The sequence below is a fragment of the Sturnus vulgaris genome, chromosome 3, assembly GCF_052056855.1.
Source record: "Sturnus vulgaris isolate bStuVul1 chromosome 3, bStuVul1.hap1, whole genome shotgun sequence".
Lineage (NCBI taxonomy): Eukaryota > Metazoa > Chordata > Aves > Passeriformes > Sturnidae > Sturnus > Sturnus vulgaris.
Genome location: NC_142245.1, coordinates 94,425,666 through 95,579,098, shown reverse-complemented (window position 1 = coordinate 95,579,098; position 1,153,433 = coordinate 94,425,666). Strand labels below are relative to the sequence as shown.

Genomic DNA, 1,153,433 nt, shown 5'->3' with positions numbered 1-1,153,433 from the left:
GTTTTAGCTTTAGATTAGGTGAAAGGGTTTTTCTATGATCAAAACCAACTATACATGAGACTAGGCCAGCAGGAATTTACAGAGGAAAAGTGTGTGGATAAGTATGCTGATGGCTGCAGCAATGCTGCCTATAAAATTCATAAAGTATTTAAGAAGTGCCCTGACCCATCCCTGCATTGGGTGAAGTGACTGTGTATGTCCTGGGTTGGTTGGCAAAGGGTGTTGCCACTGAGAGGCAGTTTTAAAACTGCCAGCTATGACTGGGCCTATGGGGACCACTGTGAGAACAAGACAGGAGCAACAGTAAGAACCTTTTACTGAGTGCAAAGTTCATTTCGACACCTGTAACACATGTTCATTCATGAAGTATCTCAATTCAAACTTCAAGGAATCCGTTTCAGGATCAAACAGAGTTGTTCTGAGAGTTAAATAACTTACTTCCTTTACAGCATCATAGCTGAATCTTACTGTGAAAACTCTGGTTCTTCCCCTCCTTTCCAAATTACTCAGTGAATTTAATCTGACAGCATGATAAACATATCAGTCTTTTCATATCAAAATATTCAATCTCAATATTTTAACACACACTTAAATATGTTAGGCACCAAACCTGGGTTGGATTTTTTATTTTTACATTTTAGGCATGTGAGAGATGTATGAAAAAAGGAATTAGTGTAGGCTCAGATGCACTGCAGGGACAAGAAGGCATAAAAAGGGAAAGAAGCATGCTATGGCTAGCACCTTCCCCATTGCAACTGCCTGGTGTAATGCACATTGCATTTGTTCTCCCTTTCATCTCTTGTTTTCACTGTGATATTCCATCACTTTTCTTTTGCTGTTTGTTCTAATAAGGCTTCCCATATGTTGCCATGAATCACTGTGATGTAAATTGCACAGTCCCGTTGAGATCCATGATGGTTGTTCAACCTGGGAAGTGGTGCACCTGGGGTGAATTTCCAAAATTCTACTAAAAAATGAAGCCCACTAATGTCAATTTGAGCAAGATGGATTGACTTTAGGAGGAAGATGTTTTCTGATTAACATGCTAAGCTGTTTAATGAAGTAAAAACCCCAAAATCACAAGAGTGGAAAAGGATGCTAAGCAATCTGGCAGTGGTGGGAGAGGCTAAAAGAAGACATACAAGCGATATGGGTCTGCCTCTGTCATACAGCACTCAAACCCAGAGTCTTAAAATTCTGCCTGAAGATATACAGGCATGCCTATATCTTCTATTGTGTGAATCTGAGAGAATTGGGACAGTCACTGATTTCATGTTGAAAGGCCTAAAATTTCCCCACTGGAGACAGGTGTTTGGAAACTGTTCATGTTCTGTGTTATGTTGTGTACATCCCCCCAGTGCAGCAAACAGGACACGCAGTGGCACCACTCAGTGTCACAGCAGAAGTGAATCACCCCCTGATGTGGGCTGCAACACCTGCACTCAGCACTGAGAGCTGCTGGGGAAAATCCTCAGTCCTGGGTCACAGTTGTTCTGCTGGTCCCCAAAATGGGAGTGTCCTATTGGTTTTAGGGCTTGAGCTCCCCTTTCTCTTTCCTCCTTGCCTTTACCTCCCACTGCCACTTCATTTTTGCCCTTTGACCACTATAAATCAGACTGGCACTGACACTGGCAATGGGGTGGGAGCAGTGACAGCAATGATCTAAGCTTTGCACATATTGTACTGTTGCTTGCAGTGCCATTGTACCAGTCCTGTTTCTGGCTTTCCTCTGGCTCAGACTCTAGCAGTGCTCTGAAAACATCCCTTATTAATAAAAACTCAATGAGAAATGGTGTTTTTTACCCCACATAAAATTCAACTGCTTTGTTTTTCGTGATAACTTTAAATGCCAGCTGACTCAAAGGTGTTTTGTAGAACTCTCCTTCTGTGGGAAAACTCTTAGTGTCAGCTCAGGCTTACTGTGTGCAGAACTAGTCTCTCTTACCTTTGTGTAATGCCAGAAGGAGACTGAGGGCAACTGACAGGCTGCTGCACCCATTTTTATTTCCATTTTATTATCTGCAGGCCTGTTCTGGGTCAGGGGCAAAGGTGGTTTGCTTGGGATTCTCATAACACACTCTTTTCCTCTGCTTTCCAGAAGGAAGAAATGCAATGGCTCCCTCCTCTTTGAATACTGTAAGAGTGTATCCATAAATAAAAGAGCTAATTCCAAAAAATACAAATATAAGTATTTCAAATCAGAGAATCATATTTTAAACTGAAATGCACTTCAGTTTTAAGATACGTAACCTAAATACATTTAAAATATCACTTAACTGTGCAGCTGCTATATTGATGTACCTCATTAAAGGGAGGCAGGGTTACAAAATTTTGTTGCTTGCAATGTTTTCTGACCCTGGGAAGATTCTTCTTCCCCTTAAATGTTGTTGTCATCACCCAGAATTCTCAGGGAAAAGTATCTCACATATCTGGAAAGTCAGCTGGAAATTGCTGTTGCAATTTTTCATGAGAAATTTCTTGTGACATGCACTTCATGGACAATGAAAACTCACATCTACTTTTGTCAGTGAGATGAGGATGAAACTGGCTGAAAAATGAAAATATTCCATCAAAGGTCTTTCAGGTATGCATTTAAAGCCAAGGACATTTTAAGAGAAAAGAAAATATATACAATTTTTTTAACGTTTTAAACCGTGTTTTTCCATCAAAACCAATGTTTTTAAATTTGTTTTGTATATCAACTCTAAACACAAAGTTATTGTCCACTGAGAAAAACTATATAGTATTGCAGGGAGTGAATGAACAGCTTTGATAAAGAAATGAATTATAGTTGTTTAATAAGACCTCTCTTACTGATATTTGCATGTGTTCATTTTTTATTATTATTTCAAATGAATGCAAACTAATTTTTTTTTTTACTTTTTAAAGAACTTTTAAAGCAAGTTTTTAAAGCTTGTACAAGACACTAGAATTTGGAACAAACATAAATTAAAATTAATGGAGAAATGTGAATATGTGTTACTATGTTATTCAGTGCCATAGATCTCCATGGAAATTTTTGAAGAAAACGATGAAGGCAGATTTGTCAATATGGGAATGAAACCTTAGTATCTCATAACTGAATTCATTACATCTATCAGCTTATTGCTCAGATTAATTATCAGAAGACATCAGCCTTTTCTATATGCCCAACATCCCATGAAGAATTTCAATATGTAATGATATTAACTACACTCTTACATATCTGTGAATGAACCACTTTAACAGAAAATAGTTCCCTAGTAATAAACTGTGCTTAAACTTTTATTATTGTCTCTCAGTTTTCAAGAATATTGATTTTTAGGTAAGTTATTATGTGAACCAGCTCTATTTCTACTGTAAAAGGAAAAACAAAAGCTCTTTCTCTCAAAAAACGGTACCCATTCTACATATCAACAAGAATTTCACCGTAAGTGATCTCAAGGTATGTCACAAATTTCAGTCCTGATTCAGGCAAGCATTTTATCTGGGATCCTCGCTGTGAACAGGCAGTTCTATGTGTTATGGGGCTTCTGGAGTTCAGACCTACATGTCTAGAAACAAAGATGATGTAAAGTTAAGAGGAAATCCAGAAGTAGAACCATGTTGGCAAGAGAATATTTAAATTTTGTGTGTTTCTAAGAAGGTCTTCACTGAAGAGCTAGCCCAAGCTCTGACTCCACGGTTGCTTGTAATCTTTCTCTTGTCACAGTGAGAACCTTGCTGGTAGCAAAGCCTTGTACCCTGAAACTTTATAACGAGGATAAGGAGGCTCATCTCTTTCTTTCTAAACTTGTTAGCTACCATTTAGTGATTGTAAAGATGAAATATAAACCCATCACCACAAAAGCATTCTAGTATACCCCAGAAGTAACAGACAAACTAAAACGAAACCAAACAAATAAAAAATATGCATAAAAAAACTTGCAGATATAAACTGGCTTTTATTTCTTGTATTAGAACAAAAGTTATCTATCATTCAGTTATTACAGTGCATCTCACATGAGACCACGAGTTAAAGTTGGACTGCCCCAGGTGATTACCTATAACTTAAAAGTCTAATTTTTGAGAGTTTACATTACAGCCAATGGCTCTGTCCTGCCTGTTTAGAATTGCCAGCCGCAGATGGGAATTCTGCTCTATGTTTCTAAAGGGCAAAGATTTGCGACACGCAATTCAGACTGATGCCATTCCACCGCACTTTACACTTTACATGTGCACAGAAGCAGTGCAGCTGTGGGCCAGGGACAGACGTGTCCTGTCCCTGCTGGGCTGCGGCCACCGCCCCGGGAAGGGCAGGGTGCCGCCAACACAGCTGGGGCACAGCTGGAGGCACAGCTGGAGGCACAGCTGGGGCACACTGGGGGCACGGCGGGGGCACAGCTGGAGACACAGCGGGAGGCACAACTGGAGGCACAGATCTGCTGCTCGCCCGGCGTGTCCGGACTCCGCTCCGCCGCTGTGCTCGGGAAGCCCGTCCCGTCCTTTCCCGATCATGCCAAGGTTTCCCGCTGGAGCGCAGCGCACGGCACGGCCGGGCAGTGAGACCGCCGGGGGAGAACGCACCGCGAAAGGTGCTGTCCCCCGAAGGGCAAGATGCGCTGGGGTCTGCAGGGTCAGGCCCTGAAGCAAGAGCGGGAGAGGATGTTCCTGACGGGAGCGAACCCTCCGGGTCCCCGCCGCAGGAGCGGGCTCCCCGCGCCCACCGCAGCGCCGTGCCCCGGGAGCCCCGGCCAGCGGGAGCGGGGAGGCGGCGGGGCCGGGCCCGCCACCCCCGGGGCGGCTCCTGGCTCCTTCCCTGCCCTCCCTCCCTCCCTTCCTGCCGGCCGGGATTGGCTGTGCCTGCCTGCGGGCGGGCGGGACGCGCTGCGCCCCGACGGTGCGGGGAGCGGGGAGCAAGGCCCTCGGAGCGCCCGGGCTGTCCGACACCGCGATTTTCCTTTTATCTTTTTTTTTTTTTTTTTTTACTTTTTCCTTATCCCACTTCCCTCTCGGGACTGGAAGCAGGATCCTCGTCCCTGAGATTGCTATGCCAGCTGAACTCTCCCGGGCCGTGGGAATGCACGCCATCTCCGACCTGCACTCCTCCCTCCCCCTGCGGCTTCTCAACAAGGGGCCCGAGTACCTCCGCAGGCAGCTGGAGGCCGGCAAGCCGGGCAGGAAAAGTGCCGTGGAGAGACTGGCCGCCGACAAGGCCAAGTACGTGAAGAGCCAGCAGGTCATCAGCAGCAGGCAGGAGCCCGTCATCGCGCTCAGCTCAGCCTCGGAGAGCAGCAGCGAGACCTGCTCCGTGGAGAGCAAAGCGGCGAGCTGGGATCGGGGCAGAGGGACGGGCACAAAGCCCCTGGAGCTGGGCAAGGCCGTGAGCTCCTGCCGAGCCCCCCTGCAGCACGGCCCCCCCATCGCCCGCCGCAGCACCCGGAGGCAGATGCGGCCGGATTCCCTGGTGATCTACCGTCAGAAATGTGAGCTTGGCAGAGGTCAAAGCCAGGACAGCCCTCGGGGGAACTTGGTGAGGAGGATCTTCAATGGGTCCATAAAGGAGAAGCAGCTGGCTTCCCCTGAGTTGCCCAGAGTCGTGGAGGACATGGCAGCCACCGAGAGCAATGAGTCTCTCTTGGCAAAAGATGGTGACCGTGAGCCAAGCGACCATGGAGCGGTGCAGACTGTCCCTGTGAGCACTGAAGGGGCAGCGGTGTGTACAAAAGAGCGTGAGAGACCCTCAAAACTGAGTGCACCTCCTGAAGAGGTCAAGGAGGTGAAGAGGAGAGGTCTCCATCGCTCCCAGTCAGACATCAGCTCTCGCTACTCCAAGTGCTTTGCTGAGTTTGACACATTTTTCAAGTACTGTGGCCTGGAGCAGGAGGTCATTGAGGATCTCGGGAGAGAGAACTTCTCCGTGGTGTCTGACAATGTCTCCTTCAAGATCCGCAGCATCAGCGTGGCCACGTCGGAGAGCGAGTTCACGAGGCACAGCGGGGACGAGGGGCTGCTGGAGGACGAGCTCACAGAGCAGGTCCCCAGCAGCACCTCCGTGGTTGAGCGCAACGCTCGGATCATCAAATGGTTGTACACGTGTAAGAAAGCCAAGGAGACCAACAAGGTGATGCAGGAGCTGGCGTGATGATTCACTCAGCATGCGTTGGAGCTTGCTGAACTCAAGGTGTGTGCAAAGCCTTGCCCTGGCAATTTGTGTTTCTCTTTCCTTTTTAGAGAGCAGTTGACTTCTCATAATTTGTATTAGTCTTTTCAGGAAGGGCTGAAGGAAAATGTGTTTTGTTTACCACGTGTTCCATGTATGGCTTTTTTGCAACGCAGAAATCTGTGTTATTGCAAAAAATCAAAATACAAACAAGTAAATGCTTGCAGCTTGCCAGGTTTAGATCAGACCCCCCACAGGAAATTAAAGAGTCAGTGTCTGTGAAGGATGCCTGCACTTTGCAGATTCCTGCTTTGCAAATATCTTATTTCTTTCAATTTCTGCTATATTAAATGCTAGGAAAAAGCCTTAGAAAACTATTCAACCTTTAGTTACAGTTACTTGGATAACAGACTGAACAGTCTACTACTAATTAGGAGTACACTGTATTTATACTGTACTGCTGAAACTATTACTCCTCAGGACTGCACTGTATTTAAACTACACTTCTATACTTTTCCCCTTTTTACTTTCCTTCACTCTCTCTCTTTCCCCTTATACATATGCACCCCCAGGTATCAGGAAATCAAAACTGAATCAGTGCCCTGCTAGTGTTCTTATTTCCTCTGTGGCTTTTTGTTGGAGCCATAAAAGTTTGTTCCAGGTGACCTTCTAGCATTTCACAGAGTTTGGATTTTCCTCTGCAGTGGGTTTGCTGTGTGGTTTGGTGCTGGTAGTTGGGAATGGGTTGTGCGGTTTGCCTTGGTCAGAGGAGTACTCCACTGTTTTAAGCTAAAGATAATTAACACAGAAGTGTGGATCTAGGCTTAGAAATTAATTACTTCTCAGACAGAAGCAGAACAAATTTAGCTCTGGTAAAAGCCAATGTCCTGCGTTTAATAAAAGTGGTGTTTATTTTGCGTGTGTTCTCCTGAAAAAGAACTATATCCATGGAACCTGTGGTGTTGATAATCTATGAGATAAGGGTTTTTCTCCTTCCAGTACATAAAGCCCCTAGGATAACTACCACAGCTTACCGTGAGGTATTTAGGAATTGCATGAGTAGGTCATGATATGAAGGATTACATGTATATTTTCTGACAGTTCGTAACTGGTGCGTGAGAACATCATTTGGTGTAGATACAGCTGTTGGTGGAGCATGTGGGTCTTACGAATGTGGAGAATTGTAGTGCTTGAGCCTCATTCCTATGTGGATGTGGGGCTGTCACTCTAAATTCCTTTAAACCATAGTAGGCAATAATCCATTTACTTGAAACTGGTTTTAATGATGTGAAATTCGGCTCACCTTTAGAATTAGAATTTTTCTCAAAAGTCTGTTTTCTTCCTGCAAGAGGAGGAAGACAGGGAAAGAGCCATTCTACAAAAAGTTTTCAAGGCCATGCTGATAAGAATGTTCTCAGGTATCTGGCTGACAACTTAAAAGAAGTGTTGTTACGTAACAAATCCTTTCACAAATAATCTTAGAGAGAAGAAAGGGCTCTCCTGAACTAATCATTTCTCCTTGCTCATCCTTCTCTGATAAAAGGCCGGGGAGATACACAAAACAAGATGAGGAAAGGTGGTGGTTTTGTCTTGCAGCTGCCAACCTTGCTAAACAAGAGGATGGGAGGCGGATTCCAGCAAGCATGAACCACGCAAGAAAAACAACCAAATAAAAGCCTGTTTGCTCCTGAATACCCCTGATGGGGGTAGGGTCCAGATAATCAGCACAGAGCTGGCTCCAGAAGGAGCAGCTGGTCCTTTCCCCATCTGTTTGCAGGGTGCTAAGCGTGTCCAGCTGCAGCTGAGGCAGGAGATGCTGGTGAGCACCCCAGGGAACATGCAGTCTGCAGAGGAGGTGCTGCACCTGGACAAAGGCAAGGGCAGGAGCGTGGGAAGTACCAGGAGCTGAACCAGTGCAACTTCGCATGGGCTTGGTCAATGGCTTTTTTATTTTTACCATATAGGATAAAATGGTAGTACACAGCCTAACAAGGTGGTGAAAAGATCTCCATGAAATAAGCAGCAAGTTTATTCATGTAATCTTATGTTCATTCTGCAATAGCTTTAATACCTAGAGTAAGGGAGCACTTTGGTAGCAATTTCATTTGGCACCAAAATTTTTGACAGCCTAGGAAAGACTAATTCAGAGGGTCCTTATTTATAAACCTAATTTTAAGAATACTAGGGCTGACTCACAGCTGTTGGATCTCATCTATTGAGTAGTTTCTGAAAACTGAGAACGTACTTATCATTTAGGCCACAGAAGTGGGAAGTTCAGAAAGGTCAGCTAAAAATACCTGTACACAGCACCCTGAATAAAGGACAAGGGTCATCAAGAGTTACCATAAGTTAAATATTACATTTACTGGACAGAATTTAAGGAGAGTTGTTAACATCATATGATTGCAAGGTGAGTCTTTTAGTTCTGGTCTAAATTTTTATTCAGTTTTACACTTTATCTGACAATACAGCATCAAGATGGATATCTATATGTTTTCACAATATCCCAGTATTTGGCTCTGTTTAGTTTGCTTATTAAAGGGCAGTGGACTCTGCTGGGGAGCAATGTACTCTTCCTGATGTTCCCAGGCACATCCTTAGAAGTTCCTGGTTTTTTACAGGGGCTTGAAAATTGTTGCATCTTCTTTGGACAATGAGGCAGAAACCTCATTTCTGAAATCCCAACATTTGTTATGTATAAAACATCTTTCAAGAACTGCAGAGCTTTTATGGGCCAGTGATCATTCCATTCATATTTTATGTTCTCTGTTTAATTTTTCATGAGCTCTTTGGGACCTGGTAGAGCACCGTGTAAATAAAAGAGCTGTTTGATGTATCAGGTTCTTCAGCATGTTTTATCAGAGAGATGATTGCAGAGTGTGGGTTGTGAGCTTCAGAAAATTGAGGTCCTTGGCAAAACGGTCATTGCTGTTTCGTGGTAGAAAGGTGCATGGGATCACCAATGCAGTTCAGTTCCTCTTACTGTCAGTTCTGCTTGATTCTAGGAAGAGGGTTCACTCTGCATCCTCCTTCCTGAGCTGAATCAAGATTATTCAGCCTTGAGTTTCTCATAATTCTTAAATGGGTGGGCATTATTCAAGTGGAAATCTCCAGGGAGGGTAATTTACTATGTTGACAGTAGCCACAGGCAGGTAAATAAAAGTTTTAGAGTATCACCTTGTGCTTGTCTGATGTGATAAATAACAAATGACACTCTTTTTCTTCTTCTTCAGAATTGTTGACTTGGAAGTTGAACAAAACCAGACACAGGAAGAAACTGTTCCCTCATCTGGCTTATGAGTACTTTGTCCAAGTTTAGTATTTTGTTATTTCTTCCTACCTTCGCCCCCATCCCCTGGAAGCTTCACTTTTGTCAAACCCAAGAGTGTCCAAGACTGTGATTAAAAGTGGAGATTGTGAACTGTGCCCCAGCAAGACAGCAGGAAACAAAAGCACCTGGAAAAGTGAAGCTTGGCAGCAGCTGCCATCCACAATACTATTCAACATCAACTCACTGCCTCAGGATGTCATTCCAGGCTGTGACAGAAGGTCTGTTTTGTACACCCACCTCTTTCCAGCAATGAATTTGTCAGCAGTGATGGGGGGAGAAAGTGGGAATGAAGTGGCAGTGACCTCTGGGTCAGTTGCTCCCTTGCAGACAGACTCCACCTGGATGTTCAAAGGCTCTGCCTTACCAGGGCTGTTTGATCAGAGCTCATCCTGACATCATTCACCATCATTTGCTTGGCTGGTGAGGACTAACTGTGGCAGCCTTGTCTGAGATACTTGGCAAACGTTGTAAGCTAAATCCCTGCCAAACTTCTCTTTCTCTGAGAGCATGCAAGCCAAATTGGTGTGCCTTCTGTCCATCTAGTTTGCTCTTGCTAGTTTGTCACACAGCTTGCTCAGCCCTTGGGAAAAAATAGCACCAAATCCTTCTGGGAGCATGGTTCCAAGAAACAGGTATTGAGGGAGGTTTTGCATTCTTTCTGCCTTGCAGAACAGTACAGTTTGTTTGCAGTGTGTGCCTGACTCTGACATGGCAAACTTTGCAAACTTTGGCAGTTGTGATGTAACACCTTTAGTTTTAGGCAGTGCCACACTTCCCGAGTGTGAGTCTGCAGTAGGGCTGTGCAAGGCAGCATCCCTGCCCTGCAAGGCCAGGAGGCATGTTAGGGCACAGCCAGGCCAGGGAATGTCCTGGTGACACCCAGTGTAGACAACACCTTACTCAATATCATCAATGAAATGCTTCATTTGGGCTGCCTGAGCTAAACATGTTGTAAAAGGTGATACTTGGGTCATTAGTGCAGTGAATGAGGCCTCTGCAGTAATTCGTGGAATTTTCTCACTATGCTTCAAACACCCCAATCTGTCACTGCTTTCTAGAAAATAAAAGCATTTCTATGTGGACATTAGAAAACTGCAGAACAATTAAACAAAAGAAAATAAATTAAAAAGGAAAAAAGAGAAAAGCCAAAACTACTTTCCCTTTTATTTTTAGTGATACCCATTTGTGAAAGCTGCCTGACTGGCATAACGTTGACTTCAGCTGTTGTTCCTGCAGGAGTTAAAAGTTTACTTTGTGTTACCATGGTTGTGAAAGAGTTGCCCTTGAAGAGCTCCTCAGCATCAGCTAAATACCATCTGACTTGCACTTCCATGGGTTTTAAAGTGTTTGTCAGTCCTTGGATGGTTAGTTCTCAATTACAGCACCAGTTTGGAAATGCAGTGTCTTCTGTTTCTAGTGTTAGGTACTAAGGCCTAAATGTCTGAAGTTCTTAAGATAACTGGATAATAATTCCAGATAAAATAATTGTTGAACCTACTTTTCAACTGGGAGAAAACTGGTTTGTGTGAGCTCCTTCAAACTTAGAGAGAAGGTAGTATATGTGGATATTTTCTTACATAACAAAATCTTCATCTATATTTGTTACATTATTAGAAAAGGATGATTCTCAGAAAACTTCAAGATGCTGCTAATATGATAAGATTTGTACGCTGAAGGTGCAGGTTTTTAAGGATCATAGTCTAGGTTTATTAGTCAGGAACATAATCTGATGTATCTGTTCTGTTCGTGCTCCCACCAAGGTGCTGTACCACATACATATTTATATATCAGAGCTAAGGAATGCTTTTCTTCAAACACATGGATGACATTTAGACAGCTCAGAGTGCAGGAAAAATTTTTTGAGTTACAATCCAATGCCCTGATACAGGGGAAAATAATTAATTTGTTTTGTTTCCAAGGAAATTTTTTGTTTCATTTTCAAACTTCTGTTTGTTGTTCCTCTGTCAGTTGAGCAGCTTTCAAAAGTTAAGGTGAAAGGTGTATTGCTCATGAGTTTTCAATATTAGGAAGGATTATGTTTAATTTGCTTGAAAATACTGAACATCAGCCTTTCTGAAAATCGATGAGGGTTTTATGACAGAGGTTAGTGAAATCAGAACTGGACCCATTCAGAATACTTTCTTAATCATTCTTTTTGTCTTTGTGGATAGTTCAGTAGGGTTCAGATGACTTTCCATGCTGATGTGGCAGAATTTCTCTGTTCAAACTCTGTAGGAATCCCAAGCACTCCCATTTATTTCAGAAGTGATGTGGACCTGTCTAAGATCTTTGCCTGATAAGCTATAGATTTCTTTTATTTAATAATGCCTTCTGGGGGAGCTAATAATTTACATTTCCTATATGTTAGAACAAAAAAGGATGACAATCTTTCTTTCCCCGTATGTTTTGGGAATGGGTAATTCAGTGCTTTTTCCAAATGATGAGAGCTCTGGTGTTCGTTCTATTCATGTTACTGTTACATGTAAAGTGTTTCCCTTTCTTCTGCTGAGTCTTTCAGTCATATCCTTCAAAATGAGAAGAACTTGCTAATGTTAGCCGCTATCTATCTTTTTCTCAAAAAAAAAAAAATCATCATTTTTTGGTTTGTTTTGGGGTTTTTTACTGTCTGAGTATAAAAGATATCCTTTGGGATGGAATTTTCCTGCTTTGGTGTTAAACTGTGGAAAAGGGGGCTGATGCAGTTTGAACAAAAATTTTAGCAATGGAGTTGGTTTTCCAATTGTCTGGGGAGCCTAAAACAGTGCCTGATGACAAAGGCTAGTCATAAATTGAATTATTTTGTTTGACTAGAACTATGTAAACAAAATAGTCAAATGGGATGGAAGTGTGCAGACCAAATTGCTGTTTACACCCAAGTGTTTCGTGGTTCTCCAGTGCTGTGACAAGGGGCAATGTCCATAGATGTGGCATAACAGCAGAAAGGTACAAAGTCTGGGGTTTATGGCCTGGAATATGGAGATAAGACTGAAATCTTTGCAATATACTGTAAATACTACTGTACAGAAATCTATAAGAAATAGAGATTTTTCTATATGTATATTACTTTTCTAAAGGGTATAAGTGTACATATTTTATGAAATTGGCCAAGCATTACATTAGTGGGGATTAAGCAGAAACTTTCTTCTGGAGCAGGTTGTCCTGCCATTGCCTCCTGTGAAGTTTCTTGCATCTGCTTTTGAATCCTTTGAAATGGAATGCTGGTCAGATCTGATATGGATGTTTCACCATTGTTATGCTTATATTCCTGTGAGATAAACTGTGTGTGTATAAATAAAACTACCACTCTGAGGGGTAATGTTTGTTTTTTTATAGTATGCTTTTATTTTGCTGTCTCCATTAAAGTGCTATTATTTTAAAGCTGAAATCCCATTAAGAAATTAATTTCTCTGTGAGTGAGGCTGATACTCGACTGTGAACATCTGAAAGTGCAATGCATCCCTGAACCATACCCAGACCCCTGGCTGAGAGCTTAGGCACAGAATCTCACAAGAAGGTGGCACAATAACTAATAGCTCTCAATATCAGTAAATTTGAATTATATGAGGCTAAGGCTGTTCTACAACATTCTAATATTTTTTATTTCAGAATATGTCTGATAAGATAGAGTTTACTCCTGAAGGGTACTATTTTTTCCCAAATTTAATATTATATTTGGTCTTGCTCACTATCAAAAGCTATGATGTGCTGCAGACAATACCACATTCATCTTAGGCAGTGTCCACAGTGGGAGAGAGTTTGAAGTTCTGCTTGGAAAATATATTATCTCTAGAATCTTATAAAGAAACTTGTTTGACTGTTCTTTCTATAGAAAGAATTCAATATATTATGCTAAATCTCTGTTTATTTATTTTGTGAAGAAAGCAGCAGAAATAATAGTTGCATACAGTGAGCTTTTACCAGAAACCAATGCACTCCAGCTTCTTAGTTATCATTTTGGAATGGTCTAATCTGCTCAGACTCAAGTGTTTCACCAGCCAGCATTTGAAAGTAACTTGAGGTAGAACTAAAGGATGCTTGCTGTGCAGATTGGGATCTTCCACAAAAACCCAAGAGCAACTTTATCATTGCTGACATGCAACCTTCCTCTCACAAATCCTGGGTGACCTATGTCAGTGCAGGGTATGAAGCAAGTCTGGAAAGGGTGAATACATGCATCCCCCTTTCTGCAGAGGTTAATATCCCACAGCAGGCCTTTGCTCGTCTTGCTGCCTCAGAGAGGACAGAGCCATCGTAGTCAGAGTGACCCTCGGCTACAGCCCAGCTCAGCATTTAGGAACATTGCTCTTAAGTAGTTTTTCAGAAAACACCTTTATCCCATATTCTATGAAGTTCGGTGGATTTCTTCCAGAAGTAAGGTTTGGCAAGCTTCTCCTCTCGGACTGACTGGTGCAGGCAACCTCCAGAAGTCCACAGCTTATCCATCCACTGCTTTGCTTTTGATTCATCTCTGAGTAGTAAATAGGTGTTGGAAAGAAACCAGAAAAAAGGTCTTTCTGGGTGTATTGTAGATGTTGAGGCATTCTGAGCACACAACTGCAAAAGTACTTAGTATCTCCAAGAGCTTTTGCCAAAGCACAGCCTATGTTCAACATCAGGAAAACAGGAAATGCAAATACAAAGTCCAAATACAGGACTTGGCTTCACTCTACAAAGAGATGCCTTCAAATTGTGAGGACGTTTTGTGATTGGGCTGTATTTATCTTAGCTATGTCCCATGGTACTGAAGGGGACTGTCAATTCACTCAAGTATAATGTTGTAAAGAGAGGTGGTAGATGCCCCATCCTTGGAAATAAAATCGGCTTGGAAAGGACTACTCAGCTCATTTTCAGGCAATGATGTAACAGCAGTCTGTCAAGGTCTCCATGACAAAAGGTGTTGAGAATTTTGGTCAATTATACTTGCCAATAAAATTTGTGATGTAGCAGAAAAACAAATAGTATCACAGAAAAAGAAAACCCTCCAGGTTGAAGTCAGCTACATATATCCATCTCTAGGAATCAGTCTAGTTACTGAAAGAGCAGGAAATCCTGTAAAATTAGCTTGCACATTTGTACTGGACTTGAGTTGCCTCAGCAGTTATGATTAAAAATATCTAAGAGCTATGATTGTATGGGTTTCAGAGTTTGCCTCAATCATCAAGAGCTCAACAGGAGTACCAATTTTCATGTTTTTTTCATAGGCAGTAACAGGAACCAGAGGATAGCAATCATCCGCACAAAACCATGTGATTTTTGGTCAGTTATTGATTGGCATTAGAGCACTGAAGCAACAAGCACCGAGATGTAGAGTCACACACAAAGAGGCAGGCACAGCTGAGCACACAAGGGGAGAGCTGCTCCTGTTCCTTTTAGCCCAACCTCTTCTTGCATCACTGGTTTTGTCTTTGGTGACCAGGAAATCTTAACCACTTCCGCAATTACTCATCGGTCTGAGTTGCTCATCTTACACCCTCTCTGCCAGTCCCTTTCCGTGTTTACATTTCCAGTGAACTCATTCATGTGCCAGTCATTATGAATGCCACTGTTCTATTTATCCTCATTCTTGTAAACTCTTTTTTTTAATGAATAAAATGCTTTCAGTTAGGTTTTACACCCTTCTGCTCAATCTTTCTGTTTCTGCCCTAAGGAAACTAAGAACTAATCATGCAAAAAGTCAAGAAATGAATGTGTTGTGTAGTTAAGCAGAAACTTAGAAGATCAGAGACCAACTCTTGTCTTTTTTTCATCTATATAGCTCTTCCTGCATACTTTAGCATATATTTTTTCATTGTTTTCTTCTTTGATACCTGTTTGTAACACCTCATCTTTGGCTTGGGTTATGTCTTCTAGAGGGTAAGTTTTTCAGATCTGACACTCCTCAAAGAGCTCTGAGCACAGCTAATGCAAAATCAAATCCCAAATGACAAGTCTTTTCATGGTATATATAGTTTAGTTTAAACCTTCTAGGAAGTTTGGTGGGGCCAAAAAAGGAACATTAGGACAGTGAAAGCCAATTGGGTAAGCTTTGCAGAACTGGAAAAGAAAGACTGAAGCAGTTCTGTGTGGAACTCGGGACAGCAAGGTATCTCCTGAGCTTCTTGGAAAGTTTGCCACTCATTTCTTGGGAACACATCTTCACTCAACATTTATTTCCTGCAGGAAAGTAAATTTAAGAAGAACTTTATTACATGCAAGAGTCAACCAACACCAAACTATTGGGTTCACCTCCAAACACAAGCTCAAGTGGCTCTCCAGGCATCTATTGGATTTAAGAAGTGCCTCCATCTGCTCTGATAACATGAGAATAGGATTCCATTGTAAAAAAAATATTAAATTCCTTGATGTCAATTACTATAAAGAGGCTGAAAATTGTGTAACTTCTGAGAACAGGCCTTCAATGTAACATTCTAAAACACACTAATAGTCTGGAAACTCCAATTTTCCTAAATTTTCAGGTTTTTAGGTTGTATAATTTTATTACCCTACAGTTGGTAGAATGACCATCTTATTCCTGCAGAGTTTGAGACATTTGTAGATCATCTTATATTACTCTAAAATAATTGCAGAAACAAAGTGATAGGATGGTAGGAGGACTTCTCTGCCCACAGATCGTAGAATCATAGAATATGCTGAGTTGGAAGGGATCCACAAGGATCATTAAATCCAACTCCTGGCCCTGCACAGGACAATCCCAAGAATGACACCATGTGCCTGAGAGTCTTATCATGAACTGTCAAAGAGGATGATTTTCTTGCATGGCCACTTTGTCTAAAATCCCCATTTACCTGTGCTTGATTTCAAACTGCCACAAATAAATTCACCTATCTTCGAATATTTACAACATAAATCAGTGCGGTTTGTATTATGTTAGTATCTTGCTTTACCTGAGGACTGGGACCAATATTAACAACAGTCCTCATGTATCAAATGTCCTCATGTTTGTACAAAAGCAGGCATACATAAAAAAAAAAAAAATCTTAAGTCTGCTAATTACATCTCACTATATACGATAATCTGTACGATTTTTACAGTAAAAATTAATATGATGCAATAAAAAATCATGCCCTGCAAAATGCAGGGAGGTAAGGAAAACTGATTTGGAGGAGTGTTTAACTCCCAAAGTTACATAATTCGATGTATTTTTGTCTATCTTCAGAATGCCCTAAGAAAGGCATTTACAGCCTATCTAATGATTCAGCAGAGCTGGCAAGATCTAGGAAGGTTGCAGTAAATTGCAAAAGAGATGTTTCGTCACAGAATAGAACTCAGATTCTGCCTGCAGTTGGGAGGCACAGGTAACTGTTGTTTTAATTAGAAGTATGGATTTAAATCTATTTGTACTACTTTAACTATAAAATAAAATTGATTCAAAAGTGTTGCAAATGTCCATGTGCTCAATTGTCCTTCAGCAGCCCTCTCTGCTTAGTTTGAGTCAGCTTGCCACAGGGCTCACCTGAACAGAAACAAATGAAAATATTCGAAGCTCTGAAACACTCATTTAGCTGAGATGTGGCCCTGGAATGAGATCTGTGGAGCTAGTTATCCTCCCCAGCTACAAATCCAGCCTCCAAGGTGTGCTGAGTGCACAGGAGCAGAGCCTGGCCACCACCAGCCCTGCTTAGGTGCTGCAGCACATTGGGCATCTTCCCAAGAATTGTCCACCTGGCAGGAGCTGATGGAGGAGTGGGCACTGCTGGGATAGAGGCCTGCTAGGAAGAAAGGTGGTGGACCTGGACCCTAAAAGTGGTCACCAGGGATCATCCTCTCAACTATAGCTGTTCCAGCTTCAGGAGCCTTGCCTAATGTGTAAGTAGAATATGTACCAGTAAGTTAAAGCAAGACAACAGGGTTTCTTTTCATCTAAATGAATGCTCTACCACTTAAAAAATTCTATATTTGTCTCTCTAAATAGATGACAAATCTATATTTCCAGTTTAAGCCCAGCTTAAAATTATTTTGCTCATTCCTAAATTAAAACAAACACTGATCAAGGACTCCTGTATTTGTTGTTGATTTTATTCAATTCTTCTACATAGATATCTCTTCAAGATATATATAAGTACATTTCTTTTTAAATAAAAACTTTTCATAGTTCTATAAACACAGTCATGATCCAGATCTAAACCATCCAAACATTTAAGACTATTCAGGTACTGAATGTGAATAAGAAACGGAAGAACACCAGTTTTTCACTTTACATTTTCCTACAAAAATGCTGGTTTTCACCCAGATTGGCAGTTCAGTGGAGGAGGCAGGAGTGTCACGAGGAAGGCAGGGTATGCAACATGTCTGGTCATGGGAAAGTTCTGTGCTTTGTTGTAGGTGTACACATGTAGCAAGATAATGTCCTGGGAATGACTGCAAAGCATAAACATTGCCCAGTACAAATATTTCCAATACCAAGAACCCTCCAATGTCCATTTCCCTGCAGCCTTCCCAGCCTTTCCTAGTGCTTCTCTTCATTGTGACAAACCTCAAAGGTTTGTGTGGAGACACAACGATGTTTTCTGCACAGTCAGGATCACACCTTTGCCACTATGATCAAGGATGAAATGTAAACCAAAGGCAACAAATTCCATTCAAACAGGAAGTAAACGTGGGTGGTTCTGAGTGAAATTAAATGGGATGGTGCAATGGAAACACAAAATAGTCAATCATAAAATGGATGTGTTTCACACAAAGAACTGTGCCACATAGCAACAAATCCATCAGAAGTATGAGAAAAGCCAGTGTAGCTAAAAAAGGAGGTGAAAATGAAATTGCGTCAAGGAGGATTCTTAAAACATGAGGAATTAAGGTGAACTGGAAGGCTCCCAGACTGTAGAAAGAAAATGTAGCTGTGATGATGGTATTTTCCATTCTGAGAAGGCAAAAAATATTAATCAGAAATCAAGTGAAAAATATGTCAGCTATTTGATTTCCTCCTTAATTGTGTTGGACCCCCTATGCTGTTTGAGTCTGATGAGTTTCTAAGGTGTAAGTAAGCTGATGTGAGAATCATTTTAATGAAGTCATAGATTTTAGCTTTATAAAATGTTCTGGTTTTCAAGCTTAAGGTTCTCACTGTATTTAATTGAGTAATAATCAATTATTGATAGCAGTTATAGCTAGAAAGAGCCACGTGGTACTGCAGCCAAGAAGGAGTGCTAAGATACTGGGTCATAGCTTGAGCTGTTTGAAATGGTGTAATGTTTCAAAAGAACACACAACCTTTCCAAATCATAATTCTCTTTATCAGAAATATCTCAGAGCCAGTTTTGCAAACAGATGCTGGTACTAAGGGTTCAGCCACATGACTCAGCTCTGGCAGCCAAACCTGCCAGCACTTGTCCTGTGAGCGGCTGTGACTGTCCAGGTGTGTGCTCCTGGCCCACTCTGAACGGGAGCTGATGCAGCCTGCAGGTATTTTACAGCTGAGGCTGTTGCTGTGTTCTCTGGCCAGGCTAACAAACAGTGCCCAGCAGCACAGTACATCTCACATAACTGCAGGGCTATCTGCAGACAGTGAGTCATCCTGTCTTCAGATAGACCTGGAATGAATCACTTCTGCAGCTACCTACACTTCACTGCTGACTGCTGGGGGGAAATGGTGACTGATTTAGGCTACACTACTAACCTTTGGCCAGTTAAACTTAGACAAGAGCAATCCCACCCTCATCTGATGCTCATAAGCTGTACTATTGTGAAAGTGTTTGTCTGAAGTCATAAAGCCTACTGAGATTTTTAGAGAGCACCTGTCACTTTTTTGTGTGTCCTTTATTGAGGCAAAACATTTTGGTCATTGTTTTGGCCTATTGTTTCTGAAAATCCCCACCCAGGTGTGGCTGGAAGAAGCTTCAGCTTGGTAAATCCAAAATTTGTCAACACTGAGGTGCCCTGGAAGAAATGCTGCAGAGCCAACATGGTCATTGGCAGAAAGTCCCAGTAGGACAAAGAACGTTGTGTGCCTCCAGGCTAGGTGGGCTCAGGAAATGGGACACCACAGTGGTACCCTAGCATCGAGAGGAAGTGTAAGAGATGTCCTTACTTCTCTAGGAATAAGCAAGTTATTTAAGGATAAACTTAATGTCTGGCATATTAATTAACTTTTGTGGAGGGTGGCTGTCTATAACAAGTTCTTCATTTTCTCCTCCCTTAAATCTCTTTTTTGAAGGCTATTTCAATCTCACAACCAGCAGGTTAAAGTGGTACCGAGACATGGTAAGATTTGGTTTATCCTTATGATAGAGAGCAACACAGAAGGCAAATCTGAAAAATCAAGTGGTGTGCTCCTATTCCAGAAATGAGCTGTGTCTTTAGCCAAAAAGTGAAGCAGTTGCTGGAAAGGTAGTGAAAAATAGGCAAGGAATGATACAATGGTCTTTGTTTTATTTTCATAATGAATGAGGAAAGAGCAGTTTGTCAAAACAATAGCAAGGGTTCTGAAAATCAGTGGAGGAAGGAGAAGTGAGTCATTAGTGTGCATAAATCTAGATATCTAAATGGTAAGGCTGGTCAAAAAATTTCCAACAAAAATATTTTCATAATGGAACTTGACTTCAATGGAGTTCATGTTTTTACAGAATTGAATTAATATCCTCCCCCCTACCCCCCTACGCCCCCCCAGAAAAAAAAAAATTAGGCACCAACAAAATTAGAAATCTCTGCAAATGAATATATTTTTGCCAGGAAGAACAGTCTAGGTCAAAGCAAAACATCACATATACAGTAGAGGAAGCAGTTTGCTCAGAGCATCTGGTGTATTCAGAAATAGGCTCATTTGGGTGCTGGGTTCTTTTTGGTTCTGAGGTGGATCATGAAAAAGTTGAATACAATTAATTAATAATTGTTCAGCTAAACAATATTGATTTTTATAGGTAAAAGCCAAAACTACTGACATGAGTTTTAGCGAACTCTCATTATACCATTAATGCAAAACTGTACTGACTAGTACACTACCAGGTCTAGGCACTGTACCCCCTTCATCTTAAATTTCAATATATACATATACTTTCTCAAGTCTATTAATATTAAAGTTTAATATTCATTAGTATTCCAGTCAGACAAATATGTTCCAGGCCATTAGAGTGCAATATAAAGAGTCATTACTTTTTTCCAGTTAAAGTGCAGTGCAGTGAAAAGGAAGTTTTCATTTGAACTCTAAACTTGGATGATATCTTAATATGTGAATGTACAACTACTGAAGCTGTTAATGTGTAACTAACTGAAAGATTCTTTGGAACAATACCTTGACTCTCTGCAGTTTTCTTAGTCATGTTACTGTGAGAAACTTGTGATTTGTGTGTGTGTGATAAAATATTTTGCATATAACAAATATAGTTGTGTCAGAGAGAAAATTGAAGGCAATTTCGCTTCTAGCTGTATTTTTCTTTTCTCTAAAGGTCTCTGTACCCTCTCTAAATATTGCTTTATCCCTACTATTATGAAAAGCAAGCCTGTTGTGAAACACACTTAAATTGTCCAGGAAGTCTTGTTACACTCATTTCTGATTATTTCACAATGCTATTTTTTTTTCCGTGTGGAAAACTGAAGCAAAAATAAACGAAAATGAAAATTCCATCAAAATTGCGAAAACACATACTGATGCTAAAGGGAATTTTTTTTTATTTCTGAAAGAGAACAAGGAAGGAAGGAAGGAAGGAAGGAAGGAAGGAAGGAAGGAAGGAAGGAAGGAAGGAAGGAAGGAAGGAAGGAAGGAAGGAAGGAAGGAAGGAAGGAAGGAAGGAAGGAAGGAAGGAAGGAAGGAAGGAAGGAAGGAATCACAGGCAATTTCAGGCTGAAATAGAAGTGTCTAGGAAATAGAAATCAATGTAATGTTTTAAAACAAAGTCTATGACCTGTTGGTAGCTGAGCTGTCCTTCCTTAGAAATTGCACTCTTGTTAGAATCTTGCTTACATGCTTTTTATAATCTGTTTAGAAGTAATTATTTCACACATTGCTCCTAAATTTGTCCCCAGCAGTCTTCCCCCTCATATCTGGCCCTTTGATTTTTCATTCTGCTTATGAAAATAAGGCTGCTTGCAAGGTTACACAACACTTCCCAGGTCAGTGTAGGTGTACCTGAAAGTCATGCCCCATGTTTGCCTGAGGTATTGGCTGCTCCTCCCATAAAGGGGCACAGATTGCATTTGTTTGCAGATGAAATCTGTATTATTGATTTCTAGCCATCAAGGTTCAGGCAGCTGCTGTTTTCTGAAACCCTAAGGCAAACAATGAATTGCAGCACCAGAGAGACACGAGATAATTTTTCTTGCTTCTGCCATTTCCTTGCACTAGCTTTTATGTCTTTTATCCTGACTTTCTGCTTTGGAGACGTGTCTAAGTCATATTTCTTATAAATATGTTTTGTTTCTGGAGATTTTTCATGCTCTTCTAAATGCACTAGTCCTCCAGACTCTAGTAGTCTGTCAAAGGTGATCAAAGAAGGAGACGAGACAGTTTAACAGGGAATTGCTGATCAAAGGAATGCAAAAAACACTTTTACCAGAGATATGTGATATTATGTTATAGGAGAATTGGTATAGAGGGAATAATAGTCTGTTATATTATTAAAACAAAGGTTTGCAATAATAAGAGGTTCTTAAAAATACTGTAATATCTCTTATTATTATCTAATAAAAATAAAGCTGTGGCTTTTTGATAGTTTTCAGGTCCTTTCATCAGCTCTTCAGACCTAAGGGCTCTTTTCTTTTTGATATACAGTCATCTCTTTTGCTAATGTCCCTTGAACTGGTTAGTTTTGAAGCTACAATACAGTACTAAATGGATTGGTATTTATATTTTATTGGCTTGTTAAAACCAAGCATGTTCTGAGGAAGAAAATTGACAAACTGGCAAAGATTAAAAGCTGTGAAGGGCAAAACGTGTAACTGGGACAACTTTCAATATTTGTGTGAATCCATCAGGAAGCCACCTACTTTGCACCAGGCTTGTGGTATGGGAAATGCACCCACACAGCTCAGAATCCACCCAAAGCTGGAGGATGCTGCTCTCTGCACCAGCACAGGGTTGCCTTCAAACTCTGCATCCCCAAGTGCTTGACAAGGCACAAACACAAACCAATAATATATTTGCAACAAAAGCAGTTAACGTTCTAGATGTCAAGAAATGTCTGACAGCTACAGTAAAGAAAACAGATGCAAGTCAAAACAAAGCCAACATTTTCAAAATACTGCTAGTATCTAAATCTACACTTGGGCAATTAAATTACTCAATCACAGACCTCATTAAAGACATTAACAGTTGAGAAATTTCTGTAATTCTGAAAGGAAAGAGCTCCCATTTTGTTTGTCTGAACTCAATTTAGATCCAAGCTTTTCCTAAGAACACAGGAACTGATTCAGAAAGGCCATCTTCAGACATGCTTGACAGTCCAGCAGAAACACATGAGCACCCACCCCTTATTGGCCATGTGTCTCCTGCAGTTTGTAATTCAAAATTTTGAGAATTTTTTTGAGATTCCTGATTATAAATACAATAATTTAAAATACAGACTCAACAGGCACTGAATATTGAGATTTCAGAGTAGACTCTCATTGTTCTTTCAATACTTCGATATCAGCAGTGCTGGAGGGAAAGTACCACCAAATGATTGTATGGACTTGAACCTTGCTTTAAAAAAAATCAGTAAGAACACAGTTCACAATGACAAAGCCTTTCAGTCTCTTTTTTGATAAAGATTCATCATTCTAAAAAGCACAGGTACACAACAGAATTACGAAATACATCAACATTTCTCTTCTTTTATTGCCTTTTGTTTTGGGGGAGGGGGTTGGCAGGCCTATTTGTCAACATGCATCCCTCATCCAATTGCTGATCTATCAACCAATAAAAAGTAATATTTAAAAATACAGCAACCTGAAAGTAAAACAGAGCTGCATATGGACTCCTATCTTCTCCAGAATTAGAAACACTGTTCACTTTTTGGAGAGCAGGATGAATGAATAGATGAATGAGGAAAAAGAAAGGCAGACACATAAATAATTTTAAAACATGACTAATGTTCTAAACCATTAAATTAAGATTTTGTCATTTTATCATCTCTCTTTCCATTCAGTTGCATGATTCTCTCATTAGGAGCAATTTCTCTTCTGAATTCCTCAGTGTCTTTCCTAAGAGAGTTTCATCACTGTGAAAGAACCACCAACACACCACTTACAAAATAGTGGATTTCCCCTAATACAGTCTGGTTAGCAATGAAAATGAATATCACAACACAGACATTTCTGGAGTTTTCAGACATTCATGGTTTAATAATCACTGCAATATGTATAGCTATTTTCATGTGTGTTTACATAATAGAAGCACCAAAGCCTGTTGAACTGGAAGTTGATCAAAGTCATATTCCTAATTAGTCAGTAAGCCAAGAGAAAGGGCAAGTTGATAAACTCCCCACAGTATTCATATACCCTTCAATTGCTAACTAATCATGGGATAATTGATATGAAATACATCACATTGGCAAAAAAAGAATTGAGGCTGTTATCTTAGGACAATCAAAAAATAAAATTTTCATCTTAGAAAAAAAAATTTTACCACAGACATTCATGCAATCCTGAATATTAATGGATCTTGTTTTCCTTTTGTACAAAATCAAAAGCCTGGAACCACTGAAAATTTGTTTTCAATTATTTTGAAAGGCTTCAGTGGACAGTTTTGAGAGCTTTCTTCTGAAAAGAGCAGTACAGTCTATGACTACAGAGACTTCTAACCTCACTATCATTTCAGTGAAAGCAGAAATTAGGACTGCAATTTTATTTTTTCAAGAGAAATAGAAACAAATGTAAAACCTGTTCTCTTTAGGAGACAATGATGACTAGGGCTAAATGCCACAATATTGGATTTGGCATTGAAAGGATTTCTCAGAGTTTATGTAGAAAAATTGTCTTTACACACATAGCCTAGGATGCTGGAAACAAAATATTGAATGCTTTCTCTAGTCACGTAAGCCATAGACCTACCCAATAGTGCTGTTCTGAGGACAACTGGTTTTTCCATAATTGAGCTGCCATGATCTTGAGAACATGCAGCAACACAATTGTGTGCTACCTCAAACTCTTTTTTTTTTCTTTTATAGTTACTAATAAATGCACTATTTCAGTTAGTTCCCCCATTTTCTCCACAATTAGAGCAAATAAACAGTTTATCCAATATTTAGCCTTTGCTTAAGGCAGGAAATGTGAAATGAGAATATGGCCTTTAGCTCCACAGTTACACAGCTTCCCTGATAACTAGAACATGTCTTCAAATTTTTTTTCCCTTATAGAGGAACGTAGAGTTTGATTTGTCTTTATCACAGTAAAAAATCATAGTTTCCATGGAACAACAGAAAATTCATATAAATGTCTTTGGGGAGTTCGGTTTGATTTTCCCTGGAATATTCAAGAATTTTCCCCCAGAATATTGTGAAATGATGCTTTGAATAATCCCTTTACTCACAGGTACTTTACTTAACAAATTACCCACCTCAGATATATATATATTCATAGTAAATGAGAAAAACCAGAGCAGTGCCAAACCTAGGTGCAAAGCCCTGCTCTGCTAGTTCACTATGTCACAAGTAATATTTTGCTCCCTTTCTTTTCTAAAAGGTGATTTATCCTGATCTGACTGGAACCATCACTATTTGTTGTGTCCTTTTGATAGAGAAGACTTTCCTGAAAGCCTGAAATAAGCTGATCCTTCATGGTGTCAGTGAAAATTTAGAATACACAGCACTTTCCATGCTGGTCTTCCAATGCAGCTTCTCTGCTGGTTGTGCTGCTGCTGCAAGCCAGGGGCTGTTGGAGCTGCTGGGAATTGCTCATGGCACAGCAGGTGAGCTCTGCCTGCATGTACCTGCAGTGCTTTGTAATGGTTGTTGTAAACCCTCCAGCACTAAAGAGCTGAGAAAATGTCCATTGGCAGATGGCAAACACAAGTAGCAAATGTCAGTGAGAGGATGGAGTTCTTGCCCAATCTTCTTAACATTCAGCAAAGTAGCCCTTCAGAAAAGGATTTTCAAAATTCTGTTCCTGTGTGAAACTGCAAATATATGAGTTCACCACACCCCAAAGCAAACTTAGACCCACTTGTGTTTGACTGCAGCTGTTTTTAGCTCCACAAGAGAAAACATGATTTCATAATGCCATCCCATCACTTATGCACTCTCTCTTAGCAACCCCAGCTCATGAAGCAATTTAGGTCACACAGATGACTGCACTCCATCCCTACCAGCAAAGCTGGTGTTTAAGAACTCACCATTAATCATGCTATATAATATTCAGGTATGTGCATGTTACAGTGCAGTCAGTGCCATGCACAAACTTGTACATACTAACCATGGCTAATTTAGAAGGGGCATGTTAAATAATTAAGCAGTAAACCACAAGGCATTTCAAGGAGATCAGTGATGTTTGATTTTTGTAAAGTCTGGGAACAATGACAGAGCCTCGAACAACACACAGAGTGCAAAACTATTTAAAAATTGTACTATTAGCCATCTTTTATATATTGGATAAAGGTGCATAGGTACATATAAAAATATTACCATAGTTATATACCAGTTCTGATCTCTCAGCTTAGCTCTCACAAATGGCACTGGAGTACCCCACACAGACACTCCACATTGCTAGACCACCAGGTTAGGTGCACGTTGCACTTGGGTCCTCATGTAGAAAAACCCTAAAAATATGGTGTACATGGTGGATGAGAGGTTGGACATGACCTGGCAGTGTGCCCTTGCAGGTCAGAAATCCAGTCGTATCCTGGGCTGCAACCACAGCACCATGGGCAGCAGTGAGAGAGGGGATTCTGCCCCTCTGCTCTGCTCTGCTCTGGTGAGAGCCCACCTGCAGTGCTGCATCCTGCCCTGGGGTCCCCAGCACAGGAAGGACAGGGAGCTGTTGGACCTGTTGGAGTGAGTCCAGAGAAGGCCACCAAGATGATCAGAGGGATGGAGCACCTCTGCTGTGAGGAAAGGCTGAGAGAATTGGGATTGTTCAGCCTGGAAAAGAGAAGGCTTTGAGGTGACCTAACTGAGGCCTTCCAGTACCTAAAGGAAGAATATAAGTGAGATGGAGAAGGACTTTTTACAGGAGCATGTGGAGACATGACAAGAGGAATGGCTTCAAATTGAAAAAAGAATAAGCTTAGATACTAAAATGTTTTTAAAAATCCTTTACTGTGAGGATGGTGAGGCACTGGCACAGCTTCACCAGGGAGGCTGTGGATGTTCCATTCCTAGAGGTCTTCAAGGCCATGTTGGCTGGAGCTCTGAAAAACCTGCTCTAGTGAAAGGCATCCCTTCCCACTGCAGGGTTGTTGAAACTAGATGGTCTTTAATGTCCCTTCCAGCTAAAATCATTCTATGGTTCTATGAGTTATGATATATCTGTGAATCTGCAAGAAGCATGTGTCACCCAGCTCAGCAAGGAATAAAAACCTTTTCCTTCACATAATTTAAATCCTGAGGACAGGAAGGATCATCTTCCACTATTGGCCCAGTGACACACCAGTCTGCAGAAAGCCTGTCACCTTGTTGTTATGGCACATAGAGATGAATTCAGCCAGGGCACAGAGGACATCCCCCAGAGAGTGAGTCACTCAACAGGGCATATGAGGCTGCAACTGAGTGTGTCTGTGAGAAGTGTGAAAATCTAGTGAGAGCCAGTGCCCCATGAAGCCCTCATTTCAGCAGGATTGCTTCACCAAGCACCAGGTGCTTATGTACAGCTCAGGAATCTAGGTTAGGCAAACCATATGCAATCAGGAATTAATTTCCACATAGCATGGTGTTTTCAATGTAAAATAATATTAAGCAAAGACTGAAAAATATTACTACTGTGCTGTTATAGCATGAGATGAGAAAATCAAATATGAAGATATAAAATGAGAGACTTGTTAACAGTTGGCAGAAGTGTCTTGGAAGGACAGGAAAAAAGTGAGCTTCAAGACCAGGGAGAAGTCTAGTGTTAACAGTTTTTAACATGGCATATTTTATCTTGGACTATGAGGGAAGCATGGTGACTTTTGTGATAGATATCCAGATAGTGTTGGTCATACTTGGAACAGATCATTCTGTGTCCACTTCTTACAACATTCCGTCTCCAATGTCCTGAGAGAATTCCTCTCAATAGCACAGCATGATGCACTTACTTTGGACTAGGCAGTGAACCTGATGCAAATCTGCACCCTCTTGCTCAGACAGTCCCAGAACCCAGCATGGTTCTATTTGTGGAGAGTGGCCTTTTGCATCTTACAGTTCAGCAGCCCTCCACCTTTCCTCCAGCAGGTGCTCTTCCAAAGCACACATGAATCTACATGAAATTACTGAGCTGATCCCACAAATGAAAGCCTCCAGAATTTCAAAAGTGCTTTCCATGTATTAGTCTTGATTGCTGACATGAGCACTGTAAAGCTCCTGGGTTATCAGGTTCTTCTGTTCCTGTAGCTAAAGCTACTCAAGCAGGTGGCTTTGTCTCACCCTCTCTCAGCCTTGCCAGTTCCTGTTACATGGGCCAGTTTGTGAAGCAGGCACCTGGGGCACGGGGCCACTGCCAGAACAGCCTTGCTGTAGGTGCCTTTTGGGATAAGGTTTCATCCCATGCATTGGAAGCACAAATTATGCAAGATCATTTTGCATAGCTGTTCTGGACCAGTGAACCAAGAGCTGAGGCAGGGAATGAAGAATGTGGAGGAATCCACTCTGCATCTGCCATGCCTCTGTATCTGACTGGTGCCTGTAAGGTTTGTCTCATCATCCACCCCTGGGCTTTGCCAGCAGAGACCCAACTGTCTTCAGCTACTGAGGGCTATGCAGTTCAGAGACAAGAATCAATGAGGGAGGTGCTCTGATGGACTTCATGCTTACAAAGAAAGAGAATTTCACAGGAACACAAAGATGAGGGAGCAGTAGTTGACTGTGGCAACTGCAAACTGGTGGAGTTTAGAATTCTGAGAGGAGGAACCATGGCAAAAAGAAGTATCATAACCCTGGTCTCCAGGAGAGCAGAGTTTGGCCTGTTCAGATAGTTATGTCACAAATTTGTATGGGATACAGTTCTGGAGGGACTCTAAAGATTTCTTTTTAAAGGTCATCTTCTCTGAGTTAAAAAATGGTCTATCCTCATAAGTTGGTATAAAAGCAAAAGTGGCAGGAGGACTGCCACTGCTCTATAAACTCAAGCATAAAAAAGGGACAAAACAAAAGGTGGAAGCTGGGACAGGTAACCTCAGAGAAATGCAGATACACTGCCTGAACATGCAAGGATGGGCTTAGAAAAGGCAGAGCCCACCCAGAGTTAAATTTTCATGTGGGGGACATGATCAGCAACAAAGTCTTCAGTAGATATATCAACAACAAAAGGAAGACTGGAAGAAATGTGTCTGCTGCTGAATGAGGCATTGCACCTGGTGACAAAGGATAACGTAGGTAATGGGCTGAGAGACCATAGGCTGCCTTCAACTTGATCTTTACTGGTCTTGTCCTTCATCTGTCCCAAGGCCTTGAGACCAGTGGGAAAGACTGGAACAAAAAAGACTGCCTTCCTGGAGGAGAATCATTTAGGGAACTTGTGAATATACTGGATGAAGACAAGTTGGATGCACCCATGAGTGCTGAGATGAAAGTGATTAGCTTTTTACACTGAGGGAGCTGATCAATGTCACTGGAAAGCTACTTTCCATTCTCTTTCAAAAGTCATGGCAGCTGGGAAAGGTTCATGAGTTCTGGTAGAAGGCAAATATCACTGTCTTCAAGGAAGGTGAAGAAGAGGATATGGGGAACTACAGCCCAGGCCATCTCATCTCCATCCACAGGGAGGTAATGGAGCATATAATCCTGAAAATCCTTTCTAAACACAAGAGCAAGAAAGTGTGTGGGAATAGTCAGCTAGGATTTGCAAAGAGGAAAAAGGTGCTTGAGCTGATTGCCTTCTGCAGTGAAACTGAGGAACAGGGGATGTTTATCTTGACTTTAGCAGGGCTTTTAACACTGGGTCTCATAATATCATTAATGATCTAGATGTTGGGGCAGAGAGAACAGACAACAAAAGGTTGGAATGAGTGGTTGACACACCAGGGAGTTTTGTGGGCAGTCAAAGGGACATGACCTGACCAGGCTGGAGAAATGGGCTGGCAGGAGTCTCATGAAGTTCAGTGAGGGGAAGTGCGGAGTCTTGCACCTGGGGAGGAAAAGTTTCATGCACCAATAGGCTCTGGGAAACAGCCAGCTGAAAAGCAGATCTGCAGAGAAGGAGTGGGGGACCCTGGTGGAAAACATCTGACCATGACCCAACACTAAATAATTGTACTAAAGAAGGTCAAGAACCTGCTGAGCTGCATTAGAAGTGGTGTTGCCAGCAGGTCAAAGGATGTAACCTTGCCCTCTGCTCTACTTACAATTGTGCATAAACAACAGCAGAGCTGTAAAGAATATCTGGGGATCAGACAGATCTCTAGAAGTCCCTTTCAACTCATCTATTTTGTGATTCTGGCAAAACAAATGAGTAAGAAATCACAGTTTGTATTCTCTCCGTATGGAGTAGAAGAAATTGGTGTTCTGGTTCACATGGCAGTGTCTATCCTATTAGCTTATCCATTGCTTTTAACATGAAACTCAAAAAAATGTGCTTAGCCCATAGTGAAGTGACATAGTCACAGCTTTCCACTGCTGTGGTGGAAATGGCACCACTGAAGTGGATGTGACTATAAAATAACTGATGATGTGCTGCTTTGCATAGAGAAAAAAAAAACCTGTTTTCAAAACTAACATCACTGTGGTGGTAAGTTTGAAAATCCCTCTAGTAAGAAATATAATTGAAAAAAATGCCAAAACATAGCTAAGACTGCTTAATTAGATACATTCTGTCCCACTCTGGTATTTATTACCTTTGTCATCCAGCATATTATATAGATTCTGAAGGTCAGACTTCAAAGTCTTGCTTTAAATTCTTTCACTTGCTCAAATGGGCCTGGTCTCTATGTCCTCTGCCAAAATTCTTCCTGCAGAGGGTTTATCAAGCATTTATGAAATTTATATTTGGCCTATGATTTTTCTTTTCTAAAACTGGAGGAGATACGAAACTCATCCAATTTTAATTAGTTCCTTAAATGGGTCATTATCGTATCTGAAATATCTGAATGAGATTCCTGGAGCTGGCACATCATTTCAGATGCTTTCTGTAACACGGTTACAAGGCAAGAGAGAGCTCTATAATTTTTCCCAAAGTGGTGCAATGCAGAAGGATGTATCCTAGCTGAGAATTCCTTGGGGATACCCAATGCAAACAAGTGCCTATCATGTCCATATGTTTCAAGGACATTTTTGTTTCTTCGCTAAGTATAGAGGGTATTAACAAAAGAGGCAGAGGCTTGGACTCATGCCTCACTTCAGAGGCTAAGCCAAAGCTTCACTGTCTTCCTCTGCAGTCACTGGGGAAGGACGAGCAGGGTCTTCCCAGCCTGTGAGACAGCCCAAGTCTCAGCCACCTCGTTGCAAAAAGGACTTCTTGCCGGCCAATAAAAGCAGTGAAGAAAGCCTGAAGGAAACAGGCTTGACAGCCTTTTCATGCTCCTCCTGCATACATGCATGTGATTTTCCTCCACTGCTTTTGGTCTTCTCATGGTGTTTGATGGTATTTGGCCTTTCTTACCTTCCTGCTCTGGATACAGAAGTAACCTTCAGTGCCAACCTCTACTGCGGGTCAAATCACTTTTCAAAGTCCTTTTAAATGCCATCAGGTAGTAAGCAAGCTACATCAACTATGATGGCTTTACCACCATTTCCTATCCTTTGGGGGAGCTAGAGCCTGGCATTCTTATTTTCACCCATACTGGATTCTCAGCTATGCTGGCAGAAAGGATTGAAAATAAACAGGGAGAGTTTTGGTACAGACATGCATCCACATCTTGGCTCCTGCCTGCTCATTTGAGTAAACAAACAGTATGTGATCCCCTAATGATCTAAATACATCCTACAAAAGACAAGTAGGTTTTTTTTACTCACAACCATTTATCTCATGCTTCGTTGCTGGGTGGCAACCTCCAATATGAAATGCAAGGCTGCATACAGAGAAAAGTAAATAATCTGCCCAGAACGGTCCCCTGCAGCCCTCTGATAAAAGGAAATGTGAGCAGAGGTGCACCTTGACCAGCTGGAGTTTTGAATTGTGTTTGCAGAAGCTCAGGTTGCAGGCTGTGTAAAAGCTTTTCTTGCATAGTCGTTAGATCAAGCATTAGCAGCTGCTCTTCACTGGTGCATGAAGAATTAAAGCCAGTGACTGGTTTAAAAAAAAAACAAACCAAAAAAAAAAACCCCAAAACCCACCCCCCCCAAAAAAAAAAAAAAAAAAAAAAGAGAAAACACATGGGACAGTGTACTGAACAAGGGCTGGTTGACGTTATCACTCAGCTGCAAACAGCAGAGCAGGGGAGGGGAGGGAGGGCTGCTTATCCCAGTTAATCCATCTTGCTGTGGATTCAAAGCGTCTCTGTTTTCCTTTTAACTTCAGTTCTGAGAACAGTGAAGCAAGGAAGGAAATGAGTAGAAGGGACTTGGAGGTGGGCAAGGCAAGTAAAATACAGTAATGGCTGTGTCCTAAAGTAAGCTAGGAGAGGAAACTGTAAAATATGTTCTCATGCAAAACAGATGGTTAGCTTTCCACCTTGAACTGCAATTATCTGATTCTTCCAAAACAAGTTTAGTAGCATTCACATTAGGGGTGGTATCACCTTCTCTTTTATCCACACTTACCTGCATTAGAATACACAAAACTCTGTAGCAAGAAATATTTCAAACCTGAATCCAGTCAAGCACTTAAACATAGCCTGAAAATGAGGCTCATCATTAGTCCCACCAAAGTCAACAAGCTATTGATTTGATTAAATTTTAACAGGTACTTGAATGCTTTGCTAGACTGAGATCTTCCAGATGCTTTTACTTGCTAATTGCCCTGAGTGCTGAACAAACCATGCACCCAACCCTCCTCCTAGGCCAAGTCTGCCTGCCAGCTGTGCTCTGGCTTGGGAGGCTCCGTGCACACACATCCACTGTCACGTCACACCTGCTGCAGGTTCTCACCTGGGACTACCTGTGTGGGGCACTGCCTGCTCACCTCCTGCTCAGCCCAAGGGAGGTGAGCCAGGGTCCCAATACTCACTGGGCCTGGCTTTGAGTGATGGAGATCAAGGAGCCTCTGCTGAGCTAAAATGTTTCGGAGGACCTTCTGTCTTGCCAAGGACGCTGGAGATTGCAGCCTCCCCATCTCCATGGCTGAGGGAGGGGCACATTGCCTGTCAGGAAGGAAATGTCGTGCTTAGATGGTAATTTTTTCATGCAATAATCAAGGGAATTAAGCACAGTCCTTTCTTTTCCTTGGGGACATAATACACTTACTTGATTTCATATTCAGTTTGTGTCACAAATTGTCAATGACTCCTAAAACAGAAAGAGTAGATGTGGGCACCTCCTCTATGGGTATAAATTCTGGGCAGAGTCTCTGTCGTCAGAAGTGTCCGCTTCGAGATATGAAGTGGAGTCATTATTTATTATACTCTGAGATATTTAATGCTTTCCTGTACTTGAAAAAAGGATCACTTCTCAACCACAGAAAAATTATTGTAGGTGTGGACCAAAGCTGTAAGTTCCATTCAGTCACGCAGCTGCCTGTATAAAATGAAGAAGGTTGTACAGCTCCCTTAAGCTATACATGTCCTGGGCTTCAAAGCATGTACAGGAAACACACCTACATAAATACATGGATTTCTGAAGCCTCAGGTTAAAAATGTAATACAAGGCTTATTGACTTGGTGCATTATGCTCAGTCTAGTAATTCTGTACCATGCTATGCAATTAAAAATGTCAAGTTGCTAGGGGAAATTTAAACTATCCTTTTCAAAGTAATACCCACACCATGACTCAGAACTGGCTTTGGGCATAGACAAAGTAGAGAAGAAAGCTGCTGGAAGGCAAGTCTGTCATAGGCAGCAGTGCATATACCAGAGCTTTGAAAAATCCTTAAACATGTGTTAATTATAAATGCTTTAAGTTGGGGCAAATGGATTAAATCTTAGAGTAGATGCCCTAATTGCTTGTCTCCAGTGACTGCACATAAGGTTGGGGCCTGGCAGTCTGAGCAAATTTCTCACCCCACCACTGAACTCAGGCACCCTGAAGTTGCACTGCTTACATGTTTTGTAATGAGTGCAAAAAATAAGGTTGTCAGGGTGTGAGGGTGTGGTGACCCATTTTTTGTAACTTTTTCAAATAAGCAATCAAACAAAAAATTCCTCAATGCATTGTGGTTTATTTTAAAACTTCTTAGAAAATCTGGATCGTTTCTGTCTTTGGCTATTACACTTGATTAATATGGCCGAACAGGAGCAAATGCAGCAGTCAATGTTTGAAAAATACTCTTATCCTTCTCTCTGTTATTTTCCAATTTACTTTTTCCTTTCTGACTGTATCACTCCTTATTTCAGAGACCATTTATCCGGCTAAGTGCCCATGGCTCACTGGGAGAGCTGCAGCTTAGGAAGCACCCAGTGCTTCCTCACAGCCCCATTTGAGCAGAGATGAGGTGGGCATTCCGGGTGTAAGCACCTCCAGGGCTTCTCAGTGATAAAAATACACTTCTTGAAATGCTGATTGCAGTGTACAAGGCTTTCTGGCAGGGAAAAAAGGCAGTCTTGGAACTGCTATTCATTTTTCACAGCTGTTGCTTCTCGAATCAGCTGCTGTAAGGATTAAGAACAAGGTTGAAGAAAGCACAGTGGGGCTTCAGACCTACCTTTGCACATCAGCTCCATGATCTCTAACCTCAGTGTAGCTGGCTGCTGCTGAGCCATCATTCATCACAGTGCTTCCAGCCCCCTGCATCAGCAGGTGCCAGGCCAAGATCAAAAGAAATCACAGCAAGTACAGTTTTTCTGCACTTACTGTGAACATGAAGAGGCATCTGGGCTGTAAAGAAACATGAATAAAGACAGTTTCTTTACCTTTCTTCCTGTGAGTTATGTGGTGACTCAGGGTATTTTAGAGAAACACACAGAGAAAGAATAACCTCCAGCCGGACACAACTCAGCCTTTTGCTTGCAGAAAAAGATGCAACAAGGTGTTGCTTGGTGTTGTTTTCCTGTCCATACTCTGTCAAGACCTGTTTGGACTGCCTTGTGCTATTTAAAGAGCTGTGTGCTCTATAAAGCAAAAAATATTAATCTTCAGCACTACTAGAACGCTTAACATTTTACCAGGGCTTCACAAATATAAACAGAACTGTATTCATAACTTTGATATGTGAAGTAGTAAGCTGACAGCAAGGTAAGATAGCAAGCACTCTGCCCTTCCTGCAGGTTGATAATAGCCTCTCTCAGAAATAACAGTGTCAAAACAAGTGTCCATGATCACAAATCTGGACATTGGTCTGAATTCAGTGTACTGATGGTTTTTTTGTAAAAATCTCTTGGGAAAAGTAGAAATATTACTTTCCATGGGTAAAATGACCTTGAAAAGCAGAAGCCTGCCAGGTGTAGAGAAATATGCCTCCCAAAGAACTTGCAGGAACAAATCAGCCACAAATGAAACAGAACTGAAAGGCAAGGAGGATGATAAGGGTAGATCTATACTGAAAGGTTAGATCCTGCAAAGATATATGAACGTGGTGACCTCTGTGCACTGGGGCTGGGCTCTGAAAAGCATCCTGCAGCTGCTCCAGGGCATTACCTGACAGCCCAGCTGCTCAGATGCAGTTCTCACAGGGCAGGGGTGATGTCCACAAAAACTGGATTAATTACCTGCTGTGCAGCAAGCCAGTAATTAAACACTCAAGAGAGACATTGATTATTTATTTCAGAGTTGTGCAAGCCTGAGTGCTCGGTGGAATTCCACAAATCAAGCACACCAAGTATCAAAACTTATTACTATTTATACATTTTGTCAAACAATGGAGTTAGTGTTCATTGGATACAAGTTACACAGTTCTCTTATTAATTAGCATTCTATCTTTTATTGGTTAACGATTCTTTTGCCTCTTGTGTTAATTAGTCCCTGTACTCAGTGTTTCTCTTCTTTTGGGTCAGTGGGTTTCTTGTGTCAGTGGCCCCTGAGTTGGTGGTTGCAGGTCTCCCCCTGACAGAATTTCCTTTTACCCGGTTGGAGCTGATTTCAGCACAGTTGGTGAGTTGGGTTTATTAGTTTCTGCCTCATCTTGGAAGTTCTGCCAGTTGTTTTTGTGGCCCATAAATTCTGCATTCTTTGTGCCCACTATCAGTAGGCATCCTTCTTCCTGAGCTTTGTTACCATCCCCCTAGGTCTGAGATCATGTCCATCCTTAAACCTTAACAAGGCAATTCTACCAACAAGTAATTTGCTCTTCTAACACAACAACATCGCTTAGACCCTGTTAGCTGCTCTCTGTTTAATGGTTTAAGTCTCCCTTCTTATTGATTGGGTTTGAAAGTATACAAAGAGCAAGGATTAAAGAACATCTTTTCTTAAGAAAATTTCCCTATTTCACATTTTGCGACAATGCTGAAGACCAGGATGGAGGTTAGACCAACTGTACCCATGCATGACAAAGACTGACTCACTCATCTTGTGAGGGCAAATGCCCTTCTGGAGGGTGTTATTTTGGGCAAATATGATAATATACATTCTTCATCCCTCCCTCAGTTGATTCACACCCATACAAAAAGTAGGATTGACATTGGTAATGTTTGTTAATTAAGCTATCTAGTTAAATCTGTAAAGTTGAAAACTGACAGCTGTCTCAGGTGAGATGTTTCTACTTTCATGGCATAAGCCATAGTAGTGATGCTGATGAATAATCTGACAGAAGATGTAAAAAGAGCCTAAATTATGTGGCTTATTACTGGTTACAATAGCTATTTGATCATTGTCTTAAAACTGAATGTTTATTAAAGGCTTCTTCTCTCCCTAACTTTTGGGGTCTACAATTTTTAAAGCTTTGCTGTAAGGCCATTTGTGTCTCCAGTAGCTCTGAGGAAAGCTCTGAGGAAAACAGAACAGGGTGAATGTTAACATTACTGGAGTGTAGAGTTCAAATTGTTTTTCCTGTTTCTATAAGATTGAACTGCTGTAAGAGCAATGTAGCTTTTTGTTGTCAAGCATAAGGCAAGGCGTGCTGTTCAGTTAGCAGCCTGTCTGTCTAGCACAAAAAAAAGAGAAGGATAACATCTGCATTTTGCTAGGATCGGGGTTTAATCTAGCACCACTGAGAATGTCTAACTAACACTTTTTAAATTTGTTTGTTTGCATTGTGAATGGAATATTCTTGTGTTGACCCAATTAACATCTCTGAATGCAGGATTCCTCAAGCAGTCATCAGGATCTGGTAGACTTTAAGTCCTGTGCCAGGCTCCCCATGAAATTAATCCCCATTTCCTTAGGAGTTTCCAGGCTGTCTTCTCTCATAGCAGGGCTGGACTGGTAGGAAGTGAATGAGCAGCAGCTCTGAATCTGAATCTGAATCTGAATCTGAATCTGAATCTGAATCTCTGAGCTGCTGCACCAGCATGCAAGGGAATAGCCTTTGCTCAAATCAAACAAGCAGGCCAATTAAATTGGTAGATTTTCCTCTTTGGAGAAAAAAGGCTGTTACTAAAGCTCTAAGTCACAAGGCTGCACTCTATAAATGAGATAAGGCCATCATCAAGTCAGTGGGTTCGCCTTTCCTCTTGAGATATCACTGTGCTGCTGCTGTGAAAGCACAGGAAACCAGGTCATTTCTCAGCTAATTTCTCTCTTTGCTAGTTAAAACCTTCTCATGTAAGGCCACTTCAATTGACTTGCTGGAGCATGCAATTGCTCCCTGGCAGGTTTTGTGAAGGAAATAGTGTTATCTGATAACACGAGCTATATCGTAACATTAAATGCAGTGTTTAAAAAGCTAATCCTTAAGTTAAGTGATTATATGAAAATCTCTGCTTATTGAAATAACAAATATTAGCTTTGTCAGGCGTCACTGCTATGGAGAAAGGCTTGAAAATAAGTACCTCAAACATCACAAACCATAATAAACAAAACTAATTTTAAATAATTTGTACTTTAAAAAATAGAAAAAACAGATGAACAAACCCCCCCCCCAACCCCAAACCATATCAACCAATCAACCAAAAAAAAAAATAAGACCCAAATTTCCATAAATATTTCCTATTTTTATATCTGTGTTCTTTCATTTTTAGAGAAAATTCTCAAAAGGCGTTGGAGTTATGCCTAAAAATATTAAATTTTTTTTCTGTTAATTGACAACTAGTAAGTAAGTGTGTCACATGCTTTTTACACTGGTAGTGCTACTGTTTGTAAAAAGATGAGATGCAGCACTTTGGACAAATATACACCAAAATGTTTGAAGTTCAATTTTCTTCTACGTTTGTATACTTAAAATAACAGTGTCATTTCTGAATTTATTTAGGCTTTGTCCTCAAAACTTTAATGTGCACTTTCATTTCAGCTCAAATCCCTTTATTATCCTACAAAGGCTTTTTGCAATTTAAGACTGTTTCCCCTTTTGAAAACATTTATTCTTGCTATGCATTTGTACTTTTTTCAGTGAACACAGGAATATCTTTCTAGCACTGTTTCTTTTTGCTGGGAAGCCTGAATGAGGAGAAAATGACCATAATAAGAGGCAGGAGGGACACATCTGGGCTAAGTACAGCTTTTCTGGCAGCTGTTTACTCCTGCTCCCATTTGTCAGTTTAGCTGGTAGAGATTCTGCCTTCAGTTTCAAATCTTTTATCCACATAGAGAAGTATGACTGTAGAAACTAATTACAAACCTTTTCCTTTGCACTGCATTTTACTCTAGTCATTACCTGTCTTGAATGTGCAAATTTTAATGTTTTCCCTTTGTGTCTCCAGTCCTCTCCTGCAGCAGTTTTCACACATTAAACATCACCCAGCAGCAGCTGTCTACACACTTCAACGGGCCCATTAGGAGGCTTAATTTACTGTGGCCAAACCAACTTCTCTGTGACTCACATATCAGCCTTAGGAGCTCTCCTTCTGCTACCTGGCATACGTGGGAAAGGAGGTGGAAATTTTTCAATTGGTGTTAAACTGCTGGTTAGTAACTTAGCAGGTTATCTGTGTCTAACAAGTCTGAGATGTATACTGACAGCTGTTTTATACAACTGATATTTTGAGGAAAATACTTCTTATGGCTACTTTGAGAACAACCTATATTATAAGAACTCTAAAGATAAAAAAGTCATTACATTTGTTTTACGTGGGCATCATACCAAGGAGTTTTTTACAGCCATGCCGCCTCCAGCAATAGTTACCAAGAAAGATCATGAGAGATCGAAAGCGTATCACCAAGTGCAAAACAAGGTTAATGAATAATGGCATATGATTGTCTGAGGAGGACCTCTCACTCTCTCATAAAATCCTGTAAAATTTGAACATAAATGGCATGACATCAGCATCACTGACCTTCGGAGACAGTCACACTGGTGATGCTAATCTGTTCTAAGGATTTCTTGTTATTTTCCTCCCTTTCCCTTTGGTCTTTCATAAAGAAATTTGTCATGTGCAGGTCTCAATTACCTATAACAGGTGTTTTCATGATGTTAGTGGCAATCTTATAAGAAGAACTTGGAGAATTTAAGAGAGAATACTGCTTTCATAATGATAATTCATAGTATATTTGTGAATTATCTGTGCTGAAAACCTGCTGTGGTTTATAGTGAAAATTCAAGTAGGTATTCTGTTATCTCCTGCCCAGTTGTGCATATGTTGTCCTTGCAGCAGGCTGGGATATATCTGCTGAGCTCTTTGAAAGCAAAGGATTTACCATCCCTGAAAATGGAAGACTGTCCAAGTTAATTTGTTCAGGAAATTATCAAGACCAGCTTGAAATAACATGAAAAAAGGCCTCTTCCACAGAATTTCTTCTTAAGAACTACAGGAAGCCTCTCATGGCATTCCTTTGGATATCTCCTTCCTCTGTCTTCCAGTGATTCTTTCCAAAAGGGCTGCTTTTTTTACACTTTCTTCTATAGTTTGGAAGTGTCACCTGGGAAGAACGGGAGGATTTCCTGATTTTGTTTGGGACTTCTGGGTTGCTCAGCATCCAGAAACCACGGAGATGCTCCTTGGGGAGGAAGTCTACCCTTCAGCATCCATTCCAAAGTCTGATTCTTTGGGAGTGTTAAGGCGTTGATTTTGGTGTGTGGATTTCATAGGTGATCTGTGTTTCTGCTGCACACTTGATGTGCTCAGGATGTCTCACTCACTTTGCAGACCCAGTGCACACACAGTTACTCCCCAGATATATTAAGCCCATGAGGTGCACACTGCACTGAAACCTGCAAAAGTATTTCTGTCAAGAAAATCCATCTATCCTAGCGGGCCCTGAAGTGACCTTCCCCAGAGTCAGTGTCTAAAACTTAATTAAACTTTCAGTACTTTTCTAGGCCATATGAAACCAGACATCATACCCTTCACAAAACTCAAATTCATCCTCAATGATCCATCACACTCCTTTTTCCAGTGGGTATTCATTAATAGCAAGGGTGGTCTCTTCCCTGTCATACACCCAGCTCTGCTGCACAGTTTCTTCTATGTTGCCACTCTGAAAGAAAAGTGAATGAAGCTATTTTATTTTCTTTTTCAAGATCAGTCCTCCAGGATATAAAATAACTTTTCTTGCCAGTATTATCAGAAATGACAGTTTGCAAAAGTCAGCAAGGACATTTTTTCCAGCAGGTTGCCAATTGTTTCTAATTTGCAAAGCATCCAAAAATTTTTCAACTACTGAACCAAGTTCAAATTTTTACACTCAGACCCTGTCACTTTTATAGATTTTACAGGTAAATATCTGACAGGCTCAGGGCTAAAAGCTGATGTTGCCACATCCCAATTTACTTGTATTGGGCCCTTTCAGACGGTGCCAAGGGCTGGAATATGAACAACTGACTGACTCCATCCTCTTGGCACCCTTCCTTCAGATGCTTATATACATTGATAAGGTCCCTTCTCAGTTTTTTCTCCTGGAGGCTGAACAGGCTCAGCTCCCTCAGCCTTTCCTCATAACAGAGATGCTCCAGTCCCCTTCTTATCTTTGTTGTCTTCCACTGGACCTGCTCCAGGTGCTCCATGTCTCTCTTGTCCTGAGGAGCCCAGAATTGGACACAGCACTCCAGATGAGTGGAGAGACAGGATCATCTCCCTCAACCTGCTGACAATGCTATTCCTGATGCATCCCAGGAGACCTTTGGCTTTCTTAGTCACAGGACACACTGGTGGCTCATGGACAGCTTGTTGGCCACCAGGACCCCTCCTCCCTTCTCTGCAGAGTTGCTTCCCAGCAGATTGGCCCTCAGCCTGTGCTTGTGCATGGGGTTATTCTTCCCCAGGTGTAGGACCCTGCCCTGGCCTTTGTTGATTCCCTCATCATTATTTCACAGACACAAGGCTAAAGATCCCCTCTCCCACTCTGCAGTCCTGTGTATTTGATGAGCTGGGCAGGCTGGCTGCAATGCCAGCAGGACAGGAGCATCACAAGGATGCACGGGAACCAGGTGGGTACCATATTCGACCTATCCCTTCAAGAAAGCATATTCCCTGCCTGCCCCCACAGTCCCTCCATGGTGGCAACTGGGCCAAAGTAAAAAAGAGCTTTATGCAGATACTGTCCCACAGCTTCATGGGATGGTCTGCAATGTCATCTTCAGCTACTAAAAAAACCTGGTTAACCACAGTGAGGCCTCTGCAGAAACAAAACAGCAGGAAAATGTCCTGGATTCTGGAGAGGTGATTAAATTGCATGCCCTGTAAGTTCTCCTTATTATAATCACTTTTGATATGCACTATATAACATTCACCTGGCTTTCATCCCTACCTCTGTCTACTGTTTTGTGGTTGAAGAAAAAGTGACGTTTATTTTGAGCTGAAAGACAGTTTTGTTCCAGACCAGATGTCTCATTCACCATGCATATGTCAGCCCTGCAGGTGATATCTCAGACTCAAGAAACAGGAAGTTTTTCAAAAGACAATGCAATGTCAAGATATTACTTGGACAAAATAATAAAACACCTTCTCAGCTTCAGTCATAGCAAGTTTTGAGGTTTGGTTTTTGGTTTTTTCCCCATACAGTGAGTTATATATGCTTTCTCTTCCATCACTGTAACTGAGAATAACTCCACTGACTTCAGAGGAAGGCTTCACATCTATGCTATTAAGAATGAAATTTTAAACAACCACATGGATATTCTGCATATTTGAGGGACTTGGCTGGTTTAACACTTTAATTCTTCATGGACTGTCTTTAGATTTTCCTGTCTCTAATGCATTGAAAGAAAATCCAAGCTTTCAATGAGTCATTTAAGAATCTCAGCTTTTTGGGGAAAATTTTTACTTCAGCGTTTCACATGAGCATTATGTCACTTAGACGTAGCCAGCAGAAAGTATCCTTCCATATTTAATCCAGCTGCTACAGCACATAACATGCCAACTGATTTTCCCTTCCACCCCCCACTAAAGAACTGAAACATCTTTCTTCTTGCTTTTAAAACACCTGTTTTGGAAACCTGTTGATTTTTTTTTTTTGTGGTGACAGCTCACTGTCACTTCAAATATGTGTCCTTCTCAAATAACATTTGTAATTGATCCATTTGTGCTTCTTTTCAAGTGGGTAAAATTTAGATTTTAAGATATGAAGAGCAGATTGCCCCAGTGGCTACTAGTCACATACCTTTGCATCATCTTAAGATGTGTGACTGTCATAAGAGGTAAATGACTATGGTCCAGATCTACAAAAGTGCCTAAAGAAGAACCTACACAGAACCAGGTTTTTCATCACCAGAGTGACATACCCCAAAAAATTGCTTTATCCCACAAGCACTAGGAAAATTTTTGGTCTGCTATTTAGTTATAAATACATGCAAAGGATTGAATCTATCTTTAAAGGAAAACATTGTTTTTCATCCATGGGTGGCCAAATACACCATTCAAGCTTCCCTCTGGCAGATGGGAGCTCTGCACACTGCATCACTACCCCACTAAATATGCTTTGCTTGTGGGTAGTTAGGGACATCTTGGGCCAATTTCTGCCCCAGGTCCAAGAGGAAATCTCATCAACCCTGCACAAGCCAACACAGAGCTAGACCCTGCAAGGAGTGAGGAGAAAGACAGACAAGATGCCAGACTGCATTGTACAAAACTTTCCCTGTGCATCTGAGGCATAGTACAAACCACACTGCCCTTTTATAACTGTGTTGCTGGCCCTGTGTTACATGGAAATTAATCTCTCTTTTAAAGAGTTGCATATTCATAATTCACCCCAAGAGACTTATTAACAGGATCCTCAGTTATCCAGCCTCAGAGGTCAGTTGTACCAGCATGGCACCATTTTGTTTGGATGTAGCCTAGGTGGTTAAAAGGGCTTATATGCTTGGAAGGGAAATAAGTTATAATGTACTCTACATTGACACAATTCCACCAATGCTTGAATATGCTTTTTGTTACTAAATCAATCATCTACTTCTTCTAGTCACCAGGATGAGAAAGTCTTGCTGTGAGGTGGCAATCACTCATCCTTTGCCTATACTATAATAAAAATCTGAGAATCCAGATACAATAATCTTCTAGAGGTGCTTATTCTTCCTGGATAACTTTAAGGGATGCCTGCTCTTCCAGAGTAGATATTTCTCTGCACTGACAGCAAGTGGAGCTTAAACAAGTTGAGAGGGGGATGGCTGCAGCATGTGAAGTTTCATCTTTCCATGTGAGCCCTCAGAGCTGTGTGACTGTGTGACTGACCACAACAGCTCCCTGAGAATGACCTGATGACATCCTTCATCTAATGCCCAAGTCATTTACTGGAAATGTTACACCGTAGGGAAGTTTATTGGTATTTGCCCAAATGGCTTTTCTTGTGACTATTTTCAATGCTGATTGCCAGATATGGCCTTTCTGCTGCAATATCTAGCTACAAAACCAGTTATAGGAAAAAAAAGTTCCTGAAGTTTTCTCGCTGGGGAAGGGGTATGCCAGCTGTGGAATGTGGAAATGTCCACCATCTGGTCTCAGTGGCCACATCGAACTGAGTCGAGCTGCTGAGGACCTTTTTGTGTGCAAATCACCCTCTCTTTTGTACACTTTTGTTGTTAGTGCTGCTGTTACTGGTTCTTATCCCATTGCCGTTTGCCTTCAGGAAATTGTTATCTCGACCCATAGTCTCTGCCTTTGTCCCTCTCTTGGAGGGAGGGAGGGAGGGGCAGGGAAGGAGAGCAGTTATTTGGAGTCTAATTCCCACCTGGATCTAAACCACCACAGGGACATATCCAGGCTTGCAGTCATTTTAAGGCAGTTACCCTGCTCTTGCTAAAATCGCTCAAGGCGACAGTCTTTCCTGTTAGCAAGAGACTGAAGAGGTGATCAAACAATTTACAGTCAAATATTGGATTGTGCTTCAGTGCTGAAACTTTAAATAACTGGTCTTATAATTATTCTGCTTTTCCAGATCCAAAGTATTTTATAAATACATCCTTTCCAGGTCATATAAATCAGTGTCACACTCAGTGTGCTCAGTGGTGAGGAAGGAACATCTGTTCATTTGTTCAGTAGTCATCCAATCTGGCTTTTTATCTTTAAAATAGAAAAGCAGTAGTATCATGATCACAAATTTCATGCAATCTGTTCATATGTTGTTGCATTTACAGTTACATTTTCTTGACAAAAAAATCACCACCATACAACATACCTCAAAACTCCAGTCATCTCTGTAAAATAATCTGCACAATTACAGTTACATTGGACAGCAGCTGGCAATGAAGGAAATTTAGACTGCTTACCAAACAGAAAAATCCAATCAGTACAATAGTAGTTCAGCTCTCTCTTTCTGAAAAAACAATTAAAAAAATTTAAAAAGGCAAAACCAACAAAGCAACACCAACAAATCAGTTATAACTCCTATAAAGAGGATAAATGAGAGACAGCCTGCCCATGAGCTTTGTTTCCCTTTCTGTAGAGCCTTTTTACAGTCTGTTCACTGCAAGCAGGTATTGCCAGCATGTAAGGCCCAGCTTTGCCAAGTGCTGCCATCCTGGGTTTTCAACAGAATCAGGATGGAGCTCAGCGATCAGCGTGGCATCAAGCTCCCATTGACTGTTAACTTTACTTGCCGAGGAAAAGAGCCAAAATATATTTCATTCTTCAGTAGCCAAAGGGAATGGAAGATTATCTGATGGATTGTGCATTCATGGTCAAGGGGAGAAGCTGCAGCAGGACAAATTGCAAATCTTTCAGTTCAAAGACAGGACACGACAACAACAGAATGTGGAAATGTAGGTAAAATCCAGCTGGGCTGATGTATACAGCAGTGGCATCAAGAATCAGCACCATTTGAATTGCACTGACAGGAGTGAGGTGATGAGAGGCAAAGTGAAGTATTAATGTAATGATAATTTACCTTTCTGCCTAAAAGATCAAATGCAAGAGTCAGCTCCTTAATTTGTACATGGTGTAAAAACAAGCTATAGATTTTTGTCTTCTCATTCTTCTGCTGTTGTTCTTGATTATCAAAGGGATGCATGAACAGGTTTTAGCTAAGTTTAGGCTCTTTGAAACCTGTTCATTAGCTGGTTTGTCACTCACTGGGAATTCCCAAAGCATGGTGAAAATCTCTCTGCTAAACTTCAAAAGAATTAAAGGTAATCCAGTCAGCTTAAGAGCCATTTTCCCCCCCAGTTTATTAAACAATTCCTCATTACTTTTGTTGCTATGTAATTGATGGCAAAACTGCAGACTGACTGTGCAAGGATGGCTCAGGAAGGGTCCATGTTCCCCAGCAGCTATTGCTTTACCTGGCATTAGCCTTACCTGTGCTTCACAAAGCATGGCCTGCAGAGCCTTTGGAAGAAGGGGCATCAACCAGTTATGGCATAAAACTGCACATAGCTTAAGCATTTATGATGACAGAAATCTCTAAAGTCTCAGGCTACGAAATTTCCTGGGCAGTTTTGCCATTCAAGTACCAAATCCTAAGGATGCTCTTGCTTCTCAGACTCAGGAAAAAAGGTCAGATCTTTGTAATCTGTAGCTTTGTCTATACCACTGAGTAAAATAGTCCAGGGACCATGGGTCCTGAGGCTAACTGGCAGAACACACCTTGCAATCTGTGCATGACTTGCCCCCGTGCTTGCACTGATTTTTCAGGAGCAGTCCATGACAAACATTGTGATCCAAGCTGTGCCTGATCATGCTGTTGGGAGTGGGTAGTTTCAGAGATCTTGAGAACTCTGTGGGAAGGGACCAAACATCTGTGGATGCTGCAGATCATGTCACTGGTCAACACCAGACAGAGCCTATGGGTAGCAACAATCCCAGCTTTTGGGGATGGCTTGCATAGTCATCTCTGGGCAAGTGGCCTGGTGGCAGAGCCAGCAGCCCATTGCACAAACAGATTTCACTTGCCAGACAGCTGAGCAAGCACCAGGATGCAAGATCCAAAAGATCAGAAAAGCACTATTGCTCCAAAATCAGTAGCTAGAGAGAACTTCTTCTGAAAGGCAAAGGATCCCAACTCCCTTGAGAACAAGGAAAGATACGTGCTCTATCAATTTCAGGTTGCCCGTGACTGGCTTATCACATGCTTAATGTTGTCAGACCCCTGCTCTCAGCCATATACTTTATTCACCCACCAACCTGTCCAAGTCAGCTTCTTCAGGGCTGTGGGGTGGCCACACATACTTATCAAATCTAGAGTTCATCTTTTTAGATTAAAATTGCCCGTTGTGATAGCTGAACCCACACTCCTGAGTACCATCTGCATGTGGTGATACTGCCTTGTCAGCCCCATCCCTTGCTGGAGCCATTTCAAGCAGGTCATTATATCCATTTGGCTAGTGAAGTATTGCTGTCATACCTTTTCTGGCATGAAACAAGCATTTGGAGCTAGCCTAATAACGGAATAGCAATCAGTCTTTAGAAAATTCCACTGCTAACATTTCTGTATGCCTAATTTAAGTTGCTGAACCCATATATAGCCAGTAAAATGAAATGGCCTGATTTTCAGAGATGCACAGCTCTTCCACATAAGTGCCTTTGCAAGACAGATGATTTACTAGGCTGTGCTGTTAAGCCTGTTAGCTGCTGGCTCTGAAGTTTCAAAGCTAATCTAAACTGACAGAAATAGGCGTTTTGCAAAGGGATCATCATAGAGGAGAAATATTTTATAGGCGTACACTGAATCTATATATAGAGATTGGGCTATCAGCCAGGATGTGCAGTCCAATACATTGTCTCTACCAGAAACAACTGATAAAGACATTGACTGAAGATTTCACAAAGAAGTCATGTATATTTTATATGGAATCCCATTTATTTACAACAGCAATGAGAAAAATGCAAGGACTCATGTTTCCTTCCTGACATCGACAGAAGTGTGTAGACCTCTGGTCCTCTTTGCAGTAGCCCATTCTGTAAAACAACTCCTCCCTGCTGCTGGAGAGGAGGAACTGCTCCTCTTCCTCATCAAGACTACATCTGCTTTGGAGTCCCTTATCTGGAATCAAATAATGCAATGAAGTTTCTTTCTCCTTGGCACGAAGCCCTATTTTTGGCTTGCCTGAAAGCCTCAAGTCTCTCTTTTCTTTTTTAATATCATGCAACGTACACCTCTTGTCCTTTGTCTTTCCTTGCTAGCTGCTCTGCTTCTTTCTCACATAATCAAACATACCTCAGAATGTGCCTGTTTTCTGGAGGATGATGGTGGCTACTGCTGTGTCCCCTCAAGGTATAGTTACCTGTTGTCTGAGATGAGCAGTGAGTGTTCCAGTCTCCCCTGTGTGTGCACAGAAATCTTAAGAAGGGCTCTCACAGGCTTTTCTGTGCCTTGGATAAAGACTTCTCACCAGATTCTGCCTTTGTGTGGGATGTCCTCCTACCATGGAATTCACAGACAACATTCTGTATGTTCATGGACAGATGCAAAATCAATTCAGGATCCAAAATCAGTGAGAAAAAAAATTTGCAATGAGGCAAGAAATGGGGGGGGGGGGGGGGAGGGGGGGGAAATCATTCCAAAATCCCAGTTTGGACCCATTCTAAATCAGAGGGAAAGGAGGCAAAAATTATGGTTTGAGTAGGGCAATTATTTCTTCTTAATGACTAGGTGCAGACACTGATGTTCACTTTGTGAAAAGGAAAGTTTAGCAAAATTGCAAATGGATAGAAACTATTCAGGACTGTACTTGCATGCTCTTCAAAATTTCAATTATTCCAGTGAGGAGAGAAAATATAATTTATTCTTCTCATGAGACAGAAAATGAGCAAAAGACAGACAGCAGGGTCTGTTCTTTTAATTCATTAATCTAGTAATCTATATTCCCCATTTTTGCAAATCAGATTTATCCTGCATAGTAAATGCAGTTTGGCAAGACTTCACTTGAGTATATGTGATTTTGTTAATCTTTCAGTGTTCTTGACCACTCCATATTTTTGCAAACATCAAAGCAGAGATCACAGTAGGGTTTTAAATTTTTTTTTATTTTGCTAGGCAGGAAGTGAAATATCCCATGAGTACCTTCTGAGAAACAAAGATGCTGATTCGACAAATCTTTAGATCCCATAATCACTGGAAATCATGGGATTCACACAGAATCTGTATTGCAGATCTCTCCCAATAATTGTAAGCAATCCATACCAATTCTGTAATAATTTGGTCATTTTTTTTGCCTCCTTCAAGCCCCCATACAAACTATGTTTTCAATCACTTTTACTTAGGCTGCCAGACTTCTATATTTTCTAGTAATGCAAAAGTAAATGTTGCATGCATTCCATAGTGGTACATATTAAATAGCTCTTTCATATAATTTCTATAGGCAGTTTTTATTTTGCAAGAAGTTATTTTTTAAAAAAACATCTTAACTCTTGCAGAGTTATTAAAACAGACTGATTCAATTAGCTTCCATGCTGAGAGGGTCTAGGAAATTTTGATTTCTTGGTCTCTTTTCAGAAGCAAGCAAAGACAAGAATTTTATATTTCAACCAGGGTACAAATTTGATGTTCTTCTCATTTCTAGAGTCTTCCATACAGGACCTGAACTTGGATTCTTGTAATCATACATGATATAAGTAATTACATGCTTAGTACATCTAACATATTGTAGACATTGTATGTAAACTATATGGTCGAGCTATATTAGTATATTAAGTAAAGAAACAAATTGCAAAATTCAAGATCCATGCACTGACTTGTAGCTAAAGGTATCTTCTGGCATAACAACTTTTTACTAGGAAATGTATCAATCTTCCTATTTGTTCTTAACAATATTTCCTATTAAAATCCTATTAAAAAAAAAACCTTCCTTTTTTTGGTTGTTTTTTTTTTTTGGGGGGGGGGGGTTGGTGGGTTTTTTTTTTGGTTTTGTTTTGTTTTGTTTTGTTTTGTTTTGTTTTGTTTTGGTTGGTTGGTTGGTTTTTGGGTTTTTTTGTTTTCTTTTTTATAATTATTTGTATGCAGAAGTGTTAATTCTATCTGTATATTTTATCTCCTGGTCCATATTCAACTTCTTGCCAAATGTCCTAATCACATGTATGTAGGTTAAAAGGCTTAAATGGACTGACTTCTATTCAGACTGTACAGCCAGTGGGCCAAGGCAACAAATTAATGTAAGCATGTTAAGAATAATTCATATTGTAGCATACTTTGGTTATTCTGCCTAAATAATTCAACAGCATTCAGTCCAGTAGGGAACTTCTTGCCTGTGAAAAAGACATGATGTTCGTTGTATGAAACAATGGGAATTCACAGCAGCAGAATCTTCCTGTAGGTAAAATTGGATAAAAAACTGGGCTAGTTTAGACTTAAAAGATTAAACAAGGATAAGAAGAAAGATAGAGAAAATATTTAAAAAAAAAAAACAAAAAAGGAGACCACAGGAACTAGAGGAAGAGAGGTACCTGAGGTCATGGTCAAAATAAGTCTCATTTGATGTATCCTGCCAAATAATAATTCAGAGTTGGCAGAACATTTCAAAACTTAAAGAGATTAACATCCTAAAGGTCTGCCTATCTTTTCTATGATCTTGTCTGTTATTCCCCTCTTTTCTTTGACTTTTTTTCTCTTTCTTTCCCCATCATATTCAGCTTGAAGCATGTCCCATTTTAACTTCTGCTCATCAAATACAGTAAAGGTGCAAATATGCATTTTATTAGTCCTATTTGTATGAGGATAGTTCCATGATTTGAGTGTGATTTCCTCATGCAAGCAACTATAGTGGTATAAATCCATGCAAGGAAGAATTAGCATTAGTGATGTTGGTAGATGTGGTTTTAAATAGGCATGCCATTCTTTACATGGAGAGAATTATTATGGGATAACCTATTGATTTGAATGATATTGCTTATGTGAGTAAGCTGCTAGGTTGGGCAATCTGTTGTGCAAAAAACTCCCTCTTCCTCTTGACTATAAAGAGAACACTGACTGTGAGCCATAGAGTCATCATACTCATGAATGCAAAACATTAAGATTACAAAGAACTCAAGCTCACCAAGTTTGGGAATATAAAGCATCTTACATAAGCATCAATATCATATATGGGCACTTAATTTACAGGGATTCCATCCTGTTTATATTAGGCATCTGGTGTTTTGATTTGTCAGAGAAGATAATTCTAAGAAGGATGCAAAATCTTCCTACTATTTGTTCATATAATGTTTGTCCTTCTCATTTTCAAACCCTAGGATCATTATTTATAGGTAAAGGAAATCTGGATTATCGCACAAAAATGAGAGAGTTCTTCATTTGTTCATAATTTATTCTCACCCCGCTGCTAGTTTTGGCAGTTCAACCATTAGACACAGTCAGACAATAAAAGCTCACAGCATGATGCCTAGCTGTAGAGTTTTGCTTGGTTTTTGCAATCTAGGCAGCAATATTCTCTTGTTATGTAGGGGCAAAATTCTGTGTACCATGCAAACATGTTTTTAGGTCAGTTATGTGCATTATCTACAGCTGAAACAAATATAAGCCATATTTAACCAATGACAAAATCTGGTATTTTATCTCAAAATAGTTTATGCTCACTCAGCTTCAGAACCATGTTTGGATATGAGATAAGAACCAAAACAAAATCCACTTTTAAAAGATTAAGTGTGTAATAACTCATATATATTTTCTCCTTGTAGTCATAGTTACATTTCTGGATCCAAATGAAAATTAACTGTGTTACCTGACATGCTGACTAGAAGCTGACATAGTTATCACTCAGTTATCACTCAGCTATCAGTCAGCCAGTTGTGGTGTCTGCACAGAGGTAACCCTGCACTATTGTCCTGTTGATCAATCTGCTATTCCAGTTCCTTTTCTGGCAAAGGATTTATAGGGAAATTTTGACAGGTAGTTTGACAATGCAAATAAAACCAGGTTATTCTTATTTTACACCTCTAAAAAAAGAATACTTCATGGTTTTGATTTTGGCCCCTGGTCAGTTTCTTAAGTAATGGTGTATAGTGTGTAGGCAGCTTTCCTAATTCCCTTGTTGTGATATTAATCCCCCTCTTTTCCCTTTTTGCAGTCATTAAATGATTCCTGGTACTATCCACCCTGACAGGTATAAGAAGATGCTGGAATGCCTGACTCGTCCCAGTGAACTGAGGGATAGTGATGCACAACCTTATTTCGAGCACTGGTAACATAAGACCTTGCATTTGGATGCAGCCCACTATAACTAAAAGATCACAGAATCAGCTGAGTTGGAAGAGACCCACAAGGATCATCAAGTCCAACTCCCTGCCCTGCACAGGGCACTGTCCAAATGCTCCTTGATCTCTGTCAGGCTTGGTGCTGTGACCATTTCCCTGGGGAGCTGTTCCAGCGCCCAACCATCCTGTGTGTGAAGAATCACTTTCTAATATCCAGCCTAAATTTCCCCTGTCTCAGTTTCAGCCCCTTCCCTCAGGTCCTGTCACTGTCACCACAGAGCAGAGATCAGTGCCTGCCCCTCCTCTTCCCCTCATGAGGAGGCTGTAACTGCAATGTGTCCCCTAAGTCTCCTGTTCTCCAGGCTGAACAGAGCTTTTAGACACTAAATACAGAAGTACAACTTCTCTTGACTTTTTACATGTACTTCAAAATGCTTTGAAATGCAGAATGCACAGGCAGGCTTAGAGCATGCATTAAAGTTTCACACACAGTGTTTCCCAGGGAAAATAGTTAACATTTTTATTGAGACTTCTGCTGAGCAAGGCATCCCACTATGATGAATAGAGAAAAACCCAGGTTTGGTATTAGGGCAATTTTTTTTAATGGCAGGAATAATGAAAATCTAGAGGGATAGTCCAAGGACATTGTTGAATATTCATCCTCATAAATCTTTGAAAAAGAGAAAAACTGCAGTTACAGGTGATCCTGTCTAGGGGTAACCAGCTGAACTTCATGAATACTTGAGGTCACTTCCAGCTCTATTTTTGTATGCCATCCTATTCCATAACTTACCATGAGATGTATCAGCAGGACAAGCCCTTCAGCGTGGTGGAAGTGTGTATTGCGTCTGTCAGTGTGCTGTGTGTGGGGTCAGGAAATCCACTGCAGCAGTGGCTGAGATGATCCACGGGCATCTCAAGCAGCCACACAGGAGTTGCAAGCCACATCAGCCAGGATGCATTGCCCTTACTAGTGAATCACCATCCTAAGAAGCATGAGGCACAAGCCAGAAGGACAGACAAAATTAGACTTTAAACAGAACAATCACGTGAGACTCTTCTCTTTCACCGTATCAGAAGGGGGAGGAAAGGTTGCCAATAGATTTTCTAAGAAAGGCGCTGACATGATAGTAGCAGACACACTTATTCTGCACTTTCTGCACAGCTAGAGCGCAAGACAGAGCTAGACTTTGGCTTTTTCCATCAGTTTCTTGCAGGCTTTCTTCTAGTGGAAGAAACTGGAATTAGAAAATTGAAGAGGAGCAGCAAGGTTGGAGGCATTTATTAGGACTGAAGAGCAGTGATGATATTTTTCAGAGGAAGTGTGACAAATGCATCATAGGAGTGAACAGAAAGCCTTCACCATCCTGTAAGTTTCTTCAAAACAGTGTCCAGAAAGTACTTATTGCATAATTTTCTGTTGCAGTTAAATATAATGATGATGATTATATCAACAAAGTCCTTATTTTTAGCACAATTAGATAAAATGCAGGTGACAAGTGATCACTGTCAGGTTGAGAGCATTTAGTCTTCTTTATAAATTGAAACATTATGCATAAGTCCTATTGATGTTGTATTTATATCCTGAACAGATGGATTTCCTAGTCATCTTTGTCGCCATAGCAAAGATGTCAAGATTTGAGAAAACCCAGAAGAATTAAACACTGGGACAAATGAGTATCACTGGAGGAGTTTTGTAATTTCCCTTCAAAGTATGATATAATTTAAAAATTGTCCTCTGACTGCTGCAGAAGGAGACAGATAAGAAGAAATGTTAGGAAATTTACATTGCCAAGACAAAGACTTTAAGAAACCCTATAGTGCAGGGCAAAAGACTTATATCTTAAAACCAAAGGTGTTCTATATGAATATGGTATCTAATGTCTTAATGTTAAGGACTGGTTTGAATACGGTATTTGATTTATGGCAGGTACAGATGGGAATTTCTGTTTTCTTTACAAGGCAGGATTTCTGGTCTGGTCAGTGAGTGATCCTAGGATAAAGGACTGAATAGTTAAAGGATGACTAAAACTACATTTAATGAAAACTGAAGGAATTTCTCAATTAGAAATTAGCAGAATGCATCTTCAATGACCAAGACAGCAGTACAGCTCTGCCATGAAAGACCCATTAATCCATTGCAAGCCACAGAATGTGGCTTCTTCTCTGTCTCCTTGCTCTAATGGCCTTGATATCCGTACCAGTTATTAAACTTACAAAATGTATCTTAATAAAATGGAAGAAACACACATCTCAAAGTGTCCAATATTAACTTCCTGTGAAGTCAAGTTCAGCAGCCTCATTAACTTCGCAGTGTCTGAGCCTTAGTGAATAAGCCAAGTTCACTTAGCCCTCTAGAAATGCAGCTGGTTATAGTACTTCAACACTTCAAAAAAAGAATGAAAAAAAAGGTTGATCAATAATTACTATTCATACAGTGAGACAGCCATGAATTATTTTAGCCAGATTATCCACAACCTAAACATTTTGTTTCTTGCATTCCTTTTGAAGCATCTAGAAGTTGTGCTGTTGAACAGAATATTTTCCTTATTTTAGTCTGAAAAAAAGGCAAGAGTGAAAAAAAAGACAAGGAAGAATAATATATTATTTCTCATAGACTAACTGCTCTCCCAGTTGTCAAAATAAGAAATAAAGCCATGTAATTTTTAAAATTAAATTTAAGTTAAAATATTCTGTATGAACACGTGTACACTTGCCATATGATATTGACAATGAATAGAGATATATAACCATCAGAAATAATGTAAAACTAAATAAGTGAGCACAATCTGGTGTCAGATGAGGACATGACAAGGTACAGTTGGAAGTAAAAACATCAATTAAAATATGGAAGTAGACAGACACAGAAATCTGGCCTAATAGAGTAAAATCTGCTTTACATCTTGAACATGCTATAATTTCTGCACAGTGTTCTTGTAATCGATATGGGTATAAATTTCATCAGCATGCATCCATGTATTTTTGCTGAATGCTCTATTTTTTCAGGTAGAGTTTACACCACAGCTGTCTGTTACTTTGTCAATAAGTTCTGTATTTGTACCACAAACATCCCAGTTTTGCTCTCAAAATAATTTTCCACATTGGATCAAATTTTTATGTCCCTCCAAACAATAAGCATGCAAATTAAAGTCCTCTTTCTATGTTTTCTACTATTTTTTCCCCTCATTTAAGTCTGCCTCAAACATTCTGTCCCCCTGAGCTCCAGGTCTGTGACAGTGACAGGGAGGTGATGCCTTTCTCTGCAGAAACTGCACTGCTGACTCAGGGGAGATTTCTGTGTGGCTAGGCTGCAAGTTCTGAAATTCTGTATTAAGCAATAGTGTATATCACTTCACAGCAACGTTTTAGTAAGATTTTTAGAAATAGGGTACTAAACTCAAAGGACAAAACTGTAATATATAGAAGTTGTCTTTACATTTACTATTTCATTTTATACTCATTCAGTCATTAATCTGCTGCAATAATGTATTGAACCTCTTCTGTTAATTATGCATGCACTTTATCAATGACAGTGGTTATTGGCTGTTATTTTTCATGTGCATACAAATTAATAATAGAGAGATAGGAATCATCTTTTTTTTCAGTTTGACTTCTTAAGGCTTGTATAACTGTCAATTTTCTGAAGACTGAGCTTTCAACACTTTCAACAGTAAACATTATTATCAGAAAATGCTCAGAAAATGAGGGACCAAGTTATCTTTTAACATTACATCACTTTCTGTGGGTAAAAGAGGCTAGTCTAGGGTACAAGAAAGAATTATGGTGCAAAATCCACAAAGAAATATGTGCTCCAGCTTAGATTAACAAATGTATTTTCTTCATCAAGAAGAGGTAAAGGAATAATGTCATTACAGTCAAAGAGCCATTGGACAAGAGGCACCTGGGTATGCCTCACTAAAAGTGAGCTGCATTTTGTCTGGCCATATCTATGTGGCAGCCAGGAAAACTTTCATATCCTGCATGATTTCAAATTATTATGTACTGAACTTGGTATTGCATAACTTCAGTTCCATTTTCAAATCCTGTGAAAGAAAGCACAGTAATGTCCCTGAAACACGGGAATGGGGGTATAAAAATCAAGAAGTTCCTCCTGGCTGAGCCTCAGGGGTTTTGTGGAAAGAACAATCATACATGATAGGCAGAGCAAGAGCAGGAGTTCTTAAGATATTGGATTCACAAGAGCTTCTGCTATGACAAAAGTTTTACTTCTTTCCATCCTCCACCCTCTGCATATTAGCTCACAGGATGCATGGCACAGAATCCTGATAAAATCCCTTTGATTTATTATGCGTTACAGTTTGCTAAAAACTAACCCACAAACTTGGGATAGAATTAATTTCTTGTGCCAAAGCACTTAATCTAAATGTTGCAGCAATCTAATGAAGAAAATGTTGATTTGAAGGTTGCCTGGAAAAAGGATACACATAGATACTTATTCCATGAATTTAAGAATTAACAATATGACAAAGTTATTCCAGTAAAAAACTTGCCAGTTGTGTAAACATTTTTTACCCCAACATGGTGTCATGGAATCAGTAGAAAAATTCTTCCCACCCAATAACAGAACATGATGAAGAAATTAAAATAGGAAAGTAAGTAAGAAACTATGAAATCTTTAATTTAAAAATGCCTCCTTCAGCATTTTGCTGAAATTATTAAGGGATTTTTGTGAATTACAGTTATTTTCTTTGGCTTACAAGCTGAATCTGGAGGTTTTATACTCCCTAATAGAAGTGGCTGTTGAAAACAGGGCAGAAATGATGAGGACTAAAGCACGCAAGTTGTGACAGGCCTTTAATTATCTCGCTGAAAACTGAAAGGGGGAGGCAGGAAGTATTTTATGAGTAATGTGTTTCTTACATTTTGGAGGAAAAGAAATAATAGAAATATGGTGGGAAACACCATGATAGTTCACGTCAGAACTGAGAAAGACTGGGTGGACAGTTTCAGTTTCTGAATAATGACTGCTCTTTGGTCAGCCTTCTTCTTGTGATCAGAAGGCACTTGATCCAAGCTAGCAGCTCTGTTACCTGTGAACAATGGGTTTTGTCTGCAGGAAAAGCTCTCTGCTAGAAGCTGGGACAGCTCAGCCACATCAAGCAGACTGGCTGATAGCAGCAGCAGCCCTTTGAAGAGCATGTGGCAGAAAATCAGAAGACATCATTTCAGCTGCTTGGCTCTATGATACCTGTCTCCATGGAGAGGAGACCAGTCACTTGCTAAGATTAGAGCCACCTCTGACTAATATTCCCTGCACACCCTTTAATGATGTCACCCACGCAAGATGTCAAAATCCACATGCCGAGTTGACTCATCCCTGTTCAAAAGTAAGGATGCCATGAACTGGGTGCACATGCTTGTGGAGTTTGTGGAGAGCACTTATCACCCAGAGACTACTGGGATGTTCAGCAAGGCACATCCAGAAGAGCACCTGCCTGGGCAAGGCAGGGTTTAGTGCTTTGCAGCTCCTGGGACACTTTGCTTGCCAGGACTGGGAAGAGCACATGAGCAAAGGTTAAAGAGGCAGAGCAAAGCAGCCATGGATCCTGGTACTCTGTAAGGACGTCTAGAAATCTCAGTCTTCATTTGCTCTGGTGCTAGCTGGCACCAGAATCTCTCAGAAATGCAGTGCCAGCAGTCTTCATCAAGACTAAGTACAGCAACAGGAGACATGCTGCTCTGTGAACCTTCCCTGCTGTGAACATTCCATGCTGTTAGCTAAACCTGCATAGAGCTTAATTGCCATTTCTATGGAGCCTTGCAGAGTTGGGGGCTATCCACCTTGTGCAGAAAATGTCAGATCTTGCCCAAAACACTTCTCTTACTACTTTGCTCTTGCTACTTTAACTTAATGACCACTCTCATTTTCCCTTTACCAACTGCCCTTTTATTGACAAAAAAAGAAAACTCATTTTTAAGTGACAAGAGAGCTGTTTTCCTCCCATATATTTTAGTGTCAACCTGAAAAACTATTGATGTCAATAATGCTGAATCATGAGAGAGGAAAATCAGGCCCCACAGATTCACAGAGAATTTAAAGCGATCACTGCCTCAGAAAAGGTATAGCATATTTTTCATTGTCACCGACAATTCTACCATCCCATCAGCAAGGAAAGCTTCTCTTTCAAGAGCATTTTCCAAAGTGTCTTTAGGTCAGTATACTCTATGCTGAGCCCTCTTCTGGTGAGGACTAGTTAGCAGATACTTTAGATTAAACAAATAAGACAGGAATAACTGCTTAGTTTTCTCATCTCCAAGGCTGAGAAAGTCTGTTAAATAAAAGTCCAGGTACTTTCGAGGTACTGAGTCATCAGTGGACAACCACATTCTGAAACTTGCTTATTTGTAAAAAACCTTATGATGGATTTCATATACTTAAGCAAAAGCTGTTCACTGGAACATTGCTTAAAGTACTGTTCATACACTGAAGTATTCCATGAGAAGAAAGGGATTTTTCTGGTTCACAGAATGCATTTGAACTCTGTCCTGAACTGCAGAGTCAATAATACACAGTGCTGAGAAACACTGAAAAAACCCAAGAAATTCCAGCCTGAGTGAGACACTGAAATGCACTTAGACCTTCAAGAGCTGACATTAGTTATGTGTACTGTGAACAACTCTCACATAAATAATTCCAAATTTTTGGTCTTTCCTTCCACATTCTGTTCCTTTCTAGTTATTCTTTTCCCTCGTTGTTCAAATTCCCCATTAGAAAATCAAACAAACATCTTGTGTGAAATATTTCTTGGCCTTTTGCTCCATGTCTCAACTGCAATCTCACCACTTCATTTCACTTCACTGAGACAATCTATATAATGTAATAAGTCCATTATGTACTGGAAGCTAATTATGTATTATCTAATATAATGGTTTAAATGTTATAATTATTTAGCAAAACTATATAATAATACATTATACAACATATTATATAATTATTACATATTGTATAATATGTTGTATAATTACTACACTGTATCATATACAAATATAGTACATGCACTACATACCGTTACAAAATGTAATAACAGAATTATACCTAATGTGATATTTTAAGACATATTTATGTGTGTATAGGGATAATTAATCATACATTTTTGTTAATCTCACTGATTTTTAACAATCTATTCATTAGTTCATATCAAGCTTGAAGAAATGTTTCATTTCCACAATATTTGCCTTAAAAAAGAACAAAACTTAAAGAGCTGATTTATAAATCATCCACTATCAAGGCACTTTGGCTATTTATTAGATATTATTTATATTTACAAGATCATTTCCACAACATCATGTTCCAATTTTACTTGTCTCCTTGCCCGGCAAACTGGAATTCTTTTAGGGGTAATGGTATTAAATCTTCCAGTTGCATCACATCTCTACAGATAAACAGACCAAAAATATCTACAGAATGGGGAAGATACTCTGGATCTTCCCTGGAGTTTAGAACATAATTTCTTGACGTATCTTTTGGGGAATATTTTTAAGGTTGGTCATAATCAATGATCTGTTTATAGCACAGAGCTGTAAACCAAATGTGCAGCCCTTTCTAGCAAGCCGATTAACAATACTTGTTCTGTAAAAGAGGATATTCCAGCAGAATTTCTGTTTTATGTATGTTGAGGTCTACTTAAAGATCCCTTTGGTTTCTGCTTAATTAAGAACAGAATTGAGCTATTCATGCACAGAGAAAATAAAATACAAATGTTAAGAAGACGTCTTTTGTCTTTTAGGACAACATTTGTCCTGAAGTATACAAAAACTTGGAATACTAGATCATTACACCTAAACTATTTCAGTGGTTCTAGCTCTGCTAGACAAGTTGCAGCCTCACCTTGAATATTGTGTGCACTTTTAGTCACTGCATGATGAGAAAGATATTAAACTCTCAGGGAATGTCCAAAGGAGGGTGACAAAGATGGGGAAGGGCTTTGAGGTGAAATTGTATGAGGAGCTGTGGAGGGCACTTGGTCTGTTCAGCCTGGAGGAGACTGAGGGGAGACCTCAGTGCAGTTACAGCTTCTTGTGGGAGGAAGAGGAGGGACAGACCCTGATCTCTGCTCTGTGGTGACAGTGACAGGACCTGAGGGAATGGCCTGAAGTTGTGCCAAGGGAGGTTTAGGCTGAATATTAGGAAAAGGTTATTCACCCACAGGATGGTTGGGCACAGGAACAGCTCCCCAGGGAAGTGGTCACAGCACCAAACCTGACAGGGATCAAGAAGAGTTTGGAAAAAACTCTGAGGCCCCTGGTGTGACTCTTGGGGATGGTGCTGTGCAAGGACAGGAACTGGACTCCAATGATCTTTGTGGGTCCCTTCCAGCTCAGCTGATTCTGTGATTCTGTGATTCACACCTCAGACCCCATTACCCCTGTGAGAGCTCTAGTTTAGCCACTCCTCTCCATACATGCCTACATATATTGCCTCCTGCTCAGATAGGCAATGCTTAAGAGTAGCTCTTTTGAGCCTTAAAAAATATTTATGCTTAGGCAACTGAATTCTTCTTAAACTGGCTTGAGACAACCCATCCTTTGGCTTTGCATTAATTAGATCTCCTTTGACTGTAATGGAAACTAGATATTCTGTAAATTGGTACATACCTACAAGTATACATCTGTAATGCAAATGATTTTGACTTCTAATTTCAGTGGATATATTTAAATGCAAAGCTTTGAGACAAAGCAGTTACATCATGAGCATAAGTTATACTGCTGAGGCCATGGGAAAAAAGCAGAATTCAATTTTAATTACTTCAATTTTTTTAATGTGTTTTGAAGCATTTTGAAGGCAGAATAGTTCTTGCTGTTATTGTTCAGAAGCTAGCTGCAAAATTAAGAAAAGAAATGCAGAACCAGACCAAAAGTAAAGGGTTTGTAAAGCTGCTATATAAGGCAGCCATACTAAGAAAATAAACCACAGTATTTTGTGGATAAAGTACATCTGGCAGAAAATGGTGAGATTTCCCAGTCTTCCTGGTAAAAGTTGTAGTAGGACAGCTGTGAACATCCAAGCTCTTCCCTTGAAGGAAGAGTTTTGTTCCTCGCCCTTGCTTCAGCTGATTAAGGTACATTCAGAAAGCCAAAATATGAATGACCTGTGACCTCCTCCTGCTCTCCCTCCCAAATGCCATCTGGGATAGCACAGTCAGACTGAACCTTAGCAACCTTAGCAACTCCCTTAGTTCTTTCCTGATTAAGCCAATTGAAAGATCAAGCCCCAGCTTGTCAGTGAAACCCAAAGTAAAGGATTTGTCTCTGTTTGGGCAGGAGCTGCAGGTGCAGGGGGTTGGCCAAGAGAGCCTTTAGCCCTGGTGCCATTTCTGACTCCAGTGAAGCCCATCCTTGCCCACCATACACTCCCAGGGCCAGACATGTGAGTGCAGATCTGACCAGCCTGGCAGAAAGCTTCCCATGGCAGGACTGTTCTCTTCTGGGCCTTTTCATCTCCTTTCCTTACATAAGTTGGTCAAAGGAACCATGATTCACTTAAGATTTGTTCCACTGTAAATAAAGCCAAAGCCTTAACCACAAACACTTTATATGTTCTTGTTAGCAGTATGTAAGTTATATGCCAGTCCCTCCTGGCTGTTTGCAGCTAGCCAAGATTTATTTATTACCATTCTGTGTTGTCTAACACCATTCTGCTGATCTATAGGTAAAAAATGCATAGTAAGCAACAACTGAATATTATAAAAAGCTCCTAGTTTTGCTGCTTAATGCATTATCTAACTCATATATCTTTGCATTACCACAAAGTTTCTGAACATTAAAGTGTTAGAACATGACTTGCATGGTACTCAAGGTTTTCTGGTGGGTTTACAAGGTATCAGATGAACAGCTCAATTTTTTTCAAGATGTATGCCTAACAAGTGGAAAAATGGGTGTGTGGTTGTGCAACTGCTGATAGCCAGTGCAGGCATGCTCTCATTTCATAGACCAGCTCTTTATGTACTCCTGCCTCACTCAAGTAAATATTTCTCCATTGTCATTTGAGGGATTGTTTTAAAGTCAAATACCCAAACACATACTAAACAAAGAAAATTTATCACTTCAGGATTTCATATATGGGACTTATTTGTAAGCAGACCTTGAATTTCAGCCTCAAAAATCAAGGTGTGAAGCAGAAAACTGAGGCTCTAGCTCCACAGCACACAGCCACTGTCATCCACTGCTTCCACCTCTGCACATCATGCAGGAGCAGAAGGGCAGCACGTGTCAGATGTGCACAAGAGAGTTATGTGCACAGAAAAGTTGCACTAAGTCTTATAAAACCTCTGTGAATGAAGAGATAAACTAGGTTCCAGTGAGTTGCACTTTATTTTGGAAGCAGTTATTAACCTAAATAAAACACAGTGTTCAAAGGTAAAAGATTCATTGCACTGAAATTTGAAATGTTTGGAGAAAAAGCTCAAAAGAGGCTTTGAGCAATACAGTTTCCATCCTCATTTTTCTTTAGATTTTGTAGTTACAAATTACTTAGAAATAAGCAACATCAGAATTAGCCTATGTACCTCTTTATTAAAAAGATAAATTTAAGTAAAGTATTTACCATATCAATAAGAGCACCAGGGACTTGTCATACTGTGTCTTAAGTAAGTGCAGGATAGAGCAAAAATTTTCCTAAATGTGCAAGTCTGACAGACTGACATACGAGTGTACTCCACATGTAACTGGAGATCCTAAAATCACAACTTCCCATTTCCCAAGAGACTCCAGAACATCAAATAACTTCACTACAAACCTCCTTGTGACAAATAAAAAGAATATAGAGATTGGAATTGGGCACTTTGGAGGACCATTCTGACAAGTATATAAATTATTGCTTCCCCTCACAAAATTATAACCGAAGTTGACCTGCAAATCATGTTTTGAAAGAAAATCTTGAGTTTTTTCAATTGCAGGCTTAAATGATGGATTTGGGAAGCAGCAGAATAGTGGAGACATGAGGAACTGAAGAACTTTCTCCTCTTTTAGTTACTAGAGGTATCCATGAGGGACAAGCATTAAAATTTGCCAGCTTTGTAACTCCTCCCTAAAACCCTGAAGAACTTGCGTAAAGAAGTCTTGGCTTTTTGGATTGTATTCTTCAAGAAATTTTATGCCTCTAGAAAAATTCCAGACAGATGGATATCAACAGGAGTCAGGTATGAAAAAGGACTGATGAATAAAGATGATATGCAGACTACTGCTTCAGAGTAACACAGATAATTGTCATAGTGGCTCTTAATCAACACGTTAAAGCACATTGTTGAAGATTTTCAGGTAAATTTGAGCACTTCTAAAATTTGTTCATCTCCTTTTCCCATTCTCTCAGTATATGATCATCTTCAGACATGAAACAAGTTTTTTTTAAAGTTACTAAAAAAAAGCCTTATAAACAGGATTTTTTTCTCTTGACAATGATGGTGACAACATGCCAATTTAAGCCGTGGTTAATTAATTCACCCTGTCAAAGGGGAAAAAATTATGTGTCTGGTTTACCTATGTCATGTTGTCATGGTATCTCTACTCCCTGAAAACCAGTTCTGGGAAGAGTGCTCTCATCCCAAACATCCCATCTGTCCAAACATGCTTGGCTGTCATCACTTCCAGACTCTGTCAATACGTGGTAATAAGGTGCTTTCAAAATTCTCCTTTCCATATTTATATAAAACATATTTCTGATGCATATGATATAAGGGATTGTGCACTAAGGTTTATATCACTTAACGTTCTGCAATGAATGCTTAATTCTCAAGAGCTAAATGATCTGTTTATTGACAAGTATGAATCTACTCTCTAGATGTGGCCTCTAATGAATATTTTGTTTACTGTCTGGCCAAGTGCTAACTCTGCTCTGAGGACATCAGCATTTCTAAATATTTGGAATGTGGTTTTAAACTGTTGACTTTCTTACTAGAAGACAACCAGGTGAATGTATTTCATTTTGAATGGAGCTCCTACAGAAAAGTGTCAAAAAGCAGAGGTGTGTTTTCAGATGACACCCTGATCCTTCAAATGCAGTTGTGATGTTTTAAAATGCCTGGGTCCCAGCTGCCAGACCTGCATGACCATCAACAACTCTTTGGGCAGTGGTCCAAAGACACCTTGAGCTTATTAAGCAAGGCATCAGTAGCTAGAAACACCTGGGGTTCCTTGTGTACAGTTGCTGCAAATACGCTACTTTTCAAGTACATTTTAGAATAATAATCAGTTTCTTTTGCTTTTATTTATGGTTTTCCCATTCTGAAAAGAAGTGTCCAGGTCAGAGATTGCATTCACACAGGGGAACAGCCCTAAGCAGGGTGACTGGTTCCCCTCTGCCTTGTGCAGAATCCCAGGACAAGCTCAGGATGCCCTGGACAAGGCAACAAGGACTGTCAAATGGGAAGGAGCTTTCCCACAGGATATTTGCTAACCAGGGCACACTTTGCATTGGTAAAAATTTTAAGATCATCCATATAGATCTCCTTTAAATTTACAGACATTAAATCTTTATTTAGGCTGTTTATCTCCAGCTATTCAGTCATAAGAAGCATGATACTGTCCTCGGGTGGGTAGCTTAAAATCATGGTATTTTTGGCACAGTACTTTGTTTTTCCTATTGTGTTTCTTATTGTATTTCCTATCTGAATTTTGACATATGCTTGGGACATATATTTAAAAGTTTCTCCCTTCAATAACTTTTTTTATTGTCATGTAATCATGTGGTTACAAGTTTTGAGTTTGTATATTTAAGGATAAATCATTAAAATAGAAATAATGAGGAGGATTTTTTCTTTGGTTTGAAAGCTTTTTAGCAGATTCTAAGTGATAGATCTCCCTGCTCCAAATCCTATGATTCTGAATGAATGACTGCCAAAAACTCAAATTATTCAATGGTGCCATGAAAAATTGTGAAGAAGCTGTGGACTCCTAACCTGTCTTTCAGGGAATCCTTACATACAGTTTAAACCTAAGGAATATTAACGCAATTATATTTCCACCTCCAAATTACTCTTTTTTCTTTATGTTAATTTTTTTCTTTCTGTATTATGAATAAATGAGACATTTTTCTTATACCCTGCCATGGAATGTTTATTTTCTTTTCTTTCTTGTTGCTTTCCTTAATTGAAATTAAAGAAGCCATAGCCTGCAAGAGCATGATTTATTCCTTGAGCATGAAAACAAAATGTCCTTCTAGGTAATCTCAGTGTGGTGCACTGTGACTGCAGTGCACCAAAACCCCTCTGAAATTAAAAGCAAATAAACAAACTGCGTTTATGTTAAACAAAACAATAGAAAATTTCTATCAGTTTAAGAGAGCAAGGTTGCAGAAATGTTTCCTATTCTTTACCAAACTCTCCAGTTTCTTTCTGCTCAGTAAGAAAAGCAATACCATGCTGCATTTTGCTGACTGGTGACCATGTTATCAGAATGATTCTTTCTTTCCTATCACCATATAAACAAGTAACTTAGAAAATTGGTAATATTACAGCTGTTCATTGCAGTTACCCTCACACCAAGATGTGTAATTATCATTAACCAAGTAATTCAACTTCAGTGTTATTGTAAAAACAGCACTTGCGTGAAATCATTGCAAAAGTTTTCAGGGTAAAAGGGACATTTTCACCTGCCACAGCTAAAATCAGTGTGATCACTGACTGTGACCAATAAAATAATCATTTCAACTTCAGCTGTAAGACTTTGGTAACAGTATCACACAAGTCATCACAGAATCAGACATCACAGACATAAATCAAGGACCTTGTATAATACAGAATAAAAGTTATGGCCCTTGACTCTAAATTCCCTGTTCTAAGGACAGATATTACTCATGGATGACAAACGTCAGGTTGGCTTCCTGTGTGTTTTGCATGACACCCTCTAAAACACATAACTACACACCAGTGATTCCAAACCTGTCTGCCAAAGGAAGTCCCTGATGTAGGAAATTACTCACCTCCAGAATTTATTTGAGTCCCTACCAGCTCACTTGTACAGGTAAGGACTGCAAAGGACAAAGCTGAGCACTAGGAGAGCAATAACCAAGTCCTTCTGTAAATCTTACTGTGACTATGAAATTTATTTTAGCAGTTACATCACCTTTGGGTGATGTTTTGATGCTTGTCTTACTGGAAAAAATTCCATTTCTCCAGACAGAGAAATAATTTTTAATTAATCCAGACATAAGATAAACCTGCTCAAAACGAAGTCATTCCCCAGGTTTGCCAGTCTACTTCCCTGAATAGTGATTGAAATGTTTTTGAGAGGCAGAAGGCTGATGGATATAGGTAAAGTGCACCAAATAACTGAACGGGTTTAATGAGCCCACTATTCTGGTTCCACATGTTGAATACCTTTAGTGCAGGTACCTCAGTGTGCAGGCTGCACAGGATCCAGAGACCAGAGGCCAGGAACTGGCACTGATCTTTTGCACAAGAAAGGGCATGACCAGACTCTCAGAGGCACAGCAGGAGCCAAAGACCAAGGACTTTCACACACTTAGATTGTGAGGATATAAAATCCCAGGGTTTCCTTTGGGTTCCCTCCTTAGGGGCACCCAGTTTGAGCTGTCATTTAACTATTGCATAAAGATTAAATTATTTTAAGGATCCAGATTTTGGAAATCCATGGTTGAGCCAGTAAGGAAATCTGCTCTGTCTGTGTGAGAGTGGAGTGTGCAGGGAATCAAACAGGGACCTGTCAGTCACTGGAGCCACCTCCCAGCAAGGTGCCTCTGTCCCAGCTCAGGTGGTGTGAGTGTGACTGCCAGAGTGGCTCCTGGATGGTCAGACAGGAAAGCTCCCCTAACACAATCTGAAGTTCAGTGCCAGTTTTTCTTGCATGGTAGCTGAGAGCCCATGTGAGAAACTTAAATATGAATTAATATGCCTGAAACACAGGAAGGCATCTGTAAACAAAAAAATTTGTAAACAAAATAAGCCCAGAGACCACCATACAGCAAGCCTCACACATGGAGAACTTCTCTTCCAGTCCAAAACAGTGTCATAGATCCTGGAATGTGATGGGATGGCCTGTAATACTCCCTGAACTATACCCAAATGCTGTTTGGGAAAGAATTAGATAGGTCACCATGGAACTGTGTCCAGCCCTTTCAGAATTTACTAATGCATAGTTTATGTATCTACCTTCAGGAAGCCAACATTTTTAGCTTATCCATCTGCTGATAGTGTCTATACAGACTCATAGTTTAAGTTCAGGGCTTTGCTGTTTTAAGTGTTTTTATGCTGAGAAGCATGTCCAAGAGTCCTCTATGCCTCAGTACCTCTAGCCCATGATACCAAACGCTCTTACCCAGCAAAATTCAACATCCCAATATCAGTTTCTCATTCAGAATGACCTGTGCCAACTTAGAATGGGGCCCAGGAGTTGCCAAGTGCTTCTTGACATGGGATAAGTCTTGCCAAAACAATTCTAAGAATTTAACAATATGGAGAACTATTACCCAGGGGTATACTCTAATATGGCTCAATTTATGAATATAGATGTAGGAAAGACTGTTTTTATCCACATGTATCTGCCAGTCCAAGCTACAGGCAAACACTAGACAAGGCAGGCCTTCCTTCATTCCATTGTCCCTATCTTCAATTTCTACAGAACAACTCAATTCAAGAACTAATTACATTAAAACAAAACAAACTGCGAACATCATCTTTTTTCTGTACATGGAGAATTCTCTACCCAGGACTTAGTATTATCAACAGCAAAATTGCATAATTTGTATTTAAAGCTAAATATTTGCTTGTGCATTAAAAAAATAGATAGTGTACGTGACAACTTTCACAATAAAATATTTTTAATACACTAACATATAAAAAGAACATCTTTATGACTTGGAGGTTGCAAATCAAACTCTAATGGAATCTGTGGGAGGATTGCTACATACTTTAGTAAATGCAGGCACTGGCTCGCAGTTCCAGCAATGTTAGATTTCCAGTAACTATTAGCTAAGTGGGAATTCCTCCAGTAGAGCAGAAATTTATCTAAGAGCCAAATTCAGTCCAAAGTATTTTTTAAAATACTTTTATAATCACACTAAAATACTGTCATAACAAGGATCAAGATACAGGAATTCCTACTGTGGTTATTGACATTTGTTTAAAATATTATATACTCTGAGTATAAAATCAGTATACATTGTTTCTGGTTTTGACATATTCAATTTAGTCTTGAGTTTCTTAATTATTTTATTCTTAAAAATACACAGTTTTTAGGTCAATCTTTTTGTATACATCATGTCCTATCAGCCAAGGGGAAAAAATAAACATATAGAACAGAGATTCTTCTTTATACATTTAGAAATTATGTGTAATAAACATTGGAAACTGAGAATGGGTCCTGAAAGAGTAATTGGAACATCTTACACAGAGTAAAACAGGTGAGAATTCACAAAATTAGGAAATAAAGTTGCACTGCATAATGGCAGTATAGCAATGGTCAATCCTTTAATTTACTGTAAAGCAGATTATAATATAATATAGACTCTTCTTTCAAACACTTTGTAATCACTAAGGGGGTAGCAATCAGTATTTCACTTTCAAAATAAGAGGATCTATTGAGTAAAACTTTGAAGCAGATTTTTTCAGCTCTAGCTCTCTTCAAGGGACAGAATATACTCCCTACATATTCAAATTACATAAAGCTGAAGAATTTTATTACAAAACAGAACAATAATCCAAAACCAATTTGACACATGAGAGAAGTAGTCTCAAAACATAAGTACAAGTTTAGAAAATTATTTTTCAGAAGTAATAATAATCTACCAGAATACAAATATGGGGATAACTGAGTAGTACATATTCTTTCAAAAAAAAAAAGGTTTAGTATGGAGGCTAATATTCAGATGAAAAATCAGAAGTGCCATGCAGTGGAGGAAAGTCATAGTAGCACATTTGAAAAGAAATATGCCTCTAAAGACACGAGGGAGTAATATTTCTGCTCTGCTTTGGTAAGACTTCAGTTGAACAACTGTACCTAATTAGGATGGCAGCACTTCAGTAAAAGCAAAACAAAAGCATACAGTATAAAAGCTACCCACTAGAGTTTCTCCACTGGATGCTTTTTTGAGGTAATATTTAACTATTTTCATGAACTTAATTTCAGTGATGTTTGAAAGGAAGATGAAGAGGATGTGAAAACCACTCACTACACCAGTAATATCTTCTGGCCCCTGCTTCTCAAGAGTGAGACAAATTGTATGAACATATAAACCCTCCTCCCTGCCTTAAATACCTCTCTAGAGTTCACTGAGTAGCCAGGGTACTGCCTTCAATAGGATAAGGCTGGAGCTAAAAAGGAAGCAAACCTGGAAATTCCTTTTATTAACCCAGAACACCCAAATCCTCAAAAAACTCACTGGAAAAGCCAGTATTGACTAGGTTGCAAGCTTCTTTCCTCAGCTGAATTCCCAGATCAACTTAATTTATTTTTCATGATTATTTATTTTTAAAATAGTAATAAATAAATAGAATACTTCCTTCAAATCTTATTTCTGACATGGGTAGATTTATCATTCTGTTTGCCAATTGAACAGCTTTCTAATGGCTTTTTCTTTGCTCAGGGCTCTGAAGCACTCTAGATCCCTGGGGCAATAAGAAACTCCACATTTTTCCTTTTCGTAGGGCAGACTTTCGGCAGCCTGCAGAGGGAGGCAGCTGTAACGAGCATGTGTCAGACCCTGAGCATCTCCCCTTTGCCCTGACTCAAACCAGGTGTGTCTGCTCTCCGTGCTGCACTGAGCCCATTTGTACCAGGGACAGAGCCGTACTTTGCTCTTATACAGACACAATGGCTGTGGCTTCAAACCTCCAGAAATGTCATACAGTTCACTCAACAACAGCCAAGTACTGCAATAAAGGCTAGCTTAAGTACTGGAAAGGAGCACACATTCACTTTCTGTTTGAGATGTAAATACAGAGAAGGAGAAGTGTTAAATTCTCTTCAGGTGAAGAGGAAGATTATTTCCCTTGGCTGCTGTCTGCCTATTGGGAGTTTATGGATGCTTAGCATTTTTCAAGTTTTTGTCCAGTAATATCATGAAAATTGTAAGTACAGTTCAGGCACACATTTTCATTACTTTGCAGCTGAATATTACATACAGGGGAATTGGTGACCTCTGTAATGGCAGGCTATAGCAGAAATAAGTATTTTTTTATGTGTGCTCATTTTCCCTTTCTCTATTCCTTGGTATTTAAATCAGCATACTAAAGAAACACATTTTCCCTGCACTCTAGCACTTCTGCAAGTAGAATCAGACTCATAGAATCAATTAGGTTGGAAAAGATTTTTAAGATTGTCGAGTCCAACCTATGACCTAACACCACCTCGTCAACTAGATCAATGCACTTAGTGCCCTATCTGATCTTACCTTAAACACCCCCAGGGACAGTGACTCCACCACCTCCCTGGGCAGCCCATTCCATACCCAATCACTCCTGTGAAGAGCCAGACTAAACCTCCCCAGGTGCAGCTTAAGACTGCCCTCATTAGCACTCTGATTTTGTCTAGGCTAGTGATAATTTTATTCACAGTAGCTGGTACGGGGCTGTGTTTTGGATTTGTGCTGAAAACAGTGTTGGCAATAGTGGGATGTTTTCACTGTTGCTGAGCAGTGCTTTCACAGTGTCAAGGTGTTTCTGCTCCTGACCCCAGCCTACCAGAGGAGGGGGTGGGATTGCACAAGGAATTGAGAGGAGACACAGCCAGGACAGCTAATCCCAACTGAGCCAAGGGATACCCCACACCATATGGTGTCTTGTTTAGCATATGTGAAGCTGGAAGAACAAGGAGGAAGAGGTGGATCACATGGAATGATGACATTTGTCTTCCCAAGTCACTGTTTGGTGCGATAGAGCCCTGCTTTCCAGGGCATTGCTGAACACCTGCCTGCCCATGGGAAGTAGTGAATTAATTCCTTGTTTTCCTTTGCTTGTGGGTACAGTTTTTGCTTTACCTACTGGATCATCTTTATCTCAACCCAGGAGTTATCTCAGTTCTGTCTTTCTGACTCTCTCCCATCCTCTTGATAGGGGGACTGAGCAAGCAGCTGTGTTGCTTGGTTGCCAGCTGGGGTTAAAATATGACACAGACACACAACAGTAATTATTTCCTCTCCATACCTTTTAAAGCTAATCATCTGCAGACAAACATACCCATAGAAAAAGCAAATTCTGCCTTAAAATTCTCCAAACCACTCTAAACTATATGCCAAATATGAAGGCTAAAACTCTGGGATATTTTGGACCAAGTGGCTTTTCACAAGATGCCAACATATTTGGCAGTGCAAAGACCTGAATATTTCTGTTGGTATTGGCCAGACCCTCACCACTGTGATATGTTGTACAAAGCAGCACCTATATGCAACAATATGTAAACTGTTCTCACTGGAGTCAGAGGAAACTGTCGTAAAGCCTTGTTATAAAAAGCCCTAGCCAAGTGTAGGACTTCACAGCAAGATGATAATCCATCGAGCCTGCAAAATCCATGGAATGGCCATCATTAGCACATTTTTCAGAAGGACCAACATTTAGGGCAGAATTTCAAAGTAATAAGCAGAGCAGATCACTTATGTGTTTCCTATTTTGTGGATTAAAAAAAAAAATTAAAAAAGAAAGAATTAGGCAGCTGGATGGAGAAGCTGGCAAGCTGCAGTCTTACACACATATAGATGAGATCCCTGTTCAGTGCAGTCCAGCTTCAGTCAGAATGGGGAAACATGAAGATGCTTTGCAGCACCCTGAACCTACCTGTGGCCACAGTCAGACTTCCACTGCATATATAAATCAAATACAGCCACATATTGGACTGTACAACACAAGTACAGTCAGCAGATCAAAGGAAGTGGTTACTCTCCTGTTCTCAACACTTAATGTGGCTGCATCTGGAACAGTGTGGTTTCGCTTTTAGCCCCCAGCACAATAGCAAAACGAACAAATCAGAGCAAGCCCAGCAGCTGATAACTGCAGATTTAAACATCTGGATTTACAGATTTAAAGATCTGGAGCAAGTGATGTAAAAAGAGATGCTGAAGGAACTGCATTTGTTTAGCTTTAAGAAGAGAAGGCTGCAGGGGCACATAGGAACAGTCTATCATTTCTGAAAGGAGTTAATAGAGAAGATGGAGCAAGACTCTCCTCAGAGTAGAACAGCAAAAGAACAAGAGAGGATACAAGTGGCAAAAAGGGAAATTCTTATCAAACATGAGGAAAAAAATCCACAGTGAGGGTTAATCGAACAGACTGCCAGATAAATTATGTGATCTACATCCTTGGAGGCTCAGAATTCAGCTAAACACAGTCTTGAACAAGCCCCACCTGCCTTCAGAGATAGCTCTGTTTTGAGCAGAATTCTGAACTAGATAACCTTCAAACATCCCTTCTAAACTGTTTTTCCATGATTCTCTGATTTAAAGTATTTACCAGGAAAATAGGTACAGGTCTAACTCTCCTTTGTTTATTTGTTTGCAAAGCAACTCCAGAGGTACAGGATGAATGCCAATGCACACTGCAAAACTTCAGAGATAGGACCCTTCATGTGACTCAAGAAAAAAGAGTAAGGCCTTAATAGATACTAAAACTTGGTAATAATTATAACCATGTTAACTGATCTACTATGAAAAATTTCTGCTGTAAAAGCAGAAGCCCTTAAAGGTACTAGCACAAGACTGAAGAAAAAAAACCATCAAGCTTTGCAGAATACTCAAGTTTTACAGGCAGAGACATTTACAGGCAAACAGCAACAAGAGCTGGGGCCATTCCCTAAGGGAAGGTGAGCTGGGGGCTGCCAATCCAGCAGTGCCCTCACCCCTCTGGGCACAGCCCACAGCACCTGTGCTGCATACCTGGTAACACACAAGGGCAGCCCTGGGCACGGTGAGGACATGGGTCAGGTCCTTGGTCCACTCAGCTTCCATGAGGAAATTAAGGACGGAGACAGTGGAGAAATTCCCTAATTAGGCAATTACCAACAGGACTGGAGAAAAATCTGTAGCAAAGGTCCAGGATCCATCCTGCAGGCAGGACTGAAAACATGGATTGGCACAGGCCCATTGACAGCATAGCTAGGGCCAGGACTGAATGCCCAGCCCTGAGCTGAAATTAAGCCCCCAGCACAACAGTGGGGGTGGAGGCTCCAGGTTATTCTGGTCAGGGCCATTAAAGCCTATTAGTGCTCTCAGAACCCTGCCAAATTCAGGGTTTAAAGGTATATCTTGTCTAAACATGTAATTATCAAACTATGTTAAGAAAAAAATAGCTTGGTGGTGCTGAAAACCCTTTTCCACAATGCAGCAAAAGGTGAAACATAATTTATCAACAGAAAAATAATAACAAAGTGTGATCCCATTAGATAAATTTTCCTATTGCTTATTAATAAATCAAGCCATCACATCCAATTTTGACAAGGTTCCTAAATTCCTTACTATCATGAATACTACTTTTAGAGTGGTATCTCACAGCTTAGACCTATTCACTATATTATTAGAAACTGATTGACATCTTGACTTTTTTCTCCATTCCAGCTTGTCCATTGTGGTCACACTTTAAGAGAAATTGAAAATTCTGTCTGGGCCAGATTCATTTCAGTGAAGTACACATAAAATGAATTTGACCAGCTGTCACAGATTTCTCAACTTATTTTAGAATAACTTCAACAATGTTAAATAAGTTTCCCTAGAAATTGGAAATGCTCCATCAATCACTACATTTAATACCAATAGATTAAATGCTGAGCACCAGCTCTGGCAATGATTGGAATGTGATTCTTTATCTCCTACACATATCTTAGCAGCACCATTCTTAGAGGTAGGAAGTTCCTCCTGTCCTTCATACTGTTTATAGATTTTCCTAATAATCTGGTATGATAATGATAATAATAACAATAATATCTAATAATAATAATCTGAAATTGTCTTATAACATGCAAAGCACCTTCACATTTTATTGACATCCCTCAAAAATTTATGCATACTATGAATTTTCATGAAACAAGCCCAAACCTGTGTCTTTAGAGATGGTTCCTATATATTATGTAATCAGTGATAGTTGTGTCCTCCCCATACACCCTGAAAAATGAAGATTTGTTAGTTTGAGTCTAGGCACAACTCTTGCTGTGAAAATAAAGTAATGCTTCTCACAGTGAATTAAAATTATCACCAGGAAGGGTGAGCATATGGGCAATGAGCTCAGAACTGCTTTAGGTCTCTGCTGACAATTTAGGAGTAGATTTTGTACAATTTTCTTTTAGCAAAGCACAAAAACTGAACCAAGTAATTTTTTTTTTTCTTCAAATAGGAAAATTAGTGTGTCATTTCCTAGCTATTTAGAGCTCCACTCTCCTGATTGCTGTTGTTGTTGTTGTTGCCCCACAGAGCTGTATGGCATACAACCACTTTTCATCTTGAGGGTAGATGTGGTATTGATGAGGGGAGTGGAGATGTTTGTATTCACAGCACATGTCAGTGATCCTGATGAGATTCTTCAGGTCCCACTGGGTCAAGTCCCATCTGTCAGAACTGCACAAGACCATTCATCATCTGTCTGAGGTACTTTGCTTTCATGTCAAGCAGGATGTGTTGATAACTTTCCAACTCTGCTATGGATCTCAGTAGTCAGCTAAAACTGTGCCAGAAGTCCTCTCTCTACTGGGAACAATACTGCTGCTGCTGCTGCTTTTCCTTCTGGGCTTTCAATCCATAAACATGAAAGTCATTCACTAAAAGAAAGTTTGCAGCAATGCAATTAAAAGTTAGCTTTTAATTTTTAAGTTTCTTATCAACGTAAATCAACATCTCTTGTACAAAGCAATTTCTCACTCCTGCTTCCTCCAGGCCACTGTTTTTTCTCAGTGCAGTTTGTTATCTTTCTGTGGTACTGGTGTGCTGGAATCCTGATACCTACATTTATTTGGAAGAGCGTTTGGAGCTTCCTAAGCAAATGGCCAGGAGCCAGTGTATGACTCACCCTTCACTCTAACCTCCTTGAATTCAACAAGTTCCCCCTCAAAGGGATGCTTGCCCTTCTTCGTGTGGATAGCTGCCTTTCCTCTGTCCAGCCACTTACCCTTGCAGCCAAAGGCTGGAACTATTCTTCCTTTTCTTTCCCTACAAAAGAAATGCCCAAATCACCCAGCCTTCTGAGTTTCTCTCTTGGCTCCTTAGCAATGACTACATCAAATTTAAGGCTTTGCCAGCGCTATGAAAAGCTCTGCTTACCCCATTGGAGAATTTTGTGCTTTCAGCACTAGGGAGTGTCTGGAAAGAACAAGTTTACAAAAATGAAGCGAGTGCATTGTTATTCCTGCTAGTCTCAGAGTCACAGCAACTACAAAAGACCTTCATTTCCCATGTTTCAGCACTTTACAACAAAGCAGGAAGATCTATATGTGGATTATTCCTGGTAGACATACCTCTAATCTGTTTTCAAAGTTCTTCAAAGACAGAGATTCCATGACCTTCCCCAGTTAGCTTTTCCATCCCTTTACTACTTGAACTCTTTGAAAACTTCCTTGGTGTCTAACCTGAATTTTCTGATATAATTTAAGCCCTTGCATCCCATGGCATACATATGTCATGGACAAAGAGAACAAATTAATTCCTTGATCTTCACTGAAGACCTTTACTTATTTAAGGTTTGACACTTCTTTCCCTTGCTTTTTGTCCTTATAATCCTTTCTTATTTCAACTAAATAACCCTTGTTTGTTCAGTCTTTTAGGTCACGCTATCCAGTCTCTGGTCTTTTTTGTGGACCTCTTCCTGAATTTCTCTTTTTCTTCTCCCATGAACTGAAAGTCTCTGCTTCTGCAGAACCTTCATTAATGCTGTGTAAAGACTAAGGATTACTTCTTATGTCTTGCAAGCTATATTCCTCTTCATCTGGGCATCTTCATCTAAATAAGGTGTATTAAGCATGTGGGTATCATCTGTGTGTAAAAGAAGTAGCTGAATAATCAGTTGCTTCTGTTGGTTTTCTTTTATTAGATCTTTCTTAGCCTCAGGTTTGTCTAGCAATCCATCATTTGAATTATGAAAGAAAAGCAAAAAGTCCTGGACAAATTCCAGTAAAGGTGAGACAAATTGTAACACTCAACAGTGATGTGATTGTCAGAGGCTCTTTTAAAGCCAGTACTGAGGTAATACAGAGAGGTCTGTGTTAAAAAAACACATCTGGAACTGGATTTTTGGTTAAAAACATAGGGAACTGGAGTATAAAAGATAGATGTTCTCTTCTGGCTATGTGAGAGCTACATGTAGGCAATTTTGCTGGGAAAGTACTAATCATAGATTGGGTTGGGTTGAAGGGACCTTAAAGATTCTTTAGGTTCAGTGCCTCTGCCATGAGCAGCAACCTTCCACTTAACTGTGTGGCTCAAAGCCTCATCCAGCCTGGCCCTGAACATCCCTGACCTTCCAGGGATGGGGCATCCACAGCTTCTCTGGGCAACCTGTTCCAGTGCCTCACCACCCTCACTGTAAAGAATTTCTTACTAAAACCGAATCTTAACCTAGGCTCTCAGTTTGAAGCCATTCCCCCTTTTCCTATCCCTAGACCCTTATAATGTAAATGTTGCTCTCCAGATTTCTTTATAGCCTGCCCTTTAAGTATTGGAAGACTGGTCTAAAGGTCTCCCCGGAGCCTTCCCTTCTCCAGGCTGAACAGCCCTAACTCACTCAGACTGTCTTTATAGGAGAGGTGCTCCAGCCCCCAATCATCTTTCTGGTCCTCCTCTGGATTTGCTCCAGCAGGTCCATGTCCTTCTGTTGGGTGTTCCAGAGCTGGATGAAACACTCCAGGTAAGATCTCAGGAAAGCAGAGTAGAGGGGAAGAATCCCCTCCCTCAACTCTCTGGCCACAATCATTACAACTCCAAATGAAATGTGGTGCAGTACACACCTGGCTTAGGCCCTTTATTCCAGTTCATAACAAAGGGAGTTACCTGAACACAGCATTCTCATGTGGCTAGAAACATAAACCCTTACTATCTGCTAGACTGAAAGAAATACTGCTAATGGGACTAAATAACTGACAGTAATGACAGAAATTTTGGCAGCAGTTGAATACAATTTGCAAAATGAATGCTACAAAAAGACATGCCCTCTACTATCTTTTTGCCAATTTTTTAATTAAAAGAGTGAGTCAGACTTCATGTAAATATGTTTCCCAATTTTACTGATTCCCTGGAATTAGGAAGAAGAAAAAGAAACATGATACATGAAAAGTTCACAGACTTTCACACTCTAGTTTAAGGCCCATGGGATAGACCTGTTAAAGGAGGCTAGAATCTAAACATTTGGTAGTAAGTTCTGAAAATGAGAATCCACATTTTAAATTTGTAATCTCTATGCAGAGAGGTAAATGTTTATCAAGAGTATTTAAAATTAAATACACTTTCCTATAGCTCTTCAGCAGGACTCCATCACTGTAGATCTTTACTAAAGCATCCCTTTTTCTGGACCTGGATCCTTGATTGGGGGCCACAAGGATGTAGTACCTGAGATCAAAAGCACTGTCTCCTAAGCATAAGCCTAATTATTTTCCAAATACTGTGTACGAGTCATTCTTTTCATTCCAAACAAGGTCAAAGTAGGAATGGTACAGAAAGCAGGAAACCTGAATTAATTTCTTCTCTGAGAAAGTGCTGAAGGAAGGAGACTGCACTACCTACTATTTGCTGTTGAAGTTGATCCATTATTTAGCAAAGAGGACACTGAGGAAAATGCAGAATTAAAAACCAAGACACTGGAAGAACAGCTCATTCATATTTATATGACTAGGTAGAGACATTAGCAGGAAGATATAAAATGCATACCATATATAAGATAATATTTATTACAATGAATACAGCCTACATTCTGACTGAATTACTAAGGTCTAAAAAGCAACTCAGAGTTCAATTTTTAAGAGAGCAGGCAGAGTTCGTTCAGTAATGCTCCTACATGCAGTAGAGAACCAGCTCCAGCATGAAGAACTGAAGCACAGGACTCACACTAACTTATTCCCAGTGCCTTAACCACTGGATAAAGAATGTGTCCATGGTTATATAGCTAAGAAAGCAATTTCCATCTCTGGGGACAAAGATACTCTCCATGGTAAAAAAAAAATGAAAATATATATTTGTCATTAGTTTCACTCGGATGCATTAATTTAATGCAGGTCGAGTCTATGTTTCTCAAGCCAAACCATCCTAAAAGTTAATCCAAGATATTCCCGTGTTATATTGACACCTCATCAAAGGTGGAGGACGTCTCTTTGTGCTGGAGTCATGATATGTGTAGCTACATGGTAGCTTTCTACTCTTCCATGGTCCTTGCAGCTAATTATCATCTGCATATGTTAGTAATGAAAGCATTCAGCATACCAAACCTTAAACAGAATTTTGGAACTTCCACTGAGCTTAAAGCTGAGCACTGGGGAGAGTCCTATATTCTGCTATGCAGGAAAAAGGAACTGTTCTGTGATTGTCATGAGTGAAAGATGTCTTTGAAAGAAACCTCTGAGTGCCCTTCACAGACAGCATCTCTTTCACTGATCTATTGATGTGTTTTTTCCTGGAGCACTGAAGTTTGATGATCATTTGATTACATTGTATCTGTCACTCAGTGTTAAAATATCAATACTGAATATACTTTTTGTAGAAGGATAAGAAGATATTCAGTTTCCCTTAAATTATTTAAACAGAAATGCATAATGTGATATATATCTGTCTACCCCAACATGCTTTAAAGAAAAATCTTATGTCAGCTAAAAATAACATTTCCATACAGCATTGTTTTCCATTTTAATTTTAAGTTCTTGTTATAAATTATTATATTTTTTAAAAAAATTTATGATTGAGAACTAAATTATAAGCTAAAGAGCAACAACCAAAAATATCAGTTACAACTTCAGCAACTGTCTAAAATACAGAAGCTGTGAGAGAAGGAAAGAGGTTAGAGAAATAAAAATTATTTACAGGAAAGAGTACTCATTGTGAAGGAACTGGATTGAGACTCAGGAATTAAGAATTTTGAATTTGCTTCTGTTACTATCTTGATGTGGCTTTAAGCAAGTCACTTTATGTTTTCTAGTTACATTTTATTGGTGAAACAGAAATAAGAGTATTTCCTTACTTTATAAATTCATTAATAAGGATATGCATGTTGGTAAAAAACTACTATGACATTGATTGATGACACAAATTCTCCAATCAATTACAAGAGAATTTGCATTCTTTTTCTTCTTTCGACTAATGTTTAATAGCTCAGTTTTCAGCAACAGAATACTTGTCAAGTGAGATAACGACCTAGGAACCAGAGACTTAGAACAGCCTAAATTCCAGGTTCTGTCTCTGCATTCGTGCATTCAATACTTCACAGCAGCTTGGCCAAGGAAAAGTGACTGATACCATCAAAGGGAGAACTGATTTAGCGAAGTTCTTTCCTGCCTCTGAGGAAAGTATTAACTCTTTTCAGCTCTGAGTTTGCAGGAAGAACTGACCTGACATGGAATTTATTTGTCTGAGTTAACTTGACAATGGCAGGCAGTTGAGGGATGTTTCACTTCCCCCAGTGCCTGAGCTGCTGCATGAGTGAAGTGTAACCCAGCTCTACTTGTCAGAGGCTGAAACAGAACAAGTTGCAGCCCAGGCAGATGACATATACAGCCACCAAGAACCTGAAAAAGGTAACTCCATTGCTGCATCACTAGGGGACACTTATCATCTAGAACTCAGTGACAGCCTTTGGAAAGAGAAAATACAGAGCATAAAGGTAAAGATGAAAGATGTTGTGAAGATGCCTTTTTCCTTCACTAGGTCAGAACTACTGTAATGAATGCAGTTCTTAACATTCATCAGAGCATCCAAGAGATGATGAAACTAATGATTTCCTACTTTCACAGCCTTCAATAGATATGATACATGTAGCTGTGTACATTGTAAGAATGAGCCTTTTATTCCAGAAATAGCCTCCTCCCCTCTCCTCTGCTCTAACCTGGCAGCCACCAGGTAGAAAGTCCTGCACTGTGCATTACTTCACAGAATGACAGAATTGGTCTGGTTGGATGGCACCTCTGGAGATGCTCCAGTCCAGCACTCCTGCCAAGCAGGGTCACCTAGAGCAGGTTACACAGGAACGTGGCCAGGTGGGTTTGGAACATCCCTGGACAGGAAGACTCCATGACCTCCCTGGGCAGCTGTTCCAGTGCTCTGCCACCCTCATGTTGAGGTGAAACTTCTTGTGTTTTAATTTATGGCCATTGCTCTTCGTTCTGTCTCTGGACACCACTGAAGAGAGTCTGGCACCATCCTCTTGACTCCCAGTTTTGAGGTATTTTATGGATTAATGGATCCTGTTTATCTTTTCCCACTTTTTCCTCTTTCTATAAAATCGTTTGAAAAAAAGTTGAGGTATTGACCAGAATCAGTTTTTCAGTCTCTGAATTTTTGTACAGGCACATTCAAAAGGAATCATTCTCTTGGATTTATGATTTTAGAATTTAAAATTTCAGAAATTAAATTAATTATATTTAGTGGTTTGATGGGTAGTGGTGTAAAGTTTGGTTGATAACCTGCTTGCAACTATATAAAATCTTCATATTGTATGAATTTACTTTTAATTTTCATCAATTGCTTTCATATTAAAAAACCCTAAACAAACATGCAAAATATAGAAATTGTCACTAATAATGTAACACTTGCACTATCCTGTGTTCACACATCTCAGAACTAGGCAAAAAAACCATCCAGGCCTTAACCCTCTCACAGACATACTAACAGGATCAAAAAATTATATTAATTTTAAATTTAATTTAAAAATCAAGAAAAATCTTCTGAGTTTATGCAAGAAAATAGGATGAAGACTGTGAGAGTACACATTGAAAATTTAAGACTGGTAATTCATATATGCCATAGTCAATGTTATTTCAGGTCTCTTACTCTTTTCTACATTTGCTTTTAAGGTACAAGCCGATGGATTTTCACTGTGATATCTATAAATCACACTCACCAGAGACTTGGCTCCTGAATCATCACTTATTCTAAGAAATACTGCCTGAGTTTTGCTTTCCTCATATTTATTTGCAGTGCTAAGAAGCCTTTAGCAAACAGGTGGGTCTTGCAATGTGCTCCAAGGGAAATCTCACCATGTTGTGTGTAATCTCTTTTGGCTTTTCTGTTTGAATCAAATCACAGGTAGATTTAGAAAAATGCACTGAAAATACTCTCCTACATGCTGACAGTTACAGTAAGCAATAGTTCAGCACTGCCAATAGCACAAAGTAAACAACACATCCCCGTGTTTTTGTGACATACCTGAGGCAACAAAAGGAGTACAGCTTCTTTTAAAGGACATCTAAGATTTTTCTTAAATGGGAGAGTTCAGATGCATGAAGATCAAACCACAGCCTGAACATTGGAGAAATCTTGTTTATCAGAATTACAATAAAAATCCTGCAATAATCCAATTATTTTAGTCTTTGGACCCTCATTGAAAAGAGTGCTAGTAATAGCAAATATTGCCTAGAGTAAGAAAAACAGTACCAAGAGAGTGACATATCTGTCTCCACATCATATGGAAAACATCGAGCTCTCTTGTATGTCTGCTTTAGTGCAATGTTTAATTACATAGCACATACAGTTCTTTCCAACATGTCTAAGGATCAAATTAAGGCAGAATACTGAAGAAGACTCTTATCTGTAGCAGTCTCATTTCCTGAGGGAATGAGAAAGTCTCTAGTAAATAAGTGGAACAAAAAAGGCTGTATCTCAAGGTTAAGGCAATTGAATCTTTTGCTTATCCTTTTTGCTTCCAGCCTCCCAACCACAGTTTTCTGCTTTTGGGTTTTTTATTGTGTGATGCCAGTCTCCCTCTTAACTAAGTATTTTGCAGATTATCACTATGTTATAGTTTTCTCTCTTTCTTAATTGCTGAAGACTTGACAAAAATGCTAAGTGCCCCTTTGTCGCATCCCAAGCCAACCGGTTTGGAAGATCTACCTCAGAGGGATGAGAATTTTATACCTTTTCGGTAAAAAAATAAGGCTCTACGTGTGTTCTGCCCTGAGAAAACAACTGTATTTTTCTTTCACTTCATTTTTATTAAAATATCAGGGGGCTGGCGCTTAGGCTGTGACTATGTTAGTAAATCAGTCGCTGCAGAGGCAGTTCTGTAGCCTGAGAAGCCAAGTGTCACTACACAGTTTGCAGACATACCATTGAATTATCTTACATCTAAAAACAGAAGGGCCAGAGCCTGGCTGTCTCGCTGGTTTGTGCTTAGCAAACTATGCCAATAGTCAGGCTAACAATTAGTACAGCCAGTCAAGTGCTCTCATTCTGTTTTGCCTTATGATGCAAACACAGCCTCCAAGTTTCAGCTTGGATGAGTACAAGTGGTAGCACTATGAACAACTGAGATGAGCAAGTATTGATGATCCTTCCCTAAGCTACTTCTTCTTTGAGGTCTTTTTCAAGTGGCATTTACACACTCTTTTCATGAAGTTGCCATAGGAGTTTTATAGCTTTTAATTGAAGCACTCTATGATAAGGTCATTCATTATTTTTGTTTCATTATGTGTTCATTTGTTTGTTTGTTTGTTTATAAAAGAAACACCTACATGGATTAATTTAAGGAAAGTAGGTTGAAGTCTGCCTTCCTATGACAATGTTACCTAAAGTGCTATGCATCATTTACATTGATTCTGCATTTATAGTTCAGTACTAGTACAATTAGAATGATTTATTCCATGAAATGACAGGAAAGCTGTATAAATACCTGATTAAATCTCTTTCTGAAAATTTTGCTGTTTGGACATGGTAATAACATCAAAGCAGATTTAACATTGTTTAAGCATTGTAATTTCTGTGTTGCTGTTAATACACAAACTGTACAAACCTACCAAGATACAAACATAACACACCTAAACAGCACTTTTCTCTGTGAAGGATGCCTAAACATTTTACAAACTATTCATCATTCTTCACTACAGACATAAGGGTTTTCTGGAATTGCCTCTGGCATTTGATTAGTGGTAACAGTTCGAGTCAGTCTGAGTCAGGAAATAATATCATACAACTCAAAAAGGGCACCAGTTTATACATACAGGATAAAATTATCTGAATTAGTCTTGTAATGTTTATGGCTGGGGTAGAGTTCATTTTCTTCACAATGGCTGGTATGGGCCTACCTTCTAGATTTGTGCTGAAAACAGCGTTGCTAATACAGGGATGTTTTTTGGTGTTGCTGAGCAGCACTTGCACCTTTTCTGCTCTCAGCGGTGCCAGAGTGGTGAGGGGGCTGTGTGGGAAGTTGGGAGGAGAGGCTGCAGGGCCAGGGGACCCAAACTGACCACAGGGATATCTCAGACCATATGGTGACATGCCCAGGACACAAGAGTTGGGGTAAGAAGGAGGAAGAGGGGAACGTTTGGAGTGATGACATTTGTCTTCCCGAGTCACCATTACCTGGAGCTTTCCAGGGGAAGTCTGAACACCTGCATGCCTGCCCGTGGGAAGTGGTGAATTAATTTCTTGTTTTGCTTTGTACACATGTGTGGCTTTTTAAATTTTTTTACCTATTAATCTGCCTTTTTCTCAACCCATGAGTTTTCTAGCTTTTACTCTTCCAATTCTCTCCCTCATCCCACTGCTGGGGGTGTCAGTGAGTGGTTGTGTGTTGCTCTGTTGCTGATTGAGGTTACACCACAACAAGGCTCCAAGGCAGTGTCATGAAACAGTATCTCTGCACTTTCAGAAAAGGGTATGGATTATTCACACGTTTTTATCTGACATTTTTCTTTGCTGGTACAATAGCCTTCCTCTCATTTTGGGGTTCTCATTCATTGTGAATTTCTGGGCTACGAAATCACATCTGGATTGGATAATAGCCACACCTAAAAACTGAACAAATGGCTGCTGGAGTTGCACTCCTGTCTGATCCTTCTGCATGGCAGCTGGAACAGACTTGCACAATCTCCAGCACTATCTACAGTGCTCTGGTTTCTTCACAGTGTACTGCTTAGATGTAAACAGCTGGGTTACTGGCAGTTGTTAACAAGTCTGAAGTGACTTGTAGCAGCTACAAAACAAAGTTGCTGGAAAAAAACCCTAATATTTCTTTAGATAAGCCTATTTTAATTAGAATTTAAATTTTTTAATGACAATTCCTAAAGGGTATAACATTCTTGATGCCCTTATGCTAACCTGTTTATGGACAAATTTCATAATGCATATGGGATTCATTACTGAGGAAGGACAGATGAAAGTTATTCCAGAGAAAAAGCAGCTTTGAAGCAGAATACCTATGCTAAATCAAGCCATGCAATGGTGGCCCACTGAAGTTTAGGTAACTTAATCAAGGATAATCAGTGAGATAATAGCTACATGGAGAAGGAAATATGATGTTTTATATATAATAAATGCAAATAGTGATAGTTTCAAAGTGGCTAGTTATGCAGGTGGCTAAATACTACTAATTGATTAAGGCAAAAATGTTTTACATATCTCTCTGTTGTGAAAATAGGCCTTGAATGCAGCATTTAATTTTAGCTATATATCTGGCACTGTATTTAGGAACCAAAAAAAAATCACAATTAATTAAAAACTCTTTTCTGAGGACAGCAAGTTAATGAGCTATGATACTTGAATGTAAACAAGTATGTACAGATTTTCTTGCTAAGTATCTGCATGAGCTCATGTCTGCAAGTCAAGTGAAAACCCACTAAGGCTCATTTTTGGTTCCAGATGAGACAACATGGTGGGATCTTTGAGACATTAGACACCTCAGTTAACAGTGTGATTTCAGAGCTCACTGATGATTTCTTTTAGATCCATTTTATGCTTAATGCCTGCTTGTGAGTGAGGCTGTGTGCAATATCATATTGTTTCTCTCCTCAATTTTAGTGCATTTCACACTCAGGTATGCAAATCTCCCCCATCACATATAAAGCTTCAGGCCTTACACCTTTATAGCAATAATTCTCTTCATGACTCAGAGAGAATATCAAATCTCAGAGCTTTCTCTGTGCTAGGCCAGAGACTTAGATTTCTCCATGCCCTCTGAGCTGTCTGCTTTGACAGCTATGGAGATATGGATTACTTGAGGTTTACCATCATGTCTCATACACATTGGAAAATTGCCTTCTAATCTAGAATTGCCAACAGGGTTATTATGCTCAGAGGGAGATAGACATCCAAGAAATTCAGTAATCAGGTAAATAACTTTCACTACCTAGGAAGCCTCCCTCATGATATTTCTGTTCTGTTTCCTTCTCTCCCTCCATTGTGGCACCATTAAGTGGAATTAATGCTGATTTACTCCAGTGAGCAATCTAATGAAATGTGACTTTTAGTTCCAAATTCACCTGGTTCAGGAACTGTCAATCAAAGTGATCCAGCTGATCTTAACTGATGAGAAAGCAACTGAAGCAAAAGGAATTTCACAGGTTGAGGGAAGTGATCCTCAGCCTCTGCTCGACCCTAGTGAGGTCATATGGAGTATTGTGTTCAATTCTGGTCTATAGTTCCAGAAAGCTGGAGCTACTGGTGAGGAGACCACAAAGATGATTAGGAGTCTGGAGCATCTCTCATAAGAGGAGATTGCAGGAGCTGCCTCTGTTTCTCAGTCTGGAGAAGACTGAGAGGGGATCTCATCGATACACACAGATATCTCAAAGGCAAGTGCCAGACTCTTTTCAGCAGTTCCCAGTGACAGGAAGAGGAGCAATGGCCATAAAGTAAAACACAGGAAGTTCCACCTCAGCATGAGGAAGACCTTTTCTGCACTGAGGGTGTCAGAGCACTGAACTGCTGCCCAGGGAGGTTGTGGAATCTCCCTCTCTGGAGATATTCAAAACACATCTGGACATGTTCCTGTGTATCCTGGTCTGGGTGACCCTGCCTTGACAGGGGAGTTGGACTGGATGATCTCCAAAGGTCCCTTCTAACTCTAACTATTCTGTGATTCTGTGATTCCAAATCCTTACACCCCAAAAATATATTCTTTGGAAGCCAGTAATATCCTGCAAGGTTTGGCAACTGGAATATTCTCTACAAGCTGTAGCACAACAGCTCCATATTCAGACACTTTATTCACAAAATAGGGGGAATAAAATTGCTTATATCTGAAAGAGGACAGAAAATAAGCAGGTACTACCATTCAGAATCAAATGAAGATATATCCTGAAATACAAAGGCTCACATTTGGTTTTTTTTTCTCTGTGTGCACTGCTGTCACCAAGGAGCTTATAATATCATATAAATACCTCTTAAGGAAGGAAAATAAAAGCATTATCAAGAAGTGGATATGATTGCAAAGTCATTTTTACAGGCTTTGGAAACTGCATTTTTAACAACAACAACAACAATAATTATTATTGTTGTTGTTGTTGTTGTTATTATTATTATTATTATTATTATTATTATTATTATTATTATTATTATTATTTAGTCCTGGGAAGGTAAGGTTGCTGGATTTAGACTGTGAATGGTTTGAATATTTATAAATGTTTGTAAGAGTGAGGAATGATTATTACTGCACCTTGATAAAGAAGTCCCTTCTTCCTCAACAGGACTAATAGCATCTGCAGTGCTGAGACTCATAAAGCATTACTGTTGGCTTTTAAGATGATTCATAGGCCAATTTTAACAGAGAGAGGTATCTTAGCATAGCATTGGGAGTCAGCAGGTCCTCCCTTCTGATCTGGGCTCTGATACAAAATTTTCTTTATAGCCTTGAGCTGTTCACTTAATCTTTCTGCCTCATACTCCACATCTATGAAATATGGAGTTACCATATTCACCTTACAGTAAAGAAAGGTCATTGTTTCTCTTCTCCAAAAATATTTTCCTTAGGCCATACCTCACCTAAAAGTCACATGAGGACTGAAAGTTATCCTATGGATCTTGAACCTTTGAGACTGGGTTAAAAGTTTGTCTGTGCTTGATGCCACATAATTTCTCTCCACAGAAATATCTACTGGCAAACTCAGAACCTGAATCCTGGATACACAGGCTACCTGACCATAGCACAGGCCTGGATATAGATATTGTGGATGCTTAGTGAGCTTCTGCTTGAAGGTGGAAGGAAGAGTCCAATTAAAATATAGTATAAATGGAGCTCTTGCAGTTGGGAAGATAACTTTGTTGCCTGTGTTCCAAATATCTACTGCATGATTTTATACCAAAAAAATGTAAAAAAATTTAAAAATTTAAAAAAATAGGCAATTCTCATTTTGACCCACAAAGGGATGTTTTTATATGCTTTTATTGTGAAGCCATGACTGCGACTTTAGTACTACTGTGTACTACTGTGGCTTTAGTCCTGCAGAAAACTCTGCAGCATGCTAATTCAGACAATGTCCAATTTGCTTTACATCCATACACTAGAAACCTATTGTACAAAAGAAATAAATTTTTCTTTTCTTTCAAAATAGTAGCAATATTAAAAAGATGTATTCATGAATAGTCTAGGAACTTTTCTCAGTGTTTTTTAACCCTTAAATAGTCCATTCTATTGTTTGAACGTCTAGTGTTCTCATTTACTGTAGAAGTTGTATTATGGTACCACAGAATATTAGCTCTAGACTCCCCTTATGAAATGTTAAACACCACTGGGAACCTGGCAATGAGAGAGATATATCAAGAAAAATTATCTAAACCAACAAACTGTGAGGACAAGAGATGTTTCCCTGAGCAACTGGGAAGTCCTATCCATGCCATCTCCCAAACATGGATCTCAAGTACCTCAGGAAAGAAAGAGGAGTTACCAGAAAGTCACATCCTTCTCTTCCTCTGCACTGACTAGTAATACCAACCAAACCAAAAGATTTAGACCACTGTAAAAGGAGAAGCACAGCTGTGACCTCTCCTCCCAAATTAACACCACAATTTAATCTTGCTGCAGTGTTTCAGTATTTTTTTTCTAATTAAATGAGTCATGCACCATAATGTGGCTACAACTCAGTAGAAGAGCTGCAAATGAGAATTTGATTCTTATATTCTGCAAATGTGTTTCATGACAGAAGAAAATTGCTCTCAAACTCTGTGCATACAACAATCTGTTGAGGAAGCTGAGGAGCAAAGGAGGGGGCCTGTGACCATCAGACTTTCTGTAACCATCCACCCAGTAAAAGCAACATAAAACCTTTGTTTAGATTGATAAACATCTAATAAATTCTCTTTCATGGAAGGGCAGATTCTAAATCAGAGTAAATGCAAACTTTTCTAGTAGATTTAAATTAGTTTCTCTAGGTTTTATATCTTGGTAGAGGAAACGTGGTACTTTAAACACGCTTTATTTTGTTCTAATTTCATTCAAAATTTGTTCTAAAAATAATTTCTAGGATTGTCCTTCATTCATTTCCTTGAGTAAAGTTTACTTTAAGTGGTTGACAATCCAGTATTTCTAATGTATACTGTTGCCATCTAGTGTCAAAAACCCAACAGTGTTCTATTTCCCATTTTTTTTTGAGAATAAGCAGATATTTATCTGTCTCTACTAATCCTTAAATTAGTTTTATTTTCTTCTTTTCTCCTTATCAACTATTTGTGATAAGGGCCACCCAACCCCTACCATGTCTACTGCATGTTTTTTCCGAGGTCAGCTAGTAGGGATCTGTGCTTTAACTTCAATTCTATTGGACCACCTAGGCATGGTATTGTACTTGAGAACTATGGTGAGAACTGAAATTGTTCCCCAAAAGCTGCAAGGAATATGGGATGTCCTGCAGGAGGATGAAAGGTGACCCCAGAGGGAATGAATCTCATCTAACTAGACATATTTACAATGTAGACATTTATCTTTAAAGTTCCCTCTGCAGTCATTGGAAAGACACTGGTACTTCCAGGGAGGAATTAATCTCATCCTAAAGAAGAAGAATAAAACAGGTCAAATTACTGATGTGTTTTAAAACTGTCTGCTTCTCTGTGCTCCCCAACTATATAGCCAGCATCAGGGAGCAAACTCAGGTGAACACATCTGAACTAGAGATGGCTAAAGGCGGATGAGATAAATCTTACTGAATCTCACACTCATAAGGTCTGGAAAGAATTTACTAACTGTCTAAAATTGGACTTTAGCCTATCTCTTAAATAGCCCTGTTTGAATATTCCTTACAAGTAGTAATGAGATTTTCCACAAGTTATGTGCTTGCTGTCACTGATGGCAGCTAGTATCCTTTAAATCTTTTCTAATCATTTCAAGAGGTCGACAGAACACTGGAGAAAGAAGGACAATTTGATTACAAAATTGATTAAAGTGAAGATACAGCAAAGCTGCCAAGACAATCTCTTTAGACCTGGAAACCCAAAGCACAGTCCAACCCAATAATTCATCATAATGGCAAGTAACTGAAAAATGGGGATCCAGTTGTGGTATTTTTCTGTAATATTTAGAAAGACAGCGAGATGTTTTTTGGTTTTAGTTTTGTTTTAAAGCAACAGTTTTAATGGAATTGAACCTACATTAAAAGAGAAATTTTGGCTTGGCTAGTCCACTGGAGTCTTGCCACTGATTTCATTGAGATCAGGACTGCATTCTCAGTATTTCTGATGCATACTCTATCAAGTAGCTAAGAGCTATGGAGCACAGCAACTTGTGAAGGAGCATATGAGGTGAAAGCTTAAGTCAAAAGAGAGTCTTGGAAACAGTAAGATTCAAGAAATGTGCAACATTTTCCTCTCTTTTCTGTCAAATGTTCCTGTCTGACTATTAAATGTACACTCCCAGAACTCATAATTCCTGGGACTCTCCCCACATGTGTTTAAATTTCTGTTAATGCAGTTAGCTCTGCTTCCATATGGCACAGCAGTGGCACTTGGTTGCTGTGATTAACTCTAAGCATTGGCTGGGAAGGTAAATGAAAAGGCATGCTTTCTGCTGAAGCAATTTGCCAGTGAAGTACTGCAAGCCATATGTTTCTCTATCTTCTTCCAAATATTTGTGCTGATGTTGCTAGAAGGCGATGTCATCCAAGGAAAAGGAGATGCATGATAGATGGTGCTGTGATAGATTACTGAAAGCATACAGCACTTGCCTAATGCATTTTTAGCCTTTAAATCCAGTGCTTTAAAACCACTGATGCTGCTGCCACTAGAATTCATCAGATTATTCCTCCCACCAGCAGGGCTGCTGCTTTGTGGAGTCCATTACTTTCATGGTAGTGTTGGAAGCTGTGAAGGTTTTGCTCTCTATCTCCTGATGGACATTATGCTCAAAGCACGTACATGCTGCATAAAATTGTAAATAAATAAATAAATAAAGCAGATCAGTGGTCGGCACTGCATTGAATTAAATGCATGTCCTCATGTAAGGCTAAATAATTGTGAATTGGTTTTAATTCAGTAATTTTTTTGACATTAAAACAAAATTAATTTCCCAGACTGGCACAGATACCTGAAAAACAACAGCATCAGGGGGCCAGTCCTCACTCTGACACATTCTGGCTGAAATTACTGAGCCCAGTTCACCTCACAGCTGTAACCTCTGCAGCACCACTTTATTACTGCCATGGGATTAATATTCCCTAAACCAGGCAGCTTCCATAACAAGCATGGAAGTGACTACCAAAGGAATAAGCATTCAATGTGGTAGTTACACCCAGATGAAACTTCATCTGTCACTGTAGTAGCTCAACCTAGCCCAGCTTTAAGGGCTAAAAAAACACTTTTTCCTGATCCTCTTATCTCTACTATGCCAAAAACATTTTGTACAGATCCCAATTCTGCAGCTGAAAGATCTAGCATCAAAGTTATAAATTACTCTCATTTTTTATTTAATTAAATGAACAAAATGTAACCATGCTATAAAATACAGACACAAAAATAGTATATGCCATGAATTTATGTTTTAGAACTGTCAGCAAATTCAATTGGGAAATGATCTCCTCAATATAAATGAACACAGGAAAGCGATTAACTGCTTTTAATTTTGCAACAACAAATTGTAATATCTTTCAGACAGGTAAATCAGAATTAAGTCCTAACTTTAATAATCTATAGGCAGCTGCTCTGTCCTCCCAAAGTTGAAGAATTAATTTAAGGGTAGAGGTTAACAGCAGCAATTATTAGTACAATCATAAATATGTTCTTTTAAGCATATTGATTCAAATGAAATAGATGCCACAGAACAGAATTCTACAGGGTGCAATCCTGCTGCCATTACCTAGACAAAACTCCTTGCAGCATCAGCACTTTTCACAACTGGTGACATCACAGAACTGGACATTTTTAAAAACCATAGACTACAAAGGAAGCGACTGGGCCACCTTTAAACAAATTAGCTGCATCATTGAACAGACTGGCTACACATTTACTGTACTTTACAGAGTGGTAGAAATTCCAGTTTATCCCAAAGACCTACTGCTAGTGATGAGGAATGGCTGCTGACCTCCCCCATTTCATGGCAGTGTGGATGCACTCAACAGGTACCAATTTGTTTTCTCAAAGGATCTACAGGATGATCTAGATGTTAAACAGAGACTCATAGTGTGAGGAGACAACACCAGCCCATGGCACCCTTTCTGCCAGGTCAGAACTGTGCAGAACAGAAGCCATAAGGTAACAGCAGGAGATGGGCCCCCAGCCCACAGCTCTCGGGGCCAGCACAAGTCCCCGGTGTTTGCCAAGGGAGAGCAGCGTGGGACTTTAGTGCCTGAGACCTACAAAGCCAAGGTAGAAAGAAAGAAGCAGAAGAAATGGAATGGAAAAAGAGAGACACAATGAAATGTGGTTCCTGCTCTGTTCTCAGGGTTTTAAAGACATTTAGTCATCCTTTTGGTATGGACAGACAATCATTGTTGCAGCAAATGTTGTGTTTATTTAACCAGGGTGTTTTCAGGAGAAAAACATCTAAGTGAATCTAGCTCATGGGATAACTGTACACCTAGTTATGTAATGTCAGCCTAAATAGCATTTCCAATGCTATCAGCAAGACTATTCATATTGTTTATTGGTATTTGCTAGCATAAATTTCCAACATGTAAAGCACATTGATCACTTCCTGCTGTTTCTCTAGTCTAATGCGTGTTAATGAGGCAGTTTTATCTTAATAGGTTGCAAAAATGATTTCATTCTTTGCACATTGGTTGTGTTCAAATAATATAGGAATTAAATCTATGTGTCTTCCAGGCCTATGAGCTTCTGAAAATGCTGTTAAGTTTAATGGAATCATCCTTTTTCTATAAAATGCACCAGAAAAAAAATTCCAATCCACAAGGCCTTTGACTGTTTTGTAAAAATTCCTATCTATATCCATAAATTTTATATTTAAGATAGCATAAAATCACAATAAAAATTTCCAAACAGCATATGAAGAAATGTACACTCAGAATTAATGGCCCTAAAACTCTCTGAGAACTGGTTAGATGGACTGCCAAGGAGTTCTGCTCAGTGTAATAGAATGGTCCTAAGAACTATGCAGAAATCTATCTGTGAGTGAATAAAATGTTGCTTTTGTTTCCTCCTTATCAGAGAATAAACAAAACACCAAGAAAACAAACCTGAAATTTGCTCAGCTATCTTTCATGACTGTTTTTTGTACTAGACTGGCATTGAATTTAACTATGAAGTTTAGAATTGTAGTTGTATAATATGCAGTTGCTTTTCTTCCATATAAACAAGCCTGATTAATTTCCTGTGAAATAAAGGTCAAAATCCTCCTTGACTCTCTTGGGACTTGGGTGGCACTTCAGGCTGTCAAACAAAGTGGTGCTCATATTAATACAATAAGCAGAGATCAAATGCAGGAATTTCAAGTCATAAAGCTTACTGGACAAACTCACCATCTCCCCCCAAATGGATTCTTTAGTTGAAAATGTGAATTTAGGGATTATAATTACATGGTGAGCAAGGCTATGAATAATAATCATAAAAGTATATTGTGCTTCTATTTCACAAAATATATTACTTTCTAATGCTTCCCTCTGTTTAGTGCTTCCGAAGGGAACTCTTTACTACCACAGGTCACAGAGGATTAAAAATCATGAGGACTACTAATGATGAGATGTAGAATTACTGACCATGAACTAATCTCTGATAGACTTTTGAGTAGTTATATTAGTTGTAAATATACAGTATATGAAGCATACATTATATAGTAACCTCTGTAACAGTCAATCAACTAGTTTATGTTTTGTTCGTTAGAATCACCTATATTTGCATTTTTCCATGAAAAGGTAAAATTTTTCTGAACCCATCACTCCAATACCAACTTAGCAACTAAAGGTTCTGACAGCTTGCTTGCTGTTTCATCTCTGGGTCAGCCTGATAGTCCATTGATGCCACTCTCATTCAGCAGTACTGTAAATTACTCTATTGAAAACAAAGAGCATTATTTTATTTATAACCAAAATTTATTTCTCAAAAAAAAGTCTAATATGCAAGCTTACATGTACACAATACTAGATAAAAACACTAATTTCCAGTTGCTGGAGAAGGTGCATTTAAAATATGACAGCTAATCCCTCTGGCCAAAGCCATGGACAGCCTGAACTCAAGCTGAATTTCCAAGGGCTTTGAAGAGAAAACCATACTAACTTAGAACCTTCTGAGAAAAAGGAGTAGAAATGTGAGGTTTCAAAGTCCCTACAGGACACCTGCAAGGCATGAAAACATACAGTGCATGCAGCCACCTGTCTGTCACTATTGGTGGCAGATATATCACACCTCAAAGAAAGTAGCCATTAAACTCAGTCTAACATGCAAATGTCCACAATGGCTCAATGCCCCAAAGCTGCTAAAACATCACTTCTTGGCACAAAGTTGCACCATGAGGTAACAAACATAAGGTATGGTACTAACTACATTTGTCATAAAAGATGGGCATGAGAGTAAAACCTGCATCCCACAGAAGTAAACACACATGCCAGCAGAATTTACAATGCTCCAGAGTTCATCATGTGATTAACCCAAGACCCTTATTCTACTACCTACCTAGTAATTGTTTTTATTTCAGCATGTCCTCTTCCTCCTTGTGCCACTATCTCATTCTAGGCTTTCCCCCACCTTTACACTGTTGAAAATTGCTCAAATGTAATACATGGGAACTGAAACTTACGAAAACCTCAATAAACTAAATGTTCAGTTCAACGTGCACAAATCTACCAGAGAAAGACTTGTGGTAAGAGTGGAAGATTTTCCAGTTCTGAAAAATAACATAGGTCTAGGCATAGAATAAAAATTGTTGAAGTAAGAAATTGGTTAGCTTGTTTTAGAAATTTCTGTGGAGTCTGCTATGCTAGTGGAAAGACACTTTGACTTTAAGAGACTTTAATCACAATTTTTATTGTACAAGACTTTTGTTTTTCCTTACTATGCATTTGCAGTTTGCTTCAAAAAAAAAAACCCCAAACCTGAAACAGGACATTTTGTAAGTCAGAACCATAGTTCTCTGATGTCACTGAGCTAAAGTGCAGTAGCTGAGTGAAACTTGAATTATTAAAGTTGAGATTCTACATCCCATGTGGATAAAACAATGTCATGGTTTCAAGCCCATCTGAAGGTGAAACACCACAAAGCCACTCACTCAACCCCCTTTCCCTTCCCCCCACCCACCCTAGCTGAAACCAAGACAAGATTAAAATGTGTTTATTAGCTTCCATTAAAATTTTGGTTAATCAGAAAGCCTAATTCTGTTCTCCCACTTTCATAAACCACAACATAAATTGACTAACACAATTATTATTTATAGGTGCATCATTCAGTATAAGCAAAACCTAAGTAAACATCAGGGTTGGTTTTTTTTATTTCGATATGCTTTCTTTTTTATTTCCTCACTGGTCAGCTTTATCACAATAACACTGCTGTTATATCAATACAGATTCTGCTGCTGAGATAAAGAAGTTACTGATAGCACTAGTAATTATGTTTGGGTTTATGCTACTCCATTAAACCATATATATCATAAACATAGCTAAATGGGAGCAAATCACTCTATGGACAGATGTTTTAATTATGAGTATGTATACAAAAGAAGGTCTGAAGGGAATTTCATTCTGTTTCAGACCATTTCTCCAAGGTCATTTTTAATTCTTAGCATATCTTCCCACATTCTTAGAGATCTTGCCAATTTCCTACCATCTACCAATTTAACATGCATACACTTAATTATATATTCCAGCTCACTACAGAGGTCATATTAGTATTGGATTTTTCCACCAGAAGTTAAATTTACAAATTATAATTGGTAGGTTTTATTTTACATTTTTTAAGAATAGACACAGTATTTGCTCTTTTGCAGTTCTGTCACACTTCTCAATCCTCTGTATGTTTTCTATATAAATGTAGTATCTAGTATCTTTAAGATTGGTTACTGGCTATGTAACTCAATTTGTCAGGTCCAGCCAAACTAATAAACATCTAATTTCTCTAAACATTCTAGCTATCTTTCTCGTCAAACCCTATTTTTCTCTGTCTTTGTCTTTGAAAACTTACCCTTTTCAACTAGCAGTTCTGTTAGTCATCTCCTTCAGCACACACTTTTAGCTGAGCATTTTACAATATATCATTGTAGAATGGCAGACGAATAGTTTACTTCTTTTCTTGCCCTTCTAGCTACATCTACTAGTTTGCATTTGGTTCTCTGCAGTCAGATTCAACTATATCATATATACTGATTAAGCTTCCCTTCCTATACTGACGAAACTTCTCTGTAAAATTAGATTTTTTTCTTCCTTTTCTTCCTATGAGAAAAATTTCTATTCTTCCTATTTCTATTCTTCCTATGAGAAAAGCTGACAGAAACAAGAGGGAAAAAGAACCTCTCTCTTTCATCAGTTAGGTATCTTCTCATTTACACATTAATTGTATATCTATCTCAATTATTACACCCTTGTCTTCGGTTTTGATCCATTTTTTCCTTGAGTTCTATGTTCCCGGCTTTTGCTGCAGAAATCATTCTCCTAGGAACATATTTGAAACCACTAATCCAAACCAATTTACAGGTTCTATGGATACATACAAATATTGTGAAAACAGATGGTAAAGTACTAATATAGAAAGTCTGCATCTAAAAATTGTTGATTTTTTCTGATTAAAGGTTTCAAGAAGGTTGGAAACCTCTCGCCATCCTTCACTGCCATAAAAGCAATGAACCTTATTTTGAATGAGTAATTTCTTGTCAATTGCTATACCTTGGACTGCCATGAAATTCCACCCCACACTGCAAATTTCTAAACTAATTATTTTTCTTTCTTAGTTATCTTCTCTAAAATAGGCAAAGCACGAATTTCTTGAAAAATGAACATTTCTTTTCCAAACCTTAGTTTTGACCTCACATTTCCCCCCATCACAAATGAGTTAGCTTCAGTATCCAACCTGCCACTGATCAAATGATGCCATTTCTGTTTGTGTCCCAGGACTTTCAATTAAAGATTTGTCTCAAGATTATGGTACACGCTCTTTTTCAGATTGTTTCTCTGGACTTATCTAAAATCATGTTTTTTACTTCTACGCTGTAAGTTCTTCTGTTCCTCCCTTAATGTTATTTCCCAGCAGAGTGTTACTGATTTTTTCCACAGAGTAATTGCTAGTTTTCAAAATTCTTTTCCCTCTACTATATAGTGTTTGTTCCAATTAAAGTAAATCTGTTTTTACATTCAACAGTGAATTAGTATAAAATAGATCTTCCATATTAAAATACTGCAACCAACATTGATTTGCAAATCTGCTGAAGACAAATACTTTTCTGAGTGCAATCATTAATAACCTACTGTATATCTGTGAATCCTTTTATCCCTACAAAGCTCTAGTGTTTCTGTTCATCAGTTCTTTCCATTCCCCATGCTCTTTGGAGAGCAATCTGATGATATCACATCCCAGTGGGCTGGGCAGTTGAGACGGGTGCTGGGGTGACAAGGCAGGCACCTTGCCAGTCAGAGCCTCTCTGCATTGGGCAAGTAGATGGTGGCTAGGGGCAACCAAGAGTCCAGATCAAGGGGTAAGGCAGGTTCAGGCAGCTCCAAGGTCAGGCTGGGAAGCCAATCTGCAGGTCTAGGTAGGAGCCCAGCTCAGCAGGCTACGTGGACAGGTGTCTTACACGTTAGTCTGGTTCCTCAGCAGTGTCAGCAGCCTCTCTCTGACATTCCCAGGAGGAAAGGGGCTGCCCTGGGCTGCACCACTGCTGAGCTGGACCTGGTCCTTGGCAGCCAAGCCTTTGGGAATGGAGATGTTGTCCTATGCATCTTCAGTTTCTCTAATACACTTAATTATTTATCCTCTCACACTGACGAGAGTAATGAACCTAATGAAGGAAGAATCGTAGCATTACCTCTTTTTTTGGCTGTATCCATGGTAAGTATTTAAGAAAAAAATTATGCCAGCCATAAAAGAAATTTCTAAAGAACTGTGTAATACACTGAAAAACATACATTGTCTGGGATAATAAGGCCTTTCTCTAAGTTTTAATTATTTTTTTTTTTTACAGGTTGGTAGTTTTTTCCTGAAAAATGAAACTATAAGCAACTGACTCCTTGGACAAAGGCCAACTGCTTGAATTACGTGTTCTTTTCCATTTCTGTTTCACTTAAGAGTTTCGTCTTCATTATTCTCATGAGTTTCCTCCGCTTTCTAATGATTTTATTGCTCCTTCATCACTTTCCTGTTTCTTTTTGTTAGCATTAAATGTTGCTAAGTAACTGAATCAGGCTGCTGTATTATTTGCTAGAACTATCCTATTTTTTGAAATATGTATAGAGATTACTCAACACAATGAAAACTACTCTCTCAAAGGAAAGAAGGCCATTTGCATCTACCACAACCCTAATTTTTAGATGATTTCTAAGAAAAAATTGGAAGTGATTCCTTCAAACACATTATATAAAAGCATAAATACATATAAACATTCCTACAATGCATATTTCCAGACCAAACCGTTAAGGAAATATGACTCTTAATGAAAAGATGCTTTACATGTTCCATGAGGTTATCCTAAGCCTCACCAAATAACATTCGTTTTGCTTTTAATAATGTATCTTAGATCTTACAAGCAATAGTAATTTTAAAGTAAAATATCTTGGCTTCAATGTAACATCATTTAAAGAATTCACCTTCGCTCTGGATTATTAAAAAGAAATCACAATTTAAGCAATTTAATAGTAAAAAATGGGAAAGATGGAATTCACCATTTTATTGAGGTCTCCTAATTTCATGTTAATGTGGCAATGATCTAGTGTCTCATCTACATGGACCTGCAATCAGCAGCAATTGCAAAACCCATCTGGGTTTAATGAAATTTTCACTTTAAAATCTCTCTGAAACAATCAGAAGCACTAACAGCCACACTTCAGATCAGTTTGCTCAATTTCCACTGCAAAGGTTTAAACTGCTTTAGTATTCTATAAAACATAATAGAAGGCTGTGACACCAGAATGAGAAAATTACCATAGAACTTTATAAAGAATGTCTGAAATGGAATAATGTCAATCAATATTAAATTATTCAAGAACTATTCGAGCTGCTCCATGTTGATCAGAATAGTCTTGAAGGCTTCCACATTCCATTAATTTATTTTACATCTTGAAACCCCTCTAAAGTGAACAACGTGCTTTCTTTTGTATACTTTTAACACAGACATACACTACACATAAAAAAAACATTTAAAAAAAATTTCTCAGTCTTTGATGAATTTTTTACAGTTCAGAGCATGAACTCTCAAGATAGCAACTATTCTTAACATGGGAAATATCTCTAAATTTCTTCATTTGAGAATTTATTCTCTTTTATTACAAAAACCGTACATGGAAAGGTATTATGAACATTAAATAGTAGAATTACTTCACAAACGCTATATAGCAAAATTACTTTGGTTCTGAAGTACAGAGTGAGAAAATAGACTTGTAAGAGAGGATGGCTCAGTAGTAACTCTGGGCAATAACCCCTTTCCATCTGCTTGTTGAACAAGATTTTTAGACACTTGGAATGAAACCACATATACATAAAGTCTTGTAATAAGTGTCTCTTTACTAAAAAATAAATTTAAAATCACATTCTTCCAGCTCCCTCTATTGTATAATTAATATAAATATGCTGAAGCCAGCAGTTGAAATATTACAATAGCTGGGCATGAGTAGCAGCAAATATGCAGGAAGGAGAGTTGTCACAGAAAACCCAATTACTTATGTATCTCAGCTATTAATAACTTTATTAAATTTGAAGCACAAGTCAAAGAGTGTGACGGCTAAGCTGGGAAGACACACTTGTCCTTGTCCTTTTAGGACCTATACCAGAAAAAAATAAAAAAGCTAGAAGCACATGACTTCTTCTGTTTCTTCCTTCCCTAATGTTTCCTCCCTAAAGTGTGAGGTGCTCACCCAGCGGGGCTCGATAGCAGCAGGTGTGACCAGCAGGCTGAGGAGGTGACTGTGCCCCTCTCCTCTGCTCTCATGAAGCCCCTCCTGGCGTGCCGCACTCTTGGGACAGAGAGGGGCCAAGGAGATGCTCAGAGGGCTGGAGCACCTCTCTCTCCCACAAAGACTGGCTGAGACAGCTGGGGCTGCTCGGTTGAGAGAAGGCTCCAGGGAGACCTTCTACAGCCTCCAGTAAACGAAGAAGGCCTACAAAGAAAACACAGAGAGGCTTTACACAAGGGCATGTGTGGATAGGGAAATGGGGAATGGCTTTAAACTGAAAGAGAGCAGGTTTAGATTGGATACTAGGAAGCCATTCTTCCCTGTGAGGCTCGTGAGCCGCTGTCACAGGCTGCACAGGGAAGCTGTGGATCCCCCATCCCTGGAAGCCTTCAAGACCAGGCTGGATGAGGCTTGGAGCAACCTGGTCTAGTGGAAGGTGTCCCCGCCCATGGCAGGGGGATTGGAAACACATGACCTTCAAAGATTCTTTCCAACCCAAACCATTCTATAATATTAGGAAGTGTGGTGCCCACCCCTCTGCTCTCTCACTCCCTCTCTTCAGCAGGACAGGGGGGAAAAAATGAAAATGCTCATGAGTCTGGATAATGACAGAGAGATTATGCACCAATTACCATCATAGGTAAACCAGAATCAACTTGGGGAAGATTAATTTGCTGTGAGTTAAAAATTGGGTATTTTTAAAATAGCACTGTGAGAAACAGAAACAAAAACAAAAGCACCTTTTTGTCAACTCCCTTTTATTCCAGACACAACTCCACTTTTTGCTCTTAACTTTTCTGCCACCTCCTCTCCTCCACAAGTGTCACAGGGATATGGGAAACAGGCTGGAGTCTGTTCATAATGCTTTACTCAAGTCACTCCTTCCTTCTCATACTACTTCCCTGCTCCAGCATGGATTTACTCTCACTGGACAGAGTCCTCCACAAACTGCTCCAATGTGAGTCTTTCCCAAAATGTTGCACTTTTTCAAGAAGTAATCTCCTGCTTAATGTTTTTCAGGGTTTTAATGCTGCTTACTCCTCAGGTAAACACAACTGCAGCATATTTTCTGAACTGCATCATTTTGGATTTAATGTTTCACTCATGAAGCTCTGCTAGGAAAATCCAGTCTGCCCTAAAGGAACAACTCCACCAGAGTGATGAGGTAGCTGAGTACTCATTGCATGTCCACACACCGCAGGATACCTCAAAGACAGAAAATGTAGAAGGATCCTAGAGACAAAAGGATTTTTGCTACATTATGAAGGAATTTTGTAGATCCAGATGCCAAAGAGTAAAAAAAAAGGCCCTTTCATGGGCTGGACAAGGAGATTGGCATGTTCCTGGCAGAGTAGTGGTGTAGAACTTTTGATACTGACTCACATCATTTTCCAGTGTAGGGCTGGGAAACTTTTCAATCAGGCAATGGCAGAGAGAGTGGCCTACGGCCTCTGGCTGTGCAAAGGCAGCACTTTTGTCATGCCTGTATTTGTGTCAGGATAATAGGGTCTTGAAAAAGATTTGGGTATTCAACTTTTTTTTTCCCTATCTTCAAGAAAAGGAGTCCTATCTCTAGTTTAATTATTAAAAATAACATATTGAGAACACAATTAATCCCAGACCAAAAATAACTACTCATGTAAGTTTTTCAAGACCAAAGACAGAAAAGAAGCACTTCCAGTCTGAATCTTTGCTGAATTCTGTGCTGTCATGACACTGAAATTATTTCATAAACTCATAAACTCCATTTTCTTATGACTAGCAAAAAGATTAAGGATTGCTTCCATGTAGGGACAAATTGGGATTGTCAATCCCAAGCATTCAAATAATTAAAATAATAAAGCCTTTTTCTACAGCACAAAATTTAAGGTCAATTACAACGTCTGAAAATACTACTTTAATTTTACTATTAATGCCTTGGCCATTTTTTAAATAGTTTTCTCCACGTTCAAAGAGGAGAAAAAACTAATTTTAAGTGAAATCTGAAATGTTTATTCAATGATATATCAATGATTCAATGTTTTAAGAAATAAGGCTCTCCGTAAACTTGGTTTTCTAGGCACACTGCCACACACTGGGGCACACAGGAGGAGTCACACCGGGGCACACCGGGGATGCAGGGGCACACCGGGTCACGCTGGGCAGGTCCCGTGGAGGGGGGTGTCACACCCGGGAACATGGGGCACCCTGTGGCGGCACACCGGGAGGCACACCAGGGTACTCAGGGCACACCTGGGACACAGGGGCACACCGGGGCACGGGGAGCCATATCAGACACAGCGGTCATGCTGGGGAGTCACGCACGTCATAGAAGAGAGGGGCCACACTGGTCACATGGAGGGGTCACAGCGGCTGGGTCACACTGCTCACACCGGAGGGGGTCCCTAGGGGATCACACCGGGGGGAGTTCCCCAGGGGTCACACCAGGGGGGGTTCCCCAGGAGGTCACACGGGGTCACACCGGGAGGGGTCACATCAGTGGGGGGGGGTCCCCAGAGCGTCACACCTGGAGGCGTCACACCGGTATGGGGGGTCCACAGGGGGTCACACGAGATCACACCGGTGGGGGGGGGGGGGGGTCACACCGGTGGGGGGGGGTCCCCGGGGGGGTCCGCAGTGGGTTACGTCACGTCACGTCACGTCACGCCCCGCCCCGCACGCGCCGCACGCCCCGCCTCCGCCGACCAAAACATTGGCACGTGCGCCCCCGGGCGCCTGTCACGTGACGCGGCCGGGCGGAGACGGCCCCGCCCCTCTGCCCAATGGCGGCGCGCGCTGCCGGGTAGCAACAAGCGCGGCGGGCGGCGGCCAATCAGCGTGCTGGGGGCGTGGCCACCGCGGCCCATGGTACTTCCGGCAACAGCCCCGGGCTCGGGCCGAGAGCCGGGCGGGGAGCGGCGGGGACGGTACCGGGAGGTGAGCGCGGCCTGGCCCGGCAGTGGGGTCGGGAGGACGCCTGTGGGGCCGCGTGTGTGAGCCCCGCAGGCCGGGGCTGTTGGGGCTGAGCGTGGGCAACCGTGGTTTGAGGGGTTTGGGGTTGGCTCTTAAGGGCATATGGAGCTGAAGGAGTGTGGGACAGGGCGTTAAAAATCAGGGTGAGTAGATGGGTCTGGAGCGAGGAATGGCGGGCAGCACTGAGGGGTCTGGAGGGAGGTGTGTGGAGCCTGCCTGGACGAATGGGGTGTTGGGATCTCTGTGTGAGGATTGGAGCGAGCATAGCTTCACTGGGGGCAAGTCCTGCCTCACAAATCTGATGACTTTCTGTGGTGAGATTTCAGGGTTGGTGGATGAGGTCATACGGGGTCCCACTGTGACTGATGCAATTTGCCTGAATTTAAGAAAAGTATTTGACATTGTCCCACACAAAGTCCTTGTCACTAAATTGGAGAGACGTGTTTTTGACAGATGGACTGCTGTGTAGATAAGGACCTGGCTGGAGGGTCATTCTCAAAGAGCTGCAATCAACAGCTCTGTGTCCAAGTGGAGACGAGTGACAATGGACATTCTGGGGGGGGTGGAATTGGGACTGGGCCTGCTTAACATCTTTGCTGGGGACATGGACAGTGGGATTGAGTGTATCCTCTGCAAGTTTTTCGATGGCACCAAATTGTGTGGTGCAGTCAACAAGCTGGAGAGAAGGGATGCCATCCAGAGGGACCTTGACAGGACAGAAATGAGCGTGTGCAAACCTCATGAAATTCAGCAAGGCCAAGTGCTGGGTCCTGCAGCTGGGTCATGGCAGTCCCAAGCACAAGTACAGGATGGGTGAAGAATGGATTGGAAACAGCTTTGAGGAGAAGGACTCAGGGGTATTGGTTGACAAGGAGCTCAAGGAGTCAGCAGTGTGCACTTGCAGCCCATAAAGCCAAAAGTGTTCTGGGCTGCGCCAAGAGAAATGTGGCCAGCGGGTCAGGGGAGTTATTCTGCCCCTCTACTCTGCTCTCCTTATGTACCACCTGCAGGGTTGCATCCAGCTCTGGGATGCCCACCATAGAAAGGCTGTGAACGTGTTGGAGAAAGTCCAGAGGAGCTGGAGCACCTATCCTATGAACACAGGCTGAGAGAATTGGGATTGTTTAGCCAGGTGAAGAGAAGGCTTTGGGGAGACCATAAGAGCAGTCTTCCAGTAATTTAAAGGGAGGCTACAAGAGAGCTGGAGAAGGACTTACAAGGGCACATAGTGACAGAATAGGGTAGAATGGCATCAGACTGAAAGAATGCAGGTTTAGGTTAGGTTTCAGTAAGAAGCTCTTTATTGTGATGAGGCACTGGCACAGGTTGCCCAGAGGAGTGGTGGGTATCCCATCCTTTTTAGTGTTCAAGGCCAGATTGGATGGGGGTCTGAGCCACCTGGTTTAGTGGAAGGTGTCACCCAGACTGGGTGATCTTTAAGGTCCCTTCCAACCCAAACCATTCTGTGATAAAGACACCAGTATGAGAGAAGTACTAAACAACTTGTTGTGGTTCATATTATTCCTAGGAAGCAGTAAAAGGATTGGAAAGGCAGATAGGCATGAATAAAGTTTGTTGCAATTGGGGGAATGAATGTTGTAAATTTTAGAAAAGGTTCTTCTTAGGAGCAGAGGAAAGCTGAGTTATTAGTAGAAAGAGGACTTTAGTCAATCCTGAGATCCATGCAATGCACTTCGTTTTGCATGCTGTGCAGATTTTTAAATAAAGAAAAATCCAGCTGGCTCACTCAGCCTGTTTTTTTTCTGATATTTTATCCTGTTCTAACAAATACATTGAGCAAATGCTGGTCAGGAATGCAAGTGTTTAAATAAATTCATAGTTATGTTTACTGATGGGACCTAATATTTTTTTAAGTTGAAAAAATATTAGAAAATGCATATTTGTTAGGACCAAAGCTGTTACTGGTATATATTAACATGTGTTTCAAATATGATAATGTTATCTTCCCTCTATAGCTTGCATGTGAAATCTCTTGTTAAGCTAGGGAGCAGTCGGTTTGTGTGATGAATGGGAAGAAGAGGGCAAAAGCTGGCAAGGTTATAGTCTTTAGAGTGTAGAAAACTGCCTAGTTCAGATTCTTAATGTGTCAGAAGTGAATCTTACTTTTGAAAAATGGTAGCAGAACACTGTTTGAGCGATATACCTGTGAATATCCTGCATCTATTTGTAGGAATTTGTCCTGGTATCTGCTTAATAGGCTGGCATGGGAGGTGACCCTCAACAACAACCTAAAAAGATTTTTGGGAATGTTAAAATTCCTTTACTGAAACATCACTACACATTGTACTATAAACCCAGTATTTGTAAGGATTAGAAAAAACAAAAGGAGCAACATTGATTTTGTGAGCTGTCAATCTCTTTAAAACCATTTATTAGTCACATATAAAAATCAGTAATCTTTTTGATCGTGGCAAAGTAGATTACAAATTATGTAATTGATATAACTTTGCTTTTTTTAGTATCATTCCATTCTTTGACTACCAGGATTCTTTTCCTTGTTCTTTGGAGAACAAGGAAATCTACTTTGAGCTAATAAATGCTGAAAAACAAGAAGAACATGGTTAGAAAATAAAAAATCTGATAAATAAAATAATAATAAAGATAAAAACCACCGAATCTGTTTCTTAAAAGGATGCTCCACAGAGAAGTTTCCTCAAGGTGTGTATATATACATATATATATATATATATATATATATATATATATATGTATGTGTTTTATTAAGGCTAAAGAGAAAACTGAAATAATGACAGGAAGTTTTGAAACTTCTTAAAATAAATAATAGACAAAGAATCTCTTCTTGTTGCTTGTAGCGAAACCATGCCATTTTTGGGCCAAGACTGGAGATCCCCTGGATGGAGATGGGTTAAAACAGAAGATGGATGGAAAAGATGTGAACCCTTTAGTCCTGCACTTGAGGATGGGAGTAATCAGCTGAATGATATCAGCCACACTGTGTAAGTTTAAAAAAGAAAGTGAGTCTGCATGAATTAATCGCAGGTGGGAAGGAAAAATTGACTTAATTTCCATTCAGATTGCAATTGTTTGTGTAGCTGGTGTCATCTGTATACAAATGCAGTCATGTGTTTTGTTAGTTAGGCAGGCGGGAGATTCCTGTGGAGATTCTGTCTTTTTTCACTGCTTTGTGAGTTGTTTATTTAAGGCAGCCAGATCCCTTCTTACCCTTTATGTCTTTCAAAATAATAATACAATAAATACTTTTAAAAAAAACCAAAAAGCCCTGCTCCCCAATGCCTGTTGAGTAGTATTTAAAGGTAAATGTGACACTTGTAAATTGCAAGTACAGCAGGCATATTGAACTCTTATCTGGAAGTAGATGAAGTCTTTCTGCTGAGTGGGTGTTGGATTCATTTGTGGCAGCCATAAAATGCCTTTGCTCCAAATACACAATCGGTGGTAGCTTAATGCTCGTTCTCTAACACAATATATGAGTGTATGTGCTCCTGTAGGACAGGTGAGGAAGAGCTCAGATAAATAAAGTAATACTTGTGGCAAATGCTCACAGACTGGTGTGACATAAATCGCTTTGTCAAAACAAATTTCTCCACAAAGAAGTAATTATCAGGAATAGCATTCTTGGTCATAAATTCCAGCATAATGTGCTCATAATGAGGAAAGGGAACATTCAGTGTTTTGTTAGTCCAGTAAATGATAACTCATCTGGTTTAGAGAGGGAATTTACTGGGAAGCTAGGACTTGCTGTAGTCACACACCTGTTTTCTAAATTTGTGAAACAATCCTCAAGGGAGTTATCAAGCAGTGAAGCATTATTATTAAGCTTAACCTACTGTTTTCTTCATGCCTTTTTTGCTTTTGTGTTCATCTGTCACTGATCTCATTTGGACTTTTTTATCCACACAGTCTGGCCACCGTGGATACAAAACTTTGTCTGGAAGAAGGTTCAGTAAGCCTGCAATATAAAAGTTGCCTTAAATACATTTGGGAAAAAAAACCCACTTCTCTCTTTCATATATTTAATAATATACTTGACAAATTAAGGGAAATCTAATAATTATTTAGCAACTGTGAAAATTGCTTCAAAAATAAGTAACATGTAGATTGCTTAATTAATACTGTTTGGTAAGTATGAAAGGAATTATCAGTCTTTGTGAATACCATTAAAACTTCTGCTCATAATTGTATGTGTCTATAAATGTGTATATATATATCTTTTCCCCGAAGAGCAAGGTGAAGTGTTTTTATTTCTTCTTTGAGCAGAAATACTGGATTGATTTTTAATTTTTTTCCTCCTTAGTCTTGGACACCCTGGAATTGAAATCTTCTGGAGCCAAAAATTGTGGCTTTAATTTTTGATTCTTAATTTTGTTTCTGTCTAAAATTTATATTCAAACTCAGACTAGAGAATTCAAGTTGATATGTCTTGGCATAGTAGCACTACTTTGAAGTAATTTCACTACACTTTTAACTTTAGATCTCTGATTACAACTTGAACTTTTTATATGCCATTTAAGTTCTGCTGCTAAACTGCAATTAATGTCTATTTACACAACATTATGGAACAATTTAGTGTGGAAATGACCTCTGGGCATCATCTGGTTGAAACATGTACTCAAAGCAAGGCCAGCTGAGGTTGGGTTCTGCAGGGCCTTGCCCAGTTCAGCTTTGTGGTTTTCCAAGAATGGAAGTTCTTCTCTGGGCTCCTGTTTTAAGTTCTGTTACTGTCAATGTTATTTTGTTGTGTGTTGTTGTGTCATTTCTCCCTGCCCTCCTCAGTCTAGTAAGAATTTCTCTCATCACAGATTGTGTCCATTACCACTTGACTTACCACTGCCCACCTCCTCCAACCTTACAGTCTCACTCCATCTTATTTATAGCCTCATATTAGAAACTGACAGCAATCAGATCTCCCTCCACCACCAGCTCTCAACACTGAGCAAGGTCAGTTCTTTTACCCTTGTGACTCCCCACTGGAGTTGTTCCAGTATGACAATGTTTTGATTGTATTGGGGAGCCCCAAACAAGACACTGCAGATGAGTACTCATACCAAATAAAGATGGATGTTTGCTTCTTTCAGTCTGCAGGATACACTTTTGATAGCTCAAACCAGGGTGCAGTTGGTTTAACACAACACAAGGGCACACTGCTGACCTGTTTTCAGCTACTTATCCTCAAGACTCCTGGCTCCTTTCCTGCAAAACTGCTTCCTAGCTAGTCTGTACCCAGCATATACCCAGGCTTGGAGTTCTTCTATGTCATGGGCAGGGCTTCACATCGTGGTACAGCACAGTAAGATGGGTTGCTGGCTGGTTCTCTGTACCATCTTATGCTATTTGGAAATAATTATGGGGCATATTGAGGATAAATTGGCTTATGAAATTTGTTAACGTGATATAGCACTAAAAAAAGAATGAGTGTTTCTTTGTGGAAGAAACATACAGTAAACGGTACAAAAATACCTATTTGTCTCTCTTTAAGGTGCCTGGTGAATAGGGATGGTGGTATATGCCAGTCTGGCAGTTCTAGCAGGGTTTTGTTCATTTACATCCATTATAAGGAATAAACTTTTTCATTAAAATGTTCTGTAGGAATCTCTTCTGAAGGCAGTACTTTAGTATAGGGTTTTTAGGGAGCAGTTACAGCTGTTTTTCTCTATAAAGAAATAAATTTAAGCTGTGTAGTTGATTGAAACTCTGCTTTTGCTTCTATTCTCTTCTGTGAGAGATAATGTAAGTAGATTTGCTTGCCAAACTTTGTCCTTTACCCATTAAAAATTCTTTCTCTTCAGAAATTACAAAGATCTAATCACAAACAGATTCGGAAATAAACCTTAAAGACACATAAATTACTTGAAGAGTATGTTCTTATTAAAATAGAACTAACTTTGCTTAATTAGTCATCAAATGCCTTAGTGAATCCAGCTGCTGAATTAGTAAAATTGAGGGACCTAATGGTAACCATACTTGAACAGATATAATCACTTGTGCAGGAACAGTTTTAATTATTTGGCATAATGCCTGAATAGTTGCCCTTTAGATCTTTTGATGGAATCTAAGCTAGAAAAAAACTGAGACAATCACTTCTGTAGGTCTTAGTTATTTGCATAGGAGTGCCTTGTGTTGAAGGTATCTAGTAGCTGGAAATGTGGCTTGGGCTGTGTGTATTCTGTGGTGTGAATGCTGGCTATGACTGCCTATAAATTCAAGCAAAGATAGGCACTTCCAGTGCTGTGACACTGTGTTCTTGAAATTTGGTGGTGGAGAGAAGTTTGGAGGGGGTGGAACTGCCTTACAGAATTGTATGCAAGTGGCTTTCAGTGGCCTGCAACTTTGGAGTAAAGCTGTCTTATCCTTTTGAGGTAAAAGAAAGAGAATTAGACTAATAAGATTTTCATGATGGTGATATTTAATTTTTTTTGTGTTAGGTTCATATGAACTACTTGCTTGGGCTGGCAGGGTAGTCATTTCAGTCTGCAGTGTCTCTTGTCTAATTCTGTGAGGTACAGCGTTCACAAGAGTGATTTTTGGCACTGGATAGAAGTGCTTTGATTTGAATCTATTAATAGATAACATTGCAATATATCTGTCAAATGACAAAATCATTTAGCTCAGGATTCATGCCCTTAGCTTAGGTTTTTCCATGGTCAAGCTGCAAGAGTCACTTCTGAAATACTCAGTGTGTCTCTGTATATAATTGCATGGCTTGAGGGCCATATGAAAAGAAGCAAGGGGATGAGGGAAAATAGTTGGAGCTCAGATAGCCCTGTCACATTTTCCATCATTTTAAGTGTCATACCCAAGAGGTTATTTAAATACCACTATGAAATTACTTTTTTTGGAAAAACTGATATTGTTACGTGATTTATCTAAGATATTATAGTTCTAAGGACACCAGGTACTTTGCTTTTAAAAGCTTTAGAATAATTTTTTATGAAGTGCGTCATCAAGACAAGAGAGTAAGAATAGCTGTAAATTGGCAGTATTATGTATATATTTAAATCCTGTTAGGTGCACTCAAATGTCACGTGCAGTATTATAATAAAAAACATTAAATTGAGGCTTCTGTTACACCATATGGCACATGCAGCACTTGATTTGGTTTCTTCTATCTTAGCTTGGTGTTTGAGGGGGCAGGGGTTGCTTTTGGAACAGCAGAGCAGCTTTATGACTTGTCAAGCAGCTCTGCAGGTTTCTGAAAGGAATGGTAGCAGTCTCTGAGTAACTGTATTTCTGTCCCATTCTTCTAATGCCTATGGGACCCTTGCTTTCATTCATTGCTTTCAGACTAAAGGTTTGTCAAGAAGAGTGGTGGTGTTTACAGATGAGTAGGGAAAGGCTATGTGAAGTGGGACAGAACATGAGGAAATAAAGCCTCATATCAGAAGATCCTAAGAGGTAACAGTCCAATTTGGCTTTTCTCTAAAGAGACTTGAGGAGTTCAAGTTGTGTCACAGGCAAATTCGAATGCTAGACAAAAATGTTTGAAGTAAGTCTTCATCTTCAAAATTCCTTATGTTAATTGACTCCTTAAGCTGCCTTAGTTATTTGTATGATGCTTGAGGAAGTATATCATATGGGGTATCAGGAGTGGGCTTTCAAATCACTTCAGGTATGTTACTGGCCTAAATTACTTTCTAGGGAGACACTTTGATCCAGGACCAAAAGAAGGAATCTTTACATATTAACCTTCCTCTTCTAAGCAGGCCTTCAGGAACGTAGCCTCCCATCTTCTCCCCATTGCTTGTCCTGGGTTGAGGGGAATGAAAGAGTTTCTGTGCTGCTTAGGTTCTGATATTCTGCAACATAACCCATCTCCCTAGTCTTGTATCTGTTGTTAGGATGGTAAAGATCTGGGAGCTTTGGGCTCAATTTCTGTTTCTGTAGCAGCTCTTCAGCTTCTGCCATAGCTTCTGCCATGATGTGGTGATGCAGCCAATATGTTAAGTCATAATTAAATTAATTTTAGTGAGTTTAGAGATTTCTTCTTTGATAGCTTTAGGGGGGAAAACAGACAGCTCAAACTGATGGATTGGAATGTTACATAATCAAATAACTTGTGTTGATGTTTTGCTTTTGTCAGTTGCTTTGCTTTTGTCTCTTGCTGGTTTCTTCTCTCTGAACTCTTTTGCTGTTTGACCAGATGTGATATTTGGCACCAGTGCATAGAATATTTAAGGTATTGAGTCTTTATCCCTGGCTTTAAAAATATTAAAGACTGAACTAAGGCCATCACCTTAGATTGAGCACTGTCTGAATGCAGAGATATGTTAGGTTTAAATCATGAAAAAAAAAAGCTAAGATGAAACCAACTTTCTTTTTCTAAATCATCTTGTATATCTTTAAGCTGAGCTTGCATGTACTGATTAGGACAATTCAAAAGGCAAAAAAATTTTACAGTGTTGTTTAATAGGTGGTTCAAACCTGAAAATTTTAACTCTGTAAGCTGGTAGCAATAGACTAAAATAATTTGATTTTTGTCACTTAATGCCCAGAATACAGGTTATTTTGGAAAAAACAACTGTTCTTCAGTTTACAGTGCTCATTTGTTTTAATCTGAAGTTCAAACTGACAGTGATAAAAGCAATTTAGATTAAAAATGGTGATGAATCTGAGGAGTTTCATATACAACTTTGTTGCCAAAGAGCGGTAATGTAGAAATAAAAAAGTTCCCCAGTTAAACTTCATTACCATATATCCTTCATTATTCTTATCTGTGCAAGACCATGGCCTTCATATGAAGTATCTTCCTTCTCAGTGATAGAAAAGAGAACACCCATTCTTATCTTTGTTGCTGGCCCTTATTATCTGCAAAACTGGAAAGAAAATTTTATGAAGCTATGTAGATTTCCTGTAGCACAGACAGTTTTTAAATGCATATGCATCTTAAAAATGTTAGCTTATCAAATAATATTCTCAATAATTTTTGTGTCTTTTTTAGTATTCAAACTATATGTTCAGTACAGGTAAGTATTTGGTATATTCCTCAGTGCTGTGTTACATAGTTAACTGTCAGAAGTAACATAGGTAGAGTTGAGTCTCTCTGGCAGAGACAGACCACTTGGCTCTTGATGCTGTGCAAATCATGGGTAAAACAGTGCCATGACACCTGTAGTATGTACAGAATTGTGAATCAAGAGTTTCCTAAAAGAAGGACTTTCTTTGCCCCAAAGGTGTCAGTAATGAGAGATGTTGTCCTTTGGTGGCTTTCTGCCTATGCAAGGATGTGATGTGCAAAAGTTCTTCAGAGGCTTGTTACCTGTGTGCAGTTAAGGCTTGGTCCACTTCAAATAATGGGTTTTTGTACACCAGGACTTTGCAGAGTTTTGAAGTTGTCCAGCTAGTTCTGTCTCCTTTGCAGTCCTTCCTGAATGTCAGTAATGACTTAGAAGATACCTCTTAGATACTTTTGTGTATTTAATCACTTTGGCACAAAATTCAATCCCTTTGGGAAGAAAAGAAGACAGCTTCTCTCCAGATACATGTTGCTATAGACAATGAGGTAGAATATCTTAATTAAAAATATGATTTCTTTTTTTTCAGCTGATAGATTTTAATGCAGAAAATTGTAAGCTGTATGCATCTAAATATTTAATTACTGCTATTCTAATTAGGTGTTTTTATTTCAGTATCATAACTGGGGATGATGAGAATGAAGAAGTCTACAATACTGAAGACTGTGAGTTTGCAGCCAAGAAAAGGAAAAAAGATCATTTTAGGAATAACACAGATTCACAGTGTAAGGCTGAGTATTTTCATTTATTTTAGAAGACTCATGTAGGTTCAGAGAAATGTTCTAATAGGCATGTTATAGTCACCTATACAGTAGCCTTCCAAATTATGTCTATTTCTGTATTGGCAACAAATTCTGGTGTCAAAAGTGATATGTCTTAATTGAAACTGTGTTATCAATCACTTATTGTGTTGGTTTTTTTTTTCAAAGACCCAAAGGTAATTCATTTAAGAATAGTAATTCCTGAGTATTAGGTGTCTTCTGATACTAACCATGGTTATGTTTTGTGGACTTTTAGATTAAATTCTTCTGCATGCTTGTGGGAGCTTCTGCTTCCCAAAGCAAATGGTTTAATTTTGTTTAATTCAAGATCTAATTAGTCATACAACTCCAGAATAAGTTGTTAAATACATTTTGTCGTAATAACCATATCTCTTGATAAAGATTTTATCAGTAATTAATTTCTTGGCAAGAAGTCCGTTTTAAAAAATTAAAATATGAAAGTCATTTTATGAGTTCTCATTTGTAAATATCCCCAAAATTATTAGAGAGATGGTGTTGCAGAAAGCTGCAAGCTTCTCCAGGCTAGTCTGAGTTTCAGGAAGATTCAGAAGATTCAAGGGGCCGTGTGTCTCATTTGACAACATGGGAGACTTGTAAAAGCTGAAGGTCAGCCTGGTTGCCTTTATTAGTCTTGTATCTTTGACTTCCCTGCAGTCCTCTGCAGTTAGTTGAACCAAGTCAATGTAGAACAGGCACCTGTACAGAAGAAAATAGATTAAAGAGGTGAAGTGGTCAGGATCAAAAGCATTGTCTATATCTGCTGTACTTTCAAATGCTAAGGAGCCTGTTGTATAAAAAAAAAGTTAGGAATTATGTAGGACCACTGTTATGTCTGTGATTGGCCACAGCTGACAAAAGTTGTCATTCATCTGCCATTTGTGTGCCAACTCTTGTTTTAAAACAACGTTTATGTAACTTTTCTATTATTTTCATGAACTCCATAACTTGTGAAAATTTTTAGTTATTTTTCCAGCCTTTATAAACTTCTTTCATTAAAACTGTTCTGCTATCTTATGAAGCGTTTCATTGAAAATTGTATGTTTAGTTGAGTTTTTCTGGAAGGTATTAACTAATGTGGAACTCTAAAATGCTTATATTTTGATTTTATTTTAGGCTTTTATCGTGAAAAGTGGATTTATGTTCATAAAGAAAGCACCAAGGAAGTAAGTTTGCATGGTGTGGGTCAAGTCCTAAAATCTTCGTGGTTCTTAATTGATAGACAGTATATTGAAAAAAGTATTTTTGCCATGTGGTCTTAGGGGCTATACATAACTCTCTTCATTGGCAACACTGGACACCTGCACATGGTGAGGCACAGGCAGCTGGCAAAGTGAGTTATAGGTAGGTCTTTGTGGCACAGATGTGGGAACTTACAAGCACAGACATACAGTTCTCTGCTACTTATCCAAGCCCATCTATCTTTCTACTGTCTCTGAACTAAAATTGAAAGTATTTGCAAAACCAGAGAAATACCCCCAAAGAAGTTGCTTGCAGGCAGCCACCTGATATTTTGGGATCTTGGTGTAAATCTGAATGGAAGTAAGTAAAACATCAGTTTGAAACTTTACAAAGAGGATCTTTATTTTCAACAAAGTCCACATGCTTTCAGTTTGGGATATAATCTGTACCATGTACATGTAAAAGGAATATGAAAGCTCTTGGACTGACCTCTTGGAAAGTCAGGAGTCAAAATACATCCATTGTATGTAGAGATTAAACTGTCTTGAAGTGTGAGTTTCATTCCTATGCTGATTGCCATGGCTATCTAGGATGTGTGAGACTTGAGCACCAGTAAGGAGGTTTTACATCCACATGGTAATGACAGCCAGGAGAGGGGAAGGAGGTGAGGCTGATAACTGCAGTCATGCAGGCAAAAGTAGCTTTGCATTTTAGAGCTGAGAGAGACAGTACAGAGCTTTCTTCTCAGGAAGGGCATGCTATTGATGAGAGCTTTCATAAAAGGACATACTGCAAGACTTTGCAGACCTTGTAGACCAGTGACCCAGAGACTGCCTGCATCTGAAGGGTACTTTGAAGACTTTCACCAGATTGACAGCCCTCTTTCTGCTGTATCTTCTAGATGAGGTTACTTAGATTGGTCTGCAAAAGTCTCAAGATGCTTTTTCCCTTTGTGCCATCTCAAATTAGGGTGAGGAGGAGCAGGGGGCAGGAGACTAGTACCAGTCATTGTGGGGCTTTGAATGATTAGGGTAAGCTGAGGTTTCAAACTACATTGAGGCCAAAATACAAATAGCCTAAAATCATGCATTGGTGTCCACCATAACCCTTATATATATATACTCATGCAGAAGTTGATGTACTAGTGATGTGTGAATATTTGCTTTTGTTTCTTGTCCATTCAGACAGCGGACCAAATATTTTGGTTACTTTCTAATATTTGACCATTCATCTTTCAGGTTTGTTTGAGTTTTTTAATATAAAAAAGAAACCAGGGATGGTTAGAATTAAACACTAATCTTTCAAGTAATTCTCTGTATAAATTTAAAAGCTTAGAGTAGTAGGTTAAGAAAGTAGCAAGGAATAAGAATACGTGAATCAAGAAATTCAGAGCAACAATTTAAGCTAATCTAAAACATGATTTAGAGGCTCTAGTTTTTCTTACAGATTCTAATATTTCTTGATTTTCAAATAGCAGTCTCACAACTAGGAAACATTTTTCCCAAACTGGATACTGGTTTTAAGAGCAAAATTACAAGATAGGAAAGTCTTGATAAAAAACACGTGAAACATGCTGTGGGAGAGCATTGAAATAAAAGAAAACCAAACCAAGTGAATGCATGTGGGTGAAATGAAATTGGAGATTTTTTTGAATAATTTTGTCATGATGGTATACTGGGAAAGGCAAAGCTGTAGTTTCACAGAAATCTGTTCAGGGAAATGTCTTTTATGTTCATGTTTTAAGCGTGACGTAATGATAACTCTTTAGCCAGAGAACAGCCACAAATATTTAAATTTCAACGGAAATTTTGTTGATCATGTGTTAATTCACTCCTATTAGCTAAGCAAGGTGTGCATATTATGAAATGTGCAGTGTTTGGGTCTGAGGAATGTCAGTTGAATGAGCAAGCAGTACAATCCTGAATTTGGTCATTAACCAACAGGCAGTAATCACCACCACTCTGCAGTGATTTCTTAACTGTCTTATCCCACTGGGGTGCATGCCGGGAAAGCATTCACTGGGTTGCAAAAAGGAACATTATTTGTACTTCAGAATTTGTCACCATCCCATAATTGGCCAAGAAAGTCTGTCTAGGAATGAGCTTTAAATAATTATTTATCCCCCTCCTTCTTTGGGCTAATAAAACCATAGTAGCACACTGCTCTGCAAGACTCTATTTTACCTAGCCTCACTTTATTTGATCCTGGGTTTCAGTATGGCTTTGTGGCTGTAAATGCACTGAGCTAACATAATCCCATGTAATTTTGGGCTGCTGCTACTACCTTAAGTTGTTCTCAACAGCCTCTGAAACTTCCATTTTCACATTAGGATGTGGAGAAGTACCAAAAGAAAAAGCAATTGCTCTTGGTGCATAAAAAAAAAAGTGCCTAAGCTTCTAGCATCTGGAAAATAAATTTTAGATGTTGAGACTGTTTGTTCTTCTGATCCCAGAAGCAACTAGCTGTGTTCTCACCCTCAAGTGTGAATCGGATAATTCTCAGAATTGTAGGCTCAGACAGCTGTACAAGCAAGCTCTTGCTTGTGCATGGCAAATGGGGACTGTGATAGCCATGAGGGAGTGCCAGCATTATGGCCATGCAAGAGTGGATTAGATTCCCAAGGAAATCAAATACAAGTGATGCCAGATTACACATTTAGTATGAACTGAAAGGCCTTGCCTACATACCTGATAATTACAAATAGTGTATCTGGTTTCATTTAATTTCTTGTAGAATAAGTAACTCTTTGGTCCAGAGGCACTATATTTCCAGGGAGCATGGTATCTATTAGCATCAGCTGCGTGTCAGAGTGCTTTTCTGAATGTTTTACTCAATTTTGTCTTTGTTTCCTTCCATTTAAAGTGTATTTTTTTCGCCTTCTCAGAGACATGGCTACTGCACCTTGGGAGAAGCCTTTAACCGCTTAGACTTTTCAAGTGCGATTCAGGACATCAGGAGGTTCAATTACGTGGTCAAAGTAAGCTCTTTCTTTATATGCATATTTTAAAAATGCATTCACTGATGTGCCTGCATGTACAAAAGGCACTGAACAGATGATGATTTGTAATTGTATAAATACATTGATCGTATGCAATTTATAATGCAAGAAGCAACTTTAAACTGAGTAAATTTTATTTGGTGAAAATTCATTATATGGCTGTCTGAAAAGCCTGTAGCTTTCAGAGGATAGCCAGTGTGCTGTGTTATTTAGAGGGAAACATTTATGGTAGTTTCAATTTTTGTTCATCAGTTTGGGTAATGAACTCTCTTTAAAGGTAAAATAATTTCTATACAACCAAATACAGCAAAGTGTTATTAATCTTAAATGTAATTTGCTACATCTCAAATATATTTCAAATGACAATTTCCAGAATACTTGATATGTAAATTTTTTGCAGTTTCTGTATCTTCTGTTACTTCTTACCAGTCCTGTGATTCATTGCAGGTTTGGGTTTTTTGTTTTTTATTTTTAAATCAAGGACAAGATATCTATGCATTTATCTTTGTTAACATTCCTTAAAACTTGAGACTCCAGCCTTAATTACCTTAATGCCTCACCAGGTGCCCACTTGGAAATGCCTGTTTTGGGGATACTGATCTCTTTCTGGCCCTAGGTTTATTTTATTATATAACTTGACATAGTAAAGTGCATGTCTCAACTCCTATAGAAGCTCAAAATGTGAGTCATATCAGGACTATAGTTCTATTCAGTGATGAGGCTGTTCACAAGTATTGTATTTCTTGGAATGCATCCAGAACTTGAAAAGAAATAAAAATTAAATAAACATACTGGGAGAACACCCTGACCACTAGGCTGTGGACTATTTGGAGAGAAAACACATTCTATCCATCCCTGGGATGCTGAGCCAGTGTATTGTACTTTAAGAAAAACAAGAGATCTGGAAACAAAGCAAAAAGGATTTGCTTCAAGGCTAGTGGTTAGCGTCCTTGCCTGGTTTGCTCCCCTGGCAGGGTTTGGGGTTTTTCTGGTATATGTATGTGTTGTGGTTTAGAGCATTACTTTTTAATGCTGTTTTGGGAGCAGAATCAAGAGCCTTGGTCGTTCCCGAGACTCTGCAGCCTTAGAAAAGGTGATTTGGTATAAATGGTGTCAGCCTTGGGTGCCTCACTTAAACAGCAAGCAGGTAAAAGGAATACAGATCTAGAATTTTGCATTTGTTTTAGATGCTGCAGGGCCTAAACTGTGTTGCTCAAAACAGTTGATCAATTTAAAGTCCAGCATAAGCACCTTGACCAGTTTTTCTTCTGTTCACCAAGAAATATAAAATATTGATTTAGTCAGCTAGGCTTAAGATCATTGAGGACGGAGCAGTTTGCAATCCAAACCGAAACTACTAATAGCAGACCCTAAGAAATCTGGTTGAACTTAAAATATAAAATAGATAGACTTTCAAAGTCCTTTAAATGTTTCAGAATTTATTTGTAAATTTAAAATTGTTTTACAAATACAAAACTTTAATCATGTCTTTGCATCAGTTCCTCTGAAGTTCTGGCTGTTCGTTGATAGCAAAGTAAAATCAAGAATTCTATTTTAAAAAATCAAACCCTACTCTAGCTCTTCTTTGATCCCAGACCATCAAGGTGATTCTCCAACTAACAAAAAATATACCATTCGTTATTAATAGTTAATATTGATGTCTGTCCAGGACCCTTTTAGGATGGGCAGTGAGGGGAGAAGGTAGGATCAGTTAGTTATTTATATTTGTTGGTGCTGTAGTGTATTGATAACTTTGTAGCTGTTAAATTCTGATACATTGCATTTGATATGGGTGGATTTTGTCCAAACGCTTCTGAATAAACATGATCCATTCAAAGTTATAGTCTCTAGTAGAGGGCATATGCCATGGCTCTGCATACATCAGCGTGTGAGGTACTTGTACTCCCTGCTACCTTGCTTTTGCTAAAATTGTCTTAATCCTTGCATATTAACTTTCACTGAAGTTGGAATCTTCATTAAAATCTTGTCAGGTGGAATTTGTTTCTTTCATTTGATCTTTAGACTGAGTGACATAACTTTTTTTTTTATTATTTTTTTTTAAATTAATCAAGAGAAATGTACCTACTTTCTTGAACTGGCAGACTGCCAGAGACCTCTAGGTGTATTCTAAATTATTAATCAATTTAATAGGCTTTGAAAAAGCCAATAAAGAAATCCTGATATCTATTTATATAGTTTTTGAGACTAGATTGCTTGTATTTAAATACATCAGGACAATTATTTCTTTCTTTCATAGTACATAATGTTTTGTCAGAGATTGTGCAGAGAAGCCAGAAGTAACATTATTAAATCAGGGACAGAACAGGTGTGTTCTTTCTTCCTCCGGAGGAAAATTAATGTTGAGTGAAGTGTCAAGCTGGTGTTTTAGAATTGAAGATATAATATAATTTTTGACAAGCTTAGTCTTTTTCATCCTCTGTGCCAACACTTGATGCTACCCTACACCAGAGCACTCTGTAGGGAATGCTGTTTTCTGCTCTGTGCTTTCCCTTCCCAGTGTGTTGAGAATATTTGCTCTGAACTCATTGTTACAAAGTGCAATTGCCAAGCTCAGTGCCACACCTCTAAACATTGCTGTCAGTGGTGTCACAACATCAAAGTCCCTCATTATGAGGGACTTTTTTTTTTTTTTTTTTTGAGAGCTAATGGTTCTCATCAGTTACAAAACTTAATCTGAGATGTAAAAGCAAATGTGCCAGAATGGAGCAAGGGCTGCTTCTAGTAGCTATAGCTTGGCATTGCGTGGCAAGAATTTAAGCTGTTTTGATTATTTTGCCCCAAATAATTTCCATTGTTCTTGTCACTTTTTTGCTCACAGTTTTCAGAGACAGACGTGTGGACAACTAGGAGATTATTACTATAATAGTTAAGGGAAAGGTACTGATAGGGTTTGTACACAGCTCGTTATTAGATTGCTGTGGTTTATTCTACCAGAGACCTGAATGTAGGACTAATACAGAAATTTTTTTTCCCTAGTTTAGGAAAAACAGGATATTTCCTCTCCATGAGTAAATCCATCACATTTCAGTTTGACCAGTATGATACTTTCACTCAGAAGCTGTAATTCTGGTAGCTGGTATCAGTTTAGAACGATGTTCCCGGCCACCAAATCTGTCAAGGACTTGAGGACCCAGCCACATCTACACATCTACACACATTTGTATTTGTGAGCCCTCAAAACAGACTCTCTCTGTTGCTTCACTACAACTCATAAAATCTGTGTCATGTGCTTTGTCAGATATAAGCACCAGAGATAAGTATTTGTACAGTATTTTAAAAATGTAAGTCCTTCAGAAATTATTACTGGGATACCAGTGGGAATGCCTAAAGCTTTCCACGTCTTACTTTGTCTTTTGAACTCTGTAGTTATATTTTCACAAAACGCCAATGCAGGCTGTTGTAGGTGAATATGGGTGCATTAAGTGGGCATTTAAAACCATCCTTTTTTTCTGTCATTCTTCTGACTTTTGATTTTTTTGTCATAGCTTTTGCAGTTAATTGCAAAATCCCAGTTAACTTCACTGAGTGGTGCAGCACAGAAGAACTACTTTAACATTTTGGACAAAATTGTGCAGAAGGGTAAGACCTAAGGACTTGTAATCTGGCTGTTCAGATTTAATTGCTGTAACTAAGCTGCCAACTGATTTTTTTTTTTTTTTTTGTTAGTTTTATTACCATTTTTACATTGCAAGACATAACAATAGCATACTTAATTAGTGCCAGATTTCATACTTCCCATCCCATGACTGCAGTAAGTTATTTTCTCTTAGTTATTGAATAAAGTCTATTGAAACAGGTTGGTGAAATTAAGTGACCTTTAGATTCTATTAAACTATTGGTTACTGTTAAATTATACTCTTCACAAAATGTGAAAGCTTTTAGGTTAATGAAATGTTTGGGTTTAAGTTTTCATGATGTACTGAGACTCAAAAAACATAGATTTTGATTATTTTAAGAAAAAGCCATTACATTATATTGATTTTTATTTTTTTCTGCTAACCATAATAAATGGAGATGTTATACTGTCTGCTTTGAACTGAAAAAATTGGATTTATGGCTACCTGTTTAGCATTAACTTCATTAAATATATAGCATGAATTTCTGCATCAAATTTGCCTGTGAAATTGTTTATTATTGATCTTGTGCAGAAGGAATAACACCAATGAATGTCATGGTGGGAATTAGGGCAGTTATTTGTACACAAACAATTGAGTTCTAATTAACTCATCTTAAAAAACTGTTGATTAGCTTGGTTTAGTCTGTCAACCGAAATTGTATTTGGTTTGTTTTGTTTTCCAGTTATGGAAGACCAATATAATCCACGATTGATCAAAGATCTTCTACAGGATCTGAGTTCTACTCTCTGTATACTGATTAGAGGAGTAGGAAAATCTGTGTTGGTAGGCAACATCAATATTTGGATTTGCCGATTGGAAACTATCCTTCTGTGGCAACAACAATTAAAAAATCTTCAAATGAACAAGGTATATTATTAAGTCATATTAATTAATATTTGGGGGAGGGGAATTATGTTGAATATTGCATGAGGATTTGTAAGTGAACCAAGTTTCAAGTATGTTTTAAGCAGTTTTACTTGTTTTGTTTTATAAAGAAGTAATATGAAATTAACTCATTAGCATCAACTGAATTTTCTAATGTTTTAATAGCTTTTCTCTAAGGAAAACTGCTACAGTATCTGTACTGCTGATTTGTAATAGAGATGTATAGATAGAATTTGTTTTCCCTCTCAAATAAGTAAAAAAAAAATTATCTAGCTTTTCAGATAGACATGGGAAAAAGCCCTAGTTTTTAGTTCCAAAATAAATTTTCTAAAGCTGAAGAAATAAAAATCTAAAAGACACTTCGGAGATGTGTCAACTCAAGTAGCAATTCTACAGATTTATTCATTAGCACAGTTGCTTTTGTGAAAAAAAAGATAATTACTTCAGCATCTGGATTCTCCTCATGTGGCTGTGTTCAAAGCATGTGGTATGCACTGGTCCAGGTGGAAACTTGTGATGATAAGCAGACAATTTTTTTAAAAATCTGACTGGGATATTCCTGGAAGAAATGCTGTAAGATATTGCTCACTGTAAAGTCATACGAGCATTTTATCTATTGTCTTTCAGCTAGGAAAGTTTGAAATTGTCCTTTCTGTGTGAACTGGTTATCTGACTAAACCTCTCCATAGAGAGGAGAAATGAGAAACCTGGTTTAAGCAGTTTCCATGTGCCAGGCAGCTCCAGCGCAGACACTTCTGAGACAGTGCAGTTACTGCTGCGCTTGTTTCCTTCCAGTGTGACCCTTCCTTTGGAGCTGTTTTACAGTGGCTGAAGTAGCCCCTGAGAAATGTTGCATCTTTAGTGCTCACATGCTCATTCCTCAGCAGAGGACAGCCCCAGCAGCACTTGTACCAGGTGACTCTGTGGAAAGCCTGGCCTATAAGCAAAGGGAATGAAACAGACAGAAGTGTGAGCCTGCGGGTGCAGGGCTGCTGTGCTGCCACCACCTTGTAGCAGGGCAGCTCTGCTCCCTGGGGCTGGCAGCTGCCCATGCTGCCTCCCTGCCAGCTGGGACCCTGCCTCCAGCCTGCTGGGCCTCTGCCACCTGGCACTGTGGGCTCCAGCTTTAGTCGTGTAGGAGCTGTGCTGTAGCTTACCCCACGACAGTTCAGAGGTCTGTAGTCTTAATGGAAACTTTCTCAGTGCTCTCATCTGTCACCTCTGCAGATCTTCTCATTTATAACTGAGGGGGAGCTTTTTCTAGACTTCAGAAATTATCCTGCTGTCTTCTACCTTTGACATCCAAAATGCTTTCATTTTCTATCTCTGGTCTTCAGTGCTGTATTCTATTCTGTACTCTAGTTGTCTTAAGGCAAGTTGACATGTGTTTGGTTTGTTAATAAAAATTGAGAAACTGTAGTGATCCACCAAGTTAGAAATAATTGATTCATGCCTTTATTATAGTTAAGACTTTAGCACACTGGAGATGGAATTGACTATATTATAATTTTCAAGACTGCATAATATTATTGTGAGAGAACAGAAGTGTTTCAAAAATTATTTGAAATTTAAGAAATGAATTTAGGATATGTTTATTTTAACAGTAGGAAAGCTATGAATTATAAAGCTTGCAATTTGTTGCTTCTTCTGTGCCATTAGTCATTTAAATTTTCAGTTAGAGAATAATTGTAGTCAAGCATTAACTGTAGATTTTACTCAATGATCTGAAAAAACTAAACTAAGACCTAAAATGCCTCTAAATTAAATAATCTTGTTTGTACTTTGAGCTATCATGTTTTTGTAGCTAAAAGTTTTCAACTCTTATTTCCAGCAAGTCAACAATGGACTCACACTTAGCGATCTCCCTCTCCATATGCTGAATAACATCTTATACAGGTTCTCTGATGGCTGGGACATTATTACTCTGGGTCAAGTGACCCCAACTTTGTACATGCTTAGTGAAGACAGACAATTGTGGAAAAAGCTCTGCCAGTACCATTTTGCAGAAAAGCAGGTAATAAACTCTGTTGTATAAATGTAGACTTTTTGATGTCATATACTAATAATGGAGCATAAACTTGCCCTTTTTGAGATAAGTGTATCATTGTGCAGTAATCGTGAGTATTCTCTGTATCTGGGGCTTGATTCCTCCTGAATATTGCATTCAGTGTGTCTTTGAGTTTAGGGTAACTACTGAACTGTTTCCTTGCATTTGCTTTTAAAAATAATGCATTCACTTTTAAAAATAATATAAGGAAGCAGCCCAGTAGTTATACTGAGTTCACAGATATAATGAGTATATAACACAGAATGCAGTATTTAGGAGGAGTCAAGCCCCAAATACAGAGAATACTCACGATTACTGCACAATGATTGCAAGACAGGCTTTTTAAAAACTGCCTAACCAGTGTTGTAGAGGATACCTCTAAAGTGTTTTTCTGAAGTAGAGCTTACTTTATCAGCTAAGGTAGGCAGACAGGTTGCTCAAACTTTTAAGCTATATGAAAATTCTGGAGAAGCCAAATTGTCTTTTTGCTCAGAAGACTAGAACAAATGCTTTGAAATTAACAGAGAAACTGCTTTTCTGTCACTTCTTCATAAAGAGCATTAAATTAATCTAGGAATGACTCCAGAACTGTCTTCATTTTCTGACATTAATAACTGCTGGGGAAAGATCAGACTAGGTGAAAATAAACCTAAGAAAGTAGAAGATACCTGATCAGAGCTGGAGGAAGAACTTTTGAAACTTAGTACATTCTGTACTTGAGGAAGCTAAAGTGCCCATTCTTAAATCTGGCAGGTTGAATTTGCTTGGTGACTGCCAGATGAAGTATTATTGTAATGGGGAAGACAGAACTGAAGCTCAATTAACTCATGCACCATTGACCCGAATAAGAATTTTTTTTTTTAGTGAGATGAAAGGTTTTAGAATTAACTGTGGAAAAACTAAACAGAAAAAAGCAAACTGAAAACCCAGAAAAATTCAAGGTGGAGTTACAAAAATAACAAATTTAAGCTTATGTAGCAATTGAGTGGATTTTGAGGGTAGATGAGGTAAGCTCTGTTGAACAGTGACAAAACTGTTTAGAGAGGAACTTTTTATACTAGGGTAATGCAGGGAAAAAGATCCTTGAGGGTTTCAGTGAAATTAGCTGTCTCTGTGCTCCATAAAATACTCTTGTACACAGTGTTTCCAGTGTGTTCCTGAATGTTCACATTGAATTTCTTATTAAGTTATTATCTAATTATATTCCCATATCAAATTCTGCTTCTTCTCTTTAAAAGAGTACTGGCTTAATAAGCCACAGAATCATGTTAGGTTGTTTTTTTCTGTCCTCTGCAGTGTGTTTGTTGAGCCAACCATGAAAACAAAATTGATATCTGAAGAGCACTTTTGGAAAAAATGAGAACCATTATGAAACAAAGTGAAGTGTAGCTGAAATCAAAAAGGCAGTGCTATTCTCTCCCCATTCAGAAATTGTCTTCTGAATGAAGAAAGCCCTCAATGTATTAGCATTAATCCACACTGAGTGGAACAGAAGTCTTTTATAATGCATTCTTAATAAACCTTGTCTGCCTCTCAAACTGGGGAGAAATAGCTGTAGTGCAGCAGCTAATCTTTATATGCAAATTAGGTCCTCAAGAAGTGCATCAATCACTAATTATTGCTATCCTTCTAAAAAGATCACAACCAAATGTGAAAAATAAACGTTATATGCTTTTAAAATTAAAGAAAGATCTTTATTTAAATCCATAAGGCTTTAACAGAAAGCCACTATCCGTAATGCACAATCATGTTTTTAAATCTCATTCCTGAGTGGTTTGGGTTTTTTTAAAGGATAGAATTAATTGCTTACAGCTCTAAATACTGTTTTGTTTAACACTTCTTGACTATAATTAGAATAATTTTGAGACAGTGGAATTAGATCAGCTGTGTATAGCCTAGTTTTTCTTGGCAAATATGCATGCTCCTATTTTTAGTTTTTGCCTTCCATCTTTTTTGTGGTCTGATCTCTCTCACTGCTTTGCAGAGATGTATGATGTCATAATATTGACTTCAAAGAATTCTAGTTACAAAAGTTCAGTTTAACTATCTTCCCTCCACCTTCCCCTGTCCTTCACCTGAATTGACTACAACAGTTTTAAAGAAAGATATTAATTTTATGTCCAGTTTTGTAGGCATTTGATTCCATCAGAGAAAGGTCACATTGACTGGAAGCTGATGTACTTTGCACTTCAGAAATATTACCCAATAAAGGAACAGTATGGGGACACCTTGCATTTCTGTCGACACTGTAGTATTCTGTTTTGGAAGGTAAGAGCTTGGAAATGGATAATCAGAAATAAGTTCAAACAGCTACTGGTGATCATCTGCAAGGAAAAATATTAAGGTCATCTTATCAGCTTTCTCATGTGAAAGGTGATTGGGTAACTAATATCTAACTTAAAAATAATATATGAAACTTCCATATAAAATCTGTGTTAAATTCTAAAGTTGTTCTTAATCTTGCCTCCTGATATCTGATAACCTCAATACTTAGAATTGCAATGAAAAGTGCCGTGTGGAAAGAGTTATTCTCTCTACTTTCATTAATTTGATCTTATGGAAAGTCGTGAGGGACTAGTCTGAAGTAAGTATTTTTAATGATGCAATGGTAATCAATATATGTCTAATGAGAAATAATGACTACATTTTTTCCTACCACATTGGTGTAGAGCTCTGTATTTTTATATTTTTGCTTCTGTCCCATATGAAGCTTGGATAAATGTTTAAAACTTCATCCACAGTGTATTTTGCCCTGGTTTTGAGGTTTACTGTGAAGCATATGTTGTCTTATAGGATGATTTTAATTTCAGTAGGGCATTGTCTTCTTTAATGTGTATGATTACATAATCCTGCTTTTACTCTGTGTTGCACTACAACAGAGCCTTCTAGTTAGTGAGACTTTAATTTTACATCTGAAAGATCAGATATGGGTAGTATTAAGTGGACAGCAAAGACCAAATACTCATATTACTCATATTCTAATTAACATAAATTAGTTGGTCTTGTGACATCTTTCTGTGATTTTTAGGAGAAGTTGTATGTCAGTGTGAGCTTTTTTATTTTCCTTTTAAAAACCTAGGCTATTTAGCAGGATAAGCTAAGTCCTGCTGGAAATAGCATGTTTTCTTTAATCATGTTATCTTGAAGTTGAGTATTTTTGATATCACGGGAGCCCTTCCAGGTAGCAAGGTTTTGCAAAATTAATAATAGGAAAGCAGGTAGCCAGAATTGGCTTCTACTGTGAAAAGTCTGGGCATTTTATGAAGGATCTGTGTCAAGAACAACTAAGAATTTTCATTACAGTGGAATAAGTCTTTAGCATGTAGTTCAATATGCAGGATAAAGCCTCTGTTTGAAAGGGGAAATTTCCAAGTACACAGGTGCATTTAGATGGGCATTTGTGGTACCAGATTTCTCTGGATTGTCTGCCTCCACTGTGTAGAGTTAATGCTTTCTACACTAAATTTCTCTCATTTTGATCTTAGTATAATTGAAAGTACAAGTCTGTAATATTAAGAATTACTTTAAATGCGTTTGGAATTAAACATTTAACTTTAGAGATGGTGTGATAGTAAGAGACAGGTTACAGTAATATTCCAGTAGTAGATTGTAGTAGTCAAGGTGACAAGACATCTGTTCCAATCTACTGGAATAACAGGGCTTGTTTTAGACTTTTGAATTCTTTGAAACACAGCCCAGGAAGTTTTAAAGGTACTTAGGATTGATGAGCCATACCTCCTCGATCCCCATTCCAGTCCTGACTAACTCATCCTAGAGATTTGGGCAGGTCTTAGTGACAGTGCAGTTGTAGATTGGTTGTGTGCTTCTGCACAAAAATACTGGAACAGGTGTTTGGGATGGGCTGTTTTAACAAAAGCACAGTCAGCAGGTAGAGGAAAGCCATTATCCCTTTTCATGCAGCACTCATTAGACCATCTGGGATACTGCAGTCAGGCCACAGCACAACAAAGACTCTGATAAACTGGATGAAGTTCAGGTGAGGGTCATATGATGAGGGAGGCTGGAGGACTTGCCCTGTCAGGAGTGGCTGGAGAAGACTCCTGCAGGGGGACACAGGAGCCTGCCATGAAGACACCCAAGCAAGGGAACAGTTTGACCATAGAGCTGATGCACTTTCCATCCTTGGATTTGATCAGGAACTGACTGAATAAAGCTCAGAGCAGGCTGGTCTGATCTCACAGCTTAGTCTGCTTTGAGCAGGAGGCTGGGCTAGAGACCTCCTGAGGTGCTTCTAGCCTGATCTGTGAGCCTACATTGCAATATTCCCTCTCTAGTCTTGGCATCTAAGCCTTGTCTCTTCTTAAAATAAATGATGATCAGGCTGAAGTGGATTGTCAAATGAATTGATTTATGCATAATTGGCACTCTTATTGGCAGGGGCAAGTTAATTGTTCATCTGAAATGATGTCCCTCTTTTTACAGGGCAATGTGGGTCAAGTAGTGTTGTTCACTCAGCTATATGGGGAAAAAAATAGTGCATTTTTTTTTCTCAGACTCTTGTCTATATCCTTTCCCAAGCTTGCTAAGGAGAGGTGAGAAGTAAAGCAAGGATGGGGGGCAAAGGGACAGGAGGTACTTTATTAATTCTAGATAAATCCTGTACTAGGTGAAAATATTCCTTAATAAGAAAATTTTCAGGCTTAGACAATTTATTCAAGCTTCAGTATCATACTTGATTAGAAAGATTGTTAAATTAAATATGCATGAGTGCTTGACAGACAACTATATCTGTAATGCATAGCAAGAAAAACCCAAAATAAGCAAAGAAAAAAACATGAAAATACTACCACCAAATCCAAACTTTGAGAGAAATCAGTTACTTTACAGAAGAAAAGTAGCAAGTGTTTGAATCTTGGAACAAATGGAAGCACTGTATTCTTCAGATACCTGATAATATGTAAAAAATTTGTTTCTTCTTTTAATGGTATAATTCAGAAAGCAGGCAAATTTTTTTTCTAAGGTCATTCAGAAGAACTTCAGGCAGAGCTGGAGACTGCTTCATAAGGCATCTATTTTTATTTTTCTTTCTACATTAAAGAACAAAGTAAAATATTGGAATAGTTGCAGAGGAAAAAAGTGCTAAAGTGATCAGGGCATGAAGAAGACTAGGAATGAATAATTTCTCTTACTCAGCTGTGTTAAAGCTAACAAGGAATGTGACTGCTCTCCATAAATTGTTTTTGGAGACAGAGAAGTGGTGCATAAGCATTCTCAATTAGAGAAATTATTTACACTAAGGGACATGCTTGATGCAAGTAAATAATAATTTTGAGTAAGCGTGCTGAAAGTTAGGAGTTTCTAAGAACCAAAGCCAAAAGGATTGGAAATAGCCCAAAAGCACAGGCCTAGCTAGTGATGAGAAGAATTTTCAGCAATTTATGAAATTTATAATATAATGTAATTGCTTGACAACGTGAGAGGCTACACCCAGGAAATTCTTGGAGCCCTCTGTTTTTTGTTCATTTCAAAGGAGGCCTTGCAAAAGAAGGGACTGATGGCTGCTGAATTGAATTACCTATTGAACTGTTGAAGTAGGGAAATTACTTTTCACTTTTTCAGTATGCTATAATAAACATAGTGGGGTTTTAATAAGGCTTTAGGATTTTTTCAGGAAGAGGCATTTGTATTCCTGTACTCGTCTAAAATCTGTAACCCAAGTACATCTATATATAGCATGTAGGAGTTTCCCAAGTTCTTTGTTGGAAGTACAGTGGCTTTTGTACTCTTCTGTGTTAGGAGGGAGTTATAAGAAAATTTTCATATTGAATGTCTGTTTTCAAAGTGACTTCTTGCTGAAGGATTTGTCCACGATGAAACTGAAAAAAACCACATTATTTCAGTAGTGCAAAAGTAATGACCAAGTATTGTGTGATACCTTTGTGAGTGCTTTCGTGTATACTACTTTTTCTGTTCCACTAGGCACCATTGCAATTGTGGCACATTCTTTTATTTTCCTAAGCTTGCTTGGTAGCACTTTTCAGTTATCTCAGACACGGCCACAGAAGCTGAAGTACCTTTTCTTCTTTCTGTTTCCAGGGCTTTATGAAAACAGTGTAATCACTTCACATAACACTTGGTTTTAGTCTTCTTGTGATTTGTGCTGATTTTGGTTCTCATAAAGCTGCTTGTGATTCGCCACAAGAATAAAATACTTTTTCTAAATGGCTTATGAACCTTTGCTTAAACAAACCTTAACTCTGCTTCTTTTACTTTATGGCTCTCCTTCCTCCCTTCTTCACGATCTCAAAGGACTACCACCTTGCTTTGTTACTCCAGGTATTTCCTGTGCCTCCTCTGTTTTCATTGCTGACTGTTCTGTGATGTCAAAGTGAATAATGTGTTCCTTTCTAGTTGTCTGATGCTCTTTGTTTTGATTTTTTTGTTTGTTTCTGCACATCAGTTTAGCATAAGGAATAATTTTGTTTCTTGTTCCCTTTTAGATAAAGGTAGTGATTACTTCCTATCTCAGCTTTTCATCATTTTGTCTTTTATTATTGCCTTATTTTCTCTGAATGCCATTTAAACAAAGAGTTATAATTCAGTTTCTAATGAGCATAGGTGTCAGTGAGATCAGACAGATTTTGCTAAGAAATAGATTTCTCTGTACTCAGTCTTACTATAAACTGTTTTCTCCATTCCCTGATGTATTTAATTCAGTACTTAAATCTGAAGAGTAACATGTACCTCAGATAACTTTCATACAAAGGTACTAAAATTGATTTTATTGCACTTGGAATGCTGTAGTTGTATTTGCTTTTATGGAGAATTTCTCTGAAAAGAAATTCCCCAAAACCGGCTGCATGTGACTTGAGATAGTCAAGGGAAGCAATTATTTTGTTTCCCTCTGAATGAAGTAATAGTGAAAATACTTATACAGAGCTTCTTAATGTCTAGCTATGCTAAATTTTGAGGAAAACAACTACATTTGCCAGTAAATACTCCTCCTGGGGAATTATATTCTAACTTTGAAGGAAGTGTGCTTTAGCTTTGAAACATTGAAATCAAACTATTTTAACACTTTATTAAGTGAAAATTTATTTCTCTTGAAATGAGGAATACTCATAATTGCAAGAAAGTTATTCTTTTCAGTCCTCATCACTTCTTTCACTGTAAAATTTGTGGTGTTTTCAATAACTAAAAACACCAATAACTGATCTTTGAGATTTTTATTGCACTTGTAATTCCCAACTGGGTGGAATTTTGAAAAGTGTTTTTATAATGATGTGCAGAGAAATCAGCATGTTACAAACTCAGTCTAAAATATACAAGAGTACAAATAAGTACTAAAAGAGGAAAAACGCTGCCTTGTTTCCCAGAATTATAATTCTGATGGTGTTTTTTCCTGGAAACTAGGAAAGTAATGACATGACATTGACATGGCAATGGGTAGAGAAGATAATAATTCATTAGCCACTACCTTTAAGAGTGTTTTCTGATGTGGTGCAGCTCTTGCAGATGTCATCTCAAGATGAAGATGTTAAGTTTAATACTTCTGATTTTGGTCTTGGTCATCTGCTCTTTCTCATCTGCAGATTCCCCCAATAGGCAATTCTACCTGTGTCTCTTTTTTTGTGTGTGTTTGTCTTTCCTTCTGTGTCATGAATCTAACAACTGTTTCTCAGGTGATGTTACAGCAATTATTAAAAAGAGTGGGGGGATGATGAGGTGATACCACCTGGTGTATTCTTCTAGTCCTCCACAGACTTAGAGAAACACAGATAATAAATCTATCAAGTAACAATTTTCACTGCAAAAGTTGCACAGTATTTAGAATGTGTTTCACCTGGTGCACTTGGGTGCTGCAAAGACTTTGGGTGGGAATGTGGTAGTGAAAAAAAAATCACTTCGAGATTCTTTGCTTCTATTTAGTGAATTGCATATAATTTCATTTCCTATGGAAACCAAAGCAATGAAGACCATAGTAGTCTGTGTTCTATTTGCCATGTATTTATCTGGTTTTCTTGCCTTACATGGTGCATTTATCAACATTGGTGGAAAAGGGACAGAAACTCCTGAAAGTCTGGTGAGGACACTTCTGAGCCTTACAACAACACTGACAAATTGTTTAACTTCTCCATTGAACTGTCTGGGAATTTCTTGTCATGACACCTCTGCACTTCCCTCATTTAGGGGTTTTTAATAAGATGTAAAAAAAGAACTATTTTGTTCAAAGAGGAATTTGAATCTTAAATAATTAGACAGTTCTGCTGAGGTCAAATTTCTGTAAGAGGAAAGAAAGCAGTGCAGGCTTAGAGAATTTGTAATGACAAAGCCTTTCCACCCTGTCTAACTTCTGTATTCCTGCCTTGCCTAGGTGCCAACTTCTGTTTTTAAGGCAGTGCTTTCATTTCCCTTGTGGAAAAGGTAGGAGTGAAAGATGAAAGAAAGTTTGGGGAAAAAATGTAGCAAGGTAGAAAAGCTTTTAAGACTGGGAATTCAAACACACTGCTCAAGTTTTTTGAAGAAGTAACTGCTGCCCATCATTTTCAAAGCAAGGGACTAATTTTCTCCCAAAGAAATAGATTAATTCATGTTTTGATTAAACAGATAATTTAGACTCAACAAAGCAGGTGACTTTTTCCCTTTTGTAATGCTTATCAAAAAATAATGGATAAGGAAGATGATACTGTTTCAAGGACTCCAACTCAGGTTCTGGTTTTGGTAGAAGGAGAGAATTGTTCTTGGTTGTTTTTTTTTTTTGTTTGTTTGTTTTCTGTTTGGTTGGTTTTTTGTTGTTGTTTTAGGGTTTTTTGGGTTTTTTTGCCTAGATTGGGGGTGAAGGGAAAAGGGAAACTGGATATGGAAAGAGAACTTACTTATTTTTCTCCTTCATCTTTCAGGATACAGGACACCCCTGCACAGCCAGTGATCCAAACACCTGTCTCATGCCAGTATCTCCTCAGCATTTCATTGATCTCTTCAAATTTTGAGATGTTCAGTAGCTGTTCTCCTGTGTTTGTGGCCATTTTTGTGAAGAGTCAGGCAGGATGTGTAACGCTTTTTGTGCAATATATTTAAGTGTAATGTTTTACTGTAATTTAAAAAATATATAGGGGAGATTATCAGAGAGGTTCATTTGACATATTGCTTTTGTGCAGAATAAAGAGGAGGAAAGGAGAAACATTAAGAAAATTTCGTTGTCAGGAAATCTCCAGTGGACTTTTTTTCAAGTCCAAGAAAGGCCACTTAATCTCAACGTTAAATCCATGCTTTTGACGCCTTAATAGTTGGGTAAAATTATGTAGGGGAGTTTTGAAAATTTCATGGAAGAATTAAACTACTCTTGCAGGGACCAAAGGAGGGGTGTTTTTGTTAATCCTTCTTTCTATAAGCCATGGTTTTCAAAACACCTCTGTATAATTTGCACTATTATAAAGAATAGGCCAATATTATCTTAGACTCTTAAGAAGACGGCATTAATTATTATGAGCTAGTGAGTAAAATATGAGTGTGGTGATATCTGCTGTTGAACCTATATGAATGAAGGAAATCAACCAATTTTTGTACATACGTTATGCAAAAATATTTATTTTTCTTAAGGACTTTATTGAACATTTGACCTATCTTAGCACATCTTGCAGAACCCGTGAGACCAATCTGGGGCTACTGGAAATCTTTCTGATGGTAGCTACAGCCTTCATTTATACTGTTTGGAAAATCTACAAGTGCAACTGCATTAATTCATCTTCTAAGAAGAAGACGTTAAAATTTAATGAGGATGGAATTGCTTGTTTCTAGACTGGTACAGTGGCAGAACACTATGCTACTAACTGGGGTTCTAACCTGACAAGCTATGGGAAGCACTGAAAGTCAGTCTGAGCTGGAGCACCTTCTGCCAAGTTAATCAGATGATAAATTATCCAGGAAGCTATTTTGTTCTATCCCATAGAACAAAATAAATTGCTTGGTTTAAGCAGGTAAAGGAAAAATTATGGAAGTTTTGGATTTGCCAATGAAATTTAACAATATGTAATGTACAGAAAAAATAAATCACGTACAATATTCTGCACTTGCTTGTTCTGAATCCAGTTTTGTACAGTGTAATAAATCATGGTTTTATCTGTTATTCCTAGAAGCCTCTGGTGCATAGAGATGAATCAATTTGAATTTTGTAAGATCTTTCTGTAACCTGTTGTCTATAGTAATCGGTAATGGAATGAGAAGCATACAAGGACTTCTAGTGCTATTGCTTTACAGTAGTTTGTTGTATTAGCCCTTTTTGTAATAGCAGAGCAGTGACTGTTAATCGGCTGCACAAGAAGAGGAGAATATTTATGTCCTCAAAAATAGGTTTATGTTAACTTAAATCTTGGTAATTTAATTGCTAATTTTTGTGGATTTTTCAATACAGGGTTTTGTGGATTTTTTTTTTTCTTCCTTTCAATTCAGATGTTGGCTGTGGCAATAGTAATGGTCAAGGACCTCCCTTCTTATTCCTGTTCATTCAGAGCATTGCTGCAAGCCTTGCTTCCCCAGCCAAGCACTGCTGCAGCCACTGGATTTGTGGCTGCCCTTCTTTAACAACAGTTTGTACCCCATTTATTTAATTCCTGTAACAGCTGAGATGCTTTCCTATGTCTGTGACCTCAGTAACCCTGACAGTAGCTGGTGATGGCTGACATCTACAAATCACTCCCTTATCATGGTTACAGTTTTGCTACTCTGCATAAAACTTCCTGTAAATATATGGATGCTTTCTCTGAGAGCTTGAAAGAAAGGGTTTAAGGTCAGCATTTGGTTTAATGCTGCTGTGAGCTCTTGCCCCTCATGCTGAAGGCCTCTGCTGAGGGACTGTGCAGAACCATCTCTTCTGCAGACAGAGGGCAAAGCTCTTGCACTGTGACCTGAGAGCTGCCCAGCACTGAAAAGACAAATAAGGTGACAGCTGGGGAAAGGTATTAAGAGAGCTGAGAGGAAACCTCTGTCCTAGCCACTGAATTGAGGAGGGAGCAAAATTACTTTAAGGTCTTATAAGCTATTTTAAGACAGGTGTGGAAAGAAATCAGTATCTGTAATAACTAATTTTCTGTTCTCTTAGAAATGTCAGGTGACAACAGTCAGGCTTACTCTCCCTTTCACTACTTGTCTTGCTCTTTCTTCAGTAGCAAAAAACCTTAGACAGGCTGAAGGTTAAGTTCTGAGATCTGTTCCTGTGTGTGGGTACTCATTTAGTATTACCAGGGTGTCCCATTAGGCTGCAGGAGTGAAGATGACAAGAAGCAGGACTCTGCCTTAAGAGGCATCATTCTACTCTCACAGGTTGGTTGATGGTGGAAGGGACCCAGCTGAAGCAGGGTCAGCTAGAGCTGATTGTGTAGGAGTTTATCCAGAACTGTGTCCAAATGGCTTTTGACTATCTCCAAGGAAGGAGACTCCACAGCCTCTCTGGGAAACCTGTGCCAGTGTTTGGTTATCCTCACAGTAACAGAGCATTTCCTGATGTTCAGATAACACCTCCTCTGTTCCAATTTGTGCCTCTTGCCTCTGGTTCTTTCAGTGCCCACTGACAGGACCTGGCTCCCTTCTCCTTCCACTCTCCCTTCAGGTATTGCTAGATGGTTAGATCCCCATGAGCCTTGTCTTTTCCAGGTTGAACAGTTCCAGTTCAGCTTTTTCTCACAGGACAGATGCTCTAGTCATCTTTTCTTTACACCTTTAATCATCTTTATGACCCTTCATTTGACTCCCTGCAGTAGGTCCCTGTAGCCCACTAACCTTATTTGTGTCAAGGGCGCATTGCTTGGCTCATGTCCAGGTTGGTGCCCACCAGGACCCAGCTAACCCCCAGTCAGCTTTGTGAGCCAGCATCGTAGCTTTTTTTTTTTTCCAGAGGAAAAGAGGAAAGAGGTGGGAGAAGAGATGTGCACAGATGTGCAGAGAGGCATTTCAGTTAAGGACTTTAAGAAATCTTAAACACTTAATGCAAAAGCACATTGTCATGAGCAGTGTTAAAAGCTTTTAACACTGACAAAACTGAGCTTTGGGAACAGTTCCACAAACTCGTTAAGTATTTAGTAAATACATTGCTTAGACTAAGCAAATAAGAGCTTGATTAAGAGTGACTGTGTGAAGTCATCAGATGCATAAGAAGATACTTTTCAATTGTGTTATTTAAGCAAAAAAAAGCTAAGGCAGTGATTTTGGTTGTAGGGCTGGTGGTGGTTGGGTTTTTGTGTTGGTTTGTTGAGTTTTTTTTATTCAATCACATAAAGAGTGGGGGAAGGATTTCATCTTTAGGATAACAATCTTGTTAATACCTCACCTGAAGCACAGAACATATTTTGACGGTCTGAATTCATCTCCTTTTCCTTTATTCCAGCACTTTCTCGTGTAACCTAAAGCACTGTAACCATGAGAAGTGTTATGCCTTAACGTGAAACCTCTGCTCTTTAGGCTCCTGTGTGATGCTGTCCCAGGAGGAAAGGCAGGCACTCCCCTGCAGCAGAAAGGGTACCTTGAAATGTGTTCTAAATCTCTGCAGCAGAGGTTTCTTTTGCACCACAGCTTTTTTTTCCCACCTGGATCTCCTTATAAACAGATTTTGCAGTGGCAATTGTAGGAAATCATGTTTTAACTGTGGCCCCTCCCTGATCACTTCCCAATCCTGGGTGATTTGGCTTTTAGTGGATTTTAGTCCTGAGAATACCAGTTCAAAGGCAATCATGACATTCTCAGCCATTGTCCACAAGGAGCTTGAAATTACAGTTTTGTAAAACAAGATCTCCCAACTCCCCAGTCACTGCCTCCCAAACCTGTTTCTGAGAGATTCCTGGCTTTTTTTATTACATTCTCTCCCAACAGCTTTGTTCACCTATTTCTGGGGAAAAGACACTCTGCCATGGACGTTCTCCAAGAGCACTGTGTGAGCCTTTCTCCTTGGATGTCAGATAGGACTAGGCTCTTATCTGGAAAAAACAGAGGAGTGGGACCTTTTCCCCTGTTCCTCATCCCTGAGAAATGCATTAAGTAGCTTTAGGAGAAGGAAAAAGTTGAACTTCAAGAAAACACCAAGCTTAAACCAAGAGCTCTCCACTAGTATTAAAAGACTAGTGGCCCTTTTGCAGTCTAGAAGGCAGAAGCAACGAGGCCTAGCAGGAAGGAGCAGGTGAGATGGCGAACAGCAGCATGTTTTGGATTTCATGGTGCACAAATTAGCATATTTACAGCTCCATCATTTGCAAAGAACTTAGAGGAAGGCTAGACCCTTAATATCCAACTAAAGTTGCTTGAATTGGCAGATAGATAGATACCTGCATTAAATAAATCAGTATCAAGTGTTTGGAGACAGTTGTTAAATCAGAGTTTAGAACTGAAGCATTAGCTGATTATGCTATTTGCTTGTCTTGTTCTTATACTTCCATCTGCAAGGCTCAGGTCCAGCCCCTCAAGGACACTGGAACATAATTCCCAGCAAACATTCCTATAAAGTTTGGTAGGATGAGGGTTACCATTAATGCTTAAAATGTCTATTGAAGGACATGACAGATAAGTGGATCAGAACATGAGAGGTGAGAGTAAGGGTGGGTTCCTTTCTGTTGATTCCCATTGGCAATCCTCTGTGTCACACACAGACCTGTCCTTCTATCTGTCAGATATGATGGTAATGCTTATTTCCTGCAAGGTTATGTGTACGTTCTTCTACAACTATGAATAAAACATGTTCAGTTTTGGTATTTGTTGCACTTTATAGTCATTGTGCCTTCAGCTGAAAGTTTTTCTAACAATTTTCAGGGCCTACACCAACAGCCACCACTTAATTCTAAAATTTACTTACTTGATTTTTATATGCTCTTCCCACTTGAATGCTATTTTTCTATAGTATTTATAGAAAAACAATAATGGAAGAATAACTTGTTTGCTAAAGTCAGTTATCATTCCCACATAATGCTATAGAGATAGCATTCAAGATATAGAACAAAATTTTGGTCCCTATTATTCTCTTAGACACAGCCATTATTTTTAGCCCTATTCCTACTGGAAACCTTTAAAGCTGCAATCCTGCACTCCCTTCTGAACTCAATGGTATCCCCTTAGAACTTGGTGAATTTATAAATTTGATGAATAAAAATTTTGGCAACATTTTCACTAGAGCCAGATATGCTTGACCATAATGCAGCAGCTCCTGCAGTTGCATATCCCAGGCTGCAGCTCTGCTGTTTTTGCTTACACAGCTGCACAGTGAACAGCCTGATCCTGTGCCCTTCCCCTGCTCTTATACTGAAGCCTGACCATGTTTAAGCAGCCGTGGGCAGAAGCGAGACCACCACTAAGGATGGGTGTTGCTCCAGGGCCTAGTTCAGCCCCCTCACTGCAGTAAATTAATCCTACCACCACTTAAACTCTTGCTGCAAGCTGCCCATACGCTTTCTGCTGATCCTATGTTTCTTTGGCCACCTGCACTCACCTTCTACATTTTTTATCAACTTAGTCTAATTTATAGGCAGAGTAGTATGGAATAAATCTGGATAAGTGTTTGGTGGAAGTTGAAGAGCACTAATACTACAAACAAACAGAACTTGCTGTTTGTACCTTTGCTCAGGGGATGTTTCTTTCAGTTGCTCATCAAAAGCCAAAAGTCCTGGTCTTGAATAGGAACACCTGGCCTAATAGTAAATATTGGTACTAACAGCTGTAAGAACATTCCCAGATGTTCTGGACTTCTTATAGTGTGCTTCATTCCTCAGTGCCAGACCATCAACTCTTTCCCTGGTCTTGCAAGCCCTTTCCAGGGCATCCAGTCCTCACTGCACAGCTCAGGAGCTCAGATCCTGCACTGTGGCTGCAGCTGCTGCTCACCCTGGCCCACAATAGTCTGGCTCTCAGGCAGGGAGCACTGAGGCAGCCATGCTGTGCAAATGGGTTACTGCACTTAAGGATTAGTTTATAAAATGAAAAAAAGATCATGTCTATTTTTCATTAAGTGTCTAACTTTCAAAGTAACCCTGTGTGCAGATTTACTCTATCTGTAATATGACTCCTGGGAATCTTGTGCTTCATCCCATCAAACAATGGTTTACTTCCTAATGGGAAGTGATGCTTGACTTGTTTTCCTTTTTTTGTCCTATCAAATGTTGGTTGCCAAGTTTCTGTCCAAATGCTCAAAAGATAAACTGTTTACAGGCACTACCAAAACTGAAGGCATTTCAGCCTTAAAGGGAGGTGTTGGTCTTGAGAGAAACACCAAAGTGTGTCTTCATGTAATCAGGATGTCTTTGCATGTGTGACCCCTTCTAAAAAGTACAAAATAAAAGTACAAAAATACAAAAATAAATCAAAGAATAATTAACATTAATCATCTTGCATATTTAGAAAGCTTTAGAAAGTAAGCTTTAGCAGAAAAAAAATAATATGACAGGTACAGTACTTGGTGTCAGGATACATTGGTCTCCCTTCCTTTCTCCAGCACAAACACACACCACACAGTTTCCTCCATCCCTCAAATACCAGAAGAATTTAGCAGTGTAACCTTGTAGAGAATCCAAGAGTCCTGGACAAACAAGATGGTCAAGACCACAGCATTTAGGGGTTTTAAGGAAAAAGGTACAAGATAAAAAAGGCCAAAAGACATTGCTGATTCACAGGAATATTTCTGTATCAAATCTGATACATTTTACTATACAATCTCAATTAAACCAGCCAATTCTCTGAAAAATTACTTAAACTCATCTGTTCAGTCTCCTCAGTACAAAGAGCTAGAGCAAAAATCAGAGAAAGCAAAATATCACATGATTGTTTTCAGAAGTGGACAAACCAGTCTCAGAAAACACAGCTGTAAACTTTTCTATGCAAAGAATGATCATTTTTCTTTTCCAGTAGTCAACTCATAGTTCAAAATGTGTTACTAAGCTTCCAGTAGTGTTATTTGGGTCTCAAGAGCAAGAAAAATTTAAATGCCACCCAAGCTTTTACCAAATTGTTATGGCCTCAAAAAGAAGAGTCTCACTTTCTTGCATCTTTCAGTAATTGCTAGACACAGTATAGGAAAAATTTCTCCTCAAGTACAGAGCAGGTATTTTTTTAATTACCAGTGATAACAGTCATTAGAGACCATGTGAAAAACCATAATTTCCCTACACTTTGTTTACTATTATATATTTCATATAAATTCCTATTATTTATATTCTTTTTTTATTGTTTTCATATTCTTTATTTCTTTGTAACTATAGAAGCAGGATTATTTTTTGCTATGATGCTGATGGCACTTACAATAAATATAATTCTCTCCTTTTTATTTCTAAACTGGCTTTTTTTGCCTATACGTTTGATTCCCTGTCTTGTATTGTACAAACCAGTCATGCTACAAGAAATTTTTGAGACACATGATACACACCTTTGCCAACTGTCACTGATGATAAGCCTTTTAGGAAATTACTTTTCTTCTTCACAGTACTGGTTTTATTTCCCAGATACACCAGAAACAAAGTAGCAGGCACTCAGAGAAAAGGAATCAAACAAACCAACACAAATTAGCACAAATAGTTTGGATATGCAAGAAACAGCTAAATAACATGCACTTTCATGCTTTCAGACTGCACATGACCTACAGTTTTGTCATCCAAGATTCCCACATGATAACAAGCATTTTGAAAAGTTTCAGAAATTGAGATAGATGCCAGGCCAAATTCACCTGGGCTATAGGAACATCTATGCTCAAAATTCAACAGGGTCTTTGTCTGCTCAAGGTCTGGAAATGCAGGTCCTTCCACTTCCTTTCACCTGCCTAGCTGTGCATCTGACCCACCTGTGCATACTCAGAGGTGTGTCAATATAGTCTTTTATTTCCCCCCCTAAGAATATAACTTGCATGAATGAAATTTTAAGGTTTAGCTACTTCACACACTATGGCAAGAAACATCTTGCCTAAATGTTCCCTGCTGATTCTGTATAGACAACCACAAAGCCAGCAGACTGGAGTGAACGAATGAGAGACTAACAATAAACTTCCTTCTGCAGCTGCTCCACTGGAAGCAGCAGTGGCTGCTGCTCACATGTCACAGGCCAGGCCATGCAGGTCCCACCTTGTTAGGGGGCCAGTGTGTGCAAAAGTGTTTCAGGTCCTCCACTCTACACGTAGCTGGGAAATCTTCAGGGAAAAAATGCTGCTCTGCCCAACCTTTCACAACAGCCAGTAAGTTAAAAAAAAAAAAAAACCAAACAAACAGAAAACTCTCAAAAAAACCCCACAACATTTTAAACCAAAAAATACCAATACACCAAAATATTTTTAGTTTGTTGAAACCAATGAATTCTTGCCACTGCAAAAGCAGTGTCTGGTGCTTTAAATCTAGGATGCTGCAAATTCCAAGATGGCACGATTCACAGTTTGGGCAAACCCTGCTATCACTTTCTTGGCCATGCTCTACAATGATGCAAGGGATATCACAGAATCAGCTGGGTTGGAAGGGACCCACAAAGATCACTGAGTCCAGTTCCTGTCCCTGCACAGCACCATCCCCAAGAGTCACACCATGTGCCCAAGAGCACTGTCCAAATGCTCCTTGATCTCTGTCAGGCTGGTGCTGTGACCATTTCCCTGGGGAGCTGTTTCAGTGCCCAGCCACTCTCTGGATGAAGAACCTTTTCCTGATACCCAACCTAAACCTGCCCTGACACAGCTTCAGGCCATTCCCTCAGGTCCTGTCACTGTCACCACAGAGCAGAGATCAGGGTCTGTCCCTCCTCTTCCCCCCACGAGAAGCTGTAACTGCACTGAGGTCTCCCCTCAGTCTCCTCCAGGCTGAACAGACCCAGTGCCCTCCACAGCTCCTCATACAATTTCACCTCAAAGCCCTTCCCCATCTTTGTCACCCCCCTTTGAACATTTTCTAGTAGCTTAATTATCTTTCTTATATTGTGGTGGCCAAAACTGTCCAAGCAAATGTAAACATATTCACATGACAAATAAAGTGGGACCAAAAAAAGTCAAAGAATAAGGCATTTCAGTTCAAACTAAATCTTTATTCATATGGAAAATACTACTTTTCTTTTTGCAAATGATGCTAATAAATAAAAATACTCAGAAAGAACTTTGCTCAGAGCTAAGTGACTAGTAACAGCCACACAAAGCTTTTAATTCCCGTTAAAACCACGCCAACGATCATGCAGATTGGCTACGAGAAAGCAATATAAACTATATTTTATTTTGTGCAATCTTATCATACAATCTTAATGCTACCTTCTTCTAAAACATTTCACATAGATTGAAATGCAATTTCAAAACAAATATTAAGGGACATATTCTACACTTATTCCACATATGGAGCTGTGTATAGCTTAAGCTCATAACATTTAATGTAGTTAAGCATCTAACAAAGGTAAAAGATGAAAGGACCCCATTCTGAAAATTCAGACACATTTATAAACATGAGAGAAGGAAAGCTCACACCAGTGAGCTCTCAACAGACAAATACATTATTAAAGCATAACAATAAATTATATTAAATTTAATAATGTTCATCCTTAAAACGTTTTTTTTTTCTGAGGAAATATCACTTAAAAAGCGCACCAAAACTTTCATCACTAGGAGTGAAACTGGAATTTTACATATCTCAAATTCTCACTTTTGTTTTATAATAGGCTTCAGATTTGTGAGCATATTCTTTACCATACATCTAAAAACAAATTGAAAAAGGTTGCAGTTAAGCTGTGCATCAAACACATTATCAAGGTGAGAAACAGGCACTTGACAGTATAATGTGCAAGGCAAAACCCTTACTGGTCACAGTATAAAGTTTCTTCAGGAGTGAAATTAAAAGTTCTCAGTCCATCTTTGAGAGCAAAATATTAAGGGTTGCTAACAGATCTTTTTCTGTTCTTTCAGATCAGCATCAACAACCAAATTAAAAACTAGCTCATGCCTTAGAGGGTAATCCATAAACTATAAAATGCAGCATACTTTACCCAAGAATACTAATCCTTTCTATAATTAACCTCAGTATACATATTTGCCCAAGGCAAAACCAGAGTTTACTCACAGACTAAACAATGCAATATAAATGCTAACCTTTTTTTCCCCATTAATAATTTTTAATATCTAATGCAAATTTTACAAGTATATTCGCCAGTTGCAAGATTCTGTTTTGTAGCACAAAAAGCACTGTTCTTTTTTGTAAACTTAAGAACAATGTCTTTTAGCATCCTATCAATATTGGGAAAAAAACCTCAACCAACTAAAACTATTTTGCTACAGTTTCCCTCCAGGCACATCACAGCAGCAATCTCCAAAAAACAGCTATGCAGGAACTGCAAGCCAGAAAACTATACATGAATTGGAGGAGAGAGGAGAAGGAGAGAGCTAAGGGAGGAGTCATGTGGCAGTAACAGAAACAAGCTTAGAAAAAAATTGCATGCATCCCTTTTCATCAGCATAAGATTCTTGCAAAAATATGTTTACAAGACATCTGTTATATAAAGGTCTATGCTTTCTTGTAAAAATGCTGATTTTCATGCTAGCTTCATCTTCCAACTGCACTGGCCATATTGCTAGACAATTTCTGTTCTGTTCCACCAGTTCAACAATCGGGAAAGAAAAGGCCTACTGTTCATTTCTTATGAAACTTTTGGTTTGATTTTTATTCATGAATGTTACAGTAGTCTTTGTGTGGGTCATATCAACAAAACAGAAACTAACTTTGGATCTGACATCAGCTGCACCACTAGTGAGAGACAATATGCTAAAAAGAGGCACTTTTATTAGTCATATATACATTTCAAATCTCAAGTTTAACATTTCATCTTCTTTTACCAAAACAATCAAAGTATCAGTAGCTAATAAGATGGAACTTTTCAACAAAAATGCTTCAGAAGTTGTGTGCATGCACATACTTGCAATGGCTCAGTTACTCAGCTACCCTGAAAATGTCAGAATATAATCTGATCATTGCTTATGCCGTGGGAAGAAAGAAAAACAGTCAAAACCAAAAAAGTTGTTTGTAGTTGTAGAACAAGGATCAGATATTGTAGAGAAATAAAAACCTATGCCCTTCCATAAAAAGCAACTTATTCCAATATCCAGATTCAATATTCCCCCAGAATATCGAGACCATTTTACACTTTACTCAATGGTGTTTTCCAAATTTTCAATCATTTCTATTTTTGGCATAACATGCATCTTAAAAACTGAGAAACTTAGCTTTGTCAAAAAAGTTCAATATTAAAAAAACTCAAACCAACCAAATAAAATCAAAATAAAACAAAAAACAACAACCCAAATGAAAAAAAAAATTAAAAAAACACAGGAGAAAAAAAATCCAAAATGCAAGAACACCCCAAAAACTGGAAGCCCCATTTGACCCGACTATTGGTGACAATCCTGTACTGGAAGGAATTACATCAGAATAGTATCTCCCCATGTCACACAGAGTACAGAACAATGTGACAGTAAGCATCTTGTATGCACAAGCTGAAGCATATGCTGGGCTGAAGATTTGGAAAACAGTACCAAGTACAAGCACTCTCCCTGCCAGTGGCAGATTGGTATGCTTAGTTAAAAAGGGACAGCATCAAAACTAAAATTTTGAATGGCCCTCAAATACCAGAAAAGAAGCAGGACCTCAAGCTAGGAGAAGTTCCTTCATAAGGCAGTCAAATTTACAACCAGTGTATACATTCACTAAGGAATTACATTTTTTTTGGTAAAACCAACTATCTGGCATACTTCAGAGTCTAAATGTGAAATATAGGCACAAAATAGATTCTCTACTTCTTTTTCAGTGTGGAAAACATAGCTATAACAATGTAATAAGAAAATTTACTATCAGGTGAGCAAAAATCTGTAACAATCTTAAAACAAAGTACTGTATAAAGGTGCAATATTGAGCAGATTTTATTTTGGTTTAAACATGTGAATAAATCATGGAACTGTTCTCTTCTTATGTATAAAGTATTTCACATTACCAGTATCATTCTAGTTCTTCCCAGTTGTCAGTAAGGTTACCTTTGCTTTGACGTCTAATACTAACCAGCTTTCCAGCTGATTTGATACTCCACCTGGAACTGTTTCCTGAGCTGGCCAGGTTTGTGTATTTTGTGGAGCCTTTGGTTTCATCTTCCCAGCCTGACCAGGCTGTATAGTCACTTAAAGGAGTTGCTGCATCACTGGTAGAGTCAGCAGTGGTAATCTGTGGTGGTTCCCATCCCTCAATCTCATCTGGTTTCCTAGATGGAACATTCTGCTTTATCACCAGACTGTCCCAAAAACCTGGCTTCTTTTCAGACTTCATCTCTTCCTTTAATTTTAGGTTTGTTCTAGAAAATAACAATGATGTAATGATTAATTCCTTAATTTAACAATGTATGTAGTAGTTATTAATAAACATTCAATTAAATGATGTTCTACAGTAAGGAGTACTAATCATTGTCAGCCTGTGGCAGCACATCCATTGCTGTCAGCTTCAATAAAAGCACCCTCACAAACCTAAACACAGCAGAATCTTGCAGTGATAAATCAGAAGAGGATTAAGTATGATCATTTTCTATTATAAGAGAATTGACATATCACCATCCCCACCCCATTCCTGTGGGGTGAATTCCACCGAGCTGCCTTTGGAAATGTACAAAGTATTTTAGGATGTATTTGAACAATTTATGAGTTTAACCAAACAAAACAAACAAACAAAAACAAATTAAAAAAAACCTAGGGATACAATAGTAGAAGGAATATGAAAATGTTCTGACACCAGATTTAACACTCACTATGTTACTCAGTTTCATATACCTGTTATCATCTTGCCAGTTAAACCTTATTCCCTAAAATAGTTGATGTACACAGTATTAGGACTTTGAAGATACCAGGCTTTTTATTAACATTTTCATGAAGATCCACACAATAATGTGAAAACAGCTGTTTTGTATTTCTTGTATGAACTCTCAAAATCCCCCTCCCAAACCCAAAAGATAACTGTAACTTCTCTCTCAGACATTTGAAAAGCTACTCATATTATTACTTTTCTTATCCCATTAACAACATTCAACCTGAATAATTCTACAGCATGAAATATTTAAACTACAGAATGTCAAGTGTTTATCCATAACTTTATATGGATGATTATGTATATAATCATATAATGGGCCACAAGGAAAGGTTGAGCACCAGGGGTGAAAGACACAACCTTTAGGCATTAATGACCTAAAAAGCAAAATGAAAACATTATCTGTAGTGGCATATCAATTCCTTACGAACAACTAAACCCACCATTGGATCTCTTTAACACATTTGTATTAAAAAAAGCTTTGTTCCATTAATGAAAGCTTAGTTCTGTCATACTTAAACAGAAGCAACTCAACAAATACCCTTAAAAATCACTTTTCCTTTACTGGATTTTGAATTAATGATTTCTCAGAATTTTTATCTTCCTAAAACCAGCCACAGACTCCAAAGAATTTTCTTGTATCTTGTTAACAGCACACTTAAAACTTGCACGTGTCTTTAAAAACAAAGTAAAAATCGTGGTATATAATTAAAGTATCCCAAACTTGAAAAACAGGCAGTTCTCACAGTAATACCAAAACAGGTTTCTACATAGGTGGTAACTCTGTTACCATACTTCTGCTCTCTTCGCTGTATTACTTGATTCTTACATTCAGCATCAAAGCAAAGCACTGAAAAGCATTATTACAGGAGCCTAGCATCTTAATTACACCCATAAAATTGCACAAGGATAGTAGGTGGGAACTTTTGGGAAGTTTTATGGAACAAGCTCCAATGGAAATAAAATATATGGATTTATATTCTGAATTGTTTATTTATATACATACACCCCCTACATGCATATATATACACTTGCATTCTGAAACACATTTATTTCAAAGCAAACTGGAGACAAAGCCTGCTGCAGCAAGTCTTATCACAGCTAATACTTGGCAGGAACAGATCTACTGCTATGTGGTATATTTGGTTTGCAAACAAGGTAGTAAGGCAGCATGTGTAGGTAAAGCCTACAGACACTTGTAACAGGAAGATGGTTTGTCCTGGAAGCGTGTTCTGTCCAGGGAGCTGCTCTCACTGTACCAGCACACAACTGAGCCAAAACACAGCTCATTGCCAAGGGAACACTTGCAGACCCTAGTACAGCTAGTCCACTTAACCTTTCTAGGTGCAGTAAGACTTCAAAAGAGAGAGTAAGGTGTGTAAAAAAAAGGAATTTGTAAACTCAACCATAATTAATCCCTAAGAGGAAAGTGAAAGCGTGAGAATGACCCTTTTACTCACAAGCTTTTACTACTTTTCTACAGTAAAAAAATTACTATGCAGCTAAATTCCTTTTTCTTCCTGGCAAACCTAAAAACGTTAAAAACATCATCTCTCCTCTCCTAATACAGCAGGGCTTATTCATTGTAACCTTAATGTAAATACAGCTTTGCCCATAAACCTGTGTCAGTTTGACTTCCATCAGCTGGACACTGCTGTTTCTCAGCATCCAGCTCCATTACTTTGCACAGCTATTTTCTGTTCCAGTGACTGTATTTTAATAGCAGGTAGACCCAATGGTTTTACTCACCCTTTGGATTTTGGAGACTTGCATCCTGCTAGCAATTGTTGCTCATCATCTTTATTGAACATGGACGTCACTTCCTTCCAACCGCGGAAAGTTGCACCTTGAACCTGCACAGAGAAGAAATGCCCATCAGTGTGAGTGGCAGCCTCACAGGCACAGAGTGGGAGGTGGGACAGCCACGGCTGGCACTGGGGCTGACAGGATGTCATTGCTGTCTCCTGCACGTGGAGCTGCTGGCAGTGAGGGACTCCACACACTGCAGAGGATGGCTGTGCTTGGGAAAAGAGCTGGTCCAGTTACTGCAGCAAGAGCTCTTCCTCTGCTGAGCAAGACCTTGGCTTTGTGATGTCATTGAGTACAGCTCGGCTCCATTTTCATGTATCACAGTAAGAAGGGAATCCAGGCCTCTTTGGGAAGGAACCTTTGCTACCATAGGCAAAAACACAGCTACAAGTTGCACTTAAAAACTCTTTTCCCCTTTAAACTGGTTGATGCAATTCATAGATAAGCTGTCTTCTTTCAAAAATGATGTTCCATCAAGTCATTTCCACCTAATGAATTTCTGATTATAAAAAAACAGAACCACCTTGTTACTAGTTTTCAGATAGCAATTTAAGACATAGAACAGGCTTAACTGAATTTATATGTGCCTTTAAAGAAAAACATTGATGAAATGCTTGGAGAGAAGCATTTGTACAAACACACTCAATATAACAAAAAGGATATACCTGTACATACACCTTCTTTAATCTAGAACATCATACATAGTTTGCCAATGCAATCCCAACCTTTGCTGCACTGTCTGGATACCCAAGCAATCCTACAAACAAACAAACAAACAAGTACCTATATCTAGCCAGAAGCTTTCCATATTTTTTAACTTTAGATTTTTTTAAATTCCATTTCATTTGTCCAATTCTGATTCACAGATATCTTTAAGAATAACAATGACAAAAATTTTATTTATTGATAAGCAGATAGCATGTGCAGGTCTTCAGATAAACCTTTACAAGCTCTGCACTCTTTCTACCTGTATGTAAATCACTATCTATAAATCACTATCTACATACACATTGTACCATTCCTCCCATACTTTCATGTCCATGGCATTTGGTAGAATCTAACGATCAGATTGCAACTGATGTATTCTTCTCTCAACTAGTCCTTAGGAGAAATGTACACTAAACATTTAAGATACACTTCTCCTGTTTCCTTATTTGGGGTTTCTGAAGGAAACGCTCTCAGATAATCTGCATAAGAACACCAATGTCCAAGTAAACCATATTTTGCCAATATGTGATACAACTCATTCCACAAAGCCTACTACATATTAAACAATCTAAGCTGAAAGAAACCAGGAAATGCAAGAGTAAAACCAGAACCTCTGTCTACCACGCCTAGGTCTCCTCCTCTACACCTGCCTGCACTGGCACTGATTTCCTGAAATATCTTTTCATTCCACCGACCGGGAGCAAACAGCTCCCCCTTGATTGTCTTCTCAGTGGTAGCATACTCCAGAATTTAAACCTTAGTGAAGGAGGAGATCAAATACATACACACATACAAATACACACTTCCAGGTTTTTTGCAATGACTGAACTGTTTTCAAGACAACAATCTTGTTTTTTGACTACTGCTGTCATGTAGTGACACATAATAACAAAATTCCTCAGAAGCGCCTGCTGCATTTCCATGTTTCTTTTCAGAGTTTTTTAAACACTTGTAACCAACTGACAAGTGCAGCTGGAACAGCTACAGCTGTATCAGCTGGTAGGTACAGCTCTGGAAGATCTTGAAGTTACCATTTCCTGGAACTATTTGACATGCAGCAGCTGCATAGCCAAAAAGTGCTGAGAACCATCACAAGAAGAATTAGACACATTCAGACAAGAGATCCATAAATGAATACCTCCTATTTAAAGGGGTGCATCCTCTAATGACTCAAAACAATGATTCTTGATGTTAGAGGAAGAAGCCCTAGACACCAGCCATGTTCTCCCTGAACACCGTCTCCTGTTGCCACAGTCACAGATTGCCAGAATGTAAGTCAGCTGGGAATCACTTACAATCTTACAGAGCACCTGGAGAAAGACCCATATTCCAGAAAAATTAGTTTCCTTGCAATGGATAGCAAGGAAAGGTCAGTAAGTAAAGATGACACTTCAGTAAGCTGACTCCTCACCACACTGGAGACTTGTTTATGTAAAACTATTAAAGTTATGCAGAGTATGAAAACACAGTACTGATATGGTCTTAAAGCATCAATCTACCAGCAGAAGCTCCGTATTTCATTTTTATGATGTAACTCTCTACACAAAAGTACTACTCCTAAAATTTTCTAGAAGGTTTATAAATGCAACTGACCTGAGTATATTCTCAAATCTTTAAACTACTTTTCCCTATGGAAAAATAATTCAACATCCAGAATTCACATAATTACATAGCATTTACAGCTGGAAAGGACCTCTGGAGACCATCTAGTCCAACCCCACTGCTCAAAGCAGGGTCACCCTCAGCAGATTTCTAAGGATCATGGATAGTCAGGTTTTGAGTATCTCCACAGCTGGAGAATCCACAACCTCTCCAAAAACCTGTTCCAGGGCTTGACCACCCTCATGGTAAAAACCATTTTTCTTATTTTTAAATTATATTTTTTCTATTTCAGTTTGTACTCATTGCCTCTTGCCCATTCACTGAGCACCCTGAGAATAGTCAGGCTCCATCTTCACACTCTCTCTGCTGCTGGTGTACAAGCAGAACCCTTTCTTGCTGCTCAGCAGATTTCACTCTAGGTGGGTTTATTCCTTCCTAACCCCATCCCTGCATACCCAAAGAGTGTATCTATACTCCTCTCAGGTCACTTGACCCTGCTTCCACCTCTGGTATGCCTCCCTTTAATGCTTGAGATTTTTCAGGAATATCATGTTCATGCCTCCTGCCACCTTGCTTCTTTCTCTGCCTGAAGGGTTGGGCTCAAGCTTGGAGTAGGTGATCTTTGAAAATCCAAGTTGACTGACAGAACCAGTGTACACTCAAAACCAGGTTAAAAAAAAAAAAAATCAGTGAAATGCTAATGGGACAGCTAAAAAAAAAGGAGACCACTATTAAGGAAGAGAGCACTATTACTGACTACAACTGTAACATCAAATTAGAATTAGAGGACCACATTGGATGCTGCAATCTACTATTTTTCAAAAATGTCAATGAGAAACAAAGCAGAAACTTCTCAAGATGCCATTTCAGTATTCTCTGAAGTAGAAACACAGACTCGTCTCATAGCAGTTTGACTATGGCAGCAAAGAGTACACCTATCAGAGCAGTAATTAATGAATTTTATCCTGTATGTTCCTCTTTAGGTTGTGAAAACATGTGCAGCAATGCCCTGTGCAATCAACTAAAAGAATCAGTAAAAAGTGAAATTAAACATACATATCAATCCATCACCTGGCAAACTACTGAAAAGCCATCATGCTCTGTTCCAACTGGCATCTTAAGAGCTCAAGCCCAGAGCACAGATTGATTTCCTTTAGCTCCTTATAGCTTATGAAGTACTTATTTTTTCCACCATGAGAAAGCTGCCATTTAATTAGTGTATCTTCAGCAACTGGGAGTACAAGCAGTCCCTCCTAGAACATCATGCAAAGGATGTGATCTGTATCCCTGGTCAAGCTGTCTGCTGTTCCTCTTGCTCTCTCCTCTTCCCTCTGCTTTGCCAGTGCTTCAGTATGGGTGCCCATCTGTCAGACAGATCCCCAGAGAGAGGGGATCACAAGGTGGCAGCTCTGGTTTATCAGATCCTGCTGCTGAAAAAGGTCAGCCCAGTCCACTGCTTGCTCAGTGATACTGCCTTCCTTATGCTATGGCTTTGTACCTGTCTGATGCTGGGCAAAACTGGTTCAACTACTTAAGCCAGCAGAAATCTAACTCCCTCATTTTTTGCATTCTTTTAGGTTAGTGCTAAGAATCAATTCATTAAAGCATGTGAAATTTAGGGACAACATCACCTTTTCTGCAGCAGCAACTATTATAACATCTGAAGCACTCTCAGAAAATTGCAGTCATCTCTCAGCTTTCTTCCATAATCAGAGCTTTGTACATGCAAGATGGCTCCACCCAAACCCCTAAGCTTCACTCTAATCTCAACCTTCATAATAAGGCTTCAGCTGTTACCTGTATTGATTCAAGTGAATTAACTGTATATACATTGTACACGTTGACTGCAATTTTTCTTTCTTTAGATAAAACATGGAACAAATGCCTACTGATAATTAACTTTATAAAATTCCCCAGAATTTTATAAGGGGTCAAGACCCCTTAAATTGGAAGTCGCCTACAGAATTGATAGGTATTATTACCAAAAATTACTTTAATAACATCATTTTTCACCACATCGACAAACTCTGATGTTTACATGACTCCTATCTTCCCATAATAGGTAAACAGACAAAACCTAATAAATGAACAACCATAGAGTCTACTGGGAAACAGTAAAGCATCACTATGAAGATTTTTCATTTAATTTTACTGTCAAAGGTAAACAGTTGATAATCAGAGCTCTGCTAGAGGGCAAGAACTTTCATGAAATATTAGGGTAAAAGGGAACCAGGAATACTAACAGCTGGGTATAAACTAAATTAGTTCAGTCCAAAAAGCAAATTTCAAAAGTTTATTGCACACAAAAGAAGTATGCAGGTACAGGTGAGTATGCACTAAAGAGGAAGATGGTGTAAATGTAACTGAAAACAGCTAACCTTGTGCATTAGATGGAAGTGGTTAATACAAATTAACATCTTATAATGGGAGAGATATAAAAGTTATTATTCTTTGGCTTGATTGAATTCTGTACAAGATCTGAATCACTGAGTTAGAGGTACAAGACAAGCAGTTTACAAAGCAAGAGATTCAGGTAAGTTTGAGCTTTACCCTGACTGCATTAGCAGTGAGTACTGGTACTTTCAGGATATTCCTGTTAGACTCTTCTATTTCCCAACTGCCAGGCCAGCAGGGCTCTGGAACACAGAAATCGCTCTCTGTGGGCTAGAACAAGCCACATGACAGAGTCTTAGCAAGCAAAATGAGCAATTACAGGGCATTCTTGCTGTACACCTGCAGTGAGAACCAGCACTTTCAATACCATTGCGTAGTTAAGCAGATAATCCCTAAAAAAAAATCACTGCTCAGCATGTATGAAATGAGATTTCCATAAATTTATATTTGGACCATGTTTCAGCAGACCTTCACAAGTGTTTTCACGGAGGATTGACAACTGGTGAATCAAAATTCTCCAGCTAAGTAGAGGCAGTTCACAAAACACTTGCAGAAATTTTTTATATATATAAACAAAAAGAATGGATTTTCCTCTTGATGTTGACTGAGAAGAAATTATTGTTTTTCTGCAGTTTCCCTCACTCCTCCCCTAAAAAAATGAAGCTAAAATAAAAAAGCTAGAGATAGAATTTTCCATATATGTACCTTACAATTCAATACAGTTACAACTAAGTGTTTAACAGTTAAAAAAACACCAATCAGCTTTAATTAAAGAAGCTTTCTTCCCACATGACAGGAAATCTCTTCAAAACAAGCAAGAAGAAAGATAATCAAAATTCAAAAACCAACTCCCCTCCAACTTTGTATTACAGATACTACAGCATTGGTGGTGGTGGGGATTTTCTCAAGTCAGCCAGCCTCTGATGTGCAGATCAATGGTTCTCGTTGTGTACCAACACCCTCGAATCCTCAGCAGGGCTGTTCCCAATCCATTCCCCACACACTCTGTCCTTGTACTTGGGACTGCCATGACCCAGCTGCAGGACTCAGCACTTGGCCTTGTTGAGCTTCATGAGGTTCACACAGACCCATTTCTGTCCTGTCAAGGTCCCTCTGGATGGCATCCCTTCTCTCCAGCTTGTTGGCAGTATCACATCATTTTGTGCCATCCACAAGGGTGCACTCAATCCCACTGCCCATGTCCCCAGCAAAGATGGTTAAACAGGCCTGGTCCCAACCCCAATCTATCAGTCACTTGTCACTGGTTTCCACTTGGACATCAATGTAATTCTGCAATTCTTTGCATGTGACCATCCAGCCACTTCTTATCTACTGAACAATCCACCTGTCAAATCCACGTCTCTCCAGTTAAAGACATGGATATTGTGCAAATTCTTCACACAAGTCCACAGAGATGACATCAGTTGTTCTTCTCTCATTCATCAGTGCTGTAACACTGTCATAGAAGGTCATCAAATTTGTCAGGCATGATTTGCCCTTAGTGAAGCCATGTTGGCAGTCACCAATTTCCTCCTTATTTTTCATTAGCCTTACTATAGTTTCCAGGAGGATTGACTTCATGACCCTGCCTGGCACACCGATGAGACTGACCAGTCTGCAGTTCCCTGTTCTTCTTTATTTCCTTTTTTGAGAATGGGGGTCATGTTTTCCATTTTCCAGTCAGTGGGAACTCCACCAGATTACCATAACTTCTCAAGTATGCTGGACAGTGGCTTAGCCACTTCTACCAGCTTCCTCAGGACATACAAATGTATCTCATCAGGTTCCATGGATTTGTGTGCATTAAGGTTCTTGATATATTTTGTTTCTCAAAACTTTGTCTCTTTTCAAAATCTGGCCTAAAAACACCTGCAGATAAAGTTTTTACTGTACTTTTAATTCAAAAGCTGAGCATGGCAGTGAGATCCCTAAAGACTGAGGCTGAAACATAGAATTATTTAGGTTGAAAAAGACCTCAGAGATGATCAAGTCCAACCTGTGAATGAACACCAGGTGCTTAACCAGACCATGGCATTCAGTGTCACATTCAATTTTTCCTTGAACACCTCCAGGAATGGTGACTCCACCACCTCTCTGGCCAGCCCATTTCAATGCTTAACCACACATTTAGTGAATAAATTCCTCTTGATGTCCAACTTGAATCTCCCCTGGTGAAGTTTGAGGCCATTTTCTCTTGTCCTGTAGCTGGCTAATTGGCAGAAGAGGCCAACCATCACCTGGCTACAACCTCCATTCAAGTAGTTGTAAAAGGTCTCCCCTGAGCCTCCTTTTCTCCAAGCTAAACACCCCCAGCTCCCTCAGTCACTCCTTATAGGGCTTACCCTCTAATTCAGACATCTGGGAGAGTGTGAACACAGGATCCAGATTTCTGCATGTTGCAGATCACCACTGCAGCATTCATGGTTCCTCACTTTGAGATGTCACGAGGCTTTTTAACTACCTATACCTCCCTTTCAAGAGAGCAGTGGTAAGAGAACTGGAAAAATTCAGCACTGCAATCAGCCTGTCCTCAGTGCTCAGTAGGCAGCTTCCTGCAAGAGCAGGATCTAAGACCATTTTCCAAGCTCCACCTGCAGCCTTTAGGACTAGCTCCTACTTTTAGACCTCCAAACCCAGGTCAAAGGCTTTCCTCTGCAAATGGGCATCAACACTGTCTTAAAAGTCAGGCTTTACAGACCAGGAACACTGTCTCCCTAAGGAGCACACACACCACTCATCCACTACCTTCTTCTTCAAGAACTTTGTTGCTCCTCACCATATTGTTTCAACACTGAGACTGTTTTATTCACAACATGTGTGTACTGGAAAGGCCACACATGCAATTCATCAGCCTTTTATTAACATATTAAAATTTCAGAACTTCTAGAATATCACTGTACTGACAGACAAGAGAACAACCAAATAAAATAGAGAATTGTTTCTAGAAAGAGAAGATGAGAAGGATAAAGTGCTTTTTGAGAATACATTTTTATGACAAGAGGGTTTTAGTTTAAAAGACAAAAATTCTGCAGCTCAGCGGTATACCTGGTGACATTTCTGTTTTTTTAAGTCCGAACACACTTGGCAAGCCTTTCTGAATGACTAAGAAAGGGGCAAAAAACCGTTTCAATAGAAAATAGGTTTGTTTTAAGATTGTCTCCTTAAACATTTATCATCTGGTCTAAAATATATGGTAATTTATGTTTTCATAAAAAAGAATATATTTTTTCAAAAGGGTAGAAAAAGGTATAGTACAATCTGACTTCTATTTTCAAGAAAAATCATGCTGCATCTGAAGTAGAACAAAAAGAAGTAACAGAGACAGATGTTCAGTTTATACATATTAATGTAAAGTATCCTATTACACTAATGAACCTATTTTAAAATAGTTTTCTTTATACCTATGGAATTTCAAAACAAGCTCTAGCTTATCATAATAATTTCCACTTCTTTCATCTTCTATTAATGTATTTTAAGAACATTAAAGAAGATTCTTGGACACATATCAAGGCAAAAAAATTTAACTTGCATGTCTACTTCTCTTTCCTGAAAGAGATAAAAAATAAAATCCTTAACCTCTTGTGGTCAGAGAGACAGTGGAGCTACACATAATGGAATAAATAACCCCAAACTCTTCTACTTTTCATGTTTTTATTGCCAGTTGCAGCTAGAATTTAGTGCTTCTTTAGACTTCAGTTATTTCTGTGGCTTCTTATTTTCATCTTGCGCTTTAATAGCCATCATTGGGAGGGGAAAAAAAAAAAAAAACAAACAAGATACCTTCCCCCTCCCCATTAATGAGAGGAAATAAGGGAGCTTTCCACCTAATCCTGCACTACAAATATTGCTTCAATGAGAACCCCATGACAAAGGATCATACATAATTATAAAATCATCAGTGCCTTAATCAGCTGTCCATGAAAAACTGGCAATTTTCTAACATACATGGACTGAAATATATATGATATTAAATGTTACATTTCCAAAGAATAGATCTTTACCTTTGTTGCAAGATGTGACACTGAAGATGAAACTTCATCATGAAGAAACTGGTCTTTATTCTCAAAAGAAGGATAAAGATAAAAAAGGCCCACAGTCAGTTTTAGTTTGACAATTAGCACTAGCACATTTTAGACTATTCACAAATGCTTTTACTCTATTTGGCACATAATAAAAGAAAATTGACAAAACATGATTACAACACAAAACTAAGCGAACACCACTACTAAAATACAACTCTATACTTAGAATTATGAAAAATCAAACCCTTACAGAACCAAAAGCCTCATACCACAAAGGGAGAAACACTCTGACATCATAAAAAATTTAGTACAATTAGTTTGATTTTAACTTAATGGTAGTGTCTTAATTTTTTGGATCTGCATTGAGTTTCTAAAGACTCTACTAGATGATGGTTTATGCATTGTCTGTGCAGGAATGGGACAGGAATGTCCCAGGATTTTTTCCTCCTTCACATTAAAAAGCTCTACATTTCCTTAACTCAAAGAAAGATTTTCCTCCACATTCCTTTCCCCTCCATGCACAACTGTAGATTTCAGAAGAAAACTAGAGCACTAAAGATGCCTGTGAAGGTTATTCAGTAGGGAAGCATTTCTGTCCATCTCTGAATTCAACTGCTATGTTAGTATTGTCAGGCCCTCCTGTTACTGTCAGTGCACTCTTCAAGACATGGCAAGTAAGATCATTGCTGGCCAAACGATCTTTAGAGGCCAAAGATAAAGGAAGGGGGACACAAAATTCAGGAAATCTGCAATTTTCAATTTCTTCACTCTGTGTTTTAATGAGAAAAATGTTACCTTTTTTTTATCTCCTACATATGACTCCAAGTACAAAACCAGAACAACTACATATGACCAAAAATATTTAACCCCAGTTTCAGGAGAAAAACAGAATTAAAACAGAAAAGTGTAAGGTGTCTTTGAAGCAGCAGTTTCACAAAATCTCAAGTATTCATTCTGGTCCATATTTTTATTACATCAGCCACTTACTGTTATAAAAATAAAATTTATCAACTCCTTCCTTTTCAACTAAAGTAAATGCTAAGGAGTTTGTATGAACCCCACATGCACATATCCCAAGACACCTAAGTCACTCATTATCCTGGCTCCTATGCATTGCCAAAGGCCTCCTTCACTCTGCTAGCAGCATCAGAAAGAGGTGAGAAAATCAGCACACAAGTGTTATGTATTTCTAGTCATGTGGGGACCCAGATGTATCAGCTTCGTTTTGACAGATCAGCATTTTTTTAGATTATTTACTTATTTACATTTCTTTATATATCTTTATTTACATACTAATGCTTCCACTTACTTTACAGGCAATGCTTTCTATTCTACAAGGGACAAGGATAGAGCATTTCTAGAATAGAGTATGAAGACCATTGCTCTGTACTTCAATAGTATTTTGATGTTGGAATAGAATGAGCTGTAGATAGCCAGATTTATTTGCTGGGGTAGAACACAAAGTCAGGAACTCGTATTATCATTCAAAATGAGACTATTACTTCCTGCGGATTGCAACAAGTTATTTAACTTCCGAATTCAGTTAGCTGTCTAACACAGGAGGATTGTAGATGGGACATCAAAAATGAAAAGTTAAGACTTGTGTAGTTCTCTCAAATTAAATTCAACTACTTCCACCCCTTTTGGCTTTTTTATTTCTCTGCTTCTAAGAGAAACATTGGCAATGTTTTAAATGGAAACAGCTCACACATATTATTCAGAACTCTCCCTCTTTCCCCTCAACACTCAGCTCTCAAACTTTTGGATGAGGCTGCAAAGTCCTGAACTTAACATGATAGAGTCTCTGCTAGGACACAGTGTATGAGCTAGAGAATACATCACCTGTTTTATCTAAATTTTTCTCAAGAACAAAAAAAAATTAACAAGAAGTAGGAAAGCTCAAAGGGGAAATATGGTAAGAGGAGAAATTCTCAGACATCTAGAGCTGGCAGAACTATCAGTTTCAACAACCAACAATACTACCTCCAGAACAAACAAGTCACTGTTAGTACCTTCCAAAGAAATAACACTTCCCATTTTAATTCTTCCAGCTCTCCAAGTATCTTAGGAAGGAAAATAAAAATACGAAAATGCATAGAGACATCATGTTCTAGAAGGGAGAAAAGATGGATTGTGAAGGCATACAGCCTCTAGCAAGGCTGAGCACAAGGAAGCAAGAGTGCAAGGCATTTTCATAGTGAAAACCACTGTGCAAAGAGCACCTTATAGGGCTAGGGAATCAGCATTATAAAATATGAATAACATTGTCAACAAAAGAGGTAATTAACAATAAATAGCAGAGAAGAAGGGGTATTTATTTGCTTCTTTTAAAAAGGGACAACTAAGACTGTGTTGCTGTATTAATACAGTGTTACTACTCATGGTTATATGAGTGGTACCTCCCAAGGAATGAGACACATGTTTACAGCAACTACACTCATGCAACCCAGGCTGATGGTAAAACAAAGTTTAAAGAGATGAAATACGAAGACTGAAATGCATTAAACCCTGAAGAACATAAAACAAAACAAAACAAACAAAAAGAAAAAAAAACCAAAACAAAACAAAAAAAAAACAAAAAAAAAAAAAAAAAAAAAAAAAAAGAAAAGAAAGAAAGAAAAAAACCACAACTGGCGAGAATCCAATCTCTAAAATACATTTTTTTGGGGCAGAAGACCGATCAAGTGTTCATAGTATCCTTTTAAATAGACTGCTGAAGAAAAAGAAGACTTGGATAACGGCAGACTGTTTGTGATGTCCATCCATGTATCCCAAGCATTGTTTGAAAACAGTCTGTAGGTGTGAATTCAGCTGTCTCCAACAGCCTAGATTTGAAATGCTTTGTGGAAAATCCATCCTTAGGGAAAGCAGAGAGAAGAAGACTAATGCCACACAGCAAGAACAGAGTAGGAGAGGAGCAGGCATAGGGGTTCAGAGCCAGCCATGGTCCACGTGGCAGGGAGAGACCTGTGCACCCTGCAGGAGGGATGAGCTTTGTATAAAAAAAAAAATGCAGAGGGGAAGAGCAGAGGGAGGGAGGGGGCCTGTGAAGAAGAACTGAGAAGAACCCAGGAGGAAAGATGAGAGATCACTACAGCCCATCTTCCTTACCCACAGAATAATTGGTATTTTTAAGAGATACACATTAGTACACCCTTCTCCTGATACACATTCCTTACTTTTGTTACCATTCTGAGATGAGGGAGCCTATGATTTGGTTTATCAGTTTTATTTAGAGGGAAATCTACTGTGCAGCTACATGCAAAAAGAGCTTATCTTCACTCTTTATCATGCTGCACAACACATAGTGATGCTGAATGCTTATAAATTATTTCAGTATGTTTTAGTCTGGTCGGTTTACAGTTATGACAATTCACTGTTTTGCTTATTTGAAAGAAATTTAAAAGAAAAACCTGGGCTACATTACTGTATTTAGATATTTCTGAAAATGCTAACACTAGTGGGAAATGCTGAGCAGCCAATTGAATAGCCCTCCAGTTCTGGCAGGGAAAGGTTGGTATGCACAGCGTGTTTTCATAAGGAAACAAGTGCCCTTTTGTTGGACATACTGCAAACCATAAGGTACTCAAGGGACTAATTCAACTAGCACACAAACCTTTTTGTACAGAGATCAAAATTGTAATCTGCTTCCCTCAGCTTCCTTTGTGGTAAAGTAATTAATTAGTCTCTTTAGATCACTCACTTTCATAATTCAGGCCAAGATGAAGAATGCTGATCAAAGAGTTAAGGGAAATAATAGCATCATTTCGTCCTGCATGCCCTTCTTGTGCTCTAGTAAATAAAATGGTATATTATTGATTTTCTCTAGCCAGTTGTGGGAGCTTCCTATCGTACACACACATTAGCTGTGCTAACATAAGAGTAAACAAGCTATTGGAGTAGGTCCTTTTGGAACAAATTCTCACCCTTCTACTGACTTATTGCATCCCCTCCGCCTATCATGACATCTCATCAAGGACTGAGTGTAATATAAAGCCCAGGTTGTCATGCCTGAAAGTGCAATTCAGACTATGTACCACAAATGTATCATTTAAGTGGAAAAAAAAAAATCCCAAGACAAATAGCACCTGAAGAGATACACTCCAGGGAAGAATTTAACAAAATTTCTAGTAATCCACAAACTCTACTAAATAATTTCATGATAGGAAAGGGGAAGGTTAAAAAAAAAAATTAAAAAATCACTCAGGAAATCACAAACCTGAAAGTCAACCTCTGAAGCTGGAAAGATTCCCAAAACACTGATTACAAACCAAACAGTAGAACAACTACATATACACAGCCTGACCAGAAACAACACAGATTGGGAAGAGGAGATCAGACAGCCAGATCATCATCTTAAAATACAGCTAACAAAAGAAAATATTTTCTTGGGTTTGAGGAGGATCTTAATATAATGTAAAATGAAATAAACAAGACTAAAGATGATTATTAATGCAAAAGTCACTCTGCTTATCTGAGTTTAGAACTGAATCAAAACCAACACAAAATACACTCAAACACTGAGTAAGAAGAAAGTTATCAGTAGAAGATCAGTGGCTTTTGGCCTCATTTTGTTTCTGCACCTGTAATATATACCTGGAAAAATTCAGTGAATGGATATATGCTTTCTGAGTCAGGAAATTGATGCAACAGTGATCCAATGTAAACGAGCACTGAAATAACACTACTATTTTAAATATTCCTTTAACACAGCTGAAAAACAAAGCTGAACTGTACCTGAACACCCACATAAAACTGAACATGCCTTTAAGGAAAAACAAGGTTTTCAATTTTAACAAATAAAGGCTGCTTTACTCAGTCACACATGGCTTTCTTCTCGGACATGAGGCTATGTGCTCAGCAGAAAAAACTCCAGTGCTGAACTGTGAATTGTCCCTGCTCCCTTCTGGCAGAGATAGCCGAGACTGAGATCAAGATAATGTGATCAGCCTCGTCCATATTTTGTCTACTCCTAGATCTCAATCTTCCATTTGTATGTCCCTAAAGCAATGAGTGAATCAAACCAACCATCTGGGCAGGTGGTGTAAATTGAAAATTTCCTTTTAATGTCACCAATGAAAAGCATTAACCGAGGCATTTCTAAAGTCTTGCTGAAGAGTAATTTGGTATTTTAAATTCATTTTTTTCTCTTCTATAAACAATACTTTTCCACACCAGATTGCTCCCTACACTTAAAAAAAATCTTTATTATGACAATAAACTATCTAAATAGTGACAGTGACTCTTATGCTGCAAGTTTCCTCTGCCAGTCTTCAGCAAAACTGAAAAAACTTTTTTTGATAAAGAAAAAGAAAATGTAAAATATAAGTGTGTTGAAGAATATACTTGAATTTTGACATAAATTTCATAGACAACACTAATTTGGAAAGATTCTTCTAAAACGTAATTCATCAGATCATTTAAAAAAGAACTTACTTCATTCCACTAACTTTAAAAAGTCTGGGTGACTATGTCAGATACAGGAGAAAACAGACCCAACACAAATAAAAAATGCTTCCATCTTCTAGACTCCAGTCTCTCTTATCTGCCTACTATTCAACAGATCAGCTGAGAGGTGAAAACATAGGGAAACTGGTTTTCACCTTTCAAATAATTTTAATTTATTCAGTATTAATAATAAAGGTGATGGTCTTTACTTTAGTGTCCATAACTGCTAAGAACTTGCTTAGCATTATCAAACTCAGTTTCCACTGAGTAACCACTTCAGTTATTGTTTCACATTCCATTACACTTTAAAACAGAATATCTAAATTATTTCCATATTTTTACTGTCAATTGATATAAATGGCCAAGTGTACCAGAGAAGATTAATTTCAGAATGTAAGTATTTACATAAGAATACTTCTCTAGTTCTGAATTTTATTGGCATTACAAAGAGAAACATTGGAACACCAGATTCCTATGCTCTCTGTTTTTACATCAATACACAAGATTTCACTATTAAGTGTTCACATTACTGTGCATCTCTGCAGTAAGAGGTTATAATACATCTTACTCAGAATTTGCTTCTCTGAGGTATTTTTGGAAGAATATTAAACATTGATCACCTTGAAATATTTTAAAAGTTCATATGTCATTAAGAATTTAGTTTTACCAAATTTATAATATTTCAAATATGCTTCATTAAATGGAAACAGCTGTATTAAGATCAAAAAAACACTAGTGTCAAAGCTGAAACAAATAATGTCAGATAATCAATTTTAATTCAATTTCTGTAACAATTTAACTATTCCAGTGAAGTTTTTAATTTTGATGAAATTTCCAGCTGAAAACCTCTCAATTATTTTAATAAATTCACCATAGAAGAAATTAATATTTGCTCTTTCCTTATCCAGAAAACAAACCAATAAATGTTAATTCAAGAAACAGTAGCAGACATACAATTCTTATTCAGTCATGGAATTTGCCATTAAACTACGTCTCCAATAAAGGTCTTGGATGACTAATGGCCATATTTTCCTAGTACAGTTTCTGCAAAATGGGCTGAATGCATCATTTTTTTGTGTTCAGCAGCACACGTACAGCTTCCTTTTGATATGTGGCTTTTATCACACATGCAGTGATCGCACAGACATTTTCCTGGAGCTCCTCACAGAGAACCAACAGCAAAACTTGTTGTAAATGCACCTTTGATGATGACAGAGCTGAAAAAAGTCTACCTAGTAAAGTGTTCAGCAAATTCTAGTAACTCTCTTATGGATGTCCTCAATCTGGCAAATAGTTTCTATAAAAGCAAGGAAAACATTATAAACCTACTTAAACAGTAAAGAATTAAAATGATTCATTTGTTCTCAAAACCCATTCCATTTTACTTTGTATATTGATGGTGGAAGTCCAGCAGTGGAAGGAGAGTATGGCTCCAGAAACCTCACAAAACCCCAAGAAGTTGCAACAAATAACTTAGGGACAGCAGATGTCCAGCAAAGCTGTAGAGGGGAAGATGATGGTGGGATTGTGGATCAGTGGGAATGGATGATTCTGTGTTAGGCTGGAGGGGAGGAAGGCAGACAATCAGAGCCAGTAAGGCAGAACTGACTGGAGGAAAGATACAAGTGATAAAAGTGACAAACAGGGGAGAGGAAGGGGATGTACTAAGAAAAGCCTTTAAAGCAAGGACAGAGATTTAAATGCAAATTTCCTGAAACAAAGGGAGGCGAGCTGAAGAAATGGAATCTGAAGGATGAGGACTTAAACTTTATGCCATAAGCAACAACATTAATATCAGCAATGGAATTTGCAGGAACTAGGGGATGGGAAACCACAGAATAGGTATTAGAAGCTGCAGAGGAAGTAATCACCATCAGTATGGGAAGCGAGGGTCTACACAAGAATTTCAGCTGTCTAGACAGTAAGGGAAAAAAAAAAAGAGAGAGAGAGAAAGCAGACTTGACCTGGAATTCATGGAGGAAACAACAATGAAGTCTAGGACACAAATTCTCTTCTGCACAGTAAATAAAAAGCCACCGACAACCTGCAGGTTACAGGCTTGTCTGAAAGAAAAAAACATATACTGATGGTGTCTGTAATAGGAGACCAATCAGACAATATGTGCTTTGTCGACTTTAAAGAGACAGAATAAGCAACAGAGAGGGGATAAGAGGTGACAAACAGCTCTGATCCCAGTCAACTGTGTAAAAAATCACAGTATAAATTAAGAAGTGAAGCACCCCAAAAATGAAAAGTATTTAAAACTTAGAAAGAGTAAAGCCCCAAAAGACATTGTCAGTTCTGCAGAGCTCCAGAAAGACTGAGAAAGAAAGAGGACCCACTCAAGAAGCTGCTGAAAGATTGCATATGACAAGAAGGAGGAAAAGCAAGAAAGGCAGGCCAAGGAAGGCTCAGGGAAGTCTTCACTGACAGTACCACAATCTAATGTTCAAGACATTAGACAGAATATAGGTAATGGGTTTTAGCCAGGAAAATGCCACTGAAATGTCACAAGAACAACTCCAAAGAAGAGGAAAAAACCAGGCTAGCAGAGGAGAAGGTATGATGAGATTACTGGGATACTGAAGGCAAAGCCTGAGACACACAGAAATGGCTAGAAAATGAAGGAAAGGCATTAGCTGGATTAACATTTTCTACTTCATTTTTTTAAGTTAAAAATACCCTTATTCAACGTATTAGTAAAACATAAATGCTGCTCAGCTACCACCCATTTCTGCAGGGCTGGTTTGAGTTCAACTCATTCCAACATGAAAGCCGGTATTAAAATTGTACCAGACACTTACACATCTTCATTAAAAAAGATAACTAAAATTCTGTATAGCCAACCTTCAAACATCCTGAGCAAGTCTAAACAAAACTCAGCATAAAGCATGTTTTTGCACACATTCTCTTTGAACATAACAAAAAATACAACTGGGAAGAAGAGATCAAGGCTAGAGTTCTGAAATATTTTTACATGAAAGACAGTTTCATTAGATAATGTAGGTCAGCCTGACACCCATCCCCTCCCATAATATATAGATGTATTTTAATGCGGAGTGCCATTTTACATCAGAGTTACACGCAATATTGACACAGCATTGACATCTCTGAGAACTGATTAGACGGTTGGATGGCATCAAGAAGAACTTAGCACAACAGCCAAAACAATGCCTTCCAGAAATCAAAACCCAGCAGTTTTCCCTTTCCAAAATTACAACTCCAGTTTGAAACATAATGACCATATTCTGAACTGAACGCAATTTTTGGCATGCACCACTGTACATTTCTAGCATATTTTCAGAGAGACACACAAAAAGCACATTAATTTTATCTCATATGTGTGTACTATTTATGTATGTCAAGTTAACTGCATGCATTAATTATAACTTAAGTGAATAAAGCACCTTCATTGCATAAATTAAAAATACTTATGCTTCAAAGCATAAATTAAAATTAACTTCTATGAATCAGTCTAAAACTATCTGGTCTAAAAAATCCTCACAATAATGTACACATTTATTTACACAAGTACTGCTTCAAAATTTACTTGTCTTTCTTATCTCAGGAAACACCTTACTATTTTAAAAAAAGTGTTAACAATTCAAAGTACTTGAATGTATGCAGAAACTTTTGCTAAAAAGTGGCCAGAGGCTGACAGTTCCCTCCCTTGCAATTTTCATGTTCTAAAATTTGTTTTTGTTCTCCCCTGGAACAAAGTCAAACCATTCTGTATAACACAAAACCAGAACTTTTTTTTAAGATCAAACTAGGCTTTTCTATTTAAGAGCTACGAACGTCTACAAATTCAAATGTCTACTTAAGCCCAGATCAGGCTTCCATATCTAAATAGGATGATTAAAATTGCTCTAGAATTACAAAGGAGTTTTTTGTGTTGGGCTTTTTTTTTTTTTTTTTTACTTATAGTAGACTAATTCTTTGTTGCTGTCTGCTACTGCAATGTCCTAATTATTAGGTTGCACAGTAAGAACTCCTTCACTCTTTCTCAGCTTTGAAGAAACAATATACAGCACCAACATTCCATTATACTGGAATACTTTCAATGTGGTTTGCTTTAATGACATAGATGTGACTACCAATTTCTTTCCTTTGAAGTAAAAAGTTTCAGCCTTATTTATAGCATGAATGGTAGAAGCTTAAAGATTTTCTTCCCACTTGCTTATTAAAAATGAAAATAAAGACAAAAGGTGGTTGTTGGGAAAACAACATATCATAACGTCAAAACACAATGACTCTGGTTCATCCTCTCTTTTACCAGACGATGTATCAGAAGAGGAAATTAAATCTAATAGTCAACTTCTCAAATTCTGAGATCTAAAGCTGGGCTTCTTAATTTACTAAAAAGCACTCATACTAATTATCTGGGTTTTGGCTCTAATGATGAAAAAGTTACGGAGGTCTTGGATTATTTTAATCTTGATGAGGCAATCCTTCATTCACAGCAGGCTGTACCGTAACAACTTCCTGAGACATATTCATGCACAGCTAAGCTGCCACAAGAGCTGTCCCCATAACTCCTCCAAGCTCTCATGGTGCTACTGTCCTCCAAAGCCAGGGGCTTGGCTGATGCAGGTCAGGATGCAGCACCAGAGAGTGTAGATCATTATCAAAACCCTCTACACATTACTGAATTTCACTCCCTCACAATCATTTTACTGGGAGAAGAAAACAGGATCGGATGAAATATCAAAAATTTCAAATACTAAAAGCAAGGAAACATGGATGAGATCAGCTAGAACAAGCTGAACAAGTGCTTTAGGTTCCCTTGACACCTGTCCCAGCCATGGTTCAAATACATTGTACCTATGGCTGGCCTAAAAGTTGCCCTGATCATAACAATGTCTATCAAGTGGTCAGAGCTTTCTATAAAGTCTGTTCTTCCCTAAAGCGTACATAAACTCTAAAATGACTACTGCTAAATATTTTGGGCAGGGTGTTGCATTCCTTTCAAAAGATTTTAACAGGCAAAATAACTAATAGCTTATAATCTTCACTCCAGCCTCTGTGCCAAGCTACACTGCAGTTGTGCTAACTTTACTGAATCCTTTATCTTCAAGAATATTTCATTTAGTGACTTAGAATAATTTATTTTTCTCCTGCCACCCCCCAACACTAAAATCAGCAACCCAGTTCCACAGGGAGTTGAAAAGGAATTTTCTTAAAATTCATGAAAATGCAAGCCTTTTTCACAAGAAATCATTGTGATCACTATTATAACTTGAGACTTCAACTAATGGAACAGAGGCCCAGGATAGTAAAAGACAATTAGACTGGACAAAACAAAATAAACTCCAGCCTCTGTTGCTAAAGTAGAGGGCTGGGAGAATTGTCTGGACAGAAGTCTGAAGAATCCTCTCCTCACTGGGAGGCTACAGTCAGAAGCCTCAAAGAGGGCTTGGACCATTAGTGATAGAGAAGAGGAGCAGTGAAGAGTCAGTGAGATTTACTGGAAGCTTTTGGTGACCTGTGGTGTTCGAGGAGGGTTTCTGTTGTGAGCAAGTCTACAAGGGCTATGATGGTATAAGCCAGTAGCTTAGCAAAAACTGTGGAAGCTTACAGGCACCTGAGCATAGAACTGTAGGAGGCAGAGGTTAGGTGCTGTATGAGAGGTTGGAGGAGATACTTCAGGTCATCTCAAGCCCCACAGCTCTCCTTCCTCCGCTGAAGGGGGTCTCCAAAATGAGTGTCCATTCTTCTTCTGCAGGAGGAGATCCTAGTCATCCATGTGACTCCCCACAGCTGCTGCCAAAGAAATAGCAAGGGCTATGGCTACTGTTCATTGTGCAGGGGCAAGGCAAGGCTAAACTGGTGATTGTGGCTACTGGAATCTGAAGAGAATAACTGCTGTGACTGGGAGAGGCTGCTCTTCAGCAGTTGCCACACGTGTTGACAACCCACAGCACCTGTCAACCAGAAACTCAAGGTGAGAATAATTTATCCAGACACACTCCAGCTCTTTCAGTAAGATAGGCAAGATAAACATGGGGTAGAAAGCTGGGAAGGCTTTAGTACAGTCTTTTGAAAAGAAACCTCACTGGTTTGCAACCCGGGGCAACTGCTTACTTCAGAACCTCTTACTATCTGAAGTAAGTCTGTGGCAACAGAAGATCATCAAGGAAGATGTACTGGGCAGAGTAACAGGCTCCTGAGCTGGATGGATACCTAATTGCTACCCAAGTTTTTGAGAGCAAGTCAACAAACATTTTTTCTAAGTTGTTTTCCCTGATACTCAATTGATACCTTTCCTTTAGGGTTTTATTTGTTGAGAAAGTCACCGTTGGTATTTAAATTAACACATAAAAACAAAAGCTTTCAAACAAGACTGCAGCTATTTAAAGATCGTGAACTACCATTACTGAAGCCATAGAAAAAAGCAACCTGCCAAAACATCGCTGCTCTACACAAACACACAAATAAAGTTACGTTCTTAAACATCCTCGTTTAATATATTGCGCTTAACAGATGGGTTGCGGTGCCTCTGCCTAGGGTTGGGAGACAAAGTACCCTGCGGTACGAAGCCACTGGAATGAAGGACAGCAAGTCCCAGGAACGCCGGAGGCCGGCTGCTGGAAGGAAACAGGGGTGGGTAGGCCAGCCAGCACCCCAAAAACCCGGGTGACAGTCGCACGATCCGCTCGAACACTCCCAGCTCCGACCAGGGCCAGCCTGCCGGCACATCAGGGTGGGAAAAGTGATTACTCATGCCGCCGGAGAGCAGGGCAGCGGGAGCGGGGCCGAGCCTCACGACCCCTCCGAGCCGGGCTCCGCGCTCCTACCTGAGGGGCCGCGAAGGCGGCGGCGGGCGGCGGCCCGCGGGGACGCGTCTCCTCCTCCTCGGGCGAGTCGTCCAGCAGAACTTTGCTGCTCTTGTTGAGCTTCCACATGGCGGGCGCGGGGGCGGCCCCGCTGCGTCCCGGCAGCGAGCGGGCCGAGGCGGGAGCGGGCGCTGCTCCGCAACCCCGGCCGGGGCGGCTGCGCTCGGCAGGGCTGTCACCCCGCCGGGGTCTCCCGGCCGGCAGACAGGCAGGCAGGCAGGGAGGCAGGCAGGGAGAGAGGGAGGAGCTGCCTGGCGGCGCCGGGAGCCCGCCCCCCGCCACCGCCTCGCCCACCGGCCTGCGGATGGAGCCGAGGACGGGCGGCCCGCGGCGTGGGACGGGCAGGGCCGGGCCGAGAGCCGGGCGCGTCCCACCCTCCTCACCTGCGGCCGCGCCCCGGCGGAGCCGCCGCCGCTGCCATGTTAGCGGGGCGGGCACGGCAAGGGGGGCTGCCCGGCATCACCGCGGCAACAGCGCCGGGCCCGCCGGCAGCACTCCCCGCTCGGCCCGCAGGCACGGGAGGGGCTGCCCAGTGCCGGCCGATGCTGTGGAGGGTGCGGATGGCGCTGCCCGGCCAGCGGTGGCAGCGGGATGTCTGTGGGGGTACCGGAGGCGCTCGGAGGTGAAGCTGGACCCGTCTGGGTAGCGGGAGTAGCGGCACCCGCAGAGCGCCGTAGATGGCCCGACAACTCTGCCAATAGTCCTGGCAATGCACCCACCCGTGTACCTGCTGGTGGACTCACCAGCGTACCCACCTGTGCATCCATCCACCCGTGTGTCTGCAAGTGCCTCCACCCGTGTACCTGCTGCTTTACCCACCTGTGCACCCACCCGTGTACCCCTGAGGTTGCCGGGGTGGCTCTGAGGAAGGGCAGGCTGCACAGCCAGCCCCCCAGCCTGGGCCTGCTCCCCTGGACCCATGGAGCCCTGCAGAAAAAGCCTGGTGCATCCAGCTGGAGTCTAATGGGTGCCAGGAGCTCCCAGTTTGTTGGCTGAATGAGCCGGACTTAATGCCCTGTGTACCAGCTGGTATTTTCATTGATTCTTAGTTCTCAGACAGATTTTCTAAGATACTTTTCCATTAAAATCCACATCTAAGCACTCCTTTATACATTACTTTGATCTGTGTATTAGGGTCAGATGTCCCAAGAACTGGGAAACTACTCTAAAACGGACATTTTTGGTTGTTCTCTTGCTTATTGCTATGATTTCACTAGCGAAAGGCAGTAATACTCGAGGATCCCTCATGACAGACTTGCAAATCTTGCTGTGGCTGCCTGATGCCTTGGGGGCCGAGCAGCAGCACTCAGGGAGCAGCAGTGCTTTGCTGAGGGTGTTTCTGGCTGCAATGTGCACCTACCTGCTTAACCGGAGAGGGGCTCACCCCCGGGCAGAAACACAGCTCCGTGTGCTGCCTGCTGCCTTTAGCTCCCAGCAGTGGCAGAAGGACACCCACAGATTCGAGTTTTGCAAATCAATGAGAAAAGGACTTTTTCTGTCATAAAATGTCCTAGGTACTAAGCTAACCTCGGAGGCATCACAGGTTTAACTAAAAATTCTCTTTTGTACTGGTTCAGGATTTCTGTAATATGACTTAGGAATGCTGTGTAGCCAACATTTGAAGCTAACTCCACAAAAGATACATTCACTTCATTTGGACCTGTAACGACAGAATTTACACCAGCACAGTTTTAACCCTCTGTCTTGAAAATGAACTTCACAAAATTATAGCAATGAGCATAACGCAAGTGCACAAGTGTTTGAAAGATTCTAAAAGTCTTTAGTTTTGTAATAAGTTTTCAAACAAAGTCTTCTTTATCTCATTTTCCATCCCTTCTCTTGTGAGACTAAAAGTTACTATAAAGTGAAGCACAGAATTTCCTTTCACATCTTGCTTGCATTAATATTAACCAAATCTCAAGAGGGTAGGAGACAAAACACATTCGCGGTTATTAAAGACAGATCAGGTTCAGCATAGATTTCCTTTAGAAGGTCATGTCAATTTATAACTAGTTCTTTAACCTCACACTCCTTCAAATTTATAAACAAAATATTTCTAAGTTATATTGCCATATTTTTGCGTAACTCTAAGCAGAAAACAACCATTTTATTTGATTTGAATTCTATATTTAGACCTTGAAAAAATTAAATAAGTTATTTGTCACCACGTGACCCTACTATTTTAATCCAATGCCTTCCTTATGCTATTTTTCTTATGGCTGCCTGAAACACCAACTCTACCATTAGGCTTAAATCCTGCAAATACTTATGATTCTGCTCAGTTTTGGTCTCACTAAGAAATTCACAGAGCATTACCAATACACACAAAATTAACTACATGCCTTTGGTTTTTAAAATTTTTTTATTAATTTTGATTTTTTCCTCCTTAGGTTTTCTCCTAAGAGCTTGAACTTCAGTTTGAAAACTTGGCTTTACTTTGGTCACTGAAAATCAATCCAGTTGACTTCAGAGAGGTGAGAATTTCAGTTCACATTTTCTGTTTATCTTCAAGACCCCAGGGCATGGCTAAGCTCTATCTCATTTTCTTCTGAGAAGAACATTATTTTCTGCCAATGTGTTCTACAGATTTGGGCTTATACATTTATTATTTCCTTTTTAAATTAATTATATACAACTAATCAAATTTGTATTTCTGAAATAAGAAGCTGGCATCTGCCAACTGGATCTGCCTAGGGTGAAAAAGAATACAAAACACTTAAATACAAAGTTTCTTCCTCTAAGAAACGATATTGTCATGTGTCCCTAAGTTGTATTCAGGGGAAAGTTGTGGAATCCTGTTTGAGAAATTTCCTGCATGGTGTTTAAAATGCCATGAACATCTTTATAAATATCATTATGAGAAAAAATTGATGATTCCTCTTCTGAACTCTGATCCTGTCTCCCTTAAGGGAGCACAGATCTGGGGGCAAAAAAATGAGAGAAGGAACAGAAAATGCAGCCTTTGTCTCTGGCTCCCAAGGAGCACTGAGCTGTTTCAAAAGCGAAGCCAGACAACATGGTTTTAGCAGCCACTTCATGACCTGGCAAAACATTATGCTGCTGAAAAATATGTTTCTCCTTTCCTCTTTTACTCCAGGCTATGACCCAGGAGAGAAAAGGATGGAGTTCTTTTGCTGGCTTTAAACAGGCTCTCAGTAGACAGAGAACAAAAATGTGAAAAGTGGAGAACATAAAGGATGTTATCCCCTGTACCATACCAAGCAACTCCATGACACTTAGTGGCTTTAGTGTACTTCAGTGACTCCAGGCTGCAGGACCTTTGGATATTACCAGACTTTCAGATACATGCACAATGGTTTCAGGTACTGGATCCATCCCAACTGCTCTCAGCATTTGCCTTTCAAATCCCAGTTATTAGTCATGGCATCTCTTGCTCATCTGTGCCACAATCAGTATCTCATGTGAGATACTGACAGACTGAGCTTGCTGTGGCTGCCTGAGCATGTCTGCAGTGCTGCTGTTCCAAGCAAGGTCCAAAACCAAGCCCATGTTGTGCTAGAGATGACATATCCACCACTGCTACCACCACTGCCAACCTTCTCAGCTGCGCTTGGTACTTAGACCTTAGCCAGGCTGTTGGAGACCACTCCAGCAAGATGAAATTTGCCATTCCCAGCAGCATTAGGCACACACCACAGCATTAGGGAGACATCCCTCTCCCCCTGCACGGGCCCATTGTTAGCTATTTCATGGTGAAAACTGTCTTTACAACACTGTGTCAAAGTGCAGCATAGGCACTGGAGTATCTGTATATCCTTTCCTGGATTCCTACCCCCATGTGTTTTTCACTTGCTGGACACTGATAGTGCCAGAGTCCCAGCCTTGAATTTATCTCATGAAAGTTTAAATGACTAGATATTGTATCTTGGTTATTCTCCCTTTCTAACTTGTGAAGAGCAACGGTGTGTTGTTTTGCCTTTTTCATCTCAGCTTTCTGGAATGTTTACAGTAGACATCTACCTACAACTGTATCAAAGTTCATAAAAATAAACAATTCCAGGACTATATCTTTTGAACTGCAGAAAAGGAGGAAGGTTCAGCAACTAGTAATACCAGAGATCAGGGCAAAACTTTCTTCTTCATGTTTCCCCATGCTTCCTAGCAGTTCCCTAGCCAACTTCAAGCTAAAACATATGTGATATGTATGAGAAAATACATATTGAGTGATACAATACACAGTTTTTAGGAATGTGATTTCTGGGTGAATACAGTACATAACTTCTGCAAGTCATCACAAAGTCCAAGCTCATTCAAATGCAATACTTAAATTTCACTTATATGTACATAGGTGTGTAAGTCACATTTATTACAGAAAAGCTGTTCTAGACAATTTGAAAAAGATTGTGTTCTACTCTTTTGGGAATGTAGTATAAATATCATTTAAAACAAAACATAGATATAGCTGGTTTAGGAGCCAGAAAACACCTCAAGATTGTCTAACCTTCCTTTCTAAACTCTCAAGGCTTATCAATAGAAAGGTGAGGGCCAACCTCCAACAAGGGAAAGGAAATAATGTCTCTAGCCAAACTCCATTCTTATTGATAATGAACCCACTGATTTTAAATACTGACATGTGTAAGAAAGATGTTAGTGGCTTGGCATAAAAGTTAGTCAATGTAGACCTTTGTCCAAAGAAAATGTGTAAGAGAGAAAAGCAAAATACTTTTGTAAAATAGACTTTTTTTAAAATAGACTTTTTTTATTTTAAAAATTGACAGCTGGTTGAATCAACTGTAGGTCAGTTCAAGAAATACCAAGAGTCCTAGAGGAAGCAGATTATTGTGTGCAAATGCATGCTAAATTAATTTATACTTTGTCATTACGATTTATTATAGAGATTTTATGTCCCCAGGGATGACATAGCAAAAATAGAAGGCCAGAACTGATGACAAAGACTCTTAGACATGGAAATATACTGTTATGAAGATAGATGAACATTGTGCTTTAAACCAGAAATAAATACGAGGAAATGGAATAAATGTACACAGAAGAAGACTGGAAAGATGGATAGAACTAATAGAATTGCTTCTTCTCATAAGATATAAACAAGGAAGCATCCATTTAGACAAAAGATAATGCATTTATAACTAAAAAAGAAAACAGATGATTTTCAACAGTGTAATTGCACACTGTGCAAATTCATTTCTGAAGAATGTCATTGAAGTTGTATTCAAGAAACAGGAACTTCATGAGGATAACAAGAACATCAGGTAGCACAAGTAAGCCCCAAAATGCTAATAGTATTAGGCTTAGATTTCAAGTGTTATGCTAATTTTTCACAAGCTAGATTTTAATAAAATGAAAATATATTCTATTATTTTCCACGGCAGGATTTCTTGCTATAATGTGCATCAAATTTGCGGAAATAGAATATTACATAAAGCACACCACTACCTTACCTTTCTGATCTTACATCCATTTTCTTTTTCATAATATTTTCAATAATTTTTCATAGACACAAAAAAGTTAAAATAAAATGACCCGAAACAGTGCTGTTCTCTGCAATATCTACACTGGCTAGAAGTGCACTCAGAAGATTGTAAGTACTAAGATTTCATTGTCTGCAGGAAACAAATGTCATAATACAAAGTGGATGAAATTCTCCATTCTTTGAGGCATGCTGTATTTTGTATCATGTCAATCACAAACTGTTTTTCAAGAAATCTAGTGCATTTCCAACTTTTAATTACCAAAATCTAATGAAAATGAAAAATTGGGAAATTAGCTTTTGAATATTTAAGCCACAGAGTATGTGGTTCAACTCTTAAGAATACTCTCAGGGGTTTGTCCACACTCACTCAAGAAGAGTAAATGTAATCAAACATGGATCATCCTCTAGAATACTTGGTGATCTGTTTTGCAGTAATTAAGAGTTAAACCTAATGAAACCTCCCCAGCATTTTAAGTCAACAGTAAAACTTTGATTGCAGATTCAAGCCTTCTCTGCCTGGTGGTGATCTCAGCCTGAGATATTTTCATGGATATACCAGCACTCCAAACAGGCAAAGATCTCCAGGTGGGGCCTTTTGTTTTGTAGTTCCACAATTATCTAAGGAAAACAAGTTGTCCTGGAGGGAAAAAAGAGGTCTGATTTGCCCCCACACAGCTATCTACCAGAGCAGCAGCTCTGACCACAAGTCACATCTCTGGACTGCAGGAGTCTGCCAGGCTGTGGCAGACATGGCCTCAGTTTTCTTTGGAGATCCAATTTTTACCTGTAGTTTTGATCCAGATTTACAGCACAAGGACACTGGAAGCACAAGGCAAATCTCCAAGTTCTCTTCTTGCTCAGAGCATTGTGAGGCCATTAGTCATGAAAAAAAATCTAAAAAATGATGGACAGAAAAAGGAGATTTTTTTCTGAAAAAGAAAAATATGACAGAAACATTCCAGTTCAGTGCTTATTCTGCTGGTTAACATCAGCAGTGGGAAGATAACAAAGGAAACTACTCAGTGTGAAGGGGGAATCTCAAGGCACCGGCATATGACTCTCCTGGGACCAATTATTCCTCGAGTATTTCTCAGTGATGCAGTGAGCACATAAGCTCTCACTAGACCCTGCAGAAAGGAGCAAAAAAAATTTAATTAAGTCCTGTTTAAACCATGTTAGCTGTCTTTCTCCTTTTTAGAGCCAGGTGCTAGCCCAACTGTAACCAACCCTTCAAGGCCTTTGAGCACAAGGGGCTAGAGGGAAAAATGAAATATGAGAAGAAGTGATTCCAGAGGACAAAAAAAGATTAAAAGGAAAATGTGTGAATGTGTCAGACTCAAAAGTAGATTGATGGGCACTGGAGGAGGGCAGCCCCCAACATCAGTCACTCCTGGAATGTGTCCAGGGAAGCCGTGGTTGTTGCCCACCAGTGCTGTCTTTGTCAGCATGAGAAGATGAGGGACTGGAAGCAGATGATGCAGTTGGCAGGATACCCTCATTTGTGTCTCATGGTGGTGTGAAAGGCTACTTTGGCTGTAACCAAGAGGAGACTGATGAATAGGTCTTGTGTTTACTGCCCATTGTGTTATAAACATCTCAAGTGATCATTAATGAAAATGTGTTGGAAGAATAAATACTCTTTAATTTAGGCAAAAATGAAATACTGTACTGCAGTGAGCAAGCCTGCTTTTTTATATGTCATGTATGATTTAAGACAGAATTTTGTTTATTTGTAACTTCTATTCTTCCCTGACATTTAAAATGCTCTTTATTTGTTGTACTAATAATGGGCTTCAGATGTGAAAAAACAAATTACATACTTCCTTTGTAGTGCAACTTCAGTGCAATGATCTGAAAGTACTCACTTACATATTAGTGAATTAATCCTGACAACATATTAGTAAAAAAAAAATCTTCATAGCTGAAAACTCTAGCTTACCTCTTTTTTTTGCCTCTTTTTCAAAGTTTGCTATTACTGGAATAAAACAACAAATCAAGATTAATAATAAAGCAGTATATATGCTTGAAGCCAAAATACACAGACTTTCTAGCAAGCACTGTCAGATCTTTTACTAAACAAGCAGCAACATCCTGACTTCACGTTTTTGCTGTTTATCCACTAGCCCACTTTCTTTTCCAATTCCACATCTACACTAACAAGCACTTGCAGAACTGTCACGAAGTAGTCACGGATTGTGTATCTACAAATACATTTTTTAACTGATCAAAACCTCAAAATATTCTCATCTGAGTGATACAACATTCCCAAAGCCACAGAAGATTTTATCAAGCCTACAGAAGAATAGCAACATAGATGTTTCCTCATTTATAAATTTCTTAACAATTTTCCAGTTCCACAATGCCCTGTTCCCTCAAAGCAATCGTCCCATTGTGATTTTGTTTTCTATTGCTTTGCATTGATCAATGTGATATGAAAACTTCACATCTGAGAAAGACTTTTTATTTTCTCCACTGCTAGTCCAAATCGCAGGCAGGCAGTCATTGCCTCACATAAATTGTGAAGACACCTAAATAACCATGCTGCTGTCTGCAGAGAAAGATTGTGAATATCCTCATGCTGAAGAGAAGGTGTAAGGCTGTTCATCATGCAGCTGCAGCAATAGCCAGGTTTGTGAGGAATACAGAAGAGATGCAAACCAGGGAATGAGAAGCACTATTGCTAAAAGACAAACATCCTTCTGGAACAGTAAAGAGATTTTTTTTCAGTATGGCTGAATCAGGCCAAAAGTCCATTTGCCCCAGCATCCTGTCTCTGACAATGATGTTTAAGAAAAGAAACAAGGTATGGGGTAAGTCCATTGTGGTACTTCCCAAGACATGTCCTGCCAGCATCAGCTTCCTATTCTAGAGACTATATCAGAATCTTTGGTTTCAAAAAACTGGATGGACTTCTATTCCATGAGTTTTCACTACAGATTTAACTTTTCTCTGTAAAATGTATTTTCTTTTTAAATGTAATGAGAAAGAAAACCACACAGAAAACTTTGCTTTTATGCAGCAGTAGTTAGGAATGTTAATAGCATGATGGGAAGCCTTATGTGGATCCCCTGGTCGTATTGCTATTGTTGGAACAGTGCCATCCACTACAAAACATCTCCCTGCATGTCACTGCAGGACAGCCCTGTGCTCATCTGAATCTGAGCGGCCCCTTTTACTTTCCACCCATCTCTGCCCACAGCCAGGGTGCCCAGCACTTGGGTGTGCTTTTGCTCAAGCATAGACCTTCAGGGGATGATGGAATTTACAGTAATTTAACTTTCTCTTGCTGGCTAAGGATAAAGGTCACGTCCAAACTGTCCATTAAGCATGTCAAGTGTTATTGTTATTATATGATACAGACACATAATCTCCTGCCCTTTTAAACATTTGGCAATCTATAATCTGTGACTATGAGAATGCCAGTGCAGTCCAGAATCTGAGAAATATACTTGGTTTCTATTGTAAGGAAATATACAATTATACATACTGTAGAAACATCTTATGGATAATGCAATCAAAGGCACTGAAAAAATTAAAGATTGAATGACATTGGAAATTGTATAAATACTGACTAAGCAACAAAACTGTCCCAAATACCTAACAGAGGGAGTTAGAGTTATGGCTCATGAAATTGTGACCATATATCCTTCCATGGAATTCTGTAGAAAAAAACTTGTTATTCAGGAAAGTTGAAAATTTAAAATAATTTTAATGCAAGTTATTGTCATTTCAATAAAACTGCAAGTGAATCTTATTCAGAACAAAACATTTTGCAAATAAGAATTTTGCTTACTGTTCTTTGGAAGTCTTTAAAATGTGGATTAAATTATATTTACACCTTACATACATAGTTTTACTTGATTTTAATTTGTTTACTTTGCTTCTGATACATGCAAAATTAAATTAAAAGTGCTTTAATTCTGAAGCTGTGTCCACACAGGATTAAAGGCAGTTTTACTAATACACTTCCAAGTGACACCTGTAGGTGGTTCAGATAATTTTCCTGAACGCTTCTACATAATCAAGGCTTGTGTGACATGCTAATAGGGAGTCTGCTGTAGTCCTGGATAATGAGAGTCAGGAAGAGAGCTATAAATATTTCTACAGAAGTTATTACCCAGTTTTGATTATTAATTAGTTTTCTAATAAAGTATGCAGGACTCAGTGGCATTTGCCCAAATTTGCCTAGAGTATTTGCCATTCCTCTTAATTTTCTTTAGCATGAAAAAAAGGGTTCTCATGCACGGGTTAATGATGCAAGATGGAGTTGTGTTTTTCTTTCTATGCTTAGAAAAAGTTGCTGAAATTTTGACGTCATTGATGTCATTAATAAAGTTTTCCCGCACTTTAGTAGAGGTGTATTTTAATTCAAAATAACTTCATACAGAAGGGAAAGATAAAAACTTGTGTATGTGCAGTGTAGAAATATCAATGTAATCTAAAGAGCTTTTTATCATATTAGTTCTTTATTTCTCTGTTATGCCTTTGAGATCCATATTAAAAAGATATTTTGTTAAGCAGTTAAATTTCGCAAGAGAAAAATTCCCTTCAGTTGGTTCAAAACCTGGTTAAAGGAGTGATTTTTTTTTCATGTCTTTTTCCTCTTGATCATAGCAGTACCTAACCTGAAAGGAGACCTTGGGTTAGCCCCATTCCTTCTGACAGAGACTTATCTGAAATGTTCCTGAACACTTATTTGAAATTACGGGCATAAAAAATCTAGTGGGTGTTGGAGTAGGGTATTAAATTCCGTTTTGGTATTATTTATTAAATTGTGTAGATGATTTAAATTCAGAAAATCTGTTTACAGAAATTAAGAAATCTTTTTACATGGCTGAGTCTTTTCAGTTTTCATAGAATCATGGAATCATTAAGGTTTTCTCGTCTCTAATCTCAGCTTCAATGACAATAGTTTTCTCAGCATTTGGCTGTTCCAAAAGCAGAACTCAAAACCAAAATGCTTCCAAAATCATCAAGTTTTCACCAATCAGTTGCTGCTTTCTGCTGTTCTCAAGGCACTAGTAAGTAAAGCCAGTGTGGATCCCCAAAGAAACTGGCAGCTTGTTACTTTACAATTTCCTTAATGTATCTCCAGTGAGATGTAAATCTTCAATAATCTAGATTTTCCATCTTTTTTACAGCACCTTGGATTTTAGATACAAATCATTTTTTTTTCCAAGTGTTCACTAATAACATGCTCAGTTTTACTTACCAGAAAGGTCTACTGTAGAGCAGATACAGGTGAGAGGTACTTTCTGGAAGCTTACATTGCTCTTTGTGTGTTATGCGTAGTGCAGGCCAGGTAACAGAGACTGTGTCCTTTGTGTTTGGCAGTAAGGGAATATAAAGCTTGCTTTAGCCACAAGGGGCTTATGCCAGTACAAGAATTCAGTTTAGGGTAAAGCTGGAGAGATTTGTACTGGCTGAGAATTTGCTTATGCTTTAAGAAGCTTACTTTTATTTAGAGAGTTCAGAGATTTTAGGAAAGGCTTCAATTAGAATAGTTTATCTTCCATACATATATTTGCATACCAGTATTTATTTCTCATAAGAATTTTGTAACTTAAATTTGCATAACTTTTATTTTGATTTAAAATAATGTAATTAATTTTTTTTCCATGGCTTTCTCTGCCTTTATTTCATCCACTGTTGATGAGTTTACATGTTCACATATTACAGTTCTACTGTAAAATCACTAACTTCTTTGAAATGCCACTGTATCTTCCTCCTGACTTTAGTAGACTCAATACATACTTATACATACTTTACATAAATCCTTTTGCTTTTAATACCGTAATAGTTTATATACTTGTCCATTTGATCAGGAATTTATATCTATTGCAAACAACAAAAAGAAAAATATATCAGTTACATGGAACCAAGAAATTTGTAAGCTTTGGGAAAGGTGAAGATTGATATCAAAACGAATAAACTTACATTTCCTATGAGGGAAAATGTTTAGATTCTGAAATAGCATTGCCTGCTGTGTCTTGTATTGTGTATGTTGTGCTGTTGTATAGTGCTGTAATCTATCATTTTGCATCTGCAAAACTGTTTGTAAAACTTCATCTGTGATTTGGCAATTCCACATTGACCTCAATATTGATCTTGAAGGTAAGCAGCCATTATGTGTGCTTGCAAAGTCAGTCATCCTATATTTTGCTTAAGAACTACCTAGTAAGTAAAATTTCCTTTGAATTTCAGAGCAAATAACATCTGGTTTAGCTGTCCTGTGCAAGGTTTCTGGATGAGTTCAGTAGCATAAGGGCCTGCAGTTGAGCAGTTTGCCACTGCCTTCAAAGGCAGGTATTGAACTGTCTCAGATGGTACATGATAACTCAGCTAAACCACCAAATTAATCTGTATTTGTACATGATAAATTTTAATGATCCTCTTTTGTGTTCTTTGCAAAGAAAGGCTTGGCATCTTGATGTAGTATTGCACATCTTTCTTGTGTACATTTATGAAAACCTATCAGTGAGGTGATTTCAAAGGGAAGGCAACACATCCCATTAATCTCTGTGCTGGGATCTGGGTACCTGGTGTTCTGTTAAATCCTGGTTTGCAATCCAGAAAGACTGCTTTCATCACATTTTAAACTAAGCTCCCTAAGTACAGGGTCTGCAAGTTCCCTGCTCTGCAGCATCCCTGGCTGTCACAGTACCTGGTTGCTGGGAGGTGGGAAGCTCGCATTTACCCCTTCATCAGCTCAATATTAAAAAGAAAACCACCTCATTTTTGCTAGTCTCCTTCAAAGAGCTTTTGATTGCCTGGCCCTCAGTAAATCTCAGTCTGCACAGATGCAGCAAGGGTGATGCCCTCTGATGGGTGGCTAAGTGCAGAGACCCAATGGTAGCACATCAGTTCCCAGTTTTTTCAGTGACCTGTGTGCTGCCCATCTTACACGTAAGTATTCATCATGCTACTGAGAAGAGTTCCACAAGTGGCAGGATCTGAGCCCACAAAAATGAGGAATTCCTTTCATGATGCTTCCATAAACATCTGGTTCCTGCCTAGCAGAGGTCATGTGCCTCTTCACTGCCACTGCAAGAAAGAATGAGAATTTTTTAGGTGGCAGGTACTTGAGTGTATAAAATGTTACATATTTTTCTTTAATTACTTGATCCTCGTGTTCTTTAGAGATTTGGAGGCATAATTTTACTGTGTAATTTTTTGAAGGCTTGGACATTACAATATCTCTGACAGTAAGCGTAACAACAACTAGGCAAAAAAAAAAATAAAATTTTTAACCTAATTACATAAAAGTCCAAAGATATTCTGCAGGTCATACATATATGCATATTTTCTCCATTAAACAAGCCTACAGGGAAATGCCCAAGTAAAGTTGTGAATTACACTAGCATAAGAATCAATTGATTTACTCAATAAAAATACCTATCCTAGTGCTAACCCCCTGCTATGAAACAAGCCCCTGGCGTTTCTCCTGAGGGCCTGTGGAAACATTAATGTAACATTAATAAAATCTAGGTTTTTTTCTTTCAGTAGTATCCCAAGCAGGGGTTTTGATGCATATGAGTTGGGGAATAGCTTACAGAAACCTCATCCCAAAAGAGATTTGAGGGTTTTTTTGTTTGTTGTTTGGTGTTTTTAATTGCTTTCTGCAAGCAGGAAAAGTTAATAATGTTGCATAATCTTAGACGAGAAGCACCATGTCGAAATTGTACAAACACAGCTGGAGGGTGACTTAGATGGTGACTACTCCTTATCCACCCATATTGGTGGGGAAGCTGCACTTCCCACAGATAATTCCTAGGCATGCTTACTAGGAAGATGCAGATTATGATCAATTGCCCTCCAGAAATCCAGCATAGCCTAATTGAATATGGGTTCTTTGTAGTTCCACAGCCCATATTTTTGCATGGAGGAGTTTGTCACTATTCCTGTAGAATTATATCTTTCCAGATATACTGGCTTTTCTCTGCAGGCAGACATTGCTCACAAAGTTAGCAATGCAACAGAAAATATCTTAAATATTAATATTAATATGTTAATATTTTGATTGCAGAATAAGTGGTCATTTTTACCAATGTCACTGGTAAAAGCCAGTGACTTTGCCAGTAAATTTGCTTACCTTGAGAAAGTGGCACATGGCAGGGTAGTCCAGTGCAGTGGTTAACAGCATGAGTGCCACCTGTAGCACCAGTGGTAGTACCAGGGGAAGACAATTCAGTTTCACTTCCTAACCCAACTGCAGGATAATGAAGGAGATCCGTGATTGCAGCAATCTGTAATTTCAACCACAGAATGAACAAAACTCCTGTCCAGTGTAAAAGAAAAGAAGTGGCATATTCTATTTAATTGAAAATTTATTAGTTTTTTTATTCATTTGTCAAAATACTGTTAATGTGATATAAATCTGCATGCTATTAAATTTAAAATAATCTGTAAGAAATTTGTCATCCTTATTACTATCACCCTTTTTGTTATATGTATTTTATATTTCACACCTGTGAATAACTATCTATGAGTAAGCTGTGTTATAAAATGCATAAATATTCAAAGAAGATGGTTTTGTGCTGCCTTACAGTAATATTTTTCTGCTAGAAAGAGCAATTTTTAACTCTGATATAGAAGAATGATTTACAGTGCCTGAAAAAAATGCAGAACGAAGATGTTCTTCATCACAGAAAAACACTGGCATTCAAAACTTCCTTGCTGACTCCCTCAGCCACGTCTCATAAGACATTTCATTGTAAGCTATTGTACAGAAATCTAAAGCTCATGACTTAGCATTGCCAGTACCTGTGCTTGTGTTACCAGGCTGCTGCAACATAGCACTTGAGTCCTTTAGGGAGGTTTGCAAGTCGTGGCTTGAAAATATTACAGTGTGGATGAAAACTGAATTGAAGCTCAATGAGCTCTTATTGAATTGCCATTGCTGAAAAGATTGTGGCTGATAAGAATTTAACCTATCACACAGTGAAACAAAAGAAATAAGTGTGTTACTAAGGTTATAATATGGCCTATAGAAAGCAAATAAAGTGAAAAGGTAAATTTTATATTCTGTCCAAAATCGCTGTGTATGTGTAAAATATGACATCCAAAGTAGCCAGCTTCACTCATCGAGCTAAAAATTTTGCTATATTCAAATGCAGTGTAATAGAACAAGATGGAAATGTTAAAACTGTAGATCCCAGAGCTTTGTATGGCCCCATTTTTTCCTTAAATGTTGCTGTGTGTTGAATGGCACAGGATTATATGGGGGAAAAATAACCTCATTAAAAACCCCCATATGGATGAGCCATTCTTCTGTACGTATTTTTTCTACAGAATCACTCAATTAGTGAAAATACATTTATTTCTGGTGATACAAGTACAAGCTACCTCACTAGTCTTTTTTATTTATTTGCTTGGTTGTTTTTCATCCCTGTAAATACTAAAAGGACAGGGAATCTGGTTTTTTTAAAGGTCTGCAGGTCTGGGTCTGCAAAGCAGAGCTCCTGACCTCCAAGATTTGGTAGTGGAGCTCAGCTGCTCATTGCAGAGTCGTGTTCCAGGCACACCTTCCCTGCCCTTCAGTTTGCACAGAAAGCACCCCAATCCTGCAGTCTGTAAGTCAGTCACAGAACAGCCCAGGAGAATTCCCCACACTGTACCCCTCAGCATGAGTGCACCTGGCAGCACAGGGAGACACAGCCTTCCAGAGGCTAAGCACACACGAGAAGAGTTAAAAAGAAGATGAAAAAAAATGGGCAATTGAAACCAAGGTTGGAGAAAAGCAGTGCAATCAGATCCTGAGTATTATAAAGCACCTCATTTTGCTTCCTTACAAAGCTGGAACAAGAGAGAGATCTAAATCTAATCAAGCCTAGAAGAATGCTTGCCTTAGTCCTGGGAAGAAAGCAAATTAAATAAACAAACATCAGAGATTGAAAATTTCAGATGACAAAAAAAAATACAAAGTGTTTATTTATTTATTACTGCAGTAATTTATCTCCAGTTTAAATTTTGGTTTTGTTACGTGACTCTTCCCAAAGTTCAGTTCATTCACTTGCAGAACTGGTATACTACTTACCTAGCAGAAGCCTTCCAAATATGAATAGATTTGTTACATCCTTTACTTGGCTCAATGTTTCAGAAATGTTTTTTGAGATTCCTGAGTAACAGGCACAAACTATAAAGTATTGTTAATATTACTCTGAGCTTTGAATTAGGGACCTGACAATAAAAACAGCAACAGTGACCCACTTCAATCAAATTCTGTATTTCTTCTGAAAACTTGCTGGGTTTATCCATAAATGTGAGCACAAAGGGGGACTGTTTTAAGATATTTAAGGAAGGAAAAACGTGTGACCAGAGTAGATACTATTTATTTTTAATCCGTGTTTAGACACCTAAAGGGGATGGAATTAAAAGCTGCTGAACAATTCCGGATGTTACCATTTTGAAAGAGTGCTGGGAAGACTTCTGTCCCTCAGCACCAGGAGAGAACTGGCCTGATTCTTAACTATTGGTTCGAGTAATCCCAGTTATTCAGTTTTGAAGATGTTGTCTGAAGCCTCTTGATCTGTGAAACACCCAAATCCTCTATTAGTAGCAGTTAGCCTTTTCTATATCTTGGAAGATCCATGGGACAGCTTTCAGTAAATAGTAGTAAAACCACGTTTTCTATTTTTTTCTGTGTGGAGAAATAACTCTCTGAATCTCGTTCTTTTGGATCAACTGTAGGCAACGTTCTGGCAGAAATACTGACTGCCAACGTAAAAATGTTGAGCTGTAATCAGCAGACTCATCACATTCTAAATATTGTAGCTTGTGGAAAGAAATGCAATGTGGGAGTAACCTTTTACTCCCTTCTACATACTTGTGGGAGCTTTCTGGCCTTTTGCACAGTTGTAAATGATTGAATGTAAAGCAAAGCACTACTGGGGGCTGTGGAGCACTGCTGGAAGCAGAGCAGAGCAGGTGACTCCATTTGCCTTCCTGCCAAATAGTTTAAAGGGTACCTTTAGCCCCATTAAATGGGGTCTCTGTCTGCCCTGCCCAGGGTATGGCTGAGTGAAGATGCTCAGTGACTAATGATGCATTGGGGAGGATTTTCTGCCCTCAAGAGACCCCATCCCACCCTTTAACCAGAGCTGGGACTGCTTGGGCTGGGGCACACATCCATGCTGGGTCAGGCAGAGGCGCTCAAGTCAGCTTTCAGAAAATCATGTGTACAGGAGGCATCCAGCTAGTGCAAACATCAGAACAGACACTCCCTGGGATTCATACACCACTAAACAGAAAATACTCTCCTGCCTCACAGGTATGTCTGAGGTTTAGTCCTTTCCTTCAAGGCTTAATAGTCTATAGAGAGCTAAAAAGCCAGTGAAGTGTTTACTCCTTTCTAGTGCCTGGGAGCTGATGAGTGAAGAGGATGACACCACCTAAGTGAGGCCATTTTACCTCCATTTACAGACTGGATTCACAGCAGTAATAATACATCACATTCATTTCCTGCCTGCTCAATGAGGAAATTATATGCATTTGTTGCAGGTTAAAATATCACAGTAAGCCAAGCCAAGGGAATCACCAAATTATCCCAGTACAATATTTCCTCCTTGTCCTGTCAGACCCCCTTGGGCTTAGCCTTTCCATTTTGGGGGAATTTGTTGGTAGAGCTTAATAAATTTCTCAAACTATATAAAGGTGGAAAAAAAGTATCATGCTTTTTGTCAGTATAATTTGTTAATATAACTGTGTTAACTCCTCAAAACACTCCTAGCTAGCCAATATTACCAGAGCAATGTTTTCTAGGCTAATAATTAGCCTTTTAGTTGGCAATTGAAAAACAAGAGCAGCTTTGGTCAACCTGGCATTTCTGCTGCTCCATATTGGGTGCTCCTGCAGGAACAGGACATCCATCCTCTTGCAGTGCCAGCCAATTGATCCATTCCGGTGTCTTTGAACATATGCCAAGAGAGGACTGAAACTTCCAAAGTGAGTAAGTCTGATTGACACAAACCAACAAGGTAGGCTACTTCTTTGCATGAAGCTAGTAAACGTTTCAGTGGAGGTATAGAAGTACTTTGTAGATATTATGTAGACAAAAAAAAACTTTATAAAAATTTGTACTGGATTTGCATGGCGAGGCTTCAGTAGTTGAGGGCTACAGGGCTGGCTTCTGGGAGCAGCTTCCAGAAGCTTCCTCCATGTCCAGCAATGCCAGACAGCTCCAGGATGATGTCCTGGGCCAAGCAGAAATGGTAACACCTATAGGATAAGACAGCTGAAAAAGGAAAAGTTATTGCACAGTTGTAATTGCAGCCCTAGAAGAGCAGAGTGAAAACATGTGATAAGAACAACTCTGCAGACACCAAGGTCAGTGCAGGAGGGGCAGGAGGTGCTCCAGGCACCAGAGCTGAGATTCCCCTGCAGCCCATGGTGAGACCATGGTGAGGCAGCTGTGCCCCTGCAGCCCATGGAGAACCACAGGGATGCAGAGATCCACCTGCAGCCCATGGAGGAGGCCACGCTGGAGCAGGTGATGGCTGAGAGGAGGCTGTGACCCTGTGGGAGGCCCGTGCTGGAGCAGGGTCCTGGCAGGGACCTGCAGACCTGTGGAGAAAGGAGCCCACACTGGAGAAGGTTTCTGGTGGGACTTGTGACCCTGTGGGGGACCCAGGCTAGAGCAGGCTGTCCTTGAAGGATTGCACCCCATGGCAGAGTGACCCACACTGCAGCAGTTTGGAGAGGACTGATGCTTGTGGAATGGATTCACGTTGGAGAAGTTCACAGAGAAGTATTTCCAGTGGGAGGGACCCCACGCTGGAGTAGGGGAAGGACTCCTCTCCCTGAGCACGAGCAGAGAGAACCTGTGATGAACTGACCATAACCCCATTGCCATCTCCCTGCACTGCTGGGGGAGGAGGAAGAGCTGGGAAGGAAGAGTGGGGAGAAGGTGTTTTTAAGGCCTTATTTTACTTCTCATCATCCTGCTCTGATTTTTTTAGTAATAAATTCAATTAATAATCCCAATTCAAGTCTGTTTTCCCTGTGAGTGATCTCTATCTGTCCTGAAATCAACCCATGAACTCTTTACTATATTTTTCTCTCTCCTTTCCAGCAGCAGAAGGGAGAATGGATTTAGTGGGTGCCTGGCATCCACCAGGGTCAACCTACTATAAACTGTAAACAAGAAGCTTGTTTTTGTTTTTGTTTTGGGTTATGCAAATACATTTCGTGTTGCATTCATAGCTATGAGGAACACAAAGTTAGTTGTATATATACCTACTTGTTAGCATCTGTCTGCAATAATAAGAATACAATAGGAACAGTTAGAGCAAGACATGGCTGTTCACTCGTTAGCAAAAAGGAGGACTGTGACTGTATATGTAAATAGGCTGCAATGCTTTAGAGGGTGGAAATTATGTTTCCATAAAATAAACTAGGAAAAAGAATATGCACATATTTTATATTCTCATTTATACATTCATTATATAGTAAATATAACTCAAAAAAATTATCTCAGTGTTCAGTGTAAAAAAAATTGTTTCACATGAAAGTTTTATTTCAGTCTTTCTTGAATAGTGAAGTTCCCAAACTGAATTTCAGCCTTCATAAAAGGGGTACAGAAGTGTTCTTTATATGTAAGATATTGTAGGGCAAATGTGAAGCAGAAATTGAAATACATATTTTCAGTACATTCGGTATGTATTTGGGCTAACTATACAAAAATAACTGCAGGTCTGCCAAAATATTAGAGACAGAGAGAGAGAGAGGAGGTCAAGCTAAAATGTCCTGGCAGGACCAATGGACATAGGCCTGGTTGGCATCATGTGTACTCACATCTATGAGCTGGGGATGTGTGTTCAAGGACAGGATCTGTTTCTCTGCAAGAAACCCTGCACACCAAACTTCTCCAGGACTGGTAGTGGCAGCTTTCCCTGCTCCACCCAAGATTTCACAGCAGTCTGAAACTTGGCCACCCTGATGCTGCTGGAAGACCTCAGATTGCCTGCCCTCAGGGCTCCTCAGTGCTTGGAAAGTTTCTGAAATAGCTATTCCAGAAGGTTATTTGGGCATACATCTTCTCTGGATGCTCCTATTTCAGAGTACAAATGCTTTTTTGGTGTGACTCTAATCCTTATTCAGAGCTAATTCAGAAACTGTGTGGCTGCATAGAACAAAGGTATTAAAAAATTTATTTGGGAATAATAGTCACAGCTCTCATTTCTGCATCAGATACAGTTATCGAGGACTGCCTTTTCCAGTACATTTCCACACGGAGGTGAGCCCTGAGTGTTCCACCACCTGTGTTTTCCCAATCAGATAAAGAGAAATCCATATGCCACAGTCCTGAGAAATAAATTAAACCCTTTGAAATTAAATGCTGCTTTAAACTCTAGTTGTTTTGACAATAGATCAATCAAAGGTATCACGCTTTACTTATGGTGCCTGAGAGTTGAATTCTGAGCTGTAGTTTCTGTTGCATCACTGAGTTACTCATTGTCTTAAACTTAACTAAAGATGATTCATGGGCAATTAAAAAATGGCAAGGAAGAAAACTGCCACCCTGGTGTGATCCAGCAGGTAGGTGTTGTCAGGTGGAGGAATTCAGGCAGCAGGTTGGTGTTGTCTCAAGCCCAGTCTCACCAGCAAGGCAGTGTGGATGCAACCAGTTTAAACCACAGGGAACAGCTCTTGTCCCCACGCTTGGGAACAATGTACCAAATCTCTGTAGCAGTCTACAGGCAGTGCAAAGCAGATGGAGTCAGCTCTGCACCCTTGTGCCTGAACGACACTGCCCAGGAGGCCCTTTATAGCCTTTGTTCACCATGTTTGCCTCATGCAGATCCACACTGAGATATTAACTGGAACCGAAATGCTGCTGGACTGAAGGGGCTAACCATATATATATATATGACAGTAAGAACCATGATCAATTCCATGATCAATTTAATACCTTTTCTAGTAGCAAAACAGGTTTAGATTGGATATTAGGAGAAATTTCATCATTGAAAGGGTGATCAAGCATTGGACATTGGAACAGGCTTCCTAGGGAAGTAGTGGAGTCACCATCCCTGGAAGTGTTCAAAAAACATGTAGATGCAGTGCTTAAGGACACGTTTTTGTGGTGGGCTTGGCAGTGCAAGGTTAGTGATTGGATTCAATGACCTTAGAGGCCTTTCCCCACCCTTAATCATTCTATGATTCCAGGTGTCAAAAAGTGGAAGGAAAGGCATTGGTGCTGTGAACTTGGGCAGCTACCCTTGCTCCACAGTCAGCAGTCTCTTGAAGGACAAGTGAGATCAAGACCTGAGCTGAGATGGTCTGACGTGCTTTCTAGAAGAGAAAGAAGTGCTTTCTCTCCACTGCCCTCGCAGGGAGACACCACTGGCTCTCAAACAGATGCTCTTGCAGCATGTGATGTTAGCAGCTCTGTGAACACTTATGTCTATAGTAAAATGATAGCATAGAGCAACAATGGCAAGGCTGAGCTTTCTCTAAATCTGAGCTCAGGATGAAAAAGGCAAGATCTACACCTGTCACAAGACAGATGTCAGGCTGTTGGGACTCTCACAGTTACTGGTAGAAGGCCAACAAATAATAAATAACCACAAAGTCAGTCTATTAATTTCTTTGCTAGGGCTGGCCAAAAATAAGCTACTGCTATTTGTAGCAGAGAGAAAAATACTGGGTGGGTACAGAGGAATAAATTGCTGTTATGAATTATAAGTTAATGGCCATTGAAAATGCTAAATTATAGATATGAAGTAATTATGCAAATTATATTCCTTCATCTAATCATTTATTTAGAGGAAGCACTTATATAGTATTTTCACAGAGTGATTGCAGTGGCAGAAACAGTCCTATTGATGTATAACCTGAATTATTAGAAGTAAACAAACTTCTGTTATAAATGGTATTGTGTTATTTTCAGGAACCTCAAAGCTTTTCATAATATTTAACAATGTCTTAAGGTGATCCTTAGAAATATAGGATGGACAATCTGAGGCACAAAACTGGTAAGGGAAGGAAAATCCAGGGTTTTCTTCTTCTTAAGTTTCATATACCAGTTGCACTGCAGATGGCAATGCTTGGCTTAATGTGTTCCCATGCCCATCACTCAAGCCTAGGCTACCCAGTGCCCCCAGCCTGACTGTGCTCCTCAGATATATCTGCATTATTACTTGCTGGACTACTTCCATGCAGAAGATTATCCCATTTTTTTAAAAGAAGTAAGAACTTGAAATAGTGTTTAAAAAAAATATTTATTTTTTTAATTACGTGATTGCCTTGGCAGGCATGCATGGTGGTGGGAGCAAGCAGCAGCAGTAGTGGAGCTGGGGACAATGTCAGCCCCAGGTGGGGCAGGGGATCTGTGCTCTCCTCCCAAGAGACCCATCGAGCCTCCCCTTAGCCTGTGAAGATGGCAGTTTGCCTCTTCATGCACTGCTGAAGCATTGTTTTCCAGGAGGTTGGGTGAAATCCAGCAAATACATCTTTGTTTTTCAATCTGGTCACATACAATTCTCTCTGGGTTTTATGGTTATGCTGGCTGCTCTCTCTTCAGGCTAAATGAGCAAACAATTAAGTGTCCCACTGCTCAGCCAGACCTAAAGCAATGGTAGTGACTGCCAAGGACTAGACTGACAATAAACACTAACACTGGAAATTAATTAATTCAGGGTCTATATGTGTATGCGACTTATAGAACAGGCAGAATTTCAGCAGAAAGCCATACAGGCAGGAAAAGTCATGTTTGTAAGTCAGAAAGAAAACTAGAAAACCACTCTTTGGACAGAATGCTAGCTGAACACCAGGGTTGAAATATGAAAAGGGAAATTGGCTCTGTATGATTTTCATGCTTAGGAGAACATTGTTTGCCAATGAACATAGTCATATCCAAGAAATAGCTGACTGTCATAATTTTCTCCTATGGAGTAGGGTGCACAGATCACTGCACACAAGGCAAATTCTTGTGATGAAAAGAATGAAAATATGAGATCTGATCTGATGCATTTGAGGCCTCTATTTGGGTATTTCAAAGTTGCCCATTAATTTGAAATCAGAAAACTTTGTTGTCCAAACTGTGAGTTCTGCTGAAACTGCCTGTAGCCTGGCAGTGGTGACACAGCCCCCGGTGCAGCCCAGGCCAAGGCACAGACTTACTCCTCATGTGTCCAGCAGAAACTCTTAAACTCCTCTTTTGCTGGGACATGCAGCGTGAAGAATCTGTGGGCACTACATGAGATTTTTAGGTGTATTTCTTGCTTGTTGAAATGAAACCATTGTTCATACCAAAAGCTTTCATTAGAAACTGGGATGAGACAGGTTGAAAATAGGATGATTTCACTGTCTTACCACATATCCTGCCAACACCTGTGAGGGACTGGCTATGCACTAGCTATGTCAAAGTTAATGGGGATGGACATGTAGGTAAGATAGGACTTCACCAGCTGTAAGGGACAGGACCACCCCCCATGACCTGAAGGAAAGTGAAGAACCATCTGCACAGATATTAGCTGGTCACCAGAATGAATGATACCAAACTCTTGCCTTTTTTGATCCATTTAAAAGCTCAAATGTGGTAAAGATGCAGTAAATCATATAGTAATCCCTGGAAGTATTGGCATGCAGACTCTTTTCTCTTTCATACTCCCAAATGTAATTATTTTTCTAATTTTCCTCCCTACTTTTTCTGAATTCCTGCTCTGTTTCCTCTCTACCATTCTTATTCCTGTTTAAAATTTTCTGCTTCTTTGCACTTTTTCTTTCAACAAAGGGGAAAATAATCATGTGGTCCTTCATTTTACTGCCCCTTTGTAGCACAATCAGAAGGAGAAAATACAACAGAGAAGGGAGAGAAGCACATTTACATTTCTGCTAACTGTTGCTGTTGCTGACATTTATATTTATTTGATTTACACACATTCTAATTAATACAAGTAGTAAAGGGGAGAGCTCAGTGGTGGAGCTACAAAAGTTTACAAGTTGCTTTCACATGTTTATTGCTTTGCTAAACCCCAGATCCCTAATCAGCTTAACAGATTATTCCCTGCATTCATAATGCTCTGCTGACAATGAAATGTAAACAATCTGCTGCAATGGGAGAGGTAAGATCTATAGAGAAGATCTCAGTGTTAACTTATGTCTCTCTTCCTGCTGTCAGAAAAAATAATAAATTAAAAAAACACAGTAATACAAGGCTCAAGTGAGTAGTTTTTCTGCAAGTGAAAACAATCTATGATCAAAAATTGTATGAGTATATATCCAAGAAACATATTAACCCACAGTTATTAATTGTTGAATACAGTAGCCAGCAGCATCAATCACTCAAGTGAATGGAAACAATTTCTCCAAAAAGAAAAAGAAAAAAAGAGAATGTGCAAAGTTAGTCACAAAAAACCTGCCCAAAAACCAAACACTGTAGTTTGAGGAAAAATAAATATCAAAGCATTAAAAAGTATAAAAATATATGAGCATAAGGAATAAGAGTCCAGAAGAGATCTTTACTGCCCCTCACATGGCCTGGGAGCTGTTCGGAGATACACTCGTAATATAAGGAAGAAGGAGCTTCACTACATGACATTTCCTTTCTGTGATTGGAAATGGGGATACTTTTTCCTTTTATTCCAAAAAAGATGGGATTCAGAAAAGCTGGCTATTTTTGCAGCTTTTAATCTAAACGATTTTTTCCCCTATCTGCTGCTCATGACAAGCTCACAGTATTTTTATGTTTCTGTATAACACACTGGATCTTCAGAGAGTACTGAGCACCACAGGGAAGATGATCCTACTTTCACCTGGACAGTGTGCAGGTTAAAGGTAGACCTTACCTCAAATTACACCCTGTACTCCTGTGAGTGGGCCACACTATGAGCTGGTTTTGGGTGGCATTCACCCACAGAAACTTGATTTTCTAGCCTAGAGCTAACCTCTCTTCAGTCAGCATCTGGAATCAAACCAAACCTGTCAGACAGACTGCAGGGCTTCCAGGCAAATGAGCACACACCAGTTGGCCAGGCTGCACCTACATGTGCTCTGCTGTGTATTCAATTAAACACACGCACAAAAAAATGCATTTTTATCTGCTCTTACCAGTTCATACCACAATCACAAATTTTTAAATAAGTAGGCACCCCTCAATAACTTCCAGCTGTAAGAAATGGGTCTCAGAAGGACAGGATCATCTATTCTGAGTTCTTGAGCTCTGTGCAGGAAGTTTAATTTGTTACACATCACATTAGACTGCAAGACAATCCAGGTTGCTATAGGGAATCCATAACAAAAAGAATGTATATGTATTCAAATAAAAACATATTTAGCCTACTGTGCAGTCAAGAAAGGCAAAGCCTGTTCGTAGTGTCCTAATACTAGTTCAAAAAAACATCACTTTATAGACAGAAACATACAGCCTGTTTTCTCATTACCACCTGTCAACAGCAATGACAGCCTGACTGACAGATAATTTCAGTGTTCTCCTAAGCCCTCCATCCTCAAACCAATATTTCACAGGTTCAGCATATCTATTACAGCAGGAAATATCCAGTTTATTCAAGGGCATTTGCAATGATGACCATTTTTGTTCAAAAAATGGTCCTAGCACAGGATGTTTCACAGCAGCTTTCCCATCGTGTGGGAGCAGTAGCTGAAGCCTGCAGCTTTTCACTGACCTTTTTCCCCAAAGGCATGTGAGCAGTCAGGGAGATGCAGCCCATCTGACCTCTGTAGCTCCTTGTCAGAGGAGGTGACAATGGTTAACACAGCTCTTCTAGGTGTTTAACCTGACCTGTGATTAGATACAATTGATCTAATGTGATGGGTAAAATTAGACAAGATTAGATCACTCCTGCACTCTCGAGGAACTGTGCTGCCCAAGGAGAGCCAGAGTGTTCATCTGGATCTGATGATCATCCAGTAGACAGCACAGTGCTGGCTCAGGGAAGCACTCACAGGAATTTTAAGACTATTGCAAAGTGGGAATTGTGACTTAGTGCTCCAACTGGAAGAGAATCTCAGCCTTGGCCACTCAGTGGCCAGGTTTCATGTGCCAAATATCCTGTGTTATGTTCTGATCTTGGAATTTTCTTGGAGTGTATGTAGGCCTATAGTTGCAGGTATTTTCTGAAATTATTCTCTAGTGTGGCACTTCTTTATGGAGTACAACAACTAAATAGCAGAGTGCAGGCCAAACCACTGGGCCACATAGGAAGGCTTAAGCAGGAATTAATTTAGAGTACTATTTGAATCTAATCCCAAATGCAGGAGTTCAGGTATTTAATTGCAGTGCAGCTGTTCACGCCACTGTGCCAGAAGAAAAAAAGCATCAAGGAGGCTGGGAAAGCAAAGGCAGTACAGCCTCATGGGATAGCACAAGGAAGAGAGGGATGTGTCTGGAAACCATTTGTATATTCCTTCTGTAATCAGAAAAATAAGAATTTGTAATGGTCACTCCTGTGCTAAATCACTTTTTCCTTCTTCAGTGCAAAAGCCAAGGAAAGGGACCCCTCATGCAGATAGTGCACATCCCTCCTCTTGTGTCTGCTTGCTGGAAATAAGAACAGCACTGAAGCAGCTCCCAGTTCACATCCTGGCAACAGCAAGGCTTGCCTGAATACTTCAGCTCAAGGCAAACACCACAGGATGCTTTGAGGCAGAATCACACAAGTGCTTCTCTTCAGACTGTGCTCCTGAGAGGTGGATCTCAGCCATCCTCCTCAGGGGAATTGGTCCTGAATCACACCGATGTGGGTGAGCACATCAACACCCCAGGGACTGACGAGCTACTTCCATTCAAATGCTTAACACTGATTGCCCAAACACACCTCCCTTACCAATGGGGAACACAGGGTAGCTCCTGATGTGCTGCTGCTCGCTGCTGAGAGTTGGACTGTTTTGTATTTTCCATCGAGTAAAACTTTTCAGGATATCTATTCCTGGGCTATAGCTAACACATAATAAATTCAGAGAATATTGTGCCTACAGGTCCATAATCCCGAGACCAGCATCAAGCTCAAAGGCGTGAGAAAACAATAGGAATAATTCAATAATTAATAATTCAATAATTAATTCAATAATTAATTTTAATTAGTATTCCAAGATAAGTGGACAAAGGAAATAAACAACTGACAATCTTATCTTAAAGAATCAGGATAATTACATTTGTATTTGTTTATATTTGTTTATAAGACCTCTGCAGCTGTGTCAGATTAGCATGTTCTCTTACATTAACTCATTAATTTAAGAAAGCCATATTTTGAAATAATTTTTTACCAGACAGATGTGGAAATTGCTGATGGATCCAGATGGCTCTGTGATGCAAATGTTTTCCTGCTGAAAGCAAGAATAACAGACAAGACAGCAAAGGTTCCCAGATTCCTTCCCTGCTGGGCTGTGCCTGAAAGTTTCTTTTATTTCTTCCTCTCAAGTCTTACTCTTGTTCCTGTTTTGACTTCAGTTTCTCTAGGCTCTGTGTGCTGGTGTTTTTTCCTGTTTCCCTTCGGAAAGGAGCAGTTCACTGACTCCCCCCACAAGTGACAGCCCTGCCTGTGCCTTGGTGTTGTGGGCTCTGCTGAGGGTGCTCTCATTTCTGCCACACCAGCCCATGAAATATTCTTGTCTGTCTCACAACTACTTCTAGCACATCTGGGGTGTTGGGCAGGTTCGTGGCATTTTGAGGGGGTTGCTTTTCTGTTTTTATTGGTAACTCCAAATCCCTGTCACATGGTATCTCACTTGCATTTCTGGTGACAGTCTTAGCAAGAAACTAGGCTCACATTTTGAGGTTTTATATATAGATAAACCCCCAAATACTTATCTGTTCATATAGAGATGTATGTGCATGTGTATATGTTTTCCAGGAGCTGTATGTCAGAACTGTTGTTGATGTCCTGAGGTTCTGGATAAGTAGCATTTGGATAGTGCATATGTATCATAATGTAAAGAATACATTTATATAGCATTTATTATCATGTAAATAACACATTATATTTATAATACATTTATGTTGCATAATGACATATTCATATATAAAGATTTACTACAGTATATAGGATATACAGTATATATAATATATATATGTATAATACAGTATATAGGATAAAAGATATATACAATGTAAGTTTGGATAACACAAGTAATATATATAGTATTTTTATATAATATATACATAATGTAATAGATGTATATTGCCATGTTTTATATTACTATATTTTATATTTATACATTTTACATTATCACATATGCATATAATATATAGTACCTGCATTACATGCATGGTATGTACATAATACTATATTTGTATTGTTATTTTTAGACATAATGTTATATGTGTAATGTATATGTGTATAAACTCCCAGCTATAACACATAAGTGGATCTGTCAGGTTTAGCTTGTGCCTTTGCAGTGCCAGGCAGTTTTGTTACTGTCTGGAAAAACTGCAGAGTGACTCCTGAAGAGGAGGCACAAGGAGAGCAGAGGTGCCCTAATGTGCCTTTTTATAAAACTTCACAAAGAGGATTAACACTGTGGTGTCCAGCTCTTGCATCTTCTCACTGGTTTTCCATAAATTGCATTTTCAACCTAAATACACAGATGGCAATGACAGCATTATGTAGCAGCTCTTTTAATGTTACCCCACTGCTGCAGGATATCCCTGCCCGACATATTTGCCCAGATGTTTATTTTTTTTTTTTCTTTTTATGGATTGTGTTTAATTTCCAGGAAGTAATTCAGACAAAAACGAAATATTGAGTAAAGGTTTGGGGTTTTTTTCTGAATATAGCTCCTTCCCTGAGAGTGCTGGCTGGTAGGAGACTTCCCAGAGAGTGGTGAGATTTACATCCTGGGATAAAGACGATGCACATCATCCTCAGAGCTGTGAGGCTGCCTCGACACAAACGTCTGAAAAGCTGATTGTCTGAAGTGCTCAGAAAGTATTTCTTGTGCAAATATGCTCTTTCAGACTTTCAAGATAGCATCTACCACCGCAGTTGCCTCTTATAGGAAGGAATTATTGAGAATTCTCTAGAAAAAAACAGTGATAGTTATTATGCAAAGGATGGTGTAGGGGTGGCAGAGACTTCAGTTGGGAATTTGAGAAATAGCTTTGGGCAACTGGGCATGGGAAGAAATGTGTAGAGACAGCCAAGAGCAGTGATTGATTTCCCAGTCTCCAACAGCACCAACATTCATCTGATTGCACTGATCTTTTTTTATTATGATTTATTTATTTATTTAGGGTGTGTATTTTCCACTGTGCTGTTCCACAGAACTGCTTTTAGGTGAATTTATGACAGAACTTTCAGTTTCTTCATTTAAATTGGCAAGAAGCTTTCTTTCTTCTTTTTTTTTTATTTAAAGTTCATACTCTTAGAAGGGCCAGGAAACTGGAGAATACAAGAGCTAAACACAAAATTAGAGGGTTTGTAATGTTGATTTGATGGCAGATTTGCATGAATTTAGACCCTAATCCAAACCGAATAAGGTCAACACCAGGACAGTCATGGTCAGCAGACCTTCTCTGCTGCCTATGAAGTGCTGAGGTGCAAGTGACGAAAAATTTTATATCAGTTTTGATGCTGCAGAACTGCCTTGTCTAATCATTCCCTCTGGTACCTCTGCAGAGTGCTGCCAAATTCAGTGGGGTTGAATTAGTGTGAGTAACATTTGAATATTTCAAAAGTGATAGAGCAGTGCTGGAGCTATTTAGGTTTGGGATATTTTGAGATGCCTTGTAGTGTTCATCCCACAAACTGAACTGCCTCCTGCTTTGTATTCTGTGACGTCAGTCAGCTATTCTTTGAATAAGATCCTTTGAAGGGATCTTATTAACAGATTCCCCACCCCCAAATTGTGATGTCTCATAGAGTCACACTTCATTTTAATGTTTCTCTCTGACAATCTGCCACTAAAGAGAGTTATCACATGCTTATAGATTAATTACAGTGTATTCCCATATATTACCCTGCCCTACCATGAAGGTATACCACTAAGTGTAAATAAAGCCCTTCTTAATGGTTCATATATAGAGTTATATACTTACTATAGCACTGAGTGGATAGAAAAACTTGGTGATGGGTTTTTGTTACCTTGATTCCTTCCTATAATAACCACCCATCCATATGCTGCCTGTAGGTTTGGTTTATTACCTGGGGTGGATCTTGGCTCACAGTGCTGCTCTGGGACCACCTCAGAGGGGTGTTGTTACAGCTGTGGGGTGGAGGTGGGTGCTGTGCTGGCTCTTCTCCCTGAGCACACCCCAAACCTCCCAATGTAGGGTGTGTGTGACAGGAGGACACTTCCCTGGCGTGTGGTCAGCCCCACAGTGGGGCTGCAGCACCCAGGACACACAGGGAAGGTGTGTGTGCATTTGCAGGCAGTCCCAGCCATAATACAGCAGGAAACATCTCTCACCTGATGTTTTAACAGCATGAGTTTGGCACACATTGGTGCCACTGATTCTTATTGGGGATTGTCATTCTAATGGATGGTGCACAGTGTGGTTCTGACAAGAGAAGGCTCCTTGTAGGGAAAACTTTACTGGAGATTTAATGTCTCACTGCAGGACCCGAGACTTTTTGTGTTATCCCAACTAATCTCTTTTTAGTTCATGGGAACACGTGAACAATATGTTGTTGTTTCAACACAGAGGAATTTCATAAGACTTGTGCTTCCATGGGGGACACTACGGAGGAAGATACCTGAACTGTTAGAAATATTAAAGCAGTTAAAGAACTATATTAGTGACATAAAGATATGCACTTAAATCAGAACTTAGCTGGATGTACTAAATGCAAATGTCCAAAATTGGAATGAAGGCCAAGAGTGAAGCAATAAACCAACATACCCTCTCCTGTTGTACACAGAAGTACTCCAAGCACAAATCCAGCACAGAAATCCCCTATCCTACTCACTGTATGGAGCAGGCTTTGGTCTGTGGAACTTTTGTATGGATGGGATTTGCAAAACTTCTCCCCACAAAAAGCCTGGCCCTCGTATTTGTCCCCCAGCATTTGCTAGGGCTGCAGAACTCCACGTGTTCCTCTGTGCCCTCTCCACAGGCACGTTAGCCAGCAGGATGTGTTACGTGCAGAATTGGAGTGGGAGAGCACAGCACACCAGAAGGAATCTCACCCAGGAGATTATGCATCAATTTGATAGCCTCTGACTTCTTTAAAGACATTTAGAGGTGTTTCAAAGTGACAAATATTACCTTATTCCCCATAAGGTGTTCACAGATGAGGCAGTTTTTTGGCATTGATAGAGAGATGATTCATTTGTCTAAACCACTCAGCCTCGTTGTGTGCTCAGCTGGTTAATGGGAGTCACACCCAGGCAGGTTCCCAAAGAGGAACATACTTCATCCCTTGTCAAAAGGAGGAAAAGTTAAATTTGCTAACACTACAGTTTTCATAGGACTTAAAAGGACAAGAAGCTGGGACTAAGAGGTGATTTATTCACATTTGCAGGACTCTGCTCTCTTCTTTGTGAAACTTCTTTGTTTATCTTACAAGCACAGATGCAAGGGGTTGACCAAATCCTCACTTGCTCTTGCCTTGGGAAAGTTTCCTGGTTTGGCAAAAAATAATTGTGCATTAAAAATAAAACAATTTTTTTTAAAATGCAGGAATTTGCACAGGTGGATTTGTGAACACATGCATGTTACAGGGATGGTTTAGGACCTTGTCTGGAAACCTGCCCTCAAATATCTTTCACTGATAGATATTCAGATTGGGTTGTTTCAAAGAACAAGGTTATGAGGCACCAGAGATCACTTAAAATGAACCACAAACATCATTTTTCAGAAGAGCCTCACTGGAGCAACATGGAAAAATTATGTACAGGGAATCAAAATAGATCCTAAGGACATGCTGAGCTCCAGACCCTTTTTTTTTCCTAGCATGCTGCTGGCTGCAGGGTGGCTGTGCTCGCTCAGAGAGCTCATTTATACTGACTTTGTGTTTTGGTGAGGGCTTGCACAGAGGAAATTACATTCACCAGGGCAAGGGCATTGACTGGATTTTGCAGATACAATAAAATCATGACAGTTCTGACAGCAACTGCTTAAACCCCCTGGCGTGTCCAACTGCAACAGCTGGCCAATATTTTCAGAATTATGTCAAAAATAGTTTTGGTCTGGTGTTTGCCCAATCCATTGAGCTCTTCTAGAGCTGGTCAAAGAAGAGCTATATTTCAACAGGAGATAAACATATAAATGGAACTTTTCACTAAGTATTCTTATCCTTTTTTTACTTGCATGTAAATTTGTGAAAGAAATATAATTTATCTTCTATATTCATCTTTATGCTTCCCCTACACTGATGTTCAGTTCAGTTCAGAGGAAACCTGCATTAGCATTTTGTCTGTTGATGATCAATAAGATATGAAATAAAAGCTCCAGTCCTAAAAAAACCCCTGGGATTTATGCTATCAAATTAACTTTACCTTAGGCATATAAACTATTATTTGGGTTGCATGATATTGAATAGTTAACACAGAAAAATAAATTAGGCTACTGAATTGGACCATGTGAAACAATGAGAATAACAAAAGAAATCACATATATTTCCAATCAAACACCAGAACTGGGCGAAAGATGGGTAAGGTGGTAAAAGTGAAAACTCCAGAATGAGAAGAAAAACAGTACTGAACAGAACAAATATTTACATAAAATTATAATGTTTTTACCTAAAAAATAATATTGAGGTGCATGGTTTATGAAGTTTCAGGGCACTGCAGTTATGCTACGAATCAGAAACAGCTTTGCTCCTCCCACTTGGTGTGTTCAATGTCAGAAGTAGAAATATCCTGTGTACCCAAAACTGGGCTCCTGCACCAAAACTGGGCCATCTTCACCTTCCATCAACAGGCAAAGAGGGGTCATACCATGGAGATCTACCTGACGTGCCTCAGAGGAGGCTCGCTGTGTGGATGTGCAGCTGTGACCCCTGAGAACAGATGTCCAACACTAAAGACTTGCCATGGTCCAGCAGCCCATGTTTGGGACAGGGGGAGGTGAGTGTAGGCATGAGACCTCTGCCTCCATCCACCCTGCCGAGCTGAGCAGTCCTGCTGTGTGAGACTTGCTTGGCTCCGTGACAGGGTATGGCACTGGAGATAATGGAGGTTGTTTACCACTTCAAACAATTTTCTACAGAGCACAGACAAGATCACGGCTCTGTCTCGGAAATTATAATGGGAAGGAGAATTGATGACATTTGATACAGTGTTTATGCTGAAGTTCAGTCAGCCTTTTCTCAGTGGTTAATTACATTTGGTTGGGGAGCCACGGGAAGAGCAGGGCAGGTGCTGGGAGCTCTGTGGTTGACAGTTTTTGTTCTTTCCTATGCTAGCTCTTCACCTACAGCTCTTCTCCTGGTCCTGCTCCTGCTCCCTTGGTGTCCTGCTGCAGGAACCTGCTTCATCCCCAGGCCTGTGTCCCCTTTCTGGGGACACTTCCAGGGCTGGGGGGCTGGGGATACAGCATTCCTGGTGAGGAGTTTGGTGCCAGAGACACAGCTGAGACAGGTGCTTTGACTCCTGGACTCTTGGGGATGAACAAATGGCATCATCTGCTCCCCTCCAGCTGCTCATCCAGGGGCACCAGCTGATGAAGGATGCACGTGTTGGGAAGAGGTTTCCACTGGCTGGTGGGTCCTGAGTGACCAGGACTGTCCAAGTGCTGATGGAAGCTCAGATATTTTGGAGTAGCTGCCTCAGCTGGAGGTGGTATCCTGCAGACCCACTGAGCTGCTCTGCAGTCTCTTTTCTTCCCCCTGGCTCTGTGGGGAGCAGAGGTTACTCTCCTGGCAGGGTGCAGCTCATTTCCATGAGGTCAGGCTTTGTGGTACCTGAAGAAAGGCACCCGAAGAAAGTAGTAAGTCATGACTTTGGCCTCAGTGCCTTTACAAATATAAGTCAAGCTTTCAAGCTTTCTTTTCTACACACCCCCCACCCTCCAATATTATGGACTCTCTCCCACTCAGAGAGGGCAGAACAGCAAGAAATCAACTTTGCTGGAACATCTTTTACTAAATAAAACTGAAAACAAAATACCCATTTCCAGACAACCCTTGAAAGCACTTGGCAGTGCAGCCATGCACATCTGCATTCCTGGATGCCAACCTGTGAGGGAGAAAACTTCTGGGATGGCTCATCCCTACTTGCATGTTTGGTGGCATGCTCCCTCTGGTGATCCTACAATATCAAGTGCTGGTTGCTGTGTTGGCAGGTTCCAAGATAACAGAGCACCCCTGAGCTTCCTGTCCAAACCAGCTGTTTCCAGCATAATTTTATGGCACAGAGTGTGTATTATGCATCCACAAAGGCATTGCTAAGCAGGGTGGCCTTGGCTTTGCAAAGTGCTGTGTCACAGAATGTTACAGGAAGGTCAGCAAGAAAGAACACCTGCTTTTTGTGGGTCAGCAGAGGTGCCTTCTACAGGCACAGTGTCCACTGTCAGGGCTGCTGGGGAGATGGTCATTTATCAATCTTCCCCTTTCCAAGCTACCAGTTTGTTCACTCTTTCTGTGCAGGTCACATTTTCTGTGCTTCTTACTTTTGTAACTTTCTTCTGAGCTCTCTTCACTTGGTGCACATGTTCCTTGAAGGGTGGGCCAGAATGAGAGCAGCAGTTTTGCTGGACCTTCACCAGTGCTGGACAAAGCAAGAAGACTCCTTCAGACACCCTCCAGCCTGCACCCCCTCTCTTGACATCCCCACGGGGTTGCTTCCCTTGCTTCCCACCCCTGCAAGTGTTTGGTGCTGCTGCCCAGTGCTGTGATCCTGCCTTGCTCCTCATCCTGTGCTCACACACCTGATGCTTCTGCCAAAGCACCAAGTTTTTGTGCTTGTCCCTCCTGAATCCCACTGCTGATCTTAGAGCACTTGGCAGATTTTAGATCATTCTGAATTCTGCTCCTGTCTTTGGCACCTGGAGACCTTCCGAGGTTGATGTTTTATGCATTCCCACTCACATACCATGAGTCATTAGTAAAAATATCAGGCAGCCCCCATTCACAGCAGTGTGAAGCAGCCCATTCTATACTTTTTTCCTAGACATTCAAAGAATACTCTTCATTCTTTGTAGGTTTTTGAACAAGGCCTGTAATCTCATTACTGAGGTTCATTTAAGGGTGTTTTCCCCCAGCTTGCATGTGAGAATGACATTTGCCACCTACATTATGATGCTTGCTCACCTTGCAGTGCTGTCTGAGAAGGAAACTGGGTTGGTTGCACACGATTTATTCCTGATAAACACATTTGCTGCTTTTTATCCTCTTATTTCCTTGTGGGATTACAGAGAGCTCTGATTATTTTTTGAGTACTGTTGAGTGGTTTTTGAGCACTACTGAGTGGTGATCCTAGGCTTCGCAATCTGAAAGATTTTTGCCCTATTTTCAGTCTCCTGGGACCTCCCTCATTCTTCAAGAACCTCAGCTATAACCTCTAATGACTGAGTCTCCTTTAGCCAGATCCTAAAGTACTCCTGATGCAATATCCTCAGGCAACAGAGGGGCTGTGGTCCATCAGTCTGGCACCCAGAGAACTCTTTGCCTGCATGGGGACACTGCCTGCATGGGAATAGCAGCCACCAGTCCCTCTCCTGCTGCCGTGGGCAGAGCAGAACAGTGAGAAAAAGGAAATATTGTTACCTGCCTGTTGCAGGTGAGGAACTGAAACAACTGCTGGAGTCCCTAATTGGACTCTAATGTAAACTTGAGCCCTGTTATCCATATACTCTCTCCTTTTCTCATCCTGTCTCAGTAAAATGGATGATTTCAAGTCCTTGGCACCAGTTCAGATCTGAGAGTGCAAAGCACACACAGTACTTTATTTACAGTGCAACAGAGATCTGCAGATAATTCAGCCTCAGCAATATTACACAATTACTTATAGAGTGTTGAAAAGAAATGAAAATTATTATTTATTGAGAACTTCTCAGCAGTCCCTGGGATTAAAGAATGTAATAACATTCTATGTTAAACATTGTGCTAGGGGAAATAATAGTTTAGTACAGGTATTGGCAAAAGAATATTTCATTTAAAGGGCTGTTAGATTACAATGAGTACAGGAAGTCCAGCTTTAAAAGAACCATGGCAACTGAGGTACAGCACAACTCACTTTTCAATCAAATTTCAGGGATGACAGTGAAGCTCTAACTGTGAAGGTCCCTTCCCATCCAAACCATTCTGTGATTCTGTGATTCTGTGATTCTGTTCATGACTGACTGTGGCTTTGTCGCTTGGGAAAAACAAGTGTTAAGAGCCATGGATTTCATTTGCTGTAAGAGCAAGTTGTTTGACCTTTGGCAGTGGGAGATTTGACACTTAACTGGATTGATTTTGGCATGGATTCATCCTAGCTAGCTATGGAAACATAAAAAATGAGATGTCTGAATTAGGAGCACAGACATAGTAGGCTCCCTCCATAATCAGTGGAAAGAAATGTGTGCCTCTGGAGAGTGGACTGTCTCACCCAAGAACTAAGTAGCATTTATTTCTCTCCAGTGTCAATGGGAAGGGCCTAAAGTAATTGCAATCCTAGTTTAAATACCTCAGATATTTTATGTCAGTTTGTGTACAAGTTGCTCAGGTAGCAAAATAATGATGAACTAAATAAGACTCAAGACAGTATTTGAAGCATATTTTACACAGAGCTGCACAGTTTTGAGCTGCACTTTCCTTTTTGTTTGTTTGAGATTTGTTGGGGTTTTTTTGTTTGCAGATTACAGTTCTCACCCAGAAATTATTAATTTTCTGCTGTTCCCTCCTAGCTTACATAAGAGATTGGGAAACTTGTTAAATTGCATTTGTATTCCAGTTGAAATTAATTAAGTGGCCTTGCTGCAGTGCATAGGCATTTGATTTGGCCACAACTCATGTCCCAGGGCCAGCAGATGGCTCTGGTGGCCACCAGGCTCCACCCTGGCGCTCAGTCCACCTCCAGCCTGTACCCTGCAGGCAGTGGCATCCCTTTGTTTCAGGGGGCAGAAAGTGAGCCATCTCTCGTGAACTCATTGCAGATGAGGGTCATTTCCCTGAAGGTGCCACCAAGACAGGTGGTTCTGGAAGGGACAAGAGTCACCAGACTGGCTCCCTTCTCCTGTAACGGGGAGATGGAGGGCAGGAGATAGTGGGGTTGTGAATGGGCCTCATGGTGGATCCTTCAGTGCTGTTGAAGTTTTCTGGGTGCCTGGAAGCTGTTCTCTCTGCAGAAGGCATCCTGCCATTTTCAGGGAGGATGCTCAGTAGATATGTATCAAACTCCTGTCTAGCAGCTGCTGCTGTGGCTCAATGACAGTGCACACTTGGTACCAAGGGCTTCATCTCCAAAGGAAACACAGAGTGCCCTTTGTGACCTTTTACTTCCCATGAGGGTGGTCAGAAGTGGCATCTTCATTGCCCCTTTTAGAAAGGTACCAGGTCAGCCCTGGTACCTGGCAGGCTCCAGTACATCCAGCTCTCCCATGCAAGCTTACTCCTGCTCAGTGCTGCTCCAGCTCTCTGAGGCTTCCAGGTGCCTCTGTGTGAAAGGTGAGGCACAGTGGGTCTGGTCATTTCCCAGGCTCTGCTTTCCTATTACCAGAAACAGCATCCTGCAGCTCAGTGACTCCCTCTGAAAGCTGCAGCCTGGAAATTGAGCCTATGAATTCACTATATGTCTCAGTGTCTGTCTTCAGTGGGAAACTGCTAGCATTGGAACAGAATGCTTTTGTAGAGATAGGGATGATTTGTCTCCACTGCCTTGAGCTTTCTGATACTGAGATGTCCAGTCCCTTGTCAGTACAGAGAGAGGCACTCATTAGATGGGAAGTTGGCCCTCCTCTGCTAGATGCCTCCTGAAGGGGATGAATTTTTTCTGGAGGTGTTAATTTTTTCCACTCACTGTAGACGGAACCTATGGAAATAACTCAGGCTGAATATTTAATATGTAGTGACTAAAGTTTAGTGAAATAAAGGTGCAGAATCATACTCCAGTGTTGATATCCTACAGCAAACCCTGGGCTTTTTAGTGTACTGCTCAGCAAGGAGCTAATTAATGTGGGAGAGCAACTATGAAGTAGAATTCAGACTGTATGATTTTAAAAAGAAACAGCCAAAAAGTCTGCTAGTGACCCACTGAAAGTGGGTTTCTTTACATTGATCCTCCTGACTCTCTAACACAAACCTGAACTGAGACAGTTGCACAGCTAACCCACAGCTACCCAGAGCGTGAGTGAGCTGCCAGGTTTGCTCAGTGTGAGAGCTTTGGCTCATTACAGCCACCCTGGGCTCAGTGTGGTCCCAGGCTCACTGCATGGTGGAGATTTACAGCCCCTCTCACCCAATGGGAGGGATGCTGCTTCTGCTTCTCTTGTTCTTTGCTGGGTGATGCCTCTCATCCCTTCCTGTGCTGTTCTGCAAGATGGGGTCAGCTGAGGTCCTGGGGCCTTTTTGCTTGGCAAGGAAAAGCAGGAAGATGCAGGGACACACATGCAACAGTAGAATTGTTATGGGAAAATTGAAAATAAGGTGAAAAGTGGCAAAAAACATTGCAGATACCTTCTCAGGGCAACACTCACAGTGTTTATTTAGTTTCTCCTCTTGATTCTATGCTATCAAATTAACAGCTGAATTCAGCTGGGGATATAGCATGACAAATAATCCCTGAGGTGAGCTCTGGGGCTAATGAACAGGATGTAACTGGCAAGTGACTGAAAAGGGGACTCCGAGTTACCTGATGAAAGAGCTTCTTGCCAGTGCTGTGCTGCAGATGAAAGCTAAGACCCAGAGGGAGGTTAGAGGTTACTCAGGACAGAGCCAGGGACTTGCACAAAACACTGATGCTGCAAGGCATCACCCCTCACACTCCTTCAGCATCCACCACCTGCATGTGAGCACAAGAGCCTCCTTCTTATGTGCTCAGACAGGCAGACAGACAGACAGACAGACAGACCCACTGGGTCAGTCACAGCTCCATCAGCTTCAGAGGAGCCACAAAGCAGCTCTGGGAGCAGGACACATCAGTTGGGACCCTCACTGTAGGCTCAGCCATTCTCTGGTTGTCCTGGCCCAAAGCAGCAGCCAAGGGGCTCTTCTGCCATTGGAGGGTCATAGTGAAGCAAAGTTTTGTGTTCCATGCCTCCACTCTTCCTCTCCTCAGGACTCTATCACAGTGCAGCTCAATAACACCTGGTGGAGCAGGGTACAGCCTCATGTGCTTCCTTTTCCCTTGGGGCAGAGCTCATTTTATAAAGAGCTATGGCTCAGCTATGACAGGAAAGGCACACTGTGTTTGAGCTATTCCTAGCCAGTGATGATTCTGTTCAAGCTTTCAGCAATTTTGGATGAACGTGCCCCCATTCCTTTCAGGCCAAGAGTTCCAAGTTCCTGTAATCCATTATTGAAGAACAGAGAGTGAAGGACAAACCAATTTGTCATTTGCTTTTTAAAAAAAGATTAAAAATCTTTCTCAGCAGCAGGGTAACTCTGCCTTGGCATTTCTTCTTTACTCTGGTTTAAATAACATCAATGAGACACAGCCACTTCCCCTAGCCAGGAAAATTACAGAAAAATTAGAGAATGCTCAAAACACAAAGTACTTTGCAATGTAAGAAAACCATCCCCATTACTTCAGCTCATCACAAAGCACTTTCAGGCTGCTGCCAGATGCCAAGGTGGCAGTGGCCTCCCTAGGACCCATCTCTGCTCTCTGTATTGAGAGCTAAGGGTATGGGCAAATTTGGCCAAGCTTTCCATTGCTCATGTCAGCTGAGCTGGATCTCACCTGTTGTTTCTTAATGGAAACACATGGAAGCACCCACTAATTCAAGCCCTCACCCTGCTTGGCATCCCACACCTCCTTTGACTACTCTGATCCAGTGTCCCCCTTGTAGGATGGACCTCATCAGTGGCATGCTGTGGACTACATGAAGTTCCTAAAACCTTTCTAAAAGGTGTGGATTAATGGTTGTTATGCTCTTAGAAAGGTCACTTGCAAGAATGATGCTAAGGAGGTGAAGAAAATAGCTTTTTCTGGGCCCTTTGGGGCTGTTTTTTATGCTTACAAACACACCCACTGCAGAGACCAGGGCACTGATTAAAAGTCAGTGACACTCCATAGCTCATGATTACACACGAAGTTGAAAGCTGAAGTGAATGTAGCCTTAGGAACCTTATTAATCTACTGTTTGATTAAGCTACCTTTCAGCTTCCTTATTAAATGACAATAGTTCTAGAAGAATAACAACAAAGTCATATGAAAGGCAAGACTGCTTGAGGGTGTTGTGTTATCATTGACTACTCATAACTGAGAGGGGAAAATGTGTTTTATCCAAGGTAAGAAAAGATGTGACAAGCATTAATATCTCCCTTTGTTTTATCTCTGATATATCCATAGGGAAGCGCCATTGCACTGCCCAGGTCAAACCATTTCTCAGTTAAGTCTCAGTGGCCACATTTGGGTGAAGCTGGGGAAGTGAATGAGCATTGACACACAGCTTTTCCACTGATAAACCTCCTGCACACTTTGCCATTGAAAATGCAATGCAGACACAGAACGTTTCAGGAAGCAAGCTCCCACACAGTATCAATGCCCTAGTTTTATTTATTAATTTATTAATTTGTCAATTACCACTACAGCAGCATCTGAAACCTCACCTGAGGCCAGACTTCTTTGAATATGGCACTAGCAAAAATGCATGGTCTAAAATGAAGGGTTTCTCAGCTTGTTTGCATTTTGTTCCCAGTCAGATACACGAATTAGAGGCTCAGTCCCATGATGACATTGCCACTGCCTCGTAAGAAATGGAGAACCCACTCATGGGTAAGGCAAACTCAACTTCATCTTCTGGGTGTGTGCTATACTGGGAGATACACCACCTGCAATTCTGACTTTAGACATAAATAATGGTCTAGAGCAGCAATTCTGATGTAGAAGCATAATTTCCAGAAGGTGCATCAAAATATGTCAGACACTCCCTTTAGTTTATAGTTCCCTTACTAGTAGATGAGTGCTTCCTTGTGTGTGTTTAGTCGCCTGTCCTGCTGGAAGGAGACAGAAATCCTGCTTTAGATAACTGACTGCATGTATGTGAAAGAGCTTGAATGCTCTGTGATATTCACTTGCAATGCCACTCTTCACAAACAAGTCTCCAGTCTATGCTACATCTATTTGAAGAGAGTAACAACTGTGTTTGAGTTTCTGATTATTTAATACTTTCATTTCTCTTGCCTTTAGGAGGTGGGCTCAGGCATACAAATCAAACAGCTACAAAATCTCCTGTGATTCCTCCTCAAATAATAAAATAATTAAGTTGATATATCAAGATATAATTCAGACTAGAAAAGTTACTGCTGTTAGAAGTGGATTAGTTGAGTTACAATTGTTCAGTATCAGGAGATATTAACCTATATTTGCCTGATATTAGAAGTAAAACCAATCCAATAAATTTTAAGAAATTGCTTTTAAAGTGTATTTGTAAAAAAGGTCTAATTTTTACTAGCTAAATAGTATTTCCATTTAAATATTTTTAGGAGCTAGGGAAGGTACAAAGTAATTCCTGGAGAGTAAGTCCTCAAACATAACAATTTATATGCCAAATGAAATCCATTGCTGGTGTTTCTTAAAACTAGGTAATGCAGCATTAACCTCCCCAAGCTCACCAGGCTCCCGACTTTCATCAGCATTCAATTGTTGATGAATTGCCAACATTTTTGAAGTAAAACCATATAAACAAAAGTACAAATATATTTAAAATGTAAATGCTTCTTTGGTGGAGATCAAGGAAAAGATTAAATACCTCAGTCTGGCAAAGGATGTAAGGGTGTTCCTTAAATCCCCTTTGACTTCAATAGGACATAAACATATGCTTGAAGTTTGGCATGCTCAGAGCTTTGAAGAGAAAATTCACAGGCAAGTTTGAGAATTGCAGCATGGAGCAGTATCCTACTCAGGTTTTGGGAGCCCAGCCATATACTGAGCCTGCAGGCTTCAGTTAGATGTCTATAAACATGGCAAACCTAAGTAAGGTCCAAATCCATGGCACACTGTGTGCAGCGAGTGGGCAAACTTAGCTAATAGGTACTTAGGAGGAAAAGGTTTTAGCTTGTCTTAATTGCCTGTTTGTAGAGCAGTGAAAGGCTCAGCCAGTGTCCTTTGGGAGTCAGGATCCCCTGGGACAGTGCCAGTCCCTCAGGAGGACAGGAGGAGGGAAGGGACAGTGCCTCCTCCATGGGAGCACTTGTGCAGGTCTTTTCCTTCCTCGGCCAAGGAGTGTTTGCTCTAACAAACAGCAACACAAAAAGGGATACAGGATTTTAGCTTCCAGTCATATTCTGGGCAACTTCCAGTCCATGGCTGGGCTTCCAGACACAGGGAAGATGAGAAGACAGGAATGTTGTTGCCATCTCCACAAGGTTTTGATGCCTTGGTGCTCAACACACCCCAGTCTCACCTGGCTGAGAGGAAACCTGGAAGGTCTTCCAGGGAGCCACAGCAGTGAAAGAGAAGGGCACATGGCTGTCTGCTGTGCCTGGCATGATGCGTTTCAGAAAATGGACATTTTGGGTCTAGGTTTCTACAGTAACAGATAGGTTAGATAGCAGTGCCTACATCTGCTGGATGCAGTCCCAACTTTTCACATAAAGGTGATTTTCTGCCCAGGCCCAATTCTTCAGAAGCAAGTGGAAACATGTCTGTTTTGTAAATAATTTCAATTACAGCTCCCTGGTGCTTCACTGTATGGTCCTGGGGCTCCTATGGTCTCTACCTTTATAAAATCTCTCCACACTTAGTGTGCCTATTGCCTGTGTTGTCCTCCTGTGATTTTCACTAGTGCTAAATAAAGCTTTCAAAACTACTCAAAACAATTTTGATGGAAAAGTACACATTTCTCATGAGCATCACTTCCAATTGGAACATTTCAGTGGCCAAGTCATCATTTATTTTTTTTCTAGAATATCTTGTTAAAATGATGTTATTGCACATAGTCTTCATCTAACAAAAGAGCTTGCATTAGCATAGTAATGGCACTGAAAACAGCTAATGGTCTTACATTCGTGTTGAATGGGAGCAGGAAATCAATTAACAGAAATGCAGCAGCCAAAAATCCTGTAATAGATTAAAAAGCCGTAATGATGGCACACTGAGAGTGGTGATGGGGGTCATACTATATAACATCAGTCTCTGTGACTGAATGCTTTCCAGAGGCCTCATTCTTACTTTTGTCAAGGAGTTCAAGTATTTTGTTTCATGTCTTGTAGGTGAAGGCAGAAGACAGAATATGCCATATGATTATTTTTTAAAAATATAAACAGAAGTCTATATAAGATGGAGGTAATTTGTGATCTGGCACATTGAAAAAAGATGACCTTGTAAACACTGATTTTCTCACTATCTTCTAACAAAACTTGTGGGGGGAGGAGACACATTTCTTAGGATGAGCAAATGACAAACAGGGACAAGAACAATTAAAAAATAAAAAAGTAAAAATTTCAGCCTGATTCAATTTGTGGCTTGTCATGCTGGAATGAGCAATCTGAAGAGTTCAAAATATTCAGCTGTGTAGGATGCCCCTTAGTGGTTGAATTTAAACACCGTTGACAGATGAAGTAATTTTAAACACTCAAAAAGACCCCAAAATAATATTTGTATTTAGTAACCAAGAACAAAGGATTTTAAATGCTAACATATGCACAGAAGAGGCTACAAAGCCATGTTTACATAAAACATAAGAAACAGTTGGAAAAGTGCAAACCAATAGTAAGAGAACTTCTCTGAATAAGCTATTGTACCAAATGAGAAGAAAACAAGGGAGAAGTAGGGGGAAAAGGTCAAACTCTATTTCTACTTTAATCAGAATGTATATTATGAGATAAGCTGACTTTGCAGAAGAATACAGCCAGATATTGAATTCTGCAATGGAACCCAACCCAACATTTTTACTGACACTTTCTAGAACAGAGAGTTTCTGCACAGCTATGAAGTTATCTGGTCCAGAGCCACGGGCCCTTCCCAGCACCATATGGCTGGTGCAGCCCGTGGCCATCTCTGCTGTGACAGAAGACTGCCAGCTCGTGTTACAATACACAAACATTTCTACTCAAAAGGCATCAAGAAATGTTTAAGATTCCATAGAAAAAGCTAGAGTGCACAAATTCTGTAATTCCCAAATGTACAGTCCAAAGAGTCTATAGGAAATGAATTTCATTTGTTCTAACCCTTGTCACGAGGAATATATTACTTCTAACTTCTTCTTTGCAAAAACAGTCTTTGCATTGGAGTCATTTGCAAAAGCTGCAACACAATGACACTCCCAGAGCCCAGCACACAACACTGGTCTGTTTACAGCTACTCTGGATGTAACTGTATTTTATACCTTTAGATCGCTATGTATACACTGAATAACAAAAGAAGTCCATAGTATTTACAGAAAGTTTGTCTTATTTCGAAACCCAATGCTTCTGATAGCAGTTATTTTTTTCTTTCTTGAAGAAGTCTGCAGTTCTTCCACTCTACTTTGCATGTAGAAATCACGGCTGCAGAGTCTCATTACCTCCACATCAGTAACAGCGGCAGAAAAGCCACTCATCATCAGCATTGACATAAGCCTGGACTTCTTGGGTCACATCCTAACATAGCTTAAGTGGTCAGGGAGAATCTTTTAGTTTGAGTGAGCTGGTGTGTGCTGTAGCTGGAAATGCTGATCCCGAACACTCCCAGGAGCAATGCTGCCCGCTGCAGTGCTGTGTCTGACGGGTTCATAACCATCTTTGCTGCAGCTTGAGTCTAAGGGAGAAACAGGGCAGGTTACAAGCTGATTCAGCTCAGTGCAACACAAAACAAGGTCTTTGGAACCTATAAAGCACTTTTATTCTTCTCCACGCCATCTAACTCTGCTTTCCACTGAAGAGCATTTCACAGAGTACATTGCATGTTTTGGAAACCCTCCCTTTTTATCAGTTTGTTTATCAGTTTTTTTACCAGATAGGACACATTTCTGATATGATTTTCCTTTCAGTTGCTGCTCATTGATTTTGGTGAATTTAATGGGGTTCCCTCTGGCTACCTGAGAGGGAAAGCTGAATCAAATGTGGAGGCTTAGGCATAAAGGAGAATTTTCTTAGTCTGTAAAGAGCAAAGATCTCTTACTTTCAACAGATCAGCTACTAGCACAGGATGTTACCCTGAACGTTAATTATTAATTCAGGAAAGCAAGCCTAGAAGGTTTCACTGACAAAACTTCCAAAACTTCATATAGATATTGGCACTTGGAATTAAAATACAACAGGTGTCTTTTTTGGTGCTGCATTTGGTTTCTTTAAGTGAAATAATTACTAAGCCTCAGATAATGATGGTTGTTTTTTTGTTTGTTTTTTTTTGTTTGTTTGGTTGGGTTTTTTTTAATGCTTTCCCTTGCAATCTATGGATGAAAAGCATGGCATCACTGACAGGAGCAACAGATTCCAAGGAGCCTCTTTTTCACTTCAAGATTCTAGGTTTTTTATTGAGCTTAAAAAATTAGACCTGAGTGCTCTGACCTTGATAAAAGTGTCTGACTGTGGCTACTTCAGCTGCAAAATAAAAAAAGACAAAAGAAATTACTATGTAAGATGATATCAAAAGATATGCAGGGAGGTGTGAAATAAATTAATGGTTAGGACTGAAACACAGCATCTTTAGCTCAGCCTCCCAACCACTCAACTATCCTCTCTCAGATGCTACAGTCTATGATTCGGGATGCAGATCACAGTGCTAAGAGCTGTGATATTTTCCAGAGAAAGGATGGATACTCTGTAAATGTCAAAACACGGAATATAATAAATATAGTAAGGAGTTCTGTATTCTTTGGGGTATATATATTTATAGCTGCTTTAGTCTCAGTTATTCAGCTGGTTTAAAATGTTTCCTATACATGCTTTTATTTCTTTCCTTCACATAATGATTGACAGGCTGACTTCCCAATGTTCCAACGGTCAATACTGATTGAGGTTTCCTTATCATGGCCAAGAAGCTGGCTGAAGTGTTTCACTGATGGGTCAGCTGAGTTGCATCCTTCTTTCCATCAGTATTTTCCCATTGCCCCAAACACACAAAGCCATTGTAAGAGAAAATTATGGAGAAGCAGTTTCTGTTTAAGCACTGCAGAAGAATTAACTCCTTTCTGCATTTGATATTCCAGCATGATTTCAATTATTAAGAAATGTCATAATTCATTTGCTTTCCAGCAGAGGATTAATTATTTTGAATTATGTGAGTTAACCCACAAGAAACCAGTGTTCTCTTGGGTCAGTCATGCAATAATTTGAAATAAAATCAACCTGATCAAGAGAAATACTGGTATTTTTAAGATTAATTAAAAGCAGAAAAAAAAGAGAAATTTCATACCTGCAGCAACCTTATGTACCCAGGCGTCATTCTCCGGAGAGGAATAACCATGATTTCTGAGTCTCTAGAATTCCAGCCCCTACAATTCTAGAACACAAAAAACATTATTAAACTCCAGGATGTTTTACAAGTTGACCACTTCATGAAACATAAGATTAAGCCTGATGCAGTTTGCAACATTGCCAAAAGCACCCCAAGAAACACAGCATGAAAACATTTGTTGCTTACCTGATGCTCTTTTCCCTCGAGCCCTTTCCATGCTCCAGGGCCCGGTGTATATAAAGCCCTGCTCCATTGCATAACCTGTCACATGGGATCTGTCTGCACTGCTTAGGTGTTGGCAGGGCTGCAACCCTCCTGCCTGGGGCCAGGTATGTCTTGCAATATTGGAAAACTCTCTGGGAATGCCTAAAGCTCATTAAGAGAGCTGACCTCCTTAATAAGAAAAGGACCTAAGCCTGCTTTATAGATAGCACTGGATATTGGAAAAGGAGGTCATTATAGCATTTTGTGTCTCAGAGTAACAATGCAAATAGGATTGGATGGTGTTTATATAACTTAAAGCATATATTTATACCCACAGGATGACCTGACTGTATAGGAAGCTTAATGCTACCATGACCCAAGTTGAAAGGATGTGCTAATATTACAGGGCTATTTGAAGGCACATTTAAAAATAAGTGCTTTCTTTTCCGATAGCATTCCCTTTTACTCAGCATTATGCATGGTCTTGTGCATTTTTCTACTGCTAGTTCTTTAAAACTAAAAATACCTAATCTGATACTTACTACTACTTTTTGTGAACTGTGATCTCTTTTCACTGTAGTGAGCTTGAATTCAGTTCTATTCCTGCAGTCATATAGCACACTGTGTGAGAAATATAAAATATTTCTTGTAATATATAATCTACAAAATTAATTTCTCCAACTTTTAGTAGTGTCCATTGATAGACCATGCTAAGAAACTTTTTTTTTTCCATTTTCAATATATGCAACCTTGCATATAAATAGCAAGGCAGAATTTGACTCCAGTTGCAGTCCTACTTCTAAACATGCAGGGCAGGAATCTTCAGGTGCTGTAAGTCAGTAGAGCACCAATATGCACATGGAGCCCACACCAGTTTTCATGACAAGTGTTCCAGAGATCAGTGCTGACTTGCACCCCTTTAATCTCTGCTATGGCAGCTTAAAGATCTCTGAGAAATATTCCTGCTATAAAAGAGCAGAACATGATTCTACTTGGAGAAATAATCCATTCCAAGTATTCCACAGGTATTCCACAATACCACTTCCTCATCTTCCTTTTAGCAGATGCCTAATTAATGTTACATAAAGGAATGCTTCTCTTTCTTTCCAAGGCTCTGGCTTACATAGCACACAGTGGGCAGATCTCATTTTCCTTTCTCTGCACCATGTTTGTAGCACACCAACCCCATGGCACCATCAGAGCAATGTCTCATTAAAAAAAAAAAAAAAAAAAAAAAGATAACTTGAGTTAAACTCATCCTATAGCATCAATCTAAATCATCATCATTGAATCATCATAGATGGTTTGGGTTGAAAAGGACTTTTGAAGGTCACTTAGTTCCAACTCCCCTGCCACAGGCAGGGACACCTTCCACTAGACCAGACTGCTCTAAGCCCCATCCTGCTTGGCCTTGAATATTTCTACAACTTCTCTGGGCACTAAAAGTAAGAGACTGGGAATCTGACAATCTGTCCTTTTTTTTTAATGATATGCAATTTTCACAGTGACCCCATGCTAAGCCTTTTGCAATGCATCCCTTAGCTATAGGAAATACTCTATTCACAGGAAGTAATCAACATTAAATTGGGAACTGACTGAAGTTAACAGGAAGCCTATCAGTACCTACCCAAACGCATTTGGGATGAAAACCTATAGTATGAAAAGCCAAAGGCGCTTTTCTTGTTTCTTGCTGTATCCCCCATGCCAGGTTTCTCAGTCAGGAGAGGGCCTGTGCTTGCTGCCCAGAGCAGGACAAGGATAATGATGGAGTCTGCCTTTTTCTGGAAATACAGAGAACACTGAGATTTTCCTTTAAATTTGCAGCTTTGCCTACATTCAAAGGAAAACCTCCTTACTGAAGTATCAGAGTATCAGGAGCTGCAAAATTTCTGCTATTTTGTGTGTAACTCTTTCCATTCGGAGAAGGGCAGTGAGATTCCAGTGACACGGTATTCAGAAAGGGAGAGCTTTCCAAACACTTTTCTTTGTGTGGAAAATAAAAGGGAAATGAAAGAATATGCTTTGGCTGACATAGCTGTCTTTAAAAATGATCTCTTGACCATGCGCAACACAGCTGAATTGTAGAATATTTTCTGTAATTGTGAATGTTACCAAAATCTGAATTATATGCCCAAGGACTCTGAAAGAATAGCTATCCTAGGCTGTTTCAGGAGAACTTTGATCAAACAAGGGATTTCTTCCATTCCTTTTGAAGTCTAAGCCTCTGAGAATTGAGTCCTGACTGCCAGGATGCAGAGATAAACCAGGGACTAGAAAAGAAGCCACAAAGACCTCTCTTGGCAGAACCACAGGGATCCCACGTGCTGTGCAGACTGCTCACTTCATTCCTCTACTAATGCCTTCCCTGCCTGATGGAGGCATTGTTTTCTAATAGGCTTCAAGCAGCTAAGAATGCAAGTGATATGCTGACATCCTCCCCAATATTAAAGACAAGGGATACTTTGAACTTAGCTGTCAATATTCACCACCTTGTGCTCTACTTCCATTAGGAGAAAAATCAATAATGAAATTACAAGTTCCTTTGGTATAATCCAGTGCCTTTGGGACCAGCAAGGGCTGCTACCCCAAATGTAGCAGGAATCAACCAACAGGAATAAATTCTTTTCACACTCTTAAAAGGCCCTTCTTGACGGGGACTCCCCAAAAAGCTTTCCATGCTTTCGGTGATCATATCCCTGCCTCTCCAGAATGTGAAGCAGGGACTCTCATGACAGCACCACCCACGTCAGCTCAGTGCAAGCAGCAGGGAAAGTACTGCACATGGGGCTCCCTGCTTTTCTGGCAGATGTTGAAGCCCGTGCTGTTGACCACCCCCAGGCAAATGCCTCAAATACTTAGACAGTAATCATTCATGGACATGTCACTTTCCCTTTGTGCCTCCCTTTTGTTAGGTTCTCTCTCACAGGCAGCTGATTCTCTTGACAGCTGGACTTCATGATCTTAGAGGTCTTTCCCAGCTTTAATGGTTATATGATTCCCGCATCATAAGATTCCTCTTTCAGATCCTTAAAAATATTTTCTCTTAAAAGCAGACTCATCTTTCCAGGTTTCCTTGTTTCCTTGCTCTTATTTACCAGTTCATTTTCCCGAATACTTCGTAGCATATTTATTTTTATCCTGACAAAAGGGCAGCTACATCAGCATTTCCCTCTACATCAGCTCTAGCACCAGAAATTTCTCTTCAGGAGAGGGTCATATACTGCTTTCTTCTGCTCGTCAATTCTTGCCATTGGAGACCCTTGTGGAATCTGGAGTAGCAATGGCCTATGGCACTTGAGGCTCTGAATGCTAGCAGGCCCTGATTGCCACACACACAGGAGTCCATTGCCTACATCTACTTCTGCTGTTTTTTCCTCTCATTGATTTTTTTTTCCATCTATTTCTGAAAAAACTGTAGCCATCCTACAGCAGAGGGAGGGAAGAGTGAGGCAAGCTCAGGTGCATGAGTTAAACCACAGGAAGAGGTGGTGGAGGTGCCCAGGTGAGCAGCTCCTCAGGCCTCTCCTCCAGTGCAGCCAGATCACCAATCACCACAGAAAGTCCCCTGCAGAAAGGACACAAGCCTCACAAGGCTGGGAGCTGCTCACACTGCTGCTGGTGGCTCCTGCAGGTGATGCTGATATTGCTGAGCTGTGCCTGCTGCCTGGAGCTGCCATGTGCACCTTCTGCCACACCCTGCACGCAGGTATGGCCTGGGCCCAAACACAGCGGGAAAAGCTGGGACAAGACAGGTGATGCTCCTGCTGCCACACTCGGTTTCCAAGGGAAGCCACCAGTCATGTTACTGGCTTTGCTGGGACAAGGTCACCAGAGTGACAAGGTGAGAGCAAGCAGGTGACACCACGGAGGAGACAAGGGGTGAGCAGCCCTCAGTACCAGGGGAAGGCAGCTGCACACCTGCACACAGGAGGAGGCTCCGGGCAGCGGCAGCCCCAAGGCACCTCAGGCAGGTGGCACATGTGCATTTTGATGGGCATCCATTTCTTGTTACCCACTACACACTCAGGGGGCTGGGGCTGATACCTCATCACTATTGCTCCTACCTGATGGGTACAGATTGCAGGCAGAACACTGCAGGGCACTGCCTACGTGCAGTCACAATTCTGAACAGTAAACTGGTTTAAAGCAAGACTCTCTACTGGCTTTGAGGGCCATTAAGCTTGATTTACTCAAGGCTCTCTATACTGACATAGGGACAGAATTTTAAAAGAGGATTTCCCATAAAGTGTATACCATTTGCATTCTGTGCCTGGTGAACAATACGACATTTGGAAGTCATAATTTTGAAAACAATCCAGATATTTAACTAAAGAAGTAGTTTCAAAAATTCATCATCCTTAAAGAGTCCACGCTGCAGGAATACATGGCAGAATTCTGAACCTATCCCCAGCTCCCACTAACACCCCTTTGTGCAGGATAGGAGTAAACATAAAGCACTGTCACTGCAGGCAAATCAATAAAATAAACCATATAAAGAAAACACACCACCAAATCTTTCTCAACACACATCTGTATGACTAATGCTAGGCTTTTTGACTTGAACAGTTATTAGATCTGAGAGCATGTCCTTGCAAATCATTACGTGGATTACTCAAAAATTAGAGCTAAGCTAAAAGTAATTTTGCCTTAAACAAAGATAACTAAACTGCCAGCTCTGTTGGGGTAACAGGACTAGGCACTGTTAGCTTCTAGAAGGAAGAGAAAGTCCTGCCCCAAAGAGCCTAGAATCTGTGGGGAGGCAAATGATTGTCACTAGCTGAAGGAGCACAGGGAAACAAAGAGAATATATAGCTTGGCATGTGAAGTAATTTTCTCAGCTCACTTACAGTCAGACTGTTTCCAAATTTTTGTAGGCATTGCAGCAAAACAGTGTAAAGGCGAGATGTGAAGATGGTAAATGAATTTTATGATGATAAGGGAGGCAAGGAACAGGAACAATGTTAGTTGTATTGTTGTCTTATACAGCAGTATCTTCACAAAGCACGAAATTAAGGAGATATATTGGAATATGCTGATGACAGAAGTAGGAAATGCTATCAATAAAAGAAGACTGCAATGCTGTGTAGATGAGCTATAGACTGCAGAGTTCAGTCCTCAAAGTCATCTAAGGTTACAGATACACAGCAGCAAGAGATTTGTGTTGCCGAGGTTTACGGAGTTACCATTGAAGTAGCTTAAACTATTCATTTATTTCCTGCTGAGCATTGACTCCTGCACTTCCCACAGCTCCACTGCCAAACAGTTACCCTTGTGTTTGCAGCTTGTCTGCCCACAGTGCTTTGATGCCGTTGAGGGACAAAAGAATAGAAACTGACAAAAATGCAATAGTAGCAAAATACCAAAACCTCAAATTCGTTATAGCTATGGAGAAAGGAGAAATTAATGGAAGCAAATTTTATCAGAAAATGCTGCAATTTGTATGTGTGAGAAACTACAGGGGGGGAACAATCTGGAAGTATTTCCTAAGCAAAGGTAGGTAAGCATTATTGTCACTGGAAAAGCACAAAGGTACTGCTCAAGAGCTTACCTGGAACCCAGTTCTGTCAAGAAGGGCTGGATCTCTCTCACCTAACTTCAGATAAGGCTCACACAGATGCCTGCCTTGGAACTAGTTGCTCTAAATTCCCATTCTAATTTACCTGTTTCAAATGTCTATGTTAAGATCAGGGCAGGAAGTGACAATAGTACAGTGAGTTGGTATGAACTGCACCCCACTGATTACAGCAGGACAACTCAAAATGAAGCTGTTATGAAGAATGGCTTTTAAGTTGACCAAAGCAGATTAAAGGCATAAATTACAAGAAGCTATGGTTAACCTCACAAAAAGATGATGATGAAACCCTTCCTCTCAGATACTGACAAACAGTGAGGATGTCCTTTAGCACTGATTTTTGCCTTGCTCCCCAAGTACTGGATGTGGTCAATAGCCAAGCTTCATCTCCCCTCACTCAGTAGAGGTCTACACAAAGGGAAAGCAACACCAGTAACATTAAGTGGCCATAGAAAAGCCAACATATGAGAAGGCTGAATAGAAGGCTTTGCATAAACAGTTACTATCTGACCTGATATGCAACTACAGCATCTTTGGGGGGATAATCTCCAATATCCCAGAACAGCCACTGCCCCTACAGAACTGACAGCTACTGATCCATGAGCTATCAGTTGGATGAGGAAACTTGCTGTCATCTTTTCTCTAGCTCAGATGTGTATTAGTATAGATGAATTTATTCCTTTCACAACTGAAAACCAAAATGAAAAAAACAAACCAAACATAAAACAATCCAACCCAACCCCATAAATAGAAACAATGGGCATTTACTGAAGGTCTGAAGACCTTAAAAGAAGCTATCACCTTTTGAAAAGGTAGTGCTACACTCACGCCAACCACTGACAATTCTTATGTTAGGGTCCATCTTAATGTGTTGAACAATTTTGCAGATTCCGTAGGCTGAACTGTTACAGAAAACTGTTCTAGCAGATATGGGCAGAGAGAACCTTTCCTGCCTCTGCTGTGCAAGACATTGTCTCACAGGCACCTTCCTGTTGTCTCACTTACTACACAATCCTGGACAGTTAGTCCAGTTTAAAATGCATAGCAGAATTACAAATGTCTTTTTGGAGGAACAACTTTATCCCTTGCTGCTTCTTTGGTGGTTCAGAGGTCAACCAGCACAACATGCTATGAGAGAAGGTGGAGCACAGCCTGAGAGCTGTGCTTGCGGACCTGACACTCGTCTAGGTGCATACTGCTGGACAGACTCATCTATAGCCATTATTCTGGGAAGGCTCATGTCTGGCATGCAGTGGACAGACTTCCAGCAGAGGTCCAGAGTCCCAGTTAACCCTGGAAGCAGTTGGTAGCAGAATTCCCAGTTGCTCTCAAGTGCAATGCCCTGTCCTGCCATGTTCCAGTATTCAGTGCACGCACTCCATAAGCAAGGCAGTGCACTGAAGGACATGCAATGCAGTCCTGACAGCTTGCGAAGGTGGGGATCATTCTTTCACATAAAGCCATTTTTCATCTACCAAGGCACTGCTGATCTGACGTGGGAAGCCTCTGGCACCCCTGTGGATATATCTGGATACGAGTTGCAAGACACATCATTACTTAAAAGCACATGCACTTCCCTGTGTGTACTACTTTGCTGTTTTAAATCCATGACAGTAAATTATTTCTTGCTCTAAAGGAGTGACATACAATGGCTGCTATTTTTCACCGAACCAAGGCATTAGGTTCTTCCCTGTGAACAGCCTGCAATTTCCCATCTGTTTTGGAGCAAACAGGGGCAAGCTTGTTAAGGAGCAAGGCATGTTCTCTCATTCTGCTCCAATCCCCTAAGTCCACTAAAATGGGTATCTACATCAAGACACCCACTAGATACTGGCTCCCATGCCAGAATGAACATGTGTTCCTGGCTGGCCATCCATAGTGGGTGTTTTTCACTGTAAGAGCTGATATGAGAAATTTTATTACAATCTGTGATGAGAACACTTCATGTCATGTCCTTTGCTGCTCCTGTGGGTGTTGAGACTAAAAGCTGGACTGTCATACTCCATGTCCTCGTGGGCATCCCTCATTCCATCTTCAGGGGGTTCCAAGTCATGCCAGGTTTCATCACAGCACCTCAGGTATCTTTTGATATCTTGACAGACAGTGTATACAGACCTGTGTAACCATTGTAACCTGCCCACTGTGCACACACATAGCCCAGGGTCTTCAGAATTTGAATTTGTTTGTAAAAAGCTGGACAGATCATTCCCAAAAGTGCGGTATTGCTGCTGGGAAATTTTCTCACGATTAAAACTGCCCATGAACAGATGCATATTGCAGCCCTGTTACACACACACCAAGACCCCGACGGTCACACAAGTGAGAGAGCTTAGGAAGCAGCTTCTGACATGTAATTCCAGGTATTTGGGTATGGCAAATGAGGATGGGAGGCTGTGAGATCTCTTACAATGCCTATGAATGACTGGATGGCTTGCAAAGAGCTGCCATATTCTGTGTGTGTGAACAACTCTAGCATACAGCATGCTGTGCTTTTCTGTAACTTAGGGACAAGTTTCATTTGTTTCAGAGCACAGCCACAGTGTGAAATTATAGAAGCAGTGGGGATATCTGGGGTGCCAGGGCTCTGGAATAGAAAATGATTCATTCTAAGAAGACAAAGATACATTCAAAGTGTGAGCACAATTTTGGTTCTAATTCTAAAGCACTAAATTACAACAGAAGCACATAACTTCAGCCAATCATTTCATTGGTACCTCTCTGTGCCTTTCAAACAAAATTTTCAGACAATCAAAATGTCTAAGTTACTAAATTCCACATGGCTTTATAAATTGTGAGTAATGAATTCTACAAAAGCACCTGCTCCACCTTCTAAACAACGCTGTACAATCTTTTTGGAGGCGCTGAAACTTTTTCTACATGTGATTACAGTTAAAATGAATATACAGCTACTATGAAAATGCAGAATTTTACTGACATTCACCATTCCTGAATTAGAAAATGTGTCTAAACATCCAGAGGTTGTAAAGTCTTCCACAGTGGTCTCCTAGGAAATTTTCTTACGTTTAGTGGCAATGGATATCTAGGTCTGTAACATCCAAAAATGGTTTCTGATTTAGAAACTGTAAATGCTTTGATCCATCCTGAATATATTTTGCAGAACACGGTGTGTCTCCAATGCAACAGGCTAGTGAATTAGTCCACCAAAACCACAAAAGGTCTGTAAATTCCCTTGTAAGACTTTAAACTGAAATATAAGAAGATATAAATTACTTGAGCTTTCCAAGTATGACAGAAAATCTTTCAAAGCTTTAAATTACATCACATAGCTTTAGTGGGAACCTTGCTAGCTGAATTTTTCTTCTTGCACGCTTTCTGCTATGTTCCTTTGTTTTGATTCCTTGCAATTGCCTTCACATTGCTGATTACACGTGGTTCCCATTCCTTACCGTTGTCCAATTTAAATGTTCAAATCCCTTAAACAGACATCTATTAGTTCTGGCATGGCATTGTACCAGCATAATTGTGGGTATTTAACACTACTGGCAGTCTATTTTTAGGCATAATCCTGGTAAAGGTACATGTCTTATGTTGTGAAGTCTCTAGCTGAACACTGCAAGATTCTTTCATCTTAAGAAGAGGGTCTATGCAATAATAAGAAATAAAGCATGACAAATACATTAATCCAAAGAGCACCATTTCTATAATTTTTTTTTTATTAGGTGGTTTTCATTCTGATGTTGTGAATGTCTGACTGTGAGGCCAGGCAGACATTACTAGAACTGAATCAAATTACCTGGGAGTGGAAAACAAAATGAGGGTCAAAGCAGTGAGCATTTGCACTTAAGAACGATTCACCCGACTAAGCCTGGAGTTCTCTCTTCAGAGATCACATTTCCCAGGGCACGACTCAAACAGCTCTCTAGGATGGAATTCACCTAAGAGCTCTAAACCAACTGAAGGATGAAATAACACCACTGCAAGCTGCAGTGTGTAACCTCTCCCTGGGAATCGTCTGTGTCAGGGGATGGGAAGGTAGGGAAAAGACTAATTTTTACAAAAGACCCCAGGGGTGATCTGAGGAACTGCAGATGAGTGAACACGACATCCTTGTTCTGCAAATCAGTAGAAGCCACTGCAAGGAACAGAATGAGTAGACGTGCAAAAATATATTGGGAAGCACTTAATTAAGCATCCATAAAAGGAAGACACACTTCAAAAGCCTATTTTTTTTTTTTTGAGGGATTGACAAATAAGCAAACAAGGTATAGTAAAGTGCACTTTTACAATTAAATGGAGAAAAAGAAAGCCCATAAAAAGGAAGTCTCATGAGCTAAGAAGATCCTAATTTAAATGAATAAGCAACTAAAAAATATGAAAAAAAAAAGTAGGAAGGCAGTTTTCCCACTGGAAGGAAATCACCAACACAATCCTTTGGGACTTTTTGCTAGGATCTGTGGTGCTCAGCAAAGTCTTAAATGACCTGGAAAAGGTGATGAATAATGGGAGAACAGAGACTGCTGATTCCATTACAGTTATCACAGTGATTAAAATCAAAAGCTGACTATGCAAAGCTGCAGAAAAGAACTATGATCATGCACAATTTGAGATAAAATGGCTGATAAAATTCCACACAGGATATTGCAAAATGGTGGACATACTTACTTAAACTGATATGATCTGTTCATAAATTAAAAAACCATACCATGAAGATGTCAGCTCCATGCCTAGTAAGGGGTCAAAAAAGCAACCAAATTATTTCAAAAGGACTAGAAAACAAACCAGAGCACACTTCAACCAATGCGTTTGTTGAACAACCAGCATTTTTAATAACATGGGTAATTTTTGTTCTCTCATCTTTGAAAAGGTGAAGCAGACTTAGAAAAGTTACAGGAAAGGGCAAAAAAGGTACAAAGAAAAGGAGAAGTTTCTTTATGAAGAATCTGCAAACAGGCCTCTTGAAGTTGTGTGTCCTACTCTTCTTCTCTGCTTCTATCCTTCCTCGGCATGGAGTCCTCCCTCTCTGTTACTGTGTTGTTACCGAAGTTTAGAGTCTTCCCAGACAAATCAAGGGTCAAAATACAAGCTGTTGGGATTTTCTCTTCTAACTCAGAGTTAGAGGGAGGGCTTCTTCCATCTTCCCATTTTCCTTCTCCAAAGCAGAAAATGAATGTGGATTCACTGCATTAAGATACAAAGATTAAAAAAAATCCTTTGAGTTTTTTACCTGTTTCCTTCATCACAGCCTTGTCAACAAGATTTTACTGATTATCAGACAATGATTTCTCCAGTTTGGATGCAGAGATTGCTTTCAGTGCAGAGTTCCTCCATGATTTAGAACTGCAATGGCAGACTCCCATCTGGAAGTTACTTTCAGAGCTGACTGTAAACTCCTCCCACCTTACAGCTTAAAGAAATCTCAGTCCTCTGCTCTTCCCTGATGGTGAGGTGGTACTACTCTTTCTAAGCATGTTTCACTCTTACCTCTCATGTATGGGAAATTGGAGTCAACTTTATTTGAAAACTGGAGCACAGGTACTACAATTGCCAAGAGATGCCATACCCTGATTGCTTCATCTTAAAACTTACCTCTGACCAGTTTTGAGTCAGATGGAAAATCACTCCAACTTAAAGAGATGTGTTCATGGATTCCCACTCATCTGAGTAAGACAGACACTCAGTTACTGAGAAACGCATTGCTTCAGTGCTTGGATCATACCTATTCAAAGACCTGTGCGTTTCAGTTCAGGAGGAATGGGACTGATGGGCTGTGGGTGGGAAGCTGCTCTTTGTATAGGCTCTATGAAGACTTTCCATGAGGTGCAGATCAATACCTTCCTATGAACTTATACACAAAAGCCTTTCCCTGCCAGAGATGATTTGCTTTATACACTGTCTGTAGAAGTGTCCAATTATACAGATTACACAGATTCCTCCTTTGCTTGGTTCCCTACAGCCTGAAGCACTCATCTTCATTAACTTAGTGTCACATATGACATCTGTGATCATCAGAAACCCAATGGAAGGCTGAGTGTAGCACTGTAGAAAGCAGATTGCTAGTCACTATAAAAATGCAAAGCACAACCAAGAGAGGGTGCTTTAATTTCAGATAGACAGCTGTAAAATTGCTTAGCAAAGATAGTTGGAAATTTGCTTGTACTTCTTCCCAATTGCAATGCAGAGGTGAATGGCTGTGTACTGATAAACCCATCTGTCTTGTGGGTGCCTGGAGGAAGCCTCTGCACCAAAGCAATATTGCCAGTTTTACAGTTAATATCCTGGTGCACAATACTCTTGAGTTGGGAGCTGGATTGCAGACATTTCTACTGCCTTAGGGCATCCCAGAGCACAGAATGCCCGGTTGTAATGACTCTTGTTCAAAAGCTCAGGCTGCTGGACTGGGAAGGGGATGAGGAATGCTGCAGGGCATAATGCATTGCCAGTAGACCATTCCATAAACTGAGACAATATTCAGGTCCCTGGACTTAAGATTTGAACCCGAAGAAGAGAAAGAAAAACTGTCAGTAGAATGCTTTGGTTGGGTAGGTTTTTCAGGTGGCACGCATATCCTGGAGTGCTAGTTTTGACTGGGGTAGGGTTAATTCCCAATAGATGCTGTGGGGCTATTTTGGATTTGTGCTAAAAATAGGGTTGATAATTATATTGAGTTTGCATGGCCATGTTTTGGTAGTGAAGGGGCTACAGCAGTGGCTCCTGTGAGAAGCTGCCAGAAGCTTCCTCCATGTCCAGCAGTGCTAATGCCAGACAGCTCCAAAAGGGACCCACTGCTGGCCAAGGCAGAGCCAATGAGGAATGACAGTAACATCTCTGTGATAACATAGTTAAGAAGACAAAAGTTATTGCACAGCTGTAACAACAACAGAAGAGCAGAGTGAAAACATGTGAGAAGAACAGCTCTGCAGACACCAAGGTCAGTGCAGGAGGGGCAGGAGGTGCTCCAGGCTCCAGAGCTGAGATTCCCCTGCAGCCCATGGTGAGACCATGGTGAGGCAGCTGTGCCCCTGCAGCCCATGGAGAACCACAGGGATGCAGAGATCCACCTGCAGCCCATGGAGGAGGCCACGCTGGAGCAGGTGATGGCTGAGAGGAGGCTGTGACCCTGTGGGAGGCCCGTGCTGGAGTAGGGTCCTGGCAGGGACCTGCAGACCTGTGGAGAAAGAAGCCCACACTGGAGAAGGTTTCTGGTGGGACTTGTGACCCTGTGGGGGACCCAGGCTAGAGCAGGCTGTCCTTGAAGGATTGCACCCCCTGGCAGAGTGACCCACACTGCAGCAGTTTGGAGAGGACTGATGCTTGTGGAATGGATTCACGTTGGAGAAGTTCACAGAGAAGTATTTCCAGTGGGAGGGACCCCACGCTGGAGTAGGGGAAGGACTCCTCTCCCTGAGCAGGAGCAGAGAGAACCTGTGATGAACTGACCATAACCCCATTGCCATCTCCCTGCACTGCTGGGGGAGGAGGTAGAGCTGGGAGGGAGGGAGGGAGGGGTGTGGGTAAAGTGCTTTTAAGATTTATTTTACTTTTCATTATCCTGCTGATTTTCTTAGTAATAACTTCATTTAATATCCCCAAATTGAGTCTGCTTTGCCTGTGATAGTATTTGATGAGTGATCTCTCCCTGTGTCTTTATCCCAACCCATGAACCCTTTGTTATATTTTGTCCCCTGTTCAGCTGTGGAGGGGAGCAAGAAAGAGGCTTTGCTGGGTGCCTGGAATCCAACTGGGGTCAACCGACTACAGTAATACAAATATATTTTCACTGTTGCTATGCATTTGTCCAACACTCTAGGCCTTTTCCTCATTCCACCAGTGAGGTGGTTGGAGATGCACAGAGCACTGGGACAGCTGACCCCAACTGATGCAGGGGATATAAGGTCATGGTCAGTATGTAAAGCTGGGGGAAGGAGGGGACTTTGGAGTGATGGTGTTTGTCACTGTAAGATGTGAGGGAGCCCTGTTTCTCTGGGGATGGCTGAACACCTGCTTGCCCCTGTTAAGTGATGAAATGATTTCTTCTTTTGTTTTCCCTGTGCGTGTGGCTTTTGGTTTATCTATTACACTGTCTTTACTTCTGCTCTTTTGATTCTTTCCACTGTCCTGCTATCAGAGAGAGTGAGTGGCTATGTGGTGACTAGATGTTGAATGTGGTTAAACCACAACACCTGGATATTCACAAAGAACGACAACCACAATTTATGGGCTTAGCAAGAAAAAAAAAGTGGCTAAGTTTGGCCTAGTTTGGATTTCTAAAATACAGTTTTATGGTTTTTGTATAATTTTACTTTTTTCTTTGGTCACCTTCAAGTTAAATACCATTCAATAGACTGCTGTACAAAGCAACCATGATTTCAGGACACCAGTGGTTCCTATGATCAACCTTGCAGAACTGGAGCTGCACCAAGGTTGACAAGGGAGGACCCATAGTTGCTTCTCAGAAGACTAATGATCTGCTTGGAAATACTTGCTCAATGTCATCTCATCTTTGTGACTTTTACCTCCCAAGTTTTCCACTGCTCTCATTTGAAAATAAAGGTCTCAGGTTACTTACAGAACACTGTCAAGCACGGAGCAGAATGGGTCTGTGGGTCACCATCACAACCTACAAGGAAAAAGCTCTACTTGTGTCTCCTTCCCTCCTTTTCACACCTCCTCAGTAAGCCACTCTTGCCAGCCGCTTCCCAGGATCTGCCCATGTTCAAATTCTCATCCTGTGGTACCTGCCAGGTTGTTTGAGATCACTTTTCACTTTGCAAGGCCTTGCAAATTATGGGAAAAGTAGATGGAGAGAGGACTTTTAGAAATACAACAGTCAGCAAAGTCTTTGTGCCTCAGGTAGCCTGACAAGGACACCAGAACTGGTTTTGGCTTGATATTGAACCTTGATATTTTTTGCTTATGCATGAAGTAACCAGACTGGAAAAAAGCATAGTACCAGGACATTTTGACAGAAACGCTGGGGTTTTTTTTCCCTAAGATTTCCAGTGTAGAGGAGAGTTAAGGAACCTTCTGGAATCCAGCAAGGTGTTCTATATTAGCAGTGAGCCAGATCCTGGGAGCTGAAGGTGCTATGCTGTTTGTCTGCAAGGTCTTACACAGCCACAGAAGAATTAGTATTTCTGATGAATCCTTGCATTGATCTTACCTTAGGGTTTAGATAGCCAATGCTGATGCTGACAGTTATCATGCCTGTGCTGCAGCCTAGAAATGTGCTCAAAGAACTGCTTCTGTAAGGAACTGAAAATTTACATATCCCACTATAAAACTGATTGAAAATTTGCAAACAAACTTCTACATCTCAAATCTGTTTAATTCATCAGCAGTTAATGAACATGTTGCAGGGATCTTTCTTCAATTACCAGCCGGAAGAAATGCAACACAACAGATAATAAAAACAAGAGACACCTTTGTAACTAAAACTATGGATCACATCTTGCAGGAAAAGAAAAAAAAAGAATTTTCCCTTGATGTTTAAAAATAAAGAATCTTACACAACAATCATTCTTAACTAATGCAAATCATTCCCTGCAGAACAACAAATTGAAAACACCTAAGGTAAATTTAAGAGGCTATTTACTTTGAATACTTTTCAATTGTTTTGCCTCCCCCTAAACATATTTTAAAACACAATTTCAGAGGTTTTCTTTTTGTACAGTGCCTTTAGTTTGGATTCCGAAAAACATTACAGCTTGTTTTGGTAGAAAAGTGAAGAAATACTTGTTGACAGCTATTCGAACTAGTGCCATATGACTGTCTGAGCAAAAAAGAGTATCTAATATAATAAATACATATTAAAGACATGACAAATCCACTAGATTATTTCAGTTTTCTGTTCTCAAAAAGAAAGTACAAATAGGGAATCATGACAGAATAATGTTTTTCTTTGAATCCTATAAAGATGAATACTAGAAATTAACATGTTTAGCATTTTTACTGATATGGAAGAAAATTTAATCATTGCTGGTAAAATTTGCAGATGTCACCAAGATTAGCAGATAGTCAATACTAATGAAAGCAGTATAGGCACACAAAATGATCCATCATTTACTAATACAGATATAGTAAAAAAAATTGAAGTTAATACAGCCAAACAGAAAGACAAACATTTACAAACATGAAGTATGGAACCAAGGACTAAATCCTAAATAGCAATAAATTTCAAGAGTTCTTGCCTACTTTTAAAAATAATTTAATGTGAACTTCCTATACAATCCTTTGTCAAGAAGTTGTTCCAAAACCAATGAAACAGCAAGTACAAAAGTTGGCACTTCTGAGATTTTAAATGAATGCTAAGTTTCTATGCTCAGTTCCAGCAGACTTGTTTCCTAAATGGTGGGAAAAAAATGGACAGAATGTATGAGTGAGCCACAAAACCAAGTTGGAAGCTATAGAAGATGCCTTAAATCAAAGAGTTTAAAGAGATAATACTTACAGTGTCAAAAAGAAGGTTGCCTTGTTGCTTGATTACAGTGTTCAAAAACTTTCACAGAAAATAATAGCTAGGGAGGGACTACTTAATCTAGTGAAGAAAAGTATACCAAGAACTAATGGCTGAAAGTTAAATCTAGACAAATTCAAATTTAAAATAAGGCACACGATTCTAAGCATGAAAGTGATTGAGTACTGAAATAAATGACTAAAGAAGGGGCTAAGTCTTCAGTCCTTGATGTCCTTAAATCAAGTTGGCCTGTCTCTGTACATGACTTCCTTTAGCAAAAACCACAAATTGTGCTTTTCTCAGACTGGTCATTGCCCTGAAGTGAAAATTTATGACCAGGGATCTTGATGGGGTCAGAGAAAATAATCTCATGTTCTTTTCAGTCTTACCTTCCACGAATCTATCAATTTACTGAATGAGTATAGAGAAAAAACTTTCTGACTTTTGCCATCTGCATAACAATGTAATCCATAGCAAATTGTAAATCATACAGTAATAAATGTATGTCAGAAGTCATCAAGATATATTCTTGCAATGCCTTCTAATTTAGAAATTTAGAGTTATTTAATATTTTACACATTAATTTTATTCTGGGTAATTGAATTAAGGTGAAAGGGTTAAGCAGATGGGCTAAATGAAACACTGTGCCATGTACTTAGTTTAATGTGGTTGGAAAAATCAATGAACTTTGGTCTGTCAGTTTCCAATCACAGATTTAATTGAATAACATGTCAAGTATTTTGAACTGTTTACTAATGCAAATAGAATCCAGCACTATAGTCATGGTAATAAGCGAAGCAGCTTTCCCTGAATTCCAATCAGATTTGAACATGACCTTCATTTTAAGCTCCAACATGCCAGACAGAGATCAGTTATCACGATGTCTACAGAGTTCAGTGATTAAACATGTGATTCTCAAAAAACCATATTTGGTATTGATTCCTTCTGTAGAATCCAGGTAATGGCTGATCAGTTTGATATTCCTAGCAATGGTTACTTTTTCTTTGATTTATAGTAACTTCCACTTGATTACTGTCACTGGGAGTAGGAATGAATCACACAGCAAACATTTCCTGAGTCTACCTGAGAAATGGAGGCTGCTTTGTGCACAATCACATGCATAAAGGAACCAAGAAAAACAGGAGAAGCATTTCCTCAGTTTGTTTCGGGTGAACTCGAAGCGCAGCCGTACAACACCTCCTTACTCTTCTTCTCTTTTCCCCTTTTATCACTCCCAGGCAGTAGCTTCCCACAAGAAGACATGAAAGCATCAAGGAGATGGGGGTCACAGCCCTGTCCAAGCTGAAAGAGCTTACCACTGCCAGACCAGTGTCAGGTGCAAGTGATGTTTTGGCCATGCAACACGCACATTCCTGTCCTTTACTCAGATGCAGTAAATGGTCTTTTTTTCATTCCTTTTTTCTTCTTTTTTTTTAACAAGATCCAGATGCCTACAATGCAGATGTTTTCATGACTTACCTATTTATGCTTTCACACCAGTCAACATAAAGCACTAAGCTCTCCCATTGGTACTAATGTTCCAATTCTAAAGGAGATGTCTAGCAGTAGTCAGTTGTACTGATTCCCATATTACATATCCACAAAGGAGAAAAATTAAGGTCTTAAGAATAAAACATGTACCTATATACAGAGATAATGGCTTTGAACTCATACCCTTGCATACAAGTGCAGTGACCATCTTATCCACTACTACAGATGTCTCAAATTACTTCAGCCTCTGTGGTCTTCCTGGTCCATGCTGGTAAGGAACCACTGCCTCTCAGAGCAGATTTCTCTCTCACTGTGCTGCTGCTCCTTATTTACTGCTCACTGTTCAATAATGTGAAGTAGAAAGTTAACCTGTGAAGATACATGCAGGTTACTTTCCAGTTGATCTTAAATTCTTCCTATTCTTCGAGTCTATGTAGGTTTACACCCCAAAGTTTTAAAGTTCTGTCTTCATGGAAGTTTGGAATGTGCTAATTATAGTGCATGTACAGTTTAGCCAGAAGTATTCTGATACAAAATCCACTTAAAAAACTCTTCCATGTTTCAGTAATTTCACATGATGCAGCACATTCGTTAAACAGAATGATGCAGAAGAAGCAGAAACTAAAGGCCATCTCCTTTGCCATTTTTAAATTTAGCATGAAAATCTAAAGGCAAAAAGGTTTCACTGCTATGTTGAAGGAGCCATGCATAGTGAAAGGAAAAAGTGTGGATATTAATTTAAATTTTTCAGTTTTCTTATCTCAGCCACATTGTGATACCACTGTTCAAATAAACCTGAAAAGGTGTAAGGAGATTGAGCACCATTTCTTTAGAGAAGTAGTGCAGAGAAGTGACCAGGTATTAAAACTGTGATGTATGAAATCTTTCTGACTGCAAACAGAATGTCAAATATGGAACCCCTGCCATTTTCATTACTGCCTAATTGAAATTACAAGTAATGTCCATTTCTTTTGCTTTTAAACTAGATCTTTCCACTGTGTTCTTTTGTGCACTGCTTTTAAGTATCTTCATGCATGTGGCAGTTCAGCACACCACTGTCTGGCACATTTGTTTCAGAAACAAATACACTCCTGTGCAATTGAATTTATCTACAATGACAATCTATAAATTCTCTGCTTGAATTTGGTCCAATTTTCTAAACTCTTTAGCATACTTTATCCTCTTCATAATCCCTGTTAGTGCAACAGTGGCAGGTTTATAAGTGTAAGATTCAGCTCCTATCACAGGTCATTTGCAAAGACATCAGGTATCACTGACTAACTGGCTATGCTCAGAAACTGCTCCTGGACTTGTGTAGCTGGAGCCAGCTGATTTCTGCACAGAATATAAGGCTCTTACAGTGGTAAAAGCAAAGGGAAAAAAAGAGAGACCAAAAGTAATCTTTTATCCAGTATTACCTGGTTCATGCAAAGTACATTTTTGACCTGTGAACTTTTACTCACTAGAATAGTACAAAATTTTACCCTGCTTCAGCAATGAGGCTGCACCAGATGATCCTACTGTAGGGATCCTTTCCAATCTTACCCATTCTGTGATAATATTTCTGTTTGGCAACGATATCAAAATCTGCTCATCTATATGCAGCTATTCAAAATTCAGTTGAATTTTAAAAATCACTTTAATATTGAACAATCTGGTGTAGTGGAAAGTGTCCCTGAATGTGGCAAGAGGGCTGGAACTTTACGATCTTTATGTCCTTTCCAATTCAAACCATTCTGTGATTACGAGAAATGGCCAAGCACTGAAAGTGAAAAAATAAGTAAGAGAAATTAAAGCAATAAACAAGGCTGTGACACGAGTGCCTCAGTGCCTGTGAGGTGAGCGTGTGAACTTGTGGTAGTGTGTTCCAGGCTGGACTAGCTGGTGTGCAGGAGAGCCACACAGCAGGCAGAACGGCCCAGGATCTGGCAGGGATAGGAGACTGTCTGTCCTGCTATTCAAGGGATCAAAGGGCTGTGTAGTCATCCATCTGAGCACTGTGTGTGTGTATGTCCCTGAGCTGTGTGCTTAAGCACTGCTACTGTCTGAACCTGGAAACCTGGAAACTGGAGTCACCTCCACTGACATCCAGATCTCCAGGTACACTAACCCAGAATCCAGAGGACAAGGAGGAGGAATCGCCAGGTCAAGGCAGCAGCCCTATAACCTCCCTCAGCACAGTCACTCAAGTACCAGGAAATGCAGACACTACAGTTATTTTTATTGGATCTCTTTTGTACCTGTGTTTCAGAAGTCTGCCTTTGATTACATGACTTCATTTATTTTTTTCATATTGAGTGTTTAGGACAGATAGTGTTTACTTAATGCGTTGCTGTGTATCTTTTTTTGCAGTTCCTAGGCCTCATTTACTGTGTGACATTCAAACCTTATAGTGAGGATGAAATTATTAACTTCCCATGAGTCAGTTATGAAGGGTATCTAGGTGCTTCACAGTCAAGTGATTTTTTCTTCTTTCTCCAAATGTGGGACTGAGGCACAGAGGATCTCAGTGAAAAGTCACAGCTACAGTTCAATGTCTATGTGTTAACAATTCAGGAACGTTAACACAGGGAACACATCACTAGTTTCTCTTCTGCAAAGTCTAGTTTATACACCTTTCCTACCAGATACAGACCAAACTCAAGCTCTTCAGAGCTGCACAAAGCTCCCTTAGCCGTAAGAATGGTTTTTCTACACATGCATTCATTTGGTGTATTACCAAAGCCCTTTTAATTTCTTCAATTAACAAGAAAGAGTTATGATTTTAGTTTTATTACAAATTTTGAGCATTACTAAACCAATGCCTTGCAACGGGATATAGAAGACAATATAAAAAAAACAACCTATGCAATGTTTGTATAATCTCATCAGTAGTGTATCTCCAAGCACATGTTGGTGGAATTAAGTATGTTTCCTCTGTCTTACTGATGACAAAGCTAACACACCTAGATATAAGATATGGTTTGCTCTGTATCACCTGTCAGATGAATGATACAGCTGAGAGAAGAGCCTCTCACAAAGCACTTTTTTCTTCATTATTCCAAAACATTTTACAACCATAGATATTACTTACTGCAGTATCTACACTTGGATAATTCAATTGCAGAAATATTACACAGCAGTAGACAGATTACACAGTAATCAGGGAGAGAGAACTCAGTCCCATAACTCTGAAGTCAGTGAAACCCATTGGATTGTAACAGGCTGAGCCATGGAGTAGTTCTGAAAATGCCATCCAAGTTTCTGCATAACTCCAAACACGATCTACACGACCCACATACAGAAACATATCTATGTCCACAATTTAGCAGTTTATTCAGCAAAAATACATTCCTCAGACATACTGTTGCTTAAGTTTAAATATAAAAAAATATAGTTCTGTTTTCCAGGCAAGCAGATATACAAAAAAGTCAAGAAATACAACTTCTGGAAAGGAATAATAAATTTACAAATGAAAAAGATAATACTATACTTCTTAAATAAAATACTAGATAGAGACTTTATCATTCCAGTTAAGTCCTTTATCCTAAAGTGAAATGTATATATTAATGCAGCTGAAGACTCAGGTCATACTCCTGACCAACCCATCACAGAAGTCACATTGTAGTTATACCTTTATTGTCTTCTGGAGTTTGCAACACAGAAATGTAATTAGTTTACCTGAAGGTGTAGAATGCGTATTGACGCTGCTCTTCCTGAATAACTGCCACTTGATTAAGAGTTTGTATATTAAATTTTAATCCTGTGCATATGGACACAGGGGTAAGGCTTTATTTCCTGTTCTTCACAGGAAGAATATCTGTAATCCAGTAGTGAAACAGAGATGTGGCTACCTTAGCATGATCTGAAACAAAGAAAAGACATTCCTCCTGAAATACCTCCATTACATTTCTGAACACTAAGAAAAAGACTCATTCAAATATCTGTTTCCATTCAATATTAACATTTCAGTAAAACCAGTACAGATATTGCTTGACGACTAATACCTATGAATTTCTATATATGCATTTTATTTTAAGAGGTCAGTCATTTGTATGAGACACAATTTTGCTCATACACTTTGAAATGTCTTATTTGTTATGATTCAATAATTCAGAAAAAATGAGATTGAAATGACATGATCTTATGGGCAAGGCTTCTTTCTGTCTGGAGAGTAATTTCACACATCATTATTTAACTTACAGTAGTACCTAGAAGCCCCAGTTGAGAATGAGTCATATTGTACAGACGTGCACTATAGCCTAAAAACGCTATGACTTCTGTCTTAATTCAGAGATTACCTATGTGGCTTTATGGATTTTTAATGATAGGATTATCTGCAATACTTATCACGTAATAATCACATTTAAGATGATTCTATAAGATTATGTTAATACAGTTTTCAAATTTCCTTTTTTTTGAATGCTCATCCATTAAAAAAAAAAAAAAAGAAATGTAAATTTCATTATTTTAAGGCCTCTGTATATCCAGCCTCTGCATTGCTGGCACAGAGTAACTGTATTAATTCCAGTCTCCAAAATGTACCTCCGCCTGCAATGAAGATTTACATAAATGGCAATTCTCCAAAAAAAAAGACAGTTAAAAGAAGCTTCTAGCTCTGCCATGAGTGATAATTTCCTAGGCAACAAGGGAAGAGTATGTTTGAGATTTGAAACTAACCAACAAAGGGAAAATGTTAATAGATAATAGAATGAAGTTGATGAGCAGAAGTTCATAAATGAGTTCATAAATTAGGAGATAATGACTTTATTTTTAATTAGGGGATCACCTATGCTTTAATAATTGATGTGAAATGGGAATTAAGTAGCTCTAATTTCCAAAGCTAGTTTCCACCCAGCAAAGGGAGCATTATTTCCAGTCACAGCTCTTCTCCTTTGCCCACTGCACTGGGGAGGATCATGAAGGTCCCTGGCTTCCTTTTGCTAATGGCCACAGACTTTCTAACAGAGAGCAGCAAAACCCCATGTCTATGTGACTTCTAAACATTCTCTTCCCTGCACTTACAGAAAATTTTGGGTAGAGGTAAGTACTTTCTGTTAAAGACTACCAATAATGGAACTAGTAATATGGCATTTTATTCTCTTTTACAGACTGAGAACAATGACACTCTAAATAACCATGTTCACATGAACACTCCTGACCAACCTTAACTTTGTCTGATCATTCATATACAAGGTCAAAGGCAACTTGATGGAGTACTTGAAGAACAAAGTACAAGGTAAGTTTATGGAGGATGACAACTAAACAGAATAACTAGTACCTCTGAACCATAGAGATTTTAATTAACAGATTTTCTCGTTTAAATACTTTTTCTCATTTAAATGAAGGTTTAAAAGATAGTATCTACTGTTGATAATTTTTGTGTCTGAGTGTCCTCAGTATTTCCTTTTCCTACAAAATTTTTCAGACCCTACCATCACCCTTCTTAGGACTTTCTTCAATATGACTGTAAATATTGGGATATAAGAGCTTAAGATAAAACAGAAATTCATTTCTTGTTTCTTTTTTTCTTTTGGATGCATTGTGATTGTTAATCTGAGTAACAGGCTAAGAGATGCAAAGAAAATACCAAATTACGGTTTTGAATTTGTAATCTGCAGACCTGGAGCAGCCCATGGCTTTATTCTAAAGCACATTTATCATCAGTAGGCATAAACTTGCCAAGTGGGACTTGGTAGCCCCAGTGGAAAGCTGGATGAAACCATAACATCCATATATGAGGAAATAAAAGACATAATGGTATGGATAATTTGTAACTCTCACTAGTGGAGAATGTGCACTTGTATAAGAGATGCATCACTTCTCACTTTTTTCTTATGCTTCGCTTCCTGGAATTAGAGATAAAACTGAACAAAAAATAGCACCTATCTTTTCTTCCTTGATGATGGCATCTTAAGTAGAATCATAACCATGGGAGAAAGGGCTAACATACTATTTCTTGAACTAAAGGTAATAAAATGTTTATTTTGTAAAAATAATACACCTTCCTAAAATCAAGGGTTTTTTATCATGTTAATATGGAATGACCTTTCCTTCTAGTACTTTGCATGCCCGTAAAAATAAAGAGAGAAAAGACAAGATAATAAGACAAAGTCATAAAGAATTAGAAATTACTATTATGTACTGTGCATTTTTACCTTCATAAACAGCTCTAACTTGTCTTTCTATAACAAGAACCTGAATTTGTTAATACAACCTTTGTTGTATTAACAAATTCAAGTTCTTATTAGAGAAAGGTATTATATTACAGAGGTCTTTGTAAAAACTCCTAACTTTTATCATGTCTTCACTGGGACTGAAAACTAAAATATAAAAAACCTACACTGGACAAGATGACCTGATTTTGAGCCAAATGTAGGGGGGAAGGAGAGTATAATTAAAGGTCTAATTCAAAGTAAAATTTCAGAACATTGTATTTTCATTCACTGAATTTCAGGAATTACAAATAGAATGTATTTTTTAAAGTCTGCTGAGGAAAATTAATGACTAGCAGGTGCTTAATTATCCTTTAATAATTTATAAGAATGTGTTTTTCCTCTTTCTTATGTTGTTGTACCTCATGAATATCAAATAAACTACTATGGTTACACCACTGTGAACTTGGAATGAGATTAGAATTGAGCCCAGAGTAACAGCAGTTACTAGGGGGAAAAAATCAACTGGAAGAGTAAATAATTCCAGGGTGTACCAGCAGAAACATTATTGAATTTTAAAAATCACTCCGAAAATTTTCTTTGCTTTTTCTAGTGATGAATACATACATTGGAAAATTAGAGGTTTTAATTTGCTTCTGTTTTATCTCTTAATTTTGATATTTCTGCTATACAAAAGTAAACAAAGCAACTTGTCTCAAGGCTGCAAAACCCAACAGAACTCCAACTGTATTGTATAAAAGTTACATAAGGCCTGTAAAGAACATCCTGAATGTTGTCACTTCAATTCCATTTGGATTTAATCAAGAAAAGCTGAATTAGTTCATTCAATAAAGGGCAATACCATTTCCATGATTCCTGCTTTGTTCTTGGTTTGCATACATGTATTACATCCAATGAGACAATGTGATTATAATTAAGATCAGAGGTTGTAGGCTTGAAATGTACAGAAGGATTTAATTCCATGTATATGTGAATACTTCACATCCATCAGAACCTTAAGGGTTGTCACACTGCGTATCTACCCTTAAAATAATACATATGTACTTCTCTAAGAGCATCCTTTTCAAAATGTTTCAGATCTGAACTCCACAGGCAGTTTTTAGTTTTCTCTGTCCAACACACAGCATGCAGCGGGCTCCAGTCTTAGGATGAGGATCTTTAGCTGCTATCATGCTGTAAATTATTTAATGAAGTTACAACCACGTCTCTTCTTTGAATGCTGTTGCTAAGCCTCCAATGGCTATGATCTTAATTACACTGTTACCACACTGCTACCATCTCTGCTGTTCTCTTCAAAAGACTTAAGAGTACAATCTAAAATAGTTAAGATTCTCTCATGCTGTAGCCAAGTGCTCTCATCTCTCATTAAATTCTTTGGGAGGCAAGAAAAATTCAGTACATCTTGTAGATTTTTATCCAATGCTGCAACACAAATTCTAATGACTAGTAGCAACGACTGTTTAAATGAAGACTACGTGGAAAATGAATCCTTATACCTCATGTGGACTACATGCTGATCCCACATTCACTTGAAGAACTATTAACTGTACAAAAAGAGATTCTACTAAAATTACAGGGGTTATAACAGAGAACAGAAGGAGCCTGTCCCTCAGGCACGAAAAAAAAATTAGTAATACAGTAATTTTTCTTTTTATGAATGACTTCAGAATTTAATCTGTTATAAAGAGAAACTTCAAATTTTTACATTATCAACAGTATTTTTTTGAAACTTAAACCAGATATTGATATTTTTTTGAAACTTAAACCAGATGTTGATATTTAAAAAAACCCCAAAATTGTAAATCAAAATTTAGCTTGCAAAGGCTGTGTATTAAAGAAGCCACGTGGTGACCAGGAAAAAATAAAATAATGAGTTTTTTTGATTCATATGCATGTAAAATTAGTCCTTAGCTGGAGGAGTGAAATCTCCAAGATAAACAAGTTAATTCCCTCAATTTAAAACGTCTACCATGGGAATGTATTAAAAATATGCTTTAAATATCATTAAATCTTAAAACACTTCAGAATTTAAAAATATTGGCTTAAACTCCTGACTTATCTTGTATTCTGTAGTTGCTGCAAAGTGAGAAAAGCTTCTATATTGATTGTAAACAAATGGGAAATAGGGATATCACTATATTTTTTGTGTGAATTTCATATCTTGTGTAAGCATAAACTTATATCATTATTTACAGCTTCCTAATTAAAAAAAAATAAAGTGGTCTGAATTTTAATTCATGCAAAAGTATCAGTGTATGAACATGAGTGAGTACCTACCAGGAGACATCATAGATTGTTCTTGGAATTGTTTCAAAGCATCTTTGAATCTCTCAATATCCTGTAGCAATACAAGAGATTTCAGCCGATGTAGATGAGCCACATCTGAGGAAGAGATGGTGCGAAATTCAAGACATTGTAAGAGCTCTTGGGCAGTTGCTGAATTTACAGCAGCATTTCTGCATTCTGATTTCTCTGCAAAAACAGTTAGAAAACTATGTTAAAAATATTCAGTGAACTCAGAGAATTTTCCTAATTATAATTTTTTTTACTAATACAGCATCTTCCTTTTTAGTACAGATGACAATCAAATATCAGGTACTAAAGAGCAGCTTGTTAAACATTTTTTGTTAAATATTAAAATAATGATAAAGCAAAAACTACAAAAATCAGTAAGTAAAAAGGACAATAGGATTCATAATGATAGGAATGCAAGAAGAATCAAATTTTCAAAGTTAGCAGAGAAAGAAGGTGTGAAGAAGAACCTGTACTGTGGCCAAAGCACTGCGTTTTTGCTTCCTACACACTATATGTTATAAACTGCACACACATTTGGAGAAGTGAACAACTTTGTGTAACTACTGCAAAGTACTTCTGGAGGCAAACAATTACTTTGGTATTGCACCTTTATATTTTCATTTAAAAAACGAGTATTACAGCATGTAAGACAGCAGAGAAAGACATATATTGTTGTAATGGGTTGACCTTGGCTGAATGCCAGGTGCCCACCAAGACGTTCCATCACTCTCCTTCCCAGTGGGACGGGACAGGACAGAGAAAATGAAATAAAAATAACCTCATAGGTTGAGATGTGGCAGTTTGCTAAAAAAACCCTAAACCACAAAACCCCAATCAAAACTAGCAGATGTTTGCACACATATAATTAAAGACGAAAAAAGGTTTATTCTCTATTTTCCACCAGCAAGCAATGTTCAGTCACTTCCTGGGAAGCACGGCTTCAGCCCATGTAGTGGCTGCTCTGGAAGGCAAACATTGTAAAAGAATGAATGCCCATTCTTCCTCCCTCCCTTAGCTTTTATATCTGAGCTAATGTCATCTGGCATGGAATAGCCCTTTGGTTAATTTAGGACAGCTGGCCTGGTTGTATTCTCTCCCAGGATCCTGCCCATTCCCAGCCCCTTGATGGAGCGGACTGTGGTAGAGATGGCACTGGTAAGATGCCAGCACTGGCCAGCAGTAGCCAAAACCCTGGTATGTTATCAACATCTTTCCTAAGCACAGTGAGGGCTGCTATGCACAAATGAACTCCAGCTCAGCCATGCCCAACTGTCTATACAGTACTCAACCATAAATTCACTCTTCCATTCCAGTGTCTTGTATGTCCCTTTAACCAGACTCCCTTAAATTCTGTTTTTTATCAGCAAGACACCTGAGAAGTACAGAATTTTCCCCATTCATATTTTTAACATATGTACTAGGAGTATAATCCAATGTGACCATTTGAAAATGCAGCTAAAAGCAATGGCTTCCAATTTTATCTAAAAAAATAGGGAGTGTTAAAGTCATTCAACTGGAAAAGGCAAAATAACATAATGTCAGATCTATATATAAACTGGGATTTGCCTAAGAAGAAAGTTAGTCACACTCTGATTTATAGATGTGATATCTCATCTGCAGATGAAATTCCTTTCACCTAAGAATTCCTCTCTGTGGATTCCAAGGTCCTCACTGGCTCGACACTCCAATCTGCTGGTTTGAAACTAGAGCCAGTCAGTCTGTCAAAAACTGCCAAAACCTGAACTTGACTTGCAGAAAAGCTGGAAGTTCAAGGACACTCTTTCTTAAAAATCAACATGCAACACAGCTCTGGACAATTCATCAGGTTTGTGTTCTGGGTCATGTATTAACAGCAGAACTTGAAGAATTTGCAATCTTGCTTAGTCACTGTGGAGTCCCACTAAAGGAAATGCAAGTAGCTTAGCTTGCCATACTACTTAGCCATATGGCAAAGTAGTAAAATTCTTAATTTTGGTGATGGAAATACCTTAGCCAGAAAGTACCATAGATTTCAAATGCTAGGCTTAGTATGAAGACCTGATGCAGCAGGAGAATTTAACATTAAGCAAAGAAAATTCTATGTATAAATCTTGAAAAAGTTAACATGAAATCCCTGATGTCATTTTAACAAGGTTTTTTACAGTAATTCTGTAACCAAATGATGAATTTTATGGTACTAGAAGCTAACAGCTCTGCCTTAAGATGGACTAATACAGGTAGGTAAGCCATTCAGCTCCACAGTGACCAGTGAACATTGGGTAGGCCATTAGGGATAAATCCATGAAATTATTTTAAAAGTACTAGGGAATATGCACTGGGTATCAGTTCCCATTCATCTTTTTCACAATCATTTTATGCCAATATACTTTCTCAGTGCCAATAGTATCTTCCCTGTTCCTTCACATGCTGTCTGTCTAGATTTCCTTATAGAATATAAATAAATCTCCTGGGAAGCAGAACATTCTGAAAAGTAGATTGGTTCAGAGATACTAAGCATGAAAGCAGTTTAAGATAGCAATTGCCCTTATCTAAAGTTCTCTGAAAGCAAGTAATCCTTCTGGGTGTTTGCTTGCAGAGAGAAAAAGAATTTTAACCACTTGTCCCAAGTGCACTGGAATGTTTAAGAGAAGAGCAAGGAACATCACGTATATTTTTAAAGACAGAGGACCACAGTTTTTTTCTATTTAAGTGATTCTTACATATTCATGTACACACCAGAAAGTGGGACAAATACTAAGTACTCACATGCCTTACCTCTTCTCACATGTCTCTCTTCAATAGAGACACTTCTTTAGTAGATTTGTCCCATTTTACAGCAGTAATAAATGCATATCCATTTTCCCCTGCATGGTAATACTCATAAAAAGAAAGGAGAAAGAGTGGTACATACTGTCAGCAAAGTAAATTTGTTGTGTTGCCTGCAGGAAGTCCAGAATGCTATCTGCCTTTTCACCTATGTCTTTTAAGCCTGCTGCTTCTTCTTTGTTGTTTTTGTCAGGCTGGTATGTAAAATCCACACTGGTAGTTTTTGTTACTAAGCCAGCTGCTCTCTTTTTTTCTTTCTGTCGCTTCTTTTTCATTTTCCTCTTTTTGTTTTTGCTTATTTTGGGACTGTCTGTTTGCTGCAGCTGTAAATTATCTTGAACAACAGTTGCTTGCATTCCCAAATCTGTTTGTTCTCCATGTAAATTACTAGAGATTTGTAAACTGCTCTTTTGTTTCTTCCTTCGAATGCGCTTTCTCTTGGTTTGCCCTTGATATTCCTCTTCTGTGGATTCAAAAGAGACATGAGAGCTGTAAATAAGAAGATCTGTAATAAGCATTTTAGAACTGCATACAATGAAATATGACACCCTTCAAATTCTGGGATACTTGAGTGGCTCTAACCTTACTTTTATGCTTAGAATGTCTTTCAGTACTACAATGTCAAAGTCAACTTTTCTGAATTCATTACAAAGACAAGCTTTTTTTCCCTTCTGCTTTCAATAAAGACTGTATTCACCTTCATGCTACATACTTTACATCTCATTCACTTTCTTAAGGCACTTTCTTATGGTCCTATACAGTATGAGGTTAAAAGAATCCCCAGAGCAAAAAACAGTATGGGCAGACCGGGTGACACTACATGAGAGAGCTCCCCAAAGAGTCCCATATCATCACTTGGTAGACTTGACCAAGGACATAAGAAGAATGTACATCATTTACAATGAAAGATTATAGTGTTTATATTGATTATATCCATTCATGACAGTGCTGTGCTTTAAAAACACCAGGCATCAGTTTCTGACTCATCTCTTTTCTCCTCCTTCAACATTCTCCTCCTTTGGGGTATCTTACTGCTAGTTCAGTTTTGGACATCAACTTTATAGGAAAAGCATGCAAGGCAGCGGTGACCTTGTAAGTAATCTCTAATCTCTTTAACAGCCTGTCTTGCTTCTGCTGTTCCCTTGCTACATTATAATTTCCTTACTACCTAATTCTTCAAAAGCCTCAGATGCCACAGGAAATAAGTCCCTCTTGCTCTTCAAGACAGTGTTTGTGCTTTTTTACTCAGATCTTAAGCCCGAGTTTTAAAGTAATCTCTGACCCTGAACTGATTACTCCTCCCACACACTCACTTCTGAGGATGAGCCCCTCTAGCACCAGCCAAGGAAGATCTGACCAGAGGCCGAAACCCATCTTCCCTCTGAGTGCACTGCTGCTGACGTCAACATTCATGTCTATAGTAATTGCCATCTAACTAACTGGAATTCCCTCATTCATGATCTAATAAAATCCTCACACATTTAAACATCATGGATTGCAGAATGCCAATTTTCATCTATGTACTGACTTTGCATAACAATATTCTGGTCACAAGGGCTATAGGGGTGACTTCAGTGAAAAGTTGCCAGAAGCTTCCCCTATGTCCAGCAGAGCTCCAAGAAGGACCTGTTGCTGGCCAAGGCCGAGTCATCAGTGATGGCAGTAACGCCTCTGAGATAACATCTATCTGTCTATCTACACATATAAAGGAAGGGGAAAAAGTTATTGTGCAGAAGCAATTGCAACTAGAGAAGAGCAGTGAGAACAGGAGAGACAAACAACTCTGCAGACACAGAGGTCAGTGGAGAGGGAAGCACTCCAGGTGCCAGAGCAGATTCCCCTAGTCTGTGGTGAAGACCAAGGTGAAGCAGCTATGCTCCTACAGCCCATGTAGGTTCATGGAGGAGCAGAATTCCTTTTGTGAAGGCCCCTCCACCTGAGCAAGTGCAAGTCTGAGGGAGGCTGTGACCACATGGGAAGCCCACGCTGGAGCAGGCTCCTGGCAGAATCTGTGGCCCTGTGGAGATAGGAGCCCACACTGGAGCAGGTTTGCTGGCAGGACTTGTGACCCCACAGAAGACCTACATTGGAGGAAACTGTTCCTGAAGGACTGAATGCTGTGGAAAAGGACTAATGCTGGACCAGCTCATGAAGAGTTGCAGTCTGTGGGAAGGACTCATGCTGGAGAACTGTCTCCATACTGGATGGACCCCATACTGGAGAAGGGGAAGGACTCCTTTCCCTGAGGAGATGAAGAGCCTGTAACCCTCACTCCCCATTTCAGTGCACTGCTGGTGGGGAGGAGGTAGAGAACTGGGAATAAAGTTAAGCCTGGGAAGATGGGGGGGTAGAGGATGAGAACAGAAAGGTGTTTTTAAGATTTGATTTTACTTTTCACTATTATGCTCTAATTTTAATTGGTAATAAATTCAGTTAGTTTCCCCGAGTCTGTTTTGCCCATGATAGCAATGAGTGAGTGATCTCTCCCTGCCCTTATCTTGTGAACGTTTAGTAATTTCTATCTCCTGTCCAGCTGAGGAGGACAATAATAGAATGGCTTTGGTGGATGCCTGGCATTCAGCCAAGGTGAAAACACCACATTCTAATATTTTGCTCTAGAAAGTTAAGACATTAATCCTTCTCTAAACCCCTACCTGCATGCTTCTAAATTCCTTACAGTGCCCTGAGCCTAGTACTCCTATTTATCTGGATTTACATCATTTTCTTAGGGTCAAAGCAACCTTGCTTTGATACAGGAGAGACATCTGAAGCCTAATACTTGTTCCAGAATGATATGCATAATCTCCTCAACTGTCTCAGACATTCTCAGCATGTTTGGCTTTCTCATCACTCCTCCCCCTAACCAGTCTTTGTCGCTATTTTCTCCATGGTTGGAGGCCCTCTCTTTAATTTCTGTTTCTTTTTCTGTCTTGAACTCTGTCAGCTCTGAGCTGCTTTCTCTTTAAATATCACTACAGACTTTTAGTTCTTTAGTTGTCAGATGACTCACTGCAAAGCAATTTTCCATATTTTCAATGAAGAAGGTTGCATAAAAATAAATTTGCTGTATTGTAATTGAACACCACAGCACATTTAAGACACACCAAACGTCACCCTAGACCCACAGTGTGGAATGTTTCGCACCCATGGTATTTGAGCTAAATATCTTTATATGTGATTTGGACATATGGGATGTGGGAAAAATAACGTCTGTGTCATCCTGAAAGAATAAAATATCAGAACTGAAGGCAGATCTGAATGGTGAAAGATGCTATAAACAAAACATCAGCATTTTATCTTGTGATCTAATTTGGATTTTCATGGAAGTATTTGTATTAAAATACGTGAATTTCACTGCAAATATATATACATTGTTTTGCAAAATTTCTCAGCCCACTGTTAACCTGAACAGCACTGTTTGCTAATAATACCCCTTTAATCCACGCTCTCAGCAAAGCAGCCTAACTTGCTCTTCAAGCATCTGAGACCCCCAAATCTCAGTGAAACTACAGCATGGTGTGCAGCCAAGCACCCTTCTTTGGTTTGAAATTACTTGAAAAAAAACAGGGTAGAAGCCAAGACAGGGCTTAAGATAACCAATGTTTTGGGTCAAATCCAAAAGTTTCCTTATCCTAAGTAGCTCAGGACAGCAGAAGGTCTGAAGAGACCACGGTGAAGCTGTCAAAAGGCAGAATGAATATGGTCTTCCCATGTGTAGATATTAAGATAAATGCCTGACTGAAAGGAAACCAGAACTGTGTTGACTTTCCTCTAACACAGGAAACAAAGACTCTACCTAGTTCTCTTGAGGAGCTAGAGTGGCAGACCTTTAGCAGTTTTGGCCATCCTTTGCCCTGTATTCTAGTATCTGTGTGGTATCTACTGTTCCATGTGTGGGAGCTACCAGTGATTCAACATCAGGAACAAATACAATTAGATGCTTACGAATGCAAAGCAATGCACACAAAAGGGATTAATTTGAACAGCTCACTGGTAGGGGTACGTGAGCTGTTATCAGCTCAGAAAAAAACAAAAGCTATCTATCCCTGTGCATCAGCATGGAAAACTCAGTGAAAACATTTGCTCGGTTGGTATCAGTGATCATAACAGCTAACACCTTGTTTGCATACATAAGAAAAGAGATGGAAAATAACAGGAAAAATATTCCAAAGCTATTATATAAAGCTATTGTACTGTTCAAGCTTGTAATGCTGTGTTTCTTAGCATAATTCTAGAGCAGTAAGATTTTAGCGAGCAAAAGGAGGACCTCACAGAAGTTAGCAGAGAAAGACTCCAAAAAGATTTGTATGATTTGACTTGAAGGAGTAACAAAATAGACTTTAATTTCTGCCTCAAGGTGACATGCAATTAATCTGAGCTGTTTCACAAGCTAATAGAAGAAAGTAAAACCTTTTTTTCACCAATGGTACAGTTTGCTACAGATTTCCCATGCATGTGGCATGCAGAGGAGCCAAGAGAACTGCCTGCCTATAAGGCCAGCAAGGCTACCTGATTACAACAGCCATGCTAAAATATAAATGGAAGTTATACAAAAAACATAAACAACAAAGTTTATGTCACAGCCCACACAATGACCTTAAAAAGTGACATATTCAGTGGGATCTGCCACCCACAGCTTTAGCTAACTGAAAATACTTAGAGCATACTTAGACCTATGCTCCCTCTGATAACCCAAAAGACACTTTCTTCTTCAGAAAGCAGTTTATCTCATCCTAAGCCAGCAGGGATGGAAATGCAACCCAAGGACTTAATCTCTCTCTCTCTCCCACCTTCCATTAACCACAAATGAAATCAAGATGATGAGTTCTGACTAGATGCTTGCAACACCTGAGAAGAATCAGCCTCTTTTATAGAAAATATTAGTACACAGGAAGGTGTTTCTTAACATGAGTCTGCTCATGAGATGATTTTTACTAATTAACAAAATCCACTGTTTTATAAAAAATCCCAAATGAGACCCAACTTTTGAATGATTCTCTACATTTCAAGCCAGTAGGGAGGCCTGATGAATTTTCAATAGATACAAATCTGGTTCTAATAATTTTTCCCACTGACAGAAAAGATTTGTTATGTCAAAGCTAAGTAATTCTAAAAATGCAGGGAATATACACTATGCAAGCATTCTCAATATGCTGAGTAAGTATTTAAGCAACAATGAGAGGATTAATACTAACTCTAGCCACAACTATAGCTACAGCTTGCTCCAATTCCACAAGATCTGATGATTCTTCTCTTCTTCCATATTGGTCCGTCACCTCTCTCCCTCCTAAGACCTACCTCTGCTCCACAAGTTGCTTAATTGATCACATAATCCAATTACCCAGGAGCAATTGACTCTAACCTGTTTAGTCTGCACTTGGTGCTCTTTTAGACTGAGCCAAGTGTCACAAGGAATGCTCATATACATTTTCCAGACATAATTTCATAGGCATTTCTTTCAGCCTTTATAAGAACCTCTTCCTCGGGAATGTTCAGAGTTCTTTTTTTTTTTTTTTTTTTTTTTTTTTTGCACAGATTCCTTTTTGGATGCAGTTTACCACGCAGGTGCAGTCACACTACCCTGACTGACAGTATGATATGGAAGTAGGAATGAGCAGCCTCAGAATGTAAGTGAGCACTAAAAGAAAAAAATAATTATTTCTAATAGCCTATCTTATCTGAAAGATTTAAGTGTTTTCTCCTTTCAAATGGCATGTTTCTTTAACAGAATAGAGGTAAAAATACATTAAAAAGAGACTTCAAATGAAATAAGAGGACTCGGTTTATACAAACAGCTTACTGAACTGTGACAATGAAAAGTCGGTGCAGCCAGTTTCTATCTTCAAGGAAAAATAGAAAATAATGAAAAATAGAAAAAAAATATTGACAGGAAGATTCCCAATAAGCTAACTTATTGAGTTCTATTATATTAGGAAGTTACTTTGTATTCATCATCAGAGCAGCTGGAGACACAAAGAGATCCAATATGAAGCTTAACAAAGGCTAAGAGCAACAGCTGACTTCCTCCTGCCCAGACTAACCATCAGCATGAACACACTGCTGGCAACTCCATGATGGAAAATATAAGCTTCCTCGAGTTTATCTTTACTATTTCAGTTCCTTCAGACAATGCCAGATGGAAACATTGTGAGACATTGTGAGCATCCTATAAAACAATGAAAAATGGGAGGGTGATTACTTAGGTGTCTGCAAGTCTAAGGGATACAAAGTTCCACAGTATGCAAAATGAAGATTGGCTGTGAGAACAAGCTGGGATTTTTGAATGTTCGGAAGCTTTTAAAATCAATTCCCTGAATATTATTAGAACAAACTTTTAGAACAGGTGGAAAAAAAAAACAGAGAAAAAATATGAAAAGCATACTGAGGAAAACAGAGTCAAAGAACATCCACTCAGCTTTAGGAATCCTTATAATCATGACTCAAGTATGGCAGCTGACTCTCTGGTTCAAGTCTCCCATTTGGCTGCCTGGATGTTGCTCGTATCTGTAATTGTGTTGGTTTTTGGTTTTTTGGCTTTGGGTTAGTTTCTTTTTCAGACGAAAGGACATATGCCCTCCTGATTTTTCACCCAGTTTAAGCTCTTTTCTTCTTGATACTGGATGAATCTTCCATGGTGTACCATGCAGTCAAAGCAGAGGAGTTTAATCTTGGTTTAGGATCTTGTAAGGGAAAAACTGAATGTTATTTTTAGTGCCAATTAAGATATTTGTAGCTGCAATTTGACCAAGAGTGAAAAGTTGTGGCTGGTGAATGCAATAAAATGGAATGGTTCATTAGAATAAAAGCAATACTGGTAAGATCTCAGGCACACAAAATGACGTTACTCTTTTTTGGGAAAACTGCTTAAAATAATGTGAAACCATTTAAAAACTTTAAAACTTCTATTAACAGTTGCAATGTAGAAAACTGAAAAAGACTGGAAGCTGTTTAGGATAGGGACTGTCCTTTATGTTTTCATTCATACTATGTTTGTGTGCTGACAAATGAAGAATTCACCTAAAACTGGCAAATATTGCATAAGTGCTACCTAGCACAAAGGAGAATTACCTTCTAGATTTTAAGCAAATACAATTAATGCTAATAAAAATAATCAGTTAAAGTCAGATACCACTTTCTGCACAAGTCTTCAATCATAAATGTTCACCTGACTGTATATACAGATGAATTTCTCTTACTCATAAGTTAAGTCAAATTCCTGCCATAGGACAAACTGTACTTGGTCACAAACAATCACCTACTTCAATATCCTGTATCAAACAGTAGCCATACATTGCATTCAAGAAAACGTGGACTTACACAGAGGTAGCTCTTTTGCACTTTTTACCCTAATAATTGCCATAATTTTGCTTTTTGATTGTTGCTGAGTGCTAAAATGCTGTTTTCATGGTTATTTGTCGCATTGTAAAATCTTATTTCTGCTTGGTAACACAGTCAGTTCTGAGCTCACCATTTTGCAGGTAAATTTTGACTGGTTATTTTTTCCTAAGTAGATCACTTGTCTAAGAGGTGTTTTTGACAAATCACTCAATCTGGGATTACATTGCACCCAATTCTTTAGTGCAGTCGATATCCATGTAGCCATCAGGAAACTTCTGATATCACTTCATTCTTCTTACCTTCTTACATCTATTGAACACAAGCCTCCAGTTGTGACTTCTGTTTTGAGAACTGCTGCATTCTCTTCATCTATGTGGGGCTTCATTTTTCATGTTATGTCTATGTGCCCTCTTTGGAGAGGGCCTTTATCAAAAGCTTGGTGGAAATTCAAAGAAACCACATCAGCTGTAGCATGATCCTTATCCATGTATTTTCTACATCTTCAAGGATTCCAAGATGTTTGTATACTTCTCCTTTGCAAATCTTCTGTTGATCTGTCCCATTCAGATCACAGGTTATCAAGCATCCACAAATATTATTTTGAATCACAATTTGTGCTGAACTGCCTTCAACCTATTTAACCTCAAAGTCTCTGACACAAGGCAATTTGAAAAGCAAGTACCTATGCATCACTGTCAGTAATATGAGGAATTTTTCTCCTTAAATTCTTTTAGAAAGTTTAGGTGAATAAAACCTGGTACTTGTAACTTTATTTTATAAATCTATTTTGTTGCACAACTATTAAATCACTGCAATTTCACATATCCTTTCAGAAAAGCCAAGAAGAGCTGCATCATGGGATTCTCTGATACCTCTAAGTTTTAAGTTTTCTGTTCTGTTCTGCTTGGATGTGCTTTTCCGTTGTGCTTGGGTGATGAAGACAAAACAGTCCGATTCCACCTAGGGACTCAAGGACAGTATCTTTAAACTTCAAGCCCTAAGCATAAACAACGTGAAAAGAGGAGGGCGGACACACAAGCAAGCAAGGAGGATGAAACTTCCCTATATGAGACTATTAATTGGATACCTGACTTCTGCATGCAAATGGACTGAAACCTATAAAGGTGTGAGAACTTGTGACCAGCTCCTCCTTTGCTTCCATCTTGAGCCATCCAGGCAGGGGCCACGACTGTGGCACTTGTACTGCTGGGGTGTGGCTTTTGTAGGCCTTTCGTAGGCCTCACAATAAATACCCATTTTATTCTCCTTAACTCTGTGTGTAGCCTCTGTTCCAGCTCCTCAAGGCATCATCTCCATAGTATTTTTTCTACAGCTAACATCAATGCAAAGGATTTATTTAACTTCTATGAAAGAATGAGTATCTCCAGATACTCATTCTACACCAAGATCATTAGCTCTAAAGAGTGGCAGACACATTGCTCCTGGTGCATCAAAAGTAAGACCTATTCAGTTTTAACTCTATATAACATTTGCTCAAACACTCCTTCGCCTGTCTTACCACGTTCTTACATTTAAATATGTTTAATACATCATTGGGGTGTGAATTCAGTTTTAAAAGACACCTACTTTTTTCTAGCAACTTCCTTTACTCTGTTGTCTGGCTCTGCTGTCTTTCTCTTGCTTTTTCTCAAGCCTTTCATGACAGGTGGTGGGCGCTGGCCTTGAATATCACATATGGTGTCCTTAAGTAGCTTCCATACCACCTGGTACAACTTCCTTCTCTTAGCTGACCTTTTTTAGGTTCTTTTTAGTAAGTATCTTTATTTTTGTGTAGTGTTCCTTCTTGAACTGTTGTGGATTGCTGTTTGTTTCCTGTTGTTTTTTCAGCATGTAGAACCCAATGGTTGCTGTTGTGATGTGCCTCTCGTGAACCAAGCTACGTAGCATAAAGTCAAGGGTCTCATTTCCTCTCACAGCTCCACTAACCAATGTCTTGTTTTTTATGACTGTGTCTAAAATCTGAAACTTTTCACAACATCCTGATGAGACACTAATGGAGAAACTGAAGAACGCATTATTGTGCACTCTTCTGTTTCTCTGATCTTTCAACAGTGAGCGTTCCCAATCCCAGCTGCACACATGACGAAACAGACTCTAAGCTTGCTTTGCTTTTTGGTATGTACCACAGTCCACACACACACTGATCTAAGGCATCCAGGAGACATATGAAACTATTTGAATGCATAAATTACTTTTAGCAGTAATGTTTTGGGCCTTCAGTCACTTTATATGGAAAGTTATACTTGATGAAGCCCCCAATCATTCTTAAATAGAAGCATTTTTGATACAAATTCTGTACCATTCGATGACTTAATTTTTAAACAAAAGAATATATTTTGACCTTTTAGTGATCCTTTATCGTTTTAAATTTCAAACTCACTGTCTTCAGTCATTTTGGCTTTTTGGGATGATGTGCAAATAATCAGACTCAGTCACCATTATTTAGAGGCATCATATAGCACTTACCAAATAGGCTCAGTTGTGGTCCTTAAAACCACTAAGGATTGTGTTGACTCAGTAAGGAAAATTCAGTAAGGAAAGTAGAATAAATCACAAAGAAGAGCATACTCACATACAATAAAAATGAGAGATTCAGTGATAACGAGTAACTGTTTTGAAGGCTACTAAATCATAAAAGGTCAAGAATCTTAAGCAGACACAAAGACTAATTGCTACTAAATAGAGAAATCTTCTTAGTCTTTGGTTAAATAAGATTACAGCTCTGTATTAGAACAGATAGCACCACTATGAATGGGAGGGGGAGATTTGTAACATTTATATTAAAAAAACTGGAAACATTTTAAACACCTGATGTCACATTTCCATTTTAAATACTTGTTCTTTCTTTTAATTTTCAGGACGCAAACACATGTTAAGAGTTTTCTTCAAAGTCTTTTTTCCCAGAGACGGTTTTCAACCAAGGGTTAATTTAAACAATCCAAAGCTCTCCCTTTGCTCAGAATAAAACCAGAAATTATAAGAAACATTGTAATCTTAAAATCCTGTGCAGCATTTAAAATGTTCTTTCCAAATATACTAGCTAATATAGCACAAAATGGTTAGGCATTATTAAAAGTATAGGAACACAGGCTGGGGAATGGGAAATACTGTAAAAACAGGTGATCTACTGGAAAATAGATATGTAGTTTTCCCCTGTGATAAAACTGCATATAAGAGCGGATCTAAATTAAAGTACAATCTCTAGCACAGAAGAGCTACATGAAAATACACAGACACTAACACAGCAAAATGAAGATACTCAGCAACAACTTATGTCAGCTATCACCTCAATATTTCAGTTTACACCTCAATTCTACTTGTTACAATATTTTGAAATATTTCTTAACTTTTTACAAAGCATCTAATAAACCATTATACTTAATCCCATACACGAAAGAGCTGCCACAACTGCAACTTATTACATGGTTCTTCCAGTAAACCCTATTTCAAAACACTTTAGAAAAGTAAAGTCTGAAAGAATGCAGAACTTCCACATGTTTTATTTTAAACTATTTCCTTCATCCATTTATCTTCGGATCTTAAACTAGATTTGAATTAAATTTACTTACAAAGTTTCCAAGCAGCTTTGTAAAAATAAGGATGTTTTAGGACATAGATTAAGCTTACTTTCATTAATCACATTCTAAATTAATTGTGTATTGAAGCAGTAAGTAATTTCTTAACGACCAAGTACTCTGTTGAACTAATCATACATAGAAACATGCAGGCAGGTATGCTGGAAAAATGAGCAACACCCCAGGGAAAAATCCAGAACAGCTGTAATTTGGCAATTTGTCAGTTTGTAATAGAGGTGAACCTGGTGCCACAATCTTCCCTGGTATGCAGGTTTCTTCTTGACTGCATGTTGTGCTGCAGCAGGCCCTGCCCTGCCCAGAGCTGTGCAGTCACATTGCTCTATTTTTTTTTTCCATAGTGAACATTCTAAACCAGCTTTTTAATAGGAAAGCCAAATTGTATTAGAACAGATACTAGAACGGCTGATTTCTTTTCTGGTGGTGGAGAAAACTCAAAATGAGGAAAATCGAAACAAAACTATGCATATATAACTTTATCTCCACCTTGCCCACTGCATCCTTGTAAATCAATCATCTTTGCTTAGGCTTGTTCTCAGTTCAGCACACCAGATACTTCCAGAGTTGCAGAACAGTCTCTGCAGTGCTCTCTGGGTCTCTAGGGAATGTCTCTCTGAAGCCTGGGTTCTCACTGTTCTCAGCAGACTGGTCTCTGCTGTGCAGAGCGTACATTCCTTGGCCATCATTCCTCTACACCTGTGTGTCACTCACATTCTATAAAGTTATTCCCCCTCACTGGGTGTCTCCTCATCTCCTAAGGGCATCATCCTGGCTTCTGTATGAAGCAGCTACAGATTTTCAAAGACTGAAATATGATACATGACATAAACATCCAATTATTCATAATAACAAATTTTAAAAAAACCCACAAAACCCAGCTGAAAGCATCCATTACAAAAATAAGTGTTTGGAAAGTGACTGAAATAATTAATTTTGCCACACCTTCTCAACAAGAGGTAACATAATATGCACATTCTACTTTCCTAGGTATTGAATCCATTGTACATCATCTTTACACTATTAGACCACCTATTTACAGGCACACTAGAATGTTACCAGGATAATATGGATCGCTCTCTATCATTTCCAGGATTTCTTGTGCTGTTTCCCAAAAGGAAAAAAACTTAAAATGGCAACAGGAGCATACCAAATTGTCTATTCAGCTTAGTAAAGTGTCAAGTTGTTTTTAGTTCCCACTGAAGTTGTTAAAAATAAGAGCTGCTCTGCATCTCACAGAAGAATAGTATCATCCCTTGAAAATAAGAAAGACATTGTTACTCTTCTTCAGTTATATGACATGATCTGTGAAATAACCCTGCTATGATAAAGGGAAATGTGTTCATCTGTCTTCAGTTGACTTAGTATTTCATACAAATTTTAAGATCTGTCATCTTTTTGCAGAATGCAGTTTTTCGCATCACACTCTGTACCCCCCAATCCACATTAGTGTGATGTGAATGCTTTTCATCTTTACTTTACTGCCTATCACCTCTACAAAGTTAATTTTTCTTTTCAACATCATAGAACCTTAGTTATCAATAGCTGTCAATCTCAGACTACCCATAATGTGCTATGGATATGCATATGTCCTTCATCTTTGATACACTTAGATGTTCATTACAAAATGAATCTCTCACTTGCTTTCATGAGCTGGTTGATGTGTACTACTATCAATCCAGTTGGGATGCAAGTAAATTTCCTTGCTGGTATAAATGACATTCCTTTGGGGTAGGAATAGAAGGATTCTCCCAAAGAGAGCTGGCTTATCCTGCCACAAGCATCTAAGTTTAACCATGTATGTTGACTTTTAGGCAGGATGTTCTTCCTGAATTAAATACCGAGCAGCAGATAAGAAATATTAAGAAGAGGAATAAAGGGTCTAGGAAGTCTCTCTCTAGGCTAAATGATATCACAGAATGACAGAATCCCCTGACTTGGAAGGAATCCATAAGGATCATCAAGTTCAACTCTTAAGTGGCTGTCATATTTCACTTTTCCCCAAAACAGCTACTACATCACAGAAAATTTTCTGACACTAGGGGAATATTTACCTTTTTATATTCAGAGCCTGATGATATGCATCACAAATAATTTTATTTTAACAAGAAAATGTAAAAGAAAAGTTTCTTCACTTTACTTGTATAGGACAAATAAGAGTCTTCTTGTAGAAACTAGGCACAAGCACGTCCCCAGTATTGTAAGTCAGATACATAAAGATTCTGCATTTAGATGCAAGGACCATAGGCCCAAGAATAATTTTTCAATTTCCTTAAGCAGCAACAGTTTCCTTAATTTTAATTAATTACCAAACACAAGGTGAAAAAAAAATCTCATTGTAAATGCAAATGTTCTGCTGGAGTCACGGACTACAGCTTCATTTGGCCTTTTCCACCTTGAGAACACACAAATTTTTACAGCTGGCTAGACAATGCAAGCTAGTTAAGCAGGTAACATGAATTTAAAGAGATCTCTCTGTTTCTGTAAGAAATACATATATCTTGCATGATTGCTACTGTTCCTATCTGTAAAATTATCCAACTGCTTTTACACTATACTCCTATCACTCTCATGGCTGTATCACATGCTATACATGAAGCACAAGTTATTGCATACGTATCAACATGAATATCTTCTGTGGAGTACAGGTCACCTAAACTGCCTCCTTGAAAAGTAATGTTTATGTTTTATAAAGACTCCTGGATGGCTGTTTACTATATGAAAAATTGCTTTACTAAAATCAAAACCAAATCAAACCACTACCAAAACCAATGCCCTATATTCTACAGAAATACTAAAAATCAAGGGGTTTATGCCCAACTCAGCTCTGTTTTGATTTTTTCCAAAGGATATGCAAAATAAATGACGAGAAAGTGGGACATTTTCCTATATACCAGTTAAGAGCAAAAAGAAAGCAGGACAGATCTGATCCAAATCCACTTATTTAAACCAAAAAGAAAGTCCAAGAAGTGTACAGTAAGGTTACAAGCTACTTGCACATCTCATTAGCAAATTCAAGATTCTTAAGTTTTCACTGGAACGCTGAGTTTGAAGTCACAAGGAATGGTTGTTCAGTTCCACTCCTGATTCTGCCATAAAAGTAATCGTTCACCAAGTGGGACAAGAGGCCACAAAGTATGGGTTTCTGTCTTCTCAAAAAACTGGGATTTTGACTTTGGTATTCAGTTCCTGTGTTCACAGTACTTTTTTCATTCTGGAGTACCAAAAGTTCACAAAAGTCTTGCAGCAGGTGAAACGATCAATAAATCCCAGGAATGGCTTTAAGTTCTCTGAAGACAAGGGCCAGAGCACTGACCTCTGTGAAAGCAGGACTGGGAATGGGGGTGGTCTGGATGGAGACAGCAGATGCTTGGCTCTTGGTGGTGTTGGCTACTTCCCTGGCTGGGCACATTAAGGGAGACTACAGATGGTATTTTATTATTCACTCAGCCCCCCACAAGGAGATACATGCTAATCAGGACTTCACACAACAGTCACTTCTGCCAATAAATTACACTGTAGTCAGTAGAGAGAACTTCCACTGTACTGACGTGTATGGTGACACAAAAAGTTGGCAGAAGATCACCACAGAACAGGCTACAAACAGTTCAAAATAATTAAGGGCTTTCCATTTACTTGGCTTTTAACATAAGCATTTCACTGCAAGCAAGTTTAAGTGTACAAAATTACTGCCATTAAAAGAAAACGTATAAAAAAGGGAAGTATAAAAACCTTGTAAATACATTTGAACTAACAGTTGTATAATCACAATGGAAGTTTATACTGCTTGTAACATAACTGATAGAGGTACTTCAATTTAATAGAATTTATATATTACTGTACGAACATATTTAATAGAAGAAAAATGCCAGAGTCAGAGGGAAAAGGAAAAGCATGGTAGGTAAATAGAGAACACATTCAAATAATTTAATCATTTTACTTTTACTTTGGTGTTTTTCTGCACATGTACCAAGTTCTTCTGTCAGAAGAACATGTAGCACAATCTCTAAAGCTTTTACTGAAGTTCTCTATGAAAACACATACGGTTTTTATACTAAACAAAGTGTGAAGATTATTTTCAAATGCTAACATTTCTGATTATTAGTGAATGTGGTATACCATTATGATTTCTAGATATATGTCAAACAAAATACTGCAACAGATATTTTCCTTGAGATTACGGAACTGTACATCTAAATCAGTAAACCAATTTACAACTTGAAATTAGAAACACATACATAAGTAACATACGAAATAAGGAAAGACTGCATATTGTATTTGATAATCTTTCATTTTTCCTTGATATAGTCTTCTTCCCTTTCAGATGAAAAGAAAGAATCTCTATACAAAGCTGAAAATATTTAGCACTAAAGGCTTCACCCATGAGTAGCATGTTCAAGGTTATGGTACCAACATTTAGTTGAGAAGCATTTCAGAACTGCCTATGAGCACTAACTAACCCTGCACCTGTATGCCCTAAAATAATTATGGGCAGTGGTAGTAAGACAATCACTGAAGAGCAGAGAAAAATAAAAAAGGGCTGTACAAGAATATATGAAAGGGGAGAAGCACCCAAAAGTAAACCCACAAAGCCCAAGAGACAGTTAGTAATGGAGTGTATTGGGTTTGTGTGGCCAGGCTTTGGTAGTGGAGGGCTATGGGGTGGCTTCTGGGAGCAGCTGCCAGAAGCTTCCTCCATGTCCAGCAATGCCAGCTCCAGGATGGACGTGCCCCTGGTCAAGGCTGGGCCAGTTAGAAATGGTGGTAACATGTCTGTAACACCTCTGGTAACACTGTGCTGGAGCAGGGTCCTGGCAGGGACCTGCAGACCTGGGGAGAGAGGAGCCCACACTGGAGCAGATTTGCTGGTGGGACTTGTGACCCTGTGGGGGACCCAGGCTGGAGCAGCCTGTCCTTGAAAGATTGCATCCTGTACTAGAGAACTGTTACCCATGGGATGGACTCATATTGGAGAAGTTAATGGAGAAGAATCTTCTGTGGGGAGAACCCCATGCTGGAGCAGGGGAAGGACTCCTCTTCCAGAGCAGCAGGAGAAACCTGATGAACTGACCATAACCCCCATTACCCATGCCCCTGTTCCCCTCTGGGGAGAAGGCAGAGTTGAGGAGGGAGGGGTGGGGGCGGGGTAAGGTGTTGCAAGGTCTGTTTTCACTTCCCATTATCCACCTCTGATTTTTTTTTTTTTTAATAATAAACTTAAATAATATCCTCAGATTTTGAAGATGTTTTGCCTGTGAGAATATTTGATGAGTGATCTCTCCTTATCTCAAACTATGAACTCTTCATTGCATTATCTCTCCCTTGTCCAGGTGCAGAAGGTAGTGAGAGGGAGACTTTGGTGGATGTTTGGAACCCAGCCGGAGTTAACCCCCTGCATGGAGGTATATGCACAATTTTCATTAGCAAGTGCTAACATAGGAGACAGATATCAAGAAAGTCTGGCATTTTTTCCCAGGAGGAGAAAAGCTGGCAAAAAAAAAAAAAATTAAATATATATCCTGAGATGGAAGTGGAAGAGCTCTATCACTGGTTTATTACTTTAAGTCTTCCCACTTATTTCTTACGGAGCTGTAACAAATTAGTATTTCTCTCCTCTACAGTGTTCACCTATATACTAAATAAAGTATTGAACAAAGAATCAATCACTTCTTTTCTCTGGCAGAAGAACAAGAAGGATAGACATTATGTTCTCTTCAGTAAAAATGCCACAGTTCAGCTAAGGTATTTAACTGCTATGTAAAAGCTACTATAATATTCATTCCCCTTTCTGGGTTCCCATAAAAAGAGACAGGCTCCTCCAAACAGAAAGTCTGATCCAAAACAGACTTTATTATCATGACTTACTGTAATATCATTAGGTGCCTTGCTCTTCTAATTATTCAAGCAGTTTAGTAGAGTATTCCCATATGCTTCAGTGAAGAGGTGGGAAAAAAAATCAGATCCATGCACAAATATACTGTACTGCAGCAGTTCAGGGTATGAAGTGTTACAGACCTGCAGAGCAGCCCTGGAGCCTGCAGCAGTTGCTGCCTCTCTGTGCTGATCTATTAGCACTGGCTCAATATTAACTACATTACTATATGCAGGTTTTTGTTCATGTCTTTTTATGTTTGGACTTCCACCGTAGAATCTTTACTATTTTATATACCTTGTGACAAATGCCTAGATCTGAGCATTCAATAAAGTTGGATTCTCTGAGGAATGACTCTTAATAAAGGTGCATATTTAATTCTGCTACCTTGTCTAAAAGTTAATGGAGAACTGATCTAAATTTGTCAGTTACAAATGAAGGTTTTTAGTATACTGAATGAAGGCTGGAAAAGAGTATGTGCCATACTTAAACACTAAGAACTCCTTAAGATATCTTCACTTGTGGGATATGATTTTATATTTGTTATAATTGTTAAGGCTTATGGTTACTAGAAAGCCCTGTAGGAAGGCACAGCTACAGCATGGACAGCTGGAAGCCAGTTGGAAGCTGGCTGGGGAGTTAGAGGCAGCTATGGGGAGGACAGGATATGAAAGGGAAGCTGACTGGGTGATGGCACGTGTGGATAGCTGGCTACAGCCGAGTCAGACAATGGATGCTCTTCTTCTGTTAAGCTTTGGTTATGTTTGGTGGAAGTTCAAAGTGTAAAAGGGGAGTGTTTTCTACAATAAAGCAATTTCCTTCACAAGCACAAGTGGGTCTGTGTCACTTTGTTCCCCATTGCTACATTCACTGTATTTGCTGATTCCTCTGGAAAGCTAGCTGATTAACTAGATATACAGTTCCTGTATTTATTAATAGCCACTTTCCATAAAGTTCTACAGCGAATTGGACTTTTATCAATTGAATGTTGCATGCCTTTGTAATTTTTTCAGAAATTTATCTCACATGCTGTTTCATAATGGGAATAACAAAGCACTCTGAGTGCTTTGATATTCTCTCACTGCATGTGAGAAGACATGCAGTAGACAGTATTAGCTTGCAACTTGTCCTCTTCAGACAGACAGTGATCAAGAAATAGAACAGAGCTCTTTATTTGTCCCGACTGACAAAAGATGTGTCCATTTCTAAGTACTAAAGAAATGCTGATATACTACCGAAATAGAGTGCATACCTAAACGTAAGAAGATTGGAATGGTTTGTGAAAACACTGCAAACTTAAGCCATCCAGATAAGTACTTAAGTTGAATTCAAGACAGAAGCATGAAAGGAATTAAGCTCATTGTGCATTAAAGATGCATCTTTTTTATTTGATCTGTTAGGCTCTCTTTAAGGTGTGACAACCATCCCAGTTCCATTGTATTTCAGATTTTTGCATCTAGCTAATCTACTATTCAACCTACCAAAACAAATATTTTTACCTAATATGATATCTGGCATTGTGATAGTACAATTTTCCAGATAGGCTATTTTCCAGTGAAAAGAAAATTAACAGAATAAATTCAATTTTGTGGTTAGCTGTGCAAAGATGCTGATATCCAGTGTTACACTCACATGGTGGACCTGTTCCAAAACCATCACCACAACATCCACTGAGAGAAATGGACTAAAACGATTTGAATAGCAGAATATGTTTCTAGCAGTCAGGACTTAAGGTCATGTGGCAAATTTCATCCTGTTCTACTCACCTTAAAATTGGACCTTTCAGAAGATTAGCTTCTGTTGCATTCTCTCAATGTTCCTAACATTTATGAATTCATCTTTTAAATAGTCTTTTTTTTAAAAAAAAGCAACTTAAGAAACCTTTCATTCATGTTCATTCAATTAGATTGGTGAAAAACCGGTATCATCATCCCAACAAAGCAAAAATAGTTTCTGCATTCTCTCCTACTCTCTCCACAGCAAGATGCAGAGAGAGTTAGTCAGGTGAGATGTAAGTCCTTTCCATCCACACACCCAGAAACAAAGAGCTTTGAGAAAGTAAGGTCCCCCAGTTCTCATTGAATAGTACAGAAACAGGCAGAACAGGTGTGACTTCACATAAAACTTCACCTGTCATTAGACCAGCTACACCAAGACCAGAGGTTCAAGGCTACTGTTTAAACTATCTGCATCAAGAAAAGAAGTGTGAGATGCTGGCAGTGTCCCACAGGTCAGTGAAGGCCTGTTAATCATGTTCCCCCCTACAGAGCTGAGTGCTCAGCTAACTAGGAGCCATGTCCGTACAGCTGTGCTGGTTACAGCAGCCCAGAGGATGAGCACATTCAGATTTCAGGAGAGAAGTCTGTGAGATGCAGCACTCTCAGTTGGATAGGGCCAGAGGTGCAGCTGTTGGAAGAGATTTGCTTTCTATCAGGAGAGGCTGCCTACTAGCCCTAATGCCTCCTCCACACCTGCACACAGCCAATGCAGCTGGGAAATGGAACTACTGGTACAGAGATGCAGCAGCTTTGTTCAATCATAAGCTGCTCAAAACAACTGTGAATCCTTGGAATGCATTTCAGATTGCCTGCACTGCATTTTGGCAGGATTACGGCAATAGATTTGCATACACTGGTATTTCTGTCTTTTACTATAGCAATATCCATCTTCTTCAGCTCTACACAGATTGCTGGAAAGAGGGTGAGTGAGGCTGATGCATGGCTTGGGCAACACACAGCCTGTAACACTGAACAATCCTGAGCCTACACTGAAGGCAGGAGCTTCCTTTCTCTCCAACAGTTTACAATACAGAAGGCTCTGGCAGAGTATGCCCTGTTAGTGATTTGGACTGTACTTATGGGCCAATTTCTGCTTGCAGGGATAAAATGGAATGAAAAGACTATGAAACTAGCAAAATTATTTAGCAAAGCTACTTTGAATGGGAGATTGATGGAAGACAATTTTCAAAGCTTCTTTGGCACAGGTTACAGTTGTACTGAGGGCTGTTCAGTACTTTCAAACTGCTAGCTGTAAACTTTGCAGAGAGCAGTAATCGAAGGCAAAGGACATGAGATCAAGAAATTTCCCCAGTGGAGACTGAATGGAGACAGCCTACTGGAAGCTATATCAATGTGTAGCTGTTAGGCCTACAAGTTGCCATAAACTCCAACTATTGCTATAAGAAAAGAATAACAATAAAATTAAATCATGAGGTAGGCCTGATTCTGACTCTGAAACTGAGACAGCAGCATTTTCTGTATGTCATGCAAAATACTTGCAGAAATACTTTCTTACTTGTGTCAGAAAAAAATGACATGGTTAATACTACACACATTTTTTTTACTGTCTTTATTTTCCTTTTCCACTCAGCCACACTAAGTCACTTCATGCTAGAAACAAACTTTCTACTCTGTTTTTACAGTGTCCAGAGTATTTAAACACCAGGGTAACGAATGCAGAATTCTTATTCTTACAAAAGGCCTTCCTCTTCCCCTGCTCCCTACTTTATTTTCAATTTGAAATTTAAAATACTGCATTGAAACAAGTCTTGTTAGAAAGAGTAACATGGGTCCTCATAGCAAGAGGATGAGCCAGGGTCACCTTCTCACACCTAGCAATCAACAAGTGTGCTGTCTGTCAGTGGATATTTAGGTCTTAACATGAAGGACAGCAATGTTTTGCTGTGGCTCAATACCAACAGGTTCATAGGAAATAGCAGCAATAGGAGAGCAGTGGAGGTTAGAATTTTGCATGCAACCAACTATACAATTGATAACCAAAATGAAAATATCATGTGATCAGAAATATCCAAAGATCCACAAACCAATTAAATTTCCTGCTTTAACACGTGATGAACTAAGATTCAGAATAATGGAGCACTTGCAGACAGAGACCCAGCTGTCTTCTGTCTTTCTCCTTCCTCTAGCCCCATACTGACTTTACCTGGTGCTCCATGAACCTTAAGTCTTGATTATGTTTTTACTATGAAACAAGTAGGTGAAAGTAGTCAAGCTGTGTCAGATTTCCAAAGTGTTGGGTGTCTGCTCAAGTGAAGCGGCAATTACAACAGTGTTGGCTTTTTTGCTGGGATCTAAAGAGCTTGTTGATGCTGCCCTCTATTTTCCTTGCCCATTGGTTCCTTACTGTCACTATGACAACAGAAGCCTGTAACACAACTGCAAGGGAGGAGAAGGGGGAGCATGCTCCAGCTGAAAGGGGTGAAGTGACTCAGCCAGTAGCAAGCATGAAGGGAAAAATTATGTTCAGTAGGGAAAGAGGAGAAAACAGAAAGCCACAGTGCCTCCTCTTTCTCTGAGACTCCTCTATTATAGGCCAGGATGCTCAACAAAACTATGTCATCACTGTAATTTGAAATAAAACAGAAAGCAAGAAAGCAAAAGTCACAGATATGGGCCCTAATTCCCGCTCCACTTACTATGCATGCTGTCACGTGACTACAGAACCTACTTTAATCAGATTACTTTCAGACTTATGGACATGTAACAAAAAGAGATTCAGTTCAAGTCACTAATTGCAGCACAAAGGAGTAAGGAAAGCTGAAGGTCAAAGAACTACCACAGAAAGTGAAGGAAATTACCAGAGTCAACATGTCTCTTTAAATATGCACTTGTTGGTGAATTCTTACTCTGCTTAAGCACGCATCTCTCCTCTGGGATCCAGCCCAGCATTTTCTTTACTTCGTTAAAATGGAAAAGCATAAACTAGGTGTATTGAGTCTGTATGGCCACAATTTTGGTGGTGGGGTGGGATACTGGGGTGGCTTCCATGAGAAGCTGCCAGGAGCTTCCTCAGTGTCCAGCAGAGCCAATACCTGGAGGCTCCAAAGATGGACATGGAGCCATTCTGATGGCTGATCAGAAATGGTGGTAATGCTTCTGTGATAACATAGTTAAGAAGAAATTAAAAAAGTTATTGCACAGGAGTGATTGTGGCCAGGTAAGAGCGGGATGAGAACATTGAGAAGAACAGCTCTGCAGACACCAAGGTCAGTGCAGGAGGGGCAGGAGGTGCTCCAGGCTCCAAAGCTGAGATTCCCCTGCAGCCCATAGAGCAGCCCACGGTGGGGCAGCTGTGCCCCTGCAGCCCATAGAGATCCACCTGCAGTCCATGGAGGAGCCCCACACCAGAGCAGCTGATGTCTGACCCTGTGGCCTGTGGAGAGAGGAGCCCTGCTCCCAGGCTGGAGCAGCCTGTCCTTGAAGGATTGCACTCTGTGGAAGAGTGACCCATGCCACAGCAGTTTGAGGAAAGCTGTTGCCCATGGAATGGATTCACACTGCAGCAGTTCAGAGAGGTGTTGGTCATGGGATGGACTCACATTGGAGAAGTTTGTGAACTTCATATCTCTAATTCAAGCCATGTTTTGCCCATGACAGTATGTGGTGAGTAATCTCTCCTAATCCTTATCTCAACTCATGAATCCTTTGTTAAATTTTCTCTCCCCTGTCCAGATGCAGAGGGGAGTGAGTGGGTGGCTTTGGTGGGTGTCTGGCATCCAGCCAGCATCAACCCACTATACTAGGATTAGGGATATGTTGTTTTCTGCACTACAGCAACATATAGTAACGAAAGCTTATTTCGAAGGTAATTTTTTATTATTGAAATACTTGAGGCTTTTTTAGAAGCATGCAGAAACTAAGACAGCATCTAAACATGTACTTAATTTACAGTTACAAAAATATAAATCACGGATCTTCAATAAACCATTAACATGCAGTCATGGCAAAAGAAAAGCATTACCAGTGTATCACATTACCATGTATTATTTTTTCCTTAATACATTTTCAACACTTACACCCTTTCCTAGCACTACACAAAATTTGAGCTAAATATCTGGGGCAGAATTCTTTACCATCTGGCTTTCAAAGCCATCTTCCAGTGGATTTTTTGGGAGTTTGGGGTGGGGGGTATTTGTTTTGTTGCATTGTTTGTTTGTTTGATGAGGTCTACCAACATCTTAATGTCAGAAACTATCACTAGAAATACTGAAGACTTCAGTGACATTAAAAATTCATTATTTGTACCATGCATTCTGCAATAGCCCCATATGCTTGTGAATATACTGGCATTTAGAAGATGTAAATAGATACAGATACTGGTAGTTAGAAATGACTGGTTTCTACATTGTATATAAACCTAAATTAGTGAGTCATCCTTACAGCTTCAACTCATAGCCCAGCCCTGCATTCAAAACCCTCAGTGGACAGCAGTGACTTTCCTGATAAATTCTAAACTCACTTTCAGGAGGTTCAGACTTGTTTGCTATGAAATCAAGAAAAGTGATTACTCTATTCTAGCTGGCTGCTTGACAGAGCACAGAATTTGCCTGTAACACTGCTCCAGGACATTGACAGACTGGAGATGTTTTCCTAAGTGTCTGCCCAAGCTACACCTTAAATGTTTATCATTTGTATCACATTCAGTACACTAGAAATATTTCCAAGAAGATGGCATCACACTGGTCAGCTTTTGTAATGCCAGTGCATCAGCAAGCATCTTCTTTCAAGTATATGCTTAATTCCTTAAAATTAAGTATGATAAAAGTTAAACACATAACTAGAATTCTTGACAACTCTTAAATCAGGTGTCACTTTAAAAAGGAAATCTTCTCCTGTTTGGATAGAGAAGGAATCAAAAACTTTCCAAAGAAGTATTAGAGAAGTTGATTTAGGCCTTTCTTAACTTTTAATGTAATTCCAGTGATGCAATCAACCCATAACAATGTCAGTGTACGTATGAACGTTACTGGATCTAGATTTGTTTTTTCTAATGGTTAAGCCAGATTTAACAAACAATTAAATAATTTATCTGAACTCTGAAAATAAAAATGGTTATTTAATATCTTATTCAATTTCAGAAAGAAAACTGTAGTGATTTTATGTATTAAGGAATGTCATTGCATCTATCAACAAATACAAAGTCTGCCGAGAGGATATCGAAGGAAAAGACATCTTAAGTATAGAATTCTTCAGCTATAGCTGTCCCATTTGTTTGTGGGATCTTTCACAGTAACTGATTGCAAAATGTCAAGTGCACTTAAGCTGAAGAAGAAACAGGCTGTAGAGAAGAAAGTTCCTTAACCTCACAGACATCTCTCCTTCCAAGTTATTGATTAATCTCTAAACACCACAACATTTTGAAAAGGCTTATAGCAACAGCCTCAACAGAGGTGTCATGTTGCTACAGCTTGCTTTCTGATGATGACACAAGAATTCCTGAAGCTGTTGATGGCTCAGAAAAATCTGCCATTCACAAACTGGGAGCGAGTGATACATTGGTTTCTGCAAGGACAAAGCTACACTGCAGAATGTTTTCACCTATAATTTTATCATGCAGAAATCTACTGTTTTAATACTAAACAGTGACATCCAAACTGGCAGAGAATTAAAACCAGAACACCCAAAATTAACTAAGAGAATTCACCAAAAAAAACCCAAAAACAAAACAAAAAAAACCAAAAAACCAAAAAACTTAGCCTAACTACTAGAAATACAATAGAGCCCAAACTACCACATAATCACTGCTCCTTCCTTGCTCAATTATTGAAACCAGCTTTTAAAAGTAATAACTCTTTCACAAAGTTTTCAACCTGAAAGTCCATACCACCCTTAGTAGAAAAGGAAAGACCCATGCTAACAAATCTAACAAAAGAAGGAAAGAGAAGCAAACCTCAATGTAAGAGTTATAAAAGTAGCTGAAAGCAGAACAGGAAAACTTTTTTTCAGCAAGTTGTAAAAAAAAATCTACACATCTGTTTACCAATTCCATTCACTTACTTATGCTATGATTTGAAATATGATTTGGTGCATCTATGAATTTTTAAATGAAGTGTTTCTTGTAACTTTTGTCTACTATTACACTCTGATTAATTTGAAAGCACATCTGAAACATTGAGACAGTATTTATTTCTTCAAGGGTAAGGAAACACAAATACTACATGCAGTAGTGGAGTTTATATTCTTAAAAAGATTCTGTGAAAAGGGTGATACCTAAAATAGCTACAAATGTGACTTGAGGATTGGGGTAAATATCTTAGAGCAATGCACAAGTGAACCTGTTTAATCAAAAAGATTAATGGTGACTCGATTAATGTTCTTTGTGGGAATACTGCTTAATGGAGGCCCTTCACTTCAATGGAGGAAAGCAGAAAAAGCAATTTTCAATTATTTTTTTTTTATTAAATAGAGTGAGACCAATTAACTGTTAGCACTAGAAAGTAGTGGAACCTTTGTGACATCTTTGAAATGTGAATAGGTTTTTTTTGTTTGTTTTTGTTTCTTTTACATACAAAGTGCTGAGCTCAGCACGGGGTAAGACGTCTCTAACTGGTAGAGAAGATTAAGTTAAATGATCTAATGATTCCTCTGGTTTGAAGGCTACAAAAAGATTCATAATATTGGAGTTTCACAAGTGGTGCTACCTATCAGTGAAAAAAGTTTGCTGCTGACTTTAGTTGCTTAGAACATATTGCTCCCTTGGTGCGCTGAGTCTATCAGTCCTGTGATGTATCACATTCCCCACCACTGGCCAACAATGTAAGTAGTCAACTTATGATTCATAAGAGTTTCTCCTTAAAAACAAACATAAGCTTAAGCACCATTAAGTCTTCCTGAAATGGCTGCCTTTAAGTGAATCAAGACACTACAGACATAAGAGACTACCTGAATTTTCTTCTCCCCTTTTGTTCAGAAGAGATTCTGGACATCATTAATTTCAGCTTGACAGCATCAACCATAATGGAACTAGCAGTTCAAACAACAATAACAATGGAAAAACCCAAACATATTTTAGAGCTGACAAGAAATTATTTTATTTTATAATTTTAATTAACTTTAACTTTTAAACCATTTCTCAGAAACAGTTGATGTTGAAATACATATTTTAATGAATGAATATTTCAGTCTTCTACAGACTAATTTACAACAATGAAATGTCAACCATGGCACATCTATTCCTCTTGATGATCTTGTTATATTAATTCAGATAGACTCATATTTGGTTTTCTTAATTTATTGAGAGGACACAGCAAATGACAGTGATGCACAGCTGAAAATTTTAAATCCTAAAATAGAGTCATATTATTTTAATAAGAAAAATTTGATAAACAATGAAATTAATTTTTGAGTCAGATTTGTTTTTGTTGAATTCCCACATCATTAATTCCCCTCAGTTCTGAGCTATAAAAGGATAACACAGGAACCTTTTCTTACCCAGTACATAAACAACATGCTCCCATTTTTAGGAAACGCAGTGGAAGATTACCTATTGCCGTAAAAAATATATCATATAGATACTATCAGGATTAGAACAATGCATACACCAAATCTCAAATTCACCTTATGGAGCTGGTCCTTTGGGAATAGCTGGGACAATTCTAAACATAACAGATTTATTTGATATATATAAAATATTCATACATACAGTCATGCATGCACCCTCTTTTTCTTCAGTGTCAAAGGTAGAGCTTTCCTTTATCCCTTCAAAAAATATCTAAATAAGAGATATACAACTAAACCTAGGTGAGCAAACTAAGTAATCCATGGTGTGATTGCTTAAGATGTTCCTTTAATATTTTATGAGCACTGCCTGAAATCACAGACTCCATCCTGCAATAGATTTTATGTGTATTCTTAGATGACATACACGACTAAAGTGAACCACGTCCCGTCACTCTTACAAGATTAGCACAGATCTCCAATTCTGCAATCCTTTAGACAAAACAAATAAGGGTCTAAACTGCAGTAAGAAAGTCATAGCATTAAAGGGTAGTGAAACACCAGAGCAAGTAAAAAAGGGAATATAAGAAAAATCTCCCTGTAAGCAGGTTTTGAAAAAATAATTAGGCAAATAGCTGGTAAGAATAACATCTGTAGTCAAACCCATCTCGCAAAAGGAGCCACAGAATAAAAACCTTCACTTCAAACTTATCTCTTCTTTATTCTATGACAAAGTGCAAAGCCAAATAACAAACCAATCCAAAAGTAAGTCTCCCAAAATTCCAGATCCTTTGTTAACTGTTTAAAAAGTGGATAAAACCCAAAACTTGTCCTGAACAGTGAAACTGGGATCAGCTAACAGCATCTTCCATACATGTTGTCACTAAGCAACATCAGAACTCTACTTACTGCTATAATGGTTGAGTAAATTTGTTTTGCAATGTATTGGAATATATTAAATCTAAAAAATGAGCAAACAAAGCCATGGTTCAATACCTTATCCACTGTAAAACCCGGTAGGTATTTATATGACGCTAAAAAGAGACAACTCAATCCTAAATTCTGTTCTGCTTAAGTGCTTTGCAATGTATCCAACATCTAATTATGTATAATAATGTATCACTGCAACATCTAATATGCACCACACATAATCTAATTTATTCATAGATTTTAAACAGCAGCTGAATAAATTTGCCACAAAAGTTCCATGCTAATGTCTTAATAAGGTTATATCTCGGTTGCAGCAGTGTCCAGTATGTATACTAGTGTTTTATTTAAAAGCAACTTAAGTCCCTATATAAAACTGAATTTACCTACAAAGTATTATGAGACTTCATTTAGTCTTATCAGCAAAACACAGAAGACAAAGAAGCATTCCTCTAATATCTCAAAGTACATGAAATAATAAACAGAAATTATGTGGCATGGAAGGAGAGTAAAGGTGCTTCAAGATCAGAATAAGCAGCTTGAATTTGGCATGCTGGGAAAGAGAGACCCAGTAAACTGCCCAAAGACAGTTCTGCAACTAAACAAAGTTAAAGGTAACCTAGAAACAGCTTCTGGATTCCAAACACGAATCCTATCTAACTGACAAGAACACAACCTAGAAGTTCTAAATTAGAAACATCTTTCCATTCATAATCCAAAACCTATCAAGATCAACTCTTACGTTACTCTGATAAAGTTATTTCTTTGTCACTCAAAAATGGTCTTTAAACCACTGCACCAAGGAAGAACATTCTTGATATGCCCTCTGTCACACTGTATTTTGCTTCCCTTGAGCTACTTTGGTAGCTTGTATTCAGATTCTGACTGGAGCTCAGAACAGACTGTAGACCGAATTTCCAAGCTCAAAATTCACCCTTGTGGGTATTATTTGCAAAGACAAGCAGAATTTGCCTTTCTATATCTGAAAGTTATATCTCACGTTTTTCTTGCATTTAAGGCAATCTACAGGCTGGAATTAATACTGTAGTTTAATAACTGCTGCTTATCAGTTGCCTTACCTAGGTATGCTCTTCTCTACAGAATGTCCCTAGAGGCCAATGACAGTGATACACAATTTTGGACAAACATACATCCACAGGAACACAGCAATTGAAAAAACTAAAATTCATTTGTCTTGTCTAAGCTTAGGACTTCTTTCTAAAGACGGACAGCATCAACTGAATTCTGGCAATGTCATTTAGAAAACCATATATTTCATTGAGGTCAACTTAGAACCCACTTTACAGATTCTGTGCTTCTTCTCTTGTATCCTTTGACAACATCAAATATTGTTTCTGAAATTACATGGTCACAGTTTCTCATCAGAAAGCCTTTCAATATTAAATGGCTGATACCTTTCCCCTAACAACTCCAATGATGAATACTTGCTCTGAGAGAGGCAAATTTGAAAGGTTGTTTAGCCTTCACCCAATTCCTCACAACATCAAGGGTAGACTTAGTAAAAGTTTTATTTAACATTTATCCTTAAAAATAATATGATAGTTAGCAGGATTAATATGAATATACATGTCACTTGAATGGGAGAAGCTAAAGACTTTGTCCTCAGTTAGGTTCTACATAACTTCAGTAAGATCTGTGTCACTGCATTGTGGTTACTGCGCTGCAAAGAGAGAGAAAAGACAGCAACACACACGGACCTCTTCTGGGGAAAAAAGGCCAATTTTATTCTACGGACAGCCCGTATTTAAAGTGTGTTACGTGCAGCTAGGACAGTACAGTAGTTCATTGGACAATTGGGACAAACATCCCCTGGGGCAGCATGTCCAGATATCCCATGGGAAAGACACCAGGTGTTAATCTTTATTATGAATTCCCTTCTGTTTTTCACCAAGTTATCACTCTGGGACACTGCCTCCCTCAACTGAAGCTGTAGTCAGCTTGTCAGCCTGGGAATGGACCTGAGAGACAGGAGAAAGCCAGGCCTGAAAGGAATTGCCAAGCTGCAACTTCCTAGCTCTCTAAATGTGTGTGTCCACACTGCATGGCTATCACCAAATGCTGAATCTAGTCTAGAAACCCCAAATGATGAAAATGAACCCATAGGGATGTTCATCCTCATTTTGCTTATGTTGCAAAACAGTGACACCCACTGGCAGCAACAGTTTAAATACTTCATTGTTGCAGTCTGAATCTACATGATAAGAGCTGCTAAGAAGTTTCCCTTATGAAAAATTCATCACAGTAACAACCCCACAAACTTACCTGTTGTGTCAGCACTACTGCCAGAGTTTTCAGAAATTGCATTACTAAGAGCATCTGGAGTAACTGCAACATAACCCTCCGGAGGAAGATCCACTGTGTAAATTCTTCTTGGAGACATAACTGTATCATCATTACCTATGAAACAGAAAATCCAAAGTATCTGGCTCAATAGTGGTGTTATTACAGATTTTCTCAAATGTTTTCCCAACTACAGCAGTAAGTGATCTCAAAAATCCTTACAGAGGGTCAGGTGTGGAACGCTGAAATTATCCAATAACCAACAGAACTGCACCAAACTTCACAGCATCTACAATTAAACAAATACTCCATGGGTTAGTTCTCACCAGAAGTTTTTGGTTTTTTTTTCTATTTTATCAGGCAAATCTTCTCCCCTATCTTCAGAAGAAGCTTCTACTTACAGTGATATTTTAAGAGAGACTCTAAACATTTTTCCCCACTCAGCATAAGCAGACACTATTTCTTTAAGAACTGTTTCACAAAAGATGGATGGATGGATGGATGGATGGATGGATGGATGGATGGATGGATGGATGGATGGATGGATGGATGAAGCTTATTAGGAAGTGACAGAAGCAACATAAAAAGAATCACTAAACTGTGGTTTCCCATTTGCACTGTTTAGTCACAGCCTATGCTTCTCTGACAGATGCAAAAATAAGGGAAGTTTGAAAGTCACACTTGACTTAGCCTCAGCAGTGCTGCCCCAGAGGGCTCACCTCCTCTTCCTGCTCTAATTCTTTCTAGGGCAGGAGGGGAATTGCCAAGGGCCAGCTTTCCAACTATTTCATTGCATAGGAAACTATTGGTGGTGATGGTAGTAGTCTGTTTTTGTATTATTTCTTTCCCCTCTGAAAGGCATTGTGAAGTACCTGCAAGAGCAGCAGTAGGAACACCATTTGTTCACCAGACAAGAAGTGACAGAGACACATCTCTGCTCCATTCACACGAAACCAGACTGTATTTCTGTGCAGAGCAGTGACAACAACAGAGATCAACCACGCTGAGAAAACAGCCTTTCCAGAAGGCCAGGATTTCAGGGTGTCTCCAGATGTTGCACTGTAGTTTTAAATGGCTCAGTGTGAAGTTTTTTTAGTTTTGGATTGTTGGGCTTTTTTGGTTTTGTTTGTCGTTATTTTGTTGGTTTTTTTTACACTCAGCCAGTTCCACTGTGCTGTGTCCAGTAGAGACACAGCACTAGCCTTCCCTTCCTGGGGGCAATGTTTCCCTTTAAAGCACATAGTGAGCTGTCCAAATGATATACAATAAAAATATTTCTGGCAGGTGGACACAATCAACCTCCTTACACCACAAACTTGTTAGAAGATCCCAGATGATCCAAATTGATCACCAAGGTGCAGCTATGTGCAACTATGGTTGGACTAATTCCTAAATATTTAAAATGGGGTTGCATCTGATAGATCCCTAATGAAAATTACATCTGTATTTCGAATACAGAATTTAACTATGCACTGACATTTCTCAGACTACTTAAAAAACAAAGTAGTTGTGAAAACAACACCATCGTTTTCATTATGAGGGAATAAATTTGATTTGAAAACACATTAGAATAATATTGTCTTTTTCCTGAACGAGCCAGAAAGTTTCCAGTATTGATAATACATCGAGAGATAATAAAGGAAAATAAATAAATAATGCAGAAAGATGAAGAGTAACTATGCGATTTGGAAAAAATCCATTAAAATTAACATAGGATAATTCTTCAGCAGATCCTTTCCATGTAGATGATGCCAATTCATTGAACTGGCAGTACCTGCACTGACCTCCCCCCCTGCCCCCATCCAGGCTGATTAATGATGAAGTGCTAATTAGTGACAGTTTAAAATTATAAGGGTGTATAAATGTTTAAGTTACTCCTTTCTGAAGGATTTTAAGTTTCCCCTTTTTTCCATTTTTATTTAGGTTTTATAAAACAAAGACGATCAGGAAAACATTAAACTTAATTTACAACAGTCTTGAAAAATTCCAATCTTTTAATCATATAAGCAGTAGCTATATTGGGATAATAACCTCCCAGACAAAATAGCTACATATAACAGAATTTGACAGACCATCTGTAATAGTCCTACAAGGAAGAACAGTTACAACTCCTTCTATAGAAGCAAATGATGATTCAAGATTATATTTTTTAATTTTGCCTCTTTAAATGGGAGTCTCAAAATTACATATTTATTCACACCAGATGCATCTTTAAGAAGTCTGCAAGCTCAGAAATCAAAGATTAGTCTTTGCTAATCCTGTACAAGCATGACAAACCAAATTGTTACCATGTCTACATCTGGATTTTTGCAGCTTGGGGCAGAGTTTCCTTGGGCCAAGAAGAGATGGGTTGGTAATAAAGTCAAACATTGCTGCAAAGAAAATGGCTGAGCTTATAAAACTGTGACATAAAGAGGGTTTTTTGATTAACAAAAGTAATCGGATTACTAGAGATATTAAAGAATACACCCTTTTTACTAGTTAAAAGTCATGAATCCCATTTCTGAAGTTTTATTTTATGGAAAAAAAAGCCCCAACAGCTAAAGGTCATTTACAATGCCTCAAAAAGAGTAAACATTTCTCTTTAAGGCAAACCAAGAATAAATATTTTGAAACTGTCTCTCTTCATGTTCCCCACAGAGATCCATGGCATGTAACTCAGCTGTGTGCACTGCGTAGGGAAAAGTATCTACAACATGCCATTACCAACATTACATCTCCAAGCATGTCAGTTGCTTGGCCACCTACATTCTCTCTTGCTATCTTACTATAAACAAGCATCAGATCTTTTTAGAAGGAGCTGAAGGTAAAGCTTCCAGACATAAAGAACTGTCAACTGCCCAGTCAGTCAGTCATCATCTCAGGTAGCCACTGTATTTTGTTAAGTTTACTTTTCAGCATCATTAAACTATCCCCTAATTGTAGCTCAGAATGGTGGTACAGAATACTAGCATGGTTTCCAGACTGCCTGAACACAAAGCATGCCTAGGCACACCTCAGACACAGACATGGCCAGGGCACACGTTCATATAGTCTCAGTCCTTTGCTTGCTGTAAGACTAAATCCTGGACAGAGACTGAATCACTTCTAGGTTCTGATCTGGGCTGGCCCTGGCTAGCAGATACTCACTCACTCTCCCCTCAGCAGGCTGAGGGTGGAGGGGTTTACAATGGGGCAAACAGGACTACGAGAGCTCATGGGTTGACAGCAAGATCACGACTACAAGAATTTTTCCTCGCTGGCTCTTCACTCCCAACTTCACTCCTATTTCCTCTCACTGCAGGCTGTACTCAGTTCCTTCAGCGAGACAGAGCAGTACAAGGAGGTGGGGGAGGCAATGTTTAAAGTCTCTGCTGCCCCTTCCTTTTCCCCCACAGGGGTTTCTCATGGGCTGCCATCCTTCAGGAACATTTACTCAACAACAGAGTACCTTCTCCTCCTCTGACCCTAGGGTTTCCAGTCTTTTTAGTTCCCTCCTGTCTTAGGATTGTTTTATCATTTCTTAAAGAAGTTTCCCCTAGGGTGCCTCTGCTTCAGCTGTAGGCTCAGCTGTGCCCTGCAGCAGGTGGGCTGGAACTAGCTGTGTGCAGCACAGGGAATCCCCAGCCTCTCCTCACAGAAGTCCCACTGCCAGTGACTGGACACCATCATCCTGTAGAGTTTTTCAATCAGACAAAAACTTTGTCTTAGCTGTCAAGTGCTTCTCTGCAACTCAGAAAGCTTTGATAATTCACCCAAGTTAAGTTCCCACAGGGCAGAACTCGTAAGAGTGAACAGAGAACCTAAGTCAAGCTAGATAATCCTGCTGCTCCCCCCTCCAAACAGCTGCAAAATAGCCCAATCTTACCAAGACTGTCATTTTTTCAGGAAAATTACCCCTTGAAAACACCCAGTTATCACTTTTCCAAACAGATGGAAAGAGTTCATCCCCAAAAATAGGGCTTTATAGAAAAGCACAGTATCCTAGTTCTGAGCAGGACAGTTAATTAGCTTTTAGAGCAGCCAGGTGCAGTGGCATGTGCCTGTAGTCACAGCTGCTGGGTAGGCTGATCCACGAGTTCTGGACTGCCCTGCACTGTGCCCAGAGGACATGGCCAAGACACCAATGTTCCTCGGTACAACCTTAGGTCACTTCCAGGGGCTGGGGAAAAGGGACTCACTTCCAAGAAGAAAGGTGCTCCTTTCCAGTCACAGGGGATGCCTATCAGGCAGAAGAGATGTTTGCCATTGTTTTTCAGAGTCCTGGGCTGGGGTGAACATTTTGCATAAAAACTACCCTCTCTTTGTACATCATTGTTTTTAGTATTGTTGCTGTTACTGTTTGTTTTCTTATCGAATTGCTGTATCCAGTAAACTGTCCTTATCTTCACCTATGATCTCTGCTTTTGTCTCCCAGTGGAGAAGGGGAGGGGAGCAGCTGGTGGTTTTCTTTTTAATGAGAACTAAATTTTAGAGTACCATTCCTAAACCATCATACACAGGAAATGAGGAATTGATACTGAATCAAATACAAGGTCTGAGTAGTTCAGTGTTGTACCCTCTACAAAAGTCATTGGTAGTAGGCATTTTCTGTGCAGTGTTACAGTAGATATGAATGACCAGGACAAAAATAAGGCTTGAATAGGGTGATTTCACTTAAAAATGTGTATGAAAGTATGATTTTATTTAGTATGCAAACTAGAATATAATCCTGTTATAGCTATTCCTCATTTTTATTGCATACAAGTGAAGACTATGACCCAAAACAATTCCCAAGGAACATATACACCTCATTATTCATACACAATAACTTTCCCCTTCATTGACTAGCAAGACAAGCATCTCTAAAAACAGGGCACAAATCCTAGGCAAGTCATCTCCTTCAAAAACCTTCATAAACTGAAGTGTACCAAAGCTGGTATCAGTGACTAACTACACACCTTGAGTGGCCTCCTGAACTGTGGTACTGAAAAATAAATACTTTTCTTGTTGATCAGTGTGAACACATCAAAATGTCCTTCAATAGCACGAACAAATCCAGTGAACCTAAACACCCACCCATTCCCCAACATATACTCATTTTTGTTCAGACAATATCCAAATTCCTGGACATCAAGCTATTTCAGTCTGCCATGATAAGGTACAATAAAGTAACCTCAGGGACATGAGGTGCTATATTATGTACAAACAACTTCGGTTCCCAAAGACAGACGCTTTTAGTCTTCCATGCAATCAGAACGTACAGTCCTTTTCCTTGCAGGGTGGAACTCCTACTGCTTGACCACAGTCTTCAACAGGATTCTCTCCCTCAATACTAGAGAAGTCACACTGGGTGGAAAACAAAAAAAACCAACCAGACTCTACAAGTCACTATAGACTCCACCTCATTATTTTATTGTAATAAACAAGGGCAGTCACTCAAGCCACTTCTTGGCAGAAGAAGATACATATATTCTTTCCAAAGATTCTTCATCTTTCTCTAAATACATAAAAAAAGTTTTCTGACTTTTAGATATCCAGTTATCTCAAATACACTGTTATTACTGACATATATTTTATTAGTACCAATATATGTAACAGAATGCTGAAAAAGTTTTTTCTTCTGCAAAGTTCAGAGTTTTTAAATTTTATAATTCTGAAGATGCCTGTTATTCTTTATAGGACAAATTTCCCTCTTCGCCAAGTAAAATGTAAAAGTTTAAAGTTCTATTCTAAATTGCACAATTACATACATTTAAACATTAAAGTGATAAAAGAATAAAGTGTTATAATTAAACAGATACATGTTGTCCTCTGGCTCAGAAAATCCTTAAGCAGCAACTGTTGGAGAATACTGTAGGGAAGCAGTACAATATACTTATTTCATTCTAATCCTCTTTTTTAATGCTAATGGCCACAACACATTAGTGCAGACAGCAGTACTGAATTTTTTGACTGATCTTAATTTCAGATACTTAATTCAATTATGTTTGCACAAAAACAAGTCCACTATCCTTTGATATTCAAGCGAAGCATGTTTTCATTAATTCCCATGGTATTATTTTTTAGAGTCCTAGCCATATTATAGATGACTGCTCCAAGTTCTTAGGGTATATACCACTTGTGCCTGGTAGCATGTTGAAACTCAAGCCAGTTCATTACAACTCCTCTTCTGACACTTCACATTCCCAAAAGTTCTTCAGTCCACTGAAAAGAGAAAGTCTAGATAACAGAGGATACTAGACTAGAGCATTAAAAGAAGAAAACAAAAAGAGAAAGTCCTCAGAAGTACTTCCTCATGATGCTGTTTTCCTTCAGCTTGTTAAAAACCAAAAACTTCAAAAGGAAACTGAGGTCAACACAGACATTTTACAAGGCCCAAACCTGGGATGGGAAATTCATAAAAAACAAGGAACAAGAGAGCTCACATTTGTTTTCCTCACTATCTACCACATGTACATTAACTCTTATTAGTGTATTTTTTAGACACATAGAAAGGCTCTATGGTAGCTAATTTTACTGGAGACAGCACTTACCATTATAAGTCAGCTTCGTTTCACTACATTAGGAGTGGCAGACATTTTTTGTCACAGAGAAAAAACTAAGTACAAATCCTCCTTACTCTTGTTCTCACTCATTATCTGAGGAAGATATTTTTGCATTTACCTATGAACCATTCAAATAACTACATTTCCTTAGAAAAAGCAATGAAAACTAAGTATAAAACAAAGTGAGAGTGAAGCATGGAAAAATCACTGATCAAGGAAAGCAAGAAACAGAATAATTCAGACGCGAATCTGACTACAGGCAAGTGGTAGAATTAAAATTTTTGTGCTGTTTTCTGAAACTTGAATAAAGGAGGTAATGATGGAACAAGCTATACAGCTAAATGGTGTATGTGTCCCATGTATGCTCTGGTATATGGCTATATGCAGTATTTTGATTAGATGTCTAAGATTTCTAGCTGTATAAACAAGAACATCTTAATGTTTCGTGAGTACCCAGCTCAATCACTTCTCCTGCTGCAGATCTTATTTGTTCAACACACTTCTCAAAAGCCAAATATATCCCTGTTAATCAATCCTTTTAAAAAAAATGCAACAACATTGAAACTAAAAGGCCATGTCTAAGTTGCAATTATTTAATTATCCTCACTGATGAAGTGATTATGTCATTACTGGAACGTACCTGAAACAAGACCAGAAAATAAATAGATGTGCTCATAAGAGTAAAAGCAAACAAAATTTAAGGTTTGAAAGCTTTTGCCCCTCTAAACTCATATTTTCTATTCTATAACTAGAAGTTATTGGTAACAGTCCACTTTCATTTGTGTAAAAAACAACGCAAAGCACAAAAGATTATGGAAACAGTATGTGCTCAGGACATAGTTCAGTATCAAGCTCACATTATAAACATTTCCACTTCCCAGATAATTGTTAGAGGGCAGAGTTATAGGAAACACAAGTAGAAAGTAAGTTTGTGCAACAGCAGCAAATATGGGATTGGACTGAATAATCATGATTTTGACAATAGAAGCTTAAGTGATAAAGTCCCCAGTGTAAACTGGAGCAGGAGAGGTGTCTCATACAACTCGTTTCGTCATCAATGCATTAAAAATTATTTCAAACAAGGAGTCAAGGCAGACAGTGGGAATACTAACACACAATTACTATGCAGTTTGATTCAATTTAGTACTATCAGCCATCTCTAGGTGAAACAAGGCTATTTTATCAAGTTCTTAAACAAGCCATTTTTCTGTTACCAAGACAATTAGTTTTCCTGTAGCTGACTAGTTTAGGTTTAGAGCTTAACACTTAGAGCTAAAGATGGCATTTTCTACTCTATGCAGGCAACCACTACACACTGTTAGATGAGCTACTTGTTAAATTGCTTTGGGGTCTCACAGAGGCCAGCAGCTCTCCTTATGACAGCTAAGCTGTTTGAAGCATGTAGAAGAGAACAATGAGTTAACAATATACATAAGAACACTGGAAAAGGAAGGAATCTGCCAACCAGCAGCAAACAACCCCTCCAAAACCCACAAAAACATTGCTAGAGGAACTGGAGACAACAGCAGAACTGTTTCTGTCACAAACAGAAGTTACAGATAATATACATGCAGCCCACTCAGTCTGAACAGAGAGAGGTTTTTGGGGGGTTTTTTTTGGTGGTATTTGGATTAGTTAGGTTTTTAAGGCTGGGTTTTGGAATTTTTTCCATTCTCCCCTAAATCCCAGATTTCTATGTTCTCTACAGCATGTAGCTATACTGGCTTGTAAAACCGGCAGGGCAACATTTTTACCACAGCCACCACGGGCTGGTATCTTCAGTCAAATATTCTACTCCTGGATACATCTGTCCCATTTGCACAGCATAATAGCACTGTAATATACCACATAATGAGAGAATTTTTAAACCCTTGAGAAAAGGCTAAGAGTGTGTGACAACACTTTATTGTATAATAATTATAATCTCCATTGCTCTTTAGCTTACTCACAATAGACAGCTTTTCAAACTAATTAACTAAAGCAAAGCTGAATTGTTTAACAAGTCTCTAAAGTTGTTTATTGCATTGAGTACTGCTAGAATTTAATTTCTCAACCATAAGCAGTTCATCAATTTGATCAACTAAAAGGCAGGGCAGTTCATGCATATTTTTTAGACAAGTTTCGTCTTCTAGGCATTTCTGTCACTCGCTTAAGTTTTCTACAGTAAAATGGCTGCAGGAAGACAAGGTTAGTAGAAGATACGACACAGTCCTGGGGTCGTAGTTATGATTTAAATGCAGTGCATTGTCAGCATCAATAACTTCAGTGGAACAAATAAGAAGGAGAACACAAAATAATCACACAGCTGTACTGAATTTTAATTCCTGTACTGAATTTATGAATGCCTCATATAGGATAACAAAGCTGGAATATGTCACATTTGATAAGACATTCACATTTTTATTTAATGAATAAGGAGCAAATTGTGTTTTGTCCATTTATATAGCAAAACATGGATTACAGCTTTTTTAGAAAACTATAACCTATTACGAGCAAAAGCTTAGTAAAATTCTCACTATTTCATACTTAAATGAAGGAGAAGAAAAATTTAAGTAAGTTGTTTCCCTAAGATCCAAAACTTTGGCTAGGCTCTCTGCATTTCGAATTCCTTTTTCAGAATTAGGGAAGAAGCAAAAATCAAAAGTGGCACAGCACACTTTAAACTGAACACTATATATTTCACTTGAATGCAATTATCCTTATTCAGCAACTCTGAAATTTTCATTTTTATAAGGAAGATGCTAAATATTGATCAGTAAATCCCAAGTCTTAGAAAAAGTAGTTATAATTCTGATCAAGAAAAAGATCAGAGACTAAGGAGGCCATTTCCTCATACTAGGAAAGGCTGAGGGAACTGGGCCTTTTCAGCCTCAAGAAGAGATGCCTGAGAAGGGCCCTCATCAATGTATTTAAGTATCTAAAGCTTGGAGGGTCAAGAGAACATTTCCAGTCCCTCCTTGGTGGTGCCCAGCAATAGAACAAGAGGCAATGGGCAGAAACTGACTTACAGGAATTGTACCTGAAGATGAGGAGAAACTGCTTTACTGTGCAGGTAACTGAGCACTGGAACAGATTGCTCAGAGTTTGTGAAATTCTGTGTCATGTGCTCTAGGATGACCCTGCTTGAGCAGGAAGGCTGGATCAGATGACCCACTGTGCTCCCTTCCAACCTGACCCATTCTGTGATTCTGTGAAAAAGCCAATTCTACAATTAGCAAATGTCTAGTTAGAAGCTTGCATGTCACATTTGAATATATACTAAAAAGCTATTAGAAATAATTACTGAGGTTTTAAAATATCAACAAAAAAGTAAAGAAATCACAGAACTGCAGATCTCATGAGAAACATATATTAATCCTTGTTGTACATAGATCTGGCCATAACAAAGGACAAAAACTAACAAAACCAATTCTCGGGACAGAATTTAGCCAAAGCCCACAACCATGCGAGCAATTTATATTTTGAAATGCTCAGTCTTTTGTCAAATACTTTTTTTTATGATACAGCAAGTTTTAAAGCACTTTTAATACAGCATTTGGAAGCATATTCACAAAACATCCTTTGTTTAGGGAAAATGTTCTCTAATTTTAGGAGCTGTCAATTCTCCATTGCTCTCTTTTAATGTTTTGCCTGCCATAAGAATCAGATAATGAACCTGTGTGGAACCACATGTGTGTGGAACTTTTAAATGGTTTAAGGTAATAAAGATGATAATCTAGACTCTCTTTAATTTCATGCTGAAGTAGGAAAAAAGTCTTTTATTAAGAACTATAGCTCTTGCAATAGATGAAACAAGTTCCTCAAGGGTTGGAAAAGTATTTAGAAAGTCTTTTCTAATTGTCCTGGGGGATAGGAGTCCCTGCTTTGGCTGCATTCATTTTTCTCACTAAGTATTTTGGTACCAAAGGGGAAAAAGTCTGATTTAGGACATCTATAATCCGAAGTGAAAGTATATCTTACTATCTATGCCCTAAAACTGAAATTCTGCACACAAGCAAATGCTTTGTTTTGGTCTGGGTTGTCATTTGGTTGGTTGGTTTTTTGGCTAGCTGGTTTTGGGGTTTTTTTTATTTTTTTGGGGGGAAGGTGGTTTGCAGGGGTTTTTTCATATGTGTGTGGTTGTTTTGTTTTGGTTGATTTGTTTTTAAAAAATCCAAAATCTCTCTTTTCAAGTAAAAAGATATTATTACTCTTCTTCTATGGGGTCAAGAAGAAGCATGACACCACCGCATGTTTTCTCCGTGTCTAACAGAACTACCACCTTCCTGAAGAAAACACAAATACATTCAGAAGGCCTTTGTATAGTTACAAAGGAAAGTGTCCCTCAGAATTTGCCTTCCACCTCCAGTTATTCCGGGTCTTATTATAAGCTTTGGTTCCAGAACTATGTGAGAAGCTTTATGGGATAACCCTTCCTGATACTAAATTGTTAATTATCCAAAATTAAATGAGAACAAATCATTAACATAGGTCCTGATGTTCCATCTTCTGAAGAATCTGAACTTCAACCTGGTCTCAAAAGAGGTATGTAAATGCAAATATTTACAGGATATAAAAGTATGATCTTAAAAGCCTGCATCTGGAAGGACAATAGGGACATGCCCATAAAATGTAAAGGCAATGCTGCAAACTGCATTCCAATAAAGATCAGAATCTTGCAGGGGGAAGGTGGTGGCAGCTTAGCTCAGATAAATTAGTAATGGTATTTTCACAATCTGAGAATAACTGTTAAAGGCAAATGGGACATTGTGATGAGTTTTATAGTAAAATCTGTTATTTAATGCTAGAAAATACTTAAGACTAAGACATCTACTAAAAAAAAAGGCTGCCTCATTTTCCATTGTTGCTTTCAAATAGCCATCTTTGATTACTGTTACTTAAATCATCAGCTGTCGTGTACCATAATCTCTGGTCTGTAAATAAGAAGTTACTTAAAACAGTTTGTGATAAAAAAATTCAATCAATGTTTTTATGTTTTTCCTTCACCAAGGCCACAGAGTTTATAGCTCAAACTTTCTACCTGTCTCTAAACATGCACTTCCAGTGTCCAATGCTATAAAATCACCACATGTAAATGCAAGAGGTCATTAAATAAAATCACAACCAGAAAAGAATGGTTGTACCCAGATGGGTAACTGATTTATCTTTTTTACTTATGAGTTTTTCACCTCAAGGCTCTTTTTTCTTTTTTAAGTACTTATATGTTGAACTTGAATCAAGGCAGAACCCTTTCTGTACTACTGTGTCATTTGCATGCCTCCAACAGAAAACAAACCCAGTTATAGTTTGCTGTTAATTTCAAAACCAGCCTTGTTGCTCTGCTGTGGAAATCTGAAATATAAACCTGTTCTTTTTACTCCATGTTTCCTATCCCATAAGCTATATTTTCCCTGTATTATGATTCTGAATAAAAAGCTTTTCTTTCATTACCCTGAAGAATATTGTATTAGGAATCAGGTATAAACAAATCAGAGGAGTTATAAATCACAAGGTCAAATACATTCTCCCCCTCATCTCCCATTTCAGTGGGAGTTTTGCCAGGCTCTAATTTGTAAGGAATGGTATAGATTCACTACAAATGAAGATAGTTTTAGCTTAAGAAATTACTCCATAGTTGCGTATAATTAGCACACCTTTATCACAGAGAAAATAAATAGCCTGTTACCTATTTTGAAAGAATCATTAATTCCCAATGCTATCACATATCATTGTACAGAATAAGTTTAATCAACCTTCTGAAAATATGCTTTTCATTACTGAATACACAAAAGAAGTACCAGAAGTAATAATCTTGAAAACCAAACTGAGTATAAAACATATAGAACTACAGAAGTTGAAATTTCCATGCAACCTTCTATTACAGTAATGGTGTGCTAGTTTTAGCTGGGGTAGAGTTAATTTTCTTCCCAGGGGCTGATATGGGGCTGTGCTCTGGATTTGTGCTGAACACAGGATTGATAATACAGAGATGTTTTTGTTATTGCTGAGCAGGGCTTGCACAGAGCCAAGGCCTTTCCTGCTCTTTGTACTGCCACACTGGTGAGGAAGTTGGGGGTGAGTGGAAGGAGACACAGCTGGGAGGAGACACGGCTGGGACAGGTGACCCAAACTGACCAGAGGGATATTTCAGACCAATTGATGCACATACTGACACACAGACTTGACATACTGGCTTGACCTCAGATCTGCTTTGTCACTATTAACCTGCCCAGTGTCACTGGACTGCCGATTCAACCTGGTTACTGTTAACAGATGTTCTGCTATTCTTTGCCAGGCACTGTGGGACTGCTCCCACAGTGATGACACAGCTCCTGTTCCTACCTTGTCCCAGCTAGCCTTCCTTCACCTTCCCTTTGCTGCTCTTCCAGACCTATCTGAGCTCAGACAGGCATCGTGCCACATTTGCTTAGTTTACTGCATGTCAAAATAAGCCATTCTTATTCTTTGAGAGGTTGTTCTTGAACCAGCTCTTCAGAGCTCCTTTGCAATTCAGACCAACCCTCTCATTAATCCCACCAAGGAGATCCCAGAACAAGACAAACATCTGTTAATTATGTAGCACACAGTTCTAAACCTCCTAATCATTCTGCTCATTTCCTTCTGGACATTACTCTCCTGCCCTAGACCACATCCACAAACAGTTCTTCCCTGTGAGCAAGTAAGAAGCATGACCATCACCCCCAGAGAAAACTTTTTATACTCTCGTGAAACATACCTCTCTATTTCAAGCCAGTTTAACAGCCTTCTAGTTATGGCAAAATCTGGTTTTAGATGAATACAAATCAATTCACACTCATTCTATACTTGTGCACAGAGCCTTCTACCCACAAGTAATACCACAGCTACTTCATTTTCTAGCTCCATCTTTTGGCATACCATTCACATTCTACAACTTGTTTGAAAAAAAAAGGACTTTTACTTACCTGTTCAAATATTCATATGCCATGCTCATTGCATAAACATATACAACATAATGCTCTTTTTCAAGGGACTAACATAGTCTCTGAATTAATATTTGCCTTCTTTTGGATTTGTGATCCCCATGGGGTTTCTGTTGCAGCACGAGGGCAGAATCATGTATTCCCAGCAATCTTCATCTGTATGTCTCAACAGCTGAGCAGAGCTATACCAGTAAAAGCCATTTTATCACTATTTAAGAGACATTGTATCAGAGAGTTACAGCTTACACTGAACTTTCATATTTGATATTGCAAAATGCTGCATCCATGCATATACACCAAGACTATTTCTTCACTTTCAAAGGACCTCAAATGTTCCAGGTATTAAGTACCACTAGCACTCGTACTCAAATTCATCTGTTGGTATCAAGAGATTAAAAAAATGACATACTATTTCTGAAATAAAGCAGCTATATTTAAAAGCATATTATCAGAAAAATGACAACACAGTCTCACCTTGAAGCGATTCACAGTGTGTATTAGTTGATGTGCTAGCATCTGCTGATGAAAACTGAACATTATCCGAGTTCTTTTCTTTAGATTTTGATCCAAGAATCACCTCCTCTTCTCTACTTGAGGAATGAACAAGAGAAGATGATGAAGTTTCACCATAGAGTCGCTTCAGTAATTTTGCCAAGAATACTGCAGAGTAAGAAAACTTTCTTTAACAGGAAGAAATGCAGTGGTTTAAAAATACTTTAAGACTTCAGAAAACCCAACAACTAATTGATATGAGAGAGTTTCCCTCATATTGCATGGAACTCTGTTTTGAGTAGTCTCTAACTCTCACAGGTAAAACCAAAAATATATATATTTAAGTTCAAAACTTGAATCAGAAAAACAGCTTTAAAAAACAGAGTTCACTAGCAAGGTTACATTTAAAGTCTTCTGTTTGACGACATTTTGGCAATAAATTAACAGTACCTTTACAGACTAAACACATATTAATTTTTAAAACAAGAATCTTCCTATGTAAGTGTCATAAGGCTGCTCAAAATGCAGGTCTCTTCTGGCACAGAGACACCACAATTGAATTACTCATTAAAATCAGTAAGCTACAATGATTTAATCACACAGAAAAACTAGAAGTAGACAGCAGCAGAAACACATGGTAGCCAGTTATTTCTACAGAATTATCAGTATTCTTATACGCCTCTTCTTCTTATGGGCCCATTTCTGACGACACTGACAATCTGCTACAAGTTAGTCAAAACCAAGTACCATTTTATTAAAGAAATATATGCAAATAATCTACTCATTAACAAAACCATTATCTTTTTTACATATACATGCATGCTTCAATAACTTAAAAAGACATTACACTAAACTATAAAGTATTACAATAAGTTTTTATCCATTGCAAAGCAACATCTCTAGTTTCATGAATTCTATGCAGTCAAGGCAATATTGCGGTATGTGGGGGTGGGAAAAGAGATATTTGGAGAAAAATGTTACCTAAGCTGCAACTTCAAATTTAATATACATTCTGTGGACACTACACAGGCAACCTGCTGCAGATTAATAATAAAATAATTCTGCCAAGAGAAAAGAACTTAAATTGTTGTAAGAAGAATGCATCCCAGCGCAGCTTAGCAGAAAAACATTTTATCATCACATTACTTGCCAATAAATTACTTCACAACTGAAAAAACCCTTCATCCTGGAACCAACAGTCCTTGATAGACAAACTGGACCTCCAGTGTACCTTGGCAACTATGCTTTCTCATGGAAATGCCTAACTGTGTGAGAGGATGCTTTGTTAAGGGCTATGATTACAGTTTCCACATGGACATAAACAAGTGACTGCATTTTCATAAGGTTCCCTTGCCGGGTTAGTCTACAGCTAGAAAAACAAAAATCCACAATTGCTTTCTGTAGCTTCCCTGAGACTTCACCCTCGTTCCCAACTTGCTCAGATGTTAGGAAGAAGCCTCTGGGATCCACTACATGGACGTGAATAAAAGATAACAGAAGAGGCTCTTTCCCCTCTGGGGAGAATCTGAGGTATATTTCTTGTGGTCCTCCAGGAAAAGAGGGCGAGGTCAGGGGGCACAGGTCTTTTCTAGGGTCTGTAAGGGGGCAGGGGAATTGGATCCCGGCCAACTGGGCACAGCCAGAGGGGAGAGGGACCAGACCACAGGACATTGCAGGGGTCACGGAATCTACCATTTCCAATACACCTAGTGAGTTACCAACAGCTTTCCTCAACTGAAGAAAGCAGAAGGAAATAACCAGTGTAATGAGACAAAGTTAACTGCCTTTTGCAGACCTCTGACTCAAAAGCAAGTTATCCAAGAGGTTTATCCTGAATCCTTTCCCCAGGAGCTGCTACTAACACTACAGCATTTTAATAAACTACAGTACAACCATTACTAAGAGTCACAGTTTAATGCCAATAGGCAGCCAAGTCCAACCCAGCTGCTTGCTCGCTTCTCCCCACATGGAATGGGGAAAACAATCAGAAAGATAGGATTGAGACCATTCATGGTAATAGATAAAGCAAAAGTCATGCACACAAGCAAAGCATGGAACTCCATTCATCACTTCCCATAGGCAGGCAGTGTTCAGTCATCCCCAGGAATGCAGGGCTCCATCACATACAATGTTGACTTGGGAAGAAAAACATGCTCCACTTCCTCCTTCTTCTTCCAGCTCTGTATGCTGAGTATGACACCATATGGTGTGGGATACCCCTTGGGTCAGGTGGGATGAGCTGCCCCAATTCCTTGTGCACTCCCAGCCTCCTCGCTGGTGGGGTGGGGTGAGGAGCAGAAAAGACCTTGACTCCATGTAAGCACTGCTCAACAGTAACAAAAAGATGCCTGAGTCATCCAAACTGTTTTCACCACAAATACAGAAAACACATCACCACAGGAGCTGTTGTGAAGAAAATTAACTCTAGCACATAACCAGTACACAGATTAACATTCAAGCACTTGTACTGAGAGAACTATTCTTCCAAAGCAAATGATCATTGACATACTGATAAATCTAGATATGCAAATACATCTCCAAATCTGCTGAGAAGAGCAGCCTCCTCATAACTACACGGGATTTTATGCTCCCCATCTTGAATTCTGATTTCCCTATTCATCTCCCCCCCAAATTACATCACCTTTTCCTTTCCATTTTACAAACTGAGGGACTATACTCATACACACAATAGCACTATTTCAAAAAACAAGATGGGACCTGCTGTGAAACATTCATTCCTTCTATTCCTGTGGGGAGTACTCCCCATCTTTAACACCTTTGCTTGAGAAAGCAAGCTGACAGAATGCCTGCCTCAGAGGATATGAACACTGAGGAGAGGTTAGCCTTTGATAAAAATCTCTTGCTCAGAAAGAAGTATCTAGATCAGGGACAATAACAGATTCACCAAAGCTACATTCACTTGGCTGGAGTTTTCAGTAGACACTGGAAAAAGCAGCAAGGTGTGGAGTGAGTGAGTTCCTTACTGCCTCCAAAGTTTTCACAGCTGTGTCAGAGCATCTCAGCATTGACACAAGTCATCTCTTAAGATAACCAGTAATTTTTAATAACCATAACAAAACAGAAGTGAGCAGTGTTGACACTTAGACCTTATAAAGTCCTCATTTTAAACCTGATGTATTTCAAGCCTTCTGAAGACAGCAGGAAACGATGAATGCAAGCAGTTCACCTTCCTCAGGTGAATGAAGAATCACAGAATCAGGTGAGCTGAAAGGAACCCACATGGATCACCAAGTCCAGCTCCTGTCCTTGCACAGGACCATCCTCAAGTCATATTGTGAGCCCAAGAGCACTGTCTAAACGATTCCTGAGCTCTGTCAGGCTTGATGCTTGTGACCACTTCCCTGGGGAGCCTGTTCCAGTGCCCAACCTCCATCTGGATGAAGAATCACTTTCCAATATACAACCTAAACCTCACCTGACACAACTTCAGGCCATCCCCTGGGTCCTTTCACTGGTCATCACATCAGTGCCTGCCCCTCCTCTTCCCCCCACGAGAAGCTGTAACTGCAATGAAGTGTCCCTTCAGTCTCCTCCAGGCTGAACAGACCAAGTGCCCTCAGCTGCTTCTCATGCAGCTTCCCCTCAAGCCCCTTCACTGTCTTTGTAGGGGTCTTTTGGATGCAAATAGCTTAACATCTTTCCTATACTGTGGTGTCCAAAATTGCCTCCAGCACCTGAGTGAGGCTGCCCCAGCTCAGAACAGAGTGGGACAATCCCTCCCTTGTCTGGCTGGCAATGCTGTGCCTGATGGCCCCCAGAACAGGATTGGCCCTCCTGGCTGCCAGGGCACTGTTGGCTCATGTTCAACTTGCCATTGACCAGGACTACCAGGTCCCTTTCCAAGGCACTGCTTTCTAGAATCTCGTTCTCCAGTCTGTAAAGAAAGGGCTGCCCCATGCCAGGTGCAGAATCCAGCACTTGTTCAACTTCTTATGGTTGGTGATTGCCCAACCCTCTGATCTGTTGAGGTCTCTCTGCAGGGTCTCCCTGCTCTAAAGGAAGTCAACAGCTCCTCCCAGTTTTGTACCCGTGTAATCTGCGGATTTGGTTAGTATCCACAGAATTGCCAAAGTGCTGAACAAACTGACTGACTTATTTTGAACTATTTGGAATCCTAGGCATATTCTAGTCTGAGTAAAAAAAAAAATCTGCCTGCAGCCCAAAACCTTTTGAACAAAGTGGTCCTCAGTATAAGTGAACAAAGAAATTAAGCTCTGAGGAATACCCATTCTGCCATCCTCAGCAGCTTTACATGCTCCAAAGCAGCACTCTGCTTTGCAGTTAAGTCTCAGAACTGAGCTACCAAAACATTTTTCAGATGACAAAGGAAGCTCTTTCCAGAGGATTTTATCGCTGCAATTACTTGGAAAAAAGGTATCGTGTGATTTCCATAAGCATTGGCTCAACCACAGAAGAATGGTCCTGCCTGATGCTATAGAGCAGTTCTAACCTATTGAAAACCTGTCCTTAACCTGATGTCTCTGGTACTATTCAGCTCAGAGATCAGTCCATTTGGTAAGAACTGCTCAGATCCTTAAAAATAATTACCTCTTAACAGAAAATTAACAATAAAGAAAATTTAAGCAAAAATATCTACTATCAGAAATGTGTCTTACCTAATAGAGTTTCAAAATGGAGTAAGACTTACTCTCACCATAGCCATAGCATAATAAGTTTAGTAACCACACGGTTATTTCTTGATGATGTTTTCCTGTCAACATAACTGATGGAAGAACTGTACAGGTTCATGTGGTCTTTTGATTCTGATTTAAGCTTTTCATTTAATTTTAAAAGAAAAAAAAATCCCTTTCCAGCTGAAAACATGCAGCACTATTAAAATAATCCTACTGTGCAATGAGCTGAAGCAACATCGTAACACTTGACTTTCCAGGAATTCCTCAGTGACAAAAAGGAGCCAGTATTTTCAGATATGAGAACAAGCTGCAATAGGTACCAAACTAGTACCATGGCTGATTCTTGACAACTCGTGTCTGGAAATAGTAAAGTACAAATACAGCAGAAAAATGAAAAAAACACTTGGTCTCTACAGTTTGACATCACATAAAGAAAGCAAAGTGTAACTCCAAGAAATACAATGCAGAACACATGCTGGCTACTGATATAAATTGTGAACATCCATGATCTTTCTACTACTAATTTTGCAAGAACAATAAGAAGCCTCCTTCAAATAAATGCATTTTTGGCACCTATGTATTAAAATGACACCTTGACTGAATTCATACGACATCCATAGGCAGACTATCCACAAACACACTGAAAGAGCACTGCAGATTTATAAATAATCTGGGGCTGGAAAGAGAATTTAGCATGACTTAAAACTCACGACTAGAGACCGTAACAAAAGCATGCTGAAGAACTAAACAAATTACATTCTGAACAACATCAGAAATGTTCCTGTGCAGTGACAGCTTCCTCAAAAACATTTCTGGGGAGAATGCTTGCCACATACTTTTGGCTACTTGCTATCCATACTGTAAGTACCCCCACCACACTTCTCATTTGGTTGTCTCCTGCCTACTTAAGTCAACGATGGGCAGCAAGAGCAAAGTAAAGTGGCATTGGGAGCACTGAACGCTGTGAAGCTTGCAAGTTGTCCTACTTGGTCTCTTTGTCTCTTTTACAAACAGAAGCTTTCCAAAAAGGGAAGAATCAGGAACTTCTTCTGAAATCACCCCATGAGCAAGATGTGCTAATATGCTATTTCTGCTACAGCAGAAGGAAAGATAGTACAGCAGACTGGAAAAGGACGGAAAGAGCAGACAGAATGATAATCCTCATGCAGAACATATGGACAAGGCTTCATTAAAATGTTCAGTTCATCTCTGTTAGTGAAGAATTGCTCTCCAATATTCAAATGAATTTAAGTCCTTGAAGTCTCTTTTATCATGCAAGTACCACATCTCCTATGAAGGTCACAACAGGACAATTACTTTACAACATGATCATAAAAATCACAGAACTGTTAAATTTGGAAGGGACCTCCAGACACCACCCAGTCTAATCCCAAAGCTCAAAGCAGGATCAACTAGAGCAAATTCCAGAAGGCCTTGCCTAGTTGGGTGTAACAATCTCATTGCATGGATCATCTCCTCTTCCCTAATCACGGCTGGACACTCTTGACTAGAGATCCTCAAGGGAATCACCTGAAAAAGAGTGACTCTTGAAAAAGAGATGACTGTGTTTATCAAGACCCAGAGCAATGGAGTGTAAAAACATTTTATAGGACTGCTATAGACAGAAAATGTTAGCTAGACTGCTATTCTTACCAGATAGCAGGTGGGAGACCGATGATAACTTGAGGCCAGGAGCTGTTCATTCCCTTAAACCATTCTTCACAAAACTTACTTTTCCTTTAACCATACAGGCTGGTTTCATAGTTTGAGTCTTCTAGATTCTTTCTGAAAGGAGTTGCTCAGCTGGCCAAACTGATGAACAAAGGTCCTCGCTCTGTGTTTATTTGTCCTAACACGGTGATTCTCTGGTCATGACTCTGCAAGCCTCACAAAGACAAAAGCATTCAGTTTGCATTTCACCACCAGGGCAAAATTCAGTCTGAAGTTACGACGCCTGATGGCATATCCTGTTTTGCCTGCAGATTAGATATCACTCCAGAGACCTCATGTACACAAGACACCAATTCTGCCAATGAGCCTCTGGGTGCCCAAGATGTACTCAGTAGAGATGATGGTGCGCTGAGTACAGGCCCCTGTTAGAGTAAATGGAAATCAATACACAGAACCTCCAAGGATAATTAAATTTATTAACCTTGACCTAAACTTCCCAATGCAAGTGAAGGCCACACACACACATATACACACCGACCTCAGAAAACGACAAAAACCTCCAATCATCATGGGATACCAGTTCAGCAACTACTAAAAGGCTAAAATCAAGAAAAAAAGAGAGAAATAAATCACTACAAAACGTTCCATGGCACCTGAACAGGGTATCGTTTTCTCACTCCCCCTCATTTTTACCAAAAACATTCAAGCTACGCAGGGATATGAGAAAAAGAACAATGCAGTGATATGCAATTACATTCTGTGTAGCTTGACAGTTCAGATCATCTAAAAGGTATATCTAACATCTAAGAAGGGATGCTCTTGTTCAAGTCGGGACAAAGAAGAAAATGCGATTTTCTTGCTATCAGCAAGGTTTTGCCAAGAGTGACGTATTTCCATTTCACCATAGATAGTGCATGCAAACCAAAGCAAAGCATTGTAGCAGTGTCATGGGAATAACAAAATTGATCTTTCCAACTGAGGGAAAAAATATGCAGAATCCTAGCTGTGATCAAAGTACAGTTTTATGTACACAGGAACGGATACAGTATTTTGCTTTGTGTTCCCAGTCTGCAAGCAGTCCTTATCCTGCAGGCGAAGCTATGGTAACAGGCTCTTACAACACTAGCTAAAGGATAAAAAAAGGATAAAAAAGCAAGGGCTGCAAGATCTGCAGCAGAAAATTCAGGCTGAAGCTGACTGTCTCTTTCAAGAGGCACTTGTAGGCAAACGCAGAAGCTAACAGTTTACAAGATCTTGTGTTTAGTCAAACTGGAAGCCATTCAGCAGATCATCGACTACAACTTCAGTCTTCATACTTCAGACTCAATCACATCTATCTATGAATTTATAGTCCTTCCTTCCAAACAGCACTGCTATTTTATTACATGCTTTCTTGAGGCAGACACCAAGTAATTTTTCAGCTTCATATTTCAGGATAGAATTCACTTGCATCTTAAGGCCAGAAAATGTACTACTCCATCTTGTCTGAATGACTACAAGAAATAATTTTACATACCTACTTACACTGAGACCCAAAAACTTGTATCTCAATACTTTTAATATGTATCAAAAGACTCTAGAGGAACTCCACAGCTCATATTGAGTTTGCTTCCAGTGCCTAACTGCCTTTGGCATAAGACACATACACACAGACCATGTTTGCTATTCAGATTTGAAAAACTTGACTGTTTTCAGCATTGGACCTTTTTCTTCCTCTCCTTACTAGGTTAAAGAATCCTACCTTATACAGGAATATGTTTCCCATTGGAGATCTGCCTACAGGTTAGAAACCTTGATTCTGAACTCTCTTTTGACCTGGAAAGCAGTCTCTCAGCCTCATACACCTTACTTTTAACTATCTGCCTTCATCAAGAGAGCACTTTTTTTTTTTTTTAACAAAGGCTGTTCATCCCATTTCTCCCACAAGCAGTGGTGAGTTGCTTGGTTTTTGTGAGGTTTCTTTGGCATTGTTTTTGAGCTACAAATCTCTAAAACTGAGACTGAGTAGAAATACCATGGTGAAATGCTCATATCACAAACTGGTTATTTTAAACTTGATTAGCTCCTCAGATAGTCTTTTAGTTCTACAAGACACAAAACTTCAGTGACATCTTAAAGGGAAAAGTTTGTACAGTTCTTCACAGGATGTCTACACAATGTGGGAATGGTTCTCTTTAGAATTTTACAGCTGGTCTCATTGACATTACACATAACAGATATTTTAACTGCTAAAGATATTATTACATATTTAATGGTGAAAAGAACCCACATGTACTATTTGGGAATGAAATAATGTAAGGATATAGTTGTATCCAAGGTCACGTGAATTCTGTGCTTGAACTACTAGGTATCAGCTGCATCTCAGTCTGGTTGCTAACCAAAATGTCACAGGGAGCTGCACAAGAAATGAGGATGTTATCATTTTATATCTATTGTGTAATAGTAACTTAATGATATCAAGGTTTGTCTCAAGACCATTGATATTATTCTCACTGAAACAGCATCTATTAGTCTTCAACATTCCATTAGACAAAAAATTCAGATGCTAATTGCCCTAATTTTACACCTGTCTTACTCTTTATTACAGGTTTGAGAACCACAGTGGAAAAAAAATCCAGTTTTGTGCTCTAAGATAGTAGTTGAGAAAATATGTTTCCATTTATCTTTTTACTTAGCATTACTTTTTATAGCACATGGAAACCCACTTTTTAGTCTAAAACTCAGTAATACAGAATTCTCCTGTCTGTGAGACAACTTTTGAACAGCTGCAGTTTATTTAAGCATATGGCATATATCATTAGGATTGAAAGGCAGGAAAAGAAAAGAATATAGTGATTAAACACCCCGTATTTATCTAAATTAAGCAGTTATTACAAAGAGAGATTGACCTGACTAACACAGCTCCTAGTAATTTCAGATACAAAACAGTAACTTACTGCTAGAAAAAGCCAACATTTATTTTCTCTTCTTAGCTTAGAAGAAACTTATTCAGCTAGGCCAAGCATGGTCTCTCAAACACTGCAGTTTCAAATCAGTAAGAGTGGTGTTACATCTGTCAGCAAATTCTACATGACCGCGTAGCTCAACAAGAATCTGACTAATAGATCCTGCCATCCTGTCTCAACAAAGGTTTCAGAGCTCTGTCAGTAGGCCACCTTAATTGCAACCACAAGCTCCTAGACATCTAATAAACTTGACATGACAAAGATGATATGAAGCTACATAACCACAATGGGAACACCGGGATTTTGTTCCACTGTTCCTAAGAACCCTGTCTGCCTTGTACTGAAACCCTGCAAAATGTCTATTGCTACTGCACTCCTGGGAAAACAGAGCATCTTCACTATTGTTTCAATTTGTGCATACTATCTTCTGCAAAATTTGATATATGTTTCTTATACTGCATCATTATCTTTTTCTTACTTGGCACAACCAAACAGACCTCACTGAAAACATCCAAAGGTATCTCATACACCCTTACTAAAGTTCAACTTTGGTGAATATTATTATTAATAATAATCATAATTCTGGCCAGTGAGTTGAGCCAGCTGTAAACTAGAGTAGCACAAGACTGCCAGCAGTGCCCTGGCAGCCAGGAGGGCATCAGGCACAGCTGGGCAAGAGAGGGGACTGTCCCGCTCTGCACTGCTGCAGCCCCATCTCAAATGCTGAGTGCAGTTTTGAGTGCTGCAATATAAGAAAGCAGCACACAGCAGTTAGACAGTATCCAAAAGAGACCTACAAAGAAGGTGAAGGCATTGAGGGGAAGCCGTGTGAGGAGCTGTGGAGGGCACTGGGTCTGTTCAGCCTGGAGGAGACTGAGAGGAAACTTCAGTGCAGTTACAGCTTCTTGTGAGAGGAAGAGGAGGGACAGACCCTGATCTCTGCTCTGTGGTGACAGTGACAGGACCTGAGGGAATGGCCTGAAGCTGTGTCAGGGCAGGTTTAGGTTGGGTATCAGGAAAAGGTTCTTCATCCAGAGAGTGGCTGGGCACTGAAACAGCTCCCCAGGGAAATGGTCACAGCACCAAGCCTGACAGAGATCAAGGAGCATTTGGACAGTGCTCTTGGGCACATGGTGTGACTCTTGGGGATGGTGCTGTGCAGGGACAGGAACTGGACTCCAATGATTCTTGTGCTCCCTTCCAACTCAGTGTATTCTGTAATTCTGTGAGATTTGTCTCCTCTCTCTTCTGGACAGATTTGGGCAAGGGAAGGCTCTGCACTTATCACTGCTTACTAAGACCAATCTGCTGCCAACACAGGTGTAAAGTTTCAGAAAGTTTAAATCCTACTTCAACCTAAATCTGGATGCAAAGAGCATATGGCTAAAAGTGAAGAATGAACTATGCCACGCATGGGCTAAAGTTATATACTATGGTAAATGATAGTAGTAATATGGAAAAAAGACATCAAACTAGCTAAAAAGAGTAAAGATCAAAAAGGAAAATACAAAAACCACAACTTATTCTGAGTTCAAATTACCGAAGAGAAACAATTTGCAAATTTTAAACAGACAGTTTCACATGAGAAGCAGCAAGCTAAAAGGTCAATATGTCTTGTATAGTATTTAAAAAACAAACCATGAAACTGGCAGCTGTAGTATAACTGAGCACAAACAAAAGTCCAACAAGACTGTGTATTAAGTGTTATTCAAAAGGAGTCTTCATAAGGTCGTATTATAAAAAATATAAATTTAATTGACTTTCTACATAGCTTTCTTCAAAGAGTAAATATATCACCCTTTGCAGTGATTTCAATATCAGATTATAACAATACCAAGCAACTTCTGCAAGCATCCCTATATTTATACATATAACAGAAATCAATTTTACACAAACATCACAAAAAGTTTCATAAATTCCAATGCAGCTGAATTTTTTTCTTTCTAGACATATATGGAGTTTTAACTTAAGTCATTAGGCAACCCATAGAAATCCAAACGTCTTGAGAACAGTTTTCAACCTTTTGAACTAAACACAACTGAAAACGTAAGAAACCACATATTGCCATAACAATCTGTGCTGGTTTTAGCTGGGATGGTGTTAATTTTCTTCATAGTAGCTGGTACGGGACTGTGTTTTGGATTTGTGCTGAAACAGCGTTGATAATACAAGGATGTTTTCATTATTGCTGAGCAGTCTTACAGCCCTTTCTGTTCCCTACCACACAAGTGAAGAAGGCTGGAAGTACACCAGGAATTGGGCAGGGGGTCACATCTGGAGCAGCTGACTCAAGAGATATTCCAAACCATATGTTGACATACTCAGCATATAAAGCTGGGGGAAGGAAGGAAGGGGGGAATGCTCAAAGTGATGGTGTCTGTCTTCTCAAGTCACCATTACAAGTACTGGAGCACCGCTTTTCTGTAGAAAAACACCTGCCAGCCCATGGGAAGTGGCGAATGAACTCCTTCTTTTGCTTTGCTTGTGTGGATACCTATTAAACTGTCTTTGTCTCAACCAAGTGAGTTTTCTCACTTTTCTGATTCCCTCATCCCAGTAGCAGGTGAGTATGTGAGCAGCTTTGCTATGAGGTAATAGATTCCAGAAATCTATTTTACAACAAGAGCAAACCTAGTGTTGAGTGAAAGGTGTTACACACTGAATGTTTAAAAAGGCAACTACAGACAGACACACCTTAATGGCACACACCACCACCTTCACCACTTTTAGTAAATAACACAAGTTTAGACACCTGCTCCTACATATATCCTTACATGTTTAAAAAGTCTCACCCTACCATTTGTGGACCATCCTATCTCAATGCTAAGTACATAAGAATTGCTTCAACCTCCTAAGAACAAACCAACCCTACACTAACACACTCCATCTCCAGAAAAAAACCCAAAACCCCAAAGAGCCACCCACACAAAACACAGAACCCTAAAGACCACATCATGTCAGGCTCCACTCTCTGAGCATGCGCTTCCCTTGCAGACTGTGTGAAGATAAAGTCATTGTACCATTTCTGCTTCTTTCATTACCTTGTTGGTCTTTCTCCTTGACTACATTTCTCATTCAGGCAAAACACCAAGGTCAGCAACAAAAACTTTTTTCTCCCCCTTCCATAAAAGGTTTCAATGGCAGAGTCAAGTACACTTACTCGAGTGTAACTCCTACATATAATCACAAAACCCCAGCTATTTGTAATTTAGCCAACTACAATCCAAACAGAATTTACATCTTGGTAAGCTGTAATAAATATTTGGTCACATTTAGGGGGAGCAAGATGCTTCTCACAGAAGAAAAAAAATAATGCAGGCATCAAAATCCATTTGCAATTAATATTTCCCTTACTGATAAACATGTATGATGAAAGAAAACATATCCACTTAAAAAAAAAAAAGTGTCTATCTTTTTCCCAGTAAAACATCAAAGTATTTGCCAAAAAATTACGTTGAGTTTGAAAAACAAAAATAAGAGAAGGATTTGAATAACTTTAAGATCTCTAACAATCAGTGCTTCTCTAAAACTAGAAAAAGGAAATAAATTGTGTGCTTTTCTGCAAGAATTTATGTTTATTATGTGATATGGCCATTTAAAAACCCAGCAAAACAAAAAATCCCAAAATAGAGGAACTCCAATCTCATTTCAATGCCCATTATAATCCTACCCAAGTCACCTGAGAGATGAAAGTAGCACTCCTTGAAGCAATATTCTCTATTTAAAATCATTTGTCACTGATGTCTATCAAGTGTCTATATTTGCTTTCCAGTTTAGTCTCTCCAATAGAAAGTCTCCTGTTGTCCCTCTAGATCATCCCTCGTACAGCACAACTTTTCTATCACTTTTTACTAGCAATTATAGTCAATAATGTACACAACACCTGCATCAACACCTAAACTCTGCCCTTCAGCAGCTGGAACATCACTGTCTATACAACCCTTTATGACAGTGTTATTTTGGAATGGAACAAACTTTCAAGAGCTGTGTCCAAAGCTTTCAAGATGCAATTGTCAACGTTTAATGGCAACAAATTAGGAGTTCAGCTGTCCCAGACAGGATCAATACCTTGTTGATAACACACAGGATGACAGCGGTAGTACCTCTAGCCCTGTCATGAGTCACTGGTACAAGAGCAAGCAAAAAAACAAAAAGCCCCACAAAACTCAGAAAAAAAAATTAAAAAAAGCACTTTCTCAACTACTTCTGCTGCATCCTTTCATGGCAAAGTGAAGTGGATTTCACTTACCTGCACCACTGGATTTTCACTATTTAGATTCTCTTCACTGACATTTAGACCCACGACCTACAAGCTGTTGACCATGCTATTTATCCTGCATTATGGCCCAGTTCCAGACAAAATAGAAAGTTTCACTGTTCACTTGCATTGCACAAAAAAACCTGTCGCCAGTATCTTCAACATAATCTTACAGAAAAAGAGCAAAGCTAACCTTAAAGAGAAGCAGCTAAACATTCTTTCTCAGCTCTTTCATAGGACACCTGTCTTTTCCAAAAATATATATAGTTTCACCATAGAAGGTCAACAGTTTTCACGTAAGCTATGGGCTGCAGAGGCAGATCAGATGAGGTTCTAAACTCTTCCATAACTTCTTTGTTATTTCCTCCCAGGGGAGCATGTGACATCCTTGTATTTCTCACTGTATTTTCTTCCCAATCTTAAGTCATTGCTCCTTAGAGTGGCTGAATAAAACATGAATGGTTTCCAACTTTACACAGTAAAGTCAGACACTCAGCATGATCGTTTTAGCTTTCTCTGACACACTACCAAAACAAGTAGCTCTTTATCTGACCTTCAGTTTTAAACAGTTTGAGAGCTTTAGAATTCAGTTCCCCCATTCTAAACTCTAGAGCCATGCATTCATTCACAAGTGCATGAACTCACTCTTCCTAATTCACTTTCTTCCAGAAAAACATCAATTTGTAATTCACATCCCCAAAGCGAAGAAGTAAAACAGTTACTCCTTCTCCCTTTCTCATAACGAATCTGCATCTAAACCACAGAGAACACTGCTGTGTATTTATACCTCCTTCAAACGATCTCTAGTTGCAGTCCATCTGCAAACAGCCTAAAAATTAACTCTTGCTGATCAGCTTCACCCTCAAATCGTTATCCTTCCATGAAGTATTCCAGTTTCAGGATGCTGGAACTGTCTGAAAACGCAAAAGCCAGGCACAGGATGCAAACATTCAGCTCTACACGACATCCCTGAAGAACGAGATATTACTTATGGAACACCTGTATTTTGATTATTGCGTTCTTCCTATGCGGTGTCTTATAAAACATTTAGATAAACGGAATTGACTGAAGCTGTGCTTGGACAGCAGAAGGCTTTTATTTTATTCTTTGCAAGCACAGTACCACAGTTATTTCAGAAGTGAGCTGACTCACTTTAAATAAGCCAAACAGATGGTCACTAACAACAAGCAAGTACGCATGTATGTGCACAATGAGGAAAAAAGGTTTCATCTTAAAATACTTCGTGATTAGAGAAGTAAATTTTATTTACTCTCTCCCCAGCCCCAGGCAGGAATACGCGGTAGTAGAACCCGCCCCGGCCCCTCCGAGCCACAGAGGCTGGACAGGAGGTCGGGAGGGCTCGGCCCGGAGGCTCCGCGGCCCCGCGCACCCAGAGCCCCGCCCGTGCGGCGGGCAGGCTCCGCCGAGGCCACTTTTGTCCACCCGCCTCCCCCGCTGCCGGGCTCGCCCAGCTTCTCGCCACTTCCCCCGCGGGAAGGGCGCCGAGGAGCGGAACAAGCGAGTCCCGCGGCAGCGCGGTGCGCCCGGGCCGGAACACACCTCGACTGAGGGCAGCTGCGTCCAGCGCCGTCACCGCCGCCCCCCGGCTCCCTCCGTCACCAGCCCCGGGAGCAACACGGCAGGACCGACCGACCGACCACCCCCCCCGCCCCTCACAGCGCGGCCTCACCATTCCTCCTGCTCCCGGCCATGGCCCCGCGGCCCCTCCGGGACACCCCTCACGGCCCTGCGCCCGCTCTCCTTCCTGTTGGCCGCCGCGCCTGTCGGTCACGGCGCTGAGCGCCGCCATTGGCGGAGGCCGCGGCAGGGCGTACTCGCGCTGCGGTTGGCCCCGCCCCCTCCCGCCGCGCCCCAGCAGGCGCGAGGCCCGCGGGCTCCGGCAGGGGGCGCGCGGCTGCGCAGAGCCGGCGGGGGCGCCCCTGCCGCGCGCGCGGGAGCGAGGGCGGGGGTGCGCGCGGGGCGCGAGGGGAGCGGCGCGCGGCGGCCCCGGCGGGTGAGCGGCGCCGGGGGACGCTGGGCGCGCGCCGCTGCTCCCGCTCCCGGCGTCTCCTTAATCCTGACCCGCCGCAGCCCGCACCGCCGCGTTAATAATGCACTAGAATGTCAGCGCTGAAAAAGGTAGGGAGGGAGGGGAGGTAAGGGAGCGGGGGGACAGGGAAGGGGCCGCCGTCGGGGCGGCTGGCGCGCCGGGCTGCTCGCGGGGCGCCTCCGCAGAAGCGGCGGAGGGAACGGGCAGGTGCCGGTTCCGCAGGGACCGCACCGTCGGGGACGAGCGCCTGGGCAGCGGGGCGAGGGCTCGCCAGCCGCGCCGTCGGTTGTGGTGTCATCCCCCATCACCGGTGCGTCCCGGTGTCGCGCTGGCCCCGGCGCGGTGTCGCCGTGGCGGGGGTCTCGCCTCCGTACTGCCCGGGCAGGACGGCTGCGCGGCGGAGTGCCCGGTGCCGGAGCGGGGCGACCAGGTCTGACACCCTCCCGTGCGGCCGGTCTGGCGGGAGGGAGCGGCGGAGAGGGGGATGCTGCGCGCGGAGCCGCAGTGCCGGGGCGATTTAAATTTTGGCAGTGCGTAATTCTGGGGCTGCCCCGCGAGGAGGGGCCGGGGCTGGCGGCGGCTGGGGCTTTCCCTTCCCGGCCGCCGTGCCGCGCCGGAGAGGGTGCGGGTACGTCGGAGGGGCCGCGCTGGTCCGCCGGGTCCTCTGGAGGGACGGCCCGGCCCCCAGGGGCGGTGGGGCGGCAGCCTGGCAACCGAGGAGGGGCGGGCGGCAGGTGAGTCCCGCATGTTGTCCGCGCCGGCTCTGCGTTCTCCGCGTCTGCCACGCCGCGGGTGCGCAGGGCTCGGCGCGGCTGGAGAGTCCGCGGGCGCGCACCCGGAGCGCGGGGGTGGGTGCCGGGCGCATCTGCTGCGCTGCCCTCGGTCACCCGGGCGATCACGGGCGGCTCTAGCCGCGCAGAGGGTGGCGTTCGCGGGCGGGTTGGCTGAGCGCCTCCGCGGTCGTTTGAAACACCGTCTGCAGGAGAAATAAAATAATTACCCAGAGTCATAATGAGAGCGCAGCGCGCCCCTGCCCGCCTCGCGTCCCGGAGCGGAGCTGGCGAACAGCCCGGCGGCCGCCACCGTCGGGGCGGGCGGTCCCCTCCGACCCGACCCGCTGCTATGGGGCCGGTGTGGGTCGGTCCCGGTCAGGGGAGCGGGGAGACCCGTCCAGCCGGTGGGAAGTGAAGAAAAGGGGCTGTCTTTTACGGCCCCGCTTTCTGACGCCTTCGTAACCCAATTCCTGCCGCTGCTGGTGTCCCAGTTCTAACAGCGGTGCCGGTGCCGTACAGCTTGGCGTTTAGCCATAAATCCATGTATAAGTGCTTCGGCCTCAACTTCCCTCAAACTTAAAGGGCTCTAATTTATGGCGACAGCTTACTATTGTTTCTTTCCAATTTTGCTTCGCTACGGCACATTCTTACGCAGGCTTCATGTGCCTTGGGAGCAGGTGATACTTGAATCTCTTCCAAATTAAAGCCCTGCGAAGGGGACCAAGTGCTCCCGTCACCTTAGGTGCTGTGAGCCCAAGATCACAGCTGTGAAAGCAAGTGCCCTTCTTAGCGCTGGAGTGTTTTGCAACTATTTCTCTCCGCTTCACAGTAGCAACAACAAGCGGAGCACTAACAAAATTTCACACACTGAATACCTCCAGTCATTTAGGTAGTAAATGACTGCAAGCGGTCATCCTGCGAGAATGGTCACCTCAGTGTGACTGAGTGCAGATCCAAGTACAAATGATGGAGAAATCTCATGTGGGGTCTTAGTAACTGAATGTTTTCTACTGTGGCATTGTCAAGGGAGCCATACTGATGGTACTGGACGTTTTAAAAAGCAGCTTGGGGGTAGAGCAGAGAATGGATGGTAATATTTTATAAAATGCATGTGTATTTGAGGTATCAGCTGTTCACATCTCTGATTCATTGCATTTCCGTCTTTGTGTTGTATCTGGAAAACAGGTAAAATAGGAAGAGTAGAAGTTTTGTATTTCTATGCTTTCAGCAGCATAGAATACTTTCAAGTCGTTTCCAGATGGTTTGCACAAAGCACTTTCTTTCAGAACTACAAGTTTTAATTTTACTCTGTGTAGCTATTTTTACAGTGCTAAGCAGATCATATAATTTATGTTTCAAAGGTTCTTCCCCCATCATTTTGCATGCTTTTCAAATGTGTGTTATGTGGTTAAAATGGACTCAGACAGTGTTTAATAGTTTTATGAATTACCATGTTATACATTGGAGATTTAATTCTGAGTGCTCGAGGCAGACCCTGTGTGATCTGACATAATATTCCTAAGTTAAAGAATGCATTTATTATGCCATTGTTCAGTAACACATGAACCAAAATCTAGGATTGTCAAATAAATGTGTTGATTTTATTTTAGATTTTGTTTTTAGCTTTTCATTTTAGTACTATAAAGTGCTATTTGCATTTAGTTGGCCATATATCTAGTTTGCACTAGAACGCTATAGGGCATGCCTCTAGTAACTTTAGAATTTCCAATCCCTCTGAAATGAGTTTAAATTCCTGGTGCAAACTGAAATTATACTTAGAGTGAAGTCATAAATGCTTTAAACGAGCATTTAACAACCAGCAAGCATAGACTGTTCTTGACACAGGTGTTGAGGAGAATATGTTTTTTCTACGTAACACGCAAAACCACCAAAAAAAAAGTAAAATCCAAGACTTGCTGAATCAATGGTAATAACCATAATGACTTAATGGGATTGGGATTTCACATTTGTGTATGGCAAGATCCCACAAATAGTGATACTGTTGGCAATGCCAAGCTGTTGAAACAAAAATTACCAAAGCAAGGCAGAAGTTTCAAGGTCCATTGTGGCAAACTAAAAGTTATATTCTAAATTAATTCCAAGACATGAAACTAGTTATTTCAATAGTAATTGGTACTTGTGATAGAAGAAACATATCCCTGAATAGAGGGATTCATACCTGATCCCTGAGGAAACCTTGCATGTCCAGTTTCCACTGTGTCTGAACATCAAGCAGCATTCTGCCCAGAGGGTACCCTCTGCAAGGTCCCCTGAACATTGCCTGGTCCACTTATCATGTCACAGTTATGAAAGGGTGTTTTGACAGCAGATGTTCTAATAGGAAATATTTGTAGATGCAGTCTGGATGGCTAAATTTCAGCTTGATTGTGAACTTTGCTTGGATAAATTGTGGACTTTGGAGTAAGTATTGACATGGGGGTTTTTTGTGCCTTAACAAGGATGGTAAAATGTTATTTTACGCCTGTCTTTGGCAAGAACTTCTTTTCCCTGTTTGTAATTACACGTAGTCAAAGCAATTTCCTTGTATAACTATGATAATCCTATGAGAAGTTTTAGTAATAAAAAGAACATAACTCCTCAAATAACCTGCTGATTTTTTATGAGGTATACCATTGGGGGCCCTTTGAATCTGCGTCAGTCAAACAAAAACAGCTGTTTTGGTTCTACTCCATGAACAAGACAAGTCTTATTTCCTGCTTCACTTAATCAGTACAGTGAATTTGTTTATATCTAGCCATGCGTGGTGAACGAGAGGACCACTAATGCAGAAAGTTAGTGTTAGCCCATTGTGATTGTATTTTAAAAAGACTTTCAATTCTTAGAAATATATTGCATGTGCCAAAATATCCCATTGAATTGAAAATGTTCTGTTTGCTAAAAGGGTAGCTTTGTTTGAATTGCTACGGGAAAAAAAAATTATACACATATTAGTTCAGTTTGCCTTGCAAAAATTCATAGTCATCCACAAACCATATGGCTTTCTTACCTCTAGTAGAGAAATAGCTCTCAGCATGGCAGATGCAGTATGTCAACAGCTATGATCAAATATAAGTAGAAGTGGGCATGGATGAATCAGAATCTCTTTTAAAGTAGACTCGTTGGAGAGCACAACTCCTCATATTTCAGTCCATATATATCTCCATTATAGAACTATATTTCCTGGAACAAATTATAGTTCATCACAACTACTTTCTGTTGGAGAGGCCAAAATGATTCATTAAAGTAAAATAAGTACTCTTCCCATGATATTTATTTAGAAAATGTCAAGTAGCAGTTTATTCATTTAGTACACGCTCAGTTATGATGAGAGGATGGAAATCACTGCAGTTAGATTTCTCAATCAGTGTTTCCACGCATGCATATATATTTGGTCTCACTTTCCTTTTATCTGTTTCTCACTGTACTCTCTTAAATACTTCTTTTGTGCATAAAATTTGCTTATCTTCCATGCATTTTCATTCCATATTTGTCACGTTTCTCTGTCCTTGCCAGTTTTGAAAATGAACAGCAAATAACTTCCAAAATGGCATTGGTCTTATGCCCTCTAATTTTTTTGTGGCTTTATAAGCCTATATTCCTATGATGTAAAAAGACTTTCAACTTTTGATAGTAAATGACTTCGTATACACCAGCAGTTAGCAGAAATACATACATAGATGAAAGCTTTTATCTCCCAAGGGGAATCAGTGTCTGATATCTTCAGGAGATGCTGCAACCACTGTGTGTAGATAAATTGTAGTGGAACATGTCAAAAATATGACCAAATTCATAAATCCAACAAGACAAAAATCAGTAATTTAGAGATTCAGACTTTGCACAAATAGTAGAAAGAGCTAAAGCATATGCCAGAGCTTTCTGTCTATCTATAGCTCCCCATCTTAAGTCCTTTATAGCTTCTCCTCCATGCAAAATTCTTCTACCACTCCAGATTTTGGCACCTTCCATCTTAAATAATCTCTTTAAAAAGTAAATTTATTATCTCAGAAGAAAGGAGAGCATCTTCGTGTTGTCAGATTGACCTGATCTCATTCTGAACACGAAAGTTGTTGCATTTCATTCAAAGTTTAGTCTAGAAAATGTAAAGGTTATATCTTGACGATGACATTGAATGCAGTTAGCAAAGCATAAAACTAAGACACAGATTTAGGGAGAAATTGAACACCACTCTAGTGTAGTGGTCAATTAAGGTGTCTCTGATATGTATTTCATCTTGGAAGCTGAGAGGCTGCTTGAGCAGTGTTCAGCCCGTGGCCTGCTGCCTTTCAGAAGAAACAACTCTGCATTGTCCTGGTGAGGCAGCAGGTGAGTACTGAGAAAAACAATTCAAAACTATTTTTATTATCTTTCTCCTTTAATTTAGGTGGTACTGTATTTTCAGTAATCCCTAAGGTGTGGTGAGAATGAAATTAATTGTTTAGGTTTGTCTGGAATCTAATTTCCCTTAGCGTGCAATTTTTTTTTTAATGTTGATTTCCTTAATAAAATTTATTTTTGTGCATTGGAGGTCAACTGAATAAGTTTCCTCTGATTCTTTGCTTTTCGATGGTGTGGCTTGTGTTCTGAAACTTCTAAATACCTTAATAATGTTATGCAAATTACATATCATAAAATATCACCAAAGTCTCCAGCAATTCTCCAACTGGATAGGCTGGTGACTTTTCATAGCCAACATACAGTATTAATAATAATGCAAATAACCAAATTACCCTTAAAGGAAACTTTGTCCAAACCATTTCACTCTCATTTGGTAAGTTTAGAGGTGATGCAGCTGCAGGAATACAGAAGTATGCTATTGTATTATTCCATGCTTTTCTGGCATTGAGGAGTAGAACAAACTTCTCAGCTTTCATGCCTGCCTTCTAGTTTCACAAGTAGCCTATAAAAATAACACTGAACAAATAGCTTCAATCACCACAAGTGGGAGGTTACTTTTTAACCTCCTTTTTTCCCCTGAATAGCAGACAGTAGTGAAAGAATCTCAAGTAGTTACTACACCTTTTATTTCTTATACTCTAAAAATAGGGGAGCAAGGAAAAAACCGCAGAGGATCTTCCACTTCCACATTCTTATTGGTTTATGACTTAATAAGTCATTGGAATATAAAGCTACAGAGCATAAACACTCTTATTCTCTCAGATTTGTCTAAGCAGAGTCCAAGTAAGATAAAAGACAACAGTTTTGCTTCATTCATGCAGAGTGAAATTCTTTCCAAAGAGCATCAGTATAAGGCCACCTTTATCCTCTGTGCAACAGCAGATTTCACTTAAATGAACCAATAGATTCTTTAGTTTTATAGTTTGATGACAATTATCTTCCCTGATGAGCAGAAAGGAGGACAATGCTTGCTTTTATTCCTTTGATTCGCTTCCCTTGATCTCACAGCATTTCAAATCCTGCATAGTTGAAGCTACAAGAAGAATCTAGGCCTTTTTTTAATGCTAGAAAAGGAAATGGAAAAGTACAACCAAATGTCTTGAAAAAACTATATATCTGTCTCAATTCTTAGCCAGGCTTCCTCATGATAACACAATGTAGGGGAAATAACACATAGACTTAAGAATGTGTGTTTTTGTTTTTTTTAATTGGGCTACGAAGACCATCACAGTGAAAAGATGCTGCGTATCAGTGAGAATTATTAATATCCTCCAGCTGGGAAGATGATGGGCTCCCATTGATAAGAATGACACGAGCTTCACCTTCCCTCTGGAGGAGAGTTCAAGCCTGTCTGATGTTTCCAGGCCTTTCTGGCAGCAGGACATGAAACTGATATTTTCTTTGATGGCAACTTGTGGCTTTGTTATCTCGCATCTGGCCTGGTTTTTGGCTATTTTGGGGTTATCTCTGCCATAATGTTTTACTTAAAGGTAAGAAATTGAAAAAATATTATTAAGTGTTCCTGTTATGCATTTTATACATGATAAATTTATTTTTGTTTGAGTCTGAGATTTTGATCTCAGTCGTTTGAGGGTCTGTTTACAAATACTATCCCTTAGGAATAGCTACTGTAGCTCATATTCATACCACAAAAGCTCAAAATTAGTTTTCAGAGCTAGATAAATTATTAGATTTAAGAGAGTAGCTTCAATATATAATAGATTCATTTTTAAATAACTAGTGTAAATGATTCTTTTTCTTTGTAACATAACAGAAAATTTAAAATTACTCCTTTCCTTTCTTGAATTCAAATGAATAAACTGGAATGCTCTTTTCTTCCCCTCAGTTTTAGTAGACTGAGAAATCAAAATGTTACATGTAGCTTAGGCATGGCTCCTTCATGACAGTTTATTGAAACTCCAATTTACTGCAATTTGTAGATCAGAGTAATTTTGTCACAAGATCCTGCGGTTTATAGCATTATATGCAGAAAAGGCTGCAGTTCATATGAGAATGCAGCATTACGTTTGTTGCCAGTCCTGAATTGCTTTGGATTCTTAGTGTATCCCATCTCCATATGTCACCTCTTATTCATTATGCCAGAGGTGAGTATAGCAAGTGAGGTGTTTCAGAAGAAATTACTTTTTATGAAGTTGAAAAGGAATGCAATTAGTTATGATATAATGTACTTTTATAATAATATAGATGGTAACTATTTGATTACAGTTTTCTTAAGTGATAATTTATAATGTACTCCTCAAAATCTTTACATGACACTTCTAAGGGAGAAACTGTTTCTCTGACACTTTTCATCTCATAAAGGAGTCTCATCTCCTGTAGTAAAATGATGCATTCTTATATTGCACTGACCTTTCTCATGAAAATTTGCACTATCTACACTGCAAGGTTTCAGCTGCAACAAGATTTAGAGAGTTATACATTACTTTATGAATTCAAAAGCACATAGTGACCTTTGAAAGTAAGGAAATAGAGGACCAAAGTATTAAAACAGATAGAAATAGTAAATTAAATATTTTGAAGTTATTTTTCTTTTAAAATAAACACTGATCGATTTTGGATGCTTCCCAGAGTTTTTCTCTTTTCCCCCCATTAATGTTTCTCTACAGCTAAAATAACTTGTTACAGGTGACAGAAATCAGTGGAAATATTCCTATGTCCACCAGTAAACTACCTCATATAGTAATGTGTGTTCATTTTTGAGGTAATTTATAGTGCAGTTAATGTTCTTTTATATTGTTTCATTTTGAATTATCTTTTTTTTTACATGTATTTATTCCCCTCCCCCCTTAAATATTGTATTTCGAAACATCTTTTTCATTTTCATTTTATGGTGCTTTTAGATATTCTACATACCCGAGTAAATATCTCATCTGGTATATTATTTTTAACATGTACTGTCCTTATGATTTAGAGCAGTGTGTAAGTTTCTCCAATACTCTTAGTTGTGGATAAGTTAGGCAGCACACTTACTTTACTAACCAGTGTCAGGTCAAATCAGTGTCAGTGATCAATTTCTTGGGATTTTTCTTTTTACTTTTCAAAATTGTCATGAATTGCTGTTTTAAAATGGTACAGGAAAAGCAAAATACAAAGCTGAGGAGCTCAGTGTATTCTAGGCTGTAGAATAAAGCTTTGGTCAATAAAATGGAAGAGTTTATCCTATATAAGCATATCTCATTCAGATGGCATTCTCTTTTAGGAGCTTTCCTGGCATGTTTGTGAGTAATTTTCTATTTAGTAGCATTCCTGAGTAATGTAATACATTTTTCTTTTCCCTTGTTTAAGAAAGATACAAATGCCTTTTCCGAACTTCCTTTAATAAACTATCTTCTCTGCATTTGTTAATTTCTTTAAATTGCACTCCATTATTTAAAAAAATTTGTGGTATACTTCCTAATTGGATGGAATTTTGTTTCAAATGTACTGACAAATGTCCATTTGTTACTCAAACATGGACACTGAAGCTTAGCAAAATAGTGTGATACCTGAGGATCACAAGAATGTGCAAAGCCTTACATTCTGATTATAGCCTGGAAATTAAATCTAACATTTTGTTTCACTGCTAGATCCATCAGTGCTCTACGTGCAGCTTGAAGTTTTTCTGCACTTCATGTTTCAGTCTATGAGCTGGAGAACGAATTGACACAGGAGCAAACCCAGGGTAATGTTGGAAAAAAGGGAGAGTATTATGGAGGAGTTTAGGAAAGCATGTGGTACTGCTTGGCACCAGAAGAAAAGAAGACAAATGATCAAGAATATAGATGAAAGTGTCAGAATGTAACACTGGAGAGATGCTAATAGGGCAATACAGAGGATGACTGCTTTGGTTGCCTAGTTCTGGTTATATGTAAGGGGCAGGGCAGGAACAAGCTTCATGACATCCCTTTCCTGAGGTGTCACACATTTTAGGAACTGCATCACACAAGATTGACAGACTTCAACATTTTCATGAGTACAAGATAAAATTGCATGAACTATAGGTAAACAGACATCAGTATTGCTTAATGTATCTTGATATATAAAAATTTATAGAAAAAGCTTAGCTGATGTGATGCAGCTGCCAGGATACATTTGGATTGTTCTTTACTTGGAAAACAGATTGCCTGTAAAATAGGGTAACTTATATTAAAAAAAAAAACAAGCAAACAAAACCCAAGAAGACATTTACTGAAAGAAGATATTATTCTGCCATTAACTTCAGTTGCATGATTCTACATAATGATTAATAAAATTTGTCTCTCTTTTTCAACATCTTTCATCGGGCTGATCCAAGTTACCCTAAAGAAGTATCTTACTCACTACTATCACTGAAATTTGTCATGAAAGCTGTGATTCTCTTGACCAATGGAATAAAATTTTCCTGTGTTTCTGATTTTAGAGCACAAGGAGAAAAGTATTCTTGGCAGCCAGGCTGTTCCTGTGTGAATTCTCTTCTGAAAGACATCAATGTGATCATTAGTCGTCTTTATTTTTTCAGAGCAAAACATAAAATCCTCCAGCCTTGTCCTCCCTTCATAAATATGTCCAGCTCTTGTAATCACTACCACTGGTGAAATCTCATCGGAAAGATTTGCAAGAGGATTACCAAAATAAAGAGCAATGTATGTGCATGCAAGATGTCCCCTTTATGAAGGAATGATAGATACACTGAAATACTGTTCTATAAAAACTTACAGATGCATTTTCTTAAAAACTGTATCCATGAAAATTTACTCTAACTATCTAATACTACTGTTTCTTTTGCTGTAGATATTAATCCTGTGTAGTTTGACCTAGAGGATTTTATGATATTCTTTTTGATAGATTTTTTCATGTATTGTTTTAACACAAATCTGTTTCAATCTATATGCCATAAAAGTTTTAGAAAAATTCACTGTATATATAAGCAACAAATTGTGATTATACCTAATCATTTATATATGTTCCACAAAGGAGAGTGGAGAAAGAGGGAAGATCGCAGACCAAACAGTAAGTTTTCAATATCTTTAGTGTCCTTAGATTAGAAATTTTAAAAGTAATTTAAATAGTCCCACTGGAAAAAAAAGTGATTAAATTATAACAAATAAAAGTGAAAAGTAAGAAGATAATATCGAATTAATGATATTGAGTAATAGCAAAGTAGTATTCACATAGTCATTATGAAAATGAAACTAGTAATAATTTCACTTTTTTCCATATGGAGGCAGTTAATTGTTCATAAATATATGAAAAAACTCATTAACTGAAAGATGAAAACAGAGTTGAACTGATTCCTGTAAAAAATGAAATATGATATAAGGTCATTTAGTGGTTATGTATAAAATTATTTTTTCCTCACTCGTGACTTGAAATTTTTATTTAGAGATCAACGAAAATAATTTCCTGGAACGTTGCCTGTTGTCACCAGGAAACGACATCCTTCAGAATTTCCTTGCTATTAACTTTTAATTTAATTTAATTTTATTTTTTATTTTCTTTTTTTTTCACAGCAGGCATCTTGGAAATTTCAGCTGTTTCAGGTGTTGAAGTGATATATTTTTGTGAATTCATGTTAAAGTATCTTTCATGTGCGTTTGTGGCTGAACCTGAGCCTTCATTTAGTTTCTTGATGCAGTAAAAATGGTTAACTAAAACCTCCTGTTCTCAGTTGTGGTTTGGTCACTATGGACATTGCATAGATATTGAATATAGCTTTCTCTTGCACAATGGCAGTTTCTTTGTTTTACCTGTGCTTGAATCCATGGTGTTGGAGTGTGTCGGCTCCCTTTAGAGCCCAGCATCACTTTAGGTGCTGTATCATCTCCAAGATGCCTGCACAGACTTGGCTGCATCCAGGTCAGGGGCACCCAGCACTGCCCAGGGAGCGCCAGCTCCCCAAGGTGGCCCTTCCCTGCCACTGGTGAAGAGCTCAGGGCCACGCCAGGGACTAGAGACAGTCACACTTCTGCCCTTAAGCTGTTGCTCCAGAAAGGTCCCCTGTAATCCATGTGCTGTATCTGCCAACAGATACAAATCTGCCCACCCTAGGTATCTCAAACTTTCCATAATAATACCAGGTACCTGTTTGCAAGTAACTAAATTCTGCCCAAGACCTGTGTTGCCATTGCACCAAGGGGACCTCTTTAAGAGGCAATACCTGGCTGTAACCATGGACTTTGATCAAAAAACTTCAGTACTGAGGCAAATTTAAAACTAATGGATCCTAGAGATTTAAATGCATTTGCATTTTTTATTTTATATAATAAATGAGCACATATAAAGTGCTCTTCAGATATGCTTGGAGAGCACTGTGCTGGCTATGTGCAAATTTGAGCTGTCAGTTGCTCAGACTTCTGCTTATTTGTATTTAGCTTTCACAAATTAGCCTACTTCCCAGTGAAAACCAGATATCTGAAATTCTGAAATGTTTTGATTCAGCCATTTGAATTACAGGTGAACAAGGAAGATTTTGCCTCTGAACTGATCCAGTTTTTAGGTGCCAGTTGGCAAAGATATCCCTAAGCACACACCTTGCTGTGAGCACGGTTTTGGGTTTTAGCACTGTATTTGGGCTGTGTCATACTTCAGTTGTTTTCACTGTAGCCTTCCACAGAAAAGGTGACTTGTATATATTAACTCTCTGAGCAAAATGTTGACAAGCATGGGCATTTTCAAGTCATAAAGATCAAAAATGCCTACAAGAAAAGCTGTATTTTTGGCTTCTCTATGTTGTTTATGAACAAATAATCCATGTTCCTATTTTTTCTTCTAATGCAAAACTGGGAGAAAGCATTTTCTTACTGTTGTTTCTTCTGTCAGAAAAGTAGCCAAATACCCCACAACACTGAGCTGGGATATGCGCTGATGGCTGAAGAGAGAGCACCACCAGTTATTCTCCCCAAACTGTGCAGTGCCCTTTGTTTGATGGCCTCCCTTTCCATCGATGACCACTGATGGTGTGCCCGGTGCCTGAGACCAGAACAGCACTGCATGGAATGCCCCAGTGGCTCTTGCCCTGCCACTGCACTGTTGATGAATGTGCCATTCTTTGGGGCTTGTGGCAAACTGTAAATTTCCTGCAAATGGCCAAGTCCATTTTTCTGTGGTGTCAGTGAGTTGTCCATCTCTGAACTTTCTGCAAGCTGTCCCAGTCACTGGCATGATGAGAACTACTGGAGTACTTTAGGCCATTCCTCTTCTGACATCAGAGAAACCTGAAGGAGGGGCCTAGGAGAGGAGTGGCACCTGAAGATCTCTGCCTTCTCCATCCAAGATGATGCATTCAGGCCATACTGAAGCTGGGCAGCATATTGCATTTCACTGCCAAACCACAATTACCAGCTCCAAAGCTCACCCTGCCACTGGAACACTGACCTCTCTTCCGGGTGCAGTGTTTGGGAAGAGCACAGTCAGCAATCCTCTCTGCTGAGCTCCAGTAAAGACCAAGAAGGGGGACAGATTTAGTGTTTATCCTGTACAGGGCTGCATGTGCTTTTCCATCATTTTTAGAAATTTCCTTTGAAAGAGCTGACAATGCGTGATCTATTTTAAATACTGCTTCAGAAGATGAAATTATTTTTGGTCTAAGTGAAATCAATAAGCAGTGTTCAATATAAGATATGGTTTAAATAAGCAAAAAAATATCCAGTGACCCTCAGTATTTATTGCATGTCTTAGGCCTGCTATGACAACCTTTATTAGCTAATTAATAGCTCCATTTTGTAGATCAGCTTACTGGAACCACCAAAACCTCACTCTGACATCTTTCAAGGCCTCTCTCTGAAGTCTTTCAAAGGCGTGAGTAGTAACAGGTGCTGGTGTGGTGTAGCTTCCTTTATTTCAAGCTTCCCTTTCTCCTAGGATACCTGTTCCTCAAGGTCCTGGACCTTGTTCTCCCTGGCTTCCTTGTGTGGGTCAGGAAGTCTTCCAAGTCCTGGTCTGTGTAGCCCATGCCTAATTCAGGAGCAGGTAAAATCCCAGTTTGCATCTTCCTTGCCTGCACTGTTACAAACTCTCCTGTCCAAGCACTAGATGGTTGAGCTCTGCGCATGCTGGGCTGTGTAAAGTGATGCTCCTGCCTTGCTTATGGAGATCACCATTCCTCTGCCCCTGCTCTCACAGTCAAAGGAATCAGAGTGGATTTGGTTTCTCAAACAGGGAAACTTTTTTAAGTTCTTTATAAAAATTAATTTATATCTCCCATGGTAGCTTTTTCCCCCTAATGCTCTTTTTACTGTCTCCTTGCCTACCACTGTAATTGTGATGTTGGTACTTTCATTTGTTATGTTGAATATTTTCTGAAATAAATAAGAACACTGCTTTATTTGTGGATAATGCTGGTCCCTTATGCATAGTACTGGGAAATGTTGCCTAGCAAATTCTGTGACTCTCAATGAAATATGTTTGTTTCTTCTCATAATTTACATCCATTATTTCTCACAGTATTTGACGTATTTCACATGCTTTTGTGATGCTGACTTTAAAGGAAAGTGAAATGGTGGTCAAGTAGACTCAGTTCTTTCCTTGAGACTTTGTTGCTGGGTACGAGGTTAATCTGATTAAATGTGCATCTTGTAGCTACTCCATGGGGACAGTAACTAGTGGTTACTGGAACTTCTTGGTTCCCTTGGTGTGGAGAGTGGAGTGGGATGGGCAGCCCTAAGGGGAGATGTAGCCTTGCCCTAAGGCAGGTTAGCTGCATCACACCTGGGAAGAGCTGCTTGTGTCAACACTGGAGTTTGGGATGACTGGTTCAGACGTGGTTTTCTATCGTAAAGGAGGTATATGTAAGTATGGTGAGTTTCGTCAGGGAAATCTACAGATGGTCTTTTTTTTTCATACATTTAGGGAGAATTTTGCCATGCTATTATTCAGAATGAATAATATGAAAGAATTACTCTCTTGATTGTAGTTTCTCACTGTTGTTAAAGATGCTTTTAAAATAGGTATGTGTGCGTAAATAATTGATTTCTCATTAATATGAGGTTGCAATTGAATCATCTGTTCTCACGTTCTGAATTCTGAAGTTAAAAATTCTGTCCTAACACTGCATGAACTTTGAGTTGTATGCCCTGTCTCATGCACATTTTTTATTTTGTATCTTCATAGCAGAAGAAGTCTGGTTTAATGTAGTTCCACACAAGAGCAGGGCTGGGGTACCTGCCTTCTCTCTCTCTGTCTCTCTCTCTCTCTCTCTCTCTCTCCCTCTCTCTCTCTTCTCTTATCTTATCAGTAAGTACGTTTTTGTCAGATCTCCTGAGATGCTTTCTGATTCTATTCCTTGCTCAGCAACAGGAGGTTAAGACATAGAAAAAGGCTGTTTTGGAGTCTATTTGAAACATGCCAATAATAGCAATTGTTGGTAATGAATCTATTCCTTATGAGTACATGACATCCTCCTTCTCTCTTGTGATAGAAGCTTTAAATATTAGTAGCCAGGAAGTGCCAGCATTTTGATTGCTGCCTGTAGTTAAATACATAAAAATATCAGAGGCATAAAATATTTTGGCATAAAAAAATAAGCAAATGGGTTGAGAGATAGGGAATATAAGGCAGAGGCAGAAGTGTCTGCTTGGAATACTCGATATTGCCTTTCCTTCAACTATTGCTAAGAGAAGTTTAGCAGTCATGTAAGAAATGTGTTTGTTTTCCCTCACCAGCTATGTTTGAACTGGGGAGTTTGATCTCTAAGTTGGTCCTTGTAACAAGATTTTTCACGTCTAGAGTAGTGGTGCTGGTTTTAAAATGCTAAAAAGTAGAACGTTCTACAGTGATATGAAAATGCTGGCTCCATCCATGGTGTTCTTGGAATGGATGTGTCCTGCTTTTTCTTGGCTGATCAATCTACTGTCAGTTTTTGAAGTGACAACTCTGTACTGTGCTGCCTTTAACTTGTCCTAGAGTTAAAATAACACAACAATTAAAGAATAACAAAATAATATTTTAGAAGAACAATTCTTGTGCACTTTATTCCAGCTGAATTTATTTTGGCATTTTTTATGAATTGAATCTGCTGCTGACCATTAGAATGTTAAACAGAAAATTGCCATTAAAAATGGATGTTTAGTCAGAAGTTATACTCCCATAACTCTGCTAGCATAAAAGGGATAAATTGTCAGTATACATAATGCACATCGTTATACACATACCCATTCTCTTTTTTCAGTAGCAGATATATTTGACAAATTTCAGTGTTTTAAAAAAAATTGTAATTAAATAAAGCTGTTTTTGTTGGGATTTAAAAGCTTGTAAAGTTTTACCATGCTGCACACACAGCTATTTTTAGAAGCAGTCAGAGTTTCTTTCAAACTGAGTCGATGTTAGAAAATTTCAACTGAGAAAGCTGGTAATGATTCAGGGTAAGACTTCAATTTCTTTATATGTAAGAGTATTAAAAATATGTGTAATATTCTAAAATTGAATGCTTGTAATACCTAAAAAAGCCTTAATAGATATTGGCATTGCTCTGTATGAAACTTCTGTAAGTCATCCTAAGCCTAGTGAGTTCAGCATCCTAAATAGGCACATGTTCATGCATCAAAGAAACAGACCCTCTGTTGCCCTGTAAGCATGAAATCAAATAGGTTTTTTGTGTTTTTTTATTCCAAAGACTTAAAAATGGATCCCTAAATACTTTTATTATCAGAAATTCAGCATTTTTTGTTTCTCTAAAGAGTCGTATGCTTTGTGCTTGAGACATATAGGTAGGTTACACATTTTGTGTCCAACTGACAGACTTCTAAACTGTTTTCTGTTGCTTTTGATTATGGAACAGTTAGCTTACTCTAGCTCTGCAGGACACTGAGTATAAAGAAGAAAACTGTTCAATACAGATACGGCTATTCTCCCTCCAATTCTCTTCAACTTTCTTGTTGTCAGTTGTGTTTTAATGCTGTATAGACATGTTATACATGCAATTCAATTAAAACACACAATTTTTTATCCATAAAATAAGATAAATAATTAGTTTACAAATTACATAAACATAAATGTGGTGCACATCTATCATAATCATTCAATATCTAAATCATATTTAAGCATAGATAAATAATACTTTGTAGGGAAAATGACTGCAGACTTTTCAGTACAATGATAGCTGTGTGCACTGTCACTATTCAGGCAGCGTATGTATTCATTAAAATGTTTTACTGCATTTTTATAAAGTTCGTGTGCAATGCATTCCTGTTCTCAACCAAGCTATAAAACACCACTGCCAGCTGGGGTTGTGAGCACCACTCTTTGCTTCCATCAGACTTCTTTTCACTTCTCCGCAAGCTTAAAGTGTTCCTTTTAAAAATTACATTCTTTATGACCTATTGCTCTAATCAGCTCTACAATCTAGCTACAAATTCTTAGGGTAGCATTTATGTCAGAATCTACAGATGATACTCAGTTTGGGATTAAGATACCTGAATGTAGTTTTCTGCCTCAATCAGACGCCTTAATGCCTTTTCAAAAACCTTAAGTTATTTCATGTTGCTCTCAGCTACTGCACTAAAAGACTCCAATCCTTCTTAGGTCCTGTGTGATATCTCCCAACATCAGCAGAGCTCGGAGTAAATAAGCAACCCCAGAAGTCAGGGGAAGGCATAACAACAACAACAATAATAATTGTAATAATAATAATAATAAACACAGTCACCTGCATTTATGTACTGTCTCAACTCCTCCATGCCTAAGATCCCACTATAGTGCATGAAGATTAATCAGTACAGCGACAGCAGTACTCAGTACTCAGTACTTCTCGACTGAGAAGTTCAACTGAACAACCTCAGTGAGTGTGGTAAACTGTGGTATTTCAAATGCTTGAGGTTATCTGAGACACTTGCACGGGGTAGAAGTCGTGTTGTAGGATGTACAGAGGTGTATGTTCTTTAGAAGAATGTCTAGAGGTCAGGTATTGCATCTGAGAGCACCAGCAGTGACATCAGGCACTGGTATGTGAGCAGCTGAATTGAGCCTCAGAGTATTATCAGAGACACCACTGACCCTACTAGAGGCATAGGCACTTTGGGAATTGTAGACACACCAGTATTTGTGTCTCATGGGTCTATGAGCTGAGTTCTGCCTTGTTGAGGATCTGGATATTAATTCAGCATAATTTTGTTGCTTAGCTCTTTGCCTGTGGTACCTCAGTGCTTCATTATCATGTATGTACAAGAAATTACTAGTCCATCAACTAAAGAGACCTGTTCCCATAAACTAACATTCTCTGCTCTTTGGCCTCTAAGTCTTGCTCAAGACTTTGACTTGAAATCCAAACAATGTCCTGTTTGCTACACCTTCAGTGCCTAATTAAACCTTTGAATGGTCATCACTAATTTTCATGAACCAACACCTGTATACCTAGGACTAGATTGGCAGGTCATGTCTACAAGCACTTTGTTAAGTCCTTTATTGACCTTCTATTAGCAAAACATTACTTCAGTATTATGAAGTTCAAATGTTTGAAGTGTGAGAATCTGAAGTGTACAGCAATCTTCCCATCAGACCACATCCATGCAGCCTTACAGACATTGGGGCTGAAGTCAAACTATGTAAAAATCACAATAAGACTTCACAACTCTGGATTATCAGAGGCTTTAATTATGTTTTGCAAGAATTAACATCACAAAAGAATGAAGTGCATATTGTTAGCTTGTGACCGTGTCTGTGAGGATAAATATGGAATTAAAAAGAAGCTATGAACTCTTCCTGAAATCTTGGGTAAATAATTCAGATTGTCAACTCCTATCCTAGGTGGATAGTAGTGCTTCTGTATTTAGTGGGGAGCTGGGAAGCAATGCTAGCTGTGGAGGATATTGCTTGCTATCTGAAATGGCAAGTGTAGGGGTGTTTTTACAGCCAAAAATAATGTGAATAGGGATTCAGTGTACAATTCATACTGGCGTTTATCAAAATGTGTGGAATTCATAGAGTTGCAGATGTCTCCATCTGAGCTTGTTGCCCTTGCATTTCTTTACAGTCAGTGGAGGTCTAGTTAGTGTAAAGTGTAATTAATCTCATTCTAAAGTAGGTGTCTGAATAGATCAGACTGACTGCAAAGGCTGCATAGAGGTGACTAGTTCAGATGTAGGAGAACTGAAACTCATCCTACCTGTTCCGTGGGCAAAACTGCTATGATTTGCCTTTAAAAATATACATTCAACTTCACTGAGCCTCAGTTAGCATACCAGATGTAGAAGTGTTTCAGAATAAGTCTGTTTTAAGCATTTACCACAGATTGTCATACCAGAATTTAATTTAATTAAATTTAATTATAAATACCAAAAAATTATTTATCATCTTACACAAACACAAGGGCAGTACCCATTATGTCTGTGTGGGTCATCTGGAGCAGCAAGCAAAGCAATTAATAAGCTTTCACAGTGGATGACTGAGGAAATTTTCTGGGGCTTCTATTTCTAGGACTTCCTAGTTTCGAGGACTTCTACATTCTTCCTTAATGTGATCTCTTGGAACCTTGCTCAGTTTTCCACAGATCTAATGCAATACTTGGTAACCATATGTAACCATCCCTATCTCCAGCTGGTGCTTAAAGGAGGTGTGGTCTTCTATAGCTTCTGTGTCTTATCTGCCACTGTGCAGGTGACTCAGGTACCTGCACACTCAAGTGTCTTAGTCTGGCACTGGACATCATATATGAATATCTTGTGTCAAGGTTCATTTATTTCTCATCTCTTTACTTGGATCTCCTACAGTTACCCTTATCTAAAAGAAAATAATGTTACAGACAGAAATTTGATGCATTGAACATTTCAGAGCAGGAACAGATCATCCACTGGAACTGCACACAGTTACTGACTTGAGTTCTCATTCTCATCCTAATTATATGTAGTTTTTTTCTGCCCTGCTTCTTTCACAGTCATGGCTGATTTCCCTACTGTGAAAATATATTAATATTCTATAATAGAATATTTATTCTACAGCAATAATTGGATATTGACACTCACAAATTAATCCAAGAATTATCTTAGTTGATTTTGACAACTTTCAAAAGACTTGGAAACAGCTTCATAATGGAAAAAGGCAGATCTATCAGTGATCCTATAAGGAATGGTAATTCTCTGCCACCTTTTACTGGTAAGGAAAGTCTCAATAATCATCAACGCAGCAAAAATCACCCACTTCCAAACAAACAGATAAAGGAAAATACACTCCAAACCACCTCAAAAAAAGAAAAAAAAAAAGAAAAATAAAAAAGTAACATAAAGCATTAAGACAATCTATAATATTTTAGTAAATATGTATGGAACCATGGGACCTGCATCATTGTTACTGAAGTGAACAGGTAGTTTGATGCCTTATTTCTTACAGATTTTTAAAAAACAATGCTGTTCACATGCTGATCACACAATTTACTAGGAAATTATTTGAAATTCCATTCTGTACTCAATGCCAAATTATTTAATGAAGAAGAAACAATATGTTGCTAATTCAAATTCAAATCAATGAATATTTAAGCCTTATTTTACTCTGAAGCTACAAGTTGGGCACTGTGGGCTAGCCATAGCAGTTGCAAAAGAATATTAAGGGAGTCATGTGGTGGTTTTCCTAAGGAATAAATCTAAGTCAGTGTGGCCAGTCAGGCCACAGATCTCAGATATCCTGTAACCTGCTCAAGCGCCACAAGGCACGTTTTTAACATCTTAATTTTAAAATCAATCATAAAATTTTAATGCCTAAATTTAGGGAAGTTCAATTTTAAGCTATGTTATTTGGGAAGGGCAAGTTAATTAGTTTCAATCTGGATTTAGTACTGACTTCACTGCCCTTACTCTTGCTAGTGAAAATGCCATGCAAGAAGAAAGGCCAAGAGTGTTAGCAATCTGCCAGTCAGGAACTCTGCAGGAAAGTGAAATTATAAATGGTGGGTGTTACAGAAATAGTGTGAGTCATGCTAAGAAACTGTGTGTATCTAAGAGGAGCTGTGGACAAGAGTGTATTTGCTCTACCTGTGCCTAAAGCAGCCTCATATTCACCATCCCCAACAGAAGCAAGTGTAAATAGCTTAACTAAATAAAGGTGTGGGAAAGCAAATTGTAAGGGAATATCTCCTCTCATCCAAAAACTGTGAAGCTGCATGAGGGTGATACTCTGCACAATCTAATAAGTCTTTGCTGTGTCTGTGAACAAATGTGCAGTTTTTAATTGTTTTTCTTGCTCCGTTTGCTGATGAGCATAAGAGCTTGTCCAGGATGTATCTTAGAAAAGGTAACTCATCGTGCATATTCAGAGCTGACATGACTGGCATTTAAAGATCACTATAGGAAATTAACTCATGTTTCAAACTGAGCATGCAGAAAGGAACCTTTCTGTTACGTTTAGTACCACTCTGAAATATTTTGTAAAACTTCAGTTTCTGTAATATCATTGAGGCTTATAAAAACTTCATATACAAATGCCTTTTCTGGTTAACCTGTCTTCTCAATTCAGGAACTTTGATTTTTGCAGGGGAAGATTTTTTTGTCTTAAGAATCTTTTACCTGGCAAGGGGATAAACACATTGGAATGATGGTATATTATATATAAAAAATGTCTAAGTAAATAACTAAACGGAGGGCAAGCTGAGTTGCTTGTTGTGTGCAATCTGTAGCAGTTCAGTAGATTCTCGTGCCATTAGTGTGGTAACATAATGTGATGGTAGTACTCAAAAATACAAAGAGGGGTTGTGTTCAAAGCCACAATACTGATATTAATTTCAGTGTGAGTCTTATTATAGTTCATATATGAATGGTTTGAGTGGTTTGTTATTTCATCCCTTAAAATCTGTCAAGCAGTGCTGTCTCTCTTCAATAAAGACTTTTAGATCAGTTCTTATTAAATGTTTTTGTTGCTTCTATGTAATTGCTTTTGAATCAAGGCATTCGTGTCCTAAATGGAGAATGAAAAGTAGCCTAGCAGTGAAATCTTTTCACTTGCTACTCAGATTTTCTCTCCAAATTTACGTATAGTAAGAATATAAAATACAGATTTTTAAATCAAGAATGCATAAGAGTAAAAAATAAGTGATAAAAAATAATTAGAAGTGTGAATAACTATTGTAAAAATCAGGAGTTGACAAAAGAACCTACACTACTTGAAAGACAGAGAAGCAGTTTAAAAAATTATCAGCTTATTAAAAGAGCTTAATGCAGTATTAAGCTTCATCAAATGAGACCTTCCATTCTCTACAAAACCTTTCATTGTGGCTTGTGGCTCTGTTCCTCTTTTTGCTCTTTTCCATTTTTGCTTGTTTTACTTTATCATACTCTAGTCACGTTCCTAATTATCCATTTGTATTTCCCTGCTCTCCTGTCCACTCCCTTGCTTCTCAAACCTCAGGGCTGAATTATGCCTCTGCTCCTGGGAATTTCTCTATGAGCAGTGCTTCTCAAAGAGTCCATGTATACTTCCAGAATCCTGACTGCTGGAAACACAACTCACTACAGGCCTGGTATTTAGCTTGTTTGTGACCAGCTGTTGTCATCTCAACTTTTAAAGAGTAAGAAGAAGTCGACTTGAGAAGGGAGTGAGAAGCCAGGAAAGTGGTGGACATGGCTGCTTTCAGAAAGGCTCATTCTACTGGCCTAGGCTTTAAATGTGGAAGTAATTTCATTCATATAACACTTCTATTGATTTCTATGTGTTAGCTGATAAAAAATAATTACTGTCCTGAACATAACAGAGAAAACTGGGCTCTTAGCAGCTATTTCACGGCGTGATCAGATGCAACTTCTAGTCAGGAGGATCTGAAACCATTGACTGCTAAAAGTCAGGAATCTGCACCCAGAGAAGGGGCATTTAGTTTCTTCACTTTTCTAAAATGTCTCCTACTAACCGTGGGTGAAAGCAAGGCTTCTACTGTTACATGTTACATGTTACATGGGCTGTGGGTCTGAGCTGGTGTAACTATTCTTGGCTTAATCTCCTAAAGATGTGCACATTTGACCAAATCTTGAGTTAGTAAAACTCTTTATATTTGCATTAGAGAAATTAAAGCATTTCACATAAATTCAGTTTCTGTAGTACTGTCTTGGATTTCTTTGAAAGTATCAATTATGTATAGGGGCTCACAGAATGTAATTCTAGTCTTTAGGAATGACTTATGTAAGAGTATCAGCTTTCCAGTCAATAGCTTTGAAAACTGCTCATCAGCAAGGCAGGTAAATTATCAAAACTACTTTAATGAATGTATTGATGCCTAGAGAGGTTATCTGGAATAGAGGTTGGACAGTGTTAAAAGAATAAAGTAAGTATTTATTAAAGGGCCTTCAAAGGATACAACTTGGGCAGTACAAGAGCCCGGCCATGGCTCTACCCAAGATAGACCCAAGATGGACTCTGAGTCATGATTTTCACACTTTTTAAAGTTTTGGTGCATTTACATATTGGGGTTAATTGTCCAATTATAGCTCCAAGTTTTGAAGTCCCATCCTCCCAGATTGCTCTCCTCAGTTTCCTGTTGTTTACACTTTTTGGGCCCAAAGCTGCAATGGTATTCTTGGTTCTCAGGCTGGAAAAGGATTGTTTTGTCTGACTAAACTGTGAGAAGAACTTGTTAACTCTTTATGTGAAGTTTGGAGTTATATACTAATGCAGTACAGAATCTGAAAAATATGAAAGATAAAACTTAAGGCATCAGTATATCATGTAAGCCTTTGGCTATCAGACTTTTGCTGTCTAAATATGTAATTACATATTGCTATCCCTTTACAGATTAAAAGGTTATCTCTGCTTTTAACTTTTCAGGTGGTATTGTTGGAGCATAGATTTGATTTCCCTGTTAAATTTTGGAGACTGAAATAATGTTGTTTTCTTCCTCCCAAGAAACACTGAAAAGTTTTTTGCTTGCAGTTTCAATTCCATCTTGCACTTTGCACTCAGGACTTGGTGAATCTCTTATGAACAATTCTGGATGAATCCTAGATGTTGGATGTGCTTGTGTTGTTTCATTTATCTTGTTCTCTGAAGTAATTTAATGTCCTCTTGTGTGTATGTGCAGCCAGAAATATGGCTCCTATTACTCCTAGCAACACTGGAGTTTCATTATTCATTAACATGACATTATGTACAAGGTAGTGATTTTTTTTCTTACACTGAATGCCTGATCATTCTGGTCATCAGTCAGTCATTGTATAATTTAAGTTTGTATCCTATTGCATATTCAGAAGTGCCAAATAAAGACATTTCATGTTTCCTGACTTCCAACTGCCTGACATGACAACCTCAATTATTATATTTTCATTTACATTTTAGAACCTTCTTAGATTTAAAAATGGTTTTATTTTTAAGAAACTCTGCATAAGTAGCACACATTGGCTACCCTATGCCTCTGTCACTCATGCTAAAGAATGACATTTATCCAGCCAGTCTAGTTAGACCAGTCATGGGAGAAGATGGTTAATAATTGGGAATGGTGGAAAGAACCTTCAGCAATAGCTGTACACAGATACTTGAGTGACTTTGAGAGACAGTGTACCTGTACGACATAGTTTTGCTGTATTTCTCTTAACCTTATTTGTTCCTAGTGGTGTGGTGCATAAGTGCATATGGCGAAAGATCCTGACTGCTTTTGTTTCTCACAATCTGCATAACACTGTCTGAAAGAAAGTCACTCACAGAGAAGTGTAGTGTCTTGTCTGAGGTCACAGAACAAATGTCTCCTCCATGAGCCAGCACAGCCCCACGCCAGACGAGGCAGTGCAGCTCTGCTCCAGCACACGGCCCGGTGAGCGCGCAGGAGTCAGAGCACCTGCAGTGGAAGCTGGAAGGGCTCCTGAGCTTCCCAGAACCACACAGCTCCCTCACGGCCAGCGGGGCAGCTGTGTGATTGCTGTAGTGACATGCTGGAACAGACCTGCTCAATGAACAAGAATGTAATGAAAAATTACTCTGAGGAATAAAGCATTTAGGACTGAAAAGGATCACTTGGGTCAGTGAGATAATGTGATCATATATATATAATTGGACTTATTTAAGTCCCAATTCTATTAATTGTTAGTTATTTTTATTTTTGTCCTTATTATGGAAAATTTTCTAAATCTTTGCAGCTCCAAGGGTTTAAAGCAAACTAGATTTACTTTTTACTATATCAGACATCATTCCCCTTCCTCACCTAGCTCAGTGTTTAAGGTCTTTGTCTAGGAAGTAGAAGACCAATATTCAATTCTTACTGTGCACAGATTTAGTGCCTTAACTTAATTTGTCTTTTCCACATCACTGATCAAGATAAAAGACTATTAGCTTTTTTCCCCTATTCTTAGAAGAGTATCACTCTTAACTTGAGAAGTGTTTTCAGGAACTGAGAATTGTTCCACATAAAATATCTGTGTTATTAAGTTGTTCCAAGCCAATATTAATTCTAAAGCAATGTATACAGAGTAGAAAAAAATACTGAAGAGTATTACCAAGCTGACAACAGTGCCCTGTGCTGTCTGAAACATGGATAAGAAATGCTGTCATTCAGTGATCTTCTTCAAATAACTGGGTTTTTTTCAGGGCAAGGCAAAAAGTACCTCCATGACTTATGTATCTGTTAAAGTTAGAATTCTGCAGAAAACTGTAAAGAGAACATTTCAAAGGAAATGGCAGGCATTATATAGTGGAAATTAATACATAATACAATAAGGTTTGTTGCTTTTTCCTTTCCAGTGTATCTCAGAATCCATAGAAAGATAGCATTCCATATAGCCAATACTTCTATTTGTGAAATTGCCCACTGCAGTGAATTGAGTTGCCTCTCGTGGTTAAAGTTATGGTTAAACGTGTGGCATGTTTGGGATCACACACTCTCAATGTTCCTTCATCTTTCTCAACTTTACAGAGCACCTTTTTCTTAACTCCCTCCAGGTTTTTTTCTTGCATCAGAATTCCTCAAATTCAAAATACTCTTCAAAAATACTCCTCAGAAAACCTCAAAATACTCCATCCCTTTTTATTTTTTCAAACAGTTTTGCTGGTAATTTGACAGGCCTAATTCACACTCTAATTTCTGTTGGGCAGAATGTATCACTATCAAGAAATCCTTTTATTCAGTGTAGTGTCTTGGGAAGTGTTGTCTTGTAGTTCTCTTATCTTCTTGTAGAAATATCCTCTCCTATCTGAAATATCCTTTTCTCTCCATAAATACTCCATGTGGGATAGTGTTTCTGTTGCATATCACATAGCATCCACCACCTGTAAAAGCGTGGGGATGGCACAGATCGGCTTGAAGCGCTGCAGTGGAGCAGGTGTAGTGACCCCTTGCACTTATGGTCTAGGAACAAGACAACGCTGGGTATAGAGAACTTCACTGATTCATGGAATTTCAGAGTAAAAGTGCTACTGTGCACAGTATCTGAACTTGATTCCCGAATGTTGCTGGTGAGGAACCAATACTCCTCACCCCACACTCCTCTCAAGTGCCTATTGTTGCTCATGGAAGCTTGAAACAAAGAAGTCTACAGTTGTGGCTGACAGAGCAAAATAAGGTATTTTCCAGAACTGTTTACCAGTGATTGCTATCCATTGGTCAGCAAAAAGGAGCTTCCTCCCCTGAAATTTCATCCAAGAATCCCTGCTTCAAATCATCAACTTCTTGAAAGAAAAAAGCAGTTACTATTCTACAGACAGAAAAGGAAACAAGTAGAGATAAAACAGGGGTAAATAAAGAAGAGAAATAAAAGAGATGCGTTGCTTTTTCTAACAGAAGAAATTAGGATAATAGCAATGAAGGAGTCATGCAGAGAAGACAATACTGTTATGAGTAGAACAGTCGGATGAATTTCCAAGCTCCACGTGGCCTGTACTGATCAGGCAGGTTTAATAACTGACCAGCCGGCACTTTTTCATCACCTGTTCCACATCCTCCTCTCCATGCATAAACTGCCATACAGGTAATGCAACAAGTACAGCTGTGTTCTACTTATCTTTTCTATATGTTATGCACATTAAATAGTGCCAGAGGACAACTCATGAATATAACATTTCCCACTGCTTTTAGCTTGTCCTTGCACTGCAGCATAAGAGGAGTTTCACAACACACTTGGAAGGTTAACAAACCTGAACTTTCACAAACCCTGAGGGTATTCCCAAACTCAGACCCCCATCACAAAAAAAAGCCTTCTCATTTATACCATAAAACCACAACTGAACATCCCTGCAGATCTTGACTGCAGTAAGATTTCACAGGGACAGAAGCAATTTCTCAGGTAATATGGTCTCAAATCACACAAGGCATTGGAGATTGCAGCCAGCATTTGGCTCCCATGTAGAAACCTATTGTATTTTCATTATGGTGTAGAAGAGATTCAGGTGCTTCCTTTCATTTTATTTGAAATTTTTAATTTAGAGCACAGGACTCTTGCTATAAACTCTGAAATGTGCCTATTTGCTTGTGACAGGCTGTGCTTGTGTAAGGGTTTCTTTCAGTGGGGAAGCAGTAAAGCAGGGTACTGGGAGAGCATAAAACATGGCCAGGTATTTATCAGCCTTTTCATTCTGAGCTGCCATTTCAAGCGATGATTTATAGTCTTACCTTCTCTCCTGTGCCTCTCCTATTTTATCCTGCTGCTTTGGCTGTCGATCTTGGAGAGGGACAGATGCTGAACTTCTCATCCCATAGGGCTGTTTGGTCAGACCAGGAGGTCTCAGTTGAAGGCAATATCCTCAGCTCGGTGGCCCAAGACACTGAACAATGAATTTTCTACTGAATCTGAAATCTCAAGTGTACCATACTTTGGACCCAGCCTAAGGCTTTCTGGACAATCTTCCACTGATCAGGATGACCTTTGGATTTGGCCCAGATCCATCAACCTGATCTATCTGAAGATGTCCCTGCTCATTGCAGGATCTTTCAAGGTCCTTCCCAACCCAAAGTGCTCTGTGATTCTATTATGTAACTATGTTTTCATAAGGAGATAATTACAGGTTAAGTATTCACAATTAAATGAAAACCTAATAGGCCAAATTATTCTCTGGGGTAATTCTGTTGTTTTTCAGTTGAGTTATATCAATAAATTATTTGACCCAATATTTTGCTAACAGGAGGGCTTATGAAATGCTAATAACATTGGTCAAATTAGGGAAAACCAAACAGACTTCAGCTTTGTTTGTATGGTTAAGCAATGTAATTATGAATGCTGGAATTGACAGCTAGGCTTAATGTGGAATACTGAGCACTGACAAAAACTGTATAAGTGAAATGCTTTGTTGGGAGTACATACTGTACGGAAACAGGAACATGTTTTTGGACAGCATCCCTGGCTTTGCAAATCAGATGCTAAGATTTAACAAAGATGAATCTTGAAGGTAAGGAATGCTTTAGCAGAAGAAAATCATAATATGGGTGTTAGTCATGGGTTGAATTGCCCTGTGAATGCAGGTTCAGCTGGAATTATTTAAGACTTGTTAATTTGTTAGTGTATGACTCTAACCTGAATAAAATTGCCTGTGTTAAAGGGGGAGCTGTAATTGTGATGGATTTGGCTTTGTATTGCCCAGTTTATTCAAAGCCAAATCCTGACACCACATTGAAGACATACCTATAGAAGAGGAGATCCCACACAGAAATAGCATTTAAAAGCATCTTATATAACCAGATCACATTATCTAAGTTCCTATCCCTTCTGAAGCTCTTTTGTCAACAGTCAGTGGAGAGCATGGCATATAATGCAGTTTATATACTAACATCACATGGTTATTTAGCAAAATATTTTAAAATAAATCACTATATGCATTTCAAAGGAATTCTCTCAATAGGGCAAAGCATAATTTTCAAACTGTCAGTGCTTGATTGCAGGTTTGCATTGAGATGGTTTTGAAATTACTAGAAGTACCAAGAAGGCAGTAATAGCTTGCTACATTAATATCTAGATAGGAAATCTGAAGTGGAATGCCAAAAGTAAAAATGTTTTCTCTCTTTTGGTCCTCTGTACTTATAAAAATGGGAACAAGAGCATGTAACAGAAGCAGAGGTGCTGCACTAGATTTTGCCAACCATCTGAAGAATTGTGGTTTATGCTGATATATGGCTCTGCTGTAAAAATCTCTACAAACACTCACCAGAATTGCTAGTGAAGATGAATTGTGTGACTGCTCTTCTGGCTAATATCCATTAAACAGAGTAACCACATTTCTCCTTACAGATTCTGATATACCCCTCATAGGTAAGCAGTTATTATATTCACCCACCAAGCCTCCTACTCACTCATAATACACCTTTAGCTCACTGTCAAAAATATCTCTGGAGTTCAAGTGATTTATTTTTGCTCAGAAGGTATTAAGAAACAATTGGGATTCCTTTGTTTTTATTACTCAATCTTTGTTAGAAACCAGTGTGGGGGAAGAAGATTAAAATACTAACCTTTGTCTCTTTTGTGAACAATTTAAAGTTTTAGAGCATCTTTCTCTCATGGCATTATTACAATAATAATAGCAACAATAGTAGTACTTAATTTTGAATTATTTAATTTGAACCTTCACTGGCAAGGTAGTGTAATCCATGACTAAGAGCCATATTACAATTATTATTATTATTGTTAGTATTATTATTGTTCCTATTGAGAGTATTTCAAGGACTGTATTACCATACCAGAAAAGGATTGTTGTTGGTTTTTAACAGATGAAGGCAGTCATATACATATATATATATATATATATATATATATATATATATATATATATATATATATATATATATATATATATATATATATATAAACAGAAGAGTACCAACAAAAACCAGGCCTTTATAGTCCTATGAAGTTTCTGGCCATGAGTCCTTGCTTGAGACTGGTGACACAGTTATGGAATTAATAGTACCTCTGTCCTATTTCTGATCCCCCTGGAATGAGTCCTCCAGGTGTCAAGTCTGATGCCTAGTCCTGTGTCTGGATGTAGGCTCAGCCTTTAACCTACATTGGACTAGAATCTAGGTGCCATTCCAGCTCATACTCAAGTTATTCAGCTTTTAGTCAAGTTGTCTGCGTGAAGGCTCCAGCTTATCCATTTTGCTGTTCTCTAGCTACTATGTAGACAGCATTTATCTGGTGAGACAGATCATTAGAGGAAAGTATTTTAAAGCCTCAGCCAATTTAAATGTTTGTCTGGTTGTCCATTGTCTTATGCTGCCCTATGCAGATCAGTCAGTGACTTATTATTTTTTTGAGGGATCAAGGCATATAATTTTAAGAAATTATTTTTAGTGAACAGTTCCAAACATTTAATGGCATTTCTCAGTGATTTTGCTTTTTCCTCCTCTCTCAGTACTCTCACTGCTTCTTACCTCTGGGGCTTGGGTTCCTTTGGAGCTAATCCAGCCCTGCTCCTTCCTGACACCTTCCTCCTCTCCAGACCTCTCCCGCTTCCTCCACAGTGCCTGTCCCTTCTGAGACCCAACCTGGGAAACTCTACTTCCAACTTTTATTCCTGGCACAGCTGGGACTGAACTTAAATTCAGATAGTGGTGGCCCATTCAAAAGCTTGTATTTTGTACAAAGTGTCTCTGTTCCCAACCAGCTGGCCCAAGAATGCACTGAGAAGGTGATGGCCAAGCAGTCTACCTACTACACCCGTTTGATATCAAAAGCTTTTGGCTGCTGCTTGGTGTCTGTGGGACAATTAACTGGAAGTGTTTATTGCCCTCTGATAGTCCAACTTACCAAAGATAAGTTTGGGCAGGAGTCAGCATCCTCCTTGGACTGCGTTTGCATTAATCACCAATGAATCTGCTATCACAGCACAGATTTGACCGTTTGGTTGGGAAAATTCAATATTATTTCATTATTGCAACCATCTGATTCAAAGAAAAGTGATAACTCATTGCTGTACTTTTTGAAAGAGTCCATTTTCAACTTTTTGGACTCATAAACACATCAATTTTACAATTTCACTGTGGACTCCCTTTACTCCATTCCAGGAAGGATTGGTGGGGTTTTTCTGTAGGTCGTTTTAGGCTGTTTCTTAAAGTCAGCAAGAAACTGGTGCAAGTAGCATCTTTCAGTTGCCACTTAAGTCACAAGCTAAGATACAGGAGAACAAGCTTCAACTGATCTAGATGTTATAAGGCAATTTCCCAGCAAACTGGCACTGCAGTGCAGTGCTTAAAATCCCTTTCAGCAACAAGATGAAAATCTCAGGGGTGCCATTGCATTACAAAAATGCTGGTAGAAGGGTATAAAGTTCCTTGGTGTTTTTTTCTCTCTATGTTCCTTGCGGCTCCTGGTAGCTTGTGGAAATTAATAGGCTGGAATTGAGAGTATTGCTCCTTATTTTGTTGATACAGAGAGATTTGTGTCCTTTCTTTCCCAACTCTCTTTGAAGAAATAAGAAAGGCAGAAAAAGCCCACACTTTAGTGGGCTGGCTAGATTCAAATACCAGCCACTGTTGGCCTTTCATTGGTGTTCAGCAGCCTTTGCAAGATTGTTTTGGGAGCCCCTCCAACACACAAATTTGCAATCTGCTGATACATATGCCATGGAGTTGAAAGTGTTTTTCGTTTATCAAGAACCTTTCAGAGCATCCTTATGCTTCCTGCACTGATTCAGGCTTTTGTCAGAATCACCCCTTACATTTCATCAGTCTTCAGCAGCCAAGATGAGGCATTGCTACTGCGAGATACCAAATTCATTCTACAGATGAGCTTGCTGCATAGAGATGTGAAATATTCTACTACTTTCATAATTACAGTGTCAAAAAATTGCTGTAAAAAAACTTGTCATTATATCTAACCCAGACTGAAATGCAAATACAAGGTTATGCTACTACTCATCTACTTGCATTTCAGTGTTACTAAAATGTTGTCTTAAATGAAGCATTTCCAAACCATACCAGGGGCATGGCCTCCTTGGGGTGTAGAAGACAAAAACTCTATGGTGGTTATTAAAACTCCAGCTACTTTAAAAGTTAGTCACATTTTTTTCTCTGACAAGAAAAATACAGCAGTGTAAAGAAGTTTGTATTTCAAAACCCTCTTCCTCATCTTCACTTCTCTTTCATTGCAAATGGGGACCATCTTTGTATTTTTTTACAGAGTGTGTTAGAATTGTGGTGGTTTTGTGGTGCAGACTGTACCCATTGCAGGTGGAAATCTACATAAAAAAAGGTTTCTCTTTCTCCCTTTCTCTTACTTTTCTTAGAAGACTTGCATTCATTTGCTTTCCTGAATGGTTCCAGATATGACTTAGCAGTTGTACTGTATCAGTAATATGTAATTAAAGTTTTCCATTGGATGTTTTACATGTGAATAAAACAATGCTAACTAAGCCTTACAAAGTACTATCAAATACATTAATACTGAGCCCTAAACTAAGAGACATTTTAAAGTTTTGTTCCAGACCTGAAAGGTGCTGAGACAACGAATACAAGTTTATAGCTACAAGGATGAGCATCTTCCCTGATGCAAAGGGACCTTTCACAATGAAAGAAAATAGTTGCCAAAAATATGTTGAACATTTGTGAAATTCAAATAAGCAAGGAAAGCCTAAGCTTGTAAATTCTTATATTCTCTAAGTATCTCATCTACAGAAAAGGTTGTGTATTCTATAATTCTAATTCTATATACTGGAATGGCAAGATTGCAATGTAAAAATACATTGTACTTGCTTTATTATCATTAATTTTTACATTGTTATGAAAGTATTCTTTGCAGTAAATTCGTTGCAAAGAAACATTTTCAGAAAAAAAAGGTGGCTGTCCAGCATTCCCATCTGCAGCAGTGTTGCAAGTTCATGGGTTCTCAATTTTGAGCAATAAAAATGTGCCTTAAAGTTTCCAAGATGCTTACTAGCTCTTTTTCTAAGCTTTTCATCAATAAATCAATTTAAGTGTAAGGTGGTTACTTGAGCAAATGAGAAGGTAATGACTCAGTTTCACGGTATTCCTAAGAAAAAGATTATTTTTTCAACAATTAGCAGTTTATAGCCAATTTGTTTCTCACACCAGTATACTACTTCTTTCCAGTTTGGATAACCTTTGCTACCTGATGCTTCTTTAGCCCTTGGTAGACACATATGCATTTATAGACATAGTGCTCTGTAAACAGAATTGGAAAATATCTTTTGCCTTCCCTTTTAGCAGTGGGGACCCCTTTCAACTCCTTTGTTACTGCAAATTATCAAATGGACAGAACACTTAAGTTCACAAAGGCAAGCATCACTGTTCCCTATTTATACTTGTCCTTTCTGACACACATTACCAAAAACACCCAGAAAGACCCTTTGATTTGTAGTAACATTTCTGCTTGAGACAAAGTCAAAAATAATGCCCAAATTACTCTCTAGTTTGAAAACAAGGCCCCAGACAGCCATGTAAAAATGAGCTTTAAAATATCAGTTATCTTTACATTAAATCTGATGGTGGTTAAACCCCATTTAAGGATGAGATGCTTTGCATTCTCTTTTATCTCCTGTATTTGCAACTTTCAAAATTTTCAAAGAATAGTAAGCAATCAAGTAACATATTAGCTTAAAGTAACATAAAAACATCAAACTAATGCATGTTTTAGTGTTCAGTTCTTAGATGCATTGGTTGTATTTAAGTTACTACACATTTTTTGTTTTCAAAGAAAACTTTAAACAAATGACCCTCTAAATTTACATCTATATTTTCCTGAATCAGCAGGGGGTTTAGTATCAAGCAAAGAATATACACAGGACTGAATGCTCTCTTTGATTCATAGGTTTGTGCAAAAGCTTTGATATAACAACTCTGTGAAGGCATTCATTGAAATCTTCGTATGTTGATGGAACAAGAAAGTTTAGAATGAAGAACCGTGCACATGTCTATGAGAAATCATTCTTTATAATCTTGTTGAATTTTCCTAGGTTTTGACCCTAATATTAATAAATTAAAGTCAAGATAAAAGTAGCTGGATTCTCCATTACAGGAAGGAACTGTGTGGTATTCAGATAACATAAATTAGCTTTAGATATACTTTTATATGCTTTTATACACGTAACACCCACTTTAAGGCACCTTTACCAATGAAGCACTGAGAGACTTCAGGGAAACATCTGTGAAAGATGTGAGCACTCACATCCCCAGCACTGCAGTGCCTCTTTTTTGGTCCTGCCTCCCAAAAGCAGTCTCCAGTCCTGAGAAGATGCCCATAGAAATTTTATACATATACCTGGGGCGAGAGAATAGCATTTCAGAACTGGATGCTAAGTAGCATGGTGAACTAAACAGCCCTTCAAGTACCTCAGTGTGAAACCATGTAGAACTAGCCAAAGGGGATGCTCAGTGTCCTAAATAGATGTGACCTACATTTTAGACCTTTGCAAGATTCAGATACATATGGCAGGGACTTCCCTTTGCTCTGGATTTGAAAATATTAACTTCTCATATGGTATGATTACACCTTTTCTCTATTTTATTCTGAAGTCTTATTTTGAAGCAAAACTATTATCCTGTTATTATTGTTATTATCCATGTGTTACTTGGTCCTGTTCTGAATACTGAAGCATTCCCAAAAATTCTTGTTTTTGTTTTCCCCTCATGCCTGAAATCAGTTACTTTCTCTGCTGAGGGTCAGGAGGAGTTAGGAAGCCCTACAAAATAAATCCAGTTCAAGTAAACGAACCCAGTTAATGCAATCCTATCAAAAGAAATCCAATTTATCATTTAAAACACTAAATAATGACATAAACAATAACATAAATAAGGGCATTAAAAAATTTATTGGGGAATTACTAGTTTTGCTAACATTGCTTCTCATGCTCCAAGCATGTCTCCAGCAGTGGTGGGACAGATGTAAAAGAAAAGGCTTCCACAGGTGGGAGGCATTCCTGCCAGTACACGGACAGCAGGAAAAACTGTTACTGTCCTGCACTCCTCTTTCTGAGGGAGGCTGCAGAAAAAGCAGGGTTGGATGTGGTTTGGAATTGCAGCTGCCTGGGGCTGGGTTTTCTCACTCCTTTGCACAGAAGCAATCTGAGGAGTGTGTGAAATGCTGCCTATGAGACCAGATGAAAGATAAGATGCTGCAACCCAGGGGCAGCCGGGTGCTAACTGAGCCTCTGACCTCCTCTCCACCACCCTTTCAGCCTGTCAGCCCTACTTTCTCTACACTTAGGTGCATTTTCTGAAGTGATTTGACCTAAAACCTGGTATTTCAGCCCAGCAGAGAAGTCATGCAGGCCCTGGGGGGAGGGGTGTTTAGGTGGGGGCCACCTGATAGAGCGGTCACACCTACCCTGGTCTCAAGTCCGTGGGTCTCTGCACTCAGTGTTGCAAGGCTGGGCTCACTTCAGGATTGTCCTCCAGTTTCAAAGCTGTAGTTTCTGTACTTCTGAGCTTGCCTTGGGCTTCCTTCCCCACTGCTGGTATACACAGGTCTGTGGGCAGCACAGTTGGTTAATGCTGCTTTTATGATTTTTTACTCTTTGGGGTAGAACATTGCTATTAGGCATCAAATCCTTTGATATGTGTTTTTGATTTTTGTCACTTTGAGGCAAAATTGAGAAACCTGAATTGTCAGTTTATCCTTTAATCCTGGTAGCTCAGGTAAACTGGTGCCTTTTCTCTGTGAACCAACAGAGCAAAGCAGTGGGGAAATACACATTAATCAAGAGTGTAGACCACCCTGGATAGATTAAAGTGGTGTTGCATTCTCCAACATCATACAAACTGAGCTAGTATCTACAGTGTTTATTAGGCTGAGAGAAAATCAGCTGCAATTCAGTGCAGAGTGCTGACAGGTGAGTCAAACTAACATTTAATTCCTAAATGGTATGGAAAAGAGTATTTTACTGGTTTCCAAATAGGAATTGACTTGTTTTGATTTGATTTGATTTTTCTAAAGTAAAAGAGCCCTACTTCTACTGTAAATCAAACCGATGAGCTTGGTTGGGATTTAAATGCCTACATAGCTAACATGTGTGTTTTTGGCTGTGTGTACACTGTTGTGTGCTGCTCTTAAGAGTAGAACAAGGCTATCACTGTTGCACATACAGAGTTCTTGACTGGAGTAGCCTGAAACCTGCTCTGGTGCAGTACTTTGGGACGAATGAACATAAATGCACATTTATTGTAACATTGTACATATATATATATATATAAAATACATATATATGTATATAATAGCCCCATCCCCATCTCTCAGGGTGCCCTTACCTCAAGAGTGACTGGTTCCTCATCTTCAGTGGTTATATTTGCCTTTGGGGCTGTGTAGCTGAGAAGACAACTCAGTCTACTTTCTTGCACAAGTTTCTGACAGTTTTTCTGGACATTCTTAAAGGGTGTTCAACTAATACTTGAGCATCACCCAGACCTCATGGTACTGATACTCCTGCCAGCACTGTGAGCTGAGGGAATGCTATCCCAGCAAAATCAAGGCAGACGAGACTGAGGTGGACTTCAGTTTTGCTAAAATACCGATGACAATTCAGTACTGGTGCACCCTGAGTTTAGCACTGCACTGCATTTGGAGCATTTTGAGGTGCTCCCAGTAAATGGAAGTACAGATTTACAAGGCAGCTCTGTCCTTTGGGTAGCTGTCTATAAAGGATATATGTAAAGAGCTAAATTTTCTGAGAACTGTAGGCAGGAGAAATGTACAAATCCCAAAAAGTTTTAAAATTTAAAGAGTTTCTGTTGCTAAGGCTCCACCTGTTCCTGTAGTGAAGTGGCCCTATTTACAGGGAGAATTAATTCTCTGGAATCCACATCTTGCCACTACCAAGTGGAATTTCTCTGAGCATTTCTTGAAAGAGACATTTCCAGTTTTTGAAAGAAAGAAATTTATTTCCTATGCAGCTCTGGGGTTCATGGATTAGTGCTTCAACCCCCAAATTAAAGTAAATTTCTTCACACTGGTTTCTCAAAAGTTTTTGAATTCCAGAAAAAATAAAAAACCAAACTAAAACTAATAAAGTTCAGCCATTCCCATAATCTTCAACAGTTTGCTCTACTATGCTGGCTTATGTGGCACCTATCCTTTGGTATCTCAAATTTCTTTTAACATGGCTTAGGAAGCCTAACTGCTGGATATTGGATGTTGTTGATTTGGACTGTCTGGACCATGACTTGGAGTAGAAGTACTGCATTGCTTAACACTGTGGAATAAATCCAAAGTGTGAATTCCTTGAATGCTGTACCAATAATGGCAGCATATTTCCCAGCTGTCTGTGTGATGTAAGGCCTTGCTGAGTCCATGGGTCAGCTCTGTGGGGCTGATGCATTTCAGATGTCTCAGATTGTCTGTGAATGTACCCTATATGTAGTTTTATCATGTGGGTTTCTGTTTAAGAATTTCCAAACAGAAGTTAAACATCCTTCCCAAAAGATGCACCTTTTATCCTTTAAGAATTTTTATTTGTTGGGCTGTGTAGAGAATTCAACATAGTAATATGTTGCATTTTCTACTCACTCGACTTCTGATTTCCTATATTGCCATGCTGCTTATCCTATATTGCTATGCTGATTTTCCCAAACAAGCTCGGACCTTTTTTTAGTCTATTCCCTTATATGTCTTTCCAGTAAATAATGTCCATCCTACCTGGTGAATGAATGACTCATGATGATTCAATTATATTGTCTCTTTTTCCTGTATTTTGCATGTAAAGAGAAAAAGCACTGTTAATAAACATTCCCCGCCTATGATGGCAAAGTCGAATATAGGAAAAAGCTTTTCCATAGTATGGTTGTTAACATGCTGCATGTATTTCTGTTCTCCTTGTTACATTCAACATTTCTATGTTTAATTAAATTAAAAGCTTCTTGGAGCCATGGTTTTATTTTTGCTTTATGTGTACACTGCAAGAACTTAAAACCTGTTCCCGTCTCTCTCTCTTTTTTTTTTCTTTGGGGGGGTGTTGCTCTTTTGCATTTTTAGCATCCTTCCCCCACTGCTGTTCATTCCTCACCTTAGGGTTACTCCTCCTGTGATGCATGAGGAGGAGAGCTCCAAGTTTACCCGCTGCTGCTGCTCTCTGAGGGTTTGTGCAAGGTTGTGGAAGCTCAGACATGGGCACAGCTCGGGGCCTGCTCTCGGCTCAGGGACAGCAGCCTGTGTTTGTGGGGACAGCTCGGGGCCTGCACTCGGCTCAGGGACAGCAGCCTGTGTTTGTGGGGACAGCTCAGAGACAGCAGCCTGTGTTTGTGGAGAAGACAAAGAGCTGATGGCACACAATGACATCGAGGACTCAGTGTGGTGCTGTGGTCCATGTCTGATAGAACTTCTAGGGCAGGGAAATCATCCCCTGCTTGTTGCTCTCGGGCAGTGGCACAGCCCAAACCTCCCTCAACTCTCCTTCTTCATCTTCTGCTACGCAGCGACAGCCAGGACAGCCCCAGACCTGTGACCCACGTCCATCGCTGCCGTGGGTCGTGGCTGCGGTGCCGAGACGCTCCCGGCTAGGCAGAGGGGGGAGGTGGAGGCCGATCGGGGGCTGCTGAGTGCCATGACAGCAATCCCGCACCCTCACAGCCCGTTCCAGAAACCTCCTCGAGCTCCTCACCCGCGCGCGGGCAGCGAGCGCCCTTCTGCGCCTGGCGCGCGGCGGGGGCGGGGCGGGGCCGCCGGCGCGGAGCGGTGCTGCCCCCTGGCGGCGGGAGCGGGCCCGGCCCCGCGGCACCGCAGGCCCCGCCCGGCCGCTCCACCTTCTCCTGTCCCGGTGTAAACCCGGTCCGGCCCGGCCCGGCCGCTCCCCCTTCTCCTGTCCCGGTGTAACCCCGGTCCGGCCCGGCCCGCCTGCTCCACGTTCCCGTGTCCCGGTGTAACCCCGGTCCGGCCCGGCCCGCCTGCTCCACGTTCCCGTGTCCCGGTGTAACCCCGGTCCGGCCCGGCAGCTCCACCTTCCCCTGTCCCGGTGTAACCCCGGTCCAGCCCGGCTCGCCTGCTCTACTTTCCCGTGTCCCGGTGTAACCCGGGGCCGGTCCGGCCCGCCTGCTCCACTTTCCCGTGTCCCGGTGTAACCACGGGCCCCGCCCTGCCACACCCCGGATGGAGGAGAATCGCGAAGGGAAAAAGTAAACCCTGGTGTCTGAGATAAGAACAGTTTAATATTTGAAGCAAAATAAAGTGTAATAATTATACGGATCATACGAATCATAATGGTAACAAAAATAGTAATGACGATAATAACGATGATAATTGTAATGAAAAGGAGAAAGCGGAGAAACAGGTGATTCCCAATGCAATTCCTCATCCCTCACTGACCGACGCCCAGCCCATACCTGAGCAGGCTTCGGCAGCTCCCAGTTGATTCCCTCTCAGTTTATATCCTGAGGATTATGTGCCCTGCTCTGGAACATCGCCTTGGCCAGCTCGGGTCAGCTCGCCTGGCTCTGATTCCTCCTGGCTCCTTCTGCTCACTGGCAGAGCACGGGCCGCTGAAAAGTCCTTGACTTAGGGTAAACACGATTAGCAGTAACTAAAACATCAGTGTTGTAGCAACATTATTCTCAAAACACACCACTGTACCAGCAACTAGGAAGAAAATTAGCTTTATCCCAGCCAAAACCAGGACATCCTAGTAGGAAAAATTTTACTGGGGAATGGGGGTACAGGGGAAAGGGAGGTGTTTGTTATCTACATTTGTTTGTTTGTTTGTTTGTGGGAGTGGTTTTTTTGTTTGTTGGTTTGGGGTTTTTTAATTTTATTTTTTAATGGATTGTACAATTCTCTAAAAGTACAATAATTTTCTACTGCAAGTTTGGGTTTTTTTCCCCCTGAACTCACATTTCAATAAATAAAATGAGCCATTTTGAGCCCCAAGTCCATTTTAGGTGTTCATCTGCTGTTGGGATTTGATTTAGTTTTATGACATTGAAAGAATCAATATGTTACTGTAATTCACAAAATGCTTCAACTGAACTAGGCACAAGACTTTTTTGATTTTTTATTTTTTTCTTAGTAATTAGTTAATGGTGCTGTGAATAGGAAATTTTGGATTACAATATCTGATGATGAGGTGGATTATAAACTACATTAGCTGTAAATAAATTTAAATATCATACATGATGCATAAAGTAGATCTTGTGCAGCTCTATATTTTCCATTTTCTTTGTGTGTCATTTTTTGTTCGTCAATATTTATGTAGTCTCTGTTTATGAACATATAAGTATATCTAAAAATGTAAAAGAGAAGTTATCACAGCATCATTTTCAAATCCTGTTTAAGCTGTCTGCTTTCTAGGCGTTGACTTTGTTTTCTGATTACACACAATAATCATACAATGGTGAAAAATGAATAGCAAAAGTGAAAATGTGATGCATGCAGTAAAAAATGCAAATTGAATTAGTAAGCACACATACTTTTAGAATACATTTTGATATCAGAAGTGTTCATGGAGGAATTAAGGTGGCAAAACAGAAATTTCATGGAAAGAAACTTGAATATATCAAAGGAAATTAATCCAAGCCCTTATTTTCCAGATAGGTGCTTCAGATTGAGTGAAGATTATTGTTTTCTTAATATTGTAGATTCACTAACTTAGAAATACTGCATTCGTTTTAGTATTAGTCTTAATGGCTCTCAGTTCCTGGTCTGCTTTGTAAGTAAACTATTGCCATTAGCATGAATTGGCTACTTCCCTTTGCAGTGATTTAAAGAATTAAATTACTAGATTAAATTTATTTACAGCCTTACATTCGCAGGCTGGGCCTGAGATGTAAATGCATCTTCCTTCCTCATAAGGAGGAAGATACACATTATCCCATGCAAAGTAATCCAGTAAGAAATACATTATTAATGATTCATAAAGACCATGACCTTTTCCAAGACCAGCCATTTAAATATATTTATTTGAATATAATGTAGCCATAATCTTGAAAGCCATCTTCTTTATTCCATTGGGGTTTTTTCTAATATTTCTTTGGTAGATACTCTTCCTGACCTGGATAAAAATATTAGTATTTTCAATGTTCTTTTCTTAGATGCCTAAGCATGTAACTGCCAGATGCTGTGGTTTCTCTGGACTAGATGAACTGCAAACATGCAATGACCTCAAAAGTCATGCTTTAAGTTCACTGTTTGTGAATATGTGGCCTTTGAATGGAATTTTGTACTGTTTTATCTTTCAGCTTGTAATTATTTTCATCAGATACTTTACAGCTATCTTGTAACTTACTTGACAAAATACCTAGCGTGATATGAATGCATGCAGTTTTCCTGATGCCCAGAACTCACTGCTAATTTCAAGAGCCACACAAAGTAAAGTCTGTGTGTTTGGAGGCTCAGGGTTCAGTCTATGCTTTGTGAGGGCTTAAGCAGAGCTTAAGCTACTCAAAGGTCTTCCATCCTCACCATGCCGCAAAACCATTTAAGAACCCAGGCCAGTGGTTCTGAACCTTCTCTGTATGTCACTGTATATCATGGCAGGCCAAGCTTTGGGGAATCTCCCCATGGATATTATCACCTTTGCTAGGATATTACTAAGGTTGAGAAAAGAAAATTGATGTGGACGAAGAGGGGGATATAAACTGCTGTAGGAATAACTCCAGTCTCAGAAATAATTTTTAAGAAGAAAGGAACCCAGGAAAATCAGTAACGTTGTGTTTCTTTAGAAAGAAAAACGCCAAGTAAAACTGGAGACAGGGACAGTGCATTGTATTTGCTTTTGGCAAACATGATATGGAACCTTTGTATTGCGATCAGATAAATTTACTTTGCAAGAGTAAATTTTTGCTGCAGGGAGAGGGTGTGCACATAGCAGATTTAGTGGAATATGTGTTTTCTATTTAAATATATAAATTAGAACTGAGTGCAAAGTGCTGTTTGCACATCAATAATTGCCTTATGTCCAACTGCCAGCCAGGCTTGACTGCTCAGCAAACACCAAAGAGGGGCTGATTGCTGTCTTCATATCTGCTCTTTATCCTTGACTACTGCATGCAGTTCTGGCTTGAAAAACGTGTTTTTGCTGCAGAGTAACTGATTGACACAAACCATCCCGAGGTAAAGGCACTTTGGGAAAAACCACTATGGGTTTTTCTCAAAATTTGAAGTATCTTGAGAATAAATTACATCTCTGGTAAATCTCACATAGTTTACTACATGATGCAGCTAAAGTGCTTTTACTTCATCATACCTTCATGTTACACAGCTTATATGTTAGTTACCTTTCAGGGTCATATTATAGCTTTTTCTGATCAGAGGAGTAACAGCTTACAGCAAAGCTCCACAAGAGTTGATAACTTCACTGTCATTTGAAGTGGAGCACGGATATGTGTCTGATTTTGGTTAGGCAGCTGGATTGTGACAGTCTAAATTTCAGGAAGAAGCAAGTTGTTTCCAGGACTATGGACATGGATGTTATTTATCCCCATGGCCAATACAAGGAACCTTTTCTCTTTGGTGTGCATGCCATAAACTTCAATGACAGATCCCTATATTTACTTCTGCTTTGTTCTAATCCAGTCACACAGAAATTCACCACAGACCCAAATTATAGAGAGGATTAAACCCATTAGTCACCCATTCCTTTTAAAAAGAATAAATAGCAATCAAGCTTGGAGTTACTCAAATAAAGGCTGCAGCTAATATATCACTGATAAAAACCAAGCAGATGTTTTTATTTTCCTTAAGCTGGTTTGAAAAAAAATAGCAAAAGTGGGCAAACCTCAGCAAAAAGAAAGAAGGATAGAGAAAGGTCTGGAATAAGTTCTGAAAGGTTAAATAGCCTGGAATGGATCAGGCTGGGAATGAAAGAGCTGGGAGAGATCTAAAAGCCACAAGTAATAGCAAAAAGGTAAGCAAGGAAACCTCTTTCTCCTCACATAGAAAAAAGGAAACAAGGGAGCACCAGCTGGAACTTGCAGGTGGCAGGCTGGGGAGGTGCAAGGAGGGCTCTGCCTATGGTGAATAGATCATTCTGTATAGACAATGGAATACCCCTTGCTTCAGGATTCTTTGGGTGCCAGGCAGGAGTTTTAAATTATTCCAGTGGGTGAATTCAGGGCAGGGTCAGGTTAGCACAAGGGCTCTTAAACACAAATGTTTCAGCCCGGCTGCTGATGTCTTGTGGCTGCCCTAAAGATGCATGAAGGTGTCCATAACATCTCCCCAAGGCTGGTGCAGGATATGTGGTGGAGCTGTACATGTCAGACAAGTGAGCTGGAGGCCTGGTGGGGTCTTTGGGCACTTGGTGTTGGGAACCTGAGGGTCATGGACACCCCCAGCAAGGTACGAGCCAAGTGCTAGGGCTTGGGCAGCTCTAATGAGATGTGACAGGTGATCTTAGCTGGTGTCTTGCTCAGTGCACAGGTGAAATGCTTGTGTTGCTGCAGCACGGGTGGCAGGTGGAGGAGGAGACTATAAACAGCCTTAAAGAGAGGCAAGAGCTGCCTTATGATATGTACCAAGCAAAGCTATTCAGTTTTGTGTCTGAGCACTAAACTAGGAGAAACCACAGGTTTTGATTTCCAAAATATCTGTTGGGTTGCCAAAGGATGCGTCAAATCTTTGAAACATTTTTCTTAGGATTCACTAGCTTTGTAGGCTTGAGACAGATTGTTTCTATTTTTCATGGTAATTTCAGCACAATTCTGGACCTATTCTAGGGACTGTCACCGGTGAGTGCAGTCAGCTCACCCTGGCCAGAGCTCTTGGCTTTGCTGTTCCTGAGGAGCAGCTTCAGGGCACCACGGGTGAATGGAAACCCCTTTTTTTAGCAGTGAGCATGAGGCAAACCAGCAAAAGGGTCTGACCTCTCAGCCAGCGCTGTAGGACACACAGTGAGGGGGTGAGAGTGACCCGATCAAGGCAAGAGATAGCGGCTCTGGTTCTCTGCAGCCTGCTGAAAGCCTTGCATGTGTTTCATGACAGCTGAGGTAAATGTAGCCAGGTCCTGTGAGCTGATCCTGGGGCTGGTCCTTTCATCAGGGACAGAAGCCAAACTTGCTGTCTAAACACCAACCCTTCCTCATGAGCTCTTATGCCAGGAAATGAGCCCTAATTTACTTCTCAGATCTGAACATGCAGCACTTTGGCTTGCACAAATGCTCCCAGAGCTGCACAAGGGCTTTGCTGTGCTCTTTGTTATTCTCTCTCTTTCTGCTGGCTGTGTGGAGGAGAGCATGGATATATTCCATGCCATTGCCCTTCATCAGGCATTGCTCTGTGCCCTGGAAGAGTAGAAATGCCCTGGAAGAGTAGAAGTTGTGGATGGATGGCACAAAAGCGCAGAGAGGTAATGCTGCTTCAGACTTGCCTTGCTGTTACTTACCTGTTGCAATCAGCATGTTTTGTCTTTATAGTGGCCAAGAACTTTCCATTGCAAAACCAGAAATGCATGCATCTTTGATGGTGGGCTAAAGCCAGTCCTTCTCAGCCTCAAATCTTCTCTTACAGTTATTAATCTATATTTACTGTGGATTTTGAGAAGTGCTGTCTGAGGGCTGCGCAGGCTGTGAACTGCCTTGGAGAGCCACGCATTGCGACTGTGGCAATACTTTCTGAAACAAAGCTTATCATAGGCTGTTACTAGAGCTCACTGATACTGGCACTGTTTTAATGCAGTTGAAATAGACTGAAGAGAGCAGCTCCAGTGATATAGGGGTTTAACTGATACTTTAATTCTGACTGATGCTTTATAAAGCAGTACATCACTTGGATAATGACCCTGCTTTGCAATCTGTGTCATGTTCCAAAGTTTTGATAAACTGTCTTATTATAATCTTATACTTTTTTTTACAAGTAACCACTCCCATATAGTATGCCAAACCACTGTGATATACATTTTTGTGTAAAGACAGGATCTTAAACAGATACCAAACACAAAATGGCTGAAAGACCAGAGATTTCAAATGTCTGTTTCTTTTTAAACACTTAAAATAAACTTAGCCTTAAAAAAAAATTATTTATATATATATATATATCCATCAAGTTTTAATAGAAAAGTGACTGGCTGATTTTGTTGTAAATTATCAGGCTGTACCTCACATAATATAATCTAACTCAAATGCTGTGGTTGCTTACTGAAGAGAATTAGATGGCAGAGATAGAATCATAGAATCATTTAAAGACCTTTAAGATCATTGAGTTCAACCATTAACCTAACACTGCCAAATCCATCACTGAACTGTGTCCCTAGAGTCTTGCTTTGCCTCATTAAATTCTACCTAGGTAGCCTGAAGTTTTTTGGATTTAGGATAATTTAGTTAGTCCGAATAGCTACTGCTACTAGACTTTGTAAATGTGTATATATATGTATAAATGTATGTATCCTCTTGCTAAGGTACGTGTTGCAGAATTTACTACTACTTATCTATTCCTATGCAAGCTGTCTTCCCCCCACCTATTATCCAGTCAGTGAATGTATGATATCATGTGGATTATGTGCTATTTTCTTAAGCTTCAAATAAAGAAATTATTTGAATCTTACTCTGAGTGGGATTTTCCATTGTAAATTTAACCTAGAATATGAATAAATGTACCTCATGGCCTGTTTTTTTCCGAGTTATGTTTGCTATATATGCTGAAAGATTTGTAAAATACAGTTTGATTGCTATTGGTTCCACTTAGTCTTCCTTTATAAAGTACTGTGTTATACCACACTAGAAATGCTGGCTAACTAGTGTGCAGACCAAGGCACAGCAGATGATAAGACTAGGCTATTTCATCAGAGCCTAGATGAAATCAAGCCAGGAATGTTCTGAGCTCTGACTTCACAAAAACTCTCGTGGGCGTTTAAAAAACCCTCCAACAATGATACAAAAACCCCAACTCACTGAGCAAGCCTCATGGGAATCAAAAGGCCCTGGTTCCTTAATTCATTTGCTGAAGGGACACAGCCTTGTGCTAGCAGAGATGTCTCTCAGGGGAGAGGAGACAAACTGCTATGTCATTTTGATTCCTGGGGTTGTTTGGTTTGATTTCTGCACTACCCTCTTCCTTCTCCTGATTGTATTGTGAGCAGCAAACCTCACAAAACATGCTCCAGCTGTGCTCTTCAAAGACAGCTCCTTTCTATTAAAGCACAAATTGCTCTGTACCTCAAGGAGATGTGATAGAAGTAGGAAGTTATTTTGCAGCAGCTGTGATCTCCTGCCTAAATCCTAGAATTTACAAGACATACAATTATTTATCTATGGGGTTCATTCTCTGAAACTGCTTTCCCACTAGTACTGTGCACAAAGCAAGCATGCTGGAAAGCAGCCCCAATTTCTAGTTGTAAAATAACAGCAGCATTCCCAGCTAAATGTGGAGGTATTCACTTCTCTCTCCTGTTGAAAGCAGCTCAGTCTTCTGGCTTCTAGTTTACCAGAAACTGGTCTGAGTCTTGGTTCGTTCTTTTTGGTGAAGTGCTTTGGAGTTTCTTCTTTTACAAAAATAATTAAATCTTAATGAGGCAAGACAAAAAAAGCTAAAGCTAGTTGTTGGGGCTATTTCTCTGAGGAAGGAACTGCCTGCGTTCTGAATGCTTAGTGCTCCACACTCACTGAAATAATTACATATGCGCTACAAGAAGAATTAATTTTTAACTATCCCATTCTGTGTATTTGTCCTTCTCAGGTAAAAAAAACCCAACCAAACAAAAGATAACCCAAGGGAAAAAACCCAACAATTGCCCATTGAAGATAGAAGAGCTGTAGTAAGAAGGATCAAGAAGTTAATGAGCATTCACCTCAGTGACAGACGCTGGTTGCTTGACTCTACTCAGCTATGGAAACAGCTTAAAACCCATTTCCTTACCTCCTGTCAGTGTCTGAAATGTTCCAGTGTATTTTGTGAGAAAGAACATAGGCAGCCACGTATGGAAGAAAATTCCAGCTGGGGAAGTCCAGGAGATTGAAAGTGAGTGCCTAAGGGAGCTGTGCTTAAGGTCACATTGCTCACTCAATTATTTCCATAGCCAAGGCTATGCCCTTGCTCACTGCAACAATCTTGGGATTCTCATTTTATGCAACTGTCTTCGTGAGAAGATGCATTCCTGGTTCCCTAGTGGAGTTTTTCTGGTTACAGTAGGTAGTCAGAGAAAGAAAGGAGTGTTGAATCTAGCAGCACCCGGGCCCATAAATGTGTCCTATTTTGCCTCCTTATCTGTCAGTGAAACATATAGCACTCAATGGATGGTGACTATAGAATATCACAGTTATGCGAAATATATAGTTGCTTATTAAGGAAATTATTCTAAACATATGCTTGATCCATGTTCGCTAAGGGACATTAGAGCAGAGAGGCAACAATCATGACAGAAGCTCTGACAAGGAATCTGGAAGCCAAACCAGGGAAGGGAGAAGAGGGAACATCTCTTGTTATCCACAGGGCTGGCAGCAAGCAGCTGGGCTTGAGCACATTGACCTTTCAGCAGGGCCTTTCTAATGTCCATGATCAAAGCTGCACACAGTAATAATCTGGCTCTTCAGCTTGGACCATGGCATTTCAGTCTTGTCTTCATGAGAAGCTGAGTGGTTTTTATGAATATCAGTCTCTGCCAGATTCTTTTGCATGAATCATCTATTTTGCATCTTGGAGGGGTTCCTGGGAACATGTCTCTTCTCATCAGATACACATCAAGTAGACTCAAGAATACTATTTTATACTGTTTGTTACAATTAATGCTCTTCTGATCATTGCTTATGTGCTACACACTTTACTTTGTACATATTTTCCTCATAAAATAAAATGACTGAGGATCTTCCGGAAAACAGTAATTGTTTAGGAATTCACGTTTATTTTAAAGAAAGCACAGTTCACAAAGGTGATTTGACCTCTCATTCATGCCTATGATTTCACATTTTCATCTATGTATACACCACTCAGTTGTTTTGTCAACAGACTAAGTCATTATGGTTGTTCCATTTTTTTTCCTTTCTGATAACAGATCCTTTTGAAAGTAAAACCCCGGACTTACTGAATGAAAGGTACTAACTATACCTTTCATTTTCCAAGCTTTCAAAGCAAAGTTTTGTTCTGTTAGGAACTTACCTATTAGTGCTTCACACATTACTTTCTGCCCTGTTGCATGGAGGCTCACTGGCTTGCAGATGTTCTCCCATTCCCATTTCCTCTAAGAGAAGTCACGAGAATGATTGAATGGGAATTGATCTGTTCAGAGGGAATGAATGAAATGCTTTATAGGCTGGCTACTTGTTAGTGAGAACACTCTGGAAACACAATGTGATGACAGCTCGGATAGTCTAGAAAAAGCTCAAATTCAACTGCTTTAAATGCCTCAAGCATTAAAAAAACCCCAACAAAACATGGAGTTTCTGAAAGAATCTTTTTGGAAATGGAAATTAACTTTTCACTTTGAAAATAAGCTAAGCATTGTAAACTCTGAAATTTTCCAGCAAATTCTGCTGTACTTTTGTGAGTTCTGCCAAAACTTGGTAAATGAAGATAATCTGAAATGTGATATATTATTTTTAGCTTTTACAAAAATAAGTTACTTGAAATTTGGAATACCATGTTAACGAAATAGTCTTTAACTCTACAGAAACATTTTAATGGAATACAGAAACAAGTTATTTCCTTATTTTATTTCATAATGGAGATAAATTAAGAAACTAATTAAAATGTGGCTAACTTGGCCACAGTTTGGGAATTTTTGAGGAACAAAGCCTTTTTTCACTTATTTAAAAAACTGACAGAAAATATAGGATGGTATTGTAAGCAGAAGTGCTCTGAGGTAATGAATTAAATCAAACTAGTCTTAATATGCTCCTTTATTTAATTATATTTCAAAATTCATATTCTATTATAAGCAGAGATGGTATTTACAATTTTATACTCTCTGAGAATGCAGAAAAAAACCATAAATTTGAATTTTTTGGAACTGTCAGTAAAATTTAGCTTTGTTCAGAGATCTGGAATAAGAATTATGCTATGTGTAAGTCACATTAAGACTTCTGTGGAGAATGAGATTGTACAACTCTAAGATAATACATAATTGATTTTATCTTGCAAGTGTATGCTATTGCTCTTCTTTGTATCAGATGAATGAATCTGACAGACAAAATACTGCATTTAAAACACAAAAGACAAATCATTATCCTTTGACTTCCTCCCTGTCCTTATGATACAATCTGAGTTCTTTTTCCTTATTTTCTCCTACCGGAGCTCAAGTTAGGTTGCCTCATTTTCTCCCATTGAATTTAGGGTTATTTAGGAGGTTTAGTAGCAATTGTATTACAATCAGCACTTCACCTTGAGAAAACCATCTGGAAGCGTGCATGTTCTGCAGTAATTTCATGGATCTCTTCGCATAATAATTACGCTAATTATGATTGTATTCAGAAGAAAACAGCAAAATGGTAATAAAGGTGTGCATTCCCTGTTGAGGAGATGTGCATAGGAGCAGCAACAATGGGCACAGCAACCTTGACTCTTCAGGGCACTCCCTGTTTCTCCAGCCCAGCTCTCTTTTTTTGTGAAGTGGCTGAGCACTGCATGTTGTCTTGGCAAAAGGCAGACAGCTCTCTGTGAAAGCTGTGAGCCTGCCTTGGGTGATGGAAGTCTTCCAAGCTTTTCCAGGTCGTCAGTTGTGAGTAATCCCCCCCAAAATAGTTATGGAGGAAATAGCTGAGGTGGCTTCTGAACCAGTAGTTTGAATCCTGGAGAGTTAAGAAGACCTCAGAAACTTCAAAAAGTGCTATAATATAGTTCAAATGTCAAGGGTAGAAAATGGGACCTAGAACACATACACACTCCCCTCTTACGTGAATCTGGATTCTGTTATAATACTGGGACAGTTACCTTGGAAGACTCAACAGAAAGAGTAGGTTAACAAACATAAATAATGCCTGTCAATATGGTTTGACGGCAAAGAAGACTTGTCAAATAATTCTGTTGTGTTTCTTTGACAGGACTATAGATTGGTTGATGGAAACAACTGTGTGGATAACAGAAGCAATTTTATTTCTCTGAAGTATTTGGCTTGGTATCACAGGGTATTTTGATTAAAAACTACAACTGTGTTAGGAGAAATAAACAACTGTCTCATTTTCAGGTTTGACTATGTCTTTTCCTGGGGGGGTCTGCAGAGACTGGTTATCGACTGAAGGCTGCTCAGTACTTTGGCAGTGGTCTAAATGAACACATGGCTGGAAATGTGTGCAGAAGGCACAAAAATGCTACAAAATTATGTGAATTCTTCTCTAAATAGTTTCTCTTCATTATTTTGTTAATTCAAGTGCAATATAATGAATTGAGAATGAAGTTTGAAGGCATATGGGCAAGGAGTATGAGGCAGAAGCTGAGATGAAGCTTTGTCCCTGATGGCAGGGTAGCAGTCTGAGTGCTGCAGGGTGCTGGTGACATTCCCAGTAGACATGGAGGTGCTGGGGGGTGTCCTGGGAGGCAACCCACAGGAGCAGAGGCACAGAGCTCTGTGAAGGGCATGCCAGCAGGCATGTCTGTTCCTGTGGAAGGGAGGGTGAGGAGGTCCTCAGATTGCTGAACACAAATCCAGAGCAGAGTAAAAGGATCTGACAGGAGCATGCTTTCCTACCTTACAGACAAAAAGCCAGCAAGAATCTATGAAAATTAACTGAAGTTAAATTAACATCAGTTTTGGTGAAGGACTTGGGGATTTAGCCTCAGCTCTTTAAGTAGATCTTGAAATATGAACATCAGCCTAGGTAGAAGTGGATGATACAGCAGGATGAAGCAGATAATAAGTCTGAGGTCAGCTACTACGTTTGCTACTCCTTGCTTCCAACCTCACAGTACCTGTGACTTTTATAGCAATTACAAGGTTTTCTTTCCAAATGTGTGTTTTATCTCTCCAAACATGTCTTTTCAAGTGAGGTGTATGGCATTTCTCAGAGTGACAGTGCTATTACTGTGCCTTCCAATTTAGGGAGAATTTTAAAATAAAAGTAAACTGGGCCACTTGTCTTAATAAGATAATAGGAAGTTCAAAGCCCCTTGAAATCACTGGTGATTGATTTATCTTTCAAAGGTTTCAGAAGAACCCAGCAAAGTATGGAACAGACTATGCTCAAGTCTACTGACTAAACAAGATGTATACCATTATATGCATTTGAGATGCAGCATATGAAAGCATACTGTAAATCTCTAGTAGCACACTTTCAAATGTAAATATTCATATGAATGCTTTTGAAAACAGCAATGATATTCAACAGAAGGCTGAGAACAAAATTTTAAAAAAATCTGCATTCACACGTTTATGTGTAGGCCAGATAAATGTGTGTAAATATAAATATTAGAATAAAAATCTTTCATGCCTATTATCATGTAATATAAAAGAAGAAAAATGCAAAACTGACTGGCGAGTAACTGTAGTATTTAAACAAGCAGAAATAAACAATTTGTTTTGAAAATGCAGAATATATAGAAGTTCTAGATGAGGTATATATTTGGAAAATAGAGTCAAGCTAACTGTGGAGCAATAATTTTCGATTTTTTTTGAGCCACAGAGTAGACTGCTGTGGATCCTGCGTAGTCAGCCTTTGCAGTCAATGGAGAGAGCAGGCTTTCAGAGATGGCTCATCTGTCTGCCATAGAAACCCATCTGGATGTCTCTCTCAGGGTGCCTGCTTCTCTCCGTTGCCTATGGAGAGCACGAATATGAGTCATGTAAATCCCATCCACTCTATGTACAGCACCTTCGTGGCTGTGGTGCTTTGGTTTTTTGGTACTCCCAGCCTCTCTGGCAGCTCTCTGTGGCCTTGGGGGTCCCTGCTGTGTGACTGATGGGCTCCTGCCCACAGCCCTCTCTTGTCCCCAGGCTCGCTGCTGCTGTGTGACCAGCCGGGCTCACCATCGCAGTCCTGGGCTCAGAGCTGCTGCTTTGCAGCCATGCTGGTTACCTGCCTTCAGGTTTTCCTTGGGGCCACAGTCACTTACTTCTAAACAGTCTGTTAGTTGTGCATCAGGGATCTAACGGCATCATCATCAGTGGGGGAGTTGTGGGTTATATCCTGGCAGTTCCCAGAGATCAAATGTATCCAAGCAGTACTGTGAGACGGCTGCCTGTTTTCCCTTTCTCTACCAAAATTTACAGATCTGTTGAAGGCTAACAGGTCTCCAGCAAAGGATTCTACTTATGGAGACTTCAGTGGTCATCTGAGGAGCTGCAGAGCAAGCAGAGGTGTGAGCATAGAGAGTGAAATGATGCAGACGTGCTGCTGGATATGATGCAGCTTTTAGTTGGGTGTCATGCAGGCTGAAATGCAAGAATTCATGTATAAAGCACTGACAATTTTTGGATTTTGTTGTCATTATGCATCCACATTTTACAGTTTTTCAGGGAAGAAATAAATTGTTCAGATAGAGATACACAGCTGCAGTGGGCTAATGATCATAAGAGCAGAGCAGTTCCCTGACATAAAGGAGTTTCTGGTTGGGTTTCAGTGCACTACTGGGAGTCTCCTTTCTGCAAGATGACTCCAGAGCTCGCTGCATCAGGCATTGTTGTTGGACTGCAGTTACTCTAGTGGAGGCATCCTGCTGTCCTGATCTCTTCTCATAACCATCCTCAAGCACTGAGATCTTGATCTTCCAGAACTCCCGGACTGGTGTCCAAACCCTTGGTTGCTCTGGCCTGACCATTAGCAGCACTCAGACTCCTGTGGATACAGAGACCAAAGCTCAGGTCTCTCTGGGGAATTGAGCTCAGGGGTACTGTTCCTTTTTCCCTCCTGTTCCTTTTTCCCAGAGCTGTGTCGAGACTCTGTCTCATAACAGTTTGTGCACAATCCCTTTGCATTTCTCCCATGCTGCCATTTCATTCTACAGAGGCTGAGACAGTTTCTCTCAGGGACAGGCAGGCTCCTAGCAAAGCCTTTAGTACATGAATCAGACTTTATTCTTAGGGAAAATAGAAGAGAGAAGCACATGCGAAACACCCCTCATATATCAGTATCTCCTTTCCTTGAAGAAAGACAAACAATTCAAGGTTGCAATAAAACCCATAAACAAGGCTATGAGCTTGCAAAGTGCTCATGAAATAAAATAGAAATGTTTGAGTTCCCCAAGGCAGATCGCCAAACTGTCATATTTAATGTCTATTGTTAGATCAGTATGTTAGTTTACAAGCATCTAGGGAGAGGTGAGCTGGGTGGAACAGTATCATGACTTGTAAACACATATCAAATGGTATGAATAGTAAGAACACATAGAATGTACAGGATGTGCTCTACAAAGTCTATATATGCAGGCATAATAATCAAGATTTATTTCACTTTAATTTTTATATGTTTTACAAGAATATGATTTTTTTTTCAGTTTAATAAATGCATTGAGATGCTCTGGATATTAAAAACACCCCTGGAAAATGCACAAGGTCTTTTTGTCAGTTTATTGATTATGAGTTGCTCTTTATGAACTTTTATAGCAACTTTTGTCCACTTTATGTACATTTTTTAGCATCAAGAATCATGGAATATGCTGAGTTGGAAGGGACTCATCAGGATATTCGAGTCTAAATCCAAGCCCTACACAGGACACCCCAAGAGTCACACCATGTGCCTGAGTCTTGTCGAAATGCTTTTTGAGCTCCCTCAGGCTTGGTGCTGTGACCACTTCCCTGGGGAGCCTGTTAGTGTCCAAACACCTGTGGGTGTGAAACTTTTCCCTGATATTCAGCTTAAACCTCCCCTGAGTCAGCTTCATGCCATTTCCTTGGGTCCTGTCACTGGTCACCACAGGGAAGTGATCAGGGTCTGCCCCTCCTCTTGCCCTCACAAGCAGTTGTAATTGCAGTGAGGTCTCCCCCTTCCCCTCTTCTCCAGGCTGAACAGACCAAGCGCCCTCCACAGCTCCTCATACTAATTCCACTCAAGGCCTTTCACTATTCTTGTGGACCTCTTTTAGCTCAGTATCTTTCTTATATTCTGGCCCCTAAAACTGCACACAATTTTCAAGGTGAGACAGCCCCAGTACAGAGCAGAGTGGGACAATCACCTCCCTTCATTGCCTGATGATGTTCTGCCTGATGTAGCCCAGGTACAATTCTCCATTTTTTTCTCCATGAAACATTTTTAGAACTTTTTGTCACTGACATTTCTGTCACTCTCCCCAATATATTTATGTAAGCATTTTTTCCTTTGTGTACTTGCATGTCTTTCTGTAAAAATATTTATATTATTGAGTAAATCTCACACTTACAGTTAATTAAGAAATTATGTTAACAGTGGCAGAAAGTTGTCACCAGACAAGGGTTCCCTGCAGTTAGAGTGCCATAGCTAATGTTAAGGCATTTATTAAAAATAAATGTAAAAGCAAAACAGACTGAATGTGAGGCATGTATCCTGCAACAGTGCTCCCTTCAGTGACCCCTACATTTCCTGCATGAGGGGATTAATTATGCTGATGCCCCCCCGCCTTTCTCAGTACATTACTCAACGTGTTCAAAAGAGCTGCATTGTGCATGCAGCTCATGAATGAATCCCTGCATTTCAGTCACCCCCTCACTCCCCGAGTCCAAATGTGAGCTGCAGTAAGGAGTAAGGAATGGAATAGCTTTCCTAGCTGGTTGACAGCTGTGAAATATGTCCCTCTCTCTTTCTCGTTTAGTCTGCAATCTTCCTTTGAATTTTGGGATCCACTCCAATTTTGCAGCACCTTAGGTGATACAATGATGGCTAATCAGTGACAGCTGCTATAGGAAGCCCTAATGAATCATTTTTCTCCATTCACTCAAATTTCTTGGGTTTGTTTGCTTTTACTGAACCTTCATCTTCAAACAGTGTGTGTCATCTTTTCCTTTTCCCAGGGATATATGAGCTTCCATGCAGGATCAGATTAGAGATCCTACTAATGTAATACCCTGCCTGAAACAGGTTCTTCAAAAGAAAGCGAAACTCCCATTTGACTGACTTGTAATTAAATATGCCTTTGCGGGCAAATTTTCTGAAACTACTAACAGCTCTATTGAATTTTAGATAAAGAGAATATAAATTTTATATAAAGAAGACATAAATTTTATATAAAGAGGATACAAATTTGTGGGTCAATGCTGCACATTCTTTATATTTTGCAATGAAGTAGCAACAAAAATACTAATTCAGAGAAACATACAGTGTTTCTTTTCAAAATGGTTTTGTTTTCTGCCTTTGCAAGTCAATAAATTAAGTTCCACCATATTAGCTGTATTTCTTCAGTTCCTCTTTAACTTCTGAAAATTAGAAATCATTCTTCCTTGTCATTTTTGTTTTAAGGGAACTAGGCTGATTGAGCAGCTTCAATATGTGTAGATGCTTTAGCTTCTGCCAACATCACTTTGCTATGAGCAGAGTTTCAGAAAAAAATCCGTCTTCTTGTTAGGAAATATAACTGGTGCCAAGCACGTGCTACATATACCTCCTTCTGCTGTCTGCTTACCCTCAGATAAGATAAAAGATTGGAAAGGGCCCAGCTGAGAACTACTCTGCATAAAAAATTGATATAATCAGAAAACCAGCCAAGAAACCAAGAGTCGCCCCTGTTGCCTCCACCTGTCTGCAAATGATGTTTCTTCTTCTGCTTTCATTCTCTTTAGTCTTCCCCATAGTAATCTTCCATGGACTGCATTTTGAACCCAGATTTAACTCTTTATTACCAGAAGATCACTTCTCTCCTGACTTCCTTTTGTGCTTGCCTCCCTCCTTCCCCCAGGTATGTTCTAATCTGGTGTGCAGTGTAATTGCAGTCTTACTTCAAACAGCTTTTACTCTTGCATTTTGCTTGCAGAATTCCATCCACACTTCCCTGTTCCCTGTGAATGCAGTGCTGAAGCGCTACGCTCTTATTCTCTCCATTTCATGCTCTTCCCTCTTCACACTCAGTACTGCAGCTGGTAGCATTATGTGATACAAATAAAATAACTGATTAACTGATTAGCTCTTTTCTCTCTTTGTGAAACAGTTATATAAACTGATTCTCTTTGTTGTCAATTTATACATAAGCCTTTGCTGAGTAGTTGAGATACATATTTTCTAGTCTGTGGGTACTTCACAAACTGCTTACTTTGATTATTAGCTTTTCAGTCTGTGATTAGTCATCTAAATCACAGGGTATCAGTATTGCCAACTTTAAACATTACAGAATCATGAGTCAGCCTCAAAAAAATCATAGGATTGTTTAAAAATTATGTTGTTTTTTTCTTATTAAAATACTTCTGCTGTTTGGATTTTACTTGGCTTTTGAGCCTTCAAATTTCATTTGCTTTAAATTTCTTTGCAAGTTTGGATACGAACACATTTTAGTAAAGGAAGTTTATTTTGCAGTCTCTTGATTTAATGATCTGGATCCTCAAGAAGAAATTAGACAAAATAAAATTATATATAAAAAGAAGAGTTGACAGTGATATACCATATTTTCTGTTATCTTATTGAATGACTGAAAATTTTTACATGGACAATGAGGAATACTAAATAAAGATGACTAGAGATTCCAGTTTTCCATCTTTATTTAAATTCAAACAATTTAACACCTCCACACTAAGAAGTGTTAGGCTCCAGTTTTATGATGTCCCTGCAGCCTTTGGAAGAAAAACAAAGGTACATATAGGAGGCTAACTAACTCATATCAGCAATAACTCCAGCAACAGAAAAATCTGTGTCATTCTTACAAAAACACATGAGGTTTTTTATATGAATGCAGGTATTTATGTGCAAACATAATTTTCGCAGTGACAAGCTGACATTCTGGAACTGTTAAATCACTCAACCATCTTTGTGCTTTAATGTAGTCAAAGAGTTCTCCTAGATCAGGGTGACCAAGCCATGATCTGCTTATTAGGCAGTTTACACCATCCTCTCCCCATGGGCTCCTTTCAGTGTTGGTTTGGGATTCAACTGTGCACCAGATATCCACCTTGTTTGCAGACATGTCTCTCACACCTGTGGTCCTTGTGGAAAAAATGACTTTTGCTGTCACCAGAACCAGCTGTCTCACTCATGATCACCCTTAGTTTGAAGGCACCAGACAGAGGGTTTCTGGGTTTCTTGGTTCGAGGGCACAGACAGACTGTGTCTAGGTTTCAAGTTTGGAATGCACCAGACAGAAGACTACTGGATAAGTAGCCAATTTTTATCTTGCTTGTGCTCCTCACCACTTCTCGAAGCTGTTAATTGCCTGCCTCCCACTTGGGTATTAGTGGAGGAGCACAAAAGGGCAAAGTCTGCAAACCCTTTAAATATGACTGTGAGACAGCTGTCAGTTCTAAACTCTGTTACCTTTGGCTGTGGCTCATTACAAATCATAAGTGTCTCTTGCCAAGGAGGAAGCGTTTCTACAGCGCCACCATTACAGCAAGTAATCTAAGTAAAAGTAATAGGAAGTTGCATGAAAGCATGGTAAATGTCATGTCTGATTTATCTTACATTCCTTATAAGCAATACCAGCTGCAAGGCACAAAACCCGAGATGAAAGTTTAAATCCAATGGAAGACTTCATCTTCCTTATTGCTGGCTACCCTGCATTAAGTCCTTTGACTCACACAGATATCTTTCTTATCAAATTCCCCTAATCGCAAGCTGCTGATTGCTTTCAAAACAAGTTTTCTCTTCCTATTATCAATGCAGGTTTCTTTAGAAGATAGACCTCTGGAGAATTTTAGAGAATGATTAATACTACCTTTGAAACACCTAAGTGCTTTACTTCCTTTAATCTACCTTGGAAACAAACTGAATCTAGGTTTTTGAGTCAGACCTCTTGCTTCATTCCCCCTAAGGCTTCCCCCCCACCCCTTCCCTGTCCCTCACCTAATCTTTTTTTTTTTTTAGAAAGAGAAATTATGAGCAGTTCCTCATTTATTTTCAAGGTATTGCAGCATAGTAGACTCACCCAGCAAAGAAACTCAAGGCAGTCTATTCTAGTAATGGACAAGCCCTCACTCTACCTATATTTAGAAGTATGCCAATACAGGCCAGTATAAGTCATATTGTGGTAGATGTAAGAAAACATGAGGGTAATATTTTTTGAAAACCATTTGCATACCTGTATCACAGATAAAGAAAATTTCAACCTTTTTATGGTCAAAACTTAAAATTCTGAAGATTTGTTCCAATCCTTAATGGTAGCCACTGGAGTTTTAATCATCTTCTGAGTATTCACTCTCTTCTGTTCTCAGCAGATGTTTCTCATCCTGTCATTTACTTTGCTTTAGCAGAGACATCAATAGTCCTTGCAGGTAATTTTAGCTAGATCTCACCTCCCAAGACCTTCTGTTAAACTCCAAGTACTGCAAGGCTCAACAATAGCAACCTTTTGAAAGAACTGTATATCTCACTGTTTCTGCCATTTGTGTAAGAGCAAATTGTGGTTATCTCCATGTCCATTTCCACAAAGATAGGCAGCTGGGTATTTCCACCACAAGTTAAGCACTCATTAAGGTTGCAGCAGTCATAAACAAGCTACTCTGAAGCTTGAGTAGCTTTGAAGCTACATTGTACAAAAGCTGCTGATTCAAGCATTACAGGCAGGGAGACACCTCCATCTGTCTCAGGTCTTGGTAGTGGTTTTCAGAGGGCAGCAGATGCTATCCCTGTAGCATCTTTTCTCTCTTTACTTGTAAGACATCAGACTAAGGAAAGACAAAACCCAGTATCAGGACTTGGAGCTGTGCTTATATAGCAAAGCAAGCACTCTTTTGGGACTGTGGTCTTCTGATAGGCTCCAGAATTAGCTATTGCTTCCCTGCCCTGTCCACACACACTGGGTCTATCCTCAGATCTTGCTTTGTTGCTTGATCTGCTCATTCTCCTGCAACCACTGCCTGTTTTACAGTTCTCTGTGGGCAGACCCCTTTCAGATTTTCACCCAGTTCTGAGGCACTCTTGCTGGCTCTGACTGAGTGCAAAGCTTCCTGGCACACCTTGGTCAGTTGTTGAGTGCTGTGAAAGTCAAGGATTGCCCACATTGCACCAGGAGAAGAGGCAGACTGGTTGCTGCTGTTCTCCAAAGTACCATCAGGGTGGTGGCACCTGAGCTAGCTTGGAGTGAGAGTCAGAAACTTGCACTATGAGCACTTCCTCAGTGGCTTCTCTCCCTCTGTCTTGCATATCAGCTTTGTTTTTTACTTTGCAGCACAATTTATTCCCATTACTTGCCTAGACCAGGTATCTCCTCCAGGCTCCTTAATGGCATTTGCAAATGCTGTTGTACAATAGCCTCCTATCCGCCCCATTCATTTCTTTTCAGTGTTTTATCTCATCAGCCTTTCCACATGACTTGCATGAGTAACTTATCCTGTTGAGTTCATGCAGAAGCCACTATCAAAAAGAAGTAACCAAAGTACTTATTTCCAGCAGGAAATATGCAGGAATGGAAGAGCTAAAGATGCTACACCTATTAAAGCATAAGGTCAATGTGCTCAAAGTGTCAGTGTTGAAAGTGTCCCCGTTGAAAGTGTCAGTATGGATTCATAAAATTTCCCTTTGAAATCAATGTGAGGTGTGTGTCGGTAGAGACTGCAAAGGATGCTGAAAGTAAATATAGCCAAGAGACCTTCTTTGGGCACACCTGAACTGGGGAATTTTGGAGCATTTCACAGTGCGTTCAAGTGAGTACTTAATTCAGACCATCAGTATTTGTTGGACAGGAACTCAAACACATCAGTAGCAAGTGAGCCATCATGTGCTCCTCTATGCTCTCCCATTTGGAGCATGGGATTGGAACGTCTGTAATAGTAAATTTTTGAGAGAAAAAAGAAAGAAAGAGAAGCAGAGTGCTCTCTGCTGAGTTCTCCCTACATAATGCAAATTAATAGTGCAGCTGCCAACAGTGATTTGGATCAGACTGAATCTGAACCACAAAGAATTGTTAAAGATGCTTTAAAGAATTGTTCCTCATCTCCTCTTCCAGCAACTATCTGACTAATAAAAAACAACAACAACAAAAAAATTTTAAAAGCAACTGGTGGGTCATTTTTTTTCTAGCACAGAATATTCTATAATTCTATGGTGGCGGATTTTAACCATTTGTTATTGCTGTCCGCTGCTATTTTGCACAGGATTTTTAAAAGAAATAGGCACCAAGTACATTAGATATTTGCATGTATATTGTAAAGTTCCAGAAAACAAAGCAGCCTCAGGAAAAAAAAACAGAGACAAAGCAATACATGATTAGACTAAGAATGGTGTTTTTGTTGTATATGTAATGGCTTGTTTCAAAGCATGAAGGAGTCCTGTAAATCCCTGGACATGTGGAAAATAGCACATTAGTGCAAGGCCATAATGATAATCTATAATGACAGAATGAGAGAGCAAGTATATTTATTTTAACACAATTATACTTAATTTAGTGAAAAAAATAACACTTCGTGAGGCCAAAGTACAAAGAGCAGAATGTTATTCCATTGCCAGAATTTCATAACATATTGTGAATTTATCTGCAAATGAGTCCATATACTACAACATCTAACATTAAATTCAAGAACTGCCTAAAGAAGAATGATCTTTGTGTGTGGTACAAGGACAAGACCAGCTTTGGAGCAGCTGACTTAGGAAAGCTGTTAGGTAAGTGCAGCCAGGCAAATGCAGTTAAGACTCTTGGGTCCAGACCCAAAAAGGTTTTAAGTCAGGTGACTCTCTCTGGGAGCTGAAGTCACTGGGTATATCTAAGCCCCAGCTTAGTTCGAAGTTGCTTCTATCCTTTTGGCAGCTGAAGAAGTCTAATTTTCAGCCCTTGGAGGGATAAACATGAGTCATAATAAATCTTGCAACTTTTATGGATCATTTTAGAGAAGAAAAACTCTGCACTGTGTTTCTTTTGAAATTTGTCTCTCCAGGAGAAGATAAGGAGATATTGCTGTCTTTTCAGAGCTCTCCTCTGGGAGTAAAGGTATGTAGTTCTGATCCCTGCTTCCAGTACTGCCTTGGTTATTTTTATTTAGATGGTCGCCAACCAAAATCTGGAAGCCATCCAGGGAAATTTCTCTGCCACAAAAGTTCTCTCTAAATTAAAAAGCAGGGTGTTTCACTGTTGGGTATGTCTTCTCCATGTAACAGTTTGCTCACCATCTCTGAACTGGGAGCTAAATGACAGAAACACTACCACAAATAGCAGACTTCACATACATAAAGGCTTTCAGTGGCACGGCAGTTTTACTACATCACCTACATTTCATAAACTGCATATGAATTACTTTGGCAGTCTCATGAGGGACATCCTCTTTGTCAGACATAACTTCCAAACTCCATTTATGCTTACAAAGTGTATGATAATTTTTCACATGAAGGAATCATTCATGCAGAGTAGTTTTACTGTCCTGGGGGACTCAAAAAATTCAGGTATGTTTTAAGGAGAAATTACAGCCTTAGTATTGGGCGAATGTAATTCACTGGAAACTTGATTTTTTGTTTGAAATTTTTGAAAAACCATTGTTATTGGTTATATCAGCAGTTTGAGAAATTATATTTGTACCCATCAAAGTGTAGCTGACTGTGTGAGGACTCTGATGTGGGTTCATCCTAGGAGTGTTTGATGCCATCAGATCTGGTTGCTGCTTTTTCATGGCACTGAGTAAAAAGTTTCAGTTGAAAATTCTCCTGACTCTAGTCTCCAGTTCTCACAATTTACCCTTCCTGTTACATTTTGATGTTTTGAGTTTAAGCTCTCTTAACCTTGTCTCAAAAGAAGATGTGCTAATGTGAAGCAGCTCAGATAGGCAAGGGGATCCCTAGCCTGGCCTGCTGTCCTTAGCCTCCCGCTGAGATTATTGACCCCTCAGGTCTGGACCTGTCCTCTCTAAAGGGCTTGGCTTAACTTTTAAACATCTAAGAAAACTGTTTACAGTTGAAATCGGTGCTTGGCTAACTCGGGGTGAGCTCAGAAGGGAGCACTGACCTCCTCTCTCTGCTGGCATGTGCTGAGGGCATTCTGCTCCACCTCATCTCCCCCTCATCCCTGGGCATGCAGTTCTGCTCTCTCTCTGAAGCCAGGATCTAGCTCAATATGCCAGCAGAAATTAACTTTTTAGAAATTAATTTATTTCGGTATTTGTTTCCTGCCAGCTCAAGGGAACTGAATGGGCTTGGCATCGGGCAAGATAAGCAGCCAAGTGAGCATTTGAGAAGGTGCCTAGGCAGCGGGCAGGAGTGGACAGCCTCTTCTGCTGGCACAGCATGGCATCATCTCGTGGCTTTTAGTCACCTCCCAGCTCTCTGTGCTGCAAACAGGGCGTGCCTGGCAGCAGCTGCTGCGTGCTCTGATAGCTGAGCTGCCTCCCATGCAGGTGTGCCTTTTGCAACAAGGACACTGTGGGTGACGAGGAGCAGGAGCCACAGCAGCCTTCCCAAGGCAGACCATCCATCCCCAGGGCTGCATGTGGGCCCCTCTGTTTTCTTTTATCCTGCACACCCAATTCACAGGGATCAACATGTTTTTAGTGGACTTTCTAAAAACAGCATTCACAAAAAGCCACAAATTACAATGATATATTCCAGATGCTATTTTGGATGAATTGAGGTACTGTAGGATAATTCTGGAGAAGGAGGATGAGCAGGTGAAAACAGTGAAGTCGTAATGAAATTGATAGACTTAATTATAGTATTTGCTTCTCTGAAAGCTATAATGTTGCTTAATCAGTTAAAAAATATAGGAAGATGACTGTTTTGCCTATTTACACTACTACTTTTAGGATTTTTAAATAAAATATCTAGGATACTGAGTTGAATATAAAGATGTATATGGAAAAATATATGCTAATTGCATGTTTGGAAAAATCATATGAAATATCAGAAAGCATGACAAATTCTGGTGTTTTAGGTTGTGCATTTGCAGTTTATGTGCTCCTCTGGTTTGCCTAATCATCTCCTTTTGAAAAAAAACCCCACCACTAGTCTGTTGTATCCTTCCCCATGGTAAATCCAAAATATCCCCTAAACTCAAGGAACAAAAGGTTATTACTAGCTGTTACTGTAACAAATGTCAACAGTAAAGTATTTATACTGTGAAAGACTACTGTGTTACTTTGAGTCATTTAGATTAATTTTTGTGCTCTGTTTTTAGTAAAGACTATTTTGCATCACTTGATAGAGGCAAGTTTGACCATTGAACTATTTGATCTTTACAGATTTTTTTTCTTTTTTTGTGCTTGTGGTGTGGGGCAAAGAAGCGGAAAGCAAAGTACTTTTTCTCAGATCCCAAGAATGGTGCTGCAGATTTTATTTTCTGTTCTGCATTTCCTGTGTTGTTGTAACTCTTCAGAGCAGGGCCAAATTACCATCTCATTTGCATTAGTTATATTATTCAATATAACTAGCATTAGTCTAAAAATGATAAATAAGTTAATTACAATTTCTTGGGCCTTGTTTTTTACGTTAGTAAAAAACTTCAGAGTAAGAACTATAAACACATGTATGGGAAGATACACTATATATTCCTGTTTTCCTTTATACCCTGGCAAAGCCTATACTCTTATTCCAAACCCACCTGTTCCAGTGTAGCTGAGTCAGCAGAAGTCTTGCTGTGGGTGCAGTTCCAGAGTTGTGGAGCATCTTCAAGGGACTGTTTCTGCCTTAGTGACTTTTCCTCATTCTTTTCTCAAAGCAGTGCCTGAAGGATGAATTTTGCTCTGAGGCACTAAAACATAAAGATATTGACCAAGCCAACCAGTAGACAATCAGTTGTAACCTTCTGGTGTCCAGTCTGGTATTCCTCTTTCTTAGCAAAAGGCTCCCAAAATGTCACAGGTGTAATAAACCATGCTCAGGGCTACAGCAGGACAGGCTGAGATGTACAGTGTGGCACAGGGAATGCCACATGGATAAACTGCATGGGAGATGATGACAGCATCATAGCTTCGATCATTGATGCATATCCAATGGTAGCAAACAGGGACATTGTTTACCCTTTGAAATATGTGTTAAGTTTTTCAGCTGAAGTACTCATGGTTTTGAAGTTGTGACCCAAATGTGTATATAGCAAATATTATTAGATTCACTAATTTAAATATTTATAATTTAATAATAGATTTAGTAGTGATTATGTCTGTGCTGCAACCCCCCCAAAAATAGTAAAGTATATATTTTGCAGTTCAATGTGCAATTAAATGTGGATATATTGCTGTATCAGAGCTTGACTTGTGAATGGACATTAATCACAACAAAATAATGAACTATGAGAAACATCTGTGTGCCAAGTCAAAGAGCAAATACACATGACCCCCGGAGTATTTATTTTATTATTCTGAGTCCAATTAATGCTATTTTGTTCTGTTTATGCAAGTTATATGTAAATTTTTGTGACTCTTATACTGTCCTGACCTTATTCTGCTGATACCTCAAAGGCTTATTATGATTTTTCACCTCTAATGCTTGTAGTTAAATCTGTAATCACATTCAGATCATATTTCAGTTTTCCATGTTTTAAAATCTGATTTCAGCAAAGAATGCCAAGTGTCTGTTTCCCATTTTCAGTTGTTCCAATTCATAATTACAAAGAATGACAAGCACACAGTACATGTCAGTGAGGAAGCCAGCACTGAAGAGTGGACCAGCATTCATGCTGTTTTATTTGTGATCAGGAGTAGACTCTCTTCAAATCCATGCATATGAAGACGCTTCAACATGAATTAATTATTTGTTTAAACAATTGAATACAAAGAAGAAATCAGTAACACAGTGTAAATATTGCCTTCTTTAATCATGTATATAATTTTGCTATTCTTCCTGGTCCATTACTTTAAATATGAAAAAATATGGACAGCAAGTAGCAGGACACCTTTGAAAGGTAGAAAGCATTTACTTACCTGCCACAAAAATCAGTATCGAATTTAAAGGAGCATCTTTTCCTCAAGATGGGTCAAAGGAAAATACCCACAGATACTGAAGTAGTGGTTTATTTTATTTAACAATTTCCCCCCCTCATTTGCATTGATATGAATTTCCACACTATGTAACATAACAATAATATTTCTGTTCTAGTTCACAGATCACAATATCTTCTCTTGGTGTTTAAATGAGAGCCACAAAATGAATTGCCACTTTCTCCAAGCACTCCAAAAGCAAATTAGCTGCAGTTACCTCATGGCTTTTTGTCTGTTTGTGTAACAAAAACTCATCAGTCTAAGGCAGTCTGAAATTCAGTAGGATACTGCATTAGTTGTACAGAACATTTGTGTAAATAAACAGGCTGCTTATACTTTGGAATCTTGTCTGTGTCAAAACATTTTTGGTAGCTTTTTTAATAGGGTTTTGGCTGGAATAAGCAATGCAAATGCTGAGTGACAGAGCTCTTTAGTCTTTCATCACACCAGTGCAACTGGGACAGACTCAGGAAATTTCATTGTTAATTCTAGATTCTGATTTGAAAAAAATAAATTGCTGGTGTTTACCAGTCATGAGGTAACATCAATGCTGATGTGCATGAAGATGGGACGACCCATGAGAATAATTAAAACACTGAAAAAGGAAATTATGTCAGGGGAGATGGCTTGTCTACTAGTCGGATGCTCATTCCTTAATATTTTCAGCAGCCTAGGCTTGTCAAGCAGACTGATTATATAGTTCAGCATTGCATGACTTAACCTTTTGTTTTTGAGAGGTGACATTTCCTTGAAAGCAACATGAAATGAAGAATTAAAAACAAACAAGCTGAAAACAATCTATTTTCAACTGGATAGTCAAGACAGAAAGAAAAGCCTCTAAAATTACATTTACTTTAGCTTGTAGTTAAGAAAATGGATACATGAAAAGCCATTCCACATATACATTTACCAACAAAACAGTGTTCCTGTACCCTTCTGCCAGTTCTTGTGCTTATTTCTCTGATGGCAAATGAAAACTCTAGAACCATCATGCAAAAAAAACCCCAAAAACAAAACAGTCAAAAATTTGGCCTGGACAGAGAACTAACTTTGTATAGCCTCACTGCCCCTTGCGAGCCTTAGAAAACCCCCAAAATATAGAGAGCTGAAGAAATGTGTTAATTGTTAATAATTTCTTTATAGGGGAGTACTTAGCTTGCTGTCCTAGGACGTAGTTGGCACAGATCCAAATATTCCTCTGATCAATTTCAGAGTCATTCCCCCCTCCAGTACTCTAAAATTGGGGAAATTTTTCTATGAAAGTAATTCTGCTTTGTACGAAATACTTAAATGAGGCAGGGACTTCTTTTTTTTTTTTTTTCCAAGACCTCTGACAGCTAAATTTTGGAGCTCTTTGTGGTCTGAGTAACATTAGTAACATTTTTCTAACTGTGCAAAACGAAGAAAATCATCAAAGATGAATCATGGCAGCCGTTTATAAGATAAGATTCTCTCATCTCCATTTGTCATATATTTGATTTGCAGCTCAATCTCTCATGTTGTAGATAAGGTGTGCCTCTATTGCCTGTCTCTCAAGAGGTGAGACAGCAGTTTCATCTCCAGTGCTCAGTTTAAGACTATCCTCAAGAATGTATCAGGTATTTTATGACTACCAGCTTAGTAACACTCCTGGGGATTCCCCAAGCTCCCTTGATTCCTCCCACTGCACTGGAGTAGCATAAACTGCAGAGAAACAGAGATATTTCTGTGTGTTTTACCTCTGTCTTTCCACCTTAATAGGCATCAACAATGCTCTTTCTCTGTGTGGCATCTTTGGGTCGCCTAGTGGCATGTACACACTAAACTGATTGAAGATTAGAGCAATGCATTGAAGCTACACAGTTTTAACAGTGTGGTATCATCAGCTGACAGATTAAAACTGCCCTACCACTCTTCCAATTTTGTATTCTTAAAAATTGACTGCACAAATGTTGATCTCCCTCCTTAAAAGTCACCACCAGAAGTGTAACTGTTTAACTGGTACTGAAAAAATTATCATCTGTTTACTGAGACCTATCCTTGTTTTATCCCACCTTCAGCAAAATCTCTCCAGATGACTGGGGTCTACAATAACTTATCCTATTGTTCAACACTGAATGAAATGTGGGTTATATTTCTATCTTAAAGAGAAAGCTATTATTTCCATAAGAATGCCTGCTCATTGGGGAAGGAGGTGTGGGTAGTTGCTTTGTGTTCTGAAATCTATATCCCCCTGTGCTATCAAACATTGCCAAGGGCATGAATGTGGCACAAGCATCCTTCTCTGTTTGCTCTCTTTGCATGAAAGAATTGTATAGCATAAATCTATGAAATAAGTTTTCCTAAAAATAATCCATCCTTCTCTGGTTTTCTGCTGTCACTTGCAGTTGTCCATCAGGAGTGAAATGTCCCAGTTCTGCCTATGCATGAATTCTGTAGTGTGCTGCTGCTTCAGTTTGGGTTTTGGGCCAGAAGGTGACTCAATGGACTTGGCTTACATAGAACATCAAAGCAGCTGTTGGAAAAATTATGCCTAGTTCCCAGTTTTCAGGCAAACTTTCACCTGGACAGAGAGAATAGTTAGATGAAATATCAGACATCTGATTCATCTAGGTGGGTCTCCCATTAATGATAGAATGCTATTTATGTCTAGAGCATCAACTTCTCCAAAGTGACAAAAGTATAAAAACCTTGTTTGACCTGTAATACCAAATAATATTTACAGACTCTGGTCCTTACACAGTAGAAACTTCAGTTTCCCCCATTTATATAGGTGATTTCTAATTTTAATAAATTTGAAATTTGATTTATCAAATAGTTTATAAAAGCCAAACTACTAATAAATTATAAACCATTAAATAACTTCCTGGATAGTTGAAGTAATGATTCACAACTTATTGTGTGAGTTCTCTACACAGCAGGTAAGATCTGTGATACCAGCACCATAAATGCAGGTTAACAGCTAGGATGTTTCCTTTTTTATTTTTGTTGTGGTAACATTTATACTTAAAACATCCTCTTTTATTTTGTTCATAATTTTTGAACTGAATATCTTTGTATCTATGTGACTCCTACACAATAGAGTAAAGCAGGCCACTGGGAGAGTTTTGTTGAGAAGTCCTAGCACAAAACTATAAACTTTAATTTTTAATGACAATTAGTTTCTTTGTAACAAAGATGCATATAAGGACGATTACTCTGTTTTACATGGTTAATGGATTTGCTTCTGCAGTGCAAGTATAGGCATCAAAATATTTAAAATCCACATGCTTCACACATAAATCTTAAGTACAATCCCAGAGCAACAAGGAGAAATACCACCCGGTATTCCCTAGCATTTTCCTTATATATATAATTATTATTATTATCTCAATAATCTGTGCTTTTGAATCACATAATTTTTTGACGTTGTACATTAAAAAGATCTCTTGCAACAAGCCACAATAAAAATACATTTCACAATACTCTCCCAGACTAAAACCTGAGAAAGCCCAAGCCATGGCTGGCTTTGTTAATGGTGTGTGGGTGAGACACAAGCAAGGAAACATCCCACATTCTAACAAAACCTTTGAGGAGTCAAGGCTGCCCAGTGAGGTACCAGGGGCATAGTGCAGGTTAGTGCCACCAGGTGCAGCTGTCTCCCTGATGGCAAGGCACCTCCACTTCTCCAGCTCTGGTTTTGGTGTGCTCACTGGAGACCATTCCAGAGAGAGGAGGAGTTTTTTCCTCCATGTGGGTGTGCTGCAGGCTATTGCAGCCCAGCTCAGCTCTGCCTGGCAGGGATTCAGCCCTGTGGAAAGAGCAGGTAGGCATGTAGGATGCAAAATGTCCCATAAGGAGGTCTATGACTTCTACTCAGGAGAAATTAAAGAAAACTGTCAGGGTATCTGCAGTGCATAGCATGTGTGTGTGTTCTGACAATCTGTCAGATGAGGTACAAGTGTGGGGAGGTAGCCAGGACCTATCTGCTAAAGGGCTTAAAATTCTCCTGCCTGAAAGTATTCGCTGTGATTTCCTGTAGCCTTGCTCTATGCCTTTACCTGCACCTTTTTGGTGTGTAGCCTCAGGGTATTGCCGTGACAAGAGTAACACCAAGGTGTCCTTTTCCCAGAGGAGGGGTTATTCCTACCTCTGTAGTACCATCCTCTCCAACTAGACTTTGCAGTCTTGGCATTGCAAGGCCTGCCCATACATCCTTTGTATCTTAATAGATTAGTGCAGGCAGAAGAAAAGGAGTTACTTTGCTTTGTATATTAGAGTGTGAAAATGAAGATGTTCTCTTCCAATATATGCACATCAAGCTCTAAAATTTGTATTTGTTCAAAATTCAGTCAGATGCTGTAGCGGGTTGACGTTGGCTGGATGCCAGGTGGTCACTAAGTTGCTCTATCACTCCCTTTCCCAGTGGGACAGGGGAGAGAATAAGATGGGAAGCAACCAGCACGTGACATAAGGCAGTTTTATTACTGAAAGAAAAGAAAAAGAAAAAGAAAAAGAAAAAGAAAAAGAAAAAGAAAAAGAAAAAGAAAAAGAAAAAGAAAAAGAAAAAGAAAAAGAGAAAAGAGTCTGCACGCACATAAGCAAAGGGAAATTCAATGTCTACTTCCCATCATCAAGTGATGTTTGGACACTTCCTGGGAAGCAGGGCTTCAGCACAAGTCATGGCTCCTCTGGGAGGCAAACTCTGGAGAATCATGAATGCCTCCCTTCCTCCTCTATCCCTTAGCTTTTATATCTGAGCTGTCGTTATATGGTGTGTAATATCCCTTTGTCTAATTTGGGTCAGCTGCCCTGGTTGTGTCCCCTCCCAGGATCTTGCCCACTCCCATCCTTTTGATGAGGGAAGGGATGTCAGAGGGGAGCACTGCTTGGTAGTACCCAAAACACTGGTCTGTTATCAACACCCTTCCAGCTACCAAAGAAGTTTCCTATTAAAAGAAAGCTACCTTCCAGCTACAGTGCAAAGCACAGCACTGTGAGGACTGTAAACTTTATCTCGGTCAGACCCAATGCAGATACTTAAAGGTAAATCATAGCAGGTCAGTTAAGATTTCATATGCAACTTCCTGGGCCAAATAACTCTCCACACCTTAGTTTCCCACAAATTAAGCAATTATAGCCCTGGGATGACTAGTAACTTCTGAGGGAATACCTGTCTTTAGCTACCTTCTAAAGCTGCTACGATTCTATCCAGCTTTTGGGTTTTGCAGGTGGATGTAAATGTACTCACTATTCAAATTTAAGATTCATTAGTACTAATAGAAATTGCATATGTCAATTAAAACTATATTTGAAGGAGGATGAAAGAGCTGATGCATTTTAGGCTTATATTTTACTGTGATATTTGACTGTATCAGTACATTAAATCTAATTTATTAAAATTTAGAATAACTTAGGTTAGAAGAGACTTCTAGAGATCATCAAATCCAAGTCTCTGCTCAGTGCAGGCTACTTTCAAAGTTAGAGCAGGTTTCTCAGGGCTTTTTCATCTGAGTTTTGAAAATCTTCAAGGATGAAGATTCCACAAGACAAACATCTCTGGCATCTCTTTAGCCTTCTCTGTCTCAGGATCGCCCTACCTCTTTTCCTGAGAATGTGACCACCTTCCAAGACAGAGAGAGGGCTCACAGTCATCACCCTTGTACCCCTTGGATGTATTCTATCCAGCCTAATGTATTTGCTATATCCCATTCACTGAGGTGTTCCCCTCCCTGATGCTCCTGGACGTGGGGTAAAATGCAGGGGCTGGGGGAACCTCTGCAAGTGCTGGAGGACATGCAGGGCCTGGGTTCCAGGCAAGCAGCAAACTCCTGAGATAGCTGGTCCTGCCATCCCTTCAACACAAGATGAAGCTTGGGTTCTTACCTCTGAAGAGTCTGTGGAAAGTTGTGATTGACTTTTGGACTATTAGTGATCTGCCACAGTTATTTCTGTGCCCATGATCCACATGATCCTATCACACAGAGATAGGATTGCTTGTATCTAGGCTATTGCCACTAGGTAGGAGATGTCACTGCTGCTCAGTGGTAAGACACAGAAGAAATGTTTGTGATTTCTCTTTTACACCAAAACTTGTTTCTCGGGTACAATCTCAGGAAAGCGAATTTGTTTATTTTGGTTGCTAAATGTGTGCAGTGACTGTATATCTGATCACAGAATCACAGGACCAAAAAAAGTTGGAAAAGACCTTTGAGATCATTGGGTCCAACCCGTGAACTAACACCACCTTGACAGCCAGACCATGGCACTGAATGCCACATCCAGTCTTTTCTTAAACACCTCCAAGGACTGTGACTCCACCACCTCCCTGGCATTCCAATGCCCAATCACCCTTTCTGAGAAGAACTTCCTCCTAATTTCCAACCTAAACTTCCCTTGATGCAGCTTAAGACTGTGTCCCCTTGTCCTGTCACTGTTTGCCTGGGAGAAGAGGCTGACCCTCACCTGGCTGCAACCTCCTTTCAGGCAGCTGTAGAGAGTGATAAAGTCTCCCCTGAGCCTCCTCCAGGCTAAACAACCCCAGCTCCCCCAGCCAATCCTCACAGGACTTGTGCTCCAAACATTTCACCAGCCTTGTTGCCCTTCTCTGGACACACTTCAGCACTCCAACATGATTCCTAAATTGGAGGCCCAGAACTGGTCACAGAACTCAAGGTGTGGCCTCACCTGTGCAGACTACCAGGGAAGAATGGTCAGTCCTGCTGGCCATACTATTCCTGATACAGGCCAGGATGCCATTGGCCCTCTTGGCCATATGGGCACACTGCTGGTTCATGGTCAGCCTGCTGTCAATCAGATTATGAGATACTTAGGAATGCTTTGCCTGATAGGAAGTTGAAAATACAATTGCTTTTGTCTTGAAGTTTATCCTCCTATTCATTTACTTTTGGAAAAAAAGAATTAAAACATCAACTGAAAAGTCTTGGCCTCTTCCTCCCAGCAATGTTAGTCTGGGAAGGACCACATCATCATCTCTCAGATTCAGAGCACTTTGAGAGCATCATCATTTCTCAGCTTCCGAGAACTTTGACATTCCTTGTTCCAGATTCTTGAAGGCGTAGTTTTGGACAATGGTGTAATGGTGCAATTATTTGAACAACAAAATGTTCCAAATGGACCTGTGTCTACCATGCTGTGTTTAGTCTGAGGGATCTTAAATAATTTGTGGAATCTCTTCTAAGTGCTGCCAATTACAGTAATTGGACACAGAGGTCAAAAGTATATGTACCATTGCAGAGAAGTCTTGTTCTGTCAGTTAAGAGTGTATATTTATGAAAAATGAAAGATTTAAAAGAGTTTTTTGCTCTTGCTGATGTATTGTTCTCTGTCTAAACACTGAAAAGGAAGCTAGAAATAAATAGGGTTTGTGGCTGTTGCCAGTGTCACTATTTATTTTCCAACTATTAAGTAAGTATTAAGTATGAAAAGACTTAAGGTATTATTTTGAATCACTTCAGAGCTAATTCCAGTCTACATAGTTTTTTTTTTTCCTCCTCAGGCTTGGCTAGTTACTCTATTTAGTCCATATATTTTTATGGAAGAGGTGTGGATTATACTTCAGATGATAACTTCCAAAAGATTAATGTTTATAAGTATGTATTAATTGTAGGACATGTATAATTAGTTCCTGGTAAAGCAAATTCATGCTAACATTACTCTGAAAAGTGTCATAATGGTTATGATGTTTTCTTTCCTTGGTCATAAAAAAATTATCGAGACTGTTTCAGCTTAACTTGTCATGGTGACTGGATAGAAGGAGTAATGAAGCCAATGGCAGTGCAAGGAGATCAGCTATGTTATCTGGGGTCACTGTAGCACTGTACCCTCTCTTCTGAAGTTATTATCTCTTAGTTTTGATTGAGATATAAAAAGTAGATAATGCAGCCAATGATTTCCTCATTACTTAAATGCCTGCCACCTTTTGTTGAAAACTCTGTTAAGGAGATGTTCCTTCTGTTGTTGCTGTCAGTACTTCCTTTAATCACGGAAAGGGTTGTAGAGAAGTTGCATTTTTTGAGATGTAATACAATCTGAAAGAACACATATTGGTATGGATATTGTAATATTTTCAGAATATTTTTGAACTTCATCTTCTTTAACATTTCCTTTTGTTCAAAATGAAAAGGACACAATAGATGTATTTAAATCATGTTTAAATTTGATAAGATTTGCGAAGATAAATGCATTGATACAGTGCCAAAGTGTTTGATATATGGCAAACATGATTTATTTCTTTTCATTGTAACTTCTCCTTTCCACAAAATCATCCTGTTTTATTTATGTTCTTGATAACTAATTGGGAATGGTGGCTAAGGCAGAGGATGATAAAAAGAAAATACTTTTACCAAAAACCCCAAAAAGCAGGTAAATCATTAGCAAGTTCTGTTTGGACATTAAATTAGCTTTTGGAAAAAGGAATTAAAACATCGGTGTATATGAGAAATCGGATATTGGACAATAGCAATCTAGTAAAATCTTGAGGAAACAAAATTGGACAAGTCTGGCCTATCTCATCAAAATACAATGAAATGAACTGACAAGACTTCTCACTCACACCGCCGTGGGTGGGAGACATTTTGGCACAGGCTGCCTTTGCAGCCTCATCAGGAGCTAAGAGGAAAGGTTGTTTCCTTGGGAGGGCAGAAGAACTGACAGCTCACAGGGGATGATTGAAAGGTCTTGCAAAATCTCTGCTACTTCCAGCAGTACCAGACAGACAAAAAAATATCAAGTTGTTATGTGTTCCACTTGGGCCAGCTTTGCTGTTGCAAGTGGAGTCTGTGTTGCTGTGACAGGGAACACAGAACACATATGGTTTTGGAGTAAGCCTTGGGAAGGCAGGTGCCACTGGTCCTGATGCTCTCTTCTGCCAGAGCTAGGTATTTCAAGGACTGATTTTAGGAGTAACTTGGAACTGTTGCTGATGCTCCTGTAGGTTGTATCACTAAGAGCTTCAACCAAGACACAGAAGAGGCACATTAGTTAATGAGTTTATCTTTCGAGTTCTTACTCGAAATTTCGAGGAATTCTCTTTCAAGGAATGGAAATGATAAATGATATTTGTTGCTACAGTCCTTAGATACCCCTTAAAAAGCTTAACCAAATATAATTATGCTTGTGGGAGTGCTATGAAGTTCAGATTTGACTTTGGTAGGTTGAAACAACTGCATATTGTTAGAAATTTGAAGGCAAGCAGCCTTGATGCAGCACTTCACCACCTGATTGCATAGAATAATCATAGAATTATAGAAAACTTGGGTTAGAAGGGATCATAAAGATCTAGTTCCAACACCTGTGCCATAGGCAGCGACATCTTCTCTAGAGTAGGTTGGTGGTCAAAATCCCATGCAACCTGTCCTTGCACACTTTCAGGGAAAGGGCATCCACAACTTCTCTAGGCAACCTGTTCCAGTGCCTCATTACCTTCTGAGTAAAGAATTTCTTCCTGCTATCTAATCTAAATGTCTCCACTTTTAGTTTAAAACAATTTCCCTTTATCCTGCATGAGTCTGGCTGCTCTGAAAAAATTATGGTAATGCTGTAATGATAAGCCTTTGATTTATGATGGTTTGTACCACCCAGCAGCTTGTGAACAGGAAATCTTGCCTACTTTTAACACCCTGTCTGAAGTCAGATACCTTTACAGACCTGCCAGATAAGTGGCTGCTGTGAGCAGCCAAATGCCAAATCCTTCTTTTCTGCTCAAGAAGCACCAGTGAATTTGTTCCAGAGAGGCTCCTTCTCCTTCAACAGTGCTAATGGAACAGAGACATCTAAAATCCTCAGGTATGAAGCCAAAAATAGATGGAAACAATAATAAAAATCAAACCAAAAAAATGATATACCTCTTTAATGACAGGGGGCAGCAAAAGACATTCAGAGAAGCATGAGCACAGAATTTTCAGTGGTTTAAGATATAGTTACAGACGTTATTCCAAAACCTCTCTGTAGTAGCCAACATAGAAATTTTTCCTAAAAAAAAAAGCCCTGAGGGAAACATAAGGAAAACCAGATATGATCCTTAGAATGAAAACAGACACAATTAATTCCAAGAGGCTTGTGCAGGTGGTAGGAAGGCAGCAGTACGTAGCACAGAGCTGTGCAGGTAGTAAGGTCTAGGAGGTGCCTCCTTTTTCCAAAGTGACACAATGTATGAAAGACAAAAGATAGGAACTCGCTGGATCACACCCAAATATCTAACCTGAATTGTCTCCAGTACCTTACTGCTTCCGTAGGAGATGCAAGGCACACTTGGGGCTGACTCTGCCCATGGACTATTCCTTTGCAACCATCAGAGTAAATCTCCTATTCTGGAATCTCTTTTCTCTGAAATTTTATAAATTGATGTGGATTTTCCCAGTACATTTTTGAAACATTTTCTTCTTGAATGTTACCATATTCTTGCAATCAAATTATCTCACATGCTAATTGTAATAGTTTTGTGGGGAGGGAGGTTGGGAGCATAAGGGGGTCTTCCAGAGGAAATCCTTGGAAATGGCTGAACGTGACCACAAGGGCCACAAACAGGAGCTGTGTGGCTCACGTGCCTAAAAGGGTATGTTCTGACTTCATAGTCTTTGGCTTCACTGGATTTCTAGGATGTAAAAAGCAGAAAAATACTGTCTCCTCTTGGACCTGAAATTCAAGTTAAGCTTATTTCCTTCCAGCAAGCTCAAATTTAATCCTTGTTAAATTCTGCCTTAAATTTCACTTATCAAGCACTTGGACTCCTGAGTTCTGCAAATTTGGATCTATGAAATATTTATTTTCACTTCACTTAATTTTTAGCAGAAAAAAAAAGTAAATGGAGAAGGAAAAATAATATCTAGCTCATTTTTCTATGGCTATTTTAGCAGTTCATTTATAAGTGGAGTAGAAAGCAAAACATTTTTATCATTCAGTACCAAAGAGAGGTCTGATCATCTTTGTGCAGCAGATCCTTTTAAGTGAATAGATATCCATTTCACAGAGGCCTTTTTGCACATGAGAATTATTTTGCTTCACATTTCTGCTTCTCTGTAAAGTGGGGATATTTTAGTGTGTTTGAAGTTAATGCTTTCCAAACTTAAATTATTTTTTAGAAATAAATTCTAGTTCTTGTTATATCACTCTAAAAAAAAAAGTTGTGTACTGAACACTCAAAGGACTTATCTGCCTTATTTTAAAGAAATTGAAGGAATGTTTCCAAGCAAACTTATAGAAGTATTATCTTTATTAAACTTAAGCCAGCTCTGTAGCTACCCTGTGCTGCTGTGAGGAGCTTTCTAAATACCTCTGTTATGTATATCTGCAGGTTAAAATTTGAACACTGCTTATGACAGCTATATATTTGTATATGTCTAAGCACAGCAACCTATAATGAAAACTAATGTAAATACATCCAAATCAATATCCAACCAAAACAATTAGTATTTTTCACTGAATTTGAGGATGCTTTCGTCTTGGCACCATAAGCACAGACTATGTTCCTGCTACATGTGACTGTCTGTCGTGTACACCATTGACCAAAGTTAATTTGCCTACTGCTAGGGAAGCACCTTTGATGTGAAGGACATACCACCTGCTGTATTATTTATTCTGTTTCTGCATCTATGAGTCCATTTTTAATTTAGTATTGCAATGCCTTAACTCCCAGCTGAGAGCTTATGAAACAACTGAAGGTTAAATCATCAGTTAATATCAGTGGAACCTGTTCCTCTTTTGCTTTTTTTCCCCCCTCCTGCATGTAAATCCCTCCGATTGCTCACATATTTTGATTTCTACAGCAAAAACCAATCCAAATCTGCTTTGGGTAAAGATTCTCCCTCAAATTGCCTGTGTAGGTAAATTTCAAGCAACCAAAAGGAAAAAAAAAAATCTAAGAATCTTCTGTAAAATTAGAGAAAAAAATCTCTGAGACTGATAACGCATTTTAGGCATTTTAAGCAATAAACTGGGTATTACAGTATGCAAATGAATGAAAGGAAAGCAGCAGGGGAAGGGAGAGGCTTGTAGAGGGAAAGGTGACAGTTTTGCTGAGGAATTCTCCTGTCAGTTTCCCTAGAGAGGAGAGAAACAAAGTGGGGAGAAAGTGGGAGGAGAGCAGTGTGAAAAGGCTCTTGGATACCATGGAGATGGGTACAGTGTAAAAATCTGTATACTGTAGATAAGTAAGTGGGAGGTTGATATCAAACTCCTACCAGCCAGAAACTGGCTCTGTGCAGGGTAAACATGTTAAAGGGCTGGGGAGCAGGAAGCATTGTTTAAGACTTTGCCATACTGTTTGCCAACTTAGCATTTAAAGAGAGTGAAGGAAAGGGAAATGTTTTTTGTGGTTTTTTTTTCATATGTCTGTTCTTTTATCTATATCCAGTCTACCAGGAAGGGTAAACTATTTTCTGGAGTTTTTTGTTTGTTTTTTTTTTTTTTTCCCATTGAAGTTTCTTACTTCAGACCTGCTTTTTTTTTTTTTTTCATCTCTACTTTTAATTTCAGTCTTAATTTGATTAACTGGAAGCTCATAATAAATTCATAATGCATCTTCATCATTCGTGAATGTGGGGAAGAAAATGTGACAGATTCCTGAGGTACTAAATGTTACTTTATGTCTGAGTAAGACAGTATGTTTTTAAAATTCAGTCTTTGTGTTGCACTGCTTTGAAAGACTGTCTCAGCTCATTTTAGGATTTCTTTGTTCTCTGCTTCTATATTTTATGCTTTTGGTGTGTGTAAGACTGCTGTTATTTATATCCATGGCCATAAGGAAAATGCTATATTTTGTACATATGACATTGTACTTCCAAGAATTATTGGGTTTTTTAAAATTCTGAAATGTAGAATGGGGAGTGTGGTTTTCAGATAAATTATTATTTATGCCATTGATTCTTCCCAAAATACAAGGTGCCTGTTGCCTGTGAAGCAGGGTAAAGTAAGCTGATTTTTTTTATTTTACTTTTTATCCACAAGTTTATCTTTAGAATAATGCCAAAACAAGTGAATTACTTTTGTAAAAGCTTACATTTAAATGCCATGCCTTGTGTAAAATGTAGATGAGTTGGATGGGGAGATGGCTCTCATCCCTGTCAGTTGTACCCATTGCTTTTTTTCAGGGAGGCTTTTGGCCACAGACTGACTCGTGAAGTAATAATGGTAATAAAATCAGTGCTCTGCAATGGCCCTGCCTCTGCATATGTGCATTCAGGAGGAAGCATGGTGCAGCAAGGTCCTTCAGACTTTAAATTGTTTTGATGGAGGACGCACAGGCTGAGGTGTTTGTCCTCCTGGGTGTTGTGACAGTGAGAATTGGAGAAGTCCTGCAGGGAAGAATGGGGATGTGCAGCTCTGCCCAGGGGCTGTATGAGTCTGGGTCTGTTAATCTCGGCCAAACAGCAAGAGCAGACTTTGGGAAAAATAGAAATGTCTCTATTTCCTAAATATTTTACTTCTGGATTTTCAGAACTTAATGCCAGCTGTGGTGGTGCTAGGGGTCTTCTTAGAGGTTGGAAGCCCAGGATTTCCTGATAGTGGTGGTGTTGGCCTTCTTTCTGCAGAAACTGATTTTTTTTTTTACTTATCAGACTTTAAAGAGTGCATGGTAAATTTGAAGAAGATGTCTTAGAGCATGATTTTTAATTTGTTTTTTCTCAGAAACAGCAAAAGAAAAGCCATTAAACTTCAAGCTATGGTTTTACTAATGCTGATATCATTGTCCAGGATGCAAATTCTAGATTTTAAAGTCAGATTAAAATTAAATATTGGGTGCTTTAAGTACAGGTTGTTGCTAGTAGGAGTACCAAAGCTGGTTGTCTGAACCAAAATTGGTGAATTTAAATGTAAGTCTGAGGAAGGATGAGGCCCTGCCTGTGGGAAAGGGCCAGTGGTGGTGTTCAGCTCTGCAGCATTTCTCACTGGCTGCCAGAAGCATTGCACCATGGTGGGTGTGGTGAACCACAAAATGTGGATCTTCTCTGACCCCATTCCCTTGAGTTTCCTTCTCAAGCTTCTGGAGTTTTACATTGTCCACTGGAACTGGCTGTGTGGAGAGCACAATGCTGTGCTCTGGGAATTGGATCTGAGTGGTTCACAACAAGCTGGATGCTGCAACCCCAGGGCCCCGTGTGTGAAAGAGACAGCAGCAGCACTGGCTGATAACATACTGTCTTTCTAAGTTCAGCATGTTTTATTATGGTCTTAGGCTCCTTTAATCAACTTTTGATATTGTAATCAATGGGAGAATGTGAAACTAACTTTATAGGCAGGTAGTAAGCAGCTAATTTTGCAAGATTCTTCTCTGTTTACAGTTCTTGATGAACAGGATTCACCTTAACATCACATGATAGTTAATCTGGATTCAGTTTGAGAGCACAAAGCTTGATCAGATGCAGCATTACAGCAATCTCTGGCTTTTCTTCATATCTATGTATTAACACCTGTTTCTTTGTTGCCACAGGTTCTCCCTGGCATACTGCAGAAGCACTGCTGTATTTTACCTGACAGGAACACAGGTAAACGTTTTTCTTAATGAGTTAATATTGTAATATGATTTGGAGAAACACAAACACAAATTGGATTATATAGAGAAGCCTTGTTTGCTCTTTATGGTCATTGAAATGATCTTATAGGGAGTGTTAACGATGATGTTTTGTTTAAATTACCTGCTTTCATGTGAAGATTTTCTGTATTCTCTTAACATTCTGGAGGTGGCACAGCTGTAGAGGTTGCTCTCAGGTCTTGCTTAAAAAGTTATTTGTATGAACTTATGAAACATTTATACATTTTTAATTATAAAGTTACTACTTTGTCAAGAAAAGGGGTTTAATACTGGAGTCTGCAGCCTGGTACTGCTGATTCACAAAAGTACTAAGCTTTAAGTTGCACGTAGTGCTGACTGCAGATAAATGCTTGCCCTATGCTCATTTCTCAGAGTGGAGGAGTAGACTGAAGGAGTAGACAGAAGCAGTATCACTAACAATACCTTATTGTTGTGCAGGAAGAAACTTAAAGTCATGTGTTTGTGAAAGAAAAAATAAATTGATGAGAACGATATTGGAAGAGAAGAAAGCCATGATTTAATTTTACATTCTTTTATTACAGGAAAAAACAATTTCTTTTAAAATAAGTTTTAAAATTCTTTCAGAAACACTATAAATTGAGTGAAAGTGACTGCATATGCAACTCTGGATATGATTTGACAGACTAATTTTGGAGAAAGAAAAATATAGCATTTTTGCTATAGATTCTTAATAGAATATATGTGATTGCTGTCATCTCTTAAATCTCCATACCCCTTTCCCCCAGTAGGTACCATTAAAATAAACCAGTTTGCTCCTTGGCTTGCTATTACCTGTATTTCAGGCAGAGTTTGCACTAAAGGTAATTACAGAGAGAACTTGACAACTGTGCTGAACTGTAGTGGGATTTATGGTTACCTGCCAATGTTCAAATGAAATTTAAAATCTGATTTCCATTTTAGACTGTGAATGTGGTAGAAGTACTCTAGTAAGACAGATAATAACACATCCCTTCCAGGAAGAATTCAAAATTTTATAACTAGCGAGCAAATTGCAGACAGACTTTGGGCTTCATAACAATTTCAAGAGTTCCTGAAAATTAGGCTGGATGTAATGACCTCAGCCCAGTCTGTGTGCTCCTTTGCTGTTATCCTGTGCCAATGATTTTTCCTTTTATTTGTAATATAGGAACTTGGTCCAGATTACATTGACAACCAAACTCTTCTTAACTTATATAGAAATGTATCATGTAGATATCAAAGCCAGAGTTACATAAGTGATGGCCTGGAGCTGGGCAGTAAGATTGACCATTTATCTGGAGAGGGTATAATATGCCATTATAACCAGTATCAAGAACACCATTTATCTAAAATCTCAGTCACCTGCAATAGTGCCTTCACGTGGACATAAGAAAGAAAGGAGGAACTTGCTAATCTAAAATTTGGTTTTGAAAATTTTGAACTCTTTGAAGAGGAAATCTATAAGGCTTTGGTATGTAACAGCTGCTGTACAACTCAAGCACACTTATGGGTGAAAATATCTGTAAGTTCGATCGTGTCTCTGTGACTGCTGCAGTATTTTTGTTATGCTTACCTACTATATAGTGGGGAGTTGCAGCAGGTGCAAAGTAAATGAAATCTGTGTTCCATTTTCCTCCACTTCTTCCATTTACAGTGTTCAGACAGGACATGGGGGATTTTTCACCTCTTTTCTGGAGTAAAAGAATGACTGAATTGCAGTTTGTTTAATTGTATCTGTTAGAGATGAATGAACCTTTGTCTTGTCAGACTTTAGGTCTAAATCAACCAGTCCAGACTAAAAACAAGTAAATTTCTGTAAATGTGGAATGTGCTATTTGCATTCAAATGTATACACCATACATAATCTTGTCCAGCTCCACTCTCAGAAAATGAGCCCAGAAAAATTACCTGATTGTGAGCTGTAGGTCTGTTTGTGTTCAGCTGTTGACATTTGAAGGAATGGAGCAATGTGCAGGCTTGGGTATTTCTAATAAATAGAGAAATGGACTAGGTAGAGGAATAGAAGAAGAGAGAGGGGAAGAACCATAAATGAGACTGATAAAACCATTAGGGAAAAACAAGATGCTGTAGGGAGTAGGATGAGTGAAAGGGAGAGAGGCAGTAGCAGTTTCTCACTAATAGCCATTCAACAGTTCAAGCATAGGCAGCTTGGTGTTCTTGGGCTCCTCATTCAAGAGTGCCCCCATGACCAGACTCTTCCACGCTATCAGCACTGGAGCTGCACCCCAGGGAAAGAAATGAACCCTTGGGAATGATGGGGCCAGTGCTGCCATGCAATCCTTTTGTCTGGCTGCCTTTCAGACCTGAGTTTGATTCTTGGGGAAGATATGCAATTAGCCTGTAATTGAGAGAGAGAAATAATATATACCTGATTACCTCTAGAAAACTAAATCCTGATTGTACTCTAGAAAACTGCATGTCTCACTCTCCCTTCCTACACTGTATAGGAGTTTGAAGTGACCACATTTTGTCAGTATTGGTATTCTGTATTTGTAAACTGGAGAAGAGAGCTGTATAAGGAAGGGTAGGTACATGGGAGCAGTGATCTCCTTCTGGTGGTGCTGGTGTGTTAGTACTTCTACCATGAACTGTTATTCTCAGCATTTATAACTTAGCTATAAAAATATATCCTGCAAAGACTTTCAAAAGGGAGCATAAAAATGTAATTCAGCCATCCCATAGCAATGCACTTTTGGAAGAAGATACATATTTAATGAGATTAGGTGTTTCAAAGGTTAAAGAACGATTAATTTTCAAACATGTAAAGCCTTTACAAAATCTAATTCTCTAAATAAAACACTGAATAGAGCTAGTAGGTTGCTTGCATTAAGCTTTGCTAACAGACAGTGATGTTTCAATTCTTAAGTGTTAATTTATTTGTGGCTTTCCATTAATGATATTTTCATTACTTAATTAAAAGTACATATACCATGCACTGGCACAATGTGTGGTTGTTATTATGTTAGCTGGTATCCAGAAACTGTATTTGTCACATATTCTAATACTCAAGAAGCAAAAGATCCAAACCAGACACTTTTATTCTACACTTCCATCTTATATGCCATAACCATACAGTAAGAACTGTACTGATGGCCCTTCTCAGTTTCTTTCCATCTCCTAACCAGACAGCAACAACTGGGATGCATTAGCAGTTATAAAGTTAATTGGAAGAGAAGCAGCTACATACTCTGTACATGTGTTAGTAACAAGATCATAAGGGGAACAGTGTGAATGTGCTAATGACCGGGTGGGGAGCAGCTTGCTTATTTTCTTGAAGTATAACCTTCTTTCTCTCCAGCTGGGAGAAATAACCCACCCATTTTGATGGACATCCACCACCCTCTGTGTACACATGCAGTCAACTCATATTCCCTTTTAAATACTTCCCAGCAATGATCCATTCCCTGTTACTGGGAAATCTTCAACCTTTCCATTACTGGAGAATCACTTTTGTAAACCTTAGGCAGATGCTAAGGCTGTCCTTCCTCTCTCGCTCCCTTAGTAATGTTCTTGGATGTGGTAATGGATGAGAGAGCTGTCCATGCAGCATGAGCTACCCTAAAAATGAAGATAGCCATTAAATACAATATGTTTTGGCATTCCTAAACAAAACAAAAAATCGAGGGGCAGAAATGCTGATTTGAAACAGAGAAGTCAATGTACCCTGCTGGTACAAAGGATATTGCTGTGGGTTGCTTTTTATTTAAATGTATGTATTTTTAAAATTTGTTTTTATTTCCAGTCTTGCTTGAAATAGAATTCTTCAGGCAATACATGGGAGTTGTTTAGCTGTAGAAAATTTCATGCAAATAAAAAGAGGAAATATATCTGAAAGCTTATGCTTTTGTGTATTCTGTGTTTAAGCAGTCTTAGAACAGAAGAGTGAATTATTTGGAGTTTGATTTTTGTTTATCCCAGACGTCCCTGTATCATGATCTAGCACAATAAATGATCCTCAAGGTATGCACAAATAACACTTGACGAAGTAAAACATAATAGCACTCCTTAACAGAAGGCACTCAGTGTGATTTTTACATTGCTGCAGCTGTTAAATGGACATTCTTGCACTGCAGAGATGCTGATAGCTGTGTGCTTTGTCTGTCTCTGTTGTGCTCTTGATACACAATTATTAGTTTTCTACCATGTGAGGAAATTGCACAAACAGCTTTTATACTATTCTTTTCCATCATAGCCATGAGTTTGGTATGTGTTGGGCTGCAAATTTGGACTCATTTTCTCCACTGAAGATCCCAAAGGAAAGAATGAGTCAATAGTCACTAGTAGTTTCTTGGGCTGATTCATTCTTTGACGCTTAATCTTGAATTTCCCCCTCACCCTGAAGGAGAACATAGGTACAATAAAGAGCATCTGTAGCTATCTTGCTGACTTGATTCTGGTAAATAGCTCTCTTAAACTTTGAGCTACACTATTAGAAGAAAAAAAAAGGAAAAAAAGATTGATGCTGTCTCAAGTTGCTATATAACCCATTTTCAGGTCAGCTCTTGTGTGCTGATATTGAACTTACGCAAGATGTTAAATCCTTCATTATAATCATCCTCTTTTGTCCACTGCATTGCCTAAAATTGCACTGAAAAAAAGTGTGACCAATGTTCTGCTTTCTGCAAAGAATGAGTAATATCTTCTCGAGAGAGTGGTAATTGCTTTATATACAAAAGCAGGAATTTAATAATAACCAATCTCTTCATTGGGTAAAGTGCCACCCAAGACAGGACTGTTTCATCCTTTGCTTGTTTGCTTTTCTTCCTGTTGCTTGAAGAGCAAATATTAAGCAGAAGAAAAATCTAAGCTGGTATTAAATAGAATTCCTCCACTAAGATTTACTAAATTGGATGAAGAAGTTAACATAGCTTTTTTTCTTTAACTACAACTGTGTTGCCTTATTAGATTTTAAAATACAAGTAGTGTGAATTAGTGCTCAAAACCAATGTGTTTTATGACTAGCAAATACACTGCTGCCTGCTAGTTAATTTTTATATCTATGTATATATATATATTTATTGAAATGCAATGTATGTTTGTAAGAAGAGCCATCCAGATGACTGGGCTGACAATGTGTATGTATGAACTGTACAGCAGCCAGTTTGATTCCACAGAAGGAGTTACAGCATAGTGTTCAGAAGCCAAAGTCCTGTTACAAAAATATCTTTACCATACTCACTAGCATATTATCTTCCATCTGAACATTTTGAAGTAACAAATTAATTGTGATGAATTTTTGCCTTCTGCCATTGTAATAAAGATTTTTTTCTTATTATATCCTCTTTTATCAAAGACGAAATCAGATTATCAACTGCTGCCACACAAGAATATTCACTGAGGTGATATATGATCCCCTTTAGAAATTCATTGCTGAAACTGAAGTTGTCCTTTTGCTTTCAAGATGTAGCTATAGATTTTAGACAGTTCCTGCAGATTTCACCTGCTGTCTGCTTGCTGAGTTAAACATGAGCATTCTCATTCAGATGTTCAGCTGCAGGCTGCCTGCTGGTACTTTCCAGCCCAGTTTCCATGGAAATGGGAATTAGAGGGGAGAAAATAAAGGAAGAATAAGTATTTTCTTAATCTCCTAGTTAATCCGGAAGTTCTCTTACCTTGGTGTCAAGGTTGTTTTGCTTTTAGTTGGATAGGCATATGATGCCAGCTTCTGCAAATACAAAAATAAATAAAAGTAATTATTGGAACAGTAACAAGCAATACCTGTTACCATGACTTTGTAGAGGTGTTGGAGATCACCAGAAGAGGATGAAGAAGGAAGAACTGAACTGGACTGGGAAAGAATAAACTGATGACAGGATGTGTGGTAATACCCAGTGGCCATTTTAAACTTATTACTGCTAGATCTCCTTACCTAGAATAAGGAGCTATACACTTTCCATCTCAAACTAGCCAGAAGACTGCCTTATCTTATTGGACCTATATGTACCTAGGATTGTTCACCTTGATCCACTAAAATTTGGTCTCCATGAGAGCAAAAATGTAGGCAGTTTGGGCTAGAATCATGCTTCAAAGAGGCCAGGTCTATTAACTCAAGACCAGTAGGACCTCAGACTTCAGTATCAAGACGTCTATAAAACTAATCAACACATATTAATTAGTCCACTTAAAATAATTGGACAGCCTAGAAAATTCTGGATACGTGTGAGCATAAAAATGTTTTAAGGCTCCAGCTGGCATAGATCTCTGTGCCATCCTGCTTGTGGTTTAAAAAGAATGATCACAGCACACAGCGTTGGTGCTTCAGTCTGTGCATGGTGTCCTGGTTGGTTGCAAGCATAGTACAAAGACTTTTTTGGGATTCCAGGTCCTCTACTACCACTAGCTCATCCAGGGAGATGTTTTTCCACTCTTATGACTGTTATGAGAAGTCACAGTTTTGCTTCACCCTTCAGTCCTAAAACCAAAACACTGAACGAAATATTTCAGTGATGTTTAGATGTCATGTTAAATGTTTCAAGATTGATAACTCTCCCATGAAAGGCAAGTGTTGCCTGACCCCTGTGCTCTCGGGACTGGGTATAAACCCTTAGCTGTAAAACAGCACTTTCCCAACAGTCTCACCCACTTGTGTATGGGGAAATGGACTGAAGAAAGAATTCTGACTTGGTGAGGCTTAATTCTAGAGGCACACGTGGTCATGTGTGTTTACAGTCTCTTTGCCTAGCATCACAAGTGTCCTGCTAGCTAAAAGTGTGTAGGAAGGAAATTCTCTCCAGAAAACAGCGTCCCTTTCAAGAAAGCTTACCTGACCTTTACTTCTGAAATGTTTTGTAAAGCATTCCAGTATGTACAGCTCAGCTGCTGAAGGAAAAGAGAACTGTGCATCATCAGACACAGAAAGTGCAGGCAGCTCTGTTAACTGGCCATGTTAATAATGTAAGTCTTGATAAATGAAAGCTGCATGTACAGTAACTGATTTCTATAAGCCACAGTTTGGAGTTTTTATTTTTTCATGCTTCCATCTATTTGTGAAACAGTTGCCCAGTATGAAAATCACGTGGACTGAGGGGCTCTGAGTGTGTGAGTGTACCTGTACACGGGCACTCTCTTGTGGAGCAACATGGTTCTGAGGCTTACTGCCAAAAGGTGTGTCTTGGCCAACATAGAGCAGTGTGTGGGTAGAGGTAAAGAGTGTGTAATTCAGCAGAGAAATCAAAATACAGACATCTCTACTCATACAGTGAGTAAGGAAAAATGTTAGTATGTTTTTCTAGAACAACTATAAGTTAATGACGAGGAGCGCAGGGAATTCTTATAGGTCTCAGAGGAGTATAGCTATAATGCTGAATGACTCTTGAATTAATTGGTTTTATGTGGGTTCAGTAGACCACACTGATATTTCATTACCCTTAGAGAAATTTGACTGTGGGCCAAAAAATCCTATTCCTTTACTTTTTAAAGCTCTCAGGGATGCCTACACAAAAGTATCTGCATTCCTTGCTTCAGCAGCTTCCTGCCTCTCCAGCTATGTTGAGGCACCTCTGAAGCATGAAGCAGACTCTTGGCTGGTATGCATTAGTCATACATAAGTCAGTTGTGCAAAGTATAGAAGAAATAGACGTTTTATTTGATACATTTTTCAAAACATTTTAATTATATTCCTTTTTCCCTTAAATTGCAATTAAACTATGTAAGTAGATTGTAATCTTAAAATGATATCTGTTCCTGAGCTTTGAAGACACCCAGTCCTGAGAGGAGTAAGCAATCAAAACAGCACTGGAAATGACCACCAGTCTTTTATTCCAGATTCACATCATTTCTATTACAATCCTCTAATTTGGTGGAAGTTCTTCAATGTATTGAAAAGCTAAACATTTTTTTTTCAGGTTTGTGGGAATAATGGAATTTATCATGAAATTTTAATTGAAAAAAGAATGTAAGTTAGAAAAAGTAAGGACTAGAACTCACATTGCTAACTTCTTAAAATAAATCTTAAGTTTTATGAAACTCTTGTTTGCTTTATTTTGTCCTTCTTCACCTACCTCCCACTCCTCCCATCCCTTTTTACTAGAAGAGTGGGAAAGTAAGGGGAAATGGGTTCTGTATCTAAGATGCTCACAGTGTTAGATAACTTTTATTTTCATAAGATGCCTGAACAATCTTTGCCTGCTCTAAGGCATGCTTCTTAATTTGGAATAGTCTGCCTCATGTTTTGGACTAGTATTTAACTGCCTAGGGTAGAATAACAGTTTATAAGAGATCTAGCATGCAAGCACCTCCATGATTAAAACCATCAGAGCTCTCCTTCTAGTGCATTTTCCAGAAAAGGCCATCCCCCTTCCACTAATGTACAAGTAGACAGTTTTTCCAGATGTACCTTTTTTTCTTTCAGCTGACTTTATTAATGTACAGTTTTTCTAAAGTCATTTCTAAATCTTCTTGTATTAGTTGGTTGGGTGGGAGTACTAACACATACATTTTGTTATCAAAACATCTGAGCTGTTCATGCTTCCCATTCTACAGCGATGTTGTCTATGTTTAAAATGGTTTACTTTGCTAGAATGATTTTATTTGTAGTAACGGTGTATGACGTAGTTCTGCCTTTTGGGATACTATAGGAGCTATAAATAACAGCTGTTAATGTCTACAGTCATGCACAACAGGAAGCAATTTAACCACTTGTCTCCTTTCTGTCACAATGGGAAATATCAAACATTTCTGCATCAATAATGCATATGATCCCCAAAGCCATTAGTGGTGCTTATTGTAGAAGTATATTACCAGAGGCAGTGCTGCACCCTCTGCACTTGAGATTAAACGGCAGCAAATGTTTCCACGCGTGTGGTTTAGTCGTCTCAGTATGACAGTGCATTGGTTAAGGCACCAGCTGTACTTCCAGAGAATCTCTCCCAATCTGCCAGCCAAGAGGAGCGATGCTGTTAGGCAGGGAAAAGCAAGGGAAGAGTTTGGGAACAGCAAAAACACATTAGCTTATCCTTCTTGACACAAGGATCATTGGGACAGGGAAAAAGCAGAGAAAGTGAAGATGTTTCACCATAAAGGAGGCTGATATTTCAGTATATCTTGTGAAAATCATTGTACAGGATTAGATGAATGTTGTCACTTGTAGGTTGTATTAATTTCATTAAAATATGTTGGTTTGCTGGACTTAGGTAGTTAAATGCTTAAGTGAGAGACTTTGAATATGTAGTTGGCCAAAGTTGGTTTCCCAGAATTCCCCAGGTCTTATCTAGACACAGCTTAAAATCAGGGAAGAAGGGAGGGTCAGAGTACAGTACCAGGGAAACTGTGAGAAGCATAACTCAAAACTGTGCTCATTTGACAGCAAATCCTGGGGATGAATCATCTGCAAATTTTTCAGTGGTATATATAGGAAACCTAAACTTACCAAAGAATAGTGATGGGATGACAAAAAGCCATGGGGGCATTTGCAGTTTATCTTACCTTATGTAATGACTTCTTGAATGTCCTTTATAAACCAAGGACTGATCCTCTGTACTGTACCATTAAAACTTGTGAGCCATGAGCCTCCATACTGAACATGGGCAGAACAATGCTGGGGGCTTCAGCTGACAGAAGTTTAATTCATGAACCACCTTCACAAATATATTTGGAAATTATGACTCACAGAAATCAGCCCACAAGGCATAAGAAATTACATCATGGTTAAGCTGCAGGTGATTATAAATGTAAGGGATAAGTTTCAGGAAAAGGCATGTATATATTGAAAATGCTTCCATACTTTTTGCTTTCCTTCTAATTTGGAGGGCAGTTGGAGGAAGCAATACAAAATTGAAAAGCTGAAGAGGAAGGATCAGCATGGCATAGACTGTTAATACCATGTGTTATGAGATGTGTCCTTTCTTTCTTTACCATAAAGACTTGGAAATCATCTACAGCCATGGGCATCTGTCCATTAGGACTAGTGATCAATGCTTCATATACCTGGATGTAAATCTTTCTGATGTATTGCATTTGCACTAAATATATATAATGATTCTTTACTAAAGATCATTAGAATTTGTTGCCCAGTGCTAAAATTTTCTCTCTCCTGTTTCTATGGAAACTGTAATACTGATAAGACACAGTAAACAAATGCACTGTATTAGAAGCTTCCCCTTAGCAGGACATTAATTTCATTAATATCTGTCCAAATTTGTCTGGTGACAGGCATTGTTCATTTAACCATTCAAACAGTAAAGTATCTATTTAATTTTCACTGAAGACTTATCTTCTAGCTTTGAGGGCTTTTACTTGCTCTTAAATCATTTTCCTAACACAATAGTGAGTTGGTATGTGCCAGTGGTTGCTGCTGCTAATATTTGCTTAGCTCAGTGAGTGCTTACATGAAGTGCTTCAGAATTAGGAAAATCTAAGTGTAGAAGTACACTTGTTGCTAGCTAAAGCAGAAACTAAAAGCTTCTTTTGCCTTTGATTCTTTTGAACGTGCTTGTGTGGCATGGTCTTTTGGGGAATAGCTGGAAAGGTACAGCCTTCTGTCTAAGAATTAAACTTAGCGTTTTGTGGAGCAAGTTGCACCTCACAAAGTGGAGTGTCATCTGCCTGAACCATGCCCAACTGCAGTCTTGAAGTATTTTACTCATCAAAAAGTTCTCTGTACATTCTAGAGCACCAAACACAGCCACACAGTGAGGAGCCTGACCTCTTCCCCCCTGCTCTGGCTGGGAACACTGGCAGTTTGCAGGCAGAAGCAGGCAGTGCATCCCCTGCAGCACTGAGGAACATGTGTCCTGAAGGCATGTGCCAACATAGGGAGCTTGAGTTGGGGTGGCAGACTTCATTCTCACTGATGATACAAAAAAATCCCTGCTTGATTGCTGATCTTGCCTTCTGTTTTAGAACCTTCCTTCTGTGATACCAGTTTCAAGGTGACTAACCATGCTGAAAAGGGTAAGGAGGTTTTCAAAGATTAAAACTGAATAAATTGTTCAAATGAGCCAATAAATACTATGCCTATGCTATACTTCTTGAATGGTTTATGGGAAGTGAAAAGTCAAAGCATAAATATCCAAGGTTAGGAATGGAGAAGCCTGCTTGGTTTTCATGTGCTGAAGAGCTTGGAATTTACTCTGAAATTTTCCCCTGGGCTCCAAGGTGGCAATGAGGCAGTCACCTTTGCTCCAGTTTCTAAGGTTAAATACACTTTAGCAACTTAAAGAACTACCATAGCATAAGAAAATGCTTTTTCTTTTCTATGAAAACCTTATGATGCTTGTTTCATTGAAGACCTGCTAAGTAAAATATCTAACTAAATCAGTTGGTAACTTTACTTAACGGCAGTCACTTCTAAAAAGGCTTTAGAGAAACTGATGGCAATGGGTGTCCTAGTAAGGAAAGCTGCTGATCCAAAGAAACACACTCAAATCATCACTCAAAGCCTTGATATACTCCTGGTAATGCAAAACCCCAATTTTTAGGCTTTTCTTTTCAGACTCTTTAGCAGCATTATGAATATCATTACTGCAAGAGGGTCTGAGATAATCTATCTGAATTTTGGATTTTGGATACAATGGTGATGAATGGTGCTCCTAAAGACAAAAAATTACTTTGATGTTCAGTAAGAAGTAGGCTGTTAGATGGTGCTTAAGGCATCTACTTCTTTGTGTGCAAACACAAGTGTCTTGGTATCATCCAGAAGAAAGCTTCTTTAGGCAGGGCATCAGGTGTGACAGGGGCCCTTGAGATACTTTTTAGTGCTTCAGTGACACTGGCTCCATGAGGGACCTTCCTGTGCTTTTCCATAACAATCAACTCAAGATGCAAATGAAGGCACATCAGCATGCACAGGCAGAGATTTTTGAAGGACTAATAGCCTTCATTATAATTGTTTTTCCATTTCTAGTGTTTACTTGAAAAGAGATAGATTACACCCTACATCATTCAACTTATAAAGGGGGCTTATAGAAAGACAGAGAAACACTTTTTACCTAGGCCTGAAGTGAGCATTGGGCATTTGTTTTAAACTGAAAAGAGTAGTTTTGGATTGGACATAAGCAAGAATTTGTTTACAATGAACGTGGTGAGGCACTGGCAGAAGATACGTGGTGGATGACCCATCATTGGAAGTGCTCAAAATTAGGCTGGATTGGGCTTCTTGTACAACTTGATCTAGTGAAAGATATTCCTGCCTATGGCAGAGGGGTTTGGACTGCATGATTTTTGAAGATCCTTTCCAATCGAAACCATTTTTAATCTATTTGATTTTGGTTATAATTGTTATTTGAACTAAAATTCAAGAAGGGGTAAACTCTGAGATAGATTTGATTGCTTGTCCTTCCAATTGTCATGAGGTTCACCTTCATATTGGAAGGCAGATTTCGGCCTTAAGGTTGACATCTTCTAAATGTCAACCTTGTAGGCCTGATGATATTACTCTGTTGGAAACCATTGCAAGTGATAGTTGCTGCTGGTCTCCAACTTCTTTACTCCAGTAATTTATATGAGGAGGCTGTGGTCATCTTTCTTCTTTTGAGATTCCATTTTTAAGCCCTTGAGGAAGACATCCTATGCCATTTCATAATTTTGATTTTTTTTTAGCTGTAATTCAAGAGCATTACAGATCACACATATATTCACTGATTTCTTTGATTTCTTTTTCCTTAGGACCTTTCATAACTATAGCAAATAACTCAAATCTTCTTCATTGTTGGTAGTTATTTTCATCCTTTTAAAATAATTTGACAGCTTTATCACTTTGTTAGATATTTTGGTGATTCTCATGCCTAATGTTTTGCAGTTCTCTGTAGGATTTTTTGTTATTGTCTCTCTAGTTTTGCTGCAGTTTTTTGATCTTTTAATTTAGTTCTTTTCAACTTATGTGAAATTTTTTCTGCCTTTTTTCTTTTTTTTAATTATATAAGAAACAGGTTGCTATTCACTATACTTCTTCTTGATTAATCTAGTCTTTCGGGCTAGCAGATTCTTAGCTTTTTGATGTTGTGTAATGCTTGGCTGTAAAATTCAGAGCATCTTTGTTTGGCATTATAGAAGACATATGGCTTCCTACAAAACTGTGTCGTTATTTAACTTGAATTTCGTTGCCTTCCTGTTGGAGCTTTTGGCTAAGGTATAAATACTGCAGCATAAATATTTCTTTCCTCAATCAAGAAATCTGATGTTGACTTAACACTGAGCTATCTAGGAGAGCCCAGGAGGTTTAGTTTGCAGTAAAAATACTTTGGTTTTTCTTTCCCCTCTTCTTCCTCCTAGTATTGGGCATGTGTGCACAGCACATTCATTTTTGAATTTTATCTCTTGCCATGTGGATAGGATTGTATGGAAGTGCCAAGAGTGAGCTAATTTTTCAGCAGAAATGAAGATATGGGTTCTCTTTTTTTTGTTGTAGTTGCTGCTGTATATTGATTTGAGGGTTTTTTTTAATTTTTTGATAGGTGATGAAGTTAAAGATGGAATTTTCATTCCATTTTTTTAGCTTCACTGTCTTTTCTACTTGCACTGTGGCCAGCCAAGGTGAAGGCAGGGCAGTCACAGCACAGTGTTGTTGCTCTTTAGACTGAGTTTCCAGACTCCCACAAACAGCATGTCTTCCCTAACACAACTGATTGCTATTGCCAGGGATTTGTTTTTTTAGAAAAATTTTTCCTTTCCAGGTATTCTGAATTGGTTTTCCTCTGAATTCTTAGATGATGATGGTGAGGGTTTTCCATAATCTAGGATCTCTGGTACAGTTGAGTAGTGTCTCTGTCTCTTCATAAGCATGTTTTACATTGTCACATTTAATATCTTCCTAATGGATGGTAACTTTTAACACAAAGATATCTTTGTGTTACAAAACACATCTGCCTATAAACACAATTTCTTATGGAATTACTAATTTTACATGTAGTGTAATGAAATAATTTTACAGTGATTTTGGAGAATGTGATATGTGCAAGAATTTTGCCTGAAGGTATATTGTTTAATTCAGTAGAAAACTGCATTTTTCATTCTAATTATATCTATTTGATGTGATGGCCACAGTTTTATTTAAATCATTCAGATAATCAGAGAAGAGCTATAGGTCTAGAAGGTCTAGATTTGAACTTTGGACAGTCTCTTCCCCTTATCCAATGCAAGCTCTATTCATGCCTGCCTGGAGGTAATTCCTGATGCTTGTGCAGCCTGTGACAGGTTCCACAACTTTCTGAAGCAAAGTAGGTCTGCATTTGATTAGTCTTACTATTAGATATTGTGCAAAATATTTCAGACTAAATATACCATGTTGCAACTTTAAACTTAATATTATTGTTTGATCCACCATGGATATAGAGAATATTTGATTTTTACCTGTTTTTGCCTATTTTTTACCTATTTTATGTACCTGGGACCTAGTGCCCTTGATTTGAGCCTTCTCTTTTCCAAGAAAATATGTTAAAATAGTTTCTTGGCCCTTTAACCACTTATTTTCTAAACCTCTTGTGGAAAAAGTGAATCTGGATTTGTACTATTTTTTTCTTTAAGTGTGATGTGACTGCATTGAAGTTTCTTCTTATAGAGGTAAGAAAATGTGATCACTATTCCTAGATAACAAGGATGTTTGTCCCGTAGTTATTCTTAAACCAAATTAAAAAAAAAAATTAAACATTTGCCTCTGTTTCTGATATTAGTTGAAAAGCAAATGACATAGGCCAACACAACAGCCACAGTGAGATAATCCTGCTTAATCTTTGTGAATTGGAAGCAAAAAAGGAAATCATCATTTAAAAGCTCAGTTTTAAGAAGTCAATTAATGTATACAGCTGTGGATTGTCTTTCATTTAAATAGGAATTAAGGCATGATAACTTCTTAAATATATTCTTGTCCTCCATTCTTTCCTTCTCCCATTCCTCCATCTGCAGTAAATTCAGCACTTTAAAAAGTATTCTCATTTCTGTATATCTCCTTAAATGTAGTATCTAGTTCATTCTACTGATTCATTTAGAGGTGATCTTTGCAGAAAAACATTCAGCTAAGAAAAACATTCAGCCTACTTTCATTAATTTTAGCCTTGAAATTATTAACAGGATAGCTTCATTGATGTTACAGATATTGACTTTGGGATGCATTTACAATATTCAACAGCCAATAAGTAAATCATACTAAAATATGAGTTAACTGGCAACAGTGACCCCTGACCATTTCTGTATTTTGTATTGGTATATATTTATGGAACAACTGCCATCCCAGTGATAATCCTTATTTTCAATATTAAGTGTTCTTCATTTAATATGCTCACATTCAGATTACACAGTGGGAAGTAAATCTGTAGCAGTTAAGTGCCTGTTTTCTCATGTTATGCAAAATAAAGAAGTGTGGTTAGACATATTGCTGAAATAATGATTTTCAACATCAAGTATTTTATTCAAATGAATTAAAGGGTATGTATGCATCTAGCAAAGGCTGCATAACTTGCCTTCCATCTAGGTATTTTTTCCCCTTTAAATTTCTTAATAGTAAAACATAATCAATTTTTTTTTAAACCTGTGTGTGCTAGTTAATTTTTTTTTTTAATTAAGCTGTCTGAAGAAACTAAAGCTGAACTCTACCTTCTTGAGGTATTTGGAAGCATTTGCTCCTTTTTTTTTTCCTCCTTTTATTTTATGACTGACTATTTGTTTGCAATTCAAAAATACCTTTATCTTCTGCCTGGGATATTCACTAATGGTTCTGGGGAACCTAATAATATAATATTTTAGAGTTCAATGAGTTTGTCTTTCCTCCAGATCACCTCAAGTTGTCTAAAAAATGTAACAATTATTTACAAATATGGCTCTGTACACGAAAATGATATGGAACTGGCACCTGGGCTTTCCATCATGAGAGAGAAAAGCTTCTGTAGGTCTGACGCCTTTCTTTATGAGGACCTGATACAGCAAAGCACATAAAAGTGTCTTCCCTCGGAGACAGTAGTGAAAAATATAGTGAAAATTGGCAGAATGAAGTTTAATGGAGGATTTTAGACATCTTAGAACCAAAAAAAAAAAAAAATTATAGCAGAGGAGTAAGCCCATTGTGGTTGGGGAAAATTACAGTACTGATTATAAAAGAAATCAGAGGGTTTCAATAAATATTTATATTCTGTATTCTACTTTTAAGGTGTAAGGCCTTGTGTTATGCAAGTCAGTAGTTTTTCTGTGACAGTGGTATCTACGAATGACATAAGTATCTGCAGAGTCAGGTCATTTATACCTAAGTGTGTAAAACAGCTGGTTTGGAAAGTTTTCTGGTTCATTGTTTATACCAGAATAATTCAAGGACAGCTGAGAAAACTTTCCTATACATGGCAGGGGGGATGGAACTAGATGAAACTAGATGATCTTTAAGGCTCCTTCCAACTCAAACCATTCTATGATTCTATGAAAACTCTTTAAGTGTGTCAGTATTATACCAATATTCAAAGTAACCATCGGGATTGCTTCAGTAGCAAATTTGGTTCATTTTATATAGAACCCGAATTATGTCTAATATTTTTGGTTACTAAGTAGTTACAGGTTTAGACTCTGTAATGGGTTTTCACATTTTTAAATGATGGTAGGTCTTGTCATAGAATCACAGAATGGCTTGGGTTGGAAAGGACCTTGAAGGTCCTGTAGTTCCAAACCCCCTGGCATAGGTAGGGACCCTTCCACTAGACTAAGTTGTTCCAAGCTCCATCCAACCTGGCCTTGAATATTTCCAGGGATGCAGAAGTTTTCTTCAAGGTTTCAGTTAATTTTGGCCGAATTATATCGAGTGGTGCAAGCTTCCTGACTTGATGTAGATGATTTTAAAAACATTATAGCAGAGTTATGGGCTAGATACTGCTTGAAAGACAGATCTCAAAGGTTGTTGTGATGGCAGTGAAAAGAGATTGTTGTTAGAATGGCTGTGAAGTAATGGAACAAGGCTCAGCCCAATTCAGCACTCAACTGGAAGTAAATAGATATATATAAAAAAAGGAAATCTTCTAAAACTTGTATCAGAAACAAACAATTAGAACACCATGACTAGAATGTAGGTATAAATTAATCTCATTCATGTCCACAAAGCTGAATGGATATTTGGTTTAGGGAAAAATTAACTGGCCGATTAAGACCAAGAAAAGAAGGTCATAAAACTAGAATTGCAAAGAATGTCTTCTTGGAAATTTCAGCTCTTTCTATTCTCTGGTGCTGGACATAGGATGCAACACTGGTTTAGGGTCATTCTCGGAGTTGAAGGGCTCAACTACTGAGTATTAAACAGAGGACTAGGGAACAGGCAAAGGGTTTCAGCATTACAGTGGTGTTCTTGATATTAATACATGACAGTTTTCTTGTTTGTCTATGTTAAATGACCTTGGAAGAACACACAGGCATGCGAAAAAGAGGAAAAAATCCCTTAAGATCTGGGTAAAATGCCTTGTCAGACTCATTTTGATTTTTGGCTCTTCAGAAGCAGAGGTGCATTTCAGCTGAAACAGATCAGTCCTGAGTGAAAACATCATCAAACAAAATGTTCTTCAAATTGTCAGAGAAAAGTAGAACAAGACCACTACAAATAAGGCAATTTTTTGCTATAGTGAAAATGGAGGTAGAAATGGCTGGTGAAGCTTATTTCCCATAGCAGAAACATCATCTCTGACCAGCTCCCATTCATATCTGTTTTGTCTCATACCTGTCATACCTGAGGAGTTTTGGATTGACCTTTTCAGCTCAAGAGGCCCAGCTTGTTGAGTCAGAGGTGTGCTTCTAGAATATACATGAGACATGCACCACATACCAAACCAAATTATAGCCCTTTGGAACACTAACCTTCTTAGATTTTCTGACTTTGGTTTATGGGAATTTGCAGGGCACTTGTCATTCAAATACCTTGATAATGCACTTCGGGTAGATGTAAAAGTCTTCATCTGGGCCACTTTGCTTATTTACTTGCCTAGCAGGGGGGATGAACTGATGACCTTTAAGACTGTAATTGCTGTTTGCCAATTTTGCTAAATATAAAACTAGCTGTAGCACTAAATGAAGAAAAAAATCCAAATTCTCTTTTCCCTCTCTTTATTTTATCTACAGAATTTTTTCACTCTTATCGTGTAATTTTTTTTCTGGGCATTGGTGTTTCAGTGGCCAAGGTGCAGAGGCTGCTGTCAATACAACCACAACACACACCCAATGTGTGCCTCTTTAAAAGGTCATGATTCAGACAACCAAGTTGACTGGAGGTTTTGTGTAAAATCTAGATGACTGTGGAGAAATGGTGACTAAACTAGAAGATTTCATGATATTTTCTAGGTTTTTGGGAAACAATGAACTGTATGTAGGTTGCTTTTCTGGTAATTAAGGGATTCAGGAGCAGGCTGAAATGGTTTCTTCATCAAATCCTGTTACCTGTATAATGTAGCTTGCATATTCTGAAGATTGCACTTAAATTGCCTTCTTATTCCCAGCTGTCTGTAACATCAGAGCTTTTATCTTGATATTATCATGGATGGATCTTTCTGGCTCTGAAATGATCAGAGATCACTTGTTATGCAGATGAACAAGCTGAAGAGCAATTTCATAGCAGCAATTCTGAATTGCAATGAGGATTAACAGGATTGTCAAGCTGTGCCTTGCTGAGGAGTACACCCATCCTCTAGATACATCTTTGCCCACTTCTAGTGACTCTGCACCACAAAATATTCAAAACATTTTCTAATCTAATTTTGCACTGAATTCTGTCAAATTTTAAAAGTATGCAAATATTACATGTACAATGAATGTGATTTGCCTGGGACTAAATGCTGAGACATGTTTCTCAAAAGTATTGAAAAGTGTTTCCTGAGCAGAGTGCAGTATTTTTACTGTTGCAGATGAAAGTTCTGCCATTGTTACAGTGGGTCTTGTGCACATATTTAAATAATGTTTGTGGATAAAGGGCTCAGGCTCTTGCCAAATTACTGATAGATTCAGGTTCCAAACCTGTTTGAAAAAGGGAAGTGCTCATTATTACAGTATCATTGCATTTAGTTCTGTTTCTAGGAAAACATCCATCCTGGTAAATTAGTAATGCGTAAATTAATTTAATGTAATGGGATAAAAAGATATCTCTGGTAACTTAAAAACTGCATCACTATAATTTGAATCAACTCTTTTGGAAACATTTCTCATGGACAAGTCATGCAAACAAGTAAAGCTGCACTGGTTTTAAGTGGGTTCCTGAGAGATTACAGGACTTCTCTGCAGGAAAACATACCAGGATTTATTTTCAGATCTTATTTACTTAATTTATTTGGACATGTGTGCATGATTGGTGGATATACACTTAATCTCACATTTGAGAGAAATAATCAGGAAATTAGGAGAATGTCTTCTAATTTTCTGTCAGAGGTGGATTACTTTATCACACTTCATTGAAGTGATTAAGTTTTGTAAGCTTAATAGTCATTCTGTTACAGAAGTTCAGAGTCCTGTCAAAAAAGTTTTGTTTTACAAATCACACCCAGAGTAGAAAATTCAGTAATTCCCACAGTTGGATGGATTGGAGAATAATTTTTCAATGTTTCTAGGCTTTAAGGGCTTTATAAAATATTTCTCTTCCACACTAGCATGAATTCCAGTTTTCCAATGAGTTCTAATATTCTGATGAGCCTGTCGTTTAAAAGTGAATCTACCTTTGTAGGCTGGAGGCATCGGCAAGGCAGGGTTATTGTATCATGCATGGCAAAGAGATCAATTCAAGACCAGTGCAAACCAAGACTATTGACAACCTTTTAACTGAATTTTATAATGGGAATAATAACGTGTGCTTTGGAGAGTGAAAATTTTAAACATTATTAAAAACTAAAAGCAATTACAGTGACTCACATAAAAAATAAATACAATAATTGAAACTGGAAAAGGCTATAATGAGATTATAATGGTACAATAATAATAAAAACAAATAGTAAGTAAAGGAAGATTATGCTCTCAAATATGTAAAGCTCCTGACAATAGATGGTGAAAAGAATGGGTAAGATGGATAGGGAACATTTTGGAAACTGATGGGGCAGTAATTAGCTGTGGGCTGTGCTGCAGAAGCACTACAGCAGTAAGAAACTGCCCTTTTGGAGGATAGGGCCACACCTTACCAAAACTGAGCTGTCTCTCTATGCTGAGTGGGGCAGGAGGAAGGCAATTTGGGGCTGCAATCCCCTTTTTGGAGGGTAATCTGAAAGCACGATGTGTTTTGAATTACTCATGTTCAGTCATAACCTTATCTCCCATAGTACTAATTCTGGCCTGTGATAATATCTTATTTCAGTAGAGATTTTATAATCCAAAAGTGAGTAATTAAGCAAGACAGAGATTGAAGTATTGTTTTCTTTCGTATCGTGGTATCTCCCAAAGGTTTTCTGCACCTTCTGGTTACTCTAATTAATGTTTTTACAAATGCACTGGTGACAGCACCACAAAGTGGGCTGACACTGCTAGAGCTGCCTCCATAAGGGCACTTTTGAGAGGGGATTGGCTGACAGACCATGTGATTTAGATCCTCCCAAAGTGATTTACATCAATGCCAACATGAGAAGAGACAGTCCTGAGCTGGGCTGATGATCCTACATTCCCCCACTGTAAAGGTCATGGAAACATCTGTGCAAGCACATACAAGAGGGGAGCAAAGAACCAATCCAGCATAAAACTCACTTTTAATGTGTATTAATTCCCAGCTGTGCAGCTTCAAGTCCCGCAAGACCAAAGTGGTCAAATGTTGTGGTGCAGAGCTGCCTCTCAGCAATATTGTTCCAGCTCCCAGCAATCTGCAGTGTCAGGTATTGACAGAGAGCTATTCAAAATAAAGACAAAACTTTTTTTTTTTCAGATATTACTCACTAGATCCAAAGCTGATTTATCTCTTTATGTACTGTCTCTCAGATTTAATTCCAAATAGCAATGTGTCCAAATTAACAACGAAAGAAGTATTTTATTTGATCCAGAATTTGGGATTTTTAAAGACTTTGGGATTTTCGTTTTTATAGGGCCAGTAGCCACATATTGTGTCCCTCACAGCCGTTTGAGATGAGCTTTTCTTCATCTTAGAGTATGCACAGGTTCCACTGCATAGTGCATTTTTATAAAGATTTTGTGTTGATTCATTTTTGATTCATTTTGTTGCTTCTCTGATCTTTTCTCCTTCCTTTTTCTTACTTTCCCATTTCCTTTTCCATCATCTTTTCCTTCTTTTCCCCTTTAAAATTAGAAATTACAGATATGTTCTAAATCAGGCTGTAGGACCTAGGCTACTTCTGTACTAGCAAACAAAAACATGCATTGCAAACATCCTAATATAATCCATAGATCCAGAGATATTGCTATTGTCCAATCCACAGATTTTAATGTTTTCCATGTTGTTGAATTGTTAACATAGAGGGCTTTTTCCATTGCAGTTTTTGCTTAGGGCCAAAACTATCTGTGTCTCAGGCAATTCCTGAACAAGGACAAGTGGTAGCTGAGGTTAAGGATGGAACCTACCAACAGCTTCTTGGAGGCAGCCACTCTCACTTTGGAGGAAAGAGAATTGTCCAGAGAATTGTGTGGACAGGTTGTGCATGTTTACCCTACAGCCTTGGTGAGTTTTGTTTGGGGGTGTTGATGTGGCACAGACCTTTGTGTAAAGAACAGGGATATTGGGGAAGGCTGTGAATGGCCTGTGGGCTGGGCTGAATAACAACAGGTCTGTCTATGAGCTGGATTCAGAAGTTCTTGCTGTGAAAGTAGAAGAATAATGATGCTGAGTATCCTAAATTCCTGATGATGATCAGGTTTATCCTGTCTGTCTCATTTCCAGCCTGTCACAGCTCTGGTTCTCCACTTTGGTGCTATTTACTTCCTCCTCTGCCCCTCTTCCTCAGGCTCCTCAATCCAGGTTCACTCCTTGCTGAGGAAGTTTGAGTCTCTACCTCTGAACTTCCCATTGCACTCAATACTGGTGTTCCCTGGAAACAAGATGTACTTTGAACCCAGTTTCTTAGCTTGATTATTATTACTGAAAAGACACTTTTTTTTTTAAGAAACATTTCTGAGTAGTAATCTGAGTTAACCAAAGAAAAGAAAGGCTTAAAATGTTTGGGTCAAGGCAGTAAATTATATATATTCTTGCCTTCATGCTCACATTGTACTAGAAAGGCTGCTTGAGAAGTCGTATATCTGTGTAGAAAACTTAGTGCCTGGAAGAACACGTCAAAACCTCTTGGCAATCCTATACACACCTAATAATAATAATATTAATAATAATAACTATAATAGTAATAATAATAACATATATTGCTCGAATATGAGCATTTGAGTCTTTCAAGAAAATTCTAAATATGTGACCAAGAAGCTCATATGCCCTGAATTCTTTTTCCTTCTCAGTGGTTTCACACACATCTCATGTCTTCATGTTTACAAAGCAATCTTTGCACTTCATGTTTAAAAAGGCAAATGGAGCTGACAGTAACCCTACTCTATAAAGATTAGAGGCTCTAAAAATTTTTTTCAAGTTTTTTCAAGCCATGTTTTCTGTACTGATCTTTGGCCATTTTCTTCAGTCAACCACTTTTTTTGTTCTTTGCGTCTTGGCACATCTGCTGGAACTGGTGGGAACTTGGGATTTGAAAAGGGCACGGATACTGAATCATGCACATCTTGTATTCTCATGAAAAATATGTACAGTGTCTTGCAAGTTGTTCCCAGGAGAATTTACTTAAGTGTTAATAAGACACAGTAGTAATGCACTGGCAGCATCTATGAGAATAGCTGAGCATGAGCCAGCAGCACTGGGAATGGGCCAGGTTAGATCCTGCCACTGTCCTGCCAAGGCAGGGGTGTCCCCTGCCTGAGTGGTTGCTATTGCATATCCTCCAGAGAGGCCACATTCTGCCAGCTTGTTCTCAGCTTCTGCCAAATGAACCTAATTAAAACAGAAATACACATTTTATAGTGGGGCTATATGTTGCTACCTCTGTGCTTTAAGGAAAATGGCAAAATTGCACATAAACAGAAAATTTGGAGGAACTGACAAGGCAGTAATTTTCCCACTCATAGATTTATTGCTGTAGGAGGGAAGCTTATAACCATGTCACCCAGACTAGTGACATTTGGGTTAGCTGAACTGGTTTTGTATGCTCATTGAGCAGCTCTGTGGCAATCTTTTTGACATGGAGGACAGTGTGGAATACCTCCAAAATCACCTATGATCAGTAATTTTGACCTCAAATATGAAACTATAGAGTTACAGTAAGATACTTTTGTGTACAGAAAGGACTTGATTACAGCATTTTTAGTTTTTAATGTATAAACTCTTTCCTCTTTTTTGCAATTTATGAAAATGTAGATTACAATTCACAGAAATTAAATTATGTTATTATTTTTAATTAAGTTACAAACAGGAAATAAGTTTCTCAAATTTCTGTCAAATGTATAAAATCTTCCAGTTAAATATTAGTAAGAAACTTTTTCTTGTTTTCCATAGTATTTATTTTCTGCTACATGGGAATAGAAGAAAAAGACTGTTATTATTTTAGTTAAGGTTCCATATGCATTCTTCATGACAGCACCTTAATTTTGAACATTGCAAGGTGAATGGAAATAATTAAACTTTAATCTGTCTTCTTGGATATATGAATAAAAGCCATGTAAGGAAAATAGTAAATGCAAATTTCTTTCAGTGAAAACTTGAAGACTGAGGAAAAAAGCATTTTAATATTATTACTTTAATATTTTCAATTAATTAAGTATCTCTCATCATCTGATTTTTGTGAAGACTTTTGGACAAGTCTTAATTTTATTTCAGCATGGTTTTATAAAAAAGGAAAAAACAGAGGCAGCAAATATTAGTTCCAGTATTCACAATACTCTGAAAGTAGAAGTAAAAAAAAGGGGGCAGCCTGTGAGCAAGAGAGGCTGAAGTTTTACTTTCATTCATATTAGATCTGCAGCTACTTTTCCCCCTTGCACCCATTTGTACACAGCTGGAATGGAGGAAACCTCTGCAAGGAGGTCTGGATGGGTATCAGTGGTGCAGAAGAAAACATTCTGCTTTATTAAAATGTAGCCCATTGCAAAGCAGGAGTCCAATGGGGAGCAAAGATACAGTGATATTTTAATTAGCATAGCTATACTCAGGTAAAGAGTATCCAGCATCAGAAAATTATATATAACTGATTGAACTCAGCATCTTGAAAATCAGGTTGTTAAATAAAACTCAGTGACTGGGAATTTGAAATTTAGCTGTAGTTCACTTTCTCTCACCACTCCCACCAGAGATCAGTAATGCAGATATTTTTCCTAAAAACATCTATTCTGTCTCTTGTTCCTGAAAGAAAAAAGGTGCCCTTCAGTGATATTTGATGAGCATGTTTGAAAACTTTAATTCTAAAATAAGGAGAAATTATTTTTCATGCCTACTAGTTCAAGCAATGCTTCCCTTAAAAAAAGAATCACAGAATCGTTTCAGTTGGAAAAGACATCTAAGTTCTGATCAAGACCCATCATTAACCCAGTGCTGCCAAGTTCACCACTAAACCATAACCCTATGCATCATATCTACATATCTTTTAAATATCTTTGGGGGCAGTGACTCCACCACTTCTCTGAGCAGCCTGTTTCAATGTTTGACAACCCTTTTGGTGAAGCAATTTTTCCTGATATCCAATATAAACCTTTCCTGTTGCAACTTGAGGCCATTTCCTCTCATCCTAACTGCTTGTTACTTGGCAGAAGAGACGGAGCCCCACCTCACTACACCCTCCTTTCAGGCTGTTGCAGACAGCAATGAGGTCTCCTTTGAACCTCCTGTTCCCCAGACTGAATGACCCCAGCTCCCTCAGCTGCTCCTCATCAGGCTTGTGCTCCAGACCCTTCACCAGCCCCATTGTCCTTCTCTGGACTCACTCCAGCCCCTCAGTGTCCTTATTGTAGTGAAGGGCCCAGAACTGAACACAGGATTTGAGGTGCAGCCTCAGCAGTGCTGAGTACAGGGGCCTGATCTCTGCCCTGCTCCTGCTGGCCACACCATTGCTGGTACAGGCCAGGGTGCCATTGGCCTTCTTGGCCACCTGGGCACACACTGGCTCATGTTCAGCTGCTGTCAACGAGCACAGCCAGGTCATTTACCACCAGGCAGCTTTCCAGGCACTGCCCCCAGCCTGCAGCACTGCAGGGGCTCACTGTGATCCAAGGGCAGGAAATGGCACTTGTTCTGGTTGAACTTCATAAAAGTGGCCTCAGCCCATCGATCCAGCCTGTCCAGGTTGCTCTGCAGATCTTTCTTACTCTTCAGGAGATCAGCACTCCCACCCAACTTGGATCTGCACACTGGCTGAGGAAGCATCAATCTCTGAGCCCAATTCATTGATAAAGGCATTAAACAGGGCTGGCCAACATTGAGCCCTGGGAAACACCAGTATGTGGGAAGTCTTTCTGGAGAAACCCACAGCTTCCTTTTAGGAGTAGCTCTCATATGAGGTTTTCCACTTGCCTGTGCAGTTGTCAGGTGACAAAGTATCTCCAACAGGCTCTTCTTTCTTGCATTCCATGCAACTTTAACTGCTGGCTGGCTAGCAACAGCATTACATTTACATCCATTTACATTCAGTCCTTGGGAAACGTTGACTCTTTGCTTTAAAAAATATATGACAGAGTCCCCCTACCCTATTCTTTTCTCATCTTTGTCTTTACCCTTTGGTGTGTGTTAATGCCAGGTGCAACCTCACCTACCTTCTGTGTCATCTTGGACAGTGCTTGCCTAGAGAGCCTGACAGCTGTCTGCATTGAATGGAGAAGTTTGGGTCATCGTGAGCCCCTTGCTGAAATACAGTGAGTTCACTGCAGTGATCCAAGAGAAATTACTCAATTCTGCCACTGTTCAATGATGCAAGAGCTTTAGCAATCACTGTAGAGCTTTCAGCCACCTTTTCCTTGAGCTTTGGAACCAAGTACTTTTTAAAATCAGAAATTGAAAATCCTATTTTTTTTCTTTAGTTCTATACAGACAAATGATGGTTGTCTTATATCTAAAGCTCCAGTGCAATGCCATTTCATTCGGGGGTGATAGCCACAGTTCCACTGTCCTTCAGTAAGGAAATGGCTTCTGCAGCTTCCTGAGAAGCTGATTTAACTCTTAAAGTTAGTGCTAGGTGGATAAGCATTATGTACACACTCAGGACACTGCATAACAAACAGGAAAATAAGCCAAGAGAAGGCCAATGCACAATCCAAAGGAAGCTGCTGATCACAAATAATAATACTTTATTAGTAAAAATGGATCAAACTTCTGAGAATACCACTTGGTCATCATGCGTTAACTTCCTACAGTATGAAAGAAAATTGATGCTGGATCTGCATGCCTGGTCATTGCAGGTCCTTCTAGCCAGCAGGCTCCTCACCACCAAGCATTTGCAATTTGCACTGCATGAAGAAGCTATCCTGAAATAAATCATCCCAGAATCACCCACTGAAATTACCCTGACTTGGTGAATGCCATCTTTTACAAACTCCATCCAGGCTGAAATGGATCAAGACATTAGCATGAGCCTGTGGACTTAAACTTAGGACATTAAGACAAGAGATATATCACCATCAGGTAAGTTTTCCCTATCAGAAGCCTTGACTTTCAGACCATGTCTTTGCACATAGCAAGATACTACATACTTTATCTGGTGCACCAACTACCAACAAGATAGATACTTTTAGATATTGTTCTTAGCTTATATATCCATTTGGAGATTTGCTATTCCTAATTTGGGCTGAAAATACACTTCTCAATGGGTCTCTGCTCTGGCTGTACTCATGAATAGTTACAGGTTTAGTAACAGGTTTGTATGTCTATCCATAATACATATTTTCCTAGTCAGACCTCTTTTGTTGCTTGAATATAATTTTCACCAATAGATGGAGCAGAAAGTGCCACAAATTCTTTAAGATTCATTCAGATGATAGCTTAATTGTAAAATATTTCTAGCCTGGAAGAAGTTATGTAATATGATACCAGCTTTTAAATTTGTAAATAAAATAAAAATACATGCAAGTGTCTTTACTAAACAAGGCATTTGACAAAAAGACTTCCTTTTACCTCAGCTATTCTTTGGTGCTCTAGCATTAAAGAAAATTTTTTGGAATGTACTATTGTACACAGCTGTTTGGTAGGAGGAAGTGGGGGTGTCTTCAGTGAAATATATAAGTTTTGCATGCAAAGAGTACTATTTTTATTGTGCATTAATATTCAGTTTTGTAAAGGTGGATCAAGAAGAAACAAGTTCTGTGATCAGCAGATTCTTGACAGTAATCAATTAATTGACAGTGATTTCAATGATTAAATGTTCAGGTTTAGTATATAGCCTGCACAATTAATTGCAATGTGTACCTCTCAGAGAATAAAATTAAACCAAACATGAAGAAGGGATTTCTTTTTTTATTTTCCTTTCCACTATTATATTTTCATGCTTTATTATTCCTGAGTGTTCCTATCATGAAATAGAAATTCGGTTTGTTTGGATTTATCTGCTTGGCATTCTTAAGCTTTGTGACATAGGAACTATGAGTTGAATGTAAATGTTATTTATATTCATCTTGTACTTCAGTAATGCAGTCTTCAACGTATAAAAGAACCAGGCTTTCACAACAGAGTTTAGACAGAGTGAATAATAAAATATGCTTTCTCTTTAGAGATTAGATGAATAACCACTGTCTAGTTGAGTAATTGTAGCTGTCATGCTCTTACCTGCTCCTCCTCTCTCTCTATTCTGTCCAGGATTGTCTTTCTCCAAGACAGTGATTTGCAGACTTGATTGCTAAATGGTTATCTAATAATGCCACTTGAATCTGGGCAATGGAAACAGTCCTAGGAACAATATGATGCAAGCATTTAAGCTAGCTTTTACAATCTCTCTTCTTCCTCTCTTTTTACTTATCTTTTATTCTTTTTCCTTCCCTTCTTCTCCCAGAATTGAAAACTATCTGGTAAATATAGGTTTGAAAATTGAATTTTAGCAGAAACATTGGTAGATTCTCATTTTTCCTCAAAGTCTGAAAATGAGGAGGGACTTAAAGAGGAAAAGCTGCCTCTGCCATGGGTGCTCTTCACTATCCCATGCTTAAGGGAGAGGGAGGAAGCATCTCTCCAAACTTCCTCTACCTCAGAATGAGTTCAGTCATAATTAGACAACCACATTCAAACAGGTCCAAATTCCCCACCTGGCAAGAGCATATGGTGAGGTAAAGGGATATTTATTGTAGTGTGCTTTTTGTTGGACAGAGGCTATGACATGTTCCAAGCACCAGAAGAAGCCCCTGGCTGGTGCCATCTCACTGCTTTACCTTGTGTGCATGGGCACACAAGGCTGGCCAGGGAGCAAGTGCTACATGACCCTTGCTGAAGCTAGAAGAGTTGAAGGATTGACTTGAATTGTTGATGGATGTGGTTCCCATGCAGGTTATGCCAAATCTGTGACCCTCTCACCCACTCAGGTCTTGTTCTGCTGTGTCTCTTATACCTATTAAAGGACATGACAGGGACAACTGGTGCACGGGTAGCCTTTCTGTGTGAAATTTCTCAATCTGAGGGTAGAGCAGACCTCTTGTCAGGGACTGGGGTGTCTTCTCTAAGCCTGTGGAGGTAGGCTAACACCATTGGGCAAGAGAGAGGTAATTTTGATTCATGGTTTGGCAAAAGGACTTCAGTCTCTTCAGGGAAAGGTAAGTCAGAAGATTTTCAAAATTATAATGTACTTTTTAACCTGAACCTCTTCTATGATAACTTAATATGCAATAGCACTAATAAGCCATAATTAGCAATGAAGTCCCTGCTCATTGCACCCAAGAATGTGCTGTGAAGAGTTACGCCTCTTCTCTTCTGAAAGTTGTTGGAGCTCTCCCCCTCTGCCTTTTCTTCTTGAGCAAGAGCCAAGAGTGATGTCTGCCTCCATTGTAAATAATAATAGACCTGGTGGGAATTGCCTGAAACCACAGTTGCCTTCTCTTAAGAAGGGAAATAAGTTTTTACTGAAGTTCATTTTTCCTGGCAGTTTGGGAAGAGGCCAGGTTGCTCATGCTGGTGGTTGCTCATGCTGGTGGTTGCTCGTGCTTCAATCTCTTCTGCTGCTTATAACTTGTGTTTGCTATTGTTTTGTACATCTTTCCACTTTCCCAAGTACCTTGTCACAGATTTTATACCAAGTAGTTTATGTCTGTCCTTTTCACACAGCCAGATATGGCTCTAAATAAAATACCTGCTCTGAAAGAAAATTGGAAACTAGAAAACTAGTGAACCTTTCACCTAAGCCACAAACTGCAGTCATATGTTTGAGGACAGATTTTAACCCTAGTCTTGAACCACAATTCATCTGTATTTTGACATGCTTCTGGCACAGAACAAACAAGGAACATCAAATATGGCTTCTGAAAGAGCTTTTAGGCTGGAGCACTTGTGCAATCCTCTTGTCTGGAACCTGAGGATCATAGCTCCTTGTCATAGCTCCTGACAGCTGGACTAGTAATTTCACAGAACTAAAACAGATTTAAAAGATTTTTGTTATTTTTTTTTTCCCCTTAATTCAGAACCACTGAATTACCAGTTTTAAATTATATTTTTAAAACAGGGCTTTAAATGCTTACTTCCCCCCCCCCCCTTTTTAAATGTAAACTTAAATATTGCTTTCATGGCACATTTTAACTTCAAAAAAGTCAGTCTGGAACTTTGATATGCATTTTTCAGTCAGAGTAAAATATGAGTAGAATTGCAGACTTAAAGATATAAAAATATCAGTAATTCTGTTGATTATGAACCCAGAATATCTGTTGCAATTGCCTTGCTTGATCTTTTATATAATGCAGTTCATGTGATTTCCTTTAAATAATACTTATAATTGACCCTATCTTTTAGGCAGAAAAAAATCAGATTATGATTTTAAAAATAGAATCATTTTTATAAGAACTGCCCCTTTGTCACTATATTCCTGAGGAACATCTGAGTAACACATTTATCACCACTTTACTTTAGTGCCATTTCAACTCCCAGTAAAACATTTTGATAATCTACTGCAAGAGCATAAAGAATACTTAGTGTCTTTGAGAGACTTTATATTAATTAAGGTTAAATTATTGCTCTTTTCATAATGTAGTAGTTCTGTAATTTTCAGTCAGATAGTTATTATTGTCTTTGTCTTTATATCTTTTTGTGTACTTGGATTTCCTGATGATGGCTTTATTTGGAGTAAAAAACTCTTAAGAAAAACAGAGCAAGACACAAGTCACTTAGAGAGTTCCTGAAAATAATGACAAATTTTTTACTAAAAAATTTGAGATCATTAAATTTACCATACAGTATGAAATTGTAGGCAGAAGACAGACTTGTGGATTATCGGTTGTTAGATTGTTTTGTTCCTTTTTTTCCCCCATTAGAGAATTGATACTGTGTCCAGGATTTCAGTGAAGCAACACAAATAAAAATTCAATGTTTTCCAAATAAAATAGTCTTTAATTGTTCTTCTCAGGAAGGACTTCTTACACCTCCGCATTAATAAGCATTCTTCTGTGCTTCGACTAACTACCCACTCACTTTCCCTCTTTAAAGGATCATCTATCCCAATTACCATTGAGACTTTTCAGTCTCTCATTAAATTTGGAGCAGTAGGCAATTTAATCAGGTGGTGATCAGTGTGATATTACAGAACATGACCTTTATAAAGTATCTAACAAATTTGGATATTCTGTTTTACCAAACATATACTTAGTGTTTAGTCAGTTTACCATTCTCTTTGGGGGAAAAAAGTGACTCATAGACAGCACTGGTAAGCATTAAAAAAAAAAAAAGGTTTTTATATATGTTATTTGTCTTTAATTGAAGTGTTTTCTCTTGTATGTCAAGCAAATACAAATTTCCACCCCCCATTTGGACAAGTTTGAATCAACCCTAGAGCTGAGTGAGGATGTGGGACATTGGTACAGCATCATTCTTCAGATGAATGGCGCATTCTGCCTTTTTTTCCCCTAGTCAGTGTCATCTCCATTGCTTGCAGAGAAGGAACCCTCTTGCAGATGGAGCTTTTACGTTGGGAGCTGTGACTCAGAGCGTGCCGTGGGCTGCAGCGGAGCTGAGGCGCCGTGGGAGCTGCAGGAAGTGGAGGGGGAGCTGCTGCCTTCTCCAGCCTTCTGGGGCTCCATGGGCTCTGCTGGAAGTGGAGGGGGAGCTGCTGCCTTCTCCAGCCTTCTGGGGCTCCATGGGCTCTGCTGGAAGTGGAGGGGGAGCTGCTGCCTTCTCCAGCCTTCTGGGGCTCCAAGGGCTCTGCTGGGGATGCAGCAGCTTGAGCAGCTTCCAGAGGGGCCTTTTCCAGAAATCCCTAGAGACTTAGGGTCCTGCTCTGCCAAAGTGTGAGCTTAAACCAGGGCCAATATGTAGAGTAGGAAATCTGTGAGGCCAAGAGGAGTTTCTTGCTGGTGTAGAAGGGTTTGGCATGGCAGTATTGAAGCATGCTAAGCCATTCAGTGTGATTGCTGCCTGTGGTCACCAGGAGTTGGGAAATCAGAGATACCCTGATACCAATGAGACACTGAAAATTTTGTTTGAGTTTAGCAAATTTAGTTGTGCAGTACAACACAAGATCTAAAGCAACTATCTTTCCCTAGTACTCAGATCACAAATATGATTGCTTTTTTTTCCTCTATGCTCGTAAGACTGCAAACACATCAAACACAGTCCTCAAAAATTCTGTACTTTGAAGCCTTAGATTCAAAACCCCAGACCAGCAGCTCAGATATGGGTCTTTTTATGGATAATCCTGGGCAGCTAAAGCTGCCATTTGGAAACTCTCCATCTAGATTTTTCATCACACAAGGTGAACTGCAAGTTAGATAGGTAGGATTTGACTTCTGAGAGGGTGAATATATTGTTTCTTCTCCTCTAGTACTAAAATAATCAAACTGATCCCCTGAGATACAATATCCAGCCTATTTTTGTACCTCTGTTTTAGACATTAGCATTCTCTGAGTATCTAAATGTCTTTTTCATACAATCTCACATTATGCAATGCAACATTATTTAGTGCTGCCAGCCAGAGAGGAAGAAATTACATCCTCATGCAGATCTCTGAATTCCTCTATCATAATCCCCACATGTATTTTCAACTAGGCCCATCTCATATATCTGTATTGGAAGCACAAAAGCATTTTTGTCAGGACTACAAGGACATTTATGAGGGGTAACTTAAAGGTGTTATTATTATTGCAGTTGAGTCTCAAATCAATTCCTTCTAGGAAAAGAAGGCCAGTTTCATGAAATCAGAATTAACAAAGATTCACCAATTTTTTTCCCTCTGTGGACTAAAGGAATTAACAACAAAACACTATGCCAAAATTTAGCATCCTGGTTCTGCCTTTCATATTTCCCAAGTACACATGCAGGAAGAAAATTTGTCAGTTGTCTCCAAGCAACGTGCTAGGCAGTGTTGCAATTTTTCATCTGACTCTAAAATAAATAATTTATTTCATGTAAATAGTGAGGACACCTATGTTGAATCGTGGATTAGTTCATAAAAAGCAGAAGATTCATATCTGATTATTTTGAATTCTTAGTATGAGTCTTGTCTGGGAATGCTGCTCATTGAAAACTCACATTGAAATGGCAAGAAAAAGGTAAGATTAAGAAACAGAATGCTTTTAATATCTTATAGCACGTAAAATTACAAATAAGTCTTTTTAAAAAGATATTGCATTCAGTAGAGCATGTTTTTAGGGATGTACCTTTATCCTTATTCAGATATGTCAATTACTGACTGCTTAACACCAGATGAATTGAAGAAAGGTCTGGAGGGAATTTTACAGATGTCCTAGTCATGAGAAACTTTACAAAAAGCTTGTGAAGCTGCCCACAGATTTGGAGCTGTGAGAAATCCGAAATGCCATGGATGACTACGAAGCTACTTAAAATTTCTGAGGTTAATGGACTGCATGGTAGGGATTATGAGCATCACTTAACTGCTCTGCTTTTACAGAACAGACTTTCCCCCTTTTAATAATGTCAATTGTAAAGCATATGTATTCTGAGATAACATAATGGATGCTATTGTTCCATTTATGAAAACATTCGATGTTTGCTACTGTTGGTGAGGGACAGCATATTGCATAATCCTGCTATACATAGTTTTCTATTGTACATAACACACTATTTCAGATACACTTTCTCTGCATGCCAGTAGAACATCACTGTTTTCTTCTTCACATTACATACAGTAAAAAATTATTCCCACTTTTATTATAATCACGAAATCAAAGTACACCTCATCCCATGCCTTCATTATTTTAGAGAATGAGTGATGGCCCTCTTCAGCCTAGTCAGTATTCTTTCCAAAGAAAATCAGTCTGATTTTCAATATCTGAAAGTTTCAAATTATTACTTTTTCTCCAACAAGTCTTTTATCTTGTCTTTTATCCCCTGTAGGACTAATTTGGACTAAACAAAGACATAAGCAAACTTGTCAAATGTTTGGCATGAACATAAGAGCTGGTAGATGGCAATAGCTACAGAGAATAGAGTTCTACTTTCAAAACAGTCTCAACACTTACATCTTCCCATCCTTTTTCCTCTGGGAAATGTAGATGAGAGCCTTTCAGTTTGGTCCTGGATATGCAAATACAGCTATGTTAATAAAGACCACTGAAAATTAGTAACTTCCCGTTTTGGTATTTTGTTCTTGTTACCATAAGCAAATGAAGCCAGCAGACAAAGGCCTCTTTTCACAAAAAGCTCTCACATACCAAAAAGCTCTTTCTACAGAATGATAAATATACATAAAATATTTTTTTTTGCCTCCATGAAGAGAGATATTAGTCTAAGATCTGAATAATTCCTAGAATTTTACTGTTGTCTCCACACTCTCATATTATTGATACAGATTTTGTGAGATGTCCCCCACATCCACCCCACTCTGAACTGATGGAAATGTTTGAAATTGAGAAGGATTTTTCAGTTACTATAATGAGAGCAAGATTTAGAATGTAGTAGAGATTGAATATACTTCACAACTTTAGAAACTGAAGATCTCTTTTTCTCAGATGTGTAAATCTTAACAGATTCTATTGGGTTCAAAGCTTAAGTAAGGTACATATTCTAAAAGTTTTGTCATGTGAGCTGCATTTAGCCATTTCTAAAATCTTGTGAATAAAACATTCCCTGCCTCTGCCTTACAAGGAAGCATTGATTTGGGGACAAGTGCTTGAAGATGTGCTCTACTGTTCATCACTCTGAAGTACTAAATTACAGAAAGCCCTATAATGCTCTCATGCCCATACCTAACAAACTGTTTTATAGAAGGTTTAAATTATTAATATTGCAACAATAAAGCTCACAGCTGCTATTCAGCCCCTTAGTTGGCTGCTGGATAAAATTCTCTCCCCACTGTGGTGGGCACACTGCTAACACATTAGCAGATCAGGTTAAAGACAAGCCTCACAAAAATGGTGGATATGGAAGAAGTGAAAATATTAGCTCAGAAAAAAACTTGGAAACTTATCTTGTTGATGTTAAGTATGTGCAAAGCACTGCAGTTGAGGAAGTACCCCATTGGGTGCTCCTTATGTTGTCCGTGAATGTTTAGTTTTGGCTTCCTTTGAATGATCTCTCTGCAAAGGAAAAAAAAAAAAACAACCAAAATGCAAGCTTTGTTTACTGAACTGAGAAGTATGTTTGAGGCTTTTACACACACACCTCTTGAAAATGTCTTTTTAATTCATAGTTCTATTTTGGCTTGGACTCAGTCTTTTGAGTCCAGTCTTTAAAGCTGTTTTGAGTTAGGAATACATATATATTTAGGTTAGTACTGGCTGAAAATTATCCTGTTTCTGGTGGTCTATGCAAGATGGATCTGGTCCATGAAAAATACCTTTCCAATAGAGAGAAATCGATCAATTTTTATTATTTTCCGAAAAAATATTGTTTTCTGAGTCCAGTAAGGTATGTCTTGCCACTCATTGAAGGGTGACCCCATTAACCCTCATGATTTGGGATGTATGAACAATGGCTACTGCTGCTGTGAGTGCTTTTTTGATAAAAGAATGCTAAGAGTCTGCAAAGTGCAGACTTACTATCCCTTTTATTTTTATTGTAAGTAGACATGCTCTTTAATGGGGCTCACTAGGGAAAAAAAAATCCCCTTTCAAATGCCATTAGTCCACAGCTGCTGTGATGTCCAGCCCCAGCTAGACTGGGCATCACCTTGCCTGCCCTGGGGTCTGTGGCTGGTGTGCCCAACACTGTGGAATGGAATGGAATGGAATGGAATGGAATGGAATGGAATGGAATGGAATGGAATGGAATGGAATGGAATGGAATGGAAGGATACATTATTTTAATTGGAAGGCACCTCCAATGATCACCTAGTCCAACGGTGTGACTAAAGGCTGACCAAAAATTAAAGGAGTTATTAAACATAGTCTTGTTGCTAAGGACCTGTGTACTTACCTGCACAGAAGCTGGATACTTTCCTTCTTGAAGCCAAAGAGATTATTGCCAAACAACAATTCCTCTTTGGAGGCATTAAAGGGCAGTTATAAAAATGGAGGAAAACAAACCATTTATTTGAAACCTCTACTGTAAAGTGTGTGACCATTAAAATGATCATATATAGCCTTCCTTTTCCCTCCCTGCTGGCTGTATTGCACATGTTGTCACTGCAGCTCATAGTTTAGAGACCGTGTTGTGTCCCTAATCCTTCACAGTCCCATCAGAGTCATCACTAAGAGTTGAACCCAGAAAATTCTTATGAGTTTGTGTCAATGAATTCAAGAAGGTTATGCTAGGCCCAGATGTGTTTGGTGATAAGAGAGATGTTTAGGGAAAATCCCATCAAACAAGGTCATTCTGGTGTCCTGAGCTAAGCAGAAGAAACTATTAATGTTCAACGTGAGGATCCAGAAATGAGCTATATGTTAAGAAATGTAGAAGCACACCCTATTAATGTAGTTTTTGAATGTGAGGAAGTTATATGGTACAAAAAAAAGATTAAATTCTTACTGTTATCAACACACAAGTATAATGTGATATGCCATTAATTTACCTCATTTGATGGGTTTTTAAAATTTCTATCTTAGAAGCCAAGTGATGTGAGACTTCTTTTCTGTGCTACCTTCTGTTGAATCCTTGGTCTGAGGAACTGTAGGACTCTGGGTCATAAGAAAATCACGAAGCTCTTTCTAGTAGCTAGAAAGTTAGTAATTTTGTTCTGTATTTATCTCCCAAAGTGACCCAGGAGGCGAGAACAGGGTCTCCCAATTGGCAGCTTGTTCCCTGGCATCTATTCTGGTTCAAGATGCTACAGAATTTCTACTGAGATAAGCTTAGTTGGTCAGACCCTGCTGCTAATAACAAGTTTGTGGGTTCAATCCCTATGTGGGCCATTCACTTAAAATCTGGACTCTATGATCCTTGTAGGTCCCTTCCAAATCAGAATATTCCCTGATTCTGTACTAAAAATGCTCTGTTGGAGCAGGAGTTGTCAGAGCTGTCCTTACCTAGGCTTTCCAGCAAGGTCTGTATGTGAAATGATTTGACTCTGTAGTTCTTGGAAATATATAGCCTCTCCAAGCATTCATCTTCCCTCGTATGAAATAGCAATAAAAAGCATATATTCACAATGATATTTCAGGGGTTAAGTAATTAATGTGCTGAGTAGCTTAATGCAGAAGCACTTTGTATGATTAAGTACTGCTGTACTTAATTAGTTTAGGTATTTGTTAATGTTCTTTGTGGTCTCCTGCTGCGGTTTATTTAGAACAATTTTGCTTGGTCTTCCCATGGGAGTATAAAGGACGTTGTGCCCAGAAGAAAGCTACAGCCCTTGTTTCAGTCCCACCAAAAGCGACAGGACACATTAGCTATTGGGGAAGTCCAGTTTTATTGCAAAAATATTGGAACCCAGAGGAAATACTAATGCTGTTGTGCAGGACTGTGCACATGACCATTCATAATTCAAAAGCAACTACTTCTTTTCTTAGCACTCCTCTTCATCCTTGAGGCTAATAGTCTAGAAGCCTGTCTAAAAGTATACCTGCTATAATTCCTGGTATATAGTATCCTGAAATAAAGTTTGGGAGGATTTTACCAGGTCTCCCCATCTAATTCTTTACTCCGTTTGGGCTGCTTGGGAAATGCCAGAGACACAGACAGTCAGGCCCAATTCCTGAATCTAACTGCAGAAATAAAAGTGATTGTATGTGGTTGAGCAAGTTTGTACACCTGCACAATCATGGCTTAGTAGGCTTGTAATCAAGCAGCTCTTCTTGCTAAGCATTGCAGATGTGGCACTAAGAAATGTGGTGCTGACTGAAAAATAGCTGATAGCCACACCAAGAGAAAAGAGGGACCACTGTTCTTATACATCTCAGGTGTAAAGAGAAATCTTTGGTGAACATTGCTGCACTTCAACAAAGGAAAGATGGAGTTGTAGTGTCTATCCTCTGTGTGATAGACTCAAGTAATCCTTGTTAATGCCAAACTCAGATTTTGGAGACAGCAGCCTTCAATGACGGGCCAAATATACATTTTGATATGAAGAGCAGACAGTGACGTGTAACATTTGGTAAGAAAACACTGCCTGCCCTATGTTTTTTCTACAACTTAAAGAGAAAAAGAAAGCGAGAGTATTTCTTGATACAATGCAGATGTATCTCTTCCAAACTGATAAACTTTTGAAAACTGGTAATGCTTTCCACCTTGAGGCCACCACACTTGCCAAAGCTTCAAGTATTTTAGCCACAGCAATAGTTCCCTAATGTCTGAGAATCATGACTAACTATATAGGTGGGTAGTCACCTCTGAGCTTTAGACTTAGCCTATTCATCTATGAAAACACAGAAACTCATCTCTGCTTTTAACTTTGGTGCACTTTCTATTGGTCTACTTGCCCTCATCTTCCTTCAGCTATTAGCTCTCTTCCTGGTGGCTAGCATGATGGAGTCTCATTTCAGACTGTGGCTTCTAGATGCTACAGAAACAGAAAAAAATATTTTCACTCTTTTTTTTTTTTTTTTTTTTTTTTGGCATTTCTTATTATATAAGTGCATTAGTAACAATGCATGGCACAGGGAATGCAGTAATCGAATGTGCTGTGCAGAGCTTACTCTTTGTTGCTTAGCAATTAAATGTATGCACGTAGCAGCAGCACTGACAAAAATGCTAATAAAAAGTGACAAGTTATATCTCCAGAAAAAATTACAAGATTAAGGAAAAAATATCTGTCAAGATACTGGAGCAACAGCAAATTGCACATTTGGATAGATCATGTCCCTCCTGAAGGCAAGATCTTCAGGTACTGACCACTAGAGGGGCTGAGATGATGGAAATAGAAGGTATCCACATTTATAGCATGGGCTACAGACACACAGTTGTGCAAGCATGGTAAGGCTTTCTGTTGTTGTTGTTGTTGTTGTTCCTTTACTATTTGTACTTACTTTTATTCATAAAGTCTAGAAACATGTTCTGTTTCCTTTGTTTCATTTTTCTCCTTGATGTTCAGGTTTGCAGATTTTTCACAGCATTTCTGTCTATCGAATTTCTGACTTTCCTAGCAGATCCTTGTGTCACAGTATAAGGTTTTATTTATATAACGTGATGCAATCTATTCTGTTAATGTGAATAGAATTCTCTTTAAAACTCGTTCTTTAGGAATACTAAACTGCTTGTCTTTATTTATTTATTTATTTATAATTCGGAGCAAACATGAAGCAGAGGAACTGCACTATAGGCTGCAATTCTCAAAAAAGCCCAGCATTTAAAGATTCCTTTCTTTGTGGGATTTGTATGTTTAACCTTTCACTCCTTCTCTCTCATCTTTAATCTTCTTCCAAAATCTGTGTCACTTGTGCTGTGCTCAGGTAGTGCATTGCTTCTTGGGCTGCTTAATACTGATTTTACACTTGCTGTACTGTGGATAAACACAGTCATCAAGGTTTTTTAGCGCTTTTTCCAAACTGGCTTGACACACTGTTGCATGAAATTATTTTTACTACATTTAAAGAATAATTTACAGGTTCAAAGTAAGTGCTTTTAACTCATTTATAATTTCTGTGGTATTTAGCAAGTGTTTCTAGTTATATGGAGGATTTAAATAGTTTTTCTTCTAATAATTCTTTCCGGCATTTTAGAGTTTTTCCTTATTAGATTTCTGCTCACCAAAGTGCTGATTCTGCACTTGACAGTCTGCCTGCATAGTGAATTGCAGGATCTGGGCCCAATTTTGATCTATTTATATGATAGTCCATTTCATTTTAACTGAATGCAAGTACTAATTTGGCTGTACTTGCTTTCAGCATTATCTCAAGTTGTGCCAAATCATCAGACAGTCCATTTGGAGTTTGGCGGGGTTTGCTGAAGCTCCTGCATTTTTGGTCAAATGCTATTGAAAAAATGCTATTTATCAAAAAAAAAAAAGTATCCTAACTCTTGGCTTGGTTCAACAGTTCCGGGTCTTTATCTCCAGTTTTAGCAAATAAGGTGGACCCTGAATCAGTGCAGATCATGCTGTATTCTGTGTTAACAAAATGAATCAGGCTTCTTTTAATTCATGTACTATACCCCTTAAGAAATAAAAATGAAAACATACAGTAAAAATAATAGTTAAAAATTGGAACGTGACTTTTTTTCCTCCGCTTTCTTTATGACTGTATTTGTAGAACAGTAATTGAGATAACACTGCACACAGAGCAATCCTGTTATATGATGCAAACAGCAAAAGGCTATTCAATAAGTTTTTTTTAAACTAGTCCACCTTATGACTTCACTTGTTCTGTCTTTTTTCAACAAGGAGTCTTTTCGCATTAGTTAAGCAGGCAGAAATTATCTCATACAGATGCAACTATATTGCAACCCCAACCAGTGAGGGTAAGGAAATGAGTGTGTAAGATAGAAAGGAAGGAGAAGAGCAGCACATCATTGTGCTCAAATATTTTATGTGCATTTGGTTGTGATTTTTTTAACAAGATGTTTTACATTTAGCTCAGGACACTGAATCAAACATCCAGAAAAGGGCAGATTTGAATCCACAGGAATGATATAAAACAAAATTTTCCTCTTCCTCCTACTCTAGTAAATGCTATCATGGCAAAATAGGCTTTTAGAAAATCATTTTGATTTGTGAAATACTTTTCTCCAAAGGCTGCATTTTGAAAGCTCTTTCAAATAAGCCTGTGCTACCCAGAAGTAGCAGAAGTATTTCATGCTCTAGAAAGATTTCTTAAAACATATTTATGTATGCCTTCTTTCCCACATTACCTGCAATGGCATGAAAACACGGTGTGTTTATACATGTATGTATGTGTGTATACATGTATGTATGTGTGCATATATAATGCAAAAAGGAAAAGCAAATGCTTTATAGAGCTGTCTACTTAAATGTCTGCCTGAAAATGTATGCAGTACATTCTTTTTTAAATAGCCTCCTCCTGGTAGTACCTTCACTCAGATTCTCACCATTCCCCTACAGTGTTCTGTAAATACTCTGTGAGAATGACTAGCAGGGAGGATGATCTTGCATAACAGGCAGCTGACTAATTTAGACCAGGAACATTGATCTACAATGACTGAAATAGTCTCAGTCTTGTTCTGATTTTGACATTTGAAGTTTTGGCATCACACCCATGGATACTTGTGTAGCTCAGTCACCGGAAGTCACTGTTCATATATTTTACCATTTTCAGGTAGAGCAAGAGAAGGCTAAGCCATTCCAAATATAAAAAAGTTGGAATTTTTGTGTCATACGTGTTCCCGACACAGAGAGGGCTATGTTAAATTTTTGTGAACTATCTCTGCCCTATCCACATCTTTAACATATACCATAACAGACCCTCTTCTCCATCCTTCTCAGCATTCTACTTTTCCCTCCATATTTTATCCACTTCTCTGAGCACTGTGTCTTGACCTAAGCTGTTCTACTCTTTTCTCCATTTAGATTAATTCAGATTTTCATAAAAAGACTGCCTCCAAAAACTTATTGCAATAATGAAAGTCTGAGGTCCATCTCTCACCTGTATTTTCTTCAGTTTTGGACCACCCAGGTAAAGTTGGGTACAGTGACATATGTTTCATAGGCACACTAATTGTGCAGTTTCTTTGGCCAACAATGTCTTTGAGACATTGATTTAAATCAGTGCTGGACACTGCAAAGCCAAACACCGCAAAGAGGCAGGACTTGCTTGAGTACTGGTCTGTTCTGGGTCTGAAGCCAAGGGATGAAGCTGAGCTTGCAAGGTGGGAATGTCTTTGACCATAAGTGACTGCTAATCACTAGAGTCTCTTGGAGGTTAGCTCTGATGTTTCCATTTGATTGATATTCAACTCTTCCCATAGATATTGGTACATATGTCATAGTACGTGTATGTATTTGCAAATACGTATGAGAGTCCACTGAGGTCCTCCTTTAACTCCAATGAATTCTTTCTCCATCCATGCTCTTGCACTTCTCTTAGAAGAGACCTTAAAAAACTTCCAGTGTTATATTATGTATGTGCTACATAAATAGACATACATCTTATATTCTTTGCTACCAGAAAGATATGAGTCATAGCTGCAAGTAATTTTGTTTTGAGTAACAGCAAACTGGATCTGAATTCCTAAAGCAGGAAGAAGTCGGGAAGAAATGACTGTGTAGTTTGCTAGTTTTGTTTTCAGCAACGAATCCTGTAAAATAAACAATGCTTCATGAACTATATGCCCTTAGAAGAAACCCAAAACCTAACCTAAAACTGTAAAATATATTGGATTTGTCCATTTAGATTTGTATTCTTATTGCAAAAATACATCTAAAATTAGTAAAACATAGAAAAAGAATAGGTTAAGAAATGAGCAGACATTTTTGCAATTAATTTTTATAGGAAAATGAGCATTATCTTTTTCTCTCCTGTCACTCCCCAATGTGTCTTGCTTACAATAACCAGCTCACCAGTTTTAATCTTAACTACTTATACCTAACTTGCATCATTATGGAAAAAGTAAAACTAGTTTGAATCCAAATTTTCTTCCTCACTAACAAACACCCGAAGAAAGTGATGGGTAAAATTTAGGACACTATTGTATAATAAATGAGTAATCTGAGAAAATGTAATGCATAGACAACAGTCGCTCCTTGCTGTGCTGTTGCTCAGATACACAGCTTGTCTGAATCTAAACATACTGATTTATAAAAAGTGCATATTTGGTGATACATACCCCACAAGCCTGGAAACAGTGAACAGGAAGAATTATATTCATATAACAGGTTGCTGCCTATTTGAAAAAGCCCTTTTAGATGTACAGTAAGCTACAGTGGAGTTAAGCTTGTAAAATTACATTGCAATACATGTCTTAGCCTGTGACTGGGAGAAAAGGGCCTTCAGAGACATCCACTCAAAGGCTTTTTTTTCTTGATCAGTGCAGAAAAGAAACTCTTCAGTGAGAATAGCTTGGCATGTCTAGACCCCAGCAATAGAGAGGATGAAGTTAAACTTGCTTATAATTTTTAAAGTGTGTGATTTAGTGCTCCTGGGCTCCTCAGCAGTATCAATATGTGGTTGGAGATACTTGTTTATTGATGGACAGAAAATAATAGCTTCATCTTTGTTCTACAGAAAAGGCCTTTGCAACACAAAGGATTATAAATGTTCTTTTCAATAGTGTCATTATTTTTTGAAACATTTCTTTAAATTCATATTAACTACTGGTGCTCTGATTCTGAATATAGATGTGCTTATCAAGATATTTGTGGGAAATACTCTGTATTTCTTGAGAAACATAAGTAGTAAAGGAGTGCAGTAAAGGAGTCCCCCTTTGCCTGTGGGACCCATTCTTGCCATCAGAGAGTAAGCCTGCGATCTGTGTTATTTTATGGATGCCACAGAATCAATCTGGCAAGTCTTGGTATGGGACACCATTCAAACTGAGAGGTGGATTTCAGGGAAAGCTTGGCTTTATTTTCAACTGCTCAGCCTTTGCAGAAGATGAGATGGATGGAGTTTGCTCCCTCCTGCTGGACATTCCTGCCAAGAGGACAGCAGCTCGGAGTGCTATTTTGAGTAGGTTCTGACAGGAGAAGGAGGTATTTCAGTCGCAGTGATGCCATTCCCCAGCTCGGGGGATATTTGCCTCTAGATGGAGCCGTCCCCTTGCGGTACAGCGGCGCTGGCTGAAGCAGAGTCTCAAAGGTGCAGTGCTGCTCCTGGAAGGCTGCTCGGCAGAGCCCTGCACACAAGCAGATCTCCCTATTTACAGCAGACCTTTATCCCTGCTCCTATCCCTGCCTATTTTCTTGCAGGCTTTCTCTGGTGCTTCTTCTTGTTCACCCCTTGCAGCTCACTGTGTGTCTTGGCATCTTCCAGGACTACAGAAGTCACTTGTTCCTCAGCATCTTCGTTTTCTCCTTGAATTTATCAGCCAGCTGTGTTCTGTAAGATAGTAACTTTTTAAAGCTGTGTTTTCTTTATACTGTGTATTCAGTTCCTGTGATTGTGAATTTGCACTGTATTGGTCTGTGCTTTAGGTAAAACCAGGGCATGTCTCCTATGTGTTTGCAGCTTGGAATAATTTCTAAATAATAATTTGTCTCTTTACAGGTCATTTGATCCCAAATTTAGATTAATTTAATCTGAGCAAGATCAGCTCGTATTTTAAATACTGTCCCATTATAAATTACCTTGTCTGTGAATTAAGATACTTTGCCATAGCTTGTCCTGCTGCAACTGAACCCCTATAAAAAGCCATATTTAGAGCTGACTTCTTGGTTCCCAAGAAGCTGAGGCTGTGCATTTTCATTGGTCTGGGTATAAGCACTCCCAAACAGAACAAAATGTGTTTCTGTGCCAATCAGGTTGTGACATATTTTAAGCAGCATGATGGGACATAGTTAATAGTATACAGAGGTCACTTTATATTTTTGGCATTTCTCCAGGAAATAAAACAGGAGCACAAATAAGTAAGCAAGCATAACAGAAAACAGCCTAAATGTCATAATAGCACTCTACCAATAAATATCAGCCTTTTGGTGTACTCTCCTTCCACAAATTTTATAAGCTCCTCCTAAACTGCTTCTGCTTTTGTCAAAACCTGGATGCATGTTCATTTACTTGCATTTAAGACTTCATCAGAAGTAAAACCTTTCTCATATTCTCATTTACATTGAAAAATTTTAAGCAGATAATTGTTCAATATTTTCTATGACTTATATAGAAATTGCTGACTATTTTAAGCCAACAGCTGAATTCTTCAAACTTCTAGGAAGTACTTTCCCCCTTCTTTAATGTATCTAGGTGTCATACATGGAAATGATACACGAAAAAGTGACCACTGCTGATTTGTTGTTTCCTGTGACATTTAATACATTAGCAAGAGTTTGTTATTATGAAAGTGAGGGACTACAGGGAAAGGCTCTATTTTCCAGTTTGGTTTAAGAAATTAAGGTAGTGATAAGAAATATTCTGAGTTCTTACAGGTTGGGAGTCTGGTCTGAAGGGCAAGTTGCATATCTATCTTAAGAAAGTATTTGTGATTTTGGGGAAGTTCCATCTGTGAGTATTGGAGGTGTTGTTTGACTCCTTGGGGCTGGCAATGCTGGAAGAGATTCTGTAGATTTGGGTGTCGAGGGGACTATGTACCCTACCTCAGCAGCAGGAATAAGGCTCTGATGATGCTACTTCTCTACAAACCACAGCTCAGTTTGGTGTAATTCCTGCTGAAGGTGTCAAGTATTTTACCTGCATGTCCTGTATGCTGCGAGCACCCTGCTCTTTCTGAAAAAGGGAGAAAGGGTTCTCAGTGAAAGGACCTCATTGTATTGAAGAGTAATATTAAGAACTTTCACCTAAAGAAAACATCAGAAAAATCACATACAGGAAAAATAAAGGGAAGTAACTGAACTGATAAAGAATATATTGATCTGTCAAATATGTCACACTAAAAGCAACTAGCTGTAAGGAGGTAATTGAGGTGAAAAGAAAAAATAGGCTTCTTGTATGTAGGAGAACTGACAGTGGTGGATCAAGGAGGTTTTCAAAATAACAGGCAATACCAGGGAACAAAGTCATTCAGTGTGCTGAAAGGAACTTAAGTAGAAAGCTAACTGAAGTAAACAGATACAACTAAGAAATGTTTTAAATGACTGTTGAGGACACAGCCACTGGATACAATTTTAAAGTGCTTGGTATACTGAGTGACCATGAGATCAGGAAATATTACAGGCTCTAACCAGTTTGACATTTATATAAGAATACTGAAAAAAAGATAAGATAAAGCAAAGCCTAAAAAAAAGAAAACCCACCCAAAATTCATTTTACATATAGCTATTTCTTATTACAATAGATAGGGAATCTAACCACAGAAGATGAACTTTTAATTTCTTCTTATTAGAAATATTTGCAATAATGCTAAGAATAATCATCTGAATTTGGCTTACTAAATCTCCAGCTAGTGCCTTTTTTCTAGCATCCTGTACAGTGTTTTCTGGGTTTTGGCTTTGCACTGGCCAACAGCAGACAGCTGTTCCACACACACTGCTGAATCTGGGGGTCCACAAAGCATTTCCACCACAAGGTTTCTCCTGCAATACTTTTTCTTATATTCAGATGTGGAATAATATGTCTCAGCTCGGAGTCTATACTTAAAAAGATAAAAGCAACGCAGCTAAAAGGCTTATAAACTAGGATTATTTTTTTTGTCTGAATAATTTTGGTGCATTTGGTGAATTTTAATGCTTACGGAAATGAAAGATCTTATTGGAGGAAAAGAAAGTGTAGGCAGTAACCATAGTGACTTCTACACGTATCAGCTTTTTCAGTGTGCTTCAGTTCTAGGCTGCAAAATCCTGGATATCAAACATTTGTGGGTGCTTATTGGGCAATCATGATGCAGGGTTGATGCATGGGTGTTATTGTCCTTTCATAAAAGACAATAAACATGGGAACAAAAGTAATTTGCCAAGTTTCTTACTGAGGTCAAATCTAAATTATGAAAGCATCAAAGGGTGCCACTGTGAATATTAATGTTATTGCTGATGTTTTTCCTTTGCACACTAGCAGGATTTAATAATCCTGGGGATATGTGTGTCTTTGTCATGTCATTTTCTGGCCCTCAGTCATCCTTTGAGAAAACCAGGTTTACAGATGTACTGTAATATGCTTTCTTGTACTATTGCTAGAAGATTTTACTTCTTCCTGCATTCCACCTTTAATGAGTAGTGCTCACATTGTCTTTCTGCAGGAAACATAAAACTTAATAGAAATAATCTACAGAAAGAACATTTCTATTATGTTATTTGCTATGGCCAAAATAACTATTTTTAGTAGTCAGTCTAACCAGTAATTTCAATACACATTTTCACTGCTGTAGTTTATGCTAGAAGCCTCTGGATTAAAGTATTCAGCTTTTTTTTTTTTTGTTGTTGTTAAAATGATGCAGTTTCCGTATCCTATATTGTGAATTTTTTTTTTCAAATAGGAAGTATTATTAAATAAGATATATTTACATTCTAAAATAAAAGATTCAATTAGTTTCTAAAATAGGCCTCCTAAAGATTGCGATAAGTCAACAAACACTATTGGTTATTTGGATGTGTGTATATACATGCATCTGTTTACCTTTATTACTTTCAGTTAGCATGTAAGATTGAAGAGAATTTGTGTCAAAATGTATTTTTAATGCATATTGTGGCATCCACAGTACCCCATTTCCTCCCATTGTCACTATGTTTTTCTATCTAGCTCAGATTTGTCAGTGGGGAAAAGTCATGTAAGTGCTACGGGTTTCTCCACCTTTGAAAAACTTGCCAGTCCTACATTAACTTCAGATTTTGACTTTTCAAATTTCTAAGGGACAAATCCAGATTCTTGTTGAGCTGTTACACAAAGTCAGTATGAAGTAGGGTCTCAGAAAAAAGCTCTTCAAGAAGCTTTTTAAAAACAGATAGTGAGAAGCAATCCTTTCTTTGAAGTCCTCTCAATTTATTTAAACAAAACAAAAAGACTTTGTTTTCCCAGTTATATTTCAAGAGAATGTGCCAAGACAGGTGTGTCTGTCTGAATGGTGTTCTTGTAATTCATTATACCTGGATGCTCAAACCCAGCATTGGATAACACTGAGCCCTATATTTTTTTCCCTAAGAGCTAAATCATTCCATCTCACTTAACTAATGTATCGATTGACTTTATCGAGTCCATAATAGTTCTGAGTTTATGAGCTGTGATGCCTGGAAATGGATTAGTGCCAGTGCCTCTGATGAGATATGGCCAGAAGACGACTGTTTTCGTCTCTTGGCAACATCTGAAGTTACGGAATTTGACTTTGTTTCACCTTCAAAACAAAGCTTATCATCAGCCACAACAAGAACCTGAATATGATGTCAAATCCACGTTTCAACTTGCAAAGGTCCAAACTCTGGTACTGCAGTTGTTGCAGCACAAGACACAGTTAATATTGGGATGATATAATAGCCATATTTGCATACTGGCGAACAAAGCACAGAATATGTGAAGCAGAATTTTATTTATGCACTAGATCATCTAGACTGTGTTGCTATATTTAGCAAATAATCAAGAAATATTACTGAGACCTTGTAGGCTCTTTCTAATGGCTGTGATTTGGAGACAGTGCTTCAACTTGGAGCCCCACTGTGTGAGGTGCCTCCTTTGGGCTCTCCAGACCCTTTGAAAGCCTTTAACTGTCTGCAGCTGCTGTCAGTCTCTCTCCCCCTTTCCCAAAAGTTTGTCAAGGGAGAGCAGATGATTTGATATGAGATTTAACCTGATCATACTTCAGTAATCTTCAAGTCTTTCTCCTTTGTTTTATTTTTTCCATAGTTTCTAGAATGATTCTTTAGAACAGCATCTTCAGTTTTGTCATAAAGTCAACTGGTCATCTTTCAAAGACATCAGATATGTGTAAAATCAAAAACCAGATAGGAAATAATCACTTTTTTGTCTATTTTCACATCACTTTTTTTGTCTATTTTAACTTAGAAAATTGGGAAGGAGGAAAACGGGTAGTAAAGGCAAGGAATACAGGACTGCAAGTGAAGGTACTGTGACATAGATCAGAAAACAAAATGAGAGAAAAATGAAAGTCTGTCATTTATCACACATCACTGATAACTATTTTTGCTTAAAACAAAAACGATCAGAAAGCCTACACAAACATTCTCAGATTAGTGGTTTCTGAGGCAGTGTTACTTGAGAAAAATTGAGAAAAATAATGGCCCTGTTATAAAGTTTGTCAAAATGAAACAGTGTGGAGTTGAGAAATTTCTTAACTGCTTTAAGCTTAAACATACAGGGAGATCGGGTGGTTACTGTTTCGTTTTAATTTACAATAATAATTGTGAGATACCAAGTTCTTGACTACATTTTGAAATTCTACTGCAAAGAAATGGCTGGAAGCTCTGAAAAGAAAGAAAGGGAAAGAAAGAAAGGGAAAGAAGAAAGAAAGAAAGAAAGAAAGAAAGAAAGAAAGAAAGAAAGAAAGAAAGAAAGAAAGAAAGAAAGAAAGAAAGAAAGAAAGAAAGAAAGAAAGAAAGAAAGAAAGAAAGAAAGAAAGAAAGAAAGAAAGAAAGAAAGAAAGAAAGAAAGAAAGAAAGAAAGAAAGAAAGAAAGAAAGAAAGAAAGAAAGAAAGAAGAAAGAAAAGAAAGAGAGAAGGAAGGAAGGAAGGAAGGAAGAAGGAAGGAAGGAAGGAAGGAAGGAAGGAAGGAAGGAAGGAAGGAAGGAAGGAAGGAAGGAAGGAAGGAAGGAAGGAAGGAAGGAAGGAAGGAAGGAAGGAAGGAAGGAAGGAAGGAAGGAAGGAAGGAAGGAAGGAAGGAAGGAAGGAAGGAAGGAATATTAAAAGCATCTAACAAGCTCTGTGGCGACCTTGGTAAGAACAAAAAAGTGCAGTTTTTGAAGCAACCTCATTGCCTTTAAAAAAAGGCATTAGTGCTATATTTTTGTATATAGTCTTTTGGGATTGTCTTTCTCTTTGTTGTTATTACAGCTGTTCTTCAACACTTGCACTTAAAGGCAGCCAGATGTTTTTGCAATCTTGCCTCCAAGTGAGTGAGGGATCATTGTTCAGACAGCTGTCTTGCTCACAGATGCATCTTCCACTTTGATACTATCAAAATACGAAGAATTTCTGACATCCTACCCTGCAAGAACACAATTATTTTCATGTCAATAGTATGGCCATACCATAGCTTTGCTGGTCAGTGTTAGTACTATTTTATAGCTTATTAGTACTATTTTGCAGCTTTGATCTTCAATGAAGAAAACTCTCTCTCTAGATCTCCTGTCTGCCAAAGCCAATGTTTTGTCACAATAGCTATAATTTATAGAGAATCCAGATCTGAAATGCTCCAAGAATCAGATTTTTAGACTACGAGAATAAACCCTACTGAACATCTGACCTCTGGAAAATCTACCAGGCATCCTACAGTATCAAGGTTATGGTAGAAGAGAGTATTTAGTTCCTGTTTATATTAAACAATATTTTGTACAGACTTTAGGTCCATAAATGTTTCAATGCAGCTGCCTTTCAAAGAAGTGAGGAGTAAATTTGAAATGGAAATGACTCAGTAAAATGCAGTTTCACAGACTGAAATAAATCAGGCAGAACTTTTTATCCTTTTCTTCCTATTTCCCAAGAAATTCTATTTCATTTAGAAGAGTTACTAAATGCAAACCATGATTGCCCCTTATCAATCAACAATTGTGCTAGCAAGGTTTTGTAAAACAAAGTAAAGCCCTCCTCATCTTTTAAATAAAACTTCTGCTCTCAATTATTTAATATTCATATGGAAATTAAAATTATGGTTTTTTTCTGTCAGAACAGGTAATTTTTTATTTGGTAGAGTTTTTTTACACTTGTATTGCTAATGGATTGTGAAATTAAAATTTTCTTTGGGGCACCAGCATGGCAGCTGGTGGTATAAAATTGAGCTTGTAAGCAGAACTTTTTTCTGATTGTTTCAGGCATTAAGTAATAATTTACTGTGATTATCATTCTTAAGTATTTATTTAGTTGTGATACCTGTAAATGATATTTCTAACTTTTTCTAGGAAATAGGATTTTGAAGAGTAACTAAAAACTGCACATTATTGTTCATCAACATTGCTATATGATAACAAATTAAATTTGGCCTTATGATGATGAAATCCCCCTTTAAGTTTTCCATAGTTCTGTTGAAAAGCAAAAGTGATGAATCTCAGAGGGATTTAAGGAAGAATCTTTGCTTAGGTACAGAAATGTGATGCCTGTTGCAGTAATATCTGCTCAATGGATCCCATCAGTTCAGTTCAGCTCCTCAAGAGATTTACACACAACTAGATCTGGCTAAAAGAATGAGGATAAAATGTATAGCCCTTAAAATTTTTGATCATGGCTGAAAACATTATGCAGGATAGCAGACTAAAATTTCCTTGTCCAGGACTTGCTTAATTTTCCTGTTTGTTTGCCTAATTTTCCTATTTATTTGCTATAGAAACAAGTGGAAGTGCAAGTTCTTATAAAGCTTTTTCTTGTTTTAGTGAGTGTGAGCCTCATTAATCGATATGCACATGGGGTGGCCTAAGTAATACAATTAAAGGAAGCATCACACAATTTGCTGTTTTCCTATTCTACTTCTGGGAAAAGATGGCATATAGGAATTCACCTTTTATTGGTACTGATTGTTAGCTGTTTGCAATTTAAAAGGACAGCATTGTAAATTTTTTTTAGCATAATTTTTTTGTTGGTTTGGTATTTCGTCACTAATTAATATGTTACAATGATACTGGAGATGGCAGAGTTTCTTGTTACTTAAACCAGCAGAAAAACTCATTTAACTGAAACAATTTGTTTTGTCTTTGCTTTAGAGACAATCTACTAAAATATCAGTAGTTTAGAAGGTAACAACCTTTGGCCTCCTACCTTTCAGAATGGAGTTTCAATAATCCACTAGTACTCTACAACTTAGGTTTCAACTCTAAGTAGTGGAAAGCCCAGACATTTTAAAGAAGATCTAGCCTTTCTAATTCTTTGCCCAGATATATTCAGATTTATCAGCTCTCTGTAATGTCTGGAGAGATTTAGTTTCCAGTTATGGTAGAAAGAACAAGCAAAACAAAAGGAAGACCAGTAGGAATTTCAAAGGTGGTTTAAGGACATTTAGACTTATTTTTTAGGATATAAGGGTATTTAAAAGATCCCACATGTAAAGGAAAGGCCTTAAGAGGGATAGAATATTATGTTATGTAGTCTGCACTTTTATCAGATGTCCAGTGTACTTGCTTAGTATTAGATCTTGTGGCTTATGACAATCTCACCATGACCAAGTGCAGCAGCTTTGCTTTCACTGAAGTGACTCATTCTTTCAGTATAATCCTTCCTGAGACAGCAATATACATGGAGTATTTTCTTACAATATCTCCCTAAACAAATGGGAACTGTTGTAAATGACATTTACATTCTCTTTAGCACTAGGTTTTATAAAGCTTAGAAGCCTTTAGGCACAAATCAGAACTATCGAGGCATCTTCCATGGACTATGTTTAACATTTTCCTCTGCATGGGAATGAGCTCTATGCTCATCACGGTGTTCTTGGTAAGCACAAAACTAGGTTAAGGAAGAGTGGTGCCACCCTTTGGCTCAGATGCTGAAAAAGATAATTGCTTTAAGAAAGCATGCACTTGCCTACTACATCCTGGGAACAGCCTTGAAAGACTTTGTACATTAACAAGGAAATACGACATTTGGTGTTTCCCAAGGCAGGACTGAACTTGATAAAGCAGTGATTAGTTTTCTTTTTAGCTATTTTCGGTCTTTTTTTCTTCTCCTCGTTTCCATTTCAGCAGCTTTTATCTAACCAAGAGAGAAACTTCTGGACCATCAATCTCAGTTACACTCACACACACTTCTACTTTCTAACTGTTTCTTGTGTTATCTTTATCTTTTGTCATGGAAACACATGGAAAATATTTATGCCATCTGGATACACAGAGTATATGCTTTTCTATTTCCACCCAGTACTGAAATGAAGGGGTTATGATATCCAGAGCCAAAGCTTTGCTTCTGTCTTTTCCTAAACAGCATATTTAAGGAGATCAGCTAGTGTTATCTTGAAGATAAGCACAGAAGGGAGGGAGGGAGAAGGAAAGAACCTGCTTGTATCTAAATGGCTATTCAATGCTCTGAAGTTGTTTTCTCCAATGTTTTCAATCTCTAAGGAAGGAGTTCTTCTCTTTAGGGTGCCTGTAAAAAAGCCATTGAATTCTTTGCTTTGACAGCATACTGTGTGTTGTAGCCATGGATGCTGTGTTCAGATTTTGCATTCAACCTATCTAGACCTGAAATGAGTCACTCGGGTAGGAGTCAACTCTGAAAGAGTTGCTTTTATTATTAAAATTTGCACTGCCTTGCCTTTGAGACCCTCTCTTATGTGTAATCTAGAAATTTAGTAGAGGGTGGTCCCTGGTCCAAAGAAACTATAAAATAAAGGCAAAGTATTAAAAGGGAATGTACAGTAGAAGGGCTGGATTTCACGAAGTAGACTGTTTTGCTGGAACTACATCAATGGAAATGTTTATAAAGTCCTCTCGGGGTTTTTACTTTTAAGCTTTAAAGTTTTCCACCCTGAAACCCCAGCTTGACTGGTGTTCTGGTGAGCACTGTCCAAACATTAATGCAGATGGATTCCTGTGTATTAAGAAGTTGTTTGGATGCAGCTCAGTCTGTTCAAAGCAGGAGTAAGTAAACCAAGATTTGTGGAGATACTGTTGAAAAATGCCCTCAGGTATTTTTTTTTTTTAATCAGGAAACCTTTTTCTGAAGTTCTTACCAACTTCTGCCAGGAAAAATATTAATTACAAGTTCTTAAGCAATTTGCTTTAGCCTCTAGGCACAATTGAGTCCCTTGAGGAAAAGGTGGGTAAGCAAGTGAAGGCTGTATCACCTTAAACTCTCCTCACATCTCTATGTGTTAAAGCAGGTAGATGGAGACTAATTTCAGCTATCTCTGAGTATCATAGCATTTTCCAAATACATATATTTAATGGAATGGTTTTTCTTAGGAAAACACTATTGTAAGAAATTAAATCCATGTAGCTAGTGCATGAAGCAAGCCTGTCTAGCAGCCTGGATTTCAAACAGTCTAAAGGGTAATTTGATACAGTGTTCATATTCCAAGCTCCTGTGACAAGCAGCTGCTAATTCTAAAAAATATTCACTGAGAGTGGGCTAATTTGTGTGTCAATGAAGCACTGGTCCTTTTTGCTGTCAGTGCATATTATAAATTTGCAAGGAAAAAGGATATTCAGTCTTTTATTATTTGTTAAAAAGAAACTGACAGCTACACTTCTTAACTGAGAGTGATTTTGTTCATATCTACCAGTATCCTTGAGAATGCCGAAGGCATTTGAAAAGGAGCCACTGCTCTGTCATTATGTTTTATCTGTCTTACTACCTCTCTAGGGTTTTTTCCCCAGTTTTAGGTGTGTGGGTTTTGTTTGTTGTTGTGGTTTTTTTTTTTTTTTTAATGAGCTTTACTAGAGAGGTTTAATGCTCCTCTTCATTTACAGTCTTTTAGGTGATTATGCAGGAATCATGGTATCACATCAGAAGAAACTGCTGTAGATTGATGGGACCCCATCAACCACCCTGCCCACTCAATATTATAAAAATTTGTGTCGTCAGTAGTCATGACGTTTTGTAGGAAGTTGCCCATTTATGGATACTAGAGCAAATGATATCATCACAATAGGTGGCTCCTGTCTAAATAGGATCATTTGTGAAATGAGATTACAGGCATTTATCTGGGAAACAGGAGACAGAGGCACCTGCTTTATGTAATTGATATCCTGGGGAATTATTGTGTACAATAATCAAGAAAAATCTACATTTCTAATTCTATTATGTGGGAAAAGAACCTTTCTTTTTTCTGCCTGCATAAAACAAACCCCACTTCCACATGGAATAAGCTCCAGACCATGTTTTCTATTATGCTTGAATATATGGGACATGCATTGCAATCCTATGCTTGCCACACTGCTGCAGTATACTTGTTTTGCAGAGCTCTGTAGCAGGCTAGTCAAAGCTGTGACTAACCAGACCCTTGGATACATACTCTAATCTCTGGCCTTTATTTTTACAATGAATTTGATTTGTTCATTGATTGTATTTTTTTCTGATTTGTGAGAAGCTTCATGCTCTGTGTTTGGATGCTGACTGCAATACAGCAATAGTCTTTGATACGGTAAGTCAAAGATGACTCATTTCTTACTCTTGTGCCTTCAATTTATACTTTCTACAACACCATCTCATCAGGTAGAAAATTATGTGTTAATTAATGTCGAAGTAGTTAATTTTCAACAGATGCTCGTCCCTTCCCTCTCCCGAGCACTTTGCACCATGTTTTTTTTCCTACTCATGAAAGCAATATGTTTGAACTGCCTTTAAGTAAAATGCTTTTGCTGTGATATTTTTAATAATATTGTCATCATTTTACCTATTCTCTAATTTCTACAATAAAGAAGAAAATAGATCACATGCAGAGATTTGGAACTTAACATGTGATGCTGGAATACAATAAGTTCAGTTCAATATTAACCTTTATTACAGTGAACACAATTGGAAAGGCAAAGAAAAGAAAGGATCTTTTCAGGGATTTATACTTCAGATAAAGTAGAAGGGTTTCAGTTTTTATTTGAGTATGAATACAGTCAGATACATTCAGCTACAACAGCCCTTATTTCATGTGAAAGCAGTGGAGAGAAAATGCCTTACAGAAAGACAGTTTTCTTTGTAATGCAGCGTGCAGAAGATTCAGTAGTACTCCTTATCGAGTGCACTGCATGAGATAAGAGCAAAGAACCCCACATATTTGCTGCACAATGATGAAAGCCTTTACATTAGAAAAATGTTGCTAACAAAAAATGCTACTAAACAGAAATATTCTTTAATGAGCTTTAAAAAGTGCTGTGATCACAAACACAGTCTGCATTCTTTTGGATACCTAATATTAATTGTACAGTAAGGGTTAAGATTTGATATAAGAATTTTTTTTTTTTGAGAAACCTACCTTTAAGCAGAGGTGTGTAAGATCAGTAGGTTACTGGGTCTTCTTCAGTAAAATTCATTCAATCCTGGTTTTAGAATTGGCAACTTTGCAGCAAGTGAATAGTGTTCAAATGCCTTGAAATGCTTCAATATTGGAAGTATTCTCTGTATGTATTTTTCTCCTTCTCGTTCTCTAAACTTTTCAGCAGTAGAAGTTGGGGGTGCTCTTTTTTCACGAGTATTATCCCTTCTAGTTTTGGATATACCTATCAAAAAAAAAATCAATACATTTATATTTTCCAATCTAGATTTCTGTTATGCAGGTAAAATAGCTTGCTTTTTAAAAGTTTATGCAGGAACAAAGCCATAAAGGAAAAAAGAGAGGTCTGTATAAAAATGAGAAAAAAGGTTCAGACTGGCTGTCATCAATTCACAAGTTGTAATTTCTGTTGCTTTTTCACTGCTGTGGAGAAGTTTGAAGGTTTTATTTCTGTAGTATCAACATGATTATTTTACAGGCATGCATTAATATCAGTTCCTGCATTTGATCATGATTAGTTCATGGATCCATATCTGTCATGTTTTCCTGTCATTTAAGACAGACTACATCCTTTCCATTTAGCAACAAGTGACCAACATGATCATGTAGTGCCCAGTACAGTACACTTTAAAAGGTATCTTCTGAAATGTGAAAACAGTCAAACAATATTTTTGCTAGATATACAAAATCTGTGTGTTTAGCAAAGTTGGTGACTATTGGCATCATTTTTTGAACAAAACATGCTGTTTTAAAATACTAGCAGGCAGTTGAAGGTGCTTCAACACATGAGCAGATTAAACAGCAGTGCTGAGCCTGAAATTGTTGTTTGCTTTTTCGAGAAAATACACAGAATAAAGACTATTTTGTTTAAATAGTTACATAATGAGATTTAATTTATATGTTTCATGGGAGCGTTTTTACTGTAAAGGCTTCTTAAAGTGATCGAGAAAAATGAAAACATTTTCATAGATTTCCTTTGTGCATATTAAGCGAAAGCTAAAGGAAAGTGGCAGAGACTGAGTAGAGGCCAAATTGTACACACTGTATTTCAGACATACAACTGTAATGCAGCTTAGCTGATAAAATCTCAAATATTGAGTGGTTTGCAGAGTGAATCTTTTGGGGAACAAAAATTTAAAAAAATAATTGTGTAGTCACTGCTTTTACTAGCCCACCTGCTGTTTTGAAATATTATTTTCAGAAAGAACTAAAAATGCATGAATAATTTTTGTCAGTTTTCCATCTATTATTTTTTCCACTAAAGGAAATCATCTGCTTGTCATAAATAATAAAATAATTTTAAAATAATAGAAAATATAATCAACATAGTTAGAGCAATAAGCACACTGAAGGGAACATAAATAAGAGCAACCCATCCATTATGTTTAAAAAAGTATATACCGTTCTTAAAATTAAAAGAATGTACAGAAGGAGAAATGACCATAGCACAGGGCATACAATGTTTCACTTGTGCTTTATCTAATAAGTTTTGAAATTATATTTGGAGGAGTCATAGAACTCCATAGCATAGATTACGTCATGTTAGTTATGCTCCATAAATTTTGCTTATTAATTCTGGCATTCTATTCTTTTCAACATGTTAGAAATTTCAGCCATATTTTTCTGAAAACTTTTTGATCCATATATTTGAGATTCTTCATCTTAGATATTTAATTTTTTGCTCTTGGCTTTGTAATTGCAATAAATTTATGTAGTTGATAATTTGGTTCTGGTTTCAAGGAGAAAAGCTTGAGTTTATGCTGGAGTTCATCAAGGAATATCACAAGTAACTGGACTTCTGTACATTCAAGTTTCATGAGAGTAGTACAAATGAGACCAGATAGATGTCTCTAATGTGAATATAAAGGCACCTAAGTGTGAACACAAAGGAAAGAATATGGGATCCACATTGCTATCAAAAATAAAATCCTAATAAATTATTCTAGAATAATAAGGGAAATTAACTGGCTTCTTGCACTCATAAAAAAAAAATCTGTTTAGCGATAAACATTTACTATAGCACATGGTTCATAAGTGCCAGCTTCATTTTCTTTGGATACAACAGGCATTACATTTTTTCTTTTTTATATACTTTAGGAATTCTGCCTATGAACAGTGAAAAGGTCTGGAGTACATACAAAATCACACATCCTTGACTGGAGACCCCGTGGCTAAATTTAATTGAATTCCTTTTAGTTTCTCCTTATGTAATATAAAATATTCATACCCGCAACAATGAAAGATTTGCATAGATTGGTGCAATACAAATTATATCTATTGTAGAATTTAATTGTTTTTGACAGATATGCTTGCAAAATTGATATTAAAGCCTGAAAATTGTATACGAGAGTATGAATACCAGCAAAGTAGTTCTGCGCAGCAAGCTATTAATTCCTCTTAGCAGCACATTACCAAGGTACAAATAGGGTAACAGGTCTGTTACTGTCAGACAATCTGCACTGTAGAGCACTCAGTGATATACAGAGAAAACCACAGATAGATTTCTTTAACTGAAGGAAAGTGAAAGTGCATCTTAGTCGCCATTAACATTTTCAGAGAAATGGCAGGCAAATATTAAATGCTACTGCAGCTTTTGTGGTAGCAATATTACTTGTAGTATTAAAGTCAAAGATTTAAAGGAGACCATTGCCCATCAAACTAAAGAGAGAAAGGTATCCAAAGCAGAAAAATTATTTATGGATCATACATTTCCATGATCTCTGAGAAAATGCATTCTTTGTCACTAGGTTCAAGTTTTAGCTGATCTGTAGAGTAATCTGTTGTCTGTCTTCCCAGTTCTAAGCACTTGATCTGACATTTGATACAAGAGCAACAACATCCTGTAAAATTTTCAGTTCATTTCCTAGGTGACCTACCATCATCAAATCTTTGGTTTCTAGGGCTTGAACATGCTTCTGCTGAAGCTGATGGCAAAACACTTACTGGCTTTACTGGGATCATGATAAGGACAATGCACCATTTAATAACAGATGCCAGAAAATACCAGGCTACTTTTTGCTTGTCAGATCCAGGTGCTATTCCTGCAGGCAGAAATCTCATAGCAGTTCATGAAGAGGAAGAGGACTTCCAGACTTTGTGTACTTTACCCTCAGAGAGAGGAGGGCAAGGACAGGCCAGGCATGTCAAGATGAAATATTCCAGCAGCACGGCACAAATGATAGCGTGGAGAGCATGTGGCTCAGGGCAGCCAAGTGCTGTGTGCCCCAGGTGCTGTGTGCCCCAGGTGCTGTATGCTGCCTGCCTGCATGTAGCACCATGGAGCACCTGCTGCCAGGACCCCATTGGGGTCCTGCACTTCAAATGCCAGGATCTAAAAGGAAAGCAGGTGTTGGTGTTCAGATGTTACTTCAGCACACAGTCACAGTCACACTCCCTCACTGTGGCTGCTCCTCTCTGTGTGATGACAAGGAAACCCAAATGGAGGTATTTCATCTCCTACAGAAATTTTGCTGCGGGGTTGGAGGGGGAAGTGAGTTCAGCATTGCCTTGAGGAGTGGGCTCAGTTCAGATGTTCTTGTTTTTGATAGAATCAGGCACCTAAGAGGTAGCTATTCTTAGAAAGCTTGTCTTTGTGCTGGCTCTCCTAGAGAAAATGCCTGGGTTAAACTCCTCCAAAACTTCATATCCCTCACCATTCACATCACCTGCATGGCTATGAGAGGGCACAGAACTCAGGAGCTGTTATATACATTTCTGCAGAAATGAATTTTTAATCCCTTTTTTTTCATTTTTGGTCCTATAAATTTTATTAATGACTCTTTAAGTGGGATATTGTCATCTGGACAACTATCCTTGCATCTGATATATTTCCCTTCCCTCTGTCCAACTGCTGATAGAAGTAACAGGCAAGAACTAAAAGAAATTAAAAACATATTTTTTCTGTTCACCCTGTGTGTTTGACAGCATTTTGTATCTATTCAGCCTCATTGTTTCCTCAGTGCAATCATTTGGCTTCTTCCCATTTGTGCAGCCATAATAGAAGCTGAAAGGAGAAAATATCTTAAACCAAGAGGAATAATACTGTAGTGTCATAAAGATTGGCAGGCTAAATAGCTGAATCTCACAGGGAATCTTGATTTTATTGATTATATCTAGTCAGTGGAATCTTTCTCATAAATATGTAGTCTGCATATATTTTCATAGACTTATTTAAAGCTTAAATTATACCTTACAATTAGACAATTAATTTGGGTTATTGCTCTGAACTGCCATCTAAGCATTTATCTCTCCATATTTTAACCATACTGCCACATATTGAAGTTGTGGTAGCATTTCATTATTCCTTTAGCCAATTCATCTGTAGGGACTCACATCCTGCCGCAGACACTTGTTCCTTCCCACTCTGTGCTCAAAGTGTGCCTGGTTGTGCCGACTTGGCTTTTTCTGTGGCCACACTTCAAACCATGGCTTTAACCAGACATTCTTTTTCAAAAACATGCAGAGACAAGCTGGACAAGCCTTTTTATAAATTATATATTTTTTTCCTATGTGCTTGCAGTTCCATTTTATTTGCATGTTCCATTTCACAATTGCATTTTAAAGCACATCAGATGACAGCTAGGTTGATCTAGGAAAAAAAATCATCAACTAGGAGTAAGAATAACTTCCAAAAAGAATGTCTTAAATCAGATCTACATCCAAAGAAATATTAAAAAGCTTGATATGCTTTCCTGGTCTACATGTTGGGTCCAGTCTAGATGAAAACAAGTTTGAACTTAAAATGCTTTCTAAGCTGGGGAACTCCCTTTCCTGGGACTGTGCACGGCAACACAGCTTTTAGTGTTTGGTGTCCCTTGAATCTTGTTGTAGTACTACTTTGATGGATCCCTTATGTGCCTGTTGTGCAGTTGGTGGCTGCTTCTTATAAGTCCCATGAATTCCATACAGAATTCCCTAGATTTCCTATCTAGACACTTACTGCTTTGAATTAAAACCCTCGTGTCTGATCCGAGCATGGGGCTTTATGGATACATCTATGTTTCAGTAAGCAAGAACAGATATATATACATTTGTAACAATATAATCTTGAGATTCGCTTTTGATTTCATTTGTTCTGCTAGGATCGCATGGCTCCTGTACCTGTTCTCACCCAGGAATGCTGTAATGTGTGAGCAGGAACAGGCATTTGTTGATATGCACACAGACATGCACACACACATGCACAGACACACACACACACACAGAGCCAGAAAAAGCAGTGTGTGCCCCCCGAGATACTGCCAGATAGCACTGCCCCAAGAGCCAGGGAGGACCCTAAAGACCTCCTGGTGCCTTTCTTCACTCAGCTCTTTGTCCTGCTCCATGGCCACACACGTACTACAATCAATGCCCAAGGCCTGGAGCTCTAGTGACACACCTAGTCTGGTCCAAATTCTGGTTCTAACATATTTAAATGTGGGTACACAATTCTCAGTTAAACCTCTTCAATGACAGCGTACATTTTAAATAACAAAATCAGTAAAAGATGAATTTTGGAGTAATAATGATTGTATAGTGATAGGATTCTGAAGTGAATAAAACTGTTGACTAATAATTCTAAAATTTCCACTCTTAATTTAAAAATGAATAATTAACAGCATCTCCCAAACTCTCACACAGGGCTGCAATTTAGCTGGCTCATAAATACTTCAGTCTTCACTGTTTCATTCAATGCCACTACTTTGCAAGGCAGGCCCCTGGGGGATCAATACATGAGGTTTTTTCAGAAAAGTAGGAAAACAGTCATTTTGGATTTTTGCCAGATAAATTCCTTTGATTCAGATATTTTTATTTCACTCATGTGATCATGCTATTAGCAGCGATAATAACAGATATTTGGGGAAAAAAGAGCAGGAAAAGTGTTTCAGGCACCTCAGTGAAGGGTGAAGAAGTGACTGCTGAAAGTGTTTTTGGTTGCTAATAGGTCATACAGTTTCCTTATAAGTCATTCCTCTGTAAAGTATGGATGGCAACACTTTGCCAGGTAGCAGAAGGCAATGTTCTTTGAGAAAAAGGCACAGAAGTTGCCCCTTTGATATATTTGGGAAGCATGACTGACAAAACTGATAGAAATTACATCTGATGGTGTTCATATGTGTTTCTTTCTATGCCAAGGAAGGGGAAATCATCCTCACAGAAGGGCAGATGTTTCTATTGATTCTCTTCTGTCAATATGCTGAGACTCTGAAGAAGTCCAGTGAAAATGACTGCATGCAGAAATCAGGGAAGGCACTTAGGGAACCTGGCCACTAATATGCTCACTTTTAAATCTCCTCTTCAACTGAATTTTCCATTTCTTTGGATTTAAAACATAAAATTACAGCAGTAGTCAAGTGTAGGCAGACTTAAAGACCTAATAAAGAATGCAGATTTGCATTAGCTTCCAAAAATTAAGGTTTTGAAATTGAAAATATGTTGAAGACACGCACTGCAGCTGGTGGGATTTGGCTTCAGACTATTGTAAGGAAGTTCTTGAAAGTGCAATTCTTTTACACATTCTACACTTAATTTCATTTTAATTTTGAAGCACTGAGAAAGCCAGCTAGCCTGAAAGGTGCTGCATGAGCATGCCACATTTGCATGAGACAAAAAGACAAGTCCTGTGCACAAGTAGCACACAGGCCTGGAAATTAACTCAAATATTTTAAACTGTATTTCAAAAGACTTTTGTTTTTAAGCTAATTTAATGGCACAATTTCTGTTTTACTGATTTCAGTTCCAAATTCTATTAGCAGTTCAATATGAGGCCATCAGCTGCTATGTCTTTTTCCTTTAACAGTGTCAATTTTATGAATACAATATGAATCTTTTTCTCCCTACCCCCTAAGGGTGAAGCAATATGGTTTTTTTGCTTTCTAAAGTATTCAATCATGTTAAATGGTCTTAACAAGTCAGTTTAACTGTCTGTGTTCAAATGGGTTACTCTGAAATCAAGAGAGGCCACATTTGAATTTCCAAGCAGTGTGCCATTAAGAGTCCAATTAGGGGTAGTCAGTTGGCTATGAAAAGATAAGATTTTAACAGAATTTCAGGCTGGGGGACTGCACAGTTTCTATTCACCTGTGTATGGCACCTGTGCCCCTGCTCCATGGGAATTCAGACAGAGCTGATGTAGTTGAAATTTTTTCAGAGACATTGAAATCTGTGAACAGATCAATGCCATATTGGATATTGAATAATAGAGAATTCTCCAAATAAAATAATTTAAATTAATGTTTTTATCCTTAAATTTAAGTGATCATATTCATACAGCTGTGATGTGTAATGAGCAGAAAAATAACAGTTGAGAACAGGATTCTAAACTACAGTTTCCAACACAGAAAAGGACACTGTGATTACTGTGCTAGCAGCTGTTCCCGTTAAATGAAGGACACTTTTACAGAGAAGTTGTATAGCATAAGAGAGGAATAAAATAATAATGTGCCCAAGTAAAAGGAAGTAGGGATCTACCAAACCTTTCCTGAACTTACAAAATCAATATACTCAGACATCCAGGTGGGTATTTTACAGGTTGGTTTCAAAATTAAGTTTGCGTGATTTTCATTTGTTTTTAGCAAAAGTATATAGGTCCTCTCATTCAAATCAATGGGATGCTTACTAGTAGACAAAAGTGCATGTAAAATTACCCTGATGTCCACCTAAAAGACATAAACATGTTTCTTTCTGCTCAACTCATTGCCAGTTAAAGCTAAAACCTTGGCTCCAACTGAATTGTGAGAAGTATCTATTAAAAATTATATTCATGAGATTATGGAGTAAAGTAAGATACCAAAAGAACCTGTTAGCTTTTTTCAAAAGTTCAAAGCCAGGCTATGCAAAACATTAATGAGAATGCTCAATGAAAGTTTTAAAATACATTATCCAAAGCTGACTTGGTTTTCCTCACATATTTTATGCATCAAAAGGAACCTGGACAAATCAGAATTATAGTAATCTTGCATCAGCTGGAGACCTTCTCTGAGGACTTTTTTTATAGCTTTCTTTTTTCTCTGTTAGAACAAGAATAAAACAAAAAGTGGTGTTTCACTAGTAATGGCAACATTAAACAAAGAGCTTAATATCTTAAAATAATAAAAGATATTGGACAGGTCTAATGTGGTAGTAAGATACAATCAGCATATGCTTTTGAGTAAAGAAAAAAGAGTAAGCTCCTTGCCCAAGAACTTAGCATAAATCTGAACTGAGAGTTCAAAGATCCTTACTTTCAGCAAGACAATGTTGATTCATGTAGATTCATAAGAACATGTTTATATATCATCTTCTTGTAGAATATGAGACCTGGTCTGTTGAAGGAGTTAGTGATTTGGCATTTATATGAAGCAGATTATCTTTTGAACAGCTAAGGCACTAGTTTAAATTATTCCAAATTTACACCTCTGTAACTAAACCTTCGTCTGGAGAGTTGATTTGATTTCCCTGAGTTAGCTTGAACTAGATTGCTTATTGACATAAAATGGCCTGTTTGCCATGTACTCTGATCGTGGAGTCCTTCTTTCACTTGCCACCGATGTACTGCAGGGGTTAAACATCTCTTCCAATACCAAAATAAGTTGTCTAGGCAAACTGTTGGAATACATTTCTCTATGTGATATGAAATTTTTGCTGAATAACCTCAAGCAGATGAAGGTTTTCCCTGTTTTCAGCCTGCAGCAAGATGAAGGAGCAGCACTGAGATATTTAATAATTTCTTGGAATATTATTGCTATAAAAAAACCTGCTAAACATTCATCTGTTAACCTCTAATGTTAGCCATAAATACAAACCTTTACAACTGGGATTTATTTCTGTATTGACTCAAAGCAGTGTTTTTATTTCATTAACAAAATATCTGATGTGATGATTTAATTTCTGGAAAGAGTGTGTATTTCTGATTTCAGTCCTTGTGCTGGGTTGACCTTGGTCAGCTTCCAGAGCCCCCCACCCAGCCACCTCTCATTCTGTTCATTCAGCAGGATGAGGTAGGAAATAGTTTATGGAATGAGATGAAACAGGAAGGTCACTTACCAATTGCCATTGTGGGCAAAACAGACTCAGCCTGGGGAAATTAACTTAATCTACTGCCAATTTAAAATAAGTTTGGATAGTGAGAAGCAAAGAAAAATGAAAATGACTCCTTTACCCTGGTCTCTCCTTCCCAGGCTCAACTTCACTCCTCTATACCTGACTCCTTGGGCTCTGCCACCCAAAGCGATGGGGAATAGGGGTTGGGGTCCATCCATAAAATCTTCTCTGCCGCTCCTCAACACACATCTCCCCTGATGTGTCCTTCCATGGGCTCGAACCCTCCATGGCAGACTTGCCTCTGCATGGGGTCTCCACTGCTGCGTCATGGCTGCTCCACCACATCCTCTCCAGGGGCTGCTGGGGAATTTCTGCTTTGGTGCCTGGAGCACTTCCTCCCCTCCTCCCTCACCTTCCTGCCCACGGGGTTGGTTTGGGTTTTTTTTGAAGGTTTATCTCACAAATCTTTTCCTCACCACCATTTGTGCCGTGTTTTTGCCCTTCCTTACATGCGCTGTCCCCACGGTGTGCCTGGCAGCGGGCGGTTGGATCCAGCTGGAACCGGTTGGATCCGGCTGGAACCAGCTGGAACCGTTTGGAACCGGTTGGATCTGACTGGAACCGGTTGGATCTGGTTGGACACGGCTGTGTCTGGCTGGGGCAGTCCTGGCCTCTCCTTATGGAGCCGCTGCTGCTGCCGTGGCCTGGGCACCCAAACCCTGTGCCGTGAATGCTTTTTTCCCTTGGAATGTTTAAAACAGAAAGTTTGTCATTTATCTGATTATGCATGGAGCAGCGGTTTAAAAAGCCCTGGGTCATACGAATGGGGTGCAGGTAGGATGTGTAGGGGAGCCTTTATAAGCTTTTGGACAGTGGCATCTTGCTTTTTCTCATGAGAAGGATTGAGCGTAGGGCAGACCTGCCTAAAAGATGACACCTTGATCAAAAATTTAAAAGTTGTCCCAAATTTCTTCTGTTTAAAACCCAATCTATTTTATTCTGTCTCTTTTAGAGACTGTATTACACTTATTTTTATAAGTGTCAATGAAAATTTCCAGGGGAAGAAGCTCAGTTTCTTCTGAAGTGTTCCAAAATAACTATATTTTGATAAATTTCATAGTGCTTCAGTTAATGTAAATACTTTTCAAAGTATTATTTTAGAGGAAGGTTCTCAAGTTTGACATTGTGGATCAACTATTTCAAAAACCATTTAAATGTGGGTTAAAATACATTTGTAGAAGCAGTAAGATTCATGTGTTCTTTTTGTCCATCTTTGATATGGTCCAGCCCACGAGAGGTTGTACAGCATCCAGCACAGCAGAAATCAGAGCAAATGGGCAGCAGAGCAGCCTGTGTGTCTCTGTGCCCTCATCTCAGCTCTCCCAGAGGGGATGAGACTCTTCCCTCAGAGCTGAGAGAGGGGACAGCTCCTGTTGCTCACAGGGATCACCCCTCAGGTTGAGGAGAAACGCTCATGGCAGAGAGCTGGTGTGACTGCTCGCGTGGCACTGCACAGCATCCCGTCCTCCAGGAGCTCCCCTTGGAAGGGAGCACGGCTCCTTTGCAAGTGGAGGTCTGACCATGCTCTTGAATGTGGATTGCTCCTCTACATGTTGGTGTAGATTACATTCCATGTCACTTTGACTTCAACTTGATAGCAATACTGGTCTCCTTCCTGTACAGTGCATCTACAGAGAGCACGTTGGCTCACATCTCCAAAGAGGTCCCATGGCAATGGCAGAACCATGCAGCTGCCTGGTTTTTAGATGTCTTCTGGCAGTGATACTAGTGTCAGTCTACAAGAGTTTACATGTAGCCTCATGTACCCTCATAGACGTGAGAATGAACAGTGAGCTTATTTAAATGATGATTTTTATGAAACCAAGTCTGAAGTAAATATTCAAGAAAACTGAATGATACCAAAAGGAAGGTAACACACACACACACACACACACACACACACAAAAAAAGCACTTCCATTATCTTGGGACTGTCCTGATGACAATAATATAAAAAATACACTCAAGTGATATGTATAGTCTGTAATACATATGTAATACATAAATATGTATAGTTTGTAATACAGTTAAATTTTCTGAATAGACTCGAACAGGACACAGTATGGAGTGCTTATCCTTTTTTGCAGACATACAGATATGCCTTCTAAAGAAGCCATCACCATGCTATTCACAGTTATTCATTATATTGTGGCACTGAAATGCAAGGTGGAAATGTAAAATACATTGTGCCTATTTTCAGTAAATGTCTTTTCTTTGTAGGTATCTTAATTTTTCTATATAAGACTTGATTATTATTATTGATTATATATAAGACTTGATTCTATATAAGACTTGCTACTAACTAACTAATCAGCATTCAAATTATAAGAAGTCTTGGATTTTGTTGCAGATCTGTCATGCAGTTTCACTGAGACTGACCCCTGCTTCTTAGTGCAAGTTTTTACTAGGTTTTTTAAAATATCCCTTTTTCATCAAGCATAGCTCCAATCCTTACTGGTCTGAAGAGACAGTGATGAGCAGGAGATCATGATGTTGGAGAGCTGTGGTGCACACTAGAGGAACCTTTGTCTTAAGCAATTCTGCCTGTAAAATACCAATACTGATTTAGAATCAAACACTTATTGATTGATTGATTGATTGATCTTATTCATTAGCTCTGGCTTCAGGCTTGGTCAAAAGCCTCAAGCTACCATGGATTGCCTTTTTTTATTTGACTTAATAATATTTGTTTAGCCATAATACTGCAATGAATGAGGAAGATGTTAAGAAAAGTAACTCCTGAAGGTGGACTAATAGCTTGCACACAGATGATTAAACTTACAAGGAGATGCATATGGTGCAGACTGACTCTTGCCAAAGTTTCACAAGCAGGCCTTTCCAGATTCTGGACAAAAATGTTGCACCATGCTGTGTCAATCTGTCTGTGCCTAAGGCTGACTGTCTCTTGGATGCATGGTTATTCTTTAATATCAGGAGCTTTACTCAGGCAGAATTACTGTGCAACATATTGTGCATCACTGTGCTTTGCTCAAAGTGCTTAGGGATAAATGCAGCTCTGGCAGGAAAATGAATGTGTTCCTTTTCTGCTTTATTTTATTTTAATTATGGAAAGTAGTAAAGTTGTTCAAAGGAACTTGCATTACATATATATAATGTTCAAAACTCAAAAGAAACTCACTCAAATATGCTCACAATCAATATTGTATATTCCAAAGTGTCAAATAACTAGGGAAAAAATATTGAACTACGTTGCCTTGGATGGATTCAAGAAATATATTGTAAAACTTTTATATTTACAAAATCCTCTCTCCTTCTAAGTAAGATGTGTTACCTGAAAATTTTAGGAAAACAAGTGAACTTGCAATATTTATCTAAATTCACTGTGTCCTTGATGCTATTAATTGAAGAAAATACATGCACATATATGTTTATGTGTATACATATAGAAGCAAGGTAATGTAAACCTGTTGCACACTACAGCAACTTGCTTCAGTCATCTGAGCACATCTCTGAAGTGAGAAAAGATTATTATCCTTACTTTGAGAATTAAGCAGAGATGTTGTCAGCTCCTCTGTGTCCCCAAAGAGGCCTTTGGCAAAGTATGAAATTAAACACATTACTCACCAGGCTTGCACTACAGCCATAACCACTGACCTGAATGATGGACACACTGCAGTAGTCTTCAGTCTTTCATAACAATTATTCTTGATTTTTTCACCACATCTGATAACTCTGTGTGACAAAAATCTATGACAGGCAGCATGGCCAATGTGTTTTCTCTAGTAATTGCCCTAAAACTTCATATATCCTGTGCTGACTCAGACAGCTTTGGCTACCCAGATAAATTGAATCTCTGGAAAATTTGGGTTTATGTGCATCTATGGGGACAGAAGATCTGGCAGAGATCTTTGATCTCACTGTTCCTGGAACTGCAATTAGGAACATTCATCTGTGACCCCACTGCAATATGCCTAACATACTCCTGGACCAAACAACTTGAAAGAGTCATTACTGCAAACTCAGTATGTATTACTAGTGTCAAAACCATGCTGAAGTTCCATCAGTGAATGGTGCTGGTATGTGATTTAGATCTAATATCACCTATAAACTATAGCAGAATAAAGCATTTAGCCAGAGTGTTTGCAAAGCCTCCTAGAAAGTATCATAATTTGTAAAAATAAGTGTCAAGAATGCTTGACAGATAATAAAGACCTTGTTTTGTAAGCCATAGCTAATTTTCTCCTGAGATATGTTGACACCATTTAATCTAATTTAATCTGAATTTGCAGTAATATATGATCGAGATGCATACATCAGCAACTGTGTATCAGGTGGTGTTGTGCACTCCTTCTTTCTGTGTTATTTCTCTCTGTCCCTTCAGTCTGACTTTTATTAATAAGTAGCGCAATAGTGAAAAACATCAGTCATTTCTCTTTCTCATTGCTTTCTTTGGGAAATGGATGGGGGTACAGGAAAGGAGAAAAAAGACTTCAAACTCTTGTATCCTTTCCTCATTTTACTGACGTAAAATGAGGAGGCCCAAAGTTGTGATTGCAGTGAAGGATGTGAAGGTAGACTACTTGAGATTGCACAACTCTTTCATCTTTTTTTTTTAGATGCAACATAGAAGAATTTAAGAGATTCTCTAAAGGAGCAGCCTAATATTATGTCCTTCAGAAAAACGTTTTTGTTGGTATCTTATTCCTAGAGTAGATTTTACTCGTGTAAGAAATGGCCTTAATATCACCTAAGACTGATGATGTGGACAAGAATGGCACATATAAGCAAAGGTATAGGATAGTATTACTGTTTATCCAAAGTCCAAAAGTCAATTACTGGGCCATTACAGTCTTCATAAGACCAAAGATAATGATACCTTTTTAATTCTTCCCCTCCTCAGAAAAACGATAGCAGCATCAGCCATTTTTCATCGTCTTCTGTATCTCTTTTAAAATAATTTTTTTCTATGTATACCCATAAATTTTAACTTTTTCTGTGCAGGCAGCATTTTGCATCTGTGAAAGATAAGTAACTGAGTGCAAGTTCACTGCTTTCAGCTCTGGTGAACAGACTGAAGAAACTGTAGGGTAAATGAGTGCATATCAGTTCACATTTCTCTGAATTTACATATTTTCACATATGCTAAAAAGCAAAGCTGGACATAAACATGTCATAATCACTCATAGTGCCATTCCTCTATTTTGTGTCAATTTTGACAATTGACTGCAAGATGCCATGCTGTTTTAATTGAAGGGTTGTCTCTGATCTTAGATGCATCTTGATGCAAGTCTGTAGAGAGCTAGAGAATGAGTCTGCATCCTCTGGCAGAGCTCTAATACCTGAATATTTATTATGAAGATTATATCTGATAAAAAATATGCATAATACTTAGTCTTCAACGAGACCTCTGTATTTTTTACTAATATGAATGGTCTATACAGAACTTGGTTATGTGTGACATGCACACTAAAAAAGCCCTAAATAACTGTTTTCACTTTAACCTTCTCTTTCCTTCCCACTCACTGAGACATCTTTTTAGAACCCTTAAATCTTGTTTTCTTGTTTGCAGCTGGGAAGTCTCACAGTTATCCATTTTCTTAATCCACATCTTCCTCACCTTCCATGGTTAGTTGTTGTGGAAGGGTTGGATCATCACCATGATATCATGGCACATGATGCCACCAGGAAAAGGCCTGGTTATTCTTGAAGGATCTTTTCTCATTTGATATCTAACATGCACTGTCTTAATATAGCCCTAAGAGAAGCACCTAATATTGCAGGGTGCCCCAGTCAAGAGTTAATGGCAGTTCTCAACTTCAGTTCCCTCGTGTAGCACAAGTACCTCATCTGTACCCCCAGCCATGGAGGAAGCATGACAGGCTTTCTTCTCTTTTGAGGATATAGAGCAGAAATGACTTGAGAAAACTGATAATTTCCACAGCACTTTTGTTTCAGTAGAAAAGGATGTAAGAGGTACCTTCAGTACTGGGTAGTGAGTTCAGTTCAGGTACTGGAGACCTCCATGGATAAGGAATATCTTTATTTAGAAAAGGAGCTGAGAGGGCTTGGGGTTGGTTCTGAGGTGGGAGGTCTGTCCCCAAGGCTTCAGTAGCAAGTTCAGGGCATAAAATCAGGGAAGAGTAGCCCAACCTGTGAAGCTACCAGCTGGCATAAATCCCTGGTCACATAGGAAAAAATCTCTGCCTATAGCTTCAGGTTTAGCATATGGAGATGAGCCTTTTTTAATCCATCCTGTGTGTGGGTTCAACTTCTTAAAAATAGTTGCTGCAGCTGCACATTTTGAGTCTCTGTTCATTTGAAGTAGGAGGGATGCTGAGCAGGTTTACTGCACAGTCTTGAAGCAATATCTCCCCTCTGCCTTTAATTCTTCTGGGGCCACCTTTTGCACTGGCCAAAATGGGGTTCTGTTTATGAGCCAACATTCATGTGAATGCATAAGCACTGTCTAAAGCAAGTGTGAAAATGTTACCAGGTACTAACAGCACATTGAATAGACCTTTCAATTATTCATTGAGAACCTACTTATATTCCTCTTTGGCATTATACTTAGAAGTGTAATGATGCATTTTCTACAGATTTTATGGATTAAAAAATCATAGAATTAGCCACTCCATAAATTAATCCTGAGGTATGTTAAGTAACTTATCTAAAAATGGATGCTCCCATATAGGAAATGAATAATTAATTTTGTTTTCCTGGTTAAAAAAATCCCTCAGGTGCTTTTCTGTTTTCTGCTGAAGCTGAAATTTTTTAGTCCTCTGACAATGTCTTACACCCTCCAAATATGTCTTGTTTCTATGGAGACACCAATGAACTGCAGCTTGCATTCTTGTGCATATCACAATACAAGGTTGCTTCAGAATTTTCCCAGTCTTTCACTATCTTGTCTTTTAATTAGAAATTAATCAATAGGTTCAGTATTCTTGTCTCATGCACTCACATATACATGCACAAGCACATATGATCCCTGTGACTGTGAGCCAGCCTATAAACACAATGTATGCTTTCAAAGTTTTAATTTAGAGAACAGCACATTTTATATTGAGGATTATAAGACCAGAATTCTGAGCTGTATTGGACAGCAGTGTGGGCAGATAGATATCTTGTATGCAGTAGATGAGATGGAAGGATTTTATATCTCATGCTTTTTAAAAATAGGAAGGATGAGTGGAGTTCTGGAATGAACATAAAATATGTTGTTTGGTTCTTTGAATTCTATTAATATTACCTGATATTAATGAATTCTATTAATATTATCTTATATTTTTGTTTGGCCCCCTTCATAATCTTTATGTGAAATATCACTTCTCATCCCTCCCACCCTGAATGATCAGTTATTGCAGGATGATTCTCTAGATCTGATTCTCTGAACCATATTGTTTCTCCACTGTGAGCACAAGGATTCCTCTTCAGGGCAGCAGGAAGTAAACACTTGTGTGGCAGAACACGTGCTAGCAAACAGCCAAAGAAAGAAGCTATGTAAATTATTTTGTTTATTAATTAAAAATGTACTGTGAAGTAAACTGTATTTTTAATTATCAAGAACCAGTGAGACTGAAACGATGCCAGAAGTTGTATGCTACTGTTAGTGAGCCCTTTGAAGTCAATAATATGCCTATTCTTCCTGCAAGATAGTCTGAATTATTTTTCCCTGGTTAAATTCAACATGTAAAATAGAACCAGGCTGGTGCCCTGATTTTGTTTTTTTCTTTCCGTATTACTATTAGCTCATATTATGCTGAAATAAATTTCCAGTAACAATTCGAAATAGCATTTGCAGAGGCTTCATAACAGATAAGTGTTTATGTAAACCACCTGGTGATGGCAACAGATTACATCTGATGCTCAGTTTGTGTGCTAAGATGTATCCTGAGCAACTTTTTTCTCATTTTTTCTTTGTGCTACTTCAGCAGACTGTATCCTCCTGCTGTCTCATATGTTCATTGTGATTTCCTCTAGATAAAGAATTGGGTTTTTCTTCCATTTTTTAAGGACTTCTGAAGTTAATAGTAGTCATTAGTTGTATTTCAACAACTAATAATCCAATGAAAAATAAAGAGTTTTGATGATACGCTTCTAATATTTCTTGCCAATGTTTGTATTTATGCTAATACATGCATATATACAGATACATGTATGCTCGCCTTTCATCACCATTTTTATTGTCAAACTGAAAAGGTAAAAACACAATTAAGCCTTTTATAGACATGATTTCAGAAAGAATGTTTTGTTTGAAGTCTATGAACATTTATTGCACTCTAAATTTTTTTCACCTGTTCAGTGTTTTTGTTAACAGACAGAAAATAAAATTTAACCTCTAAAAGGGCCAAAGCATTACTGCTTTCTCAAGGATAATAATTGCTGCTATGCAAGCTAGCACGTAACGGTTAAATATATCCTTGCTTTTGACAAGCTAGTGGAGTTGGAACAGGGATGAACATAGCTTATTAAATATAGCTCTTATGAAGACTGCTCTATAATTACTGTGACTTTTCTTTGTATCATTATGATCATAGGCTGATAAAAACAATGAGTTGTGTGCTTTGAAAAGGCCAAGAACTATTCAGCCAAAGAAAAAAGATTGTACCTGTTAGTTTTCTTTGAGTAGTTTATGTAAATAATACACTATAAAAGTTAAATAACTTTCACCAAAGCTCTTTCTTCCACCAATAAGAGTTAAAAACTTAGAGGAGAATGCTCCAAGGAGGATCAAGAATGCTTCATTTCATGAAATCAAACACATATCCATGAGCAAATCTTTTTATAGTCTTTTTAATTGAGACTGGGTTTTTTGTATAAAAAGATATGCTGAAATTTTTGAATGTCCAGAAATGTTTTCTGAAAACGTCAGAATGAAATGACCTATATACTCAAAATAATATGATTACAAATATGCCTGATTGTCTCCTGTTAGCTCTGTCACTTCTCAGATTGAAAATAGTTCTGGGGACCTGAATTCAAATATTTTCCATCATTTCTAACCTGTGAGACATTTCTGTGGTTTTTATCCCCAGAAGAAGAACGAATGTCAAGGGTATGTTCTTTTGGTCTAGATTATATCCATTTTTCCCAGGTCTGTGTTGATATGACTGGGGAGGCAGCAGACCCTGAGGTAGTTGCTGTATGTCAGTAGTGAACTTGAGCTTTTCAACAAAGACCTTGATTGGTGCCAGAATCCACCATCTTCAAGAGTGCCCTTGCTTGTGAAGCTTTCTCCCATGTGTACTTACTGAAAACTAATTTTTTAGAGGCCAAAACTTTGACACTTAAAAATTCAGCAGCTCATGTCTTCTTAGTAATGAAGATTAATAATTGCATTTTCTTATTTTTAGATTTCATGAGGCAATTGAGGCTCATCAAAACTGAGCAGCATACTGAAAGTATTCCAGACTTTCAGTATGAAGAAAATGTGAATCAGTAATTTCAAAGACAAAGTTAGGGGTTAAGAATTGCTGGTATTTGCTGTTATGCTCGCAGAGCTGGAAGGCAGACAGGGCCCCCATGTCTGAGATCAGGGGTGGGCACGCTGCCTTTTCAAGCAACCACTTGACAACTCCTTTGGTGGACCAAACCAGTTCTGTATTAAAGGCATAAGGTTCATTGCCTTGGCTGCATGTACTGGAAGACTTATCTGAAGGTTCATTCCTGATGGTTCTTACTTACTTTCTCACTTCTAGCCTAATTTATTCTCAGTTAGTGTGTTTGCAAGTCACCAGTAACTATGCAGGTAAAATAGGTCTTTTCCTTCTTTGTTTATGCTTTTTGATGTTTAACAGACATTTCTCATGCTTCTCTTAGTTATGCTGGAAATTTATTTGGAATTGTTTGTCTGAGTTGCATTCATATATATTCTCACTATGTGTGTCTATTTATGTAAATAATATTATCTTCTATTTAATATTATTTGTTTGTTATCACATACCCTTCTGCACAGCCTTAAAACAACCTAATTGTTTTATCAATTGCATAGAGTTAATTCAAGGATCTCAAATCTGTAAGGGTAAACTATGGTATGAAATAGTGAGTGTGAAGAGATAAATAGAAAAGAAAACTGTAGAAAGTAGTTCAAAATCCATTCTGTAGCAACTTTCCAGTAGGTTTGGTTTAGAAAAAAGCAAATACATAAGCAGTCAGATTTTCTCTGCCAAGGCTTCACAAATGGCTTTCTGGTAATGCCACAATTAAACATCGGTCAATTGAAAAAATAATAACTTAGTGAAACCAATTAAAAGGAATGATTTTGACAAATGGGCTTTTAGAACTTGCTGCAGAAACCTTGGCTGATGACACATTCCAGTCATCCAATGTGCTGCTATAATGATTGGTCTCTGTTTCAGCCTTATTTAACAGTTTCATTAATAGTATTAAAGAAAGCAAGTGAACAGCATGTTAATGAAGTCAGCAGATGATGTAAACAGCGGGAAACAGAAAATAAACGATACTTAGAGGCTAGAAACTTGAGCAGGAGGAGTTATCAATGTATCATATTCTGATTGAGAGAAATGAGAAGCTAAGGCATCTGCAATAAACTAGTTCAGAACTGATTTTATATGCCTAATACATATTAATTAAATACATGGAAATATACACATTCAATTACACTTAAACATTTTCTTTTCTGCTGTGAAAGGTCCGGTTTATAGTCAGTATAATGTCTAAAAGAGAAATACTGTCTTTGAAAGAATGTGCAGATAGATTGTGTAAAAGACTAGACATGTAATTGCTGACTTTCACACAAATAAGTGGATTGTAGGAGCAAGCTGCTGTTGTTCAAACATGGGTAATGTAAGAGGAAAGACAAATGTAATGAATGAACAAAAAAGGAATGGAGAAGAAGATTGCTGTTACCCACATATCTGAAATGTGTAAGCATTTAGAAAATATATGATTTATTTAGCATTACCACAAATTTGATATCTTATCAGGAAAATATTCTTTATTAGATGAAAGCAATCTCTAGCCATAATAAATCAAGATTTAAAATAATATACATACACAATTCAGTGCCAATTAATGGGAAGTTAATACAGGCTGTCGGCTTCCACTCACTTGCATACAGAAATTCCAAGTCTCTCCAACACACCTTGCTGTAAATGCACCTTACAGTGTTCCTAAAGATCATATGTAACCTATACTTTTTCCCCCTTTCCCCAACAATATTCAAATTATAGGAGAGGCGACTTCCCAAGTGCTCCATTCAGCAAGCCCAGTCCCACACAAGCTCTAAAATATTTCCCCTTCTCCGGTGTGGTGACATGCACACTGCAGGCAGACTGACAACTACCTCCTCCAGTTGGAACACATAATCATCAATACCCTTCTGAGCTCATTTAAAATGTGACTAACTTAAGCCTCAGCTCATACATTGTCAAATCCCACTTGGTGAGTCTTGTTCCTGTTCCAGCTGGAGATGGGCCCACGCTGGAATTTGGGAATCTAGTTTTCACGTTCCAATATTGAACAAAGAGACTCGGACTAATTTCTAGTTTCCTAAACTGCAATCATGTCTGTAAGTAAAATGCTGAAACATTAGTTGTCTGGGAAATATAAATGAGTGATGATTTTAAGAGATACGCTGTGGCTACTCAGTGCAGTAGCTTCCAGCTTTTTGGTGCTGTTCCCAGAAATGCTTCAACCACCGTGAGGAGCTCAATTCTCTAATTAAAAAAAAAAATTGTATCAAATATTTTTCAGCTTTACACTCTCAAATTAAAGCTTAAAAACCTCCAAGGAAGGAAAGGAGGCCAGATTGGAGGGGGAGGAGGTGAGAGGAAGGAAACGGGTGGAGAAAACCACTATATTCCCAAGATGCAAGGAAAGTTGAAAAGTAGAAGAAAAAATATATTAAATCAGTGTAAACTAAGAGGTAAGTTTAAGGCATTTTTTTACATTGAATGTATGTTTTGTTGGGATATTTTTAACAGTAAAATTCTGTATACTTTACAAACATTTGAAATACATTTAAGCGAGGTAATTGCTTTTCTTTCCCAATTTCTTCTGCTATAAACTTGATCTATATTTTTATTAAGCCTATCAAAGGATGTGTTGTGCTGGGATTTTGCTACTTTTCTTCTGTTGCTGGGTAAAATTGTCTATTACCTCACCAATGACCTACATGAATTGAAACAACATCCCATGGCAGCAGACAGATTGTTTTGTTGTAGAGCTCAGCTTCAAAAGTTAATTGTTTATGGAGACATAATGAGCATTGTGGTCCTACTTACCTACCTCACTGCAATTCAGTAGTGTGTTAGTGTAGCTCAGGAGAAGAGCCCCTGAAGTAATAGATTTTGGTATAGTTAGGGAGATAGTTGACCTGTGTTCTTAACTTGAGGCCTTACATTGTTTATTAATGTTGCTGTTATTGCTATTTGGTGTGCTGCCTATGCAGGGGTTGTATACGTTAAGTTTTGATCAGAGACCACATACCAGCTGCTGAATAGTAAAGCTTGGGGCACTTAAAAGCTCATTTATTACTGGGATGTTTCTTGCTATACTGCCAGAGATGCAACAGAATAAAAATATTGGTGATTAATATGACTGTGCTTGTATTGCTGCACCAAAGACTTTGCACAGTTAAGTTTAGAAAGGAAGGAAGCAGAAATCTGGAAAAAGCAGAGGCAGGTGTAAGGAGGTTCTGCATAGCTGTACCAGCTGGGCAGAGTAGGGAGGCAGAGATATTCCTGTAGCCCTAGGCGCATACTGCATATATAGACCAGGTTACTGGCAGCATTTTTATTTGTAAAGGTTGGGAACAGTGTAAGCCAAGTGCAAGACAGCTGGCAAAATGGGAGAGACAAAAGCTCTCAGTGGTTGATAGTGAAAAACAATACAGGAGATGGGGTTTGTAGGGAATGCTGCCACCTTCCTGTCTGATCCATATCCAGCTTCTGTTGTGTCTGGTCCTCTCAGGCTGGAGGCCATACTGTGTTTAAAAGCTTCTGATGTCTCAATTGTTCATGGTTTTAATCAGTCTTGTTTTTTAACATGTTTACACTATTGTTTTTAAAAATATTATGAAAATAGGTTCTATAAATTAATGACATTGTCTTTGATTTAAGCCTTGTGTTTGAGTATTTTATGGATTGCCTCAAGTGTTTTGACTGTGAAAAGTGAATGCTTATCATTGCCGCCTTAAGCTGTCTGCTTATTAACTGAAAAGTTGTGGTCTGCTTAGATTCCTCACTTCTCCAAAAGTCTGGCCATCCTTGTTCCTCTCTGTACATTTTCTAGTTATGTTATGTATCTTCAGTGATTCAGGTGAAAATGTTAGTGATTTGCTGCCTTCTGAAGACATATATGTGTAATGACTATCCCTCTTGCTTGTGCTCACCACTTAGCCTTCCTTAACTTTTCTAAATATTTTTTTCAGAGTTGAACTGAATACTTAACTATTTCTACAGATAGCAGTTACATAAATATATGCATGGCAGCTGTGCACTTCAAGATGAATATATTATGGATGAAGAGCTTGAATGCCACAGTATTTGTACTATTTTTATTCAGACACATCCTGAGAATTTAGCATCAAATGGCCTAATTCTGCTCTGAATCTAAAGCCAGTGAATTAAACCAGAAACTCCTACCAGACTTCATAGGATCAGACTCTGCTCTGCCTAATAGAGAAAAGAGCTTGACATCACTTTCAGAATTGTTCTGAATTGTGCATGAAGCTAGATATTATGAGCAGTCCTTTGTAGGAAAGGAAACTTGGGCAAGAAGAAACCCCAGTTGTTTAGTGGATGCGAGGGTGGCATTGAGGCAAAAAAGATGGAGATGGCTGAGCAACAAGAGCTGTGAGGGGCAGGCAGGGAGAGCTGACTGGCAGCTGAAGAGTGGGGGAATGAAAGCACAGCCTGGCAGGCTGGCAGCCAGCAGCTGCAGTTGCAGACCCCCAAAAGTGGCAGGGGTTCTACTACATAAGTCAGATACTCTGATATCAGAATTTCTTCAAACTTCCAAAAGGCCTTGGACGCCTATGAGAGTAAATGGGAATAAGGCATCCCAAGGCACCTCTGCCATTTTCAGCCTTGAGGTCTCAACAGAAATAAAAGGCAAGATAGAAATTCTGCTTTAGAACAGACTGGACAGCTGGTGATTCTTGCAGTCTTTATTCTGTTCTGTATAGATTAATGGAAAGCATTTTCCTCAGATGTTTGGAAACCATGACCTATATTTTAAACAAATTCTTAAATAAATAATTAATATGGCTATTTAATCATAACTCCATCACCAGACAAAAATATCTAATTAAGGAATTAATCATAATTATATTCTTCCCAGTACCTGGCGTGTGTTATTTTTCTTTCTCATCTCTGGATGCTTTGAACAGTAAGGGAACCCTTTTAGGCTGATACAGTTTAGTTTAGTATGAAACTAGAAGGAAAATAAATGATTAAAACAAATTCCACATAGAAATAGAGAGAATAGAGTTTGGGCATTTTCTCAAAGTCAGATGGCTTTGCTCATTGCTAATGCAACTGAAGAGAAGTAGGGGAACAATCCAGATTAGACACTTACTTAGAAACAAGCAGCTATCCATAGGAATTGATGTGTTTGCATTAGTACATAATTTACCAGGAGTGTTCCATCAGCTTTACTTCACAACATATGTAAGACATAGAGAGTCATGAAGAAATTCAGGCTGGCGTTAATAAAGCTATGCATGGCAGTGCTTCAGGAAGAAAAGCTGCCTTTGATACTGCTTATTTGAGGATTTATTCAAGTGTGCAAACAGGTTGAATCTAGCCAACTAATAGCAAGATTGGGTAATAAACAACAAAGGCAGTCTTCTATCATGTCCTACCATGAGCTTTGCTATATCCTTCGATTGTCCTTTTGAGACAGGGAATACTACTCTGATTTGAATGGGAAAAGTCTAGGTAATACCTCAACAACTCATTCAGTGCAGTATTAACCCAGCTGCAGCTGGATCAAATGGAATGGGAACAAAATGGTGTCAGCAGTTTAAGGACTCTTAGACTTGAGTTTTGCCAACAAGTCTGCTGGTAACTGGAAATATTAAGAGCTTTATCATTGCACAATACTTGTGTTGACCAAATGCTGTCCTTTTCCCTTGTCTCAAGTTGTGCCCCAGCAGAGTGTCCCTTGCATTAAGCATCTCTAGATGACTAATTTTTGCTCCTTCTGCACAGTATGTATTCTTCCACTGTCGATAGGTTTAGAAAAGAGATAAATATGCGTGAGAGTGGGGAAAAGAACTGAAGGCAAACCCTTTTATTCTTAAAAAGTGATCAAAGCTGGCAGAAGATAGCCCCAGTAGTTGCTCACCATGTCTGCCATGCAGAAGGCACAGTAGATGACACTTTACTTAAAGCAGCAATGTCTAAATGCTAAAAAGGTTGGAGAAAGAAAGGCATTGCTTTTTACTGTGTTCCTTTATCTGAGGTATTCCATGCAAAACACCACACAAAGAAAAAAAAAACAAAAAACCAGCTAGAACAGTCCTCTATCTTCCACAATTATTTATATCCCTCTAGGGAATGTCTCCCTCTCCTGAGGTGGCCCTTCTTTCCCCAGTAGTACCTTTTTCATCAAGGACACGCCTGTAGTCACAACAACTGGTAGAAATGCACAAAGTTCCAATGTGAACTTCATCCTCTTACTTTTCAACACGGCTATAAACATAGACAAAAAGAGAATCAGAATCCTTCAGGTTAGAGATGACCTTTAAGTTAATTGAGGCCAACCATTGTACTCAACTGGGCTCTTTGAAATACTGGCCATTTACCTCACTCCAGGTGATGATCAGTAAGCGATGGATCAGCCAAGAGAAGGGGGAAACTGAATCTTAAGTTAATAACTATATTAAAATGAAAATAGGCACTCAATATGTAAGCACAGATTGCTATATTATTACTATACTTATTCAAAGAGGTTGCCTAAATGAGAGGGTTTTTTAATGCCAACAGTTGCCCTGGGAATGCAACAGTAACACCAGCCTTGGCCTAGAGTAAAATCTAAGATTATCAGGCACAAAATACTGTACTGACCTCCAGTGTCAAAGGTGTCTTTGAGCTCCTAGTTGCTTAGTTTTCTTCTGGGAATGCGGTCATGATTTGAGCTTTTATGCTGAAAGTGCATGTTCTGCAGATGCCTTAAGGTGGAATTATTTCTTAGAATAATAGCTGAGTTTGGAAGATATCCCTGGAGATTTTCCAGTCAGAGCTCACCAGCTAAAAACTGGTTGCCCATGACACTGTCCATGTCAGTTGGGTTTTGTCACCAAGAATGGGGACTGCACAAATTCTCGGGGGAATTAATCCAATGTTTTATTTGTTTCACAGTGAAAAAAAGTCTTTTCTAAATTTCAAGTGGTATTTCCTCTATTTCAGTTTGTGCCCATTGCCTCGTATACTGTCAGTTGATATTCTGAGAAGAGTATAACAGGGGGATGGTTATTAATTTGTAAACTGCAGAACATTGTATTGTTTACAAAATATAGAGAGGAATAGCTAAGAAATAATATTATCATTTTTGTTGTTACTCTATTCTTTAAACATAGACCAATATTCTTTAAAAAAACCCCACACCAGACTGGAATTAGTAGAAATTAGGTAGGAGGAAACATCTGAAATTGATATTTTGCTTACCTCTCTGTGCCTTTGAAAAGAGAGGTCAAGTTCTTCCCTTTCAAAGCGCTCTCTGAACAGGGTCAATGGGTCCAGGGCACTCAGCTGAATACAAATTCAATGCCATTCTAACCAACTAACTAACAAGACTGATTAACAAGAAATGAAGTACTGTGTTCTCCTCCTTTGTTTCAGAATAATTTAGCCGTGAGTTAGTCACAGCAGCTTTGTTAGAAATCGACTATATCACCATTTTTTAATCAGTAATACATCTTGCTGCAAGGGAGTGGAGTGCTCATTCTCTCTTGGAAGTACATATGGATGCATGTATATCTATGAATATCTAGAGCAAAAGCCTTCAGGTGTAACTCATGACCCAGGAAGTTATCTCCATCGTGATCCAGGGTGATATCTAGAGAAAAGCGTTAAGGCCGCCACAGTACATAATTTATCCAATTTTTATATCTATAAATGAGTGAAGACTTTGACTGTCCTCTGGTGCCACTTGTAATACGCTTTGCTGTGGAAACCTATTCAGAATCACAGCTGTTATCATGACAATAACCTCTTTCTCCACCATCTGTTACAAAAACAGGCAACAGGTTTTGTTACTGTAATTCAAGGCTCACCTCATACTACGGGGCTATATATAGTTCAAAGGTTAAATATCCAGCATGATTTCTTTTATTTCTGTGAGCATTTTAGAGATTGACAATGTTTTCACCAGAGTAGTGCTGAATATTACTTCACATATGTGGATGGCTTTCAGCCATTGTATCATAATCCAGGGATCTGTGAGTATGAAACTCTACAAATGGGTTTGATTGCTCTCTGTAAACTACTGTATTCAACAGATAATTTTATTATTTTTATGATTTGAATGAGAATTTAAGATAATCCTATTTACACAATGGGGTGAAAATGGAGATTAGCCAACATTTACTGCAAGTAACTTTCAGAATTTTGCTTAAGGTGGCAGAGGTAACAGCCATTTTTACTGTCTCTGAGAAAGATTTACCTCTGTCTCTCTCCAATGGCTGTAGAGAGAAGCAATATTTTCAGCTTCCATTTTATGGAAATATTTAAAGTTAGGTGTAAAGAACTGAAGCTCTCCAAGAGATGAATATTCTTGAAAACTGCAATAACCAAGATACTCATGGTACTGTACAAAACTTTCTGAATGGAGAGGTAAGGTGCGAGTTAATTAAAAAAAAAAAATAAAGAAGAAGAATATCCATTGAATGTTAATCCTCTCCTGTTCTCAGGTATAAGGAAAATGAGTGTTGCTCTCTGGCAGCAATTTAGAGAGGCAAAGATATGTAAGGCTATTATTACACAGAAATCTCTGGAAACTAGAATAGTTTAACATTTAAAGTTGAGATACTCTCTTCCACTACAAGTATTGTTTTAGTTTAATTTTTAGGGACATGAGTATATTTTTATGTTGGATTAATCTATTTCATAACTTGTTATAACTTCATTGCACAAGTTATGATAGTTGTGCTCATCCTATTTTCCTGTGTGCAATTTTTCTGTCACTGTGCTACTGCCAGGGATTATAATAGGAGTTCTTTTCATGTATGTCTTGTCTGACTGATTAATTACTTGGATAATATAAATGAGATCACAAGGAAGTTTTTTATATTTTTGTGTGTTTATCTTTGCAGGTGTACATGTATTAATGTCAGATGCATTCTGACTCATTCACAAACATTCTGGAAATCTTGTTTTCTGAATGAAATCAGGAAAGGCAGCAAAATGAATTTTGAACTGTTTTATAAAGGCAAGGACCTAAAATGATTGAATTAGATCAAATTATCAGAAATTAATTCTGTGAATACATCTAGCAAAATATAACTTTGAATATAATGTTTTTCTATGAGAACACATTTGTTTTGGGTCTGTCATATGGAATCACTGAGCAACAGTTTATGATAGGTATGACCTATAAGCTATTGCATGCCAATATGGAAGCACTGACTCCAGCTGGGATTGTAATTATTTACTAAAGGTCTGGAATTTAAATGTTGTTCTTGGGTCTAAGCAAATGCTATACTTCATGTTGAAGATGCAAAGGCAGGATGGCAAGGACTGACATATCATAACAAGGTTCATTTATCTAGACTATAATTTCTCCTATTCATGTTGGGGTAACTTGCATCTTACCGAAATTTCTGAACTTTAACAAAGTAGGTGAGGTGAGTAGTTAAGATGATAAACTAACAAACCAGATATACTGGTTTGAAAACAAAACCAGTGGGAGACTCCAAATCAGTAATACAATTTGATAGGGAAAAAAATAAAAAAAAACCCAAAAGATGCAATAATACAAAAGAAAACCACTGACAGAGTCAGAATACAACCTGACACCCTGACAGTCAGGGTGTTGGTAGCAGTCCCATTAAATGGTGGCTGCATCCTCCTGGATGTCAGATGTGGTTCAGTTGAAGCAGTGCTCCTGTAGAAGGTGCAGTTTTCCTCCGAAGGTCCAGCGATGATGTGGAAAAGATCCAACTTTCCTCTGGATCCAGTGGAAAGGGCTGTCTTGATGTTCCAAATCTCAGTTTTTATCTAGGTAGGAAAGGCTTGGCTCCTTCCCCTGGCTGGAGCATCTCCCAATGGGATGATGTAATCTTATCAGTCACACAATAGGACTTAATGGCCCATTAACAGAAGATATCTTCTGGAGGAAGGATGGGTTGTGAAAAGATAACGATGATCATCCCCCGATCTTATCAGATGGCACATCAGCAGAGGATATCTCCCACAGAGATAAGGATCACCACCCCTCCCACATTTCAACAGATGGTGATAGAATACACATTTTTGCATTATAACCCAGGACACAAGACCATATTGTCTTGTGGTTTTTTTGAGGAGTATCTTTATATGACCTTTAATTATGGTAGCCGACACCAGACAGCATTTTTTAAGCTGTTATATTCTATATTTGAAGTGTGTATAGAAAAAGTTTTGCTTCTACACACCTTCAGTAGCTTTCATTTTTTTCCTAAACTACAAAGCAAATTTTCTTCAGGTGGACAGTTTCCATTGGTTCCTTTGTAAATGGATATTTTAAGATGAAAAGGTCCATGGAAACAAACAAACAAACAAAAGTTCATTCTAGCCGTGAAAAAATAGGAGTTATCTGTAAGAGTGGGAAGTTTGAACATGGAGGAGATTTTCCAATGCTTTTTAGCATATTTTGCTAAAAAGCAGATGCTTCAAATGCTTCAAAAATAGTCATATGGCAGAAACTTGAAAGAACAGTAAAAGCTGTCAAAGCTATCAAGACTGTATGAAGTATACTTATAAGCATAAACTAAAGCGTTCATTCTTTTCATGCTCTCCCCACTGATTATATATGTCCTTGCTGGTCTACTCTTTAGAATTTTTATACTATATTGGTGCAAAAACGAAAGTAGAAGATCCCTGGAACATAATGGTTAGTAAATGACTTTTAATCTGGAGATTTGTCGTGTGTCATTCCAACCTATCAGCATTCAACTACAGTATAACCAGGGCATAGCTATAAAATAGCATCATTCTAAAATGTTCTTTAGATCAACCCCAAACAAAGATGATGTCTATGACAAACATAAACCAAGTGTATCCGAGAGAGATTGCTAGCATGTAGTCAAAGGCTGATTAATGGGATAAGTAGATAAACTAAGCATATAGATTTAATGATTCCAGATTTCTTGTAAAAATATAGACATATGGAAAGTAGGCAAAAGAATTCAGAATAAGGTTTTAAATAAAATCAAACCAAAGATGTATTACTGCATATGCTGTATAAGCATAGATGCTGCTGGGAATACAAATGCTTCATCATCATGGGTTCAGTCAGTAAATGGATATTCTAGACAGTAAATCAGTGGAGTCTGTCATTATTGAGAGCTTATTATGAAACAATTTCAGAGGTTAGATATACAAACTAGTCATATGAGTTTAAGTGAGGAATAACTATTAACTTTTCAATATTCAACAAAAACAGAAAGGCTATGTTTAGGTTTTCTAATGCTTATGAATGAATGACATTTTTATTACTTATCATTCCTAAACAGCAATGTAATAATTACCAAATGTTGATGACAATTTCTGAATACTGAACTGACCCTGCATGTTTGCATATATTTGCTCTGAAAGAATGATAGACTCATCAGTTTTAGAGGAAGTATATGTTGAGAATATGAAGATATGACTCAACTGGTGCTGCATCTTCAGCTATTAAGAGTACTTGATTTCAAAGGAGATAGACCCACTCTGAATATCATAATTCACAGTTCAGAGAACATGCAAAGCATCTAATCTCTCTCATGGCACTGCAGGAATTGTCACCCTGGTATGTTTTCATAATTCTTTATACAGTTTATTCAAAGACATTTGAAAACTCTGATTTTCTATAGAGATTATTCTAAAATCAAATACATCTCAGTTCTAGGTAGGGCTGCCCAATTATCTTAACTCAGCTTCTCCAAAAGGGGGAAAGCAAACAAACAAACAAAAAAGCATATTAAAAGTATCATCAAAAAATAAGTGATCTTTTCAATTTAAAAAATATGGAGACACAGCTTCATAGTTAATACCTCCACATACACTATTTTTCATAGAAGCACTGGCACAAAGTTGAAAAGATTGATTCCTTTCTATTCACAGTTATGGTCCAGAAAAGGATGCATTTCTTGACTAAAATTTTAGTATATAAATATATACACCCATATTTTTCAATGCAGCAGAATTTCACTGTAATAAATTGCATGGGTTGATGCTTTTGTGTTCTCATATGTCAAGTGTGGTGTCTATGCTACTAACAGGCTTATGTTTGTCTTATAGTTTACAGTTATCAAGAAAAAATGTTTGTGTCTTCATGGAACTATGCACTTTCCAGTTCTCTGAAATATGTTCTATTCTGTGTAAGGTTTCCTTACAATAACCAATTACCTTTGATGTGTGGCCATATCAAATGCTACTTGAAAAATGCATACCATCCACATCACTCTCTTATCTATCACAGCAGCATTGTCTCCAAAGAGTTCTATCAACTTCGTTATGCAAGACATTCCTAATATTCAGTCATATTTGCTGGTTTTAATGGAATTTAGCTTAACTCGGTGGTCTCTTGCCAGTTACAACAAAATTGTTTTCAATATATATTAAAAAATGTTAAGCTAGCTGGTGATTAAATATCTTACCCTTTCTCATGAGTTATTTGAAAAGTGGTAGTCTCAGCTTTTTAAACCTTCAGAAGCTGGTTCTGCCATCACAGGGTATTGACCGTGAAAGCTCAGTAAACCCTTTGTTAATTGGAAAGCATTAAGAAGCAAAGCACACGTATGTACTTAAACAACAGAAGCACAGAATGAAAATAGAAAATTTTAGAGAGTGATAGAGTCTCAAATTCAAAAGAAAATTTCCACTGTTAATAACCAGAAAATAACAAGAATGCTAAAGAAACTTAACTTTATGATGCTATAAATATCACACCTCAAGGTCTTAGAGGCTTGGACAACTTAAGTTGAATTTCTTTTTAATGGGGGAGGGGGTGTGTTAGTTATAGTCATGATTTTATGGCATAGGAATAAATGCATTTTAAAAACGAAATTGCATTTTTCAGTATATTTTCAGCTGAAAGTCACATTTTGGAATGAAAAGCAATATATAGAAAAAATATGTATACTAACTGTCTAGTGATTGTATATCATCAAGGCTGTAACAAAACTAACAAATATATAATAGTAAATTGTAGAGCATAAGAAAAAATAACACAAAATGGAAAGTGAAAAGAAGCTTAAAGCCACAGTAATGATAGAGATACTCTTTCATACACCTCTATGAAGGCAGTTTACACCAATACTGGCACTATAATGCAGAGTGAAAAGGAGTTAATGGTAGTGATATCTTATGCAGTTTGAAAATGGAACCAGAGCTTTTCATTCATGTTCATCTTGAAAGGAAGAAGTAGGCCATTAAAGAAAGGACTTAATTTGTTAGTAGACACAGTATTAAACTGAAGACTTCTCCCAAACAATCTGAACAATTGGGAAAAAAGCACATTTATAGCAATAGAATTATTGAGACAGAATATTTTTAAATATGGGAGAAATATTCTGGTTCCCCATGGCAACTGGATCTATCATGATATGGGTGAGTTTAATCTCAAAGAAAAGCTAGCAAGTGTTTAGAGAGCTGTGGATTTTGATATGCTATTACATGCTTGAAGCACACGATGAAGCATTGGGAAATAATCTATTGATTATGTTGTGGGGCTACAGTTAGACACTAGAAGCCTAATTAATATCTTGGTTAAAAGTGGATATTGTTGTCTTGTAGAATTTTCTCAGTAGATGCATAGACATTTTGTCTCCTAAACTGAGAACAAGATCACTATTGGTAAACAGAGTGCTGCAGCTTTAGCAAAGTATAGCTGTTTGCTCCCTTCCCACTTAAATCAATGGGAATTCTGATCTGCTGAAGTACAGTTAGTCTTGTGCACAGAAACAAGGTGTACTTAGATTATGTAGGAAGCACAGTTAAGACAAACCTAAATTAGCCACATATCCTCTTTATTTGTTAGTTTAGAGTTGTAGACTTATTCTGACATTAAAGCACATATGCTGATTCCCGCTGAAAGGCTCCATAAAATAATGCAACCTGACTGTTAGCCTTTTTCTTTGTTAAAGAATGTATGCATCAGTAACTGCAAATAAAAAGCAATAGGACGAGAGGAAATGGCCTCAAGTTGTGCCATGGGAGATTAAGATTCTAGGAAAAATTTCTTCACAGAAAGGGTTGTCCAATATTGGAACAGGCCACCCAGGAAACTGTTAAATCAACATCCCTGGAGGTATTTAAAAGATGTCTAGAACTGCCACTTGAGGATCACAGTAAGTGACTTAAACTCCATGGTTTTGTGGTGGACTTGCAGTGTCATGTTTATGGTTAGACTTAATGATCTTAAAGGTCTATTCTAACCTAAAGGATTCTGTGATTCTAAATATTGATTATTTTAGGAGATGAATACGTCCCGTAGAAATCTATCAGGTTCTAAGAAGTGGTATGCCACCTGAGGAATTTTTCTCGGATGATTATTTTTCTTGCATTGAGTCCACCTCTTAGTGTGTTTGAGAGAAACTGCAAAAATAAGGGAAAGGTAAAACAACTCTTCATCTGATGCTTAAAAGTATACTTCATACAGTCTTACTCAACATTTAAAAAATTTGAGCATATGCAATCATGAATTCTGTTAGAGTTGGCTGTATGCTTTCAGACTCATATGTATCCCTCAGACAGTGGAAAATTGTTGGAACTGCATCCATTTTTATCTAGAATATATTGAGAAACAGTTTCATGGTTTTGTATAGTATTTAGGGATGGTATTTTTTTTTCTATTAAAGATCCATGCTGTGTAGGCACCTCAGCTGTTATGTTGGTGATGACATAAAAGGAATTAATTAAGTTTCTTACGAGTTTGGCTTACATAAAAGAATATATATGTTAATGCATTGTCAAAATAATTTTCAGTGAAATATTTAATTTACCGCAAAAATCCACGTTTTGCTTGTCTTTACAACCTGTAAAATGAATGGAAAAGATTAGTTGATAATAATAGTACAGTAAAATCTTCCACTGGCAGGGGAAAAAATTTATTCATGTTAACACATTATGCAGTCTCAGGAGTAATCTTCTGTGTAAATGAATGGACTGACACGGCTCTTTGCTCAAGACTTCTATTCAGGTTATATACAGCAGACAGACCACTTTCCCAACTACCCTTCTTTTGTCCTGCACTGAAACAATGAAAGATAAATCCCTGTGTCCATGTTGATTTTCTTCTCCACCATGGATTTTTTTCCAGGGGTATCTTTAGAGTTCAGTTGTCAAATTACAGTTCTTTGAAACAGGAGGAAACCTAACCCAGTCTTTCTCTTGTGAAAGCTTATTCCCTGCTGCTTTATAGTGTTTTGTTTTATGAAAGTTAAGGCATCATGTAGCTGGAACTTTCATTGTTCTAGGTAGAGAAAGGACTCCAAACACTCATGTTGTTTGGCCAGTGACTAGGGAAATTCATACTGCACAGATTTGCTTTGTTCTGGGTATGGATTTTCCAATAGCTGAAAATTTTCGACAGGGGAGATTCTAGTTTTGGTCTGTATGCATACTATACATTCAGATTCAGAATTCACAATAATTTATGAAGGAAACTTTAGGTACTTATTTAAAATTTTCTTTCCCTAATACCTTTATGGAGCTCCCATCTGCATTGCTACAATCATTACATACACACTTACGCAGACAGAATGATTTTTCCTAACAGCTGCACTAATTTTGGAAACAGAATGAGCCTCCAGCACCTTTCTAGATAGGAACAATTATTATAATGCATCAAAGCCATGAAAAACATTTATTTCTGGAGACTAATAAAACATCAGTTTAAAGTATCTAAAAATTGGAGTGGTGAAATAGTCTTCTTCCTTATTTTAATTCAGAAAATTTGTTTGGGGCTTTTTTTGCCACAATTTATTTAGATATTATGTTTCAAAATATTGTTTTGTTTAGTAAGTAAGGAGAAAAAGAAATATTCACATTTATGTTATTAGAACTGTGTTATTATGATTTTTACCAGAATTTCATTATTTGTTTTTTGAGGAAGGTGTGAGTTCATCAAATACATCAAGGAGATTGTAAAACAAAAGGGTACAATACAGTGAAAATATTTGAATGGATATTTCCATTTATTACTCACTCTTTGGGTACCTAGCAATACCTGTAGCTGTTCATGAATTGGAAGAGCCCATTTAACTCTTTCAATAACTATTCTTTAGACATAGATAGGCCAGAATTCTTTACTATATAACCAGCTCCATAGCTTTGAACATAGAAAAGCCTTTCAGTTAAAATCCAGTCTTTACAATGATTCAGGTTGTTTTGAGTTTCTTCATGGGTGACATAAACAAACAGCTTAGAAAGCAGTCTACACACTGCCTGTTCGCTCAGAATTCTCCCTTTACTCTCTTATTTTTTCATAGCAAGTATACAATAAAAGAAACTCTTCATTCAGCTTACATTATTTATCTTGAAACATTGGTTATACTGGCTCTTCTTTCCTGTCCCTTTCATCTCTTTCTGCCTCTATTTCCAGGAATGACAATTAGTTCTTTTTCTCTTGTTCCAGCTGTGACTTCCACCAAGTTCTTAAAGAACATTATAAAAGTCTTTATAATTAACATAAATAGTAAGAAAAGCTCAAAAGTTTCATTGAATAGGTATTGACTGGGGAGGAAAAAAACCAAACTAATGTGAAAACTAATACATTGAAGACATAATCAATTATTTCAAGTTTTGCCTGTGTGGTGACTGGAAATGCCATTGTATGGATGTCATAATAACAAGCAGTAAAGGAAATTCCAGCTCTGGTGTTCTTTTCTTTGCTTAAGTAGTGATGAAAAACATATAATTTCATTAGAAACTAGAAAATCATTTAAGATTATATTGACAATTCTAAAATATATTTATATTCTAAAAATAGCTTCAAATCCTGTTAGATCAGTATCCACACCTTTCAATTAATTTTAATGGAATTTAATTTACTTGCTAACACCTTAAGTGCTAGAGAACATGTTTAAAACCAGATATCATAAGAAATATATTTTTTGCATAGTTTATTTAAATTATGAAAACATAATGGCAGAAAATGGTATGGGAAGAACAATTAGCAGTATTAGATACACAGAATCTTTTTGCTAGCAAGACTTTAGTAAATATGTTGACATGGATTCGGACAGCATTTTAAGTTCTGGTGTAAACTACAGCATACTGTGAGGATCCAGTCTCCATTTTGAATATGCACTTTAGAAGACTTGAAGCAGAAAACACATCAATATGAAACCCTTTGTTAATTATCCCCTCTTGCCTTCAAAGTGTTTTGGGACTCCTGTCGTTCACACTGTGTCTATTAGTCTTTAAGTTATCCTTATGAGAACTTAACGCATTGTAGGCACATAACACTTTGCACATAGCACTGCTCATTTTGTCTAGAAGACACAACCCTTAACACAGTTTTGCACACCTTTGTATCTGCACCCTAAACATGATTCTCCAGAAGCTCTGGGCCAAACCATGGGTTTGCCATCGGTTATTTGCAGGATTCAGACCAGTAAATGGAGCTGATTTGAACTGAACACAAGGGCCCTTGTGAGAATCAGGAATTTGATTATCAAGGTGCTGGTGCTTTTGAATACAAGGTCCTGAGTTTGATACCAAGTGCCATGGTGTCTGTGATACTGTACTTGGTCTCTTTGATACTGGACTTAGTCTCTATAATTTTCTTCTACCTGTAAATGGGACTTAAAAGAACCCAGATAATGCAGGTAATGTGAGTGCTAGGTATATGCAAAATAGAAATTAAGAAATCTGTAATTTCTACAGACACTTGCTGATGTCAAGGGCTGTATTTTTTTTTTGAACCTACAATTCTGCATCAAGGATTTTCACTGAAGAGTTGAAGAATTCAAGATCCATCAAAAATAATATCCCTTTACTACCATATTATTTTTTTTTCTTCCTTGGTATGCTTCAAGGATGTGTAATTGTTTTAAATTACTTTGACATATTAACCTGCTAAAGGGGCTTTGTAAAAATTGTATGGTATTGCATATAGTTTTGTTATGGTAGCAATCAGTATCTGCTAGGGGGCTTTGTATTCCTCAATAAGATACTCTTGAATTATACAGAAATACCTAAACTTTTCCATTCAGAAGTTTGCTAAACAAAAGCATCTAGATCTTCTGAAAAACCATACATCCACTATTCTTTACATATTATGTACATCATTTGTGCCAATGCTTAGAGAGTTAGTAATGATCAAGCAAAACATGTTCTCTTTATAAAATTTTGGAGAGAGAGTCAAAATCTTAAAGCTTTATGGTGTCTATTGTATTGAAAGCTTATAAATTCAGAGAAAAGAGGGGATTTCATCTTCTCGTTTCTCTGCCTAATAAAATGTGATATTTTTCAAGATTTGCAAATTGAAAGACATTTAGGGGCAAAACCTTTATTGTTGTTGATGTAATGTGGCTAGATCGGCATGAGGAAATCTAGACAGATTATTACATACAAGTGGGAAGAAATATCCACAGATCTTCCAGTAATTTAACTTTATGCTTTAATAGACCAATTTCTTTGTACAACCACTGTCAACTCAGGAAAACTGCGTGCCATCCATTTTGCAAATCTACCAATTGAGATCACATTCATTCACAGCCAGCAGAGCCACAAACAGTAAATGAAAACTCTGCCATATTTTCTGTCATCTGTTGAAGCAATATTTAGTCTTTAAGGGGAAAAAATATAAAAGTGAAAAAAAAAAAGAAGAAAAGAAAAATTAGTCACAGGAGCTTTCTGCCTCTTTATGATCCCATGACTCTATAGAATACTGGCCTTTCATGGAAATGAGCTCAGTTTTGCCATATGGTTGGGGATGTTGTAGCTGCCACCACTGCTCCTGTTGCTGACCAGCAGCACCAAGTGCTGTGAAGAATGTCTTTTTGTAGGTACTGCGTTCCTTGCTCTAAATTACTCTCTGCAATTAGAGGCAGAGTAAATTCAGGTTCAGCCCCAGCATAAAACTTTTAAATATGTGTTCAGTTTCTGGAGAAAATCCCAGAAATCTGTAAAAGTTAATTTCCATCTATTTAATTCTCAAATTGTACAGCTACTGTAGGAGAATTAATCATGAATATTCTTGGAAAAGACTCTTTAAAGTTTTTGACCTTAAATTAGAAGTTTCTTATTAGTAAAATTAGAAAACTCTTGATCCAGCATAATATTTTATTTTTTCTACTAATATGTCAGTTACGAATTCACAGTATTATACAGTTTGAATATTTTTAATATTAATTTATACAAATATTCTATTTAGTTTTCATAGAGAATCTTTCTTTAGTCAAATAGTTTGTTTTTTAGTTTGGGCAGGGGGACTTGTCTGCATATCTTCCTTTACAGAATAAGTATAGCTATATCTGCTTTGAAAATCTCAAACCCTGGTACTAGGAAATTGATTTATTTCCCTTTTTTCGAAAAAGTAGTCTTTAAAACAGTGGACCAAATCTTCTGTTTTCTATAGCATTAATCCAGCAGGAAATTTTCTTTACTGAGATCAAGAGAATTTGTCTCAGAAAGGATATTTATCTTCTCTACTTTCTGTTATCCTTGCCAGTATGTTAGTGTTAAATTGATGGCTTCCAAGAGCATAGAATTGCACATGTGCAGCATTCTTAGGTAGTGCTTTGTATTTGCAGGAAATTTTGCACTGGTGGATAGTAAGAGGAGCTGTCAAACAAGCCTCACAGTCATACAATTCACTTAAGATTTATGGTAATCCATACCTTCTAAATCTGATGAAGAACCTGAACTCTTTGATCATAGTAATATTCTTTAGAAAATTGATTTTTTTTTAAAGTATATGTTTGGAGATTAATGCTAGCTGTGGTAGCTTTTATTGGGTACACTTCAAATGATTTCAGCTTGACTTGTCTCCAAATGAAAAGTGTGAGGATAAAGGCAAATGAAAATTCATATCAGAAAGCTGCATCTAAGGCAGTAAAGTACAGTTCTAGCTGTGCAACTTCACAGATTGCTGGCACAGTTACAGGCACCTGTATTTAAAGGTAGTGTGTTATTAGTTATCCCAGCTTGGACTCCAGCTTCAGTGCTTCACAGTTGGTTTACTGCTGACACATTTGCTATGCTTCCTTTGCCTGGACTTTTTCTATTGTCGATATTAGTGCACCTCTTTTCTTTATAAGAGTAGCTACATGAATGGAGAATCACAAGGCTGAGTAAATCACATCTGTAGCAGATACAGTACATACTCAAGTGAGCCCTTTATGTCGTACTTGCCAATGGTTCTACTCTATAGCTTGTAAAAGACATTATCTTCCTTGTGGAAAAGTGTACTTTCTATTAAGCTTTCATTGAGAACAGAGAGCTGTGAGAGAGCCAAAACTGCCAGAGCTTTGAGGCATGGGGCCTGAACCTTTTCCTTATAAAGAGCTTTCCAAAGAGGATCCAAATGGCTTGGAAGTTCAAAAAGGCAGTTTCTCTTAGGCTATAACTGGAATAATTAATAAAAGAAATAGAAAACTCCAAGTGGCCAGATGAAGCAGAATGGAAATACAAGGTTTATAAATCAGTGACCTTCTTCTCCCTGTGACCTTTCAGGATGATCTTTGCTTTCAGTCATCTCCTCACTGCTTGTTGGTCCTTTGCAGTATCTCCTGTTGTTCTGCTCTCAGCCCTTATGAGCTCTTAGCAATCATTCAGGCTGTCTTTGAGCTGCACGATGCAAGTGTGTTCACTTTTTCTCTCTTAGCCCTTCCCTGTCTTGGGCATGCAGTAACCAAAGCTGCTGCATTTCCAAAAGAAATGTGCAGTTTCTGCCACCTCCTAGGAGATGACTGTCAGTCCTTTTAAAGCAATGAAGACAAATTTCACAGTCTGATCAAAGAGAAAAAAAGCAGTATTTTCTATCTGCACATGTACATTGTCAGTGATGATGAAGTTACTCCTTTTGGATGATAATATGGCATAACAAATCTGTTAGTTGTATATATGCATAAACAGTATATGAAGTTCACCATGTATGACTGTATGTATCCAAGTGGGATCCAATTCATTGATGGATATATTTGTGTATTGATTTTGTTGCTGTTCCAGGCTGCCCATTTAAAAACAGGCATGTCTAGTAAAGGTAGAATAAGTGTAAAATGACTAATGATTTTTTTTTCAGCCTGCTGTAGGTGATATTAGTGTTCTTTTCTATAGGCATAGTTTGGGGCATGTCTCTCTTGTAATTAGTCTTTTGGGCCATTTACTTACTCTACTGGCCCTTGTGCCTGTGTGCTGTCCCAAGTAATACTGCTGCCTTTGTTTCTTCTATCTGAATTGCACAATCCGTGTATTCAAATCAATAAGCTATGTTGCAGAAACATAACAGGATGTTTTGTCTCAGTATACTAATCGAGTCATATATCCATCCAGTTGGCCAGGTTTTCCATTTGTGTGACTCAGCAGAACTGTACTGAAATTTATGAACTAAATTAATAATAATAGCTCAGAATTGCCACAATTGTTTAATCAATATAAGTGATTTTTAAATCCTTACTACTATATTTTATTTTGTCAGTTAGAAAAACAAGAGCAAGTATTGCTTTATCAAAGGAACAGTCTTACTTTCTTGTTTCAGAACAGGAACCAGAAGTCCAAGTGCTTTATAGCCAACAGCTGTTTTGTTGTAGACCTCATATTGGTTTAGGTAAACCTCTTCTATGACAGGTTTCTTACTTCTAGCATGATAATTTTGCTTGGAAATCAATCTTTATTTACTGAATTAGACCCAGATCCTTAGGTGCATATGAGTTGTCCCATTAAATCCAATTAAACCACTTTAGGCAGGTCCAAATGCTCATTGTTAATTTGTATGCATGAGCTCATTCATGACAATGACAATGCAGCTCCTCAGGGGCTGAGAGCCTCCTGTTCATGTGGAAGTCAGTGGAAGTGTGAAAGGACTTACCACGTTTGGAGAGTGAGTCTAAAGACATTATCCAGGCATACACATACATTTGAAAGTTTTACAGCTTCTTGCCCAGCCTTACACTGGATAAGTAATTTAAGGCATTTCCTGGGTTTACTTTGTACCATAATTCAGACATGATGAGTCTCTCCAGTGCTCTTCACCATTTGCTAATACTTACTGTGGCAACAGTTCTGGCTGTTGCAAATTTTGTCACTGTGGTGTCATACATACATATATTGTGCAACACTGCAAACACTTTAGCATTATAAAATGCTAAAAATTATTCTTATGTTGCCTGTAATTGTCACTACTAGTAGGTTGGCTATTCACACTTCAAACCTTGTGTTTAGTGGTAGTACATCTTTTAGGTAGTTTCTTCAATATTTTCTTAAGTATTTAATATATAAAATATTATTATTAATATATATTAATTATAAACCCTGGGCTTAATCTTTTTGTATTGCAAGTGTTGCAGAAAACAAGTATCAAGATCTTGAGGTTTTTTTCTTTAACTGTGATAAGTAATATCCCTACAAAGGCTTCATAAATGTAGGTATTAATTTAAATTAAAATTAATACCCAGACAAAAGAAAACATATTTTTCCAACGTGTGCTTTCTAACCTGAGTGATTACTTCTGCAGTGTTCATTTATGTGCTCTCCAACCACCCTATGCATTGGCTACCACCATCTGCCACCATTGTGTGTGGCAGAAATTGTGCTGGGAATCTTTTTGCATGGGGCTTGACTTTTCCCAGTCTTTTGTGGAGCAGCAAATCTACATTTCCAAGTACTATAAAACAAATTTGATACATTGCTATTTATTTCAAACATCAACAAACTAGTATTCTTAAACTGCAAAAATGGGATTCAAACTGAATAGTTCTGAAAATGTGAGCATTCTCTGTAAGACAGAAAGATATAAAAATAAATGTTTTAATAATTGGGCAGTATGAAGCAGAGATGGCAGATCATTTAGAAGAGTGAACAAAAAAATGGTTAGTAAGGCTGGATACACTAGAAGAGGGAAAGCACACAAACAAAATCCAGCTTGAATAATAAAATATTTACCAAAAGCTGACAGTGCTTACTTTGGGCATGTTGCTCTCTTACCACGGTTACTCTCAAGAAAGGTTTAACACGTTTCAAAATGTTGAGATGTGCTGCTTGTTGCTCTCGCCATGTGTGAAGGGTATAGAAGCTATCACTAGAAATCAAGGTTCAGCTTAGTTCCTTTGTTAAACAATATAAAAAAATCTGTTTTAAGTTATATTCACCCTCATTTTAAAAATTCTGTGATGCCAGGATAGTACAGCGGATGTCGATGGATCTGGAAAATCAGGAATAAACTGAGTCATTCTAAGCAGAAGATTGAATATGGAAGCCTACAAACTAAAAGAAAGGTCTTGTTATTTCACTGTCAACAAAGGCAGATATTTTCTTTGCTTTCTAGGCCACCCATCTACTGTGTAAAAATGCACTAGGAGTCCACAAAATGTCTGTTTTCAACAAAAGTACAAATCAGATTTTAGAGTAAAGCTTTTTCCTGTTACCACTTTTTTGTACTTTGAAGAATGAATGAATGTGACATAAAAGGAAAATAAATTGTGTAAACTTGATATTTTGAGGCAGAGAAAACAGATATTAAGAGAGGAGTCATTTGAGAGAAGTGTCCTCAGGAGAAAACATACTAATAGGTGTTCCAATAAGAGAGGAAAGTTGGCCAGCCGTGAGGGAGATCATAAATAACATAATGTCTCTTTTTTGTTTTCCACACAACATTCTGCTATATTACTTCAATATCTGTCGTGCAAATCCAAAACATATTTTCTCAGTTGGTTGTTCATGATCAGCAAAGAGAAGTTTATGTTACAAGAAAGCATAAATATCACAATCTCATCAAGGCTAAAAGTGCAGACAAGTGTTTTATGGTTTCATCTAACCCTGTTGGGATTAGATTGCATTCTTGCAAATAGCCAATACAACAGAGACTAATAATTGTACTCTTCATTTAATTATCATTTCCCTGTGGTCTTTAAGCTTGTATTTCATGTTATAAACATGAAAAAGACAATTAATTAATTGAGCAAAATGCTTTAAACTATAGATTGTGATGTGCCTGCCAGGAACATGTGGACATCTGTTAAAACCTTAGTTCTAATTAACAACAGGAATTTGATTGATTAGAGAGCAGTGTATCTTTCAAAATGGTTTGTTTCAATGGAAGAACAATGACAGCATATTCTGAAAATGTTTAGTTGCAGTCTCACCTGGTAACATATTTAGCTATTAATGTGGTAGATACAATTTTGCCTCTGATGTTTTAAGGTAGAAAGCTAGTAATTTGGAAGCAAACATCTCAAAAAGCTTAAGCTTTTTCTTTCTCTGACAAGTGTTCTGTAACTACTTACGAGTCAATCACAAAGATGGTTTAGATTTATACATCTCATATTAAAAATATGCATTTACAGTATGAGTATTTTTAACTATTTAGAAACTTTCATTTCTGTTGTGAACTGATATTCCAGGATGGCACATAAAACCAAAGTTACACCATTCTAACAGATGTCCATAATACGACCTCAAAGAAGGCTGTATGTTTTGCCACAGCATTACTCTGAAAATATTATATTCTAGATCGTAAATATCTGTGCTCTTCCTTGTTGAAGAAAGTTAGTCTTAGATAAAATAAAAAATATTGTATGAATATATCTAGAACTGAGTTCTATATAGGGGGAAATAGCTAACACTGAGGTAATAAAGGTTGTTCCTTGTTCTTTGAAATGTTCTTATTATTCTGATAATTTATTCCATGATATAGCTGTATGAGCAAATTAATAGTTTTAAATCACACCAACCTTTGTGTTTTTAAGAGGCCTGCGCAGGTATAATTGTGTAGCACTTATCTGAGCAGTCCAAAGATATATCTGAAGAAGAATAATCCAGTTTATGTTTGCACGCTCCAAATATATATATATATGTATGTAAAAGCACACTATTTTGATTCAGCTCCTCATCAAATTAGGACAGATCTTCTTTTGGTTGGTTAGGTTTGTTTTTGTTTTTTGTTTGTTTGTTTTGGGGTTTTTTTGTTTGTTTCGTTTTTGTTTCGTTTGTTTTTGTGGGTTTTTGCTTGGTTGGTTGGTTGGATTTTTTGGTGTTTTTTTTTTGTTTGGTGGGCTTTCGTGGGGGTTTTTTGTGTTGTTTGTTTGTTTTGTGTGTGTGTGCTTTTGTTGTTGTTTTTGTTTTATGTTTTGGGTCTTTTTTTCAAAAGGATTCTCATCTGTCTTGTACTTCAAATATTAACCATTCCAGATGTTTGTGATGAACAAGAAGAAAATCAGTTTGTGCAACATCTGTTATTACTGGTTGTAACAATGAACTACATAGTCTGACTATTATCTGCAGTATAACTCCTGAAAATAAATTCTAACAAAGAAAGCAAAAATATTATATAGTAGAAACTGAAATGGTAATTTTCAATTCAAGACACAATGCTTTTAGACATTTTGGAAATTCTGACACTAAAGGCAGTCCCCAAAGGAATATATTTGTTTCTTCCAGTCTATTACTTGAAAGTTCATCTTACACAGTTTTTTAGTGTTTTGCATGTGATGTTATGCAAGGCTTACACAGATCAGAGCAGACACTGTCACAGTAACTACCTACACATCATGAGCCAACCTGATGTGTGAGGTAATTCTGGTCAGATTTTAATGAGTGTGTCCAGCTTGATAGTCCACACTGAATGGAAGAATATATGTATTGCATTGTGGCATCACACCTTACTCCACCAGGCATGTCTGCTTGTCACTTTTACTTATAATATGACAGTCCATACTGGATTGCAAATATTTATAGAGAATCATGCTGGAAAAAGAAGTGCCAATAGCATGAACTTCAGAAGTAGTAGCAAAGTTTACAGACAGGAAAGAGGCAACAGAAAACACCCAGGATTGATGGAAGTCCTTAGACTCTGAATCTTTTTGTTCTGAGGTGTCCTCAGGTTTCCTTATTTTAGCCCCAGATATGAAAACAGACTAGCTAATATAAAACTACATCACACTGAAATTCTAAAATGTAGTATGGGAAAAAATTTGGACAATGACATAAGATTATATCTGTTTTTATATGAACATCTTAACAAAGTATACATGATCCAGAGGTGATAAAGATATAAAGGGGGGGTTAAACCCTCTCTGCTAAATTGCATACTTCCAGTGGTCTCAAAGTCAGTTCAAAGCTGACTGGCTTATTTCAACACAAGATGTAGAACAGGTGGAATAATGGAAATGCAAACACTTGTGTCTCTGCAAAATTGATTTGAAGGTGGTTATGAAAATAAGCTGATCTGATCCAATAAGCAATATCTCATAATATACTAGAATCCATCATAAGTTAACTAGCACCAGAGTAACAGGAATGCATGAGATGGAGCCTGCCTCTCCTGAGATTAGCAGGCTAAATGAGTCACAAGCAAAGCCGAGCTAGATCAGGTGGGAGGCAGCACAGTGAAGTGCCAAACGCTTTTGAAACAGCCTGCTCCTGGGCTGCATGGGCTCCTGAGTCACAGCAGGTGTTGAGACACTTGTAGCAAAAAGACAAATTCTGCTTTTGCTCAGAGATAAGTATGAGATAAATCTCATATGCAGATATCAGCCATCCTCCTGCTCCATTAACACATTCCAAATTAACTCTGTCCTGATGGGTTACCTGGTAAATATTTTTTTATGCAGTGAACCATTTCAGCTCCTACATTCCTGCTCCTGGGTGATAGGAGTCCTTGTTCTGATGAGTTGCACTCTACCTGTCCTTAGCAGGCACTGTTAATGAGGGTGCCTTAATGACATCTTGCTTTGATACAGTCATGCTGTGCAATAGTAGCTAGCTGTGAATCTACCTTCAGAGTACATTTATATTGATAATCCAGTTGCCTTGAATTATGTTCCTCAGATCTGTGTGTTCTGTTTGTCCTCACCTGTTTTGTTTTGCAGCCTTGTTTTTCTGGCCTTATTTCCTAAACAGGCTGGATTTATGTGATCACTCTGTGTAACAGTCCTTTCCCTAATCGTTAAGGAGCCACAGCTAAAGTTAACAGAAGAGTACCTCACTCATAATTTCAGGGGAAGATGGAGAGAATGCAAGATGGGCTGAGGCCAGTTGTAAGAAGTCCAACAAGGCAAAGTGTTGGATCTTCCATTTTGTTCACAACAACCCCCCGCAGTACCACAGGCTGGGAACAAAGTAGCTGAAAACTGGAGGTGCTGTTGACAGCAGCTGAACATGAGCCAGAATGTGCCAAGGTGGCCAAGAAAGTCAATGGCATCCTGGCCTGTATCAGCAATAGCGTGGCCAGCAGGTCTGGGGCAGTACTCAGCACTGGTGAGGCTGCACCTGGAACCCTGTATTCAGTTTTGGCCCCTTCACTACAAGAAAGACACTGAGGTGCTAGAGTGAGCCCAGAGAAGGGCAACAGAGCTGGTGTGGGGTCTGGGGCACAAGTCTGATGAGAAATGACTGAGGTTGCTGGGTTTTAGCCTGGAGGAAAGGAACCTCAGGGAGAATCTTATTGCTCTCTACAACTACCTGAAAGGAGGTGTTAACCAGGTGCAGATGTGTATCTTCTTCCAAGTAGCAAGTGATAGGACAAGAGGAAATGGCCTCAAGTTGCACCAGGGGAGGTTTAGATTGGATATCAGGAAAAATTTCTTCATCAAGAGGGTGGTAAAACATTGTAAGAGGCTTCCCAGGGAAGTGGTTGAGTCACCATTCCTGGAGATATTTAAAAGATGTGTATATGTGGCATTTAGGGAAATGGCTAGGAATAGCAGTGGTAGGTTTGTGGTTCAACTCAATTGTCTTTTCCAACACAAGTGATTCTAGCATTGTGTTAGAAGACAAAGATATCTCAGTTAGAATAATTTCTATATGGAAACACCAAACTTGATAACCAGCATGAATGTACTGGCAAATAAAGTGTTGAACCTTAGACTGAGGGACAAATTTTGTAGCTAGGTACTTGTTTAGGCATCAGATTTAAAAACAAGCAACATTTGGATATAATTTCATATCTTCTAAGAAAATCATCTTTCTTCAGGTAGCTAATACTCAAAGCAAATAAAAACATTAATCAGATTAGTAAATAAATTACAGAAAATATTTGAGTTTTGAAGGGTAATGCATGGAATGATAGAACAATAGCTGGTTTTAGATCTGTCAGTCTTCATTTCTCAGCATTCAACACAACTATTTCTGATAAACAAATACAGAATTGTAAAAAGATTAGTATTGTGATCTAAGTCCATTTTAAAATAAATAGGATGATTACTACTTCTTCAAAGAAATTTCACTTTTAGTTTAGAGTCAGAGATATATTATTGTATGTGTCATGTGCATGTACATTTTGAATACATAGCTACATGTTGTTCTAATTACTGTTTCGATTGTATTAATTAAACCTTATAGGTTTTTTAAGCTTTTCATACAGGTTATGGTTTGTTTTTAAAAATTCCCCTTACTGCTCCCTGCAATAATTTTTGAAACTCAAGCATTTAACTTCATGATTTACTCTCTGATGACAGGGTCCATGAAGACCCATGTTGTTTCCTACTTTTCACTGTCATCAGTGAGAGATCTGACATAGAAATTTTCAGTCAGCATTTTCAGCGATCAAGATGACTTGCCCCTTTTCTGTCCCTGACAAACAAGGGTTTTATCTCAGATAATCTCCAAAATTCCTTTATTCTTTCCTTGACCCCTTTCCTACTTCATCAGTTCGTGGAAAAGAGAAAGGGAGGAATCAATATCTATTGAATGTGACTGACATGAATGCTGCACCATCAGAATTTGAGTTAATTTCTGTCAATGCAGCCTGCCTTGAGTGAGAGAAGTTACACTGGAAAGTAACAGTACAGCAGAGAGATTGGATTAACAGCACAGAATAGCTGAGTCAGGCCACAAGGATGGAGGTGGTGGTAGTGGGAAGTGGTGGTAGTGGTGGTTGTTTTTGTTTGGACTTTTTTGGTAATTTTTGTTTGGTGGGTTTTGTTTGTGACTTTTTTCCTGGAATAGTCTTTTTTTTTTTTCTGGAAAAAGCCATTTCACAGCATTCCAAGCAAGGCACTAATTTGAGCAGAATGTATTTGCTAGCAGATCTCTTTGTTTTGCTTGATCCCTCATATTGCGGGGGAAAGTGAGGATGATGGTGCCAGCAATCTGATTTACCCACTTGTCCTTCTTGTAGGACAGGGAATTTCCTCCTGAGCCTGAAAGGGTCAGATCAATTTACACGTGTCTTAATGTACCTGCCATTGAGCCATGCAGATTCCTCAGTCCTGTGATGGCAGCAGTGATGATTTCCTTGGGAACAAGGAAATACTGACCTCAGCATCTTTTCTTCGGAATGGGTGTCTGAAGAGGCATTCTTCGTATTTTTGTAGCTCAGAGTCCTGAGGTGCAACAGGGAGAATCAGTTTATCCACTATTTATATTGGCTCCTCACTGCTTTGCTAACAGGAGTACCACTAGTATTGTGACTTTGACCCTTGCCTCCGGGTAAGATAGTTAACTAGAATTTAGAATTTAGAATTGCTTCACTGTGACTTACGTGTGGGAAGAATGACAATGAGGTGTTATACCTTAAAGAAATGTTTTGCATTATTGATTATGAACTAGCATGGGGGCACAAAATAGAAAATAAATCACACAATTTCTCTCATTTTTTTTCTCTTATTTTTCATCTGAGCGAGAAGGAAACTTACAAGGATTTGTCTTGTTCATAGTAAAGTGAAGGTTAATTAGGAAATACTTTTCAGAGCCCTATTAAAATCCTCAGATTAAAGGCTCCAAATACTGCAAGTATAAAACATTCTTATTTATTATTCATTTATTTTCGTCTGCTTCAGGACATATGGAAAACTCATTTCTAACTTAGAAAAAGCACCCAATTACAATTTGGCACCAAAGTTTTTCATCTGACTTTTTTGGGGGGGAAGCAGGAAGGGTAGGTCATGTTTGCTGTGAAAAACCATCCACAAAAATTACAGTGGATATTAATGAGAAGAGTTTTAATGATGTTCAAGGCCTCTACAGAAATAAAGTATAAACATTAAAATCGTTGCACTCTTACATGGTTTAAATTGAAAAAAAATGTAGTCTCATATTTTCTTCCTCTTTCAAGGTAATTCTCTTTATCTGGCCCCTGTTGTCTTTTCTCTGGTTGAGCTGATCAAAGCGGGTACTGAAGAGTGGTGCAATGCATGGTGCTTGCTTAATCTGCAGCTCTGAAGAGCTGTAAGATTATTTCCAATGGTTGCCCGGTCTGAGCCATGCAGTGGCCTATTCCACTGAGGACCTGGACACTTTTATTAGGCAGTGCCCCTGCAGAAACCCAGAGATAAACTCTTTGTCTTGGCTGACAGCTCTCTGTTGAGAAATAGCAGTAGGGGAAAAATTCTGGACAATGTAATTTTGTGTTAGCAAGGTTATGAAATGCCATTTATGGCTCTAATATTTATTTCATTAAAGTTTTCAAGATCTTTAAACACCATTATAGAGCATCACTGTTTTTTAGAGATCTGTGTGTGTTTCCAGGGTTCTCACTGCTATGGTTTCTGAGTACTGGAGGTCCTGAAGTTATCAGTTTGACTGTAAAGCTAAATTAGGCAGCAATGTCCTTGACTATGTTTTCTCCAGATCAGGCAATAATCTCCATGATTATGGAATCTGTTGTGTATTAATTGACTATGACTTGTTATGCATCCAGAACTGAAGATTCATAACCTATTTCAAGGTCACTTATGGACTAGTCAAATGTCTTAAAAGGGTGAATATTGATGAATTCCAGTTTTAAAGGCAGCTTTCCCTTTAATAATGTAACACTGCTCTTGCATGCTTTTACATGACACATCCAAAGCTTGTCTTCCTTAGATCTTCTTAAGACAGGCATTTGTAGCAAAATTTTAGTTTTTTATAATTAATGGAGACAGTAAATTATTAATTTTAGAACTACAACTAAATGCCTTTGCAAATGGTTGTTTGCAAGGAATGTGCAATTTTAATTGTAACTGGTTATCTCTGAAGCTGTGGAATTTTAGTTGTGGTGCCTTCATGGAGAAGAAGAAATTGTACAGTATGAGGAAAACAAAATTTGGAATAATTAAGAGGATTTTAATTATTAGGCACTGGAAAATAAGCAAGTTGTTTTCATTAGAGTCTATTGTTTAATAACCATTGTTTAATGGCATGGTGTAATCCACGTTAAAGACCCAGAGGTTGTAGATTTTTGTACGCTAAACGAATTTGTTAATTTCTCTGAAATTAATGAAGCCAATGAACCACTGAAGACATTTCAAAATGGCCCTGAAGCTGGTGATTTTATAACAGCAGATGTCTTACTTTTCATATTTCAGTGAAAGTTGTTATCAAAATTTTATTTTTCTATTATCGTATGTTTTTTAGCAGATATGATTAATAAGAAACCTATTCTAGATATGTGCATCTATTTCTGTTTTATTAAAATTACCTACATTTCCTTAGCTGGCTTTCCATATATCTCAGTGGTCTTTATTAAGATGACCTAATGACCTAATCATTATTATCTCTAAGCTTCCAAATAGAAAAGTCAGAAGAAAATATTAGCTTGATGGAGACTGAAGAGGAACCCAGCAAGGATGCTGGCAAAGGAACTCAGCAGTCTTGTTTTCAACCTACTGTTTTCATGCCACCATGTCTTGGCAAGGACTTGCAGCTTGTGTTGCATTTTGTCACTAGTTCTTAGCAGACTCAGATATTTCGTAGCCATTTTAGTACTGATATTAACTGACATAACAACAGTCAGTGGAATAAATGTTAATATAAAAAACCCCATACAAATGAATAATACATATTTCTTGGAAAAGACAGGAGCTAATAAGCTTAATTAAAATAGCTATGACCACGACATAAAGTAGCATGCCAAAATTATTCTTTTCCTTCTTCATTTACAGAAAGATACTTTTGACATGTACTTCAGCATGGCATTTCTTTCTTAGAAGAAAAGAACGGATATGAATCTGCTTCTATGGTTTTGACAGATGAATAATATCTTACATTCTGAAAGCTTCACTTTTCATAGTTTCAGAACTTACTTGATATTTTCAGTTTAAAACCTATGCCTCATGCATTTTAAGTTGTTTTGTAGGAACAGCACAATCCCACAACACAGGGTCCTAGCTGAACACTTGTGCTTACTGACACAGTACTTCAGTACTACTAACACAGTAGTTCAGCTATTTCAGGTCTTGCTGGTTTCTAAAATATAATCCAAAGTGAGCAGTGCTAGAAGACTATGGGTCTATATGCAGAATTGCTGTGCAATTCCCAAGCAGTGCAGGCCTGATGCTATTACTGTGTTTACTTCCCCAGACACACTTTGTGCTGCCAACCAAGTAAGGTTAGCCAGATGCTAAATAAGACTGAAGTTGAGAATAATGCTCTAAGAGAGAAAGTGAACAAGGTAGTATTCCCTAATATTTTTCTAGTATTTCCTTAAAAGAAAAAAATTGCAACATGATGAAGATTCACAGGTTTTCCTTTAATTGTGTTGAGAAAGATTTTGTAAGATGGATAAAAACGTTCTTCATGATTTAAAAGAACCCAAAATGAAGAAATTCCTTAGAAAAATTATTTACCTTAAATGATTCAGTAGTCGGCGCATTTTGAGGTATATTGCAGATGGAAGGCAAACTGTGTATTTTTAGAGAAGGAGGTAGGAGGTAAGCCTTGTTATTATATCTGGTATGTTCCTCATCCCCCAGTTCTAAAATTAAATCCCTGGATGAGATTTAAACTGGATGCCTGAAGCTAACTATAAAGACCAGAAATTCTTAGTCCTTCTGGATGGAATTAATTCCATCCAATACTGGTATAATAGAGATGTCTGCATATTGAAGAGATCATCTCTTTCTTCTTTTAAAATGAATGCTGAGAAATAGGTAGGCTTAGGTCTTCCTTCTTTCAGGTATGTGAATCAATTGTGCCATTAAAGTGGCTGTTTTTCTGTCTTTGCTGTGAGACAACTATCGTATGTGTAATTTAATGAAGTCTTCTGCATTTGATTATATGAATTCCCCTCTATAGTGTTTATTGCATTATAAAAAAGGACCCCATCACAAAGTAAATTCAAAATTCAGTACATTAGCTCAGAAAAGCTGCTCAGTCCAAGGTCATTGCTGCATGATTTAACTTCTCGTTCTATATACTGCCCGTCTCACCTAATGAATTATGTTTAGCTGTCCATTAGTCTTGCAGAATACATTGTTCCTCTCCTTTTTTTCCCTTTTACATTAAACATCACATTCACAGATAGTAAAAATGTCCACAAAAATATATAGCCATGGAAAAATATTGTATTCATAATGGAGAAATGTATTTTGAGCCTAAATTATAACAGCAGGATTTTAAAAATGGATGGGATTTCTCTTCATCAAAAGTCAGATAAATACAGCCATAGCACACTTTTATGCTATATGTGGGCCCTATTAGAAGGTCAGTTCTTTCAGACAATTACTCTTTCCTTGAACAAAGTTAAGCTTGATGTTTCATGTTATGACTTCAGGAATATACTCGGATATTTCAGAGATCAGAGAAATAGCTTAGCAAGTACCACTGCTTCTGGTGGTACTACCACTGTTTGATCAGCCGTGGCTGATGTGAGTGCTCTGACTGTACACATGATCTTGGACAGTAGACTCCTGTGATACTGTCCCTCCTTTCTTCCTGTAATGTACTGTGGTAAGATGAAGTATCCAAATCTCACAGCAGTGTTTGCATTTTCATCAGAGGATAATATACATTAACGGGGCACTACAGGGGCAGAAAATTATATGTTTCCTTTCCCAAAATTCCCAACTGAATGCCCAGCCAACAGAGATACAGAATTATATTTCCTCCTGTGTTTTAGATATGTACCCCTGTGAATTATTTCATTCTTTACACTCCAGCCTTTGCTCTACCCTGATGAGTAGATCACATCTGTGGGAGAGGAGAGGTGTGATAGGAAAATATCTTCTGCTGAAGACTTTGGAAGATACCTGTTTCCCTGCCTCTTGGATAAAGGCAACTCTAGGCTGGTATAGAAATGATAAAAGTTTTTCCCTTATTTCTCACCCATCAAGTGTGTGCTATCAGTGCAGTTGCTATTGATGCTGAGATCTCATTGCTGAGTTAAAGGATTTTACTGAATTAGGTACATTCTGATCATGTCTTTCTGGGCATGTGTACTTCTGCTTCTGAGCCTTTCTGAACATGGGTTATGAGACACTGTTTTAGAAACTCAAAATCGCAGCAGTTTTAAGCATGTGCAGAAAGAAGGCTCTTAACAGAAATAGCTGAATTTTTCCATAATAGTTTTACAACACTGCTAATATAATGGTTACCAATGCAAACAGTAGGATTTTTCAATTTTTGTCTACCAGTTTTATTTCCTCCTGTATGCTTATTCCATTTTTCTAACAGAAAACCTGGTAAAGTAAGATCACTCTTATATTCTCATGAAAAGCAGGAAAATTCTTTATACATACAAATCTAGGCTCAAAACAAAATAAACTACTTTTTAACTACAGGGTGTTTATTAAAAGCCTAACCAATATTTTTCCCAAGCAGTTAATACTAATTCACCTTTCTTTTATTTCTGATAATAAAATACATGTATATCTCAGTAGTATTAATCATATTTAGATGATGAATACCAATATTCGGCACTGGCCCTGAGGTTGGACCACATGACTCCAGAGCCATATAAATGATGATAGTCTATAACTACTACAGAATACTTTGTCAAAACTAAATCATTTTGCTTTTCTGCATTTTTGTGTCTTTCTGGTTTTATTGAACACATGCTTCCCATCCCTTTCCCATAAAGTAGCTCTTTAAAGTTGGTAGATGATTACTTTTATTTCCAAGGCAAATTGCTGACAGCTGTTGCAGAATGATTCATGGTGTCTACATTTAAACAGTGATGCCTAATCATTATAAAATGATCCATCTGGGTTTTGATTCCACAGAGGGGACTTTCTGTGCTATGAAAAGACACAAGGCATGTGACACCGATATTTTAGTATGAGAACATAGCAAGTGCTCTGTCTCATAACTTCCTAGATTCTTGATCTTCCCCTAAGCCTTAAACATCAGCATATAAAGCTTACTTTTGGAAACTGTAAGTTGCTGATACAACTGTCCTGTTCTTTATTTAGAGTAAGATTGTGCCTATTGGCATAGCCTTCAGCAAGAGGTGGTTTGTGAACTGCATCATTGTAATGCCAGCCTGGGGAAGTATAGTGACTCAGATTTTCCTCTGAATCACATTTTCTCTTCTGCTTCTTCCTTGCTCTGGGGGAATAGCAATTTACTTCTGGAAATTACTATCTCTCTGCAGTGGCACAGCTGTTCTAGCCAACAAGGCTGGCAAAAGACTTCAATCTTGTCCCCATTCCTCCTTAGGTACCTTCTGCTCACCTGTTTCAAAGGCGATACAGCTAGGTAAATAGTCTGGTTTAATCCTACACACTCAGGCCTAAAATTTGGTTTGCATAGGGTACTATAATTGCAGGGTTCTTCCATTCTCTCCTGCGTGGGTGAATACTTACAGACTAAACCTTACAGAGAAAACTACAGATGTGATAAGCAGCCTAGAAAAAAATAAATAGCATCTTATTTTGGCTCAGTCATTCAAGTACAAGAGAACTGATAATTTAGAAACTTTGTAGCAGTGTATGTATTTAGCTTTTCTTTATCAAATAGCTTATAGTTTTGTATAGTGAACAAATTAACTCCTAATACAATCTGAAAGAGAATCTGTCATCCTGTAGATCTGTATTCTCTTAAATCTTGCTGCTTTGAGTGGAAGTTTCTTGACATTTGGTGATATCAACCCACAGAGGCTTGTTCTGCCATTGCTGCATGTGACCATGGTAGTACATAGCATGTAGAACTGAATGGGCATCGTGCAACTTCTAAAATTGTAAGAATGATGGCAAGATAACTGAATACCTTTTATCAGCACTAATTATGCTATAGAGGAATTTAAAACCCAATCTTTTTGTGTTATAATATATCTATGCTAAAGTAGCTTACATCTAAGTACAATCTACTGTTGCATTGGAGTTTATCTGATTTGGTATTGCAGTATCCATCGTGCTACTGTATAGGAGAGTGTTGCTGAATAAAACAGACATACACATGCCACTCTTTAAAACTCTCATTATAAGTATACAGTAACAGATAACAGTTGATATATGATTTCTAATCTGCAGAAACAAAACATGATGAACATCAAACCAAAATAGCACTTTTCCTTCACTAAAGGAGTGTGGGACATTAATCAGGTGCAGCACCCTTAACCAGGGGAGACACTGCTGGAGCAATGTTCTCCCTGCTTTTCCTTTGTACTCATTCTCATAGGGGCTGTGATCTTACAGTCTTTCTTGTTTTCTCCTTAGAATTTTCATTATGTGTATCCAGATTTATGTGTTTGGTGTGTGTTTTTTATTTTCTTTATTGTGCTCTGAAAACAATTCTGCTGAGCTCTCCAAGTTGCACTCCTTTAGTGGCCAAGAACAGAGCATTTGCAGCATGTGCTTTATTCCCTGGGGCCCCACTGTTATACTGAGTCTGTTATTTCAATACCCCTATAACTGTTCTTTGCTTTTCCTCCCAGGACCCCTTCTAGAGTGTAGACTTTATTCTGACCATACTGAGCAGTTACTCTAACAAAACTCTGTACAGCTACTGTTTACCACAGCTGGTGTCATCATTGCCATGATCCAACCTGTACTCCTTATAACTGTTAAATGGTTTAACTTATAACTGCTTTAACGGGGAGTCCATCACCCTTGCAAATATCTCTGTCTAGTCCTTAGTATTTTATTGTATGGTCAATAGTGATCATTAATATTTTTACATTTTGTTCTGATGAGGAATCATGATTTTTTTTTTTTACTATAGAAAGAAGAGAAAGCATATGAACATTTAGAATAATCGTTTTTTTAAACAACTCCAGAAGGTGTGGAGGGATGAAAAACCCCTACAATACACAAGCCCTGCTTATTGACTCCAGTAACTATAAATGTTTATAACCATTCAAAGGATAAACAGAAAGCTACAATAAATCGTTATGTCTTTTCTTGTTTGTTGACAAATAAACCTGATTCAAGCCTTGTTTCAGCTGTGCTACATTTTTCTACTAAGACATCTTTTTTTCAGTTTGAGATCATTATCCTATTGGGGTATCAGAAAGAACAGAGAATGTATTGCATGAAGGGAGTTGCTAGGAAAATCTGTGTGCTGATTGCAGATATCTCTTTACAAAACATACCATGGTGCAGTTACTCATAAAAGGCTTACATGAAACACCATGCCATATAATATGAGTGCACTGGTAGTAATTATTTTAATCTTGCATCCTGTTTAAACCACTTAAAATGTACTGGGTTTGGTTGTTGATTTATAGTTTTCTGAAAAGGAAGGGCTTTTGAAGGTATAATAATCTCAGGAGGGCTCTACCAGCTCAGGAAGTTAAATGATTGACACTCTGTCATAAGGCATCTCCTACTAACATAACCCAGAAAGAGGTATGCCCTTTTTCTGAAATGCCATTGGCCTTGCTGATTGCTGTGTGATCGCTGTTAACACTCATCTTCCTATCAGCTAGCTCTTCCCTGACTGTATAGTCACTTTTTGTATTAGTGCACATGATCTCTCCTTTCTGATATCAGTACTTTACCTGGTCTCTGTTGAATTTTGTCCTCTCAATTTTGAACACACTAAACTTTGTCTGAATCATTTTGAATCCCAATGTTGTCTGGCAAAATGCTTTATACCCCTACAGAGATATGAATGCAATTGTGTAAATTATTGTTGAAAATACATTGTAGTCCCAGATTTGGACCAGCACTGGAGATGTTCTCCAAATTTGGTGACTCCAGACTTGATGATTGACAATTGATAATGGCAGGAATGGTTGTGATTTTTTTCCCCAAAATTGTGGTTCTCTGTAGTAGTAGTTACGTTCAGATTATCATTAACAAGAATGTTTATTAATTTTGCAGCAGTATCACTAACTGTGTTAAAGTCATTCTTATATTTACTGGTAGCCGGCAATTACACTGGCTTTACTGTGCTTGGCAAACTCTTATTGTCTGCTTATAGATTGCCTTATATTATATTTAAAGCTTTCTCTTTTTTTTATATTTTACAATATTTTGACTTTCAAAGCTGGGTTAATATATTTCTATTTCCTCAGCCTTTCCTTATCCTAGTAGATAGAGGAGATGTGTTTCTTATTCTGTCACTTAAGTCTTGTATACTTGCAGGTGATCTCTCTGTTGAGATTGCCTTGACTAGTTAGAAATGTTCTCTAAAATAATTAATTCTCTGAAGCTTTATATATTCAACTTTTCTACATATTCTTAAGCTTCTTTTCTTTTCCTGTATTGCTGTTTAAAATACATTTTGTTTGGTTGATTTGGTTGATTGTAATTAATTAATTCTTCCATGTATGAAACCTGAAGTAGCGTGGAATACTTGAGCCATCTCTGTATATCATCCTAACTTATGCCTCCTGCCCAATTAAACAGTGGTCTCTTCCTTTCTTTTGTCTTGCTATGAGTGCTTAATGTATTTGTATTTGTATTTGCCTTTTGTGTCTCCAGCTAATTGAAAGCTGTTTTGCACCCCAGTCTTTTGATTTTTATCCATATGGGGCATGTGAGTTCTCCATTTTTCTTATCATTAATTATCTGCTTTTGTTTCCACTTTTATAATTATTCTTTTTCCATTTTCAGATCATTACTAAAAATTACTGATGCAATTAGAATGGTCTCTTCATATTTTTCCTACCTACACTCCAAAAGTGGTTTGCTTTTGTATATTCAGTGTAGTTTCTCTCAGTAGGTAGTAGCTCTCGTGCTCATTTATCCTTTAGATAATCTTATTGATCTTACTGTGGGATTTCTTTTCCTCTTTTAGTCTGCTTTTTGAGTCAGAACTTAAAATCTTTTTTTTTATACAGTTAACGTCATCATTTCACTATGACCCCATATTAGCTTTGCTCTACCACGTATTTTTATTTTGAGTTAAAATTAAACCTACAGTAGCTCCTTCCCAGTAGCTTTTTTCACCTCTTGAAACTTACTGAACTTTTTGATTAAAGGTTTGAATAATGATGTGTCCTAAAAAAAATAATAATCCACACCACCCTTCCTACTCCTTGGCACAGATTCTGCTGTCTCTTGCTAGATCTACCCTGGGATACACAGTAAGTTTGTAGTTCTTTCTGAATTTCAGAGTAAGTCCTCTAGATATATATGCAGTTCCCCTCCTTCTTGCATATGCTTGTTACAAAGCACTTTCACTGTGTCTCTGTGATAGCTATGATGTGTATAGATGCTTTTGGGTTTTCATTACTAGTGCCCTAATATATGATTTTTACCAAAAGACTCAGATGAAAGTCTGTTCTTCCCACTATTTCTCACATAGCCTTGCTACAGTGTCTAATTTCTAGATTTGTATTTATTAAGTAAATCTGTGTTTTGAAAGTAGCAGTGAGCTTCTTACAACCTTTAATTTACTCTAGTAGAAAAAACTCATTCATCTACATATCCCAAGTAAAATCTCTTTATGCTTCCCATCACATACTATCAGTTATCTCTTAACCTGAAATTCCATTTCCCTTGGGACTGAGATGGATTTTGTGTGGCTGTTGGATTTCACCTGTGCAATGTACCATTGTTCCTAGGTTTTGAGCTTTATATGCATGTACTGTCAGTTTGTCTGTCTGTAAATCTTCCCGTTAAAAGGTTAAGGCATGTGTGTAGATCCTGGGCTATTGCACAGCAGACAAGATAATGACACAAGGAGCTGCCCAGTGCTCATAGCCAGGTGGGAGCAGTGCACATGACCTAACCTGTCCTTTGGTGACATTCATAAGATGGCCACATAACAGACAGCAGGACACCATGGATAAAGGAAGGGAACTGACAGCTGCACAGAATGGAGGACCAAGGCAGAAAGTACCAGGACAACTGTATCAATCACCAAGAGTATAAAGTCAGTAAAACCAGAGCCAGTGAAGTAAGAGTAAATTAGAGTGCGAAGTTTATTTAGGAGAGATTGAAGATGGTAAACAGGAATATCTTGGGAAGAGGGGGAAAATGAAATATAAGATGAAGCAAGTTATCTGCTTGGAGCTTTTTGGGGATACCTAATGAGCAGCTTGTTCATGATGGGTGCACTCTGACAGGACAGCATATCTGTTGCAGCTGTTTCTGTGATTGACTGGCTTCAGTGCCTGGGGGAACTGGGATGCTCTCCATAACACCAGTGATGGAACTCCCAGGAGAATGGACTGAACTTCTTAACAAAACTCTTGTTAATTCACAGATCTCAAAGATCTGAAAAAAATTTATAACTACAGGGAGAGAGACATAAATTCAATCAAACTGACAGAAAAACTTCAGTCTTGACTCCAAAGTTGGCTGCATAAGCAATGAGTGTGTGCCCATGTGCCAGTCAGTGCACAGCTCTGGCACACAGCCAGGCAGAAGCTAATAAGAAGCCTGTGAGGAAGACTGGGATGAGTTTGGGGAAATGTAAGAGAGAAGAAAAATAGAATTACTACATGAGAGGCTGCATGCATCTGGAGAACCTAGAATACAATAAAAGGTACATCAGGAGTCATAACATAATTGAAAACAAACAACAAAAAAACCCCAGTCAACCAACCAACCAACCAACCAACCAGCCAATCAAAAACACAAAAGAAAAATGCATTTGTAGCCCCTGCTTATGAAACAATGTATTTCAAATTTCCATGTATTTCCTCTGACACGTTTTCAGGTGAAGACGAACTATTTATTTAGCTTCCTTTTTCCGTAGTGAATCATCCTAATCTTTCAGGAAAGTAGTCATCATAAACTTTAGACTTTATCTTTGATAAAAATACCGTTTTCCACCTTGCTTTTCTTTCAAACTTTATCTGCAAATTATTTCCATTGTTCTGACTCTGCACTGATAAAATAACATTCTTATTCTCACAGAACTAACATCATCTGCAAATTATCTCCTTTGTTCTGATGTCTTTTCCATTTAATGTTCACTGACTTCACTTATGACGGGCAATCTTTGTGTCATTCATTTGGGCAAAGAATGTAGTATGTGTATATCACAGCTCTAAAGCTGTTATTGTGCAGATCCCAGAGGAAACTTTCTACAGTCCTCTAGTGTGCTGTGTTCACAAAAATAAAAACAATTAGCTAAATAAAATTTTCTTGTCTAATCAAATGTGTACAACTTAACATTCAAATCATCTTATAAATGTAGGTAATTTGGTTAAAATTCAGAGGTTTCTTGTCATGGAAATCTCAGGTTTTGTCTTCATAATTACTTGCCACCATAAGATGAAAAACTGGTGACCCCATCTACACCAGACAAATAAGGAGTTAGGAGCGAGAGGCTTTAATTTGTAAGGTTTTGACACTGCTGTGGTTATGAATGATACCTTGCCCCAATCTGCTGGCCTTGCTAGCTTTTTCTCCTGCATCTCTTTTCTCCTGTGACCTCAGGTACTGCAAAAGCTTGTTTGTTTTCAGTTTGTGTCTCTCAGTTCAGAAAGACTAGGATTAGAAGACTGAAAAATTCAAAGCCTTAATGTACCATCCAAGCAACTTGACACAGTAGGGGACATTGAATTGAGTTAGAATCATTCACTTTTAGCTCTTAAAAACATCCCTTCTCATACATCACTATAGTTGCTTTTCTCTTAACCCCCTAAAGACTGCTTTATCTGTTTGTCTCTAAGCAATGATCAACATGGATAAATCACTGATAATATCCCAAGTAACTGTAGCTATTCTAGTAATTCTCCTTGTTTTCTTTGCAATTTGATAAAGCAAATTCTGCTGTTACAGGTATAAATTGCTGAAATTTATTAGTGAAGTAGAAAAATAAAAGATAGGACATAATAAAATAAAAAGATAAGACACAGTGTATTGTAAACAAAGTCGCCTTTTTAGCACACAGGAACCATTTTTTACTTTTTCTTTGCTATCTCAGAGTGCACTACAGTTAAGTGCAACTGCTCCATACACCATTGCCTTTTCAGTGAACACAAATGGATTTGATATCTTTACATGTGTGGTTTCTCTTATTTTTATTATCTTCTTTATACTTGTTAACTTCCTATGATATATGGTAAAATTCATTAGAAAAATTAGATATTATATTACAAATAAAATATCTGAATATTCATATCAGCCTTGACATGGAAAGGTTAGATTTGCTTGGAACACTTGTACCATAAACATTATGTCACATTTCTTTGTAGATGATATATGCAAAAAAACCCCTGCTTTAAAATTATTTGTAACATATTGATTAAGCTTATTAGGATTTTTTTTAATACTCATTTGACCTTATAACTGAAACTACTGAGATCTGATTTAAAATTATGTAAACTGGAATTCTGTATAGCAGCAGAAAAAAAATCTCAATTTCAAATGCAGTTTGTGAGACATATGCTGGTATCCTGTGAGGAATGTTCACTTCCCAGTAACATGAAGTACCATTTGCTATCTCAGTGGGAATTGCCAGATACTGAATGTCAGGCCTACCACTGGTTCATTTGTGCATTTTAGACCTTAGGATTTTGTCATATGGGAGAGGAATGAAAGTGAGAGAATGGCAGAAAAAGGCACTTTCAGGATGGAAAAATGTCTGTCTCTGGAGACAGTGGTGTATTTTTAATTGCAGCTGTTAAAAGCACTTGTCTGGCATTATAGGTTTGGCATGATCCCTTGTTCAAAGAAGACTGGTTGTACTATATCCTCTGTGACCTGAGAGAGACAGTGGTGGCTGCTGTCATAGTCCTTCCAATCTCCATGCCCTCCAAGCTTCGGTGACTCAATTGCTTTGTGTAGCTCCTTGCCACCTCTATAAATACATCAGCAACAAAAGGAAGGCTGAGGTGAATTTCCATCCTTTACTTCATGCAGGGGGAAACAGTAACAAAGGATGAGGAAAACACTGAGGCATGTAATGATTTTTTTGCCTGTTTTGAACAGTAAGACCAGTTGGGTATCAATCCCCTAAGCTGGAAGACAGAGACAGGGAGCAGAATGAAGACACTATATTCCAAGGGGAAATGGTTGATGAGCTGCTACATCACCTCAGCAAACACAAGTCTATGGAGCTGGATGAGATCAACCCCAGAGTTGAGGGAGCTGGCAGAACAAATCACAAAGCAATTTTCAATCATTTACCAGCAGCTCTGGCAAACCAGGGAGGCCTCCGTTGATTGGAAATTTGCAAATATAACACCCATCTGTATGAAGGATTGGAAGGAGAATCTGAGGACCTACAGGCCTCTCCATCTTACCTTAATTCTGGATAAGATTATGGAGCAGATCATCCTGTAACTGGACTTTAGTAAAGCCTCTAATCCCGCTTCCCATAGTATTCTGGAGAAACTGGCTACTCACACGTTGAACAGGTGCACTGTTCGGCAGGTAAAAGAAAACGAGTTGATGACTGAGCCCAGAGAGTGGTGGTGGAGTTACACCTGCAGATGAATGATGTTCAGTATTGAGGGCAGTCCTGTTTTATGTCTTTACCAGTGGTCCAGATGAGGGGATCAAGTGTGCCTTCAGTCAGTTTGCAGATGACACCAAGCTGGGTGGAAGTGGATCTCCTGGAGAGTAGGAAGGCTCTGCTGGGGGATCTGGACAGGCTGGATCAGTGGGACGAGGCCAGGTGTATGAGGTCCAACAAGGAAAAGTATCAAGTCCTGCCCTTGGATCACAACCACCCCAGGCTGGTGACAGAGTGGCTGGAAAGCTGCCTAGTGGAAAAGGACCTGGGGGTGCTGGTTGACAGCAGCTGAATATGAGCCAGCATGTGCCCAGGTGGCCAAGAAGGCCAATGACATCCTGGCCAGCAGGACCAGGACAGTGATGTTCACAGAATTCACAGAATTTCACAGAATCACTGGGTTGGAAGACACTTTCAAGACCATTGAGTCCAATCCATGCCTGAACATCTCAACTAAACCATGGCACAAAGTGCCACATCCAATGCTTTTTAAACATATGGTGACTCAACCACTTCCCCAGACAGATAATTCCAGTACTTTATCACTCTTTCTGTAAAAATCTTTTTCCTAATATCCAACCCAAATTTCCCTTGGTGCAGCTTAAGACTGTGTCCTCTTGTACTGTCAGCTGCTGCCTGGAAACTACCCCTGTACTCAGCATTGATGAGGCTGCACCTGGAATCCCATGTTCAGTTTTGGGCCCCTCACTACAAGAAAGACATTGAGGGGCTGGAGCAAGTCTAGAGAAGGGCAGTAGAGCTATTGAAGGGTCTGGAGCACAAATCTGATGGGATCTGGGATTGCTTAGCCTGGAAAAAACAAGGCTCAGGGAGAGCATTACTGATCTCTACAGCATCCTGAAAGGAGATTGGAGTGAGGTGGGGTCAGTTTCTTCTTTCAAGTGACATCCAGTAGGACAAGAGGAAATGACCTCAAGTTGCACCAGGGGAGGTTCAGATTGGATATATGGAATTTTTTTTTACTTAAATGGTCTCCAAGCATTGGAAGAGGCTTCCCAGGGAAGTGGTAGAGTCACCATCCCTGGAGGTACTTAAAAGATGTGTATATGTGGCACTTAGGGAAATGGCTAGGGATTTGGTAGCATCAGTTTAACTGCTGAAATCCATGATCTTAAAAGTAATTTCCAACTTAAATGATTCTAGGGTTCTGTGATGGGAGGCAAGCACATCTCAGAATAATTTCTGTATGGAAGCACTGAACTCAATTGCCAGCATGTGTGTATAGGCAAACAATCTTGAACCTTAGAACAAGAGACAGATTGCGTGGTGCTGGGTTAATGGTTGGAATCGATAATCTGGGAGATATTTTCCAACATAAGTGATTCTATGATTGTGTGATTTTGTGTGCACAGTGCAAGCACTGGAAAGCAGAAATTTGCTTTGCCTATGCTGTCATCTCTAGGTATTTCAATAACTACCTTCTTACTCTAGATAGCATGAGCAGTGAATTAAAGATCATTACATGAATACTTTACTTAAGATGAGGGGAGAGTAACTTATATTACCGTTGAAATATTTTGCATGGATAGATGTTTTGTCCAGTATTACTTTCACAACTAGTGGGAATCAAAGGTGAGGGTTATGAAACTTACACAACAGCACCTATTAATTTTCCTAGAAAATGTAATATAATTTAATGGCAATTCCTTATGTCATTTTAACAAAACTTGAATATTATGATTCCTGTTTTATGAAAGCTTTCTTTATCCCTCAGCTACTGAAATCTAATATATTAAAATGGTCTCAGATGATTTGTACTAGTATTGTTTTAACTTTTATAATCACAGATTTTTAAACAAATAAATTTGGTAAGATGTCACAGCAAGGGAGTGTTGTTTCCCCTGGCAACAGCTCATCCAGCTTGATGGGGTCAGATTGTGGCTAAAATAAATGGGACGGGTACGATGGTGTGCCTGAGAAATCCTTTAATCCATCCGGTCTGAGAGGCAGCATCAAAGACCAGGGAGTGGGGTCGGGTTAACAATATATAGGGATATCTGAGGGAAAAAAGGTCCAATCACGAATAAGAACTAGGAACAAGTCTGGAGATGCCCTTACATGTCCCCACAGGTCCCAGGGTTTTAGGCCAAAGCCTCCTCATTTGCAGGGCAGGGTCCTGACCTTACGTTTAAGGCCTTTCTTCCCAACGCTTCCCCGGGTCGCAGATTTATGCCCTCTGTATAGGGAACCTGGGCTAAGTTTTGCTCTGTTCTAGCCAATTCGACTCCCACGGTAAGATTACTCTTGTAAGAGAGTGTGATTTTTCAGCAAATAGGATTGTGAAGCTAAGTTTTTGGAACTCATCGCCCACAGAACATCAGCTTTCTTCACGCCCCTTCAGAAAAGCAGACATGGCATTAAAGACAGAGGCAAGGTAGGCAGAGTGAGACCTAGCTGTATTCAAGCAGCAATAAGCCCTTATGCAGCTTTAATTATGATCATTGATATATCTGATGATTAATAAATCATTATTACTTTGCTTCCCTGGGAAAAATTATGGGTTAGAGGAACATTTGTTTCTTATGCCTTGACTGTGGTTTTTGACCTTATTCAATCTATAAACTTATAAATGAGTAGCCATAACTAATAACAGGATGCTAAGAGAGGAATTTTGCTTTCCAATATTCCACTTAAGATGTTGTCACACCCTACCTAGCTCATGTACAGGCTTTCAGTGAAGTATATCACTTACTGGAAGATTCTATTTTTTTTAGCCCTCTATGAAAATGTATGTTATGGCATTCTGACCCATAAGAAGTACATGAACATAACATTTGCATCCCCCAATGGCTACTTGTTCACATTCAGAAAAATCACAGACCTTTCTCTAACTACTTGTTGAACAGTAAACTGTCAACATACAAAAATAAAAACTCTTGATGTTACCCACTGGAGACAAAACAGTGGAAGCACTTACATGAACCTTTGAGCACAAGTCATTGTTTTATGATTAGGTTTCAAATGCATCAGGGTTTTGTAAACCATAGCTAACTGTTCACACACAGTGCTTTTTTCTCCAGCTTCTGAGAGAAAAGTAAATGCAGCCACGTTTTTAATGTGAACCTTTTATATTAAGCAAGCCTGGCTGGGTGCTGTTTTGTGAGGAGAAGAGTTGCAGTTTAGAATGACTAGCAGAAGAATAGCCAGCACTGATTACCCAGACTAAAGGCCAAAGGGGGAGACATAACAGGTTGCAGCAACCTTTTGCAGTTTGGTTTTTTTTTATTAAAGTGGCACAAGTCCATTTCTTAGTTCTCATTTTCCACCTGAGAAAATTCTTTGCAAGGGTAACAGGACAAGTTTTTAACAGAAACAGTAATAAAATTATCATTAATACTTAGGACCCTTCCTGTTGGAAGGCAAAAACATACATTTGCTTTAATAGTATTTAACATATTACAGGTTTCATTATGCCTGTGACAGACTCTTTTACTAAAAGTTGATTTCTGTGAATGCTTATTACATATTCCATGACTGGGGAAAGATTTCCTGCAACATAAAAGACTACCAGATTTTGAATTTGTTGATTATTACATAATGGAAAAGAATATAATTTCAGTATCAGGCTAGATCAGCCATATTTCAGAATTGTGCTGTGTTGGAGTGCTTTTCTATGTATTAGGTACTGAACTACACCACTTGTATGGTTTGAATAACTTTAGAAAGTCCTTTCTTGTGTCCATGCTCCTTTTATGGAACAGGTTTCCTGAATGGGGTTTTTTCCCATGTATATATGTTCTTATCAGAGAACCATAGAGTGGTTTGTGCTGGAAGGAATCTTAAAGGTCATCCAGTTCCAACTCCCCTGCCATGAGCAGGGACACATTCCATGAGACTAGGTTGGCCAGACCCCCATCCAGCCTGCCTTGAACACTTCCAGGAATGGGACATCCACAGCTTCTCTGTTCCAGTGCCTTACCAACCTCATAGTGAAAAATTTATTCCTAATATCAAATCTAAACCTACTCTCTTTCAAGGGTAGATTTTTCATGCTGTCCCTTTTCCAGGCTGAACAATCCCAACTCTCTCAGCCTGTCTTTATAGGAGAGGTGCTCCAGACCTCTGATCATCTTTGTGGCCCCCTCTTGCTACACAGGTCTCTGTCTTTCCTATGTTGGGGGCCCCAGAGCTGGACACAGTACTTCAGGTAGGGTCTCATGAGAGTGGAGTACAGGAAGAGAATCACCTCCTCTGATCCACTGGCCACAATCCTTTTGATGCAGCCCAATATACAGTTGGCTTTTGGGGCTGCAAGTGGACATTGCTAGATCATGTTGAGCTTCTTGTCTACCAGCTAGCCTTTCCTCAAGGCTAGTCTCAATCCATTCTCTACCCCACCTGCATTTGTGCTTTGGGATTGCCCTGACCTATCTGTGGGACCTCGAACTTGACCTTGTTAGTCTTCATGAGGTTCACACAGGCCCAACTCTCAAGTCTGTGAAGGTCCCTCTGGATGACATTCCTCCCCCCAGTGTGTCAGTTGCAACACATCACATGTGTTTGGTGTTATCCACAAACTTCACATATTTCACAGACTATTCCAAGTTGGAAGGGACCCACAAGGATCACTGAGCTCAACTCTTAAGTGAGTGGTTCACGCCGGGATCAAATCAGTGACCTTGGTATTAGCCCCATGCTCTAACCAACTGAGCTAATCTCAGGGTTCAGACTTGCTAGGGAGCATTCAATTTCACTGTCCACATCCCAAGAAAGATATTAAACATAACCAGTCCCAATGCAAACTCCTGAACAACATCACTTGTCACTGGTTTACCTTTGAACATCAAGCCATTGACCATAGCTCCTTGAGTATAACCATCCAGCCAATTCCTTATGGGCCCTAAATGAAGCCAAATTACTGGCCAAAATAGCTGGGTTATGTTTCCTTGGGAACTTTGAACTACCGCTGATTAGAAGTTTTTGTGTTAACTAAACTACTTTGTAAGTGATATTAAGTATACAGCATATCAATGAATTAGAATGTTACTTTAAAAGTAGTCTTAATTTGTACAGCAAACATGCTGTTTTCTCAAAGATAAATGGCAATGTGATTCTATGTGAGTATATGTATCCAGAAGCATCCTGGGGATGAAATCTGTGTCAGAGGCAGTTTTGTTCCCATTGCTCCAGTGAAGTACTAATCAGATGACTGATAATAACAGAAGCAAAGTACCACTTTACTCAGTACAGTTAAATTTATGGTTATATTGTTATAGGAAGATAAAACTGCATGTTTCCCGCCTACCAGGTAGAAAAGAGGAAGCAGGTAAAAGAACAAGAAATAAATAGTTTGCATACAAAAATGTACAGTAAAAGTCTTATTCTCTCTTGTAGATATGGGTTGAAAGTACTCCAAAGGAAAGTCAAGCTTTAGGGAAATGTTCTAAGAACAGTACTTCAGAGATTCTCTGTTCAGTTAAAAATTTTACTGTGCTTTTTCAATACTGGTTAAAAAGCACTTTGAGATCACTAATTCTCTGCAAACTTAAGGGACACAATCAAAGAAAACATTTATGTATTCTATTTGTTGATCCAACTGTAATTAATACCTCATATAGATCAACCATTATATTAAAATTCTTCTAAAAATGTTAGCTTTAATGATTTGTAATTCACTAGTTCAAAATTAGGTTTATACTGAACGTTTCAGTGACACATTGATTTGGAAAGCAACTAAGTGAGTTGATTAACGGTGGAACTAATGAAACTATTTTACAGATTCATGACCTGTGTTCCTATGTTGCAGTAGTCTGGTCCTCTCCTCTTGTTCCTTATTTATAAGCTTCCTCCCACCCCAAGTAATATCTTTACTTCCTCGATAACATCTGCTAGGCTTGCCTATTCACAGTATGCTTGGCTCTCTCCCATGTTCCCTAAATCCCAGCTGCTGGGGAAGGAGCAGCTTGTATAAGAGCTGATTTCAACATAATACGTGTGCTGATTGAGAGATGAACAAATCTGATTGTTGCTGAGCTTGTATGGCTGCCTTTCTAGTGGGGGTCTTATGCTGTGTTTCTGTTTCCTCTTTCCAGATGCCAGTATTCTCAAATATCTTAACAACTTGTCTTTTAAGTGCCAAGCTCCCTGTTGAAATGCAGAAGAGGGGGCAAAGGTGGTGGGAATAGTGCATAGAAGAGTAAGGGAACTGCCAAAGGGGGGGGACAGTCAGATATATTTAATCTCCTTATCAAAGCAAAATTTCAAAGGAGAATCAAGTGGCAGGAAGGGAGGTTATATGTGTGTGTCCTGGTCCACAAATGGACCAGTGCCAAATCAGTGGCACTGAAATTGTCCTAAGCCTTCCAAGTATTTCTTAATTTTCTCTAGAAAATTTCCTTCCAGACACTCTGGAGCTACCTATAATACACCCCTCACTGATTGCTCCAGTGTCTTCCCCTACCCATGACCCATAGTCACATATCTTGTCTCCCATAGTGACCAAAATCCCTCCAAGCCTTTCCCCCAGCCTTGGTCCTAGACTCTACCCCAGAATTGCTTTTCCCAATCCTCTAGTCCCAACCCTTTCCACCTCCAGTTCTCCTGTGGGTCACACCTAAGCTCAGTGCCCCATATGCATCTACCTATTTTCCCAGCCACATCCAGGTACTTTGATTTACATGGATAGGTCTGAGCTGATGGATTGCCCTTTCCTTCAAAATTTGTTCCCTATGGTCACTTGGACCAACATTGGTTACTCTGACAGCCAAGCACATCCCTTCTTGGGCTCCTTGCTTGCTATGTTGGTTTTGCATGGCCTGGTTTTTGGTAGCAGGGGGCCATGGAAGTGGCTTCTGTGAGAAGCTGCTGGAAGAGTCAATCCCTGATGGCTCTGAAGCTGGATATACTGCTGGCCAAAGCTGGGCCAATGAGAGAGGTTGGTAACGCCTCTGTGATGACACAGTTAAGAAGAAAATCAAAACAAAGAGTGCACGGATTTTCTTCTAGTCAGAGGAGGAGTTGAGAACAGGTGAGGGAAAGAACATGGCGACAGCAAGGTCAGTGGAGAAGGAGGGCAGGAGGTGCTCCAGAGGCCAGAGCTGAGATTCCTCTGCAGGCTGTGGTGAGACCATGGTGAGGGAGCTGTACCCTGCAGCCCATGGGGATCCATGGGGGATGCAGAGATCCACTCACAGCCCATGGGGGAGGTGCCCATGCTGGAGCAGGTGGGTGCCTGGAGGAGGCTGTGGCCCCATCGGAGACCCATGGAGAGGGTACCCTGCTTCCAGGCTGGAGCAGCCTGTCCTTGGAGGACTGCACCCCATGGAAGAGTGACCAACAGTGCAGCAATTTTGGGAGTTTCTTGCACTCCTCTCCCTGAGCAGTGTAAGAAAATCTCGGTGACAAACTGACCGAACTCCCACACCATGTTTCCCTGTTATGCTGGTAGGAAGGACGGAGGGGTGGGGGGAAAAAGATGTTTTTGAAGGGTTTATTTTATTTCTAATTATCCTCCTCTGACTCTGTTAGTAATAAATTCACTTTGTACCTCTAAGCTGAGCCTGTTTTGCCCTCTCCTGGTCCTTAACTAATGAACCCTCCATTAATTTTTGTCTCCTCTGCCCAACTGTGTAGCCGGGGAGGGTGAGCAAGTGACTTTCGTGGGTGCCTGGAATTTGGCCAGTGTCCAACCATGACACTTGCTAACATAGATATCAATGTTGGAAGTGATTTTTACAGGCATAGAGACGAGTCAACAGAGCAGAAATTTGGACTGTAATAGAAATGAGCAATTGAGCTGATAGGGCTTCTGTGGTCATCAAGAAAGAGGAGTGCCTACTTTACAAGAGAAAATATTATGGGTTGACAAGTTTTACACACCAAGGGGAAGGCCAAAAAGGGATATGATTGTGCTCTATAAATGTTTCAAGAAGGTAAACAGCAGGAATAAAGATAAGTGTTGTAGTCTAAAATATGTTGCCAGCAGAAGGATAAACTGGCCGTGAATTAATGTCAGTTCCAATTTAGTAGAATGGTTTTAATCCTCCAAGACTGAGGCTCCTGAAACAGTGTTGTAAGAGCAACAAAAATATCCTACCTAGGTTTGGGTGAAATTTGTCACATTATGAATGAGATTGGGAAAGGCTCACTCTCACCAGCACTGGGAGTCTGGTGCTTGGGGAGTACCGCTAGCACACCAATTTTTGTCAATAATGCACTGCCTTGTTGCATGCTCTCATGCCTGCCAGAGCCAGATGGAATATTCTAGATGGTTTTTAATAAATGCCTGGAGCACTAATAATACCGCTTTACTTTGTGGTATATCTATTTATTAATGCAACCTGCTATCATCTTTGCCTTCTTTTCCAGCAGCTGTGAAATGATTTGATGGTTTTAATTATTTTTCATAATAACCCCCAAATTCCTCTCTTGATTAGCTTCCTAGATGAGATTTCCATTTAGTATATATTTTCTAACTTGGTGTTTGGCTTCCCTGCTAATTATCTCACTTTTTTTTTCTGTGTTAAGCTGCATTTGCCATCTGCTTATCCAGTCAAAATATAATGGAAAACCTTTTGAAACCAATTGCATTCTCCTAATTATTGGTTCTATCTCCAATTGTGTTATTACCCACAGATTGAAAGATCTTGGGCCAAATAATTAATAAAAACCTGAGATTCCTTTGATTTTGGCTGAGCCATGCTGATACATACCAAGATCCTGATCTTTCATTGCCTAGTGTTCTAAGTTCCCCATCTTTCAAAATATAAACATCTGACTCCCACTTCTCTCAATTTTCATTTACAGTATTGATGCTGCATTTCCCACACTTAGACCAAGCTCCCACTGTGAATGAGTATTTCATTTAGCTATACTCACAAGTACTCTCTCCAGGGAATTCACATGAAGTTAGTAGCACTTCCAATGAGCTTCAATGTTTCAATAAACATGAACTGAACATTTATTTGTGGCTACACATATGCGAACATTTGCAGATGTTTGGCAATATCAATACTTGCAGCATAAAAAAAACCCCAAACTGACAACTCCTGTATCTTTTCTTCTCTTTCTGTATCTATTTTTTTTTCAGCTTCTCAGTGTTTCTTTATGCCATTTTGGTGTAGGTACTTTTGAAGCCTTGCTCTTGGATTCTGTGATGCTGTTACCTCCTGATACTTGTTACGTTACTGTACTGGGTTGACCTTGGCTGGATGTCAGGCACCCAGCAAAGCCTGTCTATCACTTCACTCTGCAACTGGATGGGGGAGAGAAAATATAATAAAGAGTTCATGAATTGAGATAAGGACACAGGGAGATCACTCACCAAATACTGTCATAGGCTAAACAGGCTAGAATTAGAGGCACTAATTAAATTTATTACTAACAAAATCAGAGTGGGATAATGAAGCAAAATAAAACCTTAAAAACACTTCCCTCTCCCCTTCCCAGCTCTGCCTTCTCCCCCAGCAGTGCAGGAAGAAAGGGAATGGAGTTATGGTCAGTCCATCACAGGTTGTTTCTGTCGCTGCTCAGGAAATGGAGTCCTTCCCCTCCTTCAGCGTGAGATCCCACCCACAAGAGATAGCTTCCTATGAACTTCTCCAACATGAGTCCATCCCACAGATAACATTCCTCCCCAGACTGCTGCAGTGTGGATCACTGCCACAGGGTGCAGCTCTTCAAGAACAGGCTGCTCTAGTGTGGGCTCCTCTCCCCACAGGCCTCCCACAGCATCACAGGCTCCTCTCAGGCACCCTCCTGCTCTGGCAGGGGTCTGCTCCATGGGCTGCAGGTGGATCTCTGCATCCCTGTGGTTCTCCATGGGCTGCAGGTGGATCTCTGCATCCCTGTGGTTCTCCATGGGCTGCAGGGGCACAGCTGCCTCACCATGGTCTCACCATGGGCTGCAGAGGAATCTCAGCTCTGGTGCCTGGAGCACCTCCTGCCCCTCCTGCACTGACCTTGGTGCCTGCAGAGCTGTTCTTCTCACATGTTCTCATTCAGCTCTCGTCTGGCCACAGTTACATCTGCAGAATCACTGGTTTTTTTCTTCTTAACTGTGCTATCACAGACGTGTTACCACCATTTCTAATTGGCCCAGCCTTGGCCAGGGGCTCATCCATCCTGGAGCTGTCTGGCTCTGCTGGGCATGGAGGAAGCTCCTGGCAGCTGCTCACAGAAGGCACCCCTGTAGCCCCCTTGCTAACAAAACCTGGCCATGAAAACCCAATACATTTATTTGGTGAAAAGTTTGATAATTTGTAAGTTGCTCTCTCCAGTTCTAGATTCTTGTTACCAAATTCTTTCTTACAAAGACCATTCCTGTCTTTTTTTTTCCTGTCTGTATATTTGTACATCTTTTTGTAGAGTCCATATAGGAATTTTTTTTGGTCACGATAGAGTCTTATTTCCAAATCAGCTCAATTGGATTTTAAAGCTATTAAGCTATTACAGTAAGGAGATCTACCATGCCAACGTTGCAGAACTGTTTCTTTCTACTGTTGGGAAAAAAGAAAAGTTTCATATAAGCAGAACCCCTGTAAGTTGTTAGTTTGAGCAGCATCACTAAAATATTGTGGAAAGGACATGAAGCCATTGGGAACAGGTTTATTGCAACATTTCGTCTTGTGCATTAGCAATAGAAGTATTCTTTTCAAAGGTCCTTTCAAAAGCAGCATTTGGGTTTTCAGTTAGCTGGACAAACAAGCTGAAGGACAGTTTCAAAACCACTCGAATTTCCTCAGGGCTATCAGTTGTTTTATATTCCTAATTATTTTTTCAATAGTAAGGTGCTATTGATCTCCATTTTTCTGCTTACCTAAAAGAAATATCAGTTGAATGAGAATTGTAAGCATTATATTCAGTGCCTGCAACTTAAGCAATGCTAGTTGGGCATTTACCTGAGACTGTTTCAAGGAGATTATTTCTTCCCTCATCTTAAATATAATTTAACATTTTCCCATAAATATTAGTCTTTTACAATTTCATACTGCAATTTATTATTGCATTACCATAATCAAAAAAATCATAGGAGAGAGAGCGAGAGAGAGAGGAAGGAAGGGAGGGAGGGAGAAATTCCTCTAAAATTACAGAAAATTGGGTAAAGAGGAGGAGGGAACAGATATTCTTAAATTTATTTCCTTTATTGCAAAAGTATTTGAGCATCTCCTAATCTGGGCCAATTTCAAAGCAGGCACATTTTAGAAAAATATATAAAAGATTACTTTGTTCTGCTGAAATCAGTGGAAATATTTAGGTGTTTGCTTTTGTAGGTTTTGCATCACGTGTAATTAATTAATTATGTGAAAGCATGTCATTTCCCATCCAGAATTTTATTTTATTGTTGTGAAAAAACTATTTGATTAATTATTTTAATCCTATGGAATGAGGTGGAATTAAATTTACAACCCTAGGGAAAGTAATGTATGCCATAAGAACATGAAAATTATAAATGTGTGTTGAAAACTTTTATGAATATTCTCATAGCATTTCAATTTCTTTGTGTAGTTTAGATATTAGACAATTTTTTGCTAGATTATTATGGAAATAATAAATCTAGGCTAGACAATTTATATTGTAAGACTTCATGTAAGATAAAGAATTTGTAAGTCTAATAGGTAGAATTATGTAATTAGTAGTACATCATACAATTACTTAACGAAGTCTATATAATTGTTTAAAGGGCCTAAAATGTTAATGGAAATTTTTTTATAGGGAAACTCACTTATGTTTCAACTTCATCTTAGCTAATGTTACGTTTGCTGCTTTTCAACCACACTTGAGGTACAATAGTTTTGAAATCAAAGACCAATTGTCTAATTATATAATCCAATAACTATAATGTTTTAAATTGGAAAACTTAGATAAATAGTCCTGAAAAATTACTAAGATAAATCATGTTGTTCTTTTTTTATTTTTTAAGGATGAAGTATTAAATCTGCATGATAACTAATTTCACACGTGTGTATATCTGTTTTCTGTTGATTAGTAATTCAGGGGTATTTCTGTGATTAAGAGAATTTATAATGCTAAATTCTTTAGCACTATAAACTGCTCATTTGTGACATTTATTTATGAGTAACTTGTGTATTATTTATAGTTTGACTATGAAAGATGGATCATTACTTTTTCATTACTTATGTCCTGCCAGTAATTCAATAATGTCTTCTTGTTAAAAATAATCTCCTTAGTTTTAAATTTTCTGGAATTTTCCGCTTAGTTACATCTTGAAAATAGTTTGATGGAGGCCAGTAAAATTGTGGTAATCACATACGTGTGTTTAGAATTTCTAAATTCATGGCCAGTCCTGCAGGTAACCTCACTCATGTGACTGTTTAGGGGTCAGTCAACCTGAATAGTTAGAATAGTTATGTAAAAGATAACTTTAGATATCTTTTAGAATAGTTATCTAAAAGAAAAGGCTGCATTAACAACAAATTTGTCATGATTGAAGCAAATTTTCTCCCTTTAAATAATCTGTCAGAAAAACAGGTTGGCAGTTTTTTGGCATGACTTTGAATGCTGGATCATTAAGAGAAACTACTCCATCGATCTGATTTTTCAACAAAAAGTTGCTTCTAATATCTTGTTAGAAAGTAGAGGACAGTGGCTATCATTATCCTAAAATTGAAAGAGGCAGTTTCAGTAGATATTTTATTTAATGCTAGAAAGGAAAAAATGTCGTTCTAAAGAATAGCTAGAAACTGGTACAGCCTTAAACTCAGTTGATTTATCTGAAACATTATGGGCATTTAATATGGATTAGTGTATTTTCTTGACTTCTGCTTTTGTCTCTCTCTTAAAAGTGAAGAGCAGTTATGCAACTCCATTTTATTGACACAACAAAATGTTTATTTTCCAAAAAGCAGTAACATTCAAATGGGGCTATTAGTAGTATCCTGTCCTTAGGCTAGATTGGTCAGTGGAAGTTTGCTCCAGTGATGATAATGCCAGGGATTTGTACTTAATTAGCCGAGTATATTATACATTAATTTAATCTTGAGAGTTTTATGAGAGTTTCAATATATCAATAACCATGTCTAAAATACTTGCAAGGCTTGTGCTGAGATTGTAATTTTGGTTCTGTTTTATAATCAGAAAAATGCATCCCATATGAATTTTGTGTGTTTACACTTCAGGTTCGCTGAAGTTTCTACATGACATATAGAGGTTTGTGCTACTTAGCAGTTACAACTATGCCATAGTAGATGTTAACAATCTGTATTTTGACCTTTCAATGATTGTGCTCTGTACATAGACTCCTAATACTGCAGATTTGGACTTCCTCGTAGCTAGCTATTAAAGCAATCACCAGACCATTGCAAAGGCATAAAGGAAGTGAAGGTCAAATCACTGGCAGTGAATTCTAGCTTGCTGCAGTAATCTAAAAGGTAATGTTGGCTGAAAGAGGTACCATTTACTGTGTACATGATGCACTGAAGAAAGCAAGGGGCACATACAGTTTAAAAGATATAGTGATTTTAAAATCTGCTGTTACAACTTTGCTTTTAGCTATTTAAAGTCGAATTAATTAGTGTTTCTACAAAAAGATCAGACTATTTCAGTCACTGAATTCCACATCTCAATGTAGCTTAAAATATCTTTTGCACCCTCAAATCCTATTCCTTTATTGCAATTCTATGTCTTTTTGTCAAAGGATTTATCTAGTTATTATTATTGTTCATTTAGTTGTAACTGGAATTTTGAGTTGGTTTTGTTTATGAATATTCATGAGGAATGTTCACTATAGAAAACCATGCATAAAAAGTTTCCAGATGTTCTCAGTTTTACACTTTGTTCCAGCATAGGAACTTTGTACAAGTGTGGGTAAATACTTCACCAGAGAAAAGTTGGGAGCTTGAAGCTGATACTTTTTACAGAAAACAGCAAACTTTTTCTTTCCTGTTTAACTTACTGCAAAGTTTCTATAACCCCAAACAAATTTTTTTTTGAGCTTAGATCTAAGTCCTGCAATGAGCTCTTTGTGCCTTTGTAATCATTAAGATAAAAGTCACATTTATGTATCCAGTGAGATAGAAGTGTTTTAAATCATCATCACAGTAGACTTTTTTTTTCCTCTGAGAAAGCTTAAGATGGAAAAGTAAGGATATTTTCTGTAAGTCCACTTTCAAATATTAATTTTATTAACATTTATTTCTTTGGCAGTAAATATTATGTAGCATAAACAGATTTTCGTTCAATTTCTTAAAATCTTTTAGTGCTTCATACTAAATTTTGCTTCTGTATTTACTCTCCAGAAGACATTGTTTCTGATAAAAAGTAGAGTCTATATGAAAGCTCTCCTCCTGAGATATCCAGATATATTTAGAAATATCATCAGATCTCCAAAACTGGTCAATGCAGACATCCTAACAGTTTGAGCTCAGTGCTCTTGTAAACTTAGTTCCTCTCAGCCTGTATTTAAGAAGGAACCCCTAGCGGATTCTTTCTCAGGACAGTGGAAAAATCTTATACAACTGATCAAACGTTGAGCTATGGTCTCTGTCTGTTGGGAGACACTGCCTGGCATATCAAAATTACCTGCTGCAAACGTCCTCAAGTACTCATTTAGCATATGAGGTCACTGCATACTTGGGATTGGATCAGGTCAAAACTTTAAAGTTGTATATCACAATCCTTTTGAGTTTGAATTAGGACCTAGAAATGTAGAATTTTTATAAGGACCTCAGAAGTGTATCTGCAGCAATGAAGGCTGACTGCACATTGGACAGCATCAGTACAGCTAGAAGGTTAAATTGAGTGGTTTTCCCCCACTTTTTGGCACTTCAGATACTGCAATTGGAGCAGGGATCAGTTCTAGCCCTTACCCACCCCCCAACCCCCCTCCCAGTATAAGAGGCATGGACAAATTGGACCATGTCCAGAAGATGGCCACCAAGATAGGCAGGGTAGTGAAGCATATGATGCACAAGGAGACACTGAAGAGACCTGAATTTGTTCAGCCTGAGACTGAGGAAGCTAAGAGGAGAAGAGAGCTAATTGCTGTCCTCAGCTGCTTAATGGGTCATTACAGCCAGATGGAGCCAGACTGTTAATGGACATGCACAGTGTAAGGACAGGAGGGAACAGATAGATGTTGCAGCAAGGGAAATTTCAATTAGATTTGAGGTATAAACTCTTCATTCTAAGGGTAGTCAAACACTGGAACAGTTGCCCAGAGTGACTGTTAATTCTCCTTCCTGGTGGATTTTCAAAACTTGAGCAGGCAATGCCTTGAGAAAAGTAAGGTTACTTTGGCAGTATTCTGCTTTGAGGGATAAACTTCAGCAGCCTCTTCCAATCTGTACTGTTCTGAGTTGGTATACATTACTGACTTTGTATGAGGGACATCATTCAAGTTTTGCCCAGATATGAATACATCCCCTTAGAATTGTTACATATTTTTGTAGACCCTTTGTATTTCAAACTACTTCCTTGAATTTATTTTTAAAGTCAAATCCCCACTCCATTTAGATGCTTTCAAAATCTGATTCCTATATGAGGGCAAAAAAAGAAAAAGGAGTGAAAAAATCAATTTAACCTTCAGTGAACCAGAGTATCAGAATATGTGATATACTGTATACCTGTGCAGTCCTAACCTATATTTTTTGCCATCTACCTATTTGGTGCTTTGATGTATTGTACTCAGCTTGGATTTTGCCACTTTTTTGTTCTTATGAGGTTCTGAGAGTATTGGTGAAATCTTTTAAAATGAGCAAAAGGAAAAAAGATTGAGGAAAAGAAAGACAGAAAATAGAGGAATAATGATATATATAGCCTGGCTAGTTTTGCACTAGTGTACTATTCACCTGGAGTTGAACTCCAATGACACTTGCATTGGCTCCAGAGGGCTTTTGGAGCAAGCAAGGTGCAGCCTGCCTTCAGTTTTGTATTTCACAGTGATGGGTCATCACTCCTACAATTTTTGATCATCATCCTTGCCTTCCTTGGTATTTTTCAAAATCATGCTACAATGTGGTTATGGCGTGGCAAGTTTCTTAACCTTGTCTGTGAGGAATATGACTCACTTTAACCGTCAACATCACTAGAAAATGAGGAAAAATGAGAAGAAATACAAATGGATTTGCTCTTTATTAACCTATCACCTGGTCTTTTTTGGACTTGTTTAGGATATTTTGACTCTCCACTTGGGTACTGTGCATTTGAAGTGTGTATCAGAAGTGTGCTAAAGCACATCCTTTTTATTACTCTGTTTATGCCTGCTCTTCTGAAAAGAAAGCGTTTGTGTCCAGATCACCAAGAGAAACATTAGCTCCTTTTTTATTTCTTGAGTGGCTAATATTTTCCTTTTTATTGCTTCAGTTATTTTTGTTTTCCTGTGAAAATATCTGATTTTCTGATCCCATATTTTTTTTTCTGAAATCTCTTTTGGCTTGGTTAATGCATGTGTAATGTGTAAACTCCATATGTGGAAGGTTCTGATGTGCAAATACTGTGAATACGTTCTGACATTGCTTTGAGCATGAACCTTGTATTTTTATCTGGGGAAAATAATGGTCTCTTAGTGGTTGCTTTATGCATTTGGTTGAATGTCTGTTCATTTGCTCAAAAATCTACAAAGTTTACTGCCAGGCTGGTTGATTTTCTTCAGCTTCAGGCTCACTCTATTTTAATAATGGCTATTCTGTATTCTGTTTATATTTAAAGTTCTTTCAGTATCTTTACTTCTTACGACTACTCATTTCCCTTGCCCTGTCTTTCCCAGTATAGCCCAGCTTCTAGTCTCTCACAGGCAGCTGGGTTATTTCCTATTGTATTTTTCCTATTCTCCAAAACTTTAGTAGTTATTTGATTTTCCTAACCTCAAGGCCCAGTCCTAGGCAGTAAAAGGGCTTTAGCTATAAATACCACAGTTGAAAGGAAGTATTCAAGAAAGCTGAAATTGCAAATGCAGGGGAATCTCATCTTGAGAATGGTTATACAATGATCAGCAGTGAGAGGCAGGTAGGAAAGTAGACTCTTACACTCAGAAAGAAGTGCTTGTAGAAATAGATTCAAAGGAATTAAATACATTTATTTGCTATATCCACAACAACTCTAGACAACTGTTGTGAATATATTTTTCAGCATATTCTGCATTATGAAGTGACTTATTTTTCTGAGTAAAGAAAGAACCACAGAAAAATGAAACAAGTTTCAAGATGGACAGATATGTTTAACTGTAGATACACAAATATGGTTTTCTTTTGATTGAAGTCATTTTTATTTCCTCTATGACTGTTCGTGGAAATGGGCCTAAACAATATTTAAGTGCAAAAATACTTGCTTTCTCTTCCTACTGTGCCATTTGCCAGAACTCATAGCACTAAAAGGAATACAGCGTTGTGATGTAGTGTCATTTTGATTACTTTTAGCACTTCATAGTTTCAAACAAGAGTTGTAAAAAGCACCATGAATGCTTTGTGAATTTGGTTTACATATATTACCTTAATAGGGCTTGAACTGCAAAACTGCGTCAACAAAGTATCTTTGACTTAATTTCATTGTTATGATGGCAACTGACATATGTACCTCTGGTCAAATTTCTGTCCAAAAGGACGAGTGACTTATCATTTGAGTCAAGAAAATAGTGCTGCCTTAAATTAGGCCAATAACATTCTTAGAAATATAAGAGATTGTCAGAGGGTAAATGTTTGCTGTACCAGACAATAGAAGGATTTTGTTCATGAAAGGTATTTAGTGTGGGGCACTTATAAGTTTAGGATATGGCTAAGTTGGAGAACAGCAAAGATGAGTATTACACACCATGACTGAGAGAAAAATTAAGGAATTAGAATAAAGAAAAAAAAAACCTTTAGGAAATGAGCATATTAGATATTATTCTTTTTTTCCCCCTGAGTGCATTAAACATTTTATTCACCATCTGTATATGGAGGGTTTTATTCCCTGTGAATGGAGGCTTTAGAGCACATTTTAGGAAAAAAATCTATAGGTAAGGTGGGCTTCATAGAAGAAAAGAATATTTGTTTTTGTAGATGTCTCTCAATACCTTACCTAAATGGGTGACTGAACACGGAGCAGGAAATCTCCAAAGGATTTGCTCTAGCATCAGTGTGGAACAAAGAGGATATTGTGAATGGATAATCTTGGTGAGCATGATAACATCTTGCAGTTTATCCTACAGGTCACATTGATGTTTCAGCAGCTGATACTGCGTAATGATGAGACACCAACACGAGGAAAAAGCTCAAATAGATAAAGCAAAAGGTGTAGGACTAAAAAATACTCATGAGGAGAGAGAATGGAAAACATAGTTCATAACATTTTCAGCTTTTATTGGTGCTATTATAACCATGTTTAGATACAAATATTAGGATATAAGAATAAAACTCCTTAAAATAATTGGTTTCACAGATGAGCCTTAAATTATGCTTTGCTTTTCAGCTGCACTAAATCTCAATATAATGCATGGCTACTCTATGTCTTTTTGAGTGCCACGGAGATCTGTTTCATGAACATCAGTAAAATTATGTAAAGAGACCAATGACATAGGGTGCTGATGAAAATGGTGAAACAGTTTTGTTTCTTGCTTTTAGAACAAACATCTAAAGAATTATCTGCTAAATTTCCTCTTGGAAATGCATCTATATTTTCTTTTTTTATTATTATTTTATTTTATTTTATTTTTTGCCTAAGTGAATGGGGGAAAAGCAAACTGACTATTGTTTTCTGTGAGGTAAAACGTATTTTCATATTTCTCTGGGAAACAAAAATATTTTCAAGTTTTCCTCTGATGCATGGAAGTCAGGATTCAAATAGGCAGTGATGTTCAGGAATTGTACAGTGCTATCTGCTTTTTTGGCCAATTAATAAATAGATCTAGTGGGGGAAAAAAAGGAAAAACAAATAGGTAAATATAAGCAATAGAGAACATACGTGTTTCTAATTGAAATTTAAAATAATATAGGCAGCAGGGAAGAGCTGTGAAGGGTATCTGGGAGTATCAGATGAAAAGAGAGACAGGAAGGCCTGTTACACAAATGAAGGGGAGATGCAGAACTGGATATGTAGTATATTATTCAAAGGATAGTCAGAAGTGCTGACCTCATGCATTTTCTGAATGCAGAGCCAAGGTGACAAGTTATCCCCAGCACTGCTTCTCACCTTTGCATATTATTTCTCACCATATTGTCACTTCCATAAAACCCGGTCAGAATCATCCAGATTGACTCCATAATCTGGATAAACCCCTGTTGAGTGCATAATGTACAGTAAAACATAGTGTTAAATACCGTCCAGTATTTTTTTAGTTAAAAATATTACTGATATGTGGTGTCTTAATCCTATTCTATTATATAGCCTGCATGGCTATTTTGAATTACACTTTTTTTAAATGGCTATTTTGTGTATTTCACCTGGCCCTTATATTGCTTTTCTTACTGTACCTCTTTATAGTAGATTTGATTGTACTTGCATCAGCCATACAAGAAAAGTACATACAAAGAATGAGATTTTAACGTGTTTAGCAGAATAATTTATTTTCCTTCTAATTTAAAATTGAATATTGAACTCAGCTTTTTTTTTTTTTTGAGAAATAATGTTGGCATTTATATGTCTGGGTTTATTATTTTTAGTTGATCTTATCATTTAGATGAGACAAGAAAAACTATAAAAATGAAATATGTTTCATAATATTTGGAGGGAAAAGATATATTGTGTCTTTATGATAAATTTGTTTCTTCGTAGGATCTTTCTTATGACCTATTTTGTCAGCAAGTTCTTCTATCTGGGAACATTATTTCTGTTGGTTAGACAATTTCAAAATGACAGAGTGAGATTAATAATATAAATACAGGTTTTCCTTGTTCTATTGATTTATTGGGTCCTAAATCTCTGAACACTCACCTCTATTAGTCATTTTACTATTGAGAGCTATGACAAAAAAGTTACTCAGATGTATGAGTGTTTGCAAGAAGGAGCATCTTTGTTAGGTGCAATTGATTAGCACCATACAACAAAGAAAGAATACTTCCTGTGAAAATATCACTGTAATATTTTGGATGGATCAGATATGTACAGACATAATCTGTTACTAGGAATTGTGCAAGGGAGAGGCTTAAGAAATATCTTTGTCTGAAATGTGGTCATGTCCCTCCTTCTGTTTCATCTACTTCAACATTTTATCTAGCCTGGGTGTAGAAAAGTTACTTGTCTGAGGCCATAATTTCACATACATTAGCAGTGCTATAATAGGTGGGAGACTTGGATCAGGGGACTCATCTTATTAAGACTTGATATATTGGTTTATTTTTTTCTGAATGAGCATGAGTACCGAGCTGCACATGAGTGAATAGATGGTATTCTCACTGCAAACAGGTAAAGTATGTGCTGGGCTGCTTCAGCATGAGTATGATTAGCAAATTGTCGAGGTTATTACTTCCTTCTGGTGCTGGTGAGGCTGGTGGAACATGGAATACTGTGTTCACTGGTTGGGGTTCCCTGCTTCCACAGGCATAGAGAGAAAATGGAGGGAGTCTAGCAGAGGGCCCTCTGCCCAGAGTAGTTGAAAGACATGGGCTCATTTAGTCTGTTGGGGTGAAGGTCCATAGTGGGCTACATGAAGGAGAGTTACAGACAGGATGGAGTAAAAGGAACTTTGGCAATGCTGAGTGATATAACAAGGAAGAATAGCCACAAACTGCAGACCAAGAGATTCAAATATAGCTTAATGAGGCTGATGCAGCACTGGTGCAGGCTGCTCATTGAGGTTGTGGAATCTCCATCCTTGGTGACTTTCAGGACTTGACCATTAAGCCCTAGCAGAGTTGAACTTGTGTTGGCAGAAGCTCTTCTCTGCTCTCAGTGGGAGGCTGAACTAGCTCATCTCCAGAGGTCACCTATAATAAACACTCCTCTTTTGCAGTGAATGTTATTATGAAGTCTAAGATCTTTTACAATATTAAAAAAAAAAAAGAGTAATTGAAAAAAGGTGATGTCTTGATTTCATGCTACATAAGTTTCTAAGGTAGATTAGGTGGCTGTTTCTTTCCTCTCACTGGTAAATTTTTTGAGATTAGTTTAGACTTTGCTGATACTCTCAACTTTGGGTGAGATAATCTAAGCCTAAACAATGTAATTTCGCTTTATGGAATGGTATATTATTGTCATGTCCTTCATTGTTGTCATCTGGCTACAGAACTGAAATTAAAATTAGAAAAAAAATTAAATTAACACAGGTGTTCAGTATTGAGCCATCTTCCAGAAAGATCTTTTCTACCAACATACAGCAACTTCACTACAGAGAAAATAAGTTACAATAAGTGTCAAATCATAGCTTCTTAGAACAATTTTCAGATTTCTGTATTTCCATAAAATGTAAATCTACAAATAATTGAGTGCCATGTGTATGTTTTATGTGTTGTGGTTTTAGAAACTGAGGGCATGCAGTCTCTCAACAATAGCCATAGAATGAATGTACAGATCTAAACAGACTATACAGAGAAATAATTATTTCTGTCTCTCTCACACAGGCTCTGTGGAAAGCAGGGCTCTGTACAACCTCCTTGCCGTGTTGTTTACTTGCCTACTAGAATTGATTGTGTTTTCATTTGTCACTCAGCCTGCATGTGTCAAGCACAACAACAAGGGTATCTAGTCTCCCCACCCCAATGGCAAACTACAGCAGAGAAATTAATAAACAGAAACTTACTGGTGAATTATCCACATCCACAAAGTCTGCTTCTTACCAGTGTAGAGAGAAATGTGCTGCTGTCAATTTGAAATGATTCCCAGCTGCTGGGAGGCATAAAAACAAAGTCTCCCCATGAAGTCTCCTCAGGCATGCTGAGAAAAGATAGGGGGACACCTGGATTGCCCATAGATACAGGGCCTTAAATAAAAATCGGAAAAAAGTCCAAAAAAGCAGTAGTCTGGCAGGGATAGTGCTGACACCTTTCTAGCTTTTGACAACTTTCTGGCACTAGTCATAGCTGCAAGCCTTATTTTGTGGGTAGACTATCTAGCCTGCTGCAGACTTGTAATATTGGCACTAATTTATGTTTATGAGGAAAAAAAGAGGGAAGCTAGTAATTTCTACTGTTGAGTGGGGACCTTTAGAAGATGGTGTTTGAAAGTGCAACATATGTCAGGCAGACTCTTTGGATTGTAAAAAACTGGTGAAGCACTTGTTAGCAGAACATGGAGGATCAAAAAAATTCAGAAGTTCAGAAACCAAGTATTGGCTTAATCTTCCTAATCAATCAGGATAACAAACTACACCCAGGCAGACAGTCTGCCTCAGTAAAACCTCAGAAAGTCTTTGAATTAAATGTGAAAAAAAGATCTTCTGAGTTGCTTCTTCTGCATCACTTCATGTTGTGGCAAGTTCATTTTTCATCATACAGTGAAAGAAACTGGCCTGACCTTACCTATGGCCAGGCTTTTCGTGTTCTTCACTGGAGATTTTCTCAAGCCTGCTGTTGGGTTGTTGTTTCTAGTTTGTCAGCTCTGCTGTGCTCACTAATGAGTCTGTCAACACAAACTTTGACTGCATGTTTCATGGTGCTGAACTATTTAAAATTTATTCCTTTCTATCATGCAACTTTATGGTGTTCTAAAAGTCATGATCTACCTATTATCAGCAGAGTGCCTGGAAAAACTTATTTTTCCTCATGCATGCCACAGTCTCTAACAGTAGTAAAACCTCAATGATTAACATGTTTAAACTATATGAAAGCTGTAGGGTCAAGTGCCATTACAGTGGTAGAATGAGACAGGTTCTTATCTGTATGGAGAAAGTACTGAAGTCTGAATAACTGGCAGTGTCACTGTGGCTCTATGAAGGTCAATCTACTCAGTGCATGTGTTTCATGTTGTATTTTTCTGACATTTTTTGCCTTTGAGTGAAGATCACAGCTAAAGTCAAATCTTCTATTTGTTATTCACGATAGAGGTAATTTCAGTAAGCTCTTGTAGTGGACTTTTATTTGCCAGGCATAAACTGCTTTTTGTACTGATTTTATATTAAAATGTATGCACACACACGTGTGTGTGTGTGTGATATATTTGCTTCAGCATACTTGTTGCTGTTGGAGATGTCATTTTTCACCTGAGGGTTAAAATGAAGATTTCAGAGATTTGCGATATAAAATATACTGCGCTTTATTGTTCTAGTAGGATTTTTACCAGTGTATCAGAATTATCTGCCAACATGATTACTTTCCCTGGGATTTCAATTGATTTTAGTATTTGGATTCTAAGCAGTAGCTTTGTTCTACAGCTTGATACTGACTCCTGAAGCAGCTTGGTCTCAAGAGATACTTCAAAATATTTCTTCCAGGTGTCCATATATTTGTACATTATGTAAAAGAGATTTTAAGACAACCAATTTCCAAATAGTGATGTGTGGATAAAATAGTAACTGCACATTTAGAGGTTGTATGTTTGTTATAATGGAATTTTATTTCCTTCATTTATATACTTGAACATTTTGCAGAGTATAAGTGAACATTTGAATGACTGTTTGGCTTATCTTGCCTGGGAGGATTTGGGAGTCTTTTATGAGAGAGGAGTATAACTCTGTCACTATTACTGTTTGCTACCTCCAATAGTAAAATATTAGCAGGCTTAAACTTTTTATTTGAGTGACTGTTGTCACTGCAGTATTGTACATATCAAAATACAAAAAAGTCATGTGGAAGCAAGAAGTCCTGCTACAGGAATGCAATCATCTGAAGTCTCAGAAGGTGATAGTTATATAAATGTAGCTAAACATTTATATAGTTCTATTTTAAAATTCTTCCTGCAAAAATCCTTTTTTCTTTTTTTAAATTACTTTGTACCTTTTAAGAAATGTATGCTGAAAATAGAATTCCTTTTTTTTTGTACTAACTTTGAGTTCTCTAAATTTTGTTATATTTAGATATAATTATGACATCTTAAAATAAAGAAATTATAATTTTCTCTTTTTCTTTGCAGAGTCACAGTGTACACTCTGTGGGGAGCCTGAAGGTGAGTGTGTTTTCCTACTAATGTTTTCCAAAGCAGTTAGAGGTGAACACTTCACTTTAATAATACTTGTGTACAATAGATTGGAAATAGTACATGAATGATGGAAACCAATGAAAGACATTCTACCCTATGTTAGATACAAAAAATTATTTGAATTAAGGTGAGCACATGGTCTAGTCAGGAAATACTTGAAAGAACAAATATTCCATTAGAACAAAAACTGAAATACTTACTTCTTATTCTTTTGTGTGTTTGTAGAACTAATTTGTCAGTAAATGAGTGTAAAGAGACGTTTAAGGACAAACATTTGAGAATGGAAAACATAGAGGTTGGATGTAAAAGAGAAATAAAAATATTTTTAGAATAGATATTACAAGTATAGAGAGGCTAACGGATTTTAGCAGATGAAGTGAATAAATGCTTCTGAAACAAAGATAATTAAGCAGAAACCTATGTAGTTCAAATACGTGCTCACATAACAATGTTTGTGGTTTGTTTTGTTAGGGTTTTTTCCAAGTGACTAATTGAATATTAAGATGAGACCCATATTTTACTTAAACGAATGCTCAAGCAATGAGAACATTATTTTTAAAGTATGCCATTATTGAAGCAAATATCTCTAATTTATTCATTTATTAACATTGGTGCTGTTATAAAGAAAATGTTAAGAGATTGACTTAGTTTGAAATCAATCACCTCAAGTCTTTCTAAGGAAGAGTTCAAAATAGTCAATGTAAATGCTAGAGCAAAGTATATGAACTAAAATATAAAATTATATATTCTAGGCGCTTCACAAAGACAGTTTTATGTCTTGAATGCTTGCTGAAAAAGAATTTAAATTTCAGCTTCTAATGTTTTATAAAATTTAGGAGGGACAAGTTATTAAGATACAAAGCCTGGAAGTAGAAGGGCTTTGAGACCTTGCATCTAGTGAAATAACTTAGTAATTTAAACAATAATTTTCTCCTTCTCCTTTGTTATCTACTGACAAATAATTCTTTTAGAAGTTTGTTTTGACTGCATTCCTTTAATAAACAGTCAATTGCTGATTTTTAAATTTTCTTTGTCCCTTATTTGATAAATTTATATTAATACAGATACAGTATGAAAAGGAAAAATGAGATTGGTGTTTGTTTGCCTTTCATGAGATATTTCTCTCCTGATAAGGTTGGCCAACTTTAAAGTTATGCATTGGATTAGTTCTGTTTTATTATATGCTATGCCTGCTTTGTAACAATACTTTTCCTTTCTTTTTGTTACTGCTCTTTCATACCTCTTCAGCTTTGCAAATATTAATATACATGGACTTTATAAAAGGAGAATTAAAAAAAGAAAGAGTAATTTTTTTAAACATTTGTATGACTAAAAACCCACATTCTAAAGATAGCTATATGTATTACTGTAGGAACAGGCCTCAAGGACATAATGTTCAGTTTTTAGCTATACAGAAATGAATTTACCCAGGAGTGAATGTCTTCTGGATCACCAGTCCCTCCTCTAAAGCACAGTATTAATGGAATGCTAATTATTAATTCTCTAACTCAGTTTTAAAAATATTGATATAATTGTCACCTTAGATTAGTGACAAGATTTAGAATCTGAAGTTTTTCCCTTTCCAGATTAGCACAAATTCTTATCTAACACTGATCATTCACAGAAGTTTGATATGTGATTTTGTGATGAAGAAGCACTTGTTCTGGAGATATGACCTTAGATTTTAGAAGGCTATTCTAAGAGAAACTTCATATCTCTGTTGTATAAACCAAAACCAAAACAAAAGCCGCTCAAAAATATCCTTTTCCTATGCAACGTTCTATAAATTTTGCTATGCTTTCATAATATACTAAGAGAAGGGAAGATGTAAAAAATAAATTTTTGGAGTGTTCTAAGTGTAATTTCTGACTTTTCTCTGTAGACTTCTTCAGAAATTTGAGATACTTTGTAGCTTGTGGTTTGCCTTTTTGGAATTTGAGGAAAATTCAGAGAGTATCAGTTAAAGTTAAATACTGCTTGCCTCCAGGCTCCTTTTTTCTTCCTCCTTTTGAAATAAAAAAAAACAAAAAATCAAAGTTCACTAAGTGCCTTAAAGTACTTTAGTATATCAAGGTGAATTTGCAGATTTATAGGACAGACCTGCCACAGTGTAGTCATCCTATGCTACTTTCCAAAGTTTTACGCAGAGATTCATCCGAGAAACAGTAGATGTGGGGAAATCTCCTCTGCTTGGGTAAGACAAAGATGATGTTTTACATCTTATGTTTTCCTGGTTCCTCTGAAGGTGTTTATTCCATTTCTTGAAAGCCCTGCAGGCAGCTAGGTGTGTTCTGATCATGTTTGGCCTTCTGTAACAGTGACAGAATGGAAGCATTTTTCAAGCCTCAAATTCTGATTGTCGAATTGGTCAATTGAGTCTCACTGTTCTCACTACGGTTCATCCTTTCTCTAACCATCACTCCCCTTCCAAAATCACCAGTTTTGTCCTGGATTATCTAAGTGTCATAGAAATGACTGTGTAAAACAGAACTCTTTGCTTGGGGCATTTTGCCAAGTTTTTAGCGGTTAGTGCTGCACTGCAGGAAGCAAGTGCATTTATCTGCATGCACATTGTTGCACAGGTGTGGAACATTGTGTGTGCATCGTGCATATTTTGTAGAGGGAAAACGTATCAGATATGGAAAAGAGAAATAAATCATGAGAGTACAGATTTCTCATTTCAGTGTTTTGCCTGAGAACTTGTGGTTCTGCAGTTAAATGTGTCACATGTCCTCCTTTGTGTTCTATCTAAAGAGAACGAGTTATACAAAACTGAGGTCTATGTTTAAGTCCTTTGCGTGAGCTGCAAAGACTTGTGTGTTCTGTTTCAAGAATCATAGGTTTTCTTTGTTATTGATAGTGTGCCAGCCACCATTCCTGTCAGTGTGAGATATTTGAAGACCATCAGGTTTTTTGTGTACTGAGAGGAAACTAAAGTTGCAGAATCCCATTAGCATGGCTACTTCAAGCAGATCCATCTTCTGGAAACGCAAGAGCAGCAATGACGCGTTTTCAGAGAGGTGACAACAGCTACATTTGGGGAAGTGATCTGCAGTTGACAGATTATGTTGTCATGGTAAACATTGCTGGGTTACTCTTTGCTATATTCCTGCTCAGATTTTAAGTAAGGATGTTATGTTATGTTATGTTATGTTATGTTATGTTATGTTATGTTATGTTATGTTATGTTATGTTATGTTATAGACACGTGTCTAGCTCAGTCTGTAACAGGTGAAGTACTCTGTTAGACACACTGGTGTAGTCATGAGAAGTTTCAGGAATAGTTATCCCCTTAAATTCTCTAGCACATATTTCTGTTCTTTCTGAACCTTTGTATTTATTCACAGAAGGTTTTGAAAGGGTGATATGATCAAATGCAATATTCCATGTTATCATAGCAGAAAACGTGCTTTTCGTGGCAGCTAATGTTTCAGTAGACCACTTTGTCTTCTCAAAGCCTATACGAATGAAAGCTTTTCTCTCAGGCATTTTTAATATCCTTCATAACTTCAGTAGTGTCTTACTCTTTCTATAATTTGTCCAGGTAATTCAGATTCTTCCTCAGTGTCTCAGATCTCTTTTGGGCTGTAGTATACACCTACAGTTTGCATTAAGGTTACCTGTTATTTTTTGCCAGTAACTGGCACAAGAACTTGTTGCTGTTGTTAGACTTGCTGGGTTTGTGGTAGCAAATTTTAAATATTGAGTCTTTTAATTAATAAAATAAATATTCCATTCAAAAGGAGAGCTTAGAAGAGACCTATTCCTTAATGCATCTCACATTGCACATTGGGTTTTTTCCTTAACTTGTTCTTCTGTTAAGTTAAACAGTTAATAGTTCATACAGCCAATGCACACATACTGAATGACTCCACATGTCAAAAGATTCAGAAATTTCTCACAATTATATTTTATCTGATAATAAATCCAGTTGTCAGAAGATTAAGATTTTTTTTACTGTTGATTTAAATTTTGAGCTCAGATGTCCACATAGTTTTGTCTCTCCCTGAGAAAAAATAAGTATGTGCAAAATTGTTAGCAGTTACAAGTATGCTAGCATATGTCACAGACTTACCCTTACAGAAGTTTATGCCAATTGCTTCTAGGAGGATTTTTAATGCAAATAATAATGGAAGATGAATTTAATTTATTTTTATTCTATTTCTATTTAGTAAAAGAAGTTTTGAATGTTCTGAAATAAAAACAAATGGTACTGTTTAATTTTATTTGCTCACAAGTTGCATAAAATATTCAGTATAACTTGGGAAATATAAGAAACATAAATTAATAGTTGACAGTAACAACAAAAAACTCTATATTCCTTGATTTTAAAAATGTCTTTTTCAGGTATATCAGTAAGAGAGGTGTATTTATTTCAGGTGCCATCAGCTTTGGCGCCTTCTGTGCTCTGTTTAATGTTAGTGTGTTGGAGTTTCAGGGGAAATAAGTCTGGATTTTTGCCTTGTTTTGTTGGTCTCTTTTATTTTGTTTGGTTGGGGCTTTTTGTTTGGTTTTGGTTTGTTTTTCTTCTTTAAATAAATAATCTGAAGAGTTGGTAGTTCAAAAAAATACCCTAAATTTGGCAATATGTCTTAATATTGATGATGTTCCATCTGTGTAATTCTGGCTCTGAATATAAACATTTCCCCTGGTATCTCATGGAAAACTATTACACGCATATTAATAACTCCAGAGAATTTTCTTAATCTTCATTTTGCTAATCTTAACATTTAGTAATCTACATTGAGAGCTGACAGTTTTGCCACTATTAGCAATGACTTTCAAGAGTCCTGTAGTCTTAACTTTTTGTACTTCTGTTGTATTTACTAGACCAAAAATTGCCAGTAATAAAATAAAAGTTATCTGAGAAAGCAAAGTACATTTCATAACATATAATCCCGACATTTTAAGGAAACAATAATAGATAATGTAATATACTTTGCCTAATTTATTATTTCTTCTTTTCATGCTACTTATAAAAAAATCACCATTTTTTCTTCATGTGAGAAGATTACTTGTTCTGTATGTGTGCCATGAAATAATTAAATGGTTCCTATTCTGAACATAATAATAATAATACATAATTATTACCTGAAGTGATTGAGATAATGTTAAATTTATTCAGTCATGTATGAAAAATTTTATGTAAATATAGGGTCGAGATCTTCAATCTTCCTGGTTTGATCTATTTGTACACCAACACCTTGGTTTTCATGAACAGACACATTTATGTGCCTGGGTGAACTTCCTTCCTATCATCTAAATAATGATAAATACAATTACTGGTAGTATGAAACTTCCTCCTGATCCAAGCATTGTTAATCAACATTTTTTAACACTTTAGTTAGTACTCTCAAAGTGACTTGATTTGTCATTTTTATAGAAACTTTTTCAAGTTTCACAGAATTGTATTGCTGTTGTACTCCATCGGGTAGTCTGTAAATATTATCACCGCTTTAATGAAGGGGTGGGACTACTGTTGTGGTAAAAACGATTTATTACTCAGATAAACATCAGCCTCAAAGGCCTTGAGATTTCAGAGGAGCAAGAATTCAGCCATAGCTCAAAGTAGTCACAAATTTCTTCATTGCTAGGCAATATATAACATTCTAACCCAATGGAAAGTTGCTAAGAAATTTATTTTGTTTTTCTAACTTATCACCTTTACTTTAATTCTGCCTCACTGTGTGTACTTTTATCCAATGGGCTACTATCACATACACACATGTACTTCTATTACAATATTTAAACTCTTTGCTTACCCTATACAATTACATTACTACACTATAAAACCCTTCATCATTTTATCCAATACAGTTTCTTACTTACTCAAGGCATATTCTTACTTACAACTATAGAAACATAAGTTTATAATTTTTCTGCTTGATGTCTGTGTACTTTTATTTTTACATTAATCCAAGCTTCTTCCAAGGCTGCAAATCAAACCCTTCAGTGTCTGTGGAAGTTTCTATCTTTCCATTTCCTACATGTAAATACTGAACTCTTTTTTACAAAAAACAGGCAAGTTAGCTACACTACACATTTCTAAAAATAACCTGCAAAATTTGGAGATTGCATGAACCTAAATATTTTTAATCTCTTTCTGACTGGACTAATATGTGAGATTCTGCAGTTAATTTCTTTAGGATACCAAGGTAGAGTATATTCACAATGGGCATTATTCTTTAACTCTGCTGGATTTTATATAAAGTGAAGAGGTGTGATGTGTATCATGATTTTTAGGAAAGAGTCATAGAATTTTTATCTTCAAACAATGTTGAACCACAGGTTGCTTCTGCATTTTCATGTTGCCTGCTTTTAGGCAGACATAAAATGTCATCTACAGTGTCTGCTAATGATTTAGTTGCTGTAAAGTTCTCAGTTCTATACTTGACATATTTGAAGATTCGATTTTGAACCTTCATATTTATATAGTTTAAAAAGTTATATATGACATTATTAAAATTATTAATTTTGTCTATAACTAGTAATAAAGCTTCCCATTTTATCTAGTTGAATTGAAAGAGAATGGTATATTCAAAAGCCTAGGTCCTCTGTAAACCGAGTATGAGATGTGGTGATACTAATTTTGGTTCTTTTATAGTCTGTCTTGTGGTTACTTAAGATAAAAATATTTAAAGAAACAAATCTCATTTTATTTTACAAAAATAAATTATTTTCTTTAATAAAGTGTGTGCCAGGCCTTCACTTAATTTATATTTGGAATCAATTAAATTAATTCTTCAGCTCTTTTTACTTCTCATATGTACAGGAAATGGCTGTACTCAAAACTACATTGTTATTCTTGTTTTTTTCATCTACTGATCCACTCCCCTGAGTTTTGCAAACCAAAAAAAGAAAAAATTGATTTAATTTAGATAAATATGATGTAATCCCAAATGCACATTCATTTCACATTGCTGTGATTAAACAAACAAACAAAACTATAGACAAGGACCATCTTATCTCTTTGCTCCAATATGACTGAATAAGTGAACAGTTGATTAGATTTCTGGGGATGAGGGGAGTAAAGTTGGCCTCAAAGGCTTCATGCAGAATTAGAAATGTGAATATTTCCTTTTCCAACAGTGGATGAAGTTGCAAATGTAAGTGGAATAAATTGTCTCAGGGCTGCAGTGTTTACTGGAGTGGAGGCAGATGTGAGTAAGGTCAGCACAGCCTAGAAGATGCTGATATTTTAAATTAACCTTTGCATAGAAGTAGATATGTATATATGTACACTGCTTGCTTCCACATGTCTTCTTTTGCTTACTGTTTAGCACATTTTCATATTACATGAAATGTCCTGTTTTGAGTAGTTGTTTGTATATGTCAGATTTGTCTCCTGAATGTTAATTTCTGCAGAAAGACCTTCTTCTTAAAGATGCTGTTTTAGAAGTATGTCTCATAAATGAAAACTTTTATAGTATGAACTTTCTGTGCTTTCCCTTGGCTTCAAATTTCCATGCTCTGCAATTCAACTGTAATACTTCTTTGTATGTATACATAGCAGAACTCTTTCTGTAGAACAGTAATGTCTACAGAATATTGCCTACAGCTTCTAGCATACTTTATGATTTAGAAACATACTTCTGCATCTCTGTAGGATAAGAAACATGGTGGGTTTCTACCTAAACATAGAGCTTTATTATTTTTTAAAGGTGGCACATTTCAACATGCATTCCTTATTTAATTTACTATGGATTTGACCCAGTAAAGCTGAAATAGCTGATATTATGAGTCAGGGTTTTTTTTTTTTGTTCTGCAGACTGTAGATTGGGGTGGACAGTTTGAAAATTTGATTTGATTTTCACCATATCGCTCCCTGGACCTGTCCTTTAGTCCCAGGCTCAGGGAAGGCTCAGATGGTCATCCTGGCCTCTGCAGATACCTGCTTAGAAGGTAACCTAGGCCTCCTTTAACTTTCAGTTTTATATCTAACAGGAGACTTGTGCTACTTGGGCATTACAGGTATCTTTGTCCTTTTCTAGGAAAAGCTGAGGCTAATGCTAAATGTAAAATTGAACATGAGTGGGATGCAAAATGCTCCAAGTGTCACTGGATCTTCTATATGCAAGGTCAAGTTATAGTTTCTCAATCAGTGTTTAATTCTTCTGGGTAGAGGAAGAGTCATAAAAAAATTTTGCAATTGTAAGGTTTGAGAAGCACAGAAAGCAGAGAAAACTTCCATTCCAATCACTACATACTGCGACCTTCAAGACTGAATATTTCCAATCCATCTTCTGAAACCTATGCACAAATAAATTACATGATTATTATTGTACACATGTACACATTTCATTCTGACTGAGCAGACCATGAATGATTTTTAATTTGATTCTAGATCATCAATCTGAAAAGGTTAAGAAATAGTGTGCTGGCAAATGAGAGACAGTTTTGAAGACAAAACCTGCATTAATTTAAAAGAGATTCCTATGCAGAAAGAATGCTGGATTCTCCTAGAGTACATTTGCATAAATCTTAGACAACTTAGATACGTTCTTAAATCTTAGATAACTTAGATAAATTTAGATAACTTCTGACAACATTCAACAATGTATGACAATCCTGAGCTCTTACTTAGTGCAGAGCTACAACTGCTATTAGTGGAAATATTATGTAGAAAAAGACTAGGACTTTCACAGCAAAGAACTTCAAGCAGATTGATTTAGTCTTCTGCACCTGCTGATTATTTTCTATAAGCTTTCATCACAATTTTAGTCACTGGAATCTTCTCATGCCTTATAAAATATTAAAGGCAACGTTTTTCTGTAATAATATGTGACAAAGAAATACATTTCAGTATGCGGTTGGAAATATTTTTTTTAATCTGCTGACTGACTGTTCATGAAAATGAAAAATATGGTGGCAGCAACTGTGTTAATAACAATTAGCTTGTGCAGATGAACATTAAACAAGCTTTTCAGTGCTGGTCTCTGAAAAACATTTGAGAAAAATCTTGACATGTTATTGTTCCAGTTACTGGAAAAATGCATTTCCACGTGCATCAAGAGGCAGCATGTCCTTCACAGTGCAGTTCCTACCCCAGAATTGGATTTACAGATTTTAACCCCACACAATATAGCAGAAACTTGGGTGAGTTTGTTCTTTCCCCATAGTTTATTTTTCTCAGTGTTACAAATGGACTACCACTGAATGCTTAGCATGCTTAGCAAGAGGAATAAACCCTGACATTAATGCTTCACAAAGGTCATGGTTCACTCTTTATTTGTTTTACTTAACGTAGCCCATGAAAAGACAATGGGATAAATGTTTCCTGGGCTTTGTACATGGCCCAACAAGTTATGTGGAAGAAAATTATAATAATTTTGTTCACTGTTTAGAATGGACTCATTGTTTAATTAGAAACTTTGAATGTTGAGCTTGGTTACGCTAATGTCCATTATCAGCATTCCTTATGAGACAGACTAATTATTAAAACATGGAAATAATTTATCTTTCACTGTATGTGGAGACAGTAATCTCTTGGGGTTTTTAGCTTGTGTTGAGTTTTCATTATGCCATTAAATTTTTTGTTTGTCAAATATATAATAACAGTGTCCTTTCTAAGAGCTGAATGTCTTTATTTGCAAATCAAACTCCATTCTGAAAATAAACTTTTAAGATAATTCCATCTCAACAGTCTCTGTTCCTTACCAAGAGCATCCAAAACTAGTGATGGAACAAGATTGCTCTTGTAGATTATTGTAACTTATGGATTTTGTGAACTGAAAAAAGACTTTAATGCCATGAATGGCACCATGGATATTTTATTTTCACCTTTTCCTCAATAACTTTCAGTTCATCATATATATAGTTAAGAAAATTAATTCCCCACTAATGAAAAGCACGTGTGTGTTTTCTGTCTTCCTTTGTTTTCCTTTGTGTTTACTGTGTATAAACTACATTAAAAATAGTTTTGTGCTGCACATAGTGATTTTCACTTTTCTGGTGGTGAAGCACCAGATTAAGTGGTTGTTTAACCACTGCAATATTTGTCTTGTACCACAGAAACAACAGGGAGGATCTGGAGGATATTCCTGTAGGCATGCCAAAAATAATCTTCTTTATTTGGTCTAGCAGACTAGATACTATATCATCAAGAGAAGTCCGTGAAGTTCAAATTCTGGTGTTTTCTTTTGTAAGCTAAATCTGATTCTTGATACCATGTATCGTTTATGTATGTGTCATGTTTTCTAACTAGCCAGTTGCTGAGAGTTTAAACCCAGCTTGGGAGAGGGATTTTTGGAATGATTTAGTTCATGTTGTAAAAATGCTCTCATAAAAGGACATGTTATTACTGTCTCTACCATGAGAAACTCTTTGCAGCAATCAATATGTAATTTAGGAATCCTGCTTGATGCCAAACATTCTCTGCCTGCAAATGTTGGGTCTGAGTGCACTCTGTTTTAAGCATGAGCCTTTTTTATAATCTGTATATGAATGTCTTCATATTGATCTAAAACCTAGAAAAGGTAAAAGGAAAAATTCTTGCTTTAGGCAAAAAGCTAGCAGTGTAAAGTTTCTAAGCTTCAACAACTATAGATATAAATGCAACTCCCACAAGACTTATGACAAGGACAAACTCAGCTTTCAAGGTTGAGTTCCAGATATTTGGCAAATAAGCAACAGATTCACTGACTGATGGAGGACTTCAGGTAGAAAAGAGATCAAATCCCACTTAACAAAGGAGTAGCAAGAATTGTGGAAGAGGTAAGGCTTTAGATAATGGGACATACACAAGGGCAGAACTGGGAAAGCATAGAAACTTCTGAACTATCACCAACACTGATATTCAAGAGCAGCAAGGAAAAAAAGGAAAGGAGATCCCTCTCATTTTTTTATTTTTATGACACAGTATAAGCTGTTTTTCTTGTGCTGGATCATGCCTTAAGTGGCATCACAATAAGATAAGTGTGATTTATTTGCAGAATCTTTATAAATCTAATTTGTTTGTTAGTGTTCAATGTCTTTAACCTTCAAAATGTGACCTCAGATTACCCATAACCTGAGGGGAGACAGACACATTTATGATCTCCCCAACCAATATAGCTGAACTTCGAGTTCTCATTTTGCGACATGAGAGTAGAGAGACCATGGAAGGAAATTAAACACATCTATTTCTCTGCTGGGAAAAAAAAATATACAAAAGCATCATCTAGCACAAAAGATCAGCTGTGGATATGACAGAAGATGTAATAGAAGAGGAAACAAAGACCAACTTTGTAACTGGAATTCTTGCTCTATGGATGCATAATTTTTTTCCAGTGTCACAGCCTTAAAGGATGGCGATTTTAACACTTGCAGTGAATTTTGCCCCATTTTATTGTGTCTGTGGAAAACATTTGTACTCTGCTAAACCACATAGTACCTTCCTGCCACAATTATTTCAACAGAGCAAGCCCAGGACTTGATGTATCTGACTAAGTAGGCAACACAAACTGAAATTATTAATTTGTTTGAAATGAGATACTTAAGGAAATTTTGCACTAAGTTTTTTCTACAAGATAGATGAGGTTGAATACTTTGTGCCAGCATCTGTCCTCTATCCCTAACATTGTCTTTTAGAAAGATCAGCCTCTGAATATGAAGACATATAAAGACTTGTATGATATATTTTAACTAGACATTGACAAATCAATCATTCCAACTCACAGCGGAAAGAAATAGGCAATTTGTTACTGTCTCCAAGAATGATGAAGATAACAGGAAGAGTTGGGGAGAATCCAAAGTGGAACATTGACAGAAGCAGAAACAAAGTGCAGGCCTAGCTGACTATGTAGTTGCCCACTATCCCTGCTGACTGATTGCAAGATATTGCAGTAAAAGTACAATTACTGCTTGGTTCTAAACAATTAGCATTCTGTAGCAAACCTACCTTACTCTCACAACTGAAAAATGAGATTACTCATTAATATCTGATCAATTATATTTACAATGGAAACTTCAGAAACAACCAGCTCTGGAGATATAAATTCAATACTTGGAATTAAAAAGAATAATGTTTCATATTGTATTCTGGGAAATTGCTACAAATTCATTTTTTAAATACTAAGTCATATTAAATAATATGTTATTATAGATAACATACAAGAAACATAACATGAAAAAAATAGAGTCACTCTATATGGTTTTCAGTATATCTGTTTTTTTGTCAGAGGCTATTTTCTCCAGAAAAGTCTGCTGACAAAGAATGAAGTGCTTCCAACAGAGAATTAGAAAAAAAACAATGAGTCGACATTTGGATTACTTTTAAGGTTTAAAAGCTGTAGTAAACAGCACAATTATGTAGTAAGAGAACAGTGTCCCATTTTAGTCTGTTGTGAATCAGCTGTGATCACATCACAAAATGCTGTGCCATTCAAGAGAGATCTAAGTGGCCGTAGCAATAGAAGGCTCTGAGGCAGAACCTAACATATCTAGTTTAAAATAGAGTCACAGAGTGGTTTGGGTTGGAAAGGAACTTTAGATCATCCAGTTCCACCCCCCCCCCCGCCATGGGCAGGGACACCTTGCATTACACTAGATTGTTCCAAGCCCCATCCAGCCTGGGCTTCAACACTTTCAGGGAAAGATCATTCACAGCTGCCCTGGACAACCTGTTCCAATGCCTTACCACTCTCATAATGAAGAGATTTTTCCTAATGTCTAATCTAAATCTGTTTTCAGTATAGTAAATACATAAGGCATACACTGTTGTCAGAATGTTTATGCTTGTTTTGTAGTGATTGGTTGCTTACTAAATTTTAAATTCCAAATAACAACTAGTATGTTTTGGTTGAGTCCACAGAGACTTAATAAGCTCTATGATCTAAAAAGTGAGTAAATGTACAGTGAACAAAGGGAATTTATGAAGCAAAAGTGACACTATTTAACAGAAGCAACATTTTAATAAAATTTGTAGAAATTAATGATAATTGTTTTCAAACTAAAATGTGGGAATACAGCAGGGCAATTCCAAAAATGTCAGGCTCTTTCTCACTGACTGGCTTAGAAAGAGATAAATGCATTGTAAATATTCACAGCTTTGATGTTCTCTTCAACTCACCAATTCCTTATGGAACATTTTTCACTCTGTGGTAAACATCTCTGCTGTCTCACCCTGAATTTAGTGCCATAACTCCCTCCATTCCTCTTTCTGTTTCCTTGCAGCATTGTGTATCATACTCCATCTACTAAAATATGCACAATAGAGAATCTTTTTTCTTGTTTGAACAGGTAATACATTGATTAATAAATGCTGCATAATTTATTGAAGAAGTAATTGCTCATACAGTGGTAAATTAAGCTCCCTAGCTATACTGAACTTCTGGAAAGCTTTTTTCTGGCTCTAATTTCTGATGGAATAACATTGATACAGTGTCTCTCCTCAGGAGAAGTGACTGTAGTGAATATTAATTTTAAAGGAGTGATGTAAAGGTTTAGGTTGAGCTTAATTTTTGAAGAAAAGGTCAAACATGTTGTAAAGAAAACATATCTTGGAAATGTAGGGACTAAGATGACAATGTGCTTATTAATGTTTTATAAAATAAATATACTCCATAGCTGATTTACAAGCTCTCCTTCAGATATGAGAGATCCTTCAGGCCTGGTTTCACTTAGTTCAGAACAGGAACACTGAAGCTGAGTCTGTTTTCCTATTCTGGTTCTGTTTTTAAGGAATAAAAATGAAATAAAGGAAGTGCATGAAGAGAACAGTTCTGTTCAGAGAATAATTCCATTTAGTTAACTTCAATTTGCTTGGTATTTCCTATGGTTTACATTTCTACAGTTTGAGAAATGTTAATTTGGATAATCAGATCTAAAGCACGGCCTCTCAGTATATATTCTAATATGTTTAAGAGACATTTGTAGTAACACCACATTTTGGAGAGACTATGAATGGATTACTAGGCTTAAAATCTCACTTTTACCAACATTAATTTTACTGAAAAGTGCTTGGAACACTAAAGGAGAAGCTTGCTATACTTGCTCCGAGTAGGTTTCTTGGTGATGTTTAGGATGCTGACATCAGCCTGTCTGTTTTGGACTCACTGGAGTGCTTGAGCTTACAGCCCTGGCTAAAGCAAGGAGATTGCTGGCTCCTGGACAGCAGCTTCACTGACCTTGTTTGATCCTACCTTCATCAGCTCCCAGTAATTGATTTCAAACTGAGTGTAAAACAAATACCTTCTTCAGTGACTCAATAATCCAAGTCTGGCCATTTAATATGTGATTTTTGTGTTTTCATTATATTTCAGAAACAAGAAGAAGTAATGTTCTGTTTATCAACATGTTTATTTACCCTCCAGTCAACTTATGTCTCTTGCCATTTTACTGCACTGAGCAGGGAAACAGCCTTGATCCTCAAAAGACATCTGAATGTTTACATCAAGTAATAAAGGCAAGCTCAAGGGCTGCTCTCTGAGTACATATCAAAGCTTCAATGATTGAGTTGTTTTCCAGTTTAGTTTTTGATGAGAAAAGGAAAAGGTGTTAATGCAAAGAAACAAAGTTTGTAATTAAGCATATAGTAGGAATTAAACATACTCCTGAAACAGAAAATCTGTTTCCTAGGTAAGCTTGATATCCAAATCCATTCTGTCCTTTGTCTCTTTTCTCAAACTGATGCACAAGACAAGATTGGCTAAATTGATCTACAGATTATTTTCCTCTCTTCCCATTGTGATTTCCTTTCTTTTGTCTTACTTCAATCAAGTAGGGTTTGTAAAAGTATAAATCAAACAGTTGAATGCAACCACTTATGACTGTTTTGATTACTAACATTTTTTTCCAGAGGTGCATATTTAATGTATAAAATAGCTGAATGGGTAGTCAGAGAGGCAACTTACAACCTGAGTGCTAATAAATTAAGACCAATACATAGTTCCTATTTCTTGTATAGAAAAGTATCAAATATTTTGAAAGGTCCTTCAAATCATTCTCTGCTTCAACTGCCACTTGTCCCTAAATGTCCATGGACAGCACTTATAACCTTGGACAAGTGTATGGTAGTAAGGGTGATGGACAGAATTGTCTTGGAGGTTGTGTGATGAGGAATGAAAACTGCTGCAGCTCTCAGGTCTGCAACAGGATGGCATTTGTTTGATCAGCTGTGGCATCCCTACTAAAACTCTGGTGAGACTGGAGCCTTTCAGTCTTACAGAATTCAGGCATGTCAGAGCTTTGGCTGCTCTCAAAGCAAAGCAATGCTGTGAAGATGGAAAGAAAGTCACTCTCAGAATTGTAGGGGCTGTGCTCTGTGTCTGGAATGCGTAAAAGTCTCAGACTCTCAGATACATATTTCAGTAGCTGAGGGTGAGCAAGTTACCTGCTGGCACCTTTACTAGAAGAAGGTGAAATAATCTATTCTTGGAGGAAATTCAGAACTGGAGAGGTTATTTTTTAAAAAAGCAAAAAAACAAAAAAAAGCAAAAAACAAAACAAATCCACAAAGGGAATGAGGTTCAAGAAGGAGGTGACATGGGAGCAGCAAAGATATTGCTGATACAGCATTATATAGAAGTCAGGCCTGTGAGTGAGACAAAAGTTCATTATCACAAGACATTTGTACATTTTACTGTTGACCTACTGGGCCATGAGGGCAATGACAGAAATCTTCCACAGGATCTCAGGGGACATTCTGAAGTACATAGCTGCCAGGCCTGGAACTAAGAACAGTGTATGCACTTTTAAAAATAAAATTTAGCCGTGAAATAACTGGTCAATCAACAACCTAAGAAAGGCTTACAGTATTTGTTTAGTTGTCTGCTTAGCTGCTCAATTGAGCACATGCTTTGTCTTAAGCAGTCAAGTTTAAATATTTCATTATATGTTAGTAATAACCAGCTTAAGCCTGTGCTGACATTTTTTGTTGAATTAGGTATATTTTTTGACAGCTGTAGAAAAAGAGAAATTATTTGCTTCTCACATCAATAGGGCTGCCCCACCTACCATTGATTTCCCATTGAAAAATAAGCATCAGTTGGCTCTTAATTGTCAAGTCAGCCTTAATTGTCAAGAATGTAAAGCTGAAAACTAGAGTGAAGCAACGTTGAATGGCATGGAAAAAATGGGATTTAAGGGCTATATATTAAGATTTTCAAGGATGAAGGTAAGCATTTCTACTGTGCTGTACTTGCATATTCATGTTACCAAAAATACAAAGCTGAAATTAAGAATGACTGAAAATGATAAAACCCTGAAATATCTCAAATGGGACCTGTTTATGAATACTTTCTGCATGCAAACCCACATTTTTAAAGTCTACTTTCCATGAGAACATTGCTGCTGTTATTAACTGATATTCAACATACTTTCATCTATTTTATCAAACTAGTACATATTTGATATACAGATATCCCATAATACATCCAGCAGTTAACTCATCCCTTGCAAACACAGAATGAATTTTAATTTGCTGTTGAACAAAGTCTCCTGGCAGGTGTCTTTGCTGACACAAAAGCAGCACAAGGCTGATGTTTCTTGAAGAAGATATTCAGGCAAAAGCGTCTATGTATTCAAAGTGAGGTCTTTTATCATTTTAATCAATTTTGAGCTTAATATGCTTAATATAATTTATTTACTATTTAATGTAGCTCCCCTTTGGTGAGAAACATAAGCTGTTAATGACCTGCAAAATGCTTTTATGTAACTAAATTCTAAAAACATTTGACAATTAATTGAATTAACTGTGTCTTGAAACCTGCCATTCTGGGAATATTCTAGAGATTGATAAAAAGCCTGCTTTCTATACGTATAGCAAATTTTTCTCTGCCTACAGCCATGCCCATGATTTTCACTGTGAATTAGGGTACATATATGTAAGGAGTCATAACATAAATGGCCTTAGACTTAATAGTTTTAATATAAAAAAACTTATATTCTCGTTTTAGATAAAAAACACATCACAATTGTACCTACTAGATGACTTGAATATTTGAGCTGTGTATTTACTTTTTTCCTATAAAAAGAGGGTGAAATATCTTGGGAAAAATATTTTGACAAGCTGTACTACTTTTTGCTCACAAGTGTTATTTTAGCCTAGATTTTTTAGTAAGGTTTTTATTTATTTATTGGTCAATCTAAGGAAAAAAATGTGAGGAAACAAGGACACTGGAAATGACGCTATCCAGGATGATCACTTCTGTAAGGTTAGTTATGGATGAAGATTTTTAATTTGTTTTCCATTTTGCATATGTTTTGTAAACCCTTCCATCATGTTGTCCTCTGCACTGCAAGTCCCAGCCTGCAGAATTCCTGGGGAACAAGGCTGAAGAACTTTTTGTGTTACTAATTTCTACAGATATAAACTTAATCCTAAACTTGTTTCCAAAAAATAAGAAAAATAATCTGTTGTTTATCATATGCTCCATAATTAACCAGTTCCAGTATTAAAAAATAGATGGGCCAACTTGCTTTAAATGCAAAATGTGCAAAGTGACCCATAAATGAATCTTCAGAATTCAGAAGACTATTTTGTTATACATGTTTGGGGTAAAAATAAGGATTATAAAAACATGTAAAGTGTGAGCAGCGTTCCTAAGTCTGGGGTGAGTGATGTGTCAGCTGCATAGTGACAAGTAAACCATCGCTGTTCCAGCCTGTACACCCAGCATCTCTCTGCTGTAGGCAGTTCATCATCTTGCAGATACAGTTACTGTCCTTCTTTCTCTCCTAAGCAAATTACCTTGCACTTCTCTCTTTGCTATCTTTTCTCCTTCTCCAACAACTTCAGACTTCCTCAGACTCACCTTCAAATTTTGTATGTCAAGCTTGCCTGCAGCTTGACTCACACTTGGCCCTGCTGTGGCTTGTTTACTTTGATTTAATTAAAATGCACCCATCCAGAACTCAGGGCGCTACTGACTGTCCACCTTACAGAACCTTAAATTTCTGCAGTATTTTCACGTTGCTTTTTCTATAAGCCTGGAAAAACCTTCTTCAATTGCAACAAGCAATGTAAAATTTTTCCCTCAAAACCACTCTTTCCTTGAATCCTTGCTTAACTACCAAACCTCTATTTTTACCTTCTTTAGCCAGTTAGGAATTTAATTTTTTTCAGTTACTGAAGAAATAAACTACTGTGATTAGTGGTTAGGAAGGTCAACCTTAAAGTCATTGTTTATTTCTGTATTCTTTCTTCCTGGTTCTTTTAATATTTTTATGTTAGTGGCAGGAGTGTAGCTTCATCATATGAACACTAATTACTGTGGTTGAAAAAAAACCCAGTGTATTTTCTTATGTTACCCATGTAATTTTGGATGGGAAGAATTAGCAAATAGAAAAGTGTGTCTTCCTAAGCTAGCCAGTAATTAAAAAAAGAAAAAAAGGAAGAAAACAAAAAAGTTTTGGGTTTCTCATAAACGGAGCCTCAGCTTTGTTCCTAAGAGAACATCAATAGTGCTTTTAAAAATGAATACTTCAAGCCATTAAGAACCTGAATAAATATCATTTATTAACCTTAGGAATTATTTGGGTTTTTGTTTTTTTTTGTTTTTCAAGCAACTTCCTTATTCATCTCTTCTTTTTCTTTCCTTATTCCTCTCTCTTTTTCCAGTTCTGTTCTCCAAAGCTCCATTCTCTTACTACTCCTTTCTTCTGTGTATTGCTCATGAGTTCAGTTTCTGGTGTGGCAATTGCTCTTTTCACTCCCTTTAGCCATAGTCAAACATCCTGCACCTGGCCCCCCACTACATGCAACAGCGAGGAATAACAATGTGAATGTGTCAGGATAGATAGGACACAGGAACAAACACAAAGACACGGATGAAATGCAAAGTGTGAACTTATTTTCTTAACCTCAGCAGCTGTTGGAACTCCCCAGCAGCACCTGAGCAGTGGCACACAGGCTGGGACACAGGGACCGTGGAGTTTGCTCCATGCTGGAGGGTGCATGGACCTGCTGTTTCCACGTGGCTTCCAGGGATTCACACAAGCGCTGTGTGAATTCACGAAACCACTGCGCTTTGATCTTTCCCACAGCAGGGCAGGAGTCTCAGGCACCTTCGATAGGGTGACTCTGGGTGTCACAGGCCTATGTTACCTAAACACAAAGTTCTGCTTGCCAGACACACAAGACTGCAGTGTTTTTAGTGTAACATGTATGCTTTTCTATACCCCATCTGTAAGTCACTTGAGTGTGTTTGCAATAATGTTCACCATTCTTCCATTGTTTTCCCACACTGTGCCTCAAGTCTGCTCCTCTGACTTTTCCTTAAAGACCTCTATAATGTCAGATGAATCTTTACTGTAAAATCAGTGACAGAAGCAGATGTTGCCAAATGCTGCAGATATCAGCTCTTGGTCAGATGAATCCCACCCTCACTGACTGCTCCAGTTTTTTGGGTTTTTTTTTAAATACATTCTTGGAAGGCCTGAATCTGATCAGAAATCAGTTGAGATATGATATTGTCTGGGTGCCTGATTCTGCTTCCAGAGCACCACAGGGACTCCTAAAACTCTAATTTTTGTGCTTATAGAGGGTGAAATGTTTCTTGCTTATACATTACTGGTGAAGAGAGTCATCACTTAGTATTGGAAGCAGAATTAGTTGGGTCAGTACTTACAGGCATACTTTGACTTTAAATCAGCAAATTGGCTATGATAAGGTGTGCATGACAGGAGTGCAGAAGAACATCAGAGGAGCTGCATTTGGTTCACTACTGCTCCTGGAGAATCATTGTTTGCTAGACACATTACAGAGCTGCTCAGTTTTCTTCTTGAAACACACTGTAGTTGGTACACTTCTAAAACTGGACATTTCTAAAACTTTTAATTTTTCTGTTCCTGAAGAACCACTTTTGATAAATACACGTTTTGCTTTGCCATTGTGATACAAAAACACTGGTGTTATGGTATTTAGAACAAGATATTTATCAAAAAGCATTACACAGGTAACAAAGACCTTGAGAGATCTGATGTCCTTTTTTGCATTTTCAAATTAAAGGGTTTATTGGCTAAATATTTTTTATTTCTTTCATTAATCTAACTTTAGTTTTGATTTCCATTTTTTTTAACTTTCTTTTCCCGATGTTAGCTGCCAAAGATATGTCAATATATCAGTGCAACAGTAAAATACTTAATTTTTTTCTTTAATCAGCATTTCACTTGAATACTTTATTGGTTGTTTCATTCAAGGTATTGTTCTCTCAGCTTCAAATTACAAATCTGTGTTTTCATTCTGTTTTTATGATAACTTCCTCCCCAGAAAATCAAAATTACTGAAATTTCTTCTGACTCTAAAGATGGTTAAAACTGGTATAATACTCTGTTGAAAAAAAAGGCTATGCTACTCCAATACACGTTTCTTTTTTGGTTTTGCTTTTATTATATTCATGGAACTTGAGAATAGTTTGGGTTGGAAAGGACCCTAAAGATCACATATCACAAATCACATTCCAACCTCCCTGCCACAGGCAAGGACACTTTCCACTAGACCAGGTTGCTGAAAGCCCCGTCCAGCTTGGGCTTCAACACTTTCAAGGAAGGGGAATCCATAAGTGCTCTGGGCAACTGTTCCATTGCCTCATCACCCTCATAGTGAAGGATTTTTTTTCCTAATATCTAATCTAAACCTGCCCAATTTCAGTTTTAAGCCATTTCCCCTTGTCCTATATCTCTGTGCCCTTGTAAAAGTTCCACCTCCAGCTCTCTTGTAGGCCCCCTTCAGGTAGTATACCTGTGTTTAGATCGCTCAGGAGCCTTTTCTCCTTGCTGAACAAGCCCAGCTCTCTTCATAGGAGACCTGCTGCAGCCCTCTGACCATCTTCATGGCCTGCTTTGGACTCACCCTCCTTGTCCTTCTTCTTCTGGGGGCCCCAGAGCTGACAACAGTTCTCTAGCTGGGGTGTCACGAGAGCAGAATCACCTTTGAAATGAGTGACTGAAGAATTCTGCTTTCCTATAAGTTGGAGTATATCATATGTTCCTGGTGATATATAGCCTGTAGATATCCAGCTACTGTGACTAGATCAAACAAGGGGACTTGTCTGTAGTAGAAGACACTGTGGTCTCATAAAAAGTCAAATTTTCATCAATTCTGCACTATTTGCATTCTGTGTTTTCCTGTCTTGTAAATGAGCACAATTTCCTTAAAAGTATTTCTGACCTTTTTAGTGCACATACTTTCCTTTTGAGATTCTAAAACTTTGTCTTGATTTGTTCTTGACCTGAAAGAAAATATCAACTTTTTATTCAATTGTTTTCTCATTATTTTGGTATTTGTGCACAAGGACTAATGAAAGTAATTCTAGAGAAATTGAAAGAATTTATTTTAAAAGCAAGAGCTGCACTGCGCATTTCAGACTTTAACAATCTGCTCCTCAATATAAATGCTAGCTGCTTCCAGTTCCACTACAGCAGTGGATTCTGACATTCAGAACTGCAGGAGCATACTCAGAGAACAAAAAGCACTTGAGTTATTGAAATCACAGAGTATTTCATATGCTTCTGTGTGTTTGCTCTATCAGCCTAGATTATATTTACCTTCACAAAGGCTTTATCACATGTGCACAGCAATTCATGTCAGTAAGTTGCTCATGTCCATTCTCTTTTCATATGCAAATTCAATGGAAAGTTTGTTCAAAGTAATAAAGAGAAATTTATACTAGCTTTACAAGAAGGATAAGTAGCAGCCATTTATGTTTTTAAGATCTTAAAAAAATAGATTGATCTAAGTAAATAGAATAGCTTCTGAAATAATTTCTCTGTATGCAATTTAGAATTTACATTAATGTGTGACATTGTAAATAGAGTTGGTTTTAACTCCACGAGATCAGTCAAGGTTATTTCATTTTAATGTCTTCTTTCTGGATGTGATTTTGAAGATGAGTAAGACTCAAAATCTGCTGGGCAGGATCTGCAGTGTGGTTTGGATTAACTGTGTCAGTTGGTACAGATGAATTTCCCTGTTAGGTAATAACTCTTCTGCACTAGCAGTGCTAGTGACAGTGAAAGCCCTCTGCCTCTACAGCCTGGACAGATGATTGAACTACTTTGCTCTATACCACCGTGAAGACATTTTATGTTCCTCAGTTTACCTGAGTAGCCTAGAAAATACATTTGTTCCAAAAGTACATTCAGAATCATAATCTTTTATTCGTGTCGTAAATCTCAATGTAATATCCAGCCTAGTGTGAGACTGGTAATTAAACTCTACACTGAAAGCTATGTGCTTCATGGATCATTGGATATGCTAATTACCTTTTACTAGGACTGTCACCTGTATTTATGTTGTGGTAAGCAATCGAATAATTTCATGTACTTGGCAAAATTGATCATTATGAAGATATTTTAGCTATGGTGGATTTTTTTACATAGAACATAGAAATATGATACTTTTTTTTCTCTGTACTCTGGCTAAATGGAACTGAACATCTTAATCTAAGTAGGTGTGTTGAGCTTTTATTTCACTTCAATAGCTGTATTTGCAATGTATTTTGTGTTTTCTATTGCACTTGGGTTTACATGTCCTTTTGCCCTTCTCTAAATTGGAAAAAATTGTTCAAAGCTTGACTTGGATAAACAGATCTATTCTGTGTAATTCAATAACTGCTTCATATTGCATAATGGTTCATATTGCACAATATGGGAGGTTATCAATATCTTTTTCTCCTCTTTTCTATGATACAAGAGCACTAAGGCAGTGCCAGAAAAACGTAGAGTAGTTCTCTGATTTACAACAGTGGTGTTCAGTTTATTCTTTAATTTTATGCCAGATTTTATTATTAATTTTTATTTAGGTATTAGATCTCATCAGAGAAGAAAAGCAATTGAGTAAATATGTATGAATATTCACTTCAAATGTAGCCAAATTCTTGTTTATATTTTATCTGAAAATGGTATAATAACAAATATTACTTCCTTAATTAGAAAATAGAGACAGAATTAAGCCTTTTGCAATATTAATACAGGAAAACCTCAGGAAAATGTGTAATGTCTTGTAAAGCAAGAAACTATACCTGTCTGGCCTCCTTATAAAAATAAGCTGAAGTTTATAAACAACAGAAATATTAGCTCAAAGAGAAACTAGTATTATTGTATTTTCCCCCTGAAAGACTTTGACATTTTAAGATAAAAAATCAACTTTCCAAATAAAAAATGTTGTTTATTTTAGGTGGCATTTTGACATTTTCATTACACATTCATGTGACAAATATTTGCTTCTATAGAAGTTCTTGGTGACGTACAAGTTATACGTGAATGGCTGGGGTTTTTGAGTCTCTGTTGGGTTACCAAAGAGTCAACTCCAAAAACTGTCAAACAAAATCCACTCCCAAATTTTGAGTGAGCTCACTGACGATGCAAATAACAGAAAGTGAAAAAGAGCAGACTAATGCTTTTCAGTAGAAAACAATAAGATGATAAAGGTACATATCATGACCTTCTGATTACCTGTGTCTACTTCAAATATCATTTTAGGAATCACACAGCTCCTTTTTCAGTGTAGCATAGTAATGTTCTGCCTCTGAAAGCTACAGGTGTTCTCATGTTCTTGAGTACTTAGAGGTGTGTGATTTGTTTAACTGCAGAAACATAGGTACCAGTGCAAAGTTTGAACCAGAGTAAAATTCTTTATGTAATCACTCCCCTATGAGATGAAATACGTCTTCAGAAGGCCATAATTTAAAAATTAAATTCGACTTTACTTGTATTAAAATAAATATCTGTGGTGATTTTCCTGGGTGCAATAATGAACTCTCGGTTACAGCTCCACTATATCCACTGTTATATGAACACTTTGAGTGTCTTTCAATTTTTTTTATCTTTTAATGTTATTTTGAAGCAGTTTTTCCTTAAACTTCTTGTTCCAGCATATATTTAACAGTATGCTCCATTTTGGTTAAGATTTTTTTTTTCTGGTAAAGGAAACTGTATTTGTTCATGCAGAAATTTTGCGTCTGTACTGAAACTCACAGGAGTTCATTTTTTTTAGCTTGAGATGATTGTTTTAAATATGGTTCCAGATTAATAGGAATTTTCCCCCTTAAGTGTTACTGTGTGCATACGGGAAAAAATTTTAAAGTGTGATTCTTGGACTGGATATCCACATAATACTTAAGAGTAACCAGTGTCATGCAGTCTCAGCTTGTCCACATGGTCTAAACACTAAAACAGAGCTCATGTTATTCAGAATTGGTGTGGAAGCATATGGGGCAACCTGATTCAACTTTGCACGTACCTCCTTTGTGTTCAAATTGTTTTCTCAATTATTTGAGAAATTCAGGTGATGTAAAAGATTACATCTGTGTGTCCTTCATAGTTTAATTGGATGGGTTTCACAGTCTGTTCAATATTGTAATGGTTCCTTTGATATAAGCCTTGTCAACAGAGTGTTTCAGACAAATTTACCATTACATTCCTCACAGTCATTAACTGTCCATTTGTTTAAGTATGTATTTTTACTTACACATTTGAAAGTCTACAGCTCCTAAGTTTGCATCTCCTGCTCTAATGAATTCATCCCAATGATTCAAATAAATTAAAATCCTGAGGTGGCTTCATCAGCAATTATTAGTTTAGAAGTTTCTGATTTTAGAAGTGGCATATATGGCTTGCTTATGCTTGATTCATCTTTAGTGGTCAATATCAAATGACAAATTCAAATAGATGACGTCAAAGAAGAAAAGTAATTTAGTTCCTTCTCTGAGCTCTGGCAGTACCAACTACACCTAAAGAAACTGGACCAGCAGTATATCTGTACTTAAAAACCTTCAAATAAATGGTTCAGTAATATTCCTAATCTTTTCTTTCTTTCTTTCTTTCTTTCTTTCTTTCTTTCTTTCTTTCTTTCTTTCTTTCTTTCTTTCTTTCTTTCTTTCTTTCTTTCTTTCTTTCTTTCTTTCTTTCTTTCTTTCTTTCTTTCTTTCTTTCTTTCTTTCTTTCTTTCTTTCTTTCTTTCTTTCTTTCTTTTTCTTTCTCTCTCTCTGTTCTTTCTTGCTCTCTCTCTTGCTCTCTTGTTCTCTAGTTATGCAGTGTTTATATTACTTTTTTGCAAATTAAACGGGTTCTTTCTCTACCCTACAGTGGCCACTGAACACCCTTTTGTTTATAACACGTTTGTGCATGTTGGAAGAATATTATTGTGTCATACTCGGTCTTCTCACCGTCAAACTAATTATTACTTGAAGTATAGATTGCTTGAACTTTTGCTTGCAAGTTATATATTCTATTTTTTCTAATCCCTTTTACTGTTCCCTGAATTTTTCTTCATGTTATCTCCACCTTCCTTAAAGTGCTGCTGTGTAAAGAGGATCCTGCATTACTTAGAGCTCACAGGTGCTGAATTGTGCACAATTATTGCATCTTTATCTGCTCAGCTGCTGCTTACCTTTTTACTTCCTCTACTATGACTGTGTTTGATTGCTATTTTCCAAGCACAACACTGTCCTTGCCTCCAGGAATTCAAACCAGTAGCTGAAATTTTTAAACCCTCGTCTAAAAATAATTTTTAATCCAGTTTCCAATGTGCTTAGAACCCCTCTGCCCTTAGTCTAACAATCAAATTTGGTCTCTTTTTTTTGTCATTATAAGTGGAATTGGTGAAAATACAGCCTTCTAGTCCTTGATCCAGTCCTACTTGAAATCCTCTCCTGCTCTGGCAGCAAATCATTAGTAATTGTTGGCTGAGAGAAATTTCTCGACTGATTGTCCACACATCTAATGGTGATTACAGCTCCTGCCTTAGCTTTTTTATGAGCATATTATATGGAATAGTGTCAGAAGCTTTATTTAAAAGTCAGGATATATCACATCTGCAACTTCCCTTTTATCCAGTTGACTTGCAGAAGGGAAATAGACTGGCTTGACATGAGTTCTTTCTGACAGATGTGCATATATTCTTTTACTATCTTGTCTTCTAGGAGCTTGCAGATATCATAGTTAATACTTGTCTTAAAAGTTAGTAAGTTAATTAGGTGTTTCTTTGGGCATGAGAATTTTTCATTGATTGTTTTGGGGTTTTTTCTTCTCCTACAGATCTTTGATAAATACTTAGATAAATACTTAGTAATATTCAGAATTTCAATGGCTAATTTCTTAAAACCTTCGAAGTGAATGTTTTCAATCTCTGCTCCATTGCTCACATTTGACTCATCTGCATCTTCTTTTATCATATTTTCTTTAGCTGTGTATTTAATTATTCTTGTTAAATTAATATTCATTATTTGTCATTTATTTAAAGATTTAAAGAAAAAGGCAGTGAAATAGGTTATCCTTCCTTTTTATAGTTTGGTCTCTGTTCTGTTTCATATTATTTTGTTTTCATTGTTCAAGTATAGTTATAGACCCTTTCTGTTTCTTTCCCTTCCTTGTTCCAATAAGAACTTTTTTGGTTTTTTTTCACACTAGTCTTTTTGATTTATTTTCAAATGAACATAAAGTACTCCCATGTGTTTCTATGATTCCTTTTCTGCTTTCAGATCATTAAAGAGTTCCTAGCTCAGCCAGAAATATCTCTAGCTTTCCTTCCTCTGTTTTCTTCACATATGTACAACTTGTCTTTGTACATTTGGTAACAAAAAGTACAGTCTTGCTAATGGGAATATTTTCAAACTACATGGTCAGATTAGTTGAAATGTGTTTCACTGCATTTCTGGAGGTACTAGGATGTACTTTTTGAATAAGGTACTAAATGTACTACTTTGTTTTTTCAGACTGAGAAAATGCAAGACAGAATTTGAAATGTGCACACAAAGATGAAAGCATCTCATGGCACTGATGATATCAGAAACAGCAAAAGATTCAGCTTTCAGCAAACCAATGCACTTAGATTAGCAAGTTGTTTGAGATTTTCTGTAGCTGTTTACAAAAACAATCAGCTCTTCAATCCCTGTTGTTTTGGTCAGGACAGTGCAAGAGTACAAAGCCAATTGGATTGCAATGTTTTCCCCTAAAGGCTAAGTCTCAGTAGGAACTAGAAGATATTGTCTCTTAAGGAGACAGATGCTGTCAATCCCATTATGATATTGCAATTTTTTTTAAGCACGATAGCAGCTATTAGCAATTGCAGAGCCTGGAAATCAGTAGTAACCAGCTGCTGGGAGATGTCTTCATTGATGCCTCTGATGATTCTGTTTCACTCCTTGGTTTTGATCCTGTATTAGCCCTGCTTCCTAGAACTATCTATCTACAGATATTGTCTCCAGATACTGATACTGTCTCCACCTTAGCTTGCTTATTACAACTTAGATTTCCTTTTCAAGAGACACTTGAGGTTTTTGAAATCTATTACCACTATTTATTTTACTCAACTTTCCAATTAATTTAAATATTACCTATAATAGCTGTTTTTCCAATTAATTTTCTCCTTCTTAGATTCTCACTTAATTCCTTATGGCTAATTAAAATTAAATATGATATAGCTGCTCACTGGATGAATAAAAGGAAATTCTTGTATATCCTCTCTTTCTTCTCAGACCTCCTATTATGACATTGAATAAACTGGACTCTTCTTTCTTCCTGAATTCAGAGGAACATTACTTCTTAGAGAAGCATGCCTGCCCTTAAAAAAATTAATTGTACCATTCACCTAAACGTTGTGGTTCTGTGATTTATCTCACAAAGAAATGGTGGAAACAATCTTCTGTAATTTCAGTTGTTTAATAGGACAGATAAATGTCCTGTCTCAATAGAAATTGATTTTATGAAGAATTCTAGAGTAGAATTATTTATATACAAAAGTCTAACAGAGCTTTAAAATACAAGAAGCAACTTACTTGACTCAGAAAATAATTTGAAAGCTAGAGAGTGTGAGTACAGTTATTTTTTTGCCAGCTAAAACAGTTTCTTGTCTCTAGGAAAAATGTTATAATTCAGAAGCAGACACCAATACACTTCACTTGAGAATTTTTGCCAGATGGTGTCACATGGATTTCCAAAGATTTTATATTATATTCCCATTTATCATGATGCTGTTTGAAAAGGCAGTAAGGTCATAAAGCAACCCTGCATTATTTTGTGTGAATTTATTCTTATTCTTTCATACTCTTTTTTTGAGATCTAATCAAGAAGTGTGACTATCCCTACTCTGCATAGCCAATCTATTCTTGTTCTCACAAGTGAAAATGTTTGCACTGGACATGACAGATAACATGCAAATGTTTCTTCCTAAGAAATTATCAAAAGAATTTCTTTCTGCTTTAATCCTATACTTTTACTTATACCAGGAACCTCTTTGGCTCTATTCATGTAAGTGAGATATGTGTGGAGATACATATACACACTTACACACGCATAGAGTAGTAGACTTGTAACCTTACCAAAGAAAAGGAGATGTTTACTCCAACTAAGTTTCAAAAGCATGAGACCTTATTGTCTCATGTTAGTGATTTCAATGTTTGAAGAAGGAAAATTATTTTAACCACTCGGAGTTTGCTGAATCACTGGGGGAAAAAACACGAGAAAACAGAAACTTGCAGTTCCTAGATGATGTCTTTACCCTTCCTGCAAAGGGTTGCAAATGCAGTTTTTCCTCATTATTGATATCTAAATTGATGCAGTGGGGTCTGCTATGGAGAAATTCTGATCTTCCTCTGCTGGGACAGAGGGTGTTTTGAATATTAGAGGGGATATATAAAGCAAAATTCTCTGAAAGATTGAATTCTGGGCAGTTCAGAATGGACATTGGATGCTAGTTGTCAGATCTTTTCTGAATATTCCTCAACTGTTCATACATCATATGGGGCATAAAGAAAAAAAATCTATGAAATTTTACTAATCTCTGAAGCTGAATAATCTGAGAGGCTAATCATATCTACAGGTGTTGCTTGACTGCTCACTGAGACGACAGAGTATTGTAGAGTTGCATGTTACAGTAGCATCCACCATCATGAGTTCTGAGTGAAGCCAGAATCCTGTGCAAAATAGAATCAGACCAGGTAATTAATGCCAGTCAAGCTAGGTGGCAGTACCCCAGCACTGAAGTACCCCAGTAAAGTAATTCTCCTTTTTGAAAATAACGTCCTTTAATGTTTTTAGGGATTTTTATTTTTTGTGTGTGTGTATATGTATCTGTAACTGTTGGTTGTTTGTCATTGAAAGTCTAATTAATTGTAATGTTGCCTACTGTTTTTCAATGGAAATAGTGGGGGTTTTATTTTTGCACCTTATGAGGAAGGGTATCTTTTAGCACCTTTCCAGAATATCAAGCAGCTTGTCCTAATTTTCACTGCAAGCAATAGATGCTGTCCAAAGGGAAAAAAACCATAACTGATATTTCAGTAGGAGTTGCGAGCACCAGCTAGTCTGTGGAAATATACTTCAGCCTGAATACTACAATTTATTAGCCTGGGAATACATATAAACTTTCTTCCAAAGAAATGCTGAAAGACAGAAAGACGTGTCTTCCTTTATTGCCATCTCCAAAGAGAGCTGTTGTGGTGCATGTGCCAGCTTAGGAATTTTGGCTGACAGTGTGCAGCTGTCTGGATCACGGGATTGTGTAGAGGAAGATGAGACTCTCTTTACCACTCCAATTAAGAGCACGGGCCATTTCCTCGGCATCTCTTTACTTTGTGGGGAATCCTGCATGCAATAAACAAAAAAAAAAAAAAACTAGCAGAAGAGCACTACAGAAACCCTGACGAAATGAAATAGTGGAACAAACAAACGTTCTTATAGCAACCTCACGATCGTGTTGTACAAACCTAAACCCAAGTAGTAGTTGCACATAAAATATCAAAAGAATTCAGAGCAGAGCTTCAGAGAGCAGAATTTATTTTGTCTGTTGCCTCTAACAGGCTGAATATCGTTCTCCTCATAACCATATTGGAAACTGCAAAACTGAAATAGAGACCAGAAGTTTGATCCAGTGAAACCAGCTCCCAAAAAGCAGTGAAGAGAAATCAACAAGTTCTTTAAAAAGTTAATTATAGAAATGCATTTCTTACTGGACTGTGTGGGAAGGATGAGTAATAGACTCTCATTGTGTTTCACTTTTATACTCTTTCCCTCAGAATAGATATCCAGTAATTTTCTGGAATCTCAGCAGTCAACCACTTGCATTGCAATTCATCAAAATTGGCTATTCTCTATTTAAGCAAGCGTTAACATTTATTTATGATACATCTGATGTGCTAGCATATCTGTGTTTAAATATTTACAAGAACTTTCATATATGTTTTAGAATATTTAGGATATGTCAAATGGAAAGAGGCTACAAACTCTGGCTTCAGAACCAAGGAATAGGATGTACTATTTTGGAGAAGCATAGTTCATCAAAAATTGGGTGTAAAGTACTTCAAGTGCTAAGACAGTTTGTCTTTATGGCTGATAATTTGAAATACGTAGTGAAGAATTGTGAAAAACCCCATGTAGTTATATACTCTTTGAAAAGAATTAGCTCTGAAGGTCATGCTCTTTGAAGGAATCCCATTTGTCTCTCATCATCGATGGTTTTCCCTTTCAGATATTTTTTACTTCCTCCTATCTCATTACAGTAGATAATTCCACACTATCCTCATCATGCCTAATTATTTCCACCTTTTTATTGGTCTTTCTAGATAGGTAAGGTATTATCTCTCCCACATATCAAATGTGTTGCATTTATTCTTCCATTTCTGTTTCCCTATATATTTCACAAACCTCTTCATTGGTTAGATTCTTCTCATTCTTTTTTTCTCTTCATCATCCCTTGCATGGTTCCACTTCTGTCTGAATCTTTTTGCCTTTTTGTCCTCCCTTATTTTTAAACACTATCTAGTTTGTTCCTTTTATTGCTTTCAGATTTTGGCTTTCCAACCACACATGTGACCTCTCTAGTTACTAAAAGATTCCTTTTTCAAAGACATTTATTTTTGGATATATCTTTATCTTTTCCAACTCAGACAATGAACACATACGTTAATGTTTGCGAATGCCAGCATTTTAGGTTTACAACCATTGATTTACTTTTGATACTGCCTGAGGTTGGAGAGTCTGGTAGCCCATTTCAGTGTGGCTCTTATGGCTGTGTATCCCCAGGCTCAAAAGGCTGAGCATCTATGTGTGAGAGACATATATACATATGTTCATACATATATACACACATACCCGCACACCTGTATCACTGTTCATGTGTATATATACCTATCCATATATATGTGTGTGTGTATATACACACCTCTGAACTTCAGAACACTCTAGGAGCTGGCCTTAGACTCTCAATCTGCCTAGAAGCTCGCCACAGAACCCCAGGTCTCCCTAGTTGCTGGCACATAGACACAGCAGCCTTGGGGGCCCACAGCCCAGCTCTGGTTCCTGGTGTTGAGATCTCTCATCCTGTTTGCCCTGCAGTCCAGCTTGATGCTCACCAGCATTCACCTGTGCCCACTCAGAACAGAAGTGCATCCACATAGAAGGTATATACAACAGGATTAAACATGCATATAGAATACATATGGGGTGATCAAGCACAGGGAATAGTCAGACAGGTGTTATGTACTATTGCCTGTTTCCACTTGATTAAGCCCATTTATCTGATCAACCTCTATATTCACATTCCTCTTTCTGTCTGCATCCCCTAGGTACCTCCTTTTCACCACCTTGAGTCTTTTCACTAAACACCCTATAATAAATTCAACACATCCCCAAAATTTCTTTTAAATACTCCTCATTACAATTTTACACAGTCTCCAAAAATGTTCTTTCCCTTCATCCCACAAGGAGTCTCAAACCTTTAAGGACACCTACCCCCTGCAGCCTGGGATGTGGTCATGCAGGAGTGTTTCTTTCACTGCATCACCTTGGGGTGTTTCATCCAGGAACCACGGTGTAGCAGGTCCCCTTTCTGCTCTTGGGGAGCAGCTGATTTAGTGAGCCACTTTTCACTGATTAGGTTACTTGGGGTCCTCTGCCTGTCATTGCTCCTCCCGTCTTCACTGGGCTTGTTGTGTTGGTGGTGATTAGCTTCTAATAAAATAAAATAAAATAATCTAACACACTGTAAAAAGATGTACCCCAGCCACAACAAGTAAATAATCCTGCTTTTGGAAAACTATTTTTTTTTTTTCTCCTTTGAAAGATGTTACCAGTATGCTTCTGGTTTGGGATTTTTACTACAATCTTTTCTTGGGATGATTTTATAAAATACTGTATCCCCTATCATCTGCTTTATGGCCAGAAATGGCTCCTATCAATTCAAGCTGGGATTGGGGAAAGGTGGGGGGAAGCATGAGGAATTCTTTCAGCAGTTTGTGTTCAGCTCTCACATGCTCCCTCGTTTTCTCAGCTCTGCAGCGGAGAGAGGGAGTACATTTTTTGCATTTACCTAACTTCTTTGTGTTAGCTGAGGCAAAAGGTTTTTCCTGGGACTGTGGCTTCTTCTTCTGGAACTCTCCAGCTTTGCTCCAGTCTGAGAGCCAGATGCTGCGAGTCCTGGCGGGGAGGCTGCAGGACAGCCACATCCCAGCTCTGGACCTCGGCAGAAGATGAGCAGAACTCTAAAATCCACCAGCTTTCTCCACAGTGAGAAGGTTCAAAATTAACAGTTATTCTTTTCTCCTGTGTCTGCGGGTGCTCTGCTTGTTAAAAAACCAGATTTTTTCACTTTCCGCCAAGAAATTCCTTTTGCATCTGTGAGGGAGGAAGTGCTGAAAGCTGCCTTCTTTAAAGGACACATTAATTTCAGGACATTTCCTCCTAAATTTGTCTCAAATCCAGGCAAATCTAGTACTGAAGACTAACTTTTTAGCACAGCATTTTGCAGAAGTGTTTTAGCTATTGAGACTTTATTAGAAGTATCAAGAGTAAGAGGCTCTTCTCACTTGGTTTGAAGTCTTCTGTTGTGGTCTAGCATCTCATTCAGGTGCATATTCATTGTATTCTGCCTAATTTCTGATTCCTTAGCACTCATAAAGCCCATGGTGCAGAATCACTCATTGTCCATGATTAACCCTTGAAATCTAAGTTGTATTTAAGTTGTGTCACCTTCTCATGCAATGACTTTTCAAGGCCCTTTGCATAAAGCACTTGTTAATTTAATTCTGTGGTGTCTACTGCCAAAGACTGAGAGCACAGCATGGAAATAAGTGAGCTTTCAGCTCTGATTTAAGGCAGTGGGAAGTTAACATCCTTGGCAGAGTTGGGCACAGAGCACTAGAAAGACTGGGATACATGCAAAAGAAATGGCAGTAAATCTGTCCACATGTACTCTCAAAGAATGCAGAGTACAGTTGGGTCAATTCAAACTTCACTGAAGTGTTTAAAGTGGGCCTTATGAAAAAATCTATTTGGAATAATCCTGAAAACCTGGGAAAGCAAACTGTGTGTTTATCTTGAATGTGTCACATTCAAGATAAAAAGACACATGAGCAGCTATCCAAATCATAACAACACTAGTCATATATAAAACATGATGAAAGCTTGAAAATTTTGTGAGAAATTTTGATAATCTGAAATTGTCCTTCTAAATTCTGAAGAAGCTAAAAATTTCTATCATTTCATTTGAGAGGCATATATAGAAATTATTTTGATCCTGTTCTGTTTGCTAGTTCTTAAAAATATACACCTCTCCTGCGATGAAAGTAGAGACACTTGCTTACACAAAAAACTAACTACTTCTTATGTGTATTCTGATGTTAATTAAGACATTTTCAATATGCATCCAATTATGAGTATTATTTCATAATAGGAACACTTACTGAGAGCAGTGTTAGAGCAAAGGGCTCCAGGTTCAAGAGTATGACATCTGGAGGGTTTTTTTATACTTTAAATATTTAAATTCTATGGTATTGAAATATTTATATTTTCCAAAATATGTTATTAACATGAAAATATTGTAGCACAAAAATACCAACATATGAAGGTATGAAGTGGTGCAAAGCTTTTTTTAACCTATTTGAGCTATTAAAGGTGGTTCCTGAGGCAATGAGATAAATATGGTTACAGTAACAGCAAAATAGAATGGGAGCAGTATGATTATTAGTTACACATATATTTTAGTATATACTTGTCCTACGCTGTCTCAAATCCCTGTAGAATTGAGTTCTTTGTGTCTGCTGTGATTGAAATCCAAACCTGATATATATATGAGAAACAAGGAGAAGGTTTTATTTGCTAGTTGCTTGCAGGTTTTTACTTGTGCATTTCATGGACAAACTTCTGTCAAAATCTTTAATGTTTACTCAAAAATATTCCTGTGTATTCAGCATTCACACCTGATTTGTGAACAATGCAAAAAGTCAAAATGTCTCTCAAACATTTCTTTACTTCATAGGAGAGGAATATCTATTCTGAAAAGCAATACCATTACTTCACAAACCGTCCTTCACAGAAAACTTTATCATAAGATGCTCAGCACAGAGATTCATAAACTGAAGCAGATGAAGATAAATTTTACTCTGGTTTATAGAAAAACATGAACCTATATCAATTTTATGGGATGGAGAAAACATAAATCTGCAGCAAATAAAGGGTAGTAAAAAGACCAAGTGTAGGAAATAGGATTTATCTTGGATGTGATTATGAAGTAGACAACAAGTCAGTAAAGACAGAGGTGAGAAGCTTTTGGTTTTAGGAATGAGCAATTTCTAAGCAGTCAGGAAAAGAGGCTGGGAGGGACAGAGTCTGGAAAACTATGGTAGATGACAGATTAAAGATATAAAGACTGAAGTTTTAAGGATTAATTAATTCTGCAATGCTTTGGAACCGTTTACTAGGTTTATGTATGAGACAGATGAAAGGAGAAAGTTTAAAAAATTAAAGTAACTGAAAATTTTGATCTGAGTCAAAGGGTAGGTATGTGTGCTGTCATTCAGTGGGGAAGCAGGTGGAAGGAATTCATCTCATTTAACATGAGGTCTTACAATTTGGATTTCTGAATGCAAACGAGTTATACACGGCAGTCTTTGTAATCATGGCAGAGAAGTAGGAGTGTAACTCATCAGACATCAACTTTAATATAAAACTGTGACTTGTTTCTCATAACTGATTTTAGAGGAAACCTACGAGATGAAGGCAGATACAATGTTTATATTAGATATCTATTTGATCAGTGAAACACTCTATTCCTCTCCTTTTCTTTTATGCAGCTCACCTTTGTAACCTCAGGCAAAAAAAGCATAGGAAGCTAGAAGAATGGGTGCTGAAATTTTCTTGTCATTTCAGCTCTTTGATGAGGACTGCATCCAAACTGAATCATATGTTACAGTGTCCAATATTGGTATCTTCAGGGAAAAAAAAAAAGGCAGGAAGAAAAGCAAACCTTTAATAACCTACTCATAAACACATGCCTCAAATCCCATATGAAAAGAGAACCTTTGCTGAGACATCTGCAACACAACCATTTCCCATTTTCCTTTTCATTTCTTAAGCAGAGAGCGCAGAGACAGGTGAATCTCTAGGGCTTCTGTCAGCTGCTTTGTTTTGCTCTTGTGTGTTAGAGCTAACATAGAGAAATCAGGAAACTCAATACAGATTGTCAGTCTCCCTCCACTGTACTAAACAGAAGATCTGTGTGTATCGTTACCATTTGTAGATGAATACAAATACATGTCTCATGGCATGTACAGCTTGCTCAAGATTATACGTAGAATATTGTTCATATGTAATTACACAGGAATGTTAAGACAGACTGTAGTTTGAAATGGACTGTTAAAAAGTTTTGTAGTAGTTACACTAGTTTTCATTACCTTTCCTTCTGAAACAGATGTCCATGCCTTTTGAGCAGACATCTACATTTCCTCTACATCACATCTGCTTTCTGCAGTTCTTTCCTATAATTTCCTTCCTCACACATCAATTTAAGAGTATGTGACACCAGTGCCAGTGAAATGTGTGAAGAATTAGGAGTGGCTGTGCTTGATAAAACCAGATACTAAAAATATTACCAGCTTATGCACCCACACTGCTTCTTTTTCTTCTTATTAGCATATGAAGCTTTACTGCCACTGTGATGTAGTACAATGTAGATAAAAGCTGGTCCTCCTGCCTCAGTTCAACCAAAGATTTTTACAGTTACTCTCTCTAGGGTGTTGTTACTGGAGTGGGTAGCTTGGGTTTCAGCAGAGATGCTGGAAAATGAGAGGGTGGAAATGGCTTTGCTTGCCAGACCTCTCCCCTCTCTCTTGCACTGTGAGCTGCACTGCACCATGTGGGCACAAGGACTGGAAAGAACTGTGGAGCCCCATGCCCTGCTTTTGCAGACAACTATGTCACATAAAGTAATAAATATGTGGAGTTACAGTGCCTGACTGTGGTAGTGTCTGTCTTAAACCTGTTTAGTGAGATATTTAGTGTTTTTCAGGTGCAGAAGGGCATGATGAATACGAGGCTAGAAAGGTGATAAATTTATCTCTAGAGTAAGTAGGAACAAGAAAGTAAGAAGCAGGGCTGGGTGAACACTGTGAGAGAAAAGCAGAAGAGCAATTTAATGGAAAAGTCTGCCTTGACAAAGAGCAGGCAGGGTGAATGTACCTGCAAACCTTAAATGCTCTGAACAGATTAATCTTTGATTAGTGTGACAAACTGAAAGTTTGTAAGTATATTCAATTACTGACAGTTTACATCTGATTATTCATCACTTGCAGTGAACTGTGAGATAGCAGCATATTTATGATTCATGTTTATAGAATTATGATTTTATTACTTATTAAATACTTTTTCACATGAATATATTATGATAGTTCAGTATTCACTGGGATGATTTTGGCAATGTAAAATCTGAGGACTGAAATAAGAATTCATAGAATCACAGAAAAGTTATTTGAAGATAAGAAAGGATGTTGTGAGGGACTGTGTCAAACACCTTAAATAAGTTTAGGTAGATATCTGTCTGTCTTCCCTTGTTGACCATTGGAGTCAGTCCACCATAGAAGGCTGCCAGATTGGTCAGGTAGGATCTGCTCTAATAAGACCTTCTTGTGTTGGATGTGTCTTAAAATTGCTTTCATGAGGATCTTCTCCATGGTATTCCCAGTCAAAGAGGTGAGTCCCACTGGTCTGTAACTCCCGGGATCTTCCTTTCATCCCTTTTTTTAAAAACAGGAGTGATGTTTCCATTTTTCCACTGCTGAGGACTGACTGCGTTTGACCACCATGACTTCAAATCCGAGGGAGAGTGGGTGGCAGCAGCTTCAGCCTGCTCTCTCAGGGCCCTGGGGTGTGTGTTGTCAGACCCCACAGACTTGGGCTTTCTCAGTTTCATCAGACGTTCATGAAGTTGCTCTTCACTTACAGTGTGAGGAACTTCATTACCTCAACCCCCACCTGGAGGTTTAGGAGCTTGAGAGAAGTGGGAAGCCTGACTGCCAGTGACAACTGAGGCAAAGTAGTCACTGAGTAGCTCGGCTTTCTCATATATGTTGTCACCGTTTCTCTGTTTTCATTTCTCAAGGAGGTAGAGTCTCCTTTCTTTTCTAACCTATGTACGTAGAGAATGCTTTTTTGTTACTCTTCACAGAAGAACAACCTTTCAAACACAGGAATAATTTGTTCCTCTCCATTACTTGCTCAGATGCATCAGCCCTCCCACCCATCTAAAGATCATCAGTATAGATAAAAAGATTTATATTATTCTATCATTTCACGTGGTTAAATTATCTTAATTTTAATTGCGGTGTTTGTCATCAACATCACCACCTGATTTTGGCTGTATATTGTCAAACGCAGTGTTATTGATTTCTCATCCATCTTTTAAAGTTGCTTAGCGAGATGGTAATTTTTTTTCTGTTCCACAAACTCTTACTTGTTCACAAATTAAAAAGAAATAAACGTTTTGCGACTCCATCAATCAGCTACGTAGTTTTCAGAGGGTTAAGGCAAGTAAACCCTCTTAAGCGTGAAGAAAATGTCTTAGTAACAGCATTGGTCTTTGTGTTTGACCAAAGCTGACTATTGCAAGCTTTTTTGGTTGTTGTTAATGACCTTTCTTAGTCTAATAATGTTGGAGCTGTAAAATTTAATTCTCATTAATCATGAACCTAGTGAGAATATGAAGATATTATGCAAAAAAAGCACCAAAACTGGTCTTCCAAACCATTCAGTGTTACTGCTGTTATCACACAACTTCTGCCCATATTCTGTTTAGCTCACAAATATTCACTTGTTACCATCCTTGGATCTTCCTTTCACTCTTCCAGCAGTAAGACCGATGCAGTTATATTTTACCATTTTCTTGGGTCCTTCTCTTAAAAGCAGCAACACATGTGTTGGATCTTCATTTAAAAAAATAGATATTTAATTGATTTTTCCTTTTTTCTCTTGCTTTGAAAAGAGTTTTGAAATATAGAACTTCTTCTATAACAGTAAACAGGCCACTATGAGTCTATCAGGAATAACTAGGTTTAAGTATCACTAATGAGTAAACAAGTGTTTATTCCAGGTTAAGGCATTTAAATGTATAAAGTATTTAAATCCTAAAAAACTCCTCCAAATATGAAGTGTCATACGACAAGTATTTTTTTTTCCATGTGAGCTATTTATTTCCAAATTGTTTGTAACTAATCTTGTTATGAATTTGTGGGGTTTTTTTAAATGCTAGAATGTTGAAAGGTAAGAGAGTAAGAGAATGTACTTGAGGTGAAGGAGGTAGTAATGTTCATAGTGGCTCTTTTATTTACAGTATGAACAGATTAATTTGAACTCGATTTTCTATTTGTATGTCTGCTGCTTAAACCTACAGAGAAAAAGATCTACACTTCATTCATTGATGTAATAAGCCTGTCAAAATAGAAAACAGAATTGCTCCTGCTTGTGGGTGATCTCACCCAGGTTTTTCATCATCTATGCTACTGAGTCTCTTTCTCTTTACATTAACAGCAGTTGTCCATAGCCATGTATGTTGTGAACCATTCATCAGTATTCCTTGTGTTTTGCAAATCCATGCGTGGAAGTTGAATGTGATGTTTAATCCTTTAATTTTAAAGTTTAAATCCTTTGCTATTCACTTTATACCTCTCTTCTCTGAAGCACTTCTGGTTGTTGCAGGGTTTGAAGAAAGGCAACAGCCAGAAACAATACCATGACTTTTGTATTCCAGCTTCTATTAATTCTCTATTTTCTTTCCCATAATATGATTGATTCCTAGAAGGCCCCATAGCCCATATAAACAACACAAAGAAGTCAAATTCCATGACAACATGTTGTAGCAATAGGAAAAAATGTAAATAGACAGTCTATACTCTTCAGCTTTAAAACTTTCACAAACATTTCCATTTAAAAATATTTGAGATTTGTCAAAATATTGTAGAAAATAAATGAGCTGCAGAAGTAGCAAAAAAGCCTGTGGACTGTGAAGTAAGTATGCAGTGGTTGAGTGACTGCTTACCTTTCTTAAGAAAATAACCCCATTGCTGTCATAGGTAAATACTTCCTAATAATTCAAGATAAATTTTCTTCACTTTCCAAAGGAGAAAAGTGTAGGAGCAGTGAGAAAAAAGTCTCCCATAGCTAACTCTAAGCTTTTAAGTTCAATTTGTTTATAGTCATGCCTTTTTTCCTCTTGTTTTTCTATCCCTCTGGGTACCCTGGTTTTGAGGAGAAGAACACCCAGGTTTATGACATGGTAATAAGCCAAAGGATACTTTTAGCCAAATCTCTGTTCTGTATGACTTTAGAGATCAGGAACTCAGAGAATATTATATAGTGTGTGTGGTCACAATTCACTTAACATGCAGCCAATGTCATTTTCCCTAATGTTTATTAATTAATCTTTAAAAAGTCTTAAAATTTATTCAGATTTGAAAACTCTTCAGAGTTTGGATTTCAGAGTATTATCCTGTCTCAGCGCATATGACCTTAAATGCAAGATATTAATAAATTATGCTAACTCTCTCTCAGCTACTTAGCCAACAAATTTGTGTTACTTTTATTTATTTATTTTTAAACTAACGTAAGGCAAGCCAATATTTCAGATAATGTAAAATGTATGAGGCTTTAGAGAGGTTAAGGTTTTAAGCATATTTCAAAGCCTTAGATCATTTTAATTCTGCCTCATTTAAAGACAGAAAGAAATCCTGGAAAGAGTTTTAACCAATAACTGAAAGACTAAAGCTTAGACCATAAAAGAAAAATACTGTGGAGACAAGTACCTGCTCTGGTTAATGTGCTCTTCCCGAGCCACACTTTACCTTTTCTTTCAAGCATATGTTTTACCTGCCCAATAGGACTCTCAGACACTTCCAGTTTTTGCTGGAATAAGCCCTTGTATTGCAAATTTGATGAATGATGAACTCTCTTCTAAAGATTACCTGTGTATCACTCCTAAGCTTCAAAGTTTGAATGAAATGCTAGTCCTGCTAAAGACAATAGAACTTTTGCCATTGGCTCAGCTGCCTATTTTGAAAAATTCTTTACAGTTTGCACAAGTGGTCAAAGTTGTGCAATGGGGAGGTTGATCAGGTCACAGCGTATCTGGGACATTTGTACTGTTGCCCTTGGTAGAACAAAGACTTAAAATTGTTTCTTTTGGAATTGAAAACAGTAGAAAGTACATTTGCAGATATGTGTTATCAACAAATATGTTTTTCACCAAAGTAAAATGTCAAGCCTTGAGGGTTAATGATTTTAAAATGAGAATGCAAAAATGGGAACTAGATTGAAAACTACTTTACAATTTCAGTTATAGCAGATTCTGACATTGCAAATACTATTATATTTTTCAGATATTTCATTCTATTACTTTCTGCTTTGAAGAGGCTTCCAGTCTGTCTGGTTTGTCAGGGCTTTTTTTCCTCTTGTGGTGCAGGAGTGCTGCACTAGACAAGGCTCTTATCACTGAACTGGCCATTCGTCAAGATCCTGACTTAACAGTGTGGCATTCCACAAGTGTCTGTGCAGTTTATGGTGCATTATAGATTGCTCTTGCAATTGACTGTTGTTTGCTTGTCATGAAAGACTGGAGAAGGAATGAAATGGGGTGAAAAGAAGCAAGAAAAATAAGGTAACATTTAAATTATGCAATCAGTGTACCATTAATAAATTGTTAAAAGACTCTGCTTACAGCCTGGGATAACTTTTTCACATATCCTACCTAAAACACACTTTGCAGGCTCAAAATTAAATTAGGTAATCACTCTTGTGATCATCCTTGTCTTATCTTTGTTCATTGTTTTACAATCACAATTGCAATCCAACGAACAGGAGGAGATAAATTCCAAAGAGTAAATAATCTTGTAATTTCTGCTTGTGCAGCGCCCAGCATAGAAAGACATCAAATAAAAATCAAACAATTGATGCTAAAAAAATAAAGACTGATAAAACATCCCGGCACTCCATCAGCAGCATCCTCCACTGGCATATCTTTTCTTAGTTTTCTGTTTGTGTTCCTATTTCCAATTATAAAGCAGAAGATAAAAGGCATGATAGTGAAAAATGGTAGGACCTAGAAAATTGTTGGGAAAAAAATTATTGCCTGTTTCTAAAATGAAATGTGAACTCTTTAATAAACTAGAAATGGTATTGTGGGGTATACTCCAAGAACTATAGAGTTGCAGATAAAAACTGAATATTTCAGAAAGAGGCTGAAAAAAATCAAATGCAGCTGGATATAGTTTTGCAATATATTTGTACACTATGAATATATGGAATAGCTAAGAACTCTCATTTGTTAAGGACTGCTTCACCAAGGTCACCTTTCTGTGTTGTTTGCATAGTAGTCAGATGTTATTGTTAGGGGAATATGCTATATTATAGTGCCTGATTCATAAATCTTTGCTTTTTGCCTCATTTATCATTCCACTGGTGGTATCAACAATGTAAAACTCTGGTTGGCCACCTTTGTAGAAGTAAGGCTGGAAATCTACTCTGATTTCAGACTGATAAGAAGAGCTAAGATGTGAAATCCCAGCTGGAGTGCAGTCATTACGTGTTTTGTCAGGGTCGTAAGCCAATTAAGAACTTCCACTCACTTTGAGGGCCAAGAGAAAGGGCTTCACTGATGTATCCTAACTGATGCTAGGTGCTTTCCTGCTAACAGAGATGGCTCTGATTCATATAGGTGGTAACTATATGTGATATGACAGGTAATTTGAAGTATAATTATATTTAAACAAAATTTAAAGGTTAGTTGAAATTAAAGATTATTTAAGAAAAATCCTGTGAGTCAGATAAAATCGAAATTTTTTTCCTCGAAGAATCTTTTCATCCAGAATGCAGGGAATAATTTCCAAGTTTTACTATTTGCTTTTTTAATTAGATGTATGTTTGAGTATAACATCATTAAACAGAATTAAAAGATAATTAACATTACTGGATTAAATTTGTATATATTCATTAAATAACAATTTTCAGCAAAGTATTTAATAAAGTTCTGAAGTCTGCTCATAGTTCTCTTACTAGCTTTTTTTAGCTCACCATTATTTGGTTACTGTCAGGATTTGAGCCCAGTTCAGATATGTACCGATCTGTGAATTGTCTTCCAATTACAAATACTGATATCACTGAAGGGATCACATCTAGTGGCAATTCTCTCTTTCATTGTTGTGACTTTTCTAGACACAATATGTCTTTGCACATCTGTACCAAGTCCCTAGTGAGTTCATGAACCACACAGCTGCTCTTGTGTGCTGTTAACAAATCTCTTATAGAGTTCTCTCTTGTGTGGAGGGTTGTTATGTTTTGATCAGATCGTCTCACTTCAGTGTTGAGGTCTAATTGGTTATCTTGTTGTTAGTTATATACAGCCTTTATCTCAAATGACATTGTTCCCTAGTTTAGTTATTTTAATTTTTTTAAAAATTAATTTTAAGAGTCCATCCATATGTTTATTCCAAAGAATAACCTTTATTGAGGGTACATTTTCGTAGGTGAGCTTTTCCTGCTCTGGGATTAGGTTTCTTGCTCCTCATGTAAACAGAAGAGCGTGCACATTCTGTTCTTCTGGATCTTTCTGGAAATGGGTTGGGTGTTTTGAGGGTTTTTGGTGATCTCAATACCCCACTACTGGATTGACTCTCTTCATGACCACTTTTTGACCCCATCCCTTTGCACTGTTCTTTATGTTGTGCAGTCAGCATGGACCAGAACAGAGAAATTGGCCCTATGTCTTTACAGCCCCTCTTTCTAGCCACATCCTGACCTAACTTGCCCACTTGAGTGGCCATTGCTGTTTGAAGCATACCAACACATTTACTCCTTACTGTCCAGGTTTTTACAGTGACTAGTAATAGCACTTTTAGTAAATATGATTCTTCATCATCATTGCTCAAATGTGTTTTGGGGTAGATGATGTCACAATCACAGCATGTGTCCTGTGTGCCTGCCAGCTGCAGTAAAGATTTTTCTCCTTTTATTTAAACAATTTTGATCTTCCTTGGTGATTAGTTTTGCAGCAAATGCACAGCATTGTGTCAATTTGGCATAGCCCAGGGTATCACTTGATTCATGATGAGAGCAGAGAGCTCCAGGGCGTTGTGCTGAGTAAGCAGCACAACTCTTCTGTGCAGTTTCATGACATGAGCTTTGTTACTAGCCTATATATGTCTGCATCCAAAACTCTTCACTATTATATTTGAGATCATGCAGAAGGAGACAAGATATCAAGAGAATTGGAAAAAAGCAATCACACTGCTTGATGGTAAACAGAACAAAGAGAACAATCTGGCAATTGTTGACAGTTAGCATCAATCCTCAGAAAAATTCTGGAGCAAAAAGTCAAATAAAGTAGAGGAGTAAAGCACTAGCTGTCATATATCTTTTATTTGATGCAGTACACTCTCTAGAATACTTTTATTAACAACCTACATGATGGAATAGAGTATGTTTATTGTGTCTTGCAATGATCCAAAACTGGGAGTGAACTCAGATGCTGGAAGATGGGATTGGAATTCAAAGTGATAATGACAAAGCAGCAGTGCATGGGAAAACATAAAGCAGGAATTATTTACTGCAGTGATACAAAATGAGGACAGCTGCTTTGGTAGCAGTTTTTCTGAAAAAGCTGAGCATGAGCCCACTCTGTTGTAAAAAAAAAAAAAAAAAAAGCACAAATCTAAAGTACAGCCAGAAAGATGTGTAAAGTAAAAGAACTATGTGGTGCAGTGGAGATAGTCTGGAATAAATGAATGAGATTAATTACAGTTCTGTAAAGTTTGACCTGTTTCATTATTGAAAAACACTTTAAAAAGTCAATGAAGAACTGTCATAGTCCTCTTTTTAAGTGATAGAACCTCCACCACTGGAGGTTTTTAAAAACTGGTCAAACAGCTCTTGGAAACAATGTAGATAACATTTATCTTACTTGGGAACTAGATGACCTCCCAAGGTTCCTTCAAGCCCCATTTTTTTCTTACCCCATGATTATTAAAGGAGAAGTTCAAAATTTGGATCACAACTGAATTATAAACGAAATAAGTGCTTAATATTTCTTAATTTCTAAATTAAGTAATTCTTAATAAATTTCTTAAGTAGATCTCTCTGGGTGAATTAGACTGGCATGACAGTGTTTATACGTACATATATATATGTATATGTTGAGAACTTTTGTTTCAGCTGGACAGGTTTGTCAAACTCAGTATAGTTATCCAGATGGAATTGTCAATTGTTGCTGACGTTGAGGGATCTGATGGACACTGGTGGAAAAATTGGAATTCTTCCTTAATCAAGTCACTGTTATAGATTTCTCTAATCAATGGACATTGTTTATGCTTTGAAGAAACATGCTCCCATCTGACCATATTACTTTAAAGATAGGTTCTACAATTTTTCCCATATTAACAAATGCTTGAGGAATAAAGAAAAAAAACTAATTTAAGAGCACCAGAATCAGGATCTTGGAATAATTTAACTGACAGAGTCTCACATCAATAGGAATTGAATACATTCTTCAGTATACTAATGGTTTGGACCCTTAAAAGTAGGATATTATATTTTTTTCCACCTTACTATTGAACCCATGCCTTCCATGCAGCTCAGTCATGGTCTTTGAATTTTCTTCCTCTAAACTAGAAATAAATATTTAAGCAGAATGTAAGCATTTTCTGTTGGATGTTTTGTATTCAGTTTGAACTGCTTGATGTCACCTTAACGATAAAACTGGGATAGCGTAACAGGTGCTTATTGTCTTTTTCTTCCTCATTGTCTTTCAGATGTTATGTTTTGGCATATGTTAGTGGCTGTCAAGGGGATATTATTGATCTGCTGAGACATCTGCTCCACTCACATTAATTTGACTGTTCTTTCATGAAAGATGAGTGCCTTATGACTTCCCATTCCTAGCACAGTAATACTGACCAGGGCTTTACAGCTGGAAATTAATGTTATTTAAGATGTACCTCTAAATTATACCTCTCAATTATAGAAGTTTTTGTTTTCTTCTAATCGAATGCCATTCTTTTTGGTGGAATTATGTCATGAACTATATAAGGAATAGAAGTCCAAGTATTTAAATAGTTACCTTTATTTTAGTTATATTTTAACTAAAACATTAACATTTATTAAAATTTCAACAAAACACATTTAACATTTGATGTAGAAATAAAAAGACAAAACTGTTTCATAGAATCATAGCAAAATTTGTGTTGGGTGATACCTTAAAGTACATCTAGTTCCAAGTCCCATGGAAAGGACACCTTCCACTAGACCAGTTGCTTTGGTTCCCATGCAGCCTGGCCTTGAACACTTCCAGGGATGGGACATCCACAAATTTCTGGGCACTCACCACCCTTACAGTAGAGAATTAATTCCTAATGGTACCTAAACCTATCTTCTGACTGTTTCATGCTGTTCCTCCTTGTCCTATCACTACATGCCCTTGTGAGAAGTCCCTCTCCACCCTTTTTGAAGGCTCCTTTCAGGTACTGGAAGGTGCTCTAAGGTCTCTCTGGAACCTTCTCTTGTCCAGGATGGACAACCCCAACTCTTTCAGCCTGTCTTCATAGGAGAGGTGCTCCATCTCTCTGAGTAGCTTCTTGGCCCTTCTCTGGACTCACTCCAGGAGATCCACGTTCTTCTTCAGGGGGGTGGCCAGAGCCGGACACAGCAGGGCAGGTGGGGTATCATGGGAGTAAAACAGAGGGTGAAAATCACATCTCTCACCTTGCTGACTACACTGCTTTGGATGCAGCCCAGGACATGACTGCCTTTCTGGGCTGCCAGCACACCCTGCTGGCTCATGTCAAGTTTCTGGTCAATCAACACCCCCAAGTCTTTCTCCTCAGGGCTGTCAATCCAGCCCCCACCCAAACTGTATTTGTTCTTGTCCCAACTCATGTGTGGGACTATCATAAAAGAGGCTTTAGAATATCTTAGGGAATAACCATAATCCAGAAAATAATCAATTGATCTTTTTAAAAGAGGAACTTAATTCGTGGGTCCAGGCAATAGTATACTTTCAGTGATATTTCTGAAAGAAAAATATGATCATTTTATTAAATTGAGAAAGAAAGGAAGTGAAATTCAACATGCTAAATGCAAAAATAGAAACCTGGCAGGCATCAGTTAAACCAGCATCCAGAAATGCTCTTCTTTCCCCTAATTTAACCCATGACTCAAAACCAAACCCTTTTTATACCATCCAGCTTGAAAAATGTACGTTTATCTTGAACAAATTTAATTGAAAATAGTACAGATTTAAAAAGTCTTGAGGACACAACAGTCATTTACTCCAAGTAACCTAACTTTCCTCTAGCTTGACCTACCAACAACTGTGGTTAGTTTAACTAAGGTATTATTTTGTAAAAGTGTTTTGATTTGTGTCTAAATATATATTTTATTTCAAAAAGTGGATGAAGTTCTGCTTTGAATATCAGTTTTGCATTTCCCTGTAGTTCTCCTTATTCATACTACTTTTTATCTTTGAGGTTGTCAGCAGATTAGTGAATAAACTGGTTTTTCTATCTGTGCTCTAATCTACATGGGACTCAAAAAGAGGAAACAAAACTCGGTGGGATTTTCTGCTCACTCCTCTTATCTCAGCAACCTTATGAGGTGGCTTATGACTACCTTGCCATCTTGATATTTTGTCTGTTGTGAAGAAAGGCATTTCTCCTAGAAACATGTGCTACTCTTTGGTGATTACTTAGCAATGACTGGCTACTGACCCTTATGTAGGACCTAAAACATACCAAGTAACTGTGATGTCTTAGAGATTCACAGGAACAACTGACTGTGAAGCAGGAGCGAAGAGAAAGAGAATAAAGGTATAAGTGCAGGAACAAAAGAGAGAGGAGAGAGGTTAGATGTCAAATGGTAGCATTTGAATGATATTTAAAAAGAGACTGATGATTATGAAAGGCCTAACTTTTGGAGGCAGAAAAGTAGTGGCCAAACAGACATGTATGACTAAATCACCATTGTAACAGTTTCTGTAAAATGCTGTAATCAACTTCCACATCGCTGTGACCATTAGGAAAGTCCTATGCACATTGCATATGCCATGGTTTTTACAGTGTCTGTATCTTGGAATGCCAATGAGCCAATTTTTATCTCTAATTTTAATCCTTAAGAGAAACTAAGCCAGATCTTGTAAAGAAATTGTACTGACTTCTAGAATAGAAAAAGTGTTTTCCATCTCAAGGCAGACATATCCTTTCTCTAAAAAAGTGTATGTTATCACAGACTTGTTCAGAATATTAAAAGTTAAGTTTCAGTTGCTTATGAATACAATCCAGTATAAAGTGTATAATCTAGTATTACAGCTAGTGTTACTCCTCAGGTGATACCATTCTGAAATAAAAAGATATTTTGAATTATCTGGAATACAATATATAAATTCCCTTTTTTAATATAACCATAGTTACATAGATAGATATAGATATATTTCATTAGCAGAAGTTCTAGGAGCCCAAGAGAAGGAACATCACATTTCTATTACACTAAACCAATTTGACTGTGCTACTTTCTTTGCTACCAGTGAAATTTCAGATTATATTAGTATCACTATGAGTGCACTGCATAGGATCTGGTCTTGCTTCCACTGAACTCAATGGCAAAATTCCCATTAATTTAAATAGCAGCAAGAATGATCTCCAAATATTCCTCCTATTAAACTGTTCACAAGCTGTGCCTTCTTCATGTTAATCCACAATGAATTTTGTTTGTCAGCTGATAATTTTGCATTAAAATAACAATAAAGAGATGTGATGACAGCCTGCCATTTTTTGTTCCTTCAGTCAAACACTTGATGTGATGGACTATATGATTTCTTCATTTAATAAACCGCCAGCTGAAGATGCAAGTGCTGTAGCTGACAGAAATCAGAAATGTTGACAAAAAAAGTCTTTAATATAATTTAAGAAATGTTTTTAGTGAAAAGTGTCTACTTGTTTTCTTTTCCAGGCAAATAGCTTTCAGAGTTCTGTATGTTTAAATTTACCCCTAGACCTTTGAGAAAAGGAAGTAGAAGAAGGAGAAACAGTGCATTCAGTTATTGTCATTTTGGCTACCACGCATGCTATGTAAATAGATACATAGAAAAATTCAAATTAGTAGAATGGCAGCAGGCTTCTGGTAATATAGAAAATCAAAGAATTCTACTTTTCTCTCTAATTCTCATGTATACAAAAGATCTTTTTACTTCTACAGTGTGTGAATTCCATTAAGCCCAAATTACTGGCTTCTCACATGCATGAGTGTAACCCAAGGAACCCTTTACATATTTGGGCAGGGAAAAGAGCAAATCTTTTTTATCTTCATTTTTGTTCATGGTGAACACTGCCTAAAGCTTTTTCCTCATCTTTTGACCTCATTAATAACCTTGCTGCTTTTGAGGAAACTTAGCAATCTGTATTCATTTCCATTAACCAACTGTTCAAGAGAAATTGGCAAGGAAAATGTAATATTAACATGACATGACATAAAAATTGTTAAAATGGCTCTAGTGACAACTAATACTTGTATTTCAGATGGCCAACAATGAAAATTTGTTGTTATTTTATTTCACATTTTTTCAACATAAAACTTTGGTTGCTTGCTGTATTACTAATTACACAATGCTCTTCGTTATGACTGAAATGCTGTAATGTCATCACTTAGAGTAAAACTTTCCCAGTTACTGCAGAAAGTGGGCTAAGAACCTGTGTTACACATAAAAAAAACCCCTTCAAAGCAGCCACTTAGTTGAAAATAATCCCTGGAAGCATCCCTTTATATGCCATTTACCACTAGAGCCAATGCACAGTTTTCGACACCATGGGATTTGATGCATCAGGAAGACAAGAAATCACTGTTTTTGCAAAAGAGAGATTCACAGATACAGAACCATAGAATCATTTATTTTGGAAAAGAACCATCATTTAAGGTCATTAAAGTCAACCATTAATCCAGAATTGCTAAGTTCACTTCTAAATCATATCCCTAAATGCCACATCAACACCTCTTTTAGATACCTGCAGGGATGGTGACCTCACTACTTCCCTGGGAAGACTTCTAGTGATTGACAGCCTTTTCCATGAGGAAAATTTTCCTAATATCCAATTTAAACCTCTCCTGGCACAACATGACGCTGTCTCCTCTCATCATCTCACTTGTTACTTGGGAGATGAGACTGATCCTGACTTTGCTTCAATCTCCTTTCGGGTACTTGTAGAGAGATGAGTTCACCCTCACCCTCCTTTTATCCAGCCCCTGCTCCTCAGCTGCTCCTCATCAGACTTGTGCTCCAGACATTTCACCAGCTCCACAGCCTTTCCACACTCCAGCAGCTCAGTGTCTTCTGTGTAGTGAGGGGCCTGTAACCGGACACAGCCCTTGAACTGTGGCCTTACCAGTGCTGAGAACGAGGGGGTGATCATTGTCCAAGTCCTGTTAACCACACTTGCTGCTACAGGCCAGGATGCCATTGGCCTTCTTGGCCACCTGAAAACACCCTGTCTCACATTCAGCCTCTGTTAACCAGCACCTCCACATCCTTTTTCACTTTCCAGTCACTGCAGCCCTGCCTGGGGTTGTTGTGACCCAAGGGCACTTGGTCTTGAAGAACCTCACACAACTGCCCTCGACCCATCAATTCGGCTATTCCAGATCCCTCTGTAGTGTCTTTCTAAACTTCAGCAGCTTAACACTCTCACCCAATTTGATGTGATCTGCAGACTCTGAGAGTCTGCATTCAATCCCCTCATCCAGATTGTTGATAAAGATACCAAACAGAACTGTCCCCAGTACCAAGCCCCAGGGAACCACTCATGACTGGCTGCCAGCTGAATATGACTCCATTCACCACCACTCTCTGAGCCCAGCCATTCAGCCAGTTTTTACTCATTGAACAGTGCACTGTCCAAGCCATGAACAGCCAGTTTCTCTCAGAGAATGCTGTGGGAAATGGTGCCAAAGGCTTTTCTGAAGCTCACGTAGGCAACATCAACAGCCTTTCCCTCATCAAGTAAGTGGGTCCCTCTGTCATAAAAGAATATCAGGTTGGTCAAGCAGCACCTGTCTTTCGTAAACCTGCCTTTCTTGTAGATGGACATCACATTTGCTAACTTCCAGAGCTCTCCTCTCCAGGTAACTAGGACTGCTGGTATATGATGGGAAATGGCTCAGTGAGCTCTTCCACAAGCTCTTCCACCAGATCCCCTTGTACCTTTGGATCAATCCCAAGGTGCATTGGTGTAGATGCACCTCACCTGGGCTCTTGATCCTGACACCTTTTTCAGGGGAAGAAGCTCTAATTCCTACATGACTATTCTCAGGCACTTCCATGGTTACTAACACATTAATAAACCTTGTGTCTTTGCTCCTGCATGTATCTCCATCCTCCATGTCCCCTGAAGTGGCAGACTTTGCTAGTCCACTAACTCTCAAACACTGGCATGCTATCCCCAGACTTTTCTCTAGGCATTCTGGTTTTATTCCTTTCCCCCTTCAAATCCACTTTAAAGCTCTTACAGTGAGCCCTGGCAATTCCTGTGCAAAAATCTTTGTCCTCCTTTGAGACAGGTATGCCTTGTCTGTTGCCAGCAGGCTCAGTGTTGTGTAAACACATGATCAAAAAGCTCTAAAATCTGCTGGTGATACGAGGCTTGGAGTCAGATATTGATCTGCTGACTCTTCCCATTTCTTCCTTTATCATTCCCTGCAACTGGAAGGATAGAGGAGGACATTGTTTGTGCTCCTGATCCCTTAACAAGTCATCCCAAGGCCCTAAGGTCTCTCAAATGCCCTCAGACTTACTGCAACATCATTGCTGCCTACCTGGAAAATCAATAATGGATAATAATCTGAGGCCCATATCAGGGTAGGAAACTTTCTCTTTACATCTTTAACCTGGTGTCACTCTGAAGAGGATCTCTAAATCTTCACAGCTTTGTCTAAGGCCCTCAAGTCTTGAAAAAGAAGCCTACATAAAAAAACATGGAAGAAGAGTCTATTCTGCACCAGTGACCTGGACAAGGCCAGAGGGAACTCAAATACGAATGATGTGGGTCATTTCTTTACTTGCCATACCGGATATTTCTCAGAGAGATGAATGGCTACTGGTGCCTGATACAGTATCTTAGAGGAATTATACTCTACTGCTTTAAAAACGGGCAATATAACAAAAATTGTTAATGTGTGACCAAGTTCATCACTTCGGGTTTTCTGTAGAGTACTGGTGAAACATGCTTACTGGAAGCAATGAACCTATGTTCATAATAATTTGAAAGTAAATGTTACTAAAATCACCTGGCAAGGTTATTTGTACCTGTCATGTCTCATAACTGTAGCTTTGTATTTTTTTTTTTTTTTTTAATTTAGGTATTTTTTGGATAGCTTTTAGCTATTGTAAAAATATAGGAAGACCATATTTGTAATGAAATAATTATGCATGTAGAATTTGGAGGAACATTCATAGCTGAACTCTGGCTTATAAGTGAAGTGATTTTAAAGAGATGTGAAGTACCAGTTTTTGACACAACATTCTTCATTTTTCAGACACCCATCCTTTTAAAAAAGGAGATCTCAGTACATATTTTTACTAATAAGTAGAAAATTTTGCTACTTCCTGAAATGTTCTTTATGTAAATTAGGAAAAAAAAAACAAAACAAAAACTTATGAAGGAAGACTTTTAAAGCTTAGATCCTTAAAAGTATTTTGTAAGTTCTCTTTGGTTTTCTTTTTATTTTTCTTCCATATATCTCAGCCGTCAGCTGGATGGTCCAGAAAATTGTATTTGCTTGTTTAACAAAAAAATTACCTTGAAACAGTGTGTTTTAACAGAAGGTACTTGTTTGCTTTTTTTTATAGATAGTTTTATTGTCTTGACCTGTTTCTGTTTTAAAGGATGAGAGAGAAATCTGCTTATTAAATTTACTTTTCTTTTTCTACTCACATTTTCCTTAAGAGTGTTTTCAGAAAAGTAGGAAACATTGATAGTTATTTGACAATACAGATAAGCACCAAAGAATATTACTGATATGCTATGACAAATGCTGCTATGCTGTATACATTGAATTAACAACTCTAGCCTAAAGTACTCCCATGACATTGAACATCTAAGTGCCTAAATTGGACAGCTTGTTTAACTGGCTTGGATACCATCAAGAAATATAGAGGGTGTCCCCAAAGCTAGGAATAGGGGTTTAATTTAGGTACCCTTTTTTCTGTTGTCCAGTTTAGGGAGTGCAAACATCTAAAGACAAACATGGTGAATAATCCACAAAGACCCAGTTGCAAACTTAACATTTGACAAAAACAAGTAGTTATGTTAGTTGCAGAGTAAAATAATCCCCTTCTAGCCATTGATGGAACCATTGCAAAGCTTGAAAAAAATATTGTGCTGGCTCAGGTACTGTTCTAATCCTCAACTGCATTTACTAACATCTCCATACCTTTTCACTGAGGATGTAGGTGTCACTCAGGTATGATTTAATAATTGTGATGCAGATATAAAGATTTGGAGTGGTAGGAGGCCATGTATAAATAGTCTCCATAAGTAACATGCTAACATTCTTCACCTGTTGCATCCACTTTACTGTCACAGAATCAATCACTTTGCCAGGTGTAAAAGTCAAAGCAGAAGAAACATGGACACACACACTGCTCTTCCAAATTCTCCTGTGCTTATTCCAGCTACACAGCAAAAGATAACACATTAGGTAAATTGTTGAGTTGGAGTAGTGAAATGTGGTGAATGGCATCCCTGCCTTCTCTGCCAAGGGAGAGGGAAGACCGTCTGCACAAATTAGGAGCAGCAGCCCTAACCAGGGCATGCACAGCTGGATGCATTCTACTTCTCTCTGCTTCCTCTGCCTCCATTTTTGCAAACACTGTTGTGCTCCACCCTTCTTGTTAATTCCATTGTATTTTCCATATATTTTGGTTATTTCAGTATTGAATTAATGTTCCTTGTCCTCTGTTATGCCACATAGTGAGTTCAGCCCCGTTACCAGGGTTGTACTCCTTTGACGACCATTAATTTACCATTTTTGGTTTGTGTTCATGCACTCAGACTCTGATACCACACTGTGCTTATCTTTTAAGGCTTTTGTTATCATTTTGTGTTTTAACTCCCAAAGGCACCTGTTATACCCCTGTGATTGCTCAATTAGGAAGCAACCCACAGTAGGTATAGTTCTATTGTAAAAATATATATTTTTATTTTTCTCTATCTCTGACACAAACGAGGAAATATATAATAGCACTAACATTAATTGTTGATGAAGAGAAAGAACCAAACACAGCCTCCAAACATCAATGGATGCTTTTGCCTGACAACTTCCTAAATTCCTTATGTTACTTATATATGACCAGGCTGTCATCAATCTTAAGAAGTGTTATTGCACCATGAACAGGGAATTCCTTTGATTATAACATAAAACCATTCTGATTTTCTACATTTGAAATTGGTAATAGACACCAATAATCCTTAGATAGCTAAGCTCGATAGTTACAGGCAAAGGTATAGCAGACTTTATTGTTTACTTAAAAATGTGACCTTGTTACTGTAGCCATTATAATAACAGCTAGTACTATACTGACTGTATATTTATTTTACATTCTGAGAACTGCATTTTTTAGGTATGTTATATAAGGTACCATATAGGCTTTAAAAGTCTCCATGTTCTCACATTTTTTGTATTCTTACTCCAAGTGTTGTGAAACTAACAAGGTCTTTTCAGGTGAAAGGAAGTTATTTTTGCAGGATATGGCAAAGCAATATTAGACGCAGCTCTGCCTTCCTTTCCTCTGATACAGTGTGTACTGGATTAGCTATACCCAGATTTTTAAATGATACCTTTGTCATTAGTATGTTTTCAGTGTCAACCTTTCAAAAGGTCTGTTATGTGAGACATTACAGACTCTGTACTTTCTACTTCTTTGACAGATAAACCATTCATAAATATGGGGTGCTTTAGCTTAAAATTTTTTGGTTTGATGAAACCTGGTGGCATATATTGGCAGGACATGACTTCTGAAATTAGTCCAGCAAAATGTTAATTGTTGATAAAAAAACAATATGCTGTTTTATACCTTTCCATGCTCATTTGTCTATCCAATTGTGACTGGCTGTTATATTCTATGGTACTATTGTGTGGTTTAATTTTCATAATTTCTTAGTCCTCAGAAGAACACTACCATTTGGGTTTTACTCCTTTTTTGTGTGTTTTTAAAGCTGTTTGAGATACTATTCAAGATATTTAGTTCCAATTGACTATTGCATGATGAGGAGACTTATTTTTTCGCTCTTACAAAGGAAAAAGGTTTTCATCAACCAAAAACAAGCTCACTAGATATAAAGAGCTAAGATTTTGTTGTCTACTTGTCTTCATGGACTGTTTTCTTGAACAATGGCTTATAACTCATCAGATATAAAATACATTGGACTTCAGAGACTTTGATGGGGACAGGAAAATGTTTTGCCACAAGGAAAAATTTATCATGTGAAACTCTTAGGAAAACCTCTAAGAACAATTCAGCCTACTGGTTAATAAATACACTGTGCAATAGCTAAAATACCTTCATTTTGTTTGCTACTGTAGTTTTTTTAAAAAGAGCTGAAATTTTTAGAATCACATAGTTCATTGTATTGGTAAATAAATAAAGTGTCAAAGTGAAAGTACCTAGGGTTTTGTTTTCCATTTTTTTAGGAGACAGGATTTTGTTTTTTACAATAATACAGTCCTCTGATTATTAAAATATTGCAAAATATTTAGTTAGTAGCTATTACTGCTCCTCAATGTTTATCCTCACACAAAGATTAAATTCCCAAAAATAAATATTCATATCAGGCTAAAATATTAGTACTCTAATACCATGAAAGAGAGTGAACTGAAACAAGCAAGCTACCTAGAATGTGTTTAGGTTTCATATTTTATCTATAAAAATTTTCAGAAAACCAAACTGTTACTGATAGTAGCTTTCCTAGCATAGGTGCTCAGCTGTTTTGTTTGCCTAGTTCATCTTTCTACAAAGTTTATTTAGGGAACATACTGGGAGGTTAAAAAGGACCCCTGTATGCCCAGCTTTTTTATAAGATGTGAAACTCTCACATCAGTTTGATTTTCTGTCTCTTCAGGCTTTCAAGATGATGGGGATGGGGGAGAAATAAAAAGAAAAACTCAGAAAATATTTTCCAGGATATATAAACCAAAAGGTGAAAAACCAAAAAAGAGTACCTCACACAAACACATTTTGAGGTAAGATAAAAAGCAGGGTACAGCAAGAAAAAGATCTTATTACTTTATAACTTCTATGATCAAATGCATGTGAATGCAGTAGCTCTACATCTTCAGCACAAATGAATGCCATACCCACAGTTTCAGTAACCTTTATTCTATTGAATTACATCTCAAAGCTTCCACCTCTCTCTTTTTACAGTCTTGCTGATTTTTTTTCCAAGAGAAAATAAACAGAATTTGTCATGACCTTTCTTCATTCTTTGGCTTCCTTGTTTCTTCTCCTTTTCCCGTTTTCATCATGTTCACAGAAGTTTCTCCTCTTTGCTTTTCTCACCTCTCCACTTTCTTGAATTCCTGAATTTCTATCTCTCCTCCATGAGCTGGTATCCATTTTACATTGAAATTTTCATTACCTTAGCAGAGGTTGTAAGAGACAAGGCTTCCATTAGACAATGCAAACTTCTAACTCATTGCTAATTCTTCTTGATTTCTCTAATGTTTTCCCTCTGCTGTCTTGCAAAGAGTAATGCTGTTTGCAAGAGTGACTTTTCCTTACACCACACCTGCACAAGACTGCTTACAAAAAGCTTTAACTTCTCATAAAGCAGAAAGATATTTTTTTTCAGTAAGAACAGCAGTCCTGATTCAATAAATCAAAGATTTATCTATCACTTGGAATCTGCTCTTACCCATAGATCCCTCAGGTGGGAAGCTATTTACTTACGGGCAGTTAATAGGAAAAACAATTGCAGGAGCATAGACTGTCTTCAGGCTGTGTGTAGCTGGAGCAATGTGTGCAAATAGGATATATTTATTACTGTCCTCTGCTGATATTTTAAGACTAATGCATCTCTTCTACAAAAATACAATCCTTTTTAGAAATCTGAGCTTTTTCTACTGCAGTGTGTGATTCACATATAAATTGTGTCTTTCATGTGGGCGTTTAAATCTGGAAGTCTACACACAAAACCTCTCTGAGCCACAAGACACCTTTAAAAGCATATAAAAGACACTGCTGTAGACTGAACATTTAATTTGTTTTGAAGAGTTACTACTGCAACAGTTCACAAAGAAAACACCTATGCATACATCTATTTAATGTGTAAAGAGAACACTGGCATAGAGAAGCATTATGCTAGTTTTTGAGTGAGGAGTAAAGAGCATCCTAAGGGACGGTGATGTGTGGCTTAACTGACCTAACCAAGAGAAATGCAGCTGTGGTGATTGGGTTCACGTGCTCTTAACCTGCCTAAAGTGCTCACACTGTCAGACTGATGCTGTTAGATTTATTCTGAGCTAAACCAGAAAATACCACAGGTCTTTTTCACTGTTTGAAGATCAAGCTGTGTTGAACAGAATGCCAATGAATAATCTTTTCTACTCCACCATGTTTCAACACTGTGGATATCTGAAGATGTAGTGCTGAACACAGATTTTAATCAAACCTCTCAGCTTAATTTATCAGTGTGAAATTTTCCACACAGATTTGCAAAGAAATTTAAGGGCTTTTCTTCAGTCGTGTTAAACTTGTGATAAAGAAGACATAAATATATCCTAAAAATTCTTGTCATTAGCAAGAACAGTTTCATTCAACAAACTGCTTTTCATTTCTGTGTTTTAAGAGCAGGAAATTTTCTGATGGGTTTCACAGGTATAAAAATGATTGTTCAAGAATAATAGGCAGCTACAAGTACTAACAATAAATCAGGCCACAGAATTAATTATTTTATTCAAGAAATTCAGCTGAAATATTTCTATTTTTTCTACCTTTTCTATGAATTTTTTTTGACAGTAAGAAGACTATATAAGAAAGAAATCATAATAGATTAAATTATCACTCGAATAAAAACAGAATGCTTACAGTACCATGGGAGGAAATGAAACCTCGCTTAAAAATGGATCTCTGAAAAAAGTCTGGGGGAAAAAAAGACATTGTGGCTTGGTTAAGGGTAGAATCTTCTTTTTTTCTCTTCCTTCCTTCTTGACACGAAAAATATGTGGTGGACTCTGCTATCATCCTATCTGTTTATACATTTTAGTTGTGTTCCTCATGTAGACATTTTGTTGCAGCTTGATAATGTTATATTTTATCTATATTATCTATATTTGATATCTATTATCCAGAGCTTCTCCACTTACTATAATCTTTGCCATTGACTAAGTTTCTATAGGTAGCAAAAAAAGAGAGGTGAACTCGTAGTGCTGATTCTGTGACCTGGACCTGAGTGGTCATTTCCCCTTTCTTGCAAGTGTTCACTGCAGCTCTTTCCTTAGTGAATGGGAAAAACTGCCAGAAGACCAGTGCCTGGGAAGGGCTCACTGAGGCAGCTGCAGGCAAATGTTTGTAGGTATGACCCTTTCACAATTTCACATCTAATACAAGACAGTTAACAAAAGGACAGTAGTTTATGCATAAGAATCTGATCCAAATCAAACTCAAAATGTTTTTTGACAGCAAAACTGTTGCATTAAAATTTTTGCAAAGTACACTTTTTAAAAAGTATTGTTTAAGCACATCTTACAACTAGGGAATCTATGCAGTGACAACAAGGCTGATACAGATTTCAAGAAGCTTTCAGTTTTCCCATTTTTTTCCTCTAGCTACGTGAACTAATCTTTTTCTAAGCAATCAATGCTGAAATGTTAAAAACCTCACATGCAGTGGTGCAAGATGTAAACTAGGGCAGATATGAGTAGAAAACATTTTGTTCTAGAGTTCATGAGTTTGTCTTACCCCCTCTGGGTATAGATTATATTTCAGGACATTGAATAGCAGCATAAAAAAATCAGTTCCTTTTGTAGCTAAATGAACTATGAATTAAATTTGTTATCAGATGACCAGTAGCTGTTAAGCATTTTCCAGCTGAGTAAGCTAATAAACCTATTTACTCTTTCTGCACGAGCAAGCACAGGCCCATTAGCTGCAGATGCCTTCAGCAATATTCTCTGATATATAGAAGGTCATTCTCCTCTCATTGTCTTCATATCTTTATAGTTTAATGGTTAGCAAAAAGAACAGCTGCAATAGTTCTAATTAGTAATTTAAAATTGCAGTTGTAGGATTTTTATCCTCTTTAACCTCATTCTGACAGATTAGTGCTTTATATGCATTTACTTTGAAGACTCTTGATTTAAACTGAAATCACCTGTAGTAATTTAAATTGTCAGAGGCGTTATTAAAATTTGGTAGGAAAAATGTTGTGCACATGAAAAGATCTTGCTCTTGTTCTTTACTTTGTTATTCAGAACTTGAGTGTTCGCTTGCAAGATCCTTTGCAAGTGATGGATCAGGCAGAAGCTAATAGATGATTTAATCTACCATGTCTTCTGACAGGTACTGTGTACTTTCTCATTTTGTGACGAGGTGGCAGGACAGGTTCGGTTTTCTGATACATTTCTCAGAACCTGTTGCACTCCTGTAAGTTTCTGCAGTAGGACAACAAAAATGAAAAAACATTACTGATTTTATTGCCTGCATGGCAGTATCTTCATCATCATATCTAGTGCAGCTGCTACACCAGCTTTCTGTGCTCTCTTGCAAATATCTTTTGGAAGGACAGAGCCAGTTCACAGTGCAAGTTTACAACACACAAACATCAGCAGGAGACAACAAATTTCATTTTTGCTTTGTAAGAGTGATAAAATTTATGTGGTTTTTTTTGTTTGGTTTTTTTTTTGGTGAATCTATGGAGTGTTGCTTCTGTACCTTGGAGTTTTTCTGCTTGATGAGAGCAACAGCTGTTTTAAATCCGTTTCCACTGCAGTGAATAAGATACCTGATGGAGAAGAGCATACTCTCCCCCACTCCAGCTAGAAGAAGCTTTATTCCATGCTCTTTTCCCTCCTAGGGAACTTATATCATGCCTAGAGATATCCAGTTGTTCCTATAATTTCCTCAATTTCCTATTTTATTTCTTTCTTTTTAACCTTTATTACTATGCTACATAAGCTTCTCAAGTCTATAAGAGAGATTTAAATGTCTGCTTACATTTCTTTGGGCTTCTGTTTTCATTTCAAACCTCAGTTTGCTTAGAATGATTTCCAAATTTCTACAGTTCCACCACAAATGTGTAGAACCCTTTTGTAATTACAGATAGCAAGAAGAGGCTAAATATTAATAAAACAATACTTTTATTTTTACTAAGAGGCTAAAAAAATTAATTCCATTAACAAATATTGATAAAGGGTGCTAGAAATAAAATCAAGTTTAATTACAATAAATATCTGTTTTAACTCAGTCATTTTTCTGTGCTCTTCAGATATACCAAACTGTCCAGATTCAGTTCTTAGCCAGGGGGAAGTGTAAAGTCCCTTAAGTGCTAAATTAAAATTAGTATCAGCAGTAAAGCCTGAAACTGGCTGTGAGAAACTTCATGTCATCAGATGAACCTTCCTGCCTTAGGGTGATTTATTCTGCAAGAAATATGGCTAGTTCTGTTCTCACTTATTGTTCATTCAGTACTGGGCCTTCTATATATTAGAAAGCTTTATCTGGCTCAGCCTCCATTTCTGTGTTCTTTGAGCTCTGCTGACTGACATTTTGATTGGAAAGGCTTTCCTGTTTTTTTTTTTTTTTGGTTGCCCCACAACTTTCACCATACTTGCTTTGGCTGCAGAAGGAAATCCAACTCTGCTTCTGCTTTTCCTTATATCCCCTTCCTGGTGCTAGAGGATTCAAGTGTTGGGTCCTCAGGCTGGCCTCAGTTCTGCAGTTACTGCATGTGTGAGAACATTGAAGTTCTTGTTATGTGAGAAGTTTGTAACTGTATGATGTGGAAAAGTGTTTTTCAATGCATTTGAAATTCTTATCTCAAATTCTGAAGTATCATCTCCCTTCCCCAAGTGTTTGAGAGTTTGAAGTGCTCTTGTATATGAACAGTTCATGTATAAAGGCTTAGGACCTGGTTAGTGTAAGAGTTCTAATGACTTCCAAAGTCTCTGACAATTTGTGTTGTCTGCAAACCTGGCCTCTCAACACCGCATTTAAAACTTAGTTAGCAAAAAAATGTATGGTAACAACTCTAAATATCTATGTAGGAATCTTATTGTATTTTCTGAGTAGTAATCAAGCTGCCAACATATAATTCTTAAATCTGACACCTAGGGTGAATAGACAATCCCAGAACTTCCATAAAGAATACACCACATAATTGATAACATAAAATCTTTGCTTGTACTGAGGGAGCATAGTTATAGTATAAAAAAATTAAAATCAAGAACATGCATAAATCACAAAACCCGAAACAAAATGTGGCTTAAGAATAAGAACAGAGTTTTAAATAGAGGACATGGACTAGAGCCATATTCTGTAGACCAAGTTTCTTTTGCTAGATACTATTTTGCAGAGAAAATTACTGGTACAAAATAGTTGTTTTACTTAGGTCTGCATAGACTTATTATTCAAGCAACTTTTCATAAGAAAGTTATGTCAAAATCTGACAGAAATAGGGGAAATTCTGAGTCTTACTGTCTACCTCGTGACCTGCACTACACCTTTAATAGCACCTCAGAAATGCTGTCAAGGGCTTTGATGTCCTAAAGCCAGCTTTTTTTGAGCAGGCAACACCTGAAAATAGAAAAAATTCAAAGTGGCTTGGTTAAAACAAATTGTGTTTGTCCATTTATTTCCTCCTGTCCTCCATGTCCTTGCATGTGATAGGGGTCCTTTCTTCCCATCTTGGTCCCAGCCCGGGAAGCTCTGTGTTGACTCCTACAAGTTGCATTCTGTTGCAATTATGTCAAGACAGACGGGACTGGCATCATCACCAGTTCTTTATCAAAAACTTTATGTGCCTTCTTTCAGTGGACTTTCTTTAGGCAACTCTGACTCCTTTCCACATAGGCAGCTCCACACAGCTCTGATTCCTTCTCTCCTCTCTTCTACATGACTGGCTAACCCCAAGCTGTCCCTTACCCGGCCACCTAACCCTGTCTGTCCCTCACACAACATCCTCTTAACCTACCTGTCCCCTGCACGGCCACATGTCCCTTACCTCCCCACAGCCAGCAGACTCTGGGTCTCAGGCTCCACCTGTACCTTGTGGCCAGCTGCCCCACTCTTTTATAACACCCAACTCATTGTGCAGGCAAGGGTGTTTCCACTCCTCAGTAATCGGTTCAGCTGCAATTCACTGGGAAAGATTGCCTTCTGCACTACCCTTACAAACTCTTCTCCTAGAGCATTCAATCCCTTCTTTAGCAGTAGGAAGTTGGCATGCTGACCTGAGCCATTGGCTCTGTTTGCTGCCCTTGCCACACCTGTCCCTCAGCCCGTGGCTCCACGCTGGAGACCTCTGTGCCATGGAACACACTCCTGCCCTCCCTTCCTCATATGCTTTACCCAGTGGAAGGCACAGCCACTAGGAGAAGGCAAACAAGGGCATCCAACCACAGACTATTGAAAGAATGTAGCACAAATAAAATATATATTGTCTGCCGCTGCTGAGCAAATGATTTTTTTAGGAAAGTTCAGGAAACAGTTTGGGAAACAGATGCTGGAATTTGAAATCATACTATGTTGCTTTTTCTGTAATCTATGTACTGATATTTCTAGACAATCCTAGGTTTTCTTATTATGAGTATATTATAATATTGTCAACTTCTGATTCAAATTTAGATTTTCAAAGTTTCTGAGTGCCATATATAGGCAAAAGAGAGCAAAAGGATTTTTCCTCCATGTTGACACAATGGTGCTTACTTTCAGAGCAGTGATTCATTAGGTGTAAATTAGAGAACCATTCAGTGTTTGGTTTTATCTGGGGACCAATTTGAACAGTACATGAATGCTTATTCTTGTCATAGCAGTGCCATTCACTCCAGTGTCTTTCTCCTGCAGTTAATCTGTGGTCTGAAAGCCAAAGTAAAACTGATTACAACAATGATCTCTACCCAAATGATTTGTTTTTTAACTTTGAAAATTTCTATGTCATGATTTGCACTCCCACAAATTGCTATACACCAAATGTTTCATCCATTATAGCTAAGAATGATAAATTTAATATATTTACTTACTGCTCCTGCCAGCCCTATGAAAGGTTTCAAAACAGAGCTAAAGCCTCACAAGCTCAAAACTACTGTGTCCTACTAATGTTCTGGTTTAGCTACAAAAAATGAATTACTGTACTTTTTACACACAAGCACAGGTTTTGTATGAGCTGTTCATACAGTTTCTGTTGGTGCTAGAGGCAGTCTCAAAGTCCTTTCCATCCAGAAGTATCATCAAAATTTTCATACACTTTCATAGCAGCAGTAAAACATTGGTAAAATATGGCTAACTGGAAATACAGACTTTATGAGCCGTGTTTGAATTCCTAGCTCAGTGGTATTAACTGAGACAAAAAGGGAAGTAAGATTGTTGCTGTTACAGAAAATACTCCTCAGGACTATATCCTTCATTCTCCTTAGTTATGTACTACTCATATGAATTTTAAGATAATAAAAAGTAATTTAGTGTTAAGCTAGTATTTTCTGTGGGTTTACATCCCTGAATTCAATGTTGGGGGATATTCTCACCTTCTGATGCACCAGAATTCTGGGGGAAGGGGGAAATATATTCTCCTGATATCTTAAAATCCTCCCCTCTCCCATCAGTTCTGCTACCATTCTTTGAACTTTTGTTTGGGGTTTTTAAAATACTTCAGCTTAAGGGTTCCAAAAATAATACCCAGGCAGAACTCCCATGCAGACAAGAAAAAAAAATCCCTCATATTGTATCTAAGTTCTTATTATAGCATTTTTCCTCCTGATTCTTGCACTTCCTTTGTTTCTGGTACACCAAACAAAGGGCTAAATGAGTGCTTTTCTGTTGACCCTTGTGAAGGGTACTACCTGTAGCATTTCCAAGTTTCACTCAGACTAGAGATTTCTAATAAGGCAGTTACATTGCTTGACAAGAATGAAACTTTCAGAATAAAAATAACAACAGTGATGTGTTTAGAAACATAATTATTGTGTTAGTAGATGTTTATCACTTAATACCAATGAAAGAGCAAATCAGAGCTTTATTTCTACAGCCTGTCTGTAAGCAAGGGATAGATTGAATTTCTACTGTATAGAAAGGTATAGACTTATGAAAAGGAAAATGCAAAACAGGATCTATGTGGAGCCTTTTGTTTGTTCATTGTTTTTGTGATGGTAGTCAGATTTCTATTCAGTGCTGCTTTCAGTCTCAATTGGTTTGACTTTAATGGGGTGTTTCAAGAAAGCATCACACAGAAGTCTGTAAAATAAGATTTTATCTTGTGGTTTTTTAAAACTATGTGAGTACTTAATTTAGGTGTTATTATTTGTCATTGTGCTTGCCACGATTATTAATTGCTCTTAGTTGTAATATTCAATTTTCCTTTCCCACTTTGGTCTAACCTGAACTGGCACAGGAACTGTGTGAATATGTATTCATTAAGTATCAAGAAATATTCCTTCATGTGAGCATTAAGGAATCTTTTGAACTTTTCTTTTTAAGCTATTTGTATTGCATTAAGATTCTTCTGATACTGACAGAGTAGAAAATGTATAGATCTACTGTTTATTGACTGACAAGGACTGATGTAATATTAATTCCCAATATTACCAGTAGATCCCTGTAACAAACAGAACATAAGCTTTCAAACAAATGGGCTAAGAAAAGAACTGCACAGAACAGCCAGTCTACCTCTTGCCCTTGTAGGATTGGTGATGCTGAACAGATGTTTGATCTTACTGGTTTTACATTGCTTCCAATGTTGGAAAGACCATAATGTCACCATCAATTCTTCTCCTCTGCTTCACTATCCTTGCTGTTAGAAATTTCACCTAATATTTTACACAAGTCTTCCCTGTTTCAGAATAAGCTCTTATTTATTTTTTTTTCTGCATATGAGAATAGAAATAGATTATTCCCTTCCTTTGGCAACAACCTTTCCCACATTTGAAGACCTGTATTGTACTTTGCTGGCTCTATATCTATTAGACTTTAAAGCAAATACTCTTTCAGGTCATGTATTCCAGAGTTCTGATCAGTGTCTCCTCTGTACACTCTCTCCTGTCAAATGTGCAGACAGCTGAGGCCCTAACCTGTACTGCATATGAAAAGAAAACAACTTTCCAGGTCTTGCAGTTTCTGCCCTTGCTTATATTTCCCGCTATGATCCCTATTTCTTTCCACAAATAACATGATATTGTGTATCTAAAATGTGCTAAACTGTAACAGTGGAGACCTTTTTGTTTAGAACAAACACATGGCAATTTGTCCTCCAGCTGGTGTCTTACAATTAATTTTTCCCCATTGAGTTCAGTTTCTTGTACATGTCCTTACTAAATTCAATCCTATTTGATTTTTTCTTTAAGAAATTTGTTTAGTTTTACAAGGTAATTTTAGGCATGCCCTCATGCTGTGCCAGTGACACCAGTGACTGACACCAGTCAGTCAGGCAATCCTATTTGATAAAAAAAACCCAAATTTCCAGTACTTATTCATCAGTATTAAGTGGGGACACCCCATTTAACATAACATAAGGAAATGGCCTGAACTTGCTCCAGGGGAGGTTCAGATTAAATGTTAGGAAAAAAAAAATCACTGAAAGTGGTCAGACATTGGAATAAGTGACCCAGGGAGGTGATGGAGTCACTGCCTCTGGAAGGTTCACGAGGTGTCTGGATGTGGCACTTAGGGATATGGTTGAGGAGTGATGATGGTGGTGCTGGATTAACAGCTGAACTAGACGATCTTGACGCTCTCTTCTGGCCTTGATGATTCTGTGATTTCAGCTGTGAATGACTGGTTAGGATACAAATTTTTGACTATCTATCAGTTCAATTAAAAGTAATTTAATCTAGAATGTGTGCTTCCTATTGTCTGTGACATTGCTGCCTTTTTCATATGGGCCAGTGTCAAAATACATAAGAAAGTCAATGAAGAGGCACCCAAGGCTTATCCTCATATATAAGATTTTCTACTCCAACACAAATCATTCTATTCTAGACAGACAAAATGTGGCCTGCTACTCCTTTGTTTTCTTCTTCCAAATGTTATATGTTGTTATTTGTTTTAAATTTTTTCCTTTCCCCAGAATTTCTAATTTCTACAGCTTTATGACTAGTCAGCCTCTGTTCCCTACACCTTCCCTTTAAATGTTTGAGCTCCATTTCCTTTTGCAATCTCTTAACACCTTGTCCATTCTCCACAAGATGGAAATAATTTAATAGAATTAATGAAATAAATATTCCTACTTGTCCTACAAACCACAGCTACCAAAGAGTAGTATTTTTCTGTCATAGCAGAAATGTGGGAGCCTGCTGCTTCCTGTACCTGTTTCTAGTTATCCTGGGCTCTGCTCAGATAGGCTAGAGGAAACACACTCGGTGCAAAGGCAAATGTAGAATGTCATTAAAAAAACCTTGAACTAAAATGAAAAATGGTCTGTAACTAACAACTCTCCTTTTGTCCTCCATCTACTTATAAATATGCTATAAGTACTTGTTTCACAAGTTTTCCAGAGTTGTGCACTAGGATTAGTCTGTTTTCATACCTGTCTTCAGGTAGCATAAATCACCCCCTGTAAATGTGTTTTTCTCTGTTTGTTATAGAAGGAGACTAAACAAACAGCATATACTAAACAGCTAATTTTTCATAGGCTACATGCTGACATAGTTATTAAGGAAATTTCATTAAGTTACTCGGCAGAGCAGTACTAGAGCTGAGAATAGGCCAATGCTTCTGAACTCCTTTCTTTGGCTTCTCTGCATCTCTAATTGTTGCCTTTGTACATTGTATTACAAAAGAGAACTTTAACTTGCAGGTAAAATATAGAAAGGCCAACTTCTGCTATGTTTTTGTACAGAAAATTATATCTTTTCTACTTGAGACTCTGAGAACTCTTTCAATATGGGCATTGGTGAATGTAATGCAAAATTCAAATTTTATTTTTTAAATTTATTTTTAATTCCAGTACCTACTTTAAGTACTGTGCACCAAATTATCAGGTATCATTGTGAAAACTGCCCACACAGTTAGGGTTTGATATAATATATATTAATGATTGTAACAGAGATTGATGGGATATCAGCTTTTTTGAAGGATTTTATATTACTGATCATACAGCTTTACCTTTGGCCAATTTGGTATAACTTTATTTGAGGGAAAATTTAAAGCAAGCATGAAGCATGTTATTTACCCCCTTTTTGCTTTTTAAATTTTTTTTTAAGCATCTAGTTTCATGGGTCATGGAAAGAGTTTGGCGGAATATTTACACAACCTCTCCATATTTTCAAGTTTTTTATATGAATTTTTCATATCTTGTGTCTAAAGAAAACTAATAAAATAACTAGTTAAATGAAATGAATGCCTTGCAATATAATCAGAAAGGCTGAGGACTCTGTTTTGCGATGCCTGATTATCTTTTCTCTGAGGAGACCTCACATCAGATGTAGAATATGCATCAACCCAGATGCAAAGATCCATTCATATACTTGGCCTCTGTACATAATCAGCAGTGGTTTCATTGCTGATGCCTGGTCCTTGTATGTAGAATCCGAGATTTATCTGGGAACTCAAACTCATTCAGCTGGCCCTTAGGCAGAAGAGTGGTGTAACTTTTCAACAATAAAATAACAATAAGATAATGGAGTCTATTCTGCCCAAAGGTACATATGCAATACTGAAGACACTGGTAAAAATTAGGAAACCTTATAATTAAGAGATTTAGGGACATGCATATCCCGTAGTTGAATTTTGGGACAGAGGAGAGCTGATCAGAATGTGGAATAAATTTCTGGTGAAGCACACAGCACTGGCCATCGGAAGGCATTGCTCCACTGCTTTGACTCACCTGCCACTCACGTTGCCATAACATCCTGCTGCTCCCTCGGGATGGCTGCCACAGAGCAAAGGCTGGAAGAGCAGACATGATGGGCTGTCAATGTCCAACATCTCTTTGATGAGAAAAGAAATATATTCTATACATATATAATGTGTGAGGAGAAGATGAAGAGGCCAAGATCTCACAGGGAAGAGGGGCAGCAGAACAGCAACATGAAATGTGAGGGCAGACAGTTCATGTCTTTGGGACCTCTAGGGATGGGACCAAACAATTCTTCACTTTTGCCACTTTCATTGCTTAAAACCCATTCTGTTTGTTTGTCCTAGTACAGAGCTGAACCTACTGAAGAAACTTACAGTGGATTTGATAGGGAAATCTTCAATCACATTCAGAAACTTCTCAATGTTAGCAAATTCTTGGCACTATGTAATAAATTTGGGTGAAATGCTGCTTGAATTTATTTAAAATCTGTTCAGGAATTAGAAAGCTATAAATTTTTGCTAAGAATACAGATGGACTTCAATAACATGTTTTGTAGCGCTGTCTCAGAAAAGAAAAAAAAGGGTAAAAACCAAATTAATTTAAGTTTAATGATATCTCCACTGAGATTATAAAGCCAGTTCTAAGAAACTGTCTTGCCTGAGGCTGCTGACTTCAGTTTTCTCTCATAATTAGACTTTCTTACACAGTGTGTCACATTCAGCTGCAGTAAGACAATTAAACTAAGAAATATGAAAGATAGATATTATCCTCTCCACTTTATGTCAGTGAAATTGTTCTTCTAACAGCTAAATCACAGTAAGATTTGTAGGACACAGAAAACAGCTCCCATTTCTCATTGATAATAAGTGCCTGAAAACAATTGTATCTTACTTCTTAAGCAACAGTATCTTATTATTTTTATAACACATCCTCTCACAATATTCAATTGGCTCAGGACAAATGCTAAGTAGAACCACAAGACAAGAATCAGAAGTTGTTTGGACTGCTTTTCTTGGGTTTCTTGTTTGTTTGGTTGGTTGGTTGGTTGGTTGGTTGGTTGTTTTTTAAATATCATAACCAAATTGCCTGACAGGCATGCCATAAAATAAGCTGACCAAGCAATGCTACGAAGGCAAATTAAGATTGCAATTCGAAACATGCATTACTGGAGGGAATTATGATTTTTCTAAGTTGCATGATTTATTTTATTTTAGTTTAGTTTAGTTTAGATTAGTTTATGGTAATCTCCAGAGTTGTGAGGCTGTGGACTTGGGGGACTTTGAATGGGTTTTTTATGGCTCTCATCATATAAATATTAAGGTTGCATTGAGGTTCATATTCATAATATACACAAATGGGAAAACGTTGTTTCTACAAAGTTCAACCAGTTAATTTTGGAGGCAGATCTAATTCCATATCAAAGCTGTTTAAAAAAAATTAATGCAACCTTCCTATTGTTACAGATTTTGTTAAACTCCAAAACATATAATATGTAGAAATGCTAAAATTTGAAAGGAGGTGTTTGTCATTTAGAAATTGATCAGGCAGACTAGACTTGGCTTCAAATACAGTTATTTTTAAAATTTTCTGATAACTTCTTTTTCTTCTATTTGAAAATGCTGATTTTTAAAAACTGAGTCTTTTCCAGAGAACAAAGCAGTTTCTTTAGAAAAGTTTTTCAAAGCCAAAGTTGGTCAAAGAGACCCAGAACAATTTGACTGCTGCCAGAGTCCAGAATTCACTTATAGCTCAGATATATATCCTGGATTTAGAGATGATAATTGACTTGTTCACTCTTTTTTAACTGTACATTCATGTATTTTACAATAAGCTTCAGAGGAATCATACTTAGGATTTAGGTTATGAATAAATAGTTGTTATCTCATAGTTGAATATTTAAATCTAAAAAATCAAATACTTTGGGTGGTGAACCATATTCTGTACTGGAATAATTCCACTGACTCCAGTGAGTTATAACATGAAATAATTTTCTCCTCTGGTTATATTCAACATGAACAATGTTAAAAGCACAAAACTGTGTTGAAAGAATGCTAAACCAACCAAGTGAAGCAATCGAATCTGGAAATGCCTGTGGGCAAAAGCCAATTCAGCCTTTAGTTCATTCCCTTGTGCATAGAGATTTTAATTACATTATCACAAACTTTCCCCCGTGAAATCCCTTCTCCTGTTCCACAGTCTTTTCCCTCTGAATTCAATGCAATTCTTACCTTTATGAAATTAAAGGGTGTCTTGCAGGCATTTCTGGTAGAACTCTGGTGTTTGTCACTGAAATCATTGACAACTTTGCTAAGTTACCTCATCAGAGACTGGCCAATGTTAGTGAATGAGGCACAAACCACACCTCATCATGGATGCACAGCATCTCCAGGCCAGTCACTTGGGATGCTTTTGCCACTTGTTCCTGGTGAGCTTATTTCAGCCTCCAGTACTGTTAGCTCCTGTCTCTCCAGAAATATAAATGGGTTCTGCCTTTAGTCTGATGGCACTAGGGTACATTGTGCACTGGTAACTACTAGAACTTTGTATTCCTGATCCAATGGAAAGGGATTCTAATACATTTTTAGAGAAAGTAGAGAATCCTAATACAGTAGTAGAGGAGCCCTGCCTCAAACAGGTGGAGAAGAGGGGCAACTGGAATAGAGATGGATAATACTCTGGTTTCAACTAGGATAGAGTTAATTTTCTTATTAGCTGGTACAGTGCTATGTTGTGCATTTAGTTTAAGAATTATATTGATAAGACTCTGATTTTTAATTGTTGATAATAGTGTTTACCCTAAATCAGTGAGTTTTCAGTTTTCCATACTCTGCCAGTGAGCAAGTGCACAAAAAGCTGGGAAGGAGCATGGCCAGGGTAGGTGACCCAAGCTGACCAAAGGAATATTCCAGACCACACAATGTCATGCTCAGTGTATAAACTGGGGGAACTCTATGGGCAGGACCAATCACTGCATTGGTCAGCAGGTGCAACTGCATATTACATCATTACTTGTCTTTCTGGGATTTTACTCCTCTCCCTCTTATTTCAGTCATTAAATTGATTTTATTTCAGTCTACAGGTTTTAGCTTCTCCTGATTCTCCACCCACCAGGGTGAGGGGCTGTGAGCAAGTGGCTGCATGGCATGCAGTTGCTGCTTTGGATCAAGCCACTTAAGTAGATGCTGCTTCTTTTGGTTGGTATTTTTCCCCTCCTCCTTAGCTTTTGCATAGCTACAGTCCTTAGAAGACTCAGCTGGTTTAGTACAACCACAATTGTCCTAATATTTAGTAAATCACTGAGTCAGCTTTGTCATATAAAACTCGACTTGGTACTTAATATGTCAATGTATAAACATAGTTATTTAGTCTTTCTGAAACCAGGCAGGGCATCAAAGGCTTGAAATACTGGTTTGCTTTTTCTGATAAAAATAAAAAAAAGGACAGGAGAACAAATATGAAAAAGTACTGTCTCTTGGTTAGCAGAACATAATGAATGACATATGAAAGACCAGATCAAGCTGAACACAAATGTGAAAGCAATCTCACATGATTTAGAGGAAGAGAAGATGTTGCTGTGTTGATAATGAGAGAAAATAACCTTTTGTTTAGAAAAGTCTTCTGATTCAACAGCTTATATTTCTATAATTTTCAAGGGAAAAAAAGAAGACACTAAAAATCAGGGAAAGTGGGAAAGAAGAGGCATTTCCAGAAGTTAAAGAATGAGATAAAGTGAAAGAATTTGACATGAAGAAGCAGCTTCCAAAAGACATGTCATAGTATTTGACATGATTAGTGGCATAAAGTGAAACAGTTGAGTTTCAGAGGATTTCTTGCCTTTCTCATGAAGAAAACGGATTTAGAATGGAACAGCAATAAAACTGAGCAGATATATTTTCTTGAAGTTCATTTTTTGGGAAACAGGGAGTTTTTTTCTCTTTTTTCTTTTTTGGTGTGATGATATGGAACCTCTGTTTGAGATTCCTCATTTGCCCAGAGTCTACCTTCAGAGTTTCATCAGACTTTCACAAATATCTCAATATAACATATACATTTTGAATTTTATTTAACATATTTTTAATTTTATAGTTTTCTGGTCTTGAAAATTTGATAGCTTGATATTTCTGAGAGTCGTGATATCACCATATATCATGTCTTTATATTATCTCTTTACTTCTTGAGTCATGGAATGGAAATGCTCAATGACAATGTATGATAAATTGAAGTTTTAACATTTCATATGGAAAGATAATGTGATTGAATGTATAGATCAGATACAAGTAGAATCTCAAATTTCTAACATCTATTTGCTGTCAGATATGGAAACTCTATGTAAAAATAATGATTTTTAGATTTTGAGTAAGTATAAATAACCTATGGCTGCCTGTATTTGCCGTCTCCTGAATTTGGAAACGTTTTTTTTCCCTGTGATATTATTCATAAAAATCAGAAAGAGTTGCACTTGTTTGAGAACAGAAATCAGCTCTGGCCCAAAGTTAATGCTTTAGGTCATTGCCTCAAGAACAGTACTGTACTAATCACAGCTCCACAGATCCTAGATATGGCCAGGCTACAGTTCTGGCTGAACTGGAATAAATTTACACGTATCATTTTAAAAAAATGAGTTAGAAATACAACTGCCTAGAAAGTTTTAGGTGTTAGGCTGTCCCCATGTGTTGTAAGATGGGCTGATGGGGAAGAAGACTGGGCTGAGTGAAAAGAGAACCTTTCCTGGAAAGTTTATGACCTTTGGAAGAAGGGGCAGAAAACTCAGAAATACTATAAGGACATCATGAGGTTAAGAAGGGAGCAAATTAGAAGGGCCAAAGCCCAATTGGAAGTTAGTCTGACTAATGATGTAAAAAACAGTTAAAATGTTTCTACAAATATATCAGAAACAAAAAAGGAGTTAAGGAGAATTGCCATCCCTTATGGAATGCTGTGACAAAGGGTGAGGAAAAGGATGAGGTACTTAATGCCTTCTTTACCTCAGTCTTGAACAGTAAGCCCAGTTGTTCTTCAGGTTCCAGGCTCTGGAGCTGGAATACAGGTACAGAGAATGGAATGAAATTCCCCACAATCCAAGGGCAAATGGCTGGTGACCTGCTATACAACTGACACACTCACAAGTCTGTGGGACTGGATGGGATTCACCCCAGGGTATTGAGGGAGCTGTTGGAAGTGCTCACCAAGCCACTCCATCAATTATCAGCAGCCCTGGCTAAGCAGAGAGATCTCAGGTGACTGGAAGGTAGCAAATGTGAAGCTAGGACAACCAGGGTCCAGCCAGCACAAGTTTATGAAAAGCAGGTTCTGCTTGATGGATATCCTTCATGGATATTGTCTACCTGGACAAATAAAAAGCCTGTGACACCATTCCCACAGCATTCTCTTGGAGAAAATGGAGCCTATGGCTTGGATGGTGCACTGTTCACTGAGTAAAAATCTGTCTGGATAGCCAAGCCTAGAGAGTTGTGGTGAATAGAATTACATCCAGGTGGGAGCTGGTCCTGAGTGGTGCCCCTCAGAGCTCAGTTTGGGGGCCAGTCCTGTTTAGTATCTTTATCAATGGCTTGTGCGAGGACATCGAGTACACCCTCACAGTTTCCAGATCACACCAAGCTGGGTCGGAGTGCTGATCTGCTGGAGGGTAGGAAGGCTTTGCAGAGGGATGTGCAAAGGCTGGATACATAGTCTGAGGCCTATTGTGTGAGATTCAACAAGACCAAGTGCCAGGTGCCACCCTTGGGTCACAATCACCCCCTGCAGTACTGCAGGCTGTGGCAGGGTGCCTGGAAAGGTGCCCAGTTGAAAAGGACCTGGAGGTGCTGGTTGACAGCAGCTGAACATGAGCCAGCAGTGAGATGAGCTGGCCAAGGCAGCTATAGCACCCTGGCCTGTATCAGCAATGGTGTGGCCAGCAGGACCAGGGCAGGGATTGTCCCCTGTACTCAGCACTGCTGAGGCCACACCTTGAGTCCTGTGTCCAGTTCTGGGCTTATCAGTACAACAAAGACACTGAGGGGCTGCAGAATGTCCAGAGAAGGGCAATGGAGCTGGTGAAGTGTCTGGAGCACAGGTCCTGTGAGGAGCAGCTGAGGGAGCTGGGGTTCTTTAGCTTGGGGAAACAGGCTCAGACAAAATCTTGTTACTCTCTACAAGGACCTGAAAGGACCTGGTAGTGAGAGGAAGTTGGTCTCATCTCCCAAGGAACAAGTGATAGGGGATGAGCAAACAGGTTTATATTGAATATTAGGAAAACTTTCTTCACTGGAAGAGATATCAAGCATTTCAACATGCTGCCCAGGAAAATGGTGGAATCACCATACTTGGAGGTATTTAAAAGATGTGTAGATGTGGCACTTAGGGACATGCTTTAGTGGTATACTTAGCAGTGCTGGATTAGTGGTTGAACTTGAGGATATTCATGGTCTTTTTCAACGTAAATGATTCTATGTTTTTAAGGTGTTGGTTATTAAATTATCAGGCTTACAAAATTTTAAAAGTGCTTTTTATCTTAAAAAGGTTTGTGGATATGCTAAGACACCAAAATGCATTAAGTAAAAGAGATGCTTCACCTCTTCCATGGCTAAGCCATCTACTCAAGTGGAAGTCACTGGGAAAGCATTAAAAATGTTTGCGTTGATCTTTTGGAAAAACTTTTTCATTTGTATGCTTGTTTTACATAAATGCACATATCTATGTAACAGTGTGCCTGTAGATGATACTGTGTGTCTTCCTAAAAGTGTTTGGATTATTACATGTGGTGAGGATGGCATGCCTGTGGTAGCCCACTGGGAAATCCTGGCTCAATACGAGGTGTTAAAGCTGTGATGAACTCCACAGGGTTTAAATTACAGTATACCTAGCTCAGATGATAGGTGTCCTCCATGACTGCTCTCAAAGAGCTGGGGAATGCTGCCTCAGTAAAGTCTCTGCACTCCAGCAGGGTTGGTGCTGCTGCTGCTGTCAGTACAGCATCCATCACTGCAGGAAACCAGGCCTGGGATTTCATCCGTAATGTACTTTTAGTTTCCTAACAAGAGCTACTTTGGAAAGCATTAATGTTCTGATCTTGAGATGTCTGTATGCAGCTGAAGGTTCTACAACTTATTTTAAGATGCTCTTTAAAACCCCACATTGAATTTGGATAAACCAGTCCTGAGGCCATGATTATACTATGAAGCATGAAGCAGACCAATTGCTTGAGATCAGCAGCAGAAGAAAATGGATTAATGATGGCTTTCACAATGTGAGGAAACTGTTTCTGGAGTTTCTATTTTTTGCTAGTGATTGTTTTTCTTCAGTTTTTAAAGTGAGACAGAGTAAAGAAATGAGGAAAACATATTTTGGAAGAAGAGAAGCAAGTCATGACCCAGTTCAGTTGGCCAGGGTAGGTGCTGCTGCCACATGTGGCCAGGCTGTAGGGTACATGTGATGAAGTGAAGGACCCTTTGAGGGACTTCCTGGGCAATCACCTGAGAGCTCCCATGTGCTGTTATGATCCTGTGCCTCTGTGCAGAGAGCTTGTGTTGGCCTCCCAGTTGTGCACTGTGGAAAACTGAGTGAGTGTGTAAGTACAAGGTGAGCTGTGTGTGCAAAGACTTCAAGGACCAGTGTGAATGATTACCAGTTATTAATAATAACAGATGCTTTCTGATACAGAAACCAGAATTGCTAATAAAGCTCCCCTAATCAATATGGGTTTTTTTTGTGATCTGTCTCCCTCAATTCAGTTGTCTCATCAAGAATAATTAACTTCTTTTTCCTACTTTGTCAACACTACAGCCATATGTGGCCCATAATCTCCCTGGGCAACCTATGCCAGTGCTCAGTCACTCTCATGACTGACAAAAAAAGGTGTTTCCAATGTTCAGATGGATCCTTTGTTTGTAGCCATTGTTCAAGTTTTTCCTGGAATGAACATGTCAGAAAGCAAAATATAAAGAGGCAAGTATCAACCTGTATAATTGTCATAAAATTTTAAGAGACGGGGAAAAATGATAAGTGAATATTGGCACTAGAGGCTGACAGGACGAAGCTTAGTTTTGTCCAGGATTTATTTTAATGAGCCATTTTAGACATCTGAGGCCATCAAATTTACCAGTTGTAAAACAGCAATTTTTCCATGTCTAAATCATTCCAGTTTTATTCCTGTGACTGTGTCAGATCCACACCCATATATGTAGATTATTTTCCTGAAAGATTCCTATGGTGAGATTAATTTCCAATTACCTACACTACAGATATATAGATATGTAGCTGTCTACATATGTAGATATGTAGCTGTCTAAGCTCATACTATAGCTTTTAGAGATCTTGTCAATGGAAAGAGCTGCTCTAACTATTCTTCTGTACAAGTTTAATTTCTACTTTTCAATGTAATTAATTGACTCAATTTCAACAACTCCTTCGTTGGAGCTAATGGAAGCCTAGACACATTTCATAACAAAACACTTCTAGTAAAGAAAAGTAAGTTTGAATCTTGCTCTTAATGGTGTCACAGGAAGGAATGCTGGTTAAATGAAACCCTGGTTAGCAGTGTAAATGTAATCTATCTGCCTCAATATGATGTAAGTTTTTATAAAAAAATTTATACTATCAAACTGAATCAGAGCAATAAATAGGCTTTCCAATGTCATATGGATAATTCTTCATAACTAACTGTTCAGCTGGATTTTTTTTCTTTTAATTATCTCCAAAAATAAAAACAAATTCCAAACGTCCGCCCAAGTGAGCAGTAGGTTTGTTAGATGGTGACTTATGATGGCATTGTTATGAAACGTTGAGTGCAACATTTATGAAAACTTTTTTTTTTCTTGTCAGGGAAGTTCTCAAATAAAAGGTTTACATTTCCATTAAAATTTTAATTGTGCTCTTTAAAGGATTGATGGCCAATGAATGCAAATAACCTATTAATGAAAATAAGAGAGACTCTGAAAACAGATTTATTGCAGTAGGTTAGGATTATAGTGACAGATAATAAATAGAGGAGACCCAAGTTGAGGCAACAGGATTGTGCAAGATTTGCTTCTACTGCAAAAAGTTTTTCAATGAATAATTTACACAATTTCTGGAGCTGAAGGAAACTCTCCCCCTCTAGAAGCTAATGCAAAGAATTGTTCACCTACTTCTCCTTTAGCCTCTGGCTTTAGGTTTGGGTAGTACCAATTTAACCCTCAAATCTTGGTGCAGCCAAACTCACAATCCCAATCCAATCCTGAGTTACGTGCTAATAGTTTTCACTGACCTGGTTGTCAAAATACAGTTGTAACTTCTAGTTAATGCAAATCATCTTTCATCTTCAGCCATTGCAGCTCTATGTCACTCTTCATTCTCCTCTTTGCAACCAGCCCTTTGTATTCCAAATATGAGCAGCTGGACTTCACTCATCTTGTTTAAAGAAGACTTGAGCTTTGTAGAATTCATGGTCCAGGTGTTGTGCACATCTGCAAGGATTCCTTGCTGTCCAGTTAGGGGCTTATAATAAAATAAGATTAAGTCTAACTGGAGATTTAGCAAAACAGAGAGACACCTATTTCTTGCTGACAATCGCTGTTAAAACACTTAGAAGCAGGGCAAAATCGTGTATTTTCAAGAGAACACGATTTAGCATTCATTAGCTTCTTCTAACCTTTCTAAGCAGGTACCAGCTCCCAGAGACAGTTTGGTATTACATCATCTTGTTGCCAAAGCCCTGGAGAGCTTTTAATGTTAAATGACTTAAATGTGCTCTGCACCTTAAATGTATTTTCCTGTGCACTGTAAAAGTCATCCCTTCCACTCATTTTGTGTTGGCATTCTGCCAGCACATGTCAGTGGCAGCCCTACAGTGCTTTGATATTTTACTGTAAATTTTACTCGGAGTACAACGAGAGGGGAAATCAAAAGCTGAGCACTGCATTGTGCAGTGAACACTGTAAAATAGGAGGAATGGACCTTGGAGGCAAGATAGAGAGAGGACTACATCTTTGCTAATCAACTCTAGGAAGAAATAATTAATTTATTGTCATGAAAATCTTGTACTATCTCCAATGTCTATTTTGCACTGAACTAATAAAATGTGGTGCACCAGAGATACTTCTTGCTAAAAAGTGCACACACATTCCCTTTTTAAAAAAACATGCTTTGCATTATAATGCAAAGTCAACTTTATTGTCAAACACCAGTTTTATTACCTAAATCAATGATTTATAGTATGAATCAGATCTGGATTTCATTAGTGTGAAACTTGATAGCTGCTTGATACCTTGATAACTGCTAATGTGGCCATGTTGCCATAAAAGGGGATGAAAGTGTGTGTCACTTTTATGTTCTCCACTTTCATCTCAGATTCCTGCTGCTTATAAAGTCTTATGTATGAAAATAAAAGTGAATAGCAACAAATCTGGGCAATTCACTAAATAAATGGAATGGAAGAAAATTGGATTCCACCTGTTCGGGCTTGCTTAATTGAAAATCAGTCAAAGAAACTGAAAAATGCTCTTAATACAGGAAATTATGATTTTTCTGCTACCCTTGGAGTTCATGGAAGAGTAGAAGAAATCTTATGGCAGAGACTAAATATTCCAGTTGTTTCAGCAAAGGTTTCATTCCGTTATAACTGCAGTAATTTAATGTATTGAACTCTAGCAGGGAAATGTTGCACACTGTATTTATCTTTATATGGGAAACTTTACCTTGCCTGCCTGTGCAGTGTTAGCTCATATCATTCTTTGTGAAATGTAATGATGGAATTGGGGCATGTGGATCATGATTTGTGGGTTCAATATACCATAAAATCTTCTGGTTTCAGCTAGCAAAGTAGGTCGGATTTTCTTTAACAGTTCACACAGGACACATGCTTGGGTGACAAACTACCTTGTTTTCAGTTAGTGTAGGCTGACTTGTAAGAAAATAAACACATCCACAATTTATATCATCAGCTTAACACAAAGTATTACACAGTAGTGTTGTTTTATGCTAGGACAAGAGCCTAATTAATTGATAAACTTATCTACATTTCTTTCAGAATAGCATTTTTAATAGTGATTTCTGCTGCAAGTTACAAAATGTACATGAACTTTTCAGATACAAGTCCCACTTTTCTGCTTTAGTTGCGGGTTTTTTTTTTGTTTTGGTTTGGGTTTTCTGTTTTAGTTTGGGTTTTTTGGTTGGTTGGTTTTATTTTTAAAAATCTCATTGTCTGAGTAGATATTTTTTCACTGCGATAGGAAGATAATTTTTTCCTCTTCCATTCTTTTTCTTGGATCTTCAGGTTTTGCATCAGGATATTTTTATTAATGATATAGAGCAGATGTTTTCAAGCACCTTATTGCTGTGTCAGGATGTGCCACAGGATGTGCACAGTGACAGCAATTTGGACAATACGAGTGTTAGATAATTTTTGGGTGATTCTGATTTGCAAGGTAGCTGTAAGCTGTCTCTGTGCTCTCAGGGAGCAGTCACTGCCTAGCTAGATGCTCCATTTATGCATAATCTGGTTTTGGTGTGGTTTTTATGGTCTCCTGGGGGACAACATTTTTTATCTCAGACTCTGAAATAAAAAGTCCTGAGGATGCTTTTTTTTTTTTAATTTTTCCTCCGTAGTTTATGATAAAGCTTGAGACCCCTCATACTGGAATTGTTAGTTAATTCATTGTGTTCAGCAATTTGGATTTCAGAAAGCAATTCTCCCTAGTGAATTTGTCACATTTTAGGTGGTTTTCTCCTGTGCTCGCTTACAAAACTAAGCATGTTCACAGTCCTCAGGAAATGTCTCAGTTCAACTGTTGTAAGTTATTAGATCCTAGCACATTTTTTCCTCCTGTCTAAAGAGTTTCTTCTGCTGTTCCAGGAGTTAATTGGTAAATATTTTCCCAATGACTTTCAGAATTAGTTACTGCATCAGAAAAAGTTCAGATTTTCTGTAGCCTAAACCATCAACTTTGAATCTTGTATCTGTTGACTGTTGTAATAAGAAAACAACTTTTTTTTAAGATGAAGCAGTTTATAAACAGTACTTTTCCAGGCACTGCTAGTAAATACAATCAATTCCTAAAAATGTCAAGCAATCTCATTTATAAACATATAGTAGGGTGGATTGGTCAGCCACAACCTGTCTGTTGTGTTTTTCCAAGATAGTGTAGCTGTTGCACCCTTCTGTGATCCCACTTGCCATACGAGAGGAGGAAGGAGTCTGAAGGTCTCACACTTTCTTGGTGAGCTAACTGGGACTTTGTGGGCTGCTCCTAGCAACAGGACTTGTTCTCTAAATGGACTCACATCACTGTCTCGTGTGACAGAACACTAAGAAGGGGTTTCTTTTGTCCTTGTGTGTCTGAGAATTAACCCTTTACCTTGGCAACGCAACAGCGATCCCAGCTGGTATTGACTGCACTTCAGCGGCCTCCACTACTCTGATGGCTGTGGTGTAACTCCTCAAAGCTACCAAATAAATCTTTGTTAAGAGCATGGAATTTCCAAAGGTGCAAAGCACTTCAAAGATGGAATTCTGAGTTGTGGTCTCCGTGCACATTTAGAAGGGGCCATTCTGATGCCTCCAGCATCACTGGTGTGCCTTCCTGCTGTCTCTTCAGATGGGAGTCACCAGTGAAGCCCTCATTGATGCTTTATGCTGTCAGCAGGAATAATTCCAGCTCTTTTCTTTTTTGTAAAGCAGATAGATTGGGGGGAAAAAAGAAAGAAAAAAAAAGTGTGAAAACTAGAATAGACAAAATTAGGTCTCTTATTTGTCTTGATCATGGAAGAAATTTTTTTTTAAAGGGTACAATCTAAAAAGCATTCTGCACTTTTCTAATTATTGTTCTTGTGTACAAAGGTAGAACAAAAGTTTATACACAAGATATATGTTTCTGAAATCAGAGGTTCATTTGCAAAGTATTGTAAAATTCCTACTTAATTGTGGTATGTCTGTCTTAAACAGTAAAATAAATTAACTTCTCATTGTGTTCAAAGCTTTCATCTTTAGATAGATAATATTTTACATTTTTACAAAACTATGGAGAAAAAACCTTCATAATGTAATGTTAAGTTTTCTGCTTTTGCCTTTCTATATATATGATTAAAATTTTATATTGATGATAATGTGATATTTGGTGCCAGGTTTGCTTTTGATTTTTTGTGCTCTTTTAATATTAAATTAGTGTTAAAGATTATCTTTTCACTGTTTTAATTTCAGATTTGGATTCTCTAACAGGGCATGCATTTCCAGGTAAAGTGGACAGTTAGATTAGATTATGTTATTTGTTTGTTTTATACTCAGTTTATTGAGTTTTCTTGGAGGGTGGGGGGAAAGGGGTGTTGTAAAATTTATTTGGTGTGTTTCTGACAGCATTTTGTTATGTGTCAAAATTGTACTATTAGTTGGATTTTTTTTATATTTCAGATAAATGACGAAAAGGTAGCTATTACATGTACTAGTTTAAAGAATAGAATTGAAAATTTGCATTAAATTTAAACTACTATATCATTAATGTAAACAATCCAAGGGGAGAGAATTATTCCAAAACAGGAAGTCCTAATGAAAAGATTTTAAGTTATTCAAGCTTGCATGTGATTCTGTAAGGCAGGTTAAAAAAACCCCACTAGTCAGTATTTAAGGAAAGTAAAGATTCAAGAAATACAAGACTCAATTTGCAGTTTTATTACTAGAAGTGTGTAGGTAAGAGGTTTTGAATAGTAAGAATATTTTCAGTATAGAATCAAGAAAGAATGGTAATACAATTACACTAATCCTCTGGATTCTACTGTACACACACATTTTTTATGCTGTGTGGAACTAAAATTTAAATATAGTACATTCAATTAAAAATTTTAGAATTTTACAACTATACAATTCAAACATTTTGAGTTGGGAATTTTTAACAAAATAGAAGGGAAGAGAATGTGATGCTAAGTAATCATGTGAACTTTTGTGTTACTTGGGCAGAGATTTTGGCACAGAAGGAATATAAATGAACACTTTCTGAAATAAAGTAAATGTCTGCTGCAAATATGCAGGCTCTTTCTGTACTCAAAATTTTCTTGAATAATGCTTCAGTTGAACAGGCTGTGAAAAGTAAGGCATAATATTTGTATAACAAAGAGATTTAGTCAAAATTTGTGATGATATTTCTCATTAGAATGATATCACTATTGTCATTGGCTTCTCTAGTGTCTAGTGCATAGTACAATATTCCTCCTTCAGTTTTTCCTTAAAGATCTTTCTTTAAAAATTATGGGACAGTAGATTCATTTGAGGTTTTCCAAGTATTCCTGCACTGTAGGCATTAGGTATGCTGTAAGATATAGAACAAAAAAGACCAACAAAACAAAAAAGTTTAGAAGTTCATTATAATGAAATTTGTGTGCAGTGTGGAGCAGATCTGGGTACAGAGTCTGTCAGTTATTTGTACTTAAATACAGCAGCACAATAAGTGAAATCTGTTTGAGAATTCAGAAGACTAAGTGCAGATTTTGTAACTTTCATCTCAGATGAGGAAACTCTTATTTTGAGTGGTTTGGTTTGGTTTGAGTAAGGATATCTATGGAATAACATATTGCTTAATTAGGGCCATCCTGTAAATTTGATGCTCGTAAGTGCTGTCAAATATATGCATGTGTCACCAAAACAGACATTGAGACAAGCAGGATAAGTGTATCTTTTTTTTTTCCTCTACTTTTTAAAGGTTGAGTCTGCTTTTGTTTTTGCATGAATATTTTATGTTACTAGATGGTGCTGTCATGGTGTGTCGCATTCTTACTTTGTAATATGACAACATAATCATAATAAGCAATACTGACAACAGAGCCTTATATTGATACATATGCCTCAGAATTATGGCAAAGAGAAATCAACATTATTCTGCATGGAAAAATGTCCTGAATTGCACGACAGGTGCTTTAAATGCCTGCATTCCATTCCAGGTGTAGCTGTGCACAAATCCATCAAATGGCCCATTATTTAGCACAGACAGAAATATCTTTGAATCTAACAAACTGTCAAAGGGATGTAGGAGAATAGTATAGGCAGCCAATAATCATAAAAGCCTGGCATGGACTTAACTTGAATAGATATTCATTTGGAGACTCGTAATATGAACATGCTACTGTGCAGCTCACAGAAATCACTAGAAGAACCATCTCCCATTTTATGCTTTATTTGACAGAGTTAAGACGTACTCTTTTCATATAAAAGGGTAAAAGTAGCAGAATGTTCTTTCTTGCCTTCAGCTTTAATTACATTTAATAATCAAGTCATTATAGTATTCTGCTAAAATAGTGCAGAATGTATATTTACAGATGTAGCTAAACTAAAATCCAAAAGGGATGCTTATGTATACATACTGGAAAACACAGAACAGTAAATCCCGATACCTATGTGTTAACAAGATTACTCTCGTTAGGCTAAAGTATGTTAATTTTCAAGCAGATAGAAGAGATCAACATGTAACTTATGCATCTTTAATAGCAATTAGTTAATTAGCTGAGATATGTGTGTTAACAGGTGATTTGTATCTCATGCTGAGCAAACACAAACCCAGCTCATTTGAGATTTCTATTTATCTCACCTTGGAAAGAAGAACACCCTTTGAGCTAATCCAGCAGGATTCATTAATGGGACATCTAAGGGCATGGTGATCCAATAGTTTTTCATTTGACCCTTGGCCAGTGCTCTGCAGGAGCAGAGCATGAAATGATTCCTTTCCTTAAGTCATGTAGCAGTGTCAGTGAAATGCTGAATGGGTGGTACTGCCAGACCCTTAGCAGGGCAGACAGACAAAACCTGCTTCTGCACTGACCTAATCACACAGATTCCAGGGCATAAGGGGTTTACATCCATCGAGATTACTCTAAATTCATGTGAGTTCCCATTTGTATACAACTGCTTTGTGAATTTCAGGCTAGGAGGAAGTACTTTCCCTATCACCACTGGCAACTGCATCAGCTGCCCTCTGTTTTCTGTAGATTTGGGCAATCTCTGCTACTTCAGAGACAGATCAAAATATAAACCACACCAAAGTATCTGTCTGTTTTATATGTGAAGAGAAAAAACTATTCTTTATAACCCTCGCAGTTGATCAGCTGAAACCCTAAAGTACGAGATTTGATTATAGTCATTGTCTTAATGCAGAGCTGCAAGTGTTATGGGCATGTTGAGAACTTCCAGAAGCTGGATTAAAGCATCTCTTTTACAATGATATCTAATCTCGTCCTAAAGCTCCAAGCAATGGCGAGTCCTCCAGCTCCCCTGGTAAGCCATTCCAATATTTAATTACCCTTAGTGCTAGGAAATTGAAATGTTGTGGAAAGGTTGAATTTGTCTAATTTCCGCTGCCAGTCTTCCTTTTGCTATGCCTTTGTCAGCAACACTGAAAATTCCCCCTTTTTCAGATATGTTTTCTGAACAAATGTCTATAACAAACTGCAGTGACCTGTTGAAAGGTCTCTGTGCACAGAAGCTGTGCCACCTGGCCTGATGAACTTATTGCCCTGATCTGCAAACCTGGCCTCTTTCATAGACTATCACAATTTTATCACTCCTATGACTACTAAAAATTTTTATGCAGTAGTCAAGGTACCTTTCAACTTTTGTTGTGATAAATTTGATATGTTGTACTCTTTAAGGCTCACACTGTAAGACTGGTTTTCTGACAGCTGTCCTAGGAAGCCCTGGTTTTCAAAAACTATGAGAATATATTCACGTAGGATTTTGTAAATGCTGTATATAGAAGTATTTTTTTATTTGTATATAACACTTCCTTCTTAATTCTCCCTTTTTAAGGATTTAGCTACAGTTCAGGTTACAGTGATTGTCTGTATCAAGCAAACCAAGTGGTAATCTTAAAAGGTAACTGACAGAATAGGAAGGAGCATTTTTCCCTAGTTTGATGTGGCTAACATGCAGTATGAGGTGGAAGGGAATGCTCTTATGCCAGCATATAAAATCTAGCAGTTTCAGTCTGGTGAAATCTGGGTGGGCACTGAGTTTTGGGTGATCATTATTCCAAAGAAGAAGGAGAATTAGCCAGGATGAGTCTCTAAGGAGTGGCATGCAAAAAAGGTTAGAGGCTTTAAAGCCTATTTAAATTAATTCCTCAGACTGCATCCCTATAACTAATATCTTGTATTAGCTCACTCAGAAGATTAAGAAAGTACCTTTAACAGAGAGGAGCTCCATGGTGAAGATAATAGCAGTTGTCTGCTTTGATTTCCATGGGGTGTGAAGCATGCCTATGAATTCTTGTTCTGGATCACATAAGAATTAGTTAGGTGCCACCTGAGTTAGGAATCTACAGTAAGTAATCCAAATTCACCTTCTGCATTTCTGTTGATTTTTCTTTTAATTCAGCATTAGCGTGTAGTGTTTTCTCTTTTCCCCACTACCACCCCAAAGAACCCAACTGGCCAGTAAGATCTACAGACTTTGTTTTTCATTGTGTTAATGATGAATGCTGTTTTGTTGCAATTCATCAAAATAGGCTTGAAGTTTTTGGAAATACCTCAGGGGTAAAGTTGTTTCTTTTTCAGACTTCTTCACTGTTGGCAGTGTAATGCTAGATTTCAACTTCTTTTTTTTTTTTTTTTTTTTTTTTTTTTTTGATTTCTGAATGTCACTTAATAGTCTAGGGAACAGACTGTTGTCTTCAGCACTGTCAGTAAAACTAAGCACTAAGTGGAATGAGCGTTCTCAGGTCTTTGAATAATAGTTCGAGCTATGACAGGAACTTGGTATGTGCAGTCCTGTGGGAAGTGTTTAGGGAAAGAGTGTCTCAAATGCTAATCAAATATGAACTCAAAATATCCATTCTAATTCCTGGGTGTATCCAATCAAGGTAGTTGGTCAGTGACCTGCTCATTTTCCAGAAGAAATAACACTTTGTCCATATAATGAGCATCATCTCATGAATTAGTTAATGGCTTGTTGAACTGTGCACTTTCCTATTCACAGATCTGCTAGGTCAAAAATTTAAGTGGACATTTCATTCAGTACACCAGCACTGGGTACTGTGGTTGAAATAAAAGTTTATCTGTTGAGTGTCTTCTCAGCCATATCATTTGCAGTTACTGGAGCATTGAATCAGAAGCACAGAAAGTCTCGTCTTTATCCTTTTTCTCTGCCTTTGCCTAAAGTATGTGTAAGATTGGGTAGAACATGAAGATTGGATGGCTTAGGACAAATAACACTGAGTGGAATTTAGTTCAAGAGTATCAACAACAGAATATCAAAGTTCAGTGTTATTTGATTAGAGCTGACAGATTTTTTACAGAACAAATTTGAAGAAAATACTATTTTGCAGCTGGTTTTGGCTAACTATCATCCTGATTTTATCTGGAGAAATGCTTGCCTAGTCAATTGAGTCTTCTTAGTGCTGGACATTTTTTTAATCTTTCTACTGAATTTCAGTAATATTAACTTTAATGTTCAAAAAAAGTAAGATTTGTCAGCTTAGGCTGAAGACAAGCCTGATTTAAAAAAAAAAAAGTAAACCAAAAATTAAAATGGAAGTCATCAAACCATAAGGGGGTGGATTATGATGAGCTAGTAAACAAAACAAAACTAAACTGAAAAGGTCACTCACAGATGAGCTCCTTTTGAGCTTCTGTAAAACTGAATGGACAAAATCAAACTAAAAAGAAATTATCTCGCATTTATTGTACTCATCTAGTATTCATCTGGTATATATTTTATCGAATTTATACCTTTTTAGTTCTGTTAATTTCTTCCAGTTCTGTGTTTACTCCTTGACTTCTCTATCTCACATAAAAACCATGAGGAGAAAGTTTGTGTGTACCCTATCTTGCCTTTAGACTCTTAGTTGGGATGTAACTGTGAATAGTCCCACTGCTCAAAATATCAGTTTTCCAGATGAACCTGCAGGTAAAATAACATTGATTATGTACCAACATGAAAAGTCTGCTCTGGGAATTTGCACTTGGGGTGGGGCACATATGAAAACATTATTTTAAATGGATTGAGGTTTTTTTTTAATTTGTGTTGTTTCTGAGCTCTTTCAGGCTCCTGGTCCAAAATAACTCATATGTTTTCAGTGTAGGTTGTTCTCGATCCTGCCCTCTTCTGGGTCATTGAGCAATGGGGACTGCATCTCACTGGGCAAATCTTTCCTGGGGTGGGCACACAGAGGTGTTCTGGGGAAGCTGGGCTGGGGCAGGCACAGCATGCTGGTGTGTCCTTGCTCGAGAGTGCAACCCAGTCATGGAGTTACAAAGATGAGAAAACAAATGAAAATGCTTCATCATATAGGAACTTGACAGTTGTGTGAGTCATTCCTGTATTCAAATGTTTATTTCTATATCCTCAATTTCACCTGTTTAATTTCCACCTAAATATAGGCAAAAAACAAAAATGAAGGCATATACACTTTTCTTGGAAATATGGCAATTTCAGAAGTGAAAAAACTATATACTTCTTTAAAATTGGGCATCTCACAGAGACGTATGGTATTGATGCTTTGCCACATGAGTTTATTTTACTCTTTAGGATTACTTGGTCTCATTTCTTTGGATCTTAGCTATGATTCATCTTGTTTAACAAGAATTGAATAAAGAGCTGTTGATATAGAGGTGCTTCAGGTACTATTGGTAATTTCTTAGCCATTTATATAACATGAGTTATACGAAGTCTTAATGAGTTCTGCACAATTCTTGATCTTATTTAATGTGAAGTTAATGATTAATTTTTAGTTCTGTTTTTAATTAATTCTTTTTTGATATTTTATTAATTATTGTTTTTAAGTGCTCTGGGGTATTTCATATTAAGGGTACAGGATGAATCAGTGTAATTATATACCTCATTCATTACCACCAAACAGAATTTAAAGGAACTAAAATAAATTAAAAAAATATTTGGACTCTACCAGATACTGCAGAGCTACAAGGTGTATCTCTGATTTGCAAATGCATGAAGTCATGGCTTGATTCTTCTTTAATTGAGCATGTCTTTTTAGGACTATCTGAAATGTAATTGTTTGAGAGTAGCGAGGGTTATAGTATTTATGATATTGGGTTTCTCAAATTATCCCCAATGTTGAATTAAGGCAGCACTTTTTCCAAAATGTAATTCAACTATTCTTGGTCTCAGCTCTGTGTTTAGACTGTGATGCTGCAGGAGATTGTTGCAACACTTCATAATGTTAAGAGAAACGGGTCAAAGGAAGACTCTGAAATGTTAAAGTCTCTAACTAATGCCACAGTCCACAGGAACTCATATGAAGAAAGATATCAAATTGGAATTTGAGCTAAAGGCAAATCCTTAAGGAGGATAATTTGATTTTTGAATTGAAAAGAGGACAACCATGTTGGCAGTCAAAGCTTGTCTTCTTGCAAGCTTTGACTCCTCATCTAAAACCTGCTGTGTTTAATTTCCTCATTTTAATGGCATGGATTAAATGTAGATTGTTTTCACAGCTAAATATAGAAAATGCTTTTAATTCATCAGGTAGTAGCTTCTTAAATAGACAAATGTTAAATATACTGTATTGATGGGGTTTGTATTTACTGTCATTATGTACTGTCCAGTGTTAATCCTTGGCTACATGTTTAGGCCAGCTCATTACAGCTGAAGGTTGTACTTAGAATAAATAAGTAGTTGATATTAGGACATGTTCTTCTAATATATATATATGAAAATATATAATTTTTACAGGACAAAATATAAATCATTACTATATTTATCCTCAGTGGACAATTAAGTGGTCCAGCAGCACTTTTAAGGAATTTTGGTTGTTTGCTGTTAAAAAAAAAAAAAAAAAAAAAAAAAGTCTATTTTAGTTCTAATTTTTATAGGTATTTATCAAATATAATTTTCCCTAATAATATGTTTTTAAATTTATAGTTTTGAAATATATATTTATTTCAGACCTTTAAATTTTTCCTTTTTTTGAAATGAGCAGTTGGAGCTGTGAATTACAAAAACTGTCCAAGGAGAATAGATGTTCAGATTATTTTCTATAAGCCAACAGAGTCTGCCCAGAATTTTATGCATTGCGTAGATCACAAGTCAGGTATTTCTTTGCTGCTACAAGATTTTTTGACAATAATAAATCATACTGCTATATAAACACATTCTTATGACACTCTCAAATGACACTCTCAAAGCTAAAATGCCATAAGCTGTCTTTAGTACTTCAAAGTAAACCTGCTGATAGAATTTAAATTTTATTTTTGACATAGCTCTTGAACTGTTTCCTTATTCAGATTTTTGCTAAGGAAGTGATCATAATGATCCCAGATGATAGGAGCTGGTGTTTTCCTTGGTTTTCTCTACCTCTGAACAAATGTGGCTGTGTTTCCTGTAATCATAAATTTTGGAGGTGGTAGTGTAAGACTTATCTATCAAGATCAGTGACTTGTGTATTTGTGTTTAATTTTAATGCAAGACTAGGCATTATTAATTAATATGAGGATGACTTTTTACAGTTCTGGTGGTTAACAATCAATTTTTCAGAAACAGAATAGTTATTATTCTTGTTAGCTTGGCAGGGATACTCAACCTGCCTCACAGGTCAAGAACTGGTTATTGCTGTGATTATGAGTCTGTCACAGGGGATTAGAGAATTTGTCCTGTAGGACAATAAAGGCTCATGCACTTTTTCAGTAGCATAATCTAATGCTCATTTATTGCCTATGTTCAATTGCAGGATAAAAATACTCTTGTAATAGTTGCTCTGGTATGTGTAATGCTTTTTTCTTTTTATATCAGCTGATTGTTTAAGCCTTCATTAAAGTGCTAGATCATAAGTAATTAGTTTGTATGAATGAAATGATAGGTTGTACATGTTTGTTTGGATGGATGTAGAAATAGAGGATTGTTTCCCTGTGTCAAGATCTTTGGTTGTAAGAAATCATGCATTGCATTGTAGCTGGAAAAAAGAAGCTAACTGCCCTGTTTAAATTTTATATGTTCTTTAGGTGAAGTTCATAAGTAGAATATATTGCATCCTACTCTTGATCCCTGAATTGCTCCTGACAAATAATCATGTTACCAACCCACAGGACAAGTGATTGTGCTCCAGCATCACAGATTCTTTTCCAGCTACCTGTGCTAGTTTGGTGCACTTGCCAAAATGAGAAAATAACTTAGAAGTCAGATAAATTATCTGCACCCTAATATCACATATAATTAATTAAGTGGTGAAATAAAAAACTTAGTGTTTGTACCTTCTGCATATTTTTATAGTAAGGAAAACCTGTGAGAAGGTGAGTGCCTTAGGGTCCCTGTCAGGGGCTCAGCTCATGAGAACTTCAGAGACAGGGCTATCACTTCATTACAGAGTCTATCAAATGCAGTGTCCAATATAGCTTGCTTTCAAAAGCATCCATTTCCCATGGACAGGTGGTGATTCACTTGCTGACATCAATCAGATTTCTCCTTCAAAAGGAATTCTTCCAGCCTCACTGAGAAAATAGTGTAAGACATTATTCTTTGCAAGGCAAGGATAGCAGACTGCAATCCTATACTTCCAGTAGGTAGAAATTGATGGTGCTCCCCATGATCTTTCCATTTAGACCACAGCTACTCAAGTGTGAAATTTCAGAGTATCTTTAGTGAGAGTATTAGTTCTGCTGTCTTTTTAAGTTCTTATTTTAAAATTTTTCACGGGCTTTTTTAAAATTTAAAAATATAGAACCAGATGTTTTTTAAAAGTACTTTAAAGTGATTTAGATTAATAGCAAGATTCATTAAATCATTGGGGAAGCAAAAGACTTACGACTATGGGAGTGTGTCAGCAGTGTGTTAAATTAGTAACTGTGTGTAGGCTCAATATGAGATTTAACAGGTGCCCCAGATATGTTGTGCTGCATTGAAGTGAATTTTATTTTGGTAACTGAGAGGAGGAAGGAGAGAAAGAAGGAATTGGCCAGTGAAGAAGCTGCTTCTTCACATTCCAGAAAGAATCAGACTAACATCAGAGGCAGGCCAGCTTCAGATGCCTTTCATTGGATCTCCTGCACAACAAAGAGAACTAGATTAGTATATGGTGAGTTGAAAATGGTAGATAATCCCATGAAATACAGGTGAAAAGAGAAAGAAGCATTGTTCTGCATCTGTAATAAAATCTATGCCTATCTCAGCGTTTGCAGCATTTTGTCTGTTTACTGTGTTAGTCTTAGAAGACATACTTTTGTACTTTGTAAGCTGCAATGACAATGAAGCCCCTAGAATGGAAAGCAGCTATCTTAGCTAAATTATGTTGCCTGTTGCTATGGAAATTGTAGCTCATGAATTTTTATGTAAGTGCTTGAGGTACAATACTTATGACATCTTACCTAAAAAGCAATGTTTATACTTCATTTGCCATCGGGTTTTTGCTTTACTTTAATGACAATATTGGGCAATAATCCTCAAGAGCAAATGCTGAAATAACATACCATTCCATGGAAATATGTTTCGTCATAATTAACTGGGCAATTTTTGAATTACAACATAATCAAGAAGTTATCAACCTTTAAATCTGATTTATGTATCCATTGCCAGTGTTTTAAATATCTATAGTTACAGGAAAACGTAAATCATTTCAAGCAAACATTGTTTATTCTGCACATTGCAAGGCCCTACCTGCCTTCTTTCAGTATCCCCTTTATATCATGCTTTGTTCTAAGTTGAGATGTAGTAAAAAACCACAATATTGAGACAGGCTTCAGAGATGAAACCCAAGTCCTCATAAGTTTCATCCAAAACTTCATTTCCTTTTATATCTTATAAAACATTCTCATTGAATATAACCAAAAATTTGTTTTCTTCCTGCAGAGAATTACTTGTATTCTCATAACATATTCCACATCATGTAAAATGCACCCACTGTACCCATTTATTTCTTACTTTATAGAAAAGTGTTATATTTATCTTGAAATCACAGACCAGAATTTGAAACTCATATTTTCCCCCTTATTTTATCAAATTATGTAGCTGCTAAATAAACAGAGAACTCTCTAGCTGCAAGAGACCAGAAACAAGCCAAGCAAAAGAAATTTTCCGAGGAACACTATATTTATGTTAAGCATGTGATCCTAGTAAGGTAATTGTATATTATAAGATGAAAGCAATTCTTTAGGAATATGGAGATACTCTAGTGTCTTCATCTCAAAAAATCAGAGAGCAAAAACATTCCTTGGGCAAACAAGGCATCAACTAACACAAGACTTGCATAGTTTGCCTTCAAGCATTTAGTGGGTTTTTGCTGGGACTTTTGTCAGTAACAGAAGGAAATATAAGTAGTCATAAAAAATTCTTTGCCCTCTCACTTTTCTTTGATCAAACCTTCCTTTCCTCCATGTCTGTAATTATTCAGCTTCATCTGTTGTACGCCCAGGTCATCCCTTTCTTTTTTACACCTGGTCTGATTCCCAGCTGCACCAGCTGAGTGAACCACACTGCCCAGTGCCTGTTACTGCGTCTGCCTCAGCAATCCGATGTGGGCTGTGCTCTGAGCTCCCTTGCTGGCATGGGGCCATCCCCACAGTTAAGTGCCACAGCACTCCTTGCGTGTGTGCCTGGGTGTGTTTCAAGGACTTAGGCTGGCAATGCATCTTTCACAAAAACCAGTTTGGATGCAGGCATATTATTAGAGGAGGTGGAAGAAGGGATGAAGGATTTCAGTGGTACAAACAAGAGCTCTGCAGTGACAGCTGGCTCAAAGCCTGTGTGATAGCCCAGGCCCATTTCATTTACACCAGCTCATGGTTTAACCCCAGCTAGCACAGCCACTCACTCACTCACTCCCCTCCAAGGGGAGAGAATTAAAAGGGTAAAAGTGACAAAACATGATTGGAGATGAAGACAAGTTAATAGGTAAAGCAAAGGCTGCACACACAGGTAAAGCAAAGACCTCATTCACTACTTCATTCAGCTGTCCCCAAGAAAAGTCTCCATCATGTGTAACGCTGCCATGCAAAGACAAAAAGGCAACACTCTGAATTAACTTCCTTCCTTCCATCCCTGCCTTCCTCCTTCTTCCCCCAGCTTTATGTCATGACACCATATGTTGTGAGTCATTTGTGGGTCATTTGGGATCAATGATCAATTGTCCCAGCTGTCCCCTCTAGGCTCCTTGTGCACCCACACCCTCCCCACTGGTGGGGTGAGGTGAGGAGCAGAAAAGGCCTTGGCTCTGTGCAAGCACTGCTCAGCAGTAACAAAAAAACCCACCCCTGTATTATCAGCTCTGTTTACAGCACAAATCCAAATCACAGCCCCATATCAGTTGCTGTGAAAGAAAATTACCTCTGCCAGAACCATCACAACATGTAAATAGAGCCTATACAGATATAATCCTGAGCAACAGTCTGCACTGGTACAGAGATACTATCTCCTTCTAACTATTGCACTTGTTTCTTCTGTAACCATCAGATAGCCAAGTTTTCTCTGTTAAGGCCTGCACAGAACTGCAGTTCCTACTGCAGGGGGCAGTTCCTCCCCTGGTATGCATTATTGTAATGACTGAAGATAATTGGACCATGAAACTTTGCATTGCCTGAGAAAAGGGTACACTTATACCACAATGCCAAAGCGCTTTGCTCTTTTCCTCCCCTGTGCATCATGAGGATGACCCTAGTCACCCTCACTCTCTAATATATATGGATCTTTCTAGAGATATTAAAGTTCTAGCTCAGAACAATCTTACTTATTTTTAAAATACAAGCTTTACAGCCCTTCCTGCCTAGTCTCACAAACAACTTTCCTTGCATGATCTGATTCATTTCAATTAAAGAAGTTTTGTCACCAGGAACTTGTCTTCAACTCCATTTATTTCCAATCATTTCTGCAATCTTTCCACTCTGTCTAATTTTTCTGTTACCTGTTGGTATAATTTAAGATGAGGAATACATTTCACTCTTTCAAACAAACCCAGTTACTGTTCCAATTAATGAAATGACACACTCCCAAGTAAGGATTTGCTTGATGCACTAACTTTGGTCAAGGTGGCTTATAGCTGTTTGTTGATTGTCATGCATTTTAATGATATTAGTGAATTTCATGGTCTGAATACATGTTATACTATTCACTCCTCATATACTCTAAAAAGATACATAGTATGTTATTTTGCTATTTAAGGTCATAGCTTTTGTTATGCAGATTTGTTATGCAATAGGAGACATGTCTGCAATAGAAATTACAGATAGGATGATATGAATGTTTCAATTTTTTTGTCTTTGAAGGCATCTTTTTTATTTATTGAAACAAAAGCACATTTTGTGAGCAAGATCTTTCTCATGTGGACACCAAAATCTTAGTCAATTTGCACAATACAGCAAATTATTTTTTCTTGAAATAGAGGTGTTTGGGGTGTTTGAGATATTTTTCATACCTATAAAGCTGAAGTCTAACCTATTTTCCCATCAGTGCTAGATATGCAAAGAATGCTAGATAAGGTGTCAGCCATGTTACGACAGGACAAAAATATAGCTATCACTGTCTTAAAGTGTTTTTGTGGTAGACTTTATATTCTTAATATTTCTAAAAAGAAAACAAAATTTAAGTTTGATAGATCACTAGACATTCTGGACCAGATTTAGTAAAACTTTCTTCTGGATTGTTAATGCAACTCATAGTGTTCTCATACCCCAATGCTAAGTTCAAAATTCCTAAAAACTGCACTGCTGATTTGCCCTAACTTCACAGAGCCTCTCTTAGAGCAAGTAGGTCAGTTCTGGAAGCTGATTTCCATACCTTAGGCAGTAGAGAAGTACAGCCTGTGGCAGGACAGTGAATGCTGGAAATTCTCAATTCTAAGTCTGCAGTTCTGGACGTGAGCCTCTCCACAACCTGCACCCATGTGGGTGTGAGAAAGAGGAGGGCAGAGGCCTTTGCTTTTTGTGCCCTGCTCTCCACGCTTCAAATTACTCAGCAAAATGGGCAGCTCAGCCCACATGAGCACCTTCTGCTCCGGGTGAGCTGTGGGCCAGGTCTCAGGGGTGTGCAATGGCATGTGTCAGATGGTGAATCAATGCTGGGCTCCCAGGCTCATTAAGCATTGTGGTATAAGGCACTGTGATAGAGTCCCTACATGTATGAGTCATCTCCTGGAGGGGCCCGGGGTAAGAAATAGTCTACACAGTTAGAGAATATTATTAGTAACTACCTTCTAGAATTGGTTGTCTTATTTGTTTTCCTCGTAATTTCCCTGCTTTTTCCTCTAAAAGATAATGTTAAGTCTTGCTAAATCATCCTAGACAGCTATTCATGTTCTTCAGTTGGGGCAAAATGAACAGAGTTAAAACTGACAAGGTTTGGTTGCAGGAAATGCCAAGGACTGGAGATGGCAGGGGCTGTGGGTATTTTTTTGCAGTTGTCACAGACGAGTGGGAGGTTGTGCCATCAACTACCAAATTTCAGCCTTATAGAAAAACTTGTTTGGAAGAGGAGACAGCAGGGAAGATCTCTGCTTCCAAGCAGTGACTAGTGTGTCTGTCTCTCATGTTAGTCTAACTGTTCAGGTCAACTGTTTTTCTGTATTGGAGATACAGAACAAGAACTTTTGAAATGCAAAAGATTTATTCTTCAGGTTTTACTCAAGAGGAAAAAAATCAGCTGAGGTTTAATGAGACTTACCTGGTTCATTTCATTTTTCCTTTTAAAGAAATTCACTGTGGAATCCTTGGCATGATTTATTTGCATATTAAGTATATGATTCTACATTTGATTTTCAGAAGTGACATTCATTCCACCTAAGTATTTACACTCTAGGTGTCTCTGTGAAAGCTAGTTACCTCAGACTCTAGAGTAAATGGAGAGAAGCAAGTACTTTCAGGATAAGATTCATATTCATCTGACCTATTTAAGGTGTCTGTTTTAATATTAGATAAATAGCAACCTATTCACCCAATAGCACTTTATCTCCACCCTAACTGTATATGGACTCAAAAGTGTTTGCCAAGATTCCTTTAGGCAGCTGAGTTTTGCTCCTGTTGAGCCAAATAAATACACAAGATATGTTCGGGCTTCTAAAGAACCTGGAAGTATTTTGGTAGAATTCTAGCCAAGTAATATAAATCTCTTTTTGGGGTTTTAGTGGGTTATAAGTAAATGTTTTTTCCATGAGCTACTCTGCATAAGAATTTATAAGGCATCAAGTACACAGGCAAGTCTTAATTAATCAGGATAACTGATGAGCATGATAACTTGCACAAAATGAGCTCCTATTTAGGCAAATGCAAACACTGAAGTCTAATTCCCCATGAATTGTGTTCATTGTCTGACTTTTCATCCCACATAAGAGCCCATACAGTGGCAATGTTGTTGCTGCCCTGCAGCTGTCTGAGCATTGTTTAGCTGATACCCATGTGCCATGTGGGCATTTGGTTTCTGCCAGCTCTGGTCTCAGGCCTGGTTTCTGACTAAGTGGAGTCACTATTGTGCATTCCCCTACTATTTTCTGATTTTTACAAATTATCTCTAATAATTTGTATTCCCTTTTAAGTCGGGTCTTGAATTCACAGTTAATTGCAAACTTTCAAACCAGTGGACAACCTGATTGCACAAGGTCTTAACTGCACAGGTCTTCTTAAAATTCTATGCTGAAAGTACAAATAAGGCATATATAAATTAGAATATGTAGTGAAATGGCAGTTGCAGACTCTAATATTAATGATGGTCTGGAAAATGGAGGTGAAAGTCCCTAAATTCATATTTATTTGAGTGGTAAATCTTTATAATGCAGTGCCATAGGTAGGCACCTAAACATGGGGTCAGTCTGTACAGAACTTCTTTGGGTTGGTCTGCAGCATAACAAACCTCTGGGTGGAAAAATGTCCGATTTAGTAAGTGAGAATCCAGTGTTTGAAGTGTTGTTATGGACACTCATTGCCAGTAAAGGAGGCTGACAAGGTGTTGATGGCAGGCATGGAAACACAACTGAAAGGGGACTCAGGGGAGCAGCCCGTGTTGGCTCCAAGCTGCCGGCAGCCAGGCGAGCAGCAAGCGAGCAGACACAGACCTGCCCGGGGCAGGGGCAGGGCCAGGGACCTCACTGCTGTCAGCCTCCACTTGGGAACAATTCCAATGCTGCTCCCATCTGTCTCTGCACTGCAGTTAGTTCGGCAGGCAGTGGAACTTCTGTCCACTGAACCCAGCTTTATGCCGCTGTTCTTTGCTTTTTATGTCCTTTTGCATAATAAATTTTAGCTGAGCAGATACACAGTCTTTTTTAACATAAAAATTTTGGCAGATGCTCGAGTGGATAAACAGAATTAATATTATAAAAATCAAGTAAGTTAGATCAACTTAAGATGGCCAAGCCTGTCTCCCACACTGTAATTCATGGTTCTTCTAGATGTCTATACTTATAGTAATTTTGCTCAAGCTCTGAACTGGTAATTTTTGAGCAAGTTTCAAGCCAAAAAACCTTGCAGCCATATTTAATGTGGTACAGTTTGGAGATAAAAAAGCCCTGCTGGGGACTTAGTTGAAGCCCAGTGCTGTGCTAATGACAACTTACATGGTTATCACCATGGAAGTTGGCTCAGGCATAATCATCAAAGCCTGGGACAAAGCTTTACAGAAACCCTCAGTATCCATAATCTCATGTTGTATTTTACCTGCAGTTTGTGAGAACGAAGAGCTGACTGAGATGTTAAGCTAGCTAATAAGGCTTGCAGAAGCACAGGGTTCAGAAAACATCATTAAAGCCGATGATAATTGTAAACAACGCCTTTTCAAATATGATCTTTAAGACTGACTAGAGTGCCACTTAAAATGAACTTTTTAAAGTGGGCTCTGTGTCCAACTGCCTGAAAGAAGTCTCAGGAGTACTTCTACAGCTCTAATCATGATGCTGTGCTTTTCAGGCCTTTTTTTGCTGATCCTGGCTTAAAAGGTCAGACATGTAACATTCATTACTTTGACCTAGCAGCATCAGGCAGCTGTAGCAGAAAAGTCTGTAGCTATTATTCTCTAAACACTTGGAGTAAAAGCTAGAGGCCTCAAAGTCCTGACTTTTGAGTTTTCTCATGTTTCAATGAAAAGATTTTTCTATTGAAAATGACACAAAATATGTCTTGAGTCTATCAATAAGTCTCTAATGTAGGGTGGGAATAGAAAAACAGGAACTGGCTGCCAGCAGCAATTCATACACAACTAGAATACACAGGTGCATATTAGAAGCACAGGATTTGGGATTTGGGGTGGGTTTTTTGTTTTTTTTTCGTATTTATTTATGTAATAATATCTCTCTCTAAGGCTTAATGAAGTGCTTCTAATCTGTAAGGCATCAGGCTGAATATAAACTCACATTAGACATTTTAGTTTTGTCTCCATAGAAACTAAATATTCAAATATGTTAAGTTATTTTTGTCTTTGGAGTACTTATGTGCCTCAGAATTTGGACATGTACTCAGAGAAAAAAAACTATGATCTCAATAAAATTGTGTTGTCTTATGGACTATCAGCAGGTCAATGAGAGGTATTTGAATGACTGGTATGGCAAAAATGAACCCTGGAAAGAGAGAAATTCAGAACTCTGTATTGCAAATGAACTAACCCTAATGTTCCATCAACTTGAAAAATCTATAAAGTGAAATATATCCAATTTAGAATGTCCAGAATCATCACTTTCTTGCAGTCAGGCCTTTGAAATCTAATTGAAGTAAGGAAGTCCATTGAAGGATGGTTATCAATATGATTGGGTAAATTCAATCTCAATTGATACTTTGTTTCTCAGCAGAGAGATTATACTTTCTCAGAATTAAGGAAAAGCACCACTGCAGCTGAATTAAAGTTCACATTATTTGACTTTTAAATATGGAGTTTTACTATAGAAAACGTGTCATCCAAAGTAGGAGACCTCAGAGAATGAAGAGCTTCAACTCAATAGTAAGGAGCTTCAGTTGCAGCACTTCAGAGTGATCGTTTTCAAGCCTTTGACTTAGAAGAGTTAGTGTTTATTTTTACTGATTTTATCTGGATACAGGTAACATATGCAATTCAATTGCTGGGTGCTGCTACTGTACTGAATCAGTACATACTGGTATTTTAAGAGTCATAACTTCCTAGAAGGTACTGACACTCCCTCTCTTAAAATAATTTTATTACATGAGGGACAGTTCGAATGAGTTACGGCAAAATTACAGTAATATCAATAATACCAAAGACAACATGAAGCCTCATTCTTTGTGTCACATAATAGCTTACATTCATTTGTCACTTTCTGTTCTAAGTCAGAAAGACAAAAGAGGAAATGTAAAGAGAAACCACAGGAAGTGCAGGAAAGATGATAACCAGAACATAGTGATAGACAGGAGGAAACCCATGCAGAGGCAGAAAATTTCAACATACAGTAGAGAACAAACTTGATATTTATAGAGATGCTGTGACACAAACACCAGCACACATTACATCTTCATAGCAAAGAACTTCACTGCCTCCAGGAAATAACACAGTAAAATCTTTAATGTTTCTTCAAAGGGTTCAGGTTAACTAAAGAATTACAACACATTTAGTCTGGAGATAATAAAAATCCATGGGATAGTAAAAAGCAGTTTTAAGAAAGACATGGTAAGCAGATTGTCATGGAGAGGTACACTGGAAAAGAGGCCAATTAGCAGTGGAAAGGAGAACAGTAAACTTATGTGCTCCAGGTAGCTGTGTGCACTCAGGGATGTGCCCCTTAATTGCATGGTACTGTCAAAAAAAGGCCATTTTATAGGCTAAGTCCAATTCTATGAGGTTACATTTTCTTAGGGTATACAAAGTCATTTTTTAAAGCAAGTAAATTTGTGTTATCGAATGAACAGAAGGCAATCTATTTATTAAACATAGTGAGCAATGGGCATATGCTACGAATGGTGTGCTATGTCTATGCAGAAGGCAGTCACTAAATTATATAAAACAGATGCTAGCTTTCTTTTTCTTTTAGCTAGACAATATCTGCCTTATGAGTATGCTGTACGTTCATTGTTGTAGTGTCAGACTTACAAAATTATTTCTTGCTTTAAGAATGACAAATATGCTGTCCCAGTTTATGAAGGGAAAATTGAACAGGATATGATGCTGCACAAGAATACTGAAGTACGACTCTATTCACTCGTAAAAGATGGAGACAGGTTGATGTAGTATGCAACAGAGTCAATTCTTTACCAATCAGTGTAAATGCATAGTATTCCATATTTTTATGAGCAGGTTGTTAAAATCTAGAGCCACAAAATAATACAAATTTTAAGGGAGTTCTGCATAACAGGTTGCACTCAAAGCAATGCCAACCTGGAGTTTCTCAGGGCATTGTAGAGTCAAGTTTGAACTCCAAGGATGGAGATATCTGCAGCCTTTCTAGAAAACCTGATCCAATGTTTGAAAGACTTCAAGGGTGTCCCATTAAGTCATATTTAACTCTATCCACCAGGCATGCCAGATGCAGGACTTGACATTTATCTTTGCACACCACATGTTTATTGTCAGCCTGCTCCTCTGCCAGATCCTTGTAAATAACAGTAATAATAGGCGTTGTACTGACCTTTCCCCTAAACTGATGCTACTGACAGAGGGCTGTCATCTCCTCCAGAAAGTAGAGAAGGTGTTAAACAGCTGACCCCAGTTTTAAGGTGTGGAGATGCCACTAGTATCCAGCCACGGGCCAAACTTTTTATCAGTGATCACAATACTGCAACCCAGCTGTCGAGCTGATTTTGTGTTCACCATAAGAATAGGTAGTCCATCCATCCAAACCCATGCCTATGGATTTATGAATGGATGTTAATTATACTAATAATACATGTAATAATCATGAATAGTAATGCATTGCATTCGTGTTACTCTTTTTGCAAACAGTATGCTTCCAGTACAGTATTATTTAGTTATTAGTATTTAGTTTGTACACTAGGATGTTTCTGGCTATGCAGCTGTTTCCATCTCAATTCAAAGAGTCTTTGGAATTGGATATTTCAAACACAGATATTATCTTATTCTGCATTTCAGTTCTGTTCCAGATGGGCTGATAAATGATTCTTTCTAGAAGCAGCATTGTAATATGGCTACGGGTCTGATCCCAAGGAAGCTGAAATGAATTAATATAGTCCCATCAATGCTTCTAGGTTTCATATTGGACTCAGTGAACTCCAAGTTGATGTTAAATAAATGCACTTACATTATGGAGACACTGGTGAGAACACCAGCAAAGAATGTTAAGGAAGCATCGTGAGTATGAGTAACTGTAGTTTAAACCTCAACCTGTAATATTTTACAAAATTTACAAGAGATCACTACAAATGGTTATGATGCTACTCATCACATAGACAATTCAGGTAGGAATGAGGCAGTAATGCTTTAGGCCAGAATTCCAAGCAAGATTTTGAAAACTCATGGAATATTTAAAATATGCATTATAAAAGTATATAAAAGTAGATTTAGATTCTTATTCTGAAACCTCCACTGTCTTAGTGCAGAGTAGATGTTGTATTGGTATTGTGATATTATAGTGAAAAACAGTAAAGAAATATAAATACACGCACCAAATGATGGTGTGTGATGAAAAATATTCAAAAGCAACAATTTTGTGAATAATTTAACTGTTTTGGGAAATGATTTTTTCTTTTTCCATCAAACTGGAAACTTGCTCACAAAAGATTTCAGTCTTACGCAATGAGTTCTCATAAAGAATCTTTAAAAAAGTTGTTACCTGCATTGTAAAAAAAATGTGTTCTTGTATGTGTTGACCTAGAAATTTGAAGCTTGTCAAGTAATATGGGACTAGAGAAGGTTCTGGAAGTTTTGAGTCACATATTTCAAATATTTTAAAAGCCCTGATACTAAAATGCTTTAGCCACTTTTTTGTGAAACGTTATTTAAAGTAAAAGTACCTGGAAGTTTCATCAGGTCTAATATTTGCTTGGCCTTTTTTTTTTCTTACTTCATTACTTTTTATTGTCTTTCATAAAGCTTTCCATTATTAATGAGACTCCTAGTACTCTTTGTACAGGAAGGTGAAGCACCCAAGGGAGAAGTCAAAAGAGTTTCTTAACTGTGCTGTTGGATGGACCAGCTGAGGGAATTTGGGATCATGTACATGCAGCAGAGTCTAACAGTGAGGACTGTCATGAGCTGATGATGAGGGTACTCTGTGGCCATAAGAAAGAGTTGCCTCCATCCTTCCTCCCAGCTGCCAGTCAGAAAAAGCATGCTGCACCACAGAGGTGCAAAACAGCCAAGGAATAGAATTGGCACCATTACCTGCCCAAAGCTGCCAGGTTAACTAGTGTTGCAGCTATCCCTTTTGTTTATAAACAGAAGTAGCATTTCTGTTGCTGCTGATAGTATGTTTAGATTGCAGTAGCTTCACATGACACTGGAAGAGAACCATTCCATACTTCATGCATGAAAATGTAAGGGAGGGGGGGAAAGAAGGTCACATTTTTCTTAGTCTAATGGCTTCTGTATATTTAACTAGGCCCAATTTGAAAATTTCTGTATCATGAACATGAAATATATAACTTTCATGTCCAATGTCTCTTCTGTTGTAAAAAGCTATATTAAAAATTACATTGTACACAAGTCTTTTTATTGATTAAACTTTTATGTTTAAGTAATACCTCTGTAAACCTATCATCTTGAGATTAAAGCTCTTTGTATTGCTGAGGTAGTGGGAAGTGCATTTTCACACAGCTTTTGAAGTTCTTATTCATGAGCAGTCAGTGACTTTGAATATTGCAGTAGAGAAAGAAGTGACATATTTGTGTTTTGTAGTTCTTAATATGCTTTATACATGTATTATTAATAACAAGGAAAAATGAATATTTGTTTTAGGCAGTGCAATTCTTTGCTTTAGACTATCACAAATGCTTTAATCTTTTTCAATTTCCCATTTTCTTGAAGTCTGAATGTAAATTGAACATATTTTATTAAAAAACTGACAGGTCATAGAGATCTGATCCTGAATTATGAACATCTCTTAAAACTGGTAAGTTGCAATTGCACAGAGTTAAATGGAGAATCATATATGAAGAGAGAAACGAGAAAGAGATTTTACAGAATCGTGTTTTGTTAGAATCTCGACAGTCTCATTCTTCTTGTCTTAATTTCTTTCTGTTTCAAGCTGCAAAAAATCCTGAAAAAAAAATTGTCCTGAATTCTTTTTTTTTTTTGTGTTGCACTTTAAATTTTGGCTGTTTTCCAGAAATGCCAGAGGTTTCCCACTACCTGGGCTTTATTTGGAATGCCTTTGTGTAGGGGCCTAGAATAAGATCTGTGTGTTTGACCAAGACCAATATGTGGGTTTTCCATTTACTTCTGTGAAACAGAGTTTATTGTTCATCCTTCTGAGTATTTTGTGCAGCATATGAAGCATGGTCTGATCTCAAGTCATAAAAGTAATTTTCAATAACCTGGTTTTTATTTTTTGCTTTTTCTATTCACTTTCTAAGGAAGTCTAGTGCTATTAAATTGAAATCCGTGGAGAACATAAATACATATGTGGAATCTAGATACTTTTCTGAATTGCAGTAGCAATCATAACAGGGACAACTCCTCCTTCTCCTTCATCTATTTTTATTTTATTCATTTGAAATAAATCCTAAGAAATCATACCTAAAATACAGAAAAATATCTCAGGATTAACCCAGATTTTGGGACATGCCCAAGTCAAGACCTCTGCCTCTCCACCTTTTAACTAGTTACTTACTAGTTACTTCATTACTTAGCATTTTCTGGTTTGGGATGACAGACAGCTTTTAATCGATGTCAATATAGTACTTGTTCCTGTCTTATCATTTCCCCACCAGTTTTAGATCTGACAGCTTTTCAAATGCCTGGGTGAAATACAGACAGATTGCTTTCATCACCTTTCTATCATCTATTTCCTTGGTCACCCTTTCAAAGAACTCATTCAGGTTTGTTTGGCAAATAAATATTAGTCAGAGTTTGGGATTTTTTTTTTCCTTTTGTCATCCTCTAAGAAGCAGACCCTGTTTTCCTTAATGACTGATGTGTGTGCTTTGCCCAGAGGATAGGCTGGTCTCTTAGGAGTTGCAGTTTTCACTCCTGTTCATTTCTTGAATAGAATGGCTGATATATTTAACCCTTTCTAAGTAGCTGGTCTGTAACAGACAGATTACAGCAAAACAGTCTCTTCCTGAAGGTCCTGGAGGATACCACTCTGGTATCATGGATAAGAAAAAATGGGACTCCAAAAGTTAAAAAAATAAATCTATTCAAGTATACTGATGATTTTTTTAAGCTGACATGTCACCTGTTATGTCAACTTGTACAGGGGAAGCCTAGAAATCTCCTGTTTGCAATTTCAGCCCGTGTTATGCAGCTGGTTGCCTACACTGCTGGGCTCTGTATGCTTAGCAGAGAGAAATCAAATGTTAGGGTCTGCTTCTGAAAGGTTAAAGTAAATAATGAAAAGTGCAGCTAGGGCTGTTTCATGGGGTGGTGTTTTTTAACATCAATATCCTGAATGCCACTAAGTGAAGGGACAGGCTCTCCAATGCCAGTCCCTGGCAGGAGATCTGCCCCATGCTTGGTGGGTACCACCTTGCAGTTCTCTGTGCCTGCCTCCGGAGTTGGAGACATGCTGGGAAATTCAGAGTGAGGAAGTGATGCAGCTCGCGGCTGCTGAGAGTTAGCATCCTGGCCAGTGGCATGAAAGGTCTTTGTGCTGCACCCCATGCTGCCAATGTGTTATCATGAGCATCACTGAAAGACCAACCCTTCTAGAAATTCAGTCAGAAATTGGCTGCCTGGCCTATGAATTTTAGATTTAGGAAGGATTCAGAAAGCTAGTTTAGCAGTGGTAGTATTTCAAGAATCTTGTCATATTGCCTTAAGGGGCATTTCCTGACCAACAAAGAAGCTACCAGTGAAAAGTAGAAGATGCTGGATTCTAGGCCTCTCTTAGCAGCTGATTTTACTAATGTCCATATTTAAGGTTGCCTGAATGCCACATCTAATTTTTAAAATCTAGGTCACACCAGGTGACACCCAATATGACAAATCATTTATATGCAAGAAGTGGGTTTCTTTCTCTTTGCAGCCTCCAGTATCTTTACACCTGACATTTTGTTGACTAACTCTTTCAGGGGCTTTTCTCTGACAGATGCTTACTTCAGTCCTGTAAGACTCCCATGCAAATTTTTGGAAAGTTCAGTGTTAAATTTTCTAGTGCTGAATTATTGGTCTGCTCTCCCATGCAAGGACAACAGGCCATATGACCTTCTTAGGTGAGAATGAAGGCTTGATATTACTTCTTTGACATAATGAAAGTACATGTATTGTGCTAATGAAAGATATTACTTTGAAATTAGTTCTGTAATACAGTTCAAGTCTGTGGACCATTAAATAACTCATAGTGAAGAGTCACCAATTCTATTAATTTCCATCCCTTTATAACTATGGATCTTTTTATCCTTATTTTAATCTTATTTTTAATCTATTTATCCTTATTTTATCCTTTGATTATCCCTCTATTTTATCTTGTGGAGAAGAACAAAATTTAATATTACTCCTTAGATTTGAATTTAAATATGGATATGAACTGGCTTAATTAATCATCCATGCATATGACTAACCATATAATACCTACCAAACCAATTAAAAGATAACTAGCACTGTCAAAGCAACTGGCAGTATATAATGGGATGTGAGTAAGAAGAAAGACATAGTGCTCATCCTGCAGAGCCTCTGTGGCTGGTTGGCATGTCCGTTTCCCCAGGCAGCAGGGAATGCATAGAACGCTGGAAAAGGTACAGTCCTTGAGTCTGTCAAATGACATAAGTACCATTTTAAGATGTCTAATTACAGCCAATATGCTATATTTCTGTAAATAATTTAACTTATTTTTATGAAGGAATAGATTTAGAAAAGCTATATTTGTTTTCTATATAATTTTAAAATTATAATGTCCAGCCAGAACAAGGCTTGCCTCCCATATCCATGTCCTCAGCTCACTCAAAATCCATATAATTTTTTTAACATTACCTTATCTTTCTACATTTTTTGTTTAATGACAGTGGCACAAATATGGACTAGATTTGCCTGTGGATTTTAGTTACAAACAATGACTATTGTAAAACCTTCAAAACTTGAGGGTAGGGAGTGAATGACAGACAAGAAGATTCTTTATCCAGGACATGATTTGCACCTAATAACTGCACAATGCTTTGACATTACTAGATCTAGTCAATCTTAAAAAAAAGAATGTGACACTTCTCCTGTGTCACTTTAGCATGGCAAGATTTACTGTAATGCTGAAGGATAAATTTCAGTGGTTAATGAATTGTAAACATTACCATGCAAGTTAAGCCTTTTTCATGGAAGCAGGAAGGATTCTTCATTATTCTAGTTGCTATACAAATAAATAAAAAGGAGTAAAATACCATGTTACATTCACTTTTGAATGTCTCATTGAAATTACATATTTTACAGCACTGGCATCAAGAGTCTTTGTATCAAGTGAAAAAAAAGAAAAGTCATTTAATTCAGCTAGGTGTTAATTCTGCTTCAGTGGACAATTCAGACATGAGTCTCCAGGGAAATCCAATCCCAAACAGGAAATAAAATCAGCTGCAAATGAGGCTCAGCTTTTTTACTGGGCTTTTTGAAAGACAGGTTATATCTGAACACAGCCCCAGGTTTGTGGCATCCTGTGTGCTAGCAAGCCATGCAGATTTTACATACTGCAGCATGCTTCCATTCAGAAATAAATAAAATAAATAAAGTGGTGCAAACTGAAGCATCTCTCCATGGCAACAGCTGCATCACTTGAGCCTCGTGCCACTTCCTGAACAACTGCGCATAGAAAAACACCTCAGCAGCCAGCACGGGGAAAACAATAGGGACAGGTACATAAAATCTGCCCAGGCTGTCAGGCACTGCCTTTGTACAGACTGTTTAGGGCCCTTCAACTTTTTTTCAGTAGGTTCTGTGGTAGGGTCCCATTTATCCTCACCTTGGCACAGGGGCAGAAGGTTGGGTAACTGACAGGAGAGCTAAAGCTGGGAGGATGCAGAATCTTCTTCTCAGCATGGGCCCCTTGGCAGGAGGAAGGGAGGTCCTTCCAGAGCCACCAGCACCGGGTCCCGGCAGTGATTCTTCCCAAACAGGTATGGAGATGCACCTGAAACCAAGCAGCAACAGCCAGGCAGTAAAGCAGGTGGTGGCAATAAGTAACACTATTCTCTGAACTTTATCTTAACACTATTCTCTGAACTTTATCTGGCCCTTTGACAGTTGTCAATTTTACTTACTTAACCTCTTTCACTGAATCCATTTCAGTAAGTAAAATGGGCCACAGTAAGTGGCTAAACTGTCCTCTCTCAGGGCAATCCTCTCTCATTCCAAATGTCCTGCAGAAAGCCCTAACATGGCCATGTGCTGTCTGGAGCCCATCCCCACAGGTATGCTACCTGTCAAATCCTGTGGAGGAAATTGGAGCCGTATTTACACGTCTGCCCCAATCCACTTTATGAATTTCCAGATAAAATGCTGGAAACAGGTCGACATCAGGATGGCATAAATAGGCTATGCTTTTTTTACAGTTTTGTACTTTGAGCAGAGACATTCAAGCAGAGATGGGCAGAACAAGCTGCTGGAAGGAGCAGACTGGCCTTGCATTCAACACAGATTTGGCTAGGAAGAGATTAGCAGACGTCTAGCAAACTTTTTATCACTGCAGAGATGGATTCTTACAGTGTTTCTGATATTCTTCCTGCTTAATAAAGTTCATAATGGAATTAAATGCAGTTCTGCCTAATGCAGGATCAAAAAACGAAGTTCATGACCCTCTACTGTGTGGAGGCACTCCATATCTAATGGGTTTCTCTGCTACAGCAGACTACATACTCCTCAATATTAAATTTTTGGTACTTGGTACCATATGAGAGATGGAAACCCTGTATTCAGACTTTATAAGTGTACACTAAGCAAGTATACATAAGGATATCAAGTGTGTATTTAGCATCTATCTATATATATGCACTCTTCTTTAGCCACTTTCCAAACCTAATAATAACAACATTTTCAGAAGTAATTGCTATAAATCAATCTTTTATTATATAAGTTAAGCCCATTTTATGTTATACAAACATTTTGTTACACTTTGCAAATGTGCTGCTTAGAGAATGGCTCACTTACCAGCACTGTGAAAAATGGCAACCAGTGCTGAATCGAGGGATACATGACTATTGAGATAATTAATGCAAGGATGAGTAAAAACCCCAAATCTCCCTTTTTGATAGGAATAAATTGACTATAAATGTCTTTGCAGCATACTTTCTTAGATTAACAGGTCAATTTGCCAAGCAAATGTCCTAGTCACTGGATTAGAGAAACACACTCTTCAGGGGTCACTGAATGCTTAATTATTTAAACACGATGGAACAGCTAAAACTGGAAAAAAATACCATTAGCCTTGTGGTAAGGGTACTTAGCTGTCATTGAGAAATGTAGAGTCAAGTCCCTGCATCAAGGCAAGCAGTGTATAGGCACCACACAGGACAGCTGGCCATTTGTCTTTTGGTAGTTCTTCAATAGCAGTGCTTACATCTCTAATAACAGTATTTATGTGACAACTTCCTCATGAAAATTTTTAAATTTGATTTTTACCCCAGTGAAGATTAAGACCCAAGCCTCATTTTATTTATGAAAAAAAAAGAGTCTGGTTAGCTAGACATCTTGATTAATTTTCAGAACAATTTTAGGGTTTTTTTTTCCCCACTGAATATGCAAAATTTTGAGTCAACCGAATTTGTTAACGGAGTGCAAATATGTATATGTATCATTGGGACAATGGGAGGTCAAAAGGGAATAAAAGATAGATATCATGAGGAGAGTAATGAGAAATATCACTTTACTGATGCCATTGTCCAGCAGCTGCTTTGGAATTTTTATTTTTCCAATTTAAAGGAAGATCCTTACAGCTGCAAATTCTTTGTGGCCCATTTTCTACTGGCAGATATTGAACAGCATTGCTCTTCTACCATGCCGTGTGTGGGAGATACTCTCTGCTAGATGATCTGCTGCACTTAGAGTCAGTCAAGGTCTTTGTCTTTGTTGGACTCCTACAGACTCAGATAAAGTGGCAGCCTGCTTGGAAAAGCAGAGGAAACAGCTGAAGGCAGCGTTTGAGTGTCTTCCAATTACCACTGAGAGTTATTCAAACATGTATTTTCCTTGTTTCAGGTCATACCTGTATAGTACTTTTGTACATGTAATTGAGTACAATCATCCTTAATGCAGACATTTTAGAAAACTGTGCCATTTCAGACTTATTTTGGCTGTACATTTTACAGGCTAGCTGTGACAACTCTATAACATAATTCTTGAAAGTTTTTCTAACATAATTTCTTGGGAGGGACAGAACATAGATAACACATAATTAGAGTGGAGCTTTTGAGATGCATATAATAGCAGGCTCAAGGTGAGGAAAATTTTCCTTTTATTAGTGCAAGTATGATATGAAATTCACCGACTTCAGAAAAAGCTGTATTTTTATGCCCAAAGATAGATTTGAACCTTCAAACACACAGTTTATGTGTGTTGTCCTTATATGTTCCTGGAAATGTCTGTAATGGCTGTTCTAGAGATGTGTGCAAAAGCTCAAAATCACTTCAAAGCACATTTATTCTTTGAAGTAGTCAGCTAAGAATGGTCACCTTATCAAAATTTGAAGTGACATATTAAAGTAGCCATTTGGATGCTGTATCCAGATAATAAGTGTTCAGAAAGAGACTTCCTTTGTATGTCTATACCAATCTAATATCTCTGCAAATCACATACGCATCCTAAGCCAGCTTTGAAGTAGTTTTGTAAGCGCTGCTTGCAGACCAGGTAACGTAGACTACAGCTATGTGTGGCTTACTCAGCACACCTGTTTAGCTGTTCCCTTTCTCAGTGTTTTGCAGCAGCAGCAAAACATCTGGAAACACCAGCTTAGAGGAGCTGTTGCTGACTGCAATAAAATTAGAAACCTTGTGTGAAGCTGAGGGAGCCAGCTATTGATTCTGGATCTAAACTGCTATTTCCTGGATAGACACAAGATTGTTCTGTCCTGCTCCAGGGCAAATGAAAGGTACTTGAATGTGGCTACCAGAGTGCTGACCCTAAGCTAATACCCTTCCTCACCAGAACTTACTGGCTCAGACTCATCCCCATGTTAATTGCTTTTTATATCTTGCAAACATAAGCTTTGCAGAAGGGACAAGTGAACACATGTCTTCTTATAAATAACTATTCAGACATTGAATAAGCCAAATTGTCTGGTGGAAATAAAAGTGAGACACAGACAGTCCTTGAGCCCAACTGTTTACTCTGGTTTTCCTATAAAAGCCTGAACACTGTGTCCCTCAGATGGGATGTGAAAGGAATACCAAATTATATTAGCCGAGTTTTTCTCTGGTTCTTTTTCATCTCAATGGAAAGCATCTCAAATCTCAGGTTTCCACTTGGCATAAAAGAGCAAGAGTAAATCCTTTTGTATGATTTGTCTGTTGGAACAGAGGAATAATTAGAGACTGTTTATCAGTCTATGAACTGACTCATTGCTTCTATCTTTAATGATTCTTTTGTGTTCATAGCTAATCTGAGTTGTGCATTAACCAGGGATTCAGGAGATCTACTTATTACCATAGCCTGTGGCGTGACTTCTGGCAACAAAACCTTACTTGATTGTTTCCCAATTCATAAATTATGAATAGTGACACCAACTACCAACTATTCCATCAGAAAATCTGAGATATACTGATGAGAAGTACATATTAGAGACAAGTATTATTATAATCATTGTTTACTTCTTGGATAACTGAACAATAGTTGATGAGTAATATTTAGTGCATTTAAGTACTAATACAGGAAATTGTATAGATATCTTGAGAGGACTGTTCAGTGTAGAAATCAAAAATAGAGTTTGAGGGAATAGATTAGATAGGTGAAAAAATTCCTACCTTGCATCTCCTGATGGAATTTAGGTGCTTTCTACTACCTACATAGGACAGTATTTTTCAGGTGAACAAAATTAGCAAAAAATGTTAGATTCTGAGAGAATATTAGAGTTAGTGCAGATGTGAGATCTAAACTTTTGGACTCTTACTTAGGTAGGAATATGGTTAGATCCTGGCTTAGATAGATAGGTAGTGTTTTTATTATATTTATAAGTATTCAGAGCAGATTTGAGAATCTAGATCCCTTTGTAGGGATCCAGCCCTGAAAAGAAGATCTTTGAAGCAGAACTTTGAAACAGGAATTCTTTGTCAAAAGGATTGCCTAAATTCCGGTATATCACATTAGTCACATCTATACTAGAGCCAGAACAAGGATTTGAACCCTATTTCTTTTCAGAACATATTCAATTATGAGCAAACATGTGAACGTCACAAGAGCCACACAAGTGTGCATACGGCTGTGCACAGAAATGTAGCAGATAATAATTAATGGCTACAGAAAAGGAGACTCACACAGAGAGTTTCTGAGACTTTTTTCATCTTAAGAGGTTTCAATATTATGTTTCTATTAGAGAAAAAAAAAGGCAAGAAGGAAAACCAGAAGAAAGAATTGGAGGATGCATTTTTAATATTATGTGATGTAGTACAGATTGCCTTTACCTCCATGTTAATGGTTTTCACAAGTCAACACTTTCTTTTGCTGAAAAGTAAAAAATAAAATCTCATAAAAAGTTGGGAGGAGAGAGAGAAAACTTCTTCATTTCTTTAGCAAAACTTGGCAACAACTGTAGCACAGCTGAGTTCTTATAAGTGTAGTGGGGAAAAGCTACACCATTAATGTTAATTTATCTTATGTTGTTCTCCAGGCTCTGACTATTATCTAAGTGCTTTGTGCCAAATGTAATAAAATGACCAGATTTCTCATTATAGAAAGCATAAATTGCTGAAGGCAAATATATTATGAGGGAAATTGTCAATATGATAATTGTGCACTCCTGTCACTAAATTGCAGAAGATATATATATTTATGAATATGCTAACCCTCTAGACCATTTACTGGTAGAATAACTGGAAGAGCGTGGACTGAGGATGTTTTATTCTTTTTGTCATTTTTATGGCCACATAGCTTATAGAGATTACACATTACAATATATTTTTAAAACATTATAAATAGGTCAGAATGCCCTGTGTGCCCAGTAGAAGTCAGACACTTGTAATAATATCATTTTAGAAATTACAAAATTATTTGAGCAATAAATTAACTAGCAATTCAAGGCAAATGAAAATCAGTGGATGTAAGTTGGGCTTTTGTTAAAAATATTAAGTCAGCTGGTTTTACTGATGAAATACAAGCTTCTCATATAAAAATCTTCTGAATGTTTCTGGTGATAGTCATCAAAGAAATACTTGCTAAGGTCATTTTAGCAGTTTAATAGTATAAATAGCTAGTTCTCACACATTTAATTTAAAATGTTTATTGTTAAAATAATTGATATTTTAACAACAGCACTTGTATGCTATTAATAACTTGAGTTTTGTTATCTTCAACAGGAATAAGACTTAAAACATAGTCAACCAATCTGGCTATTCCTTGTTTTAGGGTTGTTTATGAAAACCATGATGCAATTTTCATGTATTAAATAAAATGGTGCATCAGAAATAAATTTTCCCAAATGGGAAGTCTTGAGAAGATGTGGATAGGATGGGAAGGAGGAAAGTGGAAACAGAAAAGAGGAGAGGGAAGAACTCCAAGTTATTCTTGGCCATTTGCCAGTGAATCAGTTCTGTGTTACTCAAGTTACCTTCCTAGTGACCAGGAAGGAATTTGGGATGGAAAGGCTGAAAAAGAGAAACTAGGGTTTCCATCCTCAGCAAAGAGAGAGAGGAGAATGTGGCACATAGAAGGTATCCACCAAGTACTTTGTGTTCTTCCCAGCTCTCTGTGGATGCTCCATCTGTCTACATGCTAGAAGCATCTTCCTCACCCAAGCTCTTTTTTCTGGTCATCAATAGGATCTCGAATATTTTCCAGTCCCAGCATTAAATGAGACACACAGCTTAGCTGGCCTATGCACCCCAAGCTGCCAGGCCTTAAAGTTAGTCAAGATGTTGGAACAGAGAAGAAGGAATAAGAGTTATGTACAAATTAAGGCCATAGTTTCTTCATTTATCATTCGGTTCTTTAGCTTCACTTACTATTTTGAAATCAAGAAAATTACCCTGTTTTTCCCATGTCCTTATGTTTAGAATGACCTTAGGTAATGCTGCCAAGCATTAGAACAGAGCTCAGTTCAGAATTAAAGTGTCAAATGTATGTACCTACAGACAAAGATGGCTAGATGTCCAACTTGCCATGACAGTCATTAAAGTTCTCATCAGTGGGGCCTCAGCTCACCATACAGATTCCATTGACTATATTTAATAAATCTTCAAGTATGTGGCAGCTCAGATGCTTAGCACATATGTAGGCACCTTCATTAATATGTAGCTATTATGGGTGAATTAAATCTCACCTATAATGCTGTAATAAAAGCATAACAAATTATAGCCAGACTTTTAGAATATTTGGCCTTGATTCAACACGGTGAGATGGCTGTAAAAGCTGTTCTGTGGTTAACATTCCTGCAAAGGGCAGGTGTTGTATCTACATCTATGTAGAAACGCCCTGGAATAGTGCCAGGAAATGAAACTATGTGGCATGATCTGAACCACCTTTTGTTAGTAAATCTGTCAGCCTCCAAAACACACCTGTGCACGTGGATGTGAGCATGAAAAGTGTCTGTTGGAAATGGCAGGGATGTCTTCATCTCCCAGCAACATTCTGATCTCACACCACTGCTGAAACCCCTCTAGGACATGCGTGCTGAGTGGCACAAGCAAAAAACATGCAGCAGACCAATCTAACAATTTATCCACATCTGGCTACACACCACAGCCTGGGGACATTCCTGTTTAATTTATTACTGTACTTAGAGCTTGTAAGTAGTATTTCTCATCTATATAACTTGTAGGCTTTTCTTTTGAATCTAGCATGATCCAGCTGGACTGAAAGAGTGTTACAGTGCTGTGAATAAAATATAGCAGCTTGGTTACAGATGAAGGGAAAAAAATCAACAAACACCAATCCAAGAAATCCAAAAATAAGGTACACATAACTTTGTTTACAGCTTCCATCCACAGCTTATGATAACTCAGTTATTGGTACAGCAATGCAACATTTCTTGGATTTTCTAGAAATGCACACAGAACAAGTGGAATGGGAAGGTAAATGGTGCCATGGAAACAGAATTTAGATACTGCCTTGAGCAGGATGGTAGTGTAGTGTAGGATTAACAAAGGATGTATAATGATTATGTTAAATATGGTCTAAATGTGAGTGAATCTTACATGTAAATAGAAGATAATGCATTTATGTTTGATTATTTTCCATCTCCCCCCTAAAAAAGAAAATCTGTTCCGCAGGACAGTGAATTATGAGATTTTTATTCTGTAGTGCCATACCTACTGACTTTTAGAGGTAACAGATGTATTTTTGTTCTGTATTTGAATGCGTTCACAAGTCACATTTCTTTTCATTGTTTTTACTGTAGAAATAATACAGTTAGCTCTATGTATGCTGGAAATCTCTCTCATCGTCGACTTCAGTGCAAACTTACATTATGACAGTGGATAAAAGAAAAAATGAAACTCAAATGGTCTTGTGCAGATAGCCTAGTCCAAGGAAAACGTCTCTCTAGCTTTTGTAGTAAAATTTGGATTAGTCAAATAGCAATGTTTTCTTTAATACTTGTCTTAAACATTCACTTGAAATTATTTAAATTTAAATTAAAAGCAGATTCTTTTCCTTATTACTTTTTTTTTTGCCTTGCACATTACCTTTTTCTTCAAGTATTGCTGAATTGTTGCACCTGCCACCAAATTTTGGCATCTGTGTGCTGAATCTAGTCTGTACATTGTGCAATGTCTATTATGTCTTTCTGCTTTGAAATTATCCATCCAGCTATTCTGATCTATAAATAGTAACATAGTGGTGAAATAAAATTCTGTATCAGAAGTAATTTAACAGGAATTATGTTTCTGTCCCTACTTGTTTTGAATGAGCTGTCACAGTATTCTAGGATGCCTACAATGTGTGCTTTAGGAGCTGAGACATAAAAATTAAGCCAGTTTGGAACTAGTAGTTGTTTGTTATTTTAATTTATAACCGTCATATTTTAAATCATTATATTTATGAGACTGCAAGTTGGAGAGACCAGGGGAGTGTAAGGAGAATGAAATTTCTCAGTTTGTGGGAGCAGCTGATGCCATGGCCCTGCACAGGCAACAAGCAGCTGTAGTGAACAGGTAGAAGGACACACAGCCCTACTCCCGTGAGTGTTGGCCATTCCACTCCATCTCAGCACTGCTTTCAGTGGGCCCTTTGCAGCCACTTTGGCAAGGAAGAGCTGAATTAACTCAGAAATAGAAACTCACAAGCTGTCTTTGAAGAGTCCAGCTGTATTTTGCATTATGGAAATTGAATAGCTGAGACAGAAAGTCTGCCTCTTGCCCAAGGTTTCAAATCAAACCGGCAGCAAAATCAATAATTAGGACCCACAAGTTCCTTACTCACATCTTTCTTCCATTTGCTGAGATGATGCCACTTTGCCATTCCTTTATCATATTTCTTTTTTTTTCCAGAAATTTAACTGTAATTGTGAACTTTAATTCATCTTTGAAAAGCCATTTGAAAGGCCAGGGCATGAGAGCCTCAACATGCATTGGAAAGCATGGCCAATGGTACTGACTTGTCTCTTGAAAATTGAAAATAGAATATTGAATTCTGTTTTGTGTATTAAATTAAATATTTATCACAAGAAATTTAGGGAAAAGGATTTGAAAGGTCAAATTTTCCATTATGGTCTAGCAGCAGAAAGGACAGCATAGATCTTCAGAGAAAAGCTAAGGTAAAAATATCACTTTATTCTTAACCTTGGCATGCAGACTCTTCATTTAATTCAGCGAACTGCATCCTGTTGCTACTCAACTTCTTATCCCCTTGACATTCACCTATAAGAGCAATACTTCACAATTTCTATGTATTGTTTTTCCTTTAATTAATTCTTCCACACTTCAGATGTGCTCTTACTGCATGCTCAGAAGCAGTTCTATGAAAGTAATATCTTTGAAAAGGGAATTGTGTGGCTTTTTCCACTCTCTGATTAATTGTCAACAGGTGATTTCATTTTAAAAAATGTGTGAATCTTCCACTCATTTCTGCCTGGTAAATGTTAAAACTTTCTCTGCAATGTTCAGGTGCCCAATCTACAGCCCATGGGCTGGGAAAATAACTGGAAAACATTTTTTGCATCTTTCTGATTTCTCAGCCATATATAACTTGAGACTTAACATTTTCTATGCATTTCAAACTCAGTCTTTGTTTGACTCCTGTCCATCCTTTCCATGCAATTTGGTCAATGTCATCAACTCATATTTGTTTTTAGGAATGAATGAACTACTCATCATGAACGAAAACATTTTTTATCATGAGAGTTTTTTTATTATTATTATTTTTCCTATAAGACTTTGTAGTTTGACTTGCTCATGCTACTGTTATCCATAGAGAGCTAACACCCCAAGTCAGGTATCTGGTCATTTTTACACAGAATGGAGATGATATATACTGCAAACATGACACCTTAAGAAAAGAAAAAAAGGAGATGGTCAAAAAATGGTCAGAAAAGCAAAAGACAAATTCCAGGTCTTTTAGTCTGCATGAATCATAAAGAGTTATCATTAAAAATGTCAGACTAGTAGGGAAAAGAGAAAAAGGGAAATTAATAAAAAAAGTTTTGGAAACTGAGCATATTTAATCTAATTTAGATTTTAATTTTGATACACAGTGACAAAACGTTGGATGTAAGCATTTTGTTATAGTAGAAACAGGCTTCAAGAAAGTAGTGATTTAGATTAAGGAATACTCTGAAAACTACTCTGAAATCTAAGAATGCAACAGGAGAAAATATTTTTTGTCTGGTGACTAATTTCTAGTGCAGAATATTATCTCCATAATATATTTTTCCATGGATTTGTTACTTGAAAAACAATTTAAGCAAACTTTTACATTTTGAAAAACTGTCTTCTGGGCTTTATTTTGTTTTGTTTTTCTCACAAGGTTGGCTTTGCCTAGACAAAGCAAGACATTTGGCATTTGAAGACAGAAGCCTCAGGACTTCAGCCATGTAGTAAATTAATTCTATTTTTATTGCTAATGATTAAAATAATAAAAACAAAAAGTGAGTGTTTGCACTTTGGAACCCACAGAGACTCACCAAAATTCACATTAATTCAACAAGAAGAAGCTGTTGGCAATTGAAAAAATGGCAGGCTCATTTTTACCAAAGGTGGGGTTTTATATACCAGATACAATAGTGATACTGAAAGATACCTGAAACTTAAAAATAATGGAGAAAAAAAATATTTAGAGTGAGGAGATAAACTGGTATCTCATGAAAACACCAAGTTACCAGTCATCAGACAGCCCAGGAATCAACTAGGCTTGTATTAGTTTCTTTTAAAAGGCATCCTTACTTGTATTCAGCATTATTCTCTAATTTATTTTTCTACTTATTCACCTCTCCGGTTTTTTTCAGACAAAATCTGGTTTGTTTGTTGTTGTTTTTCCTCAGTAGGTGCTTTTTCTTCCCCTTTTTTTTTGCAACAGTATACATTTTTTTGGACATGTAAAATATGTAACTGCACCTAAGAATAAAAGTTCACTTCGTGAAGGATATTGTAATTCTTTGAAAGTCTAGTTCAACATAAAATCCTATAAATTTTGAACTCTTCAGCTAGCAAAATGCTACCATATTGGGCACTTCTTATGACAAGCCTATCTCAGAGCTAAAAATGCTGCTCAGCAAGGTCTCCGGGCTGCAGCCGTGCTCCTAGAGAACAGAGGAAGGGTTCCAGGGGAGAGTGAATTTAGTTCCCTTGCTGAGCTATGGTGAAGCTTTGTTGTGATCAAAATATCTTCATAAAATGTCTTGACTCCAGGGAACAGGAGCCAGAAGATGCTGGATATTTTCTGAGTAGCATTCACATTAACAAGCTTTCTTTCAGTTTTCCCACTTTTCTTTTTGAAAGTGTTTGATTGGTATGAACTCTTTCTCATCTGTTCATGAACTGTCTTTTACCTCCTATGTTTTACTTTTAAAGACTATTCAAACAAACGTTGGCCTTCACCCACTTCAACAAATCAGAAGTATTAAAATTTTTCTCACCTGTGGTATATGCATAAGCAGCTGTTGTAATAAACATAGTGAATTTTAGGAGATATTGATACATCTTGTTATAGGAGACCCAAATGATGAAATAAATAGATGTAACATTAATGGAAAAAAAAATGTAGCATTGATAGTGATGATAAAATCTTGAAGATGTTTAGATAAATAATCTCTGGTACAAAAAATGCACTTTAAATGACAGAGAATGTTAATTACTTGCAATTTAATAAGAAAATTAATTAAGGCCCAGCACAAGTACAAAGTAAGAATGCCTGTTGCTTTTCTCAGCAGATAATTGACAGCTTTGAAATCCTAGTAAAAGCCAAGCTTGAGACATACAAGGCTATTATAGGGCCTATTATTTCATGCAGAGGTAAGTTTTGGGCACACTGAAAAAAAAATCAGCTTCATAAAGAAACCACCAAGAATAATCTGGAGCCATAAGAAAAAAAAAAATTGATGTTAAAAAATTATTGACGAACAAAATTAGGAGGTAGTACATGATGTGAAATCCCAGTAATAAAAGCAGGCTAGCATGTAATTAGGATCCTGAAGGATTTCTACAATTAACTTCTGTCTCTACTTTTTGACTTCATGTCCATGGAAAAAGAAGATTGAACAAAATATATAATTTATTACTATGATTTACAAACAATAGAAGAAATATATTGTTGGCTAAAAATATTGGGACTGGTAGTGGAAAAGACAGAAAAAGATGTTGTTAGTTGTGAGAAAGGGAAAGGCTGTTAGGATGAGGGAGTCAAGTATAACCTACAGTGTGATGTCTTAAACATTTCAGACAGGAAGGACTCTAGTAATCTTTTATAAACTCCTGCTTAGTATGCTGGGTAAAGAGTTTTCCAGTTTGTACTTGGCAAGCACCACTATACCTATAAAATTTACGTCTGATTATCTGATGAATTGTGATATGAGGAAGTTTTATTTTTCAGCCTGATGTCCTTTCTATAGATGTATCATATTCTTCCTAATTATGTTCAAATGGATAGAAGAAAGGCAAGAGTAGAAACAATGGAATGAAATATCAGTGCCTACTTTTGAAACTTTTACGGAGTTTATAACATGTGACATAATTGAAACAGCAGAATAAAAAAACCTACAGAATTTTTATAAAGTATAGACTGAAACATTGAAATTACTTCTACTCATAATTTCATATGTTCTCTGTAGTTTTAGATGCATCTCCAGGGGAAATCTGATTCCTGTAAATGGAAATAGATATATATACCTATTAATGATGGTTTTTAAATTTCAATATATACAGGCAGTGCAGTCACAAGTTGCCACTTCATTTGCATACCCATTTGTTTACTATTATTACTATTATTTATTTGCTATAGTGGTAGATTAGAGAGTCTGTTTCCAGAAGTCTTATGTGTATATTGTCACAATATTTATTTGTCAGTTACATGAATCATGACCTATGCAAGAGACATCTGTATCTTCCTACATAAGGCACCCAAAGCTTTTTTCTTTGTTGCTTTTATTATGTTGCATTTTTCATCCTTGAAGCCATTAGTGTTCTTAAAAAAATAAAAGACCAGGATGAAAAAATTTATGGCTGCAGAGTTTCCAGGTGTCCTAACCTCCATTTAAGGGCTTTGCTGTCCCAGATTGTGGACTTTTTTAATGAACTGTTTTCAGTAAAATAATTCTTCTAATAAGTATTAGAAATACTAATACTATCATATTACTAGGAATAAACATAATAATTTAATATTAATTACTTATTTTATTACTTATATGTTAAATCCAGAATTGCAGCATCAGGAAACCATGAGCTGAGCACTGCAGCAATGAGATTTTGTAAACTTAAGAGAATAGTATTTATAATCTTTAATTTCAAAATGATCAAATAAGAGGACAAATTACTATAACACAGATTGAGCAGCAATTTACAGATATCCTGCTAGTTCTCTGTCAGGGAGTTCTTTTAATGGAGTTTTTCTTGTTATTTACAACTTTTGATTGGAGTTTTGAGAAGAAGAAAGCTGTTTCCAACTGAGAAACTAAACATAAAAGAACAGCTGGGGATATTTTAGAGTCCCCTGGGTCTACCCAGGACTAGGTCCATGCATCCAGAACACAAGGAGTATAACTTAATGAATTGTGAAGGAAACCCTGTCATGCTGTCCATTATGACAGCATTATCCATGGAGGTATTTATCCTGCCATCAAGTGTGATTTCCTTTAATTAGTTCAGCAGATTGGCTGATGTGTTTAGCTCCAGTACTGATGGCAGCAAAGCTGCCATTGCTCAGGCTTCAGTGAAGTTTTTACAGGACCCAGTGTCTATTCTTGGTTTTGAAGGTCTGAGGTGCTATTGCTTAGCAACTGGTGATTTCTATCCAGATTAAAGACTTGTGTGCTGTAATGATTCTTAATAAGGCATGTGTTCTTGAGCAGGTGTGTATATGGATGTGAGAACAGAGGGCTGAAGGTGGATAAGCACACATCAGCATGTAGGAGATGGCAAACTACTGGAGTGAGCACAGGATAGCAAAACTGTGTTGTGGGTTGACCCCAGCCAGCAGCCAAATGCCCACACAACTGCTTCCTCATTCCCTCTGCCACAGAATGGGGAGAAAATGGAATGTGAAAAGACTCATGGACCAAGATAATGACAGTTAATAAATAAAGTAAGAGCTGTACATGCAACCAAAGAGAGGAATTCATTCACTCGTTCCCATCAGCAGGAAAGTGTGTAGCCATTCCTTGGAACCAAGGGACTCAGCAACCATAACAATGACTTGGAAGATAAATCCACAACCACATATTGTGGTTATTGCCATAACCACAAACATCCTTCCTCTTCCTCCTTCATTGGGCTGACATGAAGAAAGCAAGCTTCATCCCAGACAGACACAGCAGAAAGTGAAACTTTTATATTTTGGCATGGTGAATCATCCTCCCTCTGTCTTAACAAACATTTAACCATTTAAATTAGTTTTAATAGGTCCAACAAAAAAAAAAACCTAAAAAATATCAAGTCCAGAACACAAAGATACTTTGAGTGGTTGATCAAAGTGAGGGATTTGTTTTCTAACATGAAATCTGACCCAGATAAAGTAACAGCTGACAGCTGCTTCTTCTAGGCTGAATCAATGTCAAAATTAGCAAGTTCTTCCTTCTCTCTTTGACTGGAAGAGGAAACCTTCATCAAAATTGATACATCCCTGCAAAGAAATTTAGGTCTCAAGGAGTTGATATTTTTTAAGAATGGGCATAATAAGTGAAAAAAGGAAGAAAAACAACAACAAAACCCGCAACAACACTCTCCTCCAAAATTTACTTATCCATCAAGGAGTAAGTCAATAAAAATTCCTCAGGAAATCCAAAAGAAAGGGATGCATAAAGCATGCTCAGAGCTTACATTTTAACTAAGGGACTGCATAGAGCACAACCAGCAGTGCTGCCATAGGTGATTGTCTGCATGGATGTGATGGGAGATGATTCTACATATAAGAAATGAGGGTGCAGCAGTGAAACTTAACCTGTTAAATGCTTTCAGTGCTGGAACTCATGGCTAGAAAGTCATTGATATATGTTTCTTGTCAGTATGGCATCTTTTTCTTACTTATTTTTAGCTTCCACTTTCACACAGTCATATTCTTTCTGCCACCTTTAAATACATGGTGTGCTTTCAGTGCCTTTGCCATTTTCTTTTGGACTGACTCCAAATAAAGTTAAACCAACGGAAGGTCTTGTATGCAGAGACTTCATAATTTGACTCAAATTAGCTTTTTGCTCAGAGGCCGGAGAATGAATACAAAAAATAATATTACTTTCAAAATAAAGTCATTAGTAATCATTAAAGCAGCAGCCAAATGTAGACAGTATTACAGCTGCATTAAAAAAATGGAAGTGGAAGTCAAACATTACTACTAATCACTGCCATTGTCCTGAAAGAGCAGAAAATAAGCACTGATTTAAACCCATTTTAAATCCCATTACTGAGAGACCAAATTACTAAAATTGTAGAGGCCTTACTCATGGATTTCCATAGAACAAAACCATCTTTGCATTCTTAAAACTCACAAGCGTCCTTAAGAGCTACCAGAGTGACAGCATAGGAACTACATCCACTTGCATGGGTGAATAATGGGTACATGGAAGCAAGATTCCTTGTACTATCTTAGATGTTCTGATGTGAATTGACTGATGGGGTAAGAAGCTGAAAGGTTGCTTTATTCCTCTTGCCCTTTCATTCTGAGTCAACAGAGATGAAAGTTTTGTCATGATGGTATGACTCTCTTGTGGGAATTCACAGAATTTGCTAATTCATTTTCAGCCAAGGAGTTTGCCACTACCAGCCTGGGCTTGATTTGAGCATTGCATCAGAAATAAAAGTCTCAATATCTCATTTTAGGCTTCTGGCCTTTCTGGTGCCCCTCTTTATGGCCTTGAATAAACAAAGATATGGAGAAGCAAAATGAGCCTAACAGTAATAATTTGATTTCTATTTGTAATTTGAGCTTGAAGACCCTTACACAAGCCTTCTCCTCCTTCCCTTGAAAACACAGCCATAGCTGAAATACTGCATGACTGTAACATCCCAGCAAATGTCTGTGGGTGTCCTGAACAGCTATTAGAGTAAGACCGTGGTAAAAAATGGATTGCAATTAAAAGATACTATGTTCAAGGTACTGAAATTGCCCAAATATAACTGTAAACTGAATGATGTGTTACTTTCCTATATTTTTTGTGTCTGTGATAGACAGACTAAAGTAAGGGCCCTGCCACACAAGTGTGTTGCAGTAGTTTATTAAGTTACCATATGTCTGCTGACCCTTGGTAACTGAAATTCTTTACACTGTGCTATTGGCAGACATGATCTAATTCCAGGTACTTTTGCCTTACAGGCTACAGTTTGACTGATTTGACTTATCTTGCATTTAGAGGATGGTTACTTCAGCAGAGCTGATATTCTTAAGCACATTAAACCACCCAAACCTGATCAAGTTATCTAAGCTGCTATTATTAAACCTGTTGAGTTTGTTTGTTTGTTTGTTTGTTGTTGTTAAATTTTTCAGTTGTGTGAGTTCTTCCAAAGAGCAAGTTGGACGTATTTCTGATCATGTATCATTGCCAGGGCAGGGAAAGGCCGGGTGAACATCTGTGCAAAGTACCTTTAGTGCCTTGCTGATACAGAAGTAGAAAGAGTCCATGTGGATAATGTCAGTGACCTTGGCTCTGCATGGGTACTTGCCCACACACAGTCCTCAAAGACAAATTCTTGTAGTGAGCAAGGTCTGGAAACTATTTGACTTTGTGGCTCAAGTAGGACTAGCAGCACTTAAATGTGGAAGAAATTTAGGTTGTACCTCTGCCAGAGTAGCCGCTACAAACATAACCACAGCTAGTGAGGAGACCTGAACAAATAGTACCTTTGCTGAGAGCAAATATTTGTGTTCAGTTTCTCAGTTCCTTTTTAAGTAATCATGACAGTCTGGCTTAATGTCATTTTGCATCCTCATTTGGCAACACAGCACTCTTCTTAAACCCTGGGGAAATGGGCTGGACAGAGATCAGTCTAGAGCTGCCCACTCCTCCTCACCAGGGGGAGGAAGACAAGCGTGCCCAGGCTCCCCAAGTGCTTCAATGAAAAGTCAATCCTTGAGAAATTATATTAAAAATTCATCTTTTTACAAGTTCAATGCAGTGAACTTTAAGACTAGGAACTGGCCAAGCATCTGTATACTTTTTACAACGTCCTAAATATTGATTCTGCCCATCCCACAGAAGACAGCTTATCATTTTGCTTTCTGTTTTCACTGGCCACACAGAAAATTGATTCTCCTTCAACTTCATTTCTGTTTGTGTCGTAGGGAAAATCCAAATAACCCAGCAGCTGCACAGGTTGTAATTGAATGTCACAACCAACAAACAGAAAGGTTCACCTCAGCCCCATTGTAATTGGTTTTAAAATGTAATGAGTCAGTGTGTCTGTATCCTAAGCAATCACAGAAATATCTGCTATATATTACACAATTTCTAGAGCAACTAGAGAGGAACCAAGGAGGGTTGCACCCACTGTGCAGTGTTAAACAAATGCATTAGTGAGAAAGCTCTCTGTGGTGAGGTAGTTGGCAAGATCCTTTTCTTTGTAAAGCACAACCTTCCTGAAACTGTTTATGAGTCAGTTCTAAACAAATTCCCTCTTAAAATAAATATGTAGGGGGAAGAGATTTTCAATTGTTGAAGCACCCTATTTTGACGTTTTTAGAAGTTTCATTTTTCTACTTTGAATATGTGCTGCCTGACATCACTTTTAACTTGTGAAAAAGGATAAAACTGTACAAAATTAATTTGAAAATACAGATGTCTATTTCATTTTAGCTTATCACTTAACATTTTTTTTAATTTTAAGTTATTTTTAAGCTGTGATTTTATAATTTGTAGCTGAAAATTGCTGTGGGAACGAGGAGGAAAAATTCTTTGCTTTTTCTAAATATTTGCAGTCCTCCATTAAATACCTGGTGGTAGAAATAACTCAGGAAAGCACATAGTTGGGACTATACATGCATCATGCACAAAATATTCAGGTGACCTTCAACCTGTGCCATATTAGTTGTACCTCAGCCATATTAAAATGTGGATGGAAGAAGAAGATTTTAAAAAAGAAAGACTAAAGGGGGAGAATTAAAAGGAAAAAGAAGACTAAATAAAGCATATCTATGAAGGATGTGGAAAAGAGAGGGACACAGGACAAGGGAAAGATGAGAGAGATGGAAGGAATTAGATGAGGGAGCAAGCCTGACATTACAATTGCATAGGGATGGTGGGGGAGGAACTAATAACAAATTGCTGGAAAACACATTAAATCTGAGCCACTGAGCATAACTTCAGCAGCATCCACAGGATGATGAAAATATAGGGCAAAGAAATGAGGCATCCTGATCCATCAGTCTGCCTGCTACAGCTGCTCCAGACCCATGATTCTTTCTAGGAAGAAAACTTGTTCTGGTTGTTGCTATTTTTGAGAGAGAAAAAAGCTCGTTTATAGGTACTACATTTCACATCTGCTTAAATTGCCAAAAGGAAGCTGCATATTATATAATATGTAATCATATTTGCTAAATAAAAAAACCCACTAACTGTCAATCTCACTAACCCAGCATTTAGGTGTTCACAAAAGTGCTCACCAGAATTGTTTTGTGTAGGAATGGATATACTTGAGCCCTCTCTCTTCTCTCTGTTAATCTTGTACGTGGAGAAAAACACATGCACATCCTGTCTCCAGTTATAGAGAGCTTCATCATCCAATGTCAAAGGCCTCATTGAGGGGTTTCAGAGCTGCAGATACTAATAGCTAATTTCAGTTTTCAGTGGAACTGCTGAGTTTGCCCTCACATCCCATTGGGGTCAAAGGTTTTCCATGCTAAATGTCTCCTACCATGGTAGATCAGTGTAACAAATGCAGTTGTTCTCTAATGATAAAATATCTTATTTATTGAACATTTGAAAGACAGGGACATTGCTCAGACCTTTTGCCCCACCATAAAATGAATCTGTAAAATCAGAATGCCATGACCTTCGAGTAATAATTGTTGTGTATCTGGTTGTGGTTTTTACCAAAGAGTAAAGCAAAATATAGCCTGAGAATATCTAGTTTTAACCAGACAACAGAAAGGTTACAAAACCCATGTTCTGTCAACATAGTCTAGTATTAGAGATTTCAGTCATTTTTAAGGCAAGTCTTAAAGAAATGTCTTTTCTAAAAGTGATTTTGAAATATATTGAAAAGGCTAATTTCATCTACAGTTTATTTCTTCTAAATTACTTTTCATTTCCATGCATGTGCAGAAGATAGAAGGATCACTAAATAACTACACTCATCCAGTAAGAGAAATATCCTGTTTCCTCATTACAAACCAGTGCAATTCAGGGACAATTTTTATGTATTTATAATTTTTATGTATTTAGGAGGGGTGTAAGTCAAGTTTTCTGACTTGTATACTCCTCTCTCTCTACTGGACTTTGTCCTACACTTTTCTCTGGCATTCCTCCTCATTTTGACTCTCTTAATTATGTTTTCATGTAATTTCTGCAGGTATTTTAATAGGCTTGGTGAGCATTTTACTTCTCTGACAGGATAGTTAAGCCTTCACATCTGTGCAAAATCCTTCTGTGCTCCTGAGATGCATTCTCTATTTCCTCTCTGAGACTTCTTGGACCTCCTCAATTGTCCAGTGTGAGGTAGCTGAGAGTCCTTCCAAGAGTTGGCACAGTGGGTGGAAGAGGAAAGTGTACCAAAGGAAATTGTTGCAGTTTACCTGCATAAAGAAATATAATGGATTCTGAAGAGCTATAGAGAGAACTAGAGATTTTTCTGGGCTATCCAGAACTACTGGATACACAGGATGTGGGTTATAATTCACAATAATGAGATGTTGTATTTATTTAATATTCCCACTTTTTATTATAGAATATTTGGGATTCCTTTCACAGATCCTGAAAACCAATTAAGGTTAAATAGCTTGTTCAGGGCTTGACATATTCATTCAGCCTTGAAAAATCCATGAAGAAATAACTTTTAGAAATTTCATAGACTGTTTGAAGCACACCACACAGAGCTGAGTTTGAACACAATGTCTTATCACCGAGTTACTTTCTTTTCCTTGCAATCACTTGTTAATTTTGATATGAGAAGATAGAGTTATTTAACTGAATTATTCATTTAAGTGTTAGAATGACCGAAAAGTAACTCTACTTTAAGACTTCACAGCATCATCCAACATGTTTTTGCATTTAGTGCTTTAAGTGAGGAAGGGAAGAGGAACTTGTAGATCTCTGGGGTAAAAGGGATAAGGCAGCTCAGAAAGCCTTCCAGAGAGCAAAACGACCCTGGCTGGCTCAGGAGAGGCTGCTATGGGGAACCAAAGCTTTCCAAGGTGGTCACCACAATATTGCAAAGGCAGCCTGTGTTTTGTGGATGATTTTCAGCTGCCAAAAGCTGGGAGGTAGGAGTATGTGTGCCAAGACTAAGATGATCCCTGACAGCTTCTGTGGTCCACTGCAATATATTTTATTTTATTCTTTCTCCAAGATAGGATCTGGGGGACACAGCCAGCTTCCTCTCCCTGATTTATTAGGCTGTGTGTCTGGCTACTCTCTCCAAAAACTGACACCTGATTTCATAGTCCTGCTGTCTGGAACTATATAAAAGTGTATGTATAAAAGTGGAAAGGCTGGATGAAAGCAAGAGAAATTGAATTCCTCAGTCCTGATTTTCAGGGAGTGTGAAGGGTGGTTTGTTTTAAGAGTTTTGGAAATAAAAGGCTGGGGTACTTCAGTATTTATTTGTGTAATATATAAGAGATATATATTTGTGTTTGGAAAGGCAAACAAATTGTCTCTCTTGGGCACAACTTAATATGACTAATGAATTCTCTAAGTTATGAAAAGGGCAGATGAAAATATCAAAAGATAAAATAGAAGAAAAAAACCATAACCACACCATACCACGGTAAAAAGAATACACACTGTAAACCATTTGAATTTCTGGCTGCTGTGTCTGAAAATGGCATGACAGAGAAACAAAAATAAACAGAGAAGAGTGAAAAGCATGAGGAAAGTTTTAGAATAGCTCTTCCATAATAAAATACTAAGCAGATTGATTCTTTGGTTCGGAAAAGGGAGGACTAAGGGAGGGATATGGTCTTCACAATTATAAATTATACAGACATAGTGAGTAGGGCTCAATGATCCATTATTTTTCACAACCAAAGAACTAGAGGCACCTAATTTAATTATCAGGCATCCTGATAAACAAACAAAAAGGAAATTCTTTTTAAATAAAGCATAATTAAATTGTGAGGTGCATTGGCACAGGATGCAGTGGAGGCTATCAGTATAAATGGACTCAGAGAAGATTAGATAAATCCATAGAGGATAGACCCACTGGTGACTATTAAAAATGATGGTCTAGATTAAACTTCTGTCTCAGGAAGTCCCTTAAGTGCTGGTTGCAGGAAGTTGGAAAGGTATTTCAGGCAATCTATGTATTTTCCCTGTTTCTAGCAATATCCTTTTGGGCCAGTGCTTGTGCCAGCATACTGAAATGAAAATATCTATGCTGAATTCACCAGGAACATTTCTTTGTGTGTGTGTGTGTGTGTGTGTGTGTGTGTGTGTGTGTGTGTGTGAAAAATCAGAACAAGAGAAAAGAAGGCTGTGATGAGAAAAGCAAAAGCAACTTAATTAAACAATGACTTCCTCTTACTATTAGTACTTTTCACATAGGCCTCTTGCAAAGGAAAACCTCAATAACCCTAAATCTGCTACTATCAGCTTTAATTTTCATTTCAATCAGAGTTTTCCCAGCCCTGCTGTCCTTCTGTGTATTTGTTGCTTATCAGCATGCTATGAGAACAATGCATGAGAATATTGTATTTGACAATACTGCCACCTGGGCTGCATCTGTAGTAAATTAAACAGTGCTAGGACAATGCCCAACAAATAGGAATTTGATTATTTGTAATGCTGCTCAAATAGGTCCCTGTCTTAGTCTTACAGTTGGCCAACTAATTTTCTCTGTCCCAACTAATTCCCAGGCTTTACTAGGGAATTAGCATGAACAAGGGACCATTCCCCATCACAGTTTGGATGGATCCAACCTGTTCTTCTTGAAGATATGGCTAGAGCATGCCAGTTGACCTCATGACGGAGGAGGAGCCTTCACTGTGCCTAGTTGGCTTTACAGATGCAATATAAAGATTGGATGTAACCTCTTGAGGATTGGGTGAGGAAAGGAATAAGTTTTCTAGAAGTGTTTTTAGCCTCTTGGAGAAGGTCCAAACCAATCCAATTAGATGTCAGGAGGGGCGAAGAGTCCATAGCATCTCCCAGGCATGCAGATATTTGGTTTTTTCCTGAGGTCAGGACCAGTTCTCAGTTCTCTGTTCTCATGACATACATTGAGCAGTGTGGGGATGTCTTTGGCCAGGGTGAAAGGCCACCTGCAGGAAGTGCTTTGATTGCATAGCAGGACTTGAGATACAGGAGATTTCTCCTGAAGATCTTTAAGTTTCCCTAGTCTGGTAGAGGTGATTTTGTTTTCTCAGATTATAGAGTGATGTGGTGAGTGTCTCACATTCATCCTCTGGACACATTCTGTCATTATGTGATTGAATGAAATTCCAGCTGCAGTTTAATTGAGACATTTTTAGGACTGTGTTTTCTCTCATTTGTTGCCAGACTTATAATACCAGGCACTATATAAAAACTAAAAAACAACAGCTGCCTTAGAGAGCTTGCAGGCTGAAACAAAAGAACACAATGAAAAAAATTGATGCGAGGTCCAGAGCTGGTTGATAATAAATAAATCAAAATCCTATGAACTAAGTTCAATATCAGTTCTAGTTCTGTCCTGCTCTTATATTGTGATGGAGAAGGCAGTTAATTGATTATAAGTCTTGCTGATGTGAACCTTTTAAAGTGTGTGAGCAACAAGTCCACTGACAGTGGGGCCTATTTTTTGGATGGATATGTTACAAAAGAAGTACAATTAGGAGATGGAAGCAGCATGCCTGATTATTAAGGGTAGAATGAATGCATGAAAAATGAGGGCCAACACAGAGGCAAGACTTTGCAGGTGAAGAAAGAGAATTTAAACTGATAGATCAGGTTCAGAGAGCAGACAGAGGTTAAAGCTGGGATGACAAAATTTGAAGGACGGACAAAGTGATTATTCATCCCTGCCACAGCACATACCCTTGAGCAGATTTGGCCCATGCCAAGTAGTGCTTTCCTAGAGAGTGTCTCCTTAGCAGGGTATGAAACAGCACAAGCAGGGCACACTCCTGACACACATCCAGCCTATGCCGGGGACAAAAGCTGTGCCATGCCAGCTTGATCTTGGGCACTGCTCTGTGTCATTTCCCACTGTGCATGCAGTAGCTTCAGGGCTGAATGAGCCGTCTGGATGTGTCAAGCTGGTTCCAATTCAGCAACATCTCCTGACGTTTCCAAGCTTAAGTCTGGAAAACTTCAGCTGTGACAAGTTCCTATCACAGTTTTGAGTGTCATTTGTGCAGTGTTGCACTGGAATGAATGACAGATACATCACATATTTAAAAAGGAAAATGAGATACAACATGTAAGTGATAGTTTGTGCTCTCCTACTTATGCAGATCAAAGCATCATTTTACTATACATTGAACTTTCAAAGAAACAAACTTCTCTGCATTTTAGAGCCTTTCATTTTTTGTCAATGTTTTGAGCCCTGTTAAGAGTGAAGACTTTTCCTGCTTGTTTTAGTTTCAGGTTCAGAGCAAGAGTCTTGCTTTCTATTTAGACTTGTCTGGGATGCAGTAGTTTGTATATTGATGTGTCCCTTGTGTGTGAATTGTGTTCCATATATTGTTAAAAAACTTATATTGTAAATCATCCTATTTTCATAATCTGTTTGTTTGCAATCCATTGCCCATTGAAGGATTCCATGCTAAGAACACGACTTTCTTCTATGTCTACTGGTGTAGAATGTTCTACCACTAGGTAGCAAAGGGCAAATTGAGTCCCTGTATATCTATGAGACAGAGAAGGTGAATGACATGAAATGAAAGCACTCATTCTCTGACACTTGCATTTCAGCATGAGTGAGAATGCTGTTATATTCTGACTCTGTTACTGTGAGATATGAAGTGCTCATGAATGCTGTGTGTTCATGAATGAAGGCCATGATTTTCATTTTTATGGTGAACAATAAAAATGGCAATTTTTCCATAAAAATGGAAAAATTTAAACTGAAGAAACAAAGGCCATGTATGTCTGTTGCTGAAGGAATAATATGGAGTACAGTTTAATCTCATACAAAGATTATCTGTGTAATACTGCAAGAGCCACCAAGACTCTAGATTAATTTATGCTTCATAAGTGCAGAACACAAAAACTGAATCTCTTCAAGGGATGAAATGACAAAAGCCTTTTGAAAAGACAATAGAAATGATGAAATAGTGATGTGAATACATACTTATAAAATATAAAGAAATAAGAAGTCCTCATAATTAGGAAGTAAACTAATCACTAGTGCCTACTCTTAATTCTCATGAAGATTCATAAACCTAAGGGAATGACAAAGAAATTCTAAGTTCCTTTGAAATATCTGTAATTGACCCTATTTATAACAGAATATAACAGCTTTTCTGCAGGAAGGACATTATATCTCTTTGTTCTCTCCATAGGCTTTTCTAAACAACAGGCTCACTGACATTAACAAATGTAGTACAGCTACAAGAAAGAAATTAATTTTAATCCTAATTCTAATGGGAAATAGAGACAGAGATTAAGTGGATTGTTCAAATTTGAACAGGAATGCTTACAGCAAAGTCAGAATCTGACTTACAGATCTCATTGCATGACCTTTCCTTTAATTTTAGAAAAGAACATTTTTTTCCTTTTTCTTTTCTTTTCTGTTTTTTTTTTTTTTTTTTTTTTTCCCTCAAACACTTCACACGTACAAATGTTTAGTCTGGACTAGCCTACTCCTAGCACCTTAGTCTAGTTTTGGGCAGATTTGTTTTATGATGCTGATTTCTTGCAAGGGAAAATAACGTTATGCATTCATACTGTAAGTGTTTCTGAATATATGTGCATGATAGACTTTTAGAGTCAATAGCTTTTTCAAAAATATAAAACTATCTTCATTATTTTGAAGTTAGCAGTAAGATCTCCTACTTACTTACAAGAATGTAAAGGATCCTTCTGAATATTTTTGTTATAACTTTCATTACTTATAACTGATTTCTGTGCAGCCACAGGACAAGTATATGAGTTATACAATATAGGCAGATCATGTGAGCAAAGTCTCCATGGAAACTGCCTAATTTGTGCTTTTATTTAATTAGAGTTGTCCATTACCTCTCCAAATGAAGTTTAATTTAAATTCATATGCCAGTCATTTTTTAAATTGTGTATGACTTTTCATCCATCACTTACTGAGATCTCTTGTAGGCTGTATTTTAGCAGACTGAGTTTATTTAACAATTGAGTTTATAAACAGGATGTTTATTTGACAGCTCAGCTCATCCAGCATTCTTAACATTCTTGGAACTAATTTTCTATGCAGTATCTGTGCTATACAACTCATTGTTATCAATTAGATATTCTTAACCTCAGAAATTGCCAAAAATCTTGGAACAATTGCTTGAGAGATCCACATGAGTATGCTCACTCATTTTGCTTGCTGTGAGATAATTGGGAAAAAATCAGTGTACGAATAAAAAGTGTAACCAAGACCAAAAAATATGCAAAATGCATGTGTTTATTAAATGGAGCATTGAAACAGGCAAAACTGTGTGTCTATTGTAAGGTGCACCACAAAAACCAGCTGATCTCATTGAAGTCCTCTTAAGAAAAGTCTGAGTAGGTTCGACCTTACAGAAATGTCTGCCTGAGGGTATGATAGCATGAACTGATATGAGTTATTTGGAAGTCATCAGTCCTTGGTTGTGCACCAGAAAAACATAGTCTGCAATACCTGATTTTATCTCTCTTTCAAGAGCTGCTGGTTGAATGTATTTCTTCCAGGGTATCTTGCAACACACAGAGATGATAAAAAAGAGGACAGTGGAAGGCTGTGTATACTCAATTACTGCCACCCACCTGAGACACTAGCAAATACGGAGAATAGGGAAAAATATAAAAAACATTAAAAATGTAGTATTGACTAAATACACGAAACATATTTATGACATATTTTGTATCATAATGTATGTATTCTGAAGCAAATCTTGCATCTCATGGAATTGTTACTGACCCAGTTTTCCATTTGCAGCTCCATGACAGAAATATCTAGACTTGGTGCCTGGTCCAAAATTAGTTTATATGCCAGCATGAGAAGAGGGCAATGCAGAGGCAACAAACTGCAACTCTGAAAGGGATATGGGCAAGGTAGCTCAGATCTGCACTCAGGCCATTCAGATGGTTTCTGCTTTCATACAGCATATACATATCATCCAAGTTCAAATACTCTTTCAGACTTACAGAAGTTATCTCTGGAAAAAAATTAAATGTTATTAATAGGAAAAGTCATCATCACAGCATTATCATAGTTCACAATGGCAGAATTTAAATGTTTGTGTATAAAAGGTAATAAAAGCGGCCTAAGAATCATGTGTGGGAAGTGCTAGGGGTGCAGCTGGAGAGCCAACAATAAGGATTTTTCTCGAGTAATTGCATGAAGGCTAAAAGGCAATACAATTTAAAAATTGGAAAGAACGATATAAAAGATGTTACAAAAAAAGGCATTTATGAATATTATGGCACTAGTGATTTGAAAATGTCTAGCAAAATTAAAATAATCATAATTAATAATATTGCTAATAGAAGAATACTTGAAAAAACTGACAGACGGGTAGATATTGCAGATAATAGTCAGCAGCTTCACGTTAACAGAGGTCCTGAACGGTAATAGGTGTCGCGGAGTGGAATTAAAAACTAGTGGAGAGTTATGTCTGGATGTAGAAAAATATCAGAGTTATTAAATAGCTACTCTGTTTCTGTCTTTTCAGAAGAAGAGGGTGGCGATCTGCTCAAGTCGGGCTTCAGTTTTCCAGGGACGCCAGAGGAGGAGCTAGGTACAGATGCATCTCTCAGATTCCCGGTACTGCTCGCGCATCCCGAGCTGGGCTCAGCCCGGCGCTGGGGCGCAGGAGGCTGCCCTGGGCTACAGCCTCGCCCCGCCACCCTGCCAGTGACACTGGCCACAAAACCCAGTCAAATCCTGCTCTGCAAGGTTAGAGAATGCAAAGGAAAATCATCAGGTTTGAGTAACGGAGGATTCAAAAGAAGGTGTTCAAGGAAATCGCCAACCTTCCTTCTTTTGCCTTTTTCTCCTTGTCTTACTCTTTATAGAACATCTTAAATGCAGACAGAGTTTTCAATGTTACCTTTTCAACTTGAAAAAATAACAGAAGCAAGAAGAAATCAGAAACTCTTAAAGCCCCTGAGTGAAATCTTGCTACTTCTGTCTTACAAAGCTAGTACTAAAATGTCCCACTGGCTTCAGTTTTATACATTTAGATTGTGAAAAATTGAGTTTCTGTTCCTAGAATTTCATACTCAGATTGTCACTGGTTCATGTGAAATCTGCCAAAATTTTGATTTATATGCAATTACAATTTATATGCAATGTGGTTATTTTTAGAAAAGCAATATGAGAAGTGGTTTATATGTGTTTGCTATTTAAAGCTCCCTTTATTCAACATGAGCTTACTTACATTTCAGAAGTCAGTGTAAAGTAATTTTTCTTTTTGTGCATATGCTCATGTTAATATATTGCAACAGTTTATTTTTTGCTATTAGGATATTGTTGTAGTTGACAAGAATATTATAAACTCTTGCCCTGACCGTGTTATTATTACCCACTGCTAGGAAGATAAATTATAGTTGCTGTGTTACGGAAAACTACCTAAGCAGTTAGAACAAAGAGCATGAATTCAGACAGGTTGTGTCCTTGTGTTTAGCCAGTCTCTTAGAAGAAGATTTTCTCAAACAAGTAGTGTTTACCATTCAGTTGCACTTAAATCAGGGAATGTAATAAATGTTCAGTGCAAAAATATCTGCACTGGACTTTTTTATTCACTTAACATTCCAAAACAAGTGAAAAGAAGGTACAGGATACATTCCAAAGATTAGAGAGAAGAATGTGTTAAGGAAGACACTGAAGAAGCCTCAGGCAGTTTCTGCCTTAATCAAAGTGGTGTAAAAGGGAAGATATCATTAAACATGAGGCTTCCTCGGAATTTCACGAGTGGATCCTATGGAGGAGTCATGAAATGAACAAGTCTCGCAGCCTTCTTGGATGTTTGGAGTTTTTTCACCCTGCTGTCCCAATTCACAGCACAGAGGAAGGAGATCAGATGCCCTGGGTTAGAATTCATCTCAATTGACTTGAGAGTTGGAAAGTATTTCAGATGTGGATGTCTAAACTGTAGATCTCGAGACTTCTTTTAGAGTCAATGCAGAGTGATAGACTTTTCTAGGACATAGCAGGTTTGGCCTACTTTAGAAGCTTAATGAAGAGTGAGATAAGTCATGCATTAGAAGTATGTCAACATTGTTCTCCTTCCCATTTGTTTGAGAAAGAACTGAAGGATTTCTGGATTTCTTGTAAATGATATACAAGTCAATAATATTAAATGTCAAGTGTCTATAGGAGCAAGGACCCTCTTACAAAATAGGTAATCAAAGATTAACACAAAGATATATTCTAACTGACCAATCATCCAGAGCTTTGACTAGGAAGAAGATGGGGGATTAGTCAGAAATGAGAAACAAGAAAGTAAAACAGCAATAAGAAAAACAAATAACAACTAGATTGCAAAGAAATTAAGCTGCTTTCAAACATTTCAACTATTTATGGCCAAATGACTGAAATAAAATATGCCAAAAGCAAGCAAAAATCTGCCCTTGCTCCTAAATTTTGTCCTTAATACAGTCCTCTGAAAATAAGTACCAAAGATTGCTGGATAATACATGGGAAGAGGTGGATGGCTTTAACATTTTTGGAAGAAAATCCTGTCCTCCTGACAGGACCTAATTACCAACCTGGAGATGGTCAAAGTAAGTGGACTGGATATCATCAGTAATGTAAAAACATATGATATCCCCTTCTCCCCTAGAGAGAATCACTGAAATTGGAAAGACTTTTAGAAAACTTGTAAGATAGTTAAATTCTGTGGAGACAAGCTCTGCAGTCACAGCCATGCTAGTGTGCTACACCTGTACAGATGGATAGGACATACCTGTCCGTCTGTCTTTGCCCCAGTGTTGTGTTCTGTCACTTGAAGATTTGTGTTCAAATCAATGAAATGGATATATAACTTAAGTGAAAAAACTGCACAGATCTTTCTTAGTCTCCACTTTTGCTTGCTTTTGCACATGTATAAAGTTAATTACTTTTTGGAGGGAAATATGATTCTGGGTGGATACTTTAATCCCTGGACTATGGAAATGGGCCCACTTCTTTTCTGTATATACATAACCCAATGACTATGCCATAATTTTGTATGAACAGTCTCAATCTGACTGACTGCTAGAGACCTTCATCCCTAAAGAAAACACAGAAAGGGCTTTCCTTGAGAAGTAAATAAATTGCCCCAAGTCAAGACATAGTCAGGATGATGTTCTTTGAGGTAGCTCTAACTGCAGGGCCATTCATTATTCTAGACTCTCATTGTCCCAAGGAGCTTAAAGTTATGATCTCTCTGGTACTGAAAGATCTCTGGCTCCAGGTCCCTGTTTGTAAAATGGGTTTAGAATTTCCTAGTGAGGTTTGGGTCTTTGGTGGGATTTAATTAATGTTTGCACAGTTTTTCACCAGAGTGAAAATGCTGAATAGTCATTAAATAATATTTTTAATAAAATGAACTAGTGCCTTAATTGGAAAAAAGTATCAAGGGATAGGACTGATCTCAACTCTTTCCCACTATTGATTCTATAAAAGACCTCATTAGTTAAAACAGGCAGAAGTGCAATGTATTCCTTCCTTTATCCAAGAATTTACAGTCAGTTTTTTAGAACAATACTTCATAACTTTTCCATTAACATTTACTTGTTACCAGAGTTCAGGTGTATTATTGTTACTAGATTCACACTCACAACAAAAATTCCTATTCTTTTCACTAGGAATATCTCAAATAAGAAACCTGGTTAACCAAATAAGAAAATAAAGGTAGCAGGGCATGGTGATGGGAGCAAGAGATCTGATGTGTGATCTCAAGCAGCTCACTCTAAGTCTCACAGAAACTGGAGTTCTTTCATTCCAAGCTTTCTTCTAGCTGGTGTTTATATTATGTAAACAATGTTACTATATTAGAAAAAAAAAATTAATGAAACTGCTCTTTTCTATGCTATCTCAGTCTTTTTTACTTTAGGCATGTAAAGGGTAAGGCAATATTTTGCTTTAGGTGTCAAAAGCAAATAGTGCAATCTTAACAAGAGACAGAAAAAGTCCATGTTTGAAAGGCATTCAAATAGTTAAAGAAATGTGAACAGGGAAGATGGGATGAACTTCTGTTTAAACATATATTTTTATAGGTATTACATGCATAGAGTAAAGGGGAAAATATAAATTATTGGAAAATTATTTTAACTCCTTTTTACAGGCAAGGAAAACATTTACTTTCCACAAGTTTTATAGTTAGCAGCATCTAACATCAAGCAGAGAAAGAGAACTTGCACTAAAAGCTTTTTGCTGCAGCAAATTGCTGTTTTCTCTTCAGGAATGGGTATTGAGCTGATGTTAAGGAAAAGTTGAAACTTGTAAAACAGGTTGCAGTTAATAATAATGTACTTAACATACCCCAGTTGCAAAGTAAACTGTAAGGGAGTTTAAGGGCAGGTTACAAAAATGTATTTTCATTTCACAGTTGATGCTTTTGATTAATTAGTAAGGTTCAAGTGTCAGACAGTAACTCATGGTTATTCAATCACAGTTGATTGCATGATCAAGCCTTTATGACCTTATGTGTTGGAAGGAAGAAAGGACATGGCTGTTCTTGAAATGAAAACATGAAAAAAGTCCTGACTTTTCAGTCTGTCTGTCCTTCTACTCTATTATCCCTCCTTGCTCAGTAAAGTCAGGGTCTGAACACTTCTGAAAGGTTTTAGCTTCATGTACCAGGAACTACAGGAAATTTTCCCAAGGACAGGGGAGGGGTTGTCAGTGAGCTCTTGACTCTCATCTGTGCCACATCCATCCTTGGTGCACCTTCCCCCAGAGCATCCAGGGACAGTTAAACATCTGTAGACTGACTGGAGCTGGTGAGACTTCAGTTAGACACATGGCTTGGCCACACAGGGTGACCACTACAGTGACACTCATCCCAGGAATCAGCAGGCACAGTAACACTCTGGTTTAAATTCCTAGATGGGTCACGGAATGAACGCTTCCCTGGTTTGTGACATTAACACTCAGAGGTACAGAAGTTTTATGCTAGTCCTATGGGGAACTGAAATAGGGACTCTACAAGAGATATGCACAAAAGATCACTGCAACCCAGTGAGGTAAGGACAAGCCTCTCCATGGCAGCTGACACCTCTACCCATGGCCTTGTCCTGAACCATACAAATAATTCATGACTGATTGCAAATTTCCTGAGTTAGTCCTCTAACCACAGGGCTATCTTTCTGTCATATAATAAAAATATGTAGCCAGGTGGTTTGGTATGACAATATCAAAGTCTTTCAAATTTACAAGAGATTTTAAATATGATGTGCCCCGATAGATTCAGTGTCATATAATTTACTTATTGTGAGTAGATGAAAATATACTGCAAAAAAAACACCAGCCTTTCTTGTTTGTCTTATTCCATCATATCTTGAAATAATTCCACTTCATATCGTTTGTTTTTCTGTACCCAAAACTGTAATATAGAAGCATATTGATATGATAATCAAGACTGTAGAAAACATTGATGAAATAATAGGAAATGTTTTTCAGAAAATAAATTTTTAACTTTAAATTCCTCTTTGTTATGCTTGAGAACTTATTCCATAAATTACTTCTGGTTATAGAACAAAATCATATCATATGGCCTGATCATATAAAAACATGTTGACTGTCCAGCATTTTAATTATAGGTTGTTGGCAACAAATGTTTACAAGCAATTTGCAGATCAGAAGTTATTTCCAAAAATTAAATACCTCATAATGTCAAATAACTGCAAAAATCCCATTAGGCCCAAGGTCAATTCACAAACAGGCGAAGATATTTGTAAGGATGTAAGAGTAATCAAATTGGATATTTGTAATGAATTATTCATCCATTTCTACTACAGAATACAAAGAGGGTAATGCATTCATAAACAAATATTTCTGTTCTAAATGATTTCACATGTGGGATGTTAGCAAAGAATGGACATTTTCCTCTCCCTCGTGGCCTGCTGACCTCTGTAACACCTGGGTGCATACCTGACTCACAACATTTACCTTCCCATAAAGAGTGACAGCTGCAACAGAGGTGAGATGATGATGATGATGATGATGATGATGATGGTGAGATGATGAGATGAGATGAGATGAGATGAGATGAGATGAGATGAGATGAGATGAGATGAGATGAGATGAGATGAGAGATCAACTGCTTATATCTACCTTCCTCAATGAGTGTTTTCACTGGATTTTGCCTTATCAAAAGGATAAACTGTGAAGCTTTTAAAATGCATTCTTATGACAAGAGGCTTAAATTATGTTCTCTCCATTTCCTCAGAAAAAAAGTTACCATGTTCCACCTCCACATTCATCATTGCCTGCTTAGGTTCTGTCAGGAGTAGGGCAATTTTGGCACAACCAGGGTGGTGGAGATGCTCCCAGTGTGGAGGTAAATGACAGCAGTTTTGTGTCAGAGTGCTGGGCACATAGGCCCCTGTGTTCCCGAGGGAATTTGCACTGGCAGAAGCAGCGCAGCCACATAAACATCAGCAAAGATTGCTAACGCAATCCCAGCTTTCACTGCTGAGTTCAGTTGTCACCTTTCATTGTGCAACTTCACTTGTTTTCCCATCTTTTTATAATGTCACTTCATAAGAGAACAGACAGCAGCATATTGAGATTCCTTGTCTCAAACTTGCCCAGAGTGGGGGTACTTAAACCACCACCTTGTCCCAGGAACAGAAGTCATTGTTTGGACCTTCATTGCCACATGGAAAATCTGGGTGCTAGTGATTGTGGGGAAAGGAAAATGTTTGCAAAACAGAGCTCAACCAGGCAGAAAAGAGACAGCACCCTGATTTGAAAAATTCCCAGTCTGGAGGTTATGTAAAGAGGAAGATTGTCTGCTTGTTACTATGGCAACAGGTTTAAAAGGGATCTTGTCACTAGGCTGCTATTTCTTCCTGTACCCCACAGGAAAATCAGGATGAGTCCTCCTCCATCTCAGTGGGTTGAACTGAACAGAAAAGTTCACCATACAATGGCAAAGCAGCAAGATTCAGTGCCAAGAGTGTACACCTGAGCAAATAATGATGGACTCCAAAAAGTAAAATTTTTTTTTGGGTCAGACTATGGCTAAAAGTAAAATTTTTGGTGAATCAAAAGTCTACAAAGAACTGATGCTGAAGCTAACAGAAAATCAAATTATTTTCTTCAATTCTGATAATTTAAAAGCTGAATTAATGTTTTAAAAAAGAAAATATGAAGGTAATTTTGAAATAGAATAATATTTTTAATCAAACAATCATTGTTCCATGGCAATGCTTTAGGTAATTAATTATTACATTCTTTCTTTCCCAGAAGAGCAGTCTGTAAAATAAGTGAAATCTTTAAAATATATCCATGTTTTAAAGAAAAAAATAAAAGGCAATTTAGAGAGAATATATGATAAATATTTTTGCTTGGATACATGAGCATTAGTTCTTACAATCCCCTTAGTATTGGATGGGGTGGAAAACTTCCTTTGTGATATATCATCATAAAAAGTGGTCATATTCAGAAGAATTCCAGAAACATTGAGGAAAAAAAAAATCAGGGAAGGAGATCATAGATATCTGTATTATTTCTTTTGTTTGATTTTTATTGAAGGATTAATGATAAGTACTTCTTAGTTGAAAAGAAACCCTGGAGATTTGGTGGTTCCATTCAGCTGAATAGTTGGCCCAAGTGGTTTGGATCCTTGGAATCAAATTTTGGCAATTATGCCATCACAGACTATATTTCAAAAGAACCACCCTTCCATGCCATCATCTTTCTGATTGGGAACCCTTTCAGGTTTCTAACACATTTATTACAGTCCAGCAAAATTGTGCATTCTGCAAAATGCAGCCCTGCTTAGAGATGATCTACCTCAAGAACACAGGTATCATAGGCAAAATGACCAAGAACTTTTCTCAGCAAATATTTACAACTAATCCTGGCCCCATAAGGTTAATGGGAGATTTGTTACTGCTATCAACATGACAAGGATTTCCCTTGTACTTCCAGAATTGTGCATAGATTTCTGTGCATACCTTTGAGTTGTACCATGCAATTACTTTGGCTTCCTTTAATTGCTGAGAAAATAGTGGCAGTTTTATGACCCGGTGGGAAATGGATTGTCTCATGACCTAATAACTGCAAGCAGTAAAATTTCATCCTTTAGGAAAGGAAATCCATAAAGCCAGGCACAATAAGGAACAAAAGAAGTTTAATGGTGCTGGGTTAGCATTTCTGCTCTGCATTTGGAAGCTTTATAACCAATTGTTCAATGATATTCACATAGTGAAGCACTGAGTGACTCCATACAGCTGGATTTTTCCAGAAAATAAGTTTACGTGTTAGTTATTTTAGGTCAGTCTAGTCCTGCTACATTATATTTTTTCAAAACTTCGCTGATCATACCGATTTTGTGAAAAAATATTAGTCATAAATCATTCTGTGGCCTTACCTGTGTCATAGCACTGTTGAAAGGTGAATAATGGCAATGTACTTCAAACTTGAAAAGCACTGTGAAGTTCTGTGTGCTGCATACTAGTTGGTAGCAAGACATCACACACTTCAAACTAATGGAAATTAATTTTGCACCATCCTGAGGACTACCCACATTGCTCCACTCCATATCCTGAAGCTTTATAAAAATCCCATATTGCCTCACATATTTCTGCCCTGTTCTTTTTCATGGCATAGGCACAATATTGTGACTTTCATCCTCTCCATACAGTCCAAGGACCGATTTTTCCACTCAGAAGATGTGAGATGTCTTCATTCCTCAAACAGTTTCCATATTTCTTCATTTTCACACATATCATTCCCTGTTCTCCATTCCAAGCAGTCAGTTTTGTAACCTGGCCTTAGCTTGTCCCTGGTCAAGCTTTCCCCAGTTATCATAACCCTGTATTTTCCTTCCTCCCAGTATATTGTGCTTTGTGCCCCCCACCAGCCTGTTCACAACGTCCAAGGTTCCATTCTTGCTCATTGACTATTATTCTGCACTATTTTTATTATATACCCTTTTCTCTTATCATGCTTATTTATCTCAGAAATAAATCCCTTGAGACATTGGACTGTCAGTCTGCTAATCTTTATTTGAAAGATGTATAGATGTGGAATATTGTTGGGCTGAACAATAGGATTTGGTCCTATCAAATATTTGTTCCACATGCAGACACACCTGCAGAACAGTGCTCAAAACTGACTGTACTGAATGAATTGCAGCATTCCACATGGTCCTTACTTCTTCCTTTGAGTTTTCTGACTTTGCTCCTATTTGGTATGTTCTGGACTCTGGTGCTATTCTAAGAATACAATTTGAATATCCATTTTTACCTAACATGGGAATTATAAAAACCATCTTACCCTTGGTCACTTTGTCATGTAGTTCCACTGAATTAACTGTCAAAAACATTTTCCATGGCTTAGCAGTATCCCTGTGCTCAGATCACCTAAATATGCATTTTTGTGGTAGGTTTCTGCCCTGGAGATTGTCAGCCACAGTTTTTGCCATAGTCAGCAGAGACAAATACATACATGAAGGGTAGTATTCATCTGTCATTTTTGGACACATAGTTCAGGCTTCAGAAGAATCGTGCCAGTTTCTCAGTCAAAAATAACACCACATCCAGTCTGTGTTTGTAACAATCTTTGCCTGGTGGTGTTTTTTAAATCATACCTATGTATCCGTTCCTATTTGTGTAGTATGAAACCGTGATGGTGACAGCTTAACAGTATAGGCTGGACACACCCTCTAGCTCTGCAGTGGAAACAGAGCCAGACATGCCTGCCACACAGTGCCCAGGATTCTGAACAGAGAAGTATTTGTTTTTCAGGTTTTAGTGTCGGAACAAACCAAGCATCCACATGCAGCCCATGTGCTGTTTTAGAGCTTTGGGCATTTTGGTGTTTGGCTTTAGGTCCTCAGAACTACCTACTTCTCTTCCTTGACTGTGCAGATAGACTGGCTGCATAAAGTACCTTGTGGCAACAGGGCTGTGAAAACCAATACAACTTGTCTTTGAGGGGATGCCACTCAATGTTCGATATTTCAAGTAAGCAGCCTGAGTAGTTATGTAGGAATTCACAGAAAGGTCAATGCACTGCATGAAGAGCACACACCAAAAATACAAGCTGTCTTCTAAAACTGGAAGATGGTCACTCAATCTTTGCAATTTTATGCAAATTTTATACCAGATGTTGTGCTACATAAATAGGTTGAAAATCTCATGAGATCATAGCAGAAGCTTAAGCCATTTGCATTTCCAGACTTCTTCCTTGCATTTGGCCAATTAGTCACTCTTCTCAATCCCTGTAAATATTCATTTTCAAGGCTAAAATAAAACAGAGAAAAATACTATAACAAGTTAATGAGGAAACAGTGCTCATATAATACTACTTAATGCAGACCTCGGACAGACATTTTTCCAGCTAAAACATTTTAATTATCCATTTTCATGTTTAATGTCCACTTATTTAATTAATATATCAATTTTTCCAATATTTCATTTTTTATTAGTTATAGGTTAAGCTATGAGTATATGTTTTTCATAATGCATTTTAACACTGATTCAACTGTGTGAAACAGCAGAATGCAGCAGTCTGGTTTTGTCGATCACCTCTTTTTGAAAGCTCGGTTAGCTATCTCTTTTCAGCAGTGCATTTTCCTGGTTACACTAGGCAGAAGAACTGCTCCTTCTCCAATGAAAACAGCACAGATGTTTCAGATGGGAAAGAATTTCACTGACAAGCTGATAAGGTTAAAGCAATTCAAATTAATTTCTCATAGAAAGAAAAGTAAGAAAAAAAATCAGGCATCATTTAGTAGTTCCAGAGAGTATTATCATACCCTGAAAGCTTGCTTCTAATATGCAACACACGAAAAGATTTGTGGAGACATGTACTTCTATTGAATGTCAGAGAAGTTTCTGTGCTTTTATAATGATGCTCTTTAGCCAAGAGCAGTGTTCCAGGAACTCTAGAAATGCACAGCTCTTATGTTTCATTACTTAGAGGGTTTTAGCCTTCTGACCTAGAACATTTATAGCAATTCTAATTCACATTTCAAACATTTCAAAACCCAATTTCTTGGTCCTTGAACCTGTCTTTCTTTCCCTTGATACTAACTAGCACAAGGAAAAATCTTGGATGATCTAAAAATTGTAGCCAGACCCCAAACACAGGCAAACCAATGTCTTCTTGGAGCAAAAGAACAACTCTCAGAAATCCCAGAACTGAAAACAGGAGAACAAAAAGCAGGGCATGACATGGCAGAACAGGGAAAGAGTTGAAAGAGACAGGAAGGGTACAGAAATCCTTCCATCTGCCAAGGTTAAAGGTTGACATATCTGTACAGTAGTCTCTGAAAAAGAAGAGCTTTAAGGGATTTTCAGGGTTTTGGAATTACTGGATTCTTTGACATAACAGCCATGTCTTGTTTTAGGTCCACCCCAACTCCAGTCTTTAAGTACTTTCTGACTATCCATTGAAGTTAATTGGAAGATTCTATTTTGCTTTGATGAAATCTAAAAACAGCCATTCCTATGGTCACATATAATATATATTTTTTCTCTGTTCCTATTCCTTTATATCTTTGTCTGCTTTAGGTTATGTTTATTTGTTCTTCTGTCTCCCTTTAGCTCTTCAGTTCTGATGGTGGCATTTTATGTTCTTAGAACGATTGCCCAGAGCAAACATAGGCGTTGCTGTAAAAAAAAATAACAAACTTCAAAATATAGACTAAAACTTCAGTCCAGTCTGTCATTATTTGATCTATCAAATATGAAAGTATTTAATTATACCAAAATATTAAATTTCTTTTGAAAGGATTGAGAAAAAAGATTACTTTAGTTTTATGAATTTTTATGAATCAGCTGAGATGTGGTCATTGTCCATAGACAAACTTTTAGCCTCATGCAAATGCTAGAATTAGTAGAATTTTAAGCTAGCACATTTTTCTTGGCAGGCTAAGAGCTACCACACGGGCAATTGCACTGCTCTAGTCCCACACAGTAATTCATTCAGCCACAGCTCAACTGTTTCTTCAAGCACTTCAGTCTCCTGAAGAAAGCTGACTGAATAATACAAAGCACAAATTACTTGATAAATTTATATATTGTATTTCAAAATTCTGAATAATTTTCAAAATATTTGTGTTAATAAGTAGTTGTGTCCAGGATAAAGATCAAGTTTGATGTCCTAAATAGACAAACGTAATTGTAGTGATAAATTTAAATTATGCACATGTAAGTAATTTGGGAATTTATCTAGTTTTAGTTACTCTCCATGACAGAGTTAAGAGGGGGCAATTACTTCTGGAAAACATCTACTTCTTAATTCATGTTTTAATTATTTTGATTACACCTAATAAATGCCTATAGCAGTTTCTAGCTACTGTGTTTCAAACAAAAATAATTCAGACATTCCATGTAGCACATAAAATGCTATATGAAAGCATGCTATGTGAAAGCAACACATAGAAAATTGTATTTTTCTATAGTTGCAATGAGCTGGAATCACAGGGAGCCATGAGGGACAGAAAAGCTGTTTTTAGATTATCAATTGCAGTGCAGTCAAATCATCACGTCTCATATTCCTAGGGATGTAAAAGGATGAAAATGTTTGAAGCCTTCTGGGCCGTGTTTGATGTTGCATGAGGCCTAAAGAAATCACCAGGGACTAGCAATTCTGTGCTCAAGAACTCATTTAAAAATAGTTTCTTATTGTCTTTCTTTCATTCTGGATCTCTGCCATTCCCTTACTTTTTTTGTTTAAATACATTGGTGAGGCATAGTACAAGTCAAAGTCATTCATAGATGGGCAAGATTGTGATGAAAAGGCTTGGGATTGACTCTCATCGTGGTGTTAGAGTGACAGAAGAGGTTTCTTCCACCTCCCTCTGGCTCACATTGCTGTGAACATTAATATCAGAAAATCCATAAGCATTTTGGAAAATGTTTCCTTATTGCAACTTCCTATTTCTATAAAAAAAGAGCAGTACCTTCCACACAGAATCATAGAATATTTTGGGTTGAAAGGCACCTTTAAAGGTCATCTAATCCAACATCCCTGTAACAGGCAGGGTCATATTCAACTAGATCAACTCTTCCAGTGTTTTACCACCTTCACTGTAAAAAAAAACAAACTACTTCAGTCTATCTAATCTCGTGGGTTTGTAAGAACTACAGTAGTAATCTCTGTCAGGTGCTTTGGGAATCCTTTACAGGAAGTGCAGACTAAGTACATTCAGCACATGGTCCATTATTATTCCCCTGATAATGTTTGGTAATATCCTGGGTAAAGTACCACTAATTACAGGACTACTTATGTGGCTGAATTCCACTGTTATAATTTACTGCCATGTCTGTATATCATCAAAATTACGTCATTTCAAAGAAACAGTTATATTTCCTCTCTGTAACTACATTTATCCAAGGTATTATAACCTAAATAGAACAACAGACTCAGTAATCAGCAGTAATAAGATTTTATTTTAATGTGATAATAGCCAAGAATTAAGTAAAAGAAACAGACAGGAAAACAAAATAGAAGCAGAAAAGGATGTACACACAGACCCATTAGTTTGATGCCCTGATAAAGTATGGAGGTGGTATTTGTGCCCTTAAATCCGTCTTGGACTCCAGTGTGGCATCATTGTGCTTAGGCTAAAGAATATTTCACTATTTATTAGTTTAATGCTGAATTCATTTTAAAATGTTTTGTGCAACTCTGCTGAAATTAGGATTTAATAAAACTATCTAAGCATCTCCCACAATAGGAAATATACAGCATTTAGGTTATGAGATAGCTGATGCTAAAGACTTGCAACCAATTGCCTTATGTACTGAAGGTATCCTGATGTAACACATATTAGTTGAATAAAATTAGAGAGATATGAGTATTGATCTCTTTCATGGCCATATGCAGGCATTCAGTTTTCACCCTCAGTGGAAATATGATTTAGGACAGCCTTGTCATATAGTTAGAAGTCCTTCAAAGTGCTGTCAATTACTGTGGTATCTCTACAGCCTGGTTTCAAGTGTCCAGTTAATAAATATTCTCTGGCTTCCATTCTGGTTGAGATCTGCGGCTTCCTTGTATCAACCACCTGTGCAAGATTATTTAGATTCTTAGAGCAAATTTGCAGAAAGTCTGTGCTAAGTGGGTTGTATAAACACTTACACATCTGTCTTATCCTCTGAAGGATTATCTTGAATCATATCTCTTTGTCTGCTATTGAAATGTTTCTTAAATAAGCTGAAATTGTAGAGGGAAAGTGAATGAGAAAATCAAATTGAAGTATTTCTGGGGTTGTTTTTAATTTTCTGTTTGTAACATTTGACAGCTGCAAGAAATTGCACAAGAGGAAAAAAAAATCAAAGGCTTAAGTATCAAAATCTTTGCTTACAAGCTACTCTTATTTAGCAATCATGCTTGCAAAATAACCACAACTTGGAGCACATGATTCATAGGAACAAGTAATCAAGTATATAAAACCCCATAGCTTGTACCTAAATATATTTGTTTTTTTTCAGAAATAACTTAGAGTCATTAAGTAAATATTTTGTAGTGTGGTCATAAAAAGGGGAAAACTGCCTAATAGAGAATACTCTACATGTATGGTAATAGCAATAATACTTCTGGACTAATGATAACAGATGTTCAAATAGTATGAAATGCTTATTGATAAACTGCTTAGCATTATAAAAATTTAGCTTCATTTCAGCATGTTCATACTTTTTTTCTTCTTGCTGTTTATTATTTTTACTTATGAAGAGTGAAGAATGAAGCTGAGATTCATTGTAGAAAATGAAGTTCAATTTATGGTATACAAAAATGAGTCCATGGAGAAAGGATACATGTAATATATCCAACTGTGAAACCACCAAAATAGAAACTAGACCCATGTAACTTAAATGATTAGCCACAAAGCTTGACATATGAGCTATAAATATTAAATGATAAACTGAATACTTGAATGTAACCATTAAATTTGAGTAAATTTACACAATGAATAGCTTCATAACATTTAGAATTGCTAGCAGACAATTTTGCAAAGAGAAAGGGAGCTGTATTCATCCCATAGTTTACTCATAGTGAACAGTTTTAATCAGTTTTTAAATTGTGGAAGAAATTTCATGAATGGTAGACTTTCCACCAAGGTCATAGAGAAAAAATGTTTAGTTTTTCAATATACTTGGAATTTTCAGGTAAATCTTTTAATCAGACACATAACACAGGTTTTATGTGTTCTCATGACAGACCAGCAGTACTCATGGTCGCCTTCTCAGCACTTCAATGAAGAAAGATACTCTCCTGCTCCGAGGAATATGAAAGGATTATCTGGTAGTCGCAATCAACCACAGTTATGTTCAGCTCATACTTGTGGCTTAGCATCCCCTGAAGATTGTGAACATACCCACGACCATATCCACCATGGGCAGGAGCCAAGGCCATCGTATCTTCTCAGCCCCACGGAGAGTTGCCCGCTGGACCACCATCGTTGCTCCCCACGCAGCTCCATTCATTCTGAGTGCATGATGATGCCCATGGTAATGGGCGATCACATGTCAAGTAGCACTTTCCCCAGAATGCACTACAGCTCTCATTACGACTCCAGAGACGACTGCGCCATGTCTCACGGTAACCCTAAGATTAACCGTATTCCTGCAAATCTTTTGGACCAATTTGAGAAACAACTTCCTCTTCACCGGGATGGCTTTCACACTTTACAGTACCAGCGGACCTCAACAGCTGCGGAACAACGCAGTGAGAGCCCGGGAAGGATACGCCATCTCGTTCATTCCGTCCAGAAACTTTTTACTAAATCTCATTCTCTGGAAGGATCATCCAAGGGCAATGTTAATGGAACAAAGGGAGACAGTCGAGGGGACGATCATCATCATGGGCACCATTCCAAGCATAGCAAAAGGAGTAAAAGTAAGGAGCGAAAACCAGAAACCAAGCATAAATCTGGAATGAGTAGCTGGTGGAGCTCTGATGATAATTTGGACAGTGATAGCACTTACCGAACCCCTAGTGTGGTAAATAGGCACCATGCAGACCATATATCCCATTGCTATCCTGAGGCACTCCAGGGGCATTTTGGGGATCTGTCATTGAAGACTTCCAAAAGTAACAATGATGTGAAGTGTTCGGCTTGTGAAGGGCTACCAATGACCCCTGATAGCAAATATATGAAAAGGAGTTCTTGGTCCACGCTTACAGTAAGTCAGGCTAAAGAAGCTTATCGCAAATCATCACTGAATTTAGATAAGCCTCTGGTTCATCAGGAAATCAAACCTTCCTTGAGGCCGTGCCATTACCTTCAGGTAAGAGGAAGATTTTCTTGAGATTTTTAATGAAAAGAACATCACAATTTATGCCATAGTCATCATAAAAAATATACAAAGGTACCTCTCAACGAATTTCTGTATGGCTCTCCTAATGCAGATATCAGATATTTCATTAAAGTGAGAAATCTCTAGCTTTTGTCTTTGCTTATAGACCACAGATTAAAAACTACAAAACATGTGTGATATGAATTAGTTTCAGGTCAATGTATGTGTTTTCATCTTTGGAATCCACACTGAACACCTTGATGAAATATATATACCACACTAAAAAAGAGCGGTTCTCTCAGCAGTCTGAGAGCTAGAAAAGGGGTTTCAAATAAATCTATGAATGAGTGGTTTTAAAAACAGCCTGTGAGGAATCCTATTTTTATGTTCTTTTATTCCTTTTCTCCATATTTTTGTAAGTAACAGAAGAATGGATTTACTGGTGTACCAAACTGCTTTGTTGTGGTCATGATCACCTGCATATTTCTTTTTAATGATTGGATCACTCAGGATCATATTGAACTGAGCCTCTTTTGAAGCCATACGATAACAACATCTGTGTTAAAAGATACATGTGTACCTTAGAGAGAGAGATATTTCAGGCCTGGGCCTCAGACTGGTTTTGATGGTGTTCTGCACATTTTTTCTCTTGCAGTAACAAAGAAGATCCCACTTTCTCCTACATTTAAATTTTAATACCCTCTGTTTGATGCTGTTTGCCACCCCAAAGTCACGTTAATGTAACTATTTATCATGCTGCAAAATTATCTGGATCATAAAGTGACATGAGTTTAAAAAATACTTTCCAAAATACTATTTTTAGACATTTGCATAATTTACCTGGCCTACATCCAGCACAGTCCCATCACAAGTGACATAAGCACATCAGATTATACAGAAAACTCTGGTGGGTGCAGAGCAGAAAGGAGAGAGTACCTCAGAAAACTTCAGCTAGCTTTGTCACTGGAAAAAATGTAGTACATAAATATTCCTTTAGTAATTTATACTAAGTATAGCCAGCAAAGCCCACATTGTTCTGAGCATGTTCTCTTCTATTTCTAAGGAACTCCTTTTCTCCAGAACTTCACTATTCTCACATTAACCTGAAATATCTAGTCCAGATCTATGTATTTGAAGATTTTCAGTTTCTCTGGGCCTTGCAGAAATGACTGTACTTCTGTGCAGCTCTCCTCTCAGAGCTATAGGTGTCCAATAGCAATGAGTCACACTTGAAGAGCCAGATCTTTTCAAATGCATATGCAGACATCCAGGATCAATCTTCCCTACTGAAACAGGGAAAGTTTCTCATTGCAGAGAAAGGAAAATAAATTGCAGCCCTCAGAGCATTACCATGCAAATTGATTCCAGCCTAGACTGACAGCTGTGTATTTTATCATATCCATTCTCATGTATGTAAAATAGACTGCAGTTCCCTGGAAGTTTTTGATCTAACTCAAGGAGCCAGAACTAAAAGTGCGTCATGTGCAGAGACTTCCACTCTGTGTGAAGTGTCTATGTTCTAAAACCATGCATACAGCTGTGAAATTACAAAGAAGTTTAGATATGACTAGTTTGTTCCTTCCCATTACATACTTCTACCCTGACAATTCTGGTTCCTCTATACCTCTTTTGAGTTTAGTGCTTTCCTTCTCAATCATGTTTCATTATTTCTTCTTCTCCATTCCCCCACTCCTACATCTCATTTGTGTTTGCAGAAACCATCAATTTTTACTTCCCTTTTGCCTTCTCCTTACTCCCAGCTTATATCAGCATCCTCAAGTGAATGTGAAAGACTGAGCTCACAATCTAACTTGGCTATTGCCATGCTTTAGATCATGCCCCGTGACAAGACTAGGGGTCAGAAAAGCACACTTCTTTGCAGTAATTTTTAAAATGCTTTTTGTAAATTGAGATTACTACAGAAAGCAATTTTCATTCAGTAATTATGAATTAGCTTAAAATCTAGGAGATGTGAATTCAAATTTTTGCTGCACAGAGGCTTTGTGATCTTTGTTTTTAAGACCCTTTAAAAATGAGATAGTACCCATTTCCTATTCACGGGGATCCTATAATGGAAATATGTTAAGACTCAAGTGCTCAGTTACTACCACAAGGAATCTATACTTGTCTCCAAAGCAATAATACAAGGAATTCTATAACAGAAATATTCTCATTATAAAATAGTAAAATAAAGTGTTATGTTTCATCATATCAGAATGCGCCATTCAGAGCATAGATATCCTTCAGACTGAGTGGCTGGCTTATTCACTAGCCCAAGGTCAGCAAACAAATTGAGGGGACTCCATTCTGTCAATGTCATAACTAAATGCTTGGTTTTGAAACTCCTACTTTGAGGGATGTTGGCTGTCTTGATGTAATCATTAAGACCAGAAATATGCCCCATTATTAGCTCTGCCAGGAACTTTCTCTCTGACCCAGGAAATGTAATTTGTTAATTGCTGCACACTTCAATTGCTCTATCTGCAAAACTGAGGAGGGATATTTAACTTTTTATATGGCAGTGTAAGCAGCATCACTGAATAATGATTGGATAAAAATAATCAATAGGTTCAGAAACTGAGAAAGGTAGAGAAACATGTCAGAATTCCTACCAAGAAGAGTTTACTGCCTTGCTCAAAAGTAGACGGCTAAGAGAATTCAAGGGATTATGATATGCAGCAGCAGATTTCCCTGAAGTGCACAAGTGAACAAATTAACATAAAACCCCAAGGCCTTTCACAGGGACTCTGTTTTTAAAGTGATATTAAATGCATTTGTCCTGACTGATGTCATCTATATATTTTTAATTTTTTTTAGAATAAAAGTGTTAAATTATAGTCTTTCAGTGAATACAAAATACGTAAGCATTCCTCAGAATAACAAAAATTAAATTTCTATGTTTATATATTAATAGTATCAATTTATTTATATATGGCTTTTGTTCTACTACCTAGTTATATGAGGTTTCTCAGTAGCCAACTCATTTTTCTATCTATTGGTTTTCTTCCTATAATTTATTTTTGCATGAAGTATTTCTACTTCTGTTTTCCACTGTGTCTTTTGATATGCAGGATCTCAAACTGAAAGACCATGGCAGTCTTAGGCCTGTGCTTGAGACTTTGTTTTCTGTCTTATGTTTCTGGGCTTCCACCATAATTACTGAACTTCTTTTCCTTCAAACTGAAACTTTGAAGAGTGAATATAAGAATTTTTTGTCTAAGAAGGAAGCTGCTAGCAAATTAACAAATGCCTGGAAACAGGAGATGAGACAAGGGATTTTGAAGGTGTCTGCTCATTATACACTTCAGTCATGTCCTAGAGCTGAAAGGAAGTATTTCTTTAACCTAGTAAATCTCCAAGCCTAATATCTGGCTCCTCTTTTAGATTTTCACATTCCCTTCTTCGCACAGTCCTTGCAGTTAAGGCATCTCCTTGGACTGGAGTGGGGTGCTGTAAGTCAGAGGTGATTCAATCAACATGCCTTTTTCAAGCATGGATGGTCATCAAGTCCTTAAGGGGATGGTTTGACAGAACTAAATTAGTTGAAATAAAGCTGTATAAAATAGTGATTATTTTTCTTGTTTAAAAGCAGATCAGATTTGCATCACTCCTTCTACCGTGGGGGCGATGGGAACACACAGGGACAAGGGAGAGAGGAAGAGTGAGAAGCTCATTTGTGAGGGCTGTAATATCAATCAGTTGATCAACTACCACCTCAAGAGCAGAGGGTACCCATTTGTGAGTGTACTATAACAGCATTTATTAGACCATATCTTGTGAATGATTAGCTGCAATTTTGAATGGACCTTTAATTTCTATTTTGAATGTAGCCAAATTGACTATGTCAGTGCATTTCTGGGCACCAAACACTTTGCCACCTCACTCAGCAGGCAAAACAGCCCAAGTAGAACACACATGCAATAATGCACGCTTTTGTATAGTTTTAGCCATAGTGGCTGCTACTGTATTCCAAGTCATTTTAATTTTAACATAAAATATGTTAAGAAAAAGATAAATGAGCTGTGAGATCTCCTCTGCTTTCATCAGCTGTTTTGGCTAATTAGGTTTCACACATGTACAGTGCAATGACTTTGATTTATTCCACTCTGATATGAGTGGAAGCATAGGAGCAAAGATTTTTAACAGAAAAAAAATATATATGAACTAGATAACTGTGCTGAAAGGATGTGCACAAAAGAGTCACTTACGATTTCCAGAGCTGAAATATCTTTGAATGCTAGTTAAAGAAAAATAATTCCTACAATAGAGCCAAAAGATAGGCAAGGGCATCACACTCACCATGACTGTAGTTCTGGAGCACAGTGTGATGTGTCACTGATTAATATTCCTTCCTCACCCATTCAACAGCTTCCAAAGCAGCAAGCAATTGGGGTAAACATACCACAAGGTACAGTGAATGAGTCAGCACTAAAAAAGGAAATAGCATGTTGTTCTAAAAATGGCTTCAACCCACTCCTGTCTTCCTAGTGCATTTAAGTACGAGCGTCATCGGTTACAGCAGAGGCACTGCTAAGCATGTGGATAATAATGTCAGCTGGGTACTCTACAGAATGAAAGAACAGCACAGAGTTGGTCTTCTTAAAAAAGAAAATGAAAAAAGCAGCAGTTTTGACAGGGCTCTATGCTGATTTAAGTTAAGGCTACATGGAGAAAATCTTTGAGGACAAGCTAATGGATAAATAGGCCTTAAGCCCTCAGTTACCTTTTCCCAGGAACTCTACTGTATGAGTGTGACAGTACAGATTCCCACAAATGGAACCACTGCCCTTGTGAGGCACACGACTGCTTTGCACTCTCCCTCTGGTTTGCAAGGATAGACGGATTTGAACTCAATGCACTCTTCTCAGCACTTCATCTTTGTGAAACTAGATTGTATCTGTTTGCTTGACATAAAACCCATGCATGAACTACAGAAACTACATCCAGTCCTCTACCAGTAAGTGCATAGTGTGCAGCTAGCCAGAGCTAGCAGAGATTTGATACTCATGTCCAAATCGCTATCACCCACGCTGCCTTCACAATGATTTATGACCAGCCACCACTCAAGAATTAACTGGGTTGTTTCCACAGCAGGAAAAGCTAGTATAGACAGTGGGGTAGCAGAACAGTCTGCATCCTAAATCAGCATGGATGAATGCTGTACCATTTGGTTTTCTACAGCCCATTACAGTCCCACAAGGATGTCTCAGCCGCCCCTATGCCCCTCCCAGTCAGCAGTGGAGATGTGCAAGACAAACAGGTAGTGCCCAGACAAAAAGGGAAATGGAGGGACAGTTTTTGCCCTATGGTCCATTCACAGTGTTAATGTCAGCCTGCAACATCTCATGGAGCATTAAATAAAAAGGAGTAATAAAGCTTACACTTCCCTGTATTTACAGAATGCTGATGGGTTTGTATATCACAAATCCCAGAATACTTAAATACCCCTCCCAAGGGAAAAAATATTTTAAAAAGGAAAATTAAATAAATACAATCAATCAATGAATTGTAAAGCAAAGCTCTGACCAAACAGCTGTCTTAAATCCCTGGTATCTTGAATTACTGTGTTAATCAGTGATACAGTGCACTGTGTCCATGCCCATGTACTAGAATCCTCATCTTGGATAAAATGAATTACTGAAACTTTTTTCCAAATGAGAGTAGAAAGATTTCAGAGTTAGTATTTTCTTAAAGCTTCCAGAACATATCCCCATTACTGTGGAAATGTCAAAGCTGTGAGTAGAAAAGGGAGGCCGTGATCCCACTGCCCTTTAATCAGGGGGAGTTGTCCTCCTTTATGATGTTAGAAGTGTGTTGCCAAATTGTTTTCAATGTTCACTTCACTGAAGCTGAAGGCTGACCTTTGCAGTTGTTACTCAAAGGTGTCACTGGTTCTGAAGAAGTTTTCTTACAGGAGTACCTTACTATTATATACACTCAGGCCATCTGTTGAAGGAGACTGCCAGGAACACACACTGGGGGCTGTAATGACTGCACTCTCCTAGGCCTGGGGTACACCCAGCTCCTCGCTTGAGAAGTCTATGCCATTTTTTCCTGCAAGGAGGTGACTGAAAAAATGGTGAAGTATTCACAAATGTGTGCTTTGTTCTTGTTTTTGTGTTTTCTGGGTTTAGCCATCTTATAAAGGTGGTTTATTAAACAGAAATTGCAAATGTATTTAAATAGCTCATTGTCCATATGGACATGTTTCCTTGTACTTTGGTAGAGAAACACTTTTTGAAAAGTATGCAGATTGTTAATCATTACATAGTAGACAGACAGGAAAAAATACTTATTTTGCTCTGGAAGCCAGATAATTGGTCATCTGGACTTAACTGTTCAAAACATTATGTCGATTAGTTAAAATCAGAAAAAAAATTGATGAGAGGCAAATATAGCTATTAAAGAGCCTTTAAAATACTTGTGTTTTAAAGACGTACTGTTTTTTCAGTAGTAGACCTGTAACAAACTGAAAGAAAAAAAAGTTATATCATTTCCTGCTTTAATTAAATAAGATGCTGTTTACCACAGGGCACTTTCTGAGTCAGCCCTGCAAATGCTGCCTTTTAGGTTCATCCCTCTCTAGCCTTAAAATAGCTCTGCAAAACTGGAGACCTTGCTCCTTAGTCTGTGGTTTCAGAGATGCTGTGCATTGTAATTTGTTGGGAGCACCTTTCCTTTTCTTCTTTTTACGGGCATTTTTTTCTCTTACTTTATACTTCTGTAACTTTGAATAGTCCATGGGATCTTTACCGACTCAGAAAAACTCGTGGTCAGCTTCAGTTGCTGATGTTGTTGTCCCCTTGGTATCATCTGCTGCCTGCCAGTCAGGCAGCCCAACTGGCAAGTGTACTCCTGGCTCCGTTTCACCTGTAGCAAGAGACAGGCTGCAATCCTGTTTAAGTCTTTAGCCTTTTGATGCTTGGTTTTGGCAGAATTTGCATTTAATTCAATTTATAGAAAAAGATTTTAAGGAAAATGTAACTATGAGCTGCCCCCAAAAAACAAATACATGAAAATGAACTCTGGGTGCAAACTCTGTTTCTTGGCAGAAAAGCTGCTTGTTGTACACGCATGCAAAGTTCCGAGTTTTGATCTTTGATGTTTCTGTGAATTTCCACTAGTAAAATAATTGATACCTTATGCTACATGTATTCTATCAAATTACAGTGTCAGGATGGTTTCCTTGGCACTGCATTCCGATCCTCAATACTGTTATGTGGCTCAGCAGGTCTCAGGCATTTTTTTCATCCAAGCTAGAATGTTTTCCTAAACTCCCTCCTGAGCACTCTTGGTTCAGAACTTAGCATAGGCCAGGGTGTGCTCCTGGTAGCCACACTTTTTCAGAGGTAAAGATTGCTCCACAGCATGGGAGCAGACAAGACAATGGGTCTTTACTGAGCTGTGTTTGCCCAGCCCTAAGGCAGTCACCACCCCCTTCCATCCTTCTCTCTCCCGAGTTCTTATGGCTGTGCAGCAGCACAGTGAGTTGGAGCCACGCACCAGCTCAGCTGAACACTTACCTTCACTATCCTGATTACTGTTGTTAGGCTAATTTTTCAGGTAGCACTCCAGGTCAGTTGACCATTATTAGCATTGCTTGAAAAGCTGAATACTGCTAAAGGAAAGCCTGCCCCACTGAAGTTAATGGTAATATAATTTTAAAGTGGCTTGAGCTGACCACAAAGCAGTGTCCTTGATCGCATACCAAAGGAAATATGCAGCCAACTGACAGGTTTCTTGGTTGAAACTCTGCTGGTTTTGTGTCTTAGATTGAGGGACTGTAAACAGGCTCTCATGTAAGTACAGGCCAAGCCCTCCCTTCAGTCCAAGTTCACCTTAGATCAAAACTCTGGCACAAGATCTCAGTGAGCTTAGTAGGCTAAAATCACCCACAGTGTGGACAAGCCCGTGACTTGTCTGACTGCACCTTGCTCCCCCATGTCAAAAAAGCACAGAGTCCTGTGGGTCCCAGAGAGACCCAACAACACAGCAGAGGATTTGCAGGTGGCTGAACTGCAAGGATCTGTACCATCAGTAGGAGCACAGATGGTAATGGGGTGGGAATTTTGCCCACTTTCGTTCAAATTGTATAAACAAAGCCACAAAGTCCTCACAACACCAATTACAGTATTTAGCCATCCTTGAGTTATAATTCACATTGTTGTTGGAGAACCAGTTGGGAAACACAGTCCTGGTTCTTTCCTTTTTTGTTGTTGTTTTTTCTTTTTAATTCACCACTTGTGAGATATGAGTTATAAAACATTATTTAAGTGAAAAGAGCACAGTTCCTTAGAAAACACAGAAGCAATTTCAGTACACTGGACAGAAATCTTTCCATCAAAGGTTGTTTAGTGCAGTTTTCTTGGAACTCCACATGAGAGAATAAAATCAGGCAATAAATAATGCTGACAAGGATTTTCCTATTTGAACATCTCCCAGCTGGAACAGTATGTTTGTGTTCTGTGATCTGCATGGATGTCCAGATTATTACCAAATCCCAAATTCCTGAAATCAAGTTGTTTTCAACCCAATGCAAAGCATATGTTGTTTGTGATCTATATTATTTCCTTCCTCTTTCTGTAGTACTATGGCTGTTCAGAGCAATGCCTGGAGAGAATGGCTGGCAAGGTAAAGATGACTTGTTTTCTCAGATTAGCTCCTGCCTTGATGGACAGTGTCAACACATCTTCAGGAATGCTGCAAGAACTCTCTGTGCTTCTGAGCTGTCAAGTTCAAGGAGTAGAGGGTGGCATGTGAAAATTAAAGCTAATTATGAAGAATGATATTGTTAGTGGTGAGGAGGAGTCCCTGGCATGTTTTGTAGAGATTTTTCAATTACTTCATTGCATAATTCATGTTCTTTGCACAATGAATCAGCACATTAAAAAAAAAAAAAGCCACACAGAAGAAACTAGTCTAAAATGTGCACTGAGAATTGTGGTGAGTTGTAGACACAAGATTAGCTACTGAGGAAAGAAAATTCTCTTTTCAGATACTGCACTCTTCCCTCCTGCAGAAATTCTAGGCAGCATGGTCTAGAGTCCAGAGCCAGTAAATAGGGGAATGTCTTAGTGCCATTAACTTCAGAAAAATATTCTTGTAATTGCTTGGTGTTCCTTCTTGAGTGAAATTTTTGAAAACACAGCTCCCATCTCCCACTGTTGTATCAAGGAAACTTTCTACCATTGCAAAAAATCATCTCTGTCTGCTCTCCAAGATTGTAATTTACTTTTATCTACTTGCAGCTGTGCACAAAGGCTGTTTTTCTGAGGTTCTTGAAGACGTGATCTAGGAGAAAGCCTCTTACCTGCATTTCAGATTGTGTCATCTTCTTGACCAGGCTGAGGAAGCATAAAATTACAAAAATTATGTCTCCAACAGAGTGTTTCATATCTTATCCTTCTTCATATCATATATAGTCTAATTCCATGTGCAGACAGCTTCTGCTTCTAGTAAAAAGTGAAATTTGTATTACTAAAATAAGATTTAGGTAAAAATCAATATCTCAGTTAATTTCATATCTGCATGCTAATTAAATTTCACAGAACTCCTATGAGGTAGGTAATCCTCACTTTAACCTTTGGGAATGAGAAATATGAAGTGATAGTCATCTTCCTCAGCTGAAGCCCTTTATTTAGATGAGTTTCATTTTAGATAGTAAAGTAATCAGCAGTTTTAAGAAGATCAGCAGTTTAGTTGGGGAACATCTTGAAAATTCTGGGAGCTGTGAGCAAATGCATAGAAGTGAATGGAACAACAGGAGCAGGTCTGTTTTGAAATGTCAAAGGCTGTTACCATTTTGACTGTTTTAGCTAAACCCCGAACCTAAATAAATTAAAAAAATCAAATTAACAGTGGTCTAAGTCCAGAAGAATGAATATTTCATTGTTTCTTCCAGTTTTGTTGTCAGTATTACTTAGATACAAGATTAGATATTCACACTCCTAGAATTAGTTTTAGGGGGCCTAGGTTACCTATTTCTCACAAAGTAGAAGAAAAAGCTTTTCCCCCCTAAGTGTAGTCAAACATTGTAACAGGCTGTCTAAAGATATTGGTGAAGTCTTCATCTTTGGAAATATTGAACACAGTCAAATTATCACTGAGTATCCTGAATTGGAACAGACCCACAAGGATCACTGAGTCCATCTCCTAGCCCTGCACAGCACATCCCCAAGAGTCACACCATGTGCCCAAGGGCACTGTCCAAATGCTCCTTGAGCTCTGTCAGGCTTGGTGCTGTGACCATTTCCCTGGGGAGCTGTTTCAGTGCCCAGCCACTCTCTGGATGAAGAACCTTTTCCTGATACCCAACCTAAACCTGCCCTGACACAGCTTCAGGCCATTCCCTCAGGTCCTGTCACTGTCACCACAGAGCAGAGATCAGGGTCTGTCCCTCCTCTTCCTCCCACAAGAAGCTGTAACTGCACTGAAGTTTCCTCTCAGTCTCCTCCAGGCTGAACAGACCCAGTGCCCTCCACAGCTCCTCACACGGCTTCCCCTCAATGCCTTCACCTTCTTTGTAGGGGTTTTGGGCAACCTGCTGTGCCTGACCATGCTCTGAGCAGAAGGCTGGACTAGAGACCTCCAGAGTCCCTTCCAACCTCAGCAATTCCATTATTTCTAGTTTGTTCTGTAGTTTTGCTAAATCCATCCCTGTTTTCCCTGACAATGTGCTGTTGTTTTTTCTTTCTGAGGATCACGGGACAGACTGCTGAAGTGCAGTTAGGGGTCCAAAATACTTCTTCAGTTAGATTTGGTCTGAGCACAGTCAGTACACTCAACAGGAAGAATAGAAACACAGAATAATTTAGACTGGAAATTATCTTTAAGGTCATTGAGCCCAACTGTTAACTAAGCACTGCCAAGTCCACCTCTAAACCATGTCACATCTATATGTCTTCTTAATACCTGCAGGGATGCTGATTCAGCTACTTACCTGGGCAGCATGGTTCATTTTAATCAAATTAAAACACAGTGTAAAACACAAAAAAAATTATAAAAGAAGAAAAATAAGAACTCTACTCACACAAATATGTCCTGTATCTATAAAAGGGAGCTAGAAATAAGATTTAGAATAAAATTCAGAAATCATAAATTTCATGGCCATTAACTGGTCATGTGACACTCTAGGCATTTAGCCAAAAAATTAGAAGTAAGGCGTATTTTAAGACATGAACTTCTAACAAAGAGCAAGGATAGTGACATTTCATCTAAAGCAAGGATATTTTTCTTTTATAGTAACAAAGTTTCTAGAGTACCCACTGTGAAGATGACAGTTCAGTCTCTTCTTTAGCCTGTGGAAGGTCAAACACCATCTTCTCAGTCCCCTGACTTGCATTCTGAGCAGCAGGGTGTACATCAGTTTGGAGCAAAGGTACTTCTTTTTTGTTAAGAGGCTCCACAAGTTTTATCCAAATACTCTTTTATATAAAATTCATATGAATTCATGCTTGGCCCAGGGGCTATAACTAGGCTCCCTCTTTTCAGGTGAAAGCCTGGTCACAAAGCTGTATCACACCCTTTTATGTAAATAGAGTCCCTCTCTCCTAACCAGCCCTCCCCAGGCAATCTGTGAGTGCTTCATGAAAAGGCTGGGTGTGACAAAAAGAGGAGAGCATAACAGTTTATTTGTGAACCCTAGGTCTTCTTCTTCTTGAGCTCTTCATCATTATTGATTAGAAGGTGACCAAGAAGGTCTTCCACTTGCACAGATGTTTCATGATAGAAGGAAAGAATAAGGTTACTGTTCTTTGAAAAAACAAACAAACAAGCAAACAAAAAACACAGAAACTTTTTTCTTCAAAAGATGATTTTAGGATCTGACAGGGAAATAACAGAAGACCTTTCTGTGGCCTGTAATCACATACAGTAAGGCCAAGAAAGGAGAATTATTTGGGATTTTTCTTCACACTTTACATTTTGATTGCTAACTAGATGGATCTTTTATATACCATTTTGAAGGAACTAACTCTCCTAAATGCCTTTATGGGGAATTTTGGATCCTTTCTAAGGTTCTGTAATTCACTTTCAGTTCAGCCTCATAACATGTAGTAAGTGTTTGGTACGAATTGCTTTATTAAAATTGACCCTAGGTGATTAATGTAAGATATCAAAATGAAATCAGTAGATGGACAATTGAAAGATGTCAAATTTTATGAACCTGGGGCTCCTTACAGCAACAGTGAATGATACTTATGAAGAAGACTCATCATTCTCTGTAATAGTTGTAATCAGATCAGCAGACAGACCTTGTCAGCCAGCCCTTCTTGCAAAAGGAAATTCATATGGTAATATGCAGTCTAAGTCCTTTGTGGATAGAAACTACGTATACAAGGATTCATGTTAACATCTTGAACAGAAGGAAGGCCTTTTTAGACATTATAAATATCAGCACTCATCACTGTATGTAAGTAGATAATTAGGGTAATTATTCCAAATTAGCAGCTGCAAGCCCTGCAGATGGGAATTTCAGGGGCTAGTAACTATTGTAAGAGAATTTCTGCAAGTTGCAAAGCCCTTTCCATATTTTGGAAGATGTATATTTAATGACCTTCATGCATGATTTTAAATATTTTTGTTACTATCTCAAAATAAAAATCATCCCTGCACTCGTATAATGCTTTTGCTTTTCTTTAAAGCTATGTTGGGGTCTGAGATGGCCTGGATTTGGAAAGATTTTTCCAAGTATTTAACCTATCAACTCAGGTAAATGAAGGACTAGGCTGAACTGGGACTCAAATTTTGCTTCTATTCTCATTCCATGAGGAAAAACAGTGTCAAGGGCCCTTTTCTAAATTTTATTTTTATTTTGAAGATGGTAACAAGACTCCAGCTGTTCTCCATAGCTCTGGGTGAAACCTGAGAAAACACATAATCAAACTTCTTCACCAGGTTCCAGAAGCATTTTCAATGTGTTCATTGTATTGTTCTCCTTTGAATGGCTTAGGGGAAAAAAAAATCCAACAAAACCCAGATATTTTAATTGGAAGTAATGTTGTAACAACCATAAATGCTTCTGTGATAGCCAATGAGTTGGTCTGATTAGAAAGGGATTCTCATTGCTTTGTGTGCCATGAGCACATCACAAGCACGAATGGAGCAGGACTTCTTTGGTCTTTAGCTTTGGTTATGTGAATTCATATAACTTATGAATACAGATAGCAAAAGAAATGCAACCAACAGAAACAGTAAAGCACATAACTATAAGATTTGTCTTTATCATAGTGAAGAAGTTTAAATTTTTAGATACTTTAATGTTCCAAATCCGTCATTCCTATCTCAAAATGATTGCAACTTCAATCAACAAATAAGCCTGTGTTGTACTCATTTAAATCCAGTCCTTATCTAGTTATTTGAACATAGAATTTCAGAAAAAATAAAGTTGAGAAAGTAATAATTTTCTGCATTTGAGTAAGTAAAAGGTTATTGATCAATGTCTTTTTAAACTTTCTATTTAATTACCTTGGAACTAAAATGAAGGAAAGAAGTTTCTAGCCAAAATATTCTATGAAAAAGTTATGAGGGTTTTTTCTTGTTGTTGTTGTTGGGGATTTTTTTTAGAAAATAATATTAAGACAATATAATTCAGTTTTAGTACTGAAAATTGAACAGTGTATATTTTAGTGGGCTATGTAGATGCCAGTAACTGCTTTTTCAGCATTTAGATTTTGGCTTTAGCCATGCTGACATACATTTAATAAAGAATATTTAAAAATAAGAGCATGTTTGTATGAGACCAAGTAATAAAACAGCTCTGTAATTCAGATTTTTGCAGCTGTTTGTGTTGTCAGCTGTAGATTAAAAAATGCTGAGTTTAATATATATATATATTTAGTATTTTAAATGAGTGTCTGTGACTACAATAACTACATGTAAATGATCTTTTAGATCTCATGGAATCATAAAAAAACACTCCTGCAACATTAATCTATACATATTAGGTCTGAGAAAAGAGATGAGAATGATGTATCACACTTACAGGCTTCAGGTTTGGGAAGATTTTCGATGCTTCCTTTCCAATCACCATGCAAAGCTGAATAATGTGAAAAGTTTGTTTCTTTGCATGATCTAACCCATATTTCACTTACATTAATGCTCTGTCCTCTTATTTTGTATAAGAACATGACTCTTTTTTTAGTAGTTATCTCTAACACTTTTCTTACATGTGCAATCATTTCATTTCTTCTTACCTGACTTCATCTTCATTTTTTTTTTGTTGTTTTTGGGGGATTTTGTTTTGTTTTGTTTTGTTTATTTGTTTGTTTTTGGTTTTTTCTGTCTTAAGCTTGGGCTTTTTAGATTAATATCTCTATTTTTACTCGTTCACACCCTTTAAAATCTTCATTTCTCCCTTAATCCCTTTTTAGGACTCAAAGCCTCAGGTCTGTTCCCCTGGTGTGAGTGGCTAATTCATCTGTCTTCAAAGGGCTGTAAAGATGGCAAGCAGATCATGTTAGTTATTTAAACCAAATCTCCAAGACTGCTGAAACCAATGGGAGCTTTTGTTTCAGCTCCACAGTGAACTCTGTCTGTAGAAGCTTTTAAATGTGTTTGACTTGAAAATCTTTATTAGACATCCTGCTTTGCAAAAACTACTAAATACATGTTTCATTGAGATTTCAGACTTATATCATATTGGTAAATAAAGGCATTAAACTGCTTAATATAGATGGAATCATAATGTTGATAAAGGATTTGATGCTGTCAAGGGCATCAGCCTTGGTCCACTGATGAACTCTGTCACATCCTACTTTTTAACCATGAGTCCTTATAATGCATTTCAGAGAGTTGCCTATATCCTTTAAACTACGTAAATGCATAAATGTGTTTCTGGATTAGAGTCAGAGGACTCAGCACCTTGGAAAATTTAAATTAAAAAAAAAACCAACAATACTGACAGAGGAAAGCTTGCTGTGTTTCATCATAAGCGTTAAAACAAAGCTGATTTCACTTTGGATTGAAGAATCCACTCCTGCTCAATTGTTTGGTAATTTGTGGTGCAGAGAGATTTCCACCCACCAGCTGTGGATTATCTGACTACCAATCTTACTATTTGGAAATCCACTTGAACTGTATAAAAGTAACCGCAATCCTGCAACTGCACATATTAAACCAGTTGCACTTCTGATATATTACAGTCTTTATCAACTATTTTGCAGTTTCTAAGTAGAAAAAATACAAATTACAACTTTTTCTCTTTTTTTTTTTCCCCACAGAAGTTTGCCCTAAATCATAATCCTGTCCATTTATGCCAAGATCATGTTTTAGTTTATCTTAAATACACCATTCACCTCCCTGAAAGCCCCTGTTGGTAATAAACCCCAACCCTCAGCTTTTAATGAGTTTTAGGTCTAAGATATCTGATACTGTTATCAGATGAAAAGCTATATGCAAACTTAAAGCTGCTTCCTGCAGTTTGGAGCATGTCTACAAATAGATATTACAGCTCAGCTAACAATCCATGACTTCATTGTTCCTTGAGTTCTAACATTTATAAACTGAAAATTTCCAACTCTGAAGTTGAAGTTAAATGGCAAAATCATTAGGGTTCTTAGAAATCTCTTTGTAAGCAATCTGTTTATGAAGAATAAAAAATTCATTTCTTGTGTTTGTAGAATGAAAAATGGAAGGAAGTATTTAAACAAATGAAAAGAATAAAGCACATTCTGTGTGTGTGTTTTATGGTCTCCGTTAGGTACCTCAGGATGAATGGGGAGGATACCCAGCTGGTGGGAAAGATGAAGAGATCCCATGCAGAAGAATGAGAAGTGGGAGCTATATTAAGGCCATGGGAGATGAAGAAAGTGGAGATTCTGATACTAGCCCCAAGACATCACCAAAATTAACAGTTCGACCAGAGTCGTTATTGAAATCCATTGGGCAAAGACCACTCGGAGATCATCAAAAGTAAGCTTCACTACACCTTTCTGGAAACTGTCATGACTTGGATAACCTTTATTTGTGTCTTATGGGCAATGGTCAGCTTCCATAGGAAAAAAATATCTGTAGTTTAAAAGGCAATTTTTTTGGCTTAATTTTAACTTAACTACAGTTTCTTGTGATTACTGGATGAAAACCTGCCATCTTCTTCCATCCTTCTACTTCTGAATGAGTTTGTTATGTTTTCTGAGAGAAATATATACATATTTTATGGCAAAAGTTCAAAGTCCTGATTTTTTTTTCTCTAGAAGCATTGGTTTGTATTGTATTTTTTATTATTTCATTGCTTTCTCTGAAATAGAACATATACATTATTCTCTACTAGATATAACATTAAATATATAATGGTACCATATATATTGGCCATTTTACACCTTTTTTATCAGTGCTTTATGTATCAGCTATAGTGTATCATACTCATTTAAACACATTGTGGAGGACTTTGTTTGACTGGGTTATTTTTCATTCATACTCCCATTCATACTACCTACAATATGGCCTATTAAATAACTAAAGCAAATCTTAAAACTACAGGGAAATATGTAGCTATATATGTTTTCCAATAGATATTTATTTTCCTCTCCTTTTTATCTTCTCAATATATCATTTTATAAGTAAACTGTAAATATACTTGTCAGGGGAGTTTCAAAATGGTAGCTTGATTTATAATCTGTAGATTCTATTAATGTGACTGGATGTTTCACATGGCTTAGCAGTTTTATCTTTTTGCCTGGGGTATAAACTAAAGAAATTAAGAGTGAAACCTTTGACCAAGTGTTGTTTACTGTTCTGTAGGTAATACCATATGGTTTACCATAGTGACTCCCCTTTTCATAAAATAAAATAAAACAAAAACCCTAGGCAAAAATCCTTTTGGCTTAATTTAATTTAATTTAATCACTTGCCTTGCAATCTGCAAGAAAGCCATCAACTTTCACTATTATTGAACAGAAGAGTTTTAAACTTCATTGCTTCTTGTTGTACTGTCCCAGCCACTGCCTGGCTGGGTTCTGGGCATTGTGGTAGGCCAGGGATCATTCCCAGAGATAGTTTGGTTGCAGTTTTGGAGGGTACCTCTTATCTTATTTGTGCTACAAACTGAAATATTTTCTTAGACACTGTTCTAACTTTCCAAGCACTTAGACCAAATAAAAGGTGTTCTATGCTGTCCTTTGTTTCCAGCTATGGTTGGGCCTCTCACGAGGGAATCTGGGTTCCAGCACAAATTTTCCAGTGAGTGACAGGTCTTGGTGCCTGCCCTAGACCACTACAGCTTATAAATAGATTCAGACAGCAATAAAACATAACTAAATGTACATATTCAAATAATGAATAAATTTCAAGAAATAAAGTATTCCTGATTTGCTAAATCCTGAAGGCGGGTAGTTATTAGTAGGCCAATATCAAATGTTGTGTCTCCTGTCAGTTTTCCATGTATTGCAAATACACCACTCAAAATTTAATTGATTAAAGCACGGGTGCACTGCTGATGCATGTACTGGGGTTGACAGCTGTGCTTGTTCATAGCCCCAGAGGATTTCATGGCATAGTTACCACTAACTAGTCAGAAAAGAAGGAAGCTTTTTGTAATTCTGTAAAATATTATTAGGGGCTCTGTTTAAAATTTGTCACTAGCACTGGACTAAGAATAACTGAGCAGACAGGTTGCTCCTGCTGACAGATATATTTTAAGTCCTCCGTTTTTCCTTAAACTGAAGGACAGCACCTTGAATCTGCCTAACATTCACAGGTTTCTCCAGTGAACTTCAAGCAGAAATATGACAACTATTCTAGTTCTTGTAAGTCTTTCTTGCAAAAATCTACAGATTTCAGCAATCATAAGAAAGACAGAAAATTTCTTGTTGCACAGAAATACAAAGTGGTGATCCTAAACTTGTGTTTTCACCACAAGCCATCTCCTCCTGGTATATCTGTCTCCCTGACACTGTGGTTGCTTTTTCTGTCTGGCAGATGTCCATGTAGGATATAGCAATGGATAATGGTTATGGAATCTTCCTCCTCCACCATGGCTCAGTAATCCCCACTGCATGTGGAGCACCATTTGTACCACTCATCATGCTGCTGAACCAGAAGCCAGGGCTTTGAACAGCATTCCTGCATGTATAGCAGGGTTGAATAGCATTTCTGGCATGTGTTATGAGAAATTACATAATTCAAGATGTCAGCTGCATTAGCTGGCTTTTTAGCTTGTTTACCCAGATGGAGGGAGCTAGTGCACAGAAATAAAATGGGGGTTTAATACTCTTAGTCCTCTGCTGGGGTGACAGGGTAGCTCAGAACTGCGGTCAGCCAGAGCACCAACAGACTTGTAATAAAAGCCGAATATTGATAGTTTTGGCAGTATAAAAACATTTATTGGCTGCAAAACAAAAGTAGATGGAGTTCATAAGAAAAAGCCTAGTTTTCCATCACTATCCTGAATACGATTAAATGAAAATTAGAACAGCCTTCACTTAACCTTCAACAGACGTTTGACATGTGTGCATGTTTCTCCTCTGAGTATTGTTAGGCATCTTTGCAAGGATTTTTTTTCTCATTTAAATTCTGCTTATGCTTCGACAAAATAAGCCCTATTTTACTGGTTTGTGTTGCTCAAAGATTCAGCAAATGGAGCATTAAAAGTTTCCAAACAATATAAATGCATATTTGAATCTGAATAAATAAATACAAATAGATAAATGTAAATGATATAATAGAGGCATTAAAATTCTGAAATAATATCTTTTAAGTTGCTTTTAGAAAGGAGTATATTTTACTCCAAGCTGAGGGGGGGAAAAAAAGAAGTGCATAGTCTGCCACTGCTGGTTTATAAAGCTGACAGAAGCAGGAGTTACACCCAAGCACAGCCATTTGATCACCACCTCTGTCAGATGGCACAGCCAGCAGCATCCCCAGCCCACCTCCAGCCCAGGCCAGCTGTCTCCCCTCTGGAGAGGGCCAAGACATGGCTCAGGGGCCAGCTCTGCTGGATGCAGCCACTGTCACTGTAGGATAAGAAAGCTTGGCCAAAGGATCAGGTAATGGACCTGGCTTATTTCTGAGTATAAGCATAAGGGCTTATATTCTGAGCTATAGCATAAAGGGGCTCAATTTTCTCTGGACTTTTCAAAAATTAAATGCACCTAAATATCTAGATTACTCGCTGAAGATAAATGTATTTCAATTCTTTCTTTATATTTCAAAAAACTAAATAGTATGTTGCACTACTTAGTCCAATAACATCAATTTGAAGGCCAGTGTAATTTATTAGTATTATCAGGAAATTGCATTTGAGTAAATTATAATGCACTCAGACTTGCTGTGATGGAGACAGGACACATACCTGAATATGCTTCCTTTCAACTTTTTGCTTTCTTGGAATGGTGCCAGAAGTCCTATTTAATGTGGAAATTATATTGACTCCCAGAGGCCCTGGGAAAAAAAAAAATGTTGATTTTTTTATTATTATTATTTTTCACTATTGATTATAAAAAAATTGTTCAGATGTCACTTTTGGTATTCCAGAAGTGAAATGCAAGCTCTTCTATTCAGTCCATTGATTTCTGCTGTGCTGTGATACTACTGAAGATGAAGTTAAACTGTGTTGGAAGGCAGCAGTTTGTAGAAAGCATATACTGCTAAGCATTTTCATTTACTTTAAAGATCAAAACAACTGAACAGTTTATGGAATGGATAGCTGAAACAAAGGGAGTGTCTGTCCCTGTCCTAAATAAGTTTTGTGCAATTCTGGAAGAGAGACTAACCCACATGATTTGTAAGGGTATCCTTCCAACCTAGCACATGTAATTTTTCTGTATTTATGACAAAAACCAAGCAAAGCTGAGATGGAAGCATCAGAGACACTGGGATCCAGAAAGCAAAGCTTAAAATAAAACAAGAATTTTATACTCTGGACTAGAAGAGGAATTCTGAAAAACTGAAGATAATACAGTTATTTGATGCTTTTCATTTTCAGGAAAAAAGTACTTAATATACTGATTATGTAAATTAACAGAATAAGACTGTAGAAATAGCAAATTCCATTTTCAGTATCTCCTTTTTGAAGTGCTGTGAAAGATTCTGAAAACCATCTCACCATTTAGTCAAACGTGATAACAATAGCTTTTAGCCCAAAGTAAATACACTCTATTTGAAGATCATACTGGTATCACTCACACAAATGAAGAGTCCTGCTGTGCTGAAGTTTTCCATTATGCTCTGAAGTGACTCACAGGAAACTATGAAGATGAAATAGGTTAAGCTACAGTAAAATTAATTCAGTGACAGCATTGCTTACTGCTGTTTTGTAAACCTCTAATGGCAGACTTTTGTGTTTCTGATAGTCCAGACACCTTAAGCTGACAGGTGGGGAAACAGACGTGAGCACAGAGGTAGTACAAATTAAGTCTTTCAGTGAGGAAGGGAATCTGCCATAGTACAAATTATTTGGCAAACTACCATAGTACAATACCAGTGATACTTGAAATTGTCCTGACAATCCAAAATTAAGTTTTTAGCCTAATCCTCTGCCAGATTTTGGCCACTGTATGGAATGAGTATGTTAAATTATGAATAACACTCACAGAGAGAGAGCATCTGTGCCTCCCTCAAATGTTTAACATCTTTGTTTTGTAGGTTGTTTACATCCACAGCACACCTGAAGAGTATGATGCATGTCCATATTTCAGCCACTCTTACTCACAGTCTGGTAACTCAACACAAAACACTTTATTCAGTATTGTTAGCTAATATGTCTAAAATCTGAAATGGTTGACATGTTTTCTGGGCTTGTAGTAAACCAGAACAAAATAATGGCCTTTCACTGCTTTCCTCTCTTTTCAGAGTGAGAGATTGCATCTATCCTTGGCCACACTAACTTAATATTTATCTGGACTGTTATCCAAGGCATGTTCTGTTCTGTAGACTCTATTATGGCAACAAAAATGTTACCAAAGCAGACAGCAAGGGGATTAAACCTCAACCAGATCTGACAGCACTTAGCTGCCAGACCCCTTGGCTCAGAAGGAATCATGGAAGAGCACAGGCTTCTCTAAAACATATGGGAAATCTCTATTATTTAAAAAAAAAAAAAATCCATTTGCAACCATTTGTGCTAACCATAATATGCTTACAACATGAGAAAGTGAAAGCCAAAAGAGAAGTTTGCAAGCAACACATAAGACCAATCCTGTGGGTTTTCATCCATCTTTGCCCTTGACAGTGCAGACTCAATTATTCTTTAGTGCCAAACAAATTTGTGGGTATTTCTCCTAAGACACACCCTTTGGCAAGTGTGCACAGAAAAGGCCCTGGGTAAGTGTGCACATGTAGGGGAGTGGGTGTGCTGCAAAAATATCACAGATTGAGAGTTAAAGCACACCTTCCTTGCTAGAGAAATTAACGTCCTCTTTCAACATTATCCATTGCTGTGCACCAGTGATCCAAGCCTTTTTTAATTTTTAAGGTAAACTTCAATTTGCCATTAACTCTTCTACATTTTAAATTAGGAATGGCTTTGAAGCCACTCCTGAGAAATATTGTTAATAGAAGAGATGAGGAAAATCACTAGAAAAGGAACCCTCATCTTTTATATGCTTTTTATTTATCTTTGGGTTGTTTTCCCTCAATCTTCTGACTCTAAAAAGCCTCATTACACACTTCATTAGTAGCTTTCTGAGGCCCTATAGTGTAGTAGCATCTACTCAGAGTCTCTGAGGGGTGAAATTGGAGATTTACTGAGGAGAGTTTGAGGGCTAATTACAAAGCCTTATCAAGTAATAATGTAATCAGAGGGCCACTGGCATGGTGATAGTCTTCTCTGCTGCAGTCAGTAAGATCTGGGTTAGATTAGGCTGCAGGGTTAAGAGGGAATGCTGATGAAGGGCAGACAGTCATCTGGCTACCTAGGAAACATCTTCTGTGGGGTCAGAAGACATCTCCATCTTTTCTTACTTTGTAGAATAATAGCAAATGCTCTTAAGTAGTGTTAGGAATCGTTCTCTGAGAAGTAGCACGGTATGAAACACAGGGAGTCACTGAGCCCAAGTCTCCTGCCTCATTTTAGTAAATACCAGCTTTATATTTAGGGCTGAAATGTATTACTCTGGATTAGGGATGGAAGGGGGATCCTAAGGCTCTAAACAAAGTCTAGAATCTTTTCAGGAATAAAGCAGGCTTTTCTCAGAAAAAAATGCAATTGCATGATGGATTGTGGATAAAATGCAGAAAGATTCAGGTCAATATAACAAGCACAAATAGTGAAATCCCAAGCAAAATATGCTTCTGTTTTTTGGAGCCTATTTGTTCCTGCTTCTAACAAATATATTAGTTTTACTTTTCATTTGAAAAGGATCAAAATCTGATTTTCTCATTTGTTTAGTTTTCAATAAAAACTGAATAGGACTATAAAGGATGTGTACAGAAACACTTCTTCAGGTAAGGATTTGAAAATTAAGATGCTTTTGGTTAAAAAAAACATAAATTATATATATTCACTTTTCCCAATTCTACTAAATTGCTTCTCCAGAAGCTACATACTTAACATCTTCAACTTCAGCATGAAGGTCACTTTAGAGATACTGGTTTTAATGGACTTATATGTGTGTTTAAATTAAGCTCATGTTCAGATGCTTTAATGAGTCCTGATAGCTGGTAGTCTACAATTGTTCTACCCAATTAGGACTTTTTGCATATGTACATGTATATGCACCAAAAGCAAAGAGAAAAAAAAAAAAAGAGAGATAGCTTCCTGATGAAATTAATCAATATTTCAGTTCCACAAATGGATTTAGGAACATACGTCCAATATTTGAGTTCTGCTTAGATCCATAGTCCCATTTGCTGAACTGCTACATGATGCTTTAAATGCCCTTTAAGTTTTTGCCACAGCATCTGCCTGAATTTTGTTGATGCTGACCAGCTTGTTGTCTGCTTGTCTGGGCAAGCTCAAAATATTATATTGGAACAAGACTTTTAGGATTAGCTGTAGATTAGATATATGTGTAAATCTGTCACCTTTTAGAAAGTTTAGAATTTAGATTTCTCATATCCTACTTTTTTTTTATTGCATGCACATTTTGAGTGATTTGGAATACAGGCTTGGTTGAGCCTACATCCTCTGTATCTATGCAAGGAGTGATCAAACCACCAGACTTTTTAACGATTCTGATGATTTCCTCTCATTCTCTTCTGGTTCATGTTGTACCAAATCCCTAAACACTTACTGACAGTAGGAGTTCTCTCCAACCAGTGATTAGGAGGCATTTCATAAGGATGGAAACAGCAGTCTCCACCTCTTTCCTAGCATATTTCTGTAATAAATCAAATGTTCAATGTCTTTCAGGCACACTTTTTAAAAAGATATGGGTCAATGATGAATTATCTAGGCATTTAAATAATTTCATTTGGCCCAAATTCTCATATCTACCAGTGATCAAAGAGAAGCTTCAGACTGGCAAATATTAGAAAAAGAATTCTTTGCTACAGATAAATTTATGAGATTTATGTGCACTTTCAGTTTTCCAAAGAGCCAGACTAATTGTGCTATTTGAAAGGGAGAATCAGACTTAATGTCACACTCTGAGTTCTCCAATGGGCTGCATGCAGGCACATCTGGGCCCCTTTGCAGAGCTCTATTGACTCCATCAGGGCTCCATGGAGATACAGGGTGACTCGCAGCTGCTACACAATGGCACTGCTGGATAAGCTCAATCATTAGATTCTGGTCGGTGAGTTATTTCATGTATCTAGAAAGACATAGTTAAGATAGATCCAGATAGAGAAATGAAAATCTATTGAAATGCAAATCTCTCAATAAAATAGGTTTTGATAACTGCCTCTACTTTGATAATTCTAATGCACCTCCCTTTTAGGCACCCAAGATGAATTCTTTTACAAATTTTATCTTTTTGTCCCAGAAAGATACTTCTGAATTGCTTATACTGATTTGAACAGAAGTGATTGTACTTTCTTTAATGTTCCCATTCATTCTCACATTTTTGCACAAATGCAGGAATGAGCATGAAAATAAAAAGTATGATTTTAGAATATGGCAATTCCAAAAATTAATTTGATGGACCATGGACTTTCTTTATATTGGATCCTCTCTGAATAAACCTGATAAACCCATTCAGAGTCAGAAGGTGACCTTCTTGCTGCAACTTTTAGAGATCTCAGAAGAGGTTAATTCACTTTCGGTGCCTTCTTGACCCAGGGTGCACTGGTGGCTGAACATTTGACAGAGAAGTGAGTGATCACTATTGTGAATGTGAGTAGATCAAGGAATGACCTTGGCACTGGCATCACAATCTCACTGTTTTTAACAATGATATTAAGTTTATGACAAAGTATGTGATGTCAATCACATATTAGAAAATGCAGACAGTAAAAAAATAAAACAGAACCAGTGTGACTGAGAGATCCCTTTCTCAGGAGTTATATACTCCATTATCCCCCTGGGGTTGTCTTGGCTGTGAAGTATTGCTGCTCAGGAATTAGAATTTGTAGGAAGAAATTAGGAGGCTTCTAGCTTCTACCCTGTACTTGCCTGTAGTGGGTTAAATCACAATATCAGCACTGGTGATGCCACACTTCAATTCTTGTATCCAGTTTTGGGGCCCTCATTTCAAGAAGGTCGTGGAGGTGCTGCATCATGTCCAGACAAGGGTAGCAAGGCTGGTAAAGGGTCTGCAACACAAGTCCTGTAAGGATTGGCTGAGGGAGCTGGGATTGTTTAGCCTGAAGAGGAGGAGGCTCAGAGAAGACCTTATCACTCTACAGCTGGCTGAAAGGAAGTTGTAACCAGGTGGGGGTCACCTCTTCCTGAAGGCAATCAGTGCCAGGTTGAATGATGATCTTGAGGCTTCTGATGATCTCAGAGGCTTTTTCCAACCTACTTGAACCCGTGATTTTGTAATTTTTTTTGTGTTGTTCTGACCATGGAGTACCTATAAGATGTAAAACTCTGCAATTTTCTAATTCTGGCATTTCAAGCTGTCCTAAAAGTGAAACAATATTGCTACCATCATATCTTTTCACCAAACAACAAAACAATTCATCTTCTGCAAAACATGCAATGTTTGCATAAATCCTGGTGCAGTACTGTGTGTTGTAAATCTAGCTCACAGCAATACTCACCATGCAGCAGTGCCAAGAGACTTCAGGAAACATTCCACAAACCATCCTGAGTGTGCATCAGCATTTGATCATGGTGACAACAAAGGATGGGCCAAGTGCTGCACAAAGTGATAGATTTTGACTGAGTGGTGTGAGGTGTTGTGGCACACATCGCAGTGGGAATGCCTCAAATCCCCCAGTGCCATATGTGAAGTCACCATGCTACTTCAGACACTATCCATGGTCCCATAAACTTTCCAAAAATTATATAAAACAATTGAAATCAGGAAAAAAACCCACGAAATAATGTTAGCTCTCTCTTATTTATAAAGTATCTTACTCTTTTAACAAATACACCACTAATATAAAAGGAAATAGAAGGTTAAATATTAGATTGCTGAAGATGAGAAAATAAGAGTCTTTCTGTTATTGTTAGTTAATGCCCTTCCCTTATTATTAGTTAATGTGTTTTTGCAGCTATTGGATTAGCTTGCATTATTATTCCTTTCATTAAAACATGTTCTAAATAGCTCTCTGGTTTTCCAAGTCTTCTGTCAGAAAGGCCTAAGTTGGGAAAAGATAAGGAGATGTAAGCATCCTTTTCTATCCCCTGAAATCTCTTCACAAACCTTATGTAGTGCTTTTTGATTACAGTTCAAGAAAAATTTATTTCTATGTTTTTGATGTATGTCCTGTTAAGGATGACTAGAAGACAAGGAAAAGCACAGATTTAAATTGAGGGTTTGGAGTCAAAAGAATTTTTAAAAGTCATCCTTTTTTTCCCCTTTGGGTTCAGGGCTTTTTTAGCACATCTTGTTCCTTGTTGTAAGGTTAAAGTAACAGGTGTTTTCCTGCAATTATTTTCCCCCATTCTGCTCTTAAATTTTACTCTTGACAAAATGCAGGCAAGAACAGTTAGTTTGCACAAGAAGTCAAAGTGGCTTTGGATTAGTGGTAGCCTCCTAAGTGAGGAGGTGAGATTAGGTGGCTGTAGCAGGTTGAGCAGGACTTTGATGACAAATAGAGGTGTTAGAGGTACTTTTGAAATCTGCATAGGACAGAAGGATAAGTGGCCCAATGCTGACTTCTGGGGAGTGTCTTAGAAGATCTTGAACAGGAAACTGTGAGCTGGGACTTAAAGAGGGAGCAGTAATGGATTAGGATCTGGATGGGTCAACAATGAAAAAGAGCTGACCTTGGGGGTTCTGGTAAATGTGAGTCCTGAGCCTGGAGGAGGGGGTGGCTTTCAAGTAGGAGCCTCAGGACATGTGAGGTTTGGACACAGAAGCCTGAGTTTTTGCAGTTTAGAGAAATGCAAGAAAATGGAGACTGTAATGCAAGACTCATAGGAACAGCTTTGGACTACTTTTGGACTACTGTTTCTTCCCTTATTCTTGATTTTTTTTTTTATTTTTTATTTTTTAATATGCAGTCTAACCTCTCTGTCATTCACTCAGTACAAGGGTAACAGACTATCCTAGTGGTTATAATAAAGTATTTTGTCCTCCCTGAACACACTCTGATGAGTGCTGAATGTGCTGTTGCAAATTTAGCTCTCTACACTGGGAGTCCTTCACTTTTAGAGCAGAGGTTCTCAACAGCTGCACGGTCATTACATGGAAATGCTTTTTTCCCCAAAATTTCTTTAGGCTTTGAGCCTTTCTTTCAGCTAAGATATTTCTCATTAAATTTAAGACCTCTGCCTAGCTGCCATGAACTTCTTCTGAAGCCAATGGAAAATGGAAAGCAACCCTTGGAGGCAGGAAAGCTTTTAAAGGACATCTCTTCCTAAAATCTAGTCTATTCAGAAAAGCATGTGGGAAAAGAGCAGACATACTAATTTGATTTTTCCTATTAGTCCCATCCTATTCCTCCTTTTCCATAGTACTGATTTTTACAGCCACCTCTTTGATATTACTGTGTATATTTGTTCAGTGGTCCTAGAGATGATCTGTTAAAACATCTCATTTGCATATGCTTGTCTTGCCCTTCTGCAGTGATCAGCTGAGATATAAGATTATCTATGTTGCTACAGAATATAAAAGAAAATTATTTTCTTTTTCCAAAGCAAAATAACTTTGATTTTGGAAATGAAGGTCAAGAATTTTGTTCCTAAGCTTGTAGATAGAGTGGATGTCTTTAAAAAGTCAGCATTTACTAAGGCCAGATGTTGATTGTGTTTTCTAGCATTGTTGACAAGAATGAGACTTCCTTGAGCAACAGATCATGACATTTGAGAGCAAATTTCACTTCTGGATCATGTTTATAGCAAGGTCATAATTTTTACCATGCATCGACACATTTATCCTAGAGGATAACTTTGAGATTATATTTTAGGAATAAAAACTAATATTTTATCAGGAAAATTTCAGTGTTAATCAAATTAGTGTAAAATTGTTTTTATAGCCTTTTATATGCAACATTTCTTTTACTTTGCTAAAGTTCTATGGATGAATTAATCTCCTCTGATAAATGGAAACTTATTTAACTATCAGGTACTATCCAAACTCATTCATCAAAACTCAGTTGCTTAGAAGTATTATGGAATACTGAGCTTCCCTCCATAAGCAATTATTGCTGTAAGGATTGTTGATGGTATTTAATGATAAGAATTCCTAAGAAGGAACCAGAATGTGATTAATGAAAGAGTAGGTTGTTAAGCATTATTTAGCAAAGGGGGCAGTTATTAGAGTCAGGTTTAAATTAATTAGTTTTAAGTATTTCATACAGTAATTTCTAATTTAATTTTATTCCTTCTATCTTTATTTAATATGCCCCATGTTTTAATGAAATCTCAAACATCTCTTTAACAAACTGTTTATGAGCTCAGAATCTAGATTTTGCCACCTGATGATGACAAACAAAATGTCCAGGAGGGACTTATTTGTTTTGAAAAATACTAACGTAACAACATCAAAGAGATTATCGACAATACCAGACAGATTAAAAGTCTTTCTGCCCTGGTGAGACCCCACCTGCAGTAGTGTGTCCAGGTCAGGAGTCCTCAGCACAAGAAAGATGTGGAGCCCTTAGATCAGTTCCACAGGAGGCCACAAGATGATTGGAGGGCTGGAGCATCTCTCCTGTGAAGACAGGCTGAGAGATCTGGGGATGTTCAGCCTGGAGAAGAGAAGGCACTCTTGGAACCTTCCAGTACTGAAACGGGGCTTTTAAAGAAGAGGGGGAGTGACTTTTCACCTGGGCAGGTCGTGATACAACAAGGGGAGATCAGTTTTGAAGTTGGAGATTTAGGTTAAATCTTAGGAAGAAATTCTTGGGTGAGGCCCTGGCAGAGGTTGCCCAGAGAAGCTGGGGATGCCCCATCCCTGGATGTGTTCAGGGCCAGGTTGGATGGGGCTTTGAGCAATGTGGTCTCGTGGGAGATGTCCTTCCCCTTGGCAGGGGGCTGGAACTACATGATCTTTAAGGTCCCTTCCAACACAAGCCATTCTGTGATTCCATGAGTAAGTAAAGCATATGCAAAAATCAGAATGACACAGAGCAGCTGTCAGTCAACAGCCTATGTATAGAGGAAAGGAAGTTTAGTTACATCCAGCAACTAAATGTGGAAGAGGCTTTACACCACTTCACCTAATCTGTTATATTTGTCTTCATACCTCTGGGAACAAACAAATGCTCTTGTTTTTATCATCTAGAACCAAATTAGACCCACTATCAGACTGTTATCTTAATCATAGAATTGCTTTGACTGTAATGACTTAATTAACCTCTGAGCACATACCTGCAATAATCTCATACATTTTCATTTTGGTTTTAGCAGTTATAGCATAGTTTCTACATAGTTTATCTCCAGCATGAGGTTACAGAGACATTCCATAGAAGGAACAGAATAGACAGGAAGAAATTAATTGTTTTTTTCTCCAGGGAAATTTCTAAAGACTTTGAAAGAATGCCTGCCTTGAACAAAGATGAAAAAAAAATGCATCCTTTTTTCTTGCTTCACCAGCTCTGATGCTTTTCTTTGGATACACTCCAGCAAATTTATTAGGGAAAAATTCTTCATTTAAATGCTTATAAGGCATTGGAACAGGCTGCCCAGGGAAATGGTTGAGTCACCATCCCTGGGGGTATTTAAAGGACATGTAGATGTGGTACTTAGGGACATGGTTTAGCAGTGGACTTGGCAACATTCAGTTAACAATTGCATTCAATGATCTCAGGGGCCTTTTCCAAAGTAAATGATTCTGTGAGTCTAAGGCAGATGCACCGGGGAAGCAAGGCTGTGTCTGTGTTGACCCTGAGATGGGAGAGCACATGGAAATGCCTGAGAACAGACCTCCCAAGAATAAGGATCTCTAAATCCCATCTGCTCTTGCAGCTGGTGGTGTGAGGGAATACTGGATCATCACACATCAGACATCAAAGGACATGGCCACACGGGGAGATGGATCTCAGTACTCTGCTTTTCTAGGCAAAGCCACGATAACATGTTTGAGATTCCTCCCAGAGCACTCTTCAGGGATTGCATCCAAACTGAGGTTGTGCGTCTGCTCCATGAGGAAGGCTGAGTTCTTCCTCAAGCACCAGCCTGTGGTCATGCTCAATGTTTAATACATATGATCTGAGAAACAAAACCCTGGTTTGTGCTTTGTCTTGTGGCAGGAGTCGAACCTGTGGCTTTTTCACTCACTGGGTGGTCTGGTTCTTCAGAGAGGAAACTTCACAGGGAAATTTCCAACAGCCCAGGCACAAGTCACAGACACTGCTGAACTGACCAACTCTGCCAGCTCAGCATGAAGTGACTGTATGGCCAATATTAGGCATTCAAATGGCACAAATCTACTTTCCCAGAAACTGTTTTTGCTCAAGCTACCTTTAAAGAATAAATATAAAATCTACCTGTTTACTGCATGAAACCGAATATCGTCTGGGACATTAATTCATTTCTGCACTGATGTTCAGGGGAAAAGTCTAAAATCTGATTTACAGAGGTTCTGAGAACTCTGGTGTACCAGAGTTTAATTTTTGTATTCAAGGCAAAGTACTGCACTTTTCTCAGATTTATTTATTTTCCTAGAATGTTAATCAATACATTTAGAACAAAACATGAAGACTAGCATACTCTTGGTGTGAAAAAATACTGAAGAGGGCTCAGTGTGGTGTGATGTTCCCAGTCCTGCAAAATGGGAAATGTGTTGTAATAAAAAAATTTCTAGAGCTTCATGCAGTTGCTCTGAGCACCTTATTAATTTATTTTTTTAGCTGAACACAGGATATTTTAATCTTTTGTAGAACTATATCAATTCTTTGATGATAAAAGGGCTCTTGATGCCTAAAACCCTGATGAAAACTGGATTACAGGTAGCAGATTTTATCGATGAAGAAAGATTTTTAAGTTACTTTGGTTTGTGTTTTAGCTGTTTTTTGTTCCTGTTGACCTAGACATTGTCTTTTAGTAAAGTTCAACATTAATAGCCAGGAGGATTGATGGTGTTTCAATAGAGCAAAAAAATGTCATACCATCTAGGTAGCAGAGCCACAGACAGATTGCCTGCTTGTGCTAAGACATTTGGCTACAACAGATCTGTGATGTTTTATAAAGACCAAGATTTGGACCCGGGGAGTGGGTTTGTGTGTTTCATACAAATTACTGTCTTTAGTGTCCTAATTGATTCCATCTGTAGTTTTACACCCTTTCCTTTTTTTTCTTCCTCTTTCCTTTGTAGTCAGAGCTACCTTCAAACTGCAAGTGACGTGCCTGGGGGTCACAACCTGGATCCCTCTGCAAACTACAATTCCCCAAAGTTTCGCTCAAGGAATCAGAGCTATATGAGAGCAGTGAGCACGCTCAGTCAGGCCAGCTGTGTTAGTCAGGTGGGAAATTCTTGTTATAATTTTTTTGTAGGTTAACTGCAGATGTGAGAGTTGCAACTAGTGGACGGATTTAGTTTTTTTGCATTTTTGTATTTAATTTTTGAAATTAATATCAAACTGAGGTTGTGAATTGTGGAAGTAATTCAGCTCTAAGGAATGTAACTCAATTTCAAGAAAAATAATGAATGCTAGAGGAAAGAGAGACTATCAAACATGATTTTTCTATTTATTTTTCATTAAAAATATAAATACTGGTATTTTTATTTTCAGTCCATATTAAATATTTAAATGTTAACAAGATTCAGACTGAGCATGAGGAGTACACTCCTACAATACTCATCATCTGAAAATACCTGCTCTGATTTCAGTAAATGTGGGTTGCCAGATTAAGATATAGATTGAAAAAAATTATGCTCCAAAGGAGTAATTATTCATCCTAAATCAAGTCACTCACCTTTCTTGGGTGAAAGAATAAGTCCTATCCACTATTCTATGTATGAGGACTCCTGAAAAGCTACAGTCTTCCTCCCTACCAGTTTTATGTCTGTTAGTTAGTACTAACTCATGGTGAAGTGAGGTCTGAATCACACCTGGAGTGTAATAAGCCATAAGAATTATGTGCATGTTCTGTTTAGCAGAGGACTTTACATAAAATTCCCAATGTTTCTAATGTTTATTGGTCCTGACTTTTCTTCCCTGTGTTATTTCATGACAGATGGGCCCTGTCCTCTTCTCAGACATGGTACTTAATATTTCTTTGACCATTTAGTGATCCACCTCAGGGTATACATACAAATGGTTATGTTGAAAGAGAAATCTTTTTAAAGCAAGTTCATATTCATTCATATTCGATTTGTGTTGCATGGCTCTTCAGGCCTAGACTCAACTCCTCTAACTTGAGGCTTTTAACTGAGGCAACAACTAAAGCTTTCTCTGTAGTTAATGGAGCAAAAGAGTTTCTTCCAGGACAGTGCACATCCCAAGTGGGCTGAGAGCCCTCTGGAAATGCTTGTCAGTCTCCACTGACTGTAGAGAGCTGGGAGGGGCTAGTCACCTGACTAATGCCCTTCAATCAAATTTCTTAATTTATATGAGGTAATTCTAAATATAATCGTATGTTGCATACATTAGAATTAGAAACAGTCATTTTCCAGACCATTCATCATTTTTTTCACACCTCCCTCGTTTTCCTATCATTCTGATGCCTTGGTTTTTATTATGCTGGTTTGGTTATTTTGTCTTTTTATAATACTCTGCTTTTGAGAAAGTTTCATGTGTATTAAATCCTGCATTCAAAGCAAATGCTGTCAGCTGCCACCTAAAAATGTTTTCACATAGAACTAGTCTAACATCTTCTGCCCCTTTGACCATGTCTGTGCACAGAGATGTTCACTGAGCTGTCCATGATGATTAATTGGTTTCAGTAGTGGTTAAAATTCTTCATTTCAGTGTGCATTACCTGGAAGGTGTCCACAAGAGATTTCATTTGCAGGTAGATTGCTCAATTGGCCAGATTAATGAAACCTGCTGCATATAGTTCCTTGCTTTTTCAGTGTTCACTAACCTATGCAACTTTGTGTTAACCACACACTTCCTACCTCACAGTCCAGCTGTTTCTAGACCACTGATAAATGCATTTAATAGATACTACCCAAAGCAAATGTATTAAAATATCAAGTTCTGAACATTTGCTGTTTTCTGTTCTTTTTCCATGACACCTTCCTCTTGTTCCATCTACATAATAGCAGCTTGTATAAATTGTGATAATTTTTATGCCTTTTTGTTGTGAGATCCTTCCTTTTCACACCTGACAAAGAGTAGACTCAAGAAGACTGCTGAATTCCATGGTTTATATTATTAACTTTGAAAACTTTTAATTTCCTATTGTCAATAACCTTAGTTTGAAAGAAATGGCTAAGACTTACAGAATTTATGGACTAAATTACCATGTATATCTTGATCTATAATATTGCAAAGTAGTTCAGAGTAAGATTTTTTGATCTCTCTGAGATTTCATTAGTCTACTTAATTAAAAGCAGATTTTGTGAAGAGTAATTTAATTATTTTCAGAAAGTTTAGTAGCCAAAATGTCTTACATGAAATTAAAATATCAGTTATTCGTAATCATCAGAACTTCTCTATAAAATTTCCATTTACTTAACCAAAACCCTAAAACATTTGAAACATTTGATGGGACTCTCGTTCCATAATGAATAAAGCACTAGGGGCACGTAGAAGCTGTATAGGAAGATTAATATCAACTGGATGTGCCATTTAGTGATGCCATAAATTTAACTTGTAAAATTATTCATACTGATTCTGATTTCTAGCACTCACTTTTTAGAAAAAAATTATTTTCAGAAAGTCATGCAATTATCTGTCCAGTGTTAAGTTCCTATCTGATTTTGGATAAACATAACATTGAATTATTCAGGTACATTTACAGGCAGTTAGGGCTCTCTTCAGTGAACCTTTCAAAAATGCTGTAGGTAGAATTAAAGCACTAATCTTCAAAATAGCAACATATAGCTACCTACCGAGAGGTTCCCCAAGCGTGGCCACTCTGCCTAAGCCCTGTTTATCATGAAAATTGCCTCTGAAAAAGGCACAGTGCTGCATCGTGCCCAACCTGCAAGGCAGGGCTAGCAGGTAGATGCAGGGTCCTGCCCAAGAACTGCAGGGAGCTGGAGGTGCTGCTGAAATATCCCAAGGGAACAATCTGCTAGAGGGTCCAGGAGGCACAGCTGGGCTGCTCTGCTCTGCCAGGCAGGGTTCCACAGCCAGGAGAAGTCTCAGATTTTATATAATGCTGCTGAAGAAAAGGTTCTTCCATGGCAGTGAAAGGCTAACCCAGTTAAGCAGGGAGTGAGTTTGGCTTGGGTCCCTTCTCAACCAAAAGATATTGAATGTAACATTAATGTATGGCATGTGTGATGCATTTAATATAGACATGTAAACAGCTGATGTAAGTTAAACAATGTGAATGTGATCAGAAGGGATTACTACATTTTAACTATTTGCTAAAACAGTTCTTCATCAATGTACAGGTGTCCATTTGAGATGTTGAGGCCGTGATGATCACAAAAAGCAAGTCAAAAATCAAATGCATTGTTGTTGTTTATTCAGATGAGTGAAGCAGAGGTTAATGGACAATTTGAATCGGTGTGTGAATCAGTGTTTAGTGAAGTTGAAGCTCAGGCAATGGATGCCCTTGACCTCCCTGGATGTTTCCGAACAAGAAGCCACAGTTACTTGCGTGCCATTCAGGCAGGCTATTCCCAAGATGATGAATGTATTCCTGCTCTGACATCCTCCAACATCACCTCAACCATCAGGTCAACCACAGGTAAGCAAGCCTCCAGTGACCCTTCCACTGCTCTGCATGTAAAAGCATATCAGCTTGTTTTCTGAAAGGATGTTTGACACTAGAAACGTTTTCCCTGTGTAGGGATAATGTTTGATACCAGCATTCTCATGTTTGTAGTACTGTGGCTACATCTTGGAATAAGCTCCTTCTGGGAAGAATCCTGCATGCATAATGTAATGGACCTGGATTTTTGACTTCCATTTCACATACATACAGCTATCTTGGTGCAAATATAAAAATGCAAGTGCAAACGGTATCATTTCAATATCGTTAGAAATTTATGTGGTTTATCTATCAAGTAATGGCTCTTCTAAATGAGGTTAGTTGTGCTAATTTTAATTTAGTTACAGTTTAGGTGTTAAAATACCAAAAAAAAAGAGAAGTAAAATTAAAAATACTTGGTCTAAATACTCGAAGGCAGTTAATGTAAAAGGTAATTAATTACTTTTAGGGAAATTGTAAGCAATTGTATCAATGCACTGAATTGTAAACGTTTTGGCAAGCTTCACACATCTGCTATTACTCATCAGTAGCCATTAGCACTCATTCTTACAACACTCACTGTTAAGATCTTTTAACATTCTTCTGGGCAACTTTCTTTTTTCTTATTAGCTGCTTAGCAAAGATGATAGCTTTATCCATTTTAGAATTTTAGCATGTATTGGTAGAGAAAAGACTGCACCGAGAGCCATTAAATAATTAAAATGAAATCTATAGGAAATATGTATTCTTTGTAAACTGTTCCAAATTCACTTCTACGTTTCCAAATATGTTAAGGCTGATTCCTAATTATGATATTGTCCTTGCCACATACTATTATGTTGTAGTGCAGGCTGCCCATCTACAAAAAGGTAAAATGAGTTCAAAATGTATCATTAAAAATACTTTTAAATTATTTGCTTGACAAATCTGTTGTATAACAGAACATTGGGAGCTTAGAAAGGAAGTTGTGGTTGAATAACGTACATTTGCATTCCAGAAGTAGCATAAAATGTTATTTTATATTAAGCATAGTATTTTAATTGTTATATAAAACTTTGTGTAAGACTAGAAATTGTTGCTTACAGTGCCCCCTCCAGGGATGTTTCTGTTCTTTGATTAATAGAGATATCATGATATAAAATGAGATCTTATTGCTACCCCAGAGACTAATTTTCATCTTTATCATATATTACTGTGTGATCATTATGAAGACACCTTCCATGGCAAAAGACACAAATAGATGCTTATTTTGGAGTCTGACTCAAAGTACTGAATTGGAATATTTTCAGAATTACCTTGGTTACCAAGTGGACTTATTTTTATCTAAGCTGTCTTGAGTTTATATGCTACATAAGCCCAAAATTCTCAATGAAAGAATTTATTTCCCTCAGAGTGAAAAAGCTGAATAATAGAACATTTTTGTGAAAATACAAGATTAGGTAGTAAGTTTGTTTACATCACAGTGTTTTCATACTTATGAAAAAATATTTTGCAATGATTAGTAGTCTTCTGGTTAAATACTGTGCTTTTGAAATTTTTAAGCTTCATTTCACATATAACTTCTTCATCTCAGAAATTATTTATCAGCTAGATTTTCTTACCCACAATGTAATTTTTCTTCTTTGTTGTGGTGAGGTGATATTGACAATCTGTAGAAAAAAGATTATTTGAGGTGTTTTCCTGATCCAAAATTATTTCCATGCCTATGGACTCTATGCATTTCTGAGTGTGATTCTGTAATTAAAATGTCATCTCTGTGCCACTGAGCAAGTTTGTCCTCAGCTTCTCTATAAGGTAAACATGAAAATCAGAAATAATTACCTGATCTACAAGAAGAGTAATGATTATGTGATTCACTTTTAAGGGAAATTTCAATTGCCAAACAAGTTCTTGTTTTTAAAATCCTAGGTGTAATGCTTCCATTTTTCTCTCTTCAGCCCTTGTCACTCTGGAAGGAGATGCTGCATTTCCTATCCTTACCATAATTTTTACAAAAATCTTACTTCATTCCTTTCTGAAAATTGTGAAAGAAGCAGTTGCCTGAAATGTGAAAATGCTGTTGGCAGATATTTGACATTCAAATAAATGTCAGAAAGGTCAGACTTTCACATTAGCTTTTAGTTCCAATTTAGTCTTCTGAATTCTTAGGAAAATTACATTAACTTCTTTTTTACTTCTGATATAACAAATTCTTGGCAAAGAAACTAAAGAAATTTTTTAGAAAATTAACAGTCATTTCAATTTAATTATTCCGTTCAATTTTAGTTATATAGGTCATGACTGCCCCTTATCATTGTCATAAAGCAATTGATTCATAACACGTAGGCTTAGCTAAAAATTAATTCCTGTAACTAAAAATGCAAACCTAAAATAAAATAGTAGTATTTGATCTCTGAATTCAATTACAAAAGTATAGAATATATATTTACAGCATGCATTTTCCTAAAATATTCCTAGCTGCATTAACAACTTTGAGGAGGTTGCAACTATAATGAATATTATGTGGGGCATTATAAATGGACTGTGCTAACAGGATTTTCTAATAGAAGGAAAAAGAACTACCAGTACTGGGCTCTTCTTAACTGCATACAGCTTTACAGAGAAAGACCAATGAAACATTGGTACTAAAGAACAGATAACTTCTGCATGGATCCATGTAGTTTAATTATTTATGGAACTTCTCCATCTCTGAAGGAGAATGTGACAAGGCCTAGGGCACTCCCTGTTGGCCCAGGTGTAAATGAATGACACAAGTGACAGTGCAAAGGAGGCAGCCAGCATTGCTGGCCCATGGTAAGCCAGACCTGGCCTCTGTGTGACCCCTGCTGAGACTCTTGTTTCATTGAGGTTAGGGAATTTCTAGCCATCACATTTCATTTTTTGAGGAGATAATGAACCCAGTAAAAGATACTTGATGTTAAAAGCCCTGAATGGCAGCATATGCTTTCTGTCTCTGAACCGTATCCAGTCACAGCTGTCAGATGCACAGCTGAGAAAATACAGCTCCAGCTGCTGCTGCCTCCCACCTCGTTCCTCCATCACAGACAACATGTAATTTCCTGAATGGGAAGCCACTGAATGCAGTAGTCATCCTAAGTGCTACTGACTTATAGCTCTGCTGCTCCTGCAAGCAGCGCTTCACTTTTCAGGAAGAGTTCTTAAAAACGGGGTCACTTTCCCGAGTAGCTCCAGCCCGGTTCCCTGTTGTGTAAGCACATCATCCCGCAGTGAGCTGGCCAGATTCCTTCCACGGTGCTGTGGGAGATGTTGGGGCTGTGCCAGCACAGCTGAGCCCGCAGCGAGCCCTGGCTGCAGGGTCCTGCCGGGGAATGCAGGGCAGTAGGTCAGGAGCAGTGCTGCAGTGACACCTTATCCCACCTGCAGCACCTGGCTGCTCTCACTGGAAAGTGGTTCAGATACTGAGGTACAGCAGTGGGCTGTTCTATGGAAACACAACCAACAAGGACCTCTGGAATATATTAATAACTCCCTCCCCCCCTCCCTTTGTCTGAGGTCAACTTATTTTTCCTCCTGTGTAGAGAGAGTCCTTTATATTAATCACTCTGTATGTTATAGACTATTTCAGGATGGCTCCTCACAGGTTTTTTAAGTTTGATTTTACTGTGAATGCAGAAACACTGAATTGCAATGGTAATGGAGGTAGCAGTTAGGATGGTCTCTTGTGAAGCAGAACATGCTAAAATCCTTTCCCTGAGAGAGAGAATAACTTGGTATTTGCACTTCTGACCAACTTGAACACCAGCTTATCATCTCTTCAGTTGTGGGGGCATGCATATTTTCTCCTGATGATATTATATTCATTGTATAATATAACTTTATTTATACACTGAAAGTATGAAATACTTTCATCTTTATTGAGAGAAACACTTCCTCTCTGGATCACTGCTCAGGATGGAATATCTTCACAGTGTATATTGCTTTTATAGTCAAATTGAAGCAACTAGCCAGAAACACTAAGGATGTGACTTAATTAGATGTAAGAAATCCTTCTCCAGTAACAAGCATGGACTAAGCGGTTTCTGTTAAGTTCTTTGGTTTTTAGTCTGATGAATAAATGAGAGGATCATTTTCAGTTTCTTAAAATTACTCCACGTGTTCCTCTAACCCAGTTTTCTTGGCTACAACAGTATTTTTTGGCTGGATTAATGATGAATGAATGAATGGATTAATGACTAAAAAATCCACCTAGCTACAGACTTCAGCACAATGGGGACTTGGTGAGGGTACATAAAGGCATCCTGGACTTCTGTCCTATGTTCAATGTCAGTCCAAAGTAACTTCTCCCACTTCAGGGATTTCCTGCTAATCTTGAGAAAAATTTAGCATGAAGCAATGCTCGATTTAGGGAATATATTTAGGGGAGTTACTAGCCTTAACTTGCCAGTATAATGCAAAATTTTTTTTAATTCTTCTAGAAGATGTAGCATAATGCAATCTGTCAGATTTTGCCAACCTAAATGACTCTCTCAGCTGTGCATGCACTTCCTTCTTTCTAATTCATAGTAGGTAGCTCAGCTAAGCTCATTCCTGCTAAAGACTTCACTGAGGGAAAATGAGAAGTAGGGAACTGTCTTTGGGCCATTTTACTTTTGTTAGTCAGCTGGACTCTGCTTGGCAATGAGTAAACTTCAGAGAATTCCACATTTAGTGAACTATTCAGCACTAATTCCAAAACCAATTAATTCAAACAAGGTCACTTTGGATGAGGGAGTTTTCAATTACAGCTCCTACAATTACTCAGGATGCCTGAGGAATTGCAGGTTTCCCTTTTCCTGACTTCAAGCTATTTTCAGCTTTCTATTTTCAAATAAAGGGCTATTTAAGGTGAATTTTTATAGCCCATGTTTGATATTTAGCCACAAAAATCTCATGGTCAGTGAACTGATTGTGTAGTCATGTACTTACAAAAATAAATGGATGAGAATACAATACTTCACAGAGAAATTGTACTGTTCCATAGCATGGCTACCCCTTCAAACCCTAAAAGGACTGATTCACTGGTTGCTATCTGAACACTAATAACATTAGTTATTGCTTTTAGGTTTTTCTGGTCAGGTTTGTCAGCTTTTTTTGTCACATATGAGGATATCAAAGGTGGGAAAAAGCCATGGTGCTAGTACATATGGCAGCCCTCTCATGAGAAAAACATGAGTGTCAGGACTGCTCAGCTTGGGGAAGAAAAATCTCAGAAGGAATTTTATAAATGTGCATAAATATAAAAATTAAGGGGAAAATGCTCTTCAGTTCTTAAAAGAAAAACTATTTATGAGCAACAGATATGTGATTATTTCCTCAAATATGAGATACTTCATCCAGGCGGCTGCTTGGATCTTACTAATCTGATGCACTATGGCTAGGAAAACCCAGCCAAATGGGGGAAAAGTTATGCATGAAGTAAAATCTCCACAATTTCTGTTCTCTCTATAGAAATAAATGCTCAGTCTGAGAGGATTTTACTGGTAGCCATTGCTAAGTAATAGCTAGCAGTGGAATCCACAACAGGTATGTTTAAAAACACAAAGCATTGAGTTCAAATAAGATATAGAAGGCTGTGTTCTCAATCATAATTTATTATGTTGACTTTCTTTAATTATTGTTGGGCCCTATGGAATTATCTGACACTCTAACTCTCTGCAGGAAACACGATCTATGTCTGGGAGCATTTGGGCATCCTGAGGTAATCCTTTGATGTTGTGCCAACTTGTTTTCCTATACTGTGAGAATAAATCTTATCCTAACAAATGATGAGCCCAGTTCTACACTTGGATACCCTCACATAATTTTCTTTGGTCTGGGTGTATCTGGAGAATATAATTAGTCTTTAATTTTTTAAACATATTGAAGTTCTGCTCCTATGCTGACACTGCTGTTCAAGAGCAGCTCTCCCTGGTAGAAATGGCCCAGGAAGTCTAGGTGAAGGTGACACAAACACTTTGGTTCAAGGAGTTTGACTGGATGGCCAAGGGGCTGTCACAACTGTTCACAACTCTGGGATTCCTGGAGATGGAGTAAGGCTATGCTAATCAGGGCTGCCTGGCCTCTTCAAGCTGATGAGGCATGAAAGCAGCAGTAAGCCAGGAGCTTTTCATAATTTTCATTCTCCCTGGTGCCGATTATATTCAGAGTCACAGATAAAAAATGAAGTCACTGCCTTCCATCTATGGTTAGTTTAAAAATGTGTAATGACTGTTTCTCTCTTGCTCCTGCTGTTCTGTGCTTGACAAAATTCCTCCATAACCCATTGGATTTGCCAGACAGCTGGCACAGCTGGCTCTTTTTTTTATTAAAAAGGACACCTATGCTGCCTCCCCGGCTGAATTTGGCTTCAAAGCTATTCTGTTCACAGTTTTCTCAGCTATGTTTTCTTTACAGTATTATATGGTTAAAAAAAAAAAAAAAAAGAAAGAAGAATTTATCAGAAAAATATAACGTGCAAGGAAGGTGATTCACTGCTCAGTTTGAACCCTTCCTGATGTGGTAGAAGCTGACAGTGGCAGATGTAAATCTCAGCCCAGCTGTTTACCCTGAGGTTGCCAGAGGGCTTTGTCTGTGCAGCTGAGGGAACCACACAGGATGGGTAACCCTGAAAGCACCAGTTCATCATGCTCCCTTGCAGTGAAAAAGAAGGAAGGATCCTACCTTCTCCTCCTGTGAAAGAAAATAACCTCTAATGAGTCTTCTCAGAAGCTCTGCATGTATTCAGTCCTGGTTTTGTTGAAGGTATATATGTCAGGAGCTGTAATGATGATATGCACACTGGAACTAGATTCCTTACCATGCTAGCAATACAAACATCATTTGATCCATTTCTACATCAGGAAACATTTTCAGACTCAGATCTACCCTAGAAAGATAATTGATGAACCTGATACTTAGCCTTAAAATGTACTGGAAAGAATTTTTTCCAGAGTATCAGAAAAAATAAAGACACTAAAATTGGTGACATTCCTAGGGCATAACCTGGCAGAATTAGCCTTTGACCAGACAGGTTAATAGAATTGTGTTGGGTTAGCCTTCAGGTCAAGTCAACTAAACATAGATGCTTTTGTGCAATCTAGTTGTCCAAGTCCCCATGACAACAAACTCTGATTAGTTCAAAGACAATTGACTGGCACTATTTGAGACATTTGAGACATCTACACAGGACCTAGAGGAGAATTGCATCATTCCAGACAAGAAGCTGTTGTTTAGGAAGGAAGGCTTTGGTACCTATATTTTGGTGAGTTTGACTCAGACTGAATACAGTGTATGGGTCCAATTGTGCACCAGTACAGAATCAACAAACCTCAACCTACACTGAGGTGTTTTATTGTCAACAATAGCACTTTAATAGTTCCTGACAAAGTCTTATTTCTGTAAGGCCAAGGTTCACTCTCAGTATATAGTCCATTAAAAATTACACACTGGAAACCACAAATACCAGAGTAATCCCAACAGCACACTACTACTCCTCAAGGGCAACTAGAGGAAACCCAGGGTTATGGAAGATACTTAGTTTGAAGTGAGTAAAAATACCACTTGGCTTTCTGAGAATGAGAACAAGGACAAGGACACAAAAATGAGTCATTAATTTTACATGCATTTCTTTACCTTTTGGGACATTCCTGTGTCCAGAAAAATACATGTATTTCCACTCTCTGTCTCCTTCCCCCAGTCAAAGAAATTATACAAATTTCAGTCATAAAAGTTCATCTCACGTGATACATATATCTGAAATGTAGGCACCAAAGGCAATCACCTTAATATCCAATTATACCCAATGGATATATATGTCCTTTATAACTTGTGCCCATTATGAAAGAAGTGGTGCTCTGGATATCTCTATTTCTCTCTGTTGTCTATTAAAATAGTCTACAATTATAGCATTGTATTACTAGCTAACTTTCATTAATCTAGGGCAAAAGTTAAACCTATTCAGACTGCATTATAGGATGAAAAAGGTTAAATTTGGGTCCCATTGAAAACAAGGAAAAGTGAGAGAACCATGCTCTGACTTACAAATCTGAGAGGTCAAAACACAGCAGCATCATTTTCTACACCTTAATACAGGGCTGGGAGCTTGCAAGTAGCTTTCTTAGCACTGGTTCTGACACTCATACTGACTCCATCTACTTCTTGGGTACAATGGCTACTGGATTTGACAAAAAAGTGCACTCTGGGTTTGTGTACAGACTTGTAATCTCTGTGGATTAAATTAATTGTTTAAAGGTATTAAATTTCATTTGTTTAAAATATTTAGTAATCACTAAGTTCTTTAATGTAGATTATTATCATAATATAGTGATAAAATTATGCAACATTTCTTCAAGGGTTTTTGAGAAACAAAAAAAAATTGTTTTTCTCATCCTCTTCATCTTAAAATTCCTTACTGTAAGTTAAATAAAATTACAAGCTACACATAGTTACTGTAAGAAAGAGAATAGAAAATAGAAAAAACAAAACAAATTATAAGCCTACATAACATATTCATGAGGGGGTTTAGGAGGCTGATGAAAATCAATTTAACTGAGTGAGAAGGGTACGTGGGAGTTCGAGAAGAAATTCTACTGAAAAATATTTTCAGGTTTTTGTTTTATTTCAATGTGAAAAGAGTGGCACAAGAAGAGTGATTCTTACTGTTTGGAACTTTTTTTCTCTCTGTGTCTTACTATGTTGATGATGGGACAAATGCAGTCTGTATTCTTGAAAAGTCACACATACATTTTGAAAATGAAATATAGTTAAAGGAACATTTTTCCTTCCTGTAACTGAAAAACTGAGACGGTGTTTTTAATGCAACTTCAGTATTTTAGAGGCACATAGGAACTGTTTAGAAGAGCAGTACAGCTGTCAGCACTTTGCTGTGCCATCTACGGGACACTGGTTAGGCTATAATTTCTTGCTAATTAACTGATCGAAAATAGAACCCTTTGTAACCAGTCCATCAGCAATCTATGAGGTTTGTGTTGCCCACATCTCTTTTAATTTTAGCAAAGGTCTACGGTTTCTGATCTTGATGTCTTGTTTGATTTGTATTTCTGTTTTGAGACTAACATTAATTAAACTGTCAAAACATATTTATCATTTATGTAACGTGGAGCTGCCTACAGACCTAAGTTTTCTCAATATGGAGGTAACATCTTGTGCACTGAATTACTTGATTATAGTAATTCCTTTTATACATTTCTTCTCCAAGGAGACTGTAGTGGCTCCAGCTTTTTCCAAATTTAGTGGTCACATTTCCACTTAATTGTTAGTTTCCTGTACAAAATCAGATGGATGTACAGAACTGAAGCCTAAAAGGATCTACTCTGAATATTGAGACTAACCTGTCGCACATACACAGATTTTTCTTTTTCTTTTTTTTAGAAAAACCTCATCCAGTAATTTTGTCTTACCCCCGTAAATTTTGAGGTTGTGTGTCATACTAATGATTTCAGTAGTTTTTAAAAGTGCTGCAGATTCTGTTTATCAGAGAGATGTCAAGGACAGATGCTGCTTTAAAAAATAGGTTTTTTATATCTAATTTATTTGGCAGCAGTGTCTCAGTGATGTGCTATTTTGAAAAACTTTTTTAAAAAGTTGTATATAGTAAGTGCAATTCTTGTTTGTGTCAATAATATGTTAATATAATGGTCCAGATCCTGAGCTGGTGTGCATTGGACAGATTCCACTGACTTCAATATCAGCATTTTCAACAGGATTGACAGCATGGTCTAATCTAGTGCCTCAAACTGGTAATTTAATTTTTAAAATTACAGAAATTCAGAAGGTTTGCCCTTCATTCCTGTCTGGAGTTATGAAGATACCTTGGGCAAACCTGGTACTGGCTGCTATGTAGTAGTTTCAGCAGAAAGGATCAAGGTGCTGGAAATTAGGTTTCAGTCATCACTGCAGGCAAATTCCATTCAGATTTGCTTTACCATGCAGCTCACAGGGGATGTGGAGCAGGCGAGCTGAAGCTCCCACCTTTCCAAAGAACACTGGTAACAAAAGACAGGAGAGGGGTTGTGTCCCAGTGCAAACCAGTGTGTCACAGGAGCAGAGCTTTTGGCTGGAGTTTTTATCATCCCTTTGGGTTTTAATAGTACCATGGAATCATTAAGGTTGGATAAGACCTCCAAGGTCATCAAGTCCAACCTTTGACTGAACACCACCACGTCAAATAAATCAAGTGCCAGGCCCACTTGTTTCTTGAACACTTCTAGTGATGGCAAGTGTCAAAATTAGATGTCCTCATTTGAGCTGGTTGTCCTTGCTTGTCTTTATAGTTGACAGAGAAAAGCATAGGATGATTCATTTCCTGGTAAAATAAGCATCCAAAGTGGGCAAGAATTGCCCCCAGAATTGCTTATTTTTCTCACAGTAATTCTAAAAGTGATTGGACAACTAACTTCGGCCTGGATGACTGGATTTTTTTCAGTGACTGAGTGAGGTGAGATGGATTCCTATGTATAGTTCCCAAAAACTGTCTTGAAGATGTGATGTAATCCACTGTTACTAAAAGACCCTACTTAAAATACTGGCACAGGATAAATGCAACATTTTGCCTCCATAGACTACATAGGCCAACATGAGACTACCAATTAACATCTGACTTTAGGGTATAACAAATATTCAGGTTAACTTAATTACATGACATGTAAAATGATCCAACAGGAAAAATGGTTACAAAGTTATAGATGCATAATATCCAGGCTTTAAGATACATAGTTTAAATAAAGTGCAGCCCCTCATATAAACTGTGCTGATAAAAATCATCTGGGGTAAGCAGTACTTACAAAAAAACTCATAAAAATATCACTGTGATATTTTTATACCTTATATATATATATATAAAGAGTGATATATGTATCACTGTTTCTTACTGTTCTATCTCAAAAGGAAGAGACTGTGTCTTTTCACAGATACCCAAACTCAAGACTCTCTCTCTACTGAGAAACTCTCTGGTCTCTACTGGCTAGGATTCATCCTGGAGGGCCTGAATGAGGAAAGGGAAGAAGCAGAAAGATAGGTTAACAACTAAAGTATCTCTCTCATTATGTAGAGAGAAATTTATTCAGAATTTAATTAAAAGAGTTAACTTAATTAAAACCAAAATTATCTCTTGAATTTCAATCACAGTATGACATTGGTAAGTTTTAATGACTATTTTGCAAGGTTTGAATATCCTTACAATTGAAAAAACCCACTCTCAACTACCTGAAATATGGAGAAATTCTTGAACATGGAAATTACAGGATCTCCCTCAGAAATTACAGGGTCTTTCACCACCAGATCAGCAAGCAAAGGTGTGGACCTTTCCAGGGAGGAGCAAAGGAAAGGGCTGGAGAGCCCTGGATTGTATGTGACGTGTTTCCCTTGCCTGCCCTACACCCACATACAGACAATATTTCAATTTAAGTACAAGTGGGTGTGTTAGAGGAGCACTCTGAAGGACTTGATTTACATTCAGGTGGCTGTCTAGGGTCAGGTCATGGAGCAAATCACTCTTTTTTTCTGTGCAGCCTGAGCACATACTACTCCAGCACTGAAAGAAGAAAGTAGGGACCCAAATCATCAGTGTAGGTTTTGAGGTATTCACTGAGGGCACACACTGAAAATGGCAAGCTTGGATCAAAACAGACTGATTTACTGATTCACTTGGATCCAAAGTCTGATTCAAACTTTTCGTCTTCATTCTAACAGATCCATTTTTCTTAATTAAATACCAGAGGCTATACATGTTAAAACTAAGCATTTTAAAACCTTTTTGTTATGACTGAACTTTAAAGATATAACTGATTCAAGAAGGAAACCCCTTACTAACATTTCAGAATTTAACTAAGAAAAGCTGATTATTCTGTACAAGTAAACAAGTAAACTTGCCTGTTTGGCACTGCAGTCTTCTTTTAATGATGTTTAGAATCAGAGACTGGCATAGATGGAAGTTGTAAAGAGACATATATAAAAAGATATGTCCCAACACCCTCTCTTTTAAATAGAGACTTGTATTCTTATTTTTGTCATCCATGCTTTGTTAGAAAAATCATCAAACAATTAATTCTTTTTGTGAGAAATACATTCTTTTAGTGTCTGAGATTTTTTTTTTCTCAAAAGTCCCCTTTGATTTCTTAATGTTCTTTTAATGATCGTCATTCTGTCTTTCGAGAAATAATTGTCAGGCATCCATATGTACATTTTTATTTTAGGAGTAATTCAGAATTTCTAATGATCATGATGGAGAATGCTGGAGAGATTTCAGGGGATTTCAAGGACAGTCATATTAGCTGGGACTTCCAAAGCCTTTGGCTAAAACAGTATGCACCAAAAGACTTCCAAAAACTCTGTACTCTTTTGATACAGGCTTAGATTTGTCGTCTTTCATTAAGAGAAGGTCTCTTTTTCCTCTTCTGAAATAATTTCAGGGTTGGTGTCGACTTTCCCCATGCAAAGCAGAAGCTTTAGTGCCAGACTGGGCACCTGCATTGTGTTTCTCCTGGTGCTCAGAGGAGCCCTGTGTGCCTTCAGCAACATGCCCCTGGGACCTCTGCCTCCAGGGCAGCTCCAAACTCCCTGCAGAGTAATTATCCTCCTTCGGAATAAACCTCCTTACAAAACAGAAAATCCAGTTTACTCCTGCCACAACCATTTCCTTTAATTGATGATGCTTTCATGTAAATTCATCATCCAGCTAACTTTGTGATGTCAGCCTAAATAATAATGTTATTTTGACTAAGTGCTTAATGGTTATATTGATTTGTAAGAACCCCTCAGGTGATTCTTTTTTTGCAAATGGACCCAAAGTGGTGATATATTAAAAGGCTGCCTTTTGAAAGGTGTTCTGAATGTCACCCACAGCCACTGCTATTTCATCAAATAGATCATATTTCTCCTACTGCCTTGTGTCTGTTAAGGTCTGTGGCTAAACTGAAATTATATCTAAACTGACTTATTTTAGTAATTTTATTTCTAGTATAAACTTTTTTTGCACTGAAATATGGGTGGAATAATTGACTTCTATGGCTGCAACAACAGTAACTTTTAGCAAGTTTAGACAAATGCAGTGTAGATTAAGAGGGATTTTCTGCTTCCAGCTGTATCAGTTAAACTGTTGCTTAGAATTATCACGAAATCTTCCTTATGTTTCTACTGGGTGTACCCAAACCACCAAATTGCCAGTTCTCCAGTGCTGGAATTGTCTTCCTGGCTACTCTGCAGTATTGCCATAGCACCTGATATTTTGGTTGTGCCCGATGCTGCCTGGCTGACATCACACAGCACATTAAAAAAAAAAAAAAATTGTGGTTTACAGAACAGGTCATTTGTAGCCATCTCTGTGCCAACTTCGGCACTGCTGGGCAATCTTGTGTATGTGAGGGTCTGGCATTTAAGATATCAATTCTTACAAAACTAATTTGACGTTTTACACTTTTTCCTGACTGGGCAACAAATTAATGCATGTTATGCTGCATTGCTACATTCTCATTTCTCCTGAACAATTTATGCCTGGTTTGCATCATTGTTGAATCTGGTCCACTATGAAGCAGCACAGAACCATTTTGTTTTTGCTCCATTTCTCGAACTGCCCTCCTTAAAGGAAAATTTAGTGGAGCCAATTGCACATATTTGTGTTGAAGTGGGGAAAGTACCTAAGCAGTTAATACTTTGATTCAAATAGGAGTCTGAAATACCCATATGGTTTAAAATTAGAACAGTTTTTTACCATTTTAGTAATTTTTTTTATTATTATAAGCTAATAGAGGGAGACAGAATATGTTAGGAACTTTAAAAATATTTTCCCCCTTCATTAAATTAGGCAAAAAATAAATTTTGGTTTTTAGTTTATTTTTCTAGTTTATTCATAAGAAGACATATTTATGTCTTGGGTCATCTTTCTTTTTCTTTGCATTTTAGAGCAGCTAAAGATTTTGCAAACTGATTAACAGCATTGCAGATGCCTGTTGCTTTTACTTTGCTTGAGCCTCATTGCTCAGCAGCAGGACTGGTGAGAGAAATATCAGGAATGTTCAGGAAATGCACATTAAAACCACTATAAAATTAAAGAAATCAGAAAACTAAAGAAATCAGAAATCTTTTGTCAGCACCAGAAACAACAGGAAGTTATCCCGGATTGATGTTTTATGTGTCCAAACACGGAGCAGGTCTCTGGCGTCTGCTCAAGTCCACAATTCCAATCTGTCTGAAGCCATCCTGCACAAGCTCTGCCCTCCTGGTGCTGTGTCTTTCACACTCCTGCCTCCTGCCGGGTCTCATCTCCTGCCCGGTGCTGCCTCTGATGCTCAGCTTGTCCACACTGAAGACAAGAATTCTCCATCCCCGTCTTCTCGTCCCCAGTTCATCACCAGTGCCCTGGGGAGCTACGGGCCACTGTCCTCAGTCAGTGCTCAGCTCCCCAGGACTGCATTGCCCAGCACCAACGCTCTCTGTGGGGCCAGCAAAGTCCTCCACAGCTCTGGAGTTTGCAGAATGATGACTAAAAATGGGGAAGACACAAAGCAGTGCTGAGGAGGTTTTATATGCTTGCTTTGAACTATTAACCACTAAAGCAAAAAAAAAAACAAAAACCCACAAGTTAGAGAATGATGCAAAGGTGAGAAGAGTCCCTGTCCATCAGCATAAACCAATGATAAATAAAAAGTTCCTTTTCTATTAGGAGAAGGAAATGTTTCTTCCCATATATAATATGCTGTATTTACGATTGCCAGGACCAAGAACTAGACATTGTAGAAAAACATTATGGTTGATAACAGGACTATTCTCAAATGCCATTACTAATTGAAACAATTTGCAAGTGATATAAAATTTCATGTTTCAGACCTTAAGGTAATTCTTATTTATTAAAGGTCTAAACCCAAGCATGAACAGTAAACTGTGGACTACTGTGTTACTTTCTCCTTTAACAAGACTCTAATTTGTTATATAGTAGTCTCTTAAGTCAGAAATACATGCCAAGTTATCCCATTTACTTCAGTAGAACCACTTTAATGTTTAAAGCAACTAGAATTTGGTAGCAAGATTTGACCCTTTATCTTCTTACTTGATTTTGTTAGTCTCCAATTAGTCCTAGATTTCTGTCTCTGAAACTGTTATTCCAGATAAAAACTCATTAACAGTGCAGAGATGGAATTTTTTTATTCCCTGCTCAATATTTTATCTTTGTGACTGTATAGGAATTAATTTAATTTCTTCCTGCCATATTTCATCATAAACATGTAGCCAGTTTCTCACAAACTTCCAGTCTACTGGAAGTTTCTTCTACTTGTTGAACATCTGTGGCATTTTAAATTTCTGTTTAGTGTTCACCATCAAATGCTTGACAGAACACTGCAGTTACTCTAATACTTGTTGGCTTTAAATCATGTCACTCCACTGAAATAATCAGACGTTTTTAGAATAAAATATTCAATCCTAGGGGGAGAAAAAAAAAGGGCGGGGGAGAAAAAAAAGGCAAGAAATTTGCCACAGGGAGAATTTTTCTTTTTCGGAAATGAAAATGAAGATTAAGTCAGCTATGAAGGGTTGCAACAGCAGTTTAACATTCATATTCATTAGACATAGAAGTGATCTGCTGCTCAGTAGTAGGGATATACCTGCTTGTGATGTTTCATTATCACATTAACCAGATGTTTGATTATTCACTGCTATTCTTTTACATGAAGACAGATGTAAAAAACAGTGAAGTAGTTATCACAGTGATAACCTATCTTATTTTACAGGTAAAATTGGCTTCCTGTGCTGGATATTGTTCACCCTATTTCACTCCATTTTCTCTATTTCTAATGTTTCCAAGGACGTTGATCACTTTCATCTACATTTGCAGGGGGAAGGTGGGGGAGCAGCATTATGGCAACTCTCTTAGTGGAAACATTCCTCAGACCCACTGCTTGAGTTCCTTAGACTCTGTCTTAATTTCCAATCTTTACAGCCTCCCCCTTCTTCTGTGAGCTTTCTGTACTCCCTAAAGCATCTGAAAAATATTGAGTTTTTTCTTTCTTCTTAATTGCTGGTTACAAAACTGACAGGAGATAAGATTGGTGATAGGGGAACAAAATGGCACTTCAAAAAAAGCTCAGATTCTGAAGAGCATGTTTCACCTGCTTTACGTGTTTCACTCTGTTAGAGAAATTTAGCTCAGAGCAAGGCTATGAATCTTTGCCAGAATTGATGGCATCAATATGAATTCAAAACATTCTTTAAATGAAGGTTTTCTTTCCTAGCTCTGCCTTTCTCTCTTTTATGTATGATAACACTTTTATTTATGATTATCAAGAGTCAACATTTAAGTGTCACTTTCTCTAGACTCACTGTTCACATAGGCTAGCCTGGTGATACAGACTTAGCAGTCCAAGGCGCTAATTCCTAAAACAATCTCTTCATTCCAGATAGCTGCAACAAAGAAGTGAATTGAACTTGATTTCTCCATACAGGAATAAAGATATACCACAATGCTTTTTTTTTTTTTTTTAATCAGTTGCTAATTTTATGAATTATGATTATATGTGCTTTGGGGAAAATACTCTTCCACAACAGAAATATTCTTATTAGTACCAAAAAAAAAGTTAAAAAGTGCATAGTGGGCCTAGACAATTAGAAAATTCAGCTGTATGACATTAAAGACTAAATATTAATCTCTATGGAATTTTTAAAATTTTGTAAGGAAGCAGTATTGGAACAGTTCCGCATCTGTAGAGTTTTCTTGGATCTTTTATTGAGCCTTATGCTGGAAGACAGAATCTGTGTTAAACCAGCCTCATAACTGCTCTGCTAATCAAAGTCTTAATAGCTTTGCATATATTACAATATTTTTAACATGCCTTGAGTTTCCCTTTATTCTGTATTGTGAATTTTTTTTAAATAGACACTTCTTGCACAAGTAAGTAGCCAACCTTGCCTAATTCCAACAGTGTACTTGGAAGGAATTTTAAAAGCTTAAAGTGTGGCATACCATAAAGTAGAAGTTGTTGAATAATATTTTTTTCCAGTATATTGATACTTTTTCTTAAAATACTGCATCCATACAAAGCTCAGAGTTCAGATGATAAAAACAGGGGGGGAAAATCTTCCTTTATTTCTTTTATGAGCTTGATCCCGTAATCTCAGAAGCCTCAGTGTGTACTTAACACAAGCCTTAACACACATTTACTCGCTAACTCTCTTTCATCTTCACTGTAATTTGGGACTGCCATTTCCACCCCTTCCTTCTTCCTTGTTGAAATAAAATGTTTCTGTGGATAGCCATCTGACTCTGAGTGACACTTTCAAATAATAGTGAGGTTAATGAAGAGCACTACATTACACCACCATAAATTTTAAGTAGTACAGTATTAGGGTGATTTCTGTTATCAAGTTTCCATCAGATTAATCTTCATTTCTCTCTTTCTATTTTTCTTTTCTTTTTTTTTTCTTTCTTCTTATTTTTTTTTCCCCTTTTAATTCTTTCCATAGCTGTAACTTACACAAGTTACAAAAAAACACCGCCACCAGTACCCCCTCGTACCACTTCCAAGCCACTGATCTCCGTGACGGCGCAGAGCAGCACGGAGTCCACGCAGGACGCGTACCACGACAGCCGGACTCAGAGGATATCGCCGTGGCCGCAGGACGGGCGAGGGATGTACAACTCCACCGACAGCCTGGACAGCAACAAGGCCATGAACCTCGCCCTGGAGACGGCGGCCGCCCAGCGCCACGCGGCCGAGAGCCAGAGCACCTCCATACGCACCAGCGACAAGGCCATCCTGGTGACCAAAGCAGAGGAGTTTCTCAAGAGCCGGCGTTCCTCTATAGGGATCCAGGTAGTCTGTCATTAACATCTGTCTGTGATGAATTGCCCGTCTTCTTTCTGTAAATAGCATAGAATGAGCCGTTCAGCTACACTTGCTCTAATGGTCTAACAAACAACCCCTGGCTGCTTAGCGTTAATTGCAATTCACGTCATGGCTGTGCAGAGAAGTCTTCGGCTAACACACTGTACCTGGGAGAAAATGAATGAATAAATCTCTAGGGAGGTTACCTGTCATTAACACTTGATATGAAAATTATACTGCAGAGCTACAGGTGAACAGAATGTTCATCTCCTTCCCCCCATGAATTCACAGTCCTTTTATAGAATTTCACCAGCTTTAAAATTCTTTACTGTACTTTTTCCATTATATTTCTCTTTTGACCTTGGAAAAAGTGTAAAGTCACTAGATCTTCAAGTATTCTACCCAAAAAGAGACGCTTGCTCTTTTAATTGTGCTTGGAAGAAGGGATCAAAAAAGAGAAAGAAATTTTCTGCTGTAGATACAGCATAATTAGAGATGGCAAGTAATAACACTAATAAACACAGTCTTTGAGCATTCTTCCATTTGTCCATCAAAACCCACAATATTTATTTCACCTGACAAAATGTGTGTCAGACTGTGGAAAGCTCAGTCAAGTTCTGTTGTTTCAGGCAAATTAAATAAGACAATTCCAAATGCAAATTTTGATTGCTATTCTGTCTGCTAAATTCTAAGTACTATATAGATAGAAATGGTCATTTGTTCAGATCTTTAGGAAATACCAAGTAATAATAAAAATGAGAAAGTTGAACTAGCAAAGAGTGTGAAGCCTTTTGAGGCAGAAGTAGAGGAAAATTTAGGCTTCTGTTCTGCTGAATATCTCCTTTTACATCACTGGATTCACTTTTGTGCTTACTTTTGCTAGATTAACAATAGAGAAACTGACATTTATTTTGACATAAGTATTGTGGAGACAGCAACATAGTTCTTGAGAAGGTAATTGTCCGTGTAAAAAAGCCCAGTGAGTGACTGTATATTAGAAATATACAAGAATATAAAAGAAAGGATATGATTTTCTTTAAAAGTAGTAATTGTATTTCCATTAATTTCATAATATAATCATAAAAAAAATGTTTGGGTTAAGCATGTCACAGCTGCTGAGAGAACTTTACAGGTTAACATTTTAGCATGCTCTAATTTTGCTGTTTCATAATGCATTAGACTAATGGGAAGGAATCAGCTTTGCCAGAAAGCTGTTTGTCCATTTCCTTGACATAAAAGTATTTGCTTCTGATTCTTTGGATGCAGAAAAGTAGAATTCAATTTAACAACCATGGCAAAATATTCACATGACTACTTTTCAAGTGCTTTACAAAGTAATTAGTGTATCTTAAATTGTTCAGAGAAGGAGCTTGGGAGATAACACTGAAAAGTTCAAAGGAGTAGCAAAGAAATCTTTGGTGCCTTTTAGCCCCTAACCTGAAACTTACTATTCAGAAAGGAACAGTATCTACTGTTGTTCTTATCTCTCCTTTACAGCAACTGTGCACAGTGGTATTTATCAATATTGGTGTCTTGATTTGGTCAGTCCTGATATTCCAGCAATTAATTCTGGAACTTTGATTTCATCACCTGATCCTGTTTATTACTACAGGTGATGACCAGTATTTTCACTGGGCCCTGACCCTTCTTTATATGTGCTGTGTTTAATAATCTGTGCTTATAATCCACAAAAACACCTGTGCAATGATTTCCATGGAGGCAGTGGATTTTCCATAGCAACTTGTCATCTGACACCTGGACTCAGGTGGTCCTCAGATGCACACATGGAGAAAGGCAAATGTTGTTTGCAACAGCAGGTCTTAGAGGGGTGAGATGTTTATTATCTTTCAAGAAATACTTGTTTGGTTGTACTATTTGACATTAGATAAGGTTGACTTTTCAACAGTATCCTGAGTACATTTTAGTTGTTCAGGATTTTTTTCGCCACTAAGCTTCAAACATCACATTAGTGGGAAAAATACATTTCTGCAGTATTTTTAAATAGGAAATGCATTTTTTTATATTGCTATTGCCAAGTTTGTACAGAATCAAAACTCAAAGTAGAAAGTTCTTATTGCAAACTACACAAATAGTAATTTATGTACTCAAAGTACAGTTGCAGTATTTAATTTCTTTTAGACTTCTGTGTCAAAGTACCTTGGAAAAGGATGTTTTTTATTTGCATATTTCCTTGATTGACTAAATGACTTGTTTTCTCATTAGCATGCCATGCCAGGGTAATGCATTGAATTTGCATTTATTTGCATTAGTTAATTTGCTATCAGGATGGTTAATTTGTGCATTTTTTACTGTTCCACTCCTTTAACACATTGATGGGAGAATGTTTGCCAAGACAGCTTCATACAGGAGCAGAGAGGAATGAACAAAGGTACAGAGTGGCCAGCAGTGCCACTGCAAGTGCAAATACAATGGACCCACCCTAGGGCTTCCATGTCTTTGAGCAATATGATTTGTGTAGTGTGTCTGCAGTGAATAGAAGTCCTGTTAAAAAGCCCTGGCACATGCTAGGCATGTGCCAATAGTGTTGGAGTTCACATGCACAGAGAGTCCAAGCTCCTAGGGAAGCACTAGAGTTCCTATACCTCTGGACCTCCTGTCTGCAGAGACAGACAACAGCACACATACACTGATCCATCTCACGGTATGTTAGTCCTATCCCAGATGGGAATTTTGAACAAAAAAATAAAAGCTTTGGAAATTAAGCTTTTTCCAGAAAATACCTGGAGACTTTTGGGCTTTTGTTAGTTTTTTTTTGTTTTATTTTTTCCACTGACATATTTAAATCAAGACAAATATTGTTAGCATGTCAATAGGCACTGGGAAAAAATGCTGACTTATAAATTCAAATGAATTTCAAAATACTGATTTTGAGATTAAAAATTTAGTCAGCAATTGAAAGAATATATGGATATAAAAAGAAAAAGACTCTTGTAATACTTGTAGCTATAAACTTCATATCTGTCTTCTATCAGGACAGTTAAAGACTAGTCAAAGTATGTGAATTAAAATGGAGAGTAAAATAAGCACTAAATCAGAACAAGGTTGTTGCTAAGATATTTTCCAGGATTTTCCTCGCTCTTTTGCACACACTGGTATATATGCTAATGATTAACATTTCAAAATCTGCTCTAGTTATAAACTGTTTCATATTAAAAGCATTGGGAATGTGAAATATATGAGAAAACATGTCAAGAAATTCCTCCTATTTATTTCAATACTTCAAAACATGCAGTCCTTTGTTTCTTCTCTATTTAAAAGACATCAAGGCAGCTCAAAATGAACAGAAACCCTGGAAATGAATGAGATGAAAACAAATGTTCTAAGTGTGAAGGCTGATTCACAGTCGTATTTTTGGAGACAAGCACTAATTGTAGCGTAGAGAATGGACTCAGTCATCTTCATTTATCATCAGAAGATCACGCTTCAAAATACCTAGTGCGTTTTTTATAATCTCCAGAATCTACATCGAACAAATCCTTCTTATAAATTAAAGGCTGTATCCAAGGAGATTAATGCAATAGCTTGCTTGCCTAAGATTTTTGTGACAAAAGAGGATCTTCTGCATAATTTAATTATATATATATAATGAAATTATTCATGTCACATGGTAAAAATGTGGTTCGTGATATTCTGCACTCTCAAACTAGAATTCCCCTTTAACACAAAGCATTTGGTACCCATATGTTAAATGTACTTAGATAGGCACCTTCATTTTCTTTGTACAGTTTAGGTTATACCATCTCTGTCAGTGCTCGACTTCAGAGTATACACAGCAATCAAATGAAATATTTGCATTGATTACACTGGTCTTTGGACAAATGATTCAAAGTTATAGAAGTAATTAGAAATAAGTATTGTTTATTCTCTTCCTAAAATGACTGTTAGACTCTGCTTTTGTGAGAGGAGTGTATATGAAGTCCTTTTCGAGAAGTCAGTGAATATTTATGGATTAAGAGCAATTTGTCTCTTTGCATTAAATGCACCAAAAAAAATATCTCTACTGTGTACATTATTTTCTTGCTACAATCTCATGTAAGATTGACATTTCTAAACTCTGGTTTGTATTTTTAGTAAAAAGTCCTTTCTTAAAAGATCAGAGGAAGTTTTCAAGCTGCTCCTTTTGGTAATTAGCAGTTACTGTGCCATGCCACATATTTGAGTAGTCCAGATGTTCAGCTGGGAAGTAGCAGAGTAACAAAATGGAGCTCCATGGTGAGACACAAAAAAATCTCACAAGCATGGAAGTATAGGTTTATTTTGCCAGGTTTCTAAATTTTATTTTTAAAGAGTGTATGTTTTTGGCTGGTTAAAATATTCCATTAGTTAAGGAAAGAAGTAGCTTATAGTACTGTAGTTTTATTTGAAGTGGTTTTCCTACTTTGAAGTCACTGCATACAAATAAGTTCTCCCCATACCTAAGAATGGTTATCTGAATTCACAATTACATATACTTGATCTAGTGTCAAAAGTAGTGTTTTCTACTCTATTTTAGTCTTGTTATCACTGAGAAGCCTATGCAAGAGAGGAAAGGTGAATTATTTCCCTTCCTGTACATCATCAGAGAGATTGTTTATTAAACTCTAATTATAGAATAAATTGGTTACAGCAGTGAAAACCCATTGAGGGCAGTGAAGTCGCATGGGGAGAGATAATGTGGCCTGAAGGACTCTTACTGCTAATGTTTATGGAGAGAAGCAAAAGTCAACAGGTTAAAATCTGTTTTCTTATGCATTGAATATATTAACTTCAAGTCTACCTTTGAGACAGTGTGCATAGAAGCTTAGATTGGAATTTTTAGGATGTTCCAATGTTATTGCAGTTGCAGTGTTCATGTTTAAGAGAAGAATAAGGCTTTGTCACAGAAATAAAGACCGTTTTTAGAGTAGTTAAAATATTATCTGAAAAGCATAGTAAGTACTTTGAAAGAATAACTGAGTTCATGCATTGTTTGCTAGAATTAGTGCCTATGAACATATTAAAATTGACTATAACAAGCAAGTTACTTGCAATAGTGAGTTGCATTTATTCAAATAATTTTATGTTCGTATAATTTACTTGTTCACCCTTTGCAACCAAGGCAGTGTTAGTATCTGACACTTCATTTTCAAATTTAGAGCTGTATCAGTCGGCAGTGACTGATCTCTGAGCATTAATAGTATTGTCTTCTCCTTGTATCAACAGCAAGGAATGTGAAGGGGATGGTTATATCTTTGTGAAAGGTAAGACATAGAATCATGGAATATCCTGAGCTGGAAGGCATTCACATAGATAGATCATTGATAAAATAGAAATAATCTCAAGGTGCTCCCTTATATTTGCTACTAATATTATAAGCCTAGTGGACATAAGCATGTACGACAACATTTTTCATGGCATAATATGCCAATTTTTAAGGAACTTTTAGCTCTTTTTTTTGCAATGAGAGAGAGGAAGATGATTTACTATGTTAGATCTACTCCTTTCTTCTGCTTTTGGTATGATTGCCTATTTTGACTTTCCTCTTTTGTGTGAGATTCCATCATAAACATATCAAGATAAAATTTTTCATGTTATTTTGCTTTACTGAGACTGTAGGCCAATTTGAAAATATTAAGGCTTTTAGAACCCACGTAAATATTAAAGCAATAATGAATCAAGGAATATAACAACAGTTTTAGTAAAACTTATTTGAGTTTCAAGAGTCATACAATCAAACCAAATTTATTACTTTTTATCCTCTGCTCATTTGAGTTTAGCTTGGTCAATTGCATGAAAGAGTTTCCTGCTGTTTTCCAGCAGAAGTCTTTATAAAATCTGTCATACAGCAATGTACTTTATTTGTTCATTTTTTTTTCTTTATGATTGCAAATTATTGTCTTATTTTCCACTTTTACCTGTGTTGGTATTTGTCTCCATTTTACATTTTGTTGATTTTTACAATATTTGCAATGCTAGATTTTGCCTGAACACACACACACAAAATTGGCCTTCTCCTGCTGTTACAAGACATAGTGAGAAAATGAAAGCATTAAAATATCAAGGCAATCATCAGGTCATTTAGTTAGTGTCAGTATTGGCAAGCTGGAGGGAAGGATAATTTGGCAAGAGTTCATATTTAGAGATAAGTAATATCATTTTTATTTTGATACTGTGACCATCATTTTTCTGATAATTTTTTTGAATAAAATTTTATATCATATTACTGCATTTGTGCCTGGGAATTCTAGATATCAATAGTACACTGGGTAAATTACTCAGGATTATATCTCCAGGTGAAATGCCAGTAAGAAAACACTTGAAAACAGATAGATGAAAAAGACTTTTTCTCGATGTATTGTATCAACAGAAATATACCAACCCATTCCAAATATAAAAGGTAAATCTGCCTCCACACATCAGAAGCAGAGTTCAAAAGAAGACCTGCTATTTCTTACTAAACCAAACAATGTAGCTGGCAAAACAGGTATGTTTTTGATATGCAATAAGGAAGAAGGATGCGTGTTGCAAGTCTGCCTGTTTTGTTCCAGAAAAAAATTGATGGATCAATTGATGTTCTCCGTAGGGGCCTTTCCTTGTTTATGTCTTTGGACCATCATGTTTCCAACAACACCATGTCTGAGCTGCTGAGCCATCTCTGTGGAAAGCAAAAGTCTATTCTCTATCCATTGGCCATTGCCCACCTCCAGAGTGTTACTAGCCATATGTTACCCCCACAACTATGATACTATTAACCCTCCTTACCCTATTTCTGTGTTCAGGAATCTGGCCTGCACCTCATACCCTGCGACTCACTCCCTAGATGCTAAGAAGCACATTATATAAAAATGGTCATCCTAAGGATATCACTCTTTGAAGGAAGTGCAGTGCTTTGGAAAGGGCTGAAGGCAAAGACTGATGTGCAGAGATGTCAGCTTGGCTTCATCTCCCTGGCTTTGTCTCAGGTCTGAACTGGCCCACAATGTCCTGTCCTTCCATGCTGAGCCATGTGAGTGAACAGAAGCCCTGATAAATCTTTTGTTCCCATCTGCTCAACTTCTTCAGTCTGGTCACCCGCAAACCTCTTCCCTTGTCAAACCTTAAGGCTTGTAACCCTGTGGAGCCTGTGCCTATGTCACTGACACCATCATCTGGAGTTGCAGTTCAGTCAAACAAGTTAAGGGAACTTGATCAACAAGTGGAAGTAATAAGAAATTATGATGGTCTTTCCCTTCAGACGCAATCCAATAGAAAGATAAAATAGAATTGAATTATGGAATAGTTTAGGTTGGAAGGGACTTTAAAGATCATCTAGTCACATCTCACTTCCATAGGCAAAAACACCTTTCATTAGACCAGGGAGTTCAGTGTCCCATCCAATTTGGCCTCAAACACACTTCCAGGGATAAGGTACCCACAACTTCTCTGGGCAATCTGTTCCTAAATTATGCAATTTAACTCAGACTGACTGGTTGCTTTGGGATGAACCCCAGTACAAAAGCTCTTAGCAACAGTTTTGACTTCCTGATCACTCCAATTGTTGTTATAGATTTCAACATCAAACAACATCCTCCAGAAAATGTTTCCACATCATCTTCCTGCTAGCACTCCTACAGGTGCAACCAGTAGCCATAGTCTAAGCATTTTGTGTTACCTGCTCTTATTCACTACAGTCACAGAATGGGTCATCTGGTCCAACCTTCCTGCTCAAGCATCCCAGAGCATATTGCAGAGGAGTTCATCCAGATGGTTCTTGAATATGTCCAGGGAGGGAGACTCCACAGCCTCTCTGGGCAATCTGTTCCAGTGCTTGGTCACTCACACTGTAAAGGAGTTCTTCCTGTATTGACTTCTTGCCCATTGCCTCTTGTCTTATTGCTGGGCACCACTGAGAAGAGTCTGGAAATATTCTCTTGATACCCTCCCTTCAGATACCTGTAGACTTTCATAAGGTTCCCTCTCACTCATCTCCTCTACCTCTGAGAATGAGTTCACTCTTCAAAACCTGTCCACAGATGTTTGATGGAGGTCTCATTTATATATATAAGTGCAACTTGCCTCGCTGCTCCCCCAACAGCCTATACGAGTATATCATTCTTTGCCCAGTTAATTCAGGAAATTAATGTGTTTTATATGCAGCTTTCCTCAAATCCCTGAAAGTACTAGATAAGTGCTTAGCCCCTCACTTAGACTAGAAATTGTTATTTAAGGCTCTTTTGGACTCTTTGCTATAGCTAAGTCTGCATTTCCTGATAGATAGACATCTCTTTGTGCTAACAACTGGACCTCATGACTGCTTTGCATAGAGCAATGTTCTTTCAGAGACTGTGGTCCCCCAAGCAGCTGAAGCTTCTCACTCACGTTGTAGCGAAGACCCACCTTAACTAGGAAACCAATGTACCTCTCATTTCACTTGGTTGTTCTGGCTGTTTTTCCTCCAAGCTGCTGCCTCTGTGGTTGAGGGTTTTTTTTTTACTCTCAGTGTCAAGAAGAATCTTTCTTTTTATACTGACAACATCACATTCCAGAGACTGTTACCAAGTCTGATATTTTTGTTCTCTCAATGCACTGCCCATCCAAATGAATAGAGCAAACTTCCATGCTACTGCCAGGGTGGAAACAGATGGCAACATGCACTGTCCCCTAGACCTTATGCAGAATAAAGGGAATTGCTGGGAAATGTGTCTTTTCTGTTGTCACAGTGATAGCCAGACATTTTAGCACACCTGTGCCTGGTGCTATACTGTGCAGTTCAAGCATGCCATTAACATTTACTAAAGGGCTCCTGCACTAGCTGTTTTCATGAACATCTCCATGACTAACACTCAGGTAAATATGAACATGTACTCATTGCTGGCTGGAATTCCTTTCCATGTGAATGTACATTGAGCTACAGCTTAAAGATGGAAGGAGAATTTACCAGCAACTGCCTTCCTCAAGAGGTATAGTCCACAAATGCACTTGCTTCCCACCCTCCTCCTACCTTGTCCCTGCATCCCTTCAGAAACCAGGTGGGGTTGGGACTGTGCAGCTGAGACACAGCTGCAAAGACCATCAGGCTCTTTCCAGAGATGCCTGTGACTGCTGCAAGGATAAAACTTTTCTTATCTTTATCATCAGATATATTCTTTGGATTCACACATGGAGTGTGCATATTGAAAAACTAGTTCATTTTTTTATTATTATTATTATATAACAGTGAAAATATCATTCAGAAGGAAAAGTCAGTTCTACTCTTTCTCTTTTTCCCTGCCTCTCCCTTGATCCATTATAATTTGCATACTGCAGCACTTGCTCTGTCTGTGTCAAAGACTTGGGGGCGGTGTGGTGGTGGGGAGTGCTATATAAAATCCAACAGAAACTTGCAAATGCAAGTCTCAGTCTTGAAGGAAACTACTGCGGATATACTTTGGTAAGTGTATTTCAGATGGGAATGTTATAAAAAATGCATAAATTGCCTGCTTGATACAGCATTTTCAGGACTGTGTTATTAAAAAAAGGTGAGGCAGGGCATTCTGCTATATCCCTCACATCATTTAATGGCTTTATATTTGTCAACACAGTTGTCGATAAAATTTCATTGCTCCATTTCTTTTTATCACTTGCAAGCTTATGGGGCTACTTGAGATTTTATTTTATTTTGTAAATCAAGGACTATAATGAGACTGGTTTATAATAATATAAAAAGGGGTTACCCTGTGGATTCCTCATTCTAAGAACAGCCCTTCCAGACCAAGTTTACTCCCTGATTCCACCAAACTGAGTAATTGCTTCTGCTTGGTTTTGAAATAGGGAATTACATAGCATAAGAACTTGTGCAAAACTTTAATAAGACACAGCACCAAAACAGTAATACCAGGCTGAATACTTATTGCATTTATTTTACTGTGCTAGGTGTTTCTTAGCAGTAAGATATGAAATATATAATTAATTTTGAATGATTATGTGTAAAATTGTGCTGAGTTGTCAATGCTCACTCTGCAGATGTATATTTTGTGTTGAATTAGGTGGAAACAGCAACTGATTCAGATACTGAAAGCAGAGGCCTACGGGAATACCACTCTGTTGGAATACAAGTGGAAGATGAAAAACGGTAATTTAAGCATGTTCAAAAATCTGTAGTCTTTCATAGCACAATATGCATTTGTAAACAGATTGAATAAATAACACCTGACAGGTGCTGCCACTAAATAATCCCCAAAGTCAAATTTCTTATATGCGTGGTTGTCATTTGGTAAAATTTTTGGAGATTATTTAGCAATTGCTTCATATTTATCTAACCTTCCAGTTTTTAATTGGAGGAAAGGAAGTAAAGTATTAAACTAAAATTGTGGCTTAATAGAATTTCATTATCAACAGAACAAATACTAAGAGCTACATATTGGAACAGTCTTCCTTCAATAGGACTCCTCATGCTGATCCAGGCTTTCCCAGCCCACGAAAGGAGACACAATTCTTATGATGGTACCTTTATTCTAAACTAGAATCAGCTTTTTTATTTGTTCGGTCTTTCTCTAGATTTGTAAAGCTGCTGGCTGGCCCATGTACTGACCCACAGGTTATCCCTGGCAGGTACTGTTTGTCAAGTACTGGACCAGGACCATTATCTCATTTCACAGCAGCTGTCTGAGAGTATCTGACTGCTAATTGCCTTTTGCCATCACTGACTACAAATAATTTGAGACAATAGACTCCAATGTGAAAAGATTTCACAAATAATCTTTGCTTCTCTATCGAACTTTTTAGCACAAAGCTTTTCTAAAATGTCATTATTCAGTGTCTTATAATAGTGGAAAATCAACTTTTAATGGGCACCCTATATAGACCAAAAACCTCCTAACTCACAGTCTTAAACGTGCTGATATTATCTTTCTTTTATTACAGGATTCTCAAAAGTCCTAACCGAGCAGATTTTCAGTTTTTTCTACTAAAAATTCTGAACATTTGAAAATTTTTTATATATATACTTTACAGACTTCTATCAGAAAGTTCTAATAAAAAAAAAGTGCTAGTTATTTCCAGTTTATTTAGTAATGATACATGTTATTTTGTAGTATGAGAATAAATCGATACTTGCTTCCAGAGATAATTTAAATTATATTCTTTTGTACCCTTGCTTAGATCAATGATTCTACTATGTATTTTGTTTTTCCTTTCTGTTGCTTCTCACCAGCTAATTTAAAGAGATATACACAAAGAAAAAATGTTTAACATAAAGTCCAATGAAATTAACAGAATCCACTCTTTCTCACTGAAACATTATTCTGTGCCTCTGTAGCATACATTATTTATATGTCTTAATATCTTTTCTTTCTTCCCTCTTCACCAAGACATGGACGATTCAAGCGCTCAAACAGTGTAACAGCAGCTGTCCAAGCTGACCTGGAACTGGAGGGTTTTCCAGGACACATCACCATGGAGGATAAGGGACTTCAGTTTGGCTCATCATTCCAGCAGCACTCAGAGCCCAGCACACCCACCCAATACAGTGCAGTGAGAACTGTACGGACACAGGGACTGTTCAGTTACAGAGAAGATTACAGGACCCCAGTGGACACCTCAAACCTTCCACCACCAGAGCCCTGGCTAGAGCCAGCCATCGAGACAGTAGAGACTGGTCGGATGTCTCCTTGTCGACGGGATGGATCTTGGTTTATGAAGTTACTACACACTGAAACTAAGAGAATGGAAGGATGGTGCAAAGAAATGGAAAGAGAAGCGGAAGAAAATGATCTTTCTGAGGAAAGTAAGAACATTTCAGTATATTTTCTACAGATGATTACTAAAATACTATATCTGTTAGGATAAAGCTGTGAGCTGTGTTTTGTCCTCACTCATTCTGTAGGAGCAAAGAACCATAATACATAAGAACACAGTCCTGCAACTGGCTGTGCAAGATGGTGTTTCCCAAAGAAAGGTTTTGTGGTAGTAGTTAAAGAGCCAACTCTAGAGTCCAGTGCAGGATTAAAGTCTGGTATTACATAGAGCTCAGGTGGTGCAATAGCTGCATCCACAGCTCCAAATCTGACACATCTTTCCCATTCACTTCTATGGCTCCAGTGCTTGACCCTGTGCCAGAGCACACAGAGTGGTCTTACATGAACACTCTTTTGCTCTTTTTCTGGAACCTGCAATTTTGCCTCTTAGTGAGCAGCCATTTTAAAAATCTTTCCATTCGTTTACAACCTCTTCAGCCTGTGGGAAGAACAGAAAGCAGTTGCAGGCAACAACATTAGTTAAAGTACTTCTGCAGTTAGACAAGCATATGCATTATTAGAAAATTCAGCTGCATTTTCTTATTACAATTTTTTCAAGAGTCATTATTATTCTCTCGTGTCCTGTGGACACCTTGAAAGGAGTGATAGGATAAAGTGAAAAATAATGTAGACAATTTTGGAACAAGATCCAAGACAGCGTTAATGATAGTAATATATCAAAGTGGTCCTAGGATTCAGTAGCCAGCTCCCTATGATTCCCTTTGAGGTCAATTATCCTTGTTCTTCAGGCTCAGTTTTATAAATATTTCAATCCCTGACAATCTGAATTATTGTCTCAGCTGAGATTTTCTCAGATCACAAATGAATTCATATTAAGTTTTCTTACTAGCATCTTTCCCTGCACTCTTAGAAATGTCACTGTTACCTCTGAGTGGTGTTTTGTGATTGTCTTCTTTCCCCCTCCATGAGTTCTTGCTATAGTGTACCCTCAAATCTTGAGCCAGGCCAGCATGGTGACTAAAAGGCCAATTCCTATTTCTTGCACTGACCTTTTCAAAGCAAAGAATGTCTATGTTTTTACGTCATCATTATTTTACTTTACAGTAATATTTTTCTGCTGTATTGTGCACAAGTCTGTCGAATAACAAGAGAAGATTTGGGGTGGGGCATGAGTAAGGCTTGTTTTCCTTCCTTGAGCCTCTGGTGCTTTCTGGACTGTGGGTTTTGTCCTTATTTCCATCATGGCAGAGCAGAGCTCAGAATTTTCCCCTTCCATTGATACTGTGACGACTTTAATGCCCTCCTAGAGACTGTTAAATAACAACATATTTTGCTTTGATTAGCCTTTGGAAGACTTTCCAAGCCTTTCATAATGGTTATTCCTCAGTACTTCTTTTTCTCACATATGTCCTATTTTTCATTTCTTCAAGTCTTTGCAGTGCTGAGTACTGACGTTTCAATGCCATCATTAAGAATCCCAAAGCACCTGCTTCCCAGATCACCTGTTACTGATGTAGGAATATCAGTGTTTTCAGTCTGAAGCAGAAGTTCAAAGAGCAAGAGACTTTGATCTCCTTTGAAAGAGTAAGATTATTAGGGAGCAAAGAGGAGAAACACACAAGGCCGTTAGCCCCTCTCTTTCCTAGCGAGGAGTCTGCAGGCAGGAGCTGGGCTTCTCCTCTCTCCTCTCTCTGTAAAATCTTCCTTTTGCACAGCCCTAGTCCAATCTGCAGCCATATGAAATGAGCAATGGAAACATGCTCGCATCAGTACACCTCCCTTCCCCCCAAGATGTGGAGAGGCAGTTAGAGCTGTTATTCCTTGGAATATGAAACTGGGTACTACACGAAGAAAACTTGGATGACCTGACTTTAGCTGACTATCTGTTCTGAGGTGCAGTACCATTCTCCTTCTCATCATGTGAACCTATACTTTTTCACTCCAGAAATACTCTGGAACACCTTGCTGCATGGTGAAATGGCAATCAAGAAGGTCGTTTTCTGTGAATTGTACATAGGACATGACAATATGGACTTCAGTAATTTTTATTGATATTTGGAGTTAGTGACACCCTTTTAATTTGGAGTATTTCACTTAAAAAACAAAACATAGTATCAGGATTTTGTTTCCCTGTTTGCAGAGGGACTCAAATTTGGAAGAGAACAAGAAAGAGCAATTCCCTGATAACAGAGTTGATAAAATACAACTGAAACCCTTGAAATCTCTTTTTTTAAACTAACAAAAATGGGTTAATTACTTGTGCTTGGGGGAACATTTTGACCTCCCCAATAGGTTAAAGAAGTTATAGAATATGTCTACATAGTGTTTGCAAAGTCAGAATTTGTGTTCAGCTGACTGTCAAAAGTGAACCTCAAAGTTACGATTTTTCGTTATATTTGACTCATTTCAAGACACCTTCCTGAAATAATTTTCAAATTACATTATTTTTAAATGGTATCTGTCTTGGTTTGAAAGACAGGTGTCTGCTGAGGAAGGGAGGAGCCTCTTGAAATGGAAAATGTAAACTCCCTCCCTTCCAAACTATTATAACTTTGAAATTAAGGAGCTCTCAGGCAAGCTATGGGAATAGGAATAACAGCTCTTTAATAGGAATATTAAAATAAAAATACAGTAAAAAAAAAAAAAAACAACAAAAAAAAACCACTGCCACTGACAGAGTCAGAATACACCCTGACACCCTGTCAGTCAGGGTGTTGGTAGCAGTCCCATTAAATGGTGGCTGCATCCTCCTGGATGACAGATGTGGTTCAGTTGAAGCAGTGCTCCTGGAGAAGGTGCAGTTTTCCTCCGAAGGTCCAGTGATGATGTGGAAAGATCTTGTTTTCCTCTGGAATCCAGTAGAAAAAGGCTGCTCTGATGTTCCAAATCTCAGATTTTATCTAGATAGGAAATTCTTGGCTCCCCCCCCTGGGTGGAGCATCTCACATTGGGATGATGTTATTTTATCAGTCCTGCACTGGGACTCAGTAGACCATTAACAGGAGATATCTCTCTGGAAAAAGGATGGGTTGTGGAAAAGATAAAGAACACTGCCCCACCTGGTTTTAACAGCTGGTGATAGAATACATACTTTTGGTTACATCCTGCATTGCAACCCAAGACAGTATCCCTTCATCTACCAACACTTACATTAAGTAAAAGGAAGTTTTTAAAGAATTAATTTCACCAGAGGAATGAGCTTCACAGCATTCAAAAAACTTTGTGTGAAAAATTTTTTTTCCCTTTAGAAAAAAAAAGGAAGTCAAGTTGAGCCTTTAGAACATTTTGTATCCTCAGTCTGAGCCACAGAGTCAGAGTAAGGTGTGTGTCCTCAAAAACTTAAGTTTACTGATAACGCAGCAAAACATGGATCTTGGCATATTTAAACATTTGCCAGTTCCTTGAAGAAAATAAACAGAAATGGCTGAGCCAAAAGCAAGTAAATATGGTTTTCCATCTTCCAGGAAGACTACTATTCCCAAAACACTTCACAGCAAAGTTTGCACATTCAAATTGTCATTCTTAATGCTGAATCATTTCTTTTTGGCCTGGATATATTAATTGTACCTGAAGACTGAATATAGTTTTTTATCTCATAGGAGATATGATACCACTTCTATTTTGTTTTAAACATGGGAACAGTTAAAATAGAACTGCATTTTAGAAAACAATTTCAGTTTTGCTGTTAACACAGCAGCCCTGAGATCACCAAAAGCTGTCTGATTGCTATATTGATTTTTTTCTTTCACTGTAGCTTTTCTCCCATAATGTTTTTTTAAGAACTTCACTCATCAGATCTTAGAAAAAGAGATAATCATCGCAGCACAAATAACCTCTTTCTCCTTCTTTTCAAAGAGTTTTTTTTTTTAATTTGGTCAGTTACCATGAGTTTTATTTTGAAGTCTCTGCAAAGTTTTTATATTTTTAATGGAGGCAGTTATTTGTGTTCTGTTTATTATTTATGTGTGTGTGTGTGTGTGTTCATTTATATGTAAAAGACATAGATATATGTCTGTAACAGTTCCCAGTTTTAGACATCTGGTCATTTGCACTCACAGGGTGCCTCCAGGCAAAGATGTGTGTTTCTCATGGGTGCTGACTGGAGTTTCAGTTTTACACCCTGAAAATTGTGTTTGGCTGCTAGTGTGTAGGTGATGACAAGAAAAACAATTTCAAGTGTCACAAAGCTATTGAAGACCAAGAGGGTCAGGACTTTGCATCCCATGAGCACATTGATGGGAGCAGGAAGAGCAGAGCAGGGAAAGGGAACCACAGTCCCTGCCCACAGTTTGTAGGCAGGGTCTGGCAGGGGAGAGAAGACAACACCCTGGGATTCTTAGTGCCCCATGCTTGGCCACTAGAATTCTCGTTATGGAGAACAGCTCCTCAGAGTTTACACTCACATAAAAATCCTTAGATTAAAAAAAATTAACCATAGAATAAACTGTGCCAGCAGAAAGGTTGTTTTGCTGGTATCTTCTGCATTGTGGTTAGGAGCTCTGCTGGCATAGCAGAAAAGTGATCTCTAGTGGGGAAAAAAATGAAAATATTAGAGTGGGAGCTCAAAGTATCACCTCTCTGTACCATTCCCCTTAATTCCATGGATACTGGACCATTCCTTGCTAATCCTCTAGCTGATATTTCCACAGTACTGAAAAGGCTTTACTAATGGGACTGAATAGTAATAGAAAACACAGAGTAAAATCTCATAATTTTAGGGGAATAAAAATCAACAAAAAACCCTCACAGCCAATTGGTTTTAGTATATTCATGAATTAATTATCCATAAAAGCTTTCTTAGGTGCTTGACCAAATACAGGTTATCCTTTAACCAAAGAGAAATTACTGACATAATTTTCTAATGATTTTCATAAACCTATCCTTCAGGAGCTACTGAAATTTCCAGTTGGAGTGTTGTGAATGACTAAAGAATAACTTAACTGCACTGAAACAGTCTGTAAAGTCCTACAGTGTGGCATCCAAGAATTCATTCCAGCATTTATATTGTTCTGCTGAAATTTTCTCCTTTTTGAACTTAGCTTTGTTGAGGTAAAAAGCAAATTTTACTTTAAAAAGCAAGTCCCAGCTGGTGAATTACCCTCCAGAGCACTGCCAGGTGGGGGCTGTGTTGTCCTAAAATGCCATCTGAACATTATATGTTTATTTTCATGTCTACATGCTTTCTTCATAGTGAAAAAGATATTTCTAAAGATTACTAATTTAGGTTTACAGATTAGACAAATATCATGCCCTACTTTGAGTTAGGAGGGTAAACTAAATGCAAGTTTCAATATTTTTCCAGGCATATTTTCTCAGATTGTGGAGTAATTTATTTACAAGTATAGGCGGGGGGAAATGGAATGCTCAAATGGAAGGAAAATTTAAATTAAAACATGTCATTTAAATAGACAGTAATGGATGCCAGAAGAAGATTGATTGTTAGCAGTTTCTCACTGCTGGTGCAGCAGTGGCACAATTGAACAAAGCTTTTAACCTGTCAAGATCAGAGTTACAGCATCAGATTATAATCAATTTCATCAATACAGACCTAACTTTTCCCTCTCTACATTTGTGATATGAAATCATTTTTGATTACAAGGTTCTGTAGAATTTCTCAAGCAATTCTACACACACAGGGGAAAAGACACCATTGTGTTAATTGTGCAATTTACATGATCTCTAATCAGGGTGTAAATCCTGACCTACTTTTACTGAAGTCATGGTCAGGGTTTTGCATATCTTCAGAGCTGAAGTCATACAGGACCATACAACAAAGATAAAGTGCTTCATATGCCTCAGGGAGCAGAATTAAGGTTGTGTGACTCTTTCCTGACATTTGGGCAAATAAAAAAATTATCTTTATGCAAGGAGGTATACAGATTATATGAAGAATATGTCTATTTATGTGTATTGGTAGATTTTATCATAATTTATTTACAAGAAAAATATTATAGTTGTCACCGAACATCTCAATCTCTTCAGTCTCTAACATTCATCATTCTTTCATGGAGATAATCAATCTACACTCATCAGAATAATTCCCCAATGCATGAAATTAATAACAAGGCTTTGGATGTCTATTAATATTGTGCTAAAGATTATGAGTTGAAGTGTTTTAATACTTTAATTTAATTACAGCAAGACAGAGTAGCATGAATATGAGAGATTCTAACCTCTATGTTTTATTACATCTGATTTACTTATTAAAATGGAAATAGAGTTAGATCTTTAGTAAATGTTAGGGCTGTAATTATACATGTGTATTCAGCACTGTGACTCAGTGGCACATGCAAACATCGCAGTCTTATATCCCTGACAAATATGTATCCCACCAAAATGCCACTTTGCCAGTGCCTGAGTCCTGACCAGTCTGACTGGACTTTAAACCACTAATGCTTATTGACGTGATGCTTCATGATAATGAAGATAAAATTAATGTTTATTTAATATGAGGGTCTGGGTAACTGAGATCAGTAGAAGATATGACATACATGGATTCTGTCAGGATCTATATTTCTGCAGAAGAGCTAAAACCAATGCCCCTTGTTCAGACTGTGCATTTGAGCTATGAACTGTAAAATTCAGCAGAGGAAATAAAGACTAAACTTTACTTACTAGAGACAACCAATAGAACCATTAGCCTGTGGAATCATCCTCATTCTTTTTTTGTTAAGTGAATCATTGAACATAGCATGGAATAGGTGATGTCAGGGACCTATTACAGCATAATTCCTCATCCTGGAAAAGGAGGACCTCTGACCCCACACTGGGAGTTTGTCTAATGTCCTAAGCTACAGATCACCAAGAGAAAAAAGGAGGATACAAAGCTGTTTGTCACTAAAGTCATTGCCTTTATTTAAAATGTTGAAAACCAAATTAAAGCAATTCGTGTCAGATCAAATGAAACATTTATTTTTTATTTATGTTTTTGTATGTTTGTTCAGGTTTTAACACTCCATATATTCCTTTCTTTATGCCAATAACACTGTAGAGGAAAGTGAGGGGTTTGGTGATCAAAAACCCCAAACCAATTAAAATGCTTTATTTCATTTGGCCAACAGAACAAAAACAAACCTCAGTGAATTACTCATGCAGCCCTGAACCACTTAACCCTTCTACAATGGATGTCACAGAGGACTGATGAATTATGTATATTTCTGTTTAATTTACTGTTGTGGCACAGCTGTGCTGTTTATCTAACAGAAAATGGAATAGAGTTTGAGAACCACAGCTCTACATATTAGCACATGCCTTAAAAGTTACCAAGGTTGTAACTGGAGCCCAAAACTTTCAAATTATCTCTTGCTGCTATTTGTAGGTGAGCAGATGTTTCACTGGTCGAAAGAAAGCTAAATTAAAATGTAAAATCTACTACCAAAGCACTGTTTTCACATGCCCTCCTGTATTTATTCTAAATAACAACAAAATGTTAAGTCCTGCCACACTTTAATGTTTCCTATATTAGGGGCTGCAGATCTGTTGTGCTGTACCAGCTTTATCAGCACTCATTGTCATGTTTGAATTATCAAACTTGGTTTCTCCAAATTGAAGTTAAATATATCAGAGTAATTCCTATCTAACATTACCCCACCTCTCTATATCTTTAACATTATTTGAAGATCTGGAAATTATCCTGCTAAAATAAATTTTTCACTGAGACCACAGCTTATAATGTTATTTAAAATGGGGTTTTTTTCATCATAGAGATGGATGTGGAGGAAAGGAAGTGTAGGAAAGGATAGTCGGAAGGTATAGAAAATCATGGTGCTACCTACCAAAGTGTGGTATTTATCCCAGCAAATGTGGGAGTCAGGATGTGTTCGTTTCTTAGGGATAAGCCAATTCCGTTAGGTAGTACTGTCAATAGAAAGACAGAGGCATCTCCAGGAGGAAATTCAGCTTATCTAAAAATAAGTTTCTAACATGGCTGAGCTGCTGAACTCAGATCACTGATTATAATGCATCCACAAATTGTGATTTAGACTGACGACTCTTGGAACCAAAGTCAAGTAAAATGAGTTTGGTTGTTTTCCCCAGTGCATACTGTAAGGGTGTGTACACGGACAGTGAGTAAACACCAACACATCCACAGGGGCTGATCCTGGTTCAGCAAAGCCCTGGAGCACCTGCCCCACTTTGTCTGAAGCTCCTGTACTGAGGACTTTGTGTATTTTCCTGGGCGGACACCCTGTAATTCCTAGTGGGTGTACCAAAACATGTCCCAGAGATGTAATTCTTGTGAGGAACTAATCCTTATGGTAGGAGTATGCCATATCACAGTTGAATGTAATAACTTTACCCTCAGAACAGATAAAGAGATCTCATCCAGGGATCATCCACACAAGTGTAGTGAGTGAAGTAATTTGCAATCACAGAGCCAGAAGATATAATCTAAGGCCTTTGACGTCAGAAGGAACAGACATCCAACTGGTTCTTGAGGCAAGACAATTTCAACAGCTCTCAATTTACATGAGCAAATGTAAATGGGAGAGGTGTCATTTACTTTGAAATTTAAGAGTGTTTTCAACTCTCTATGGATTGATGGATTCAGGAAGCTGAATATAGTCCCTTGTTTTTTTCTACTTCCTTAAGCCAGTAAAGTCTAAAATGTTTTGATTTATTAATATATCATTTATTATTCATTCATTATTGCCAAAAGATAAGGTGTCACTGAGTTTTCCTAGATCTCAGTCTTTTTTAAAAGTATTTTATGTGTATAATTGCAAGCAACAAAACCAAATATTTACTTCCATTTTAAAACAACCAGGAATTTCACCTGCATAGTTTTCAGCTGGATATTGTATTTACTGCCAAAAATCATTTATTGGTAATAATCTGTCTGTATGCTTAGTCCTAGGTAAGATCCGAAGTGCTGTTGGAAGTGCTCAGCTCCTCATGTCTCAGAAATTCCAGCAATTTTATTGGCTTTGTCAGCAAAATCTGGTAAGTCACTTTGCCCAGCTATTCTTGAAGAGTTTAAGTTTATTCATCCATTATATTCTACAAAATGTCACATTAAATTTTAGAATTTAATATTTTTACTTCAAGAACAACTGTAGTGCACCCGAGCAATAACATTCTGAAATATTATTTTCATGTCCCACATTTACTTCCCTCTTTTTTTAAACTTAGTACTTTGATATGATGTTAGTAGATTTTTTTAAGCAAATATGTAATTTCAATAATTTCAGTCTGATTATGTTATGTTTTTCTCTTTTTGGTGTCTTTATTAAACTAAATAAAGTAAGAAGGGAACAAATGCAAATTTTCTGAGACATAATATTATGGCTTATTTTTCCAATACTCTGATATAGTAATGACATTTCATGTAAGAAAGTGGGAAATTTTCACACTGCAATCAGTGGAAAATAATAAAATAGAATAGTGGAGAATACATGATCCATCTTTCTACCTACCTGAAAATAGGACTGATCATGGAAATGAGATATCTATAATGTTCATCAAATTGAGTTGGATAATTTGCATTGCCAATTATATATGAGATGTCCTGGGGCTAAAGGAACAGATGCATTATATTACTTATGAGGGTTACTGCTATTGTTCTGGAAGTTCATTAGAGATTAATTCAATTCTAAATGTTATCTTCATTAATATGACAGCAGCCATCAGTGATAAAAACATTGTGGCAAGATGATACTACAGCTGGTGGTAGAACACCTTTCTTTGTGTCTCTCAAATATCAAGTGAACTTTCTTCTTCTGACTGTCCCTAAACCTCATATCTTGAAAGTACTGAATTTTATTGTGTGCATGACAGCAGACATAACCTATACATCTGCTTACATACTTTTCTTTGCTCATTGGAATTTGTAACATCCATTCTGCAAAGACCTACTTGCTACTTTCCATCTATAAAATTAAACATTCCGAATACCTGCAATGAAATAATACAGAGAAAATAATGCCAAAAATGCCATATCTTCTGATAGAAAATATTGAGATACATGGTCCTCATTAGGAAACAATCCAATTATCCACTTCAAAAAACTCTGTCAAAACAAGAATTTTAAAAGCTGTTGCAGAATAACAGAGGAAATATACAGTCTGACAAGAAACAATTAATCACATCTATATTATCAATTATATCATGTGTGCTCCCTATCTAGTAATTTGTTTCATACCAAAAGTAGGGACTCATGAAAGTTTCTCTCTGCAAATTTAAAAATGCCCTCTGATATCTGATTGGTTAAACTATGAAAAATAAGATTTGGAGAGCCTAACCTCCACTCCATTTATCTTCAAGTGGACCCAGCACTTGTGCTTGAGAGCACTGCTGTAATAGCAAGTGCAGCTCCTGCTCAGCACAGCCATCAGCTGTTCAGGAGTGAGAACAATTCATTACTGCAAAAGCAATAGGAGTGCAAGGAGAAACCTACAGTTTTGTAGACAAGACAACCAAAAAGCTGGCAAGATTTTGCTTCTCTTTCTCTTTTGGCTAATAAATCTCTGAACTCCGTAACAGTGGCTTTACCCCACTCTCAAGATTTAGGCTCTGAATATCCTTCACTTTCATTAAATGAGTAATGGGCTCTGCAGAAAGCAGCAGCTGCAAAACTCACTGTAGGTCATTCATGTCTGGAGGCTTTTCTTCCTATACCTAATGATAAATTTTGTTCTAAATAGTCACTTAGTGCATTCCTACAGCAGGCTTTCCATAGGCTCCTAAGGCAGCACCTCAGTGCCCCAGGGGAATGTTGCCAGCTTGTGCATTCCCTCTCCCTAAAACATCCATCACATACAAGGGCTGCCACACGGCAGTTTCTCTGACAGTGTTCTATAAACTTAAATTTAAGACACACAGCAACAGCATTTACTTCCCCCAATTCAAAATGCAACAAGGGTTTTAGAGCAATAAACTTACACAAACTGAAATTTAACCATGAAGGTCACCCATGGACTTTTCTAACAAGGACCATGGGAACTTCAAACAGAACATTTGATTATACTCTCTGTTAGGAGCTCTTATCAAAGACTCTCACTTAGGGTAAATTCACAGAAATATAAGCTTCAATGAAGTTTTCTTTGTTATGAATCTGGCTGGCTATCTCTTACATGTATACTGTTCCCACTAAACTGCTTAGAAAAAACGTCATTACTGATTAATAAATAGTCCCTTCTGCATTATTCACATTACTTTTTGTAACATTCTTTTTTTCTTTGAAGTGTCTTCCTCCATGCTGTCTAGTCAGCACAGATCCTGCTCAGCTTGTGTGTCATGGCTGCAGGATAAAACAGAGCACATTGAGCACCATCTAGGTACTTACTGCTTGCTTTAGGCCTCCTTCAAAACGAGGGCTGCAAAGCTGAATTCCAAGTAAGATACAAATAAACAAGCAGTTTCTGAAAAGAAGCAGCTTTAAGCCAATCTTTTCAAAACTTAGTTGGCTGTAATAGTGCTCATTTGTGCCAGCATTTATCCTTGAGCTGTGGATGTGTAAGAAGCAGGAGGCAGCCCTCTTGTGTCCAGACCACACACAGCACAGCCCTCTGCAAGTCCTGCTGGAGGCCATGGTCTTTGCAAACACTGTGAGCAGAGTGGGGAGCACAAAGGTACACAACAGCAATTAGCCTTGATTCAGAAGGCAATGCCCTTGCAATGAGTGGCATCATTTTCTGGCTGTTTAGAGGAAACTGGGGAGAGTGAGGAGAGTGACTGAGGAGACCAGGCAGGAGACAAGAGACTGCAAGGTAAGACAGACTGCTGTGGGACTGTCCTCATGAATTTCACACAGGGAGTCAGTTCCTAAAGCCTGAAATACTGACCTCTGTGGAGTAAGTAACACCACTGACATAAATTTTAAATTGTTTTGTAACAAATTGGGATCCACCCAATGATTTAGTTTTCAGTAAACACCAATCTGGAGTTGAAATGTTTCCCAGAAGTCTGCTATAATCTATATGGCCAGTTCTCTTAAATCCCAGAAGCTCCCTATTAAAAGGAAATTTTCTTCTAGTGAAGAAAACTTTTAAGTTGTTCTTGGCTCAGATTCCAGTAGGGCTCTAGATACTGGTGAGACTACACGTTGTCATGCTCAGTTCCAGGCATTCATTTCCCACAGTGGCATTTGTAAACCCAAGTCTGAGCAGCAACTCCTAGTTTAAAACCCTTAGAAATGTGTTATTCATGGGAGGAGTTCAATAGCAATGCTGACTTATCTCCCAGTTTCTAGACAACTGTGGAGTTGTGTTTAAATATAAAATGGCTTTGACCACTAGATTTGAAAAAGGTAGGGAACAGAGCCTGCCATTGCAGCAGTGATGCTAACATAGCAAACTAGTCTTTACAGGTTTTGCTGAGAAAGGGAGAGATCCATAGTCTGTTTGGCATGGTTTTGATGTCCTCTCTCCCAGCTCTGTTCTTTAGACCATCATAATGGCTTCCTCCTGTTCTGGAAGGAAAAAGGCATTTCTTCACTACCTTCACAGGCATGTTTACCAATTAAGCCCTATTTCAATAAAGTGACAAAGCCCCACTTTGTACTAGTACCAGTGCTCAGAGGGCATAGGGTTAGGAGTCTGCATACTACGTTATAATACAATTTTTATCCAGCACTGGCATCAGGTTAATTATCAAATACAAGGTCATCTTACTAATTGTTACCACCGATATTTGCTCCATTAACTCTTATGCCCATAGCACCTCTTAATTGCAGTACCTGGAGGTAATATCTTCCCAGTTCCTGAGTGTGATTCAATTCCCCAGAGAACAAAATGCAAGCATCCCATCAAGATTTCATACTTCATGTATACATTTGAAAATGCAAAACAATGTAAACATCAAGTTCGGCATAAGGTGACAAAGTCTTTGTGGCTTTGTTTTGTCTTAATCTGCTATCTGAATGTAATTTTTAATCAGGAAGACTTCAGGCTGGCTGGAATACAAACCACGTTCCCCTTGCCTTTAATAATCAGCAGACAGAAGCTGTCAGCTTGTTCCTTTTTAGAAATACAGGTCAGCACAGCATATGGTGCTAAGGAACTTCCCATGCCACAAATTCAGGAAGGCTGGCGTGTGACTTCCAACTCATTCATGTTTGGGTTGTGTAGGAGGCACAGCTTTCCAGTCACAGCTCCCAGCTGCAGAGCACGCAGAGCCTTAGCACTGAGCAGTGCTGCAGCAATGAAATCTGGCACCGTGCCCTTCCTGCCTCAGTGCACGCCACTGAAAGCCTCCTGGAGTATTCACGTTCTCTCCTTGGTGCGTTTCAGGACCCGAGTGCCATGCCAAGACCAACTTCCCAGGACCTTGCAGGTTTCTGGGATTTACTGCAGCTCTCAATTGAAGACGTCAGCATGAAGTTTGATGAACTGCACCAGTTGAAACTCAATGAATGGAAAATAATAGAATCACCTGAAAGGAAGGTAAGCATTTACTCCCCATTTGTAGTTCTGCAGTCTCCTTGTGTAAAATACAATAGTGAAACACAATAGGTTTCTAACCCTGGGAATTATTTAATTGGCATGGCCCAATTTTTACATGGAAACTTTCATCAGATGTGAGGAGTCTTTCTTTTTTAACAATGTTGAGCTGAATTATATAATAAATATAATGGATTTTGCTAAGCTAGTTTACTCCATTACACTTTTGTTCAAATTATTTGATTCACATTCTAAAGGCTAGAACAGAAATATGTTCTTATTAATTCAGACTGAAGACAATAGCCCAAGTATTCCACCAAGGTAAATTCAGCACTCTGCTACATTTGGGGCAGCTCAAATTTGAAAAATGCAGTGTTTAACCCTACCTGCTTGGCACAAATGATAATAGAACAGGAATGAGAGAAAAGCATGTGACAAAACATAGCACAGGTCATACTAAAGCTCAGCTGATATCCTTTAGGGGGACAAAGTGCTGCTGGCGAACTCCCTGCACCTCTGCCATGCAACTCCATCATTTGGGAGATGCCCCACACAATGCTTACAAACCAAAGGTGACAAATTGTCCATAAAAGCAGTGTAATTCTGAAACTGCCTTTCCCCTCTCTAGAACTTCATCCCTTAACTTGATTATCCCACTATCCTTGCTGATTATTGTATCAGTCAGATGAAAACAGCATTTGGTTTGAGTCAGTACTGTTGGCCTCAGGTGAATACTTGTTTGGTTTGGGAGGAATTAGGAGGCATTTTGACAACTTTTTCATTTCTTCATGCTCCTCTTGGATTTTAATTTTCAGCCAACGGGTTGGTGGATGGTGAGTTTGCAACTCTTGCTTACTAGTGACAACTGGAAGTAAGAAATTATTATAGTGACAGCAGCAGTGATCTTCCTAAGAGGGGAAATAACTAAAAGTGGGGAAAAAAATTAAGATGGGATGACAGGAATGGAGCCTTTATGAAATCAGGAGATAGAGGAAATAAAGATAGGCAGACCTGGCTATCTCAGGGAATAGCATCTTAGGCTGTTGCACTGTTCCTGTTAAATGCAGAACTAAGTTTTTAAATAACGTTAGTTATTTAGTCTTGGCTATTGCATTTGGATAGTAGAGTCAGAATTAGTTAAAAAACAAACAAAGAAAACCCCAACCAAACAACAACAAAAAAATGAGGAGTCTGTAAACCATAAGTGTATCAGTTCAATTTTTGTATTATTTGAATCCTGCTGTGCATCAAATTAACTGTGTTCTCCATAAGGAACAGCCCATACTCTGGACTATTACCATTACTTTAAGAAATTATATAGCAAAAAGATCTATCATAATAACCATACCTATACAAATGAAGTTATGGAGTCTTCATCTTCAGGGCTATGCAGTCCAGAATTAAACATGAAATTAAGAAAAAAACAAAAAAAAACCAAAAAAAAACCCACCCCCCCCCCAAAAAAAAAACCAAAACAAAACAAACAAAAAAACAAAAACAAAACCCAACCCCCCCCCCCCAAAAAAAAAACCCCAAAAACCCCAACCTGATTTAACTTCAAAGTTACATCTAATTTCAAGTGCACTTTGAATGGGGATTGTATGAAATCACCTCCAGAGGTCCATCCCTTCTCACCTAAATTAGTGTACAATGCCTTGATTATAGGTCCTCATATGATATTTCACAGTCTCTAAATAGTCAAAACAATTCTTTATTTAACACCTGCAGAGAAATTTACAGCTACTTTGGTAACAAAATCTATTGATTTTCACTTTCTAATTTGATAATCCTTCAGAATAGTTTTCTTTAAAATGGCCCAGGCTTGCAAGCAGAACAATTAGCCCTATGTTCTCTTTCTGGTTGGCACTTGAATGCTTCCATAGAGCAATTCCTGGAGGAGACTAAACTAATAGACGTGTATACACAGCTGCTATCTCATATCCCGCTGAGGCTAAACTCAGTATGATTAATTTAATCAAAAATCCTGTCCTGCTAACTTTAGAGAGTCTTTCCACTTGATCAGACCACACAGATGCGCTGAATTCTTATTGGAGAGACAGTGTGTGTTTCTGTTTATAATAAGTGTAATAATGTGTCAGCTTAAATTAAACAAATCCATATGAAAGTGAGGTGTGCAGATTGCATGTGCCAATACCTGCAAGGATGGTGGAAGGAAGTGCAGTCTTTTTTCAGGCACAGGACCGCAGAATGCATAATGGTTGTCAAATAAGAGGGTTTTGTCAGTGTGCCTAGTGTGGATAGCTGTTCATGTAATCCATTAGTCAGCTGATGGGCAAGCACAAATTGAGCATGCTTGATGTATGTAATCAGTATTTTGCATTTCATGTCTTTGATGTGCATGCTCTGCTGACAAGTCCCTTTTAGACGCAGCTCACCCTTAGCTTTAATGCCCTATTGCAGGAAGAAAGAAAGATTCCTCCTCCTGTACCAAAGAAGCCCCCAAAAGGAAAATTCCCTATCACAAGAGAAAAATCTCTGGACCTACCTGACAGACAACGGCAAGAAGCTAGAAGACGGCTGATGGCTGCCAAGCGAGCAGCCTCTTTCCGGCAGAATTCAGCCACAGAGCGCGCAGACAGCATTGAGATCTATATCCCAGAGGCTCAAACCCGGCTTTAAAGACAGAATGCTGCAGAGTTCCTTTTTTTAAACAAAATGCTTGTACAGTTTGTCACTTACCTGGTAATTTTTGTCTCATTCTCTCCACTAAATATGCCCTTGATGTTGTGTTCTTTGTGCCATAAGCACAGTGGAATGCTTTTGATTTCCTCAGAATTTGCTGAGCTCACCGCAAGAACGACTTCTTTTTGTATTTATTGTCTGACTTACAATCAGCTACAATGGATAGGGCTTGTCAAGACCTGACTTATCCAATATATTCTCAGAGGACAACAAGAAACACCTCTTGAGATGGAACCCAGCTTACTTTTTGTTATTTATATTTTTATAAAATGTGTGATAATTAGGGATAAGAATAACAAACTATAAATGGGTGCATCTCACCATTCACTAGAGGCATTAGCTAATCCAAGTAGAAGGTGCTACAAATGTAAAGAGCAGGAAAGAAAGAACCCATTTATCTCCTTGACCTCCAGTTTCTTTTCCTAGAATCCAGCTAACATATTTACCCATGCACTCTGCCACTCTTCTCATCTTTGTTACTGCAAAATAACATTAGGCCTCTCATCTCATTCGAGTTTCTGGAGATGAACAGGGATATCCAGCCACTAAAACTCCAAAGTTCATCAGAAACCAAGAAGCAACAAGTCTGGTGATGGTGGGAATGTCCACTAAGAAACGTTTGCTGTTAGCAGTATAACGACACTCTGAAACCTAAGCAAAGTTGTAATGCAAGAGGACTTGAGTGATGGGTGAAAGGAAAACGGAAGCCTTAAAAAGTTAGATCTTCTGTAGTAAGATGAGTAAAGAAAAAGTTATACTTGCTCCTTTGGACCACTCATTGCATTTTTAACAGTTCTTTTACATGTTAATATTTATTTTATAAGCCTTCTCTCTTTCATTTCAAGAGCTGTGCTACATGTACTATTTCAAACTCTCAAATTGTAATAACAATTGAGTTTCCAGGGTATCCTTGAGAACAAAAAAATCTTGCTTGTTTAAAATGCCAGTTGTGATGTTGTAAACAGTTTAAGAAATATGAATGTGAGTGATAAGTATATATAAGTTTAAATGGTTATGTTAAGGTAAAGGTGAACTGTGGTTTACAATTGTATTTTTTTTTAGAACTATTTTTCTATGCAGTATCATTTATGGCAAGAATAAGGTTCTTGCTTGCTTCAGACATAGAAAAAAAAAAAAACAAACCTGACTCAAGAGATAAGTGATTTCCAGCCATGGAATATAAGGAAAATAATATCTTTTCAAGCCTCATATTGTCAGAAGAGAGAAGTGGTAGCTACCACAGCCGAGAGGCTTTCATTTAAAACAAATTAGGATGGAATTATTCCACTTCACCTACCTTCCAGAGCCAACCAAGCAATCCAGCACTTAGAAGTCTTCAGGTGAAGACGCAATAAAATGAGTAACATGCAGCCCCCAGTACCAAGGTTTGAATCCTACTGAACACAAGTTTAGGTGAAAAGAACAAGAACCCAGTGAGACAGACAGCCCCAGCTACCACATTCCCTGTTTACCTGCTTTAACAAATGCAATGTATTTAGCCATAGGCAGAACAACTCTTTATTCTACTCGAGCACTTTGGTTCTTCACCTGTTGAGCACTTTAAATCCAAATCCCACACACCCTGCAGCCTGATGGATGACTGAAAACATGAAGTACCATAGGTTATGCAGATCTGACATTGCTTCAAATCTGTTTTGTTTTGGTTGGTTGGTTGGATTTTTCCTTCTCTTTTTCCTACAGTGTGTGGTATTAAGCATGAGTTCTGTCTTTGGACAGCTGATAAAGCATGCTTGGCTTCAAAGTACGAATCTTTAGAGATGAAGTGTTGAGAGTTTCTGTGAGAAGACACCCCTGTAAATTGAGCCTGGTATCTGGTATATACTTTACCAAATAGCCTTAAAATATATTTGAAGCAAAAACCAAGACGAATGTATATCCTTCAAGAATGCAAAAAAAAAAAAAAAAAAGGAAAAAAAAAGAAAAAAAAAGGAATAATAAAAAAAAATCTCCTGAAATATTCTTCTATAGATGAAAGCATTATATTTCCCATCCCTTGTGTTTTAACGGCATTTTCTATTAAGGAAAGAGCTGAATCCTAGGCGGTGTACAATATTGATGCTACTTCCTATATTTGTTGTACTATTTTAAATGCAGAAGTACATGCAGAGACTGGCATCTTTAGTCTTGAAAACTGGTATCTTAAAGTGGAGCTGCTAATTAGAATATCCACAGAAAACCAAAGCCAGTATTTTTCCTAGATAAAAGAAATTGGAAATAGAGACACACACACCCGTACACATACATACATATGGCAGCTAATACATTTTATCCAATTTTAAGTACACTTCCAGGAGGAATCACACTTGTTTTACTTGCTTGAACCCTCCTACCTGCAGCAACACGTCATGCGATTAAGACAAGCTGTACCTGATCCTGCCAGTTATCAGACTTTATGAAGAGAAATTGTAAACCAAACAGATTACAGATAAACTGAGATCCCAACTGATCTAATAATGCTGCCTTAGAGGAGTCTGTGTTCTACATTTCCCATGCTGTTATAAGAAAATTCTCAGTATAAGATTTATAAATCTATGATTTCTGTTTGTTCCACCTTGTTGAATCAAACAAAAAAACCCCAAACATACGAACAAAAAAAAAGCAATTGGAAAAAAAGATTGGAAAAAATCAAAAGTAAACTAGATGCCTACCAACAAATTTGATAATGATATCTGTGCACATTACATTTTGAAGTGCAATATATTAAATTATTGTACAGGTAACATTATATCTTTTAAAGACAAAAAGCCGTTCCAATTTGCATACTGTACACCTGGTTAGTTTAGAATGATAACATTATGCTTATCGTATTTGTATTGCAAATAAATCAGATTACTCCATTCTCTGACATGAGAAACACCATATGTTAATTAAACATATAACCAGATCAATTGTAATCTGACTCCACCTCATGAAAACAAAAGCCAGTTACAAAACCAAAGTAGGAGGAACATAAATAAACAGAGAGATAGAAACTAGAATGCTTTCTCCTTTGAGAGTTCATGGTATAGACCCACTCAGAACAGCTGAATATAGCAAAATAGTCTAGTATTTAATTAAATATTAATTGGGCTAATATATATTTTAACACTTTAAAACTATAGAAAGTCTCTGTTCATTTAGTCATTGCCTGTAAAACACAAGTATACTAAACAGAATTCAGCAAATTTAAATAAGGAAAAAGGCCTGAATGGTAGAATTGTTGATATTTGCCATACTTATTTTTGCTTTGTATATTTTTTTTAGATTTGAAATTCTTTGTAATTTGGTGAAGTACATTATGAAGTGCTTTATTATTTAATGTCCACCTGATTAGAATGGCCTTTGGCAGAATGCAAAGATGAACAATGTTGTACAGTTTAATACCAAAAAATTCTATTTTAATTCATGCTTAAACCTTGACACTATATTAGATTTGGAATCATTCACGAAGGAATTAAAGCGTGCATAGGAAAGTGTGTGAATTTCATATGTAAAGATAGATGTAACATATATTTCATATAATGGAAATTATTTGTTTTAAAATAAGCCCACGTCCTGCTGTATCAGTAAATTAGTACCCTGCTTCCTCAGCACTGCATTGAGTATATAGTCAAGGAATGTTTGGTCATTGGGTGGTTTTGCAAGCAGCTGCTGCGTGATGGAGTGTCACGCATGGCACCGTGTGTCACCCTGCAGCCTCTCGTGGCCTGTGGGAGCAGTGCCCTTGCGAGGTTCCTGGCCCCGTGGCACCTCGGGCAGTGTCACCAGTTCTGTCCCAGGCCCTCTCCATTGCAGGCCCCCCCAGCCCCTCGCCCAGAGCAGAGGGCCTCCACATCAGCCCAGCTCAGCCTTTTACACTCAAAGCCTTGAGCCTGCCCTGCCCAGCTGGTGGGTTTGATGTTCTCCTCAGCATTTCAGTGTTGGCACCAGTGGCAGGGACACACTGGAGGCTGACCCATCAAGTGCTGGTTTGTGCATGCACGTTTGAGGTCTGAAGCTGGTTTGGCAGCTCCAGGTGTCAAGCTGTGTGCACTGAAAACCTGTGAAACCAGACCTTCAGTGTAAGAGAGCTTAAATGAATCACGAAGCAATGTTACTGCCATTGCTGTTCCTAGAGCATCTTATGATGCAGGATACCACCCACCAACTACGCTCGAGGTAAGGAATATCAACAAACCCCTTAATGTCGAGAGAGGTGCTTCCTGGTGTTTGACAGGTTGACACCCACACTTATACAGTGCCTTTCATCCAGAAGGATCTCCAAGCACTTTATTAGCCAACACACAAACTCCAGGCTGGGCTGCAGCTGGGGCAGGTAACTCAACATGGCAGGATGCTGAGGGTTCTCCCACCTGTCCCTATGCTGCTGGGGAGTTTCCTTCCACAGCATCCTTCCAGCATCTGGGACCTCACAGTCTGAGCCTGTGCTGGAGGAGAAGAAAAGACTCACTGAACCAAGAGGAAGACCTGAGCAAAGCAGAGATGAGGGCAATCAATGCTCATACCATCCCCCAGAGAGTAGACAGGGAGTGATGAGCATCAAATTAACCTTCCAAAGCAATCTCTGCCTTTTCTCTTCCTGACAGTGGCAGTGAGGTCCTGGCAGTGGAGGAGCTCCCTGGGAGGGTGCCAGAGGAGACTCCTGGCTGGTGCCAGGCACAGGAGCTGATGGTACCAGCAGCTGAGTCCTTCTGGTCAGGAGTCTTGGCAAGTCTCCCCTTTGCAAGTGCATTTTCCCCCGCTTTCTTAGCGGGAGAGATCCATCCGGGGTACTTGCTGCACAAGCAGCCTTCCCTAAGCACCCTGTTCTCTCCCCAAGTCTGCCTCCAGCCCAGCTGACCCGAGGGATGACGTGGGGCACAGGACCTAGGCATGATGACTGATGACTGTGCTTTGGTTTGGGCAGCTGCTCTTTGGTGAGACTCACCCTAGCCCTAAGGATTCTTTTGTGGCAGAGCAATGGGGACACCTCTCTCTGCCTGGCCAGGATCAGCAGACGAGAGGTCACCATTTCATACTGCACAGAACAGAAAGAGGATATAGACATATATAAATATATACACACAACGATTTTTCAGTGTCAGGGTTCCAGAGAACCAGACCCAGGAACCACAGTCAACACTCACATTCCTGTAGATTGTGCCACTTTCTTGCAGCTCATCCTCAACACTGATGGCTGTGGCAGGTTCACTGCCCACTATAGCCCTATGGCCCATCAGCAAATATTCACCGTGCTCACCTCCAGGAACCATCTTTCAGGAACAGATGTTTTATGGCATATTCATATGCATATACAAAGTCCTATCAGGAATTAAGCCCTCTGCATCCACAGAAATTGCTTAATTTATCTCTGAAATGCAGCTACCTCTATGGCATAATGCTGTAGCTGTTTAACTACATAATAGGCTGCTCAGGACAGCAAGTATAAAACCAAAATTGAAATGGAACATTGCCCAAAAGAAAATTTGGCCAGCATATGTGGGCTGATTCAGCTCCTCTTAATGAAATAAAATTCCAATAACTGAAAGAGGCCATGGCATTCATTACTGTATGTCTTTTCCAACATAAACAATTCTATGATTCTGTATCTGAAACAGTGTTCCAGATCTTGCCTCATTAAATGCATATCGCATTGATAAAAGATGATGGCAGAAGAAGACTGCACATTCACTGATCCACCTTTCCACACCCAGCTTTTGTCTCATTACCCTTCATTGCCAGAAGAGAACTGGGCTTTTGAAGTCAGATCATAGTTAAGGTAAATTAGTCTGTCTACACGGCTTGCTCTTTAACTGAGCAAACACAGAACAGTTTTCATCAGCTGGCAATTTAATTCTATATTTTATTAAGGCCAAATTGTTATTTTTCTAAATTGGTTTTGTTGGACAGGATTTTTTACTTCTCTAGGTACAAGACCATGGATAGTTTCACCTAAGCATAAATGAGGAGGAGGCTTATTTGAATATATAGTCATTATTTACAAACACAGCCCATTAGTGAGGAACTTTCTTCTTCTTCTTACCTTTCTACTCTTTCATTCAACACACTATTTCCCATTCCTAAAGCTTCACTGTCAAACAAGTTTCTTATTTGTGAGATGGATTATTCCAGAGCACCAGGCTAAGTTCTGATCCCAGTTGTATTAGAATCAATGCTCAGAAACTGAAATCAGAGAGAAATATCAGATCTGAATGAGCATAATTCAGATCAATATCTGACTCAGCAAGTCTGAGGTAGGAAGGACTCCTTATTCAAGATAGCAAGTGTGCCATTGCTTTGTAGGAGCTCCTTCTTCCTTTCAGGTATGTCAGAGTCATGCAGAGAGCTCAGTAGTAGGTTTGAGTCTCTGAGAAGTGTCCTCAGAAAGAAATGCCAGCTTTGTTTATAATTACCACGGAATCCACATGTTCCACATATCCATGCCTTGATTTACCCTTTGGAGGTTTAATAGAATGGCCATCTCATTTTAAAAGGGCTCAGCATGTATGTATTTAGTTCAATTTATACATTAATTTCCTGAATGAAATAAAATTCCTTTTCAAGTAGCCTGGCTTACATGCTCTAAAACTGTTCTTTCCTGAAGAAAAGCCACTATGGCTGTGCAGGATTTTCTGTACAGAGACAAAACTCATACTTTCATTTACCATGGACATGCCAAAATAATCAAGTGTGGCCTAAGGACTAAATTAAATGCCTCCTATAGAACTTCAAGGAATGTTAGAACCAGGAAACTAGCTGTTTAGTTACCATTAAAAGTATATATAAATATATATAAATATATATACATAAGAAATCATATCAACAATGAGGATGAACTGAGTGCCAAATATTCACCATCTGTATAAAGCTACACTTCACTAGAATTAAACTATTTTATGTAATTCTTTCTCATGCTTTTATGGTTCTTTTGATAAATTCTATTTAGTAGCATGCAGGATACCTAAATTGAATGTACAGTATGTTGTTTCATTGCTACAATAATTTATTGCTTCTCAGTAATATCTTCTTTACCAGAATGTTATTTGTTACTTTGAAGACATATTTGAAAATTGTTTTATTATTGAGTTATTCTTTTTTTCATGGTTCTCTACTCATCTCCAGCTGATTGTAAGAAAATGTGCTTCACTATTTTGCCCCATGGCTCTTTTATGAAGCTGCCTCTTTCAATTGGTTTATGTATTGTTTATGTTCATCTCCTGTAAATAATTCTGCAATTAAATTTTTTGAGAAAAGATAGCGTACACTCTTTATTATATTTTAAATTTTGCATTAGTTAAAATTTGACGTTTCCAGCTAGGAAATCTGTAGACAACACTAAACTATTTCTTTAGACTTGTAGTCTAAACTTGTAGTTTGGAGTGTTAGAAAATAGATTATAAAATTAATTTTGATAGGATTTTAGGTGAAATCAAAGGAAGACATATAAAATCTGATAGAAAATAGCAAATAATAGAATAAGCTGTGCCATTCCATTGATGTGTTTTGATTTATAGTCATTTTACTATAGGTATAGAAAATCATCCACTGATTTTGAGTGAGAACATTGTATATCATTTAAATAAAAAATACTAGTCTATTTTGCTTGTAAAAAACCCCAAACTGAATTACTTGTAAGCGGTCATTAGTGGGCAGAAGCTACTGAGTGGATTTGTTTTGACAAAGTGAATCCTGAAGCATCTGTGTGCTTTTACTGTTTACAACAGGATAACCAAAAAGAGCTTCTAGCCTTCTTTGTGGTTTTCAGCTCCTTTCAGGGCAGACAAGTCTCCTTCTGGGAATGGCTTTAGCAACTCAGCAGAAAATTTGATCAATACTTTGCCACATTTCTTGATTAGACAAAAGCCATGGTAGGTATGAAACAAAGATTAGTCTAAACAAAGGAGGTATCAGAAATAATATGAAAAATATAAGTTTATTTGGCATAGAAAATGCCTAGTTGCTTGAAACGTTAAATTTTTACTGCTCATGTATTACATATACTATTGTAATGCTTAGGAGCTCTAGCTATGGACCACTTGTACATTTGAACATTGTACATTTACAAACTGAAGATTTCCCCTTACCATGAAGAGTTTACAGCCCAGCCATTAGATAAGAAATAACAGATAGGCAGACGTGGGAGAGAAATTGATGGGAAAAAGTGAGATGTTATTAATTAAAATGAAGAGCAGCATCCCAGCATCCCATCAGTTGTCATTTGTTTTGTAGCCATCAGAAAAAGAGGGGATAATGAAGTGGAAGAAACCCTCAGGGATGTCTTCCCAAGAAGGGATTGGGTTCAAGAAAGATGTTTGTTTATTTGAAAATTTAACACAGAGATGATTAATTTTGGCATCCTGATCCACCTGGAGGTGGAAGATGACATCTCCTGATTTAATGACTGGTGTTAGGTACACCATGGACAGGTGGTGTACAAAGAGGTTGTGAAATGTCTTGACAGTAAGACCAATAAAATTCAGCATTCAGTACTCTGATGGTTGATTGCTTCTATGAAGGAATTTTCATTTTTAGTATCTGTTGTGGAAGGCTCAAAATTTTCTAGTTATATGTCAGCAGTTTTAATGAGAATAAAATTTAGGGAGAGGTCATTAAAGTAGCTTAATGATTGTTTTTTGTCTATGTCCTAACACTGGATATTATAACATGGAGCATCACTTACAGCAGTTCTGTACTATTATTCAGCAGAACTGAGGCTTTGATCACTTCTAGCCAAAATTCCAGTAACATCTTAGCTTCTCTTATCCTTCATGAGTTCCCTAAAATAGGCTGATCCTTCCTGCAATCTGGAAAGGATCTCAGGACTAACAAGCAAGCTGTTTCTTGTACAACATCTTCACAGATGGTTGAATGTCAGCCTCAGTATTACAGGCATACCCGTATAAATGAGGACAGGCATGGCTGATGAACTAGTAAGGTCAAGTAAAGCTGGGGCATAGAAGTGACATATTTTATTTCAATTGCTGAACCAAATAATCAGGTGCAGAGTACATGCTCTGGAATTAACATATTTATTCCAGTTGAACTGCACTGACACTGACAGTGGGTTTGTGGAAGGCTGCTATTGTTTAACTGTAGCAGCACAGCTGAAGTGTGAAAATTTTGAAATTTAGAAAAGTACCTTACATAACCTATTGCAGCCCTAACACAATTTCTGCACAAATTTTGCCATGACTTTTTAAACAAGCAATTTATAAGTAGCTAGAGGATAACACAGTGATGAAAACTAGGCAACGCTGGTTTGCCAACATCCTATCACGTCAGCCAATTTAATTTTCCTCTTTAACAAGAAGAATGGCCTAAGGAATTAGGTAAAAAGAGTAGGCTGTGATAGATCTTCATTTCACTGAGGCTTTTGATTCAGTTCCAGTGTACCATTTTCATATAAAACTAGGAAAATATTCTCTAAATTATTTTTTTCTAAATTAAAACTGATGCATCTAAAAATATTATTTTAAATATGCATATATGTTTGACCTTTTGTGAAATCTGAAGAATTTTTGAAGTGTGAGAAGGAGAAAAATCTAACCTGCTCTCAGTACTATTCAGGAATTTAATTGACAACTTTGATGATTTACTAAAAAAATAATCATTGACGTGGGAGTATTATATTCATTGACCTGGGAATAGTTAGAGGTTCTGCAGAGGATATGATTAAAATTCACAGTGATCCTAAGAAAACAGGTATGCTTTCTAAACTCAGTGTGATGTAATTCATGGAAGAAAAAACAAAGAATGCTATATTGGATGCTATACTAAATGTTGTACTCAGATGTGACAGAATATTCTTTTGAGAAGAAGCAGAACAAAGAAAATGTGATCACAAGCTAAAGGAGAGTCAGCCTGATGCTAAATCAACACACGCTAAATCACATGCTCTTAAGAAAAGAGGAAATCTAATAGTGAATGTATTAGCATATCATTAAATTAGTGTGGCTTAACAAATTATCGTGCTGTGTAATCATCCATGTATACACAACCTTAAATTGCAGCACGCACACATTATTGGACTTGACATTGCAAGCCAAGCTAAAACAAATTACCCATAGAAGGAAAAAGTCTTCAGATCAATAAAAATCAAACTCGTGCGTCTGAGACATGGCTCATCCTCGCCCATCCAGGCTGCTCAGCAGAAATCTGCACGGGTACTGCATTTTGCCCTATGTCAAGTGTCTAAGGACTTTAACAGTCTTGGGTGGAGATGGTGTTTGTCCTAAGTATGAACGCCAGAATGTCTGGGATACAGGACAAGGGGTTTTGTGTGCTTGTCTGCCTGTGTTTAGGAACCAGACTGTCATATTTGGGCAGTACTGTGATACAGACTCTCTGAATCTTGCTATCTTCAACTTAGCCACTTCCACCCACATTCTGTCTGAGATGGCAGAAATTACCCTCTGAATCTCAAGCAAATGCTCAAACACAAAATGTTAACAAGAGAGATAGGCAGAAACATTTCATAATGCCTTAAAGTGACACTGCCTGGCTGAGTACTCAGTGATGCCACTGAGAGCATGGCAAGTCAGATGCTGGGGATGTAGGCACATTTCCTGTGTGCTACAGAGGTTCTTGTTCCACTTTGTTCAATACTGTTAAGTTTTGGCTAGAGTATTAAATCCTGTTTTGGAGGAATGGAGAAGCAGTGAAGAAAATTTGAAAGAAAGTAACAGGTATTACCAAATATTTAGAAAACATGACATACGTGAACAGAATTCAGATGATTAATCAAAAAAAGACTGATTTGTTTCAATCAAATGTGTTGTTATGAGCTGTTAATGAAATTGTTTCCCCATTCCCTGGCAAGAGGTTATTAGCATCATTAGCAGAAAAGTCTAGATTTTGTTTCTTTGGATAAGGGTAATGAATCCCTGTTTAACTATTTAACTCAAGGAAAAGGTAGCGAACATATCCTATGCAGCTTTGCAGCTGTGATCCACATGTCAGAACTCCCTGAAGAGCCACAGGAACCGCCATCCAGCAACCTGGCTGCACACATGCTCCAAAAGGGATGTGCCTAGACCACTGGTACCCTCATCTCACTTGACAGATGACCCTTTTTATAAGAAACTGATCATTTGCAAGTGTGAAAGAGGCATTCACCTGCCAAAGCTGCCAGTGCTGTTCCCCAGCTCTTCGCAAAAGGAGAAGCTGACCAGGAAGGTGGATTCCAGTGGCTCGTGCCTCTGCTGGCCTCAGCACTTGGGGGGGTGAGTGCTCAGGGTCTCCACTTCTTCTCCTGTGTGTTATGGGGTTATCAGCTCACAAAGGAGGAAAGATGGGCTGTTCTTGAATAAAACACCTTAATACTAAATAAGGCAATTGCAGAAAATTGATGATAGCAGCTGAGTCAGCAATGCTCTTTTCTCAGTATGAGGTTCATATCCCTTTTTATTAGTAACAGGCACCAGGCTGCTTGACGTGTTGCAATTAAGAAAAGAAATCTAAAGAAAATTTCTTCTCCACATGAGGAGTAACATCACCTCAGCCTTTACACTTGAACAGAAGCCCAGATCCTGGGCAGAAGTAGACATTATGACCCTGCTTAGCCAGAATCTCTTCGAAGGTCTTTGTGGTTTTTGTGTGGCTCATGTGATCCACACTAACTCACCTGCATAGGTGAGAGCTATCCAAAACATGGAGGAGTTTGCTTGTCAGAAGGACTCTGAACTTGTCATTGCCATCCTTGGCTTCCTCACTGCAACTGAGCACCATCACACTCACTGCAGAGTTTGTCACTAAAATGTTTGAAGAAGACAGGGCTTAGGTCAATGGAATGGAAAATAATGACAAATCAATTTAAATGCAGATCCTGGAGGAGTACATTATAATAGACTGCTTCAGACAAATCTTAAAAGGAAATTAGCTTTGGTAAAAATCAAGGATTCAGTGTATTAAAAAGTGACATAATCCCAGTCATGAGAGAGGTGATAAATCAGTTTTGCCAGATAGGAAATAAATCATGACTGAACAGTAAGGGAAGCAGATGAATGTTATGCTTAGGGGTTTGAATATGTCAAAGTGAATTTTGTAAAATGTTTATAAATTTATGAAGCCTTGACAACATCTTTAAAAGATCTGGTATTTAGAATTGTATTAATGTTTCTATTTATATATTTATATGAATTTATGTCACTTTATATGTGTGTAGGTGTATATATATATATATATACATATGTATATGTGTATATATAATATGTATGTATATATTTATCCATACAGAAATAAAAAGGGAGCAACTGTAAATTTTACATATATTAAGTTTTTTTAAATGGCCAGAAATCATGTTCTGTTTGGTTTGTGCCTGTCAGTATCTCACGATAAAATCATTTGCTTGTCTAAATCACAGAAGGAAGAAGCTGAAAAGAAAGGCTGAGGAAAGGGAAAACCTATAGAGCAAAATCAATGTCAATGCTATATTCTTTTTCTTTGCTTATTGGAAACACGTGATTGCTCTAGCTGATTTGGAATAGGACTTTACCATTATTCTGCTTCACAGTGAAAAAGCATTTTTGGGCTTATTCACACTCTATATCAGTTTCTACAGCCAGATCTCAAATCAAATATATACATGCATATTGTGCCAGAAAGCAAACAGATTCTGCATGAGATGAGCTAATTCATTGAGACACATTTCAGCCTCAATTAGGAGGTGGTTTTACTGTTTCGAGACAATCTGGTGTATAACAAATTCAAGATCTTTTAATCTTCCACTTAGATTCACTTCATTCTCCCAAATCTTTCCAAAATACATATTACTGTCATCTTATTTAATGAGACAAAGAATAAAAAAATTTTGCAAGAGCATCCTCATTTGAAATAACAAGAAGCTGCAACTCTCCGTCAGATTGTGCATCTTTAATTAGTAACTGAAGAAGGAAAAAAAGCCTAATACCTGGAGATAAATGTGAATTTCTATGCATTCAGTTAGAAGAGTCACTTAAGACCACGTGTAAACCAGCTGTGATAGCACACCTGGAGGGGAGGTTCCCTCTGTGTATCATTTCCCAGCTTGCTTATCTCCAAATATCAAAGTAACGTAAGTGTAATAAAAATGCTATTGTAAGTCAGAGGCTACAAAGTTTCCCCTGGAATTTACTGTGGCACAGGAGAATGAGATGATACAAGGAGAGGAGGGGGTTTGTGCACAGGAGGACCTGAGGAGCAGACGGCAGCATTTCATGGCCACGTGAAAGACTTGTAGGAAGCCTCTGGGGCACATTTACCATCTGTGATGTGTTTCATTTGATGGCATTTACTTTGTGAGACATAACAGATTGTGACCCTTCCTTGGCTTCTTTCTGGGATCAACTTTTCTGTTCTGGAAAACAGAATAGCTGGTCCATGAGCTGCTAAGTATTTATCTTTATTTTCACAAATGAAATATCTGTAAATATCTTCTGTGATGATCTGTTGTGTTATCTAGTGTCAGATGCTATACTGGGACAACTGACTTCTTTGGACAAAGATTAATGGCTTCAGGTGGAGCTAATATTGTATTTTTACCTGTGAAGAAAAAGGTTAGGTAAGTTCAGGAACAAGATGAGTGATAACTCTCAGTAAATTCATGAAAGGGGGTAGTTTTCAAGGTAAAATATATGAGGGAAATTGTTCCTGAGGAAGTGGGTGAGAGATGTCAGAGATGCATAGGAATGAACAATAGATGATTTTCAATCATAAGTTCATTTTCAGTTGCTAAAAAATGAAAGATAATTATGACCAAAATAGTATCTAACTTGCTGAAATTCTCATTCCACTAACTTACATTACCAAAGGGAGATCTGGATTTCAGAAATCATATGAGGAGCTGACGGCCCTTTCAACCCCCACCACATCACTGTGCTCTCTCTGCTGATGTGCCCCCCTTTCTGGATATCTCCAACGTTTTAATGTTATTTGCTTTTGCTCTAAATAAACAGACACTTTCCAGGGAGTTCCCTCCTTGTACAGTGGTGGCTAAAGGCAAACCACCTTTGACCCTTCTTGATTCATTTTACCTTATTCTGGGAGGAACCTCACTGTTTCTTACATTTAACTAAATAAACAGCATAATCTGTATAAAAAATTGGTTTAAATGTAGTTATCCCACTCTTCTTTGTCAAGAAGGAAGCAGAAACAATAGATTAGAGAATGCTTTTGAATACTGTCAGGAGGGACAGTCTGGGGAGGCACTAAAATATTCAATTCCTTTTGGCTGTGTCAAACAGGACAGAAGAAGCTTTTCATAGCCCCATTCTGCTAGTCTGGAAAGTGTGAGAAATGAGAGGCATCCGTCACAGCTCCTTCTCAGCCTGCCCTCCTGGATGTCTTTCCAAAGGCAGGCAGCGTGCAGCAGAATTGCCGCACCCTCTCGTTGTGTCCTGCGGCGCAGCTGGGCTGGGGGCTGCTGGCACAGGCACAGCACAGCTGCCATGTCAACAGGCTCAGCCAGCGCCTCTGAGCACAGCTCTCCGAGTTTCAGAAGTTTATACTGCCACCCATTGCTGTATCTGAGCACATTTTCCCCGAAAGTGATAGAAAGCTCCTGAGCAGATTTAATTCGCAATAACACATTTCTCTTTCTGGAATCACAGCTCTCCATCACAGCAAACAGATATATTTGGGAATAATGGTGTCTGAAGTGTGCCTGCGTAGGTTAGAGTGGAAATGCTCTCTCAAAGGCAAAGTGTGATCAGACTGTGGAGTCATTGCATCTATTTTCAGTGCCTGCTTCTTCTCAGCCAAGAATACTTTGGCCCCAGCTTTGTCCCTCTGCCACAGGGGCTTTGTTCCAGATGTTGTCAGTATGTTGCAGTGATAAAGGGGAAAAAATTCAGGTCTTCATAACCTTTGAGGCTGAGCATCCATTGCCTGACAAGACACATTACACCACATGATTGGAAACAACTGCACCTGCAGAGCAGATACAATGGCAACTATGGCTCCTATAAAATGAGATAAGGAAACTACATTTGGGACTGTGCTGGTACACCTGGGCCATAAATGTATGCTGCTGAAATAATGGAATCTATGTTCTTCTGTAGACAGAGCTTATAAAAAAAGAGGCATTAAACCAATATATCAGTAGTCATTGAAAGCAACAAATTCAAGAACTTTTTTTAATGGCAATGATTCACTCTTTTTCAGAGAGTTTGGGAGATTTCATATAATTGTATAATTCTACAAACATTTCCTTGCACCATGATTGTGCTATTAAAAAAACTTTAATTTTAATTTGGTTTCTTCCCTTTGGCTTCATCTACTATAACTATACACAACCAGCTTGCATCTGTGTCCCCAGCACATGCACATGTGCATAGACAATAAATTCCTTTACACCAGTACTTGTCATTAATGAAGTTCAGTCTCACATATTCTATGCCATTGGTCAGCATCTCATTACATTATCTGGCAGAACATTTGTAGGCATATATTTGTAAGAATGCATTTCTACAAGTGGGACTAGGAATAAAATTAATTTTGTTTGTATTTTTAGAAAAAATGATGCTCATTTCACCAGCATCATGGCACTGAGGAGCTCCATGATATGCCTAGAGTAATGCTCAGCTCTACATGAGTCGTGGAAAAAAACCAGAAGCCATTTGTGCATGGCAGCTCAAGCTGGAGGGATTATGGGAGCTCCATGTCTCAGCAATCATGCAGAGCCCCTTAGGGGACAGGATAGGAGATCAGGATTTTCCCTCTACTTTTTTCTTCCAACTTTGAAGCTGAGAAGATTTTGCTAACTGGTAGCTAGGACGTATCTCCAGGGATATTTGTTTTTTCCTTTCTAGTGCTCAGGAAGCAAGAAGTTATTGAGGAAGAAATCCAGCTCATACTGAGAGAGAGGGCAGCAAGCTTGGAGAGGAGGAACAGGAAAAGAGCCAGGGAGGAGGAAAGGTATGTTTCAGGAAACAGGAAGAAATATATGCAAAAAAGGTGCTGATGGAGGCCAAGACTGGCTGCTGGGATGGAATAGGAACTTATCCTCCCTGGCCCAGACTGAATTCAGGGCTACTCAACAGTAAATGTTCAGCTACTCCCAGTCAGTGCCTCTGAAAAAACAATAGATCATTACTCAGCTCTGTCTCAGCCCTTTTAAGAGACCAGTTCACATGGAGGTCAGTAAAAATGATGGAAGGGTCTAGTCCTTTCACATACCAAACTGGATTTTAGTTTGGAATTGGAGAGTTGGGAGATTTAAAAGGACTCTTGCAGTGTGCAATAGTGCAAAAAAACCCCAAACCCAACCTGTCCCTCATCCTATAAAGAATAGATTGAATACAGTTTATATTAGGCCAAAAGAGCTTTTGGGAAGCAGAGTGAGCAAGCTCCCAGTCAGCTCATGGAGGGCTCCTCAGCACCCTCTCTCCATTTTCTCACTGACAGTGCAGCCACATAATATGCAAGTGTGAGAAACTACAAGTAAACACAGGGATTTATAGCACAGCAAGGAGAAAACTACATAATGAAATTAAACAAGGTTCCCATCTGAACATAAAAGAACTTCAATAATTGTAATTAATGGCCAAGAGACACATTACAAGATACAAGACAAGCAATGAGGCATAAATGAATAAATAAACACATCAAGAATGCTGAATCACAGAATGCATTTTGTTAATTTTATTTGTTGCTTTTTCATTTAAATTACAAAAAAAAAGAATTAAATTGGAGTTGTAGGTAATATTCAGTTCTTGTTAATGCTTTAAAAATAAATCAACGAATCAAATTCACTACAAAATATTGCAGATGCAATTTCACTTCAGTAATGCATAATCAGCCATAGGATGCCAGGGAGGATCAGCAGTACATTCATTGAACATAAGACAGGTATACCAGATTTTATAAAAGTACCTGCTGTTAACTCTGTACTCATGCTTGAGTAATCTTATCCCTCACTTTAGTGGCCTGGGCTTATCCCTGTGGATTCATGAATAGCACTTGAACTTTAAATCTACAATTGGAATTTTCTGGGTTTGTCCTCTGACTGCCTATATTTAGACCATTGACTCAGGCAAACAGAATACCTCCTTTTATACCTCTAAGTGAAATTAATTTAAAGCATATCTTAAATGTAAGCTAAATTAGATATCACCTAGTTTCTTCAGTTTCAAAATAACAGTGTAAGACTTGGTCTATAATATTGATATAATTTTTTTAAATTAAAAAAATAATAAAATTATTATAGTATTGTGCGAAAGTAATAAATAACTCTGTTTCTTCTATATTAAAAATGCTGTGAAAGACAGCTCTTGCATGACTGAGCATTTGTTCAAGTAGTGATTTTAAAGGGATTGTCTAAGTGACAGTTCCCTCCAGCCCATATGGGTTGCTGAAATTCAGCAATTAAGGGAACTTTAAATAGCTGCAGCAATCTACACCCCAGTACCGTCTCATACCACTGGTAGAAAAATCTGAGTTAATGGGAGGTCACAGGATAGAAATCACTTACTCTGCTCTAGTGAACAAATTGTCACTTATATTCAAGGACTGCATGAGGGTTTGTGGCATAAGCATTTGGAACATATTTCTGTATACTGGAGGTGAGGAGGAACCCTATTAGTTTCAGATGGAAAGAGAAAAGTACATTTTGAAAATGAAAATTCGTCATAACTATCAGAATGAACTGTCACAACACGAAAACTGACATGAGAAAATACCTTCTCCAAGACTGTGATTTCCCTTCTTCCCTGCTCTGGTCCACTGACATAGTCCATGGCCAAGCAGAAAACTCTTTGAAGGCAACTTTGCACCTGGCTGGATTCAGTCTATGCTCAGCAACCTTTCTCTAATGAGAAAAGTAACATCATTAAGTATATTTGGGATGGAAAAATCTGCTGGTCCTATTCCTGAAACATTAAGTATCTCCTGTGTTTATCCACCTAGAGAAAAGGCACAGGTCAGTTCAAAGATTACTTTTATTAACTACAAATGGATTTTCAAAGCACTAATAAAGGATCATTTACCAAAGTTTGATACTAACTGGTGGGGCATAGCTAGTCAGAGTCAGAATGGAGTAGCAGGATATTAATCACATCCTAGTTGGGGGTAGAGAGGACAAAGGATATTCCTCTCCATCTGTAGATGCTATCTTCCATAACATTTTGATGGCAGTTTCCTTCTTGTAGACTTCTCTTGCACCATATTGGATTAATGTTGTTTTGCTGCTATTAATATTACTACTGCTTTCTCTGGATAAATGCTGTCTGCACCAGAAATAATGAAAAGAAATTAGCAATCAAAAAAAATTATAAAAAGACATTCCACAGTGAATTGTCAATCTCTTAATAATTTCCACCTAAAATAGTCCAGTTTTCCAAGTCATCTCAACACCTACAAATCAGAACATTCTGATGGAATGAAAAAACATTTTGAACAGAAAAAGCAATTCAAGCAAGCTGTTGTTACATTTACATGAAAAACTAAGAAAGCTAAGAAAGCTAAGAAAGCTAAGAAAGCTAAGAAAGCTAAGAAAGCTAAGAAAGTAAGTTCAGCTCTAATTATGCTTAAACCCCCTTATTTTATATTTTCGACTAGAACTTCTAGTCCATATATAACCCTTCAAAGACACCCCCACATTTAGAGTCAGGAAAGTTACATTAAACTTCAGAAAATGTTTAACAGGTGAGCACAAAAATAATCTGGTTAGTTTATAAAAATATCCTCAACCAGCCCACTCTACTCCAACCTCAAAAATATAAAATGTCATCTGATTTCAATATGTCAGTATTTTCCAGGGAGAAAGTACTGAGAAATAATAGGCTTTTTAGCCTAGCAAGGAAAAGTATAACAGGCAGCACATAAGGGGAAGGTAGATTGCTTCAAAATCCCGAGAAGGTCTGCATTTTAAGACTGAGATTAGTCACTGGAACAAGCTGCTAATAAAAGCAGCAAATTCATTTCTTTGGCCTTCAAAAGCACAATAACTGGATTTCTGAAAATAAGCATTAGTCAAACTCAAGTGATGAAGCCTGATAAAGGAATGACTGAGTGAATGTTAATGGCTTGTGATGTGCAGGAGGCTGGATTACACACTCTAGTGATAGCATCTCTCCTTAAACGCTCTGAGTAAATCAGGAATTGTACTTGCTTCAAGCATAATGATCAGAATTCAGCAAATCCACCTTTTTCTTCTCCTCAATTTTATGTTTCTTTTCAGAAATCAGGGAGACAATTGCCATGCTCACGTCTGTCTGCTTTGCTATTTTTTATGCTCCTAAATCTTGAAAAGAAGCAGAATTCACTTTATGAGCCCTTCATGGTGTTATAATATAAATGAAAGGCCATTATATTTATTGCTGCTAAACCCACAGAAATGACAGGCATTCACTGGACATGCTGTAGCCTCAGGCATGTGGGATAAAAGGCAAGATTTTAGGGACTCCTTGGGAGCTTCTGATCTCATTTCAGTTCTATGAATAAATAAACACTAAAGATGTTTAAGTAACTGTTTTAAAAGCTTATTTATTTAATTAAAGCAGTAATTTCAATTCTGCAGATTTGTGGCATGCCTGTCCCATACCAGCCTTCTGGCTGTTGTATCTTCTCTATTTCTCTTCAAGGGCAGTTCGTTCCCTTGCAGATTGGATTTCTGCCCGTCTGGTACCATCCCCGTGATTTCCTGCCGGGCTGGAAAAGGCTCTGAAACAAGGAGGGGACTGGGCGAGACGGATCCTGCCCGGTTCCAGCACGGTGTGCCCGTCCCCCCACGGCGCACAGCCGGACACTCCCGGTGCCGGTGCGGGTCCTGGTGTCGGTCACGGTGCCGGTGCGGGTCCTGGTGCCAGTGCAGCTCCGGGTCCGGGTCCTGGTGTCGGTCCCGGTGCCGGTGCCGGTGCCCGCGCCAGGTGGCAGCAGAGCAGCAGCGAAGGGCGGGCTGGGGGCGGCTCGGAGCCAGCGCCGCGCCCCACCGGAGAGCGGCACGGGAAAGCTGGAGGGCTGCTTGGGAGTTGTTTTAATCGCGGAAAATATGTGTGTGTGGGGGGAGGGGGGGGGGTATGTTTGTTTGTGTGGTTTCAAATTAAAAACAAATAAAAAGGAAAACAGGGAAAGCAGGAAGCGCAGTTGAGTTGTTCCGAAAGTGACCTGGGCTCCGCGGTGCCAGGGCTGGTTGTGCACCACAAACTCTCCGCAGGCTCGCCCGGCTGCGGACCTGTGCAGTCACGGCCATGCTCTGCTTCTGCAGTAAGAATTTAGGGCAAGGAGAGTTTGCCAAAGAGCAACAAACCCCGTGAAAGGTTCAAAATGTGTCGAATCTTTATAGACAGAATGCTGTGGCCAAGCTCTCTTCCAGAAGACAAAATCTCATTCATTCATTTACCATCTAACTTCTCTTGCTATGATATATTGTAATGCCACTCTGCTGTTTTAATCGTTAGCAAGTGAGACACAGCAAGACATGTCTTTTTAGTAAAATTGTTGTTGGAACCAGCGCCCAAACCCTTTCTGAGCAGTAAATTTTGAGCACTGAAACTCAGGTGAGTTTCCTCGGTAATTCAGTCCTCAGGACAGTTTCAATCTTAATTACTGACTTTTACAGGGTCAATCTTAGACTGCTAATATGAAATTTTCTATCCTGAAGCTTTTACTATAGAAGCCAGTCCTACCCCGTGCTTGATCTTATTTGTAATAATTATAAATCAGACTTTTAACCTGTCAGTATATAAGAATAGTAGGGTGACTATAATTTTGAGGATTTATTGTAGTATTTCTTACAGACTGCTCTTAGACCATATAAAGCTGTAAATCTGAAGACTAGAAACTAAAGCAAGAAATTGTAAAATCCTTTTTACGGGGCAGCCTTTCCCAGGTAACATTACATCAACCTTTAAGTGGTGTAAGCTTGCTCGTCCCCAGAGCCATCGAGGGCTCGACAGACCCTGTGCCACTGACTGGTGTTGTGTCTCCTAGCTAGGCAAAACTGCATCTCAAACCACACATGAGCATTAAAAACTGAGGATGAGAACCCCAAACGCATTCCCTGACCTCTACCTGTGAACACTTCCTACCCGAGATGGAGGGACAGCTACAACCAAACAATACATTTGGCTCCACAGCTCTGGAAAAGTCATGAGAGTGCCCTGCCGCAGGTCCCTGGCTGCTCAGGAAGAGTCTGTAAAGCCAAACACAGCCACAGGGTGGAGAAAGAGCTGTGTAATTAAAACTGCACCCGGGGACCCAGCCTAGTCATACCTGGGAGCACAGCCTGTGTAATGTCCCCACTTTCCTTTGTTAGAGAAGCCCTTCGAGTAGTTGCAAGATTTGCATCTATGCAAGAGTTCAGACTGTGAATGTGAGATGAATTAGACGGTTGCCTTTCTGCCGGCCTTAATTTCTGAAAGAGCTTAATTTGCTTTATTTAGAGCTACCGCAATAGTTTTTGTGAGTAATCCCCTATTTTAATTAAAGAAAGTAAACATACATGTGAAAAATGAAAAGAAATGCAGAATATTCTGCACTTGGGGTCAGAAACGCACCCTCAGACCTAAAGTGGTCATTCAGGAAGATGTATTGACAGGGTCCAATGGCAGATGTAGTGAATCATTGTCTGGTGTGGCTCTCAGAGATACTGAAAACATGTGCGGGAAAAGCAGAGACCACATCTGCCATGGTAGATTGCAGTCTATGTAGAGGTTTCTCTACTCTGCAAATGCTATTGCTCTCCTTCTGTAATAGGCAGGCTGACAGAGATCACTGAGGTAGTAGCCAGCACATTTTCATTGCAAACTGATGTGCCTAATGACCTGTGTTGAACCTTCCTGCCAGTATCACATTTATTCTGTGTTAGCAGCCCTTCTTGGGCTGCTTCTGAGAGACATGGGGATACATGGGGCTGATAACCCAGAAACAACCCTAGCTGGCTGGCTCCCAGGCTTTGGCAGGCACACGTGGGTTCCTGGCCCTGTAATCAAAGCCTCACTGGTATGCTTTGCCTCAGATCTTGTGCAGCAAACTGTGCAATTGCCAAGGAGCCTAATTGCTTCCAAAGGCAGGCTTGTCCTTTGCAGGGCTGCACGACCTTGCATGAAGCTGACCTACCCTGACTGTAGAAGTAGCTTCTCACTGCTGAGCCCCTGTTCCCAACAGCCAAGTCATCAGGACAGGTATGGTCCTAGACGATGGTGACCAAGTCATTGATGTCCTTTGGGTCCCAGACCACATAGAGCTCAGCTGTCAAGAAATAATCCCTAGAAAACATGTTTCTTTTCCATTGACTAGAAGGAAACTGGGGATATACAATATAAGGCTGAGCTATGCACTACAAATATCCTTTCTAAAGACCTCTAGGATTTCTTTTCTCCTTTTCTCTTCTGCTTACCTGTTGCCTAAAGGCAGAGCCAATCTCTGAATACTTATGACATTTTTTCTCCAACAGAATTTTCTTAAATATGGTTAAAATTCAAAGTGCATCTTGTTCTATTTTATAGGTAAGTTCCCTGAAGGATGTATTCAAATCAGAGAAATCACAGGCACATGCCTACTTGTTCTTCCACATATTAGCTGTACACGCATGGCTCAGCTTAAGGAAAACTCTATCATATCGATTGATAAATGCATACATACATTCAACAAAAATGCTGCAGTGTTGAAGAGAACTTGAAAACATTTTTCATTTAGGTGGGACAAACCATGCCTTTGTATCAAAGCAACCCTCTAATACATAGCTGATGCCTAATTTAAAATATGCTTATTAAAATTAACTAACACATAGAGTAAATAAAACAGCCAAGAAGTATTGGGGAAACACACAGTAGAAAAATAAGTGGCTGGCAAATAGTGCTTTCACAGAGCCTAAGCACACTTCCAACCATCATAAATAAATATTGCATAACATTATCTTATTTTGCACAATTACTGAATCACAACAAAGAAAGTGAAAATCCAGGCTCCTTTAAGACATATCAATGAACATAATTTCAGTTTTTAACTATAATATGAAAGCAAGATTAAGTAACAAGGCATCAAAGTAAAACACTGATAAGGGTGTGAAATTTCTGTTCTAAAATAATTTTGCACTTGTTTTCTCCCAACTGGCAGGTTTAATATGGCCAAACAAGTTTCATATATGGAAACTGTTCCTAAGCTCAACAAGGAGACCTCTGCTCTTTCTTTTTTTTCTTTCTGATACTTTTCTAGTGCTTCTTCTCCATTAGAAATAGAAACATTAAATAACATAAATCTCTGCAATGAGGCTGCCCCCAATAAATATTGTTCGCATATTTAAAATTGATATTTATTACCTTCAATATACATATGAGAGGGTTTTTTTTCCAGAATCACTTCTGTCAACACTCTCCTTTCTTCCCCATATTTTTCCTCTGCAGTGTCTTGTAATGTAACAGAGATGCTTGCCTAACCCTGCCACATTCTCTGGGCTCTGCTCACTACCTCTGACCTCTCAGTATACTCTGCTCAAATACTGACAGTGGTTTTCATACACAGAAATACTTGTGTTTTGTGTACTCTCCCATCCAAAATGTCCTTGGATTTCAGAGAGTGTATTTTCTGTCCTCTATGTCAGGAATTGTGAAAAGTGTGATTTAGACAGTGATTTACATCATCTGTGGCACAGCCTTCACAGCACTCAGATGGTGCTTAATGATACCATTGTAGAGTAGCTCATAAAACTTGGCACATAAATGTTTTTATGATTATTGATATATATGGACTCAATTCCATATATATTCCTGAATTTAGGCATTTCTGCTGAATTAGCTTTTGATCGGTTTTTGCCATTCTGCTGTGCACCTGATAAGAGGTCTTGGCTAAAAACAGCTAAGACATCAAGCCATTTGTTTCTCCAGGGTTGCCAGCCCCTCGAGAAACATCACTGAATGGCTGAGAAACATTAAGAAAGAAATAAGTAAGACCTCCCTTGTCTTCTAGCTTAAATTTTGTTCTTTGTGTGAAGAAAGAGATCTTTTATGTATTAATTTGAGAACACACAAGATTTAACTGGAAAAGATTCCCTTCAAATCATCTCAAGCTGTTATCCTGTCAGCAGGAAAACAAACATGCTACTAACTGAGCTGTCATTGTCTTTGAGAAGTCAATCTTTAAGCACTGTCTCTCCATCTTTTAAAGTAGTATTACAGAAACATGAACTGTCAAGTGTGAACAAGCCAAACCATAGGAAAGGAATATCAGCCAGAAGGATTAAAATACTGAGGCAGGAAGATGCAGAGAGATGATTCCCATGACTTTGGATAAAGGGCCTTGTAAGAGAAAAGTTTGGTAGTTTGGCAGAAAAGAGATTTGGGAATGAGGAAGAGAAAGAGGTATAGATGGAGGATCATTTTAGTATGGAAAAGAGTTTGAGGATGTCTTACTTTGCAATAGTAGGAGAGAGGGGAGATGGACACTGAAGGGATTTGAGAATTGAGCCTAAGGGTATTGCAAAATGGAAGACAGCAGTAAACATTACAGGAGTATTTATTAGACAAGCTTGATGACACTGATTGTTGTCAGTGCCCTCCCCATGCACATACAAGCACACTCCCAACGCCTTCGTCCTGGGCAAGCAGCTGCTGACAGTGCAAAGGGGCACATTAGGATCTGTTGGCAGAAGTGTTGGCAGTAGCAGATTAGCTGTCCCTTCTGTTGAGAAATCACTTTTCAGCCACAGCTAAAACTGGTTTCTTCCAGGCTAAATGTTTTCTGTGGAGTGGCTGCTGCACTGTAGAAGGCTGACATTAGTGTGAGTCTATGCAAACCTGGTGTTGGTCAGCTGAAGACCCTCATGACCCACCTAATTGTCTTACTGTCAACTTAGTTGTGATTTCTGTCTAAATGTCCCTCCATTCCTGCCTAGATCCTTTTGAACAAGAGTCATCCTGAACTGGAACCAGTAGTCTACCTCACATTTTTCAGCCCTCCCCAGCTGCTCATATAGCATCCCTGCTCAGATGTTTTGGTATGGATCTGGCAACATCATATCACAATTATTTTTGTCATTCCTTCAGCTTCATTAACCTAATATCTGTCTATGAGCTGCTTTTCTGGGGGAGAATAAAAAAAAATTAAAAAAAAAGAAGAAAGAACATATTCAGTTAATATGTTACAAGAAAGATTTTTAAAACAACTCTCCTTTTCAGTAGAATAGCTATGCCATGTTTTCCTGGCCAAAAGTGTTGGCAGTACAAAAGTATTGACAGCTTAAGTTGAATAACTTTATTTTAAAATATTTGCATATATAACAATTATTTTCTTTAAAAATGATTGCATTCTACAGCCTATTTGCATGTAGATAAGTAAGACCAATAACGTTTTACGTTCACTGTCTTGTTCTTCAGAAACAGACTGAGCAGAACTAACAAAGAAAATTACAGTTAAAGAATTGTTTAAAGATCTATTACTTCCCAGCTGCAGCATCTCAATTAAAAAACTGTGTTTCTGTGAAGAGGCTTAACACCTACCCATGAGTCCAATGGAGATGCCAGGGGGACACAGGAGCAGTCACACAGTGATTTAGTGGGACATCAAGAGCTTGATCACAGAAAAGGGTGCTCAGCTACACTAGTCATAAGACTATGACTCCAGGCACAAAGAACATACCTCCACAGTAGTGTTCAGGGAAAAGAAATGTAGAAAGAAATTTGGAGATAAGTTTTGGTAGTCTTTCTGTACAAACACAGGGCTAGAAAAGAGATGCAATACTTTCACAGTATTTTCCTATAGGTTGCTGGTAAAACAATTACTAGAATACTGCTTTCAAACAAATAAAGATCCAAAAAAGTTATAGATTTATACTACAAAACCTTTTATAGATTTTATATCTTTTAAAAGATTGTTCTATTTAAATGACCAAAGATTAAAGGCCCCCTGATCACAATTTATAAATGCCAACTCTAGCTGTTGAATGTATAATGAAATTCAGTGACTGGAAGATGAAGCTAAACCATTTCAGGCCATAAATAATGCTCTCATTAGTTATCTGTGTACATATTAACTCTTGAAATAATCTGTCAAGGGTTGCCCATCACTAAAAAGAATTAAATTAACATGGGTTTTTTTTTATTTGGTAGACATGCTTTAATTCAGCAACATCTATTGAACTTGAAGCAAATTAAATAATGGATGTCCCTTGACCTGTGTTACTCAGAGGACTGAAGTAAATAATTTTAAGGCCTATATTAATCACTAAGTTGTTTAATTTATCCCATGAAAATAACAATGTCATAGCTTGGTCAGGTGAGTTAATCCTTATGTCTTGATTTGTTTATTCTAATCATATCCTTTGCAGGGGATACTTCATTCCTCCCACAGCCAGCAAAAACCCTAAAACAGACCACTGGGACACATCCTGGCCTCTAGATCATGTTGACACCTTTGTCAGCAAGCCTTCACAGAGGCCATGCTGGATCAGACTGGGACATTTTCACCAGCACTGTTGTCCAGAGGGATTACAGAGAAGGTGAAATTTTTTGGGGTTGTTACCATACCTGTTGAGAGATGTCCCATGACAGTTGCTTCTTTTAAAATGAATTGCAGTGCAGCCTGGAAACAATGTGGTCATTTTTCAAGGAAAGAGACATCTAAGTGTGCTTCTCATTACGTTCCCAGTCAGGAGTTCCAAAGCCTAATCATCCCTCTGTCTTTTTACTTGACTGGCAGTGATTCATTCACCTCCCTGGGACCATGTGTCAAATGACAAAAATCTGCTCTCTGGGGACTTCCAAGCATTAGGTACTGCTATGTATTGTGCTGCAACTTGAAGGTGCATTTCAGCATGTCACCCAGACCAGCACAGTGACTGGTCTTTCACCTCCATTGAGCTTAAGAAGAGAAGATGGAGGAAGGTGTATGATCTTATTGCAGCCTTCCAGTACCTAAAGGGAGCTTGCAAGACAGCTGGACAGGGACTTTTTACAGGTTAGATTAGATCCTAGGAATAAATTCTTTATTTTGAGGGTGGTGAGGCACTGGAACAAGTTTGTCTGAGAAGTTGTGTATGTCCTGTTGCTGAAAGTGTTCCAAGGCCAAGTTAGATGTGATTCTGAACAGCTTGGTTTAACAAAGAGTGTCCCTACCCATGGCAGAGGGAGTTAGAACTAGATGATCTTTAGGGTTGCTTCCAATATGATTTGATTCTGATTTCACCTGACCGTTTAATTATAGTTTGTCATTTTTTCTTTCCTTAGTTATTTGCTAACAGTCACTGGTCTTGCATCTGACATATATGAGCAATAAGAACTGTATATTTAGGGAAAAGGCTGTTGCAACTTGCTGCTAGTCAAATTATACACTATTTTACATTTGTTGTAATGTTAATTTCTTTTTTTTTCTTTGCCAGTTATATAACACTTTGGCCTAACTTAAGGTCTGTGGTATATGGATTTGGTCAAAGATTTCTCTTTTGTAAAGAAAACCCTTACACCACTTTTTCTACTATTAAAGGCTGGTGCTTTATGCATCTTTTGCATATGAAATCAATCACCACCCGTTCTGAAGAACCAGACAATGGACTCTCTTTCTCCAGCTCCGGACTGTGTCAGCTAAAAGGACCTGGCAGGTCTGCTGCTGGACACTCCCCTTCCATCCCAGCTGTTACCTAAGGTATTTGCAAAATTGTTTCTTCCCTACCTGGAGCTTACTGCAACAGGTCAGAAAAGGATTACTGGCCAAGGTAGCCCTGCTTACCTTGACAGGAGTATAAGCAGCTCAGGAACAGATTAGAAGGAGCAGTAAGCTGCAATATGAAGGGTGAGGGAGAGGTGGTCAGCGGAAGGCAACAGCTTCTGCTAGCACAGCCAGATGTTGCAGTGAACACGTGCAGCAGTCTTAGTTTTGCTTGATTTCTCATATAAAATAAGGAATGCGATAGAAAGTAGGATTTTCCGCTGGCAACTTCTACTTATCCCAATCTCATATGCATACCTCCCCCTTAATGCTGGATTTTAATTTGCCCATTGAGCCCTCTAAAAGCTCCCTTCTTTGTTCTTATTCACTTCCCACTCATTTCTAAAGACAGTGGCTGTGATCTTATTGTGAATTCTGTTATGCAGCAGTACCAATTAGTACTTGAACTTATTCCTATTACTTTGGAAGAAATTGAAAGTATTTTCTCGTTTTCATTCTTCAGGTCACTTTGTGAAAAATCCACCTTTTGTAATAGATGGTGGGTTTGTAAGTCACAATAACTCAAATCACAAACTTAATTTAACAAATTGAATTTATGTAATTTATGTAATTTGTTGCTATTGCCAGTGTAGTCACTTCTTTCATGCTGCTTCCAACTACCAGTTCCAGTTCTGTATTTAATACAAAATGGAGACTGGGGAATATGTATGAGGTAAAAAAGGAAGTGTATATCTGGATCCTTATGTTTGAGCTTCAGGCGAAGCTGTTGAAATATGGTTTTGATGACCAGATTTCCTCAGAAACCCGTAATTTGGAAGTACTCAGTATGTTTTTGGTTTGTTTGTTTTTGTTTATCCTCTTCAGCAGTGGTAATGATTAATCTGATTCTTTTAGCATACAGTTTTAAATCCAGACACTTCAGCAGAATGAAACTTTAACCTTAGCAAATGGAAATCTACTGCCTCGTTAGTGTAGAGTTATTTTCTGTTTGCTGAAGGGCTAAATGTTCAGTAAACTCTCCTACAATGATTTCATGAGTGCACCTGCTCTCTCCTTGGTTGTCATTTTGATTTTTGGTAGTGTAGGTAAATTTATATTTCATTTTATAGGGAAAAGTGAGCTACTCCTGCTAAAAGCCTTAAGGGAGGTTTCATTCTGTGCACCTATTTCACCCCTTTCTGTGAAAAACATTTCCCGAGGGACATTTTATTTCACAGAATATTCTGAGTTGGACAGGACTCACCAGGCTCATCGAGTCCAGCTCTGGAGTGAATGGCTCATATAGGGATTGAAGCCATGACCTTGATGTTGTTAGCACCATGTTCTAACCAACTGAGCTAATAACGAAATCTTTAATTACCTTAAGACCAAATCAGAAATAGAATTACTTGGCAGCTAAAATCTAGTTTCTGTTAATAGCCTATCCCCTGGAGGTGCTGGAACAGCAGAGATCCTGCACCTCTGACACTGTAAAAACTGTCTCCCTTTAACACAGGTGTTGACTCATTAACTCGTTTCTTTTGCCTTTGGTTTATTCTCTTTTTTTCCAGACATTAATTTCATTTGGAATGCTTATACATAAAGATGAGCCTGATGCATGGGAGTTTTGGTCTCCCAAATAACCAGAAAAAAACTAGGGCCATTGTTTTCTATAGCTTGTGTAAGCAGGTGTTACTTTTCTGTCAATTAATAAATACAGCAGCTTCAGTACAGACAGTCACCATTATAGGAAAAAAAATGTACTCTGATTACACTGAAGAGCTTTGCTATAACTCTCAATGGGGCTTTTCCACTATCAACATAATTGATTGCAAAATGATGTGTTGGAAGACACAAGAAGGCTAAGAATCAGTTAAATGTTCACAGAATGTGGATTCTTTTTTCAAGAACAAGAAAACCAGCTGACTTCACATTTAAGGAAGTTGTCGAGTTCTGTGGAAGTGAGAAGAGAGTATCTAGTAAGAAGTTAATCATTTCACTGAGGGCTGCTTTATTTAGGAGTCTATCCATGTGAAGCTCTAAATTTATGCAGAATATATTCTAAGTTTCCTTGTGCTGTATTTTCAAGTGCCTAAGCCTTCTGAAATAAAAGGATGGAACAATAACTAATACTCATCTCCAAGACACTGTACACATGTAGTGAACAAATATAGTGTGCTGTACCATCATAATTTCCAAAGGAAGGAGGGTGGGTATATAACTGGAGTCCCATTTAGCTTTCACACCACCAAAAACTGGCTCCTTTCATAGCCCACTGCTCACCAGCAGGGCCATCCACAGCATTACCCTTTGAACTTGACAAAATATTTACACATAGATTTAATAGATTACAGCCTCAGTCCACAAAGTCTTACTTATGCTTTTAACTGTGAGGAAACCCACTGAAATATTGATAAAGTTGGGTATCAACTTTTCTAAGAAAAAAGCTTGAAAAGCTTATTCATATTCTGAGTGGCTATTATGGATGGCAAAATGCAAGGCAAAGGAAACTTGTTTCCTGTAATTCTTCCATCTGAATTTCCTCTCATAACACGTTATTCCCACTGGTCTACTGCCATCCTTAGCAATCTGCAGAATGAGCTGGCCCTGTGCATGAATTTGGTGATGAGATGTTGAGTTTGAGCTATCTCTGGTAATTGATGGACCTGTAGCCAAACAGGACAGAGAACTCTTGTTTTGTGGTGCAGCCTTTCTTTTTATGGAGTACTAACCAGGAGTTTCTTTCTACTGATTTCTATTAAACTTTTCAGTTCATATTTACTTTTGATGAAACCAGCCAACCAGTTCAAAACACAATATAAAAATCTCTTGTGAGCTGATGTGCAAAGGATAAGATTATATAAAACCTTATTTCTTTAAAATTCTATGATTTGTTAATTGTGTGTTTTCCTCTAATTTTTCTTAAAATACTCTAAAGGCTACTACAATGGATTATACCCATAACCTGCTATGGTTTATTTCAGTGGAGTTTTGATTAAGCTTACAAGAAAGAGGAGAGGATAACTAGCAGAAAATTCTCTGACACGTGTTCCTTCTCACCCTTGAAATATATTCTTTTCCCTCTGTGGATATGACTTGTGAATGAAATGCCTAAAGTCTTACCTTTCACATTAAACTGTGTGATGAACTTACTGCAGAATGCAAGAGTCTGGAAATAGTGAAAAGGCCAGTTTACTCTTTACTGAAAGTGAAAATTCTGAAAGAATGGAATACAAAGAAATGGAGAAAGCCCACACAGGGCCTGACCACGAACTGGTATAAATCAGTTCAGTGGCCATGTGCTAGATGATGCTTTGTGCTTCAGCACACCACACCAGTAAATAGCAGACTGGTGAAAGCTCTAGGCTCATTTAACACTGACAGATTTGTGGCAGACATCAAATATTTGACTCCTGACCATTGCACATTAACCTAGCTTTGAGGAGAAAAGAGGTATTAGGAAGATTTTGCAGCACCACAGGCTTAGTTAAATGAAAATCTGTATTAAGGATTAAGAGATAACATAACTGCTGTTTACTAACATTAGTATGTGTAGAACTTATTTTTAGAAATTCATTAAGTAAATGGTAAGAATCTTCTTATTCTAAACAAATTTAAATAGACTATATTAAAAAAAAGAAAAAAAAAATTCCATCTTTTGCAGGTCTAGCGTAACCTGCCATAAAAGCAGCTTGTTCACAGCCGTTGTTTTAAACATACATTTCTTCCAACTATTCCTAGCAAATGTTGTAACAAAAATTATTTTCCTTTTCACTTCTAATATTAATTGTTGCTTTATACTCTTGTAATTGTTGCACGGCACCACAATTTGTGAAATAACTGAATATTTCCACATGGATCAGGCTGAAAACAAGAAAATAATTCATCACCTTCCATCTTCTTTGCTTCTTACAGACTGCTTATTTCAAGAAACCATTTAAGCTGTTCAGAATCTTCTTACTATGATGGATTTGCTGTCATTTTGCTGAAATCCCCAAAATTAAACTTGTCATATTACTGACTGAGGCCACAGAAATGTTCATCATTTCTGCCCACTGCTGCCACACAGTAATTGTATGGTCCTTAACTTCACCTCAGATAATTTTCACAGTAACTGTTTGTAGCTGTCTCCAGATACAAATGAAAGATGGAGTGAGATGATACCTGGGATCAAACCATTGCTAAAGACCCATTGGTAAGCCAGTCACTGGCTGCTCTCATTTGAAAAACATCATTTTACCTGCTGGTAAATCCCCTAGTTTCTATTCAGGTGAGACTACCTGAAGCTAAATAAAGCCCCAGAATGATAAGCATGTATTCCAGGAGACAGACACAGTATTTGCCTTTGATTCCCAAAGAGGCACTGTGTGAGAAATGAGAAAGAAGGACTAGACGTTCTAGGTCAACCTGAAACACCAGTTAAGACTAACCTTCATGACTACAGCTGTGAAGCAAGAGCTTAAATACTAAGGCAGAATAACTTGTTCCAGCAAACATTGTTAAGACATGTTGTTTGGTGAGGGAGGAATAAAAAGGTTCAACTGCAAACCTAGGATCTTATCATCACCTCGTGGTAGTTACCTGAAGCCAGCCAGAAGCAACTGAGGAACTTAAGTCCAGGACTGAATACAGTTGGTATTATTCTTACTTATTATTCCTATGCGGTAAAAGAAGGAGTCAGTGACACCAGTGATACTGGACACTAGAATGTGAAGATCCTCAGATAGGATCATAAAGAGGCATTGACCAGACAAAGGTAGTGAAAAGAAGAAGAAGAAGAAGAAAAAAAGATTAAATAAATTTAAGCAATGACTCAACAGACATGTTTATGGTGCACAGAATATAAAGGGAAGCTTGCAAAATGGAAAGAGACTAAGAAGTCTGTGGACTGAGACATGAACTTAAGGAGACAAAGAAGAGGTGAAGCTGCAATGACTTATTATTTGCAGGTTAACTGCAGAGCCAGCAGAAAAGAGAATTTGAGATTCAGATAAATTCATGACACAAATGGTTGGAGCAAGGAGAAAAGACCTTGAGAGTGTCATGTATTAAAATAGAAATAAATTAGGATTAGGAAAAAAAAAAAAGATAGCGTATTTTGCCTTAAATGGGATTAAAAGAATGAGAAGAGAAGAAATAGTGAAGGAATAATTGCCCAAAGGCTGTACTTAGTGAGGTCCAACTAAACAGTGGACAAGGAATAGCCAGATGTCACAGGTTCAGCATGGGAATGAGTAATGTCCTGAGCTATGTTGACATGTAACAGAGTTTTTGGAGTGAAATTGAAGTATCCAACACTCAACAGTGGTTGTATACCTCCAATATTTTCATGGAAGTTCACAAACAGAAATGGGAAATAACCTTGAGAGGGACTGAGTAAAGAATCTCCAGTTTTTCTGTGATCATTATCACTTCCATTATGTGGAAAGATTCAAGCAGGCAGAAACCAATGGTTTCATTGCTGTAATCTTCTCCATAGCTGGTAGCTCAAAGTGTGGATGCTCAGAAAATCCGAATTGTTTAAAATTTTGAAATATCAAGTGTTTCAAGGGAACTATTTTCACTATCTGTTCTGAAGCATAAGGAATAGATTAATTTATTTAAAATTGACTATAAGTGAAATACAAAAAGAGTTTGTGCAGATCTCCCAGTACTAAGGAAAGCATAGCAGTCTAGGTAGATGAATATTATGCAATGTAAAGACATTCTGAAACCATGGCACACATGAAAGCCTTGTAATACAGGTTTTCTAAAAGTCAAGTATAGTTCCTATTAGCTAAGAGGAAAAAGGCCTTAAACAAGCATGTTCAAAGTGCTCATTTTAACAATTGTGATTTGCATCTAGGAATACTGCATAAGTACTTGTTGGACAAGAATCAGAAGAACTTTGAGAGTGTGTAAACCATTGAAAAAAACCCAAGATTACACATTTGGAATTGCCACAGTATTCCTTGAGGCAGGCATGCAGTAAGCCTCCCACTTGAACCAAAGCTCTCACAATTAGCAGTAAAGCTCCCATAGATTTGAACTCAGATTGTAGATTAGTAGTTGGAGAAGGTGTAAATTTCGGTTTAAAAAGAGAATTCAAGAAGCATGTCACTGAAATACAGGACTACGTGACAGGTCAACCTAAATTGTGCATATATGCATGAATCAATGTCTATAAACATGCAAGCTTTTCAAAACTTTGGGAGCAGAGGGCTAAAACCTTTTGAGAAGTCAGTGAGTTCTTTGCTTTTGAATTAGAAGTAGACTTGTTATCCTCTATTAGGAAGATTCCCAGCTCAGGTTTTATTTATGTGACTTAGTTCAACATACACTGACTACAAGTGTTTGGTACACTGGAATTAAAAAATGAATGAAAATAACCTTAGGCAGTAACTTGAGTTCCTTCATATTCTACTTAGAGGATGACAAAGAGCTATAAAATTATCAGGGAATAGCCTCATCAGGTAGGCTTTCTTCCAGTCTCCATCCCTTTTCTTTTGCAACAGATAACTTCTGGCCCCACCATGCCATGTGTCCTGCAGAGAGAAAAATCCTCTCTGTTGCCACAGAATGGCTTATTGTGAACTTTTCTGCCAATACATGTCCAAGGCAAATGTTTACAGGACAAACAGTTTTCTGCAATGGATGGATTAATTTGATAGTAGGTTTGAAACTTCTTTCTCAACTTGGTCCTAAAACACATTACTCAACTCACTGCGAATGGCAATGGAAACACAAGTTAGCTGTATTCTGTATTCCCACCACATACACACAAAATCCTACTGTAGTCATCCTTCAGTCTCTGTAAACAGTAGGCTTCCCTCTCACTGAAGGTGTCACTGGTTGGCTTTGTGTCCCCCATACTCATCTCCTAACCTTTTAATGCTCTCACACCACCAAGAGGGAACTAGTCTGCCTCTGGAACCACAGGGAGCAGGAAAAGGTCTTGGGATCATGGCATTTTGGTTTGCAGAATAATGAAAACAAAAGTTTTAAAACTAATGACATTTTAAACTATCCTTATGTATCTGTGTATTTATAAATAAAACAAAGGAGCTACTGATTTGTTACTACAGGCAGTTTTTAATTATTGCTATGACACTAAGGTATTCAGGTTCACTGAACTAACTGGTACTTGTCTAAAGAGTTCCTGGAAATTGGGCGTGGGTCCGTTTGAAGCAGCAGTATGGTCAAAATTACCTTCTGAAGCCAACATACATACATATATGTATGTTACATGTATGTAACATACATATATTTTGGGAACAGTGTATCCTGAAATAATTTTCAATTCATAGCAGAGATGCAACCACTTGTTTCAAAGCAAAAGGCAGCCCCCATATGGTGGAGGATATATGCATGTAGACATACATACATATATTTTATTACATATATACATGGATCCCTGCCAAGAGGTGCTCTTTCTCTTCCAGTCATGATATTCTGAAGATGCTGAGAAAAATTGAGACAGTCCAGATAGGAAATTTAGCTTTGGATAGGGCATGCTCTAGCAGTCAGACAGAATGTCTGTAAAAGGGAGAACTGAACATGGCATAATGTGGAAGATGAGCTGCACTACAGGAAGAACTACTTTGAAACACCTGAGGTGATCATAATGAAACGCCTATGAAAATGCTGTTACTAAGTATGGTTGTAGTATCAGTAGAAGATTCAGAAAGTAGCACTGAACTATTTCAACATGGCTATGGCTGCCAGTAACTAAAAAATGTGATACTGCTTTGAGAAGTCAAGAAAGGCAGCAAAGACAAAGTCCATAAGAAAGACAACAGACAGTGATCTTGCTTTTGACATCATGGTCACAGTTCTTTAAATGTAAATAAAAAAATCTCCTTCCTTGACAACTTAAAGGAATTATTTAAAGACAGGTTGGCAAAGAATAAAATTGGGGAAAGCTAAAAACACATGCCCTTGGTAGATAAGTCCCATCATGTTGCTTGAGAGAGCAACTTCCTCCAACTTCTTCCCAGATTTTGCTTGATCAGCTTTATCATCCTTTCAGGTTTCCCAGGACAGCACCTCCTAGAAAACAGGGATTGATAAATGAATATCCACCATCAGCTAGGAATTACTTTTCAAGTGAGAACTCCTCCAGATTTTTCACTTCACATCTCTCAGGCCCTGTGGTCTGTTTTCCCCTTCAGTGTTAGTAAATGGCTCTAACCCAAGTGCTTTGCAACAAATTTACTCTCCCTTTTGTGAAAAAATGAATCCTCCTGTCTACAAGACCAATTTGACGGAACTTGCCGTTAGGATCCCTGTCACTCAGTTGTGCCTGCCGTACAAAATCAGTATTTTGGCCGAAATTTTTTGCCCAGCATTTACTGCTGAGCCTGGTCCTCCTGGTCCTCCTGAGGTTACTGGTAGGGAAGTGGCAGGTGTGCACCACCTGTGACTCAGCTCAGTGGCACACAGGTAGTGTCTGGGTGTGTAGACACTGAGCCCTGATGTCCCTTTGGGCTGTCTGCAGAGGAGCTCAGAGCAAAGGTGCCTCAAACCCAGCACATTAAGAGGTAGGTTTTGTCAATAGACTTTCCCAAGAAACAGGTGTTTCTGGCTGCCTGTATGTAAACTACTGAGGTGGCATACGAACAGATCATACTTTTCACAGAACTCATGTGTTGGAGTCAGTAAGCCAGGAATCTCTCTGAATTCTTCAGAGAGAAATCAGAGTGCAGGGATTTAATTAAAACCTTTGGATGGATTGAAGTATGTTAAGCCACTCACACATAAAGTAGAGGTGTAAGTTTAAGTTTTAATATAAGCAAGCAAATAAGTAAGTAAAATCAATTTTAAGTACGTTTAGTGAGAAAAAGGTCTTAGATGCCAGAGTAGAAGTGCGAGTTCTAGTGAAGGTTGAAAAACATAGTCTTAGATACTGGTGTATCCGTGGAGACTCCAGGAACAGAGTTTTAGACATAATAAAACCGTATTAAGAATATTGCTTACATTTTTCAGATAGAACAAAATAGACCATATGCGTAGTTTATATGTAACCTGGCGTGCTAAGAAACTAGAATTCTAATAGGTTAAGAAGTAGCGATCTGAGTTTGTGTCTTAGCTTGTTGGGAAGTTTCTATATAAGAATATGCATTAGGGAGAGCTGGTGCTTTTTGCCATTTGCTTTAGCCATTTGCTTTTGTTCCTGCTCCCTTGCCACCATCATCAACACCCAAGAAGAAAATAGGAGCTGCAGCTTCACTGGCCCTGTTGGGACCTCTAGCAGCAGCTTCTGCTTCTATTTGGGACTCTATACCAAAACTTAGCATGAACTTTAGCATCTGTGACTTTTGCTTTGAGACTGATGTGCTTCTGCAATAAACAACTTTATAGCAACTATTAGCTGCTTGGCTCCTTAAAGAAGACAACCTGACAAGCTAGTGCCTAGAGTACTGGAGTTTTAACCCCACACTCATGGGTCTGCCACAGACCCTGGTATCACATTAGCAATTAAAAGCAAATGCACAAAACCCCTGCTGACCAGTTATTCAGTTATGGTGTCAGGACCCAGTTTTCCACAGGGAATGGCAGCACTTCCCTCTCCCCGCCTGGAAATAAAGAACCTGTCAGACTGTCAATGCAGATTTTCCAGCTCTGGTCTCTCATCATAGGTAGACTCAGGTTAGGATTTCAGCTGCTCTAGGCCAATCTTCCATGTGACAGAAGTTGTTGCTTGGTTTTATTTGTTTTTTTTTGGTCGCTCTTTTTGAGGAATCACTTGATCTGTTGTGGGACTGAGAGTTTCCCTGGCAAAATTCAGAGTCCCTGCCAGTCACTCCTATTGAAGACCAAATACACCGCGGGTGCGGGACTGTCACACAGCCGAGGAAGCCTCCCGGGGTAGTTTCAGTAACCTCGGGAGAGTCAGCCTGAGTCACTGGGATGACAACATCAATTGTCATATACGAAGAGAATCATGTACCAGAACATCGTGACATCCATTTAATAACGTGCTGTCTTTAATGAAACGGGATAATTACAGCTAAATGTACTGGCTATGCCACCACTGATATTTCTTTTTTGCTATCAGTCTCGCTGAGCAGGCACCTCTCGAGTGTTATCCTCCCAGCAGCAGCGATGCCAGCGCTGCGCACAGGCACAGAAAGGCACCTTGTAAACAAGGCTCCCCCCGCCCGCGTGGTACAGCCGCGCCTCCCTCCCCCCATCCCACGGCGCCCTGTGGTTGGTGCTGACGGCGGCGCATGCGCACAGGGCGCTCGGCGGCTGCGGGCGGTGCTGTGGGACCGCAGGGTCGAGCCGGGGCTTCCCCAGGCGGGCTGGGCCGGGCCAGGCCGGGCCGGACGCTCCTGGGGGACCGGGGAGGGCAGTCCCGCAGCCGGGAAGGGCCGTCCCGCCATTGCGGGCAGCGCTGTGGGTGAGGAGCGGGATTTGTGCGTCGGGGCCGGTGTGCGTGCGGGGATCAGCGGCCCCGGGGGCGGGGGAGGGTTGCTGGAGATATCGGTGCCGTGTCTGTGCGGGGGCGGAGGGGCTGTCGCGGCACTGTTAGAGCCAGGACTTGCGGTTAGTGGGTCGTGCTGTTCAGGGCCTGGTCGTGCCGTGGGATTGCTGTATTTTGCCCTGGTTTTCCTCGGAGAGATGAGGGCGGAGGGTAGCTGGGACTTCCAGTCAGTCTTGCCAGGTGTAATGCCGTGGAGTGGGCGAAGGGCCTTCGGGGCTCCCGGTCCGTCCCCCGCCTTGGAGCGGGGCACTTGCGAGCAAAGGGCAGGGCGAGTGGGTGCCCCACGGCTTCCACCACGGGGAGCAGCGGTGGCATTTGCTGCCTGCTGAAGCAAGGCGGGAGGGAGCTCCTCGCCGGGCGCTCTGCCCTCGGTGGGCTTGGTGGCCTTTTCACTTGCGTTCACTCGACTCCCAAACGCACAGTGATGGATGTTAAGCATTCACAGGTTGCGGCGGGTGTGGTGGTCGTGCTTATATCACCTATATGGTTCGTAAGACGAGCTGGAGTTGGAAAAATTTCAGTGTTATCTGACTTATCCCTCCCCACAAGCCTTTGTTTTTGGACTACAGTGTGTTCAGGAAGTTTCGGACAACTCGAGGCACTTAATGCTGGGCTATTCAGCTAATTAGACTGATGTTGCCAATAATATGTAATAATGTTGCTTGTCTGCATTCCACACTCTTTATCCATTTTTGATTTTTTTTTTTTTAAGTGGCTTAATGGTCAGAAACTGATTGCAGAGTCTTGTTTTGAACCATGATCACTGCCAGCCCCTTTTTGGTGTAAGTTTTGCATTAGTTTCCTGTAGTTTTATGTCCTGGATCTGTGTTTGAGATTCTGAATTGCACCCAAAGCTGTAGCAAATGCGGGAAAAGCAGGGGAGTAGGATAATAACTGGGCAGTGCTGTTGAAATAAAAGTTGCATGAGTAACAAAACAGGATTTGCTTCTTGTGTTTTCTCTTCCCCTTTCTTGCCTTCATACTTGACCCTCTTCTGTTTTTGTATCAGTGCATTACTTTGTACTAGTAGGGACTTCACAGGACTGTTGTAAATCCTGTTGTTTAAGTTTTTTTTTACTGTGTACCTGTCTTTGGGATGATTGTGGCTAATGTCAACAGGACCAAAGTCATAACTGCAGTGGATGTGAGCCCTCTATGGTTTAGAATCTATATGTGTGGAAATACTTAAAAATTCACTAAATTTTTTTCTCCTTGTTCCAGATGGAAGAGTTCATGCTTACTGGTTTGCATAATAGCAGAGGCTAAATAGGCATGGAGGAGACTGTAGTGGGGATGAAAAGTGTCAAAAGAGAAGAAATGAATCCTACAAATGATGATCCGGTGTTTGGGACCATTTTTGACTGGGACTATCTCTTATGGGAAATTCGTTTGACATTTTTAGCTGCTGGTTTTTTAATCTACTTGGGAGTATTTCTTCTGTCTCACTGGTTGTCTTCTTGGAGAAGTACCACTTACCGTGCCTTGTATGCAAAGGAGAAGGTGTTTTGGAATATGGCAGTCACACGTGGTGTGTTTGGACTTCAGAGTTGTGTTGCTGGGTTATGGGCTTTGCTCATAGATCCCGTTTTTCATGCTGACAAAGTCTATTCACAGCAAAAGTGGAGTTGGTTTAACTGTTTAATAGCAGCTGGATTTTTCTTACTTGAAAATGTAGCAGTTCATGTGTCCAACATTATTTTTAGAACATTTGATGTTTTCTTGGTAATTCATCATTTGCTTGCTTTTGGTGGCTTGGCTGGTTTAGTAATTAATGTGAAATCTGGACATTATCTGCCTTTGATGGGAATGTTGCTGGAGATGAGTACTCCCTCAACATGCATTTCCTGGATGCTTCTGAAGGTAAGAATGTGATAATTTTGAGATTATGTTTGTAACAGTATTCATGCATTTCACTTGTCCATAGATAATCTCTGTAGTTTGTTTGGATAGTTTTTCATCAAAACTGCATTTATCCAGCTGATACCTGTGTTATTGTCATACCTGCTTTTGTCATGATGGCACCTGTGCAGGCCTCCAAGTAGTGTGGTGCTGTGTGTAAGTGCACAGTGGGACGGTGTAGATCCATACCAAGTTTGGGATGCCCTATTGGAGTAACATTGTGGAGTAACATTGCATGCACTGTGAGGAAAACATGCCTGAGAGTGTGTGTATATGAAGGCTGGATATTGGCATTAGTTCTACAAATTCTTCAGTTCCTTATCTTGAAGTAGCAATCTCACTTCTGCAAACTTTGTGTTCTTATTTTTCTAGGCTGGCTGTGCTAACACCTTTTTCTGGAAGGCAAACCAGTGGGTGATGATCCATCTGTTTCACTGCCGCATGATTCTTACCTACCACATGTGGTGGGTGTGTATTTTCAACTGGAATTCTATTGTAGAAAATCTGGGACTACTTCACTTTATTGTTTTATTCTCGGGATTATTTGCTGTTACACTAATACTTAACCCATACTGGACATACAAAAAAACTCAGCAACTCCTCAACCCAACTGACTGGAACTTTGAAAATAAAGCAGTGGAAAATGGAAAATTAAATGGTGAAACACATCAAAAGAAGAGGATATAGCACTGAAACAAAAAGTTTCCCGGCAGGGTATTAGAAGAATACAATGCAAACTCATTCTTTGCACGTGAACTAGAAGATTTTGCAAGAAGCTCATTGATACAGTGACTCCTTGCTGGTAGTACTCTATGCATCACAAGTATTGAAAAGCATTGTTTATGTTTCTTATGTGCATACATATAAGAACTTCAATCCTCATTATGAATTACACCAATAATTTGTCACGTTGGACAGTATTTCATAATTTAGCAGTGATATGCTCCCTAATGGCATGTTTTTTCCCCCAATACTTCAAAGTAGCTTTACAGTAAATCATTTATTAAGCTCAGCGTGAATCAAGTTTAACTTGAATCCTGTTTCACATATGATGGAGATACTGATACTGAAAATTATGTTAAATTGTTTATTAAGATCAATTATGATCCAAGTTAGGTATGCATGGGTACCTAATTCCTGTGTGCCAGTGAATCATTCCAAGTGGCAGAACTGGTCAGTATTCAGGTAGAATGCAGTCATGGCCCGCATTTGCGTTTTGTTGCTGGTTGGTTTGTGGGTTTGGGGTTTTTTGGGTATTTGTTTTTTTTTTTCTTTTTTTAAGTGCACTTCGAACAGGAAAATAATTGTTTGAGAGTTTGCTGTCAAAGCTGTAGTTTTCAGGTTGCCCTCAGTATGGAAGGAACTCATACCCTTCAAAACCATGCATGTGGAGATCCATATGAGTGGTCTGGTAGGTCATCATAGTGGCCCCTTCTGGACTTGAAACCAATGAAGTACAAGTGGCAACACCAGAAGGTGACTCTGTATCATCCTTGAAAAAAACGCTGCATGATAAGTAAAATTACTTTGTTTGTAAGTCCCACATGAGGGATCATGTAATTAGTTCCTCTAGTACTTCTGCTGTGGCTCCTCTTATTTTTGTCAATGCGCTTAGGTTTTTTTTAGATGGTTTCAGAATCCAAGGTGACTTCTCTATGGAGGAAAGCCCATATCACCTCTTGTAGGAATTTGATTGTTTTAATATTTTTATTTAACTTTAAAGAGCATACCATGAGACACTAAGAGTCCTTTGCACTTTATCTGCCACATGACAAAAACCTTTCCTTGACCTGAGAAACTGGGTTGCTCTTTAGATAGGGAGTAATGGTGATGGATATTCTCCCACTAATATTGGTTTGATGGTTCCTGGGTGAAATGTTGGGAAGTGGATGGAGGGATAAAGATCACAACAGAAGAGAGTGACGCCTAGTGGCAGGAGGATGACAGGGTATTATTTTTGGTGCTTGGAACAAATGAGTTTTTTTAAAAATGGTTAATTGGAACTCTGTGTGACATGACTGCTACACAGATTTATTTCCCAAAGCATTAAGACTGGGCGAGCCCAAGCTGTGAAGAATTTTAGATTAAGCCATGAATTAGAGACTTTGTGGACTGATCTGTGGTGGAGCATATTTTTTAAAATGACTGAGGGAAGCACTCTTTGGTGTAAACAGCTCCATTTTATTAATTTTTGGTGAGAATGTCTTTGATTTGTTCTGAGTGAATGGAGTAGTTGGGTTGCTGTGTTCCATAATTCACTGGATGTGAGCACAGAGTTGAATTGCTGTTCTGTAATGGGGAGGAAGCTTCTTACTTCAGGTCACAAATAGATAGCCAGATCCTGTTGTTAATGGTGAAGTGGTGAGTGAACTGAAATTGCCCATTCACAACCAGGCTGAGAGGGTTACAGTAATTTTACACGGTAACTCTGTCTGTTATTGTGCTGCTATTTAATAGACAAAATCTAAATTTGAAGCTACCTTCTTATTTCTAAGCTGGGCAGAATGAAGTTGCAGTGTTGTCTGCCTGGGCACCATCCTATAGTAAAAAGGGTTCTCAAAAGTTTGAAATAGTGTACCTGTTTTGAGGAGTTGTATGTGGGAGAGTAATGTTAAAAGTACTTTGGAAGAAACCAGAGGGATGAATTCCCTTGCTATGGAACCAGAAAATATGATCTGAATGCATATCTTGCAGAGTCCAAACCTCACTTGCAGGAATTCTGGGGAGAAAAGCAGAGAAGAAATCATCAGGTATCAGAATGATGGTGTACACTATGAAGCTTAAAACTTGAAGGTTTAGATTCGATAAAACAAGGTAATAATTGTTGAAATACCAGCTACAGAATTCTGAAGAATCCTAACAGAAAATGGAAACATCAGAAAAAATTTGGGATGAGTGTGTAATTCTTACAGTGGCTGGCCAAAGAATGTGAAGCTCCTGTGTGCTAAAAAAAAAATATGCAGGGGTGGGGGGTTAGTAGTGAAATGAGACTGAAAAAAGACAGGTAGGAATTTATGTCATAGCATCAGATGTCTATAAAGTTTAATATTTTATATTATTAATTTGTATAACTTTATTAATTAAATTTTAAATCTTTCATTAAAATTACGTTTATATCATCATAATGCAGTCTTTCTAGTTTTCATCCTAGTGTGAGTTTTTTCACAAAAAGACTGTTAGGGTTTGCATGTCTTAACTATGTAGTGAATATATAGAGCCCCTGTTAACCTAAACACTGGTAGACCTGCTAGATCAAGAAAGCTATGCAGTAAAGCAAATAACAGCACTTAATTTATTTCTGTTGGTTTAGGAGTACTTTACAGTCCAGCTAGAAATACAACACAACAAAAATACAGACCTTTCTTCTTCATCTTCTTCATGGCTTAGTGTTTATGTTACCAGTTCTGTTACACAAAGCCTCTTTTTTACACTTGAGTATTAAGGGACCTTTTATATGGGCATGTAGTGATAGGACAAGAATAATGGCTTTAAACTAAAAGAGGGGAGAGCTAGATTATATTAGGAATAAATTGTTCCTTATGAGGGTGGTGAGGCACTGGAACAGGCTTCCCAGAGAAGTTGTGGATACCCTATCCCTGGAAGTGTTCAAGGCGAGGTGGGATGGGGCTTTGAACAACCTGATGTAGTGGAAGGTGCCCCTGCCTACAGCAGGAAGGTTGGAACTGGATAATCTGTAAAGTCTCTTCCAATCCCAGACTTCTGGGATTCTTCATTGTCTATTGACTTCTCCCTTTAGGAGGATTTGCTGGTTTATTATTGTGGAAGTCACATTGCTCTGAAACAAGTCTGAAAAAGTTCTTGAACGGAGGGTTTTGGTGTTTATTTACCCTTATAACTAAGTTCTCCTTTTCAGCCCAAAAGTAGAGTAGCCATCTCTTGTTTGTAAATTTTGTTGAAATGAAATTAATCCCAGTCTTGTTGGACCTTATATAGCCTCATTCACAATCCCATGTAGAAAAATTCAGTCAGCTTCAGTAGTGGCTGGATTGAGTCACAGGGTATGATGCTGTGGATTTGGAAAACTTGCATAACATGATTTTGAGTGAATTACTTGTTTGCCAGGGTGATTGCTAGGGACTTGGCACCGCTTTCTTGTTCAACAAGAAAAAACCCAAACAAGAACCAGCAAACTGTGGTGGGAATAATGATGTTCAGTTGTTTTGGTTCGGTTTTTTTTTAAAGAAAAATGTCTGATCTGAGACACTTTATCCAGTCATCTAGTTCTTACTGTCTTCATACAACATTCCTAAATCAGAGTTTGTGTTTGCCTCCATTTCTATCCAATGTTTTTGTCCAAAACTTAGCATTGTTTTGGAACCCCTGAACCCACAATTTTAAAAAAAAATTTATTCTTACTTGTGGTACTGGTCATGATCTTGGAGGAGTCATATTACTACTGCATTGTTTTTGTCTAATAGTTTTCAATACATCCTGTCAGGCCCATCTTCCACTAAATATTCATGTCCAAATCTTTCAGAGTGTTTTTGTGTTTTCCTGATAAACATGCATTAAATACTAATGTGATAGGCAGTTGTAAGAAACCTTTAATCTCAGGGAGACTCTCCCTTAAAGTGAATTTAAAACTGTTAAGCAAACTCAAGTCTGCTTTTGTACAATATAACGTTTGTTGGAAAACATCTTTACACTGTACATAAATAAAAGTATTTTATTGAATAGCTGTCTATCATGAGTTTTATTTGCTAATTAAAATAATGCCTGTTCTTTTTTTACTTGCTATTTGTAGCTTAAACAGTTTTTGCAGTGCATGCACTAAAGTGATTTATTTTGAAATGTTAAACTTGACAAAGGTAATGTCATATTCATGGAAATAGCTATAAAATCTTGTAAACCAAAGTCCCTTCACCAGCATTTCGTGTGTTACTCCCACAAACATGTTTAGAACACTAGAAGCTGTGCCATCAGTAAGTATTAAAAACAGTTAAAAAACATCTCTTGGGAATGACCGTTCTGGCTTGTGTATTTGAAGTGTGTGGTCCATTTTTGCATTTGGCTCTGACTGTGAAGACACTTTATTTGGTACCACATGATGCTTCATCGTTTAGTATAAGCTACCATAAATAAACAACAGAAACAACAAACATAAAGACTAAAAACTTACCCTGTTGCAAAATAGTAAAATACAGTTCTGATCATTTCTTTCAGGATGTTTTTCAGGAATTAATTCTTGATGCTTTTTAGATTAGTGAGTCAAAGGAACACAGCATCATTACTGGCATTTTAATTATTATAAGAATGCACAGTGCAAGCAACTGGTTGGCTGCATCTGCAGTGAAGTCCCCAAGACTAATTGAAGCAGAAGCAAGACATTAATGTGTACAGCTCTACTAACTGTGAGATGTGTGTGGGTACAGATTGGGATGAGAAAAACAATGTATAATAGTGTTTGTATGAATACAGTCCCTTTTTAAAATTTTCTTTTTGGGTTTTTTTTTTGGTAGATGATCTATAAAATGAATTTAAATGTCATTGTTTTGCTATTTAGGTGTTTCAATTAATAGATAAATACATTTTACTTGGTAATGTTAAACATATTCTCAGAAAAAATATTGGAGCAGACTTGTGCCAACAATGTTATACAGCAGTTACAGTCTTTTGGTCTTGTGTCATTCCACTGTTACTTAAATTGGAACCAAAAAAATGCAAGCAGTGGTCATTGATGAAGTAAGCTATGCCTGCTGATGTAGTTGTCAACCCCCAGATCTGTTTCCAGTGTTGGAGGAGACATTTCATGCAGTGCATCTGATTGCCTAATTAACATGTTCTGCTAGTGGTGGTGCCACAGAGCAGGGACAAATATGTTGCAGCACATTTTGCCTTCCTCTTGTCCCTAAGTTGAAGACTGGTGAGTGGGATGGAATGATGATGATACAGCAAACCTGCAAGGCCATAGCAGACCTCATTCATAGTTCAAGGTGGCAGGCAGGCCAAGCTTGGAAGGAGAGGGGTCTGCTCACCCATCCACAAATTAGAAAGCAAGGAAATTGGCTGTGCCATTGCTTTCTGCTATTGTGTGTTCTGAGAGACAGTTCGGGTCGCTTCCGAGTCCTTAGGAATATGACCTAAGGAGAGAGAGAGTGGAAATTTAATACTAGCTTTGTCAGATGCATTACTTCTGATCTGAAATTTTTATTTCCTTGTATGATTGTAGCTGCCTCTGCTCCTTTGACTTCTTGGCTCACATTAGTGTGCTGTATAAGCTGACAGTGTTTTTCATCACTGTGTCCTCTGTAAAGAATTGTGAGGTTTTAGTACTGGTAATTGATTCTGGCAGCTCTAGGTATTTGCTTGGATTTATATATTGATACATACATCTGCAACTTCCTTCTCTTGCCTTGCTGCTTCTACTACTAAAAGCAGCTTACTGGATAAATACTGCATTTTGTTACTGAAGTTGTGCTCATTCAAGTTTAAGCATGGGGCTTGCAACAAGAAGGGGACAAAATATACCTGATAAAGGACTAATTTCGTAGAAGGTAGAGGGTTGACTTTCCTATATTTCTGAACCTTGCAGTTCTGTCAGGATCTTTTAAGTGTAAATCAAGGTGATAACTATGATACCTTGAAAAACAAAGCCATGCAGACAGACTACAAAAGTACATAGAGTACTTTGCATGGAGCTTTGCATAGAGTAGGCATATAGCATGTGACAAGAGCTTGTTCATCTTGTTTTGTGGGTCGTATTTACAGGAAGAAAGTGTATCCTGGAAAGCAGCAGCAGCCTTCTTTCCTAAGGAGTCATTAAGAATTTAAAAAAGCTAGGAGGCTTTGGGATGAGGTCGATGGAACTGGTTGTTACACTGTATACTGCTGACCACGTTGTGGTTACATATTGAATATGTAGATTTTTCTGATGGTTTAAGTATTACTTTTTCTCTCAGCATCATATTGAGTGTTACTGTGACATTGGTTGAGGCTAAGTTTAAAAACTTTTTAGGGCATCAAAATTGCTAAGCGATACATTGCCCAAGGCTGAAAGAGCCGAAGGTCTGTTCTAATTTAAAGTAATTTATTCTTGTATCATCACTACCTTTTTATCTTACATAATTATTTTTCACCCCTGGAGACTCTTTTGCATATTCATGAGTACAACTCAATCTGTTCTTTTGTTTTCCCAGCCATCCTAATACTTCTTGTTTGTCACTTTTCCCACTTGAATTCCTTTTTATTACATGTTGGTAGCTTAGAGTTGTGCATAGTATTTGATATAAAGTCTTCTCAGTATCTTGTATTACACCAGTACCTCGTTCCCTCCCCTGGGAACAGTTCTGCTCCAGCCAAGGGCTGCATTTGTCTTTCAGGGTTGCATGGCCTCAGTGCTTTGTGGTGCTTCTGAGAGGAAATTCACTCAAGTTTTTCCCTTTATCAGCTTCAGGATGAAGAAGAGCCGTCAGAGAAAAGTGAAATAACTGAAAGTAGGAATGTAGTGTTATAGAAACAACTTGTGCATAAGGCTGTCAAGGATGTGGGTGTCCAGGCCGCGGCAGCAGCGGCAGCTCCGTGAGGGGAGGCCGGGGCTGCCCCAGCCGGACACAGCCGGATCCGGCCGGATCCATCTGGATCCAACCAGCCACCACAGGGCACGGCTGAGCCACGGCCGGGGCGGGGGCATCATCCGGGAAATGTACGTAAAGAAGGGCAAAAATGCTGCACAAGAGTGAGGAGAACAATGTGAGAGAAATGGCTCTGCGAGCACCAAGTTCAGTGCAGAAGGAGGGGGAGAAGCTGCTCCAGGGCACCAGAGCAGAGATTCACCTGCAGCCCATGGAGGAACCCTTGAAGGAGCAGGTTTATCCTGAAGGACTGCAGCCTGTGGGAAACACCCACACTAAAGCAGAGGAGAAACGAGAGGAGCTGTCATTGACTGACCACAGCCCTGGTTCCCACCGCACTGTGCCCGTCAGGGTGAAGGAGGCCAAGGAGTTGGAAATGGAGTGATGTTGAGCCTGGTGAGAAGGAAGAACAGAGGGGGTTGGGTCTTTTTACTTTTATCCCATTTATAACTGGCAAAAAATGAATTTGCCCCAAGTTGAGTTTGTTTGGCCCATGACAGTCGTTGCTAAGGGATCTTCTTGTCTTCATTTTGATCTACAAGATTTCCATCTTATTTTCTCCCACAATCCTGCTGATGAGAGAATGAGAGAGCAGCTGGGTGAAGGTTTGGCCAAGGTAAACCCATCACAAGAAGTTATGGCATCAGCTGTACTATCACTTATGTACCACCTATGACAATAAGAGCTCTGCTCTTGAGAAATAATAAAATATAGGAAAATTTATATCTAGTCTGTGTAAATTGCCAGTCTGAGAATTTGACTTGCAAATACTCCTCATAAAAGAAGGAAAAGAGTGAAATGAAATGCATTAATGGAAGAAGTTCTAGTGCTGGTAAAAGATCACAATATTATAAAATTCAATTATAATTGAATTTTAAAATTCAGTTGTCAGATTAACCTGTACTGGTGTGCTCAGAACCGAGGAACTGTCTCCCAGTAGTGGTGCTGGTGCTTCGAGAAGATGTGGAAGACGAGTCAGCAGTAAGAATCAAAGCAGAATGTGAATAAACAGTGTTTTGATAAATCCAAATGTTATTTTTGATGTAATAGTCTGAATTTAGGAAAACTGTGGTTTGCTTTTATTTTTTTAAATATCTGTTGTATATATTATGTATAAAAATAAATAAAAAAAAAAATATTGCCGCTCAGGTCTGGTTTGGTAAGGAAAGTATAGGGGACTTGTAACTTTAAAGGCTCCAGCATGTGTTCTGCAGATGCTCGAGTTAAGCAAGCTCATTGGATGTCCTGGCTTGGAGTGGTTTCTGAGGGATTACAGTAAGCAGATGATATTCTGTCTTCATGGGGATACAACTGGGAACAACAATTTCCAGTGGATGAGTACTCCCTAGGAAAAAGTGCCAGCTACATCAGCTGTTAAATGGAAGAATCTGAGAAAACTGGGCTTTGCTGGGGAACTTGATAACCCAAGTTTTAGTTGTTCTGTTCAGATTTCATGCGGTATTTCGGAAAGCACATTATTGGAATGATATCTTATATTTTAGGTGTCATAAATTTAGGCATTCAACCATGCCAATTTCTATGGAGGGAGAAAAAAGGCATCCCATCTTCATGGCATTGTGCCACAGGGGGCCAGGACACTGGCCAGGGCTGGTGGTGTACTAAAGATACCTGGAGCATGAGCTGCAGTGGGTGGATGGTGTAGATGTGTGGTGAAGATGTGTGAGGTAGATGATCTATGTGCAGTAGCTTGGAGGCAAAGTATCTTTGCTGAAGCTCCAGTAATCAGAAATGAAAATAAATTTTGGTGAGGTCTCATGCAAGTATCATCAGTAAAACCAATTTAAACATCAGCTTCTTGGAATCTGGTAGTAAAAAGCATTATGTTAACAGTGGAAACAGCCATTATCTGTACTCTAATTATCAACAACGATTAACAATAGGTGGATACATAATGAATTTATGATTGCAATGATTAGGGTGCTAATTATTACTCCTAATAGGCTGCTGTCTTATAAAATAGTAGGAAAGTGCAAGTTATTTTGAAAGTTAATTTTTCTTTTTTATAAACTCATAAAATTTTATAATATAGAATAATATAAAAACTTATTAGATCAACTGATCTGCTATTGTTGGATTTGTCCAACCAAGTTTCCACAGAAACCTTTTCTTGGAATGTACGTATGGTCACCAGAATCAAAAGAAGGAGTTGTCAAAGATCAAAAGGGTTCACAAAAAGACTTACAGAAGGATTTCAATTTTGTCTAAGATAATTGTGAAAGGTAAGATAATCTGTGAAAGGTAATTATGAAAGGAAGAATTTAATGCACATAGATTGTGAGATAAGTGTCAAAAGGAGAGGGATATTGCTAGTAAATTGTATTTTTTTATTACAGAATCAAGGTAGTTGTACTTGGTCTGGGTATGTGTCTGTTTTTTGACGTGGCTTCTAATGATATGTAATTATTGAACAGTTTGCCAGAGATTGATTCCCCACCATTTCACCTCCTGAAATGATAGCTTGGTGTGAAATGCAACATATTTTAAAAATTACAAAAACAACAGGATAAAATGGTCTCTGATGGAACTGAGTGGTGCCTGATATGAACTGAACATCATAATGGTATTCCTGGCCTTAACTTTTACTATGGCCCAATTTTCTTGTTTGTTTTCTTACATAGAACTTATAGAGTTATGTGAAAGCTATTTTGAGGCAATGCCATAATGAACTGCACTAAAAAGAAATAAGGTTGTGAAAACAGAAACATTTTTTGAAAGGAAAAAGTTTAAAAAAATTTGTGATTCACACTGTATGAATCCACACAAAGACGTGGATAGTTGTGAATCTGTGTTGTTAAAATACAGACCAAGGAAAAATGTAGGGAAAAGGCAGATTAATCAAACGTCAAATGCCACCATTTTCTAGTAACATTGTCCTATAATGATAATGAATTTACTACTTACTGAGTGTATTTTATTACTCACTGTATAATGAGTTTACTTAAATAGGCAAGGATCACTGCTGGATGACGCATGGATCTTTGAACAGCATTTAGCTCGAAGATTTCATTCTTAAAAGTGGTTCAAAGATTTCAGATATTACTTAACAGTATTAAACAGTTGTAATGTCATAATTTATTTAAGAATTTATAATGTACTTACGAGCATTTATTTTTATTGAAGTGTGACAGATGTGTACGTGGATATATTGTAAGGTACACATTTGCAAAATGATTGCATCTTGCAAAGGTTTTCTGTATTTTAACTAAGTGGCACGGTCAGTCCTGAATGTACACGTGGTTGGTGTTACTCTCAGGACAAGCATTCCATGCTTGGCTGTGTGGTTGGCTTGGTCAGTGCGGGTCTGCAGCGATGCTCGCTGTGAGGACTGTCACGCAAGAAGAATGCGAACAGCAAAAATGATCGGTATGAGGTGCCAGCGTCTCTAGATAGCATTTAATTTGAAAACTATAACTGGATTTTAAGTTATAAATGAGATTAGAACCCAAAATAGTGCCGTGGCCCAGCGTGTACCCTGGCGTGTTCAGGAGCTATTCGTGAGCAGGAGGCTGAGTGTGCCGAGTTGTCCAGCCCGAGACCGGGTGCCCTCCCGGTCACCGCAGCCGGGGACTCCGCTCTCCGCCCGTTGCGCGGACGCCTCGCGGGGCTGGCCCCGCCAGCAGGGCCCCGGGGCGAGCGGCGGGATGTGCTCCGGCCCCGGGGCGGTGTCACGGGAGGCGCCAGGAATGCGGCGGGTCCGGGGGGACGCGAGGTGCTCAGCCCGGCCCGACCGGCGGGGCCGGCTGCGACCCAACGGGGGCGGGCGCCGGGAGCGGCGCTGACGGCAGCGGCGGCCGCAGCGAGGCGGGGCCGGGCCGGGCCGGGCCGGGCGGCTGCCGCCGGCGCTCAGGAGCTCCGCCCGGCGGCCAGTGCGAGCTCGGCGGTGAGTGACGTGTCCTGGCAGCGGGGCTGCCGCCGGGGCTCCGGCGGAGCGGGGCGGAGCGGAGCGGAGCGGGCCGTGCCGGGCGGCGGCCGCCTCGCAGCGTTTGGCGGCGGCTCCGGCCGCGGCGGCGGAGGTGGGTGTTCGCTTGGCGCCGGGGTCTTGCTCCGGTGCTGTCGCGGAAAGTTTGGTTCTAGGAGGGTGGGCTCGATGTTTGGTGCGGAGACGCCCTTCAGGGGCGGGGGCTGCCTCGCTGGGGCCCGGGGCCGCAGCCGCTGGACACTGCCGCGGGCGAGGAGGGGGAGACGCGTGGGGTGAGATTGTCAATAAATGGGTTTCGCCCGAGCGAGGTGGGTCACTGAAGCGAGGGTGCGAGGGGTCCGTCAAGTGCCTTGGCCAAACTTCTCGCTGTTGAACTGAGGTGAAGTTTCTTCCGCGAGGTTTTCGCGGGGTGTTTCTGGCGTGTGCGCTGGTTCGTGTTCCGCGGGGTGGGGAGCCGCCGGCTCCAGCTTCCCTCCCCTCTCCATCAGCTACGGACACGGCCATGGAAAATACAACTCCCGTGGGGGCTGGAGTCCTTTCCTTCCCCGATCTTCAAAGCTGGTGTCGACCAATTTTTTAGTTGGCATTTGCAATTATATTGGTTGTGTTGAAACAGGGGAAAAATACTTCTTCAATAAATGCTGTCCTTTTATGTATTCTTTTCTTTGGTTTCTTTGTAATTAACGGTGCAGCTCTTGGAGTTACATAGTTGTTTGTGGTGATCTTAGACCATGCAGTTGCTTTTGCAAGACGCCCTGCACTTACAGGGTAAAGTAAGAAGAGCTTTACAAGATTGCCCAGTCATGCACTGGACGAGTGAGTGAGTAAGCTGTGTCAATAGGCATAGCAATAGCACTTTTCCAAGTGCTTGGAAAAGCAGCTATTAATAATTTGACCACAGCTAAGGCTTTATTGTACAGATTTTAGGTGGGGCTTTTATTTTTGGCCAAAACAATTTTATCCATCCTAAATTCTGCCCTGTTTCATTTACATATTTCTTCAATCCTTTTTCTCCCCCCCTTTCTTTCCCAGAGATACTAAGATCATGGCTTTTACCTTAATCTAACAGGTTTTAAGTTGTTTAATTATAATGTAAAAAACATATTTTTTATAAGTTTTGCACTTTAGCTGTTAGCATAAAAAGGTATAGGGTTAGGGTCTTCTTTTCACGAGTCAGGAAATAAAAAATATTGCTTATAAACTGTTTCATGCTAAATAAATACAGTGAGGTTATACCAACATGTCTTAGTTTGTGGCTATTTTTATTGTAAATAAAAGAATTTTTTCCTAAAGCCTCCACTCTGCTTGGTGAACCCCAGTGAGAGATCTGTTCTATGGTAAAAATGAAGTATAACATTTTAAAAACTTTCTGTTGGCAATCAGGAGACACAGGTTTGTTGCCTGAATGTGGGGCATGTTTGGTGCCTACGACTTCAAACCCATTATTCAGGCAGAGGTTCTGGCTGTTCAGCTGTTTCCTTCAATGGGCCCTTCATTCTTTTCACTTGGGTGATCTGTTTGATCTTGATAATCTGTCTGACTTGCTTTGTTTAATCCATCTTGTCTTTTTTCCCTCCTTCTCACCCTCAGGCTTAGTACTCCATGAACTAGTTACATGTGTTTATCTGGTTTTGAACAGTTGTTCTTTAGATAGTACCTTGAAATCTGATATTTCCAGAAGCTTTATAGTGAGATTTCAAGATTTTTTATAATATATTCTATAGATTCCTTAGATTATCTATGGCATTGTATGCGAGATGTGACTTACTGTGTGTGTGATGACAAGTGTCTTGTGGTGGTACTGGGTTTCCAGTGTGTGGGGCTTCTGTGTCTGATCGCCACAGATGGATGTGGTAGGAGAAAGGACCACAGAAGCAGACAGACACTTGAGTAATGGGCTGTCCATCATCTCCTGCTGAGTGTCGGGACCTGGCAGCATCCTATGGGTTGGGGCTTCAGGAGTTGGTACTGCAGGGTATGGAGAGGAGCCTCAGTGCTGCGTGATGGGTGCGTGCAGTCTGGCATTGCTGCTCTGAGACGTGGAAGCCAAATGTGCAAGTCTTGTGCTATTGGCTCTGACAGGCCAGTGATGGGCACACTGAAGTACTGAAAACAGGGTTCCCCTTTTTTCCCCTTCCCTCCATCTGAGGAGGTCTCTTTTACCCTGAGCTATGCTAATGCTTAGCAGATAGGCTATGATTTCACTCATCAGTAGACAACAAAAATCCTTTCCCATACTGGAATACTGTAAAACAAGCTTTTTCTTGCCAGGCCAGGCTGGATGGGGCTATGAGCAATCTGGTCTGGTGGAAAATGTCCCTGCCTCATGCATGGAAAGGGGGTTGAAACCTGGATGATATTTAAGGTCCCTTCCAACCCAAACCATTCTATAATTCTGTGAAGAGATCTCAGCAACAGAGGGGTTCTTCAGTTGATTCTAAGCTGTTTAGGAATCATTGCATACTTTATAAACATTTGAATAAAGACAACAAACCTGAAGGGCCATTGTTAAACTTCGTAATTGTTAACGGAATTTAAAGTAATTGGGAATAGCACATTACTTATTTATAAAACAGGAAGTCTGCTTCTATATTAATTAGAAATTATTTTTAGAATCGGATGTAAAGAATTTATAAACTTAAGTCTATTTCTGAAGCAGCCAGGAAGCAAAAGCTGCAGTCTAGAAGAAGGAGGTTTTGATTCAAACTTTCAGACTGAACTTTCTATGTTGTGCAAAGCTGCAGTCAGTTTATTTGTTCTCAGTTTTGTTAGTGATGGAGAAATGAGCTATATTAGGTACTTATTTCCTTCATTTTACATATGTGGGACAGTAATTTTGTTTCTGCTTATGTACAGTGACTTCTATTTCACTTTATTCTTTATGCATTTCCATTTTACAGTTTTACTTTAGAATGTTAGAAGGGATCTCATGAAGCTGTCATATGATTTCTAAAATGTATTTTTTAAACTACCTTTCTGTAAATTCAGCTTCCTGATGTTTTTTTGAGCTGTAAGTGCATTTCTGGATTATCCTTGGATGCTTCTTGTGGAACATCTATTTGCAGCAGTTGTTTCTTAGAGAAACTTCCTTTGGAGTTACAGTGTAAATGTGAATGCAATTGTTCTTACTTTTTGAACATTTTGAATGTTATAATAAAATGATAAATGAGGTTTAATTGATAGTGTTATGAATTAGTCTTTCATTTTGTATGTATTTGACAACAAGCTTCGAGGGATGCATTTTTCATATCTAAGATCATATTTTGTTAAAATCAACATTTATTATATACTTTTTCTTCACTCTCATTCCTTTTAATACAGTGTAATTCTTGTTATTATGTCTTAGTGGAAAATTAATATTGATAAATTCATTTCTGAATCTAGAGGTAATTTAGCAAGTAGAAAAGCTGTAAGCCTGGATGCTTGGAAATTTTCAGAGGTTGTTTCATAAACTGAAGCCTGAAAATTACTTAGGGGAGACTGCAGGCATATCATGAGGGAGAGAGGCTCTTTATTTTTTTTTAAGAGGTAGGAGGCACATGAGCAAGGTAAACCAGAATTCTCATTATAGACCTATACAATTGTGTCTTAGTATTCTTTTTGTTTTCAAATCTTTCTCAGTAATGTCACTGTATGTGTGAGCATGTGGTATGCAGAGAGCAGAGTACTGTGACTCATGTTCTGTCACAAATCTATGGAAGAAAACTGCTGCATTATTTTTAGCATCTTTTGAGATTTTAATCCATTGGACATTTTCTTATCGTAAAGAATCTTGAGTTTTACTTGCACCAAAATAGTATAAGTTACTTAGAAACCAGGAACATGTAAAAGTAGAACTTGTTTTTAAGGGAGTGATGACAAGTAATGCTAAACAAGAGTTGAAAAATATGTTTTCAAACTTGTGTTTTTAGATCAAAAACTTGATTCATGTTTATTCTGAAATGCCTGAATCAGCAAGACTGTGGGAAGTGATGCATAACTGCACAACATTGATTATGTCCTACATGTTCACTGCTCAGTCAGGAAGCCTGAAGCTTAATGTCAAATGCGTGGGTGAAGCAGTTAAGCAGAGCAAAATAAATTGTTCTACTTACGTGCTGCTGAATAGGGGCATTATCTTGGAAAAATCTGTTTCAGTGACTTACTGTAATGTACAATACTTGTTACTTGGGACTGAACCATGAATGTGAACTATTAAGATCCAAGCTCAAGGTCAAACATTCACTCTTGTTTCTCTTCTGTAATCTCTTGTTTCTCGAAATGTATTAAAAAATTTGCAGAAATCACGTGGGTATATTTTCCCCTAGAGATACAGACTGTACATCTCAAAAACTTCCAAGAAAGAAGGTAAACATTATTTCTTCATCTGTAAAATGGGATAATAATTTACTGAGAAGTAGATGGCAATATTTAGATTTTCTGGTAGGATCACAGTGAGTCTTGAGCTTATGTCTCTTGATTTTATATTTTTCACTTTTTTTTAAGCATTCTCAGTCTCATCCTCAGTGTCCTTTTGGAATTTCATACTTAATATTGTTATATTGTTGCAAACCATGGATTGAATAATTTGAGTTTTAAAAACGCAACTTTCGAATTGTAGAAGATTAATAAGAAAGATGTCTACTAGATAACTTCCAAATCAAGGAAAGAGTGAAGACTGCTAGTGTTTGGACTAGATGCAGAACTTAAATTTCTGTGAGAATCTAGATTCCATTATACATTTTTTGAAGACATGGGCTGTTCTTCACAGGTGCTATTACTATTTTTCTTTCTTCCTGTAATTAATGATTCAACGGCTGCATTATCTGCTTTCTGATTTATTTGAATAAAATTTTGATGTTAGAAAATCAATGCAAATAGTCTTATTTTTCTAGAGCATGCATTTTAACTTTGTTATTAGAAATGTATTTCCATATTTTACTCCATGTATTTTTGAAACTCAGTGATAAAATTCTATTTATATTCTTAATAAATTTATTCATTAGGTGAAATACATTTTTTCAACTGGATGATTTTATAATGATCAGATAGTGTGAGTTGTCCTTGATGAGAAATAGCATGGTTACTTTTCCAAGGACAGTAGTACCCAAAGAGCTGAAAATGTTTAGGTAAAGAGTCTCTGGTTTGCAGGCAGCAGTATATATCCATTTCAGTGTATCCTTTCACTTACGTGGTTGGATACAGCTTCTGGTGGAAGTTTTCATCAGTTGTCATCAGTATCTTGAAAGACAACCTATGCCTTGTGAAACTGGGATGCACAGATTTAGTGCAAGTTGAAACAAGACTTTCTGCTTTTGTAATGAATGTACCGTTGGAGGGGGAAAAATGCTTTATTGACTGTATCCATAAATAACATTTCCGTGGCTATTTTTTTTCAAGTTAAGACCTTGATTTGCTGGAGAATGAAACCACGTTTCAGGAAGTGATATACTCCCTGTGACAAAATTACTGTATTTTATATATAAGGGTGATCAGAATTACTCTACTAAACGATATTTTGGTGCATTTATAATAAAAAGCATTTCTAAACTCTCTGCATATTAATTCTAATTACACATGTATTTTAATAATATATATGCAACTAAATCCTGTATAGGTTTACATCACAACTGAAGTGTGCTGCAGCATATAAGGATTTTCTGTGATTAAAAAATAGAAACCTTCATGAGGATATTTCCAATTAAGGTAGTTCTTCATATCCAGCATTGAAAGGAACTAATCTGAATTAAATTTTAAATAGGAAATTGCAGAAATATGATTACTTTTCCAGGTGAAGTTACTTGATTGCTATCAAATTATAGCATAAATTAAGAATAATTCTCCTAATAGTCATATATTTTTATTTTGCTTGCATGTCGGACATGAAGGATCTTTGTCTTAACCCAGTGGTGCAGTTTTCTAGTTTGTGTGACACAGAAGAAAAACAGATCATTCTTGACTTAAAGCTTATGATGCCAGTGTTCCCTTTTAATTCTTCAGATTCTTGCAATTTGTTGCTGTACTCTTGACCTCCAGGATGGTCTGTGAATCCTGGGGTGATGCTTGTCTTCTCACTTTGAGTATTCAAACAATTGCCAGGACAAAAGATGGGAGCAAGGCTCATTCACTAATAAAGTTAGGTGTCCTACGTGCATGATTGGGAGCCTCTTCCTTTCCCTGGTTTACTTTTTATCCATATTCTTCTCATTCCTCAAACATTTGTAGGTCCTGCCTTTTCTATTTGTAAAGTAAATATATTGCTACTGAGCTTAATAAAACCATATGCTTGTGTTGAATTCAGCAATGTCTTTTGCAGAATGTGATTGTGATCTGGGTGGGTATGCTGCTGTGATGGGTGGAAACCTGGTGAGATGGTTGGATTTGGAGGTGGCTGGTTGGCTGTAACTTGAGGCAGGTAACCAGTGGGAAGCCCCAGCTGCCATCATAGGATGTCTCCAGTTTAATGTTATGCATGAAGTGGAAGTCCATCAGCCCATGCTCATGGAGTTTGCAAGTGACCCCAGACTGGGGAAAAGGGGCAGGCAGTGGATGTGCTTGAGATTCAGGCTGTCATTCATGAGGACTTGGGTGGATTGGAGGAGCTGGCTGGCAAGAACTCTGTGGAATTCAGCAATGAGGAGGGTAAGGTTACACACCCAGGAAGGAATGTCTCCTTGGAGGGGAAGGGTTCCTCTCACTCAGCACTTGTCAGACCACACCTGCAGCATTTTATCCAGTTTTGTGTCCACACCTCACCCCAGTACAAGAGAGATGAGGCTAAAACTGAGCAAGTTCAGCACAAGGCTGCTGCCATGTCAGGGAGTAGCAGCAGTGCCCTGGAGGAGAAAGAAGCTTTATGGGGGCCTGGCAGTGTGCTCCCACCAGCTGGCAGACTATGAGGAAGGGGGCAGGATCACAGGCTGTGGTCATAACTGAAGAGTAGTTCTAGCTAGATATAAGATCATTGTTTTTTCCAGAAAAACAACAAAACAAAGTGGCAGGATGCCTGACATGGTTGTGCAGACTGTCTTTAGGGATTTTTCAGTATCTCAGTAAATAAAGCAGCCTGGTCTCACTTGGTAGAGGACCTGGCTTGGAGAAGCAGGTTGGACTACATGACCTGCCAACCTGAATGAATCTATCAAGTATTGATTCTTTAATTTGACTTGCAATAATAATCTGTAGAAGAAAAGAACATAAATACTAAAAATTTAACAGTGCTGATTTCACTGTTATCAGGATCTTTAGACAAATCTACAAATGCAATCTTTGCTTCCCTCCTCTTTTCCCTTCCTCTAGGTGATGTACTGAGCAGGAATCTAGGTGAAGAGAAGTTGTAAGTCCTTTAAAAAGAAAGATTAGAAAACCCATCTTCAGCCATGTTTTTGGGGTATCTCTGTAGATTGCTTCTTTTTCAGGGCTTGCTGCTGCTGTATTTTCTCTGGCCCTGAGCAGGATACTGTTTGGTGTGAGAAGGGGGAGCAGAAAAAGAAGCAAAATAGCTTTTGTCAAAGTGGATTCTCAGTTCTGAAAAATGCTCATCTCTGCAGATCTGGCCTTGTTTGAATTGCTGTAAGAAATAGAATGTCACCCAACTTTGTCAGGAATTGGGCTTTCTTGTAATTTTCTACCTGAACCTATGTACTTCCCTTTTTATTCCATTGCTTACGATTTCAGTAATTTTCTTTGATAAATTTAAGGATAAAATTTGTATAGAACAGGACTCTTAGCTATTAATAAAACTAAATATGCATTAAAAGAAATAATGATCCAGTCTTGATACAGACTTCTTTAATGGCTTACAGCATGGGATGGGAAGCTGCCATATATAGATGGCTGCTTCATTCATACTCACGGTAGAAACCTCTTAAAAATTTACGATCTATGTTTCTTAGAAATAGCTTGTATGGAGAACAAATTGTACAAGCAGTTTTTATTTTTTCTGTCTTGTTAGAGAGCTATAGGAGGAAAAAATAGGCAATTAAACTTCTATCTTCTGCTTTCTTCTATCTTGTCATTTCTCTGCACTGCTGGAAGAGTCTCCATATCATATTTCAGCAAGAGTTACTTCCCAATGGGAGTTTCTGTAGTTCTAGGTGGAAGAAGACTCAATTGGGCATTATACAGCAATATTCACTAAGTGATGTGGACACAATGGTATTTTAGATATTCATGGGCTTTACCTTCGCAAGTTTCTTGTTTTGATGGGGTTTTTTAGTTTAATTTTTAGACTTTCAGGCTTTCTCAGAGACATTGCATTTCTCCTTGGACTAAGCTTTCTCCACAAGTCATAGTTTCTTAGAAATTAGTCTTCTTGATTCAGCTTCTGTTTCCTATTGTGAAATGTTCATTCTCTCTGCAGTGTTAAGAATGAAGAAGCCTGATGTTGCTGCAGTTACAGTGCACACACCGTAAAGAGAAGGTATGTGAGTCCCTTTTACAGTTCTTAGGGTGACAGAGCTGAGAAAGCTTGGATGCATGTGCCCTTTGGGAGCTCAGTACATAAGTACTGTGTCCCAGGTCTGAATGCTGCACTGTCTTGCAGTTTTGGCAGAGTTTGTGCCGGTGCCATTTTTGTTGCATTGTGACTTCTGCACAAGTAGTGGCTGTTGGAAAATAGTTTTGTTGAAGTGGAAACGCAGATGTTGATCAGTATTTGTAATCATTTAGCTGGGAACTGATAGTCTGTTGTTTGTCCCACAATTAGAGGAAACCATTGAACAAAATCAGATATGCAGATGCAGCTGAGAAGCTTAGTCCTGGAGGCAAAAGGAGTTACCAGAGGTTAGGAGAAAGGAAAACTGAGTCTCAGAGAGGAATGCGGACATTCTTCTATAGTCTCCGGACAAGAATAAAGGTGTCTTTGCCTTTGTTTCATTTGCTGAAACTGCCCTTTGCTGTGGAATCAGAATTTCAGTCTCAGATTTTGCAGGTGTTAGCACTTTGAGGTTGTGAAGTCTGCTGTGGAACATCACAGACTCCCACTTCATTCAGTAGCAGCTTCCATGGTCAAAGGTGAGTGTAGTTGGTGGAAAATTTGAAGTGCTGGGAGCTGTCCTTAGGGACCATTTCACACTTGCATAATTTTGGTTTCTGGTGTGAGTGCCATTGGATTTCTGACTGCTTTAACTGTGGGGGACTTCTCTGCATTGGAAACACTGCCCATGAACATCTGATTTTAATGTGGTATTTTAATTCCTTTTTTCCTTAGGTATCAACTTAAAACTTAGAAAGCATTACAAACTTGGTCAGGAACTGAATATATTGCATTATAATAAGGGACCTGTTGTGGTTTTTTTCTTTGAAAATGCATGCATTTAATATGATTGTTCCTGATTTTTAGTGCCAAATTTAGGAAGTTACTAGCTAAACATCTGGAATAAAACCATGCTATTGTGCTACAAGTAGGTTTTTATTTTTAACAGTAGTCCCTTAGGCTTGGAATAGGGGGAAAGGAGACAATCTGTAGAGCACTTTTGTGGCCCACAGCCATCACTGCTATCTCTACCCACATCTGAAGCAAAGAAGGTTATGAGCACGAAGTCAGGTGAATTCCTTTCACATCTGGATGCCAATGGGAAATGTTAAACTTTCAGCTAAGTAACTCTGGACGGGTGCAGTTTGAGTCATTAAAAAGAGGTTATACTGTGTTTGAGAAAACAATGTTACAAGAGGGGAAAGAGCTCCATATTTTTATAGCCTCTGTGTCATTTTGAGTAGATCAGGGCAGTTGTTCAGGTATTCATATTCATAATTTTATGCTGAAATACGCATGAATAATAATAGCACATGTGTTTCATGTTTAATAAGGTATTTTTATTTTGCAGTTTAAAAATACCTTTGGAACAAGATCTTGATATTCTGTGTCTTAAAAGCTGTTAATTTTTAAAATATACTTTTATGTTAAACTGGGTAACGTCTACTTAGTGATCTCCATGCTGCATCTGGAGTTCAGTGTTCATTGTGAGGCCCCAGTACAAGTGAGGGACTGGCAAACTGGAGCAAGTCCAGTAAAGGCCACTGCTATGGTTGGGGGTGGGAAGAGGTCAGGAGAGGCTGAGGGATACCAGGTTTGTGTCATTTTGAGAAGAAAGGAAAGAGGGGGATTAAATTGCTGTCTTCTGCTTCCCAAGGTGGGGTTGGAAAGAGGGTGGAGCCAGGCTTTTTTCAGGGGTGCACAGCAGGAGAATGGGAGGCAATGGCTGCAAGCTGCTGCAAGGCTGACTCCAGTTGGGCTTACGGGAAAAACTCTTCCTGGAGTTTCTGGTTAAGCTCAGGAGCAGGATGCTCTGGGGGGTGGTGAAACCTCCACCTTCATGGTGTTTCCGAACTTGGCGGGGGACAAAGGCCCTGAGTAACCTGATTTAATTTTGAAAACACCTGTCTTGAGTGTATGAGAGAACATTCATAAATCCCTTTCAGCTTAATTTGAGCTTTGATTTTCACTGTTATTGTCCAAATGCACCTGTAAGATGTGCTGTGTAACTCTGTTAGCAGGAGAATTGATGGGAAAAGCACTTGAGCTACAAATGTGAATGTACCATATGCTGCTAGTCAAATTAAATCATCTGCCTTAATCTTGATTTAAACATCTTTAAGTTGAGGTAGTTCCTCTACCTCTCTAAAGAAGAGTGAAAAACTTCTCTTTGAAATATGGTGTTATTAGAGATCATTCATAAACGTGCTGTCTGCTACATAACATGGCAATTATTTCCTTTTTGGAAGGTATTAATGCAAGCTGTAATACACAAGCTCTCTTTCCTGCTGCAGGGTTTTTCTCAGCATCTAAAAAGTAGTGAAAAATATGTGGAACTTCAAAATGACTTAATGTAATGTATAAATCAACCCCTGAGGCATTCTTAAGTGAGAAAGTGTATCTTTCTTCTTGTGAATAACTGCACTGTTCAGATGGGAGCAAGCAGGTCAGTGGCTAGGACTCTAACACTGGGTCTGTGTCCTTCTTTGACACAATTCTGGTGTAATTTGAAGCACGTCACTGTGAGCTAGATCAAAATGGAAATCAAGCTCCATGGCTCAGCTCTGTGTCTTGTTAATATTTGCTGGTGAGGAAGGAATTGATTTTAAAAAATCATTGTTGGAAGTTAACTTTGATAGATGTTTAAAAGTTTGCATCATCTATTTAAAGAAAAAAATAGTCTGAAAGCCTTTTAGCTGCTCTCTTAAAAAGGTACAGAGAACTCACTTTCAGAGGTTTGCTGGCTCTTACATGTGTTCACACTTGAAAACCTATGCTCCAGTCATGAGCAGCTTTAAAAAAATATAAGAAAATAGCCATTTCTTCAAACCATAACTATCGCTTGTTTTGGCTGACAGTTTTGGTGTGGCGGGATGCATTCCAGACATCTGTAAGCAGGAACAGGCCTTGGAGCTCTGCAGATACAAACTGTAGAGAAGCTTTAGAAGGAACATTGTATAGGGAAAGCACATAATGGAATTTATTGTGTTATATATAGATGTTGGGTAAATCCTTTCTGAGCCTTAGGTCTGAAGCTACTTGATTTTTGTCTAGGACTGGATTAAGAGTTACCAAAGCTTCAGAGAGTTTAAGAGAGAATTTTGTATGCTTGGTCAATGAAGTTGTTATGAATTGTCTCATCATAATAGGATCTTGTGCTACCAGAGTTGTTATCCTTCCTGGTACATCTATCCTGATAATTCACCCTTGCAAACCAATGTTAGGGAGGCAAATTGCCTGGTGTCTCCTAGGATTGGATCCTTTTTTGAAGTATGTTTTTTTTTTTATTCACTGCCACTTTTTCTGTAAGTGGCAATTGATTGGAACTTTGTCTCCTGATCCATTTAGTTTAATATTTTGCCACTGTATCTTGAATTTCACTGTCTCCTTCAACTTAATCTTTTCGTATTGGGGCCATGGAGACTTTCCAAGGGTTTGAGCTGTTTTGTTGCCAGCAGAAGAGATAACTCCTTCAGATTGACATCTATGAGCCACTCAAGAGTAGGACAGAAAATTCAGCATTGGCTCTTCCACTGTTCTTTTGTAGCTTTTGGAGACTTGCTTTTCCTCCTCAGCCTTATTCTGAAATCTATCCTTTTGACATTCTATCTCTTGAGTTAGAGTAAAAATGGGCTGGGGGCAGAGTGTGTACATTGCTTAGTACAATAGATTTTTCTTCTGGATGATACTGGAATGTCACTATTAAGTAGCATTATGGGGAAGTAGGGATGATATCTCTCATGGGTTCTAGGCTTCTTTCTCTTCAGTTGTGTATTCAGTGCCAAAGTAGGGGAATGCTTTGTAGAGTTATTATTTTCCTAAAAACATGAGATCAATGGCATTTAAGAAAAGAAGATGAACGAAAAGATCCTCAGTAACTTGCTTGCTAGTACTTCACTCTCCTTAGAAAAGGTGGGAGTAAAGGGACTCAAGCAGAATTTTTAAGATTAGCAAAAAAAAAATGAAAGAATCTGTGTACAAAGTATATAGTTAAAACTTATTTCTGATTGTTGAATAGAGAAAAGTGTAATGAAAACTGATAAGCTTCCTATAATTTTTATTCTTCACCCCTTCACGAAGATTTTGAGATGGAATATGTACTCAAAACAGACATTGAAATAACATGTTTTAGTAATCTCCTTGTGATTGTCACAGTGGGAACTGCAAAGTACCAAATAGTTTAAAAACTTCATCTTTCTTCAGCTGGCTTACTGAGATCATTATAAGAATTGGCTCCAATACTGAGGGCTGTGTACATAAAAATTTGGACTGTATTCATATCGAAGCAAGAAGCCAGGGAAATTTCCTCTCTTCCATAATAGTATTAGCTAATAGGTATGAGCTTGGCCAAATTGAAAAGGAGTGTCTTGATATTTGGAAATTGTGTTCATCTACAAAACATGTTCCCTTCATTTTTGCAGAGTTTTCCAGTCTGCTAAAGGTGCGGTGGATACACTAGAATGGACACAGAGGATTTCCCTCCACCACCACCAGAAGGTAATTGAAATAGTTTGGAGTTTAAAGCCAATTTTTCTGTAAGAATTTGATTATCTTTCCAGCAATGATTTTAGCTCTGCAACTTTCCCTTTCCCCATATCACCCTAAGGCTTGGTCCCAGTGGTATTCTGATGAAACGTGAGCTCCTGTCATTTATCCTGTCTTGTTCTTGGACTTCACTCATTGGTGTAGTTAGAACATGATGGAAAGAAACCTGGGAGCAATTGGTCCTTGCTGTCCAAATCTGGAAGTATGTGTTTCCTATGGCAACTCCGTGTAGTCAGAGCACAGCCACTTACAGAAGAGTATTACAGATGATGGACTAAGGGGCTCATTGTGTAAAGTTAACACTCAGTGCCCCTTGCCTGCTGAATGCTGGTAGCTGGATGGCCTCTGGTGTAAGCCAAGTTTCTGAGGGCCCAAAGGTAGGATCTACAAAGACGCTGTCTCACTGCCTTTTATGTTTATGCTCAAAGAGAACATAGCATGTGGTGATTTTTTTAATCCTGTTTGATTTCCTGTAACCACATCATTGTGTAGTGCTTGCTACTATATGTTTTAATACTTAACAGGATTTGGCTTTTAGTGGCTGGATGCTGGGAGACTTCAGAGAAGTATTATGTGCTTGTTCTGGTCATTCCAAAACATAAATTTATGAAGATCTGTGGTTGAACCTGCTCTTATTTCAGTTAAGTTGCTATTATAGTTAGTGATTTTTCTGTAAAATATTATCTGTTCCTTATATAGGACAATATTACTTATGGACTTGCGCTTTATTATATACGTTGATAAATGGATATATTAATATGTATAAATAATATACATTAGTGCCTATAAGGGCATTTCACTTAATGTTCACACAGTACTTACATGAAGCCATTTGAGTATAAAAACAGATTTAGTCTTAGCTTTGTTCAGCTGTAACTCTTTAGGAATTTGGGAATTGTCATTCTTGTCATTGTCATTGTCAGAACTGCTTTCTCTCTAGTTTAGGCACTGCTACAGATAGAGGTCTGTTTCTAGATACTACCTAGGGTGTTTGGAATGTAGAAGCAGAAACTTGTGAAATCAGCTTTTAATAGGCCAGATTTCTGGCCAACATTATTGACAATTTCATTTATGCTCTGAGATATCACTGAGGTTATTGTTGGCAACAATTCCTTGGCTATCCATATCCTAATCCATGTGGTCAGGACCCTGAATTTAGTTCTGTTTTGTTTAGTGACAGTTCCTGTGAAACTGTCTCTATGGGATAATCCATCTCCAAAGCAATGTAGTGCTGTAGGGGAAGAGCCATCCCTAAGGAATCAATATTTCCACTTGAGCAAAGCCTGCTGTTTTTCAAAGAGAGCCAATAATTGTGGCAGCAGCTCAAACTTTGTACAGCATTTCAACTTGTGGGATATTCTGACAAGATTTCAGGGTTGCACAGTACAGTATGATTCCAGAATTCAAGTTCTATCTTGGCAAAGGTTTTTGTGACATGTAGAACTATCTGTATCATGTCCTTATTTTCAAACATGTCAGTTCTTAATAGGCTGGGATTAGATTTATTTAACATAAATTGAAATTCTTCTTTACCAAATCTTGCATCAATGTCAATTAATACTTTTTTTTGCGGGGGGGTCGAGAGGAGGGGAGTAGGGGGGAGTTGGAACAGGCTCTCCAGAGACCAGCACCAAGCCTGACAGAGTTCAAAAAGTGCTTGGTTACGTGGCACATGGTATGATTCCAGGGTAGCCATGTGCAGAGCCAGGAGTGGGACTTTGATGAGCCTTGTGGGTCCCTTCCAGCTCAGAATATTCCGTGTTTTCTCTTTCATCTGAAAAAGCTGTGTGAAACTAGTGAAACTTGTATATTTTTTTAGTTTGCCATTGCTCTCTTAAAACCACATTATCAGTGGATATCAGGGATTATCAGTGAAGATAAATTTTAATAACAACACTAAAAGACATTTTAGTTAACTTTCTAGATAATTCTCATTACCTGTTTTGCAGGCGGAAAAGAAGTGAGGATTTTAGGGCCAAGTATGACAGCAAATACACATAACAACAAACAAATGAAGGTTTATTTTGCATGCATGTACACTGGCCATCCATGTGTCTGTTCAGGAGGGGTGAGCAGCACCTGTCAGTGCCTTCAGACAGTGATCACATGGCTGGGTTATCCTAGCTCATAGTGAAGGTGAGATTCCTGTTGGGTGCTGAACCCATTGCTACACCATTAAAAAAAATTCTTATATTGACTTAATGATTCTAAAATTCTGCTCTGGGACCACAGATAAAATCAATTGCTTTTTTAAAAAGAAAGTTCTTATGATGTTGTGGGAATTTTTTTGTTTATTTATTTTTTCTCCTAACAAAGGTAGCTGTAGTGCTGAAAGTCATGTGGGCTCCTTTCTATCTACAAGTCTATACCCTGCACTATAAATCTCAGCTTATTCTTATTGAGTAAGTTTTCTATGGTTTTGCCCAGTAAATTTTCCAAACTTATTTTTTATCAATCCTAATGTATAAAAAGGGGGAAAATAGTAGTAAACCATCTTTTTCATGGGGATGTTGCAAGAAAATAGGTGAAAGGTTAAATAATGTGTTTTCATTAGCCATAGCCATCTGAATCTATACCTTGTATAAGTTAAGGTTCAGTAAAGGTCAATAGTGAAGCTGCTTCTGTCACTACTTCATAAGGAAAACTACATGTGATAAAAGAATGGAATGTAACATATTTGATTTGTTTTAATTTATTCTGCTTATGCAACTTATCTGTTCATAGGTGTTTGGACATTCCATTCATGCATTGCTAATCACATAGTGACAAGTCTGTGCTGGTTACCTTTCCTACCTCAGAGCAAATTCAAGTAGTGAGTAACTTGGAAAAATTATTGCCTATGTGTTCTGTCCTCTAGATTGCTTTACAAAGAACTTCTTCTTCTTCTAGCCATGATTAAAAATTTCCTAGTATTTTTCTCTGTGTATGTTGAGGGAATCTATGTTTTAGCAACCAGGGAGCAGTTGGAATGGGGTAGATGCAAAGGCTTCCTTGGCTAAGAGCAAAATCCAAAGAAATACTTCCAAAATGGATACTTGTGATGATAGTGCTAGCTTGTGTTCCCTTCTTTAGTGAGTCTGTACATATGAATTTAGGCATGAAGTGCAGGTATTTAGAATTTCTTACATAAAAGAATTACATGGCTATCTTGTGAAATAAAATAGAGGATGATCCTTGTTCTGTCAACAACAAAAAAACCCTTTCTTGAAAGCTAAATAAAAATGGAAAATTTTATTGCGGCTGTAAGTTAGAATTATGCTTTTAATTGGTTTCTGTAATGGAGTGTCCTTAATCAAACCCATTTAGACAAGACGAGGATATGCTGTGGACTGCAGATTGTGGAGGGAAGAATTACAAAGCTGATAGTTGTGAGAATCTGGAGTCACATTCAGTCTCTCATGTACAGGACTTACCTTCACAGTGAACAGCTGGGACTGGAGGCTGCATGTGAATGTTAGGATAGTGTTTATGTGTGATGGCCTGTACTTGTGAGATTACTGCTATATTAGGATATGTCATGTCTGGCAGCTTTTCGTTGCTCTACTTGGAAAATATCTGGTCATCTCACAAAGTGGAAGTCCTTGTCTTTAAGTGAGGACTTGAGAGGTGTTTATCAGGGCTGGTTTCCTTTGGAGAGCTGTGTTTGTTTGCCTGGCAGGATGAATACCTGCGAAACAACTTCTTGCCCAAAGGAAACTGGGGGTACTTTCTGTTTCAAGGAGGCTTAGTTTTGCAGTTTCATTTTCTTTGAATATGTCTGTGTCTCACTCTTTCTGATACATGGCACTATGCCTCATATGATTTCTCTCTGAAAACTATTAGAAAGCATTGGGTGTATTTCCTTATACTGAGTATACTTTTGTTTGTCTCCCATTTATAGAAAATTAACATGAATGATATGTTAAAATTTCCAAGTGAAATACTGAAATTTCAGTGTTTGTACATAGACATTGTGAGAATTAATTTGTAAGCATAGTCTTCATATTATTGCAAAATGTTTTCTCTACCTGAGACAGAATCATTTTCATTTGAGAAGTATGAGAGATGCCCTTAAGGACCAAGTGTAGTGGAGAGCTGGATGTTCACTCACCCACACCATTGTCCTCAGTTCCTTGGGTAAAGCTAGATAAGAAGCCTTGTCATGCTGAAGTTTGGGATTTAAGATATTCTTCTTTGAAATGAAGGGTTTGGTTTTTTTTTCTAAAACTGGTAATAGACTAAAAATGTCTCCTAGACACCAATTTTGTACACCTTTTTATATAAAAAATCAGCTCTCTCAACCTGTGAGTGGGATATTTCTTTGTGCCTGATATGGAGACATGATATAGAGCAAGGAGCCCAAGGACTTAAATCTGGATATCCTGTAGGCAATTGAGTGCTGTGATTGTGTCTTTCCGCAGTTACTTTTTGTTGTTTCCCGGTCAGGGTCAGAACACTAAAATAGTCCTTGCTCCTCTGTCTCTGAGAAGGAAGTCTGGCCTGAGTCCTTGGGTAAGAGTGAAGTAGAAACAACTGTGCTCTCATAAAAGTTTCCATTGGAATGACCTTACACATTATAACAAAAAAAAAAAACCCAAAAAAACCTAAAACAAAAAACCCCACCAACCCCAAAAAACTGAAACTCAACAAAAAACTCACCAACTTATAAAAATTTTTGTTTAGTAATGAGCTGCTAGGGAGCTGCTGTGTTTTGCTGTAGAGATCACTTTATGTCTCTGCTAGGGGAGCTGCTTTTTATTCTGTATCCTATATGTATTTCTTTCAGATTATTTAGGTACCTTTTCTACTGTTTAGTGAAAAATTTCATGGTTTATTTATGTTGTAACAATTTTAAATAGCTAATTTTGCAACCAAGACAAGAGGTGGTTAAATTGGGCTTTTTTTATATTAACAAGAGAAGCATTTGTATGTTTATGATTTAGTTTCTGAAAGTACAGAACATTGAAGACTCTAAGATTGTATTTATTTACTGTGATTGGGGAAAGAAGAATTGCTTAAATTAAGCTGCAGATATAAAAGGAGTTGGTCATGGGCTAAACAATATTGTTAGGTATCTATTGTCAGCATACAGACAGTTACAAATGATTGTAAAAAGGGAGCCAAGATTTCAGAAGAATGAGAACAGAATATGAATTGTAGTTATGAATGGCTCCTTGTTTTTGAAACTGGCAATAGCTTGCTGGTGTCTGACATCCCATCTGTAACAGAACAATTTATTTATTTCTAAAGGTCACATTTCTCTCAGTAAATGAAGGAAAATGCATTGTTTAAGGTAAGGATTTATTATTTTATGTGACAATTAAGTTGTGTAATGAAGACTTTGTGAAAGTCATTTATGTTGTGACATGTCACTCTTAATTACGTATTTCTTCTGCTAGCCAAGTATATTTGAGTGTTGGAAAAAAATAGAAAGAAAATAAATATCTAATAAATAGCTCGTTTCTGGTTTTAGCACCCACAAAGAAAACACAGTATACATAAATGTAATTATATCTTATTTTGAAGAAAATAGGTAAAAACTTTGCTAGATGTTTAGAACATATTATATGATGTTACTGTTATGGATTTCTAGGTGGGTGACTTCATAATTTTGATAGTATTTGATGCTTTCTTTCTGAATAATAAGATGTAGTAGTTTTCTTGGGTTTTTTCCTGTTTACTCAGCTGCTTTTTAAGGTGACTTGACTTTACTTGCTAGCTCTGTGTGGGGACAAGGCCAGACATGTTAATCACAAAGAGTAATTGAGGTAAAGGCTTTTCAGGGGATTGCAGCAAAACCTGATCATTGGTTGGTGGTAACTAGTGTTGATTGCTTAAGAACACCCCAAATATTGTAACAGAATTTGTGCTGATTTTTGAGTATTCTTTCAATGAACAGTTGAAACTAAGCTCTGAAATTTTGATTTCAGTGAGCCAACATGTAAGAAGAAGGTGAGTTATTTTTTTCTGTATTTCCTTTGCCTTTTTAGGACTTGTATCTATCATTAACTGGCTGATATAAATTGCTGGCCAAGAACTGAGAATTATTTTTTTTTGGGAGGTTTTTTCTTCTGTTTCACTGAACTCAATAAATACTCACTAACCATGCCTAAAGCCTCTGTAGTGATTGTACTCTAGAGTTTACAGAAAGATTCACATTATTTATAAATTGTTATCATTCTCTTACCATGTGCATGAGCTTGTCTCAGATAAAAGTCAGATAAAAGTTTGTCTTCATTCCAATAACTTAAATAAAATATGAATTTTTGAATGAGACATTTATTAGGTACTGCTTGCTTTTCCTGCATGGAGGAACTGAAACTATGCCTAGTAATCTGAGGAAAACATACTTTTCGAACACTTTTGGGAGAAGACCTTTCCAACCCCCTGTATAGATTTTCTTTTTTCTTCCTCATTGAAATAATCTCTCTAACCTTAATCATATTTTCATTAAAATGAATGACAAAGATGCTTTAGTAGGTCAAAGAAGGGTTATTGCAAGAATATATCTTACTGTTAAATAGTCTGTTGTTGAGCTTAATAACTTTGTTTAGATGAAAGCATGATAGTTTCTGGATAACCTTATGCTGGTAGAAGTTTCTCTAGGGGCTGGAAGGGAAGATGCCTGTGCTCCTGTGCCATGGGGATGCCAACTGATGGGTGACATCCCCGTCTCTGTATTTTCCCATTCTATATGTTGGCAGGGGGGACAGAAGGAAATGCAGGTGCTGCCCTGGGAGCAGTGAATTGCTTAAGTATAATTTATCTGGAGGATCTTAGCAGTCTCCTGTATTGCAAAGGGAAGTAGAAGTAAAATTAACTTTGGCTGGGATTGCTGCTTCCCCACGCATATCAGATGGTGACCCATTCATATTTGCATGAGAAGAACACTTGCCAACTGTACTGGGTCTAGCTGAGGTGGAGTTCATTTTCCCCACAGCAGCTCTCTCAGATCTGGCTGGCATTGGCTCTGCTGAACATAGGAGAAGCTTCTGGCAGCTTTTCACAGTAGCCACCACTGTATCAAAACCTGGCAGTGAAAAACAAATGCACAAAACCAGTTCTTAACAAGACGCTTTATACTGGAAGAAATTCCTTCCTGACTTCCATGTGGACTAACTGAATGTCTGAATGATGATGTTTGCTTATGGTGGTTTTCTTTGACCAGTCTTAGGGCCAAGGCAGAGCTTCCATGGCTAATGAAAGGGGGCTCTGAAAATGACTCTGAGGCTGTTGGACTGAAAGGTCCCAAGGAAGCACCACTGTTGCCCACTATCCACTAAGGTGATAGAATTTCTGGTAACAGATGTCTTAAAAGAATACTGTAAAATAGGAATTCTGAGAGTTCAGTGATGTAAAAATTACTGTTTTCCTGAGTTTGCTTGAATTCCACAGGGGTTTCTTTTGAGCTAAAACTGGACCATGTTACAGCAAAGAAGATCAAGATGTGCTCAAATAATAATTAAAAGAAATACAAAGTACGGGGATGCTATAAAACTCCCTCCTCATTAGTTGCTGAGATAATGGATTTGTCATATTTTGCATATATTATGCTTAGTTTACAAATCAGTCCATCTTAGTAGTGCTCTTTAGGCTGGATGAAGGGGTAACCATAGAAATGAGGATGTAAGAAGCCAGCTGAAATCCAAAATATTTCCACTTTTGTCCTGGATTTACAGGACATAACCATTCTGTTCTAGTTTATACTTTATTTAGTAAAAGATACAGTAAATTGCTGTAAAATTTAATACCTAGTTGGTTTCTTTGTCTAGAATTCATCAAGGGGAAAACACAAATAGTTAAATCTTAATTATTTTTAAAAATGTGAACAGGTTGCACTCCATGCTCGGAGTGTTAGATGGAGTTGTAATGGGAACAAGAAACCTTTGGTATGTGTCCAAAAGGACAATGGATTCCTGTAGCTGTGTGCATCTTCTGATCCCTGTCTGGGCTGTTGCTGTGGAGGTGGGCTAGTGCATAAATGACTGCATGTCAGTATCTGTGGGAAGTCAGAGGCTTTTAGGTGTTCTGAGTGGTGCTTTTGGGGGGACCCAGTAAGTGCTTAAGTGCTGACATTGCTAGACAAAGGGTTGTTCAGTCTGGACCAATGATCTAGGGTTTTGGCATCCCTTTGCCTAAGTCATCTGAAAGTTCAGTATAGGAAGTATGTACAATTGCTGGCAAGGTGGAGGTAAATAACATGATCCAAAGATGAAGTCAAAATCCTTTGCTAACTTCTTAACCAGACTGCATCATCCATGTAGAAAGGTGTTGCTGGAATGATCCAAGACCTAAAAATGCAGGCTTTTGCTTTGGTTGACTTTCAACTTTCCTTTAGTACGATAGTCAGTTTATGTACCCGAGCTGTATGTTTTCTTCTATAGAGGTGAGACCTCATACTCCCTGTTTTAGATCTTCAGGGTGTGTCTGGCTGCCTTCTGCTTCATAGGGTTTCCAATTGCTTTTAAAGAGCTTTTAGTCCAAGCTATTGCTAGATGATTCAGCAGTTTTATATTGCTAATTAGAATTAAAAAGACTGTATTAGAGAAATGCATATACCTCAAACCATTAAACAGCAATTGCTTCAAATTAAAAGGAATTATTTGGAAAACTAGATATTAATAGTTGATAACTGATAGAAAAAAGAATTATACAAGTAAATAACAAGCCAGACTGTTCTCACTGGTGGAAGTTTCCTTTAAAATGGTTATTTTTTCATAAAATTGTTGACTACATAATGAAAACTGTTTTCTAGAAATTTTTTCTGGTTTTCCTTTGTATGTCATTTGTACTTTATGTTACCTTATGGTACCTTAATGTGCTCTGCCCTTCCACTGCCAAAGCTGGATATTTCATTTTCTCAATGACTTTGTAGTCGTCTGCTGTTTCATTAGAGCTCTCTAGTTTTCCTATTCCCTGTGTGGATTGTCCATTTGGCAGCACGTTGTAGGTGAGCTCAGCAGGTCGTGTGTGCAGTAGCTGGGGCTAAGCTCGGCTGCACAGCCACCCTCAGCAGACCTGTTGTACCTCAGCTCAGCTGCCTGGTGGCATTTATACCAACCCAGGTGGGTGACCTCGGGGGTACTAAGGGTTAAGTGTATTGGTATTTCTTTGAATACTGATGGAAAGCTAGTAGCCTTTAATATGGATAGGTGCTTTTCAGCATAGGGAGGGATCTATCATGTATTTGTGCAGAATTCCAAATAACGTCTGGACAGGCTTTCCTTACAGCACCAGCAAAATTTCTTGGTGAAATTTGTGTGTCAGAATGTGCTAATATGGTGCAGAAGTGGAAAAGACATCCTTGGGACCAGGTTTGATCTGTTTCTAGTGGTAGCAGGAAATACCAGTGCCACCAGTGTGCTGAGTATTTAAAGTAAATGGCTACAAACCACTGATTTTACTTAGCTGCCTTTCTGGTTATCGGGTTGCCAGTACTGAAAAGCACGTTGAGGTTTTACAAAGGAGTACGAATCTGCTGGTGTTGCTCCTGCTTTTCTCAGGACAGCCTGCTTCATGCCTTAATGCTTTTATTTTAGACTTTTGGGTTTTTGCAACTCAGTTCTTTTAAATTTTAGCTAATTAAGACTTAATTTTTTAGCACTGTGAGTCGTTTGTAAACTTCAGGGTTTTTGCTATTGGTAAATCTCTACTAACATCCACAGACCTGGGCTTTATTTCCAGGAATGCAATTTTTTTGGTTTTAGGCGTGCTGCTGTTAGCAGGCTCTCTGAAACTTGAGCAGGCAGATTCATTACTCTTCTGACTCTGGTTTTGAATTTGTTTTTTTATCCAGAAGAACAATATCTGTTGTGCATGCTCAACAACATAATTAGTATGTAATGTGTGTATTTGCAAAACACTGAAGAGGCATTTGTACTTATTTCTTTGTCATTTATTTGCAGGGAAAGCCTGTTAATTCATGTGGTTTTGTTTTTGTTTCCATCACTGGAAACACTTTTTGCATGAGTGTATGTTCTTTAGTTTGGTTGGGGTTTTTTTGTAACTGTTTTCCACAGAGGCTAGTAATGCTGGCATTGTGGTCATGCTTTGGATGTGTGTGCGAGCTGTGTGTAATTAGCAGCGTGCTTGTACCACAGGGATCTGGGTTCCCTGCAGTGCTGGCTTAGCACAACTGTGAGTGCAAGGGGAATGAAAGTCCTTGGCTCCCATCTGCTTCCCATGGGAAGGAGTGCTCACTCATGTGTTTTTGCATACACAGTTTTGTCCTAGATGTTTATCTACCCCAGCAAAATAGATGCTTTCCACCTGTGTGACTGTGTGAGGACGTGGTTTATGGATGCCAGTGGCATGCTGCTGGATGTCCCGTGTGACTGTGAAGTGTCAGTGAAGGGCAGTGTTGGCAGGAGCACTTGCTTGTCCAGATCAGCCTTTCTCCTGCAGGGTCTCTCCTGCCCTGCAGCTCACCCCTCTCCCTGCAAAGCTGCTGGTGCAGGTGCCCTTTGAGGAAGGGCAGAAGAGTGATGTGTCAGCTGAGTACTAGACTGAAAGAATATTTAACTGCAGTTTTCTCTCCTGGAACTGAAGAATTAGTGGTTACAAGTAGGAGATTGAGTGGGTTGAAAATACCATGTTGCTTTCTAGCTGTAGGAATGCAACCTAAGTAGTGCTTTCAAGCTGGGAGAAGCAAGAGGCTGTCCAGTGGTGACCAAGTTTCTTGAAACCTGTTTTCAAGTTCTTGCTGAATATGAGGCCAGCTACTATTTTACAAAGTTGGCCTGATCTGGAAGCTTCTGCAGGCATGAATGTTTCCTAGCACAAGGCTCACCATCCTGACAAACACCTAGTCTCTGCTACGAAATCTCATCTGAAATAAAAAGGAAACAGCTTGAGATGCCATTTATCCTGGAGCACAGTCAGCAGGGTGTTTGGCCACAAATGATTAGTTATACGAAAATAATGGTAACTTTAAAAATTCACTCGTTTCCTGGTATCTGCATGCTTTCAATACTTATTTCTATTTTACACTTACATAAGGAGCTCGGCAGATTTTAATTGTCGAGAAATACATGTCTGTAAAGGGAAGGGTATCTCATCAGAGAAATCTCTGGAATGTATCAAGAATAAATAATAAACGTTTAGATTGTTATGTCTGGCAGTGTGTTTTGACTTGTAACCTGTATAAGTTAGCAAATTATATAATACCTAAAAATATTCGGGGATAGTAACATTTTAATTTATTTTTTTTTTACTGAAAGGTTTTGTGTATTTCAAGACACTCAAATATTTGTAGAAAATTGAAACATTTGGGAAAGTCATTTGAAAGGAAGGTAGATCTTTGCAGTCCTAAGTGTCTTATTGCAATCCAGAATAATGAATAAAAAGATAAATGTTTTAAAACTGCATGTTGGAATAAGAGCAGGCAACTCCTGCCAGTGTGTTTTAGATCCAATTGTATTAATATTTTTCACTAAATAATAATTAGATATGTGCCATTTGAAGCATTGTGCACTTATTTCCTTCATTGGCCATGATAGAAGCAACTAAAAATATTTATTGAGTTCTTTAAATATAATAGATGCATTTCTGCTTTTTGTTCCATAATATCCTGTGAACTTTAAAAGTAAATGAGTACCACTGATTACAAAGATGACATTCCTAATTATACAGAAGCCTTCAATTTTTAAAATTACTTTTTAAACGTTAAAACATAAAATATTCATATTTCTTGGTAACAGCATGCCTGTTTATGTCCAGGTCTTCCAGATTTATTGTTACCATGCCCCGGACTGCTGAACTGTTTGTGCTTGAGGTTCTACTTCATTCTTCCTTTATCATGGTTTTTCATGGAAGAAAGTTGATTTCTTCAGTTGACTTCTTACGGGTCATCATGGATTTACGAAATTGCAAGAGGGGACAGACATTTGGGGTGCTTTTATTATTTCCAGTGTGTTCATATGGTATTCAAAGTGCACTTGATAGTGAGTGCAGAGTTCTTTTATCTTACTTCTGTGTCACTAAAATAAACTGTTTAAGAAAACTATTAATGAAGCTTCACTGACTTAATCTGGGCTTTAAAATTAATGTAACTCTTTCAACTCCTTACCTGTATTATATTGAATTATAAATAATTTGAGGATAATGGATGAGAAGGCAAATGGTGCCAAGAATGCTTTGCAACTTGCAGAGCAACCAAACTTTTGAAAACCAAACCAAACATTTTTAAAATTTGCTTATGCCCCAGCAGGTCGCTGTAAACACAACCTAAGTGAGTTTATTATTGAAGTAAGCTTAAGAAGTGTCATTGCACTGGATAACAAAGCACAGAAAAAGTAATAAATCTGTGTGCTGTGTGCAGTTATGAGAACATATATTCCTCTTTCTGATTCTAAATTAGCACTTTCCTACTTAATTTAACTTGAAGGCAATGTTTCCACTATATCAGATTTTTTTCAGTCTTGAAAACTCTAAATAGAAATTTTTAGAAATGCGAGAATTTCCCTGAAGCATTTACAGAGCTCTCAGAGTGATAATGCCATAAGATGAACAAGTTCAATCAAGTTTTGTACTCTCATTACTCTGGTTGCCACACATAAAGCTAAGGATGTGAGCAGTGGTGAAAGGGAAAACTGGATTTTTAGTAACTAATTTAATTGTTTGAAGTAATTCCAGATAGAGTTTGTCATTCTCAGCATTGTGTGACTATTATTTCAGAAAAAAAAAATCAATGCATTTAAAAATTATGTTAAAAAACAATAGCTGTCCTCTGTGTGTTTTTTGCCTTTGAAAATCTCCTCCTCACACACCCAGCCACCAGACTCCCCTCCTCCCCCCTTTTTTGTTTCTGCAAGAACACTTGCCTCATGCACTTTTTGGCTTGATCCTATTGATTTGCAGATAAAGGGTAGGAGGAACTGGGGCTTTCTTCATGAGCATGAAATTTTGCAAGATCTGTGGTGGTATTTAGCATCCAGATTCAGCCTGGGTCTGACTGCTGTCTGTCTTCCTAATTGTAGCACTTAAAAAGAGCTTTTGTCTGTGTGTTGTTGTGACATAACACAAAGAATGTGGAAAATAGGTATTTTAAAAACAGGAATTTATCTTTTTTTGTGTGGCATAATCTGTATTTATCTGCAGTTCTGATCAGCTCTTAAGTTGAAGTAAAAAGCCCCCATCCTCTTTTTATTTTATTTTTTTGTTAAAATACTTTTTCCATCAATTGAAATAGTATGCTCTTGATATTAAAAGCTTAAAAGAGAATATTTTTATCAAATATGAGATGGAAGGTATCTGTAAATTTAAAAGGCTAAAGTTTATGCCTACAGAATTAACCAAATGTAGAAATGATGCAAAGCTGAAATAGTTTTAAAACTTTCTGAACTGAAGACATTTGTTTGTCTCCTGTCTACCCTTTCTGACAGACAATGTATTCTTTCTTTTTTTGTCTCTTTTTGTAATCTTAACCCACTGTCCTGTCAGTGATGCGATTATGGGATCTTTCCAGGCTGCAGTGCCCGTTTATCAGGTTCTGTGCCGTGTTTATCTATGACACAAAGTAAATGTTTTGAAATGAATGAAGTGGGGCAGTATTAACAGCCATAACAGAAAAAAAAAAACTGGCACACCCAATTTTTATTTTTTTACTCATGTTGAACAAATATCTTCCTCTCCTTTTGTTTCTTTTCCCCATTACACAGACAAGCAACAAGTATTACAGTTTAGTCAGATGGATGCTGAATCAGGAAGAATGCCATGTTTGTCTTTAATCACTTGGAAGAGCTCTGAAGAATTTCTTGCATCTTTCAGGCAAAAAAGAATTGCTAATGGACAAAGCAAAAATGAGAAGCCTGACTTCATACAGAAGAATTTTTGAAAGGAATTAATCAAAATGAAATTAAATGTCCTGCTGCCTCAGCCATAACACATGACAATAAATGCAGGATAACCCAGGTTTTTTGTTCCTTACTATTTTTGCAATTAGTTCACTTTTTCTCCTGCAGAGAGGCTGCATGAAAGATCTTGTTATTTGTGTCTGTGGTAAAATATGCTGGCTCAGCCTGCCTGAAGAAACAGAAGCCTTGGCAAGAATGCTGATTACCATGACAATCTAAGCAGTCTAGAGCTTTGGGGTGTTGTGGGTTTTATCATGAAGATAAAAAATATGTCCTAGATGGTAGGATATCTGATAACATCATCATGATGCAGCAGATCCAATTGTCTTAGCAAGACCTATTTTTCATTTTGTGTTACCTGTGGAAGGAGGGGGGGAACCTTATTATCTTCAGGTAAATTTTTATAACATACTTGTGTGTTTACATCTTTATCTATTTTAGGCTATTTATGCTGTAGGTACATGAAGGGGTTTACATTTTCATGGGTTTTCCCCAATAGCATGGGGGAAAACTGCCATGTGCTTCTTCCTGCTCCCTCTCCTGAGCCCCATGTATAGTGCCAAATCTGTGCTACAGTATCTTCACAAGCAAAGAGGAAAAAAACCCCAAACCCACCTTTCCTATCCATATTAGGGTGTCATTATTTCAGCCATTACTTCTTCAAAAGGTCCACACCCTCCCTCCACCAGAATGCACATATGTATGTTAATAGAGCTAATAGCATGTTGCATGAGATCCTTGGTTTAAAACTATCTCAGACAGGAATAGGAAAACCAATCTGCTGATCTCTCTTGGAGTGTGTGTACTGAGTTATTGTCACTGGTATTTGGACACTGTAAGAAAAGAACAGACTTAGGAGTTTGAGTTAGAAAGGAAAAATTAATTGAAGTTATAAAGTTGCAAAGTCCCTGTGCAAATAAATTCATCTGTGAAGTTTTCTTGTTCAAAAATTGGCTGTTGAAGTGTTTTTCTAAAAATCTTTTGGCTCATTATGACAAAAGCAAGAGTATTTACATTATTACTTATTTCTTTCCAAGTAATTTCCTTGTTTTCACTAAAAGATTTATTGGAAACTGTATGAGGTTATCAACATATCAATCAACTTTTGTTCTGTTCCAGTAACCTATAAATCTAAGGGTTCATTGTGAAAGCTTCGTTTGTAATGAAGAGCATTTACTGGTCCCATGAAATCATTATTTAGAGCAAACAACCAAAGGTGTGTCTTTCTGCACAGTTCTAGAACATGAACCAAAAGCCACGGGCCCGAATGATGAAGAAGAGGATGAAGGAGAACAGTTTGACTTTGATAGTGGAGATGAGATACCAGAAGCAGACAGGCAAGCCCTTGTGCCACCTATTCCTGGGAATTCCATAGAGCACCAAGAGGCTGGTGCTGCAGGTAAGTCAGCCTGTTGGTCTGTATCTCCACGGGGCTAAATAGTCAAGACTGATCTTAGGACGCCTTTTCTTGACAGTGCAATAAAAGTACTTTAACAGGAGTTTTCTGTGGTGTTAAAGCCTGCCCCTGAGGGTAACTCAGGTTCTTCTTAATGGATTTCTTGGAGCAGATTAGAGTGAAATGGCACTGAATGATTGATGTTTGTAGATATAAACATATTTGGTTTATTTTGGAGCAATTTGGTTGCAATGGAAAGCATATATGTAGCCTTTTTGTTATTATTATATATAGTAGTATGGCAATATCAAAGCATAAAAATACCACCTGCTTAATAAAATGTATAAAGGAAAAGAAAGGAAGAAAGAGAAAGAAAGGGTAGGAGTAGGAAGATACATAGTCACTGCCCATGGATCTGTGATGAGACTTGATTGAAGTGATGATTGAAGGTCTCTGTCAGAGGTGGGGGAGAAGCCCACAAAATACAGTTTGGTGAGTTAATACACTCTCAGGTTCAGGTGGGAGTGCTCAAGCCCCTCCTCTGTGAGGCAAAGTTTTAGGCTGTGTTTGGATCACGTGCAGTTCTCTGATGGAGGCTGTCAGAAATGAGTCTGAGGGCACTTCAGGGGTCGTTGACAGTTTATGTGCTCTTCTAAGGCAGCTGCCTCTTCTGTCAGTAAACCTACCTGTGAATGTGATCTTCCCTGGGAGGGTGTGTGTGTAAGGGAAGGCAGTTTGGCATGATAAAAGGCATCATCCTGTCTCCCCAAGATCTGCCTCTTACAGGTCGCAGAGCCCAGTTTGTAGCCTCTGGTGGTGGTCAGTTCACCCTCTCTGTCTTATGCAGACCAGAGGTTTGTCATTACACACCCAAAAACTCACTGCCTTCTCTTTGCAGGCTTGCAAACCTGGCCTCAGCAAAGCACCCAGGCACCTCTGAAAATGGTCAATTTGTTTTGAGTCATGATCCAGTCTCTCACACATGGAAATACCCTGCAAGTGTTTTGAATATTCCTTCCAGTTACAGTCATGGTAGATCTGACAGGGCAAGTGACCATCACGTGTAATTCCTGTGATGTTTCCCATTCAAGTGTGACATCCAAACCAATGGATTGGACATAGTCTGAGTGTCATGCTACAGGAAAAGTGTATATCCTTGCAGGTCTTAAGGCACATTAATGGCTTGAGATAAGCTGGTTCACGGCTAAATTTGCTGGTTGCTGACCTTGGAGATGTTGTGTGCAAAACTAAGGGGAGTTTGAGTGTATGAATTTTGTTGATAAATAGAAGTTATGCTATATATAGAAACATTTTTTATGACATATGCAAATGTTCCCAGTGCTGAGGTATAGTCTGGAAATTGCTATGTTCTTCTCAGTTTGCTAACAGCTGATTTAGATTTTTGATCCAGCTTCCTTTTGTAAACAGATTCACTGTGCTTATGGAAATTAAAGATAGATAACTCTTCAGGTGCTGTGCAGTTGTCAAACTGAACTTAAACACTACCTTTCCCTGAGCATCTGTTGCTTGTTCACCCTAATTGTGAGGTTGTGCTTACAGCTTAAAATTATTCCATGACTTGGGATGCAGTTTCCTTCAGAGGGGCCTGTGGTTCTGCTGTACCTCAGCGTGTCTCAAAAAATACTCGGAATTTTGTGTAACAGAAAACAATACATTTTCAAAGAGGAAAACTAAAGTTATTTTCTTCCTCCCTTTCTTAACAGTGCATTTTCAGGACAGCTCTTGGAGGAATGTCCCTCCAGCAAACTTTTTTTGTCCTCACCACTACCCCTAAAATATTTCTTGTGTTTGTGTTTGTAAGATTCAAATTCATCTAGAATTCAGCTTTTAACCTTTAGGATTTAAGACTGTTTTGACTCATGTGCTTATGTCAGTCAAGTTACTGTTTTTCCATAGGCATCTTTGTAACTCATCTTGTTTTGCTCTTGTTGCAATTCTCATCTGTAAAATAGGGAGGTTGGCACTACTGTGTGGGAATTTTGAGTCATAAGTTGTAAGCAACTTGTATAGTAAAGATCAGGTCAGTGTTTAGCGTACTTGCAAAGAGATTTTAGAGCAGCTTGAAGAGGTATGAAAAATAAAACTTTGCATTTTTGTTTAATCTTTCAACTAAAGGAGCTGATAATTTAGAAAATAGCGAGAAGCTGCAAACATCAGAACCTGCTGCAGAAGGCACTCCAACCAAAGTAAATCCCTACTCAGTCATAAATATTTCCCCAATCCAAGACAAGGATCCGTCCTCATCACCAGAACCAAGTCCTCAAGATGAATGTGCAAGCCCCAGCTTGTCTGGTGGATATTCTGTTCCTGTCCCTTGTGGATATGCTGTGCCATCCAACTTACCTTTGCTACTGCCAGCGTACTCCAGTCCTGTCATCATACGCAGTGTTTCTGTAGATGAAGAAGGTACTGTAGTTACACACCTTACTTTATTTGAAGGGGAATCCTTGGTTAACCTCAGGTACCTTTCCTGTATAGCACTCACCCTGGGTGAGTGTGATTAATGCTAATTCCTTTTTAATGTAATGAAATAATTTTCAGATCCAGAGTTCGGTGTTCAAGCCAAATGGTTTATTTTCATACCTTTTATTGTTTTTTTCTAGATCCTGGCAAAATTCCTCTCCCCTTTGCCTTTTCCATATGCATTTCTGTTTGTTTATTTTCCAATTCTTGTAGATTTAGAGTTGCTGTGGGATTTTTCCCTTGATGATTTGATGAATTCTCCATCTTCTAGTACAATTTTAAGACAGAAGAGGAAACTAGAAAGGGAAATAACTATGGATTATTACAGAAACAAGAGATCCATTTTGTAACCAAAGTTGAGAAAGTTGACAGCTTAATGTCAAGACAGTAGGAAAAGAAGGCTCCTCATATCCTGCCTTTTCCTTTTTGTATTTTGAGTATACTTTTCTTGAGCTAGGCAGCAGTTCTTCTATAATTCCAGCCTTTATTCCAGCCCTTGCTTTTTACCACCATTAGGAACACTGTCAAGTAAAAGCAAGTGTTTGTGTGGTCCTTATTACCTGTAGAGGAATATATGTTTGAGAGATAGAATTAAATCCATCAGACATTGTAATTTCCTCTTAACAGCTCTTCTAACAAATGGCTGTGTCTTTGAATTACTTAGTTCTCAAAAATACATGGTATGAAGGAACTTCTAAATTTTTTAACATGTGTAAGAATAAAACTTACAAAAAATGAGATTATTCTTTAGCAATGAACTGTAAAATCAGTTTCTTATGCTAAAATGTGCCATTTGAGCCAAACGGACGTTATTGCAAGCATTTTCTTTTTTTCTTTTTTTTTTCTACTTGGCAGGTACACAGTCAGCAACTGAAGAATGTCATTATAATTCTGTAAACTTGGAGGACCCTCAGAATAGGTGATTGCCAGTTTATCATGTTTTAATGATTTGTAAAACCTTAATTCCTAAGAAAGCTTGCATTTGATAAGTATTTTCCTTGCGTGATACTTCCATGTTTGTTGGTTTGTGTTTTTTCACTTTCTTAGTCCTGTAATTCTGATTGTGTACTAAAATCAGCACTGATGTGTGTGTGACTGTGCATGACATTTTTGAAGACATTGGGTTGAATTTTTATAGATTGATGGCAATGTCAGCTGCAACAGATTGCTGGAGATTTTGTCTAGCCTGCTGCTTTCAGCAGGACCACTGCCAATACTCCATCAGATCAACCATGGCCTTGCTGGCTGACCCTTCAAACCCTCCAAGGATGGAGGTGCTGCAGCTTCCCTGAGCACTCCTCCCTGCTGTACTGCCTTCCCCTTTCCCCTTTTTCCCCCTACCTCCACAAAAGTCCAAACCAAATCTTCCAGTGGGCAGTCTGTTGACCATTCCCCCTTTGTCTGGAATTAAAAAAAAACCGGCCCCAAAACCCCCAAAACATACCCAAACAAAAAAATAACTCTGATTCCATCACCTCTGTAGTTCTCTTTTGGATAGTTGTAGCTGCTCTTGGATCACCCCATAACATCCTTCTCACCAGACTAAATAATCTCCATGTCTTTTACTTCCTTCCTTGTAAACCATGTGCTTTAGTCCCTGACTTCAGTTTCTCTACATCTCTCTAGAGGTAGCTTCAATTTCTCCACAGCTCTCTAGCAGGGGAGTGTTGGGAAGCCAAAACTGGGCGTGCTGCTACAGGTTCAGCCTCACTGGCAGGAGGGCAGAGGAGGATAACAGCTTTGCCTGATTGCTCCTGATGTAACCCAGAATGTCTTTAGTCCTATTTACCATGGAAAGGAAGTTCTCACTTCACCGTTTCTGAGAGAATTTCCTGTGTTCTGGTAGATTAACTCAAAAGAAGAGTATTTTTTAAGATTGTAAAGAAAGTGTTTTCAATTTTCTGACTAAAAGTGTCAGACTATTAACTAGAATAGATTATTCATCACCCAACTACATGCTGAAGCAATATTTTTGACTAATCAGCAGACTTGGAATGGAAGCTAGAAGACAGAAATACATTTCTTTTCTTGTTTTCATGGATGTTTAAAAATATCGTGGTGTTAACTTTTACTTCTTCTATTTTATGGCCTCTTTTTCAAGTGAAGATAACCAGACCAAGAGAGAGGATGATGCCCTGGCCAAATGGGTTGCAGATCCTGCAAATACAGCGTGGATGGAAAGTAAGTACAAGTGAGCACTGAAGTACCACTGTAGAAGGTGGTCAGTTTTAAGTTTGATCAGCAATGTATGTGTGTCTATGTGCACAAGCAGATTTTATGGGAATGTCCAAGTTCACTTTTACTTTGTGTTTTCAGGTAGGTTCCAGAACCAAGATGTACCAGTTAGAACATTCAACAGTGTAATAAAATTGCATTTTAGAATAAAGCTAACATTCACTTTCCCACCTTTTGGAGTCTGTGGAATCATGTGTTATGGAAGTCATTTGGCTCCATCGATGCATTTGCAGTGGAATAAGCTCCAGTTCAGAGTCTGATCTGTGACCAGATTTGAAATTGCTCTTCTTGTGCAGTAGTTGGCATATAAGTATTTGGAGGAGGTGGAAGGGAAAGAATTGCCACTGTCTTGGTCTGTGCTGTTGATTCTTGGCTGCTAGCTGCATTTTAAACCAGAACAGAGACTGTGTGGTTTGAGGACAGGTTATCCTGCCTGTTTGCAGCTGTTTCCACTGGGCTGGAGGTTCATCTTACGTATTTTGTGAAGCAACTGAAGAATTTGCATTGTCATTCTGCCTCTTAATGTACTATGCTGATCATTACATTATTTAGTTTTGATTCTTTTTCAAAAGTCAATTTCAGCTTTTCTACAGTCATTCATTAAGGCAGTGTGGAGCCTTCAACAGCACAGAACATACTATACCTCTGTAAGAAGGAGGGAGAAATAGTGGCATTTGAAGTGGATTTTTATTTTCAGGCTACCAAAAGTCATCATAAGCAATGCAGATAAAACTCTGAAATTTCACAAATATCATACACTTCTTTGTGCATTATTGCAATATTTGAATGATTAGATTTGCAAGCAAAATGCTAGTGGAGAGTGAGCCATATCTCTGTTGTATTCATATATGCCAATATAACCAAAATTCTTTAAAATAGAATAGAATATATCAGTTGGAGCGGACCTATAGCATTTCAATTGCCTGACCATTTCAGGGCTGACCAAAAGTTAAAGTCTTATTAACAGCTTTGTCCAAATGCCTCTTAAACACTTGGTCTCATTTACATTTTAGGAAGTTTCTCATTTGTTTTTTTTTTTTTTTTCTGTCTTGGTTTTAGACCCAGATGAGGTAATTTATGATGATGTGCCAAGAGAAGATTCAGACTCTGAACCAGGTTTGAGATCTTTATTATGTTGAAAGCAATGTAAAGTGGAATTATGTGCATGTATACTAAACAGATACATTGGTTAAGTACCTAAAATATATGTAAATGGAATTAACATTGTGTAAATAATTGGTAGGTCTTAAAAAGTTCAGAATTGTACTAACACTTAAAGGACTATCTCAGCAGATCTCCTATACTGCTCTTCTCAGAAGCTGAATTCTGCTTTGTTTTATAGACACTGTTCCAAATATTTGAGTATTCTGCATATTAGAGAATTACAGTGTTGGGTGTTGTAGGGCCCTGAAAAAGGCCAGGTAGTTAGGAAAAGGGTGTTTTAAATAATTAAGCAATGTATGATAATGTATCATTGTCATGGTTATAGAGAAAAGCCCTTTCCTTTAATGTCCCCTTCAATATATAAATGCTTGATAGAAGGTCCAGAGTGGCTGTTCACCATCCTGATTGTGACTCTACAGAAATGTTTTATTTCAGCTTTGAAGTGGTCCCCTCCTGATGGTTGTGACCACATTTGGAGGGGGCAGAATAGATCTCAAAGTATTTACTAGTAAGATTTTACCTTCACTGGAGATGATGGAGTTAGGGCTCAAGAAGAATATTTCATTGAGTTCTTGCTCAGGTTTGTTTTGCAGTTTTTGAGTATAGTGAATTTTCTTAAAGATCAGTTGCTACTTTAAAGCTGTAACAGTTTCCTTTCTTGTCCTTAGTAGTGTTCAGGTGTTCTACAAATTACTACTGAATTTTTTTTCATTTATTATTGGAAAGTACCGTGTTACATTCATGACTTGAATGCTTATATTCCTGGAAGTTCCCTCAGGGGACTGTGCTACTCTGAGCAGGGACATCTTTGTGCTGTTGCTGATCAGTCAGGAAACGTGTACACTAGGCCCAGGTGGCTGAGTTAGGTGGGATATGGAGCAAAGCTCTACTGAGCATATTGGTCAGAATCTTTAGCCTAACCCACAAGATATCGATTAAAATTTTGATTTTCATTTCTTCCCCAAAGACATTGAAAGAATCTGAGGAAATAGGTAGTAAGGGAAGTTTCATCTTTATACATTCATGATCTTGATGTTTATATTTGTATATTTTGTCAGGAAGATGCAACTATTCCAAAAAAATTTCAGTCAGACAATCTGCATTAGCTCATGGACAAGAGAAATTCACCTAGTCATGGGGTAAATCCTGCCCCAAAGTGAACAGCACGGGAGTAGACTTGCATAAGTCTTGATTTATTTTTACTTACTGTGGTGGATCCTTTAAATTACTCATTGTGCTAGATTACCACTAAGATGTCTTCTTCGGTAACAATATTTTAAGGACAGTCTTGATATGCATGGGGATTTAATTTTTTTTTTTTTTAAATCTGGATCTTCCAAATTTGACTAGAATCCTCTGTGTTAAATAATTTAATTAATGTTAATATTAAATTCCAGGGTTTAGATGGATGTGTAAAACATGTCAGCTTTTCTTTTGAGTATATATTTTTTCTCTATTTAAATTAAATTTCAATCTTAAAAGCACAGCTGCTGTTTCCTGAATTTAATATGAGACAGTTGTAAATTCTGCATCATAACCTCTGACAACAGTGATTCCTGGCAGAAGTGTTGTACCATAACATGTGTCCTCACTTTTCTACTTGTGATGACAAATGATGCTGCTTGTAGAGTGCATTCCTGTTTCCTGATAAGCAATTGGCTCTAAATTTTCCATTTTATTTTGAGTAAGTTTTATGTTCTTGACATCTGTGCCAATGGAAAGACCTGTGTCTTTAACAGGAGGTACTTTGGTCAGCCTTTGCAATATAGATTTGAAAAGGTTATGTCTTGGAAAGGTTAATATTTCTAGTTTTTAAAGTAAATTATGAGCCAGGTAGCTGCCAGGTGTGGGAGACTTCGAGTGACTGGAAGTATGAGTCATAAAACACTGTTGTGTAACACCTTCCTTGCTACTTTGGTCTGATCTGTTCTGCTGGAAGTACTGACATTTTCATTTGATTCTTGTAATGTTTTAGCATTTATCATTTTAGCTGATGTCCCTAGGGACAAATGGCAAACTTACAGATGGAAGGATGATGCTTCTCAGTGCAGATGTGCATTCACAGCTACAGTGTAAATTTCCTTTGAAGTTCTAAATTCTGTGGGATTTGGACACAACAGTGTCATTTGAGTAGCACATGTTTCTAAAAGGTTCATGGTGTGTACCATAACACTGTCCTTTTTTAGTACTCTGTTTCAACACAGACAATCTACTGTGGCTGTTTGAATATTGGATTTAATTCAGAATTTTTAATGTGCATACAAAAGTCTGTACAATTCTTTATAGCATATCCTGGACAATTTTTTTGGTGTTTGAACAAACATACACTTCAGTGTAGCTTTTTAAATTTTGGTTTAACTCTTGCAGAGGAAATGATTTATGATGATGTTGAAAATGGTGATGATGGTGGAAACAGCTCACTGGAATATGGGTGGAGTTCAAGTGAGTTTGAAAGCTATGAAGAACAGAGTGATTCTGAGTGTAAAAATGGAATTCCCAGCTCCTTTTTGCGAGGCAACCACAAGAGACATGTATGTATTCTGCAGTGCTGCTCAGTCATTGAGGTTATCCTGGTTTCCAACCCTTTATTTTCTCACCTGTATTTCTTTTTATCCTCAATTCAGTTTCAAATGCCAACAACACCTTTTTAAAGGATACATGAATCAGTGTGGAAGTGACAGTACATAACAAAATGTAACAGGGAAGAGATGAAAATGTTAAACAGAAGCTTCTTACAAAAAAGAAAAAAACTCAAATTGGATTAAAATAAAATTAAAAATGAGATTATTTTTGCTTATGGGAAGTTCCTCACCTTCTCTTCTTTTGCAGTTTCTGGATTGGTGTAAGTGGTAAATAAATGTGGAAAATAATGTGAAGAATAAACGGGGAGAAGCCTGAAAAGAATTGAAGGTTTGGGATCTTTAGGTGCTCAAAAGTCAGAAAACTCTGCCACTGTTCCCTAGCTGTCTTAGATCTGCATCAGTTTGCTTGTTTGAAAGTGACTGAGCTTAAAAACGTCTGAAAGTAAATGATTTTTGTAATCAAAGAGAATTCTACCTATTGGGAGAGAAGAGAGGTGTCATGATTAAAATGATCCATCTGTGACACTTCTCAAGCCTGGTACCTTTGGCTCCATCTGTTCTGCGGGAGGCAGGAAGGCACAGGTGACACTGGTGCCTGTCCTCACTGCATCTGTCCCATTGCACAGGGAGACAGGTCCTGGGCTCTTGCCTTGTCGTCGCCTTGGCTCCTCTCCTGCCCTTGTGCACCCTTTCTGTGAGAGGCTCCCCAGTGTGTGCTGACTAGGGGCAAGCCCCAAGAGCCACTTGGCATCTGTGTGTTGTGAGCTGCCTCAGCACCCCGTGGCTGGAATGTGCAGGGTTGCAGAGAGTTATTTCATGGGACCCTTATTTTCATTTTGCAGGTTTCTTAACTTGAGAATAAAAGCCTTGCTGTCTGTGTTTCCCTCCAGTGTATGTTTTCTGCTCTCCCCTCACCTCCATCCTTGCTGCCCATCCTTTGGAAATCAGGGAGTGAGCAATTAACTGCAAGACTTGAGCCCACCCAAATCTGCACTTTGTAAGCTGAGTGCTCATCCTCTGTTTTTGTCTTGGTTTTGTTCTGACTAGAACGATCTTGAGCTGTTGCAGCTGTTTGTTTGGGAGTTTTTTAACAAGACTGAAAAAACTGAGCTTGATTTTTTTGTTTGTTTTAAATACCTTGGAAGAGACTAAGAAACTGCTTTGCATGTAAGTGTGTAAGCCTTAACTTGGCTGCTGGCTTATTATTTTAATTTTTTTAAATCTTCTCTTGTTATCCCTAACTTCAGCTTTGGCCATAGAATCTATTTACATATGTGAACAAAGCAAGGTTTAAAGCCATTTTTTGGGAGCTCTTAAAAGTATACTTTGATCTGTTATGGAAAACTGTTGGCAGTGGTTGAATGTGATCATACCAGGATCAGGCACAGAGTGTCTGAGCAAGAGACTCAGGAGTGATGAGAGAAGAAGGGGTGTGCCCTTGGGTACTGCTCTGCAGATGGCTTTTTCATGCCTGTGACAAAAGGTTTTGGGGATTGCCTTGTGAGGATGGATGTGAGGAGGTGAGGAACACTAAAGCTGGTGGGTGGAAAAGTCAGAGAGGCTCCTGCACCTGGATGGGTTGTTGGGAGATGGAGAAATCAGGAAATTAGGGAAGTGTTTTGGCAGAATGAGGAAAGAAACTTTAGGACTGCTGAAAAAACCCTGCAACAAACAACCAAGAAAACAACAAAAAAAACCAAAAAAACAACCCCAGTCCTCACTGCACTGGCACTTCAACACAGGCAGACACTACTCTTCTTTATGTACATTTTCTCTGTATCCGTTCCTTGCACTACCTCTCAGTTTTCCTCAGGTCTTGTGATGGATATTGCAGTTTATTCCCAGCACATCACCTTCTGTAGCCTTTCAGAGCCTGTAAGGGGCTTGCCCTACTTATAATTTTAGTGTTAGTTGAAAAGTATAGCATGGTTGGAGGTGGGATTTTTAATTTTAAGTGCTAGTATGACTTCCCTCAAAGCCACCTTCTCATTATGATTCTTATTATTCTATTTATTCCCTAAGAAGCGAAGGTTTTTGTGCTGTTAAATATTTTTTGTCTGTGGACCAGATGCTATTTTCATTATACTGCTGTAATGCCAGAATCATCATGTTAGAGGTAATTGCATCCTGACCCAGCCTAGTGGAGCTATGGGCTGGGCCTGCTGCTTTGTTTCCAACTCAGTAGGCCTTCTCTTTCCTGAGGCTTTGATCTCTTGCCAAATAATATCAAGCTGAGGGGTTTTCCACTGGACTTCTATTATAGGGCACACCAAATATTTTCCTCTTTTTTTTTCTTTCCTGGTTGCATTTTAACCTCTTTTATCTACCTTTGTCAAAATGTTTAACAAATGGTAATTAATATTCCAGAGCATTTCTTTGTGATAGTTTCCTTGCCTTGCAAATGAATATATTCATGTACGAGATGATTACACCAAAGTTCATACAATGAGGTTATGATGCATGTGGAAACTGCAAGAATATGAATCCTGTTAGTGTCTCCTTACCTGACTCATTGCCTGTCAATTTCCATATTCTCAGGTGCCAGCAATCTACACAGGTTCTTCAGTCTCTTGAGTTTTCTTCTGATTCACTGTTTTGAAGGATAGTCTGAAATACAGACTAGGCTTTGTGTCCAGTGAATAATGCTTATGATTAAAGCTGATGTATTGTTTCCATGTAGTTTTTAAGAGATAGGCACAATACAATTAATATATTATAACAATATAGTTACCTTAGTTGAAGTGGCTTTGCCCTTGTCTTTACAGAAAAGCACCTGGCAGAGTTCAGCAGTGCCCAGGAGTGCTGATCCCTTCCTCAGACTGGAGCTTCCCTCAGTGATAGTTTTCCCTTAGTTGTCTTTGTGTCAGTAGATAGCTGGGGCAATGTGCATGATTTATGTGAGTGCTTTAGCATGAAGTTTTCACTATGGTTTTATGAAAAGATTGTGTCTTTTTATACACTGTAGCTTTCTCATGACCTAATGCGTTTAAAGGAGCATTATGAAAAAAAGATGAAAGATTTGATGTCAAACACTGTGGGAGCAGTAGAGATTCAGCAACTAAAGCAAAAACATGAGCTGAAGGTAGTGTAGTTGATTTTTGTAACTAGTTACATTTAAATAATTGCTTTTCCAACACAGACAATGTTGTCTTTTATTAATAGCTTGAGAAAGTAGACAATAATTTGTATAAAATGAATTCTGAATGAGCTGAATTTTTATTGTGCAGTCTTAAATTAAAGACTATAATATTGCTATACTCTTAAAAATACTTGGCCAAAGACCTTTTCTCATGCTTACTTTTAATGTTAACAACCTCAGAAAATGAGACTGGGCATTGTCTTTCCCTGCTGACTGGTGCCCTTATCCCAGAGTGTGAGCCAGGTATACAACAACCCTGGTGCCTCTCTGAGAACTTGGCTCCATAGGGCTAGCCTAGCCCTAGCTCTGCAGCCACACAGGATGAAATTGGGAATCTCCCTGCTCTCCATTCTGAATGGAGCCAGTATGAAAAGACTAGGTTTTTGCTAAAAGCTTCAGTCTCAAACCCAGAAGTTGCCTGATTGCAGCAAGACAGCTTTGTTTGTGTTCTGACACTAGTGGGGATTTTTTGTTGTGGTGGCATTTTGGGAAGGAAGAAGTACAAAGCAGGATATTTTAATAAACATTTTCCAGCAAAGCAGAATTTATTTGGTTTTTTTTTTTTGGTTGTGTTGTTTTTTGGGTTTTTTGTTGATGTTGGTTTTTTTGTTTTGTTTTTTTGGGGTTTTTTTGTTTTGTTTTGTTGTTTTGTTGTTGTTGTTGTTGTTCCATGAAATTTCATTTTGCTGTAGTAGTGTACTGTAAGATTTATGGAATTCTTAATTAAACCGGTGTATTTGTTCAATGAATGAAGTTATTAGTTGTAACTTTTTCCTTCAAAACAGTGTTTGTTTAAGAATATAGTTAATATATAACTGAGTCTAGGAGATTATCTTTAGGTCAGAAATACTTTGGAAGAGTTATTGGGACACTGAAAGATGGACAAGACCTCTGGCATTAATGACCTGTGAGTAGTAGGTATTTGTTCAGTAAGGTAACATTTGAGACTATTTAAGGTTTCTGTTTGAATGCAGAAAGGTTCTTAGGCATTTCTGTTCTTTCAGACTTGCATACAATATTGTCATGAAGTAAGTCCTTGTCTCTGTTTTTATTTCGTTTTGAAATACCGGAGCTTGGCTCTGAGCTTTCATGGTTCTCTCTACTTATATATTCATTTGACTTTGGATGGTATTGATAGCCTAAAAGTGTGCAGGCTCAAATGTTTTCCTGTTATTCACTGAACATGTAGACTGTATTTTTTATATTACAGATGCAAAAGCTTATGAGAGCTGCTAGAGAAGGTACCAAAGATGGACTTGAGAAGACAAAAGCAGCTGTGAAGAAGGGTCGTTCCTTCATTCGGACAAAATCTTTCATTTCTCAAGGTATATGCTATTTACAGTGTTTCTCTTTGTTACATTCTCTAGTAATTTCTGAGAAAGAAGATGAATGGCCTAGCAAATTTTTGTAGTGGGAGCTGAGGGCTAGATGCAACAAATCAGATATATATATATATATATATATATATATCAGAAACATATGGTGTAATATTCAGTTCAGATGACAGCATGGTCAATGAACCTTGAGCAGTTTTTTCTATTTGGGGCAAGAACCGGAGCGACCTGAGGACCACAGAGAAGGGTCAACTTAAAAACAATAACAAAAAATCCCACCAAGCAGTGTGATCTAGGTACTGGTAGATGAGAGTATGGAAGTGATATTAAGTTACTGTCATGGTGTAACCCCAAACAGCACCCAAGCCCCTCACAGCCACTTGCTCACTCTCCTACCACCAGGACTGGGGAGAGAATTAGAAGGGTAAGAGTGAGAACTTGTGTGTTGAGATAAAGACAGTTTAATAGTGACCATAAAAGCCACACACAAAGAAGGACAAGGAACTAGTTCACTGATTCCCAAGGGCAGTGAAGATGCTTATCCATCTCCAGGAGGGCAGGGCCCCATTACACGCACTGGTTACTTGGGACACAAATGTCATCACTCTGAATGTCCCCTCCACTTACTCCTCCTTCCTCCCACTGAGGAGGATGTCATATGGTCTGGAATATCCTTTTAGTCAATTTGGGTGACTTGTCCTGGCTGTATCTCCTCCCAGCCTCCCGTGCACCTCCAGCACCCTCGCCAGCATGACAGTGTGAAAAGCAGAAAAGGTCTTGGCTCTATGTAAGCCCTGCTCAGCAATAAAAACGTCTTTATATTATCAACCCTGTGTCCAGTACAAATCCAAAATGTAGCTCCATACTAGCCACTGTGAAGAAAATTACTTCTACCCCAGCCAAAACCAGCACAGTTACTAAGTCTGTCCAGGTCTCTCCATCAAATAACTCTTGAATGTCAGGAGAGTATGCTGTTAAGACATGGTTTTCAGTGGAGAAGTAGTTGGCTATTTTAAAAAGTTCAGAAGTTCATCACTGGTAAGGAGTAATGCTTTCCGTGCTTAAGAGTGAAAGTAGGAGAAAAGACTGTACTAGTTAATCAGTTGGATGATTTTTGATAAAAGCTGAATTTGGGAATACAGGAAATGATGTAAAATCGAAAAGCCACAGAACTACTTTTATTCTTTCTGTTGTTGAGAGCAAGTGACAGTCCTTTGTCATGAGTCTTGGCAGCAGCTGTCCACAGGTAATTTTTCAAGAGACAGATGGTAGAAAATTAAACTATTTCATTTTTCAGATAAGTCTGAGAGATAATATATCTTTCTGGTCAAGATTCTGCCCAACTAATTAAATAGTAGTAACTTCAGAGCTTATAAAACTACAATTCTGGGAAGCTAGAACCACAAGGCTGGAACAAAATATTTTTATTGAGAGAGGTAACATAAAATTGCATCCTGTCTGTGTGGACTGGGACACATCTTACATCTCTGTCATGACCTCTGACTGCTTCTCAGTTTACTTAATTCACAGATGGACTACAGAAAGGTACAAAAGATGAGGTGATCAAAAAGTGTATCCTCAACTTCTTGAACAGCTGAAAATGATCTGCAGGACAGTGTTACAATGGACCTGGCATTCTTTCTTACATTTCCAAAGATTAGGTTGCAGACACAGTGTATCTGGGGATGACTGAATCCCATAACCACTTTCCAAATCAGCAGGGAGCTAGTGAAAAATTCGTTAACAAAACTCACAAGTTTCTCCCAGCCATCAGATCTGCTTCCCTTATTTCTCTTTCTCTTTCTAAGGCAGTTTCTCATACCCTTCTCTCTTTATGTCTCCTTTCCTTGTGTCTGCTTGTTTGGCTGGCTATGTACTGCCACCTATCAGTGCACTTCGGTGGTGCTTTTTCAGTAAAATTTTTACCCACAGAGCCATGCAGAATCCCTCACTCCTTTCTGATGAAAGCAAACATTCTGGTTAGTTTGGCTACTTTAGTTCAGATATAGAAGGGTGTATAGAATTTTTTTAGCTGGATTATAATATGAGGGTTTTCAGTTTCTTCCCAAGGGTCATTTATTTTGAAACTGCTGTCCCTGGAGCTGCAGTGCTTTAACCCAAGTTGTCATGACCTGCCCTCTGGACAGTCCCATTCTCCTGGCCAAGAGGAGGCAGTAGAGGTCAAGCAAAAGATGCTTAGGCTGTCTCCAGCTGTGGGATGTTAGGATGCCTTTGCAAGGTGTTCTGTATTAGAGTGCCTATTGGTGGTAGCATTTATGTGATTTCATAGATGATACAGAAGTGCTGGGAAATTCCTTTAATTTGATAAGTGAAAATTTATAATTTCTCTGCTCGGATGATAAGGTTTTTGCTTTTTTGGTTTTGTTTTGATTTTTTTCTTCTTTCAATCCACATGTAGAAGCTGACATTTTGGTTATTTATTTATAGATCATAGATCATCTTGTCTGGAAGAAGAAGAGCTAAATTTATTTATTGATGTGGACTGTATGCATACAGAAGCAATTATGACTCCTATGCCCGAAGGATTATCACAGCAGCAGGTAGTAAACTTTGGGAAATATGGTCTTCTGCCTTTTTTTTCTCCTCTTCTGCTCTGCACCAATGGCTCTTACATGCTTTTGGTCTTCAAACATATTGGCATTTTACTCAAGTGGATATCAAATTCAGAATTGAATAAGTAGTTTTTTGAAAATTGGTGTGTGTGCATATAGTTCCATCAATCCTGAATATACCCAGAGGTGCAAAATGCTGGTTTGCATTATAAAATTATCTGTAAAAACTATATTGTTTCACTACCTGAACGCTTAAACTAAATGTGATGGTTTTGAGTGAAAAAAAGTAGAGTTAAAGCATTTTTATTGAACCTGAAAACATTGTTCCAGGTGCTCTGAGATTTCCATTTTAAATGTAGAGAATATCCTGTATGCTCTTCGAATACAAAGGTTTTTCTTGGTTAAAAATAATCATCCCCAGTAAAGTCAAGTCTACAGAAGAACTAATTTTGCTGTTCTCCACCTCAAACTGTATAGTCACTGTGAAAATCACTTCAAAAAATACTGAAATCAGCATCAGTTAAGAAATTTTGGCTGGAAAAAAATCCCTTGGGTTCATGTTACTGTATTGTTATGACAACTAATAACTATATGAGAGTTTTTATCTTCTTGTGGTGTCAAGTGATGAGTCAATTGGTCAGTACTTTAATAAAATGGGCAAAAAAACCAAACTAAGGGGCAATTAAGGAGAGGGCTATGCATTTTTGGGATTTCTTTTTTTGTTTAACCTTTTATTTGGGTGAGGTTTATTTTTCTCTTGTGTTTAACACAATGAAGTGCTAATCTTATAACAAAGCAACTACCAAACTGTGTTCCATTTCTGTAAGATTTTATTATAATGTGAGATTTCAGCATCGGTCTGAATACTCCTTCCTTCTTTCCAAATAGGAATTTGAGTTTCACTGGGGTAGTTTTGTACAAATAAATTTACCCTCTTTTGCAAAAATCCCAGAGTGCTTGTAATTTGGAACAAACTGGTAATAGTTGTGCAAGTCATCACAAATATTGCTTATCTTCCCAGGAGGAGCTGTCCAAGTGGACAGGAATGGAGTTAGGGAAGCCAAAGCTCAGTTGCAGCTAGTGAGGTGTGAAGGGCAACAGTGAAGAGTTTCTGATGTGTACATTGGCAACAAAAGAGAAAACATGATATGCTGCTTGGTGGGGCACAGACCTAGTGATAACGGGTCCAAACTGTGCCACCTTTGCCTCAGGTTTTACTAGTGAGGCTTGTCCTCAGGACTCAGCCCATTAGCCCAGAACAGGTCTGCTGGGGTGAAGCCTGGTCCGCAGCTGGGGCAGCTGAGGCCATTTAGACATTCAGGTGTCTGTGGGACCAGATGGGATGTATATCAGGATGTGTAAGGCCTTTCTCAGTCATCTAAGATCACACTGATCAGAAGACTGGGAAAAAGTGTCACACTCTTGTCTCCACAAGAAGGAGAAGTGAGTCTGGCCCTCACCTCAATCCCAACAAAAGTGATGGAGCACATGCTTTTGGGAGCTGTGTCTGCGTTCAGTAGGACAGGAGGGAAAAATCAGCATAGATGGACCTGAGTCCATTTGTGCATGACCAGCTTGAGCCCCTTTGAGGTGACTGAGGGGAGAGGTGATGGTGGTGACTTTTTGGGCAGAGGAGAACAACGTGGGTCACTTACCTCTGCCTTAAGGGCAGGATTTTCAGCTGTCTCCTGGAGTATTCCTGCACTCCTCTAGGTGAGATACAGTCTGTGTGGGTGGACTAAAAGGTGGGTGGACACCACACTCAGTGAGTCTGTGGTCCAAAGTGCATCAGGTGGTCAGTGTTAGTGCTGTCCCTCAGAGGCAGGCATGGGCCTCTGGACTTTAAAGCCTGTATGAGTAATCTGGATGCCAGCTGCAGTGCACGTCTGGAGGTGATGCCAAACTGGAGGGATGCAGCAACTGTGTGGGGGAGCAGGGCTCTGGTGGGCTGGGGTGCACAGAAACACCAGAGCAGTCCAGGGAGGGCCAGCATAACCTGGCTGTGGGAAGGGGTCACAGCCCTGGATGCCCCAGGCCAGGACCCCCTTCAGCCCAGCTGCCCTGTCACAGCAGAGCTGCTCTGTGGACATGCTGGATTCAAACAGCAGGTGGCATGGTGGCTTCTCTTTAAATCCTGGTGCCCGCAAGTACTGGGGCTCGGGCTCAGGCTCATATCTATTGCAATAACCTGAAGCCACTATTAAGTGTTCTTTTTGTGTATTATAGAACCTAAAATTTTTATTTCTACAGATGTTTATTCTATTCAGAAGAATGAACTGTGACTAAAAGTAAGATTACCAGAGCCGCTGATCCACTGTACCGAATAAGACACTGCTAAATCCATTCTAAACACAGATTAGACACAGCTAATTTTACTGTACATATCTTAAGCAAAGCCTCAAATACTTTTGAGGTCCTCCTTTGACATGCCAGTACCTGAAAGAAAATTCTCATATAACCTGCATTTAATAATTCAAAATACAAGTGTGGAGAATTTAAAGGCAGTGATGGTGAAGAGGCTGTGCGGTTCTGGAGCAGAAAGAAGCAAGCATGAGATTTGTGTTTCATGGTTGTTTAGGCTAGCTTAAAATAGCAAAATGAGCAGCTTTTCCTTCTCTTCTAGTTATGGAAAGTGGTTTGATCCTATCCTGTGCTGTCTTCTCCCTCATAGTCCCCCTTTTGAAAACTGGGGTGAGCTAGATTAGGAAATGGATTTGGGTGAAAACAAATCCTTATAATCGACAAGAAATCTAATTGATGGCAAGAAACTTAAATTCTAAACTAGACTGGTTCTCCAGTCCTTCCTGTCCTGCTGCCTGCATGTACATACAAAGTGCATTTTGGCTGAATCACAGAAGCAGAAGTTGGCGAAGGAGGTGTAATAAATAGTCTGTAGTTTAACATGAAATATGGTAGCTTTTCCTGAAGCTCTTACAACTTTGTAAGTGTATATAAATATAGGTAATACGGCGGTTTTCACTTATGCATGGTAATGCCCAAAAGAGAATGCTGACTTGGATACTTTCTCAATGATACAGTTTATGTGGCCTTAACTTGAAAAGACAATTAGTATTTGCGTGTTTGCCCTTCATGTTGCTCCTAATAAATTTATAAAACCTATTAAAAATGAAGTTTAGGACTGATTTTTGAAAGCTTGTTACCTATTTTGTTGTAGCAAATCACTGAAGCAATCAACATCATCTTACACCTATTATTGTTTCCATTAATGCCTACATATATACATTTAAGGTGCATAGGATTATAGAATATCCTGATTTGGAAAATCACTAGGATCATTGAAGTCCAACTCCTGGCCCTGCACAAGACAGCCCTAAAAATTGCACCAGATGCCTGAGAGCATTGTTAAAGGCTGAAGTCAAAACACAAGTTTCAAAAGTAAAGCTTGGAATTACAACAGTGAGAAAACAATTACAGATATTGATACAATAATTGTGTTCTTTAAGTAGTTTTAGAGTAGTAGTAAATTTAATTACTTTTGAAGAGGTACAGTATTATTTTATTGCAGTTCCAGTATTGAAATTGCTTTGTATTTCTTTTGTTTATTAATGTGAGAATTTTATCATCATAATTTCCAGCTATAATGAATGTGTTACCTGATTAGAGCTTTGGACAAAACTTTGTTGTTTTAACAGGTTGTGAGAAGGTATATTTTGGGCTCTGTAGTTGATAGTGAGAAGAATTACGTGGATGCTCTCAAAAGAATCCTGGAGGTACCTTAATATCTTTTGCATTTTTAAATTCTGATTGTTTGAAAAAGAATCATTAAAGATCATTAAGGAATCTGCCATATGACTAATACAGATTTTGCTACAGATGCTTCATGCCAAATGTTCAGTGATTTTGTGTGTTTGTACTGTTGCATAAGTTTGTTTTTCTGCTTGTAGAAGTCCATTTTTTTGTTTGTTTAAATCAATTTGTTTTCTTTTTTCCCACAGCAATATGAAAAGCCCCTTTCAGATATGGAACCAAAATTACTGAGTGAAAGAAAACTTAAAATGGTCTTTTATCGAATTAAGGAGATTCTTCAGTGCCATTCAATGTTTCAGATTGCTCTGGCGAGTCGTGTATCTGAGTGGGACTCTGTTGAAATGATTGGTGATGTCTTTGTTGCTTCAGTAAGCAAATGTGTCAGAACAGATAATCTGCTTTTATTTTAGTCTTGTTTTTCCATCTCTCTATCTTTCTAACTTAGCCCTTTATTCCCATGTTCTCCAATGCCTGTGGCAACTGTCAGAGCATGCATGTACTATCCGGATAAGGAAACTGACACCAACACATGTCTTCAGCTCGGTTGGCAGATATGAAAGGATTGTGAGAAAAGTTTTCAGGCTTTGATTAATCTTTCAGACATTTAAGTAAACACTTTGTTTTTATGGGAAATTAAAGATTCACAAACCCACTGAAAAGAAGGTGAGACTGAGGCTCAGCATCTTGTAAAAAATAGGTAGTCATACCTAGTATAGTGCAAGTAGAAAGAAACTACAGTGGGTAATGTCCTGAATTCCTGAGATGGCACACTGATAAAGAGTATTTGTAAAACTGTATCCCATCATTAATGGAAGTCCATTCAGTAAAGGGCAGAATTAGCTACTTCTTTAAATTAGAGAAAAGAAGAAGTGGCCTTGGTTGATAGAAAGACGTTACCATGAAAGTGTGGTTCGAAGAGGCTGACTGCCTTCTGGCTTGAATGCCTTGTTTTATTGTCACCAGGTCCTGGAAATTCATGCCTGCTGTAAGAGAGCTGGGATCTGATCACAGTTCACCCAAAATGAAATAGTTACTAAAGATTTATTGTTTAAAGCAAACCTGCCTCATTGTGACTGAAGCAAGTTAGGTAGTCTTAATGAGACCAGCTCTGCAAAAGAGAGGGAATGAAGGCAATGGGTGGTGATCTTAGCATTCCTATGACTGTTTGCAGGCCACACAATCTGTCTGCTTTATTGATAAGTCCTTAATAGCTTAAGTCAGGATGTGAAGGCCCTGTGACTTTGCTGATTCACTTAATCTGGAAGACAGGTAGTGAGATAATCAGGGGATCTCAGCTGTCACTTTGAATCTCAATGAATGCCCTTTGATAGCCCATAGTCCTCAGGTTCTGTCCCAGTGTTCCAGCCAAGATGAAGCAATTTCTGTAAATACATTTCTTGTAATTCACAGCTGTTACATCATTCTGTTTCCAACCTGTCTTCTGCAGAGAGATTATTTCAGGTATTATCAGTATCTCTGTATATCCAGCACTAGGCCAAGAAAAGCCCTTAGTTCTGAGTAACTCCCTAACAGACAGAAGTCTATATAGCTGTGCTAGCAGAGGTCTTTTGTATTTGTAGTTAGGATTTGCCCTTTTTTCTTTACAGTTTTCTAAATCTATGGTATTGGATGCATACAGTGAATATGTAAACAACTTCAGCACAGCAGTTGGGATTCTCAAAAAATCTTGTGCCACTAAACCTGCCTTTTTAGACTTCTTAAAGGTTAGTTCATTCAATCTTTATATAGTTGTGCATATGTGATAAATGAGAAAGTCTGAGTTGTAATTTGGGAGGAAATTTGACTGCTGATACTCTATATTGTCTCGCTGTTTTCATGGACTTAAGGTCTGTTTTATGGCTTTGGCACAAAAAGATTCCAAAGGTTGCCCTTTCAGTATTGTATTTTTGGCATAGTAATGTGTTGTTAGATCTGGGATGTATTTTGAAGTGGACAGTAGTTTTATTGTTCTTCATATCAGTTTACTGGTGTTTGCATTACTTTATTTGGCTAAACATTAGGATTCTTCCTTATCAGATGAGCTTCATTGTATGAAGCCACTTTTTACTTTGAAATTGATTTTAATTATTTTTTAATTCTAATTTTTTTTATTGTCTTGTGAGAAGTAGTGCAACTGAATTTCCATTCCACAACAAATTTCCCTGGGTTTTGAAGGTTGTGTTTCTGGCGTGGGGTTGAAATTGGTGATTTTTTTGCAGAATGCATACTGCCCTCTTGCATATGATGCTTGTCATGATGTGTATGGAGAGCCTGGCACACACAGTAGAAGTTCTGCGAATGCCTAGGGTTGACAATACAGAGGGTACACAGAATCCACTGCAAGGCTTTTTTGGCTGTCTGTGACATGGTGAGAGTCTGGAAGCTCAGCTTGTCTCATTGCCCAGTCATCCTGGATTGAGTTGTGCCTCTTAGAGCTGGTCACCCTCACCCTGTCAGATCTGTTACAGTGGTCCACAAAACAGTAAAACTGTGTCCCTAGTGCAGCTCTTCTAGAGAAGAGTGGCAGGGATTTCTCTTCAGATCTTAAATTACCTAACAACTCTTTGGAGTGTGGACAGCTCTGTGCAGGACGATACTCTGCAAGCCTTAAGCACCATGAAGATCAGACTCTCTAGGGAGCATGTAGTCACATGTTAAATATGTTCTACTGTTAAAAGCTTGTTTTTCTAATAGAGACATAATCCACACCTCTCATCACTGCTTGTCAGGGCCACACTGGTTCTGCTTGCAGAAACACAGCCAAACTCTGACAGATGACACTTCTTTACCTTTCCTTCCCCCCCCCCCCAAAAAATGAGGATCAAAATCTTCACTACTGCTGTTCGGAAAAACATAGATGTTTGTATAGATAACTATGGAAAGAAATTATTGTGAAGCTGATAGTTGTAGCAATAAATGGCAATTTAAGCACAACACTAGTTTAGTGGTGTTTAATATTGTTTAGATTTGCTTTGTTTGCACTATTGAGAATTACCTTTAACCTTCCTATTTCTGACCATTTCTGGCTTTTTGCAGAAAGAAATTTGCCATTTTGTGTTTTTTTCTGCCATTCCTGGTAACTAAAGTAATGGATTCAAACATTTTTCTTTCTAAATATAAATCAGCATTTTTTCCTTCGTTTCTTTTAATAAAGAAGATCAAAATCTCTGTTTGCATAGCATTGAGATTATGATGTTTCCTCTTAAAAACTCATAGATTGGTTTTTAGATTTATAGATGCTGCACTGTTGGTGTAGCTTTAGCCCAGCTGTATTTATTTAAGGAGGATGTTTCAGTTCAGTGGCAGGCCATTCTTTTAATAGCGATGGGTTTTTCTAAAAGTTTGAATATTTTAAAATTAATTCTTGATAGTAAATTGAATCTTTACATTCTTCCTATTATAATTAATGTAAGCAGTATAGATGAATTTTTAGGAAATGTTTTCATTTCGTTCTGTAACTGGTGGAAATGTGCTCGTGGTAGTAAATGTGGCTTTCTTGCATTGCAGCAATGTCAGGAGTCAAGCCCTGATCGCATTACACTGTATGGTTTAATGATGAAACCTATCCAACGTTTTCCACAGTTCATTCTACTATTGCAGGTAAATAATGTTTACCAAAGGGAGGCTCCTCTTGGATTCTTGCATAGTTTACCCTTGGGATTACATGGTAGCTAATCTTCTGCTAAAGGATCATGCTGCAATGGAAGTGACCACTACATCATGGGGAAATAAATAGAAAATTTCAGTACATTAAACACGCTCATCTCATAGTCTGATTGCAGGGACAGGCAGTAAAGGCACTTCAGGAAAGATTTAGTAAACTAGATTTACTATAGATTACTTGCTAAGTAAAATATAGCTCCTGAATTGTTTTCTAGTAAAGGTGCAGTTCAAATATGCTACTTGTTTATATCTGTTCGTTAGCTAGTAACACTTCAAAACATGACTAGAAACTTAGCATTATTTTCCATTGAAGAAAAAAACCAAGAGGATTAACATGCCTTGGATAGTTTAGAATATATGTGAGATGCAGAACAACAGTACACTCTCTGACTACTTGGCTCACAGGACCTGCTAGAGTATGGTGCAGCTTCCTTCTGACCTGCAGCATCTTGTTTCTCTGCCCATGGAAACTGTGGATTTGACAGGGAGTCCCTGGGTCTCATCTCAACAGGCAGTCAAGCTGCAGGAAGAGCACAATTCCCCAGTATAGACCTACTCCAGACAAATTTACTGTTTGTACCTCCTTCCAGAGCACAGCAGATGCAGGGCAGTAAGCACGGTGTGTTAGCTGTGCTCGCAGGTGCCACAGAGGAGGACAGGCTTGGGCTGCACGCCTGGCAGTTACTGTGGGTAATGGAGCAGTCGTGGGGGCAGCATGGGGGTCACAAGCCGTGGTGAGAGTTTTTGAAGTAGCAGGAACGATGAAGTTTACTGTGGCAGGAAGAGTGAATATATAGGGATTTTTTAAAGTGCTCTGGGAATGGAAATAAAGTATAATTCAAACTGTTCCTACTGGATGCCTACAAAAGAGAAAAGAACAGTGTGGAGGCAGGCGCTGTTGTGACCTTAATGTAGTAATATCTCCTACTTTAGGAGGAGCATGCTGTCCATGTTCTAATGAGGAATAATAACAGTAATAAAGATAATACAGTATTATTATGGTAGTAAATATCTGAAAAGTTTCATTTTAAATATTTTATAGACATGTACATATTACAGTATAATACTGATTGCCAGATTGTTTAATATTATGTCCCTTCTCTGTAATTTTGTTCTTTAAATAAGAATACATGTGATCCCATTGAGTATATTTTTGAAGAATTACTAAGATAATTTGCAAAGTTAAGCAATGTGCTGTCTGAATATTCATTGGGTGTTTATTGGTCTTATTCTTTAGTAGTACTCAAGTAAAGAATGTAATTGTAACTGTAAATCCTGTAATCTTTGGAAACTGACTTTGGAAATAAATCTGATTTTTTGTTTGTTGTTTGTTTGTTTTATAATTACCCCTCAGGATATGTTGAAGAACACTAATAAGGGACATCCTGACAGGTTACCTCTACAGATGGCTCTTACAGAGCTCGAGACACTGGCAGAGAAGTTAAATGAAAGGAAAAGGGATGCAGATCAGCGCTGTGAAATAAAACAAATAGCAAAAGCAATGAATGAACGCTACCTGAACAAGGTAAGGAAAGTATAATGGAAATGGAAGTCACTTTCTGGGCCTTGAGCAATCTCTATAGCAGAGACCAAAGAGACAGCTATGTTATTTTTATCTGTAGAGCTCAACAACATGGGGTCATTCTAGTGGTAAATGTGAGATGTGACCTAACTCTGGGACTAAACAGGCTCACCACTGTGTGCTGAAGTGGGCAACACATTGAACTAGCCTCAGCAGTGTTGGTGTTCTGTGGCAATGTAGGAAATAATAACATATAGTAAAATCTCATGCTCATTTTCTTAATGGAAAAATTCAATTTTTAATTTGTCCTAGAAATGAGGAATTATTCCTGTGTAAAGAAAGGGACCACGTCCTTATACAGTAGTGCTTCCAACGATGAAGCATTTCAGGATGTGCTATTGAATGGATCCAACATCTTCCTTATTTTAAGGAAAATCTCGGTCTATTTCATTCATATATTTGCATCGTACAATAGAAATGTCTGAAAAGAACTCTAGAAGACTTTCAGTGAGAAGGAAGGAAAAATCTTTTTTGAGTTTGTTAGTAGTTATCTGTACTGTGGATATATGTATGCTTGTTTTATTTGTATCATAAATGATTCCTTCTTTCCCATGAAGTGGGGCATAAATGCTCCAATTACTACTTTTGTGAAGTTACAGGTTATTTTCCTGTGGACTTCTTCTGAGATAAAGTAGTGGGGATGTGCTGAAGGAATGGGGTTGGTTTTGGTGATACATAAGCACATCTTTTAGGAAAGCAGTAGTCTACCAGAAAATGCTTATTTTAAGCTATTTACCAGGAATGAAATACTGAATTTATTGTCGTACTGGAGCAGTATTTCCATTCTAAGTGCATTAGAAGATGGATTCAGACATTTTACTTTATTTTCTAGTTGTCATAATCTTACTTCTTGAAGCAGCTATTAATCATCTGGAAATAGTTCCAAGACACAGAATATGCTTTTGAAGAGGTGGCCCAGGTTACCTTTTGTCAGTTGATATTGACTGTAAGATTTCGTGTGTTATGCAATGGAGGAGTCATTGATAAATACTTGGGTAGTCACTCCAAATCTCATAGGGTCCCACAGGCCTTGTGTCATAATATCACAGAATCAGCTGAGTTGGAAGGGACCCACATGGATCATAGAGTCCAACTCCTGTCTCTGCACAAGACCACCTCCAAGAGTCACACCAAGTGCCTGACAATATTGTTCAAATGCTTCTTGAACTATGTCATGCTTTGACCACTGCCCTGGGAAGCCTGTTCCATGGCCCGACCACCCTCTGGGTGAAGAATCCTCTCCTCACAAGGAAGCTTGTAGACTGCAATGAGGTCTTCTCCCAGTCTGCTCCAGGCTGAACAGACCAAGTGACCTCAGTCACTCCTCATACAGCTTCACCTCAAGGCCTTCACCATCCCTGAGGCTCTCCTTTGGACGCTCTCTAATAGCTTAATATCTTTCTTACATTGTGGCACCCAAAACTGCACACAATATTCAGATGAGGCCAGTGCAGAGCAGGACAATCCCCTCCCTTGCCTGGGTGGCAATGCTGGGCCTGATGCCCCTCAGGACAGGGTTGGCCCTCCTGGGCCTTTATATTTGCATATACAGTTTTGGAACAATGCCAGCCAGGGTGAAATAGGTGGTGGAGGAGGTGGTTGATCAGAAAATGAGTGTGCTATGGACCATTTTGTTCTGCTGGACACTATTGAGGAGTGTTGGACATTTAAGAGATAAGTTCACACTTGCACATGGTGGCTGATCCTCAGCCCTTGAAGGCAAATGTCAGGAGCAATTTGCATGCCGAGAATCTCTTGAACATGTCATCTCCACAGTTTGTGACACCCTGCCAGCTGCACTCCTCAGATGTGTGAGCCCACGGGGACATTGCAGGCTGAGCACACTCCCTCCTCACACTCTGGCCTCCCACTCGGGGCAGCTGGAATCATGTGCAGGTCTTCAGTGACTATGAAAGAAGGGACTAAGGAAGGAAATCACAGAAATTGTGGAAGGAATAATTTTTTTCACCAAGAAACCTTTATCAGTGTGGAAGATTCCCAAAGCAACCATGGTCTTCATTGAGATGCAAAGCCCTTTAAGTCCACATGGATGACAGCAGAAGTTACTGTTTCTCTAAATCAAAAGCAGATTAATAAAGAGAGCTAATTACTTTGGCAAATTCACCTACAATCACTTGTGGTGGATGGCAAGTGATAACCCATTGTTTTTGTTTTTTATGTGCCACATGTTGGATGTACAGTGTATAATATACAATGCTGATTGTTTTCAAAATCCAGCTACTCAGCAGCGGAAACAGATACCTCATACGGACTGATGACATGGTTGAGACAGTTTATAATGACAAAGGAGAAATTATCAAAACCAAAGAACGGCGACTTTTCATGTTAAATGATGTGCTGATGTGTGCAACAGTAAATATTCGGTAAGATTTAATTTATATTTTTTAGATTATCATTTGAACTTCAGGTGCAGAAAAATGGCACTTTTTGAATTGCTTTTGTGTTGTTGTGTTTGCTATGTCTAATGCTTTCTAGAAGTAGTCATAATAAATAGATAACTAGCTTTGTTACAGTCCTCCAGATTGCTGACTGATATTTGGAAGTTCTAGAGTAAATTTTAAGAAAAATTGTATCAGTTGGAGATTACAGATAGAAATGCTCTGTAGTGTCTAGTTACTGCTGTGTATTAGTGCTTAGTGGAACACAGGTTTGCCAGGGTAAGATTTTTTCTCTTCTTCCTTAAATTCAGACTGTAACACACACAGATTTGTAACTTGACACAATTTCTATATTAAATCCTACCCTCTGCAAAGCAAACAAACAACCACAAACAAAGCCCATAAAGTTAATGAAGGTTGCCAGAATAAACCTGGAACTCACTAACAAATTTCCAGATGGGGAAAGGTTGTTATGTCTGAGACCAAACATCGAAGGATTAAAGGTGAAATGCTTTGAAAAAAGCATTTTTTCGTAGTTTTTCCTGTGCTTTTGTTGGCTGTAATTATTACTGTTACTAAGTAACAGCCAAGGTTGTGGTCGCATTCATATGTTGCTTGTATCATAAATTGTTTTATGTGATGCTACATCCTAACAAAGAAAATGGATCTTTAAAAGTGGATCTTTAAAATCTTCCAAGAATAGCTTTTCTTAAGCATAATACGAGTTGGTATCTTAATTCATTTCTGAAGTATGAATCCTATACATAAATTTCTAAATGTGTGATTGCTTGGTCTCATATTAGTGAGTGAGAAGTGCCATGTAATTAAGTACACTTCAGAAAATGAACAAGCTCATGTCAGTTATCCTGTGATCATTGCCTTTAAAAATTCCTTACTTTATTAGTAACACTTGGATATTGTTTTTAACTATTCGTAGTTTGTCTTCTTTCATACCAGCAAAGTCTTGGATTTTCTGTATTTGTACTTGAAGCAGCAAAGTGCAGTCTGTTTTTGTTTTCCATGTTCAAAGTTCATGATCATGCCAAGTCTCTGAACCTCTGAGGGTCATGTCGTCTGTAAAAGTATGTACTGTTTGCAAGCCATAGAAAATTCCTCTCTAACTAGTGGACCCTGTGCACCTGGGGACGTTTGAGTGTTGCTGGTTTACAAAAGACAGGTATTTTTATAGATGACATGACCCTCAGGTCTTTCTTTGCACACAGTCTAGATGACCAGCAGGAGCTGGTGGCCTAACTCTGAAGTAACAGCAGTTGGATAGGGTGGATGCTATCCCTAGTGACTAGACAACTGTGTCTTGCCTAGTTTCCTTTTTTGTTTTTTTCTGAGCTAGGTCAAAAATTTATAAATATTTACTTAGGTTGTGGCAGTTGTGTTCTTTGTTCATAGTTACTTCCTTATTGAAACAAAAGTCTGTGTTGCAGATAGGTGGCTGACTAGCTGAACTCAGCATTTAGTTATTGATCTCAATAAATGCATTTTGCTGATTTCTCTCATGCATTTGATTTCTGGATTTCAGTCATTCTTTCTGTGAAGTAAACCTTTTTTGTTTTCTTTAACATCTCTTTTGTCCTTTATAATAAATATTTGTTATATGTTCTTGAATGGGAATAAGGGAATGAAGGAAACAAAGTAAAATTAGGATCAATGTAATTTCTATTCCTAATGAGCTTCCTCAGTGTGCTCTTTCCCTCTGAAATGGCTATTGTGATGCACAGTTCTTAAGCAGCAGCTCAGGCAGGATTACTCTTGGAAGCTGCAGCAGTTTCAGAGGTCTGCTGTACAGAACAGTCTGGGCTGTGGGGCTTGGCAGAAATGTTGGTTTATCAGCCCTTCAGAGGTTATGTTGTGCCTTGTGTTGCCAGCAGTCATTCAAAGTCATTCACTCCCATAATCCGTACTTCCCTAAACGTAGCAGTTAGGGCCCAAAAAGAAGTGTTTCAAAAAAATAAGGAAAATCTGGAGCCAAAGTATAATCCCAAATAGTTGTATTAGGATTTCAGAATGCACATTCATCTTAAAAGATGGTAATTTATGTTTTGCTGTAGAAATAAGTACTATTGTTGGCAGTCCTGTGGTGTTTGTACACAAGATTAGCTGCACCTGCATGGCTGCTCTTTGCATGCCAGGAAAGGTCAGTCACAAAAGTCAGCCTGATGCATGTGTTTCTTTCAAGTTGTGCACTGTACTCAAGCTGATAAACAGCAGATTTTAGAAGCTAAAATAATAAATACTATGCCATGAAACACAGTTGCTTGTCACAGCAATAATTTGTGCATATTCCAGCTCTTCCTATGAAAGCAGTGGCACCGTGACAACTGGCCAGAGGTATTTGCTGAAGTGGAGCGTACCGCTGGGACAAGTGGATGTCATAGAGTATGGCAGCAGTGAGGGCCAAGGAGACAACTGCAGGTTCCCACCCCAGCTCTCTGCTGAAAATGTCGTCATTAACTCCAAGCCAAGTAAGTGATAGGAGTTACTGACTTCTACAGACTGCTTTGTTAAAATCCATTTTGAAATTCAATGGGCTACTGAAAACAAAGGAAAGCATTCTGTCCATGGAGAGTTCTGTAACACGAAGAGTAGTAGAGCCTCTTTCTCTGGAAACTGAGAATGCATAAAGTGACAGCTAGGCTCCTGCCTTGCAACATGAATTACTTGTATTTGTCGTAGTTTAGAATTTTATGCATGATTGAGTAAGGAGTTCTAAAGCATGAGACGTGCAAAAATGTGGGTTTGGTGCAGTGAGCCAAGTGGTCTCGTGGTCACTGGTTCTGCCTTTGTTCTTTACCCTGTAGTTAGAGCAAAGAAGTTTGTCTCAATAAGGGTGACCAAGCCACCTTGTTGTTGTGATTAAGAGTCTGGGCACAAGTGGTTATTTATTTGGGTAGAATTTACTCACTTCTCTCAAGCCCATGGTATCTTGCCCTTCAACCTAGTGCTTCAGAAAAAAATCTTAATGTTTTTGAAGCTATGTGTTAATAGGTAATTTCCTCCTAGCCTCTCTCCAAAAATGACCTCAAGGTCTGAAGTTTGCAAATTCTTCTGTGGTAATTAATCCCCCCTACAAGACTGCCAACTACCTTCAAGAAAAATATGAATTTTAAGGCTTTACTTGTTAGCTAGACTTTCATACATAAGGAGTTATTTTTATATTCTGGGGGTTTTTGCCTAAATATTGTAATATTAAATGCATTTAATATCTCTAGATTGTAATTTGACTCCTATTCATGGATTATAATCCACATGTGCTGTGATTCAGTGCTAGCTCTAGGCATTATTTCACACTACATTTATTTAATATTGCAGCCTTGGCTTCATGAATTTTCCCACAGTTGTGCTCTAAGGAGGCATAAATGCTACAGCATCAGAGTGTAGCATTTACTACCCCCTGTATTCTCCAGGATGGTTCTCGTCAGGTCTTCTTGCTCCTCCTGTTGTAAATAGCTACAGAGAATTTTATGGGCACTTACATCTTTATTTCAAGGATGAATTAATTCTTCTAACTACTTTTAAGCAATAATGGACTGCTTAGAGAATGAGATTAAAGCCCTAATTTTATAATTTACCAGTTGCTGTAACCCTGAGAGGACTATATAAAGAAGTGTATTTCGTAGAATTGGGGCTCCCTTTTGTAGGTGAGTGTGAGAGGAACAGATTGTTGAATATTCCTAGTATGATTTTGTGCAGCAGTTTCACAGCTGCCAAGACCAAATCCTTGCATGTCAGCATGATATGGGGAAGAAAAGCTTGAGGGGAGAAACAAAAACTCCTGACTGAACAGTCACGTAGAACTTAGTTGAACCTGTTAGCTTTTGAAGTTTTTCAGCTGCATCATGTTTGGTGACAATATTACACAAAAAAGGAATGACTTTGTTCATAATTTGTAAATCAACCTTCAGGTTAAATCTAGGTAAACCTTCATGTACTCTAGGTAAAATGTGAACTGAACTATTTTTTCTCTTGATAAGCTCTGTTAAATTAATTCGGTCTTCTAATAAAAAGGATCGAAAGATAAGAAATAAAAAGAATTTGAAGGATACTGGGTATACTGAAAAAATCCTCCTGGTTTAATAAAATTTTTCTGCCAAATGATCCAGCTAAATTGAATATAAACAATCATGAAAGAGTAACATCATAGTCTTGTTTTTGCACATACTACTGTGTTTGCACTAGATATTACTCTGAATGCAGTGTTGTTTGAACTGGCCTTTATAGACAAGTTTCAACACACACTTAATTGTGTTAGTTATTCTGTAGAGTTGTCTCCTTAGTTCCAGTTTAAGTTGGCTGCTAAAGATTACAGAAGCTTAGAAAGTACAGCCTTCCTGTAGAGGGGCAAACTGGTAAGACTGTGTGCTGCTTCAGTGTTGCTTCTTATTTGCACCACCAAGTTGCTGCATTTTATAGTTGATGGTGACATGATCTTTAATATATGGTAGTATGACATCGTTGGTGAGACTACTGGGTGTTTACTAAAAGTTGCAAAAAGCTTACAGAGAAATACTATCAACTCTGCTTGAAACTTCATATCTTTGCAGTCATCATAAAATTATGCCTCCCTCTGTTTTCAAAATACAGGATGAAATCCCAGTGGCTTCATATTATATATGGTTTTAATAAGATCTAGTGATCAAGAACAGTTTGGGATGCTGCAGGCAAAATCCTGAGACAGAAAACCATTTCTCAGACTGAATTTCAGCTTACATAGCCAGTTTGTGGGCACTGAAAAGACACAGAATAATGGTGATTCTGTGCAAAATCGTTTAGTAGTAGAAGGATTACCTCTTGTATTTCTGGAAGACTGAGAAAAGTTGGTTTGTATCTGCCATATGCCAGGTTGAGTACTTGACTCCTGTAAGGTTGGTATTCTGACATTGCTGCTGTGATTAGCGAGGATTCTTGGGTGGATTCAGGTTGTGTACTTGTGAGGATTACTGGTTGTTGGTTATATTTCCCTTATCATGGCACTTTTTTCTCCACCAAAACCTTTTATGTCAGGAGGTAGCTGTCACAATTGTATCTTGCTGTTTATTATCGACTAAATACAATTGGTGCTTCCAGTTTTCTATGATGAGGCAAGAAAAAAGCAGTATAGTTTAAAGATGCAAACTTTACATTGGGTGCTGAATTAATAGCTGAATTTGAATTAATCTTCTACAGCCTGTAATATGCAACTGAAAGATGGAAAGGTTTTATGAGTATGTATAAATCAAAGGCATGCTTTAGTACTGTTCTGAGATGAAAAGCGAGGGCTGTGTGAACTTGATTTTCACTTGGCAAAATCCTCAGTGGGCAGTTTTCTACCCCATTGAGCTTTATACAGCAGTCTTTTGTCTCTGAATTCTACAGAACACCTTTAGGGGCTATTTTTTTGTTTTAAGCCATTAGTATTTTGGTAGGAAAAACTGTGTGGCCTGAGGGTGTGGGGCAAAGCAGAAAATTTTTACTCGAGTGTATTCTGCCATACTGCCCCTCCTTGATGTGCTATTGCCTTGTTCCTGTTTTTCTCCCCTAGCACCAACAGTAGACTAAATTCTCTTAGTTACAAACATGAAGAGGGATTGAAGTCTCAGCTATTTGGCAGGGTCCTTTATTTGTACAATTCTAATGTTTTTTCTTAGTAGAGTGGAATTACAACTTGTGTTTGCTTCCTGCAATAATTACTGGTAAACATTTCACAATCTCAGTCTTCAGGAAAAAAGACATTTCTCTCAGTAAATTAGTCAAAGTCCTGCTTCATGTATTAGTTAGTCTTGCTTGAAAGTCTGTATGGCTCTCTGGCATCCCCGACGGACAGTTTTTTTTTGGAAGCAGTTATTTAATTATGTGTGCCAAAAGTGTGATATGTTAATTTTCTTCATAGAACCATTGGCAGAAAGATGCGAGATAGAGTTTTTCCCCTGGTAAATCCATGCATTGTTTCTGGTAGGCTGTTGCTGTTCTCTCCACCTCAGTTAGTCCAAGTCCAGAAGCACAGACACAGTCATAATATGGAAAAGTTCAATTAATATAGGAACAAGAATATTTTCAGTGTGAACAGAAATTTGTAAGTTCTTGGTTTTGATTTACTTGTGTTGGTAAAAAATTCACCTCCCTCACCTGGTCAGTGATGCTGTACGTGATGTCTCTCAGGACCCTCCTGGCTCCCGGGTAATGCTGACCCATATTCAGCTTGCCATTGGCAAGGATCCCCAGACTTCTTTCAGTGTGGCTGCTGTCCAGTGTCTGTGCTCAGTCTGTTCGTACATCCAGGGATGCCCTGTCCCACGTGCAGAATCCAGCACGTTAATCTCTTGTTAAACTTCCTATGGTTGGTGATTGCCCAGCCCTGTAATTTGTCAAGGTTTCTCTGCAGGGTCTCTCTGCCTTCAATGGAGCTGACAGCTACTCCCAATTTAGTGTCATTGGTAAGTTACTTATTATTCCTTGGAGTGATTTATGAAGACATTGAAGAGAACTGAGCCTAAAATGAAGCCCTGGGAAACCTCACCAGTGACAGGTCTGATGTTCCCACCCCATTCACTCTAAATAAGCCTTTGTGCCTGACCTGTGAGCCAGTTTTTCACCCATCATATAATGTGTTTATCCAGCTGTGTGCTGGACATTTTGAGGCCTGTGAGAGGCCTCAGATCAATAGCTTTACTGAAATCCACAGTTCACATCAACTGGCTTCCCCTGATCAGCTATCTGAGTTACTTTGTCATAAAAGGAAATTAAACTTCTTAAACAGTATTTCAACTTAATGAACTTGTTCTGGCTGGGTCCAATGACTGTGTTGTCTTTCAGGTGTTTTTCACTAGCTCCACAATAACCCTTGTAACTTTACCAGACACTGAAGTGAGACTGACAGGCATGTAGTTACCACAGTCATCCTTCTTGCCTTGGGACAATGTTTGCCAATGTTTGACTGGGACCTCTTCAGATTCCCAGCTGGATTGAATATGTGGAAAGAGGGCATCAAGAAAGTTCAATGGTACCTGTACTTTTACGATAAAAAAGAGAATGGTGAAAGCACAGTGAATACAACTTGTTTTTAACGTGTCACATTGATATATAAAAATAACCCCCTGCAACATTACAGGCTGGGGATGGTGTGGCTGGACAGTGCCCAGGCAGAAATGGACCTGGGGGTTCTGGTCAACAGTCGACTGAACATGAGCCAGCAGTGTGCCCTGGTGGCCAAGAAGGCCGATGGCCCCTGGCCTGTATCAGGAATGGTGTGGCCAGCAGGAGCTGGGGGGTCATTCTTCCACTGTACCTGGCAGTGTGAGGTCACACCTTGAGTGCTGTGTCCAGTTCTGTCCCCTCAGTTCAGGGAGGATTTTGAGAAGCTTGAGCGTGTCCAGAGGAGGCAACAAGGCTGGAGAGGGGCTTGGAACACAAACCCTGTGAGGAACAGCTGAGGGAGCTGGGGTTGTTTAACCTGGAGAAAAGGAGACTCAGGGGTGACCTTATCACTCTACAACTTCCTGAAAGATGGTTGTACTCAGGTGGGAGTTGGTCTCTTTCTCCAGGCAGCACCAGAGGACACAGTCTTAAGCTGTGCCAAGGGAAATATAGGTTGGATATTAGGAAAAAGTTTATATACTGGCCAGAGTTTCAGTTTCTCAGACTTCTGGCACGTGTTATGACTTTGCAGCACTTTATGCAAACAGTTGATGAGTTGTGAATTGTGGTTTGCTCTGAGGCAAATGCCAGTTTGGTGTTGCAGCAACAGCAACCACTCACAGTTGCCTGCTTTTGGGTCCCCAAGAATGAAAGAGGTGAGTGAGGAATTCCTCACAGTGCTTTTATTTAAGAAGACCAGACTAGGGAGACTCTGTAGAGCCAAAGGGAGAGGGCTAAGCATCCTGCCATGTCTGGGTGGGAAACCAGTGCCTGTCAGCAGTGTTCTGCTCTGATCAGGTTGATTAGGAGACATAGACAGCATAGACAGTTATTTAAGCAAAGAAACATCAATTTGAGCCATAGGTCTAAAGGCTGAAAGGGGAAATGAGCCAGACCCATTTGTACTATATACCCATGCAGTGATGAGCATTGAAGAAAACAGTGAAGTCAAAAATCAGGTTAGTATGCTTATGGCTGCATTTTAGTGTTATTTTTTTCTCTCACAGGTTTACAGTTTGTAACTGAGAGCAAAGCTCAGCACTGCTAAGCCATGGCTGTTTCCTTTTCTCATTCAGACTTCCAGGGATACATTTGTACTCTGTTTCCACTTGATTGTGTTCTTGATCTCCGTGGGGTTTGTTTACTGTCAGATATACTAATGACATGATGCTAAAGTTCAGAAATTATTCCTTTTTTCCAAGTTTCCTTCAGCTTGATGCAATCACTTTGTGTAGGCCTCTGAGTGTTGCCAGGGAAACAGGGAAGGATGTTTGATGGGCTACAGTGTGCTCTTGTTTCTGTCAACATCTTGCTCGGTGGAACGGCAGCTCTTTTCAAAAACTGAAACAGTGCTGCTGTGATAGCCTTTGCCTTTAAAGCTGGATTTTTTTTTGCAGGTTTGTCTAATGAGAGATACAGAATTGGGAAGAAAAAAATTCAGATTTATGATCTCTCTAAGGCACAGCAATAGTAGTACAATATCCAGAGTAAGCAAAATTAATATTGAATGACATATCAACTCCAGAATTGGTGATAAGATTTTAGAAAGAATGATGTGGCATTACTTGCTAATTGAACTAGCTTTCATCTCAATGAAATATATAAAGATTAATAATGTAAGTTCATTATTTTAAAGTTAATGTTGTTGAAGACAATACTGTGCACTAAAGGAGATTTAATACGTTTAGAAATATAAACTGTCACTGATACATGCAAACAAAAGACCAAAGTTTTTAAATAAAACTTGTGCCAAAACGCCTGTCCATCTGAGCAAATGGGGTGACATTAAATAGTTCACTTTGTTAAGCGGACATAAGTTCCTATCTAGTAGATTAGGCAAGGATAAATTTAGGTGTTACATGCTTGTCTCACCCATGCAGGATGAGATTCTTCTCTTTGCTTTTTGTATTTTTTATAGCAGTTGTAGGATTTGTCATCCACTCCCTATAAACCTTGTTCTGTGTTGCTAGGGATCTCATCCACATCATGACATAGAGTAGTAAAATTATTAGAAACCCAGCTGGTGTGTATGAAAGAGGGAGGTGAGCTCCTCACAGTGCCATTTCCAGATGTGTTGTTATAGTCTGATAGGATCTTCAGTGTAAACCTCTGGCAGCTTGGCCAGTTTACAACTGCCTGCAGACCTGTCTTGGCATCCCTGCAGTACTTTCATGGTTTAAATGCCTTCACACATGTACTTTCTTTGCCTGTTTATATCGGTGTTTGTCTTTTTGCACCGTTTCTCTCTCGCCCTTTGTGCCTATGCAGGTGCATCCCAGAGGTCCTGTGTGACCCCTGTCCCTTTTAAGAGGGCAGGGACTTCCCGATCCATGCTGTCCTCAGACTTTCTCTTTGGGCCTTGTGAGAGAAAGGGCCATGGCACTTCTTTTCTTTCACTCTCAAGTCTTTGTTTACAGCATTTTTCTACCTCACAGGAACAGAGCCTGGAAGTGCAGTCAGCACAGAATCCAGGAAGACCCTTGACCATTGTCCCAGCTGGTGTGACATTGGGGAGCCAGACTGTGGGGTCCACTCTAATGAGCATATCAGGGCTCCAGTGTTTGTCCCTCATGTTCCCTGCTGCTTTAATCTCTGACGCAGTGCAGCTGCTTCTGTCAGAAGGAAAATATTTATGGCCTTTTATATCTGAAATTCCCTGTGCAGTCAGGATTAGCTGGAGCTTAATATAATCTTGAAGCCATGCTCTCAATGTATGAACTACTTCTCACTATCTCAGAGGCTTTACATTTCCTCGGTAGTTTTGCATTATTTTGCATAATTTTATTCACAAATGGTATAGAACTATGAATTCAATACCTTACTCACTGCTTGCAGTTGCAAGCTGGTGATTTTATCTTGCTGTTCCTCAAGATGTGTGAATAAGTAGTTTTGTGGTTAGATAGCAGTTTTTATGCAGTCTATTTCTTCAGTGTTCAGATCTGGTACAATGAGAAAGACAGGTTTTAGCATTCATGTAATTAATTACCAGTTGAGAGAAAGGTATTAGCAACTGACAGTGAGGTAAAGTATGTTAAAAATACTTAGTCAGAATTGAGACTTGTGAGGTTTGTTTCACAGCTCTATTCTGTGTACTGGGTGTCATGTGGTATTTGGTTCTGTGATTAGGACCTGAAGAATTCCCCTGTCTTGCATGGCAGTGAGAACCGTTAATATAATACATTAGTTTCAGAGACTCAGATTATCAGTTTCAATAATTGGGAACATAAATTATGTTTAGATGCTTATATGATTAAAGTGTGATTAGACTGAACCGTGTCATTTCACGTTTATGATAAAGCTCTTCATGTTGATTGATGATGGAGAGTCCTGACTATACCCTGACTGCTTGCTTATACCATGTCTGAACTGAATAATTTTCATTCCAGTAAACTCAAGGGGTTTATTGCTTATCACCTAATACTGTTTGTGCACTTGTGCTGCTTCTTTCCATGCTATGTTACTAAGCCTAAATTAGGGTTATACTGCAAAGATACATGCAAGTAGCTGCACATATCAGCTTTGCATTGATGGCTGCCAACTAAACTCTTGTTCTCTGACATCATTCCTGACTTCCCATTTGCCTAAATGTCCAAACTTGGAGCTGATGCCACTCAAAAACTTGTATAGTTTGGACCTGAAAGTGTGATATAATCTCAGGAGACCTACAGTTGACTTATGATGGCTCAGACTTTTTGGGTGCATGCGACTGTGGAGATCATGAGTTGGATTTAATGTGAAAGAGCAAACCAGGGGAGGGAAGAAAGTGTGCTTTTCTGTGATGAACTTTAAATTGACCCATGGACTTGTTTAGGTCATAAGCCAGGATTTTGGACAACTTTTTTTTATTACAATTTTAGTCAAATTCTAATTGGCTGTTCAAAAAAGTCTCATAAAGGAGAAACAAGAAAACCGAACGTGCCCACGTGCTTCTCTGATGCATCTGTGGAAACAGGAACAGCATGAGTGAGCAAGTGAAGACACAAATGTGACAAGGGTGGTGATGTGGGGGCTGTCAGGGATTTTGCATAACACAGCGTGCAGGAAATTGGTAGTTCAGCATCTAAAAATCTCATCTGCTTTGTTACTGGCTTTAACACTTTAATACAGAATTTCCAGGGAAGATGAGGAGTATATCAGAGGTATGGATGTGCACCTCTATACAGGTGCTTGGATGTATCAAGTCCTGTGAGGATAAAGTTTTAGCACAGAAGAGGGCCCTCATCACCAGCCCTCTAGCAAAATCTAGGTATTCTGGGACAAGGGAGTTTGCAAAGGGAAAGGAAATAATACTTTACATAACATCAGTATCAACTGCTAAATGAATTATAGTGTTTCTGGTATTTCCAATATTCATAATCTTTTTGCCAACTCTATCTATTAGTTGCTGAAATAGATAGCTTGCATATACTAATCTCACATACAGATTTCCCCTTCTGTTTGTACTGAGAAAAGTAGTTCCACTAGACCTATAAAAGGAGAATGTTGTTTCTCACTTTGATAAGTTCTCTTCCGCCAAGCATTGGTGTGTTTTGCATACCAGTGTATCTACAGGAGCAGGATTCAGTACCAAGTATAGGGGAATAATTTCTCAACTGCAGTGATTGAAACTTGGGCCTTATTAATTGTTTCTGGTTTTCAGTTGGCAAGGTCTTCGGTGTACAGAAAATTACTTCAGATACAACATTGTCTTTCATAGTCTCCATTCTTGTCCTTTCTAAAGGTGGGCATTATAAATTAAGCAGTGGGATGCTGTCTGCCTATTATTACTTCAGGAAAAAAATCAACAAAACTTTTCTATCACAATCAAAGCCAAATTTAAATAATTGATCAGCTCTGTGTACACTTAAATGGCTTTAAATATATTCTGCTGCATCATCATAGTTTAAGATAAATAGGTTAACAATCTCATGATATCTGTCCAGTTTATTATGAACTGATCAAGAATTCATCTACTGTCATGATATTTTGCTTTCCAGAATATTGTGCAAGCTTCTCAGGTTTAAATGAAGTTGAAATGTTGTGTAAGGACCTGCTTTTTTATTATTTGTTCCAAGTGTGTAATCCTATACACGTAGTAGTTTGTTATGCCTTCCTCAGACACAGCAACTTTTAAGGTTACCTCCCGTATATGTAACTTCTTCCCCCATCCCAGGTGATTTTTATGCTCTATATGAGTATTGAAACTTTCCCAAATCTCTTCCTTTCATAACATCTAACGTTTCAGTGTGCTGCCTGGATGCACACAGATGGCTCAGTAGGAGGAAGCAATACAAATATGCTCAACCTCAAAGGCCAGATTGCAAATGGCAAGTCAAATTTGGGATATACCAACCTTTCAGAGTGGTCTTCAAATCTGGCATGTTCTTCAAGCGTATCATTAATTTTGTATTACCCCTCAGTAACACTGGAGCTGTATTCAGGAAAAGAGCCTTTCTGAGATTCAGTTGTGGTTTTTGTATTTGGGCATTCATGATCCTTCCATTCTGTGCAACACTATCCTGACTTCAGGGCTCTGTGTCTCTCAGAAGCAAAGTAGTCTTTATAAGGAGCTTGAATTTTCATGATGCATTGGCTTTCACTTCGTTTCAGTGTAGCTTTTCCAAAAACAATTTGTATTGATGTATTGTGGTTTTGAACTGTGTGGAGAAAAGGTCATTACTGTGATTATACTCAAGGCAGATGTTGTCTATATTAGTTACTTTGCAGTGAAAGAGATACCCAGCAGTGTGTCTATTAACAGTATTTCATTGCAACATGATGGACAATACAGAAATGTTTGCAAAAATAGTTGCAATATTGAGAGTATATTGACTGAGGCTTTTATTTCATTTGTGTGACATCTGGATTTATGTAATAGTATTACTTGAAAAAATCCTTCTAATTGGGAATAAACAGGAGTTTAGTATGTGATGGGACCAGCTGAGCCATTATGTTTGCTTGCCCAGCAATAGATGTTCAAATAATGGGTGATTGCATTTACTCTGTCTTTAGTAGCATAAATCTGTGATAAAATAGTAATTCACAAATGGGAATCAGAACACACAGAAAGAGCTAATAGGTAACAAATCACCATGGAAAATAAATGTATCCCTTTGTAATTCTTAGAAAGGAAGAATAGGATGTGATCTGTTCAGGATTCTGATATGCTTGAAGAGGCCATGGAAATTGAAAATTTAGGGGAACCGGATGGACGACAATCCCAGGAGGCAGCTGCTGTGCCAGCACTTACTAAAGCAGCTGCTGCTGTGCAGGGAGAGAGCTGTGGCTGCTCACTGTGCTCTCCAGCAATGCAGCCTTCTGCCAGGCATGGGAATCCTCCCCCTTTGCCCAGGCACTACCACATGGACACTTCTCTAGCATGTGTATATTTATTCACAACCTTCCAAATTCTACTTTTGCCTGAACCAAGTTAAACTGACTTTAACCACACCCAGGGAGTTTCCTGCAGGCTTTGAAAATGCCTGGGTATAAATCACCTAGAATTGCTTCTGTTTCAATTACAAAAATTGCTTCATACTAGGCAAAATTGATGAATTTGAAGCTGCGGTGCTGAGAGTAGCACTGGGAAACAAGCTGGTAAAATAAATTTTCTTAGTATACTCAAATGTATTTTGGCCTAAGAAGAAATCATTATAAAAAGCATAATCTTCTCCCCCGTTTTACATAGCAGCAAAATCAATTTAAACCTTAACCTCCTTTCTTCCCTCTAAACCAAGTTGTGGTTTTGTTTTCTTTTTTAACCTTGAGTGTATTTCATTTTAATGCTGAGCAAGGAACTGGGTATTTTGCAAGAATTACCGGTTGTTGGCAGTGAACTTGCTTGTTGCAGGGAGGCACAAATTCCTCTGGTAAAATCGTAGCAACAAAGGAGTTGGTGAAAAAGATTCTTGCTAGATTACATGTGGCCAGGATTTCACCCTTGATCTGTAGGTGGAATGCAAAAATGTTGCCTTTGAAGCCACATATATGGTTATTGGTTGCAGCACGCTGCCTTCTCTCCTGCCCAGGCACACTTTGTAGCCTGTAGGATGTGTACAGTTGGGGAGAGCTTTCTCCAAACCATGAAGGATTTTTTCCATAGGAAAAATGAGTTGTTTTAGCGCTTGATAAGTAACAAGAGTGGCTTAGAAATGAGAAGGAAATGTCTTTATCATTTGTGAAACATTTCACAGTACAAAAGAAACCGACCATGTATCTGCTTTGGAGTGAAGCCAAGAGTTCTAAAGTGCAATCTCTACGGATAAAAGGAGTGAACACCCACCCCAAAATAGCCAGCAATTGAATGGTCAGGGAACATGTGTGGGCTGAAGCAGCCAGTCTGTGGCTGTGAACTGAGAAACATCTGATGAACAGAGTAGTGTTCTCCCCCACCTCCTCCACTCAAGAAAAATCCTTCATCAGACAATTCTCAGGATCAACTGGTAGTCAATCTTTGGTTAACCACTGAGAAGCCAGTTCTATTTTAAAAGACCTTGTGAGTAGCCCTTACAGGACCCAGTTCAGAGGTAACTTGCAACTATTACCCAGACACAATCCAAGTGATCACTTTTTGGAGAACTCACTTTTGATGAATCTACATTATTGTTGATTTCTGAAGCCTTATTTTTCTGTGTCAGTTTGTGCCCACTAAGGACCTCTGAGAAAGGCTGATGTTAGTCATGCCTATTGATCTAGTCTTTTACTATTAAAATTTCTTAGCTTGACCATTTCTCTTTTCTAGAACATCAGAGGATGGAAACAGGCTCTCATTAATTATTTACTGTTTTGATTTTGTGCTTCCTTTCCTGTACTAAGAATGTGGTCTTTTAATGAATGAGCCTAAAATTACTTTTGTTTGTTTTTTCTGTGTGACAGCCTTTCAGATGCCAGGTTAGTTTATTTGCTTTGACATTCATATTGCCTCCTTTTTATCTTGACTTATTAATAGCTTATAAAATATGCATGATGCTGACAAAAAAGACTCAGATGACAATTACTGAATGAAATTCGAGATTTATGCCTTATTTCCAAGGCTGGAACAAAGATATTTGTAAGACTATTTGAAGCTTCAAGAAGGGGATTATCAGGCATGGTGGATATATATGTACTGCCCAGGGCAAACCCAGCAGTTAAAGCTCACTTTATGGCCTCAGTTGAAGACTATGGCATAAAGTCCTGCAGCATCAGGGAGACTTGCCTGGATGCTCATTGTTATCTGTTGCATTAATGTCTGTTCTCCAAACAATAATAAACAAAATGTCTTCTAACTGTCTTTATCAGGCTACAGTGATCCTGGCTTTTATAATTTAAGAATAATGTAATTCGCTTGGGGGAAAATATCCGTCCTCTGCAGGTGAAGCCTCACAGACTCAGCTTTTCACAGCCTGATTGTTGTAAATTTTCTCTTGCTTCAAACCCACAAAGATAAATTTAAAAAATACTTGTAATAATTTTTTCATGGCAGCCGTTTGGTTTGGTTTGTTTATTCGTGGAGTTTGTAAATGGCCGATGACTGGACTTCTGCAAAACCTCAACTAATAAAACAATTATTTCTGTTCAGTGTAATTTTTTTTTGCAGAAGTTATCTTTTCGTTGGAGAAATTTGGAGCAAGAATATAATTTGTGTTGTTTACATTTCCAGACATACTATCATGGCTTTTAGCTAGATTTCACTGGATTTCCTGTTAACATTGGTCTTCACCTTTCTTTGCAAGTAGCCCCATCAAAATCAACAATTTGATGTGTCTAGAAATTAGTGATTCTGGTACTTAACCAATTACAATTATTGAGGATGTTAGCAAGGAAAAAGATATAACCTATCAGAGGATAAATACAAGGAGAGAAGTGTTTACATCTTTTCAGATGCAGATTTTTTTAAGGATTTGGGTTGAAGAAAGCACAAATGTAGCTTAATGAAAGCGTGGAGTCTGCAGTTCAAGAAAAGTGTTACTTTTTTTATTTTTAAACAAAACTGCAAATACACCCAACTGACCATAATTTCAAAATCCTTTTTCTTAGATCTACTTTGCAGTTGTTTCTTTTCATGGTGTGCAATAAATATAATTACCTTTTCTTATGGAATAATTTGGCTTTAGGGGTAAGAAAGGCTAGATTGTTCTTTTAATTAACATTCAGAGCAGGCAAAGAGGAGGATGATAGTTGCATCTATTATCTGGATGGGAAAACAGTAGTAAAGTGCAGTCATTCCCCTGTTTGGTGCTCAAATGCAATGCACAGAAATAATATTTTTTATGAGCCTTGAAATTTTATGCTTTTCAGGGTTTAAAGCCCACTTCTAGCTTAATATAATGAATTGCATTAAAGAAAAGCATTGTCATGACCTCTCTCTGTATGATGTCTCCAAATAGGAAAATGTCTTTAGAAAACAGTTATTTTGATACCTAACTGAAAATATACTAATGATTTAAGTAGCGTTGTTTCATACATGTTTATATTTCATGTTTGTTCTGACTTACGCTATTTGGACAGCTTTGTTTGACAGGTTTGATGTGTTGTGCTTTCTACCCTGGCCCTGCAGCAGGCTAGGAGAATGGAGGCACCAGCAGTGTGTGTGTGTGTGGCAGCTGAGCTGTGCCCTGCAGCCAGAGCAGGTGGCACAGCTCGTGTCCATGATCCTCAGTGTCTGCAGAGCCAGTAGCCAGCTCTGTATTTAGGTCCTGTTCTTGCCAACATCGTTGAAATCCTTCTGATGCAGGGGCGTTTGCTGCCCACAGACTGCCTTCCAAAGCTGTGCTAGGGATGAAGGATCCATAGTTTGGATACTACACTGCGTGAGCTAAAGAATCTGCAGGAGTTTCCTGGCAAGATAATCCAGTCTTGTTCCTGTCATTCAGCCACATGGAAACATGCTGACTCTGTATGAGTCAGGGGGGGGTTTTATGGAAGAGTGAGTGTTGTTTGCAAAGGAATTACTTAGCCATTCCACTCCTAGCATCATGGTAGTCAGAGTCTATTAGCAGGGGTTTGCAGGCTTTGTGCATTTAAATGGACACCTTATCCTAGTAATCAGTGTGTTTTTCTGAGTTACTGTACCCTTATTGGCCCTTATACTTATTGATTATTAGCATAAAATATTTCTGCTGTGTTCAGATTGATTGCTGATTTTAGAACAGATTTTTTTTTAATTTAAGCATGATTACAGTATAATTTCAAGTGATTTAGTGAAATCGTGGGCTTGTATTAGAGTTAGGATATGGACATATGACCCTGAACTGTCTCACAATCAATAATGCAAGTTTTGAATTTTAAACCATCATAGCAAAAGCTACAGACAATTTTGTTGCTCATCATGTAAGCAAAAACAACCTCCAGGAAAGATGTTTGCATTAATGTGTTACAGCAAGTCTGTTGTTTGGTGTTAAACAAAACTTCCATGGTAACAAGAGATTTTGGGGTCGGTGAAGCTTTGATATGTGTTACAATTCTAGTGTGGGATATTTATTTGTAGCTAAAAAAACAGTAAGATGATCTAAAAGGAAATGCCAATGGTAATGCCTGTACATGCAAAGGTTGTATTGATATATGCTACTGCCTATTATCTCCTAGGGTGCATTTCACAATTATCTCTCTGCAGAGACATTAGAAGCAGCTGGAGCAGCAAGGTGAAATACTGAGGATATACATAGATATAAACCACTTCGATTTTGAGACTTAATACATGTTCATATTGTCTTTGTGATACGTTCCTCGTTCAACTGCGAATTGCATCTTTTTATTATGTATAACTGTATGGCTTTATTAATTTCAGACAAGCTCTATATGGGACCAGGGCAACTGTACCATGATCTGCAAAACCTTTTACATGACTTGAATGTACTTGGTCAAATTAGTCAATTAATAAGCAGCCTTAAAGGAAATTATCAGGTAATAAAGCTGGATTTATTTTTCAAGTCTGTTCTTTTAAAGTAGTATACTTGCCTCTCCCTAGGGTTTGTGCAAAACGTTCTTTAGTTGTCTCTGCAAAAAGTGGAATAATTTTTACCTCTAGTAATGCATTTACTGTTAAGGGTTGTGTTATAAATAGATTACAGCTGTCCTTCTAATCTTGTTTTTCTTTGTTGTTTTTAAGTGTAGGTGGATAGTACAAGTGTCTGCATTTGTTCAGTAGCTGATAAGCTTATATGGAAACACAATTACATTTTGATGTTAAGAAATTGGATTCTTGCAGTTAGACATGGTAGTAGGAGGATGGTTGTTTGGAGGAAGCTCTTGATCCCCATCCAAGCTCATAATCCTGTCTTTTGGGGAAAACTGTACTTAAAACTGGGTAGAAATAACTAAAATATAAAAGGATGTTCAGAAGAATTTAAAAAGTGTATTACTTTAGCTTTGTTCACATCCCTTTGATTTAGCTTATATTCTGGCAAACAAATATAGTATTTAACACCAAATGAAGTCTTGAGACTTCAAACAATTACTTTTTTGCTTGGGTTTTTATATGTTTTATATGTGGTTACATGTAATTTTTAACTCCTACCTGCCACCACAGGTTGCAAATGTGTGTATATGTATGAATATATGAGTTTCTCTTGACATATCTTGGCTTCAGAGTAAAGGCATTAAATGAAAAATAGCATTTTGTGAAAATATGTACTCTGTGGAAAGAATGCTGTTGGACAAAGCTTCACAAGCATTAGTAGGTGAATTTCATCTGCATAATTGGGAGTGTGTATAGCACAGATATACCATAAGACATTCAGCCATCACCATATAAAAAACGTTTCTGTCTGCACTGACAGTCAGAGCCAACTGCTCTTCGAAAATTTAAAATTCAGTCATTGTTTCCAGGTAGATATGTGTAAGATCATTTCAAGAATTAAGTTAAGGAATGAGGCCAGCTTCTTTATTTTTGAAAAAGGCTTAGGTTGTCACAGAATTCTGATGGTGGAAAGTGTGTATCCTTCAGTCTACTTTTTAGTCTTGATGCTTTGTATCATTCAGGTGAGCTTTTACTCTCTGAAAAAGAACACTCATCTTGCAGTGAGGTATTGTTTCAGCATCTTAAACAGATTTAGACCACACATCCTTCATGATGGGTCTGTAAACATTTTGACTCAATGATTTGAACAAAAGCATATTTTCAGTAGGATTTGTAGATGTTTTCAAAAGACTTTCTTTAGTAGCAGAGTTCATGATGCTGGAATAAAATAAAAGGCTTATGCATACACCTGATACAAATTTACATTTTTTAATTTGACAAATGCTTGGGAATGTCATTTATATGTCATCAAACTGAGAAATGTGAGAATAAATGTTCAGCTGAAATACATTAGAAAATATTTTACAGCTATATCTGAACTGTGTTTACAAATATGGCTGAATTATCCTTTATGGAAATGTGGTCTAATTGAAGCCCATGTATTATTGTTTGTTATGTGCAGGAATCACCTTATTATCTTGTTTGCTGGTAGGCTGGTGTTGAATCTTAATTTTTTACTTTTTCAGAACTTAAACCAATCTGTAGCCCATGACTGGACCTCAGGTTTACAAAAGCTGATTTTGAAAAAAGAAGATGAAATCAGAGCGGCAGATCGCTGTAGAATTCAGCTGCAACTCCCAGGAAAACAGGACAAGTCAGTAGAAATCTTGGCTATAAAACTTTCTAAATCGGTTTAAATATTAGATATAGATGTATGAGTGAGGATCTGAGAATCTGTAGCGCTTCCCCTCCTTTCTGTCTCCATGGTAAGCCCCCGACTTCTGCTCTTATATCGTAATGCTGGAAGCTTTAACGTTCCAGAGCAGCCCTGTAGCTTTTCTCCTGTTTCTCAGCCCAACATTCTGGATGCAGGAAGCAAGAGAGGAGCCATGGCAGTGACAGCTAAAGGGAACAGTCACTGTTGCATTCCTTCACCAGTTCCTCTCATAACATTTCATGTACAGTACATGGACATATGGCATATCATAGCCTGCAGACTTAATTCAGATCTGAGTCTTTATCTAAGTATTAAAAAATAATGACATTTCATCCTGCTCAAAAGTTTTTAGCCATGACTGTATTCATACCCAATGCATTCATAGTGGCTTTTTTTTTTTTTTCTGTATTGCAGGTCTGGGCGGCCAACTTTCTTTACAGCTGTGTTCAATACATTTACCCCTGCCATCAAACAGTCTTGGATCAACAATTTACAAATGGCTAAACTGGCCCTTGGTAATTCCTAGTTACTCACATTGCCTAACAAGTTAAAATAGCTCTCAATGTACAATGTAATTTATTTATTTTTATTTTCTTGGAGAATGATTTTCTTTTTTTGGTGAAAATTTGTCTGCAGATGTTTAAAACTGCAATATACTAAGTAGTAATCATTGTGTATCACTACAAACTATTAACATTATAGATAAAACAGGGCACTCATTATGAAGGAATATATTTTCAACAGTATTTTAATGAAGTCTTGTATTCATTACTAATTGTTGCATCTAAATCAACACAAATAATCTCTGCGTTAGAGCAATGTCCTGTGATGTTATTAGTTTCCTGTGTTTTCACAGAGGGATAGGTTTCCAAAAATACCTGGACTTTTCCATGCCTACGTTGACAAACATTAACTTGCTTGAAAGCAAGTTTCACCAGCACATAGTCAAGATAAGAGTGCTTTTGTGATGTCTCACAGAAGACAAGTAAAAAAAAGAAGACAGAATGGATGTTTCCGTCATTCCAGTAGGAAGATCCTTGTAATTATGATAACTGGCAGTTGATAGGGATGTTACTTAAAGAGGCAGAGAAATGCTGTTCAACAAATTTCTAGATTGCCTAGAGTCTGAGAGGTTTGATGTGTCTTTTCCTCTTTCAACATTCGATTTACAAGATTATTAAGAGACTACCCTTAACATTTTGCTAATGTAAAGTGTTCTTTTTTGCACTATCAGTATGTATGTAATCTACTTAATTGAATTTTTGTTCACAGTATAATGTTGTCATTTATGCATCTATGGCATAAGAACAGCCTGATCTGTATTGACTAGTCCTGACAGAATTCTTTTCTGTTCCTGTGGAGAGGTGGAAGTGATTATTCAGTGAAAGGATTGTGAGATGTTTATTGTTTGTTCTTTCCATTACAGCGGAGGATAACCTGTTAGGTTGGTTCTGCATAGAAGATGATGGGAATCAAATCAAAAAGGAAAAACATCCTCTCCTTGTTAGACACATGCCAGTGATGATGGCCAAGCAACAGGAGTTTAAGGTGAATGGAATTTTGATATGAGATTGCAATTAGGTTTTCTTACATAATATAATTTCTAAAGAATTCCATATTGTAAATACATCTATTAGTTCACATCTGTTAGTTCTCTTGAGCAGCTACCCTGCTTTAAGACCGTTAGCAATTAAAGGTCCAGAAGAGTCACAGGAATGAAAATGCTGCAGTCTTTGAGGCACTAAGGAGCATAATGTTTATTTTTACATAGCATGACATTCACTTTCATACTTTCATTGTAAGCAGAACTGATGGGAATTTTTAATTCATCTTGGGATTTCCAAATGTTTGGGGTTTAGAACTAGCCTCAAGCTTACAAAGAGTAAGAATCTGATCTCCATGAAAGCTGTCCTTTTCTGGTGCAACTATGCTAAATCCTCCTCAAATTTTTGATTTATATTAGCACACAGAGAACAATATTTTATTTTTTTTTTCTCTAGTTATGTTTCATGGAATCTTATGTAAAATGTCATATTCTGAACAATGATACAGAAGTTGTCTTAATGGTTAATTTCCTAAAGCAATGTGTCAGTTTGAAGCCTTATTGACTACTGACTTTAATGATGAAAATAAGTACAATACCAAACTAACAGATAGAGTGCTGGATGCTATATTTCCTGTGTATCAACAGAATTTCTTATTGACTGTCAATCAGTAAGTCTTGTGCAGAAAGAGTAATGGAAATAAAATTGTATATGTGTGGATAGAATCCCAAAATTAAGTTAGTGTCACAGCATGGGTGCTGCTTAAAGAGGTGAGTCTGCAGGCCCTGACTGCTAGATCAGCCTACAGGGGAGGGAAGCTCAGTTGACAGCTTCACTTCAAATGTGAGTATACAAGCCTGGATATTAAGGGAAAATAATTGGTGATTCAAAATGTGGTAGAACTGTGTAATGGTGCTAAGACAGTCTATTCCTATGATACTGGTTTTCAGAGCAGTGGAAGTTTACTGAAACTGTCTGAATTCCTATACAACCAGTCATGCTTGTCTTATTAAACAGCTTTTTCTATACTGACTTTCTAAAGTCACCACTGGTGAAATAACCAGCTATTTTAATTTTTTTTTTCAGAAACTTAAATTAAGTATGTATTTTCCTAGAGCCTAGGCATTTGCAAGTCCTGAAGATGCATGCCAAAAAGGCCCAGGCTCAACTCTTGTAATCAAATTAGAACAGTTTTCTTATTCTGAAAGGAAAAGGAAGTTTGTCACTTTTACCACTGACTGATGATCTTTGCCTTGGTCACTTCAGGAGAGCAGAGTGTGTGACAAAATTTCTGTCAGCCCTGGGCTAACTTTGCCAGTTTTGCAGCTCCTAAAGTAATGTGAGTGTGAGCCCAGGTGTCATTCCTGGTTCTCCCAAGTCCTTGATATTACGAGAAAATATGACTTGAGTATTACTGCAGCCTCAACTGCCGTTTGGCTCTCAGGCCCCAGCTCAGGGTGGGAAGAGAACCTTTGCTTGGCTGATGCTGTTTGTTGGCTCTGTGTGTGCTGCTCAGGCTGCCCAGTGGTGTAGGGAGCCATCAGAGCAGGTTTACATCCCAGGCTTCTGTCAGACTGAGAGCTAAACTGCCAGGGTTTAACTATGGAAAAAACCATCACTTCTGACTAAGATGCAAAGTGACACAGAGGTGTAACAAGGAGCCTGGGAAATATCCAACCTGCAGACTGTCTCATTTTTCACTAGTGATATATTTCATTGTCACAGCTACTGTAAATCACCACAAGTAGATAGCTTCACCATATGCTAAATGAGACATGCTAAGACAGGCATGGATAACTTTTTTTTTTCTCTTTCTCTTTTTATCATCTCGTGATTTCAAATTTGTATCTGTATATAGTGAATTGCTTTGCTGAATTAATAATGTTTTTTTCTGCTAAAGCAAATCAGTTTGTAATGAATGCTGACTTTTAGGAGATTTATAAAATTCTTTGCACTTTGTAAAATTAAGTACACTTTGAATTTAAAACTCTTAACTTTTGCAGACTTGTTTTTTTGTTTTTTTTTTAAATTATTCACTGTTGGGAGATGATGTTGCCAGGCTGTGGGGAATTAATACTAAGTGAGTAGTCTAAGTTAATACTACTAACTGAGGTGTGTACTACAATATAATCAGAAGGACATTGATGTCCAAGATGTCCAAGAGAACATTAGTTTGAATTATAGAGAATCTTGTGTAAAAATGTAATATCACACCTCATTAGAAACCTTTTTATTCTCTACACAGTTATTAATTACTTTTATATATTTTGAAGTGTTTATGTAAGCTTTAGGAAACTGCTGTGGATATTAAGGAAATTAGAAATCCATGACTGGTCATATTTTTTTTCAGATCCCTGATGCTTGAATGATCTTTGGAGTTGGGATGGACTTAAATATAGACTTTGAGTCTGCTGTTGCTTTCAGTTGTTTTTTTTTTTCTCAAATGGCTGCATGATAAAGTCATGAGTATCGTTATTAATTTGCTGACAGTAACATGATGACATGAGATTGGAAGGGAGTTGAAGTCTGAAGAATGATAGTATTAGCATTCAAAAGGACTAAGGCAGCTGGAGAAATAATTTGAGGGGAGGGGAAAGAAAAATAAAAAGGATGACAGTCAGCAGGACAGACAGTATTCTCAGGGAGAAATTAGGAGTTTCATAAATCCAGATTGAAGAGGTGGGTTAGTTGGTCTGTTAAAATAATTTTTAATACTGACCAGCAAGGTAGGGATTGATTAGGAATATAATATTTATTGTTACAAAGAGATGAATGAGATGTGTAGAAACAGGCTTCTGAAGAGGTAACAATGGTGTAGTGCTGCTACCAGCACGGCTAGAATATTCAGGTGAGAAAACTCTGCACTCTCAAATATACACATGAGGCTGATACATGTGCTGGAGAGATGTCAGTTGAAAAAGTGGCAATAATAAGTTTAAAAACAAAAATTTGAAAAGGCATTGTTTAAAAAATTATGTGTTATTAAGTGATAATGTTAATTTGGCCTCATGAAGAGATGTCTCACACAGAGTGATGACATATATCAGTCTTACATGTAAGAGCACACTGCAGAGAAAGAGAAGTACCTGATGTCTGGGATGAGAGGTAACAGGCTAATGATTACATCAGGGATGTTGTCAGGTGGGGACATGAAAAAACTTAATAAAAGTCATGAAGCATTTGAGCAGATCAGCAAAAGAGAATTTGTAGTCTTTGGCCTTGAAGATGTGTAGGGGTAGATAAGGAATGTTTTAGGAACAGTATCTGTGCAGCTGACACTGCCCATGAGAAGCTGAGTGAACTAAACTGACTCCTTGCCTTATGAGAGTCTTTGATATCCTTAAATGCTTTAGTTAATTACAAACTAAAATAGACAGAAACAGGCATGTTTTTTTAATGTGCTGATAGCTCTCTTTTCCTCTCTTTTAAGATTGAATGTGCTGCTTATAATCCTGAGCCATACCTTGCTGGAGAAACAGAGTCAGATTCCTGTGCTGTGGAACATGGTTTTCTTTGGGTAAATGTAATCCTTAAAATCTGAAAGCAGTTGTCTCCTATTTCTTTCCATTGCTTTTTGTGACTCTCGGCAATGTGTAGATATGAAAGAAATGTTGAGTTGATTTTTTCTCTTTGTTTATTTGTTTAAAGATGAAAGGTTAGCTACTAATTTGTCCATGTGATCTTGCTGGTCTGTGTAGTTAAGTGTGTGTGATTTGGGCAGCACATAATGAATTCCAAAGTGCTGAGCACATTCAGAAGGGAGTTATGTGCTAATTTGTAACAATTGCTGCTAAAACCCATATGAGCTTACACTGTCCTACTGTCTGTTTTCATATTTTAAGAATATTTTAGCCAAAAATAATCTGTTTAAATCCACATAGGAATAAAATTTACTCTGCATATTGCTAGGACCCCAGATATGCAGATATTCCAGCAGAGGTGGATAGAAGCTGTTCTTGAAAAAAAGGCAAGCTAATGATTTCAGGAGCTTTTCTAGTTACTACAATGCTGAAATTGTGAATTAAAAGTTAGAAATAGCTATTTTAGTGGTCGTTTTCAAGGTGACCCTTATAATTTCCTTTTGTCTTTGCCATTTGTACAGTCGTTGCAAAAACATGCAAATTAAATCTTTCTACTGCTACAAAATATTCTTTCTTTCTCGTTCCTATTTTATTTAATATAAGCAGAAAGAGTTATTATACAAAAACAAGTACATGCTTGGGTAGGTTTATTTGTTGGGGTTTTTTTTAACTTTTCCCTGATCCCTAAAATGTACAAGTTTATGGTCATGTTGATGATGCTTAGCTCTGGATCAGGGAGAAATTTAGGTTTCCGTATCAGCAAGTTTACAAGACTCTTTCTTTTGGGATAGAACCTTTCTTTGTAGACCTGTTACCTGTGCAAAGGACACACCTCAGCTTTTTTACCTGTTTTAGAGGAACCTGAGACGATTTAGAACACCAGTTATTAAAATAGGATGCTGCTAAGATACTTACAGTAATTGCATTATGTAATGTATATACATTTGAGTCAGATATCAGAATAGGCCATACTATTATTCCTGCTTTAAAAAATAATTTTTTGTGACTGTAGAAGGCAAGTTTGTATATATAATGTTTTGACATAGCTTGTATTTGTGCTGAATAATTCTCTTATGCCTTAATGCATGAAAATTCATATTGGCACATATCACTTGAGATGCACTCCTCAGTTAACATTCCAGTCATTCCTTCTTGTACATGCTGACCTTCCTGGAGACACTATCAGTCACGGTCTGTTGGGTTTTTTTTAAATTTTATTTTCCTTTTTTCATTTCAGATTGGCAGTTGTACTAATCAGATGGGCCAGGTTGCAATAGTCTCATTTCAAAGCTCCAGCCCCAAGGTTATTGAGTGCTTCAATGTGGAATCACGGATTCTCTGCATGGTCTACATACCAGAACAGGAGAAGCTGAAAGAGCAAAACAAAGCTCCAGATTCTGAAAATGTTATTGCAAAAACATCTAATGTCCCTACTATTTGCCTTGGCATGGAAGAAGGAAGGTGATTCTTAGTTTTGGTGTAATGTGTATGATTTATTGATTGTTTACTCTTCTATAGCAAAATTTTGTGAGATACTTCTAAGAAAATGTTTACGTTTGAAAAAAAGTATCCAAGTGTTATCACTTGAGTGACCTCAAGGTATCCTTTCCACTTAAATCAAGGATGAAATGCACTCTGCATTATTTAAAATTACACCATGTGGTATTTGAAATTAAAGCAGGGTATCTTTTTGATGCAAGACGATTAGTTCATCATATGTGAAAAATATAAATACTGCTTTTGTAACATTACAACATAATCTTCAGGTATTGGAAAATTTTCAGAATGGCAAAGAGAAATCCATTAATCTTCTGCCCTGTGATATTATGCAGGATTTGTCACGTGAAAAAATAATATTGCCATTTACTGTTGACATTAATTACTTTGGTCTCTTTGAATTGATGTCCTACTGAGCCATCACTTGATTTGTGTTGGAGAACAAGGCTACATGTTCTAAACTTATAGGTCAGTTAGCAAAGAGGTCTTGTTCTATTTAGTTGAGGGCATAAGTGTGTAACTACATCAGATTTTTGAAGGTGTTTGTAACCAGTATAAATGAAGGAGAACAAAATTCTCCAAGGAAAATGCTATTTCTAGAAATCAGTGATTTAATGCCTTAACAATATTCTTAGCATACCCATTGTAACAATCAGGAGGAATTGTGGAAATTTTAAGTGTGACATCTGGTAGTGAATTTTTCTTTTCCCTAGTTCTTCAAATACTATAATTTTTTTTTTTAACTAATAAAAGTTTTAGATAGCTCATAATAAGGACTCTGAGCAGAATTTTTATTATGTCTCTTTTTTGAATAACTGTTTCTGCAGACAAGATAATATGAATGTGTTGTCATATGTCAATGTTAAGTAATTGCAAGTTGTCTATGCGGACGTTCTGGGGTGTCAAGAATTGAAGGAGAAAATACTCTTTTCCCCAGTGTTTTATTCTAAACTTCTCTTTTGCATAATCTAACATGAAGTATGTGAGGCATAATTTCACAGGTTTGTTTCTTCTTGTTTCTTTCTATAGCATTTCTATTTACAAAAGTTGCCAAGGCTCAAAGAAAATTCGACTTCAACACTTCTTCACTCCTGAAAAATCGACTGTTATGAGCTTAACATATAGGTCTCAGTACTTGTTTGCTGGCTTGGTAAATGGAAACATCTCAATCTACACAAAAGCAGAAGGTAATGCTGCATAGTGATATGATTTGATGGCATCCTGAGGAACTCACGTGTCAGTGTATTTTGGCAGAAGTAATTTTCCACTAATATATTTTCTGAAAATTTGTAAAACTGCTGAACTAGGATTACTACTCTTTCCGGTATGTCTGAAGAGACTTGTTTTCTCTTTTTGAAGGGTGGTAGGAACTTTGATACTGTTTCCACTTTCACCATACATGCATGTGACAAATGATTTTCCCCCTTAGTTTAAACCCTGAAGTCTTCAGTGTTGCAAGTCTCCAGAAATTTATGTTCTAACAGCAGTATGCAGTATTTTACACAGCATAGTGCTTATTTCTCTCAACTACCCAGTACTGGTGTTTATGAAACACAGAAATCCCCTGCTGGTAGAGATGTCTGTATATCTCATTTAAAATGACAACCCCATTTTTACTGTACAGATGGGATAAGTCTTTCCTATGTGTGCAGTTCATGTATTTCAAGATAGGCCTCCTTTTTCTATTAGCATCAAAGTTGGTTGTTTTGTATCTAGCTAAATAATTGACTAAAATAATATGAATAAAGGAGAATCCCAGGCAATTCTTCTGAACCGCAACAGTATTTTCCAGAGTTGGTTTAGGTGTTTCCAGTACATCTCACTAACTTCCCTGCAGTATTGCATATATGTCTAGTGATTCAGTTCAAAGTCAGTGAGGCTTTGCTCAAGGTCTGAAACTTTAATGTTTTAAGTGAAATGTTAGCACAGAGACACCTTGCAAAGTACAGAGCCAACAAAGATCTGACTTGTTTGTATGAGCTGCAGTAATGATGGTTGTCATGCTTCTCCAATGAGGTGGGCCCTGTGAACAGTTCAGCTGCATTTGTGTGGTACTGTATCTTGGCTACTGAATCCTCTCTAACTAACTGAGGAATCAAACACAGTGTCTGTAATCTTGGAACAAATTATATGTCCACTGTTAGCTCATATAAAGACTTTGTTTGGGAAAGGTACAGGATACTTTTTTTCTTTTTTCCCCAAGCAACAAAGGATCTGGGAAAAAGTGTTGGGAAAGAGACTTCCTTTGTCCAGTTGTCATCTTCAACCCAGTAGGTTTCCTGTTGAGCCTCTGATCTGAAGCCAAACATTAGATTTCAGTTCCCTTTAAAACACTGTTTTTTTTACCACTGAATAGTGGTTTTTTTCTTTGCGTCTGAAGCACGGGAGTGAGGCCTTAATCCCAGATTTATAATATTTTTGGTATTTCAGTTTCTCTACGTACCTGGGAGGGGTATTAAAGTGAATCTGTCAGCTTCTCTGTAAGGTGTTGGTGTATTTAAGCTGTTTTAAGACTGCAATTACTATCACTCAACTTGTTCCAGAGAAGACCACTTCAAGAACACAACTGACATCCTTGACAGTATAGCTAAGAAAGGATTCATGGGTTTCATATCTACAGAGAATGTTAAAGATGGGGCAGAGCTGTTAACCAGACTGCATTACAGTCTGGTTATGAGATGAAGGTTGTTGCATTGACCAGGATTGTGGCATCCCCTGTTCATCTTCTTCTGAAGACACTGGTTTTAGGCAGTGAGATGACAGGCACAGAGCCTGTCAAAGTCTGATCGCTGGAAATTTGAGATGGGAAATAATAATGATATTTTTGTGACTCTTGTCAGTTAATCTTGTAGTCCCTCTCCTTATTGGTCAGTATGGCTTTTTTCAGTTCTCCATGCCCCATGGAAGTTGTGTGATTCAGCTGCTGCCATGTTAGTGTCTGTCCTCCTTATAGTTGGCTACTGTGGTTATGTGAGGCAGTCAGCCCTGGAGGGGTGTTTTTATGAGCACTGACCTATTTACCAAACAAAGGAATCCAAGCAGTGAAATGGGAGGGAGGGGGAATGCAACCTCTGAGGAGCTTTGTGCAATTCATCAGGGTTGCCTTCTGTTCTGCAGAGGGGGTTACTTTTCAGCCATGCACTTTAGCTTGAGTTTTGGTCTGTCATCATAAAGGAGATTAAGTAAAGATTTAAAAGTGAATGTGAAATATATCACTGCATTACACCTTGATTTGAAGCCTGAGAAGGACAAATGTGAGATGCACAGGAAAAATGGTTGTGCAGCCTGTTGCAGGATTCCATGAATGAGAAGGGATGATCCTTCTTCTAGGATGAAAATCTATCTTGCAGTCTGTGATAGAGTTGGGCTCCTTTTGCCTTCCTCCCTGGGCAGAAATTGTGTGGGTCAGTTCAGTCACTGAAGCTTGATGCCTTACTCTGTGTAGTCAGAGACCCATGACTTGTGTCATTTGGTTTGCAGGACCCAAATAGCTCTGATTTCTCCAGTTGTTCTCAGAGAGATCAGTGCATATAAATATCCATTATGTTTGTTTAAAAACAGAAAGTGCTTTCTTCTGACTTTCTTCGCTAGAGAACTTTGTCAGATCAACAGCATCCAGAGTGCTCTCTGGCTGCAGAAATTCTTATCTTGAACTAGTAAAAAATGGAAACTGAGAAGTCTGTACAGTAAACCAAGGAGCAAGTGCCATGTTAGTGGGAGAGTAGGAGATGCACAACTTCCTTTCTGGAGAGTAGTCAGATTTTAGTGATACACCTCTGTATCCATGTATTTTGACATATGTGGTAAAAAGTACTTAAGTACTTTTTAGTATCTTATGTATTTTTAAGTACTTAAAAATATATACTTTAATGTATTTGAAAAACTAAAACTCTCAAGGTGCTGATACTGTAAAATCTACTTGACTCTTAAATGTGAGCTAACATGGTGATTTGTGAAAATATCACAGAACACTAGGGTGCAGGTCAGGTAATATATTAATTATAAAAATAGTACTCCTGATAATTACCCTCACTAATCCTTAATTTTATGTATGTGAGAAGACTTGTTTTAGGAACTGTGAGACAGCTAGTGAATTAAATGCTGTTCTATATAGGTATGGGTGTGATGCAGATTAGAAATTTCTGACACCTTGTTTGTTGAGAATTTACTTTACAGGTCTATGAACTTTTGCACAGTTATCATTCTGAAAAATACTGCATTTAGTATTTGCCTCGGGCTGAGTTAATATTTCCATGAAAAAAGATATTTCCATGCTTAAAAGAGGTTAAGGAAAAAGTGTGTTGTATTGTCTTTGTTTAAAAAACATAACAAAACCCCTTTGTGATGATTGCAGACAGCCCAGCAGATGTGTTTTCTGAGTGATGTAATAGCAAAAAAGGTCAGCGCGTGTTTGACTTCCATTCACAAAAGTATCTTAGGAAAGGGAAATCACAATCTTTATATAATATAGGTGTATTGTTCCTGATACACTGTAGCCAGTTCCAGCTACTTCCTTTCTTCTAGACACTGATATACATTTCCTTTTCATAAAATCCTGTGAAGAATACAGGAGAGAAACAGGAAAAAGAAGATAAAAACTCGTACTTATTGTGGCAGAAAGTAGAAGAATTTATATTTTAGTAGTTCAGTAAGAATTTGGTCAGGTGAAATAATAGCTGAGGCAATTCTGGCCATGCACAGAACAGTAGAAACTTTACTGGTAAGAACACAGGGAGGTCTGAAGGCTGGTCAGAAGTTTTGATGACTTATCTGTCTAAAGAGGCCTTGTGGCACTAATCAAGTGAGCATTTTTAGAGGATTGATATCAAGGAGAATGATGAAAACTGCAAGGAAATACAAGGGTAAGGGGAGACAGTTACAACAGCAAAGGAGTAGCAAGTCATTTGACTGGTGAGGTACCTTTTTGGTAAGGCCTGTGTCCTCTGACAAATCGAGGAAAGGAAGAATATATGGAATGTAAAACTCTAATGTCAAAGTCAGAGCTTGAGTGGACCCATGTACTGCTCTAGCTTGTCTGAAGAGTGGATTTCTGGCATGTGATTGCCACTTCAAGTAGACATTGTGAGAGGTACTGCTATGAAAAGTAAGCAGTGGTATAAGCTATTGGGGAGGGACTAGAGCAGTGATACTGAAACAGAGATAAAATATTGTTGTCTTTGCAGTGTCACACAATGCTCATTACCAGAAATATGTTGACATTGCTTTCAGTCTTATTTGTTTATCTCATGCCAGGACCTCCAGCACCACCCTGTATAACTTTAGGAAGAGCTCTGTCAGCTGTTTAGCTTGAAGAATTTGATGCATATGGGAGAAAAAATGAGTATGCATACACAGTATAGGACATTCGTAGTTACACATTGTTTAGAAGAGCAGGCCTGAGTACCTCATCTTATTTTCAAGTGATAAGGAATGTGCTAAACTTTTGAATTCTGTAGGTACTATTTTACTCCTCCACAGTGCTGGTTTATGTACCATGTGATGGAAAAAATGTTTGTGCTCCACTGCACTAATTAACCAAGAACTGCTGTTCCCAGGGCTGTGTTGGCAGCTCTGCTGTGAAACCATCAATAGTGCTGCTAAGAAAGAGAGGAAGCTGTCAACAAATACACTTGCTCGGTTCAGCTTGACTGAAAGCATAGAGGAAGGGAACACTACTACAAACTTTGAAAAGACTTTCTGAGGAAATAAACTATATGTTAATAGGTCATCTCATAGGAAGAGCGGAGTGCACTAACTAATTACAAATATTACAAGTCCTAAACATTTAAAACATCTATAAATTAATAATAGGAAGCCTATTCTTATAAATTACTGTAAAATAGTATTGCTTTCCTTCATTTGGTTTTGTGGAAACAAACCACAGAAAGATGAAATGGACATTGTTTTAAAACTTTTCCTATCTGATTAAATTTGAGTGAATAGAAGGATAAACTAATTTTTCAAATTCATAAAAATCACAAGACTAATAACAAAATGCACTAATGAAAATAATGTCCTTTTACATTAAAGTCTTAGAAATATTTTATGTGCGTGAGAGACCTTACTTTGATGCAGCTAAACATGATATATGTATTGCAAGATACTGTTCAACACTGTTGTATAAACTATGGCATGTAACTTCTGGAGAAATATAACTTACAAAGAATATAAAAAATAGTGGCATAACACAGTGACATAACACAGATCTATTAGTATAAAATCAATATTTTATTTTTTTTATACTCATTTAATATGCAAATATCAAGCATCTTACATACAACATAAATATATGACATCTAATTTCCAGAAGCCCCTGGATTCATTTCTATCTTTAACCTTCTTCTCAGATTTTGTAGACACATCTCTTTCCTGCAAACAGCTGTACCTGCAATTCATATAGTATGCCTTGAGATTCTGTTGGCAAAAGTTTTATCTTGGCTTGCTTCTTCTCTCTTTTGCCAGGAAAAAATAAACTTATTTTAGTCAGTTACTAGCGAAGGATTTTATAGCATCAAACAAAGCTGTTCCTTATCTGTTTTGCAAGTGCTGTGACTACTTTTAAGTACCTGGATAGTGCCAGTTGTTGAAACTACTTACATAAGCATGTCTTGAATCTGCAGGTGTTTACACAAGTCAGATAGAGATAATATTTATTTTCCCTTAGATTTTAAAAGCAATGGACACTGGATCAGACAGATAACATGAAATAGCCAGTGTCAAACATGAAGTCTGTGCAGGCAGGTATTGAACAGAGTCTGCTGAGATCTGGAAAAAGAGGCAGGGAGAGCATTATGTTTTCTTCAAAGTGTGATTTTGGTAGTCTTAAACCACTTGTGAGCTAGACACAGACTTGCTAAGTAATTTTGGAGATGGGTGATAAAATTCTCACTCAGCAAAATGAAGTAGTGATCTTACTTTTAGCCAGCGGCCTGTGGCTAAAGCATTTACAGACATATATTGGATTATCAGGCTTAATCCCTTGCCTTGCTTGAGTGTTTTTTTACCCATGCTTTCCACTCTCAAGAGATTTCCCTGGCTGCCACAAAATGAGAGGAGAGAGATGCACAGGGCTTAATTTGTCCTCCTGGTGCCATTCCACTTTGTATAATTAATTAATCATTCACTGAGGCAGGGTCCAGAACACAGCTGACACATCCTTTGAATACCGCTCTAAGTACTAGAGAGTGTCCCCCTACCCTTTTTTCTCCTCATCTGTCTCAGATTCTGTCTGATCTGGAAGACAGCAATATTTGCAGGAAGAAATAAAAAAACACTAGAGAATAGCTTTATCACATGATTAGGGTCATAGTGTAGAGTGATAGCTTTAGATTTTTCCTGGGCTGATACATCAAATGGGATTTCAGGGTTTTTTCCATGAAATCGTGGTAACATGAAAGACATGGGGCCTCTATCTCACCTTCTTCGTATGTCCAATCCTACAGAACTCTAAAACTGGATTGTCAAGTACTGTGTTAAAACACACACCAACAGAAAATGTTTTTGTGAGAACTGAGGTTTTTTTAGGCATATATGTTGAATCAGATATACATGACTCAGTTCGTATTTATAACATTGATAGTATTGAAAAAACCTTCTTACATTGATCAAAATTATTAATAAGGCCTAATGCTTAGTCATCTGAGGATGGAACATGGAACTTTAGGGCATAAACGTCCAGATTTAAAAAAAAAGATTAAAGCATTAAATGTTTGAAATATATTTTAAGCAAAATGTAAATGAGTCCGCAGTTGAGATCCTGAAAATCCATATTTTCCTGTTGTTTTGATATCACCTATGCTTTATATATAAATTAATGTATAGTTTGAATGTATTTAAGAGAAAGAATTGTCAAGTTCCATGAACTTTCTCTTTTATATTAATGTTTTTTTCAGCATGAAAATATAACTTGAAAATATAGCTTTTTGCTCAGCATATCTGCTCCTTGCCCAAACTCACAGTCCTTATCCTTCAGAAAAGACAGGAAGAATGTACCAGAATTATGCTGGGTTTATCCCTAAGAATGGTGCTATGTACAGATTGTTATTAAACTTCTGCAGTCAGCATCCCTTGCCCAATGAAAGTTGTGACATGCACGTGTGCAGCTTCACTCTCTGAAGGCTTTGCACTGCCTACACTGGCCACAGTAATCATAGGGTATGGGAAGTTTGGAATTTAATTTGTGGATAATGTGGTTGTTAAAGAATGGAAACTTTTCCAGAAGTTTGTTAGCTACTAATAGTACATATGAGTCATAGAGAACACAGTGACTCTGACATTGCTGGGAGAGTTTGCAGGCTTATAACTGGAAGCACTCTTTTCAATGCAAACTAAAATAATGAAAATTATTTTGACAGCCTGAAACTAAATGTCACTTCTACAAAGATGCTTTCAGAAGAGAGCCACATCCTGAGAATGACTCAGCGAAGTTTGTATCACACAGATGACAGAAATTTTGAGAAGCACTCCAGAACTGAGGCTTCTCATTCTTGTTGTTGCTACTGTTATTGATGAAGCAGGAAATTTTCTACCCCCATTCTCTAAGCAAATAATAGAAGATGCACTTGTTTTCAGGAAGGACGAGAAAAAAATTGTACTTAAGTGCTTGCCTAAAGATGTGTTTAATTTGGTCTCATCAATCAAAATTTAAGTGGTTACTGAGTTGAAACCAGTGTCAGAAAAGTAGATAACTTTTCTGCAGCTTGTGCAGGAAGAAGGCTTTTCAATGAAGCAATGGTGCTTTTTGGAATATTTTATCTCAGTGTAAAACCCAGTTACTTTTAACAGATTTTTATATTATTAATAAATCATAATGTATAGAAATGTCATCTTTGAGAGTATATTCAATGAGCACTTACAATATATAAACTAATATGAAAACATTAAAATTATTATTGACATACTTAGTATGTCAATTTTTATGTATAAAAGATAAAGCTACAACTGTTTCAAGAAGCTCATGTTGCTGATTCTTAAATTTGGGGATAAATAATCTGCTAGTCCTTGTTTCAAAGAGGTGGAAATTGAGGAAACATGCAATTCTTACCAGAACCTCAGTAAATAGATAATTGTGCCACATACACATACATAATTTAATTTAGATCTGCTAAATGCAGTCTAAAGAAAACACTGTGGGTTTTATAATTAGTGGAAAAAGTAAAAAAAGTGAAAATATGGCACAAGACCCAGTTTTGATTTCTTCTTTTGTTTTAATTTCTGTCTTAAATGAAGCATCTAGTAGTAGCAGGAAGGTCCATTCCATCAAAATGCTCTTAGAGAGTGATCTGCACTCATTAGAGCTTACAGTAAAAATCTTCCTGACTACTTTGCACATGAAAGATGATTCTGTCCTAGTTAGAAATTGATTCAGCTTGAAGTTGGTCATGAGCTCCCTCTGAGTTGGGGACAACTGTGTCAACCAAGGGTTTCTGACTATTTCCTCTGGAAAGGAAAGCAGTTGTATCAGAACAGCAATGTGGTATTCCTGAATTATAATTTAATCTAGATGAGATTTGCTGTTGACAGATACATGAATACTTAGGTTTGGATTTTCCCCTTAACGTTGTTTTATCCTTACAAATTTACCCTGGAAGTAAAAGTAACCATACACAAATCACAGTGTAGCTTGAAGTGGCAGTGGAGTTTTCAGAACTGTTTTAAAGCAAAGATCACAATTTGTGTATAACCTTTCTTTTTCTTCTTCTTTTTTTTCTTTCTTTTTTTTTTTTTGAAGATGGGACATGGAACACAGAACCCCAGAAGATAGTTAAATTGGGGGTTCTGCCTGTAAGGAGTCTGCTTGTGATGGAGGAGACCATTTGGGCTGCATGTGGTGGACAAATTTTTATAATCAGCACTGTGACGCATTCCATAGAGGTAAACACTTTTAGAAGCATTGCTCACCTATTATGCTTCAGGGTATAAGTGGTAAAATTTAAAATTAAAATCTGTCTAAGAAGCATCATGATTCAGGAAGCTTTTTATTGAATGTGGTCTCAGATCTTTTAAATGTCACTCCCTTAGTTTGTAATTGTGCTAATGTCTCATTAGACCTTGCTCCCATTTACCCACTGGTTTCTGTAAGATGCTTGGAAATGACAAGAGCATCTGGGGCAAGAGATTTTCTTGAAAATGAAATCTGAGGTAAGGCAGCAGAGAAGTGGATGCCTATAAGAATTTCATGTTAATTACAGAACAAGGTTTAACTAAGAGTCTGCCTCTGTATAGTTAGATGTTACTTGTACCTTGTGATAATTTCGTCATATATTTTTTCAGAGTTTCTCTTCTCGGTGGCCTACAAAAATTTTATTTGCATAAGAGTGCATGCTGATGAATTGTCACACAAAAGCCAGCTTTTTCAGAATAAGAGAAGTGTTAAGGGTTCAGAGTAACATTTGTGACCACAGTTTTCAGAAAATTTTAAGCCCTTATTTCTGTCAAAATTGCAGCTTTCACCAAAAGAACATCTTAGTACTCCAAAGTTAAGAGTTGATGAAACATTAGTTCAACCTCTCCTTCAACCTACAATAGAGTGTCACTGAATTGCCTGATGTTTACAGCCATGAAGTTTTTTCAAACAGGAGTCATGATGAGCTCACAGCCTCCTTCTTTGTGTGCTTTGTTGCTGCATTTTTTTCTTTGATGATCGTGTTTTCTCCCAACAATTGTGTGTTTGGTACAATTGATTCTGTGAGTCACTGTCATGGGTTTGCAGGGAAATAGCTGACATCCTAATTTCCTCTGTCTTTTTCTGTGTTTTCTGAGAGATTTGTTTCATCTAATACGATGCTTGGATCATATATTCTCCTACTTTGCTTTTTTTTAAGGCTTGTTTTGTTGGTACTTTGAATGGTATGATTAAGGAAAGATTTTGGATGAGTGGTTTGGATATGTGCTTGAAATGGACTTTTATTAGTTTCACAGCCTCTGGGACACATGGTTGCTTTCTATATGCTTTGGTAAAATCTCTCAGATTCTCACTGGGAAAATGGTAAGAAATCAGCCAGGTTGTTCCTATGTGAGGCTGGATAGGTACAGCCAGATCTCTGTAAATAAGTTTGGCAAGTCTGGCCTAATTCTGTAACAAAGCTCTCCCTAAGTCAGGTGGTAAGGCTGCAGTTTGGGCTATGCTGGGCTGTTTTGGCAGAGGAGAGCAAACCCAGAGTTAAACAAACTTTGAGGATTAAAGAATGTTTAAAGCTTGCTCTGTCATAATACAGTAAAATGTCATGGACTGCAGTATTGAAAACAGAAGTTTGGAGACATAAAATAACAAGTACTCTACCAATATCTCTTAGACATGGCAGTTTCATTTTTCAGCTGTTACTACAGATTTTCCTATAAAAGCATCACAGGAGATTTCTTCTCATTTCTCAACTAAGCCATCTGTTGTAGTCAGAGCTCAGGTTATTATAGGTCTATTGTACACACAGTAAGTGCTGCAGCAAGCAACATATAAGAAATGGTGCATATGAGTTGTGTTTTCTCAATAAAATAATTTTGTTCAAGAACATGATGATTTTCTGTACGTCTGGCTGAGGGTCATCTTTTTTTTTTCCACACAAATACCCATGGCCTAGCATGCCATCATCCTCATGGAATTGTGATCTAGTGATGACTTTCTGCTGCTTCTTTATGGGTACTAAGACATACTGATCTTTTTCTTATCATCTCACCAGACTAAACAGGTCACTAATGATTTCAGTTTTGCTGCCTACTTTGTGACCTGACTTGTTTTGTTAACTTCCTAGGTTTATGTTTCCAAAAGTGATCTGCTGTGTTGTCTTTACCATGTTCACTGGCAATATTGTTTCAATATTATACAATACATGAGGCAAATTAAACTGTCTATAGCAAATATTTTAACATCTGAGCTGCCTCTTACTTAAGGTGAAGAGCAGAATCTTTGCTATGAGGGGAAGCAGCAGCAAGGAAATGTTTGTTCTCCCTCTGTGCTCTCACTTGTTGAGAGTTAGTCGTAGTGATTTGACCCAAGATTGTTTACATAGAAGTGATCTTCACTCTATCAACAGGAATCCAAGCACGGGGCTCACCTGTTACTCTTCCCTCTTTATTGAACTCCTTTATATTTCCATATACTTAACGTGGAGGTACTCCATTGTATACTGCAATGCAGCTTCTTGCTAGTTCGTTGCTACTGTCATGCATACATACTGTGTGCTCTTCATCATGTACATTATCTGTAAAGGCATCTGGCAAGATTTTAAGGCCATATTTGTGTAAGTCCATATTCAAGACTCATATTCATATGAGCATATTCAAGACTTTTTAAAACTTGTTCTTGTGAGGCACTCTTTGCTTCTCATATTTATCTCATATTTCTCATATCTCATATTTAACTCTGTGCATTTGCTAAAGTCCAAATGTACAGAGTACGCTTGAAGAAAATCTTATTCCATGCCTCCTTGCTTTTCTAAGATTTTTATTTAAGATTTTTTTTTATTTAATAATCTTTAGTAAATGCACAGGTTTGACATTGTGTGTATTGGATTTGGATAGTACTCACTTCTGCTTTTTTCCCCCCTCTGATATGGGTAGGACTCTCAGTTCACTTGTTCTAATGATATGTTACTGTAATATAATGTTTTAGGTAATGTCTTTTGTTGGCACAATGCCCCAGACTGGCACAATGCCTCAAGAACTGTGGGAGGGCACACATGAGAAATGCATCAATTGTTGTTATATATTAATTACATACTCTGATCCTCTTTCTGTGAAGAAGAAATTGGTCACTTCGTTTTGACCCTAGATCTGACACTTGTGTTGCTGTTGGGTACATCCAATAATGGTCTCTGTGCCCAGAGCTCCCTGTACTCTGCAAAGGCAGTTTGTGCTTGTTTCAAAGCTACAAAAAGTGCCAGAGTATTTAATAAAGTTACTGTGTCATCAAGGTGTCATTCTATCCTAGCCTGTTTTGTCCTGTTTTTAAAACTTTGCTGACTATACAGGAGGCTACACTGAAAGGTTCAGCTCAGCAAACAAAAAAATGGAAATCCCTATATATGTGTGTGTTGTCCAAGTATTGTAACTTCTGTAAAGCAGTGAAAGACATTTGTTTGATGTTGAGGGTAATGGCACCCATTATCCTCTTCACCTGAAGCTGGAGAAACCGTGGTTCATCTCTTAATGCAGTTTGGTGTAAGAGAGCACTCCCTCAAAAGAAAGGCTCTGCTGTGTCCCACACTGCTGGAACGCTGGTGAGCTTCATTGGGCTGTGGCATCCAGGATGCCTTCTGCAGCTCCTGTGCTGCTGTAGTTAGAATGGCAGAGCCTGAGGGGGTAAAGCCAGGCTTTGAATAGAGAGGAATGTAGGTATGGAAACTAAAAGAGAAAAAGAAAATGAAGTTCAATTCTTTTGCTAACAAAAGGGATAAGACATCTTTGTTCCTTTGTATCTGCATTTCTTGTTATAAAAGGAAAAGAAAAATAGAAGCAAAAGGCCAGCTCACAGATTTTCAGATAGACATGTAGTTGAAACAGATGTCAAAGCTATCCTTTATGCAACAATTTATGCATAAGAAGGTGCAGTTTTGGGGTACGTTCTTGCTCCATGTTAGAAGACCCTTTCAATGAGAAGAATAGTTCTTTCTACAGGTCTTGTCATGTTTGCAGTATACAGTTCTGCTTCAAATGGGTCTGTGTGTTCCAGCAGATAGCTGTACGAATGGCAGGACAGACTTAAGTGGGAGTATAATGAGTTGGCTGGTAAAAATGGAATGTGACAAAAATGCATGTGCAAGTTGTTTTCAGTGGCACAAACACAGTTGTCAGCTGCAGTTGGATCACTCCAGAGAAAATTCTTTTTTTACAATCTTCTTAATTTTTGTTCTAATTTTGAAGAGTGCAAGTTACTGGTCAGGTTTGCTTCAGCAGCCATGGGTCTATCACCTAGAAGTTCTCAAAAGCCAATTAATCACCAGTGTAGGGATGTATGAGTCTATAAACAAAGTAAATATTTTTAGAATATTTTTTGCAATGAAATATGCAGGATGAGAATATCAGCAAATCTAGTCATAAAGGGTGTTTCTGACTTTGAAAGATGTTTTTTATGGATAAATTCTTCTGTTGAATACATTTTATAATTTTCAAATTGTGTGTGTCATTTGGTAACAAATGCGTAGTGGTTACTTGAGGAAAACAGTGAATATAAATGTGCCTGCTAGAGTTGCTTACCTTACATTCTGCAGTGTTATTATTCAAAGAATCAAAAGGTAATACAGTAACACTTAAAATCTGAACCACTGCCTGACAGCTGAAGAGAAAATTCTGTTCATTTACTAAAAACTGAACATTGGAAGAATAATGTTAACAAATGAAAACCACAGAAGATAATTCCCATTCTCTTTAAACAGAAATTTCTCAGTGAAAATAATAATTTATACAGTAATAAAGTATGAAAAATAAATGAAGACTAAATATAATATGAAAAGTTATGCTTTGTGGAAATCCTAAATTTTTATTCTTTGTCTCCAATCTTAGCCTGTGAGTTGAATTTTGATGGAAAATTTCAAAAATATATCTATAGCACTGTTATATTTAAATTTTAATTAAAAAAAATACCAAAATGTAACTCTTAATTGTAACGCCTGGAAACTTTAAGTGTATTTCACAAGGAAGGAGTAGGTACTTCTACATTTTATCTGCAAATGTAATAAAGAGTATATAATATGTTCAGTGAATATTAGAGCACATATTACTTCCATACCCCTCAGCGAGAGATTTTTATCCAAGGAACACTTAGTCATTTATTTAGCTAAGTAAGTTTTGTGTTTATCAGACTGGCTTTCTAAAAATAGCTGGCACAACAATAAAAGGCTGTGTTCAACTTCAGAGACAATCTTCTTACAAGACAAAACTGGGGGGAAAAGAATTCCTTCTTCTTGTTAATGATTAAGAAACTATTACAGCTTTATCTCACATGTTAATAGAGACATACAGAGAGGGAGTTTCTGCCTTCTTCGAGCCGGGTTGTAACTGGCACTGGGTCAAGGAAAAAGGTCTATCTTCAAAATGTTGTGTTGCTTACATATAGAAAGAAGATTTTGGCTTTTATAATGAAAAATATCAGTTCTTTGAAGGACAGGAAAACAAAATAGCTAATACTTGTGACATTCAGAAGCATCAAAAACCAAACCACAGTATTAAGGCTGACATTGTTATGTGTGTAATTGAGCAAATAATTGTGCGTTTATATTCTTAAACACTATCTAAATATGACTTTTTATTACATTCTGTTATTGTTATAAAAAACTCCCTGGCAGAACAAAAGAAAAGTATTTTTTTAATTGATGAAATAGAAGTTCTGCTACAGATAAAAGTACAGCTGTGGTAGTTTTCCCAAAGGAATATAAATAAAGAAATACAAAATCCTTTTAAGTCTGAGCTGTTTCGGGCTTGCCAGCCACTATCACGCAATATTTTAAAAAAACAGAAAATTGGAGTTGCTCTGTCATTAGACAGAACCTTGGCTCAAGAGCTGAGAAACCTTCTATACCAATGATGACTTATTTCCAAAAAAAGTCCCAGGGAAATTAGCACATCATATGCAGCTATGAGAACATATCCTGAGCAAGGCAGAGGGAAGCTTTGTCCTTGTCAAAGAGGATGAAGATAGAGTGCCTACACTGAAAAGCTGGTAAGAAAGGTCGAGTGATATCCTTGACTGCATCTCCCTACAGAGCCCTTGTTTTTCTTTCAGAACCATTTTGAAGCCCATCAAGAGGAAGGGATGGTAATCTCTCACATGGCTGTGGCTGGAGTGGGAGTCTGGATTGCCTTTACATCTGGATCTACTCTTCGACTGTTCCACACAGAGACACTGAAACACCTCCAGGATGTTAACATTGCCACACCTGTTCACAATATGTTGCCAGGTAGCTGAATTGCATAATATGGTAACATTTTTGTTTTATCACTGTTGTTCTCCAATTCTGTAGATTAGGCCAGAATCAGAAGTCTGAAAAATGTCTCCTCTGACTATTTGCTTTAGTAAGTTATAGTCCATCTCCTGCCCTGGTGAGATGTGTGCAGTGGGCTGGTTGAGTAACAGCTCTTCTCCTCAGAGGTTATCAATGGAATTAGATAGATAAGCAAGTAGATTCTTCTGTTTGGTCATATTGGGTGACTGTGAAACAGTTGGACAATGTAATCTGTCACGAAAATTAGAGATTAGCATTTGCTTTTGGAACCTTAGCATCAACTACATGATAGAATAATTTTGCCTAGGATTTGGACCAAAAAAACACTTGCTTAATTTTAGTTACATCACTAGATCCAGGGAACTCAGCTGAATCACTCACATGGTGCCATTTTGGAATGTGTTCAGTGTTTTGCTGACTGGAGCTCTAATTTTTTAAAACAAACGATTAGTCTTAAATCTAGATCTAATCTGTGGTTGTTAGGATAACTTTTTAAAAATTAAAGCTCTTTACATGTTTGAAGACAGAAGATGTTCAATAGGCAGTTGAAATGGCTTGTATCAGTTCAGCAAGTGAGTGACAAGGGCCTCAGCATCATTAAGCACATCAGGTGGGAGCTGGGGCAGTGTTGGGAGCAGACAAAAGTACTGGCATGGCTGAGCATGAGGTATCCATGAGTGGACAACTGTTCTTTCTGTCTCTCTGTTTGTAGATTGGAATAGACCAAGCTTCTGCAGTTTTTATGGGCAACGTGTGTGCCAGCTTTATTGCTTAGTTTTTCTAGCTGAAGCCAGTTCTTCCCACACAGAGATTTTATTTATATTCTCACAGGAGTTAGGTATAAATCTTGCATCAAAAATGTTTCACTTTTTCAGTTTCTGTCTTCTTACCATATTTTCTTTCAGATGACATCAGCTTTGCAATAAAACTCCATTATAAATTGTGTCTGTCATGTTCTAGACTGAGTGCTTTTTACATGTGGTGTTTGACTGTAGCTCCAGCACTGAACAGCAGCAAATCACCTGCCTTTAAATAGATAATTTGATTGGATTCATCAGAGTTGTGCAAAGAAATCAAGATCAGTTGTAAAATGAATAACTTTTAGTATGTTCTGCTGTTCATAGCAAGAGGGAAAAGGGAAGTAAGACCTCCCTTATACGTATTTTCTGCATATAAAAATATTTTAAAATTTAGCTTTGTGTTATTGCCATGGCAATAAAACTGCTGATATAACATACAATTATTTTTGTAAAAGAGTTTTAGCTAATTATAGCTCATTGGTGTCATTCTTACCCATTTTAGTTCCTTTTTTTTTCTCAGTGTCTTCACAGAAAGCACACCAGTGAATGGAAATGGAAGTTTATTTCGGGAGTAAAGACATTATTACAGCAAATGTTCAAAGGGAGACTCCTTTCTAAAAATGAGCTGAATTTCAATTATTAAGCAGCAGCTCTCAGGCCTGTTTGTATGATCTCAAAAATGTTGCAACAAAAGCTAAAAGACAGAGTAGTAGGAGGTTTACATAATAGAGCAGCAGTAAGGAGTAAAGCAGCAGTTTTGGAACTAAAAGGAGCTAAAGAATAAATCAAGTTCTGTATCATATATACTGAGAAAAAAAACGGATAAAAAACCAACAAAGTGAAACTGAATTACAACATGGTGAAATAGCTGTGTATTATAATATATGTATTTGCCTTCATGAGAAATTTTTATGATGTTTAGTTTTAAAGGAAACAGCTCTGTTAGCTTTCTGAAATTCAACAGAAGTTCCTTAATATGCAGAAATAACAGATAAGTAAAAATTCAAGTGGTGTTGAAATGAGAGAAGAAACTGGTGTAAAAATATTGTTAAGAGTCTTAAGAAGAGAGATTTTAAAAGGCAAGATTTCTGTAAAATTTGAAGAACTTGGACTTTTCCCAGGATTTTAGTAGTAACAATAGTGGCCCAGTAGGCTACCTAGAGATGTTATCTCTGTCTTCACTTAAAGTAATGTAAATAAGAGGAATGTTGCTTCATTCAGTTAATGAAATTTTTTTGTTGTTATACAGTATGAGTAAAACTACTGTCACTGTTAGGAATGGTTACTGTCAGTTACTGTACTGTACTTAAAAGATAACTGCAGTAGCTAAGCAGAGTAGGAGGGTCTCAAAACCTTAATAATGAGTTCTCATGGCATTAAATTTTCCCAGTTTTGTTCTTAGAAGAAGACAGTGTTAAATATCACAGCTCTCTGTCTTGTAAAGGACAGAATCACAGGGGAGTGAAATGCCACAAAAGGTGATTGTCCTCATGATTTGGTGGAGTTTAGTAATGCAAAAAAACCAGACCGTGTCTGGCAGATTCTTTTACCTGCTGGAAGTAATTTTAAATCTGTGGCAGTCCATTTTCGAGTATTGGAGATTGGAAGGCTCTCATTTTCTGGAGCTATGGGAAGTTTGTGTGTAGGAAATTAAATCAGGGTCACAGAGGTGACTGTGGGATAGACATTTAGTCTAGACTGGTCTGCACTACCTTTGCTTCATATATCATCAGAAATATTGCTTAATAATGTGTAACAAGATTGTGGTCTGTAATGAAAAGACAAAATGCTATGTGTGAAAGGCCGAGAATGGTTGAGAGGAAGAAGATAATCACGTTTTAGATCTAGCTGTTAATTTCACTGTCTAGTTCACTGTGGATTCACAGTACAGCTGGATTGCTTTTAAGGAGCCCAAGCACAGCTCTGTTATCTTAACAGAGGGCATACTGGGCAGCAGAGAGATCTATTAACATTTGAAGACAAATACACACATTTCACTAGTGCAACATATGTCAGTTGTAGAGCAAGTTTATGCTTAAATGTTTGTGATCTGTAGCTGAAGGATCAGCAAAGGTAGTTTTTCACCAGCTTACATAAAAAAAAAAATCATACTGTTCATGAACAGACCACTTGTTTTTTCATAGTCACAGTCAGTATTTCGTTAAAGAACATAAAAAACATATTTTTGCTCGCAGCTCTAAAAGACTTTGCCCTTTTAAAGTGACTGCTGTAATTACTGTGACCTTGATAGTTCATTGCTCGTATGGATGATGACAGGGTACCTGTTTAACAAAGAGATGATTTCTGCTTAACTTGCTGTATTCTGTTTATATCTATATATCCTCTAATGGCATGTGTGTTTCCTGGAAACAGATAGCAAAAGCAAAGAAAAAAACCTATCATTTCCTCTCTAAGGAAAACCAACTCTACTATGAAGCTTTACAGCTTGCTTTTTTCCCACCCTGCCAGGTTCCAGACCATGCAATGCAGTTGCTTTATGATTATTGCTGAGAAATGATAAAAAGATGAGAAAACTTTAGGTCAGCCCAGCGGATCTGTACAGTGGGTGGTTTTTTACACTGTAAGAGCAGCATGGCCATGTAAAGGATATGCAGCAATGTCCTTGCACCTACTTGGGGTTGAATTCAGATCTGTGAGGATTTATCCAGCTCTGATGGTTGTTGTAATGGAGACCTGAGAAAGGCGAACACAGAGCAGACCATACACTTCATTATTGGCTTCAGTTCTTGTAAAGTCAAGATCTTGGTCAGATTATTTTACAGATTTTACAGTTTTTTCCTCATTGGGACAGTGTCATCTAAAAGTTGCTATTTAAAGATGAATAATTTATTGGTTTTGGAACATGTTTATAATTTCCCCCTCTTAACTTGTTAATTTGTCTGCTTATTGCATTATACATTCTGGAGATTTGGATTGACTATTTCTCTCTGAAATGGAAATATATCAAAACAAAAAGTCAGAAAATAACAAAGATAAATATGATTTCAAACCTTGGCTAGCAGATAAATTAATCTTTGAAGTTAGTTTTTTTTATCTATATATATACACGTATATATTTTTTTATTGTTTTATGTTATTTCAAAGTATCTTCTCAGACGCAGATGTTTCCTGCTTTTCCAAGATTTCACAGCAAGCAATTTTTGTTTTGCCCTCACTGTAGCTGTTTAATGCTTTAGCTTGTGCTCAGTGTTTAAGATTCTAAGTTGCTGGCTGATAGTTTGCTGGTTTTACCTGTGGGAACAGTAAAGCATATTTGCCAGGTAAAAATTATTGTCTAAAAGTTGCTTCAGGTTTGGAGTATGAAATAATAAATTTTAATGTTATATTTTAAATAACCAAAAAGCATTAAAGTTCAATTGTTTAAAAATAGGAGTGTCTTGCTTCTTCAGGGTATTGAGAGGCAACAGTGCAGCTTTTGATAATATTAAAAGTTTAAAAATTGCACTCAAGTATTTCTGTGATTTGTAAAACAAGCTCTAAGTTAAGCTAACATTAGCTTGAACTTGCTGTGGTACAAGTCGTAGGAGAGGACTCACATGTTGTAAATAACTTGAGCAAGCCTGAGCAGTAAAACACAGAATTCAAATACTGATTTTTGAAAACTCCAGAACACAGAGGTGTTTGGGCATTACTCTTGGGACTTTTGTGCTGAAGAAGTGCCTTTGTGTGCTTTGTTTTGGAAACTAAATTAATCCCATTAATATCTCAAAAAAGCCAAAACAAAAAAAAAAAACTCTCTAACACCAAACCCAACTAAACAACAAACCCATTGAAAGGGCAAACTTCAAAAGATTTGTAATTTGTGTACAACATAGACCATCCTTTCTTATTTACCTGAGGAGGGATGATGAACCTATCAGCATAAAGACCTATAGTCCATGGAACTCAACGTAGGAGTCTTTGAAGGTCTGCACAAGTAGATGGGGCTTTTTAAACTTCCTTGTCCTTGTTACACCTGACCAGGATGACCTAATCATTGTGCCTTTAGGGTGTTTTAGGATGTGCTTTTAGGTAGATAGACCTTGGATTCCAGATCTGACCCTATGTGAACTTCTTAAAACACATCATTGCGTGGTTAATATTTTGGTTTTGTAAAGTCCTGTGAGGAAAGACTTGGACTGTGGTCTGCCTCCTGTTTTCCAGTCAAGTGCTTTGGGCAATTGTCAAGCTGCTCCTTCCCTGCTTTCCCAATGAGTCTGTAATTCATATATTCTTAGATGTAAATTAGCTCAGCTTCGAAGGACAAGACAGAAAATGCATTGCTTTGTGAAACACCACAATTAAGATCCTTCTCCAAAGTGTTGAACATGAGGATTCACTCAAGTGAAATCAAACGTAGAATTCAAATTCTTGGCCTACTAATGAAGTGATTCACAACTTGAGAGCTATGATGCTGGAATGACTGCTCTCTTACATGTAGAGTTAATAATAAATCCAAGAATGTATATTTTGAACCTGAAACTCCTAGAGCTTTGAGCAGAGTTTAAATGCTCCTCCCCATAAACTTGGGCAAAAGTTTGGGCAGATCATGGTTTCCATTTCTGAAACTTGTTAAGGCCATTTTGAAAATCCATCTAAACTGAATCAAACACATTTTTAGTAAGCATTGCAAGCAAAAATAACTTCGTTTTCATTAGAAAAATTGCATTCCTGTAAATATTGTAGAAAAGCAGAGAATCATACAGTAATTTTGATTGGAACTTACTCTGGAGGCTGTCTTGTTCATCCTTCATGAAGAAGACCTGATTGGACCTGGTTGTTCAAGGTTTTGTCCAGCCAAATTTTTAATACTTTTGGATAGGATGGAGATCCCACCACCTCTCTGAGCAACCCATTGCAGTTTTTGACCACCTTTATGGTGATGCAGATTTTCCCTGTGTAGAATACAATTTTTCCATGCTCTAAATTTGAGCATGTTGTCTTATCATATCAGTGTGCACATGTGGATAGAGTCTGACTGTCTTCTGCACATCCTTCCATCTTGGTAGGTGCAGACAGCACTTCCTTTAATATCTCCAGTCCTCTGATCATCTTGGTTGCTTTCCATTGGGCTTCTTCCAATATGCCAATGCCATTCTTGTATGCGGGGACCCAAACTTAGACAGGTGGATACAGCACTTCTGATAGAGTTTCACAGATCAAGAACTAGGAGAAAAAAGTTATTGTGAACAGGCTTGAGTCTTGAGTATAGAATGTTACTGAGTATTGTGAAATGAAATGCCTTTCAGTTTTGTTATTGGGAATATACAGTCATAGCCTATTCATGAAAGCATGTTTGTAGAGACAGTCTGTGTCTACCTTTAGATGCTGTGGTTCAGAGATTTGGAGCAGAATGTTTCAAAAGTTCAGTAATATTTAAATTGTCATATATGTAAAGTGTAATACCATAACCCAGGAAAATATTTACCTTTGTGATGCGTGCTTTGCTGAATTAAGATGGTACAGCTGATTGTGTTTACCTCAAGTTGCTTTGATCTTGGCAAAGGTCATGACTGTTCAGTAATGGAGCACTTGCTAAACTCCACAGGGCAGCAGCGTGTCTCTGTGACCAGCCTCCTGGTGTGCCATGGCTTACTGCTGGTTGGAACAAACTTGGGTATAATAGTAGCCTTACCAGTGCCACGCTTGCAGGGGATTCCCAAAGTAACTGGTGAGTGAAATTTCTCAAACAGTACTGAAGATACCACTTCTCTTCTGCCAGTAACTTATATGAACCTGCCAAAATATAAATATTGTTTAGATAAAAGTTAGAGCTTTGTGATGAAATTATACTTGTTCTTTCCAAGCTTTACAGTATTATCCAGATACTTGTCTAGTTTTGTCTCACTTACTTGAGAGGGGATGACTGTTCTTTTTTAAGAGATAGGCATTAATCCTGTCGGGTTACAGCCAAATATCTGGGGATGAGAAGAGAATGCAAACAGTCTTTTTTCCAGGTTTAGGGGAAATAGGTGCATTAGGTGTTTTAGAAACACAGATACTGAAAAATGAGCATGTTGTCTAACTGGTTTCTGAATAAATTGGTTGTGTTCCCTTTTCCCCTAAACTGGAGATTTGGAATATATGAGAGTATATATTTCATTCTTTTTAACAGTGGTCAAGGTTTTTGCATTCTGGAGAGTTGTATTTATGAGTTACTTTCATATTATCCCATTTGAAATACAGGCACACAAATGCTGCTGTATCACTATACAAATGCTTAAGCTACTAGCAGAAGCAAGGTTTTAAAACTGTTCAAGAGGGGCTTTTCCCCAGTGTTTTGGATTCAGAATTCTGTTCAAGCTTCTGTAGTGCAGAGGGAAGCTAGCAGATTTTATGAGCAAGCTGTTTGCAGCTTCCTCCAGGGGAAAAAAAAAAAAGCTTATGTAACTTCACAAAATGAAAATGAAATCCTCTGTGTTCAGCAAAATACGCAGCAATAATCTGGTATGACACAGGATAAATGCTTTGTAAAAATCTGGAACGTATCTTAGGTGAAAATAAATACAATTATAAGAATATGCATAGTTGCAGAATCAAAAAATCTCTCATTCTTCCATTTTCTGGTTTTATTATTTTGGTTTATGTCATATATTCTTGCATTTATCTGTGATCAAAATTTGTTAGATTTCACAGATCTAGCAACATTACATTTAGAGATCTGTTTTTATAGTGTTTGATAACTCTTATTTTGAGTTTAAAAACTGTGGCTTTCCCCATTATGTTTCCAATAGCGATTATTCGTCTTTATATGATTGTACTTCCTTTGAAAGCAGAATGTGTTTTCTTATAATGTGAAATGCATTTGGGAGTTAGGGATGGATGTAATGATTTCTAAGGTTTGTGAGATTTTCCCCTTGCTAACCTAGCTCTTTTCCATATTGTAGCTTATTTGGTCAAATTTTTTTTTCCTCCCTTTTTTTCCACTAAAAGGCAGATCTGTTGATACTCTTACAGCTTCTCAATTTGGCTATGTGCAATTTGTTTTCCATACATACTAATGATTTTCACTGTGTAAATCTTCCTTGTACCAATATCCCACTGATTAAATAATTAAAAAAAAATTAAAAATGATTGTTCAGTCAATTCCTTATGAATCTGTAATAGTAACTAGGAAACCAGAAGGATGAGTTTTAGTTCCTGTTGTACAGTGTGTATGGGTCTGTTGCAATGAAAAAGATGCTATTCTGGAGAGGTACAGAAGTAGAACAGGATTGATTTGGGGTACAGAAAATATGTGGGGATTACTGGAGAAAACTCAGTGTTACATTTATGTTGATGCCAGCTAAAAAGTCAGCAGTATTTCTGTGCTCATGCTGTAGTGAGAACAGAGCACAAAAATACATCATCTAAAGTTCATATGCCATATTTCAGCTGATTTATTAGTCCTAAAACTAATGTTCTACTTGTGGTAGAACATTATTTCTGTACTTTTTTTTCTGTAAATAGCGTCCACACAAGGCAAAAGATTGGATGCATATAATAGGGCTTCAAGAGTTATGCTATTCTGAGCAAATTTCATGAACTAATTATGGTGGAACACTGTGGCCTGAGAAATGATGTCCTTTAATTGTGTCTTTTCTTTTGGCTCCAGGAAGAGGAATGGTGTCATACCATGCACACAATAGCCCAGTCAAGTTTCTTGTAACAGCTACATCTATAAACAAAAAGAACAGAAACAAATTGAGGAACAGCCTCCCTCCTGGCTCAGAACCTAAGGACGATGACCAAAAGAACATTCTGCACAGTGAAAGACCAGGCTCTTCCCTTGGTAACACCCAGGACACTGCAGTTTGGCTGGGGGATTCAGTAGGGTCCATTGCACAAAGAAGTGACTTGTCATCATCTTCTGGATCCCTTACTTTGTCTCATGGATCAAGTTCCCTAGAACACAGACCAGAGGACAGTAACATTTATGAGCTTTTGAAGGATCAAAACATCTCGTTTAAAAGTAAAAGACAGAAATCTAAGAAAATGAAAGCAAGTTCAGTATTAGTAATTTCTGGTGGCCAAGGACACAGAAGAGTGAACAAGAAGACCAAGCAGCAGCGACAAGATGAACTAGTATCTTCAGTGATGGTCTGGCAAATCCCACTATTAAATGTCTAACTGAACTAAATCCAAGATTGTTTCTGCTATTAAAAATAGTGTGATTTCCTTTTGTGGCTAATGCCAGCTTAGGACCCAAGCAGATAGACTTCATACACCTGGGAGCAATTTCAGTAGGCTTGGATCACAGGATTAAGGGTGCAAGACAGTCTTCACATACTTAGAATATTCTTCAGTGTTGGAGTATTGAAAAATGTTTAGCTCTTGGTGCTGTCTTTGATATTTAGAAAAAAGGAACTGTTAGGGACTTTTAAATGATTTTAGAATATCTTACCTTATTTATACTCACATTTATAAATATCTTAATTATGTTCTATAGCACTTAGGGAAGGCGAGGAAGACGTGCCATGTTTCATGCTGGTTTCTGGTTACATAAATCAGTTGTTCCTACTTTTTCCAAAGTGACATATTGCATGGAACAGTAGATTTTAACAAATTAGCAAATATTTTTAAATAAGTAGTCTAATGTGAGCTAATATTAATTTAGCAAAAATTACAATAGTTTAAAACTTCATTCCACAAACCAGAGTTTGGTTGGAACAAAACTGGCTAAATTAATTAATCAGTATTTGTTTATTTCAACATAGAACATAGATTTTTAAAAATACTAATTTCTAATGCTCAGTATTATTAGCAATGTTGCAGTACAAAAAGCACATTAATTTTCTTGGTAGGTGCAATGCCTATGCGACTTGTTGCAAGGATGACTTCAGGCAAATAGAAAATATAGATACAGGACAGCTGTACATTGTAGGGCTGCTTAACACATCCTCCCTCTGCAACTCAAAATCAAAGCTAAACATGGATTGTAACATTTTTAAGGAGGCATGCACATCCAGTAAATTAATAATGAAGTTATTAATTAAGTAATTAATTGGGAAGATAGATGCTAATATAGGAGTATCTATAGGAAGGCCAAATAATCACTGTAAGTTGAAAAATAGCTGAGTTGTGCTGTGTCCCCAGGAAAGCATCTATCAAATAATGTCACAGTGCAACAGCAGAGACATGGTCATACCTGAGTGGTGAACACTTCTTTTCACCCAGTTTCAGCAAAGCACAGTCCTGTAAATGGGTATTGGGAAAGTGGGTTGGCAGCTTCATTCCCTCAGATGGGCAAGTTGTTGCTTTGGTACTGTTAAAAAGATGAATTCTAAGTAGGTACCTAATCAACATTTTATTCATGGATTGATGTATTTCCAAAGGAAACTGAATTTAGGATTCATACTGAGATTGCCTGTTGCACCAATCTCTGCACGTGTGAAATACAAGACAAAGGCTTCTGCTCATAAAGACATTGCCAGAAATGGTGATGAGACACATCCTTCAGTCAAAATCTGGTTAATGCAGGTAACTTGTTGAATAGTCGCTGGGAACATTCTTTTCCCTCATCAGTAGACTGAAATACAGAAATTAGAATTATTAAGTTTCAGTTTTGTTTAGAACTCTAATACTGTTCATCAGTTCAGTAAAATGCCATTTAAGTATATCTGAAGTAGAACGTTTTTCAGATGACTGGAATTTCATTGACTGGAATCAAATAAAACTTCTGGCTACTTTGGTACCATTATCCCAGTAAGAGGTGATTTGCCCTGAAATTGTTTCTGCTAATTCTAATTCAAAGCATTGATTCCACTTTGTTTTGTTTCAATCTGCCTAGTTTAAATAACTATCAACCATAACGGCTGTGTTTCCCAGCATGTGCCATTTCAAGACAAACAGTACTAGAGACTGAGGCATTTTGTTGGCTGCAGTAGTAGGGTTGGGGTTTTTTAAATGTTGCTGAAATTTCTTTTCTTAATTTTGAAGCAGATTTGTGTACATCTAAAATTTTCAGTCTTGTCTGCTTTAAAAAGCAAACCTCTATTAAGGTAACCCCAAAATGGGTGTGTAAGTTTGACAGAGCACTGGACTAACATCGGGTCTTCCCTGATGCCTGACACCAGTGACTGGGACAGAGGAAATTCTGGTGAAGGCAGTCTTTGCTTGCTAAGTGGCACCAAAATAAGCATTTCAAAATCAGATATGCATCCTGATTTCAGAGGTTTTGCCCACATTCTCCACTGAGAATAATAGCATGGATTTCAGTGAGTCACAAAGGATACTTGTTGCAGATGGGATTGTAGGCTTAGGATCTTCATTACTGTTTTCTGCTTTTATTCAATGTCTTTTGCTGTGTGTCTTGCAACTTCAGTTGGGTTTTGTCAGTGTTGGCATAGGCTTAGTGTTGGCTTGTGTCCTGGTAGGGGGAAAAAAAAAAAAGAAAAAAGCAGACTGCCTCTAAGCCAGGCAGCTGGCAACATTTTCCCCAACTTTTCTTCTTCTCCCTGACCTACTGCCTTGAGCCTACTGGCTTGAGAGATCAAAGCCAGTTTCATTTTCTACACTCTTCTGTAGCTATGGCCCTGGGAGCTGCTCTTTGCCCACTGTGTGGAAATAGTATATTGTACAGTTTAATGTATGTATACTGAAAAACAAGTTTAAAGATTCTTCTGTGTATAAAGCATATATAATCTAGTATCCCTTGGCTACACTGCAGCAAAAAGACCACAGGTTTTATTTCCCATGCTCCTTGGGCATGGTATTCCACGTCCCTGCCTTCAGGACTGGAGAATCACATCGACTCCCTGATGGATCCTGATCACTAGGAGCAGGAAGTAGAGTCCACCACATGCTCAACTGGAAATCCATTCATGGTGTTATTACAGGATCTTCTACAGTAATTCTTGAGAGTTGTAGAGACATTTATCCTGTCAGCTGAAATGTGCTTTTCTTCGTTCTATCAATAGAATAGTAAAAACAAAGTCCAAATTCGCTCTTCTGAAAGAACATGGGAGTTTTGCCAGTGACTTCCATAAGAAAATGAGTCTCTCATTCGATTCCCCTACTTTGAAAATACTTATCTATTTATCTTACTAAGCTGTAAAGCAAAGAGAAGCTGTATGTTTGTCTTTAAAAATACATATTGTCACGAACTAGACTTTAGTCACTAACTGAGCACAAGGTGCAATGTTTCTTTTTGACATGCAACTTACTGATATTACCTAACTATGAAAACAGGCAGGAACCAAAGTTTCTCTTGCAGCTGGCAAATAGTCCTTATAGCTGTTGTAGACTGTGCTGCTCGGGGGTTGGATTTTGTTTTCTGATACTGCTTTTCTCGATTAATAGAAGTTATGAAAATAATAGGAAAAAAGGGGAGCAAATGTAACCACTACGATATAGTCTATGTATGTTTTCTAACACATAGTAGTGTCTTTTGTAACATGAGCCATAAAACTTGTGTATTTATGTCAAAGTATAAATGGAGAAAAACGTTGAATAAAAAATATGATAAAAATTAACTTCAGAAGAACATCTTGGGTTGTCATTTTTTTAACTAGGAGGCTAGAATTTGGGTCATTCATTAACAAATTATATATATATTAATGGACTCATGCAAGAGAAAACAGGATATATGGTTAGGATGACAAAGATTAATTTCTTTTTAGTTTTATATTTCTACAACTTAAACGCCACCAAATACAGTTTCTGAAAATTATGCAGTCATTTATTATAAGGTTTGATTATTGTATCAATGGACCCAAATAGTGTCTAAGCAGTAGAATTTCTACTATGCTATGTGGAGTAAGCATCATCACTTGGGCAGCATGCATGCTGCATAAAAATGAGAAGCATTAATTTTGGAAATGAGTATTGCCGAGCAAAGGCTTTAAGAGAGGAAATTAATTTTCAGTTGCTAACAGGCAATTCTTTCTAATTAATCTTCCCTAAAGGATACATACATAATCCCATGATTGTGTTTAAATACAGAGACTTGTATTTATCAGACTCAGCAATAGCCTTTTTGAGTGTACCTGTGCTAGTATAAACAAATAAGAAGAGTTACTGAGAATTCTTTGGTTGCTAGGAAAGCCTGCCTTTTTGGTCCTGGCCATATACCACATCTCTTTAATACATGGTTCTGAAAAACATTGAATCATATGAGTGCAGGATACCTGTGTGCACCAGGAGACAGATTCTGTCCACATGGGAATTTACAGTTCATTATTTATAGTGCCAATCTCAGGGATTATTTATGGTGACAATCTGAGGACTTTGAAAGAGGCCTGATTATTGGGAAGGGTTTCCTGAACTGTGGTTCAGTGCTTAAACTCCACTGTTCCTCTCTCTTCTGTCCTATTTAATTTTCTACCTGCATATAGACAAATTGGTTTTTGTAAAAATGCATTTGCAGGTGAGAAGTATCAGTCATTTGAAAGGTACGGCTGTAATGGAGGGTTCTGCATGAGTTAATCTGTATTGCAGTGAGTGATACCATGGAGCTGATAACAGTATTTTTAGTTTGCTTTACATAGCTTCATAGTAATAATACTTCACATAATAATAGTCCTGTTAAGAAGGCAGATTAGTATCTGTAGCTAGGAAGAAAATAAGTTTAAAAGCATTTGCCTGACTTGAAGCTATATGATGAGTCTGTAAAAGCATAGAGATTAAAGCCATTGCTGCTCTTCTAAGCCCATGATTAGTCCTTTAAACAATCTCCTCCTTGCAGGTGTCCCGTACATATGGTGGTGGAAAATGTCTGTGAGTAAGCTGGCCAGGACTAGGGCAGCAACTGGAGCACTGAGCTGTGATCACAGGTAGTAGTTGGCTGGCTGGGGTTGAGCCTGGTCTGGGCTGCTCCCTGCACATCATTGGCAAAGCCACTTACCTGATATATTTTAGGGACTGATTAACTACGTGGATGTAAATTGTGTCGTGCCATTTGCAGAATAGGCTTTCTGCCTCTAGTTTGATACTGATGCAGCCTTGCATGTATCCATACAACCTTCTTCCTGTGGGATGCTTGCCTAACAGTCTGGCACTTGGGACCAGTCAGGAGATACTACTAGCATAGACTTGACACGTATCATACAGGTACCAAGCTGGTATAAAGAGTTCCACTGTTAATCTGTGATCATCAGCTGCCTGCACCATGCCACAGCTCAAACTTCTGGTCTACTTTCTATACCTTTCAAGCTTTAGGGGCTTTTTAGCTGTATGTAGAATCTACATCCAGTTTCCTCACAAATGCAGCATGCACAGCGCCAAATCTATCTGCTATTCGAGAAATCTAGCTTGAGATTTTTCAGAATTAGTTGCTGCTGCCCTGTAATTCTGCTTATTTGATCAATAGCATTTTCTTTAAAGACATCCCCAGCTACCAAACTGCCAGAAACACTTTTTTCCTCCTAAAACAAAGAGTTAACAAAGAAACGCTGAAACAGCTTCATATGAAAGGATCTGAAAGTGGAGATTTACTGTGTGACTCAATCTGAAATGCAACAATGCCGATATATGACCAAAAGTGCTTCAAGTGCTTTGGCCAAGCTCCATAAACCACACTATAAAGTAGTTAGTCTTTCACAGCATGACCTTCAAAGGTGTTCAAAGGGATTTTTTTCCTCCAGCAAAACAGGCCTTGACAGCAGAACTGCAAGTTCTACTGTTGTAGATATTGTTATACACCAATGATAATCACAGTTATCATTAGTGTGTGTCCCAACCTACAAGATGAGCTGGAACACCTAGGATTAAAATGACACACCTTGGGGGAGATTAGATCATTGTGAGAATTTACTTGAAATACAATTTCAGGAGTATTTTGACATCAAAAGGTTCAGCTGAGCCTCCAGCAGAGTTTTCTAAAGCACTGAAGTACCTGATTTCCACTGAAACCTGTGTATCTTAAATGCCCAAATGCAGATAACGAGTATGGTTTTAAATTCAAAAAAACTTAGCTGCAGAGTTATAGAAGTTTCATTTTTCCTTTCTCTTATTCTACATTGGAGAGAAACTCTGTGGGTTTCAACTTGAGCATCAGGATCACCTTTAATGTGGGTACAAAAACTGCATTCGTTCATGCCGTCCAAATCAAATTGTTTAAATTGTTTCTTGTGGATTTTTCTGGTTTGTTCTATCTGTGTGCATTTCAAGTTGTGGAACATGCCTGCCAGACTGCACTAACTAAATGCTTTTTAGTGTTCTCTTTCTAAGGAGATTTTTTTGTCTGTAGAGTTGGGTAGCACAGACTGTGTGCATTAATGAGGAGGATTACCCCCAAGATTTGTTAAGAGCAACCACTCTTCTGCAGTGCTGCTGAGAGCAGCCTGTGATGCTTTTAATCCTGGTCACAAGCAACTGACACCATCAGTTAACTTAAGCTGCATCTGCACTGCTGAACTCCAGAGCACTTCAGAGGCTACAGACACACACCTTGAGGTGTGGATCAAGTGGGATCCGTGTGCCAGTCCTTTCCTTGCCTTTCAGGGGAGCAAAGCTGGTTATAGCTTACACCAATTCATGATAATATTCCATATGGCATCTGGGGAGAAATGTGCAGATAATGAGATATTTTGCTCACAGGCCATAGACATAGCCACATGTAGATGAGACAGGCAGTGGGAACAATCTGTGGCTCATTATGGCTGGGAAGAAATGACTGGATAAATTCAGCAATGTAAAGAGCAAGGGTAGGCTTTCATTTTCTGTTTTCACAAATTCTTTTGGGTTTTATTTTTAACAAATTAGGGGATGATGTGCACATTTTCTCAATTATTCATCTAAGTAAATGCTGTGTATTTCAATCTTATCAGATGCTTTCAACCTCATTAAAAGCTGCTCCACCTATTCAGAACACTCTTTTGGGTGGCAGAAGTCTGTGGTAATAAGATCCTTTTTCTTATGCTGGTTGCTTTTTCTGAAATTAAAAACAATATTGATTTATCTCTGGTGCACAGAAGTATACAAACCAACACTGAAGAAATCTTTATGATGTGTTTTTCCTTACAACTGCAAGGCTCTATCTGCTAGAAGCTGATAACCCTCATGGTTGCCCTGAAAGAGCATGGCCCTGATAAACTCTGATCAGATGTGCTCTGGATCAGGATGCTGTTTGGTGACCCTATCATGAGAAAGGCATTCAGCACTATTGCCTGTTTCTGCCCTGGAGACATTGCAGTATTATGCACTCTAGAAAGAATATTTTGTTTTGCCTGATGTGGATTCAACAGAAAAAGTGTGTGAGACAAAAAAACCTCCCCACTACTATTTCTTCATTTGGATTTTTTTATCTTTTTAACCAGAGAAACACTTGATAAAATTATTTTGTTCCAAACTGTATTTCCTTTTTATTACTGAGCACCACTGCTAGTACATGAGAGACACAGAGGATGGGCTGCGTGTCCAGAAGGAAGTCTGCTGTATATGACTGGGCAGGGGCCACCTGAGGTTTCTGGAACAGAGCACAGCAAATGCTTCCCTTCCTGCCTCCACTCAGCACTCTGCTGTTGTTGCCCCAGGCTAAGTGGCCCTTGCAGAACACAGGATCTCAGCAAGTCCTGATGGCCAGTAGCAGCATTACAATAATCTATCAGTCTCCTTGAATATTTGTCGCATCAGCTGGGCTACAGAAATGCATGTCAAGCACCAAACTAGGTATCATGTAAACTCTGTGATACCTGGTTTCTTTAGGACAAGGTCTTTTCTACACTGGGACAATGATTCATCTCATGTAATTCAGGCATTTAAAAATTGTCTACAGCTGCACCAGTCTGACTTTACAGCTAATGGAGAAAAATGAGAAATACGAAAGGATGATTCACCTCATCCTAAGATAAGATGTCAAAGATAGGTGAGAAAAATTGCCCTTCAGACATAGTTACTCCTGTACATTAATTACAAATGGAGCCTTGGGAACTCAGGTTAAGTAGGGAAATCAAGCAACTAAAACTGAGCTGATTTCTACAATGGGTATTCCCCCTATGAGAAACTGTGATGCTAATTGATGAGCAGCCTTATTCTCCATGGCAAATGTCCTGGCCTATGATCCATAGAGCAGCAATATTTTGCAAAAGTTTGAGGTTTATATTTGTTTGGATAATGGATTTAATAACAAAGGGGCATGGGGAACTGTAAAGAAACTTGGTGGGAAGAACATAGACTGAGTTACAAAGTTAGGGAATTGCTGCTCAAAGCTGAACTTTCATAAAGCTGAATTGAAGTCATTTTACTTGATCTGCTTCTGGCAATGTTCAGTGAGGGCAAAGGATGAAGTCTGCAACAGCCAAGTGCTACTTGACTTCTCAGGCTAGGATCTCCATGGGAATTGGATTTTGTATAGGTCTTCTGCTGGCTCCAGCCACAGAGTATGGCCAATAAAAACACAATGTGCTACTTCCTACCCACCACTGTTTTTCAAATTATCTCCACAAACTATAACTCAGATCTGTGTACTGGAATTATACTAGAATGTGATGGGGCAATTAAACCTGAAGAGAAGCTAAGAAAATCTAATAGGGGTTAAAATTGTCATGTATTCAGAAAGCATAACTCAGAATGATGTCATATAATCTCAGATACTATACTGCTGCCACAGTCACATAACTCTCACCAGTATGAATAGAAGTCAGGCACCTTAAGAAGAGACAATACTCCACAGAGAAACAGAACAGCTGAGATTTTAAAAGTGAAAATAATCTCCCATAGCTGTATCAGTAGTTTAATTTTAGTTTCATTTGAATTTTTAGAGTATTTAAAGTAACATGAGGTAACAAGCAAGAATGTTAATTCCTTGTATCAGAAAGAGGAGTTATTTCTGGCAGCTTTTAAAGGATGTATCACATGTAAATTTCTTCCAGGTAGCCAGGAATAAAACCACATATAAAACTTACATTCTAATCTTGTAATGGACCGTGACAAATTTGCAGTTATGCTAAAGCCACAAGTTGTGGTTACTATATCTTCTAAGACCTGAGTGACACTTTATGATTGTTGCTTATCTATTTTATAGCCCCCAGAAGAGTACTGCCTCTCTCACTCGAGATGAGATGTGATGTCTGCTTGAGCACCAGCCTTCTGGTTAAGGGCTGCTCTGAAGTCACTGCACTACATGCGTAGAGCCAAGGGTTTCAAGTGGTTACAGTTACCCAGTACTGCATGCAAGCACTTTAGTTTATTAAGTGCTAAATCAACACGTAAGAGTTTTTAGCACAACTGGTGTCAAAAAGCAGAAACAATGGGACAAAAGGAAAGAGAAGACACCCAACCACGCTTAGCCATCACAACCATGATGCTGGAAGAACATGCAGATGCAATGGCCATGGTGCCAGCACAGAAGCAATTAATTGTCAGGTTATTTTGAGACAGGAGACGGTAGTAGCTTTTCAAGTCTGCTCAGGAGTGTCTCCCAAGGCCAAGAGCCACTCACTGGGCACTGCTGGGGAACCAGTCTGACAGGACCTTGGATTCAGTGGAGAGGGAAAAAGAGAGAACCTGCAGACGAACAGTGTTTTGAGGCAGCAGTATCATAAAAACATATAGAAAAATTATACGTTACAAAGACAATACGATATATCCCAGCACCAGGAACGGGTCAGAAAGACCGGGATAGGACGGCAAGTCTGCTGTCTTGGCAGAAATTGAACTGCAGCCTGCGGTGGGACGTGAGCTGGGTCAGGTACCACTGCCTATGTCGGGAACAAACCCAGAGTACAAATAACATAATGTGAAGAGTTTTTCAAGAAACTGAAAAGAGGGTCTAATTCTGGGAATCCTGACGAGCTTTCAAGCGCAGGAGAAAAAATGGGACCCTGGTGCCAATTGCACCTGGCCTCCACGGCGTTGTTCCTCCGCCGGCAGACAGCTGGATAAGCAGAGCTGGGTCCGGGCAGCCTCCCCGCAGCGGTGCCGGGGCCGCGGCCCTCGGGGCTCCCGCCGGGGCTGCGCTGCGGCTCCTGCGGCAAAGCCCCCGGCCCTGCCTCACGCAGGGGAGCGCCGCCGCCGCCGCCGCCGCCCCGCTCACCCCCGGCACGGCTTCCCCGCCCCGCCCGGGGCTGAGGGAGGGCCCGGCGCTCCCCGCCCGGCGCCACACGGGGGGAGTTTCTCCTCAGCGCGGGCAGGTGGGGCCGCCTCGCCTCAGCCCCGAGGCGCAGCGTGCACATCCCGCGGCGTTCCCGGCTCGGCCGCTGCCCCTCGCCGGGAGCTGCCGCCAGCAGCAACAGGTCCGTGCCCGCTCCTCCCTCCGCCTGCCAGGCGAACAAAGGGGCTGAGCGCGGCCCCGCGCCCGCCCGGCCCCTCCGCCAGCCCGGCCCCCGTGCTTCAGCCATTTGCCTCGCCTGGCATCGCAGCGCCGCTCCCGCCCGCCTTCCCGGCCTCCCCCGCCCGCTGCCGCTGCCTGGGCGAGGCGCCGGGGCCGCTGCTGCGCTGCGGGAGCTGCCCCGGAGCGGCGCGGGGCTCGGCGGCCGCCGAAAGGTGAGCGGGGAGCAGCGGGGCCGGGGCCGCGGAGGGCCGGGGAGGGCTGTGCCGGTCTTTATCCGCCGATATCCGCGGTAAGGACCGCGACGTGGAGCCGCGGTAGCCGCGTGTGTGAGAGGGGTTGCTGGAGCGCTGTCAGGTTTAATCGTTCCCTTTTCTCTTTCCTCTGGCCGCCTTAATCCACCTCCCCTGGGCAGCAGGGAGGCCGGGCATATCCCCATATCCCTTCTCCGTATGTCGCAGAGGAGCCAACTCTGAAACCTGCGTATTTTATTTTCTTTTTAATCCTGCTGACCTATTCAAAATCGAAGTTACTCCTTACACTAACGTTTAGGGATGTGTAACAGCAGGAGATTGCTTCCCGCTATAAATTCTTCATGGCGTGCTACCGCATCCTGCTAAAATCACATGCAAGCCCTGGGTGAACATACACGAGTAGGATTTTGCAGGGTGGGAGATGCTTCTAAAAAAACTTGTACTGAATTTCAGTAGGTAGGTTTTTATGTCTGATGCTTTAAAGCAACAAAAAGCAGACTCCTGAACCCAAACTTACACGTAGCACAGAAAATGATAGTATTAAATCCGACAGCCAACTTTTCTCACCCATCAAGAATAAAATAAAAACCTTTAAAAATAATAATATTCTGTAAAGCTTTTCCGTAGCAATTAAACTAAACAATAGAAAACTGGAGCAAAAAGCTAGGAAAAAAAAGTAGGGCAATAAAAATTAGAATAGCAATAAAATAGAACAATCCTTCTGTATGATCTGAGAATCAAAAGGGCTTCTCTGTTTTTCAGGGACTTAACCATCTGTCTCCCAAAAAGGAAATAAGTGGAATGTTTGCAGAAAATAATAATTAAATTGTCACTAGTATTGACAAAGCAATATTTCCTCCCTTGTTTAACTGCTTACCCCATCCTACTTGTTCTGTGTTCTTCTCTAACGAGAGCCCATCACACAGCATTTATTCACTCTTTAATTAGGACATCCAGTGCATGCCATTGAGATGCTCAGGTCATCCACTGCTGATGGCAGTGTCTGATGAGAACCTGCCAAGAGCCAAGGACTGGTCCCGTGGCTGCCCTAGCTCCTCTGTGCTCTGCAGGACTTACTCCTGGCAGTGGTGCCACTGAAGTCAGTGGTGCCACTTAGAAGCTGGACTTTGCAGGACTGCACCTTGATAATATCAAAAGGCTGAAATCTGTAGTAGCTGCCTTTCTTGTACAAATGCTGTGTTTGCATCACTTTTCAGTATAACAAATAGTCCAAAGAGGTGGACAGACTTGAAATGTCAATAAATATTAGAGCACCATTATATGGTAGGAACATTCAATGAAAGTCATTAACTGGCTTTACTATGGTAAAGCAGGATTATAGTATTTAGGGCTGGCCTAGGTTACCATAGAGATGACGATGTGGTGAGAGGACTGCATCCAGATCCTACTTACCAGGGGTTTCAGCATCCTGTAGTATCCTATTGCAAGAGGATATTAGGGGCAGCTGACTGCTAAAGAAGGGTATAATAAAACATGAAAGGAAATCCTGCAATTTCTTTTAAGGTAGAATTAAACTTTTTTTATATACTTTTCTTTTTCTTGGTGGGATCCTTCGTGGATTTTTTAGGGATTTTTCTGTTTATCCCTACTGACATTATACAGCATTGCAGTTGGGAGCCTGTTTCTTGCCTCTGAACAGAAGCAGAGAAGTAATTTTATACCACTTTACACCCTTGAAAATACCCATTTTAAAAATGAGCTCATTTTCATTATATTTTATCTCATTAGCCTTCTCAGGACATGACATTTTTACTCCTGGTGTTTTATTTTTTAGTGAAATTGTCACCATCTATTGTTTCTGCTTCATGTTTGCTCTCAGTGTTGTTTTGTCAGCGAGCAGGCATGATTAGTTCCTTTCATGGAAGAAGAATTACTTTATAGCAGTTCAGGATTTGACAGCCAGTTTAACCTGATGTGTGACTGAGCTGTCATTGAGAAGGAAGGGACCTTGCTCTTTCCCTAGCATGGGCCATACATTCCTGCCCGATTCCCTGTGCCAGAATTCTTCACCATGTGACAACACAGTGAATGGACAGAGATTTTGCCTTCCTCCTGTAGTTAATTAAGCAAGCACTCAGTTTACACTGCAGATGTTGGCGTTACAAGTGGGGGTAGTCCTGTGAACAGAGTGCTTAAATCTGTGTGTAACTCTCTGCAGGATCAGGACCAATTTGTTGGCCATGCTGCACCCTTTTCTTCATCCTAAAATGCTCCTTGGATGCTAACTGGCTGTTTTGGCTTCGGAAGGATTACAAGACTGGGTCAGTATTGTATATGGGGGATTGAGTGTTAATGCAAAAAAGAGCTGGCTGGGTTTTTTTGTTCTGCGCTACACATTTGGTACTTTCCAGTTTCTTTTTTATACCTCATCAGCGAGGATGGCAGGAATTCATTATTAAGTTGGTTTATTTAATGCAAAACAAGCAGTAGAATAAATCCAGTGGTTCTACAGATTTTGCACCATGTGTCGGGGGAGAAGAAAGATGTGTCACATAAATGCTTTTCAGGTGTGATGTTTCACAAGCTGCCATTGCTGTGCCTCTGGCTGAAACAGACAGGTTGACAGCCTTTTTTTAACTCACTTGGAAGCATGCCAGAAACCACAATCTTTCTATACAAATCAACATATGTTGGTCAAGCAGCTTCCGTGCTGTTATGTTGTCTGTCACAACATGATTTGCAGTAATTGAAGTTATTTTACATTTATACATTTGTAGATTAGCACAAGCTCTTTGTTGTTTTTCTGGACACTGACTCCTCCAGGAGTACTTAAAGAGCTAGGTAAGTTTTGCATCTCAGCTTTGGATCTCTAACTTCTGGAAGGCTCCTGGACTTCTTCATTTCAAACTATCAACCTGTCAAAGCTATACAGTAGTTTGGTTTTTTTCTTCTTGGAAGCAGTTCTGATTTTTTCTCTTCCCCCTTTCTTGTAGGTAGATTGAAAAAACAGGCCCTAAACTCTGGAAATGAACTATTATTTCTGCAACTCATATTTTAGGTGTTAGACAGTAAGAACTAAAAGCCAACCCTTTGCTGTGGGAGTAGCAAGTGAACAACAAATGTTCTGATTCCGTCAGTCAAAGACAAATCTGTTCATGGAAGAGTTTTTCTCTTATCCTGTAGCTTTCTTTCATCTTTCCTTTTACTGCAACTCCCTGCATTGCTTTGGTTCAACAAAAGCTACCGTTTACATCTGTCTGTACGGTTATGGTGGATTAACCCTGGCTGGATGCCACATGCCAACTAAAGCTGCTCTATTACTCCTCTCCTCAGCTGGACAGGGGAGAGAAAATAAAATGTAAGACTCATGGGTCAAGATAAGCACAGTGAGCTATCACTCACCAGTTACTGTTGCCAGCAAAACAGAGTTGGATAATGAGAAATCAAAATCTTAAAAACATTTTCCCACCATACTTCTCTTTTTCCCGGGCTCAACTTTAGACTTCAATTCTTTACCTTTCCCCCTCCCCCAGGGGGACAGGGCATTGTGGTCAGTTCATCACACATTGTCTCTGTTGCTTCTTCTTCCTCGCAATCTTCCCCTGCTCCAGCAAGGGATCTCTCCTACAGGAGAAGGTTCTCCACAAAATTCTCAAGCATAAGTCCTTCCCATGGACTGCTGTTCTTCAGAAAGTGCTTTCAGCATGAGTCCTTCCCATTGGGTGCAGTCCTGCAGGAACAGGCTCCTCCAGCATGGGTCCTCTGTGGGGTCACAAGTCCTGCCAGCAAATCTGCTCCAATGTGGGCTTCCCACAGGGTCATGGCATCCACAGCATCCATTTGTTGCAGTGTGGGATCCTCCACAGGTTGCAGGTGGATCTCTGCCCATTAATCTCCATGGGCTGCAGGGGCGCAGCTGTCTCACCATGGGCTGCACCACAGACTGCAGGGGAATCTGGTCCAGTGCATGGTGCACCTCCCCCCTCTCCTGCACTGACCTTGGGGCCTGCAGAGCTGCTTTTTTTCACATATTCTCACTCCTGTCTTCTCTGGCTGCAGTTTGCTCCTGCACAATAACTTTTTCCTCTTCTTAACTCTGTCATACCAGAGGTACTACCACTGATGGGCTCTGCCTTGGCCAGTGGAAGGTTTGTCCTGGAGCTGGCTGGCACTGGCTCTATCAGACATGGGGAAGCTTTTGGCAGCTTCTCACAGAAGCCACCCCTGCAGCCCTCCCACTGCCAAAACCTTGCCATACAAACCCAGTACAACAGTGTAAGAAATCCATATGCTCATGAAGTTAATGGGAATTTTCATTGACTACAGTGGGGTTGGGATTTAGAGTGATGCCAGACTCTGGCTTTATCAAAATTCTCTGTGAAACTTAGGTGGCAGTTTCTAGTTGCAGGCTTCTAGTACAGGCCTTGTTCTCTTCAAAGCCATGGAAGTGGGCACTACACAAACATCTTCAATAACAATTGATAACTAAGTTTGGAAGTTTAGTTTCCACAGTAGATGCAGAAACAGTAAATGTCATTTGAGTGTCTTGTAGTGTGAGCTTTGGAGTTTGTCAGTGCCATGTGTCCCAAGAAGTTTTAAGTTTTGATATAGGAAAATGAGAGCAAAGACTGTTCATGCACATTCATTTGATAAAATTCACTGCTGCTGCTTCTTGTTGTTCAGGATGAGGTCTGTATCACTCATTCTCTGTGATAGAAGGCCTTTGAGACAGGCAAGAGAGTTGGAAGAATCTGTTAGTCCAATACCGGGACAGTATTTCTGCCAAGATATTTTGCAGGTTTATGGGAAATAAATACTTGGATTGTACCTCCAAAATCAGGCAGTTTTTCACATGACAGTGACTGAAAAGCCTCAGTATCTGCTTTGATGAGATGTTGTTGATTTGTATCTAAAATCTTTCCAGTCAGAAGCGACCAAAGTTTAGATGTTTGACTGAAACAAATCTCTAAATGGTCAGAACCACAAACCAAGACCCCTGAATCTAACCTTCTTCTCACACCTCCCAAATCATAACCACAAAACCAAACATCTCTCTGTCTTGCCTTCTGATGTAAAAATCTTATTTCTTACTTGGGGTCCTGCCTGTATAGCTCTGTCCAGATTGCAAACTAATAAATGCAAGGATAGCACTGTGACTGTTGAACATGCTGCATATTTAACTGCATGCATTAACAATCTTTTTTTCTGCAGCACTTGAAAATGACAAATTTTAATCACGGATTAGTCAGGCATGCTACAGTCTTTACTTCTACTCTGTGTCAAAAAGTCCAAAAGCCAATGGGATAGTCCTGTGATCATCATCACCCTTCATAATTGTGTTGCCAGTCTGTATGTCTGTATGTCTCTTCAGAAAGAGCAAGGATCATTTTGGGGAAAGAGAATTCCAAAGTGAAAAGCAGCATGTACATTTCTTCAAGGTATTCAGGATGATCTATTTGACACCTGCTTTTCCATCAAGGCCATTGGCCAAAACAGAGAAACCGAATAGACATGAGATGAATGATCTGAGCAGAACAACATTTTGACCTCTTTCATCCAGAAGTTACTGGCTTGGTAAAGGAGTAAAATTCTTTGGCCTTTTCTTGCAGGAATAAGATTAGATAACCAAGCAATCTTTTCTGTCCCTTAAATTTAGACATCCGTCTGCCTTGTTCAATGGAAAAAAAAACATTATAGTGAGAGATACTGAATTGCCTGCTGTAAATTCTTGATGTAAAAGTTGAGCTTAGTCAGAGAAATCAGTGCCAGAAAACCTTTGCCTGAACACTCAGATTCAGCATATGAAATTCACATTATAGTAAAAAATGCTATGCATCCAAGGCAAAAAGTGTCAGGCCATGAAAATAAGAGTATTTTAATAGAAACATATTTTATTTCCGTCTCAGAATGGTCAGCGTTAGCTTCTACTAATGTAAACAGCATGCATTACACTAAATTATCTCTTCTTTCCTTCTTTAGTTCCAACGATTACATAAAGTCATTTCATACTTTGTTAAGCCTCAGTTGCATCATTGCTGCATTCCTATTGTTTGGTGAAATCTAACTGTAGGGCTGACAGCCTACAGGTATTCCTGATAGTAAAGGCTTGCCACCACAGTACCTATAACCGCAGCATGCTTTGAGATCAGCGGAAATGTTTTTCAGTCTTAGCACAAGCCAGAATGGTTTAGATCTCCAGGCGATATAGCTGAGCTCTGACCCACTCAAGGCAATGGGAAGAAGTACAGAAGCTTCGCTTTTGGCAGGGAGCAGAACCCAGGATTCTTCTTCCTCAGTTCAAAAACATTTTTTATTGTTTCTCTGAAAAATAATACTGCTTTAGTGTGAAGGAAAATAGTCCTTCTTTCTTAGACTTGATGATTTGGGCACTTGGTTGATATTTGGGGGTTTTAGTCTTGTCTGGCAAAGGAAGGGGTTGTGACAGGTTTCCCATGGGGCTTGGTCAGAGCTCTAATTATTGTACAGAAGGGCAAGTAGCAGCAAGAGTGAGTACTGCTATCTTTTAAAGAAATTTAGATTTATTTTGCAGAGGATTCTGGTCTGAGGCACCCAAAGCAAGAACTAAAGTCCCCTGATTGCATAAGCTTAGCACTTCATCACCATGGTCTTAGGTATTTTTCTACTGGCTAGCCCTTGGTGGCCCTCTCATGCACTGATTTCTGGGCACCCAAGTCAGTTGGCATCTAATTATACCCACCCATGCATATGTGTGCAGAACCTGTGTGTATGTTCCAGATTCCATTCCAGGAGCTGGTTACAGATGGATCAGCAGTGCTGTGCAGCTCAGACACACAGCATTGGTCTCTCGAGAACTGGGAGGTGCATCCCACCCATGGATCAATTCTGTGTGGAAATATGGCCCTATGTGTATCCATCTTGGCCTGACTTCATGAAATAAAAGAAGTCAAACTGCTGTGAGTCACCCAGTAGATCACAGTTATAGGACCAACAGCAAAGTGTACCAGTAGCATTTCTGCCCTGGCAGAGAAAAGTCTGTGCATGCTGATTCCTTTTCTTCTTTCAGATTAGGGCTGTCATGCTGGAGGTTTTTTTGCTCTGCTATCTGATCTGGCTGTCTTAGGTCTTACATCTTTGCTGCATTGCCAGCTGCCAGATAAACCTGCCCTCAGTCAGCCTTTGCCATGTTTAGCACTGTGGCGGGTCTCTCCATTTTGAATCTAGTCCAAAGTCCAGAGACAATGTCTGCAGGAACCTAGAATTTTTCTTGAAATCTAACTACTTGTAATGTAATTTTTAGTTGCAGCTGGGATGACCGTAAACCTTAAGTTTGAAGAAGTATCTGGTCACAGAAACCATATATGATCTCCAAAAATGAGAAGGGTGCTATTCACCATGTATCTAAAGGACCTCTGCCTTTCTTAGCATCACTCACTTAATTATTCAATAAATCAGTGAAACTGTTCTGTTTCTAAAAGTGGGGCTTTTTCTTCCTTAAGTACCAGATCTAGTTTGTCTGGAAAAAAAAAAGTATTTTCATTTTTGCCTCCTCTAGAAGTTTTTCCTTCACTTTCTTTTTCTAGGTATAAGTCTCAGAAAAATGGGACTGTTTGTTTCCCTATGAAGTCTGTTGTTACCTTTCACATTCAGTCTTTCTCAAGCACAATGGTGATAAATTTTGGCAGATTTCTGGTGCTTTGGGCTCTTCAATCTGTATGTCCTTTCCATAAAGACATAAAAAGCAAAATCCAGTTTTATCTTAAAACAGGAATTTAATTTCCTCCAAAAATGTTGCACCATCTTCTGTATTAAATGCAATACAGAGCAGGTGTGTTGGAAGAGTGCAGTACATTTATGGAGACCAAGTGTTGTTCTGGAATGCAAAACCAAGCCTGACTCTACTTTGATTTTCAAAAATCTGTCTAAACTAATTTGCTGGTTTGCTTGACTTGGCTTCTCAGTGGATATTCTCCTCCTTCTTTGTTAGTACCAACATTGCCAAAGTGTTCATAGAGACTTTGAATATGTTTTCAATTTGTTGACAATACAGTTTAATACTGAAAAGCATTTCTGCAGTCAACATTACCACATTACAGTACATTACACACTAATGCTTAAATGAGGCTTTTAATCATCACAGGCTGATGCTTTGCTTCAAGTCAGTGCTCCTGGTGTGTGGCAATTTTCAGAATTTAAGGTCAGAAAGGATTTCTAGATCAACTAGTCTGCTTCTGTCAAATTTTATTTACCCTTGCTTCCCAAGTGCCTTCCAGCCAGGCACATACTCAAGATCCCTTTCATCACATCAGAATAAGGATCTTCCCATGTCAGATGAAATGTCCATCCGGACCAGCATCCTGTCTCCTACATGAACCATAATCCAATATTGACAGAAGTATATGGCAGGATAAAAATGTGTATATCTCCATAGCATACTTCATGTCCATGGCATATTTCTTTGTCTTTGAATACTAATACCCTGACAGTTTTCTCACTCAGGATCCTTCTAAGCTGAATGCACATTTTGGGTTTTATTCTATAGAATTTCTTGAGCCCATCCTTCATTCTCCCCATCAGTTATGGTAAACTTTAATTAAGCACAATATGCTCCAGCAGTCTTTTTTTCTCCCCTTCAGTAGCATAAATATTTTGCTTTGTTTACACTTACACTTGGTTTGCTTAGGGTTTCTCCACCAGCCTAAGAAAGCCTTCAGCATGCAGAATTTTCATGTGCTTTCACTTGTGCACAGTCATCAAGTCACAGAGCAAACATACCAAGCCCTGAAGAAGTGTCAGCTCTGCATTTCTCAGGCTGACTAAGGCTTGCTGTACTAGTTCTCCAGGCTACTAGCACAAGCCACCTTTTCTCCAAAGCCATGTGGCTGTTAGAGGATGCCTAGGCTAGGTACCACCTTTTTGTTTGGAAGCTTGTGTGCAGCATAGAGACAGAGTAAGCCTTTGTCTGGTTGCAAAGTGCTCTTCTGAATCTCTCACTAAAGTGGGGATTTTTTGTGTCTCTGAAATAACTTGGTACTCTTCTCTGTCTAATAACTTGGTACTCTTCTCTGTCTTCACAGGTTTTTAAATGCTACTTCCAAAATGTAAAGCTTTGAACATGCATGCTTCCATCCATTCAACCACCCTGTTCCATTGCAAACCTACTAATGCTGAAGGGTAACATTTTCCCTATGGGTACTCCATATTTCCCAGTACACACATTCAAGGACTGCATTCATCCTTTCAGCTGTAGCACCATGCTGATATGGTTGGTACTGTGTCAATTTAATGTAATGTAGCTGTGCCCAGATATGATGAAAGCAACCAAACTTCAATTTATCACAGGCATGACCACATACTCTCATATCTAGAAGTGTAGCTGTGAGCCCATGTGTAGAATTAGCAGCAATTCTGCATAAAATGTTTTGTTGCATACAGTATGGTGCTGCCATGCCATACTTATCTCTGGACCTGTAGTGCATTAATGATAAAGACACCACGTGAGCCCTGGCGTTTTTCCTAAAGGTACTGTAATCACTCCAAACTTGTTTCTGAGTGGGTTTTTTTTTTGTTAGACTTTCTTTATTCTAAGGGATATTGGAGAGAACTTGAACCTAATCTTTGTTAGATTCTGCTTTTTTAGGAGTGTTATTTCCTTTTTTCTGTGAGAATCCCTGAGAGACACTACTCCTCCCTAACTATTTCTGAAGAGTCTAAACTGGAAGGAACTCAAAAAGATAGTTTCCTTTTTAGAGAATGTTTGTCTCTATGGATATCACTGTTAGGAAACCTTTTCTCTGGTCATGATGACTGTTTAGAACTTGTATATTTTTAGTTTAGATTTGTTAGCTATAATATCGATTTAATCAGGCTTTTGATAATATTTTTATTATGATTTATTTCCTCTCTCTTCCTCCCTATCCAGACACACACAGCCTTTTCTTCTGATGAGGAACTGCTGTCCACATGTTTCTTGTGTGGTCTGTAGTCATAAGCTGCAATTCTTAAATGTTTCTTTTTCTTTGTGGTTGTATGAAAATGCTGTAGAGATTAAAGACAATTCATACCTCTATTACATATTGTCAGAAAATTACAGCACCTTGAGAGGTCAAAATTTGCATCCATACTTGAGTGTGAAGGCAATACTATAAAAGCCATATATCCAGCAGTCACGGCAAGACACTAGAATTGTATCATACCTAACATTAAAAGAGGGAGAGAAAAATAATTATTCTTCCTGCTGTTTTTCTTGAGGTGGCACGTTGAAAGACAACTGTACTTTTTTTCTTACAAACAGGAGGTTAATCAAGTGGTTAAGATTTAGAGTTCAAATCTGTAATAGGATCCAAGCAGTGCAGGCCCTTTCAGAGCACTTTATGCTCCAGATGTTTTCCCCATCTACAAAGAGAATATTTTTTTCCTCCAAATTTCACAGATCTACTCAGTGACCAGGAGTGTTACAGACTATTTTTATAAGTATGCAAACTACTCTACACTGGACTCTGCCTACACTTCATGCTGGCCAGTTCTACTTTTAAGTCATTATTGACTTTTTAAAATAAATATAAGGGATATTTTTTCTCTTTTGATGATCCCACCTCTTTGACGCCTTAATCATCTCAATCAGAAGTCACCCCTATCCTAAGGGACTTCTCGACTGAAGTAAAAATTTGGCAGTGCAAATTTTTATAAAAGCATTATTTCTGGGCTAAGGTGGAGTAGAATAGCATTTTGTGATTTCTGAACTGGTAAGTCTCCTGGGGAGGATAGCCTGCTTATGTAAATTAGAGTTGCTTATGGTAGGGAAAGCACTGCTTTTATTTACCATGAGGCTGAGTCAGAGCCGTTTCATTTGTGAACTGGAGAGAAGTAACCCAGTTCCTCCCACATGCACATATTCCCTGGAGAAAGTGGGTCTTGCTGGAGGAGGTGGTTTGGATCAAAGGCTATTGGCACTGCACAAAAAAAATGAGGAGAGAACAATTCAATACAAGCGTTTAATTGGATTTTATCAGAAGGACTGCCAAATGAATGCAATGCCAGGGGGAACATTACCTGCAGCTCTTCATTACAGTTTCTCTGTTAGAAAAACTGTGCCTTGTTATCTGTGCTGTTACTTGAGCAGTGTCTCACAACATTTGAGGTTGGGGCCGCACATTCAGGATATTGTGTGTCATTGCCAAGTCTGTAAATACAGTTCATGTTTGTTGGCAGCTCCTCTGTCCATTAACATTACATCATCCCTAGACCAAACCCATGATAATGAAAACATTCAGACCAAGCAATTCAGTTTCTGACTTAAAAGTCCCCAGTATAAAAGGTTACCTCAGTCCACAGGTACTATGTAGTCTCAACAGCTTGCTTCCTTTTCCAGTACCTATCCTGTTTGTGAATTTTGAAAAAATGTTAAAACCAAGTTTATTTTAAGCCAAATTAGATCATTGGGTGGTCAGATTCTTTTGAATCATCACAGCTATCAAGTATCTTCTGCAATTCTGTACTTTTTGAATATTCTGTGTTGCCAGAACAGTGGTACAACTCTCTGATCACTATAGATAAGAAAAGAACAGAGAAGGATTTCAATTTCGTATCTCAATCAGACCCTTTCAGCATCTTCCTGTTCCATACTAAATCCATGACCTTTTAACTCAGATCAGTCATGTTGCTCAATAATGGAAAAGTTCCACAACTTCTCTGAATTGTTTATTCAGCTTCATCTTTGTGTAATTCTTGTATTTTGTTTTCAGCAAGACAGAGGTGCTGAGTTTGCTGGAGTGGTCACTGCTGTCATGGTCATTGCTGTCATTGACAAAATCCTCCAAACCCTCTTTCAGCTTTTCTAAGTCTTCAGCTTACCCATATAGTTCTTGTTGCCTTAGTTGCATGTGGTACTTTGATTTCAGTTTTTCTCATGCTCAGCATGAAATTCAGCATATGCTTGGTAATTAGCTTTGGATATACCAGAGGATCATCTACTTCAGAATTCTGCTGTTTGCTATTAGCAAGCAATACCATCAGTCCTTCCTTCTCCTTGTGATTCCTCAGGGGAATTGTAGTGGGTTAACACAGGTGTTTGTTACAAGCTTCTTTCTCAATAACATTGCAAATGTGTCAAATCAAACTTTTAAATCAAGCAGATATTTGAATAAGGGAAAAGATATGATTACTGTGCTTGAGGAGGATCTCATGCTTTTTTTTTCCATTAGTTGAGAAAGTTGAAAATAGAAGTTTTTCTGGTTATTGTTTTAACTACTTTGAATATTCTAAATGGTGATTTTCCTTTGGGACATAATGCAAGAAATACATTTCACCATAGAGAGATATTACTGGTATTAGAGTTACTGTTTTCGACTTCTCACATTTAACCACCCATACTTCTAATTTTTGGTAGCATTCTCTTTCATTCTTCCTTTATAGTTTCACTTAAAAATCAATCCATAGACCAAGAGTATGAAAGGATATGAAGCTACTCAATCCTTCTTGTAGGGGGGTACAAAAGTAGAAGTTAGGAGAAGTGGTGTCAGAAGTGAGGCGTGTCCGGAATGGCCAGAATATTGTCAGTTACAGTAGTTGCTCTGTGTACTGTTAAGACTCCATGAAAAACAGAATCACATTAACAGGAATGCTGCCCACTTTAAGTTAGTAATGAGTCAGCACATCTTCTGTAGACACACTGAGCGTGCACACAGATCATTGCATTTCTTCTTGTCTAGTTAAAACCACAGAAAACTCAGTAGAGCTTGACCTACAGAGTTTAGGTTTGGATAGCAGGAAAGTTAGCCAAAGTTCATACAGTCATAGAAAGTTCTTAAGTACCAGATTTTTAAACACTCAGATGAGGAATACAAAGTTGGTGAAATCTGCTCATTTTAGTAAGTTTTAAAAATGCGGTTGTTATGGTCTGAAAGTCTCCAGTACCCAGAAATCAAACCTTAGCATTGATTGAGTCTAAAAGCTCTTTACCAGGCAAGTGGACAAAATAAAAAGCCATGAGAGAAGACTGATATTATCATTTAAGTGAAGTTTGCATTGCAAGTATGGACTTCTAGATTTCCTGTCTGTGTCAGGGGTTTCCAGACAATGTCACTTACCAATTATGCTTTCAGTAAAAAAAAAAATTAAAAAGTTATGCTAATTTAACAGGGTAAATTAATCATGTCTGCTAAAAGGAAGCCACAATTCATATTTTACATAGAAATGAGTGTTCCTTGAGGACTGTGAAAAAACTGACAAAGGGTATTTTAATGGAAATTAATAACCTCCTTAAAAATAGAAACAGGGCTGCAGATACTTATTAAATTATATTAAGTACATTTAGACAGTTTTTATGCGTCACTCATCAAAACTTAAACCAAGTTTTGATGCTTGGTTCCAAGTCTGGGAAATTCATAAACAAACATGAGGCAAAGAAATGGCACTTCATTAAATTCTAAAAACTATATTTGTGAAATGAAGGTACAACTGGGTGGTGATTGTGCCGACAGGGGCTAACCTACTTATAGCATATGCCCTTCTGCCTTTTCCCACAGGAGACTTTATGTTCTAATTGTCTATCGTGATTTTTTTCCCTTGCTTCTACTTTTTATTAACAGAAGGTGTAAATCTTTGAATGAAGACATGAAGCAATCTTTATGAAGTCTGATTAACACCTTACTAATGCTTTACAGCTACATATGCTGCTACACAAATGTGAGATTGCTCTTGTCCCAAGTACAGAAAAAATACGTTCATGTGTTTCTTAGGATTATTAGCATACTTACGGTGTCTTTAAGATACTCTAGGTATATTATTAAAGGAGACATAACTTTAAAATTCCCAAACTTCTGACTAAACAGAGACTATATGTTGAAAAATAATCATCTTCTTACACTTTGTTTTAAACAGGGGGAATGCATATGAGAGAGCACTGATATGAAGAAAACTTCCCGAAGGTCATGCAAAGGCAAACTTGTCTAGTGAGGAATTGCCTTTCAGAATAGACTGCAGCCTCAGCCTTCCACGGAAACAGTTTCACAAGGTGAATGGATTGTGATACTACTCCTAAGTATCTGCCGTTAAAGGAGATTTTTGCTCATCACCAGCACGGTGTAGGGATCGGTTGTCATGAAAAGGATTGCAGTACCTCTAGACTGCTTAAAATTTCTGCAGAGCAACAGGAAAACCAGAATTGCTTTTCAGGCTGTTGAGGTACTCATCGGGGCCATCCCCCGTCCCACCAAAAGAGCTCAGGTTTTGGGGGGCTGAGCTAGCCCAGTTAGCCGCGGGAGGGGTGGATCTCCCAGGGAAAGGAGAAGCGGCGGTTTAGCCCCGGAAACCAGAGACAGCCCCGCCTGCGAGAGCGGCGGCCCCGAGTACTGATCCTGAGAGGCGGGGGGGAAAGCAGCGGCAGGGGAGCGGAGGAAGGCGCGGATGCTGAGTATTGTTGGGTCTGTCCCGCAGGTGATGGCCGCGCCGCGGCGGCCGGCAGCGCTCCGCACGGACCAGGCGCGGCGCCGGCGCAGGTAGCGCGGCTCCATGGAGGGCAGCGGCTCCCCGGAGGAGGAGGAGAGCGGGGCCGCGAACGGCGCTCCCCCGCCGCCGCCGCCGCCCACGCCGGCCGCCCCCTGCGGCTTCAGCTCCTCCCTCTGCTTCAGCGCCGCCGCTGCCGAGCCGCAGCCGCCCGCGGCCGGTGGCCGGGTGGTGCAGAGCCAGTGGGAGATCAACAACGCCGCCTGCCCGCCGGAGGAGGAGGATGAGGAGGTGGTGGGGCCGCGGGACCGGCCGCCGGAGGAGCCCGACCTGGTGATCGAGGTGTCGGGCCGCCGCATTCGGGTGCACAAGTCGGTGCTGGCGGCCAAGAGTGACTATTTTCGTGCCCGCGCCTCACGGGACGTCCTGCGGGTGAAGGGGGTGAGCTACGGGGCGCTGCGGCTGCTCATCGACTACGTGTACACGGCCCGCATGGGCGAGGTTCGGCACGACAACCTGGCTGAGGTGGTGAGCGGCGCCCGCGTCCTCCAGATGCCCTGTGCCCTGCACTGTGCCGCCGAGGCCATGCGCGCCCAGCTCTGCCTCGGCAACTGCTACCAGCTCCTCTGCCTGGCCAAGAAGCAGCGGCTGGCGGAGCTGCGGGAGGCTGCCTATCGCTTCATGAGCGACCATTACCTGGAGGTGCTGCGGGAGCCCAGCGTTTACGGGCGCCTCAGCGGCGCTGAGCGGGACCTCATCCTGCAGCAGCGCATGGATGCTGGCCGGCCCTGCTTGCTGGTGGCCGAGGTCAGCGACGCCTTCGAGCGGCCGGGTGGTGGCAGCCGGCCACAGAGCCGCGAGAGCAGTCGGCCACAGAGTCCCTCCTCCGTGGTGTCGCTGGAGGAGAGTGGCTCCCTCATTCACTGCTACCAGGAGGCCAGCGGCGAGTGGAGGGTGCTGACGCGCCTGCCCGAGGAGGCCAATGCCAAGGGCTGTGCCATGTGTGTCCTCCACAACTACCTCTTCCTAGCAGGGGGCATTGTGACAGGGCCGGCGGGCAGCGAACCCAGGGCTCGCCTTTCCGACAAGGTCTTCTGCTACAACCCCCTGACTGACACCTGGAGCCAGGTGCGGCCGCTGGCTCAGCCCCGCTCGCAGCTCAAGCTGCTGGCCCTGGATGGTTACCTCTATGCTGTGGGGGGCGAGTGTCTCTTCACTGTGGAAAGGTATGACCCGCGGGCCGACCGCTGGAGCCCCGTGGCACCTCTGCCCAAGGGAGCCTTCGCTGTCGCTCACGAGGCCACTACTTGCAACGGGGAGATCTATGTGTCAGGAGGCTCCCTCTTCTACCGCCTGCTCAAATATGACCCCAAGCGTGACGAGTGGCAGGAGTGCCCTTACAACAGCAGCCGCCGGCGCTCTGCTGACATGGTGGCCTTCAAGAGCTTCATCTACCGCTTTGATGTGAGCAGTGGCCGTGGTGGGGAGCAGGGCCCAGGCGGCGGGACGAGCGGTGGTGTTGAAGTTTTCCGGTACAACACAGTGGCCAAGTGCTGGAGCCAGTGTGCCAGCCTGCGGCCCAGCGGTGGCCCCATCCAGCCCTTCCGCTGTGCCCCCTTGGGCAACACCATCTACTGCGTCAACCGGACCGGCACCCTTCGCTTCAGCCTAGCCCAGGACGGCGAGGTGGAAGCAGATGGTGGGCTCAAGGGCACCTTTGACAGCGAGCTTCTTAAAGCTCCCTTGGATGTCAAGGGTGTCCTCCTACCTTTCGTGCTTACCCTGCCTGAGAGGCTGGACAAAGCAGGGGACCAGGAGGGCTCCCTCCCACTGTAAGGTGGCCAGCCTGGCTCTGGCTTCCTGAGATGGGAGTTGGGTTGCAGATCCACAAACTCCCATCTACAGAGGGGGCCCTCTCTGTTGTGTTTGCAGAGAAAAGGGACTTCCCCTTTCCTCCTCTCTGCTCTCAAGATGTTGAGCTGGTTTTAACTCAGTTATACCTTCTCATGTTTGCTGTGCTTTGTGTGAAAAGCCAAGCACACTAAAGTAAAAGCTGCTATAAAGGATAATCTCTGGATTACATTTGTGCCAATCCCCAATCTGAGAAAAACGTTTTTACACCTGGATTTCTAAAATATTCTCGACAACAGTGTCATAATGGGACGTTAGTGTTGGTTGTGTGTTTACACGTAGTTGCAATCTGGGCTGGGGCCTTTTCTGTCATTTTGTGTTTTTTTCCCCTCTGGGATGATACTGAGGGATAAACATTGCTGGCAACATAGTTTAGCTGCATTTGTTTTCATGTTAAACCAACTATTTCCTGTGTTTAAGAGGTATAGGAAGAACATCTCCATCACAGCCTTTCATTTCTGGTGCAATAGATGGTTTAAGGAAACTGTGGCACTGTGTTAGTCCCAGGAATTTCAACCACAGATGATTTAACAGATACCAAACTTAATGTTTTAAGTAACACAAATGTGTGCCACATGTTTCACTTGGAATGCAAAGAAAAAGAAAAAAAAAAGTCAAGTTACCTTTTTAAAATATGGCATTTTATGCTAGATATGAACTGTTGATATGTTCTTTATTTGAAAAAGGCAATGGTTTCTGTATGAAAAGATACTGTTTTATTACTTTTTTTGATCAGAGATGTTAAATTAAAATTGAACTGAAGCTGTTCAGACTGCAACCAATTGTCATGACCATGTATGCCACTAGAGCTGGGGAAAAGCTTTGTACTTCATATGCTCTTTAGTTAACTGCAGGTCAAGGAAGGTTAACCTAAACCAACCTGTGGCAAAAGGCTTTCCCCACTTAATTTCAAGACCATCAAAAGGGGACATGGAAAATAGGAATGTGCTACACATGTTGATTTTATAATGCACTAGCATGATGTTACTTCCCTGTCTTTTGATTGAGAAACTGCTTTATTTATTTTCAGCTAATGATTGCTGTAATCAATAAGTCCTTGTTAATTGCAGTACGTGCTGATGGCGTACACTGTCATTGTGATTCTAAACTGCCCAGGAGTGCTGTGTGTGGGGCAGCATCCAAAAACCATACAAAATTTCTTTCTGCCTGTGGAAAGTTGGAGCACGCTTTTTGTCATGTTACTCAGAACTGGAAAACGTAAAATGTCTACACAGACAGACTATATTGAAAAGGGCACATGCATTTATTTTATACATTTTATAGTAAAAAAAATCAATAGGCAAGACAAATGTTTCAGCTTTATGGTAAATCACTGAAAAACGTTTTAAAAAAAAACCTGTGTTTTTGCTGGTACATTGCTGTATATTCAGCATGGACTCGCATGGACTGTGGAAGAAAATTGTTTATACTCAAAGCTTTAGTATAGATTCATATTTTAGAAAAACATAGGGACCTTGCATCAAGAAAAGCAGATCTTTTCATGTTTTATTAAGATGTTTTTGTTAAACAGGTCTTTAGCATTCTTACACATAATTGCTAGTTCCAAAGGAAGGCAGCAGGCTCTGTCCTAAGAGGCACCATCTGTACAAAAGAGAATAGTGAACTTCATAGATAATTCTTTCCTTCACTTTAATGTTTGGGTTTCTTTTTTCTCTTCTCATTGTTGCACAGGGTATTAATGCAGCTAATCTGGTTAGTCATTTATAGAAAACAGTGGTCCAGTCCTAGAAGTTCTTAGCCAAGTGAGCCTGTTCCCTAGTGAGCTAATTAAAGCATCAGCCAGGCAGGAGCTGTAGGTCTGCGGAGTGTGACATTTATCTTAGCCTCAGTACAGGTTGGTGCAGTGGAATTTAACATCCTTCACAGAATATTTGATTTAATTCTCAGACGAGAATCCTCGGAAATATTGACTCTAAATTAAATTACAGCGTTGTAGCTTGAGCAGGAAAGAAAAAATTACATGTTTGCTTTCAGCATAATTTTTATGTTAACTGTAGGAATTATTTCAAGCTGTGTAGTGCAATGCTTAGGTGCATACTTAGACTAGAGATGTAAGTGCTTGGCCAGATTTTGAAATAGTAGCATCACCAGGAACACACACAAGGAAACATCTGTTTTATCTTGCAATACAATGCAATCTCATAGTTCAAAGACTTACGTGGTATAGTTCTTATACTACAGCATAGTGAGATACCAAGCCAGGTTTTGCATTCCTGTTAATTAAGCACTTTCATTCTGCTAATGCGTGAAAATACTTCTAAATGAGTTTTGGGAAGTTTCCATGATTTAAGATGTGACAATAATCCACAAACTTTTGGCATAGAATGAACCATATCCTTTCTTCCAGTATTTATTGCTGTACACTATGAAGAAATACATTTAGAAGTAAGTTCTACAGTTAAGTGTTCAACAGACCTGCAGTGGTTTGTGTTTTTGCTAGCTCTTATTTTTTAAAAAAGTTGAATCAAATGCTTACCTGCTTTCACTGTTTACACAGTGTCACTGGGGAGAGTCTGGGCTTCATTAGTAGCTGTCTATCAAACCTGTTTCCTTTATACACAGTCACAGCCTGATGATTAACAGCAAAGGCATGTTTCTAGCCAGATTTCCTACTCTGTGGCCTCTGTTTCCTCCCTGGTAGGCCTGAGGCAGGTTTGCTGAGAGTTGTTTTCTTGGGTACTAAAACCAGATTGTAGATAGTCTTCAGGCATTTAAAGACTGAAATTGTCATTCCAGAACCCTACAGCTTTACATAAACCTAGCAACAATTGTCTCTTTGACTTGTGGAGCTGCTGAGCAGTTCCCCTCCGCCCATTTAGAACTGCTCAGAGCAGTTCCACACTTACTTACCGAGTGGGATATCCAGAAACCGCTGATGTAATGGGGTTTAATATAGGTACAAACCAAAGGACCAGGCCACCCTCAAGCTCTGTTTGCATATGTTTTGCTTTTAAAACAGCCATTTTATCTAGAGTAGCCTGAAGTCTACCATATTTGCATAGGAACACGGAGATCTGTGCGTGCTTTCTTCGCCTGCAAGCATTCAGTCCACATCTACCACCCTCTGGTTGTCAATGGACTAAAGGAACTGTTGGAGATAGTCCGTGATCTCTAAATATTTATGTGTTTTGTATTGTATGTTAATTGGCTAAAAGTCTCACAAATCAAGGTAGTCATCCTCACTTAGTGATTTGAGACTAGCTGGAGAGACACAGTCTGCCCTGCTGTCTTTCTTCCCCCTGACTCTTACCCTCCTCCCATTTTAATGGGACATGCAAGAGATAGTTGCCCTAATTTTTTAGGGAGTAATTTTTTCCTCCCCTAGACTACTTCTAATCTCAAGGTTGTCTGGTAGAGAATTTGGGCTTGAATTCCCCTAAGCTGAGTAAGGATTGAACTGGGGCCTTGCACTTTGTGTGTGTGTGCACGCATGTTCTGAAATCTCGATGGCTGTTCAGGGGAAGTACATTGGAACCACCTCCTGCAGCTCTTTCTTAGGAGAGCTTCATGTAATCCTCTGAAAGCACACATAGGGTTCTCTACATTGAGTTCTGAGTAGATTCCAGGCCCCACCTCTTGGATGGGTAATTCAGCATAGATTTAGTACAAGTGGCTACAATCAGGCAAGTTTTCTCTGGAAAGCTTTTGCAGACAGGCTCTGTGTTTTTGGTTACCAGTCTAAGGTGAGCTACTCTGTGCACTGTACTGGGCAGCCAAACAGGTGATTTGGATTCTTCTCAGGGGTGACACCTTAGTAAAGAGGCATTGCAGTACCTAACAATGAAATGCCTAAAGCCTTCATTGAATCTAAAACTAAATCCTGATTTCAATAAAGAAGTACTATTAACAGATGAAACTTTACTATTTCTATCTATTAATTGGTTCCATAAAATAGAAATCTTAATTGCTGCAAAAGCATGTGTACAAATTCTGTTTATGCTTGAAACTAAGTCAAAAAAATAATTGGCAAAAGAATAACCCTGTTTGATCAAAACTGGCACTGTTAAGCAACATGGGGAGGATGTTAGTCATACCCTAGTAATGACTAAAAATGTGCAGTCGCTGATGTAAATGCTGTCCACAGAAAGTTTCTTTGTAAATAAATACCTGGTAAAATTTAAAGTGATAAAGGAATAAATTTCTCACATGAAAGCCGTACCTCTCCTGTGCTGTTTGATTGGCTCTCAGAGTGCTGTATCGCAGTTACCACTATTCATGAGTGGCTATTGCTTTTCCTGATTTATATCATATATTCCACTGATTGCTCCATAGATGTGTTAACCTTCATTATCACAAAGCTTAACAGTGGTGCTTGTGTGTCTGGATTGATTTGTAGTGTTTTCTGAATGAATCCAAATCTAGACAGAATCCTATCTTTGGGCTTTTTTATTTTTTCCTAGTAGTATTGCTCCTGGGAAACTTAAGAAAACACAAGAAGGGAAAACGGTAGTATTGTTGAGCAGCTATACTAAAAAGCATTTTATTGATATCTCTTTTTTCGGCTGTTATTTTGCACACCAGATTGGCTGTGGTTTAACAGCTCTGTTTGGCTATTGCCAATAATATGAGTGAATACTATTGTAGCAAAGTATGTTTTTTGCATAGGCAGTTATTTGCTGCCTCAACTCCTACTCTGAGGTAATGTAGTACAAGTTTGTAATAGTTCCATGCACTTACTTGCATTAGGTTACTGGAACTATTGTGACTTTGTATTATTGCTACTAAAAGCAGAGATTGACACAAAAGCTCAGTAAAATTCTGCGTTCAGAATATGTAATCACGCACTTTTCATTTGTTTTGGCCTACTGTATCCTGAGAGCTGCTGGAATGAGCCCACTGATATTAGGAATCAGCGGGAGTGCTGATTTTGGCTGGGATGGAGTTAATTTTCTTCACAGAAGATGGTATGGGGCTGTGTTTTGGATTTGTGCTGAAAACAGCGCTGATAATAGAGATGTCTTCATTGTTGTTGAGCAGTGCTCACACAGAGGCAAAGCCTTTTCTGCTCCTCACCCCACCCCCCCCCCAGGGAGGAGGCTGGTGGTGCACAAGGGCTTTGGAGGGGACACAACTGGGACAGCTGACCCCAACTGACCGCAGGGATATTGCAGACCATTTGTCTGCTCAACATATAAATTTGGGGGAAGAAGAAGGAAGGGAGGACGTTTGGAGTGATGATGTTTGTCTTCCTAAGTCATCTCTATGTGTGTTGGAGCACTGCATTCCTGGGGATGGCTGAACACCTGCCTGCCCATGGGAAGCAGTGTATGAATTCTTTGTTCTGCTTTGCTTGCACATGCAGCTTTTTCTTTGGTTATTAAACTGTCTTTATTTCAACCCCTGAGTTTTCTCACTTCCCCCCCTTCTGATTCTCTCCCCCAGATCACTGGGAGGAGTGAGTGAGTGGCTGTGTGGGGCTGAGCTGCTGGCTGGCTGACAGTAGGCAATTTTGGAGACTAACTTTCATGAATTACTCAAAGGAAAGAAATGGGAGTAAGGGATGGGAAGGAAAAGATGAATTCAGAGTCAAAAGTACCTATTGTATATTCAGCTGGAATAAATAGGGAAGAGAAACCACAGTTGGTACTTGAGACAGTGATGAATATAGGGCCAGTTTTTTTCAAATATTTCTTAAGCAGGCTAGGTTTTTACCAATTATATATATATTGCTAGTCTTACTATTTTGCACCTGAAATGCTTCTCAGACCACCAGAGTGTTTAATGAGCTACCTGTTGCAGGAGTCTTTGCCTTTGCTTTTAAGTCTTAGTAGATAAACCCTGGACAAATTTGTGAAATCATGAAATAACAATGACAATGCTGCCACTTTCAACAGATTAACTAATGCAAATTCTTTAGACAATGTTCACAGTTCAGGTGAATTATATGTGTAATTGATGTATTAATAGTTTCATTTTTGAAGCATATATAGGTAAAGCTTTTTATGTACTCCCAGTTTATGTTGTAATGAAATAAATACTTTAAAAAAAGCTTATGCTCCCCTTTAGGGATTTCTGGGTAATTGTTGTTTTTTCTTTGTTGTATATCCAATCAGTAAATGGTATTATATTTTTTTCTTATAAAGCAACGACAAAATTATACAAATTATCACACAGGTAAATATTTAGGAAATGTTTCTAAGGCTAAGCAAAAAAGGTATATTTTAATTTCACAGTGCCCTGGGTGTTTGGAACTTGAAATATTCTTCAGTGAAAGCATTTTTCCAAGTGCAGATTAACATATACTCCAGTTGCTTTTATTTCCTTTTTTTTTTCTTTTTTGTTGTCAGTATCTTAAAGTGTATTACTCATTTATTGAAGTTATGTGTAGGTTTTTCCAGGATACTCTCCTGTATTATGTCACACATGTCAGATTTTTGGCTGGAGTAGATTTACAGCAGCGTAAGTAAAAGCAGAATCAAACACGATTTAAATTCCCTACTTTGTCTCCTACTTGTTTTCTCATCAGATATTTTGCTTGACATGAGATCATATGACCTGTTTGAGAACTCCAGTATTCATAGACTACGTGGGGTTGGACTTGCTGTAATTTCTGTTATTTCCTTATCTGCTGCAACATGCAAGCTTTCTTACATTTTCTTAAGAAGGGCTAAATTCTGCTGGAGGTTAAACCAGGGCAAATCTGGAATAGCTCAGCCAAACATCTTAGATTACCAGAATTTCTTTTTCCATTCAGCCTCAGAGCTTTGAGTCTGTTATAGAATCACTGGGGACCTCCTTTGGAAAACAAAAAGCTCTGATTGAATAAGATTCAAGCAATCAGTCATGTGCATGTATTTTGTGTTTTTTTTCCTTCACTAGAGTATAAATTTTTTAACTCTAATTTTTCTCTGTGTTGTGAACTACACATTGGGAAGTTTTGTGACAATGAAGTTTTATCTCAAGTATATACTCCTGCTTGATTCACTGAACATTTTGCACTTATATCTCTCAGGATGCTTAGGCCCCAGGCTCAAACGTCAGGTGTAATCTGGTAAATTATGTGTCTGGGTCCAGTAACCTCTGCCATGATTAATTTTCCAGTTCTGAAATGCTAAACAAAACAGCTGTACCACAAAAGATTTGGATTTCAAAGAGCTCTCAGTTTGGGCACACAAAATCCCATTTCCAGGTATAATGCATCACTTATGTCCATGTTTTCAAAATTCACAGTAAGTTTCCATATAAAAGGATCTGCAGGCAGATGATATTGAAGTGTATTTCCCTGAAGGCACAGAAGTCTTGCTGGAAAGACAAATCTTCAGTTGCTAGACTGTGCAAACAGGGAAGTCACATAGAGCTGTAAACTTCCATGTCATACTGAGTAATTACCAAGTGAACAACAGTGTCATCAAACACGTTTTTACAGGCTATGGACAGATGTACCTATCTATCATGGGTGGGGACAAAGAAAACTTGAATTAGCAGCTATTAGTGCTGGGTCTATGTCTAGAAACAAACACCACTCTTGTTTCAGGATTGCATTGTCTAGGCAGCTGTCAAGAGAAGAAGGAGGTCCTAGGCTAAATAACAGCATGTGGCTAAGAGTAGGTCAGGAAGCAATAAATGTGGCAGTACCTGCAGGCTTCTTCTTAAAATGAGTGTGAAGAGGATCTGTGTCTCATAAATCCCAACGGAAGCAGCTGCTGGTGAGCAAGCTCAGGCAGAGGGAGGGGAGCACGACTGTGCCTGCCAGCAGGGACACCTGCACAGTGAGCAGTGACAAGAAGGAGCTGAATGAGCAACCTCTGAATGGCAGCTGTCCTGATGCGGAGTCCTTGGGAAGGAGAGAGGAAATAATACACCCCTGGCTGTCTTGTGCCATGCCCTTCGCTGCTGTGCTCTCTCCCTGTGCTGGCAGTGCCGGTTCTCATATTCCCTGCTGAGCAGCTTACTCATGGAGAGTCTTGAAGGTGATGACTTTTTATCCTTTTTTAATCTATTTTTTTGCCTGTTTTTTTTTTTCCTTTGTCTTTCTTATACAGTCTTCTCCTTTTTTTACCTCTCTCATAGTCTTTTCTTTTTCCCTTTAGAGGTTGTATGTATTTCTCTACTCAAACATTTATTTCAATAGGGAGTCTGTGAATTTGGAAAAAACTTTCCTTCCATAGCTTGATAATGTTTCCCCTTAATACAAGCCTAAATTTTCAGATGAGGTGTGGAAGACTTAATCTATCTGCTGTTTGGCCAAATGGAACCATGAGCTGTTCACTTTCTAAGGAAATAGAGAAAGTTTTGAGCAATTAAATTAGTTATAATGCAGACTTAAGGCAAGAATTCGTCATCTTTTGTTAAGCTTACCTGAGCTTTTAGTCACCACAGAACTGCAGCTACAGGAAAAAGTTACTACGGGATTAAAGTATTAACCAGCTAGGGGTCTTTGAGGAATAAAGAGCACAAACTGTGGCAAAATAAAGTTAATTCCCACACCATTTAGGAACCAGTCTCCGTGATCTCAGTGATCAGGGACTAATTTACTGACAACTTGTTAGTGCATTACAGATGAAGGTGGTTCTTTTTTCCTGTGTCTCATGATCCCCATCTCCATGTCTCATCCCATTCTGTTCCCTGACCTGCTGGTTGGCATTTCTTTGCAGATATGAAAAATCATTGCAGAGTTTGGCAGCAGAAAATGTGTAGGAATTTTTACCTATTCTGCACAGGTAAGCAGATCTATCATCTGCAATGATGGATCATTTGTCTCTCCCATATTTCTCTAATTAAAGAAAACCAGAATCTTTATTAGAACTAGAGAAATAAAACCTGAAATTAAAAACAACTTTAGGGAATGCAAATAAAGAAAATAACATTTTTTCCCTTACTGGCAGTCTGTTTCTAGATCATAATGAAGTCCTAGACAGGCAGAGAGTCTTCTTAAAAATCTATTTTAAACTATTAGGAAAATCATGCAGATCCATGAGAGGGTTCCTGGGTTGGGAGCAGCATGGTGCAGGAACTTCCATGGGCTAATGAAGAGAAGATGAACCTCTTTCCTTTACGTTCTTACTGACGTTCTCTGCTCTAGTGTATCTACTGAAGCAAATGCTGATTCTGATTGTGTGATTCAGTAACACACCTTGGAAGTGCAGTACTCTGCATCTCCCTATTCTAAAGCAAATGAAGTATTTCAAAATACTGAAAGAAAAATTGAAAGAACCCTCTTAATTAATCATCAGCTTCCTTTGTATCTCCTTCTTAAGTACTTCTTCAATTAATCCAGTGTTATTTAAAAGTAGATTCTGTGTCCAAGTCTGGTTTGCCTTTGCCATAGTTGGAGTATAAAAGTACGATGGTAGTGCACATGGAATGTTTGACAAGCGTGGTCCATAAAAAGCCCGTGCTGGCTTGTACTCAGCTGGCTGGAACACTAATGGGAAGGAGCCCGGCCTGTCATTTAACACATGATACCTGCTGTCATTGCTACATCAGATTTTCGAGCAGGTTCTTGGTGTACAGGTGTGTGTTAGAGTACCTGTCACTACATATACCTGTAACACGTTTTTATCCCAGTCTAGCTAGGGGCATTGTGCCTTCAGGCAAGAATAGGAAGTCTCCTCATAATCACTTGTAAGCAACAACTGGAAGGCCATGGGGAATAGAGTTTCTTCTGGCTCCCACTGCTTTCCTGACCAAACTGCCTGGCTCAGTGCCTGCAGACAGGAGCAAAGCTGTATATTCCCTCTCCCAAAAACAAGAGAGGCACAGCGGCTCGGTTCTTACTCCTTTGTAGGTCTCTGGGGAAAGCACACTTCCAGGCTTCTTCTTACTCATATTACAAGGTTGCCCTTCAGTCCCAAAAGCCAAGAAAAAAGCTCAGCTTACATGTGGTAAAAAGAACTTGTAAAAGGGGCAATAAAAAAATCAGTATTTGCAGTGGCTATCCTTGATGTTGCTACTGTATTTGAAACAGCTGGAGTGTAGGTCCCCTCATCAGACCCAGGGCTTCCTCATGCACAGTTTAAATGTGAGGGGATTCAGGCAATAGGTTCACTTTCTTTGAGTTTTCCCTGTTCTCTGGGGGCACTAAAAAGGCAAAGGAGCCAAGTGAGTGACTGCAGCAGTTCATCTTCCACGGTGCTGCACAGAGATTCTGCACTGCTGTGCTCTGGCAGATGGCAGCAGGTGGGGAGAGAACATGGGAGCAAAAAGGGCTGGAGTGAAGCATTCTTAGCAAGAGGAAATCAGAGATGCAGATTACCTGGGAAACGGTTCCCTGTTAATGTTTTTTTTACTCTTACATATGCTTGCCTATAGTTTAAAAAATAAAAGGATAATTCTATGGGCAATGAATGATTAGTTCCTGCTGCTCTTGCATTAGAAAGTAGAGACATCAAGAAGACCTAGTTTCATTTCTGGTTCTGCCATAAAATTCCATTTATTCCTGGGGAAAAGCTGTTAAAGCTTCAGTTTTCTCCAAAGAGAAAAGTGGGGGTTGGGAGGGAGAGAAAGGTGATTCAACCCATTAGGTATTGGAAATAAGTTCGAGGGTTTTCATCAGTAAAGGACTTTGGGAATATTGGCTAATACTGTGGAGTTCAGCTTACTGTTTCAACATTTTGCTGTATTTGCTCCATGTAAACAGAATGTTTTCTTCCTGTGAAGCTGACCTGAATAAAGAAGGAGTGAAACCGTTTCTACTTTTGTCTCTGTTTGTGGCCTTTTGCAGCATCATTTCTGGGCTCTGAAAAGGCAGTGGGATGCTTGCCTTTCTGTAGATGCACAAATATCTGCAGCGGAGGAACCAGGTGAGTAAATACTTGGACAGTTTGGAAATGATAATACCTCTGCTGTGACTATTCTTCCACCTTCATCTCTTGCCCCTGTATTTTATACCAGAAAGGACATGTAGTCTTGAGAGAAGTGTGATAAAAAGTGGTGTTCTTCCTCAGTCTCTTTTGAGAGACTTTATCTGAATAGATGTTTTGTGCCTTGCCATCTGCATATAACTAAGGCTAAAAATATTTTTTTTTTCACTTCAATTTTTTTTAATGAGATTATGTTTTTATGTTTGTATCTTAATTCTCAGAAGAAACATCAGAAGTACTGAACAGGTCATTAGAGTCCTTTGTGTGAATTAAAACAGACTGGACCTTCCTTTTTTTTCTCTTCCAAAATCCTAAATGGGTAAAATCTCATTACAGTGTTGAAGTGTTTATTTTTGTAAACTTCAGAGAATTTAGAATTCTGTCAAAAAAAAAAAAAAAAAAAAAAAAAAAAAGAAAAGAAAAAAGGGAAGAAATGTAATAAATCCCTAATACAAGGGAGAAAAGAGCCAACCAAACACATTCCCTGGAAAGGGTTGTATTTTCATTAGATTTCATAGGTCTTATCAAGGGCTGCAATTCTGGATACATGAACTCAAGAGAACAATGCTGATCTGTGCTTCCTGCAAAACTGCTTCTGGGACACCTCTGCCAGTGTCTTTCCATGTGCAGTTGTAAGGATCTAAGGTTGTAAGGATATCTAAAATACACTAGCCAGTGTATTTTAGTTTAGTTTAAAGACTTTTTAAATATTTCTGGTGTTGCAGTTCACTGAACAGTCAATTCTTGCCTCTGCCAGCTGCTGGTGATTGCCACAACATCTCTAGTTTAAAATTTCGAAACAAAGTATGGAGAAACACTCAGCAGTTCCTTTTGACAGTGTGGTAACTGTGTCTTCATCCAAACTAGTTAGCAGGAGAGCTTTGCTCTGTTTCGAGGGCACAACCTGCTTATGGAAAGAGCTGCTTCCAGCAGTCCTGCATATAGCTTCCTCTGCCTTTCAAAACTGGAGACTTGGATGTTTCTATGCTGGAAATGCTTTACAGATACTGGGGGTTTAGTAAACAGAGCAAATTGTTTCTTCTGGGTGCTCAAGCATCCTGTGTAGCCTCTTGCATTCACCACTGCAAGCCTTTTGAGAAGAGGAAAAACTCACAAAGAGGTGCTGCAGAAAGAATACTTTGTTAATAGTTTCTCCTCATATCGCTCAGCCAATTTTCTTCCGAGTAGCTGGCCTGCATCTGAATAGAAGCCAAATATATCTAAGTTTAGCTGAGTTCTTAAAGACAGCATTTTCCTATAGGCGTCGTGGAGCTGCTGGGGACCTGGAGCCCAGCCCACTGATCCAAGCTGCCATTTGTGGATATGACTTACTTTAGGCTGATTACAGTTTCAGCAGAAACCCCGCTTGGGAAACCACACAGCGTGCAGGTAATTGGAAACAGAGCCTGGCACAAGCATCTTGTAAAGTTTAGCACAGGCCTTTGAATTTGTAAATAGAAAAGGCTTGTGGTTCTGCAGTAAAAACAGTGGCTGCCCTAGTAAACTGCAAGAAGGAAACAGAGATGTTATTGCTTTCTCTCCCCATATAGTTTGCTTTTTGTTTCTCTGATCTAAGAAAACTCTAGGATAGCTCCTTTAATTAAGGGGCAGTAGACAAAGCTTTGCCTGCAGGGCAATGTTTGTGTCGAACACAGCTTAGCTTACAGGCTCTGTTTTTTCTTCCACCTTTACATTCTGTTTAGCAAAGTAAGAGACTTTTCATATGACCTTTTTTCAAGCTTATAATATACTCTGTTTTAAAGGACCCCTTGAATCGTTTCCAGGAGTTTGTATCTAGGCAGATGACTTTCTGTTTTTTGCACTTTTCTTTCTGTTTTATTCACGGGTGGGTTTATGAGCACAGGACTCATGGTAATAGCTTACATAATTATATGTAGGAAACATAAATTTTACTTGTCTGTTGTTAAGTAATTGAAATTTCAGTAATTTCCTTAGCCTTTGTGCTACTTCTCCATCTTTCAGCATTCTTGTCTTTTCTGCTCGTATACAACTCCTTTTACTACTCTTTAAATGCCAGATGTGATCACAGTTGTTACCAGCTGTATTTTCAGAAGAGATTGTATCAAATGTTTTATTTTTCACTAGTCACGTGGACACCTTTCAGCTAAAGAAAGGATCATCTGATTCACCCTGGAAAATATGACTTTTCAAAATTATCTGTGGCTAAACTCCTACTCATTCAGCATCTCCTAGGTGACAGAGATTGCACGTACTCCATGGTAATTTAAAATAAAGTATCCCATGGTTACAGTGACTAGTCGAATTATGATGATGATGATGATGATGATGATGATGATGATAGCGGGGTTTGGTATCTAGCCCAAAAAGCTGCAAGACACCACTGGGATGGTGAACACTGTGTTTTTTTAAGGCAGTTCAAAGATCTATGTAAGACAGAATTTGGATATTATATTTGGCAGTATTTTAAGTTAGTTTGTCTGACCATTGCAAGCATCAGTGGAACAGAACTGGGAAAAAGAGGGGGAAAAATCAGTTAAAAATACCTCAAGATAAAGAAGCTTTATTTTGAGTCTTTTGATGAATGTTCCTCTGTTAAAAAATCAAGTATTTCCAGAGGTAAGTTACTTTCTATGGGATGTTAGGATCCACTTATTGTTATAGAGATGCCTCTGCCTAAATAAAGGTGCAAAAGAGACTGTATGCTGAAAATCAATAGTATGGATTTTATTTAACAGTAAATGTGAGGGTGGGGAGAAAGAGAGAGAGAGAAAAAGAGAGAGAGAGTAATAGGAAAGGGGAGTGGTGGAGAGAGAGTGACAGAACTTGATTAAGTGGAAAATATCACCACTCTGTGAATCCCAGCAGCCTCCTGTTGATCCTGTCCTGGTCTTCTCGGTGGTGAGTGTCCCACAAAGCACAGAGTTTGGTGAATTAATTTATGTTCAGGCTAGCTGGGAGCACGCAGGTGCCTCCTCTGCCAGGGAAGTTTTACACCACCTCTTGCCATAGGCTCTGGGTTGGTTGCATCACTGTGCAACACGTGCAGTGCTCTGGTGCCAAGCCTCAGGAATGAGTCTGGGGGTGCTTTAGGGGTCTCTGATGGTTTATGATCCCTCCTCTGCGGCCTTACTTGTGAATGTCCCACGTGTGTGTGGCCTTTGTGGGGTGGAGGGGCTTTACAACTGAGCCAGTTTGTGTAAGGGAGGGTGGGTGTTCCCTCTGACCAGGGGTTACACTACACACCCAAAAATTCTCCTCCTCCCACCCTGGCCTAGGGAAAGTGTGTGCAAACCTGGCCTCAGCAAATGAGTCTGTGGGCTATGGCCTCCCCCACTCTGAACCCAGCCAGAGCTGATTGTCAGGACAGCTGCTGGGTTTGGCTTTCCTCGTGGATACACTCTTCTCCTTAGACACAAGATAACTGGACAGGAGTACAACCCTTATCTCAAGTTCCTGTTAGGTGGCTTAACTCACAGTCCTGTTCCAGTCAGGAGGCATATTCAGACAGGGAGTGGGCTTAGGTGGTCACAGGTTCTTTATACAATTTAACTGTAATGGGCAAAGTCCTTTTAAAAAATGAGTAAGCCATTAATCATAACATTTCAGTGTCTCACATGAGAGGAAACAGAACTATTGCCTTACTGCTAGTAGGTGGCATATAAATCTAAATGAAGCAGGTGATAGTAAAGCAAAAGACAGATGAAATTCTCATAAACATGCAAACTGGTGGGTTAGATGACAAATAATGAAGTGATAGTGGCAGTGCAGAGGTGCTAGGACAGGCAGGGGGATAATGATCTCACAGCAGATGAGACGTGACTGGAGCATAAGCATCGAGGGAAGATAAGAGCTGTGCTCTGACAGAAGGCTTGTTCCCACACGCAGCCTGCAGTTTCCTTCACTAGCATTACTAACTGCTACTCTACTGAATTCTACTTGGCATAAACAAAGTAGAGGCTTGAGAGTGAGGGATGAAAGGTTTACAGTCTGTTTGAGAGCTGTGCTCAGCTCCCATTCAAATACCTCCCCTGGGTCATGTATTTGACTTGCTGTTACCTATTGCACCTCCTTGAAGCAAGAAAACACACTGTATTTTCAGATCAGAATATGGAGGAAAACCTGAAATGCTTAAAAAAATCAAAATGCTTTGGTTTTCACAATCTTCTTTGAAGATTTGAAAGATCTTATAATCTTGTATGTCTGGGCAAAATAGCATTGAGCATTATCCATTGCAGGGTTAATACAAATTTAAAAACACTTATGGAGTGTGGTTACAGCGCTGCAAAGAGAGAGAAAAGACAGCAACACACACGGACCTCTTTGGGGAACTTTATTGTACAGACAGCACAGATTTAAAGTGTGTTACGTGCAGCTAGGACAGGACAGTAGTTCATTGGACAATTGGGACAAACATCCTTGGGACAGCATGTCCAGTATCCCATGGGAAAGACACCAGGTGTTAATCTTTACTATGAATTCCCTTCTGTTTTTCACCAAGTTATCACTCTGGGACACTGCCTCCCTCAACTGAAGCTGTAGTCAGCTTGTCAGCCTGGGAATGGACCTGAGAGACAGGAGAAATCCAGGCCTGAAAGGAATTGCCAAGCTGCAACTTCCTAGCTCTCTAAATGTGGGTGTCCACAATGGAGTAATAGTCAGTTGGAACTATCGTGTGGGAGGAAGGCATCAGACATGTCCTGTCTGTACCTCCAGTCTATCCAAAGTGCTTAAATCCAGAGCTGAAGTGGGTTGTCAGATAGCCCTGCTTGATCTCTCTGGCAGTCTGTGATGAGCAGGGAGAGGGGCTGGTAGCCGTGGTCTGCTCTTGGATCCATTGAACTGCCTAGAGGGCTGCCCCAGCTGTCCTCACCACAGCAGCAGCAGTGGGCAGAGGAGGCTGAGGGGAGCAGGCAGGGAGAAGGAGGGAGGAGGTTGTAGAAGCAGAGGCATTGCCTGTGTGGGCTTGTTCACCTGCACAGAAAACAGGGACTCATGGTCCTTGTTACACCTCTACATCCTATTTACAGGATGGAGGACATCTCTGGTGCCAGGCCTAATGGCTCCACACTGTTTTCACTCTCTGGTCTATGTCTGAAGCAGATCGCCTTTTATAATCATGCCTAGAGCACCCAGTTCTGGGAAAGCTGCAGCTCCCTGTGGCATTGGGAACCTCTGACAGCCTCAGTCCCTTCCTGTCACCTCTATCTCTCCCACATTTCTTCATGGCAAATTCATGACCTTATTTAAGCCCATACTACCTGGTGGTGCTCTTCCTAGGAGAACTCTGATGCTTCCTATCCCTATGGCTGGATAACTTGTCCACACTCATGATTTATGCAGAGGCAACATGGACATGTTTGAAGCATTAGGGCCTTCACACATAAGTCAGCTGATTGTGGAAATGGCTTGGTATAGATGGAGTCAGTTAGACTGGCAGAAAGCTTCTCTGTGTGATTGATTGTGATCAGTGGAAAAGGTAACACAGTAATTAAGGAGACAATTTTTCTGCAAGGGTAAGGTACAGTTCACTTAAGGAGGCTTTATGGCAGAGCTAACTAGAAAAGATGGTATGAGCAAAACCATAGAGTTTAAGTCACCAAAATGCTTGGATATGCATTTTATACTCCAGATTATTTTTAAACAATACGGAAGGAGTCACTAATACTTAACTCCAATGTCTACTCTCTAAAATAGGTTATAGAATTATTTCCCTTGTACAGGCCATCAGATGTTTCATTATTTCATGCCATATGCAGCAGTTTGCTCAGAAAAGACTGAGAAAGACGTTTAGAAACATTTCTAGACTGCTGGTTGCATCAACAGGATGTGATGATAAGAGTTCACATTTCCCTGGGCAGAGAAAAGGGATGAAACTCTTCTTCCCTCATATACAATACAGCACTGCCCATTGCCTTTGCCACACAGAATTATTCCCTCTCTCTGCTTTTTGTGCAGCTCCTGACCCCAAAAGGAGGTTCTGAGAGGTCTGACTGAATGAGAGATTGTTACTGAGATAGGCCTACTTGTTGGACTTGGAGATAATGTAAATGTGGAGCTGTATGACAGTGTTGTATGTTTTCAGTTATGTCCAAGGAGGCATTTATGTTCCCAGGGCATGTGGACTCATTCTGGGATGCAGTGGAGATGAGTAAGTTTTGTATGCCTGGAAAAAATTTGATGTTGATGAATTAGTTTCATGGAATCATTAAGATAGGAAAAGACCCTTAAGATCACCACAATGATTGATATGTTTACAGGGAGGGCAGTGAGCACAAAACTGGGTTGGTCAGAAATTTTGTGTCTATTTGGAATAGAAGTACTCCAGTACTGGGATTTACTGTGCACATTCATACTTTGTATTTGTATTTGCTGCCTAAAAAGACTGTTTTAATGTGATACTGCCTCTGTTTCTTTAAAATCCGTGGCAGTTATTCTGCCATACAGTTTCTTAATAGTATTGTCACTAACATATCTTCTAGTGCCTTTTGTACTTTAAAAAGTTTAAAACCACATTGTCCTAGACCCTTCAAACTGAAGAGTGTCTCATCCTCTTTTTATGACAGTGAGAGAATGCTGAGAGATTTAGAGCATGAGAGACAAGATATAAAAATGTGCTGGAAACTACTGTTTGCTGCAGACAGATTCCGAGTCTGGTCCCTCTCTCAGTTGTTTATGCAGCAGAGTTTTAATGCAAAAGGCTCAAGAGCCCCAGGATCTGGAATAAAAACCAACATGATTGATTCTTTCTCGGCTTCAGGCCACAGTCACTGCAGGGAATTGTGTCTCTTGTCATCCCTCTGATCTAGAGTTTGCATTCCTCTTGGCAGAGAAGCCCAGTTTGCTGCAGTGCATGTCTTGCTTAACAAGTGAAGTCAAAATGCAGCAGCACCACAGTGTGGTATGCAGGATTAAGCTGATACTGAGCTTTGCTACTCTGATTTTCCTTCCGCTGTAATTCCTACCACCTTCTCCACTGACTGCTGTGAGTTCTTCTGGCATCCCCCATTGGGTCACTGGCATGGCAAAATTAGGCCATCACTGGGAACTTGGTGCAATGATTAGAGTGGCAGCTGTATCTGTTATTTTCTTCCACAGCTCTCAGAGCTCTCCTCTGCTGTGTCCTCTCACAGCAGCTTCCCTTGCTGCGTCAGGTTTGTGCTGAGTGATGCTGCTAATCTGCTAGGCTGGGCCCCTGCACACAGGATGCTTTCTCCTTGTTGACAGCTTGCCTAGGAGGGATTTTGTGCTGCAGACCTTGGAAAAAAAAATTGGAAAAAGCCAGAAGAGATAAATGTTGCCCTTCCTCTTTTGTCCGTGTGTGAAAATGAGAATTTGGGATTCTGCCTCTCCTGCCACACAAAAGAGCCTTTTTCTCTGCCTATCCCCAGGCTGAGTTTCCTCACTGGTCCCACTGTTTCTCTCTCTGGATGCCATTCAAGGGACAAGTTGCAGTAACTAAATGTCCTCTGCTGTTCAGAGGGGTCACTGCATCTTACATAAAATACATCATGACTTTAAAGCCTTAACCAATTCATTAAAGTCATTATTCTGTGTAACACCGAGGGTTTTTTTCAGCATTTGAATAGCTTTACCAATGCTTGAAGAGTATTGTATACTACCATACACATGCAATATCTTTCTTTTTAAATACATATAAAAAATCCTTGAACCTTAAGTAGAGTAGCTGCTGTGTCAGCACATGCTTGTGCTTCGCTTAACAGTTTGTGCCAGCATAGTTTTACTGCTGAAATGCTGTACCCAGGTGAGACAATCGAGAGCAGGCCTTTTTTGAGTGTAATTAGATCAAATTTCAACTGTGGGATTCAATGAGAGTATTCTATGTGGAAACTAAGCATATGCCTATGCCACACTGGTCCCTCATTTGCAGACAAGCACAGAAAGAGAAATACTTCAGGGAAAAAATCTCTTTTAATGGCTGGTAGATATAATATAAGTGTATTTTCTTGAGGACTTTGCTCCAATGGGTTTGAACTGAATGAAATGCCTTAGCTTTACGTTTTTTCCTCTTTCAGAAGAAAAGAAGCTTTGAAAATGTGTAGGGAATTGCAGAACAGTGTTGGAGAAGCTGACTGCAATGCTGTCAAAGGGAGGTAGCACAAAGATGGCAAATAGTAAAACACAGAAGAACTGGAAGGTGCAGCAACAGGAAGATGTGAAGTCTCTTAACTAGGAAGTGTAGTATATCCAGAACTGTAACAAATGGTGTGAATATATGCTAGATGTAGATCTTGCTTTTCCTAACTCAGGCTATGACTGAGCTAAGCAGTTTTCAGGGAGACTCACCTGATACAGCTTTATGTTGTACACGATGTTCCAGGTGGGCAGCAAGTAACTCATATGCCCTGTTTGGCTTTTCAGGTGCCCAGAGTGAGCTCAGCTGTTGATCTGAACATGTTATTCCTCTGAAAGATTTTGTTCTGGTGGTCTCAGGGAAGAAAATTCAAAATTCAAAGTGATTCATCTCCTGGACTTAATGAAAGGCTGGTTTTCTTTCCATCCCATTCCTAGACTGTTTTGGCAATGTGATCCTTGAAATAAACTTTACAGGGTTTATTTTTTGTTTTGTTCTGGGTTTGGGGTTTTTAAAAAATTATTTTTAATGCCATATAGTTTATTTCACCTCTTCTTTCTGGACGAGATTCTGGACACTATTCCTGGTTTAGCCTTTTGGTCTGTGTCATGTTGCTCCCTACCTTGTAGTAACAAATTTTTCCGTGTCCTCCTGCTTCCTCCACAGATCTTACCTTCTGTGTCACCCACAAGGAGGCTGAGAGTGTCTTTTCTCCCATATGCCACGGCTGGCAATCAAAATGAGCTCCATGAGAACAAGGAGGAGTTTGCTCTTCAGAAGTGCTTTATCACACAAAGTGTCTCAGTATGAATCTTTTTCTGTGGATGAAGTCATGTAGGTATTGCAAAAAGCAAAGGGCCTGCAGTACAGCAAGAAAGCTGTGAGCTATTCCTAAGTGGAGTAAAAAAGAAAGGCATTCCCTTTACACCTTGAGTCAAAGTAAGGAATGACACTAAATGCTTCTCTGGTGGGTGTGAAATGAAATGTGAGATGGAGGGTTCAGTTGGCCAGGTGACAGAATCCCATCAAGTCCCTCAGGAAAATATGGGAAAGAATATTGGGTTACCATGTGAGTCTGTTATATACCAAAGAGAAATCTGCCATTTAACTAAAAGTCTGAACAGGAACATTATTTGTAAAATGAGGATTAATTGCATGGGTGAGACTGGCTGAAATATTGCACTGACTTTCATGCATTGTCCTTGACTGGAAATGTGGACCCAGTGGAGAGAGTTCAGAGGGAAGCAACATGAGTTTTGGGAAATGAAGAAAGTTTCAGAACACTGGCTATGTTTGATTTAGAATAGGAAACTCTGAGTGGGAAGCATGAAAAGTCTTTCATTATGAAAAACATCAGTATCAATTATTGGTTGATTTCTTTGTTTGTTTAGGAAATACAGAAAGAAATCAGATTATTTTTTGCTTACTCTCTAGCTAGAAATATTCAGGCTGGACACTATGACAAATTTGTTAAGGTAGCAATATTCCTATTAATCTACCTGAAGTTTCACAACATCCTTATTTTTTTATTAGTATATTACTAAAAATCTCAATGCCTGAAATGCATTACTCTGTATTTTTTAAGTTCTAGAAGTGTCTTTAGGCCATACTGAGGCCTAGGGAGGCTACCTAGAACAGAGGCTAGGTAGTGCTAAAGGAATAAAGTAGGTATTTATTTGAAGGCCTTCAAAGAATACACCAGTACAAGAGCCCAGCCATGGCTCTACCCAAGATGGACCCAAGATGGATGGTGTTCCACGAGTTTTCACACTCTTGTAAGTTTTGGTCCACTTATATTTTGAGGTTAATTGTCCTTCAGGTTATGAAGTCCCACCCTCCCAGTTTGCTCTCTTCAATTCCCTGTTGTTTACACTTTTTGGGCCTGAAGCTGCAATGGTGTCCTTGGTTCTCAGGTTGTAAAAGGATTGTTTTGTCTAACTAAACTGTGAGAAGAACTTGTTAACACTTAATATGAAGTTCAGAGTTAATGCAGTAGAGAATCTGGAAAACATGAAAGCTAAAACTCAAGGCATCAATACAGTACTATTAACTAATTTCAGGATTAAGTTAACAAAGATGCCCTGTTTCTAACAATATAAGCATCTAATTATCTTGAGAGCACTGTCTGAGTTTATGGGCTCACCCATTCACATGTAGTCTCATGCTGAACTTTGGAGAGAGCTCAGCAGAATGTAGTCTAATAAAGCACAGGAGAAAAGTTACTTGGAGAATGAAAAGCCCTCAAAGAGGACATCAAACATGGAAAATGATTGATTGATTGATTGATTAAATGATTCATGAAAGGATGTGAGGAGAAAGAACAATGGATGATGGCATGTGAGAAAGTGACCTTGGCAAAATGAGGCATGCAGGTGACGAAGGAATATCTGGCACAGAGCTGTACATGAACCATGTGAAAGGGGGAGAGTGGGCAGACTTAAAGCAGTGGCAGATGAAGCGTGGGAGGCAGCAAAGAAAAGCTGCCACATACAAGAGGATGAAGTAATAGATCTCCTTCCCCCTTCCCTTATATTACTGGATGGGAGGAGAGTCTGTTTTGAGAGCTCTGTAAAGCAGAGTGATGGCATTCTACAGTGTGGGCCTACTCTGAAGAAGCAGAGCTCCTGAAGAAGGCTTAGTTGTCATCAGGAGCTAGTGGCTCTTCCAGGTCTGCCTGCTCAGAAGAACTTTCCTATTTTGGTCACTGCAAATATTCAGTGTTATCTGGACCTCATGTTTCTCTCCTGTGCCAGCCTATGTGTGAACATAGACAAGTCTTGTCTGTTTCAGTTTCTTTGCTCCAGTTAAACAGTGAATTTACACTTTAATGATTCTGTTCCTTCATTTGAATTTTGTCAGTTCTCTTATGGTATGCTGTTCTCCCCTGCTACAATTACAGACTTTCAAGATGGTTGGTGACCCTGCCATAGCATGCACAAGCTGCTTCACCTCCATAATCCTCCTTGTGGTTCTTGTCTCTCCCCTACCCTCACTGCAATATTGCTTAGCAGTTTTCACTCTGAAAACTGCTCCAGAAACTGCTCCATTTTTAAGTTTACCAGACTCTGGTATTATCAGATAGATATACATACATACATACATACATACATACATACATACATACATACATACATATATCATGTATATACTATTAAAATGAACAGGGTTATGGCTGTCATGGTTGATCACTAGAACTACTGGCATCCCCAGACCCAGGACTGTTGGTAAATGATGGGGAGAAACTTCACAAGCTCATCTGCCAGCTCCCTCATCCCCCTGGGATGGATCCCATCCGGTCCCATAGATTTATGAACATCCAAGCAGCTCAGAGTTCTCTGACTGCCTCCTCCTGGATAAGAGGGACCATCGTGCTCCCTGGCACCTATGCCTGAACCACTTACCCTAGGAGGAAAAATTTTACTTCGGAATGGGATGAAATGCATTTGTGGAGAGGCTTTCTCCACTGACAGTAAAGACAGTCCATGGTAATGAGTTCAGGTACAACTATAGATGGGGATAAGTCATGTAGCAGTCTGCACTCACATTATAGGACAATTGCATACAAGGTGGTAAATCATTGGCTGAGAATCAACTTTGAACAGATTAAATAAGAAACAGTTGTGCATCAAAGTGAATAAAAATCACAATATCTCTGGGTGTGAAGTGCAGAGACTTTTGTTTTGAGACCCCTTCTTCACTAAGTATGCGAAGACCAACATTTTCTGTAGGTCTGTGTGCATCTATGAAGCAGAATCTGGGCAGGGAAGCTGATGCCTTTTTGTGAGAGGCTGAGTTCCCAGCAGTCTGAGATAGAGCTGAAATATCTCTGAGGACTGTAGCTTGTTGGAAACATATTTTCCTAAGGGATGGTGTCATTGTTGTTGTCTGGACCAGCAGTGAGAAAACACATGGTGCTACTTGATACACGTGATTTTGTGGTTGCCCTCCCCTGCAAGTAGGTGTAGCCATAATTCTATGTAGTCAGAACCAGTTATGTGAAAAATATTCTGAATTTTATTGTTGAAATACAGAGACTTTTTTTTTTTTCCTTCTAAGAAGATTTGATTTAAGGATTAGGGAGTCAAGAATTTGTGTGGTAGAGGGTCTGTGCTTTCCTTCTGGTCTAGGTGCTAGTAGACTTTAAGTACCCTTCTGAAGTAAAGTACAAATTCAGCTGAAACCCTTAAACGTACTTGAGGTTCTGCTATTTCTGATCACTTTTTGCCCTTATTGTAATAATTCTCCTCTGGAAATGCAGCGTTTCATAGTGAACCTGGCATTGTGAGCTGAGAACTTCTTGCCTTGGGGCCCCATCTAGTGGGTACTGGCTTCTATTGAGCAGCAACAAGGGCAACTTTATTTGTGTTGCTGAGAAATGTAAAGCAGGAAAAGGAGATGATACAAAAATTCCCTACAGAGCTTAATAATCACAAATTAAATAATTGTTTATTCATTCTTGTCCTGCTGTCATTTTTTTGCTTTCTCTTGTCAAAGACAATGTTGCTTTACATTTTGTGCCAAGGGATTTTAATAACATAGTGAAGGCATACCCTAATTGTGTGGAAAAAAAAAAAGAAAAAAAGAAAAGAGGAGAGGAGAGAAGAGAAATAATAAATTTATTATCTGTACCCATACATTTCTTTTATTAATGGGATGGCTGCATTATTTCACTGAGTGTGCTGCAGTCATTGGTATCCTCTCACGAGGATATGAGTATTACTCTGTAAAGTTGTCCAAAAGATAAGAGGCTTCTTAGGTAAACCTGAAAATAGAAAACATGCCAGCCACACTGAAAAGTCTGTCAGAGCCAAACATTTAAAATGTGTATTTTTTCTTGACAGAAGTGAAGGGCTTATATGCCAGATGTTAAAAAGGTAACCATGTTCAGACAGGACCTGTTCGTTATATGTATTTTTCGTAAAAAAAAAAGTATTGATAAATGAAAAAAGGCTCTATCCAAGTTATTTTTGCAAATGACATTTTCCTAGTTCATCTGTCAAATGAATTTAGTGAGCCAAATTTGGATTTCAATTGCACTTAAGTCATTCAGAGTAGCCCAAGGGAGTAAGACAAATATCTAGACAAAACTTGTGGCCATAGCGGTCTAATATTTTGCCTTTTCAAAAGAAAAATAAAAAGAAAGAAGGAAATAGCTAACCTATCTGGTGAGGACAATGCTGTTTTTTCTGGCAAATGTATTTTACAGAACTAGCTGTTTTGAAGACAGTGTTTGTAATATAGATAGTTTTTCAATTTAAGATGAACCCCAATAAAAGTGCTTTCTGAAGTGTTTGTGTGCTATCTGTATCTTCAGAGAGTATTATCAGGGATGGAGATTGGTTACTCCTGCATTTGTGTAATAGAGTTATTTTGAAAAAAAGTTATTTTATAAAGGATGGGCTGACTATTTTTATTAAGCTGCTCAGTGGGGTTATTTAAAAACTATGCATGAGATTCCCAAGGTAGAGATATTGAAAGATAAATGAGATTCTGGCTAAAATAAAAATACCATGGTTGAGGAAGAAGCCTTTTCATGCTTTAACTGGTGACCTCGAACTTCTCTTTGTCTTATTTACTTTTTCTTGGCCTGTTCTTTTCCTTTTTAAATTTAGTGTGTGTGTGGAAAAGCCAAGTGAAGTAGCTTTCCATACCTTGAAAATCTTTGGCTTTCTATTGATAAAGGAGGAAGAGTTTTGAAAGGCAATAGGTGAGTGTGTTTTAGTATGAAAGAGTGATTGACAAATAATTTCTCTCTTTATTATTACTGACACATTATTTTTCGTATTATTTTCTATCAGTTTTCAGCCTCTTTCTTTTGTTCTTTAGCTTCTATAACCGACATCCTTTTAACAACACACTTATATTTCCCTATTTTGTTGTCCTAGGTTAGTTTTATACTGTCTCAGGAGTCATGTGGATAGTGGGAAAGATCTTTAGCTGTGCAAATCTTGGAGAAGCTCCAAATTTTTTTTTTTTTCCTTCACAGTGTTTCTCAGTCTATAGGGACTAAAATAGTTTCCAAAATAAATGATCCTGGAAAAAATTACTTTCAGAATAAATGATCTGAAGCACAGTGCTGGAGTTACAGCAGCTGGAATGATTCTGTAAGTCCCATTACTCTGACCAAAAAATTGACCTAGCTCAGCTCCCCAGGAAAGGCATGAAGGTCTGACAGAGGTGAATGCTTATATGATTTTTAGGAAATAGATCTCATTTGTGAGAGAAACTTTGTATCACAAATATATATATTCCACTCTAGACTAGATAGCAAAAGTCTTTTTCACTCTGATTTCTGAGTTTCAGAAAAAGTCCTTGAACTTAAACAGTACTGATACTAATGATAAATGGAAGTCCTTCTCTCACCTGTACTGAGTGTCATATCCCAGGTTTATTCTATATGGTCTCTTAGGTAAGTTATTTCCATTTGATATTTAATATTCAAATTTTAGGGAGATTGGGCACAGTGTCAAAAATAGCCATTCAGAGATGGAAAATTCAGTCTTTTCTTATTCCTTGTGGAACTGGAAGTCAATACCAAAGAGGAGGAGTTGCAGCAGAGGAGCAGAGCCCCAGGCCTCCCTAAACAGCACAGGGATGAGGGGATGGGCAGATGCAGGGCAGAGTGCTAAACCTCGAGCTGCATGGCCAAGGGCTGTGGCTGTCTCTGAGGAGACCTTTGGAAAATGGTCCCATGCTCCCTTCATTCTGACCTCGGTCTCGGGCTTGATGAGCCGCAGGCAGTAAGAGTGACAAGGCTGGTGGGAGCAGCCTCGCATCCAGCCACTGTCCCGGCTCGTGGCTGCCCCTCAATCCACACGGCACAGCTGGGGCCACACACCCATGGCTGATCTGCTGTCCTGAGCTTTCCCACTGTGAGAGGGAAGACAGAAACGTGTCCTAAGAATTCATAAACAATGTAAGTACACCACCGTGGTGGCCTGAAACTCCTCCTTGGACCTGAGAAGCCTTTGATAGCAATTCCATATCCACAGATGTACTTATCTGTTGAATGCAAGCTAATATATCATAAACTATAAATATGGTAATTAATATGAAGTTTGATGTTTATCATTACACTGCAGCATGAAGATTAAATAATTTGCAATACTAAAATTAACTGAAACTTGCCTATTTGAAACTGGAGTTTGTGAGTCCTAATATATTGCAGAAATTAAATGAAGCTTTAAAATAAAATGCAGCATCTAAATGGACCAGTTGTCTAAATGCAAATACTCTACATGGAAACCTTGCTCTGTTATTTTGGATTCCTTAGTCACCAAATGATACATTCTGTGGTATAAGGAAGGCAGTAGACATTTTCTGATCAAAGCAGTTTCATTGATGGCCAGCACAATGTAAGAGAAGTCAGAGGTGTGGAGACTTCCCCAGCTTTCCTTCCCAAATGTAACTTTGGAGTTAATAAGAGCCTCCTCCTGCCCTGCCCATGGCCACATCTCAGTCCCCTAGGGCCAATCTGCAGTTTATCATGTTCCTGGGCATCACTAAAACAAGCTGGGTTCCGTCTTCTTTACACTCTCCCTTTAGGTATTTATACATATTCATAAAATCCCCTGAAATTTCTTTTCTCCAGGATGAGCAGCCAAGATTTCTCATCCTCTCCCTGTATATCAGCTGCTCTAGTCCCTTAATCATCATCATGGTATGTCAGTGTAAATGGTTAGGTATACAAATTTTATTAATGCACATAACAATTATTCCAAGTATGGTAAATGAAATACTAGTTGGTAGTCTTGTAAATGGTGGCCAGGATTATCAAGTCATGAAACTTCCTTGACTGTTTTCAGGAAATCTGGGGTAATTCTAGATATTAATTTTAAACAATTTTACGGACAGCTGTCTTTGGATAGCTGCTATTTAAATTATTTCCTGGAAGAAGTTGTTGATCTTTGGTGTTGATATTTAGCTGTAATGTATCTGTCCAGAAAGGTATCATCATACTTGGTTCCTCTTCAGATCTCTTTCATACACAATGATTTATCTTTCCTCCTTACTTGGTTGCTTTTCTCTGTTCTTTTCTTTCAACAGATTACATTCACCAAGCAAATGTTCATTGGCTTCTGGAATGCAGATCAATTATTTGATCTTTTCCTCCTTATCCTCCCTGGCGCATATTTCGTTAAGTTTTGTCTTAACATAAGAATGACTTTATTATACCAGGCCTAGAGGTACATTTGGTGTCCTTGTGCTGTCTACAGCAAATAGTAGGTCCCTAGGAAAGATTTAAAGAACAAAGCAAATGTATGTGTTGTGCTGCTCCCCAGAGCAGTTTACATCCCCTTACCCAATTTAAGGTCAAGTCTTCTATGGGAGGAATATAGCACCTCTGCAGCTGTGAATTCAGAAGGGCTGGATGTAGAGGGTTGCTTTCAGGACCAGAATTAACTCACCATGTTCCAAGTGCCTGTGAGTTCCATCAGAAGGAGTTTTGATTGACTGTAGAGACACCCATCAGAAGACCAATGGATGTCATTATTAGTTATGTTGGTAAGTTATGTGTTACCCTGCTAACCACATAACAATGTGTCTGAGTGGTGAGAGACACTCAGTGGCATTGTCATCCTGGTCATTGTCTCATCCTCCAGGCTGGCACGAATGAAGGGACATCTGGACATCTCCCTTTTCTTTCTTCTTGAGAAATATTAAGGGAGGTGTGGGGAGGTGGGAGGTGGAATAGCAAACAATAACAATGAATAAGGCCCACAGCAAATTAGAAGTCAAACTGTTGAGACAGCTGCTTTATATTACCTGAGAATTGAGCTTTAGTGGACTATTTCTATGTGATTGTCATGAGGCACAATTGTTTCCCAGGGTATGTGATATATGAGGAAATTCCTGTCATATTTCCATTAGAAAGAGTAACACTGCACATATGTTCCTTTCTGCTGCTAGAGAGATTACATGTGTAGTCATCTGTTCTCTTTCCAGTGCCATATTCTTTTTCCAGCTGAAAGTGGAGGCAGTATTTCTGTTCCACATGTATCATACATGAGTTTAAAGTGTATGATTGATCAAAAGTGCACAGAAAACCAGCCATCATATTTTGTTGCCCATCTAAACTCACCAAGAACAGAGCAGAACAGAACAGAGCAGAACACAACAGAATAGAGCAGGACTCTTACTTTCCCTTACACAGGCCTCTATTTATTGGCTTTTTCCATGATTCCTGCAAAGACACAGTCTTCCAAGCTGTCAGGCAGTCTCTTCCCCAGCAATTTTAACAATAACCTTTATACTCTTTACATCTTTATAGTAATACTACCTAGGATTAAGCAGAAAAAAAAAACATCTACAAAGGATATTTTTTTTTTATGTAGACACAAAGCTGAAGCTCAATTCATCTATATTGCAGTTTAGGAATGCAATGCAGGTTGCTTAATTATCACTTCCCAGGAAACGTCTGAAAATATCATAATTCTAAGGTGTACTTTTGGTAAGGTTCCTCTTCCTATGCACTTCTTTCTGGAATATTATTTTTTTTTGCGACAGAATCACAGAATCAGAGAATGGGTCATGTGGAAGGGACCACAGTAGATCCTCCCTGCTCAAGTAAAGCCATCCTAGAGCACATGGAACAGGATTGGCCCCAACGGTTTTTGAATATCTCCAGTGACAAAGACTCCACAACCTCTCTGGGCAATCTGTTCCAGTGCTCAGTCACCCACACAGTAAAGAAGTTCTTCCTCATGTTCAGGTGGAAGTTTCCGTGCATCAGTTTCTGCCCATTGCCTCTGTCCTTTGCAAGGTATCCCTGAGCAGAGCCTGGAAACGTCCTCTGACACCCCCTTCAGATTCCTGTAGCCATCTCTGTCATTTCTTCTGGAGGCTGAACAGGTCCAGCTCCCTCAGCCTCTCCTTGTACAAGATGTTCCAGACACTTAATCATTTTCATAGCCCTCTGCTGGACCTGCTCCAGGGGCTGCATGGTCCTCTTGTCCGGAGGAACCCAGAACTGGTCACAGACTTCAGACATGGCCTCACTAGGGCTGAGCACAGGGGCAGGATCACGTCCTGTGACCTGCTGGCAATGCTCTTCCTAATACACCCCAAGATATTATTGGCCTTCTTGGCCAGAAAGACACACTGCTGGCAAGTTCATACTGCTTCTCTGATATGAATTACTGAATGTCAACTACTACTTAATGGAAGGTAATGATAGGCAAATTTCAACTCTAGAAAAAGCAGCAGAATAATTTTACACTAAATATAATAAAACGTTGGAGAAAGGCACAAAGGCACACTGCTGGAAAGGTATTGCTAACTATTTTTTCTATTGCTTAAGGTTTACCATGATCTATGTCTGTCTCATGTCTGGGTGACTATCCACTTCTATGTCAACATAGAGTTCTAATTTCCTTGTTACTTCTTTTTTTGCTTGCAATATCTTCAAAGAATCATTCTCTTTTTTTGCACATCTGGAAGATTACAATTATATAAACATCTAAAACCCAGACTTGTTTTATTTCTTTGGTTTTTTTCTACCTTGTTCACAGAAGTCCTGGCTTCTTTGTGTTAGTAGGCTGCACTGCCAGAATATAGTCAGAAACCAATATTCTGTCTAACAATTCAGTACAATAGCAGTGGGAAGGTGAAGTTTGAGGGTTAGTATACGAGCACCTTCAGAGAAAGAAAATGTAGTGCTTTTTAAAATCTGAGAAACCAGAAAAAACTACTATGTGGAAGTTAATGCTAAGCAATTTTAAATTCTAGAAAAAAACCACATTTTTTATATACACTAAGCATAATCAAGAGCTGGAGTAAAGCATGAGCAATAAGTAAGGATTAATTCCTGGATATATCCAAATTAAGACCTATTTCTTTTTATAGTACAAGTATTTCAGCCAGCTGGTATTTCAATATGTTTTATCAATTGCGTGGCCTCACTGCACAAAAGTAGCCAACACAACTGAATAGACTCTGAAGTATAAGACAATGATGACTATGATACTCTGGCCCCAAACTGTGTGTTTACAGTCAGGAGTTCCCATGCATTGGAAATTCCAGACAGCTGATTTGGGTCCCCTTGTCAGGTAAAGAACAGCCATCCATCACTCACTGAACTCCTTGGGCTTCTATGCGCCCTCAATGGTTTCTGTGATGTTGTGATGTTGCTGTTGCTGTCCTGTCATTAATACCCAGACATCTTGACGACTACACTCAGCTCAAGATTTTTTCGTCTCCTGTGTTGCTGTAGTATTTGTGTCACTTGGGAAACACTGCCAGTGGATGGGATTGGGTACAAGTGTAATCAGAAAGGCCACGGAGGCAGGGAAGGAGGACAGCTGTCCTAAGCATTCAAAGCTTTACATTCTGTGCCGTTCTGATGTGACGTAAGCCCCAAGATATTTATTAAGCTGGATGAAAGCCTGCCTTGGTCTTGCAGCTCTCTGAATCTGCCTACCATTTATTGAGGATACGTTACAGTAGATACCAGATGCTGGTTGTACCTAATGCTGCCTAACTGCAGTAGAAAATGAGAGTAAAAGAAACAGGTCGTGCAAAACTTTTACTGCCATCTCAAGCTATTTGTGTGTCTGGAACACATAGCTATCTCAGAAGAAAGTTAAGAATAATAAAAAATTGTTTGATTCAGATATCAGTAATGTAGAAATCAAAATATATATACTTATATCTGTAAGTTTTTCAATCACAAATGTAAACATTACCTTGTGATTAAAATACAGTTGCAGAGGAATACTCACCTGGCCAGTATGTGAAACAAGGCCTAGTCTGGATGAATTATGAAAAAAAAAAAAAAAAAAAAAAAAAGAACAAATTAAGAATAACTTTTCTCAGTTTTGTTTTAATGTGAACAGTGTTTGTGTGGGGAATCCTACAATTTTTATTTGGGTAAAAAACCCTTTGAAATGAAATGAATCTTTGACGCTTTGTCAAATGAATCAATGACACTAAGGGATGACTGATTTTGTGACAACTGAATGGCAAAGAGTGAGAAGATTTAATAATCAGTTAAATTGCATGGACAAAGATTTCAGCAAAGCCTCCCTATTAGGAACACTCACGGCTGTACAGGAGGAGCAATAACAGGAGTAGAGAGAACTAGTGACCTCCAAATGTAGCTTGACCTGAAGCACCATTATGTGGACCATGGACAGAAACAGTAGCTGGAGATTGGGATAGAATTATCAAGTAGGTCTCTTCAGTATGAAGATGTAATGAAATACTGCTTTGGTTTTTATGCACTGTGGAATTGCTCTTGAAGACTTGGGGAAGCAAGTACTGAGCAGTTGGAGAAGAATCAGCATGGTTGACTAACACTGCTGCTAAAAAGTGGATCCTTTCTTTGTTCTTACTAAAAATAGGAAAATCTATCAAAACAGTGTAAATTTGGGTCCTGCCTCAGACCATCAGTCTTAGCACACTTCTTGTTATATCTACCTATGGTAAACTCATTCTTTTTGCTTATTGCAACTACAGAATCAAAGATATCCAGAAGTAGTGTGGAATTTAGGGGTCCAGATGATATAACTTCTTAAGAAAATTGTGCCTGATATGCATTTGCAATAGTTCTTATCCATTTACAGTGAAATCTTGTCAGATCTTCATTCCTTGGAGAGGTTGTGGATGTAAGTTACTTAGTTCTGAAATAAAAAAATATATATTTTTATAATGAGAGTTACCTGCTTTCAGGAATACAGTAAAAGTTCATTAATCTAAAGTCCAGTAATTATCATATAGGTCAGGCATCGTGTGGCATGGGACATACACGTCACAGCTACGTGCTTTCAGTGACATGAACTGTTGGATATGCCATAAAAAGTTCAATGACCTTGAATAGAAGGATATGCCTGAACTTGATGCTGTTTGAAGTTTTCATGTCAGCTCTCACGTTGGACTCATCATGCAGGCTCTGCTGTATGATCTGTTATGTATTCCTCTTCCTCTTCCTGAGATAATTTCCACATTATCCACATTATCTGTGTGAGGATATGTGGAGTGTGAGAAGAGTTTACCTGGAGATGTTGAGATGGGGTGAGTGAAGATCCTGAGTGCTGGATCAGAGGTATGAGAATTGGTAGACCTGCGTAAAGTGGTGAATAAATTTTTAGGGGAAGACAGCAGAGGAACAAAGAGAAGATCACCTAGAAAGGGCTGTAAAAAGAGGCTGATTGCATATAAAGTACACCTATCTGACTGAGCCCTCTGCCTGATCATCATGGTCTGTCCTGCCTTCTTTCAAACCTTTCTTAACTATACATCTGTGTCATCTCACTCTTCATCCATGTGCGTGAGTACTGCATGGACTGACTGCCAGCTACTGGGGGAACTGGCTGCCGGCTGTTGGTGTCAAACTGAGAGTTTCAGGTACTCTTATACTCTACATGTACTTATCTGGGGGGACCCATGGGCGTGGCATGCCTGCAACATCTGCCATTGTGAGAGTGCTCATCTGTTTGTAGCAAGCACTGACGCAGACAGAAAGAGACTGGGCAACCAGACAACAAATATGTGTGTGCTTGTGAACCTGGAGGGTGTCATGTCTGTGCCTTCACCAGTGACCTTCAGCTTCTGCCAGCCCAAGAGGAGAAGGGGACAGAACCAGAGTCAGTTCCAATCAGAGACAAAAACTCAAACACAGAGGTTATGAATGTCAGAAAACTTTTTTTTTCTTTCTTTTTTCCCACTGTGAGAGTACCCAAGAGCTGGCCCTAGCTGCCCAGAGAGGTTTTGTATTTTTGTCAGGGTCTAACCCCAGCCAGAAGCCAAACCCCACACAGCTGCTTGCTCACTCCCACCAGCAGGATCAGAAAGAGAATTGGAAGGGTGAAACATACTCCTGGGTTGAGATAAAGACAGTTTAACAGGAAAAGCAAAAGCTGCACGTGCAAGCACAGCAAACCAAGGAATTCACTGCTTCCCAAGGACAGGCGGGTGTTCAGCCATCTCCAGGAGAGCAGGGCCTCATTACACGCAGTGGTTGCTTGGGAAGACAAATGTCATCGCTCCAAATGTCCTCCCATCTCCCTTATTCCCTCTACTTTACATACTGAGCAAGATGTCGTATGGTCTGGATTATCCTTTTAGTCAATTTGGGTGACCTGTCCCGGCTGTGTCTCCTCCCAGCCTCCCATGTACCCCCAGTTCCCTCAGCATTATGGCAGTGTGAAAAGCGGAAAAGGCCTTGGCTCTGTGTAAACCCTGCTCAGCAATAACAAAAACAGCTATTATCATCTATTATCTATGACCCTATACTCAGAAAAAATCCAAATCACAGCTCTATATCAGCCATTGGGAAGAAATTTAATTCTAGTGCAGCCAAAACCAGCACAAGTCTCCATTTTTGGAAATATTCAGAATCTGGACATGGTCCTGGACAACCAGCTCTAAGTAGCCTTGTTTAAGAAATGGGCTGGATAAGATGACCTTCAGAGGTCTCTTCCAACCTCAAACATTCCCTGATTCTGTGCCTCAGTTGTCTGTGCCTGTCTGATATGAGTCCTGTATGTAAATGCTGTTATAAGAAGTAACCCCCACAGCTGACAGCTATTGAAGCCTGAAGACATTAAAATAAACTTTGAATGTTGCTACTTAATGGTGGATTCAGTACAGCAGCTGCCTTGCCTTCATTTCAAAGTATGGAGAAACCTCTGGACCACACCACTGCAGTGTTAGTCCCAGCCTCTGCCTTCTTACAGCCTGTGGCTCTCTCTAGATTTAATGTGCTGTTGATGATGCTGGGGTTAGTTGTTAAAGATAACTGTTGCAGCAGCAGGTGTCTGCCAAGTGTGTTGTATGACACTGGAATAAATATACCAGGATATGACAAATATCTTTATGGTCCTTGTCTTTGCACAGGTCTCATGGTAAAGGTAAATAAAGAGATGCCATTGAGCTGATATTAAATCAAGAAGGATGTGAATCTGGGCTTTCCTGAGTCAGTAAAACCTTAGCACTGACTCTGATGGGCTTTCGAGTGGCTTCTTGGACAGCAGGGGGACACATTACTCTTAGATATCTTAAAAATAATTAATTTGCTGTAACTTAGTGAGTTGTAATTCAGTGGTGTGTTTGTCTTCTTAGGTATAAATGAGGATACTTACTAAGGGATTAACTAAACCTTATGTTGCAGGAAAAAAAATCCCAACATTTTGTATGCTCGGGTATTTTAGTGTTTGTTCAAAGACTTATGCTAAAATTGTTTGATGTTCTGGATGCAGTTCAGTCTAGCCCAGGTGAATTACTGATTGAAAATCCTTGTCTGGTTGTTTAAAACGTCTTGCATATAATGTGGGGGGTTTTGTTGTTGTTTTGTTTTCCTTCAGCTGCCATTGTCCTCTCTCCTGGGAGTTGTACATCCTGCCCTTAGTTGGAATTGTATCTTCCTCCTCCTCCACCAAATTACATGACTCTTCTCTGGTCTCATCTTCACACAGCATAGTCTCATTTCTGGGAAGGATAGTTTTAGCTTCTGACAGTTTTCAGCTGCATGAAGCCTGTCTTAAAATACAGGAAGTATTAGGAAGTTCTAGTACAAGAAGAGAAAATATATCAAGAAAAAATAAAAATAAGCAGAAAAGAGGAGGTAGAGAGAGAAGTGCTTAGGCTTTTTAGAAGTCAGTATGAGTTTGTTCTCTCCTCACCTGAAAGAGGCAGTAAGGTGTATTTCCCTTGGGGATTTGTGCTCAACTGTACATTTACAATGCTGTCAGCAGTCAAGTGCATCTGTTACTGTTCTCTTGCTACCTAATCTTCATGAGCAGGTGCAGTCCCTCCAAAGCTGTTTTGAGTTCAGTCCTTCAGGTGGTGGTATTCTCCTCTGAACGAGACACATTCTATTGAGTTTTTGTGTGGAGTCCATAACTGATGATCCTGAATTTTGGACCAAAGGCATTAACAGAGGAATGAACATGATTTATTTTTTATGTGGTTGAGTTTGCATGCACTGTTTTGTCTTTCATTTGTAATACCAAGGGAGATGCTGGTAGCTGGGTGACTGTGAAGAGACTCTGCTCTAAGGTCACCAGTGCACAGTATCCATTGTTCTAGCACAGCTTTAGAAACCTCAGCACAGGGCAGTTTGAATAATTAGGACTGCTACAGAGATGAGGAGCCTTATTGCTACCAATCTTTTAATTTATATGAAGCTATAAATATGCAACAAGCATTTGAAGAAATCAATAGTTAACATTAACAAAGCTGGGCTTCAGAAGCTGTCATACAAAGATGCATTAGGCTTTCTTGGAACTGGAGAAAGATTAAAGCACAAGGCTGCTATTAAGGCACACTTATAGGCTAAAAGCATACCTCTTCTATCACCATTACATTTCATTTCATTACTGTTTTCATGTTTAATCCAATGGCTAAAAAGCTAGTACCTCTTTTTCCTGAGCTCCATTTCAGTTCTTTGTCTTCCCCTTTCTTGGTGTAGTTGAGACATTACTTAGGCCTGTATCAATTAAGCAACCCACATCAAGGGACTGGGATAAGATAAAGAAGTAATTCTAAAATACCAAATTCACAAAAGGATTTTAGCACATGCTAAGTTTCAAATGCTTGAATAATCATTTTGATACCCTGTTGAATCTCTGCTTTAGAAAAGTTAATAGGGAAGATCTTCTATTTGGGAAGTGGAGGGACCAGGAGAAAGCATCTTCTGTGCTGGGGGAGAAGTAGGAATATAATGTAAATTATTTCATAGTTAAAATGCTGGATAATTTTTGGTGCATGGCTTCAAATTTCACCACCAGTGAATAACACATTATTGCATTTTCCCTTCTATCTTATTTTGTAATATCTGTAAAGATAAGAAGAATTTATTTATTGTCTTTCCTGGACACAACCTGGGACTGGCCCTCCTACATGGCTTGTTCTTGCCTTTGGCATTTTTCCCACAGTCCTTAGGATGCGCTTCTATATTTTTGTCATCCAGTCACACCCTGAAGAAAACTTAAAATAGAAGAGTGCTCAAGTGTAAAGGCAGACAGAGCAGGCTGTAAATGCCTCCATTTCTGTAGAGATAATAAATATAGAACAAGAAATGAAAAGCAGAGCATAGTGAGAACTTTAAAGTTTTCCTGAAAAATGACCTTTTACCTCCCAAAGGAGAATTCAGTAGGAGAGAAGAGATGGAGCTGGGTAAGTAAAGTGGGTTTGCTCTGGATTATTACATGTTAATTACTTTGACAGCTGCTTCTGAGGCAGCATCTACATTCAGGGCATATGCAGTCATTCCACTCTGTCTGTCTCTGTAGATCTAATTCTGTCAGACTGAGTTATAATTCAAGATCAATGGGAGTAAGGGAGAAGCCTGTTTCAAGCAAATGATAGCCCTAGATGATACAAAAGTAAGAAAGAACCTTACCAGAGCTATTTAAGAAACTTGGATGAACACTGCAGATGGGACAAGAATCAGTTATTTAAAGGCTTTTCACCTCTTGCTCTGCTTCCCCAAGTGTATACATAAGAAGAATACATGACTTAAAAATAACATTGTTCATATGTCAAAGTGTCACATACCAAGCAGTGGAAGAGATTGTCCTTTAGTGACTTTAACAATGACCGGACTTCTACATAACTAAATTGAAAATAGATTTTATTATTTTCAAATAATTTAAAGATTAATGAATTCCCTACCTTTTGTATGTGGCTGACTCACTGGTTATTTGAGTCATTTTCAGCTAAGTCATGAGGTGTGATCTTTCCCTTCCCTTCCCTTCCCTTCCCTTCCCTTCCCTTCCCTTCCCTTCCCTTCCCTTCCCTTCCCTTCCCTTCCCTTCCCTTCCCTTCCCTTCCCTTCCCCCGTACAGGTGCAATCCCTGTGGGATTGTCTACCACTGGAATGGGGCACAGTGACTGATCCCAAGCCTACGAGCTCTGCAGAGCCAGTGCTGCTAGCCCATGGCATCTGGGCATGTCAGAGCCACCACAGTGGTGCCTTGCAGCTACTGGACAGAAACCCAGGAGCCCTACAGGCAGCAAGAATCCATTTTAGTTTGTAATAATCAGGAACCCTCAGGGGCCAAGGTCTCACAGAACTGACTGCTTTGGCTGTGTTTTTTCCTCGGCTTGTTTATGTCTCTAGGAATATTAAATTCTTCCTGCTTTACTGACAAGACTTAGAAAAATCTCTCTCAGAGTGACTGGTGATGTAATCGAGATGGAAATAATAGGGGTTTTACACAACTGGTATGCATTTATATGTTGCAGACATTCTCACATCCAGAGAGCTTTTAAGCAAGCAACAGGGAGGTTCATTTTACAGCCGAAGCACCAAGGAGATCTCATGTCTCCACTAATAATATTCTGGAGTTTACATCTTCTCACTGGTCTTCGAAGTTGCTGATTATTTTAAAATGTCAAACTTTTCTACATAAAAAATTTAAACTGTTTTCTGACATTTAATTGCTTCCCATATGCTTGATGTTGCTGGGAAAAGAAGCCCCACTTTTAACATAAGCAACTGATTTTTTTAAGGAATGAGGTTTGTCTTTTATTAAAATACAGTATTAAACTGCATATAGGCTAATGCTTTTCTTTTGCCTTTATATCACTCCCTTATTGCCTATTAGGCTGACCCCAGTTTTGGGAGAATCACTTGGTTAGTTCTAAATATAGCACTGCATCTGCCCTTAAATAGGAGTAAAGGGGCAGAGCAGCCTTTAGAGAGGGGAATTATTTGTTTTCCTTGGGCACTATTTTCTAAGCTGGGAAAGGCTGGTCTTCCTCTCTGCTCTGCAGTTTTTCTATATCCCGAGGTAAGTCCATTTTCTATCCGTGTTTTTCTTGTACAGAATAAATGAGAGTGCTTGTAGGAGGAGGTTGTGTGCTTTCCTGTAAAAAAAATAATTACTTTCCTCAGGGAAAACAAGCAATAAGTAGGACACAAATTGATTCAGGAAAAGAAAAGCAAAACAAAAAATTAAAGTAAGATTGTTTTGTCCTGTGTGTAGTCACCTTGATTTTTGTGTATTACATTCCCCCTGTTTCTGTATATAAAGAACTACATTACAGAAATCCATAGCTCTATTCGTATATATGCTTTTCTAATTGCACAAATATTGCACACTTTCTTGTGTGTTTTTACTGTATTATTTTACTGAAGTCTATGTATAAATAATTAAGCATAAAATCTTATAGTAGGTGGCAAAACTATTTGGCCTGCCGAAGAATTGGAGTAGCTGAAGTAGCTAGGCCAAAAAATAAAATAAATCTACTTTTATTTTGTGTCTTCCATGCTTTCAAGTACATGTTTCCAGAAGATGTGTTTCTGGTGTCTGTATTGCTTTAGGCTAAGTGATGTGTTCTGTGCCACATGAAAATTCCAGCTAAATGCCACTGATAGTGTCTTGGGAAATCAAGTTCATGCTCTTGAAATTATGCCTGCATGTTGATAATGCCTATGAGCCAATAGAAGTACCATAATGAAGAATAATGAATGTTGGGATGATGGAAAATGATTTTTATTATCTCACTGTCCAATGTTCTTAGCTGTCCTCTTGAAGGGATATAATACACTTGCCAAGTGAAGGGAAGTCTTCAAACCTTATCAGAACATGTGTGAACTCTGTGCATTTGGATTGTTAGGGTGGCAAGGATTCAAGTCAATGTAGACGAATTTAGCCTCATTTAAATCCCAGTCTTGTATGATCATGACTTTGTAAGGTAACATCCACATTAGTACCCTATCTGGGATATATACTCCAGCTTCTATTAGAGACGTGGAAAGAAAGTCAGTTTGGAAAATCCCACTCCTTTCCTTTATGAGAATCACAGAAAATGCAGAATTACATTCTTTTATAGACTCACTAAAATACAAGATCTGGTGCTTCCCTCCACAACAATTACCTTGCTGGAGGGAAGGGTACACATGACTGACTGCTGCTCACCTCCACAGAGCAAAGGTCCTTAGCAAGGGCTGTGGATATGATTGTGCCTACCCATTATATATTTCTAATTACCTCCTCACTAACTGTTCTGGCTAGAGCATGGAGCAAGCCATTCAGGAACTATTACAAAGTCAAGGTGTTCATTCTAACTAATCATAGATGTGCAGTAACCAAATGATTGCATTAAATTGCTGAATCTACCTGTGTGTTCTTGAAAACAGTATCATTTGATGTTAGGAAGTGTTGCAGGTTTACTCATTCAAAACAGGTGACAATTAGTAAAAATGATAGACAGATTTGTGATGATGGGTACTGTCAGCTGCTTGAAAATGTTGCTTTACTGTATATTCAGACTAGTATAAATAAAGGAGAGAACTCAATTTTTTTGTTATTATGTTTAATAACAAAATAATGAATGCATTTCAGGAGATTATTTGAATCTGTTTAAAACATTTGTGAAATGAGGAAAATACTATTTCCATGAAAAGGAGGTGAAATCAGTAAAACATAAGACCAATTATGGTGTAGCTAAAGAAATCAAAGGAAAAAGACAAAAAGTGTTCAAGCTTGTTGAATGATGTCTGGAATTAAGCAGAGTAAGCAAGTGAGAATTCCAAAATATTTTTTTTTTATGATGGGCATTTTTGTTCTATTGCCAAAAAAGCTAAAACGGAATTCTTATGGGGACTGAACAAGATCTTCAACGGAAGGACTGAAACATCTTAAAACAAGAGTATATTTGTGTAGGTTTTTTCATTCACAAAACATAATTTTCTGTGGAAGGTCTAAATATACCCATGTGTACAGAGAAAAAAAAAGACTGGAGAGACATATTAGAAATTTTGTCAAATCAGTTTTTAATCAAATTAGTTTCTTATCAAAATGGAGAAGAATTGACTGGATCCTCTACATCCTATTCTGTTTAGACCGTAGTGTCTAGAGCTGCATAATGTCTCATGATGATTTTACAAGATTTCCATCAAAGTCAGTTTATGGGAGAAAATGATAATATGTTATTAAGTCTACAGTCTCTACAGCATGGATATAACCATCTGGAAAGGTTCACATATTTTTTGAGGCAATATGGTAATTTTTTATACTGGTCATTAGGAGAAACCAATTTTTTCTATCTTTCATTGTGATATGTAGGTGATATGGATTTAAAGATATTTTGTGAGTTAAATATCAGGGGCTTTTATGCACCATAAACATATAAGTTCGTAGCTTCCTGAAAACACTTAACTTTGAACAATGGGGAGAATAGCTAGCAGAACAAGAGACAGGTAGAGAAAAAAATGTCTAAGTCATGGGAAAAACAGGACAAGCCCTCAAATCAGTACAAATGGTCAGAGAAATTTCTGTCTCCGTGAGGACAGGCAAGAACTTGTGAATAATTTCTGGCACTTCTGCAGATGGCCAGGAACAGAGATGAGCACAGAAGTGCGTGTTGCATGGTATAACACTGTCAGGTCAGGCTGAGAACATACATGCTGTACAGTGCACTGCTCGTGACACGAGCCTTCTTAATCTGGGAATGCAAGCTGTCTATCTATGGAGAGTGCAGCCATCTTCCTCTTACCATGGCATTTGTCAAACCATCCATCAATTTACTTGGCTGTGTGCCTGCTCTCCGAGGCAATGTAAATGATCATGCTAGAATTTACTGCTTGTCCATTAAACCTTAAATTAACTCCCTTATCAGAGTAACAGTGTTTGTATCAGACCCTTGGCTTCTCTGCTCAAGAATGTGACCCCTTGTCACGTGGTCCTAGATTATGGCTTTCTATTCAGATCAGTATTACTGTGTCACAAAACTATGCATATCCTGACCTGGGAGCTCAGCCTTTTACTCAGGGTCAAGTAAAAATTGTTATATACATGCTACAAAGCATGAAGAAATGTCTGTTTATGTAAACTGACTTGAATAGTCTAATTCACCTGTGGTTTATGTCATTAATCCTAAAGGGCATTTTGGCTGAGGTAATATTTTTCTTTGTGTTTAGTAATCTTCTGAGTGGTTTATACAGCACATAGATTACTGCACTTTAGGTCCTTTTGCCGTCCCCAGCATTTACAGTCCTAGAAACAAATAGGAATAATAATAATAATAATAAATAATAATAAATGGGTAGAATGGTGCTACATTGCACTAACAATGTAAATAACACACTGGCCATGTATTTCAGCAAGATCTCCAAAATTCTTGCACTAGAACTTTGTAAATAAAACTTGACATTTGCTTTTTGATTTTTTTATAACCATTCAATAATTAATTTGTCCTTCTCTGGACTTACACTTTTTTGTTGTTGTTGTTATTGGACTCTCAATTTTCCACTGGGATTTCCTCCTCCAATTTCTCTTCCATACCACTTCCTTCATCTCACTTTTGAGTCAGTTTTACCAATTCACTTGTCAGTACAACTAGATCTCCAGACACTGTCATTAATAGAATTTCGCTTCACCTAAATCAGTAAATTCACTAGGGTTAACCTGTCATCAGCATATCATGTTCTCTATCTGTCTTAGTGGTAGATTGTCTAAATATTAGAATATATTTCAAACATCTAATATAAATGTGCATCAGTGGAAAACTGGTAAAACAGTCAACATATTTCTCCTAGGAATACAGTATAAACTTCTTTTATCAGGAGCTCAATACCCTATATGCTGCTTTTAAGTGGGACTTTGATTTTGCTCTTCTGATACTTGTCTTTGTAGCACAATTAAGTATTAAATACATACTCTGCAAATGTTGTTGTAATTAACTGATGATTATTATTAAATTTGGAATTGTTGCCAGGCAGCTCCCCTCTGTGTGACAGAAGGCAAAATGAGTCTGGCTGCTAACAAGTTCAATTAATTGCTTGTATGAAGGCTGTGAGTGGATGGTTACCCTTGTTTCTATACTAAAGGTATTTGGGTAAATGTAAAAAATATATGAACCCAAATTTGAGTAGTCATGGGTGCTGAAAAATAGAAGATACGCTAATTAAAATGTAAGTTTTACATTCCGTGAAAAAGGCTGGACTGTAAATGAAAATGGTCTTTTCTCCTCTCTCAAAAATGAAAATAACTTAGACTGATTTATCCAGATAAATGGGCATTACTCTGCAATCCCTATAAAGATCTCAGTGTGAATTATATACATAGCAACATTTACATTGAAGTTGATAAATTCACAGAATTACTTAACTTGGCCACATGTAAACATGAGTAGCACTTAACAGTGGAGTGAGCTTAATCTGTGCTTGTCTTTTGCACCTTCATTTAGGCAAAAAAGGCTAAATAGAAATAAAAAAAAAGGGAAATTCTACCATTAATTGTCCAGTTAACTTATGAAGTAATGTGGAAATCCAGTGTCATATACACAATAGTCACACAGACAGCAGGAAGAAAACCAATGTTTGATGTCTGCAGATGTAGCATCACATGATGCACAAGTATCAAAACTAGGAGGAGTCAAGGCTGCTTGTGGGTCTGTGCAGCTCTGCTGCTGTAACCAAGACATTGAGTCATAGGATGGGTTAATAGGTCCAGGAGGGGTCCATGTCAGCTCAGCATTGTATGAGGGCATTCTACTAAGCCATAAGTATCTCTGTGAGGTGCTGAACTAACTTGGGCCATGCTAACTTTCATATCTCTCTATAAATGTGGCAATATATTTTTAATGCCTCATGGTAATGTTGTAAACCTGTTAAATTTTTGTTTTGCAGTGTCTTGTGCTTTGCTTAAAGCTCTCATCACTGAACCTGTGACTTGTCATTCTCATAGCTCTTGAAAAAGAGCTGAAAAGGTAACTCTAAGTCATGCATCTATGAGGTGATAAATTGTAAAAATCTCTTTAGGTCTCTGAGCACTTTAAAATAAGGTGTGACTTCTATTAAATAAACCTACTATTTGCTCCTTACTTTTTCTTGGAAAAGTAAAAGTAGCTGATATGAGAACATCATAAATTGGGAGCACCTGACTCTGTCCTTGGCTATCTGGACTCTGCCCTTGGCTATCTGCAAGTAACAATCAGACACAGTTGCAGTTTTTTCTCTACTTAACCAATGACTAGCATTTACTTTTTTTGATAAATACTATATGCTGGAAATATGGTATATACTGCATTTTAACTTGCTAAATATTTTATCTAAATGAGTTTATAAGATTTCTATTCAAATCTCTTTGAGCTTTCATTTGATATACATCATAAAGCTGCTTATTTATGTGGCTTTTTGTTACAAATTTGGTGTGGGTCTGAGGCAGTTCTAGTCCACGTCCAGGAAGGCCAGGCTTTGGGGAGCTGGAGACTGGTTCTGCTGTGTCATTTCTGGGGCAGAAACTGGGGCCTGGGGACTGACATGGGGTCCTGGACTGTGGGAAGGGCAGGAGGAACTCTGGAGGAGGCTGGGCTGGGACAGTCAGGTCCACTGCTGTCCTCAGGACCTTGACACACTCTCAGGGTGCTCACAACACAGTGAGCTGGTGCTGCTTCTCTTGCCATGGGTGCCCTGAGGTGGATCCCAGGCTGTGCCTCAGCCTGTGCCCCGGGGGCTGGCATGGAGCTGGTAGCCTGCACCCCATGGGGAGCAGAGCAGCAGGGACACTCCCCTCAGCTTTTGGTAGGGTATGGGATGTTACTGCAGTAATTTACCTCACTAAATCTTCACCTGCTTTATAGACTTATATTGGGCACTTGCATCTGTTGTCACCGAAGTGTAGGTGCCTTGTGGGGGAGGTTTTGGCTGTTCAGTTGGGATCCCTCACCACTGTTTGGGCCAAATGGCCCGGGGAAGAGAACCCCGTGCCCAACCCCAAGACTGCAGTTACACAAGCTGACACCTAGTCACAACATTGCTCGTGATATTCCTCACTTTTGCAAGAAGTTGTCATCATATTTCCAATGAGCACAAAGGGATATAGGCACCTCCATGCTCTTATAATGATGTAGTTGATAATCTGCTTAACTCTAACTCAGTGGGAAATGTGCTCTTGTCCCCCACACTGCTTCTAGGAGCACCCTGAAAGTTTCTTAGAACCTTCTATCCAAATATTGATCAAAAACTATGCCACGTTTTGGAGAAAGTCCACAAGAAGGAAACCAGAATGATTGATAGTCCAGAAAAAAAATTCACAAGGAGAGATTGCATGAGCCAGCTTTGCTGAGTTTAAACAAGAGAGCAGGAAAGAAAAGTAAAGAAAATTTCAATAGGCTGCTACAAAAGTGAGCGAATATTGTCTATTTGTTGTCATGGTGAATTGGACAAAACATAGTGTGCATAAATTGCCAAAATGGAAAAAGTGGAAGGTTTGAAGAGTAGAGACCTGAAATGTCTAACAGTGGCCAAAAACCTGTCAAATTTCCATCCCTGGAAATTTCTCTGGAGGCGTTAAATGACATCTGCAAAGAAGGGGGAAAATGATCTAGTGAAATACCTTTTACACTATCATCTATGATTCCATAGCTCACACTGTACGACTGATAAGATACAGCCTGAGGTACTCACGTGTGTGACTGATGGCTCTATTTACCACAAATTGGTGCAATTTTATACATTTTCACATGTTCACACACGTCTACATATCAAAAAATATCAAACCAGTGTCTGAAACATAGGGCTAAATGTGTGCATGGCTAAATATATGTGGCTAACTTCACTCTCTGCAGGAATTATTGGTCATCACAGAGGGAGCATGTCTTCAGTAGCAGTGCCATTTTACCAGAGGAGGCACAAGCACTTTGATCAATCCTATCGCAACATTCAGACAAGATATGTACTTGAGGAATATGCAAAAAGAAAGTAAGTGCCATGTATTTGAGCATAGACAGGTCTCTGTTTTGGATAGTCAGTTCTTTGAATCAAGATACTTACCTTTCCCCTCCCCCTCCCCAAAATTGTTATTTATACAGAATGATAATTTTCCACTTCCTTCCATTGGCAGGCTCCTTGTCCAGCATAGCTGAACTTCTTAACAACACTGGAGGATACCTACACAGACCTTTTAGCTTAGGATCTGTCCTGTTTGGTACCTCTAAATTGAAAATTCTTCCTTGTAGGCTAAAGTTGAAACTCTGACTTAAGAAAAAGTACTGTGAAATTTATTGTAAGTCATAGAAACAGCTTTATAACCATTCTTCAGTTATGATATGATGATATTCCTTCTCCTGAAGTTGGCTATAACTAATAATAGTTTCTGTGATTCAATTTCCTTTTTTAAACTTAAATGAAAGCTTAATGCTCCTCGTTTGAAATCTCAGAGTTTTAACCAGGAAATACACATCTTTTGTATCTCAAAGCCTGAAATGTTGTATTGTGGTTGCTTCAGAATCACTGTTCTCCCTACTTAGTAATTAACATGCCTACCTAGCTGTCTAGCTGGTCCAGTTTCCTTTATGAAAGAGCACAATTTCAGAAAGTTCTGTGAAATATAGAAAGGCAGGAATACTTAGAAACAGACAATACTATGGGGAATCTTTGAGATTTGCATGTTAGACAGACTGGTACCCGTGTGGTTCACTGAAATACTATCATCACAACTGAATGATTGAAGTCTGAAATAAATATAAATTTAACAGAATGAAATAAAATGCCTAATGATCCCCAGTGACAGATGGTGGGCATTAAGCCCTTGAAGGGCAAGTGACAATCAGCACCTAGTGCCGTCAATGAAGATGCAAAGATTTCTCACTGAACAGTGCTCAGTTGTGGCGTTCAGCTCGTTCAGCTCAAAGCAATTTCTTTGATGCTTGTGAGTTCATGCTTTACCTGAATTGCTGGGTTATAACAATGTCTTTTATATTTGAAGGGCTGCTTCCAGGCAGGCTGCTTATTATGAATCGTCTGGCTTGGGCAAAACAACGTGTAGGCTCTGTGCCAGGAGGGCACGCACCCTGGCGCACGAAGCAATGCAGGAATCCAGGAAAAGGTAAAGCTCTGCTGGTCCATTCTGACCTGTGTAGTGGCTCTAGTCCCAGCTCTTTTGCCAGGGCTCTTTTCAGAGTTGACAAGACTGGAGGTTTCTCTGTCACTGTTCTTCACTAATCTATTTTGGCTGGAACACTAAATGACTGAGTGTCACTTTCAGTCTCGTATTTCAACTCAGAGTTGTTCCCCTGATCCCCACTCTGACCCTTGAAAATAACTTTAAAACAAAAATAAATTAGTATTTACCTAGTACCCAGAACTCATTTTAAATATAGTCCACTTTTCCTAAATTTCTAATTTGGATCAATTTAAATATTTTAAATTCTTTCCTGAATATCAAAAAGATTTACTGTCATATTTCAGTTACTGGCATGATAAGAAGTCCCAGAGTAACTGTGCTGATGACAATATTCTCCTTAGTGAATTTCAGTGTTTCTACTCTGCTGTGCACTACAGTTACTGCACCAAAGACATAGAGGATTTATATTACAAGAAGGAATTCTGCCTTGTTTGTAGAAAATATGTTGTGCAAATCATATATACCCATATGGTTCTGGTACTTGGATTGGTTTGAAATATATAACCTCAGAACAGAAATCTATAGGAAAATCAAATGGTTTTGTATACTTTAATTAAGGTTTTAAAAACTGATTTTAATTTCAGCAACATAAAAAAAATGGCAAGACATGGCTGATATTTAAAGTACATGGAAATGGCACAAATAATTTTTTTACAGCACCAGACAAATAACATCTTGATTCACTGAATTTCATAAAAGTTTTCTTATTTGGGTTATGCTTTCAGAGTCTTGCCATATATAGACTATATTGACAGACATGTTAGAAATATCTGATATTCAGTACCTTATTTTGTCCTGGGAAGGAAAAGAGTAGCCTAGGTTATTTACTGAATCAGCATGAATGAAAGAAACTGGGCTAGCTCCTCCTAAAAACATGTATGAGTTCGGGTATTTTTAGGAATTCTGACAAATCTGTGGAGTTAGGTTTTTGGGGAACAACTCACAATTTTTTCAAAATATTTTTTATATATTCCTGGTAGTCTCTATAATACTTTCTGCTCATTCTTGTCAAGGGACAGGGTTCTTTGCATGCAACTGTTCATCAAATCCTTGTGAACTCCTTGGTCTGTATCTTCCAGGTGAGGTCAGGTGATACAGCCCATGGAGCTACAAGAGCTCCGAGGTTCTAAAGCCTCTAAAGCTAAGGGTACTACATAAGCAAGGCACAACTTTTAACAGGTTGTGATCAGGCATAGAACTTGCCTTCACTCCTCTGCCTTCTTGTGTCCATGGGAAGAAAAATCAGGGGCCAGAAAGAGACCAGGCATGTTCTTGATCTTGGTTACCAGAGGGCTATGGGGAACCATGTCAATGTGACCACAGCAGAATTCAAGACTTAGAGCTATGGCCCCACAAGTACAGGGGGAAAGGATATGAAGAATATTCACATGATTTCACATACTCAGGATATGCAGATTGAGGCTAAGAATGATTCTTAACCTAAATTTTGCATCCTACTGGTACGGTTTCAGAGCCCTTGGTTGCCTGGTGTGTATGAGTGATGAATTTAAAGCTTCACAGTGGTAACCTGATTTTTTTTCTTGTCCCACAGGAGTCATGAGCAAAAGTCTCATGTAAGTGATGAGAAAAGAATCCGTTTTGCCAGTGAGTTGTCTGCTTTGGAAAAAGAGATTCACACAGCCAGGCACCGTGCTCGAGAGCATCTGGATAAACTTGCTGTGCAAAGAATGGTACCTGCTGAATCCTTTTGTTCCTATGAAAAAATAATTACAAGATATACTGAAATTTAGGCCTGTGCTTCAAATACAAGTAGTGATTAAGCATCTTTTTAGTGAATTTAAGGTTAGATCTCCTACCCTATTTAAGGCTGGTGCCAGATGCTTTTTTTCTTTTCCCACGTTTAATAGGTAGAAGAAAGTATGGCTCTGGAAAGACATATCATTGAAGAAAGAATAAGTCGAGCCCCTGAAATTCTAGTGCGACTGAGGTCTCACACTGTCTGGGAAAAGATGTCTGTGAGCCTTTGCTTTACTGTACAAGGATTTCCAACCCCTGTTGTACAATGGTAAGAGACTGGCCTTTCCTAGCTCTCCAAAAATGTTGTTAAGCTTTTTTCATTTGAAAGTTATGCCATAACTGATAAGTGTCATGTATATAATGGCTTTGTTAAATCCCCTTTATAATCCTCCTAGATGTGCTGGATCGTAGCAGTTGATACTGCAGTGGAAGGAGTGGGAGGAACATTTGCTGAGTGGCCCCTGCAATGTGAGAAACAAACTCGAGTATTTCAGTAGGCAGATAGTGAAAGGCATTCCAGTCTTTCTGGCCATTGAGTTTCCTGAACACAAGGTAGCAAGTGGCAAAATACACAGATCTCACAGGCTACTTTCTAAACCGGGAAAAATTGCCCAGTGCCACAGTTGTATTGGGCAGTATCTGTGGTCACATCCTGGCAGCTTCTATTGAGGAGGACATAAAGGTCCATCCAGCTGCCCTCCTCTCTGGACAGGTGCTGTCCTGTATATATGAAAGTCTCAGGCTGGACTGTAAAGACCTAACATGAGGCACAATTCTGTTGCTGCTCCCTTTTTTTTGTGCTGAAGTGTTTTACTGTGGTGCAAGACAAAGTGTACTTCCTATCTTGTGTCAAGGCTAGTGGACTTGAAAGTTCAAGCCCCATGCCATCTTCTTTTCCTCCTCTTCTAGATTGAGTGCATATCTTCACTTTCCAGTTCCTTGCTGCTATGATGGTCCTGCTTTACTTGCATGGCCCAATATGTATCTATCCATACATCCTGGAAAATACTTCGTGCAAATAGCAAGAGTTCAGATGATAGTAAATGATATTGTGATCCAAAGATCTACTAAATGAATGAATTGATGATATTTATGAGTTTTATTTTTTTCCTTGATTGTCAGGTACAAAAATGAGGAATTGATTTCTCCTGCAAGTGATCCAACAAAGTACAGAATTGAAAGCAAATATGGAGTACATGTGTTACATATAAACAGGTAAATCTTTCTGGGGAATACAACAGTTTTCTTAAACTCTATACAAAGTATTTTATATCAAATACAATTTAAAAATCACACAAAGGCTGAAAGAGAATTGTTAAATTCAGCACACTTTTCTGTTAGTATTCACTTTTAGGCTGGAGAAGGTTCACTGAATACCTGAATAATAGATTATGAAAATGAAATTATAAGTTAGATATTTGTATTCATTAACATTAGCAATCTACAAGATATAAAAAGAAGAGGCAAATAGCTGAAAAAACGGTAGTTCCTTTTTTATTAGAATTACATCTCAGCATTTGAAGTGGAAAATTATACGTTCTTGTCATGATGAAGCTCTTTTAGGTAAATAAAATTATATCTGGGCAGGGCAAGAATGCACAGCTGCATTTGTTTTACTATATGCTAGGTTCTGCTTACTTTTTCATGTCCTTTTTTTTTTTTCCTTCCAAAAAGCAAGGAAGTGTAAATTACTGTTTTAAAAGATTTTAATTTAAATAATTTTATTTTTTCAAAATGTTAACTTTGTGATATAGAGCATACTTGGTTATAACAGCTTCCCATAAACTAATCCCATGCTTTCCAAAACAATTGAAATGTTACATGTGACTTGGTGTAACTTTTTAAAAATATAAAAGCCCAAATAAAAATGAAGACATAACTGCAATATTTAAAAAGAAAATGAGTATCTAGAGCAGAGACACAAATCCCTTCTTTTAATTTCTCATGAGCATGAGGAATCATGAGCATGAGCATCAGCTGTGCTGAAACAGCTGGAATATTTGTGGCTAACACTTGGCTGGCCAAACATTTAATCTTCTATCCTGTCTCCATCTGTCAGCAGTGGAAGCAGCCCTGAGCACAGCCTTGTGGCATTAGTGCAGAAAATAAGTGCATCATTCCTTCTGCTTTTGGGAAAGACTACTTGCCTTTGGCATCCTGCAGCCAAGTCCAGCCCAACTGTCAACCTTTTCCTAGCTCAGGATGGGAGAAACATATCCCTGTACAGAACCTGGCAGCAAGAATCACCAGGTTGTTGCTTCCCAAGATGTTCAAAGGCACTCAGTCCTCTACCCCCAGGCCATGGATAACTTGCTAACTGGTCTCTGTATCCATGAAATCTGTCCACACTGCTGTGCCTTCCCACCAACATTACTTTTGAAGATAATAACAGGAGATTAAAATATAAAAACAGCTTGTCCTTTTGCACTCCTCTCCCTTTTAGCAGGGAAATGGAAAACTCTCTCCTTTGTCTGGATATGTGTGAGTGCCAGTCAGGAGATGAAACTTTGTTCACTTCCTGATGGTGAGTGACTGTGACTGTTTATTTCCCTTGGTTAGCACTCCTGAGGAACTGCTTGGTGAGTCCAGATGCCAGTTAAGTAGTATGTAGGTTCCCTTGTGACAGTTTGGGAGTAAACAGCTTTTAGAAGAAATGAGAATCAGTGCTGATGCTGCTTTCTGAGCATCTGTAACCATCAGGCTGAAGGGCAATAATGGCTTCCATCCCCTTGGTGCTTTTTACCTCTTTTCTCTGCTGGTTATCAGTCATGTAGGCACAAGCAGCTTTGGGAGCGTTCAGACCCAGCCATATTTCAGGCAAATTCAGATATACCACAGTCATTTATTGGCACCCACTCAGGTTTCCCCACCCCCTGTCTACTAGACCAGACCTGCATGTACTCATGCAGACTCTCTCACATTCAGCCAAGCTGCCATCTTCAGAGACTCGTGCTCCATTTCTCTTTCATTCTGTCTGGCAGTGTGATCTTTTTACCACCAAGAGATTCTTAGCTGCTTTCCCACAAATTTCCCTTCTACACTTAAAATAATACTGTGAGATGGTTATGATTTAGAGAGTTTATTAAATAAAAAATTCTAATTTAATTTTTTCTTTATTACTAATCAATTTCAAAACTTGATCATCAGCTGTATTTTTCCTAAAAGCTCAGAAAATGCACATGCAGGAAATAGAAGAACATTTTGTAAGTGCATGATTAAGTGTATCTTGTATTGAAAGAAATAGATGTATGGACAATGGTTAAAATATATAAATTATTAATGTTTTTATACAAATGTGTCAATTAATTCTGTATCTTCCGTTAATATCTTTGTGCACTTATACTTTGTATTTTATGAATAATCTGTTTTTCTGGGAGGTGGAGCCATCGGGAGTTTCTTCCTATCCACTTCTGTGCTCTTCTCAGCTGTTCATACTAAAGTGCTGAGCTGGATGTAATCTTATCCACAGCCGCTCAGAACGGCCTTGGAATTTCTTGGCTACTTTTCTAGCACTTCAGAGAAGCCCAGAGAGCGAACTTTTTCCTTCTGATGCAAGTGTGATATTTATTCCTGTGAGTATTCCCTGATCCCAGTGGAAACATTCTTGAGGCACTGAAACCTTACCATCACCTTGTTGTCTTAAAGTAGTAACTGGACACAGCTTCATCCCCCACTGTTTGGCGTTCTCCAGAACCCACAAACCTATACAGTAACCAGATAATTTTATTTTCTCTGTCTCATATTTTTTATGATGCTACATTCTCAATTTACCACATTTTTTGCGTGCATTCAGGGCTATCGTGGTCATATAGTGTCTCTTTCTTGCTCCTTTTAAACTTCTTCAAATGGGAATTTGAGCCCAAGATCTCCCTTGAGCAGTAGAGAAAAGGAGTTTGGAGTTTAATTCTGTTTTTTCACATCTCATAATTATAGCAGAAGTTATGCACTAGGGTAGTGGTTTATCCCATCTTTCCACTCTCATCTTACAGGTTATTAGGAGGAGACTGTGAGGAATCCTTGGAGGGAAAGCTCCTGGTAGTTGAAATAAATCATACATGTCTGGGAATGTGTGGGTTTGTTTAAAATGTATTTTTTATCCCACATAATGTAATTATGGATAGGCACACAGTACAAGAAAAGATTTCTGCATCAGTGGCAGTCAAGATGAGAATGGCCATTACTTTATGGCATAGCTGAAAAATATTTTGTGTCTTAGTGAATATCTTAGGAATTAACAGTTGCAATATTTTTAGCTCTTAGTTGCTAAAACTTGTTTAGCAACAGAGTTTTTTGTTTCTTTATTTATTGTGATGACTTATTAAATAGATCACTTGGTTTTATTCAGCTCTGATTGACTGTGTTATGTTCCCAGCTATGCTGGCTGGTGTGTAGAGGAGGCAGCAGGATGCTCCTTCCTGGGAGTATTCCTGACTCCCACCCCTCGGTGAGCAGGAGGATGAACTAGGCTGGGTGGTAGGAACAGAGAAGGACATTTTACATTCCAGGGCACTGAAAGTGTGGTGTGGCCACATTCTTTCATATATATAGGGCCCAAGGTTTGACTATTTTGTCTTTTATTAGACCCCTGTCCCTTTCCTGTTTAATAAAGCAGTGCATACCATGGCAGAGGTAAAGGCTTGCAGTGCATCAGCAGGAGCGTGTGACAGAGCCAGCAGAGTGCAGTGTGACCCTGATGGAGCAGGCAGAGCCCGCAGAGTGCAGTGTGACCCTGACGGAGCAGCAGAGCCTGCAGAGTGCAGTGTGACACCTGGCTGGAGCAGCAGAGCCTGCAGAGTGCAGTGTGACACCTGGCTGGAGCAGCAGAGCCTGCAGAGTGCAGTGTGACCCTGATGGAGCAGCAGAGCCAGCAGAGTGCAGTGTGACCCTGATGGAGCAGCAGATCCAGCCCCTCATCTGCCGCTCCGGTCCTCTGCACCACCCGCACCGCTTCAAAGAGGAAAGTTAAAAATTAAATGAACCTTCTCTTCTAGCTATTCTTATTTAACAAATGACCCTGTGCGGTCAGTAGAGTGCTATTCTAGTTTGATTAGGCACAAAAGGCTTGAGATGATTGAATCTGGAGAGGTAGAAGCGAGGCGTGCCTTTCTGCGCTGGGGGTGGAAGCAGAGCAGAGCAGAGCAGCGGTGTTGAGACAAAAGCGATCCTCTGGCAGAGCCCACAGAACTGTGCAAGGCTGGTGGGCAATAGACTGCAAGTCCCTGGGTTTTGCAGGTATGCAGTATCAGTGGCTGTATAGGCAGCAAAATGGTGTACTGCTCTCCTTTCCTTGCTGAAAGGCAAAGAATAGCCTCTAAATATGCGATCTTCTGACTTGTCAGTCACTATCCCTATAAGCTGCAGTAGTTGGGGGCTTGAGGAAGTGGCCACCTCATAACAGAGGTCCCTCTTCCCTAAACATGAAATCCAACCACACAAAAAGAATCAGTCAGATTCATTTTGACTGGAGAATCAGGACAGGAGATGGCAATTCTGCAGAGAATTTCCACATTTTGATATCATATAGCCATAACACTGAAATTTTTGTCATTTGGATTCAAAGGAGTAATTTTTAACTCTGTAATTTACTATGTACTGCCTCGTGTTCTTTACATGCACTGAATTGTGTTCTAATTCTGGCAAAGATGCTATTTCACTCTTAACTCCTGTGTTTAAATCTACACTAGGCAGTTGGATGAATATATGCATTTTAAATAGTTGTATTTGCCCGGGGAATATTCCCCACACCAGTATTAGCACTTCAGAACCTCATGTGGATTCAGAGCAATTTAATTTACGCAGAAAAAGTATTAGTACCTTGGGACAGATACAGTTCTGCACTCACGTTTTATGCTACCTAAATGTACTCTATGCATATTTTATGTGACCTTTGTAAAGGCTGAAAAGCACATTCTCCATCATAAAACAAGAATAACTGTTAGACCACACCTTGCCTCCTGGGTACTTCAAATGTAGTTTCTAACTGGTCTTGACTCAATGCACTTTACAGTGCAATTTAGGAAATATAAACTGCTTTAGCATACAAGGAAATAGATAATTTCAAGGCTAATCCTCCATCTGAGTATTATCTGGCACAAAAGAAAAGTCAGAACCTTATGTAACTTGTCATCCTGTCCAACTTTTTTCATAGTGGATATGAAAAAAAAGTGCTGTCTAGCTCCTAGCCACTAAAACCCTATATTTCCAATATAAGATTTAAAGAGGTCTCAGTGAATACTAAGCTGTCTAAGATGGTTTATTTCTCTTCTGGAGAGTCAGATGAGTGATCTTAGCAAAGACATATAAATTGCTTTCAAAGCAGTAAACTACAGAAAATAGGTAGAGTTGTTATGACCTCTGAAATAGCAAGAAGTGCCTGGCCTGTGGAATTGTGTGTTCATAATAACTGTAAGAAACTCATTTCTCTTCATAAAAAACAAAGGGTGCTGTAAGAATGTGGTCAGCTGTTTGGTCAGTTACTTTTTCTTATGTTCTCCCTGAGGAAATGAATGATAACTCTATCACTAACTTTTATCAAATATTTGCTTTCAGATTTTGAGCTTCTTTTAGCTAATGAATCTCCTGTCTGTTCTAGAGACATTTAAGATCATATTCTGTTTTCTCTACCTTGGAAAGCATCACAAACAGAAAGACCTCATCAAAATATGTATTTTTCTGTCTCTTAGGAGAGCAAAACTGTGTGGAGGGGATTGAGATGAGTGCAGATATATATCCATTTAAAAAGTTAATCAGGTGTCTGCTATTCTGCTTCTTCATTTTTGGGAGACAACCTTGCAGTTCTTACATCTTTAAATTTCCGACACTTTTAGTGGTTTAGCACAGTTTGGGACCCCAAGTTAGTCCACAGTACATGCTTGTCTATTTCTGAATTATTTTTAGGCCACCTGTTGTTTAACAATAAATCTCTTTAGATCCTAAATCCTGTGTAATTCTTACAGGTACTGGTTCCTATTTAGCTATTTTATCTGGTGTTCTGCCGGAAAATGAAGCCAACACTGAGAGCAGATGATGACTGGTTTAAAGTGAGATTTTTAATCAGAGTTAACCTCAGTCAAGCAATGACGATTTTTTTTATCTCTGTTATTAACACTCTATAGCAACAACAAAATGTTAGAGAGCAGTTAAGTTGGATTTGAGAGAAGCAGAGCAGCCTGAACTAATGCTTTGTTTATGTGAGGAAATGGCCTAGTGCAGCAGTGTTGGTGTAATGTTCATCACTCATTTATGAGCTGGGTGCTGTGTAAATCATTTCCAGGCCAGGAGGGATCAGGCCTGATCAGCATACACAGGATGGCTCTCCCAGCAATGTCCTGCCAGGTGTAAGTGTGCACCATCCTTTGCAAGGGTCTAGCTCACCCAGGAGAAACCTGAGCTTCCAGGTGTCAGGGAGACACTGTGCACCTCTGCAGGTCTTTGGCAGGATGTGGGGTGGGTGCTGGCTTGAAGGGCAGGAAGCCTTTTTTAGGGCAGGTATCTGGGGACAAGGACTGCAGGGCAGGCTGTGACATCTACCTGCCACCAGTGCCTAGGAAATTCACTCCTGGGCTCTGCCTGACACAGCAAATTAAAGACAGCAAATTAAAGCTCTACCACAGTGACTTCCTGGCATGAGATAGACTAATTTTGCCACCCTTCAGAACAGGGCTGCCAGACATCCAGACTGCTTTCTGGGAAAGGTCCCTTACTATCTCCTGAGCTTTGTGTAGTAATCCTTTTGGTGAGCTGGAGCACACCAAGGCATGGCAAGGGCTGTTCTAAAAATCAACATTAGGGCAAACAAGATCCAGTTTCTGGGATATACTGTTAAATACTATTAAATTTGATAATATTTAATATATATTATTAAATGTACTACATAGTATATTTACACTATTTAGTGCATATTTGATATATAGATTCTTAAATAAGTAATATAGCAGAGTGACAAAAATGCCTTACAGCTACAGAACAGTTAATTTATCAATGCCCCTTGTAAGAAATTTTTGAGCTTCTTAATTTCTTATATTATAGTAAGATACTGTATCAGACTGTGATAAATGCATGAACTATATATGTTTCAGAGCCATAATATGCCTCAGGAAATTGTCCTAAATACTGTACTGCAGTTTTATATTGCTTTTTGACATTTTATTAAACAGGTGTTAAATAGTGTGAAATTGGGATAATAAAAAAAAAATGTTCTGCTTTTAAAAATTCATTGCAAAATATTGTTGAGTCTGACATCTTTCAAACAAGTCCAGAATAATTTAAGCTTTATATAGCTCTGGGAACAGGTATTGTAATTCCTTTAAAATCCTTCATGTAAACAAACTATTAAATAACATCTAGCCCAGAGAATGATGACGAATAAGATTGCATCCAGCTAGTGGCCAGTCACCAGTGGTGATCCCAAGTGCTCAGTGTTGGAGCAAGAACTCTTTGATATTTTCATCAGTGAGTGGATGAGGGGAATGGGTGCAGCCTCAGTCAGTCTGCAGATGTCACCAAGTAAGGTGGGAGTGCTTATCTGCTGGAGGGCAAGAAGGATCTGCAAAGGGATCTGGACAACCTGGATCAATGAGCTGAGGCCAACTGCATGAGGTTCAAGAAGGCAAAGTGACAAATCTCATCCTCGGATCAAAACAACTCCAGGCAGGGCTACAAACTGGACACAGAGTGGCTGGAAAGTTGCCCGTTGGAAAAGGACCTGGAGGTGCTGGATGACAGCAGCTGAACATGAGCCAGTGTGTGCCCAGGTGGCCAAGCAGGCCAGTGGCATCCTGGCCTGTATCAGCAGTGGTGTGGCCAGCAGGACCAGGGCAGGGATCATCCCCCTGTACTCAGCACTGGTGTGGCCACTCCTTGAGTCCTGTGTCCGTTCTGGGCTTATCAGTACAACAAAGACATTGAGGGGCTGCAGAATGTCCAGGGAAAGGCAATGTGAGCTCAGGAAGGGTCTGGAGCACAGGTCCTGTGAGCAGCAGCTGAGGGAGCCTGGTGTGTTTAGGCTGCAGAAGAAGAGGTTCAGGGGGGCCCTTATTGCTCCTACAACTGCCTCAAAGGAGGTTGTAGCCAGGTGGGGCCAGGCTTTTCTCCCAGGAAACAAGTGACAGAACAAGAGGAAATAGCCCCAACTGCACATGGGGAGGTTTAGTTTAGATATTAGGAAAAATTTCTTCACTGAAAGGGTTGTCAAACATTGGACCAGCCTGCCCAGAGAAGTGATTGAGGCACCATTCCTGGAAGTTTTCAAAAATCATGTAGCTCTGGCCCATGAAGTCATGGTTTAATGGTTTAACATGGTGGTAGTGCTGGGTTGATGGTTGGACTTGATGATCTTAGATGGCTTTTCCAACCTTAACAATTCTATGTTTTCAATTCTTTAAAACTGTTTTTCACTCTCACTGTGCCTGTGCAGACTGTACTAGGGTTTCCTACCCAGCTGCAGGCTTTTTGGTAATTTAGTCTAGTGTTAGGACTGACCCTTATGTCTTTGATAATTAATTGTATGATAAACTTTGTAATTGATTTCTTGATTTTTTGAAATATGTAGCTGAAGGATTGCCTCCAGGAGGAGCTGTTAGACCTGTAAATATAGAGAGATAAATTGCAATTTAATGGAACTTTCATCAAGTTGTGCTTTAGCCATCACAGTACTGATAGTATCATTTTTATGATATGACACTGTTCAGAACACATGCAAGAAGTGAAAAATAGGTGTCTGATGTGTCTGTGACAGCTGCTACATACTCCAGATTTGGCATCCTGTTATGTAATTTCCATAAAACACCCTTATATATTCCTTCTCCCACATCTGGGATATATGACCTCTTAGAGGACAAGTGCATACAGAATTGCATCATTTGTCAGTTGCCAAGAAGATACAAATTTGTTCTTCTGAGAGGAAACTAAATGGATGCATTCACAATATTGTATTTCATAACTGAAAATTCTTCATTGGCCTCCATAAAATTTAATACTAAATAAACTATTCCTGATGGACTCCATTTCAAATAAGAAAAGAACTGGGGCATCAAGGTTTGTTTATATCTTAACAGCTGGTTATATATGTGCTCATGGAACTTCAAGGAAGGATGTATTGAGTGAGACAATCAGTGTTTTGCACCAAGTAACTTTTTTTGCTTTATATTTATATTTGTTTATACTGTCCTTGCATAATGATTTTTTTCTTAGCTAAAAATATCACAAACATAAACAATTTTAATCAGTGTTCCTGATTCTTTATTATTTTTCTGGATTAAGATATGAGAGAGGCAAAAAATACCAGAGTCTACCAGCTGGAAGTAGCCATAGAAGGCAGAATTTTAGCAAGAATCATGTGTAATTTTGTTCCATGTCTCTCTCCTAAAATATGGCAGAAGGGCAATATTAAGGAAGGTTACATACAGAAAGGGAATAGCCAGACTGGCATTGTCCAGCTATCTCCTTTTGGTCATTCTCTAAAGGTCATTAGCAGTTTGCTCAAGTTAATGCAGTCTGCACATTAAGTGATAAGTGATAAAACTGCAGTTAAAAACTGTAGCAGCTTTCTGATTGTCTTTCATTGATGTCTTGCATTGTGTAGAAAGCAAAGTGCTTTCTTTGTACATTTTCCTTACAGTTGACATAATTTGGCTTGTTTATCAATCATTAATATAATTTTAATTGCATAAAGGGGCATCTGTTTTTCTCCTTCCCCTTTTCAGAGCTGACTTTGATGATTCTGCAACCTATTCAGCAGTAGCAACAAACGTCCACGGTCAGGCATCAACTAATTGTGCTGTGATTGTGAGAAGTAAGTTCTACTTTATTTTTAAAACAATAAATGAACATAATGATCATGTCATTGAATGTTTCTTGTATGTTTATTCATAGGGTTCAGAGAGGAAGAAGAACCTCACCCAGCTGCGATAATGCCCTTCCACTGTAAGCCTTTTTTTCTATTTGCTTAGATAATTTATATCCTCATGTCAGAGTAATGTTTTACAGATGAGAAAACTGAATACAACTTGCTTCTTCTGACTTTGCTTTCTAAGCATTGAGTTACAGTAGGAGCTGTCCCGATACTCTTGCTTTCCCAGTTGAATTTCTAGATCAGCATACAGTATGATAGAAAACTCCATCTCCTGCTCAGATCAGACACTAATCTGTGCCAAGTACAATTTACCTGTACTCAAGAATGCTTTCATTTTCCCATGCCTAGTGCCTATGTCATATGATGTCTGCTTCACCCACATTGATGTCCAGTTTCTGGAGAAGTTTGGAGTCACTTTTGCAACTGAAGGTGAAACACTGACCTTGAAGTGTTCTATGTTGATCACTCCAGAGTTGAAAAGACTACGACCTCGTGCTGAGTGGTATAGAGATGGTAAGTTATCACATTGAATAGAACCTACCTGAAAAATTCTGGAGGAGACATTGAAGATACAGGTCAGGTTTAGAGTATCATATTCTCAGAATTAAATTTGGAATAAAGAATAAAAACATCTCTAGTTAGAATTTACAGTCCTGCATTCTCAGTTAAGTAACTTGGTCAACATTTTCTTGAGCACACATTAATAGCAGCAGGAGGTAATCTCATATTGTGATAGCACAACAATTAGAACATTTACTTGGAAGAGATCCAAAGCAAGTTCTTAGATTTCACAATGACTCATATTTGAATACTGTGACCACTGAGCTGATGGGCACTCACAAGGCAGTAAAATAAAGTTTGAAGCACTGAGGTATGAGTGTGGGTCTCCACTTTAATCTTGCTCCAGCATTTATTGTGAATTTTATATTAAAATCACATGAATGTATAGTTAGGCAATACTTATACAAGCCAGGCCTGATGCATATATGTTTGCTCTGCTGTTTATATGCCATGGTAGTAGGTTTCTTACCTTGCCTCTTTTGTCTGTGAAAACCTATGTTATTCCAAGTGAAGCAGTCTTTCCAAGAACTGCTCAAAATAACATCACTAAACTTATTGTATACTGGGGTGGACGGTACACAAACTGTAGTAGTAGTGTTTGTTCACTGCTGCAAAAAAGGGTTTTGAAACATAAAACTAGGTACTGAGAGCTTAATGGACAGCAGTCTGTTGTAGGTATTTAGTCCCCCACTTTTCACCAACCACAATCTGTGTAGGATTCTAAAGTGATTATTCTACTTGAGGATTTAAGGAAAGCCTTTCCCCAAAGGGGCCACATTTGATAATGGTGGACTTACAAGACTGATGTTTGGACTGGTTTCAGAAAAGCTGATAGAAATTTCCACAGTGGACAAAATATGACAAATAAACTAAGAAATGACATTAAGAATAATAAGGCAGTCAAGAAAATTCAAGATTACGAAAATCAGAAAAAGAATGATTTTGTTACTGCTTGTGTATTTTGTTTCATGTACACCATAGTTTAACATATATTCACATCTGAATCTTTAGGGAAAAAACTACTACTTAATCTTTCATTCCTATTTTTCTATCATTGTGGATACTTCCTTGTGATTAAGTGTTAGATGTCACTGAAGTAAAATATATGAGATAATAAAAATGGCTTTTTCTGTTTGGTGGACAACCTAAAATCTACAGCTGGTCCTTGAATTCAGGTTCTGTTCCCACTGAAGCATACAAGAATTTTGCTCTACATTTCAGGATATTTAATAACTAGAAATAATCGTTTACTTCACTCTCAGATGAACCATCATTTTCAAGGGTACCTTTGCTTTCTTTGTCTCCTATTGGGCACAGTTTCTCAAGGTGCCAAATCTCTCAAATTCGAAGTTTGAAACTGCATCTATGAAGAACTTGAATTTTTTAAGGAATGCACAATATTGTTCCACTTTTCATTGAACATTATTTTTTCTTGCACTATGCACAAAAACTCATGACCCTTTCTCTTTGTGCCTTCATAATGACAAGATAATTCATTCTTGATATGTAACAATACTATGATCTTTGTTTTCCCCCTTATTTAACTTTATAAGTCCTTCACTGTGAAAACCTGAGATGAAACCTTGGTCTGTTTAAGCCAATAGGTTTTTGCTAGGGAGTCAGACAGGTGTTTATTTCATTATTCTACTTATATTACGTGAAATAAGATGCTATAAACAAGCTTAGATTTGTCCTTCTTTACAAGTACATGGATCACAATATTTCCAAGGGGTGTACAGGTGCATTAACTGGCAGAACTTTTTCCCAAACACAGCAGGAATTCATGCACTACGAAACTTTGTTATGCACTACGGTTCCCTGTGTTGAGTCCCTTGAGAGCTGGAGGCAATACATAAATATAAGCAATGAGAAGTTAATAATTTGCCCAACATCATGTGCTTTAGACATTCTGGTTTTTTAGAGAGGCAATATTTAATTCTACTCTTGCATTTAGACTATACTCTTTCTAAAATTTTTCAGTTTATGTTAATCAAATAATAGCAACTAAAGTCCCAAGATGGATATGTATGATTTACTTCTAATAAGTATACACAGGAGAAGCATGTGTTTATCTGCCATAAATAAGCTTCACACTAGTGAGCCTTATTGAGGGTATCTAGTAGACTCCTAGGGGCATATAAGTCATCTCAATCAAATCCTCTGAATTGATTTGGGATTTCACAAACATGAATATGATGTCTATTATTCATAGTCCACTTAGAACAATTTAGGATACTGAAAGAACTATTCAAGGCACTGAGACAATGAAATCAAAATAATTCTTCAGGAATGCATATCTAATCTGGACATGACTTCAGCTGATAGCAGGAACATTCTGTTATTGATTTCTAATGTAATAAATATAAACAATATAAAACTATATGTACCAGCATTCTGCAGCCATTTATACTGTAACCTAGAATAAAATAATTGACTTTAGAAGGAAAAATCACAGAATGAAGAATCTAGCTAAAATTTAAGCAGAACAAAAAATACATGACAAAAAGAAGTTTCAGTATATAGTAGTTACCCACTCTTTGTATGAATTTTAATCAGAGTAATGTATTAGAAAAATTACTTTACATATTAAAAACAGCATGTGAGGCTTGAGACACACTGCCTCTGAGGGTTTGTCTTCTGCAAGTAAATTCTGGGAGAAATAACAGAGCACAGTATATGAATAGACTGAGAATAATGAGAACTTGTAATATTATTGTGGTGGCAGGTTTATGAATGCTTGTTCTATTAGAACTTTTAAATATGTTTAAGGCCTCTAAACTTTATTCTAATCGTCTTGCCTACAAAATCATTCATCCAGACTGCATTAAACACAAGTGGGCTTTTATTGATTTCTGGTGGATCTTTGGCCTTGTGTGGGAGAGAGGTTTTCCTGCTCTTAGCAAACACAACTACCTCCTCAATTTCTGCTGTCAGGTACACATAAAAAATGGAAATGGGTGATTCTGTCCCATTACAGCAGCATTACAGGCTAGCCTACAATTTCTATATATTCAAACTGTGGTGGCTACCAGTCTACTGAAGCTTGGAGTCTAAATAAGTGACCAGCTTTTAAGAGTTGCTGGTTAATAAATTTTTTTTTTTTTTTTTTTTTTTTTTTTGCTTAGGATTTTCCACAGGGCTTATGCATTGGTTAAAGTTTCTAGGTGAAGATATTTTCTGATTTAATATAAAGTACATCATGCCTCTCTACACAAATTCTGAGTATCATTGTGACAGACATGACAGAAAGGGGACACTCAGGTTTTCTAGGGAAGGATCTCATGGCTAAGGATCTCATGGGAAGGAGTGTGATTAAATTTAGTTTTTGTGCTTCTCATAAAACTACTACATGCTTAGCTGATTATGCAATTTACTGCTGTAAGATTTAGTAGAATGTGTCTTCCACATGCTTTATTATCTGAATATGTGTCATGTTTTATACCTTCTTATGCAACTCAGCTGGCCTGTGAGAACACTGGTTCCTTTGCAAATGTTTCAGTGCTGGCCCAAAAATCTATTTAAGAAATAGAATAATAAACGTATTCAGATCTTTTAAATACAATTCTGCTGCATTGATTACAATAAATTTGTATATGATTGGCCTTAGGGAGTTAAAAATCAAAAGTAATCCAATCAGCTATTTAAAAGGATGATATGAGAAAGCCCCTTGCCTAGCATAAAATATCCTGCTCATTCTTTTGCTCTGGTTTCACTAGGCAATCAGATTAATGTGAATTAATCATGGGTCACAACCTCTCACCTTTGAGAGGTTTAAATTTAATTTAATTCAGTGCTCAACAGGCATACTTTGAGGATTTAAGTTTGGTGTATATTTATAGCAGTTTTCAGATTAAACTGAAATATCTTTTTTTTTTCTTTAATTTGGAAGAAAAAATTGAGTAAACTGACATTTGACCTGAACAGGAAGTAAAACTTATAAAAAATGAATCAAGGTCTCACCCTGCATTCATTATAGGGTATGACAGGTTTTTATGTCAATATTTCTAAATGTGGGTAACATTTTTGTCTCTCAGTGTATTAAAAATTATAGTGATAGGAATTTTGTTGTTGGCACTGCATAGACCTCACATTCTCTACAATTCACTGATCGAATAATTTTAAAGAGATGCAACTTACTCTCTGTAGAGTTTTCATAGCATCAAAGCACAATCATTCTGAATAAAACTGGCAGAAATATTAGTTTGTGTGTCCTGCTTAGCAGAGAACTGCACTAGGATGCAGGCTGTTCTAGCAGCACAGTAACATGTCTGATGGGTCTTCTCTTCCAGATGTGCTGATAAAGGACTCCAAGTGGACAAAGCTGTATTTTGGAGAAGGCCAGGCAGCTCTTTCCTTTACTCATCTCAATAAAGATGATGAAGGTTTATACACCCTACGCATGGTTTCAAGAGGTGGAATCAGTGAATGCAGTGCATACCTGTTTGTAAGAGGTAAACTTTTAATCTGATTCTTGAGGAAAGATTAAAAAAAATTATAAAGTTTAGTTTTATGAAAAAGTCCCATGTAATAAATGAAGTATGAAAGAAATTTAGCCCTGTGGAATTTCATAAGAATTTGATTTATATATAATAGTCTGTACTAAAAATCAGTCACCTTACGTGAATGGGGAGCTTCAAGGGCACATGTTCCTGAGGATATTTTTTTTCCTGAAGAACCAGAGAAATTGTGCTCGTGAAGAAACAACTTGTTTCTTTCTTTTTCATCTCCTTTCCTGGTAGGAAACAAACATCTTTGCATACAATCAGTTCTCACTGTGAGGGTTTTGGCCTCAGAGTTTGGACACTGGCAATGAGCCGTGTTGGGCATTCTTGTATCTTGTGCCCAGCCATAGGGATACGTGCAGGAGAAAGCAAAAGAAATATTCTCACCACTATACCAGTCATAGTCATGTCATTAACCAGAGAAAAAAAGCAAAGTAAGAAAATAGCTGACTGAAGAAATGCAGTTTTCACAAGAGACATAGATAAAAAGAGGTAAGTGGATTAAAATAGAAAAAGGTCAGAACTTTTCATCATGTTTCCACACACAACTCTCAGTGAAGTAAAAATGAGCTTCTGCATGTACCTTTGAGCAGAACTTAGTATTCAGTTTTATATTTTTTCATTGAAAGATAAAAATATTTCTGGTTGAGCAGCTCTTTCACTCTCTTAAATACATTAGACAACATCCTTGATGTGGGCAAAACTGGAACAGCCCCACTGAGGCCACTATAGCTATATTAATTTCAAAATTTGTTCTTCTTGGAAACATATTGGAACTTATGTGCCTTGTGGGAGTGTCATCCAGACAGTTGTGTGGGGTAGAGGGAGAGAATATCTTTTTCAGGGGTTTGAAATCCAACTTCTTCACAGAACTAGTGCGAAGGCTTCATCAGCCCTGCAGTATGTCTTGAACAAGCCACCTCTTCAACAAGCACCCTGATTTCATTAGAAAGAATTTGCTAAAGCTATTTATGTCCAGATTACATTCCAAGAAAGACACTATTGAAGCGAAAAACACCCACTAATATATAAAAACTTTCTTAGAAGTTTTTGTTGTAGTGATGGGTAAATTTTAGGTATCTCTCTTGTCCATTTTATACTATATTTCATCCCTTTGCATGCCCAGAACCCTGGCCTTGTGCTACGTCCTCTGGAGACTCTAGTGCTGCCTGTTGGCTATTCTCTTGCCTTTTTTCATGTAGGCTGTGCTCTGATACTGAGCACAAACTACTTCACAGCTGATTTGGATTAGACTCTATAAATTTAGACTCTGTGGTTTTTGTTATAGAAATCTTCATTTGATGGGAGAGAACTTTACCTGTTATGAGATTTAATTAGGAGTTGTGCTTCCAGATTAATCAATATCTCTCAAAATGAAGCCACAAAAGCATATCTTAAAGATGGTATCTAAGACTGTAAATAAAACATAGCATTATAGATGTTCCAGGAGTTTGAAAATTTTTTATTCTTTAAGAGATTTGTTTTCCTGATCTGCATGTTTTTTACTGAGCACCTTGGTCTGATTAATAACACACTGAGTCACAGCTTTCAGTGTGACAGAGCATCAAAAACACATGGGTGGGTTAGGATTTTAATTCTCACAAAAAAAAAAAAAAAAAAAAAAAAAGAAGAGGTGCTTGGTTCCTAAAAAGGTTTTCTATTCTCAAAAATATCCTTGAACATTTTGTCTGCATAAAAATATTGACATTATGGGCCTGAATCCTTATTGCAATGAATGAGTATGTCATGAATGTTTGGGCTTCCATTCATATATACAAGTAGCACAATGAACTGTAAGTCTTCTCTTTGACTTTTTGATGTATGTCAGAGGAGTTGGGGTTAAAACCAATTGATTTTTGTTTGTGGTCCAGATGCCGCTGCATTGATCGCAGGAGCACCAGGGGCACCAATGGATGTTAAATGCCATGATGCTAACAGAGACTATGTTATTGTTACCTGGAAACCACCAAATACAACCAGTGAGAGCCCGGTTATTGGATATTTTGTTGACAAGTATGTAAACATTAGCATTTATTTAATTTTGTTAATTGCCAGAAATATGTATATACTGTAGAGAAAAAAATACCATTATATCCTTTCAGTGGGTGTGTTTGGATATATTTTACAGGCACTTGGCACTGGAACTCAGTTACATATTGTGTTAAATTACTAGATTATTCCCTGGCAAACTTTTAGCCCAGATGATTTAGTACTTTCACAGGCAATTCTGGGCACAGTCTGGGAATTAACAAAGGCTGGAGGCCTTTCCAAGTAATATTTGCAGAGAGACACATTTTATCATACACTTAAAATGCTCAATAGTATGGATGTGGGCACATCAGAGAATGAGCCCTGACAGTATTTAATTTATAAAAGCTAGAATCCATGGGCATCCTGAATTAGATTTAGTCTCTTTAATCTCTATACTGCAAAAGCTGAAACCTAGGAGTTATTATGTTATCTTTTTATTTCTTTCTTAAATGTAGTACATCAGGAGCTCAAGGCCTGGACTCCTGGGAGCTGCAGTTTAAATCAGACTGGCAGACCTCTGTCCTTCAGTGAGCTTTGCACTTTGCTGGGGTCTCAGCTCAGTGCAGGCAGCTGGCGAGCAGGGGATCCAAGTGCTGTTTTGCATGTCTCTTCCACTGAAGTGAATGCTTGCTCCTTGTACCCAGAGCAGAACATCTGATCCTTTGTGTCTGCAACTGTCAGCCTCAAATCTTTACTGAAATGATTTCATAATGTATACTGCTCTGCACTTAAAAGCAACATTTGCAGCTCATTGCTGTTTGTTACCCTGTCATTTGGTCTAACTCAATGATAACTGTCTGGGAATAACTGGAAAAATTGTGGTTTATGAATGGCAGTCAGTATGAGGAAATTAACTTGAGACCTGGGGACTCTACCGTCTATATCCAATTTATGCATACATAGATCATAGGAGTATTTCACCTATATTATGTGTAATCTAGTCAGATGTGCCATTTAACATGTTGCTTGCATCACTGCAGTGCCCTTGATCATTACACGACATTTTTTCTGGTGCAGTCAGGGCAAAAGAGAGTCTTTTACACAAAAGTTTATTGTAGTAGGACACAAAATATATATATGTATACACAAAGCAGTCAGTATGAGGACATCACTCTGTTTCTTGATGATTCCTATACTCTGTGGTCCAGCCATTTTGGGAGGGAAAGGCACAAAGAAGTTTACTTGAAAATATGACGAGGAAGAAATTAAAATGATTAGGTGAATCTTGCAAATTCATCATGTTCTGTGGAGATGAATATTAAAAATGAAAGTGAATAATTTATTCTTTACATGACAAGGAGGAGAAGCAAACAGAAGTGAAGCAGAGAGATTTGAAAAGGCCAAAAACCTTGGAAGAAAAATGGCCTTTGCATTATGAAAAAGATATGAACAGAGTGGGAATTGGTTCTCTGATCAGAAAAGGTTGTATAAAGTCTGTGGCTTTCATTAATGAGATGTATGGTTTGGCTCTTCAGCCTAGCAAAGGTGACTTCTGTGGTTCTGACCTGGTATGGTATCATGGGGAATATTTATTGTGAGATAATACTGACAAATGCTGTCTTCTGCTATTCCAAGATGTGAAGTAGGTTTGGAAAACTGGGTCCAGTGCAATGATGCTCCTGTAAAAATCTGCAAGTATCCTGTGACTGGTCTTCAAGAGGGACGTTCTTACATATTCCGTGTGAGGGCAGTGAACAGTGCTGGCATTAGCCGCCCTTCGCGAGCCTCGGAACCAGTTGCAGCACTTGACCCTGTGGACCTGGAGAGAACACAAAGTAGGTTATTCAAGGCTCCTTTCTTTATTTTCTTTCTTTATTTTTTTTTAAATTTATTTAAGATTTTTGCCCAGTTAACATAAGGAGCAGAGTTTATTTCTTTCTTTGATTGAATATCTCACTACAGACTGCTAAGTAGCATTATGAGAGCTTGTCCATGAATAAAGTAAGTCAGCTTGCTCTAGGGAATAGTTTTATTGACTTAGTCTTGTCCTAAACCCCTGTGCAGATTCTGTATATCATGTACTTGCACACCTTCTGTTTCGTGTCCTCCTTTTAGTCAGAGGGGAATTAAAGTAATTATGAATACCTTAAAGCACTGCCCCAATGCTACCTGTGAAATCTGAGCTGAATATGCAGTTTCCTTTATATGTATTTTATGCATGTGTGTATGATTAATTCCTATAACAAAAGTACAGGTCATGATACAATTGATTAATAATCTGCCTCAAAATCAAATCCATCTGCTGTGATTATGACTCTTGCTTTTTTGCACATCTTTGAATAGTTCTGTCTTATCATGCCCTGTTTTCCTATGGAAGTGAATAAACCAGTACATGACTTCAAGTTGAATCTGTGTGGTGAAAGATTTAATAACAACATTACAGAAACAGAGTTGTACAGGCTTTTGAACAGGTGGCAAACAATAATTTGCAAAATTTGTAAGTATATTGAGCTAGTTTGAGAAACTAATTGTATATTTTGATTAACAGCTGTTCATGTGGATGAAGGGCGAAAGATTGTGATCAGTAAGGATGACCTTGAAGGTATGTAACATTTCTACAATTTCAGTCCATGTGCTTATACTCCAGGAATTTTGCATTATAATTAGAAACATAACTTGAAAAGAAATCCTTCTAGTGATAAAGTCTCTATATTAAGAAATGAACGAACATATGACTTCCAAGGTTGGGAGAACACAAGTGAACAGTGAGGTCTAAAGGATGGAGAACATCACGCTCTCAACAGCAAAACTTTTATGACATGTTGACAGCATTTTCTCACTTTTTTGCTTTTTCTAGTGCTAAGCTGAGTTAAATGGATAAACATTCAATTGCCCATATTTCCCCTCTTTCTGACTTTCTGAGAGCTACATATAATTTCTTTAGATTGATTTTGACTATCTGAGCAAGTTATTTCCATTCTCATAAAAAAATTACACAATCCATCTCAACTCTTTAATTAATATCTCTACCTAAATACAGAGGTTATTCTTAAGGTTATAGGCTAAGTTATGTTTTTCCTCAGGAGAAATCCCTGACAACTTTTGAGATAACGTTTGAGGTTTTTCTGGTTATGGTTGTTTTTCTATGGAATGATTTGGCTTTTAGACTTGAATAATGACCTTCTTCACACTTAAACTGTTAAAATTATTAACTGTAATGGCTCAAATTTTTTTTAAAAAAGTGTTTTGTCTGCACTCTTCCACAAAGGTTATAAAGTTGAAACTCCAAAAATAACACAGTAGAAGAGAAATCACTGGAGAACAGATGTAATTTGAAGGAGAATCAGACATTAAATGGCTTTCCCAGTGCATGGACAGGACAGATGAAGTTTCTCTATTTTTATAATAGTACCCTAAATTAATTGATATGTTTATTATAGGATCAGAGTCACATTACAATGTCAGATTTTAATTGTCTTGTTTTGCTTCACAGATCATTCTTCTGCTCTCAGGATTGCCTTAGAATGATCAGGTCCAGTAAATGGCCACTCTGGAATAGTCATAAATAATGATATTTGGATTTCTGTCACATGAATGTGCATATTTAATAGACTATGAATATTCAAATATCACTCTTTATGTAAATCACTACTTTCATCTGCAAGACCGGAGACTATTTCTGAAAGAGCAATCTCACAAATCACAAATGGTTTTCCTTTTTAGTGCAGGCTGATGTCCCATTCTGGCAACCATCCTATACCACCATGTTATACCATTACAAAGTATGGGAGATTTTTTTTTTCAAGAATGAAAGAAAACAAGTTGAGATTTCGTTGCCTGAAATCAGTTGGAAGCCTTTTGTCTTAATGCTGTGAAGGATTATTGTAATTTTCTGGACTATATGCTGTCAATTTTGTTTTAAACTCAGCTGATTAATGTGCCTTTCTGAAATAAAAAATACAGTTGTAGGAAATCAAATATAGAAAGCATTGATACAAATAAATTTTCATTGGATATATCAGTTTTCTTTAAAAAAGGTTTAGTTTTGGTTTGGTATATATATGATGAAATAATATCAGTGTACATTTTCAGCCTGGTTCATTCTACAGATATGTATAGTCATTTAAAATATCACTGCCATGATTTAGAGACTATTACTGAAATATTTTTTCTTTTTTAAAGACAAGTCTTAATTATTTAGAGGACATATGCTCTTTTCTTAGCCTATGAGGTGGAAAAATTTGCCTTCAAAGAGCAAAGCTTTTTTCTTTTTCTATCACAATCCATAAAGATAAAATTTTTAGGTGTCTGCTGAGTTGCTATTTCTGACGTACTACCAAGTCCAAGCCTCTTCAGGGCTGTGTAGCTGTGCCTGTGTAGAGGTCCATCACAGGTCCATCACACGTCCCTCTCCCATCTCGTGCTGTTTTACCACATTGTAATTCCTTGGATAGCAGAACCACCTTTTTCTCACGTTGTGGTCAGTGAGCAGGACCACGAAAGGCTGAGCTGAATTCTTCCAGCCTGGCCCAGGGTAGGCAGGTTGTGTCTAACACTGCTGGTAACTCTGCAGAGTGAGTGGGGACAGGGATTTGATGAGGCCATAGTATGAGGTGGAGCCATCATAGGGTAGTGACATATTTTTATGTCTCTGACTCACAGATTTTAGAAGTGCTTTAGACTATACAGCTGATAATACCATCATGCTATATGATATATTGCCAATAGGTTCTGCTCCTTTTCCTGCTTTCCTCTTTGTTTTAAAGGTGTTTTTCTGATTGTACTTCTCTTCCAGCTATTTTTTAATTCTAATTTCTCATAACTCTTTAGATTTCTGTCTTTGATCAAAAAATGTTTGCATATAGTGAGAAAACTTTTCACTAGCAGATTGAAGTAATTTTTCTGTGATCACAGAAAAAAGTGTGACAAATGTATAGTTTCAGGGAGTACATTTAACCTTTACTGAAAGAGTAAGTAACTAGCTATTAATACTGAAGTTTTATTTATCAAAATTTAATTGATCAGGTGATCTGATATCACAGCTCCTGACAGCTGAGCATTGCAGTGCAGGGTAGGAAAGTTGAATCAGAAAGATGAGCTGTAGCATGAATGCTGACCCAGGAGTTAATCTGCTGTTTAACACTTGCTACATTTATTAATCTTACAGGAGATGTTCAGATTCCTGGCCCTCCCACCAATGTACATGCTTCAGAAATCAGCAAAACATATGTTGTACTCAGCTGGGATCCACCTGTTCCCCGTGGCAGGGAGCCAGTGACATATTTCATTGAGAAGGTACTACACTGTATAGTGGTGTTCTGTTGAAAGTTGCTTCGTTGCTGTGTGCAATTACACTCAACCCGTTTTCAGAACTGCAGAACGAGCAATAAAACTAACACTCTCTGTGGCCTTGCAGGATTTGGAAGTGGAATATTAGAGAAGCATGGATAATCAAATGTCTTACTGCAAGTTTTAATGAACATTGAAGTTCAAGGTCCAGAGAGAAGGATGCCCCTATGCTATTTGCTTACTGCTGTCTAAATGGGAACAAATTATTATGTAAAGTAGCAGTTAAAAAAATAAAAAGAGAAATGTCTATAGTTTCCACAGTCCTACAGGCATGATTGTAAATTTTCAGTCTTTCTATAATAAAGGGAAATTTCTGTTAGTCCTGTGGTAGAGCAAGGAAAAAACAGTGAATAACCAGTAATTCATAATTTGGTCCTCACTTTTTGCAGGCTTATGGCAGCCTCTACTATACACTGACATTTCTAAATTATCCCCTATAAGGTCAGCAAAGAGGCAGATTCCTGTCTCAGGTTCACTGGTCCCTGGTACTCTTCATGGCTGCCTTCCTCTTCTATTTGAATTGAAAAGGGACTTCAGTATTCACAGTACGAGAGGTTTGTTCTTCATCCACCTAAGTGAATAAAATTTAGATAAATCTATCCCTGAGCCATCTTTCTAAATTATATTGGATTACAGCAACTTGCTGCTAAGTTTTCCCAGTAAATAAAATGGGCCTCATACCTCACCTCTAGAACAGGTCAAGCTATACTTAGTTTTTATGAATTATGCCTCTAGCATAGGCACTCTCTTAACAATCCACAAACACCAAACCTTATTCTTCATAAAACTGCCACATGTTCAATTTACACCATGAATATTGTAACATCCTTTTCTCAGATCCTTACTATGCAATTTTTTTCTTCTCACATCTAAAATTCTGCACATTCCTCTACAGTTCATTTCCCAGCTGTCCTGTTCATATCACTCCTCTTTTTGCAGCCCCCCAGCTTGTCTTTTCCGTCTCAGACACACACAAACCCCTCCACTTCTAAAGAACTCCATAGGCCATTTCTGCATTCTTCATCATCCATTACTTGCTGGATGTTGAACAAATCGATGTAAAGTGAACACCACTCACTGGTTAAATTTTGCAACAAGCATGACCCTGCTCCGCCTTATATATTCAGAAGAAGAAGAATGAAAATTTTCATAGAAATAAGTATCTAGTTTTTCTTTCTATGCAATAAAATATAATGCCTTTCTTGCATTTATTCCCAGTTACATATGTCTTGGCTTGCTTATAAAATTCAAGAATATCAATGTAAGGATTTTGAACTAGCTCTTGTCTTGGAAATACTTTTCTAGTTCCAGAATAACCCAGATAGAAAGCTCAGAGGTAGATTTCCATTGAGTGGACACCTACATCTGGTGTAGCTGAATTTCATTTGAATATATATTATCTGCTTATTTTATACAGATAAGTATATATAGCTCCAGAAACAGTACAGAGCAGTGACTATGATGAAAAAAAAAGGTCTCAATTAAACAGTAGACTTAGTGAAGGAAAGTGAGAATGAGGACTAAAGAGCTATTATTAGAAAAAAGAGGTTCATTGTACTAATGAATACCTGAATATAAAATCTTTTCACGTAAATGATATATATGAAAAGATTAGTCAGTTCATAGGTCAAAGTTTTTTTTTGCTTTGTACTGTCATCTGTTAATTTGCAACAGTTTCTAATTATTTTATTTCAAATAAAGAAGATTCAGTCCTGAAGAATAAAAATATATTTGTAAAGCCTTCAAGAGACACACAATGGAAATGAGTTTTCTATGTTCTCTTGAAATACTTTTTAAACGTATAAATCAGATCAAACTGCAGAACAAAATGTGATGCTGATTCTTTGTGAACAGTAGAAATTATTGTTTTTCGTGGCAGGAAGTAAGATATATGGAATCTTAATATTTATTTCATATTTTGCATCTTTTTATTAGGAAGAAAATTGATGTTATATTTCTTTTTTTTTTGTTGAGAACACTAGGTGGGTTCAGTACCTATGAGAAAGATTTTGATATATGGACTCCAGCTGTTTACATTAGTATTTGTCTATGGTAGGTGTCACTACATACAGGGTAGTTTCCAAACACCCATGAAACACTGTTCCTCCTCTAAGAAATGCAGAGTCTATTAGATTTTGTTTCCAGATTTTTTTGTTCCAAAATTTTATAAACATATAATTTGTATGAACCTATCTATGTGCCAAGGAAGTTTTCTTCAATCTGTTTATAATGCACTTGGGTTTTACCAAAACTTCTGAAAGATTGCATGACTAATATTTGGTTAAACAGTTTATGTGGGAAATCTAATGGGCAGCAGACTTCTCTCAGAGCACTGATTTGCTGGCTCTCCTCCATGTGCAGTTGTGATGATGATAAGCTCAGCTGCTGCACTGAGAATGCTCAAAAGTAATTACTTCATTTGATAAATGCTTTTAGGGGCATGACCTTGCTCAACATAATAAATAAAGATAAAGTTGTAAATAAAGTAACGTTTCCCTCCTTACCTTTCTCTAGAATTTGGATTAGGGCTTGTTTGCTTGACTCGAAACCTTTGGGTGTTCACGTGAGTTTTGCAGGACATGAAAGCAATTCTTTTGGGACCAATCACAGTTGGCAGTCACAGCCCTAAAAGAAATCGGGCTGTATGTACAAGTGTGCATGTATTGAAGTCAAGACAGGCAAGGAGACAGTGAGCTCTTCAGACCTTTTTGAAGAGTAATGGAATGCACGAGCTGTAAAAATTTGCATATGTTTAAGTCAGGCATTTGAGAGTGATCCTTCTCTCATAGCTCCTAAATAAATTCATGACAGGATGCAATACAGCAATATGTTCAGTTTTGACAGTTCACAAAAATGATTCATGGCCTTTTTTTGTTGTTTTTTGTAGTCCATGGTTGGCAGTGGAAGTTGGCAAAGAGTCAATGCACAGGTTGCAGTAAAATCTCCTCGCTATGCAGTGTTTGACCTTGCAGAAGGAAAACCATATGTTTTCCGAGTGTTGTCAGCAAACAAAAATGGCATCAGTGATCCGTCTGAAATCACAGAACCTATTCAACCACAAGATACTATTGGTAAGGTATTAATTGTAAGGCGTTAATATTAAAAGCATTAGATATTTTACAAGTCAGGAATAGACAACTCTCATTAGATTATAATTGCAATAATAGTATTCGACTTTGTGTTCAGTTCTGTGAAGGATTTAAAAAATACCAAGATGTTAAATTTTAGACTTTCCTGAATTTTCTTAGTGATCACAAGCCTCACTACTGAAAACAATAATTAGTGTAAAGTTAAATTATTTTTAGTTATTCACTCTTCAGTGTTCTATTAATGTGACTTGTATTTTCTGGCTCAGGTAATTATATACTACCTAATTCCCTACCATTTCAGCTAGATAAGGTAACCTTTCATTTCTTTCTTAGTATTCTGAGTTGCAAATTATTACTGGTGCACTATTCCTGTGTCATACAGATGAGTAGACTTCAGGGAAAGATGCAACTACATATTCAGTGGTGATTTTCCAAATGAAAATGAAGTGTTTATCTTGGGTTCACATTCAAAAACAGAAATAAAAATTTAGGGAGCGGTTATTCATCTTGTTTTTGAAATATTTGTTTTGTTTTTCAAGTTTTGCAGAAGCCACACATAGCAGCTTGATGTATTGATAACTGTCACCATTAGTGCACATATCTTACTAGTACACTTTCCAGTAATATACAAAATATTTATAGTATCTGATATACCATAGTTAAAAATAAAATCCATACTTTGAGCTTGATCTATAACTACACGATAAAAAGCATCTTTTGCTTTCATATAGGCTTGATGTGATGTCTCATTAATGCATATAAATTATTTAAACCATTCAACATTCCCCAAGGTAGAGAAGAAAAACACTGTATTTATTGTACTTAGTACAGAAAATATGTTATCCCTTAGGGGTTAATGAACACCTTCTGCATAACTCACAGCTTTAAATAAAGCACAAAGCAGAAGAACCTATTTTAATGAGAAATTTCTGGAGTATTTTCAGAGACAGTTTGCCATCTGAGCTAAAATGTACCAGAAACACACAGCTCCTTTTATTTGCCTGCATTTAGTGTCATTTGATATTCTTAAGGCTGACTGAGACACCTTCATGGGGATAGCAATTATTACACAGTGGTTATGGGTACCTTATGAGCAGAAACTAAAGAATGGTTGGGGTATCCTAGGCCACCCTAAATGACACTTAAAATGATGCAACTTAATTGAGTGGTACAAGAGGATTCAGTTTAAGATTAAAATCTAAATGTAGGAGTTTTCATGTAGGTATCTACAGGTGCAGTAGATGCCTCTGCTCTGACTGTGGCAATTGGAGCCTGGAACATAAGTTGGCTGATGTTGTCATAAGTTGCTCCATGTCACCCAGTTGTAGAACGTCTGTTTTGGGGTGAGATAAATAATTTTCAGGACCCTACCAAGCATGATGGAAGGCTCAATTTAACTTACCAAAGAGACATCCTTTTCAAATGCTTCCATTTTGCCATTTCAGAGGATTGTAGGTGTTATCTCCCGAGTCGTATCTGACAACTCCATGAAGAAGTGACAGCTGATCCAAAATGACCCTAAATTCATTTATCTGTGCAACTGAGTTAAGCCATAGCTCTTTGACTATAGTGGCAACTCAAGAATACGTGCTTGTAGACACACATCAAACCTTAAATGTAGGTGCATTTATGAGACTGAACCAATTTGATCTTACAAATTTATTGCATAAAGTATAGTGGCGTGTAAGTATTAATTTTTATTTTAATATTGAAAGACTAAGTGGAAATCATGCTGCCTTTCTTTTGTTTCATGCTGCTTGCAGTTCTTTGCAATATTCATCTGAGGAAACTAAAATACCTTCAAAAGGCGAGTACTGGGTACCTCTCTTAACCTGTCATGTTAGGCTGAGACATTGCTTTAGTTTCTCACATCGTGAAAGCTCAGTTTTTTTATAGTGTACAGACTGTGTGCTGGTTCTTACTAAGAATTTTTTTTTCCATTTGAATCTCAATATTTCTGGTACTATTTATGCACATTCACCTGTTTAGATCAGTGTAAACTGACAAGGAACTTTCTTTGCACATAAAGTAAACCGCATAATATGGTACATTGGGACAACTGTAGTCAACAGATTGAAGAAAGCTTTGCTGTCTTTTTCTTGGTGGTGTTGAGGTTTGTCCTGGAGTATTGTTTCCCAGTTCTGGCTTCCTTAGACAAGTGAGATGGTTGTAAAGTGGAGAGGTCCTCTGTATGGCAACCAAGATGACCAGGGGATTAGAGATTGTGAGCTATGAAGAGAGGTGTTTATTTAGTTTGAAGACTTACAAAGATGATGGTGTCAAACTTCTCAGCATTGCCAAATGACAAGTTCATTCTGGATATACTCTTGCTGAGAAAGGTGCAAGAGTGAATTACTGGAAAAGGTTGTGCAGGTAAGCTGTGAAATCTTCATTATCAGGTCTCAAGACTCGTACAAATCCATGACTGACACATTCATTAGGTTAGTATTGATGATGATCCCACTCCCAGTGATAGGGTGGGTGGGCTAGATAATCCCCAGAGATCCCTTCCAGCCAGTGTCCCTATGCTTCTATGACATTCATCTAGCTACTTTTAGATAAGCTTCTGGCATTCAAATAAATGCTCAAAGTTGTTCTGAAAAGGTCATATTTTTGGAATCAGGGCTGTCATTAGTTAACTGTAAGACAGTATTACTTAATCCTCATGATATCATATCTCTATAGTTTATGTACATTTCTTACTGACAGTAATGCTACAGGGACACAAGCTATACATCAAACTCTTACTTGAGAAAGAAATTTGAGAGTGAATATTTTAATATCTGTATGTTTTTATCTACATTCATATTTGAAAAAATATATTCCTATAATTGACAATCATAAAACCTATATAACATCATATAGGAAAGGAGCACCACAGCTTAGAGCATTCTGAGAAAAAATAGAATAAGAAATATATTTATATATACACATATATATGTATCCAGATTTAGAGTGAAAAAAATATTAAAATACATTTCACATATCAATATTAACATGGTAGGAGTAGACATATCTTCAGTGATTAAATATGATCAAAATATACAGTGTTTCATCTAGTTCAAATTACTTTGATTTTTATGTATTTTCTAATAGTATATGTTTTATCTCTTTTTCTTAGTTTTGCCATCTGCACCTGGTCAAGTTGTGGCCACAAGGAATACAAAAACATCAGTTGTAGTTCAATGGGATAAACCAAAACATGAAGAGGATTTATATGGCTACTACATTGACTATTCTGTGGTGGGATCAAATCGCTGGGAACCCAGTAACCATAAACCTATTAAATATAACAGGTATTGATGATATTTATCTATTTCTGTGAAGTTTGAAAACTGTGGGATATTTTAAAGACATTTCATCTGCTAAGCCACAGGGTTATAGTAGAAAGAGAATGTTGAATGAATGTGAAGAACAGCAGTCTGCAGACTGCAGAGCCAAGATTTCCAAATTGCAGGACAATTCTCCTCAACTTTTTTTTTTTTCTCCAAGAAGAATCATATTCTTTTCTCTTCCATGATTTTGAGTTTTAAAAGCAGATTCTAGAGACATGATTCTGAGTGTTTTGGACATGATTAAGTGCAAAATATGCCCTTTTAAAATATGAATTTTGTTGTGGAGTAAACAGACCTGATGAGGAAGAGTATGAGAAAGGAGAGGGAATTCTAAAACTTTATTATTGTCCATGAATAAAAGAGCAAAAGGTCAGGCCATTTCTGCTATAAATATGATGGTGAAAGTGCTTTGGCAGCTGGCACTATTGTGCAGGAAAGCCAAGTGTCCCATTCCAGAAATATCAGAGCTACCTGAGCTGTTACATCTCTGGATATAGGACACTAGACCCTTACTCCCTCCTGAAGAGATCAAACTTCATTATTGCATGAATAAATTTTTCAAGCAATTTCCTCTGTGAAAATTCACACTTATTTTTATTGGAATCAATCATCAAATGCAAAGTTTAGAGTTGTAGTTCGTATTTTCTATAGCAAGCATGTCATTTTGCTTAGTGTATTATGTCAGTCATTAACTGAGCGACTTTGTATTCTGATGAGTCCTTTTTTCAAGTAGTTGAGAAATATGATTAAAGGAAAAGTAGAGACTAATTCTTGGTCAAAGGGGGTTGAGAAAGCACAAAAATAAGAAAAAACATTTCATTTCTTCATACGTGAACATATCTTACTATAGGATAGCTCTGAGTATTTTATTTAGTACAGTAATTGCCTATAACCTCAGATCAAAACTGAAAACTATTTTTGACAATGACTGTAAAACTACAGCGGAAAATACGGTTCCTTCCCAGAATAGATTAGTATTTAGCAAGCCAAAATTCAGAGGGAATATATTATGTTTTATCTGACTTCATCTGCTAGATCAGTACTAACAATCTGTACTGCGATTTTTGCTACAGTGTCCCATTGAGTTACACTGTACCACATCATGCCATTGTATTGCAATTTCCCTCTTGGAAATATTTTCCTTTGTGAAGCACTCATGAAGTTGAACTTTTTATTTGATACAACAATTTAATGTTACAGCATAGAATGATTCCTGTAAAGTATAAACTAATTTGTGATGCTGTCTTTTTTAACCCAGGTTTGTTGTTCATGGTTTGGAAACTGGAGAGCAATACGTCTTCCGTGTGAAAGCTGCAAATGCTCTGGGATTGAGTGAAAACTCACAGGAGTCAGAGGCTGTAACAGTTCAGGCAGCTCTTAGTAAGTGTGGTTCTGTGTAACTCAGCTTCTTGTTTCCAGAATGAGAGACATATTTTCAGCAATCATCTCTTTTGGTCTGATTTATATAATAGTATACCTTGCAGCCGTCATGTACATCTGTTTAATGATGTCTATTCTCTGGCATGTGGCTATGGTAGAGAAAAGACATTGTTTTATAAAAAAAAAAGTTATTTGTAGTGACTGTTAGAAATATTGGGTAAAATGCACTTTAATGACTAAGTTGCCTTTTGCTCCTAGGCTGTATCAAAGAAATTTAAATATTGATTAAGTTAGACGATTAGTTTCTGAGTGACTTGGAGTGGTACAAAACATTTAAGCATGGAATCTGCTCCATTTAGAAGAGTTTCAATAAGCTTTATCACTGTGTAGCTGAACCAGACAGAAAATCCCCTTTTTTTGCTCCAGGTTGGAGCACAATCTACCTCCCCTGGTGTACTACAAACAAAATTCTGTGTAAGATCAGTCGTGCAACCTTCAGTGGGAATGGTACATGTTGAGGGAAAGGTTGAATTTACAACAAAGAGCACACAGATCTGGGCTATCATGGTTCAATTTGAATTAAGCTCCATAGAGAAAAATTTTAAATAGGACACATTTTCCCCAGTAGAGTGCCCTCTACTCTTGGAGAAAACCAGTAGACACACTTGTGAGAAATAATCCTCTAAAAGATTTAGAATTCAGGGTAGTCAACAGAAAGTAAATTTGTATGTTGCTGACAAAGTTACTCTATTTGACTTTTTTAGGAAGAAGTGTGTCTCACATGGGTAGGTGGTGCATGGACACTTGCACATCTATCACACAATGTTGTAAATGCACTTGCACCTATTTGTCACTGTGTGCTTTGGAGATGAGGGTTGCATGGGGTATCAAACACAGAGCACGTGGATCTTACACACACACTTATGAGATGTGAACGGCTTTTATCATTTTTGTGGCCTTTACAGGAATATAGCAGGACTATTCATAGATGACTCAACATTAGCATGGCCAGAATCTTTCTGTAGCATTATTTTAAGACTATTTACAGGAGTTTGCTATGGTCATTTTTATTTACCAAGAAGTGGCACTAAACACAAAGGCTACATTTTTTGACCTCTGAGTATAGCACCATATATGGGGGAAAAAAAATAAAAAGAATGAAAGGGCAGTTCTGCTGATTGCTATCGGTTTTCATGGTGATCACTAGTACAGCTACAAGATCAGAGACTGCACTGAGGCCTTTGCTAATGTATTCTCTTCTGAATGAGGTAAGTTACATTCTCTCAAGTTATACTGTTAATTCAACTGAAAGTATTAGATCAGATTTAGGGGCAGGTGTTAGCTGTACTGATTGAAGCGCCCCAGTGTCAAGAAGGCAGTATCTTTGGGCAGACTTTGGGCAGACTTTCAAGTATGGATGTTAAATACAAAACTGCTTGCTACAAGGGGTGCTTCCCAGTAGGAGGGGATTAAAAAGCTCAGAAAAAGGGTTTTCTTCAAACCTAGGAAAGTGCCTTGGTGACATTTTTGCTTCCGCTACAGAAGGAATTAAACTCATGCAAGTAACCTCATGAAGGACATTACTTTCCTGCCTCAACATAGGTTAAGCCACTGAAAGTCCAAATATCTTCTATTCTTTCTAGGGCAAAGAGCAGTCACAGTCTGAATAAAATATATATCAGGGTAGAACAGGAAAACTGTGGTGGCCATAGATCAGTCAGTCATATGACTTAATTTCATTCAAGTTTATAATCCACTTTCTTTTTTTAATTGGATGATTTTTACTGTATTCCAGTAGTATTTGAGCAGCTTCTATTTTTCTTACAAGGAAGAGATCTTTGACCCATTTAAATCTTTTAGCATAATTTTTGGTCTGGAGACACTTGCTAACATTACTATTTCCCTGCAAAGATCATCTATTCTTCCTTGCTACCTTCTGAGAGGGAAAAATGTTAGGCAGATGTTTTAAAACCTTCCATGTTTATATATGGTGATAAAATGAATGTTGGTTAGCAACTTTACAACTTCTTTGCTATCATTATGCAGCTGAGAGCAGTATGCTGCAGAAAATAGAAGCAATATAAAAAATGCGAAGCAACTTCTACACTGCAGTGTTTTAGACTCTGTCCTAACTCTCAGGTTGCTTATTTTCTTGTAGCTTGTCCTTCATATCCTCATGGTATCACTCTTCTGAACTGTGATGGACATTCAATGACACTTGGCTGGAAAGCACCAACATACAGTGGAGGTTCACCAATCCTTGGTTATTATATGGATAAACGGGAAGCTAACCATCAAAACTGGCATGAAGTAAATTCTTCCCTTATTACCCAGACGATTTATACGGTTAGTATTTTTTGATCATTATATTTTTGGAGTTAATTTGGATTTTTCCTTCAGATTTTTGTAACAGAGAAATTCTTTAAATACTTAGTTCAATACTTCCATTCAGAATACAACAAGGTTAAACCTGGGCTAAAGAATCAGTGCCATCCCCTACTATGAAATTATAATAGGAATAAGATCATTCAGATAAGAAAATTTTTTAGGGAAAAGTGTGAAGCACATTTTTCAGAAGGAAAAAGATGAGCTATAAAATGTTCCACAAGCTATTTTCATTAATGGTCACTGTATACATCATCACTATAATAACACACAGAGAAAGGATGGAAGCATTTAGCAGGACAGATAACTGCTCTCTGTAGAACTGAGGACTTGAAAATGAAATGAAGATGGGTTGAGAAGAAAACTGTAACTGTCCCTGTTCTTACTCTCAAAATCTGCCTTCAGCTGAAAAAGAATGTATATTAATAAACTCAGCCTTCTGTCTCATCACCTCCTTTACAAAATACCACTTTTGAAATAAATTACTTCTGGTTGCATTTGCAATATATTAAATGTTTCTTAAAATAAGAAAATCTGGATGTGAACTTCCATGAAGAAAAGTTAGGGAGATAGGACATAGCAAGTAATCAATAATGTGATGCTTTTTAAATTAAGTTAAACAAACAGATTTTACTCACTAATACTTACAATTTCATTTCTGCAAGGCAGCAAATTTCCTGTAAACCCTAGGGCAGAAGTAAGTCTTGCAGGTATTTGACACTGAAATAGAAGACAATGATGCAGATGAGCTGAAGAAGAATGTTTCATGCATAGAAGGCAGGCAGCAGTGCTCAGATGCAAGTGTGCTTGTGACTGATTCTATCACTGGCATCTCTGACATAGCAGATGAAGCATAGATGTTGAGAAATAAATAAGGGCAGGTAGGGTAGGCATGAAAGGGCAGTACTAAGCAATTCTTTCAACATATTTTTATTTTTAATGTAAACAAATGAGTAATGTAAATTAGGGGCCACCACTGAGAATTTAACTAGATATTTAAGTGTCAATCCTGCCAGTAATTGTATTTATGCCTAAAGGTGCATCTTCGTACATTACTTTGAATGACTAGATTCTGAAATACTGATGGGAAATAAAACCAAGACAGCTTTTAGTAGCAAAGAATATTTTATGACATACTGCAAGCAGAGAATGCCCGAGATATTCAGTGCAGCACTGGGAAATCACTAAAGGTTTAACCTTCTCTGATTAAATAATTCTATGGGAACTCCACAAATATTCTTTCCCTTAATAACCTGGGATTTTAAAATAATTTTTACAGGCTGATCTGTTATTCTGTCTTGTGGCTTGGGTGAAGCTCCTTGTCTTCAGGAAGTTCTGTCTAAATTATTTTAGTGCCTAACTTTTCTGTGTTACCTTGTTTGCTTTGGTTTTGTATTTGATGCTACCCCCTATGTTTGTTACCATCACATGTTTTTTATTGTTAAAAAATGACACCAAAATCCTTTTTTATCTCACATTTTCAAAGAGAACTATTTATTCATGAAAATCCTAAACTGTTTGGCATCTCCACTAGGAGTACTAGTCTCAGCTGTCTCTCTTGAGACATTTGATTAAATATAATTGTGGGAAAATCATTCAGAGGAATCAGGTGTAGAAGACTTGGTTTTTGTATTTAGGTGCTCTGGAAGAAGAAGGATAGAAGAGAGCTGCTGACATGAGGTGTTCTGGGTGTCAAGACATTCATGCCTTTTAGTCCTCTACTTTGATCTCAAAATCTGAAATGGTGTTGTGGGGACGGGCTCATTAGATAATTCACAGTTCACTTACCAGGGATGTTTGTAGAGGAATATTATGGATTCTGCTCATCCCATTGCCAATGCTTATTTTCTCACTTTGTAATAGTACCAACATAAAGAGAAAGATTTGTACCAGCCATGAAATACTATTGAGAGGGTCTTTCCTGGAGTTATATCAACACATTGTGGAACCAATTGGATTGTTTTTTCTTTTAGTTTCCTATGATTTCCTTTTCTTCATTGGTCAGTCCATTGTAACCTTTTTAACCAATACTCAATTCAAACTCTTACTTAAGTGAATGGCTTATGAACAGCCATTCACAAGCAATGCAAGAAGGTATCTCATTTTAGAACACTCACCCATAAGTATCTGCTGTGGGTCATTCGTTGATTGGGCTCCTTGAACCTTTGCTCTAAGCTCTTACAGCTTTTCATGCCAATATATGAGTGCTGTTATTCATAGGATTATGTGACTGAAACGTGGACATAAAATATAGAACTCTGCAGTGTGTTTGGTTTAAGAGTAAAATCTTCCAATTAGACCCTTCAGCATGGCAGTAAGGCCTGGTACTTAATTAACTAATGTTTATATTCAAGTATTTATTAAATGAATATAAATCGTGGCTTTTGATATATTGAATTGTTTTCTCAAATGAAAAAAGGTAGAGGATTTGATTGAAGATGCCTTCTACGAATTCAAAGTTGCTGCTGCAAATCTGGTTGGAATAGGTCAACCTTCAGATCCCAGTGAGCATTTTAAATGTAAAGCCTGGACTATGCCAGAACCTGGTAAGTCTATTAGTTCTGCATGAATCTCAAAGTCCTTAAAACACAACCACAGAGTTCTGCAGGATGTCTTTTGCTTAATTTCTTCCACAGTAACCATTGAGATTGCCCTTAGTTCTGAGATCTGTTAAAAGTTACCTCCACACCTCCAGTGATGACATTGAGTGTCCTGGGAAATAGATGACCTTTATTTAGCTTGTTAAGTGTCCCTTTCTTTCACTGCTCTCACCAGCTCAAAATAATGTTGAGCCTTTATGTGTTTCTATTACCTCTTCAACCCTACAAGCTCCATCTCACACTCACCACCTGTACAATATCTCTGCACCATAAATGCTGTCTCTATTAAGAATATTCCTGGAGTTTCAGACTCCAAAATGACGTTAGCTCTCAGTCATAAATAACACATAAGTGGGGCCTGTTTCTTGTTGTAGAGACAAGTGGCACAGCTAGTCTATTCTCAAATAGTCTACCCATATATGTGTATTTCCCCTAGATTGTACCCAAGTGTTACCTGAGAGATTATTAACCAGGTGTTAGAACAAACGTGCTAACAAACATACAGCAGGAGTGACTGCTCTAGTACTCAAGCCGTGTTTAGGTTGTCTGTAGTTTGGCAGTGCAGATGTAGCCAAAGAGTATTAATTGCAATTATAAGTACTGGAATTTGCGACCCTCAACAAAGGGAAATTAAACTGTAACCAACCTCATGTGAGCATATAAATTTGCTATGTAATACATAATATATAATATATATGCTATGTATATATGTTATGTTTTTATATAGTATGTTTTATATATTTTAAATGGTGAACATTTAAAGAATTATTTCCCCACAGCAATGCTCAAGGCCTGTAAATAGGCTATGAAAGGGTTTCTGAAGGTCCTCTTTTCATATTTTATAACACTTTAACACTGTTACTCATACTGAGAAACACATTTGCTGAAGCTATTTCTGATGTCTGGACTGATTTGCTTAAACAAGTGTGTCACAAGTACAGGCCACAGTGAAAACACAGGGGCCTATCACTTCAAAATATTTCCACCTTCTTTTCCTGCAAATGTTGTAAAATATTGCTGTGTTGTTATACTGAATTCTAGATATGACACTGATCTTTGGTATGTACCTAAAAATCCATTCTAATACTTGTTTATGTCATCAGAGACTGTCTGACACCTAAAGCATCTGTTCTGAGCATAAATATTCACACTGTTATTTTTTCAGTAAAGAAAAAGCCCCACAAAACTCCTAAATTTAGAACTGTAAAACTATCAAAATTACTAATGAGGTGGCATAACATGGCAGGGAAATTTCTGTTTTCTTTTCTATGCTATAGGTAAAATATATGCTATGGTTCTTACTAGGAACAAGAAAAAATTCGATAAGATCATGGAATTGTTTATGAGGACAGACTCTCAAATGGCATCTAATCCAGCTGCTTGCTCAGTTGCAGGTTACCTATACCTATCTCCTCAACAGAGGCTTGTCTAATCTATCTTTAAAGTCTTCTCCTCATGAAATGTCAAGGTTCCTTGAGAAAGATCCATTCCTAATCTTGCTATGCTTGCAGCTTGAAAGTTTCTCTTACATTCCTGAATCTTTCTTCCTGCAACCTTCCCTATAGATCATGTATTCCTTATTGTTAATGAAAACTGTTTTTGCCCTTCTTCTAACTTTTTCTAGTTGGTTCACTTCTTTCTTGAATGGCAGTGCACAAACTGGAGACACTGCTCCAAATAAATATTTTTCAGTGCTGAGTAGAGTAACTATAACTCTACTTCCTGTGAGTCGTTTGCCTTCTTAAAAATCCCCCTTTTTGCCCTCTGAAACAAAAATTACGTTGTTAAGTTCCAAGTGCATTCCTTTAAATGCCCATATTCTTTGTTGAAAAGCTGTTTGTTTTTATGTTTTCTAGCTAAATTCTTCAGAATTCATAAATCTTACCATATGGATTTACTGACATGACAAACTGTCAATAATGAAATGGTTAATCTCCTGACCTTAATTCACTTTCACTTTTTACATTTTCTTATAATCTGGTAATATTTAGTGTAAATGCATCATCATTTGAACAATTATTTTTCTTATAGAAATTATCTACAATTTATGCTCTCTACAGTGTTTTCAAAACATCATTGAAATTACGTAGTGTGTAAAGAAGTAAAAATTATCCTTCATTTTAAATGACAAATAAAGAAATGAAATAAAATGTGTTTTCAGAAATGGAAATGGAGAGAGTGAAATTTCCATAATGAACAATCTGACCTTTTTAGTGTTTGGCTGATTACATTGTTCTCATTATGATATGAGTTGAACAGACAGTATTGCTTTCCTCCTGCTTAAAAAAACCCCTACAAGCAAAGAACATTGCCCACCCCACAAAAACCCTCAAAACTCCGAACCGTTAAATATTTCACAAGCCTTTATTAAAAATACGTTTTTGAACAAAATGTATTAGCTTAGCAATAATGAAAATAAATTGTTGAGATTTAAGATTGGGAAAAAGAGCCTGACCCTCTTCTCTGACTGACTAAAGATTTTAAAGAACTAATGTAATGTGACTGCAATATACTCCCAGTGTCAACAAAATAGTCTTTCACCTTTTGATACAGAAGGAAGATTTCCTTAGAAAGGCCAAAAACCTTTTGCAGGAATTCCAGCATAAGTGATGGATTCTTTGCCCAGAGTTCATAATTATTTCATTCTCCCACAGAACTTTAGTCTTAAGTGTCTCTGTGAGTTTCTGTGAGTTAGCAATGATAGTTAATGGATTATCTTACATTGCTTTAAATAAAAAGAAATGTCTGTCTATTCTCAGACTCCTCAGAACAGAACATGCTTCATTACTTTTCCTTCTACTGTCTAGATTTCTATTGGGTCCATTTGACAGTGGATTTTTAATTAACTGTGGATATATAGACATTCAGATTGGGATTTTTAAAGAGCCCTGAGGGAGGGCTTTAGGATCCTTGAAAATGGAAGTCTTTCCATGAGAAATCTAATATTTATCCTTATAAAGGCTGCAACAGGTATATAATATGCTTCATTTCTGAAATGTGTTTATCTACTTTGGAGAAAAACTTTTCCAGTCTCTTTCTTTCGCCGAGTATATTTGCTTAATATCATCCTTTACAAATTTTATGTTCATTCAACATTGGTTAACATCATGTAGGCTGGAATAGCAATCAGATTTATTTGTAAGGCTTTTCACTCGATTTTTAATTGTTATTTTAAGTGATAAGATGTGTTGTAGGGAAAATTAATGTCTTGAAAAACTGAGGAAGTCCCTAAGTGCCAAGTTAATCTTAACGTCTTCATCTTTCCTTGCTCTACGTCTAAAGCACAAGGAGCAAGCTACATAATTTGACTGAATATAGATATTCTGTCATGACTGTTTGACTATGGTAGGAAACTTATATGACTATGCCTTTGCATTTATATTTATTTATTAGTGTAAATAATTATCAAGAGTATAGTAAAAAATAATTTCTATAAGTTAGACTGAATGGCACTTCAACAGTTAGGTGAAGAAGAAGGAAAGTATAGTAGGAGGAACATAAACTCTCATTTATTTGTAGAATATCAGGGTATTTTTGGTTTAAATTTTTCTTCTAACAGATGTCATTCATCCTGAGAAGTTCCTATTGGCTGCAGCTATCCAGCTCATAATAAAAATTCTTCTGTCAGGGAACAAGAAGCCTGATCCAAAGTTCCAGGTGCCACTGAATTTTGGATTACTTTGAAAGATCATGGTCAATGTATACTAATGAAAAGATAAAAAATCCTGATGTTAAATTATTAACCTGAATCAGGCTCAGTGAAGCAACTTTGATGTGAGGCTGGTGAGTTAAATAATAGACAAGAAGCCTCTTCTGCTTGTTGGAAAATCTTAAACTGCATGGATTTTCCACATGATTAACTTCACCTTAAAATAGAGTTACTGAGATCTAGCTAAGAAACTATGCTTCAGAATACTAATGTCACTCACTGTATAAGGGAGGTATTGCTGTATACAGCCATGAGGGGAAAATTACCTAAACATCACATATACCAGGTGTATTGTAAAGGATGAGATTTTTGAAAGCAAATATAGTCAATTATAGTGATACATTTTAGCCTCTACAGAGACAGCTTGGAAATTTAATTGTATTGAAATAAATTTCCAATATTTGAAATATTTTAGGTCCTGCCTATGATCTCATGATATGTGAAATTAGAAATACTTCACTAGTTCTTCTGTGGAAAGCTCCTGTGTATGAAGGCAAAAGCCCTATTACTGGGTATTTAGTGGACTATAAAGAAGTAGATTCAGAAGACTGGATCACTGCTAATGAAAAACCTACTCCAAAGCGCTATTTTAAGGTAACACTTTCATTAATTAACACTAATATAAAACTGAGTACTGGAAGTTCTGATTGAGTATAACAAAAGATATGTATTCGAACTTCAGCTTCTGCTAATATCTTCATATGGTAAACAAAATAATTTAGATTGTTTTTAAATTGGCTTTGCCCTTTATCTTGTTTAAGGTCACTGATTTACATGAGGGTCATACCTATGTTTTCAAAGTTCGTGCAGTGAATGATGCTGGGATAGGCAAGTCATCTGAGATATCTGAACCAGTGCTTGTTGAGGAACGGCCAGGTAACATGATCTGCTTAATCTCCTCTGTTTCTAAAATACGAAAATACTTGGAATTGAGTTTAGTCAATCTAATTTGATATTATATCACATATAAGTATTTAAAGAATTAAGAAGCTCTTAGCCTTAAAACTTAAAGAAAAAGTCATGTGGATACAGAGACACTGATCAGAATTTTTTCTTTTACTTACTGCAGGAGTTATTTGATAATCAGTTATTCTGGTTTTTATTCTAACCGAGGTGCTACTTGGTATGACAACACATTTATTAAAGATCCAGGAATTACAATAAAATTGATTTGTTTAAACATTCATGTCTTCTCATATTAAGTTTTATCTTATTCATTTATTTCTCAATAAGCATTTATTAGTACTATCATTCCTTTCTTGCATGAAGAGTAAGAAACTAGCACGTGATGCTGAGTCAGCACATGACATAAACCTGCTTTAAGACCTGCTAATAAAATCAGTATCTTTTAGGACAAAATAGATATGGGCTTTAGTAATTTATGATTTGCACCTTGACAGAAAAATGCAGTCTTGACATTTGAGTTGATGCTTATTTTGCAGGAACGAAAGAAATCTATTCAGGTGTGGATGATGAGGGTAATATTTACCTGGCTTTTGAGTGCAAAGAAGCAACAGATGCATCTCATTTTGCATGGGGTAAATCTTATGAGGAGATTGATGATTCTCATAAGTTTAAGATTGAAACAGAAGGAAATCAGTAAGTCATGGCAATCTATCAAAGGAAATCAGTAAGTTGTGTTAAAAATTTGATAACCAGCTAATTATATTCTTCTTCATTGGTGGTTTCAGTTCTAAGCTGTACTTCAAAAATCCTGATAAATCAGACTTGGGAACTTACTCTATCTCAGTTAGTGACACAGATGGGGTTTCCTCCAGCTTCGTTATGGATGATGAAGGTAAGGTCCTTACAATTTTAAATCTTTCTTCACTGTATCACTTCAATTGCACTAAAAATTGCCCAATGAAAAAAGAATAGAACCCTACAACTCTCACATTATTTCCTATGCATTAAAGAAAAACAAAAAAACATACAACAGGCTTTGTGCGGTTACTTATTTTTCTGATTATCATAATAATGAAAGCTGGGACAACTTCGGGCAACATTTTCTAGATAAAGATAACAAATATGGCAAATCAGAATTGCTTTCCTTATGCTGGGATAATAATGATGTTTGTAAATATCCCTTACACTTTCAATTGTGCTTGAGGCTCTAGATGAAGTTTCTCATGATGAGATGCAGGAAATTAGTGAGAAAAATGACAATACTTTAACAAGGTCTAAATACACTGGGTTAAATTATCATTTGGCTTACATATATATTTGTTTTGCTTTATTTCGTTGTAGCTATTTTGTTTCACTGGATTCACAATTAATTTGCTTCAGTCTCACTTTGTTTTATCATTGAGAAATGCTGACATAAAAAGCAAAGAGGAGAATTTGCTATTTTACATAAAATAAAAATTACTTTGGTGCTTTCCCAGTCCTGGACTGTAATTGCTCTGCCCAGTTCCTCAAGTATTAAAATCCCTCTGCTTCTCAACCTACTAAGCCATTTAAGGAATCACAGTGAGAAACATGTCAAGCCACCCTTTCCAAGTATGTGTTGGGAAGAAATCCATGTTCAAGGAAAAAACCCAACCCAAACCAAACAAAAAAAAGCAGAAAAAAGGTATCAGATTTTGCATCTTAACACTGAAAACCATCTTTTCACCGTCCATTTACTCTCTCAAAAGCTATAAATTCTCCTTTAATATTGCTAAATCCTCTACTATGTCATAAATCCATGCTAATTTTCTCTCGTCTTTATATTATCTGTAAATTTGGAATTGGCAGTAATGTTCGCTTTCCAAGTCTTTATTGGTAATGACTATAACAAATAGGATTAGTATGGAAATCTAAAAAACAGAATTCTAGACTCTCACACAGCCTTCATAAGGATCTAATGCATTAACTAGAACTTTCTGTACTGTTTTCAGACTAACCTGCACTCAATCCTGTTTCCTGCCACAGTAAAACAAAATTTTCAGGAACAGTCTGAGAAAAGAAGGCATGGGATAAAGGAACCTTTTCACTGCTTAGAATCTATTGTTTCCCATCTTTCTTTCATACTGCTATTTTTAAAGTTTAAAATAGTTTTTAGCCTTTCTTTAGATTCTCTTGTGTAAGAGTGTACACTAAAATGCATGCAATAGCAACATTTGCTAAATCCATGTATTGGAGTTTGTGTTTCCTAAATCTTATTTTTCAGTCATTTTCTGAAGAGCTGTGTATTCATATACAAGTTTTAAAGAGATAACTTTGCTGATGCTGATATTTACTTTTGTTTACACCCATTTGCTGTAGATATCTTTCAGAATAAATTAAAACGTGAATATTTTTCTTATTTTCAGAGTTTGAACGTTTGATGGCATTAAGCTATGAAATAAAGAATCCAAGTAAGTTGAAGATCTGAATCTGTTAGACACTTCTAGAAGGAATATAATTACATACTAATGACTGGAGTTCCAAAAAGATTTTTCCTGAGATAATGGCAACTTCATATTTCACGGCAGCTTCATTTACCATGGAACACCTTGCTTCCTTATCTTTTAGTTTTTTTGGAAGAATATTGGTTGACATAAAATAAAATCATCATTCCTAAATGTCTCTGAAGTTTAATGACAATGAATTATAGATGGTTACTAGCCAAATCCTTACACAATGTACAAACAGTAAGCTGTAAATTCTCTTCTTTCTATGAGAAATTAATTTAAAAATCAGCCAAAGGCTGCATTAGAGGACTTTTCCCAGTGTAAAATTTATTTGATATCCAGAAATCCATAAATAATAGGGAATTGCTAATATTTTACTATGATATACCTATTTCTCAAAAGGTTTACTGAACTATTGATTTTTGATTCTTTTCTTTTTGTAGCAATACCACTGAAATCAGAATTAGCTTATGAGGTTCTTGATAAAGGAGAAGTTCGTTTCTGGATTCAGGCTGAAAGCTTATCTCCAGATTCTACTTTCAGATTTGTTATTAATGATAAAGAAGTTGAAAACAGTGAGGTAAGTACATAATGAGTAATATACATGAGTGATTTTGTTTAAGAAACCTGTAGGTTTCTATTATTATCATAGATTCATAGAGTCATTTAAGTTGGAAAAGTCCTTTAAGATCACGGATTCAACAGTTAACATGACACTACCAAGTCCACTACTAGATCATGTCCCTAAGTGCCACATCTACTTGTGTTTTCAATACCTCCAGTGATGGTGACTCAGCCACTTCCCTGGGCCTGGTACAATGCTTGACAGCCTTTTCAGTGAAGAAAATTTTCCTGATATCCAGTCTAAACTCCCTTGATGCAACTTGAGTCCCTTTCTTGCTTGTTACTTGGGGGAAGAGACTGATCCCCACTGGGCCCTCCTTCAGGCAGCTGTAGAGAGCACTAATGGTCCCCCTGAGACTCTGTTTCTCCAGGCTAAACAAGCCCACCTCCCCCAGATGCTTCTCACAGGACTTGTGCTCATAACCCCTCACCAGCTCTGTCCTTCTCTGGACACACTCCAGCACCTCAATGCCCATCTTGCAGTGATGAGCCCAGAACTGAACACAGGATTTGAGCTGAGGCCTCAGCAGTGCTGAGTACAATTACTGCTCTGGTGCTACTGGCCACACTGTTGCTAATAAAGGCCAGGATGCCATTGGCCTGCTTGACCTCATGGGCACATGCTGATGGCTCGTGATCAACCAGCTGTTGACCAGCACCTCCAGGTCCTTTCCCACTGGGCCACTTTTCAGTAACTCCTTCCCAAGCCTTGTTTTGATCCAAGGGCATGACCTGGCCCTTGGCTTTGTTGAACTTCATACAATTGGTCTTGAGACATCTATTCAACTTGTAAAGATATCTCTGCAGAGTCTTCCTACCCTCCAGCAGATCAGCACTCCCACCCAACTTGATCCTTCTAGATCATTGATAAAAGATGTTAAACAGGACTGTCTCCACTGCTGAGCCCTGGAGAATATAATTTGTGACATCCACCCAATGGATTTAACTCCATTCACCACTACTTTGCTCCTGGCTGTCCAGCCAGGGGCTAGTGCATGCATCCAAGCTATGAGCAGCCAGTTTCTCCAGGAGAATGTGGGAAACAGTGACAAAGGCTTGACTTAATTCCTGGTAGACAATATCCACAGCCCTTCCTTCACCCACTAAGTGGGTCACCTTGCCACTGAAGGTTATCAGGTCAGTAAAGCAGGACTTGCTTTTCACAAGCCCGTGCTGCCTGCGCCTGATCCCCTGGTTGTCCTGTGTCTGTTGCTTGGTGTCCTCAAGATGTATCTGCTTCTTAATATTCCCTGGCACTGAGGTCAGGCTGACAGGCCTGTAGTTCTCTGGACACTATAGTTTCCTAATATCATGTTATGAAGGTGTGATAACACCTGAAAAGAAGGCCAATCTATAACTCAAATATTTTTTTTCAGTATAGAATTCCTGTTGCAGAGTGAGCCTATTCATACTGGACAAAGAGTTGGATTCTTGCAATTCATTTTTGGTAATTAGATGATCAACAGCCAAACAGAAGGAGAATTTACATACAGACCAGTGTTAAGGACAAATATTTTAGAAAAATATCTCAAAAAAATATCTGCTTCAAGTACAGTTTTAAATTCCCAACCAACAAGACATGCTGTTCCCAAAGTGGGAGGCACTTGACCTTGACAATGCAGCAGTGTTCATAGACTTAAAATTTTTATATGGTATCACTTCCTTTTTTTTTTTTTTTTTTGAGAATGCAAATCCTGGTTTGGGTCAGAGAAGCTTTATCAGCATTTTTACACCATAGAAAAGCAAAGGGCATTTACTTTAATTACATATTGACAAGTGGAAGAAGTATTTCTGAGTAAAATTATGCTCTGTTTTTTTTAGCTTTAAGAAGTAATAAACCATACACTGAAAACCTGAATATTTGTGCCTAGGATGTATTGAAATGACAATACTCTGTCTTGGAGATGTTAATGGAACAGAATGAGCTATTTTTAGTTTGCATATGTTTTGGAAGTGTTGACATCAGAAAGAGTCTTGAAATGAAGCTGCATTATTTCTTCTCTTTAATTAGTAACCCACAGGTGACATTTATGTTTGGAGACAGATGATATTTTTGTGGAAAGCCACATAAAAGCCTAATATTTATGATGCCCATAAAATCATTGAACTTCATCTTGCTGCATAATGGCAATAGTTAGAAGCCTAATTGCACTCTAAAACCTGTCTGGAGACTGGGCTACAGTCACTGAACATGTTCAATAGACCATTATGGTGGTGAATTGTAGCCTGATTCTTGACATTGGCTGAAGTGATAAATTTTTCCTGCTAGATCCTAACAGGGAGTGTTTTTAGTACGATTTCAAAATAAGCTTAAAATGAAATGAACTGAGCCCCATTTACTCAGCCTTAATTTGAATATTTTAATATTTTGTTTAATAAAAGAAAAAAAGTGTCATTAAGAATCAGATTAAAACATCCTTATTTTTCTTCTTAACTTTTCTGCTTCTGGCAAAATATAATTTAATGTTCTCCCTGGGAACTCATGAAGTTAATGCCAGTGTAGTCCTTGACCTGTGAGGGGAAGAGGCTGTAAGCAAGAATTTGACTTTTGCACATTGAAATTTGCAATTTTGATAGGTTAGGTAAGTTAATTAATGCTCTTTTTAACCTTCCTCAGTTATCACCTTAACTCTTACCGATGAACTCTTACACAAGTAGATTTTCTACTTAATTTCCCAATTAATTTAATCTTGTCTTATTCTTTGACATTTTATCTTTCTTTGCACTATGTATAGGAAATCATGTATCCAAATTAACATGCATATCCCTTAAAAAATTATTATCCTGATCAATTTGTTAGCTGACTGCTTTTTTAATTCCACATCTTTTCTTTTTCTTCATCCTTCCATTATCCCATTAAGATTTAAAAGATTTATATATTTGAAAATGCTGAATGCTAAATATCTTGACTGTTTGACACTGTTCTTCCAGACCTGTTATCCATGCCAGAGTGAGTCTGTTTTTGAGGCTGGCCAAGAGGCATCCCTCAAAGCTAAAAGGAGATGTATCTGTGGGGTCATTCCTACTACATTTGGGTCTTAGGGAACTTAGAGGTTCTTCAGTTTCAAGAGAGCTTAATAAATGGCATTTTTACTAGCCTTTATAAAGTTTCTTCTTTCTTCTCCTTCCTTAAACTTTATCTACCTATTACTTTAGTACCATTTTTTTGCTTTTGGAGACCAATAAACAGGTTTATCAAAACACTCTATTTATAAGACAACTTTTAACAGTATGTATGACAAATTTCAAAGTAACAGGGTCTATAGTAATTCACTGCATATAACTCCTTCTAGATGGTGACATTTACTGTTCTGTGTAATTGGAAGTTAGTGTGCAATATCCTTGGCCACATCATTTACCTAAAAGTATTCACCAAGAAACTTCTATGGATTATTTGAATTTAGCTTTAGGAATTTCTTAGTTGAGATTCAAAAAACATCACTGTTAGTGAGGGACATTGTTTTCATACCAGTAACTCACTGAATAAAAGAGGATATTAGTAAAACATGGTTGTATCTAAAACAGTACCTGAAAATTCAAAACACATATTTTGTCTAATATTAGCTTGCAATTTTCTATTTCCATGACGATGCTTGCCAATAATTTATCTTTCTGGAATACTTAATAAAAAACAAACACATAAAAGCCAAAAACAGTTAAAATCATATTTAACTTAGAATTCAAGTGAATATTTGGTGTTTTAAGTATTCCTGAAATACTTAAGTGGGTAACTATATGTCCTGACAGAATTATACCTCTCTTTTGCTGGACTTGGTCAATCCCTTTTGGTTCCCAGAAAGTCTGTGGGGTTGGCACAAGTTATTTTCTCATTGTCGTTTGCTTTAAGTGTTCTTTGAAAATTACACCTAGCATTAAATGAGAAAATCATTATACTCTTCCTAGATAAACTATTTTTTAATGTGAAAATAAGATCCATTATTGACTACTATATATGTCTCAGATATTTAGCAGGAATGACTTTTTGGATTTGGTGTGACAGATTTATTTGAAGATCCACATTTGTGCCTAGAAACATAATATTTCCAGTTGTTTCTGGACTCTGCAAGGAATAGTGCTTCTGCTTAGCAAACCCCCTCTTTGAACTGGAAGCTGTAATGCACCTAAAGGCTGGCTGTTAGGCTCTTCAAATCTACACAGTGTCATAAACAATTATTTTCAAATACAAACCAGCTATGTTATGATTACTTGAGGATTCCAAATGCAGCTGCACACAGAGGTTTCTGTCAGCCCTGGGATCTTATTGTACAACAGTAAATAAACAGAGTTCTCTTTCCTTGGTTTACAATTAAAAGGACATGAAAAAGGTTGACTGTGGGAGAAAGAATATAAATCATAATTCATTCAGTAGGAATCAAAAGTAATTGACACTGTAGTAAAATACTTATTTGTTTATTTCAGAGGCATAAAATAAATTGTGACCGTCCAAATGGCATTATAGAAATGGTGATGGAAAAATTTACAATTGACAATGAAGGTACCTACACAGTACAGATTCAGGATGGAAAGGCCAAAAACCAGTCCTCGTTAGTTCTCATTGGAGATGGTATGTTCACTGAAAGATTGAAACACTGAAACTTTGATGAAGAAGTGAAGTTCAATTATTCTTTGAGTAATTTTGTGGCTAACTCATTCTTCATTCACCTCTTCTAAAATTTAGCATTCAAGAAAGTATTGGAGGAGTCTGAGCTCCAAAGAAAGGAATTTCTCAGAAAACAAGGTAAGACGGAGCAGATTGGTGACTTTAGGCTCAGTTTGCAGCTAATGATTAATTCCTGGTGAATGCTAAGCACTTACAGCTTCCGTTCTTTATTGGAAGATGAGTATAATGTTCAGTCTTAGGAGACACTTGAAACCTTGTGGATCTTATTTTCCAACATTGTCAATTTGTGGCAGAACCTTCACTAAGCAGAGAAAAAAGGAGTTCTCACAAGAGGTTATCTTTTCTCAATATTCATGAGAAGTGTGCCTACTGTAGGCTCCAGTCCAATAAAACATTTAATTGCATTTAGTTTTAAGCATACAAGTTGTCTGTTCAATATAATTGACAGAAGAGTAGACAAGTAATGCCAGACAAGGAAGATTAAAAGCTTGACCCTATTGTTTCTATTGAGGCAAAATTCCAGGAACTAAATGTATATTTGCGCATAGTTGCTATACATTTGTAGAGTTTGTTATATACTGATTATTGATACTGCTTGCAGCCGAATGAAAAAATTGCTATTGGATACCTAATTCATAGAGATTCAGACGAGGTTCATGCTTCTAAGCTGAACTGTAGACACTAGGTTAGTATGATAAAAACTTGCAGGATTTTCCTTCTAGCGCATGGGCAGTTCAGGAATTCTCTCTTGTTCAGGTGTAGGGATATTGTAATTGTTATCCTTTTTCTTTCTTTCACTGGATCTTTCTGATACTCTTCATTCTACAACATTTCTTTAAGATTTTTTTGTTTCTTAGGTCCTCACTTCTCAGAGTTTTTGTATTGGAAGGTTACAGAGGAATGCGAAGTTTTGCTTTCTTGTAAGGTAAGGAAATAAACTAGAAATTATTTTTTAGAATATGGTGATGAAGAATTGAGGTAGAAAAATATGAAAAAGGATTTAGGTACCTTTAAAAACAAAAGTTTCATATGAAAACTATTTTTTTATTAATTAGAAAATTTTAAGATGAAAATTTCTTTTTATTCTTCAGCAGTAGTGTTGATGAAAAAAATCATTAGGACATTTCCAAATGTATTATTAGGTGGTCCAATTCTTTAAAAAAGTTGTGAGCATAAGAATAATTTACACAAAATATACGTCCCTTAAGATGTATCTCTTTTCTTCTACCTCAAAAATAGCTAAAAAAAGCTAGAGATCAAAATCTTTCTTTACTATTTTATGATTTTTCTAAGAAAGCGTCTGTTATTTAATCAACTGTAGCCAAATGTGCTACAAAGACTTCTGGAATTAAGGGTATAAATCAAGATTTTAAAATAATTTTTGTCTAATAACTTTTGAATCTTAAGTAAGTGTAATGTGTATTGATTTCAGTGTAACTTCTGCTATTAACATCTTTAAATGCCTTGCTGAACAAATACATTTTCATTTGTTTTGCTCTTCTAGAGTAACTAATTAGAGGTCTGAATAACTAAGTAAATTTAATTCACACATCAAAATCTTCTTCATTCTCTTTTCCTCCTAATATGGACTCTTTTGTATTAATTTTCTCCTTTTCTTTTGAATAATTTTGGCTTATAATTAGACTAACTTGAAGAATTCATTATGTGCAATTTACATGCACATTTGTGGGATTTTTTTTTCTTTCTTTCTTTTTTTTTTTTACTGCTCATTAACTAGAAGACCCTTAACCTCAAGTTATTCCCAGCAGAACTGACCTGGTGCTGAAGCTGCCGCTCCATGTGCTCCCATTTTAGAGCTCAACACTCATTAGTTAACACAGTACCTTTGCTGGAGTACTTTAAAATCTCCACATGCATGTGCCTGAGGCATGAACCCTGCTTATCCTTTCATTCACATGGGGAATTAAATGTTGCTGAACCAGTTATGCTAGTGTTAATTCTCTACAAATTAATCTGAAATTATCCTTCTTTCATTGACTGTCAAGCCTGTTTATAGCACTGAAGCTGTGAAAGGCTGAGCATCTGATTATTTGCTTTTCACCACTGTGCTTTTTGTTCACAAGGTCAGAACATTTTATGTAAATGGAATCTAGGATGTGTGCTGCTTGCACACTCATCATTTTAACTATGCCATTGACCTTATAATGTTTGTAACTGTTAGTATGTGACTGGCCATTGGGTTCACATGGTACTGTTGTTTATGGCTGTTTAGCTTATATTTGTACATAGGAAGAGTTTGGAAAACAAAGCCTGGGTTTGTCCTTCAAACTCCAGATACCTGACAAACAAATTAGAAGTGTGGCCATTCCATGCTATTTCTGCAGTAATAAAAGCAATAAAGGAATAATCTCTGCCATCTCAGGCCATATCATAACACTTGACACAGGTCTTTTCCAGGCTAGGTTTAGTGGTCCTCTGGGAAAAAAAAAAAAAAAAATTGTCAAGAGAGTTTTTGCCTCTTCTAAGAGCCTGGGATAATATAAAGGAGTATTTGTAAGAGAGGGCATTTTACCTTGACTTCTTTCATTCCATAGCATGGTGTAGGGAAGCTAGGAAACCACGTCAACTGGAAGCTGGTGTAGGGCAAAGGACTGACTGTGTGATCCAGGCCCATAACAGAAATGATGGACAAATATGGATTGTGTTATAAAACAGTATATCAAATATTACCTCACATAGCCCTTATATTCTATATGATTGGACCTGACTGAGTTTTGATTGTCTTAGTATTTAAATCTGAATTAGCTGGGATTGATGACCATATTCTTGGTATTGTAGCCCCTTGATGTCAGTGGAACATGATTGTCCATTTGAAAGTGATTTTTTTGCTTTTTATTTTGTGTTTATTTTTCTTCATATGCCAGCAACTACTGTCATTTTGCTTCTAGTAATTCTAAATTTTGGAAGATTCAGAAGCTACTTGCTCTTGCACAACTTTGGCCCTTATTTGTACTGTGTCTGTTAAGATTTTTGCAAGATTTTTGGTGTGAGACTAAACAGTGAAAAACATAACATTTCATAGCAAATGCCAACATGAAATAACTCCAGCACTGCAAATTGCATGTGTCTGAAACTCAGTCTATTTATTGTCAGATTGAGTGCTAACAGTCTTTGATGAAAAATTGTTGAAAAGCATTAAAGGCTTGTTCCTTCGGGCTTTGTTCAAATAAAATTGTCACTCATGTCATAGGACTACAGGAACAGCCACTTTGTAGTTTCTGGTAAATGTAAAATGCTGCTCACTTTTCTTCAGCAAGTCATTGCTTTGGGCCAAGTGGTGATCTCAAATACTGTCAGAGATCCATAGCAACCACACTGGTTATTAAGTAAGAATAGATGTGATAAATTTGAACAGGTTTGATAGAGATGTGTAGGAATCAGTACAGAGGACCCTCCAATTTGTCACATCTACAGAGAGCTTTCATAGAGCTGTTCGTCTATGGAATGGCTTCTCTAATGTAAAAGGGTTAGAAATTGGCACATGTTTTTTCCTCCAAGCAAGCCACTTGAAAACTATTGCAGATCTGTATTAAGTTCCTGGCTGCCCTCTAGCCATTTGTTCAGTTTTTTTGCTTTTTCTTTAAGGAGACTTTTTAAAGCAACTGCCTGTGGACTGAGAAATATCTTGCTGGCTCTGTCCTTCTACCCAAGCCACAGTGACTGGGAGTTCAGGCTACACATGAAAATACCGTTGCATTTTCATGACTTTTAGAAGCGTATGGGGATAGTGATGTCAAATAAACCAGTGTTTTGAAAGCGAGGGTAAAAAAAATAAATAAAAAATATGTGTGTGTATATATATATATATATATATAGCCAAGTTTCTAAAAAGAGCTGCACTTTTGGCTTCTTTGAATTCACAGTTTGAGGCAATTTATCCAGCAATATTTCAAGTGTTTCCAATATACAGTTTTTTATATCAAAATTAGAACAGTACTTCAAGTACAGCTGTAACCTTTTTAAACATTGTTTCAATGAACTGTTTCTGCTACAGCAAAATTCATGCTTTCAAACAACTGGTCTGCATATGCACTACATTTTTAATACCCTTTTTGTTGGGAGAGACTGCACTTTGTGGGATTCCTCAGGTCTTTGTATGCCCCATAGGACTCAAGGCAGAAGGTAAAATAAAAAAGTACTTTTAGTGCAGCTCACAGTTTTGACATCTTGGATGCTTTTAGAATAGTGATTTCAGTTGCTTTCTGTGGCTTATCCATGAGAGACATTGCTTGGGATCTGGGATAAACCTCCAAATTGGCCAAAGACTAAGATAGGGCTTAGTCCTATCCAAGTTCTGTGTTACAACTCTCTGGAGTCACAGGGCAAACACAAAACGATAAAGAAGAGTTCAGCTCTAATTTGAAAGATACTTCTTCAGCAGCTATCTCTAGACAAACTACAGGCACAGAGCAAGGGTCTGAAGCGTTTAAGGGAAGAGATTGCCAGGATTTCTTTAAGGATTTTAAGTTGTAACCTGTACACTGTGCTGCAAAGAAACATTGTAGGACTAAGATTTGCTTAGTAGGACTTGGTTGAAATTGTTTTTTTATTTAGCTTTATTTGACATGTGTTATAAAAAAAATGGTTTCATATGCTGAAAGTACCTGTGTGACTTCCCACAGTGCAATATCTTTCCTCAGGACATAGGTAGGCTTATGTGCCTTTTCTGTTGTACAGGTTGCAAACACAAAGAAGGAGACTGATTTTAAGTGGTATAAGGATGGTTCTGGGGTTGATGTTGAGGAGCTACCCGATCTGCAGCAGGGAGAATGTCACCTCAGTATTCCCAAGGTACTGTATCACCTGCTGATTGCAAATTACAGCTTCTGCTTGACGCACTATAGAGTAGCCAGACAAAGCAGTAAGACAGCTATCATGATTTTTTTTAACAGTTGTAAGAAAACCCCCATATTTTCTACTCTTCAATTAGCTGGTGAATAACTATTACTAAAAAAAGTATCTGATTTTTAATCATTTCAGAGTTCATGCTTAAGTTGCTTCAGAGTCCTTGGGTGACCTGTATCTTATTCTTTATTATTACTCCTTAATTTTTCAACTTGTTCAAGCATCTCATTTTTGACAGTGTTTTAGTTTTATTGCCTAAAATGAATTAGTTTGAAGTTTATGCCTTCTTAAGATTTATCTTTATGCAAACAGGATAACCTAACTTGTGTCTGAAATCTTAACTTGCATAGTTGCTGCCTTTGTGAAGTGACAAAACCTCCCAGAATGAGATTTTCTGCTTTCAGTAATGTGCATTCCATCTCAATTGTTTATTTATTGGCTTCATATTCTTCTAATTTCTTTCCTTCATTTCCCTTGAAAGAGGATACTGACTTACCAACTTCATTTTTCTTGGGTAGACTTTTTTTGGGAGGGTGGTTTCTGCTTATCTTGGATTGCTCGTGGTACTTGTCACTCAATTTTATGATATTTGTGCTATGGTTTATGTGCTTGTGGATTTGTATAAGTCTAAGTATTAAGTAATCTCCAGTCTATATATAACTGTTTGTATATTTTCCTTCAGGTTTTAAAAGAAATTAAAATAAACCCACAAAACCAGAATATCTCTACTGACTTTAATGCAGTATCACTGTGATAGATTTCAGAATGCAAACTCTCCAAGGGTAATGAATTATTTACTTAGCACAGATCTAATTTGACTACAGTTGCTGCTTGAATGCAAGCAGCATGAAGGAGCTGATATTACCAGATATTGATATGCTGCTATTATTTACATAATTCAAAAAATAATAATTTTTGTTGAAGAAAAATTACTTTTCTAAAATTTGTGTAGGTTGCAGTTATGCCTTGTTGCATCTTACTACAATGCTTGTAATTTCTACTGACAAAGATCCATCCTGTCTTTTTGGAACAAGAGAAAAAAACCTCATGGTTTCTAGAGGAAATGGAACTGAAATCAGAATAGGTTTTAGGCTCAAGAACTAAATGCATCTACATTTAAAAAGCATGAACAAGCTATTCATAGTTTCCATCTAATATCTGGTAATATTTATCCAGAAGACAGTCCAATGTATGTTGTTTTATTTAGAAAACTATGCAAGGGTTGAGTAAATCTAGAACTATCTAGTATTATCAAGTTTGTTAGAAAACATCTTTATGTTTTCCTTGCAGCTATCTCGCAAAGATGAAGGAGTTTATAAGGCGACACTATCAGATGATAGAGGGCATGATGTATCTTCTCTTGAATTATCAGGAAAAGGTAACATTCAATCTACAGTAATGGAATAATGATCTCCACATGTTCTCCAGAGGTGTCAAATATCTATCCTTGCAAATGGAAAATTAGCATATATTTTTGGCATTCTTTGAATTTAATTTCTATTATTTTATAGGGACCTGAACTGCAGATCAGCACTTTAGGAAGGGTGACACTGGACATTGTTGTGATTAATCTCTAGCATTTTGACAGGCAGGAGATGGTATGTTTCTAACCAGATAGACACTCCATTTTTATGGGAGATCACTCTCTTTCAGGTTTGTTAAGCTTTAACATTTATAAAAACCCTAATGCAATAGAGCTATGTTCATGTGAGACTCAGTGGGTACCAAGAGTGCTTTTGATTCTAAATAATAAAACTGTTTTGTGGGTTAGTGTCAGTTGGCATCTCAGCCTCACATAGCCACTTGCTCACTCTCTTTCAGTGAGATGTGGGAGGAAATTGGAAGGGGAAAAGTAAAGAAATCCTGGGTTGAGCTAAAGATAGTTTAATACGTAGAGCTAAAGCTATGTATACAAGCAAAGCAAAAAAAAAGAATTCATTCATTGTTTCTCATGGGCAGGTAGGTGTTCAGCCACCTCTAGTAAAGCCAAGCTCCATGTAACAATGAGTTGGGAAGACAAACACCATCACTTCAAATGTTCCTCACTTCCTTCTTCTTCCCTGAGCTTTATATAGTGGGTATGATATCATATGGTATTAAATGTCCTTTGGGTCAGTTGGGGTCAACTGTCTTGGCTGTGTCACCTCCTGACTTCTTGTGCACCCTGAGCCTCCTCTTGGTGAGGCAGTCTGAGGAGAAGAAATAAAAGCCTTCCACATTGTACAAGCACTGCTCTGGAATAGCTAAAACATCCCTTTGTTACCAGCACTGCTTTAGTCACAAAAGCTGCTATGAAGAAAATTAAAAACATTCCAGCCAAAACCAGTACAATTTCTGTCCCTTATTCTCTACCATTTATGTCATACTCAGATCCCACAGTTTGAAATATGTTCTCATTAATCACCTCCTCCCTTCCTGTCCTTTGATATATACACATTGATCATTCCTTTAGTCTATGGATTTGTGTATGTGTATCCTGACCACTGGAATAAGCAAAAGGTATGATAGGTCTCCATCATATGGTCAGGGTCCAGCTTCCAGTGATTAAACTTCAGGTATGGCAAACTGTGTTGTGCTTGAAATGTACAGTGAAATGCCTGTTTAGAGAATTCACAGTATCTAATTCTGTGGGTCCAAGAGGCTTTGAAAATGTCAACCAGCAAACCTATTGAAAACTGCACTATTAAACTAAACAATGGGTCTCCTAAATGGTGGAGTTAGCCTTGAAACATAAAGGATAAAAAGAGAAGTCTATCAGGAGCAGGGAAGACTGCATTTTTTATGGGGCAGGTTACTTCAAGCTCATTGTCCGCTGACATTAAAATGAAGTTAAATGCAAAAAAGGGAATATAATTTAAAATATACACATGATAAACATTTAGAAAAGGTTTCATATGATATTAGACATAATAGTGAGATACATCAATTCTATTTGCATTTACATTTAATTTTTTCTCTGTAAAAAATGTCAATTTACATTAACCCTGAGATAAGCTCAGTTGGTTAAAGCATAGTGCTAATAATGCCAAGGTGGTGGATGGCCCTGTATGAGCCATTCACTCAAGACTTGGACTTGATGATTCTTGTAGGCCCCTTCCAACTCAGAATATTCTGACTCCATAAAAAACAATGATCTGTTGCCAACATGAGTGAATTTTACTTAGATTTGGTGAAGAGAGCTTCCCTATATATTTGCTTAAGTCACACCAAATAGGCCAAAGTGAATCTAGATTCATCCTAACTTCATATAGACATTTGTACCAAATAATGAGCATTTTTTTCAGGCTCCTAATAGAAGGAGAAAGACATGTAAAAAATTTAATTTGGTTTGCTAAAAATCTTAACACTCCTTTTCAGCAAATGGAGGAAGTACCTGTAATAAGATGAAAAGATGAGTATCAGGAAGTTCTTAAGCTGTGGTTTACTGCAGAAGGCTGTATTATCAATTGATAGTCTCCCAGGCATTTTTATTTTGCATAAATTCTGCCCATTATTCTCTCAGAAATCCTCCCCCACTGTAATTTAGACAGTATGGTTAATATAACCCTACCTTCTTAGACATCCATAATGTAAGATGTATATATAATATGCGATTCATGTCCTTATGTCAAGGTGTCAGTAGAAGCATACTGGAGATTGCAAAGAATTATGGAACTGTATCATGACTTATTTTAGCTGAGACAAAAATGTGCATATGCAGATCAATATAGAACAATTACATAAGTAGTATTTTCTGAACTTCATACATTTCTCTGTCTTCCATTCTCATAAAAATTCCTTAGTGTTGAATAAGCATCCTTCAGATTTGACTATGAATTCTTTAGACTGTGGTGGTTCATTCTCTTTATCTTACATGGTGTCACTGAATATGATTCTTCTGCTATGAAAGGGTTCCCCACTCTTATGCCCTGTCTCGGTGTTCTCTCCTGCTACAAACCCATCAGCTCTGTGATATTTTAAAACCTTGGTACGATACCTGCTTTACTTCACTTCTGTTAAAGGACTTCACTTCTCTCAAAAGCCACCCTACAGAGAGAAGGTGAAACTGTTTTCAACAAGAATGCGAAAATTTCTTTTTCACCTGCAATCTCTTTTGAATGTGAACTATTCAGTTTTAATGACTTTTTTCTTTTTGCTGGCCTAAGGGAGAGAGACAAAGATTTGGCAGCAGACAGCTGACTCCATAAAAGGCTGAGATACTGAGTGACACAGCACAGAATTCATATATTCATATGCGGTACACAGACAGTTTTCAATTTGTCCTGTACACCTGTTGCAATTTTAATGGTTTTCTTTGCTTAAGGATATGAAGATTTCCCGTTTTGCTTTAATTAAACTGAACATAAAAAAGCTATATTCTGATTGAATTTTGATGGTACATTTTCTTCCTTTTTTTTTCTTTCTCTCTGCAGTTTATGATGATATAATTCTGGCATTGAGTGGAATGAGTGGTAAGTAAATGCTGTCTTGAATTTTCATGTAGTTTTAAATTTTGAAGTCACATAAGGCTGAGATAGAAAAAAATTATTTTAAGTGGGAAATTTCTGAGAGTGCCAATGCTTATATTATTATGGATGTTATTAAGTTTCTGAACAGGCAGTTGACCTTGTTAATTGTCACTATTAAAAGGGAACAAAGTATTATTCCACCTGGTTTGTTTGGTTTGGACACTGTGAAAATGTTGCAGGAATAATTTTCTTCTTACTTTCCATTAGTAAGTGATATAGAGAGAATGAGGCTCTGAATCTGTTTCCAGTGAGAAGCTTTTCTTTCCACTTAAAGAACAGGGTTTGCACAAGAATAAAATTTTTATGCAAATATATTTGTTACACTACTCTTTCATGGAAATTATATGACTAGATTATTATTTCATAATGGATCTTGCCAGTCATGATGCTTGTATATGACAATAAATTCATAAACTTATACTGAACTTTCACCTGATATAAAGCAGCAGATGTTCTCTGAGAGGTATGACAACTGTCTCGTCTCTGTGATACTTGAGAATCATGACCCATGCCTTGAATTTTCTTTTGTCCAGACAGTACAAATAATCCATTCCTCTATTTCCTGTTAATTCCACTATCTCTCCTACTTGATCCACATATTCTCTATTTCATCTAGGTAAGTCAGCCTCTCCACTGAAAATTCTTTGCACTGAGGAAGGAATAAGGCTCCAGTGTTTCTTGAAATACTACAATGAAGAAATGAAAGTCAGCTGGTGCCACAGGTAGATGAGAATATTTTTTTCAATTTTATTTGGGAAAAAAATGTTGTCTTTACAATTTAATATTTACTATTTTGTGGGATTCATTTATAGGTTGGACCACATTAATGAATTTATCTTTCCAGAAAAATATATTCTCTTTTAGCATAGAAAGTACATAGGTAAAAGAAATATTAAAAGGCTTGTCCAGCGCCCATCAGAAGGTCTGTAACAGACAGAAAACAGGAATCAACTGTATTGCATTCTCTTATTCAGCACAAGACTTTTTGTCTTCTATTGTATTATATGAATGGTTAAAACATAGTAAAATATTTGAGCAAAATTTCCAATTCAGGGCTTCCCTTTTTCTAAAGTGGATGAAACTCTCCTCCAGTTCTAGGTGAATACCAGGGATGTGATCTCACAGTTTAATAATGATTTTTTCCAAACTGATACAGTCTTAAGTAACACAAAATATTTTAATTTTGATACTCCTCTTTGAAAAGATATTCAAGAAGACAAGAATACAGAGCATCAATTATCACATTCAGGGAGCCCAAGAACACTTCTGCTCGGCTGTGCAACTGTATTTATATCTCAGACTTTGTATTTACAAAGTTCTTCTTCTTTCATAATAGTGATACTGGTATGATGGCAAGGAAAATAAAAAGATTTTTTGACTCTGCCTTTTACTGGCAGAGTTACAAGTCAAAAGTTTATAGCTTGAATATTAAAAGTGACAGTCTATTCTACCATCTATTTCATAGAAGTATAAAAGTAAAGAATGCTACATGGCTAATATGGAAGTATCAGTGTGCTTATATTTATATTTATATTATTTATATTTATAATCTCCCGAATATTACAGATTTTATAATGTCTTACACTTTGATTGTCTTGAAGATCATTGAACACAGATTCTGAACGAATAAAATTTCAATTCTTATATGAATATAATGGCTATCATCAGAGCTGTTAAAGCTAAAAGACCAAAGCCAACCAACCAACTTACCAACCTCTCCTAGCTTCCCATCTTCTTTAAATGGGATGATAGCAAATTTTTTTCCTGGAAAAATTGAAACACTACACAACCCATGATTTTTTTTTGTTGTTTTTTTGTTTGTTTTGTTGTTGTTGTTGTTGTTGTTGTTTTTACAATGTAAATTTCTGGCTAGCATTTAATTATCCACTGTCCTGCATAGTATAAAATACAATACAAGTCCTAGACCTAGTGTTCATCATTCACTCAGTATTCATCATTCACTCAGGGCACAGTAGGAAACATTGTATGTAATATTTTCTAATATATAGCAGTTTCTATCCAGAAATCTAATTTGGTAGGCTGAACTCAATGAAGTTGTCTTAAAGAAAGGGAAATGGTAAAAATACTTTTTCACCATCAAAATAATTCTTTCTATGGAGTCAAATTAGCTCTGTCTAGACAAATAAAATGAGTGATCAAGGAAAAACTGAAACTGTCTTCATTTTTTAAAAATTCCAGCTAAAGGTGCTTGGGGAGGAAGAATGAAAAGAACTGTATCTTTAGTTAATGAGTGAAAGAAGAAGTTCTCTTTGAGCCATTGAGAGAGGTCTGGTTTATATGCTCTCATTAAATAGCTTCTTCACTATTCATGAGACACTGTGGACCAGAAGGCCACCTGATCTAAATCTGAAAGGCATTTATTTTATTCTTAACTAGGAAGTGATGATAAGTCAAGCTAATATCATTGTTTATTAAAAAGTTTTTATTACTTATCTGCAGTTAAGAAATTTTCTTGTTGTTTAAAAAAGCAAAAATGTATTTTAACTTGATGCAAGAGTAATTTTACAAAAATCTTTTGTTAATTGACTTTTGAAGTTAATGAAAGACAAAAGATACCTTTTCTTCATAAAAAAAGGTGATTTGCCTATAATTTACAACCCTTATGTATTATATTTTACTGTGTATGAAGTGTACAGAACCCTAAGCACTTTCACAGAGTCATGTATGTGCATAAAGATGCAAGCATGTGCCAGAAGGAGAATAAGAAAAGGATAAACAGTGAACCTTAGAAATTAAAACACAAGCTGATATTTTCGAAGTGTTTCATGCTCCCACCTGGAAGCAAAGAGTATTCTGGAAAAATTAGCCTATTAGTGGCAATCTGTAGCTTAGGAATAGTATGTTATAATTTGTGACTTTTTACAGATTATTTCCTATGGACAACATATAGAAAAGAGTGTTCACACTCATCTCTAATAATTTTTTTTTTCCCCAGAGACTCTAAGATCTCTTCTGGTGAAAAGATGAAGATTGGAGGTGGAGATGATGTTGCCTGGTTGCAGATAACTGAACCCACTGAGAAGGATAAGGGGAACTACACCTTTGAAATCTTTGGTGGCAAGGAATCCTACAAGCGCACACTTGATCTGTCTGGACAAGGTATATATTTATAAGATCAGATTTCTATTGTGCTTTTTCATAGATTATGCAGATTTTACTAGAAATAGAGGAATTATATTAAAAACGGATAGTCTTTGATCCAAACCAGTCATAGTTAAGTTTTATAACTGTTATCTTTTTAGTCTTATATCTGTTTTCAGCACCAGTTGCTTTATTCAGGGGTCTGGTTTCTCATTGTGCTCCTGTGTTACTCTGTATGGGTTCTAAAGGAGTTGTAACATGGTATGTGCTTAAATGTTTATTGGGCCCCAAGTGCAAGTTATATTCATGGAAAATAATCCTTTCAATTATTTTATTACAGCTTTTGATGATGCATATGCAGAGTTCCAGCGACTCAAGTAAGTGCTGTGTCTTCTATATTTTAATGCTATAACAATTGTCTTTGCTTACAAAAGATATTTTATTATTAATTTCATCAATAACATTATATGCTTCTCTTTCTTTCTCAACAACTTTAGGGCAGCTGCTTTTGCTGAGAAGAGTAAGTTTATTTTACATTTTATCATAGGTGTTTTACAATGTGATCTAGTGTTCTTTTTAAAGCATCCATCATGATATGCTGCCATAACTTACTGAGTTCTGTGGCTGCAGAAATCCTCTGTTAGCACAAAATATTGCAATAACAGTAGTACTTTGTGGATTTAGTTGTCTTTAATTTTCTTGGAAACCCTCTAAACACTTTACATATTTTGCAAGCCTCCACCGCGTCTTCTTGTGTCTGCAGAGCTTTGGTGAAGTGTGAATTGTGTGTCTTACAAGGAGGTATTGTGTCTGAAAGCTGCTGAGAATACTGAATATTGGGATCTATGTTTTAAGAAAAAATTGCCTGCTTCTGCCTGTTCTGCACTGCTTGCTGAGACCCAGACTGTGGGGAAGCTCATTACAGTTAGGGACTGTAGGAGTAATGGAAATTATATCAATTCCCTGGTGATATGAGGCTTCTGCCCACAAAGACCGTGGCAGAATGAATTTTTCTTAGATTTTGGATAACACCAAGATGCTAAAAGCACCCTCCTTCCTTTGCTCTGAGCTCAAAACACAAACTGTCAAGCCCAGCAGTACCTTCGAGCTTGTCATGTGTATCAGTTTAGAATGCAGTGGCACAACCCTTGCCCAAAAAACCCGAGTCTATACAACACATTAAAAACTTCCAAAATATCACAAAAATTGTAATTTTTTAAAAGAAAAAAAAAAAGAAGCAAAAAAAAAAAAAGTTGTGAATCATGACACCAAAATCATTTAGAAATTAGTTATTTTGAGATCTAAACTTCACAAAGTCACCATATTTTTCTTTAACTCCTAGATCGTGGAAAAGTCATTGGTGGTTTGCCTGATGTCGTTACTATCATGGATGGGAAGGTAAGGACAGGTTTTGTCATGCTGAGCAGTGGGATGTTTACTTTGATGTCAAAAGGTGAGGGAATGCAAATGGTTTCATAGAAACTGAAAGCAGAAGCAGGCTTATTTTATTTTTAGTTTGTATCTATAATTTCATAAGTAGAACAGACCCAAATTATCTAAAATTACTGTGGAATATATCTGCTAAGTTTTAAATATTAATTTATTAAGACTTGATTAATTATTTTGATTTAATTATTAATTTCACTTAAATGATATCACTTTTGAAAGCAATAGTAATTAAATGTTGCCCATGTTACAAAAAAAAGACAGAAAGAATAAAACTCACACTATTAGACACAAGGTTATTTTCCCAAAAATTTATTTTTGAGTTTGCATCATCATTCTTTAAATATTTTATAGTAAGTCTAGTTCCTATATGCTATTAGTTAACTTTGTCTCCTACACTATATCACTTCAAGAATAGTCATAAACTTAGCTTGCCACATAGTATGTAAATCTTCCTTCAGCATTCTGACTTGGGATGCATGACTTGGGCACTTCTATTTGTGAACATAAGGTGCTTTTGATCACTATTTCTTCCTGTTTTATTTTTACTCTGAGTAATATCACACCTATTCCATCATCATCAATCAAGAAAAACATTCCTCAAAAATGTGCATATGTGAACACAGATGGACTTTCTCAGCTCCCTCTGGATTAGGATTTGGTGAAACCTGAAGTGGAAACTGGAGGGAATAAAAGAAAGAATTCTGGTAGAAATTATCAATTTGGGGTCGCTAACAGTAGGGTTTTTCCTTTGCTTTATTTTTTTCCTGTTTTCTTTCTCCTTTTTCTTTTCTAGCACAATACTGCATATGTTAAATTCTTAAGGTGACTTAGTTATCTAGGGCCAAAATTTGTGCAGAGTTTTCAGCAAAAGTAAACAAAGTACAGACTAATCAATGCAACTTCTCAGATGTTTCTTTCATTTTTTCTGTGATCACTGTACCTAAATACATGAGGTTTACATACACACATGTGGAGGGTGGTCAAAATGGGGTTCCACATACATCTATCAAAATTTGGAAGAATGTTCATGAAAATTTTAGGAGCTCCTTAAATCTCAGTTCAGCCCTTGAGAAACGCCTGAGCTCCCAGGATGGTCCATTACATAATGTCAGCTGTTTTCTGAATATACTTCACATGCATGTAAGGCATGGCCAGGTTGGACAGTACTGTGAGCAACCCTGTCTAGTGGAAGGTGTCCCTGCCTGTGGAAGATGTCCCTCCCCATGGCAGGGATTCTTTAAAGTCCCTTCTAACCCAAACCATTCTATGATTTTAAGAGCACGTTATCAATATTTATGTATTATTTATTCTTCATAAAATGTTTCCACTTTACCAGTCAGCCACACCTGGAATCGATGTCCAGTGATTCATGTTTTGTATTCTATTTTTAAGTGATTTTTTAAAAAATCATCTCAAGCAATAACCAGGAGGCCTTGGTCAGAAAAGATTTGCTCAGTTCTCCTCCCTGCTGTGTACAGGGAAGCTTCGAGGATGTTTTTAAAACTATCATTGCCTGAACCTCATGTCAGACTAATGGGTTGTCAGGAGTCTCCTGCAGGCAGGACTGCAATGACAGTCCAACTTACCATCTTCAGACACTGTAACCTGAGGCTATTACTGCATCACAGTTACTGGTGAGATGGTGGAAAGTCTGAATCAAGTGAAAAAGAAATATTAGGGACTCTACTTTTCAGTCTTCGAGAACATGATACCATGTCTTAGTTTAATTAGCTAAGAATAAAAAATGCCTAAAAACAATACAGAGAATATTCTGGTTAAACAAGTGTTACTGATCTCAAAATTACTTATTTTTTTTCTCCCTCAGACACTGAATCTGACCTGTACTGTATTTGGAAATCCTGACCCTGAAGTGGTTTGGTTCAAGAATGACAAGGCGTTTGAAATTGATGAGCATTATGCATTTTCACTGGAACAAGGGAAATATGCCAGCTTAACCATCAAGGGGGTGACTTCAGAAGATTCAGGCAAATATAGCATCCATGTCAAGAACAAGCATGGTGGGGAAACAGTGGATGTCACTGTAAGTGTGTACAGACATGGTGAAAAAATGCCTGAAATTAAGCCTGGCCAACTTGCTAAACCCAGGCCAATACCACCATCAGAAGTCCCCAAACCTGAGCAAAAGTGAAGATCTTGTAACAAGTGAAGCTTCACCCTATGTCTGACAAACAGAATAGAATACATGAGCTGTATTTGAGCTAGTGCCACACAAAATTTATTGGTAATGTCAAAAGGAAACTGAGTTTTTAAGTTTGCTTAGAGAGGAAGTTGTGCTGTGGTGCTGTACACATCTGCAACAATCTCCTTTTGAATGCATATAAGAGAGTAGGACTTGCAAACAGTGAAAAACCATATTACTGCCAGAGGTTCCCATATGCAATGGCAAGTTTCAAAAGCCTACAAACCTCCAGTAAACTTACATTTTCACACTTCCTGATCCTCTGCAAAAAAAACCCAAAGTCCAAGCAATCCAACAAGCCTCTGAGAGCAAACGTCCCATCAGTAAAGGTAGAGAACTGCAGTTAGATAGATATTCAGAGATGTTCCTTTTGGCTTTGAAACCCTTGGTCCTGTAAGTTTAGTGAATAGTCTTGCTTTATTAGTGATACTCTTGTTCTATCAATAGTGTGACTTTAGTAGACTTTTACAAATGATCACTCTTTGCTAACTGAACCATAGGTCACATGGTTGTATTTTGTTTTTCCTGCTTTGTGCTAATAAAACTTTAAAAGTCACCTTTGCTACTCACTGCTCCAAATCACACCTAACTAGTTCTATTTACTCTTCTTCATTGTTTAATTATTGCTTATTGCACAATTTCACAGCTGGTAGCATGCAGACTATCAACTTTCAATAAAGAATGCAAATTATGGTTAATCACAGTCACTGGGTGGCACTTGCAACATTAATTTTACTTTTTACAATACAGGTCAAGCTTAAACTGGCACCAGAAGATATGTATACAATTCAGTCACTTAAGATAATTATGTCTTTGAATCTCCTCTCAGTAAAAAGAACAAGGGAACTCTTCCATGGGTGATGTTCTTGTAGGCAAAAATTTCAATACGTTCTTATTGTGAAACATTCAAATAGGGTGGGCATCAGTTGCTCACATATCTCTCATATGATACATTTGAGAGATTGGGTGTTTGCAGTGATAGCTTTTTTGGACCAGGTTCCCTGTTTGATAAAAAACCACCTATGTACCTAGAAGAAGCTTTGCTCCTTGCTAAACAGCTTCCAGCAAGGAGCTCTCATGGTAAGTAACACTCAACACTCCCATGTGATACACATTGAAAGCAGCCCTCCTCTATTGTGGCTTTTTCCAGTCTCTAGGATAAATGAGATGAAAAGAGGGCACTGTGGGAGGTGGGAGCTTGGATGAGGGGTCACATGAAGAAATGGCACTGCAAACTTTTCGCTGAAGAAACTGGATGAAAGAGTATGGCACAAGTATACAGACAAACAGAAAAAAATACAAAACAAAACAGGAAAATGGAAAGTTTTGGAACAAATTTAATTTCAGGGTTTCCTTTTTTTTTTTTCCCCTCAAATTTCATTTCAGTGACATAGACCTTTCATTGTTTTGTCTGGAACCCAATTCACTTGAACAACAATGTGTTTTTTGTCTTGGAGAAAGATGAAAAGCAGATGAAATGAGAAACCAGCTTACAATCTGTCAGATACAGTAGGTTGTTGCACACATCTGGGAGACAGAAGAGCAGAAATCCCCTCCCTCCTCCTTCCCATCCATGGAGATTTGAACCAGTATCTCTGATTATCCTCTGACTATCAAGAGTAATGCACTAATGCTGAGTTTAGTTTGCATTTGGACGTGCTGCTTCTATTTATTTATTTTATTTTATTTTATTTTTCTAACTTTACCTGGCTGAAAACGAGACTAGACCTAGGCATCCTGCCTCTCACATGAGCTTGTTAAATGCTAGATTTGAGAGGTTCTCTCCCTTTCTAGTATTTTATCCTAATTTTCAGTAGTCAAGGAGAATTGAGGGCATGGTAGTGTAAACTAGCTAGAAACCCGATGGTTTGAACAAGTAATGATGAGGATGGATTCACTGTAGTCTCAAATTCTCCAAAGACTGCAAACCTCCTTTGCAATTCATTGATATCTGTAAGCAGTCATGATACAAAACAACAGGCCAGCTCTGGAAAGAAAATAGTCTTTGATCACACTTTATTAAAAGATGCTTTGATTTTAAATAAAAATATTTTTGAAATATTTTTGTTTCCAGAGCAGATGAACAGTGAGTTTATATTAAGTACAGTATAAATATCCAGGAATTATACTAAATGATGATGAAAAATACTTTCTTTCGGGGTGAAAATTTGTGGCTAGGTATCCACGTTCTGCATCTGGTCATTGAATAAAAGAAAGTGTCCAAGAGGTTTAAAGACTAAAGAACATGGTAGTAACACGAAGTATTTTCGTTAGGAGGTTTTATGACACAAAGAAAAGTAAGGATTTGCCATCTGAGTATCTGTCAAAATAAGAAAATATATTTTATAGGAATCCGTCATCACAAGAACTTCAGCAGGTCTCAACAAAATAAACCATATTTTTTCCTTTTCTATTCTAATTTCTTGTTAAAGGTATTTAAGGTTTTCAAAATCTTATTATGGCAGGTTCACAAAACATCAGAGCCAGTCTCTGTAGCATACAAAGTGAGTATCAGCAGGAATTTAATATTATTCTTATCTCCTTCTACAGTACACACGTTAATTTTAGCTGACACTATCAAATTATTGCATGTTATGGCAGCTTTTCAGAGGTATCCTTGGGCACAGTAGACAAGGTTAGTCTCATCTCTGCTGTACCTTTTGCTGGCCTTCTTAGTTAAGGAAGTTTCACTTATTTCCTTCCAGGCAAACAGAAATAATTTATTATGACAGTTAATCCTCTGCTGTAGTACAGAAATTACCATTCACAGGAACATTGTATTCTAAAGGCTAAGGACTTCCTAGAAACTCTTCCACATATTTCAGTGTTCAGTGTACATTTGGTTCCTTTGTACACATTTAAAAATCTTGTTATCGGTGCTGGGAAATGAATTGGTTCAACTCTGTTTAAAAGGGTTTTTCAGAGTCAATGTGCACCTAGCTGCCCAGAGGGGCAATACAATCGGATGGATATCAGAGAGACAAAAATGATGCTCTGGTAATCCATTTAGATGGTGAGGCACATTAGCATTTGCACACGCCCTCCACAGGCCTGGTGTTAGCATTAGTTTAATTAATAAACATTTGAAGAGGCAAAGCAAGAAGGTAAGATTTGCTAGAGAAGGTCTGATGCCAAATTAACCTATTAATACTGGGGTCAAGGGAGATGAACTCATTTATAGTGCATGTGAATCTATTATTTTTACAAAGCCAGGAGCCCATTACAGTGAATTAGCTGTTTCTGTTACCTTTAAGAAGAAATGTTTCTATCAGAATGATTTTCTGTCGCACTGGTGATTTTTGTGTTGTCTGAGTTTCATGCTGTGCTTTGCTGGGCACTGCCAGCGTGAAATGGAGCATCTCTGCCTTGTCACGGGAGGCAGATAAGATGTCAGCCAGTTGTGCTGATGGCCCAAAGTTGTAGCTGTGCCTGTCATGTTGGCATTCTGCTGCAAGGCTGGCAAGGCTGCCTTTTCTCCAAGCACCTGCTCACTTTGAGGCTGCTTTGATGTGTTGATGTTTATTGCTGGAAAACAAGTTTTATGAAAATTCCTCCTAAGGCAAATTTACAGGTGCTTTTTATGAGGAAAAGATTTTTTTTATGACAGTGCTTGCCTCTAGTACAAATCTTACTTCAGCCATAAGGTTCACTTGCATCCCACAGCTCAAAAACTTGTACACACTTCATTAATCTGCTCTTGTATGGAGACAGAGGTTCAGTGATAATAGCACCTTAAGTGATGTTTAAGGTGGAGGCAGTTTTTAAAGGCAACTTTGAAATATAATAAAACACTTTATTTTCTTTTTTTTTTTTTTTTTTGTAAATCTAAAAATAAAACCTCTAGATGGCAGCAGAAGAACAAGATAGAAATAAGTAGATCTCAAAAAGTTCTGCCAGCTATAGCATATCCATCATTTTGATGCAAACACATCATTTAGGCAATGGGAGATTATTAAAAGCATTATACTTATGCCAGTGACAAGGACAGGTCCAGCAAAGACTGTTTCCTGGAAATAGCAGGTGATTTTGCAAGCAATAACACTGCCTCTTAATCTTTGCATGACACACATTAAGAGGTTAAGCATGCCTTGTAAAATATTGCAAGACTCATTTTTGACCAAGTTTCTCCTTAGGATATGAAAACCCTAGAGTATCAACCATATTATGAAGGAAGATTTGAGTTTGAGCTCTGAATGCCTGAAAGCCTGTCAGACTCAGCATCTTCCACAGTTTCCCAAAACACTGTATCTAATACTGCAAGGCCCATGCTCTACAATTTTTATTCAGTTTTTACAGAGGGATGATTCCATTTAAAATTAACGTGAGATGTGTGAGCAAAGAGCACAGGTCTGACTCTCAGCACTGCCTCTGCAAGATTCAGTGATGTCAAGACCTGTAAGAAACTACCACTAGCCTTCTAGATTAATATTTAATTCCTCATTGGAATGTGTATGTAACTCAGTACTAGCTTTGTCCTCAGGTAGCTTAAGGTTTATCAGACTGTTGTATTTTAAAAATAGTACACTTGTCTTCAAGCCATTCAGTTTGTGAACATTTCGACTTTGTGGGGGTGCAGTAAAGGACTTGTAATAAACATGTATAATTTTTTTAAGTTAATGCAACTTCATTTTATGTTATTGTTTCTCCTCTGTTATATTCATATTGTACAGCTGACATCTGATAGGAAAAAGAGGCTTAGATACCCTACTGCAGTTAGAAGAGACAGGGTTAAGAGCTGCAGCTAAAGCCTTTCCCACGGTATTCTAAATAATCCAGCAAGGTTACCCAGATTTCACGGGGCACCATGACATCTCAAGAGTGAATCTCCCCTCCACCCTGCTGAGGGCCTCTGTGAGAAGCCATTATCCATCCAATGACACTGGTGCAACAGCATGGAGATGGGAGGCAGATGGAAAGAACTACAACTTCTGTTAAAGACGGACCCAGTGCAGCTCTTTACCATTTTAAATCACAGTACAAATGATGATCAAAATTTTATTCTGCTGGCTTGGACTGGACTATTTTGAATAAAGAAGTGCACTAAAAGCCAATCCAACAATTGTAAATCAACCCAAAGCCAGCCCTCCTGATTGCAATATAGTATGTGAAAAAGAACCCCATATAGTCATGTGCCACTTTAGCTGCCTGGGAAAAAAAATTCCTTCCACATATGAAAATGGCAATCAACCTCCTGCATGGTGCTTAATGGGAGGTAAAACACAAGACGACTCCCTGGCTGGGAGTTATGAGGCCACATGCAGATGTCTCCATCTGAGCTAATCATTGAAACTCCCTTCTTGGAAATGGAGAGAAACAAGTACCAGTAGGGCACAAGTCCTGTCATTCTAAAGCAGGCCTCTCAAATAAGTGAGATGAATCATATATTCTTTCCACTGTCTGTAAAGTGAGTTTAGTATAAACTGGTTAGATGGGAGGCATTGCATTGGCTGATGTTTGAAGTCAGGTGTGATAAATTCTGCACTATCTTTCTCTAATTTAGCTCTTTAGTTGAAGAATCTATTTGCAGATTTCTTTCTTAATACCTGATTTTTTCTATGTTTTTATAGGCTGTCTTCTTCTACTGAACTAATGTAATTTGCTGTCTTCTCTGTGATATCCATTTTATTTCAAAGTCTCTGTGCAAGCATTTGTTGACTTCCATCACTCACTTGGTCCCAACTCATAGCTTATTCTCATCTTTTGGCCTTTATGAAGACATTGTATTATGTCTTCAAGTCTTTTAAATATGTAGGTGTCTTCATCCCACTTTTTGAACGTCTGTGATGCTGCTGTTAGTGCAGGAATTGTTTCTGCCTTTGCTCCTCTCAGTGCCATATCTCTGTGGCAACTTCTCAACCAATGGATGCCATAAGCCTTTCATGGTCTGTTTGTGTCCTTTAGCTAAGCCCATAAGATGTGCCTTGTGCAGTTTCTCTGTTGTGCTGGCAAAGCACACCCTCTGGCTGGAGAAGCACCATTCTGTGGTTCTCATAAATCCAAGTTCTTCTGCCCAAGGCAATTCAGTAACTGGCAAAAGCTCTGAATACTCCTGCTTCTGGGCTGAAATTTGTCTGCTTTAGTCTTCTGTTTGACTAGTTCCAGTTGTCTTTCTATTCACTTCTCTTACTGGTTTCCTGATTTCTTGGTATGATCTGTCTTCCACTGTCATTCCATCTGCTGTCATTTAACCTGTTTTAATGGCAGAGTCTGTCCCAAGAAATAAAAAGCACAAGATTTACCTTTCCATTCCCTAGACCAACGCCTGTACAATTCACATTTACCTCTTCTAGTGCCCACCACAAACTTCAGTGTGATCTTAAGTGCCCACTGGAGACAGTACTTACCCACCCTAACTTCAGACCAAGAGGTGTTTAAGAGTGTGTGAGCTGACCTGCACCAAAACTTTGCTAAGGTCAGTCCAAACAAATAAAAGTACTAGCTAATTAAGTTCAGTGCAGATGCCCTAGTGCTGGCTAATTTTCTCAGAGGTTATAACTGAAGTATCCAAGCACCAGTGGCCACATGAAATGTGTATGTGATAGCATCAAGACTTGGTGACTTATTAGTAAGTAAATAATTGGGGCTACATGGCCTACTGGTCTAATAACCACTTTTCAGTGAGTAAGCCTGTCCTAATGAAAATGAAATGTTTGGTTCAGTAGCTTGTGAATCTTGTACTCTTGGTAGTTGAACCCAGCATTTCTGGATTTTGACCCTTTCCTGTTCATGATGCCTTTTTATTATCATTCACCACTGATTACCTTTCCAATAATTTTTTCGGTAACTTACGGAGAAGTGTGTTATAATTAACTGGCACACTGAACTCATCTGCAAGATACATAGAACTTTTCAGACATAAACCATAAATTTCCTGGTTTTCTTGGCTTTTGGACAGACCTCCAGGTCACGTACAGTAAACACCTGTGGCAGCTTTGGCTGTTAAAGGTTATGTTCTGACCTTTCAGGAACAGGTTGGGCTCTTGTGTGATCTTTTTGCTTATCTTGGTGCATATCCCCTGCTGCTGCAGTCTGGCATTTATGACTCGTCAATGGGATTCCAATTTTTCTCAGATGTATCTTTTCCTCTAAGCATGACATGCAAACCTGTTTCACTTTGTTGTGCGGTCTTAAACCTGCTTTTGTGCTCTCTTTAAAAGCAATCATGGTTTACATGCACAGCTCTCCTATTAGAAAGGCAGTTAAATTCCTATGAATCTCACTTCTTCAGGTTTATTCACATGAAGTAAGCCTATGTCCCATCTTTTTCTGTCTGCCTGAAGTGTCTTGTCACAAACTGGAGAACATCTCTTGCAGACCTCTCTGTCTTCTACATCTTTAAGTGTCATAGTTTAGCACCAACTGGCAACTAAGCACTATGTAGCTGCTTGCTCACTTCCCCCAGCTCTTCACCCTGGTGTGGAGGAGTGGGGAAAAAAGGCAAACTTCGGGGGTTGAGATCATTATATATTAATAATTAAAAAAAAAATACCACTACTACTACTACTAACTTTAATGAAAAGGGGTGAGAGACAGAGAGGGGAATAAAATCCAAGAGAAACAAGCAGTGCCGAATACAATTACTCACCACATGTTAACCAATGTCTAGACTGTTCCTGGGCAACAATCAGCAACCCCCTGGCGACTGCTCCCAGTTATAGGTTGAGCATGACATTCTCTGGTGTGGAATACCCCTTTGTCCAGTTCAGGTTAGCTTTCCTGGCTACACTCCATCCCAGCTTCTTGTGTACCTGCTCACTGGCAGAGCATGAGACACTGAAAAGTCCTTTATTTAGAGTGAGTACTGTGACAACTAAAACATCAGTGTGTTACCAAGTATTATTCTCATACTAAATCCAAACCACAGAACTTTACAAGCTATTAGGAAGAAAATTAACTTTATCCCAGCTGGAATCAGGACATCAAATCACCTGTATTGTCACCCGTTTAATTAACCATGATTTCCCTTCTCAGAAACTTATCTTTACCTCATAGTAGTGAAGATTCAGGAACATCACTTTCCAAGCTCTGCACAGTACATTCTGATGGGCTCTGATCAGGCCTCGTGTCCATCCCATGCCAAAATGTATGACTATTTAATTCCAAAGAACATAGCTAGTAATTCCCCTTCCATCAGAGCACATCTCGTTGGGCCTGACAGGCTTTAATTGAAAATGCCATGGGCTAATGACTTTGCAGTAACTGTGCTCCCAAGTCTCCTCAGGAGGCCTCAGACTGTAATTAAAGATGCTCCACAGCCATTTCAGGATTGGCAGCTTGCTTATATCTGTCTTTATTCTTTCAGATGATCTTCTGTTTTGATGTTAAAGAGACAGGGACATTCTGAGTGGCCAACGGGACCTTTGCCTTTAGTCTGAGCAGTTAAACAAGTTGAGCCTCTATGGGGTGACCTCCAGAAAAACACAGCCAAGACTCATAGTGTTTTTCCCTCTCAGGAATGATACTGGGAATAATACCAGCACACATTCGCTAGAGATTGGGCTAACTTTTGATAGAATATTTATCCTTCTTGCAGGAGCAATCATTTTCAGCATAAGCCAAATCTGGTGCACATGGTAACAAGCTTGACCCACAGTGTGGAGACCCTCACAATAATATTTTCAGCCTAAATGAGCCTTTTTTGAGCTCTCCCTGCTTAGCAGCATGGCTACATGATGGTGATTTCCCCTGGAGTTGGGAAACCTCTCAAGGTTTCTACTTGTGACAGAGAGAGCTTTTACCAATGACTGATCTTTGGTAGCAACCATATTGTACATAAAGTTGCAATATGGTGACTTTGATTTGAGTTGCTAACTCAGATTTTTATCCTGTTAAGTTTTGAATCAGAGTTCAAATGATTGCACTCTACAGTAAAAAAGTGAACCTCGTCATGGAACTTTGTTACACCACAGCTTTACAGCATCGTATTAAAACTGCTTTTGCTAATACCTTTGACAGCAGTCCTTTAAGTGATAGAAGTTCATGACAGACTGACTGGAAGAAGAGCAGGAAAGGGGATCTGAGGAAGAAAGTGGTCTTTTTATGTCCTCATTAAAACCAGTGAAAATGTGGCCAAGTTGGTAAATGTTAGCTTGCACATGAGTAGAAATTCCCTAGTGGTAAAAGTGTCTGAGGGTTCTGTGCACACAGGCCAAGCTCTAGCCAACCCTAGCTGTCCCCTTCTCAGGATCTCTGAGCAGCCTGCTAAACCTGCTAAACTTAATACATAGGGTGACCTGAACATGTTACTCATGATGAAAAGTGGGACACTCTCCTCTATCTGAGGAGGTGCCAGCTGGGGATTCTTTAGTTTGAAGAGTTTCTTCTCGATACTAGGTATTCAGACACCAATAACAGAGCTACCACAAAATAAAGATTGTATTTGGGCTACATAACCTGATTAAATGTTCTTTTCTGGTTGACTGGCAGTGGGATGGATATCATATAGGGCAGAGCAGAAGCTGCACAGCTATCAGTATTCTCTATGCAGTGATTTCATCTGTCAAGCTGCATGCAGCTTTCTGCTTTGGTTTTACAGAGCCAAAATCTTTAACAGAAAAAACAATAAGGGATCCTGTCACCTGCCAGTTTCACTGATGTGTCCCTGGTTCTCTGTACCCAGCTTCAGTGACACATTGTGGCCATAACCTCAGTGTTTATGTCTCTCTTGCTCTTCTGGCATGGTACAAAACAAACCTCAAGAACCGAGCATGTATTTTTCTCACCTCTAGAAGCATTTAGTTTTCAAAGTCCTTTTGTTTTCATTACCTTGCCATTGGGGCCATAAGTTATTTTGTGAAGAGTTGCAGCTCTGACTTTGCAAAAAAACAAAATAAAAAAGAAAAAGTGCATATTTTAACTTCCATTTTCTGATTTTTAAGCTCTGCTCTGTTTTTTTTTTTACTTTTCTGAATTATAATAAATTATTCAATGATGAACCGACACCTAATTTGAAAGACAAGGAGAAGCTATTTCACATATCTCTTATTTTTCTCTTTTATAAATTTTATTTTATTTTTATGGCTAATTCCAAATGAGGTATGAATATTCCATCCTTTTTTTACAAGGTTTTGATTGAGTGCACAAATTCTTGTGCAGTATGAATCATATTGGAGAAGCTTGAAAACAACTGCTGCAGTATTCCTATTCAACCCAGAATGGCAACACCTTAGCTATCATTTACTGGAATCACATTTTATAGTGAAAAAATTTAATAGATCAATGTTCAAACTCTTCACAGAAAAGCAAATTTATGAGGATAAGACAGCAGAGAAAAGGTTTTGCACTTCAGGCATAAGAAATGTCATGAAAGAAATGTCACGGGCAACTGAGGCTCTTGAAAAATTGAGGTTGTGAGCTGGAGTAAAATTAGCGTTTTGGAATGTGCAAAACTCTGACAATGCAAATTGAAAAAAACAGATGTTTTGTACCTTGTCCCATCTGTCACTCTCTATAACTACCTGAAAAGAGGTAGTAGCAGAATGGGGATTATCCTCTTCTTCCAGAGAATATGACCTCAAGCAGAACCAAGGGAGGCTTAGTTTGTACATCAGGAAGAATTTCTTCATGGTAAGGGTTATAAAGCAGTGGAATAACTGGAATAACCTGGGCTGTCCAGGGAAGTGGACCACCCCTGGAAGTTTTCAGGAAATAGTTGGACATGCACTCAGCACCATGGTCTAGTTTAAAGAGGGGTGATTGATCGAAGATTAGACTCGATGAACTTGAAGGTCTTCTCCAACCTAATTGATCCTGTGCTTCTGTCAAAATTTAATGAAATTAAAAGGAAAAAAATAAGATAACTTGAGTGCCTCTACACAGTGACTAATCCACCATAAAAATCTCAATTTCTCTCAGGGGTATCCTTCCCTAGAAGGATAAATTTTTCAGAGGGGCTACAGCACATAAACCTCTACAGACAAACAGAAGATTCTGTGTCTTACATGATGCACCATGCATGAAAGCATGTTAAAAAAAAGCAATGTGTGAAAATATGCACAGTGCTATAGTCCAGCCATATTTCTGTTGATTTAAAAATGGCAAATGGATAAGCATTCAACACCAGCTATTATGAAGAAGTAACCCTCAGTGAGGGCAATAGAATTCAAGTTGGAAGCAGCTTGCTAACTTTCAACAGTGAGATTCAATTAACATGTGGGACATAACTTCAATAGCAGTTGAGAGAGAGGGTCTTTCTGAATAGATACAGATTAGTTAAATTACCAGTTATTTAATACTTGCTATTAAACTTAATTTTTGTTTGTTTGTTTTGTTATTGTCTAGGAGGGGAGGAGGTGGCTGGCAGGTTTTTTTGTCCAGGCTGGCCACTGATTTTCTTCCTGCTGTAAAAATCTACAAAGCTATTGCAGCAGTCCCATGTAATCTTGTCATATTAAGTGAAACGTTAATTCTTTCTTAAGATCACAGATTTAGGGACAAGGTCTTGAATAAAAGAATAAGATCTGGTCATTATGAAGGGTGTACAACTCAACAGCAATGAGGCATCTCTTCCCTTACCGGGGAAGCAAATGAGGCTTTTGTCACTGTAAAAGATATGTGACAAATACAGTTGTATTTGCATTCAGAAATGGGAATCATTAAAGACTTTGAGCTGGATGCAACCCTTTGTATATCATCAGGCTGAAATTTTGAGTCACAAGCTTGTCATATTATTGAAACAATGGGGTCATACTAAGTGACAAGTTCTTGGGCACAGGGAAGGTTTGGTCCCCAAGGACTTTATTCGCCTGCACTAAATTCTGCTTATCAATCAACTGGGCATTCACATTTAATCCTGGTGCTGAAAAATTCTTGCAGGTGAATCTTAATTTGTGAGCTCTTTGCATTCTCTTGTGAATCAAGAAGTTAAACTAATTTGATATTGCACTCCCTTGATAATGAAAAAGGCTGATGAGAACAAGACAGAGTTTACAGTACTGTGTCTCATTAAATCATTTTGCATTTCAGTAGCAGGATGAGTTATCTTTCAAGTGGTATTTGTGATATGGGATGGATAAAACCTCAACAAAAAAAATATAGTAAAAATACAAATGTTCAGTATTTTTTATTACAATAAAATTCAAATTTCTGCTAAAAATCACGGCTGAATGGTGCTGAGATATACAAAAAGCCTCATATCCATCGATGAGATGTAACATTGCCAATGGCTGGAATTTCTAGTGCATCACCTAATAATTTAGACTTGGAAGTCCTAGACTGATGCTAGTATCTCAGTTTTAATTTGAAACATAAGAATTCAATTCTAATCTGATGGTTGTTGTACAGAAAAGCTAGAGAACTTGAACTGGAAAAGGCAGCAAATAGAAAAGTTTGACTTTCAGGGCCAGGGGGAAGTCAAGTGCATTTAACACTTCTCAAGAGAGCTGGGCTTATTCTGTCCACTTTAACCACATCATTCACAAGTGTGGTCTCCCCAGATGCACCCAAAGGAAAACATCCTGGAGTTGGTTGCTGCCACTGGAGCAACCTGACAAACTATCTGCTATGGAGCCCCTTTCTTTGGAGGTGTCACAGAGTCAGAAAAGACTGGCTACATGAACTATCCTTGTTACATCTGCAATCTGCTCTTCACCACCATTTTCCCTTGTGGTTGTTCCCTCATGACATGACAGAAGAAAATCAGTTTATTAGAATTCATTCCTACTCTTGATTGCTGCAGAACTGGCTGAAGAGAACGGGGTGCTGAGAGCAGCTGTGCGCTGGGTTCCTCTTTCTGATGGGCTGCAGAAAGTCCCACTGGGTGTGAGGTGAGCATCCTTGGGTAGTAATTTTATCATAAACCTGAAGAATGATAGTTAGTAATGTATGAACACAATGACATTTTTTTTAACCACCTGTAATTAAAATGGTGTGAGGATCAAGATTTATCAGAAAAGGAACTGCTTAAAACTAATCCCAAAACAATCATTCATATGGGAATTTGATTTCCAGATAACAGCAATGTCCCTATCTGTGCTAGAAGCCTTCTTGGTCATATTCACATAATAGTCTATTTACTGCAATATACAATAATGCAATGTAAGATTCACATGACAGAGCTCTTATCTTTAGCTATAACTCATAAATAAATTCTTTATACAAATATGCTGTTCTTTTCATAGTGGCAGCTTGCTACTCTAAAGAAAATTTTTATATGTTTATTAACATAATTGTCACATAATATCACTGCTTTTGACAAGAGAAATACAAGCCATTCTTTTTCATAACTTTTGAATAAAAATCCAATGTTCTTGAACTACTTTTATAAAAATGAAGATTATCTGGAATTCAATTCACACTGATCTTTAGTATTTACTATTTGGAGGGAGAAACTAAGATAAGGTCTGGGAATTATCTAGCTCTGGATGTGCTCATTAAAAAGATGCATAAATCAAGCAGTTTAACTCATACACACAGGTAAAAACCCCCAGTCATCAACATCTAAAATGATCGTTTCCAACTTCATGAAACAAATATTTTAGGTTAAGGGTGAAGACAAAAAGGAGAAAAAGGAGCTGACGTCTTACCAGAGTACGAGTAGAAACACTTTTATGATGCCAAAGAAATGTGCTAAATGTTACCAATAATGACAAATGCAGATCATGTACACAGGTGCCTAAATCCAGGCTAATGAATATTTGGCCATGAGTATCCTCTGTGCAGTGCTGCAGTGTTCATGAATCAAAGAATTGCTGCATCTTTGGAAAATGCTGAATCCTAGAAATGCTAATGAGGCAGTATGCAGAAGTCATAACTGTTGCCAGTGTCAAGTGGCCATGAAAATGATTATCTGTTAAGATATTGGAGGCAGAGCTACTATCCTCTAAATTCTCATGAAACTCATCTGATTTACTAACTAGTTGTTGCATCAAGATTTTTAGTTTGTCATGGCAACCTGAGAAGAGAGAGGAGTAGGATGCCATCAGGCAGCAGTCATAATGCAAGCATAAGTTAAATGCCTCTAAAGTTAATGATCCAAACTCTTCATTGCAGCTGCGAGGCACACAGTGTAACTTGGGGGAGGTGCACAGATGCTGTAAATTACTTTGGATGCCAGTACCATGACCCTGGGCCAGCTGTGTATCAGACCAGACTGGTGGCATAAGTTAGAATAATATAACTGCTGCTGTGAGTGATCCTGAGTGGCTGTTGTGGCAGATGTCAATGTCATGTATAAGTCTCTTTTTTTCCCTTTCCCTTCCTTACTTTGGCTGTAGGGTTGAAGACAACATGGGAGCTGCTGCATTTTTTCTACTCTACTAGGAAATTATCCCATCCTGAATAATCTTTCCATTGTCCTTATAATTCAGTAAAATGCTGTAAGTCATCTTGAGCATGACACAAGCCAAGGCAATCTACTTTCCCTTGCTTTGCATATTTTTCTGTTTTACCTTATATTTTATTGTAATACCATGGACACTCATTTTGCTTTAATTTTAAATCTTGGATCTGAGAAAATGCTTATAACAATATCAAATGACTATTCACCTGGGTAAAAATGGTAACTGAAAAGCAATGTTAATGACAAAATTATCTGTCAGGCAAACAGCATCCTCTCTACAGCTTTCACAGTGTGATGTTAGTGCATGTGAAAGCTGCCTGCCTGCCTGCTCTGCTGCCTGCTTTTTAGTGATAAGTATTATCTATTATATTGCAGGGATTTTTGGTCAAAACCTTGTATATTTTGCAGTTATCTGAAAATATCTCAAGATCTTCAGGTTTTATCATCTGCAGATAATTGTTGCAAACAAACGTATTATTCTAGAGGAAGAAACATCTGCAGCCAGGAACACTGGCAAACAGGAGTTTGGAGATAGCAAATGAATCATGTGAAACTAGGACAGACCTAGCAAGGAACTGACACTGTTCATCTGTGCAGTAAAACCCACTTACTTTAAGCCATAGCTGTAAAATTAATGGAGTTTTGGTAAGCTGCCACTCCCTGAGGATAATAATAAGTTTATATGTCCTATGAATGTAAAATTTCTTACATTCTTCTTTCCTTATCCTGGTAACCTAGGCTGCTGAAGTTTTTATACCACTTCCCTCCTCTTTTTTTTTTCCCCCCTCTCTCTTTCTCTTTTTTTTTTTTTTATTTTCCCGTGGAATATGCCAAGATCTCTCATAAAGCAGTCACTATATTAGGAGACAGAAACTCACAAAGCCTGGGTAAATGTCAGCACCGTGGAACAACTTTCACCCCAAAAGGTCACAAACTGCAGTTCCAGCATATTGTGGTCCAGTCAGTGAGAAACCAGTCAAGCATATCAGCTCAACATAATACCACATTATTACATTTATCTGGCCAGCATTAAATGTGCTGCAGCCTCATGCTTTGTTTTCCTTGACTTTGAATGAATGAAGCAGCTTTTGTAGGGCATCCTAAAGCTGTTCATTCAAAGCTTAGGAAAAGGCCATGGTGTCTGATGGGGGATTTAAACTGAGTGGAAACACCTAACACCAAACCCATGATCCTCAAACCCACATCCAGCTTCTAATCTTCACCATTTACATTTGAAAAATACCTAGAATAGAACATTACAGTTACCTGGTAGCACTATAGCTGTGGTGGGAACAGGGAGCTCCTGGGCCAAGCTTGCATCTGTTCAACTCTGCCTTTTTCTCCTGTGTCCTCAGAAAGTGTTTGCAGAGAGCTGATTCTTATCTTAGACAATTCTACCTACAAAAACATGCACCTTGTTTGATTGGTTTGTTTTGAGGGTAGAGGGAAATGGGTCTAAGAACTCTTGGTTTGTTTTAAGGGTTGAGGGAAATGGGTCTAAGAACTCTCCAAGTTTCAAATTCCAAAGGGAAGCCTGTGCTGCCTGGTTGTGCTGGGGTACTTTCTTCAGGATCTCTTCCCCTTAGGCTGCTCTGTGCTTAATATACTGTTTCTTGTGGGTCTAGTTGTCCTGATTGGGATGCCTAAAGGCTAGGTACAACACTGCTTAACAGTTTGATTCCTGAATTCTTCTGAGACTGGTTGCTGTGCATACAGGAAGTATTTTGGAAGTCTTAATTTTGTTATCTGTTTATCAAACTTGTCAACTGAATTTGAAACAAAACATGCCAGGGACAGGTGTTTACTTTGCCAGAATTTACATATATGCACGTACTTTTTTTAACCAAACAACAGCACTAGGAAGACAGCGGGGCTGCATGTTACTAGACCCTCCACATACTTACTGATTACACATTACATTACAGTAGAGATTATATATTGATTCCATAGCATTTTTAATGAATTTTCACAATCATCATGACTGATTATTTAGAAGACTAGTGATAAATCACTCATCTGATGATTGCTCAGTGCAAATGACTTATTTTCCTTGGATGATTATTCTGTCGGAGATTATTGTACAACCTATAAAAGTTTCTAAAGCTGTGTTTTGTGCGGGTGAGCCGAAACTTCATTGAAGGGCTCTGTATGTTACAACTTTGCTGTTTCCTAGGGCAGGCTGCCAATCTCTGCCTTCATTTTTCTGAACATTATCAGAACATCTAATTTCTATTCTGCTTTAGGGTCATGCTAAGTTACCAATTTTAAACAGTTTCTGTGATGTTGACGGTTTTAATTTGTTCCACTTGGTATGTTAGCAGGCCTATTGTTTGTTCAAAGTAGCTTTTTGTGTCTCCGAAAGAGACAGTTTCTGTATTTTCTCAACGCAATGCAATTTGTACCCATATTGCGGCTCCAGACACCTCCTTAAGGGCAAGTCTAATTGAAGTTGCTTGATTTCTGCTACCAATCAGAGTTTTTTCAAACTGGGTTTCTTTTCAACTGTAATACTTTAAGTTTCTCCTGTATTAGCAGGCTCACTCAGGTGTAACATTTTCTCTGAATCTCTCTGCTTGACCACAGCTCTCTGGTTCACTTTAGTCAATCTCCCAGCTAAAATTTAAAAAGCACCTGATGAGCTCTGAGACTGATTAATACTTATGAGAATTTACTTGTCCTTTCTTAAAATGATTGTATCTAAATTAAGCCATAAATCTAGCTCTGACTCACCTTTCAGCAAGTTATGCCTTAGCTGGACTCTCAGCAGAGCAGGACAGGATTCAGGGTGGATGCAAGGACCAGCCTGAAACTCTGTCATTCAATATTCATTTAAGGGTCATTTAAGTAGCCATTTGAGATAATATTTCAACAGTTACTAAGCAAGTCACTTTACTGGACCTATGTCCCTTTTTTCTTGGGAGAAGAAGAATTTGTTGTTAATTTCAACCTGTGCAGCATGTTATGCAGGGGTAAATATAAGTCTGTATGCCCTTGCATTGGAATGAAGAGTTTTTAAAAGAGAGAGGGAAGGTGGAAATTTTCATGTGTATTATCTGAGGCTTTTACTTACCGCTTTGATTTCAGCAAAATGGCAATTGCTTCACATTCATGTATCTATTCTATATCCACGCATAAACAAAACTTTGATAAATTTGATTATCTCATGAAAGATAATATAATAATCTGCAGGTTTTTGGACCTTAGTGTAATGTGCATCTTAAATATATTTTGTTTGTGATGAATTTATATTAGCCTTTTATTTTAGGTGTATACCAAAATTATATTCTTTTCTCTTTTCTTTTCTTTTCTTTTCTTTTCTTTTCTTTTCTTTTCTTTTCTTTTCTTTTCTTTTCTTTTCTTTTCTTTTCTTTTCTTTTCTTTTCTTTTCTTTTCTTTTCTTTTCTTTTCTTTTCTTTTCTTTTCTTTTCTTTTCTTTTCTTTTCTTTTCTTTTCTTTTCTTTTCTTTTCTTTTCTCTCACTAATCATGCAAAGCTTTTGTTTTTCTCAGGAATCAATCAGCTGGTTTTTTTATTTGGTTTTCCAAGCACACACAAGACTTATCCTGCCTCCATTGCCCCTTTTAACATTTTGAAATTTTGCATTTTAGTGGATTTGGATGTGTCTTTCCTGAGCAGCTGTCAGGAAGAGAGACATGAAAGCAGAGAGGCAAGAGAGGCTGATGGTTGGAGCAGGAAATATGCACCAGCATCTTCAGCTTCCCTACCATGAGCAGTCTGCAGCTGAGGAACCCTCTGCCCCGGCTTCCCTTTTCTTCCCCCAATGCCATGTTTTTCCCACTAGGAGAGGCACTTAATGAAGAATGCAGGCAAGGAAATTGGGTCACACAGAGGAAGAGGGAGGATGGAACCGGCGTCAGAGATGGTCAGGGTGGTTGCTTGCAATCTCAGTGTGGTGGTGTGCTCTAGCCGCAAAATCCTATCAGAGCAAACCAATATTTTCTTCTTACTACAGACTTTCAGTCCAATAGGTGGAGGATTTGTGAGTCCTCTCTGCCATGCAGTTTCTATATGCTGAACGTTGTCCTGGCTACTGAGTGCATAAGGTAATAGTAAATCAAAAGTTTTCTGCAAATTGTACAAGATCTGTGCCATCGTCTTTGAATTGGAGACAGGGAAATCGAACAGAAAAAAAAATTTATTTGTGGCAACCAACATGAATGAAATAGTAACAGTAGAAGAATTAAAGCACACCCACTGTCCAGTTTTATCTTTAGCTCATTTATGCTTTGTTGTCTCACTGCATAGAGACTTAAAAATTAATTTCCTTCGTGAAAAAAACTTAGGATAATTCAGGCCTTTACTAGGTGAGTATAGATGTTGTGAAGGCAAAGCCATCACAAGTATTTTAGGATGGATCAGCAGCAGCTACATCATTGATGATGAATTAGCTGATACTTACACATTGTGGAAACAGTCTAGACCCAGGTCCAGAGCTAACACAGACCCAAACAATTCTGTTGAAACCACATTCCACGAGAAAGTTCACCATTGCAATATTTTCCTAAGTCATAATATACACTAGGTAGAGTACTTCAGAATTTATAGTATTATAGATATTATGAACAAAACTGTACTTCATAAATCAATATTTTTAGTTCTTAAAAAATTATATGCATAAGGATCCAATTGTACACCAAGAATGTTCTATTTTGAAATGTTCTATTTTTATGTTCTATTTTTAGAGCGCAGTATTTTCAGCCCATATGTAACATTATAAAATTTTCCAATAAAATAAAATTATGTGCATACAAACATAATTTTTATACAAGATTTAAACTGAAAATAGGAAAAAAGACAAAGAATTAGAAATGCTACTATTTTAGCTCCCTGTAAATATAAAGTTATATCAGGAAAACTTTGCTCCACAGGGTTAATAAACTTTGAATGTATTATTATTTCTATTCCTCAATAGAAAATGAACATTCAAGATATGTTCCTGAGGATGCATTTGGATTCTGGTAAATTTTTGCTGATAAAATTCTATCTATCAGGTTTTTATTCAAAATAATGATGCCTTGTTTCAATTCGAAGTTGTTCACTAAATCTGTGCGTGCTAGAAATGCATGGAACTGTTGCAGTTTACTAAATCATGCTATGAAAGATTAGAATTGTTCTGCGTAAGCCTCAGGAGACCTGGGGTAGTTCATGAAGCTTTCATTAAGCATTTTCTATTGAATTTATCATCCATTAACTGATAAAATAGATGTACCAACAGACTGCTGGCTATGTTAGAACCTCTCAAATCCACTACAATATCAGGAAAAACTGTTGTATATTTATTTTCTTGACAGAAAGAAATTCAGGAGGTTCAGCTTTCTCATTTACATTAACTTCTAGCAGAAAAGAATACTTTCATAATGAGTATTTTATACTTCAATAGTATAGAAGTAGCTATAATAGTAGTAGCTATACTACTACTGCCAATGTCATGAACAGTGAGAATAAAGAGTATCATTCCTCAAATGACACTGGAAAGTATATTTTTTCTTCCATTCAGCAGATCTGAGTAAATTTTTAATAGAAAGGCTCTTTGCCATTAATATATAGTTTACATACAGTACAGATCTTTTAACCCAACTAAACTATTTATGGCACATTTATTCATTCCTTTGTGATAATGAATGAGGCTTTATTGGGTCAGCACACCAAATTGCAATGTATATTAGTTTGTTTACTTTTAAGAGAGATTGGAATGAAGATTTTATAGTCAGAGATACTAATGATAATACAATTTACTAGTGTTTACATCAGATGTTGACATTTTAAATCCACAGTCCAAATTTATTAATTAGGCTCAGTAGCAGAGCATTATATTCAGCTTACTGATGACTCCTAGAATTTGTTGAAAAATGGTCTTGTGTCACCTTATGTATCAGAATCAGTTTGCAGAAAGATTTTCTGCTGCTGAGATATCTCTATTAAATTTGTACCACAGATTAAAAGAGAAGGAAATGTTTAAAATGCCATTAAAATCGAGTAGTAAATCTTTCACTTTAAAAAGAGAGGAGGAGAACTCATTTCTCATTTCTCATCAAAGGTAGGCAACTAATTAGACTCACTCCAATTAATACTTGGGTTATATAAAAGATGATTGATTCTGTCTAGATTTTTATCCTTTGAACATATGGCAACAAGGAACATGGAAAATTTTCATCTGTCATATTTGTGCTTGTATCTTAAAGTGTGAATATATGGGGTATGCACAGGCAGTGGTCTGGTATTTTGGCTGCAGAGATAAGTGCATGCTATTCAATCACTTTTATTTCCACTGTTTACAGCTGATAAAGAACAGATCTTGGCCATGCAGGAAGCATGTTGATCACCTATATTTTGTACAGATGGCTTTTGAAAGTGTATCCAGACTGGTGATTCCTGACCAGACCTGAGAATATAACAATAATGGTGACATGTAAAATTTAGTCTCATGGTAAGATGCAGTCTGTACAAAAAATGGCCTTCCAAAAAACCATCTAGCTTGTCTCAATTTCCTACAGCTAGTCCCATAATGCTGCCCACTCACTGCTCCCATCCCTCCTCCCTTCCCAGATCCTTTTTTCTCACCTTCTTTTATGTTTGCTGATTCAATTTCTACTCCCATGCACAAGCAGACCCTGACATAAGTTCAGCCAGGGAAGGTCTTGCTACTCCAACCTTTTCTCACATAGGAACACGTTCCATGTGCTCTGCCCAAGAAATTGCTAGCCCAATACAAGCTTGCCTGGAGTTAGATGAAAGCAGACCCAAGGGAAATGGGTGGAACAAGAGCCCTTGCTGAAGATGACATATGGGATGATGCAGGAGAAGGGTAATGGCCAAGCTCAGCAGCCCAGGAACATGGACTTTTTCACAATGTCTTGGACTGCTCATTCCTAAAGCTCAGCCTGCCACTGGTAGGAGTGGTGCCAGAGAAATTTATGCAGTAAAGTTGTTACTTGTGCTGTTTCTAACAGGCTAGTTGTGAGTCTCTCCATTTTGGGGAAAATGTCACTCCTCTTAACATCCTCTCAGCTTCTCATTTCAGAGGTGGTGATTTAGAAAAGGAGTTTGCTAACATGAGTGTTAATTTACCTTAGGAAAAAATTAAATATGAGTAGCTTGAACAGGTGGATATTTTAAACTCTGTCATGTTCATTATGGGTGACAATTTCTCCTGCTTGCAGAGAAGATTTTGCAGGAATAAAGGGAAGATCTCTGACAAGAAGGATGTACAACTAATTAAATGAATGCTGATCTTAGCATATTGTCCTCCATCACTTTCAGTTGCTTTTAATGAACTCTCTGCCTTGGTCTCTCTCTCTGCATCCTTTATATATCTGCCTTTTTTTTTTCTTTTTTTTTCAAGTTTTTTTTCTTTTCATTTTTTTTTCCTTCCTTTTTTTTTTTTTGTTTTCCCTAACGAAAAAAGCATAAAGGATGCCAAGGAACTGGGTAGATCAAGTGCAAATTCTTATATACAGAAGAGCTAAAAGGTGAGGAGATGCAGACAAATGCAAGTTTCTCTCAGTGTCACGGAACACTGCTCCACTGCAGACTGCTGCAAACACTGTCAGCCACCTCAGGGTTTTCTGCATTTCTGCTGTTCAGAAATATTTGCTGGCACAGGTCACAGCAGCACATACTGCAGATCTTTGCTAATTACCTCTGTACTGGCCTGCTGCAAAAGGAAAGTATTGCTGAGATGTGGACTTACCTCAGCTAGACTTCTTTCCTCTTCTGCATATTTTTCTCTTCCACCTGTATGTGCTTTGCAGAGGTAGTATAAAGGTAGGCTGTTCCTTAAATACAGCTGTTCCTAGAGCCAGCAAAACTGCTGTTTGGCATTATTACGAATTAGTGACTCCCTGTTCAATGCCATCTTTCTAAAATCTAACCTGTCTCAAAATATACTTTCTAGCACAATGATGTTAAGAATGTACAGAAAATGAGGCAAAAATAATTAACTCATCCTGAAACAATAATACACTGCACAATTTGAGCAGTATATAATTGATTAATGTTACTTCTGTAAGCATTTTGTGGCCCTAGCTTGAAAATTAAATCAATTCCTGGCAAAGAAGTAGAAATCCAATATCATTACTTCACTTGTTCGTATAGTTTACTAGAGAATTATTTTTTTCTGTAACAAAGCATATTTTCTGCACTGTTAACAACATCCATCTTAATGGGATCTGCCTTTTTCAGGTTTGTATGTTTTCTTGACTGGGTGGCTTGCCTGCTTGACAAAGAGAGATTTTTGAATTATGAAAATGAGAAAATCTCATCTCCACAAACTGTTCTCTATTATATTTGTGATACGATATACATGTTAACAGAATAATTATTAATTTTCAAACATAATTATCATTAACTATCCAGATTTTTGCTTTCTCAGAGGTTTATAACTAGCAGTAAATATTATATTGTTCTGGCCATTCCCCTGAATCCGGGAACAGAGTATTTCAGTGAACTCGATATGAAACCACTGTCCTTTCTATTTTTCCAGCATTTCCAAAGTACTTCTGCTTTTGCAAACTGCACCTTGAATGGCACCAACTGTGAGCAGTTTGTTGCTCTGTGATGAGGCACTTTGCTTTCTTGGACTAAAAGGGAGCTTCAGGAGCCAGATCCTCAGCTGGTGTGAATTTATGAATATATGAATAGTGTAGAAGTAAATACACTGCCATTTAGGCTGCCTGCTGATGTTCCTTTTCATTCCCTTAGAATGATGTGTGTCATCCCACTCACATAAACCTAGCGTGGCTGATGTTATTCAAAATGTTATTTGCAAAGCAGAAGGGCTTTGCTCTCTGTAAGGGAAAAGGAGCAGTGGTCCTCCATTCACTTCATTCTCTCCTCCACTAAAAAGCTGTTCACAGGCTATGGGCTCAAGAAATTCCCTACAATATTTTCTTTTAAACCACAAAGCAATAAGCTGCTACTCAAGGGCACATAGACAAATCGAAAAAAATTGGAATTCTGTTAGTTTACTCTTTTTAAGAGTATATTTTTAACTCTTGACCAAGATTTGATTTTCCTTATACTGGTTTCTGTTGAAAATAGCTTGTGTTCCTGGTGCCCACCAATTAAGTTCAGGCTTCATTATGTACCATACACAGCACTGAACTGGCCCTTGGACACAGAATTCCAAGGTGTATGCAGTAGCTTTGCTCATCGTATTAAACTGGGAGGAGCTGTTGACTACCTTGAAGACAGAGAGGTCCTGAGCAACAAGGTCTAGGTGACCCTGCTTGCACAGTAGGGGACTTTCTAAAGCCTATTCAAACCTCAAATATTCTGTGTTTGTTCATAACACATTCAATAATAGGGACATATGTGTGACGCTATTTTACTGAACAAAACACCACCACCTTTGTATCTTGTTGCTAAGGATGTAGAAATGTTCAAAGACTAAAGTGACAGCAATCATTACATGTATTTATATCACAGATGTAGAAACAAATGCCTAAAATTAATTATATTTTCCTATCTGAAGGACAAATTAAAAGAATATCCAATATTATGAAAAAACCTTGGGTTGCATATAGTGAATGTACATAAATGTGGTAAAAAGTAAAACCAGCTTTTTCACATTTTTCTTTTTCTTTTGAGTCTTTTGTTCGTGTAGCTAATAACACATTCAAAAGGTATTAGAAGTTCAGTGGAGTTTTCTATCAGTTACATTCAGATTGTTTATTCCTAAAGGATAGTTCAAATTATTTGAATTCTTCTCTTCACTAAATATGTCTAAAATGAAGCTAAAGAACATTGTTTCAAGGCTCCATTCAGATATAATATTTATTCAATGAAACAGAACCCTTGCTTTAAAAAAAGCCCTAATTCCTCTGTTCTTTATTGGATTATGCAATATCTGTATTGGTATGGTTAGGGGAATAATTGTTTTAATTTTCAAACTGATTGATAGATACTCGGTATCTATGTCAATTGCTTGATGGAGGATACCCCCTGAGCTAATTGAAAGAGACAAAATATACCAACAAGAAGCCTAGTTTCATATCAATTGTTATAAAAGGATTTGGACTCTGTTAAAAAGCCATAGTAAAATTTACCACATAAATCTACTACATAAATCTACCACAGAAAAAACAGGTGTTCATAAACCAGAGCTTGTAACAGTATCAAATGTAAATTTGTAGATTTCTAGAGATATAGAAAATACAGTCCTAATTTTAGCAAAAACCCCATATCAATGTCTACCTTCTATGAATCTCTTGAGAGAAGAAAATCTTTGCAATATGCCATATTATAAATATTGTAATATAGAGGAATCAAATGCATGAAATGGACACTATGTGCAAATAGGGCACAGAACAGAAGACCTTAAGGTGCAGAATTGAAAATTTGGAGCCAGCAGAGAGACAGGAAAAGTTGAGTGTATAGAAGATTGTGAGAATCCCAGCTAGTCCTGCACATCAATAGGCGTCATGTGCTCTAGGTTCTTGTAGCCATTATGGCAAAGAAAACCTTTAAAGAATATTTGAAGGAAGATAATACAAGTATGAGGATATCTTTTGAGCCATTTTCTATGCTAATTTCAATGAGTCATGGCAAGCTCAACCCTCAATCCTCTGTTTACCTCTCCTCTAGGACTGTGAGCTGATATCACAGCTAAATGCTGATCATACTCCTCAGTAATTCATGCCATTGTACCTAAATCATGTGATTGCCAGGTCACTCCCAGAGATCACTCATTTTCCTGAGGGTTTAATTTCAGATATATATTTGTTCCTGTGTATTTGTGTATCTGTATTATACACAAATGTATACTGCACATTTTTGTGCCTGCAGCTCATCCTTCACACTACCAGCCCCAAATTTCCAGCATGCACAAATCTGCTGTGATTCTTCCTCTGGAGGACTCTTAGGGCTCCTGTGGTCCCAGTGGGTGCCATGACTTTACCTTTCTTTGGTGTCACTGTCGTGCTCTGTAGGCTCCAAGGCTGGTCTTCTCAGCACTCTAGTTTGTGATCCAGCTACCCGACTGCCTGGTGACAGTGCCCACCTTGGCTGCTCTGTGGGCATCTGTCATCAAAAAAAACCTTGTCATGGTCAATTTGCAGTACAGCAACAAAACAGAAGGACTGCCAAAAGATTTATAGGGCAACTTCTCTTTAATTTTGATGGCATAAATGGCGAGTAGGTCTGTAAAAAAGAAGTAAACCACTTATATATATTGTTAGTTATACTCAACTCTTAGAAATAATCTCTGGCATATGGTCTAAGGCTTCTGTATTTTTTTTTCTAAATGTACCCTCTTTTTCTGTTAAAACTTCACAGAGTCTCTCCTCCTCCATCCCTTTTTTTTTTCCTTATTTGTCTCCTTGTGTTTGTCCATTCCCAGCTGGATGAATAATAGAAACAAATTCTTTTTGTCACAAGAGCAGGCTCTTACAGTTCCTTTCCCAGTTCTGTAGTTTCAAAGTCTGCACTTGTGTTTAGTTTTTATGGGATGTCTAAATTGTGAGATTAAGTAGACATAAAACAAACTGCTTGGAAGTGGTTTGGCAGCAGAACACATCACTAAATGAAGGCTAATTTACTCAAATGAGAAGGAGAGTATGTTAGTACACAGATGCAATATGTGTTGTGGATTATCTGTGAGCTTAATTTTACCACAGCTCATCTGTTTTTAATCTTTTAATCAAATTTAGACAACTACAGTAGTATTGGCTTTACTTATTTTCTATTTACTAGTTTTACACAGATAAGCATATTGAAAAATGTGCAAGTCCTCACAATCTTCTCAGCCTAAACAGAAATGATGATATGATGGGCAAACATGTGCATGCTGTTTGGCACTTTCAGGCAGTGTCTGTTGAAACAAATTATTTATTTAGATTAACTTATCCTGTAGCATCAAATTAAACAGGCAAACCAAGTCAGTATACACCATAGCTGCAATACAGAACTACCTAGTATTTCCACAATGCTTTTAAATATATGATGACCTTTCATGGTTTACTTTGTCTGCTCTAAGCAACATCTGAGATTTAGTGTTATTTTTGTGGTAGAATGTATTTTTTTTATAGGAGCCTTTTGGATAAACATGTGCCTGTCTTTTTAGGTTTACTAAGACAGTTGAACAGGTCTGGTTATAAATTATTTATTCTCTAGCACTTTTAGTTTATAGTCATTATTTCAGTTATATATTACCCTCTTCATGCATTTAACTGCTTTTGTGTTTTTGCCTTGTGACAAAGCCCTGTGAAATACTTTTGTTGACATTAATTACAGAAAGAGCTGAGTAACTTTAATGTTTATGATAAAATATTCAGAAGACAATGGAAACTTGGCCTTAAGTGCTGCAGTTTTTACTCCACATTTTTGGATGACCAAATGTTCTCATTCTTAATGGAGTCATCTTTATTTGTTACTGCCACTTTTTCAAGTTGGCTAGCTGTTTTATTGAATGTATTTCTGAATCAGCAGCTGTCAATAAGCTTTAAAAGAGCTATTTCTGTGGAAGGAATCTTACCATTTTTGAAGACAATAAGTCTTGGGACCTTTGAGACCTCACTGTTTTTCAACAATATTTCTGTCTCTTAGGAATACTGTGTAAACTTGAGGACCAGAGTATTGCACTTCTGGAAGCCAATGAAACACAAGTGACAAACAATAACAAGAGAGACTTCCCTGAAAATGCACAGCAAAACAAAGAGGGCTAACTTCTTCACAGTACTTCACTTAAAAAAAATCCAAAAAGTTCTTGAGCATTACCAAGGCTTCAATGCACACTAATTTTTGCACTCAAACAAAAGGTCAGCTTTAAGCCCAGACCCACAGGCAGTCTCCAAGAGCTTCTGAGCTTAACCCATGCGTGTAGTTCAAGGAGATGATGCAAAGGCCACGGCTGAGAGCGAGGCTTTGCCTCCAAGCCATCCAGCCCCACTCCTTAAACTCTAAGCACTACAACACTAAGTGACAAACAGCAGATCTCTTGTTCCTGGATTCCTGCCCTTTATGATTATTTGATGGTTAAAAGTAGAATGCTGATTCTTAGAATGGTATTGTGGGAAGAAAAGGGGCCAATGTTTATAGAAAAGATATATACATAAATTAAGGTATAATTAGAGAAGCTTCATTAAACCACTCTCTACTGCTTCTGTCCATCAGGATAAACTAGACATATACCATGCCAGGTCTTTCCAGCTGGTTATGTGTGCTAACATGCACTATGCTGTCCAAAGGTAACATCAACTGGAATTTTTATGCACTCTTTAGAACAAATTTCCTATACTCAGAAAGAAACAAAAAATAGCTCTGCATAACATAGGAGCATCTCCTAGCAGAGTTACTGATACTTTTCCCAACAAACTGTAGTGAACACACAGGCAAATCACCAATCAAATGCCCTTGTTGCACACTTGTGAGATCTGAGGTTTCAAGAATCTAGATCCATGTCAGAAGCCTCTTGACAGTGGCAGGCTGGCCCTGTGGGGCCACTCCCTCCCTCCCTCCCCTCAATGGGACAGAGGAGCAAATGGGAAAAAGAAGAGTGAGAAAATCTATGGGTTGAGATAATGACAGGGACATAATTTACCAGTTACCCTTTGGAGTAATTGGGGAAAAAAACCTCAGGTGTTTCAGTTTGTGCCCACTGCCTCTCTTTCTGCCAGTGGAAATCATTGAGAAGAGTCTTTGCTCTTTCTCATCAGGTATTTATACACAATAAGATCCCTTCTGAGTCTTCTATTGACATTCCCAGATCTCTAAGCCTCTGCCTATATGTCAGATGCTCCTTATATGTCAGATGCTTCAATCATTTAATCACCTTCATGATTCTGAGGTGCACTTAGCCTATCATGTCCATACCTTTCTTGTTTCCCACCCCTGCACAACCAGATAATATTTCAATAATTGATGTAAACCTGCTGTCTTTTCTTGATTTCCTGTTTCATCGAGATTTAGAGCTTAGTGAAGAATTGCAGTTCTTAAAAATGTTATTATAACCCTATAGTAAGAACTACTTTGGGTTGCATTAAACTTATATATATTGATTGTTAATATTGTGTGGTATAATGTGGTGTCCATTGTCAAAATAATTAAAAATTTTTGACCTTAGAAATAGTTCTATCAGATGAATTAAAGGCTTGTCTACTTCAAACCTCTAAATTTACTTTTTATTTGTTGCAAATAACAGAAGTCTACCCTTGGACTGTCATTTTAGTATTTATTTATATAACATTTTCTTTATGATCATGAAGAAATTTGCCAAGCAAGTCCAGCCGTGACATGAATATTGATGGAAAAATAAGCAATGAGGACTGCATATTCTCATGCAGAAATAGAAATACCAAGGTAAGTGTTCAGATGCCCCAAAAAGGGCATTTAAATGCTGAAAAATAAGTTAGTCTAAGTAAGAAATGAAGACAGGCTGCAGGGGAAGAATGTAAATCTTGTAAAAGAAGGCTTTAAGATACCCAGAATAGCCAGCTCCTTGTGTCTTCCACAGTGTAATGCTGGGGGCAAGGATAGGTAATGTGATCCTTGTATAGGTAAAGAGTAGAAATAGGGTCATGAGCTTGCCTCTAGCTGCACCTCTGTATAGGCTGAAATGATAATCCATTGCATCTGCCTCTGTAATTTAAGGGGGATGTATTGAGACAGCTTGAAGGAAGGCACTCAAAGTGATCTATGAATTGCAAAACAATGTGAGACTTATAGCACTCAACCCTTTGAGCTTGTTGAAAAGCAGCCTGAAAGATCATTTCACACATAAGTGAATCTGATGGGTGGAAACTTTCTAACATTCCTAGAAAAAGTCAAAACAGGATTCAGTGACCGGTGGCTAATGTTAGAAAAAATCAGCCTTAAGGTACGATGAATTTTACTTGCTGTGCAGGTAATTAAACATTGGGGAGGTACTGGACTCACCATAGTTCAGAGAAATATAAATGATTTGGAGAAGAAAAACAGGAAAAACAAGACAGAAAAAAGCTTTACTTCACCTTTTGAGAGCATTCATTTTGCCCAAAGAAGGGCAAGTCAGCATTAGGACACATGGCATTAAAAAACACAAGTTATAATATTTTCTTCAGGATTTGCAGGAAAGTTTTCCTCTAGGCAGTCAAGGAAGTTTTTTGTTTGTCTGTGTGTTTTAGGTTTTGGTGGTTTTTTTGGGTGTTTTTTGTGTGTCGAGATTGGGGTTTTTTGTGTTTGTTTTTTGTGTAGTATTTTAGTGGTTTGTGTGTTTTTTTTTTTTTTTTTTTTTTTTGCTGTTTGTGAGTTTTTTTAACCTTATTTTTATTTTGTTCTGCTCTCTCTTACCTCAGAGGTGACCAAGACAGTGTGAGGCAGTGCCCTGAGGCCAACCATGTCAACTGTCTGGGGAATAAAACAATCTTTCATGTTAAGAAAAATACAGGCTGAACAACTGTCAGGGCTCGAAGTGGAAATAAATATTTTTGCCATTCATATTCACAGGGCTGCAGAGTTCCTTCTTTTTTTCCTCCTTGGCAACCTGAAGCAGAGAGTATCCTGCAGGCTTATTGAAGTGTATATCCTCTATTTTGCTCTCTGCTACTCTGGGGCCCTGAAGTGATACTGAGCTTTCCTGCTTCATTGCAGTGCTATTCAACAGTCTCAGCCTCTATGAAGCGAAATGCTTTAACATAAAACATTTGGGATTTTTTTTTTACTAATAAAAGGGTTGCTGGGTGAAAATAAATGGTCTGTGTTATCCAGGAAATCAGTCTAGATGAAGATCCCCGAAGCCTCAAACCCCATGAAGCAATGGAAGGTTAATCAAAGCACTACATAAAAGCACAATAAGACCCATTCCTTCAAAATGGTTATGACCCATGGGATCCAAATATAAATTATGAGTAGCTCTCATTCCTTCTTTCCCATTAGAGGGCAATGTTTATGTAGGCAGAATTTCCATTGAAGTCATCATTATCCATTTGCATATATATTCAGGGGATTAAAAACTAGTGTCGAGTTTATCTGTTTAAACCATCAATCCATGTCTGCTTAATGTTTCCTCAAATGACATTGGAATAAGGGAGTTTGTATAAGAACAGGCATCAGTGATATTAATAATGACTTCTCCCACACCAGTACATACAAGTGTAGAGAAAGTTGTGTTGTTTGGGTATTTGTCAGTGAGCTGGGAGTTCACTGTAAGTCAAAAATGCCAATAAGTTTAGGAACTGATGTTTCTAATTAAATGTTTACTTTGTTTGCCTTGGGCTTTGAAAAGAGATAAGAAGCTGCTTCATGCTGATAAACAAATATGCATACAACACAAGGGGACAATGAGATCACTAACTGCTTTGCAATATGTGGAATTATTACTTTTGCACTTCATTTAAATAAGAATTATAATACTTAACAGAATGTCTGTTTATACAGGTCTAGGGCATGCTCAAGGTTACGCTGATGAAAATGGAAATCAAAGTTGATAAGATGGTCTGTTTGTTGCTTGGCAAGTTGTGACAGATAATCACTACCATATTTTCAGATCTGTGACCTGTAAATTATTTATAAATCCCTGTTTTATGAGTGCTACAGGTGATGTATGTGTACAAGTTTTGTAAAGACCTCAGCTGAGAAGTCCCTTGTCTTAAAAGATTGCTGTCTTCTCATTAGTACTACCCTTGCATCTGAATTTTCTCATTTTACTTCCTTATTGCAGTCTTGCATGGGTTGTTTTGAAGACTTAATTTACAAGGGTGTAGACTTTATGTCTACATGCTGAAGTTTGTATTTCCTTTACAGAAAAATTAAAAATTGGAAATATCCCAGTGCTACTTGGTGCTTGATCTTTCTCTTTGTGTTTTTTTTACTGTATTTGGCATAGATTTTGGAGAACTAAAGCTTTAGGTCCCCAAGGGAAATTACGTGAGACTTGCAAACACCCAGGGTCTTTTTTTGTTGAGAAGTGTGGTTCAGCAATGGAAAAGAAAACAAGAACAAAACTCAAACACTGAATAAAAAACATAACTTTGTTCTTTTATTTATGTTGCTTTAGGCAATCACTAATGTTTTTTCAGCTCAGTTTGATACAAGAAACTATTTCTCTTGAATAATTTGCACATGATAAAGCTACACACAAAATAGAATATGTAAGTGGAGCATATTATTTTGTTTCCTATCTTTCTTCATGCCTACAGATGATCTGTTTGGGGAGGGAAGTTTTAAAGCATATGAATTTGTCTATAAGGCTGGTAATTGAACGTCAGAAAAAAGAATTCTTTTCATTTGTTTCCTTCTCTAGTGAAAGGTGATGTTACCAAAGTGTGATGAAAGAATATATCAGGAAAAAGATAAAACAAGTGGAATTTGATGTTGCCCTTCCACTTGGCTCTCATGACACCCCACCTGAAGTGGTGTGTCCAGCTCTGGGGCCCCCAACACAAGAAGAGCATGGACTGTTAAAGCAGGTCCAGAGGCAGCCACAAAGATGATCAGAAGGCTGGAGCATCTCTCCTATGAAGACAGGCTAAAAGAGCTGGGGCTGCTTAACCTGGGGAAGAGAAGGTTCCAGGGAGACCTTAGAGCAGCCTTTAGTGCCTAGTCAGTACCTAAAGGGACTTACACGAGAGCTAGAGAGGGACTTTTTACAAACACATGTAGTGACAGGAGAAGGGAGAATGGCTTTAAACTGAAAGAGGTGGGCTTAGATTAACTATTGGGAAGAAATTCTTTACTGTGGGAGTGATGAAGCACTTGCACAGGTTGCCCAGAGAAGCTGCACATGCCTAGTTCCTGGAAGTGTTCAAAGTCAGCTTGGAGGGGCTATGAGCAACCTGTTCTAGTGGAAAATGTCCCTGCCTATGGTAGGGAGGTTGAATGTTGAAGATTTTTTAGGTAATTTCCAACACAAATATGGTCCAGGCTGAATTTTCAGAGTGCATTTCAGCTCTCACCAATAGTATCTTGTACCTCACACAATACATCTGTGGTTACCAGATTCTTTTGAAGTTCTTCCAAATCAATATAATTTGCTTCTCAGCTTCTGTGTTCTTACCCATGCTCTACGTGACAGTATTTGAACTATGAGAAAATTGCCTTTTCTAGGTAGAGAAAAATTGCTATCATTCCACTGAACTTCTTCAATGCTGTGCAAATGTGGTAACAAGATTTGCCAGATAATAGCAAGAATAAGCATGACTTTGTAAGGAAGAAAATTCCTGTAGGATGGATGATGTGTCTTCTCTTCTGTACTCAGCATTATTCCTGGATTTTATACCAACACTATGTAACATCAAATACAGATTCAGAAATGAGAGACAGAGCAAGAAACTTGGACCTGTCTGAGGTTCAAGACTACATTATTGACGTTGTTGAACCTAGCTCTTTCTGGTGACCCACTTAAGCACACTCTTCTCTGCTATATATCTCACTGGATATTGACCAAATGTCCTTATAGTCAGATACCTCCTGAGATGCTTAATCCTTCTCTGAGACCATTAGAAAATAACAGCTATCTAAACAAACATGAATCCTGCTGAAAGGCATAAAAGTTGTACAGTTTAACTGCACCTTTTTGCTACTTTGCTAGCAAACACGATAGTGTCAAGGAATATTTCTGCATGCTGGAACTTCATCTTGTGAGTTGCCAGAGCAGCTCCTGACATGCTTTTTATCTCAAAGTTTCTCAAAAGATTTCTTGGCCTGGTTCAGGGTTAGCATGCACCATGGACCACTCTCACTAGACAACTTGCACTCAGCATCTTATATATTGGAGGATAATTTATTAGAATATATCAAAGTATTTTGCCTAGACAGGTCATTCTGATGATTGTTTCTTGGCACTAGTACCTTGTGTACTAGTAAAGTTGTGGTGTTAAATGTTCTCTGGGTCAAGCCCTGCTGTCTACAAAGACTACTCAGGGTCAGTGGTCTCTAATATTCTTCTTCCAAGATAAATTTTTATTCAGTGAAAAAAAGTTAAAGAGAAAATCACTAGGTATTTGGAAGCTCCAGACACAAAACCAGACTCCCCTAAGCAGAGTAAATCTGACTGCTAGACATTATACTGCCTTCCTCTACAAGCAAGGCAAAACCCTTCATTACCACTCTGTTGGTCTTTTCGTTGCTCAAATCAGATGAATGAAATGAATTCCTGATTTATCCTATAAACATAATCACTGAGAAATTTTTAACAGCTTCCTCCATATTTCAGTTTCTTTATTATAAATGCACATCTGGCACCAAGAAAACTTGGGAATATCTGGATTTAAAAATAATTTTGCTTGGTTTACACACAGATATGGGTTTTCCTTTATTGTTCCAAGACTTTTCTTGTCAAATATCAAAGGTTTATTACAAACCACAGGTATTAAATTTATTCTAAAATGTTTAAATAATGGTGACAGAGTATTTGTTTTTCTCACTGTACTTAAAAGTTGTTGAAGTGTTTTCAGCCATGACACACAAAAATGTGTTGGGCAGTAAGCAGAGTCAGAAAAATGAATTTATAAAAGTTAGAAATTTGCTAAATTTGAGTGTTAAGTATAAACAAATAATTTTCTAATATAAACCCATGTAGCCTTAGGTAATGAGGCTGCTACATAATGCAGTTTCAGTAATAAGTGAAATTATCAAAGAGATAGTATTTTGCTAACTTTTAAGCTAATCTTAGCCCAGATAGGTCCTAAGCAATAGAGTCTCATACCTGTTTTGAGACCATGCAAACAAAAGAAGATGTTTTCATTGTTAGTAGAATGACCAGAAGCCATCAACAGGGTCTAATTATGAAAAAATAGACATGATAGACATGATAGACATTGTCATTGTGATGCTTTTTTCCAGGAAAGATGAAGAATTAACAATGTCAAAGGCATTCTTAAAATGCATTCAGTACAGATGATTCTAGAATTCTGAGATGGTAAAAAATAGATGAAAAATATATTTTATGAAAGGAAGGTAATAAAGAAAAAATTCTCATGTCTTGACAATATTGAAGCTTGAAAGTGGTGTTTAACACTGCTGATTTTTCCCTCCAGCCCCCAGAGAAAAGGCAGTCAGTACCTCTCAGTCAGGATACTCAGTCAGTATCCTCTGGGTTCATCATCTGTGAAGAAGGATTTAAGGACTCATGAGTAGAATCTTCCCAAACAACTCTTCTTATGCAAGCTGCTTACTAAGTGCAAGCTTTCTAACATGAGAAAGAATACCAGTGTTGCAGTGAATGCCAAAATAGAATTCACAACTTATAAACAACGTATACTTATATAAGAAAGAAACTGATAACTACACAAGAAAGACATGAATTTGATGGAACAAATCCAGAGGAGAGCTACTATATTGATCAGAAGGCTGAAGTTCCTCTCCTATGAAGACAGGCTGAGGAGAGAGTTGGGGCTGTTCATCCTGGAGAAGGACAGGCTCTGTGCAGACCTTAGAAGACCTGCCAGTACCTAAAGGGGGCCTGCAAGAGAGTTGCAGAGGAATGTTTCACAAGGACATGTAGTGACAGGACAATGGGAAATAGCCCTAAACTGAAGGATGGTAGATTTAGATTAGATACTAGGAAGAAATTCTTTACTGTGCAGGTTGTAAAGAACTGGAAAAGGTTTCCCACACAGGTGGGAACTCCCATCCCTGGACATGTTAAGACTAGGCTGCCTATAAGTAGCCTGGTCTCATGGAAGCTTCCCATCTATGGTGGGGTGATTAGACCTAGATGATTTTTAAGGTACCTTACAACTCAAACCATTCTATGATTCTGTAAACTTCAGGAAACTGGAAAATGACAAATATTCAGAACTGAGGCATGCCATTGGTAATTTTTCTCTTCAGAGTAAGAGATGATTCTGCCCTGTGTTACTTTAAATGCTGTTAAACCAAAACCACTTCCCTTAGAACTTACAGTCTCTCTTTTCTCCATACAACCAGCATTATTTGTCAAGGCTGGGGAAGATCTGAAAAAAGAGAATCTGATTTGGATTTGTGGGCTCTGAAGGTACAGTGCAGATACCCAAAGGCAGAGCACAGGGCAGCTCCTCTGGGGTGAGGAGTGAACAGGAATGGGCATAGGAGGTGTCAGGTGCAATGTGTGCTGTGAGTCAAATTGGACTCTATGATGTGTATGGCACTGTCTAGCTGCACGCATTTTCTTCTACCTGTGGTAGCAAAGAATTGCAATGCTAGAAAAGTTTCTTTTGTTCAGAAAACTAAAGGCAGGTATCTAATCTGCAGCATCAAGCAGACTTTCTGGATGCTTGGCTGGGGTGTCAATCTGCCTGGAGCCCCTTCCACTCCTGACAATGAGGGTGAGACTTCCTCCAGTCATATTACTGGGAATCCTCTGAAGCTTAAGGAGCAAAATTTTTTCAGCTGTGTGCCTTTCTTTTTGACAAGACCTCGGGTGCTTTTGGTTGTAACTTGATATTCCAGGTAAATGAGAGGGCTAGTCATTATGTGAAGGCAAGCAAACGCTGGTGCGTGATCTACAGACAGAATATATTTGGGTTTTAGTGATTATAGTCCTTTTCCTGCTTGAGAATGTTCTGGGAGGCCAGTTTAAAGCTGGGCATTGCTGAGTTTGGCTCTTCCACAGCATAAACACTATTGTGCTGATCTTGAGAAGAGGCAAGAACCATGGCAGTCAGGAATTAAAGTCCTGAAGCACAGCCAAAATTGTTCTTATGAATCCAAGTGCACCCTACAAGGCTGATAAACACTTCTGCAAAGCTGCAGAGTTTGCCAGCAAGAGTCTACATCTTCTCACTGCCTTACAGCCTTTTCTCAGCTAAGGTCAAATCTCAGAATCTAAAGCATGAAATTGTGGGGTTTTTTTTGATGCTGCTGTTTTCATTCCTCTAAAAAAATAAATGAAAAAATGCATCTAAAACTGATTTTAAAAAAAAAGAATTTAATCTGGTCTGCAAGAAAAATTGTTTCATGTTGTTTTCAGGGTCTTTTAAAATTTTATTAAGTGTATGGGAATTTTGTTCTTAAGTTTTATGTTTCAAACAAAAAAAAAAAGGAAGCTTATAATTTTTTTTCCAAAATAAATATGCTCTTTTCCCCAAAATTACATGTAATTGTTAAAAGTTCTGCTTCCTAATTTTGGTATACAGTTATAGCTTTTAGCAACCAATTTCTGAATTTTATTTTAACCTTTATTAAGGATAATATATTTTGTAAAGATTATCTCTGCAGACACCAAGAATGTAAACCATTTGCTTTTGTATGAGAATGTTTTGCTTCTGAAATCTTTCTCCTCACTTCATCTTTTCATCAAACGCAGGAGACTACTCCGTTCCAGTCCCAAACTGTAAGAACTGTCTGGCATTTCAGTACAGTAAAAAGTAGCTGTGCAATTTACATATTCTGTTTACAGCTAGGTACAGACATTTAGAATCAGAAATAGCAGTAATAGCTCAAGGTACAACAGTAAATTAGCTGCAGATACATATTTATTTTAATTATGTTTACTGAAATTATTGTAATGACAGGAAATTAACGTGTGTTTACATCATACAGGAATTAAAATTGATCACAAGGTGCTGAATGTTGACATTTGTCACTCCGTGAAAATAGTTTGGAGTTTTTGTTTTTTTCTTCTTTGCTCAAAAAGCATAAATTAGAGACTGACCTGAAATGCCCCATATGATGGAGTAGCATACAATCATTTCATCAATAATGTCTGTATCACTTGCTCAATAAGGGGAGAAGAGGAAAAAAAATTAATCATCTGCAGGTTTGATATATTGGAACGTTACTAATTCAATGGCATTTAAGTTCTAAACTCCCTGTCAGAGCTGTCTGAGAGAAGTGGAAATTTCCTCCAAGTCAGTGTATAGATTGCAGTCCATGGCCCCATTGGCAGAATTCTGCTGGAGATTATTCTGAAGCCACTGCAGTAGTCTAGATTTGTGAATCAGCTAGATTTTTTTTTCTTTCTTTCTTTTTTTTTTTTTTTAATATTTTGGAAAGAATCTCTAGCGTCCACCTATCACAATAACAAAAAAAAAAATCAAAACCAAACTGAACAGTGCAATCAAGACTACTAAAAATGTTTAAACCAAAACTTGCTGTGTAATTCAGTTAATCTTGTGGCACTTTATTGTGCACTTGGGAGAGATTTTTATTAGTGCATGTGACAGAAGACAACGGTGATTATGGATCAATCATCATGTAATTAGAACATAAAAGTTGAATGTCAATTAGGCTTCCCTTCTTTTAAAATCCTTAATGAACCTATTTTCAAATTTTAATATTCTTTTGTAACCAGATCATTCCCTTATGGCCTGATAACCTCAATTAATGTGATAGAAAATAGCTTAATATATGGGAGAAAATATAATATTATTTTTCATAATTGCATCAGTTTTCCCTATAAAGGTCCTATTAGGAAAAGATAAAGACCATTTTTAAGTAAAAATTACTTTGCATATTAAAACAACCATGAGATATTTTAACTGTCAGATTATTGTATAATATGTGTGCATTATATCCTTCTCCGAGAATTTGAGGAAGTTTAGAAGCAAAAGAAATGTTTTTGTATTGTGGCTATTGGTCTAATATTTTATTGATAAATATTATTTCTCCTGTGCTTTTACAGGCATCAGACAAGATGTTTCTGGACAACAGAATCATGGACTGGCTCGGGTTAGAAATGACCTTAAGAATCATCCAGTTCCAAGCCCCCTGCAATGGACAGGGACCCCTTCCACTACACCAGTTACTCGAAAGCCCCCATCCATCCTTGAAGAGAAGAGCTTCAACACTTTAGAGCAACAGTAGGTGTTGATTATTCTATTGCTCTGGATTTACTTATATCACCTATATCTGTGACTAGAACATCTTTTTTTTTTCCTTAACAAGAAGGTTCTTTAATATTTGGGCTATGAGATAACAAAAAGATGGTTTTCAAATAATTTCTTCATCTTGCAGTCCTTGTGGTCCCTTGTAGATTGCTTTCTCTTGCCTATGGCCTAGAAACTTAGAAAAGTGTATAACAGCTGACTTCTTTCAAAAGAAAAGCATAATTTTATTATAAATTATTTTATTTGGGTTTATTAATTGCTGTCATTGAGCCACATCATCAAAACCAGCATCCCTACACACATAGGGATGAAGGTTTACAGCAGTAGACCTCCTCCACCCACTGGGAGGTTGACGAACAATGCAACAGATAACACACAGCACACATCCTGACCACCACTGAGAAGCAGGGATTTGTGGATCATAGAATCAGAGAACTATTTGAGCTGTAAATCCACAATACTGGACACAACTTACATGTCTTAGATTCATATTAAAACATATGGTAATAGCATGGCATATAAATATGTTAGAGTGAAAATATCCCTCAGTGTCAGCAATATTTATTTTATTTGAAATAAAATGAAAAGAGATGCAAAATACTTTCTATATTATAATTCATATTTATAAAAAAATTCCTCTGTAGCAGATAACTGGCATGCTACTATTCAAGATCTGATACTTCAGATACTGGAAATCATATTCTTGTTCCATATTTAAATTTAAGCACTTGGATATTTTTTTTAACTACAGCTATTCAACTGAGAGAACATGTTTATAGTTACTATTGAATTATAGTATCAATTTATAGTTGTTGGGAGCATTCTTTCTTGATAGATATCTCTTCATCTGAATAATTTTTTTATAAAGGTTAGATTTCCTTAAGTTCGATTCCACTTCGATCATTGTAGCAGAGAATCACATCTCACTGCATGACTTTTATGTCTTTGCTAATATACTATCAAAGACTTCTTTCATATTAACATAAAAGCTCTCTGGTTTTTGACAAGAATTTTAGGATGTTTATGTTTATATGAATTAATTGTAAAGGTTATTTAAATGTGCCTTTCAAAGTTTTTCTCCTTTGGGATATTACATAAGTTATAAAACAATAGAAGAGTTTAAAAATATTAAAAATAAACAGAAGGCCAAACATTTAATAAAAAAAATTATTTTATATTCAATATAGTGACTTGTGTCAGCTAGGCATTGAAAAGTAATCAGATGTAGCAAATGCTGCAAAAATCCTTAAGTCAGACGTTGTTGCACTTTTCCAAGATTTTTTAAAAAATTGGCCCCACTTCTTCACCTGCTTAACTCTTGATATCTCAGTAGACAACTATTTTAACTGCCAGCCAGGAATTTTTGCTGCTAAATGGTAAAGAACAGAAATGAGAAGAGCTGTACTGACATGGTATGTTTAACTAGTATTGCTATTAAGATAAAATTATATACCCCTATCTGCAAGATTTTATAATACAATCTTAGAGCTTACTGCTACATTGAAATGCTCTGCGAAGCATAATGTGGGTAAATTTGCTTTCATTGAGGATGTGCAAATGTACTGGTCAGTGACCTGATATAAAAGCCATTGGACTAAAATGAAACATAGATCCAAATCAAATAGCACACCTAAATTTTGATTAGCAGTATAGTGTCATTAAACTGAAATTAATAGTCCAAGCTGTTATTTACAAGAATTATATCTTATTTTATCCATAATTATAGGCAAAGTATTCAAGACTGAATAAAAGCGAAGTTAAAAACAAAACATGAAGCAGTGTAGTGTTTGCAAGGAATGCAGCTGGGTTATGTTTAAAGTTTTGCACTGACACTAGATATTGATGTTCCTCTGCCTCTTAATCTTTTACATCAGAATATTCCTGCACTCTCAGGTTCTGAGGCAGATAACAGCTATTGGCTGAGAAGGTGAGTATTTTAATATCTTTGATCCTAGCACTGATTTGAGAAATGCTCGATGTAGTCCTGTTGTATGATCAGAGGACAGATACAATCGAATGACTGGTGCTGAGAACCTGACTTTCACACTGCTCTTTTGAGCATTTTCTTCTGGAGCAGCTCGAGAGTGCTGCTGTGGACTGCAAGCACATTAGCAACTGGAAAATGTCATGTGCACTCAGGAAGTTTAGTTTCATCCAAAAGTATTGAGTTTATATGATCCAGGACTTCTCAGAGTATGAAAAAAAGTGTAATAAGTGGAGGAAATGGAGAAATCAGGTTTGAAAGCTTGTTCAGTCTCTTAGATAAAAAATCTGTTCCATCCTAGAGATGATGATTATTAATATAATGGTGATAGTCTCTTAGAGATATAATGAGGTGAGTTTTTCAGGGATCACAAGGCTTGTTCTCTCTTAACCAACTTTATTTTTCTTTAGTCTTTATTTCACATGTAGCTGACTGGAAAGTGAAAAATCACTGTTCAGAAAAAATACTTATGACATTTCTTCCTGTTAACCACATTTTTATTGAAAATATGAAACAAAATGTCACAACTGAAAAAACCTCCTATATCTAGCTGCTGTTTTCCTTATTTTGTTCTGGATTCTTACTGCTGTGAGGTATCATTACAAAATAATTGGGAATAATGAAAATTAAAATTTTAACTTCTAAAAGGTTTGATTTTCATCTACCACATCCTGAGGGCTAATACTCGCACCTATTTCTCATTCAACCCCTTGCACTGTCAGTGCACATACAGGTGGATAGTCTGCATAGCTCTGGTGATTGTTTTTGTCTTCAGCATTTATTTATCAGCAAACCATTCTAGTTTTTCCTTCCTTAATTGGGAGAATATGAGCCACTACACTAACATCAATAGACACCTCTAGCTCTGCCTTAATAAACTTTAATATATATTCTTAATTTCAGGTCTGAATTTTTTTGCAGACTTTCAGGCTACAGGTGCAGGTAAAATGCCAGAGGTGGGGCCATCTGCCGTCTGTGCAGTGTCCAGTTGTTGTCCAAGCTCTGGGGAAATGGATCTTCCCCAGACCATGTGCCAAGATCTGGTTACTAACGTGTGGAGACCTTGAAAGGCACTTCCAGTTAGAAAGATAGAAGAAGCCTCTCAGTTATCTCCTTTTGATAACAAATCCTGTTCTATCAGGTCAAGACAACCCTTGCTCTGTTCCTTAGGACAGCCCCCTGCCCTCTCTCTGTCTGTCAGCCTTTTGGTCACCCCCACCCTGGTTCCCTGTTGGCCCTTATGCCCTAACCCCACCCTTGTAAAACCCCCAGGTACCTAACCCAGAGCCCCAGACCAACTCCTTTGCCTCTGAACTCCGGGACTGTGCTCACGAGTGGCTGAAATAAACATCTCTGTGAAACCCCTGCAAAGGCCCTGCCTGCTTCTTCACCTGCTTCACCTCAACAAGAACCCCGACCACAGCACTAACATTCTTAGAAATGCCTCTGCCTGAATTAAGGTGCAAATGAGACCATATGCCAGTGACAATAGTATGGAGTTTATTTGATAGTAAATATGAGAGAGAGAGAGAGTAAGAAATAGAAAAGGGGTGGGGGTGAGACAGAGTGACAGGGACAGAATAAGGAAAATATCACCTCTCTGTGGATCCCAGCGATGCTCTGTTGAGCCTCTCCAGCTGTTCTTTATGGTGATGAAGATCCTCCCCAAAAAAGCACTGAATCTGATGGGTTAATATATGCTCAGGCTGGGGATGGAGTTTGCCATTGTCTCTTACAACAGACTCTGGATTTGTTGCATCACGTGCAGTCCTGTGGTGCAAGGCTTCAGGAATGACTCTGGAGGGGCAGGGAGCACTTTGGAGGGTCTTTGCTGGATTGTGACACCCTCTCAGCTGCCTCTCATGTAAGTGTCCCATGGATGTGACCTGCGGGGTTGGGGGTTACAGGGCTGGGCCAGTTTGTGTAAGGGAGAATGGATGTCCACTGCCTCTGACCAGAGTTTACACCTGAAACTTCCTCCTCTTCCTCATTTTGGGGGGAGGAAATCTGGTCTCTGCGAGCTGTGGTCTCCCCTACCCCACTCATCCCTGTAGCATTTGGCTTTCACAAGAAACCACTTGTGGATTCACTCCTTTGCCTCAGCCTTGTTTGTTTTTCCCTAGGCTGGAATGATGGGATAGCATCTTATCTAGGTGGTTTAACTTACAGTCCAAAGTTCCAGTCAGGTATCTTCTGGGAGGTTTCTTTGCTTGCAGCTTCTTTATACAGTTATTGCTACGATGGGCAAAACTCTTTTATATCCATGTTTGAGGCATGAACTATTGCAGTCTCTGACACCATGGGGATGATGGGTCTTCCTTGGCTCCAGCCTGAGCAGTCAGCACACCTGGGGCTGAGAAGGAAGTTCAGGGAGGATGGATAGGAGTTAACTACATGCATGTTTGTGGGGGCTTTTAATTTTTTTGTTTCCCACAAAAGTGTTCTTACCATAAATACTAGCTTGATCTCACTGTGCCGCATTCCGGTGATAGAAACAATTTGCCTTAATAAACTAAATTTAGTCTAATCATGAAAATTAAAGGTTTGGGACAAACAAGTAGAATAAATATTTTCATTCGACATTAAATTTCTTGAAAGCAGAAAATCAGCCACTTACATAGGTTTGTTTAGCAGCTATTTTAGACAGTATTTCTGGCATTTGTTTGTGTGTTTGTTTTACTGTGAACAACATTTCAGCTTTCTTTAAAGAATATCTTATTCACTTGGGAAATGGGGCATATTTTGGGCTTATTCAAGATTCTTTGCAATATTTCTATTTTTGTTTCTGTTTGTATTATTTCTATTTATATTTGTGTTTAATCTGATTTCTAATCTATTTGGGTTTCCCTCCAATGCCTAAGGCATTCTTCATAATTTTTTGACTCTGAATGGATCTTGGCAAAATTGCTTATCTTCAGCTCAGATACCAGTTTACCGTATGAGTAAATTTACAGAGCCAAAATTAAATTATGCCTTGAATAGCCTGTTTAAAATTTCATTTTATTTCTGCTCATAAATAATGACCATATTTCAAAAAGGGAGTATCTAGGATATTTAAATGTCCCCTCTGTTCTATTCTTTGAGATTTTCATACTTTTTGATTCAACCTGAGTCTTTGATTTATGAGATATATATATATATATATATATATATTAAAATCAGGTATTTGATATATAATCAGTGAGATAGCCAAGTTCCCACTGGAATGCACAGACTGACAACATACTTTTACTGACAAATATAAATCTCCAGTATCAGACAATACGCAGAATGTATTTTTTAAGTGGATGTCAACCATTTTGTACCTTTATGTAAAATTTCTGTGTTCCACTAGAAGTATACTGTGGAAGTAGTAGTACCTTTTCTTGACAAAAAGTTGAGTAAGTGAAGCAATCTTCCCATCATAAAAGTGGAAGTGCAAATTTTGTTTCTTATCTGTCCCCACTTCGCATTTGGTTATATGTTCTCCTTGTTTTTTTCTTTAAAATAATTCTACAGGATAATATCTTTTCCCCTGTCATTCCTGAAATAAGACAGAAATATCTCCTTAAATACTGATGAACAGGTGATCTTGATTTTGGAATGCTACATTTTGTGCTTTCTTGTAACTCATGCACAAGAGCATTGACATCTGCTTAATCCTCTTTCCTTACCTTCATTTAAAATAATGCATTACAGTTTAGGAACTAAAGTTTGCATCATATAGCTCTCAAAACAAATGTCTAGTTCCGAATCAAGGATGTTTGGCCTGACCCTAGAGGGGAGGAGATAATGCAAGTTTGTTCCTACTTATTCTCTAGAGATGTCGTTAAAAATATTTTTGATTCAAAGCATTTCTATGATCATCTGTAAACAAAAGTCAATGGACGAAAGAAAAATGGGCATACACAGAACCTCTGTCATGGCCAAGTCAGGTCACACAGAGCCCCCAGACCAGGAAAATGAAATGGTAGTAGTGAGGAACTCGGGGGGAAAAAAAATGCATAGGTGGTATAAGGATGTTTGTGAGGAGAAATGGTGCTTATGAAAGAAAATATAGAACTCCAGAATAAGATGCATCCAGGGACAAGAAAGTCAATAGAAAGGAGTGAAGACTTTCAAACTAGTACTAATGTAACAGGCCAGAGACCACCCTTTGCTTCTGAGACCAAAGGATATGGCCTGGCTTCCATTCATGTGCCCCAAATATTTTCTTCCAGATGAATTAATTTCAGACTGTCTCCCAAGAACAGTATCTAGGAAATTTATCAGCCCAAACATGTTACAAACTTATTAAACTCCATCATAAAACTATTTACAATTTTGTATCTAAAGAAAAGATGTTCCAGAATCTTTCAATTTAATCTTATAGCTTAAAAAAAACCCATCAAATTTCAGCATTCATTCATAGTTATATCGAACTAATTTGCTTTAATCTTCAAAGTTAGAATTTATTTGCTTTCTTTGTTCCTTGCTTCCCTGATCATATTCCAACACAGTAGCCATATTCCAGTCTTCACTTGCTGAATTAAACCATTCTAATTTATTAGAAAAAAAATGTGTTAGAGAGTGGTTTCTTAAAAGAACCTAAAAGAACCCTCTTTCTTTTAGTATTTAAGAAATTTAAAACTCCAGTGAAATCCTGCTGCATGTCTGAAATCTCTTGCCATATTGAGTACAAATAAGTAATGGTTGCAACAATGATATGTTTTATGTTTATGATATGTTTTAAATTTTCTTCTTTTTGATTCTGAACAGTGTTAGGAAAACTATGAACTAACTGCATTGTATCATGTGAGAGATGTTAAAAATTCCTCTGAAAAGACATGCAAAGCCACAGATATGTTCATATACCCAAGGTCTTGAATTACAGACAAATGAAAGCATGTAATTACTTTTTATTACTGTCAAGAAATATGCATCAGCTTTGAAAGAAAAACATCAAATTAAGAGAGTTGGCAAAAGAGCATATAAATGTAGTTAAAATAGATTAGAAAACAAAATAAGGTACATGTGCTCATATGTGAAAAGATCATGATGAATTCTCCTTTTTGCCTTGGGAAGGAATGGCTTAAAAACTTGATGCTGATCTGTTGCTAATTGGCTGATGTCAAATCTTTCTTAAATTCTTCATTAACCCTTTCCAAGGAGAGGGATATGCTAGTGGATTAGCTGTATGTCCCAGCCTTCTTTTGACATTCTTGTGAATCCTGCCAACCTCTGGGCACTTGGAGAACAAAATGAATGTACTCATAGCCCTGACCAATATCTGATTGCTCATTCTCAAGAATTAGAAGAGGCAACTTTAATTGGAAATGACAAGTAAAAAAAGTAATATTAGTAGAAATACAAGTGCATGTGTCTGAACAGAAATTTAAAAAAGGAAAAAAAAAGGCAGGATTAAATCACAGCGTCTGGGATTTTGGACACAAGGGATAAAGTTTTATGGAGAAATGTCTGCAGCTAAGTATTTGGTTGCAATAACATTCCGCCCATCACCTATACAAACACTAGTATATGCAAAATAAGATAGCATAAGTTGTGCCCTAGCTGAGATAAGCACTTTAATTCTAGTCCGTCTTAAAATGTTCACAATCTGCCCTGTAAGCCTGTGGTTACCTAAGGAGTCCATGTTTTTCCTCTCTGAATAGAGTCCACATGACATTTGTTCAACTGCATCACTTCTAAAACGGCACAAGAGATATATTAGAAAAATCATCCTCCTACCTATATATCATAGTTCTAATTCCCTCTTTCTGTCTTAATTGCTCAAGCTTCATTACACTGTCGGTCTGTGCTAAAGACAATTTATGTCCCATGATGTTAATATACTTTTATTGTTATCTTCTGAAAAAAATTATACTTAGGCTCATTGTATCACATATTTATTTGCATGCAGATAACTAGATGGACTTTAATAATCTTCTGTTAATGAGTTTACATCCATTTTTATTAGTCTCCATAAATTCAAATTTAATCTCTTATTTAGCTCATTTCTATGTTGAGTGCACACTTGAGTTTTATCTTAATTTCTATCAACCTCTTTATGGTATTCCTCCTTTGCTTTATCCTGCTGGGTTTGCCTTTTTGTGCTGTGTCTTTGAAAATGTTTTTCATTTTTTTACAACCAGTCCACTAACAGAGTTATCCTCTCTTCAAATTCTTTCAGTACATGACCCATTCAATTCCAAGTAACCCCTTATGGAGCATATAAAATTTCTCTTTTTCTGTCATTGTATTAAGATTCATAAATCAAATGCATACTGGATGATTTCTCTTTCCTTCTCTTCTTAAGTTTTCTTTATTTGATGCTAACATTTTATCCTTCCCTACTTTCACAATATCTAAAAACACCTTTTCCTCTGAGGAATCCATCATCCCAGGTCCTCAGTTTCCCGCTTTATTCTAGAAGAGGGAATGGACTAAGGTTCCTTGGCTGACCTCAGGGAGAACAGCATGGATTGATATGGCTAAACTTCCCTGGCCCCACAGATGCCAAAAAGCATCATGGCCTTGCCTTTACTGCTTGCTGGGAAGTGTCTATTCTGCTTCAACCACTCTTGGGCATTTCAGGGGGGGAAATCTTGGCCTGAGTGGAAATTCTTTCAAGAAATTTAATGATAGATAATATGGATATGCTAGCCTGGCCTGTTGTCTAGAAAAGTTTGCAGCTTGCCACTGCTGGTGTTATGAGATGTTGTGGAGAGAGTGCTGAGCCTTGTCCAAATCCCCAACTAAAAATCCCCTGGTTTTCTGTGTGGGCACCACTGGGAATGCTAGTGGCACCCTGGTGAGTATGGAAAGTGACTACAGAGGTCGGGGTTATCAAAGATTGGTAGTGTTCTCCAGAGTTCTGAGGGTGAGGGAAAAGGGTATAAGGAGGAGGACAGTGATTCAATGTCTTAACAACTGTTTGCAAAGCCGGTGCTGGGAGCAGGATTTTGTTTTCTATCACCATGGAACATTATTTGAAGATCAACATCTGCTTAGGAGAGATGGAATCCACCTGACTAACCGTGGCAAAAGTATCTTTGCCAGCAGGTTGGCTGACCTGGTAAGGAGGGGTTTAAGCTAGGAATTTCAGAGGATATTAAATTACCAGAAGCTCTGGTGGGGGTAGTGAAAGACACCTCATATGACAAAGAGCCTGGAGCAATGTGAAAAAAGGGAAAAGCAAATACAATAAAGTATGGCTGAAGCATGGTTACCTCAAGAATTTGCATGTAAGTGACGAGGTGACTACAAGGTACAAGATCTCAGTATGTGTTTGAGGAGGGGAAGTAATGCTTCACCAGGCTGATAATCTTGCATGATGAAATGAGTGTCTTGGTATTTGAGGGGTAAGCAGTGAATACTGTCTACTTTGATTTCAGTGACTTTTTCAACCCTGTTTCCTGTAAGATAGATTCTCATAGACAAACTGATGAAGTATGAGCTGGTTGAGCAAACAATGAGGTAGAATTAGAACTGATTGAATGACTGGACTCTAGTTGGGGGCCATAACCAGTGGAGTATCCCAGTGGTCAGTACTGGGTGAAATTGTCTTTAATATTTTTATTAATGACATGGAAAACAGAACTGAGTGCACACTGATCAAGTTCACAGATGATACAAAATTGAGAGGAGTGGATGATAAGTTAGGTGGATGTGCTGCCTTTCACCTGGACAGGCTGAAGAATTGGGCAGATAGGAACCTCATGAAACTAGACAAAGGGAAATACCTATTCTTATACCTGAATAACAGCAATGTCTGTAAATGCCTGAAAGGAGGATGCAAAGAGCACAGAGCCAGGCTCTTTTCAGGGATGTCCAAGTACAGAATGAGAGGCAATGAGAACAAACTGAAACTCAGGAGGTTCCATCTGAACACATGGCAAAACATTTTTACTCTGAAAGTGACTGAATACAGGTGCAAGTTTCCCAGAAAGATATCGTGGATTCTTTGTCCTTAGAGACATTAAAACTTGATGGCACACAGCCCCAAGAGAACTGCTTTGTCTGTTTTGAACAAAGGCATTGGAAAAGTGCTACAAACTGTATTTTACCTGCCCACTAAATTGAAGAAAAAGTGATATTTTTAATCAAAACGTACAATTTTAAAGATCATCTTTTTGTCAAGTCCAATAACAGTCTTAATTGTTTATTTAGCTCCTTGTATTATCTATGCTGACAGCATTATTTAAAGAGAAAAAAGCAAACAAAATAAAACTAGTCCTCTTCAAGTAAACAATTTCCATAACAGCTCTGTTTTTTCAGAAGTTCAGTTGTATCTGAGTTTGAGGTAAACCAGTTTGTATTCTTTCTTAAGGAAGAGATCCCAAATATTCTTATAGCCGTAAAGCACACCTATTTTTATACTTTATTATTGAATTAGTTAATGTTTTACAGTGTTGGAGGAGAAAAGTACTTTGGGATTGCTGTCTTCCTTTTGCAACCTAGCTCCCTGAAGTTTGGTTGATTTTGAGTGGAAAGGATAGCCTGGCACTGTTTACTACAGAGTGAGCTGGAACCTGGGCTGTTCACAAAGCAGTGAAGGGAGATGGAGTTGGGCTCTGCTAACCTTCAGGCAGCATCTGCAGCCTCCCAGCAAAATTGCAGAGTAGATGTAGCCATAGCACTGGGCAGTGGGATGTTTTATCCCACCCATTTCTTTCAGATTAATATGATATCATCTTTGCACCACTGAAAACTTAGCCCAGAGGTCTAAGCATAAATCAGAACAGCAAAACACTAGATGAGACTAAGACAGAAGGATCACTCTCAGAAATCAGAAACATTTCTACCCCCTGTGTTTTTATAAGAAAGAAATCTACTTAATGGATAGGCAGACAGCAAGTAGACTCCTCAATGGTTTTGTCCATCAAATCAGAAAATATAGAAGTTGTTCAGGACACTTCATATGAAGGAAAGCCTTTCCTCTGTAAAGAAGGCAAAGACAGACAGAAGGCCAAGTAACTGTAGTGTATATAGGCAAGTAAAGAACATACTTAATTTTTCAGTTTATTAAGTGATGATGCAAAAATCCTAGAAACATATATCAAAATGAATCCCTTATCCAGATCAGTAATTTTCAGGATTAAGAATTTCATATTTTTCATAGTAAACTTTCTGCAATACCTCTATCTCCTGTGCAATACCAAAACATTAACATGATTTTATTTCATTATTATCTTAGGAAAACTTTATTATATACATCTTAAACGGTTTGCAATTGAAATTCTATACGTGTTGTGATTAATAATTTTGCATGGTACTTTGGTCACATTTTACTGCTTGATGAAAATGATGACTTAATTATGATAGCTTGATGAGGCATACTTTTTAAAAAAATTCTCCAGTTTTTGGTTTTGTTTTTTTTTTTTTCCCTAAATTCTTGATTGGGACTAAGATCACTGTTGAAATGAAAGGTTTTGTGTGAGTAATTTATAGCATTGTTATTCTGGTTTGAATATTCAGATTTCCTCTAATTTTGAGCTGTTTCAAACATTTAAATCTTATAGGTATTGTGGCTTTTTTTGTGCTAGTTTTACAGCATAGGAAATCTGTCATTAAAAAACTACAAAGCTTTTTGAAAACGAACTATATTGGAGCAATGGGAATTGTTCTATTCTTTACCATTGTGAAAACATATGCTGCTCCTATGGACCTGACAAACTCTTGGTCCTTTACAGAGGTAAAGGTTCTGTTAAGTCAATAGGAGGTCAAGGAGAAAGGTTAGGCAAAAAGGCAATATTTACTGATGTTACAGCTTTGCATTTCCTCAGGGGAAAAATGGCAGCAGAGCTGGTGATAAATTTTGCCTGTGTTTATTCTAAATATCTCTTGGAGTTCAAAAATAATGTGAGACTTTTTGCTTCCTATTTTAAAAAGAGAGTAAGAGAAAATTATCAATGTTTTTCAGAACTGGTTTAAATAAAAAAAAATTAGAGAGATATGGCAGGACCCTTTTTGGGAATAGGTAATAAATTGATCAAGAAATTTAAATAGATGAAAGGAAAGCTAAACATGGCAAAATTAACTTGGGTGATTCAGCTACACATATCTGCACAGAAAGAATGATGACACAAAAGCTTACAGCAGCGAGGAGCTGAAAGAAAGCATCTAGACAGTCATCTTCATCAAATATTGAGTTTTTTCATGAGCTTGAAGAGTTAACCAGAAAAAAAAAACCTTTTGAATAATGTCATACAGATTTTCGTACCTTTTTTAGGGATCTATAAAATTTCTCTGCAAATTTTGAAAAACACATAAAACCCCTCGATCCACACATATTTCATGTAGAAGTTGAATAGATTTCTGTAAAAGGTTCATTGTATTAAAAATGATCAAATTTCCAGATGTGAACCAAAAATCCTGTTCTAAATTTAAAAAAATGCCAGTGTCATTACACTACCATACCACTGGCTTATAGTTGTCAGTGAGAAATGTTTTTCTTCATTAAAAAAATAGTTTTTTACTCTCATGGAATGCCCTTTTCTCTCTTCTTCAGTCTCTGTTGAGCTTTGGGATAACATTTAACATCTTTCTTATTTTCTCTTTTGTCCTCACACTGGTTCCTGATCAGTGTGTCCTTGGCGCTCCACCATTCCATTTAACTACTATTTTCTCATGTCATTGAATCTGCATATTTCACACTTTCCTCAACACAGTGGAATATTTTCTTAAGTACTTGAGAAGGCTGTCTCTTTTCACTTCAAATCTGCTTTTTCTGTTCAGTTCTACCATCTGTTTACCTAAATAACTATTTTCCAGCTACTTTAAATCTCCTTAGTTCCATCTGTTTTTTCCCCACCACTGACTCAGACTTCAAACCCTCTTCTGGCTTCTTCCCTCCCTGCCTCTCTTTCTGTCTCTCCCTTCATTCCTCTCTCTTTTCCTCTTCCCCATATAGGACTCTGCTGGTTTCTTGCAAGATGATATTATTGAAATGTGGCAAATCTTTCTTCTCATCTTTTTTTTTGCCTCCTTGTTTTCTTCCTGACTTTCAGTTCTCCTTTCTCCCTGCTGATCTGCATACTTTCTAGCAGTTCTCCCCTCAACTTTGCTCGTTATTGTGACCTCTTTTCAACTCTGAAACTCTTCCAGCCACTCTTACCTTTGCATTTTCTTTCTGCATAATTTCTCACTACTTTCTGAATCTTTTATTTAACAATGTAAAAAGGGCAGTCTTTGCTCTTTGAAAGATATCCCACCTTTATTTTAAATTTTATTCTCATTTGTTGTCCTATCTTGTTCATCCCATTTACTTCAAGCTCATTAAATGCAGACTGGTTTTCTCCATTCATTTACGCTCAATTTATCCCTTACATTGAAGGGTACTATTTTTGTTAATATCTTTAGTGACATTTTAGCAAAAGCTTAGACTTTTACAATATTTCTTCATCATTTTTGACCTCTAAACTGCTTTTTATTTTGCTTGAAATAATTTTCTGTCTTCGCTTCTGCAACTGCTCTCACCATGTCTCTCTTTCTACCTGTCTAATCATTCTGCTGATAGATCTTTTAGAAACTCTTCCATATCTCTGCTTCCTGTAGGTTTCCCATAGGTCATGTCCTCTATTCTTTAGATTAATGTTTCTACACTAGTAAATCTTTCTTTCTGTGCAAACCAAAGCTAAATAAAACTACAGCCTCAGCCAAAAAGCTAGGAGTTTCTTGTGTTTAGATCCATTGATCTGAGAAAAAATAACAAACTCCAGCAACATATAAAGAAGTTTCTAGAGACTGAATGAAACACATAATCACTTGATTAAACTTAGCAGCAAATGGGGTTTTATGATGCTAGATTTTCTTGTTTTGCTTACGTTTCAAAGAATGATACTCTATTAAAAAGCTTGACTTACCCATAACACCACATTGTAAATTGCCAGAAGAAAGAGGGAGACAGCCTACCACAGTTGCCAGTTGACACAATACTCTAGATAAATGATTTTCAAACCTCATTCATATCCTAACATAAAAATGTGGGGAGGTGAGTTCTTCTGGACTCCTATTCAGAGGTATACAGAGCTTTAAGTGAGTAGGAGTAGTCACTTTTGTGCCAGACTTCTGCTACTGCAGTCAGACAGCTGTTCAGACCTCACCAGTATTCTGGCAGCTTCTTCAAGACTGTAATTATATAAAATAAACAGAGGACTTAGATGATAGCCAGTTTTACTGTCTGAACATAACTTTCTGGTTTTATATAGAACAATGTATAGTGGTCAATATCAAGAGCTCTTGAGAAAGCTTGTAAGGACAGAGGAACAAGAAGTAAAATAAAGCCAACAAAATAAAAAACATCAAGTAAACCCTCTAATAGAGCAAAGGAATAGAATTCCTCAAAGAGAAGTAAAAGATATTCTGAAGAATGGGTACACTCAGGCACATGGTGTGATTGAGGAATGGTCTTGTGCAGGGTCAGAGGTCGGATTCAGTGATCCTGATGGGTCCCTTCTAACTCATGTTATTCTGTGATTCTGTAATAAAAATAACCTGAAAAATGAAAATTCTAGAAGAGAAAACTGTTCTGGCACATTGATGGAGTGAAATTTTGTTCGAAAGTGGGAAGACTCAGCCCAGACCCACGCCTCTATCCCAAAGCTTCCCCTGAAATCAGAGTACTAATGCATGGCCTCATGGTTTATTGAATTGCAAACAATAAGTCATGGAATTAAAAGTAGAGACTCACATGCTGGGATAGGCAAACATCACAGTTTTGGTCATAAACTTTACATTGTGATGAAAGGAGATTATTATGTCATTTTTAGGTTGCATATTGTAATTATTGTCTTCTTTCATATGTCATAAAATATTAATTTCTTATATTCACAACCACTCTAACCATCAGAGATCAGGCCTCTTTTGTTTGTGTTAAGTGTGATAACTGATATCTCAGCACCCAAAAATAAGCTGGTTGCTTCAAAGAAGGCCCTGTAACATATGGCTTCTTTACAAAAATTGAGAGTACAGAAAGTAGATATGAGGCTACTACATATTGTAGCAGAGTGGCATAGTAACTTACCTTAGACATGTAAATATATTTGTTAATTTATTAATTATTTTTCTTTTTTTGTTACTGATAAAAAATAAAAAAGTATAATAAAGTAATGGAAAATTAAAGTTATTTTCACAGCAAGTCCTTATTTCACACAGTTTAAAGATGCATTAAATTTTGCCTACTTTGAAACATTTTTTTCAGAAAATGAAATACTAAATAAATCTTTTATTGTCCAGTCTCTTTGTCCCTAAATCACAAGTCACTAGAAGTTCTTTTGGTCAGACAAAGACTAATGTTAATATTATTTAATTAATTTAACAACAGGCCCTCTCTAATGATGTCCTCAGCTTTTGTTCCAATCGCAGTAAATAGAGGACTATTCAGAAGAGAGTAAAATATAGAGATATTTAATTGTAATCTTTTTTTGTCAAACAATAGAGGAAAGAAATTGTACTGATGTAAGCTACTAACTACGAGTGTGTGCTTGCTTATGTATTTAAACTATCTCGCAGTATTATTATGTCCAAATTTATTTCTGGCATCAGATATTTATGTTGTGGCCCCAAAGCTTTATTATGCCACAGGTTTTAGTCTGCCTTCTAAAAGCATAAACTGTAAGTTAGGGTGGTCACAAAACAGTACCATTAACGTCTGCCTATAAGCAGCACTAGAATATTTATGATCGACTTTAGAGGAAACCATAAAATGTAGACTTGTCTTAATGTAACCTAAGTTATATTTTTATTGAATATCTGCTTTTTAAAATTGACTCTTTTTTAGCAGTATTAGAACTCTTGACAAACAGTTAATGGAGTGACACTTTCTGATTGTCTCTAACAGAAGTTGATCAAAGAGTTGGCAACAAAGCAGGTTTGTTGCTCTTTTACCATATGATGTTACTCTTTTACCATATGATTGAATAAAATATGTGCATTTCTGAACACTTAGATGTATGTCTCAAGTAGACAAATAGTGAAATCAGATGCCAGAGGGTGTATCATTCCTTCTTATATAATTTATTTTCCCCTGATGTCTGGGAGTTTCCTGGGGAACCTGGTTGAAAAGGAAATACAAATGAAAAATGAAATTTCTGGGGGGAAAAGACCACAGAGTGTGAGGGGAGCTGTTTCAGCTTTCTTTATGCATCCCAGATTTTTTTTTGTTGAGCACAGATCTTGAAAAATCAATATGGGTACTGTTTTTTTAAAGTCTAATTTTAAATCAGTATAATTAATCAGATTATGTAATTTCTAGTTTTACAAATTCTCAAAATAATCTTCACATTAGCTGTCACGCTATTTTACTTCTATTTAAATATGATAGTGGAATCTTCTTCATTCTGCCTCTTTTGTATTCTAGTGCTTATACTAAGGCACTTTACAAGTAATGATCCCCAAACAAGTCAGTGTTGCAGTTCCTAGTTTTATTCCTATTACTTGTAGTCTATCAGCTTGGTGTCCCATCCCAGTGCACAGAGGGGATAAATCATTGGTCAGGCAAACTGAGCAGAGAACAAGCCCAGGCACCCTCCTAGTCCTAGGGCTGAAGCTTGACTTCTGGACAAACTTTCTGGAGACACAACAGGAATCCCCGAAATATTTCTAAACTTGGGTACATGGGTTGAGTTTAAAATAAATTTCTAGCACAGAAAACAATGCACACCTCAGTGAGTAGGCCTTCATCCATGTTCTCTATTTTTACCAAAATTTCCTACAGATTCTTATATTTTCTGTCTTAAAAAACTGGTCTTTTAATATTTGTTTATAATTCTAATGAATCACTGTTCCTAGAGGCAAAAATATTCAACTTTTCATTCTTTATTCACCCAAGAATTATATGAGGAAATTGGCTTTGGCCCAATTTTAGAGCTGTTACATCACTTCTAATGAATCCTGTTCAGATATACATTTATTCTTAAGCATGCCTGAAATCTATGTGCCCCATTATACGTGCAATGTAAGATCCTCTCCATTCTCATGAGATCCTCGTGTCTGCTCACATTTAACAAGACTTAGGAACAGCTACTTCATGCCGGGATGGAATCATTCACCCTGCAAAATATTGTGTGGCTATCATAGTTTCTTTTATGAGTGATTTGTAATTCAGGCAATAGAAAGGAGTGTTTATAATTGCAAAGAAGAGGCAAATAAAATAACATAATTTAGTGAACAGATAACATTTGCTATCCCTTAATTCAAGAGTTTTTAAACAAGATTCTTAGGAGTACCAGCTGAAAGAATGGAAAACTAATACACATTACAGTTACTGTGCTCTTTGCTGCTTGTCACAGAGACAACACACAAAACTGTTGTAATCCGTGTGAGTCAGGAACAAATTTCCACTGGATTTCTAGAAAGACCCTGATACCTTTTCCCGCCTAAGAAAATATCTGTCTCATTGATTTTCGGCTTGCTGTTTTTTTTGGTTTTTTTTTCACTTTTAAGATGTTAATATTTTAAGATTTTCCTTAGTGATTAGCATCTGGGTATTTTGGTGGGGTTTTTTGGGTTAAAAAGAGATTTCCATATTTTGGCTGCCATTCTTGCTCTTATTTGTGACATTTCTTCGCTACCACAATGGAATCTCTGCATGGTCTGTGAAGGAATCGTTTTACAGATGGAGTTGCAGACAGACTAATTATAATTCCAGTAGCAAAGCCCTGGATCCACACAATTTACTGTGTGTGCTACGTGGCTTTAGAGCCTCAATATCTGCCTTTATAGAGTGGGATCTATTCATTAAAAATCAGCCATTTATCTTACATACATTTAATATTAAATATCATGACAACCACAGGGACTTTTTCATGTTCTGTTGATAGATTTTATTAAAAAGTGACTCACTGCCATTAATGAGTCCTTAATTCATCAGCCAAACGAATTGAGATTTAAAGTGTTTACTCTGCTGTTATCATTTATAGTATATTGTGATCCACATTTGATGCTTACTTACCCATCTAAATGGAACTGAATGTGACAAATTTGATCTCTGATTTCATGCTTATGCTACCTAGCTGACTAACTTTTCACCACATGAAATGATCTAGGATTCTAGAAAGACCTGAGCAGTTAAAAAAGAAGTCAGAACTCACTCAGAATCAATATTCACTCCTGCCTAAGCAGATGTCCTGGCTGACACTACAGGCACAGGTCCCTTCCAGCTCAAGAGGTCTTATCCCATCGATCTGGCTTCCTTCCCTATCTGCCAAGCTTTGTGAATAAAAGCTGCCAAAAAGGACAGGGCTGAAATCAGATATACAAATTTATACTTTATAGTGTACTTCAGAGGGGACAAGAAGTTGTTTCCAAGTACAAGGTAGCTTTATATATTGCTTTTGTATTGGGAGAAGCAAAGACTGCTGTCCAGTCTTTCCTGTTTGTGTCTGTGGCAGACTAGGTCTGCGGAGAACAGGTTGCTGCTGCAGTTGTATCATGTGGATACTCCCATCCTTGGGAGAATAGGATTAAAGTAATACAGAGTCAGGACAGGTGGGAAAGCTGGGAGAGGAACTTAAACTTCTGAAAGGATAAATGCTGATGACCACTCAGAATTCATAGTCAGACTGATGAAAGGAGGATGGAAAGTGACATGGTTTGGAAATGGGGGAAAGAGTGCTCTTGTCACTGAGCAGGGTACACAGGAATGGTAAAAAATGGGGGAGTTTGGTGGGGAGGATGATGAATTTACCTTTCAGTCTGTGGGTGAATGTGAGTCATTGTCACACACCATGCAGATTAGCAGAGTAATTTCAAATATGGCACACGTTGGCCCAAATATGAGTTATTTTACCCTGTGTGCAATCAATCTACTAAACTGAGATACTTGATTTTATTACAATTCTCCAGAATAGGGTGCCAAACACCTAAAACAGCTGACCTATCTTTTAGGAAACAAGAACAGTTTTTGATAAAAAGAGATAACAAAGAAAGAATTATGCAGAAACAGGTGATTAGTCACTCTTACTTATATAACAAAATTCCTAATGTGCTGTGGTCTTGGTACAGTTCATTATACAATCATATACATATACAAATTTCTGTGGGGGTGTGTTTTTTAGCAATATAATCACTTAAGATAACTTGAGGTTATATTTCCATCCTATCAGGTACCACCAAGTTATGATTTAACTTTATTACAATTTCTGCTTCAATCTATCCAGAACAATTATTTGTCAACAAAATAAGGATTTACAGTATTCTATATGTGGGCACTCTTCACTTCCTCTGGCACACTGTTGTCATGGTTTCAAGATCAACCTATATTTGTGAAATTTTGAGAATTTTTAACCTTGTCTGCCATATACATGCCTATAACAGAACATTCTTTCAAAGAAGATCTTATTTGTATTAACAGTTCAGTGATTTATACTTATCTGATAGAAAATTTTTTGATCTTTAAAATTGGTTAGACTACTCACCAATCATGAAGACTTTGAATAACCTGAAAATAGGATGAAAAATATTCTTCATTTTCATTGGTCATAATATATCCATAAAATTGAAACTTTGCTACACGTTGATCAAAACATAAAAATCACAGTTAAAATAAAATATCATTAGTAGTGTTAAATTAAACAAATCAACTTTATGAAACAATTAATGGGCCCTAAATGGGACTACAAAATCAATTTTGGGCGAGGGTTTGTTGTTTCTTTTTCACATTTGAACAACAGTGGCTGGGTTAATGAGTGAAACTCAGTGAATTGTGGATATGAAGTCTGTATAGCCAAAGACAAGAAGTATTCTGTTCAGTACCTTCTTTTATGAGAAAGAAGAGCTAGTTAGAAAATAAGTTTTGCTAGTGCATTATTCCATCATGACCATGACTTCATGGTGTTTTTCAAGGAACTATGTAAAAGCAATATCTTAGTAGATTAGTGTTAAAATGAAACAGCTAGCATCTATATATGATCACAGTAAACCCATGGAGTTTATTTAATACAGTGCACAGAAGAACAAACTGCTTTCACAGTAGCTCAAAAAATAGCTCAGAGAGATGAATAGACAGTGATAAGACTCCATGAAGGCGTTTTCTCATGCACTCTAAAGCCTGAAGTCTGATATGACTTCAGTCTCAAATCACTACCTGCTCTTGCTGCCTGTCAGAACAGACTGACTTGGAGTGTTCTGAGAAAAATGTTCCCCTTCGCTTCCATTTTCATTCCACTGCACTGAGCAACACTAAGTAGAAAAGCTGCTTATACGGGAACTCTCTTAAAAGGTCACTTCAATGGAAAAGAACTTATTCACACCTAATCAGTGGCATAATATTTAAATAAAAAATCTCACAACCATCTGGAAAAGATATATGTAGATTTTTTATTTTGGCAGCCCACAATTTCCTGCAGTCATTTATCAATATTCATTTTGAGCTGAACTGAGCTTTGTAAAACCCCTTGGCAAGTGTGCAGTGGCTGACTGTACATGAGATACAGCTATGCTGGTGAATGCAGACTGCTTTCCTAGGTTACTGAAGACTGGGAAGCTGATTCATGCTTGTGGCTGTATGAACAAAATCTCCCTTTCACCTCTGCTGCAAGGCTGTTAGCCTTCAGTAGCAGACAGGGATAGTGTGCAAGTGCTGCACACCATTTTGGGAAGAATTACCTTAGGATCACAGAATGTGTAAGACTGGAAGGAACGACAGTGGATCATCTAGTCCAACCTCCTGCTCAAGCAGGGCTGTCCTAGACCACATTACACAGGATTGCATCCAGTATTTTAATATCTCCAGTGAGGGAGACTCCACAGCCTCTCTGTGCAGTCTGTTCCAGTGTTTTGTTACCCACACAGTAAAGTTCTTCCTTATGTTTAGGTGGAAATTCCTGTGCATCAGTTTGTGCCCATTGCCTCTTATCATGTTGTCCTAATGCTTGGCACCATGCCTCTGGTCCTTTTTCTTGGTCTCCATTTGATCCAGGACTTCTTTCTTAGAGAAGAGAAGCCACTCTTTTCAGGCCCTTGTTCAAGTAATAAAATTTTGTTGGTTGTTTTTTGTTTGGTTGGTTTGTTTGGTTTGGGTATTTTTGGATTTTTTTTTGTTTGTTTGTTTTTTAAATCTGTGTTCTTATTTTGACTTTCACCAAACATTTTTGCTACCTCAAAGCACCATTATCACTTAAGTAAAATCTAGACTTTTGTTCTTTCAAATTGAGAAGCTTTGAATCAAAAACTGTTTTCTGTTAGCAATCATTGAAAAATTGTTCTGCGTTCTCTTTTCTAACAGGCTGAGGTCTACCCTACATGCTCAAGGAAGTTCTGGAAGCCTGATATATTTTAATTCGAAGAATATGTAAAAGTGTAATCAAAAGGCTGAAAATTGCTTAAGAGATATCATTTAGAGGTGTGTTTTATTTCAGTACAAATCAGTAATGAAAGTTAGTGGGACTCTAGATAATAACAAGAATCCAGTGATTTAAGAGATAAGGACTCAGATGAAGCACCATAAACATCATCATAACTATCCTTGAACTAACCTTTATCTTAATCCAGAAATGTAGGAACACTGGGATGCTTCCTTTCCTGGTCGTCTAACAAGCATTTAGCCATCTAAAAGTTCCTGCAGAGTATAGCTTCTTATCCCATAAATCATCTGATAAGCACTAGATAATGCTGATTTTCTGGCATGGGACAAACTTAAAGCCAAACTATCTCTTATCCAATCTACTTGCTTTCTATTACTCTTATCTAATCTGCTTGCTACTATGGCTCTCAGCAGTAGTCAGCTGCAGAAAAAAATAATTTTACCTAATGGTAGTCATTTGAAGGAAACTCTGTTTCAATTCTCATCCGCCTCTAAATTTGTTTTGAAGTAAAGCAGGTCTGATTTTTAAATTATTATAATATATTTTTACTGTGTGTATAATTAGAGGAAAATAGATCTTGATGTATGACAGAATGATATAAAGGAGACAATTTTTAAACTGTGTATTTAAAATCTAAGAAAAAATCCTGTATACACTATTTTGATGTGACATTTCTACTTATTATGGCCCCTTACCAAAGCCTGCCATTTTGTGTATTATAACGTTTTATTAAGTAGTATTTCTAAAAGATTCTGAAATTATTAAAGAGTGTAATCACATGAGTCATTACATTACTTCACCATTTTAATGAAGAAGAACAGTCTTTCTGAGATGTGGAAATTAAGAATTTTCTTTTTGTTGCACCACTTCACCACAGACATCCAGGTGTTATCCTACAGGTTTGTTACCTCTCTTGTCCCTTAAGAGTAGGACAACGATTATTTTGGTGCAATAAGGTTATAAAACTAGCAAAGAATACTGTGGGCATTGCCTATTTAAAATTATCTATATTCCACCTTTAATATAGAAAAAGTTAGAGAACTTGTAGACTTCACCAGCTGGAAGTCCATGACTGGACTTAGCCAAAGGAAATTCTGTACTGCATTTGAGTGTCATAGCTGCATACAGTCAGCGTCAACAAACACTGTAGGCTTAAGAAATTAGAATAATTTGCAGAGTTGCACAATCTGCAATATTTTCTGCTAAATTTGACCATGAGTTTTCCGTTTTCATCTGGCATGTGGAGAAAGAATTATGCAGCTGCTAGAACTGTTCAAAATTTTTGAATGCAATAATGTAAATAAAGCCTTTTGAATGTTTGTTGAGGGAACAGTAGAACTATATGGATGGATAAAGATGCGAATAGGAAAAAGCTCAAAAGCTCAAATAATTTGAAATTTGAAAAGCCCTCTAGACACCTAGTTACTTCAGTATATGCTTCAATATTTACGGAATATTGGTCTTTACCATATGTCTGCCCAGTCACATATATAATACTACTGTGGACTATACCACACAACACTCCTATTGCACTATACAATATTGCTAAAATAGTACAGTTATTACCACTCCTGCTGCTGCTTCTATACAAAAGGAATACTAATACTACTAATCTGCCATCAAGGATTTTTGAAGGTTAAATACTTTGTAGATTATGAAGGGTGAAGATATTGTGGTAATAACACAAATATAGATGACAAGCATGTCAATATAAATGATGGGGATTTGAGTATGTACTTCAAACATTTAGGTGTGTCTCACAAAATGCTTTAATGAATAATGACAATATTTTGATTCTATCAATATTTAAATAATTAATTTTTTAAAAAATCAGAGAAAAATAATGGATATATTTAACAATTTTGAGAGGCAGATGGTAAAAATCGTACCATCTGAGACTTATAATTACCACAGTTTTGCCCTGATTCCTAGTTTTCTTTATTTTAAATGTTGGGATGTACATCTATAAGTAGTCGTGTCTGTACAGAAAGCACGTTTTGTGCTGGAGAAGCAACACATGCAAACTGAGGAGAAAAGACCTTGACTTTGATTTGCCTGGAAAGATCTTTTTATCTAATCCATGAGTCAGATAAATTCCCACCTCACTTCATCTAGTCTTTGATGAGGACTCAGAGATAATGAAACATACTATAATCAGTAAGCTGCAGAGAAAAGTCCCATTGTCAATAAATCTCATTAATAAAAGAGAAATTTTCTTTTCAGATTGTTGCATTGTAGATGCTGCCTTCAGTTAGAGAGCCCCATGGATCCTTAAATTCAAGCTGTATGACAAGGTCAGATTTTGTTGATATTCAGGAACGGATAAAATTTTGTCTCTGGAATCTGTCACCTTTGTCTGTCTCCATATTGTACAACAAAAGAAAAACTGCTCTGTAAGACACTGGAACAACCACTCCTTCACCTCTGGATCTGTATGGGGAACCACAAGAGAAGATATTGCACATTTCCTAAAGACGTTTCAACTAGAAATCAGCTGGGTTCATTTCAGCAACTCTAGAGAGCCTTCCTAAAACTAAAAGGTAGAAACAGTGATGTGCAAAGAGGAGGACATGACAGCCAGTTCTTCAAGGAGGGATATTCTCACGTGCTTCTCCACTGCCAGAGTATAATATTCCTCCTCATCCCTTTGTGGCAGCAGCTGTGGAATGGACAAGCCAAAGGAAGAACACAGATGCTGTGAAGCAGAAGGAAGATGTAGAGATAAAAAGCAAAAGCAAAAGCCAGAAATCTGGACAGGAGGAGGATAATTTTGGGTCTTTGCCTTGTCTTCAAAATTAGAGTACGTCTAACCTCCAGAATTCCCAATCTTCAGCAGCAGGATGAACATTGCTCTCTACTCCCAGAAATGTACTTCTTAATATCTTTTCCTCTGAAAGAAAAAATTAAATTGTGTAAATGAGGAATTAAAGACAGTGAATGCATGAAAATGTAATAAAAGGCAAATCCATCGTTACAATTGTCCTATAGAGAAACAGTCTGTTCAAATTTAAACAAGTGCATCTATGATATATGGAGGAGTAATTTCTATTTTAGTAAACATAGGAAACATTTTATGTACAATAGAAATAAATATCATGCAGAGAATTGCTAGGACAATTAACAATCACATTGTCAGAGATGAGTATATATTGGACATTATTCTTAAACAGCCATACAATTAGTACAGAAACTTTTCTTTGAAGTATTTTTTGAGCAGCCACACCAAAAATTTGTCTTTACCTTGTCAACTCAAATATTCAAAGAAAATGTTGCTTTTAGGAATTTATTATATAGTCAATATATGATGCAATAAAGAATCACTTGACTACAGTACCAAATTCTGCAGTGAACTGTAGTAACACATATCCGAAGTGAAAATTAAGCATGTCATCGAATAAAGTGTGTAAAGAATCTGTTTAATTATGTACAGACTTTCAGTGTACTGACTCATTGATATATCAGACTATTTTTCTCAGTAAAATTGTTTTTGAATCTCATCTTCATCAGTTGAAGCAGAAAATGATGCAGAGAGAATTGATACGGTTATATATTTGTGACTTGCTTTAAGCAGGTGATTCTAGAACAAGTTTTGCTCAGTTTAGCATAGCTGTTTGCATCGAAATTTGTCAGTAAACACATATTTTTTTCTTGCAGTAGTGACAAAAATGTCTCCTGCATATGCCACTTGGCATTTCAGTAGATGTCTAGAATTTAGTTCTATTAAAGTTACACATCATTAATCTCAGAATTTAACACATATAATACATACATTCAGGTTTTATAGGCCTCCAGTGCCCTGCTTGTGTGGGGTAAAATAGAACTCTTAACTTTTCCTTTGCACTTCAATTATCTGTATTGTGTTACTGTATTGTGCCTTGTGCTCCTATCTAATATTTTAAGTGCATAATTAAAAAGTATTTCAGGGAAAATATTTCTTAGCAAAAAGTCTGCTTATGTATTTACTTCCTCAAAGAGGAAGCAAACTGAATTATGTAATAGTGTCTTTGTTCTCAGCAATTCAAGATTGCTTTGGGTCATTAGTTCATTTTTCTGAAAGCTAAAATTTCAAGCGTTTAAATATTGGTTTGTAGCTCTTAGCTACATTTTAATTACAGTACCCTGTCTTTTCATCTATTATCTCTTCACTCTGAAGACACTTCCCATATCCATAACACTTTCCAGCTTCTTGATGGTCCTGCAGTGCTCCTGGGGTAATTGCATTGTAGGGCTTGGAGCTGGAGTAGGCTGGGACGTAGCTGAGGTAATAGTAGAACAGTCAGCCCAGAAGAAACGTATCTTGTAAAATTTCTTCTGCTAATGAGTAAAGAGCATATCATTTTGACATGTGTACCTCTTTAATAGCTTCCAAAGTTTGTAGATGTTTTGTTATTTGTTAGCATATTTTGAAAAGTACATGAATTCTGTATTATTCATCCATAGAGAAATTGTAAATGATTTGCCATCGTTCATAATTTCATTTTTAATGGAGTTTAGAGATTTATTAAGAGCATTCTGTTTTCAAGTATTGTCTTGGAATGTGATGCAAACTTCAAGGGCCCATTGTAGTGGAGCATAGGGAGTACACGTAACAGAAAGATAATGCATACTGTGAAGAATTCATAATTTGAATTTAAGTCAGTGAAATAAACAGTGCAGGAAGCAGGGGTAGAATAATATATAGAATAATAAGGAAATGGCCTCAAGCTGTGCCAAGGGATCTGCAAGCTGGACATTAGGAAATTTCTTTTCATAGAAAGAATTGCCAAGAACAGGAAGGGCTTTCTAGGGAAGTATTGGATTCACCATCCCTGGAGATATTCAGGAAATTGCTGGATGTGGCACTTGTTGTGGTTTGTCTGGCACGGTGGTGTTCTGTCAAAGGTTGGACTCAATGAGTTTGTGTGAGAGCCTGGAGGGATTGCTGGTTCCAAACATTTCAGGTGCACGTGTGTGACAAGGGGCTTGCTCTGGTGAGGTGATGAACTGCCCCTTACACCCCCAGCCTGTATCCCAGCCTGTATCCCAGCCTGTATCCCAGCCCTGCCGTGGCTGCCAACCCCTGGCACACTGGAGGCAACGCTCCACACCTGCCTCTGGAGCCCCTAACCCAGCTCCTGTGTGAACAAAGGACTGCAAGCCCCACCTGGGGAAGGGCCCAGGAGTTTAGGGGGTATTTAAAGCAGAACAGGAAGAAGCACATGGCTTGACCCTATTCTCTTTTGGAATTTTTATCAGCTGAACACAACTGGAAACAGAAGTGATAGCTATGCTTGGGTTTTTTCCATATCTTTCTGTTTTTCTCTTTCTTCCAATTCTCTTGTCTTGGAATTTTCAAGTAACTTAAAATTTCATGGTCTTAAAATTTGCTAAGTTGAATGGCCGAGTTAATGCTTTGACAAGTGTTTCCTGTTGACTGAATGCTGTTCTAAACATTTCACTAAAGTCCTCAATTTTCTGAGGTTGCCAGTAAAGTATTTTTTGTTGTTTTTACCTTTTGAGAATATCTTATTAGTATTTCTCCTGTGACTGGAAGTCAGAGTATATGAAAAACTGTAAGCCCTTTTAAAAGCCTTGTTGAGTGAGTTTTTTGGAGCCTTACATCTTGGAGGTATTTTCCAACCTTAATGATTCCATGATTCTATGTTCAACAGTGTTGTAAACCAAAAAATTCATGCCTATCAAGTAGGCTGGGCCTGACTGGATGAAAAGGACCCACCAAAGCCCTTTTATCACTCCCCTGCTCAACTGGGAAGGGTAGAGAAAATATAACAGAAGGTTCATGGGTTGAGGTAAGGACAGGGAGATCACTCAACAATTATAGTCATGGAGAAAATAGACTTGACTTGGGAGAAAGTAATTGAATTTTCTGATCAAAATCAGCATAGTACAATGAGAAGTTAATCTTAAAACATCTTCAACTCAGCTGTCCCTCCTTCACTATTCCCATTTTTCTACCTTCTCCCCTGACACCAGTTCAGTAGAATGGGTGTCACATGCTGTTTCTGTCACTGCTTCCTCCTCAGAAGAAGGAATTCTTCCCCTGCTCTAACGTGGCACCCCTCCCACAGGAGCTAGTACTCCACAAGCTGCTCCAAGGTGAGTCCTTGCAAGGGGTGCAGTCCTTCAGAAATACATTGCTCCAGTGTGGGTCCCTTGTGGAGTCACCAGTCCTTTCAGCAAACCTGCTCCAGCATGGACTCCTCTCTCCACAGGACCACAGATCTTGACAGGAACCTGCTTCCCACAGAATGGTGCCTTTCTTTTGGGCATCCACCTGCTCCACTGTGTGGTCCACCAGGGTCTGTAGGTGTCTGCTCCACCATGCACCTCCATTGACTGCAGGGGCACAGCTGCCTCACCACGGGCTTTACCATGGGCTACTGGGATCATACCTGGCACCTCCTCCCCTCCCACTTCACTGACCTTGGTGTTTTTCTCACATGTACTCACTTCTTTCTTCTCTGGATGCATTTTCCTTCCACTCCGTAACTTTTTCCTCTTCTTAAATATCTTATCCCAGAGGCACTACCACTGTCACTGACAGGCTCAGTTTTGGTCAGTGACACGTCTGTCTTGGAGCCATCTGGCATTGGCTCTACTGGATAGAGGGGAAGCTTCTGGCAATTTCTCACAGAAACCACTGTTGAAATGCTCCCTCTGCTACTGAAAGTTTGCCACACAAACCCAATACGCCCGGAGGAAAAGCAAGACAAATAGTGTCAAGCTATGCTTCTGTCACATAAATGTGTACACACACAACTTCAGTAAGAATGTCTTGAATCCAAGACTTGCACTGTATACATTCTCATCTTGACTTTCTAACCAAATTGTTTTCTTGTGTTTTGGCCCCAAAGGGGCACTTTGAAAAGAGCAGACAGTAAACTTCTTTCTTTATAATTCTGGACTCTAACAGAAGTGTCAATTGAAGGTGATGAGAACATATTACACTCTCACAGTATAAGCCACAAGAAGCATTTTGTAGCAAACCATCAGTCAGCTAGTAGAGAAGGCAGTGAAGATATTTTAGTTTTCCTAAACTAACACACATAACATGCCTTCATAAAACATAATTATGCACATTAATAAACATTAATATAAGTTAATTGTATGTGTACACCCAGGATTCTAGCATTGCTTCTGGAACTGTGACAATGTGGATCTCCAAGGTTAGGGAAACACAATTATATTAACAGCTCTAAAAATTCCCCCAGACTAGACTGGTTCCTTGAGGGTGAGGCCATTGCTGGGTATTAATTTAGCAGGAACAAGTAGAAAAGATGCCTGACTCTATCACTGATATTCATATTAGCTAATAAAACATGACTCTTGGTGCCTGTAGGAAGGAGAGGCACTTTCAAAAAGAGGTTAAAATGGTTAAAATCCCATTTTAAAATAGTTAATTAATCTCTGGAATGAATCACCCTTTAAATGGTTAAAAATAAGAGAAAGAGAGAAATTGTTCAGTTAGGACCATATGCATTACATAGTAAAAGACAGTAAGATTTGACACCAAATGTGAAAAAAAAACCCAGAAGAGATTGCTTATGTTTAGAAAGACTGTAAATATTTGTGAACTAGAGTATCCTAACATTTCCGCTTCCAAATCTTAATTTGCTTTTCATTTAGGCTTGTACTGCTTGTAATGCAAAAAACTAAAAAAACATTCATCAATAAAGTATAAATGAAATATTCTTATTTTCTGTTCAGTGGGGCCGAGTGCATCAGTGTTCTGAATATTTGAAGTGCTTGTTCATACAACAGTCGCCAGATATCAGTGGGACTACTTCTGTCACTAAATGTTGATGGATTTGGTTTGAATTTCTTTGAAATAGGTTTACTTCATATATCACCACTTGTTCAGGCCTCTGTAAAATTATCTAAGGAAAACCAAAATAAAGGAGTAATTTACTTACAGTGTTTCCTCAGTGGTAAATCCCTTGTTTTAGTAAAACTAATTTCAGCTTTTTTCTCATCTGTCCAATATATTTTACTGCAAAAAGATTTCCCAAAATCCCCTAGAACTTCCACAATAATGTTTGACAAGACAAAGTGGAAAAAGTACTCACTTTGAAGTGCATGATGCAGCAAAAGGGAGCAGCTGATTCATCTCTCTTGTTGCAAACTCTATTATTGGCCACTGTTTTAGAAAAGCCATCTCCATCTTGTTGTACCACCAATATAGTTTTAATTCCTCACCAAATTGAGTATTTTTTTTTTTTTTAACCCAGGGTGAATCTTGCATTTGGCCTATCAGCTTCACTACCTGTTTATGAGAAATCATTCACTTTTTTCATCCAACTTTTAAATTTTAATTAAAATCTCTTCCACCTGGCCTATCTTGGTCTTTTGTTAAATTTCAAGTAATTCATTTTGTGTGTCCTGAAAATAATCTTATTTTAATAACTAATCTTTCTACGTTTTCTTTATTTGTGCTATGTGAAGAAATATTTCCAGGCTGGAGAGGATGATAAATGCTGCTATAAAAGGGGAGCAAATTGCATCCCCATCCACCAAATAATAGTGCTAATCATCTCAGCAGCTATTCACATGATTTAAAGATTCAAAAAGCCAATAGAAGCATTTATTTACATCTAGAAGGTGCTAAATCAAGAGTTACCCTTAGCATTTATCATGAAAGAAAACACATGGGAGGAACCAATTGTAAAACTTGGCATAAAAATTCAGCTTCTTGATGAGTATACAGCTAGTGAATGCTCTGGAGGATTGCAGAGACCACTCTATAACATAACTACATTATGAAATAGTTAAAATGGTGAGGCAAGATACACACAATGGCATGGGATAATGGCAGGAACTGAGCAAGCAAAGGTGAATTTTGCCTGTGTTGTCTCTGTGCTATCTTGCTCGTAGGTAATGTACAGGCTCAAGCTGTTTCACTCGGATCTGACCACGTGCTGTGGCTCCCTGAGCTCTTATTCAGATGGATTTATATGCTGGATCGCCTGTAAAAGGGAGATAGAATGCATACGGTCACCAGGGAAGGTAAGAGACTACAGAACATGGCCAAACTTTTTCTAAAGGTTGAGGTCATCTCTCCCCTCAGAAGAGTCCAGGGTTTCAGAAAATGTTTGAAAGCTGTGAGGTTAAAACCTCCGGGTGCTCTTAGGCACCCAACTTGTCGGGTTGTTTTCTTTAATGAGCTAAGCAATTAATAGTTGCTACAAAGTTGTTAATTGTAGAAGCCATCAGTCTTAAAGGCAAAAGCAAAGTAAAGCAAAAGCAATGGCAAAAAGCAAATGGCATAAAAGAATGTGGCATAAAAAGCAAGTGGCAAAAGCAATGGCAAAATGCACCAGTTCTCCCTGATGCACATTCTGATATAGAAACTTCCCAACAATCTAAGACACAAACTCAGATCACTACTTCTTAACCTATTTGAATTCTAGTTTCTTAGCACACCAGGCTACTTATAAATTACGCATACAGTCGATCTTGTTCTAACTGAAAAATGTAAGCAATATTCTTACTATAGCTTTATTATGGCTGAAACTATGTTCTTAGAGCTTCCATGGAAGTCTTAGATACTAAGAAGATACTAAGACTATGTTTCTCAACCTTCACTAGAACGTGTACTACTACTCTGGTATCTGAGACCTTTACTCACTAAAAGCACTTAAATCTTATTTTACTTACTTGCTTATTGCTTGTACTAAAATTTAAACTTTTACCTCTACTTTATGTGTAAGTGGCTTAACACACTTCAATCCATCCAAAGGCTTCAATTCAATCCCTGCACTCTGATTTCTCTCTGAAGAATTCAGGGAGAGTCCTGACTTGCTGACTCCAACAAAAGCTTTAACCTGGGTTTCATCATGATGCTGCTGTTGCCTAGAATTGCAAGACAAACTTTCCAATCAATATATAAAGAGCAATTCTTTTATGAAAACTTTATGAAAACTGGATGCCCTGGTAACCCCCCCGGGGCCTGCCTAGGGTTCCTAGCCCTATATTTTCTTATGTCTTCCAGATTCTGGTGCAAAACAGGGTGTCCTTGCTAGGAATTCTTTTCTTGAAAATAAGACTAAACAGAATTTCAAGAAGGTGGCATAATATTTGAGAAAGGGCAATCTACTATTCTAAAATGTAAGAAAATGCTAGAAACTATTGAGGTGTGTATTAAAAATTTAAAAAGCTACAAATATATAAATATATATATATATATAAAGATAAAAATCCTTAGGAATCATTACAGGTAAATAAATGTCTCATTTAGGTAGGTGAAAGAAGAAACTATTTAATTTAATCTCATAAAAATAGAGAACCTCATAGCCTGTCTGTGGACACACACATTTAGAGAGCTAGGGAATTACAGCTTGGAAATTCTTTTCAGGCCTGGATTTCTCCTGACTCTCAGGTGCATTCCCAGGCTGACAATTTGACTACAGCTTCAGTTAGGGAGGAAGTCTCCAGGGTGATAACATGGTGAAAAACAGAGTGGAATTCATAATAAAGATAACACCTGGTGTCTTTCCCGTGGGATACAACCTGAGGTGCTGTCCCAAGGATTATTTTCCCCAGTTGTCCAATGAGCTACTGTCCTGTCCTAGGTGCACGTAACACACTTTAAATCCGGGCTGTCCATACAATAAAATTGGCCTTTTTTCCCCAAAGGGGTCCGTGTGTGTTGCTGTCCTTTCTCTCTCTTTGCAGTGCAGTAACCACACCTGTCCAGATAAACTTTTCTCTTCAGGTATGACTTAGACTACCAAAGTAAGTCAAACTTTCATGATTATGAAAATAGGAATGAATCTCAGTGATTTGCCTACCTTGGAACTCTGTCTGTAAAATAAAACCAACTTATGTTTTGATCAGGAAAAATTCTGTAACCTTTACATTTCTGAACTGTAAGTACAGGATATTCTCAGGTACTCTAATTTCACTCATGCAGGATCTTATTTAAATTAGTTTCCAGAAATCATCTAATTTTAATTTCTTTTTCACCCTTTTGGGTTGAAACAAATTCAAGAATGTCTCTTTTTCCATTAATATATCAAGTATCTGGTCCTACAAATTACCATCAATTCTTTTCTACTAATCTTCCCTTCCATTTAAAAAATGCATAACTTTGAAACTTGTTAATATTAAATGTTGTTAATGGTCTACCTTAATTAAAATATTGAGTTTAAAATCATCCTCAAATAGAAAAGTTGGCTAAAGCCAAAGAAATAATCTGAATGGTATAGATTACATTATATAAATCAATCAGAAATAAAAATAGCACTTTATACCATGAATAAGTTATTGTTAATATAAAGTTTTAAAAAATATATTTGCATCCTCCTTGAAGAATTTATCTTCATACCAAGGAGTCTATGATACTGTGATGTTGCAAAGAGAGTAATGCCTGAAGAAATAATTTGTTGGAATAAAATTGAGCAAAATTGGAATTCTAATACCATTTTGTTTGAATCCTCATGTTCCCCAAAGGATGACACACACCCAATTTTATATTCTAGAAATAAAATTTAAAAAGGGAAAAAAATAATCAAAAGAAAAAAAAGGAGAAAAAGTAAAAAAAAAAGAAAAAATTGTGCTGATGGGAAAGAACATAACCTTACATCAAAACATCATGGTGATGGGGTGTGGGTATCTATAACTAATATTCCTGAAAGCAAAGTTTTGATATGTATGCACATGAAATAGAATGAAAGACATTAATAGTACCAACAGCCACACTGACAACACTGTGGGATCTTATTAAAGAGATTTTCACTGGGTCTTCAAATCCTGTACAGTGAGCAGAGGGAAGATGTGCATACACACAAAACTATGTCTTTTCTTGCATATGAGAATTGATGAAGCCTTCCTACGTTGTGCTAGGAGTGAGTAAGACAAAAGCCATGGTCCAAACAGACTTCTTTGTAAATATCTGTCAATCAAAGTATTGGGATAGATGACTGTGCAGGATCTCTAATTTAATGAAAGAAATGCTCTAGCTCTTTAAAGTGAAACTTTGAAGTGTCTTGTTAGGAAGTGAACTGGGCATTTAAAACAACCAATATTTTTACCTCGAAGAGTCTATTACTTTTGCTCAACTAGTAGATTTAGCTGGAAGTAATTGATGAATTATTTTATTTCAGGGTCATACATGAAGGAAATATATTATATTAATACCTTTCCATTAAGAGGTCTCTTCTAGTAATCTGAATTGAAAACACTATGCATGTTTTATGTGCACTTTATACTGTTGAATTTTATAAACTAAAATGTATATAAGCAGTAATGAAAAGTACATGCCATACAGTGAGATTAATGTAAAGGCCATTCTAATTTCTTTTTTTTTTTCCTGTGTGCACTATTCCTGCTCCCTGCTGAGTAGCTCATTTTTTCTATCAGCATAGAATAGTCCACAAATTGCAGTATATTTCTAATGGTGCCTAAATTAAACCTTTGAATTTTTCAGTGCTTTTCTCCTTGAACACAATATGTAAGGACAGAGTTTTCAATAATCCTATTACTTGATACAGAAATAGGCTAGGGCTAGTTGAGTGTCTGGTGCTTTCAGCTTCCAATTAGGGACTACAATTCCTGCATATAAATTTGCAGAGTAATTTAGTTGCACTTACATTTATCAAACAAGAACTAGAAACACTGTACACCTTCCAAGAAATCAGATTTTAAAGCTATTATCACCTATAAATTATGTTATTTACTAAAATCTGCTTCTCATCAAGAGTGTTGAATATAGAATACCTCGTGCTTCTTTAAGATTATTTTCTAAGGAGAAAAATGACAATACCTCAGATGAAGCATAAACTGTTCATTACTTTATTTGAATTTACATGACTGCATATAAAAATTAGATTGTGCCAATACTTTTTATTACAATGGTATTTAAATGACTTGGTTTTTTTAATTAAAGAATCTAATTTATATCTAGAATTTGACAAATATCGAGCACTTTAAAACTCTCTCATCTTATCTCTCAGATACTCACAGACCTAATTTCTTAGCAAGGAGATGTAAAGTAAGAGATCTCAATTATAGGTAAGTGTTGTGTATGAGTAGAGGAATGAGAAAACTGAATCTAATCCTCCTATTTATAGAGTTAAGTATCCAAGAATGGAACAACCTGTGCATTTGGAAGTGATGCTGCTAACTTGGGAGGAAGCATTGCAAGTTAGTAAAACCTTCTGGGGGGATTTTTTTCAATCCATTTACTAAGATAAAATCCACAATGATTATTTCTATTAAGATAAGATATGGGGGGAGGGGGGAAATAAAGCTTCACACAGAATGAACACCTTGCTGAAGAAATGTTTAGAATTTTTGCCTGTATGTGGGCTTTGCTAAAGCAGTATTCAAAGTGTACTTCATGGGAGTGTACTCCATAGAGCTTGTGACCAACAACTGGTCTGTTCCCAAGGGAATGGGCTGAGGGGAGTACAAGGTGCACAGTGCTGATAGAGGGGAAAATGGAGAGCAGGTGGGTAAATATGTGGGGAGTCCGTGTCCCTGAGACAGATAAGAGTCAAGGACATTCATTTCAGAATGCACCAAAAGTTCAGAATGTCTTGAGAAATAGGAAAAAAACGCTTCAGGAAGTGTTTTAATTAGTGTGACTTGTTCCCACCTCTGTACAAAAAAGGGAGTTAGAACCAAACAAGCTTTGTATTGATCTACAGCGTATAGTTCAATACCCTGCACAGGTATGCATGTGGTACCATTTTTTGAAATGTGTCCAGACTAGGTGTTGAAAAATAACCTGATTCTCCATCATTTGTGACAGATTAGCCTTAGTCAGCAGCCAAAATACCACCCATGTTCTCTCTCACACAGCCTCAGTGGGACAAAGGGGAGAAAGCAGGGAGATGGGAATGAGAAAGGTCCATGCAGAGAGAAAGACAGAAAGATCGCCTATGAGTAACACCACTGGCAAAACAGATCCTACTTGGGGAAAAAGAATGTAATCTATTACAAATAAATATTTAATTAGTGACTTGAGTAGAGTGAAACAAAAAGACAAACATTAAAGCAATATCTTTCCTGCTGCTGGGTGTTCCTTCTCCAACAACCTTTCCCCTCACTCCTTTCTTAGATGTATTTTCCCTGAAGTCCTCGGCTTGGCCATGGGCTCGGGTGTGCCCTGGATGGGTTGGCTCCAGCTCTATCCAGCATGGAGAAGTCCAGCCTCTCCTCACAGAGACCTCCTTCAGCCCCCACTGCCAACACCTGGCACCTGCACCCCCTACAACACTGACTCAGGTGTGTGAAAAAAGGGCACCTTCATTCTTTCCTAGCTGTGATGCAATCACAGGCACTTCATGGGCTTTTGAATGCTCATAATTTAAAAAACTAACTAGAAAGGCAAGCCAAGATACATAACAAATATTGCAGATCTCGGCAGATAGGTGTGTCTGAAGAACATTTTTTTTCACATACATTTACAGAGTAACAGGACACATCTATTCCTGTGTTGTGTTTCAAGCTGGGTAACAATTACTGGTCTTGTTGAAATGCTGAGGGGTCAGACAAAGTAGGGCCCTGGTGTAGTTAGTGATTTTCTTCAGCTCTGGAATCTGTGGCACTATTAAGTCCCTTCTTAGTCCCTTCTTGACTTCCTTCCAGGCAAGTACAGGATTGTTCATATCCCCTTTAACAGGATCATGATGACGGTTGTTCTCTCCTGATTATGGTGTTTCAAACTTATATTAGTCTCTGAATTACTTTGAGTTCTGCAGAATTTGGGAAATATTGGATTGGAACCTCTGCCTAGAGAGATAACAGGGAGGGAGTAGGTAATAGACCTGTACTACTCCTTTCTTTGCTTTTAACACAGGAAATACTGGGGTCTTTCACTGCTTTTGACACAGGAAACATTGAGATCTCTCACCAAAGCTTTTCAGTTATCACATATGGATAAACAGAAGTTTCATCCATCTGTCCAGAACCCCTGACAATGTCTCCACTTGTCATTGTTTCTCTGCTACTCACAAACTACTTTGAAACTCAATCTGAACTGCAAGAAACAGAAATTACTTTAATAAGTATGTCTCCTCCACCCTACAAGCTACCGTTAAAACAGTCTGAGGAGTTTTTAAGAGAGAATCTGTTGTACTTTTAATTAATTGCCTAGTCTCAATTTAGTCTCAGGTAGGAATGCAAAAGATCACTTTTTATGGACACAGAGATGCTTCTGATGCAGGATATAATCATCCAGTAAATGGATGCTGGCCACTCTTCTATTTTTTGTTTGTTTGTTTGTTTGTTTTTTTGTTTTTTTTGTTTTTGTTTTTGTTTTGTTTTGTTTTGTTTTGGTTTTGGTTTTTTTTTGTTTTTTAGCGTAGTTCTGAAAGTTAAAACCTTTTATCAGTCAGGTAGATAAATCTCATAGCTTCAAACTGGGTTGATTAACATAAGAGGTTTGGTTAGACTTTGGGATAAAAAGCAAATATCTGCTTGTCTTATTAAAATTTGAAACCTAGACACTAAGAAATTCTTCATTACTTAAAAAAAGTATCTCATAGACTGATTGCCAGTTGATTGTCAGCCTATAAAAGTACCAGCTTAACTACCAGAATGAAACAAAATCTTTCTGATAAGACTGACCTTCATATGCTATTCAAAAATGACATTAGCACCAGGACGAACAAATCCTTGGGGGGAAAGTCTCAAGGGAAAAGTTATTCTGCAGCAAAACAATAATGAGATTTTTTTTCAGTGAATAACTAACAAATTACCTGCTTTGAAAAGATTTTATTAACATCAACTGCAGGGGAAGCTATTGGAGGATTTTATTGCAAGTGATAGGTTACTCACTAGGACTTGCATAGACATATCAATGCATATTTTCAAATTTTCAAATGTTTAGAGGACATGGAGGACATTATTGAGTGTTTTACATTAAAAAAATTCCAAGCATTTTAGTGATTTTGAAGAACTAAGTTTCTCAAACTTAGCTGGAGACGTGTAACTATATGAAGAACTTTAAAGAATGGGATCATCCATTAAAACTCTGAATATGATGCAGCAGAAGCTGCAATAATCACGTAGATTCCTAGTTTAACATTGACATATTTTATAATTCCCTTGACTGACTCTGGTAGACTTAGCATGTTATGCAACCAGTGGGCAAATATGCAGGTAGAGACTGAACAGGGAGCAAGAAGCCCAAAACCAGGGCACACAATTTCCTGGTTAGGTTCTCAGAGGTTGTTCTAAACTGGATCAACCTATAGGTCACTTATTTAAACTCTTGCTGTAACAGGTACGAATAGTACACACAAAAAAAGAGGTCTGACATATAAACTACTACCCCAGACTCCCTTTATATGGAGTATTGGAATTAACTTATTCCTCACTGCATGTCTGTTTAGCTGGATTAATTGCTGTCACCAGTCTTTAGTAATTTTTAATCACAGTATCCTCAGTGGTGCCACCTGTAGGGACTCTTCAGTCCCCATGATTTCAATGTGCCAATTCTCTTGTGTGGAAGGAACTGAATTGTACACACACACCCATACACAAACACTCCAAAACTGCCTGTGGTCTGAACAGAGAAAGTTTGCAAATACTTGGGAAGCATGGATGTGTGGTAAATAATTGAAAATACATAGCACTTTAACTTCAGTCTGTTGAACTCCTGAGCAAGCAGGTGATTTAATTAATACTTTTTCGAGAGAGTAGAAGCAGAATAAGTATGACTTAGGGAAGTTGCTCTATGCTTCATCTTTTGTATCTAGTTCAATGAAGTCTGAGTCACACCACTAAGGTCCATAATTTGTCATTATTCAGTTAGGTAAATTAAGCTTACGTTTTAATTTCCATCCCTGGTAAGCAAGGTTGCAGAAGTTTGTAATAACTATTACTGATGAAATGGTTCAGTCTTTTGAGGATGTCAGTTCCTATTTTGTCCCCAGAGGACACCTTTCTCAAAAATTAATGTGAGTTAAAAATTGAGGAAAAATAAGATTTTTCTAGACAGAATTTTTCTGGACAGAAGGTATAAAAATAATGTTAAAAAGTTATGTGAGAAAGAATTCTGACAGATTTATCCTGCATATCCTGTATATCCAGAATTATCTGAGAGGAATAAAAAACTCATTTATAAAACCATTAAAATGTTGTCAGAGTGTCCAGAGATTATTAGAAGTTAAACAGGGGATTCCCAAACATCTAAAAACTGGTAAAGGTGACCTGTTATTACTTGAAAAGAATAACCTTGGCTCAAAAAGGTAAATGCAGTTCTTCCTTTAAGTTTTGCTCTTTGTTATGATTCTGACAGTATATGTTACACCGTGCTAATGTATTTAATCAAAGCTAAAGATAAGAGTGCAGAAATAGGGTGAAAATCATCTGAACATGTATAGTCAGAGATGCCAGCAACCTCTGGAAAATTTTAACACATTTTATCACAAAAATGGCTGCCAGAATCTTTACACAGAAGATATAACTGGCAAACCCTGGTTATCCAAAAGCATTTATGGTAAATACAGCTCAGATGAGGAAGATGGTATCTGATGGTCTATTGGCCTGAACTGGAAAAAGTAGCATTGGACCTCTGGGCTGGAGAGGCAAAGGGTAGTGATGCTATAGAATAATGAAATTATCAAAAAGATGGGATAAGAGGGAGGTAATGAACAGGCACCCGGAGAATATCAGCTAATAAAAGATCAGGTAGATATTGGAGTCTGAGTAACTAGCACACACAGGATTGCAATCACCCCTAGTGTTTGGTAATGCAAATGAAGCAGGTGAGAATTAGTAGAAACACTTGCAAAATCAGAGGGTTATCTCTAAAAGCCCTGGATCATCCTGACAGTGATTGGTAGGTAACACTTTATTTTAAAACCTGAAACCTGAAATACAGGCATAACATTAATCAAATAAACACAGAACGACTGAAATGAGATGCAAAAATTAGGGAGTATTGCTAAAGTAAATAATATGGAGAAGTGGAAAAAATGCAGTGTCACATCAAATAAGTCATGGAACAAGATCCACAGATCATTCAGAAAGATGTTGTTTCAGTCTGTATCCATAAGGAGGAGGTGCATAGTACCCACTGAGAGTGGAACTTGCACAGTCCTATAATTAGATACATTGTGCAAAGACTTCACTGATTTTTCACACTGATTTTTCAGTCCATTGAAATCCATCTGTGCCAGAGATCTTAGCTGCAGAATAGTTGAGACCATACAGTTTACTTAGTGGGAATTTCTCATCTAGATTTATAAATGAATGATTCTGTGATTCTGAGGGAAGCTGGTGACTGTAAAGTTTGGCTCCTATGTCATCAAGCTTAATGATCCATGTATTTAGGGAGACTTTAATGGGCTCAAATTGCTAAAGCAGAGCTGTGGAGGACAGTGTCTGTTTAAGAACAGTCTAGCAATGCCTTTAACCTCAGAACAAATAAAGCCTAGTGCAGCAGAGCACCATCAGTTACCATGGTGTGCCACAGAGGAACGCAGGTGCTACAAAGGGTGGTCTGTTTGCTGAACAGCAGTATCTCAGTTTTGTCACCACAGGATATAGACACACAAAGTACTTCACTGCATTATGAGATGATGTTGTGTCCTTCCCAGAGGGAGGAAATTGTGTGATAAAATGAATGATTGTGAAGGATCCTTCTGTGACAAAGGAAGCTGTTGTTTTCAGCTCAGATTTAGCCTAACTTAGGCATGATTTCAACCCTCAAAATATTTTACCCCTCAATAAAGGGAAAATCTCCCAGTGGTCTTACCCTTCCAAAACCAGCAATATTCACTGTTGAGGTATTACTGGTTACTTCCAGATTCCTTTACGAGATGCATTCCAATATTAGAGCTTTTTTAATGTGAACTTTCTTTCATTAGAAATACCCAGCCAAGGGCTCTAATTAGGCCCATGCACATCTGTGAAGGAAAAATCTTTGAAAGGGAGAAAAATCTTAGCCTGTGACACTAATGTAGAAGACAAAAAATATTTTGAAGATTGTTTTAAAAGTTATTTCTTTTTGAAATAGCACAGTAAGACTTGAAATGGAAAGTGATTTTCTATGGAAGGGTTAGAGCAAGAAAGACATTTCTATCAAAGAAAAGGTTACTGAGAACATATTTCTAAGCAGCCTCAGGAAATTTTAAAGAGAGAAGTTAAATCCTAACAAAATTGGTAACCAATTTAGCCCTTGCTGAGTGTTTTGACTAGAGGATAGACAAAAACTTATTTTCTTTCAGGCAGACTCCACTGGGCTCTGTGTTAGTAGGAAAACAGAATTCCCTGCGTGGTGCTTTAGTCACAGCCCCTGATCAAGAGCCTCTGGCAAACAAGCTGCTCCCCAGACTCAAACATGACACAGAGAACAGGGAATAAAAGAACAGCACACTGTGGAGAAGGCCATGGCAGTGCTTCTTTTGGGTGTTTTTAAGGCTCATCACTAAGCATTCAGCACCCATTAGGCCCAATCAATCTTGTTTTGAAATCCTATACAATGACTTCTTGAAACTCTCAGGAAATCTTTTTGTTAGGAAAGTGTCTGTTCCAGAAATAAGGACGGTGTGAACTAGCTCCTTTATAGTCAAGAAAAGCTCCATCTATTCCTTTTTGTTTCTGAAATTTTTGCAGAAGTCTACTGTTGTGCCATACTGGGGGGAGGGGCCATATTTCAGGTTTTTTTTCAAGAGTGTCATCAGTCCATCATGATCCCAGTAATAGTGGCCGCACTGTGATCAAAAGAAAAGAAGGGTGTGGTTGTCATGTAATGCTTCTAGTCTGCTAAAAGAACAGCATGAAGGCTGTCCTAATGTGTTCCAGCATACTTACCTTTCCTGCAAGACAGGCAAACAGCCAAAACCTGCCTGCTTAAATTGAAAACGGAGTAGAGAAACCAAGGTTTCTCTTTTTTGGATACGTGGGTATCTGCCTCCAGCATGAAAAAGCAATTGTGTTTCCAGAACTAAGCTCTGCGTACACTCAAAACTGGTTGCATGTACAACCAGCTCCTGGAGTGAGGTGAATTCTCAAGTCTCCTAGCGTAACAAACCCAGAATATATTACTGTCTTAACCTGTTCTTTTTCTGCTTTCTATTGTCCAGGCCTTTTATTTGCTAAGACCCTGGGGTCAGCTGTCCTAGCTATGATCCCTCTGAACTTCTTGTGCATTTCCAGCCTCCGCACGGATTGGGTGGTGTGAGGAGCAGAAAAGGCCAGAAAAAACTTTGTGTATGCTCAGCAATAACAAAACCACCCCTGCTGTGTTTGGAACAAATCCAAAACATAGCCCCCTCCCTTACTATGAAGAAAATTAACTCTATCTTAGCCAAAACCAGAATGGGAAGAAGTGTGGGAGGAATATTATAGCACCAGCAAGATATATGAGTCTTGAAATAATGAAGAGGCGCAATAGGTCCTACACGGACATTAACAGAGAGAATACACATGCTTTTTCATTATTGGCACCTAGCAACACACAAAAATCCTCAGATATGAGCAATAGTTTTAATTTTTATTTGAATGCTTGGATTTAGTTTCACTGAGAAGACAATGATCTTTTTAGCTAAAAAATATGCCAGAGTGAAGAAGAGTTTTTTAAACCTATTTGCACCATCAGCTGTTTATGCATTCCAGGATGGGGATTCTCATGCTATGTAATTTTAACTTTGTTGAGAGGACAACATAATCTCATCGATGTTCCAAGGACATGTAAATTTTAGTTTATATGTTGCCACTTACTCGTTGGAAAGTATTGCACTGTACCATTGCAAACCTGACACCCTGATAATCCATCTAGAAAAGGGGGCCATATAGTGTGCTGTATATACCAAATATACCAGACTTTCAGTAGAATACAGAGCAGGTTGTAAAATGTGAAGACAAGAACCTTCCCCGGATTTTATAATATAGAGGAGTAAAGTCATAATGAACCCTTGAACCTAAGAAACCAGAAGTATTTCTAGATCTAGTCATACAGATGTTGCCATGTATTTTTAATCTCATTTGAGCTGACTTATACCTCCTAAATGGCATTTTAGTAGTTTATATCTACAGCTGACTTAATAAATCCTTCCACATAATGGCAATCTTCATTTAAGATGATGATTTTAGTCCAACCACTGCTGACCTTTATTTTTTAGAACTGTGATAATATTTTTAGTCAGGAGGATGCAAAGCAGTCTCCTCATTATCAAGTGTGGATATATGACAGACTACAGCTGAATGAGAGAAAAAAAATCAATGGCCATTGGATACTCAGGAAGATTATTTAAAGTATTTAAATTATTTAAAGAAGTATTTAAAACAGAAAAGAAATGCAGTATACATGGACAACCTCAATGGAAAGAAGTAGAAGACTAAAACAAGAAGGTGAATGCAGTACTGACTAGGATGAGATTCTGAGATTGAATGGAATTAAACATTATAAACAATGGAGAGAAATCCCAGCAATAGAAGTGTCTCAGGTAGAGACATCTTGAGCTGTGGAAGAGAAGTATCAGAGAATAACAGCTGCAGTCCCTGGACAATCTGCACTTTGGCTTTAAGATGTGTTTAAGGACTGTGTTATTCTTTCTATGTGGCTGAAATAAGAAAGATATTTTTCTGCTGTAGGTGGAATTGGTTGGGAGAGATCTTGAACAATACAGTTTCCAAATCTAAAGAAAGGTCACCTAGTAATCTGATGAATTAGAAAGTATAATTTCAAAGCATATTTGTTGATTCACTGTATTCAAAGAAACTCTTTTTGTACCAAAGAAATCAGGAACTCTAATTTCACTGAAAAGGTAGACTGGGGAACTTACTCAGCTCAGTCTAAAGGCCAGGTCTTAGGCTTTAGCTAATAGAGGCATATGTAAACCACACAGGAGGGGGACTCTGTACATTGTCTTCCTGTACTGGTGGATAGGAAGTTTTAAATTTAAGTTCCAAGTTATAAATATAAGCAAATATGAATAAATGACCCTAGAGATGTTTAAACATCCTTTGATAATACATCTTATTTTGGCTGAAATGGACTAGGGAATGCTGGTACAAGAGAACTGCATGGCAGAATTGAGCACCTTGGTAGCATGTGGAAGAGGAGCAGGCATCTGTCTGAGAAAATGTATGATGGGGGCACCAAACACCATTTTTTGTGAGTTCTGTTAAAGAAAGAACTTTCTCCTCCGACAGAAGATAATTACACAGGACCTGATTAGAGAATGAGTATTTTCCACAGCCACTGCAGTTTTCAGGCCATGAATTTGCTTGCAAGTTCTTGTGTATAGGACAAGGTGTGTGAACAGCTAAAAAAAGTGGTTATGAACTGAGACTCAACTGAAGATCTCAACTCTTATGGTGTTGGAAGCATTGTGAAGTCACACTTGATAACTTAAAACCCCCCAAATTTGTTAGTGCTTTCTTTAGACTTCAGGCAAACAAAGCACATTTTGTCTTCTATTCCTCCTCTAAACAGAAACAACCAGATCCTGACTGTGGACTGTTATAGTAGACTTGTGGTTGTTGAAAGCCATGAATCATGTGAGAAAGTGCATCAAGTCACTAGATATCATTATCTTTAAATATTCAGATTTTGAGAGAATGTATGGTTTTCATGCTTCCTTTATTCCTCTGCTTAAGAAAAGGAATGAGGCTGTGCCCTATTACTTTCTTGGTTTTTATTTTCTTTCTCTGCTTTCATAAGCCTTGGAAAATCTTCACTATGGAATCCTGCTCCACTTGAGTTTTGATTTTAAGAAGTGAAGAATTTATTCAATAAGGGATGAGAGTATAAAAAGCAGAGATTAGAAAAAAGCACATCATTCGTTCTTTTGATATAATTTTATTGAAGAAAATTTGAACAGCTGGCATATTTGAATAGAAAATATTACATTTCATAAAAAAATAAATTTTACCCCAGGCAAACACTGTACTGTTTGATAATCACCATTTTGATTAGCATTACAGAAAGAATATTTAATGTGGAGTTTAAATACAATAGATTCATTTAGTAAAATTTAAAAATTTCTTTATTCATTTAAAATATTAAAAGGGGATTAAGACGTTTATACTCTCTCTTTTATTTTAGCAGAAAATTGTCCATATAGACTTTTTTATTTCTCTGGAGTCATATTTCAAGCAGATGATTAGGTCCAGTATTTTTGGCATTTAACCTATGATAAATACAGTAAAACCAACAGTCTTTCATTATTAAACCACTGCCAGGCAAGATTTCATTTGAATAAAGTGAAATAAGACACAAAAGCATACAAAAGAGAGACCTGGTATTGGATGAGGACAGGTAGAAAATGTTCAGAAGAATTTATACTTGGCCCTGATCCTCTTTGTTTAGAACAGGACAACTGATCAAAAGAGCACAAATAACAGCTAAAGATGATAAAAAAAGAAAAAATTAATAAGCTTATAATAATGAATATAAAGACAGACCTGCTGGGTCAATCCAAAGTGCTTTTAACCCAATATTCTTTCTTCCATAGTTGCCCAAAACAGGTCCCTAGAAAAGGATGTAAGGACAGCAATTTGCACTCTAATCTCCAATTTTCAGTCTGTAGTAATTTTCCACATTGAGCTTGTGTCCAGGTTTTTATTGTCCAAGGAAGAGGTGCCCAGAAAATTACCTTACTAAAAGGGATGGAGAAATAGAGCCTACAGTATGAATGGACATGCTGGAGAGGTTGGCTTTGTTCTGTGATTGAAGGAGGGCACTAAAGTGTGATGTGATTTTTGTACTTAATGTGGAGTTAGAAAAAGACACCAATTTTCTCAGAGATGCATAGTGCATAGGCAATAAGTAATGAATAATAATCACAACTTGCAGTGAGAGAAATTTCAAGTACATGCATGGAAAATATTCTTACTGTGAAGAGCTGTTAAGTGCAGAACAGCTTGGTCAAAGTGGTTGTGGGATCTTCATGCTTGGACCTGAGTAACTTGTACTAATTTTGAAGTTTACTTTTAGCAGAAAGTTGGATTAGATGATCCCCATGATCATTTCCAACCTCAAAGGTTCAGTGATTCTGTGGATTTGTGACTGTCTGAGTTGAATTTTGTTTCCATATAGAACCACAGTGGATTTCTGTACTCAATTTGTGCAGTTTCCTTTGAACCTATGTGAACCTTCTGCATCCAAAAAACATCTTGGCAAACACTTCCACTTCCTTGGAGAATCACCCATTTGGCTGTTTATTAACATTTCAAATAGCTTCATTTTGTTTCCTGTATTCTTACTCTAAAAGGAGAAAATCACACAGTATCCATTCTTTCCATCAGACCTGTGATTGTACAGACTTGTATTCTTTTTTTTTTTTTTTCAGATTTGAATACTCAGTGCAATCACAGTATTTTAAGTAACAGTCATCCTAATACAGTTATCAGATGCCTGTGTCTAGGTAAATATCTTTATGATGGTACTAACAGATGGTGTTGTATAAGCCACTATGTATTTTAAATCAAAAGAACTTTTCTTTGCTGGATTCTCAACAAGAACAAAACCAGGACTACATTGCACCCTAGTAATGGCTGCTTTTTATATTAATCTTGAAATTAAAGTCCAGCTCTTCATTTTCACACTTTAATGCCAAAGTGTGAAAAATACTGAGGTTTTTTTTAGCTTTTGGTCAGCCTTTATTGCAGCTGTTATGCAGCACCTTAACCTGCCAGTAGTTGTAGCAAGGTCAGTATTAAACTAAATAAAGTGGTAGAATAGAGATACAGGGAACAGTTCTAAATCTAAAGTGTTCTAAAACTAAATCAGTTCGAAATCTTTCTGAATCTGAAAGAGAAGCTGCCAAAAAATGAGAAGGGAATTTAATTAATCTGATACAATGATCTTTACTACAGAGACAAAATATTTTTCTGTCTTTGCAAGAGGTCCTGGTTCAGTACCATTGATTCCAGCAAAAAGATACACATCCTATCTTTCCTGCCTATCAACAAATTCATGGCAAGGCTACTTGAGCTTTATGGATTTTCTGCAGTAACACTGAATTGACTTTTCAATTAATTTCAAAAGGAAATTTTATTTGTATTTTTATCTATCAGCCTGATATAAAACTTCCAGTCATTAGTCATTTAAGCATCTTTTTTTCATTGGTTTATTTTATTCCTTTACAGATTGTTGGATCAGTACTGGTTCATTCAAATATACCTTTATTGCTGTCTTTTCTTTGAATTTCTAGAGTTTAGTCTTGCAAGATTAGTGCAATCTGCCTGCAAGGAAAACAACATTGCTATTACATTTTCCCAATAGACGTTTAATATCCTATTGAATTTGCAAGACTCATTTCTTCTCATTCCAAGCTCCCATGAAAACACTTCACCAATCTCTACAAAGACACAAAACCCCAGACTTCTTCCTCCTAGGTTAAGCCATTTAAGAGAAATAAATATATTTAAGAACTCAGTCACCCTAAATTCTTGTAGGCAATAGAAGGTGGTTTCTCCTCTCTCCATAAGATGTAGCTCTTCCAAGATCTGCATTTAATTCCAGAAGTGATATGGAGTCAGTCTGGGCTAGAGTTATTTTGTCTGTGTTTTTCTCTTCTGTGCTAGAAAATGAACAGCCACTGCACTGAGACTGGGGATCTGAGTTCATTCCAGAATCTTCTATACAAAAATAGCAAAGTGTTAAGATGAAGAAATGCACTCCTGAACTTTGAAACAAACCAGCACATTATTGACATTATTTTGGCTCATTATTTCCCTGAATTTCTACAGGCATGGTAGGTAGACTCATCCACCTACAAAATATACTTATCTATAATTGGGCCTGTTACCTTAGGCTTCCTTTATATTTAACGGGAAGAAATAGTAATTTTTAGTATGTGACACCTCATGAAGGTGGGTTTTTATGATGCATAATCAGCTAGATTGGTACCATTTGTTTTATCGAGCATGTTCCTTCTGAGTCAGTGGAGACTGGGCACAGTTGGAGGTCAGACACTAGTCAAAATGGACTAATGCCATCAGCTGTTGCTGGACTTCTTTGTTTAAAAAAGCCATATGTTGCTTACTTATTAAAGATTATGGATTTGTCCAGATTTAGGAATGGAAACCTGAATGGCTTGCTTCTCACAAGTTTCCTTCTTATGCAGCACAGAGAAAATCAAATCTGTAGCTGTTGCCTTTTGTGTCTTGCAGAGGAGTCGGTTTATGAGCCTTGGAACCAGATACTGGAACATTGATATCTTGGAAATCGAGGTATTGGTATCTTCCAGTCTCTACACATAACACACAAGTTAATTTGTATGCCAAATTAAACATCCAACTAATAAAAGCATTTAGTTGTAAAAATAAATACCATCATCCTGTGAAATAACAGAATATGTATCTTCATTTTGATAGATTAATGAAAGACAATTCTTAAAGAGTTTTTACAAGACAAAGTTTTAAATAGTTTAGAAAGCTTGAAAGAGATGTGGAGAAAACTACTGAATTTAATTTGCATTAATATATGCTCACTGTAATTCAAGTTACAAAATATAAGACATGATTTCAACAAGTGACAACTTCCCTCTCTAGCTAAATATTTAGCACAATAATTTGCATTTCACTGAGATGACCATCTCTTTCCAAGAAAACTTTATAAAAGGAAGACTTATATGATGGATTTTCCCATTTTCCTTGTAGCAGAGAACATTCTATAGTTAAATATTTGGTAGATCCTTAACACAGAACTGAAAACAGTGGTCGTTCTCAGGCACTCCTTTATACCTATCCCTGAACTAAAATCATGTTATAAGATGTAAATACATTGGGCTTTAGATTTTTTCTACAGTCTTTATTATGCAATGCAGTAATCTGCAACAGACATATATATATATATATGAACTATTTAAAATGAACACAATCTTCTTATAGTAAAATTATATTTATTTGCTGATAAATACAACAAAAAGATCTCAGTCATGCCGCAAAAAAGATCTACCCTCTTTGAGTGGTTGACCATAAAAATGAAGCATGATAAAATTAGAGCAGAGATGCAGTTAGAAGCAGTTGTTTGTATATTAAACATTTCCAGTTTCCATTGAGTTATTGTTTTCTTTTATACCGGTACCTTCATAAAAAAGGCAGTCGCAACACTGAAAATTGAAATAAAATCCAGACCTAATTATCCATTACTCAATAGGGGAACTTGTTTGGGGTCCCATATTTTGAGGCAAAGATGTAGAAAGTATTTGTGCTTAAGATTATGTATTTTCACAATTGATGCCTAAGGGAATATGATCACTGGTAAATAAGGGGGAGAATCGCTTCCATGGCACCCCTTTATGTTAATAGTAGCAGCTAGCATAAAATCCCTTTGCATTAGTGGTTCAAAAGACTAATGAATGCTCCCATCATAATTAACTTAATTTTTACCACCCACATATTTCACAGCCACTGACTCAGCTGAATTCTCATCATGGGCTGGCTATTTCTTTTTACTTGGATCATATTAAGCAAGCAGATGATTTATCTCCAGTGGAGTTAAGAAAGCACCTAAAATATATGTCGATGAAATGATTTGAGAGAACAAAACTATTGAAATTTCAATTTAAAACAACATTTTGTGCATGTTCATTACCTAATGCTCAGACAGACCAAGGATGTAATTTCTTGGCTCGATTGCTTTCCTGTCAGTGTACCTTGCCTGATTTCAACAGTGCGGACTCTTTTATACATCAGTACAAATCAGAGTAGAAACATGTTGATAGCATTTACATTTTTAATTTTATCTTGTGCTTGGCCATGTTGCAGGTGCCATAAAATGTTAATTTCCAGTTTCTCTCAAAGGTAGCTACCAATTTCAATTCATTATCTACTGATGCAGGAAAAACTGAAAAGCAGAATAGAAAAGACACATGATACAAATCTATTTTTATGTTGTAAACAACATGATTACTCTTCCCTTTTCCATGACAGATTCAATAAATGTTGATTGAATTATCTAGGATTAGCTGAAGTGGACGTGAACAAAATAAGCAATAAGAATCCACAGTAACAGTCAATGGAAATGATTTATTTCCTGGAGATCAAATCAAATAACAGGGAGGATCAAATTAGCTAGTGATCACATTAAGTGGAAATCTTTGTATGCTCTTTCCTCTGAGCTGCTGTCAATAGTCACATAAATACACAGTAGCAAAAAATCTTTTTTCTTTGTTTATTTCCATTGATTCTGAAGCACTGCATACCCCTGCAGACAATAAGACACCCAACTACCAAACCAGAATCACCAAATATGGATGACTTCTGAACTACTTATACACCCCCCAATAATTTTTTTTTATGAATAGAAAATCCTTATATTCTTTACTTCACACTTACAAATCCATTATTTTCCAAGTCCAGAGAGGAAATAATAAGCATTTTAGAATACTCTGAAATCAAACACATCTGAGATCGCTTCAGAAGTACCCAAATATGAAATTCAAGAACCAAATTATTACAAAAACTGTAACTATACCACTGTAACAAACTGATTTTATATTCCCTCAGAACAAACTGTAGATATCCATTTGGATCCCTGGAGTGTTATCCAGCCAAATCTCAGTTATCCATGTGAAGCCAGAGTTCCGATTGTAATTCAGAATCAGCTTGTGGTTAATTCTAACTTTGAAATATATTCAGTTACACAAAGAGAAGATCCAGGCTGCAGAAGCTTGTGATATTTGATATTCAAAAAGATTAACTAATGAAATAAACCATAAAATCTTAACATTATTGTCAGTCTGATACCTCCTTCTCCTCCATCTTTAGCCTTGACATCATAAGCTTTGAGTAAATTCTGAATTACTTTTAAGTTGTCTTGACATCTAACACCTGGCTAGTTTAGAATTATGCACAGAAGTGAGATAAACCTCACAGTTTGCCCAGATAAATTTCTAGAGCAGAATACAGAAACAGACAAGCATCCAGGCACAAATATTAACTCCACAGGCCAAACAACACTGATATTCTTCCCTTAAGGAGGTTTCACAACACATTCACATAACCAAACTTGTAGCCTTCTCTCCAGTCTCTCAAAAGTTGCAGAGTTGGGTGTGGATGTAGCACGACTGAGCTGAATGCAGGAAAAGTCATTTGAAGCAGGTTGTTTATCTGGGGAGAGACATGGGCAGAGAAATGCTGGATCTGGAGGGAACAAGTCTAGGAAAAGAGAGAGAGGGGAATGAAAGGGGCAGACACATATAAGCAGTTAGTTTATAGTCACCAGACATTTTGCTGTGGGAATGTGATCTCTGCTCTTTGTGTATTTCTGTACAGGAAGCTTGCAGGCTTCAAGACAGACAAACCAGAAAATAGTTCAGTCAGTCTGGGAGATATGGAAGAGAGTGCAGCCCTTGGGCCAGCTGCTGTAGAGAACGATGGTTTCTGTGAGACAGCAGCATTTGTCAGTCTGGATTAGGCAGTAGGTGTGGCACGGGATCTGAGGGCTGGCTACAGGCAAGTCTGGGCTTGCTGCAGAGTGCCCCGTGTAAGGCTGCGTGTGTGGAGGACGTGATGTCTGCTAGCAATCTTTGGGTCCGATTTGGTGGAAAATAGGAACAAGACGGGACCATCTGATCCTCTTCCATTTAGTTCCAATCCTGATTAGACTAGTTTAAATTTTTGTGATTGCTCTTTGTGGCATCAGCTCTAAAGGCACTATTTTAATTTTGGGATTGATCTGCTGCTTTGGTCCAGAGTGTGTATATCCCACAGAGGGTATGTGTGTGTCGTCTCACTGTAGGCTAGACCTGGGCACCAGGAACTGCAGCACCTTTGTGCCTAGCACACCAGGGATGGGCATTCTGGGTCTTAAGTCAGGTAAATTTGTTTCAATGGACTGAGAGAAGAAATCGTGTTTGTCTCACTAGGCACATCCTGCTGATTTGGCAGGATCCTGCACTAAGTTTGGCTACTATTTAGCATCCTACACAATTTAATTATGAAGAAAAATCCTTTTGGGAAAGAGGTAGTATGGAGAGTGATGATGAAAATGTTGCTCATTTTCCTGTAGATATTCCACGGTTTAAAAAAAAAAAAGTTACTTCCCAGATCACATGTAGTGCTCATCATTTATGAGGAGGGTGATGAAAGCTTTGGGAACAGCCTTAAAGCATTTTGGTGTGGTAGGAAAAATTGTGTCCCATTTTTGAGATAAGGGACTGGGATTTAATTTTCAGACAGGAAAAGTATTGTGGAAAAATAACTAACGTGGTCTTTTAAGAAACTCATTCATAAAACCTGTTTCAAAATAACTGATCTCCTGAAGTGCAGTCTAACCACTTAGATATAAAACCTGCTTTTTCTCTACCATTCTTTGCTACTCTTGACAAAGAGCAATCAAATACTGTTGTGGTAAATATGCTATTGCAATATTTCCTTCTCTTTAAACATTCAGAGTCAAACATACCACTGTGTACATCATCAAAAGCTGATTTACACAGCTGAGTTTCTATCTCCTAAGGAGAAAAGCAGTAGGAAGAATATTCTAATTAGCATTCAAAAGTTGATCAAAATAGCAAATAAGTTTCTGGAACAGCTGATTTAAATAACTTGTAATTGAAGATACCCATTTCCAGAGCCTGAGGGGTTGTAATAAAAGTGAGAACAAATTAAAGCAAAAGAAAACAAAGCTAGCCTGACACAGGCAACTAACTATTCAGGTTCAGAATATCACTAAATTGTTCTCTCTTCTGAACCGTCATTTATTGATAACTTCCTGGAAAAGTCATTTTTCAGAAAGGATCTTTTTACAGCAGTTGTCTACAGAGGGAAGGTGATAAGGTAAGAGATTATATTTTGCTATTACACTGGTCTGATATGCAAGATTTCCTTATGTTCTCTCATCACTCCTCTTCTTTCTATTTGATGCTGTTACCATTTGCTGAGTATTTAACAGTCTTTAATCACATAGTCCTGAGGCCATGTTTTTCCAAGCACAACTCATTGCATAGAGAGTGAGAAAACCTTGAAGCGAATAAAACTCTCTGACAGTATTCTTTTGCTTTTACAGTTTAATTCCTTTGACAGACTCTAAGTGTGATGAAAGAGTCTCCTCACTTTCCTGAGCAAGCAAAGCATATGAAGACTCATCTGAGTAGGTTAGGGACACATGTTCCAAATTCTAGCTATTTCAGCTGTTAAAGTGGATTTTCTACACACACACTGTAACAGGAAATTGGAATTTTCCGTCATTCTATGTGGAGGCAGAATAAGAAATTACCTGAACCTTCATTCTAGACTTGAAGATGGTGTAGGGTGAACATCACAAAAGGATTATTTTGACTCTTTGTTCAAATGAACTTGTTTCACTCTGTGTGTCTCCTTTTCATGATGAACATTAAGGGCAGGGTGCTTTTCTGACATGGAATATACAAAGAGAGGCAATCTGAGGTTTATTCACAAAGAGCAGAGGGGGAATATGTCTCACTTTTGTCCATAAACAGAAAGTAGGAAATATGAGAGACTGTGGGATGCAAAGGACAGAGTCCACTTTCCCCTTGTAATGTGTTTGATGTAGAGGAAATTAAATGAGCCAGAGGAAGATCTAACAAATAAGCTGGAACTTCCTGTGCAAGTATATGAACTACAAGAAACTGATGCAGTTCCCTGAAGTAATTTGCAAGGGTTTACACTAAGGTCTTCAATTTCTACTCTGCAGCTGGCTGCTAAATACCGCAGTAGCAAATTTATATTAGGGATGATAACTTAAACAGTATTTATAGGACATAGAATCAATATTTTAAACACATTTGAAATATTGCCTTTCTGCTAATTCTCCCACATACAGTCAAACCCCAGCTCTATTCTTAAACTATACTTTCAAGAACAGTTACACGGAGAAAATAAATAATATGTATTTGTAATGCAAATAATACCATAATACAAAAGTGCATAATAAAAAAGGGAGCTTTATTAATCACACAATGTATTTGCTATGAATTATTAATTTAGACACCATTTAAATTAAGATTTTATAAGTGAGAAAAATTAGGCAGTTTCTCTTTGCTTTCTTCTTTTAATTTTCCTTCCAGAAGAGCTGTATTGCCTCAGAAGGATGCAGGAAGTATTTGTACAACAAACCTAAAAGGAATAGCAATAAGCCAGAAGTTTAAGGAAAGTTTCAGAGAGATACTTGTTTCAAAATGTTGTGCTGAGTTTGTAATTCAGGTAGCTTCAGAAATATGTGCTTCAAAGAGGCATCCAGATGTTATGGTGCTGATGAGAAATTATCCATTTTGTTTGCTGGTGACCATTCACTGTGGTCACACATTTCTTAAACATTAACCATAGCACACATATTTTGCTGTAACCTCTTTTATAGCTTACCATTGCCACTGAAGACTTTATAAAGAAAACTGTGAAATTGGAATCATGTCCAGGCATTCCTTGAAAAACTGACAATTTTCGGTCCCAGAATAGTGTGAGAAATCTACCCCAATAAATAATAGAGCTCCATGTCTGGGAATGCTCCCTAGAACTCTCAAATCTACCAACAGAGATACAACTAAGGGAGATTGTAGAATAGAATGTAATATCTGCTGCCTTCCTTGAGAAAGAAGAAAAAACGAAGAAACAACAGAGCTGTGATAGACTCAAATATACATCAGAAAATGAGGGATGTGAAGGACGGGGAACAGACAAGTCAGGCTCCTCTGATCTCCCAACTAGTGCTTTTGTCAATTATGCTAATTTCCTAAAACCTATAAAAATGTACTCACCCCTAGAGGGGGGTGGGCTTTTGTGGATATCTTTCCATAACTGCCCCTGAAGGCCTCCAAATAAAGATCTGCTCTTATCTTACCTACTTACTAAAATTATCTCAAGTTTCATTTCCAGGCTAGGAAAATGGCAGCAAGGCAACAGCCACTGTTTTTTAATCCAAATCAGTCTAGATCCTTCTGGTGACTTGAACAAGAATGCTTGCTGCTAAAATCTGTATATTCAAATAAATCAATGCATGCTTTATCTTGAATACTTTATCACCTAAAAAGGCAGAGCTGAATAACAGGGAGTGGACAAAAATTACTTTCTCCATTTTACAGGTGGAGAACTTAAGTCTCAAGAAAATTCTGTTTAGACTCAGTCTAAACCAAAGTAAGAAACCTAACCACAAAAATCTACACAAGCAACTTAATTAGATAACCAAATTTTTCTTGAAAAAGGAGAGGAAACTCTTGCTACATAAATTGACTAAATTCATTGCTATAAAATGAATTACAGCTATAAATGCAGTGATAAAGCCACAAATATTTTAACAGAACACGTATACATTCCTGCACTCTCTCCTCCACATGATTTTAATAATAGAAACCTCAATGTGTCACCCATTATTTTAGAATTTTTCAAAAGCCTTCTTCCTGTCCAAGTCTACCAAAAGCATTCAAGAGCATTTCACAAGTAAGACTTAGATTAGCCTGCAATTTTCGTAACATGAAAAACAGTATTTCTCAGGAATCTGCATTCATTATCAACAGAGTGGCCAGCATATTGAGACACTTATCTAGCAGCAGCTGGCTGGAATAGAGGTAATTTTTTCCACAGGAGCTGATATGGGGCTGTGTGTTGGATTTGTTCTGAACACAATGCTGAAAATGCAGGGATGTTTTCTTTATTGCTGAGCAGTGCTCACCCCGAGCCAAGGCCTTTTCTGCATCTCAGCCCAACTCACCAGCAAAGGTGCTGGAGGTGCACAGAGCTGGGAGGGGACACAGCTGGGAGTAACGATCCCAAATGACCCAAGGCATAGCCCACAACACATCGGGTCATGGTATATAAAGCTGGGGGAATTGAACATCTGCCTGCCTGTGAGAAATGGTGAAATAATTCCTTGTTTCACTTTGGTTGCAAGTGTGACTTTTGCTTTGCCTGTTAAACTGTGTTTATCTCAGCCCAGGAGTTTTCTCTCTTTTGCCCTCCCAGTCCTGTCCCACTGCAGGGGCAGTAGGTGAGAGGCTGTGTGGAGCCTGGCTGCTGTCTGGGGTTACACCATGACACAGCCCATCAGGTTTTCTATGTAAAGAAAATCTTTGTTCACAATATAGGAAAGCTCATAGCACTTCTCCAGCCTCACTCACAAGGATAAGCTCATGAAAAGCAGAGTACATTTTATCTGCCTACATTTAATCTAGCTATTTTATTAGGTCTTGTCACTATAATGTAGCATGGCACGTAAATAAATATAACTAGTATTAGATGTGGATTTTCACCACTACTTAAAAGTAAAGTGAAGGACTGTATGAGATGTGCTTTCTCTGTTCAGCTCGAGGTCAGTGACTGTGACAATGTATAAATTCCATTGCACTGTTTTCTCTAGAGGTTTGTAATTAGACCTTTGAAAGAAGCAGTGCCTTTTTATTAGCAGTGGTCCAGAAATAGATTCAGAAGCAGAAAAATATGCAGTAGAATATCATTACTTCTTCATATAAATTAACATTAAAATGTTCTGATTCATATCTATGCAGGCTTTTGTCAATCAACAATATTCATGTATTTCTGAGGAGAGCACAGGGTAGAATATTTCAGGGAGCAATGAAAGCGGTGTGGGATATTTAAGGCACGTGGTCTTAGAAAAACAGTCTTTTATTCTCTGCTTGTTTAGAGATTACAATTTTTACAAGATTTTGCATTTGTTATTTTCAGGTAAATATTGCAAAAAGGTCATGACATTGCCATTTTTAAATTAAACTGAATATTACAAAGCATTTATGCCAGGAATATCTTTAAAAATAGCAGATGATAATTTATCTTAATTTTGCCTGGGAATTTTCTTTCAATACATTCATCTACATACAAGAGCCAGTTCTATTTGCCAGTTTATTCACTAATCCATCCTTCAGCCTTTTTCAAAGATCTGATAATAGTGGAAGATCCCTCTTCAGCCAAAGTTCAAAAATATTTTCTTCTCTTTTTAATATGTCTTCTTCTAAGAATTTTTCAAAGAAAATTGATAGCTAATGAAAGCAAATCTGGGGGGTCAGTTGATAAAAAATGACCATTTAATCAATAAAAAAATTAAGTCAAAAAGGTATATGCACTTGCTTCTGCACATCAGCATTCTGCAGCTGTCAGACTTGAGGAATATAGATGGAGCTAAGTTAAGGGCATCTCTCCTTTACCTGGTATTTATAGATTGTCTCATGAGATTACAAGCTGAGTCAGGGACAACGTGGGAGCGAAGAACACTTATTTTAGAAGACTGAGAAGTAAAATCCGTTACAAGACCGAGAAAACATGTACATTTGTGCTTATATATGTGGCTGTATATTTGCAAATGAAGAGAAACAAGAAACCTCCCTGATGGAAAGGCTATGGAACCACTAGGTGTCATTCTTGTTCCGTGTTTCCTGTTGGCCATATATCAAACGACTAGTCAATAGGGAGTTTCTAAAAAATTTAAGTTTTTATACCCCTAACATTTTATGTTTGGTAGTTTTATTATGTGCACTGCTGTCCACTAGGGATTATACTGCAATACATATTTTCTTTCAGCCCACAGATTATTATTATTCTGGTCAAAAGTCTTCACCTTACTTAGCATTGATACTTTCATGAGTTCTCTAAAACAGAAATGCTGTAATAAACAGTAGTCATGCTTAGCCTGACTGTGAGTGTCGTTATCTGTGTATGAAATGTTAAGTGTCTGTGGCTTTAACACTTATTTAAAAAAAATCGTAATATACTTCTAAATAGTGTTTGGGTAATTTGATTAAAATAATCTGTAATTCCAGATGCTCAGTCAGAATTTCTACATGTTATTTCCTAAGTAAATGGTTAAAAATTTTTCACAGATTTTAGCATATTATACCATTATATTTAAATCTTTATCAAGTTATTTTAAACCTGAGGATTTGTCCTTAATTTACTTTAATTTTAGGGTTTTCTGCTCTTCCATTCAGCCTATTTTAAGCCAGTCTTTAGGTATCTGTTTTTCCATTAGTTTCAATTGCCCTTGTTGGTTTTCATCTAAGGTTCATCAACATTCAGTGTTTAAGCAGGACAGAATGGCTGCCGTGGAATTAGACAAATATGACAGGGTATTAAAATGACATTGCAAGGATGAAAAGCATATCCTGGTATTAGATAAAAGCTGAATACTCTTTAGGATGTCTTCTCTCCCTGTATATCCAAGCACAGCTGATAAAAAGACCTAAGATACGTTTTAGACTTTCAGACCTTTTAGAAGTTTTGGGGGGTTTAAAAATATATTTCTGACACATCAATGATTTCTTTTCTAAGGGAAATCACATCATCCAGGTGAAACAATTTGCTTATGTATGTTCTGTTTACAGACTGTCATGACATCCTTTAAGGTTTAAATTATCTACTTGATATTCTTAAGTAATGGCATAAACATACATTTGATAGCATTCAGCAAATTGGAGAATATGCACTTCTGTTCAATAGTTCCCTTACAATTTTTGTACATTTAGATGCATGAATGGTAAGTTACTATAGATATTCACACTGCAAAATGTTTTTTTTATATATTCTGAGCTCTTTGCTACTGCAGGAAAGGATAGCTGTTAGCCTTGGAATATCAAGGAGGGGGTTTGGCAGGGAGCAGAGAAAGGTAGAGAGCAAGCAAAACTCAAAACCTGTTCCTTCAAAGTTAATTCATTTAGATCTACTGTCTGTTTTTCGAAACTGTAGTGAAATAAAGCTAGTTGGAAAACAAAATGCTGAATAATACCGAGTGAAGGTATTGGGTAACTTGGATTGCAATTCTATTGGTTTAGTGGAAATAACTACCACAGAAAGAAATTAAATTTTGTTTGTTGTTATTAGGAAAATTAAGACTGTTATTAAAATAAGCATAAGTAGAACAAGTTGTACAGTAAGACTGACCATTCTTATCAGGTTTAAAGCATTTCATTAGAACACTGAAGGGAATTCAAATTGTGGTCACTTAGCCTCCTCTAGTCTGTTATAATTACACCTTTATTAGTCTATTTCAATTGAAATCTACACAACTCCACAAGAGAACAAACCCATTCATATTCTAATTGAACTTTGACATGCATTTTAAAGTATTGTTTTCAAATGTGTTAAAAAAGGAGTCCAGAATATACCTGAGGTCTCTCTTTGTGAACAGCTCCCCAGTCGTGAGATTTCTTAATGAATAACACTGCTCCACTTAGAGAACTGTTTATGGGTTTCCATTTTGTGAGTGTATGTTTAAACACGTGGTTTATGTCAGACTCAAAAGGTAAAATTTTAATAATTTCCTATCTTTTCTTAATGACAGAGATACTATCTCAAAACAAGTATCTGAAAACTGAAACACAGGTGCTATTTAATTGTGCCACACATGTATGAAAACGTGACACAGGCCATACATCTGTGATGGTGTCTTATTCGTACCTCTTCTTACTTAGATCATCTTTGTAATTCGCCTTCAGGGCACCCATATCAAGTAAAGGCTTTTTGTGGGAGGTGTATACTTCATAAGTATGGGTGGGCTAGTGCTTGATGCAAATGTTTCTGTAGCTGCAGCTCCATGTCTGTCATACATTCTGACACGAGGTACACTAACCTTTCTGTTTACCCCACTAAGTTTAGAGAAAATTTTATTCAGTCACGTCGATGCAATTTACTTCCAAGAAAGCAGTGCATAGCAAAGGGAGTGCAATGTTTCTCTTGCCATATAACTGCAGTATTTTAAGTTGGAATGTGAGGTGCCCCGTGAATTAATCTGGCTGCTCTTTGTACATCTGAGGTGTCCTGATTCTATAGACCTCTGTGTTCTCTTAATGTGGATGAGCAACCTTCAATATAGACCTCTACATTAGTGGTAAAACCTAAGTTAATTACATGCTCGTTAACCAATAAAACCGGGTCATTGTGAGATAATTTCTTACACAATTAGTCAAAGGAAGAAGAAATTCAGATATAATCTCTCACCTGGTAGAGAAATGTTACATCAATTAATGAAGTGCCTGTATCATTCTGAGTTTTTTATGTGATGGCTAGGGTAGAATTTTTGGTTTGTGTTTGAAGGTATGCTGTCAGCTCACATTTGCTCTTTAAAGAAATATATCCAGAAGCCTTTTCCAATGGGTACTTATCTGTATAAACCACATTCATCTCTGTAATACTTGACATTTCCTCAGCATTAAATAATTAAAATTTTGTGCTACATTTAGTCTAGTTAAGCAGAGCATACCATGGACAGCTGTTTGAATTGTCTGCGTCATGGTGTCCAAGACAGTTACCTACAACTTGCAAACAAGTGGAAGGTTATGAACTTTCTTTTTCTGTAATAAATTTACTTTTGAGTCCCAAAGGAATTAAGTCAAAACTAAATTTTAGTAAGATACAAACCTACTGTCTTAAGTTGTACAGACTGGCATGCAATCTTGCTTGTGTAAGCTATATAACATTAGCAAAAAATAATTATTGGGACTTTTTGTGAAGTTTTTTTGATCTACCAAATCTTTTGAGTGTTTGAGATGAGATTTCCTGGAGGCAGATGTAGAAAAGGCAACAGAAGGTTACAGAGTGTTGATGATGTGCCATGGATGGAGACAGAAGGCAATTGTCTGTCAGGAAGCGACTCAAGTAAGCGTACTTATATCTCCAGACCACTCCTAAAAGTTGAAATATTGCTGGAAACCAGACAACTGTGGATACGTATCTTTACACTGACTGCATTTCATGTTAGGTAATGAAGGACTCCTTTATATGCTCCTAATTTATGGACTCTAAACAGTGTGTGTTGTCATCTGTAAGGCAGTATATAAAGTTAGAAATGAAAGAATCACCTGATGAATTTCAGGTGCTTATGTCTTTTTAGTAAAATAGAGTAAAACTTTAAAAGCATTTAATAATATTTCTAGAAAATAGACTTCATATTTGAAGATACAAAACCAGGAATGTTTAGTTTCTGACATTTAGTGATGTTAACAATACATATATGCTCTCCTGAATTTTGTATTTTTTTACATCCCTCTTTCAGCTTTTGTTTAACTTCAAGCTCCATCTCTTCAAATTCCTTTGCTGACTCTCTGCTTTTGCTGTGTCTAGAATTTAATTGATGTAGTCTGATTTCCATTACTGAGAGTGAGACAATAGTTGAGAAAGATCAACTACCAGCTATTCCTGCCAGAGATTTTTTGCTTCTGCCTCCAGTTATTCTTGCTATATGGCTTTGCATTAGGCTGTGGATAGTGGTTCAGCAACTGTCAAATCAGTGCAATCATGTTCAGGTCTCTGGATCTGCAGCAAAGTAGAAAGCTGTGGGAAAATATAGACTGCTTATATGATGTTTGCCTAAATGAAAATGCATTTTATAAGACATAGTTCTTGCATGAAGACAAGTGGAAAAGAGGAAAAATATTATTCAATTCACTTTTTTCTGAATGCAGAAAAGTAATACCTCATTGGGGCTGTATGAGGAAATATAATACAAAACAAAAGCAAAACATAGAGCATACAATGTCTATTAATACTGAAGAAATCTACTGGGTCTATAGTCTTTAATTAGAAAACACTATACAGAAATATTAGATAATCAATTGAACATTAAAACATTTATTTTCTGAGCTACTTTTCCACTGTTAGCAGAACCTATAGCACAGTCTCAAAAGAAATCTTTGTCTTTTGCCTTTGATCTCTTTACCACTGAAAATAGAATGAAAAATTTTGGTGTGCTGAACCATGTATTAAGTAAGGCAATTAAACCCAAATTACAAAAATAACTGCTGCTAATCCCTATCAAGACTGGCAGTGTGGTCATTGATATAATAAATTTACACAACACTTTCTGTAATCACAAATGTAGCTGAAAAAATTGGCCTTTAGTCTAGGAACAGCTTTATTCCAGACTTGGATCTGATGTATCTCTTCTATGAGGAAAAGTTGAGACACCTGTGATTGTTCAGCCTAGGGAAGAGAAGTCTCAGAGGGATCTTATCAACATATGTAGCCACTTGAATGGAGAATGGTGAGAAAAGTTAAGGTAGGCTGCTTTCAGTGGTGCCCAGTGACAGACTTAGAGACAATGGGCACAAACTGAAAAACAGGAGGTTCCATCTGAACATCAGGACACAATTTTCCCTGTGTGGGTAACTGAGCAGTGCCACAGGTTGCCCCCAAGAAATTTGTGCTCTCTCTCCTTGGAGATACTCAAAAGTCATTTGGAGAGGGTCTTGGGCAACTGGCTCTAGGTGGCTCTGGTTGAACACTGAGGTTGATCCAGATGATCTCTAGAGGTCACATCCAATCACTACACAATTCTGTAGTTTACCTATCAATTTTATTCTCATCAATAATTTGTTAATGATGTAACTGATGTAACTAATGTAACTAAGGGAAGGTTAAGGTGAAAGCTTAGAAACCCAACATCACTGATTATGATACAACTTTAGTTATATTTATATTGACATGTAAGAGTCGATTGGTTCTAGTTTTAGTTCTGATCAATGAGTCAGTAGCCAAATGTCTTTTTATTTGAAAGCTATGTATTGCTTTATGCAAAATATAAGTGATGGTTAGTTACAAAGTGATCAGAACAGGATTAAGCTTGTTACTGAAGTGATTTCCAAGTTTAGTTTTGTCCTAAAAGAATCCATTTCATATGTCCCAAGACAGCTGGCAATGTGAACCAAAGTAAAGTAGGTGGAGGTGTCTGGAATGTTCACTTAAATATGTAAACAACCTTCAAGGTCCAGACTTGGTTCAACTACAGAGGCTCAAAGACAAGAAGTCTAGGTTATTTGGTGATCTTTTATTTTTGAAATTTAGGTTGTAAGAAAATTTGAGAGGAAATTAACTACTTATGCATCATCCACTGTTTGTTGGACCAATAATAATGGTAAGATAGTTTCGCGGGAAATGAAGAAAATTTTTTTGCTGGGAATCATTCCTTCTGGCATAGTGTCGAATTATTGGTGTTTCAGACAGAAAGTTTATTTGAAATGGCTGAACAACTGCATCAACTTCCATTAGCAGTTAACTGACTAGAAATTCGCATAAAGGAAGTGCACATTCAGTGACTTTTCCAAGCCAGTAATGTAACTTCTATTCTCTAAGAATTCTTTTTCTTAAATCTGTGACTTATTGAGAAGCCACTCAAGTAGTGGGTGACTCTAGTAACTTCAGTACAGTTTGTATCAGACCTAACTCTTGAGACTTGCTCTGCAGATACCTTGTGTGGGAGCAGAAATATGACAAATATCAGCAAGAATTTCTAGATGTAAGGAATAAGGTTGCAGAAGTCCATAAAAATCACCACACTATGGTAGACTTTTTTTGTTTAATTTAAAACTTGTGAATAGTTTGGTATGCTGGGACACACAGCTACATACTGAGAGCAGTAGTAAAGCCAAGACTGTACATATCAGAGCAGACATTTATTTACTGCCTTGTTCTTGACACCACGAGCCTCATTTCTAACAATGATGTTAGAAATGGGTTATGAGATGAGTCAGGATACAAACATTTTTAAAAATGCAAACATTCAGGTATTTAAGTCTAACAAAAATTCATAGTCAATTTGTATCATTGATTGTTATTTGAAACTTGTATCATTGATTATTATTTGAAACTAGATAACCTTTAACATCTAATATTTTGTAGTATCTGCATTTAGCTTAATATTCAGCAATTTCCTTGCAGAGAACAATCTGGAATAGATGAGCTCCATGTTAGAGGTAAAAATGAAGGGACTGAAGGGACATGGGAAAGGTAGATCATTGTTCAGATTGTTATGATATTACTTAAGGTCATATAATTATATAGCATTTCAGTATCCAATGAAAACAGCAGAAAAAAAACAAAACTAAGAGAAAGGCAAAAAAGTAATGAAGACCTTGCCTGTGGTCAGCCAACATGAACTCTATGTGAATGTGAGATTCAGAAGGTCATCTGTCTTTCCCACATTATTATTCTTAAGAACTGACCAGAATGGTATGATTGTGACTGAAAATACTACTGCCGATAAAATCTCCTCTACCTATAGAAAATACTGAAATATTTCCCGTTTTCCAAGGAAGTTAAGTTTTTTCAAGAAGATGATTCTGTAGATGAAGGTGCATTAACACATCTACTATCTGGAGTCATCTTGCATTTTATTAAAATATCAACGCATGCTTCATGAACATCAAAGTGTGAAATTCTTTTTCTTATCACTTCCTGAAGCCAGTTAGAGTGCTATGCTTATCTGCTATCTGAAAACGTTTTCTCAAAGTTTCATCTTCTTCAAGGTGTCGTGACTCCTTCCCTATTATCAGATACTAATTTTGACTATATCACAGAATGTTTTTCTTTTCTTTCTTTTAAACCTGCTTTTGTTTATTCTCCCCAGAAGCCGCTTACCATGGACACAGACATCTAATAACTGCAGTGGATGGCCACAGCATTCTAAGGCTAAGCAGCATCCCTATTGAGTCTCATGGTTTCTAGTAGCTGGACAGGTGCTATTGAATCTATAGTTCCCTGACCTGAAAACAACAGATTAGTTTATTTTTTTCTGCATTCCTTCAAGCCTCTTACTTCCTATCCCACCCCTCTAACACTCTTGGTACAAAATTTTCAGAGAGAATTAACTGGCCCTTTGACTCATCAAAACTACTGCATCTGGAAAATGCTGCAACCTGTTGCATAATGATACTGTGAGAATTAGAGTACTATAAATATAAAAAACATAATTACCTTCTGTTTTCATTTCCACTAGAATAGTGGTTTAATTATGTGAATATACTAGTTTTAAATCCACAAATTTGAAAACATCATACACAGTTCTTTCCTAGCACTAAAATTTACTAGAATATACTAGAATTTACTTTTCAAATGTGCTAACCCATGAAGGCAGTTATTTCATATGTTTACTCTTTTATTACAAGAACTTAATTGGAAGTTTTCTCATCAGGCTATGAAGAGTTTAATTAAACTCAATGAACAAAACACTTTGAGGAAGAAAAAAGAAGCTCTTAAATGCGCTATTTTTGTTCTAATTTTGCACTGACATTTTTCTCCCTGATTATCCTATCTCATATTAATAAACAAAACAATAAAAACACACCTCTGATTCTGCTAATTTAAATATTGGTAGCTTTCAGGATTATTTTGTATTCTCTAGCAGCTTCAAGAGAGCCTGAAGGGGCTTTTTTCATTGGACCTCATATCTCAGGCACATGGAAAATACCGTTTATTGGCTGCTGTTGTTTTGTGATCAGGGAGAGAAGCTGCTTGATCACTGCAGCATTAATGTCTCCTTCACCAAAGTTAATGTGAATATGCTTGTGCATCAGCAAAAGCACAGGAGAATGTGCCTAACGTTTTATGGAGAAGAAAAGGGAATTTGTAAGGTGATGTTACACATTTATAGAATGCTGTCCTATAAATGGAATCTGGAAATTAAAGAAATAATCTAATAGTGCAAGACCTAGGCACTTGTGGTACTCTGTCCTATGGAATCCCACTCCTCTTGATGAGGATGTTTTCACCTGTTAATCTTTTGCTCAGAGTGAGCACATGCAGGGCTTAAATGATGAATTTTTGGTCAACACATTGAGAGAACTGTTTAACTGTTTCTAGTATTAATAAAGTTTCTGTACCAGTGCTTTTCCACCAACAGATTACCCACTCACTTTCTCCATCTTTTAACTTTGGGTGCACTTAACCACTTCTGTGGCATCTGTAGACATCTCTTTTGCACCAACAGTTAGATCAGTGTTAGGCACACAAAATATTTTAATTGTATGGATTGTATGTAGCAGCTTTTTCTTTTGCAAGTAAGAAATTTTTCCTATTAGGCTTTTGAAATACTGAAAATTTTCTTTGTCAGTTGCATACTTAAATCTAGCCAAAATACCTAAATGACTGTAGAATATACATACAAAGAAGAAAAAAAGGAAAATATTCTGATCTCACTTTAGGCCGCTAAGAGGGTTGGATTTATACTGTCATGATACTAGAACTTGAGTAGTCATTTACAAATAAAAGAGAACATATCTTAAAACTTTTGTTAGCATAGAATTCTCAGACAGCTACAGCCTGCAGTTTATAAGCTCCCTTCTCCCCATGCCTTGTAGGAACATGTAAAAGCCTGGAGAGAAGTTGTGGGTTAACTTAAAAGCCAGAACTGCAGGAAGAAGGAAGCAAGCAAGATGGGATAGATAAAAGCAACAAATAACTATGTCACACTGATTCTTTAAGACTGGTTGCCTGGAAGGTAAAGAACAAACCCTCCAGAGAAGTGGAGAAATCTAAAGGCAAAAAAAAAAAAAAAAATTACAAACTGGAATAGAAATGGCTTCAGGACACAGGGATACACTGGCAGAAAACAAAAAGCAAGGAGATGATTCTCCAGATGAGCATATTTACATTAATTTGACCATTCACACTCTTAACATTCAGATACATTGAAGTAGCAAAAAACATGATGAAAAGTAGATTCTTGACATCAAATTTTGCTTTGTTCAGACTGGTCGAAATTGATTTCACAGAACAATAAAATAATTTAATGATGTAATAAGTGAACTGTCAGTCATATTTTTCAAAAATATATCTCTCTTATCTAACAGTTTCAAGAGGCAATTTTTTACACAAGCAGAAAATACAAAAATTATACTATCACACCCAGTAGGAGAGGCAGTGAAGATTCTCATTGTGTAGGCAAAAAACAACCTAAAACATTGCCAGAATTTGCAATAAAGAGGCTCATGATGGAGGAAAACAGTGGAACCTAGAGAAAAAAAAAAGAAAAAAAATATTTTATGTGTTCACTTTAGCATTGAACTGATTGACTTTTAGGCTTTGAAACAGGAAAAAAGAGTGGAAACTGGAAAAAAGGACAAAGATCTCTGAAGAAGCCATGTGAATGTTTGAGAGAGGAACTGGGATGCCAAGGGTTCTCACTCTGGAGGCATGTTTTTCCTCTGCTTACAAAAAGGTACCACAGATCTTTGTGCCACACTGGGGATTGGGGCCTGACTGTATGCTTGCAAAAAAAAAAGCAAAAAAGCTTTGAAAGGAATTTGCTTCACTTATTTTCAGTCTATCTTTCTGGAGAATTCAAGACCAAGAAGAAATGAAAATGCACTTTCTCAAATCAGCATTGATTTTTGTTGCAAGGAAGAATAAGATTAGTTTTAAAAGCTTTTTTGTATTCCAAGTTTTTCTTGAGCTTCCATGATTTGATAATTCAAAATATCTAAGAAATGCTTGTATAGGAGAAAAGTAACTTAGTCTGGACTGCACACATCTCTGGTTTCTCAGCAGAGGTGAGAAACAAGAGGTTACAGGCTTTCCTACAGTGTCTAATGTTAGTCCTCTTTTGAACACTCGTGTGTTGAGGCCCTGAGAGGAAGATTTTTACAATGGCATTCAAATAAACTTAAAGTGGCTTACTCATGATGGTGTCATAAGGCCACAACAGGATTATTTGTAATCTAAAACTTGAAGTGAATTTCTCTAAGCATTTTCTTCCTGATGCACACTCTGTAGAAGACCACGAGAGATTTTAACCTTAATAAAGCATCTTTTAATGTAATGTAAAGTAGAATAGTTTCCTTTTCTCAGAAAAAAAAAAAAAAAGAAAAAGAAAAAAAGTGGTAAGACAGAATAGAAATGTAACAGATTTACACAAGTCTATTTTTGTCTTCCATGTCTCTGCAAGGAAGGTGTTCTAGTACATTCAATGACTTTCAGCAACCTCTGGTCTCCCCTCTAAGAAATGTTTCTTTCTGTCACCTTGAAGGCCTGGCCCTGTCATCCCCATTCCACTCACTGAACTTTCCCCAGTTCCTCAAGGAAGAAGGACTGCTGGAAAAGGACAGGAATCCCAGAACAAAGCACAGGAAGAGCACATCTGCCAACAGCCTAACTAATTTATCCAGTAGCACCTCAAACTTTTTATGGAGAGGTATTGGAGGTCAAAGCAAGAGGGAGGAACAGGGGACTGCAGTTTGAGTGGGAGTCAGTAATGGACCCTTGTAGTATCCTGGGGTGCATTAGGGAGAGCACTGCCAGAGAGGTGATCCTGCCCCTCTACTCAGCCCTGGTGAGGCCACATCTGGACTGCTGTGCACAATTTGGGCTCCTCAGGATAAAAAAGAGCTCCTGGAGAGGGTCCAGTGGAGGACTACAAGGATGATAACGGGACTGGAACATGTTTGTCATGGAAAAGAAAGGCTGAGGGAGCTGGGCCTATTCAGCCACTAGAAGAAACGACTGAGAAGGGGCATCAGCAATGTCTGTCAGGATCCAAAGAAAGGGGTCAGAGAATGGAGCCAGGCTCTGCTCGATGGTGCCAAGCAGTAAGTCATGACACAAGGAGCAGGAACTGATGCACAGGAAGTTCCACTTGAATATGAGGCAGAACTTCTTTACTGTGTGGGTGACTGAGCAGTGGAACAGATTGCCTGGAGAGGCTGTGGAATCCTGTGGAATGTGCTGTAGGATGACCCTGCTTGAGCAGGGAGGTTGGACCAAATGATCCATTGTGTTCCCTTTGAATCTTACCAATTTTCTGATTCTTTGATACTGGGCCAAATCAACAAAAGTGAAGCCAGTTCATCAAAGGATTATTCCTGTCTATTTGGCTCTGCTAAGACAACTTGAGAAGAAATATGTCCAGTTTTGCATTTCTCTGTATAAGAAAGTCAAGAATACCAAGATGATTAAAGAGCATGTATGAGAAGAAGCCAAGGAAGTTGACATCATTCGACTTAAAGAGAAGGCTAAGGAATTGTCTAATGCTGCCTTTAACAGCCTAACAGGTGTTAAAGGAAAGGACAGAGATAGATTCTTCTTACATTGTGAAAGAACAGCAGGCCATGGACATTGCAACAGGGTAAATTCCAGGGAGCTAGAAAGAAAACTTCCACCACAAGTGTAAGAAAACACTGGAAGAAGTTGCCAGGTGAAGCTGGCAAAGTAAATTTGGCGATACATGAAATTGGTGAAAATTCTATAAAACCTGATCTGAATTCAAAGCCATTTCTGTTTTGAGTACAGATTTGACACCCAGTGTTCATTCCAACTTTTTATGTTGTAGTACCTATCATTGAAGTAAAATCAGAAAGGCTTAGGCTACTGAGGGAAAAAAGATAATTTCCCTTTTATATTTATGTTCAAAATCCCTGTTTGCAATTTTCTGTTGCCTGTGCTCAAACTTGGAACAAAATATTTCAAAAAATTAACAATTTTATTCAATCCTAATTAAAAATACTGTGGGGGGGAGAACAGAATAGGAAAAAGGAGTTGAAGTAGTATCCTGATGCTTTTATACTTTCATACTTGAACACAGATAAAACTGTCTTCAAATTATCTTTCATTCATTATTTCATTCATGATTAGTCTTTTGAAATAATCTACATCTATTTCCTTCTGAGCTGCAGTAATGAAGGAGCTGATTTCATTGCTGCAAAGAGCATACCTCATACTAAGTAGAAATGGTATAATATTTTAAAGGTGCTTCTAACATTACAGCACTTTGACTCTTTCTTTTATTATTTTCCATATTACTTTTCTCAGCTGGGGTTCATTCTAAGTTCTTCTAAGTTCTTTCTGGGTATTTTATAACTTTGATAAGCTATTTTCCTGCTTCAATTATTTTTAGACTTTCATGTACATCCCTACTGACCTTTTTTTATTCTTTCAGTATTTATTACTACATGACATGCATAACCTTTGGTTATACATTAATTTAGCCTTAAACACTCTATTCCCTTCCCTGCATTTTCATCGTGTTATTATTCCTCTCAACTTGCCCTGAGAATTTCAGCTTTTTCAATATATGAATTCAGTTACACATTATTGCAACTTCTTTAATTTCAGTGTGCTGTATTTAACCTAATTCTATTAATTTCACTAATCCTTAAAAACATATTGAAATAATATTTTTTCAAAAATTTTTCAAACTGTAGGCAAAGGTTGTTCCTTTAGGTTTTGTCGTTAATCCACTTAAACATGAAACTGAATTATATTCTATAAGGTACAAATGATAGTGTCCATATCTCAGCTGGAAGACCAAGATGTGTTATAAGAGAATTAATGATATCAATAATACTTGCTATATGGTTTGATTTTTAGTTATGTATCCCTGAAATAAAGTGCTGGTATCTGGGCATAATCTTTGTGCTGAGTTTACAGGTTTCAGGACTGAGACAAGAGAGTCATCTTTTCCTCACCTGCCTGCAGCTTTGTTTCCCTTGATTTAGCAGTGTTAGCTGTCTCTCTGAAAAACCAGGTGGAGCCATCCTGATGGGAGGACCACCGCCCATTGAGGAGGAGTGGTCCATGCAGCAGTTAACCCCACATCTCCATCAGCAGTTCATCCCAGTGCTGCGGGCACATGCTGTGCTATCAGCGTGCCTTTCCTGCTGCCCTTTCTGTGGCCAACAAACGGGCCACAAATTGTCCTCAAGGACACAGCAATTCTGATAAGAGGAGGTACAGCAACATAGACTGACAAAAGGTTAATTAAGTTCATATTGTTTTCCCTGGTCCATGTGGCTGTGTAATACTTGGCATGCAGCTTTGGCTCCAGTCCTCTTTGTTCTTCTCATAAACCCCTCAGATTTTTTTTTATATACTAATGTTGGGTTGTGTGTCAAATTTGTCCTATCACTTTAGTTCTTACTCATTCTCTGAAGTTACCTCCCTTGCCTTCATTACCTTCTGAGTATATATAAATTGCAAATATGACATATGCGTGTTTGAATAGGTTTGTACATATGAGTATATTCTTACACAAAGTGAAAACAGGAAAGAGACCAGATATTCAAAAGTTATATGCTTATAAATAGATATGTATGTAGAATGTATATGTGTGTATTTATATATTTGCATACATGTAGGTATATGTACAATATATGCAAGTGTCCATATACAACAAATGTTTATGTATTGAAATACAGTCCTACAGGATAACATTTTTTAATTTAATGTGTAATGCAAAAATTAGGAAAAAAATCTTATGTTTGTGAGCAAGTCTTTATGAACAGTCAACAGCTAAAATATAATTTCTCAGCCAGTTATTCTGTTTCCAAATATCTGTCTCCTACAGTCTCAGGTGTTCTTTTTTGTATGCTACCCATATATCTACTAACTCATTCAACTTCAATTAAATAAATTAAAAATCCCCAGAGCACCCTAATTAGTGAAATATACTTAAACAAATCTATTAATTATTATTTTGAATATCTCATAATATCACAGCTAGAAAAACACTCAAGTGCTTTTCTATTAATTAATTACTATCAACCAAATAAAGAGATCTTTAAATCTTAAATACCATCACACATATAATTAGCTAATATATTTTAAATGGGTAAATTACATGGTGGAAACAAAACATCAAGCAAAAGGTAACTGTTAAATATCTCTTGCAGTTAAATAACCATTATGAAAAAGCAGACAGTTATATAGAAAAAAAAAACAATAGACAAAGCAATAATAATTCAACTGATGCAGTTGTGTTGATATTGTGTATGATGTCTCAATAGGAAAAATTTGGGTGTGTGAAGCAGAAATTCTCTGTCACTGGCAATGTGAGAGAAGGTTTGACCACTCAAAAGACTTGTCACTGGTGATTTCTATCTCTTAGTGATTTTAGGAATGAGTTTAATGAGAAATAGAAATGTCTTGGGGTGACTGTATGATGCCTGAACATTTAGAAATGTTCACCCTAAGTATGGGTAGGTTCTTACAGCAGTCAGAGGGATTCCACTCCCATTACTATAACCTCCTTGACAGATTTGAACACTAAAACCAAAATTGAAATTGTTATTTTTGTGTTCACATCTCCAGTAGTTCCTTACTAATATTTCTGTTTCTGCTCCATTGACCAAAGATAAATAATGGATCAATATTCTCTGGTCCCAGTGATTTAACAGTGGAGGAAAGGGGAGGGAGACAGGGAGAGAACATGGCTTTTAGAGGCAGAATGAAGCCATTTTCAGTTAAAGAAATGTTTCTATCTCAAAGCCCTGAAAATTCCAATGGCTTCTATTCCAGTGTATCCTTCCTTATCTGCCACCACATATGCCTCATGGAAAATCCTTTTTTGCATCAAACCTATTCCAACTGAGACAACAGGCTACAGCCAGACGGTGTTAATGCAGATGCTGTATTCCAATAATGACATTTTCTAGCTTAATTCAAACTTATTTCTCTTCCTTCACCTTTATATCCTGTTTTTCTATTTTAATTTTACATTACGTAAATACATTTATATAATTATAATGTTTTTAATCTCAATTAAACTTGCAACCTTTTCCCACCTGCACACCTAGCAGATGAAATATGCCATTGAACATCAATTTAGTTGTGAATCTGGAAACAAATTTTGCCACTGAGTTATGCAAAAGAACCATGTGATGTGACATTTGTATGAAAATGTAATAAA

At 38.2% G+C, this 1,153,433-nt stretch overlaps 9 protein-coding genes and 3 long non-coding RNA genes across 69 annotated transcripts; 9 read left to right on the top strand and 3 right to left on the bottom strand.

The window, feature by feature from the left end:
- Nucleotides 1–4,891: 4,891 nt before the first annotated feature.
- FAM110C (family with sequence similarity 110 member C) lies at nucleotides 4,892–12,761 on the top strand. The gene is made up of 2 exons (XM_014869538.2): nucleotides 4,892–6,142; nucleotides 9,355–12,761. Exon 1 carries the CDS (start codon nucleotides 5,009–5,011, stop codon nucleotides 6,101–6,103), a length of 1,095 nt encoding a protein of 364 aa, XP_014725024.1. The 5' UTR covers nucleotides 4,892–5,008; the 3' UTR covers nucleotides 6,104–6,142; nucleotides 9,355–12,761.
- Nucleotides 12,762–101,220: 88,459 nt separating this feature from the next.
- Nucleotides 101,221–131,931, top strand: FBXO25 (F-box protein 25). 7 transcript variants are annotated; one of them, XM_088162340.1, is made up of 12 exons: nucleotides 101,221–101,325; nucleotides 104,196–104,339; nucleotides 110,988–111,097; nucleotides 112,268–112,317; nucleotides 115,218–115,310; nucleotides 118,838–118,931; nucleotides 119,652–119,836; nucleotides 121,686–121,868; nucleotides 124,026–124,169; nucleotides 128,172–128,198; nucleotides 130,237–130,286; nucleotides 130,763–131,931. In XM_088162340.1, the coding sequence occupies exons 2-12, from the start codon at nucleotides 104,203–104,205 to the stop codon at nucleotides 130,938–130,940; spliced, it is 1,251 nt and encodes a 416-aa protein (XP_088018466.1). In that variant the 5' UTR covers nucleotides 101,221–101,325; nucleotides 104,196–104,202; the 3' UTR covers nucleotides 130,941–131,931. The 7 variants fall into 7 exon arrangements, with proteins under 7 accessions (XP_088018466.1, XP_088018467.1, XP_088018469.1 ...); XM_088162342.1 differs by having other exon boundaries at nucleotides 101,224–101,325; nucleotides 115,196–115,310; XM_088162341.1 differs by lacking the exon at nucleotides 128,172–128,198.
- A 7,928-nt stretch (nucleotides 131,932–139,859) lies between these two features.
- Nucleotides 139,860–166,690, bottom strand: TDRP (testis development related protein). Of its 3 annotated transcripts, XM_088162347.1 has the most exons (6): nucleotides 166,452–166,559; nucleotides 154,186–154,245; nucleotides 146,618–146,622; nucleotides 145,673–145,730; nucleotides 145,421–145,563; nucleotides 139,860–143,168 (listed from the first exon to the last, which is right to left on the bottom strand). In XM_088162347.1, exons 1-6 carry the CDS (start codon nucleotides 166,557–166,559, stop codon nucleotides 142,823–142,825), a joined length of 720 nt encoding a protein of 239 aa, XP_088018473.1. In that variant the 3' UTR covers nucleotides 139,860–142,822. The 3 variants fall into 3 exon arrangements, with proteins under 3 accessions (XP_088018473.1, XP_088018472.1, XP_014724952.1); XM_088162346.1 differs by lacking the exons at nucleotides 145,673–145,730; nucleotides 146,618–146,622 and having other exon boundaries at nucleotides 145,421–145,524; XM_014869466.2 differs by lacking the exons at nucleotides 145,673–145,730; nucleotides 146,618–146,622; nucleotides 154,186–154,245 and having other exon boundaries at nucleotides 145,421–145,524; nucleotides 166,452–166,690.
- On the top strand, nucleotides 166,169–169,854 carry LOC148224490 (uncharacterized). The gene is made up of 3 exons (XR_015802703.1): nucleotides 166,169–166,257; nucleotides 168,881–168,964; nucleotides 169,588–169,854. It is a non-coding gene; the product is annotated as an uncharacterized LOC148224490 (long non-coding RNA).
- Nucleotides 169,855–209,504: 39,650 nt separating this feature from the next.
- On the bottom strand, nucleotides 209,505–299,769 carry ERICH1 (glutamate rich 1). 15 transcript variants are annotated; one of them, XR_015802695.1, is made up of 10 exons: nucleotides 299,681–299,765; nucleotides 284,444–284,629; nucleotides 270,505–270,639; nucleotides 241,323–241,700; nucleotides 238,415–238,609; nucleotides 233,643–233,826; nucleotides 214,133–214,286; nucleotides 213,048–213,126; nucleotides 212,260–212,346; nucleotides 209,505–210,660 (listed from the first exon to the last, which is right to left on the bottom strand). XR_015802695.1 is itself a non-coding variant. In XM_014869535.2 (6 exons), exons 1-6 carry the CDS (start codon nucleotides 299,700–299,702, stop codon nucleotides 233,753–233,755), a joined length of 990 nt encoding a protein of 329 aa, XP_014725021.2. In that variant the 5' UTR covers nucleotides 299,703–299,765; the 3' UTR covers nucleotides 233,275–233,752. The 15 variants fall into 15 exon arrangements, 1 of the variants encoding a protein (XP_014725021.2); XR_015802693.1 differs by having other exon boundaries at nucleotides 213,048–214,286; XR_015802692.1 differs by having other exon boundaries at nucleotides 212,260–213,126.
- Nucleotides 299,770–300,007: 238 nt separating this feature from the next.
- On the top strand, nucleotides 300,008–754,722 carry DLGAP2 (DLG associated protein 2). 30 transcript variants are annotated; one of them, XM_088162314.1, is made up of 16 exons: nucleotides 300,079–300,129; nucleotides 378,197–378,251; nucleotides 519,003–519,035; nucleotides 599,451–599,483; nucleotides 651,930–651,995; nucleotides 666,587–667,656; nucleotides 683,363–683,574; nucleotides 698,409–698,556; nucleotides 701,683–701,902; nucleotides 719,354–719,703; nucleotides 729,699–729,784; nucleotides 731,022–731,437; nucleotides 740,260–740,351; nucleotides 744,638–744,790; nucleotides 745,603–745,620; nucleotides 747,209–754,722. In XM_088162314.1, exons 1-16 carry the CDS (start codon nucleotides 300,112–300,114, stop codon nucleotides 747,425–747,427), a joined length of 3,189 nt encoding a protein of 1,062 aa, XP_088018440.1. In that variant the 5' UTR covers nucleotides 300,079–300,111; the 3' UTR covers nucleotides 747,428–754,722. The 30 variants fall into 30 exon arrangements, with proteins under 30 accessions (XP_088018442.1, XP_088018440.1, XP_088018445.1 ...); XM_088162323.1 differs by lacking the exon at nucleotides 300,079–300,129 and adding an exon at nucleotides 602,385–602,504 and having other exon boundaries at nucleotides 378,229–378,251; XM_088162320.1 differs by lacking the exons at nucleotides 300,079–300,129; nucleotides 378,197–378,251 and adding exons at nucleotides 416,305–416,621; nucleotides 602,385–602,504.
- On the top strand, nucleotides 301,191–313,510 carry LOC148224489 (uncharacterized). Its single transcript, XR_015802688.1, has 2 exons — nucleotides 301,191–305,136; nucleotides 306,430–313,510. It is a non-coding gene; the product is annotated as an uncharacterized LOC148224489 (long non-coding RNA).
- LOC148224488 (uncharacterized) lies at nucleotides 378,912–399,085 on the bottom strand. Its single transcript, XR_015802689.1, has 5 exons — nucleotides 398,903–399,085; nucleotides 396,626–396,741; nucleotides 387,038–387,192; nucleotides 383,911–383,963; nucleotides 378,912–381,856 (listed from the first exon to the last, which is right to left on the bottom strand). It is a non-coding gene; the product is annotated as an uncharacterized LOC148224488 (long non-coding RNA).
- Nucleotides 754,723–785,246: 30,524 nt separating the features above from the next.
- Nucleotides 785,247–792,080, top strand: CLN8 (CLN8 transmembrane ER and ERGIC protein). 4 transcript variants are annotated; one of them, XM_088162305.1, is made up of 4 exons: nucleotides 785,261–785,402; nucleotides 786,199–786,268; nucleotides 786,708–787,346; nucleotides 787,758–792,080. In XM_088162305.1, the coding sequence occupies exons 3-4, from the start codon at nucleotides 786,759–786,761 to the stop codon at nucleotides 788,070–788,072; spliced, it is 903 nt and encodes a 300-aa protein (XP_088018431.1). In that variant the 5' UTR covers nucleotides 785,261–785,402; nucleotides 786,199–786,268; nucleotides 786,708–786,758; the 3' UTR covers nucleotides 788,073–792,080. The 4 variants fall into 4 exon arrangements, with proteins under 4 accessions (XP_014725019.1, XP_088018431.1, XP_088018430.1 ...); XM_014869533.2 differs by lacking the exon at nucleotides 786,199–786,268 and having other exon boundaries at nucleotides 785,247–785,402; XM_088162304.1 differs by having other exon boundaries at nucleotides 785,283–785,402; nucleotides 786,199–787,346.
- A 6,875-nt stretch (nucleotides 792,081–798,955) lies between these two features.
- ARHGEF10 (Rho guanine nucleotide exchange factor 10) lies at nucleotides 798,956–908,641 on the top strand. Of its 4 annotated transcripts, none has more exons than XM_088162301.1 (30): nucleotides 798,956–799,011; nucleotides 807,259–807,318; nucleotides 811,794–811,869; nucleotides 826,984–827,148; nucleotides 829,282–829,572; nucleotides 830,485–830,548; nucleotides 831,731–831,810; nucleotides 832,924–832,980; nucleotides 835,396–835,559; nucleotides 838,576–838,692; nucleotides 839,960–840,074; nucleotides 842,532–842,644; nucleotides 846,310–846,387; nucleotides 846,613–846,792; nucleotides 848,032–848,148; nucleotides 849,932–850,024; nucleotides 851,442–851,612; nucleotides 853,908–854,053; nucleotides 856,373–856,548; nucleotides 871,944–872,059; nucleotides 873,641–873,768; nucleotides 874,246–874,346; nucleotides 875,258–875,379; nucleotides 878,806–878,892; nucleotides 880,194–880,417; nucleotides 881,483–881,640; nucleotides 890,184–890,326; nucleotides 896,169–896,343; nucleotides 902,737–902,859; nucleotides 904,783–908,641. In XM_088162301.1, the coding sequence occupies exons 3-30, from the start codon at nucleotides 811,833–811,835 to the stop codon at nucleotides 905,295–905,297; spliced, it is 4,056 nt and encodes a 1,351-aa protein (XP_088018427.1). In that variant the 5' UTR covers nucleotides 798,956–799,011; nucleotides 807,259–807,318; nucleotides 811,794–811,832; the 3' UTR covers nucleotides 905,298–908,641. The 4 variants fall into 4 exon arrangements, with proteins under 4 accessions (XP_088018427.1, XP_088018429.1, XP_014725014.2 ...); XM_088162302.1 differs by lacking the exon at nucleotides 798,956–799,011 and adding an exon at nucleotides 807,829–807,911; XM_088162303.1 differs by lacking the exon at nucleotides 838,576–838,692 and having other exon boundaries at nucleotides 798,957–799,011.
- Nucleotides 908,642–915,526: 6,885 nt separating this feature from the next.
- On the top strand, nucleotides 915,527–942,576 carry KBTBD11 (kelch repeat and BTB domain containing 11). The gene is made up of 4 exons (XM_088162300.1): nucleotides 915,527–915,590; nucleotides 917,809–917,911; nucleotides 929,451–929,583; nucleotides 930,006–942,576. Exon 4 carries the CDS (start codon nucleotides 930,081–930,083, stop codon nucleotides 931,848–931,850), a length of 1,770 nt encoding a protein of 589 aa, XP_088018426.1. The 5' UTR covers nucleotides 915,527–915,590; nucleotides 917,809–917,911; nucleotides 929,451–929,583; nucleotides 930,006–930,080; the 3' UTR covers nucleotides 931,851–942,576.
- Nucleotides 942,577–958,269: 15,693 nt separating this feature from the next.
- Nucleotides 958,270–1,044,615, top strand: MYOM2 (myomesin 2). The gene is made up of 38 exons (XM_088162299.1): nucleotides 958,270–958,958; nucleotides 974,401–974,480; nucleotides 976,341–976,473; nucleotides 977,480–977,599; nucleotides 979,230–979,368; nucleotides 979,546–979,703; nucleotides 980,558–980,650; nucleotides 990,139–990,227; nucleotides 990,308–990,358; nucleotides 990,636–990,800; nucleotides 995,138–995,299; nucleotides 997,222–997,363; nucleotides 998,957–999,156; nucleotides 999,870–999,923; nucleotides 1,002,489–1,002,616; nucleotides 1,005,558–1,005,741; nucleotides 1,008,881–1,009,055; nucleotides 1,010,353–1,010,474; nucleotides 1,012,633–1,012,820; nucleotides 1,015,279–1,015,405; nucleotides 1,019,584–1,019,762; nucleotides 1,019,930–1,020,044; nucleotides 1,020,611–1,020,767; nucleotides 1,020,860–1,020,966; nucleotides 1,022,462–1,022,506; nucleotides 1,022,986–1,023,122; nucleotides 1,027,586–1,027,730; nucleotides 1,027,845–1,027,904; nucleotides 1,028,645–1,028,712; nucleotides 1,032,486–1,032,599; nucleotides 1,033,944–1,034,031; nucleotides 1,037,066–1,037,104; nucleotides 1,037,778–1,037,883; nucleotides 1,040,118–1,040,281; nucleotides 1,040,604–1,040,640; nucleotides 1,040,761–1,040,783; nucleotides 1,041,606–1,041,661; nucleotides 1,043,538–1,044,615. The coding sequence occupies exons 3-38, from the start codon at nucleotides 976,367–976,369 to the stop codon at nucleotides 1,043,859–1,043,861; spliced, it is 4,368 nt and encodes a 1,455-aa protein (XP_088018425.1). The 5' UTR covers nucleotides 958,270–958,958; nucleotides 974,401–974,480; nucleotides 976,341–976,366; the 3' UTR covers nucleotides 1,043,862–1,044,615.
- The last annotated feature ends 108,818 nt before the right edge of the window (nucleotides 1,044,616–1,153,433 follow it).

Bases quoted from the DNA above. Each gene is read 5' to 3' on its own strand.
- ERICH1 (XM_014869535.2), bottom strand. From the start codon at position 299,702: ATGGCCGGGAGCAGGAGGAATG. The intron at 241,701-270,504 runs GTAAGTTTGTGG...TTGAATCCACAG, and splicing joins CAGTAGTGCTGACACAACAG to AAGAGGAATATCAAGGGCAA. The intron at 233,827-238,414 runs GTAGGTACTCAC...TCTTTGTTTCAG, and splicing joins ACAATCTATGATGTCTCCTG to ATCATGCTAAGGTAGCCACA.
- CLN8 (XM_014869533.2), top strand. From the start codon at position 786,759: ATGGAGGAGACTGTAGTGGGGATGAAAAGTGTCAAAAGAGAAGAAATG. The intron at 787,347-787,757 runs GTAAGAATGTGA...TTATTTTTCTAG, and splicing joins TTTCCTGGATGCTTCTGAAG to GCTGGCTGTGCTAACACCTT.
- KBTBD11 (XM_088162300.1), top strand. From the start codon at position 930,081: ATGGAGGGCAGCGGCTCCCCGGAGGAGGAGGAGAGCGGGGCCGCGAAC.
- TDRP (XM_088162347.1), bottom strand. From the start codon at position 166,559: ATGTGGAAGCTCAACAAGAGCAGCAAAGTTCTGCTGGACGACTCGCCC. The intron at 154,246-166,451 runs GTAGGAGCGCGG...CCTTCTTTTGAG, and splicing joins CCGCCTTCGCGGCCCCTCAG to AATAAAGACCAGTTTCTTCA. The intron at 145,564-145,672 runs GTGTGGAGTCCC...TGTGCCTGTGAG, and splicing joins GCACAGCCATCCTCTGCAGT to GCTGCCACTCACACTGATGG.
- FBXO25 (XM_088162340.1), top strand. From the start codon at position 104,203: ATGCCATTTTTGGGCCAAGACTGGAGATCCCCTGGATGGAGATGGGTT. The intron at 112,318-115,217 runs GTAAGTTTGCAT...TCGCCTTCTCAG, and splicing joins ATAAAGAAAGCACCAAGGAA to AGACATGGCTACTGCACCTT. The intron at 119,837-121,685 runs GTATATTATTAA...TCTTATTTCCAG, and splicing joins AAAATCTTCAAATGAACAAG to CAAGTCAACAATGGACTCAC.
- DLGAP2 (XM_088162308.1), top strand. The intron at 651,996-666,586 runs GTACAGATGCAT...TTCTCATGACAG, and splicing joins GACGCCAGAGGAGGAGCTAG to ACCAGCAGTACTCATGGTCG. The intron at 731,438-740,259 runs GTAAGAACATTT...CTGTATGCTTAG, and splicing joins AAATGATCTTTCTGAGGAAA to TCCTAGGTAAGATCCGAAGT.
- ARHGEF10 (XM_088162301.1), top strand. From the start codon at position 811,833: ATGGACACAGAGGATTTCCCTCCACCACCACCAGAAG. The intron at 811,870-826,983 runs GTAATTGAAATA...CTTTCTGCACAG, and splicing joins CCCTCCACCACCACCAGAAG to TTCTAGAACATGAACCAAAA. The intron at 881,641-890,183 runs GTAATGCTGCAT...TTTTTTTTGAAG, and splicing joins AATCTACACAAAAGCAGAAG to ATGGGACATGGAACACAGAA.
- MYOM2 (XM_088162299.1), top strand. From the start codon at position 976,367: ATGTCTTCAGTAGCAGTGCCATTTTACCAGAGGAGGCACAAGCACTTT. The intron at 980,651-990,138 runs GTAAATCTTTCT...TCCCCTTTTCAG, and splicing joins CATGTGTTACATATAAACAG to AGCTGACTTTGATGATTCTG. The intron at 999,924-1,002,488 runs GTATGTAACATT...TTAATCTTACAG, and splicing joins CAGTAAGGATGACCTTGAAG to GAGATGTTCAGATTCCTGGC.
- FAM110C (XM_014869538.2), top strand. From the start codon at position 5,009: ATGCCAGCTGAACTCTCCCGGGCCGTGGGAATGCACGCCATCTCCGAC.